General features: G+C 36.1%; 3 protein-coding genes, 1 long non-coding RNA gene and 2 pseudogenes across 22 annotated transcripts; 2 read left to right on the forward strand and 4 right to left on the reverse strand.

Annotated features, from left to right (window-relative positions):
• The first annotated feature begins 21102 nt into the window (after nucleotides 1-21102).
• On the forward strand, nucleotides 21103-543044 carry LOC150105365 (uncharacterized). Of its 12 annotated transcripts, XM_090394099.1 has the most exons (15): nucleotides 21163-21205; nucleotides 155189-155311; nucleotides 230362-230418; nucleotides 275953-276319; nucleotides 291148-291405; nucleotides 307101-307364; nucleotides 338542-338719; nucleotides 366818-367044; nucleotides 393914-394000; nucleotides 419778-420503; nucleotides 457890-458034; nucleotides 482921-483127; nucleotides 510983-511095; nucleotides 533756-534004; nucleotides 541559-543044. In XM_090394099.1, exons 4-15 carry the CDS (start codon nucleotides 275975-275977, stop codon nucleotides 541760-541762), a joined length of 3003 nt encoding a protein of 1000 aa, XP_090250225.1. In that variant the 5' UTR covers nucleotides 21163-21205; nucleotides 155189-155311; nucleotides 230362-230418; nucleotides 275953-275974; the 3' UTR covers nucleotides 541763-543044. The 12 variants fall into 12 exon arrangements, with proteins under 12 accessions (XP_090250224.1, XP_090250225.1, XP_090250223.1 ...); XM_090394098.1 differs by lacking the exon at nucleotides 155189-155311 and having other exon boundaries at nucleotides 21103-21205; XM_090394097.1 differs by lacking the exons at nucleotides 21163-21205; nucleotides 155189-155311 and adding an exon at nucleotides 145231-145555.
• LOC150105366 (uncharacterized) lies at nucleotides 167915-222159 on the reverse strand. Its single transcript, XR_016548441.1, has 2 exons — nucleotides 221573-222159; nucleotides 167915-168119 (listed from the first exon to the last, which is right to left on the reverse strand). It is a non-coding gene; the product is annotated as an uncharacterized LOC150105366 (long non-coding RNA).
• LOC150105367 (U2 spliceosomal RNA) lies at nucleotides 244363-244531 on the reverse strand (annotated as a pseudogene).
• Nucleotides 543045-571261: 28217 nt separating the features above from the next.
• LOC150105368 (glutathione S-transferase Mu 4 pseudogene) lies at nucleotides 571262-577553 on the reverse strand (annotated as a pseudogene).
• Nucleotides 577554-613498: 35945 nt separating this feature from the next.
• Nucleotides 613499-857273, forward strand: LOC150105369 (transforming growth factor-beta-induced protein ig-h3-like). Of its 6 annotated transcripts, none has more exons than XR_016548445.1 (8): nucleotides 613499-613790; nucleotides 675914-676113; nucleotides 708355-708544; nucleotides 730075-730176; nucleotides 783861-783968; nucleotides 806204-806319; nucleotides 822314-823086; nucleotides 857060-857273. XR_016548445.1 is itself a non-coding variant. In XM_090394114.1 (7 exons), exons 1-6 carry the CDS (start codon nucleotides 613568-613570, stop codon nucleotides 806299-806301), a joined length of 921 nt encoding a protein of 306 aa, XP_090250240.1. In that variant the 5' UTR covers nucleotides 613499-613567; the 3' UTR covers nucleotides 806302-806319; nucleotides 857060-857273. The 6 variants fall into 6 exon arrangements, 2 of the variants coding, with proteins under 2 accessions (XP_090250240.1, XP_090250239.1); XR_016548442.1 differs by lacking the exon at nucleotides 822314-823086 and adding an exon at nucleotides 811630-811840 and having other exon boundaries at nucleotides 613500-613790; nucleotides 806204-806352; XR_016548443.1 differs by having other exon boundaries at nucleotides 613500-613790; nucleotides 806204-806352.
• A 1891-nt stretch (nucleotides 857274-859164) lies between these two features.
• LOC150105370 (OTU domain-containing protein 3-like) lies at nucleotides 859165-1050695 on the reverse strand. Of its 3 annotated transcripts, XM_090394110.1 has the most exons (9): nucleotides 1050556-1050686; nucleotides 1034314-1034489; nucleotides 988842-988990; nucleotides 945801-945913; nucleotides 945589-945711; nucleotides 897554-897715; nucleotides 882151-882271; nucleotides 866102-866241; nucleotides 859165-859875 (listed from the first exon to the last, which is right to left on the reverse strand). In XM_090394110.1, exons 2-9 carry the CDS (start codon nucleotides 1034484-1034486, stop codon nucleotides 859723-859725), a joined length of 1134 nt encoding a protein of 377 aa, XP_090250236.1. In that variant the 5' UTR covers nucleotides 1034487-1034489; nucleotides 1050556-1050686; the 3' UTR covers nucleotides 859165-859722. The 3 variants fall into 3 exon arrangements, with proteins under 3 accessions (XP_090250236.1, XP_090250237.1, XP_090250238.1); XM_090394111.1 differs by lacking the exon at nucleotides 897554-897715 and having other exon boundaries at nucleotides 1050556-1050695; XM_090394112.1 differs by lacking the exon at nucleotides 866102-866241 and having other exon boundaries at nucleotides 859723-859875.
• Between the last annotated feature and the right edge of the window lie 61107 nt (nucleotides 1050696-1111802).

Raw genomic sequence — 1111802 nt, forward strand, 5'->3', positions numbered from 1 at the left:
CACATTTTACCTAGGGCAGAATCATCGACTCCCATTTTTGTACAACATGGCTAATGCGCTCGCCACAGCCAAAAGTCACAGGGGCGACTTTTGGCTGTGGGAACATTTAAAGACGTTGTCTGTTGTGGACACACAGCCAACTTAGTGGACTCAAGACCAGCATTACATGCCATATCTACAACATTTCAAGTGACACTCTACGTTCTGCGTGTGAGCATGCAATTTTGCGATTTCAAAACGTTGCTGACAACAGAGAAGAGCAAATCGAACGTCGTGTTGTGTAATTACACAACACTGAAAAAAAACTACCCACTAGTATTATAGCGCCAAGCAATGTTCTAGTGGCAACTTTTAGAACTAACGTTTCTTTTTGCAAAAATAAAATACCATTGCGACACACATCATAATGCTGAGTAGTTACCCACTACGGCCTTTCGAAATGTGAACTTTATAATCACCCTGTATATTGTATATGTATTATTTTTTATATCAATTGTTTAATTAAATTTGATAATCTAATTATGACTGCAATTAAAAGGAAGCATATTTCTGAAAATAGATATTACATATATATCCAAAAAATAATTATTTTAAAAAAAAAATCGCAACTCTTTACATTATAATTTTAATTATAAAAAAAAAAAAACTCTCCGCTACATGACAATATTCATTTGGCCATCTTCAACGATGAAAAATATGTCTGTCGGATTTCATTATTTCTTCAATTTTGATAGAATATCTCGTTCTCTGTGTGATGTCTCAAGGTATAGTCTACTGTGCAGTTTTATGCGCAAGCTACACCTTGGATTTTTCGTAGACGTTTCGCATAGTGACTGAGTGATGGGTGATCAGTTCTTGTGTGTTGTGTGGTAGATGGAAATTGTAAATGATGCCTTTGGCAGCGATGAAGAGTGGTTGCATATTCTGTGTCTGTTGAGATGCGTATGCAGTAGATTTCAGGCTGTGTGTTTCATTACACGTAGTAGAGCATTATTTAGGACAAATCTGATAATCGCCGTATTTATAGAGCAAGTCATATAAGTATAGAACAAAGCTCCAATGTGTTGCAGTAAATGCAAAGATCTGAGTCAATATATTTGAAATTGTGCAGCTTCGTTGAAGATAGCAGGATGTCATACCACAACTTCAACTGGATCTTCTGTTTTGTCTGATGCATGTATATTATCTACCTTTCAAATGAAGCTAGTTGCTTTACATGGTTGTGAAATGGATGTTGTGGCCGGAATACGGTGATCGATATATTTTTTTGTAGTTCGTAGATAGAGAGGTGCCAGGCGATGTAAGTTAAAAAGTAGGTGTACACAATTGTAAATTTTTGGTGGGAATTTGGATACCTTGCACAATTGCGAGGTCTGGATAGGTTTTAGTAACTATTACTTGAATTTGTTTGTATTCAATAATTTGTTTGCATGCAATAAATTTGTATTGCAAATTTCCCTGGGTTTCCACTTTAGGTTCTTAGAATATTTCCAACGGTTCTGATTCCTGCCAAGTTCTGTGCAAGGAAGAGAAAGAGATGTTGTCCTGTTGTAGATCTGCGATGTGTCAGTTTATAAACTAAAGTTCTGTGAACAGAATTGGCAGTGAATGATCTCGTTTTTAATCATTCCCACACATGAGAAGCTGCAAGATCTATAGCAAATAAATGCCTCGTGTAATGTAGTTTCGGACTTTTTCAGCGCTGGAGAGCAACTCGATAAAAAAAAATCATATAGTTGGTTGGGAAGGTACTGGCGTTCGATCATTCTAGGGACTGTAAATAGTAGAAGAGCTCTGGTAACTTTTTTAAGGATATATTCCAGATTAACTGAATAGGTGTATGTGTCGTCTTCGCAGGATTGAGATAGAAGATGATTCTGAAGAAATTTCGGTCTCTTTTTTGTTTCATATGAAACTTGTAATTACTGATTCAGTATGCTGGAAGAAGTGATGGAGTAGGTATTCTCAGAGTCAGTGTGTTAGAGAATGCTGGCTTCCATCTGGTTTATGACGATCACTCTTTCCCTAAGTGAAGAGGTTGTCCTTCCCAACCCACAAGATATTTTTCTCCTCACTTTAATCAGTTACATTTGATTGGAAAGTCGGTTATGAATTTTTAACTCCTTGTCCATAAGCCATTGCTTTTTCATGAGTTTAATTTTTCTTCCGACGCTTCTGCGTATAGCTCATGGTTTCATGAATGGTTTTCATTTCTTCCTCGTTTCGTACCAGAAATGTGACATCATAGCATGTGCTGTTAAAGTAATTTTACGATGTGGGTCAAGTACTTGACTTTTCTTGGATAATGAGCTGTTAAGGTAATGAGGAGGTGTTTATATATATATATATATACAGGGTGTTCGGGATAAATTTGACATATTTATAATTAATTATATTTTTCCGTAAGTTACATGTATTAACACACACTTCTCTTCATTTAAAAGTTTGGACCCTTCTTCATTCATATACAAGATGTCAGAAAGGATGGATAGCTGGAACCCACCTGAATCATGGAAGAGAATAACTTGTATCATGATGATTCGTGCCCGCCATCAAAATAAGGATATTACTACTGCTGCCCAATGCTCCCTGAATACAGTAAAAACAATCAGGCATGAACTAGAGACTTGTAATGGTGACTACGAGGATGTAGCAAGAAGAAAGATCCCTAGCAGACGATCTGATTGCGTTCGTACAGCAGAATTCCTCGCAAATCTGCAGGAACAGGTGTTGAAGAACCCTGGCATTGGAATTCGGGCTTTGTTCGTGGAGTTGCTAACTGTAGTCAAGCCCTGGATAACAAGGGTAGCCAATGGTAGGCCGTATGTATGGCAGCAGGATTCGGCCCCTTGCCACACCTCTGGGAAAAGTCAAAAATGGTTGTCTGAAAATTTCTACGACTTCACCATTCCAAATGTTTGGCCTCCAAACTCCCCAGACCTTAACCCCATGGATTATTTTGTATGGGGCGCAGTTGAAAAAGACACCAATCGCACTTCCAGTAATACAAAAGCCCAGTTAATGGATAAAATTAAAACAGTTTTTGCGGCCCTTCCCAGGGAGACTGTAGCATCAGCTTGTTCGAGGTTCCGAAGCAGAATTGAAGCTGTGATCGATGCTAATGGTGGTTATTTTGAGTAAATCTTGTTGATAGTATTGTAATTAACTCTGCCTGTAATGTTTTTTTGTCAATTCATTAAATTTAATAGATACAAAGAAGATTTTCTTTTTCCTTACGAAACTGTCAAATTTATCCCGAACACCCTGTATATATAAAATCAAGAATTACATCAGTATATTATAATAGATTTAAAAGAGAGAGAGAGAGAGAGAGAGAGAGAGAGATTTTGGTCTTCTGATTTCGAAAAAAATATTCATTTTCTTTTCATGCCGTGTGTTTTTACAAATCGCATATATTTATTTGTGAGTGATTAGACGCTTTGTTATTCAACTGTTAGTAATCAACCAATGCCATTCATTACATCCCAATAATCAGAACTACAATCCTCGTTCTGTGTGCTTTCTTGACTTCTCACCACTGCTTTTCAAGCCTTCAATTCAAGGATAAACAAGTTTCAACTATCAACTTTACATTATTCAAGCTTTATTTTGCATTGATTTGAAAACCGTGTCGTGTAAAATTTACAGTTGTGAATTTGTTTATTATGCGCTTCTCGCAAATAAACCAAACAGTGGAGCAATAATTTTGTAATAAATTGTATTATGCCTATTTTACAGTTACGCTTTGCAATGAGAAAGAGAAGAGGGAAATATGTAGCAGGTATGTGTGTGTGTGTGTGTGTAGAGGGGGATACGCTTGCAGTTTCTTTTACTGTCAGCTTTCGCAAATTGCTGTTCACACTAACAGTGAAACCGTTGGTCTAATAAACAAACAAACAAAAGTTGCATGTTCTGACATTGGGAAAGACATCATGCAGACATCTTTTCATTATGAACATTTGAAAATTTAAAAAAAATCATTAAGATGATTAGCATCCACTTTGTAACACATGTTTAAATACCTCCAGGAAATATATCCCTTTACGATGATCTCTGTTTGCATAAAATGTTTGCAATCAAAATTCTTTCCACAATTACGTTTTTGAGTGGTGGGCTGAGAAATCGATGCTAAATATAAAAAGTGAACCAAACCTCCAAAACTTCATAAATTTTGGAGGATGTTAATAATATCATCTATGATAATAACATTTCCAATAATAATATCACTGGTCAAGAAAAAACTTTCGTTATTATTATTTTTTTTTTAGATAATGATAATGCTTCAAAAACATTTTTTTTTTTTTGACAGGCATTACGTAATAGTGACAGTGTCAGAAATGTTCATAGGTTTTTCAGAATTGGTTTTTATGAATTAACTGAGTAATAAAAGTAAACTTGGAAATAATTAATTGTGCTTTTCTTGCTGTTGTAACTCTCAGGGCAGATGGTCGTAGTTTGGAAACGAATGAAGTTAGCTTGAATACGTTTGAAACTATACCCTAACACAAACTCATTCTATTACAGTTATTACTTACTTTGAGACGTTTATTCTATGATCATTTAATTTGTTATTATGTCACCTTTAAAAGTTAGAAGCTGTAATCTCGAATTGCTTTTATTAGGCGTTGTCCTTTAAGTGATAAGCAGTGATATAATATCATTCGTGCGATAAGGACCACTTTCATTACTTTTGAAATAGGATAAAAAGTTGAACTCCTCATTATTAATGCACGTTTTGTAAATTTAATTTGACCCAAAAAAATAAATTCAAGGCTGATTTATGAGTACTGGGTTGTCGATAGTTTAGAGAGAACCAAAATATAATGTAAAAGACCACTCTTTCTTCACGTATCAAGATTTTCTTGTGGGGGGGGGGGAGGAGTGATGTCATATCAAAACTTAAAATTTAAATAAATGGAAGGGGGTAACAGAACTCATTTTTCTCTTTCTAGCGTTCTAGCAGCATACAACGAGAAACATTACCACATGGCTATATAGGGACCAATCTTTGAATATAAACTTACATTCATTTCACACAATACATCGTATTGTAATTTAATTATTGAAGAACAGAATACTGGTCCAAATTTATGGTTTTGCATACACGTAAAGAAAAAAAATATATTATCGACTAACCCAAAATTTTAATGAAACCCGGAGATGAAAAGTTGGAATATTTCTTTCAACTTCAATAAAGTACTCAGGACTTCACTGAAATTCGAAATTATTAACAGCATTGAGCATTCTGCGTTCATGCCTGTGTAAAAAACACAACAATGTGAATTATTCTATAAATACGAGTAGTAGGGGTGGCGGTTCTGACAAGATCAAGATCAAGATAAAATAAGGAATCATGACGTGATTGGTTGATGACGTCATTGTGTGCATGGCTTCATGGGTGTGGAATGTTTGGAATTTCCCTGTGGGCAACTGTGTCACTGGCTTCTGTTCTTGTGTTTTGGTTCGCGTATGGGATTATGGGTGATGGTAGAGATAAGGATTCGTGTTGTGATTGGTGGTGCAATTCTGACAAGATGAAGATCAAGATAAGATAAGGAATGGTGACGTGGGTGTGTGTTGTTTTCAGATGTAGATAAGTGACGTCATTTTTTATTTGTAAATAAATGTCGTCATTTGTTATTTGTAAATAAGTGACGTTGTTGTTTTGAATGGAAAGGATGATATTAGTGGATAAGAAATCGTGTCGTGATTGGTGGTCACTTCTGACAAGATCAAGATCAAGATAAGATAAGGAATCGTGACGCGAATGTTTGTTATGAGATGTAGATAAGTGACGTCGTTTGTTAGTTGTAAATAAGTGACGTTATTGTTTTGAATGGAAAGGGAAATATATTAGTGTATAAGTAATCGTGTTGTCATTGGTGGACACTTCTGACAAGATCAAGATCAAGATAAGATAAAAATCGTGACGTTATGTCTTTGTGCGGTATTTTGGTTTGGCTATGGAATTGCGGGCTATGTTTTGAGATAAGATATCTTTGAATTTTCCCAGGGTGACACACATCCGTCATTGTCGTCTGTGGGAATTCTTAGAGTATGTCGTGATGGCGGGTGTGATTAGATTTTTCACTCAAACATACGGTTTTTTTTTTTTAATTTTTATATAGATGGTTGTACTAATTTTCCAATACATTTTGGGTATTTCTTTCCTGTTAAAGTGTGGGAATTCTTAGAGAAAGTCGTGATGGCTCTCGTGTTTCGAGTTTTTCTGAATAATTAATTATATATTTAAAGTACCTGTCCTTAAACAAACACACACATACACATTAGACATAAAAAATCGCTAATGTGTCCATGTTGATACTCTAATATATACCCTATGATTATTCTTATGAAAAAAAAAAATACTATTCAGTATTAGAATTACGCTTACCAAACAACACGCGATCAGTTATGTTTAAGTTAAAAAAGTACTTACAGCTTTCCAGATGACTCTTCTAAATACGAATATTCCAAAATAGTTCAATTTTATATCCACAACACAACACAAACACAAAAACCACAAAGAATGAAATTTCTTTTATTGAGCTTGGAATGATAATTTAATTTAACTATATTCTATGTCACACAAACATACAGTTTTTTCTTAAATTTTCCAATACATTTTGAGGTATTTCTTTCCTGTTAAACGGTGGGATTCTTAGAGTAAGTCGTGATGGCGGCAGTCTTTCGAGCTTTTCTGAATAATTAATTATATACTGATGTCACTCAAACACACATACTTTTTTTTTTTCCATACCTCATCTGTATTTTCTTCTATATACATGTTCTAATCAAGTTCATATTTTATTCATAATTCATCCGAATATTTTGATTTGTCTAAAATTAAGGTCTTAAAATTCAATAAATAAATAAATAAACAAATCGTGTGTGTATTCACGGTTATTGCAAAAGTGTTCTTTTAAGTTTACATATTTATTTCACAGATATTATTTACAATGCAATATGCAGAAATAGGAATTTACATATATCACCAATGCAAATGGTATTTTTCTTGGCGTAACATTTCTTTGAAAAAAAAAAAAAAACTTACATTTCTTTCTAGAATGGGAACATCTTGGTACTATCTAGGTTTTCTGAATATTCCAAATGTTGATTAACATTTGGAATTCACAGAACACAAACACAAGTCTGAAAGGACATTTTCATTATAGGTTACTGTGCCTAACATATATTCACACCACAAAACACACAAAACATAGGAGTTGATAGATATTTCTGTAAATAACCAGAAAAGCTAGTGGACTACTTAATTTACTTTAGTATCCGTTTGGTTCTCTGTATTAATCTTTCCCATGGGTGCCCATCCTTGGTTGAAAAGTCTATGCGCCGTTTTGTTTAGGGTAAGTGTTATTTCCGGTTTCGAATTCCGATTGCTGTTAGAGTATGGAATTCAGACAAGTGAAATTTTTATTTATTTTTTTTTTTTTTCAAATTGATTGGTTATTTTCTGTATTTTACTTTTACTGGTCATATTCTAACAGAATAACTGAGCAGAATTAATAAATATATAAAGTATATGAGAATTTATTTTCCAACACTGTATATTTCTCATTAACTCTTATCTTATCTGGTCGCCTTTTGTTGTACGTAGGTGAGAAATCGTGTGTTTTGTTTCGAACTCTTGGTTTCCGTTGGGAAATTACCAATATAACTATTAATTTTACCTTCGTTTCCTTGTGCTCTTAACCTATTTCTGTAAGTAGAATTTATTTGTGAATTATTTTCTCACACTGTTAATTTTCATTCATTAACCTTGTTTGTAGATAACGAACAAATAAGATTGTTCGTTATTATATTAATATATTAAGTCAATGAATCAAAAAAAAAAAAATTCTCTGGTTACTTTGTGGCATAAAATTTCACAAGGGAAAAAAAAAAAAAAATGTTATCTTCCTTCTTAAATTTGTATAACACATATACGACACCCAATTTGTTCATTTAAATTTACACATTTTATTGAACGAAATATTATTTACAAATTGTATTTACTGAATCTAACAATACAGAAAATAAATAAATTGAAAAATACATCAAAGGTTCTTCCATGGTTGTGGAATTGCCATCGTATGGTTTTGACAATGTGACTCTCATCTGAAAGTTAATTTTTCGTTTGGCGTTCGTTGGGAATTTATTACTGTAGTAAAATTAAGGGTTGTGTATTTATTTCTTTGAAAGCAATACGTATACTTTAGAGAATTATTAAAAGCACAGAATCTTTCGTTATGTTTCCAAAAGCATTTAAAAGTACACGTTATGTTTTCACGTTTCGGGCATCCAATTTCATTTAAATCAAGAACAGGCCTCCCTATTAACTTTGTTAATGTTTTTGATTTTTCTCTTCCTTTGGCAAGTAATATATGATATTTGCATGTTGATTCTATCATCCAATCTCTTAGTTTGTCCAAAGCTAGTGAACCAATTTCCCACTTCAGCTGATGGTTATATTTTATTAACCAAGAATTCTGTTTTTTAACTCTTTCAGGTAATTATTTCCAACTACAAGGTGATTTTGTCACTGCATATCTTACACTAATTCCATCAGAAATACAAATTTCTTTAGGAAATAAATTTGAACTCTTATTCAACAAAAATTGTACATCAATTATCCCAATGATAACTGAAAATTCGTATTTTTCACCCACTGTCGATTTTTCATAATCGTTTTCCTTCATTCTTCTTCTTCGATTACTTCATATGGCACCACAAATAAATAGTTATTTATTATTATTTCACTGATTATTAGCTCTGATCGTATACTTTATGGTAACATTCGTTTACAAAATTCTAAACAGTTAGAACTTTTCACAAAGAAACTTTCAAAGAATTTGTGGCTCACCCATTATTTTTGCATTACCAAACACAAATCACAAAACAGCAGCTGCAGTAGATGAACGATTACCTTAAGTCCAAAGTCACTCGACTCTCTGGTATTTTCTTATAGTACTGTTTACACTTACCATCCTCTACCCTGACCGTTCCTACAAAAATGAACCTTTTGCGCAGATGACTCAACGACATGTTTTCACATGCTGTTGGATATACAGTTGGTGTGTTTTTATCTTACTTTGTGTAGGGAAAGGTAAAATTTGTATATGTGTTATCTGTAGAGTACAAACATTTTCTCTATGCCAAACTTTAAAGAAGTGTTAAACTCACGTTTTGTTGGTTTAATTAGGTGCTTCTCTCTTTCTCTCTCTCTCTCTCTCTCTCTCACTCACTCTCTGTAAAAATAACCAAATTCTAACAGTTCGTATTTTCGATTATGTGAACGATTTGTTTTCAGATAACTCAAATAATGTCAATAGGTAGCATTAGACAATTTCTAAAATAATCAATACATGGATTTTCGTTTTCAACACCTTTTTTTTTTTTTTTTTTCCTGTCCTGGCATTAATTTCACAGTTGTGATTTTTTTAAAATAAATAAACAGAATTGCATTAAGATATAAAGTTGTGGATTTAAATATCAAGATCTAATCAGAATAACTGAGTAAAAATTCACTGTGGAAAAACACAACAACAAAAACACACATCTTTGTTCATTTAAGTTTACAAATGCACATTTTATTTTGCTGAAATACTATTTACAAGTATATTCACTGAGAAAAATTCGAAACATGTAATTACCTAAAAATATTTCACAATATTTAGTTTAGACTCTTAACATTTTCCAAGGAGTTCAATGAATAAAATTTTTGTTACTCACTGTTTCTTGGTTACATTACATCAAAATAGCTGGTCACGCAAAAGAAATTTTAAATCAGATACCATGGTAACCACACTTCCATACGTTTGATATTGTGTCAGTCTGGAAATGACACCATGCCTCGCTAAACATTCTGTGTATTCTTTTGTCAGCAAATATACACAAACAGTTTTTGTAAAATGTTCGTAAATGTCCCAAAATAAAGAATCTTTATCGAATTGGATAAAATCTTGAAAGTCTAATTTTACCATTGATGAATTTAAATGTTGAGCGATAATTTTTCCCATTATACGGACAGATGGTAATTCAGTTTCCAAAAATAGTAAATGATTATCAATGTCGTACATTTTTGTTGAAAATCTCTCAGCTTCTTCACAACTAATAGAAAAAACCTTACTTCCATCAGCTCCTGTATCATCAAGTATTAGTTCCCCATCTTGGCATTTCAGAATATAACAATCACCGAGGTCCATTTCATAGTTAACTCTTCTTTGCAAGTAGCCGAGGATATCAGACCACTTCCTGCATAATTTTTCCCAAGTGGTCCGGGATAAATACATCACAATGTACGTGTCTTCTAAAATAATAATCGATTTCCATCCTTTTAGAGCTAGGTGAAGAGTTTTGTCTCATGCTATTTTCCTGAAGAAAGAAAATTTCAATGACTTTTGTGGCTCACCCATTATTTTACTTTACTTTACTTTCATGGATACCAATCACCACAACACAATACGATAACTTCACAGGATGAACGAATTGTCGTAACTGAAAAGACACTTGACTCGTTTATTTTTCCTTATAGTACTGTTTACCTGACCCTTAACCCTGACCGTTCCTTCCAAAATGAAACTTTTGCGCAGATGATTCACGGACATGTTTCTACATGTTGTTGGATAAACCATGACGACAATGACGGATGTGTGTCACCCTGGGAAAATTCCAAGATATCTTATCTCAAAAACATCACCCACAATTCCATAGCCAAACAAAACATGACAACAATGTCGTTATGTGTTTGGATATTTCTGGGGAACATATGTCTCTCATACTGTGATATCACAGAGGGTGAAAGATGTCTTCCCTGCAATGCTCCCCCACCTAACCCCATCACCCTAGTCTCTCACCATCCCCTCTCCTCCAGAAGATGTCTGCTCAGCCTAGTGGAGATGAGTGAGCTCATTGTTTGTGGATATCTTTTAGTGATGTCACCTCCAATTGATACTGATAACTTTTTTGGGAAAAAAAAAATTTAAAAACTGGTTTTTTATGATAACTTTTTAGGAAAAAACGCGTTTTTTATGAAAACGTTTTGGAAAAAAAATAAAAAAACGCGTTTTTTTATTTTTTTATAAAATAAAAAATAATTTATTTTTATAAATTATTTTTTATTTTTAAATTATTTTTATAAAAAATAATTTATTTTATAAAAAAATAAAATTTTTTTATTTTTTTATAAAATAAAAACTCTCCACATACGTTGAAAAATTTCAAATCATACCCAAAACACAATATGGCTTTCAAAAAAATAAAGGAACAGCAACACTCCTGGAAGATTTCACAGATCTAATAAACGCTGCATTGGATAAAAACAGAATAACATTAGTGGTATTCATTGACCTAACAAAAGCATTTGACACACTAACACATAAAACCTTGTTAACGAAACTTACCCATATCGGAATTGGAGGTCGTCTACTCCAGTGGTTTAAAGCATACACGAAAAACAGAAAGCACATCACACGTATAGGATCAGTACACAGCAAAGAGGTACATGTAACCTGTGGAGTACCGCAAGGAGCTGTCCTATCTCCCATTCTATTTAACATATACACACACGACATAAGCCAACTCCCCCTAAAAAGTAAAATCTTCCAGTATGCAGACGACACTGCCATAGTATCCATTCACAACACTGCAAAAATCGCTTACAAAAATATGCAACACGACATCAATCAAATCACTAACTGGTTAACCGAAAATGGCATATATATAAACCCTGGAAAAACAAAGCTAATGATATTCAAAAACCCCCAAACCCTGCCCATAGAAACTAAATATCTCACTATCAAACATTCATCCTCCTATACACAAAGTGCAGAACCTAAAATCACAACCATCACACAGGTGAAAACAACACGCTACCTTGGACTTCACTTCGATGCAGATCAAAGTTGGAATAGCCATACAAACTACCTACATACCAAGCTTAGGATAATAGCAAGCAAACTATACAGATTAAAAGACATTGCCGCAACCCACATAAAAATACTAATCTGTAAAGCATTATGTGAAAACATTTTAAGATATGCAATCACATCATACACATTCTGTGCAGACTACAGAGTTAACAGGCTACAATGGTTGCAAGATAAAATGATAAAACTGATATTCTGGGAACAACCCACTCTTATGCAGGAAGCATGGACAAAACACAAAATATTTAAGGCGAAACACTTACGCCACTACACAGTCATGTTAAAACACTACTACAGCCCAACATATAGAGTAACCAGAACAACATATCAAATAACAAGACCACAGTCAACAAACTACATAACATATAAGTACAACAATCACCACGGCAAAGCCACTCGAAACTTCTACGTACCTGACATGATAAACAAACTGCCATTCGACAACAGAAACCTAGGAACATACAGAGAGCTGAAACAGGCACTACATAAATATTATAGCGAGAATGAAAATTAGAGCAATTCCTGTTTCTCTCTCCCCACCACACAAATACACACACACACACACACCTACGACAACTCCCCCTCTCAAAAAACTATCACTACAAGAACACAAAGAAACAAACACACCATGTCTTTCAAGCATGTATCAACAAACAGTAAAATCAACACCTGGCTTGTGACCACTATAGGAACACAACCATGAAACCACCACCCTCTGTCATCTATTATCTTCCTCAGATAAGCTCTGCTAAGCTTCGAGGAAGAAAATTACTAACTTGCAAGTATCTGTTATACACACTTGTAATGCGTTATAAATATTATAACATATAATTACTACAGAAACTATGTATGCAATTCATCTGAGACAAAAAAAAAAAAAAAAAAAAAATTCTGTATAATCCTTATTGCAAATACTGTAAATATTATTATTCTATGTAACTTATACTGAGACATTATAAAATGTAAAAAAAAAAAAAAATTATTATTATTATTATTGAATTGTGTGTGTATGTTGCATTACTGCATTGTATCGTGAATTGTGTGCACATTGGTGCTAATCCATATTTAGCTAGTTTAAAAAAATGTATATTCATATTTATAAAATGTACTCTGCATTTTGTATATCGAATTTTCGTACTGTACAGAAAAGATAATATGTTTTTCATTATGTGTGTGCAGATACTCTGTGTGATAGTAAACCTTATCATTTTCATTGTAAAAATAAATAAGTCGTTTATAAAAAAAAAATAAAATAAAAAAATAAAATTGTTATTATTATTATTATTATTATTATTATTATTATTATTATTATTATTATTATTATATTCTAAATTCAAAAATTCTGTATAAACCTTATTGTAAATATTGTAAATATTATTATTGTATGTAATTTATACTGAGACATAATAAAATAAAAAAAAAATTAAAAAAATAAAAAATAAAAAAATAAAATTATTATTATTATTATTATTATTATAATACGGGCATCTCCATGGAGTCAGAAGACTCATCGCGTGTGACCCAAACTATCCATACAATATCTGTGATACCTTTCTTGAATTCGTTGATAGACGAAGCACTCACAACTGAGTCAGGCAACGCATTCCATCCATTCACCACTCTCCAAGCAAAAAAATCTAATCCTCAGACCCTTATTAACCACACTCTTACTTAATTTCCAGGGATGACCTCTTGTTCTTCCACCACTAACCCACTGCTGAAATATTTCCCCTAAATGAATCTTATAAAAACCTTTTAGTAACTTAAATGTTTCTATCATATCCCCCTCTTCTCTGCCTATCAACGAACCTCTGTAATCCACAAACTCTCAATCTATCAATGTATGAAGCATTTCTTACACCACTCACCGACTTGGTCATTCACCTCTGAATCTTTTTTACCACTTCCTTATCTCCAAGGAATCCAGGTGACCAGACCTGAGCACAGTAATCCAGATGTGGAGATATCAACGACTTATAAAGAGGAACAATAATTCTTTATCTCTGCCTATCAACGAACCTCTGTAATCCACAAACTCTCAATCTATCAATGTATGAAGCATTTCTTACACCACTCACCGACTTGGTCATTCACCTCTGAATCTTTTTTACCACTTCCTTATCTCCAAGGAATCCAGGTGACCAGACCTGAGCACAGTAATCCAGATGTGGAGATATCAACGACTTATAAAGAGGAACAATAATTCTTTATCTCTGCATGTTAATATCTCCTCAATAACCAAGTAATCCAATAAGCTATCTTGGACACCCTAGCAACATGTCCTCTGAACTTCAACTATTTTTCCACTAAATATCCCAAGTCCCTAGCCTCACCAATACAGTTCCATCAATGTGGTACGCAGTTTGTAATCTTTTAATCCCAAAATGCATAACTTTACGCTTTTCCACATTGAACTGAAATCCATTATCTTTTGCCTATTGCCAGCTTATTCATCCAGCAAGCTCTTTACATCAGCTTGATATCACACGATCACGATTACACGATATGTCCAGCAGATGTCCCAACCCTTGTTCTCCAAGATGACAGAGAACCTTCATATGCGCTACGAAACCAGTCTTGAACGATGTGCCCATTTCGAGTACGTAATCTACCGTCATGAATGCTTTCATCAAAGTTGCTGTAAGTGGTCCAGGAGGCTTGGTACCTTTGGACGCCTTGTTTGAGACATTAGCTTCATGTTACCTGTGATTCATCTCTGGGACTTCTTTTGTCTGAAGCACCAGCAATGTACCACAAGGTAACACTACTGACGGGGGGGGGAGGCTACATGTTCCTCAGTTTCTCTAACATGGGATGTATTGTTTTCTGTAGCCTCTAGGAATACAGGCCACAGAAAAAAGAGCAGGCCCAGATTCCTTCACAAAGATCTCCCCTCAGGACTCTGTGTTATCCCCTTTACTTTTTAACATCTATGTGTATGACTTACCACATACTAGCTCAAAATCCAGGAAAAACAGGCACATCAATCCCAGTCATTAGCAGAATACCAATCGATAGTGGAACCTTCGCAGGTCTAACTGGAATGCATTTCAGAAACAAATCGAGCAAACCATTAGAGCAATTCCACCCACTCCTAATTGCTATCCAAGATTTGTTAAACTAATCAAAACTGCAGCCAAAGCCTTTATTCCTAAAGGCAACAGAAAACAATACATCCCATGCTGGAGTAGAGAAACTGAGGAACTTTTAGCCAAATATGAAAAAACTGAAGACCTAACTGTTGCTAAAGTGCTCATAGCAATGCTGGATAAAAACAGGCAGGAAAGATTGATCTCAACCATCCATGAACACGATATCACCACATCTAGCTGGTAAAGCTAGTCACTTCTGAGAAAATTAGGTGAAGCAGAACTAACAACACAGAAAACAACAGAGATAACTCTTGATCAAATGGCTAATCATTAATTGAAAACCTCCAAGATATGTCCCAGCTCTATCAGAAAATTACTGTGCAATCTTCCATCAGACAAATCCTGAAGATGGGTCCCAAGCTTCCTGAATTTGTACACTCAGTATCTCGGGAAGAGTTACAGGTAGCCTTAAAATTCATCAAGAATGGCAAGGCTGCAGGAGTGGATGGTATCCTCCCTAAGTTTCTAAGACATCTCGGTCAACAAGGCCAAACATGGCTGGCCTCCCTTTTCTCAAAAATTGTAAAAACTGGTAAACTACCAAATCTGTGGCGGGAAGCCAAAATAATTGCCATGCCCAAACCGGGGAAAAATCCAAATGATGTCAAAAACCTACGACCTACCTCCTTGCTTTGCTCCACCTTTAAGCTCTTTGAAAGAATTCTCCTTAAAAGAATTTCACTACTCATCGAAAGAGCACTCCGGAACAAGCTGGCTTCAGGCCAGGAAGTTGCTGTGACCAGGTCCTGACCCTGAAAACACAGATTGAAGCAGGTTTCCGAAAGAAACTTATATTTGGAGCCACTTTCATTGACCTAACATCAGCTTATGACACAGTCTGGATCAGGGGCCACCTCCTGAAGCTAGGAAATATTATAAGGTGCAAAAAAAAAAAATCCAGCTTTTTGAATCCATTCTCTCCAACAGAAAGATCCGGGTCCATATTGCCGGAAAAAAGAGCAGGCCCAGATTCCTTCACAACGGTCTCCCTCAGGGCTCTGTGTTATCCCCTTTACATTTTAACATCTATGTGTACCACTTACCACATACCAGCTCAAGCAAGTATATGTACGCTGAAGACCTAGCGATTCTACATCAATCTACTTCCTTTGCCAACCTGGAATCAACCTTGAACACAGACCTGAACATCCTGGAAGAGTAGTGGTACTTGAAGTCAAATCCAACAAACACTGTGTCCACGGTATTTCACCTGAACAATGCAGAGGCGAATCGACACCTCAACCTTTCTTTCTTTCTGTGGAAAAATGGTAGAACACGAGCCTCACCCGAAATACCTTGGAGTGAGCCTGGACAGAAGCCTAACCTACAAAAGGCACATCACCAATCTGTCCAACAAAATTAAAACGAGAAACAATATCATTTCAAGGCTTGCTGGAACAAGCTGGGGTTGTGGTGCAAAAGTCCTAAGATCGCCTGCACTAGCCCTCGCATTCTCTGCAGCAGAATATTGTGTCCCTGTCTGGGAAAGAAGTGCACACACTAACATAATAGACACCCAGCTAAACTCTACCATGCGCACAATTAGCGGGACAGTGAGAAGCATCCCTATCTGCTGGCTGCCTGTCCTATCTAACATTGCTCCACCAAACATACGGAGAAGACAAGCCTCGATTAAAGAATTTAATAAAGCAATGAGCAACCCACTCCTTCCCCTACACCAGACTCTCATAAATCCACCTAGTCTTCACCTAAAATCTAGAAAGCCTTTCTGGTCCATGGACGAACTCTCTTCAGCTGCCCTGCCATCAACACCTGACATGTGGAGAGGATACTGGTCCAACAATCTCCCAACAAACGGCTTCCTGGTAGAAGATTCCCGTGCTCTGCAGCCTAGTTTTGCTCTTCCTAGGAAGATTTGGTCATCAATCAACAGGATCAGAACTAACCAAGGCCGATGTGGCTACCTACTACATAAACGGGGAGCTGTTAGACCACCCTTATTGTGATTGTTCTCCCGTTGCTCAGACGATTACTCATATTGTGAGCGACTGCCCAAGGCGCCAATTTCACGGTGGTGGGCTACAGGACATCCACAAGGTGACAAATGAGGCCTTGGATTGGCTTTCCAGACTGGACATTGACCTGTAGCTGTTCTGTATTCCTTTTGCCATAAGAATAAATGAATAAATTAATTAATGCTTTATTCGACTGCTGAAGATTCCACAGATAGTTGTGGATGTACATATAATCATGTGTAAGCATATATTTCTTTGTTAATAAACCTGTTTACTCCATACAGTGGCGTAACTAGAGGGGAAGCGAAGGGGGGAGGTCCGCCCCGGGAGGCATTTTGAACCTTTTTGAAATTTTACAGTTAATTCTAAAATACATTCTCGAGAACTCAGTTTCAAATATCGTAATACTACTGCGAATTTTCCTCACGATTGCTGTAAGTGTTGCTAGTTGTGAGATTACACCATATACCCTATATCATCGATGACATAGACTTCGGCAATGTCATCGATGATTTTGTTAACAGAAAAGCAAGAAATATAACATTTTAGAATGTTGAAATTAAAGTTTTTTACTTCAAAAATAAACATTGCGTTTTAATTTATTTCCCTAGACGTCGTTTTGACTTTTTGTAATATTTTTGGTGTGTTTGAGAGGGGCGGAAAACTCAGGGATTGCCTCGGGCGACAAAAGGGCTCTACACCGCTGACTTCATAACATATTATTATTATTATTATTCCTTACACCTCCAAGGAGTCCAAAGACTCATCGCGGGAGGACACCTACAGTCTCAACCACTACACCGAATCTTTACTACGAATCATCTCCATCAACGCCATATATCGCTGTAGTTATTTAGTACGTTTTTGCCCATACTGTCTAACTAAGATATTTAAGAATATTAAAAAAAATAATAATAAAGTACAGAATATTTTTAATGATACAAAAATGTAACGAGAAAGTATGAAATCAAATCTGTATTTTAAAAGAATAGGCATATAACAAACTGCTATCATAATTAGGGGAAAAAAAAGGTCAGAATTATGAAATCCTTTTCATCATTATTATTATTAATTAGATAAATATCCCCCCCCACCCTCCGAGTACGAGACATCAGGAGTTTGTAAGTTTCCCTACACACAACAGAGTGGCACAATTTCTCGGCCTTTTCTCTGAACACATGTCCTTCATTTTGGAGTTTTCGTAAAGCTCACTTAAAGGTTCCATTGGGTCAACAACTCTCTTATGATCTTACACTGTGGAGTTGCGCAACTTACAGGAAAATGCATTACTCGGAATTGCCTATTTCGAGATGACAAAAGAAAGGCTGCATTGTCCACCTGTCTAACTTAGGCCTGTGCACTATGAGGGCACCCTATTCCACTCCGCTACGCACATTTAACCGTTTCCCCTATTACTTAATTCTCCTACTACACGCGACTACCATCTGCCGCCAATCACAACCACCAACAGTATATTTTGTCTATAAACTGCGTGCGTTCTGATGACCGATTTTTATATTGGAATAAGTTGGCCTCTGCACACGTCAGTTAGAAATTATCAAACAGAAAACAAATCACAAATCGGTCAATCCACGGTAGAGAGTTACGTAACACCTGTGGAGTCATATAAGGGAGGCTCTCCCCCCCCCCACTCTCCAGTTTTCTTTATATCCATAATAATGCAAGCATAGCTCAAGCAGACATGCAGTATAAATCTGGTCACTAACTGGCAATTGGCATACCAAAAACTTCATACCAAACTCTAATAAAAACAAAATTAATGATTCAGAAATCCACTGAGTAGTGGTGTTACACTGGACGGTGAACCACATCTACCATCTAATTACCTTCACAATCATTCATGCCCACAGCTGAATTAGAACTTCGGAGCCTGCTGGGAGAGCCGATATGCTGTCCACTCTGCTAACCATGCTGGTTGTCTGTCAGTTATCCGTAAGGAATAATTAAAGTAACATTTATGTTAAGTAAAAACATTGCGTTAATAGTGTTATGACGTGTATACATTAATGAATAGCATTTGTTTCAACTAAAAACTGGCATAAACTGAAAAATCTGAGTCATTTTAATTAACAGTATATTTTAATTAAATCCTTTCTAATGCAGATAGAATTTATTCCCCAGTCATAAGCAGCAGTCATGTTTCTAAGCTGTTAACTTCTTGGTTGTGGTTGGCAACTGAGGAAAACGGGATATGATTTTAATTTAGTTTTCTACAGCATATAAAAAAATTGCATATTACTGGAATTACTGCACCTAGAAGGATTGTTGCTATACCTCTGGGAAACAATAGTCTTTATTTTATTTTATTTATTTATTATTATTTTTTTTTATCTCCCCGGTTCTTTAGGCTAAGGGCAGTTGACGAGGCATGGATTAAGCTAAGAATACAAGTATGGTATACATATGTGCGTGCGTGGGGAAGATATCATTTGCTGCAGATACTTTCTCGGAAAACAATAAAATATGGTAAGAATTCATAGGGAAAAATGAGAAAATTATCACTTATGAAGATTTACGAATTTATGAATACTATTTAACTGTTGACATATATTATTTAGATCCAAACTTCTCACAAGCACGAACTACAGGTTTGAAGACATCTGAAAAAAAAAAAAAAAGAAAAAAAAAGCAGTTATTGAATTGTTAGTCTGTTCAATCCCTCATTTTCTTTTATTCACGTGTTAAACAAATTTCTGTAATTTTTTGTAGAAAAAAAAAAGTTAAGAGTTTCTTCCCATTCTTCGGTTCCAATAGTCGACTATGGAAAACAACAGCTGGAAGTTAAGGGGAAATATTCATGCGCACTGTTATGCCTAACTGTCAGTCATCATTTCTGCACTTTCCTTTAAACATGCAAGAACATAAGCGGCTACTGATCAGCATCCATTCACTACCCAGATTTACATCTAGTAAACCCATCTACTGTCTTCCTCTTATCTCAAGAACAGTTTTCCTTTTGCTTTTACTCAAAGCTTACACCCTGTGGCACTTCAAGAAACAACGTCTTTCTTTCTTTTTCTTTAACCACTAGACGCACGCGCAAACACACACACACACACACACACACACACACACACACACACACACACACACACACACACACACACACACACACACACACACACACACACACACACACACACACACACACACACACAGTAAAGAATTTAATTATATGATGATGAGATATTTATAACAGTTAAGCATCCATTCGATTCGTCAAGAAAGTGAATTAGAAATTTAACTGTCAATAATGCTGAAATTAATACGTCATTATAGAGAAACCATTTCGAGAACCTTTGTAATTCCACATATGGATTACTACTAAATGAAAAATCATCAGCGGTTTTAAAAGACACTTAAGCGCTCACGACCTTCCAAGTATCCTTGATATCATAACTGTAATTCGAGTATAAGGTGGTTAGCAGTATGCCTATAAGCATTCTTCTGTCTGTAAATAATAATAATGTAAATAATTATAACAATAGTTTCATGAATGAGTGCGTTGAACGCTTTAGTCAGTTCGATAACATCTACCACGACAGTTTGGTTCTTATATAAAGCGGCGTTATTTACGTCTGGAAAATCTTCCAAGGGATGTTGTTCTGTTATTATTCTGAAAACCGTATTTTGTGTTTCTGGAATGATATGAACTTTTTCTTCATACGTCGCTTTTTTTTTATTTGAGAAGGTTCCGGTGTGCTGTATAATTGCTGTTTGAATTTCTTTTATCATATTTATATATAGATGTAATTAGGCATTTTTTAGCATGTCCAGTATATACATACGTCCAGTTTGAAAGATTTTATTTATTAATTTTAGTATGAATAGACCTTAGGCTACCCGCGTATTTTTTTTTTTTTTTAATATCTTTGGGTCTGCTGACATCGATTCCTAAACCTTTCTTTGGTTTAGTTTGATAGAATGCAGAGAACAGTTCTGTTTCTCGTGTTTGGGAACAACAATGCATGCTTTGACTGGGGAGATCGAGCTTTCTTGCTTACTACAAAATAATGTTTATAGTTATATGCTAACTGTTGGAACGGTTTGCTCTTTCATGAAGTTGTATTCTATGTTTTCAAAGGAAGTGGTTTTGGCAGTACAGTCCAGAATCTCGTTGATCAGATGCCAGGTTAGTTTTCTGCATAGGTTAATTTTAGTTTGATAGAATAATTTGTCTTCATAGTAGTTTCTTATCGCATTTATTATCTACGTTGTAAGGCGATTCCTTGTTATCTCGTTCACTTATCTCGTTATTTAGGCGTATATATATATATATATATATATATATATATACACACACACACACACATATATATACAGGGGTCGGCAACTTATGCAAATTCTTACTCAGATTTTACATAAGTTGCTCGCTAGGCTAGCAAAATCAACTCTTCGAGCACTTTCGTGAAAAATATGCACATATCTTCTGTTTTTCGCAATATATTATTATTATTTTCTGATATCTTTAAAATGTATTACGTCTTTAAGTTTAGATATTAATTATTTTAAGCTGTAGGTTGAAGTATAGGTAATATTTGTTGCTTATCTGCTTACACTTGACGTCATCGCATTCGATTACTGAAGAGAGATACCTAAATGCCCTCTCCCATCCCACTAGCTTTTTTCCCAGATGAGTCACGCGTGATTCATAGCATCGTCGTAGAATCTACCCTCATCCCTAACGAATAGTCTCGGCATCTCGATGTTACTTCGCGCGCTTCTCTAAAAATTTTTCCTGAAAAATGATGATTTATATTTGCATAAAGTAGAATATGCCACTCATCATAAACAAGATTGCCGTATTATAATAAACAACAGTTATTTATCATAAATAGCAGCAAGATATATAAATATAAATTCTAATGTTCTCAGTTATGCAGAAACTTGTTGCAAGCAAAAGAGATCTCAAACACGAGAACGAATTAAAATCCCTCCAGCCGAAGCTGATTTGAAACAAAAGCAGCAGAACTAGTTAGTGTTGACTGCATATGCATTTTGTGTCATTCCATGTAAAATCATCAAATTAAACATTAAATTGAAGCTACAAAATTTTGAATTTTGATGAAAATTAGTGATTTTGTCACCCTTTTCTTTACACGGAAGAAATTTTAGATGAGAGAAGGATTTCATTTCACGATGTGACCACCACCCCGCTTGGAGTCCTGAAGTGGCAAAAAATGTTCCATGTTAATTCTCTAGAGAAGGCCATGTAATCAGTAAAAAAAAATAACAAAAAATATATTAAAATGAATACAATTAAAAAAAAAAAGATCCTTAACTCATCCACAGCATTAATGTACTATAGGTTTAAACTGAAATTCTCGGCTGAAGTCATGGGACCGTCGTAACCCACTAAGCAACTAACGAAACGCCTAGGACAAGGGTGTTCAACCCGTCGATCTCGATCGACCAGTCGATCGCTGAACGATTTTTGGTCGATCTCTTGTGTATTCCTCTTTACTTACAGATTTAATTAAAACTGAAAACATAATATTTTATTTATCATTATTTTGTATTATTTTTAATTCGCTTTAAGTGTATTGCTATTGTTTATTTATTTTTCGTTGAAATTGTCAAATTAGTAATTTTCTTATAAGTCCGGGTAAATGAATTAATTTGGATCAGTGGAAGTCAAACAGTGAGCCGAGTGAATACGATTATAAGCAAAGTGTAAAAACCCGATTGTAGCTTAAATATTAAATATTCCAAAGCACATTACATCGATTTTTTACTTAGGTTAAGTCCCATGTGATTTTTGTAAAAAATAAACTTTGTTTGTCTCGGTACAGTTTGTATTAGATGTTTTGTAAATAATTCTTTTGAAGCTAACTGTATATACTGCTTTAATAAAAATATGTTAGAGTGTTAAAAACAAAGGCAATGTTTTTGTCGCCAAAGCTGTACATGGCGGCATTAGAAAGATTGTTATTGAAACTTATATATATGAGAGAGGCTTGCAGGCCCTAAGTGTAAGCATCACCGAAGTCAGTCAGAAAGAGTTCAAACAACTTTCCGATGGCCGGCAACTTACAATCAAAAGAAAGCGAAGGAGAACCAAACGCCTGCCGAACTTGAAACTTAAGAGGAAAGACTCATATCGATTTTTTGGGGATTGCCAAACTTCATGCGAGGTCTCAGAGGAGTCATAATAAAAAGGGACTGAAGCAAGCAGAAGGGGTACCGGTTCCAGAATTGCTGTCAGAGAGGAGGCTGCCCGGTCCAGAGTCGCCGTCAGAGAGGCTGCCTGGATCCACGTTGCTTGAGAGAGGAGTTTCCCGCTTCCAAAAAGGACCTTCTCAGTTCGAGACGTTGCTAGAGAGAGAGAGAGAGAGAGACTACTTCTAGGCCGCAGACAAGGTTTCAAATTGCCGAAAGAAAGAGTTCCAATTGCCGGAGAAAAGTTTCCAGGCCAGGTTAATGTCAGACATTCACCAGTGTGTTGCGTTTTCATTACAATTTGATGAATCAAACGACTTAACTGATATTATTAAGTTAATGGTATTTATTCGCATGGTATTTCAAGATTATTCAAGTAAAGAAGAACTTTTGAAAATTATACCATTATTGGGAAGGACTAGGGGAGAAGACATTTTTTCGGCATTTGATGAATTTGTGAAACAACACAAACTTCCGCTTTTTAAACTCGTGTCTATTACTACTGATGGTGCTCCTGCAATGATAGGTAATAAATCAGGCTTCATTTCATTATGTAAAAACGATGACAAATATCCAGATTTTTTTAACGTACCACTGTGTTATTCACCAACAAGTACTATGTAGTAAAAGATTAAACACAAGGATGTTTTGGATATTACATTTAAAATTCTTAATTCTGTTCGAAAAAAAGCCCTGCAACGGTAGTTATTTAAATTACAGGCAGATGATGATAGGGAACTTCTTTTGTCGATAATGTTCGCTGGCTCAGCAGAAGTCAATTTTTAGAAAGATTTCTTGTATTAATTAACGATATAAAATTTTTTCTTGATGAAAAAGAAGATATTTATCCACAGTTGTGTGATAAAAGATGGTTGTTACACTTATCATTTTTAGTAGATTTCTGTACGAAATTAAGAAATTTAAATTTAGAGTTACAAGGTAGAGATAAAAATTTAATTGACATGTTAAGTTCAATAAAAACTTTCCAACAATACTTACTTTTATTAAAGAAAAATATAAATGACTGCGAATTTAGACATCTCCCATATTTATTAAAATTTTTTGAACAAAATCAATAAATGCTTCGCTATGATTTAAAAGAATTTATTCGTGAAATAGAATTAGTTGAGAAAGAAATAAATTCAAGATTTAAAGATTTTAATAAAACTGAAATGATTGTATTTTTTATCAATAATCCATTTTAAGAAAACTTGAACATCACAGAAATTTCAAATAAAATTAGTGAGCTGTTTGATATAAACCAAGCTGAAGTAGAACTTGAGATAATAAACATTCAGAATAGTTTACATTTAAAATCAATAAACAATGAAGTCATTTGGAAGTATGCACATGAAAAATTCCCAATATTAACTGATATTTTGCGAAAAATTCTGTCGTGTTTCGGATCGACATACTTGTCAGAATCCGCTTTTTCCAATATGACCGTCATAAAAAATCAATTAAGAAACCAAATTACAAATGATCATTTGGATGATTGTCTGCGATGGGCCACTTCTTCATATCAACTTGACTATGAAAATATTGCGAGGTCCAAACAATGTCAAATTTCACTTCAACTTTTTTTTTTTTTTAATCAACCAGCATTTCCTGTAACTTGTGAGTTTGTAATCAATCTGTTGTTTTTACTAACTTTGGTTTTCCAAAATAGAGAAATAAATATTTTATTCCAATTTTTTTTTTTTTTGTATTAAAATATTTGTTGTATTCAAATAATTAAAAGTGATAAATAAATTTTTAAATACACAAATAAAGTTTTAAGTTGTGTATTTTTTTTTTTTTAGCTTGTTTATTTGTGCGTAATGAGATATCAGGTTGGGGGAACGTGATCTATATAAGAGAGTAGATCGCCGAATAACTTATTATAAAAAAGTAGCTCGCATAATAAAAAAGGATGAACACCACTGGCCTAGGAGTATAAAATTTGGAAGGCTGCCAAAATCGACAAAATTTCATCTGAACTATAAAAAACACTGTGTTTTGTTTTTGATTTTTTACATATTTTGATTTTTTGTTTTTTTATGTATACATATATATACATACATACCAGGGGTGAATGCTGGGTCTTTAAATTTACGCTTGCTATTGTTATCATTCAGGAAGTGAGAGGTGTGATTGAAGTCTGTGATAGCGGAATAATGAATTACTGACCATTTAAAACTATATACTGTATTTAGAAATTTATGTACATTTAATCATACAAATACAACATTTATTATTATTATTATTATTATTATTATTATTATTATTATTATTATTATTATAAAAATTTCCATGGAGTCAATGACTCATCGTGGGAGGTCCACTGTTATACACACAGTTTATCATACTATGCCTTAAATATATTCACTGTCTCTGCACACACCACACTCTCGGGCAAAGCATTCCAATCACTCACCACTCTCCATGCAAAAAACCTGCTCCTCACTCTTTTGCTCACACCCTCCTTATACAGCTTCCAGGAATGACCTCTTGTTCTCTGGCTATCCTCACCCATTTTGTGCAAAACCTCCCCGACATTAATCTGGTAACAACCTCTTAACAGCTTATATGTCTCGATCATATTCCCCTTCCTCCTTCTATCCACCAGTTTCTGCAAATTGCATTTTGTCAATCTGTCTTCATACTCTACATTCCAGACTAAGGCGATTGACTAAGAACCACCTTAGTCAATCGCCTCTGAACTTTTTCCAACGCAATTTCATCTTTTTGAAAACCAGGTGACCAGATCTGTGCACAGTAATCCATATGTGACCTGATCAAAGCCTTATACAAAGGAACCATAACATCCTTACTTCTACAAGTCAATGTCCTCCGCATCATTCCCATTATCCGCTGTGTTGTCTTCACTATTTTAGTAACATGTCCCCGAAATTTTAGGTCCTTGTCTACAATCACTCCCAGATCTCTCATTTCCTCTACCTCTTCCAAGATATTTCAAAACAAGATATTCTTTGAAAACAAGAAAATTTCAAACAAGATATGCTTTGAAATTTGGGAAGCAGAGATGGGATGTAAAGTACAGAATCCGATCTCTGCTTCCCAAATTTCAAAACCTTACCACTTTGAAACATTGAATTGACATCCCCACTTATTTACCCATTCAGTCAGTGTATTCAAGTCCTCTTGCAAAGCTACAGCATCCACACTACTCCTGATAGCTCTCCCCAACTTTGCATCATCTGCAAACAACTGCACATCACCATTCCGACCTCTCCATATATCATTTACATACAAATTAAAGCAATGAACCCAAAACAGACCCTTGAGGTACACCACTAGTAACCTTCCTCTTCTGGGATATCACTCCTCCATAGATAATTCGCTGATACCTATCAGACAGCCAATCTCCAATCCAGCGAACCAATCTACTGTTCAGCCCCATCAGTTCCAATTTAATTATCAGCTTGTCATGTGGCAATTTATCAAACGCCTTTGCAAAATCTAATTTTACCACTGTATATGCAACACCCTTATCCAACGCATTTGTCACTTTATTATAAAAAGTAAGCAGGTTGCTAAAGCACGATCTTCCTTTAGTAAGTCCATGCTGGCCGCCAAAGAGTACTTTTCTGTTGTCAACCCAATTCTGAATCTTATTCCTAACTAACTTCTCTAATACCTTGACCACAACTCCAGACACACAGACTGGACTATAATTCAAAGCCTTACTCTTATCACCTCCCTTATGAATTGGAACAATTTTACCCTCTTTCACTCTTTTGGAACTTGACCCAGTGAGAGACTCATGTTGAAAAGGTATACAAAATCTGTTGTTAACTCTCTGGCACATTCCCTCAAGACACGTGATGAAATAGCACCAAGTCCCACAGCCTTATTTACATCAAGTCTATTCAATTCCTCATATACTGCCTGTTCATTTACTAACAGTTCCTCCTCCTCCTCCTCCTTTCCCACTGCTTTCAAGTTCTGCATGATGCCACATTCACAAGAATGAAATACCTTTAGAAATTGCTCACTAAATATCTCGACTATATCATCCGCAGCGGTTATCATTCCTCCGTTTTCACCAGTCAATCCCATCCTACCATAATCATTCTTTCTTCTACTGGCGACATATCGAAAAAACTCCTTAGGATTTTTTTTTGGCCGCATTAGTTAACTGCTGCTCATACTGCATTTTTGCTACCCTTATCAAGCTAGCTACCTTACTCGCCTGCTCTTTGTACTTCTCATACAACTGGTTGTTAGAAATACTCATTTTGTGTTTCTTCCATAATACCTTCATCTTCCAGATTGCATACCTTATCTCTTGATTCATCCATTTTACATCTCTATTTACCCTCTTGACCCTTGGAATACACTGTGATATTGCCTCCACCAAATAGTTCTTGAATATGGCCCAAGCAGCATTAATATCCTTTCCATTCAGTTCCTCTTTCCAATTTATTATCGCAAGCTATTTCCTGAGCTTTTCGTAATTACCAGTCTTATAATTCTACATATATCCCTTTCTAACAGACGTCCTCGAATGACTGGTCACCCTGCACGTGATCACCTCATGGTCACTCTCACCGACTGGTGGAAGATATGACACCTCATTTACAATAACATCATCTGATAAGATGATCAAATCTAATACTCTTGATCCTCGTGTACCCTCCGTTACGTGCTGCCTAAGGTATTTATCTTTCAAAATTATCTTTCAAAAACTCCAAAAATTCATTTTCTTTACCCCCAGATGCAGTCTCTTGCTTCCAGTCTATATTACCATAATTAACGTCGCCCATAATGATAACTCGTTTCTTGCTAGCTAGGCCAATTTGCTTATACATTTCCTTCTCGTTACCCTCCACATTACCAGGTCTATAGCAACACCCAACTAAATATTTCATCCTGTTTACTTCTACCTCACACCATACCGCCTCAAAACCGTGACCACTATTTGCACCTTGCAATTCCACCTTATATGGGCACAACTCATCTGCTACCATTAACAGTACTCCTCCTCCCATTCTTCCCTGTCTATCTTCACAAAAAATATCATATCCGTTCATCTCTATTCCTGTCAGGATGTAATCGTCATCTAACCATGTCTCACTTATACCAACAATTTTGGGGCGAACAGACTCGAGGAAAGCAACAATTTCGTTCCCCTTATTTCGAATACTTCTAGCATTCGTGAATAAACATAAGAAATCATTACTGCTTCTGCAAGTCCTACGAACGTCACTCCTATGATGTGACTCTTCAATACCTTCCCCAGTCACTTCCTCTATATTACCACCAATTCTACAACTTTCCTCACACCTAAACTCTTCGCACCCATCCCAGGCCATCTTAATCTGTGTTTGTCCGCTTACACATTCACCTCTGAATTCAGCATCCGCATGTTTCATAAAGTTTCTCCCCGTCCACCCTGACTCCCCCCGTTTCCCTGTTCGTGTTTTAGCTCCACTCTGTCATTTACTTCATTCATAATATTCACCTCCCCATTTGCAAGTGAACAAATACCTCTCCCTACCCTACTTTTTTGCTCCTTCATATCACTTCGCACCACCTCAGATATATTCATTACAGTCATTACTTCTCCTGCCAGTAACAATCTCTCCAGCAGACTCACACCAAAACCATTTAAATGCAGCCCATCTCCTTTATACAATTCCATCTGTCCCTCAAATTTCTCCCACACATTCACAAAATGCACTCCATTCTCCTCACATAACTGCGCTAACATATCATTCATAATCTTTGCTCGCCTCCTCAATTCATCACTATCGTACCTTGGCAACACACTGACTACCTTTCCTACCACACTGTTATCTTTTACTCTCCTTAATAATCTCCTTATATCCAATCTGGCATTTTCCTTGTTCACATCCAAATCATTTGTTCCTACTACAACCACCAACTCTTGTGCTCTCTTATTCCTCATGTCCAACGCTTCGATCACTCTCTCCATTCTACCACCAGGAAAACAAACCTTATGCATCTTCTCATTCACCACACCTCTAATAATGGAATCTCCATAGAGAACCACTCTCGAATCATTCGATATATCTTTCGCATGGCCATCTTTCCCTCTGCTCTTTTTCACTCTTCCATGTATGTCTCTAATTCTTTTCATCTCATTTCGCATGCAGTTCATCTCTTGCCTCATCATCATCAACTCTATTTTCATGTCCGCATCCAATATATATTCCTGTCTGTCATTTTCATGTAGTTTCATATTATTTCTTTGGATATTTTTAGTCGCGCAGCATCTACAGCAGTCCTCACACTGATGTTCTGACGAGGATATCCATGGATAATTAACTGATCGATTTTTCTTCTCTTGAGCAACATTCTGATCCTGTAATGGAAGCTGCTGATCATGTATTTTAGGAATGTTTGGCATAACAGCAGTCGACCTGGATGTATCCCAAGACATCATCATCATCATGGATCTACTGTCTTGATGTGAAGAACTGGCACAAGGTGAAGCTGCAGCTCCAGGTAATAAAAGTGAGACACCAGGTTCGATATCTTTTATCATACTTTGTGCAACTTGAAGAGAAGTAGATAATTCAGGTGATACAGAACAAGGAACTAATATTTGGCTATCTGTACTTAGTCCTGATTCCATGTTATTTGAGTGAGTTTCAATTAACTGAACAGTATTAAGAATAGGCACTGTATTCATTACTGGGATTGTCAATGAATCTTGGAGCAAACTGTCAAAAGATGTTGTCACTGCCTGTGATTCCTCAATTTCTATTATTATGTCTTCATTTTGTTGTGATTCTTTTACCAACACTGAACTCTGTATAGATGGAAATGAGTTCTGAGTTGGATTAGGATATATATTTGAATTAGAAACGGAAATCTCATTTAATGGATAATCAATTACTGAGAGTTCTAACCCTTCTTCACTTGTGAACGACTTTATTGACCTGTTGATATCTTCTGTTGTGTCTAATTCATTTACTTTTGACGACACATTGGCCTTCATGCCTTTGCTATTAGAACCACGATGATATCTACTTCGAGGTCTTCCTCTTTTCTTCTTAATTACCAGTGGCAATTTTGTGCTGCGTTTTATCTGTTGCACCTCAGCAAGTAACAAGGCCTGGTTACTTGAGTCATGTTCACTCTTCTCCTGAATATCAATACTGGAAGTATCCCTTTATTTTACAAATGATATTCTATCTTTTTCGATTTAGCTACTTGAATACAAATTCTACCCGACGGTTCTTCTTTATGAACTGGTCAATAACATCGTCATAAAAAGTTGCTTGTAACTTAATTTTCCTAAGGAACACGCACACTTGTAAAGGCTGGCTGAAGCTCACTGGCTAGAGCTACGTTGACTGCGTATGGCCTGTGTTTAAGCAACAGAGTGAGACGACGTGAAATGCTATGCGTGCGCATGAAATCACAGTGCTGCTGGGAGGACCTGGAGGCTCCTACAGCCGAGCAAGCCAAGGTAGCTTTGACTAGACGAGCAAGTATTGGCCTTCGATACACAACGCAAAGCTCAATTATTGGGCAAGAGTGTGGTTAGTAAGGGTTAGAGCTAGAGATCTTTTACTTTTAGAGTGGTGAATGAGTGGAATAATCACAGTGCCGCTGCGAGGACCTGGAAGCTCCTACAGCCGAGCAAGCCAAGGTAGCTTTGACTAGACGAGCAACTATTGGCCTTCGATACACAACGCAAAGCTCAATTATTGGTCAAGAGTGTGGTTAGTAAGGGTGTTAGAGCTAGGTCTTTTACTTTTAGAGTGGTGAATGAGTGGAATAAGCTGCCAGAGTCTGTTGTGGGTGCTATGACAGTGAATGAGTTCAAGGCAAAGTATGATAGATACTGTGTGAATGTCGAATAGTTGTGATGGACATGATGTTTAGGCCTCCTTCGATGAGGACTCCTTGGAGTCGCCCGTAATAATAATAATAATAAAAATAATAATAATTGCCGCGCAAGCTTAAGATGTCTTCTGTTTACAAAAATAAAGGCCTAAATGGAATACTTATAAATGCATGCATTTATTAACAAATAAATATTACTTCTTTCTCAATTAATGAGCTTGCGCAGCAAGTATAGCAAGCATGGAGAATTCGCCCCTGATACATACATACGAGTACAGTATAGTGGAATATGTCTGCCCCAAATCACCTTAATTGAAGCGTTCTTCTAAGGAAAAAATTAAAAGCGACTGATTTTGAAAAATGTCATCTGGTGAACCACACGCTTTGAAATGTTTATAAGATAAATTCTATGGCTATAAAGCAAAACTGGTACGATTCTGTTATTTACATTGTTTCAGTCCAGAAAGCATTTTTTTAAATTTTTTTTTTTTTTTTTACTATGAGTGGTATGTTGCATAACAATATGAATGAATGAACGCTTAAAAGAAGGGGGGGAAATTAAAATTTACATGCCGGTAAGCTCAGTTAGGTGACACAGTGGTAAGCGTTTCATCTTCTGCAAACAGGCTGTGGGTTGATGTTCTGCTATGGATAAAAGTATATGTGTATGTGATTGTCTTTGGGTAGGAGACGAATTTCATCACCCACTTAATTTACTCTGTAACTTATTTGCACTTCACTCCATTTCAGTTTCAAGAGAGAATAATATTTTATTAACTAAAGTGGTAAAATAATATACTGAATGAGGGATGCATAGTCTTTGTATGGTTTTAAAATGAGATACGGTCTAACATAACAGTGTGCTAGCCGGTCATAAAAATCGGCACGAGATTCATGCATCTGGCCTTGTATATTTCAAGTTTCTTTTTATTATTCAATATTTTTACTTCCTAAACGTTTTAATTCTTAACTTTAAAATTCCTTAGTCCATTTGGTTTATTATTTTCGTTTTTCTAGGGTTCTATTCGTGTTTCAGGTAAACATGATAATAGGAAAAGCACCAGGCCCTGATCAGATCCCTATCGAATTGTTAAAGAAATTACATGAAAACACAATTAATGACCTAAAGGTTATTTTAATAACATCTATGATACAGGATACATCTTGATGATCTAAGGAAATCCATCTTTGTCACTATTCCCAAAATTCCAGAACTTTTGAATGTTCCGAATATAGACTAATAAATTTAACAGACCATGTTACAAAATTACCACTGAGAATAATCCTAGAAAGAATAAAAGGCACTTTGTCAATAGAGTAACGTATATATAAAAGTAACGTATTATGTGGCTAGAGTAGGGCGTCCAAGAGTAACTTTTAACTCACCAATTAATATGTATTAATGGATGAACTGAAGGTATTGATGTCTTATAAACTTTACCCTTCATCGGAGGGGCTTTAATATGCTACTCTTTAAAGCGTAGTATAAAAATATGACATTGTAATATTCCATTTTTATTAAAAAGAGATCCTTTTAGATTGGCGTTCTCAACAAGACCACTATGATCCATATTTAATATACTGCAGTTCCAATTTCAGACTGAATATTGTCGATCCACAACATGTATTCAATAGATATAGTACATTTTGTTCTGCTGTAGATGTTCACATCGTTTATATATATATATATATATATATATATAACAGTATGCTAAAAATTACTGCGAGCACAATTTCAGAAATACTTAAATTGCACCACTTTAAATGGATGTGGCTATAAGTCGCGCTTCTGTTTTTTCTAGGTCCACTTTTTACAATTTATGATAAAATAAGTAAGGTATTTTTGGACATAATTTTATATGACCACTGTTATATTTTGCATTGTTGAGCGCATTACTCACAGCTGATATTTTATTTGACCACAAAATGTTGATCTTATAGTTTGAAATTGGGATTCTAAGTAAACCAGCAGAGTTTTTCCACATTATTTTCCTGTGTGTCTTAATAGCACTTGGAGTATGACATGATATGCAGCATTGTTACACTGAAAGAGACATGATCTGTCTCCACAAAAATGCCACAATGTAGGAAGTGTTACCTTATCCAGAAATTGTCGACAAGAGACTAGAAGAGACATACATATATGCCCAGAAAGCCAAGTTCATGCAGTAGAAAGCGCATCAGACTTCGTTATGTCTTCATTCTTCATTCTAGAATGATGGATTTGGGCCGAAGATATTCCAAAGTTAACTGCTACCACTCTGGCATTCGATTAAAAAAAATGATATAACGTGAGTTGTCACCCCAAATTTCAGACTTCTAACACCCTACGGAGTAATCACGATGTTCTTTATGTAAACAACATTATTTGGAAACAACTATGGCAATCAACAACATGTTCTTTACATGCTGTACATTGCTAGAGTTGATATTTGACTCATAGCTATCAGTCTATAGAAATTATGCAACTTTTTATATAAATAGCGATATTTTTGTATCACCATTGCAAGTTCTGTTCGTTCTGTTAATGGTAATAGGCTTCATAGTTCTTCCTGTACATTTCTTGACTAAAATGATAACATTCCATTGGGTGATGCAATCATTTACACCCATAGCCTATCGCAAAATAGCTGACCAAGACTACTACTGATTCAAAATTGGCATCCGTGGAGAAGATCAGACTGCAGATAAACTGCCAGCTTGTCGTGCTCCCTAAGCCAAAGCATTGTACGTTACCGTTTAACAGTGTAAAACCTACGGTCCATTTTTTTTTGAGTTTATGGGATGAAAAACCTGAGTTTCTGAGAGAGAGAGAGAGAGAGAGAGAGAGAGAGAGAGAGAGAGAGAAAATTGCCCGAAACAGAAACTAACTGCGAAATTGGTTGAAGAAAGGCATTGAAAAGGTCCTATAAGAAATTACGTTGCATTTGCATCCATAATGCTAGGTCGCCTGATGAAAGACGTTGTAAGACAAACTTTAGGAACTTTTTCTATCCCTTTCTTCGACCCAAATTAGTTGATCTCTGCCATTAGGGATCGGTATTTTTTCTCTCCCATAAACTCAAGAAAATTGAGTGTAGAATCCATACTATTTCAGAAAATAATATATTGCATTATGGTTAGGCACTTACGAGGTGGCGACACTTATCTACTCCTTTTCACTAGATGATGTTTAAAAATAGTGATAGCTGGGCCAGCTATCTCTGATTGAGATAGTGGGGGTACTGCATATACAAAAAAAAAAAAAAAAAAAAAAAAACTTTTTTTTCCTAATCAGTAACGAATTTATTAATAAATAAATTTACATATTAAAAATTGCTTTATTAAAATATTTCATCCTCACCACGAACAAACACCAATAATAAAAGTTTCGTATCAATAGCAATGACGAGTGCAAACGAATATCGGCATTAGATCGCAGTGCATTTGTTTTGTTTAACGATAATTGAAAAAATATAATTCTTTTCATATTTTCAATAGTGACACTCGTCATAATCAGCCTTGTACCTATAATAAATAAATAATTATATGTTATTTTAACCAAATAAAATAAGATTTACAAAAAATAGTTCACCAGGCACACACACACACACACACACACACACACACACACACACACACACACACACACACAACACACACACCAATAATAAACGTTTCATGCCGGCAAAGGTTGGTCGATTGGTAGAGCCTCTGCTACTAATGGCTCAGTTAAGTAAGTTTGAGCGCGGTTAGTAGTTGGAAGGGATCCAATCGTTCGATGCTGTTGGCACACTCTCCCTCGATGAGTCTTTGGACTCCCTGGAGGTGTCAAATAATAATAATAATATTATTGTTATTTCACAGAAATAAGGCGCGTAAGCTTACTAAAAATACACTGCCGTTTGAGGAGTTACAGTTGGGAATGATGTAACGTGCAATGACAAGAGCAAACGAATATCGGCGTTAGATCGCAGTGCATTTGTTTCGTAATCTAAAGCGTGAATCGAACAATTCCAATTATTAATTATTCAATCAATGTCAAAACATAAGCTGTAACCTCTAACATGTTGTACTGCATTTATATGATGTTGTAAGCATTGTTATTATTTAAAAACAAACAAAATTTAATTTTTTTCATTTTTTCCTTGGGGGTGCTGCAGTGTCGCAGTGCTTATGTATGGGCCGCCACTGGTGAAGACTGATTGCTCCTCACTCAGGCTAAAACAGTCTCACCTACTCCCTATGGGGAAAAAAGACGTTAGCGGATCGATATCTATATATAAGCATTGATGAGAGAAGCAGCTAGTTTCTTGATGAAAAAAAAAATAGCTAACACCTTTTATTCCCGTATCGGGAGTAGGCGAGGCCGTTTTAGCCGTATCTAACTTTTGGAGACTGAGTGGGCAGTTCAGTTTCCACTGGTAGCCAATCAGAGCTAGCTGGCCCAAAGCTATCACTAATTAAGCGGCACACAGTGAAGAGACGGCTCAACAAATGCCGCCATCTCGTGGTCCCTAACCCCAACGCAATACTTTAAATGTCTGAAATAAGAGTGGGTTCTACGGTCGATTTCAGTTTACCCGACGAAAAACAAAAACTCGCTTGCCCGCGTGTCACAGATTGACTAACTCAGGAACTGGTTGATAAAAGCATAGAAAAAGTTCCTCTATTCGGCGACCAGACGTGAACTTAAGTTTATCTTCGGGAAGTTTAGCGCTGAGGAGTGCAAACCCCACTTCCACTGAGTATATTTTATTAAACCAATAACAAATTAATACATAGCAGTAAAAATAAGTACGTCATAAATAGATACATCATATATTTACATTTGATTTAACCTACTTAAGGGTATTACTATTTCTTACAAGCAATTCATTTTGTGAACTTACTTTTTTTAGTTATTAACAGTGAATAGTTACATGAAAGTAATTACATTATTAGTTATATTCATGTTTTAACTCTTAATAACTTTGTTTTACTGCCATTAACTATTTAAATGTTAACTATTTTAACACACCGTTATCTGATTACACATTTTGATTTCTCAAAGTTTACTTAGCATTTCAGAAATTGTCTTATTAACTGATGCTCTCTCTCTCTCTCTCTCTCTCTCTCTCTCTCTCTCTCACACACACACACACACACACACACACACACACACACACACACACACACACACACACACACACACACACACACACACACACACACACACACATTTTTTTATATAAAGGTTCTTTCTGTTCAGTTTTATCTGAAAGGTAGCCCTGATTAATTTGATGCCTAAGGACTCCCATTCTTCTGCGTTCATCTTTTTCAAAAGGATAGAGTTCCTTATGACATCTTGGAAGTATCTATGGAACTTTGGATATTTTCACCACCTGTTCTGACATACAGGGCAGACTCAGACGTCGGTTTCGGGTCCCAGACTGAGGCCCCTCACTTTCAACTTACTAAGAAAATTTGATAATAGAATTTTTGATGTTTCGAAGAAAAATTTATATGATTTTTCGATAAAAAAATTCTTTTTTGCAAATATTTTGGAACCCCACTAACAACTTTTTCCAGAGGTCCCGCAAAAGCTCCAGTCGATCCTGTTGTCATACACATGGTCACACCTGTATGTCCAAATAGTAAACATATAGTTATAATAATTATAATAGTTAATTATGATTGTTTGTACTTTGCTCAACTTTTTCTCGTTTAGCCAAAATATTAGATTTTTATTTATTATTTGATTCTGTGGCATCCATTGTTTCACAAGACTTCAGATTTCTCCTGCTTTTTTACAAAAAAGTAGAAGAAATTGAACTGTTTACAGAATTGACAGGTTGCAAGACCATGCAACGATATTTTTTTTGCCACAATCCACATTTTGGTTGGTAAACATGCATGATGAACTTTAAAGAAAAATGTTTTATAGAACGGACTTATTTGGAAGACGATTCGTTGTCTTCCAAATAAGTCCGTTAAAAAACTGAGTCCGTAAAAACGTTATGTCCGTAAAAAACTGAGCTTAGTTTGATCTCTCTTCTATTTTGTTCTAGATTTTGAGGTATTGGAAAAATGGTTCGAGATAGTTTTGCATATATTGCTCTTGATATGGTATGTAGTAGCTTCTCAATGCTGTAATTTTCTTCTATAAACCGGTATTCTTCAGCCATTTCAGTGAACATTCTTGGTGGTCTTTTTTTGATCGAAGGAAGAGAGCTGATGACTTTGTCAGGAAGCCACTTTTATAGAAAAGCAATTGCGTATCCGTGGTATGATTTATTATGTGCTTTTACTGCAGTTATGGCTATGATTATCAATGTTTTTAGGTGTATATTACCTAGACCGAGATCGCCAGCTTCTATTTCGTGTAAGGGCGTTGTACGGCGCATTGGTTCATATTGTTAACCCCGTATGTATGTCGCAAAGAGCCTATAAAATTTACCTGCCCATTGTCCGTGGTTGGTATCGAATGTTATGTATTTTGTACCACAGTCGAAAGGATAAGTACATATTGCAAATCTTAGCTTTGCCTCTCACAGAAAGGTGTCTATTTCGCATATTACTATTTTTTTAAATTTTTTTTTTAATATGGTTCTATACAATTCTTTCCATTGATCTACATATGTGTCTGGGCTGCCAATTTTTATTCATAATACTGACAAATAGTTTTTTCTCAACATTCCCGCCGGTATTTTAGGTTCCTTTTTCAGTCGCCGAGACTTCTCCACAAAGACCTAAAAGCTGAGGCCTTTGCAAAGGAGTCCAATATTCTTCGACTTTTAAGAATTGCTTCGCTTTCCTCGTGAATATTTGTTTCTTGATTTTGTTTATTCATGTTTATTGTTCTAATTGGTGGTTCAAGTGTTCAAGTGCTAATACAAAGACGGCCATAGAGAGAGGGTCACCTTGTCGTATGCAATAGTTGATTTGGATAGGTGCGGAAAGTTTTTTATTTGATTATACGGCTTTCTGCATTTTCATAAAATATTTTTAACCAGTTCTTGCAGTTTGCTTCATATCCTATTTCTTTTATTACTTCAAAGATGTATTCATGGCTCACTGTGTCAAAAGCTCTTTCGATGTTGTCTAGACTTAGTAATATGCATGGTCTGTTGATAGTATTCGTATATACATCTAAATGTGTTATGGTATCTGCTATATTTCTTCTTTTGCGCATGACTGATTGGGCAATACAAGTTTCTGTAGAAATCTTTGTATTCTGTTTGTGAGAATGTTTGAAATTATTTTATAATCTGTATTTAACATTGTTATACCTCTCCATTTTTTTTTTTTATATCCTTCAATTATTGTGGATCGGAAACTTTTGGTATTAAGGTGATATATTCAGTGTTGAAGATTTTTGGTTTTGCCTGTTTCTAACATTTGTTTAATTATCCTCATGAACAACTTTTCAAACTTTTGAAAATATCGTTTGAAGAATTCACATGTTAAACCATCAGCTCCGGAAAATTTTACTTTTGGGAGATGCTTCAATCGTATTCTTGCATTCCAATACTGTAATGGGAGCATCAATTTCTTCAGCCTCCATTTGAGTTAGCTTGAGTAAAAATAACACGAATTTATTTCGTTCAATGGTACCACTCTTTTTTTTCTGCGAATAAAGCTGTAAAGTGTTTGTGAGACATCTTCAGTAAGTCTGCATCCTCTTGCAATGTTTCCCCTTCATTATGCAGAGCATTTATCCTTCTTCTTTCGTTACTGTCTCTTTCGCATAGCCAAGCAGTGGATGTTTTGCCTTCATCATTTTCCACAGCTTTTAAACGCGCCCGTAGCCATGCACCTTCTATTTCCTTGTATTGTAGTTCTTTTATTTAGTTTTTTTAATCGATTTATTTCTGCTTTTACTTGTCTGTTTGATCTGTTTGAGTGGTATAGGCTAGATAACTTTAAAATCATAAGAAAGATTCCGATAATTCGACCACACGTTTATTATGATAAATAACAATTAAAAAACAAACTCGACAAGTTTCGTAAGTCGCATGACTTACATCTTCAGGGGTCAAAGGTAACTAAAAGTTTAAACACACGAAATGAGAAATTACTCAAAATAGTTCATTCTATGCAGTTGTCTAACTGTTCATTAAATTGAATATCCGAATGTAGATTCAGTGCAATGCTAAATTTGAACAATGTTGGATGCTGTCATTTTGTGTTGTTCACTTTCACATTGTCCGAGGTCTGACTTAGGTATATTTTTTATCAATGCTGACCAAACTTGGTGTAGAATTAGGCCCTGGTTTCTGTTGCACTGTGTTGGAATTCTAAGCATGTTTGTAGTTTCTTTAAATTTCCTTATGAAACAGTTTTTTTTTCAATGTAAGACATGTTTGTTTTTTGCCAGAGTACATTATGGCCGGTGGAAGTTGTACGGAATGCTAAGCCTGATTTGTTTTCTCTTCTTTTTTGCACGTATTTTTGGTGTTCGTTCATACTAATTTCCCCTGATCTTCCCGTTTGGTCTACATAGCAGATGCCACAGGAACAATGAATATTATATACACCTGGTTTTTTTTAAAGGATGATGTGAAGGTTTTGGGAAATGTAGAGATCTTGAAATTTTTTCCAACGGTAGAAAAGCCACTTTGATGTTATGTTTGTTTAGTAATTTGGCCATTTTGTCTGTAACATTCTTGATGTATGGAAGCGTGATTGCGTTCTTGAAATTTGGCTTTTGTGAGATGATTTTAGGAGGTGTGTTCAGGATTTTTTTATAGTCTTCGGTTCATAACCTTTTTTTTTTGAGGATCTGTGTTAAATGTTGAAGTTCTTCCTTTCCTTGTTTTTCTGCTCTGGAAATATTATAAGCTCTGTCCCTCAAGTTTTAATTAAACCTATCTTTTGCGAGGGGTGGTGCTGGTGTGAGGCCGCATTAAGAAATCTCCCTGTGTTGATGGGTTTTCTATAGATGGAGAAGGATTATTTTGTTATCTTTTTCATTTTCATTGACTTCTATTAAGATATCAAGAAAGGGAAGTTTTTTATGCTCTTCTTGTTCCAAGTAAATTTTATGTTATTGTGTATATTATTCAGGCTTTGAAAGCAGTTAGTTCCTCTGTTGTTCCTGGCCATATAATGAAAATATCGTCTACACAGCGTAGCCAGATTTTCGGTTTTTTATGATAACTGTTTAAAGCATTATTTTTTAAATGTTCCATATAAATAGGTTAGCTAAAGCCTGGGAGAGGGGGGAGCCCATAGCCAGTCCTTCTTTTTGTTCCCAAAATTTATTTTGATACATGAAAAAATGTATTTTTTAATGCAATGTTTATAAAGTTCTACGATGTCCGGAGGAAAAAGGTCTTCAAGGAGATTCACTGTTTCATTTCTAGGAACATTTGTAAACAGGTTGATTACATACAAAGTTGCTAAGATGTCTGAAGGTCCTATGCATATATCCTTTACCTTCTCAATAAAATGTGCACTGTTCTTAATGAAAGATGTTGTTTTTCTTATGTGCGGTAAGATCATGTTGGTGAGGTGTTTTGCCAGATTGGAGGTAGGAGAGTCTCTTCCATCCACTATCGGTCTTAAAGGAATACCTATCTTGTTTATTTTTGGAACACCATATATTCTTGGAACTAATGGGTGTTTTGATTGTAGAGTTCTTTTTAGTTCTTCAGTCCAATTGAGTATCTTTTTAATTAGATCATTAGTTTTATTGTGAGCTCGCCAGGTGGGATCTCTGTCTAAAAGTGTATAGATATTAGTATCTAATTAAAAAGATACCCAATTGGGCTGAAGAACTAAAAAGAACTCTACAATCAAAACACTCAATAGTTCCAAGAATATATGGTGTTCCAAAAATACACAAGATAGGTATTCCTTTAAGACCGACACTACAGATGAAAGTCTAGAGGGATGCAATCCTGCGAACAAGCTGGATTTAGAAAGAATTACAATATTTTGGAGATGATATTCACACATTAAGACAGCTCGTTGAAAAATCAATTGAATACAATAAACCCTTATGTCTGGCCTATATAGACTACGAAAAAGCATTTGATTCAGTTAAAACATCTGCAACACTAAAAGCTCTTGAAACCCAGGGAACTGAGAAACCATATATTGAAACACTAAAACATATTTACAATAATGCAACTTCTGTAATTAAATTATATAAAAACAGTGAAAAGTTCCCAATACAAAAAGGCATCCGGCAAGGCAACACCATATCTCCCAAATTATTTACAGCTGCACTAGAGGAAGTATTTAGAAGCCTTGATTGGGAAACAAAAGGAATAAACATAAATGGAGAAAGGCTGCATCATCTGAAATTTGCAGATGATATTGTCCTAATAGCAGATAATCTTGAAGATCTGGAAGAAAGGCTAAAGCAGCTAAATGAAGCCTCCAGAGTAATTGGATTAAAAATAAATAGAGAAAAAACAAAAATAATGATGAATAAATATATTAAACATAGAACTGTCAAAGTTGAAAACCATGAAATAGAACAAGTTACTTCATATGTATATTTGGACCAATTGTTATCCTTTGAGGAGTGCCAAAGAAAAGAGATTGAACGAAGAATTCACCTTGGATGGATGGCTTATGGGAAAATGAGAGACATATTCAGAAGTGACATCCCTATGAGTCTAAAATATGGACTTGAACAGAAGCCCTAAACAATAAACTAAGAACAACACAACATCGCATGGAAAGAAATATGCTTAAAATAACATTAACATTAAGAGATAGGAAGACAAATACCTGGATAATATCTCAAACAGGTGTCATGGATATTGTAAAATACATTAAACAGGCTAAGTGGAGATGGGCTGGCCATTTGCCAGATGCAATGACGGGAGATGGACTAGAAAAACAACAGAGTGGAGACCAATGGATGGAGCAAGACAAAGAAGGTGGAGGGATGGGAACATATTGCAGGAGTGAGATGGATGGGAGAGGTAGAAAACCGAGTGATATGGAAAATCATAGGGGAGACCTTCGTCCAGTAGTGGACAGAACCAAAAGGTTGAAGAAGAAGAATAACAACAACAACACTACTACTGATAATACTAATATAGAAAAAAAAATGTATAGCCCAGATTTTTTAAATATTTTTTTTTCAGCCAGTTCTCGAGTCAGTCCATCTTTGAAACATACATGTAAGGTCGTTTTACTTCGAAACTCGGGTTTTCTTACTATGCCACTAAAAAAAATTGCACGTAAAAATTTACACAATAATGCTAGTTGAGAACCAGGGTGACCACCACTAGTACTTGCGTACTAGATCTAGTACTTTTTATAAATTGTTAGTGTTCTAGTACGTTCACCAACATATCTAGTATTTTCTTCCTTCTGAATAATAATAATAATAATTAAAATAACAATATGAGAGTTAGACATATGAGTTTAATACTTTTCTCTTCTCCCACCTCCCCATATGTCACATTCAGTGACACAAGCATGATTTCTCTTTTTTTCCCTCCCCTTCTGACTGTTCGCTAAACTTCTCTCCCCCCCCCCCGATCGCATACTCACGCAATCCGACTGGTATTAGCCAATGAAAATATATTCTTCGTTATTCAAATACTTCTCGGCGTTGTAAGATCATTACAACAAAGAAAATAAGTGCAAAAATTAAATATTTTAATATGAATAACCACTTTTTATTGATGCACGTAATTTGGACCCCATTGAAAAGAGAAATCCAGCCGACAATGGTCAGTTTTTAGACATAGAAAATGTATATAAAGAATGGAAACTTTGAAGACTGTAAAAGCATTGAAAAAAAGTCAAGAATTCATGGTTTTTTGGAATAAAGTTTTTGAAATGAAAAATGCTGTAGGAGAACAAATGTTTCCTAATTTAACAACAGCACTGCGGAACTGCAGCATCCCCAAATTTTCTCGATATATAAATATATTTATTAATTTATTTATATTTGCTTGTAATATTTAATTTTATCATGAACAATCCTATACAATTCTCTTATTTTGTATAAAAAATAATAATAATTCATCTTTTAGCACTTAGGAGGGCGAAGGACGCTAGCAGTGTCATATTGCTACGCGCGCAAGCATATGCACTGACGTCATAGTGAGTGCGAGCTATTAGCGTAATACGGCACTGTCCGTCGCGCAGTTCCACTCTTGTTTATATGCAGTTTTCGCCAGTAGTAGTATTCGTAGTCCTTATCATGTTTACTCCGTCTCTTTAAATATTACAATTTGCAAAAATTGTAAATCCATTCCTTTAATTACAATTAAAGGAATGGATTTTATTTTAAAATAATTTTGAATTATACCAAACTATAATTTTATCGATAATAAATATTTTTTTTTAAAATTTTTACCATAATTTTGATATTTTATTCAAACATGTATGCACTGTACTTACAGTGTGTATGTATATTTTGAAAGGTGCACACCCTCCCCCCCACCCACGATTTCAAGCCACCACTAGTAATACCATAAAATGCCCTAAATAGAGTGAATGAAAGACAAGCAAATAAAAATTTACTACTTTTTTTGAGATCTAGTACTTTTTTCCTGCATAAGTTGGTACTAAATATTTTTGCTGAGTGGTCATCCTGTTAAGAACATGAAGTGGCAGTACTTGTCTCCATCGTATCTAAGCGCTAGCTGACGATCGCATTAATGTTTTAGAGATGGCCAAGATAAAGATTTCCTATCACAGATTTCCAAAAAACAACTAGAAACTGCTGTATGCTATCTTTTTTTGGAAGAAAAATGCACACTAGATTTATTTTATTTCATACTTTCACATGGTTCGCACAGTGCTTAGTGGCTGCTTTCAATCAATTGGTTATGGACTCGAATCATATTATGGCATGGAAACTTTGCATGTCATTGAGTGGTAGATGATTACAATCGTCTAGTGTGAAAATAACTTTCTCCCTTTCGGAAACCTATAGTGGCTTGGAAAGATACTCATCACATTTTGGATGAGTATCTCTAAAGGAGCGTTTTCTCGCTTATTCTGACCCTTACCTACCAGTGGAGCATGTGTTATAGGTTTGCACCACTAGCAGGAGGGAATGTCATAAAAAATAATAATAACTCAACTAATGCCTTTTATTCCCTTATATGGAGTAGATGAGGCCTATTCACCCTATTTAGCCTTTGGAGACAGTGGGCAGTTCAATTTCCACCAGTAGTCAATCAAAGATAGCTGCCCTAAATTTATCACTAATTATAAGTGCCAACCAATGAAGAGATGGGCAAACAAGTAGTGCCATCACTAACAGGATATGTCATTGAAATAATGTGGATTCTATGGTCGATTTTCTTGAGTTTGCAGGACGAAAAACCTGCTTGCCAGAGATTGAATAACTCGGAAACAAGTCAAAGAAAGGCCCAGAAAAAGTTCCTCCATCTATCTTCAGGGAGCCCAGCGCAAAGGATTCAAGTGCCACTTCCACGGAGCTACACAGACCTCAGAAAACTAATTAAAATAATTACATTTAATGTAATGGACTGTCTCAATAATTTATTCATTGGTGTAATTTGAATGATATAATTATTGAAACAGAGCTCTCAGAATATGAATTGATTGTCCTATATTATCTGGTAGCTCAGACACATAAGTTTTAATCCATTCCTAAAGATTGCTCAAAGGAGTACTGATATTTTTAAGCTAAAGCAGGAAAGTCTGGAGTTTTCTGAACTGTTGTGTAAGTTACCAATATTTTATTTTATATTCTCATAGGATGCTGGAAATAGGTGTTGAGATACTCTCCATGGAAGATTTCTCTATCTGTGACATCATAGTCACACAAAAACAGCTATTCAAATAAAAAAAACCAAAATCTTTGTATTTATATTCTTTTTTTTTTCCAATTATCTAACTGCTCTCTTTCAACATTTTAACTCGCATCCAGTTTTCATTTTCATTAATAATGTGAATTTGTTAAAGTGACGACCAGAAACCTACATTTGTGCAATCTATTCTATTACGGCCTCAATCCACAAATGTTTATAATATCTGTATCTCTCATTATTTTGAGAAATTATTATTATTAAGAGACACCTCCATGGAGTCAGGAACTCACTGAAGAAAGCCATCCTAATTGCACCAGCTGTCATACGTTTTTGAATTCATTCATGCTACTTGCACACACAACATCCAATGGCAATCCATTCCAATCACATACCACTCTATGAGAGAAATATCTCTTTTGACAGCATTTAAGGGACCCCTAAAAATTTCTCCATTTGGAAAAGTTTACAACATTTCTCTTGCAGCCTGGCATACTTGTGTGACAGTATTGAAATTGTATTTATCATCTTTTAAAAATAGTAGAAACTGTCCCGATTCATCATTAAAATGCATAATATCTATATTGTTCTTATACTTCTCTTTTAATTTTTCCACATAGCTCAGGGCCCCTGGTGGCTGCCAGATCCAACACCTGCTTGATCTGTCTCTGCAAAAGGTCATATAAACATAGGTTTGGAAACACTGTCCTACAGAGATAGCAGTGTATGTGAAAGTGCATGTCATACACTACTGCACACATGAAATGATCAAGGAAAGCAACTACCTATGACTACATCACAGTAAATGTTTGAAATGGGCTCCATGAACAGCAATACATGATATATAGCATCTTCTGAGCAACTGTCATACACATTCAAGAAGCTCCAGACTGTTCTACAATGTCACACAACCATTCATGATCCTTTGCCAGAGTCTGTTCAGTAGGTTCTGATGTAACATAAACACCAGTCTTCAGCTATTGCCATTCAGAGAAATCCAGTGGATTCACATTGGCAGATCATGGTGGTTCAACTGGCCCACTTGTACCTATCCTATGGCCAGGATAGGCATGATCAAGATGTTCTCTAACAGTTAGATCTAGATCTTCCCCTAACAGTTCAATGAAAATGCCTAGAGTTCCATCATGCATGAACCACATGTGCTGCCATGTTGCTAATGTCACATTCTCTGACATCAGTAGTACCTCCTCCAAGCATTGCTGGTACCCCTGGCCATTGAGTATTGATGACAAGAACAATGGACTAATGAGGTAGTCTCCAATGATGCTAATCCAAATATTGACATGAAATCTTTGCTGGAACTAACTTATTCATATGGACTGAACTGCACCCAGTGATGCATTTTGTAAAAGTTCACTATGTAGCTGCAGATTAATTGAGAGTCATCTGTAAAAAAAGCACACTATGGAGACTGGGTTTAGCATAACTTTGTAAAAGCCAATCAGTAAAGCTAACTAGAGGGGATAATCATCTGCATCTGTTGCATGTGATAAAGATATAGTTGCTCCTGATGATAGATATGCTATACAGTGGAATTTGACATCACCTTTGCGACTATGTCTGACAACATGTTATATCTCTGTAGAAAAGCATTTCCAGACTTATGTTTATATAGGTTCAGAAATGCTTTTCCAGATCTATGTTTATATAGGTTCAGAAATGCTTTTCCAGACCTATATAAACATAGATCCTCATCTTATCGGAAGTAAAACAAATATCCAGAGTGTGGCAAAACATCTTAAAACATCCTGTATATGCAGAATACAAATTAAAAGTTTGAAATAAATGTTAGTGAAAAGTTGAGCTACATTAATGAAATATATGAAATCTTAAAACCAAAAATAAATATCTGTTAATCCCCCCCACCTGAAAAAAAAGATGGGATGCTTCTCATATGAAGATAAATTTTATTTCCTGGACAAGTGCCAAACAAAGAGAATGATATCAACATATCTCATCCACATGGCCATTAATTCTAGCCACTTGTCCAAAAATTTAGCCAGATTCCTTCATGACTACTACAATGGAGAATGTCATTCCTATAAAGATCTCAGTTCAACTGGTAAAATCAAAAATTATAACCAAAACAAACTTGCTGACAACTTAGATACTGTATCCCTTTTTAGTAATGTTCCAGTGGATGAAGCATTAAACATGACAAGTGACCTCTCTTAACCAGATATGGACACTTAATTTTATAACTGTTCTTTGTGAAGTATTTCAAATTTATACTGAATGTATATTTCAATTATGTGCTCATTATTAAAATGAAGAACAAGTCTGTGCAGGTGTTGCCTGGAATAACACTTCGTAACAAAAATCCGTAAGTAATTTAAAGTTGCATTTTAATAAAACTGCATGTGTATTTTGAATTTCTATGATTAATTGGAGATGAATTTTGGTTTAGGTATTTTAATTAATCGAGGAATATTTGCATAAGGATACCTGTGTAAGCAGAGTTCACCCTCAGAAACTCGGGATTTTCATTCCGCATATAAGCAAATCGGCCAGAGAACACACGCTGTTAACAGACAAAATTATTAGTAGTAGGTGACAGGTGGCTTTATGATCTAGCTCAGTCTGTTAAGTGAGTCACTCAAGATAAATGTGTTGAGTTTTGACATTTTGCATGTCTGAAAGAACAAAGAAGAATATATTAATTTTGTTTTAATAAAACTGCTAGAACAGTTAGCACTTCTTTTAGTCCTCAGAACAGCCTGAGTTTGTTAAGGGCATGGATACCACAAGGACTGAATGCTTTCCATAGAGATGCTGGCATTCAGATTTGACTGTATTCTATAATTGCTGGCCTGGTTGGCCGAGTGGTTAGCGTATCCGCTCTCTCCAGCCAAAAGGCTGCGGGTTCGAATCCTGCCGTGGGCATGGATGTTTGTGATTGTCTGTGAAAGCACTAGTGGTGGTAGTCGGTGGTAGATGGCGTTGGTGTTAGATGATGAAGGTTGCTGGAGTAGTGAGACGAGGAGTTGTAGAGTTGATGCCCTCCCTTGATGAGTCTTTGGACTCCCCAGAGGTGTGATATAATAATAATAATAATTGCCCTCAGATTAGAAAGCAGCAGATCATCATGAGTAGTTGGGTTTTGATATAATGACTGAACAGAAAAGAAGAATAATGAAGTGACACTCATATTATTAAAGATGCCAAGAAATTATATTATTGGTTTCATCTTTTATCCAAGTGTAAGAAAAAGAAAATTCTATGGAGGAGGTACAAGACAGTTAGTGATGAACGGATCCATGAAGAGTATAAAGTTCAAGCTAGGAAGGTGACGAGCATGATAAAGAAAGAAGAGGTGCAGTATGAGAAGAGATTGGCTGGTCAGGCCAAGGTTAACTGAAGGGAATTTTTCTGCTATATGGCAAGCAAGAGAGAGAATAATTATGGCAGGTTAACACTGGTGGATAGTCATGGCAGCAGAACAACAGTTGCAAAGGATATAGTGGAATTATTGAACGAGCACTTTATCAATGTATATCATACTGGTGTACATGATGCAGTGCAATATATAGAAGAAAGGCGAGTATTAGGAGAATTAGAAATGAAAGAATCAGAGACGTATCAGGTGTTGATTGGGTTAGATGTTAATAAGGCTGTGGGAATGTATGACATATCATCACACATCCTTAAGGAATGTTCACAACAGTTAGGTATGCCCTTGACTTGGTTATTTAATGAAAGTCTTGCAGTGAGTAGTGATCCTAAGGAGTGGAAAGAAGCAAAACAGTACCATTCCACAAGCATGGTTCTAAGACAGAAGTCTTCAACTATAGGCCAGTCTGTATAACTGCAGTTGTAGTCAAAGTGTTGGAGAGATTGGTTAGGAATAGAATACAAGATTGGGTGATGGATATAGCATTATTTATGAGGGTCAGCATGGATATGTAAGTGGTAGGTCTTGTTTTAGCAATTTACTTACATTTTATGATAAGATAACAAGCATGTTAGATAATGAGAATCATATACAGTGATATTCTTGGACTTTGAAAATGCGTTTGATAGATTACCACATGATAAGTTGGTGTACAAGTTACAGAGGATGGGAATAGATAGTATATTGGTTAGATGGATCAGAGATTGGCTCTCTGAACGATACCAACAAGTTGTGTATGATGGAGCAATGCCTCCAAATAGGAGGGTAACCAGTGGCATGCCCCAGGGTTCTGTTTTTGGGCGCTTCCTGTTTAACTTGTTTGTAAATGATATATCATATGGACCAAGTGTGGATCTTCAGTTGTTTGCTAATGATGCAAAGTTAGAGAGAATTATAAGTAGCATTGCTGATGTCAATTCTCTTCAGGAAGATTTGAATAGACTTTTGACTTGGACAAAGGAGTGGGGGTTGCATTTTAATATTAATAAGTGCAAAGTGTTACATTTTGGAGTGCAGAAATATAAGGCTGTGTACTATATTGATGGTGCTGTACTGCAGGAAGTGGATGAGATTCGAGATTTTAGGAGTGATGGCTGACAGCAGACTGAAGTTTGGAGGGCATATTGCATGTGTTGCAGAGACTGCACATCGTAGTGCTGCTATGATAAGAAGTACTCCAACATATATAAATAAGGAAGTGGTTGTGTCACTGTATAAAGCACCGATCAGACCACACTTGGACTATTGTACTCAATTTTGGTCACCTGCTTTTCAGTGTGATGTGGAAACACTGGAGAGAGTCCAGAGCTGTGGTGTAGCTAGAGCTTTTGCTGCCCCCCGGGGGGGTCCCTGAGTTTGCCTCCCCTCTCAATACACATCAAAAATACCACAAAAACTCAAAAGGACATACTGTATAGGGAAATGAATGAAAACACTATGTTTATTTTTGAAGTAAACCTTTAATTTCAATATTCTAAAATGTTATTTTTCTTGCTTTTCTGTTTAGCAAAATCGTCGATGACATTGGCAAAATCTATTTCACAGTAATGTAGGTAATTCTTAATCAATTTTATTTAGAAAAACTCCTCTCACAACTACCAACACTTACAGCAATTGTGAGGAAAATTCGCAGTAGTATTATAATATTTGAAATGAGTTCTCGATACTATATTTTAGAATTAACTGCAAAAGTTCAAAAAAGGTTCAAAGTGTCGCCTGGGGAAGACCCCCCCCCCCCCCTAGCTACTATGCCTCTGGTTCAGAGGTGAGTGTCTAAGACAATATCAGGACTTTTGAAATACTGGCTATGGATTGCAGAGTTTGGTGGATAGGAGGAAAAGATGTGATATGAGACGTTTAAGTTGGTGAGAGGATTTATCAGATTAATCGGGAGGAGATTATAAAAAGAATAGAAAGCAAAAGGGGAAGAACCTGAGGCCATCCTTGGAAGTTAGGTAAGAGTGTGGTGAAGAGGGGGGATGTGAGGAGTAGATTTTTTACAAGGAGAACTGTCAGTGAATGAAGCCTATCACCAGAATGTGTTGTTAATGCAAGAGTGTTAAGGATTTTAAGATTAGTATGTTAAATATGTTATCAGTTGAATGAACCTCCCACAATGAGTCTGCCAACTCCATGGAGGGAGAAATAATAATAATAAATTCATCCCACCAGTATTCGATGTGGTTGAGAGCAGGATACTATGCAGGGCAGTCAAGTTCTTCAATAACATCTCATGAAACTATTCCTTCATAGACCTCATTTTGTAGAGAGGGGCATTACCTTGCTGATACAGAAAAGGATCTTTGGTGAACTGTTGTCATAAAGTTGTAAATACAGAATTGTATAGAATTGTCATTATAGGCTGCATCATTAAGATTCCCCAGTACTGGAACTACGGTCCATGAAACCGAACCATGAAAACTAGCCTGACTATGATGCCTCCTCCACCTACACCAAACTTTGTACAACACATTCAGACACAACATTCTCCTGGTATCTGATAAACCCAGACTCATCTGCAGGACTGCCAGATGGTGAAGCATGATTGATCACTCCACAGGACACATTTCCACTGTTCTGGATTCCAATGGTGGGGAGTCTTAGACCATGTGTTGCCCTTGCAGGTGTTAAGCATTTGTGTGTGGCTGCATGGCCATGGACACCCATGTTCTTCAGCGCCCAACAAAGTTGTGGTGCTGGCATTGCTTATAGAGGCATTTTGGAACTTGATAGCAAGTGTCCAACCAATGACAGGCAATTTTTTGTGCTACATACTTCAGCACTTGGTGGCCCTGATCATTGATTTTTATGTGCCCTAACAGATTGTGATTGTGCTGTTGTTGCTCCTAGAAGGTTTGACTTCATAATAGCATCACTTACAGTTGATCAAGGCAGAAGTTTCCTGAACTGAATTACTACAAAGGTGGCATCTTATGATAGTATCACATTGAAAGTTACTGAATTCTTCATTATGGCCCATGGGCCATACTGAATGATCCAACACTATTGCTAGTGTTGGATCGTTCTTGTTCTGTGATTTGCACTAAACACATCTGGCACTTACTTATTGTCATATTGATCTTAAATATGTATCACTGGCCTGTCACTGTGTTGCACATCTTATTCCTCAGCATCTTCCTTTATATGCTTAGAATGAACATCATTCTGTCTCTGGAAAAGCAGTGGATTCCATATATGATGAGGATGCAACCAATAAAATAGCTCCTCACTGTCATCATTGTTGGCAGTCGTTCAACTATTGGTGGGTGTATAGATCACTGTTTAGGCAGATGAATGATCCACATCTCCCTCCATAGTGGTAATGTGCTTTCAGGAGGCGCTGATGGTTCAGGGATATGTGTCTATGCAATTTGATGCTCTTTTCTTATTCTTGTCTTCTCTTCTTAGCTTCTGAGCACTCCTGTTTCAAAATATTGAAACACTATACAGTCTTGCCTTCCTCCATTTTAACCAATCTTGAGCCAGAGCTTTCCTGTTACTTATATAGATATTATTTTTCTTCATATTCACCTTGAGAAAACAATTATTTTACCTTTGAAAGGTGGGTCAGACTTCTTCGGGCCCTTTCTAATATATCTCATTTCTGTGAAAACCAGGTGACCAAACATGTGTATAATAATCCATATGAGGCGTGACCAAGGTCTTATACAATGGACCTTGTCTTATATAAAATATGACCAATCTAATAAAGTTAATGATAGATGATAATTTCCTCAAAGCTAGAACAATTATCTTCATTTAAAATACTTTCATATTAGTGTGCCTATCTTTCCATTGAATCTTGAGGATTCTACAGTTGGTATTATTATTATTATTATTAACAGCAGACCTCCATGAAGTCAAAAGACTCGCAAAGCTCACACATAAAGCTCATCAAACCATGCTTTAAACTCATTCAATGTGTCTGCATTCATCACACTTTCAGACAATGCATTTCATCCACCAACCACTCTCTATGCAAAGAACCTGCTCCTCTTCTCATGCTCACACCATCCTTATACTTGGAATTTCCAGGGACGGTCTCTTGTTCTACCTCTGTCTCTCATTTTATGAAAACTTTCTTCCACATTAAAATGGTGACAACCCCTTAAAACTTATATGTGTCAACCATATATTCTATTCCTCCTATTCATGTGGTTCTGTAAATTGCATTCCATCAATAAATCATCATATCTCACATTCTGGAGGCCATGTTCTTTAGTCAGACTTCTTTGGACCCATTGTCATATATCTCATTTCTATGAAAATCAGGTGATCAAATATGTGCATAGTAATCCATATGAGGCGTGCTCAAGGTCTTATACAATGGAATCCGAGTATCTTTATTTCTGCATATTAAGGTGCTCCATATCATTGCCATAATCGAAAGTGCTTGACTTCACAACTTGTATACTATGACCCCTAAATTCATGTCCTTGTTCACCATTATCTCTCCTACTCCTTCAAAATTTCCCTACAAAGTATATATATATACTTTGCACCCCATTCTTGCCTACCAAATTTCAGACCCTTACATTTTGCAACACTTTGTTCCACTCACATGCCTACTCATACAGTCCATCCGCTTTATTCCTCATCATTCTCCCCAGTTTTGCATCATCTGCAATTACATTTATGCCAATATCATTAATACAAATTATATAACAATGGCCTTGAACAGACGTCTGCAGCACACCGCTAGTGACTTTGGGAATACTGCACCCCTATACGCAGTTTGCTGATACCTCTCTGAAAGCCAATCAGAAATCCAAATAACTAATTCAGTATTATATCTTTCCAATTTAGTTGCCAACTTGTGTGACAATCTATTGAAAGCCTGCCAAAATTGATTATATCACTGTATATGCATTTGTCACCTTGTTGTAGTCAGACATGACCTCTCTAATTGGTTAAACATGCTTGCTAACTATGCTTTACACCTATGAGGTGCATGAGGCCATGAGTTTAGCGTGCCATCCTCTTCGGTCGAGTGCTGCTTCTCTTGCTCTCCCCCAGCTCGACTATCCTAATTTGTTTCATTCTTCGATTACCATCCAGCATCATGCCATTTTGGGCCCTCCCCCTCTTCATTTTACCATCAAGCACCCATCTCAATGCTGTTCTTGTGTGTTCTGATGTTGGCATTCTCAATATATGGCCTATTCATGTCCATCTGCGTTTCTTTAACTCTGTTGTGATGGGTTTTGTTTTGTTGTATATTTCAATATTTGAAATTTTATTTGGCCAGTAAATTTTGAGAATTCTGCGAACACATTTTGTTTGGGTATTTCATTTTCTTGTTGTTTGGGTAATTTCCATGATTCACTTCTATGAAGTAGTATAGATTTAACAGTTGAATTAAAAATTTGTGCCTTAAAGTTTATTTTTATATGTGATGATTTCCAAATTTTCTGTAAAGTTTTAAATGTGTAACAAGTTTTATTATTATTATTCAGACCACTATGAAGTCAAAAGACTCATCGTGGGAGATCCTTCCTAGAAAACACAAAGTCTATCATACCACTCCTTGAACTCATTGACCATTCATGCTCTCACCACTCTATCAGGCATTGCATTCCAGGTTCAACCACCCTCCATGCAAAGAAACCACTCCTCATCCTCTTACTCACAGCTTCCTTTCATGACTTCGAGGGATGGCCTCTTGTCCTTGCTCCTTCCACTCCTTGAACTCATTGACCATTCGTGCTCTCACCACTCTATCAGGCATTGCATTCCAGGTTCAACCACCCTCCATGCTAAGAAACCACTCCTCACCCTCTTACTCACAGCTTCCTTTCATAACTTCCAGGGATGGCCTCTTGTCCTTGCTCCTTCCCCCGTTCCACCAAGCGAAAGAACTCCCAAGTGTCAACCCTGTAACTACCTCTCAACAGTTTAAAAGTCTTAATCATATCATCTTCTTTCTTCTATCTACAAACTCTGCAGTCCACATTCCCTCAGCCGATCCTCATAACCAACATTTATAGTCCTGAAATCATCTTTGTTATCTGCCTCTGTACAAAAACGCCTGTTTTTATTCTTATTGTAATGTCTTCGTTGGTACCACCTTCCGTGTTGACAGTTGCTCCGAGGTAATTAAAAGTGTTTGTCACTCCTACTTGATTTCCATTTGTAAAGATTAGGGTCATTCTTTTTACTTTTTTTAAATAACAAAACCTGTGGTGAGATCATAATTAAAAGAAACACACGTATTAACCACAGTGAAAATTATTTAATTGTAAATATTTCATCCTACGTATCTTAGGACATCATCAGTACAGTAGTTTAAACAATAATAGGAATAACATACAGTTAGGGCGCATGAAATCATGCGTCCTAACTGTATGTTATTCCTATTTTTGTTTAAATTACTGTACTGATGATGTCCTAAGATACGTAGGATGAAATATTTACAATTAAATAATTTTCACTGTGGTTAATACGTGTGTTTCTTTTAATTAATTAATTCTTTTTACTGTTGATCTTTAATATTTTGGTTTTCTTCTCAGTGATGTATAAGCCTATTTGTTTAGCAGTTTCCTCTAGCTTTGTTGTCTTAATTTTCATGTCTTCAAATGATAGTAGTACAATGTCGTCAGCATAGTCCAAATCTTTTAATGTGATATCAATGTTCCATCTTATTAAAGTTTTCAGGTTTTTCAGGGTGTGCCGCATTATGCAGTCTATAAGAATGATGAAAAGCATTCCAGACATGACTTAACACCAGTTTTGATGTCAAACCTTTCGGACATTGTTCCATTTACTAGAATTTGCAAGTCTTTTATGATATTTATTATTTTGTCAGGGAATCCATAAATTTCAAGATTTTCCATAGGCATTCTCTATCTATGCTGTTGAATGCTTTAGTAAAATCAATGAAGTTAAGATATATAGTTGAATTTAGTTCCACACTATGTTTAATTGTGTTTCTAAGAATAAAAATTTCATTCAATGTGCTTCTTCCATTTCTAAAACCTACTTGACCATAAAGTGATTACCTGAGTGGTTGCCAGCAGTGTGAGGACCTCTGTGAGAAAAGGGTATATGTGGAACTACAAAGGGAGGGGGTGATTATGAAGGGTTCAGGAGACAGCTTGCGGGTGTAGCATGGAATGAGGAGTTAGCTGAAAATGAGATCAGTAGAGCTTGGGGGATTTTCAAGAACTATCTTGTAGAAGCAATGTCTAATTGTATTCCAATGGTCAGAAGGCTAAATAGGGTAGGTATGAAATGGATGAATAAAGAGATTAAGCATGCGATACAGAGAAAAAGGGCATTATGGAGGCAGCATAAGAGAAGTGGTAATAACCAATTCCATGAGGATTACAAAGACCAGGCAAGGTGGGTGATTTGGGTTGGTAAGGGTAGCAAAAGTGATGTTATGAGCAGCAGTTAGTTAATGAAGCCAAAAAGAATCCTATGGAGTTCTTTCAATATGTAGCCAGCAAAAAAAGGAATGATTATGGAAGGATGACATTGATTGTGGGAAAAGGTATAAAGACAGCTGTTGTGGAAGATATAGTGGAGATACTTAATGAGAAGTTCATAAAGGTCTTTCAATCTTGTGAATGTGATTTCATGGAGAGATTGAGAGCAGTTGATGATGGGGAGGAGAGAGAGAGATTGACTGTAAGTGAGCAAGAGGTGTATGAGGGGAGTTGAGCAAACTAGATGTTAATAAGGCTGTGGGACTTGATAATATATCAGCACGTATTCTGAAGGAATGTGCCAAGGAGTTGACACCTTCCCTGACATATTATTTTAATATGAGTCTTGCAATGGATCAAGTTCCCAAGATTGTACCGCTTCATAAAGGAGGTGATAGAACTCAAGCATCAAATGATAGCCCTATCTGTGTTAGGTGTTGTTGGATCGTAATTTCTGCTCAATCATGTGTTATCGTCTTATAACTCACTCTCTCTCTCTCGTTAGTATTTAATTAGTTGTAAGCTGATATATCATCTGAACATGAAGAAAATTTATAGTATACTGCACCACTCCATGTTCTGAATTGCAAGAGCAACTTTGATAAATCAACCTTCAACTGTACCAGGTTATCATAAGCTGATTTTAGGCTGAGGTTTTCTTTATTACATAGGGTTTCCACTAAGATTCGAATTGTTTTAATGAGCGGTGCAATGAAAAAATCAGGCAAATACAAGATTCAATTCAAATAAAATTATTTAATGCAGTGACATATAAATTACATCATAATACAATATTCCAACAGGGACATTATGATTGAACGAATATAAAGCTCTCATTAAGTCACTAGTATACTACTCAGCTCAGCATAAACTTTATAATTAAAGATTACATTTAACAGATCTTATCCTTCTTATTACAAAGAATTTATATCATAACTCTACTCTGATTAAGGTTACATTTCAAGACATTTAAATATCAAATCAGTTCAAGATATTCAGAAAGAATACAACTCATGAACCATCAGACATTCATTTGTACTTCTCTAAGCTCAGTCAATCAATTTTAGTTCTTGTAAGTTCGAGATTCCTAAATTACAACAAATAGGCTTCTCAGTATTCTCATTCAGTCAATGAATACCTAATTCAATAATATAGCATTTATCACTTGAAGAGGGAAAAGTCTTAGCACATCACATATTAAATCTTGACCCGCTGAATACAGCAACTAAGAACAATATACTATCGGCGGAATTAATTTTCGTTACTTCTCACTAAGTATAGCAAAGGTAATCTTACCAGGACCAGGATATAGCTTCATCACATCTTAAGGAGATCTTATCTTAACAACATTTTTAAAGTCCTTGCTGACTATGTCCTGCACTATTCCACTGCTAGGTGTTAGGAAGTTTTGGTAGAGATCCAACTCCGAAAAAGGTTAGTTAAAATGCCAAGTGATTCCCAGTCCTTTCGGTATGTCAAAATTCCCCTTCAATCTCTAGCTACTGTTCTCTACACTCCCCTACTCGATTCTCCTTTTTTTTACTTTCGTTTTCGTATCCGCTCCTTCCTTTTTCCTGCCAAAAACTGGTTCTCACCGGTTTAGCTCACATCAAACTTGCCTTTCCCTTCTTATATAATAGTTCACGCTCCAGCATGCGCTAGGAGAAATTTGCATGTTTTCTCATAACAACCAATCAAATGATAGCACAAAGAATCTTCTGGATATATTAAAATTCCATATATTACAGTTTCTTATATTATTATCAAAGGAATAAAGTAAATAAAATAATTGACACTTTAATACAGAGCTTTTTCGTATCTATCATATGTTTTAAATTCTCATCATCATCTCATCTAATCCGATTGGTAATGGGTTGAGTCCACTAAGAAGAAAAGTTCTCCACTTATCGCGACCTTTAGCCATCTCAATCATGACTCTATAGCTAGGTAGATGTGAACGTTCTTTCAGCAACTTTATCCAAGTACTTCTTGGTCTGCCTCTAGGTCTTTTTCTTCCGATATATCCATTCAGAGCTAAATATGGGAGTCTATGAGGGGGCCATTCTCTGAATATGACCAAACCATCTCAGTTGATGCTTAATGATTGTGTCTATTATATTATCTGGGAAGTCTAAATCTGTTCTGACTTGATCATTAGTCTTGTGTTGCATCCAGCGGGTGTTATTAATTTTTTTGAGGCATTTCATTTCAAATGCTTGAAGTTTCCTGATTGGTTGCTGAGTTAATCTCCAGGCTTCTGAAGCATAAGTAGCCGTTGGGATAATAATTGTTTTATATAATTTTAATTTTAGACTTGTTGGGATTTTTTTATTTTTCCATATTTTGTTTAGTTTATTCATTTTGGTCCAACCTAGGTTTAGCCTGTGTTTTACTGTTTCCATATTGTTGAGGTTACTAGATATAAGACTGCCAAGATAAACATATTTATTATCTTGTTCCAGCAGGTGATTTTCAAGATTTAAAGAAATATTTTCTTCTTCTCTACCTATCTTCATTATTTTTGTTTTATGAAGATTTATTTTCATACCATAAGTTTTACAAGAGTCATTTAAAATATTAATAGTTTTTTCTAGCTGTGGTTTAGAATCTGCTAAAATAATGATATCATCCACGTATTTTATGTGATTAATGTTGGTACCATTGATTTTTACACCTGGTTCATCGGCTATGGTTTTACAGACTTCTTCTTGGAAGAGGATAAAGAGTCGAGGTGAGGGAGGGCATCCCTGCATTACACCTTTCTCGACTCTGAAATTCTTGCGGTTTTAATGTTGTTTGTTTTAACAAAAGCTTTGGTGTCTCCATAATAATTTGTAATAAATGTTAAAATATCAGAATCCATTTTTACGTTTTTTAGGATAGTAATCAATTTGTTTCTATTAACTGAATCAAAGGCTTGCTTAAAATCTATAAAACAACAGTATATGGGCAGGTTGTATTCCCAATATTTTTCTGCTATATTATTAATGATGAAGATATGGTCTATAGTGGATCTATATGGCCTGAATCCTGCTTTGTTTTCCTCTATGATTTTTTCTGTAAACACCTGTGTTCTCTTTTGTATAATTCGAATGAATAGTTTATAACTATGACTTAAGTGTGTTATGGGTCTATAATTTTCACATATTCTTTTGTCTCCTTTTTTGTGAATTGGTATAATAATTCCTGTTTTCCAGTCAGTTGGAATTACTCAAGTATAAAGAATTTGATTAAATAAATTCATTAAGAAATTAATGACTTCCTTGCCACCATATTTCCATAGTTCTATAGATATTTCATCTTTACCCATAGCTTTTGAAAGTTTCATTTGTAATTGCATTTATAATTTCTGCTGAGGTTATGGGTGGTGCCTTTTCACATATCATCTTTTCTGTTATAATTTCCTCCTCCTGTTCTTTTTGAAATAATGTTTGTTAGTAGTCCTTCCAAATTATTTTAATACTTTGTATTGACCCAGATTCTAGATTGTTTTTATCTTTCATTGTTAATGGTTTATCTTTATAGATCTTAGTTAATTCTTTGATAATTTTGTATACCGTTTTATTATCATTTCTTTTATTAGCTTCTTCGCAGAGTTTTGCTTTTTTCTCCAACCAGTTATTTTTGGCAGATATGCACATTTTATCAATTTTGTTTTTAAGATTCTTATAATGTTGTTCATTTTTTTCTTTATTTTTTATATTTAATATATGCTTTGCTGTTCTTTTTTCTTCTAAAGTATTTAGAATTTCAGGGGTTATCCATTCATGATTTGGTCTTGATGTTGTACCAAGTATGTTTCTTGCAGTACTTGTAACAATTTTTTTACCTTGATTCCATGTATTTTCTATATTGTCATAGGATAATCTTCTAAACTCATTTCCTATTAGTGTCTGATAATTATCTTGCATAGATTTCTCTTTCAGTTTTGACAGGTCCACTTTGTTGATAGGAGCTCGTGATTTACGATACTTGAATTTTAGTTTAATTTTTGCTGCTAGCAATTCATGGTCAGTGTCGAAGTCTGGAGTTTTTAAAGTTCTAACATTTTGCACTGATGATTTCCAATTGCATTTGATTAGAATGTAATCAATACAGTTCTTTGTTGTGCCATCTGGTGAGGTCCATGTGTATTTGTGGGAAGGTCTATGGAAAAAAAGGGTGTTACAGATAATAGATTATTTGCTTTACAAAATTCTAAAATTCTTTTGCCTCTTTCATTTCTGTTATCAACTCCAAACCACTCCATGCCTGGGGTGAACTTCCCAATTTTGGCATTAAAATCTCCCATCACTATTAATATATCTTTCTTATTGGTCTTGTCTATTAGATCTTGCAACTAATCATAAAAGGTATTGATTTCTTCATCTTCATGTGACTGGTCGGGGGCGTAGATTTGAATAATTGTAAAGTGAACATTTTTTTCTTTACCTTTTAATCTGATAGCGATCATTCTTGGGCCATGTGGTTCTATGGCCATGACTGCATTTTGTAGACTATAATTCACTAAAATGGCAACTCCTTCTTTATGTATATTGTCCTTTCTGCCCGAGTAGAATAGTTTTCCTGAATTTAGATTTATAACTCCTTCTCCTGTCCAATGGGTTTCAGCCAAACCTAAAATGTCCCATTTAATCCTAGGAAGTTGTTTTTCCATCAAATTTATTTTCCCAGGTTTTAACAGTGTCCTTATATTTAAGGTAAAGAGATGCGAAATTCTATTGGCTGACCACATACTAAACTTCTCGACTGCTCCCTGTGATCTAGGATCAGTTGCGTCGGTTTCCTCGGACACAGTAACATTCTCTTGACACAGTGGAGACTCCTGATTCTCAACTGTTGAATGGCAGAATAATGCAGTGGGCTTGCCACTCCTCTGCTGCATCCTTTGGTCCACGACTCCTTATTCTTTATTCGGAGCAACCCATTGGGGTTTCCTTCATCTGCCACCCGAGGGACGCACCTGGTAGGAGTCAGGTCTCCCCCAGGGTTTTAAATTCACATAAATAAAATTAACTAACAAAACTTAAAAGGAATTACATGAATAATATTTTATAAGCAAGAAACTAATAGAATAAATTTAAATAAGTCCCGCTTATGATATGGTAGATGATGTTAATTATGAATGAAGTATTATTATAAATATCTTCATTCACAATTTAACAGTGTTGAGGTTAAGTTATTGCAGAAGCTTGTGAAAACTAGGATCCAGAATTGGGTTGAAAACAATGGTATTATCTTTGATGGACAGCATGGATTTGCTAAAGGGAGGTCATGTTTTAGTAATCTACTTACTTATTACAATAAGGTGACTGCTTCCTTGGACAGAAGAGAGGGATACACAGTAATATACTTAGATTTCGTAAAGGCTTTTGATAGATTACCTCTTGATAAGTTGATAGTCAAACTAGAGTGGATGGGGTTGAATATTAGATTAGTGCATTGGATTGGAGACTGGCTATCTGATAGGTATCAGCAAGTTGTGTATGGGAGAGCAATATCCAGGAAAAGCAAAGTCACTAGCGATGTGCCTCAGGGGTCTGTTTTAGGGCCACTACTGTTTAACTTGTATATTAATGATATTGGCGAAGATTTGGATGGAGATATCCAGTTGTTTTCAGATGATGCAAAGTTGGGATGAACCACGAAGAGTAGGGATGATGTTGTGGCCTTACAAGAAGACTTGAATAAATTGAGTGAGTGGGCAAGGGAATGGGAGTTCGATGTTGCAAACTGTAAGGTTTTAAAATTTGGGAAACAAAGATGGATGCAGAATTTATGCTTGGTAAGGATATATTGTCGGAGATGAAGGAAATAAAAGATCTTGGGGTGATAGTGGATAAGGATCTGAAATTTAGGGGACACATTGCCAAAATTGTAAAGACAACACAAAAAAACACTTCTGGGAATGATGCAGAGGACACTCACTTATAGAAGTAGGGAGATTCTTGTTCCATTGTATAAGGCTTTGATTAGGCCACACATAGACTGCTGTGCCCAGATTTGATCACCTGGTTTTCAAAAGGACGAAGAGATGTTGGAAAGGGTCGAGAGGTGACTGACTAAGGTAGTTTCTTACCTCTGGAATGTCGAATATGAGGAAAGATTGAGAAGATGCAATTTACAGAGTCTGGTGGATAGGAGGAAGAGGGGGAGATATGATAGAGACCTACAAGTTATTAAGGGGGGGGTGTTATAAGATCAATGTTGGAGAGGTTCTACAGAAAACAATGGGAGATCAGGGGAGAGCCACAGGTTATCCCTGTAAACTGTATAAAGAGGGTGTGAGCAGGGGAGTGAGAAGCAGGTTTTCTGCATGCAGAGTTGTGAATGATTGGAAAACCTTGCATGAGAATGTGATGTCTGCAGAGAATTTGAATGTGTTTAAAGCTCGGTATGATGAGCTGTGTGTATGATAAAAGGATCTCCTAGAGGAGTCTTTGACTCCATGGGGCGTTGGGTAGTAGTAACAATAATAATTATAATAATTCTAGTGAAGTTCTTTGATGGTACTGACAATAGGCTGATTCCCCTCCAGTTGGTACAGTCTGTAAGATCACCTTTTTTTTTGGAATTTTGACTATTCGTGATTCTTTCCAAGTACTCGGAACCTTCTCAGATGCCCAGATGAAATTAAACAGTTTATACTGTATAGTTGCTATTTTTAGGTCAGCTTTGAGCAATTCAATACTAATGTTATCATTTCCACTTGCTTTGCTATTCTTTTGGATCTTGACTGTTTCCATGATTTCTTGCACTATGATTTCTTCCATGTTTACATCAAGTTTGAAATCATTTGGTATCTCCTTGAAAGGGGACGCAATATTTGGATTTATAGAATCATGCTTAGCATTTAATAGTTCTTCAAAGTACTCTTTCCATCTTTGTTGGACTTCTTGCTCTTTCTTCTGGTAGGTTCCTCCAAGTTGCCTTATAATTTTATAAACTTCTCCAAAATTTCCGGTATCATTTGTTCTCTGAGCATTTTCAGCAACAACTGATAGTCAGTAGTTTCTCCTGTTATTTCTGGCAGAGCACTTCACCATCTTACATAGGTTATTTAATTCACAGAAGGATATAAAAAGTTCTCCATTTTCATTTTGTTCACCACTCGCATCGTTTCCTATAGCACGTTCATCATCTGTCTTTCTTTTTTCCTACTTTAGCATTCATGTCTCCCATCAAAATTAGTAGGCCAATGTTTAGGAATTTTATCAACCACTTTTTCAAGTTGATCATACACTTGAGCTTTCTCCATTTCTTCAGCATCATTTGTGGATGCATATGATTGTACTATGGTCAATTTCATGAACCTGGGAGACATTGGAAGGTACTGATTAAAGTTTTTTAATTAATATTTTAGTATATATTGTCATTTCCTGAAAAATTTAAAGTCTGTAATATTGAATGACATAATAGCTAGAATGTGTGACAAGAGAGGACTGGAATATGTGCATGCTTGGAGTCTGTTTGAGGACAGAGAGGAATTGTATGCGAGAGACCGCTTACATTTGAATGAGGAAGGACGTAGGCATCTGGAGAGATTGCTGTTCTGAACAAGTCAGTGTGTCCCAGGGAGGATGGTAGCAGGGATGGCTTCTTGTGGGAATGGGTACTTGGGAGAAGGGGGCCGACATCAGCTAACACTGAGCCCAGTGGAGTCTAGAAGGGATAATGCTGGGTATAGAAACAACGGCATTTATATGCTTTATACTAATGCCAGGAGTATCCGGAATAAGGGAGAGGAATTGGTGGGCATTGATAGCATCAGCCTGGCCAAAAATTATTGGGATCACTGAGATGTGGTTGACAGAAGAAGATATAATAACAGGAATAGAAGTCGCTGGGTACAGCATTTTTCGGCAGGATAGGAAGGGAAAGCGTGGTGGTGGAGTACTGCTTATGATAAGTGACGACCTATGTCCTCTAAGAGTGGAGACATTGGAAGGCAGTAGCACTAATGCTTTTGAAAGCATATGGTGTGAGGTACAGGTGAGCAAGACAGGATATTTAGTGGGCTGTTGCTACAGAACCCAGGAGCACAGAGGGTGGGAACCAGGAAATGTTTAGACAGTTGAGTTTGGCAAGTGCAAGAAGAATGATTGTTATGGGAGATTTTAACTACAGTAGTATAAACTGGGGAGAGGAAGATGCATGTAGCAATAAGGGAATGGAATTTCTAGAATTCTTGAGGGACAAATGTCTTAGGCAACATGTAATAGAGGGAACAAGAGGTTCAAGAGTTCTGGATTTGGTTATAGCATCAGAAGAGTTGATAATAACTGAGATGACATCTCTCCCACCAGTTGGAGAGAGTGACCATATGGTTTTGACTCGGAAAATGAATAGACATGCAGGAGTATCAAAGAGACAGGAACATATGTGGAATTATAAGGCAGGTAATTATAATAGTCTTAGACGTCAACTTTTGGAAGTTTCATGGAGAGAGGAATTGGAAGGCCGGGATATCATTAGTGCGTGAGAAATTATGAAAGAATATTTGTTAGCAGCAATTGTAAGTTGTATACCATGAGTGAACAAGAGGACATAATTTGGAGTAAAGTGGATGACAAACAATATTAAACAGGAATTGCATGCAAAAAAGAGGCTATAGAAGAGATATAAGGAGACAGGTGAAGAGAAGATGCATGAAGAGTATAAGACACAGACCAGAAGAGTGACTAGTATGGTAAGGAAGACGAAACTGGAATATGGGAAGAGTTGGCCCTAAGATCCAAAGAAAATCCTAGGAAATTTTTTAGATATGTGGCCAGTAGGAGGAGAAATGACTGTGGAAGAATGATATTGTGGGATAAAAATGGGAATAGAGTGACTGATGCAGAGGACATAGTGGAATTTTCAATGAACACTTTATTGGAGTATTTCATCCTGGAGGAGTCAGTTTTAATGCTAGAAGGATTGGGCAGGTTCGAGGTTTAGAAAGTGATAAGTGACGACCTAGAGATCTGGGGTTTCAAATATTGAGTACTCAGGATGTCAGTAAAGCTGTGGGACTGGATGTATTTCACTACGAGTTTTGAGAGAATGTGCTAGGGAACTGACAGTGCCTTTGACCTTGCTTTTCAATGAAGGTCTGGCTGCGGGAAAGGTGCCCATGGAATGGAAGGAAGGTAAGATAGTGCCATTGCATAAGGGTGGTAGCAGACTGGAGATGTCTAATTATAGGCCAGTTTGTGTGTCATCAGTAGTTAGTAAGATCTTGGAAAAAGTAGTGAAGGACCGTATACAGCATTGGGCAGATGACGGTAATGTTATCTGTGAGAGTCAACATGGATTTGTGAAGGGGGCGCTCTTGTTTTAGCAATATGCTAGTCTTTTATGACAAAGTTACAAGAGCATTAGATGAGGGAAAGGCATATACTGCCATTTTCTTAGACTTAGGAAGGCATGTGATATTTAAGTTGGAGCACATGGGTCTGGATGTCAGATTGGTCAACTGGATTCAGGATTGGCTGTCTGATAGGTATCAGAGAGTTGTGTATAGTGGGGCAGTTTCAAGGAAGCAGAGGGTTACAAGTGGAGTCCCACAGGACTCAGTACTGGGACCTATATTGTTTAACCTTTACATCAGTGACATTGTCAGTAGATTGCAAGGGGATATTCAGTTGTTTGTGGATGATGCGAAGCTGGGAAGGATTATCAGTAATAGTGCAGATGCAGCAGCCCTGCAAGAGGATTTGAATAAGTTAGCTAGATGGGCAAATGAATGGGGGTGTCTGTTTAATGCAGCAAAATGTAAGGTCTTGAGGTTTGGGAAACATCGATGGGACACTGCATATTCTATGGGAGGAGTTATACTGGAGGAAGTAGGGGAGACAAGAGATCTACGGTTGATGATTGATAGAAACATGAAATTTAGGGAACATATTGCAAAGGTGGTGAAGCTAACACAAAGGATTGCTGTAATAATGAGAAGGACACTGACCTGCAGAGATAAAACAGTTATCATTCAGTTGTATAAGACCCCGATCAGACCACACTTGGACTATTGTTCTCAGATTTGGTCCCCAGGATTTGAAGGGGATAAATTAACTGTGGAAAGGGTACGAAAGTGGATAACAAAGATAGTTTCATGAGTGTACAATGATAGTTATGAGGATCGACTGAGGGAATGTGGACTGCAGAGTTTGGTGGATAGAAGGAGAAGGAGAGGTGATATGATTGAGACTTTTAAACTGTTGAGAGGTGGTTACAGGGTTGACACTGGGGAGTTCTTTCGCTTGGGTGAACAGCAGGAAGGAGTGATGACAAGAGGCCATCCCTGGAAGTTACGAAACGAAACTGTGAGCAAGAGGGTGAGGAGTGGTTTCTTTGCATGGAGGGTGGTTGAACCATGGAATGCATTGCCTGATGGAGTGGTGAGAGTGAGAACGGTCAATGAGTTTAAGGAGTGGTATGATAGACTTTGTGTTTCTTAGGGGGGGGACCTCCCCTCGATGAGTCTTGATAGACTTTGTGTTTCTTAGGAAGGACCTCCAATGACGAGTCTTTTGACTCCATTGAGGCCTGAATAATAATAATAATAATAATAATGTAGTGCAGCTTGCTTCTTTGTATATATGTGTATACTCTAGATGATGACCTTAATGTGAAGGTCAAAACGTGTTTATTTTGGTTTATATTAAACTAAAGTTTTACTCTAACACAGTAGTTGTTTCCATAATTTGCATGATTTATTCTGATCTCCACTCCATGTAAGCATGAAGGGAAGGATTAATTGTTTTCTGTTATCCTTGGGTTGTACATATTTAGTAAAGCTGTTTGTTTGATGCTTTCAAGTTCTTATTTAAGTGATCCTTCAGAGGAATAAATTTTGTGTGCTCTAGACACTAATGCTTTTATTAAACTGTGTTTTTGAGATGGATGGTGGGCTGATGTATTGTGGATATAGAGTCCTGTTAAAGTTGGTTTTCTGTAGACATAAGTGGAAATGGATCCATCATGTTCCCATTGTATGTATATCTAGAAAGGAAATTTCTCCTGATGATTCTTTTTCAAGTGTGAAATTAATATAAGTATGTAGGTTGTGAATTTTATGTAGACATTAATATGAGTAGGTAGATTGTGAATTTTATGTAGAAATGAATGGAGTTTTGGTTATGTGGGACTCCAAACTGTAAAGATGCCATCTGTAAACTGCAACCAAATAGATAGTTTTGGGTTGAGAGAGAGAGAGAAGAATCTTTCTTCCAGGTGTTCAAGATATTGGCTATGTTAAGTGACAGTGGTGAACCCATTGCCGTTCCTTCCATTTATTTGTATAGTTATCCTTCCACATGAAACCAGATGTCATTATAAATTTGAATAAGTCCACAATGTCTGATGGAAATTTTTTGGACTAGAAATTCTATTGTTTCAGTATGTAAAGTGTTTGTAGATGTAAAAAGTTCTTCATTTTCATTTTGTTCACCATTCACATCGTTTCCTATAGCCCGTTCATCATCTGTCTTTCTTTTTTCCTACTTTAGCATTCATGTCTCCAATCCAGTCAAAACTTGCAATCATGTTGCAGATGCCAGTGTTGAGTCTTTTATTCTTGCAAGAAATTCTGTGGAATTTTTTATTGGAGAAGCTGAGTGGCCACTGAACATTCCATCATCAGAATTAAAAGCCCTGAAATCTATAAAATGCAATAACATCAAAGTTATCACCAAAGCTGACACCTGTAGTCTTAGATTGCAAATCCTATGATTGTAAAATGAAATTACTTCATGATCGGAATACATACTCCCAGCTTAATATGGATCCCACCAAATTCATCTTAATGAACTCAACAAGTTATTGGCTACATCACCATCTATAGATCAAAAATCATCAAAGACTCAGAGCATATCATGCAAGATCCTCTAGAATATATGGCTAACCAAAATTACATAAAAGTTATTATCCACTCAGACCTATTGTGGATTCCATAGGCAATCCTGCATTTCTGACTAATATTTCTCAAGATTTCTGACTAACCTTCTTTGCCTCCTTGCTGGCAACTCAGCTTCTTGAATAAAAAATTCCACAGAATTTTTTGCAAAAATAAAAGACGTATAAAACTGGCATCTACATACATGATAGTGAGTTTTGACATGCACTTTCTCTTCACTAATATCCCTCATACCAAAACTGCTGAATCTAGCCTCAAAACACTTAGTTTAATCCTTTATCCAAGTGTGAGCAAACAAAGTTTGCGCCTGAAAGTATCTTCAGGACTGGGGTAAGGTGGTACAACACCAGGGCACTCCTTGCAAAGGTGGAGCAAGCTACCAACACTCCTATCTCAGTATCTCCCATAATGCAAAACACATCTCCTTGCAGATATGTCTAATGGTATGCATTAAGGGAAGGGTCACAACCCAGACTAGTTTCGACCTTTATTGAGGTCTCTTCAGTGGGAGCCAGGCCCAAGTGGAGATACCAGGCAGAAGCATTAGCAGGTCATCTCTACCTATAGGAGTTGCCAAATGGTGTGCCACCCTTTTTTAATAAATTACTCTGGATTTAGAGAAAAATAAACTTTCAACATCTTTCTCTAAATCCAGAGTAATTTAAAGAGTAATTAAACTAAATTTATTATATTCTAGCCTCAAAACATCTATCAGATGTGGCCTTATTAAAATTTACAGTTACATCTGGTAACTTTACATGGAAGGATAAATTATACAAACAAGTGGAAGGAATAGCAGTGGGCTCACCACTATCACCTAACTTGGCCAATTTTTACCTTTAAACACCTAGAAGAAAAAACTCCTCTCTCAACTCAAAACCATCTATTTGGATTGAGAGAGAAGAAATTACACATTCAACAGGAACATAATGGATCCATTTCTACTTCCCTATACCAAAAACTAACTTTTACAGGGCACTTGTTATCTTATACAGCAAGCAAAGGAACGAGAAGTTCACAGGATGCTGATATAGCACACAAAGACAAATGCAACAAGTGGCACGAGCTGTTAAAAAAAGATAAGTATTAGTAGTAAGGAAAGATACTATTGTGTTTATTTCATGACAATATTGGTTTTAAAGTTTGCGGTAATCAAATTGATGATTTTTTTGCATGTTGTTGTTTGTTGTTATATGCTATCCAGTCATTTTTGACTCTTGGTGATCTTGTGAACAAAGGCTCTCCATCTCACTCAGCCTCTTGTCCTTTCTTTCGGCAATTGTAAGTTCAAGTTGGTAAGTTCTTTTATGTTGTCCATCCAACTCTTTTGTAGCCTTTTTCTTCTTCTCATTCCCACAATCTTCTCCAACATAACTGCTTTTCCAATGATTCATCCACTCGCATAATATGCCCAAAGTAAATCAACTTCTGTTAAGCAATCATCACCTCCAAGGGGCATTTTGTATTTATATGTTCTAAAATTTTCTTATTAGTCATTCATGCAGTCCATGGGATTCTTAATAGTCTCCTCCACATCCATAATTCAAACGAATTCAATATTTCTTCCTAATAATCCAGCTTTCACATCCGCCCATCCATTCATTCATTACTACTGGAAATACCATTGCTTTGACAATTTTAGCTTTCGTAGCTTTACTCACACCTCTATCTTTCATAATTTTTGTCAGGTTTAGCATCGTTTTTTTCCCCATGACTATACGTCTTTTAATTTCATCTTCACATTTACCATCATTTCTGATTCTGGACCCCAGTAAATCATCACTTTCAATGATTTTTATTTTGTCTCACTCTATTATAAATTCATTTAAATTTCCTGAAGCCATCACTTTTCTTTTACTAATGTTTAGATTAAGCCTGGCTTTGTTACTTTCCATCTTTATCAATAGAATCAACTGCTGCAGATCTTCCTTAGTTTCTGCTATGAGGGCGCATATTGTAAATTATTTATTTTTCTATCAAATATCTTAATTCCAGCTGGATCTTCATCTAAATCAGCCATTCTCATATTATATTCACCATAAATATTAAAAACATAACGCGACAGTATACAATCCTGTTGCACCCCTTTTTCCACTGGAACACTGTTTCTCCAAAGACTGTTTTTACTGAACCTTCTTGGTTTTTTGTATAATTGTATGGTATTTAGTTAGGATTTTACAATCTCAGTTTTGTCTCCACATTTAGCAACTTTATTCAACATGGCAACCACCAGTTTTGCTATTAGCCCTAGCTCCCCCCCCCCACCATTTAAAGACTATGTTATTCATAGCCTAGATGCCACTAGTGTGTTGGAGGATGGAGAGAATGTTAAAGACCTACATACAGATTTATCTTTGGATAATTAAGGGGACAGAGATGGTTTGTCTGATGGCCATGAATGTGTGTGTGTGAATGGCAATTGAAAGCATGGAGTATGGAAGGAGAACTGCTGAGAAGGGAGATGGAAGGAATGAAAACTGAGTTGAGGAGGGTGAATGAAGATCTTGGGAGGATTAGAGCAGTTGGCTAGCATGAGAGGAATGAGAGTAGGTGTAAGAGAACAGCATCAGAGAGCAAATGAGAGAGGAAAGGTGAGAAAATGGAAGAGAGGAAACTTCAGAAAGACGAGAGAATGTGGACACAAGGAATAGATAGGTGAGAGAGGGAGAGTGGAAGAGAAATGAGAGAGTGATTGGAAACCTTGGGGATGCCAATGAGAGAAGGATATGTGTGTGTGTGTGTGCTCTCAGGGTGGAGAATCTCAGTGGAAATAACACTAATGGCTTTCAGCATATATGGTGTGAGATGGATGTTTATAGGATAAGATATGTAGTGGGATGTTGTTACAGACCAGAAAATATAGATGTGATGAGCAGGAAATGTTTATTATTATTATTATTATTATTATTATTATCATTATTATCCCAAGACCTCATGGAGTCAAAGACTAATCTGGGAGGTCCTTTTATCACACACAGCTCATCATACCGTGTCTTAAACACACTCCTTGCAGACACCACACTCTCAGGCAAGGCATTCCAATCATTCACAACCCTGCACGAAAAAACCTGCCTCTCACTCTCCTACTCACACCCTCTTTATACAGTTTCCAGAGATGACCGCTGGTTCTCCCCCCCCCCCATCTCACACTGTTTTATGTAGAACTTACCCAGCATTAATCCTATAACAACCCCTTGTAGGTCTCTATCATATCTCCAATAATCCAGCTTAGGCAAATTAATTTGGCAAGTGCAAAATGAGCGATCATTATGGGGGGACCTCAGCTATAGTGATATAAACTGGACAAAGTAGACAGCATGCAGTAATAAGCGAACTGAATTTTTGAATTTCTTGAGGGACAACTGTCTTACGTAACGTGGTGGAAGGAACATAAGGATAGGAAGTTCCGAATTTGGTCATAGCATCTGATTGTGACTTATATTACATGTTGCTCCCCCCCCCCCCCATTGGTGAGAGCGACCATGTAGTCCTGACTTGGAGGATGAATAGGCATGGGGAGGTATCAAAACAGAAGGAAGTTATGTGTGGAATTATAAGGCAAGTGACTATCACAGACTTAGAAACCAGACTGCAGCAGTGCAATGGATGAAAGAACTTAAAGGAAGAGGGGTTGTTAGTGCATGGAAGATACTTAAGAAAAAATTGTTGACAGAAATGACAGATTGTATACCTTGAGTGAAGAAGATTGATGAAGTAATTTGGAGTCAAATGGATGAGAAAAGGAATAAAAGAAGAATTGCAAAAGAAAAAAAGAGCATGGAAGGCAAAGGGATAGGTAGAGAACAGTTGTATGCAAAATATAAGGCTCAGGCTAGGAAAATAATTAGTATTGTAAGGAGAGAAAAATTAGAATATGAGAAGAGACTGGCACTACAATCCAAGGAGAATCTCAGAGTTTTTTCACCTATGTGGTGAGTAGGAGGAAAAATGGTAGTGGATGGATTATATTGCTGGATGGAGATGGGAATCGGGTGACTGAAGCAGATGACTATTTAATGATCACTTTATTAGAGTGTACCATTCTGGTGCTATATGCTTTATTTATAAAAGAATAAGGAGTAGTGAAGTGTTAGAAATTAAATAGGAGAAATTGGTAAGCACTCGTATACAGAAATGGGCAGATGAAGGTAATATTATTTATGCAGGCCATCATAGATTTGTTAAAGAGTGCTCTTGTTTTAGTAATCTGGTTATATTTTACAATAGAATAACAAGAACAGTGGATGAAGGTAAGCCATACACTTTCATTTTTATTTTTAAATTTTTCAAAGCATTTGACAGGGTGTCATATGACAAGCTGATTTTTAAGTTACAACAAGTGGATCTGTATATCAGGTTAGTGAATTGGATTGGTGATTGGCTCTCTAGTAGATATCAGAGAATTGTATAGGGGAAAACAGTATCAGGGAGTAGGAAGGCTACAAGTGGAGTTCCACAGGGCTCAGTCCTGGGTGCATTGCAGTTCAATCTTTATGTTAATGATATTATCACAGGACTACAGGGAGATTTTCGGTTGTCTGAAGATGATGTGAATCTTGGGAAGGTTATAAGTAATAGTGCTGATTTTTTGTGGTCTACGAGAGGATTTGAATAAGCTGGAAAGGTGGGCAAATAAATGGGGATGTCAGTTTAATGCAACTAAACGTAAGGTTTTAAAACTTGGGATGCTTCATACTTACGTGGTGGAATTATACTGGAAGAAGTGGAGAAACAAGGGATCTTGGGATGATTGTGGATTGAGATTTAAAGTTCCAAGGACATATTACAAAAACTTTGATGACACTGCAGAGAAATGCTGCAATATTAAGGAGGACATTGACCATGAGAGATAAAAGTATGCTGGTCCCATTGCATAAAGCTCTGATCAGACCACATCTGGATTTCTGTGTTTAGATCTGATCACGGTGATTTGAAGGGGATGAAGTAACCCTTGGTGAGGGTGCAGATATGGATAACAAAAATGATGTCAGGACTATACAACAATGATTATGAGGATAGACTGAGGGGGGGGGTGCAGACAGCAGAGTTTGTTGGATAGAAGGCAATCGCTGGGGGGGTGGATATGATCGAGGCATTTAAGCTGTTGAAGGGGTATTATTGTATTAACAGTGAGGAGATTTTTCATATGGTAGAACAAGGGAAAAGAGCAAGGACAAGATACCATCCCTGGAAGTTGCAAAAGGAGGTGGTGGGTGAAAGGGTAAGAAGTAAGTTTTTTGGATGTAGAGTGGTAGGAACATTAAATGCATTGCCTGAGAGGGTGGTGAACATGCAGAATGTGGATGATTTTAAGGAGTGGTATGATAGACTGTGTTCACTAATGTTGACCTCCCCACGATGAGCCTTGCGACTCCATGGGGTCACAAAAATAATAATAATCTCTGAACAAGTGGCAAAAATTATGAAAAAAATATAAACACAACCCAAGAATAACAAAGAAAATAATTTGTTATTCATAGTGTTATATATGGTATAGAAGTCCTATATTCATAGGACTTCTATACCATATATTAACAGCATGTCTGAACAAGTGGCAAAAATTATGAGAAAATATAAAGTAATCTCTACCTACAAACCAATCAACCAAATTCACAACCTTTACCTTCTCCAAAAGACAAACTTGCACCAATGATGCTACTTGGCATATACCATGTTCATGTAACTTGTCTTAGTACTGATAAACAGGAAGATAGGATAAACAGTCAATTAACATATTTCTGAACATCAAACACCACATCCAGCTCATCAAACCTCATAAATCTGACCTAGCAAGGGGACAGTCCCTTCAACAAGGGATTGAAAATACCAGCAACAGGATCTAATGGGAAAATATCAAACTATTACATATATAAATATGAATTTTTTTATACAAAGAAAGTGCTAAAGCCTTGCTTCATTGACCTAACCTCAATTGTAATCACTGCCTTACAGATCCTAAAGTGTGGAAAAATGCTATCCTTAATAGTATTAAATAAATTTATATTCTAAGTTTAAATTATTTAATTTTATTTTCAGCCCAATAGTTTTTAACCAATGAAGACATTATTGTATGTATAGGGGGATTCCAATGTAATGCATGTGGTATACTATTTCTTTTTGTTGAAAGTTTATTTTTCACTTGGTTAGAGTATAATAAATTTAGTTTAATCCTTTATCCAAGTTGAAGAGACCTCAATAAAGGTCGAAACTAGTCTGGGTTGTGGCCCTTCCCTTAATGCACAACATTAGACATATCCACAAGGAGATGTGTTTTGCATTATGGGAGATACTGAGATAGGAGTGTTGGTAGCTTGCTCCACCTTTGCAAGGAGTGCCCTGGTGTTGTACCACCTTACCCCAGTCCTGAAGATACTTTCAGGCGCAAACTTTGTTTGCTCACACTTGGATAAAGGATTAAACTAAATTTATTATACTATTTCTTTTATTCATATTCCTTATTGTTGTTCTCTGCTCACATTGAAAATGTCTTACAATACATAAGATGAAATATCTGTACAATAAATAAATTTTAACTGTGGTATACATGTGATTCTATAATTATCAATACTCCACAGGCCTCATTATACAAGTAAATTGGTGAACTATATTAGAGGAAGTGTTGGAAACAAGGGATCTTGGAGTGACAGTTGATAAAAATTTGAAGTTTAGAGTACATTGTAAAGGTCTTTAAGGTAAAACAGAGGATGCTGCAATACTTCAGAAGGCTTTGACTAGTAGAGATAAAAAAGCGGCAATACTATTGTATAAGGCCCTGATCAGACCATATCTGAATTAATGTTCTTAGATGTGGTCAATCGGATTTGAAGACAATAAATTAACCTTGGAGAGGATACAAAGGCAGATAACAACAATATCAGAACTCTACAATGTTAGTTATAAGGATAGGCTGAGGACAAGCACATTATAGAGTTTGGTGGATGGAAGATGAAGGAAAGACATGATTGAGACATTTAAACTGTTGAGAGGTATTTGGAGGATTGTAAGTAGGGAAATTTTTCATATAGCAGAACAAGAGGAAAGAACATAGACAAAAAGCTCATACTTGGAAGATGCAAAAGGAGGTGATGAGTTGTGAAATTTATTGTCCGACAGGGTGGCTATTGTGCAGACAATGAATGGGTTTAAAGAATGGTATCATATGCTTTATGTTATCTAAGATGGACCTTGTACAATGAGTTGTGACTTCACTGGACTCTGGAAAAGTAATAATAATAATCTTTTACTCCCTATACATTTGGTCTGGTTATCTTTACACACACACACACACACACACACACACACACACACACACACACACACACACACACACACACACACACACACACACACACACTGTGTGGAAAGAAGTCACCGGATATCCCCATGGGCAAGGTGCATCATGCCATGTAACAAGTCGTGTTTGTAGCTGCAATAAACTGGAATACAATGTGCCAAGTCAGTGCAAAATGTGTCTGGATGAAATGGCCTGGAGAAGGAAACTGACAGACTTGGAAATAGGCATTGTGATAGGATGCCAAGTTGCAGGCTTATCTGTTTGGCAAACTGTTGATAAATCGGACCATCCCAGGTTAACAATCAGTGATACCATATTGAGATGGAAACATACGGAGTCAACTGCAAGTGTTACCTGCAGTTGACCATCAATCACACTCACCAAATATTACTGTAGGGTACTACAGTAATATTTGGTGAGTGTGCATTATTTGGTGAGTGAGTAGTACTATTACAAGGATAAAATGTAAAAACCACCATTTTTTAGTAAACACATTAATAACGAGTTTCAGGCATTGACTGGACATGAATCTGCACAAAAACACTCAGCATCAAGGCTCATAACATGGGTTTACATGGTAGGACTGCAATATGCAAGCCCACATTACCCTAACTGACATACAGCATCATCTGCAGTGGTGCAAACAGCATGTACAGTGAGACATGGAAGCTTGGAAAGTTATGTTATGGAGCAACGAATCATGCTACACCATTTACCGACAGATGGACAGGTGTGAGTGTTGCAAATGCCCGGTGAAAGTTTCTTACCAGAGTGTGTAATCCCAACTATGATATTTGAAGGTGGCGATGTGATGGTATGGTCCTGTTTTACCTGGTTTGGCTTTGAATTTCTGTTTGCAGTACTGCAAACATTGAGCTCCAAAAGGTATCTGAACATTTTGGATAATGAAATGCTTCCTTCTTTGTGTCGTTTCTATACAACTAACCTGTCTCTTTCAGTAAGACAATGTACTGTTACATAAGGCTGGCTTCTGCTGTAACTGCGTGGTTTGTGAACATGAACGTCACCACACTTGACTGGTCTCCACAAAGCTGATCTGAATCCTGATCTGTGGGATGAACTGGAGCATCGGGTGAGGTCAAGGGACATCCACCACACAGCAGTCCGAAACCTCATTAAATGCCTACCAGAAGAATAGTCCAAAATTCCTGATTGCTATTGTACTCTTGTGGAAATTATGCCCAGAGGATTGCTGCAGTCATCTCAGCAATAGGTCTTACATTTTATTAAGGCAGACACCATGGCTGTTTGTCCCTCACACTATGGTGTCTGTGACTTCTTTCCAAGAAGTGTGTGTGTATATATATGTATATATATATATATATATTTTTTTTTAAATTTATTTTTTATTAAAAAAAATTAAGAAAGACAAGGTACAAGTTTATCCAGAACAGGCTTTTACAACTTGTGTTTGTTTTGAATCGAATACTTATCCGCTGCAGTAAACCTCAGCTGATAAAGCAGCTTTTAACAGCTCACATATCAAGGGAGGCAGAAATCCATAAAAATTATGGCATTTTTTGTGAAGATGGGAATCACAAGAAGGGAGGGATAGGAGTGCTCTTGATGATGACAAACGAATGCCCACACAAAGTGGAGATCAAAGGGAGAAATAATAGTAGAAGTTTGAGGCAAAGTGGATAGGATGAGATATTTAGTTAGACGTTGCTGTAAGCCCAGAAATGTGAGAGATTGTGACAAGGAACTGTACAGTCAAATTAAACTAGCAAATAAGAAAAGGGTGATTACTATAGGTGATTTTAATAACATGGATAAATTACATTGCCATTAGATCTTGAAGCAGTTCAACCGACATCAACTGTTGCAGAAGTGGAAGCAGTCATCATAAAAGAACAAATAACGCTACAGAAATGGATTGGATGCAAACAGAATCGATAAAAAAAAAAATGCAAGTACAAGTACTGTGCCAACTTCATGTCAAAGTCTGGATCAATGAAACAATCTCAGAGAATGGAAGCTGAATATCACAAGAAAGATGATATAATGATCTGCTTTAGTTATAGAGGAATCAGTCTGCTATGTACTTCCTATAATATTTTCAACAGCATTTTATTTGAGCAACTTTTCCTCTTTGTAGAGAATATCATTTCTTGCTAGTGGAGTGCATCAAAAGACCTATAACTGACCAGTTTTTTGATATTCCAAATACTTAAAATATGCCACATTTTTATAGATTTTAGAGCACTATATGATAATGCAATGGAGGAGTTAGATATCCTACAGAAGCTTATTGCACTAGTTAAAGCTACTATGAAAAATACTTGTTGTCAGATTAAAATTCAGAACATGATGTTTGGCCCAATACACACAAGAAAAAGGTGTTTGACAAGTGGATGCTCTGGCCTGTCTACTGTTTACCACAGTGCTTGAAAAGGTCATCAGATATGATGGTGTTAATTGCTGCTATCTTCTACATTCAATACAAATTCTAGCATATGCTGATGACAGAATTTGTACTATACTTAATCAACCTGGAAAAGAAGCAAAGAAGATGCATCTATACGAGGGTATGCTGAAAAGTTATGATAATCACCATGAAATTATTATTATTATTATTAGACACCTCCAGGGAGTCCAAAGACTCATCGAGGGAGGGCACCTGCTCTACAACTCTGTCTCCACCCAATGCTCCAACTACAATCATCATCTACACCAACTCCATTTACCGCCCATCACCACTAATATTTTCACAGACAATCACAAACATCCATGCCCATGGTGGGATTCAAACCCACAGCCTTTTGGCTGGAGAGTGGATACGCTAACCACTCGGCCAACCAGGCTGGCAGAGAATGGAAGCTGAATATCACAAGAAAGATGATATAATGATCTGCTTTAGTTATAGAGGAATCAGTCTGCTATGTACTTCCTATAATATTTTCAACAGCATTTTATTTGAGCAACTTTTCCTCTTTGTAATCGAGGTAAAATCATAATAAGTTTGGTGAATCTTAGTTGCAGACTTTTCTTGTAGCAAGAAAAACTTGATGATGGCCCACACCTCTGTGTCTTTGAATTTCTTCAAAACCTGTGACATGTCTTCTTATATATCCTAAAATAAAAAGAACAAATTATTACAATTTGATAAAACATGAGGGCTAAAGGGTTTTAAGATATGTTCTTTCTTGTGATTATGTCAGTTGCTTTAATATCATTTTGTTCTAGGTGTTTATCAGAACTTTTCATCCTCCCTCTCACAGATTAACCAAGATAAAACAAAATATATCCAGTAACTAGGAAAGTTTGTGGTGATGATCCTTCTCAAACAGAAATCAGTTTTTATGAATAATTTCAAATTGTACATAGTTTTATATGCAGTAATCCAACAATTATCTAACTGCACCAAGAAATCAGTTTACTAGTTGGATACTGGAAGGGTCTGAGGATACAATTACATGGTACTGTACCAGGAGATGGTTGACATGCCAGCACATTCAAGGGTGGATTAATTGAAAGTTCAGTTATTTGAATGTTGGATATTTCAGAGATCAGAGATTAAAATGACATTAGTATTGAGATCCAAAAATGCATTCTTTCTGCAAACAGATGCAGATTTAGACTATTATTACATTAATTATATTACATTATTACATTAAACATTATAATAGAACAGTTTGGAATGAAATTTTCCATAGAACATAATAGAACAGATAATAGAGGGAACAAGAGTTTTGGATTTGGTCATAGCATCAGAAGAGCTGATAATAAGTGAAATGACATCTTTCCCACCAGTTGGAGAGAGAGTGACCATGTGGTTTGGACTTGGAAGATGAACAAACATGCAGGTGCATCAAAGAAAAGCGAACGTATGTGGAATTATAAGGTGGGTGATTATAATAGTCTTAGGTATCAACTAGGGGAAGTTCCATGGAGGGCAGAATTGTAAGGCTAGAATATCATTAGTGCTTGGGAAATTGTGAAAGAATATTTGTTAGCAGCAATATTATGCTGTATTCCATGGGTGAAGAAGCGGACACAATTTGGTGTAAAGTGGATGGCACACGATATCAAACAGGAACTGCAGTTGAAAAAGAGATTATGGAAGATATATAAGAAGAGGGGTGGAGGACAGCTACACGAAGAATATAAGACGCAGGCCAGGAGAGCAATGTCCCTCTAATTTTTTGCTGTGAGTGTGCGTAGAAATTTCCCTTCTTTTGAAAAGTATGTGCGCACCCATATGAGTCACCATACTGATCATTTAAGCAAAAAAGTTAAAAGATTTTAGTTCACTCTTTACCTTCTGGTGTCAATGAGACGTCAGCTAGGTCACCCCAACTCCCCACTGTGTTCCCACACACGGCAGTAGCCTCCCCCAGTAAACAGTCGGAAATCACGATTCACAAGCCTTGGGCAGGACTCGATCTGGGGACTTCGCGCATGCGAGGCCAACACGATACCGACTATACTAGATAGGATTCTAAGTGTGTGTGTATTATTACCATCACCAAGTAAGTTGTGTGACATCAATCACAGAGCTAACATAAATATTTTATATGTATTTAATATTGATCTGATTAGAAGTAAGAAATAAAGTAAAAAAAAAAAAAGTTAACACTAGTGACTGATTGCCTATAATTAAATTTTATAACTTTGCAAATAACTCTAAACATACATAATAAAATATTCCCATTACTAATTCTCACCTTGTTAAACATTCATAATAAGTCCGTTACTAATTCTCATCTTGTTTAGTTCTAACTTCTATCTCTTTATTTTTTCTCTCTTCTGTCTTTGGCATTCACCCACTCTTTATACACACTATCTAAATTAATTGAATTTCCATATAATTGGTAACTTTTCACTCTCATTATCATATCCAAATGACATTCTCCTAAACGGTTTCTAAGTTGGTTTTTTATTTGATTCATTAGGCTAAAACCTCCCTCACAGTCTGCACTAGATGTAAGGAAGGTTCCACCAATATCCATCAACTTTGCCAAATCACAAAACTGCTCGTTTTGAAGAGCAAATACAACCATTTGTGTAAAATTTGATATCATTTTGCATTTAATTTTTTCTTGTACAGAAAATTTGAAATCATTAAACTGACTAATTATTTCTGTAGTATCATCCAGAAAATCATGATATTTAAGACAAAGGGCATTAACATGTTCACTACCAAATGAGAAATCATAATGTGAAATAGAGGAGATATCAAACACTGACCATTCTTGTATCTCATTCTCAGGGAATCTGTCCTCTAAATGTGCACATAAACAATTTATAAACTTTAACAGGGGCCTAGTATCTACTGGTTCAGTCTCTTCTTGTTTAAGTAAAGCATTTACTCTGTCACTCCAGCAAGCGTCACCTTTTAAATACTGATTCCTGATTTTGTTAATCTTCCCTCTGGCAAAATGATGACTGTCTAGTAGTGTAAGGTTACTCCTTTGTAAGATTTTGCACAGGGAAGCCATTTCTTCCAAAACATCACTTAAAACATTAACAGCTACTTTGAATGTCACATTAGTTAATTTATTGTGACAATAGTTAACCATGAGATCATTTGATTTGTCTTTTTCAAAATACATGATCAGTCCCTCATAGTTTCTTATTATTGCTAATAATTAATAAATTTTAATTTCATCTGGAAAATCTAGTGTGCGCATATTTTTTGCTTTGTGAGCTAGTTCTAAAACATGTGTGCACATGCGCACAGCTTAGAGGGAACATTGCAGAAGAGTGATCAGAATAGTGAGGAAGGCAAAACTGGAATATGAGAAGAAACTAGCACTAAGATCCAAAGAAAATCCTAGGGAATTTTTTAGCTATGTGGCCAGTAGGCAGAGAAACATTTGTGGAAGAATGACATTGCAGGATAAAAATGGGAATAGAGTGACTGATGCAGAGGACATAGTGGAGTTGTTCAATGAGCACTTTATTGGAGTATTTCATCCTGGAGGAGTCAGTTTTAATGCTAGAGGGATTGGGCAGGTTCAAGGTTTAGAGGTACAGGAGGAGAGTGTGTTTCAAATACTGAGTACTCTGGATGTCAATAAAGCTGTGGGACTGGATGGTATTTCACAAAGAGTTTTGAGAGAATGTGCTAGGGTGAACAGCGGGAAGGAGTGATGACAAGAGGCCATCCCTGGAAGTTACGAAAAGAGGCTGTGCACAAGAGGGTGAGGAGTGGCTTCTTTGCGTGGAGGGTGGTTGAACCTTGAAATGCATTGCCTGAGAGAGTGGTTGGAGCGGGAATGGTCAATGGGTTCAAGGAGTGGTATGATAAACTTTGTGTTTCCTAAAAACGACCTCCCATGATGAGTCTTTTGAGTCCATGGAGGTCTGGATAATAATAATAATAATGATAAATACTTTCAGTTATCTTGGATGTGAAATATCATACGAAGGAGAAAAAGACATAAAATTAAAAACTTCAAAATTTTTACAATTATAGGCCTGATAAATAGAATGCTCAACCCAAATATTGTACAAAAAGAAACACGCTTGAAAATATACAATACTTTAGCAGTGCCCACATTATTATATGGCAGTGAAATTTGGGCAATAAACAAACAAGATAAACAAAGAATAAAAACAAGTGAAATGAGATTGATGAGAAGAACTGCAAAATCAGATCAAAAAAGGAACGAAGACATTTTAAAAGAACTAAAAACAAAATCAATAGAAGAAAAACTAAACAATTATAAACAAAAATGGATTGAACATGTAAACCGAATGGCCAACACCAGAATCCTAAACAAATACTAAAATGTAAGCCAATTGGAAAGAGAAGGCATGGTAGACCTCAAAAAAGGATATTGGATGGATAATGAGACTGGAACAGATCAATATGGTCTATACCTGTATTTAGTGTTATGATGATTATTATTACATCCTCCATGGAGTCAGCACACTCATCATGGGAGGTTCATTCAACTGAACATATAAAATCTTAAAATCCTTAATACACCTTGAATTAACAACACATTCTGGTAATGCATTCTATTCACTGACAATTCTCCATGTAAAAAATTGAACAATCATCAAGCTGATAAACGGCTGAAGGTCTCATTCAGAGGGGAGACTTTGAAGCACAACCCCACCCAAAATATCTCGGGGTCACCTTAGATCGCTCTTTAACCTTCTGGAAACACCCAGAAAATATCTGCCAAAAGTTAAAAACTAGGAATAATGTCATCAGGAAGCTTGTGTGTTCAGGCTGTGGGGGGGGGGGGACCAACAGTTTAAAATCTGCTGCACATGCCCTAGTGTACTCTTGTGCAGAATACTGTGCTCCAATGTGGTATTTGAGTCATCATGTCAGCAAGGTCAACGTGCAACTTAATGATACCATGAGAATCATCACAAGTTGCATAAAGTCTACACCTGTTGAGTGGCTACCAACACTCTCTAACATCATACTACCAGACATGAGGAAAGCTGCTGCTAACAGAGAATGGATAAAATGTATGGGAAATAACAACTTACCCATCCATGAGGACCTCCAAAATCTACCACCTATTTGCTTAAAGTCCTGCAACCCGATCTGAAAAAATCAGCAACCAGATACATATTCTCTTAAAACTGAATAGAAGAATCACTGGCTTACTTCAGCAATAAAGAATGGACACCTCATTACAGACCCCACAACAGAGGCTCCTGGCTTTGACCTGCCTACTTTATCCTACTGCAATTAAGAATACAATCTGACATTGCCATAAATAACAGATTCTGAACCCAGTCCCAGGCCCTGCTAATTTCTTTCCAATCTGATTGATCCAGCCACAGCACAACACCAGTCTGTTTCCTTAATTCATCACAATATTCTGGTGCATAATATTCTTGCACTCTAGTCACTTCCAGTGTCAAACTACGTGATCATTCTTACTAATTGATAGCAGTGTAGTGGCATCTATTATAATACAGCCTGGTAGGCTGAGTGGCTGTTCTCCAGCCAAAAGGCTGCAGGTTCAAATCCCACTGTGGGCTTGGATGTTTGTGATTGTCTGTGGAAATACTAGTAGTGGTGGTGGGTGGTAGATGGCATTGGTGTAGTTGCAGTTTAGTGTAGTTGGTGGATTGTGAGTGGTGGAGCTGTAGAGTAGAGCCCTCACTCGATGAGTCTTTGGACTCCCTGGAGGTGTCACGTAATAATAATAATAATACTGTATGAGACAATATTATTAATCCAGTACTCATGCCTCACATATTGCTTCAACTATATGCTACACAGGATAATTATCTCTAAGTAGCTCAAGGAATTCAATCTCCTTACTCACATGTTATTTCCTGCTTCTAGTCAATGCTTCCATAATTAAAGTCACCCATTATCATCACCTTCTTCTCATTCATCACTCTCATCCACCTAAACATTTCAGGGTCATCTTACTCCTTTCTTCAAGTTCTACAATTGTTCTGAGATTGTCTGCAATACTCTGCCTTATCTTTTATCCTTTCTGTCTTTTCAAAAAAATGTTACAGCCATCATATTTTATTCATGTACCTCATCTTCTATGAATTACATCTTATTGGCACCAATGATTTGGTGTGATTGACACAATGATTAGCCACTTGACATGGTTAATCATTGGTATATCCAATGATTAACCATGACATAATATTTGACTAATATTATCAAAGTACTAGATCTCCACCTTTATTCCTATTACATTTGTGTATACGAACAGCAGATCCCTTTCCTTCTCACAATTCTTCACTGCATTACTTGACAAGACTGTTGACTTTGTTGCTCTCACTGAAGATATCTCTCCATCCTTATTTTGCATTCCCTTGTCATTTATCTCATACCAGTCCTGATAGCTTACATTCACAGTCCTACATTCTACTTTTCTTTTCATTGACTGGCTCTTTTCCTCTCAGCAACAATCTACTCAGTGTCATGCTGTTGCTCTCACTCAACTCTTGACCATCTGCAGCAAACAGCTCTCTCTCTCTCTCTGCCTTCAAATTTATCCCATACATAAATCCACAACTAAGGTCTCTCTTTTCCTGGCAGGCCTGGATTAAGACAAGTCAGTGTCCTGGGCAGATGACTAGTTGCTCTGCCCCCTCTCAAATATAAAGCCCCAAGTTAATTCCATTGAGGCCACATAAAAAAAAAGAGGCAAATTTATTTTCTGAAATCTAACATTTAATCATACACCTCTTTTTTTTTTTCCACAAAAAAAGGATTTCTTTTTCAATTTAACAAATGCAAACTCTATAAATCAATGTTGAGAAATTCATTTTTCAAGTAATTTTTTTTTTCAGGGCACATAATGAGTTTATTTTATCCTCTCTAAGAAATCATCTTTTTGCATTCATCACTCAATATAGAACTAAAAAATTTCCCTCATCTGAACAGTTTTTAACTGGCAGTGTTAAATAAATCCTTAATGCACCTTCCAGTTTGGGGAGATATTTTCCAGGTGATGTAAGAGGATTTCTTTCTCAATTTAACAAATGCAAGCTATATAAATCAATTTTGAGAAATTCATTTTTCAAGTAATTTTTTTTTCCGAGCACATAATAGCCAATGAGTTTATTTTATCCTCTCTAAGAAATCATCTTTTTGCATTTTACATCTCAAGTTAGCACTCACATTTGAACAACTCACATACACTATTGACAACAGCTTGCATTATACTCATACATTTGTACGTATGAATCAATGATTTGTATGTGTAAAAAAATATTCATTTTTAGGTGCTCAGTTCATCTAAAAATTTAAAACAGTTTTTGTGCACTCTTCAAATCATACACCCTGAGCAAGTGCCCAGTTTGCCCATTTATAAATCTGACTCTGCTTTTTGCATTCGATCTTTCATGCCATTCATAATCAGCATTCTTTTCCTCAGCTTCCTACTGTCATATCTTTGCAACTGCACACTTTTCCATTTCACTGGCTCTAGTAATATTTGCGAATCCCATACTACCTCATTTACACTTCCTCACAAATCATTTGTTCCTCCCAGCAGTCAATTCTTCTGCACTTTCCCTCTCCTCTCCACAACTAAGGTTGTGTAGAAGAGAGAGGAATATCTTTCTCACCTACTACATTTTTACGTCTTTTATCATAGAGGGACCACACTTCCCACCCTTCCACTGCAATAATCATCTTCAATTCTTCTACCACTGGCACTTTCCATCATACACTTTCAATAACTAATTTCTTCTCTAAACTCCTTATCTCACTTTTCAACGTTATAATTATTTTCTAATATCCTCATTCATGTCTGTATCTTTATAGCAACATAATTACCATTCTACCTTTGTTTCTTTATAGTTCCATATTGCTTATAAATGAAAAAGTGGATGAGTGATCTTGTGCAAGCATTCATCAATGGTAGCACAAGATCACTCATCCACTTTTTCAAAGGTTTCTGATTATTCACTTGCCACTCTTTCACATATATAATTTTGGAAAGAGTTAAGAGAAAAGTAGCAATCATTATGTTGGATCTCTAGAATGTTGGATATGAGGACAGCACACAAGAGTAGCAAAGCCTCATGGATCGGAGAAGAGGTGTATGATTGACACATATATGTGGGCTGTTCAGTAAGTAATAAGACTAATTTTACTGTGGCGAAACCACTCATCACAATATTAACTTCTGTGGAATAAAGAAATGTTGCTGTCTGTATTAACAAAAGAGGTTAATAGATGGCATATACGGGCTGATGTGCCAGAGTCTCATGTGACTAAACGCAAGTGCTCATCGGTGTGCCTACAAGGCATGACCAGTCTTCGAAATGGAAGCGTCCTTGGAACAACGTTATGCGATTAAATTTTGTGTCGGTATCAGACACTTTTAACATGATACGCGAAGCTTCCCACGATGAAGCAATGTCGAGGGCAAGTGTTTCTTGCTGGCATAAAACTTTTAAGGAAGGAAGGCAAAATGTGGAAGATCTTAAACGTGAGGAAAGACCTTCAACGTCCATCAATGATCAACACAGCAGTGATTATCATCAAGCACGTCAAAAGGAAGCGTCCATTGCTGAAGAATGGCTTCTTATTTCACCATGATAATGCAAGGCCACATATTGCTGGTTGTGTAGTGGACGTTTTGCAGAAGAACAACACAGATATCCTACCACACCCTCCATACAGTCATGATCTTGCACTGTGCGATTTCTGGCTGTTTCCTCAGCTCAAGAAACCACTAAGAGGCCGCCATTTCGAAAGCAACAAAGCATGTGTAAAAGCTGCAGAGGCGGTTTTGAAAGAACTCTCAAAAAATGGACTCTCACATGTGTTTAAGAAGTGGATGCAACGTTGGGACAAATGCATCGTGTCTCACAGTAGACTTCGAAAAAGACCATGTAAATGATGACGATTAAAGGTAATCTGTTTTCTGTATAAATATAGTCTTATTACTTATTGAACAGCCTACGTATATTAGTGAATGGTTTGTACAAATTAATATACAAGAGATATGTCACAGAACAGAAGGCACTGGATTTCAGATCAGTTCAGAATAAGTTGTTGGACAGATGAAAAGTAACATCTTGGGCAATAATAAATGCAAAGCTTTTTGAAAGCTGAGGATGTTAAAGAAGTGATATGATTGTGCAAAAAAAGGCTTGGAATAAGAGATAGGTCTGAGAATAAAGTATTATTCTTGACTTCCAAACTGTTTTGGAAGTGCTGATGGTAACTAGTTGTGATCATCCCACTGAAGGGTTATGAACTTGAAGCTTGAAATGTTTGAGCACTGCAGAATTTTTCACGAGTGGAATGAGTGGAGAGTGCCATCATCATCAAAACTGCTGATGGGAGTTTGAAGTGAGTGAGAGAAGGTTATGTACATGAGGAAGAGAACAGATGAAATAACAGAGTCCCAAGGAACATATGCATTAGTCAAAAAATCTGATGACAGAGAGAGCACTCCCTCCACCATTACATGCAGTGAATTACCTGAAAGAAAAATGGCAATTCATTGATAAAGGAAAGAAGGCAGACTATAAGATGGCAGTTTGCTGATAAGCTCTTAATGCCAAACCCTATTAAATGTCATGGAAATGTCGAGTGTAACAGGTCTCCAAACCTTTTCGTGGCCTGTCCAATGATGAGTAATATAGGCAGGGAGGTATACTATGAATCTCAATTGGCAAAATCCATATTGGTGGTCACTGAAGAAGTTGACTGTTGATGACTCTCTCTCCATTACTTTAGACACCTTACTTGATCAGCCTATTGCTCTGACCAAATTGAGAGCAATAGGTCAATAGTTTAATAGTAGATAGAAACATATCTACCATTTTGGAATCATATAGAGGCTTGTTTTGCATATTGTGGAATGAGGCAGCTGAGTATAATAATAATATATTATTATTATTATTATACAGGTATCTCCATGGAGGCAGAAGACTCATTGAAGGAGACCAATTATTCACACAATAACTCCTTCCCTGATGAAGCATTCACAACTACCTCAGGCAACCTATTCCACCCAGTCACCATCCTTCATGCAAAAAATCGTCCTAACACCCTATCTCATAGTCTTCTTTTCATTAAGACCGCTTACACAATTTCCATGGATGACCTCTCGTTCTCTCCTTTCCTGCCATGTACTGAAAAAAAGTCTTCAGTGTCAATCCTATAAAACCACTTTAATAATTTATATGCTCCTATCATACTCCTTGTTTTTGCTTGTTTTTGTTCTCTCCCTTCAATTTCAGGAAGGTAATCATCATATATAAATTAACAAGAAGACTATTAAAAAAGAAGACTATGAGACATAGTATCATAGTCTTCTTTTCATTAAGACAAAAGAACAATATATCTATTTTGAAAGCAGATAAAGGAAAAGCTGTAGTGGTAATGGATGAGGCAGACTATGAGGGGAAGATAGACTGCCTTTTACAGGATACCTCCATCTATCAAGAAATTAGTTATAACCCTACAAAAACACAAATTAAACAATTAAATAAGCCGATTGACGAAGTTGTTAGTTGGGATCAAAATACTTTGGACAAGTTGCAAACTCATTTGGGAAGAACCCCTCGTTTATATGATCTCCCAAAAATTCATAAAGAAGGTTATCCAGTAAGACCTATCGTGAATTGTTTTGACTCTCCCACCTATAGAATTGCTAAATTTCTATCATGTTTATTAACTACTCATATGGACAATCTAGATCATTCATCAAGAATTTCACACTTTTCTTGAGAAAATCAAGGATATTCAAATACAGGAGTCGGGTTTGTTAGTCATCTTTGACACTGTTTCCCTCTTTACCAACATTCCGTTATCTGACACTGTTAATTTATATATGATGATTACCTGAAACTGCAAGGATTTTTGAATTTGTTATAGAATCAGGATATTTCAGCTGGAAAAACAAGATCTATAGACAAGTTGAAGACATTGCTGTGGGTAGCCCTCTGTCTCCGCCTTTGGCAAACTATTTTTTGAACCATCTGGAAGATACCTTGTTCTCATCCATTCATACCTAACTCTCTCAGTAGTTTTGTTATGTTGATGATGTTTTTGCTGTTTGGCCTCATTCTGAAAACGAACTTACCACTTTCCTACAACGGATCAACAGCCTTCAGCCACACATTCAATTCACTATGGAGAAAGAATGGTAGCTTACCATTCTTGGACATCCTTCTTACACGCACAGCCTCCAGTAATTTATCAATTAGTATTTATCGAAAACCTATCTTTACTGGCAGATACATTCACCAAAAGTCTGCTCATCAAAATTGGTGTTATCAAGTTGTTAAACGGAATGTGTGCTCCGCTTCCTCAAGCTTACAACAAGTACTTCTCACTATCAAAACTTTAATGGAATTTAATGGTTACAACCCTAATCAAACCCAGCAGATAATCGACTCCTATGTTCCAACACCTCAGGATTCTTCAACAGACTGCAGGGTTCAAATACCTTATATTTCTGGTATCTCTGAACTGATTGGTAGAATTTTGAAGAAATATCACCTTATTCCCACATATTTTCCTATCAACAAAATTTCTCATCATCTGCCATCTACAAAAGACAAACTGTCACCTCCATCATGAGCTGGCATTTACCAGATACCCTAGGAATGTAATCTGACATACTTTGGGCAAACAGGCTGTTCTGTGGCAAAAAGAATTGATGAACATCATTATTATATTGAATACATGGAACCTCAAAAGTCTGGTCTGGCACAACATAGTATTGAACACAGTTTTCGGTGCAATGAAGCTCATCTTCTCCATAGAAGCAGTTTCAAATATGAACGCCATTTCAAAGAAAGTTGGGAAAGCTCTTTTGCAATGGCCAAATCTGAATTGGAACAATTGTCTCTCTCCCAAAAGTTTGGGAGATTCTCATTTTATGTAACTATCAAAAATATTTTTTAATAATGTTATTTATTAATATTAATTTCTAGCACTTGGCAACAGTTTTTAATTGATAAACCAATTGGTACGAAATATCAGTACTTTCATTTCATTAAAGTTAAATACTGTGGTTATCGTGTAATTTGTTGTTTCTATGTTTCCAAAGTTGAAATGCCCTATAATAATTACTTGACCTGTACTGATCATGCTAATTTACAAAGTGCATTTCATCTACATTCTCCCTTATATTCCCTTGATTACAGCAGCAACTGATTACATATTTAGTCCTGTGGACCTCTATCTCACACTAGATAACCTCAAAGTAACTGCCCTCTGCATCCTTGTCTTTATGATATAATTCTACTTTTTTGGTTTCAATTCCACTGCTATCATTAACAACCCCCTTTCCCATCCTGTTCCTTCTGTCCTCTGAAGACATTCTTTGTCCTCTCAGAGTACATACTTTGTACTCTGTTCCCATGACTATATCATCCTCAGTCAACCAAGTCTCACTGATGCTTCTAACTCATCCATTCAGTGAATGAGTGTGTGTGTGTGTGTGTGGAATAGGTGCCCTCCCTCAATGAGTCTTTGGACTCCTTGGAGGCAAAATGAAGTGAATATTAATAGAGCAGACAGTATTGACAGTAAAATGGAAAATGTTAAGCTTGGAATTAATACTGAACGTGCGGTGCTGGAAATTATTATTATTATTACATGACACCTCCAAGGAGTCCAAAGACTCATTGAGGGAGGGCACCTACTCTATAACTCTCCATCTCCAACACTCAATCCACCAACTACAGCGAACCACATCATCTACACCAGCGCCATCTACCTTCCACCATAATCACTGGTGTTTTCACAGACAATTGCAAACATTCATGCTCATGGCTGGATTTGAACTGGCAGCCTATTGGCTAGAGAGTAGATATGCTAACCACTTGGCCAACCAGGCCAGCATACAGGAGAACAAAATAGACCTAAATAAGGAAATAGTGAACTTGCACATTATCCTACACAGGACAAAGCGCAAAATCGAAAAGTTGCAGAAGCAGCAAGAGTTAGCAGGGCTAAAAAGAGAAAGAAGCAGGTTGTCCTAAGTAAAAACTGAGATCATGTGAATGAAAGGGAAACACAAGGTAAAGAGAAAATTATGTATGCAGACTCTATGATCAGAGGAGTGATTAACAAAATCATGTTTTCCTGACACAAAAATTAATGATATTAGTCATTTAATCTGGATGCATAAAAGGTAAGGCGAAAGAACTAACTGCTTTGTTTGGCACTAATGATCTGAGAGATGAGAATTATTTTATAAGAGAAGATGTGAAGGAGTTGTTGAACAAAGCAAAAATGAAGAGTGAGAAAGTGAAGATTGTGATTCTCCTGGCATGCTATGATAGAGGTGAATTGAGGAGGATGGTGCTGATATCAAACAAATCGATATGCAGATTGTGCAGAAGGAATGATGTCGAGTTTGTGGACCTATGCCCGAGTTTGACAGAAAGATGGATTTATATAATGTTGACAGAATGCATCTAAATGGATTTGGTGTTAAGTGTCTAGAGAGAGCTTTGTTCACTGAGCATGCCTAAATGCAAATACGGGAAAGCTCAAGCAATTAGGGAAGCAGTATGTGAATGTGCGTGTGTGAAGGCACTTATGATGTGAGTAAGTGTCAGAATGACCAACAAGTGCGGAATCTCTCTCACCCAAGCAAAAATATTGAATAGAGTAGTCAATTCAGGAAGTAAATGTGGGAGACCTAAAGAGATGATGCAGTTTCTATATACTAATGCCAGAAATATCACGAACAAGAGGGAGGAGTTATTGGCATTGGTTAGTGCACCCTTGCAAAAAGTTACAGGTGTTAGTGAGACTTGGCTAACAGATGATATAGTTACAGGGATAGAATGTGAAGGGTTTAGTATTTTCAGGGAAGATAGAGAAGATAGGATGGGGGAGGAGTACTGCTGATGACAGCAGATGAATTGCAGCCAAAAAGAATAAGAGACAGGTGGGAGGGTGGCTATTCATTTGAAGCTGTCTAGGGTGAATCAAGGCCAATGACAAAATATATGGTTGGTTGCTGCTATAGGCCAGGGGTTTCCAGAAATAATATGGAAGACGTGCATCAGCAAATTAGTAAAATGAGTGCAGGTTAAGTGATTTTTATGGAAGACAACTATGGAAATATAGATTGGAAGAAAGAAAGATATCACGGCAGGAAAGAAATGGAATTTATACACCTTCTAAGAGATAATTACTTAAGGTGGCATGTAATGAAGGGAACCCAAGGTATACTGGTAAGAGGATCAGAAGAGCTATCGGCAACCAAGGTGGCAACACTGCCTCCAATTTGGAAAAGTGACTGTGCAGTCTTGACTTGGGAGATTGTAAAAAATGAGAAATACTCTGTCGAGAAGGGGATATATGTGGAACTACAAGACAGGTAATTATGACAAGCTTAGTAGAAAGCTCGAAGCTGTGCCATGGCATAAAAGACTGCAAGGGAAGAATGTTCGTAGTACATGGGAAATAATTAAGGATCATCTAGAGGAAGCAATATCAAACTGTATAGTTAAGGTAAGGAGGTTTAATCAAGTTGGAGTGAGATGGATGAGTAATTCATTAAGTATGAGCTACAGAAAAAGAAAATTCTGTGGAGGTATATAAGGAGAAAGATGAACCAGCAAACTCATGAACAGTACAAGGGTCAGGCAAAAAAGGCAACCAGTATGGTAAGGAAGTAAAAATCAGATTACAAGAAGAAAAATAGCTGAGCAGGCCAAAGGAAATCCAAAAGTTCTTTCACTATGTGGCAAATAAGAGGAAAAATGACTATGGAAGAATAACCTTAATGAGTGCTGCTGGTCACAAGGTGATGGAAGCAGATAAAATAGTTGAGTTATTAAGTGACCACTGTGCAAGGGTATATATCATACAAGCGAGGTTAATCTGTGAAATATGTGACAGAGACCTATGGGGAGAACAGAGGTGGATGAATTGGAGGTTCTTAGGATACTGCAGAATCTCAGTGTAAATACAGCAGTGGGATTGGATGGAATACCATCTTGCATTTTGCAGGACCGTGCAAGGGAACTGGCAGTGCTAATTTCATAATTTCATTGCATAAGGGAAGTTCTAAGATTGGTGTATAATTTGATACTGCACTCTTAGGTATCTCAGGAGTGGTGATAAAAGTACTGAAAAAATTGGGTCAAAAACAGAACTCAAGAATGGGTAGATAAGTATATGATACTCTTGAGGGACAACATGGGTTTGTGAAGGGTCAGTGATAACTTAGTAATTTACTGACTTTTTACAATAGAGTGGCAGCTGACTTGGATAATGGAAATGGCTACATGATGATTCTGCTAGATTTTGCAAAAGCATTTGAACTGAACAGCACACAGAACTCTGTTATGCAAATAAGAACTAATGGAGATTGATATGACACTATGTGGATAGGAGGATGGCTGCTGGAAAGATATCAGAAAGTGGTATACGGAGGAGAAAAATCCAGACAAAAGCTGGTGACTAGTTGTGTGCTGCAAGGTTCAGTACTAGGACCACTACTCTAATTTGTACATAAATGATTTAGGAAATAATTGGAAAGGAAATATTCAGTTATTTGCTAATGATGCAAAATTAGGCAGAGTAATAGTGAATCAAGGCAATGTGGAGTATGGCAAAAGATAATGGGTATGCATTTAATGTGGAGAAACGTAAAGATTTGCATTTTAGGATAAAAAGATTACAAGCTGTGTGCCACATTGATGGAACTGTACTCTAGGAATGAGATGAAGCTAGGGATTTATGAATGGTGGTAAACAGAAAGTTTAGAGGACATATTGCTAAGGTAGTCATAAAATTACTGTGCCACTGAAGAACACACTAACAAGTAGAGATAATTAAGTTATTCCTCTTTATAAGACCTTGATACATTCCCATCTGGATTACTGTGCTCAGGTCTGGTCTCCTGGATTTTTGGGGATGTGGAAGCAGTGGAGCAGATGCAAGGCAAGCAACCAAGATGGTAAGTGGTATGTGGAATGTTCCCTATGAGAACAGATTGAGGGTGGGTGAACTGCAGAAATAGGTTGATAGGTGAAAAAGAGGCACATTTAAGTTACTTGAAGGATTTTATAGGAATGATGTACTACGGTAGAGGGAAAAAGAACACGATCTCATCCCTGGAAGTTCAGTAAAAGTGTGGTTAGTAGGGGCATGAGTAGTACCATCAACAGGGTGAAGCATAGAGCACCCTTATTAAGCCATATTGTGGTAGGCATCGTCGCTAACAATTGTTATCGTAGCAAGTGCAGAAAGAAGTTTTTCCAAGGTTAAACTGATTAAAAATTATTTGCGAAAGCAATCACCCAAGAAAGATTGGTTGGTCTAGCAACTATATAGATAGAGGCAGACATAACTTATAATTTAAATATAGAAGAGCTTATAAACAGTTTTATTATGCGATATCCCCCCTAGAGCAAACATTTGATTAATATTATTATTATTACGGGCAACTCCAGGGAGTCCTTAGACTCATCGAGGGAGGCCCCAAATCATGTTCATCACAACTATTCGACATTCACTGTCATTGCACCCACAACAGACTCTGGTAGCCCATTCCACTCATTTACCACTCTAAAAGTAAAGAACTCAGCTCTAACATCCTTACTAACTACACTCTTGCCCAGCTTCCATGGATGTCCCCTAGTCCTCCCACAACCAGCCCTTCTCAAAAATATCTTCTGAATTAATTTTATAGAAACCCTTCAGTGATTTGAATGTCTCAATCATATCTCCCCTCCTCCACCTATCAACCAATTTTTGCAACCAACAATTCCTCAATTCTCATAAGGTTCATTCCGCAGACCTGCTATCATCTTGGTCACTCACCTCTAGATCCTCTCTAGAGGTGAGTGACCCTCTCAACCTCTCAACCTCCTCCCCATCAAGAAGAAACCTAGGTGACCAAATCTGGGCAGTAGTCGAGATGGGGTCTTATCAAGGTTCGATACAGAGGAACAATAACATGCTTGTCAACATATTCTTCAGCAACCAAGTAATTTGATGAGCTGATTTGGCCACTTTCGCAATGCGCCCCATAAACTTCAACTCATTATCCACCAACACTCCCAAATCTTGTGCCTCATCAATTTCCTGGAGTACAGTTCCACCAATGTAGTAAACTGCTGCTAATCTTTTCACCCCAAAATGTATAACCTCACATTTTGCCACATTAAGTTCACATCCATTCTCCTTAGCCCAGACCTCCAATCTATCCAAATCATCCTGCAAAATTTTGACATCATCTGTATTCACTATTGCCCTACCCAACTTTGCATCATCTGCAAATAAATGAACTGTTCCTCTCAGATCCTTTCCTATATCATTAATGAACAAATTAAACAGCAGTGGTCCAAGAACAGATCCTTGTGGCACACCACTAGTCACAGGCCATCTTGTGGACTCTACTCCTGAATAAACCACTCTCTGATATCTCTCCGTCAACCATCCTCCTATCCATCTCACCAACCCTATATCCATCCCCATATGCTGCATTTTACTGATTAGAATTCCATGTGGTATCCTGTCAAAGGCCTCTGCAATCTCCAGTAGAATCACTGTAAACCCATTACCCTTATCCAGTTCAGCCGTCACTGTGTTATAATACGTGAGCAAGTTACTGAGGCATGACCTACCCTTCACAAAACCATGCTGTCCCCGATACAGTATCCCATTTTCATCTATCCAATCTTGTATTTTCCTCTTGACTATTTTCTCCAAGACCTTGATAACGATTCCTGTTATGCTGATTGGCCGGTAATTTTCAACAGCAGCCTTGGAACCACCTTTATGCAGCGGAACAATTTTCCCCTCTTTCCACCCCCTTGGGACTGACCCTGACTCGAGGCTCAAATTAAACAAAATGGTCAAGGGCACCGACAATTCTTTAGCCACTTCTCGTACGACACGAGCTGTTATACCATCCAATCCCACAGATGGATGGTATACAGATGTATTGACATTGAGGTTCTGTAATAGACTATTTACCTCTACTTCATTCATCACAATTGATTCTTCTATTCCTGCAATGTCACCACTGGATGATATACTCTTGCAAAGTGCTCACTCAGTAATTCCACTATATCAACTGATTCGGTTACCTCCCTACCCTCAGCATTTTTTAAAATCATTCTGCCATGAACATTTTTCCCTTTACTTGCAACATACTGAAAAAACTGTTTGGGATTCTCTTTAGCCTGCATGGCCAATTTTCTTTCATAATCCGCTTTTGCTTTTCTTACCACCCTTGTTACCTTTCTGGCCTGAGCTTTATACTGTTCCTGCAACTGCTGGTCACCTTTCTCCTTAAATTCCCTCCACAATTGTTTCTTTTTTTTTTGCAGCTCAAGTTTAATAATGTTATTCATCCATTTAACCCCTACTTGATTTATTATTCGGACTCTTGGTATACAGTCAACCATTGCCTCCTGCAAACACTTCTTAACCACCTCCCATGCACTATCAACATCCAGCCCTTGCAGTTTTACATAACATGGCACTGCACCAAGCACACTCCTAAGCTTGTCATACTTACCAGCCCGGTAATTCCACATGTATCCTGTCTTAATTGTAAATTCCACTCCTTTAGCCACCTCCCAAGTCATGACCTTATGATCACTCTCACCAATTGGTGGCAATGTGGTCATGTTCGTTACAGCCACATTCTCAGATGCGATTGAGAGTGCTTGACCTTAGTATTTTCCACTACATGCTATCACAGATAGTTGTCCCTTAATAACTGCATAAAATCCAATTCCTTCCTTCCATGTGCCCTCTCCTCCTTCCAGTCAATGTTACCATAATTGAAATCACCCATAATAATTACCCTCCTTCCACTCATTTCTTCTATTTGCCTATGCATACTATCCCCACCATCTATTCCATCACCTGGTCTATAGCAGCACTCAATTGTATATTTTGTTCTGATAGCCTCTATCTCATACCAAATAGCCTCAAATGTGCTCTTCTCTCTATCCTGCAGTTCAACTTCTATACTCCTTGGCTGCAACTCATCAGCTATCATCAATAACACTCCTCCTCCCTTTTTATTCTCCCTGTCACTCCTGAACACGCTATACCCGTCGCATTCAATCCCACTAGCTTTATCATCTTCTGTCAGCCATGTTTCACTAATACCAACAACCTGTGGCCTGGAAGTGCCAACCAAGGCCAAAAACTCCTCCTCCTTGTTCCTAATACTCCTGGCATTAGTGTACATGAATTGCAGAAGCCCGTTATTCCCATCCCTACTTTGATGCCTTATACTAACTATCCCAGTCTGATTTGTTGTCCTTCCTAGTCGCTCGGGCATATTATACTCGTTCATACACTCAACTGCCTCCCTAAAGTCTGCATATCTACTACCCCCCCCCCCACTTAATAAATCTAGTTTCCTTGAGTCTATACATCCACTTCTACTTCATTCATCAACACTTTTTCAAGCTTCCGTACCCCAAATCCATTCAAATGTAACTCATCCATCATATATAAATCCTTTCGCCCATCGAACTCACTCCACACATTCACAAATTCCACACCACTTTCCATGCATAATCCGCGCATAAAGTCATTGGCAATTATGGCCCTCCTTCTAAACACTTCACTGTCATACTGCAGCAAAATACTCACCATCCTAACTCTCTCACTCTTCTCTTTTGCTACCTCAAGCAATTCCCTCACATCCTCTATCATTTCCATTTTGGCTTCCTTCAAATCATTTGTTCCTACCACAACTATCATTTCTGTCACCCTCTGTTTTTGCACTCGAATAGACTCGCTGACGTCCTTTATGTTTGCACCCGGTTGGTACGATTTCGTCAAACTCTCAACTATCACACCTCTTAATAACAAATCTCCGTACAGCACTCACTCCTTCATTTTATTGGCATTTACGAACATTCTCTTATTTTTCGTATCAGACTTTCAATTACATTAAATATCAGAAAAAACAATCATCATCATCATCAAATTCCTGCCATGTACCCTCAAGGGGTGTACAGGATATGACAGTACTACATGAAAAAATTACATCATTACTAACTTCCTATCTACAATTTTCCTCCAAATCAGTCTGTTACTTGTCAAGACTCCAACATTATCAGATCTTATATTTCTATCGTCTAAGGCACTTTGTACCGTATCAATCCACCTATATCTTGATCTTCCTCTGGGTCATTTTCCTGCCAACCTGGCAGAGAACACTTGTTTTGCTAATCTTTCCTCTCCCATTCTATTTAAGTGACCATACCACCTGAGATAAGCTCTGCTAATGCATTCCTGGATGCTGACAATGTCAAGTTCTTTCCTAATATCCTCATTTTTAATATGATATTGCCATTGATGCCATCTGTTCACGCCTCTAATCTTTCTCAGGACTCTCATATCTGCGGTCTCTAGTCTTTGGTCAAGTGTTTTACTTCTGACCCAGCTCTCAGATCCATAAGTTAAAACTGGTTTGAACACTGTCTTGTATACAGCTAATTTAGTGTTCCAACTAATTTCTTTCTTATTCCATATGAATTTATTCAATTGACTTCCCACCATACCAGCTTTGTTGATTCTGTTGTCTATTTCTATATTTAATTTACCATCTTTAGTAAAAATCATGCCTAAGTAGCTGAAATGTTTTATTTGTTCCACAGGTTCTCCATTCACAATACAGTTGACATTTTCAATGATTCTGCCTATTTTCATTGTCTTTGTCTTTTTATTGCTGACCTTCATACCATATCTATTACAACAGCTATTCAATTTAGTCAGAGAATCTTGCAGACTTGTAGCGGATTTATTTAGAAGTATAACATCATCCGCATAAAGCAAAGAGCTGACATTAACATCTCCAATATTGATATCAGGTTTAATACCACATTCCTTCATAATGTGATCCATATAGATAATGAATAACAGAGGGGATAATGTACATCCTTGTCTCATACCAGATATAACATTAAACTATCTTCCTGTACTTCCTTCAATTCTAACTGCTGACTTACAACACAAATAAAGACTAAGTATTGCTTGATATAATGCCCCATTGACACCATATAACTGCAGCGTATTGAATAGCTTCTCTCTTGGCACCTTGTCATATGCCTTTTCCAAATCGACAAAACTTAAATACAGATCTTTGTTATATTCCCATGCTTTCTCCACTATTTGTCGTAAAGTGAAGATCTGATCCTGACAGCCTCTATTTGGCCTGAATCCAGCTTGTTCTTCACCAAGCTTTTCTTCCACAATTCTTCTCAACCGTTTCTCAAGTATACTTGCATAGATCTTGCCAGGAACACTCAGTAGGGAAATACCTCTGTAATTCTCACATTCAGTTTTATTTCCCTTTTTATATATGGGTACTATGAGAGCTGTACTCCAATCATCGGGAATTTGTCCCTCTGTCCAGGCTTTCTGAACTATGCAATGCAGCCACTGTAAGACTCTTATACCACCATACTTCAGCATTTCTGGTCGAATATCATCTACTCCTGCTGCCTTTCCACATTTCAAGCCTTTGATGGCTTTTTCTACTTCAAGTATGGATATGTATTCCTGACTGCATGCCTGGTCAGTGTTTTTTATCACTGTGCTGTCATCACTGCTTGTTTCATTTAGCAGTTTTTCCAAGTAATTACTCCATACTTCAAGGATATCTTTTTCTCCTGTTTTCATGTCACCTTTATCATCTCTAATTCCTTTGACAGCACTCTTTCCTCCATTCCTAAGCTTCTTCAACAACCTCCAGAATATTTTGCCACCTTCTTGATATATATTTTCTATATTCTTGCCAAAGTCCTCCCATGACTTTTGTTTAGCTAGTTTTACACACTGTTTAGCTTTCTTACATTTGTCTCTGTATTCTGTAAGAGTAAAAGCTGACTTCTTTGCCAGGAACTTTTGATATGCTTTCTTCTTTTCCTTCACTGCCTCTTTAACTTCCTGTGTCCACCAGAGAGTTCTGATTTTTTTTATCCTTGCACACAACCTCACCACATGCCTCTCTGGCAGAATCAATCAATGTTTTCTTCAGAGTTTGCCACTGAATCTCCAAGGTTTGATTCCTGTTCTCAAACTCTTTCATTTTCTTTTCAATAATCTTTATGTATTTTAGTCTACAGTTCACATCTGAGAGCTGCTCAACTTTTATTCGCTTTAAAACTTTCTTATATGTTATTCTTTTCAATATGAAATTCAATTTTATCCTGCTCAAGACTAAATAGTGATCACTTCCAATTTCAAATCCTCTGTACACTCTAGTGTCCTGCACCAAGGAGAAAATATCACTATCAACAATAACATAGTCAATGAGACTTTTCTTATTCCTAGCCTCTTCTCTCCATGTGAATTTGTGCACATTTTTATGTTGGAACATGGTGTTAGTAATAACCAGTACATGTCCTGAGCAGAAATCCAACAGATATTTGCCATTATTATTAGCTTTGCTCTTTTCTCCAAATTTTCCCAAAATATTTTTGTATGTCTCACAGTCATTTCCTACTCTGCTATTTAGATCCCCAACAAGGACCAACTTTTTCTTTTTCATTGTGCCAGTTGCTTTTTCTAAAGCCTCAAAAAATTCCTCCACTTCTACCTTAGTAGAACCTTCTGTGGGACCATAGGCACAAATAAGTCTCATTGTCCAGTTCCCCATTCTCATATTTGCCCACATTACTCTACTTGAGACTGACTGCCATTCAAGAAGATTAGCCTCGTATTTTGTGTTGAATACTATGGCTACTCCTTCTTTTCCTTGCTTGTCATTGCCTGAATATAACATTTTGTATTTATTGTCAGAAAGATCTCACCAGTTTTGGTCTTTTTTGTTTCAGTCACCCCTATTATGTCGATCAGGTACTTATCTAATTCCTCAGCTAGCTCCATTTCTTTGCCATTCAGGCTTCTTACGTTGATAGTACCGATCTTTAACTCTGGTGATGTTGAGTTGGGGTTTGTTTTCAGATTTGTTCCAGTAGCTGACTTTTCGCTGTTCGCCCTGGTTCCCTGGCGAAAACAACGGGGGCCTTGTTTAACCGAGCGACGCCCCAGCCGGCATGAAATTTTGTCATGTTGTACCATCATTTTTTATTTTGTTTTAACCAATAAGAATACAATTTGGTCGGCTAAATCCCAAATTGCCAGCCCATCCTCGTTTGTAACAATTACATTATTATGTAATTGTTTTGCATTAATGTTTCTCTTATAATAAAAACAAAATAGCAATTGGAGGTCCTTATATTTTTGTCTTATAATCCATCAGTGGCGATATTTTATTGTTTGTCTCAGGGCGTGATCTAATCTGGCGACAGCCCTGGGCGTGAGAACCAGATTTTTCGCTTGGAGAGTTGTAAATGAATGAAATAGGTTGCCAGAGAGAGTTGTTAGAGCTTTGTCTGTTAATGCGTTCAAGGAGAGGTATGGTAGATTGTGTGGATAGTTTAAGTCTGCCGTGATGAATCAACTCCGTGGAATTGCCTGTAGAGTAATAATAATATAACTCCTCATTGTTATTGCGAATACTTCTGGCATTAGTACACATAAACTGCAATACTCCCTCTTCATCCCACAATCTCTCTCTCTTACACCTTGTGTTACTTAGTCCAATAAAGTTAAGAACATAGGGTGTTACATGCAGAAAGTTTTTTACCTTAGGCATAATATACGTTAAAGATACCAAGCTATTTTAAACCTGGTTTTAATCCATTTCCCAAGTAAGCAAACAGACAAAGTCAAGTTTGCGCCTGAAAGTAATGCAAGTCTGGATGATCCCCAGGGGCGTGCCTGTGTGCAAAACTTTAGTCGGCACCCCTATCCCCCACCCTCCAATAAAAAAATCACTTTAAAAAAACGTTTTTTTTTAAAAAGTATTTCCTCCTCTTTGGCGCCTTTACTATCCTGGTGCCTGTGTGCAGTGCACACATTGCACATATGGCCGGCGTGCCCCTGGTGACCCCGCACGTAGTGCACGTCTTAGGCAACTTGTGGTAAAGGTGGAATAAGCTCTGATCACTATTCTTGGTATTTACCCTTAATGTAAAGCACATCTTCTTGAGATGATGTATGATGCTATGCATTAAAGGCAAGGGGGGGCCACTACCCAGACTGGTTTCGACCTTTATTGAGGTCTCATCAGTGGGAGCCAGGCTTAGAAATACCAAGGTTTAAGTAATACAGAGCTTATAAATATTTTACCAAAACAAGTTACCATAAGGTGTTTTGACCTTATTAAATAAAAATCTCAGGATGAGAGATAGATGTAAAAAGTTTTTTACCTTGGGCATAATATACGTTAAAGATAACCGGCTATTTTAAACCTAGTTTTAATCCATTTCCCAAGTAAGCAAACAGACAAAGTCAAGTTTGCGCCTGCAAGTAATGCAAGTCAGGGTGACCACGCACGTATTGCAAGTATTAGGCAACTCATGGTAAAGGTGGAATAAGCTCTGATCACTATTCTTGGTATTTACCCCTAATATAAAACACATCTCCTTGAGAAGATGTATGATGCTATGCATTAACGGCAAAGGGGCCACTAACCAGACCGGTTTTGACCTTTATTGAGGTCTCATCAGTGGGAGCCAGGCTTAGAAATACCAAGATTTAAGTCATAGAGAGCTCATAAATATTTTACCAAAACAAGTTACCATAAGGTGCTTTGACCTTATTAAATAAAATTCTCAGGATGAGAGATAGATGTAGAAAGTTTTTTTACCTTCGGCATAATATACATTAAAGATAGAGAATTTTTTAGATATGTGGCCAGTAGGAGGAGAAATGACTGCAGAAGAATGATATTGTGGGATAAAAATGGGAATAGAGTGACTGATGCAGAGAACATAGTGGAATTGTTCAATGAACACTTTATTGTAGTATTTCATCCTGGAGGAGTCAGTTTTAATGCTAGAGGGATTGGGCAGGTTCAAGGTTTAGAGGTACAGGAGGAGAGTGTGTTTCAAATACTGAGTACTCTGGATGTCAATAAAGCTATGGGACTGGATGGTATTTTACAAAGAGTTTTGAGAGAATGTGCTGGGAAACTGACAGTGTGCCTTTGACCTGGTTTTTCAATGAAAGTCTGGCTGCGGGAAAGGTGCCCATGGAATGGAATGAAGGTAAGATAGTGCCATTGCATAAGGGAGGTAGCAGACTGGAAGTGTCTAATTATAGGCCAGTCTGTGTGTCATCAGTAGTTAGTAAGATCTGGGAGAAAGTAGTGAAGGACCGTATACAGCATTGGGCAGATGAGGGTAATGTTATCTGAGAGTCAACATGGATTTGTGAAGGGACGCTCTTGTTTTAGCAATATGCTAGTCTTTTATGATAAAGTTACAAGAGCATTAGATGAGGGAAAGGCATACACTGCCATTTTCTTAGACTTAGCAAAGGCATTTGACAGGGTGCCACATGATAAGCTGATATTTAAGTTGCAGCATATAGGTCTGGATGTCAGAATGGTCAAATGGATTCAGGATTGGCTGTCTGATAGGTATCAGAGAGTTGTGTATGGTGGGGCAGTTTCAAGGAAGCAGAGGGTTACAAGTGGGGTCCCACAGGGCTCAGTACTGGAACCTATATTGTTTAACCTTTATATCAATGACATTGTCAGTGGATTGCAAGGGGATATTCGGTTGTTTGCGGATGATGCAAAGCTGGGAAGGATTATTAGTAATAGTGCAGATGCAGCAGCCCTGCAAGAGGATTTGAATAAGCTAGATAGATGAGCAAACGAATGGGGGTGTCTGTTTAATGCAGCAAAATGTAAGGTCTTGAGGTTTGGCAAACATCGATGGGACACTGCATACTCTATGGGAGGAGTTATACTGGAGGAAGTAGGGGAGACAAGAGATCTAGGGTTGATGATTGATAGAAACATGAAATTTAGGGGACATATTGCAAAGGTGGTGAAGCTAACACAGAGGATTGCTGTAATAATGAGAAGGACACTGACCTGCAGAGATAAAACAGTTATCATTCAGTTGTATAAGATCCTGATCAGACCACACTTGGACTATTGTTCTCAGATTTGGTCCCCAGGATTTGAAGGCGATAAATTAACTGTGGAAAGGGTATAAAGGCAGATAACAAAGATGGTTTCAGGACTGTACAATGATAGTTATAAGGATTGGCTGAGGGAATATGGACTGCAGAGATTGGTGGATAGAAGAAGGTGAAGTGATATGATTGAAACTTTTAAACTGCTGAGAGGTGGTTACAGGGTTGACACTGGGGAGTTATTTCGCTTGGTTGAACAGCAGGAAGGAGTGATGACAAGGGGCAATCCCTGGAAGTTACGAAAGGAAACTGTGAACAAGAGGGTGAGGAGTGGTTTTTGCATGGAGGGTGGTTGAACCATGGCATGCATTGCCTGATGGAGAACGGTCAATGAGTTTAAGGAGTGGTATGATAGACTATGTGTTTCTTAGGGCGGCCTCTCCTCGATAAGTCTTGATAGACTTTGTGTTTCTTAGGAAGGACCTCCCACGACGAGTATTTTGACTCCATGGAGGCCTGAATAATAATAAAAAAGTTTCTTACATTTAGCCCTTTCGAAGTCCTGTTAATGATAGTTTTGCAAGCATTCCAGATTTCAGTATAGCCAGTAAATGAAGCTGGAGGTTTTGTTTCAAGCCACTTAGTATAAGCTTTTTTTTATTTCTTGGACTTCTGCAGCACACTTCTTGAAAAACCTTGGTCTAGTCTCTGAACTGACTTGCTGAACAGTATCAGCAAGTTAGGTATGATGGGAGAGTGTCTCAGAAAAAGAAAGTGGCCAGTAGTGTGTGTTTCAGAGATTTCTTGAAACCCTGCTGTTTAACTTATTTGTTAATGATACATCATGTGGACTGACTAAATGTGGAATCTTAAAATGTTTGCAGTTGATGATGCAAAGTTATGAAGAAGTGTTGCAGATGTTGATTCTCTTCAGGAAGGTCTGGACACACTTTTGGATTCGACAAATAAGTGCCGTTGTAGTTTTAATATTAAATGCAAGGTGCTGCACTTTTGAGTGGAGATATATAAAGCTGTTTTCTGTGTTGGTGGGACTGTGCCTCAGGAAGTGGATGAAATTCTGGATCGGGGGAGGGGGGTATCAAACAATATCAGGAGTCTGGAATGATGGTTATATAGAGAATCTTAGAAAATTAATACTTTGATTAATATCAAGATTAAAAGCAGATTGATACCAATGTGATTATAAAAGAGTGGCAGGAGAGGAGAACAACAAAAAGGCCATCTCTGGAAGTTGTGTAAAGGTGTGGTGAAGAAGGGTGCAACGAGGAGCAGATTTTCTAAATAGAGAATAGTGGATAAGTGGAACACTGCCAGAATGTATTATGATTGCTGGAAGCATAAATGAACGTATGATTCAATATGATAGATAGATTGCTATTTATGTGGGTCTTGCATGATGAGTCTGCCAACTCATTACTATAAATAATAAAAAGGAGAATGACATGTTGGTATCAGGGATGCCAATAATCTTACTCAGGTTTATTATTATTACAATATGATTACATGGACTCATTACAGGAGGTCGCTACTACTACACAATGCTATATAATCCACTGTTTACACTGCATAATGCACTACTATGCCACTTGCTTTGTTTATGTTTGTTAATTACATGTATTCTCCAGCTGGTTTTCATGTTTTGGGATTGGGAGTTGTAATGAGTCTTTGACTCCATGAGGTCTTGGGTAATAATAATAATAATAATAATAATAATAATTAAAAGAACTGGAAATGACCAGCATCTCATGAATGTGAAGATGTTTGGAATTTTAATTAAGGTTGAAGTTAATAGGGCTGTTGAATTGGATTGGATATCACTACATATATTAAAGGCATATGTAAGGGACTTAATATTTCCCTTGACTTCATTATTCAACAAGAGTTTAACAATGGGAATAGTCCATTAAAAGTGGAAAAGGTGTGAAAATAGGGCCAATGCACAAAGTAAAAGATTAGACAGTGGTGTCAAACAATAGGCCAGTTTCTATATCATGTGTGATGGTGAAGGTACTGGAAAGGTTTGTAAGAATTAGAATACAAAACTGGATTGATGAGAATGGGAATTTTTCCAGCATGGATTTGTTAAAAGGAGGTCTTCTTTTAGTAATCCCTTTTTTGCCTTTCCTATCTCCCAAAATACATTATATCCCCCCCCCATTTCTGTTTACATCAGGATATTGTTATTATTATTATTATTATTACTTAACATCTCCAGGGAGTCCAAAGACTCATTGAGGGAGGGTATCTACTCTACAACTTTCTATCTCCACTACCCACAATCCACCAACTACAATGAACCACAACTACACCAATGCCATCTACCGCCCACCACTACCACTAGTATTTTTACAGACAATCACAAACATCCAAGCCCACGGTGGGATTCGAACTCTCAGCCTTTTGGTTGGAGAGTGGATACGCTAACCACTTGGCCAACCAGGCTGCCTTATGATTATTATTTTTAACATCTGACCTCCACAGAGCCAGAGACTCATCATGGGAGGTACACACTATTGCATACAAAGCTCATCCAACTGTGCCTTAACCTGATGCAATGTGTCTATGTTCACAATACACTCAGGCAATGCATTCCACTCACCACCCATTCTCCATATAAAGAACCTTCTCTTCTGCTCACATCCTCCTTATACAGTTTCAGTGATGACCTCTTGTTCTACCCCCTCTCCCATTCTATGAAATATCTCTTCCATGTTAACCTGATAACAATTGCTAACTAGCCTTTTTATCTCAATCATATCCTCCCCCCCCCTTCCTCCTCCTGTTTACAAGGCTTTGCAATTTACATTCTCTCAATCTGTCCTTGTACTCCACATCCCAAAGACCATCTTTGTGAATCTTCTCTGTACCCTTTCTAACATATCCTCGTCACCAGGTTTTTATGGTTTTATCCTCCTCATCCACCAGCGATTTACTTATACAACAATTTCAGATTAACTCAATGAATGCAACAATTTCATCCTTTTATTACTGATATTCCTAGCTTTCATTTATAAATACTAATTCATCTTTGGGTCTATAACTGATCCTATCCATGTCATCTCTGAGCTTTTTTATTTACATCTGACCTTGGTCCTTCCTGTCCATCACCACCCATCTCACACTTTATTATTATTATTGTTTCCTTAACTTCATAGAATCACAAGACTCATCGTGGGAGATAACCTCCCACGATGAGTCTTGTGGTACAATATACTTTGTTGTACCACTCCTTAAACTTAGTCATGATTTAAACTTTCACCACTCTCTCAGGCAATTCATTTCATGCTCCTACCACTCTCTATGTAAAAACCTACTTCTCACCTTCTTACTCACTACTTTCTTTTGCAACTTCCAGGAAGGGTTCCCTCATTCCTTCCCCCTCGTTCTATTTCGAAAAATTTCCATAGTAATCTGATAATGACCTTTCAATAGCTTAAATGTCTCAATCATATCCTCCCCCTTTGTCTTCTATCCCCCAAACTCTATAGTTTGCATGCCTTCAGTCTGTCTTCATAATCAACCTTGTACAGTCCTGATGTCATTTTTCTTGTCTGTCTCTGCACCCTCTCCAAGCTCTTCAAAATCCTGATGACCAGATTTGAGAATAGAAACCCAGATGTTACCTGATCCAAGCTTTATACAACAGGACCATCAATCTTTTATATCTTGTGGTCAATGTCCTCATCAATATTGCAGCAATTTTCTGAGTTGTTTTCACACTCTTTGCATTATGTCCACTGAGCTCCACCAAGTGAATACAAAGCATCCCATCTATGGTTCACAAATTTCAAAACCTTATATTTAGCTGCAATAAGCTGATATTCTCATTCATTTTCCCACCTTTCCAGCTTATTCAAATCCTCTTGAAAAGCCAAACCATTGCACTATTACTAAAAACCCTGCAAACAACTGAATATCTCCAATTATTCCGGTGACAATATCACTGACATAAAGATTGAACAATAATGGTCTCAGTACCGAACCCTGTGGAGCTCCACTCACAACCTTCCTTACTCCCTGATATTGCTCCCCATATAAACTCTCTGATAGGTATCAAAAAGCCAGTTACCTATCCAATCCACTAACACGGTATTCAACTTGTCATGTAGCAACCTGTCATATGCCTTTGCAAAATCAAAAAAAAAAAAAAAAGTGTCCAATTACTAAAACAATTTTTCATAGAACTAACTACTTCCCTTATATCCCAGGCCATTCCTTTCTTTATGATGATTGCCATCCATATATATCCACTCCATTTTTCAGCATTTATTCTCCTTATATCATGCCTTTCCCCATGTTTCTATTTGTATTTTTTGAAAACTTGTTTCTCATTTTCATCTTTCACTCTTCCTAATAGTCTTGTACTACTCTCTTCTCCCTATTAATTCAGAACAAGATTTTCAGTCTTGCCTATCTCATTCTGCTTCTCTTTCACATCCCTTCTTCTTCTTCAGGACTTTGGCTCACCTCTATCATTACTCTACCTTCCAGCAAAATCTCTCCAGGTGAACTTACACGTAATATCCAATGTCATCCATCATTCCTGTATGGTTCCATCTATCCTCAATATCCATCCCATACATTCACAAAACACACTCTCTTTTCTTCACTCATATCTGCTCATCATTTCAGCTCATTACTGACTATTCTGAATAACATGTTATCTGCCTTTCCACAATCACTATCTCACTCTCCTCAGTAATCTTCTGATATCCATTCTCATCTTCTTCTTTCAGTAATGATGACAAATTAAATATGTAAACAGATAACAGAATAACTCCATCATGTTGTATCATTCTATGATGATACAACATGATGGAATTATTCTATTATCTGTATTTTATTATCTATATATCCAAAACACTAAACTAAGCTATATATAAGACAGTGTTAAAAAAATTTTAACTTACAGATATATAAGTTGAGTTAGAAATAAAATATGTGATCGAAGTCTTGGGTAAATATGAAGTCCCAATATTTTGTATATTTGAGCTACTGTTATTCATGAAATTTGCAGATGATGCAAGTGTAGGTGACATTATCAAAAATTACGTTTTTTCAAGAGGATTTGAACAGACCTGGAATTCAGAAACAATGCTAGGCTAAAAGAAAGTTTAGTGCATTTAGTAGCCCAAGAGTTGAATTTCAGGAGGTCATGCTGTATAAATAGTGAAGATGACAGGTATTGTGTTACTCTAATAGCAAGAAAGACATATGATTGAGACATATAACTATCCAGCTTATATGTCTCAATCCTGAAAACTGTATTAAGGTGTGGTAAACAAAAGAGTGAAAATTCATTTTTTGGATAAGAGGGCGAGTGTAATACACTACCAGAGATATTGCAGCAGGTGCTCACATAGTGAATAAATTTAAGGTGCTTTTTTATTATTGTTATTATTACATGAGCATCTCTATGGAGTTAAAGCCTCATCACAGGCTTTATTACCACATTAGGCAAATCGCCACATTATTATTCATATGACATATAATAATGCGGATCTCCTATGTTGATTCATATTTAATGTTTCATATTATATTCATATTGATTCAAATTTGATGGTAGATAGATTCCATTCTTCATTCTCCCATAAGAAAAATCATTCCAGTGTCCATCTAATAAATTCCTCTCAACAGCTTAAATGTCTCAATTATATCACTCCTCCATCTTTTATTCACCATACTGCAGATTACTTGACTTCACTCTATCTTTATAGCTAACTCCAAAGCTGCTTGATCCCTTTTAAATCCTGGCGACCAGATCTGAGCATTATTCAGATGTGGATACAGTGGGACTTCCACCATCCTATCTCTGCTGGTGAACATCTTCCTCAGTAGTACAAAATTGTCTTCATAAACTTGTAATATGTTCCCTTAAATTTTTCCATCTACCATCACTCAAAATCTCTTGCTTCTTCCAATTTCTCCAGTATAGTCCATCAAGAGCATATTCAGCTTCTCATCCATGAATCCCAAATTTCAGAGTCTCACATTTACTTGTATTAACCCCCCAACTGGCCATGATGTCTGTAGACATCCAGCTAAATCTGGATACAATTCTGTAACACCTGTTGAATAATATGGATAAGATGTGCAATTTGGGAGGTTAAACCAACATCACTACTGTTTGGATTTCTGCTCAGGACATGGACTGGTTATTACTAACACAATGTTCCAACATAAAAATATGCACAAATTCATATGGAGAGAAGAGGCAAGGAATAAGAAAAGTGTCATTGACTAGTTATTGTTGATAGCGATGTTTTCTCCCTGGTGCAGGACACCAAAGTGTACAGAGGATTTGAAATTGGAAGTGATCACCATTTAGTCTTGAGCAAGATAAAATTGAATTACATATTGAAAAGAAGAACATATAAGAAAGTTTTAAAGTGAATAAAAGTTGAGCAGCTCTCAAGTGCCACTTGAGACTTTTAAACTGTTTAGAGGTGGTTACAGGGTTGACACTGTGGAGTTCTTTCACTTGGTTGAACAGCAGGAAGGAGTAATGACAAGGGACCATCCCCTGGAAGTTACAAAAGGGAAACTGTGAGTAAGAGGGCGAGGAGTGGTTTCTTTGCATGGAGGGTGGTTGAACCATGGAATGCATTGCCTGATAGAGTGATGAGAGTGAGAACGGTCAATGAGTTTAATAAGTGGTATGATATATGATAGATTTTGTGTTTCCTAGGGGGGGGGGGACCTCCCACGATGAGTCTTGATAGACTTTGTGTTTCTTAAGAAGAACCTCCTGTGATGAGTCTTTTGACTGCATGTCAAAAGGGAGTCCTTTCACTTGTTTGAACAGTGGGAAGGAGTGTGATGACAAGGGACCATCCCTGGAAGTTACGAAAGGAAACTGTGAACAAGAGGGTGAGGAGTGGTTTCTTTGCATGGAGAGTGGTTGAACCATGGAATGCATTGCCTGATGCCTGATAGAGTGGTGAGAGTGAGAACAGTCAATGAGTTTAAAGAGTGGTATGATATATGATAGACTTTGTGTTTCCTAGGGGGGGGGACCTCCCACAATGAGTCTTGATAGACTTTGTGTTTCTTAAGAAGGACCTCCTGCGATGAGTCTTTTGACTGCATGGAGGCCTGAATAATAATAATATGAACTGTAGACTAAAATACACAAACATTATTCAAGAAAAAATGAAAGGGTTTGAGAACAGGAACCAAACCTTCGAGATTCAGTGGCAAGCTCTGAAGAAAACACTGACTGATTCAGCCAGAGAGGCATGTGTTGAGGTTGTCTGCTAAGATAGAAAAATCAGAACTCCAAGGTGGACACAGGAAGTTAAAGAGGCAGTGAAGGAAAAGAAGAAAGCATATCAAAAGTGCCTGGTAAATAAGTCAGCTACTCTTACAGAATACAGAGACAAATGTAAGAAAGCTAAACACTGTGTAAAACTAACCTAACCTAATAAATATCAAGAAGGTGGCAAGATATGCTAGTGGCCAAAATTGTGGAAACCTTTTGGAAAAATGAAAATTTTTGAGGTTTGATTGCTCATAACACCACTTTTTTTTGGTGTAATACCATAAAATTATATATCGATGGAAAGATAATTTAATCAAGAATGTAATGCAACAAAGTTTGTTCAATTATCTGTATTTTATGAAAAGTTATAACCAAATAACTAGAAAAAAGAAGCATAACTTGCTTAGGTTGATATGAAGTAGCTTTCTTTCATTTGAATGTAGCCAATGAGCATGAGTGTTTAGAGAGCCAATCAGGTGTCATCTTGTTTTGGCAATGAGCCAATAAGGTCACAGTAGGATTCAGCTATTGATGTCATATATTGGAGCTGAGAGGAGGACATTTGTCAATGTGTTATGTGATTGCTATCAAGTTGGTTGGTTTTTTTTGTGTTCTTTCATTTAGTGAGCTTGTAAAACGTAATAAAATTAAAGAAATGGTGCAAAGAGTTGATTGGTCACCCAGAAAGTGATGTAAAATAGTACTATTAAGTGAACAAGGCTACAGTTATGAAGAAATTAGAAGAAACATTGGTGGAAACTTAACCAAGGGTGGCATTTCTAAATTTTTGAAGATGTATAAGGAGACTCAGTCACTACAAAACCAGACTGCTAAAGGCAGGAAAAGGTGCACAACAGCAAGTGATGATAGAAGAATTGAGAGACTGTTCCTACGTGACAGAAGAAAATCATCTGGGTGTATACAAGATGAAATATCGCAATATAATGTGAAGTTGGGTGCAAGGACTGTTCGACGCACACTGCAGGAATTTGGTCTAAATGCTAGAATTCCATGAAAAAAGTAATTTTTATCTCTCAAACAAAGGTTGAAAAGATTAAACTGGACTAAAACCTATGTTAACTTGACAGCGGAACAATGGAACAGTGTTATTTGGAATTATGAGACCAAAATTTCCCTGTTTGGTAGTGATGGCATAAAATACATAAGAAGAATCGGAGAAAATTTGTATCCTGATTGCATTACACCTATCGTGAAACACCCACTTAGTGGATGTATGATCTGGGGTTGTATGACATCAAAAGGTGTGGGCAGAATTTGCTTGATTAATGGGAATATAAATGTCCCAAAATACATCAGTGAAATATTTGAGCCCAAACTGAAGCCTTCTGCACATGATCTTTTCCAAGATAATGAAGCATTTATATTTCAGCAGGATTCAGCTTCATGCCATGTTGCTGCTGCTGTGTGCAAAAAGTGGTTTCAAGATAATCATATTCCACTGCTGGAATGGCCTGGGAATAGCCAAGACCTTAACCCAATTGAAAATCTATGGAGCCGACTAAAGAAACTTGTTAGTCAGAAGCAACCCAGCAATAAAACCCAATTAATAGAAGCAATAATTCAATCTTGGTTTCATATTATAACAGCTGCAAAACTAAAAAACTTGGTTCACTCCCGTAATTAATGCTAAAGGTTACCCAACTAAGTATTAACTCACATTGTGAGAATTTTTGTATATATCTCATTTTTTCTGTGTTTCATTTTTCTTCTTTATCACTGCTGTTCTAATAAAATATCCTTCATAAAAGTTATTGAATTAATTTTTATGGTATTACTCCAAACAAAAGTGGTGTTATGAGCCATCAAACCTCAGAAATGCACTTTTTCCAAAAGGTTTCCACAATTTTGGCCACTAGTGTATTCTGGAGGTTGTTGAAGAAGCTTAGGAATGGAGGAAAGAGTGCTGTAAAAGGAATTAGAGATGATAAAGGTGACATGAAAACAGGAGAAAAAGATATTCTTGAAGTATGGAGTAATTACTTGGAAAAACTGCTAAATGAAACAAGCAGTGATGACAGCACAGTGGTAAAATACACTGACCGGCATGCAGTCAGGAATACATATCCATACTTGAAGTAGAAAAAGCCATCAAAAGCCTGAAATGTGGAAAGGCAGCAAGGAGTAGATGACATTCGACCAGAAATGCTCAAGTATGGAGGTATAAAAGTTGCACAGTGGCTGCACTGCATGGTTCAGAAGGCCTGGACACAGGGACGAATTCCAGATGATTGGAATAGAGCTCTCATAGTACCTATATATAAAAAGGGAAATAAAACTGAATGTGAGAATTACAGAGGTATTTCTCTACTGAGTGTTCCTGGTAAGATTTATGAAAGTATACCTGAGAAACGGCTGAGAAAGATTGTGGAAGAAAAGGTTGGTGAAAAACAAGCTGGATTCAGGCCAAATAGAGGCAGTCAGGTTCAGATCTTCACTTTACGACAAATAGTTGAGAAATCATGGGATATAACAAAGATCTGTATTTAAGTTTTGTAGATCTGGAAAAGGCATATGACAAGGCGCCAAGAGAGAAGCTCTTCAAAATGCTATAGTTGTGGGGTGTCAACGGAGCATTATATCAAGCAATACTTAGTCTTTATTTTAGTTGTAAGTCAGCAGTTAGAATTGAAGGAAGTACAGGAAGATGGTTTAATGTTAAATCTGGTGTCAGACAAGGATGTACATTATCCCCTCTGTTATTCATTATCTATGTGGATCACATCATGAAGGAAAGCAGTATTAAACTTGATATCAAAATCGGAGATGTTAATATCAGCTCTTTGCTTTATGCGGACGATGTTATATTTCCAAATAAATCTGCAAGTCTGCGAGATTCCCTGACTAAACTGAATAACTGTTGTAATAGATATGGTATGAAGGTCAGCAATAACAAGACAAAGACAATGAAAATAGGAAGCATTGACTGCATTCTGCATTATGAATGGAGAACCTATAGAACAAGTAAAATATTTCAGCTACTTAGCCACGATTTTAAGTGACAATGGTAAATTAAATATGGAAATAGACAACAGAATGAACAAAGCTGGTATGGTAGGAAATCAACTGAATAAATTTATATGGAATAAGAGAGAAATTAATCAAAGCACTAAATTAGCTTTATACAAGACAGTGTACAAACCAATTTTAACTTATGGATCTGAGAGCTGATTCAGAAGTAAAACACTTGACCAAAGACTACAGACCGCAGATATGAGAGTCCTGAGAAAGATTAGGGGTGTGAACAGATGGCATTAGTGGCAATATCTTATTAAAAATGAGGATATTAGGAAAGAAATTGATTTTGACATCGTCAGCATCCAGGAATGCATTAGCAGAACTAATCTCAGGTGGCATGGTCAGTTAAATAGAATGGGTGAGGAAAGATTAGCAAAACAAGTGTTCTCTGCTAGGTTTGTAGGAAAAAAAGACCCAGAGGAAGACCAAGATAAAGGTGGATTAATACAGTAAAAAATGCCTTAGAAGATAGATATGTAAGATCTGATAATGTTGGAGTCTTGACAGGTAACAGACTGATTTGGAGGAAAATTGTAGATAGGAAGTTAGTAATGATGTAAATTTTTCATGTGGTACTATCATATCCTGTACACCCCCCTTGAGGGTACATGGCAGGAATTTGATGATGATGATGATGATTATTGATAGCAAACTGGTCATTTTCTGCTTGATTATGGTTTCTACATACCTTTAAATATTCAGTTTTATTTATCCTGGTTTATTTGTAATCCTCGTTTATCAACGGAAGTTGTGGTTTCAGAATGTTATTCTGTCTTCAGTATTTTTTCCAACTAGGCATATATATATATATATGCCTAGTGTGAAAAAATATATATTTTCACACTCGTGAAATCAGACGCACGCAGCTGCCTAACAATAGAACTTCAACACGGACTGTAGCTACGGTTTAATGCTAACTGAATTTTATAATAGTTGTTTTTATAGTGATATGATGTTTCTTATAGTGTTTATTTGCTTTCTAAGTTCCCACACCTGAATAAGTCAGACAATCCAATGAAACATGTTGCATTTTGAATAAATTTAATTGTTATTCTAGTCTCGGTTATAGTCAGTATATATATATATATATATATATATATATATTAGGAGAATTCATTTTTACTCGGTAGGAATATTATAAAATAAGTTTAATGACTATTACCGAGAGAAAAGATGGCAAGATATATTTAACAAGATACTACTAGTTTACTAATTTCGTTACAAGAACATCATCAGGTATCATACTCAAAGAAATATATAAAAAATTACAGAGACTTAAAATTGTATTAACATAACAAGTGAAAAACAGTAGCATGTTTGAAAAAATGCAAGTATGAGTTCCATACAAACGAATACTACGCGCTGTCGCGAGTGCGCCAGTACTGAACAGAAGCAACGTGTGCGTCCGAGAGATTGTAACTCAGGCTGTTGTTGATATGAGAGGAATCTAGAGAAATTTCTCTTGATTCAACAATCTTTCTTTCGAGTTCATCGTAGCACACATGGATATTAGCAGTTTGAGTCCAGTTTACAATGTGCTGGCGGCCTTCGTCTGAGTTAGCAGAAAAGAGAACGTGGCTAGAGAGAGCGCTAGCTCTAGTCCTGTTATTGGAGATATCTCTACGGTGTTCATCCAAACGTAGAAGGATGGATTTGGCAGTCTGTCCATAATAAGGCTTTCCGCAATCACACAAAATCTTGTAGACTCCTGGAAACTGAGTAGGAAGATGTTTCTGTTTATGTTTGCAAAGTAATGAACGAAGTTTTGGAAGCGTAGTGTAGCACGTTTTGAAGTTAAATTTCTTGAGAATCTTTGCCTTACATCAGCTCTCTTTCACCAAAACTGGCAAAGATTCTCAAGAAATTTAACTTCAAAACGTGCTACACTACGCTTCCAAAACTTCGTTCATTACTTTGCAAACATAAACAGAAACATCTTCCTACTCAGTTTCCAGGAGTCTACAAGATTTTGTGTGATTGCGGAAAGCCTTATTATGGACAGACTGCCAAATCCATCCTTCTACGTTTGGATGAACACCGTAGAGATATCTCCAATAACAGGACTAGAGCTAGCGCTCTCTCTAGCCACGTTCTCTTTCCTGCTAACTCAGACGAAGGCCGCCAGCACATTGTAAACTGGACTCAAACTGCTAATATCCATGTGTGCTACGATGAACTCGAAAGAAAGATTGTCGAATCAAGAGAAATTTCTCTAGATTCCTCTCATATCAACAACAGCCTGAGTTACAATCTCTCGGACGCACACGTTGCTTCTGTTCAGTACTGGCGCACTCGCGACAGCGCGTAGTATTCGTTTGTATGGAACTCATACTTGCATTTTTTCAAACATGCTACTGTTTTTCACTTGTTATGTTAATACAATTTTAAGTCTCTGTAATTTTTTATATATTTCTTTGAGTATGATACCTGATGATGTTCTTGTAACGAAATTAGTAAACTAGTAGTATCTTGTTAAATATATCTTGCCATCTTTTCTCTCGGTAATAATCATTAAACTTATTTTATATATATATATATATATATGTAGAAAGTTTTTTACCTTGGGTATAATATATATTAAAGATACCAAGTTATTTTAAATATAAACCTGGTTTTATTTACTCCATTTCCCAAGTAAGCAAACAGACAAGTCAGTCAAGTTTCCGGCTGCAAGTGTTGCAAGTCTAGCTGATCCTGTACGTAGTGCAAGACCAAGGCAACTCATGGTAAAGGTAGAATAAAGCTCTGTATTAGTTAAAACTTAGTATTTCTTAGCCTGGCTCCCACTGATGAGAGCTCAATAAAGGTCGAAACCGGTCTGGGTAGTGGCCCCTTGCCTTTAATACATAGCATACAGGATCAGCTTGACTTGCAACACTTGCAGGCACAAACTTGACTGACTTGTCTGTTTGCTTACTTGGGAAATGGAGTAAATAAAACCAGGTTTATATTTAAAATAACTTGGTATCTTTAACACACACACACATATATATATAATCTTTTTTTTTATGTGGCTCCCACCCACAAAAAGTTGATTTGTGAACCTAAAGTACATTCATACTGTGGGTGGGTTAAGGAGTTCTTTTTTCTATTTTTATTGATTTTTTATCATTTTTATTATTATTTTTAAATTTCTGTTTTGAATGTTTTTTTGACATTTTTATTATTCTTTTTGAATTTTTTACCTAGTCTGGAAAACTCTGCTCTAGAGACTAAACATGGAACGTTTTCAAGCTACTTCAAGCTTCTAATAAGCAGGATGGTGTGGATGGTGATTTCATTGACTGGTGTGGATGATGGTCTCACACCAGGCAATGAAATTCATCTTCCACCTAAACTAAAGACAATCGCAAACATTCATGGCCAAGGTGGGATCTGCATCTGCAGCCTGTTGATTGGAGAGTGGATATGCCAACCACTTGGCCAACAAGGCTGGCATATATCATCTGTATATCCCAATATCACTGTTCTGCTTGTGTTATTTTTTGCAGTTTCTTGAATCCAGTTTTCTAAAGCTGAGTTAAACAGGTTGCAAGAATGGAATCTCTTTTCTTCAATCCCATCTTAATAGTAAAAAAAAAGGTTCAAATTAAAATCAGTAAGCTAATACTATGCTTTGGTTATCATTGGAACAATATTGATTAAATTTATTATCTTATGAAGTCTTTCAAGTTCATTTAATACTCCCCAAAGGCTTTCTTTCTCAATGAATGCTGTCATATACTTTTTCAAAATCTATACATAAAATATGGACATGCTGGTTATATTCTCATTTTTTCTATAGTTTCATTCTTAGTGTAAAAATCTGGTAAACTGTGGACATATTTCTTTGAAATTCTGCTTGATATTTGCCTAAAGTTTCTTCAGGATATGGCAAGATTCTTTTATAATAATAATATATATTATTGTAATATGATACGATATAATATGATATTATTATTATTATTACACCCTCCATGGAGTTGGCAGACTCACCGAGGTAGGTTCATTCAAATGACAACGTATTTATCATATAGAATCTAAAATCCTTAACACTCCTTGCATTAACAACACACTCTTGTAATGCGTTCCATTCACTGACAATTCTCCATGTAAAAAATATACTCCTCACACCCCTCTTCACCACACTTTTACATAACTTCCAGGAATTACCTCTGGTTCTTCCCTCTCACCTTCTGCTCTTTTTTAATCCCCTCTGGATTAATCTGATAAAATAAAATCCCTCGCAACTACTAACTGTGCTCAAACTTGCTTAACTTTTTGTGTGAGCCATTAGTAGCAAAGGCTCTACCAATCGACCAACCTTTGCTGGAAAAGGGCCTGACTTAAATTTCCATTTAAGTCAGTCCAGTAAAGATTACTTGGTACTTGTTTCATGACCAGTAAACTTTTAACAAGATGGGATTGTCAGCTCCATGTTCACCTCACAAACTAGAGGACTAGGGTGACTTTTTTTTGTCTTATCCCTCCTCTTTAATCAGTCTGGCTTGGGAGGTCCTGCTGGTAGCAATTCTACTGCCAATCAACCAACCTTTGCTGGAAAAGGGCCTGACTTAAATTTCCATTTAAGTCAGTTCAGTAAAGATTACTTGGTACTTGTTTCATGACCAGTAAACTTTTAACAAGATGGGATTGTCAGCCCCATGTTCACCTCACAAACTAGAGGACTAGGGTGACTTTTTTTTTTTTTTTGTCTTATCCCTCCTCTTTAATCAGTCTGGCTTGGGAGGTCCTGCTGGTAGCAATTCTACTGCCAGTATAGCTCACAGGATCATAGGAATGTGTAAATCTCCACTATTGTGGAGATTTACACATTCCCACCTTGTGACCTTTCCCCAAATTTTGATATCTATTATAGGGCTAAGTTTCCAATCCACTAAATTTGAAATCAAAATCCATTGGATGCAATGTAAACATCAATTAGTCATTTTGGAACTTGTCAAATGCCTTTTCAAAATCCAGAAAATGACTACGCCTATTCCCCAACAACCACTCTTGTCTCTATTATAAAAGGTAACCAGATTACTAAAACAAGGAAATTATCATTAACAAATCCACACTGACCTTTGTACATCATATTATCTTCATCTCTAATCTGTATATGAGCTCTTACTAATTTTTCCCAAAATTTTGACCACCAATAAAGAAATGCAAACTGATCTACAGTTTGATAGCTCCATTCTTTCTTCCATTATCCTTATACAATGGCACTGCTATTTTATCCTCTTTCTAGCCTCATTAGAAACTTGGTCAATTGCAAGACTTCCATTAAAGGGCCAGATTAATAACATGATCACATTCCTTTAAAACACATGGCAAAATATTCACTTCCACTGCATTACTGACATCTAGAGTATTTAGTATTTGAAATATATTCTAACCATTCATGTTTTATCTTTCAAACCAACTCACCCTTCTAGGAAAAAACCCACTTTAGGAAGATGAAATACTGTCATTATGTGATCACTAAGCAGCTGTACTGAATCTGCACTGGTCAACCAATTATTATCTCCATCCAGCAAAGTCCTTTGTCTACAATCATTTCTGCTCCTACTGTCTACATAATGAAAGAACTACTTGGATCATCACATAATTTTTCCTTCCTTATTTACACTAGCACTTTATAGTTTGAACCTTATCTTTCTCATGCAAATGTTCTCAGCTTCTTTCTTAACACTTTTTTGAACTGCAATTCCTGTTTGATTTCTTAAGTCATCCATTTTACTCTATATCTTTTTCAGCTAGTTGCTATACTTTTTTCACTCAAAATATGCAATTTTCCATTGCTGTTAATTATTTCTAACTAGTCTTCCAAATCTTGTATACCAACTTGCCTTTGCACAAGAGGTTCTAAAGACTGCATTAGCAAACTGTAGACCAATCAACATCTCAAGAGTGGTGGTAAAAGTGCCAGAAAAGTTGGTCAAACAGAGAATTCAAGAATCTATGAATAAGAATAAGCTACTCTATGAAGAACAACATGCCTTTGTGAAGGGTTGGTCAGGCCTTAGTAATTTACTAACTTTTTAAATTACAGTGACAACACATTTGGATAAAGAAAATGGCTACATGATGATTCTGCTGGATTTTGCAAAGGCATTTGACAGAATCCTGCATGGAATTATGTTATGCAAATTAGAAAGCATAGGGATGGATATGACACTGGTTATTGGATAACAGGATGGCTGATGGAAAGATATGAAAAAGTAGTATATGATGGAGCAGAATCCAAGTGACTAATGGTATGCACAAGGTTCTGTGCTAGGACCACTACTGTTTAATTTGTACATAAATGATATAGAAAATATTCAGTTGCTTGCCAATGATACAAAATTGGGTAGAGTAATAATTAAGGCAATGTGGAAAGCTTACAAGATGATTTAAATAGGCTGTCAGTAGGGGCAAAAGATAATGGGTGTGCATTTAATGTGGAGAAATGTGAAGTTATGCATTTTGAGATAAATAGATTACAAGCTGTGTATCATATTGATGGAACTTTACTCCAGGAAATAGATGAAGCTAGAGATTTAGGGGTGGTGGTAGACAGAGAGTTAAAGTTTAGAGGACATATTGCTAAGGTAGCTCATACGATTACCGGGCCATTGAAGAACACACAAGTAGAGATAATGAAGTTGTTATTCCTCTTTATAAGGCCTTGATATGTCCACATCTGGATTACTGTGCTCAGGTCAGGTCTCCTGGGTTTTTTTTTTTGGGGGGGGGGGGAAGCAGTGGAGCAGATTCGAAGCGAGCAACCAAGATGGTAGAAGGTCTGTGGAATGTTCCCTACGAGATCAGATTAAGGATGTGTGGACTGCAGAAGTTGGTTGATAGGTGAAAAAGAGGCACATTTAAGTTACTTGAAAGATTTTACAGGAAGGATTTTGAAGTGGAAATGTATTTGGGTAGAGGAGGAAGAACAAGATCTCATCCCTGGAAGTTGAGTAAAAGTGTAGTTAGTAGGGCGTGAAGACCAGAGATTTTTTGCTTCGAGAGTTGTGAATGAATGGAATGGGTTGCCAGAGTCGGTTATGATCACTCTGTCTGTTAATGGATTTAAGGAGAGGTATGATAGATTGTGTGGATAGTTGGGTCTCCCAGTTCGGATTCCATGGAGGTATCTGTATAATAATAATAATAATAAGATATTACTAAATCACTTAAGGAATTGACAACGTAGATACGAATATAAATTAAATTACACTTTAATAAATATTTCCGATATTTCGGCAACATCACGTTGCCATCTTCAAAAGGAACTTACAAAAAAGCCACGTGCACGTAGGTACTACAACACAGTAACTGAGAAAGAAGTGATGAAGCTATTGTTCTCCTAAAAGTCCTGATGGTGCCCCCCTATCAGGCTAAGTAAGTGTTCTTGGCCATTGGGCTGAAGGTCTGCTGATGTAAGCCTCCCAAATTTGGGGCAGTCTCATACAACCAATTACATTATATTCGTATCTACGTTGTCAATTCCTTAAGTGATTTAGTAATGCATAACCAACCTATAAGCCTGTCTACGAGAATAATAAGATATGTTCTTGAAGTCCAAGAATATTACATATGTAGATCTATTGAATTACTGTCATTGCACTTGCTTTTCTCTCTCTCTCTCTGACATCTAGGAAGCAAAGAATTTAAAAAAATTTTTTCAACTGAAGGTGTGTGTCCTCTGGTCTTATATAGAGGTGGCAGGGTTTTTTATCCCACAAAACAAATAGACTAGCCAGAAGGATACACATAATAAACAAACACTGGGTCTTACAGCCTTAGTTGCTAAAAAAAAAAAATAATATAACATAAATCTGCTAAAGCCTTTTATCCCTTTCCTTCCGTTTTAACCCTATCTAACTTTTGGAGACTCAGTGAGCAGTTCAGTCTCCACTGGTAGCAAATCAGAGATAGCTGGCCTAAGACTATTACTAATATTAAGCAACATCCAGTGAAGAGATGGCAAACAAGTTCTGTTATCTCATGGTCCCCACATCATTATTTATAATTCTCCCAACTTTGCATCAGCCACAAACAACAAAATAGGTACACCTTCAACCCACAGACACACAACATTATTATTATTATCACAAACACACCCCTATAGTTTTGAGAAGCTCCCACCCATGACTCCCCAAGTAAAAAATCATCTCCTCACAATTCCCTTATATAACTTCCAGGATTGGTCTCTTCTCTAAAAATGGCCTCCACTATAAAAAATTCTCTTCTGCATTCATATGATGCAAACACATAGCAACTTATGTTTTAGCCATATCCCCTCCTCTACCAGACTGCAAATAGTATTCTCTTTGTCTTTCTTCATACGCAACATCCAAAAAAAAACATTACTTGGCCTTAATTAATCCTCACTATACTTGCTCCAAAATTTCTTTTCCTTGAAAATCAAGTGAACAAATATGTACAGTAATTCACTGCACTGATCAAGATCTTGTGCTGTAAAATTACAATCTCTTTGCTTCTGTTAATATCCTCCTGTGTTGTCCTTAAAATTCTAGCAACATGGGGCCTAAATTTTAGCTCCTTGTCTATCTACCATTAGCCATATTTTTTTTTTTTTAATCTCCTCTGTCTTCTTCACTATATCTTCATTAATTATATACATTACATTCCAAATTTCCAAACTTTCTTTGCAACACTGAATCACAATTATATGCCTTTCTCTCGCCATTAGTCCCTTCTTCATCATTCTCACTCATCTTTGCATGATATCACACTCATGTGAATGAAATATCTGGATGAATCATCCATTAAATACTTGAACTATATCCTCGGCATTGATTACTGTTTCTATTCTTTTCATCAGCTAATATTATCTTGTTACAATTCTTTCTTCTACTGGTTACATACTGAAAGAACTTTTACTTGGCCTGATTGCAGTGCAGCTAATGCTATAGTTCTGTTTTCCTTACCATCCAAGTCAGTCACCTTTCTATCCAGCTCTTTTCTTCATGTAACTGACTGTTGCCTCCATAATGCAATCTTCCATATTTCATGCTGAATATCAGCATTTATCTGTGTTACATTAGTGTTAAACAATCCGGATTAAAATTATTTGATCTCCTTTGCATGCTTAATGTCATTTTCCATTTATCCATTTTACACCAATGGTAAACAATAATGAGACTAGTGTGAGATGATTTGATCTCCTTCTGACAGCATTATAGGCACTTTTTTTTCAGCTGGAGGCAGATTTGCATCTCATTCATAATGACATCTTCTGATTCACTGATTAAATCCATGATTCTCATGCACTTTCCATGACATTTTCATTTTTTTTAGATATTTCTTTATTCCAGTCTTTATTTTAATAATAAAATGTTGCATCCTTGAGAGGGATTATATAATTTGGGAACCATCTTCTAAAGAAAAAACATTGCTTTATTTAAAATCAGAAGCCACTTTAAGTAGGATACTGTGATCTCACATCAAGTAATGAAATTCATCCGCCACTTAAAGACATTCACAGACATCATTGCTGCAGAGATTTAACCCACAGGTTGGAGAGCAGAAACATTATTCATATGGCCAACTACTCCATTAAAATAACAATAATATATTTATTATCTTCCCTTTTAATAACATAATACAATCTTTTTTTATTTTATTTCAGTTTCAAAATAAGACTCATCTGGCCTTTCCTCTGTTTTCATGTTTATTCTAAGATTTCATGCTTTCTGGCTAAATTTTTGCTTCATTGTCCCAGCATGCTTATTGATAACTGCAGTTATCAATAAGCATAATTATTGATAACTGCAGTTGCAGTTATCAATAAGCATGCTGAAATTTTAATTTTAAAAACTTTTGCTGTTGATGTATTGTTAAAAGCAGAAATTACAGTCTCTTTGAAGTTTACCCCAAAGTTATGAAACTTTGATGGTTATATTTTATTAGTCATATCAGAATCCCTGATGCAGTCTCAGTTTTGCAATTATTATTATGCTGCCTTAAACCCTTTTTATTTTGATTTTATTTGGCTGATGCTGAATAAGTTCTATAATACATAACTGGTTTAAAGAATTTGTCTAAGTCGATGGAAGTTTTTTCACTTGGTTATGCTACGAATTATATATTTACCAGCAAAGGTTGGTTGATTGGAAGCGCCTCTGCTACTAATGGCTCAGGCAAAAAGTTAAGCAAGTTTGAGCATGGTTAGTAGCTGGAAAGGAATCAGTCATTCGATGCTGTTGGCACACTCTCCCTCGATGAGTCTTTGGACTCCCTGGAGGTGTCACATAATAATACTACTAAAATAATAATATTTGATTTAATCCTTTATCCAAGTGTAAGCAAACTTTGTTTGCTTACACTTGGATAAAGAGAACCAGTACTGAAAATTAAACAAAGTCATTAAGATGTTCATAAGTTGTTAAGAAACTTAATAAGACGATGATGCAGCTGTTGTCATGAACTTCTTGGATGATAGCATTGCTCGGTTTTTTTTTTTTTTTTTTTTTTTTTTTTTTTTTTTTTTTTTTTTTTTGTGCAGGAGTAGCTGGTAGATAATGAATGCTTTGATGAATCATATTTCTTCTGGTACTTTTAACATCCAGAATCCAGAAACTAAATTATGCTATGTTTCACTAACTATTTATGACCATGCTTCCAGTCATCTTACAACTGGTGGTGGTGCAGCTATTTAATGCCATCTCATAATTGTAGGCCCTTTATTTATTCAAATACTTCCCCATAAATAATAGTTTTCATGTGGTTGCATTTTACCATATTTTTTGAAATGTCTTTTTGGTATTTAAGGCTCCATATCATGTCTGGTATTATGGTTAATGTCTGGTGTTTCCTACATAATTTCTTATGCACTTAAAAAGGTCTTTAGAATTTGATTTAATCCTTTATCCACATACTAGTCAGACATTAGATATGCTTTCTACTGTAGCACATTGACAGTAATGTTCAGTATTTTGGAATCATTTTAAATTGATGATAGGCTTGCAGGATTAAACTTATAGTGCTCTTATGCCATTTATTTGAGAAGGATCTGTAGCAAAATTTAATGTTGCTTATACAATCAAGTTTTACTGTAATAAACAAATAAAGTCTTGAGGTTTGGGATCCATCGATGGGAGGATGCATACTCGATTGGAGGAGCTATACTGGAGGAGGTAGGGGAGACGAGAGATCTGGGGGTGAAGATTGATAGAAAACTGAAATTCTGGAAGCATATTGAAAAGGTGGTGAGGGTAACTCAGAGGATTGCTGCCATACTGAGAAGGATGCTGACCTGCAGAGATAAAAGAATTATCATTCCATGGTATAAGGCCCTGATCAGACCACACTTAGACTATTGTTCTCAGATTTGGTCCCCAGGATTTGAAGGGGATAAATTGACTGTGAAAAGGTACAGAGGCAGATAACAAAGATGGTTTCAGGACTGTACAATATGAGTTATGAGGATCAACTGAGGGAATGTGGACTGCAAAGTTTGGTAGATAGAAGAAGGAGAGGTGATATGATCGAGACTTTTAAACTGTTGAGAGGCAGTTACAGGGTAGACATTGGAGAGTTCTTTCACTTGGTGGAACGGCAGGAAGGAGCGATGACAAGGGGCCATCCCTGAAAGTTAAGAAAGGAGGCTGTGAGCAAGAGGGTGAGAAGTGGTTTCTTTGCGTGGAGGGTGGTCGAACCTTGGAATGCATTGCCTGAGAGAGTGATTGGAGCAGGAACAATGGGTTCAAGGAGTGGTATGATAAACTTTGTGTTTCTTACAAAACCTCCCACGATGAGTCTTTTGACTCCATGGAGGCCTGGATAATAATAATAATAATATTAATAATATTCCATCTTTTTGGTATAGGCTGTCAATTCCTGCAGTTGCCTTTCTTTATTATACAGTAACCTGGTATGATTAAAAAAAAACTTTCTTGCCTAATTCTTAATGCTAAACATTTTATTGATTAGTAGTCAGTAATCGTAAAATAGCAACTAATAGTCAAACCGTGGCTTTAAAAAATATATATTAAAGTCGCTGCATTAGATGTTTAGTTTAAATGTCTGTTATTCTGCAATGTTTGTAGAACAGTGGTATATCTAGGATTTTCCTGAGAGGTGTACAGACAGAGTTTTCCTACATGGTGGTTAATAATTGGTTATTATTTTGGCATACTGATCTTTTAAGAGAGAAAGTAGCGTATACATAAATACATATAGATATTTACCCATCTTGATAAGTGATAAGATATAAGGTTGGTCCAAATTCCTTGGCTTATCCCTGTGCTATTGTTACAGAATTATTTTTAAAAGCATATTAAGAAATTTAAATCATGTTCATAATAAAATTTTAAATGAGTATAAGTAGTTGCCTTGAGCATTTTTTTAAAATAATAATAATTATTATTCGTGACATCTCCAAGGAGTCCGAAAACTCATAACGGGAGGACACCCACTGTATAACTCTCCGTCTCCACTACTATACCGAACTTCTACTACCAATCATCTACATCAACGCCATCTACTGCCCACCACCACCACAGCTAGTATTATTTATCTGTAAATTGTGTGTATTCTGAAGGGCCGATTTGTCTGTATGCAGGTTGAAAAACCCAAGTTTCAGGGAGGAAAAAAAACCTACTACCTCCGTATGAGATTGGCTAACTCACCTTCAAATGAAAAAGTCCATATAAAGATTCCTCCTGTCACAACGGTAATCAAACTTAGGCCTTTTCTAATTGAAGAGCGCAATGTACTGTCATTCTTCCAATTGCACTATGAAGGAGCTTAATATTGTAATTAAAATAGGCCATTTTAAATAAGTATTTTTTTCAGTATCCTGTTAGGAATTGGAGCTGGTCATTTGGTTGAATACATAATTCTCAGTAACAATCTCTTGTTAATTATTGAAAATGTCATGTCATTTGTAATAATTCACATTCATAGTAATTTGAGTTAAGATCAGTGTGATGTAACAGACTACAGTTTAACTAGCATGCTCAGATCAAATAATAAAATTTCATTATTTTTTCCCAAATAGCAACTCTTGCCATTTCTGAAAAAAGAAAAAAATTCAGTATTCTAAAATTCCCATTACTTACTTTAGTTTGTCTTATATTTTTGCTCTAATCTGTTTCTCATATGTAAATGTTCTAATAATCGAGTAAATATCAGGTTCTAATTTTTTAAAAAAATTAATTATAAACATTCCACTCACATCATGCTTATTGGTTTATAAATTTAAGTTACAATATAGTCAGAAAAAAGTAACATAACATAGCAGTTTCTTGTTGGTTTATTAAAAATGTTTCATCTCTTCTTCTATTAATCCTTTCCACATAGTCTGTTATATCTGTTAATGCTTGTATTCTCTACTTCATTTGCTTGGGATAAAAAATTAGAGTTGCTAAGAGGGGAAAAAAAAAACTCTACCTTTACATGAGACCATCTAGCTCACTTTAAGTAGAAATGCCTTTAAAAAAAAGGCATTTAACAGGGATTTAAACTGTTGTCTTTCCAAAGAAAGAGAACATTATTATTGACTGAGTTACATAGCCTCATAAAGTGTTCTACATGAAAATATATAGAATACAGACTTATCTTAATGTAAAGTTTGTTGATTTGGTGTAATATCATATAATTTGATACTAGTACAACATTTGAATCGTAAAACAATCTGCCATGTATCCTGTTTTGTCTGTATTTCATTGTTCATCTGTGGAAAAATTATACTTCATAATAAGAAACTATAACACATTTTAGGAATGTTAGTCAAGTGGGTAATATTTATTATCCTACTAGTTTCACTGATTTTTGCTATCGGCATCTTCAGGGATACAATAGGTAAGCGATATGAAGGTAACAGACTAGGTTTTAACTGACAGTTCTAATTCATACAAAATTAGTACAGTGCGAGACAATGCGCATGTCTCGGGAACATGATTTATTTGTTACGAGACATAATGTAATTGGCGTGAAAGTTCATTTCTTTGATGTTTAGTGATCTAATTAAAGTTTTCCAAATTTCCGGTAGGATTAGACCTTGATTCTTATTTAGGTTTCCTGTTGAATGGGCGACCATAGCAGCCTCCTTGAAGGTTCTGGAATGATAGTTCTCTTCTATATAGGGCATATGACTCTTATCCCACTCAATAAGATGGTTGGTAGAGGCAAAGTGAGAAGAAAGGCCTAAGATATCTTGTCTGTTGTTTCTAACATAGCCTATGTGCTCCTTTCCATACCAAAACCTTCAAGGAGGCTGCTATGGTTGCCCGTTCAACAGGAAACCTAAATAAGAATCAAGGTCTAATCCTACCGGAAATTTGGAAAACTTTAATTAGATCACTAAACATCAAAGAAATGAACTTGCACGCCAATTACATTGTCTCGTAACAAATAAATCATGTTCCCGAGACACACGCAATTAATTACAGTACAGCGTCTTGCACTGTACTAATTTTGTATGAATTAGAACTATCAGTTAAAACCTAGTCTGTTACCTTCATATCGTTTACCAATTGTATCCCTGAAGATGCCGATAGCAAAAATCGGTGAAACTAATAGGATAATAAATATTACCCACTTGACTAACATTCCTAAAATGTGTTATAGTTTCTTATACAAGTAGTCAAGAAAGAAAATCACACTATACTTCATAATATTTGGATATATAAAGGCACACCACTTTCCACAAGTTACCATCATTGCTTGATAGACGAATTCACTCTGAATGGTAATTACATATATCCATTTCACAGCTGTTATAGAATGAAATGTTTTACCAGTTTTAGCTCTAACAGAAAAACCTGTTACATTGATTTTCAAGTAAGGGTCACCAGAAATAATAAAATTAGTTGAAATCATAATTATTAGATCTTGAATGATTAAGTTTGCTTTCAGGTGCTTTAAAAAGCCATTTGAAAAATTATTATTATTCGTGACACCTCCAAGGAGTCGGAAGACTCATTGCGGGAGGACACCTGTTGTACAACTCTCCATCTCCACCACTACACCTAACCTCTACTACCAACCATCAACATCAGCGTCACGTGCTGGCCACTACCACCACCACAGCTAGCATTTTTTGTCTGTAAATTGCGTGTGTTCTGAAGGACCGATTTGTCTGTATGCGGGATGAAAAACCCGAGTTTCCAGGAGAGAAAACCCTGCTACCTCCATATGAGATTGGCTAACTCACCTTCGATTGAAAACGTCCATTCCATATAAAGATTCCTTCCGTCATGACGAGAATCGAACTTAGGCCATTTCCAATCGAAAGGCACAACGTACTGTCATTCTTCCAATTGCGCTATGGAGGGGCTTATGCCTGCTGTATTTTCTACAGGTGTATTATAAGCCATGCTAGGCTGGGTGAGATGAGATTGCAATGGATACCTGTTTGCTGGCCTGGTTGGCCAAATGGTTAGCATATCCACTCTCCAGCCAAAAGGCTGTGGGTTCAAATCCTGCCGTGGGCATGGATGTTTGTGATTGTGGAACCAGTGGTGGTGGGCAGTAGATGACGTTGGTGTAGATAATGATGGTAGTTTTGGTTCGTTGTAGCTGGTGGATTGAGTGGTGGAGACAGAGTTGTAGAGTAGGTGCCCTCCCTCGATGAGTCCCTTGGACTCCCTGGAGGTGTCATGTAATAATAATAATAATTAATCACTGCACTTTTTCATAAAATGAAAGCAGACTGTTTACAAATGCATGCGAGCGTGCCATTGAAAATCCCATGTCTAAAACCCAATCTTCTGTTTTATTTCTAACTAATCTCTCCAATATCTTAAACACAACTACAGATATATAAACAGGTCTATAATTGGAAAAAATCTGTCTTAGTAATACTTTTGTTTTCCTTCCATTCTTTTTCTTCCTACTAACAGACTGATTAAACAGCCTGGAGGTCACAGCAACTCTTTTGCACATTCCTTAAAAATAGGCAGTGATATATCGTCCCCAAAAAAGTTAATATCTAACCTGCTCAACACTTCAAGTACCTGTAGCATTTGCCTCAAAGTTATTCATACTAGAATGATATATGCTGACAAATTGCAGATTAAATACTTCTACCACATCCTCTGTCTTGGGCACTTTCACCATACACCAGTATCAATCTTCTGTAATTATTCTTCCTCTCATCTGCCATGTAATGGAGGAATTTCTTTTGGCCTGCTGATCAATCTTTTCTCATGTGCAACATTTTTTTACCATACAAATGTATACACCTGTGTTACAACATACACGTGTATGGTAATTACCTCGCCTGGACTACTGTAAGTAGATTTGGTGTCCTGAGTTATAAGGCAATAAAAAAACTGTGGAAAGGGTGCAAAGAAGAGTTACAAAAATCATATCAGGATTATGGGATTTATATTATGAGGATAGATTGCAAGTATGTGGACTACAGACTCTGATTAATAGGAGAAAGAGGGATGATATGATAGAGGTCTACAAACTTCTGAATGGGTATTATAGGATATCATTTGATGAAATTTTTCACATATGGAAGGTGGGGAGAGAACATGGGGCATCCATGGAAGTTAAGTTTATTTCCAGCTAAGAGGGATAAGGAAATAATTTTTCTATCACAGAGCAGTGGATGAGTGGAATAGTTTGCCTGTTGAAGTAGTGAGTGCAACTAGTATGAATGAATTTAAGGGAAGTATGACAGCTAGTTTGGGTGATGTATATCCTCCCTTGATGAGTCTTTGACTCCCTGGAGATCTCAGATAATAATAATAATAACATCAATATCTTTCCTTTACAGCTAATCATCCCATGGTTTTATGGAAATTGACTATAGAGCTTCTCATAATCAGCAACCTTATGGTTCCACATGGCCATAATATTCTTCATTACCACATTCCAAGTCAGTACTTGATGATCACAGTTACTAACTGGCAGCAGTGTTGATATCTCAAATTGTATCTCATCCAAAAACATATGGGTGGGATACAATATAGAGGAGAGTAACTAGACTTATTAATGACCCATCTCTTACCAACTCACTCCCCTACTTTTGCAGAGACATTTGGTTTCTACAATATGTGTATTCTACAAATATTTCCATGGGAAATGTTCATCTGAAATAGCATCAATAATTCCCCCACTTAATACTAAGCTCATTGGAGCATGTGCAGCTGTTACTCAACATCCCTTCACAGCACACCTTAAAACCCACAGAACAAGTTTCTTTTCCTCCTCCTTCATCCCTGCTACTGTTGTACTGTGGAACAGTCTTTTCCCTGATGTACTTCCCAAGGAATACAATATACAGACTTTTAAATCAAATATAAACAAGTTTCTCCTTTCCCAACCCACTACCCATATACAGCACTAACATACTATAGTTGATCAACCAACCTCTTGTGTATGGGCTCAGCATAAAAAATAAAATATAAAATAAAAAATAAAAATTTCCAGGCACAAATATATCATATCCACAGCTGCCTCGACATCTAAAATATCTGAAGCCTTCTTCAGTACAAGACACTTCTTTCATTCGAGAAACTTCTTGTCTGTACAACTCCTAATACCGTATAAACTGAAAATCTGTCCAAATCTATCCAAATTAGATGACACTCTCCTTTGGGAGATTTTTTTCAATCGCTTTTTTTTAAAGATCCTCTGTTTCTGCATTATGCCTTTTTTATAGATATTTTCATAGGCAGTACTTCACCTAATTTGCCACTACTATTTCTCCACTTTCCTCTAAATGTAAAAACACAAGCAGCATATATAAACTAATGAAAGAGGAGGCTAACACAACTTGGCTCGATACAAAGGAATTGAACCAACTTTTTATGCTCTTCTTTCATTCTGTCTACCTCTGTTCTTTGGAATAAGCTTCTCGCTTCTCCATTATGTTTTCACCAAAGGACTATTGACTTTAACTGTTTAAGACATCAACAGATTTCTTCTTTCTCCCTGATTATTTGCCCACACACACACGCAGCACCAATATGTCTCATGTAAGGAGTATTGATATAAAAAAAAAAAAAATTAAAAAAAAAACTCAGATTAAATAGCCACAAAGCCATCACATGAGCTGTCACTCCATTCTGAATGATGGGAACTATTACTCTGCTATCATATGTCTCCTGTTTTCCCTCCTCCTTTTAGGTTCTATATAATTTCTATTTCTATTTATGTCTGTATATCATAATTTACAAGCATGAAGAAATGGAGGGATATAGAAATGAATAGAAATAGAGGGATCAAGTTCCCCTTTATTTATTCACATATTTTAATAAAATATGTGAATAACTTGCAAGATTACTCACTCAATGTTACAAATTCAAATTCTTTATTTCTGATACTCCTTTTTAACTTGTATATTAATGATATTGGCGAAGATTTGGATGGAGATATTCAGTTGTTTGCAGATGATGCAAAGTTGGGAAGAACCATAAAGAGTAGTGAAGATGTTGTGGCCTTGCAAGAAGACTTGAATAAATTGAGTGATTGGGCAAGCAAATGGGGGTGTGAGTTCAATGTTGCAAAATGTAAGGTTTTAAAATTTGGAAAACAAAGATGGGATGCAGAATTTATGCTTGGTAAGAATATATTGTTGGAAGTAGAGGAAATAAGAGATCTGGGAGTGATAGTGGATAAAGATCTAAAATTTAGGGGTCACATCGCCAAAATTGTGAAGACAACACAAAGACTTCTGGGAATGATGAGGAGGACACTGACGTGTAGAAGTAGGGAGATTCTTGTTCCATTGTATAAGGCTTTGATTAGGCCACACATGGACTATTGTGCCCAGATTTGGTCACCTGGTTTTCAGAAGGATGAGGAGATGTTGGAAAGGGTCCAAAGGCGACTGACTAAGGTAGTTTCTGACCTCTGGAATGTCGAGTATGAGGAAAGATTGAAAAGATGTAATTTGCAGAGACTAGTGGAGAGAAGGAAGAGGGGAGATATGATAGAGACCTACAAGTTGGTAAGGGGTTGCTATAGGATCAATGGTGGAGAAGTTCTACAGCGAATAGTGGGAGATCAGGGGAGAACCAGAGGTCATCCCTGGAAACTGTATAAAGAGGGTGTGAGTAGGGGAGTGAGAGGCAGGTTTTTTTCGTGCAGAGTTGTGAATGATTGGAATGCCTTGCCTGAGAGTGTGGTGTCTGCAAGGAGTTTGAATGTGTTTAAGACCCGGTATGATGAGATGTGTGTGAGATAAAAGGACCTCCTAGATGAGTCTTTGACTCCATGAGGTCTTGTTTAATAATAATAATAATAATTACTGGAATCCTGTATCAATTATGGAATGAAAATTAACATTAGAAAAACAAAGGTAATGAAAATAGCAAGGAAAGAGGTAAATATGGATATCAGAATTAAATGGGAGGAAATTGAATCAAGTAAAGACATTTAAATATCTAGGAAGTGTTATTAGCAGTGATGGAAGATGTAAAAGTGACATAAAAGCAAGAATAGCAATGGGAAGAGATGCCTTTAATAGAAAATGGAATTTATTAAGAAGTAAAATGGATAGAAACCTAAAGAAAAGACTAATAAAATGTTATGTGTGGAGTGTTGCCTTCTATGCAGCTGAAAGTTGGACATTGAAGAAAGAAGAAATTAAGATTTTGGAAAGCTTTGGAAATTAAGATTTTGAAAAGAAATGGACAGATAAAATAACTAATGAAAAGGTCTTAAAAAGAGTAGAAGAAGAAAGAAGTCTGTTAAGGAGGATAAAAAGAAGCAAGGGAAACTGGATTGGACATATTCTGAGAGGGAATGGAATCATCAGAGATGCCATCAAAGGAAAAATAGATGGAAAAAGACCCAGAGGAAGAGTAAGGAAAACAATGCTAGATGATATACTGAATGGAGACAACTACACAACCTTGAAAGAGAAGGATCAGAACAGAAGAGAGTGGAAGGAAAGTTTCTGCTACTAAAAGAAGAACCTGCTCAATTGCAGAATACTCAAGAAGAAGAAGAATGGGAGTTCATGAATTATTTGGTCACATGTCCATTTTAGCTACCATACTGGCAAAGATGTGTTTATACATCAGTCAAACACGAATGTGAAGCATCCACTGAAATTTAAATAACATGGAAAGAAGCATAAATTAAATTTCATCCATATGACCATTTGGGATGCTATTGAGATGTGTCACATACATGAAAAATGAATGATGGTCAGCATGAGTAAAAAAATAAAATAAAATTATAATAATTTTGAAAAATTATTGCCTCTAATATGTCAACACTTTAATTATGTCAGAAAATATGTCATTTATACTGTTCAAGCTGTAACAGAAAGAGAACACACCATGAACCAGTTATGCTAATCCAATAAAAGGACTATATACATCATTTAAAAAAAATATTGGCCTTTAATAATAACCACTTCACTGAACTTGGATATAGGTATGCAATCTGAGCAATTGAGATTCAGACAGCCAAAAGACTGCGGGTTCGAATCCCGTCATGGGTGTGGATGTTTGTGATTGTCTGTGGAAATAGTAGTGGTGGTGATCGGCGGTAGATGGTGTTGGTGTAGTTGCGGTCATTTTGTGTGGATTGAGTGTTGGAGACAGAGTTGTAGAGCAGATGCCCTCCCTCGATGAATCTTTGATCTCCCTGGAGGTGTCAAATAATAATAAAAATAAAATAATAATAAAATGACAAAAAAGTTTCCACATTCAAAAATGAGATATGTCATGTAGCACGTGTTTATTACTTGAATCTTGGTTAAGATGTATGAGAAAGAGATCACACTATTAGAGTTCAAAGGAAACAGTGAGCAATTATGTTAAGTTAATTATAAGGCTTATTGCATCATTTAAAAATAATAATAATAAATATAAATAAATATATATATATATATATATATATATACATATATATATATATAATATATATAATAATATATAAAATATAATAAATATAAATAACTAAATATATATATTTATTTATTTATTTACAATTAACAGTGATAACTTCCCTGAACTTTGACATAAGCATGCAATTTGTTATTATTATTATTATTATTTTCCTGACCCCCATGGAACATTGGACTCATCATGGGAGGTCAACACTAGTGAACACATCTATCATGCCACTCCCTAAAATTATCCACAGTCTGCACATTCACAACCCTCTCAGGCAATGCATTCCATGCTCCTATCACTCTCCATGCAAAAAACTTACTTCTTACCCTTTTACTCACCACCTCCTTTTGCAACTTGCAGGGATATCCTCTTATCCTTGTTCCTTTCTCTTGTTCTACCATATGAAAAATCATTAAAAAATTTTAAATGTAAAGTTTTATGTTTCCAGGAAGAGGCCACTAATTTAAGTGGATTTGAGTGAAGTATCTCAGTTAGGTTACAGCCAACACTGTGACTAGTGAGCCAATGGCATGAGAAGTGAAGCCTGGTTCATCAGTCTGAATAGAGGCTCAGTCATATCCATTGGCAATCATTGTGATTTTTTATTTTGTTTAGTTCTTCCAACAGAAAAGATTCAGCAGAGTAGATTGGGGTGAACAGTTTTAATAATACAGTTATACAAATTGAATGAACAGTTAAGAGCAGTCCCATCTCTCCTGTATTAGCAGACTATTTTATGTAACACTTGGAAAGTCAACTTATTGATACCATTACCACATTTTCTCAATACCTGGCTTTGTTTTGTGGATGACATCTTTGGAGTCTAGTCACACTCAGTGACTGAATGACTAATTTTTATAGTAAAATCTGTGTATTACCACTGAACACGACTCTCTCTCTCTCTCTCTCTCTCTCTCACACACACACACACACACACACACAGAGAGAGAAATAACACTTTCTATTTTCTGCATGTTTAAACTTTCTATTATGGATACATCATCTATTTTCACAGATGATATGATATTACCAGAACTGTTATACACCAAGCCCACTCCTTTTAGTCTACTGAATTCCTTCTATTGGAGACACATCACAAAATAAAAAAATCACTATGACTGTTAATGGATATGATCAAGCCTCCATTCAGAAACTCTTTGATAAATATCATATTATATCAAGTGTTCAAAGGGTTGTCATAAAGACTACTCTAACTGAAAGGGACATAGAGCAAACAACCCAAGTTCTTCATAAATTTAATCTATGCACTACCTTTAAGCCATTTCATAAACTGTGTTCCCCCCCCCCCCTCCACTAAAGACAAGTTACCTCCTCTCTCTCGCTCCTTACTTGGCATATAACCAGTACCTTGTTCTAGTCAACTATAATATTTTGGATAGTGGCCATTCTGCAGAAATTAGACTCAGAAACATTAAGATTAAATCAAACAGAATCTGATGAATCTAGCATTGCTTCTCATGCCACTGATGCTTGTCATAGAATCTCCTTATACCAAACCAAGATAATCCACTAGAGTTAGTTTAAATTCAATAGTATCTTCCTGGATGGCATCACCATTCAAACCTCATTTGTTCAGAATACATGCCTAGATTACAAGTTCTGCAACGTAATACCTATTGACTGTCAGTTTTTCTTAATATTTTTTATTACATAGTCCTCATATTAGATTAACATAACCTGCTCATTATTTCCTTTGAACCCTCATAGTGCGTCAAGTAGTAAATGGGTGCTACATGATGTAATTTCACTGTTCCTTTTTATGCTTTCTCTAATGATGTTCTTGTAATTGATAAAATAATATATTGACATATATCGTATACACTGTGTGTGTGTGTGTGTGTAAATATGTAGAAAGTATTTTACCTTGGGTATACTAAATGTTAAAAATACCAAGCAATTTTAAACCTGGTTTTACTCCATTTCCCAAGTAAGCAAACAGACAAACAAGTCAAGTTTGCGCCTGCAAGTGATGCAAGTCTAGCTGATCCTACAGGTAGTGCAAGACCAAGGCAACTCATGGTAAAGGTGGCATAAGCTCTGATCACTAATCTTAATATTTACCCTTAATGCCAAAACACATATCCAAGAAGGAGATGTATGATGTTTTGTATTAAAGGCAAGGGGGCCACTACCCAGACCGGTTTCGACCTTTATTGAGGTCTCATCAGTGGGAGCCAGGCTAGAAATACCAAGATTTAGTAATACAGAGCTTATAAGTATTTTACCAGAACAAGTTACAATAAGGTGTTTTAACCTTATTAAATAAAAATCTCTGGAGGAGATATAAATGTAATAAGTATTTTACCTTGGCTCCAGAGAGTCATGTGTGCCCTCAACCAACATAAATTCTAATGTGTTTTTATTTCTTCTGTGTAAAGATTCAGTTGTTTGTGTTATTGTTGGCATCCTTAAGCATGAATCTCCATAACAATGCCGTATGACCATCCTTTGACACTCTTTTACCTTACTAATGTCTTCTTTCTTATTCATGTTAGTCAATCACTTCTTCAAATGTTCAATGTCATCCTCTACATTCTTAATTCCACTCTTTATTTTCTCCAAACTGGCCTAAATTTTCCCACCCAACTTACTATTGTTACATTTATCAGATAAAATTAGACACACACACAACATTTTATTGATTTTATTATTATTATTATTATTTGCAAAAATGCTAATATGGCTTTTTGGTATCTTCTCCTCCTCCCAGAAAAGATAAATGTTGTAACTCTTCCTTCCCAAGTGGAAACCGTAGAGGTAGGATGGGTACTTAAGATCAGCAGGTGGAATATTTTCACTGATCACCAATTAAAACACCACTGATAAGGGGTGGATTTAGGATTGTTTGGGGCCCCACACTATAACTTTTAATAGGCCCTTCTACTGGAAAAATGTTAGATTATCCATATCGAGGAGGAGACCCTTGTAATATGAGGCCATAAGCTTTAGCCTGTTTAGCTTATGCATAAATCTGGCCCTGCTGCTGGTGTACAAACATTTCATTTAAAACAAACTGTACTACTTTATTTCTGAAATTTGAGCAGATCATGGACTCAAGCTCTATAAGCTCATATTACAAGTCTCGGCTTAATGCAGGTGAGGGACACATGCTAGATAATTTGTTCAATGGAGCTCTGGATTTTCCAGAATACAGATGAGCAGTCACATTTTTAGTTGCATACAGAGCCATAACCAGCTTCAGTAAGGCTGAAAGCAGCAAAGCAAAGGTCAAACATATATGACATAAATGGTAAAAATTATTATGATTACTATTTCAGGCCCTCCACAGAATCATAAGCCTCATCATGGGATGGGTAACTTAGACAGCACAGTCTATCATATCACCACATTCACAATCTGCATGTTCATTGCCTTATTAGGTACTGCATTCCATGGCCCAATAACTCTCCATGTAAAAAAGCCTTTCTCACCATCCTATTATCCATTTGTCCTTGTATCTTCCCTTTTTCCTACTATATGAAAAACCTCTCTCTAGTGTTAATCCTGTAAATGCCTCTCAATGCTTTAAATGTTTCAATCATGTCATTCCTTCTTCTATCATGCAAACTCTGTAGTTTGCAGGCCCTTGGGTTATTCTGATAACTAACACTGTATGGTGGCAATATCATTTTTGTTATCTACCTCTGTACCCTTATATGTATAAATAATTTTTTTTGTGTAAACATTTATTAATGTATTGTTTCTGAAGAAAAACTGAATAAAAAACAAGAGAGATTCAGATTACTTCAAATGGAGAGGAGTGCATAGATAATGCATAGAGGAGTGCTTAGCCAGCAAAGGTTGGTCGATTGGTAGAGTCTCTGCTAATGGTTCACGCAAAAAGTTAAGCAAGTTTGAGCACGGTTAGTGGTTGGAAGGAATTCAATCATTCGATGCTGTTGGCACACTCTCCCTCGATGAGTCTTTGGACTCCCTGGAGGTGTCTCATAATAATAATGAGAGCATTATTTCACCCTGTAAGCAGTATGAAATACTAAGTATGAGCACGTTGTTGTTAGTTATAAATTATACTGCATGCCAATTAATACTGTAGCAATACTACTGTATTAAAAATAAATCAAATCAATTCATTATTCTGATTTTCTCTTCAATAAATCTGCTCTATCCTGGCTGTTTGCAGTTTCCCTCTTGCATTTCCTTCTGTTAAAATCCTATGATCCCAATCAATTAACTGATCTAATATGCAGGAGTTTACTACTCCTCTTTGTAGTGTTTCTTCCTCACACCCATGACAATTCTGACATAAATCCTGCAAGTACATGATCAAGCATGACATGATATTACAGTGATTTCCCAATTATCTAACTTTTGGTTAGGGTATCAACTGATTTTAGGTGCTGCACCATGTAACTGTGCCTTCAGATGTTGAACCCCTCAATTTTTTGACTGGTAGATTGGTTTTCCACTGTGATTGGATAACTGAGAGAATACTGTATTTGCATGTTTTGCAGGAGAATTATGACATATTTGTCTAAATCTAGCACCTTAAAATTAGATCTTATTATTTTTATATGTAGAAAAAAAAACTACTGAATATTAGACAACTATGCTATCATTCTTGTTTCAGAAATTATTGTTAGTGGTAGTATCATTACATGCCTACTGACAGCTCAGTCCTTTTAGATGTTTATAAACAGATATCTATGGAGTGTCAACTTGATTGCTGCTTGATAGAAGATTTCCTTGCAAAGTCTAGTACCTTTGCTGAAACCTGATAATTTATTAGTGCCATTATCACTGGACCTCCACAGAGTCTCAAGATTCTTCATACAAGTTCTAACTTTTCTAATGAAGTGGCATAACTTAACTCACCATCACGAAGCTCTACAATGTGCAAGAGCTCATGTGGCCAAATAAGAAATCTTGGCATAGGGACTCAACAAAAGCATGTTGAGGGAAATGCCCAAAAATCATATTTACATAACTGCTTATGCCCTTTCATAAATTCAGTTCTCCAGTTAGTGAGAGGATCATAATCCTCTCATCAACTTATGTGCAGTAATGTTCTGTTTAAAAAAAAAAGAATGCACATAGATCCCACAGGTGGAGTATGCGTGTACATAACACATTTCTCAACTATGTGTGTGATATGTACACTGAGTGCTTATATCATTACATATACCCACCTCAAAGAGCACTGGATCACTCTTAGCCTTCATATTTCAGAGCACTCTACAATGTTCCACAGGTATCCTGTGGAGTGCTTATAATTATATCATAGATAGACATGGAGTATATACTCCATATCCTGGTATATACATTATCAAGATGTTAACTTTGTGTTTTCGGTTTACGATACCATTCTCAGTATAACTGATACAACACTGTACATGGAGGTCTCATTTCAAGGTCATAAATTTTGCCACTAATCACACTACTGAATGTACAGTCTTTTGCAAGCAGTTGCTATTTATAGCTGGTACCTGTCATCATTTACATATATGTTATGCAGATCCATTTCTCATGGGGATATTTCTAATATTTTGGCCACTGAGTCTGTTTGCATACTAGTGTGATATCTTATAGTGGATTTGATGGCAAGGGGATGGAGGTGCATCTTATTGAGTTTCCTTGAGAGGGTATGTATGTGTGCATATATATATATACATACACATAACCTTTTGCTAGATATATAAGACACCAAAGAAAGGCTACACACACTTTTTAATTAAATATTCGATTTAAAGTTTAATTGAATTAATTAAATTTAAGGCAGTACCATAAGCAGTTCATCTGATAATAGGTTACACTATGGTGTGAACTATTTGTTAGCAAGGCAACATAAAACATAAGGATAGTTTCCTCTCTACATCTACACACACACACACATATATATATATATATGTGTGTGCGTGATAGCTATATCATTTATGACAGCAGGCTACATCATTTACTTTATATATAAGGACTCACATTATCTGAATGTTCGGGATAACACCATCCTTTCATTATTATTTTTTTTTTTTTTGTATCATAACGGATACAAATTAAAAGATAACTTCAACAATTAGCGGAGTAAAGTTCCGCTTAATAATTTGTGTAGCCTCTAGTAATGAGTCTTGATATTCCTGATGTCAAATAAAAATCATAATAGCAATAGTTTTGCAGCACTGCGCACATTTATCAAGGTACACGGTATAAAATAATGTTTATTTATTTACGTTCAAAAGCATATTTGTGTTGCCAAAATGGATGCACTCGAACGCAGAGTATTTGAATTTAGCAGCACAGAATTATCACTACGTTATGACATCTTACTAATGGACGATGAAACATACACTACTTTCTCATGTAAATAGAACCTACTGTTGCTATGGTAACATACGTCACACTGATCTTAGCTTACTTCATTTGCTTGCAAATTTCCTGAAGGTGTAGCCCACATATACATTAATCTCAACAAACAATAATTTCTATATGGAAAAACAGATATACAGACCGTAACCAGAGCAATGTATATGATTTTTAATAATTAATACAAGAGCATCCCCAATATGTGGAAAAGGAAGCTATTTTCACGCTAGCATGAACTGAAAATCCCGTCCACAATACGTAGATACTAAAATTTTACCGCTGCCAATATGTAAAATCTGGGCCTCGGCTCAATCGGATACTACCAGTATTCTCGTCATCAGATAATCATCTATATTGTGTTATGGTAGATTCAGTATGGCGCTACCAAAGAGATGCATTATTTACTAGTGCGGAACATAATCCAAAATTAAGAAATAATTCCGATTTCTTAAAAATCTTGGCGACCAAATCTGTGCAGCATAATCCACGAGTTCTCTTCTTTGAATAAAGGAACAATGGCGAAACTACCGCGAAACCTCGTAATGCCTGGGAGAGAAAATTAAGGGATTGAAGTTTTTAAGGGGCTAATGAATGCGCTCATGGGCCTAGTAAGAGTGGATTTGGGATCAATAAAAACATCTTACGGAGTTATCTACCGACACCTCCAGAAGAAATTTGAAGAGGCGAATGTCTCAGGAACCACGTGGTTCTTGAGACAGATAATCTTCCTACAGACTGACGCATATTTTTAGTTTTTTTTTCCGCCTCACATGAAACTATTTCGTAAAAGTTATAAAAAATGACTAGTGAGAATCAGTGTAGCCATTTTCTCGCTTCAGGCTCACAAATAACTAGCACTGGTCCTGAACTCAACATTAGAAGTACTTCCAACACAGCAAATATTAGCTCTTTTGTTCCTGCCTGTTAGCTTTCTCATTACCATGTCGCGGGTTTCCACTTCTTGCAGCGCAATTTCACCTGTGTAGTATTTGGTATTCCAACTAAAAGTTCATCCATAGTGTTAAAATTGACGAATACACTAATGGTTTATTCATTTTATAATGAATAAACATGTCCCGTTGTTTGATAATGAATAAGCCATTTATGTCGTCCATCTAACTCTTTTGCTGTCTTCCTCAGGAAGACAAAAGAGTTGGATGGACAACGTAAAGGAATTTGCCAGTATGAATTTACAACTGCTGAAAGAAGAGATGAGAACAAATGAGATGGAGAGCCTATGTTGTTATTTGTGGTGGAAAAAAACAAAAACAAATTGGATGTGTCCAGATTGTAGTTTAGTTAATCGTTTATGACTATTACATGACACCTCTATGAAATCTCAGAACTAACTGAGAGATGCCAACTATACGCTATGCAACACTACACACGATCCGCCATTTTCTACTCGATACATAATACTTTTGTCTGTTAAATGCTTATGTTCTCCAGCCGATTTGGTTGTTTTACAAGAGCAAAAACAAGTGTTTTTGGGAGGGAAAAAACAAAAGAAAAGAACTTATACTTCCACATGAGACCAGTACTTCACTTTCAACTGAAAAAACTAGTGTAAAGATTCCTCCTATCATGAAGGAAATCGAATCTTTTCCAGGAGTCGAAGAACGCATCTTCGTCGTTCTTCCAACGGCACTGCGGAAGCATAGTTAGTGCACAGTAAGCCAGTAGCGAAACTTCAAAATTCGAAGTTCGTATGCACACCAGCAATGGGGATCGTTGTTCTTTGGAATTACGACCAAAGTGACTAAAACTATGAAGCCAGTGTATTATGCCTATAAATTTATAAGTTTCTATTGTTTTATTTGAAGAAAATTCGTAGTTTCTGGCTTAGAAAATTCGTACACCACGTATGAGACTGACTAACTTACCTTCATTTTAAAAAATCCTAGGAGGGATTAAAAACCCAGGTATTTCCATCCAGAGGGCATCCTCTATACCAACTGAGCTGTGGAGACTTGCAATAAACGGACAAGCGAGACATTTGCATCATGTGGAAATTTAAAATACAAGCTGAATCACAGACACTATAAAATTTGCCGGCCTTGTTGGCTGGGTGGGTAACGTACCCGCCAGCCAACAAGCTGGGATCGAATCTTACAGTAAGCACGAATGCTGTATGAATGTGTTTCAGTGCGTTGGTTGGTTGTTTAAATTTTATTGTGAAAGCAACTAAGGCTATGAGGGCCATGTATTATGTCTGTAAATTGCGTGTGTTCTTCTGGCCAGTTTGCCGGGATTCAGGAGGAAAATCTTTTTACCACCGTTTGAGCCCGAGTAACTCCTTTTCTGTTAAAAACAGTCGTAATAAAGATTCTTCGCATCCTAGATTGGATTTGAATCAGGTCTTTTCAAACAAAGAGTATGGTCAATACCGACTGATCTCGGGAGGCGCCATAAAGGTTGGTGATGAATTTCATCACTCAGTATGAGACTTCTCCATATACTGCTGTCTTGAAGAACTTGCAAAGGGTTGTTTCGTGAGTAGAGTTTCCAGAAAAAAAATATATATAGGGCTAAATGGCAACGCCTATACGGGATAAAAGGGAGGATTTATTATTATTTTCTTTTTAACCCTCCGTACTTATGATAGCCATGCAAACCTGTATATAAGCTTTTTAAGGTTATATAGGTTTGCAGAAAAGCTAATAAACCTGTATATATAAGGTTCATAAGTTTTCCTGTATGAAAATCATCTTAAAAAATAAAACGGTTGTAATTAATGGAAACATAATAGAACATGCTAAAAAACTTTTGGTTCAAATTCATATTTATTATTATTTACCGAAGTTTAGTGCTGAGCTTATCTAAAATAAATCTGTTTTGGTTTCTTTTTCTCTCCCGCCACTTTTTGTTTTTTGCTTGGCTTATACTAAAAGTCATTTCAGTATAAAGTGCTAGATTTAAAAATAAGAAGGAATCGACACACCTCTTATGATGTAACGTATTTTTATTTAAATTTCTCGGAATGCTTATTTAAAAAATAATAAAACAACTCTTCTAGAAAAATAAACGCCATGAAATCGACTGAAATATGTATTTTAATAGGTGCACTAACAGGCAACTTATTCACCACCTTTGTAGCAAAAAATCAAAATCTTACATTTTTGCTAACTGCAATTCTACTCAACTTCCAATGATGACCTCATCTTCTCAGCTGACCATATAACTGAAAAATTTCCGCCACCACCATTTTATAAAACGCTTTTAGCAGCTTTCTATTGCATCAACCAATAACACATCTATCAATAACAATCTATTGCATCTACCAATAACTCACAAGTCTTCAATAATCTCTTCATACAGTACATTCCACAGTTCCGAAACCATCTCGGTCACCCACCTCCACATCTCCAAGAAACTAAATGACCAAATATGAGCATAAACAGCCCAAATGAGGGAGTACAAGAGCCTTATAAACCGGAAAACTCTTTTGTCTCTCTCTATTTTTGAACATCCTAGCGATATTCTGTGTTTATTTGCCAATTTTTGCAATATTGTAACCTAACTTCACTTCCGTATCAAACACAGATCCCTGCCCTCATCTATAGAATATAATATCTGCTGTTAATCTTCCGAATATATATATGGAGATACCGTATAATAATAATAATAATAATACTATACAGTATATTGTTAGTTTTGCAGTTACAGGAAAGCTAAAAATTCGAAATGGATAATTATTATTAATAATAGTAACGCATTAGCTATAAAATTCTCCACCCTTCTAATAGAGGGAGACAAAATGCAAGTAGAAAACTTTTCTCAATTATTTGAAATTTCTCATGTTATTTTTGATTAGATATTTTAAATTCTTATAGTCAACATCATCGAATGGTTCACGCATGCGCACCTTTTTGATGCGCAATAGATGTTGCACTTGGTTGAGATTTTATACGCGTTACATAAAATCGAAATTCTTTATTTAAACTATATCATAGTTAAATTTTTTAATTCCATAATTTTTTGATATTTCCATGCTACTTTGGTACGACTGAAATACCGCATACTATGCACCTTAATTTCTCTATACTACTAAATCGTTTAACATATACAAATGCTTGAAAAATTTAGAATTTGATTCTCTTTGACCTTTTATTCCCTTTTCTTTTATGCTATCAGTTTTATCGTTTACAGATACTTAAATAAAAAAAAAATAGCTATATTCCATTTTTTTTTCTAAGACCAAACAAAATGTTAATCACTTCCTACTAGTACTTATTAGCATGGAGTTATATTTGATAGACACATACAGTATCTACAAAGCCACACAGAACAAAGACAAGGTCATCGGGCTTGGCGTTTCAAAACACATATGAGCCCCTACTTCCAACACCATACCTCCTATATTTTGATTTGGATAGGTCCAAATAAAGGCCAATTGCAATGTCTACAATTGTGACAGCTAATTAGTCATATCCAATCCGTTTCGTTTGTTATTATCAAGGTTTCCTCCTTCCTTCACACTGATTGGTCGGAATGGTAATTCTCAAATGTTAGCTGTCAGTTTAAGTGATAACAGTCTGCTGTACTACCAAATTTGTTCAGCCATCTGCAGTTACAGTGAAGACCTTAGAGAAGCTGTACACGCACGGACTGTTAAACCCCGCCCACACTCTCTTCTAGCTCGAAGTCAGGATAATGGTTGTCTGGGTCACCCCAGTTAGCCAATGAGAGAACCGAGGTCTTGACATTACTTCAGCCATAAGCGGAGGAGCCTAAAGCGTCGCCTGGCTTGCTTAGCATTCAAATCTGAAGTTTTTGTGGTCACTTTTACGACAAGTGTGTGACTTTATGAAAGTGTATTGTAATAGCATTATTGGTCGGCGGTGTTCTTCATCATAATTTCATTGTCTGGACCACTGTCCGTTACCGTATGTCACTGTGATAGCTTCTGACAGGTATGGTGATAAATTTTGTCTTATGGTACCGCATCTTACGCGTGCCAGCTAATAGTCTGTAGTTAAAAGTTTTATATCAAAGTGTAATTGTACTGTTATGTCTCTTTTACCCTTTCTGTCCTCTACTCGTTCTGATGGCTACAGTTTTTTGTATAAAAACTTAGAATATAGATTTTCCATAAAATTAAATTTCTACACCATTTTTAAAAGTGAAGTTAAGGATTCGTCCCATCACATATTACAATTTCATTACATTTTGAATTAATGACATATTTGTAAAATATTTTGAAATAATTCAGTTTGGCACTTAATAAATTCATCTATCAGCGTATTGGAAAGTAAATGTCAACTAAAAATACTTTTGCATCAGATATGCAATAATGTATGTTTCATCGAACTCAGTTTCTGTCGGTTTTGATTTACGTTACCGTGTATTATGAATTATTGATTCATAAATTAGAAACACACACATATATAATAATAAAATTAGTGAACACATCTTATTCATTCATATTATTATACATATATCGACTAATGTTACAAGGGATAAATAGTATACGTGATCTGAAGTATAAATTAGGTTGAAATATTTAAGAAATGCGATCTTATTTAAAACTATTGTACAATCGATTATTTTCTTCAAGAATGTTTGACAGTAATAATATTAATGTCATTAAATTATTATTTTAGAACACAAATTATTTAACATTTTTACTTTTTTAAGAATAGGGAATATTTATTTTTCGAATGTGTTGGTAATCAAAACAAAATCAGTGTAACAAAAGTTTTTTCGAATGTTGACTCATGGTTCTTTTACTACAGAAAGTTGAAGTCAAACTTTACTTATTCAGTATGTTTCATTGATTAAGTACTTAAAGATTCTAATATCAAAGTGATTTATATTAAAAATTACTACATGTGTAGTAATTTTTAACATTAATTGGCAACTCATTTTATTTTTTATGATTCCACCCACCGAAATTTGTACAATACATTAGTGCCATGGGCAGGCTAAGTTTTATTATAATTATTTATTTTTTAATCCAGAAATCCTGCCCTAGAGGGCAAACAGAAATATTTTGAACCACTTCAGGTCTCCAATAAGTAGGATGATGGCTCACACCAGATGACAATTTATTTCCTAACATTCATAAACATGTATGCATGTAGTGAGATTTGAATCCACTACCTACTGGTTAGAGAGTGGGGATACTATCCACTTAAGCAACCGTACGAGCATTTACTCAGTGAATGAAGATAATCAGGATGGTTCTTATTTTCTAAAAGTAGTACATAAGGAAATATACCCATTAAGATGAAATTTGTTTAATGTAAAGCCAGATAATGAATAATGAACAGGTGTGATTTTTGTGGAGAGTAAATGTCCATCTTTCTCTATTGTCACCAAATCATCCTTTGGCTGTGAATTAGTGAATGAAATATTCTTTTTAAACGAAAAAAAAAAAGCCACATCTTTTTGAAATTATATAAAAGGTTAGGTAACAAAGATGGCCAAGCAAGCCTTCATCTGTAAACATCATACAGTCTTAGAATGCACTGTTTCCAAATGCTTTCTTCAAAACATTCAGTCTTTGACCAGTTTGTTAGAACCAGGTTTTATCTTATCAACAATGTAGTGCATAGTCCATTTGGATTATGCCAAAGCATCTAAAACTATGAAATAGGTGCTATCCTTTTCTAACCAGTTTGAATGTTTTGCTATATTTACCCAAAATTTCTTGATGAAAAAAACACCAACTGCCATATGGGCCCACAACTCACTTTTATTTGAGATGTAAAATTTAAAGACTTATACTCAGGAAATGACTCGTGTATTTCCAATCAGTCATGTTGTCACCAACTGCGCTAAAGTACTGTGCAGCTAGTGCAAAAAAGGAAAAATTATTTCGTAAAGCAACAATGAAAATTTTAGAATTTACTTTGGAATAAAGAGTACAATCTGTTAATTAACCCTTTGAACATTAAAACAGTATATATTTGACAAACTATGCAGTACCCTGATATCCCAGGCTACAAGATCATCTACAACTAGTACCTTAAACATTGATCTATATATACTATCACTCCAGTGAGACGAGAACAACCTTGTTATGTTCGATGCCACCAAAACAGTCTTGCCATTTCTCGTGCATAAAAGATCCTGGCTCACCACCTCAGTAATCCACAAATCACCAGACAAGATCAGATCTCTTTGCTCTTGGACTAGCATTTACCTCCAGTCTTTCCTGGTAAAAATATCACATCAATTGCCTCCTCAGCATCCAAGAAACTTGGCATTCTCTTTATATACAAATTCCAAATCCGTCCAATTCTCATGTTTGAGGTGGTGCACCTAAATATACTTTTCCTTGGATATGTTATTGGAAAATGTGGATCAAAAAAATAGAGGTAAAGATAACGGTAAATACCAGTTGGATCATTGTCTTAGATTTTATTTGTCCTCTTTGTTACTAATTATTCCAGCAAGACATATGCACAAATTAGTCTGTCTGAGAATCAGAGAGGTTCAGAAGGGTAGAATAGCATTCATAGTGAAGAGAGAGATGGTGTTGGTGAGATGGCTCAAAGTGGAATTAGAATGCATACTAATGCAAGGAGTATACATCTTTGTATCAGAAATAAGGGGAGTGTATGTATTTGTGGAACTGACTGAGCTTTTGAGCACAAGAATAACTGGCATAAGTGAAACTTGGGTAATTTGATGATAATACACAGTAGAAATGGAAATGAAGGTATAGAAAAACTTCTGGAAGGAGAGAAAAGAAAGAAGAGGGGACTAAGTGGTGAGTACTATTTAATTATTGCAAAGGAATTGTGCCTGCTTAAGGTGGAGATGGAAAATAGAAGTAAAATAATTATTTTTTTTTGGCTGTTTCTGTGATATTGAAGTATGATGATGATTGCCAGCCTGGCTGGCCGAGTGGTTAGCGTATCCGCTCTCTAGCCAAAAGGCTGTGGGTTCGAATCCCGCAGTGGGCATGGATGTTTGTGATTGTCTTTGGAAATACCAGTGGCGGTAGATGGCGTTGGTGTAGTTGCGGTCAGATGGTGGATTGAGTGGCGCAGACAGTTGTAGAGCAGGTGCCCTCCATCGATGTGTCTAATAATGATGATATTTCGATGGATTTGTGTCAGCGTTATTTCACTACATTTGAGCGCCTCTGTAGCGCAATTGGAAGAACGATGGTACATTGCTTCCTTCGATTGGAATAGGCCCAAGTTCGATTCTCGTTGCGATGGGAGGAATCTTTATCTGGTCGATTTCAATTGAAGGTGAGTTAGCCGTTCTCATACAGAGGTAGCAGGGATTTTTCTCCCGGAAACTCGGGTTTTTCATCCCGCATACATACAAAACGGCCCTTCAGAACACACGCAATTTACAGACAAAAAAATTACTAGTTGTGGTGGTGTTGGAGATGGGCGGTAGATGGCATTGATGGAGATGATTCGTAGTAGAGGTTAGGTATAGAGACAGTTGTAGATGTCCTCCCACGATGAGTCTTCGGACTCCTTGGAGGTATCAGGAATAATAATAATAATTAACCATTCAGTCGTGTCTGACTCTTGATAACTTTGTAGGCAGCGTTCTTCCCACAAAATGTTTCTGGTGAGATTTTTACAGGGTAGTTCACCATTGCTTTCCTCAACCCTCCCTCATTTTATCCAGGCTTAGGACTGGCATATAACTGATGAATCATGCCTGTGGCTGGGTCGTAAGTATTCGTGGCTGTAATCCATGTGTGTGTTCATGGGGCCGGTTTGTCTGTTCTGTGGGGCAAAAAATCAGTTTCCAGGAGAAAAACCCTCTACCTCCATATGACACTAACTCACCTTTCATTGAAAGAGACTGGATAAAGTTCCTCATGTCATGGACAGGTATCGAACTGAGGTTTTTCTGACCAAAGGGCTTTGTCTATGCTGACGGAGCTACAGAGGCTCTATTGAAGTATATTATTATAATTACCACACAACCCTAAGACCCCATGGAGTCAAAGACTCATCTAGGAGATCCCTTTGTCATATGCACCTTAAACCCATTCAGAATTCTCTGCAGACACCGCACTCTCAGGCAAGGCATTCCAAACGTTTACAACTCTGCATGCAGAAAACCTGATTCTCATGTTCACACTCCTTATACAGCTTCCACCATTTTATCAAATTCCCTCTTCAACATTGATCCTATAACAACCTTTTATCAACTTGGATGTCTATCATATCATCCCTCTTCCTTCTATCCACTAGACTGTAAATTGCATCTTCTCAACTGCTACTCCTTGGCATTACAGTCCATTTAGGACCTATCTCAGGAAAGCTTTCAATACTTAATGATTCTGTGCCTTGTTCCTCCAGTTCTTTACTCTCATTTTCTTTAAATCATCCTTCACACCATCAAGTCATCTCCTTTGGGTCATCCTCTGGGTCCAGATCCACCTGGTCAAGACATGAAGACCTTTTTTATGGCTTTGTCATCCTTCATTTGCTGAACATGTCCTAGCCACCTCAGTCTTCTCACATTTATTTCAGTAATAATATCCACTTCATTAAATTTCTCCATTATTTCCTTGTTGTTCCTCACTCTCTGAAGTCCATTCTCGTTAATTGGGCCAAAGATCTTTCTTAATATCTTTTGTTCCCATATTTGTAATCGGTTTTGATCTCTTTGGATCATTGTCCATATTTCACAGCTGTACAAAAGTATGGGTTTGAGGATTACTTTATATAGCTGGATTTTACTTTTTATTGAAATCGGATTACATTTTAATAATGGTTGGATACTATAATAAGTTCTATTTGCTGCAGTTAATTTAATCTATAAGTAAATTCAACTGACACGACATTACTTTCTGTTATTACTGAAACCAAATATGCGAACTTCTGTACTCGTTTCAAGGTTTCTTCATCTACAGTGAAACTTTGGATGTTTCCAAATTTTTGTCTGTATCTGGCAACAACGAAATATTTTGTTTTAGTTTCGTTTGTTTGTAGTCCCATTTTCTTTGCTAATTCCCTCATTTGTCTATAACCCTCTCTGAGGCTTCTCTCAGTCCTTCCAATATACAGTCCACATCATCTGTAAAAGCTGTAGACTTCTATTCATAATAGTTCCATCTCTGTTTGATTATGTTTTGTATTATCCTTTCAAGGCATTGGTTGAAAAGCGTTGTTGGTAATTCTGAACTATGGTGCGAGTTCACCCTGTATTTGCCCTCTACACGTGGTATTTCTGAGTGTCATTTTAACTTATCAGTTTGGGTGGAATTTGAAATTCCTTCATGACTTTGAATAGCTTATCTCTATTAATGTTATCACAGGCTTGTTTACACAAACAAATGGTGCAGATTAATATTAAACTCGTAGCATTTCTCCATTATGGTTCGTACTGTAAAAATCTGGTCTGTTGTCGATCTACCATTTCTAAAACCACACTGATAGTCATCCAGGCATTTCTTATGCTGGATGACTGTCATCTATGAAAGGTTGCAATCTAGTTGTCAGTATCCCTGCAAATATTTTATAAATCACTGCTAACAGTGATATTCCTCTAAAATTTTGGCACAGAGACTTTTTTTCTCATGGATAGGGAAGATAATAGCAGTATCCCATTCAGTAGGCATAGACTTAGTTTCTTATACTTCTGATAAGCACTCATGAATTTTAATTAATAGCGATTGCCCACCGTATTTTAATAGCTCGGCTTGTATTCCATCTTCACCAGGTACTTTATTATTTTTCATTCTCTTTAGGGCTAATTCCACTTCATGTAGCCCTGGTGCTTCCTCTTTCTCATCTTTTCTTATACTTGCCAAGGGTTCGTTTTCTTGTGGAACATTAGTTTCCAAGCTTGTTTTGTCCCGAAGAAGATCTTCATAGTATTCTGCCCACCTTCTCAAAATGTCCTCCTTTCCACCAAGCAGTTTGCCCTCAAGGTCTCTGTAAAAAGTTGTTCTGGGTTCAAATCCACCTTTAATCACCTTTCTCTTATTATACATTTTCTTAATTTGTCCAGTATTCTTCAAAATCTCAATTTCATTTAGCCTTTTCTTTTCCCATTAACGTTTCTTTTTTCTGCACATCTTTTTAGCTTGTTTTTCCCTATGTTCATGCTCATTTGCTTGAGTTTTCCATTCAAGCATCTTTAGACGAGCTGTATTTCTGTCTTCAACAAATTTTCTACATTCCAAATCATAGCATTCATTTTGTTTATCATTGTTTCTAAATCCTAGAACTTCTTCAGCCACTTTGGTAATTTTATTCTTGATCCTCTCCCATTTGTTATCTCTAGTCATATCATTTGTATATTCATCCTCTTTCTCTTCATTTATTTCTTCTCTCGATCTTTCAAAATATTTTTGGACATCATATCTTAGTGTTCTCCTTCCTCTACCACCTTATTAATTTTTATTCTTTGTTTATATTTAATTCTTGAAGGTAATGATCCGTATCACAATCCTCTCCTCTAAAACTTCTTACATCAACGATATTTGTCGCATGTCATCTATCAATCATCACATTATCTATCTGATTTTCTGTTATTCCATCTGCCAATCTCCAGGTAACTTTATGTACTTTTTTATGTGGAAAACAGGTTGTACATATGATCATATTTTTGCCACTTGCAAAATCAATTAGTTTCGTGCCATTTTTATTACTTTCTTCATATGCACTATCTCTTCCAATTGTTGGTCGGAAGGCTGCTTTCCTATTTTGGTATTCATGTATCCTAGAACCATTTTAACATGTTTTGGTGACTGATCATTTCTTATGAAGACAAGATGACCAGTGATGGTCATCTTGTCTTCATAAGAAAGGTTATTTTTCACTTGGTTAGAGTATAATAAAATTAGTTTAATCCTTTATCCAAGTGTGAGCAAACAAAGTTTGCACCTGAAAGTATCTTCAGGACTGGGGTAATTGTGTAATTGGGGTAAAAATTGGTGTTGTACCACCTTACCCCAGTCCTGAAGATACTTTCAGGTGCAAACTTTGTTTGCTCACACTTGGATAAAGGATTAAACTAATTTTATTATGTCTTCATAAGAGTTCTCAGTTGGTGCATGTGCACACATAAGTGAAATATTGAACATTTTAAACTTTATTCTCAGTACACAAAGTCGTTCAATAACTGGTCTAAAATCAAGAACCAAGTGTTTCCATTTTTTATCAACCAAGAATGCAGTACCAAAGGCTTTTTGATCTCCTCCACTGTATAAAATAGTATGTGTTCTGGTATCAAATATGCCACTTTCTTTCCATCACACCTCCTGCAATGCTGTTATCCTCACACTGTATCCCATTAGTTTCTCACACACTCTCCTCAATGCTCCTGAACAGACAGCTCCTGCTGTCTGTTCAGGCTCAAGACATTCCAACTTCCAAACCAATATTCATAATCCTTTTTCTGTTGTCCAAGTCATTCTGTTAAGTCTGTCCAGTTAATTTTCCTTTTGACATTCTTAACAAGTTAAGTTTTTGCAGGACAGGGTTGTTAGCCCTGTGCCCAACCTTACAAGAAGGAACCTGACTATACCCCAGGGACGGGTACCCATTTTAGTTGCCTTTTACGACATGCATGGGCTACATTGGGACTATTCTTTAACCCTGGTCACCACACTGGATCACCTTCTGAACCTTTTCTTATATTCAGCATTCCAGAGATCAGAAACTACCTTAGTCAGTTGCCTCTGGATCCTTTCCAACATCTCTTCATCCTTTAGAAAACCAGGTGACCAAACCTGTGCACAGTAGTCAATATGTGGCCTAATCAGAGCCTTATACAATGGAAGAAGAATCTCTTTACTTCTACAAGTCTTTGTCCTCTGCATCATTTCCAGAATTCATTGTGTTTTCCTCTAAATTTTAGATCCTTATCCACCATCACCCTAAGATCTCTTATTTCCTCCCACCTCCAACAATATATCCCCACCATAGGTAAATTTTATATTCCATTTTTGTTTCCCAAATTTTAAAACATTACATTTTCCAACACTGAACTGGCATCCCCACTCACATGCCCATTCACTCATTCTATTTAAGTCTTCTTGTAAGGGCAGAACATCTGCTCTACTCCTCATACAGGGTGTTCGGGATAAATTTGACAGTTTCGTAAGGAAAAAGAAAATCTTCTTTGTATCTATTAAATTTAATGAATTGACAAAAAAACATTACAGGCAGAGTTAATTACAATACTATCAACAAGATTTACTCAAAATAACCACCATTAGCATCGATCACAGCTTCAATTCTGCTTCGGAACCTCGAACAAGCTGATGCTACAGTCTCCCTGGGAAGGGCCGCAAAAACTGTTTTAATTTTATCCATTAACTGGGCTTTTGTATTACTGGAAGTGCGATTGGTGTCTTTTTCAACTGCGCCCCATACAAAATAATCCATGGGGTTAAGGTCTGGGGAGTTTGGAGGCCAAACATTTGGACTGGTGAAGTCGTAGAAATTTTCAGACAACCATTTTTGACTTTTCCCAGAGGTGTGGCAAGGGGGCCGAATCCTGTTGCCATACATACGGCCTACCATTGGCTACCCTTGTTATCCAGGGCTTGACTACAGTTAGCAACTCCACGAACAAAGCCCGAATTCCAATGCCAGGGTTCTTCAACACCTGTTCCTGCAGATTTGCGAGGAATTCTGCTGTACGAACGCAATCAGATCGTCTGCTAGGGATCTTTCTTCTTGCTACATCCTCGTAGTCACCATTGCAAGTCTCTAGTTCATGCCTGATTGTTTTTACTGTATTCAGGGAGCATTGGGCAGCAGTCGTAATATCCTTATTTTGATGGCGGGCACGAATCATCATGATACAAGTTATTCTCTTCCATGATTCAGGTGGGTTCCAGCTATCCATCCTTTCTGACATCTTGTATATGAATGAAGAAGGGTCCAAACTTTTAAATGAAGAGAAGTGTGTGTTAATACATGTAACTTACGGAAAAATATAATTAATTATAAATATGTCAAATTTATCCCGAACACCCTGTACTTCATCCCAACTTTGCATTATCTGCAAACAACTGAAAATCGGGGGGGAAATTTTCCCCGATATCATTAACATGCAAGTTAAACAGCAGTGGCCCTAGAACAGTAAATCTAATTAGGATGATGTTGTAGAACCTGAATGTTTGGATAAATCAGTTGTAAGCCTTACACTGTAAGGCTTTGATCAGACATGGGCTATTGTACTCATATTTAGTCCAGATTCCATCTGAATCTGGATAGGATTCAGTGATGATTAGCTATACCTGAACTTTGGAATATTGGAGAGTTTGAAGAAATTAAATTGCAGAATTTAGCTTTATAATCAGAAAAGATATAATGAAATGTATGTATGTTACAATTGGTGAGAGAATTTTATCAGATAATTACAGAATGGATTATACATAGAACAGTGATCTAGAGCCTTGTTCTTCAACCTGTGGTCCACGGAAATTTCCCAGCAGTCTGCCAAAAATTTCTTCGTCTCTCAGAAATAGTGTTCCAGCCATGTATATTAAATTTTCTAACCTCTAAGCAGCAGCAGATGTCTAGCTAAAAATTGTAATTTTATAACATTGGATTTAATAAATAAAATACTATCTACATTGGTTTATGTTTCTGTCTTAGCTGCCAGCTGGTCTGCGAAATATTTTTCCTATTTTCCCCGGTCTGCAGGTGAAAAAAGTTTGAAGAACGCTGATCTAGAGGCATGGAGAATGTGCAAAGGTGTGGCAAAGAGAGGAGTGAGGAGTAGGTATTTTATATGAAGAATGACAGTGTCGATTCCATTAAAGTTTATTCTAATGATATTAAACAAACAAAAAAAAAATCTTTCTAATGAACACTGCTGTTTGCAGGGAATCTGGATATAAAATGATCATTATCCAACTACCTGAGTAGAATAAAAAAATATTTATTATACTGAAATTCAAATTGTCTGGAAGCTATGTAAGGGATCAAAGAGAAATAGTAAAATTTTAAAGCACTTTGACGACAGTTTTGCAAAACGTGGAGTTATTCTTCAAAGGTAAAAAAAAAATAAAAAAATTGGTTCTACTGTCATATATTATAGAAGAGTAGTCGTCAAATGACAGAATGCACTTCCCATTTAGACTTGTTCATTTTTTGTACAGTCCACATCTAATGGAATAAAAAAAAGTGGATGCATTTTTTTTTTCTCTAGATGACTTTTAGTGCAATATTGTTTTCCTCCTTTCTTTTTGACTTCTTATCTAGACAATAGTAGTACTGTGCTGTATGTTCTGATGACATTTTCATTTATGGAATCATCACCAAATTCCTGTTATTCAACTTCATTCAGTTGGTGTACAGAATACTATGACAGTACTGCATAAAACTTTTTTATTATTACTAACTTCATTTCAAAAATTTTCTTTAAAATAACTTTATTTGTCATATCTCCAGTCCAGATCTATCGTTTAAGCTGTCTATATATTCATCAGTCCACCTATATCTTATTTCTTTTGGTCTTCTTTTCTGTCATCAAATACCTGCTTTGCCAAAGTTTTCTCTCCTATCCATTTAAGTGACCATACCACCTTTACTAACAGTTTTGAATGCTAACCCATGTCGTCATGTAGATATTTTTTACCTTGGGTTTATTATACGTTAAAGATACCAAGAAATTATATACTGTACTTGGTTTTAATCATTTTTCTCATGGAAGCAAAACAATGCAAAGCACATCCCCCTTTCGGGCGTGTATAATGGAAGGGCACTACCCAGGCTGGTTTTGACCTTTGAGGTCTCATCATTTGAGCCAGATCCGGGTGAGATACCAAGGTTGAAATAATGCAGAAGTCATATATCTCATACATGAGTAGCTAAAAGGTGCTTGACCTTATTAATAAAAATCTCTGGATGAGAGAAAGATGTAGCAAGGCAAGTGATTATGAAGTCATTAGCCCCTGTATACAAGTACTCAGATGTGAATTTATTTCATGTTGCTTCCTTGGGAAAAAGGATTAAAACCAAGTATATAATTTCTTGGTATCTTTTAACGCAGGGATTTTCAACCTATTGTACGTGAGCCACTGCCGGGTGGTACGAAAACAGATTTGCTTACTGGCACATCTAATATCTTGAATTAAATATAGTGGTACGCCACTGGAAAAGGTTGAGAACCCCCTGTTTTAACATATAATAAACCCAAGGTAAAAAACTTTCTACATCTTTCTCTCATCCAGAGATTTTTATTAATAAGGTCAAGCAGCTTTTGGCTACTCGTGTATGAGATATATATATATGACTTCTGCAGTACCATACCCAGATGAAATATCTGGGTATGGTAAAGAAATATCTGGAGCCATACCCAGATGAAATATCTGGGTATGGCTCCCACTGATGAGGCCTCAATAAAGGTTGAAACCGGTCTGGATAGTGCCCTTCCATTATGCATAGCATCATACATGCCCAAAAGGGGGGTGTGCTTTGCATTATGGGATACATACCAAGGCAAATGATATGAAGTCATTAGCCCCCCCCCCCCCATACAAGTAGCTCAGACATGAATTTATTTCACGTGCAAAACATTGTCTTGCTTCCTTGGGAAAAAGGATTAAAACGAAGTATATAATTTCTTGGTATCTTTAACCCATGTCATGTTCATTTCTGATATCATGTTTAATATGATCCTACTATTGGTGCCATTTGTCTTTACCCCCCCCCCCCTAATTTTTTGAACTTGCATATCTGTGGTCTATTCTTATCAACTTTTCCCTAATTGAAATTATTTGAATACTGTCTTGTATCCTGCCAGTCTATTATTTTGATTAATTTCTTTCTTATTCCAAAGAAATTTTTTTCATCTGATTTCCCACTGATTCTAGCTTTGTTTATTTTGTTATTTATTTTCATATTTAATATGTCATATTCACTAAAAATTATGCCTAAATAGTTGCAATATTTTAGTTGTTCTATAGGTTCTTTACTCACGTCATTTTACTCACTGATTTTCAAAGCAGATTTTGTTACAGCAATTACTCAGTTTAGTTAGTCTTGAAGGCTTGTATGATTATAACATGTTCAAATGCCACTTTTCTTCATAATACAGTCCATACACATGAACTATGGAATAGAAAAATGAAGAACAAAGGGACATGTATCTTTGTCTTACACCTAGCATCAAACCATCTATATTTCCTTTGGTTCTAACTACTGACTTATAACTTAAATATAGGCTACATACTTGTCTCTTGTAACATCCATTTATGACACAGCTTTTCCGTTGCTTTTTTTTTTTTCCAAATCTACAAAACTTAAATACAGATGTTTGTTATATTCCTCTGAAGTCTTGATAATTTGTCTTCAAGTTAATATATGAGCCTTACAACTTCTATGTGGCCTGAACTCGGCTTGTTAGGTGGGAGATTAATTTCATCACCCAGTATGAGACTACTGCCTACTTATTAGAGGCCTAAAGTGGCTTGAAAAAGTTCCATGTTTGGTCTCTAGAGCAGAGTTTCCAGACGTAAAAAAATAAATTAAAAAAAATATGTAAACATTTTCTCCTGCACAATTTTTCTTACCCATCTTAAAATATGTTTGTGAAATTTTATTTGGAACATTCACTGGGGGCATTTCAGTTTTATTTCCATTTCTATAGTTTCAGAAGTATGAGAACTGTACTTGGTTATCTGGCATTTGACTTTCTGACTGGATTAATTAATGTATCCATTGTAAAACTTTTATAATTATGTAATTATGCAGTGCAGCCTCAGTAAAGCTTTTATATGTCAATATTTGAACTTTTCAGGTTTCTGAAGGCATTTTATTGATTCTTACTTCTGAGATCATTCCTCTTCAGTTTTTTTACCACCGTACTGTCATGATTTCTCATTTATCAATCAAAATATTACCACACACACACACACACAGATGATAATAGTGATGTCACCATTATCATCTCTGATTCCTTTTACAGTGCTTCATTTCTAAGCTTTTTCAGTAACTTCCATAGCCTTTTGTCACTTGTGTGATATATATCTTCTGTATTCTTACCAAATCCTTCTCATGTTTTTTTTTGTGCTAATTTTACACAAAGTTTTCATACATTTTTTTTTCTCTAGCCTCTCAAGATAGCCAGCCTGGTTGACTGAGTAGCTAGTGTACCCACTCTCTAATCAATTAGCTGCAGGTTCAAATCTGGCCATGGGCATGGATATTTGTGATTGTCTATAGGTGGGAGATGAATTTCATCACCCAGTATGAGACTACTGCCTATTTATTAGAGGCCTAAAGTGGCTTGAAACAGTTCCATGTTTGGTCTCTAGAGCAGAGTTTCCAGGCATAAAAAAATAAAAATAAATTTAAAAATTACAAAAAAAAATGCAAAATTAATAAGGAAAAAATCCTTAGCCCACCCACAGTATAAAGTGTACTGTAGGTTTGCAAATAACCTTTCATGGGTGGGAGCAACATAAAATACACACACAATTGATTTTAAAATGTTGTTAGGACCTAAAACATACTATACATGTGCACTTTTTCTGATTATGCCACTGTACTCTGTCTAATTTTATGGTTTAATGAGCAATGGCTGTTGGTTTGTTTTTATGTATATGTATAATTTGATTCAAGATCTAAAATAAATGTGAGCATTATGATTTGAGATTTCATTTTCAATTCATTTAGTAGATGTGTGGCATGCATTTGAGGGAAGAATGAATTTGTACAAAAGTGACGGAATGTATTTGAGTTGTTCTGGTGCTAGTCAACTGGAGATACTGTTGCTCGAATGAAGTGCAGTGAGGGATGTGAGCTAGAGATTAGAGAAAGTGATGAAGTAAAAGATCAGGGGAGTGGAACATAAGAGATGAAAGTACTTGTTAATGGAAATAGTACTAGTTTTATAGATGATGAGAGAATGGGAATGCAAGAGGGACAGGAAAATAGGGGGGGGGGAGAGGAGGCAGGTGGGTAGGGGAGACATGGTATAAGAGGAGTAGATGTTAGGCGTAGTGGTGAATGTGGGTGGGGAATGATTAGCATAGGAACAGAATGGTGTGGGACACAAGGAAAGGGGGTAGTCGAGTCTTTGGAGATATAGGATAAGCAGTGATAAAGGCAATTAAACATAGGCAGGCGTGGTGGGGAAATCGCAACTAACAGGTGGTATGGGTAGGACTGGTTATAGATCTAAAAGTGAATGCTGTGTTTATTTACAAGGAGATCAAATTGTTACACTGAATTCATTCCCAAAAATTGTTGGAATATAAAAAGTGAATGGAAAGAATGAGAGGCCTTCCCTGGAAGTTGTGTAAAATATGTACAATGTTTTTACAATGTCAGAAAGTACAAAGAAGGGAGGGGTAGTGTTGCTGATGATAGTAGGTGAATTATGTAAGATAGAGATGCGAGAGGGAAAAAAGTGGCAATTGTCGCTAGCTATATGACCAGGAAAGGATATATGTGGAACCACTAAGCTGGTGATCATGAAAAGCTTAGGAAACAACTTGGAGGTATAACATGAAATGAGGAGTCAAGCAGAAAGAAATAAATGCTGCTTGGGAACTGACAAAGAGATATGGCATCAATGTGTGTGTAAATGTATTACAAAGGTCAAAAGGATGAATAGAGACAGGTATCAGAGATATGAATAAGGGGATTATGCATGAAATCTCTAATGGGAGCATGTATAAAGAGCAAGCCAGAAAGGCTACTCAGTTGATAATACAGCAAAAGTGCTATATGAGCAGAAATTAGCAAATCGGGCAAAGAAAAATCCTAGAGAGATTTCTCAGTATGTGGCAAATGGAAAGAAGAATGATGATGGAAAAATTATCTTAATGGATGAAAATAGTACATTGGTAACTGCTGCAGAGGGCATAGTTGAGATATTTAGTAATTCATTAGGGGTGTCATCCTCATCAGTGTGAAATCATGAAAAGCTTGTGTGTAGACAACTTACTGAGAAGGCAATAGGACTTAAGTGGTAACATATTACCACTTAGCTCCACTCTTGGCATACCTGTTTAACAAGTAACAGCACAAGTCACATAGGAGTGGAAGGAAGGAAGGTAAAATTGTTGTAGTTTACAAAGGTAGTGATAAAGCTAAGACTACGAATTATAGGCCAATCTTTACATCTTGAGTTGTAGTTAAAGTGTTGAGAGAGAGAGAGAGAGCTAGGATACAAAAGTGGGTTCATAACAGCAGTATTTTCTGTGATTATCAACATGGGTTTGTTAGAGGTCATGTTTTACCAGCTTACAGAACATGAGTAATAAGGTGATGAATGTATTGGACAAGTGAGATGTATATACAGTGTTATACTAAGATTTTGCAAAGGTTTTTTTATAGATTATCATATAACAAGTTGGTAACTAAATTGGAGCATCTGGGATTGGATGTTAGATTAGTGTACTAGATAAGCTGTCAGATAGGTATCAGCAAGTCACGTATGGGGATGTAATGTCCTGAAAGAAGAAAGTCACTAGTGGTGTGTGATGCAGTTCATTTTGGAACCATTATTGTTTAATGTGCATATTGATTATATGGAGATGTATACAGCTGTTTGCAAATGATTCACTATGTCATTACAGGATGGATTGTATGAGCAGGTAGTTAAGTGGAACTGTTGCAAAGTGTAAGGTTCTGAAATTTGCTAAGCAACAATTGGATGTGAAGTATACATTTGGCAGGGAAATTTTGAGAAGATGAGAACACCTGGAGTGCTGGTGGAAGTTTAGGGGTCACATTGCACTAGTTACGAAGTAATCACATCAGATTATAGCAATGATGTGGAGGACCTTAATGTGCAGAAATAAAGAGGTTATGATTCCGTTGTATAAGATCCTCACATCAGGCTTCATGTGGATTATTGAGCAAAGATTTGGTTCTTTGGCACTCATGGTGATGAGGATACATTAGAAATGGTCATGAGAACACTGACTAATGGCAACTGGTCTTTAGAATGTGGGATAAGAAGACAGATTGAAGGAATGCAATTTGCAAAGCCTCATGAACAGGAGGAGAGGGGATATGATTGAAAAATTTTAATTGGTAAGGGGTTGTTACTGGGTTAATGTGGAAGAAATTTTATTCTAGACATCTTTATAGTATAACAAAGTGAAAAATCTTGAAACAATGTGGGATAAAGTTTTCACAGTGGGGAGAGGAGGATAGAACAAGGGACCATCCATGGAAACTATATAAGGAGGGTGTGAACTGGGGTGTAAGGAGCAGGTTTTTTGCCTGGAGGAATAGATGAGTGGAATTGTTATAGATAGGATCATAAGAAAAGAAACAAAATTACAAAAATGGAGCTTTGATAAGAAGTGTCCTACAGTAGAAGTAGGAAGGTCCTTTGATCATCAAGTGAAATCCTTGTCAGAATTGCTACGAGAATGCAAGACCAATACTAAGGAAAAGAAAATTGGAGGAACTAAAAGTGAACTAAGAGGATTGAACATTTACATTATAGGTATATGTGAAGTAAGAGGGGAAGGAAATGGAGATTATTGGAGTGATGAATATTATAGCTTATATGTTCTGAAGAAGAAAAAAGGCAGAAATGGAACAGCTATAATCCTTAATAAGATATGGCAATAGAATAGTGGAGTCTTTACCTATTAGTGATAGAATAATCATGGTTAAAATAACTGGTGAACCAGTAAGCAGTGTTATATGATAAGTCTTTGTGTCAACATCTAATATCGAATAGGAGGAAGTAGACAGAGTACATGATAAAAGATGAAGACAGATCATTTGAAACACAATAATTTGTTATTAATGGGTAATTTTAATGCAGTAGTTGGAGAAGGGGAAAAGAAGACAAAACAGTTGGAAATTTTTTAATTGGTATAAGAAATGAAAGAGGTGAAAAATTTTTGTAGTTTTGCAAGTGAAGAAATCTAGTCATTAGTAACACCTTTAGTCAAGTTTGAAGAAGATTTTAGGAAGATATCAAATGGACTACATAATAACCAAGTAAAATATTGTAAAGCTTATCCATAAGCAAATGTTGATAGTGATCATAATCTAGTTATATCTAAGTGAAATCTCAGAGTAAAGCAGCAAACAAAAACCCTCCAGAAAGAAAAGCTTATGATAAGTGATATGAATAAATTAAAAAATAAAACTATGAAAGATGAATACAAAGCCTTCTGGAGATGAACAAATGGAACAGATTACACAAATAAAAGAAAGATTGTTGGGGGGGGGGATCCTCAAGGGTTAAGGAAAAACAGCAGAGAAATGTCTGGGCAAAGTAAAAAAGAGAATCTAGGGAACCTTGGATAACAAATGGAGTGATCTCACTAACAGAAGTGAAATGAAGGAAAAAAATAAGCAGGATTATAAGAGGAATATGTAAGATTAAGGAACGGTGTTCGGTGTGAGAGTTTTGAAAACTGAAGGATACGTGCGCAAAAGGTGGCAGGAGTTTGAAAATGTGATGAAAGAAGGAAAAAAGACATTGTATACAGTTTAATAAAAGAAATGCAGTTTTGTGGGAAAATCAGAAGAGCTGTGGTAAAAGATCAAAATGATAAGATCTTGACATATCAAAGATACAGAAAAGAGATGGAGACAGTATTTGGAGGAACTATACAATGAACACGTGATGTAATAGCTAAAAATAAAAGATGATTTGAGTGAAGATGAAGAATATGATCTTCTAAGAGAATATTTTGAAAGTGCACTTTGCTAACTAATAAATGAAAAAAAAAAAACACTACGTCAAGATGGTAACAAAGCAGAACTGATAAAGGAAGTTTGGTGATATAATAAAATGTTAAATGTTTGAACTTATTAAAGAAAGTTACAGAAAAGAGTAAGTCTTGTCACATGAAAAATTCTTTTCAAACATAATACAAAACAGAATAAGAAATAGAATAGAGACTCTAAGCGAGGATCAATTTGGATTTAGGAAAACATTTGGTGACAAGGGAAGTAATCCTTGATTTAAGATAAATCACAGAAAAGTTATGAATAATTTTTGGAAAGTATGACTGGAGAGATGGTAAACAAAGATCTAGAATTGGAAGAGATGAGAATTCTGAAAAAGCTATAAAAAGAGAGAGAGCATCCCTGTCTATAATAGTAATAAATTAGAATTAGTGTCTAATGTACTCGCAAATGGCTATATCATATTGTGGGTTAGGTTTGCAGACAACATTGCAAATGTTGATCTGCAAAGGTGTTTTTTTTTTCTGAATCAGTGATCACTGATTCAGAAAAGAACTGAACATTGTTTTGTAGGTTATGGAGAGGAGTTTTAAAAAATATAATGATTGTAAATACTAATAAAACCAAAGTCCTGGTCATAAGTACAAACCCATTAGTCACTACTAAGATCTTGCTGAACAGTAGAACATTACTTCAAGTTTTAAATACAGTCAGTCCTCCACTTACGACCACTCATTTATGACAGTCATTCCATTAGCATATTCACTGAATACCACTTCCTCCTCCTACAATTAATGAAGCACAGTGTTATTGGTACCTTCAAGATATATTAATATTTTCTAAGGTGTATGCTGCTATTGAGGGTGAAAAAAAAACCCTCAGATTTTTGGAAGGAATATAATGTCTTGCATTATACAAAGAATGTAGATGCATCATAGAGTTAGGCAACAATACTGCTTAGAAAAAAAAAGTCAGCAGACAAAATAGTGCAAGGAACAAACAGCCATGGCACCCACCTTAATAAGATGTAGGACCTCCTTTTGCTGCAGTGACTACAGCAATCCTACCGGACATACTTTCCACAAGTGTACGATAGTGATCAGTAGAAATTTTTGACCATTCTTCCTGTAAGCATGTAATGAGGTCCTGGACTCTTGTGGGGCAGACATCCCTTGACCTCAACAACACTGCAGTTCATCCCACAGATGTTCAGTGGTGTAGGATCAGGGGCTTTGTGGAGTGAATAGCGAATACCTCAGTGATACTATACTGATTGTTGACCTGGGATGGCCCAATTTGCCAAACAGATAGGCATCCTATTACAACACCTCTTTCAGACTCCATCAGTTCCCTTCTCGCAGCCATTTCACCCAGACACAGTTGTGCTGACTTGGAAGCATTATATTCCTGCGATTTATTCTGGCTACAAACACATGACTTATTACATGGCACAAGAACCTTACCCATAGGTATTTTCATATATTCATAAGATTTAACAAAGACCAAAACTTTTGCTAACTAAAGAGTTAGAAGTTGACAGTGAAGATATAGAGCATTTCTTGGAAACTGTGAAAGAAGCCTCTCAAAGGAAAACCTTATAGAGCTAGAAAAACACAGAAGTTTTGCAGAACAAGAAGAGGAAGTTGAGGACTCTAAAAAGGTTACAGTAAAAAGGGGGGGAAATGACAGAAGCATATGCCTTTGTTAGTAAGGCAGTTCAACTTGTTTTGAGGAAATAGATTCCCAAAATGGAAATATTTCATAAAGTAGAAAAAAATGGCGAAAGCTGCATACAGAAGAGAAATTTGTACAGAAATGAAAAGGAAACTTGCCTCTCTTAGACTGCATAGACTAAACTGGATGTAACGCACATATTTTTAAAGAAGCCCACACTTGCTGTCACTTCATCCCATGAAGATTCATGACCTAGCCTCCTTCGAGGAATAGCCCAATTAATAAAGCAGCAGCCATGACGAATTACTCTTGTCCCCTGTGTTTTCATCTGACTATTTTATTGCTAAGCGCACAGAACTATACACTCGTGTTTCATTATTTATTATAGTACAGTACTGTATACAGAAGCTAAGTTATAATTTCACTATAATCAAAGAGTAAAATCAGTTTAAAAAAATTTAGCATTCTGGCATGTTAACATTTACCTTATAGTTTATATAGTGACTTGTGACCCTTTCAACTTACAGTGGGATTGTTGGAACAGAATCCTGTCATAAGTTGAAGATTGACTGTATTTAAGGAGTATTGTGATAACAGAGGATGGCAGAAGTGCAAGAAACATTAAATGTAGAATTTCAGTGACGAAGTGTTAACAAAGGGGAGATTTATTGTCTTTCAACATAAATTCAGAACTATGAAAAAGATTCACAAAAAAAGCATATGTTTAGAGCAGGAGTTCCCAACCCTATGCCCACGGGCAACATGGTGCCCGTCGACCAATTTGTGTGTGCCCACCGCTGTTCAACAGCGTGCCGTATAGTTTGAAATAATCACGCAACAATTCATGGCATGCGTTAATGACACATGACGAGTATTAAACATACAATGTAAAGTAGGCACGCATTCGAAGTTGTTCATTCCAGTTTAAGAATGAACTGGAATATCATCCTATTCTCCTAATTATGAAGCACTGGCCAATGAAATGCAATGCCAAAGATCACACTAACTTACATATATATATTTAAATTTTTATACAATGTAAACTTTTAAGTAATAAAACGTTTGATTATAATGTAAACTTTGTATGTATTCATTTAACAAACGAATTCAAAAAAATTTGAATTCGTTTGTTAAAATAGATGGTGCCCGTCACCCTACCGGTATTTTAGGATGTGCTCTAGGAAATAAAAAGGTTGGGAACCCCTGGTTTAGAGCATTGCTCTTTACACAAGATTAGAAGAATGGAAGCATGTGAGTTATGGTGTTGGTGAAGAGTAGTGAGCAAGAGAGGTGAAGAGAACTCAGAGTAAGAGAGGCCAGAAATAACCTTTGTGACAGTGGCAAATGGATAGGACATTATCTCTGGTACAAAAATTCCATGAAAATGGTTTTTGAAAGAAAGGTGATTGGGTTGGCAACAGCAAAATACTATTTGATGGTGAGCATGAGTTTGTTAAAGGAAGATTGCTAAAACACAATCTACTTACTTATTATCACAGGGTGACAAAAGCATTGGATAAGGGTGATGCATATACAGCGGCTATTTAGATTTTGCAAAGGCCGTTGATAAATTGCCACTTGACAAGCTAGTAATTAAATTGGAATAGATGGGGCCTAGATAGTAATTAATGCACTAAATTGGAGATGAGCTGTCTGATAGGTATCAGGAGTTTTCTGTGGAGGAGCGATATCCCAGAAGAGGAAAGTCACTAGTGGTGTGTTCCTGATGTTTTGGATCATTGTTCTTAATTTGTATGTTAATGATATTTGGAGAAGTCTGAATGGTGATATACATGTGATTTAAGAAAGGTTTGCGTATGGTGTCTACAACAGGGTTTCTGGATTATCTGGCTCTTAGCCTACTCATAGTATTAATGGTAATGCATTATATAAGTTTACAACCTTTTGGGGATAGTTTTATTTAAAAAAAAAAAAAAAAACTGAAATTAAGTTACCCTCTTTCCTCCTAAATGCAAACATTTTTTAAAAATATTTCCATCTTAATTTTTCATAAGAACTAGCATCAATAATTCCTCCACTTTCTACTACATTCATTGAAATAAACATGTGGTCTCCATGCAATACTCTTTCATAGTCCAACTCCATACTCACAGAACAAGTTTCTCTTCTTTCTATTTCTTGTGCTGCTGTATTCTTGAACTGTTTCCTAGAAATGCAATACATAGATCTCAGAGAACACTGCGGTAATCATATGGAATCCTATCTTGTACTAACCTGTCCAACTTAATAACTCCAGACATACAGATTGGCCTGTAATTTTAAGTTTCTCACTCAGATAATAACACCTGTAGTAATGACTTAACTAAGCTTGAATGTGTTTCTCTCCTCCACTTTTTTATGATGATAGGGAGCCTTCATAGCTCTGTCATGTCAGTTTAGATGAAACCCTTTGGTTGGAAAGACCTGGGTTCGATTCCCATCAGTGATGTGAAGAACCTTTTACCTGTCTCTTTCGACTAAAAGTGATTTAACTGGTCTCATATGCAGGTGGAGAGTTTTTTTTTTCCCTTTGAGGGATGAAAAACCAGTAACTCTGGTTTTTCATCCCTCAAAACAGGCAAACGTGTCCAGTGAACACATATGGCAAGGGAGGCGCTGGGAAACCACCTTGCTCATAATCATCTCTGTATATGGTAGCAATACAGCTACCCCCCCCCCCACTAGCCATATGGCTGAGGGAATAGGATAGGATGACGATAGGTTAGCATCTCCATTCTCCTCCCAGTAAGTTGTGGGTTTCCCACTGCATGCAGGTATGGATTATTGTAACTGTCTTTAAGTGAGAGATGAATTTCATTGCCTGATGTGAGACTGCCATCCTACTTTATTGAAGATCTGAAATGGTTCTGAAAAAAAATCTCATAATTGGGCTGTAGAGTCAGTGTTTGAAGTATCTTTCCTGTAGCCCACCCACAATACTAATATATGTAGATTTACAACCTTTAGTGAGTGGAATCACATAAAAAAAACAAAAAAAAAAACAATAAAATTTCAAAAATGGAAGCCATCTTGTTTATGATATTCCCTTTATGAAATGATAAAAATAAAGCTTCAACATCTTACAGTAATGCCACTGAGTTTTTCTACATTATTGATAGTTACTTAATTCTTCATGTACTGCCTGCTTCCTCACCATCAGTCCTTTGGCATTCTCTTTCCATATCTGTCAGATTGATAGAGGTTCTCTTAGGATAGCTGTTGCTACAGCATTCTTCTGCAATAAGAAATGTATTCAAGTATTAGAATCTGTATAGATTTATGAACAAATGCATTTACAAAGGAAGAGCAACAAATTGAAAGTAATCTCAAATATTTACAAGTCTTGAATCAAATTATATCTATACAAAAAAAACAAATCATTAATAATCTCTCATTAAAGACTAAAATTTAAACTTGTGGCACACATGGAAAGGTACACTTCATGAAATCAGAAAGTTGTGTGTTTGGAGAGACTGGGTTCAAATTTTAAGGCTTTTGGCAGAGGTTTTTTTTTTAAACAAAACAGTTTTATATTACACATGGAGACAGCAAGATTTTTCTTCTGAGAAACTGCAGTTTAGTGTTCCTCCACAAGTTTGTTTGAGAATAAACATAATTGACAACTTATTTAGAGATTTTTTTATGACCTTTAAAAATTGATTCATCAGACCCACCCACTGATATTATTGGGATATATACCAAGAGCCCATGTCATAGAAAGTTTCAATGCAGCACTCAAAAACATTTATCGGCACAAAGGAATGTTTTGTAATTCTTAATTGGATCTCATTGAGATAATATGTATGCAAGTCCACTTTCAAAGAAGACAGTGAACTTTCCCTAAAGTAGGAGCACTTTTTAATTATTATTATTCAGGCCTCCATGGAGTCAAAAGACACATCATGGGAGGTCCTTCCTAAGAAACACAAAGTCTATCAAGACTAATCGAGGGGAGGTTCCCCCCTAAGAAACACAAAGTCTATCATACCACTCCTTAAACTCATTGACCGTTCTCACTCTCACCACTCCATCAGGCAGTGCATTGCATGGTTCAACTACTCTCAATGCAAAGAAACCACTCCTCGCCCTCTTGCTCACAGTTTCCTTTCGTAACTTCCAGGGATGGCCTCTTGTCATCACTCCTTCCTGCTGTTCACCCAAGCAAAAGAACTCCCCAGTGTCAACCCTGTAACCACCTCTCAACAGTTCAAAAGTCTCAATCATAATCATCTCTCCTTCTATCCACCCAACTCTGCAGTCCACATTCTCTCAGCCGATCCTCATAACTATCATTGTACAGTCCTGAAACCATCTTTGTTATCTGCCTTTATACCCTTTCCACAGTTAATTTATCCCCTTCATATCCTGGGGACCAAATCTGAGAACATTAGACCAAGTGTGGTCTGATCAGGGTCTTATACAACTGAATGATAACTGTTTTATCTCTACAGGTCAGTGTCCTTCTCGTTATTGCAGCAATCCTCTGTGTTACCTTCACCACCTTTGCAATATGTCCTCCAAATTTCAGGTTTCTATCAATCATCAACCCCAGATCTCTTGTCTCCCCTACTTCCTCCAGTATAACTCCTTCCATAGAGTATGCAGTGTCCCATCGATGTTTCCCAAACCTCAAGACCTTACATTTTGCCGCATTAAACAGATACCCCCATTCATTTGCCGATCTATCTAGCTTATTCAAATCCTCTTGCAAGGCTGCTGCATCTGTACTATTACTAATAATCCTTCCCAGCTTCGCATCATCTGCAAACAGCTGAATATCCCTTGCAATCCACTGACAATGTCATTGATATAAAGATTAAACAATATAGGTCCTAATACTGAGCCCTGTGGGACCCCACTTGTAACCCTCTGCCTCCTGGAAACTGCCCCACCATACACAACTCTCTGATACCTATCGGACAGCCAATCCTGAATCCAGTTGACAAATCTGACATCCAGACCCATGTGCTGCAACTTAAATATCAGCTTATCATGTGTCACCTTGTCAAATGTCTTCGCTAAGTCTAAAAAAATGGCAGTATATGCCTTTCCCTCATCTAATGCTCTTGTAACTTTATCATAAAAGGCTATCATATTTCTAAAACAAGAGCACCCCTTCACAAATCCATGTTGACTCTTACAGATAACATTACCCTCATCTGCCCAGTGCTGTATACAGTCCTTCACTACTTTCTCCAAGATCTTACTAACTACTGATGACATACAAACTGGCCTATAATTAGACACTTCCAGTCTGTTACCACCCTTATGCAATGGCACTATCTTACCTTCCTTCCATTCCATGGGCACCTTTCCTGCAGCCAGACCTTCATTGAAAAGCAAGGTCAAAGGCACTGTCAGTTCCCTAGCACATTCTCTCAAAACTCTTGGTGAAATACCATCCAGTCCCACAGCTTTACTGACATCCAGAGTACTCAGTATTTGAAACACACTCTCTCCTGTACTTCTAAACCTCGAACCTGCCCTATCCATCTAGCATTAAAACTGACTCCTTCTCCAGGATGAAATACACCAATAAAATGTTCATTGAACAATTCCATTATGTCCTCTGCATCAGTCACTCTATTCCCATTTTTATCCCACAGTGTCATTTTCCCACAACCATTTCTCCTCTTACTGGCCACATATCTAAAAAAATTCCCTAGGATTTTTTTTGGATCTTAGGGCTAATCTCTCATGTTCCAGTTTCGTCTTCCTTACCATATTAGTCACTCTTCTGGTCTGTGTCTTATACTCTTCATGCATCTTCTCTTCACCTGTCTCCTTATATCTCTTCATGTAGCCTCTTTTTCGCATGCAATTCCTGTTTAATATTGTTTGTCATCCACTTTACTCCAAATTATGTCCTCTTGTTCACTCGTGATATACAACTTACCATTGCTGCTAACAAATATTCTTTCATAATTTCCCATGCACTAATATCCTATGACAGCTAATTATATTAGCTATTTATATAGTTGTAATGCTCTGCTCTGGTTATGAAAGCTACAAAAGCAAATATAAATAAGTAATCAAATCTGTTGCTGCTACTTGTTTACATATGAATAAAATTAGAAAAGACACAATGCTATCAGGATCTGTTTCATTTAAGTGTGGTGCAATATTGAAACAAAAAAGTTAACAGTTCCCCTTTTTCCTTTTAAAGGGGCTCTATTTTATTCTTCCCAATATATTAATGAAAGTGATAAATGTATCAGTAAAATTGCCTACTTTTTGGTTTCAGCAAATGTTATCTTCAGGGGATTGTTCTTCACAAAGAAATCATGGTAACATCCAGTTTAAAATCCAGTTTCTTTCTTTTCCTAAACACTAAAAGGTTCTGATATGTTTTTATTAATTGTTCATTTTATTTTTTAACAAAACAGTTGACTTTCTTGGAATTGTTAACATGTCAGAATTTATTTCCTTGCTGCAGTAGTGAATTTGAACTCCAAAGTTCAGTGAAGTTAAATAGCTAAGTTTCTTTCAGTGAGTTATATTAGTAATATTCCCATCTACAATATGAGGAACCTTTATCTGATCTCTTTCAACTAAAGGTGAGGTAAACCAATCTCATACAGAGATAGAGGGATTTTTCACCCAGAAACTCAGGTTTTTCGTCCTTCAGAACAGACAAACCGGCCCCATGAACACATGGATACAACAGTGAATACTTACAACAATGTGGAAGAGATAGGGTCCTCACCACATTCTCCTTACACCCATAGTCAACCATGAGTCATATCATTGTCGTTAACCTCCTGGATGGAGACGGCATATGATGATGTACTTGTAATATTCATGTTATCATTAAATTTAGAAATATGAAAATACTCAAAAGGGCTTATTACGCAGTCATGTGACTGCAAATTAAAAAGGAGACAGCCTATCAGAATATTTCATTTTATTAAAAAAAGAAAGAAAAATCCTAGTATTGAGGATAGAACCCCTACAGATCATTAATAATGAAGATGTCCACTGATTGGAAAAAGGTGGACTCATATCCAGTCCAAGATGTGAAGGAACATTTAAAGAGGCTTTTCAATTGAAGGTGAGTTAGATGATTTCATACAGGGATAGCAGCAGCAGCATGGCTTTTCTTTCTGGAAAGTTGTATTTTCAATGAAAACAAATGTTGGCCATTCTCGTATTTCTTAAACTACTGCTCCACTCTTCACTGCAGTTCGACCTGTGCAAAAATTGCTAAGGGACCTTAACCTTCCAAACGGCTAGGACGTCTATAGACGTCCAACTAAATCTGGATATGTTTCAGCCCACCTGTTTAAAGGACCTGGATAAGAAGTGCAGTTTGACTGTCATTTCCATTAGAAAGTGTGATAAACCCTCACGCTGAAGAGAACGGTTAATCGGATTATCTCGCGTTCGTAGCTGCCTCTCAGTTGCCTATAACAAGAAACGCACTTCCTTGTTCCATGCTGGTCAACTGGATTTTAGTTATATAGGATAGACTAAAAATAGAGAAATTATTTATGTTTTTGTTTTCTCTCTTTATTGTACAATACAATTTTAATGTCTGGACAAAATAAAGATCTTGTATAATTTGTTCATTTAAAAATATTTAAGTGAACAAAGCCTTACCTTGGAGAACCAATTTAATTTTTTATTTTTTTGCACTAATTTTTTTCTAATCACTTACTAGACAAAAGATTTTTCTTTGTTCTCGAAGAAATTAATTCACGATAATTATTTGAAATATTCTTTTAAAAAAAAAAAAAGAAAACCGGCTGCCGACGTTCCAGTTTATATAATTTTTATTTTTGTACAAAATCTTCAAAATCGAATAATACTTCACAGATTTCCTTTAGTGCTTGAGCAACTTTGCTTTATAGAGAATAACATGAAATTCTTTAATCATATTACTAAATTTTTTTCTTCATGTTGTATTTTCACTTTCTTGGTTTCCTTGTATAATTGGTCATTACAAAATGAAATTAACAGTTATGATTTAAATTTATATTTTCTGCATAATTCAGATATTTTATTCTCCAATTTTTAAAGTAAGCGATAAGTTTGCTTATTTTTATCATTCAAAATATGTATATCAAAATTTCATTTCCTTTCACAATAGAATTGAACTTTATTTCGCCTCTGATGGTACCCCCCCCCACCCGTTGCATTACTATCACACACCCGAAAACTTATGAAACATAGGTATAGTTTTTATTTAATTTGTTATTTTTCTCTAGTAATTGTTCCACATAACTTTAATTCTTCGATACTGAAACTATGTGGTGATTATTATAAATTAGCAAATTATAAATCAGACAATATACATATTATTTATGTATATTGTCTGACATTGAGAGACCCTTTACTGGGGAAAGGTTACTGCATTACAATGGATAATTACTATATGTGTCCTGAACTCGCTGATTTGCTTTTACAGCATTGTACAGATAGTTATGGTACTGTAAATGCAAAAAGGCGAGATATGCCTCCAGATCTGGCTTCAGGACAGTTATTGAAGGGGGAAATCCAAGCTTATCAGCAAGGGAAAGTCTTTGCACTACGTTGGAAAGACAAAAAAGATGTTTTTCTAATGTCTTCCCTGCACAATCCATCAACGGAATCCGTGGAGAAGCATGGTTTGAAGAAAGAAAAACCCATTGCTGTATGTGTGCAAACAACGACACTATGGGTGGAGTTGACAGGTGTGATCAGCAGCTATCATTCTACTCTGTAATGAGGAAACAGCATAAAAAAAAATTACAAAAAAGTGTTTGGACATGTAATTAGATTTTGTTATTTGGAACAGTTTCCTCCTGCACAAGAAAAAATGTTTGTCTACCATAACATATCTAGAATACAGAATAGAAATTGCGAAAGCTTTGCTGCATGCACATGCGCCTTCTTCAGCAAGCAGAAAAACAGGAAATCCTGCCAGACATCTGAGGTTGAATGCTGCTAACTCCAACCATTATCCCAAAAATTTACCACCAACAGCTAATAAAAAAAAAACCTGCATGCAAATGTTATGTATGTAATTAAAAAAAATATCAGAAAGGAAACAAAAATCTGGTGCCCTGAGTGTAAAACTGCTTTGTGTGTTTACCCTTGCTTTAGGGTGTTCCACACTGTTCAAGAATTTTAAATTCTGAACAATATGAAATAAAAAATGTTTGTTTTCAAGGCCATCAAAACAGTCCTTTTCAGGACTACAAATATTGATAGAGGGATACCGGAATGAACTGTTTCCTTTTCATCTTGAAGGCGAATTTTTAAGTTCTTTTTATGACACAGAATAATATTTTCGAAGGAATAAAATATAAGAGGAACTGGAATATTCGTTCCAGTTCCTCTGGAACTGGAAAGAGTATTCCAGGTAAAGTATTTCACCAAAACAATAAAAAATAATGAAATAAAATCTACCCTATATATATATATATATAAAATGATGAGCCTTTTTATGTCATGTTTTTAGAAATGTTTTGAAACTCAGGGACTACCCTGAGTGTCGAGTCTTCAAAATTCGAGTCATCAGAATTCAGGGGCGAACCCCCTTTCGAGTTATCACAATTGAAGGAGAACTGGCCTACCAGACCGGAACATGGGGGGTCGGGCATATCCCCCCCCCCCCAGTTAATAAATGAAATATATAAATAATAACGGGAACATACCTTGCCAACACTCAACATTGATGTGATATGGGTTCCAAATTTCTTGTTTCGGAGATATATATATATATATATATATATATATATATATATATATATATTACAAAGTTTTGTAATAAAAATTTCTGCTACAATGAAGTTTGACATAATCAACAATATTATTACACCTTATTTCTGTTTCTCGTGTGGGAGAAAAATGGTAAAATGTCACGCTTATAATTATATGAGATGTGATAATGGCAAAAATAGTAAGAAAAAGTCATTTGCACTTTCTCTTCAAAACACAAAGAAAGAACGTTGTAAATTCAGCCAATGGAAAAGAAAATACTACATATTTTTCTTCTGTTATCTGATTTTTTTTCTCTTGTAGTACAAAGAAGAAATCACTGCATATAACATGGAGTCTGCATGAGGGAAAAAATCTGGAAATTGGTTACATTATAACGAATAGAGAAATCATGTCAGAAAAATTATTCACGTAAGATTCTAATCTCAGCAGACATAACATTTTCTTCTAGATTACATATCTAAAGTAACTGAACCTTTGCTACTATTTTACACTAAAATGAATGGGTATGTTCCCCAAGTGATTTACGTTTGTAACAACTGTCTTGCCAACGATTTATGAAATAAATTATCTGAAATATCTGCAGATTGATTAGGTCTATACCCCCCCCCCCCAAAAAAAAAAAAAAAAATAAAACACATATGCACCTTTTCTTTGAAAATAATTCAAATCCTATTTTTCAAGATAATTGTATGATTTAATTTCTAATTTTTGATAATAAAAGTGAAACTGGTCATTATAAATTAAGCAATTATTTTGGCATAAATAATGTATAAGCATGTAAACGAAATGTCAGTATTTCTGTTAGGATATAGGTAATCAACAATCGAAAAGGAAACAAGACATTCTTGACATATTCTGCACTACAGCCTGAAGCACTTTAGTGCGACTTTAGTGTTCGCCCCTTCTCAATAGCACTGAGAGTAATAAGCCTTCAACTTTTCCTCCAGCTAAGAGGATATTACCAAGTATTTATAAGATGTAGATTATTTCAGAAATAGCTTCGAGCAGCAGAAGTAATATTTAGATTTTTTTAAAGAAAAACAAACAAAAATAATACTACTGAACTTAATTTTGTGTGGTATGCATATAAACAATTTTGCATGGTGAAAATATAGCATATTATTTCTAAAATTTCACATAATGTCAGCAGACAGTAGAACAGCTGGTTTTAGATTGCAAATAAATAGAACAGAATTAGAAGCTTCACGGTACAATCTGATTGCCGTATATCTTTTGTCAAAATGGTAAAATGAAGTAATTGATTTTGAATGATGTCTAGAAAAGCTTTCAAACCTGTATAGAAATTTAGAGTAGTTATGCAATTCATTTCCAGGAGAGGATAAGGGGGGGGGGGGAAGCATTAGAAAATCTTCCGAATGAGCAAAAAAATTTGAATCATTCTGTATATGATATTTTTCACATTATATTTTCAACATATCTACGAGGATATGCACTAGATGTTATCGCAGTATGCATAATACAAATAAATAAATATATGACGAAGGCGAAGAATCACTGCTAAAATATCATTGGATATAAATTTTTGATACCAAAAAGACACACAATCGGAAACCGAGTAATGCAGTGTAGCATTTTAACATTTTTTTTTTTATTTTGTCTTTATGAATAACAAAAAATCGTTTCTAAAACTGAAATGTGATGATCCATATAATGCTATTTGTTTAGAAACGAAAGCAAAATAACATATTTATTTCAATAAATATTATTTAAAAATATAAATATTTGACATAATATTTTCAAAGCAAACATTTGAAAATGCTGAAATTCGAAAAAAAATTATTCAATTATTATACATAAAGTGAAAGAATAATCAGTGCAACTCTTCCGGTGCACTGATTTGTAGAATAAAATACACCAAATTTACTATCACTAAATAGATTCATTGCAAAAGCTGATCAGTGGTCATTTCAGGATTGATTTTTTTTTTGCATATGTGAAATTCGTTTCAATTTTTGGGAAGAGACACAATAAATCATTTTAGAGGCAAGAAAGGTCAAATAACTTAGGACAGTAAATGAAATTCTAAGCAACACAATAGACGTAAAGACAGGGGGACACAAAGGTCACTCAGCAACAGTTAATCCACTAATGGCTATAGAATAGCCGTAACGAGATTAACGGCGGAGGAAGGTAATGGCATGATAAAAGGTAGAATGCCGACGAAGTTTTGATCCATGAAAAAAGCTAGGGAGAGCTGACTATATCATCCACACCAGCTGGTTGGGAGGTTAAATAATCATTATTATTGTATGGGCACCTCCATGGAGTCTGAACACTCATTGTAGGAGATTGATACTATTCACACAACCTACCATACCTCTGCTTGAATCCATTTACAAAATGCTAACAACTGACTGCTACCCATTCCATTTATCACAACTCTAAGCATAAAATCTAACCCTCACAACCCTACTAACCACACTTTTACTCAGCTTTCAGGGATGACCTCTTGTTCTGCCCCTTCTAACCACGTGCTGAAACATTGCCACTGCACCCATCCTATCAAACCATTTAAGTAACTTTAAATGTTTCTGTGGATCAGACCACAGACTTGTGAGAATTACAATCAATATAAATTTAAAAAAGATAACTAACAGGTTTAGAATATTCAAGTGGAATACATATAAATTAAATAACAGCAGCGCCAAGACTATTTCAGAATAATAGAGCAGAGTATATTGAAAAGAAAGAAGAAACCAACAAATGGATCAAGATAAAAGAAGCAATATTGACTGCAGCAGAAAAATGTATCAGAAAAACAAATAGTAAATTTAAAAAAACATGGATGATAGAAGAGATACTAGAACTAATGGATAAAAGAAGGAAATGAAGAATATAAAATATTAGATAAACAAACAAAAAATAATTCATATTTCCGAATTTAGGGACACAAAACCCACATGTTGAAATAATTATTTTACTTATTAATAAAATAACAATTTGACGTTTTGACCCCTGTATTGAGATCATCAGAAGGATACATGTGTATAGGGAACCAAGCTACATGTTCTTGCACTCTGTACTGGTAAATTAAATCTACGCTGCTGATTAATCTTTTTCTTAGCCTGATCTCTAGTGATAATTAAAAAAATAAAATAAAAGTTGAAAGAAAAAAATAAATATATATATATATATTGGTTTTATGAAAAAAATTGAATGACTAGAACCGAGATTTAATTAAAAAGGTTTTAATATAAACACACTACTAGTTTCGGCCTGTAACAGCTTTCTTCAGGTGACATTATAAAAGAAAAAACACTAAACATTGAGGGTTAAAAGACTATGAACAACATAGACAGTCTTTATACATAATTAGCATGAAAACGTTGTATTTGTATTTGAAGCTGTTCTTTCATTTGTTGCATTGTTGGCAGAGTGCATGCTTGCTGCATCACGTGAATGCCAGTACATGATTACAGCTGAATGACTATCTGGGAGGTTGTAGCTTAAGTTGTTATTTAGATGAACAGGATTGAAGATGATTTCTCTCGATTCCACAATTTTTCTCTCTATTTCGTCACTGCAACGGAAGATGTTTGTAGATTTTTCCCAGCAGACTTTGTGACTTTGGTTATCATCATTAGGATTAGCCGAGAAAAGGATATGACTTGATAATGCACTCGCTCGCTGTCTCTTGTAAGTAATGTCTCTCATGTGTTCTTCCATACGCATTTCGACAGATTTGTCTGTCTGCCCGAAATAAGGAATATCGCAGTCACATAATATTTTATATACGCCAGGGTATTTGAGTTGATGATGACAAGGTTTTGGGTGGCTAATTAAGGAATGGATCTTTGGAAGTGGAGCAAACAAGGTTCTGATATTGTATTTTTTTAGAACTTTTGCTAATTTATGTGAAACAGTACTTATGTAAGGAATAGAAATATTGCCTTTGAATCTATTTGTTTCTTCTGAGTGATGTCTAGGAGGATTAAGAAGGAATTTGTTAATGATTTTCTTGGAATATCTATTAACTTCGAAAGAAGTTTTCAGATGGTTTATTTCTGTAAGCAGTTCATTTGGATCATCAAGAAGAGAACGGGCTCTATGTCCCAAGGTGGAAATTATTCCAAGCTTATGAGGAGGGAAATGATGGGACCGACTGTGCAGATATCTGTTGGTATGTGTGGGTTTTCTATATATCGATATTTTTAGTTTACCAGAAGAGCGAGTCAGTTTGACATCAAGAAATATATATCGATATATAGAAAATATATAGATATATATCGATATGTATGTTAACCGAGTCAATGATCATTCTGTCATATATATATATATATATATATATATATATATATATATATATATATATATATATATAAATTAAAAAAAATTATAATTAATAAATAAAAAAACTACAATAAAATCTGCTAAAGTCCTCATGTACTAAGATTCTTCTGGATTTGTACAGTTCAGATTGTTATACTATGATTTTCTTCAGGTCTTGTACAGTTCAAGTTGCTATGGAATGTTAAGGGGAGGGGGGAACACTACAAGTCTTCTTGTATTGGGATTTTGGTGAAGTGTTTTTTTGGTTTTTTTTCCCCTTAACATTCCATAGCAACTTGAACTGTACAAGGCCTGAAGAAAACCATGGTATAACATTCTGAACTGTGCAGATCCAGAAGAATCTTAGTACACGAGGACTTTAGCAGGAGTTTATTGTAGTTTTTTATTTATTAATTATAATTTTTTTATATATATTGATTTATTTTTTCTTTCTTTCATTTCATTTTAATTTAATTTTTTAAAAAAAAATTATTGCTAGAGGTCAGGCTAAGAGAAAGATTAATTAACAGCGTAGATTTAATTTACCAGTACAGAGTGCAAGAACATGTAGCTTGGTTCCCTATACACATTTATCCTCCTGATGATGACCTCAATACAGGGGTCAAAACGTCAAATTGTTATTTTATTAATAATAAGTAAAATAATCATTTCAACACGTTTTGTATCCCTAAATTCAGAAATATGAATGCTGATCACCATGTAACCTTAAAAGAAAGAAACAAAAAATAAATGTGAAGGAGTATCATATTTAAGTATAAAGAGCTAATAAGCTTCATTTCGGTAATGAAAACATTACTTAAATTAAGGAGATATTAAATCCCACATAGTTTTAAAACCGAATAAGAAACTCAAAGATTGGAATCAGAGAGTTTCTTGCCGAATATAGTAAACTATAAAGTATCGGCGACACTAGCGTTAGCCAATGCAAGTGATCCTAGTACGTAGTACGATACCAGGGCAGCTCGTTGCAGAGGTGGAGGAAGTTCAGATCGCTATTCTTAGGTATTTTCCATAATGTAAAAACACATTTCCTAGGAAATGTATGCTGTTATTACATTATGGAGGGAGGTTGTTTGGAAAACTCGTTCGCAGAGTACATAAGTTCTTTTCGCTATACACTTTGGTATTAGGTCTAGCTACTCACTGATAAAGCCTCAAAAAAGGCTGAAACCGGTCTGGGTAGTGACCTCCCTCCATAATGTAATAACAGCATACATTTCCTAGGAAATGTGTTTTTACATTATGGAAAATACCTAAGAATAGCGATCTGAACTTCCTCCACCTCTGCAACGAGCTGCCCTGGTATTGTACTACGTACTAGGATCACTTGCATTGGCTAACGCTAGTGTCGCCAATACTTTATAGTTTACTATATTCGGCAAGAAACTCTCTGATTCCAATCTGAGTTTCTTATTCGGTTTTAAAACTATGTGGGATTTAATATCCCCTTAATTTAAGTAAGGAGTATCATATTCTTAACCATCCATTCATTATAAATGGATCAATAATAATTGCTTAGAAGTAGGGCTATTAGATAAAGAAAATAAAATTTCTTAATAACCAAAAGAAAATAACAAGCCAACAGTTAAAAGATAAGAATGTTATTATAAATCCATAAGACAAGATACAAAGATGAAAGAATATATAACAGAACAGTATAATGACCACAGGCCTGGCAAACCTACAATCAGTGTTCATTCAAAAAATCTACATCACAAATGTCTTTGCAGAATCATTGTATAGTCATTGCCTTTATCCAACTCAGTTGTCACTTTATTATAAAAAGTTATTAAATTACTTAGGCATGACTGGCCCATCACAAAGCAACATTGCCCTTCATAGAGTATCATATTCTTAACCATCCATTCAACGTAAGGAGTATATTCAGAATGTTGTCAAATGGTTAATATGACTTATACAGGTGCCTAAGGAAGCAATTTCCTTCTCAGTTCCCATTTTAGTCTAACTGGGCTACCTTTTTTCGGAGGATCTTATGCAATGTCACAAACAGCTATTATACCACATATTCTTAAATGGTTGAATAATGTGACCGCCCCACAATAAATGTCTGAATAGTATCGGAGAAAAAAGTGTCATTTTTTAAAATAATGATTTCATTAATAATAATTGAATAATTTTTTTAATTATTCAGTTTCTTCTTCAGAATAAGTGGTCTGTTGAATATCCCTCTAGAATAAAAGTGGCATACTGTAAAACCACAGTAACAGTACATCAATTTTTGTCCAAATAATTCTGATATCAAAATGCAAAATGATTGTATAACATGATAAAATTCACGCCAGCTCAGGTATCTCCTAGTAAAACAAGGCCCTTGTTGTTTTTCTTTAGGAAACAAGAGCAAAAAGTAAGCTATTCTACCAAACTACAATCAGTATCAGCAGAACTCAAGATTTGCACCATCAACAGAAAAGAAAAGAACAAAGCAGAAGAATTGGATAAATAAGAGATTGAAATAATTGGATTTACTGAAACAAAGAAGACCAACAAGCGAGATTCTTTTAAACAACAAATACAAGATATTATATTCAGCCAGTAATGATCATGGAAGAAGAGTAGCTATAGTATTCATCACTAAATATGAATACAATATTCACCTTCAATGGCAGGCAGTATCAAATGGACTGATGTGGGCAAATATCAGAATGGGAATTGGACAGTGAGGCTTCTTTGTGCCTGTTTTGTTTTAAAGAAGGTTCTATTAAGGAAGAAGTGGAGGAATTTTTCAAGGCATTAGAGAAGGCAGCTGACACACACAAAAAAGTTAGTCGTTGTTGGAGATCTAAACAGGAGAGCAGAAAATGATCACCTAACTAGTATGTTTGGATGAAATGTGGGAAAATTCGGAGAAAAAAACAACTCTAATAATAATTGTATTTGCTGGTTCAGAATGGACTAGTAGTTCCTAACAGTATGTTTCAACATAAAGAAGTGTAGAAATTCAGATGGAGAGATAAAAGTCTCATTGACTATGTTATTGTTGTTAACATTATTCTCTTACTGCTTCAGGACACAAGATATACAGAGGATTTTAAATTGGAAGTAATCTCCGTTTAATTTTTTTGAGCATGATAAAATTGAATTTTATATAGAAAAGTGTGTAAAAAAGTTTTAAAACGAATCAAAGATGAGTAGCTTTTATATGTGAATTTACACTCAAATACATAAGCATAATTCAAGAAAACAAGCACTCTTGGAGATTCAGTGGCCAACCCTGAAGAAATTTTGAATTATTTCGGCCAGAGAGACATGTGGTGAGACAATCTGCTAGACGAAAAAAAAAAACCTCCATAGTTCTGTTTTTTTTTACTCAGGAAGTTAAGGCAGGCAAGGAAAAAAAAAGGAAAGCATATAGGAAGTTTCTGATAAATAAGTAAGCTTGTCCTTTTAGATAATACAGAGAAAAAAAGTAAGCAAGTGAAGCATTGTAAAACTAGCTAAATGAAAGTTACAGAAGACTTTGGTAAGAACATAGAAAGTAAATATCAGGACAGTGGCAAAAAATATTCTGGAGGGTGTTTAATCTTAGAAATGGAGGAAAGAGAACTGTAAAAAGGAATCAGATGATAAAGATGACGTGAAAACTGAACATAAAGATACTATAGCTAGCTGGAGTAATTGCTAAAAGAAATGTGCAGTGGCAGCATGGTGGTAGAAAACACTCAACAGGAATGCAATCATGAATACATATCAATGTATTCATGATTGCATTCCTGTTGATATGGTGTTGAAGCCATCAAAGACCTGAAATGTGGAAAGGCAACTGGAGTAGGTGATATTCAACCAGAAATGCTCAGATATGGAGGCATAAAATTTTTACACTGGCTACACTGCATAATTCAGAAGGCCTGGTTAGATGGTTGAATTCCAGAGGATTGGATTTATAGATAGAGGAGTTAGGTCTCTATCTATAAAGAGGGGAAACAGAACTGAATGTGACAACTGTAGAGGAATTTTGGCACTGAGTGTTATACGACTTATGGAAGCATATTTGAGAAAAGGCTAAAACAAATTTTGGAAGAGAAACATTGAGAAGATGTTGTCAGGATCAGATTTTCACTTAATGACAAATAGTTGGAAATCATGGGAATATACAATGGATCTGTATTTAATTCTGTAGATCTGAAAAAGACTTATGACAAGGTTCCAAGAGAAAAGCTATTCCAAATGCTGCAGTTATATGGTGTTAAGCGGGTTATTATCTCAAATAACACATAGTCTGTATATCAGCTATAGGTGAGTAATTAGAATTGAAGGAGATACAAAGAAGATGGTTTGATATTAAATCAGGTTTGAGACAAGGGTGCATATTATTGCCAATGTTATTCACCATCTAAATGTATCAGATTATGAAGGAAAGTGGCATTAAACCAAAATCAAATTTCTGATGTGTGTTTCCTAAGAGAGCATACAGGATATTATGATAGTATATGAAAAGTTTACATCATTACTAGCTTCCTACCGAATTTTCTTCGGATTAATTTCTAACGTGTCAAGACTCCAATATTATCCAGTCTTACATTTCAGTCTTCTAAGTCACTTCTTACTGTAACAATTAACCTGGATCTTGGTCTTTCTCTTGTCATTCTGACAAATACACTTTTTGCTGAACTTTCTTCTCCCATTCTGTTTAAATGATCATGTCACCTGAGATTAGCTCTGCTCACACATTCCTGAATGCTAACTGTGTCAAGTCCTGTCCTAATGGCCTCATTTTTAATATGATTATTCTATGGATGCCATTTGTTCACTCTCTAATGCTTCTCAGAACCCTCATATATATATATATATATATATATATATGTATATATATATATGTATATATATATGTGTGTGTGTGTGTATATGTATGTGTGTGTGTGTGTATATATGTGTGTGTGTGTGTATATGTATGTGTGTGTGTGTGTATATATGTGTGTGTGTGTATGTATATATGTGTGTAGTATCGAGACTTTAATCAAGTTAATTATTTCCAACACAAGCTAAAATTGATTTGAACACTGTCTTCTATACAGTGAATTTGGAAGCATATTTCCTTTCTAATTTTGTTGTCTATTTCCATATGTAATTTGCCATCCTCATTAAAAATTGAACCTAAATAACTGAAATGATTTACTTGTTTAGTAGGTTCTCAAAGTTCAATATTTTCAGTGTTTTTTCCTATTTCCATTGTCTTGTCTTTTTATTGCTGACTTTCATACCAAATTATTACTGCAGTTATTAAATTTATTTAGAGAATCCTGCAGAGTTGTCCTGAATGTATTTAGGAGTACATCATCTACATAAGGTAAAGAGCCAAGATGAATGACTTCAGTTTTGATACATGATGAATAACAGGGGAGATAATGTGGACCCTTGTTGTGCACCTGATTTAACATCAAATTATCTTCATGTGCCTCTTTAATTTCTAACTGCTAACTTAGAACTCAGGCAATAACAATCAGGGAAAAGGAGTAGCAGCTATAATATTAAATATCAGGATAATCTAATTGAATGGCAGGCACTATCAAGTAGAGTGATGTGGGCTAATGTTAGAATGGAGAACTTGACAATAACACTTCATTTGTGCTTATAGTCCCACAGACGGTTTTACTAAGGAAGAAGTGGAGGAATTTTTTGAGACATTAGAGAAGGCAGCTGACAATGAAAAAGGAGAAGTTGGTCCTTTTGGGAGATCTGAATAGCAGAGCCAGAGATGATCACTATATATTGTGATTGTCTGTGGGAATACTAGTGGTGGTGGTTGGCAGTAGATGGCGTTGGTGTAGTTGCAGTCAGTTGGTGGATTGTGAGTGGTGGAAGCAGAGCTGTAGGGTAGATGCCCTCCCTTGATGAGTCTTTGGACTCCCTGGAGGTGACAAATAATAACAATTATATACAATCATCAACATTAAATTCCTGATATGTACCCTTAAGGGGTGTATATGATATGATAGTACTACATGAAAAACTTACAGTACCACTAACTTCCTATCTACAATTTTCCTCCAAATCAATCTGTTACCTGTCAAGCTTCAGCATTATCAGATCTTATATTTCTATCTTCTAAGGCACTTTTTACTGTATCAATCCACCTATATCTTGGTCTTCCTCTGGGTCTTTTCCCTGCCAACCTACAAGGAACACTTGTTTTGCTAATCTTTCCTTTCCCATTCTGTTTAAGTGACCATACCACCTGAGATTAGCTCATCTTGGATGCTAACAATGTTAAATTGAATTGAAATATAAAATTGAACTTTGTATTGAAAAGAGGGGGTGTGTAAGTGTTGGATTCTGATTATATAGAGATTGGAGTAATTATTATTTGTTTCAGAATCCAACATGATCTTCCATCACATAGGCTAAACTTGTGTAAATATTATTTAATGTAAACAACTTGTTTTACAATTTAATATTCATATAACTACCTTTTAATTTTATCTAATATTTAATTAATTAATCAAAGATATATGTATTAATAATGAAAAGACTATTAAATATTATTAAGCTATTTTATTTATTACTATATTAATATTATAAGAACTTGTATTTGATAATTTAACTGCGCATTAATTGAAATGTAAATATTCCTTATTTTTTCCTATTTGTAGAAGTTTAGCGTTATGCAATACCTCAATTTTATTATATTTTGTTTGGTTGTCATGGAGACGTATGTAAGTGAGCGCGCACGTTTTGGAACACCACGTGAGGAGAAGGTTTATTAAAAAGAGTTTTAGAAAGAAATCACGAGAATGATTTAGGCGGGAAGAATGGATATATAAGCGATGAACGCTGAAATTATTAATTAAGAGAGAGAGAGGATTGGCATTCGGTTGGAATCAGAGGATATTCTAATTCGGCATTCGGGAATCACAGTGCGATAATAGCGAGTCGGCAAGTCACTCAAGCAGCTAATAAAGTACTAGTCGAGAAGCAGTTAGCTAATAAGTTGTAGAATAACAATTATAGCTACGGAAAACAGCTGAGAGACTATTAATTAGACTAGTGATACTTGAATTGAGATATAATTTCAGGGCCGACCTGTCAAGGACACAAATAAAACATCGAGTAACTAGAGAATAGTAGAGGCTGAAAAATTGAAATTTACCGTTAGCTGTGTTTAGAATTGTAGTGTCTAAAGAATTAATTGAATGCCGGAAGAGTGAACAACTGTGCATATAAAACCTCAAGTTAAGGAATTATTGTGTGTTGCCTTATTTCATGAGTCATAAACAGTAATCCTGTCGGCTGCGCCATTTTGTTGGATCCTACTTCTTCTCAATCTATACTTTGGATCCGACATGATTTTATTAATCCGACCGGATTACTATTACGATGTTCTTAATTGATAAGTTGTAAGTTGATTTCTAATTCAAATATAAAGAAAATTTATATTTAAAGACTGCACCACTTTATATCTGAATTAGTTCAAGAATTGAAGATAAACCAACTCTCAACTACCATTCCTTTATATGTTGTTGTTATATATACTGGCTGAGTATATTTAACTTATTTATCTCTCCCGCTTTGGTTCGAATATTTTATGAATGGTGCAGTAAAAGAGATTCAGGCAAAATACAACCTTAGATAAACAAAAACAAACATTTAATTTAGAATCACAAATTTTACACTTAAGTTCAAATCAGTAATTAAGATATCACGAACATTTTAGCTTCTCTGATAAGTTCAATCATACAGACTCAGACAATGGTAAGTCTGTTATCTCTGGTACAGTCTTCTCATAGTTCCTTTTAACTATTTAATAAAGTTCCTTAATGATCATTCACATCAATATCTCATAGTTCTTTAAGTTTCAAATACAATAAAAATTGCAGTAATACCTCTTCACAAACAAACACTTAAATTTACACTTCAGCTAACTTCTGCAATAGTTACTGTTAGTATAAGGAAATTCTAGGATGGAACTCGCACACTTTTCTGCAAAGGAATATTAATGGTTGGAATAATCTTACCAATAATCTTCTTTCTTCATAAACTTACACGCAAACATTTTTTTATAACTGTAAACACTTTGAACAGTATACGGCACTCATTAAATAAATCTTCTAAGTAATAACTGAGTTAATCGTCGGTCACTATACATATAAACAAACGTTCTTGCATGAAGTACTACTGATCACTCATGAAATAAGGCAACACACAATAATTCCTTAACTTGAAGTTTTATATGCACAGTTCACTCTTCCGGCATTCAATTAATTCTTTAGACACTACAATTCTAAACACAGCTAACGGTAAATTTCAATTTTTCAGCCTCTACTATTCTCTAGTTACTCGATGCTTTATTTCAAGATTCTGTGTGTCCTTGACAGGTCGGCCCTGAAATTATATCTCAATTCAAGTATCGCTAGTCTAATTAATAGTCTCTCATCTGTTTTCCGTAGCTATAATTGTTATTCTACAACTTATTAGCTAACTGCTTCTCGACTAGTAGACTTTATTAGCTACTTGAGTGACTTGCTGACTCGCTATTATCGCACTGTGATTCCCGAATGCTGAATTAGAATATCCTCTGATTCCTACCGAATGCCAACCCTCTCTCTCTCTAATCTGTCTCTCTCTTAATTAATTAATAATTTCAGCGTTCATCGCTTATATATCCGTTCTTCCCGCCTAAATCATTCTCGTGATTTCTTTCTAAAACTCTTTAATAAACCTTCTCCTCATGTGGTGTTCCAAAACGTGCTTGCTCACTTACATACGTCTCCATTACAACCAAACAAAATATAATAAAATTGAGGTATTGCATAATGCTAAACTTCTACAAATAGGAAAAAATAAGGAATATTTACATTTCAATTAATGCGCAGTTAAATTATCAAATACAAGTTCTTATAATATTAATATAGTAATAAATAAAATAGCTTAATAATATTTAAGTCTTTTCATTATTAATACATATATCTTTGATTAATTAATTAAATATTAGATAAAATTAAAGGTAGTTATATGAATATTAAATTGTAAAATAAGTTGTTTACATTAAATAATATTTACACAAGTTTAGCCTATGTGATGGAAGATCATGTTGGATTCTGAAACAAATAATAATTACTCCAATCTCTATATAATCAGAATCCAACATAAGAAAGTTTTGAAACGAATCAAAGTTGATCAGTTATCAGATGTAAACTGTAGGCCCAAATACACAAACATTATTCAAGAAAAAACTAAAAGAGTTTAAAAACTATCTCCAAGGTTTGGTTCTTGCTAAAGAAAACTTGAACTGATTATGCCTGATAAAAATAAAAATCAGGAAGGTGGTAAGATATTCTGGAGGCTATTGATAAAGCTCAGAAATAAAGAAACGAGTACTGTAAAAAGAATTAGAGATGATAAAGGGGAGATGAAAACTAAACATATTCTTGATGTATCTCCGGAGTAATTACTTTGAGAGACTCCTAAATGAAACATTGCGCGTTTCATTTAGGAGTCTCTCAAACACATATTCATACTTGAAGTATAAAAAGTCATCAAAAAACCGAAATGCAAAACAAGGCAGCTAGAGTAAGATTCAATCAGAAATGCTTGAGCATTTCTAAATAATAGTTCTAAAAGTTTTACAGTGGCTGCATTGCACAATTCAGGAGGTCAGAGGGTCAAATTTCAGATGAATGGAGCAGAGCTGTCATTTATAAAATGGGAAATAAAACTGAACATGAGAATTACAGAGGTATTTCCTTACTGAGTGTTCTTGGTAAGATTTATGTGAGTATACTTCAGAAACAGGTAAGAACAATTGTGGAAGGGAAGCTTGGTGAAGAACAAACAGAGGTTGTCAGAATCGGATTTTCACTTTAAGACAAATAGTTGAGAAATCATGGGAATATAACAAGGATCTGTATGTAGATCTGGAAAAGGCATATGACAAGGTACCAAGAGGAAATTGGCACCCTGAACTGTGATGCAGCTATCACAGCATCATACCATGCTTAGCACCAAGTGATTCAGGAGATCTTGAAGGAAACTGGCCCACTCCTCCTTCAAAGCAAGAATAAGGCCTTGTTTGTTTGCTGGAGGAGAATTTCGAGAAGCAGTGCATTTCCCTATTGATCCCAAACATGTTCTATAGGAGTGAGGGTAGAGATCTGGGGGTAGTGTGCTGATCATTCGATTAGATCAATATCCTCAGACTCTAGAAGTATCTCCACTGCTTGCATACGATGTGGTGTGGCATTGTCATGCATAAAAATTAATTCTTTACCTACAGCACTGCAAAACAATTGAACATGATGTTAAAGAATGTTGTTGCAATATTGTTCACCAGTCCTAGTTCCTTTTTCCAGCACTTGCAGCTTGGTGCATCCATTAAGCATAATGCCTCCCCACAACGTAAATCTAGCACCACTGTATCTGTCCCTTTCAAGAGCGTTCTAGATTGTAAACAGTACTACTTTCACGAGAGATATGTCATCTAGAATCGGAGAGAAGACTAAAACTATTCTCATCTGTAAACAGTACATTAGCCCATTGGTGTCTTGTCCAATTTTTATGGATACAATGCCACTGAAAACCACATCCCTTTATCCATATCCTACTGAAAACCATATCCCTTTAACAACAACACATCCCTTTATCCACAGCTCTACGATTACCTGTGGATAAAGAGATGCAGGCTATAGGCCTTCGGGCATACAGTCCTACTTGTTGCAGATGTCTTGCCTCAGTTTGTCGAGATATCTGCATACCTGTGCTTGAATGGAGCCCACTTGCAAGCTGACCTGCCATGTTCTGTGAATTACATTTTTCTGCTATAACCAAAAATCCATCTTCATGCTCCATTGTAGAGCTAGGGCAACCTCTTAGCAAATGTTTGGAACATTTGTTAAGAGGTCACCTTCCATTGGTTTGAAATGCTGTCTAAAGCCTGGGCAGCATGTGAGATTCCAAACTATCTGTCAATATTCAGTAATTCTACAGCCTTCTTCAAGCTTTTCGACAATTCATTCTCACATGAAATCATTTAGTGATGTCTCTGAGACATTACAAGACATCCAAGTTTGTAATTTCATTCTTTCACGAAAAGAGCTTCTTTCAAATACAATCAATCCTGTTGAGTGCTACCAAGGGACCCCTTTGCATGTGATTCGAAAATTTGAATGCGTACCTGCTTTCTACTTGAATCTGGATAAAGGATGCAGTTATGCAAATTACCACAACCTGATTTGTCTGAATTTGCAGTTGTACTCTTTTGAAGTAGTGTTTGTGATTTTGGACAGCAATATATAAATAGACAAGAGTTAAACAAATAAATAGATTAGTATTGAGATGGATGGACAATGAAATCAAGCAGTGTAGGAAAAGATGTTATGGAGGAGGTACAAGACTTATTTGTGAACAGATGCATGAAATGCAGAGTATAAGCTGCAAGGTGACAAGCATGGTTTAAAAAAAAAAAAGTAGAATACAAGAGGAGATTGGCCTGTCAAGTCAAAGATAGTCCTTGGGAATTCTTCTGCTGTGTAGTAAGCAAGAGGAAGATTACTTATGAATTAATTAATTAAAGTGACCACGACAAAGGATATAGTTGAGTTATATAATGAGCACTTTATCAGTGTATATCATGCTGGTGTAAATAATGTGCAACATGCAGAAAAGAGGCAAATATTACAAGAATCGGAGGGGTATCAGGTGTTGATTGGTTAGTTGTTAATAAGTCTGTGGGAATGGAAGATATGTCACCACATATTTTTAAGGAAATGCACAAGAGTTATCCAAAAGCACTTTGATCTTTTATTTCGACCGACCCGTTCTTTCTTCTCCTCGCATACTACACAAATCCAGTTAGACAGACACCGGAACTACTTGTGAAAATGCGCAGTCCCTTTTAAGAATGACCTTGGCAGTGGGCATACATAGAGCTTTTAAACAATGGTTTCAAGAGCACTTAGTTAAACAATAACATATAGGTTGGAGTGACATAGCATCTTTTGTTTCTTGCAAATGTTACCCATTCTTTGTTTACTATGTTTTTGGCAAGATAAAATTTATCATAGAATTATATGCATTGTTTTATACACATTTATTTTTTTATATACAAACTTTTTAGATGTGACCTCTGTAAAAATCGATGTAAAGCGCTCGTAAAATTTCAAGCTACATCTAATTTTATATTACTATAGATTTTACAATATTAAATAGAAGTTGTTTGATTCAGCTAGAAGTGCTTTAGAAGCTCAAGAAGTAATGATCAAATCAGATTACATAAATAACTGGTCAGCAAAATAAAGCATTTTGTAACTGAAATTATTTAAATAATTAATAATTCATTAATCTTGTAATTAATGTATTAATTACAAGATTAATGATTAATTTTTTCAAACTACACAGATTGAAAAAAATGGATGCCAAAACAAAAAAATAAGCAATTGATAGTAAGTACAGTGCAATAAAGAACAAAACAATGGAAATATGCAGTGATATTAGGGATTATGTCAAAGGCAGCAACTACCTACTAAATTTAGACTAGATAGATACTGACGTATTATTCATAATAAAATTATGTCTAGTCCTCAAATCAAAGAATGTTAATTCCTGGAGAAAACTGTTTATTAGTAGAACACAAAAAATCAGGAATTCATAAATCAGTGTTGTTATTATAAAAGGGGAACAGCAGAGATGATATTACCAACTTAAAGGGCAATCAGTTTATTATGACACTATACAAAATTTTTATATCTATTATTTTAAAAAAGTCGCAAGATTTTTAGGGAGGAAGCAAAGCCATACAATTTTTAGAAAACCTACGATTCTTCATATCAATAATAAATGATATAGTATATATTATTAGAAACCATATATCAGAATTTAACAGCCAGCATAAAGTTAGACCAACAGGAAAGGAATTAACACTCAGAGGAGTGAAGCGTGAGATCTGATATCACCTCCATATTGTTTTCTGCCACATCAGAGGAAGTCTTAACAAATGCAAACTGTGAATTAATATCAGTGGAAGAAATCTAATCGTTTATGTTTTGCAGATGATACTGTTCTGATAACAACAAATAAAGAAGCTCAGAAAATGCTATATGACCTTGATTATTAGATGATTAGGAGAGCAGGAGATTAAGGTTGGCAAGTTTGTGAATGGAGAGGTGAGTGAAGAGAATAAGAGAAAAGGAACACAGGGTGGGCAGGGAAATGGAGAAGGTCAGGGTGGACACTGCATGAAAAGTGTAGATTACAGTTTCAGGAGTGATGTGTGAGTGTACAAGAAAGGATTAAGACAGCCAAAGATGTGGAGGTGATATTTAGGTCTGGGGAGGGGTGTAATATCAATAATGATAGACAGGAATGGACAGAGGAGAGTGTACAGGAGTCATGTCCGAGAAGTGAGGATTAGTGGGACTTGTTATAGAAATGAGCTAGTGTATATGACTATTAAATTATTTCAGGAAATTGAAACGTATACTAAATATTAATTAAAAGAAAGCTTTAATCAATACTTCCTATATTTCGGCAGTGTTACATTGCCATCTTCATGGGAACATAAAACTATGATATGTGCATGCAGGCACTAACAACGAGCAATTGATGCAGAAGAGAGAGTAACTAATGTTGTTCCTAGAGTCCTAAAGGTGTCCCGTAGCAGACTAAATCGGGTTGTCTTGACTGCTGGGCTGATGTTCTCATGATACAAGCTTCCCAAATTCGGGGCAGTCTCATGTACCCAAATTTTTTGAGGTTTGGGAAGTTTTTTTAGAGCTGAGGCTGATCCCATGATCATTTATATTTGCTGCGGTGCAGTAAAGTGACCTTCTTCCATCGTATTCTGTGGCGTGTATTCAGAGCATGGTCCACAAGCCCAGAATGGCTGTATTGGTGAAACCGGGTGTTTGAATATCCTGATATTAGCTGTCCTGCCTGTTTGGCCATAGTAGGACAGTTTACAGCTGCAAGGGACCTGGTATACTCCAGGTAGGTCTTTGGTGGAGCAGATAAGGGATGTCAATTTCTTATATAGTTTGTAACAGGCTGTCAGGTCAAATTTTTTTTTAGGATTTTGATTAACTTCTCAGAGGTGCCCTGGATGTAAGGAATGGTAATACATTTAGTGTAATCTTTGTTATGAGGGGGGGGGGTTGTGGTTAACTGGTTTTAATATTTTTTGGGTGTTGTAGCCATTGGCTAAGAATGTGTTAAGGATGTTGGTTCAGTTCAGTGGTTAGGGCAGGCACTAACAACGAGCAAATGATGCAGAAGAGAGTAACTAATGTTGTTCCTAGAGTCCTAAAGGTATCCCCTAGCAGAAGAAGTCCCACTGTTACACCGAATTGTGGTTGTCTCGCTGTTGTAACAAACTTCGTTTGTGTGCTCTGAAGATGCTGGATATAATACCAGTGAAATATTAGCTTTTCAGTTAATAAATAGTTATTTTCTTTTCAATCTGTGTTCACATCAATACCATTAAAATCCAATTCAACATGTGTGACGAACACATAAGCCTTTCCACACGGTCAAACCTCAACAAATTTGGGAAGCTTGCATCATGAGAACATCAGCCCAACAGCCAAGACAACCCAATTCAGCCCACTAGGGACGAGTGGCAGCCAGTGAAATTTTAAATGGGGGTGCTGCCTATTCAAAATTTAAAAAAAAAATGTGTTTTTTCCTAATTAGTAACCAATTTATTAATAAATTGGTTACTGATTAGGAAAAAAAGAATTATGAATTTAAAAGACAGCTGGTTTGGGTGATTTATAGGCTCTCTCGATGAGGTCTCAAGATAATAACAATCAGGGTGATTGAGATTCATATGGTGTTGTAAAAATTCACATTTCCAGAAAGAGGCAGCCAAATTTTAATGCTTGAATTGCTGTATATACAAGTCTGATTCTAGTGAACTCTGCAGTTAGTGTCAGTGACATGGAGAGCAAGTGCAGATTTATTAGATTCCAAATATTTGATATGTTTTTGGCATTTCAGATTGTAATCTTAGCAGAATGGCCCATCTGTTCAAAATAAAGTTGACAGAAACAAGAATAGGGGAGGTGAGTTATCTTGAGTGGACGATAGAAAGGAAGGCAGTTTCTGGAATGGCTTGAAGGTAATGTAGGTAACTTTAAAGAACTTGTACTGTCAGTGGCGGCTCATGGCTTGAAATTGTGGGGGGGGGGGGTGCTGCAACGTTCGAAATATACATACACACTGTAAGTAGTGTATATGTGTTTGGATAAAATATTAAAATTTTGGTAAAAATTAAAAAAAAAATTAAACATGAAAAAATATTATTTATTATCGATAAAATTATACAGTTTAGTAGTATAATTCAAAATTACTTAAAAATAAAATCAATTCCTTTAATTGTAATTAAAGGAATGGATTTACAATTTTTAGACATTACAATTAAATCCTTTAATGTCCAAATATTTAGAGAGACTGAGTAAACATGGTAAGCACTACGAACACTACTACTGGTGCAAACTGCATATAAACAACCGTGGAACTGCGCACCGGACAGTACCGCATTACGCTAATAGCTTGCATCTCGCTATGACGTGCATATGCTTGCGCATGCAGCAATATGACGCTGTGGTAAACACAGTGCTGCTAGCGTTCTTCACCCTCCTAAGTTCTACAAGATGGGTTTTTATTATTTTTTATACAAAATAAGAGAATTGTATAGGATTGTTGATGATAAAATTAAATATTACAAGCAAATATAAATAAATTAATAAATATATTTATATATCGAGAAACATTGTTGGTGCTACAGTTCCGCAGTGTCTATGCACGAGACGCCCCTGTGTACTATTCACTTGGATCTCCTTTAAGCTAGAGTATAACAACTCTTTTAACAAATGATTGTGATCTGGTTGAGGAATAATATTTATTTAGGCTTCTTTGAATTGGAAACTTGGTCACATCCATTAGCAATCATAGATTTTTATTTTGTTTAATTCCTCCACTAGAAGGGATTCAGTAGAATAGATAGGCATTGTCAGAACTCATACGCATAGATCACTATCTTCTGTGACAAATGTGTCTGCCACTAAAGGAAGGTTTCCAATAGACAAAAAAATTTGTCACCTTTAGGGGTGGGTTATTAAAGTATTCAGGAAGGGTAGGCTGACTTCCATTCAGTGGTAATCATGATATGGTTATGCATTGAGTTTATTTTACTTAGAAACTAGAGTATTTTAGTCTCTGGGTGTGACCCTATTGCAGAGATGCCATCCACAAAACAAAGCCAAATATAATGTGGAGAGAATACGGTACTAAAAAGTTTGCTTTCTAGGTGTTCCATAAAGAGTCTGTTAATGAAAGGAAATGGAATTTATTGACCTAAGAGATAATTACTTTAAACAGCATGTGATGAAGGGATTTAAGAGTGCTGGATCTGATGATAGCATCTGAGAATCTGTCCAAGATTGCTAAACCTGTAAATTTCAATTAAGGTGTACACAGACACACAGAAGAAGAATGTGTTGTGGATGATATATAAAAAGAAAGATGAGCAGGGAGATCAAAAGCCGTAAAAGGCACTTCAACAAGAAAGGTGATTGGCATAGTAAAGAAGGCAAAAATCTGATTATGTGAATAAATTTGCTTAGCAGGGCAAAGAAAATGACAAACTTTTTTTTTTTTTGTTATATGGCAAGTAAAAGAAAGAATGCCTATGAAAAGATACTTTTAATGAGTGTATGATAGGTAGGTAGCTAAGGAGTAGTAGACAAAATAGTTGAGTTACTGCTTTGCAAAGTGTTTATCATCCAGATGAAGATGTGAGAACTGATATGGGAATAGATGTTGATGAATTGGAAGTACTAAGGATATTGCAGAATCTCAGTGGGAGTAGATCAGTGGTGGCTGGTGAAAATTTTAAGTGGGGTGCTGCATATACAAAAAAAAAAAAAACTTTTTCTAATCAGTAACAAATTTATTAATAAATAAATATACATATTAAAAATATTTCATTCTTACCATGAACAAACACCAATAATAAAAGTTTTGTATCAATAGCAACGACGAGTGCAAACGAATATCGACGTTAGATCGCAGTGCATTTGTTTCGTGTAACGATAATTGAAAAAATATAAATCTTTTCATATTTTTAACAGTGACACTCATCATAATTCAGCCTTATATCTATAATAAATAAATAATTATGTTATTTTAACAAAATAAAATAAGATTTACAAAAAAATAGTTCACCATGAACACGCACCAATAATAACATTTCATATCTCACAGAAATGAAGAGCGCGGGCATAAGATACACTGCCCAAGCAGCATTGTATCTAATGACGTAACGTGGAACGACAGCTAACAAATATCGGCGTTAGATCGCAGTGCATTTGTTTCGTGTAATGATAATTGAAAAAATATTATTCTTTTCATATTTTCAACAGTGACACTAGTCATAATTCAGCCTTGTATCTATAATAAATAAATAATTATGTTATTTTAACAAAATAAAATAAGATTTACAAAAAATAGTTCACCAGGCACATGCACCAATAATAAACGTTTCATATCTCACAGAAATAAGGCACGTAAGCATACTAAAAATACACTGCTGTTTGAGCAGTTACAGTTGGGAATGACAAGAGCAAACGAATATCGGCGTTAGATCGCAGTGCATTTGTTTTGTAATCTAAAGCGTTAATCGAACAATTCCAATTATTAATTATTCAATCATTATCAAAATATAAGCTGTAACCTTTAACATATTGTAAGCATTGTTATTGTTTATAAACACAAACAAAATTTAATATTTTCCTTGGGGGTGCTGCAGTGTCGCAGTGCTTATGTACGGGCCACCATTGCTAGGAACAACTTTACGTTGCTCTCTTCTGCCTCATTTGCTTGTTGTTAGTGCCTGCATGCACATATCATAGTTTTATGGTCCCATGAAGATGACAATGTAACACTGCCAAAATATAGGAAGTATTGATTAAAGTTTTCTTTTTAATTAATATTTAGTATATGTTGTAATTTCCTGAAATAATTTAATAGCCATGTGTCACGAACATATAAGCTTATCTACGAGAAGAGGTAGTGTATATGTTTACAAATGCTAGAAGTATTCAAAACAAGGGGAATGAAATTGTACCACTGATAGTTTATTCGCCCAAAAATTGTTGGTATAAGTGAGACAAGGATGACATTCTGATAGGAAGAGAGATGGAGGGATATGTAGTCTTTCACGAAGAGAAGACAGAGCAAAAAGGGAGGAGGAATGTTATTGAAGATGACAGCAGGGTTGTGCCCATCTAGGGTGGAGATGCAAGATTCAAATACTGACAGTGGTTTTGAAGCAGCATGGTATAAAGTGGAGGTAGACAGGATGAAATTTTTAGTAGGGTGTTGCTATAGACCCTGTAATGTGGAAAGCAGTGAGAAATGTTTAGACAAATTTGCTCTGGCTGGTAAAAAACGATGGATCATTATGGGCAATTTCGTGTAATATCAACTGGAATGAAGAGACAGCATCAGGAACCAAAGAGAATGAATTTATTGATTTTTAAAGGGATAACTACCTTAATAAGTATGTAACAGAGGCCATACGTGGATCAACAGTTTTGGATTTCATCATCTCATCAGAAGATATTGTAAATGAAGTGTCACATCTTCCTCTAGTTGGTGAAAGTGACTATGAAATGAACACTTCGGTGGTGGCCAGCCATATCAGGACCTTTGTGAGAAAGGGTTATGTGTGTGTAACTATAAGGTAGTGATTATGATAAACTCGGAGGCAGCTTGTAGCGATATCATGGAATGAGGAATTGCATGGGAAGGAAATCTACGCAGGAGGTATCTGGCAGAGGCAATGACAGTTTATTCCAGGGGCCAGGAGATTAAATAAGATAGGTGTAAAATGAATGAGTGAAGAGGTGAAGCATGCAATCGGGAAGAAAAAGGTATTGTGGAGTGGCACAAGATGAGTAGAGATAATCAGTTACATGAGGAGTACAAAGAGCAAGCAAGGATGGCGATTCACTTAGTGAGGATAGCAAAAGTGCAGTATGAGTAGCATTTAGTAAATGATGCTAAAAGAAATCCTAGGGTTTCGCCAGTAGAAGGAAGATTATGGGAGCACGATGTTGGTCATTGATAATGGAAGAATGATAAACATAGAGGAGAATAGAGTAGAAGTGTTAAATGAGCAGTTCATTAAAGTATTTCATCCTTGTGATTCTAACATAATGCAGAACTTGAGAGCAATGGGAAATAGAAGAGGAATCGCTAATGGTGAGTGAGCAGGAGGTATATGAGAAATTGAGTAAACTTGATGTCAACATGGCCATGGGACTTGAGGGAATGTCCCAGGGAATTAATAATAGCTTTAATGTATGTTTTTAACATGAGTTTTAGATTAGCCCAGGTTCCAAAGGAATGGAAAGATGGCAAAATTGTTCTGCTTCAGTAAGGCTTCAAATTATAGGTCAGTCTGCTTGTCTGGAGTTGTGGTCAAGGTGTTGGAGAAGCTAGTGAGGACAAGGATTCAGAACTGGATGGACAGCAGTGGAATTTTCTTTAATAACTGCATGGGTTTGCTAAGGGAGAATCGTGTTTTAGCAATCTGCTTACTTTTTATAAAAAGGTGGGATTTGTTAGTAGATTAGTGAATTGGACTGGAGATCGACTGTCTGATAGGCATCAACAGGTTGTGTATAGAAGAGTGATATCGCAGAAGAGGAAATGGCAATATACAGTTGTTTGCAGATGATGCAAAGTTGGAGAGAGTTATGAGAAGTAGTGCAGATGTTGTAGAAGACCTTCTACAACATGGTTTAATTTAGATCTTGCAAAGAAGATTTAAATAGACTGTCTGAATGAGTGAGTGTGTGTGGGGATGTCAGTTTAATGTTGCAAAGATCGGATGCAGAGTATAGGATTGGTGGGGATATTTTGGAGGAGATGAAGGATTTGGGGGTAGTGGTAGATAGACTTGAAATTTCATGGTCATTTTACTTAAATTGTGAGGTGATACAGAGACCACATTATGGGAATGATGTGGAGAACACTGACATGTAGAAGTTGGGATGTTTTGATTCTGTTGTAACAGGCTGCATATGGATTACTGTGCACAGATTTGGTCACCGGATTTACAAAAGGATGATGAGATGTTAGAGGATCCAGAGACGAAGTTGGTTTCTGATCTCTGGAATGTGAGGACAGATTGAGAGAATGCAAATTACAGAGCCTAGTGGATAGAAGGAAGAGGGGAGATATGATTGAGATGTATAGGTTGGTCAGGGGTAATTAACAGATGAGATTTTTCTTAGAATATCTGGAGACTGGGCAGAACAAGAGGCCATCCCTGGAAGCTGTATAAAGTGCGTGGCAGGGAACAGATTATTAACATAGAGTGGTGGGTGATCGGAATGCATTGATTGCTTGAGAGTGTGGTAAGCGCAGGGACGGTGAATGAATTTAAGTCTGTACAATTTTCATTTTCAACTCTATTATCTCTCAGTCTGATCTGAATTTGTCATAACTTTTGTTATTATTATTATCATCATCATCATCAACAAACCTCCATGGAGTCGCGATGATCCTCTTGACTCCATGGAGGTCTTTTTGATGATAATAATAATAAAAGTTATGACAAATTCAGATCAGATTGGGAGATAATGGAGTTGAAAATGCCAATTTCTATATTTATTGTAGATGATCAGTTAGCACTTGCATTAGTAGACATTTTGGCTAAATAAAGATTATTGGTTAGATTTATGTTTAAAAAGAAAGCAGTTTATTACAAGGAGTGGTCAGAAAGTAATGCCTCTCTTTTTTTTTTTTTTTTTTTTTTTTTTTTTTTTTTTTTTTTTTTTTTTCAGTTATGGCAGAAAGCTTTACATTCACTGCATGGGCAGTACTGTTCTCTTGTTCCACAACACTGAGTGGTGCTGTGATCGGTCACACAAGCATGACACACAGTTCAAAATGGCAGTTGTTATAGATGCATATATGAAACACAGGGAAGGATGATTGAATTCTGTAGAAAATGAGACATCTGATGGGAATTCGTATCCATCTGAAAAATATGTAGGGAAGGTGGACTTTTGGAGAGCAGTGCCATGATCAATTTAGAATAGTACATGGACACGAAGGCACACACTTTTCCATGAAAAACATAGGTTAATGCAGATTTTTTTTTCACTAAGTTGTTTTGTCATTCCCCTTCTAATGGATGTCAAGGTAGCAACAGTTAAGCAAAAAAAGCTATTTATGGGATGCAAAATCTAAGTCATATGCAGTGATATAATCTGTAAACATATATCTGAACATCAAGACCATATCCGGCTTATCAAACCTCACAAATCTGGCCTGACACAACATGGAATTGAAGTCACTAACTACAGGATCCAATGGGGAAACACCCAGCTGCTGCATAGATCCGTATATAACTGATGGAAGTTTTTTCACTTGGCTATGCTACCAATTATATATATTTGGTTTAATCCTTTATTCAAGTGTAAGCAAACTAAGTTTGCACCTGAAGTATCTTCAGGATGACTGGGGCAACTCATGGCAAAGGTGGACTGACTTCTCATCACTTGCCTTAGTATCCCATAATGTAATGCACATCTCCTTGCAGACATGCATAATGCTATGCATTAAGGGAAGGGTCACTACCCAGATTGGTTCCCTGTTTTATGTGCGGGGTTACCTCTCCAAAAACTTGTGATCACCCAACAATGAGTGACCCAAAGGATCTTTTAACTCAGTGTGGTTCCACTCAGCAACAGGCTCACCTGTCACCAAGAACTCTCAGCATTGGCTCTACCAAGTGGCAGGCCCACCCCACCACTGAGCAGAGCCGCTCATATCATCTGAGGGTCAACTGCCAAGATGCATTCAGTTAAAACTTCATTGGCTATGGCATTGCCATTCATTACCCCTAAACCCAAGGTTAACAGCAACAGCTGGATCTCAGTTAAAACTTCATTGGCTACAGCATTGCCATCCATTACCTTGGACAGCAACTGCTTCCCCGGAATCAAGTCACCAACCGGTTTCGACCTTTATGGAGGTCTCATCAGTGGGAGCCAGACCCAGAGGTGGGGATAATAAGGTGGAAGTAATGGAGAAGTCATATATCTTTATATGAGTTGCCAAAAGGTGTCGCAGCTTATTATTAAAATTCTCTGGATTAGAGATAGTAGATGAAAGTTTTTTTCACTTGGCTATGTGACACCTTTTGGCAACTCGTATATGGAAATGCGACTTCTCCATTACTTCCACTGTAGTATCACCACCTCTGGGGCTGGCTCCCACTGTGCTTTTGTGTGGAAGTGGTTGTGACAAACTGTAGCCAATGAAATTTTAACTGAGTCTCGGCTATTGCTGTTTCTGGATCTGGCTCTCACGGATGCGCTTTTGTGCGGAACTGGTTATGGCAAGGCTGTAGCCAATGAACCGAGGCTCGGCTATTGCTGTTTTCGGGTGTGGCTCTCTCACAGATGTGCTTTTGCACAGAAGGGGCGGTGCTTTCCCTGAGATATGAGCAGTTCTGCTTGGGGGTAGGGTTTTGCCTGTCTCTGAGTGGGGGCCACCGCTGAGATTATGGCTCTACTCAGTGGTGGGATGAGCCTGCCACTGGGGTTGGCCAACGCTGAGTTAAATGATCGCTCACTGTTGAGTGATCGCACAAGTTTTTGGAGCTGTAACCCCACACTTAAACAGGGAAACTGGTCTGGGTAATGAACCTTCCTTTGATGCAGCGTTTCCCAAACTTTTCCGATGACGGAATCCTGAAATTTTCATGGGACACTTTGGTTATTTAGTAATGTATTAATTAATAATTAATCGTTAATTTAGCTGATTTATTATTTAATAATAGATCATTAATTAATAATTTATCAATTAAACATAAACATCATTAAATTAATTTGTGCTGATTTTCATTGACCATATCCCATTCTGATCACCAAAAATTTATAATATTATAAGTACTTACGAGTAAATGCAGACTTTTTTCCCCCTGTGTGCTGGAAGTTTTCCCCTCCTTCTGTACATCCTGGAAATAGCTTTGTAGGCTGGTGGTTGATGACTCACTATCTGTTGCATCACAAACACCTTCATAAGACACTTCTTAATACCAAAATTAAACAAAGTCCCTTGTCTCTTATTCATATTAAAATTTAAATCTGCAGGCCTATTACTTTCAAAAAATCACAGCACTACAGTTTTTGAAACTTTCACCCTACGATACGAACTTGCGAAGAAAGTATTTAGTGTTACTAGATTTGAGAACTGGATACAGACTACCTTGATCTTCAATTTTAGTGGAAAAATTTTCTTTATACTTCGTTGCTGATTGGTTACTAACATTTGCAACACACATTATTTTTTTAAGTTTTGAGAACAGAGGATATGCTTCCCATTGTAGTAATCGGTTTGCAGGCAATTTCTATGATCGGTCATAAGCAACGGTATTCTCTTTCCTGATTGTTGAAAGATTTCGATGTGTGAAAATTAACGATAATTCATGAATATTTCCATGTTTAAAAATATACCGCTTGGTCACTGACATTTGCTACACAGATGTCATTTCCTTCAGTTTTGAGAACAGAGGATATGCCACCCATTGTTATAATCTGCTTGCAGACAATTTTTATGACCAGTCATAAAAAGCGGGATTCCCTTTCCCCAAATGTCGAAAGGTTTCGATGTGTGAAAATTAACGATAATTCATGAATACTTTCACGTTTAAAAATACACGGCTTGATTACTAACATTTGCTACACAGATGTTATTAGGCGTTCTGGGTCTGAGCTTTTCGACATAATCACGAATATTATTCTCCTCAGAATATTTCCACTATGAAATATTTACTCATGAAAAATGCTTAGAAAACTAAAATGACAAATTCCAAGAGAACTTCTTGCAGAACACTTATTCACCTTCCACGGAACCGTTTGGGGAAACCCTACTTTAATGCATAGCATTATACACAGTGCCGGCGCTAGGGTCTTTGGTGCCCACATGCAATTTCTATCTAAGCGTTCCCTGTAACTATCCGGGCATGCATGGTTTTTTTACGATAATAAAAATTTAAATTATTTGAAATTTAAATAAATTTTGACAGAACAGCCACATGTTGGTTCGCTACCTGTAACGAACAGGGGGTGTTGACTAGGCATGATAATCGTTAAAAACCCGAATATTAAAAAAATTCTCAAATTTAAAGCAAATTTTGATAAAGCCACTTCACTTTAATCATTGAATATAATGATGCAGGGAGTACAGCCGTCTCACCGACCCGAATCGCTAACAAAAAATTAAAATTTATTTGAACTAAAGTTTAAAATTTTTTTGCATTTTACAAGTTACTAAATTCTTAGTAACTTGTAAAAAGTTTTAAATAATTTTTATAAGTGGAACTATCTTTTAGGAAAATAAAAGAAACTCAAGATAGATGAGGAAATAAGAAAAGAATTCAGAAATAATTAGAACATGTAATAGAAGTATTCGAAAAATAAAATCTTCACAGAATAACAGAAAATAAATTAAATTACATAAATATACTTGAAATTTTTTAAATTCAAATTTTAGGGTGTTTGATTTCATATTCACAAAATTAGAAATAATGGTCTTAACGTCTAATTCCGCACATATATCATTTTCAACCTATTAACGCCAAACTAACAAGCCTATTTTGTGACATACTTGTTCTTAAATAGGTTATCAATTTCAACTTGGAAAAGGAACGTTTTCCGCTCGCTACACTTAACAGGTAAGTTTAATTGTATTCTTAAAGCAATTGGAAAGTTAGGGAAAGATAAATTATTGAACAGAATAAAATTAAGAATATCGAAAGAGTTCTTAATATTTAAATTATCCTTCTGAAAAATATCCCGGAAAGCACATAACTCGTCATATAGTTCTATTGCGTTTTACGTCTTTATTGTCGCCGTCCTTCAAGAGAATCTCTAAATCGTCACAATTTTTTCGTAAATCTTCGTTGTAGTAATCTATATAAGAAATGGAAAATATCATAATATGATTTTAGTTGTTCAAAACGTTCTATTAATGAACACATTGCAGCGTCTAGAAGTGTATAAAACACATTCACTCTAATTTATCATCTGGCGATTGTGGTGTTTCGTAATGATGCTCGTAGTCAAATTGCCGTGTCTTCTTTCGTCATCAACTTCCGCACCAGTTTTAAATTCTTGTTCTCCATCTACCTCTTCACTCAGTTCTTTTGCTGTTTTTAGAACTTCTTTAAAATTTGTATCTGATCGATACTCTTGTAAGAATATTTTTAAGTTTTCGATAGATTTTAAAGCAAGTGTAATGTTCATATTTTTGTCTTGAAGCATTTTACTCACAGGTTTTATTCTGTTAAATCATGCCAAGTTATAAGAGCAAATAAATTTGTAGTTCTTTATTTTAGCACATAATGTTTGTGCTTCATGCTGAGTTTATTAAAATTTTCATTACTTAAAATTTCAAAAAGTGCATCGTAAATTTCTCCTAACTGATATCGTAGAGGGCGGGTTGCATTAATTTTACTTTCCCATCGCGTTTCTGATGGCTGTTTCAATGTTAAATTTTTTACGAATTTTAAAAGGATTGCAAAACGTTTGTAAGAGATGAAAAGAAATTGAATATTTCTTGAATAATTACAAAGAAACTCATTGTATCTACATTCACTATGGCTGCATCGTTAATGATTAAATTTAGAGTATGAGCAGCAGCACATGGCACGTGAAAAGCTCGAGGATATTTGTTCAAAAGCAAATTTTGAGCCCATATTTTTTCCCTTTCATATTTGTCCCATTGTCATACCCTTGACCTCGCATGTCTTCAATGGGAATGTTCCATTTTTCCAGTTGTTCCATTATTGTTGCACATAAACCACTTCCTGTGGAATCTGATATATCTGCAAAACCTAAAAACTTTTCCCTGATCTTGACAATTCCATTGTCACCGGAAACAAAGTAAATAATAATGGTCATTCGTTCTGTTTTACTTGCATCAGGTGTGCAGTCTAAAATTATGTAATAATATTTAGATTTTCGAATTGATACTAAAATTGTATCCCTGATTACGTTACTTAAAGTTTCCAATATTTCATTTTGACTGTCTTTACTCAAATAGTGTGCTCTATTGTTTCGTTGCAGGGCCCTTTCAACGTGATTTTCCATAACGGGATCAAACTTCGCAAACAGTTCGACTAATTTTAAAAAATTACCGTTATTCCTTTCATATAATTTATCAGGTGATCCGCAAAAAGCTAAATTTTGGCTACCAAGGAATTTTATAATTTCACTGAGGCATTCTAAAACACTCGTACAATGTTTCTATTCCATTTCATACATTCTTTGAGTCTGGAAATATAATAGTAGTTTTGTTTTTTAAATTTTTATCAAGTTTCTTCCATTTTAAGAAAATTTTCATGTGAGTTAAACTAGTCTCATGTCTATGCAAAGTTGTATTTACATTTCTCCAATCGTTATTACCTTCTACAAGACTACTTGATTTAGTACATGCGAAAAGTTTGCAACAAAAGCAAAAACCAGAATTTAAAGTTTCGGAATAATTGAGCCATGTTCTTGGCACAAGCCGCCCGTTTTCCATTGTTCTATTATAATACGTGTCGCCAAAGTTATGACCATATGTATCGCTTGGATATATTATATTTTTCTTTTGAACAGGCCCCATTTCAATTAAAACAACTCTTAATTTTTCATCAATATTTCCCCATTCACCTGGATCTTCTAAATTTACAGGGACTAACAATGTGTTAGTTTCGTGGTCAAATACAACTAAATCTTCTCGTAACTGTTTTTCACTTAAATCATGCGTCTTGTTATCTTGTTCAATAGTTGCAATAGTGCTTTCATGCAAACTGGATGATGTGCATGGTTCATCAACTCTGATTTCTGATGTATTGAGTTGGTTACAGTCTGCATCAGAATATTTTAACAAATTCATTAAGAGTCCCAGTTTGTTTCTTGATATCTGCTTCTTTTGCAGCATGACGCTTACGATTTTGTGCATGATAACTTTTTTAAAATTTTGATTCCATTTCTGTTTTATACACACGAAATTATTACACAACACGACACAGAGACGAAATAATAGTCCGCACTGCGCTATTGTCAGTAGCCTTCTGAGATGCGTACCATATGACTGGTTTACCTAGCAACAAATGTTTTGTACGAAAATTCGTTTCAGCGCATGTTCTCCGTTTCACTTTAGTTAGACTGCAGTAGACACAACATTCTGCAGGCAAGCGTCTGCTCTCGCTGCAAAATTGCAAACAGCAGGCTGATCAAGAGGCAGCAATATACAATTTTTTAAAATTTTTAGTCGGTGTATCCGGCCTTATTTATTTTAATATTGATCATTCTAAGAATTTTTTGTTTTTATGATAAAAATTTTGTTTCTTAAAAATGAACTTATGAACTGTGCCCTGGCAGGCGGCGGTGCCTGCATGCCTGCTTCTGCCGGCCCTGATTATACATGTTTGCAAGGAGATGTGCTTTGCATTATGGGATTCTAAGGCAAGTGATGAGAAGTTATACCACCTTCCATGAGTTTCCCTAGTCCAGAAAATACTTCAGGTGCAAACTTTGTTTGCTTACACTTCGATAAAGGATTAAACCAAATATATAATCCATATAGAACTGTTGCCAGCCTGGTTGGCCGAGTGGTTAGTGTACCCATTCTCCAACAAACAGGTTTGAATCCTTCCATGGACATATGTAAAAATAATCATATTTTAAAATTCTGAATATTTTTACATATTGTTTATGTAGAATGTTTATTAGTTTTCGTTTTATAACATGCATTGTTGGCACTTGCGATGTACCCGTTATTGAAATTATTTTGTCAAAGTGATATATAAAGCAGTTAAAAATTTATATACTTACCGGATTTGAATAGTTGTGTTACTTTAAACAATTTTCTTGTATTTTAAATTATTAAGTTGTGTTTTATGAAGACATTCTCTTGTCGCTAACTGAGACAACGTGTCGGCCATTATACCTAGTTTCTCGCTTGCCACTTTCCTGGAGTGTGCATGCTCATCGATAAGTTTGATGTGTGATTGACAGCTGAGAAGGAGAATGTTTGGTATCAGGGTAACGGAGAGTAAACAAGACAGCGTTCGGGAAGAAAATTAGAACACAAGCTGGCAGACATTTAGATTCGGAGGAAATTGAGTTTTTTTATGTGACAGTCGGAGAAAAATTAATAGTATATTCCGAAAAAGGAATTGTGGAACTATGAAGTTTCAAAGTGGAATAAGTAGTGATAAATAAAAGAAAATATTGCTATAGATGTTTTAAAAGGAATATTTGAGGAAACGCTAATTGGAAAGTTAGTAGTAGATTTCGAAAAGGGAATCATTGAACTGTGAGTTTTTAAATTGGAAGAGTTAAGATTGTCAATAAGCATTAGTGAATAAAAGAAGAAATTGCTATTTACGTTCTAAAGGAAGTTTCAAGGAAACGCTGATTAGGAAGTTTCATCTATCATAAGGATGCCGAATCTAACTATTATTTCTATTGGAAAGGAGACAGAATTGTGTCAGGAAGAATTATTGTGTGCTACATGAGTGATGAGAAAGGATCCTATGAAAATGAAGAATAAAGTCATATATCTTTGGAAAAGGGCCTTGACAGAAAGAAACTGGCTATGAACATTTCGTCGTGAAAACAAAGTGTTTAGTCTAGTCTTAAGCGTAAGTTTATTTTTAAAAGGCCTTGGATCCAATTAATTCTGTAGTTAGTTATAGTTATGTAAAATTTGTTTGAAGTGTATATATATTGTTTTTGAAAGTTTATTTTTCACTTGGTTAGACTATAATAAATTTAGTTTAATCCTTTATCCAAGTGTGAGCAAACAAAGTTTGCACCTGAAAGTGTCTTCAGGATTGGGGTAAGGTGGTACAACACTGAGTTTCCCGGTGTTGTACCACCTTACCCCAGTCCTGAAGATACTTTCAGGTGCAAACTTTGTTTGCTCACACTTGGATAAAGGATTAAACTAAATTTATTATAGTCTAACCAAGTGAAAAATAAACTTTCAACATCTTTCTCTAAATCCAGAGTAATTTAATAAAAAGGTGGCACACCGTTTGGCAACTCATATAGGTTGAGATGACCTTGCTAATGCTTCTGCCTGGTATCTCCACTTGGGCCTGGCTCCCACTGAAGAGACCTCAATAAAGGTCGAAACTAAAGGTCGATACTGAGATAGGAGCGATGTTAGCTTGCTCCACCTTTGCAACGAGTTGCCGGTGTTGTACCACCTTACCTCAGTCCTGAAGATCCTTTCAGGCACAAACTTTGTTTGCTCACACTTGGATAAAGGATTAAACTAAATTTATAATATATTGTTTTTGTCTTATTAAATGTGTTTATTTTGTATTTTGGTCTTGAGTAAGGTACACTCAGAAATAAAAACACAATTGTTAGAAAAAAGGGATTAAATAAAAACTAATTAATAAATAACAATGGCACAGCCGAGGATTAATATTATGATAAAATCCTAACTATATACAATGGTGCTGTTGGTAGGATTAATATTAAATAAAATCTTTACAATATAATCTCCCATTTTTTTAATTGTCTGAAAGATGAATTTCATCACCTGGTATGATACCACCTCTCTGCTTATTGGGGGGAAGAAGTTCCATGTTTGGTTTCTAGAGCAGGGTTTCCAGACTATGTAAAAATAAACAAAAAAATTTGATAAAAAATGGCAAAAAAATTCTTAGTCCATCCATGGTATAAAATGTACTATAAGTTTATAATAACCTTCCGTAGGTGGAAACCACACACACACACACACACGTGTGCGCGCGCGCGTGTATATATTATACAAAGAAAGTACTGAAATTCTATTTCACTGACTTAACCTCAATTGTAATGATTGCCTCACAATTCCAAATGTGTGAGAAATTGTTATCCTTAATTGCATTAAATAAAGTTGTAATCTCTTATATTTTATTTTTAATAAATTTTAATTATTTTCAGCGCAATAGTTTTAATCCACGAACATGCGACTGTATACATAGAGGGATTCCAATTTAGTGCATGTGTTTGTACTGTTTCTTCATTCAATTCCTTATTGTTTGCTTTAAGTTTGGACTTTAATGGCTTTAGGGGTGAAGCAAGATGCTTTTCATATTCCCCGTCATCTGTTATGGCTACAGTGAGGGTAAAATTTTATGAGCAGTTTGCTCGCCCTGAATGGGCATGGAGATTATGCATTGCTACAGGTTGAAATGGCTTTTGGTCTTTTATGTTTGAATATATCCGTTGCCTTGTAGGCTACAGCTTGCTGAACTAGAATCGTTGGGGTGTTTGGACGTTTTTAGGAAAAACTTTGTTGCTAAAGATTGTAGAAAAGAGAAGAGATAAGGAATATTAGTATCTCGATGAACTTGATTGTTTCTGATGAACCATGGGCATTTAGAATCATTTGCAGGCACTTGTTTTGTACACGTTGCAGTTTGAGAATGTTAGTGTTGGAGGTATGGCTCCAGGCTGGAGAAGCATAAGTGACTATGGGACGAATCATCAGCTGGTATAAAAGCAATTTGATTCTGATGTTTAGCTTGCTATTCCTGTTAATTAGGGGGTAGATCTGGGCAATGGCTTTAGATGCCTTTGCACACGTAGTCTTGATGTGTTGGTTAAAAGTTAATTTTTTTTTGTCTAGCATGACACCAAGGTATTTTGTTTCTGTCTGCAGGGAATTATAGTATTGAATAGTAAGACATCTCCTGCAGGAGATACCGCTCTTTTGGGGATTCACTTGTAGTCTCCATTTGGAGAACTATTTCTCTAACTTTAGAATGTTTTCTTTTAGCTTTTTAGTAATTAGGTGTAACCAGAGAGATCTCTCTAATAATGCTGTATCATCTGCATATAAGGCCATGATGGATGACATTGGGTTGTGTGGAATGTCTGACATGTATATAGAGAATAGCAATGGAGCTAGCTGGGATCCCTGTGGTACTCTGGCAAAGATATGGCACTGGGATGAGCAGAATTTCAATATTATCCAACTCTTAGTCCATCCACAATACTAATATTAATGTGACATAGGCTTGCAGCTTTTTTTTTTTTTTTCATGGGTAAAATTTACATTAAAAATACAAAAATGAATGTGTGGTATGCACTTGTTGACATAGTAACTAAGCTATAGTTACTCAAAGTTAATTTTTGTTTTGCAGAGAAAACTATAAACAAAAAGTTATACAGCTTTGACCCTTAAGGGGTGCTTAAGGGTCAAAGCTGTATAACTGAGAGGAGACCTCCACATAGCCTTTAAAGGAATGCGGAGAACCGACCAGGGCTTCTGACCTAATGTCCAATCCTCACCTTCTCGTGGTGCACCCTGTTGGGTATCTACTTTGATACTGAACAAACGAGGATGGGCTGGCAATTTGGGATTTAGCCGACCAAATTGTATTCTTATTGGTTAAACCAAAATAAAAAATGATGGTACAACATGACAAAATTTCATGGCGGCTGGGGCGTCGCCCGGTTAAACAAGGCCCCCGTTGTTTTCGCCAGGGAACCAGGGCGACAGCGAAAAGTCAGCTACTGGAACAAATCTGAAAACAAACCCCAGCTCAACATCACCAGAGTTAAAGATCGGTACTATCAACGTAAGAAGCCTGAATGGCAAAGAAATGGAGCTAGCTGAGGAATTAGATAAGTACCAGATCGACATAATAGGGGTGACTGAAACAAAAAAAGACCAAAACTGGTGAGATCTTTCTGAGCAATAAATACAAAATGTTATATTCAGGCAATAACAATCAAGGAAAAGAAGGAGTAGCCATAGTATTCAACACAAAATACGAGGCTAATCTTCTTGAATGGCAGTCAGTCTCAAGTAGAGTAATGTGGGCAAATATGAGAATGGGGAACTCGACAATGAAACTTATTTGTGCCTATCATCCCACAGAAGGTTCTACTAAGGTAGAAGTGGAGGAATTTTTTGAGGCTTTAGAAAAAGCAACTGACACAATGAAAAAGGAAAAGTTGGTCCTTGTTGGGGATCTAAATAGTAGAGTAGGAAATGATTGTGAGACATACAAAAATATTTTGGGAAAATTTGGAGAAAAGAGCAAAGCTAATAATAATGGCAAATATCTGTTGGATTTCTGCTCAGGACATGGACTGGTTATTACTAACACCATGTTCCAACATAAAAATGTGCACAAATTCACATGGAGAGAAGAGGCTAGGAATAAGAAAAGTCTCATTGACTATGTTATTGTTGATAGTGATGTTTTCTCCCTGGTGCAGGACACCAGAGTGTCCAGAGGATTTGAAATTGGAAGTGATCACTATTTAGTCTTGAGCAGGATAAAATTGAATTTCATATTGAAAAGAATAACATGTAAGAAAGTTTTAAAGCGAATAAAAGTTGAGCAGCTCTCAGATGTAAACTGTAGACTAAAATACAGAAATATTATTGAAAAGAAAATGAAAGAGTTTGAGAACAGGAATCAAACCTTGGATATTCAGTGGCAAACTCTGAAGGAAACATTGATTGATTCTGCCAGAGAAGCATGTGGTGAGGTTGTGTGCAAAGATAAAAAAATCAGAACTCCCTGGTGGACACAGGAAGTTAAAGAGGCAGTGAAGGAAAAGAAGAAAGCATATCAAAAGTTCCTGGCAAATAAGTCAGCTTTTACTCTTACAGAATACAGAGACAAATGTAAGAAAGCTAAACAGTGTGTAAAACTAGCTAAACAAAAGTCATGGGAGGACTTTGGCAAGAATATAGAAAATAAATATCAAGACGGTGGCAAAATATTCTGGAGGTTGTTGAAGAAGCTTAGGAATGGAGGAAAGAGTGCTGTAAAAGGAATTAGAGATGATAAAGGTGAAATGAAAACAGGAGAAAAAGATATCCTTGAAGTATGGAGTAATTACTTTGAAAAACTGCTAAATGAAACAAGCAGTGATGACAGCACAGTGATAAAAAAACACTGACCAGGCATGCAGTCAGGAATACATATCCATACTTGAAGTAGAAAAAGCCATCAAAGGCTTGAAATGTGGAAAGGCAGCAGGAGTAGATGATATTCGACCAGAAATGCTGAAGTATGGTGGTATAAGAGTCTTACAGTGGCTGCACTGCATAGTTCAGAAAGCCTGGACAGAGGGACGAATTCCCGATGATTGGAGTAGAGCTCTCATAGTACCCATATATAAAAAGGGAAATAAAACTGAATGTGAGAATTACAGAGGTATTTCCCTACTGAGTGTTCCTGGCAAGATCTATGCAAGTATACTTGAGAAACGGTTGAGAAGAATTGTGGAAGAAAAGCTTGGTGAAGAACAAGCTGGATTCAAGCCAAATAGAGGCTGTCAGGATCAGATCTTCACTTTACGACAAATAGTCGAGAAAGCATGGGAATATAACAAAGATCTGTATTTAAGTTTTGTCGATTTGGAAAAGGCATATGACAAGGTGCCAAGAGAGAAGCTATTCAATACGCTGCAGTTATATGGTGTCAATGGGGCATTATATCAAGCAATACTTAGTCTTTATTTGAGTTGTGAGTCAGCAGTTAGAATTGAAGGAAGTACAGGAAGATGGTTTAATGTTAAATCTGGTGTGAGACAAGGATGTACATTATCCCCTCTGTTATTCATTATCTATATGGATCACATCATGAAGGAATGTGGTATTAAACCTGATATCAAAATTGGAGATGTTAATGTCAGCTCTTTGCTTTATGCGGATGATGTTATACTTCTAAATAAATCCGCTACAAGTCTGCAAGATTCTCTGACTAAATTGAATAGCTGTTGTAATAGATATGGTATGAAGGTCAGCAATAAAAAGACAAAGACAATGAAAATAGGCAGAATCATTGAAAATGTCAACTGTGTTGTGAATGGAGAACCTGTGGAACAAGTAAAACATTTCAGCTACTTAGGCAAAATTTTTACTGAAGATGGTAAACTAAATATAGAAATAGACAACAGAATCAGCAAAGCTGGTATCGTAGGAAGTCAATTGCATAAATTCATATGGAATAAGAAAGAAATTAGTCGGAACACTAAATTAGCTGTATACAAGACTGTGTTCAAACCAATTTTAACTTATGGATCTGATAGCTGGGTCAGAAGTAAAACACTTGACCAAAGACTAGAGACCGCAGATATGAGAGTCCTGAGAAAGATTAGAGGCGTGAACAGATGGCATCAATGGCAATATCATATTAAAAATGAGGATATTAGGAAACAACTTGACATTGTCAGCATCCAGGAATGCGTTAGCAGAGCTAATCTCAGATGGTATGGTCACTTAAATAGAATGTTCAGGAAAAGATTAGCAAAACAAGTGTTCTCTGCCAGGTTGGCAGGAAAACGACCCAGAGGAAGACCAAGATATAGGTGGATTGATACGGTACAAAGTGCCTTAGATGATAGAAATATAAGATCTGATAATATTGGAGTCTTGACAAGTAACAGACTGATTTGGAGGAAAATTGTAGATAGGAAGTTAGTAATGATGTAATTTTTTCATGTAGTACTGTCATATCCTGTACACCCCTTGAGGGTACATGGCAGGAATTTGATGATGATGATGATGAACTATAAACAACTGTTGTTCTGGTTGAATTACAGTGAAAGCAAATTTAAGGCATTTATATATGAGGAAAAATCCTGCCAAATTCATTTGAGAGAGCCTTATAAAGGTTGTTCATATTATTATTACTATTTCATGACACCTCCAAGGAGTCCAAAGACTCATTGAGGGCAGGCATCGACTCTACAGCTCTCTGCCTCCACCACTTCCATTCGTCACCAATGCCATCTTCTGCCTATCACCACTAGTATTCTTTTGTTTGTAAATTGTGTGTGTCCTGAAGGCGATTTGTCTGTATATCCTAGACAGGATCTGAAGATTTCTCCAGCCAAAAGTTAGCATTATTAATGACTTGGCTATGGAAACTAATAATTATCACTGTTTTTTTGAATGTTAGAAAATCATGTTTCCACAGCTTGAATGTCATGCAAAAATAGGATACCTTTTACATTTTGGGAACATTGTGCTAACTTCAGATGTCCATTTTTTGAATAGTTGGGTGCATAGCAAAAGGACACTTTTTATTACATTTTTTTTTTTTTTTAAGATAAGGCATTTAAACTCTGAGCTATATATGCGTGTCCAGAGCAAGCTTTGACAAACATCCATGCATTATGTGGGATTCAAACACACACAGCCTTCATAATAAGCAAGGCTGCTGCATTACTTCAACCTTAGTATCACCTCTGTGTCTGGCTCCCACTGATGAGACCTCAATAAAGGTCGAAACCGTCCGTAAGGATATGTGCTTTGCAATGGGGGATGCTAAGGCAAGTGAAAAACACACAACACTTTATAAATATAATCAAAAACATAACACTCGACAAAGACGACTTATTAGTCAGTTTTGATGTTTCTGCCCTTTTCACTAATGTCCCCATCAATGACACAATTCTCCTACTACAGAACAAATTTCCTCCCGACATTACGGCCCTCTTTGCCCACGTACTAAAGTCCGGTTACTTCGTGTGGCAAAACAAATTCTACCTACAAAAGGAAGGTACGGCCATGGGCTCACCATTATCCCCCCCAATCGCGAACTTCTATATGGAAACCTTTGAGCAAAGGGCTCTTGATTCCGCCATGCTTCGACCGACAATCTGGCTCAGATACGTTGACGACGTGTTCGCGATCTGGCCGCACGGCCGACAAACGCTTAACACATGCCTCAGCCACCTAAACAAACAACACGAACGCATACAATTTACCATCGAAATCGAAAACCAAAATTCGCTCCCGTTCCTAGACACACTAGTTAGACGTCTTCCTTCAGGCAATCTATCCTTCACGGTCTACCGAAAACCGACACACATGGGCCAGTACATACATGCGAATTCATATCACCACCCAGCACAAAAATATGGAGTCATAAACACCCTTAAAAACAGAGCCACAACTATTTGCTCTAACCAGCAGGCCCTGAAACAAGAACTAAAAATCATTAGTGACACATTCATAAACAATGGCTATAACAAAAACACTGTCAATAAAATACTCTATAAAACCACAACAAAAACGAATCTAGACTACAGTAAAACCATAGCCATCCCATACATTAAAGGGTTATCAGAAAAAATCAACAGAATCCTACAACATTATAACCTTAATGCCACCTTTAAACCACCCACTAAACTTCAAACCATATTCAGCTCCTCTAAGGACCCTCTCCTCCCATTAGCACATCCTGGAGTCTATTGCATCCGCTGCACCTGTAACTTACCGTACATTGGTGAAACAGGACGGACAATCCCTATACGCAAAAAAGAACACATTAGACACATTAAATATAACCATTATGGTGAAGCAGGCCTCTCAGACCACGCACTCAACACCTTACACCAAATCAACTGGAAAAGCACCTGCTCCTTATACCGCACAAAAACATGGTACGAAAGAAAATTTAAAGAATCCTGCGAAATCCTGATAAACCACCCAAATATCAACAATAAAGACGGTATGAAAATTCCAAGGATCTGGATGGCACACATTCAGCCAACCTAATATGAAAGATTCAACACAAGTCAGGACTCTAGCCAATCTGCTATTATTAGAAACCATTCCACTCCAACTGGCTGGAATGATGTTAATATAATGTTAATATATGTATATAGTAGACAACACAAATAATAGGACTTTAGCGTTGATGTATAATTTTTTTTTTCTTCTTCCACCAGAGGTCAGGCCAACAATTGTGGTAGCGGTTAGTCAGTGTCTTTAACGAACCAGTATGATTGTAGTATAGCTTGTTTCCTGTGTATATTTGTACGCTCCAGAAGATGACCTTGACATAAAGGTCGAAACATCGAATTGTAAAATTTTAGTAATAGTAAACTAAAGTTTTTATTCAAACACGGTAGTTGTCTCCATAATTTCCAAAAATGCAAGTGATGTGAAGTCATTAGCCTCTTTATACAAGTTGCCCAGTCCTGAAAATAGTTCAGGTGCAAACTTTGTTTTCTTACACTTGGATAAAGGATTAAACCAATATAATTTCTTGGCATCTTTAATTTTTAGGAACCAAGCTAATGAGGTGGGTAAACTGCACTGCCTTCACACAATGAAGTTTTTTTTTTTTTTTTCCAATATGCAGGATGTCTGAAGCAAACTTTCACAACCTTGTCTTCTTTCAATCTTAATTAGACAATTTATTTTACCAACTTCAAGTGTATGGATTTAACTGCAGGTTCTGACATCACTTTGAAACTTGGTTATTTCTGCAGTGGTTTCATATTTCATTGGTGATCACAGATTTTGTTTTTTTGCAGTATTCCAGAATGTGTGTGGAAAACACTTTTTGCTGCATATTGCAAACAACCTTTTTTTCCCCAAGAAAGAAGTCAGTTTTTATTAAGATCCATATGAAATGATCTTGAAAATCACAGAACAGCTATTGTTCAAGATTTCTATCATTTGCCATTTTATGCAAACAAAGTAATTGTTAATCTCTTCAATTGTAAAAGGGCTATAATTCACGATTTTCTTCATCTAAAGCAAAACAAAATATACTACATATGTATTTATAGTAAAAGATAAAGGAATTTTCTGATGGACCAAACCAGATGAGAGGTCATTTGAAATAAGCATGAAAATAAATTTATTGAATAGTAAGTAGGATGGTGGAAAATTTCAAAATGGAAATTTGGACAGCACAACATGATTGCTTCAGTGGCTCTGGTAAGTTTCGCTAATGAGGAAGAGTAAAATTCTTTGGATCATTGGAAAGGAAAGTGACAAAAACTGATTCTTATCGATATACTGTGTGGTAAGATGATAAAAACTCATTTGTGAAAATGCTCTGTAAAAATTTTAAAACTGATAAAATATTAATTAATATTTGTACTAAAGTTGCAGATTAAATCTGCAACTTTAGTACAACTGAGTAATAATCATTTTAAAATACTTGGGTGGATTTCTCTCCCACACAATGACCAGTCATCATGAATGCCAAGTTCGTGCTTAGAAATGTGTATACATTCATGTAAAAAGAATACACTAGAAAGTCTTACTAATAATACTATGGTATTGTATTTTAGACACAAGTAGGAGTGAGTAAACAGGATTTGAATTGGGAATGGTCATCATTTTAATCTGGGTGAGATAAAAAGTAATATCGTTCAAAAGAAAAAAAAATGTTGAAAATCTTCAAAAGAATCAAATTAAGCAGCTGTAGAATCAAATATGGAAATAATATTGAATAAATGTTACCGAAATATGGTTCTTGCTTTCATTTAAAAAGTGAAAGCAAGAACCAGACTTGGAGATTGAATGGCAGCATTAGAAAAACATTCTTTCTTAAAGCACATAAACTGTCCAAATTGGGGATATCCCAAATAAGGGAAATGAGTTTGTGACTCTCATACTTGGTTAGTATGGAGATTGTTCATTATTATTATTATTATTTATTATTATTATTCAGGCCTCCAAGGAGTCAAAAGACTCATCGAGGGAGGTCCTTCCTAAGACATAAAATCTGTCAAGACTCATCGAGGGGAGGTCCCCCCATGAGAAACACAAAGTCTATCATACCACTCTTTAAACTCACTGACCGTTCTCGCTCCCACCACTCCATCAGGCAATGCATTCCACGGCTCAACCACCCTCCACACAAAGAAACCACTCCTTACCGTCTTGCTCACAGTTTCCTTTCGTAACTTCCAGGGATGGCCTCTTGTCATCACTCCTTCCCGCTGTTCAACCAAGCAAAAGAACTCCCTAGTGTCAACCCTGTAACCACCTCTCAACAGTTTAAAAGTCTCAATCATATCACCTCTCCTTCTATCAACCAAACTCTGCAGTCCACATTCTCTCAGCCGATCCTCATAACTATCCTTGTACAGTCCTGAAACCATCTTTGTCATCCATCTTTGTATCCTTTCCACAGTTAATTTATCCCCTTCAAATCCTGGGGACCAAATCCGAGAACAATAGTCCAAGTGTGGTCTGACCAGAGACTTATACAACGGAATGATAACCCTCTTATCTCTGCAGGTCAGTGTCCTTCTCATAATAGCAGCAATCCTCTGTGTTACCTTCACCACCTTTGCAATATGTCCCCTACACTTCAGGTTTCTATCAATCATCAATCCCAGATCTCTTGTTTCCCCTACTTCCTCCAGTATAACTCCTCCCATAGAGTATGCAGCATCCCATCGATGTTTCCCAAACCTCAAGACTACATTTTGCTGCATTAAACTGACATCCCCATTCATTTGCCCATCTATCTAGCTTATTTAAATCCTCTTGCAGGGCTACCAGATCTGCACTATTACTAATAATCCTTCCCAGCTTCGCATCATCCGCAAACAACTGAATAACCCCCTGCAAACCACTGGCTATGTCATTGATATAAAGGTTAAACAATATAGCTCCTAGTACTGGTCCCTGTGGGACCCCACTTGTAACCCTCTGCCGCCTGGAAACTGCTCCACCATACACAACTCTCTGATACCTATCAGACAGCCAATTCTGAATCCAGTTGACCAATCTGACATCCAGACCCATGTGCTGCAATTTAAATATCAGCTTATCATGTGGCACCCTGTCAAATGCCTTTGCCAAGTCTAAGAAAATCGCAGTATATGCATTTCCCTCATCTAATGTTCTTGTAACTTTATTATAAAAGGCTAGCATATTGCTAAAACAAGAGTGTCCTTTCACAAATCCATGTTGATTCTCACAGATAACATTACCCTCATCTGCCCAATGCTGTATACGGTCCCTCACTACTTTCTCCAAGATCTTAACAACTACTGATGACACACAGACTGGCCTATAATTAGACACTTCCAGTCTGTTACCACCTTTATGCAATGGCACTATCTTACCTTCCTTCCATTCCCTGGGCACCTTTGCCAAAGCCAGACTTTCATTGAAAAGCCACGTTAAAGGCACTGTCAATTCCCTAGCACATTCTCTCAAAACTCGTGGTGAAATACCATCCAGTCCCACAGCTTTACTGACATCCAGAGTACTCAGTATCTGAAACACACTCCCCTCCTGTACCTCCAGACCTCGAACCAGTCCTATCCCTCTAGCATTAAAACTGACTCCTGTAGGATGAAATACTCCAATAAAGTGTTCATTGAACAATTCCACTATGTCCTCTGCATCAGTCACTCTATTCCCATTTTTATCCCACAATATCATTCTTCCACAGTCATTTCTCCTCCTACTGGCCACATAGCTAAAAAATTCCCTAGGATTTTCTTTGGATCTTAGGGCCAATCTCCTCTCATATTCCAGTTTCGCTTTCCTTACCACACTAGTCACTCTTTTGGCCTGTGTCTTATATTCCTCATGCATCTCTTCACCTGTCTCCTTATCTCTTCCATAGCCTCTTTTTCGCATGCAATTCCTGTTTAGTATTGTTTGTCATCCACTTTACTCCAAATTGCGTCTTCTTCTTCACTCGTGGTATACAACTTACCATTGCTGATAACAAATATTCTTTCACAATTTCCCACGCACTAGTGATATCCCGGCCTTCCAATTCCTCCCTCCATGAAACTTCCCGAAGTTGACGTCTAAGACTATTATAATCACCTGCCTTATAATTCCACATAAGTTCCCGTCTCTTTGATACTCCTGCATGTCTATTCATTTTCCAAGTCAACACAATATGGTCACTCTCTCCAACTGGTGGGAGAGACGTCAACTCAGTTATTATCAACTCTTCTGATGCTATTACCAAATCCAAAACTTTTGAACCTTTTGTTCCCTCTGTTACGTGTTGCCTAAGACATTTGTCCCTCAAGAATTCTAGAAATTCCATTCCCCTATTGCTACATGCATCTTCCTCTCTCCATTTTATACTACTGAAGTTAAAATCTCCCATAACAATCATTCTTCTTGCACTTGCCAAACTTAGCTGTCTATACATCTCCTGGTTCCCATCCTCTGTGCTCCTGGGTCTGTAGCAACACCCCACTAAATATCCTGTCTTGTCTACCTCTACCTCACACCATACGCTCTCAAAATCATTTGTCTCACTTCCTTCCAAATTCTCCACTCTTAGAGGACATAGGTCATCACTTATCATAAGCAGTACCCCCACCACCACGCTTTCCCCTCCTATCCTGACGAAAAATGCTATACCCAGCGACTTCTATTCCTGTTGTTATATCCCCTTCTGTCAACCACGTCTCAGTGATCGCAATAATTTTTGGCCAGGCTGATGCTATCTGTGCCACCAATTCCTCTCCCTTATTCCGGATACTCATGGCATTAGTATAAAGCATATAAATGCCATTTTTTCTATACCCAGCATTATCCTTTCTAGACCATGTTGACAGAAGTGATGTCTTAACATCAACAGAAGTTAAAGCACTTAGTGTGTGTGTATAAAAAACAGGTAAGAGAAAAGGACTGATGTGTTATTGATATTAGAAGAGTTTGTACCTTTTGAGAGTAGATTTAAGTAAATACCACTAGCAGCTTCAACAGTGTATGGTATATAGATATGCATGAGTTTCTTTTTTTTTTTTTTTATGACTCATACCATTAAAGATTGGGAACTTGCTGTACATTTATCTTTTTACCCATTGTATATAAGCTTTTACCATTCTCCTAATTCTGATGATAAGACTGCTAATCGTTTATCTCAATATCCATAATTCAAACTGGCTCTCCTTCTCTAACTTGATAGACCAAACCAGAAGAGAAGTGAAATTATTTTCTCAATAATGACCTAACACAAACTTCACCAACCTACCCAGAATATCAGATATCCTCATCATTGTCTCAACACATTATACCTTTTGTTAACTTTCTTCTTCCAAACATACTGTTCCTGTTAGATCTCTTTTTGGCAATTCACCATAACCTTGTTGATGTTTTTTCTGTACAGATTATTCTCCCAAACAATTCCAGCCATTTTTTCTCCATGGTATGAATGGTTTACTATATAAAAAAAAACTCATGGGCGAGCATTTTATTATTATTATTATTTTTATTTATTTCCTGATCCAAGGACTAGCTCGATAATAGCAAAATGTTCTTGTTGGAATGAGTATCTTTATTACCCACTCCACTCAGTTGTTCCCTTTAATTTCAGGAAATACAGGCATTGAGATTCAGGTGCTCAACATTATGTGGAAGAAGGAAGGGCCACAAGACGAGTTTGCGAATTATGTTCTTTGGCATTTCCAGTAATAGACAGACTAACTCTCCTATTGAAAAGGTCAATTTTCCCCATGTGTTGAGATTCGAACCTTCACTACTGAGAACGGCACCTGTCTAAATGATTTAAACTCTACTTAATTTTGTACTATACAGATAACGTTTCGGAAACAATTTAAACTACACAAACGTTAGGATATCATCATCACCGATTCAGAAAATTCGCGCTCTAAGTACGTCCCACCACTGGTGTTCTAACTTCTTAAAGCTACTGTTATTAATGTTAGGTCCTGTGCTGTAGTTAATGATGTATACAATACAAAGAGACTCCTTTATGTAAGGCTTCAACTAACAGCTACCATGCATCTAAGATTGAGAACATTTGTAATTCATAGCTTTATTCGTGAAATATATATGTTGAGATACTTTTAAATTATATAGTTAATAGATCAGGTTGCTCCAGTGTTTTCATGATCTGATTCAAATTGACACGTATTTGCTTACCTCGGTGACCTTCGTTGCGCCTTTTTTTTTTCTGTTGATTTTTGTCATTTTCAATAAAAAAAAAAAAAAAAAAATGTGTGAAAATATTTCGTTTCCCTCTTGTTGATAGGTGTGTGTGCAGCTGCATAAGTTTCTTGGAGTACACACGTAGTTGCTACTAGTAAGTCGCCACTACTATGTAGTTGTAACTAGTAAGTTAACTGAGTAAACCGACCCAGTGATTGCCTGAAGGATGAAGTCGGCCGGACGCCGTAACTTCTATTTGTGAGCTGACTGGTTCGTTTTTTCTAGTTTCCGCCCGACGCTGTTGCATTAATGGCGGCTGACCAACAATCCATGTTGCTACTTCCGATGTGATGGAAGCAAGCTCCACCCCGATTGGCAAGACGCCAACCAACTGTTTGTCAGTTGCTCTTAGCTAGTCGCTTTCATTTTTGCAGCCTTCTCTGTGAGTGGGTTCGAATTACGATGATGATTATAACAGTGAAGCATTTTGACTGGCTATTTCATGATATAAATTTGGTGTTTATTACATAAATCCACTATGTTCCAAATGGACAATTTTAACTGATATGTTGATTGATTCGCCTAAGGTTATGATGTTTGAATTATCAGACAAGAATGATCTCCAAAGTTGTCTCACATTTATTGAATTTCTCTCTCAAAATTACTTTCATTAAATGTGTTATAAAAATAAAACTCCTTGTGTGAAACGATTCTTAATCCCCGTCCCTTCCTATTCCCCCAGTAAAATAGAAACCACTATATTATCCAAGAAGTAACATCTCAGAAATGCATAAGTAAGATTTTAAAGGTTTTAGCAAAAGTTTGTGGAAAAGCTTGAGTAATTAAGTCGAATTTACCAATCTGAAGTGCAGTTACAAAACTATTAGCTGTTAGGTGGGTGAGATTCATAGTGTAAGTAGAATGGCGTACCTATTCGCATCATAAAGAGGGAAAGAATTATACTGTGACGTCATCTTTTGCTCAGCCCTACTTTTTCGTACTATTACATAATTGTATATAATAATAAATGTAAATCACATTTCTGGTTATGTTAGTCTATTTTTATGAGTAATAAATTTAATATCAATAAGTTTTGTTTAATTCTACGATGACTCCATAACACAGTATATCAGAAAAATAGAAAGCAAATTATTTGAAAACCTTATTTTAGTTTATCCTTTGCCCTTTTTCGAAACATTTCTGTTTAATTTTGAGATGTGTGTATGTTATTGTACGCGTTTTAATGCGTATTTGTGATAGGTGCACTTAGATGGAACATAAGTTATTAATTTTATTACTGCATTTATACATTTTTATAATATTACCCATTTTTATATACTGAAGGTCAATCCATCTCTACGGGGGGAAAAGGGGGGGGGGGTAATTCATCTATGGATGCATTAACGTTTACTACAGACATTTTGCTTTTTAACATGATGCAAACTATTCAACTCCTTGCGGACCACTGACTTTTATTTTATTTATTTGTTTTGTTTATTCACATTTAAGCCTTGAAATGCTGATATTATTATGGTGTGTTACGTGAGGAAAAAAGTGTGATTTGAAGTATAAATCGACTTACATAAAACATTTTGCCGCCTTGGGAAGCCTAGTGGATAGTGCTGCTGAAGAATGGCTGTGGGTTTGAATCCTATTTGGGAATTAATGCTGGTAAAGGTCTTTAGGTAAATTATGATTATCACAATGAAAATTGTGATAATCACACATAATAATAATAATAATCCCTATTGAGGTTTGGTGGAGGGGGGGGGGTTGAAAAAAGTTTTTCCAGATTTGGACAGTAGAGTGATTGCTGAATTAAACCCTTGTCAACCTGTGACACTAAATGTACTGTACGTTTTTAATCATTTCTGGGTAATATGGCAAAATAAAATAAAAATCATTATTTTTTTCAGATATTTCAGACAGACAAAGATTAATAACAGCAGAAATGAAGTTTATGAGAAAAACTGCAAAGTATACCATACCCTATTTGATCACAAAAGAAACGAAGAAATTATGAAAGAATTAAACCAAGAACCAGTAATAGATTAAATTAAAAAATATAAACATAAATGGATGGAACATGTTCAAAGAATGAAAACAGAAAGATTACCAAACCAGGATGTCCTTTTAAACGATTCAACGATGAATTCCATGCTAGGCCTAAATCCGTGATATGCATGATGATGATGAATATTTTCAGTCACTCTGTTGTCAAATAAAACTGACTGCATCATTGATACAATCCCCCCCAAAAATGCTTTTATTCCAAGCAGATGAGTATTTGAAAGCAACAGACACCACTTGTCTGTTAGATGACACATAGCTAAATAACATAAGCTGTACTAAGATGCCACAAGTACAAATTAGGCTAACATCATTGGAGGGTACTTTGAAGGCCTTCATTTACAAACTACTCAGTAGGGAGCTATACTAAGCACAACTATGAGTTGTGCTTAGTATAGCTTCATTGTGCTTCATCACACGATATATTTGAATCTTTTGCGACAGTGCTTCCATAATTAAATTATTTCTGGCAGAATCATGTCCCAAGCTCTCAAAATCCAGTTGCACAACTGTTCTAATGATGGTCTCTTAATCCCCCCCCCCCCCCGTCCACACACACACATGCTCAATCTGAGAGATCAACTAGAGGTCAATACTCTCACTCCCACATTTCGTCTACTGGTTCTTTCCATCTCTATGCATGTGATTGGTGTGGTGTTAACAAATGATCGCGTGACTCAATGACAAAGGCAAGCCGACAATTGTTGAGTTGAAATGAATTCCAAGATATCTGAAACTGCCATAACAACATTCAATATCTATTAAAGTTTTAAACTTTTTTCGTGTGCGAACTATATGTGAAACATTTAAATTTATTTTTTTTTTTTTGTAAAGTAAATTCAAGGATTGATGCTTGAAGTGGAAAAAGCCATGAAAAACCTGAACTGTGGAAAGAAGCTAGAGTAGATGATATTCAACCAAAAATGCCCAGATATAGAAGCAGAAAAAGTTTACTGTTGCTACGCTACATAATTCATTTATAGATGGTACTATAAAAAGGAAAATAAAGCTGAATGTGATAATTAAAGAGGAATTTCCCTTCTGAGAGTTTCTGGTAAGATTTATGCAAACATTCTTGAGAAATGACTAAGACAAATTGTGGAAGGGAAGCTTAGAGAAGAACTAGCTGGATTCAGGTCAAGCAGAAGTTGTCATGATGAGATTTTGATTTTAAAACAAATATCTGAAAATCATGGGAATATAACAAACATTTGTATTTAAGTTATGTGGATTTCAGGCGTATGACAAAGGTACCAAGAAAAAAGCTGTTCAGAAAGTTACAATTATACAGTGTAAATGGGACATTATTATGTGACACCTCCATGGAGTCCAAAGACTCATTGAGGGAGGGCACCTACTGTACAACTTCCTGTCTCCACCAACTATAGTGAACCACATCATCTACACCATCTTCCCACCACCATCATTAGTATTTTCACAGACAATCACATTATATCAAGCAATACTTCTTTCTCTGTATTTCAGTTGTAAGTCAGCAGTTAGGAATAAAGGAGGTCTAGGAAGATGGTTTGATATTAAATCAGGTGTGCGACAAGGGTACACATCATCTGCACTGTTAATCATCATCTATATGGATCACATTGTGAAGGAAAGTGGTGTTATACCTGATATCAGAATCGATGATTTTAATCTCGGCTCTGCACTTTATGCAGATGATGTTATACTTTTAAGTAAATCCAGTACAAGTCAAGAGTACCTGACTAAATTGAGTGTTTTAATTAATTTGGTAATGAAATTGAGCAATAAAAAGACAGACAATGAAATTCGTCAGAAGGAAAACATCAAATGTATCATGAAGGGAGAAACCTATAGAACAAATAAAACATTTCAGCTATTTATTTAGGCACTCATTTTAATGAAGATGGCAAAAGAAATATAGAAATAGACAACCAAATTAGTAAAACTGGTTAATCAAAGACTGGAGACCACTCTGAGATTTCTGAGAAATGTTAAGAACATGAACAGACTACATCGTTGGCAGTATCATATTAAAAATGAGCACATTTTTTAGCTATGTGGCCAGTAGGAGAAGAAATGACTGTGGAAGAATGATATTGTGGGATAAAAATGGGAATAGAGTGACTGACGCAGAGGACATAGTGGAATTGTTCAATGAACACTTTATTGGAGTATTTCATCCTACAGGAGTCAGTTTTAATGCTAGAGGGATAGGGGCTGGTTCGAAGTTTAGAGGTACAGGAGGAGAGTTTGTTTCAGATACTGAGTACTCTGGATGTCAGTAAAGCTTTGGAACTGGATGGTATATCACCACGAGTTTTGAGGGAATGTGCTAGGGAACTGACAGTGCCTTTAACCTGGCTTTTCAATGAAAGTCTGGCTGCGGGAAAGGTGCCCAGGGAATGGAAGGAAGGTAAGATAGTGCCATTGCATAAAGGTGGTAACAGACTGGAAGTGTCTAATTATATGCCAGTTTGTGTGTCATCAGTAGTTGTTAAGATCTTGGAGAAAGTAGTGAGGGACTGCATACAGCATTGGACAGATGAGGGTAATGTTATCTGTGAGAGTCGACATGGATTTGTCAAACGCGCTCTTGTTTTAGCAATATGCTGGCCTTTTATAATAAAGTTACAAGAACATTAGATGAGGAAAAGGCATATACTGCAATTTTCTTAGACTTAGCAAAGGCATTTGACAGGGTGCCACATGATAAGCTGATATTTAAATTGCAGCACATGGGTCTGGATGTCAGATTGGTCAACTGGATTCAGAATTGGCTGTCTGATAGGTATCAGAGAGTTGTGTATGCTGGAGCAGTTTCAAGGAGGCAGAGGGTTACAAGTGGGGTCCCACAGGGCTCAGTACTAGGACCTATATTGTTTAACCTTTATATCAATGACATTGCAAGGGGATATTCAGTTGTTTGTTGTTTGTATAAGCTAGATAGATGGGCAAATGAATGGGGGGTGTCAGTTTAATGCAGCAAAATATAAGGTCTTGGAGGCTTGGGAAACATCGATGGGATGCTGCATTCTCTATGGGAGGAGTTATACTGGAGGAAGTAGGGGAGACGGGGTTGATGATTGATAGAAACCTGAAATTTAGGGGACATATTGCAAAGGTGGTGAAGACACAGAGGATTGCTGCAATTATGAGAAGGACACTGACCTGCAGAGATAAAAGGGTTATCATTCCGTTGTATAAGTCCCTGATCAGACCACACTTGGACTATTGTTCTCAGATTTGGTCCCCAGGATTTGAAGGGGATAAATTAACTGTGGAAAGGATACAAAGACAGATGACAAAGTTGGTTTCAGGACTACAATTTTGGTTATGAGGATCGACTGAGGGAATGTGGACTGCAGAGTTTGGTGGATAGAAGGAGAGGTGATATGGTTGAGACTTAAACTGTTGAGAGGTGGTTACAGGGTTGACACCGGGGAGTTTTTTCACTTGGTTGAACAGCAGGAAGGAGTCATGACAAGGGGCCATCCCTGGAAGTTACGAAAGGAAACTATGAGCAAGAGGGTGGTTTCTTTGCATAGAGGGTGGTTGAACCGTGGAATGCATAGCCTGATGGAGTGGAGAGAGTGAGAATGGTCAATGAGTTTAAGGAGTGGTATGATAGACTTTGTGTTTCTTAGGTGGGTCCTCCCCTCGATGAGTCTTGACAGACTTTATGTTCTTAGGAAGGACCTCCCATTGATGAGACTTTTGACTCCATGGAGGCCTGAATAATAATAATTAGGAAACAACTTGTGATTGATAGCATTCAGAACGTGTCAGGAGAGCTAATTTCAGGTGGTATGGTCACTTAAACACTTGCTGGCCTCTGCCAGCAAGGCTGAGTGATTAGCATATCCGCTCTCCAGCAAAAAGGCTGCGGGTTCGAATTAGCCATGGGCACAGATATTTGTGATTGTTTGGGGAAATTCTGGTGGTGGCGAGTGGTAGATGGTATTGGTGTAGTTGTGGTTAGTTCTAGTTGGTGGATTGAATGGTGGAGACAGAGAGGTATAGAGTAGGTGTCCTCCCTCGATGAGTCTTTGGACTCCCTGGAGGTGTCATGTAATAAAAATATTAATAAACAGAATGGGAGAGGAAAGATTAGCAAAACAAGTGTTCTTTGACAGGTTAGCAGGAAAAAGAACCAGAGGAAGACCAAACAGTGGATTAATACAATTAGAAGTGCCTTTGAAGAAGGAAATATAAGATCTGATAATGTTGGAGGTTTGATAGATAACAGATTTATTTTGAAGAAAATTGTCAATCAGGAGTTAATAATGATGTAACGTTTTCATGTAGTATTATGATACTCTGAATGCACCTCCTGAGGGTACATCCAGAATTCCAAGAAATTATCTACTTGGTTTAATCCTTTATCTTATAAGCAAACAAAGTTTGTGCATTAAGTATTTTCAGGACTGGGGAAACTCATGGTAAAGGTGGTATGACTCCACATCACTTGCCTTAGTATCCCATAATGCAAAGTTCTTATCCTTATGGGTATGTATAATGTTATTCATTATGGGAAGGGTCACTACCCAGACCAGTTTCGACCTTTATTGAGGTTTCATCGGTGGGAGCCAGATCCAAAGGTTGAAGTAATGCAGAAGTCATATTTCTATATATGAATTGCCAAAAGGTATCACACTTTATTATTAAAATACTCTGGTTTAGAGATAGTTAGTTGTTGAAAGTTTTTCCACTTGGTTATACTATATTAAAGATACCAAGAAATTATATACTTGGTTTAATCCTTTATCCAAGTGTAAGAGATAGTTATTGAAAGACTTTCAACCACTATCTACCTCTAATCAAGAGTATTTTAATAATAAGATGCGACATCTTTTGGCAACTCGTATATGGAAATATGACTTCTGCATTACTTCAGCCTTACCTCTGGGTCTGGCTCCCACTGATGAGACCTCAATAAAGGGCAAAACCAGCCTGGGTAGTCACCCTTCCCATAATGCATAGCATTATACATGTCTCCAAGGAGATGTGCTTTGCATTATGGGATACTAAGGCAAATGATGTGAAGTTATACCACCTTTACCAAGAGTTGCCCATTCCTGAAAATACTTCAGGTGCAAACTTTGTTTGCTTACACTTAGATAAAGGATTAAACCAAGTATATAATTTCTTGGTATCTTTAATTTATGGTACATTCAGCAATTTGAAGACAATTTCAGATGACATGAAACATCTGATTTATAAATCATTATTTTTAAAATTAGCAATACCCATTCAATTGAATTGTCACCAAGTTATTAAACCATAGTAGCAAGATTATTTTAAAGACCTAAGTGTGGGAATTTTGAGAGAACTGCGTATAGGATGTCAAACACATACCCCACTGATTTTTAACCTTCATCTGAGTACTTTATTTGACTTGTGCTATAGTGAGATCTACTGGTCTAAAAATAATATGATTGGAGGTGTGAAGTTGCTTGAAAAAAAATAGTGCCATGTTTATGTTAACTTTATTACCTCCATTTTTATGGGTCAAATTATAAAAAGGGTCCAAAACACAAGGCATAGGGTGCCAAGGGGGAAAAAAAAAAATGTCCAAAACGCTTATATGGTGTAAACAAGCATTATATCAAGCAATACATTATTGATGTTATTAATAATAATAATAATAATGGTATTTTCTTGACCTCCACTGAGTACTTTAAGACAGTCCTGATATCAATATTGTTGTTTGTCTTTGTATCCTCTGCATGGTTACTTCATCCCCCTCAAATTCTGGCAACCCACCCCCCCCCCCCCCCACCCCCCCCCCCCCCCACCCCCCCCCCCCCCCACCCCCCCCCCCCCCCACCCCCCCCCCCCCCCACCCCCCCCCCCCCCCACCCCCCCCCCCCCCCACCCCCCCCCCCCCCCACCCCCCCCCCCCCCCACCCCCCCCCCCCCCCACCCCCCCCCCCCCCCACCCCCCCCCCCCCCCACCCCCCCCCCCCCCCACCCCCCCCCCCCCCCACCCCCCCCCCCCCCCACCCCCCCCCCCCCCCACCCCCCCCCCCCCCCACCCCCCCCCCCCCCCACCCCCCCCCCCCCCCACCCCCCCCCCCCCCCACCCCCCCCCCCCCCCACCCCCCCCCCCCCCCACCCCCCCCCCCCCCCACCCCCCCCCCCCCCCACCCCCCCCCCCCCCCACCCCCCCCCCCCCCCACCCCCCCCCCCCCCCACCCCCCCCCCCCCCCACCCCCCCCCCCCCCCACCCCCCCCCCCCCCCACCCCCCCCCCCCCCCACATTTCGAGTGCTGTATATATTCCAATAAACCTCAACATGATGTCTTATCACTATACTATAATTCAATCCTTCTCCAGATATGATGACCATCCTACTCTATTTGAGGTCATCTCTTTCTCTTTTTCAAGGTCTTAATATATAGAATTTCAGTATGTAACTGAGCATTACTATTAGCCTACTTAAATTGTGCTTCAGTTGTTGAAAATGAAAATTTTTTGTAAGTCAGTCATATTGTGTTACTTGTAACTATGCTTTTATTTAATTATAAATAAAGCAACATGCATTTTAATTTGCTTTGTCTCGCATTAACACCTGGGACATCATTTAGCCTAATGTTTTCAGTACACTATATACAAGTGATTATAGACTAAAAAAATATATATATAAACACACATGGGATGATGCCAGAAAACAAGAAATGTATATAAAAATTATATTAAGTTTTTACAGCATAAAAAATAAATTTTCATTGCAGGTGACCTGTCGAAGGAAATGGCAGCTTCTTAGTATGAAGTTATTGGAAATAACAAAGGTCAGTTTCATATTAAGTAGATAATGAGAAAATTTATGTTTGGAGTTTAGTTATTGCAGTTTTATTACCTTTTAGCTTATCCTCATTTCCATTGTGATATATGAATGAAAAGATTTGCATTTTTTATGGAAAATATCTTTTCAGTGAAAATTCTCTCCATTTTAGAATAAAATTTTTATTATAGCTGACAGTGTGTTTGACAGAAGAATTCAGTATAAGAAGAGACTCAAGAAATGGCACAGAAGTCCCAAAAATGTTTTGTCACCTTTTCTTCCTTTTTTGTATTAGGCCTATTGGCCTGTTACGGAACTATCCTAAGGTCCTTTCAAGCCATACCCAGAGGATAAGGTGGCTAGCCCTATGCCTCTCTGTGTGTCCTATGTCTGTAGATGTGTGTGTGTTCACGGGAGGCCAGTTTGCCTGCTTGCGGGAGGTGAGGTAAAACCACAGATAAACTAGGAAGAAAAACTCTGCATTCCACGCTCAAGACCTGCCTAACTTGGTTATGTCTGAGAAAGATCCTATGCTTCTCATGTCAATGACGGGAATCAAACCCAGGACACTCCTTTCCCAGGCATGCTGTTGCAAAGCACATAGCCCCTCGGCTAACCTCACAGTTTGTCACTTCTGCAATTCAAATCTATTCTGGTTTTTAAAGTCAGTAATAAAGGACTGATGAACAAATACTTATCAGATATGATGACCTCACTCCTATAAAGATTTTTTTTATAGGAGTGATCTTGCTTTTAGAAGTATGTAATACATTTAATAAAGTAAAGAATTCAGTTGCTGAGTGCACATGTATGCAGTATACATCAGAGAAGATTTGATTTATGAGTGGATAAAAGTTTTGGAAATATCTGCCAGGGAAATAACTCCTAATAAAGCCTTTGCAGGATGCAGTGTAATTCCTGACTAAAGATTAGTACTTACTGTATAGTTTGCTTTCTTCTATGTGCCTATCTACATTTGTATATTATCATATATGCCTTGGTGACCAAGGTAATATACTTGTTTAATAATTAAAGATAATGAGTGACAGTGTATCAATACAACATTAAAGATATATGGTGATTGTAAGTCTTGATATGTTAGCATGAATAAATCTTCAAGAATGTTCAATCATATGTAGAATGGTGCACTAATACTGATCATACTTTTGTTCCACAACTGGTAAAATTAAGTAGCCCAAATAGGTTCTTTGTACATGGTAGCTATTGAGATAAGAAATATATTGTTTATCTCAGTAGCTACCATGTACAAAGAACATGGTATGGGAAGAAGAAAGCAAGCTCGATAATACTGCTTATGTAAACAAAGAAATTGAAAGAGTAAAAAAAAAAAGAGAAAAAAAATTATTTTCCTTACCTAGATGGAGTCACAAGACTTTGTTGAGAGATTAACACATAGTCTACCATACCACTCTTACAAATTATCCACAGTCTGCATATTTCTCTCTCTCTCTCTCTCAGGCAATGCATTCCATGCTCCTATCACTCTCCATGAAAAAATTTCTTATCCTTTTACAACTTCCAGGGATGGCTCATTGTCCTTGTTCCTTTCTCTCATTCTACCATATGTAAAATCTCCTGAGTTAATACAAAAATAATCCTTGAACAGCTTAAATGTCTCACCCTCCTTTACTAAAACAAGAGTGCCCTTTAACAAATTCATGCTAGCCTGCATAAATAATATCCTCATCTGCTGAATTCTGTATATGAGTTCTTACCAGTTTCTCCAAAATCTTAACTACAGAAGGAATACAAACAGGCCTGTGGTTTGATACCTCCATACTACCATCACCCTTATGCAGTGGTGTTATCTTACCCTCCTTCCACTCTCTAGGAACCTGCCCCATTGTAAGAAAGACTTTAATTAAATAACCAAGTAAATGACACAGTAAGTTCCATAGCACATTCAAAACGTGGTGAAATCTCATTTAGTCTCCTGCCTTATTGACATTTAGCATACTCTGTATTCAGAATACATCTTCATTCACTTCTAGCACTTCACTATTCATTATCCTTCTAGGAATAAAGCTTGTAGTACCCAGGATGGAATGCTCTAATAAAGTGACGATTAAATAGTTCAACTATGTCATATGCTTTGGTCACCCAATTCCCATCTCCATCCAGCAAGATAATCCATCCACTACCGTTTTTCCTCCTGCTTTTCCACATAATTAAAAAACTCCTTGGGATTCCCTTTAGATTGCAGTGCCAGTCTCTTTCTCATGTTCTAATTTTTCTCCTTACAATACTAGTTATTTTCCCAGCCTGAGCATTATATTTCTCATGCAACTGCTCTTCACTTCTCTCTCTCTTTATATGCCTTCCATGATCTCATTTTCTTTTACAATTCTCCTTTTATTCCTTTTCTCATCCATTTGACTCCAAATTACTTCATCAATTTTCTTTACTCAAGGTATACAATCTGTCATTGCTGTCAACAATTTTTTCTTAAGTATTTTCAATGCACTAACAACCCATCTTCCTTTAAGTTCTTTCATCCATTGCACTGCTGAAATCTGGTTTCTAATGATAGTCACCTGCCTTATAATCCCACATAACTGTCTTCTGTTTTGATACCTCTCCATGTCTATTCATCCTCCAAGTCAGGACTACATGATCATTCTTGCGAACAGAGGGCAAGTATGTCACCTCAGTTATAATATGACCAAATCCAGAACTTGATCCTCATGTTCCTTTCAACGCATGCTGCCTAGCACAGTTGTCTCTCAAGAAATACAAAATTTCAGTTCCCTTATTACTGCATGCTGTCTCCTATTAGGATTCTCAACCCTGAGAGCACACAGTCATCTATTGAACTGTGTGCTCTCAAACGTTATGTACTTAGCACTCCACTACCACGTTTACCTTCCCTATCCTGCCAAAATATACGATACGCTTTGCTTTGTATCCCTGTTAGAACATCTTTCTCAGTTAACCAAGTTTCACTGATACCAACAACCTTTGGAGAGACTGAGTTAGTCAATGCTTCAAACTCATTCCTTGTCCACAAACTCATTCCAGATCACAATGAGTTACTAAGAGTAGATGTGAGTTACCGAGAGGAGATGTGAGATAAACAACTAATCTGGATGAAGAACCAGTTAAAAAAGGGTCAATGGGAAGGCAAAGAGGATCATCAGGAACTTGGATTGGCAGATGTACAATTGTATTAGCTCACTGCTTACAGCAAATGCTTTGACATCTCATCCAGCTTAATCAGTAATGTGCACACACACACACATCCTCAGTATCTGTTTATTATGCTTTATCCATTGTTTCTATGAAGCAAGAAGTGGATTCTATGGAAATGTGCCAATTATGCTGGTTTAGCAGTAAGTATATAAGTATAAGCAGTAAGTTCAAGGAGGATAGAGAAGATAGAACAGGGGGGAGGAGTACTGTTGATGATAGCTGATGTGTTGCAGCCAAAGAAAGTAGTATATCAAGATGATAGACATGTGAATGAGAGTTCATTTGAGGCGGTCTGGTGCAAAATAGTGACCAATGCAACCAAATATACAGTTGGATGCTGCTATAGGCCAGGGAGTACAGGGGGAGATATTGAATTCATGCATCAGCAAATTAGTGCAATGAGTGCAGGCTTAGTGATTATTATGGGGGGATTTTAATTACGGTGATATCAGTTGGAAGGAGGAAATATCACATACCAAAAAGGAAATGGAGTTCATACATCTTCTACGAGATAATTACTTGAAACAGCACATAACTGAAGGGACATGTGGTGTGAGAGTGTTGGACCTGGTTATTGGTTCAGAGGTTATATGCATAAGTAAGGTGTCCTCGTTACCTCCAATTGGTGAAAGCGATCATGTGGTATTGACTTGGGAGGTTGCAAAATCTGTGGATTTTTCTGTTAAGAAGGGGTATATACGGAACTACAGGTTAGGCAATTATAACAAGCTTCGGAGTGAGCTTGCAGCCATCTCATGGCAGGACATATTGCAGGGGAAAGATGTTAGCAGTGCATGGGATAAAATCAGCAGGTATCTGAGGAAAGCAATATCAGATTGTGTCCCCATGGTCAGGAGGTCAAACAAGGCAGGTGTTAGATGGATGAGAAGTAGTATCAAGCTTGATCTGCAAAAATAGAAAATGTTATGGAGAATTTACAAGGAGAAAGGCAATCACTACACCCATGAGCAGCACAAGGCTCAAGCTAGGAAGGTTACCAGCATAGTAAGAAAAGCTAAATCAGATTATGAGAAGACCTTAGCCAAAGAGATCAAGGGTAATTCCAAAGAGTTCTTCCACTATGTAGCAAGTAAGAGGAAGAATGACTTCGGAAGGATAACTTTAGTGGGGGTGGATGGTATTGAGGTGACAAAATCGGATGTAATAGTCGAGTTACTGAGTGATCACTTTTCAAAAGTCTATCACCCAAGTGAGGATATCTCTATACCTGTAGCAATACCTAATGTGAGAATTGAAGCTAAAGAATCGGAGGTATTTAATATATTGCAAAATTTAAATGCAAACACTGCTGTAGGCTTAGATGGAATATCAGCTCGGGTGTTGTGGGAATGTGCAAATGAATTGTCAACCCCTCTTACTTGGATATTTAATTTAAGTTTGAACTCTGGTATGGTCCCTAGGGAGTGGAAGTTAGGCAAAGTGGTTCCTTTGCATAAGAGTGGCTCTAAAACTGCAGTAGTTAATTACAGACCACTCACCATCTCAGGAGTAGTGGTAAAAGTATTGGAAAAGTTGGTTAAAGACAAAATTCAAGAATGGGTGGATCAGGATATGGTACTCTATAAAGGCCAACATGGTTTTGTTAAAAGTAGATCCTGCCTTAGCAATCTATTAACTTTTCATAATAGAATGACATCTGAGTTGGACAAAGGAACTGGCTACACAGTGGTATATCTGGATTTTGCTAAGGCTTTTGATAGGATACCCCATAGAATGGGAACGGATATTAAATTGGTGATATGGATAGGAGAATGGCTCACGGAGAGATACCATAAGGTGGTGTATGGAGGAGCTGAGTCCAGAGAATGGTGTTCCTCAGGGCTCTGTGCTTGGGCCAATGTTGTTTAATTTGTATATAAATGATATAGGAAATGGCTTAAAGGGAGATATTCAGTTGGGTTTGTATCATTTTTGATACAAACCCAACTGAATTGCACTATTGCCCAACTTTGCAATAGTGCAACTGAATTGCACTATTGCAAAGTTGGGTAGTGCATTATTGCACTACCCAACTTTGTATCATTTGCTGATGATACAAAGTTGGGTAGTGTAATAAAAAATCAAGCTGATGTTGAAAGTTTGCAGGATGATTTAAATAAGCTGGTAAAATGGGCAAAAGATAATGGATGTCAGTTCAATGTGGAAAAGTGTAAAGTCATGCAATTTGGGATTAAAAGATTACCAGCTGTGTACTACATTGATGGAAAGGTACTCCAAGAGATTGATGAGGCTAGGGACTTAGGGGGTGTTGGTAGATAGGGAGATGAAGTTCAGAGGACACATTGCTAAGGTGTCCAAGATTGCACATAGGATTACTTGGTTGTTGAGGAACACACTGACATCCAGAGATAAAGAGGTTATTATTCCCCTTTATAAAGCATTGATACTTCCACATTTGGATTACTGTGCTCAGGTCTGGTCACCTGGATTCCTTGGAGATGAGGAGGCTGTGGAGAGGTTTCAGAGAAGAGTGACCAAGTTGGTGAGTGATGTAAAAAATGCTCCCTACATTGATAAAAATTGAGAGCTTGTGGATTGCAGAGATTGGTTGATAGGCAAAGAAGAGGGGATATGATAGAAACATTTAAATTACTGAAAGGTTTTTATGGGATTGATGCAGGGGAAATGCTTCAGCTGTGTGATAGTGATGGAAGAACAAGAGGTCATCTCTGGAAATTAAAGAAGAGTGTGGTTAACAAAGGTGTCAGAACAAGATTTTTTGCCTGGAGGGTGGTGAATGAGTGGAATTCATTGCCTAACTTAGTTGTGAGCTCTTCGTCTGTAAATGAATTCAAGAAGAGATGACAGATATTGTTTTACTAGTTTGGGTCTCCCACGATGAGTCTACTGACTCCATGGAGATACCCATAATAATATATGAAGTCGGTCACTTAATCATCATATATTTGCATACATGTACACTATATTACAGTGCCAGGTGGAGTAACAATGGCTATACGAATACTTGCAATATGCTGGTTTTTCTGTATACAAATGCTAGGAACATAACTCAGATTACAATGTTGTGCAAGTTCCCCCCCTCTCTCTCACACACACACACACACACACACACACACAGACAGAACCACTCCCAACCTGATGTTTGTTACTTCTACCAAGCTGTTCTACTCTTCCTTTCTAAGGCTACTGCTTCTGCTCTCCTAATCAAAGACAATTTTATCATCTGATGCAGATGATAAAATTGTCTACAACCTGGTCAAAGTGAGTCGCAGAAATTAACTTCATTGGTAGGATGGCATTCATTCTTTATTCTACCCCAAATTCCCATCCAATTTCCAAGTCTTGCTTTGACAAAAGGTGTACCAAAGTGATTGAAAGAAAAACCTGCTTACCACAGGTGGCTTGCATCAAAATCACTAGATGCCCACTCAGCCTACGCTGAAGCATGCAATAAATGCAAAACAGCTGTCAGCAAATCCACATCACACCTTAAGGGTGTGATGTGGATTTGCTGACAACTTTACGACTTTGTTCACCTTTGCTTCTGTCTGTCTGTCTCTCATCCAGATGTCACCACTGTTACAACATCTGTCAGATAAAGCTGACCTCCTGGCATTGCTTTTCCCCTTCGATTCCTGAATAGATAATAAAGGGAAATTGCCTCCTGCTGTATCAGAAACTGATTACCTTATCCTGTGGGTTTTCAGGACAGAAGCATGAACAGAATATTAAACTTAGACACTAAAGTCTTCTGGTCCTGATGGCATCTCTCCAGTGGTACTCAAACATTGTACTCGTGCTAATACTTGTTCTAGCTAACACACTCATCCCAATAAGTTGAAGCAAGCACATATCCAGCCTATTCCAAAAAAAAAAAAAAAAAAAAAAAAGATGAAAGTTTGCCATCAAACTAGCCCTATTGTCATTACCTCAAATGTTTCCAAAATAATGAAAAAAATCATCAACACTTCTCTACTACATGGAAGCCTACCAGTTAATCAGCATCACCCAGTATGGATTCCGCTAATCTCGATCCTCAGTTGGCTTCTTAATGAATACCACCCACCACTGTACACCTTTCATGGCAAGTTTAGAGATATATGAGCTGTTACTCTTGACATCTTCAGAGCATTTGATCATGTCTAGTATCAAAGCCTGTAAATTGCCATCATTCTTTGGTTTATCTGCCATCCTCTGTAATTGCATAGCAAGCTCTCTCTCTCTCTCTGGTCTTTCACTGTGTGCGTGTAATGGTAAATGGCTTCCTCTCTTTGCATCTAATGCATTAATGTCTTTGGGCTCTTTTCTGTCACATGCTCCAGTCATCCTACTTACAACAAACCATGCTGTGCTTGGACATCTCATTCTTCAAAATTGTCTACAATCAGTGCCATAAAAAAAAAAATAGGGATCTCCGCAGCATCCTTCAATGGGATGAGGATAACCTGGTCACCTTCAATGTCACTGAAATATATTCTTGCTTTATTTCTCACAAAAGGGATCTCAGCAAAGCTACCCTTACTTCAGTAATACACAAATCACCCAGACAGGATCAAATCTCTCTATCTCCTTGGAGGACTTTTACTTGCAGCCCATTCTGGCATAAATGGATCCCTTTAATGGCTTCCCCAGCCTCTAAAAAAATAATAAAATAAATAATATAAACAATAAAAAAATCTTTTCCACTCTAGATGCTACTTTTCACCCATTCAGCTACTAATAATATACAAATCCGAAATCTGTTCATCCTTAGAATACTGTTCACATGTTTGGGATAGTGAATGAAAAATTCTCACCACTGTCTAACTAACATCCATTTTCAACCCAAACTGCAAACCAAATCTGCTTTTCCTCTTCCATTTTCATTTCATCTATCTCTGTCCTTTGGAACAGCTTTCCTCATGAAGAATTGTCCAATCCTGACTCTTCAAAAAAAAAATCTCAATAGATTTATTCTTTCTCAATGTGCTGCATGTTCTTCTACCTCTCGTGTATCATATCAATATTAAAAAAGATTAAAACAACTCGTTATGTACATTGTCCATATCTGCATTTTCACACATCCATAGAAATTAAACTACTCCTCATTTAGTATGGAGCATTCATTCTAAGGAAGAAAGCTATATACACAGTCTAGCTTTTTTAAGTTTCCTTGTTTGTTTTAACTTTCTCCTTTCTTATCAACACTTAAAATAATCTGATACAGATGATAAATTTGTCATTACAACCAGAAGATGAAGATTCAACTCCACTTGAATGGATATGTTAGAGAGTGGATATGTTAACCACTCTGGTTGGCCGAGTGGTTAACATATCCACTCTCCAACGAACAGGCTGCAGGTTCAAATCCCACTGCATGCATGGGCATTTGTGATTGTCTATAGGTGGAAGATAAATTTCATTACCTGCTGTGAGATCATTTCCCTGCATATTGGAGGGTCAAAGTGGCATGAAACAAGTTATGTTTGTGGACTATGTAAAAAAATATCCTTAACCCACTCATAGTGCTAAAGGCTTACAACCTTTTGTGAGTGGGAATCACATTAAAAAAAAAAAAAAAAAAAAAATCAGTACTTAAGCTTTAAAAATATGGGCTATCTACTTCAGTTGAAAGTCTGTCATCTCTGATGTGATCAACTTATGGTATGATCATCTTAATAATGGTTATATATTATATACCTCCTATTTTATACATTTCCTTACTTTTGTTGCAAAATTTGCTGCAATTTTCAAATTGTCAAATGAAAATTTGGTGTAATTAATACCATAATTGAAGAAATATCATAATTCTTATATGATTGTGCTGATGACATTAAACATACTCAGCAGAATTTTGTCTGTTTTTTTGCACATAATCCATTTCCCTCTTTGGCTGTGATGAATTCATTGAATATGTTCTATTTTATGACCATTAAAAAAATGTTATTGCATATAAGGCTTTTTAATTCTGAAATTGACATGTTTTTTTTTTTTTAAATTGAGCTGTATGGGCCAATTAAATTCTAACCCCTTCTGCTATTGTCAGTAATTCCGAATTAAATTGTGAGATCGCTTCCATCCAGACTTCTTCCCACTTTATGAAAGGTCCGGCTGGAACTTTCATCCTTGATGGAATTACTAAGAACTGAACAATTTAAGTGGGATGTGATTGGAATTGCCAACAAAAGTAGTACGTATTGTCAAATTACAGGGTGGACATTTATTATACCAACTGCACTGTGGTAGCTTAGGCCCATGGCATAGTTTTTCTGATTAAATTGCATTATCTCAATTTTTTATATAATCTCAAGAAATATCAACTAGGACAATATAAATGGGATTATTTAAAAACTTAAATTTGGAAATTTAAAAGATTTAGATTATTTATAAGATATCAAATTAAACTACTTGCAAGTTGGAAGTTTTTTCCCACTTGGTTAGTAAATAGGTTAGTAAATTTTCCACTTGGTTAGTAATAAGACGAGACCTCAATAAAGGTTGAAGCTGGTCTGGGTAGTGCCCTTCCCTTAATGCATAGCATTATACATGTTCGCAAGGAGATGTGCTTTGCATTATGGGAAATACTGAGACAAGAAGTGATGAGAGCTTGGTCCACCTTTACCACCAGGAGTTGCCTCAGTCCTGAAGATACTTCAGGCGCAAACTTTGTTAGCTTACACTTGGATAAAGGATTAAAATTTATTATACTACTTGCAAGTTTATGCTCAAGCTGTCTATAACTCGGATGAAATCTTAGAATTTTATGCCAAATTAAGAAGAATCGCTTAATCACAACATTTTTTATTAGCATGTCACCCAAATGCAAAAAACAGGAGTAAATAATCTGAATTTACTGAAGATTCAGATTGGGGAAGAGAAGAGAGAGTACTGGAATTTACTGAATTAAAAAAAGACTCTTTATTGTGAACTTTAATTTATTTATTTAGACTTTATTTAATAGGAAAGAAATATTGTAAATATAGATGGAATAGTCGTTAATGGTCAGATCTTTAATTAAATAAATTTTATAATAAACCAGAAGACAAAAATGTTGTAGTGTTTTCAACAGTTTTGACATATGATCTGTGAATGTTGAAATCTAAGATTATAATTAATGAAAAATGACCATTAAACTAATACAAATTCAATGTAATAAATAGAATTTTAAAATTGAAAAAAGAAACAGTCAAAAGTTGTATTGAAAGAGTACTTTCAAATAATAGAATCAGAGAGTGAAAAAGGAAGAACATTTTTCTGGTATTAAAATATCCGATTTCTTTTAGAGTGTTAATGATAGGAATTAGTCGCTGGAGTTGGTTGTGAGTGCTTTGTCATCAAGTGTATGACAGGTATTATGCAAAGTATTGTTATTGGTTGAAGAAGGGTAAGTGGGCCTCTCACCATGAATCTGTGGACTCCATTGAAGTGCCTATATAATAATTATTTTTAGCATGTGATGATACAACGGCCAGATGGCTCCATGGATATTTGGCACGATCTTGTGAAATCAGTATGTTACTGTCAGTGGTAATGTATTTGTATGTAAATTGCATGTGTTCTGCTAGCTGGTTTACGAAAACCCCAAGTTTCCAGGAAGAAAAACTCTGTTACCTTCATATAAGACCAGCACGCTCACCTTCAATTGAAAAGCCTTAGTAAAGGTTCATTGTGCCTTAGATGATTTCAGACTCGGGTCTTTTCAACTGGAGTGCTTTGTCTATACTGACTGAACTATGGAGACTGTGTAATAATAATGGAGCACACTAAAATCCTGCATATACAACAATACAACTTTATCATGAATTGTTTAGACCAGGAGTTTTTAAATCTAATCGTTGATGATTAGGAATCCATCCCATTTTAGTATTAAATATCTTTTTTAGCCTGCTGAACGTCTAAGGTTCATTGCTGCAAGTACTTCTTTTACTCTTTTCTTTCTTACTCTCTCCCAGTCCAGATTCCCATTTCAGCTAAGTGTTTGAGTATTATTCTCTCAACATTGCCATGGTCTTCTTCTAGGTCACTTTCCATCAGGCCTCATCATGAACGCTTGTTCAGCTGTTATCTCCTCACCCATTTCTTGCACATGTCCAAGCAGCTATCTCAATCTGTAAGCTCTGATTTCATCAGATAGAAGTGGAGATCTGTAGAGATAATATAGTCTTGATTGTCTTCTCCATTCACCTGTTCTTTTTTTTTTCAGCTCCAAAGACTTTTCTGATAATTCTATTTTCAGAGATCTGCAAAGCTTTTTGATGTTGGTCTGTTATGCTCTGGATTTCTGCTATTATATAAAACAATAATTGTTTAATAATTGTCTTGTATATATATCTGTTTGAACACTGCTTGAGAATTTTGGAAGATAATAGATGATTCAGTAAATTATAAGATCCATTGGATGCATGTATTCTAGCTTGTTATTTCTGTACTAATTTTATTATCTCGAATATCAGTGTTCCAAGATATTTGAAGGAAGTAACATTTTTAAATTTCAAGTTATCAGTAGTAAACTGGCCATTTTCTCCTTGATTATCATTTCTACATACTTTTAAATATTCAGCTTTATCCTGGTTGATTTGCAATCCTAGTTTTTCAGCAGAAGTTTTGAGTTTTCTGAATGTTATAATGTCTTCAGTTGAAATTTATCTTCCTTCAAATATCTTGAAACACTGATTACTTCTAATGATGTTGTTTCAGGAATAGAATGATGGGTTTAGTATTTTCAAGGAGGATAAAGTAAACAGAATGGGTGGGGGTACTGCCATAGATAAAATTGCAGCCAACAACAGTAGGAGTCATCTGAGGCAGAGTAGTCTCTCTGAGGTGACCACAATGAAAAAATTCCTTTGGATTGTCTCTTGAATTAGTGCTAGTCCCTTCTCATATTCTAAATTTTTCCTCCTTACTATATGAGTTACCTTTCTTACTTGAACTTTATATTCATCAGGCAACTGTTCACCACTTCTCATTCTGTACTTTTTCTATAACTTTTACATGTCATAATTTTTCAGTGCAGTGGTCATCCGTAGTGTGGAAGCCAGTTCAAATGGTCTTGAACTGCTTCCATTACTACTGACCTCTTTATCTTCCAATTCCATCATCAATGGCATTGCCCCAATTTGGTTTCCAATACTTAAAATTGCTTGTCTTCTAATTCCACATCATCAGTTTCTTTCTCTTTATGACATTTGCATGCATATACATCCTGTCCCCACATCAATATCACATGGTCATTTTCACCATGTGCAGGCAAGAATGACATTTCAGTCACAACCAAATCTTCTATATGCTATAATCAAATTCAAAACACTTGATACTTGCATTCCTTCCAGCACATGCTGGAAGGGATGCAAGCCTATAGCTACGTACATATATCTGGTCCTGGTAACATCCAGTTCACACCACACACCCTCAAAGCCATATGCATTATATCTCTTCTAGCTCTCTATCCTGAGAGGATGCATCTCATCTGCTATCATAAGTAATATTCTGATTCAAATCCTCTGATGCTATAATCAAATTCTAAGCTCTTGATCCTTGCATTCTTTCCAGCACATGCTGTCTAAGATTTATCATTATTAGTTTATACCCAGCCGATAGCTACATACAACTATATATATCTGGTCCTACCAACATCCAGTTCACATCATACATCCTCAAAACCATGTACATTATATCTTTTCTGGCTGTCTATCCGGAAACAATGCATCTCATCAGCTATCTTAAGCAGCATTCTATCCTTTTACCTAAGTACTACTTAATAAGGGAATTAGTACTACTAATTCCCTTTATTCTAATGCTCCTGGCATTAGTATATAGAAAAATGTATGCATTCTCAGTCCTCTCTATACATGCCAGCTGAGTTGGTACTCTGTCACATATCTGTTATTGTCTGTAGTCCCTAATGCAGTATTTTTCAAAATTTTCTGACCCACAACCCATAATAAAAAAAATGCACTTTACATCTTGACCAGCACACACACATTATATATAATATAAAGCGAAGAATCAATAGCCTCAGGAACTAAGGTAATACAGTTGATGGAAGTTTTTTCACTTGGCTATGCTACAAATTATATATTTGGTTTAGTCCTATATCCAAGTGTAAGCAAACAAAGTTTGCACCTGAAGTATTTTCAGGACTGGAGGAACTCGTGGTAAAGGTGGTATAAGTTCTCATCACTTGCCTTAGTATCTCCCATAATGCAAACACATCTCCTTGCGGACATGTATAATGCTATACATTAAGGGAAGGGCCACTAGTTCAGGACCACTACCCAGCCTGGTTTCGACTTTTATTGAGGTCTCATCAGTGGGAGCCAGACCCAGAGGTGGTGATACTAAGGTGGAAGGAATGGAGAAATCATATTTACCTATGCCAGTTGCCAAAACGTATCACACCTTATTATTAAAATTCTCTGGATTAGAGATAAGTAGATGGAAGGTTTTTTCTTGGCTATGCTACCAATTATATATTTGGTTTAATCCTTTATGCAGGTGTAAGCAAACAAAGTTTGTGCCCGAAATATTTTCAGGATTCTGAGGTGAGTGGGAGTGATTTACAGATCACTCCCACTGATGAGACCTCAATAAAGGTCGAAACCAGTCTGGGTAGTTGCCCTTCCCTTAATGCATAGCATTATACATGTTTGCAAGGAGATGTGCTTTGCATTATGGGAGATACTAAGGCAAGTGATGAGAACTTGTACCACCTTTATCGTGAGTTGCCCCAGTCCTGAAAATACTTCAGGTGCAAACTTTGTTTACTTACACTTGGATAAAGGATTAAACCAAATATATAATTGAGGTCATATAGTATCAGGCAACTCACAGCAAAGGTGGAGTCAGTACCATTACTGCCTTCCAAAAATCAGTTTATCTTGTGAACTGTATCACATGTTAAGCAGATAAGAACAAATAGTATCTTAGCAAAAAGGCTGAGAAGCGAAGTGTAATATTTTTTATTTTATTATTTTTTTATCAGTGGAATATCTGATATAGACCCCACCAGAGCCAGTGTTGCCTTATTGAAATGTCGTATGCATCCATAGGCCGCATGAAGAAAGCTGTTCTTAGTTCGAATCTAGTTTCCAACTAGAGGATCTTTTTCCAACACTTTCTTGAACCAGTTCTCAAGTTAGTTGACTGAGTTAGTCAGGGCATCTTGAAAACTAATGAGTGAAGATGACCCAACTCTGTATAATGATAAATATTCCCCCCATTGACACTATATTATCATTTCCCCCATTCAAACTCTTCCACTTTCTTAGAGAACAGTAACCTCTTCAAATGCTTATGTCCCTCCCTGTTCAGATGCAATTCCTCTTTTGCATATAGTGCTCTTCTACCATCAGATACATTCCAAACATGAATATATTCTAGATCTTCCTACACATTCTTGCTGTCATATCATTTATGATCACTGCTATTATACTTAATTTTGCATTGTCAAAGTGAGGAAAGACTCGCTATCCTACCCTTCACACATTTTTACTCCACAATCTTCCCTTGCTACCCACTTAATGCTGCCTCTCAGATCATTAGTACCAAGCATTACTATCAACTCCTTCACATTCTGTCATTTCTAAAGATACCCTCTCCATTGCACCACCCAGCAAACTTGCTTTGAACATGTTACTTTACAGGGTGTGTAAAGTAACACGTTTGCACACCCTGAATCATTGGATGGCCATATACCTCTCATTGCATCAAGTATATTGACACTGGTTTCATCCACTCTCTCTCTCTCTTTTCCTCATCCTGTATTGTTATTTCAATATGTGTTATTCTCTGGTCAGTTTATCTGTTTTACAGAAGATGAAAAAAATTCTGCAAGGAAAACCCTTATGAGCATTGCTAAGTTACTTAAAAAGAAACTAGAGAACTCAACCAAGAAACTGACATGATAACTCTTGCTGATGCTGACGCAAAAGCTAAACTAATTCCACTGAAATCAGTGATACAACATCAAATTCCTGAAATCAATGCTGACAGAAAGACCTCTACCATGATAGCAAGACTATGAACAGAGCATTATAGAGGAATGAAGATCAATACAGATGCGAGAACATATAGAAACTGCAACAACTGCTCTAATACTGAACAGACACCCACTCACATTTTTACCTGTCCAGCAATTACAGCACCATTGCAAGCAATAGACCCTAACCCTGAACAACAGCTCTATACAAACAAAATCATCAACATAGTCAAAGTAGTCCAAGGAGCACATGGAAACATCTGAGACATCTTCAAAGGACAAGACAACAACATTGCTAACATACTTTCATTTGAAAAACTTAAGAATGTTGTGTACTAGATTAGTTTCGAATTCTTTTTTCTGGTAAAACGTGGCATCTCTGCCAGCTGCATTACAGGCTGAAAATTACAATAATAATAATTCCTGATATTAAAGCAGTGGTTCTTAACCGGTGTTCCGCGAACTGGTTACAAGTGTTCCACTGGTGAAAGTGTCACATGACACAGTCTGAGTGTAACTGGCTATTCTGATCTCTATTTCTTTGGAAAAACTGCATATCAAAAAATAATACAGTAGATATGTTTTCTTCGCTCCATGATAAAAATGTTGATGGAATTATTTCCGTTATAACAAAACATTTAATAATATTGGAAGAAAAGATTTCAAGTTACTTTCCTTTCTTAAATACACACAATTATGATTGGATACGAAATCCATTTGGCACAGTTACTAGATCGAATTGGGAATTTTCTTTACAAGAACAATAATTAGTCACCTTGTCAACGGATCGTACTCTAAAAATTACATTCTCTGAAATAACTCTTTAGGAATTTTGGATTTTTGTCCAAGCCGAATCTTGGCCTCTAACCACATCAGAGTTCTTCATCCTCAAGTCCTCCTATACCATCTCCCTCCATCTCTTTTTTTGCCGCCTGCACTTCCTCCTCCCCAGAACATCTATCTGCATGACCTTTCTTCCCACATACTCTTCCTCCCTCCTCATCACATGACCAAACCATCTCGTTTTTTGCTAAGTTCGTAACTTTCACCGTTCCCCTTATACCTAGTTCTCTTCACAAGGACACTGAAAATTTTCTTACAATTGTCAACATCATATTAGTGTGAGCTCGGTTTCTCAATATTAACCAATATAAAAACTGAAAAGCTTGAAAGACTTACTAATATAGACGAAGAGATGAAAGTATCTATATCACATATTAGACCTGATATTGCTGAAATCTGCAAAAGCCAACAAGCCCAAGTCTCGCATTAAATAAAAGGCAAATCCATGCATATTTTTATTGTTAGTTTTATGACCCCTAATGCTTTTGGTTTTTTCCCCAATTTTTTCTTGTAATCAAAAGTGTTCTGTGACTTCGAAAAGGTTAAGAACCACTGTATTAAAGGCTTGTGTAGCTCAGTGAAAGTGGTGTTTGCATCTGCAACCCTAGGCTTCCTGAAGAGAGAAATAAGTTCAGTTCTAGTCAGTACTGTCAACAGGGTTTAGCATAGAGGCAGCCTGTCTCAGCACGGCTTAATAATGGTGCTCATTCAGACATATTGCACTAGGTGGCGTCGCTACGTTAACAATTCCTGTTAGTGTAGAGTGCAGAAAGAAGTTTTTCCAAGCTTAAACTGATTAAAAATTATTTCCGAACAGCAATGACCCAAGAACGGGGTGGTGTAACAACTATATTGATAGAGGTGGACATAGCTTATAATTTAAATTTAGAAGAGCTTATAAACAGTTTTATTGTGCGATATCCCTGTAGAGCAAACATTTAATTAATATTATGTAATCATTTCACATTAATGTTTCTCTTGTAATAAAAACAAATTAACAATTTGAAAATTTCTTATATTTTTGTCTTCTAATCTATCAGGGGCGATATTTAATTGTTTGCCTCAGGGCACAATCTAATCTGGCGACGACCCTAGTTCTAGTCACTGACCAGAACTTTTTTGTAAACTTTTTTTTTTTTTTGAGTTAGCTGATTTCTGGCATGTGCAAGCAGGTTTTTGTATCTGGAATCTTCCATTTTTCATCCAATAAACTCATGACAATAGATTGTAGAATCCATACTATTTCAGACAGTAACATTATATTGATAGGGACCACGAGTTTGCCATATCTCTCACTGAATGTTGCTTAAAATTAGTGATAGTCTTGTGGAATCTATAGTAATCCCATTGCACAAGGTTGGTGCAAAGACTGATGTATCCAACTATCGACTAATCAGTATCTAAGCAGTGATAGTAAAGATTTTGGAAAAGTTGGTTAGGGCTCGCATTCAACAATGGGTTGACAGAGAATCTCTAATTTGCAATGGACAACACTGGCAACTTGCTTACATTCTGTAATAATGCTACCTTGTTGAGTTAGACAGGGAGAATGGATACACCATGATACTTTTGGATTTTGCTAAGGCTTTTTACAGAATACAGCATGGAAGACTTGCATAAATTGGAAAATATGGGATTGAATTATAAAATATTAGCATGGATAAGAGGATGGCTGATAGACAGATATCAAAAAGTGGTATATTGGGGATGTGAGTCTGCAAGATTTAAGGTAACTAGTTCTGTACCACAAGGGTTAGTCCTTGGTTCACTGTTTTCAATCTGTACATCAATGACATGGGAAGGATTTGACAGGTGACATACAGCTATTTGCTTATGATGCAAAGATAGGTAGAGTAATCAGGAATGCAGCTGATATGCAGTACTTGCAGAATGATTTGAATAGGCTGGAATTGTGGACATTGGAAAATGGATATTAGTAAATGTAAAGTCACACCTTTGGCATGATTAGATATCCAGTGTATTATATTAGTAGGATTATGGCTAGAAGAAACTAATCAGGCTAGGGATCTTGAAGTGTTAGTAGATACGAAGTTTAAGTTCAGGGGCCATGTAGCAAATACAACTCAAAAGATAATTGCAATGCTGAAATGAACTTTGACATGCGAAGATAAGGATTTCATTTTGTCTCTTTACGAGGCCTTTATAAGATCTCACTTGGATTGTTGTGCACCAGTGTGATCTTCTGGTTTCCGTTGTGATTTTGATACAGTGAAGGGAGTGCAAAGAAGAGTAGTAAAATGATATCAGGATTGCGGAATAGTTATTATGAAGTCAGATTGAGAATTTGTAGACTGCAGACACTAGCAAACAAGAGAAACAGGGATGATGTGATTGAGACTTAAAAAATTCTGAAAGGGTCGCACAAGATTTCAGTTGATGGAATTTTTCATTTTATCAGGGTGGAGAAAGGACAAGAGGGCTGAGAGTGAATTCTGCCAAGAAGTTAAGTTTTTCTTTGAGTGGTGCGTGATTGGAACAGATTGCCATTGGATATTGTGTGTGCAAGCAGTGTGAATGAATTTAAGAATAGTAAGTTAGAGTTAAATGGTTACTTTGTTTGGGGAATAAATGGTGTTAATAGGTTTTTTTTTTTTTTTTTTTTTTTTTAAATCTATGTCGAAGCGGTGTCATTGCTACAGAGTCACTTTTTGAACTGAGTGCTTATTATTGACATTAGTTAGCTCACTTATTATTTGTTATTTTTTCAAATTGCACATTTCTGTGGAAGTTTTTAATTGACTGATACCACTGGAGTACTCTGGCTTTATATTTCATTCTCTTATGCAAGTCGAACTTATTATTTTTTTTTTGCATTTCAGTTATTTAGTGCAGTGTAGAAGCATGCTAAATTTTGATGTAGCAGTCTTTAGTCATAGAGGTTGTGATTTGATTGGACCCAATCCCCAAGAAAAGGATTGGGTCGTCTCATCAAATTCTCACTTTGCCTGTCACTCATTAGCCTGGATTATACTATCTGTGAGCATGTTGTTTTGATGAATAATAACATTGTTTGTTTCATTCCTGTTTTTTTTTTTCTCCATCTATTAATCATCATCATCTGTGCCCATGGATTCAATGCCCATTGGTATTTGTTGCTTGTTTCACCATTCTTTGCCATTTCTCTCTGTCCATTGCTAGATGACTCAAATCTTACAAACTGACTGAGTTTGCAAGTTTGCACATCACTCCTTCATATCATCCATCCTCTCTCTACTTGACCGTCCTCTTCTATTAATTCTGTTCATTATAACAGGCATCAATGTTTGATCTTTTTGCTGTTATCCATTCTGTACATATGTTCAAAAAACTTAAGTTTCCTTGGAATTATTTTCTGCCTTAGATTCTCTTTGGAGTTTACTTTGCTATACAGTCTCTTCATTTATTACGTTTCACACCCATCCAATTCGTAGAATCTTTCTATAATAATCCAACACTCGTCTCTGAGTCATTGATCATTATCCATGTCTCACAACCACGTCTCAGCTTTATCACCCTTTTCCAGCATTTTTTAGTGTATAATCATGTTTAATTTAATGGTTAATCCTTGTAAGCACAAAATTTAAAAACTCCATCAACCTCACAAGAACCAGATCATGTATGATCACAGTATGGTCATTACAACTGTGAATATGAAAATGAGGGAAATATTTCCTACAAAATCAACTCGTAAAAGATATAATATAGAAAAATTAAAGACCCCCCCCCAAATAAATACATACACAAATTAAAACAAATTTTTGACACGCTTCAAAAAATATAATATCGAATCTAAAACCAAATACCTCTCTCAGAAGATAACTGAAACAGCTGAAGAAATTCTTGGATACAAAAGGAAAGTCAATAAACCATGGATAACCAAATATATTTTGGACCTATGCGACGAAAGAAGAAATTTGAAATCTCATATTAATAGTGGTGACAATAGAGAACAGTATAAAAAATATTACCAAGATTATTAAAAAAAGAAGTCAAACCATGCTAGAAACTTATGGAGATATTAGATGAATGTAAAAACATAGAGGAACGAAATAAAAATAATCTTGAAAGTGCTTTTCAAATTATCAATAAACTAACCAAACCTTTTACTGCAATTAATTAGAGTATAGAAGATGAAGATGGAACTCTTATCACAGATAATCAGAAAATAGTTGATAGATGGAAATGTTACTCAACCGAGCTTTTTCAAAAGGGCCCCTCAACTGACTGACTGATATTTTGGACGGAATTTTGCCAGGAGGTTCGGAGGAAGAGATTACCTGATATTAAAAAGAAATCTGCAGCAACTAGCTCCTCAAAAATAGAAAAATCACTGGGAATTAATGGTGTTACAATGGAACTGATATGCGCAGGAGGTGACATCATCATAAACGCCTTGCTAAATTTATTTCAGGATGTATTGGCCTTATGTGTACCATACATCCTGAAACTATAGAACAATAAACCTTATTAGCCATCCAAGCAAAATCCTGTTAAAAATATTATTGTCAAGAATCGAAAAGATAATTGAAAGCAGACTATCAGGTGAACAAGCAGGATTCTGGAAGTTCAGAAGTACAATAGACCATATTTTTACAATACACATAGCAGGTGAAAAATACATAGAACATAATAAAGTAATCTGTCGCAACTTTTTAGACCTTCAAAAAGCTTTTGACTCAATATGGCGAGAGACATTATGGAAACTTTTAGAACATTATGGTATTGACAATAAAATCATTAGGATTATTAAATCTCTTTATTCCACATCTGATATGAGAATTGCAATTAAAAATTACAGCAGTGAACCGTTCCAAGGGGGGGGAATGCATCTTGTCCCCTCTTTTTAATTGTTTTCTGGAATATGCCATAGATAAAGCTCTTCATGAATATGACACTGGAATAGTAGTTGGCAGACTAAGAATAAACAACTTATGTTTTGCAGAATATCGATTTTCTGGCAGAAAGTGAAGAAGAATTAAAAGAGATAACCAGATTCGTTTTTGAAACATTAAAAAAATATGGATTATACATAAACCTGCAACAAACAAAAATAACGATAACCTCAAAATCAGACATTGAACCCTTAAAGATAAAAATTGAGAATGTAAACAACTTATCTAGGAACCATGCTGAGTCAAGATGGTCTCTCAAAAACCGACATTAAATACTGAATTGCCATAAGGCAACTGTGGTCCTACAGAAGTTAAAACCCATTGTGGAGATATAACATAATAGCAATGACAGTCAGACTGACTAATTGAAACTTTGGTGAATTCTATCCTCTTATATGGTTGTGAGGCATGGACTTTATTGAGGGAAGATGAGAGGAGACTCCTCTCTTTTGAAATGAAAACTTTTAGAAACTTTTGAGAATTCCCTATACCGCTCACGAAGCCAATGAAAATGTCCGAAAACTGATTGATTCAATAGACGGGAGAAGAAGGGAAAATATTCTGACAGTTGCAATATCGACAGTCATTAGAAGAAGACAGATGAAATGGTTCGAATATGTGGAGAGGGCTAATGTCATTCCAAAGCAAGCACTAGAAGGAATCGATCCAGGGTTAGGAGCCGACCCCGATTAAAATGGACTGGTAACATCAAAAAATGGACAGATTTCTCCCTTTCTCAACTGACATCAAGAACAAGAGACCAAGATGATTGGAGGAGGTTAACAAAGAACATCATCTACCATCCATGAGTGACCCACTACGGGAGAAAGAGAATCATGGTTTATTTATTTTTCTTTCCTGAACTATTTTGTATTATTTTCAAGTTGGATAGCGAGTATAAATGACAAGCATGCCTTTGTTATATTTAAAATAAAAAAATCTATGCAACAGTGTTGATGACAGAAAAGATTTCTATAAGTGTGATGGCCTGTGCCTGAATGGATTTGGCATCAGGAACTTGGAGAAATTATTAACCACGCTACCAGCCAGGACGTATATATACTTCCACATTTCCATGGATGCGAAGTGCATATTAAAATTGTAATACCATTGATATTGCATTGAAATTTATGATGGATACGAAGCTTTTGAGGGTGTGTATTTGATCTTTAATGCCAGTAAGGTGGTTAATTGGGTTGAGACAGGGAAACTAGATCATCATGGGAGGAACGGTGAGAATGTATATGTTCAGCTTTGCTGTGCAAATGTTAGACCCTGTCTGATGTCATTAATGTACAGATTGAACAATAATGGCCCAAGGGCTGAACCCTGAGGTACACTACTGGCTACCTTAAATCTGGCAGATACGCACCCACTGTATACCACTTTTTGATATCTGTCAACCATCCCCTGATCCACGTCAAGAGTTATATTCCAATCCCATATTCTCCAGTTTATGCAACACCTTTTCATGTGATATCCTATCAAATGCCTTAGAAAAATTCAACGCTATCATAGTGTATCAATTCCCTTTATCCAACTCGGCCATAACATTGTTATAAAATATGAGCAAATTGCTAAAGCATGACCTTTAGTAAACCCATGCTGTTCCTTGCAGAGTATAGCATGTTTCTCTAACCATTTCTGTATGCGAATTCATACCAACTTCTCTAACATCTTCACTACCACACCAGAGATACTGATAGGTCGGTAGTTAGACACATCAGTTTTTGCACCAAATGGAACTATTATACATTCCTTCCGTTCATGTGGTATCGTTCCTCAGCTCAGACATGTGAATGTCGCAGCCAATTCGGTTGAACATTCCTTTAGTAAACGGGCTGATATTCCATCTCTTCCTATAGACAAATTCTTATCCATGTTATGTAACAATGTTGAGTAGACGATTTGAGAGTACACACTACGCATCGCATACGACCTATGACTGAGCATCTGCAATGATCGCTAATTCATAAATAGCATAGAAATAGAAGACGCAACACAACATAATTAAAAAAAATGAATTTTTATTAGGAAAAGATTTCTGGAAATTTTTCTAGTGTTTTTTCCATTTCCTTTGGGGAGTACAGGGCCCCTTGGTCCTCCCTCTGGGTGCGCTACTGGCGTCGTCCTTAAAAGTTTCTCGAAGCATAACAATAGTTTCAGCTGCAGTTTTACCCAAAAGAAAACAAACTTTCGCGCACACCCTCTGTTCCTTGTGGTCAGCCATCATAAAATCGCCAAACTTGCTTGTAAGTACTAACAAAAGTAGTAGTACAACGCACCATTTCACACCGGATGACGCCAATTGCCAAACTGGTGGGGAAAACATGATGGATCATTATGCACAGCATCATCATCCGTTACTAAAAAACTAGAAAATGCTCGTGCGCCAAGTTCAGATTCTGGTCATGTTTTAGGTACCCCTTCGTATATTTTGCCTGATTGGTCAATGGATGGTCCCCCCCCCACATACACTACCCAAACTGTATTTTGTTAAAACCAGAATATTGTATGAATAAACATTGTTAGGTGTGTAGTTGATTTTCATCTCCCGGTGTGAGACCACCATTTTAATTAAAGGCCTTAACATCACATATTTGTGCTGTCTGACCGGTTTCCCGGATTATCTTAACTTAGTTACCTATGGTATTAAGTGTATTATCAGTTTGCAACCTGTTTTGGATGGGGAATTGACTGAAACAATTAAGAAAAATCCCCAAATAACTAAACTAAATTAATAAAAGTAAATAAAAAATACATAAATATAAACTAAATTAGTAAAAGCACCTTCATAATGCAGTCGCGAGGATCTTGCAATGTTTGCTTCGGTTGAAAATACCTAGATTAGAACTCTATAACGCAAGGAATCTTTATAAGGACTTTTTTTTTTTTTCATCTGACGTTGAGTCACCTAATTTCACATCTATTTCACATCTTTCACCTAATTCACATATATATGTGTGTGTATGTATCACACACACATGAGAGGTACAACACCTACATCAATAGTGTGTGAGGTAAACTGTCCAGCATACTCGTAGTCGTCCCTAATTCGCTTTAAAATAAATACGATTTTATAAGGACAGAAACGTGTGTTTATTTTTTATTTACGTAAAAGAAAAAATTAACTAAAGTTTTATCAATGTGAAGTTAAAGTTTATGGAGCCTTCAACGGAGAAATTCCAGAGGCCCTTGAATTTCTGGCTTTCAATCCACGTGTGAAACATTTTAAAGTTAGCTCATGTATACTGCCTTGTGGGCTGGGTGCTATATAATCCAAAACCCTGCTTAGAACAAATTTGGGCATCGTTGAAACCAGCAATAAACAGGATGGAGGGGGGGGGTTATTTTAACCAGACAGAAAACTTAATATAGCTGTGATTGTTTTACCCTCTCCACTCGAACATTAAGACGGAAACATCTACATCCAAAGGTAGAATTATTAGTTCCTTTTTTTACATTCTGTTAACATATTTATTATATCTCATCCAATTCTATTGGATAAAATATAAGCTACATAACATTGAGATTTTGAAATAATTTTAAAAACTTCCAGTTCACTCTCTTGATTTTTATCCATTCTCAACATCATTGGACATCCACAGATGCCGTATGTCACTCCGATGCTCGGCGATGTGCCGCATCAGTCCTTGCCATGTAGGCCTGTTGTATGTTGGAGGCTTCAACTCTGAAGATCAGTCAATCCACACACACACACACATCCATCCATCCATTGCATTCACGGTCTACCCTTTCTTCTTTTCCCCGGAAAACTTTACCTTCTATTACTGTTCTGAGAAGTCCTCATTCCATTCTTTCAATGTGTCCAAAGTATTTCAACTTTCTTCTGCCAATATCCTTAAGGAGCCATAAAGTCTTCTACGGATCTTTTTAACACCCATTCATTTGCATGCCTTTCAGTATATGATATCCCGAACAGCCTTCTGTAACACCACATCTCAAAAGCAGCTATCTTTTTCTTATCTGAGTTCTTTAGATTCCATGTCTCGCATCCATAAGTCGCTATTGGAAAAACAACTGCATCCAAATCCTCAACTTTATTTCTGTGGAGACATATCCATCCTTCCAGTTTTAGACAAGTCTCTGACTGTTGTTTTAGCCATTCCTAATCTTCTGAACAGCCAATTCAAATTAATAATGGATCACAATTACTCAAACTTGCTGACTTCCTCAATTCTTTCTACATTAAAGTACACTTGTTTTTCAAGAGCTTCTCTGTATTTCCTTTGAGAACCATGATCTTTGTCTTCCTAGGATTGAGCTGAATTCCCTGTTATTTCCGAGCTTTATCAAGAATTTGTCATAGTTCTTCCTTGTCATTACAGAGGAGTATGGTATCATCAGCATATGTCATATTACTGATTAATCTACCATTATCCTAATTCCTGTCTTCAGTCACCCATTGTTTTTCCAACTGCCTTCTTTCAATTAGTTTCATGCTGAATATGATATCCACGGGTCTCTTGGTCTTCTTATTCGGTCGAGATACTATTTGGCTGTATCCTGTATCACCGCGACTTTTCCAAAGCATTTCTGGTGAGTTCTCCTCATTAGTCTCCAAAAATCATCCAACCGAGTTGATGTTTCTTCTGTAAACCCAGTAGGAATTGCTCCAACATCCAGTCTAGAGTGGGACGTGCCCAACTTGAGAAAGTTTTTGGAGTCTTAGTCTTACTTTGGCTTTTACAAGCTAATGGTCTGTACCACACTCTGCTCCAGGACGGGTATGCATATCAGAGATGCTTGCCTTCCATCGCCTGAGAGCCAGGATGTAATCAATCTGGTGCCTTGACCCATCAATGTTGATGTCGAAGTATAGGTCAGTCGTGGGTGTTTCTGGAAGCATGTATTGATAATAGCTAATCTAACTCATTGGCAAATTCCAACAGTCTTTCACCACGGATGTTATGTTCACACAGACCAAACATGCCACACTCAGGTCCAACTCTCATACGCTTTCCCAGTTTTGCATTAAAGTCCCCTAAGATGTTAAAATACGTCTCCTTCGTAGATAGTCCAAAACAGTATAAGTTTTCATAGCATTCCTCACACTCTTCATCAGTGGGGTTAAAACGAAGAAGGGTTCTTGCCTGAACTGTTTTCAGTATCACAGCTACCCCATGATGCTTCTTTGAGTCACCTCCTGAGTAAACAACTAGCATACCATCCTGTCTTTTGAAGTGACCTTCTCCATCTTGTCTCTGCAATTCCCAGGATATCAATTTTATACGTCTCTATCTCTTTACAAACAATCTCAAGAGTACCCTCCTTTAGACCCCGAACATTCCACATGCCTATGTAAAATTAACCTCTAAAATTAATCCTATACATTTTGTGTTCCTCATTCACAAGATCACTGATTTTTGTTGGAGACTGTAATATTCATCTCAAACAGGACCGTCTGCCTAAGCTCTGAACGCGGCTCTGATTATTCTGCGCGACAACCGATGCAGCATGAGATGTATTATAAGGCACAACCGTATTAGCATTTTGGAGTGAAGTCACTGCAAGAAAAAAGTGGCAGGGTTGCAGAGGCCCTTTCCACATACCTGGGGAGTTTTGTTCTTCAATTTATCCCGCATTGCAGGAAATGAATGGGACTTCCACCTACTAGGTGAAGCAGACTCCCACTGCATGAGACGAAATGAAATAGCAAAATAAGGAAGATTCACCCCTATCCCTCGAATACTCTAATATCATTGGAGGGAAGGAGAAAGAAGGAAAGAAAAAAAAGCGGAGGGATCAGTCTACAGATAATATAACATGTATATATTACATGAAATAAGGCATGGTCCAGCACCAAGTACCTCGAGTTTGCCACACCCGTACTCACTAAAGTGAGCACTTAAGGAATATTCATTCTCTCCCTACTGTTATATAATTTCCATCTAGATGATATACACTGTCAGAATGGATGTTCAATTTCTACATTCATTTTCTTACTAAATGCATTCACCAAAGCTCGATAATCATTTTCCGTGTTTCACTTGCACTATTACTAAGAAACTTTATGAGATTTCTTTAAGCGAACCCAGAAGTTAAAATGTAGAATTTACTGCTTCGGTCAGCCATACCTGTTGGGTCTGGATCACGAAATGAACAACTGTAAGATCCCCAAAGACTTCAAAATAACCGTTAGCCATAAACTTAATATCAGTGACGATTATGGTGGAGACAGGCTGCTTACTGACTTAAAGTTAGTTTGTTGAAAGTAACTAACTTTATATTGTTAAACCAGTTCCACAGCATCCTTTTAAGTAATACAAAGGCGTTAGAGAATTCATTTATTTTATTAATTTTTAATATGATCTTGCTTTCTTGACCTTACTCGTCACTTTTCAAGCTTGTGCCCTGTACTCTTCCAATAACATTTCATCACCTTTTTCTCCACATCTACTTCTTTTTTTTTTAAAAAATATTATCTTATAATTAATAATGATGCTATTCACCCATTTAATTCATAGATTGACTGTTCTGAATATAAGAGCAAACATTTTACCTCACAATAAAGTTAGATTCTCAAACCTACTGTATCTTGCAAGCGCTTAAGAATTACTTTAAAATTTTTTTTAAAAAGCACAAGATTTAAATTAAAAAAAAGAAGAAGAAAAGAACACATTTTTTTCCTTTTCCAAAGTGAGTAAGGAACACTTTATACCATACCCTTTGAAAATCTGTTGGCCTCCCCTCCCCATCATCTGGCCAAGTTGAGTATACATTCCTGGCTCCTCTCGTTAAAAAGGGTGATCAACCGACCCGAATTTTGTGGGACATCCAGATTTTCGGCTCTCAATTAGAGGCATCCCGAAAGAATCCTAGGCGGGATGCCATTTGCCCCTGTTTATTACATAACGAAATATAAATAATATAAAATATAATAATAGATTGTACTGAAATTCATTAATTAGCATAACGTGAATGTGTACAGAAAGTTGAAATAAAATATTTGCATATTCGATGTTTTTTTGTCTTAGATTACCGGACACGAACAAAATCCAAGTTTCTAATAAATAGAATCAATGCCAATTTCTGGTATGCGTGTGTGCTGTTACATCGCAGTATATATGAAACACATTCGTTGTCATGTATAGTTAACGCGGAGATCCGAAGGTAGCCTTAAATATTATGATTTCAGAAAAAGAAAACTCTGAAAACCAAGCAAAATTTTCATATGAAAAATGGCACAAGCTTTTTAGCCAGAACAAGGGTTTAAAAAACTTTCCAATTTGTAGCTTCGGATGAGCATGTATTTTCACTCTGTAATAATGTCTGGAGCGATAACAGAAATAGATTATATAGAAAATGTTAAGGCAGAACTACAAGTTACGGTAAATTATTCATTTACTTGTGTAGAATTCCACTGATATGTCTTGAGGAATTCTACACAATTATTTTTCTAAACACAATTACATATTTTATGTTCGGCTGATTGTTCTTTGATTTTATTTCAAGGATTTTATCAGTCTAATTTTAGACCAACGATTATTTATTATATATTAAAACATAATAGAAAGCTGTGTTCAGTTCATTGTTTGATCTTGACCTAATAATGAATAAACATTTTATTTACCTCCTACGTGTATCTAATTTATTCAACCTACCTAGTTTAAAAATTGATATCAGTGTGAGTAAAGATATGTATAATAACCAAGGGACAGGTACATACTTTAATATCGCAAGGTATTTGTAAGCTGATGTACCAATGAAAAATATCCAGATTTTTTTCGTTGTCCCGATTTTTTAAGGTCACCCTAGTGATGATTAATCTCTTGTATCATCACTAGCGTGACCTTAAAAAATCGGAACAACGAAAATCTCTGCTCACAAAAAAAAAAAAAAAAAAAAAAATGTAAGAGAAACCGATTAGCTTAACTTTCTAACTTTTCCTTCACCTGCAGGAAGAATTCTTGCAGTTATTAGTTTTTTTTTTTTCTATTTATAGTAGAGGCCTTTATGGATCTAAATGCAACTTTCGCTTCCGCATTGCGCAGTTTCTTAGCATAGTAGTTACGCTACTGCCTTTTTATATATATATATATACACACACACACACACACACACACCTAAACCTCTTTTTACGCGATAGATACGTTTTTAAAAATTACGCGTAAAAAGAACTACTGACTATTGGTTCCAAACCTGAAATATAAGCAAAATAATGAAAAAAAAAACCAAACATTAAATTCGTTAGGATCATAAGATTTTTATTTACATTTCATGGAGAACGCGCATACATATAATGAATTTTAATAACTTAAAAAAAAAACATATTAATTTCAGTTGTTTGCTAAGGATTCTATAAAAAAATTATGTTATTCGATGTCAGTTTCTGACAATAAACGCGAAAGCTTTCGTTTTCGTGAGACTGTAATAGTAATGGTATTTTCGTCATCGACTTCTGCCTCAACTTGTGGAATTATTCTTGTCATGTCTTGAACAAAAGTACCACTGATTGTTTCAGTAGTTTTAAGCATGAATTCAGTTATTAATCGCTGTGTTGATGCTTTATATAAGTCGCGATATAATTCTCTCTATGAAGACATTAACAACTTAAGCTCACGTGAAAACTTCCCAGCACGTTCTTCATTTGGATCATGTCGGGCAAAATAATTGCCTAAAATACTGGCGTTTAAGACCTTTTTTAATTATATCAGCAGTAAAAGTAGGATTATCTTGATCATTATTATTAACTTATTCTCTTTCAGGAGTCTTTGAAACAATCTTCACTATTTCGTCTTCGCTAAAAGGTTTAACAATTCTTCGATATCTGCCGACGTAAGATCATCGAATCCTTCTCCCCCAATTTCACATGCTAAACTTATTATATTGGGGAATTCTGCAGTATGATTGAGGGGAACAGAAGCATTCTCTTTAACACATGTGGGCCAAATAGCTTTCCAGCATGCATTCATAGTTTCTGGTCTCAATTCAGATAACGATAATCGAACCTGATCAATACAATCCACAATTGAAAATTTTTTCCACACACATCCACAACTGACAGTGTTTCATCATCATCATCATTTAGCTTGTTCAAAACGTACTGAAATGTTCGTCTGACATAATGTTTTAAAAGTCGCAATTATACCCTGATCTAGAGATTGTAGTAATGATGTGGTATTGGGCGGCAAAAAAAAAAAAATTGCACATTTGGGTGTTCTATGACGGGGTGCGTTATCAAGAATCAAAAGCAATTTAAATTCGAGAACCTTGTCATTCAAATAGCGTCTAACTTCTGGCACAAAATGTTTGTGGAACCATTCAGTGAAAATATCAATGGTCACCCAAGTTTTTTTGTTGGCCATCCAATGAACTGGCAATTTTTGAAAATCTACGCCTTTCATTGGCCGTGGTCTTAATGATCAATTTATGAGCAGTGGTTTTAACATCTGATCTCCTAAAGCGTTCGAACAAAATAGGAGTGTTATGCGATCCTTTGCTGCTTTGAACCCACCAACCGATTTTTGCATTTTAGTTCTGTTTGGCATTCTTTTCCAGAAAAGGCTGGTTTCATCCATATTCCGAACTTGTTCACGAGTGTAACCTCCATCTTCAATTATTTTAGCAAGTTTTTGTGGAAATGCTTCAACAGCTGTTTCATCAGCAGAAGCCGTTTCACCTTTAATTTTTATATTATGAAGAGCATGTCTTTTAATAAACTTAGCCAGCCAACCATTGCTTGCATGAAATTCATATTTTTTCCTCGATTGAGATGAAGTATCTGGCTGCAGTTTTTTAATCTGTTCATAAAATCTCAATGCTGATTGCTTGATGGAATTTCCGTCAACTGGCATTCTTTTTTGTACATTATCTTCTATCCACATCACTAAAGCTTTTTCGGCCCTTTTCTAAAGCAACATTTCTTGTGTATGATGATAATTTCGCACTCGATTTTGTACCAGAACATAGCCTCTTCATTTTTCTTTATAGATCTGACAGTTGATTCACGGACTCCAAAATGCTTGCCCACAACCGCCCCACCTTTCTCAGTTTGAAGACGATCTAAAAGTTGTATTTTTATATCTAAGGAAACGGCTTTTTTTTTTCCCCCGGTTATCGGCAACATCGTGTGAGGGCTGGATTAAAATCTTCGGTTAATGAAATGAAAGTTTGAAAATTACATATAGCTTATCATTTATTATTTCTTGGCAAAATTATTAATTTTATAACGCGATTTTTATTTTGATTTCACATAAAAAATGCAAGTGCAAAAAATGCGGTAACTGTGCTGTCTTCTCAAACACCAGATTCAAACTGCTAAGAACTGCTTTTTTATGCGCAGTCAGTTATGTAATTCGGGGAATTCCTAATAAATGAAATTCGTAAGAATTTAGAATTTTCTTAATTGAAACGAGAATGCAATTCTACAAAATTCTCAGAATTTTCTTGAATTACCGATTTTTTCCTAACTTAGACTTTAGGTTGGTCTCATAAAAGTGAATAAAAATCGCGTTAAAAATTATTTTTGATATCTCAATTCGCGTAAAAAAATTAGCATAAAAAGAGGTTTAGATGTATATATAATTCTTAGTTTTTTGTAACTTCAATTTTTTATTACTGTGTGTTCTACCTTTAGTGGATACCCGAAGAAGGCTGTAAAAGGCTGAAACTAATTGTATCATCCCCAGTGCTAATTAAAAATTTACTTGCAGCTCATTGCGCTCCTACCACCTCTCAGCCTGTACACATACAGTTTAAAAAATTCCCTATTCGATTTATATGTATGTAAAAACGCACTAAATATAATAATAAACAAATATTCAATAAAATCTGCCAACAAACCTATATTGATTAATTATCTTAGTGATCTAGTTGGAGAGTTGATATGCTAACTGCTCGGTTAGTGTATCTGCTCTCCAATCAGCAGGCTGCTGGTTCGAATCTCGTGATGGGCATTGATGATACATAAAGTTCCACGTTTGGTGATCAGGATTTCTGGACTATGTATAAATAAATACAAAAAATAATACAAAGAGAGAAAAAAATCCTTAGTCCAACCACAGCAATCTTTCGTGGGCGGAAATTGCATTAAATATATATATAGCGTACGTACACAAAGAAAATTAGTGTATGCACAGTCACACATACGTGGAATATGTTTGCATCGGTGCTTTTTCTGCGTGCTTCTATCGAGAATGTAAGTTGCTAGTGTCAAAACACGCCATAATAATTATTAAAATTATTATGGCGTGTTTTTCTTTTTTCTCTGAAGATGGGGTCATATCTCTAGAAGTACATTTCAGATCAGATTCTAGTACTTTTGTACCACAGTAATTAAGATTCTTCGTAACGGTAATTAAATTTTGTATTTTTATTTATTTTTTATTTTTTCGGTAGCGAAATTTGTTTGTACAGTTTTGCCCAGAATGAGAAAAGTTAGCCTCCGTGAAAAAAGGGAACGAACAGTTGCAGAGAACATTTGATCACCGAACAGCCACGTATAATGACAAAATACAGATCGTGTTTATCATTGGTCAAACAGCAAACCAGACAGACAAGCGAGTGCGCAGTTCTTGAGACCCAATAGGAGGCAGTTGGGCAACTGCAGGGTCACGCTTACTGGAGCGGCTTTCCGCACCATAATTAATGCACAAACTCAGCCTGTATGGGAGAGAAATGGTTTTCTAGGCAGCCAAAGATCGCCTTTAGTGATGGGTAATGGCTGTTGCCATGACAACAGTCTGCGCGAAGTTGTGATTCACTTCGGCATTGGCTCTCGTATCCGCAAGTGCAATTTTCAGTTTCAACCTCGCTGTTCACGCTCTGCCTTCGGCCATTACTCTCATGTCAGTTAATAGCCGTGTCGAAGAGTGTTCACTCGGAAGTACAACTGCATTTATCAAAGTCGTTACCGTATGCCCAGGAGGAACTGCTGCCAACATGAAAAATATTTATGATAATGTTAGGTACCGCTTCTACATATCATGAAGAAATATTCAGTAAAATTGCCAACAAATTTACTCTTAATAAAAACGAAATTGTTATCTAATTTAGTTCTATGGGATTATAATCCATTCACCCTTGCACTTTCCAGCATTGATAAAATTATTTTTGCAAAGCTACTCCATAATCATTACGATTTCTAAAACGTAAGTTTCGTGTAGTTTTCTTTATTAATTACTATTAATGAATCACAAAGTTTACTGGGAATGGATCCACTCCAAAGTTGCCAACTCGCATGACTAATATATATATATATATATATATATATATATATATATATATTTTTTTTTTTTTTTTTTTTTTTTTTTAAAGTACAATTTAGAGCTTATTTTTAAAAGGTATCCACAAAAAAAAAAACACTGAAAATTCCTGATATTTTGACATAAAATTGTAACTAGATATTCTTGAAAGGAAAGATAATAGTGGACTGTTCAAATGTTTATTACTAAAAGGATTTTTTAATATAGAATACAGCATGATACGAAAATACGAATGGATAACAACATAAACACATACAGAAATCTGATTAGACAGTACCTATATTTTTATAAGAATATTGAAAATTGGGTTTAGAATAATTGTATAAAAAGTAATTAAAACTAATTTATACCAAGAGAAATTAACCAATACAAAATATTCAAGTAATTACTAGATTACATTGTTCTTATTCCACGTGTACGAGTAGTACACACACACAATTATTCTCTAAATATATTGTCAATATTTTGTGTACTATTTATGCTGTGCAATTGTTACACTTCTTATAACCCGGGGATGAACTCATGCTCTTGGGTTATACATAGGATGTCATTGTTTTACAATTTTATTCGAAAGAAAATTTACATGAATGAGATGTAATGTAATGTTATGCAAATAACGTAATATAATGATAACTTAATAAATGAAATAAATTTATATATATATATATATATATATAAGGTGAAAAATAATGAGCGCAGTGTGGAAAGTGGAGAACTTACATATAAAAATTACGAACATGGAAAATTGAAAAAACGAGATTACAAACAAGGAATAATAATAATACAGTCCAGTTAATTATTAAATTATTAATTAAATGTGAATACAAAAGACTAAACCCAATGTCAGCATATACTATATCATTTTCCCCGTGCAACGTGTTTAAAGTGATAAGTACTTTTTCTATATATTTTGATGCTGGAAACTCTGTTTAAAAAATGCAACTTTTTGTGGGCTGTACCTAGATTTAAAGGCATGTCCAGTATATATTCAACGTGGAGCCATTTCTAACCAACACAGTCATAAATCATAGGAGGTACGAAAGTGTTTTGTGCATGCGTGTCTTGAACCAAGCGCCACCTACGAAATCCTAACATAACCGAAGTACAGAAATAAAATGCTTCATAATACTTTGAAAACATTGTAAATATAAAATAGGACATAATTATTTTCAATCTTACAGGAATTTAAGAATCTGTGCGTGTTTTGTAACAGAATATCTGAAATTATTGTTAATATACACATTTAACTTCTAATCAATTTTCTTGGTAATTTTTTCGCATGGGTAAAAAATGATAAAATTTTATGCATTTTTTTAAAAAAATTAAGTTATTAAAATATTCATCAAATGAATTTTTTTTATATTTGATTTTTTTATACTTTATAATTTGTTCATTTAGCAGATTTTATTAATATTTATTATATATATATACAGGGTGTTCGGGATAAATTTGACATATTTATAATTAATTATATTTTTCCGTAAGTTACATGTATTAACACACACTTCTCTTCATTTAAAAGTTTGGACCCTTCTTCATTCATATACAAGATCTCAGAAAGGATGGATAGCTGGAACCCACCTGAATCATGGAAGAGAATAACTTGTATCATGATGATTCGTGCCCGCCATCAAAATAAGGATATTACGACTGCTGCCCAATGCTCCCTGAATACAGTAAAAACAATCAGGCATGAACTAGAGACTTGCAATGGTGACTACGAGGATGTAGCAAGAAGAAAGATCCCTAGCAGACGATCTGATTGCGTTCGTACAGCAGAATTCCTCGCAAATCTGCAGGAACAGGTGTTGAAGAACCCTGGCATTGGAATTCGGGCTTTGTTCGTGGAGTTGCTAACTGTAGTCAAGCCCTGGATAACAAGGGTAGCCAATGGTAGGCCGTATGTATGGCAGCAGGATTCGGCCCCTTGCCACACCTCTGGGAAAAGTCAAAAATGGTTGTCTGAAAATTTCTACGACTTCACCAGTCCAAATGTTTGGCCTCCAAACTCCCCAGACCTTAACCCCATGGATTATTTTGTATGGGGCGCAGTTGAAAAAGACACCAATCGCACTTCCAGTAATACAAAAGCCCAGTTAATGGATAAAATTAAAACAGTTTTTGCGGCCCTTCCCAGGGAGACTGTAGCATCAGCTTGTTCGAGGTTCCGAAGCAGAATTGAAGCTGTGATCGATGCTAATGGTGGTTATTTTGAGTAAATCTTGTTGATAGTATTGTAATTAACTCTGCCTGTAATGTTTTTTTGTCAATTCATTAAATTTAATAGATACAAAGAAGATTTTCTTTTTCCTTACGAAACTGTCAAATTTATCCTGAACACCCTGTATATATATTATGAATATTAATAATTATTTTTTTAAATAGGCCTCCCACAATGAGTATAAAGACTCAATGAAGGTCCATGTATGTATGTGTATGTACAGGGTGTCCCAAAATTCATGCAAGATTTAATTTGGAACAACAACAAGTGGATGCTTATTTTTCGAACAAAATCATCTTAGCGATGAGACTCATTTTCATCTTGATGGCTTCGTTAATCGACGGAATTGTCACATTTGGGGTTCAGAAAATCCACGAGTGATTGTTGAGAAACAAATGCATCCACAACGTGTCAGTGTTTGGTGCAGATTTTGGGCTGGAGGCATCATCGGTCCATTCTTCTTCGAAAATGCGGCTGGTAAGGCAATAACAGTTAATGGTGCTCGCTATCGCGACATGATAATCCAGTTTTTTTGTGCCTAAATTGCAAGATATGGAAGTGGACGACATGTGGTTTCAACAAGACGGTGCCACATGCCATACAGCCCGAGAAACAATTCAATTACTGCATGAGTCATTTCCTGGTCGTGTAATTTCCCGTTTTGGTGATCAGAATTAGCCGCCCAGATCATGTAACTTAACGCTGTTGGACTTTTTTCTTTCGGGTTTTTTGAAGTCTAAGGTTTATGCCAACAAGCCCACGACCACCCACGCCTTGAAGGAGGAAATTGAGCACTGTATCAACGAAATTCAGCCACATTTATACAAAACGGTCATGGAAAATTTCGACAAAAGAGTGCGTATGTGCCAGCAAAGCCATGGAGGCCATTTACCCCATATGCTATTCCATGCATAACCCTATACTGTATACTTTATGAATCAATAAGAAATTACAATTTTTAATTAAAAACCTGTGTTTTCTATCAAAATTACTTCTTGCGTGAATTTTGGGACACCCTGTATATATAGGCAAATGCAAAATATGACAGTCATTGTGAAGGTATTGACAAGTGTGTGTGTGTGTGTACACACACACACACACGCACGCCTTCATTGAGTCCTTAGACTCATTGTGGCCTATTAAAAAAAAAGAATCAACAGTTGTCAAGACCTGCATACTGTCTGTCATATTTTGCCTAGAAATCATTCACCTACAAAGCACATACAACTGACTGTTCCACTTATTCACCACTCTTCAACCAAAAAATCTAGTCCACACTCCCTTGCTAACCACACTCTTACTCAATTTACATGAATGACCTCTAGTTTTCCTCACATTATTCATGTACTGAAATATTTCATCCACATCAATCCTGTAAAACTCCCCAAGCAACTTATGTCTTTATATCTTCCATTGTCCACCGATTAACAAGCTTCTGTTAACCACAAATCTTCAATCTCTCCTCAATCTCTCGACCAAAGCTGTGTATGTTAATTCAGATGAGAACCTTATTAAAGCCTTATAATGAGCAATAATAACCTTCTTATCTCTGCATGTCAAGGTGTTCCTCAATAACCAGGTAATTCTACGAGCTGTTTTAGCCACTTTTGCGTCTAAATTTCAATGCCCTATCCACCAACATTCCCAAATCTCTGGCTTCATGAAGTTCCTGGAGTACACTCCAATCAATATGGTACAAAGCTGGTAATCTTTTCACTCCAAAATGGATATGACACTGGTTAAGTGGATAAGAGGGTGGCTGCTGGACAGATATTAAGAAAGTGGTATATGGAGGGGCAGAATTGAGGCAAAGCAGGTGACTTGTAGTGTGTCGCAAGGTTCAGTGCTGGGACCATTGCTGTTTAATTTATACATAAATGATATAGAAAATAACCTGAAAGGAAATATTCAATTGTTTGTTGATGATGCAAAATTAGGTAGAATAATAGTTAATCAAGGTGATGTGGAGAGCAAAAGTTAAGAAATGTAAAGTTATACATTTTGGGATAAACAGATTACAAGCCATGTATCACATGGATGGCACTACTCTAGGAAAAAATGAAGCTAGAGATTTTTAGGGGTGGTGGTGGTAGACAGAGAGTTAAAGTTTAGAGGACATATAGCTAAGGTAGCCCATAAGATTACTTGGCTATTGAAGAACACATCAACAAGTAGAGATAAGGAAGGTGTTATTCCTGTTTATAAGGCCTTGAGCATAGTAATCCACAACTGGATTATTATTCTCAAGTCTGGTCCCCTTGGGTTTCTTGGGAATGAGGAAGCGGTGGAGAAGATTCAGAGGTCAATGACCAAGATGGTGAGTGTCCTGTGGAATGTTCCATATTAGGATAGATGAAGGGTGTGTGAATTGCAGAAGTTAATTGATAGGAGAAAAAGAGTGGATATATTATATACATTTAAGTTGCTAAAAGGGTTTTATAAGATATATGCAGGGGAAATGTTTCAGCACGTGGTTAGAGGGACCAGAACAAGAGGTCATTCCTGGAAATTGAATAGCATGGTCAGTAGGACTAGATTTTCTGCTTGGAGAGTTGTGAATGAGTTGGTTGCAGAGAATTAGTTGTGAGTGCTTTGTCTGTTAATGTCAAGAAGAGGTATGATAGATTGGGTATCCTGTGATGAGGCTTCAGACTCCATGGAGGTACCCATATAATAATGATAGTAGTAGTAATCCAAATTTTGTGAAAATGTGGTGGAGCCAAGTCTTAAAGTAACATATTCTGCACTGAAATTTTTGTACATCTGATAATTATTTGTATTTATCACTAATTTTACATTTTTCATGCTGTCTAAGAAAGTCTTTCAAGAAATTCATTTTATTATTCCCAAATGCTATTTCTTCATTCCAATCTATACAACTATAATTATATTTGCCCATAATGAACTCCTTTTCCTTGTGTGTGTAATTTTGAACTAACCAATTTGAATAGCTTATTGATGTTTTTTATGGAAAAGAAAGAATGGGGGGGGGGTAATTGAGAATGACAGATTCAGTGAGTGTGTGCATGGTATGAAAAGTGCACAAACATATCAACAATGATTATTGAGTGATGTACAAAAGAATGTGAGAGAAGAACAGGGACAAAAACAAGTAGCAATGGGTGTAAGGAGTGTGAAGATCAGTGCTTTTTTTTTCTGGCAGTACGCAGTACTGGCACCTTTTTTCTTAATTTTTTAAAAATTTGCGATTTATTGACAGCAAAATATATTATAAATATTCCAGTAGATGGTACTGTGTACACTAATTGAATTTTCAGTTTTGATTACTCGTAAGTTGGTACCCTGCTTTCCTGTTTCATAGGTTGCTATGCAACCTATGAAACAGGAAATTTCCACTAAGTTAAATCAGTGCAATAATTGTTCAAAATGAGTAAAAGAAGTAGTTACTTTATGCCAATATGCCAATGAGTAATTTTTACTCATTGGCATAAAGTAACTACTTAAGGAAGGTTGAAGAAGCAGAAATTGTTGAATCTACTTGTGATCCTGTAAAACAGAAAACTAGACCGAAAATACACTTGGTGAAGAGGATCGCGAAACCAAGACCAAAGCTCCATGTGGTCAAAAGGAAGAAGATTCTGATAATGATTAGCCCGAATGTTGGACATTTTTGCACATAAATCACTTCTGCGAGAGAAATGAGTGGCTGTATGTCAAGAATAAATTGTTGGGCTATTAAGTTTGTCGTGATGTCAAAAGTCTTGCCAACGATAAACACATGGGAACGAAAATTTCAGTGGAGTGGGCAAATGGGGAAATCATTCATTTTGGAGAATCTTGCAAACAATAGTTAATGTCATTAAGAAAAAAGATTTACGATCATAAGGAGAGTGCAGTGCACAAAGCGTGCCAAAAAATAAAATCTGAAGCAAAAAACGAAACATTAGAGAAAGTTTTCCTGAATACTTTGCCTCATCTTTGGCTGCTCCAAGGTAGTCATTCTACAATTGATACCAAAAGCAAAAAGCGATCAAGAGACGACGAGAGTATGTCGGAGGATATGTTAAAAGTGTGGAAGTTTTTTCTGTAATAACATCTTCGTGGTGAATACGGCACCTTTTTTTTCCAGAAAAAAAAGCACTTGTGAAGATTGGAGGGAAAAAATATTATGCTATATGGGGATTCTATAATATCCAGGATCAAAGATTAGGGATGTAAGTAAGGCTGTGGAATTGCAGAGGGTTAGAGTGAGTGAGATTATTGTAGTTGTGGAAGGAAAGATTTTCTGTGAGATGAGACTGGATTTGAAAGCCTTGATGATAGCAATGAATGCAAACAGCAAGAGTGGAAAGATCATGAGTGTGCTACCACTGTCGGTGCCAGGTTATTTTTCGCCCTAAGCAAAGTTTACAAGCGTGCCCCTTATTTCATAAACTAAAATGTTTCTAATTGACATTAAACAAAATGAAATTGTCTTTCAGGTTAAATTAATAGGGCTTTTTTTTTATTTTCTTTTTTAATTAATTTGAAAATTCTCTGTTATAATTCATTTACAAAAAAAAAAGTTATAAAATACTGAAATTTAATATTTTAAAATGTTAACGTCTTAAAATATTTATCTTAACTGAATTTTAAATAGCAGTAAGTTCAAATCATTTAGATAAGGAACAAAAAAGAACCAAGAGTTAAATAGTAAAATAGTGTGATGTGTGAGGGATAAGGAAAAAGAATCGATACCTAAATCATATATCACTATTTAATTTTGATATTTTAGTAAAGTATGAATTGCTTCAAGGGCTCACTTTAGTGAGTACGGGCATGGCAAACCCGAGGTACCAGATGCTGGACCATGCTTTACTTTATGTAATATACATCTATTATATTATTCTGTAGACTGGTCCCTCCTCTTCTTTCTTTGCTTCTTTCCCCTCTCCTTGCTCCTTCCCCCTGATGCTATTAGAGTATTCGAGGGCTAGGGGTGAGTCTTTCCTATCTTGCTAAGTCATTTCGTCTTATGCAGCCACTGAAGGAGGCAAGCTAGCCTCAGTAGGTGCCGGTCCCAAGCCTGGATAAATGGCGAGGGTTGATGTCAGGAAGGGCATCCGGTTGTAAAACTTTGTCAAGGCTGAACGCTACACATAAAAAAATATGAGAGAATACAGAAATGTTGCTAACTGTTAGGCAATTAAGTTTGAAACTATGCTTGACAATGCATGCATGTGTTGAGAAGCTTCAGTCAGTATCATGGATACGTGTTGTATACACACATGTTACATGATTTTTTGCGTATTGTAGTTCCGTTAAACTGAGTGAGTTGATTAAGTTTTTCCATATATCTTTCAGTATGGCACCCTGATTTCTGTTGAGGTTGTTACCTGTTCTTAATACCAGCTGCCACTTCCTTGAAAATTCTGTAACCGTAATCATCATCTAAATACGGCATAGAGCTATTTTCCCAGTCAATTGCATGGTTGGAAGTTGCAAAGTGATGTGCTAAGCCTGAGGAGACTGTTCTGTTGTCATTGATATTCCCAACATGCTCCTTCTGTCTGATTTCTAGGCCTCTTGAAGTTTGCCCAATATATGAAAGGCCGCATGTACCTGGAATTCTATAAACACCTGGATATTTGAAAAATGGTACACTGTCTTTAGGAGATCTTAATACTTGTCTCATGGTAGTGGTAGGCTTAAATACCACTCTGATGTTGTGAGATTTTAATATTCTTGCTAATCTTGAAGAGACTGAAGCTACATAAGGAATGACTACTGTTGAAGTACTGGGTGACTGTTCCTTGTTGTTGGAGGTTGTCTTTATAAAGGAACTTGTTGATAATGTTTGTAGGAAAACCATTCTGCGATAGTGTTATAGCAATTTGAGAAAGTTCTGTCTGTACCTCTTCTTCGTCTGAAATAAACTTTTTTTGGCTCTGTTCCGTAACATGTGAATGATGCTATATTTTTGTGATCTATGATGGTTGGAAGAATAATGTAAATAATATCCAGTATCTGTAGGTTTTCTGTATATGGAAAATTTAAAATTATTCTCCTGCCTTTTCACCAGTATGTCTATGAAGGGGAATTGTCTGTTTTTTTTTTCAACTTCTAGAGTAAATTTAATCTTGTTGTGAAGAGAGTTTATTCTCTAAAAATATCTGTAGGTTTTCCATGTTTTCATTCCAAATGATGAAAATATCATCAACATATCTCCACCTTATCGATGGTTTAGGTGTAATTTTGGTAAAAATTTCATTTTTCAACTTTTCCATGAATAGGTCTGCACAAGGTGGTGACAGTTGGGCTTAAGAATGGGTAACAACCTCAACAGAAATCAGGGGTGCCATACTGAAAGATATATGGAAAAACTTAATCAACTCACTCAGTTTAACGGAACTACAATATGCGAAAAATCATGTAACACGTGTGCATACAACACGTATCCATGATACTGACTGAAGCTTCTCAACACATGCACGCATTGTCACGCATAGTTTCAAACTTAACTGCCTAACAGTTAGCAACGTTTCTGTATTCTCTCATATTTTTTTGTGTACTGTTCAGCCTTGACAAAGCTAGACAGTCGCTAGCAGGCGGGATTATACTAATATATAGATTAATAAAGTACCTATGGTCTCATAACCACAAAAAGTCTCGTTTTTAAGTATTTTATGACCAAATATGTATAATTTAAATAGACAGATAGTCCACTTTTTAGTTGTCTGTTCTGGATGTGTTCTTTTTGTTCTGACCAAGGTAGTCAATCCTGTATGTTCGAAATATTGAGTTCAACACTGGCAGGATATACTGTAGACACCTGGGAAAGAGGGGGGGAGAATCTAGGAGGTCCTCGATTTGTTTGAGAAAGATAGATACTTTGTTTAGGGGTTTGTATAATGCTCTGATTCTGTGTTGTTATGATAAAGTTATGGTGTATGTATAGTTTGGTTTATGAAGGAATGGGGGGTTATTTTAAAGAGTTTGGTGAAGGTTTTTCTTGTATCAATTTTCTTGAAATGATGTGAGTAGAGCCTATTATTCCAGGTTTGGTGCTGGTCCTGAAAGTGAAATTCATTTTCCCTAAAAACTAAGGTTTTGAAAATTCCAAGTTTCTGGGCAAGATGGTGTTGTGAAGTGGTATGTAGGTATTTTCTTGTGTGTGTGTGTGGGGGGGGGGTAAGTAAATTGAGCACATGAGGGGTCCCATTTGCTTGCCTTGTAACTAAAGTATCTAATAGGACTAGGCCCTGCATACAAAGTACAACAGATAAATAGGGTTCTCTCCTGAAACAATAGAGAATCAGAACAGCATATAAACCTCCAAACAAAGTATCTACCTTCCTGAGACAAATCAAAGGACCGCCAGGAACCTCATTCCTTTCCAGGTGTCTAGAAAAGGGGGAGCATCTTCTGTCAGTCAAAACTCAGTATTTCAGACAGACCTTTGCTCAGGAAAAAAGAACATAAAAAACACATTTGGAATGGACAACAAAAATATGCAGATGATCTCGACACCTTAGAAAAAGACCACTTCATCAGATAGAAGAAAGCCTAAGCTACTTCACAAATCCCAGTTTAAATGAGACAGACTGTTCATGGAAGTAGCACAAACTCTGCAGAACCAGGTTAACTGTAAGAACCGATGGTATGATCTCATAGATTTTGATTCATCACTCTATCTACTCTATCTACCCATCAGCATTAATAACAGAGATCACCACTGCCGCCCTCCATGCATATGACTGCCCTTGTTATTCAGATCATTTTGCTGTGTCTTCACTGAGTGTGGATTGTTAAATTGCCTCTGATATTGAGCTTGCAAAACACTGGCTTGTAAATAATTAATTTTAGTTAATAAATTGTTTATTTTCATTCCAGTGTCTATGTAGTTTTTCCTTTCAGAAACTTCGACATGAATCAAAACCAGCTGCAGAAAGTTTAACATCAAAATGCAGCCCTGAAGATTTTAAAACTAAACCAAAACATAGTACTAGTGAAAGCAGACAAAGACAATGCCACAGTGATCCTAAACACAGATGAATATAATAAATTAAAAGAACTGTTATCCAATGCATCACTTTATATGCCTATAGTAAAGAATCCTATAGTATCACTAAAAAATAAAACTAAGTCTGTTAGATAATATGTTACCAGTTGGCCAATTAAAACTAGTTCCAAATTCAAGATTTTTGATCTGCATACACCAAAACTATTGGGCTACTCATCTTCCAGCAGGATCTTGCCCCGTGCCACCCTTCAAAAAAAGTGAGAGAGCTCTTCAAAAATCACAACATCCAGTTGTTTTACTGGCCAGGTAATTCTCCTCACATTAACCCAATAGAAAATTTGTGGGCCATAGTGAAAAAGAAACTTGCAAAATTAAATTGTGATACAAAGGATTAACTTAATACAATCCATTATGAGAGTATGGTTTTAAGATGCAGAAATAAGAAAAATGTGTTCTATGTTGGTAGGGTCCATGCCTAAGCGAATTAATGAACTTAGGAACAGAGGAGCACATATAAATTTTAGATAAAAGTTGAAGTTTTAAAAATTTAAATAAAAAATTTTCTTTAAAATATGAGTGTTTGGATTAATTTGTTTGCTACTGTAGATGCCACTAAGTTTAAGAAAGTATCTAGATCATCTTGACGTTTGCCTGTTTCTGTCTTAACACTTGCATTTTTATTTCCATGTAAATCTTTTTTCTTTGCATTTTTGATTTTTCACATTCATTACTTTTTCTAGACATCATAGCTCATAAAAGAAATTATTTTTTAACCAATTCAAACACTATTGTGTGTATTTAATAACTTAATGTATTTCATGCTTCACATACCAAATTATTAAGGGAGTTTGTACATTCAGTATTATCACTTGTAGCTGGAAAATTTGCAGAATTATGTATCTTTATCCTGTGTTAGGGCTTGAACACATTGAGTTTGTGGCATTACCATTTTACAAAGCATTTTTGCAAAAGAGCACTTAATGAAATAGCATTATGTTGGGGTCTTACTGTATTATAAAAAAACTAAATGAAATCTAATTACATAAATAATATAGAAATAAACTATATTTTCTAATATATATATATATATATATATATATATATTTTTTTTTTTTGCATTTGTTTTTTCATATATGTTTATCATTACAGTATTTCAGTTTTCTTGCAAAGAATTTTTTCCATAATGAATTGTTGGGGAAGAATTTTCCATGAACTGTTCTTGATGTTTATTTGATATTTATTTTTTTAAAAGATACTTTTGATATTATTTAAGCAGCATTTCTTCTGAATATTTCAGTTTACCATGAATTCTAACTATTTCATCTATTGGTCGTGGGCTTTCCACTTTTCACTTTTCTCTCCCAGCTAACTTGTTTATCAATTTGCTTTAAACTCCCTGTGTTGTGGCCTTACCACATTGAACATTAAAAAAAAAAATAAAAAAAAAAATTGGTTAGACTATAAATTATATATTTAGTTTAATCCTTTATCCAAGTGTAAGCAAACAATGTTTGCAGCTGAAGTATCTTCAGGACTGGGGCAATTCTTGGCAAAGGTGGACTAAGTGAAAAAAACTTCCGTCATCTTTCTCTAATCCAGAGTAATTTAATAATAAGGTATGGCACCTTTTGGCAACTGGCATATGGAAATATAAGTTCTGCATTGCTTCAACCTTGGTATCACCTCTGGGTCTGGCTCCCACTGAAGGGATCTCAATAAAGGTCGAAACCAGTCTGGGTAGTGACCCTTCTCATATTGCATAGCATTATACACGTCTGCAAGGAGATGTACTTTGCATTATAGGATACCAAGGAAAGTGATGAGAACTTAGTCAACCTTTGCCACTAGTTGCCCCAGTCCTGAAGATATTTACTTCAGGCACAAACTTTGTTTGCTTACACTTGGATAAAGGATTAAACTAAATATATAATTTATAAGTACAAAAGATTCTTCATTGAATCTCTCTGTCCTAAAAACTTCTAATCTCAATAAACATAGATTTGTTTTGCCAATTTGAGTTTGATGAAATACAGGAAATTAGTAAATTATTATAGTTATTATATAATTTTCATTGTCAGCTCTTAAAATACCAGGGAGTTGAAGAAAATACATACAAACTCCTAAAATACTATGTGCTGCAACTTAGTCTTATTTTTCAGACTTGGTCTTATTTTTGTCTTGCATATTGAAGAGTTTTTAATTACATTTTTTTAAAGTTGCTTATTAATTTTTTATACATTGCAGCTGTCTTCATAATTTGTAAATCATGAATCAAGAAAATCAATCATCATCTGGACCACCACATTCTACAGCTGCTACAGCTGTTGCTATCAGTAACATGCAATGCGATCAAGTATCTGGACAGACATCAGCCACTACCACAGTTGCCATGGTGTCAGTTCCCATGAGTATTTCTCTTCCCCCTGCAGCAGGGACAACTGTAATTTCTAATTCTACTCCAAATATAACAGCTGTAACTCACCCTTCTCTTCCACATCCTCCTATATCACATACTCCTGCTCCACCTCAGACTGCACCTTCCCAAGTAACTTGCCCACCACAAAATATGATACAGTCAGCCCTGACAACAGTCCCTTCATCTCTTCAGCAGGTAAGAAATGTTTGCATTTCAAATACTTTATATACACAAAAATTTTTCAATTTTTAATATAAATTCTGCTATCAGTTAGTAATTATTAACTGGCTGATTAGTTAAAGAAACGGAAAGGATTTTACTCCCTTTGAAGGAAGTAAAAGAATCATCTGAAAGATAATCAAGAGGAGTAATGGGTGGCTAAAGAATGGCACTATATGGGGGATTTCATTATTAGCATTGTAAGTTGAAAGTTCTTTCACTTGGTTATACTATAAATTAAAGATGCCAAGAAATTGTATTCTTGGTTTCATCCTCTATGCAAGTGTAAGCAAACAGTTTGCACATGAAGTAACTTCACAACTGAGCTACTTCTATATAGAGGCTAATGACTTAACATCAATTGCCTTAGTATCCCATAATGCAATGCAATGCAATGAACTTTTGAACATGTATAATGTTATGCATTATGGGGAGGGTCACTACCCAGACCGGTTTCGACCTGTTTTGAAGGTTACAGGAAAATTCATCGAAAAGGCAATACGTCGAATGAACAATTCATCGAAAAACAATTCGCCGAAAATTTTAAATTTTCGATAATGTTATGGTAAAAGTAATCCATTTAGAACAGAAACTGAACCATGCAGACAGCTTCTTGTACCAAATACTTTATATACACAAAACTTCTTCTACTAAGTCATTTAAGTCAGAGAGTTTTTGTAATACAGTACATAATTTGAACACGTTATTTCTTTGTCGCCCCAAATATAGCTGAACTGAAAACTGGAACATTTGGACATTTTCTTGTAAAAGTTTCAAATAGCGAATCTGAGTAAAATTCATCCCATAATAATTGCTGTATCGAAGTTGCATATTACTACTAGCAACAACAATAATAATGAAGCCCGCATAGTTCAGTCGATAAAAACGAAGCCGTTTAGTTAGAAAGACCTGGGTAGTTGGATCCCATTTACGCATAATTTTTATCAGTCCTATTCTGCTAAAGGTAAGTTAGCAGGCATAATATAGATACGGCTGGGCTTTTCTTCCGGAAACAGGCAAATCAGTCCCATGAACAGACATGAAACAGTTATCGGACAAGAAAGACTATAAGAACCATATTGTTCTATAATTTTTCCCTACGAAAGTAGCATTGTAATCTCCTTATTCACGGTTCAGGGTTTGTTCTAAATGGATCAATTTTCTCATAACATTTTCGAAAATTTTAAATTTTCGGTGAACTGTTTTTTCGATGAATTGCATTTGCGACGAATTATCATTCGATGAATTGTTCATTTGATGAATTGCATTTGCGACGAATTATCGTTCGATGAATTGTTCATTTGATGAATTGCATTTGCGACGAATTATCGTTCGATGAATTGTTCATTTGATGAATTGCATTTGCGACGAATTATCGTTCGATGAATTGTTCATTTGATGAATTGCCTTTTCGATGAACTCTCCGGATACTGTTTTGAAGGTTCATTAGTGGGAACCAGACCCAGAAGTGATACCAAAGTTGAAGTAATGCAGAAGTCAAATTGTCACATCTTATTATTAAAATACTCTGGATTAGAGCTAGACTTTGAAGTTTTTTCACTAGTGATAAAGATGCCAAGAATATAATGTCTTGGCATCTTTAATTTATAGTATAACTAAGTGAAAAAACTTTCAACATTTATCTCTAATCCAAAGTATTTTACTAATAAGGTGTGATGCCTTTTGACTACTTGTATATGGAAATGTGACTTCTGCATTACTTCAACCTTAGTATCGCTTCTGGGCTTGGCTCCCACTGATGAGACCTCAGTAAAGGTAGAAACTGGTCTGGGCAGTGATCCTTTCCCTAATTCATAGCATTATATGTCCGAAAGGATATGTGCATTGCATTATGGGATACTAAGGATTGATACCAAGTCATTAGCCTCTATATAGAAGTAGTGCACTCATGAAATTACTTAACGTGTAAACTCTGTTTGCTTCACTTGGATAAAGGATGAAACCAAGAATATAATTTCTTGATGGTTTGTTAGTTTTGTTTTCCAGGAGGAGAGATGAGTAGGTTAATTAAAACTTTGGATGTGAATTGCAAATAAGCAGAAGACTTAAGGGGGAGATTGCTGTGGAGAAAAATGATTTAATGATTTTAGCAAATCTCCTTGGTTCTACTTTTTAGGAAATGGAATAAGCCTTTCATTATTATATCACTTGCTTTTTTGGATTTGTGCTGCCTTTTTTGCAGGAAATAATATTCAGGTGCAAGAGGTTATATCAGTGTTACTGCTATTGATTCTGTATGTCCTAAAACATTGCAAGTAACAACTGTTATATTATAAACAGAGTTTGGTGAGACACCAAATTTGTTGTCTTTTGTTGCATAGAAATTTATAATGAAGAAATGGTGGAATCTTTTGAGTCATCAAAGAAGACAGCTGACAACATATAGTCTCCAACAAAGGAAAACCTGTATTTCTTAGAGACTAAAATAGAAAAGTAAGAAATGAATCTGTATGATAAAAATGCTTTGGGAAAATTTGGAGAAAAGGCTGAACTTAACAGTAATATTAAGTACCTATATGATTTTCTGCTCTGGATTTGAACTAACATTGTACTGACATAATTCATTATCAGCTTCATTTATTTTGGGGAGGGCTTTCTGATATACAGGGTGTTCGGGATAAATTTGACATATTTATAATTAATTATATTTTTCCGTAAGTTACATGTATTAACACACACTTCTCTTCATTTAAAAGTTTGGACCCTTCTTCATTCATATACAAGATGTCAGAAAGGATGGATAGCTGGAACCCACCTGAATCATGGAAGAGAATAACTTGTATCATGATGATTCGTGCCCGCCATCAAAATAAGGATATTACGACTGCTGCCCAATGCTCCCTGAATACAGTAAAAACAATCAGGCATGAACTAGAGACTTGCAATGGTGACTACGAGGATGTAGCAAGAAGAAAGATCCCTAGCAGACGATCTGATTGCGTTCGTACAGCAGAATTCCTCGCAAATCTGCAGGAACAGGTGTTGAAGAACCCTGGCATTGGAATTCGGGCTTTGTTCGTGGAGTTGCTAACTGTAGTCAAGCCCTGGATAACAAGGGTAGCCAATGGTAGGCCGTATGTATGGCAGCAGGATTCGGCCCCTTGCCACACCTCTGGGAAAAGTCAAAAATGGTTGTCTGAAAATTTCTACGACTTCACCAGTCCAAATGTTTGGCCTCCAAACTCCCCAGACCTTAACCCCATGGATTATTTTGTATGGGGCGCAGTTGAAAAAGACACCAATCGCACTTCCAGTAATACAAAAGCCCAGTTAATGGATAAAATTAAAACAGTTTTTGCGGCCCTTCCCAGGGAGACTGTAGCATCAGCTTGTTCGAGGTTCCGAAGCAGAATTGAAGCTGTGATCGATGCTAATGGTGGTTATTTTGAGTAAATCTTGTTGATAGTATTGTAATTAACTCTGCCTGTAATGTTTTTTTGTCAATTCATTAAATTTAATAGATACAAAGAAGATTTTCTTTTTCCTTACGAAACTGTCAAATTTATCCCGAACACCCTGTATATATGAAGCCAGATTTAAAATCAAGGGACTTTTTTTTCAGTCTGCCATAGTTCTACAGAATTTTTCCAGCTTAATCAGATATGGTTAAGTTGAGGAAATATTGGGAGACTATTCATGCATATGCACTTATGTGTTCATGATTAAAATAAGTGGGGTGAGGTAATAATTGTTTTTAAATTAAGCAATAAATGTAGATGAAAGTACTTTCTTTACAGTCATTAGATTTTGTATTTATTGCCATTTTATTGTGAGCAGTGGATGACATCGGTAAGAGGTGTGATATTGATGTTATTTTCTAAAGGTGGCCCTAATTATATCTGCTCTTTTCAGTAACGACTATTAACTCTGCTGACTTGTGATTTGTTTCACCAAACTAGACATGTTCCAACCTTTTGTGATTTAAATTTATCATCATCATCAAATTCCTGACATGTACCCTCAAGGGATGTACAGGATATTCGAGAGTACTACATAAAAAACTTACATCGTTACTAACTTCCTATCGGCAATTTACCTCCAAATCAATCTGTTATCTGTCAAGAGTCATATCAGATCTTATATTTCTGTCTCTTCTAAGGCACTTTTTACCTATCAATCCACCTATCACCTTGGTCTTCCTTTGGGTCTTTTTCCTGTCAACTTGGCAGAGATCACCTGTTTTGCTAATCTTTCCTGTCCCATTCTGTTTAAATGACCATACCACCTGAGAATAGCTCTGCTAACATTCCTGAAGATTTAAATTTATTACTGTATTTATTACTAAGAAGAAGCAATAACAAAAGTTTAAGGAAAAAGGAAAATTTGATTGCAATCAAATGTTCTTTTTTATTCTCAGTGCTATCTCTTTTGAAATGGCTTCCTGTTCTGTATGTTATTGGTTATTCGGAAATATTTGGATAGTTTAAGGTTCGAGCCTAGGTAACTTCAAGGAAACCTTCAAATATCCTTTAAGGAATGTGAATGACTGACTGTCTGGGGCTTCTGACCTATTGTATGGTCTCTCCCCTCTTCTAGCAGATTATACCAGTTGATATCCACCTCATAATGAATGAGGACAAGCTGACAATTAGGAACTTAGCCGACCTATTCTGTATTGGGCTAAACAAGAAACACAACGGTAAAACATGATGGAATATCATGATGGCTAAGGCATTGCCTGGCTCTATTATCAGAGAACCACGTTACAATGAAAATTCAGCTACCTTAGCAAACCCAGTAATCAAGATCAGCATAACAGAAGATAAGAACCATTAGTGTGAGAAATATCAAATGTGAAAGAAGTAGACCTTGAAGAGTACAGAGTACAGAAGAGTAGACCTTGAAGAGAAGTGCAATGTTGACATAATGGGCATTATTGTGATGAAGAAGAATGAACAGGTGAAATTCTATGAATAACTCTGCCAAGTTGGCAGGTGCTGCTATAGACCAGGTGATGGAATAGATGGTGGAGATAGTATGCATAAACAAATTGATGAAATGAGTGGAAGGAGGGTAATTATTATGGGAGGATTTCAACTATGGTAACATTGATTGCAAGGAGGAGAGGACATGTGAGGAAGGAACTGGATTTTATTCATTTATTAAGGGATAACTATCTGAGACAGCATGTAATAGAAAATACTAGGGATTTGAGAGTGCTTGACCTGGTAATAGCATCTGAGAATTTGACTGATGAATATGACCATGTTGCCACCTATTGGCAACATGGTCATATTCATATCCTTGAGCTGGGAGGTGGCTAAAGGTGTGGAATTTTCAATTAAGACAGGGTATATGTGGAATTACCGTGCTGGCAAGTATGACAAGCTTAGGAGATTGCTTGGTTCAGTGCCATGGCATGTAAAACTGCAAGGGCTATGTTGACAGAGCATGGGAAGTGGTCAAGGAGCATTTACAGGAGGTTATGACTGATTGTATACCTAGGGTCCGAATAGTAAAACAAGTAGGGGTTAAATGGATGAATAACACCATTAAGCTTGAGCTGCAAAAAAAAGAAACAACTGTGGAGGGAATTTAAAGAGGAAAGGTGACCTACAGGCACACAAACAGTATAAAGCGCAGGCCAGAAGGGTAACGAGTGTGGTAAAAAAAAGCAAAAGTGGATTATAAAAGGAAACATAGCTATGCAAGCTAAAGAGAAACCCAAACAGTTCTTTAAATTTTTTGCTGCAAGCAGAAAAACTGTACATGGCAGAATGATTTTAAGGAATGCCTATGGTCAGGGGGTCACTGAATCAGTCGATATAGTGGAATTACTGAGTGAGCACTTTGCAAGAGTATATCATTCAGGTGGTGACATTGAAAGAATGAAGGAACCATTAGTTTATATGGGAATTGTGATGAATGAATTGGAGGTGAATAGTCTATTACAGAACCTTAATGTGAATACATCTGTGGGATTGGATGGTATACTGGCACGGGTCTTACGTGAAGCGGCTAAAGAATTATCAGTGCCCTTGACTATGTTGTTTAATCTGAGTCTCGGGTCTAGTTTAGTCCTGAAGGTGTGGAAAGAGGGGAAAATAGTTCCACTGCATAAAGGAGGATCCAAGACTACTGTTGCAAATTACCGACCGATCAGCATATCAGGAATTGTTGTCAAGATCTTGGAGAAAGTAGTCAAGGGAAAAATACAGGAATGGATTGATAAAAATGAGATACCATATGGGGGACAGCATGACTTTGTGAAGGGTAGATCATGCCTCAGTAACTTGCTCAAGTTTTATAGCACAGTGACGGCTGAACTGGATAAGGGTAATGGGTTTACAATGATACTGCTGGATCTGGCTGAGGCCTTTGACAGGATACCACATGGAATTCTAATCCGTAAACTGCAACATATGGGAATGGATATAGGGTTATTGAGATGGATAGGTGGGTGGTTGATGGAGAGTTATCAGAGAGTAGTTTATTCAAGAGTGGAATCCAAAAGCGGCCTGTGACTAGTGGTGTGCCACAGGGTTCTGTTCTTGGACCACTGCTGTTTAATTTGTTTATTAACGATATAGGGAAGGATCTAAGAGGAACGGTTCATTTGTTCACTGATGATGCAAAGTTTGGTAGGGCAATAATGAATGCAGAAGATGTCAAAATCTTGCAGGATGATGATGATTTGGATAGATTGGAGTTCTGGGCTAATTTTGTCAATTTAATGTGACAAAATGTAAGGTTATGCATTTTGGGGTGAAAAGATTAGCAGCAGTATACCACATTGGTGGAACTGTACTCCAGGAGATTGATGAGGCCAGGGACTTGGGAGTGTTGGTGGATAGGGAGATGAAGTTTAGGGGACTCATTGCAACAGTGGCTAAATCAGCTCATCAAATCACTTGGTTGCTGAAAAATACTTTGATGAGCAGAGACAAGCAAGTTATTGTTCCTCTGTACTGAGCCTTGATAAGACCTCATCTTGACTACTGTGTCCAGATTTGGTCACCTAGGTTTCTTCTTGATGGGGAGAAGGTGGAGAGGATCCAGAGGCGAGTGACCAAGATGATAGCAGTCTATGGAATGAACCTTATGAGAACAGGTTGAAGATTGGTGGGCTGCATAAATTGGTTGATAGGCAGAAAAGGAGAGATATGATTGAGACATTCAAATTGCTGAAGGATTTCTATAGGATTAATTCAGAGGATATTTTTGAGATCAGGACTGGTGGTGGGAGAACTAGGGGACATGTATGGAAGCTGGGCAAGAGTGTGGTTAGCAAGGGTGTTAGAGCTGGGTTCTTTACTTTTAGAGTGGTAAATGAGTGGAATAAGCTGCCAGAGTCTGTTGTGGGTGCTATGACAGTGAATGAGTGCAAGGCAAGGTATGATAGATACTGTGAGAATGTCGAATAGTTGTGTGGACATGGTGTTTAGGGCCTTCCTCGATGAGTCTAAGGACTCCCTGGAGTCGCCCATAATAATAATGTTGACATAATGGGCATTATTGTGATGAAGAAGAATAAACAGGTGAAATTCTATGAATAACTATAAGATGTTGTAAATCAGCAACAGTTATCAGGGAAAGGAAGGAATAGCTATAGCATTTCCATTGTGATTCTGATATATTGGTGAGAGAGTGCAAAGAAGAGTGTTAAAAATGATATCAGGAATATAGAATAGCGATTATGAAGATAGATTGAGAATTTGTAGACTGCACATACTAGCAAACAGGAGAAAGAGGGGTAATATGATTGAGACTTACCAAGTCTCAATCTTATCACCCTTCTTTCTCATCAATAGTCTGAAAGGATCATACAGGATTTCAATTGATGGAATTTTTCAATTTATGGAGGGTGTGAAAAGGACAAGAGGGCATCCTTGGAAGCTGAGAATGAATGCTACTAAGAAGGGGTGAGGGCTAGATTTTTCTCTCATAGGGTGGTGCGTGATTGGAATGGATTGCCATTGGATGTTGTGAGTGTAAGCAGTGTGAATGAATTCAAGAATAAGTATGATAGCTGGTGTGTGTGTGTGTGGTATGTGGCCTCCCTTGACGAGTCTCAGACTCCCTGGAGGTCTCTCTTAATAATAACAATTTGACACTATGGTGTGGTCTGGTGGGGATGGGTGAAGGAATATAGCAAATAAATGCTGTGTGCAGCATTTATTTGCTGCTATGAATCAGGAGCAGAGTAATCTGTTGATATCCTTCTTAAACATTTAGCAGTTGCAGTCATTGGAAATACTTCATGGGGTGGGGTTGTTCCACGGAACTAAGGTGGATGAAATGAAAGACTGCGGGTTCAGTGAGTATTCAGTTTGACTGTAAAGGAATATTGAGCAGCCATTTGCTTGAATTCCTGTAGATCTGGCAGAAATGGGAGGCTTAATAAATGACAATTCTGCTGTGGCCATGGAAATATCTGTAAAAGAGACACATTTGGGAAACCGATTTTCTACGAGACAGTGTCTGGAGAACTTCTGTGAGTGAGGTGTTTATTGTTTTTTTAACACTCTCATGTTTGCTCTCCCAAACATGAGAGCAGTATTCCAAGGTCGAGTAAAGTTGAGCTTTATACGGATTAAGAAACTGGTCAGAAGAGAAGTATATTGAGTGAAAAAGGATGACAAGTTTTTTTTGGAAACTGTGGATGCTTTAGAAGTGATGTGATTATGCCAGGAAAGGCTTGATACTAGTAAGAGTCAGTCCAAGAAGAGCTTTCTTTTCTTGACTGTTGAGCTGAGCATTATCAGAAGTAAGTGGAGAAGTAAGGTCCAATGAAGAATACTGCAGAGATCAGAGTTCAGAGCACTTATGGTGTGTATATATATATATATATATATATATACACACACACACACCAGGAAGAGGGCAGATGAAATAACCGAGCACTGAAGGGGGCATTGACAGTCAAATCAGAAGAGAGAACATCTTCCAGTATTACATGCAGTTATCGATGTAATCATTCCAGTTACAAAGGGCGGAAAGCAGTCTGTCTGTATGATGGTAATTTCTCGAGAAGCCCTCCATGCCAGACCCTATCAAATTCCTTGGAAATGTCAAGTCCAACAGCAGAGGTTTCTCCAAATCTTTCCATTGTGCATGTCCAGTGGTGCATGGTGTAGGTCAGGAGATCTCCTGTGGATTCAGATTGGTGAGGTTTGTCCAACGTAATGGAGAAGATTATCAATAGTCAACTTCTTTGCCACCTGGAGAAATTGACTATAATTCTCCATTACTTTGGACAAAACTGATGTGAGAGCATTAGGTCAATAGCATGATTGTGGACATTTATCACATTTTTAAGGAATCAGCTGTATATGAACTTGCTTCCATGCTGTAGGATGAATGCCAGCTGAGTATAATATAGTGTATAGATGATAAGGAATATTTACACTGCTATATTCCTTTATTTAACTTTCTATGTTAATGATATCAACCTTATCTCCTGCATCATTTTTTGTTTTGTGTCACTTATACAAAGAAATATCCAACTTTTATTTAATATAATTCTCCCATGTATTAGTTATTCATATTCCTTATTTTTCAAAATTTCCCAATTTCTTAATACTCCCCCCCCCCCGTCCCAGCATCTCACATTCCTATCAGCTCAGTTTAATTATTAAATATCTCACGATCATAGAAATAACCATTCAGCAGTTGTACTAGAATTTGATTTGTATGGTAAGACAGTAGGAGGGAAATTCTTGCTTTCTGCAGAGTCTTATAACAGTATATGAAAGTGATGAACAACAATCAGTGTTCACAGTAGTCATTATATTTACAGGACCCATATGATAATATTGTTTCTCACTGGACTTTGTATTATATAGCACTGACAATGGTATTACCAGAATTTTTATTACAAAATATTACCAGGAAAGCATGAACATATAAAAGGATGCACATGCTCTGTCCAAAAAGAAACCAAACTCTTCGAAAATAGAAGAAACTAGTGGAGCCACCTGTTGTATCTTTTTGTTGTGTCGAAAGCGGCAACCTTCATTAGTGTTGTGTCAACTGTTTATGACATTTGTTTCATTAGAAGCCGAGTTATAGTACCAAGAGTGACAGTGTGTTTTGACGAATGGTTGGAAAATGAGTTTCAAACAAAGAGCTGCGATTGACTTTTGTGTTAAACTTGGTAAAAGTTTTACCGAAACACATCAAATGCTTCAAAAAGCATACAGTAATGAATGCTTATCCTGTACTCAAGTTTACAAGTGGTTTAAGCGATTTCAAAGTGGTCGTGAGACGCTTCAGGACGACAAAAAGCCGGGCCATTCAAAACTGGACTGAGCAAAGTTAAATCCAAAAAGTGAGTGATTTCATCAAATAAAACCTGAAATTGTCCGTGAGATTGATTGAAGATTGAATTGGGGATTCCAAAATCAACTATGCACAACATTTTGACCGAAAGTTTGGGTCAAAATGTTGTGCATAGTTGCCTTCGTAAATTGAATTCACGATTTGTTCCCCACAAGTTGACTGACGACCAAAAAATGTATCGAACACTGCAAGGACCTCATTAAAACCGCTCGTAAGGACTCAAACTTCCTTGAAATGATTGTTACTGGTGATGAAATGTTGTATTTTGAGTATGAGCCAGAAACAAAGCACCAGAGTGCTGAGTGGAGACCACCAGAAGAGGGGCATCTGAAAAAAAGTCACTTGGAGAAGTCAAAAGTAAAGACAATGCTGATTTGTTTCTACGATTCCAGTGGTATTATCCACAAAGAATTTGTTCCGCCTGGCCAAAATGGTAAATGGTGAGTTTTATCTTGAAGTTTTGAAGTGATTGGTCACGAGAATGTTTCGCGTATGGCATGAATATCGTGACGACCGTTCGTCAAAAACACACTGTCACTCTTGGCACCATAACTCAGCTTCTAATGAAACAAATGTCATAAACAGTTGACACAACATTAATGAAAGTTGCCGCTTTCGAGAACAAAAAAAGGTACAACCAGTGGTGCCACTAGTTTCTTTTATTTTCAACAAGTTCGGTTTCTTTTTGGACAGAGGGTGTATATTAAATTTTGTAGATCTGGAAAAGACATATGATTAGGTGCCAAGAGAAAAGCTGTTCTAAACATGACAGTTATATGAGGTAAATGGTATACTATACAGAGAAATATGTAGCCTGTACGTATGTTGTAATTCTGCAGTTAGAATTAATGCACCAACAAAAAGATGGTTTGAAGTAAAATCAGGTGTAAGACCATGGTGAAATTTGGAGACAGGTGACTGAGCTCTTTAGTTTGTTTTATGCAAATGATGTTTTACTCCTAAATTATCAGAAATAAAAATTTTGACAAAACTATGAAAATAGGCAAGAATATGGAAACTCAACTGTATTTGCAGCTGAGAACTAGAAGAGCAAAACATTTCAGCTGTTTAGCCACAATTGTTAGTGAAGCTGGTAAATGAAATATAAAAATCTATATGATTATACTGTTATGTAACTCCTAATTGTGTTGTGAGTGAATTTAATAGCATTCTTACTGTAAAAATTAAGAATGCTATTAAATATCTTACAAAACTAACCTAATTGGCTGTAATGGTATGATTAAAGATATAAAAAACAATAGAATGGTTGTGCTAATACGAATCAAGAAAACGTTAAACAAACAAAAAAAAGACCCTGTTATATTTTTATTAACAGTAAAACCTACCTCAAAAACTATATACACACTTCCCAGTGCATATGACATCATCCCTGTAACAACAATAGAATGAAATAGCTTGGGGGCTGTGTGTGTGGGGGGGGGGGAGATAATGTACTGGATTCCAGATGTGCCAAAAACATTTCTGCCAATTGGCTACTAATGATTTTGCACATCAGGAAACCAAAAATTTGAATGTATAAATCGTCATTAAAATTAAAAAAGTTAGCCGAAATAAATATCATTAGGAATTAACTTATTATGAGAACTTAATGAAGAACTAAAAAGTAAAGTGTGGATGACTTCTAGTGTTTTGGGGACATAAACATTAATATACTGGGTGGCCATAATTAAAGAGGAAGTGTTCAGAGCCCTGTAGCAAAAAATGTAGCAAAATTCAACCAAACTTGGTATAAGTACACTCTGGAACATGGAGTTTTTATTTACAGAAGATAAAAAAATAGTACAAAATACTGACACCAGGGGACATTTGACATTAGAAGAGTGTTGTTTGGGATAACTTTGAATACTTTAATTTATCAATTAATTGTAACCAAATCTGCACAGAGTGGAGTACAATGTGTTTGTTTTAAGATATATTAGAAAACAATAATGAAGGAGAATGCTGTATTTGGTTGTTAGTATATTTGAATTACTCAGAGTTGTAAATATAATAGTAAATTTGGAAGAGGATGACAAGGCTTACCTTCGTCGACTTCAATCATATAATCTGCAAAAGCTGTCAGAAAACAGGACATTCAGTAGATCGTCAACACTGTTTCCCATTTTAAGTATGGGCAAAAAGTTATAAATTATTTATAGAAAATTATATATTAAAAACGTGTCTATATATCAGTGTCCTTAAACACGTCAGTTCACACTTCATGGATGCAAAACAGATGAAACTAGGAAATCAAAAACAGCAACTCATGACAAATAACAATGTTCAATTGGATTCGTTGACACAATAACCAATCACAGCCACTGATTTCTGGGTGCTATTGTCTCAGCACACAGCCTTGCCTTCTGGACGGTTTTAAAACCACTGGAATTCTAAGAATTTGATTTTCTGTGCCATCTGTATGTCTGTTCAAAGGGCTCAGAGATGTTCCATTTGTGACCACACACACTGGGACTATTAACATGAATGTGATGCAATGTTTATGCATTGAAAAGTATCCTCTTCATGAAGCATTATTATATTGTGTTTATTTTGGGAATCATGCAAAGCCAAGAAACAATTAGGGGAGTCTGACAGAAATAAATGGAAAAATATAATACTGGTGATATTGCTATTCTGTGGGTGTGCACTGCACACCTAGCACACCCCGAATATACAGCCCTGGTTGTTACTGTTATTTCATTTTTACTTTGCATTGTGGATAGATGAGTGAATATTATCTGTTTTGTTACAGATAATATGTAACAAATAATATAGATAATATGTGTCCTGAACCGAACTGGGTTTGCTGATCTCACTCAGTCTCACTTAGCGGTTGTTTGAGTAATTCTAAGATGTCAATGCTTTTTATTGCCTGTATGAGGACCCCCCCCCCCCCCCGTTTTGTTTATTAGAGACCTTAAGTGATCTAGAAATTATATTTGGAGTTTATTGCAGGAATATCATAAACACTGACATAATTATAGTAGTGGATTGTTTTTTCAAGACATCAGTATAGAAAGGTAAGAGACCATTAGGAAAGACTCCTGGGTTGGAAACCCATCTGTGATGATATGTTTTTCTAAGCTTTCTTTTGGCAAGTTAGCGAATCTAGAAAGAAATGGCATGGTTTTATTATTATCATCATCATGTGACACCTCCAAGGAATCCACAAACTCATCGTGGAAAGGCACTCTACTCCACTCCACTATATACATCTGATTGTCTTCCCTACTACTTAATTCTCCTACTACACACACCTACTATCAATGCCATGTACTGCCCATCACTACCATGAACAGTCTTTTTTGTCTGTAAATTGCATGTGTCCTGAACCGAACACATGCAATTTGGCTTCAGTTCTTTCCCCATAATCTTAAGAACATATGCAGTTGACAAATATAGTACACTGTTATTGGCTTGTGGCTTTTATCTACCTTGATTCTTTTAAATATCAAACCTTACAATACTTTTCTGTCATTTTGATCTTGTTTTTGGTCTTTAATTCTGAGACTGGCTGGGATCTGCTGATTCTGATTGAACTGGCTTTTATGGTCGGATAATTTTCCATGCTGGGCAAAAGAAGACTGTGTTAAGTTTCCCTGTACCCAGATAAATATACAATTGATTTTTCTATTTGTGAAGTAATTCTAGTAGTAAGGCTTATACGTTGGTCAAACATAATGTAATTAGTTTACGGAATTAACAACGCATATAAAGGATATTAGTTAAAGGCAACTTTAATGAATAACTTCAATATTTCGGCAACGTCATGTTGCCATCTTCAGGAACATAAAAATATGGTATGTGCACGCAGGCACTAACAAAAGCAAATGAGGAAGAAGGCAAGAAACTAATATTGTTCCTAAAGTCCTAATGGCCCTCTGACGGGCTAATTTGGTTGTCTTGGCCGTTGGGCTGAAGTTCTTATAATGTAAGTCTCCCAAATTTGGGGTAGTTTCATGCACCCAAATTTGTTGAGGTTTGGAACGTTTTTTAGAGCTGATGATGATTCCTTGAATAATCTTTCGTACTTAAACTTGCTGTGGTGTATTATTTTAGTTTTCTTCCAACAAATTCTATGGTGGGTATCTAAGGCATGGTCTGCCAGCCCAGAGTGGCTGTTCTGGTGGTGTAAACAGGGAGCAAATTTCATGACCACAGCCTTAGTCCAGTTAATTCAGAAACTGGTCACCCTAGAGAATTGCAGGTGTGGTGGATATACCACCATCTTCATCCTGTTGTTGTTGATTTTAGCACTGAATAGTGATAGTAGAAAATACTTCAAATGTGAAAAGTTATGACAGTGCACTCTATTAAATAATAATGACAAACATTATCTTTTTCACATTGGAGCCCTTTTATTTCCATGATATGAATTCTTGAAATATGATTTAAACAATCTTCTATATAGTGTTTTATGCATTTGTCCTGCTAATAATTTTATTTTCTTGGGTTATCTGTTTTCATATATTGCTCATCTTCTGTCCCTTCTCTTGATATAGGTACAAGTAATACAACAGCCTCTACCTACCCAAGCATATCATCTGCAACAATTATATACACCTCATCAGCAGATGCTTCTTCCAGGTAATTTAACTATTCATCAGGCAGGAATGGCTCCACCCCTTCAAAGTTTAGGTTCTGCTCAAGGACTTAGTCTTCAGTTACAGAGCAAAAATGCAGTTGATCCAAAAGGAGCAGTAGCCACAGGACCAACCCTTATACCAGCTTCATCCATGCATACTGTCAATGCAGGAAAGGTAAATGTTTCTTTGTTTTTTCTTGACCTTTTATTCTTTTGTTTATATACAGAATTAATAAATAGTGAGTTTATAAATTCCATATAACTTATAATATTCCTTAAATTATGATATGCTAGTGGACACTCTCTCCTCATAGAAGTTACAGTCATCCATTAATGTAATATTCTTCTTCTCTTCAAGGATTTGGCATTTGTCTGTTCCTACTTCACTAGTCTTTCCATCTTGTCGCTGGTCTTCCCCCCCCCTCTCTCTCTCTTGCCTTTTGGTCTATATCTATCCACCTCTTTTGGTAGCCAATATCTTTCCATCCTAGATAGATGTTTTTTTCCATTTCTCTCTATATTCCTTGACCTTTTCATATTTTATAAATATCTAGTTCTTTTCTGATATCTAGTTCATTTCTTATATGGTCCAATTTTGTGCATTCTTTAATTGTTCTTAATCTCATCTCTGCAGCTTGTATTTTACTTTCATATTTCTTTTTAACCGTCTATGTTTCTGAACCATATAACAGAGCAGGAGTGGCCATTACTTTATAAAATTTTAGCCTGGTTTCTCGTCATATTTTTATTCAGTGTCTATTTAATTGTTCCACAGATTTTCTGAAATTTCTTTATTTTTTCATCTATATCTTTATCTTTTAGATATGTTATTATGCAGCCTAAAGAATTATACTGTGTCATTTGTTCTATTATTTTATTTTCTATAACTATTTTTGATCTAACATGATCCCGATCTTTAAATGCCATTACTTTTGTTTTCTTTTGTGAAAATTTTAAATTGTATTGTTGGCTTATTTTGTTTAATTTGTAAACTGATTTTTGAAGGTCATCTTCATTGTCTTGTAATATAATCTGATCATCTGCATACAGCATTATATTGATAACATTCTTCTGGTTAACTGAAAACCTTGTTTTATTGTTGTTTTCCATAGAGTTGGAGATAAGCTACATCCCTGTCTGACACCCTGATTTATTTCAATCTCTTCTGTTAATTTATTACCTAACTGTAGCTGTATTTTTGTATCTTTATATAAACTTTGTATAGCTTATACCAGATGTAATGGATATCCTTATTTTTTCATTATATTCCATAGTTTTTCTCTATGTATTTTATCAAAAGCTTTCTTGTAATCCATAAAGACCATATGAGTCTTTAAATTAAATTCTCGTCTTTTTTCAATAATTTGTTTTAGCACATAAATATTATCTATACATGTTCTTCCATGTCTGAAACCATTTTGTTCTTCTGAGAGTAGATTGTTTGCAATATTTCTAAGTCTTTTATTCAGGATTTTACTGTAAATTTTGTAACCTGTATTTAATAAACTCATTCCTATGTAATTTCCAATCATCTTTGTCTCCTTTCTTAAATATAGATATAACCTTAGCTTTAACCATTCTGATGTAACCTCACATTTCCTCCAACAGTTATTTATTAATTTTAAGAATCTATGATGTAAATATTTTCTGTCCTATTTCCAAAGCTCTGTATTTTATGCCATCTTATCCAGTTGATTTTCTATTTTTTCATACTTTTATTGCTTCTTTTAGTTCTTCCAATTTTATTGGTTCTATATCAGTTCTGATTTCATCATTATTATTTTTTGTTATTAAATTTGGGTCATACCATAAATTCTTATAATGTTCTATCCATTGTTTCTCTTGTAATATGTTGATTTGTACTGCATCTCTTTCTTTGTTGTTTAATTTCCTTAATATTTTGTGGGCTATGTCTTGTCTTCTATGTCTTCTGTTTTATTAATAAATCTGTTCCAAGAATCTTGGTGGAGCTTTCTGTACTATGGTTTTAGTATATTTATTTTGTTTTTGTATATTTCTTCTGTTTCCTTTGTATGTTTTTGGAGTGATTTGTATGCCATTTGTTTTTCTTTTATTGCATTTTCTATATCTTTGTTCAGATTTTTAATGTTTTTCTTTTTAATATTTTGTTTTTCTTTCCAAGTACTTCAGAGGCTACTTTATGGATTAACTTTATTAAAGTTTTCCATTCTTCTTCCATATCTTCACTGATTTGGAATTCTTTTATGTAATCTATTAATCGTGAATGATATAGCATTCTGATGCTTTCTTCTTGTAATAGATATACTTCGTATACTTGTTCTATTCCTGTTTTTTCTTATTTACTTCCTTTCTCCATTTTGCTAGTATATCTGTTTTAGAGACTACTAAATAATAATCTGAAAAAAAATTTCATTTCCTCTGTAAACATGTACATTAGTGATTAGTGATAATATAATCAATTATAGATCTTGTTCATTCCAAGTATATTTATTTATATACCTCTTTTTTTTTTTTTTGAAAAAAAAAAAAACTGTTGGTTGTTTTAAAATTATTGAAAGTACATTGTTATTCATGCAAATTTTCAGATTGTATTATTTCCAACTCGAGCATTAAGATATCCTGTTATTAATATATAGTTATTTCTGTTACATTTATTTAACTGTTTTTGTAGTTCCTCATAAAATTGTTCGGAATCCTCTTTCCTACCTTCTTCAGGGGAATATACTCCTATGATATTTAAGTAGCTTCTATTTGTTTTTAATTTAACTGTTATAATTTGACCATTTACGAAATTGTACTTTTGTATTCTATTTTTCCATTTATTATTGATTAAAATGACCACACCACTAGAAGCTCTGATATGTTGGTCCACTCCACTATACAGCATAGTAAAACCATCTATATCTCTTGTAAGCAAAGGTTTCTGTGGGTAAGTAGTTCTGGAGATAGTTTTCGGTATTGAGACCACATGTTTATTAAACAATAAAAAATAAAAGAATAAAAAACCTGACAAGTTTCGTTCGTCGTAAGACTTACATGTCATAACTGTAATATAGTCATAACTGTTCATTAATTGAGAACCTGAATACAAAATAATACGTTCGTTACTGTATTCTTGTTGGAACAATGCTAGTTGTTGTCACTTTCTGTGGCTCGCGTGTGTTATATCCGAGGTCCAAAGCAATTAAATTTTTGATAAAGGCAGACCAGACATGATGTAAAATCAAGCCTTGATTTTTATTGCATTGTGTAGGGATTCTAAGCATTTTTGTAGCTTCTTTAAATTTTCTTGTGAAACAGTTCTTATCAAGATATGACATGTTTGTCTATTGCCAGAGTACTTGATGGCCAGTAGTAGTTGTGAATGCTAAGCCTGATTTGTGTTCCCTTTTTTTTTCGATGTCTTTTATATGTTCAGCCATGCAGATCTCCCCTGACCTTCCTGTCTGGCCTACATAACAGATGCCACAAGAATAGTGAATCTGATAAACGCCTGGTTTTTTCATGAGATGATGCGGAGGTTTTGGTGGATGTAGGAATCTAGATATTTTTTGTAAAGGAAGAAAAGTCACTTTTATGTCATACTTGCGTAGCAATGTGACCAATTTGTCAGTGACATTCTTGATGTACAGCAGCGTGATTGCATTCTAAATCTTGTTTTGATAAGGGAGTTGTAGGAGTTGTATTAAGAATTTTTTTTAATTGTCTTGGGTTCAAAACTATTAAGTGCGAGGGGTCTGTGTCGGGTAGTGTAATTCTTCATTTTGCTTCATCTGTGTGCTAGATATATTGTATGCTCCGTCTCTCAAGGTTTTAATTATGCCTATTTTTTTTGCAATGGGTGGTGGTGGTGGTGTGAGGCAGCATTAAGAAATCTTCATGTTGTGGTCGGCTTTCTGTGTACGGAAAATGATAACCTTTTTTCTTCTTTGTTTACTTCTATAAAGATATCAAGGAAAGGTAATTTTTTTATGTTCTACTATAGTGAATTTTATATTTGGATGCAAATTGTTTAGATACTCTAAAATTCTAGTAGCAAGGCTTATGCGTTGGTCAAACATAACTGGTAATTAGTTTATGGAATTAACAACGCATATAAAGTATATTAATTAAAGATAACTTCTATATTTTGCAACGTCACGCTGCCATCTTCAGGAACATAATTCAGTCCTATTTCAGTTCACAATGAACTTAGGCTATTTCGTTTGGCAAGGAAAGTTCTACAAACAGATAGAGGGGACAGCCATGGGTTCACCACTTTCCCCACCCTTGGCCAATTTCTTTATGGAGACCTTTGAAGAGAAAGCCTTAAATTCCGCCCCACAAAAAGCCACTATTTGGCTTCGTTATGTGATGTGTTCGCTATTTGGCCACATGGCTCAGACTCACTCCACTCTTTCCTAACACACTTAAACAACCAACACCCCAGAGTCCAGTTCACCTTAGAAAAAGAGGAAAACAACACTCTCCCTTTCCTAGACACTTGAATCCCCCGCCAGCTTGATGGATCTTTGGTTTTCTCTGTTTACAGAAAACCCACCCATACTGGCAGATGCATTCACGAGCAATCCCACCATCCCCCCCCCCCCTCACAACAATATGGGATTATAAAAACACTATATAACACTATATAATTAATCTGCTCAGATGACAAGGCCCTAACTACCGAACTAAACCACATCCACAACACTTTCTTAGCCAATGGCTATAACTCCCAAAAAATCCAAAAAATACTAAAACCAGTAAACCACAACCCCCCTCCACAATAAAGATTACACCAAATCTATCACCATCCCCTACATCCAGGGCACCTCTGAGAAAATTACCAATATCCTCAGAAAATATGACCTTACTTCTTGTTACAGACCATATAAAAAGTTGGCATCCCTTATCTGCTCTACCAAAGACCAGCCCTAGACCTACCTGGTATATACCAGGTCCCTTGCAGCTGCAAATTGTCCTACTTTGGCCAAACAGGCAGAACAACAAATATCAGGATTTCAGAACACAAAGACTACATCTGGTTTCACCAGTACAGCGCTCTGGGCTGGCTGACCATGCCTTAGATACCTACCATAGAATTCGTTGGAAGAAAACAAAAATAATACACCGCAGCAAGTTTAAATACGAAAGATTATTCAAGGAATCTTCAGCAGCTCTAAAAAACGTTCCTAACCTCAACAAATTTGGGTGCATGAAACTACCCCAAATTTGGGAGACCTACATTTTGAGAACTTCAGCCCAACTGCCAAGACAACCAAATTAGCCCGCCAGAGGGCCATTAGGACTTTAGGAACAATATTAGTTTCTTGCCTTCTTCCTCATTTGCTTTTGTTAGTGCCTGCGTGCACATACCATATCTTTATGTTCCTGAAGATGGCAGCGTGATGTTGCCGAAATATAGAAGTTATTTATTAAAGTTATCTTTAATTAATATACTTTATATGCGTTGTTAATTCCGTAAACTCTTTAAAAGCAATCAGTTCAACTACCGTTCCAGGCCAATTGATAAAAATATCATCTACATAATGTAGATGATATTTTTATCAATGATAATGTACATAGGGGAAATGAATAGGTATTGGAATCCTCTAATGGCATGTTAATTTTTCTTGCATATTCTTCAGAATTCATGACTACTGTTGCACTTCCTTTGTCTACTTTGATCATCACTATTTTTTTTATCTTGTCTTAATACTTTTAAGGGCTACGGATTCCAATTTAGGTAAGTTTCCACATGGTACTTTACATTTTAAAAATAGTGCTAAACTTTGTATATGGATGAGATATTTGTCCCTTGCTGGAGCAAATTAAACTTTTTTTATTAAATTATATTTCTTCTGATTATCAACAGCTGTAGCTTTGTTGTACATAATGCTATCAATATTATCTCAGAGGTCGGATGGTAGCAATGTAGCCAATTCGCTCTGTACAGTAAATGTATCATGGCCTATCTTTGCTAGCTCTTATCTAGTGGCTGCAATCCATTCTCTTAAAAAGCTAGTTCTGTTTTTTTGGTAGATTCTATTTGCTTTAGTATAGTGGAATACACGCTTAATTCTGACGAACTTTGGTACAATCTCATTGTCTCTGCATCGGATCAAAAACGTTAAACAGTTGAAGTCATTATGCTTAATGCGTAATTTCTCTATTGTGTTACTTTAGACCATAGGCACTCACCGTGAGCTTCCACATGTAAGCAAAGGTTTCTGTGGGTAAGCAGTTCTGAAGATAGTTTTCGGTATTGAGAAAAGATAAAACATAAACTTTCAGTACGACATAAAAGTGGCTTTTCTTCCTTTACAAAAAATATCAAGATTCCTACATCCAAAACCTCCGTATCATCCCATGAAAAAACCAGGCTTTTATCAGATTCACTGTTCTTGCGGCATCTGTTACGTAGGCCAGACTGGATGGTCAAGAGAGATCCACATGGCTGAACATATAAAAGACATTGAAAAAAGAAGGGAACACAAATCAGGCTTAGCATTCACAACTACTACTGGCCATCAAGTACTCTGGCAACAGACAAACATGTCATATCTTGATAAGAACTGTTTCACAAGAAAATTTAAAGAAGCTACAAAAATGCTTAGAATCCCTACACAATGCAATAAAAATCATATCAAGACTTGATTTTACATAAAGTCTGGTCTGCCTTTATCAAAAATTTAACTGCCTTGGACCTCGGATATAACACGCGTGAGCCACAGAACGTGACAACAACTAGCATTGTTCCAACAAGCATACAGTAATGAACGTATCATTTTGTATTCTGATTCTCAATTAATGAACAGTTATGAAGTTAAAAAAGAAGACATCTAATTGACTATTTAATTTGGTTTTTGTGTTCAACTTTTATACATCATTACCCCTGATGATGCTCTTTATGACGAACAAAACTTGTCGGGTTTTTTACTTTTTTATTTTTTATTGTTTAATAAACTGTGGTCTCAATACCGAAAATTATCTCCAGGACATCTATATCTTTTGTTCCCTCTAATTTCTTTTTTTTTTTTGTTTTTGTTATCATAGCTATATTAATATTTTTAGTTTTTAGTTGTTTTACAAATTCTAATTCCTTTATTGTTATGCTACACAATTCCACATAGCTACTTTAAAATGTCCGAGATTACTAATCATTTACTGTTCTTTCTTGGTCATTTTCCAGTTCCCGCATCTGAGTTATAGAAAATTTTTTTACTTGGTAAGGTAACCAGCTTTACTCAAAACCCCCAACCTGGAGGATCAGGGTATCTCTCTTAGTCTGGCCCCTACCTCTCACTAAGGAGGTCCTACCACTGGCAGGGCCTCCTTATATAGCTTAGATACCGCTAGCATAGCTCTTAAGGTTATTGATGTGCACAAGCCTCTTACCACATCAAGGTGTAGATACCATTAAGGAGATTAATATTATTCAATTTATTTATATTTTATTGAGCAATAGAATTCATATTGTTCAGTAAAATATAACTACCAAAATTTTCGTTAATGTTTCATATTTATATTAAAACAACATAAACTAGATTTTATGTGAATGCTATGATATAAACATATTCCAGGTATGCCATACTATGCTTGCTATTAACATTTGTTACTCAGATCAAATCTCTGAATCTTTCAAACTGTAATTTTTAAATTTTATTTATTCTTATGGCAAAAGGAATACAGAACAACTACAGGTCAATGTCCAGTCTGAAAAGCCAATCCAAGGTCTCATCTGTCACCTTGTGGATGTCCTATAGACCACCACCATGAAATTGGCACCTTGGGGCAGTCGTTCACAATATGAGTGATTGTCTGAGCCACGGGAGAACAATCACAATAAGGGTGGTCTAACAGTCCCTCCCCCCCCCTCCATTTATGTAGTAGGTAGCCACATCTGCTCTAGTTAGTTCTGATCCTGTTGATTGACGACCAAATCTTCCTAGGAAGAGCAAAACCAGGCTGCAGAGCATAGGGATCTTCTACCAGGAAGCCATTTGTAAGGAGATTGTTGGACCAGTATTCTCTCCACAATGAAAAGTGGCATTTGTATGCCCAAATCCACATTTATTAATGTGATTTGTCCAACACATTTATTTGCTAATAGGCCCTGCTGCCTCTTGTGTGTAGGACCCCCTTCCCCCCACCAATCAAAATTTTTACACCATGTAACAACACAATTGAAGGGGGAATAGCTTTCCTTACCACACCTTAATCATAAATAATAATGCTCTTTTTCCTCACTTCACTTATCTTTTTAAATAATGCCTTCACATTATTTTAATTTGCAAATTATATTTAAATCTTAAAAAGAATTGAGCATAAAATGTACAGAAAATTATGAAGGTATCTATATGAACTTTTCAAATATTTTATTTTCTGAAATTTCTTAATATCATCACAACCTATTTCCCTTGGTATTCGAAAACAACACAGTTAGCTTTGATAAAGTTGTGGCTGGCACACATATTTTCCACAACATCGTCTACTGAAATGCCTTTTGATTGTTTTTAGAGTCAGAGCCTATTTCACGGAAATGTGACATTGGAATATAAAGCAGCATCAGTGGACAAAAGTCCACTGATATAAACTAAAGTGAGTGATGGCTACCTTAAGAAATATCCCACTATCTCTCATGTCACTCCACAAAGTGCTGTCTAACTAAATATAACAAATAAATAAAATAAGCACAGAAATTATTATGGTTATGGCTCACTTTGTTTTGGAAAATTATAACTTATGAGTGATGCAGTTTTACATACGGGATGAATTGGACATGGATCTCATGATTTATCTTTAAGACAGTGGATATCTATTTCAGTAATTCTTTTACTAATCAGACATGTTAAAGACAAACAGTTATTTAAACTGGAAGTAGTTAGCTCTTTCTCTCTCTCTCTCTCTGAGCTCGTGATAATCACTGTCAAAATTGTTCAGAATTTGATGAGGTTTGGTGTTGCAGCATGAATAGTAACAGACTTTGAAAAGTACATCAGGATTTACTTTTAGCTAAGCATAGTCAGACAATAATTCATTTGCACCAGGCACTGCGCACATTGTATCATTATGCACTCTCCCACAATGTAGGATGCGACACTTATTACATTTGCTTTATAGAGAAGCTATAGTTATGCAGAAGAGATAAGATTTGTTGCTTTTAGAGTATATAAATAACCAATAATTAAGAGAATATCTATGATTGGTTAGTATATTTATATTTCTAAGAGGTATAGGTAATTATATTTCAGCCTGCATTAATCAAATATAAATCATTTGAGCATGACTGGTACATATAAGAAAAGACTAGACCTGAATACAAATATATTTGTTACAGATAAATAAATATCCAATTTACAGTTCTGATATTATTGGTGATGCATTAAATACTATAATAGGAAAAAAAAATTACATGCCATCCTGTAAACGTAGTTATTGCATATGAAGAACTTTGGTTAAAAGGGTGGGGGAATGAATAAATACTCTAGTGAATAAATCTCCCCACATAACCACCACCACCACACTGTACAGGTGCATGCTAAACACCTATTTCAAAATAATGCATAAGGAAAATTTTTTCTACGAATTTATCAATGAACTCGCATCTTTTAGTTTTGTTTTTTTAACCCCCAAGAAAGAAAATAACCTACTTTTCAGAGTTTATTACAAGAAAAGCCTAGTTAATCCTAAAAAATTGGCAAGGCTTATCTTGTTTTTGGAAATCACTTAAAGTTAAAAAAAAGAAAAGAGTGAAATAAAGAATAGTGAAGTGTTATGCCAAATCTGCATTTTTAAACATAGTAATGTACTTAGGGAATTTATTTGGGATTGAAATATATGAGAAATTTTATATTACAGGATTTTGATTTCCGTGCGGTTAGCCTAGTGGCTATGCACTTCGCAACCATATGCCTGAGAAAGGAGTGTCCTGGGTTTGATTCCCATCGCTGACATGAGGAACTTAAGGATCTTTCTCAGATATAGCCAAGTTAGCCAGTCTTGGGCATGGATAGCAGGGTTTTTCTCCCCCAGTTTATATGGGTTTTTTACCTTGAACCCAGCCCCCTTGAACACACACACACGAGATAAAGCCATAGGATATACTGGGAGGCATAGGGCTTGTCACCTTATCCTTAAGATGGTTACAACTTAGAAGAGCTCAAGTTAGCTCTGTAACAGGCCAGTAAGCCTAATACATAGTAGGGAGAAGGATGTTGAATTTTCTTCCATAAATGATCCAAAAAAAAAAAAAATTATCCAATTATTTTATGAAAGGAATGACTATGGTTTCCTGTTTAATATTTTATTTATTTTTAATGGCTGAATTGGAGAGAAACAAGCATGGAAACTATGCATTACATAAACAGTAGTATTCAGCACCAATATATAAAATAATTAAAAGCGGAAAGAATTGATTGATAATTCAAATGCACATTCTTAAAGTAATGTTTTATTCATTTAAAAATATATAGCTCACAGCAGTTTAACATACTACCATATAAAAGTGCATTCTACAGTATATTCCTGTATATTGGTGGATGGAGGACTACTCTTTGCAATGATTGCATACCATTTATACGATGCATTATATTTTTCAAAGAAAATGTTACATCATCATCAGTTTCCAAATATTTACCCTCAAGGGTGTTCAGGCTACTATGACAGCACTACATGATTATAAATAAAGTCTGCATTATTATTAATCTCCTATCAACACTTTTACTCCAAATTAGTCTATTACTTGTCAGCATTCCAATATTGTCTTATCTAATATTTCGTGCTTCTAAGGCACTTCTGACTGAATCAATTCACCTAGATCTTGGTCTTCCTCTCGGCCTCTTTCCTGCCATGTTAGTATTAAACATGTTTCCTGTTTATTGGGAGGTGGGGGACTACCCTTTGCAATGATTGCATACCATTTATATGATGCATTATATTTTTAAAAGAAAATGTTACATCATCATCATTTTCCAGATATTTACCCTCAAGAGTGTTCAGGCTTTATTTCAAACCCAACTCTCAGATCCATAACTTAAAACTGGTTTAAATACTGTCTTGTATACTGCTAGTTTGGTGTTTTTTGGTTAATTTCTCTCCTATTGCACATAAATTTATTCAACTGGCTCCCCACCATACTAGCTTTACTTATACTTTTGTCTATTTCCAAATTTAATTTGCCTTCTTCACTAAAAACTCTGCCTAAAATAGCTGAAATATTTTACTTGTTTTATTCATTCTCTATTGAGACTGCATCTGAAGTCTTCTGTATTCATGCCTATTTTCACAGGTTTGGTCTTTTTATTCTGATTTTTATGCCAAATTTGTAACAACTGTTCAATTTAATGAGAGAATTTTGGAGACTTGCACTGGATATGCAAGTCTCCTAATGTGTTTAGGAGTACAACATCATCTGAATGAAGCAAAGAGCTAAGTTTGACATCTCCAATCAAGCCTAATGCCACTTTCTTTCATAATGTGATCTCTATACCTATAGCAATACCTAATGTGAGAATTGAAGCTAAAGAATCAGAGGTATTAAATATATTGCGAAACTTAAATGCAAACACTGCGGTAGGCTTAGATGGAATATCAGCTCGGGTGTTGCGTGAATGTGCAAATGAATTGTCAACCCCTCTTACCTGGATATTTAATTTAAGTTTGAACTCTGGTATGGTCCCTAGGGAGTGGAAGTTAGGCAAAGTGGTTCCTTTGCATAAGGGTGGCTCTAAAACTGCAGTATTGAATTACAGACCAATCACCATCTCAGGAGTAGTGGTAAAAGTATTGGAAAAGTTGGTTAAAGACAAAATTCAAGAATGGGTGGATCAGGATATGATACTCTATAGAGGCCAACATGGTTTTGTTAAAGGTAGATCCTGCCTTAGCAATCTATTAACTATCCATAATAGAATAACATCAGAGTTGGACAAAGGAACTGGCTACACAGTGGTACTTCTGGATTTTGCTAAGGCTTTTGACAGGATACCCCATAGAACACTGTTATGCAAATTGGAGCAGATGGGAATGGATATTAAATTGGTGATATGGATAGGAGAATGGCTCAGGGAGAGATACCATAAGGTGGTGTATGGAGGAGCCGAGTCCAGAATGAGGCAGGTGACCAGTGGTGTGCCTCAGGGCTCTGTGCTTGGGCCAATGTTGTTTAATTTGTATATAAATGATATAGGAAACGGCTTAAAGGGAGATATTCAGTTGTTTGCTGATGATGCAAAGTTGTGTAGTGCAATAAAAAATCAAGCTGATGTTGAAAGTTTGCAGGAGGATTTAAATAAGCTGGTAAAATGGGCAAAAGAAAATGGATGTCAGTTCAATGTGGAAAAGTGTAAAGTCTTGCATTTTGGGATTAAAAGATTACCAGCTGTGTACTACATAGATGGAAAGGTACTCCAAGAGATTGATGAGGCTAGGGACTTAGGGGTATTGGTAGATAAGGAGATGAAGTTCAGAGGACACATTGCTAAGGTGTCCAAGATTGCACATAGGATTACTTGGTTGTTGAGGAACACACTGACATCCAGAGATAAAGAGGTTATTATTCCCCTTTATAAAGCATTGATACTTCCACATTTGGATTACTGTGCTCAGGTCTGGTCACCTGGATTCCTTGGAGATGAGGAGGCTGTGGAGAGGGTTCAGAGAAGAGTGACCAAGTTGGTGAGTGATATAAAAAATGCTCCCTACATTGATAGATTGAGAGCTTGTGGATTGCAGAGATTGGTTGATAGGCGAAGAAGAGGGGATATGATAGAAACATTCAAATTACTAAAAGGTTTTTATAGGATTGATGCAGGGGAAATGTTTCAGCTGTGTGATAGTGATGGAAGAACAAGAGGTCATCTCTGGAAATTAAAGAAGAGTGTGGTTAACAAAGGTGTCAGAACAAGGTTTTTTGCCTGGAGGGTGGTGAATGAGTGGAATTCATTGCCTGACTTTGTTGTGAGCTCTTCATCTGTAAATGAATTCAAGAAGAGATATGACAGATATTGTTTTGCTAGCTTGGGTCTCCCGCGATGAGTCTACTGACTCCATGGAGATACCCGTAATAATAATAATAATAATATAGATGATAAATAAGAGTGGAGGCGATGTCTTACCCCCCCCCCCCAATTTTACATCAAACCATGTTCCTGTAATTCCTTCGATGTTAACTGCTGACTGACAACTTAAATATAGACTATGTGTTTCTCTGTATAACGTTCCATTTATCCCATATAATTGTAATGTTTTAAAAAGCTTTTCTCTAGACACCTTGTTTTATGCCTTTTCAGATTATAAAAGTTAAGTGCAGATTCTTGTTATATTCTCATAATTTTTCAACTATTTGTCATAAAGTGAAAATCTGATTTTGAAAAGCTCTATTTTGCCTGAACCCAGCTTGTTCCTCTCCAAGCTTCAATTCCACAATTTTTCTCAACCATTAAGAAATTTGAGATATATTCTATACCATGAAGACAGTTCATAAATATTAGTTTTAAATGAAAATTTGTACAAAAAAAACTTGAAAGTGGTGTGCCCTATATATTGACGGGGGAAAAAAAAAAAAAAAATATATATATATATATATATATATATATTGATGTGTAAATATGCCTGCCAAATGTTATACAGTTAAGTGAATGAAAGAATACAACAGATTACTAATACTTGCAGTGGGTATGTTCAGCGGCTTGCTACTTTTATTGATATATTTGAATCTCATGACACATTATGCACTAGTAAGTGCTGATGAGTAGTAATGAAGCATTCTCGATTATATTTGCACTTTTGCCTTGGTAAAAGCTGTTCTAAATTTATCCTAACATTTTTTAATTTTTGTACAAAAGGCAAAATACCAGTGTGCTTTAGATGAAGAATGCATGTTCAAATACCAGAGTTTTTTCAAAATGCATGGTTTATTGGCATGGGCATAAATAGGAGCAGAGTGGTGTTTGCACCTGCTCTTTCTTTATGGGACCATATGATGGCACTGTACAACCACACCAGCAAAATGGCAGAACTACCATATACATAGTCTATATGAGGCTAATGATCAAGTTTCAGCAAAGGCTTGTCAAAGGCTCTTCAAGTTTCCTGGGAATAGTGCAGGTGGCAGCTGTCATTGTTGTGCTATATACATTACATCTTGAATGAGAAAGAGTTAAACTTAATTGCTCTTGCTGTAATGATATTTGATAATATCTAATGTTTATTTGATATTTGATAATGCTGATATGATATTTGATAATATTATTGATCACCTTCATAAGGTTCCTATAGTTGGTGAAGAGTCACTAGGCAGATGCAGATGATAGTTTTTTGTTTATTTTTTTCAGGGAAGGGAATAAAACTGTATAGCATCCACCACACAGGAACAGTAAGACAATAAAGAGGGGGAAGAGAAAATTCCAGATACAATAGAATTATACTCCAAGCCAGTGCCGGCGCCTAGTATTTTTCTTGGGTGTGCGATTAATGTCCGGCGCCTTTCCAAAAAAGTTTTTTTGAATAAAGTGTGAATAAAATGAACAGGAAATCAAAAACAATGGAAACTGCTTTACAGTATAATGTTACCTACAGATTAGTCCTGCTTATACAATTTTTTTTTACACGGAACTTAACAATTAATCATAAGTTGATTTATGATACATCAAAAAATAAAGAACTATTTTAGGTATATTTTCGTAAATTTTAATAAAAAATTACAGTGATATAATCAGGTCCAGGATACAATTTCAGAATTTATTTGTTCGTTTCTGGGAAGATCTGAAGGGGGCTTGAATGGAAGACGACATACATTCATAATTATGTGTACCATTCGTTGTTCGTTTAAACTCTTATCTCATATATTTTGACATCTTTTAGGCGCCTTTTCTTCTGCGGCGCCTGCGTATATTGCACATGCCACCAGCCAGGCCTGCTCAAAGCACTCAGACCCTGAATGGGCTGTCTAGGACACTAGTTTTAATGCATAACGAAGTTTGTTTTTTTGTGTATTTCTTTCCTAACTGTTCAGCTCTTGGTTAAGTTTGAAACTTCTAGGTCTTCTACCTGCTGTCCATGCTTCTGATCTTGGTATAATTTCGAACTATATATATCTAAAATAATAATATTATTTAATGGACAGATATTTTAAATGTGGTAATTAGAACTTATTATACAGTTATCAGAAATTCTACTGGTAGAAGATTTATTTAGAATTGTGACACTGCCTCCAACTCTCTTACTGTCATAATCCTTAAAATGTACTGTCTCTCTCTCTCTTTATTATAATTATTATTACCATTACCCTCAACTAAAGATGCTCCAAATACTGGAGAACAGAAGTTGGGAATATTGCTAATAAATAATGCCTGTATCTAGATATTTGATTTAAAAATTAAAAAAAAAAAATGAATGAAAGAAAATTTTGGATTGCTTTGGCAGGATATCACACTCTCTGACTGTATATCTGCCTATTTTAAATCTATACTTTGCTTATTCTGGGCATCTGAAAATACTGCACTGTAATTGGCATTGTTCTTGAGGTAAAACATTTCACTGATATCATGACACAATTAATTTACTATTTATTTTGATACAGTGTGTGTGTGTGAACAACAGAAAACAATTCATATACCGGAACAAAGGTTATTAACTTCATTTTGATTGATTTTTTTTCATGTTTTAAAAAAGACATTTAAAAGTAGCAGCTTATTTTCTTAACTAATTTGATAAGAATTTTCCTACAACTGTTTGTTATTCTCTAAGTGAACTGACCCGAAGATATTTAGTGTTTTTTTGTATACACTGAATTTCATTAATTGTGTAAAATGAATTCTGCACAATCATGTAGAGCTTAGAGAAGGCATGTTAACATTTCTGTTTGTCATTAAGTATGTTATAGTATATTATGGGAACACCTTGCAGGGGGTATCACTGAGCACTGCCAACATGATGTCAGCAACAGGACAGGTTATTGCAGCAGGAACCAAACAATGTATGCAAGGACAGATGATTACAGGAACAGCTAAATCAACTGCTGTCCTCCAGGGACAACCAGGATTTATGCCTGCTACTTCAACTGGTCAGGCTGTTGTTATTGGTCAGTTAGGGGTTTTATCCAGCCAGCCATCCATAATTCCTACCCAAAACAAGAGTGTGCTTGCTGATTCTCAGAAAGGAAAACCATTTGTAAGCATGCTGATAAATTTTGTTTATCTTTTTTATTTATTTATTTATTTATTTTTTAGCTGTAGGGAAGTCATTATTATGTTTATAATAATGCATAGGTAAACTTATTTCCCCATATGTTTTTGATTTTTTAAAAATTTTAATTGGTAATATTTTTTAGAGGATGTTTTTCATTGTACTTCAAAACTGCTGTTCATTCTCCTTCTTGTGAGCTGTTTGGAGCATGATAATAATTTTTGTCCTGAACAATCTAATTTTTATTTTAGTAGGCGTTTTTTTTATTTTTATTTTTTAAATTAAGATATATATATATATATATTTATTTATTTATTTATTCTGCCATATGTTTCTTTCAAAGTGCATGGAAAAAGTGTACGGTCAAATTAGGGATGATCTGAATATGTGCAGTTTGTTGTTTATTTCATAAGTTTGGATAATTATAAACATAATTACCCAAAGGCCGTAATTATGATTCTTCATGTGCACAAAACTTTAGGACTAAGAAATTGCCTCTGGCTGGAGCCAATTTCTTTGTCTGAACTGCTGGCGTTTTTCTATTTAGAATTCTGAAAATTAATTTTTTTGTATCGACTGCGGCATCAGGATTCATAGATAGGAATTGAATATCCTTCCAAAGAAAAACACCCAGCAAGGCATGGAATTTTTCTCTTTTACTTATTACTAAATCTAGCAACGCAAAATTTCTATCTATCAGTCGTGGCTACATATCTCTCAAGGTCACACAGATTTGAGTTTTATGAGCAGTGCATTGGTATGCAGGAATCAGGCAAATTATTTGACAAACCAAACAATTTATTCATGCTAATTGAATGTACATTCTTGTAGAAAGGCTTATATGCTGGTTAAACATGATTATTAAATATTTAAGGAATTGACAGCGTATACTAGAAATATAAATAGAAATATACTTTGGCAGGACAGCAACTATCAGAATCTCAGAACACAAGGACTACATCCGATTTCACCAGTACAGCCACTCTGGGCTTGCAGGCCATGCTCTGGATACTCACCACAGAATAAGGTGGAAAAAAGCCACAGTAATAGACCGCAGCAAGTTCAAATATGCAAGACTATTCATGGAATCAGCCTCAGCCCTTAGGAACATGCCAAACCTCAACAAATTTGGATGCATGAGACTGCCCCAAATTTGGGAAACATACATCAGGAGAACTTCAGCCCAAAGGCCAAGAACACCTAATATAGCCCACCAGGGGCACCATCAGGACTTTAGGAAAATGGTAGCTTCCTCACTTCGTTTCTCATTTGCTGTTGTGTAGTACTTGCGTGCACATGTCTTTATGTTAAGTTCCCATGAAGATGGCAACGTGACGTTGCCGAAATATTGGAAAGTATATATTAAAGTTTGATTTAATTTATATTTCTAGTATATGCTGTCAATTCCTTAAGTATTTAATAATGAATGTACATTAAAATTGAACACTAAACATTCAAAACCTCTCAGGCTCTATACCTTTCAGCTTGGATTCAAATTAATCAACCTAGCTTTACAATTCTCTTTTAAACAATTAGTCTAATGCACTAATTATTCCTACAAAGTATTCATACACTAAAACAGACTTGTGTATACTACATCATATTTTAACCCAGACATTAAATTATATCACGCACTCTAAACCGGCAAATATATTAACTCTATCTTATAACACATACAACTCAGCAGGATATTTTACAAAAATTTAACTCATGACCTAGAGTCCTTATTACTGTTCTTAACTCTAACAAAATTTCAATACAATAGTAAATTCTGCCACAAATTTCACTTCTAGAAAATTCCTATACAAGGCCTTACTTTTTAGTCATCTAGTCCACAATAGTAGATCCTTTAGATCATTATCTTCATCTTTTACCTTCTGATATAGCTCACTACTGGGCGCCTTTTACGATATCGAAGACATTTCATCAACGGAGACTTTTAGGAAACTTGACAGCTGGAATTCCGGAACTGACCGTTGTTACTGCATAAATGTATGAATTAAAATGAAGGATAGAGTGCTGTATGGAGACTCGTTAGTACGAGGTGTGTTAGTAGAGGATTTGACAAAATCGTACCAACCTGGTGCGACCATAAAGGACGTAACTGCGTCTATTAGAGAGCAAAAGGAAAGGGTGAAAGAAATGATTGTTGTGGCAGGTACGAATGATTTGAAAGGAGATAAAATGGAAATGATAGAAGACCTGAATGAATTGTTTGAGGTAGCAAAAGAAAAGAGTGAGAGAGTTAGAATGATTAGTCTTTTGCCACAGTATGACAGTGAAATGTTTAAAAGGAGGGCTATAATTGCAAATGACTATGCGTGGGCTATGTATGACGAGTGGTGTGGAATTTGTGGAGTGAGTTTGATGGGCGAAAGGATCTATATAAGATGGATGGCTTGCATTTGAATGGTTACGGTGTAAGAAGACTTGAGAAAGTGTTGCTGAATGTAGTGGGTGTGCAAATTCAGGGAAACTAGATTTGTTGGGGGGGGGGGAGTAGAGATACAGTCCTTATGGAGGCAGTTGAATGTAAGAATGAATATAATATGCCAGAGCAAATAAGGACAACAAATCTGAGTGGGATAGTTAATATAAGGCATCAAGGTAGGGTTGGGGCTAATGGGGGTCTTAAATTCATGTACACTAATACTAGGAGTATTAGGAACAAGAAGGAAGAGTTTTTGGCCATGGTTGGCACTTCCAGACAACAGGTTATAGGTATTAGTGAAACATGGCTGACTGTAGATGATATAACTAGTGGGATTGAATGTGATGGGTATAGTGTGTTCAGGAATGACAGAGAGAATAAAATGGGGGGGGGGGTATTGTTGATGATAGCTGATGAGCTCCAGCCAAGGAGAATAGAAGTTGAATTGCAGGATAGAGAAAAGAGCATATTTGAGGCCATTTGGTGTGAGATTGTGGCTAGCAGAACTAAATATACAATTGGGTGCTGCTATAGACCAGGTGATGGAAAAGATGGTGGTGACAGTATGCACAAGCAAATAGAAGAAATGGGTGGAAGGAGGGTGATTATTATGGGAGATTTCAACTATGGTCGCATTGATTGGAGTGAGGAGAGGACACACGGGAGGAAGGAACTGGATTTTATGCGGTTATTAAGGGATAACTATCTGCGACAGCATGTAATGGAAAATACTAGGGGTCAGAGAGTGCTTGACCTAGTAATTACATCTGAGGATTTGGCTGTAACAAATATGACCACATTGCCACCAATCGGTGAGAGTGATCATAGGGTCTTAACTTGGGAGGTGGCTAAAGGTGTAGAATTTTCAATTAAGACAAGGTACATGTGTAATTATCGGGCTGGAAAGTATGACAAGCTTAGGAGTTTGATTGGTTCAGTGCCATGGCATGTACAACTGCAAGGACTAGAAGTTGATAGTGCATGGGAGGTAGTTAAGAAGTGCTTGCATGAAGCAATGGCTGACTGTATACCTAGAGTCCGAATAATAAATCAAGTAGGGGTTAAATGGATGAATAACACCATTAAGCTTGAGTTGCAAAAAAAGAAACAACTATGGAGAGAATTTAACGAGAAGGGTGACCAGCAGGCACATGAACGGTATAAAGCGCAGGCCAGAAGGGTGACGAGTGTGGTAAGAAAAGCAAAAAAGGATTACGAAAGAACATTGGCCATGCAGGCTAAAGAGAATCCTAAACAGTTTTTTAGATATGTAGCAAGTAAAAGGAAAAATGTACATGGCAGATTGATTTTAAAGAATGCCGATGGTAGGGAGGTAACTGAATCAGTTGAGATAGTTGAGTTACTGAGTGAGCACTTTGCAAAAGTATATCATCCAGGTGGTGACATTGCTGAAACGAATAAACCAGTAGATTATACGGGAATTGTGGTTAATGAAGTGGAGGTGAGTAGTCTATTGCATAACCTCAATGTCGGTACATCTGTGCGATTGGATGGTATACCAGCTCGTGTTGTACGAGAAGCAGCTAAAGAATTGTCAGTGCCCTTGGCCATTTTGTTTAATTTGGGTCTCGGGTCTGGGTTGGTCCCGAGCGGGTGGAGAGGGGGGAAAATAGTTCCACTGCATAAAGGTGGTTCCAGGACTGCTGTTGTAAATTACCGACCGATTAGCATGTCAGGAGTCGTTGTCGGGGTCTTGGAGAAAATGGTCAAGAGGAAAATACAAGATTGGATAGAAGAAAATGGGATACTGTATCGGGGACAGCATGGTTTTGTAAAGGGTAGGTCATGCCTCAGTGGCTTGCTCACGTATTGTAACGCAGTGACGGCTGAACTGGATAAGGGTAATGGGTTTGCGGTGATTCTGCTGGACCTTGCCGGGGCCTTTGACAGGATTCCACATGGAGTTCTGGTCAGTGAATTGCAGCATATGGGAATGGACATAGGGTTGGTGAGATGGATGGGAGGGTGGTTGACGGAGAGATATCAGAGAGTGGTTTACTCGGGAGTAGAGTCCACAAGAAGGCCTGTGACTAGTGGTGTGCCACAAGGATCTGTTCTTGGACCACTGCTGTTTAATTTGTTCATAAATGATATAGGAAATGATCTGAGAGGAACAGTTCATTTGTTTGCGGATGATGTGAAGTTGGGTAGGGCAATAGTGAATGCAGATGACGTCAAAATTTTGCAGGATGATTTGGATAGATTGGAGGTCTGGGCTAAGGAGAATGGATGTCAGTTTAATGTGGCAAAATGTAAGGTTATGCATTTTGGGGTGAAAAGATTGGCGGCAGTTTACTGCATTGGTGGAACCCTGCTCCAGGAAATTGATGAGGCACGAGATTTAGGAGTGTTGGTAGATAAGGAATTGAAATTTAGGGGACACATTGCAAAAGTGACCAAAACAGCTCATCAAATCACTTGGTTGCTGAAGAATACGTTGACTAGCAGAGACAAGCAGGTTATTGTTCCTCTCTATCGAGCCTTGATAAGACCCCATCTAGACTACTGTGCTCAGATTTGGTCACCTAGGTTTCTTCTTGATGGGGAGGAGGTGGAGAGGATCCAGAGGCGAGTGACCAAGATGATAGCAGGTCTGTGGAATGAACCGTATGAGAACAGGTTGAGGATTTGTGGGTTGCAAAAATTGGTTGATAGGCGGAGGAGGGGAGATATGATTGAGACATTCAAATTACTGAAGGGTTTCTATAAAATTAATTCAGAAGATATTTTTGAGAACAGGGCTGGTTGTGGGAGGACTAGGGGACATCCATGGAAACTGGGCAAAAGTGTGGTTAGTAAAGGTGTTAGAGCTGGGTTCTTTACTTTTAGCGTAGTGAATGAGTGGAATGCGCTCCCTGAGTCTGTGGTGGATGCTGTGACAGTGAATGAGTTTAAGGCGAGGTATGATAGATACTGTATGAATGTCAAATAGTTGTGATGAATATGATTTGGGGCCTCCCTCGATGAGTCCTAATGACTCCCTGGAGTTGCCCGTAATAATAATAATAATCGAACCTTCTATTACTTCTGGATATCTGTTGGCAGGACGTGGATCTGCAAGACACACTGGAATTCCTTGCATCTAGGACTGGAACCAAGAGCCAGAACAGCTTCTGGGTAGAGGCGATGACAAAAACCAAAAAGTGCATGCCACAAGCTATCATAAGTATATATGAAAATAATCAAATACAAATAAGATTAAATTATGACCTCTCCTGTACAAGAAAGATAAACCAATGACAAGGATGTCTCCTTTCAGCAACTCCTTTTAATATTTATCTAAATGAAATAATAATAAAATGGAATACAAATTTCCATCAAGGTATTAAGCTTTCTAAGTTAATCCGTCTGGAATATTTCTTTGTCTGGAACTTTCTTTTGTTACAGTTACATTTACACTTAACTTTCTTTGTTCTTTACAGAAATTTGGCGGTCATAATATTTAACACTTTACTCTATTATTAAGTTATTATATTATAATAATTTATTATTATTATAAGTTATTATTATAAGTTATTTCCATACTACATAAACATAAAAAAATTAGCTAATTAACCACAAGTATTTTGTATGGATTTTCATTTTCCAGTAAAATCAGCATATAAGGAATTGTTGTACAAAATCCTTCTATGCAAGATTTTACAGCACCTCCATTTAATGGTATTGCCTGGAAGGTGACCATACACAATTCTCCAAGTAAGATCCCTCCTGTTAGGGTATCCTTGGAAGTTCAGTAAGTTATGAAACAATGTGTTGTTGTCAGTCAGCACCCAACTGTGAACGTTTGTGGTGAAAGAGATTAAAATTTCTTTATATCAAATTTTACTTTTTTTAATGGAAAGAATGTCAGTGCCAGAATGTTGTAGAGTCTTTGAGTTAAGCACAAAATGTTGTAGTATTCAGGAACAATCTCAGCTTTTGGACCTTTGTAATCATTTAACCCAAACAGGGGAAAATGAAAACCCAGTAGTACAGGAGAAGGTCTGCACACGTGTGATTAATTGGTCTGCAATATTTTATGGGTTTTTGAATCTGTATTGCTTAAATAGCAAAATTTCAAGACTGGAAGTCCGAATCCTCCATGCTTCTTTGATAGTTGAAGAAATACCTTTATAACTTCTTTGTATCAGCTGGATCAAAAAAAAAAAAAAAAAAAGCCTTACTATATAATTGCTATTCTTCAGCTTCTGTGATGTCTGTAATACATCAAAAAAAAAAAAAACTGAACTTTTTAAATAGCATGCGAACCCGGCACAGAGAGCACACCTAGTGGCAGGTTTTGAGAACAAACTGCCATTTGTTCCGCTGAAGTGAGCAAATGCACAAGCTGTTCGTCGGATTAGTGATAAAGTGACAATGAAAAGAGCTTGAAGAACGTGTGTGTGAAATTTGCTGTAAACTTGGAAAAAATTTACAGAGACATTTCAGTTGCTTTACCAAGCATATGGGGAAGGACTATATGAGCTGAATGCAGTGCTATGAGTGGTTTAAGTGTAAACCTGACTCACTTCGAGTCAGTCAGAGATCAAGGTGATGTTCTTGTGTTTTTTGATTTTTTGATTGGAAAGGCATTGTCCATTATGAATTTGTACCATATAGTCAGATGGTACACAAAGAGTTGTACCAGGAAGTTTTAGCACGTTTGAGGGAGTGTGTGTGTGTGTGCAGGAAGAGGCCTCAATTGTGGGATTCAGGAAAATGCAATAAGAGAGCTGCGTGCCATCACAGAAAGCACATTCCAGGAAGCATTCCAACAATGGAAGAAATGTTGGGAACAAAGAATTGTTCCCAACGTTTTGAGTTTTGTCAGTAGAGGAGACTCAGTGCTGAAAATTTGTAAAATGAGCAATGAAGTCTTGATACTAAAAGTTTGGTCTTTTGTTTGGACATGCCTTGTATTTATTATGTACAACTGAGCAGCAAAGATTATGGTTTTGAGTATTATGGCTTTAGGAGAAAAGGAAAGTGGCCCAATTTTCCAGTCTTCTAAGGTTTCATTGTTCTTGTATATATAAGTTTTTGAACTGGTAATATTGGGTAAGTAGAGAAGAGAATTCCAAGTATAATGAGGGATTTGCTCTCTCTTAGAGGTTATTTCAAAAAGAATGTCCTCCAAGATTTCACTTTCTCAAAAAACTTTTAATTTTGTCTTATTTGCATCAGCAGTTAATCTACTGATCCTTGCTGAATGTTTCCCAAATATATGAAAAAAGATGTATATGGAATCATTATCCTTCAAAATGCCTACTACAATCATTGGTATATGCTAATACTTTATTTTCCTCTTCATAGTTGAAGGGACCTCCTCAACGTGTATTGTTGACTTCCTGTAACAGAGGTGCAAAGAGCAATGGACCAAGAAGGCAACCTTGCTTGACTCCTTTTTGAATTTTGACTGGGTCTGACAGGAACCAATTAACTAGGAGGCAGATAGTTGAATTGGCATAGGTGCCTTTAATAATGAATAGCATTTTTATCCACACCACTTTTCTGGAGAATGTGGAACAGAAAGGGATGCCAGACATTATCAAATTGCTTGAGTAAGGTCCACCGATAACACTGCCATTAGCTGCTTTTTCATATTAACTAAGTGGAGATCATGTAGCAGAAACAGATTAAATTCTGCTGCTCAGCTTGGAAACTCCATACACCTGTGCGCTTTCTCATTCCCATCTTTGAGCTTGTTATAGATAATGTGAGAAAAATATCTTATTGTCAGTATTAGATAGAGAAAATAGGATCCATGGACAAGTAGAAATGTTATGCATACTTCCGTAAGGATATGTGCTTTTGCATTATGGGATATTAAGGCAATTGATGTGAAATCATTAGCCTATACTGGAAAACCTCGCTTAACGTGATTAATTAATCCATCAATTAATGTGCACCAAACAAAATCACATTAAGCGAATACTATTGTTTATTGTATTATATATATATTGAATAATTATAATTCACCCCATCAGTTAACGTAAATTTAGAAAAAAAAATACAGTATAAGCTATATTAGAAGATAAAATTATCAAAGTTAATAAAAATTAATTGCTTAAATTTTTATTTAATGTCTAAGCATTTGATTTAGCTACTTTTTACAAAAAATTAAGTAAAGATGTTTGAATCGTGCTCGACTTTTTCATCGTGTCATGCAATTTGCGATAGCTGGCGATCGCTTTTATCAAGCTTTCGGCAGACTTCGAAAGTTTCATTCCATATCAGGATCAGCATCAAACAAAATTTTCCTTAACATCATCAATGTGATTGAAAACTAGCTCAAGTTCTTTTGCATTAGCTTCTTAGTCGTGAACATTCTCTTCTTTGTTCGTACTCCTTATCTTCTTCATATGCACGCTATTCTTCTAGTTGAAGAAGATCATTCTCGCTTAACTGTTCTGAATGGGAATCGAGCAAGTTTCTCATATCTTCATTATCCAGTTCATTAAATCCAAGTTCTTTTCAAATTGTGCTGATTTCTTCAATAATGTTAGATCTTGGATTTTGAGCGCACAATAAACTAACACAGACTTCAGTTTAAAGTCGCCTTCTGCATTGCCTCCTAATAAAAGCGTAAGACGATCTTTAGATACTTTGTATCCTGGTTGAGATGCTTCAGTTTTAGCTAGAAAAGTTTTTGTTGGCATATGCTTCCAAAAAAAGACCAGTTTTGTTGACTTGAATATTTGTCGTTCGTCATAATCGCACCTTCTGAATTATCCTTTGCAATTCTTCAGGAAACTTGGCTGCAGATTGTTTATCAGCAGTAGCAGATTCCACAGTTATTCTTATGCTATGCAGTCCAGTTTAATTTTTAAAATGGTCAAACCATTCTAAACTCACAGTAAAGCTTTCACATTCCTCTTGAATTTGATCTCTCTTTCTATGATGTAAAAATATTGAGAGCTTTTGCCTGAATATTCCCTGTACTATGAGATATTCTTTTTTGGTTATAATCCTCAATCCAGAGTGATAGAAGACACTCCATCTCAATCATTAAATGACTAATCAGTGGCAACTGTTTCTTGTTCTTTGTATTCTTTGCTCTTATTTAATATAGTCCAAACTGTAGACTCACTGTATCCCAGGTCTTGCACAGTCATTGTATTACTAGGGCCACTTTCATGTCTCTTAATGACTTCCAGCTTTTCCGCTCGCTGCAGATTGTCAACAAAATGCTATGCACATTATGGGAAGGGTCAATACCCAGACCGGTTTCGACCTTTATTGAGGTCTCTTCAGTGGGAGCTAGACCCAGAGGTGATACCAATTTGAATTAATGCAGAAGTCATACTTTCTTATATGAGTTGCCAAAAGGTGTCTCACCTTATTATTAAAATCCTCCATATTAGAGAAAAATGTTGGAAGTTTTTGTTTTTTTTCCACTTGGTTATACAAGAAATTATATACTTAGTTAATCCTTTATTCAAGTGTAAGCAAACAAAGTTTGCACCTGAAGTATTATCTGAACAGGGCAACTCATGGCAAAGGTGGTATAACTTCACATCACTTGCCCTGTCTTGATAATACTTCAGCTGCAAACTGTTTGCTTATACTTGGATAAAGGATTAACTAAGTATATAATTTCTTGTATAACCAAGTGGGAAAAAACAACAAAAAAACTTCCAATTGGCAACAAAAAATTTTGTGTAACGAAAAAATGTTGCATAATGTAAAAAAATCGCATAACTGCTTAATCACTTGCCTAAAGCGGAAAATAGTATCATTTCACTCAATCACGCTAACTGATTATTGCGCATATCGAATTCATGTTAAGTGAGGTTTTCCTGTATATCCAAGTAGCCCAGTCATGAAGTTACTTCACGTGCAAGCTTTGTTTGCTTACACTTGGAAAAAGAATAAAACCAATAAAATAATTACTTGGCTTCTTTAATTTATGGTATAACCAAGTGAAAAAACTTTCAACACCTGGTTCTTTCATATGAATTATTATCTAAATTATTTTCGTATGACAAGCTCTCTAAGAAGCATTTCCTTTTGTCAAGTTGTTTTAATTTACTGATATTAACTAAACAGATGAGATTGTTTAAGAGCTGATGCTAAATAAACAATCAAAATACCTCCACATATCTTGCATGGAAATACTAAAAACATCAACTGTGGTTTAATGACTTCGTCAATATTTCCCACATCATTTGGTGTATGTCAGTATCTACTTAGATACCATTAAGGGTGGATGGACTGTCAGTTTGATACTTAGTTGACCATCTGGTACCATATTCACAGAAACTTAGGCATATACAGTAGTCGCAGTTGTAAATCGAAAAGTGCTTGCCAACATTTTTTAATTTGACTAACATTGTTTAGTTGGTTATATACAGACTGTGTGTGTGTGTGTGTGTGTGTAGTCTGTATAACCAACTCAATCTTTCAGTTGTTTTTCTATAGTCTCCAAACACATGGAGAGATTTGTTCTATCATTCCAGAATTTGTTAATATTTCTGTTATATAATGACTGGCTGTTCAAAAACTACTCAGCAGATGACTGATTTTATTTCGGTGTTGCATGTGAAGTGTTGACCATCATTGTTCTTTAATGGACTAAACTGTAAAGTCTATGAAGAGTGATGGAAGACCTCTTCTCTCTTTCTGAGTAATTAAGATATTGTTAAACTAGATTAGGGGTGGATGCATGTGTATTTGGGCAGCAGAATGATGGTAACAGTTTGCATCATGATTCAGTAGTACATTGCAGTTAGGAAATTGGATAAAATGATTCCTTCGATGTCCTGACAGCACACTGTAATATCAGTTTTCTTGCTTATGAATTTGTAGTTCTACTCACTTGGTTGTGGGAGGGATTTTCCTTCTAGAAACTCATGTTCTACAAAAACAGTCAAACTTGACTAGAAGACATATACAGAATTAACAGCCATAATGATTTTTTTAGTGTTATTATCAGCAGAAAAAAAAAATTCTTTTTTTTTTCTGCTGATAATACTAGCCTCTTTGTTTTAGTTGCATCAGCCATAATTTCTACTAAAACTAAATGTGGGGGAGGAGGGAAAGTAAGCTGATGGACTCATGTCAAACTTTTTGGATGGAGGGAGAGGAGAAGTGTTTCTGTATCTTCTTTCTGGGACATAATGATAGAAGCAGAATTCATCTCTGATGCTGTCCAGAACTTCATCCTTATTACTCAGATAGCTGCAGATGTTCCAGACTGAATATAACATTCATAGCCATTTGGAGATTTTTTAGTTCCTACCCATCGTCATGTCTGCCTGCATCATCTTATAATGATGTAGACAGATGCAGATAATATCGTAAATGGTTTCATATGAAATGTGAAATCATCACTCTTCTTGATTTTCATACATGTGTTACTTCGAATGTCTACATCTCCAGTGTGGTTGAATTTTTTTACAGTTGACCTTACCTTTCCACATCATTAGGATTGGGGCCTTTATATTTGAACTACTCAGTTGATTTGTCATCAGGTGTGACAAACGTTCTCTTCTTTATAGAACTACCCACAAATAAATATAATTTGATATAACAACATTCTAGGGCCACAACAATCGCACAACACATTGTTTTTACTCTGAAGAGGATGGGGGGGGGATGTCATGCTCAGCATGCAATAACATGCCAGTGTAGTAATACCTGCTTCCAAGAAAACTGAGAAATACATTAAGAATAAATTTGTATATTATGAAATATTCAAAAACCTATCATAAAAAATGTTGGGAAAAACTTTTTGCTTTACCTTCATACAGCATAATAAAAAAATCACCAACTGGAAAAGATTACTTGGTTTTCTCATGATATTTTTTATTGAGCTCACAGTACCAAAAAGTCATCTATTCAGAGAATTCTAAATAAGTATAATCAATATACACTGCTTGGAAAGAAGTCAACTTGACATCCTCATGAGCAAGGTGCATTGTGCCATGTAACAAGTCACTTGTTTGTAGACGGTATAAATTGGAGGAATAATGCTCCCAAGTCAGTGCAATTGTGTCTGGGTGAAATGGCCCTGTTTTTCCTGCTTTGTCCTCAGAGCTTTGTTTGTGGTGCCATGAACATTGAACTCAGAGATGTTTCTCCAATCCAGACAAATCGCCTATCATCTTTCACTGAAAGTCACCAAAAGTCTTAACTTAGAAATAACAAAAAAATCGTCTAGTTCTGATGGCATCCTCTCCAGATGTACTTAAGAGTTGTACTCTGAAACTAATATGCACATTTTATGTCATCTCTGTATTATTTTTTAGTCAGCTAGCTTCTGTATCTTACAGGCATGGAAGGAATTGTGTCTACATCCAGTCCCTTAAAAAAAATAATAAAAAAAACAGCAGTAAAACGTTTGCACTCAAATTCTTAACTCACTGTCTTCATACCATTCCTCTTTAAAATAATGGAGAATGTCATTACAGTCAATGTCTTCAACACATACAAATCTAGATTAACCATCAGGGCCCTGTGGATTCTACCACTGTAGATCCATCTCCTGACCAGTGTGTATTCAGTTCTGGTTCTCTCTGTCTTTCTCTCTTGACCTTCACTGTATGTCCTGGTGGATGCTCTTCTCTATATATCTTGTCACCTATTGTGTGTGGGTGACACAATAGGTGACAAGATATATAGAGAAGATTTCTCTTCTGTGAAATGACCTTCTCTCACTGATCCCAAACTCTGCTCCTTAATTTGCTGAAGATAGTAGATAGTATGTTTCCTCATCCCGAAGAAACCCAGGTGACCAGACCTGATCACAGTAATCCAGATGTGGCCATATCAGGACTTTGTAAACAGGAATGATAACTCCCTTATCTCTTCTTGTTAGTGTGTTCTTCAATGACCAAGTAATCCTGTGAGCTACCCAATGTGCCCTCTAAACTTCAAATTTCTATCTATAGCTATCTCCCAAATCCCTTGTTTCATCAATTCCCTGGAGTATTCCCTCAAAGTGGTGCACATCATGTAATCTTTGTATCCCAAAATGCATAACTTTATACTTTTCCACATTCAAATTGACATCTGTTATGTTTTGCATACTGTCCACCTATTTAAAACATCCTGCAAGATCTCTACATCACCTGATTAACTATTACCCAATCCAATTTTGTGTTATCAGCAAACAACTGAAAATCGCAATTCAAATTATTTCCTGTATCATTTATATACAAATTAAACACCAGTGATCCAACCACAGATCCTCGTGGCACACCACTAGTCACCTGTCTTCTCCTGGATTCTGCTCCTCCATATACTACTTTTGGGTATCTGTCAATCAGTCACCCTTTTAATGTCATCAGTTTTCTTTCCTTCCCCATTTGCTGCAGTTTGCATAAGAGAGTGGTATCTGGTCAAATGCCCTTTGCAAAATCCAGTAATATCATTGTATAGCCATTGCCTTTATCCAGCTCGGTTGTTACTCTATTTTAAAAAAAGTGGTAGATTACTAAGGCATGACTGACCCCTTCACAAATCCATGTTGCTCCATGTCATATTCTTATCCACCCATTCCCAAATTCTCTTTTTGACCAGTTTTCCAGTACTTTTGCCACCACTTCTGAGATACTGATTGGTCTATAATTTGCTGCCACCAACTTAAATCTTCCTTTATGCAAAGGAATAATTTTGCCCTTCTTCCACTCTCTTGGGACTTTGCCAGAGCTGAGACTTAAACAGCCTAGTCAAAGGCATTGCCAGTTCGCCTGCACATTCTCTTAAAACATGTGTTACCCCTCATAGAGAATATAATAATTTGGTCTATATCTTATACAATAGCTGATATCTTATCCAATCCCACAGCTGTATTTGCATTGAGATTCTGCAATATCCTAAATATCTCCATTTTATCAACCTCTGTTCTCACATCAGTCCCTGTCACCTCTGCCATAACAGTATCTTCACTTGGATGATATACTCGTGCAAAATGGTCACTCAAACAGAGGCTCTGTGGTTTGATCACTGGTGTTTAATTTCTATATAAATGATACAGGAAATAATTTGAAGGGCGATATTCAGTTGTTAGCTGAACAGTTTCATCTGTCTATATGACCTCTCTACTCTCTGCACTCATTAAAGTTATCCTTTCCTAGTCATTCTTCCTCCTACTTGCCACGTAATAAAAAAACTCTGGGATTTCCTGTTGCTTGCTCGGCTAATTTCTTCTAATAATTTGATTTTGCCTTCTTTACCTTGCTGGTTACTTTCTGTCTCCATCTATCTCTATTCTCCAGAACAGACTACCTCATAAAGTGTTGTCCAAAAGATTACAACCTCCTGATATTCAAAAAAAAAAGTATCAACCGATTTCTTCTCTTCTCTTTTTCTCACCTCACCTTTACCAGCTACTATATTAAGATTTGGTGTATTTCTTAAGAAATCTGTACAACTAATATGAATGCTTCTGTCAAAACTTAGGTAAACATTAAGGAATAATCTGGTTTTATCTGTGTGATGTTATGATTGGTATTAATGCCTTTTTGCAAAAGCAGTTGTGGGCTGTAGGTTCTCAAATGTATCTCTGTTCAAAATTGAACCTTCCAAAATTGAAGCAGATGATGCAGATTCTCATGTCTGTCTCAGTAGTTCTGGGTATAGCTTTTCATGCTTTTGAATATGTATTTCAGTTGGGTATTATGATAAGCTGATATTTAAGTTGCAGCACATGGGATGTCAGATTGGTCAACTGGATTCAGGATTGGCTGTCTGATAGGTATCAGAGAGTTGTGTATGCTGGAGCAGTTTCAAGGAGGCAGAGGGTTACAAGTGGGGTCCCACAGTTCTCAGTACTAGGACCTATATTGTTTAACCTTTATATCCATGACATTGCCAGTGGATTGCAAGGGAATATTCAGTTGTTTGGAGATGATGCGAAGCTGGGAAGGATTATTAGTAAGAGTGCAGATGTGGTAGCCCTGCAAGAGGATTTGAATAAGCTAGATAGATGGGCAAATGAATGGGGGGTGTCAGTTTAATGCAGCAAAATGTAAGGTCTTGAGGTTTGGGAAACATCGATGGGATGCTGCATACTCTATGGGAGGAGTTATACTGGAGGAAGTAGGGGAAACAAGAGATCTGGGGTTGATGATTGATAGAAACCTGAAGTGTAGGGGACATATTGCGAAGGTGGTGAAGGTAACACAGAGGATTGCTGCTATTATGAGAAGGACACTGACCTGCAGAGATAAGAGGGTTATCATTCCGTTGTATAAGTCTCTGATCAGACCACACTTAGACTATTGTTCTCAGATTTGGTCCCCAGGATTTGAATTAACTGTGGAAAGGATACAAAAACAGATGACAAAGATGGTTTCAGGACTGTACAATTTTGGTTATGAGGATCAGCTGAGGGAATGTGAACTGCAGAGTTTGGTGGATAGAAGAAGGAGAGGTGATATGGTTGAGACTTTTAAACTGTTGAGAGGTGGTTACAGGGTTGACACTGGGGAGTTCTTTCACTTGGTTGAACAGCAGGAAGGAGTCATGACAAGGGGCCATCCCTGGAAGTTATGAAAGGAAACTGTGAGCAAGAGGGTGAGGCGTGGTTTCTTTGCGTGGAGGGTGGTTGACCCGTGGAATGCATAGCCTGATGGAGTGGTGAGGGTGAGAACGGTCAATGAATTTAAGGAGTGGTATGATAGACTTTGTGTTTCTTTGGGGGGACTTCTCCTCAATGGGTCTTGACAGACTTTATGTTCTTAGGAAGGACCTCCCATGATGAGTCTTTTGACTCCATGGAGTCCTGAATAATAATAATTATTATTTATATGCCTTGTTATTGAGAATGGATCTTTTTTATGGCAAGTTTTTGGCTAAGTCGTAGATTGGAGTAGATTCTGTGAGGCCTAGGTTAAAAGGATTTTTGATACTCTAATTTTTTTACAGTGGCATTCAGATTAGTACATACATGAGTATGTATTGAAAATGCAGGCCTTGTTGGCTGAGTGGTTAGTACACCCACTTTCCAAGCAACAGGCTGTGTGTGTTTTTGAATTTCTCTATAGTAATGGATGTTTGTGATTGTCTTCAGATGGGAGATGAATTTTGTTACTCATTATGAGACTACCCCTTGGATGCCTGAAGTGACTTGAAAAAGTTCCATGTTTGGTGTCTAGAGGGGTTTCCAGATCATCTAAAAAATAATGAAAAATAATAATAAATATATAAAATTAATAAAAAAAAAAAAAACATTTCTTAACCTGCTTACAGCACTAAAATATTATAATTGTAACCGAAAATTGTAAACCTACAAAATTATAGGTTTACAATTTTCATGGGTAGGGAATGACATAAAATAAATAAATTAATAAAAAAATAAAACCCAAGTTCTTGCACAATACCATTTTTGTTGGTATAGAAACATGAAGTTTCTTTTTTTGGATAACTGTAATTTTTATTTTTGCTTCAAATAAGTTCCGCTGTTATATAGCATTTAGCCAAGCTATCCAGTTTTTTTATCTCCATAAATTAAGATGCTGTATTAAATCACTTAATTTCTTTTGATTAATCAGATGGGAAAAATTACTATCTGGTGAATAGTCCAAATCCTTGAATATGAGGTTACATGAAGTTTTCCAAAAAAGTTTTCTTCAAAAAGAAAACTTTTCTTGCATTTTTATGCATTCATTTCATGCAGTCATGACTTGGGCAGGACATGGTACTAGTATAGCTTCATCACCACGTATTCTAGACAACTGTTTAAGAATGCTGCTTACAATGAGAAAAACAAAGGATCTCTTGGAGATAAAGGGCTTATTGTGGGCGCTCATCTGGGGTGGAGCCACGATTTTGAAAAAAAAGAGCTGACTGATTTCTCAAAAGGTGAAATATTCTGTGTGTTTAATCATGGGAAAAATAACCCACATTGCTTGGCTATGAAGCATAACTGTGGTTTTAAGACCACAGAAGGAACGAGAAAGATCGCTGTCACCTGACAAACAGAGCTTCCTGTGTGCAGCAACTGACCGAATCATTTAATGAAGGCTGTTCCCAGCCCACCAAACTACGCACAAGGAATTGAAGACAATTGGCAGTCACTGAAGGAGTTCCAACACCGTATAAATAAAAGTTTCTAATTCAGTGTTCGGTATGTGCACATTCAAATTGCATCATTAGTTCAAACATTACCTGATTGATCAAATGGTTAGATAATTTTATAGTACGTTAATATCCCAGTTCTCACTATCTGACTTTCAGATAACTGAACCTTCATTTAACCAACCCTTGAATGCTTTAATATGTGAACTAACTTCTTGTACAGTTCTTCAGCCAGCATATTGATTTCCCACTGCAGTTGGATTATTTAGGGATTACTGTATTTGGTAAAATATTCATGGATATTTCTAACCAGGTAATTGCAGTGCACTAAATTCATATTACTTTTTGGGTACAATATAACAGTTTGGGCAACTCGTGGCAAAGGTGGTATAACTTCTCATCACTTGCCTTATTATGGGAAAAGGATCAAGAGGCAAAAAACGAAGGACATGGCCTGAAGATATAAGATCGTGGTCAGGATCACATGGCTATGCAGAAACAAAAAGGAAAGCCACCAACAGAGAGAACTGGAAGGACACGGTGCTGCACCCTCTCACTGAGGACGCTACATGAAGAAGAAGAGGATAACAGTTTCTCAGATATAAGAATTGCACCACTTTTTAAATTATTATTTGTCATATTTTGCCAAAGTCAAATTGTCATCTTCAAGGAACAGTACACAGACACACTGAAAAATTGTTTCTTAAAAATCCATAGAGTTCTGTTCTATGAGACCAGATATTTTTTCTTCACTTAATTTGTGCATATAGGCAGTTCATCATACTTATGAATTACTTTAGTATTATTAATCACAGAGCTACTTAGTATTTTAACTAATTTTTCTCTTAGTCAAGTGAATAAATTTACATGGAATAACTACCATACTAGCTTTCTTATTCTGGCATCTTCTGTTGTTTTTATATTATGTGCTGTATTTTTCTTTATGTAATTTATGTGTATGGTCAGTTCATTGCTAAGTAACATTATACAAGACAGTATTCAACATGATTTTTCCTTATGGATATGAGGGCTGGGTTAGAAAGTAAACAGTTGATGAAAGACTGAAGACCGGAGATTGAGCTGATGTCATCAATAGCAAAATCTTATTAAAAATGACGACATTAGTAAGGAATTTGACATTGTTTGCAGGTCACATAAACAGGAAGGGTTAGCAAAAATAAGTGTTTGATGCAAGAATGCTAGGAAAAATTCCAGATCAAGATCTAGGTGAATTGATGCAGTAACAACTCCTTTAGAACACTCAATTGATAATATGACTGAAGTGTTATCTGTTGGAGAACTGATAGATAACAGGTTAATTTGGACTGAACTGTCAACAGGACATTAGTAATAAAGTCAATTTTTCTTGTAATACTGTCATAGCATCCTGTACACTCTTTGAGAATACATATCCTCTTGAGAAATTATTTGAGAATACATTCCCTGGAAGTTACGAAAGGAAACTGTGAGCAAGAGGGTAAGGAGTGGTTTCTTTGTGTGGAGGGTGGTTGAGCCGTGGAATGCATTGCCTGATGGAGTGGTGGGAGCGAGAACGGTCAGTGGGTTTAAGGAGTGGTATGATAAACTTTGTGTTTCTCAGGGGGGGACTTCCCCTCGATGAGTCTTGACAGACTTTATGTCTTAGAAAGGACCTCCCTCGATGAGTCTTTTGACTCCTTGGAGGCCTGAATAATAATAATAATAATAATAATATCAGGTTGATGGTGATGATGATATAATTTACTTCTAACCAAGGAAAAAAACTTTCTGCAACTTTCAGGTATGGCTTCTTGTTCTTCCATTAAAGAGGCTGTTTAATGGAAGAACAAGATATAATCTTTATAATCCCTTCTTAATAAATCCTGTAATATCACCTGCTTAACTTGAACATCTCTATTATATTACCTCTTTTCCATCTGCTCTCTATGGTCCACAATAGTGTTTGCAATACCTGTAGTGTATCTTCTGAACTGTAGTTGATAGTAAGAAGTTAAAATTTTAAGATCAAGATATCTTCAGTGATTTGAGGCACAATGACAAGGAAATGGTGATGATGTGGAATGAAACTACATTTGTTTTAAGCAGATTTGGTCTAATGGAATTTGAAGAAAATGAGAAAAACATTCCTGGATACGTTCAGTTGAAAGTAGAAAAGGCATTATCATGGCTGTGCAATGTTTGTTATGTATGATAGTTGGCTTAGTGAAATAGAAGAAAAAGAAATGAAATGATTGATACATGTTTTTAAGGACTTGCCTTATAGATGCCAGTAGGGACTTGAATAAATACATTCAAGTGAGTGGAGTATATTGCTAGAAAAGTTAGAATTTATGTAAACTGTGAATAAATTTAATGTAGTATATTATTGAAGTGTTATAACTGGTTTGTGTTTACCTCCTGCCCAAATGCCAGTCGCTCCTTCTGGTCCCTTGCCAAGGCCATTAGGTGCAACTTCTGCCCACCCAGATTTCCACCACTCTTACTTCACCTAAAGACAAAGTAAGCTTACTAGCACCGCTCTTCTCTTCCACTTCCTGCATTGAAAACCTGTGCAAAGTTCCTTCCACTGCACCAAGAACATCCCCTTTCATGTCTCCCATAGTCTTCCGGGGGGGGGGGGGGGGAAATCCGAAGAATCCTTAATAACCTGAACACAAACAAGGCATCTGATGGTATCCCACCTACTGTGTTAAAAGATTGTGCCCCAGAACTAACACCTATCCTGTATCAGCTCTGAGTACTATCCTATTCACTTGGCATCTACCCTACAATGTGGAGACAAGTCCACATCCAGCCCATCCCAAAGAAAGGTGATAAAAGTCAACCAATGAACTGCTGTCTAGTCGCTCTCACTTCTGTTCTCTCTCTAAAATTATGGAGAAGGTCATCAACAACCAACTCTTGAACCAACTAATCAGTGACCAGCAGTATGGATTCTGCCACTCTCAATCTACAGCTGATCTTCTTGCAAAGCCATGGAGAAATTTGGAGAAACTCATGTGGTTACCCTTGACATTTCAAAGGCATTTGATAGGGTTTGACACAGGGGCCTACTTACCAAACTGCCATCATATGGTCTGCCTTCCTCACTTTGCAACTGGATTGCCATCTTTCTCACTGGTCACCCAGTATGTGTCATGGTGGATAGTTTCCATTCCTCAGATTTCTCCACCAATGCAGGAGTACCCCAGGGTTCTGTTCTTTCATCCACTCTTTTCCTTTCTATATATATTAATGACCTGCTCTCACAGACTTCCAGTCCTCTTCATAGCTTTGCCAATGACAATACACTCCATTCCTCCTTTTCATTCGACAAACATTTTAGTGCTCAAGTATTAGAATCCTCAAGATCTACCATGACTAGGGACCTGGATTCAGATCTTCTAGCTATATCAATGGGCAGAGACAGCCTTGTAAACTTCAGTGCCACCAAAACTCCATTCTGTCTGATTTCTTGCAAGAAAGAGCCCCCCCCCCCCCCCATTACCTTTAGTAATACTGAGATATCCACAAACATGATCAGATTTCTCTTCTTGGACTGACCTGTACCTTTTGATTTTTTTTAAATATTTATTTATTTTTTAAATTAAAAATCATTTAGTAAATTAGAAGTATAAATTAGTGGAAAAAATAACTAATTCAATGTAAATTTGAAAATCAGACAACTGAATGCATCGCTTATGTTTTTATTACAAAAAGATTTATATATTTGGTTTAATCCTATATCCAAGTGTAAGCAAACAACGTTTGCACCTGAAGTATTTTCAGGACTGGAGCAACTCATGGCAAAGGTGGTATAACTTCTCATCACTTGCCTTAGTATCCCTTCATACAAAGCACATCTCCTTGCGGACATGTATAATGCTATGCATTAAGGGAAGGGTCACTACCCAGACAGGTTTCTACCTTTATTGAGGTCTCATCAGTGGGAGCCAGACTCAGAGGTGGTGATACTAAGGTGGAATTAATGAAGTCATATTTCCATATACCATTGCCAAAAGGTGTCACATCTTATAAACTCAAAAACTAGGATTTCTCTTTTGCTTAAGACATTTCACCTCTGAACAACTGTTAACCTTATACAAATTACAAATCAGCCCAGCTATTGAATACTGCTCTTGCTTTTGGAGTGAGGCCCCCTTAAGAGCTCCCTCAAAAAGCTTGACTCAATACAGAGGAGAGCAATTAGACTGATTAATGACCCATCTCTTACCAACTCACTCCTCCCACTTTCTAACAGACATGTGGTTTCTGCAATATGTGTATTCTATAAATATTTTCATGGCAAATGTTCATCTGAAATAGCATCAATAATTCTGCCTCTTGTATGATGGGATACTAAGGCAAGTGATGAGAAGTTACACCCTTTGCATGAGTTGCCCCAGTCCTGAAAATACTTCAGGTGCAAATGTTGTTTGCTTACACTTGGATAAAGGATTAAATCAAATATATAATTGGTAGCATAGCCAAGTGAAAAAACTTTCATCTACAAATAGATTTCTTTATGCATAGAAATGACATAAGCTGTTCAGAGAAAGAAAAAAGGTTAATAGAGGTGCAGTATAACACTGTAAGATGGTATTCTTGTAATTTAAAATAGTTGCTCAAGTGCCTGTTGTGAATGGGCTCTCTCTCATTCTTTTCTGATGGATACAAAGCAATAATTTAACCACTTTGCAAGAGAGAGAGAAGTTAAATTATTGCTTTGTATCCGTCAGAAAAGATAAAAACTTGGATTTATCTTTAAACGTGTTTAATGTGATCTCTGTAGACCAAGAGTTTTCTTTCTGTCTGTTTTCTTTCACGGTAGCACTGATCTAGCAGTCTAGAATCCTTAATGCCTTTTGTTAGGTCTTCATTTTGGTTGGCTAAAGATAAACTCATCTTGAGGGGGTTATGGCCTTGAGTCTGTTACAGTATCTTATGTGATTTCTTATTACTAGAGATTTTTTTTGCTCTCAGATCTGATTAGTTTTAGAAAGAGGAGTGAATAATTTGTCTGTAGTTGAGCAATGAATTTTATGTTTGGCTTTTAGTTTCTGAGATCTTTAAGAACTTTTGAAGGGATTTTCAACCATACTAAGAAAACACCAATAAATCATTTCCGTATTTTAGCCTTTAGTGGATATTCTTGGATACATTTTTCTTAAAATGTTTCTGTGTAAATGTCAGCCAAGGGAGATGGAGCTTTGCATGGCAAGTTATGAGTTCTCTTGATATACAGTTTCTTTATGTCTGAATTATTTGTATGTTATACATGCAAATAATTGTTTGGGAAGAGCCATAAATTTATTTTGAGAGTTTATCTTATATCAACTTGAGTTAGCACAAGAGGTCTAACAAAAGCAATGCTTTGTTATTTTTCTCAGAAAATGTAATTTATTTAACAATTGTTTTTAACATGGAATGAAGGAGGAGGAAAAGAAACTAGTTCTGGATTTCAAGGTGTACTGTGAAGGAATGTTGAGCAGCAGCTACACATGTTTCAATGGGCGTAGTACTAAGAGGCAGAATTATTGATGCTATTTCAGATAAACATTTGCCATGGAAATATTTATAGAATACACATATTGCAGAAACCACATGTCTGTTAGAAAGTGGGAGGAGTGAGGTTGGTAAGAGATGGGTCATTAATCAGTCTAATTGCTCTCCTCTGTATTGAGTCAAGCATTTTGAGGGAGTTCTTAGAGGCCCCACTCCAAAAAGTGAGAGCAGTATTCAATAGCTGCGCTGATTTGTGATTTGTATAAGGTTAACAGTTGTTCAGAGATGAAATGTCTTAAGTGAAAGAGAAATCCTAGTTTTTTAGAAGCTAAAGATGCAGTGGTTGTGATGTGTTTATGTCTGGGGAAGCTTGATGTCAAAGTAATTCCAAGAAATCTCATCTTGGAAATTTGAGTGTGTCATAAATAATACTGGGTGGATTTGTGAGAATAAGACAGAACTGGGTTTTAGTAGCATTGAAATTGACTAGGTTATCTGAACTCTATTGGGAGATGGCGTGGTGATCAGAATTGAAGGCAGTGATGGTTGATATTCTGTGGGTTGAGGTTAGTTGTATAGAGAAAGGTTTATCAAATGAAAGGGAGGAGTTCAGTGTGCTGTCATCTTCAAAATTGTGTATTGTGTTGGAGGTCAACTGAAGTAGGTCATTGATATATAGAAGGAAGGTGAGAAAACAGAACCTCGTGGAACCCTGGCATTAGTTGAATAGTGAGAGGATAAATAACCATCCACCATCACACAGTTTGCATCTAGACAGAAAGCTGGCAATCTTTCTAACTTCAGAAGTCCTGACACAGACCAAATGATGGAAGTTTGTTTAGTAAACCTTTGTGCCAGACCTGGTGAAAAGCTTGGGAGATATCAAGTGCAACCATTTTGAGATTTGCTAAATTTTTCCATTGTATTTGTACAGAGATGGGTGATATATGTGAGTAGATCTCCTCTCCTGTTGATCGGCAGCAATGGAATCCATACCGGTGGTTGTTTATTAGCTAGGTACCTTCGAGGTAATGTAGGAGTTGGGAATTGATGGTTTTCTCCAGTTCTTTAGACAGGACTGAGGTGAGTGGGATAGGTCGGTAGTTAAACAGTAGTAATTTGTCGCTCTTCTTGGGAATGGGTTAAATATAGGCCAATTTCCAGGCTGTGTGATAGATACCAGTGGAGTAAAAGAGTGTGTGTGTATATATATATATATATATATATATATATAGCAATTTGTAGTATTAACTCGGTACTGGGATATGTTCATATTAATATGTACTGACTATAACCGAGACTAGAATAACAATTAAATTTATTCAAAACGCAACATGTTTCATCGGATTGTCCGACTTCTTCAGGCGTGGGAACATAGAAAGCAAGTAAACACTATAAGAAACATCGTATCACTATAAAACGACTATTACAAAATCAGTTAGCTTTGAACTGTAGCTACAGTCCGTGTTGAAGTTCTATTGTTAGGTAGCTGCGTGCGTCTGATTTCACGCGTGTGCCAGTATCGGATAGCAGAGCTGAAAGAGTCCGGTAGGTTATAGCTGAGGTTATTATTTATGTGATGAGGTTCCATAACAATTTCCTTAGACTCGACTATGTGTCGCTCCACCTCGTCACGGCATATATGAAGGTTTGAGGTTGTTGTCCAGTTTATCTCATGTTGACGGCCTTCATCATTTGTGTTTACTGAAAACAGTACATGGCTTGACAGGGCACTTGCTCTAGTTCTTTTGTAGGCAATGTCTCTCTGATGTTCTTCTAGACGTAGGAGGATGGATTTTTCAGTTTGGCCATAGTATTGCTTCCCATAGTCACACGTGATTTTGTACACTCCTGGGAATTGTAGATGGTTGTGAGCTTGTTTGTATTTGCTTAAAATCGATCTTAGTTTAGGAAGTGTAGAGAAACAGGTTTTTATGTTGAACTTTCTTAAAATTCTTCTTAGTTTTGGGGAGAGCGAGCTGATATATGGTAAGGAGATATAACCTTTTGGATTGTCTTGTGTTTCTGAGTTGTTTTGATGGCGGTGGTATAGATGCTTATTAATAGTTTTCGACGAGTAGCCATTACTTGTGAAGGTTCTTTGTAGATGTTGTAGTTCATTTTTTCGATCTTCATCATTTGACAGTATAGATCTAGCACGATGTGCTAGGGTTGAGATGATACCCACTTTCTGTGCAGGATAGTGATGTGAGGACGCATGCAGGTATCTATCTGTGTGTGTAAATTTTCTAAAGATTGATATTTTAATAGAATCAGATGACTTAGTAATTCTTACGTCCAGGAAGGGAAGAGATCCATTTTCTTCAACCTCCATTGTTAATTTAATATCTTGGTGGAAGTTGTTTAAATGATTTAAAAAAGACTGAAGGTTATCGGTGCCATGGTCCCAGATAAGAAATATGTCATCTACAAATCTTAGCCAAATTTTTGGTTTAAGAGTAGCTGAGGAGATTGCCTTTTGTTCGAAATCTTCAAAAAAGATGTTAGCTAATATAGGAGACGGGGCTTCCCATTGCCAATCCTTTATTTTGTTTGTAGATTTTCTTCTCATATTGAAAGTAGCTGGAGTGAATGCAATGTGATAGCATGGAAAACATCTTTTTTGAAATTTTGTTCTTTAAAATATCTTCAGATATCATGGTGAGCTTTGACATGGTGGCTCTCTTTACAAACGTACCAACATGGACTGTAGCTACAGTTCAAAGCTAACTGATTTTGTAATAGTCGTTTTATAGTGATACGATGTTTCTTATAGTGTTTACTTGCTTTCTATGTTCCCAAGCCTGAAGAAGTCGGACAATCCGATGAAACATGTTGCGTTTTGAATAAATTTAATTGTTATTCTAGTCTCGGTTATAGTCAGTATATATTAATATGAATATATATATATATGGTGAATTAGGATAGGAAACAGTTCTGGTGCACAAATCTTCAAGACAATTGGAGGAATGCAGTCATGGTCATGAGACTTTTTTTTGTGTCTAATTTGGACAATATTTTTCTGATCTCTTTCTGGCAAAAGGATGTAGAGAGCATTGTATGTTGGGCATATGGAATGGTTGGGGTGGGGAGGAGAGATTTACCCTTGTCAGTTATGCCTGCATTTGAAGCAAAGTGCGAAGCAAGGAGATTGGCTTTTTCTTTGGTTATGATGATTCAGTAGAGCCATCTGGGTATTGTTGGGATGGTAATAGTGTTGAGCAAAAGTTGCTTTGGCAAGAAACCAAAAAGCTTAGCTGCCGTTTGCACAGGCTGCAAGTTTCCTGCTTTTTACTCTTTCGAACTCTGTTTTGGAAGCATTGATAATTTTCTTGCATCTATTTTAGACTTGAGTATAAGCACTAAAGGAGGATGGAATTCTTGATGTGAGCCAGTTATGGTGTACTTCATTTTTCATTTGTACAGCCTTGGCACATCTTTTGGAGAACCATGGTTTAGTTAGGGGATGGCAGTTCAGAGTAGTGTGGGAAATGTATGTTTTCATATGCACTGAACGTATCATCAAAGTAATCCGGTGGGGATTACTTTGGTGATACGTTCAGTGCATGTGTTTGGGTTGGAAGGCCAGAAGCAATAGCCCAACCATGGGAATGAGGCATAGAAGTCACGGAGGCTGTCCCACTTGGCACTGTTATGATGCATGGGGGAGGAGATGAGCATCTCCCCCCCCATGGATGTGGTCCAAATTACCTAGGGAACCCACTACATTCACTGTGCATTTGGAAGGGTCATTGGTACACCTGGTACATTGTATATTAACAACACAATTTTAAAATCCATATCATTATCTTTTCAGTAATTCTCAACTGTGGGACAAAAATAAGTTATAAACCATTCTTCAAACATTTGTTGTCACCCATGACGTCTTATTTGATCACCATATTACACAATGGACACTTAGCATAGTGATTAAGAGTCCATGGTCAGCTCGGTAAACAAGCAGAGGCTTTAATTGAAAGTCACTTTCAAAAGTCGTGCATTTCCACCTAATAAAAGTGTCAAATGGTCTTTTGAAATTTATGTCTTGGTTGGACCTTTCCTTTTCTGCTAAATTAGTGTGCAAAGGTATCCTCTTACAAAACAAACTTTTTTTATCGACATTAAAAATTTCTTCATCCTTGTAACCTCCTTTTTCAATCACTTTTTTTAACTCATTGGGAAATTTTGCAGTGGTATCATTATCAGCACTAGCACTTCCACCTACATTTTGAACATTATGGAGCCCAACATGCTTTTTAAAGTTATAAATTAAGCCATGACTTGCTGAAAAAGATTCCCCTTTAGCTCAATTTTCTTTGTTTTCTTTTACCACCTTATAGAGACTTATTGTTTTGGTTTGAATTATAATATGACTTAATGGAATTTTTTTCTGATTTCAGCCTTCAATCCATATCATTAAAAAACGTTCCATGTTATCTATTAAGGCACTTCTTTAACAATCACTTTTGTCATATAAGATGCCATGGTGATTCCATGCATTTTTATTTGATCTTTCTTCTTAATAGCATTCATACTGATGACTTATTCATTCATTTGCCTTGCACTGTTTTAGTGTACAATGCTCGTTCTTCATGACACTTAATAATTTCAAGTTTTTGTTCTAGTATTAACCACAAGCTTTGTTGCATTTCCTCTTCCCACTCATAACTGCATATAAAAGGGTGTGCATATGTAATAGAAACTAACAAATTTTGTAGGACCATAAATTAGCTGCACCAAAGCTGAAATACATTGATACAGCTGTTAACGTGATATGCTAAATCACCACGGTACTGTTTTAGTAGAGTTGGTAATGCATTGCAGTAGCATTATACTGATAAAAAATTTTTAAATTGTTTAAAATTATAAGTGACGCTAGAGCAAAATCCACTCTGTTGAAAACAGTGCTATGTAAGGTCTTGCTGTATGTAGCATACTGTAGTGTATTCATATCTAAGTTAAGGAGTTAAGTCAGATGTATAAGTAAGTTTGGAAAATCATGAGTAAGATTTTTCCTGATTTTAATATAAATCATATAGATTATGGATATCTCCATTTCCAGTGTTTTTCATAATCTGTATTACTGAAGGTAAGTGGCATTAAACTTTATCAAATTGGAAATATTCACCTCACCTCAGCTCTTTATGTAGATGATGGTATACTTCTAAATAAAGAAGAATTCTTTCGTTATGTGGCCAGTAGGAGGAGAAATGATTGAGGAAGAATAACATTGTTAGAAGAAATTGGGAATAGAGTGACTGATGCAGAAGACATAGGAAAGTTTTTTAATTACTTTATTGGGATATTTCATCCTGGAAAAGAGTGTTTTATTAGAGCAGTGTTTCTCAAACTTCAGATATCCACGTACCCCTTCTTAAATTTTCATTATTACCAAGTACCCCCTCATCAAATAATAAATAAATAAAGTATATTTCATTGTAAATGTCTGTTATTTGAATTTATATGTTCATGTAAACAAAAAATATGATTTAATTTTAATAAACAAAATTTGGAATAGGTTCCTCTTCATTTCCTGGCCATGAAAATCTACTTTTCAAGTATGGTAATTCTTATCATACTTACGAAGATTTTTCATCTTCTTCCTAGTTGGTTCTCTAGAGATGTCAGATGACACACCCTTATCAATTTCATTTGATCCAGATACAATATCAACTTTTTCTTGTTGCTTACAGCTACTTGTATTTGCTGTATTGCTCTCTTTTGTGGGTTTTATAAATCCAATGATCCATACTTAAGAATTTGAAAGCTAAAAAAAAATTACAGTGTTTACTCAAATATAACTCGCACTTTTTTCCCAAAATTAAAGCTAAAAAATCGTGGTGCAGGGATTTTTGGAAACCAAAGTTTTCAGAAAAAAAAACTGCAAATGGGTGTGACTTACCAAGAAGCTCCTACTCGCTATTGCTATTTTAGGCATCGAGAACAGCTTCCTTGTGTGCATTGTCAAAGTCGTCTATCCAAATAGCTTCATTTTCTTTCCCGTTATTTCAAACAAAAATTACAAGTAATTTACAACTTGAAAAGACTTGAAAGCAGCTATGGTGAAGTGCATATGATTGGTGCAGTATTATCAAAAGATCTCCCAAACCAAAGATAAATTAGCATTTCAACAGTTGAGTTGAAATGCTAATTCTCTTCAACAGAATTTTATAATATCTGAAACACATTCACTATATATTTCTTAGTTTTAACATGTTCACAACGGGATGGTGTCAAGCAAAACCATATGTTGCACCGGCAACATATGGTTTTGTTTGTGTCTATACAGCAGTTTCTGTGGGATGGGACATGTGATTCATTAGTTAGTGCTGTTTTTATCCCAATTGTCTCAAATTGCACTATTTGTTAAGAAATATAATGATTCCATGCATTAATGATGCACAGCCGAAAATTGCCAATTACCCCCCTGAAGACCTTTCGCGTACCCCCGGGGGTACACGTACTACACTTTGAGAAACACTGTATTAGAGGGATGGAGAGAGTACAAGGTTTGGAAGTAAGAGAGGAGAGCGTGCTGCAATTGCTGAGTTCTCCGAATGTCAATAAGGCAATGAGACTGAATGAGATTTCACCATATACCGTTAAGAATGTGCTAAGAAACTGACAGCTCTGTTGTCTTGGCTTTTCAATGAGAGTTTGGCTATGGGAAAAGTGCCCAAGTAATGGAAGGAGGGCAAGATAGTCCCATTGCATAAGAGTGGTGGTACAATGGAAGTGGCAAACTATAGACCAGTTTGTATTTCTTCTGTAGTTAAGATTTTGAAGAAAGAGATTGTATAAAACATTGGGCAGATGAGGATAATGTTATCTGTGTGGGTCAGCATGTTAAGAGGCAAGGCACTCTTGGTTTAGTAATCTAATTGCCTTTTATGATAAAGTAACAAGAGCAGTTGATGAGGTAAAGGCATACACTGCTTTTTATTTATGTTTTTATTTATTTATTTTTTTTTACAAAGACCTTGGACAGGATGTCACATGATAAGCTTATATTTAAGTTAAAGGACATGGGTTTGGATATCAGGTTAGTGAATTGGATTGGTTGTCTGATAGGTATCAGAGAGTTGTGTATGAGGGAACGGTATGAAGGATATCTCCCTGAAACCAATAAATTTCGGGAAGATATTCAGTTGTTTGCAGATGATGTGAAGCTGGGAAGGGTTATTAGTAATAGTGCTGATGTGCTAGCCCTTCTGGAGGATTTGAATAAGCTGGACAGGTGATCAAATGAATGGGGGTGTCAGTTTATTGCAACTAAAATTAAGGGTCTCGATGTTTGGGATCCATCGATGAGAGGTTGTATACTCTGTTGGGGGAACTGCTAGAAGAAGTGAAGGAGACAAGGGTGATGAGTGATAGAAATTTGAAGTTTAGGAGACATATTGCAAAAGTGGTGAAGGTAACCCAGAGGATTGCTGCATTACTGAGAAGGATGCTAACTAGCAGAGATAGAAGGAGAGTGTGCTGAAGCCTTGCTGCATCATTCTAATAGTTCAACTTAATACACTAATTAGTTGCTTTTGGCTTGCATCAGCAGGCCAGTGGTGACTAATTAATGTATTAAGTTGAAAAAAATTTTGACACATTATAAAAATGAATTAGGTGATAAATCATACTTGTCACTTATTTTATTTATTAATTTCTCCAATGTCACCACTCCAATATTACTCTAACCTATTTTAACTTAATTGAAATCAATTAGCATATTAAGGAAACATTTTTGACCATAAATTAGATATTCTGAAAGAAAAAAAATGTACATGCAGTTATTGAATGTGTGCATTTCCTTTTTGACCAATGAGTGCACCCACGGCTTAGAGGAACATTGCTACAGAATTGTTTCTGTTCTGGAACATGCCTACTCCACTGATGCTACTTCAAATTCAAATTTTTATTTAAGGAGAGTACTGAAGCCTTGCTGCATCGTTCTAATTTGAATTGCCTTTCCTCGTCAAAGATCTGGGAAGTTTCATTCTTTATAAAGGACACATCCCCTTTCTGCAGTTAAAGATTTATATGTAGATGACTCTCATCAAATTTCATGAACTTCTTCAGCTTTTAACTGAATCATGCTTAAAATAAAATAAAGATAAAATTGCAGTTAAAATAAAGTGTGGTGTGCAGTTTTAATAAATTAATTCTGATTAAAAGCATTTCCTCTCTTTTACTTAAATATTGTCTTTGTTATGTATTATATTTATATAGTTAATGCCACAAGCAGCCTTACAACCAAAGTCACCAATTCTTCCATCTCCAGCATCTTCTGGGCCTACTACTGCACAAGTTCTAACAAATGCACAACTTAAACATCTAACCTCAACACCCCAGCTGATTACTAGCCAAACACCAGCTGCAATGATAGCAAGTCAAGCTCAGCTACTAGGTAAGTGTATGTTGTTGTTGTTGTTGTTTTTTTTTTCAGATACAACCATTCCAAAAAAATCATTAAAATCGTATGAGATTTCTCTCTTTAGCATCACATCATCTCATGATGTTCTTATTATTCTTCTTATCTCATCAGGGATAGCTTAACGTTCAAAGCTGGATATTTAGGAAGAGTCCTCCACATACCTTTAAAGAATTGAGAGAAATGACTACGTGTTCCGACCCAGTGTTCACTTATCATCATCTTGTGTTGCACCTTCTTTTTAAAACCTAGGTGTCCATTCGGATTCTGAACAAATGAGGATGGACTGGCAGTTTGGGATTTAGCCGACCATATTGTATCCTACATTCGTTTAAACTAAAACAAAACAAAAAGATGATTAATTATTAGGATAGCTAAGTGATCACCTGAATAAATAGGATTCTGTTGTTTTCATCAGAGAACAAGGCATAAAAGGAAATGTCAATTATCAGTACAAACTCACCCTTGGTAGAATTCAAAATAAATTCTGTCACTGAGAGAAATATCACTGGAAAAGAAGTGAGATTCTGCTAAGTAATAACTACAATATGTTATATTCAGGGCAAGGAAAGAATACTTTAGTATTTAGTAGTAAACAGAAATATAAATTTTTTTGAATTCATGCAGTTTCAAGTAGGTAATATGGACAAAGTTCAGAGTGGAGGATTGAACAGTGAGCTTTACTTATGTCTTTAGTACTAGAGAAGATTTTAATAAGAAAGTAGAAGAAATGTTTGAGTTATTAGAGTTGGCAGTTGAGATAGGGAAATGGAAAATCTGGTTCATGTTGGAGATCCAAGCAGTACAGTAGGAAATGAATATTAGATGCACTATAAATGCAAACCTCTAGGGACTAGACATCTACTGTCTGATCAAAAATATCTGGACACCCTTTGTAGTAGTGGATATGGTTTCAGAGATAGACAGATACTGTCTGTCTCTGAAGATTGCAAGACTGTGTGTGTGTGTGTGTGTGTGTGTGTGTGTGTGTGTGTGTGTGTGTGTGTGTGTGTGTGTGTGTGTGTAAAGGATCAGTCATGATTTAATAATTTTGCTGGAACCACATGGAACTCTGTTACTCAAATTAAAACAAATGGGGATGGATATGATACTGGTTAAGTGGATAAGAGGGTGGCTGCTGGATAGATATCAAAAAATGATATATAGAGGGACAGAATTGAGGCAGAAACAGGTGACTACTGCTGTGCCTGAAGGTTCAGTGTTGGGATCATTGTTGTTTAGTTTGTTCATAAATGATATAGGAAATAACCTGAAAGGAAATATTCAGTTATTTGCTGATGATGAGAAATTAGGTAGAGAAATAGTTAATCAAGATGATGTAGAGAGCTTGCAGGATGATTTAAATAGGCTTTTGCTATGGACAAAAGATAATGGGTACCAGTTTAATGTCGAGAAATGTAAAGTAATGCATTTTGGAATAAATAGATTAAAAGCCATACATCATATTGATGCCACTGTACTCCAGGAAATTGATGCAACTAGATATTTTGAGGTGGGGGGGTAGAAAGAGAGTTGAAGTTTAGAGGACATATTGCTGAGGTAGCCCATAAGATTACTTGGCTATTGAAGAACACATTAACAAGTTAGAGATAAGGAAGTTGTTATTCCTCTTTATGAGGCCTTGATATGCCCACATTTGGATTACTGTGCTCAAGTCTAGTCCCCTTGGTTTCTTGTGGATGAAGAAGCAGTGGAGAGGATTCAGAGGTGACTGGTCTGTGGAATATTCCCTATGAGGATAGATTGAGGTTGGGTGGATTGCAGAAGTTGGTTGATATGAGAAGAAGAAGAGGGATATGATAGAAACATTTATGTTGATTAAAAGTTTTGTAGGATTAATGCTGGGGAAATGTTTCAGCACTTGGCTAGAGGAACCGGAACAAGGGGTCATCCCTAGAAGTTGAATAAAAGTGTGGTTAGTAGGGTGTGAAGAATAGATTTTTTGCTTGAAGAGTTGTGAATGAGTGGAATGGGTTTCCAGAGTCATTCGTGAGTGCTTTAATCTGTTAATGGGTTCAAGGAGAGGTACGATAAATTTGGTCTCCCATGATGAGTCTGGACTCCATGGAGGTGACTGTATAATAATATATATATATATATATATATATCAGTAAAATGGGACTCTACTTGAGAGCTCAGTGACTTTCAGTGTGGTATTATCATAAAGTGCCATCTTTTGCAACACCTTCGTTGGGGAAATTTCTGTCCTGCTACAGCTTTCCAATCAATTTTAAGTGATGTTATTCTGAAATGGAAACATGTAGCGGCAACAATGACACAATTGCAACTTGGCAAGTCACATAAAATCACATAGTGGGACTGCCAAGTGCTGAATTGTTTGATGTGAAAAAATTGCATGTTCATGGTTGAAATACTTACTACCAAGTTCTGAAATGTCACTGTAAGCAATGCCAGCACTATAGCTGTTCATCAAAATCTGAAGAACATGGGTTTCCATGGCTGTACAGCCCCCACACCAACCTAACATCAGCAAAGGCATCACCAAGCATAAGGTGGGGGTGGTGTAAATTTCACCCATTGGACTGCCAGTGGAAATGCATTATTTGAAATGTCACACCAACATCTGGCAGCCTAATGGATGAGTCTTGGTTTTGCAGATGTCTGAATGTGTTGTGCAAACTTTGAAGTTAGGTGGAAGAAACATCATGGTTTGGGGATGTTTTTCATGTTTCAGGCTGGGTCCTTTAGTTCCAGTGTGAAGAATCTTAATTCTGTAGCCTATAATGAATCTCTAGACAGTTCTGTGTTTCATGTGCTTCGCTGACTGACCTCACTAATGCTCTTCTATAAGAATGGAAGGGATTATTGCAGCAACATACCAAACTCTAATGGAAAGCCCTTCTAGAAGATTAAAGACTGTTATAGCAGCAAAGGAGGACCAACTCCATATTAATGCCTTTCATATTAGAGCAAAAGCTGGGATGAGCAAGCATCCAGAATATTTCTGATCAGATATGTAGTTTGTTATAGTGCAAGATTACTATAACAAACATGATTCACTATTTTTTCCTATTTTTCAATGGGAGAAGTATCACTGGAAAAAAAGGAGCAGCTCACAGAAGAATTCAAGAATACAGTGTTGGCATAATTGGTATTACTGAGATGAAGGCTTTAAAATGTGAGATTCTGCTAAATAATGGCTATAAGAAATACCAAAATCTTTTTTTTTGAACTGCTAAACCACAGAAACCTATGCCTAAGATATTATATTCACCATAAGTGAATTTAAGAAAAAATACCGATGCCCCCCCCCCATACATTTCTATGAATCAAAGTAAATGTCAAGAAAGAGAAATAGAATAAAAGAAATTGCAGGAAATAAAACGAGAAGAAATTATTAGAAATAAAACAAAAGAAAACTTGGGAAACATAAGAAATAGTAGAAAATTACACCAGTGACAAGAAGACAAAGGATTAAAGGATTAGTGCTAATCATACATAAAGGACAACATGAAAAAAGTACAAATACAAATAGTAACAAAAGATATAAGGAAAAAGAGTCTGAAATTATAAAAATGAAAATCCAGAATTAATGTGTAATACTAGAATAAAAAGTCTAAAAGGTTTCAATCTGACAAAAGTAAGTTATTATTATAAAGGATATTATATATTCATCATTATTACATGACACGTCCAAGGAGTCCAGTGACTCATTGTAGGAGGGCATACTACAGAACTTAGTGCATCTCCTCTACTTAATCCTCCAACTTTACAATGACACTACTACCATCAGCACACAATGCCATTTGCCGCTTGCCACCACCAACAGTAGTTTTTTGTCTGTGAATTGTATGTGGTCTCATGGCCGATTTTGTCATGAGATGTATGTGGGATGAAAAACACAAGTTGTCAGGAGAAAAAATCCTACTATGTGAGATTGTCTAATTCACCTTCAATTGAAAAAGTCCATATAAAGATTCCTCTCGTTACGATGAGAATTTAACTCATTTCTTTTCTAATCAAAGGATGCATTGTTCTACCATTCTTCCAATTATACTATGGAGGCACTAGGTTCATTATTATTATTATTACAGCCAGATTCAAAATTTTTCTGAAAGCTCATGAGAATTTAACCTTCATCATCAGAGTTGCACTACTTAAAAGACATGAACTCAGCCTTTGAGACCTAATATTCCCTTTCTGTTAGTGTTTTAGGTTTCGTTTGCCAGACAGCTGTTTCAAACTTTTTCTCTTCTCATCAAAACTGCTATGGTGAGTCAGAGAGAGTTATGAAAAATATAACTTTTTGACATGAAAGTTATATTTTTCATAAGTGAGCTCTGAGTAGGTGCATAAATAGATATGCACCTACAGAGTTCAGTTATGAAAAACATCTTTCTGAGAGGAGATTGTTGTAGTTGCACAGAATATTTTTGCTTTCTTAAGGTTTCTGCCTGATCTCTGATGAGAACCAATAGTTCAAAACAGTTATCATGCCAGTGAATCCTGAACACACCAATAAAAATTGAATATATAGACTCATAGGCTGAGTTTGTGTCTTAACTAGTGTAAACCTAGGCAACTCCAATGACAAAGGTTATAGTATTTTCATAAGCTCTCAGGAAAATTTTGAATATGGTTATAATAATAATGGATATATAACATAAAAATATTTAAGCATTCTTTTTGTCCATGGAGCATCCTATTTTAACCTACTCTTTTGGTTATAGTTGATTTTTGACTTTTGATTTGATTTTTTTGACCTTGCTGTCAATTTCATATCAGTCATCCAGTTTTACTAGCCTGGATTGTACTATCTGTGAGTATTTTCAGTTCCATTCCTGATTTTTTTCTCCATCTATTAGTCATCATCAGTGCCCATGGTCCAATGCCTGTTTGGTGTTTGATGCTTGTTTCACCATTCTTTGCCATTTCCCTCTGTCCATTGCCATGACTCAAAATCTACAAACTCTTTCCACACTCCTCATTCACATCATCTATGTACTCTCACCTTGGCCGTTCTCTTCTATTTATAATGTTCATTGTACCAAATATCAAGGTTTTGATCTTTCTACTAGTATCCATTGTGCAGATATGTCCAAAGAGCTTTAGTTGTCTTTGAATTATTTTCTACAATAGATTTTCTTTGCTATACAGTTTTTCATTTGTTTCCTTTTGTATCCACCCAATTCGTAGAATCATTCTATTATATATTCTTTTGAAAGCTGTTTTCATCTCACAGAGTGTTTGACCATTACCTATATCTCACAATCATAGAGAGTTCTTGTAAATATACATTTCCAAGTCTCGTTTTTGTAGTATGGCTCAATGCTTTACTTTTCCATATCTTGTTCATTGCTTATAGGTTTACTTTCACTTTTGTTAACCAAGATCTTATCTTTTTTTTTATCCTCTGATTGTGCATCATGTTGCTCCCTAGGTTTGTGAAGTTCCTCACCTCTTGTCTGTTGACCTTAATTTGCTTTTCATCCTCTTTTCTCCGAATATCATTATTTTTGTTTTATAAATGTTCATTATCAATCCATATCTCTTTCCTTCTTCACTTTACTGTTCACACTATTCTTTCTAGTTCCTCTGCATATTCTTCAATTGTAACTGTCATCTGCAAATTTTAAATTATTTATTTATGGCATCTGTTGTTTTTTCCAAAAGCATAATAAAGATGCTTGGGGATATTGGGTCTCCTTATCTCATGCCTCTTGTCTGGAACCATCTTCCTGTTTCTCCAGTTTTTCACAACAGCCTGTGCATTGTCATTGATGTTCTGCAATAGACATAGCAGGTTGTTCCTGTCCACTTCATAAGATTTGAGTGTTGTTCATAGAAAGTCAAAAAAAATGAGTATAAAAATTTATTTTTATGTAGAGCTTTCTCCACAGTTAATGTTAATATTTGGTGCATGTCTCTTCTAAATCCTGCCTGCATGCTCATCTTCAATATTTTCTTCCATTAGTTTCCTTATTGTTACCATTAATATCATCATAAGTACTTTTCACTTGGCTTGTTAGAGCAATAGTTCTGTAGTTTTGCAGTCCAGTTTTCTTCCTGTTTTTTCTTTCTGTGAATTGTATTGGGATTGATAATGTCCATTCTTTTGGTGCTTTGCCTTCATCCCAATCCCATGTTGCACAACTAATAGCACGTTTCAGCATCTCTCCAGTGATTTCATCATTCCCAGAGCTTTTATGGTTTTTCAGATATTTTTTCACCTGTGGTTGGTGGTGATATTTCCTACAGTTCATCAATTAACTTCTTTTGGACCTCAACATATTCCAATGTCTTATATACCTTTCAGCAGTATCTTGTCCATCTGTCTCCTGTTTCTTCTTGTTCATCAAGATTTCACCATTTTCATTTTTTATGTTTCTTGGACACTATTTTTTGTTGATGTTTCTAATCATCATATAGTTCTCTTCTACATTCATCATAGTATTTATTGATATCTTTGCACTGTTCCTCTACCCATTTTGATTTGTCTCTTCTAACTGCCTTCTTCACTTCACTGCATTTTGCTCTAAATTGTTCTTCCATTTCCACAGAGATATTTCTCTCTCTCTCTCTCCTAATTTTTAATGGTTTTTTTTTTTTCATCATCATCATCAAATTCCTGCCATGTACCCTAAAGGGGTGTACAGGATATGATAGTACTACAAGAAAAATTTACATCATTACTAACTTCCTATCTATAATTTTCCTCCAAATCAGTCTGTTACATATCAAGATTCCAACATTGTCAGATCTTATGTTTCTATCTTCTAAGGCACTTTGTACCGTATCAATCCACCTATATCTTGGTCTTCCTCTGGGTCAATTTCCTGCCAACCTGGCAGAGAACACTTATTTTGCTAATCTTTCCTCGCCCATTCTGCTTAAGTGACCATACCACCTGAGATTAGCTCTCCTAATGCATTCCTGAATGCTGACAATGTCAAGTTCTTTCCTAAGTATTGCTTGATATACTGTAGCGTATTGAATAGCTTCTCTCTTGGCACCTTGTCATATGCCTTTTCCAGATCGACAAAACTTAATACAGATCTTTGTTATATTCCCATGATTTCTCGACTATTTGTCGTAAAGTGAAGATCTGATCCTGACAGCCTCTATTTGGCCTGAATCCAGATTGTTCTTCACCAAGCTTTTCTTCCACAATCCTTTTCAACTGTTCCTCAAGTATATTTGCATAAATCTTACCAGGAACACTCAGTAGGGAAATACCTCTGTAATTCTCACAATCAGTTTTATTTCCCTTTTTTTTATATATGGGTACTACGAGCTCTACTGCAATCATCTGGAATTCGTCCTTCTGTCCAGGCCCTCTGAACTATGCAGTGTAGCTACTGTAAAACTTTTATACCTCCATACTTAAGCATTTCTGGTCTAATATCATCTACTTCAGCTGCCTTTCCACATTTCAGACTTTTGATGGCTTTTTCTACTTCAAGCATGGATGTGTATTCCTGATTGCATGCCTGGTCAGTGTTTTTATCATTGTGCTGTCATCACTGCTAGTTTCATTTAGCAATTTTTCGAAGTAATTACTCCATACTTCAAGGATATCTTTTTCTCCAGTTTTCATATCACCTTTATCATCTCTAATTTCTATTACAGTACTCTTTCCTCCATTTCTGAGCATTTTCAACAACCTCTAGAATATCTTGCCACCTTCTTGATATTTATTTTCAATGTTCTGACCAAAGTCTTCCCAGGACTTGTTTGGTTAGTTTTACACAGTGTTTAGCTTTATTACATTTGTCTCTGTATTCTCTAAGAGAACAAGCTGACTTATTCGCAAGGATCTTTCGATATGCTTTCTTCTTTTCCTTCACTGCCTCTTTAACTTCCTATGTCCACTAGGGAGTTCTGATTTTTCTATCCTTGCAGACAACCTCACAACATGCCTCTTTGGGAATCAATCAATGTTTTCTTCAGAGCTTGCCACTGAATCTCCAAGGTTTGATTCCTGTTCTCAATTTCTTTCATTTTTTCTTGAATAATGTTTGTATATTTTAGTCTATAGTTCACATCTGAGAGCTGCTCAACTTTTATTTGTTTTAAAACTGTCTTACATGTTCTTCTTTTCAATATGAAATTCAATTTTATCCTGCTTAAGACTAAATGGTGATCACTTCCAATTTCAAATTATCTGTACAATCTAGTGTCCTGCACCAGAGAGAAAACATCACTTCTTCTTCTGCATCTTCTCCCACTTAAGTGGGGTCACTGTTGATGATGAGTCTCCTCCACATCCTCCTGTCTTGGGCTGTCACCACATCCAAGTTCTTCATCCTCAAGTCTCTTCTACCAGCTCCCTCCATCTCTTCTTTGGCCGCTCACGCTTCCTCCTTCCTTGCAAATCCATCTGACCCTTCTTCCCACATATTCGTCCTCCCTCCTCATCACATGACCAAACCATCTCAAACTTGCCTCCTGTATCTTCGCTCCTAAGTTCGTAACTTTCGCTGTTCCCCTCACATAGTCATTTCTCAGATGATCCTTTCTGGTCACACCGCACATCCACCTAAGCATGCTCATCTCTGCTACTTCCATCCTGCTGATGTTATTTTTCCTGAGGGCCACAGTTTCTATAGCATACGTCATATCTGGCCTGACTACTGTCCTATATATTTTACCTTTCAGATTGATCGGCACCCTCTTATCGCATAACACTTCAGCCATCTCCCTCCAGTTCCTCCAACCTGCTTGTATCCTGCATCCCACTTCCTTCTCAGCTCCTCCATCTTCTTCCACTGTTGAACCTAAGTATCTAAAGTCCCTCACCTTCCTGATGACATTTCCTTCCAGCTCCAGATCTTTCTCCTGGCCGCCACCCACTGTGCAACACATATACTCTGTCTTACTTCTGCTCAGTCTCGTACCTCTCTCTTCCAATACTTTCTCCATCTTTCCAGTTTAGTTCCCGCTTCTTCTCTTGAATCTGCACACAGCAAGATGTCATCTGCATACAACATTGTCCAAGGTGCATCTTCTCTCACCTCCTCCATCACAATGTTAAACAGAAACGGACTTAATGCTGACCCTTGATGCAAGCCAACTGTTATTGAAAACTTTCTGTCTGTCCCAGACAGGTCTGAACACTTGTCTTCACATTTCTGTACATCTCCCGCACCAACCTGACATTTTTCCGGAACCCTCTTCTCCCTCAGACACCTCCAGACTTCTTGCCTTGGCACTCTATCGTATGCTTTCTCCAGATCAATTAATGCCAGATGTAGCTCCCGTTGTTTCTCTCGAAACTTTTCCATCATCTGCCGTAACCCAAAGATAGCATCTATTGTTGATCTACCAGGCATGAAGCCAAATTGTTCCTTTGCAATCTCCACCTCCTTCCTCAATCTTCCATCAAGAACCCTTTCTAGGATTTTCATTGGGTGGAACATCAACTTCATTCCTCTGTAATTTTTACAGTCTTGTGCATCCCCTTTACCCTTGTAGATGGGGACAAGAGAACTCTCCCTCCATTCCTTGGGTATATTTTCCTGTTGGCAAACTTTCATGGACAGGTCCCACAGCAGGTCAATTCCCTCTTCCTCCAGTGCCTTCCATGCCTCCACCGGAATCCTGTCGGGGGCCCACCGATTTTCCATTCCTCATCCTCTTCATGGCCTCCGTCACTTCCACTCTATTGATGTTCTGCACCATCCCCCTCAGAAGGCTGCCCATCTTCTCTGTGAGTCCTTGCATTTTCCTCATTCAAAAGTCCCTCAAAGTATATTCTCCATCTGTTTCTTATGTCCACATTCCTCCATAATACTCTTCCCTCAGCATCTTTGATCTGCCTCACATGTAAAATGTCCTTTGCTGCTTTATTTCTACATTTTGCTAGTCGGTAAATTTTTCTCTGTCCTTCCTTTGTTTCTAATTGATCATACAGATCTTGATATGCCATGGCCTTTGCTTGTGCCACAACTCTCTTGGCTTCTTGCTTTCTCTCTCTCTCTCTCTCTGTACGCCTCTCTGTCCTCTTCCACTCTTGACTCATCCCACTTCTGCTTTGCCTTCCTCTTAGCTGTCACTGCCACTTGTACATTATTATTCCACCACCAACCTTCCTTCTACTCTCTAATCTTTCCAGATACCTCACCAAGCATCTCGATTGCACAGCTCAGGATTACTTTTGAATTATGTTTCCACCAATCTTGTACACTTTCCAGTCCATCCGAAAACCTCTCTAACACCCTCTCCCTAAAACGATTCGTCTCACTTTCTTCTTTTAAGCGAAACCACTTAATTGTCTTCATCCTGTGGCTTCCAGAGGTTTTTATCTTCGATCTTATTCTAAAGTCTGCGCACAGCAGTCGGTGTTGCTGTGCCATTTGATCTGTTGGAATTATTTTAAAATTTGTTGTACCCTTAAGATGTTTTCTTCTAGTCAAAATGTAGTCAATTTGTGAACTATTGTTACCACTCCTAAATGTTATCAAATGTTCTTCCCTCTTGTAGAAAAATGAGTTCACAATTGCCAGATCAAACGTTACTGCAAAGTCCACAACCCTTTCTCCTTCCTGGTTCATCATTCCCACTCTGTGGCCACCATGTACCCCTTTCACAGTCTCTATTCTGTCTCCCTATGTGTCCGTTCAAGTCTCCTCCGACAATCACCATCTCGTTTTCTTCCAGTTCCCTCATTTCTTCATCTAACACATTTCAGAACTCATCTTTCCCCTCTGCTGTACGACCAACTTGCAGGGCATATATACATAATACGACCACCCACTCTTATCCAAGACCCAATTTCATTCGCATGATCCTGTTGTCCCTTCTACCCACTTCCAGTACTTTCCCCTTCATTCTGCCACACACCACAATTTTTACACCATTCCTTCCCTCGTTATTCACTTCAGAGTAGAACAATTTATATCCATCTCCCAGTTCCTTTGCCTTTCTCCCCTTCCACCTTCTCTCCAGCACACATAAAATATCCAACTTCCTCTTCCTTATCATGTCTGCCACTTCTCTTCACCTTCCAGTCATGCTTACAACATTCAGTGTTCCCACTCGCAATATCTTCTCCACCTGTTGGGTTCGTTTCTTTAACCGTACCTGCCTTTGATGCGGTAGTCGTCCACTTCTCGCAGCTGTAGGGCGATGTGGCTGCACGTTGCTTAAGGGGTATGCCCTAGACCTTGTATCATTTTCTCTTTGACTCATATCATAGCTAGAGCTGGCAGTGAAGATTTACGACCGGATGCCTTTCCTGACATCAACCCTCGCCATTTATCCGAGCATTGGACCTGCACCTATTGAGGCTAATTTGCCTCCTAAGAGAGAAAACATCACTATCAACAATAATATAGTCAGTGAGACTTTTCTTATACCTTGCTTCTTCTCTCCATGTGAATTTGTGCACATTTTTATGTTGGAACATGGTGTTAGTAATAACCAGTCCATGTCCTGAGCAGAAATCTTACATGTATTTGCCATTATTATTAGCTTTGCTCTTTTCTCCAAATTTTCCCAAAATATTTTTGTATATCTGACAATCATTTCCTACTCTGCTATTTAGATCCACAACAAGGACCAACTTTTCCTTTTTCATTGTGTCAGTTGCTTTTTCTAAAGCCTCAAAAAATTCCTCCACTTCTACCTTAGTAGAACCTTCTGTGGGACCATAGGCACAAATAGGTCTCATTGTCCAGTTCCCCATTCTCATATTTGCCCACATTATTCTACTTGAGACTGACTGCCATTCAAGAAGATTAGCCTCATATTTTGTTTTTGAATACCATGGCTACTCCTTCTTTTCCTTGATTGTCATTGCCTGAATATAACATTTTGTAATTATTGCTCAGAAAGATCTCACCAGTTTTTGTCTTTTTTGTTTCAGTCACCCCTATTATGTCGATCTGGTACTTATCTAATTCCTCAGCTAGCTCCATTTCTTTGCCATTCAGGCTTCTTATGTTGATAGTACCGATCTTTAACTCTTGTGATGTTGAGTTTGGGTGTGCTTTCAGATTTGTTCCAGTAGCTGACTTTTCTCTGTTCTCCCTGGTTCCCTGGCGAAAACAACAGGGGCCTTGTTTAACCGGGCGACGCCCCAGCCGCCATGAAATTTTGTCATGTCGTACCATCATTTAATATTGTGGTTAAACCAATAACAGTACAATTTGGTCGGCTAAATCCCAAATTGCCAGCCCATCCTCGTTCGTTCAGTATCAGTTTGATTGTCATTGCCTGAATATAACATTTTGTATTTATTGCTCAGAAAGAGCTCACCTGTTTTGGTCTTTTTTGTTTCAGTCACCCCTATTATGTCGATCTGGTACTTATCTAATTCCTCAGCTAGCTCCATTTCTTTGCCATATAATTGAAGATTGGTACTATCTTCAATTTTGGTGATATTGAGTTGGGGTGTATTTTAGGATTTGTTCCAGTGGCTGACTTTTCGCTGTTTGTCCTGGTTCCCTGGAAAAACAACGGGGGCCTTGTTTAACCGGGCGATGCTCCAGCCGGCATGAAATTCTATCATGTTGTACCATCATTTAATATTGTGGTTTAAGCCAATAAGAATACAATTTGGTCAGCTAAATCCCAAATTGCCAGCCCTTCCTCATTCGTTCAGTATCCAGGTAGATACCTAACAAGGTGCACCATGAGGATTGGACATTAGGTCAGAAGCCCTGCTCTGTTCTCCATATTCCTTTAAAGGCTATGTGGAGTTCTCCTCTCAGTTATACAGCTTTGACCCTTAAGCACCCTTTTTTTTTTTTAATTATCTTTAATAGCTGCTGTGAGATCCACTTTTCTCTTTGGCTTTTCTATCTCTGGGACTGTTTGTTTCACTGCTCTCTTGATTGCAGACACCACTTCATTGATTCTGTCTTCTAGTTTCTTTTCCATAATGGATTTCAGTTCTTCCTTAAGTACTTTTATACACCTTCCCTGTGATTTCCTCACTCAATGTTCTCATATCTGTCTGACCTTTACTTGTTGCTTGAGTTTCAACTTGTTATTGGCAGTTACTAAGCATGATCCAATTCCATATCTGCTTCTTGAAATGACTTCTAAACTGATTGTGGCCCATATCTTGCTTATGAGTATCATGCCTAGCATGTTCTTAGTTCTTCTGTCAGGTGACTGCCATGTCCATTTCTTGTTATCTTTCTTCTGGAATGTTATGATGCAAATTACCATGTCCTGGTTCCAGGCAAATTCAAGTATTCTTTCTCCTTTTTCGTTGCTTACTCCAAAACCATGTTTGCCAATTATTCTTTTCAATCTTAAATTCCAGTAATTAGTATATCTTTCTTTGGTACTGATTTCAAGGTTATTTCCAAGTTGCTGTCTAATAACTGTATTTCTTCTTCAGTACTTTCTGAAGTGGGTGAGTAGACCTGAACCACTGTGATATTAAATGGTATTGCTACAAATATTGCCATTATTATTCTTTCATTGACTGGTTTGTATCCTAATAATTCTCTTCTTTTAATAAGAAGAAATCCAACTCATTCCTCATGTTTTATATTATTACCAGACCAGGTGATTCTTCCACCTCTCATCTCCCCAACTCTGTCTGGTGCATTTCCTCTAATCCAACGATGTTACATTGGCATCGCTCTATCTCCTTGCAAAGTAAATCTAGCTTTTCAGGGGCCCATAAAGTTCAGACATTCCGTGTTCCTACTGATAGTCTGTCTCTTGCTGATTTTAATTTTATTGTGTTAAATTGTGAATGAATACAATTCACTAAGGAATGTTTCATTCATAATTTGACAAGTTAAAACCCTTGAGAAGAATATGCTTGTATTTTAGTATAAGTTGTATATAGCCTGACAAATATTGGATGCCATAATTAGTGTAAAACTTGTGTATATTCCTGTGTAAAATACCTACTAAATTGTATGTTAGACAATGAATTTCTTATATAAATATTTTCTGTTAGAATTGATGTAAAAGAATTACTGTGTAAATTGCATATAACCAACTGAGATTATAAGGTCAAAGTACACGGGCAAGACACCGGATTAGTAAGTTGCCTCAAGCAGTCACACGCACATACAGCACGTGGTAACCTAAGTTTTTGGGGAAGATGCTACGAAAAGGCTAGACCCATTCGTGCAAAGGAATAACGTGTCAGGTAAAAATTTAGGGTTACAAGGAGTCCTGGTAGGGATTGATATAAAAGGGCTGCAACCCCATCCAGGAACCTTTTGTCTGGAGTCTCTGTTCTCTCTTGGTGGCAGAAGTCAGAGGTGTCGGGTCGTGATTAGAGGGATCACAGATTCTTAGCTGTACGATGAATGAATAGAGGAAAAGCAAGTAGCGTACCTTATGGATGCAGAATCATCTCGCGCTAAGAATATTCTAGGCATAGATGATCAGTATGTGGACTCCATGAGGACCAACCTAAGCTGAGAGGAATTTTAGCCTTAACATAGAGCGAAGAAAATGTTTGGAAGGAAAGGAATCCAAGAATCGAAAGGACGAGCATGAGGAATCCTCGAGTTTGGTATAGTAAACCTTTAGTCACGTAATATGTGAGAGGAAGGTAATTGTAACTTAAGAAATCATAGACCTTCATAAAGTTTTGAGACTCCATCTAAAATTAAGACAGAACTGTGATATTTTAATCAAGTCAGTGACCAATATGTGTGCAATGTATTATAATTATACTTGTGTTGATTGCTAGCTATGTTTAAGAGCTGCCTAATCCAGACAGCTTGATTTACACCTAAAAGTCATTATTGGTTTTATAATCTAAGAATGCAAGCTTTGAATCTTTGAACATAATGTTTTTGTAGTATTAATTACTGTGTGATGTATATTGATTAATTTTACTTTGTAATCTAGTAGTACAGTGATAATTGAAAGTTCTTTATTCTGTATGATGATCATTATGTTAAATAAACCTTTTGCTCTTATTAATTTGGTTGCCTGTGTCTAAGAATCCGATGCACCACTCATAAATTATTCGTATCTAAGCAGGAGGTAATTGTTAATTACGACCACGACTGCAAACATGGTTGATTATAGAAGGTATTAATAATTGTTAACTTAGTATAGAAATAGATTAGATTAACCACATGCATATCTAAAGATTCACTTCTTGACTGAGAAGTTTTTCCAATCTAAGGGTTCTGGGTGGTGCAGCGAAACAAATAAATTTTCCCAGAACCTTAAGAGACTTCAGAAGCTTTGTTACTAAGGAGTTGGCTTAACCTTGAGGCAATCTCTTTGTAGATCAGACTGAGGCACGTGATAATCTGAGGGGGCTGAAGTATATAATAGGAAGAGAAAAACAGACACATTATAGGCGCTGCTGAGATAGGACAAATTATTCAAGAGATAGTTAAGTAAAGGAGTTAAACCATAAATATTACTTATTGCCTACTACAAAGCCATTATAACAAATGGCGCAGCCGACAGGATGTGAATTGTACTATTAAATTGAAATCTTAGACAGTTCACAGTGAGTAGGTTTTGGATTCTGACCAGGCATTTGAAGAGCAAAGGTTAAATTTTGAGTAATTTGAATATTTTCTAGTGTAGTACATTGTAAACTCGGGTATAAGCATGTCCACTCCTACTAGTAGTTCAGGAATGAACGATACAGAGTTCTTTAGGTGTATAAATCCATAACAGGTGTTCCCACAATTTTCGGGGGTAGAGACGGAAGACGTCATAGCGTTCTTTTGCTATATTGAACAGCTAAGAAAGGCTGGAGAATGGACAGACTTTCAGCTACTGGTGCTACTCTGCAGTAAGCTGGTAGGGAAGGCCAAAACCTTCCTATACTCCTCCCCTGTTCTAAAATAGACTCTGGAATAGTCTAAATTTAAGGAAGTCCTAATCTCTCAATTCTCTAAATTGAGAAGTTTGGGGCCTAACTTGTGGAAATTCAAGAGATGCTCTCAAAAGGACAGAGAAAGTGTGTCTGATTTTCAAAACAGATTGTTAACTGTGGCAAGTACCCTGAACGTCTCTAATGAGGAAAGATCTCACTTGGACTTTGCTGTCTTCCAGCAATTCAGACTGGGGGTGAGACAAGAGTTAAGAGAGACAGCTTTCAGCAAAATAATAATATCCAATCTGGATGAGTGCTACAATACTGTGAAAGAAAGAAAGCAGATGCTTGGGGACATCCGTTCGACAACTGCTGCCGGCCTTGTTAACATCATTGAGGAAGATTGCAGCTCAATTAAACAACAAGAACAGGAGAAAGAAAGTAGAGAGAGGAAGGATAAGTCCAAGAATAAAAAGGGAAGTTAGGGAAGTGGTGTTGAGACAATCATTCGATTAACAAAAACCATTCCTGAATTATGTAATGTCAGATCTATAATTAAACAGGAAGTAGAATGTCTCCAGCAACCTGTTATGGAAAGACTAGATAAAGTAATGAAACAACTGGGAGCAATATCCATGAGAGCCCAAGAACCATCCAGCAACACAAACGAAGGAACTACAAAGCTGATTCGCGAAGAGGTTGAGAAATTACAAAACTTCTGCTTGATCGACTGGACTCAGTCATGCAGAAACTGACAGTAGTGACCTTACAGGACATCTCTGAATATCCATCAAATCTAAGAAGGACCTGTGATCAGAACGAAAGAAGAAGAACCACCAGATGTTACAATTGTGACAAGATTGGGCACTTTGCCTGCAATTGTTTCAACAGTAAGAGGTGCTTCAACAAAAGTTACAATGAGGAGCCTAGGTCCCATGTATACGCGAATAGGACTTGGAACAGAGGTCAAAGACATAAAGGGCAATCATATGGAATGCTAATAGAGGGAAGAGCCTATGGGAAATATTGTAAGGCTCTGATAGACACTGGTTCTCAGACCTCCATCATTTCAGGGAATTATTTTAGAATATTGGAGCCTTATGTAAAAGGGGAAGTTTCGTATCTCAGGAAGTCCGTGAGAATATCTGGAATTACACCCTCCACAATTCACGCGACCAAGTCAGTAAACTTAAAGGTGTACTTAATTCACTGAATTCAGTCTGTGTGTTTGGCATGAGTTTTTGGTTCTGCCTAGACGTTCTCTCCCACACATAAAGTTGATTCTAGGGAATGATTTCCTGATAAGATATAACTTCACATGTAATTATGCAAGGAGGGAGATATGTCTTCTTGGAAGAAGGCGAATCACCAAGGAAGATTGTAAATCACGGTCTTACAGTTAGGACAAGGACTCATTCAGCTTTGAGCTTCAGAGACAGAGTAACGAAGAGCAGGCTGATAGATCTGAGATTAATCCAGTATGTAATCAATTGAGCATGGAGGAGGCCTCTTTGTCAGAAGAGACAGGTCATCCAGTATGCAATAATTCATCAGTTGGAAGGGGTATCAGAAATAAATAGTGACTCAAACATGAGTTTGGATGAATTTCAACCTACAGTGCTGGGGGTTAATTATGTTCTCATCGAAAAGAGGATTAGGAGAGCCTGCAGTGAAATAAATCATACTCGGAGCATTTTACAAAAAAAAAAAAAAAAACCAGGTAATACACGTTACTTTTATAATCAGAAGAGTTCACAGCATGATGTGAGAGAGAAAACAGAAGGAAGGAATTCTGAAAACATAGTCATAGCTAATGGCAATTTGAAAGACTGATTTATTCAAGACGAAGACTCACCCCCTCCCCCAGAATTGAAAGGGGGAACACAAAGGGAAAAAAAATTTTTTTGTAGAAAATTTTTTAAAGGGGAGGGGAAACCTTTGTTAAATTGTGAATGAATACAATTCACTGAGGAATGTTTCATTCATAATTTGACAAGTTACAACCCTTGAAAAGGATATGCTTGTATTTTAGTATAAGTTGTATATAGCCTGACAAATATTGGATACCGTAATTAGTGTAAAACTTGTGAATATTCCCGTGTAAAATACCTACTAAATTGTGTGTTAGACAATGAATTTGTTATATACATATATACAACTCAGATTATAAGGTCAAAGTATGCGGACAAGACACCCCTATTAATAAGTTGCCTCAAGCGGTCACATGCGCATACGCACGTGGCGACCTAAGTTTTCGGGGAAGACGCTATGAAAAGGCAAGAACCACGAGTGCAAAGGAATAACGTGTCAGGTGAAAATTTAGGGGTACAAGGAGTCCTGGTAGGGGTTGATATAAAAGGGCTGGACCCCCCCCCCCCCCCCCCAAAGTCCTACGATGAACGAATAGAGGATTTTCGAAGCAACGAGCAACTTCCTGAAAAGATAGTGGCCAGGTAGCGTGTCTTATGGCTGCAGAATCGCCTTGCACTAAGAATACTCTAGGTATAGATGATCAGTATGCAGATTCCATGAGGACCAACCTAAGCTGAGAGGAATTTTTTAGCCTTAACATAGAGGGAAGAAAATGTTTGGAAGGAAAGGAATCCAAGAATCTAAAACATGACAAGCATGAGGAATCCTCGAGTTTGGTATAGTAAACCTTTAGTTCACGTAATATGTGAGAGGAAGGTAATTGTAACTTAAGAAATCATAGACCTTCATAAAGTTTTGAGACTCCATCTAAAATTAAGACAGAACTGTGATATTTTAATCAAGTCGGTGAGCTGCTATGTATTATAATTATACTTGTGTTGATTGCTAGCTATGTTTAAGAGCTATAGAGAGATGTCTAATCCAGACAGCTTGATTAACACCTAAAAGTCATTATTGGTTTTATAATCTAAGAATGCGAACTTTGAATCTTTGAACATAAAGTTTTTGTAGTATTAATTACTGTGTGATGTATATTGATTAATTTTACTTTGTAATCTAGTAGTACAGTGATAATTGAAAGTTCTTTATTCTGTATGATGATCATTATGTTAAATAAACCTTTTGCTCTTATTAATTTGGTTGCCTGTGTCTAAGAATCCGATGCACCACTCATAAATTATTCGTATCTAAGCAGGAGGTAATTGTTAATTACGACCACGACTGCAAACATGGTTGATTATAGAAGGTATTGATAATTGTTAACTTAGTATAGAAATAGATTAGATTAACTACGTGCATATCTGAAGATTCACTTCTTGAATGAGAAGTTTTTCCAATCTAAGGGTTCTGGGTGGTGCAGCGAAACAAATAAATTTTCCCAGAACCTTAAGAGAAATTAACTTCAGAAGCTTTGTTACTAAGGAGTTGGCTTAACCTTGAGACATTCTCTTTGTAGATCAGACTGAGTCACGTGATAATCTGAGAGGCTGAAGTATATAATAGTAAGAGAAAGACACATTATAGGTGCTGCTGAGATAGGACAAATTATTCAAGAGATAGTTAAGTAAAGGAGTTAAACCATAAATATTACCTGTTACCTACGACAAAGCCATTATAACAATTGCGCTTCTTTCAGTAGATAACTTGTTGATCCAACTCAGATGCGGTTGGGTATACAGACCTTGCTTATCCAGGTGATATTTGAGCCAGTGTGTACTTTTCCTTTGTGCTTTCATATTATACCAAATTTCAGTAGTGTTTTGTTTTAACATTCTGGGCACCAACACTCATCTTACTAAGCTTGATGGCCTTTTTTAGCTGCTTCTATGAATCAGACATGGCTGTTTCCTGTTGGTCTACAGGAGATTCTTTTCCTTTAATGCTACACTGTGATCAGCATTCATTTTGGCAAATTATAGAGATTACAACTGTGTTAGGAATAACTACTTTAATTTCCCGATTTTGACATTCATGTTAAGATCATTATCTGGAGTAACCACACATATATACAAATACAAGCTATATTCCATTTCAAACATTATGACAAAGTAACAATGATTACATCAACTGTTATTCTACTAACCTGACTCCTAGTTTAAAAAAAAAAAAAAAAAACCACATCAAAGCCTATTATTATTATATAAAGCCTATATCCTATTAATAACATCATCAGAAAACAAATTCTATACTCATTCTGTACCCTTGGGGATGTACAGGATAATTATGGTAGTACTACATAAAAAAATTACACCATTACTAACTTCTGATCAACAATTTTCCTTCAAATTAATGTTATCTCTCAAAATTCCAACATTATCAGATCTTATATGTCTGTCTTTTATGGCACTTTTTACTGTTTCAATCAATCTAGATCTTGGTCTTTCTCTGGGTATAATTCCTTCCAACCTGGCAAAGAACACTTGTTTTGCTAATCTTTCCTATTCTATTTAAGTGACCATACCACCTAAGATTAGCTCTACTAACACATTCCTGAATGCTAACAATAGCAAACTCTTTCCTAATATTTTCATTTCTAATATGACACTGTGTCTGTTCACTCCACTAGTCTTTCTCAAAACTCTGATATCAGAGATCTCCAGTCTTTAATCAAGTATTTTATTTCCAACCCAGCTCTCAGATCCATAATTTAAAATTGCTTTGAACATTGTCTTGTATACTGCTAATTTAGTGTTTTGACTAATTTCTTTCTTATTCCATGTAAATTTATTCAGCTGACTTCCTGCCATACCAGCTTTACTAATTCTTTTATCTATTTCCACACTTAATCTGCCATCTTCACTAAAAATCGTGCCTAAATCAGCTGAAAGTTTTAGGTTCTATAGGTTGTTCTATAAGTTACCATCCAGGATACAGTTGATGTTTTCAATGTTTATGCCTATTTTCAGTCTTTATATTACTGATTTTCATACCAAATTTATTACAACAGTTATTCAATTTTGTCAGTGAATCTTGCAGACTTGTGCTGAATTTATTCAGAAGCATAGCATCATCTGCATAAAGTAAAGAGCTAAGATTAACATCACCAATTTTGAAATTGATTTAAAACCACTTTCCTTCATAATGTAATCCATATAGATAATGAATAACAATGGAGATAATTGTGCACCCTTGTCACACACGACTTAACATGAAATCATCTTCCTGTACCTCATTCAATTCTAACTGCTAACTTACAACTTAAATAGAGACTGTGAATGGCTCAATATAATGTCCCATTTCCAACATATAACTGAAGTGTTTTGTAGAGCTTTCTTCTTGGCAACTTGTCATATGCCTTTTCCAGATCAACAGAACTTGTTTCATTCCCAAGATTTCTCAACTATTTGTCTTAAAGTGAAAATCTGATCCTGACAATCTCTATTTGGCCTGAATCCAGCGTTTTCTTCACCAAGCTTCTCTTCCACAATTGTTCTTAGCTGTTTCTCAAATATACTTGCATAAATCTTACCAGGAACACTCAGTAAGGAAATGCTTCTGTAATTCTCACATTCAGTTTTATTTCCCTTTTTATAAATGGATACTATGACAGCTCTGCTCCATTCGTTCGAAATTTGACCCTCTGACCAGGCCTTCTGAATTATGCAGTACAGCCATTCTAAAACTTTTATACATCTATATTTTTGAGCATTTCTGGTCAAATTTCATCTACTCCAGCTGCCTTTTCGCATTTCAGGTTTTTGATGACTTTTTCTACCTCAAGTATGGATATGTATTCCTGACTGCATTCCTGTTGGGAGTTTTCTACCACTGTGCTGGCACTAAATAAGTTATGACACTAACATAACTAATCCATTTCTGAGCTTTTTCAATAGCCTCCAGAATATTTTGCCATCTTCCTGATATTTATTTTCTATGTTCTTACCAAGGTCTTCCCATGACTTTTGTTTAACTAGTTTTACACAGTGCTTTGCTTTCTTACATTTTTTTTTTTCTTCTCTATATTCTCTAAGAGCACAAGCTGATTTACTTGCCAGGAACTTTCTATATGCTTTCTTCTTTTTCTTGACTGCCTCTTTAACTTCCTGAGTCCACCATAGAGTTTTGATTTTTCTGTCCTTACATATAACCTCACTTCATACCTCTCTTCTTGCTGAATCAACCAATGTTTTCTACAGGATTTAACACTGAATCTGCAAGTTTTGGTTTTTAAACTCTTTCATTTTTTCTTCAATGATGTTTATGTGTTTGAGTCTACAGTTCACCTCTGAAAGCTGCTCAACTGTTATTTGTTTTAAAACTTTCTTACAATTTTTTTCAATATGAAATTCAATTTTATCCTATTCAAAACCAGATAGTGATCACTTCCTATTTCAAATCCTCAGTATACTCTTGTGTCCCGAACCAGTGGGAAAACATTGCTATCAGCTATAACACAGGCAATGAGACTTTCTTACATCTTCTCTCTATACGAATTTATGCACATGTTTATGTTGGAACATGGTGTTAGTAATAACTAATCCATGTCCTGAACAGAAATCCAGCAGGAATTTACCATTATTATTACCTTTGAGTTTTTTTCCAAATTTTACCAAAATTTCTATATTTCCTACTCTGCTGTTTAGATCTCCAACAAGAACCAACTTTTCCTTTTTCATCATGCCAGCTGCCTTCTCTAATGCCCCAAGAAATTTCTCATTTTCTTCCTTGGTAGAATCTTTTGTGTGACCATAAGCACAATTAAGTTTCATTGTCCAGTTCCCCATTCCAATATTTGCCAACATCACTCTACTTGATATTGCCTGCCATTCAAGAAGATTATCCTCATATTTAGTGCTGAATACTATAGCTACTTCTTCTTTCTACTTCCTTACTGATTACATTGTCTATAATTTAGACTGGCTCCTCTTCTCTAATGTCACAGACAAAACTCAGAGAGAAGCTGAATTGTTTGCATTCAGTAATGATTTATACAAATTGTTCATCTGTCTACCAGAATATGAAATAAATCTCCTCATTCTCCCAACACCCTAGACCTTTTCTTATCAGTTCCTTCTCCAAGTATACTATTGTTGGTAGATTTGTTTTCTAGGTAGATTTCAAAAGGGTAGATTTCTTGGCTATTCTGACCTCGTTCATGTTTCATTTTCTATGTATTATCCTTCTCCCAGCCAATCTTATCCTTGTATTGATATCTTCTTTTCCATGGTCTGATTCTTGCTTTTGCTCTAAGCACTTGTTCCATGCAGATATCTAAAAATATCTTTCCGGGAATGAGTGCTGTTATCTCCACTAAAATCCTCAACCACTATCGTAACCCCAGTTCTTCTGTGTTGTGCCAAAGTAGTTAAAGGCAAAAATTAAAATTGGCTCAAGTTAAAATGCTATATTCTCAAACAGCTTACACTACAGCCTGTAACAACCATTAGGGAAAAAAAAAGGGAATTAATAAATCCAAAGCATATTTAATAGTGGCTAAATGCACAAAATTTACCTCTTTCGCAGTTGAGCCTTCTGTTCTTTCACTAAGACTATTGAGCACAACTTCTCCCCTTCCACCTCTATCTGCCATCCTGATGATACAGTGATAAAAATCTTCTAGCAGGAGTGGGATAAGGCATGTCTCTTGTCATTGGTCTTTTGCTCCAACTGTTGTTTAAACAATCAAGACAAATCCATATTTTGCCATTATTCCACAAACTAGCTACAGCATACCTTTTGCTTTTCCTCCACTTCTAATCAAAAGGACATCAGAAAAATACTCGAGAGCATACTTCTTAGTCCCCCCTAGCCTAGATGGCATTCACCCAGTTGTGCTAAAAACTTGTGTTCTAGAATTAGTACCCATTGTGTATCATCTTTATAATCATGTGATATCTATACAATTGCATGGAATCAAGCTTACCACCAGCCTATTCCAGAAAGGGAGATAAGACCAAACTAAAGTTCTGTTGCTTTCACTTCACACTTCTCAGAAATATTGGATAGGTTACTACTTGTAGATTCCAAAAATAATTAGTAAGCATCAATACGAATTCCACCACTCTTGCTCCTTTCTAACCTGGCTCACCTTTGGACGTAGGCATGAAAAAGTGTGGTGAAACCGACTTGGTCAAGTTGGCATTGCAGCCTTCTTACTTAGCTATCATTTTATGGGCTTTCTCCTACTCTTTGTGAGTGACCTGCCTTCTGGTTCTTCATTGCACAACATGAGAAATGGTTTTCTCTTATCAGCTTTTTCCATTAGTGCTGGAGTACTTCAAGGTCTGAGATTTCTCCTACATACATTACTCCTGATATACATCAATGATCTTCTTCGAATACATTTATTTGTAGTTTTGCTAATCAGAGTACATTCATTCTTCTTATTTGCAAAACCATATAGTGCTCAAATGACTCAAGCTTGAAGATCTATAACCAGTACCTTATCTTTTCCATGCTCACGTGGGATGAAGATGATCTAGTGAATTTTAATACTTCCAAAATACAATCCATTCTTATTTCCCTGAAGTAATACCATGCTTCACTCTTCCCTACATTTGATAATATTCTACATGTCAGCAACGATCAGTTTCTTCCTCTTGGGTTGACTTTTACACCCAGCCCTGTGCTTTTTTTGGGGACAGTGCACAATGATACGATGTGCCACACCTTTATTAACAGTGATGTGTGTGACATACAGATATAGTACATTTAGATTGTAATATTCTGTAATTGTTTACTCATTTACCTACCATGCAAATAAGATTAATTATTTATAGAAGCATTTCTCAGTGAGCTAATATCTTAACTATAAACAGTGAGAATTTTGCATTTCTCACTGTTTATAGTTAAGATATTTATTGTATAAAACTTTATATATATATATAAAACTTTCTGCTAGCAAATGAGAAGTAATGGCACCTATTGTTTTACAAAAAAAAGTGCTGATCCAGTCTATCTTAGCATAAGCACATCACACATACATCCTCTTTAGCCATGTGTTAAACAAAAGTCAAGGCTTAATTGCTGGATGGAACTCATGTTGGAGGCTTAATGAAGTAAAACAGCATGTGAAAAGAATTAAAAACTGTTTAATTCTTTCAGTATTTTGTCTGTCATAGAAGCATCTTCAAGGAGTACAATATAAAGTTGTAACAACAAACACACACAAAGGCAAAACAAAACTAAGTGAAAAAAGCTCATGGACAAAATACTAGCGTTTTAACTAGGTCAGGCACCCCATCTGTGGGTGCTCTATCAAGGGTTTGGTTATAATCTGGGATGTTGGCGGATTAATGTTTCCCATATTTTGGGAGGAATAATTTCCCATATTATACATCCATGTTTATTCGGATTAAGCTAGCTTTAGAGGACAGCAGCAAATGTATTATCGGAAGAATTAAACAGCATTTTTAACCCCTTCCTAGTGCTGTTTTATTCCATTAAGCCTCTAAACATGAGTAGCCTGTTCAACCTTAGTGAAGGCTGAGGAGGCTACTTCTGTTTTGTTCTAAACAGTACTTCTCTTCTGCTCAACTGCTAATACTATAAATACCAGATTCATCCAACGTTAAAGTAATGTTTTCATATTTGGGACATTTCATATTGCACAAAAAAAAAAAAAAAAACTCTCAGAATACTTGACTCTATCCAGAAAAAAGTTATTCAAACATTCTTTCCCACAGGTGCCATCTTTTGGGAGTACCTGTTTGTAGTGGAGGAGGGACCTCCTGAGTGATAGTATTGGCCCTTTTCATTCTTTCTATTTCTCTTTGATTTTCTTCCCACTCTACTTCTCTTGAGTATTTTACGCTATCCTGTCTTTCATACCACCACCACTGGGATTCAATGCTCTGCCACCATTTTTGCCATACAGGGTATGGACATTCAGAAAGAGGAATCTGGTAGCCTTGCACCCACTTTGGAAAAACAGACAGTCCTGGATGACCAAGCCAGGATCAGTAGACTAAACGGGCCTGCCTGCAAGGGTCAACAGTGTTGCAGCGCATCACCCACCCCATGGTCCAAGGTCGGAGTCCAATGTTTGCTGTGGTGCCAGTATAGCATTTGGGGTAGCCCTGGTCTTCCTGTCCCAAGTGCAGTCATTGCTACACAGTGAGTAGGCATCTATGTGTGGCTCCATGGTGTGTGGGGAGTTCTGGTGCCAAAAAAAAATTCTAATTCTAATTTTATTATATTAGGTTGGCCAAGTGGTTGTTATATCCACTCTCCAGCCAAAAGGCTGTGGGTTCGAATTCTGCTGTGGGCATGGATGTTTGTGATTGTCTGTGAAAATACCAGTGGGTGGTGGTGTTGATCGGTAGATGGTATTGGTGTAGTTGTGGTTCGTTGTAGTTGGTGGATTGAGTGGTGGAGACAGAGAATTGCAGAGTAGGTGCCCTGCCTTGATGAGTCTTTGGACTCTCTGGGGGTGTTATGTAATAATAATAATATTTTTCAGTGACCCTCACAAGTATTTGACCAAGTACTGATAATGTAGATACATCACTTCATTACAGAAGTAAAAAATAAAAGATATGACAACAGTATAAATTATCATTTTTTTTTTCTCATTATCCATACAACAGGTGAAAAGCTAATAGGGAAAATGTTACACTTCTTTATTCAAAAGATTTATAAAGACTGGCAGGATCTTCCAGAACAGTTAAAAATTACAGTGTGGTTATAACCTAGTAGAAACATCATGTCAACAACACTTAGCAAAATGACTCAGTGCAACATCAATGCATAGAATACCAAGACACTAACATCACATAAATCTCTAAACTCTTATCGAGGAGTAATATCAGAATAGTTCTTGTTGACATTCCAGATGAGTAAATATGTTTAGAGCTTAAAAGTCAGAATGACTGTGCAAGGTGCATCCTGATATGTAGAGCTGATCGACTTGTTCCAACCAGGAACATCATCCTTACTTTTGATACGCCTAAATCTCCAACATCTGTAAGAGTAGAGTATCTTAATTGTCCTGTTAGGCTGCACATCCAAAATGACTCAGTGCAACATCAATGCATAGAATACCAATTACAATAACATCACATAAATCGCTAAACTCTTATAGAGGAGTGATATTAGAATAGTAACTTCTTGATGTTCCAGATGAGGAAATATGTTTAGAGCTTAAAAATCAGAATGACTGTGTGAGGTGCATCCTGATACGTAGAGATGGCCAACTTGTTCCGACCAGGAACATCATCCTTACTTTTGATATGCCTGAATCTCCAACATCTGTAAAAGCAGAGTATCCTAATTGTTTTTGAAACTGACTAGGCTGCTTTCATCCCATGAAGGATACTGTGAAGATCAGTGATCAGGTTTGCAGTCAATGATGGCAAGTCATTTATATAAATCAGGAGGAGGGTGGGCGAAATGATAGAGCCCTGAGGGACAATGACATTAACAGGAGAGAATACCATCCACCATTACATGTAGGGATTGATCTGAGAGAAAACTGGTGATCCATTGACACAAGGACGGTGGCAGTCCAAATGATAGTAACTTGTTGACCCTCGATGCCAGATGCTATCAAAAGTCTTGGAAATCTAGCTTGGCGAAATCCATACTGCTGGTCACTAATTAGATAGCAGTTCTCAGGGCGTTAAAGAAGTTGATATTTCAGGTTGTTATGTTTTTGTTTTAGTAGGCCCAAACAAAAACATAACAACCTGAAATACCCCGGTGTTTACCGAATTTAGTGCCACTGCAATAAGTCTTATTTCGGCGAGATGGAAAAATCCATAAGAGACGTCACATACGGCAGAACCAGAGCTAGTGCACTGTTGAACCATGTTCTGAATTCTGCTGATGCTAATGGGAAAACTTCATTCATCCGGTCTTATGGGACAAATCTGAAAATATATTTCGATGCTATGATGAACTGGAAAGAAGAATTGTAGAATCCAAAGAAATCATCCTCAGTCAAGTACATCTTGACACTAACCTCAGTTATAATCTCTCAGACTGTTATTGCACTGCCATCCAACTTTGGCATTCACGAGATGTTGAACGCATGTGCATGCCCAACAGTGAAAAGATATACAGAACAGCTTCAAATGTTAATATGCTAACACTTTAATGTATAGATTTTTAGATCTTTCACAGTTTTTGTTGGTTGTTCCCTCTTGTTATGCACCTGAAGAAGTCTTCTATGAAGACGAAACTAGTTGTGCAATTTACTTAATTAAAATAGTATTTTTACTTTTATCTCTTGGCTTTCAGTCATTTAATTATTATTTTTTTATTATATATATATATTCCTCCCCACTCTTGTTTGCTTGACGTATGGTAATGTTAACTCCAATAAAAGTATGTGCATAATATTATTAAGTTACTAGTAATCTATGTTAATATGTATTTTTCATGAGTTTTTTGAATTTCTCAATAGTAAGATAATAAATGATTTCCTTCATCTGAGTATTTATTTATTTTGTAAGCCTTGGGTGCATCTCTGCCACAAGGTATTACCTGGGCAACACCAGGAGGATTGCAGTCACAAGCCCTTTTAACACCTAATCCCATTTTTATCCGGAGTCAGCAGTCAGATATGTTTATCCAGTCACCTCCTCCAACTGCAGCTCTTCATGCTGTTCCAGTTGCTGCAGCAACACCATGTCCAACTGTTAGTTCCCTTCCTCAACTGCAGAAGCACAAGCAAGTAAGGGTGGGGTCTGTTGTTTCTATTTAATTAAAATTAAACTTAAAGAATTATATGTGTGTCCTAAGCAGTCCTTGTTGGCCAGATGGATAGCATGCCTGCTCTCCATCTGACAGGCATGGATTGTTTGTTTTTAGGTAGTTGATGAAATAAATTGATTCCCCAATGTGAGAACAACATTACTCTGCTTATTTGAAGTCTTTAGTGCCTTGAAAAAGTTACATGTTCTGATCTCTAGAACAAGGATTCTGGATTATTTAATCCTTTGTCCACAGTATGGATAGTAACATATAGGTTTACTACCTTTTTGTGGATAAGATGTGCATTCAAAAAAGGGAGAGGGTGGGGAGAATTGTTCCATCTTTCAGTAAATGTGCAGCTTTCTTTTTCATTAGAATGCCATATCCTCTGTTTGTATGTTTTATGCATCATTACAAAGTTTGTATACTTAGACTGCTTGTTGTGGGTCTTAGTAGGTTGCTAGATTTTGAAAGGAAGATGGGGTGGGGATACTAAAATAATGATTATGCATCATCTCGGCATTAGCAACAAGAAAAAACTAACAAGTGATGCAAAAATTCTCTGTAATTAACAAAACTACAGTGAACAGTATCAGCCATATTCACTGTCTAAATGAATATGAGATAAGCCCTCCAACCATTTCTATTAAAATTAAAATTCTCGAGATTTGCATCAATTGGGAATTGTAATTTATTTCATGCAGTATAGTTTTGTGTAAACTAGAACATGGACTAATTAATGTGTATATATACACCCTCTGTCCATGAAGTAACCAAACTTTTGATAGAAAATAAAACACAGGCCAATTATAATTATTCAAATCATTTATTTCAATCAATATACTCTCCCTCAGCTTCGATACAGCGTTTCACACAGTCAATTAATTTGTTAAATGAGTTTTTTATATTGGTTTTTGGGATACTGTTGAGGATCGTGGTTACTGCCGTTTGAACGTTTTCAATGGTGTCGTATCGCTTTCCTTTCATCAGCAAATGAAGTTGAGGGGAAAAAAAGAAGTCACAGGGTGCTAAATCAGGAGAATATGGTGAGTGATCCAACACACAAACTTGGTTTTTGCTCGAAAACCGTCTCACAATGTTCAAACGATGAGATGGTGCATTATCATGCAAAAGTGACTAGCTGCCTGCATCACGATATTCATGCCATACCCGACAAATTCTCCCTATCAATCACTTCAAAACTTCGAGATAAAACTCAACATTGATCCTTTGGCCAGGCAGAACGAATTCTTTGTGGATAATGCCCTTGGAAGCGTAGAAACAAATCAGCATTGTCTTTACTTTTGACTTCTCCAAGCGATTTTTTTTCGGATGCCCCCTCTTCTGGTGGTCTCCACTCGGTACTCTGGCTCATTGTTTCTGGCTCATACTCAAAACACCGCATTTCATCAGCAGTAACGATTGTTTTCCAAGGAAGTTTGAGTCCTTACAAGCGGTTTTAATGAGGTCCTTGCAGTGTTCCATTCAATATATTTTTTGGTCGTCAGTCAACTCGTGGGGAACAAATCGTGAATTCAATTTACGAAGGCCCAAATTCTCGGTCAAAATGTTGTGCACAGTTGATTTTGGAATCCCTAATTCATCTTCAATCAATCTCACGGACGATTTCGGGTTTTCTTTGATGAAATCACACACTTTTTGGATGCTAACTTTGTTCAGTCCAGTTTTTGGGTGGCTCGGCTTTTCGTCGTCCTCAAGCATATCACGACCACTTTGAAATCGCTTAAACCACTCGTAAATTTGAGTATGGGATAAGCATTCATCACCGTATGCTTTTTGAAACATTTGATGCATTTCGGTAAAACTTTTACCAAGTTTAACACAAAAGTCGATTGCAGCTCTCTCCTTGAAACTCATTTTCCGACCGTTCGTGCGTGAAAACACACTGTCACTCTTGGAACTATAATTCAGCTTCTAATGAAACAATTTATTGTCATCATCATAAACAGTTGACACAACACTAATGAAGGTAGCCACTTTCGACAACAAAAAGATACAACAGGTGGCTCCACTAGTTTCTTCTATTTTTGAAAAGTTCAGTTTCTATTTGGACAGAGGGTGTACTTCTTTAATAAAAAAAAGTGTATTAAGCTGTGCAACTGTCTGTATGTTTTTCCAGCTTATACTCTTAACATCACTGAGACAGGTATATTTTACTAGAAAAACAATATTTACTGTGTATGTGTATATACAATATATATATATATATATATATATATATATATATATATATACACACACACACACACACATATACACATATATATATATATATATATATATATATATATATACACATATACACAACAGATTACAGTAGTGTGTAAAGTATATTGAATAAAATGGATACTTCTTTGAGAGAAACTGTTCAGTTGATCCTAAAATAATGAGAGAATTTTTTATTATCATTTATGATCATCTTCATAAATGATAATTCAGTGTGAATGAAAAAAAAAAAGAATAATGATTAATATAACAAATTAAATAGTACAATGAGTGAAGTGATACTGCATAGTGACATACATACATGAAAACAAAGAGTACAGTGATCCTAATTACAATTTCTCAAAAAATCAAATCAAAATCAGCTAACACCTTTTTATTCCCGTATATGGGAGTAGGCAAGGCCATTTAGCCCTATCTAACATTTGGAGACTGAGTGGGCAGTTCAATCTCCACCGGTACCAATCAGAGATAGATCGCCCAAGGCTATCACTAACTAAGCAGTGCACAGTGAAGAGAGAGACGGCTCAAATGTGCCGCCATCTCGTGGTCCCTAACCCTAACACGATATATTTAATGTCTGAAATAATGTGGGTTCTACGGTTGAATTTCTTGAGTTTACGGGACGAAAACTCAAGAAAATCGACCGTAGAACCCACATTATTTCAGACATTAAAAATATATCGTGTTAGGGTTAGGGACCACGAGATGGCGGCACATTTGAGCCGTCTCTCTTCACTGTGTACCACTTAGTAAGTGATAGCCTTGGGCCATCTATCTCTGATTGGTACCAGTGGAGATTGAACTGCCCACTCAGTCTCCAAATGTTAGATATGGTTAAATGGCCTCGCCTACTCCCATATATGGGAATAAAAAGGTGTTAGCTGATTTTGATTTGATTTTTTGAGAAATTGTAATTAGGATCACTGTACTCTTTGTTTTCATGTATGTATGTCACTATGCAGTGTCACTTCACTCATTGTACTATTTAATTTGTTATATTAATCATTATTCTTTTTTTTTTTTTTTTTTTTCATTCACACTGTGAATTATCATTTATGAAGATGATCATAAATGATAATAAAAAAAAACAATTACAATTTCTCATGTAACTTAATTTATGCAAGAATGTTTGAGAAGAGGATAAAATACAAATAAATAAATAATTATATAAGAGAGAAAGAATGAGTTGGATTCAGATCAAATGGGGATTGTCTTTACCATATTTTTACTTTAAGACATAAAAAGTCAAGAAACTGTCAAGTCAAAGATCTGTATTTAAGTTATGTGGATACAAAGCTAATCACCATGGAGTTACAGACTCATTGTGGGAGGTCTACACTATCACACACAAAACTCATCCAACTGTGCTTTAAACTGATTTCTTGTGTCAAAGTTCACAATGCACTCAGGCAACGCATTCCATTCTCCATGCAAAGAACTTTCTCCTCACACCTTCTTTATACAATTTCCAGGGATGGCCTCTTGTTTTATCTCCCCCCCCGTGTTATACCACTCAGTGAATGCACTATAGGACTCTGTAAGTAAATGTAATGAATAACTGCAGTAAAAAATGATATAAAAATCAGCAATAAAAAGTGAATGATGAACTTATTGAATAAGAACAAGATTTTAATTGTTTATGCTCAATATTTAATGAAGATGGAAAGTTAAATAGAGAAATAAATAATAGAAAATAGAATAAGTGAAGCTGGTGCAGTGTGAGAGTCATCTGAATATATTTAATGTATTTACATGGAGCAAGAATGCAATTAATCAAATTGCTAAAAACGTCCAGTATATAAAATTACTAATTTTAACTCTTATGAATATAAGAGTTGGATTAAAAATATTGTTATTGATTAAAGAGTAGAAATCACAGATATGAGAGCTCTGAGAAAATTAAAGGAGAGTAAGATGGCATTAATATCAATTGCAGAATCATATTAAAAATGAAGACATGAGAAAGGAAAGGATCTTGACATCCTTATTCAAGAATTTCTGATCATATCTAATCTAAAGTTTTGTAAATAAAATGGAAAAAAGAGTGGCTAGGAAGAAAGATCAGGATCCATGTGACTCGATGTAGGTCCTGGAAGATTGGAATGTAAAGATCTCACAGTATCTGAGACATGACTAGTAACAATTTTCTTCCGATTATGTAGTATTATTATAGTATTCTATGCATCTCTTGAAATATATATTAGAAAGTTATGATGATGACAATGATAATTTATTTTCATCATCATCAGTTTCTGATATATGGTGGGGAAGCTGAAATGTTCTGATAAACACCTAGAACAAAAATGATATTAAAGCTACTGATATAACTACAAGAAAGAACATATCTTAAAACCCTTTAATCCCCATATTTTATCAAAGTGTAATAATTTGTTCTTTTTCTTTTAGGATATATAAGAAGACATTCCAGAGGTTTTGAAGAAATTCAAAGACACAGAGATGCAGCCATAATAAAGTTTTTTGTCTTGCAAGAAAAGTCCGTAATTGAGATTCACTAAAATTTGTATGAGACTTTAGGAAGCTCTGTCCCAGCATTCCAACAGTTGTTGGATGGGTGGCCAAGTTTGAAACTGGGCATCCCGGGATAACAGATACCCTCAGGTCAGGAAGACCTTCCACAGCGATGCAGTGCATGCCATGATCTTTGATGAGATGAATACCAGCCAAAAACATTGCAAAGACTAGGGATATCCAGGGAATTAATTGGATTCTTTATCCTTTAACATCTAGACATGCAGAGGCTCTCAGCAAAGTGCATCCCCAAATGTTTGAATGCCAACCAAAAGAGAGAACATCTGCTGTCATCTCAAGGGGTTTTGGGTCATTTTGGGAAATCATCTGCAAATTTTTTGGCTTGTATTGTGACTGTTGATGAAACATGGCTTCATCACTATGACCCAGAAACCAAAAAACAGTCAGTGGAGTGGAGACACAGGTTCTCCATGGCCAAAGAAGTTCCAAATCCAAAAGTCAGCAAGGGGAAAGTTCTTGCCATTGTCTTTTGGGATATGGATGATGTAATCCTTACCAAGTACAAAAAAAAAAAAAAAAAGATGGAACTGTTACAGAAGCAGTTTATTCAACATCTCTGAAGGAATTGAAGGAGGTACTGAAGGAAAAACGTCACAGGAAACTGAGCAGAGGCGTATTGCTTTTGCAGGAGAACACACCTGCTCGTGAAACCCAATAGACAATACACAACTTGGACTTTCAGTGTCTGCCTCACCCACCCTATTTGCCAGACCTGGCTCCATCTAATTATTTCCTATCCCCAAATTTAAAGGAACATAAGTGTATTACAGACTGCAAGTTTTTGGACATGTTTGAATTTCTCACAATGGTGTTTTTAGAGGATCTGGACAATGCATCATAAAATATTCTACAGTACATCGTGAAATAGTATATGGAATTTCAGAAACTTCTTTGGTATATATCAGTGTAGTTTTAAGTTTAGGACATTCTGCATACAATATTTTTTACTAAAATCCATTTACTATGTTTATTCATTCATAATTTTGAAGAAGCAATCTATATCTGCTTGTTATTTTTAATCCTCTTGTGTTAATGATAATGCTGTGTCTTATGGTTGCAAATTTATTGCTGGTCTGTGGGTGCAAAATGCATGTAAATGCTTTGTATATGTAGGAGTTCATTTGCTGTAAATGATATGGATAAACTGCTGTCTCTTTTATTATCAGTATGGTGAGAAATGACAACTGTTCCTCCTCTTCCATCCCATCCCGCCTCTCTCTCTCTCTGTCTGTCTCAGTTCCTACATGCTATCTTTAGATATCATTAGTTTAAGAATGGCTCAAAGGTGTTCTTCTAAGTCACTTAATCAAACAGTTAAAATGTATCAAAGTAGAACCACCACATGTTTAGTTTCAGTGCAGCATCATCAAAAACTTTTGACTATATTATATTTCTGTTTATAGTACAGATGAAGAGCCAGTGTCTCATGGCATCTGCCTAGAAGATATCAAGTATATATGAATGCTGTGCTATCTGTCAGCAAATTGGTGGAAAATTGAGCGAGCTGACTGGCCCACCTTCTCTATTTTAGTAGAATTCAGTTCTCTGATAGTCGGCTCACTTTCTATCAGTAATGCAGTCAACCATGACAGTGTATTGCAAAAACTGAAACAACTAGATTTCCTAAAACATCTATTTGTAGATACCTATACAGCTTACACATGTTGAAAAAATATAGAATTTTATTCAAAAACTCCTATATATTTCATACAGTGTAACATGGACATCATCAAGGCTGGTAACTACATTTAAAACATGAATCATAAGAATGAATCACGCTGCATGGCTCATTCATATGAGTGATGTAGCATGTACTTACTAACTTGTGCCTCAGTCATAGCTGAGTTGACAGGCATTCAAAGAAACAATTGTAGAAGTTTGTGTAGATTTTAAAAAAAATAATAATAAAATAAAATGTAAATAAATAAATAAAAAATGTACAGTTAACAGTAATCGCTTCCCAAAACTTGGAGATTGGCATTTAAGGCTGGGATGATTTCATAGCATTTCACATGTTTCAAGGAAAAGACAACCAAATTGAATCTGCCAGAATGATGAATCTTTGTCTGGCTCCAAAGAACTGTGTGCCTAGTGTCAGTAGCATGAGATGCAAGGATAAACTTTGTTGGATTCCATAAATGCAATTTAGCCTTAATGTTCTTGAAATCTAATCAAAATTAGATTCCAAGTGGTCAGTCTGTCAAAAATAGCAAAATAGTACGAAGAAAGAAGACAGTTTCCAAGCTGTTTTGAAGAAACCATGTAGATTGAATTTGTGAAGACTCTATACTTTTTGCTCACAAGTTCCTTTAAGGTAGGGTATTGGAATTCTTTTCACATTGGATTGTAATTTGGTCAACAGCAGTAATTTTTTGAATGGTAGTTTCATTGTATCCATTAGACATCAGATTGCTTTTAATTTTATTCATTTCATCTAACAAAAGGGAATCAGAACAGCAAAGCATATGATTTCTGTGTACCAGAATTTTGATAATGCCTATGCTTCTGTGATGAGTGGTGGTGTGAGGACAGCCAGCAAAGGTTATTTTCAAAAACTGAAAATTCAACACGACCACCTATAGTATTTCAAATTATTGAGGCATCCAACAACCAAATACTCTGACTGTATGCCAATCTCCAGGTTTTGGGAAGTGATTACTATTAATTAGCTATTCATTTTTTTTTAATTCCATTTATTTTATTTTCATTTAGTTTTTTTTTATCTACTCAAACTTTTACAGTTGTTCCTTTTAACTCTAATAGTGTAATTCTTGTCATTGACTCAGCTGCAAACCTGGGCATGAGCTAGCAAGCACATGTTACATGACTCATTCTTATGATTCATATTTTGAATGTAGTTACCAGTCTTTCTCCCTGATTATGTCCATGTCCATGATGAAATATATTGGAGTTTTTGAATAAAATTCTCTATTTTTCTATGTGTATAAGCCTCTATAAATATGTCTAGTACATGTCCCTCAAAAGAATTGATTACAAACCTAAAACATCTAGTTTCCACATTTTCCTATGCTGTGGTAGAATGATGATTGCACAGAAACCCAAATAAGACACATCCATCATCAGTGCCAGAAGGAATCCTGGATCCATTATACATCTTCTATAACAAGGTTAACCAAGAGCAAAGAAATATGGGATGAAATCCAGAAAATGCAAGGTAGGTACACCAACCAGCTCTCTGTCCTTGCACATAATGAATGCACAATTTGTCAAACCAACAGCAATTGCCAACACACCTGTGAATATTTTTGCTAAAACATCAGCTGCATCTTATTCATTCCTTGAGCTCTTTGCTCAAAAATGCAGAGCAGAAAAACAAATTCCATTTTCTTCAAACAGTACTGAAGAATATTACAACAGGCAATTCACAAAAGAAGAAATGAAAGCTGCTTTGCTTAAATGTCACCCAACTACTGTTGACCAGATAACATCCATTATGAGATGGTTAGACATTTGTTGCCATCAGCCATGAATCAACTGCTGCATCGTTCAGTTCTCAATCCAGAAACCTGTTCTCACAGAATCCTCTGTGAGAAAAGGTTTCCAGATACCTGACAAAAGGCTAATATCATTGCCTTTTTAAGCCAGTGAAGATAAGTCCCCAAAAACTATTGCCCAATTGTTTTAATCTGCCTGTGCAAGATTCTGAGGGGGGGGGGGGGCATGGTTAACTCTTTTTCATGGTTTCTGGAAAGAAACGATCTGTTTTTCCAGAATGCAATTTGGTTGCAAATATCAGTTTACAACATCTAGTCCAGCTGGAAGCTTCCATTAGAAATGCATTCCTAAAACATGAGCACGTAGTATCAGTTTTCTTTGATATAGAAAAAATAAACATACAACACTGGTTGGAGATTTGGAATATTGAAAGATCTACACAGTTTTGGTCTCAGAGGGAATCTCCCTCTGTTTATCAAGAACTTTTTATCCAGCCAAATCTTCCAGTCTGAGTTGGAACATCTCTCCTAACTGTATACCAAAGAGAAGATTCTTCAGTACTGTTTGAAGAAAATGGAATTTGTTTTTCTGCTCTTCATTTTTGAGCAATGAGCTCAAGGAAAGAATAAGAAAGAGAAGGTCCCACATGGTTCAATTTTAAGTGTCATGAGATGGTCAGACATACGATAGTTGTCTGACCATCTCATGACATTTACTATACTGCTACTTACGATAGTTGGGCAATTATGTCTGTGCAAGGTTGAGATACAAGGAGAAAAAAAGGGTTTTGAGATCACTATGGTGTGAAGTAGTGGTTGATAGAATGAGATAATTGGTGGCAGGCCATGGAAGGTTTGAGATGAATATATAGGCAACTTGGCTTAGTGAACAAGCAAAGGGTGATCATTAGATCGATTTCAAATATGACAATATTGATTGGATTGAAGAGATAGCATCAGAGATAAGGAGAATGAATTTCTTGAGCTCTTAAGGGACAACAATCTTAGGCAGTACATAACGGAGGAGCACATGAGGGTTAAGTGTCTTAGATCTGGTTATATTATTAGAAGATGCAATTATGAATGGAGTCTAATCTTCCCCTGGTTGGAGAGAGTGACCATGAGGTAATCAAATGGTTTGCAGCCAGCCACATGAGAACTTCTATAAAGAAGGAATATATGTGGAAATACAAGAGTGGTTATTATGGAAATCTTAGGAGACAACTGGGTGCTATAGTGTGGAAAGAAGAGTTGAGTGGGAAGGATATAGATGCTGTATAGGTATTAAGAGCTGATTAATAGTAACAATGTATGAGTTTATTCCAAAAGTTAAAAGGCTAAACAAGGTAGAAGGATGGATGAAGATATTTCCTTAGTTCCCTTGTACATGGCTTTGATTAGACCACATATGAATTATTGTGCAGGGGGGGGGGGGGAAGAGGATGTATTGAATTCAGAAAAGGTTTACTAAGTCATGTCTATGGAATGTCGGGTATGAGGAGAGATTGAGGGAATGCAACTTACAGACCCTTGTGAATAGAAAAAAAAGAAGGGGATATGATTGAGACATATAAGTTGTGAGGGGTTGTTACCAGATTAATGTGTGAGAAGATATTTCATAGAGTAGAGGCAGGCAAGGTTAGAACCAGAAGCTATTCATGAAAGCTGTATAAGGAGGGTTTGAGTAGGGAAGTGAGAAACAGGTTCTTTGCATGTAAAGGGATTGGTGAGTGGAATGCATTGCTTGAAGGTATGGTGAGTTTATGCAGAAACTGTGAATAGGTTCAAGGCATAACTCAATGATCTTATGGCATGAAAAAGTATATACCTCCTGTGATGAGTCTTTTGACTTCACGCAGGTCAGATTTTTTTATTTATTTTTTTATTTTTTTATTGTTCTTTCAAATATTTACATATGTACAATGATCATCTATTCAGTATATTATTTTACACGGTTCAGCACTTTGTGCTACTTATAATGAGATTTAAATTGTAATGATGATAACAGTCTTTTTTTAATTTTTATATAACAATCATAATAATAATTTAGAATTATATTGTTCAGAGTTACATAAGTTGTATAATATTACATGTTGTGGTTTACTATTTTTTTTTTTTTTTTTCAAGTTTGAAAAGGTGTGATTATACAACAGTATTTACACATATGCAATCTGAATATTATGTGTCCTTATTTTCACAAACATACAGTGTAAACTCATGATTTACTTTTAAGATAATTTTTTTTTTTTTTACATTGCATACATTTGTTAGTTATTATATACATTACATACATTTGTTACAATTATTATATACATTACATTCATTTGTTTACATATGATACATTACTTTACATTTGTTTACATGTGATATTTACATTACGTACATTGGTTTACATATAATACATACATTGGTTTTCTTGTGATACGTACATTACATGCATTTCGTTACATATGATACATCTTGGATGAGAACTAATTTTTTTTTCCTTTCATCCTCGAAGCTTAAATGTAAGCTTATCTGAGGATGACACCAGTTGGTTATTATATAATAGATTTAGTTTAATCCTTTATCCCAGTGAGAGCAAACAAAGTTTGCGCCTGAAAATATCTTCAGGACTAAATATAGTGTTATACTATCTTATCCAGTAAGTAGTGCAACACCAAGGCAACTCGTGGCAAAGGTGGAGCAAGCTACCAGGCACTTCTAACCCAGTATCTCCCATAATGCAAAACACATTTCCTATGTGGATATGTATACTGTTATGCATTAAAGGGATTGGCCATCTACCCAGACTAGTTTCGACCTTTATTGAGGTCTCTTCAGTGGGAGCCAGGCCCAGAGCTGGAGATACCAGGCAGAAGCCCAGGCAGAAGCAGTAGCAAGTCATCTGTGCCTATGGGAGTTGCCAAAAGGTTTATCACCTTTTTTAAAAATTACTCTGGATTTAGAGAAAGATGTTGAAAATTTATTTATCACTAGGTTAGACTATAATAGATTTAGTTTAATCCTTTATCCCAGTGAGAGCAAACAAAGTTTGCGCCTGAAAATATCTTCAGGACTAAATATAGTGTTATACTATCTTATCCAGTAAGTAGTGCAACACCAAGGCAACTCGTGGCAAAGGTGGAGCAAGCTACCAGGCACTTCTAACCCAGTATCTCCCATAATGCAAAACACATTTCCTATGTGGATATGTATACTGTTATGCATTAAAGGGATTGGCCATCTACCCAGACTAGTTTCGACCTTTATTGAGGTCTCTTCAGTGGGAGCCAGGCCCAGAGCTGGAGATACCAGGCAGAAGCCCAGGCAGCTTGGCAACTCCCATAGGCACAGATGACTTGCTACTGCTTCTGCCTGGGCTTCTGCCTGGTATCTCCAGCTCTGGGCCTGGCTCCCACTGAAGAGACCTCAATAAAGGTCGAAACTAGTCTGGGTAGATGGCCAATCCCTTTAATGCATAACAGTATACATATCCACATAGGAAATGTGTTTTGCATTATGGGAGATACTGGGTTAGAAGTGCCTGGTAGCTTGCTCCACCTTTGCCACGAGTTGCCTTGGTGTTGCACTACTTACTGGATAAGATAGTATAACACTATATTTAGTCCTGAAGATATTTTCAGGCGCAAACTTTGTTTGCTCTCACTGGGATAAAGGATTAAACTAAATCTATTATAGTCTAACCTAGTGATAAATAAATTTTCAAGTTGGTTATTATGTTTTTTTTTTTTTTTTTTTTTTTTTTTTTTTTTTTTTTTTGCTGTGTTAGGATGCTACGGAATCTATAATTGAGAAATTCGCACGCGCACCCCCCCCCCCCCCCCCACACAATAAATTGGAATGTACTGATGCGTCACTGAACTGGAAGCCTGAGCGAATATATTGTGTTTCATTAAGTTTGTATGGTATTTTGGGTGTGTGTTTCTTGTTCGTAGTATGTCCTTAGAGCTCTTTTCAGGCTATTGTAGTTTGTAAGGTTTCTGTATTCAAAAGGTAATTTGTTTATCATGTCTGGGATGTAGAAGATATTAATAATAATAATAACAACTCAGTAGCTGAACAGCTTCCTCCAGTGGTAATAATGTGCTCTCTATGTGGATTATTTCACCATCTTCTGTGATTTATGTAATATGAGAGTCATAGAAAAACAGTTACAGCAAACCATTGACCATCTCTCTCTCTCTCAAAATGCATGCTTCCAAATGGGTTTAGATTTTCACGGCAGAAAATAGTCTGTGTGCACTTTTGCCATCATGGATGTGATCTTCACCCTGATCCAGAACTTCCACCAGAACAAACATTAATCTCGGTTGCACCAGAAGCCAAGTTCTTGAGGCTCATGTTTAACCAGATACTCATTTTCCTCCCTCACATGGGTATTTGTGAGACTAGTGCTATAAAGCAATAAATATTCTTCACACCTTATCTTCCACCTCTTGGGGTGCTGACAGATGTTCTTTGCATTGATTGTACAGAGCACTGATTAAACTAATACTTGATTTTGAATCCCAGGTTTATGTTTGCTAAAGAGAGTACAGCAATACCTCACATAGTCTGAGTAATCAGTTCCACCGATATCCCCGACTAATCGAGGAACTAAATACATACAAAAAATGATAATTGGTTCCAAAAAAAAAAAATATTCTCGCAGTTTTTCAATAAATAAAACGAGATTAATAAATTCAAATGTCTTTATCAAAAATAATTAAACAAAAAATACGTTTTTCATAATTCATTTTTTATTTTCTAAAAATTGCAATATCGATATCTGCACATTTTTTCCTGTTGTAGCTTTTATGGCTTGCGAAAAGGTGCGGTGCAAATAATAGGCCTTAAATGTTGCAATGACACCGTGATCCCTTGGTTGGATCACGGACGTCGTATTTGGTGGAAGAAAAGTTATATGTACATTTTCATTTAAATCACAAAGACCAGTCGGATGACCGGGGGCATTATCTAAGATCAATAAAATCTTAAAATCTAATCCTTTTTCTCTGCAATAACATTCTGTTGTAGGGCAGAAATAGTTGGTGAACCAATCTTCAAATAAAACTCGTGACCCATGCTTTCTTATTTGAACGCCACAACACTGGGAGATTATTTTTTGATGCATTTTTAAGAGCTCTAGGATTTTCTGTATGGTACGCAAGCATCGGTTTTAATTTGAAATCCCCTGCTGCATTTCCATCTAATAACAGTGTGAGGTCTTTTGAAATTTTATATCCAGGGCATGACCTGGATATAAAATTTCATTGGCTACTATAAAAGTGCGCGATGGCAACTTTTTCCAGAATAATCCTGTTTGATCAACGTTAAATATTTGTTCATCTTTGTAGCCACCTTTTTGTATTATTTCACTCAATTCCTTTGGATATCTTAAAGCAGCCTCTTTATCTGCACTGGCAGATTCGCCAACAATACGAACATTGTGAATACCAGTTCTTTGCTTAAAACGAAAAAACTATGACTTGCCATAAAATTTTCACTAGTTCCCCTCACCTTCATTTTCTGTATCATCAATAGTCTTCAAGTCATTGTGTTGTGTCGTCCTCTTATGTTTTAATGCCCTCTTTCATCTCTTGTACACATATATCTCTTATTTCTATCTTTCTCTCAATAATTCCTTCTTATTACTTTCTTATCACCTTTTAATATCATTTATCTTTTAACTTCTATCTCAATATACTTATTACTTAGGCCGAAATCCTTGATGAGAGTGAAGATGTTGTTCTGTGAGACAAAGAAATGCAAATGGCGGATGCCTATTTCTTTGTCTCAGCACTGGTTCTATCTCCCTTTTCAAATTCAGAGAAAATTTATTTATTAACGCTGCACCACCCTGAATCCTAGGATATGTTAAACATGTAAGACCAAGGAGTTAGAATCCAGTCAGCATTCACTCTTGTCATTTATAAATTTTAAACTTGCAGTCATGACCTGATAATATTTAATTTTCCTGCCTTTCGAGGTTCGCTATATTTTATGAGCAAGTGCAGTAGGATCTAAGTACAGGCAAGACAACATTTATAGTTAAACAAAACATTTTAATTGCAAGTAGAATACATATAATACAGTTTGAAACACTGAGTTAATCATTCAATAAAATTTAGGTACAGCATTAGTACTCTTACATACAGTTATTTATCCTTTCCATAAATTTCTATCTGAGAAACCTAATTAATAACATTCATCACTTAGTCTTGTTGTATCACACTACTCGATCAAATCTCATTCTTAATATATATCAAATTCCATTGACAATCTTCTCTGACAAATCTTATTCAATTTACATATATCTCAGGCCTAATTAAGAACTCTAGTATATCACTCTCTCTAAAGGTACATTCATGAGACAGTATTCTATTTCTTTCTTAATTCTATCACTTAACAGTTCAAAGAGTCTATAGTAGCACATACAATAAATCTTCTTATTCAATTCCATTAGTTAAAAGACATAAAGTTTTCACCTTACCAATTTGCTGGTATGCTACTTTAACCACTTCAGTATCTCGTCAGATATCTACCTATGTTGACTGCTTCACTTCACACTTTACTGGATACTCTTTACGATTTTCCTCTATACTACATATTGGGAGATTTCTGTAGTTTTCCACTATCATGATCTGCTGGGCTTTTGTTTCCGACTGGTAAGTTCCCTTGGTCATTTGGTCGTAACTTCCTCGAACAAAGGAAACCCACGTGGAGGCTCCATACCAGCCGGACTTCCGAGGCACAAGAATACAGCAGCAGGAAAATGCCTAAAAGCCTTGTGCGCAGCGTTACCACTCCTTTTAAACACCGCACCACTTTTCTCATTCGTCATCTGATATCTACGTCATACATTCTCTACGTCACACGGCCCTAAGCGCCGCTCGCGGAATCCTCTCATAACTTTCGTAGCGTCATGGTGGGGGGGGGGAGGCACCGTGCTACATAACAGATGTACCTGTAATCTCACTACGTGTTTCTGAAGTCGGCCATTTCACATTTTGGTTATTATCTCTCACCCAGCAAATGGTTAGTTATTTACATAGTATCTGAGACTAAGCAGCTATACACGAAAATTATAATAAACTTTCACATTACAAAATAAGATAAGATATAAAACTAAAGGTAAAAATTTTATACAAGTGCTTCTACATTTCTGATAAATCATTAATTCTTTTAAGAGAGTGATAGCGATGTTAAGTCCGAGTGAAACATAATTTTCTTTAATATTCTGGTTCACTCCGACTCAACAATTGTAAAGACTTATGCTTTGGCTTGAATTTCCATTTGACTAAGCGGAACTTGCTTTTGAGTTAAGTCTTTGATCCATGTGGATAATAGCCGCTCCATATTTACCATTCGAGTGCTTCTGGTTTTAGTCACTATTTTTGATTAATAAGAAGCTGTAGCCATACCTTGCGATTTGTATTGATCTTTTTTTTTTTTTTGATAAGTTTTCGAACTGATGACTCGCCCATTCCTTTTTCACGGCCTATTTTAGCAAAGGATGCACCTTCTTCATGAAGCTTGATTATATCGAGCTTTTGTTCTAAAGTGAGCCATTTACATTTCTTGGTGACAGAATCACTTTCACGTTTTCTTTTTGCACTCATTATGTAGTTTTTTAAATTGGATTAAAATTTAATTATCACAAATCAACTTTACTGTAGATTTGCACATCGAAAACTGATAGGCATAGAAGTTAATTCAACATTAAAGTTCACAAACGTCCACTGCTTACTCGTACTATACATAGCTTACACATTAAGACGTTGAACATAAAGCCGCGTTTACATTCTCACCGAGTCTAGGTACATACATATACAACAGGGGACCCCCCCCCCCCCCCGAAAAAATCGAAACATCGTATCGTATAACCGCATAAAAATAAACTGCACAAAAAAAGACTTGACTGTATAAAGGGAAAAAACCGAACATTTATGTTTAAAAAAAATAATTTTGTGTACTAATTTTTTAGGATTTAAAACCAGACTGATCGAAGCCGGACTATGCGAGGTATTGCTGTATACTGTGATGGCTAAACTCTCTTCACAATGAAGTCATAAGAATTGTAGCTGGAGCATTTGAGATTTCAGTAATTGATCCTTAGTCTAGATGTTAAGGTAATGAACCACCTTTGTTGCTTTCACATCAACAGCAAACTATGAAAATAAAATCCAAGTCTGAAAGATCTCTTCTAAGCTCTAGATATTGGGGCAAAGTCCCAAGATAGTGAAAGGAGGACAAAATAATTCCTTTGCCAGAAGGAGAAGCTAAGTTTGAGGTAGCAAATTATAGACCAATTAGTATTTCAGGATTGGAAGTAGAAGTATTGGAAAAGATGGTCAAAGAGGGAATTCAGGAACAGGTGGATAAAAATATGATAAGGGAAATGTTTCAACACTTAATACTCTGTGAGGGACAGCGTTGATTTGAAAGTTAGGTCATGCCTTAGTAATCTTTTAACTTTTTATAATAAGGTTACAGCTGAGTTGGATAAAGGGATTGGCTACATGATCATATTACTAGATGTTGCAAAGACATTTGACATGATATGAAAATGGAACTCTATTATGCAAACTGCAGCAATTGGGGATGGATGTGAAACTGGTGATATGGATAAAAGGGTGGCTCATGGTACAGATAGCAGAAAGTAGTATATGGAAGAGCAGAATCCAGAAGAAGGCAGGCTAGTGGTGTGCTGCAGGGCTCTGTGCTCGGACCACTGATGTACATATTAATGTACATTAATTTGTACATAAATGAGATAGTAAATAATTTGAAGGGAGATATTCAGTTGTTTGTTGTTGATGATACAAAGTTGGAGGTTAATAGTTAATCAAGGTGTGTTAGCTTGCAGGATGATTTGAACAGACTGACAGTATGGGCGAAACATAATAAATGTCAATTTAATGTTGAAAAGTGTAAAGTTATGCATTTAGAGATACAGCAATTTCAAGCTGTGTACCACATTGAGGGAACTGTACTCCAGGAAATTGATGAAGCCAGGGATTTGGAAGAAGTAGTAGTAGTAGATAGAGAGTCAAAGGTTAGAGAGCATATTGCTAAAGTAAGCAAGGTAGCTCACAGGATTACTTGATTATTGAAGAACACATTAACAAACAGAGAAAAGAGAGTTATCATTCTTTTTTATAAAGCCTTCATATGACCAAATCTGGATTACTGTGCCCAAGTCTGATCTCCTGAGTTTCTTGGGGATGAGGAAGTGGTGGAAAGGATCCAGAGACAAGCAATCAAGATGGTGAGTGGTCTGTGGAATGCTCTCTATGAGGATCGATTGAGGGCTTGTGGATTGCAAAAGTTAGTTGATAGGTGAAGAAGCAGGGATATAATAGCACCTTTAAGTTACTTAAAGTATTTTATAGGACTGATGCAGGAAAAATGTGTGAACACTTGGCTAGAAGGAGCAGAACTGGCCTCCTGGGTTTGTTGGGGATGAGGAAGTGATAGAAAGAATCCAGAGGCAAGCAACCAAGATGGTGAGTGGTCTGTGAAATGCTCCCTATGAGAATCTGTTGAAGGCCTGTGGATTGCAAGAGTTAGTTGATTAGCGAAAATGCAGGGATGTGATAGAAACGTTTAAGTTACTTATGGTATTTTATAGGACTGATGCAGGGGAAATGTTTCAACACTTGGCTAGAGGGAGCAGAACAAGAGGTCATCCCTGGAAGTTGGTAAGAGTGTGTTTAGCAAGGGTGTGAGGACTAGATTTTCTGCTTGGAGAGCAGTTGAATGAATGGAATGTTTTTCTTGAGTCAGTTATAAGTGCTTTGTCTGTTAATGATGTCAAGAGTTTGGTCTCTGACAATTAGTCTTAGGACTCCATGGAATAATAATAATAATACGAAGATGAATCAGTCTGAGTTCTAATTCTAATAAAATTATGGTTGACTTAAGAAATTTCTCAATCTGAAATCCCACTGCAGTGTTAAAGCAAAGTTTTATATATATATATATATATATATATATATATATATATATCAGAACTAAAAAAAAATCAGTTAAATCTTGCAAAACTGTGAAACAAACTTTACTTTAGGACAGGGAAAATGGAATTATCTCAAGTTCATATGTTAAGTTTGTGAGAGAGAGAGCCAGTGTGTGGTGCAATTAAAAGAAACTATTCACACTACAGTACTGTGCAACCACAGATGCGAGACCCCTCGACACTTCTGCATATGACAGAAGAAGATGAATCCATTCCGATAATAGGGTAATCAGTGCATTTTGTAGGATGAATGTTTGTTATTATATGTCGGAAAATTAACTTTTCTTTTATGAAAATTCTAGTTTTTAAAGTGGTAACTATTTTGCTTGTACAACAGTTGGAAAATTTTACGTATATAGCACATGATTTTGCATGTTGATAACGAATTTGTACATCGCCTTATTCCTTTCTTACCTTCAACATGAATTGACTCTTCTTGGCATGTTGCCAACCACGGGTCTCACATCTGTGGTCAGACAGTATTTGTATATACTTCTGTTTGATTAAGATCAAACAGATATATATCTTACATGAACCGTTATCAATAGTCTAACTATACAAAAATATAGAACTATGTCAATGATTCAGTGAGATAAAAAGTACACATCATTATTAAAAAAAAAAAAAAAAAAGAGTAGTTTGTTTAAATTATAAATTTAACCTCTTAAAAAATTATATTTCAGAAAAATCAAGAAACATTAAATGACTATCACAGTACATTTGGACAGGGAAAGGGACTCAGAGGAAGATCAAGATCTAGGTAGATTAATGCAGTTGGTAGTGCCTTAAAAGAATGAAATGTAAGATCTGAGAAAATTGGAATCCAACAAATAATAGATTAATTTGTGGGGGGAAAAAATGTTAATAGGAAGCCAGTAATAATGGAAACTTAATAATGGAGTACTATAATAGTATTCTTTACACTCCTTTTGGATGTTTATCAGGAATTTGGTGAGAATGAAAAATTGTAATATATTACAATAACAAGAAAGTTTTGTTTGTGAGTAGTGAATGGGATAAGTTATATTATTGCAACATCATTGATATTGAAACAGAAAGTATATTAAATGATGATACCCATTTGCAAACTTGTTACATCTTACAAATACAAATGACAAATCATGTACAAAAAAAAAAAAACTTAATAAATTTGTATGTGATTTATCCACCTCTGTATGAAACTCTTTCCATCCAAAGAGCATTGTTAGATCTAGAGCACAACTTTTAAAAATTGTCTCTCCACCAATAGAATACCTGATAATTCTCTCCATTTCTCCAGTACCTTGAATCCTTTTTTATTTTATCCAATCTAGTTATTTTATCCAATTTTATCCATTTTATCCAATCTATTTTATTCAATATATTTATCAGAATAACTAGATTTTATCCAATCTAGTTATTCTGATAAATATATTGAAGATGTCAGCTCTGATTGTAACCTCAACCAAGTCACCTTTCCTGCAGATTATCCATCATACAGCCATAGCATCCTATTTCACATTACAGTAGTGCCAAATAGGATGCCTTCTTCATTTCTATTCCTCCATTTGACTACTGCTTTTGCTCATCTGGTCCAAACACTTCCAGTTCTTCTCAAAACCCAGCCTGCTATCCGAACTTTGGCTTTTCAGCAAGTGGGCAAAGGCAGTCCAAAAAAAGAATTCAGCATATTACAAGTGACCCTTAACCAAAACTCTGGCATTCCAGTCATCATACAGTGCAGCATATAATAGCTTCAAAAACGTCAGAAAATCCAAAGCGTGCTTTGAGAGAGAGCCAAATGCAGAAAACTCTTTTCCTGCTTAAATTGGAATTTTTCTTTGGTCCTTCACTAATACTTTTGAGTATAATTTTTGCCTTTCCTTATATCCACTTCACTAACAGCATATATTGGTATCATTTTTTCACTCCAACTTCTGCATTGATGATCAACACAAAGTTAATTCCTCCCACATGTTCAACTTTACTAAGAACTGCTAACAAATGTCTTATCAGCAGAATCCTGAAGAGCTTAGATACAACAAATATCTCGTCCTAATGGCATTCCCCAAATTGTGCTTAAAACTTGTGCTCCAGAATTGACACCTGCACCATATCTTTTTTATATATAGTAGGACATGTGTAGGATATCTATCCTACACATGGAGACAAGTCCATATTCAACCATCCTAAAGAAAAGAAATAAAATCTAGCTATCATCCAATTGCAGCACACCACAGGCAAAGAGTGAATGGTAGGTCAAAAGATTGGAATTTAATAAACAAGCCTTTGTGAATACTTGATCAGATGCCATGGAAATGTTTTGTGCAACTACATGAGACCACCATATCATCTGTCAGTGGACACAAGTTCTGGAAAGATTTGTAAACTCATGTGGTGGTTCTCATTTCCATGGCATTTGATCAGATCTTCACAAAGAACTGCTTATTAAATTCTAATCTTTTGATCTACCATTCACTTAAACATAAATTTCCAATTGGATTGGATCAAAATAGAGTACCTCAGAGCCCTGTGATTAGATCTTCACAAAGAACTGCTTATTAAATTCTAATCTTTTGATCTACCATTCACTTAAACATAAATTTGCAATTGGATTGGATCAAAATAGAGTACCTCAGAGCCCTGTACTTCATCTGCTTTCTGTCATTAACCTCAAATTCTATCCTTAGCTTTGCCAACAGTCATCTACTTTTTTTTCAGTTAGTCATTACCAAACTAGTAATACATACTTGGATTTTTGTGAGATGGGGTCTTTTAAATTTTAGGCAGTTATATGTATGGCTATTTCTCAGAAATGTAATATTTAAATTTGATTTTAAATAATTAATTTACAAGTATCATGCCTGTCAAAGGTTCAACTTCTCATTGATGATGAAATTTCAACATCTGAGGAAAGGAAACAAACCCTAAGAGAAATGAATCGGAGTCTAACATTAAAGTGAGAGGTTACAGCTCGATTAAAACAAACAGAAGAACAAGCACAAAAAAGTACAAAGCTTACATGCTGGACTCGATTGAAATATCGAATTGCTATGGTAACTTTTTTCTAATTAGTATTTTGCATGTAACGGAACATGTGATAAATGAAGAATCAAAAGCCTCAAGTAACGATTTAGTTGTCAAATTTTTAATGAAGCTTGTGCAATTATAACTTTTATTATACACATGTATTCACAAGAATATAGTAATTTTATTACTGCAAATATTTCAACCACAAACTAAGTGGTCATCATCAGTGCATTAGTATAATCACAAGGGGAAGCTACAACAAAGAATGTTGATCCTATTTACAGTGATGAGTCACACGTTGGATACTACCTAGTAGGTGGTTATAGTAAAATAAGATTACTTATTTTTTTCCAAGTTAAAGTCCAAATTTAAAATTAAGTGATTTGAAATAAAATAAAATTTAATTAGATAATGAAATGATAGCATTATATTAATTTTAAATAATAATAATAATTAAAATGGGGTGGGGGAAAATGATTACTTGCCATTTATGAGGATGACACTCTCCCAAATCTTGGCAATAGAGAGAGACAGTTAATTCAATTTAAATTTGGACACTGTAGAAGTGCTACAGCACTCTTTATACCAAAACCTGCACTAATGTAAAAGGTGAGCATTGGACCATAGGATATCATAGTCATTGTCAACTCCATGGTGAGCTAGACCAGATTTTTCAGGTTTATTGTTGCTAATATAAGATTGGTGTTCTTGTAATCATTTTTCAACATCCTGCTTTACCTAAGTATATGTGGAAGTGCTCACATTGAACTTGTTAAACACTAGAGAGAGAGAGAGAGAGGATGTGATTTGTTGATAAGAAAAAAGTAGGAACTAAATTAGAAATTATATATTTTCAGGAGGGATGCTTAAGGGTCAAAGCAGTATAACTAAGAGGAGACCTCCACATAGCCTTTAAAGGAATGTGGAGAACCGACCAGAGCTTCTGACCTAATGTTCAATCCTCACCTTCTCGTGGTGCACCCTGTTAGGTATCTACCTGGATACTGAACGAACGAGGATGGGCTGGCAATTTGGGATTTAGTCGACCAAATTGTATTGTTATTGGTTAAACCAAAATAAAAAATGATGGTACGACATGACAAAATTTCATGGCGGCTGGGGCGTCGCCCGGTTAAACAAGGCCCCCGTTGTTTTCGCCAGGGCGAACAGAGAAAAGTCAGCTACTGGAACAAATCTGAAAACACACCCCAACTCAACACCACCAGAGTTAAAGATCGGTACTATCAACATAAGAAGCCTGAATGGCAAAGAAATGGAGCTAGCTGAGGAATTAGATAAGTACCAGATCGACATAATAGGGGTGACTGAAACAAAAAAGACCACAACTGGTGAGATCTTTCTGAGCAATAATTACAAAATGTTATATTCAGGCAATGACAATCAAGGAAAAGAAGGAGTAGCCATAGTATTCACAAAATACGAGGCTAATCTTCTTGAATGGCAGTCAGTCCCAAGTAGAATAATGTGGGCAAATATGAGAATGGGGAACTGGACAATGAGACTTATTTGTGCCTATGGTCCCACAGAAGGTTCTACTAAGGTAGAAGTGGAGGAATTTTTTTGAGGCTTTAGAAAAAGCAACTGACACAATGAAAAAGGAAAAGTCAGTCCTTGTTGGGGATCTAGATAACAGAGTAGGAAATGATTGTGAGACATACAGAAATATTTTGGGAAAATCTGGAGAAAAGAGCACAGCTAATAATAATAGCAAATATCTGTTGGATTTCTGCTCAGGACATGGACTGGTTATTACTAACACCATGTTCCAACATAAAAATGTGCACAAATTCACATGGAGAGAAGAGTCAAGGAATAAAAAAAGTCTCATTGACTGTGTTATTGTTGATAGTGATGTTTTCTCCCTGGTGCAGGACACCAGAGTGTACATAGGATTTGAAATTGGAAGTGATCACTATTTAGTCCTGAGCAGGATAAAATTGAATTTCATATTGAAAAGAATAACATGTAAGAAAGTTTTAAAGTGAATAAAAGTTGAGCAGCTCTCAGATGTGAACTGTAGACTAAAATACACAAAGATTATTGAAGAAAAAACGAAAGAGTTTGAGAATAGGAATCAAACATTGGAGATTCAGTGGCAAGCCTTGAAGAAAGCTCTGATTGATTCAGCTAGAGAGGCATGTGGTGAAGTTGTCTTCAAGGATAGAAAAATTGGACCTCCATGGTGGACACAAGAAGTTAAAGAGTCAGTGAAGAAAAAGAAGAAAGCATATCAAAAATTCCTGGCAAATAAGTCAGATTGTGCTTTTAGAGAATACAGAGACAAATGTAAGAAAGCTAAACACCATGTAAAACTAGCTAAAAAAGTCATGGGAGGACTTTGGTAAGAACATGGAAAATAAATATCAAGAAGGTGGCAAAATATTCTGGAGGTTGTTGAAGAAGCTTAGAAATGGAGGAAAGAATGCTGTAAAAGGAGTTAGAGATGATAAAGGTGACTTGAAAACTGGAGAAAAGATATCCTTGAAGTATGGAGTAACTTTGAAAAATTGCTAAATGAAACAAGCAGTGATAGCACAGTGGTAAAAAACACTCAACAGGTACACAGTCAGGAATACATATCCATACTTGAAGTAGAAAAAGCCATCAAAAGCTTGAAATTTGGAAAGGCAGCAGGAGTAGATGATATTCGACCAGAAATGCTGAAGTATGGTGGTATGAAAGTCTTACAGTGGCTGCACTGCATAGTTCATAAGGCCTGGACAGAGGGGCAAATTCCCGATGATTGTAGTAGAGCTCTCATAGTACCCATATAGAAAAAAGAGAAATAGAACTGAATGTGAGAATTACAGAGGTATTTCCCTAGTGAGTGTTCCTGGCAAGATTTATGCAAGTATTCTTGAGAAACGGTTGAGAAGAATTGTGGAAGAAAAGCTTGATGAAGAACAAGCTGGATTCAGGAAAACTAGAGGCTGTCAGGATCAGATCTTCACTTTACGACAAATAGTGGAGAAAGCATGGGAATATAACACAGATCTGTATTTAAGTTTTGTCGATCTGGAAAAGGCATATGACAAGTTGCCAAGAGAAAAACTATTCAATATTCTACAGTTATATGGTGTCAATGGGGCATTATATCAAGCAATACTTAGTCTTTATTTGAGTTGTAAGTCAGCAGTTAGAATTGAAGGAAGTACAGGAAGATGGTTTTATGTTAAATCTAGTGTGAGACAAGGATGTACATTATCCCCTCTGTTATTCATTATCTATATATGGATCACATTATGAAGGAAAGTGGTATTAAACATGATATATCAAAATTGGAGATGTTAATGTCAGCTCTTTCCTTTCTGCGGATGATGTTATACTTCTAAATACATCTGCTACAAGTCTGCAAGATTCTCTGACTAAATTGAATAACTGTTTTAATAGATATGGTATGAAGGTCAGCATTAAAAAGACAAAGACAATGAAAATAGGCATAATCATTGAAAATGTCAACTGTGTTGTGAATGGAGAATCTGTGGAACAAGTAAAACATTTCAGCTACTTAGGCACGATTTTTACTGAAGATGGTAAATTAAATATAGAAATAGAGAACAGAATCAGCAAAGCTGGTATGGTGGGAAGTCAATTGAATAAATTCATATGGAATAAGAGAGAAATTAGTCGGAACACTAAATTAGCTGTATACAAGACAGTGTTCAAGCCAGTTTTAACTGATGGATCTGAGAGCTGGGTCAGAAGTAAAACACTTGACCAAAGAGTAGAGACCGCAGATATGAGAGTCCTGGGAAAGATTAGAGGCATGAACAGATGGCATCAATGGCAATATCATATTAAAAACGAGGATATTAGGAAAGAACTTGACATTGTCAGCATCCAGGAATGCGTTAGCAGAGCTAATCTCAGATGGTATAGTCACTTAAACAGAATGGGCAAAGAAAGATTAGCAAAATAAGTATTCTCTGCCAGGTTGGCAGCAAAACGACCCAGAGGAAGACCAAGATATAGGTGGATTGATACGGTACAAAGTGCCTTTGACGATAGAAATATAAGATCTGATAATGTTGGAGTCTTGACAAGTAAAGACTGATCTGGAGGAAAATTGTAGATAGGAAGCTAGTAATGATGTAATTTTTTTCATGTAGTACTATCATATCGTGTACACCCTTTGAGTGTACATGGCAGGAATTTGATGATGATGATGAAGTATCATGCCTTTTATTCCTCAAAGGGAGTAGGCAAAGCTCTTTAGCCTTAAGTGACTTATTGAAGAATAGTAGTCAGCCAAACTCCACCATTAATAATCACTGATAGTTAGCACATGGTTATCAGTGATTTCATAAACATCTGAGATAGAGAGAAGGTCAGCAGACAACTACTGTCATCTCATAGTTCCTGTAATGCTATATATTACTGTCTATAATAAATGTTAGCTCTACAATCAATTTTCTTGTAGGGTCAGTCTTTTCCTAAGATTGATTACTTTGAGTACTGTCTGGAAAAAATTTAAAAAAAAGTGTATTCAAAGTCCTATAGTTGGCCATAGAATCAAACTTATAACAGTGTTTCTTCTCGAGGTCTAGTGCTATGTAATTAAATACCATATTCACATTCACTCTGTGTTCAATTTAAATATCTTATTTAAATTTGCTTAAAGAAGTATAATTTGCTCTTCTTTATGAACTATATTTCCCACTTGAATATTGTTATTAGTTACTTAGCCCAGTGAAAAGCATAATCAATTATTATTAATTTCTGCATTACCTGCTGCAATCATCCCTTCAACCACTTCAGTGCCAATTATGGTTCATGCCATATTTCTTCGGTTTATAATCAAGAGGATCATGTTGTACAATAGTAAGTAGCTTATTGAAATCCAAATATATAGTGGAGAAATTATTTTCTGCATCTGATTCCTCATTATTAAACACCAGCTAAAGCTTTTAATGATTTTATTTGGAGAACTATCCCCAGATTTAAGATAGAATTAGTTTGGTGTTTCAGTTTAGTTAATTAAATTTAGCTTTTTGGTTTAGTTATTTGTTATATTAAATATAGTTAATCATTATATGTAGTCATGAAAAGTGTAACAAATGATCTTAATGTTAGTGTAATTAAAAAAAAAAAAAAAAAGAACTTCCTTCAAAAACTAACAAACAAAAATTATAACCCAAGAAAAACCCTATCAGAAAACTATTGCATTCACATCCATTTTTATCAGTATTTTGACATGAATGCTAAAATAAATTATATAAATCATGACTTATAGATACCTAAACCTGACCTGTTTTTGACTGGACCCCAAATTGCAGCTACAACAACCACCACCACCACCACACACCTTAAAATCAAGGACTGTAAATAAACAGTTACTTATATATGAACTTTTTCTTCCATTTATTGTCTAAATTTTATTTCATTTATTCACAGTTTTATAAATTAGTGTTCATAATGGACAATGCAAGACAGTAAATTATCATAATCATAATAATAATCTTGTTAATATTGAAGGAATTAAAAGCATTTTGGATGCTGACAAGTGATTATATACAGAAAGATCCAGGTATTGTGATGAATGTTTAGTTTTTTAAGTTTTATATTCTTTATAGGTACGTCCAGCAAGTTCTGTAGCTACGCAGACAGCAGTATCCACATCTGTTACAACACATTCACAAGCACCACCTGCACGTGCACAGGTAATCTATAATTTTTTGTAATTATCAAGATTAGAATCCTTCCCAATTGGTTATCAGCAAATTTACATTAAATTCCCAAATTTGCTAAACATAAAAATACTGCTTTTTCATTTGGGTGATGCATCAAAAACCTCTCAAAAAATTGTTGATGTCATCCAAAAGTATGTGTGTCGAGGTGGACTTTCGATGCCTGGACAGGAAAATCTAGACTAAAGAGATCATCTACTTTACAATATGATCATGAAATTAGAAAACAGATTGACTTAGAGCACCTGTCCATTGAAATAATCAAAGAGCCATTCTTTTCCACTATACTACCAAAAAACACAATGATTAACTTAAATCTCCTAGAACCTTGTTCAAAAAAAGGATTCACAGCATGAAAATAAAAGGACTTGACACTTGATACATCACTTAAATAATCTAAACCATGTCGTTTCATATACTGATGGATCATCTGAAGAAGCACTCAACCAAGGAGAAGCAGGGGTTTTTCTAACTCTACCTGGAGGAGAAGAAATGCAAATCAGAACCACAGGTGGCAAAATAGCTTCAGATTTCACTTGTGAGTTAACAGCTATACAAGCAGCTCTGTTCTGTCTTTCTTATCCAGAATAACCATCTACAGTGACTCAAAATCTGCACTTGAAGCATTAAAAAAAATGGAAAAACAAAACTTACACAAGAAATTCATGAACAAGTAACAAGTTTAAATTTGAGAAATAAGAACTGTACACTGCAATGAAGTAACTGAAATATTGAAGGCAATGAGAGAGAGCAGACAGTCTAGCCAAAGAAGCAAGATACTTACCTGAAAAATTACACCCACTATCACTAACTGGTGCTAACTCTGTTGCAAAAATAAGATTGGTGAAACAAACTATCAAGAAGAAGAATGAAATCAGCAAAATTACCACAATCATCACCAGACTAAGGATGGAACATTTTAAAGGCATAAAAATTCTGCAGGACAGAACTAGAAGCTATGAAGCATGCAAGAACTGTTGAGGAGTCGAACTATCTCTTGCCCCATATCTACTCTTGTCCAGCAATTGCTGTTGCCCTACAGAAAATTGACTCTACTCCATCAAAGCAGTTTTACAGGCCCATGGTCATATCTGGAAGCCCATCAACAGACTAGACAACAACAGCTTTCCAATATTCATTTACTGTTTAACTGCTAACCCACTGAAAAATGCAAAAACTTTTCTTCTCCTATCCATCTTTCATTCTGTCTACCTCTGTTCTCTGAAACATCTCCTTCCCCCATTCTCCCATAAAGTATTCCCCAAACACCACAACTTCCTACCTTTCGATAAATTCCTTCTCTTGATCTCTGCCCATATGGCATTGGTTGGTTCTGTTGCCTTTCATGCATTTAAAAAATATATATTTTGGAATTTTCAGGGTTGCAATATGCAAAGTGACATTTCACATACTTAACTGAAAGATTCCTTAGGTTGGAAACTGCAGATGATAAAACTTTAATTAATAAATATAAGTTTAAGAAAATATGGTTTATTATAATATCAGCTTTGACATTAAATTCTAGACATTATTTGCTGAAAATATGAAATTTTTACAGTCTTGTGAAAAGAGTGGATGGAGCAAGGATATCATGCTTGCCAAAGCAAATATCCATTTTTTAAATATAATATCTTCTATCTCTAGATTAAACTTCCTTTCATTTCACCCACTAATACCATTTTGCAAACTACACTTTGTGGTTGCCCTTAAATTGTTATGAGATAGTTGAATTTTTATTAATGTTTTGAGCTTTGTTCATTCATACATATGATTTTTCAAAGTTTCAAGACCAGAAGTTGTATGCTAACTTTGGAAAAAATAATATCAGTGACAGAGTTCCTATATAGATGTGCATCATCCAGATATAATGTAAAAATTTAATTGTAGGTGTGGCCTTTTTCTGTATGATTATTGGCAAAAGTTCTTTTGTTGAGGACAGCATAACATAGTTCAGTTGATTCTTCTATGGGATGGAATAGGTCAATATAGTATAATTCTTTTCCAAAGCACTGTGTAACACTCTTTTTTATCTTATCAGTACAATATATTTTTGACAGCAGAGACTAAATTCAGATGCTCTCATTGCATTGTACAAAACTATGCTTTATGACAAAGTGGAAAGAAAGCCATTTTGTGAGTCACTGCAAGCATAAGAGACCAGTTTCCCTTATTTTTGCTGTTTCAAGCCAACTAATCACAAATTTCATCAGTAGTTATTCTACAGTTATCGATTGCTTAATACAGTCATACACTGTCACTAGAAAGTGGTTCATTCTGTATTTTTCTTCCACTGCTTGAATAATGGATTGTACTGTTTCATATTTCATTTATCCAGTGCACCTTCTTATCCTTGTGCACACTTGCAGGCACTCACTCATGCACGCACACACTTATGATGAATGTAACTTGTTTTATCCTTTTACAATAACACATTGAATTACTGGTTGTAGTTCTCATGCAGAATTATTTGTATTACTACTACTACTATGCATATCATATGCATAAAGTGTTATAATTTCCTCCAACTTTTCATCCAGTATAATAACTGTGGCTCCATAACCTTCTTTTGGGATGCCTTTTTTAAAATTTTAAAATTTTTTAATGTGAGTCTCACCCAGAAAATGTTGCAAACCTATTGTCCATTTTAGCACAATGGGTTAACTAAAGGTTAGATCCAATTCCTTTCTTAGAGATTTAAGTTGTATTATTACCAATGTGAAATCACTTAAGGGTTGAAGCTTAATAACTAAGAGGAGATCCTCTTCATAGCTTATAAGGAGGATGGATAACTGATTAAGGCTTCTAATCTAATGTACAACTTATTGTGGTGCTTTCTTTTGGTAAGTATCCATATGAATATTGAACATGTGAGTATGACTTGTTGTTTCTATCAAGTGACTAGGTCAAACACAAAATCAGTTACTGGAACAACATCGGTTTCTATAGAATTGAATATATGAAGCATCATTGAAAAAGAGATGGAGCTACCAGAGGAATTACAGAAATACCATGGTGACACGGTTTAGTTACGAAGACAAAGAAGAAATAAACAGGTGAGATCCTTTAGAGCGATCGGATACGCTCACCTCTTTGATCTTTGTGTTGGCAGTATTATATCAACAGTTATATTGATATGATATTACCTGTAATTTCTCTGTTAGCTCCACCCCTTGTTTGTTAGTACTACAACAACTAGTAGCATAAGCATCAAAATTATATAGCTGGAAGATTCCTCTATGCAGAGATGGAGGAATCTTCCAGCTATATAATTTTGTTTCAGTATACCCTAATGAAAGAGGATGGACTAACAGTTTGGGACTTTAAAAACCAAAGTTTCAAAGTCTCTGCTTGTATTCTGTATTGGCTTAAACCGTAAACAAAATGATGCTATAACGTGATGAAATACCATGCTGGTTGGGGCATTGTCTTGTTAAAAAGTTCCCCCACATACACACGCACTGTTATTGCCAGGAAGTGAGGATAAACAGTGAGAAGTTGGGCACCAGAACAAATTCTACTCCATCAGAAGTGCATGTACACACATCACCAACATAACGAGTATCCACAACTGATAAGAAGTGGAACTCATAGAATCATTAAAGATGTGCTCTGCTGGCATATGGTGTTATCATAATGAAGAAGGCCAAAACAGGTGAGATATTACTAAATAATTACAATATTTAGAGGGGTGCTTCAGGGTCAAAAGCTGTATAACTGAGAGGAGACCTCCACATAACCTTTAAAGGAATATACGGAGAACCAACCAGCGCTTCTGACCTAATGTCCAATCCTCACCTTCTCGTGGTGCACCCTGTTGGGTATCTACCTGGATACTGAACGAACGAGGACTGGCAATTTGGGATTTAGCCGACCAAATTGTATTCTTATTGGTTAAACCAAAATAAAAATGATGGTACAGCATGACAAAATTTCATGCCAGCTGGGGCGTCGCCCGGTTAAACAAGGCCCCCATTGTTTTCGCCAGGGAACCAGGGCGAACAGCGAAACGTCAGCTACTGTAACAAATCTGAAAACACACACCAACTCAACACCACCAGAGTTAAAGATCGGTATTATCAACATAAGAAGCCTGAATGGCAAAGAAATGGAGCCAGCTGAGGAATTATATAAGTACCAGATCGACATAATAGGGGTGACTGAAACAAAAAAGACAAAAACTGGTGAGATCTTTCTGAGCAATAAATACAAAATGTTATATTCAGGCAATGACGATCAAGGAAAAGAAGGAGTAGCCATAGTATTCAACACAAAATACGAGGCTAATCTTCTTGAATGGCAGTCAGTCTTAAGTAGAGTAATGTGGGCAAATATGAGAATGGTGAACTGGACAATGAGACTTATTTGTGCCTATGTCCCACAAAGGTTCTACTAAGGTAGACGTGGAGGAATTTTTTGAGGCTTTAGAAAAAGCAACTGACACAATAAAAAAGGAAAAGTTGGTCCTTGTTGGGGATCTAAATAGCAGAGTAGGAAATGATTGTGAGACATACAAAAATATTTTGGGAAAATTTGGAGAAAAGAGCAAAAGCTAATAATAATGGCAAATATCTGTTGAATTTCTGCTCAGGACATGGACTGGTTATTACTAACACCATGTTCCAAAAAAAAAAAAAATGCACAAATCACATGGAGAGACGAGGCAAGGAATAAGAAAAGTCTCATTGACTATGTTATTGTTGATAGTGATGTTTTCTCCCTAGTGCAGGACACCAAAGTGAACAGAGGATTTGAAATTGGAAGTGATCACTATTTAGTCTTGAGCAGGATAAAATTGAATTTCATATAGAAAAGAATAACATGTAAGAAAGTTTTAAAGCGAATAAAAGTTGAGCCGTTCTCAGATGTGAACTGTAGACTAAAATACACAAAATTTATTGAAGAAAAAATGAAAGAGTTTGAGAACAAGAACCAAACCTTGGAAATTCAGTGGCAAGCCTTGAAGAAAACCCTGATTAATTCAGCTAGAGAGAGGCATGTGGTGAAGTTTTTAGGATAGAAAAATTAGAACTCGATGATGGACACAGGAAGTTAAAGAGGCAGTGAAGGAAAAGAAGAAAGCATATCAAAAGTTCTTGTCAAATAAGTCAGCTTGTGCTCTTACAGAATACAGAGACAAATGCAAGAATGCTAAACAAAAGTCATGGGAGGACTATGACAAGAATATAAAAATAAATATCAAGAAGGTGGCAAAATATTCTGGAAGTTGTTGAAGAAGCTTGGGAATGGAGGAAAGAGTGCTGTAAAAGGAGTTAGAGATGATAAAGGTGACAGGAAAATGGGATAAAAAGATATCCTTGAAGTATGGAGTAATTACTTTGAAAATCTGCTAAATGAAACAAGCAGTGATGACAGCACAGTGGTAAAAAACACTGACCAGGCATGCAGTCAGGAATACATATCCATACTTGAAGTAGAAAAAGCCATCAAAGGCTTGAAATGTGGAAAGGCAGCAGGAGTAGATGATATTCGACCAGAAATGCTTGAAGTATGGTGGTATGAAAGTCTTACAGTGGCTGCACTACATAGTTCAGATTGCCTGGACAGAGGGACGAATTCCTGATGATTGGAGTAGAGCTCTAATAGTACCCATATATAAAAAGGGAAATAAAACTGAATTACAGAGGTATTTCCCTACTGAGTGTTCCGGACAAGATTTATGCCAGTATACTTGAGAAACGGTTGAGAAGAATTGTGGAAGAAAAGCTTCGTGAAAAACAAGTTGGATTCAGGCCAAATAGAGGCTGTCAGGATCAGATCTTTATTTTACGACCAATAGTTGAGAAAACATGGGGATATAACAAAGATCTGTATTTAAGTTTTGTCGATCTGGAAACATCATATGACAAGGTGCCAAGAGAGAAGCTATTCAATACGCTACAGTTATATGGTGTCAGTGGGGCATTATATATTAGGCAATACTTAGTCTTTATTTGAGTTGTAAGTCAGTTAGAATTGAAGGATGTACACGAAGATAGTTTAATGTTAAATCTGGTGTGAGACAAGGATGCACATTATTCCCTATGTTATTCATTATCTATGTGAATCACATTATGAAGGAAAGTGGTATTAAACATGATATCAAAATTGGAGATGTTAATGTCAGCTCTTTGCTTTATGCAGATGATGTTATACTTCTAAATAAATCCGCTACAAGTCTGCAAGATTCTCTGACTAAATTGAATAGCTGTTGTAATAGATATGGTATGAAGGTCAGCAATAAAAAGACAAAGACAATGAAAATAGGCAGAATCATTGAAAATGTCAACTGTGTTGTGAATGGAGAACCTGTGTAACAAGTAAAACATTTCAGCTATTTAGGCACGATTTTTACTGAAGATGGTAAATTAAATATAGAAATAGACAACAGAATCAACAAAGCTGGTATGGTATGAAGTCAATTGAATAAATTCATATGGAATAAGAGAGAAATTAGTCGGAACACTAAATTAGCTGTATACAAGACAGTGTTCAAACCAGTTTTAACTTATGGATCTGAGAGGTGGGTCAGAAGTAAAACACTTGACCAAAGACTAGAGACTGCAGATATGAGAGTCCTGAGAAAAATTAGAGGCGTGAACAGATGGCATCAATCACAATATCATATTAAAAACAAGGATATTAGGAAAGAACTTGACATTGTCATCATCCAGGAATGCGTTAGCAGAGCTAATCTCAGGTGGTATGGTCACTTAAACAGAATGGGCGAGGAAAGATTAGCAAAACAAGTGTTCTCTGCCAGGTTGGCAGGAAAACGACCCCGAGGAAGAGCAAGATATAGGTGGATTGATACGGTACAAAGTGCCTTAGACGATATAAATATAAGAGCTGATAATGTTGGAGTCTTGACAAGTAACAGACTGATTTGGAGGAAAATTGTAGATAGGAAGTTAGTAATGATGTAAATTTTTCATGTAGTACTATCATATCCTGTACACCCCTTGAGGGTACATGGCAGGAAATTGATGATGATGATAATTACAATATGTTATTTTTCAGCCATATTGATCAGAGAAATGAAGGGGTTAAAGTATTCAGTAACAAGATAAACTTCTCAGATGTTTGGCAGTTACAAGTAGACTTGTCCAATTTCAAAATGGAAGATTATTCCTCTAGCTCCACAGAAGCACATTGGAAAAATTCCTCTACTAAGGTAGAAGTAGAGGAATTTTTCAAATGATTAGAGAGACAGCTGATGTTTGGATGGGGGGGGGGGGGGCTGGTTAATGTTGAAGATCTATATAGCAGAGTAAGAACTTGCAAATGAATACTGTATATATACACACACATCACAGTAAATAATGCAAAACCACCTTCTGACAACATTTCGCGTAGTGAAAGACTAGCCATTAAAAACTAAGGAAGAATAAAGATATTATCATCATTCCAGCTGACAAAGGAAACACCAATGTCATCTTGAATAAAACAGACTACCGCCATAAAATTCTTGAATTACTATAGACAGATACTTACTCTGAGCTTAATAATGACCCCACAAGAGAGTTTCATAACAGGACCAACAATCTTCTAAAATCAACTTCGGAATTACCAAGGAACATCTGCCTTTCGCTCAGATCCATTCATCCTTTAATCCCACGATTATACAGTCTTCCTAAGATTCACAAAATTCATACTCCCTTAAGACCAATAGTTGAAGGCATCGACTCGCCGACTTACAACTATCTAAATATCTCGCCTCTTCCTTAAAACACCTCACAGGCAAAATCTTCTTCTTACATAAAGAATTTAGCTGACTTTGTTTCTGAGATCAAAGACCTCAAACTGAACAAATCAGATTTGATGGCAAGCTTCGACGTAGTGTCGCTTTTCACAAATGTTCCAACCCAGGAGGTTCTCACTCTTCTCAAGAGCAAATTATCAAAGAAGTTCTTTGCCTTACTTACCCACTGTGTGAACTCAGGCTGCTTTAGATTCGAGGACAAGATCTTTAAACAAAATTCTGGAACTAGCTATGGGTAGTCCGCTTTCCCTGGTGCTAGCTAATATATTTCTCAAAGACTTTGAAGAAAAAGCGATTTGTTCGGCCACACTAAAACCTAAACTCTGGCTTTGTTATATCGATGATGTTTTTCTTATATGGGAACATGGCTCTAGGCGTGTTCCCATATAAGAAACCGTACTCTAGATAACCTCAAAGTTTTTTTGGATCATCTAAATAACTTTCATCACAAGATCAAATTCGCCTGTGAGCTAGAAGTTAACAATTGTCTTTTTTTTTTAGACATAAAAGTATCCAGGTGCTCTGATAATATTAAAAGTTCAATCTTTAGGAAGCCAACACATACAGACAGATAACTTCATGCATCTTCTCACCACTACTCTCCACAGAAATTTGGCATTATTTCCACCCTTGCACGTCGGGCCAGATCCTTATTATCAGATGACATAGAGCTTCAACATGAATTTAATTTCCTCAAAAGGACTTTCTTAATAATCGTTTAACTGCAAAAAAGTATTGAGAAACTTCTTTTTCACTGTCGTCAACAAACTAATGAAGATTCTGCTACCCCCAGAGCTTACATCTCCTTGCCTTTCATTAGTTCCCTCTCCCCCAAACTGGCTAAAATTTTAAAAAATGTTCAACATCAAAACATGTTTCTCTACTTTAACCTAAACTCTGTTCTATCCTTAGTCAACCTAAAGAAAAATATCAACATCTTCAGTTCCCAGGAGATACAAGATTATTTGTAATTGTGGAAAACCTTACTACGAACAGACTGATAAATCTATCCTTCTCCGTGTTGAAAAGCAAAAAAGAGACATTTCCTGTAACAGAATCCGAGCCAGCGCTCTCGCCAGCCACATCTTGTTCTCTATAAACTCTGATGAAGGCCGCCAACATTAAATAGACTGGTCTCAAACTTCTGATATTCACAAATGTTATGATGAACTTGAAAGACGTATTCTTGAGTCAAAAGAAATTACCCTCGATTCAACCCACATGAATAGCAGCCTTAGCTACAGCTGGCCAGATTTGCATAGCTCTGCTGTCCAGTGCTGGCATTCTCACGATTTCACACACACGCGTAAACATACAGCTGGAACTGTAGCGTGGACTCCAATTTAAACTGTACTACAGTTTTTAGTAGATCTGTTCTTGTTAATACGTAATGTTTCTGTCAGATTATTTTGTATATTTCTTTGTACTTGTTAGATTACCAACGAAACTAGTAGTGTCCTCATTAAACTTTATTATCTCAATGTTAAATCATTTAAATTAAATTAATAAACACATTGTTAAACTGAGTAAATCTGCATACGAATAACTATATATATATTTATATATATATTTATAAAGAATTGAATGACTAGAACAGAGATTTAAGTAAAAAAGTTTTAATATAAAAACACAACTGGTTTCGGCTTGTAACAGCCTTCATCAGATGACATCATAAAAGAAAGAAAAAACATTAAACACTGAAGGTTAAAGACTATGAACAACATAGAGAGTCTATACATAATTAGCATGAAAACGTTGTAGTTATATTTAAAGCTGTTTTCTTTCGTTTGTTGCATTGTTGGGAGAGTGCGTGCTTGCAGCATCACATGAATGTTAGTACATGATTACAGCTGAATGACTATCTGGGAGGTTGTAGCTCAAGTTATTATTTAGATGAACAGGATTGAAGATGATTTCTCCAGATTCCACAGTTTTTCTCTCTAGTTCATCATTGCAATGGAAGATGTTAGTAGATTTTTCCCAGCAGACTTTGTGACTTTGGTTTTCATCATTAGGATTAGCCGAGAAAAGGATATGACTTGATAATGCACTGGCTCGCTGTCTCTTGTAAGTAATGTCCCTCATATGTTCTTCCATATGCAGTTCGACAGATTTGTCTGTCTGCCCAAAATAAGGAATATCACAATCACACAATATTTTATATACACCAGGGTATTTGAGTTGATGATGACAAGGTTTTGGGTGGCTTATTAAGAAGCGGATCTGTGGAAGTGGAGTGAACAAGGTTCTGATATTGTTTTCTTAGAACTTTTGCTAATTTATGTGAAACTGTACTTATGTAAGGAATAGATATATTGTCTTTGAATCTATTTGTTTCTTCTGAGTGATGTCTTGGAGGATTAAGAAGGAATCTGTCAATGATTCTCTTGCAATATCCATTGACTCTGAAAGAAGTTAATGGATATTAACTTCTGCTGGGAAAAATCTACTAACATCTTCCGTTACAATGATGAACTAGAGAGAAAAATCGTGGAATCCAGAGAAATCATCTTCAATCCTGTTCCTCTAAATTATAACTTGAGCTACAATCTTCCAGATAGTCATTTAGCTGTAATCATGTACTGGCGTTCACGTAATGCTGCAAACACGCACTCCCAACAATGCAACAAATGAAAGAACAGCTTTAAATACAACTACAGTGTTCTCATGCTAATTATGTATAGAGACTCTCTATGTTGTTCATAGTCTTTTATAATGTCACTTGATGAAGGCTGTTACAAGCTGAAACTAGTTGTGTTTTTATATTAAAACTTTTTTTACTTAAATCTCGGTTCTAGTCATTCAATTCTTTATAAAAATATGTATGTTAACGAGTTAATGATCATTCTTTCATATATATATATATATATACAGTAGAACTCGGTTATAACAATCACGGTTACCGCGAATTCACGTTTATAACGAATAATTTTGAAGGTATATTTGAATTACATTTGATTTAATGCATGTATAATACATTAGTATTATACTAATAATACATGTTAGTCGTTCCTTTACTGACATTTCGTACGTACGCATTTTCTGGTTGTGGAAAAATGTCGGGAGTCAAGCGGAAAATTTTATCGGTTTCCAAAAAAGTAGAAAATATACGGGAGGTGGAAAGTGGACGATCAAATCTGACAGTAGCAAAGAAGTATGGTTTGTCCCCATCCACAATATCAACAATTTGGAAGAATCACGAGTTGACTCTGAAAGCTTTTGAAAACAATTTATCGAAGTGTAAAAAACTTAAAAAGTGTAATAAAAAGTGATGTTGATGAGGCACTTCTTTCGTGGTTTAAAGTGCAAAGAACCGCTGGCTTACATATTAGTGGACCAATTTTGAAAGTTCAAGCCGAAAAATTTGCTGTTCAACTTGGTTATAGCGATTTTAAATGCAACAATGGGTGGATTGATCGCTTTAAGAACAGAAACAATATTGTCTACGCAAAAGTAAGTGGCGAGGCGTTGTCCATTGACAAAAATGTTGTTTCTGACTGGATCAATAATGTATGGCCACAACAATATTTATAATGCAGATGAAGCAGGGTTTTTTTATAATTTAACGCCTGATAAAACTTTTCAATTTAAAAACGAAAAGTGCATTGGCGGAAAACTTATCAAAAATAGACTCACAGTTTTAGTTTTTGCGAACATGACCGGTAGCGATAAAAGAAAGCTTCTTGTAATTGGAAAATCGGCAAAGCCTAGATGCTTTAAAAACATAAAGAAAATTCCTGTTGATTATACAGCGAATAAGAAGGCCTGGATGACATCTTCGATTTTCAAAAATGAAATTCGCAAGTGGGATAAAAATCTTCGCAGTGAAAACCAGAAAATTTTGTTATTGATAGACATCCTGCCCATCCTGTAGTGGCTAATTTAACAAACATAAAACTTTTTTTTTTTGCCACCGAATGTGACATCTGTCTTGCAACCACTTGATCAAGCCGTAATTAGATGTTTTAAATCCCATTTTTGTCATCTGTTAGTCTTGGAACGAAGATCAGTGTACTTCATGCAATACGTTTAATGAGTGATGCTTGGAATTTGGTGTCATCGTCTATGATACAAAACTGTTTTAAGAAAGCCGGTCTTGCGGAATATGAGTGCAAATCTGAAGAAGATGGAGAGGCTAAATTACCGTTATCAGCGTGGTTAAAAGCGCGAAACTTGAACAATTTTGAAACGTGCACAGAGATTGATAATTTTATAGACATTGATAATGGCATCGCAACTTCGGGTATACTGACAGATGCTGACATCTTAAAACGAATCTTTCATTCACCAGAAGAAGATGATAGTAGTAGTGACTCCGAGGAAGAAAATAGCAATGATTTCAAAATCGTTACCTGGTGTGAAGCAGAAAGTGCTTTACATATTTTAACAAGATTTATGGAATCACGATCTGTAAGTTCAGACGACACATTCAAGCATCTTAGTGGTATAAGGAACAATTTCAAATGTATGAAATATACGTCTTGTGAAAAGCAAAGCACGCTTGATGATTTTTTTATGTAAAAATGTGAAGTTTTAAAAATAAATTGTTGTTCTTTATATGTATGTATGCACATATGTATTTATGTTACCCAATATACCTATGCTGAGAAAAATCTGAAAACATTTTTAATTCGCTCAAATTATGACCTTCTTGGATATAACGAATAATGGTTATTACGAACAAATATATGCGGTTACGTGGAATTCTTTATAGCCGAGTTCTGCTGTATGTATATATATATATATATATATGTATTTTGAAAAAATTTGGAGAAAAGAGCAAAGCTAATAATAATGGTAAGTGCCTATGTTATGGATATGATGGACCTATTCTAATACCATATTCCAACATAAAAATTTTTCTAAATTTACATGAAGAAATATGAAGTCTTATTGACTATGTTATTGTTAATAGTGTTTTCCTGCAAGTTTGAGATACAATGAATTTGAAATAAGAAGTTCTAATCATTTTATTTTGAGCAGATTAAAAATGAATATATTCATATAGAAGAGAAAAATATGTCTAGGTGTTTTAAAATGAATCAAAGTCAAGCAGCTTTCAGAGGTGAACTTTTGACTCAGATATCCAAATATTCTTGAGGAAAAAAAATGAAAGTTTGAAATCAAAAACCAGACTTTAGAGACCAATTAGAAAAACCAAAAGAAAACATTGATTTAGCCAGGGAGGCAGCATGGGGAGAAGTTTTTTTGTGAAAATAGAAAACTTACAACTCACATGGTGCACTCAAAGAATTTAGAGGCAGTCCTGGAAGAGAAGAATTTACCAGAAGTCATGCCAAGTTTAACAGATTAACTAAAGTAAGTTTCATGGCTTACATGTGTAACAAAAATTATATAAAATTTATTCAAAAACTTCAATATACTTCACCTAGTGTTAGGTGGACATTATCAGGGAGATAAACCATTAACTACATTCAAAAGATGATTGAAAATAACAAGTAATAAATCGTGCATATATTAGCTCATGTCTCAGTTGCAGCTGAAGTATATGATATTACACTATTAGAGTTCAAAGGAACAATATAGTAAGTTGCATAAATAAAAAAATAATAATTAAAAAATTTATAAACAATTAATAGTGATCACTTCCCAAATTTTGGATATTGGCATACAGTCTGATCAGGTTCAGACAATTTCTTAATGTTTCAAGGAAAAGACGATTGAATTTAAACTTGTTGGAGTGAAGAAGTTTTGTCTGGTTCCAAAGAACTCTTTGCCTAGTTTCAATAACATAAGAAGCAAGGTCAGACTCCAAATATGGGTAACCCTCGTATAACGCGGTCTACAAATTGTAGTAACCCTTGTTGAACGCGGTACTTATACAACGCGGTTTCGATATAAGATGGTCTACAAACTGTAGTAACCCTTTATCTTTTTGTATATTTTTCAACGCACAAATTAAAAATCAAATTTTATCTTCTTTAAATTTGCGTCTTCCCATATCGGTCATGTAGTTATAAGTAAAGAATTTATATTAGGGGGAAATACCCTTTAGCACACATGTAAGTCAATTGTTTACCATATACGGTATTTATTTTTGAAAATTGTCTTCGTTTTCTGCCAGGAAAGCGCATTAAAAATCATAAGTGGGTTAATCTCAAGCTGAGCACTTTATTTTTTGGTGAGTTACATACAATATGTAATGCTTTTTTTTATTTAAAAAAATATTTGTATAGTAATGGCCACTTAGAGTGCTCTTGCGATATACGCGTTTGTTAATAGGGATAAATCCACCCACTGTAAACTGCCAAGGTAACAAATGAACAAGACTGAAGATACATTCGATTTCGATCAGCACTTGAGACTCAACCTCTGCGAACTTCTTAAGTGCTCCAATCTCTTCAATAGTGAATTAATTCATGGGGAAATAGATTTAAATGAGGAAGAACTGGTACAATTAATAGATGATGTCGAACTAAATGGCGAAGAAAGTTCTGCCGAAGATTGATTGTAATGAATCCGTTAAAGAATTCAGTTTAAAGAAATTAGCAGAAGGATTGGACTTGGCAAGAAAGTTAGTTTATGCATAATGATCTCTCAATGGAGCGCTCCGGAAAATTCACGAGACAATTGGATATTTGTTTAGCTCCATATTATGAACTTAATAAAAAATTGCAGCATAGTGGTAAGCAAGGTCTTATTACTGACTTCTTGATAACTGAACCAGCCGAAGTATGCAATGAGAATTATGCTAATGATGTCCAAGAGATTTCAAGTGATGACAACGTCCAGCCACTTGTAAATAAAGAACATCTACAAAATGTTAGTTTTGAAAAGAGGGATGATGATTAAAATATACACTTTATTTTATTTTGCCTAAAACATTTATGCATTATATGCAATGAAGTTTACGTACCATTTATAATTTTTTATAATTTTATACTATGTATTTGTTTCATAGTTTATATTTTTTTCTTAACTTACATAAATTACCTGAATGAAATAAAAATATTTTTTTGTTGGATATGTCATTGTTTATATAATCTTAAAAAAAAAACGATTTCGGAACCTAACCCTACTTTTTCTATGTGATCTGAGTCTCTCATAATGCGCCATTTTTGTGAAACCTAACATCCACGTTATGTGGGGGTTACCTGTATGTAATATAGTCTTGATGTTCTTCAATTCTAATCAAGACAGATGGCCAGTCTGTCCAAAATAGGAAAGACGACATAAGCAAGGTACTTGATAGGCTCCTGGTAAGGAAAGAAGTGTTAATGTATTTTTTGTTGATGGTAGGAAGGAAGATAGTTTCCAAGCTGGTTTAAAGGAAGTATATAGATTGAATTTACAAAGGATCCTTGCTGTTTGTTCCGAGGTTCCTTTTAAGTAGGTCATTGAAATTCTTTTCACGTGGGATTGTAATCTGGTAGAAGGATGATAATTAGCAAAATAATTTTTCAAATGGTAGTTTTGTTGTATCCATTACATATCAGATTGCTTTTTTTTTCATTCAGTTCATCTAACAAAAGGTGATCAGAAGAACAGATCGTATGAACTCTCTATACAAGACTTGATAATACCCATTTTTTTGTGATGAATGATGGTGGAAGGATTATGTATTATTATTATTTTGACACCTCCAGGGAGTCCAAAGACTCATCGAGGGAGAGTGTGCCAACAGCATTGAATGCTTGGTCCCCTTCCAACTACTAACCGCGCTCAAACTTACTTAACTGAGCCATTAGTAGCAGAGGATCCACCAATCGACCTTGGATGAGCGAATGTATCTGCCAGTAAAGTTTGGGTTCAATAAACTGAAAATTCAGCATGACCTGTGGGATTATGAATTATTATGGTATCCAAAAAGGGTACTTGGTTATTTGGACTTTACTTTTAATTTTTAATTAATAATTATTTATTTATTATTATTTTTTTAAATTTATGTAATTTACTACATTGTTTCTTTGAACTCTAATTGTGTAATATCATATATGAGGATTGTTAAAAAAGTTTGGTAAATTTCCAATAGACAGCGACACAATTCGTTCATTTATACCAATGTCGTCACGTATCATCTTTATCATGACCCCTGGCAAAATTTTAGCCATGTGCAACACGTAGTTTTCATTTGGCAAACATTTAAAACGACTGTGTTCGCATTTTTCATAAAAATAGAGAAAAACGAGTTTCGTGCAGTGATAAAGCACTTTTATTCGAAGAAGTGGACGGCCGTGCAGATCAAAGCCAAGTTAGATGCAGTTCATGGGGGACTCTGCACTAGCATTAAAAATTATTTATTTTTGGATAAATGAGTTTAAACATGGTTGCAAGTCCATTGAAGATGAAGTGCGCTCCAGACGCCCGACTGAGGTCACTATGAAGGAAATGATTGACAAAATCCATGGTATCGTTATGGAAGACTGCCGAGTGAAAGCGCGTGAAATTGCTGAATTTGTAGGCATCTTAGCTGAACAGATGTATAATATCCTGCACAAAAAATTGCACATGAAAAAGCTGTGTGTGCAATGTGTGCTGTGATTGTTGACTGTCGATCAAAAACACATGCAAAGAGACATTTCAATGCAGTGTTTGGCGATGTTTAATCGCAATTTGCAGGATTTTTTGCATCAATTTGTGACTGTAGACAAAACTTGGATCCACCACTACACACCTGAGTCCAAGCAGCAGTCAAAACAGTGGACAATGCCTGTTGAAAGAGCGCTGAAAAAAGCAAAGACCATTTTGTCAGCTGGGAAAGTAATAGCCACTGTTTATTGGGATTCCCAAGGAATTATTATGATAGACTATTTGGAAAAGGGTAAGACAATAACAGAAGTCTATTATGTGTGAGTGTTTGACCTTTTAAAAGAAGAACTGAAGAAAAAATGGCCAAGATTGGCACACAAGGAAGTGCTCTTTCATCAATGCACCATTCCACACATTGGCTGTTGCAATGGCAAAATTGCACCAATTGAGGTTCGAATTGGTTACACTTCCACCGTATTCTCTGGACTTGGCCCCGTGTGACTTCTTGTTCTCAAACTTAAAAATTTGGCTCGGTGGGAAAAAAATTTCTTTGAACAAGGATGTCATCAAAGCTGTCAATGACTATTTTACATAATTTGAAAAATCCTACTTTTTAGATGGGATGAAAAAATTGGAAACTTTCCGGACCAAATGTGTAGACCTCGATGGAGAATGAATTGGATGTGTTGAGAAATAAAGGTGATTTTTTTCCAAAAAATTGTATAACTTATTTTTTTTTTACCAAACTTTTCAAGCAACCCTCATACTTCAGCAGCAACTGGGATATGAGCTAATATATGCATGATTTTTGACTCATTATTTTGATTCATCTTTCGAATGTAGTTAATGGTCTATCTCCCTGATGATGTCTATGTAACACTGGATGAAATATATTGGAGTTTTTGAATAAATTCTATATAATTTTTGTTACATATATAAGCTCTGAAACTCACTTTAATACGTCTAGTGCACATGTTCCATTAAAGCTATTAAATTAACAGATGCACTCTAGTTGTGTGAGAAACTAGAGATTTCTTATTTTCGAGGATACAAATTAAAAACAGTATGCAGAATTAAACCAAACCTATTCTGCATACGACACATGATATTTGCTATTGTGCTCTCATCATCTTACTATCACTCTGTAAATGATTAGAAGAAATTACTTCATCAGCCCTGATAATGACAAACAGCAGAGATTGACTTCCTCATGTTCATTAGGTTAAATGTTATGGAAACAGTACAACAGAATAATTAAACACAAGACTTGATTGTCTTGTGTTTAATTTTTTTGAAATGCCTTGAATATTGGGAATAGTAATAGCATTACTATAATTTGTATGCTGAGGGGATGGGAATAATTATTTTCTTAATATTTTTTGCCATCTGACAAAAAATTGGACCATTGGACAAGAAAGAGTGTCATTGGGAAGAGTTATTGTGATTGGAGCTTCTAAAAAAGACTGACTATTTAATAATTAACAATAGTGAACCGAATTTTCAGATGGTGACTGTTGATATAGATGAGGAAAGCATCTGATGTGTCTGAGCCATGTGGCCAAATGGCAAATAGAGAAAACTATTAATCCTGTTTAACTATTTCATTGTGCTGCTTTCATGCCATTAAACATGAAGATGAAAACTTAAACCAGCACTGCAAAGCAGGCAAACCGGCCTTGAGAACTCAACACTACAGGACATAGGATACACCGGGGCATAGGGCTGACCACCTTATCCTGTGAACGGTTTGAGGTCCAATGATTAATAAATCCTCAACACCGCAAGGTAAAAGAGGGTAAAAGGAAGATGAAGAAGATGACGAATAGTTAATCAGGATGATATAAACTTGCAGGATGATTTAAAAAGGCTGTGATAATATGAACAAAAGATATTGGGTGCCAATTTAGTGTGGAAAAATGTAAAGTTATGCTTTTTTTTGATTAAAAAAAAAAAAGAGTACAAGCTGTGTACCACATTGATCTGACTGTACTTCAGATAATTGATGAAGCTATGCATTTGGGGATGGTAGCTGACAGAGAGTTGAAGTTCAGAGAGCATATTACTAAGGTGGCCAAGGTATTGCATAGGAATATTTAGTTATTGAAACATGCTAACAAGCAGAGATAATACAACATCATTCCTCTTTAGACCTTTATATGTTGACATTAGGATGATTACTCTGCTCAGATCTGGTCATCTTGGTTGCCTGCAGATAAGAAAGTGGTGGAGAGAATCCAAAGGTGTGTGATTAGAATGGTGAATGATCTGTGGAATGCTCCTGTGACAATAGACAGAGTTTTTGGATTGCAGTAGTTGGTTGATAAGTGGAAAAGAGGGGGGATTTAATAGAAACATTTGAGTAGTATATTTAAAGGGTTTTATGGGATTGATGCAGAGAAAATATTTCAGCATTTGGCTAGAGGGAGTAGAACAAGGGCTTATCCCTCAAAATTAAGTAAGACTATGTTTAGGAAGGATGTGAAGATGAGATTTTTTGCTTGAAGAGTTAGGAATGAGTTTGAGTGGGTTTGCCAGAGTCTGGTATGAATGCTTTCTCATTGAGGAAAAGGACAGGTATGATGGATATTGTATGGAGAGTATGGTTTTCCCATGATGAATCTTCAGACTCCATGAAGGTAATAATAATAATAAAATTTATAATAAATATGTTTATTACCTGATGAGGTTAAGATTTAGAGAGGAAGTGGATAGTGTTGTGGTCACTTTAACAGAATTGAACAGATTTACAGAATAGCAAAAATAGCAGAATAAGTTTAGAGTGAAATCAAGATCTAAATGAACTAATGAAGACCTCTTAAAAGAAAATTATTGATATTAAATATAGTTCTTTATTGTATTCAGATGATAAGAGCCTCCGTAACTTGGTATAGACAAAGCCCTTTGGTTAGAAAGACCTGGGTTCGATTCCCATCCACGATGTGAGGAACCTATATCTCTTCTCTTTTGACTGAAGGTGAGTTAGCCAGTTTCATATGGAGGTGGAGGGTCCCCCCCCTCCTGGAAACTCGGGTTTTTGTCCCTCAGAATAGGGACATGTGTTTTCGTCCTGTGAACACCCACTTCTACAGACAGAAATACCTTTCCTCCAAAGTCAAGCTCTGTGACAAGTTAGTTGTAATCACATGCATAAAATCGTTTCATGTAAACGGCCGACCCCAAATAGATGGTATAAGGCACAAACTTACTTTACGACAAATGTATTCAGATGATGCTCCTTCTAAATAATCCTATATAATTCTACAAGATTCGTTAACTATTGTAAAAAAAATTAATTTCATCTTCTTTTCTTTTCTTGCCCAAAGGATTAGATCTGGTGGCTGCTTTACAGCCAAGTGACTTGGTAGCTTATAAACCTAATTCTAGTAATAATAGGAGGCTTAATCTTATCTACATAGACTCTAATTAAGATAGGATTAATCTTTCAACTCTCTGTCTTAGACTGAATTAGTCACCTTCATTGCAAGTTCCTGTGCATGCATGTGTGTGTGTTAAATGTGAATCTTGTCCACAAAAGGCTATAAACTTATTGTACATTAGTACCCAGACAGGCTAGGGTTAAATAGGAAATAAAAATTAATTTCTAGAACTCTTTTCTAGAAATTAAACATGTTGCTTCTTTTTCAAGGCACTTCACTCCTTAGATCAGCAAGTTGATGGTTCCGTTCCAGGTAATGTAATAAAAATGTTTGATGCTTAAAGACTGGCACAGATGAGTATGCCACCTTGGGATCTGAACCCACAACTTATTGCTTGGAGACAGAGAGAGAGTGAATGCTATTCTCTTAGTCAACCAGTCTGAAAAATGTATCTTCCATCTTTGACAGGATTCAAACCAAAGTCTTTCTAACCTGTCATCATTATTTAGATACTGCTGCAACAAATTTGGTTTGGGGGAAGGGGGGGGGATGAACATTTGTTATATTTTTAGTAATTCTAAGATAGGCCTGTGGATAGCATCTCTGCTCTGTAACCAAAATTCCGTGTGTTCAAATTTTACCATACCATTGGTTGTGTGAATGTCATTAGGTGATAAATAGTTTTTATTGTCTAGTGTAATACCACCACTCTACTTAATATAACTTTGTGAAGTGGCTTGAATAAAGAAAAGTGCCATATTTGGTCTTTATCCAATTTACCAGATTATCCAATTCTGCCACACATGGTACTATAACATATATAATAAGTTTACAACTTGTTATGTGTGGATTTCCAAGAAAAAATTAATAATAAAAAGGCTATGAAATATGGAATACATTTAACTTAGTCTTCAGTATTCTTATTGAAATAAATTTTAATTTTTTTGCTGTTCCCAAACAGAGAGAGGTTAGTAATTCTAACATATAGTAAACATTACATATTGCATATGTAATATGTAATTACATATAGTAAACTATTGTTATAGATGTGTGGAACTTCTGGAAGAAATAAACTTCCTTATCATTGGATTTGAATACCTGCAGATTAGGCTACAGAGGTTAGGAAATGCATGTGATGGGAAATTGTTGAAGAGAACAATTGTGAAGTGTTCTTCTGAATAACAGCTGCATTCTGAGATTTAAACTCAATCTCTGTGGTGAAGTGGATTAAATTGAATTGGTGAGAAACAGACCATTAATTAACCTAATTTCACTCTTTTGTAGATAGAAAAACTAGGTTGAATAAGAGAATTTTTCACGAATCTTAGAGTCCATCCCAGAGATAAGAATAATGTTCTGCTTTTTTATATGAATTCTTACCCATAAATTTGTGAAACAATGGTATATAGTAGGGGTTCTCAACCTGGTTGTGGTCACAGGTGCATTCAAGACTGGGAAGAGAGTGGCAGACACCAATATTTTTTTTTCTATGAAAATTTATACTTGCTTATCATATCAAATGATAACAGTTAACTAATTAACTATTAAAGTAGGATAAATACACATGCAACATTTATTATACAACTAAATTAAAGCATCCTACAATAAGCAAAAATATTTCTTTCTACTCAGGATAAAACAATAGTCTTCTTTCCGATCGTCGTTGAATTTAGAGGTTCATTGATTTTATTTGGTGAAGTGGTGACACATTCCTTAGGCACACGGCTGCCAGTAGACTAAATACATAAAACATATGCAAATTGGTACTGGTAACACTCGCACTCAAAGACAGAGGAATTACATATTATAGCATGAATGTTAACACTTTTTATGATTTCAGTAAATATTATTATTATTAGGAGAAGACTTATATTTTCTACTAAGGTAGAAGTGGAGGAATTTTTTTGAGTCTTTAGAGAAAGCAACTGACACAATGAAAAAGGAAAAGTTGGTCCTTGTTGGGAAACTGAATGACAGAGGGAGAAATGATGGTCTACTTGGATACTAAACGTACGAGGATGGGCTGGCAATTTGGGATTTAGCCGACCAAATGGTATTCTTATTGGCTTAAACCAAAATACAAAATGATGGTACAACATGACACAAAATTTCATGCTGGATGGGGCGTAGCTCAGTTAAACCAGCCCCCCCCCCCCTTGTTTTCACCGGGTAACCAGGGCAAACAGCAAAAAGTCAGCTACTGGAACAAATCTGAAAACACACCCCAACTCAACATCACTAGAGTTCAAGATCGGTACTATCAACATAAGAATCCTGAAAGGCAAAGAAATGGAGCTAGCTAAAGAATTAGATAAGTACCAGATCGACATAATATTGGTGACTGAAACAAAAAAAGACAAAAACTGGTGAGATCTTTCTGAGCAATCAATACAAAATGTTATATTCAGGAAATGACAATCAAGGAAAAGAAGAAGTAGCCATAGTATTCAGCACAAAATACAAGGCTAATCTTCTTGAATGGCAGGCAGTCTCAAGTAGAGTGATGTGGGCAAATATCAGAATGGGGAACTGGACAATGAGATTCATTTGTGCCATGGTCCCACAGAAGGTTCTACTAAGGTAGAAGTGGAGGAATTTTTTGAGTCTTTACAGAAACCAAATGACACAATGAAAAAGTAAAAGTTGGTCCTTGTTGGGGATCTGAATGGCAGAGTGGGAAATGATTGTCAGACATACAAAAATATTTTGGGAAAATTTGGAGAAAAGAGCAAAGCTAATAATAATGGCAAATACCTGTTGGATTTCTGCTCAGGACATGGACTGTTTATTACTAACACCATGTTCCAACATAAAAATGTGCACAAATTCACATGGAGAGAAGAGGCAAGGAATAAGAAAAGTCTCATTGACTATGTTATTGTTGATAGTGATGTTTTCTCCCTGGTGCAGGACATCAGAGTGTACAGAGGATTTGAAACTGGAAGTGATCACTATTTAGTCTTGAGCAGGATAAAATTGAATTTCATATTGAAAAGAATAACATGTAAGAAAGTTTTAAAGTGAATAAAAGTTGAGAAGCTCTCAGATATGAACTGTAGACTAAAATACACAAAGATTATTGAAGAAAAAATGAAAGAGTTTGAGAACAGGAATCAAACCTTGAAGAAAACAATGATTATCTCAGCCAGAGAGGCATGTGGTTGAGGTTGTCTGCATGGATAGAAAAATCAGAACTTCACGGTGGACACAGGAAGTTAAAGAGGCAGTGAAGGAAAAGAAGAAAGCATATCAAAAGTTCCTGATAAATAAATCAACTTGTGCTCTTAGAGAATACAGAGAAAAATGTAAGAAAACTAAACACTTTGTAAAACTAGTTAAACAAAAGTCATGGAAGGACTTTGGCAAGAACATAGAAAATAATTGTCATGAAGATGGCAAAATATTCTGTGGGTTGTTGAAGAAGCTTAGAAATAGAGGAAAGAGTGTGTAAAAGGAGTTAGAGATGATAAAGATGACATGAAAATGGGGAAAAAGATATCCCTGAAGTATGGAGTAATTACTTCGAAAAATTGCTAAATGAAACAAGCAGTGATATTACACTGATAAAAAACACTCAAAAGGCATACAGTCAGGAATACATATCAATACTTGAAGTAGAAAAAGCCATCAAAGGCTTGAAATGTGGAAAGGCAGCAGGAGTAGATGATATTCGACCAGAAATGCTGAAGTATGGTGGTATAAAAATATTACAGTGGCTTCACTGCATAGTTCAGAAGGCGTAGACAGAGGGACAAATTCCAAATGATTGGAGTAGAGCTCTCATAGCAGTGGCACACCCAGGGGGGGGGGGGGGAAAGCCAGGTGGCCCTAGTCCCCTCCAAAGAAAAAAGGAAAAAACACTGGAAAAATTTCCAGAAATCTTTTCCTAATTAAAATTCGTTTTTTTATTTATTTTGTATCGTGTCTTCTATGTCTATACTATTTATGAATTAGCGATCATCACACATGCTCAGTCATAGGTCGTATGCAGTGCATAATGTGTATTCTCAAATCGTCTACTCAACTCTGGCATCCACCAAGATTAAATCCTGCGTGTTCTACTGTCTCATAGTACCCATATATAAAAAAGGAAATAAAACTGAATGTGAAAATTACAGAGGTATTTCCCTACTGAGTGTTCCTAGTAAGATTTATGCAAGTATACTTGAGAAACGGTTGAGAAGAATTGTGGAAGAAAAGCTTGGTGAAGAACAAGGTGAATTCAGGTCAAATGGAGGCTGTCAGGATCAGATCTTTACTTTACGACACATAGTGGAAAAATCATGGGAATATCACAAAGATCTGTATTTAAGTTTTGTCGATCTGGAAAAGGCATATGACAAGGTGCCAAGAGAAAAGCTATTCAATACTCTACAGTTATATGGTGTCAATGAGGAATTATATCAAGCAATACTTAGTCTTTATTTGAGTTGTAAGTCAGCAGTTAGAATTGATGGAAGTACAGGAAGATGGTTTAATGTTAAATCTGGTGTGAGACAAGGATGTACATTATCCCCTTTGTTATTCATTATCTATATGGGTCACATTATGAAGGAAAGTGGTATTAAACATGATATCAGAATTGGAAATGTTAATGTCAGCTCTTTGCTTTGTGTGGGTGATGTTATACTTCTAAATAAATCCGCTGGTATGAAGGTCAGCAATAAAAAGTCAAAGACAATGAAAATAGGCAGAATCTTTGAAAATGTCAACTGCGTTGTGAACGGAGAACCTGTGGAACAAGTAAAACATTTCAGCTACTTAGGCACGATTTTTAAAGAATATGGTACATTAAATATGGAAATAAAGAACAGAATCAACAAAGCTAGTATTGGAAGAAGGAAGTCAGTTAAATAAATTCATATGGAATAAGAGAGAAATTAGCTGTATACAAGACGGTGTTCAAACCTGTTTTAACTTATGGATCTGAGAGCTGGATCAGAAGTAAAACACTTGACCAAAGACTAGAGACCGCAGATATGAGAGTGCTGAGAAAGACTAGAGGCATGAACAGATGGCATCAATGGCAATATCATATTAAAAACGAGAATATTAGGAAAGAACTTGACAGTGTCAGCATCCAGGAATGCGTTAACAGAGCTAATTTCAGGTGGTATAGTCACTTAAACGAATGGGCAAGGAAAGATTAGTAAAACAAGTGTTCTTTGCCAGATTGGCAGGAAAACGACCCAGAGGAAGACCAAGATATAGGTGGATTGATACGGTACAAAGTGCCTTAGACGATAGAAATATAAGATCTGATAATGTTGGAGTCTTGACGAGTAACAGACTGATTTGGAGGAAAATTGTAGATAGGAAGTTAGTAATGATGTAAATTTTTCATGTAGTACTATCATATTCTGTACACCCCCCCCCCCCCTTGAGGGTAGATGGCAGGAATTTGATGATGATAATGATGACTTATTTTCCAGTTTTAATTTTTTTTTTCCTTATTTAATAATTGACAGCAGGGGCATGCAAATAGCTCCGCGAGCATAAATGCACCTGCTGGTATACGGTTGAGAACTGCTGGTGTATAGTAATTGCATGGGCAAGTAGAATGGACAAAAAAGTGTAACTGATATAAAAAATAATTTGCTCTTTTTAATATTAAAGAATTTGTATAAATTTGTTGATCTCTGGTAATAATTAACCTATAGTTTGAACAATCTCTCATGTGTTGGTTTATCATAAGTTGTTTCAAGCTAAAATTGTAAATAAATCTCAAATAATAGCATAATCTAGATAAAAATTCTTGATGGTAGACTACTAATGAAGACTTTTAAGTTTCTAGTAACCTTTGTGGTTTATCAAGAAATGATTTGATGTGTGTGGGGGTGTGAGTAATATTTTTTTTTTTTTTTTAGTTTGAAATTTTCTCAGTTTTTTATTTTTTTTAAATATAAAACTAATTTCTGATTGGCTTTTTCGGTAAGCCTCCTATTTTTTATATATTTTTTTTTTATAAACAGATTTATAGATACATTTTAAAGATATAATATATAATGATATTAATATAATGGAAAAATGCAATATCAAAATTCTGCTATTTCTATTTAAGAAATCTAAGATTCTTTTCTGTTCAATAATGTTGATTATTTTTTAATGTTTCTTATCTTCTCAGACAAAACAGCGTGTCAAAGGTCATAGTAACCGTAATTCGCCAGGCCCAGGAGGAGGATTCACACAACTGCCACAACCTCAGATGGCTACTACCCAGACACAGACTCATTCTCCCCAGCATCTGAAGGCAGATGCAGCCAACCAGACAAGACCAACACCAGAAATGAAGAGCACTGCTACACAGAGTAGGTCCACAGCCACTGAAATAAAAGCACATCCAGTCCAACCAACAAAAGTAGACAGCACACAAACATCAATAATTAGCATTTCAGAGAAACCTGCTGTTCCAGTGGCAGCAATAAGTGTTGGAAGAGTAGCATCAGCTAAAGCAACAGTAGGAACAGTAACAATGCCAGCAGTTGCAATTGCAGTGACAACCACCACCACAACAACCACAACATCAACAGCAACAAATGCTTCTGAATTACTTTTAGATACTAGTCAAGAGGAAGATAAAATGGACATAGAACAGCAACCTGAAGTTCAGAATCCTCTAAGACAGGATGTAATATCAAAAAACAAGGAAATAGAACATTTATCAGAAGAATCAAAAAGAATGGTAGTGCCAGCAGTATCTCCACTTCCACCATCCCAATCTCTCCCATTATTACCACCAGCGATTGAACAGACAAAAGAAAAACAACCACAGAAAGCCATAGTGAAACCCCAAGTCCTCACTCATGTGATTGATGGATATATTATACAAGAGGGTCCTGAGCCTTTTCCGGTAAGAAGGACTATGTTTGTGTTCTTTTCAACTAGTTATTTAATTTTTCTTTTTTCTGTACACTTAAAACCTATACATACAGGATAAATTAAACTTGACAAGAAATTATATAGCAAACAAAGTTTGCACATGAAATATCTTCACAACTAGGCTATTTATGTAAGGAAGTCAAATGACTTCAAAGACTAATGACTTAATAATTTTGGACATATATTATGCTAGATTGTGGGAAGGACCATTACCTAAACTGGTTACGATCTTTATTGAGGTCTCTTTAGTGGTAGCCAGGCCTACTGATGAGACCTCAATAAAGACCTGCACACACACAAAATATTTGTTTCATGAAACACTTTTCAACAAATTATGATCAAATTTCACAATTGATGTTTGCATTCTGCCCTTTGAAGTTATCCAAGGTGTGGTTTCAGAATTAGCAGAACATAAACATTCATAGTGCAGGGGCCAGGAAGTGGATCCTTCTCTCTTCCCCACCCCAGTTAATCCACTGCATATTCAAGAATGTTGGAACCTTGCTATGGAAATATATTGGTGATAGAATTTTGTCATGATGAAACGCAGTACTTGCTTTGTCTTCAATTAGCTGGAGCATTATCCACAACCTCATGTCATATATCACAATTCTGCTTGTTTTGTGTTTCCTGAAGATAGACCCTTCTATGTCAAGCACTTGTTCCTGGTGTGGAGAGGACCTCCCACCGATAGGTGATGGTACTTGCCCTTTTATTCTTGCCATTTTTCTTTCCATATTCTTTGCTCTACTTCTCCTGAGTCTTTTTCACTATCCTATCTTCCATACTATCACTGGGATCCAACACACCATATTTGCCAGGATCTCCCTTTCCGTAGACATCTGGAAAGGGAGATCCTGGTAGTCTTGCACTACTTTGGCCTTTGCTTTGGCAAGACAGGTGGTCCGGAATGGCATGGTCAGGATCAGTCAGCTAGTGGGCTTACTTGCAAGGGTATTGCGGTAAGTCTCCTTCCATATGGTCTGGAGATGCAGCCCAAGACTTGTTTGATGCTCGTATAGCATCCATGGTAACTCTGGCATTCCACTCCTGAGCACAGTCATTACTTACTGGATAGTGGGTATCCATGGTGGGTGGGGAGCTCTGACACTGAATAAAAATGCTCGACAATCACAATCTATCCCTTATTAATAACCAAACAAATACCTTCTTCCACAAGCCTAACTTAATTCGGCATCCTTCTTAGGATGTCCTCCTACACGAATGCCCATGTTGGAAATGGACCAGGCTAACTGGAATACATTTTGCCATCTTGCAAAATTTAATATTGAAGCAGTCAGCCAAACACCTATTTCACAGATGGTATTGTCCATGCAGCCACTTCATCTATTCCAAAAAGCAACATCCTTATTTTCACTCCATCCAAAGTCTTAGTGGAGCTGAGAGTGCCAAGCAGCCAAAAAAGATCAAGATGGAGTATGGGATATATTTCATAGATATTGTATCAAAACAAACTTAATAGCATTTAAATGTGTTTGGTCCAAAGCATGTTACGTGAGACTTCAGAGAGTCAGAAACAATCCTGGATTAAATTTACATCATTTACATATAATAGATGTATTGTTGCTGATCGCAAAGCTACACTTTGGGAGAAAACTTTGCCAGGATCTGAGCAACATTGTCCTATAATCATGCTTTTTTAATTTTGAAGTGGCATTAAGAGAAACAGTGGCTAATCTTTTGTATCAAGGGTTCTTGTAAATAAGCTTATACCAACATATAACATTGGTTACATGTAGCTCTTAATTTTTAAGGAAATGACAACATATACTAGAATATTGATTATGAAAAACTTTAATACCTTCCTATATTTCTTGTTCTTTTTTAAAAAAACTCATCAGATTAAAAAATGTCCATACAAATTAAAAAAATCCATACAACCTACTGATCTTATGAGATTTGATGTAGAATCCCTATTCACGAACATACCTCTCAAAGAGACTTTACAACTACTTACTGATATTTTCCCACAAGATATAGTAAGACTATTCAAATTTGTGATGCATTCTGGATATTTCCTGTGTTAAAACAGCTTGTCAGGAAAAAATTACACGGGATAAAATTGCGCTGCAAAAATTACACGAGGACGAAATTATACACATAAATAAAAATACACTAAGAAAAAAATTAAGAAGAAAAAATGCATAAGTAAGAAATTACACATAAAATAAAATTTACCAAAAATTGTACAAAATTTATAACCAGCAAGGGGTAAATCACTAGTGCAGATTTGGGCAAGGGGATTAGGGAGGGATGTTTTGATTAGCTACCCTAATTAGTACTTACCTCAGATTTACAAGGAATAATTTCCTAAGGTAAAACCAATCAACAATTGTTAATCACCATGAACTGCTCAAGAATTTCTAAGAATTGTTTGGGTGAAGGTATATAAGTAAATTTTTGTCTTGCATTCTTCAGTTCTAGTTTAGTGACTCGTAATACAACTAGTGTATAACGTGCGACGTAATAAATTTTGTGATTAATTTTTTTAAATTAATTTTTAATTTACCCATGGCTGGTTTTGAGTACGGCATTAGTAATAAAGGTGGTCAAATTATAATTTATAAAGGATTTGAGTTTGTTCGTCACTGTGAAACTGCTATTGGAACTATTCATTGGCGTTGTGCAAAGTTTAGAACTTTACATTGTCGATCGCTGCTTCATACCAGAGACAACAAGATTATCCGTGAGTCTTCAGAACACTGTCACGCTAATAGGACTTTTAAATCTGAAGCTCATCAACTTGCAAATCAAATGAAAAGAAAAATGTCGAATCCAGGCGCAACGGTTCGTGCAATTATAGCTAACAGTTTAGTGACTGTATCAGACGGATTAAAAATGTGCCTACCAAAGAAGAGCTCCATGACGAGGCGATTAAATAGATCCAAAGCTAAAACAATTGGAAACGTTCCGTCAAATCCAGATAACAAAAATTTTGAAATACCAGAGAAGTACTCTAAATGGATTATTCATGATTTCGGAGAGAAGATCCAGAACGTATAATACTAATTGGTCACAAGACTCTTCTAGATTAACTTGTAGTTAACGATTTTTGGCTAGCAGATGGTACATTTAAAGTAGTTCCAGAAATATATTATCAGTTATACAGTATCCATGTCCAATATGATTCAGGCGTCGCTTTTCCTTGTCTACTGGCTCTTCTACCAGGGAAAAAAGGAAGAAATATACGTGAAGATGCTGAACATGTTACTAGAGAAAATTCATCAAGCTCGACCACGAAAAATTTTGACCGATTTTGAAACAGCAGCAATGAATGCTTTCCATACCATGTGTGAAAACATCGAAATTGGTGGCTGCTCTTTCGCTTATCACAATCTATTATACGCAAAATAAATGAATGTGGACTAAAATCTCTATATGAATCCAGTCAGTCATTTGCAGTACACATTAAAATGTTACAATTACTTGCACTTTTACTAGAAAAAGAAGTGTTAGAAACATTTTTAGAAGTTGCTGATCTGTTCACTAATTTAGACGAATATAATGAACAAGTCGAGCAAGTTCTCCTTGCTCGACTTGTTCATTCAACTTCATTCGACTTGTTCAATATTTCTACTTGGAACCATAGACACTCTGCAGCCAACTGTATAGTTAGAACTACAAATTGTATCGAAGGATGGCACTGTGGACTTCAGTTGCTCTTTCAGTGTTCCCATCCAACTGTTTGGAAATTTTTGGATAACATTGTTAAAGAATTATCTTTACAACATATAAACTATTTGCAGCATTTAACTGGTCAACGAAACTCAGGACTTTGTAGGTACATTTCTTTAAAACAACGTATTTCAAATATTGTACAAAATTACGACTCTAATAGACGATTGGATTTTTTATGTTGTATAGCTTATATGACTTAGTGTTTGTTTTTTTATTATTTTTTAAAATAAAAGTAATTTTTGCAATATTAAGAAAGTTTGTGTTTAATTTGACAACAAAATACCAAGCATGTTTTAATCGAATTAAAGTCAACAGGTTTTATAATGTATTACAAAATTAACGGAACTCTTATCTGAAAATAAATATGAAATTCATCATAAAAATTTAAAAATTCTAAAGTTAAAAACTTCGGTGTGAATATTCAAATTTGTGTAATTTTTTCTTAGTGTATTTTTATCTATATGTAATTTCATCCTTGTGTAATTTTGGCAGTGTAATTTTATCCCGTGTAATTTTAACATGTAACCGTCAAATCAGATTCTACAACCAAATAGGAGGAACTGCAGTGGGAAGTCCGCTCTCCCCTGCTTTAGCCAACTTTTATTTAGAGCATTTAGAAGACATCCTTTTTTCATCTATAAACCCTCAACCTTCATTTTGGGTTAGATATATAGACAACATTTTTGCTCTGTGGCCTCACAATTTAGATTCCTTACCTACTTTTTTAGCTAAAATCAATATGCTACACCCTCATTCAAATTCACTATGGAAATTGAAAAAGACAACAAATTATCCTTTTTAGATATTATTCTCATCCACTCACCACGAAGTAATTTAACAACATCAGTTTATAGAAAACCCACTTTTACTGGACAATACATTTTCCAACAGTCTGCACATCATCCTTCTCAAAAGACAGGAATCATAAAATGTTTAATTTGACGAGCTAGAACTAATTGTTCAACAATTCCAAAACATCAGTTACAGAAAGAACTATACTATCAAACAGTATATGAAACTAAATGGCTTCTCCGAAAGAACCACACAACGTCTTCTTGACTCCTACAAATCCAACCAAAATAACAAAGAATCAATATGTCAAGTTCTAATCTCATACAGCTCTTATTTCAAGAATTCTGAGGAAATATGATTTAGTAGCTACTTATATTTCCACTAATAAACTATCCATGTATTTCCCATCGTCTAAAGATAAACTCTCAACTGTGTCTCTTCCTGCTGTATATCAAGTTCCATGTGACTGCTAGCTTTCCTACTTTGGACATACTGGACATTCAATAGAAAAATAAGAACATCAATCTTATATTCTACACAACAAATCCGATAAGTCTGGATCAGCGCAACACAGAATAGAGAGGCAGACCACAACATTCTCTGGTCTAAAACTTGCCTTCTACACAGGTGTCAGTATAAATTCAAATGCCTATTCAAAGAGAGTGCTGAGGCCTTACTTCACTGGCCTACCTTGAATCAAAATGACTGCCTATCCTTGTCAAACTATGGGAAAGTTTGATCCGAATAACACTTTTTTTTTTTTTTTTTTTTTAATTAAGGTCAAAAGTGATATTTACAAAGATATCCTAAGTACCACTGGATACTACAGCTATCTATTAATCTGTTTAGTATGATATTATAAGTTAATTATTTTTTTTGATGATAATATAAATTATATAATTATTGTATAATTACTTTTATGATTAGCCTTTTTTTCAGTGAAGCATAACACTATTAATGATTTAACATCATGCTGCTCGAACTATTTTGAATAATTTGTTTGCATTCTACCTTGTAAAAAATGTTGTTCAGGCCATTGATGATAGTTTGTTGGTTTCAAACTTAAATATTTGGCAGTATATTTAATAAATATTACTTCTTGTGTTCACATATAAATAATTTATGATAAAACTATGGCACAAGTTTCCCTCAAAACTAGAAAAATTACCCTGTAGTTCCAGAGACAAAGTTTTTGGAACTCATCTTTGATAGAAAACTAACTTTGTTTACACACATTCGTCATCTTGGGATAAGCGCAAAAAAAGCATTGAATATCCTCTATCCGCTACTGAATGGGATGCTGATCGTTGTTCCTTGTTTGTATTTATTGTGCACTTGTATGTTCAAAGCTTGATTATGGGTCCCAGATTTACAATTCTGCAAGGGAGAGCATACTCTGGTGATTGGACCCAATCCATCATCAAAGTATCTGATTAGCTACTGGTGCTTTTTGCACATCACCCATTCAAAGTCTTTATGTTGGATCAAATGAACTCCATCTGTCACTTAAACGAAAATGTTTGTCTCTTAATTATGCCCTGAAAATAAAGTTTCTTCCACACCATCCAACCTCGACTAGTCTCTTTTCTCTATGTTCAGGTCCTGTATCGTACATGTCAAACTGCCATCTGTCCTTGTGTTATGCATGTTAAAGAGGCTATGGAAGCTATTGGCATGAGCATTGACTACATTACCTGTACCAAACAGAACATCATTCTCCATGGCAGGCTTCCACCCCATCCTGCAAACTCTCATGTGGCCCATGCAATATCACTAGTGAGAACCAGACCCGGACAGATACCAAGGCTGAATTAATGCAAAATCATATATTATCCATAGAAATAGGGGGAAAAAAGTGTTTCACCTTATTGTTGAAATACTCTGAAAATTTTTCCTCTTGGTTATAAAGTAAATTATACTTGCTGATGAGACCTTAATAAAGATCAAAAACCAGTCTGGGTTGTGGCACTTCCCATAAGGGACAGTGGTATATGTCTGAAAGGGAGTGTGTTTTACCTCATGAGATACTGAGGCAATATGTTAAGTCAATAGTCTCTATATACATGTAAGATAGTTTGGAAGATACTTCATACACAGCCTATGTTTGCTTACACTTGGATAAAGGATTAAATATGAATATGATTTCTTTGTTCTTTGGAAATATAATTTATTAAAGTGCATTTTTATTTATTTTTACTTTATGAAAGAACCATCATGTTTACAGTTAAAAAAAAAAAAAAAAAAAAAACCAGACTTTAAACCCAAAGACAGTTACTTGCAATTTTTTCTCAAACTGTGTGTATCAAGTCAGATTTTATAAAACAAAATTTAAAATTAAGTTCACACAGTAGTGTAATAGTCTTTCTTTGTACTATATACTGACTTCTGAGAACTAGCTATATTTTGTCTGCTGCTGTCAAGAATTATTCACTAGGACACCCTATTTTTCCTAACACTCCCCCCCCCCCCCTTTTTCAGCATATACATAACATTTATCTTTTAGTCTTTACAAAGTCCATATTTGCAGTTTGACTATGTGTTCATTTTATTGATAAATTTTAAAATTTTCTTAACATTACATTTAGAAAATACTTGTGTACTAAAAAAGCTTGCATGGGCTTCCCTAGTTTTTACTTGTTGTATCCATGAAAAGAAACTCTTTTAATACTCCACACATATGATGAATTCTGTAGTTGGTTTGCTCACTTAGGTAGAGTATGTGCAATGCTTCCTGTACTTGATATTTATTATTAGAGATAGATGTGAAGTCATTATCTTTATATACGAGTTGCCCAGTCGTGAAGTTACTTCATGTGCAAACTTTAGTTTGCTTACACGTGGATAAAGGATTAAAATCACAAACGTAATTTCTTGGTGTCCTCAATTTATAGTATAATCAAGTGGAAAAATTTTCAACATCTATCTATAATCCAGAGTATTTTAGTAATATGTGGTGACACCTTTTGGCTAATTGTATATGGAAATATGACTTCTCCATTACTTCAACCTTGGCATCACTTCTGGGCTACTTGGATACTACAACATTCGGTAGCTTAACTCTAAGACTGCTACAATACTGGCATTGACATTCTTTCCATTAAAAAAGTATAAAGACGTCTTTAATCTCTTTTGCCACAAACTTCTGCAGTTGGGTCTGACAACAGCACTTTGTTTCATAATTTATTGAAGTTTCAAGGGTACCCTAACATGAGGAATCTTGCTTGGAGAATTGTGTATGGTTGCTTTCCAGTCAGCACTATCAAATGCAGATACTTTAACATTGGAAATCCAATCTCTGACATCTGTTACTCATTGGAAACAGTACAACAAGCATTCTATAGCTACCCTCTTGCTCTGCTTATTTGGAACAGATTATGCAATGTGTTGGGCATTCTATTACTTACAATAGAAAAGTTTATTTTCCATGTTTCTTTCTAACTTTACATTTATGGAAGGTTAGAAAGAAACATGGATTTGAAAACTAGAATATGACATCCAAATGCTTTATGATATTGTATTGTGGAAATTTTATTGTTCAGTCAGACGATTTTTATATTTAAAAAGAAGCATTCTATTAGATATCAGAATTTTTGGCTAGGTGGTGTAGATCACATTATGCAATATGCAATATTCACCAGGGCAAGATAAAATTCTGTCTATTTTTGCTGTGAGAGATTTTTTAAATGGTTCCATTCACTTAATTCAATGTGGTCTTATGTCAATTGCAAGGATGACTGGAGAGCAATCCCAGGCAGAGAAGGCCAACTCAAGGTGGTTAACCCAGATAAGGCTAGTCACCTGGGTATTAGTCATCTTTGCACTTAAGTTTCAATTGGTGTTTGGTTGTTCATCTACATGAGATTGGTGAAAAAGGAAAACTGATAGCCTTTGGCTATATGATGATATAAAAGAGCTGAGGCCTTTTCTCTGTCTCTCATACTATCTGTCTGTCTTTTCTTTCTCCTAATACTATCAGGCTCTCTTATGCCCCTATACTAACTACACTAGACCTATGATGAGCATCCCTTTACTTTTTCACCTCAATATAAGTTGAAACCTGGGTAGTGACTCTTGTCTTGATACATAGCATTATACATATCCGTAAGGATATATGCTTTGTATTATGAGATATACTGAGGCAAGTGATAAAGTCATTAACCTGTATATACGAGTTATTGCCCATTCGTGAAGTTACTTCACGCGCAAACTTTGTTTGCTTACACTTTGATAAAGGATTAAACCAAAGGATATAATTGTTTGTCATCTTTAATTTATAAAGGGTTAATATATATATACAGAGAGCTACATGTCTTCTTATCAGTTAATCCAGCCTTCTAACCATTGTGTGCAGCTTGGTTCTATTTTTGATTTCAAGCATTGCTTTGATGGTAACAGTTAGTCTTTGGTGATGGTTGTTTAAAAAAAAAAAATTGATGAATGCACAGATTCCTCCTTTTTTAAATATCAATTATTCAAACAGAACTTCAAGGAAAGTAGATTAAACATAAACTATATTTTCAGGATTGGTACGACATGACAAAATTTCATGCCGGCTGGGGCGTCACCTGGTTAAACAAGGCCCCCGTTGTTTTCGCCAGGGAACCAGGGTGAACAGTGAAAAGACAGCTACTGGAACAAATCTGAAAACAAACCCCAACTCAACATCACCAGATTTAAAGATCAGTACTATCAACATAAGAAGCCTGAATGGCAAAGAAATGGAGCTAGCTGAGGAATTAGATAAGTACCAGATCGACATAATAGGGGTGACTGAAACAAAAAAGACCAAAACTGGTGAGATCTTTCTGAGCAATAAATACAAAATGTTATATTCAGGCAATGACAATCAAGGAAAAGAAGGAGTAGCCATAGTATTCAACACAAAATACTAGGCTAATCTTCTTAAATGGCAGTCAGTCTCAAGTAGATGTGGGCAAATATGAGAATGGGGAACTGGACAATGAGACATTTGTGCCTATGGTCCCACAAAAGGTTCTACTAAGGTCAAAGTGGAGGAATTAGATAATTCTTTGAGGCTTTAGAAAAAGCAACTGACACAATGAAAAAGGAAAAGTTGGTCCTTGTTGGGGATCTAAATAGCAGAGTAGGAAATGATTGTGAGACATGCAAAAATATTTTGGGAAAATTTGGAGAAATCAGCAAAGCTAATAATAATGGCAAATATCTGTTGGATTTCTTCTCAGGACATGGACTGGTTATTACTAACATCATGTTCCAACATAAAAATGTGCACAAATTCACATGGAGAGAAGAGCCAATGAATAAAAAAAGTCTCATTGACTGTGTTATTGTTGATAGTGATGTTTTCTCCCTGGTGCAGGACACCAGAGTGTACAGAGGATTTGAAATTGGAAGTGATCACTATTTAGTCTTGAGCAGGATAAAATTGAATTTCATATTGAAAAGAATAACATGTAAGAAAGTTTTAAAGTGAATAAAAGTTGAGCAGCACTCAGATGTGAACTGTAGACTAAAATACACAAAGATTATTGAAGAAAAAATGAAAGAGTTTGAGAACAGGAATCACACCTTGGAGATTCAGTGGCAAACTCTGAAGAAAACATTGATTGATTCTGCCAGAGAGGCATGTGGTGAGGTTGTCTGCAAGGATAAAAAAAATTAGAACTCCCTGGTGGACGCAGGAAGTTAAAGAGGCAGTGAACGAAAAGAAGAAAGCATATCAAAAGTTCTTGTCAAATAAGTCAGCTTGCAAAAGTCATGGGAGGACTTTGGCAAGAATATAGAAAATAAATATCAAGAAGGTGGCAAAATATTCTGGAGGTTGTTGAAGTTTAGGAATGGAGAAAAGATTGCTGTAAAAGGAGTTACAGATGATAAAGATGACATGAAAACGGGATAAAAAAGATATCCTCGAAGTATGGCGTAATTACTTTGAAAAACTGCTAAATCAAACAAGCAGTGGTGACAGCACAGTGGTAAAAAACACTGACCAGACATGCAGTCAGGAATACATATCCATACTTGAAGTTGAAAAGATTGCTTGAAGGAGAAAAGATTGCTGTAAAAGGAGTTACAGATGATAAAGATGACATGAAAACGGGATAAAAAAGATATCCTCGAAGTATGGCGTAATTACTTTGAAAAACTGCTAAATCAAACAAGCAGTGGTGACAGCACAGTGGTAAAAAACACTGACCAGACATGCAGTCAGGAATACATATCCATACTTGAAGTTGAAAAAACCATCAAAGGCTTGAAATGTGGAAAGGCAGCAGGAGTAGATGATATTCGACTAGAAATGCTGAAGTATAGTGGTATAAGAATCTTACAGTGGCTGCACTGCATAGTTCAGAAAGCCTGGACAAAGGGATGAATTCCCGATGATTGGAGTAGAGCTCTCATAGTACCCATATATAAAAAGGGAAATAAAACTGAATGTGAGAATTACAGAGGTATTTCCCTACTGAGTGTTCCTGGCAAGATCTATGCAAGTATACTTGAGAAACGGTTGAGTAGAATTGTGGAAGAAAAGCTTAGTGAAGAACAAGCTTAATCCAGCCAAATAGAGACTGTCAGGATCAGATCTTCACTTTACGACAAATAGTCGAGAAAGCATGGGAATATAACAAAGATCTGTATTTAAGTTTTGTCGATTTGGAAAAGGCATATGACAAGGTGCCAAGAGAGAAGCTATTCAATACGCTACAGTTATAGGTGTCAATGGGGGCATTATATTAAGCAATACTTAGTCTTTATTTGAGTTGTAAGTCAGCAGTTAGAATTGAAGGAAGTACAGGAAGATGGTTTAATGTTAAATCTGGTGTGAGACAAGGATGTAAATTATCCCCTCTGTTATTCATTATCTATATGGATCGCATTGTGAAGGAAAGTGGTATTAAACATGATATCAAAATTGGAGATGTTAATATCAGCTCTTTGCTTTATGCGGATGATGTTATACTTCTAAATACATCCGCTACAAGTCTGCAAGATTCTCTGACTAAATTGAATAGCTGTTGTAATAGATTATGGTATGAAGGTCAGCAATAAAAAGACAAAGACAATGAATATAGGCAGAAATCATTGAAAATGTCAACTGTGTTGTAAATGGAGAACTTGTGGAACAAGTAAAACATTTCAGCTACTTAGGCACGATTTTTACTGAAGATGGTAAATTAAATATAGAAATAGACAACAGAATCAGCAAAGCTGGTATGGTGGGAAGTCAATTGAATAAATTCATATGGAATAAGAGAGAAATTAGTCAGAACACTAAATTAGCTGTATACAAGACAGTGTTCAAACCAGTTTTAACTTATGGATCTGAGAGGTGGGTCAGAAGTAAAACACTTGACCAAAGACTAGAAACCGCAGATATGAGAGTCCTGAGAAAGATTATAGGCATGAACAGATGGCATCAATGGCAATATCATATTAGAAACGAGGATATTAGGAAAGAACTTGGCATTGTCAATACCCAGGAATGCATTAGCAGAGCTAATCTCAGGTGGTATGGTCATTTAAACAGAATGGGCGAAGAAAGAGTAGCAAAACAAGTGTTCTCTGCCAGGTTGGCAGCAAAATGACCCAGAGGAAGACCAAGATATAGGTGGATTGATACGGTACAAAAGTGCCTTAGATGATAGAAATATAAGATCTGATAATGTTGGAGTCTTGACAAGTAACAGACTGATATGGAGGAAAATTGTAGATAGGAAGTTAGTAATGATGTAAATTTTTCATGTAGTACTATCATATCCTGTACACCCCTTGAGGGTACATGGGAGGAATATGATGATGACAAAACTTCTACATGTTTTTCTCTAATTAACTAACTGCTTCTTCAGGAAGATAAAACATAGAACATACAAAAAAATCTTGAATACTTCTAACAACAGTTATTTTAGAAATGCATAATATTAATAAAAATGTAGACCAGTCATATACATAATTTGACACATGAAATGTGATCCCTTCATTGTTATGCAGAGTTTTCAGATAGTTATTGGCAAAATTGGGATCTGATACACTTGTTGTAAAGGCATACGAGAGACTTATAATATGTTATGAAGAATAGGCTTGGATTCTCATTGAAGGCATTCAAATATCTGATAACCTCTAAAGATTCCTTAAACATCCTTGAAAAAAGATTGTTATCTAGATTAAGGCATGCAGAAGATCATTTCAAAATGTTCTGAGAAAACATGCACAATGAATCCCCTTTATTCTTTACTTTTATACTAACCATTGCCTCGGTGTGCTCTTTAACAGAATTCAAAACTTGTCATCTGTCTGACCTAAGTTTTGCTACAGGGTACATAGAATCTTGTATACTCCAGGATGTTTTTCAAAGGAATTCTGTCGTTTGGTTATAGAAGATAATTCTGTGTGGAGCAAACATAGTTTTATAATATTGTTGAAAAATTCTCGACTTTGTTATAAATTAAATAGGCCTGTTCAGTAGACATTTACTGCCTGGCTATTTCCCCCCCCCCCACACACACCTCTTATTGGAGGTCAAAGTGGTTAATACTGTGTTATTCTGGTCTTGAAAAGCGGTCACAATAACTGCTTTTTTTTTTTTTAGAGCAGTTATTCTTCTTTCTATCCCTTTATTTTTTTATTATTATTATATTTTTAAAAGCATACTGCAGATATGAGAGTCCTGAGAAAGATTAGAGGCGTGAACAGATGGCATCAATGGCAATATCATATTAAAAACGAGGATATTAGGAAAGAACTTGACATTGTCAGTATCCAGGAATGCGTTAGCAGAGCTTATCTCAGGTGGTATGGTCACTTAAATAGAATAGGCGAGGAAAGATTAGCGAAACAAGTGTTCTCTACCAAGTTGGTAGGAAAACGACCCAGAGGAAGACCAAGATATAGGTGGATTGATACTGTATAAACTGCCTTAGACGATAGAAATATAAGATCTGATAATGTTGGAGTCTTGACGAGTAACAGACTGTTTTGGAGGAAAATTGTAGATAGGAAGTTAGTAATGATGTAAATTTTTCGTGTAGTACTATCATATCCTGTACACCCCCTGAGGGTACATGGCAAGAAATTGATGATTTATTTATTTCATATTGGGTTTTCCCCTTTCATCCCCATCCCTTAGGATGGTTGAGCCCTCCTACTTAGGGATTAAGTATGCATATTATGATTGTAGATCCGTGTGTGTGTTCTGAGGGACAATAAACTGAGTTTCTGGGTGAAAAAACACTCTACCTCCATATGAGACCGAGTAACTCACCTTTAGTCGAAAAAGACCAGATAAAGGTCCCTCATATTATGGAGGAATCAAACCTAGGTCTTTCCAACCAAAGGGCTTTGTCTATACTGACTGAGCTACAGAGGCTCTCAAAGCATAATGTGATATCCATCAAGAGCATACCATACCAACTGTGGAGACCATTTGAGGGCATTACTGTAAATCTGTTCTCCAGGCTTGAGGTAACTCATTAGGAGGCTTCCTGATCATTTGATGATGACACCCTGCTAGGCGATGCTTCAAGTAACTGTGTATATTGGGGGCGGGTGTAATAGATTTTTTTTCCCTCTGTGTTTGTATGGACAGCATGTCCAACAGTCTATCTCTTTTCATTGCATGTTCCTACTCTGTTCATCAGTTCACTTAAATGAAGCATGGAAAAAAGTAAAACTGTCATAGTGTCACTTCAGTTAATTAATCTCCCTCAAAATATAATAAAAAATTATGCATAGGAATCCAAAAATAAATAAATATATAATTATAAATAATTCTCTTCATCCATATTTGCAGCTTAAACACTAATATAAATGAGCTATTATCACTTATAGATATCCAAATGTGATCTCTGGCTGCTAACAACCTTGACTGTCAACTTCAGTAACCATTATATCTTGAATGTACTTTGCTTAATTCTTTCTACTACAAGAGTGACTTTTACCTTTGTGGGATTTGATATCAGACAACCTCAACTCTAGAATCCTGTTTTTTTGACATTCTAATTTGTTTTGCTCATTCAGTATTCCTTTACTACTGTCTTTACTACTCTCGAAATTCTCTGACTGCTTTCATTTCTAACATCTCAAACAGCTCCAAATGGATTCCCTTTTCAAATTCATCAACCTAGAAGAAATCTGCAAGTACGAGTTGTAAGCAGTGATTGGCTATAGGCTCTAAATAGTCTGCATATCATCCAGTTCTGCAAATAATAGTTCTACCAAAGTATACAAAAGGTTTTTAATTTTCTGCCCAAGAAAGAAGTCAACTTTTTTTTTTTTTTTTTTTGCCAGGAGTCGCATAAAAAAAATAATAATGAAGAAAAAAATGCAGAACATTATAATCCAATCCAAATCAGACTTTGAATGGGCTAAATGCAGAAAACTCTCTACTCCTATACATTTGATTAGGTGACAAGCATATGTAGCTATATATGGTATAGATATAATATATTGAAGTATGGGTAGCATTTGTATTACTTGTGGTCTTTTCCCAGAAAGATATCAGAATAATCATAAATGATTTAGATACCAAAAGTTTTCTAATTCTGTTGGTATCTCCCCATTTGTACTTAAAAGTTATGTTCTACAACAGGGATCTTCAACCTTTCAGACAGTGCGGGCTGCATTAAAAATTTCAATGAAGCCCGTAGGCCACTAAGCTATACTGCGGTATTTATAATTGTAAGATGCTTTCCAGATTCACAAGGAACGCTCTGTATTTGATACTTTACATAAAATCTTATAAAAATAAACAAACTCAGCTTTAAGAGTGTAGGCAGGAGTCAGGTTCATGATAAGTAAATACAATTCATTTTATACGATGTAAATGGGCAACTTGGCAATGTTTTTCCTTGACCAGCTTGTCGATGTTGGCATGAATGTTGTAAGTCACTATGCGCAGAGTGTTCTCAAGATGTTGGTCCAGAATCTGAGGTCTTGTCTTGGACTTCACATGCTTCATTCTGGAGAACTGCTCACATAAGTATGCTTCCTAACAAAGTGCACATCTTCAAAGCATTCCGGCGAAGATTAGGGAATGCGTCCTCAGAAATGTACTCTTTGTAAAATGTAAGCAAGGGCACATTGAATAAATTTTCTCTCAAAGAATAGTTGGTTTGGAGTTTAAGCAGCTCCATTTGTACTGAGCCTGGCATTTTGGCAGCATTGATGCTGAATGGCATTGAAAATAAATCTAAAGACAACTGTTGGTTACGAAAATCGCTACACCTCTATTCGAACTCACTTCGCAACACGGCTAATTTTGTAGTGTATTCATCAAGAGACGAACAGTTAGACTTGACGAGAAGCTGAAAATGAGTTAAATCTTTTTTTCTTTTTTTTTTTGCGAGTTGTGCCTCCCAAAGTTTGAGCTTGGCCACAAAAGCTTTGATGTGATCAAACAGAGTGTGCACCAGTTGATCTTTGGATTGTAGCCACGTATTTAGGTCATTCATATGCAACGAGATGTCGGTCACAAAGGCAAAGTCTGTCATCCACTTCGGATCGTTGAGTTCTGCAATCTGCCTCCCCTTGGTTTACATGAACTGCTGTATTTTGCTCCTTAAATCAAAGACTCTTTTAAGAACTTTCCCTCTGCTCAAGCAATGCACATCACTATAATAAACCACATCGCCATAATCCCCTTCACACTCTTGGGTCAAAAACTCTTGGAATTGACGATGCTTCAATCCTCTTACCCTAATAATGTTGACGACAGTTGCATTAACTTTCATGACATTCTGAAATCGAATAGTTTTCGCACACAAATTCTCCTGGTGGATTAAACAGTGGTAATGGATGAAATGTTTTCCTTCTAGTTCTGGTTCTTTCCATAGCAGCGTAACAAACCCTTTGTTCTTTCCCACCATAGTTGGGGTTACCACACCCTCGAGGTTGGTTAAGCTGAGGTTGAAACGCTGGACGTTTTCTTGGCAGCTTCAAGATTATCAGTGCCTTTCGTAGTTCCCTTCATAGGTACGAGCGCTAGCAGTTCTTCTGTCACAGTGAATTGCTCATCAATGCCATGGTCAAAGATAGCCAATTATGCTGTATCCTTCACATCTGTGCTCTCATCTAAAGCAAGTGGATATGACATAAATTCAGACGACCATTTATTTAAAGTTCCTTCAATGTCATTGGCAAGTTCTTCGACATGTCGTGCTACAGTTACCCCAGACAAACTTGGTTTTTTAAACACTTCCTTATTATTTGGGCACAGAATATTTTTGATTTTTTAGGAATTTTTTCAGCTATTCAGCCTAACCTATTACATAACTTACTTTGATGCATGCTTTGCTCTCTTCCCTCTGCCTTTTAAACGTACCCTGATGGCATTTTAAATCAATTTGGAGACGGTTCACTTTGTCCACAAGAAGCCACCCTTGAAGGTGATTTAAATTGGATACATGTTTTGTCAAATAGTGCTGTTTTATATTGTATTCTTTTGATACTGACACTGACTCATTAACACACTGGCTTATCATCGATCGGCACAAAAAAAAAGTACAAATTGGTCCACTTTTCATTAAAAACCCAACAAGAATCGCTTGATTTATGTTTTAACTCGTAGATGCCATAGTGATGGAAGCTGAACCCAAAAAATGATCCAAAATGGCTGCGTAAGGTTATTATCCACTGAATATGTCTAACCTAATGAAAAAGTCTGGCAATATAAAACCACAACAGGCTATGACTGACACGACGAACCTGCGTACGCTTTTATACGAATATCACATTGTTCATGCCTGACTGACTTATTGTGGAAGAGATCCTCTTGTATTTATATGAAAATAACGAAGTATCGAGAACCTTCGAGATGTATCTGGAAGCCGCTAGACAGAGCACTCGAACGAACTACTGCTTCAGCCATCTACCTGCGACATTAGTACTAGTACTAAGTACCACTTGGTGCTGGTAGATGGCTGAAGAAGGTCTGTCTATTTAATTAAAAATTAAAGCATGTCTATTTAATAGTTATTTTTATAGGATTTTATGTAAAGTATCAAATGCACAGCATTCCTTGTGAATCTAGAAAGCATCTTACAATTCTAAATACCGCAGTATAGCTTAGTGACCTGCAGGCTTCATTGAAATTATTTTTTTTATTTAATTGCGTTTTAAATGTTAAGTAGTTATTTTTCCAAAATGGCTGGCAGGCCATGCACTGAAGACCCCCTGTTCTACAACTAATGCTCATCCTGCATCATTTCTATCTCTTTTATGCTCAGTTGGACTCTCTATTCCATTAGCAACAGAAGCACACCTGGAAGCAAGTTTATATTCAGCCCATTACAAGAAAGAAGATAAAAATCTCTTCTCAAACTAAACAGAAAACTCATTGCTCTCACTTCGATCATTAAAATAATGGAATAGGTTGTGAACAGTCCACTACCAGTTAATCATTAACCCACTACTCTAGATCCATTATGAATCTGCATATCTACTTCTGTACTTGTGCCATGGTGAAGTTTGGAGAAAGCTGTGCTATTTCTCTGGATATTTTCAGAACATTTGATTGGTTCTAGCATCAAGATCTGCTCAGCCAATTGCCATCCTTTTGTCTACCTTCCATTCTGAATAACTGAGTAGCCAGTTTTCTCTCTCTAGTTGATCATTGTGTTCATAGTTGACAGCTTTCTCTGCAGGCATTCTTACTAATGTAAGAGTGCCCCCCCCCCCGCTCTGTTCTCTCACCAACCATTTGGTCATGAAGTAAGTTATACCTAACAGATTATATGCTTACTTTAATCCTTTATTCAAGCATTCTTTGCCCATAATCTTTGACATATTTTAGTGATGATGTTTTATTGTGTTCTATCTTCAGTCACCTTCATTGTTATCAAAACGAAGTCTTGCCTTTTTTCTCACAAAAAAGGATCACCTTCCCTTAATATACAAATTCCAGATAGTATCAGATCTTGCTTTTCTCTGCATCTCTGCGTCTAGCCTTTCCTGACATAAATGTTACCTCAGTCTCTGAACAAATTTCTTATTATTTTCTGCTCAAGCTGACACTTTCCCCCATCTGGATACTAACACTCTATAAAACCCAAATCTCTCTAATGCTAGAATACTGTTCTCTTGTTTGGGGTAATACACTGCTCTATTACCAACAGAATGCAGGTTCGAATCTAAACATGGGCATAAATGTTTTGATTGTCTTGTGGTGGGAGATAAATTTCATCACCAATTGTGGTCAAGACCACTGTCTCACTTATTGGAGACCTAAAGCAGCTTGATAAAGTTCAGAGTTTCGTCTCTAGATTTCTTGGTCTTTTCCAGATTTCGTTTCCAGATAATGTAAAAGATAAATAAAATAAATAAAAGGAATCCTTAGTTTCTCCACAGTACTAATGTACGGCAGGTTTATGGTTTTTCATGGTTGAGAAACGATAAACCTGCAGTACATTAGTACTGCAGGTTTATGGTGTGATCCCCCCCCGATGAAAAAATTTTTCATGTGTGGGGAGGGTCACATTAAAAAAAGCACGCTTCCTAGAAATTCTTGATGTGATCCAGAGGAGGGATACGCCAGCTGATATCTCACAGACAGTTTTTTTATTTATTTTTTAAGCTTGGTCTGTTCTTTTCTGCAGAGACGTCCATCCATGCTATTCCACTGGTTGGCATTCATCCTCCATCCACTTTCAACTATTAAAACAAAATTCTATTAAAATGTGAGCAGAAACTCCTCATCATCCTTTTATAGTCCACCTGTAAATTCATGAAACCTTCTTTTTAATTTGAAGGTAACATGAAGACTTTAAGATTGAGGTCATTAGTCATTTGGTAGATGGGTCATAAGACCCATCAGTTGTAAGTAGGATATTTCACCAATTCATAAAAATGAACTAACAAAACAATGAGTACAAAAAAAAATAATATTATTATTTAATCACGTTTCTCTCTCTCTGCTGCTGCTGCTGGGTGTCTGGTATTTATAACTAAATATTTTTCTTAAAAATAAGTTTTCTCGATTGCTGTATTAGTCTAACAGTCTAATGTAATACGTTTCTACTCAGTATTATTATTATTTTCTTGGGCCCAAGGAGTCAAAGCCTCATTGCTGGGGTTCTGGAATACTTGTCATGCTCTCTTTGATCTTATTCATGGAAGAAGCACTTGCAACCATCTCTGGCAACCCATTCACCATCCCTGCACTGAAACTATTTTTGCTCTCTTTCCATTCCCAAGGTATCTTTCTAGAATTGAGGCTTAAATTAAACAGCTTGGTCAGCAAAGGTTCTAGTTCCCTTGCACATTTTTGTCATACACAGGTTAATATCCCATTTAATCTCCTGGCCATATTTGCATTAAGGTTCTATCACAAGCACTTTAAATTTATCTGTTTCTATTCTCATCAGTCAATGCTGCATCTGGCACCGCAGCATCTCTACTTTTGCAGAAATGATCACTTAGTAATTCAAAAGAGTTCTTGAAATTGCCTCTGGCCTCCTCAGCTAGCTTCCTGCCATAATTAGCTTTGGTCTTCTTGCCTTTACCTTGCACTGTTCATTGGCTTATTGATCACCTTTCTCTTTATAACCCTCCATGACTTTTATTTTTCTATAACTCTTGCTTAATAATGCTGCTCATCCATCTAACTCCTGCCTGATTTATCCCGTAACTCTCTAAATACAGTCTGATAGTGCTTTCTTCAAACCCCTCTTGACCATCTCCCATGCTGCTAACATTGTTGCCCTCCAAATTCTAATACTATTCCATGTCACTGCTCTGACCTGACTCTTTAGTTGGTCATAATCACCTATTTTGCAATTCTAAACATATCCCTTCTTAGCAGAGAATTCTGCATGCCTAGCATTCTCCCAGGTCAAGACCACATGATTACTTTCCCCTATCAAAGATCTTATTGCTAAGGTCTTTGATAACATCTTCATATCCAGCACTCCTGTACCTTCTGTCCCATCCAATACATGTTTCTCAGCTAATTATCTCTTAGCAACTGTATAAATTCCATTTCCTTCCCTTCCTGTGACCATTAGTCCTTCTAGTCTGTGTCCCTGTAGTTGAAGTGTCCCAAAATTATTACTTGTCTGTGCACTCATTGTGCTACTTTGTTAAAGCATGCCATCCATCGCTCTTGTATCCCCTAACCTATAGCAGCAACCAACAATATATACTCATGAGTCAAAAACATTATCATCACTTATTTATTAGTGTGTTGGGCCTCTTTTGGCCAAGGTTCTATCACAAGCACTTTAAATTTATCTACTTCTATTCTCATCACTCAATGCTGCATCTGGCACTGCAGTATCTCTATTTAGGTATACTTTTGCAGAAATTATCACTCAGTAACTCAAGAGTTCTTGAACCTAACCTTGAGCTTGTACCTGTCTTGGCATTGCCTCCACTAGACCACATATGTATTCTTGAGGTATTCTTGACCAACTCGACTTAATAATGTACTAAAGGTCAGTGCAGTGAGTGAGGCATTGGCATCAACCAGCAGGTGCTGTTTTCCATATAATCCCACAAGCATTCAGTGGATATTTAAATCAGGAGAATTAGGCAGCTAAGAAGCACAAGGAATGTTTGGATGTGCTCTTCAAACTGTGCTTGCACAATGCAAGCTCTCTGACACAGGGTGTTGTCGTGCTGGAAGAGTCCAGATCCATCAGGCCACATTGTCACCATGTATGGAATTACCGTATCTGAAACAATCCCCCATGCAAGAATTAGCAGTCAATATGTGCTTGATGGGAATGAAAGGATCCAGTGATGTTTATGAGAACTATCTCCATTCCAGGATACTGCCACCACTGACTTGTTTCCATCCAACCATGCATCCTAGGTGGCTGGAAAAAGGCTGTGTGGTCATAATGTTTTGACTCGCGTGTGTGTGTATATTTCATCATATTGGCTTCTATCTCACATCAGATAGTCTCAAATGAACTACACTCTGTATCCTTATCCTCTTGCTGAACTTCCATATTTTTGGCTTTAATTCTTCTCTCATTAGAAAAACCTTCCTTCCATTCTGCTTCCTCTTTCCTGTCTGAAAATGCTATACCCTTTGCATTTTACCCATATGAATGTATCATCTTTCCATCAACAAAGTCTTACTGATGCCTATAACTTTGGCCAAATTAAATTAATGAATGCTAAAAATTCCTCTCTTGTATTCTGAATATTGCTGACATTATTATACATAAACTACAATGCCTGCGTACTACAACCCTTTGTCATGACGTTATCTCACTAAAATGAAGAACATGGGGGGCTGCATTCAGCATAATGTGGTCACTCTCCCACTCACTCACTTATAGGATGCTTATGTTCACATCATTCACCTGCATCCCCCTCCCTTCCCCACAAGTTCTCTGACTCTACATTTCTAGACTCTCACTGAATAGTACTTTTCATGACACCTAACTTCTATAAATATTTTTGTCCACTGAACTCTTTCCATTCTCTTGCACAACCTGCATGTTGACTCATTCACAATCATCACCCTTCTTCTCATCTTGCCTCTATCATACCATGGCAACAGATTCACAATTTTTAGTCTCTTTGACTCTTCTTATTTGCTTGTACTAGCAATCCTTTCATATCTTCTCACATACCACACTTTGCACCTGCCAGATCATTTGCACCCACCAGAATAATCATCACTTACACTTTCCCTCTTTACATCCTTACAATATTACAAGCATCCTTAATCTCTATTCCAGGGAAACATGATTTTGTCATACTCTCGTCAAGTACTTCTGTTTCATCTCAAGTCTTTCAGGCTTGTTTTTTCAGCAGAGGATGAAATTAAGTAATGAGTTCCATTGTAGAATAATTCTATTAACAACCATTAAGAAAGTTCAGATAACTTCTCAATCTTCCCTTTCCCCTAAGGGGAAAGGGAAGATTGAGAGAAGTAGAAATTAACCATTATCTTTCCTGTCTGAAGTATGTTTTAGTATTTCTGAAACAGACAGAAGATATATCCTGAAAGTTGAATTCCTATATATCCTTTTTTTTTCCTCCAGAAAAAAAAAAAAAAAAATTATCCCACATAGAAAAATGAGCATATAAATTTATTTTTGAATGGCAGTATAGTGATTGCTTTTAAACCCCACACATTACTAACATTTCTATCTTTCCGGCATGGTTGACCAAGTGGAAATCACTCCCACTCTTCAACAAAGGTGTGAATTTTGCACATCATTGTGGTGAATGTTTTTACATGGTAAGCAAATTTTAACGTGCAACTATCAGTCTGCTTATATGAAGACTGAATTATCTTGATCAATTCCATTTTTGATTTCGATTTCTAGAGAGGGTTTCCAAATTATCTTACCCTTAACTTGCCCATGGTACTAGTACTATAGTTTATAACCTTTCATAGTTGGTATTAGGGAAATTGCAATACTAGTAACTGGCAATTCAATGTTTTTACTGGTATTTCAGTAAATCAAAAACATTTTTAGTGCATGTTGTAATAATTTTATTGCTGACTAATTTTGTAAAATATGTATCCTTAATTAAACCATTTGGAATTTATGAGTCTCATGGCTGTATAGCCATATGCTCATGTTAGCAGTCCACTTTGTAGTAGTACTAGTAACTTGTGAAGTAAACATGCTTATGCCAGGCAGTGTTTCATGTGAGTTGCATATTATGCGAGCACTTGCTTGACCACCTAACATCCCTTCAGTATCTGGCAAGCACATGTTTACAAACTGTTAAATATATATGTCATGTCATGACATCATTTCAGAAGACTTCTCTTCCTAAAAATAGTTTTGTGAGCTAACTTAATAGTATAGAAAATATTCCAAATGTGATATTCTCTTTACATCATAAAAAAATAAATAATAAATAAATAAAATAGTATATATGATGAATAAATTTCCCTTGTCACTTATTTTGTAATAGATTGGTAGGATGTTACACTTAATTCAGTGCCACAATAAAGCTTCTTCTTTGTTTGGCTTGAATCTGTACAGTATGGTAACTGTGGGAAAGAATATTTTGCACCATAGTCAAAAATTCCAGTTGTCTCTAATTACACTAAATACTGTAATTATTCTACCACTAATTACAGTGCATCAGCTTTATACTGTATGCTGTAATTGATGCTACATTGAAGCTGTGCAATATGGTGTCTTTTGGGGATGATTTTTGCCATAGAGGGTTCATTTTCATTCCTGTACTAAGCTGCCCATATATACAGGTGCTTTTTATTCTTAGTTTAAACATGCCATCCAAATCCTGGCACAGCAGAACCCCCACTCCTCCCTAATGCCACCACCACATATACTTGGTTTGAATGCAATTTTGACAGAATTATATTCTGTGATTTCATGTTCTGATTGATCATTGAGTGAGCAGTGAGTAATGTATGTAGTTTATATGTTGTGTCAAAAAGTGAAAAGTCATAGGTAAGAATTATTTGATAAAAGGAAATATCAAAAACTATTTTATTATTATTACGTCACACCTCCAGGGAGTCCAAAGACTCATCGAGGAAAGGCACTGACTCTAAACCTCTGTCTCCACCACTCAATCCACCAACTACAATGAACTGCAACTACACCAACGCTATCTATCACCCACCAATAGTATTTTCACAGACATTCACAAACATCCATGCCCACAACGGGATTCAAACCCACAGTCTTTTGGCTGGAGAGCAAATACGTTAGCCACTTGGCCAACCAGTGTCAATTTTTTTTTTTTTTTTAAATCATGGATAAAAATTCACGATGTTATTATTTTAAATGTACTGGAATGAATGATACTGGTGTGTGTAAAGATTGCTAAAAAAAAAAAAAAAAAAATCAGAGCAGTTATCAGAAGTACTCATGGGTACATAACCATCTGAAAAGCTAGTGCAAAATTAACATATTAAAAAGGCAGAAAGAAAGAAAAAACTGATCTTACAGCACCTTCAACTGATATTATCGATGTTAAAACATTTGGATTACCAATCAAAAATTATGTCATGTTTAAACATACCAATTGAAGACTCCTTAAGTAAATTTTGCAGATCTGCGAAACTGATTAATCACAAAGGGATATAAAGACATATAAAGATAGATTCTTAATGTTTAAACATGATAAGAAAAGCTGTCATGGCATATGCAGACAAATTTAGCAAACAATTAATCAACAAGATATTGCAGCATAAACTTCATGGTGAAACACTTAGTTTAACAATTGATGCATGGACATCTGTTAAGAATTGCTAATATATGAACATAACTGTCCACACAAGTGATAATAAATTTTGGAATCTTTGTTTATATTGTATTCAGGATTCTGTGCCTTCTGACAGTTTCTTAATCCTTCTTCAGAATAAAATGAAGAAAATTAAAAATATCTATTACAACAGATGGAGTTTGCATAATGAAGAAAGTAGTAAAATATAAATGCAAATCATTAAATAGGTTCAGAACTTGGCATGCCATTAGTCACAGTCAGAATTCTTAATAGTAAAAATAATTTTCAGAAAATTACATGACAAACATGAAAAGACATTCACTGATTGTTTGATACAGATTATTGTAGTAACAATAATCTGTATCAAACAAAACTGATAACGAAGATGATGAAATTCATGATCTTGTTGTTTTAGAGGTGTTGTTGTTGTGAGTTCTCTTATAGCAATACAAAAGGTAGTCAAATTATTCCACAGATTCCAACATGTAAAGGAAGAATTTGATAATGAACTTTCATTAATATTAGATTCTAAAACTTGTTTGAATGGATGCTTAAGTGTCAAAGCTGTATAACCAAGAGGAGACCTCCACTCAGCCTTTTAAGGAACGCCAAGAACTGACCAGGGCTTCTGACCTAATGTCCAATCCTCACCTTTTTTTTGTGGTGCACCCTGTTAGATATCTACAAGAATACTGAATGAACAACGACAGGCTGACAATTTGGAATTTAGCCAACAACAAAATCAAAATGCAAAATAATGGTATAATATGAAAGAATTTCATGCTGGCTGGGATGTTGCCCAGTTAAACAAGGCTCCTGTTGTTTTTGTTGGAGAACCAGGGTGAACAGTGTAAAGTTAGCTAATGGACCAAACCCCAAGAACACATCCCAACTCAACTTCAGCAGAGTTCAAGATTTGGTACTTTTTTTATATAGTGAAACCTGTGGGTATCATTACTATAGAATAACGCATATGCCACAGTAAATAACTTTTTTATTATGTAAATATTTCATCTTATGTATCATAAGACATTAGTACAACTAATGAACAACAATAGGAACTAAATTCAAAAATTAAATTGGAATCCCTCTATGCATAGTGTCATGTTCCTGGTTTAAAGACTACTCGGCTGAAATTGAAAATAAATTATTGTATTCAATAATTTATCTGCTATATTTTAATTTAATTTAAAGACTTTTAATTTCTCCCCGGTAGTTTTTAAACCATGAACACTCGACTGTATACGTAGAGGGATTCCAATATAAGCATGAGCGTTACTGTATTTTGAATTCGATTCCTGTTGTTGTTCATTAGTTGTACTGATAATGTCTTATGATACATAAGATGAAATATTTACATAATGAAAAAGTTATTTACAGTGGTGTACATGTTATTCTATATTATTTCAAAATTGGTACTATCAGCATAAGAAGCATCAATGGAAAAGAAATGGATAAAAACTAATCAAGTAGTAAGTGTGACTGAAACAAAGATGAGAAAACTGGTCAGATGTTTCTAAGTAACAAATGCAAAATATTATATTCCAGCAATAACAATCAGGGAAAAGGAGTAGTAGTTACAGAATTCAGCACTAAATGTAAGGATAATCTTCTTAAATGGTAGGCATTATCAATTAGTGTGATGTAGGCAAATATCAGAATAAGGAACCGGACAGTGAGACATTTGTTCCTATGGTCCCACAAAAAGTCTTGCTAGGGAAGAACTGGAGGAATTTTTCTGAGGCATAGACAAGGCAGCTGACACAGAAAAAAATAAAAGTTGGTCCTTGTTGGAAGACCGAAACAGCAGAATAGGAAATGATTACCATGCATTATAGAAATTTTTTTGGAAAATTTGGAAAAAACACCGAAACTAATAACAGTGTTTAGTACCTGCTAGATATAAACTAGATGTTTAACACCATTTAAAACAAATCAAAATCGAGAAAATTTCAAAGGCAAACTGTAGACTCAAATCCACAAATATTATTCAAGAAAAAAATGACAAATGAATTCGAAAACAAAAACAAGCCCAACCAACCAGCCTTGGAAACTCATTGGCAAACCTGGAAGAAAACATTCGTTGATTCTACTAGAGAGGCATATAATGAGGTTGTCTGCAAGGATAGAAAAATCAGAATGCCATGGTGGACTCAGGAAGTTAAAGAGGCAGTCAAGGAATAGAAGAAAGCATATTGAAAGTTCCTGACAAATAATCAGCTTGTGCTCTGAGAGAATACCAAGAAAGTGCAAGAAAGTTAAGCATAGTGTAAAACTAGTGAAACAGAAGTCATGGGAAAACTTGGGTAAGAACATAGAATATAAATATCAGGAAGGTGACAAAATATTCTGTGGGGGCTATTTAAAATGCTTAGAAATTGAGGAAAGAGTATTGTAAAAGAAATCAGAGATGATGAAGATGACGTGAAAACTGAAGATAAAGGTATTCTAGATATCTGGAATAATTACTTTGAAAGATTGCTAAATGAAACAAGTAGTGACAGCACAATAGTAGAAACACATTCAAGAGAGAGATCTAATCAGAAGTTTGTGTCAGTATTTGAGGTAGAAAAGAAAATCAGAAATCTGAAATGTGGAAAGTTAGCTGGATTGGGTGATATTTGACTAGAAATGCAGATATGGTGATATAAATTTTTACAGTGGCATAATTCAGAAGGCCTTGTCAGAGGTCAAATTCCATATCATTGGAGTAGAACTTCTCATATTATCTATAAAAGGGAAATAAAACCGAATGTGGAAATTATAGAGCAGTTTGCTTACGAGGTGTTCTTGGTAAGATTTATACAAATATATTTGAGAAAAGGCTAAGAAAAATTGCAGAAGAGAAGCTTGAAAAAGAACAGTGTGGGAGCATGTGAAATAGTGGTTGTCAGGATCAGATTTTCACTTTAAGACAAATAGTTGAGAAATTATAGAAATATAAAAGAATCTATTTAAGTTTCATAGATCAGGAAAAAGGGCATATGACAATGTTCCAAGACAATAGCTGTTCAAAACACTACATTTTATATGGTGTAAAGGGACATTATATTCAGTAATACTTAGTCAATATTTGAGTTGTAAATTAGCAGTTAAAATTGAAGGAGGCACAGGACGATGTTTTCATGTTAAATCAGGTATAAGACAAGGGTGTACATTATCTCCACTGTTATTCATCATCTGTGTGGACCACATTATGAAGGAAAGTGGCATTAGATCTGATATCGAAATTGGAGATGTTAATCTCAGTTCTTTATTTTATGCATATAATGTTGTATTACACTCCTAAATCAATTCAATACAATTCTGCATGATTCCTGGGTAAATTGAATAACTGCTGTAATAAATTTGATATTAAAATCAGCAATAAAAAGACAAAGATAGTGAAAATATACAGAAACATTGAAAACATCAGCTGCATTTTGAATGAAGAACCCAGAGAATGAGTAAAACATTTCAAATATTTAGGCTGTTTAAATTTGGAAATATAAACAGAATTAGCAAAGCTGGTATGGTAGGAATTCAACTGAATAAATTTATATATGGAATAAGAGAGAAATTAGTCAAAACAACAAATTAGCTGTATACAAGACAGTGTTCAAACCAGTTTTAACATATGGATCTGAGAGCTGGGTTAGAAATAAAACTCTTGATTAGGTAGCATCAATGGCAGTATTGTATTAACAACTAAGATATTAGGAAAGAACTTGACATTGTTAGCATTCAGGAATGTGAGAGAAGAGCTAATCTCAGTTAGTAGTCAGTTAAACAGTAGTAGTTAGAATGAGAGAGGAAAACTTACCAAAATGCTTCTTCTTATTATTATTACATCTTGACCTCCATGAAATCACAAGACTTGTTGTGGTAGATCAATATAAAGTCTTTCTTACCACTCCTTAAATTCATCCCTCATTTGCACCTTCACCACTCTCTCAGGCAATACATTCCATTCTCTTACCACTTTCTTAAGCAATACTTTCCATTCTCTTATTACTCTTCATGCAAAAAAACTTTCTTCTTACCCTTTTTTCTCACTACTTCGTTTTGTATCTTCCAGGGATGGCCCTTTGTCTTTGTTTCTTTCGCTTGTCGTACCACATGAAAAATCTCCTCAGCATTAATGCGATAATAATCATTTCAACAGCTTAAATGTCTTGGTCATATACCCCCCCCCCCGTCTTCTATCTGCCAAACTCTGCTGTCTGCATGCCATGAGTCTATCCTCATAATCAACATTGGACAGTCCTGATATCATTTTGTTATCTGTCTCTGCATCCTCTTTAAGGTTATTTCAGCCCTTTCAAATTCCAGTGACCAGATTTGAGCAGAGAAATCAAGATGTGATCTGAACAAAACTTTATACAATGGGACCACTGCACTTTTAAAAAATTAATACAAATAGTACATAATATTGGAATTAGAGGAAATACTTTAATCTGGATCACTGATTTCATGAGAGGAAGAAAGATCAAAGTTAGAATCAGTGCAGCAATATTTAGAGAACGAAGAACCTGGGCTCAGTACTCAGTCCCTTACTATTCCTTTTATATGTCAATAACATTCATCCTTACCTTACAGAAGACACAAAAGTAGCTTGCTACACAGACGATATAGCCATCTGGCACACTAGTGATAAATTTAAAGAATCGGAAGAGATTCTAAACAAATCTATGAGAGGATTAGAAAAATGGTCAGATGAACTTAAACTCAAATTCAACCCAGATAAAACAAAACTAAGTATCTTTAGTGCAGAGAGGAAAAATAGACATTCCCACAATCTCAAAGTCATGATCAGCAACAGGCTAATTGAAAAAGTCGCAAATCCAAAATATCTTGGTATTACTCTTGATCAGGAATTACGGTTTGCTCAACACATCTCTGACACTTACAGCAGAGCTCTCAAAAAACTAAATATATTGAAAAAGCTTTGTGGAACAAACTGGGGTGCAAAGCCAAAAATTCTCAAAACTACTTACAGTACACTAATAAGGCCAATAATAGAATATGTAGCACCTATCTGGTCACCTTTGGCTTTATCGATAAAGGAAAAATTAGGCAAAGTACAAGCAAAAGCATCCAAGATGGTGCAGTCTCATCAACTAACAACATCAGACCCCAACAAGAATGTGGGCTTGACCTGATGGAAATTTGCCACCATAAAATTCATTAATAATATCAGAAGCTACCAAAGCTATCATATCTCCCTAAAAACTTATGAACATTGGAATCAAAAATGCAGACGTCACAGATCATCAACTTTACAATATAATGACACTATCAGGAAGGAAACAGGTCTTGATCATCTAAATGCCCACATAAGTAAAGAACCTCTATTTTCCAGTGCTTTACTTTCAAATATCTCCATAAGTGCCTCCGTAGCGCAATTGGAAGAATGACGGTACATTGCGCCCTTCGATTGGAAAAGGCCTGAGTTCGATTCCTGTCTTGACAGGAGGAATCTTTATATGGACTTTATCAATTGAAGCTGAGTTAGCTGATCTCATATGGAGGTAGCAAGGTTTTTTCTCCCAGAAACTTGGGTTTTTCATCCCGCATAGACAAATCGGCCCTTCAGAATACACACGATTTACAGACAAGAAATACTTGTTGTGGTGGTGGTGGGAGGAGATAGATGGTGCTGATGTAGTTGATTGGTAGTAGAGGTTCGGTAGTGGTGGAGAAGGAGAGTTGTACAGTAGGTGTCTTCCTACGACGAGTCTTCGGACTCCTTGGAGGTGTCACGAATAATAATAATAAATCTAAACCTTACCAAATCCTGTACAAAAAAAGAATCAAAAGAAACGCTCAAAGAAAAACGGTCTAAATACTATCAAGCTTCTTTCATCGTCCAAACAAGCTATTTGTTATACCGATGAATCGTCAGACACCAATATGATTAATGGAGTTGCTGGTGCTCTCCTTCTTTCCCGAAAGGTGAAAAACTTTCAATAAAAGTTGGATCTGGGAGAATTGCTTCCAATTTTACCAGCGAACTTAATGCAGTAAATAAAGCACTCGAAACTTATTTAAAATTATCATCATCTCAACAATCAGAGGGAATTATAATTTACAGTGACTCAAGATCAGCTATGGAGGCAATCAAAAATGGCAATACCAAGCTCATACAAGACATCCATAAACTCTTAAACCAACTAAAGTGTTTGGAAAAAGGTTGCATTTTACAATGGATTCCTGCTCATGTAGACATTGATTACAATGAAGCAGTTGATAAATTAGCAAAAGAGGCCAGAGAACTCAACCAAGAAACTGACATGATAACTCTTGCTGATGCACTAGTATCATCCGTATTGAAGATCAATACGGATGATACAAGCTGCAACAACTGCCCTAATACTGAACTGACACTCACTCACATTTTTACCTGTCCTGCAATTACAGCAGCCTTGCAAGCAATAGACCCCTAATCCTGAACAACAGCTGTATACAAACAAAATCATCGACATAGCCAAAGCAGTTCAAGGAGCACATGGAAATATCTAAGACTCTTCAAAGAACAAGACAACAACATCAAGGGGATTAGATGTTCAGGTATTCTCATTGATCTCATTACAATCTGCAGTCTGTTGTGATCCATGCAATCAAACATGTTTATATAATCAATAAAACCAGTGGATACATCTTTCTGAAATTCTCTTGTTCTTTCCATAATCCATCTCATGTTTGCTATTTGGTCTCTCTTCTGCCTCTCCTAAAGCCTGCCTGTTCGTGTGGTATTTCTCTATTCACATTTGTCTCCGACCTTTGATGGGTCACTTTTAGCATAACTTTACTTGCGTGTGAAATTAAAGCATTGGTTCTATAATTCTCACAATCTCTGGGATTTGATTTTTTTGGAATTGGAATGAATACTGATGTTTTCCAATCTCTAGGCCAGTATATTTTCTTCCAAACCTGTTGACAAATTTCAGCCAATTATATTTTCAGCCTCAGATTATATTCTGAGGTGTTAAGGATGACTGTGGCATTATCCTTATTAGCTCTGGTGATGATGATACTTTTTTCTTTCAGTAATTTTCTGAGGGCAGAGAGTTGTCTGGAAGATAAATTACTTTTTGGAGGTGACGACTGGGAGCGGATGTTAGCTACATCAAGTCTGATGTTATTGGCTGTTTCTGGAGCTAAGTGACAGATTCCACGTTCTTATGCGCGATATTGTGTACAATACCAGAGCTGATAAGGGTAATGCCACATCGTCCTTAACGCCTCAGAATATAATCGGAAAATATATATTATTCTCCAGGATCGCGCTACCTACATACCACTTGAACACGACCCCACAAAAACTCCAGTTAAAAAATTAAAAAAACCTACTTAAAAAAGTGTCCTCCTGACATTACAAAAAAATTCAAACCTTTCGGTTCTCATCCCCTCCCCACCCTGGATATCTTAGGGGAGAATTAGGTATTTTAGGTAAACTGTATATCCAGGTTTACCTAAAATACCTAATTCTCCCCTAAGACCTATAGTAGATGCCACTAATGCACCTTGCTACAAATTGTCAAAGTAGCTAGCTAACTCTCTCTGACCCCCCCCCCCCCACCTCACTGGTCTTGCCACATCTTATGTAAAAATCTCTATCCACTTTAAATACTCAATTGAAAATCTTACTTTAATTAAATAATACAGATATTGGTCAGCTTTGACATCATCTCACTGTTTACCAATATTCCCCTAAATGACACCTTAACACTCTTAAAATTTTTTTTTCCCTTCTGATATCTTAGAGCTCTTTTCCTCTGCCATCAATTCTGGTTATTTTTCTTGGAAGAACAAAATCTACACACAGATAGAGGGAATTGCCGTGGGTTCCCCCCCTCTTGCCAATTTTTACATGGAAAATTTTGAAAAACAAGCCATAGACTCATCATCATCATCATCATCAAATTCCTGCCATGTACCCTCAAAGGGTATACAGGATATGACAGTACTACATGAAAAAATTACATGATTACTAACTTCCTATCTACAATTTTCCTCCCAAATCAGTCTGTTACTTGTCAAGACTCCAACATTATCAGATCTTATATTTCTATCGTCTAAGGCACTTTGTACCGTATCAATCCACCTATATCTTGGTCTTCCTCTGGGTCGTTTTCCTGCCAACCTGGCAGAGAACACTTGTTTTGCTAATCTTTCCTCTCCCATTCTATTTAAGTGACCATACCATCTGAGATTAGCTCTGCTAACGCATTCCTGGATGCTGACAATGTCAAGTTCTTTCCTAATATCCTCATTTTTAATATGATATTGCCATTGATGCCATCTGTTCACGCCTCTAATCTTTCTCAGGACTCTCATATCTGCGGTCTCTAGTCTTTGGTCAAGTGTTTTACTTCTGACCCAGCTCTCAGATCCATAAGTTAAAATTGGTTTGAACACAGTCTTGTATACAGCTAATTTAGTGTTCCGACTAATTTCTTTCTTATTCCATATGAATTTATTTAATTGACTTCCCACGATACCAGCTTTGCTGATTCTGTTGTCTATTTCTATATTTAGTTTACCATCTTCAGTAAAAATTGTGCCTAAGTAGCTGAAATGTTTTACTTGTTCCACAGGTTCTCCATTCACAACACAGTTGACATTTTCATTGTCTTTGTCTTTTTATTGCTGACCTTCATACCATATCTATTACAACAGCTATTCAATTTAGTCAGAGAATCTTGCAGACTTGTAGCGGATTTATTTAGAAGTATAACATCATCCGCATAAAGCAAAGAGCTGACATTAACATCTCCAATTTTGATATATCAGGTTTAATACCACATTCCTTCATAATGTGATCCATATAGATAATGAATAACAAAGGGGATAATGTACATCCTTGTCTCACACCAGATTTAACATTAAACCATCTTCCTGTACTTCCTTCAATTCTAACTGCTGACTCACAACTCAAATAAAGACTAAGTATTACTTGATATAATGCCCCATTGACACCATATAACTGCAGCGTATTGAATAGCTTCTCTCTTGGCACCTTGTCATATGCCTTTTCCAAATCGACAAAACTTAAATACAGATCTTTGTTATATTCCCATGCTTTCTCGACAATTTGTCGTAAAGTGAAGATCTGATCCTGACAGCCTCTATTTGGCCTGAATCCAGCTTGTTCTTCACTAAGCTTTTCTTCCACAATTCTTCTCAACCGTTTCTCAAGTATACTTGCATACATCTTGCCAGGAACACTCAGTAGGGAAATACCTCTGTAATTCTCACATTCAGTTTTATTTCCCTTTTTATATATGGGTACTATGAGAGCTCTACTCCAATCATCGGGAATTCATCCCTCTGTCCAGGCTTTCTGAACTATGCAGTGCAGCCACTGTAAGACTCTTATACCACCATACTTCAGCATTTCTGGTCGAATATCATCTGCTGCCTTTCCACATTTCAAGCCTTTGATGGCTTTTTCTACTTCAAGTATGGATATGTATTCCTGACTGCATGCCTGGTCAGTGTTTTTTATCACTGTGCTGTCACCACTGCTTGTTTGATTTAGCAGTTTTTCAAAGTAATTACTCCATACTTAAAGGATATCTTTTTCTCCTGTTTTCATTTCACCTTTATCATCTCTAATTCCTTTTACAGCACTCTTTCCTCCATTCCTAAGCTTCTTCAACAACCTCCAGAATATTTTGCCACCTTCTTGATATTTATTTTCTATATTCTTGCCAAAGTCCTCCCATGACTTTTGTTTTGCTAGTTTTACACAGTTTAGCTTTCTTACATTTGTCTCTGTATTCTGTAAGAGTAAAAGCTGACTTATTTGCCAGGAACTTTTGATATGCTTTCTGCTTTTCCTTCACTGCCTCTTTAACTTCCTGTGTCCACCAGGGAGTTCTGATTTTTTTATCCTTGCACACAACCTCACCACATGCCTCTCTGGCAGAATCAATCAATGTTTCCTTCAGAGTTTGCCACTGAATCTCCAAGGTTTGATTCCTGTTCTCAAACTCTTTCATTTTCTTTTCAATAATATTTCTGTATTTTAGTCTACAGTTCACATCTGAGAGCTGCTCAACTTTTATTCGCTTTAAAACTTTCTTACATGTTATTCTTTTCAATATGAAATTCAATTTTATCCTGCTCAAGACTAAATAGTGATCACTTCCAATTTCAAATCCTCTGTACACTCTGGTGTTCTGCACCAGGGAGAAAACATCTCTATCAACAATAACATAGTCAATGAGACTTTTCTTATTCCTAGCCTCTTCTCTCCATGTGAATTTGTGCACATTTTTATGTTGGAACATGGTGTTAGTAATAACCAGTCCATGTCCTGAGCAGAAATCCAACAGATATTTGCCATTATTATTAGCTTTGCTCTTTTCTCCAAATTTTCCCAAAATATTTTTGTATGTCTCACAATCATTTCCTACTCTACTATTTAGATCCCCAACAAGGACCAACTTTTCCTTTTTCATTGTGTCAGTTGCTTTTTCTAAAGCCTCAAAAAATTCCTCCACTTCTACCTTAGTAGAACCTTCTGTGGGACCATAGGCACAAATAAGTCTAATTGTCCAGTTCCCCATTCTCATATTTGCCCACATTACTCTACTTGAGACTGACTGCCATTCAAAAAGATTAGCCTCGTATTTTGTGTTGAATACTATGGCTACTCCTTCTTTTCCTTGATTGTCATTGCCTGAATATAACATTTTGTATTTATTGCTCAGAAAGATCTCACCAGTTTTGGTCTTTTTTGTTTCAGTCACCCCTATTATGTCGATCTGGTACTTATCTAATTCCTCAGCTAGCTCCATTTCTTTGCCATTCAGGCTTCTTACGTTGATAGTACCGATCTTTAACTCTGCTGATGTTGAGTTGGGGTTTGTTTTCAGATTTGTTCCAGTAGCTGACTTTTCGCTGTTCGCCCTGGTTCCCTGGCGAAAACAACGGGGGCCTTGTTTAACCGGGCGACGCCCCAGCCTGCATGAAATTTTGTCATGTTGTACCATCATTTTTTATTTTGGTTTAACCAATAAGAATACAATTTGGTCGGCTAAATCCCAAATTGCCAGCCCATCCCCGTTCGTTCAGTATCAAAGTAGATACCTAACAGGGTGCACCACGAGAAGGTGAGGATTGGACATTAGGTCAGAAGCCCTGGTCGGTTCTCCGCATTCCTTTAATGGCTATGTGGAGGTCTCCTCTCAGTTATACAGCTTTGACCCTTAAGCACCCCCATAGACTAAGCCATAAGCCATAGACTCTTCCCTTCTAAAACCTTCTATCTGGCTAAGATATGTAGATGATGTGTTCTCTATTTGGCCTCATGGCCCAAACACATTAGACTCCTTCCTCAGTCATCTCAATAGCCTACATTCAAGAATCCAGTTTATGATGGAAAAGGAAAATAACAATGTTTATCCTTCCTAGACACCTTAGTAAACACGCCTTCCTAATGGTAACCTTTCTTTCTCTGTATATAGAAAATCTACTCATACAGGCAGATACATTCACAAACTCTCTCACCACCAGCCCTCTCAACAATATGGCATTATTAAAACTCTAACCAATAGAACCCGCAGTCTTTGTTCCAGTGAAACCACCCTTTCAACCAAACTCAAACACATACACATATACACAACACATTTCTTTCCAATGGCTACAGTGATTACAGAATTAAAAAAATAATCAAGTCCTTCCCCATTCTCTGACCATCTCTTCAGAAGGACTTCAGAAATGCCATCACCATACCTTACATCTGTGGCACATCAGAAAAAATAGCCGGGTCGTTAAGTACAACCTCCATACAGCTTTTAAGCCCCAGCATAAACTTATTACCCTTATCTGTTCCACCAAAGATCAGCTCCCTCCTCTCTCAGTGCCTGGAGTATATAGAGTATCTTGTTCCTGTAAGCTGGCTTACTACAGACAGGCAGATCAGCAACCATCCGGTTAGAAGAACACAAATCATACATCTGCAATCACAGTTATGATCAATCTGGCTTTGCAGACCATGTTTTGGATACAACCCACAGGATCTCCTGAAAAAACCCACCATGCTCCACTATAGTAAATTCAAAAAAGAAAGACTGTTTTTTTTTTTTTTTTTGAATCTGCATCTGCACTTAGGAATCAACCTAATTTAAACAACTAAGTTTGCATAAAACTTCCCAAAATTTGGGAAGCATTAATTATCAGAGATCCCTCTTTACATCCTAGACCACCTGCAAATGCCCATAGAGGACGCACCACCTAGATACGACTTTAGTTTCACTCGCTTGTTTTGCTTATCGTTGTATTGTATTTGTGTGTGTGTTGTTATAAAAAGTTTTTTGTAATCCCTGTAGATGTCTCTTTGACTGAGACAAAATATTGGAAAAATTGGAATTAATTTTAATCCTTTTCAGTGCTGATAATATTCCATTAAACCTCCAACATGAAAACTAATTAGCAGTTGTAAAAATTGGAACTCTTGAGTAATGTGGCATACTGTTTTTTATATATTGCTGTTAATTTTTTTAATTTATGCTTTCATATTAAAATTTGTTATTTCATACTTTTCATGCTAATATCCATTGTAAATGAATAATGCCAAGTCATAAATTTTATGAATAATTAATGATTTTAATAATATTATTATTACCTCACACACACACACACACACACACACTCTCTCTCTCTCTCTCTCTCTCTCTCTCTCTCTCTCTCTCATTTGAGATTTGAATGGCATTTGTCATATTTTTAGGTGAGCAGATCATCACTGCTTACAGAATGTGGTTCACCTAAACTACAACCACCACCACCACCACCTCCTCCACCCCCACCCTTACAACAACTAGAGAAACCAGTAGCAGCAACAACTACAACAAATGGTGTTCAGTCATCAAAAGGTATGTAACAAATGTGTAATTTATTTCTGCAGTATGAACTGGGGCGAGCAGCATTATGAGACTGATGTTATTCACTTTTAAAATCAGTTTACCGCTTCTTGGAAACAAATATAGAGGCTTTTCTGTTTTGAAGATAAATGAGTCATGATTTATGACTTAAATGTTTGACTTGCTTATAGTATTGTGGTTATATCATGGTTACTGATCATACTTGAGATATGACAGTTTTATTTCTCATTCTCTCTCTCTCTGTAATCTGCTTAATGCCAAGAACTTGTGACCTTATTTAGAATTCTTCTGCATTTATTTTTGTCCAATGTTAATTTAGTCACAGTAGCACAGTTATCTAGTGAATGATGTTTTGTTATATATCCAAATTAATTTATTATTATTATTATTAGACCTCCAATGGAGTCGATGATTCATCACAGGGGATCCTCCATCTCACACTTAAAAATCCCACATCACGGAAACCTCAACATACAAGTATTGTATAGAGCGTGCTTTCCAAAAACAAATAAATTATAAAATTCGGGATTGTTTTTAGAATTGTTTTTAGAACATTTAGCGCCATCTATACTGCAGTATTTTAAAGAGAAAGCTACCGTATATAAACAAATAATAATACATTTAACGAATTCTACATATACATCATAATGACTTCCCACTTAACGCTTATATTTCTAAAAGAAATGAGCTTTTGTACTTCCTAACTCTACCACTAGTTGGTAGAGTTAGGAAGTATGCACGTTATCTATACATCAAAAAGGAGTGATGAAAATGTTGGGGGGTATGCTTTATATATCGAAAAATATGGTATATATATATATATATATATATATATATTTTTTTTTTTTTTTTTTTTTTTTACCTAATATTCCTTTCTTCCCAGTAATAAACTGTAAATTCACTGTCCCCATACTCACCATACTTCCAGGAAATGCATTGAAACCACCCACAACTCTACATGCAAAAAACCTACTCCTCACTCCCTTGCTCACACCCTCTTGGTCTCTCCCCATTCTATGAAAATTCTGATCCATATTAATCTGGTAATACCTCCTTTCCAACTTTATATGTCTTGATAATGTCCCATCCTTCTATCCGCTAGACTCTGCAATTTGCATTCCCTCAATCTGATTTCATACTTGACATTCCAGAGATCAGAAACTACCTTAGTTAATCGTCTCTGAACCCTTTCCAAATCTCGTTATTCTTTTGAAAATCTGTGGTCTGATCAGAACATTATACATTGGAATCATAGCATCCTTACTCCTATATGTCAGTGTTCTCTGCATCACTTCCATAATGTTCTATGCTGTCCTCACAATTTAATCAAAATATCCCTAAAATTTCAGGTCCTTTTTCCACCAACATCCCCGACCCCTCATCTCCTCTACTCCACTGATCTTATACTCTACATCCCATCTATGCTTCTCAAACTTTAAAACCTTACACTTTGCTGTATTGAACTGGTAGGCCCATTCATTTGTCCATTCCAGTCCATTTACAAGGCTGTAACATCCATTGTACTCCCCATAGTTCTTCACAACTTTGGGAGCACTTGTCAACCGGTTGATTGTGTTGTGGGTTGTGAATAATGACTTTTCTTTATCGTAAGAGTTTTTAGTAGCGAAGTAATGGTACATACTAAGCAGATTGTGATGTAAATTAGTGGATTGATTATTTGTAGTCGAGTTGTTATTGTGATAGTGATCTTCAACACAGCATTCTTTCAGCTGTATTTCATTCAAGGTAAGATTTTATCTCACTGAAATTTTCTCAGGCCCTCTCCTGTTCCCTGCCCAGTGCCTGGCAGTAGTCTTCCGCCCTTAAAAAGGAGATTTCCACTGTCGGTCTACACTCGGTGGTAGGAAGGGACAAGGCAGGGCCTGTTCTATGCGAAACGCCCTTTAAACTACAGATTAGGCTTAATCGTGAATACCCCATATAAGATGACTTACTTTAAGGAACTCCTTGCAGTTTTCAAGCATGTTGGATTCCTCCTTCACTCTAAATGGCCAGGTAGGGTAGAGATCTGCCAGATTATTGAAGTCAAATCAGAGGACTATCAACCCCCCTGATCCACTTTCCAGCACTTCTCAAGATAACACCAGGGAGATTATGTTGCCAGCTATCAGCCAGCCCCTAGTGGACTCAGATGACTCTACAGACTATCAGATAGTCAGTAGAAAGAAGCGTGAGAAGAAGTTTCCTGCTACAGAACCTGAAACAACAGCAGAAACAGAGGCTCAGCCTAAAGATAGGATAGCACCGATGGACACATCGGTACAGCCCATAGAAACAGCAGCATCAGTGAACACAGCGGCTCAGCCCAAAGAAAGAATTCCATCAGTGATTCTAAGATCTAAAGACAAATGGTCGACAGTAGCGGAGGTGATGAAAAACACCGAAATCAAGTTCACCTCTGCTAAAAATTCAGATGACACCTTCATCTGAATTTTTAGCAGAGGTGATTCAACCAGAAGGAGCATCGGACTCATCGGCTTACTAAATTTATGGACGAGCTGAAAATTCCATATCATACATTCCAGCTATAAAGCGAGAAAAACTTAAAGGTAGTTGATCAGAGGTCTAGTGGAAACAATAACATAAGAGGAGATAGCCGCTGACCTCAAGTCACAAGGCTTAGAACCTATAAAAGTCTCGCACATGTACCGTGCAGACAAACGTCCCATGCCTCTGGTTTTAGTAGAAATCAGTAAAGACCAGAGAGAAATATATGACCTAAAAATTGTTTGCAACCTTGTAATTATGACAGATCCTCTCAGAAGGAAGACATCTGCCAGTCAATGCCGCTGCTGCCAGAAATATGGGCATGCGCAGAAGCTTTGTAGAGCAGAGTACAAGTGCGTTAAATGTGGAGGCAATCATCCCAATCATCCCTACATGTTATAAATCATGCACTACCCCCCCCCCATGCGCAAATTGCGGTGGGCTGCACCCGGTGAACTACAAAGGTTGCTCATCCCATCCATCTAATATGCCAAAAGCTAGAGAAACAGGAGTCCCATCAATTCAGAAGCATGCTACACCTCCTACGCCAGAACTCAGTGCGAGCTACTACAAGTAACTGATCGTATGCTTCAGTGGTTTCCTCACATACCAAATCAACTTGGTTTTCAATTATTATTTTTGTGTAGGAGATATTTCCCCCTTAATGCCATAGCTTTAGTTTTTTTTAATGAGATTTGCTCAGAACGCAATTATAACTGTGACAACTACACAGAACTGAACTATGTGGAAGCAGTTACAAATTGTAACTGAAACTGAACTAACATCCTTTAATGGCATGAAAGGTTAGTTCTAGATATCTGGCTCAATGAATCAGATAACCGTAAAGTTAATTTGAAGAAATCAGGCTATCAGATCTTAAAATTAAATTATAGTCTCCCAGATCTTTAGCAAATTATTGCAACCATACTTGTTGAGGTTGGAAGATTCTGTACTTTCGTACAGAAGCCTTCCGTGCCGCTTGCGTGCGTATGGATGCCATCTTTAGAAGCTGAAGAATAAAATAGAATAGAATAAAAGGGCACATAAACTCATATATATATATATGAGTTGTCCTGGTGTTGTACCATCTTTAGACTTGAACTATGTTTCAGGTGCAAACTTAATTGTTTGCATACTTGGGATTAGGAGTTAAATAACCAAGCTTATAAAATTACTTGGTAACCTTAATATATATATATATATATATATATTTTTTTTTTTTTTTTTTTTTTTAATGCCCATAAATAGTAGTTGACACTACTGTTTATGGGCATTAAATTAATAGTAGCTTTTATTAAATCCTAGTTTTGAAGACTCTTGGATCTACTTTTTTAGGATGAAGTTACATAAGTACACTTAAAAGATGTTCATTATACAGCACATTGCTACATCATTAAAATGGTAAACATTGTTTTCGAAATAGCTTCTAGTATAAGAACAGTATACACTGCTGATTGCTATACATTTAATTGTTTGTAATAAACTTTACTATTTGAATAATCAAAGATCTTTTTGTTGAAGTTATGTTTGTAGACTTTATCCTAAAGAAACAGATTAAACAGCTGCCATTGCCAAACCAGCAGATATAATAAAATTAATATTGCTCATTGGGTTTACCATGTATTTTTGAAGCAGTGAAAAATATTCATAAAAGCATAAATATGTCTTTGTTTGTTCTAACTCAGTTCTGCAAGCAAAATTTGAATAAATAAATAAATTACATAATAATATTAATTTATGATTATATTTTGATAATGCTGCAAGGATGAAATCATCCATTTTCTTTGATATAATTAATTCCCTAATTTATTATTATGATATAAAAATGTTCTCTTAGCATATAGTTTTTTCCTCAAAAAGTTTCAGAAATGCAATCATAGATATGTATGTCATATTGATGATCCTTTTTAATATAATAAATCTCATTTAGTTAAAATTTAATTTTAGCCTAGACTAGATGTAATTAGAGCTCAATTACAATACAAGCTTTGCCTTTTCCAGTTTATAAATGTTCTCTTGACTTTTGCTATATGTAATGTAGCAAATATATACATATACTTTTATATCCTACATAAAATGTAGAATATAGAAACTCGAGTAAAACAGTCAGCGGGAAATATAAGATTTGTTTTTACCGCTACTTCCATATTAGAAAACTGGGTGTGAAAATGTGAAGACATGAAAGCTTATTACAGTGTGAAGGAATGTGAAAAACATTGTGTACACTCTTAAAAAGGAATAAAATTTTTAAAAAAGAAAGAAATGGTGTACAACTGTATTTACTGCTAAATGATAATTAACAGTGGGTTTAATAGGTTGTTTCTTGGTTAAAAAAAATACATACTCATCATGTGTCTAATGCTTTTAACACAAGTATAAGGTCTGCATGTATTCATGGGGCTCAAGTGGTTATTGTATGTATACTAATGTCAGAAGCATCAGGAATAAGAGGAAGGGGTTTGGGGCTTTAGTTGGTGCAATTTGGCTAAAAGTTATAAGCATTAGTTAGATGTGATTGATGAAGGCTGATATAGTTACATATAAGGATAGACTGTGAGAGGTATAATATTTTAAGGAAGAATAGAGGGGAAAAGGATGAGGAGGGGTACTGTACTGCTGATAACAGCAAATGAATTTCGTTCAGAGGTCTGGAGGAGGCAATGCATTTGAGGCTATATATATATATATATATATATATATATATAATGTGAGATAGAGACCAACAAATAGTTGGTAGCTGTTATAAGTTAAGGGTGTGCAAGAGAAGATGTGGATAATATATATTGACAAATTAGCAAAATGAGTGCAAGCTGAGTAATTATTACAGGTACTTCAACTATAGGGACATATACTTTAAGGAAGAATTATCACATGAAAGGAGGCAGTGGAATTTATACAGCTAGGATATGTGAGTGAGGAGACTTGGGGATTTTTGAGGGTGTTGGGTCTGACTATGGCATCAGAGAATTTGTCCATAATCAAAATAGCTATATTGCCTTATGATTATGCAGTTTTGACTTGAAAAGTTGCTAGATATGTGAAATAAGCAGTTAAGAAAGGGTAATGAGCTTGGAAAGTGCATAGAAGACAGTCAATGTGTGCTTGAAGGAAGCAGTAATAAATTCCATACTGCTGTTTAGGAGGATAAAATCAGGTAAGAGTTAATTGGATGAGTAGTGTTATTAAATTTAAAAAATAATAAATAAATAAATGGAAAAAATTTGTGTAGGATATATAAGGAGAAAGGTGATTAGCAATCTCATAAGCAATGCAAATTATAGGCAAGAATGATGACATGCACTGTAAAGAAAGCAAAATATATTAGCTGAGTAAGCCAAGGGAAATCCCAAAGAGCTCTTTCACTACCTGACAAGTAAAAGGAAGATGAATTATAGAAGAATGATTTTAATGAATACTGATGGTAGGAAGATGACAGAAGCAGTTGAATTATGAAGTGGTCATTTTGAAAGCGCATATCATTCAGTTGAAGGTATTGCAGTGACAAGTTCGATAGGAACCAATGTGAGAATAGAGGTAGGTGAATTGGAAGTACTCAGGATATTGCAGAATATTAGTATAAATAGGATTATGCAATTTTGATGGGATATCAGTCCACATATTATGAAAATGTGCAAGGAGATGGACACTGTCTCTGACCAGGCCATTTAACTAAGTCCAACTCTGGTAAGGTTTTTAAGGAAGTGGAAGAGGATAAATTAGTTCCATTGCATAAAAGTGGCTCTTGGACAGAGGCTGAAAATTATAGACTGATCATTATCTCTGGAGTGGTCATAAAGGTATTAGAGATGTTGATCAAATGCAGAATTTTGGGACAAGAATATGATACTCTGTAGGGTCAGCATGGCTATATGAAAGTTAGGTCATGCCTTAGTAATTAAAATTTCAGATGAATAATAAAAGGAATAGTTATATTGTGAAACTTCTGGTCTTTACAAAGATATTTGATAGGATGAAACTCTGTTACACAGATTGGAACACATGGGAATGAATGTGAAGCTGGTGATAGATATGAGAATCACTGATAAACAGATACCAAAGATTAGTTTATGAAAGAATAGAATCTAGAAGAAGGCAGGTCACTAGCAGTATGTCACAAGACTCTGTAGGACCACTGCTAGATAATGGTGTAGGAAAGGATTTAAAAGAAACATCAGTTGTTTATGAATAAGGTAAAACTGGGTCAAGTAATCTTTGATAGGAAATTAAAATTCAGATGCATATTGCAAAAGTGGCCAAAGTAACTGGCAGGGAGAAATAAGAAAGCTACTATTCCTCTTTATAAAAGATCTAGCCACTTTAATTTCTTGAGGATGTAGAACTGGTGGAGACATTTACAGAGAAGTGATCAAGATGGTAAACAATCTATGGAATGCATCCTGTAAGGATAGTTTGAGGATTTGTAGGTGTTGCAGAAGTTGGTTGATAGGGTAGAAAAGAAGTATGATAGAAATGTATCATCAGCTACTAAAATGGTTTAATTAAAATAGATGGGGGAAATTTTTCAGTACATAAGTAAGGGGAGGAGAACAAGAAGTCATCCCTGGAAATTTAGTGAGCATGATTAGTGTATGGTGGTGGTAGGGGGGAGTGAGTAGAGTTACTGTTGTCCTCCCATGATGATTCTTCAGACTCTGTGGAGGTGTTTGTAATAATAATAATAATAAGAAGAAGAATCATAGTTTGTTTTTGCATGTATAAGCTGTTGTATACTCTAATCCAAAATGAAGTGATATCTTAGTGGATGCATCAGCTGGAACATATTCAGACTCATTTAAACCAGCAATTGGTGGGTGGGTGTGGAGTGGAGTGAAGTGAATTAGAATGAATAAATTTTGAAAGTTGATTCTTATGCATGAAAAACACTATACAGAGAATTATATATAGCTGAGAACTATGATTTATCAATTTTGAACCCAATACAAATATTCTGAACAGCCACACATCCTCGAAACTAATGATAGTCATCTTATTTCGTATATTAGCGTGAATCATTCAGGAAAATTAAGAGATTAGAGAAGCTTAAGTTTCTCAAGACATTTGATTATTCTTATGTTAGTTATCTTTCAGAGATTTACAAATGGGAGTTATTGTTGTATACTTGGAAGTAAAGAAATATGTTTGCTTTATTCAAAATAAGAAGAATCTTTGAATTTTAGTGTCAAAACTTACAAAACATGAAAATAATTACAGTGGTTGAGTAAAAAAGAACTTTAATGTATAGACAGTAATTCTTCAATTATCTGATTACATTGGGAAGGCAGTTTTGTGGTCAGAGATTGAGAGTTTGGTTAATTGAATGTTCAGTTACATAGTGCTATACAGAAGTCATTTGATCCATTCAAACTAACCAATTCCATATCCATATTAGTTAAATGAGAGTTTGGTTATTTAAAGGTTGAATAATTGAGGGATTGCTGTATTTCATCAGAACATCTTGAAAATCATTGTTATACTTTTTTGATGGGAACCTTATTATTATATTTTTTACAGTTTGTTTTGTTTTTCTTATGTATTAAAAGTATGACCCAGGTTTCTTTTATTAAAAAATTATTAGAAGAGAAAACTTTAAAAAAAATTGAGGTGCATGCATAGTTTTAATCGTAGTAGAGGCTTGAACTCAGAGGTAAATAAAATGGGAGAAACCTGATGGGCGATGTATTGAAAGAGAAATTAACGTAATTAAATTTGTGTTTTATATTAGACTGTATCGCATTGATTTCCAAGAAAACACATTTTCTCTTGTACTCCAGACATCTTTATTTCGGAATAGTATTTATCCTGTGCAAACTGCAAAATTGTTCAACTCTAAAATATTGTCCCATGAGTTTCAGAAAATTCTCTGGAGCTGTATCCTATGAGTTTTAAAAAAATTCTTGACTTATTGTAGAAGTGGGCAATTAGTGGAAAAATTAATTAATGAATCATATGTCTTCTGATTCACTCCACTTTGACATTGGCATCCAGTTTGAGTTGTATGCATTTGCAGCTGATATTTCTGGGGTCATTATTAATCAGAATAGGTATTTCTGATTAATAATGACCCCAGAAATATCAGCTATTACTGATATACCAGAAATATCAGTAACCCCACCATTCTCTTCTGAATCTGTTTAATCTGTTAAGCAGCATTCAGCACCATCCATTCATGATTCAACTCCAAACTCATAGAATAAACTTTAATTATGCTTTTTGTTTTCATCCCTTCAGTTACTAGTGATATGTATATTCCTTTCATATATATTTCCTATAAAGTGCACTCCACTGGTATTCATAACTAATATGCTAACAAGCTTATTCCATCTTCCCAAACCTCTTCCTGTCCACAGTATTGATATATGGTAGATTGATCCTCTCTATCATTTCATGTTTGGGATCATTGTTAAAACTAATGAGTAGTGGATAGCATTTTATTGTAAGTAAAAAGTGGTAGTATCCTTAACAGCATTGGAAAGGTACTAAAGAAGCTACAGTGTAGGAGCAGAAAGTATGTAGAATATAAGAACATAAATAATGAGGAGCTAAAATTCAGGGGGATCCATTTAAGTGGGGAGAAGGATGTTGGCAGCTTGTAGAAAAGAGAGAGTTGTTACTCCTGATCAGACTACATCGTGAGCTAATTAGCAAGATTTGGTAATGAATATATCTTTCAGGGTGTTCTGGAGGAAAATGAAGAAACATGTAAATCTGAAAAGATGAATAATTTATTTAATATCAATACTATGGAATGTTAGTTGTTTGGAAGAGATTAAGAGAATATATGAATGATAGAGCTTCACAGATTGAAGAAAATTTCAGAATGATTAAGGCCTGTGAGGTTGTAAAAGGAGCTTAACAAATTGATACTGTGTTCAGCATGGAAGATAAAGCAAGAACATGCGGCCACTTCCAGAGATTGTTGTTATTATTTATATGGATACTCCATGGAGTTAATAGATTCATCACAGGAGACCCACTCTGTCTATTAACAATATCTAATATGCCTCTCCTTAATATTCACTGTTGTGGTGCTCATAACCATCTCTGGCAATTCATTCCACTCGTTTACCACTCTCCAAGTAAAGACCTAGTCAGCACACCCTTACTAACCACACTCTGATAACTTCCAAGTGTGATCAATTGTTTTCTCCCTACTTTCCATGTATTGAAAAATTTCTTTTGTGTCAATCTTATAATTTGACACAGAAGAAAATTTTAGCAACTTATAAGTTTCTATCATATCCCCTCGCCTTTGCCTGTCAGCTAAACCCAGCAACCCCCCCTCCCCCTCTTCAATCTATACTCATAGGGAACATTCCACAGACCTGTCACCAGCTTGGTCACTTGTCTCTGAATCCTCTCTACCATCTCCAAAAAAACGCAGGTGACCAAATCTGTGTATATGTTTAGTAGTCAACATGTGGTCGAATTATAGTCTTATAAAGAGGGATAATAACTCCCTAACTTTATAAGTTAATGTATTCTTCAACATCCAAGTGAGCTATTTTGCCAATTCTTGCAATATATCCTCTGAATTTCAAATCTACATCACCCCCAGATCCCTAGCCTCATCAGTTTCCTGTCAACTGGTACCATCAATATGATACTAGTTTATTTATTTAAATAATACCAATTTATTTAAATCATTTGGTAAGATATATACATCACCTTTATCCACTATTACCCTCCCTAGTTTTTCATCATCAGCAAAGACTGAATATCCCCCTTCAAATCCTCTGCTATGTCATTAATATTCAAATTAAAGAGTAGTGATCCTAGTACAGAGTCCTGGAGCACTCCACTAGTCGCTACATTGATTCCACTCCATCATACACCACATGATGTCTGTTTATCAGCCACCTTCCTATCCATGCCACCAGCCTTATATCCATTCCCATTTGCTCAAACTTATGTAATAGTTTACTATTTGGTATTATTATTGTACGGGCACCTCCACGGAGTCCAAAGACTCATCGAGGGAGGCCCAAACTATCCATACAATTTATCATATTCTCCTTGAATCCATTAACAGACAAAGCACTCGCAACTGACTCTGGTAACCCATTTCACTCATTCACAGCTCTCCAAGCAAAAAAATCTAGTCCTCACACTCTTACCAACCGCACCTTTATTTGACTTCCAGGGATGCGCCCTCCAGCAAAGTACTGAAACATTTCCCCTTCATCAACCCTTTAAGCAACTTAAATGTTTCTATCATATCCCCCCCCTTTTTTTTTCTCCTGTCAATGAACTTCTGCATTCCACACACCCTCAATCTATCCTCATAGGAAACATTCCACAGACCACTCCTATCTTGATCACTTGCCTCTGAATCTTCTCCACTACTTCCCCAAGAAACCCAGGAGATGAGATTTGAGCACAGTAATCCAGATGTGGATGTATCAAGGCCTTATAAAGAGGAATAACTTCCTTATCTCTACTTCTTAATGTGTTCTGCAGTAGAAGTAATCTTATGGGCTACCTTAGCAATATGTCCTCTAAACTTTAACTCTCTGTCCACCACCACCACCCCTAAATTTCTAGCTTCATCTCTTTCCTGGAGCACAGTGCCATCAATATGATACACAGCTTGTAATATTTATCCCAAAATGCATAACTTTGCATTTCTCTACATTAAATTGACACTCTTTATCTTTTGTCTATACTGACAGCCCTATTTAAATCGTCCTGTACACATCATCTTGATTAACTATTACTCTACCTAATTTTGAATCATCAGAAAACAACTGAATATTTCCTTTCAGGTTTCTTATATCATTTATGTACAAATTAAGCAGCAGTGGTCCAGCACTGAACTTTGCAGCACACTACTAGTCACCTGTTTTCACCTTGATTCTGCATCTGCATATACCACTTTTTGTATCTGTTCAGCAGCCACCCTCTTATCCACATAACCAGTGTCATATCCGTTTGTTCGAATTTGCATACCAGAGTTCCATGTGGTATTCTGTCACATGCCTTTGCAAAATTAAGCAGAATCATTGTGTAATCATTTCTTTCATCCAACTCAGCTATTACTTTATTATAAAAAAGTTAGTAAATTATTAAGGTATGACTGACTCTTCACAAAGTCATGTTGCCCATCATACAGTATCATATTTTTATCTACCCATTCTTAATTTCTCTTTTTGACCAATTTTTCTAGTACGTTTACCACCAAGCTTGAGATACTGATTGGTCTATAAGTTGCTACTGAAGTTTTAGAGTCTCCCTTATGCAAGAGAAATATTTTATCCTCGTTCCACTACCTTGGAACTGTACCAGAGTAGTCATCATGATCAAATTCCTGATGTACCCTCAAGGGGTTTAGAGGATATGATAGTACTACATGAAAAATTTACATCATCGCTAACTTCCTATCTAAAATTTTTCCTCCAAAATCAATGTGTTACCTGTCAAGACTCCAACATTATCAGATCTTATATTTCTGTCTTCTAAGTCACTTTTTACTGTATCAATCCACCTATAGCTTGGTCTTCCCCTGTGTCTTTTTTTTCCTGCCAACCTGGCAGAGAACACTTGTTTTGCTAATCTTTTCTCTCCCATTCTATTTAAGTGACCATACATCCTGAGATTAGCTCTGCTAACACATTCCTGGATGCTAACAATCCCAAGTTCTTTCCTAATATCCTCGTTTTTAATATGATATTGCCATTGATGCCATCTGTTCACACCTCCCCCCCAATCTTTCTCAGCACTCTCATATCTGCAGTCTCTAGTCTTTGGTCAAGTGTTTTACTTCTAACCCAGCTCTCAGATCAATAATTTAAAATTGATTTCAGTCTTGTATACAGCTAATTTAGTGTTTTGACTAATTTCTCTCTTATTCCATATAAATTTATTCAGTTGACTTATACCTGCTTTGTTGATTCTGTTGTCTATTTCCATATTTAATTTACCATCTTCACTAAAAATCGTGCCTGAGTAGCTGAAATGGTTTGCTTGTTCTGTAGGTTTTCCATTCACAATGCAGTTGATATTTTCATTGCTTCTGCCTTTGTTCATGTACCTGATATGTACCCTCAAGGTCATGTCTTTGTCTTGTTATTGCTGACCTTCATACCATATCTCTTACAACGGTTATTCAATTTAGTCAGGGAATCTTGCAGACTTGTAGCGGATTTATTGAGAAGTATAACATCATCCACATAAAGCAAAGAGCTGACATTAACATCTCCAATTTTTATATCAGGCTTAATACCACTTTCCTTCATAATGTGATTCACATAGATAATGAATAACATAGGGGATAATGTACATCCTTGTCTGACACCAGATGTAACATTAAATCATCTTCTTGTACTTCAATTCTAACTGCTGACTTATGATCAAATAAAGACTAAGTATTGCTTGATATAATGCCCCATTGACACCATATAACTGTAGCATTTTGAATAGCTTCTCTCTTGGCACCTTGTCATATGCCTTTTCCAGATCTACAAAACTTAAATACAGATCTTTGTTATATTCCCGTGATTTCTCAGCTATTTGTCGTAAAGTAAAGATCTGATCCTGACAGCCTGTATTTGCCCTGAATCCAGCTTCACCAAGCTTCTCTTCCACAATCCTTCTGAGCCGTTTCTCAAGTATACTTGTATAAATCTTACCAGGAACACTCAGTAGAGAAGTTTCTTTCATTTGCTCCTTTCTACGAACACATATTTGTATTTCCTTTAAGGGGAATTCTTTGAGTGCTTGTTTTTTTGGGCAGACATTTTTAACAGGTTTTCTAATTATTTAAAAATTTTAATCTGATTCCTGCATAACAGTAATTGTTTTTTCCTTTTTGTGCTTAGCTGCTTATTCCAAGACACAAGTGCAGTTTTATTTCCCTTTTTATATATGGTACTATGAGAGCTGTACTTCGATCATTTGGAATTTGTCCCTCTGTCCAGACCCTCTGAACTATGCAGCACAGCAAATGTAAGACTTTTATACCTCCATACTTGAGCATTTTTGGTTGAATATCTACTCCAGCTGCCTTTCCACATTTCAGGATTTTGATGGCAGGTCCTACCATCACCCAACACAAAAATTAGGTGTCATTAATACTCTAAAAAACAGGGCTTTAAAGATCTGCTCCAATGAACATGCACTGAAAGAAGAATTTAAAGTTATCAGCAATACCTTTCTAAAAAATGGTTACAGCCAAAACACTATTACCAAAATTCTCTACAAGACCTCAATAAAAATCAAAGATAAACCAGACTACAATAAAACTATAACCATTCTTTACATTAAATAGACATCAGATAAAATAAACAGAATACTATAAAAATACAACCTCAAAGCCACCTTTAAACCTCCTGCAAAATTAAAAAGCTTACTCAACTCATCCAAAGACCCACTCCCTCTGCTGGCCCACCCTGGAGTATACCGTATTTATTGCACCTGTAACATACCATATATAGGGGAAACAGGCCGCACAATTCCTATCAGACAAAAAGAACATAAACAACACATTAAATATAATAACTATGGTGAAGCTGGCCTTTCTGATCATGTCCTGAACACCTTACATAGAATTGACTGGAAAAGCACCAGTTGTTTACATCACACCAAAACATGGTATGAATACAAATTTAAAGAAACCTGTGAGATTATTATCATCCACCCCAATCTGAACAATAATGGTCTAAAAATCTCAAATATATAGAAGGCACATATTCGACCCACAGAACCTTCCTCTCTAAGAGTAACTATAAACAGGACTCTAGATAATCCAGGATCCTAAATCAAAAATAACAGTTGTAATGCTAAAAATAGGACATCATTGTTACTGAAAGAAAACTATCTATAAGAAAGAATGTTTGCTCATATCATAAATAGAATTTAGCTTGATGTAATTGCATTGCACCCTTTGATTGGAATAGGCCTAAGTTCAATTCTTGTCGTGACAGGAGGAATCTTTATCTGGACGATTTCAATCGAAGGTGAGTTAGCCGATCTCATACAGAAGTAGCAGGGTTTTTTCTCCTGGAAACTCATGTTTTTCATCCCGCATACAGAAAAATCGGCCCTTCAGAACACACGCAATTTACAGACAATAAATACTAGTTGTGGTGGTGTTGGAGGTGGGCGGTAGATGGCATTAATGGAGATGATTCGTAGTAGAGGTTCGGTGTAGTGGTTGAGACAGTTGTAGGTGTCCTCCCACGATGAGTCTTCGGACTCCTTGGAGGTATCAGGAATAATAATAGTTTCTAAATAATTAATTAATTCATAATTTTTTTTTTTTTTTTTTTCACTAGAAGTCAGGCCAGTAGAATAACCTGTGATCAAATCATTGTTTCTCTAGCTTGCTGTATGTAATGTAACTCAGCTTGTCCTGTATATTTGTATATACTCCAAATGATGATCTTAATAGGAAGATCGAAAAGTCGGGAAATTAAAGGAGTTTTTTATAACACTGTTGTAAAGTCCATAATTTCTAAAATGAATGCTGATCACCGTGCAACACTAAAAGAAAGGATTTTGATGGCTTTTTCTACTTCAAGTAGGGATATGTATTCCTGATTGCCTGGTCAGTATTTTTTACTGCTCTGCTGTCACTGATTGTTTCATTTAGCAATTTTTCAAAGTAATTACTCATTACTTCAAGGATATCTTTTGCTCCAGTTTTCATGTCACCTTTATCATCTCTAATTCCTTTTACATCACTCTTTTCTCCATTTCTGAGCTTCTTCAACATATCTCCAGAATATCTTGCCACCTTCTTGATATTTATTTTCTATGTTCTTACCAAAGTTTTCCCATGACTTTTGTTTAGCTAGTTTTGCACAGTGTTTAGTTTCTTTTCTTTCACTTTCTGTGTCCATGGAGTTCTGATTTTTCTATCCTTGCAGATAACCTCACCACATGCCTCTTTGGCTGAATCAGTCAATGTTTTCTTCAGGGCTTGCCACTCAATCTCCAAGGTTTGGTTCCTGTTCTCAGACTCTTTAATTTAATAAAAAAAACTACCTTGCATGTTCTTCTTTTCAATAGAAAATTCAATTTTATCCTGCTCAAGACTGAATGGTGATCACTTTCAATTTCAAATCCTCTGTACACTCTAGTGTCCTGCACCAGGGAGAAAATATCACTATCAACAATAACATAGTCAATGAGACTTTTCTTATTAATTGCCTCTTCTCGCCATGTGAATTTGTGCATATTTTTATGTTGGAACATTGTGTTAGCAATACCCAGTCCATGTCCTGAACAGAAATCCAACATGTATTTGCCATTATGATTAGCTTTGCTCTTTTCTCCAAATTTTCCCAAAATATTTTTGTATGTCTGAGAATCATTTCCTACTCTGCTATTTAGATCCTCAACAAGGACCAACTTTTCCTTTTTCATTGTGTCAGTTACTTTCTCTAAAGCTTCAAAAAAATGCATGAGCCAGTCAGGAGTGCTTTGTCTGTTAATAGTTTCAAGGAGAGGTACCACAGATATGGTGCCTCTCCTTTGTGGTGGACAGGATCCAGCAGTGAGTGACCAAGATGATGAGTGGTCTATGGAATGTTCCCTATGAGGATAGATTGAAGATTTGTGGACCGTAAAATTTCATTGATTAAAAATAAAAAAAAAAGGAGGGGGGTATTATAGAAACACTTAAGTTACATCATGGTTTTTATGTAACTTAAGTTTTTAAGTAGGGGAAATGTTTTAGCACTTGGCTAAAGGAGGAAGAACAAGAGGTCATTTGTGGAAGTTGGGTAAGAGTGTGGCTAGCAAGGGCATGAGGACTAGATTTTTTGCTTGGAAGCCGTGAATGAATGGAATGGGTTGCATGAGTCAGTCATGAGTGCTTTGCTGTTAATAGTTTCAAGGAGAGGTACTATAGATATTATGTTGATTGTTTGGGCCTCCCACATTGAGTCTTAGGACTCCATGGAGGTGTCTGTGCAGTAATAATATCTTCCTTCAGCAATGGTAATCCAACATACCATCTTAACTCAATTATATATGAGTATCCAATAAGAATTATTTTTATTTTTCAATCAAATATCTTCACAAGACCTTCAGTAGAGATCAACTGAAGACCAGCTCACTTGATCTGTTTCAGAAACCATGCTGGTTTGTTCAACAGTCTTTATTATTTACCCTACATAGCATTCCTTCTGATTATCTGTAAAAGTACTTATTTTGCTGTATTTATATACTTGATCTTTAGACTAGGTTACAATGTAATATAAGTACAGATCTTATGCAAGGTGATTCACTTAATTCAATTACTTCATAAGAAACTTTTACTTTGATATTGCTTAACAGCCATAATATGACATTGCAATACAGTAAACCCTTGATTTAACAGACAATATTTTTGGTCCCTATGTAACGTGAAAATTAGCACATTGTTAATTTTAAAATGCTTTTAACCAAAATTTGCTTATAATTAAATTAACAGTTTATTTTTTGTTTTTAATATCCTGTTATTTTTAACCAATTTTGGCGAATAGGCCATGATATATTGGAAAAACACTAGTAATTTAGCCGACATAAATGAGTCATCACTCATAAAACATGTTCGCTGAATGATTAGGACGTGATCACACCATTCTTGGTTCTTTTGTTGCGTGGCGTGACGTGACTTTCTGCAGCAGTTTTATTACACACATTTTCGTTAGGGAGTTAATTATAAAAAAAAAAACAGAATTCAAAAGTTCAAAAAAAAACTCAATAGTGTTTTCGAAGCAGGATCACCTAAATCAAGTGCCTCAACATTGAACATTAACTTCAAATTAACTTATTATTGATGATATTACATTATAATGTTACAGACATGTTTATTTTAAAAAAATTGCGATTTAATGAACTTTCAAATTAACAGACACTCCTGGCCCTCTATTAGTTCGTGAAATCGAGGATTTACTATATAGTGTTTTGCACAATATCCAATTATTCTAGAGAAGAACTCAATATACTAATGATTTATTGAAAACAGAGGATACATGATGTTCATAATGCTAATGGAATACAACATCTATTAACTCCTCAATTATTCAACCACACTGGGAATGAAAGCAATTTGCTACTGGAATAATTAAAAGGTGAAATAACTTAAGGAACAGTTACATGGTTATGTACCAGAAGTGAGCTGACACACTAACTTAGGGTTTGGCAACATGTGGCTCTTTGAACATTTAATTGTAACTCTAACTTTTACCCTACATGTACAACAAAATACATGTTGGAAAAACTTCTGTTTAGTTCATCATCAAATTCCTGGATGATGATGGTACAGAATATTATGGTGGTACTACATGAAGAATTTACATCATTACTAACTTCATATCAACAGTTTTCCTCCAAATGAATCTGTTATCTGTCAAGAATCCAACATTATCAGATCTTATATTTCTGTCTTTTAAGGCACTTTTTACTGTATTAATTCACTATATATCTTGGTCTTCCTTTGGGCCTTTTTCCTGCCAATCTGGCAGAGAACATTGTTTTGCTAATCTTTCCTTTCCAATTCTGTTTAAGTGACCATACCACCTGATATTAGCTCTGCTAACACATTCCTAGATGCTAACAATGTAAAGTTCTTTCCTAATATCCTCATTTCTAATGTGATACTACCATTAATGCCATCTATTCATTCCATTAGTCTTTCTCAGATATCAGAGATTACTGGTCTTTAATAAAATGTTTTATTTCTAACCCAGCTCTCAGATCCATAAGTTAAAATTGGTTTGAACACTGTCTTGTATACAGCTAATTTCGTGGTTTCACTAATTTCTTTATTATTCTATATACATTTATTCAGCTGACTTCCTACCTCACCAGCTTTACTAATTCTGTTATCTATTTCCACATTTAATTTGCCATCTTCACTAAAAATTGTTCTTAAATAGCTGAAATGTTTTACTTGTTCTATAGGTTTACTATTCAGGATACATTAATGTTTTCAATGTTTCCACCAATTTTCATTCTCTTGGTCTTTTTATTGCTGATTTTCATATCAAATTTATTATAACAGTTATTCAATTTAGTCAGGAGAATCTTCTGGACTTGTACTGGAATTATTTCAAAGTAGAACATCATCTGTAAAGTAAAGAGCTGATATTAACATCTCCAATTTTGATATCATGTTTAATACCACTTTCCTTCATAATGTGATCCATATAGATAATGAATAACAGAGGGGATAATGTACATCCTTGTCTCACACCAGATTTAACATTAAACCATCTTCCTGTACTTGCTTCAATTCTAACTGCTGACTTACAACTCAAATAAAGACAGTATTGCTTGATGTAATGCCCCATTGACACCATATAGCTGTAACATTTTTTTGAATAGCTTTTCTCTTGGCACTTTATCATATACACCTTTTGCAGGTCTACAAAACTTAAATACAGATCTTTATTATATTCCCATGATTTCTCAACTATTTCCCGTAAAGTGAAAAATGGAGGCTGTCTGATCCAGACAGCCTCTATTTGGCCTGAATCCAGCTTGTTCTTCACTGAGCTTTCCTTCCACAATCCTTCTCAAGTATACTGGCATAAATCTTATCAGGAATACTCAGTAGAGAAATACCTCTTTAATTCCCACATTGTTTTATTTCCTTTTTTTTTTTTTTTTTTTTTTTTTTTTTTTTGTATATGGGTACTATGAGAGCTCTACTCCAATCATTTGGAATTCGTCCCTCTGTCCAGGCCTTCTGAACTGTGCAGTGCTGCCACTGCAAGACCTATACCTCCATAGATGAGCATTTCTGGTCAAATATCTGCTCCTGCTGCCTTTCCACATTTCAGGCTATTGATGACTTTTTCTACTTCAAGTATAGATATGTATTCTGATTGGCTGTTTAGTGTTTTTTACCACTGAGCTGTTACTTCTTGTTCCATTCAGCAGTTTTTCGAAGTAATTACTCCATACATCAAGGATATCTTTTTCTGCAGTTTCATGCACCTTTATCATCTCTAATTTCTTTTACAGCACTCTTTCCTCCATTTCTGAGCTTCTTCAACAACCTAGTATGTTGCCATCTTTTTGATTTTTATTTTCTTACCAAAATCTTCACATGACTTTTGTTTAGCTAGTTTTACACGGTGTTTAGCTTTCTTACATTTGTCTCTGTATTCTCTAAGAGCACAAGCTGACTCATTCGCCAGGAACTTTCGATATGCTGTCTTCTTTTCCTTCACTGCCTCTAACTTCCTGTGTCTGTCATGGAGTTCTCATTTTTCTATCCTTGCAGACAACCTCACCACGTGCCTTTATGGCCGAATCAATCAATGTTTTCTTCAGGGCTTGCCACTGAATCTCCAAGGTTTAGTTCTTGTTCTCAAATGCTTTCATTTTTTTCTTCAATAATCTTTGTGTATTTTAGTTTGCACTTCACATCTGAGAGCTGCTCAACTTTTATTCGCTTTAAAACTTTCTTATATGTTCTTCTTTAGAATATGAAATCCAATTTTATCCTGCTGAAGACTAAATTGTGATCACTTCCAATTTCAAATCCTCTGTAATACACTCTAGTGTCCTGTGCCAGGGAGAAAACCTCATCAACAATAACATAAGCAATGAGACTTTTCTTATTCCTTGTCTCTTCTCTCCATGTGAATTTGTGCATATTTTTATGTTAGAACATTGTGTTTGTAATAGCTAGTCCATGTCCTGAACAGAAATCCTACATTTATTTGCCATTATTATTAGCTTTGCTCTTTTCTCCAAATTTTCCCAAAATATTTTTGTATGTCTCACAATCATTTCCTATTCTGCTATTTAGATCCCCAGCAAGACCAACTTTTCCTTTTTCATTGTGTCAGTTGCTTTCTCTAAAGCCTGAAAATATTTCTCCACTTCTGCCTTAGTAGAACTTTCTATGGGTCCATAGGCACAAATAAGCCTCATTGTCCAGTTCCCAATTCTGATATTTTCCCACATCACTCTACTTGATATTGCCTGCCATTCAACAAGATTAGCATCATATTTAGTCTTAAATACTATTGCTATTCCTTCTTTTCCTTGATTGTCATTGCCTGAATATAACATTTTGTATTTATTACTCAGAAAAATCTCACCAGTTTTTGTCTTCTTTGTTTCAGTCACCCCTATTATGTCGATCTGTACTTATCCAATTCCTCAACTAGCTCCATTTTTTTGCAATTCATGCTTCTTATGGTGATAGTATCGATCTTGAGCTCTGGTTATGTTGAGTTGGGGGTGTGTTTTAGGATTTGTTTCACTGTCCTCTCTGGACTTCTTATATAGCCGGGCGATGCCCCAGCTGGCATTGAAATTCTGTCATGTTGCACCATTATTTTATATTGTATTGTGGTTTAAGCCAATAAGAATACAATTTGGCTGGCTAAATCCTAAATTACTAGCCAATTTAGTATTTTCTTTCATTCAGTATCCAGGTAGATACCTAACAGGACACACCATGAGAAGGTGAGGATTGGACATTAGGTCAAGAGCGCTGGTCGGTTCTCCACAATCCTTTAAAGGCTATGTGGAGGTCTCCTCTCACTGATGCAGCTTTGACCCTTAAGCACCCCCTCTGTACCAGAGTTGAGACTTAAATTAAAGAGCCAAGTTGAAGACATTGCCAGTCCCCTTGAACATTCTAGCAAAATCCTAGCTGATATCCAATTTAATCCGACAGCTGTATTTACAATATTTCAAGATATTTACAAGATTCTGCACTAACCTCACTTGGATGATATACCCTTACAAAGTGATCACTCAATAACTCAACTATTTTTATCTGCCTTCTGTCACCTCATGACCATCATCTCTCATTAAGGTCATTCTTCCTGTTACTTGCCACGTAACAAAATAACCCTTTAGGATTTCTTTTGGCCTGCCTGGCTAGATTCTTCTTGTAATCTATTTTGCCTTCCTTACCATGTTGGTCACATTTCTCTTTATATGCCCTCGACAGCATTTTCTTCTTCTGTAGCTCATGCTTAATGATATTACTCATCTAACTCCTACTTGATTAACTCTCCTTACCTTACAATATTGCTCCTCTAGATTACCTTTAACTATCTCCCATGCACTGCTAATATCCTTCCCTTGCAGTGTTTTATGCCATGGCAGGAATTTAAGCTTCTTCTTAAGCTTGTCATAATGACCTGCCTTGTAGTTCCACATATACCTCTTCTTGACTGAATATTCCTCTTGTTTTACAATCTCCCAAGTGAAGACTGAATTCTCACTTTTGCTAATCGGATGCAGTGTACCCACCTTGGTTAGAGATAGCTCTTCTGATCCTGTGACCAAGTAGAATACTCTCATATCCGTAGTCCTCTCCATTACATGCTACCTCAAGTAATTATCTCTAAGTAGGCGTATAAATTTCATTTACTTCCTGCCAGGTGATATTTTTTCCTTTCAGTCTATATTTCCATAGTTGAAGTCCCATATAATAATCACTCAACATGTACTCGTACTAATTTGCCGATGCAGGTCTTATCTGTGGAACCCTCTCATCTATAGCAACAACCAACTGTCCAGACTGTTTCAAATGAAGAGCCCTCCCCCCACCTATCTCCTATTCTTTTGGGCTGCAATTCATCTGCTATCATTAGCAGTACCTCTCCCCATATCCTATCTTCTCTATCTTCCCTGAAAATACTAAACTCTTCACATTCTTCATCTGATGTTAGCCAAGTCTCACTAATGCCTATAACTTTTGGCAAGGTCATACTAACCAATGCCAGAAACTCCTTCCTCTTGTTCCTGATACTTCTGGCATTAGTATATAGAAGCTGCAGCATTCCTATAGATCCCCACCCAACTTTACTTCCTGCATGGACTACCCTATTCAATATTTTTGCTTGAGAGACTAGATTCTGCACTTCATACTGAGGCAGCAGACTCACAATTATTACTTTCTTACTCTGCATTTTTGCTTCTTCTAACAACTCTTTCATATCTTCTCTCATTGCATATTTCTCACCTCTCAAATCATTTATATCTGTCAAAACAATTTACTTATTCACTTCTTTCTTCATCAAACTTAAAGCTTCACTAACATTTTTTATCTTTGCACCTGGAAACATGTTTTTGTCACTTTCTCATTAAGTATACCTCTTAGTATCAAATCTCCATTACTATCTCTTTTCTCCCAGGTTCTCAATTAAGATCTGCAGATCTACAGTCTTCCTTAACTTCTATTTTTGTTGGTTGAAGTTCTTCGGCAATCATTAATAATATCCCTCCTAAATTAGATTAAAAAATCGGAGAAAAAAAAACTAAGTGAAAAGTACGTTTATATGGAAGATGGTGTGTGTGTGGAATATGTTACTGGACAGGATGACAGATAGAGAGTGAGAGATAGATTGATTTGGTTGTGAATATAGCCAAAATAATACGGCTGCTAGGCAAATATTCTATTATGTCTGTTAATTTCATGTGCTCTCCAGCTGGTTTGACTGTTTTGCAGAAAAGAGGATGGTTTTGAGGGACTTGACTGTGTTGAACGTTGACTATCTGGAGTTTTATAATAACACTAATATTATACCTCCAAATCAAAAAATTAAAATAATCAAAGAAAATGCATTGAATGATATGCAATTCTAATTTTTTGCATAGAAAATAATTATTACCAAATATGAATTAGCATAATCTAAATCTATGTACTTTGTAGATTATATAAACATGTAAACACATAAAAATGTAATATAAATTATAAGAAAACTGTTATTTGAAAATATTCACAAAATTAGAATAAATTTTAATGTAGTTCAAAATATTAGAATAATGTGAAATTAAATGCACAAAAATTACAGTCCAAGGGAAACAACATGATAATTAGTACTTTGTTTGCATTCCCTTAGCTTTTATGACTGTTCATAAACGGTCAGACATATTTATTTCTAGTAGTTCACAATATTTTCTATCAAAACATGCATATATGGTCTGCAGACTAGAAACAAGTTCAGTTTTGTCTCTTGAGACAACTTCTTGAAGACGTTTCTCATAATTCCCCACAAATTCTCAATGGGGTTCAAATCTTGTGAGTTTGCTGGCCCAGGAATGACATTGATCTGCCTTTCTTTGAGCCATCTTGGAAATGTGACAAGAAGCCGAATCTTGCTGAAAAAGGAAGTCACCATCACATAAATCTTCCGATGCCGGTAACATAAAGTGCTCAAGAATTTCTTGGTACCAGAGGTTTCAAATTTCACCAGACGTTTCATGCATTTGTCATCAAATGCTTCTTGCTTAAGATGCCAAACACATATTGCTCGATGACCATGAGACACACAAAACATACTTTCATCACTAAAAAGTACCTTTTTCCAGTCCTCTTGACCCGACAACAGTCTTTGCTTACACCATCGCACTCTAGCTGCCTTTTTGCTTAAAAGTCATAAGTGACTTCGTCTTAGGGCGCACGGGATTTAAAACCCCCAATTTGTGAAGTCATTTCAGTGTGTAGATTTAGACACATTCACATGTAGTTCTTTCCATCTCTGGTGAAAATACCTTACACTTTGGAAGCAGTTTTTCTTCACAATACTCTTCAATCTCCTCTCATCTCTTGATGTAGTTATTACCTTTCAAGCAATATTGCAGCTATTATTTTGAAAACTCCAGTTATTAGAATAATAGCTGCAATAGCGCTTGAAAGGTAATAACTATTCATGCTTGCTTGAGAACATTTCAATTCCTTACTATAAACTGTTGTGTTTGGCCTTCTTTGTGTAGAGACACCATACAAAACTTCTTAGCTTCAAATATATCACTTGTTCATCCCATGTTTAGCAAATGATTAACTGAAATCCACGTACAAACGATTTCTCATGCACAGGTCAGTCCCACAGCTACTGAAATGTATGCCATTTCTATGCTCTCCTCAAAATCAATCAGAAAAATTTGGAATATTCTAATATTTTGAACTACATAAAAAATTATTCGAATTTTGTGAATGTTTTCAAATAACAGTTTCTTATCATTTATATTACATTTTTATGTATTTCCATGGTTATATAATCTGCAAAGTACATAGATTCAGATGATGCTAATTCATATTTGGTAATAATTTTCTATGCAATAAATTAGAATTGTAAATCATTCAACACATTTTCTTTGATTATTTTAAATTTTGTTTTGGAGGTGTATTTTTATCCAACTTAATTCTTTTAAATTTTCTTTCCATACTGTTTATTGCTATATAAAAAATAGGCACTATAAAAATATTTGCTCTCTTTCCTAATGAAATTAAAACCTTTAAAATTACAGTTCTGTTTGCCAGTCATTTTCTCATTAGATTTTTTTAAAAAAAATTATATACATATATATACTTAATTTTGAAAATTACTATGTTTGTGTTTGCCTGGTTTTGTCTGGACTTTATTATGCCATTCACATTTAAAATTAATGATATCTTATTTGACAGTCATCACTCCAGAGAAGAAAAAGATTCCAAAAGTTCGTGGTCCTATAGAACTAGCCAAATGTGAATTTTGTGGCAAACTGGGACCTAAGTCAAAATTCAAACGTTCCAAACGTTTCTGCTCAACATCCTGTGTTAAGCGTTACAGTGTTGGCTGTTCCAAACGCTTAGGATTATTTCCAGAAGCAAATTCACAGGTCTCCCCAACAGGTACTCATTACAAAACTAAATATTTTGAGTTAATTTGTTCATTTAAAAAAAAAAAAAAATTATATAATTTTGCAAGACTGAGAAAAAAAAAATTATTATCATACACATGAAAAGTTCCAGAACTATGGTACTTTTTTACCCTACTTGGGCTTGTGATTGCAAACAAAGAAGTAAACTCTGACATTCTTTCTTGACCAACTTCAGGAACCTTTTGAAGAATGGGAGTACTTTTTCCAAAAATATCAAAAGCGTTTTTGTCAGTTTAGTTGGCCAAGTGGATATCATCATTCTTTACTCTGCTGACTGTTGATTTAAATCCACTGTTGCATGGATATTTATTAATATTTTTAAGTTGTAGTTGATTTTTATCATCTACCATGAAACCGCCACCTACTTAGTGGAAGCCCAGTGTGACTTGAGGAAAAAAATGAAAAAAAAAAAAACACAAAAGAATTTGGTCTGTAGAGTAAAGTTTCTTATCTATCTATCTGTCCTTAAGCGCACACACAGTACTAATGTACTGCATTAGTACAGATTTCTAACTTTTTCTGTGGGTGAAACTGTTATTAAAAATTTATTAAAAATTTTAAACATAATAATTTACTACACTGGATCCTTGAAACCTGCAGACCTTGCATTCTTTAATAGGTACTGAAATGTCCACGGGAAATTGTAGTTCAGATCTGAACTTTTCTAATGCTAGAAGAGATGGTATTTCCTTTATCCAGTTGCAAAAATTAAAGATCCTAATTGGTTTTTGTATAGCATTGTTTATCAAGGAAATCAATAATTTCTAACTAGTTGGAAAGCCTGTGACTAGTTCATATCTGCTAACATTATTTTCTCCATCAGATTTCTTTCTCTAGGTCATCTGATCTTTTGTAGTATGGTGATGTAATCCCATCTTCATATAGCCAAATAATTTGGCCAGAAAGAGGCCAATGGTAAATCTAATTTTAGTAACTGAAATAAACGTACTTCAGTAATTGTAGGATGTTTAATCATATCTCCATATCCAGCTGTGATGTGTGCCGCTGCATGTGATCTGTCTATTTTTTGGGGATGGGTAGGGCTGCCTCTTCGTGGGACCAGCTAACTTACCTTCAGTTGCTGAACCCTTATAAATAGTTCCATGTATCATAAGTAGTATTTCATTCCAACCTAAGTCTTTCCATCCCAAGGATACTGTTACTACTCATTATTCTACGGTGTTCAGGGCAGTAATATTTGAAGCTCCAGTCTTATATAATACTCCTATTCTAAGTTCAGAATGATAGTTTTGTTTTCCATTCCATAGAGCTGTGTTTGTTTAGATTTTGCCTATTTTGATGCTTAATTTTGTTAATGAAATGCCATTTAACAAGATAGCAGCATCATTCTTATGCTCATGTTCCCAACCTGTTAGGTGCAGGGTATCACTTTTTCTGATCCCTGTCCAATATTGACTTGCTCTACTCGATTCTTAAATACCTAACAGTAAATAGCATGCCTTTGGTGTTCAAAAACGCTGAAAATTTTCCAACGAGTTATTGATCCATGCAGACTCCATATCATCCCACCTTTGATAGACTGTTGTGTTCTATTTTGTGAATAGCTCATTTCTCCTCATTCCACAATGATTAATTGGTTTGAGATCTGAAATGACTAATGAGGCCACTGAGGTACACTGAAGCCTCCGGAAATTATTCCTGAATGATGTATACCTTATGACATGGTGTGTTATCCTGCTTAGAAGTAACTGTTACTAAATTGATAATCTTTTAGCACTAAGGGTGCACCCCATTGGTGGTGATGCTGATGATGATATTCAGCCTGTATCTTCCCCACTGTTGGGTGAAGGCCTCTCCCATTGCATGTAGGTTGGGTCTACTACTCCCATGATGATCCACTCCATATTTGGAGAATATGTATATATATATTTGTATGAATGAATGTGTATGACAATCACAAACCTGCCTTAGGCAGGATTCAAACTCAGCCTGGCTCACACTTGGCCAACCAGGCCGTCATGCTGATGCTAATAGTAGTTATATTCAAACAGACCACCATGGCATTCAGATTGGTATTCTTAGGAAGGAGATGACAACATATTCTCAAATTAATCTTCTCAATATATATATATATATATATATATATATATATCATCATCATCAAGGAACAGTATGCAGGTAAAGATGCTTTTGGAGTTCATGGTCTGAGGATGAGTGTTTACCACATGTGAGCAGTTTTATGCATCCAAATGTATTGAGATTATTATAGTTTTTCAAGGTAGAGACAGATTCACTGAAAAATATTTCACATTTTTCTTTTCTTCCCTGAAGCAAGGTGACCTTTTTTCTGGTGGATTCTGTGACAGGTATGTAAGGTATGATCTGAAGGTCCTGAGTAATGGTACTAGATGTAGTATTTCTGTTAAGAGATTCTGATATTGGCTGTTATGCCTTTCTATCCTTATAATCATTTCATGTGAAATCATCAAAGTAAAAATTAAATTATTATTATTGTACGGGCACCTCCATGGAGTCCTAAGGATCATCGTGAGAGACTCAAACTGTCAACACAATATCTGTCATACCTCTCCTTGAGACCATTAACAGACAAAGCGTTCACCACTCTTCAGGCAAAAAATCTAGTTCTCACACCTTTACTAACCATACTTTTGCCCACCTTCCAGGGATGATTTCTTGTTTTTCCCCTCTAGCCAGCTGCTGAAACCTTTCTCCTTCATTAGTCCTATAAAGTCAGTCCTATAAAATTTAAGTAACTTAAATGTTTCAATCATATTCCCCCTCCCACTCCCCTCCCATTAACCAACTTTTGCAATCCACAAACCTTCACTATGTCTCATAGGAAGCATCCCACAGACCACTCACCTGAGTGACCAAGACCTGTGCACAGTAATCCAGGTGTGATCATCTCAAGGCTTTATAAAGTGGAATGATAATTCCCTCATCACTGCTTGTTAGTGTGTTCTTCAGTAACCAAGTAATCCTGTGAGCTACCCTAGCTACTTTAGCAGTATGCCCTCTAAACTTCGACTCTCTATCTACTACTACTACCCCCCCCCCCCCCCCCCCACAAATCCCTAGCTTCATCAATTTCCTGGAGTACAGTTCCCTCATTATGGTACACAGATTGTAATCTTTGTATCCCAAAATGCATAACTTTATACTTTTCCACATTAAATTGACATCCATATTGTTTTGCCCATACCGTCAGCCTATTTAAATCATCCTGCAAGTTCTTTACATCACCTTTATTAACTATTACACTATCCAGCTTTGCATCATCAGCAAACAACTGAATATCTCCCTTCAAATTATTTCCTCTATCATTTATGTACAAATTCAACAGCAATTATTCAAGCACAGAGCCCTGTGCTTGAATAATACAGCACACACTAGTCACACACTAGTCACTTGCCTTCTCCTGGATTCTGCTCCTTCATATACTACTTTTGGGTATCTGTCCATCAGCTACCCTTTTATCTATCACCAGTTTCATATCTATCCCCATTTGTTGCAGTTTACGTAATAGAGTTCCATATGGTATCCTGTCAAACGGCTTTGAAAAATCCAGCAGTATCATCTTATAGCCATTCCCTGTATGCAACTCATCTGTCATTCTATTATAAAAAGTTAATAGATTACTTAGGCATGATAGACCCTTTACAAAGTCATGCTGCCCCTCATTGTGTGTCATATTCTTATCCACCCATTCCTGATTCCTGAATTCTCTTTTTTACCAACTTTTCCATTCCCACCAAATTGAAGCTGTATAATTTTGTGTATCGATTCAAGTGCATTATTTGTTTACCTTTTCCTTTAGATGAATGAAAAAAAAAAAACTTTTTTTTTAGATAAGTATTTATTGCATCGAGTGCTTTTTTTCTGGCGGTCCACAATGGTATGCAGTACCGGCACCATTTTTCTTAAGTTTTTAAAAATTTGCGATTTATTGACAGCAAAATGTATTATGAATATTCCGGTAGGTGGTACTGTGTTCATAAGTTGATACTTTGCTTTCCTGTTTCATAGGTTGGTACGTAACCAGAAACAGGAAGTTGTGTTCACTTCTGATTGCTTCCAATATCGGTTTATCAATTCTATATTCACTCTGCAACAGGCAGGTGTTATCTCCTATTGGTCGAAGTCATGACCTAATTTTTATGTTATGGAGCTTCCAACTCTCTCAATAAACATCCACCAACTTCACATAATCTCTGAGAGTTGGAAGCTCCGTAACATAAAAATTAGATCACGACTCTTACCAATAGGAGATAACACAAGCACGCCAAAGACAGAAACACCCAAGCCAGCATGACATAGCCTCCACTTCCCCCACGAGATCCGGAGACAACGTACTGTTGAAACAGCTCACACCCACCCCCTGGCTTTTTTCCATTCAATCCTTTCTCTTCCCCAAAAAATAATTTCTATTTTCAGATCCTTCTCTCAACCCCCCCCCCCCAAAAAAAAATTCTCTCTACCCACCCTTAATAATATTATACATGTAAAAAACCCGGTTTTTTACAAATAATAATTCTCCCACATTACTTTATCCCTTCTTTCTCAAACTCCCCTTCCTTTAACAGCTTAACAGCAGATGAATGCATATTGCTGGGAGGAAACAGCCAACAACATCGAAAAAAGGTATGTCCGAATTTTCTTCGTATGTTAGTTTTCTAACACATCAGTAATGCCGTAAGATTTGAGTAAAAAGCCAATGGTATTGTTAATAATTTTTAATTCTCGTTAGAGCAAATTGTTATTGCTCTGTTTCTGAGGGTGTTAATGACTCAGAGTTTTTTTTTTTTTTGTGAAGGATGGTGATAAGAGTTAGCATGTATATATTGACCGGTATGTGTAGGTTTGCAGTAAACAGTGAAGGATAGACAGACTGAGGGAAGATGTGTGACTGGTCTATGCAGGAAAAGGAGTGAGTTCTGATTTTCAATTTCAATTTTTCACCAGAGTTCAGGCCAATAGTTGTAATGGTTGGTCAGTAACTTTAGCATGCCTGCCATGTAGATTGTAGTGCAGCTTGTTTCTTATATATATGTATATACTCTAGGTGATGACCTTAATGTGAAGGTCAAAACGTCGAGTGTTTTTACTTTGGTTTATATTAAACTAAAGTTTTACTCCAACACTGTAGTTGTTTCCATAATTTTCATAATGTATTCTGATCACCTTGTAAGCAAGAAGGAAAGGATACATCCTTTCAGGTATGCATAATGCTAACTGGTCTGGGTAGTGGCCCTTCCCATAATGCATAGCATTATACATACCTGAAAGGGTGTGTGTGGGCACGCACTTTGCATTATGGAATACTAAGGCATTTAATGTGAAGTCACTAGCTTCTGTATACAGGTAGCCTAGTCATGGAGATTATTCATACATAAACTTTGTTTGTTTACACTTAAATAAAAAATTAAACAAGAGAATATAATTTCTTGGTATTGTTAATTTAATTTAGAATTTTTTGTTGCAACTATTAGCATATTTATTATATCCACGTGTCAAGAGAGTTTTTATTTTAGGATCAGAATGGTGTGTTATGTGACAATAGGAAATGGGAGATGGTTAAAAAAAAATGAATGAATTCATGAAGGGGAAAAAAATATTTATGTTTAGATACATAAAGCATTGAATATCTAATTGGATTCTCTAATTTAATCTGTGATTTAATTTAATTTTTTATTTTTTAAATTCACTCCTTCATTTCAAGAGAGAGAGAAAATAGCTTTTTGCTAACTCTCAATCACCATATTTATTATGTTATCACATTAGTTGTATGGCCGCTGTTTGGGTTTAAAATTAGATATGGTAATAATCTGATCAAGAAAAGAGTAGGATAAAAACAGAATCATATGAAACACTAAAATTGACAAGATAATTTCCTTTGAAAAAATAAATTACATTCAAGTGAGAACCGGTTATTTTTATTATTTAGCTAAGGAAATTGGTTGAAATGGAACAAAATTTTAAATGCACTTTAAATTGAAGTGCACCTATTCTTTGCAAAACCCTAGTGATATGAAATTAGATTGTCCACGTATATAAGTGCGAAAAATATTTTTAATACTTTATTCTACTTTTACATTAATTTACTTCTACTACTGTTTTTTTTACTAAGTCGACTTTTGCATGTAATAACTCTCAACATGTAACCTGTTTACTTAATACCAATTAGGAGATTCTAAAAATGTCTTAATAGGTGGATATATTAAATTATGCTAAAAAAAAAAATTAGTTTTCTTCATTTTCAAAAAGCTGTCTAGGCTAAAGTGATGAAAATAATTGATTGGGACTAATTTTGCTCTGTAGCCACACAATCAAGATTATTATTATTATTATTAAGAGAGACCTCCAAGGAGTCAGGGACTCAATGAGGGAACCTGCATCAGCTGTCATATCTGTTCTTGAATTCATTCACACTCACTACCTGAAATGGCAATCCATTCCAATCACACACCACTCTATGAGAGAAAAATCTAGCTCTTGTCCCCTTCTTGATGGCATTCATTCTTAACTTCCACAGATGCTCTCTTGTCTTTTTCCCACCATCCATAAAATGAAAAATTCCATCTACTGATATCCTGTATGACCCTTTCAGAAGTTTTTAAGTCACAATCATATCACTTGTCTTTCTACTCTCTGGTGTCTGTCTTCTCAATTGTCAATCTGTGTTCTACAATATCATTATTAACACTTTCCTATGCACTCACTCTGCTGTACTAAAATTGCCACGGAAACCAGGAGACCAGACCTGCACACAGTAGTCCAAGTGAGGTCCTGTCAAGGCCTTGTAAAGAGGCAAAATGACTTCCTTATTTTTACATATCGAGATTCATTTCAGCATTTCAATTATCCTCTGAGTTTTATTTGCAGTCTTTGCTGCAAATAAAATATGGCTATTGAACTTCAACTTTCTATCTACTAAATCTCCAAGATCCCTAGCCTGATCAGTTCCTTCTAGCCTAATCCCACCAACACAATATGGCATTAGATATTTCATCACACTAAAGTGCATTACTTTACATTTAAGGTAAAGCATTCATTGAAAGTAAAACCTTCATGATGATGCAGACTTATAACAGAGGGGGGGGGGGGGGAAGCCACCAGCCTGGCATACCAAGGTGGTACCTCTAAGCATGGAGGGAAAAGAAATGTGCAACAAAGACCAAACTTGACTAGACTGAGGAATAATGACGTTGATAAGACTGATGACGCTCCCAGCCCACAAAGTCGCCAATCAGATCATCATAAATAACTCTCAGAAAGACCTTCAAGATAGAAACATGGAACATCAGAGGACTCCTGCAGCCTGGGAAGCTAGATATAATACAGAATGAAATGGAAGATAATACTTAATATAATATCTTAGGATTAGCTGAAACCCACTGGAAAGAACATGGTAATTTTATGATATGTGAGAGCAGTGCTTTTTTCTGGCATTATGCAACGTTACGCAGTACTGGCACCAATTTTCTTAAGTTTTTAAAAATTTACGATTTATTGACAGCAAAATGTATTATAAATATTCCGGTAAATGGTACTGTGTTCACTAATTGAATTTTCAGTTTTGATTACTCATAAGTTGGTACCCTGCTTTCCTGTTTCATAGATTGCTATGTAACCAGAAGCAGGAAGTTGTGTTTGCTTCCGATTGCTTCCAATGTCAGTTAATCAGTTCTATATTCACTCTGCAACAGGCAGGTGTTCACGAGAGTTTTGAATTAATCTAAGTTAAATCAGTACAATCATTGTTCAAAATGAGTAAAATAAGTAGTTACTTTATGCCAACGAGTAAAAAAAAGAAGATTGAAGAAGCAGAAATTGTTGAATCTATTTGTAATCCTGTAAAACAGAAAACTAGCACCGAAAATACACTTGGTGAAGAGGATTACGAGACCAAGATCAAAAATCTGCATGGTCAAAAGGAAGCAGATTCTGATAATGATTGGCCCAAATGTTGGACACTTTGCAGAAAAATGACTTAAGCAAGAGAAATGAGTGGCTCTATGTCAAGAATAAAATGGTGGGCTGTAAAGTGTGTCGTGATGTCGGAAGTCTTGTCGTCAATAAACACATGGGAACAAAAATTTCAGCGGAGTGGGCAGATGGTAAAATCAGTCATTTTGGAAAATCTCGCAAACAACAGTTAATGTCATTAAAGAAAAGATTTACGATTATAAGGAGAGTGCAGCGCACAAAACGAGACGACGAGGGTATATCGGAGGATATGTTAATAGTGTGGAAGTTGCTGTAATAACATCTTCATGTGAGTACCGGCTCCTTTTTTTCCAGAAAAAAAGCACTGTGTGAGAGAAATAAGGTGTTTTTCTCTGGTCCAGATCATAACAGTGAAAAGGGAGTTGCCATCATTGTTAATAAAAACATAAGTAGAGTAGTAAAAAGATACAATGCAGTCAATGACAGAATTATAACAGTATAATTAAACACCAACCCAATTCCAACAATGCTGATACAATTTAATGCACCCACATCAAACGCAGAAGATGAAGTAAGTGAGAAATTCTACAAAGACCTAAATAAAACTATGGATACAATACAAAGAAAGGATTTCGAATAGTTCTTGGAGTCTTCAATGCAAGGTGGGATTCAGTGCACATGATGATCACTTAAATGGTATTTGGAAAATACGGACTTGGAATTAGAAACAAATGAGGAGTAAAACTATTGGAGTTCTGCATTGAAAGGGAATTAGCAATCACTAATGCTATGTACAAACAGCACAAGAGGAGACTATACACACATGGGTAGCACCTGGGAATTGATGTAAGAATCAAATCGACATTTTGATCGAAATATCGACCAGCCAGGTCGATACAGTGCAAAGTGCCTTAGACGATAGAAATATAAGATCTGATAATGTTGGAGTCTTGACAAGTAACAGACTGATTTCGAGGAAAGTTGTAGATAGGAGGTTGGTAAAGATGTAGATTTTTCATGTAGTACTATCATATCCTGTACACCCCCTTGAGGGTACATGGCAGGAATTTGATGATGATGAGATCCATCTGAAAGCAAACTTGAATAACAGCAACAAAAGATATGACTTTACACAAATGGACAACAAATTTACAATGGACATTGAATCAGAGCTCAAGAAACAAAAAACACACCTCAGGAACAAAGCACTGGATACACACCTAAATAAACCATTGTAAAATCTGCAGCCAAAACCATTCTAATAAAAAAGAAGAATGGCAGTCCATGCATTACAAAAGAAATCCTAGAACTAATTGAAAAAAGGAAACAATTTAAACAACAGATTGGCTAAACCCAAATTACCTGAACCTGAATAACGCTGTTAAGAAATCTTGTCAAAAAGATAAAACAGCTATATCCAAAACATCTGTAAAGAAATAGAAAGATACTCCAACTCTAATGAAACAACAGATTTATTCAAGGTTAAGGATTTAAGGATATAACCAAAAAAATTCACACCAAAACTTAATATAATTGTAGAGAAAAATGGCAAGATCTTAAACGACACTAATGACATAGTCAAAAGATTGAAAGAGTATTGCACCAAGCTTTACAAGGACCCAGCTATTCAACAAGAAGACGTAGCTATCGAAAACATGGAAATGGAAACGGAGATCCTCAAAAGTGAAGTAGAACAAGCAATCAAAAAATTAAGGAATAACAAAGCTGAAAAACCTTGGAGAGAATGCAGTCAACTGGATACATGATTTATGCAATAAAATCTGGAAGATGGCCAAATGACTGGACTAGTTCCACTATTATCCCAATGTACAAAAAAGGCAATCACAACAAATGTGAAAACTACCACACCATTGCCCTTATCTCACATACTAGCAAGATTTTACTACACATTATTAAGGAAAGATTACAAAGTTTTATATCAGAAAAGGTCGAGGAACTAGAGATCATATATCTAACATCAGACAAATAATCGAAAAAGCGAGGGAATTCAACTTATGCCTTTATCTATGCTTTATGGATTACTCCAAGGCTTTTGACTGTATGAGATGGGATATTTTATTGGATATCATGCAAGATGGTTCGGGAATAACAAACCATCTACTAATCCTCATAAAGAACTTATATCAAGGGAATCAAGCAATAGTAAGAATTGAAAACTCAGTGTCCCCTGCATTCCAATATATATATATATATATATATTGGAATGCAGGGGACTGGAGTGGAATGGAGGCATTAAATTAGGTGGCCGAACAATCACTAACCTACAATATGCAGGTGACACAGTGATAATAGCTACAAAAGAACAGGAATTAAAATCCATCCTAAATCAATTAGAATGGGAAAGCTTAAGCAATGGTTTATGAATACATCAAGATAAAACCAAAATAATGATTTTAAACGATGTAGAAGAGATAGATATATAAGGAATTGAAATTGTCGACAATTTCAACTACTTGGAGTGATAACAAAAAAAGATGGATGTAAAAAAAGAGATAAGAAGAATAGCACTAAGAAAGCGATGACTGATTTAACTATGATCTGGAAAGACAGGCACATCTCCAAAAAGATCAAAATTAAGCTTGTAGAAACCTTAGTTGTTGTTTTTTTTTTATCTTTCTCTATGCTTCTGAGTCTTGGACAATGACAAAAGATGATGGAAGAAGAATTGAGGCGTTTGAGCTCAGGTGCTGGAGAAGAACGTTAAGAGGGTCTTGGACAGAAAAATGAACAAACAAAAGTATAGAAGAACTGAATATCCACACAAGACGGACGATAGAATTGTGCAATATTTTGGATACATATGCAGAAGGGAAGGCAACTGCCTGGAAAAAATAGTCATCCAGCTTAAACTATGTGGGGGAAAAAATGGAGGGGAACCCCCCCCCCCAATAGATGAATTGACCAAATATCAGGAATCACTGGATTTAAACTAGAACAAGCAATAAGAGAAGCACCGGGGAGAAAGAAATGGCAAAGCATCATCAGGAAGGTCACAAGTCCCCAGACATGAGGTGATCCGAGAGAGAGAGAAAGTGCATTACTTTACATTGAACTGAAAGCCATTTCCACATGCTCACAATTCCAGCCTGTTCATATCTTTCTGCAAGTACAGCATATTGGTCGCTTTCTTGAATAATTATCATCTTCTGTCTTTACATCATCAGCAAATAACAATGGACTAAGGACTGATCCTTGTGGTACACCACTTTTTACCTTAAATCTTGCAGACTCCTCACATCCCCCATATACCATGTTTTGATATTTGTCAATCAGCCATTCTCTTCTCCACACTAATATTTTATAATCCAATTCCATGTTCTCCAGTTTATACAACAGTCTTCCATGCTGTATTCTGTCAAAAGTCTTAGCAAAGTCCAAAAGTATCATTGTGTGTCCATTCCCCTTGTCTCAAAGGTAACGTTCTTATACAATGTGAACAAGTTGCTCAGACATGACCTACTTCTAGTAAGCCCATGCTGTTCATTGCAAAGTATAGATTTTCTGTCAGTCCATTTCCATAAATGAACTCTAACCAACTTTTCCAATCAGTGATATTGATAGGTCAGTAGTTGGATACATTAGTCTTTGCACCACCCTTGTGCAATGGGATTACCATACGTTTTTTCTGCTCCTGTGGAATCTTTCATGTTCTGAGACTCAGATTATAGAGCATGGTCAAATAAATATTCAGTTTAGCTGAACACTCATTCATGCTGATATCCCATCACTCACTAATGCTAAATTCTTATTCAGTTTGTGTAACTCTATTACCTCCTCCTTGCACACTTGAGTTTCTTCATCCAATGAAGAGGTAATAGTAAGTTCAAAGTTGCATACCAGGTTGATAGCTTTTATCAAAATGGGCACTCATTAGTTGAACAATCTTTTCTGCATCTGTCACTAGCATACCATCAGTAGTTATTCTTTGTCTTGCTTTCACTTGCAGCATAATAATAAAATTCTTTTGGATTGTGTTAGCTTGCAGAGCCAGTCTCTTTTCATACTCAGACTTATTTTCCATGCAACAGTTGCAACTCTTTTTGGCCTGCTCCATATAATTTTCTTAACTGACATCATCCTAGTGTACATGGTATTTCTTCCACATCATCTTTTTTCTTATGAATCCCTTTCTTAATAAGATTACATATCCATTTCACTCCTACCCTAATTTTTCTTTGAACTATAGGTACATAAATGCCAGAAGTATTAGGAACAAGAAGGAAGAAATTTTGGCCTTGGTTGGCACTTCCAGACCACAGGTTATTGGCATTAGTGAAACATGGCTGACAGAAGATGACACATCTAGTGGGATTGAATGTGAGGGGTATGGTGTGTTCAGGAGTGACAGGGAGAATAAAATGGGGGGGGGAGTGTTATTGATGATAGCTGATGAGCTACAGCCGAGAAGAAGAATAGAAGTGGAACTGCAGGATAGAGAAAAAAGCACATTTGAGGCTATTTGGTGTGAGATTGAAACTAGCAGAACAAAATATACAGTTGGGTGCTGCTATAGACCAGGTGATGGAATAGATGGTGGAGATAGTATGCATAAGCAAATAGAAGAAATGAGTAGAAGGAGGGTAATTATTATGGGAGATTTCAACTATGGTAACATTGATTGGAAGGAGAAGAGGACACATGGGAGGAAGGAATTGGATTTTATGCGGTTATTAAGGGATAACTATCTGCGACAGCATGTAATGGAAAATGCTAGGGGTCAGAGAGTGCTTGACCTAGTAATTGCATCTGAGAATTTGGCTGTAACGAATATGACCACATTGCCACCAATTGGTGAGAGTGATCATAGGGTCTTGACTTGGGAGGTGGCTAAAGGTGTGGAATTTACAATTAAGACATGGTACATATGGAATTATCGGGCTGGTAAGTATGACAAGCTTAGGAGATTGATTGGTTCAGTGCCATGGCATGTACAACTGCAAGAGCTAGAAGTTGATAGTGCATAGGAGGCGGTTAAGAAGTGTTTGCATGAAGCAGTGGCTGACTGTATACCTAGAGTCTGAATAATAAAAATCAAGTAGGGTTTAAATGGATGAATAACACCATTAAACTTGAGCTGCAAAAAAAGAAACAACTATGGAGGGAATTTAAGGAGAAAGGTGACCAGCAGGCACATGAACGGTATAAAGCGCAGGCCAGAAGGGTAACGAGTATGGTAAGAAAAGCAAAAAAAGGATTACGAAAGAAAATTGGCCATGCAGGCTAAAGAGAATCCTAAACAATTTTTTCGATATGTTGCAAGTAAAAGAAAAAATGTGTATGGCAGAATGATTTTAAAGAATGCCGATGGTAGGGAGGTAACCGAATCAGTTGATATAGTTGAATTACTGAGCAAGCACTTTGCAAGAATATATCTTCCAGGTGGTGACATTACAGAAATGAATGAGCCAATGGGTTATACGGGAATTGTGGTGAATGAAATGAAGGTAAGTAGTCTAACAAAACCTCAATGTCAATACATCTGTGGGATTGGATGGTATACCAGCTCGTGTCATACGTGAAGCGGCTAAAGTATTGTCAGTACCCTCCATTTTGTTTAATTTGAGTCTTGGGTCTGGGTTAGTCCCGAGGGGGTGGAAAGAAGGGAAAATAGTTCCACTGCATAAAGGAGGTTCCAAGTCTGCTGTTGTAAATTACCGACCGATTAGCATATCAGGAATCGTTGTCAAGGTCTTGGAGAAATTATTCAAGAGAAGAAAACAGGATTGGATAGATGAAAATGGGATACTGTATGGGGGACAACATGGTTTTGTGAAGGGTAGATCATGCCTCAGTAACTTGCTCATGTTTTATAACACAGTGACGGCTGAACTGGATAAGGGTAATGGGTTTATAGTGATTCTACTGGACCTTACCAAGGCTTTTGACAGGATACCACGTGGAACTTTAATCAGTAAATTGGAGCAGATGGGGATGAATATTGAGTTGGTGAGATGGATAGGAGGGTGGTTGATGGAGAGATACCAGAGAGTGGTTTATTCAGAAGTGGAGTCCAAAAGACGGCTTGTGACTAGTGGTGTGCCGCAGGGTTCTGTTCTTGGACCACTACTTTTCAATTTGTTCATTAACAATATAGGAAAGGATCTGAGAGGAAGTGTTCACTTGTTTGCTGATGATGCAAAGTTGGGTAGAGCAATTGTGAGTGCACAGGATGTCAAAATTTTGCAGGATGATTTGAATAGTTTGGAATTCTGAGCTAAGGAGAATGGATGTCAATTTAATGTGGCAAAATGTAAGGTTATGCATTTTGGGGTGAAAAGATTAGCAGCAGTATACCACATTGGTGGAACCGTACTCCAGGAGATTGATGAGGCCAGAGATTTGGGAGTGTTGGTAGATAGGGAGTTGAAGTTTAGGGGGCACATTGCAAACATGGCTAAATCAGCTCATCAAATCACTTGGTTGCTGAAAAATACTTTAACAAGCAGAGACAAACAGGTTATTGTTCCTCTGTATTGAGCCTTGATAAGACCCCATCTAGACTGTGCCCAGATTTGGGCATCAGGGTTTCTTCTTGATGGGGAGGAGGTGGAGAGGATCCAGAGACGAGTAACCAAGATGATAGCAGGTCTGTGGAATGAACTTTATGAGAACAGGTTGGAGATTTGTGGGTTGCAAAAATTGATTGATAGGCGGAAAAGGGGTGATATGATTGAGACATTCAAATTACTGAAGGGTTTCTATAAGATTAATCCAGAAGATATTTTTGAGAATAGGACTAGTGGTGGTAGGAGGACTTGGGGCCATACATTGAAGCTGGGCAAGAATGTGGTTAGCAGGGGTGTTAGAGCTAGGTTTTTTACTTGGAGAATGGTGAATGAGTGGAATAAGCTGCCGGAGTCTGTTGTGGGTGCTATGACCGTGAATGAGTTCAAGGTGAGGTATGATAGATACTGTGTGAATGTCGAATAGTTGTTCTTGCCATAATGTTAGGGCCTTCCTCGATGAGTGTGTCGACTCCTTGGAGTTGCTCGAAATAATAATAATATTCTGATATTACACTGGTGATGTATTTTTTTTAATACTTCTCATGCAATGCCACTATGATTCCCCTCCAGCAACTGATAAAATAGAATTGAACCTAGCATTCTCCTGAGTTACTCATAATTTCTTGCTTTGTAGTTCAGCAAATAATATTTCTGAATGGAACATAGCCAGCTCCCCAGTCATTATTTTATGATCACTGTTACCAACTGGAGGCAGAATAGTTATGTCTTTAATTGAAACCCCCTCTGACACTATAATCAGATCTAACACTTTGACTTTGAGTTCCTTCTGTCACATGCATCTCGAGGAAGTTGTCTTGCTACTGCTCAATAAATTCAGTTTGATTCTCTTCATGAGATTTCAGTGCTACCCAGTCAATGTTTGGATAATTAAAATCCCCCAATGATGATTACTGATTTCTCACCTGTCGTCTTTATTTGGTAATTCATTTCTTTTGCACCAGCAACCAGTCCATTGGGTCTGTAACAACACCTGATTATGTATTTGTTCTTATTATACTCTACTGCACACTAAATGGCTTCAAACTCACTGCTACATGAAAAATTGTTACTAGTATTGCAGTCATAGGTCTCAACTTGGACTGGATTCAAATCATTGAGTATCATTAGCAGCGTATCTCATCATCTTCTATCCTGTCTATCTTTCTTAAAAATACTGTACCTTTTATACTCAATACTAGTTATTATGTCTTCCTGTGATTGCCAGGTCTCACTAATGCCTACAATCTGAGATCTCAACGTATTTATCAAGGCAATAAACTCTACCACTTTGTTTCTGATACCCCTGTCATTCATGTACAGACATAATGTTACCTACATCCTTTTTGTATACTCTTCTCTTTAGTGTGTGCGACGCAGTTGGACAACTGCGTCGTCCAAAAAATATGAACAATCTGTTCATATTTTTTGCCTTACTTATGCAGACATCCTTGCACATGCTTGATAAGTTGAACTGAATGAATACAAAATCATTCTCTCCTCATAATCATTTCCGTGATAATGTGCAGATTCTCATCATTCCTCCCATCATAATCTAGTTTCCCTGACTCTCTCTTGTTAGGTACTAGTTAATAAGACCCTTGATACTTGATTTTTCATTCGACTTTATCTACCTGATTTTCATTATGCAGTAACTTACTTGTGGCTGTGCTTTGTTATTCAATAACTGAATTGAGTCAATTTTGCTTTATAACAACCTAACTAAAATTATTATATTTCATAAAAATGTCAAAATTTTATTTGCTACTCCACATAACTTTGAGGCAATATTTTTCATAAAAGAAATGCTTGAATCAAGGTAATTCAAAAAAATCAAGGCATTCAAAAATTCCACACATCCATTCTTTCTACACAGACTATGCATTGAATTGTTTGTCATTATAGCCTTTCTTCTTAATTCATTCCTATCACATCTAGGTAATATACTTACAATTTTCACTTTCTCACTTTTTGCTCCCCGCTTCTTCCAACAATCCTTTCATATCCTCTCTTACTGAACTTATCATTAGTAAGTCAATCATACCTACTAGAATTGTGATCTTCCTTCCTTTTCTGTTTTTCAATTGCATGTACGATGTTCAGTCATCAGTGACATGTTTTATGATAGCCACCATATCAAACAGTATTCTTCTTTTTACATTCGACTTTATCTACCTGATTTTCATTATGCAGTAACTTACTTGTGGCTGTGCTTTGTTATTCAATAACTGAATTGAGTCAATTTTGCTTTATAACAACCTGACTAAAATTATTATATTTCATAAAAATTTTATTTGCTACTCCACATAACTTTGAGGCAATATTTTTCATAAAAGAAATGCTTGAATCAAGGTAATTCTGGGCATACGTATACTACTCCATGTATAAATGAAGCACAAAAAATTGAAACTTGGGGATTCAACCTATGCCCTGCATGGTAGAGTGCAACATTAGAAAAAGCCATCATTAAAAAAAATGCCTTAAAAATATTAGTTGGTTTGAAAATGTAAATAAAAAATCAGAAATTTGACAGTCTAGAAATAAGCTGTGATTAATTTTAAACCCTTCAAAACTGTAAAAAATTCTCTGGATCGACTGAATAAAAATGGCTTCATAATTAATATGATGCCAGGAATAAACTAAAAATATCTTCTTCCATCTAAAGCATAGGTTCCCAAACTTTTTCAGGCCACCACCCACTTTGCAAGACATAAATTTTGTAACGCCCCCCATTATAACAGTTTTCCGCGTTCAAGCCGTTTGATATTTTTGACGTAAATAGCAACTAATGATGTATTACTGCTTATGCCGTTAAATTTTTAAAAAGAAGTGGCCAATATGTGCTTCATCTTGAACACAGTTACTGCTATACCGATTTTGGTGAAATGTAGCCCATATATAAAGATTGTAAAATGTATGCTCGAATAACATTATGCACAGTTTCATACAATGGTTTAAATATGAAAATGTGGAATACAATTAAGAGATTGCATTACATTAGTAAGAATCTTATTGTAATAATTAAAACACCATTAAACATATTACAAAATTGTTTATTTCTAACTTATAAAGTAAAAATACAAAGCAAAAATAACAAATTAATGTGAAGGATGAGCCTGGTGCATTTTTAAAAGTTTGTTAATATCGGATTCAACTTTCGTTAAAAACAGTCGTAAATCGCCACGCTCAGTTATATGCAATCGGTTCCTTTTCTTAGATAGTAAATTCACTACAGCACTAAACCCACGCTCAGCCAAATAAGAAGATGGAAATGCAATTAAAAATTTCTGCACTATTTCCCATAATCTAGGGTACAGTGTCGGTATTGATTTTTGAAGCCAGAACTCTTGGTATCCAGTTTTGAATTTTATTTTGAGTTCTTCATTTGTTGTGAGTTCTATGAGTTCCACTTCTAAATTTGATGATCCTGCTGTTCTTACATGTGAGAAAGGATCTAGAACCCAATTTGGTATATTCATGTTTAGAATATCCTTGAATCGCTCATTGAAATCAGCATGGAGAACCTCTAAGTGTAATCAGAATGTAAGTAAATCTTCCTTTTTGAGAGACACTGCTGATAAATTTGAAAAGTGGCTATATTCCCCTCAGCCCATATTCTGCTTGAACAGAAGAAGTTTCCCCACAAAAGCGGCAATAACGTTTTTTGTTTTAATTAAATTCAATTCATCACCTTGTAGTTGTAGATTGGCTTCATTAAATATTTTATAGAGGTCTGTCAAATAAGCGATGTCATTTTTGGATGTAATGAGGTTCGCCCGCAATCCGTCGTCTCTGTTTTCTAGGAACTCTAGTACTGAATCAAACAAATTGTAAAATCGATTCAGACAAATACCTTTTGAAAGCCAGCGAACTTCTGTGTGAAGCAGCAAATGATTGAAATCTTCATCATTTTCAGTACAAAGTTGGCTAAATAATCTGTCACTCAGTGAATTGCTTCTAATCTTGTTGACTACTCTAATAATGTAATGGAGCGACGTGTGCAGGCGTTCTCTTAAATTTTTCACAACCAAATGTTGACAATGAAGAACACAATGTATAGCGAGTACATTTGGTACTGCTTGTTTCAAATGCGCTGTGAAACCCTTGTGGCACCCTGTCATTGCTGGCGTACCATCAGTAGCAGCAGACAAAATATTACAAATAGGAATGTCTTTCTCTTGAAAAAACTTATTCATCATATTAAACATATATTCTCCCTTTGTATCTGCTTCCAAGTTTTTAGCAAATAATAATTCTTGACAAACTTTTTCTTCTTTAATATAATTAACAGCTATTTTAGCCTGTTTTTGTTTAGGAGTGTCCCTTATATTTAATACATTGGCTAACATAACTCAAAAGGGGGTGTATATATATATATAATTTAGGACATTACGGGCGAGTGTAGAAGGCAATTATGGCAGAATAAAAAATGTTGAAAAATTATGTACATACCTTGATTTTGGTTTAAAGATGCCTTCTAAATCCAAGCTCTTGTGGAAGGGGGGGGAAGAGAGGGAAAGAACATGGGGATGTACTTGGGACACGGGAAATAAGTTTGGGAACCCGGGTTACAATTAATAATATATATATAAATATATATATATATTATTTTGTTGTGGGGAGAGGGGGGGGGGAAGGAAGGGGAAGGGTATCCTTATGTGGAAACTGGGGCACGGGTTTACAGGGTGTGGACCGTTTCGGTCATCGTCTGACCATCGTCGGAACTTTGTGGGAATGACCCCACAAAGTAGGTCATTCCCACAAAGTTCCGACGATGGTCAGACAGACGATGACCGAAACGGTCCACACCCCGTAAACCCTTGCCCCAGTTTCCACATAAGGATACCCTTCCCCTTCCTTTCCCCCCCCTCTCCCCACAACAAAATAATATATATATATATATTTATATATATATTATTAATTGTAACCCGGGTTCCCAAACTTATCTCCCGTGTCCCAAGTACATCCCCATGTTCTTTCCCTCTCTTTCCCCCCCCCCCCCCTTCCACAAGAGCTTGGATTTAGAAGGCATCTTTAAACCAAAATCAAGGTATGTACATAATTTTTCAACATTTTTTATTCTGCCATAATTGCCTTCTACACTCACCCGTAATGTCCTAAATTATATATATTTACCCCCTTTTGAGTTATGTTAGCCAATGTATTAAATATAAGGGACAATCCTAAACAAAAACAGGCTAAAATAGCCGTTAATTATATTAATAGTGTTTTAGAGGAGTAGCATGGGAATTTCCCAGAAATTATACTTAATTTTTCTTCTTTTATGAATCGTATGTATGATAAGAGTCGTGGTTCATTATTTGGGAGAGTTGATTCATCGAGTTGAATGGAAAATTGGCTTATCTTCAAATAATCGCACAATGATTTTTCAACGTCTTCAGCCATTTCGTCGATTCTTCTTTGCACAATTATTGCTCAAAGGAATTTTCCTTATGATATCTGACGCTGGCTTATGAAGCACAGTGTTTATTATTTCTTTTATTGCCGGCAAGATTAATTCCTCACCAATTGTGTGTATCTTTCCCATTTTTGCGATTAATAATGAAATATTATAAGAAGCTTGTAATCCATCATTATCTTGTTTAGTGGACGACGTAAAAAGTTTTGATATAGTTAGACGTTTAAAATATTTTTCTTCTAGTACTTGAAAATAGGACAAATCTTTATCCTTTTTGTCAGCATGCATTAAAGAAGGCTTCATTGCTTCATTTGAAAATACTTTTTGGCAAATCAAGCATATGGGTAATAATTGGTTCGTAGGAGACTGAATAAAACCATATTTCAAATACTCAATACTGTAGTGTCGACATTTCTTATTATATTCAGACATAATGAAGTAATAAAATTTGTAAAAATATTCACAAAATAAAAGATTTAATTTACACTTTGTATGACTCCACTTATCTATCACACTTTCGACTGATGATTGTTGGCAAAGCACAAAAAATAATGAAACTAATTCCTAAACCACTGGTATTTATTGATTTGAAATCTAGCCCGAATCGACTTGCATGCATTGACTTGTTTGCGATACCATCGTACTCATGCTTTGAACAAGTCACTGCAAGCACCCATGTTCCTGTCAAAACATGTTGAATTGAGTGAATTACCTACGTAATAGTTGACCGACATTCTACTAGTTAAGACTCGTCTGCTGCGTGGATAGACTAAAGCCTGTATGGCACGATCAATTTTTACAATAGCAAAAAATTAATAAATTTTTTAAGTATATAAAAAATAAAAGTTAAAATATCCTGTATGACACGTTCAATTTTTTATTTTGCATGCAAGCGCATTTTGTTCGTCCGACCACGACATTGTCCGAATAATTATAAATAATTAATAAATAAAATACTTACACAAGATATAAACAACAAACCTACAAAACATAACCACAGAAAACAGTATAATAAGTTTTTTGAATAATATTTGCTTTGTTTTTTCCCTCTAGTTAGCAATATAAGTTAGTACTAACTAGGCTAACTAAAATTTACAATTTAATTTCTTTCTTGCCATTATTATTTTTACCCATAATATTAAATTATATAAAATTGGGTTTATTTTTGTACAAATCAATTAGAAAAGTGGTTTTATATATTTTAGATATATTTTGAAATAAAATATAATGAATATGTTTGCTACTGTAAACATAACCTATTATACACACATATATACATGCTCTATTTTCTCATTGACATAGAAAATCGACATCTATTTCTATCTGACATGGTAAATTTTTAAATGATTAAATAATTGAAATAGAAAATTGAAAAAAAATTGATCATGTAAGACGGACATAAGATGAATTAAAATGCAATATTTAAATTTTAAATGATTATCTAATCGCAAAATCACGTAAATAATTAATTTTTAAATATATATTATTAATTTCTTCTATAAAGAGCCACCGACCCCTAGACCACCTGAACGCCCCCAAATGCTTCTGATCCCACTATAGCCCCCTCAACCCTAGAAGGCTTCAGCACCCACTGGGGGAGGGGGGTACCACCCACTTTGGGAACCTATGATCTAAAGGATAGAATTACAAAATAACTCGCTTTCATCAAAATCAAAAATTATGCAGCTTTATCCTTCTGATGATTTCACTTTAAATGACTAATTGAAGGTTTCTGACCAGGGAACATTTAATTGGTGAGCTCTTATTTTCAAGCATTGGAAATAGCATGGCAGTATTGTGAGATGTACGTCAAATCATTCGATGGATGAAGTACCTTTGCATTTACATTACTGCCCAGCTGAGATTTGGTGCAATGGAAAATATAAGTAACCAGAGCATAGGGGAGACGTATTGTATCAGGTGTGGTTATATCGCTCCTGTTTTGTGCTTTCCTCATCTGTCAAGAAAATGGTGTTTCATCATCCTGTTTTAGATTGAATAACACATGCAAGATTTTTGTTAGATGTAAATGAGGAATAGGTCAGTTAAAATAATATATATATATATATATATATATATTTTTTTTTTTATTAAACTTGATAAAATATACATTGGAAGATAGATAACAAAAAAGGACTATTTACATATTATAAGAATGTATATTACAGAGAAAAAAAAGGCTTTTCCTTTTAGATATACAATTGAAATGAGGGAAAAAAGTACATTAGTGGTAGACAGGATGTGTCTTTTCAGTAAGAGTCAATATTACAGTTCAGTGTCACTTTTAGTTATTTTTCAGCTGAAGTGTATTGTCATCGGCAATCCAGAAAAGGGTACTAGTTGGATTCCACTCCTCTATGAATTTTGCGACAGTTCCTGTTTCTTTGTAATAATCAAATTCCAGTGAAAGCCTGCTCTGTAGTTTCTGACATAGGCTATACATGAGGGTTTGTTCCGATTCAGTGATGGATGGGTGCTGGTTATTTCTTGTGCGCTTAAGGTAGAAACTGTAAATGATGGCCTTTTGCGCAGATGAAGAGGAAATTGCATATTCTGTGTTTGTTCTCTTCTGTATGGACTAAATTCCAGTAGTCTTCTTGGCTGTGTGCATAGTTACAGGTGCTAGAGGCTGTATTCAGGGCGTAGGTGATCATCGCTTTGTTTGCAGGACAGGTTAGATATGTGTGTTCCAGGGTGCTTGAAACTTCGCAGAAGACACTGATCCAATTGTCTTAGCTGAAATTTGTGGAGCTTAGTAGGAGTTGGCAAGATGTTATGCCATAGCCTCCACTGTATGTTGGAATCTGGTTTGGCACACCTCGATTTATATGGAAGATCCCACTGAAAACTGGGTGGCATGTGCAGCTTAGAAAATGAGAGGGTTAAGGATGAATATACGAAGGGCAAAGTTGGAGGCACTGATATGAGGAAGTGGTATATTTTCTTGTAGTTGGAGGGAAGAATTGGAAGTGATGATGCAAGATGAAAGGTAGGCTCCCCTCAGTTTCTAGAAGAAATACGGATTCCCTGAGGCATAGCGATATCTGGGAAGGCTTTTATAATAGCAACTTGCATCATTTGATATTGCTTTTCAATTTTGGAGTTTTTTAATGGTAGGCATGTTAGTGTTTTCCATTTTAGCGTCTGGGTCAGGAGGTCCCCCTATGATTCTTATTTCTGCCCAGTTCCATCTAGGGGAAAAGGAAGGGCTGGCCAGTTGTGAGACTTATTATGTCTCTGTTCGAAAACAGTGGTTCTGTTAGTACAGCTGACTCTGTTGATCCTGTCAGTGTGTGTGATGAAGTTCTGTGTTTTTCCACCGCTGTAGAGCATCTCTGTAAAAATGAGGTAGTTTAGGAGGTGGCGGTACAGAACTGGCTATTCGGAGGATTGTTGAAAGTGTAAGTCCTCGGGTGGATCATTTCATGATGTAATCGAAGGTGGTTACATAAGCATGATTGGACTGAAGTGTCTTTAGCAGAAGGATGTGATCTTGTTTTCAAGGGAAATCAGGCCTTGACCTCCCTTATTGAGTGGTTGCAGAGTTCGGAGTATGTTGTCCAGGTTAGTATTGTTCCATAGGAAACGTTTCATTGCCTTTTTAATATGATGGAGAAAGTCTTCAGGGAGTGTTAGTACTTTGAGAGTATGCCATAGCACACTCACAGCCATCTGGTTGATTATTAGGATTCTTCCTCTAAGTGAAGACATTGAACGAATGCTGTTCCATTTTCCTAGCACTTGTTTAAATTGGCTGTGTAGCTGTGTCCAGTTCAGTGCATTATATATTTTGGTGTTGCCAAGGTGTACGCCTAAATATATTTGCCCTTCATTTGACCAGGTACGTTCAATCGGAGAATCAGTTCTGGCTTTCCATCTGCCTGGCCACAAACCAGTGGTTTTTGCAGAGTTTAATTTGGCCCCTGAGGCTTGTGCATATAGTCTGTGTGCTTCATTGGTTACTGTTATTTCTTTGTCATTACGGATTATTACTGTGACGCCATCAGCATATGCTGATAGGGTTATTTTTTGATGTGGCCCTATTATGCTGGTTCGTTTGGAGATGATGGTGTCGTGTACTCTTTTTAAGAAGGGTTCTATGGCTAATGTATATAACTGTCCAGAGAGCGGACATCTATGCTTGATCCCGCTGGAGTGTGGCAAAGTGCTGGTGAACCTGTTGTTAATTTTTAAACAGAAGAGTGTATCTTCGTATAACAATTGCACTGTTTGAATGATGAGATGGCCATAGCCAAATGCCTTTAGGACTTCATAAAAGTATTCCTGCTCTACCCTGTCAAAAGCCTTCTCCTGATCAAGGCTGGTGAGTGCTAGGTCTTCATTTTGGCTGTTTGCAATGTGGATGAGATCTCTTATTAAATGGAGGTTATCATGTATTGTTCTCCCAGGAACAGAATAAGTTGGATGTCGGCCAATAACTTCAGGCAGTGTTGGCTTTAGTCTGTTTGCAATAACTTTGGAAATGATTTTGCAATCTGTATTGATTAGTGAGATTGGATGCCAGTTTCGTATATCTGTGTGGTCTCCTTTCTTTGGTATTAATCGTGCTACTGAGGTCGTGACGGATTCTGGAAGCCCATCGAGGTAGGCTTCTTGCAGTGTTTTAAGGAGAAGTGGTCCGAGTTGATTCCAGAAGATTTGGAAAAACTCTGTTGTGAGACCATCAAGGCCGGGAGATTTATTCTTTGGCAAGGATGTGCGTGCGGTTTTCAGTTCCTCTAGAGTGATTGGGTTTTTCTAAGTGATTCCGATCTGTTGCAGAAATTCTTTTTGTTTCTGTCAGTATTTCGTGAATGGCGTGAAAGGGATGTTCCTGTAGAGCGGTATGCATTCTTGTAGTATTGTAGGATTTCAGAAGTGATTTTACTTGGATCTTCTGTGGTGCTGCCATCTTGAAATCTAATAGCATAGATGCAGTTTGCTGCCTGGTATTTTTTTTCCAAAGAGAGAAAATATTTTGTGGGTGCATCTGAGAAATGTATTTGTGTATGTCGCGATCTAAGTAGGGCACCCTTTGCTGATACTTGTCTTTGCATGGCTTGGAGAGCTGAATTATATTCAGGGCTTTCTTCTGGTAGATACTGCAGCTGTTTTTTGAGTTGCCGGATGTTAATGTTTCTCTGTTGATTCTTCTGTGTCTGTAGATCTGTGTGAAGGATTTTATTCATGATTGGTTCTGTATTCCCCTTCAAGTGAGTGAGGTTAGTTATTAAAGCCTCAGTGTTTGTTATGTATTCTGGATCTTTCAGGAGGGTATTGAAAATCCAATAGGCACTTCCTGGTTTGGATGCTTCCAAAGATAATGAAAGTTGCAGCATAATGAAGCAATGATCTGAGATGTGGGAAGGAATGTGTGAGATGTTTCTAACTAGAGGAACAGTGTGTTTGGAAATGTAGTATCTGTCCAGTCATGCTTGGTAGAGTGGCCTATTAGTTGCTGTGATTGCTGATCTCCATGTGTAGGACTTCTTATCTGGATTTTAATGCTGAAAGACGTCCATGAGTTCATCATTGTTTACCAGTGTTTGAAGTTGGTTTATTAATGAGCTACGATGTTCAGTACATTGAAGTCTGTCTTTTTCTTGGTCAAGAGTGCAGTTAAAGTTTCCAGCTATTATTATATGTTCTTGGTCAATACTAGAAAGATGGTTTTGAATGAAGTCCAAGATTTGTGATGCCAGAACATCCTGCTATGGTATGTAGATATTGAATACATGCAGGGTATTGTTATTGGGTGCTTTTATGTGAGCATGCATGGCATATTCTGGTATATTTGCAATCACTTTAATTTTGTAGGGGGGGAGGATTGATGATGTACACCTAAGCTAACTCCTGCTCCATGGTGTTGTTGGGTTGCAGAGTGATGTAGGTCATAAGGCCACTCTGCCCATTTTCTAGATAAATTGGATGAGGAGTTGATATTTGTTTCTTGGTATTTCTGTACCTGATCAAGGACTAATCTATTGCTTAAAGCAGAGACACATCTGCTTGCATTGAGAGAAAAAAGGCGCAATGACATTATGTTTATGAAAGTTTGATTGTAAGTTTAATTTAATATTGGTCCTGGTATTGTGCTTGTAGCCCATTAATTAGGTAGTAGATTCGCTTGCTCCTGTTTACCTCCGCTCTGCTCTTTTTACATTTCAATTTCGAGTGTAGATCCTGAAGTTGAGATATTAGTTCTGGGATTTTTGTGGTATATTCAAGGGCTATAGTTAATTTGTGAGGAGAGCCTCACGCTTTCTACATGAAAGATGACAGCTGCTTCATGGTTAGGGGACCCTCAGTGTGGGGAAGTTCCCCCCCCCCCCCCCCAGCTTTCTCTTCTTCTAAGTCGTCATGTGGAAGTACAGTTTCCTCATCATCTGGGAACTCTGTTTCTCCTTGGCTGACTGTAGGTGATGAAAGGTCATTTTGAGTAGTTTCTTTTATCAGATGAGGTTTTGAATTAGTTGGAGGCTGGGTTGGTGATTCTGGTTGTTGTTGTGTCTGAGGATTGCTTTTAATTAGTTCATCCTGGTCATCTCTGTTGGGAGGATCCATGTTTTCATGCTGTGAGGCTTCATTATCAGAGTCTTGGATCTCATTACTCGGCAGGCGTTCAAGAGCAACATGAATGTTGTCTTTTCCGGTTTGGGATTTTCTTTGCTCTGAAATTCGTGATGGGGAGAGAATTTTTGGTTTACTTTTTCCTATGCTTTGATTTGATTTTCTTTGTGTACGATGTTGTTCTGTTCAACCGATTTGCTAATCTGGGCTGGGATGTTTGTTGATGAACTGCTGTTGGTAATATAGGGACATTGTTTTCTAATGTGACCTTCTTCATGATAGAAGAAGCACTGTGATGAGGAGGATAAGTAGAAAGTGTAGGTGATTCCATTTATGTCCATGTTGATTAATTTTGGAAGGTTATGTAGTGCATCGTTGTTTGGAGAGTGCATTAATGCCTGTCTTCGAAACCTTTTGACATGGTCAAATTCGGGCTTCTTCGTGGTTGCTGACAATGTGCTTATTTTTCCTGCGACAGAACCATATCTTAATGACATGGATCTGATGAGTTGATGAGGAATTTCAAGGGGGACATTTGATACTGTTACTTTTGTCGTGACCAGTGCTATTGGGGCTGCTTCGAAGTGATTATCGCCGATATCGACGCCTTTTTGCAGTACTGTTTGTGCCCATGAGATGTGGCTGAAATACACCTGCACAGTACCAGCTACGCGGGAAGTGTCAATAATATTTTTTGGCAATCGCCGTCAGATAATCTTCTAATGGGATTTTTTCTTTGGTGGCAAAAATAACAATTCCATTTTCTCGGGAAATGACGTTGGTAACAGCAGTAGTTATTTTTGCATTAATCGGTTTACTGCTGACTGATGTGGCATTCGTGTGTGAGATCAGTGTTTTGGGAGACGATAGGATATTTCCATTTGCGATATTAGCATAAGATTTGAAATTTACTAACCTGTTTTCTATGTCCATAGCTCAGGTGAACTTTGCTCTTCCTTCCGGTTCCGAAGTCTTTGCTTTTCTGAATCTGTGGTATTGCAAGAATGTGCGGTTGCCTTGGCAGGTAATCCTTCACTGGCTATAGCTGCAGGTGAGGAGTGCAGGTGGCGAAGAAGGAATTATGGCATTGAAATTGAAGATATATAGGAACTCATATATATAGATTAAGGATTTTTTTAAATTAAAAACCAAACTAAATTTCTTTAAATGATAAAATATTTGTCTGTTGATAGTTTTTTAACATAGAAAATGCTTAAAATTTTTTAAAATCTCACTGTCATAGAAGTCCATCAGTCCCAAACACTATCTTATAGAAAAAGTGTAGTATATAATTTAATTTGCAATTAAATGTAGCCTAGAATTTCTTAATATTATTCATTTTTATTACTTTATACATCTAAATCATAAAATTAAATTTTTTTAGCAGATTTGTATCAGTTACCAAACAAAGTTATTAAAAAAAAAAAAGGATTCAAAGCACGAAAAGGATGGAGAAAAGCACAAGGAGGACGACTGGCATATAATGTCTCTGAATGGGTATGATAGTTAATCCCTACCTTACTCTAAGTTATGTATTATTTGGAGAGTGATATTGTAAGATCTCAGTTTATTATTGTAATAAACAAGTTCATCAGAATAAGTTTATTTATTTAGCATATGGGGAAATACAAGAAATTATTGAGCAAAACTATATGCAGCTTGACAGTTCACTTAACCAGTCGATGACACTGTCTGAGAATAAATGCAAGTTCCTGAGGTCTCCAGGAAAGGAGTGTATGGAGCACTCATCAGTGATACGATGCATAATCTGCACAGCACCACATACACAAAATGGTGACTTTGAAATTCCCCACAGATGTAATAAGTGGGCACAAGCAGCCTTGTCCAGTCCTAAATCTGTTTAGCTGACTCCAGAGGTGTTGAGGTAGATTGATTGGATCTGTGATGAGATATTTGTTTGTAGTTCATTCCAAAGTCTTCTCCACCAGTCCTGCTGGTAATTCCACAAGTCATATGGGAGATCTGGAGGCAAGGCGACATGCAGGAGGTGAAGAGATATCTTGATGAATAGAAAGATACATGTTATTTCTGATTTTCTTTATTTCTTTGATAACTTCTTCTCTTCTGAAGCATGGAGGAGTGATGTGGGCAGGGGCGTGCCAGTAGTGTCCAGCACCTGTGTTCAAAACTTTGTTGGCACCCCCCCCCCCCCCCCCAACTCCAATAAAAAAAAACGTTTTTTTTTTAAAAGTATTTCCTCCTCTTTGGCACCTTTACTATCCTGGTGCCTGTGTGCATCACACACATTGCACATATGACCAGCACGCCCCTGGATGTGGGAAAGAACTGGTAACTATGAGAGAGGAGTAGATCATAGGGTACCAGAGATTGTTCTCACTGTTATGTTAATATGTGCCCACAAGAGTCATGTGGTGACTTTGGCTCCAAACTGGCAAACAGTACTGCAACAGGAAAGACTAAATAGAGCCAGGGCTGCTGTTCTAAGAGTGGAGGATTTACAACTCCAAGTTGTGCCTGTCGGCTTGTTTATGATATTGTTCGTGGCAGATATCTTCAACTTCCAAATGTTTCTGGCAAGTTAGACTATGGAGTGTGACACCAAGGGTTACTTTCATGGATTAGAGTCCTGTTGCAGAAGTTTATTTTTAGTTTTCTATGACCCTCGTGGCTATTTAGGTGGAAAGCAGAAACAAAGTTTTGCTGGGATTAGAAGATGGTAACCGGTGTTCAAAGCAATTTTGTAATGAGCTCAGATCTTTGTTCAGTGTTTTCTCAAGGCATTGGAAGGTACTGCCTTGGGTAGCGATAGCTATGTCATCAGTGTAGATAAAGTTTCAACTAGCTGTTGGAGGGATATTGCTTGTGTACTGGTTGAATAAAGCTGGGACAGATCATTGTGGCAGTCCATCCTATTGGTAAATGTTCTGCTTTTGTGTGAATTCAGATGAATCTTTATTTTCCTATTAGAGAACATTTGTTCTAGTAATTGTAGTATTTTTTGGCAGTTAATTATTTTAGCTGCTTTGTCCAGTAAATCTTTCTTCCATACTGTGTCATCAGAATAAGTGATGATCAAGATAAGTTATTCTGGTTGTCATTATGAAGTTGTTGTTTTTTAATTTTTATTTTTATTGATCCTAGACACAAGAGGTCAAGAGACCTATAAGCACCTCATTGCTGTGCGTGTGGGGTGTAAATGAAGACTGAAATAGAAGTTTATTGTTGGTGTTTTTTTTTTTTTTTTTTTTTTTTAAGAGTTGTAATTGTTTGGGAATTCTTCATGAGGAAGGCTGTTCCAGAGGACAGAGGTAGACTGAATAAAAGAGGAAGAGGAGAGGCAGGTTTGGTGCATTTGCAGTTGCACAGTAAAGGGATGCTGGCCAGCTGCTGCTCTTGTATTAACAGGTGCAACTGAAAGTTAAGGAATAATAGATGCAAATTCACTGGAGCAGTGGCCATGGAAGTACCTGTAGAATAGACACAGTGCTAAAACACTGCATCTATGAGATAGAGATTGGAGTTAATCAGTAAGAGAGGGTTCATTAGTGAGCCTAATTGTTTGCCTCTGAACAGGCACCAAGGATTTTAAGGGAAGTTTTAGATGCACCACCCCAAACATGTAAGCAGTATTCTAAGCATGGGCAGATTTGGGATTTGTATATAGTAGGGACTTGCTTGGGTGTAAAATATCCTTTTGAACAAAAGAGATATACCTAGTTTCTTGAATGCTGAGGAGGCCATTGTTGTGATGTGTTTATTACTGGAGAGACTAGAGGTAAACATTACCCCAAGCAGAGAGATCTGATCTTGTCTGGTGATTTGTGTGTGACTGAGGGTAAGTGAACTGAGATCTCTTTTGCAAGAGAAAAGACAAGACTGTTTTGGTGACATTGAATATGACAAGATCGTCCTTGCCCTCCATTGAAGGATAGTATGAAGATCAATGTGTAAAGCACTGGTTGTAGATGATCTTGTAGCCTGGGATGTCAGAGTACTGCATGGTTTGTCAAATGAGTAGGATTAGTGGTGATTGTGAAACGACAGAGCCTTGAGACACTTTGGCATTGATGGCGAAGCTTGAAGAAGGGAGCCATATACCATGACTCGCAGAGATTGACCTGAGAGAAAGCCAGCTACCCAATTACAGAGGGTCGCAGGGAGACCAAACAATGGCAATTTGTTGAGCAGGCTGTGATGCCAATTCTTGTAGAAAGGCTTATACGTTGGCTGCACATGATTATTAAATAACTTAAGGAATTCACAACATATACTGGAATATAAATTAAAATAAACTTTAATATATACTTCCTATATTTCGGCAATGTCACGTTGCCATCTTCATGGGAACATAAGACTAAGACACGTGCACGCAGGCACTAAAAGAGCAAATGAAGTCGAAGAGAGGATACTGCTGTTTTTGCTAAAGTCTTGATGGTGTCCCCCCCCCCCCCCAGCAGGCTATATTAGGTATTCTTGGCCGTTGGGCTGAAGTTCTCATGGTGTACGTCTCCCAAATTTGGGGCAGTCTCATGCATCCACATTTGTTGAGGTTTGGCATGTTTTTTTAGGACTGAGGCTGATTCTATGAATAGTCTTTCAAATTTAAACTTGCTGCGGTGTATTACTGTGGCTTTCTTCCAACATATTCTGTGGCATGTATTCAGAGCATGGTCTGCAAGCCCAGAGTGACTGTATTCATGAAACCGGATGTAGTCTTTGTGTTCCGAAATTCTGATATTTGCTGTCCTGCCTGTTTGGCCAAAGTAGGACAGCTTACAGCTGCAAGGGATCTGGTGTATACCTGGTCCCTTGTATTTACCTCATTTGCTGTTTTAGTGCCTGCGTGCACGTGTCTTAGTCTTATGTTCCCATGAAGATGGCAACGTGACATTGCCGAAATATAGGAAGTATATATATTAAAGTTTATTTTAATTTATATTCCAGTATACGTTGTGACTTAAGTTATTTAATAATCAGGCTGTGATGCCGCACCCAGTCGAAGGCTTCGGAAATGTCAAAGTTGACAGCACAAGTTTCTCAGATCTTTCCTTGACACATGTCCATGTTAGGTGATGTAAACTACAAGGTCAGCTGTGGATCTTGAATGGTGAAATCTGTACTGGTGGCTGCTGATTAATTGGTGGGCCTCTAAGTAGTGGAGGAGTTGGCAGTTGGTTGGTATTTGATGGTTGACTTCTATCACCTTTTTTTGGAAGAGGATAGATATCAGATTGCTTCCATGCATTGGGATAAGTACTAGATGTATATGAGGTGTGGCTATTAAATAACCAGACAAGGTGCACTGTGAATCGTGTACTCGCAGCAGTGGGATGTTTGCACTGACCTTGAAGATTCTAGAAGCAGTTGAAATAAGCATTGTTCGCTGTCACTCGTAGTGAGTCTGTAGGCAGTTATAAAAGAAACACGTCTGAAGTCGCTTTGTCGGAATAATGTCTAACGTTAAACTTGAGCAGCGCATTAATCTCAAATTCCTTGTGAAATTGAAGAAATCACTGACCGAGTGTTTGAAACAGTTGCAGTAGGTGTGCAGTGATAATGTAATGTCGCGTGTGCAACATATTTGAATAGCACAAACGCTTTGCTGAAGGTCAAGAAAACGTTGAAGATGATGAACATCTGGGCCACCCTGTCATGGCAGCAACCAAGCAAAACATTGCGAAAATTAATGAAATTGTCTGTGATTCTGCAGTTGAAATAAGCATCGCTCACTGTCACTCGTAGTTAGTCTGTAGGCAGTTATAAAAGAAACACGTCTGAAGTCGCTTTGCCGGAATAATGTCTAACGTTAAACTTGAGCAGCGCATTAATCTCAAATTCCTTGTGAAATTGAAGAAATCGCTGACCGAGCGTTTGAAACTGTTGCAGGAAGTGTACGGTGATAATGTAATGTCATGTGTATAAATGTTTGAATAGCACAACTGCTTTTCTGAAGGTCGAGAAAACGTGATGATGAAGACCGGGTCGCCCTGTCATGGCAGCAACCAAACAAAACATTGCGAAAATTAATGAATTTTCTGCAACGATTGCTGATTAAGCATTCAGATGAATGATAGCAGACATGGTGGACATTGATAAGAAGACTGTATGACAAATTTTGCACGAGATTCAACATGAACAAAGTCTGCGCCAAAATGGTTCCGAAAAACTTGTGTTGGATTCCAGTATAGTAGGAGCAATTTTCCTCACCATCTATGCAGGAATTTAAAATTAGTAGTAGCAATTTGCTTATGTGGAATTTCTTATTACAGTATGTTCAATTTATTTCCCACCAGGTGCTGAGTTAAATAAAATTGATCTTGATACTCTTATCTTGCAACTCCCTGAGCCCATACTTCTTATGGGTGACTTTAATTTGCACAACACTCTGGGATAGTGCGACCACAAATATGGAATTGTATTATTGAACAAATCCTTGACAATAATGATCTCTCCACTTTTGAATAATAGACTTAATACTTTCTTCCATATGCTTCCTCATTCATATTCTGCAGTAGATCTTACAATCTACTCTTCTTCCATTTTTCCACTGCTCACAAGGGATGTCAAAGAGAACCATATACGAAAGAAATGATTTGCCTGTTATTTACATAATGCCTCTCCAGGAACCATGTTCTCCTACATGGATATCCATATGGAAATCTGACCAGGCTTATTGGAATACTTTTTCCCATCTTGCAAAATTTTAATGCAGATACAGTCAATCAAACACTTAGTATCAATGAAGCTACTAAGTATGTAATGCATTGTCCAGGTAGCAGCAGCAGCAGCCTTGGTTGCAAAAACATCATCTCAATTTCCACTCTTTCTCAAAACTTGGATGCAACTCAGAATGCCAGGCAGCCAAAAAAAATCAAGACAAAACATGGGGTATATTTCAGAGATATCCCACCACATCAAATCTAATAGCTTTTAAACATGCTCAGGTCAGAGCTGGTTATGTGAGACTCCAGAGTCAAAAACAATCTTAGATCCAATTTACATCCTTGATTAATAAAACAGCCAGTGCAAAAATAATCTGTAAAAATCTGTAAAATGAAAAATAGATACAGAATGTATCATTTATCTGCCTTGCAATATAATGGATGTGTTGATCCTAAAGCTATTGCAGCTTCCTTTCCAACTGAATTTTTAATAAAGAGAAACAGCTGCTAAATTTTTCTACCAGTGGGTAGAAACAATCAGCCATTTGTTAAGGAGTGCAGAACTAAAAGCTCTTTTATTGTCTCACTCCCAGCCAGCCTGGTTGGCCAAGTGGTTAACATACCTGCTCTCCAACATGGACTGTGGGTTCAAATCCCACCATGGGCGTGAATGTTTGTGATTGTCTTTGGTTGGGAGATGAATATCATCTTCTGGTGTGAAATCATCTCCCCGCTCATTGGAGGCCTAAAGTGGCTCGAAAAAGTTCCACGTTTGGTCTCTAGAGCAGGGCTTCTGGACTATGCAAAAAATAAATAAAATATACAAATATATAAGATAAATATAAAATTGATAAATAATGTAAAAAAAAAAATCCTCATAATGTTTTGCAGGTGGAACAACATAAAAAACATGCAGTAGATTCTGATGACATCCATTGTGAAATGATAAAAATCATCTTCCATAATCTTCTATGGATCTCCTTCTCTTAACATCCAGCAGAATATTAGAGAAAAAGACTTTTTAGATTCTTTGCATCAGTCAGTTGTCATTGCTATCCCAAAACCAGGAAAAAGCTCCAACACAAGCAAACAATTATTGACCCATCACTCTGAACCAGCTGTCTTTGTAAGATATTAGAGAAAATGGTTAATGCCAGAATTCTCTGGTATTTAAAAAATAATGAACATCTCTCCAATACACACTGTGGCTTTTGTAAACATCACTCAACTTGGGACCATTTAGTTCTTTTAGAAACCTGTATAAAAAGAAGCATTCCTGAAACAAGAACATCTGATTTCAGTGTTCTTTGATATGGAAAAAGCTTATGATATAGCCTGGAGCCTTTTAATATGGCATATTAAAAGAGCTCTATAACCTAGCTCTCAGAGGACCATCTTGTATTTATTAAAACTTTCTGCCTAACCGAGTCTTCCAAATCGGAGTGAGAAGTATGCTGCCTTGGCTGTATCATGATGTTCACCAAAGCTCTATCTTATTAAGAGTGTGACACTTTTTGCTGTTAAAGTTAACTCAATCACTGAACGGCTGCCTCTATATGTTGATGACTTCATAATTTGCTGTCTAATTGACAGATACCTTCAGCAAGCAATTGATCATGCCTTTCCATGGGCTCTTAGTAATGAGTTCAGAGGCAAGGGCTCTTGGTGTATTGATGGATAGGAATTTAAAGTTAAAAAGGTCACACAGCAGAAGTTGCAAATACAACTCAGAGGATAATTGTGAGGTTGAAGTGAACCTTGACATCTAAGGATAAGGAGATCATTTTGCCTCTTTATAAGGCTTTGATAAGACCACACCTGGATTATTGTGCAGAGATTTGGTCTCCCGGGTTCCAAGGGGATAAAGAAGCTGTGGAAAGGGCAAAGAAGAGTTACAAAGATTATATCCAGATTATGGATACTATGGACAGATTACAAGTGTGTGGATTGCAAACTGTGGTTAACAGGAGAAAGAGGTCTATAAACTTTTGAATAGGTGTTATAGGATATCAACTGATGAAATTTTTCATTATATGGAAGGTGTAGAGAGAACATAGGGGTATCCATGGAAGTTAAGTTTGTTCACAGTCAAGAAAGGGGTAAGAGCTAGGTTTTTAATTTTAATTTCAGTTATGCCAGATTCCAAGACATATTGGAATTAAGGGAAATGAGACTGCAGATGCAGCTAGATCAGCACATATTTTTTTGATGTACTGTTTGACGGTACCATATACAGACTACAGATAGTTGATAAAATCAAAGCTAATTGCCCAATGGCAGTCATTGTGACAGGAAGCACTGACAAACAAATTGCATGAGATTAAGCAAAATTAAGCATTGGCAGTCTAGTGAACATAGAAACAGAAGAGTGGAAGTTGTTCTTGCTAGGTTCTGCATAGGTCACATCTTACACATCCTTATTAATGGATGACTCACCTCTGTGTGAAAAATGCAACATGTGTCTCACTATTTGTGATATTCTGGTGCAGGATCAGCACTTCATATGAGAGAGGAATGAAATTTTTATTTATCTGGGTGAACCATATACTCTCAGGAAGATGTTATCACACTCAGACAATTTGTGTGATGTGTTTAACTTTTTACAAAGAATTTATACAAGCACATTTGATTATAAATTCTATTTATATGTAGATTCTGCATTGATAACTTAATTTTTTGTACATACATATTATTCAATGATTTATTTGTTCATAACTATGTATTAATATCTTGTGTACTCCCATAACCTTTGATATGGCACAGTATCACCTTTGCTATCCTTCCACCAATAAACCATAAATCAACCAACCAAATCTTGGTGGTTCTAATCATAAATTCATTTGAGTCTCCTTTTGTGAAATGTCCATAATGCAGTCACTTCTTGTGATCTTTAGCACTTCAGTAGTAACAAATAGGATGACCTTCAGGATTTCTACTCCTCCTTTTCTTGGGCTGACTACTGTTTTCACTCTTCTGATCATCCAAACACCAAATCCAACTGAATAACTGAAATGATTCATAATAGAATGAAGGACTTTATTCCCCCCTCCCCCCATTCAACCTAAACCACTATCCAAACTTTTGGTTTCTAGCAAGTTTGCCAATGCAATTGAAGAAAATAATTCATTGCAAGTGGCTCAAAACTAAAACTAGAAGATTCCATTTAGCATATGCTGCAACATGCAGCAGCTGTAAAGTGAACATAGCAAATCCTGAATGCATCCTGGTCAAATGGAAATGGAACCTTCTGATCTCTTGCCAAGGCTATCGCATGCATGTTTCCTTGGTGTGTTGTTTGGCACTGCAAACAACGCAAGAAGTGACTGCATTTATAGACATTCCCCCAAAAGGAGACTCAAATGAGTTTATGATTAGCGTTACCAATGCATTGATGAAGAAGGCAAAATATCACCTACTACCATGAACTACCCTCCACATGCCTCCTTGTTTTTTTTTAACTGAAAGACCTCAGAAGAATCCTGAATAGCTTTGATACAAAAAAAAAAGTCTTCTGATCATGATGGTATTTGCCCTCATTTGTGCTTAAAACTTGTGCTCCATAATTAATGCCTGTGCTATATACTATTTACAAACTTGGATACTCACCTAGCATCTATAGCATGGAAACAAGCCCGTATTCAACATATCCAAGAAATTAGTTAAAAATCAGCATCAAACTATAATCCCATTTCACTCACCTCAGTTCTCTTGAAAATAATGAAGAAATCATCAACATTCAGCTCCTTTGTCACATGGAATCTTACTCTTTTTTTTTTAATTGATCTCATACACAAGAAGTAGAAAAACTTATTGCCATGTGTAGAATGCACATGAGAGATGGGAAAGACAAAATCTGTTGACGTGACACTTTTTTTTGAAGAGCTGAAGCTTATGGTTGATGTGAAATACTTCATAAGGAAGGTTCTTCCATAGGAGAGAAGTAGTTATAATAAATTAGATAGAGGATAAAAAGCAGATTAATATATTTGCAGTTGGACTGGAAAGGGATGTTGGGCAGCTGCTGCTCTTCTTTTCACAGGTCCAGAAAGTGGAGGAATGATGGTTGCCAGTTTGTTGGAGCAGTGCCCATAGAAGTACCTGTAGAAAAGATAGAGGTGAAATGGTCTCTGAGAGTGGTTGAAGTGAGTCATTGAGGAAAGGATTGTCTGTCAGCCAGTTGCTCTACTCTGCACTGCATCAAGAATTTTTAGGGATGCTTTAGGTACACCACCTGAAACATGATCAGTATTTTAACAATGGGTGAATTTGGGGTTCGTACAGGGTTAGTGATGAAAAGTAGCACCTTGAGTGGAAAAGGATGCCTAGATTTTCTTAGGACTGAGAGGAAACATTGGTATATGTGCCAAGAGAGGCTGAAGATAAATGTCAGCCCAAGGAGTAAGATATCTTGCCTGATGATTTATGTATTACTGAGGGTAAGCTAGATCCCTTTGCAATAAAAAAAAAAAGGAAAGACTAATTTTGGTGGCATTGATGGTGACCAGATTATACTTGTCCCACTGAAGGATGATCCAGAGATCATTGTTTAAGGTACTAGTTGCAGATGATCTTGAGACATCTGACCACTGCATGGTTTGTCGAATGAGTAGGACAGATGAAGTGTACTATTGTCAGCTGTGGATAGAATAAGTGATGATAGGCACTAGATCATCTGAAGCACTCCTGTATTGGACAGATAGAACGTTTCTCAGAAAGAGGGAGCTATCTGCTATAATATGCAGTGAATTATCGGAGAGAAAGCTTGTTACACAATTACAGAAGGAAGCAGGTAGATCCTTGAATGGCAGTTTACTAAGTCAAATGCTCTGGAAATGTAAAGAGCAACAGCATGTTTCTCCGGACCCTTCCATGGCACGTGAGAGGATGATATAGTGGTAGAGTCCATACTAGTGGTAATTGATTAAGTGGTAAGCTGTTAGGTAATGAGGAAATTGACTAATCATTCACCAATACGAATTGTTGATTTTCTCCATTATTTTGGGGAGGTAATAGTGATTATTAGGTAATTGGATGGCAGACGCTTAGCTTCACTTTTTTGGAATAAGTTGAATATATGATTACTTCCACCTATAAGGCACTTATCCCAGTGAGTATAAAAGTTTGTAGAGAGAGAGAGAGAGAGAGATATACAGGACAGGTGTTGGTTCTGGAGCATGTTGTTTGAGCAGGGTTCCAGAAATACAACATAAATCTATTAATCACAAAAATATTTTACTTTCCCAAGGTATTAGTATACTTTATATAAATATTGCAATAAGTGATGTTTTAAAAAACTAAATGTATGAAAAGAAATAATAAAATTCACAAAAAAAACACAAGAAAGTAGGCAGCACTCACTGTGGAACCAGACTTACTTTTGACACATGCATTAACTTATGTTTGCAAGATAATTTATTTTTTATATAAAAGGATTAAAAAGCCTTTTTGTTATGTAAAATGTTCAAGTATTTAATTACACTAACCAAAATCTTGTTATAAGTTGTGAAAATAAACTTAGGATAATACTATAATTATAAACCTACAAGGTGTTCAAATAGTATGGATGTACTGCATTATTTGATCACACTATGCCAGTTCTAATTTTTGTGTTTATAATTTTCAATTTATTTTGTTAATGAAATTATATTGTGAGAAAAGTGCAATTATATAAGCGTCTCAATTACATGATTGGAAGAACAGTGGAACATTGCACCCTTTGATTGGAAAAGACCTGAGTTCAATTCTCGTCATGACGAGAGGAATTATTATTCAGGCTTTTTTTATTTGAAAGTGAGTTAGCTGATCTCGTGTGGAAAGTTTTCTCCCAAAAACTCAGGTTTTTCATCCTGCACATGAGCAAATCGGCTGTGAGAATGCACAAAATTTATAGACAAAAACTACTATTAGTAGTAGTAGTGGGCAGTAGGTGCTGCTGTATGTTGATGATAGTAATAGGTGAAGGATTAAGTAGGAGAGATGATGACTTTAGTGAAGTAGTGCCCTCCCACAATGAGTCCTTAGATTCCTTGGAGGTGTCACATAATAATAATAATAATAATAATTATTATTATTGTCTTTTTTTTTTTTAATAATAGACTGTCTGTTACATATCAGGTGCACTGTATATGTAGTTAATATCGAACTGATTGAATGCATTGGATTATAAAATTTATTTCTTGTAATGATCACTGTAATTTAACCTAAATGTATTCATGATATGAAAAACTTAATTGTTTTGCTTGAACTGTGTGAGGTTTACCATTTTCAAGTAAACGGTAAACCTCACAGTAAATCGGTAAAATTTTTCTCTCTTCATAACTGAAGTAAAAATCAGAAGTACGATGCATAGTAGATCATGCATGGTAGTAAGAAGAACAATGTATAATACTGTTGTGAGAGAAATGAGGGGAAGGATTTTTGGTACTCAATAGTAGATATTTATAGTCTTTTAATATGTATACAGGGTGTCTGAAAAAACCTGAGTTTTCAATGAAATTTATATTATGATATTTTATTATTATTACGTAACACCTCCAGGGAGTCCAACGACTCATCGAGGGAGGGCACCTACTCTACAACTCTCCATGCCTTCATCATCTACACCAATGCTATCTACTGCTGACCACCACCACTAGTATTTTCACTGACAATCACAAACATTCATACCTACAGCCTTTTAGTTGGAGAATGGATATGCTAAGCACTCGGCCAACCAGGCCAGCAATTTTGAAGCAGAAATGTATGAAGCATATATTATCAAAGTACAGTGTGTCAAAAGTTTGATTACCTGTTAGTGTAACTCAATGTGTGCACCATTTACCTTAAAGAGGAATTTCACCTCAGATCGCACTCGGGTAAGCATATCCATTGTAATTGCTGTTATTCTTACTTAATTAAAACTGTCCAAAGGAATTTCAGGCAGGAGTATGGTAGGAATGGTCTGAGTGACAAAAAGCATCCATAAGTGCCATCAAAAGTTCTGGGAAGCAGGAAGTGTTTTTAAAAGGACTCACCAGGTATGCTTACACTAAATGCGGGAACACTTGGAACAAATTCGACTGTCTTTCCAGTGTAGCCTGAAATGTTCAGTTCGTAGTGTGAGTTGTCAGTTAAACATTCCTAAAAGCACAGTGCATGACATTGTCCACAAGAGATTGAAACTTCATGCTTATAAACTGCAGCTTGTTCATCACATCTAGCCTATTGATAGGCCACAAAGAGTTCAGTTTGTGACCACCATGTTAGACCTTATTGCTGAACATGACAACTACTTCCATAGTGTTTTATCTTGTGATGAGACAACATTTCATGTACATGGAGTTGTAAATCACCATAATTGTCTGGTGTGGAATCATGCATGATCACATTGTTGAGCCATTTTTTTTCCCTTGAAGAGACAATTACAAGTGTGTCATAACTGGATATGCTACAGAACTTTGTGTTTTTCCAGACTGAGAATGTGGAAGGCCTCATTTTCCAGCAGTATGGAACCCCCGCCACATTATGCAGCGATTGTGCAAACTGTGCTCAATAACTGATTCCCAGGAAAATGGATAGGCAGAGAAGGTCCCATTGCTAGACCACTGCGCAGTTCCAATTTGACTTAAATGGATATCTTCTTTTGGGGACTACATAAAAGACATCTATCAAGTAAAAATCCAATCCCTTGTCCACCTGTGCCATAGAATGACATCAACCATAGAAGCAATTCCTATGGATATGCTTACTAAAGTGTGGTCTGAGGTGGAATTCCATTTTGATGTCTGTAGGGCTGTAAATGGTGCACACATTGAGTTACACTAAGAAGTAATCAAACTTGTGACATTGTACTTTGATAATATATGCTATATACATTTTTGCTTCAAAATGCCATAAAATAAATTTCATTGTAAACCCCAGAATTCTTTTTCGGACACCCTGTACATATATAATGTAATGTTGGAGGTTTAATGGATTTTTTACAACACTCAGAAAGGATTAAAAAGAATTTAATACTTCCTATATTTCGTCCTAGTCACTAGGACATATACGGGGATTACAAAAATAACTAATGTAACATAACACAAATATCATACAATATTAAGCCCAACCATGTGGGTGACACTAAAGTCCTATCTAGGTGGAGCGCCCTCTAAGGGTGATTGTAGGTGGCCTGGAATATAAAGTAGGATCTCTGGTGATGAGTGTTTCCCAAATTTTCGGAAGCTTAATGCAACCGTTTTTATTAAGATTTGGTTGATTTCTAAGAGCTGCTGCTGCTTCTAAGTATAGTCTCTCTTTCTTGAATTTGCTGTGATGGAGCATGGTAGGTTTCTTCCATGATATTCTGTGGGTGGTGTCCAAGACATAGTCAGCCAAGCCTGAATGACCATAGTTGTGTTTACAGATGTAAGACTTGTGTTCCTCTAGGCGGATGGATGCTGATATGCCTGTCTTTGCCCGTACTTTGGACAGACAGGCAGATCAGCATCCATCTGCCTAGAGGAACACAAGTCTTACTTGTGTTCCTACAAATCCATTGAACCTCCAACATTATGTCTTCACAGCACTTAAGCCTCTATACACGAGTACATATATAACATTAAAAGTTATCAATTGTTATATTACAACAGTAATGACTAGACAGCTGTTGGGGAAAGAAGATATGGCATGTTATGTTTTTAATGACTGTTCATCTGTTCATTTTTTGTAGTCTTTCATATAGAAAGGAAAATAAAGTTCTGAACCTTAAAGGAGATAAAAGGATGGAAGAAAGTGAAGATGACTGGTTTACATTATGACTTTTAGAGAAAACTAGCAACTAAAATTGCAAGTGTTTTTGTCATTCTTTAAAATGAAACAGTGCAGTGTTCAAATTAGGGATTTCAGATCCAGGAATTTTATTTCCAGAAAGTTACAAATAAGGCTTCTTTAATTTATTAAAACTTTCAATTTCATAAATGAGATAATGTTTTCAAATGAAAATAAAAAAGTGTACATTATGTGAAAAAAGAAATGAAATTCACTCGCCACTTATCTCTGATAGCTCGCCTTTGACGATTAGATTTCTAGACACCTGTGTTTGATTATTATTATTAGAGAGATGTCACTGAGAAGCCATTCATTGTCACATGAACACTTTTTAGTGTCTATGTCATTTAATATTAATATTTTTCTGATGTCTTTGTTTGCTGAAAACCATAGGAGACATTTGGTGCACTGTTTATGGTAGGGTAGGAGGCAATTTGTTTTAATGCTCTATACGAGTTGTATATCTATGTGTGCTCTATACAAGCTTTATCTTTAAGTGCTGTATAAGTGGTGCCATGTAGATGAGAGAGCTAGAAGCATAGGCCTTGGCAAGGAACCAGAAGGCGCATCTTCCATTTTGACAAGTTTTCTACTGTTGACCTGTATGAAGTCAGATTTTGATATGCTGATGGTTGTTTTGCATGTATTGCATGCTTCAATATGGACTGAATATGAAGTTGGGTTCTTGATGAATGCCACTTGTCATGTGCCAGATTTTCTAATTCTATTAAATTATGGCTTGGAAAGTGGGTAGTGATTTTTGGATGGAATAGGGAATGAATACGTTCCTGTTGTTGAGGATTTCCATGACTTACTCAGGACAAGAAGTTGCGAGGTCATTCCACTTGTACCTATGTGGTGCTAGAGGATACAAAGTTAGGAATGGCTAGAGGGAGAGTGCTTTGTGAGAGAGAGATGAGAACTTGCATAAGTGTGGTGACATTTACAGGAGGAAGGAGAACTGCTTAAGAAAAGATATGGTGAGATGGGTTGGTAAACGCACAGTTTGTTTATTTTATTGTTGCTTATTGCAGATACTTCTGTACCCGTCTTCATTCCTTGCTCTGATCACTATCACTTGAAGAAATAATCTTTATTTGGAATATTTCACCTCTTTTTGCCTTCTTTGCTTACATCACTTATGTCTGTATAGTTACGGTTAAATGATTACCAGATATATATAGAAATGTTTTGGGAAAATTTGAAGAAAAGCAAACTTAATAATAAGGGTAAATGCCTGCTAGATTAGTTATTACTAACACCATGTTCCAACATAAAAATGCATAAATTCAGAAATAAGAAAAGTCTCATTCACTTTATAGTTGATAGCGATGTTTTCTCGCTAGTTCAGGACACAAGAGGATTTGAAATAGGTGGTGATCACTATTTAGTTTTAGGATAAAATTGAATTTCATGTTGAAAAATTAGTGTGTAAGAAAGGTTTAAAACAAATCAAGGTTGATCACCTTTTAGAGGTGAACTGTATACTCAATGCACAAATATTATTGAAGAAAAAATGAGTTTGAAAACAATAACCAAACCTTGGAGATTCAATGTAAATCATGAAGAAACTGATTGATTTAACCACAGAGGCATGTTGTGAGGTTGTTTGTAAGGATAGAAAAATCAGAATTCCGTGGTGCACATAGGAAGTTAAAGAGGCAGTGAAGGAAAAGAAGAAAGCATATTGAAAGTTCCTGGCAAGTAAGTCAGCTTATGCTCTTAGAGATACAGAGAAAAAAATGTAAGAAAGTGAAGCACTGTGTAAAAAACAAAATTCACAGGAAAACTTTAATAAGAACATAGAAAATAGATATCAGGAAGGTGGCAAATCTGGCAGCTATTGAAAAAGCTTAGAAAAGGAGGAAAGAGTGCTATAAAAGAAATCAGAGATGATAAAGGTGACATGGAAAGTGAAGATAAAGATATTCTAGATGCCTGGAATTATTAATTTGAAAGACTACTAAATGAAACAAGCAGTGCCAGCATGATGGTAGAAAACCCCCAACAGGAATGCAGTTAGGAATACACATCCATACATGAAGTCATCAAAAACCTGAAATGTGGAAAGACAGCTGGGTTGAGTGAAATTTGGCCAGAAATGCTCAAATATGGAGGTATAAAAGTTTTACAATCTGTATTGCACAATTCAGAAGGCCTAGTCAGAGGGTTAAATTTCAGATGAATGGAGAAGAGCTCTCATAGTACTCATCTATAAAAAGGGAAAAAAACTGAATGCGAGAATTACAGATGTATTTCCCTACTGAGTGTTCCTGATAAGATTTATGCAAGTACTTGAGAAACAGCTAAAAAATATTGTGGAAGGGAAGGTTGGTGAAGAACCAATAGTTCAGAAAATCTTGGGAATGCAACAAGGATGTATATTTAAGATTTGTTGATCTGGAAAAGGCACATGATAACATGTCAAGAGGAAAGCTCTTCAAAATGCTACAGTTATGTGGTGTAAATGGGACATTATATCAAGCAATACACAGTCTTTATTTAAGTTATAAGTCAGCAGTCAGACTCGAAGGCAGTACAGGAAGATGATCTGAGGTAAAATCAGATGTGCAACAATGGTGCACATTATCTCCACTGTTATTCGTTATCTATATGGATCACATTATGAAGGAAAGTGGTATTAAATCTGATATTAAATTGGTGATGTTAATCTTAGCTCTTTACTTTATGCACATGATGTTATACTTCTGAATACATTCAGTACAAGTCTGCAAGATTCCCTGACTAAATTGAATAACTGTTTTAATAAATTTGATATGAAAATCAGCAATAAAAAGACTGAAAATAGGCAGAACATTGAAAACATCAACTGTATCCTGAATGGTGAACCTGTAGAACAAGTAAAACATTTTAGCTATTTAGGCACAATTTTTAGTGAAGATTGTAAATTAAATATGGAAATGGACAACAGAATTAGTAAAGTTTGTATGGTAGGGAAGTCAGCTGAATAAATTTATATGGAATAAGAAAGAAATTAGTCAAAACACTAAATTAGCTGTATACAAGACTGTGTTCAAACCAATTTTCATGTATGGATCTCAGAGCTGGATTAGAAATAAAACACTTGATTAAAGACTGGAGACCTCTCATCAGTGCTAGTATCACATTAAAAATGAGGATATTAGGAAAAAGCATGCAGGAATGTGTTAGTAGAGCTAATATCAGGTGGTGTTTTTTACTGTATCAAATGGATTGATACAGTAAAAAACATCTTAAAAGAAAGAAACATAAGATCTGATAATATTGGAATCTGTGCAGATAACAGATGAATTTGGAGGAAAATTGTTGATCGGAAATTAGTAATGATGTAACTTTTTCATGTACTAAAATAATTATCTGTACCCCCTTCCCCAAAGGTAAATATCAGGTATTTGATGATAATGATGTTGATGATTGTTTAAACCAATACTGAATACAACTTGGTCATCTAAGCCCTAGATTTTTAGTTCATTCTCTTTTGCTCAGTATCCAGATACATACCAACAAGATATACCACGAGAATGTGAAGATTGGACATAGGATCCACATCCCTTGGTCAGTTATATGGCTTTGACCCTTAAACAAGTTTCATATATTTTTTTTTTAATGAGGAAATACTTTATTGATTGCAAAGGAATATGAAGAAAGAAAATGGAAAATGACCTGATATCAAAGAAATTTTATAAGTTTGAATTTATCAGAGGTAAATTGTCAACAAATTATAGTAATATTTGCATCATTCTGTTTATCTATTTGATGTTTCCTGTCCATGAATGAAATTCTGAACAAAAATTATTTAAGAACTTTCTGTGAACAAAGTTTCCTACATGCCAGTTGAAGCATAACATTGCATAACATGAAGTAAACTTTCCTCACTTCACTGGAGGACAATAAGAACATCAGTATTGAAGTTTATAGATCTTTGGTTATAGAAGATCTTGACACTTGAATCATTTCAGCAGTATGTTATTTATTATGATTAAGTGATACCTCAAGGAGTCCAGCAACTCATTGCTGGAGTGTGTTCCACTCCAAGCACACCTGACTGTCTTCACTACTTAATCCTCCATCCAGACACAATGGCCCTAACTCATGCAACACCATCTACTTCCTACCAAGAGTATTTTTTGTTTGTAAATTGTGTGAGGATTTACCTGTATGCTGAATTTCCTGTTTTTTCCCCGTATGAGATTGGCTAACTCACCTTTAATTGAAAAAATCCATATGAAGATGAGAATCAAATCCCGTTCCTTTCTGATTGAAGGGAACAATTTATCAAATGAAGGATAGAGTTGTTAGTAGAATTGTGGATAGAATATAAATAGAAATGAGGTTAGAAAGAGAAGGTTAGTAAAGTGTAGAAGGGAAGGAAGATGCCAAAAAAATTATATTCTTGGTCCTTTATACAAGTGTAAGCAAACAAAGTTTGTGCGTGAAGTAACTTCATGACTGGGCAACTCGTATATAGAGGCTAATGACTTCACATCACTTGCCTTATTATCCCATAATGCAAAGCACATATCCTTATGGACATGTATAATGTTATGCATTATGAGAAGGGTCACTACCCAGACTGCTTTTGACCTTTATTGAAGTCTCATCAGTGGGAGCCAGACCCAGAAGTGAAGTTACTTCATGTGCAAACTTTGTTTGCTTGCACTTGGATAAAGGATTAAACCAAGAATATAGTTTTTTGGCATCTTTAATTTATAGCACAACCAAGTGAAAAAAAATTCAAAGTGCAGAAGGAAGAGTGTGGACAAAGTATAAAGCCCTGGTGAAAACCTGGCATTTATGGAGAAATCTGAAGAAAGAAAATTGGCAACCCATTTGCAAATAACAGAAAATAGGCCATAAAGCTGATGAGGAGATTTCTGTGCCAGATCCAATCATTTGTCTTAGAAATGTCAAGAGCAACCACTAGCCTCTCCAAAAATTTCCAAGGAGAACAAAAACAGTAATCAGACCATGGAAAAGAAATGTGAAAATCAGAGATCATCCTAATTAGTACTGTTGTAGTGCTAATGGACATGAGAATGGGTGGATTGACATTCTGTATGAGCAAGATTCGGATAAAATCACTGAAAATAAATATTTTTATATATAGCATAATCAAATTCTAGAAGTTCATTAGTTTTCAAAGAATATTTCATCTGGGACACATTCATAATTCATAAAAATAAATCATAATGCTTTTGTAGTGAAAGTGAGATCAAACTTTTATGACTCTAGGCGATGTGCTCATTGTGTGTGTATGTGTGTGCAGGGCTCAACAAATGATGCAAAATCCTCTTGTCTTGCACAAGACCCTTAATTTTTTAATGATATATCTCAATAAGTCAGTAGGATTTCCATAAACTGATAACTGGTGCTGCATTTTGTTTAAAAGATTATTTTTGATTAAATAAAAAATATTCTATTTTGACTGGTCTGCAGCTACTCTTTGGCTGACAACATCTATTCTCGATAGGTGGTTGGTCAAGCATATTATTTGAGCCCTGAATGTGTTTGTGAAGGTGGTTCAGTAAGTTTGCAGTTGGAGTGTCAAAAGATGGTGGGCATCAGCTGCTGCTCTTGTTTTAACATGCTTAATGGGAAACATAGGAATGCTGGATGCCAGTTTAGTGGAGCAGCGCTCTTGGAAGTACCTTTAAAAAAGGCACTAAGACTGAAATGTACCATCTGTGAGATTGAAGTCAGTCATTGTGAAAAGACTCTTCACAATGACTGACTCTTTGATTTGAATGATTGACTTCACAATCATCTGGACTCTTCCTCATCACAAATTTTTAGTGAAGTCCTAATGAATTGTGAGAACAATATTTGGACAGAGTTCATAGCTAGTTGTGTGACATCTGAGCAGAAAAAGATGCCATGTTTTTAGATGATGAGGAAATTATTGATGTGATTCAAACACTGATATTAAAGTTTAGTGGAAATGGGCTGCCCCAAGACTAATAAATCTAACAAGTAAAATTACAATTATTTGAGAAAGATACACTGGCATAAAAAAAAATAATAAAAAAAAACATACCTGGTATTCTTGAAAGGCAAGATAATAACCACATTTTTAACTTAAAATTTAGTTACATCAATGATGTTTTTTTACTACTAAACTTCTGTTGAGTCCAGAAATAATGCAGAAAGTGAAGAACCCAGGAATTATATGAAGGGATGAAATTATATTGATTACAAACATGAAGTAGATGAAGTAGCAAAAATATAATAATACAACAAGACATTAGGTTATGAAATTGTGAATATCAAAATGGATAAGACTGAGGAGAAAAAAAAGAATAAAAATCCTCTAGTTATACTTGATAAATCAGTTGTGTTAATGATGGAGTGCTGGCTGTTTTGAGTAATTTGTTGTCAGACTGTATGAGAGAGAACTAATGTTGAGGTTGCTTAAAGTTCATGAGCTCACTATATGTTAAGTGGAATGTAATAGTGAGAGTCAACTGCTATTATTACATCATTTAAACTGTTTTATTTCAGAGTAGCCTGCTAAAAGTCTTAGAACTCTTTATTTGTTTAACTGTAGTTGAATGATGTTGCATAAGTAAAACATGGTCACTTAATGACTTTTTTGAACTTTTCTATTATTTTTCAGTAGCATTCAACTGGTCATCATGCACAGTAATTGTGCCTTTCATTGCCAGCATATACAATTTCTGACCAGATAACTATCATTAGTTATCTGGTCAGAAATTCTGTGAGTGGCCTTCTGCACATTTTGAAAATAGCATAATCAAAAAAAAAAAAAAAGAAGAAGAAGAAACCAAATGAGCAGAATAATTTGAGAGGGGAATGTGTAATGCACTTGATTACTGCAGCACAAGTGTGCTTTAGCTGCTGAAATGTGGCTAATAGCTCATCAGCTGTAAGTTGTGTTTAGATTTACTTCAATCACATACTTAAGGAGAATGAAGAAGAAATAGTTGAAATAAAAAGAGGAGAGATAGTATGGGCTAGTAAAAGAAATGAAAGAAGGAATGGTCATTTTGTGATGTCTATTTCTTCTTTCATTGTACTGTTAGCTGTGTTTTTACTCATTCACTCTGTGAATATTACTAGATTAAGGGAACATATTCTGCATTGCAGCAGAATATTTATTGACTGTTGATGAGCTCTTTTTTTGTCATATTAAACATTTTTTTTTTAAGTGATGGTCTCTAACACCTAAATGTAAAGGAAGGAGAGGATGCCTAATGCACATTTATCCACTGAGTTAATTTGGGTTACAATAGCTTTAGAAACTTTATAAACAATAACTTTAGAACAAGTTAATCTGTATGCTTATTGATGATTTGGTTGTGTTCAGCTAGGAATAAGTCTTTACTTTTACTCTTCTGCTATGATAGTTCCTTGAATTGATCTCTTATCCTCTCTGTCTGTCTGTCTGTCTGTGTGTGTGTGTGTGTGTGTGTGTGTGTGTGTGTGTGTGAGTGTGTGAGTGAGTGAGATGTGAAATTCTGTGTTAGCTTTACTTTGTCTTAGTTATATCTGCACATTTCGAGGTTGCAAAGTTCAGAGTTTATAAGATCCCCTTCTCCCTTAACTCCCAAAAGAAAGAAAAATAAAAAAAAATTTTAAAAAGCAGAGAAACATACACAACAGACTAAATACATCCAAATCTCTGACATTCAGCCAGTTATATGCAAGACTGATCTGTGCAGAAACTATCATGGCTCAGTTCAATCCATTGGAAGTAAATGTGACTTAGGTATTTCCCCTCCTCTCCAACATTTCCCTGTTAGAGGACATCATCAACAAAAACTGGCTAAAATCACCTTACCATTCCATAAATACCATACTGCAAAGCATTGAACTCTTTCCTGACCTTCAGATGATGAATGACTGACAAAACCCATACTTTAGAGAGAGAGAGAGAGAGAGAGAGAGAGATTTCATGTATTTTCTCTCATATTCCTTCTTTAATTTCTTCCTCTAACCTATATTGTCTCTGTTCTGTATTGTGACTATCCATCTTTTATTGTTCTTAACTATGCTGTTGATGACTCTCCAAAAGCTGAATGAATTCATCAGCTTTGGATAGACTTGCTTAGCATGCTCTTTTCTAACTCTTACATTATATTTTAAATATAAGTTGGGAGGAATACTAGTATGAGCTCTGAGTATTCTACAAATATGTTTGCTTTTTCTATTAAATAATAAAATTAATAGTATGCATGCATATGGCACTTGTATTTAGTGATTACATTTTATTAAAGCAGGTGATGCTAATGAATCAATAACATTGATTAATCATGTACTACAGTTTCTACTGTAAAGAAAAAAGTTTACAATATTTTATTATTTCATGACACCTCCAAGGAGTCCGAGGACTCATTGAGGGAGGACACCTACTCTACAACTTTCCATCTCCACCATTCCATCCACCAACTACCAGGCCTTGTAGATTATCATCTACATCGTCATCTACTGCCCACCACCACTAGTATTTTTTGTCTGTAAATTGCATGTGTTCTGAAGAGCCGATTTTTCTGTATGTGGGATGAAAAACCTAAGTTTCTGGGAGAAAAAAACCTGTTACCTCCATATGAGATCCTTCTGATCTCATAATATAATAAAATAATATTTTTATTTGTTTATTATTTTTAATCTTAATGTTCCTCTAGCTAGGTACTTCATTCCTAAAAAGAGATGAAATTTATGTGGTTTCTTTAATAATAATAATAATGCATAATTGTTTTTGATAGCAAAGTCAAGAATTAAATCAACAACAGCAGCCTGAAGAATTGCAGTCTCAGAATGATGGCTTATTGGAAAGTGAGGCATCAATGAAAGCTGAAGAAAACATGGAACAGCAAGAAGAAACTACAGATACTCCATCAGGGCCAGAGAGCTCAATGTCACCAACTACTCCTCCTAGTCAAAAGGAAGAGATGGATGTGGAAGGACCTGAAGCAATTCCTCCTGTCAGCAATAAAAATCCTTTGAAGTGGACAGTATGTATTATTATTTGGTTCATTCTTAAATATATTTGAAGATTCTCTAGTAGTAACTTTCTTAGACTAAAAAAAATTCTGTACAGTTTATGGTGTGAATGCTTGCTTTTCAAAGTAGTTATAGGTACCTAAATTCATAACAATAATATTTTTAGCTTTAGCTTTTTTTTTCCATTAGTATGAATGGTTGTATCTGATATTTGAATTTTTATAATGTAATACAGTTGATATTATTTTTTCTGTTCATTGATCTGATTTCTCTCTAAAATATATCACCCACCATAATGATGTTTCACAAGTGTATACCACTTCAAAAAATAAATTAAAGATTGCCAAGAAATTATATTCTTAGTTTTTTCCTCTATCCAAGTGTAAGCAAACAAAGTTTGCATGTGAAGTCACTTCACGACTGGGCTACTTGTATATAGAGGCTGATGACTTCATGTCAATTGCCTTAGTATCCCATAATACAATGCACATATCCTTACAGATACGTATAATGCTGTGCATGATGGGAAGGGCCACTACCCAGACATGTTTTGACCTTTATTGAGGTGTCATCAGTGGGAGCCAGACCAAGAAGTGATACCAAGGTTGAAGTGATGCAGAAGTTCCATATACAAGTAGTCAAAAGGTGTCACACCGTATTACTAAAATACTCTGGATTAGAGATAGATGTTGAAGGTTTTTTCCCTACTTGGTTATATTATAAATTAAAGATGCCAAGAAATTATATTATTGGTTTCATCCTTCATCCAGGTGTAAGCAAATAAACTTTGCACGTAAAGTCACTTCGTGACTGGGCTACTTGTATATAGAGGCTGATGACTTCACATCACTTACTTGGATAAAGGATGAAACCAAGAATATAATTTCTTGACATCTTTAATTAACATGGAATTAACAAATGTATAGTTATGGATTTGGTCATAGCATCAGAAGAGTTGATAATAATAACTGAGATGATATCTCCCACCAGTTGGAGAGAGTGACCATGTGGTTTTGAATTGGAAGATGAATAGACATGCAGGTGTATCAAAGAGACGGGAACGTATGTGGAATTATAAGGCAGGTGATTATAATAGTCTTAGATAACAACTTGGGGAAGTTGCATGGAGGGAGGAATTGGAAGGCCGGGATATCATTACTGCTTGGGAAATTGTGAAGGAATATTTGTTAGCAGCAATAGTAAGCTGTATTCCACGAGTAAAGAAGAGGATACAATTTGGAGTGAAGTGGATGACAAACAATATTAAACAGGAACTGCATGCAAAAAAAGAGGCTATGGAAGAGATATAAGGAGACAGGTGAAGAGCAGATACATGAAGAATATAAGACACAGGCCAGGAGAGTTACCATACATGACTAGTATGGTAAGGAAGGCGAAACTGGAATATGAGAAGAGATTGGCCCTCAGATCCAAAGAAAATCCTAGGGAATTTTTTAGCTATGTGGCCAGTAGGAGGAGAAATGATATTGTGGGATAAAAATGGGAATAGAGCGACTGATGTACAGGACATAGTGGAATTGTTCAATGATCACTTTATTGGAGTATTTCATCCTGGAGGAGTAAATTTTAATACTAGAGGGATAGGGCAGGTTTGAGGTTTAGAGGTGCAGGAGGAGAGTGTGTTCCAAATACTGAGTACTCTGGATGTCAGTAAAGCTGTGGACTGGATGGTATTTCACCAAGAGTTTTGAGAGAATGTGCTAAAGAACTGATAGCTCCTTTGACGTGGCTTTTCGATGAAGGTCTGGCTACGGGAAAGGTGCCCAGGGAATGGAAGGAAGGCAAGATAGTGCCATTGCATAAGGGTGCAGCAGACTGGAAGTGTCTAATTATAGGCTAGTTTGTATATAATCAGTAGTCGTTAAGATTTTGGAGAAATTAGTGAGGGACTGTATACAGCATTGGGCAGATGACGGTAATGTTATCTGTGAGAGTCAACATGGATTTGTTAAGGGGGTTCTTGTTTTTGTAAAATGCTAGCCTTTTATAATAAAGTTACAAGAGTAGTTAATGAGGGAAAGGCATATACTGCCATTTTCTTGGATTTAGCAAATGCATTTAACAGGGTGCCACATGATAAGCTGATATTTAAGTTGCAGCAGCATGGGTTTGGATGTCAGGTTGGTCAACTGGATTCAGGATTGGTTGTGCTGTCCAATAGGTATCAGAGAGTTGTGTATGGTGGGACAGTATCAAGGAGGCAGAAGGTTACAGGTGGGGTCCCACAGGGCTCAGCACTGGGACCTATATTGTTTAACCTTTATATCAATGACATTGTCAGTGGATTGCAGGGGGATATTCAGTTGTTTGTGAATGATGTGAAGCTGGGAAAGGTTATTAGTAATAGTGCAGATGTGGTAGCCCTGCAAGAGGATTTGAATAAATAGACAGATGGGAAAATGAATGGGGGGGTGTCAGTTTAATGCAGCAAAATGTAAGGTCTTGAGGTTTGGGACACTTCATACTCTATTAGAGGAGTTGTACTGGAGGAAGTAGGGGAAGACAAGAGATCTGGGGGTTGATGATTGATAGAAACCTGAAATTCAGGGGGACGTTGCAAAGGTGGTAAAGGTAACGCAGAGGATTGCTGCAATACTGAGAAGGACGCTGACCTGCAGAGATAAGAGTTATCATTCCATTATATAAGTCCCTTATCTCTGCAGTTCAGCATCCTTCTCAGTACAGAGAAAGGGTACAGAGACAGATAACAAAGATGATTTCAGGACTGTACAGTGTTAGTTGTGAGGATCGGCTGAGGGAATGTGGACTGCAGAGTTTGGTGGATAGGAGGAGGAAAGGTGATACGATTGAGACTTTTAAACTGTTGAGAGGTAGTTACAGGGTTGATACTGGAGAGTTCTTTTGCTTGGTTGAACAGTGGGAAGGTGTGATGACAAGGGGGTCATTCCTGGAAGTTACAAAAGGAAGCTGTGAGCAAGAGGGTGAGGAGTGGTTTCTTTGCATGGAGAGTGGTTGAACCGTGGAATGCATTTCCTGATAAGAGTGGTGAGAGCGAGAACAGTCAGTGAGTTCAAGGAGTGGTATGATAGACTTTGTGTTCCTAGGAGGGACCTCCTGTGATGAGTCTTTTGACTCCATGGAGGCCTGAATAATAATAATTTTAAGGCATTTCTTGACTCCATAGGTGAGAGATTTACTAGAACCCTAGCATAATTTTCATATCCTTTACAATTTTTGATTCTGCATAAAAACAAGACAGGGCTCTTTTTTTTTTTAATGAGCCAAATCCATAAAATTAGCCATTCATTAAGGGGTGAGGCAGAACTGGCAATAGCACTTTGCTAAATTAACGAAGCATGCTATGCATATTATGAGATACTAGGACAAGGTGATGTGAGCTCATCTGCCTCTATATACATATAAGCTAGTCGTGATACAACTCAGCATGCAGACTTTTGTTTGATGCTTGGGAAAAAGATAAAAATAAGAAATTGTAATTTTATTTTTCTCTTTTACCCCAGTATCAAACAGAAGTTTCCACATGAAATAGCATCACAACTAGGTGACTTGTACACAGAGGCAGATGACTTCACATAATGTTGTCCTAGTATCCCATAATGTACATAGCATACTTTGTTTTGGACACTGTGCTGCCATGCATTATAGGAAGGGTCGCTATCCTGATTATTTTCAGATTGGTTTGATTTTTTATTGAGAACTCATCAGTAAGAACTTGACCTGTGGAGATTCATAAAGCTACATCAATGTTTTTTTTTTTTTTAATTTTGATTTGATTTTTATGGTGTAAAGGCATCAAAAGGTCACACTGTGTCAGGACACAGGTTACAGCAGACATCACAAACATCCATGCACTATGTGGGATTCGAATTTGCATCTCACAGGCTGGAGAGAGTATATTCTACACTCAGCCAACCATGCTAGCTAGCAGATCAGTGGTAATGTAGAATGCATGGCAATATACACATCCAATAGGAGGTATGCTGTGTAGTCTGAGCTATAATTTTGAGGCAAGTTGATGTGAAATTACCTTTCTTGATGTTACTTCATATGCACATTCCTGTTTAAAAACAATAATATAATTTATTTTCTAACCAAGTGAAAAGAACCTGCTACGGCACTGTCTTCCTTGGAACTGCTTTATTACTTTGTACCAAAGTGCTGTGTAGGAACTGACAATATCCACCATGATGATAAAAATTCTTTCATTATTCCCACTGGTCTGTTTACTGTTATTTTCTACACTAGTTTCCATAAATTAAGGTAAAAAAGAGAAAAATCATGATAACTCAAAAACTACAGTGAAATTTTATGCCATTCAGTTAAAAAGTAGTATGATATGAGATGTGAAAGAAACACCCACAAAAGTTTTAAATAAATAGTTTAATTCTGTAATAAATGGTTGCATGAAGAGAATTGTCAAAAACGAGAGGTCAAAATGAGATTATCAGCATGCCTCAGTAAGGAAGGTGTTCACCCCTCACAGCAATATATTGCTCACAATGATGTTTCATGCTATTTATAATGGTGTCTAGGAACTCAATTGGTAATAACAACCATTATTCCTGCAAAAGGTCTAAGTTCCTCAAGATTTTTTTGGGTGGGAGATTGAGAACAACAGTCTACCTAGAATATCTGAGACATGTTCAATATGATTAAATTCAGGAGACCTGGCTGGCCAGTCCATACGTAAGATAATCTCTTCTTCAAGATGCTGGTTCACGAGCTTCACTTGATGAGGATGAGCATTATCATCTTGTAAGATAAATGCCCCCCCCCCCCATTGCATATGCATATGGACAAACGCAGGGGGTCCTGGACCTCGTCTCTGTAAGTTGCAAACCCCAAACAATCACACTACTTCCACCATAAGTGTCCCTTTCAAGAGATAATAGAGGGATGATAACGTGTCCCCTTATACTCTTATCTTAGAGATATTTTTGACATGATTCAAATCCAGATTTTGTTTGTGTGTGTGAGGGAATGAGAGACCACCTCTAGTTGATCACTGAAACAAAATCATATTATTGAAGTATTAAGTTTACAAGAATATTGCATAATTTTAGCATCATTTTTTACCTAGAACAAATAGAAAAACATCAAGTAGTGATCAGAAATGCATGTGAAAGACATTGGTTTCCCCAATTTCTGATTCCATGCCATAGTCCTCTCAAAGGCATTCTTACTTAACCTACCTACTGATTGAAATGGATGAAATAATCCACTTTAGGATTTTTCAAAGATAAAAACATGAGTGACTTCCTCCCCTTTTATCATGCAATTCCCCTACTCCACCATTCATCCCTTTATATATTAACTGTAATGGAGTGAACTTTGAGTTCACTTAACTTAAAAACATACTGCTTTACTTTGATCTTTGCTTTCATCACAATTTATCAGTCATATCTAGATAACATGTTGACTACTTTTTACACTACACTGTTATCATTTATTCTCCTTGTTAACCTTCTGATATCCATCCTCACATTCTCCTTTTGTCTCTTGAAATCATTCTTTCCTGAAGTTGCTACCACTAACTCTATTGCTTATTTATTTTTCATATTCAAAGCCTCAATCACCCGCCTCTCCTTTCCTCCTTGAAAATAAACCTTTTGTATCCCTCATCCACACTTCTGATCATGGAATCCCCATACATTGCTACATTACTCTTGAATGATTCAAGAGTAATGGCAGGAGCCAGATCCAAGAAGATACCAAGATTAAATCAATGCAGAGGTCATATATTTTTCCATATACAAATATAAATAATATTTATCACCTTATTGAATGTCCAGAGGATTCCATAATGTTTTTACATTATGAGATGCTAAGGTAATTGATCTGAAGTCTTTAGTAGCAATGTACAATTAGATTAGTTGTGAAGTTATGTCATACTTGTGCTTATGCTAGGATACAGGGTTAAAACAAGAATATAATTTCTTTTCAAGTATAATATACCTTGTAACCAAGTGGAAAAACATTCCACAATTATCTTTGACTAATTCTGTTTTCAGCAGTTACATCCCATACATATTTACCAGCGCTTGCACTGCCTTACACATCAATACTTTTGCTCTCCTATTCGCCACTTTGCACACAAAACTTATCACTTTCCATTTGTTTTCATCTTCTGAGATTAACTTCTCATTTGTTTTTTTTATCATAAAAATTCACATTCTATGAGCCCTTGCATTTTGTTACATTCTACAAGTCCATACTTTTCATTTCTCTTATTCACTATCTCACAGTATACACTTCCCCTCTCTCCAGTTGTACAAACTTTATTCCCGACATCAAACAATTCTTGATAAATCCACATATCACTTAATTTGTTTGAGTTATGAACTACTCTTAACAAGAGTTTTGTTCTTACTACCATATTCATTACACTCATATGTACCACCAACAGTTGTGTTTTTAACTAACAGTTTCTATTAGTTATTATCCTTTTTTTGCAGGCACTGAAAATGTTCTGTAATTATTAGTGAGTACAGCTTTAAGAGTAATTTGGAAATAGATGATAATTACTATTTAACATTTGTATTTTATGGAAAAACTTTTATTGGGATTATATTGATCAAGTGTATATAATAAACAATTAAGTTATACCAACTAGTTTCACCAACTAAGTCTGTTGGCATCTTCAGGGTACATAACTGATGTAAGGCACTAAAAAGTAAAAAACTGTTACAAACTAAAATCAACCGATTCCAATTATATTAAACAAAGAACAGAGCGCGTACAATACATTCATAGAGCATGGATGATCTCACTTGTTGTTATTTACGAACGTTCTATAGTTGGCACTATAATTCAGTTCTGGCGAGTTGAAGGATCTGATAAGGGTTTTCCAGATAACGGGCAAGATTAGTCCTTGGTTCCTGTTAAAGTTTTGTGTACAGCGGGAAACTGTTGTGGCCTCCTTAAAAATTCGGGAGCGGAAGTCCTCCTCCATGTAAGGAATTGTGCTTCTATCCCACTCTAGGTGACATCAATAATAATAGAGAAGAAAAATCGGGTTTAGCTTTTCATTTCTCAAGAATGAACCATACCATAGAGTGGGATAGAATACATGGAGGAGGACTTCTGCTCCCAAATTTTTAAGGAGGCCACAACAGTTGCCCGCTGTACACAAAACCTTAACAGGAACCAAGGACTAATCTTGCCTGTGATCTGGAAGACCCTTATCAGATCCTTCAACTCACCAGAACTGAATTATAGTGCCAACTGTAGAACGTTCCTAAATAACAAGTGAGATCATCCACGCTCTATGAATGTATTGTACGCACTCTGTTCTTTGTTTAATATAATTGGAATCGGTTGATTTTAGTTTGTAACAGTTTTTTACTTTTTAGTGCCTTACATCAGTTATGTACCCTGAAGATGCCAACAGAGTTAGTTGGTGAAACTAGTTGGTATAACTTAGTTCTTTATTATATACACTTGATCAATATAATCCCAATAAAAGTTTTTCCAGAGCTTTTTGGTCAAGAAAATTAAACGTGTTTTAACATTTGTATTTTATTGCAGTTTGCATTTATCTGTATATTTTTTTTTTATACCAGGTTCAAGAAGTTGTGGAATTTATACGTACTCTTCCTGGTTGTTCGGACTATGCTGATGAATTTCACGCTCAGGAGATTGATGGCCAGGCCCTTTTGCTTCTTAAAGAAGACCACCTAATGAGTGCTATGAGTATGAAGTTAGGTCCTGCTCTCAAGATATGTGCACGGATTAATACTCTGAAAGATGATATTAATCGCTCTTGAAAAGAATACCTTGCACATGAATTGCAATATAGCTATATCCGTCTTTAAATATCAGTTCTATATGGGGGGAGGGGGAGTTACCTGCTTAAAGGTGAAGGGGAAATGTACCATAACTGCCTGTGTTTGACTCTGAAGAGAACAAAAATAATCAAATAAATTTATTGTGGTTGTGATTATGGTGAAACAGTTAAGTTATATTGAAGATGAAAGTAAGATATTACTTATTACTAGAATAATAAGAAGAATTGTCAAAACTGCTGTTACTACCAGCTATTTTACTACTGCCAAGTCAGACAGTGAAAGTTTATAACCCTTCTACCTTGCATTCAGGAAATGCTCAGATGACCTGGATATGTTATTCTCCAGACCTAGTGCCTGTCACATGATTTGCTTACTTTTCTGATGAAATGACCAAGGGCAAATCTTCTGTGTGTGTGTGTGTGTAGTGTGTGTGTGTGTCATCACTGCTGAACTGCATCATTTTGTTTTACAAAGGAATTCACTCTAAATGATCACAGTCGAACAATATTCCCTTAAAGAAAGTTGGAAGATAATTTAACCGGTGCCCTAAATTTTGTAAAGCTTCTGTGTGTATCGGTGGGTGGGATGCAATGTGCACATATACTTGTGCTTTGGAATCAAAGTTTTTCCATAAGAAACTTTTGAAACTATAAATTTTATACCTGTACATATAATACTGACAAATGTTTAATTCCTTTTATTTTATCTTCATAGCCATACGTAACTGGACTCTGATTTCTTTGCTAATCTGAGTTCCTTCAAGAAATATTAGTCTGTACCAACAAAGTCACATATTCATGTATAGAGGAATACCAAGATTCGGCTTTGTAAAAGCAGCTCTTGATTGAACAATTATATTGATTATAATTTTAGGTATACAGAAGTTAAAAGCTTCACTTCCATAATATATCTTATCACAATGCACATTCATTATTGTGATATACTGAAAATATTTCTTAATGAGGTGTGCCTTCTACAAATAGTTTCCATTACGATAAAATCATGTCTTTGTGTGATAAGAAGAGCAATGGATGTGAAGATCCTGTAGTTTTCTTAAATATGTTAAGAAAAATATACCTTTATTACCATAATTTGAAAACAAGAAAAGTCTTAATAACATTTAAATTTCTTCAAAAACATTTTTTTAAATAGAATTTGACATAATTTTTATTACTGTCTAACAAAAAAAAAATACCCTTAAAACAAATTCATTGTATTTCATTACAAGAATATTAAAGATAACCTTCAGTTTTTTGTTGAATTTTTCTCTACTTTACTATTGTATGATTGCTTTTCTTCTTCTTAGTCAAAGACACCATCCTTACTAGGGCTACATTACTATTTTTTAACTTTTCTCCATGTAGAAAAATTCTATGCAATGCCTAGAAAGTGTTACCAAAATATAAATATGCATTTTTAGTTTTTATATTGCATATACATTTCCAGCTAATAACTTTTTTTTTTAATTTTGATGCCACTGACTTACTGTTATTCATACATTTTTTCTTTTAGGGTTACACGGTGATCAGCACTCATATTTGTAGATTTAGGGACTCAAAAACACACGTGTTGAACAGATTATTTTATTAATTACAAATAAAATAAAACTTGACGTTTCAACCTCTATATCGAGGTCATCATCGGAAGAATACAACTGTATACAGAACCAAGCTACATGCTCATGCTTTCTATATCAGTAAACTAAATCTACGTAGTTAATAAATCTTTTTTTAGCCTGACCTCTAGTGATAGAAAGGAAAAACAAAAATAAATAAAGAAATTTAAAAAAAAAATAAAAATTATATATATATTATAAATAGATAAATGCAACTACAATAAACTGTTAGAGTCCTCATGTATTAATATTCTGGATAGTTACAAAATGAGAATCCAGAATATTAATACATGAGGACTCTAACAGTTTATTGTAGCTGCATTTATCTATTTATAATATATATATAATTTTTTTTTTTTTTTTTTTTTTATAATTTTATTTCTTTCTTTATTTATTTTTCTAGCCTAGAGGTCAGGCTAGAAAAAAGATTTATTAACTATGTAGATTTAGTTTACTGATATAGAAAGCATGAGCATGTAGCTTGGTTCTGTATACAGTTGTATTCTTCCGATGATGACCTCGATATAGAGGTCGAAACGTCAAGTTTTATTTTATTTGTAATTAATAAAATAATCTGTTCAACACACGTGTTTTTGAGTCCCTAAATCTACAAATATGAGTGTTATTCATACATGATTTATTATGAGAGTTTGTGCTGATGTTAGAGAAAAAATTATGTTATGTTACAGATATACACGGTATTTCAAAAGGGAATATACAACTTTGAATGGCAATAGGTGAACGATTTTTGTTATGTGCAAATGTAGTGTAACACTCGAAGCTTCAACATAGGCAGTTAAAGTTTGATATAACTGCCTTCAGTGTCTCCAGATGTCCCATCTGTAATCAGTTTCTTGTCACATGTGGCAGAGCATATATGTGTAACTTCAGCAATGGCAGCAGTAATTCTGGAACACAGCTCATCCACATTAACTGGTAGTAGTGGTACAAACACTCAATCTTTCAGTGTAAGATTGGGGAAATGTGTTGGCCATGCTACAGTTTCCCCTCTACTAATCCATCTACCTGGAAAACAAGTATCGAGGTACGACCTTACGTCTGTCAGGTAATGAGAGGTGCACTGTCTTGCTGGAAATGTAAGCATCCGTCGTTGTCATTATCGTCCAATTGTGGTATTAGGTACCCTTGTATACATGCATGACCAAATGCATACCACCAGTAATGGTAGACTCTGAAAAAAAGAAGGGTTCACACACTTTCTTCTTGCTTATGGCACAAAAAAAACATTGGCCTTTGGGGTGCTGCAACCATATTCTATGATGGTGTGTGGATTTTTGCTTCCCCAAATTTTGCAGTTGAGAGTGTTGACTTGCCCGCTTATATGAAAAGTGCACTTGCCACTGAAAACGATCGTGTCCAAAAAGTCCTCATTTTGTTCTATCCTACTGATCATTTCTGTACAGAAATCCTGCTGTATCTTCTTATCATCTTTCTTCAAGTTGTACAAGGGTAAATTTGTAGGACCTTAAATGTAGACACCGTTGTAAAACATGCCACACAGTCACATGTGGAATTTCAATTTGATGAGATGCCCATCTTGTTGACTTTCCAGGGCTTCTCTGAAAACTTTCCTGAACTTCTTCCACAATAGCACGCAGCATTCCTGTAGAGCTTGGATGACACACAGATCAGCCTGTTTCCACAGAATTCTTGTGCCACGTGTAGATCATGTGGCTATTAGGAGGTGCTTTGCCATATTGCATGTGGAAATTCCTCTGAACCTGTGTTGCAGGCTTCATTTTCTCAAACCAAAACAAAAGTTGCCATTTTCAAACGGCATGAAGTATCACGCCATCTAGTGTTGTCATTTGGTGACAAAGTTATGTGACCAAAAATTGATGTGTTTCACTACATTATGACACTCACTTAGATTTTGTACATCTGAGTTATTCGCTGTTATCCTGCAAACTTTTATATGCCCTTTTGAAACACCTTGTATGTGTGTGTGTGCACGCACATAGAAAGCTGTAACACCTGTTATAAACCAATTGATACAGGGTGGAGGCAGACAAGTCATACAGCAAAGTAACTTAGGTTGCCGATTTTGAAAGGATGCTTAAATTACTTTGCATACTGTTATTAAATTGTGAGGTCAGAGTGCAATAAAATTACTCTTACAGGATTTAAAAAAAAAAAAAATCAGCATTTTATGTGCAAAGATTTTTGAAAGTATAATTATTGATAGCAAACAGAAAATTGTTAACCTTTTCACAGAGTTTTGTGTTCATGTACACCCACTCTATTCTAATCAGTGATCAAGATGGCAATTGGTTCAACAAAAATATTAAGCTCATTTCCACTATTTTTACCACTATATTATTTATTGAGTCATTTAGTTTTTCCTGGAGTACTTATCTGGAAATATGTTTACATAAGAGCTATTACTTAGGAAGCTTTAAAATGTCTGAAACATTAACAAAATGTGACATTAAAAAAAGTAATAATAAATATCATTTGTCATAGACTAACTGTATGAAATTAAGATGTTTTTTAAAGAAGGACCAAAACTAGTGAGGATGAAGAATTTATTTTTGTTATGTGATATATAGTTGCTGAACTCAATGACTGCTTTTTTTTTTTCATACAATGAGTTGTTTTTATTTATTATTATCTGAGACCTCCAGGAAGTCAAGGACTCATCAAGGGAGGCCATAAATCACCCAAACCAGCTGCCATACCTTCTGTTAAATTCATTCATACTAGATGCACTCACTATCCCTAAAAGCAAATTATTCCACTCACTCACTTTTCTCTGTGAGAGAAAAACCTAGCTCTTTCTTGACTGTGAACAAACTTAACTTCCATGGATGCCTCCATGTTCTCTCTCCCACCTTCCATATAATGAAAAATTTCATCACATTCTATAACACTCATTCAAAAGTTTATAGACCACCTCTATCATATCACTCCTCTTTCTCCTGTCAACCAGTCTGTAATCCACTTACAATCTGCCCTCATGATCTAAACCCCATAATCCATATGGGGTTTAGATCATAGTACCCTTTCCACAGCTTCTTTTTCTCCTTGGAATCTGGGAGACCAAATCTGCACACAGTAATCCAGGTATGGTCTTATCAAAGCCTTATAAAGAGGCAAAATTACTTCCTTGTTCTTAGATGTCAAGGTTCGCTTCAACACCGCAGTTATCCTCTGAGTTGTATTTGTTGCTTTTGCTATTTGACCTTTGAAATTCAAATTCATATCCACCCAAATGTCAAGATCCCTTGCAAGAGTTTATATTCCAATCTCATATTCTCCAGTTTATGCAACACCCTTTCGTGTGGTATCCTATCATATGCCTTAGAAAAATCCAACATTATCATAGTGTATCCATTCCCTTTCCAACTCGGCTATAACATTGCTATAAAATATGAGCAAATTGCTAAAACATGACCTTCCTTTAGTAAACCCATGCTGCTCCTTGCAGAGTATAGCTTATTTGTCTACCCATTTCTCTATGCAAATACTTACTAACTTCTCTAAAATCTTCACTACCAACACCAGAGAAACTGATAGGTTGGTAGTTAGACACAGCGGTTTTGTACTACCCTTGTACAATGGAACTATCATACATTCCTGTGGTATCATTCCTGAGTTGAGACTCAAGTGAAAGACCTAGCCAATTCAGTTGAACATGCCTTTAGCAAACGGGTTGATGTTCCATCTGTCCCTATTGACAAATTCTTATCCAGGTTATGCAACAGCTCTCAACCTCATTTTCATGAACCTCTAACTCTTCATCTAATGTAGCAGTAGCACTGTACACCATGTTACATACATCTGGTTGATATATCTTAAGCTTCTGACACTAAAGTACCGTCTACATTCAATAAAGTTATTCTTTCACATTCAATTTTTTCTTTTGCTTGCTTGCATAATAATAAATTCTTTTGGATTGCCTTTAAGTTGCATGGCTAATTTCTTTTCATACTCCGTAGCTTTCTGCCCAATACTCGTTACTTTTTTGGCCTGAGATTTATATATTTCATAACTCCTCTCACTGTTATTCTCACGATATTCTTTCCACATCATCTTCTTGTGGATCTCTTGCTTATTAAGGTTGCACATCTGTTTCACTCCCAACCTATTTATTCTTGGAACACTTGGAATTTATTGTATGAAATGCCATTAAATATGTTAATTGTTTTTTTTTTTTTTTTTTCATATGTATTTCTCCCAGTTAACCCATCTGTTCCCACATAACAGCATCATAATGAAATGCATGATAATGTGATTGGTGTAGCTAGTGTTGCAAGTAGTAAGAGTGACTGTAGGAATGAAGTGGTTGAAAATGAAGAATATGAACAATTAGTAATTGATAAGATAGCACACTTACATGGAGTTCTTTACAGAACAAAATGTGAAATTCAGTAGTTAGAAACGCCTAGTGAATGTTATAACATAAAAACAAAAGAAATGGGGGAGGGGAAGAAGCAGAGCATGAAAGAGCAAAAGCATGAAAATAAGGATCAGATTTTGTATGGTGATTCATTAATACAAGGAGTCCCTGAGGAGAGTGTGACAAAATCGTGTTTTCTGGAGCTAAGATAAAGGATACAGAGAGTTAAGATGAAAGAGATGTTTATTTTGGATGGTACAAATCATTTAGCTGGTGACAAGTATATTATGTGAGAAGATGTGAAAGACTTGCTAGTGCATCCAAAAAAGAAGAGTGAGAAGGTAAAAGCTGCGAGTCTGTTGCCATGGTATGATAGAGGCAAGCTGAGATGGAGAGCTATGATTGCGAATAAGTCAGTGTACAGATTATGCAGGAGGAATGGTGTGGAGTTTGTGGATTTGTAGAGCGAGTTTGATGGATGGATGGAAGGATGATGCAAAATATGGCACCCTGGTTTAACTTTAGTGGACTAAGTAACACAAGGTGTAAAGCAGGTTGTGGAATGAAGGGGGGGGGGGTAGTGCAGTTTATGTATAATAATGCCAGAAGTCTTCAAAATAAGGTTGAGGAGTTTTTGTCATTGGTTAGCACAATAGACATGAAAGGGTTGCTAGTACATGTGAAAAAAGAAGTGAGGAAGTAAAAGTGTGTCTTTTGCCACAGTGTAAGAGAAGCAAGCTGAGGCAGAGAGCCATGATCAGAAATGAGTCATTGCACAGATTATGCAGGAGGAATGGCATGGAGCTTGTGGAGTGAGTTTGAGGGAAGGAAAGGTTTATATAAGATGGTGGATTTGACATCTGGAGTCTTGAGAAAATATTGTCCAATGAAAATTCAGAAGTACAAAGTCAGGGAAACTAGAATGTTAAGGGTGGTTACAGGTGAGCATGGGTCAAACCAACCTAGAGATTAGTAATTGAAAGAGTGATCACATGATGCAAAATGTAGCTCCTCAGGCTAAGTGACACAAATTCTACGGGAGGTTGTGAGATGAAGGGGGGGTAGTGCAGGTTATGTATACTACTGTTAGAAGTATTTGAAATAAGGTTGAGGAGTTTTTGTCGTTGGTTAGCACAACTTGTCCAAAAGTTATATGCATTAGTGAGACATGATTAACCAAGGATGATATGGTAATATTTAGAGAATGCAAGGGATATAGTGTGTTCAGAGAGAACAGAATGAAATGTATTAGAGGGGAGTGGGTTCTAATGATAGCAGACGAATTGAAGCCAAAAAAATTAGTAGTACATCGGGGGGGGGGGGGGGGCAGGAATTTAGAGGACAATTCAATTCAGATCTGTTGTGAGATAGTCGAACAGGACTAAATATTAATTGATTGCAGCTATAAAGAAGGGATATGAGAGAATGCAGATGACATGCACTTGCAAATTAGCATGATCAGTACAGGTCAAGCAATTATTCTGGAGAATTTCAACTATGGGGACATACAAGGGTGGTCTGAAAAGTTCTTGGCCTAACAATGAAAAAACGAATTTATAATATCAAATTTATTTTTATTTTTCAGCATAATCTCCCTTAAGACTAATACATTTATTCCAGCAATGCTGCAGCGCCATTATCCCGTCCCTGTAGTGGTTTTCAGTAAGAGCTGCAATCACCTCTTGATTCAAAGAAAAACGCTGACCAGTGAGGAAGAGTTTTAGTTTTGGGAAGAGACAGAAGTTAGAGGGGGCCAAATCTGGGGAATAGGGTGGATGTTCCAACAATTCATAGTGCAGATCCCTTAATTTTCCCATTACCAAAACACCTTTGTGGGCAGGTGCATTTCCTGATGAAAGATGATTTTTTTTTCCTGCAAACTGGTCTTTTCTCATGAATTTTTTCATCTAGTTTGGTTATAATATCGGAATAATATTCCCTGGTTATTGTTTTACCTTTTTCAAGATAATTAATAAACAAAATGCCTTTAGCATCCCAAAACACCGATGCCATAACCTTTCCTGCTGATGGAACTGACTTTGTCTTCTTTGGCTCTGAACAACTGGTTTCTGCCCACTGTTTTGACTCTGGTGTGTAATGTAATAATGAATCAAAGTCTTATCCACTGTAATAAATCAACACACAAAATTGGTTTTATTCTTGTTAAAATGCTTGGAGTTTTAACAAGAATAAAACTGATTTTGTGTTTCGATTTATTCAGAGATTTTCATATGAGTGCGTTTTTGATCTGCTGTGAGCAAACGCACCATCCATCTTGTGCAAAGCTTTTTCATATGCAATTCTTCATTCAAAATATATCCTACACATTCTTTTGATATGGCTAGTCTCAGCAATTTCATGCACTCTGACTTGCCAGTCATCCAATACCATATCATGCATTTGATCAATGATTTCTGGTGTTGTTACAGTTTTTGGACGTCCTTCATGTGTATCATCTTCTAAGCTGGTACGGCCACATTTAAACTCTGTAGCCCATTTCTTAATTGTCAAGAATGAAGGAGAAGAGTGCCCATAAGCTTTTATGAACTTTGAATGAATTTCTTTTGGTTTTAAATCTTCTTTTACAAAGAATTTTATAACTGCACGATACTCAATTTTATTCATTTCAAGGGATACAGACAACACTTTTGCTTCAGACAGCTGTATAAAACAACCTACTTGATAGAATGACGTGCAATTTCACATGGATGCTTATGACAGATGTACCAACTTAGAAAATAAAAATCTTGCCGATAGTGTTGCCATCTATGGTCGAGGCCGAGAACTTTTCAGACCATCCACATGTGGAATTACAAAGCAGGTGATTATGACAAACTGAGGGCTCTGCTTTCAGCAGAGCCAGGACATAAGAATTTGAAGGGGAGAGATGATGGTGATGCATGGGAGATGTGGTGGTCAATGGGATATATTGAAGAAAGCAGTATCAGAATGTATACCTTGAGTCAGAAGGATAAATCAGGTAGGAATTTGTTGGATGAATAGCTTAATTAATCAGGAGTCGCAGACAAAGAAAAGGTTGTGGATGTATTATAAAGAAAAAAGAGATCACATGCCCATGAGCCATGAGCAATATAAGATGCAAGCAAGAAAGATGGCTGGTACAGTAAGGAAGGCCAAAGCTAATTATGACAGGAAGCTAGCTGATGAGGTCAAAAGAACAAAAGAAACCCTAAAGAGTTCTTTTGCTATGTGGCTAATAAAAGGATGAATTGAAAAAGTGCTGATGGTGAAGAGCTAACAGAACAAACCAAATTAAGTTTAATTAAGTGAGCATTTTGCAGAGTTGTACTATCTAAGTGATGATGTTACAATGCCAGATATCACATTGACTGATGGCAGAATAGAGGTTGAAATGGAGGTGCTTAAAATATTTCATAATGTCAATGTGAACATGGCCATTGGAGACATTTGTATAATAATAATATAGCAATCCCTTGATTAATGTGCCATTTTTTTTTTCAATACCCAAATTCGATTAACGCCTCTAAAATTTGATTAGTGCACCTATATACATCTTAAAAATAAATGTTACAGATTTAAAAAAATTTTCTCTCTGTACATCTTTATGGCTAACTATTTTAAAAAACCACTCACCGGGATGAAATAATTTATTTACCGATTTAAAACATTTCACAAAGTGAATTTCAATGGCGTACTACACTATTTCCATGTACACTGTGTTCCAAATTTACTCCCAAAATGTAATTTATATGCTAATTTCAGAGCCTTTTGATGATCATATCTCGTCCCTCCTTTGCAATTGTTTTCCTTAATTTTTTAATTTAAAGTATTTTCCCAGCCTTTCATCATGAGTAAAAGAATATTAAGTCTCAAAGTCGAATGACATTTCTGCTGACAGTATGCAAGCCTTTTGGAATCTTATTCTTCCACATTGTGCAAAATGATTTTAGAGGCTTTTCAAATGAATCTAAGTTAATTAAATCTCATTCTGAGAAATTGGGCGATTCTGCCCTGTAAAATTTAGATGCACAGCAGGAATATCGAAGAATATGAAGAAAATTTAATCCTTGACAAGCCCAAAGAGATTTCACAGAAACAATTTGAAAATGTTCGTACAATCGAAGTTTTTAAGCAGCAATGCTTAGAGGCTGGCTCTGATGAAGAGAGAAGCAGTAAAATTGCTGAAGAGTAGAAGAGGAAATAGGGCCATACCGTCAGTTGTATGCAAGAAACAGAATGCCCGCCAAACTACATTAGCTCAATTCTTTGTTAAGAAGTAGAATAATAAATTGATATTCTGAATATGTTTTATTGTCTACCAGCTTCATGGTTTTCCTTTAACTAGGCCCTGAGATATACCCTAATTCTTTTATAAAAAAATAAGGGTCAAAAAAGAAATTTGAGGAATGAATTATACTTTTTCCCATAGGTTATTATTATATTCGATTAGTGCGTTTTCGATTAATGCACCTGTTTTAAAGAATGCATTAACTGAGGGATTGCTGTATGAAGAAAATTTGTATACATCTGGTTTCTTTAGATGTTGGGTGAGGTTTTTTAGGTTTAAAGATTTTTTTTTATCAGGATTGTGAATGCCATTTTCAAGTCATACTATTTGAGAAGCATTTCCATCTTATCCACAATATTTTAATGTACAGCAGAATGATGGGCTTCATAGTTATGTTCCAGACTGTTGGAAGTTGCATGTGTGTTTTTTTTTTTTTGTAGCGCACACACACACACACACACACTAGGGGGATCTCTGGCGCCTACGGCACCCAACCCCCTGAGTTCCAAGCTGGTAAGACAAAAAACATGACATAAAAACTTTTCAAATTTCAGCTTATCTTTTTATATATATATATATTTTTTTTTTTTTTTTACTGTAAGCCAGTTTTATGAGGATCTCTGGATTTCTCATAGGTAGCTCATCTTTTTTTCCCCTGTTTTCATCACTTGATATGGCATGAGTCCTGTATACCTTAGGTTTTTTTAGTTTTTTTCTTTAGATGAAACCTTGTCTATGAGCACCAGTGATGACAAGAGGTGGCATGCAAGGATCTGCCCTATGTTGTTCTTTCTTTCTTTTAAGGCAGTGGTCAGCATTTATTGTGAAGAATTTATAGAGACAAAAACACACACACACACACACACACACACACACGTTGGAGTAATTACTTTACTTATAATTATGAAAATAACCACTCGACATTTCGACTTCTGTATCACAGTCATCATCAGGAAAACATACATATGCAGAGGACATAAGCTACATGACACTACACAAAAGTAAGATAACTCTAAATGATTTGTAATCATGTATCCTAGCCTGACTTCTGGTGAAAAAATAACAAATAATAATAATGATCATAATTAAAAATTGTACACAAATATACATTAATTAACAAAATAAAATGTTTTATATTGCGGTTTAAACCAATAAGAATACAATTTGGTCAGCTAAATCCCAAATTGCCAGCTCATCCTCGTTCGTTCAGTATCCAGATAGATACCTAACAGGGTGCATCACAAGAAAGTGAGGATTGTACATTAGGTCAGAAGCTCTGTTCGGTTTCCCACATTCCTTAAAAGGTTACGTGTTAGTCTACTCCCAGTTATATAGCTTTGACCGTTAAACACCCCTGAAATGTGGAAAGGCAGCTGGAGTAGATGATATTCGACCAGAAATGCTCAAGTATGGAGGTATAAAAGTCTTAGTGGCTGCATTGCATAGTTCAGAAGGCTTGGACAGAGGGACAAATTCCAGATGATTGGAGTAGAGCTCTCATAGCACCCATATATAAAAAGGGAAATAAAACAATGTGAGAATTACAGAGGTATTTTCCTACTGAGTGTTCCTTGTAAGATTTATGCAAGTATACGGTTGTGGATTCAGGCCAAATAGAGGCTGTCAGGATCAGATTTTCACTTTACGACAAATAGTTGAGAAATGAAGGGAATATAACAGAGATCTGTATTTAAGTTTTGTAGATCTGGAAAAGGCACATGACGAGGTGAAAAGAAAAGAGTTATTCAAAATGCTACAGTTGTATGGTGTCAATGGGGCATTATATCAAGCAATGCTTAGTCTTTATTTGAGTTGTAAGTCAGCAGTTAGAATTGAGGGAAGTACAGTAAGATGGTTTAATGTTAAATTTGGTGTCAGACAAGGATGTACATTATCTCCTCTGTTATTCATTATCTATATGGATCACATTTTGAAGGAAAGTGGTATTAAACCTGATATCAAAATTGGAGATGTTAATCTCAGTTCTTTACTTTATGCAGATGATGTTATACTTGTAAATAATTCCAGTACAAATCTGCAAGATTCCCTGACCAAATTGAATAACTGTTATAATAAATTTGGTATGAAAACCAACAATAAAAAGACCAAAAGAATGAAAATTGGTAGACACATTGAAAACATTAACTGTATCCTGAATAGTAAACCTATAAAATAAGTAAAACATTTCAGCTACCTATGCACAATTTTTAGTTAAGGTGGTAAATTAAATATGGAAATAGAGAACAGAATCAAAAAAGCCTATAGTAGGAAGTCAACTGAATAAATGTATATGGAATAAGACAGAAATTAGTCAAAACACTAAATTAGCTGTATACAAGACAGTGTTCAAACCAATTTTAACTTATGGATCTGAGAGCTGGGTTAGAAATAAAGCACTTCACCAGAAACCACAGATATGAGAGTCCTGAGAAAGATTAGGGGGAGTGAACGGATGGCATCAATGGCAATATCATATTAAAAACGAGGATATTAGGAAAGAACTTGACATTGTTAGCATTCAGGAATTCGTGAGCAGAGCTAATCTCAGGTGGTATGGTCACTTAAACAGAATGGGAGAGGAAAGATTAGCAAAATAAGTGTTCTCTGCCAGGTTGCCAGGAAAAAGATCCAGAGGAACACCAAGATATAGGTGGATTGATACAGTAAAAAGTACCTTAGAAGACAGAAATATAAGATCTGATAATGTTGGAGTTCTTGACAGATAACAGATTGCTTTGGAGAAAATTGTAGATAGGAAGTTAGTGGTACTATAAGTTTTTCATGTAGTACTATCATATCCTGTACATCCATGAGGGTACATGTCAGGAATTTGATGATGATGAATATTTTTTTTTACATAACATCAGTGCATCTACAACCTATCCTACATAGGAGAAACAGGGCGCACATCCCAGTAAGAAAAAACGAACACAAATGCCACATTAAATTCCTCCACTATGGTAAAACTGTCAAACTATGCACTTCAAACATATCACAAACTATGCATTCAAAACATATCACATACACACAAAATCTCATGTTATGCCTAGCCTTTTATACAATAAATGAATCCATGGAATGAATTGACAACTAACAAAAGTGTGCATTGATTTAGCAGCTGTATCCATAAATTCATGGAATCCTCAGGGAAAATCCACTTTCCAACTCAGTTACGCATCGTGTGGTTCTCCTTCATAAAACATCTTTTACAGAGTTAGATTTTGATGAACACTATGTATTCCTAATCAACAGTGAAGTGTGCATGTGATATAGGTGTTACAATGTTTCAGACATTTTTAATTCTTCCTTTATGTGTCATGGATCTCTTGTGTTAACATTTTCATGAAGAACTACACCAAAATGTGTGAGAAACCAGTTCGATCATTAAAACTTTTTGTTGTAGTAGATGTTATTCAGTGATTCTTATTCTGGTGCAATCAGAATACTGAATTTTAGGTGAATGCAGCTGATAATTGTAACAAGCAGAAATATAATCAATTTAAATCAAATGATAGTGTTGAGAAACATAAGTATATGGGGTATCTGACAAAATTTTTAGTCCACATTAGTCTCAAACCTTATATTCTTAATTTTTTTTCCTCTCTATGGAACTTCATAAAGAATAAAGCATGCATAACAAAAATAACTTCATTATAGCATTTAAAATACAAAATTAGAGGTGCTGTAGTTATTACTGCAGTAGCATCAGAGCACTGGCAAGACCTGAGTGAAAGGATGGATTCATGCTGAGTTACACATAGATATCACATTCATCCCTAATAAAAAGCTTTACGTTCCTTTCATTCACAATATTTATTACTTTTGTATCTAGAGTTTTTCTAAAAAATTTCCTTTTCTAATCGATATGATAATGTTTGGTATAGAGATCACCATCCAGAAAATTTCCTTTTGTAATTTGGTAGGATAGCCAGTTTTTTCTCTGTTCATTCACTGTTTCATGTTATTGTTTTCTGTCTTCAGATGGCTACCAGTGTAGGAGTATCCTGTGACTATGTCCATTGCCTATCCTCTTTCTTTTATATATAAAGAATTCTCATCTATCCATAGTATTGCTGATCATAGTATGCTTCATTCTTCTTACTCATGTGACAAACCTTGCAGAGATAAAAGATTCTAGATATTGTGCAACCAGCACCTTAAACACCATCTTCATACCATTATTCTGTGAAGTGAGAACACAGTAATGTTCATTGCTACAAATATAAAAATATAGTCCTCTTTTTTTTTCCTACACAGAGTGAGAAAAAAACAGGAAAAAAGACAAAAATATTTTAATTCACACTTACCTTTGATAATATCCAGCTTGTCCAACAAGACCTGATCTGATCTCTCTTCTTTGGCTGAATTACACTTCTAGCCTTTGCTGGCACAATCACATCACATCTGTAGCTTTCTCAATGTATAGAAAACTTGGAGTTCTTTTTTGCTCATTAGCTATGATCTACAAATCTGTTGAACTTTAGAACATTATTCTTGCATTGATGCAATAAAACATCTCTAAAATACTTGATGCTATCCAGAAGAGATGATTTCAGCTAATTAATAATTCCCTTTCTCACAGTTTCAATCTAACCACTGTTTAATTGATGGTCATCAGTTTCTGCTTTGTATTTTCTTCAGGTACTTTTATGGATTCTATTCCAGTGAACCAGATTCATCATCTCTCCCTCCCCCCTCCTTTCTGCTGAACCTTCAATAGCAAAAGCAACAGTTAGCCAAGATCCATTTAGAATTCAGCTGCAACCACCAGGCTTACTTCTCACACTCCTCTTTCATTCCATCTATCTCTGTTCTCACACTAAAGAATATTAATAAATTCCTTCTGATATGTCATAGGTTTTGTGCCTTCTTTTTTGTGGGATTGATATTTAAACAAAATAATTTAAAATACCAGTATTCTTCATCTTTTGGAAATCTTGTATTAATTTTATAGATAATGGATGCCTGACAAATAAAAATGGCGAATACTGATCCATAACAATCTGTTTATCTCCTAGTCTTTAGAGCAGATTGCATCAGTGAATCTACTGAGGTCAACGAAAAAATATCTAAAAGGGCTCATTTTTATAGAATGATAGAAAAAAAAAATTATAACTTAGCACCAAATATACTCTCTTTTGCCTTAAAACAGAAATGAACAGGATTGTGCAACATCATGATATTTCGTGCTGGCTGGGTTCTTGCCCTGTTTAGAAAGGTGCCCTACTAATTTTGTTAGGGAATCAGAGTGAACAGTGAAAAGTCAGCTAGTGGAACAAACCTTGACATAGAATTGATAGGAACCATCAAAATAAGGAGTATCAATTGAAAGGAAATCGAACTTGCAGAAGAACTGGGAAAGTACCTTGTGGACATAACTCTCATGATAGAAACAAAGAAGACTTAACAGGTGAGATCCTACTAAGCTCTGTTCACTCATAGTTTTTGCATTTCTTTAATTTTCCTAATTATTTCTGTTTTATTTTGAAACTTGCTGAAAAGATTTTCTGACATTTTAATAGAACCTTCTTTTATGTTTTCACAGTCCATAAACATGCCTTCCCCCACTATGTTACAGTTATATGCAACTGCAAAACTAGCAACATTTGTATTGCTTGATAATGTAATCCAATTTGATAATGAATTCTTTTGCAACTCATTTAGGGCCTTTTTTCTTGGATCACTGTCTAGCTGAATATGTTTTGATGAATGTGTCATGTTTAGTCAAAAAATGTCTTTCTATGTTTGTTTTTTTTATTGTTTGAAAGTTTTTCACTACATATTAAACACACTGGAAGTCCTGTAGAATTTGTTCACCACAAATACACAGGACTTGGGGTTTCTGTCCAATTAATGGGAAATTTTTAAATATTTCTTGTTTCAATTACCATGTAAAACAGCTTAAGACTCAAGACATTTCATACATTTAAATTTACAAATCTGAAATTTATTAGAATTTTTAATTTTAGTAAAATGAGTATTGTTGCACACATTATAGATGATGGTTAAAATTTTATAATGATTTAAAATATTTAATGACTGCAATGAATTCATTAATTTATAGATCTACTTCTGTTTCTTTTAAATATAATACAATAATATTATTATATGATTAACATGACTATGAATCAATTGCAATAACCAGCAGTATGGATTCTGCCGCTTGCGATCTACAGCTGATCTTTTTGCTCTCGCCACCCACCTATGGACACAAGTCATGGAGAAAGTTGGAGAAACTCACATGATTGCCCTCGACATCTCAAAGGCATTTGATCGGGTTTGACACAGGGACCTACTCACCAAACTGCCACCATATGGTCTGCCTTCCTCACTTCGCAACTGGACTGCCAACTTTATCACAGATTGCTCACTATGTGTCATGGTGGACGGCTTACTCTCCTCAGATTTCCCCACCAGTGCAGGAGTACCCCAGAATTCTGTTCTTTCACCCACTCTCTTCTTCTTATACATAAATGACCTGCTCCCACAGACTTCCAATCCTATCCATAGCGACAAACCTGTTAGTGCTCAAGTATTAGCATCCTCAAGATCTACCATAACCAAGGACCTAAACTCAGTTCTCCTAACTGTATCCCAGTGGGGCAAGGACAACCTTGTAAACTTCAATACCACCAAAACCCAGTTCTGTCTGATCTCTTGCAAGAAAGAGCTCGCATCCCCCCCCCTAACTTCAGTAATACTGAGATATCCAAACACAATCAGATTTCCCTTCTTGGACTGACTTGCGCCTCTGATCTTTCCTAGCACAACCATATTTCAACTATAGCTTCTGCAGCTGCCAAAAAACTTTATACCTTTTCACACAAGACACTACTTCACAGCTGCTAACTGTATACAATGCCCAAATCAGCCCAGACATGGAATATTGCTCCCATATTTGGGATGGTGCACCAAAATCCTCTCTAAGATTGCTCGATTCTATCCAGAAGAGGGCCATCCGGCTAATTAATGATCCCTCCCTCTCTCTCTCTCTCACACACACACACACACACACACAGTTGTTCAGTTTCTTCCTTGTGCTTCTTCTACAGATACTTTTATGGACAGTGCTCTGCTGAATTGGCCCCTATTTTTCCTCCACTTCCTCCAAAATCATTAAAACAAGAGCCACTGCTAACCAACACCCTTTAACAGTTCACCTTAAAACTCACCAAACCAACATCACTGCCTCCTCTTTTGTTCCATCTACTTCTCTCCTTTGGAACAGTTCCCCCCCCCCACTCTGCCTTACCCAAAGATTATAACCCTCAGCTATTCAAGCAAAATGTGAACAGATTCCTCCTTTCTTGTATTCTTCTCGCCCACACACAGCACTAGCATGCTGTAGATCTTGTAGCCTTTCATGTGTGTGGATCAGATATATAAAAAAAATAATAAATAAATACAAATATGCATTTTCATTACACTTACCTGCTCGAAATCAGTTCATTACCTTTTTTTTTAGACCATTTGTTAGTTAAACAAACGATCACTACCAATATCCATTGAATACTAGTAGTGATTACTGGTGCTGAAGTTATTTTTTTTTTTCCCTTTAGCCTCAAAAAAGAAAATAAATCAACCCGAAGTTTAGAAACACTTTAAGAAATGTAAAAATGAAGAAGCAACTCAGGTGCAATTATTGTTCATAACACATTTAGAATGTATGCAAGAATCGCATTTTACAAGAAGTGCTGAGAGAAATATGTTAAAGCTTGTTAAATTTCTCTATTTCAGTGGGAAGAGTGAGGGGAGAACCTTCAAGTAGCTCAGAAAAAATTAAGGCTAATTAGTCAATTTTAAACCTTTTCAAAAATAAGAAAGTTAAGTGAGGTTTTATCTAAACAGGCTGCTGAAATGGAATCTCAATTTGAACAACTGCCAAAGTTCTTTCATAGGTAAATCAATTTCAAAGCAGAATCATTATTACTAGGGCTCAGCAAATACACCATCCTTGGCGAGTAGCTGCAGACTGTATCAAACATTATACTTTTTATTTAATGAAAAATAGCTTCATAATGTAATGTAAGGCCATTCCAGTCACAAAAATTTATGTAACAAATTGTATTTCCAAAAAAAAAAAAAATCAATGTTCTTTTTACTATTCTACCTATTATTATATTTTTTGACTTTCCCTTGTGTGAATGGTTCCTACACAAAAAAATTCTTCAAAACTGCAATTCTGCCACTTTATTGTACTCCTATTGACTTATAGAGACACATCATTAAAAAATAGAAATGTGAGAAGAGATCTAGGGCAACTACTTTTTTTTTTTTTTCATGGCAAGTAGGATTTTGCATAATTTATCAAGCTCGGTGTATTACCAAAAAAACCAATCAGATATCTTGAAGTTAATTTTTAAATTCTACAAACAAAAAAAAGTAGAACCAATATCAAAATTTAAAGAATTAAATTAGATCAGTTTTAGTTTTGTCTCATTTTGGATGGGTGGACCAGTATTGGAAATAAAAAAGGTATGTTAGTATTGTTGTTCATTCAGAGGATGCAAAAATTGTTAACTTAGGATTAGTATATATACCCTGAAAATGTTCGTCAGCTGAAATTCAAATTATTGTGGACTCATGAATGCAAAAATTTGGAGTAACTTTGTGGTTATAATGATAGATGGAGCAATGGGTTATGCAGAAATTTGCATATATCAGCAAAGTTGAAAATTTACTGTTCCTTAATCATGCCATTTATTCAGCAGTTACTGATGCATTTTATGAAAATATAATAACAAATATACTCAAAAAATAATTTTCATGAGGGGAAATTGCATAGTCCCAGGAAAAGGAAAATAGCCAAGAATCAGAAGCCTAGAATCAGTCCATTTTCAAGAAAAAATAAAAGCGTTTGAGAACAGGAACAAAACCTTGGAGATTCAGTGGCAAGCCTTGAAGAAAACATTGATTCAGCCATAGAGGCACATGGTGAGGTTGTCTGCAAGGATAGAAAAATCAGAACTCCATGGCAGACACAGGAAGTTAGAGGCAGTGAAGGAAAAGAAGACAGCATATCGAAAGTTCTTGGCAAATAAGTCAGCTTGTGCTCTTAGAGAATACAGAGACAAATGTAAGAAAGCTAAACACTGTAAAACTAACTAAACAAAAGTCATGGGAAAACTTTGGTTAGAAAATAAGACAGAAAATAAATATCAAGAAGATGGCAAGATATTAGGTTGTTGAAGAAGCTCAGAAATGGAGAAAAGAATGCTGTAAAAGGAATTAGAGATGATAAAGGTGACATGAAACTGCTGAAAAATATATCCTTGATGTATGGAGTAATTACTTTGAAAAACTGCTAAATGAAACAAGAAGTGACAGCTCAGTGGTAAAAAAACACTAAACAGCCATGCAATCAGGAATACATATCTATACTTGAAGTAGAAAAAGTCATCAAAAGCCTGAAATGTGGAAAGGCAGCAGGAGTAGATATTCAACCAGAAATGCTCATCTATGGTGATATAGGTCTTGCAGTGGCAGCACTGCATAGTTCTAAAGGCCTGGACAGAGGGACAAATTCCCGATGATTGGAGTAGAGCTCTCATAGTACCCATATATAAAAAGGGAAATGAAACTGAATGTGAGAATTACAGAGGTATTTCCCTACTGAGTGTTCCTGGCAAGATCTATGAAAGTACACTTGAGAAACGGTTGAGAAGAATTGTGGAAGAAAAGCTGGGTGAAGAACAAGCTGGATTCAGGCCAAATAGAGGCTGTCAGGATCAGATCTTTACTTTACGACAAATAGTTGAGAAAGCATGGGAATATAACAAAGATCTGTATTTAAGTTTTGTTGATATGGAAAAGGCATATGACAAGGTGCCAAGAGAGAAGCTATTCAATACGCTGCAGTTATATGGTGTCAATGGGGCATTATATCAAGCAATACTTAGTCTTTATTTGAGTTGTAAGTCAGCAGTTAGAATTGAAAGAAGTACAGGAAGATGGTTTAATGTTAAATCTGGTGTGAGACAAGGATGTACATTATCCCCTTTGTTATTCATTATCTATATGGATCACATTATGAAGGAAAGTGGTATTAAACATGATATCAAAATTGGAGATGTTAATGTCAGCTCTTTGCTTTATGCGGACGATGTTATACTTCTAAATAAATCTGCTACAAGTCTGCAAGATTCCCCTGACTAAATTGAATAACTGTTGTAATAGATATGGTATGAAGGTCAGCAATAAAAAGACAATGAAAATAGGCAGAATCGTTGAAAATGTCAACTGCGTTGTGAACGGAGAACCCGTGGAACAAGTAAACATTTCACCTACTTAGGCACGATTTTTAGTGAAGATGGTAAATTAAATATGGAAATAGACAACATAATCAACAAAGCTGGTATGGTAGGAAGTCAATTGAATAAATTCATATGGAATAAGAGAGAAATTAGTCGGAACACTAAATTAGCTGTATACAAGACAGTGTTCAAACCATTTTTAACTTATGAATATGAGAGCTGGGTCAGAAGTAAAACACTTGACCAAAGACTAGAGACCACAGATATGAGAATCCTGAGAAAGATTAGAGGTGTGAACAGATGGCATCAATCGCAATATCATATTAAAAAGAAGGATATTAGGAAAGAACTTGATATTGTCAGCATCCAGGAATGCATTAGCAAAGCTAATCTCAGGTGGTATTTAGCGAGGAAAGATTAGCAAAACAAGTGTTCTCTGCCAGGTTGGCAGGAAAACGACCCAGAGGAAGACCAAGATACAGGTGGAGTGATATGGTACAACGTGCCTTAGACGACAGAACTATAAGATCTGATAATATTGGAGTCTTGACAAGTAACAGACTGATCTGGAGGAAAATTGTAGATAGGAAGTTAGTAATGATGTAAATTTTTCATGTAGTACTATCATATCCTGTACATCCCTTGAGGGTACATGGCAGAATTTTGATGATGATGAGGAACAATTTTTAGTGAAGATGGCAAATTAAATGTGGAAATAGATAAAGCTGGTGAGGTAGGAAGTCAGCTGAATATATTAAATAATAAAGAAATTAGCCAAGCCACTAAATTAGCTGTATACAAGACAGTGTTCAAACCAATTTTAATTTATGGATCTGAGAGCTGGGTTAGAAATAAAACACTTTATTAAAGACTGGAGATCTCTGATATCTGAGAAAGACTAATGGAGTGAACTGATGGCATCAATTGCAGTATCATGTTAGAAATGAGGATATTAGGAAAGAACTTGACATTGTTAGAACCTAAGGGATCTGTTAGCAGAGCAAATCTCAGGTGGTATGGCCAATTAAACAGAATTGGAGAGGAAAGATTGGCAAAACAATGTTCTCTGCCAGATTGGCAGGAAAAAAACCCAAAGGAAGACCAATATATAGGTGGAGTGATACAGTAAAACGTGCCTTAAAAGACAGAAATATAAGATCTGATAATGTTCGATTCTTGACAGATAACAGATTGATTTGGAGGAAAACTGTTGATATGAAATTAGTAATGATATGAATTCTTCATGTAGTACCATCATTATCCAGGAATTTGAAGATGATGGTGAACTGAACAGAAGTTTTTGCAACATGTATTTTGTTGTACATGTAGGGTAAAAATTAGAGTTACAGTTAGATGTTCAAAGAGCCACATGTTGCCAAACCCTAGGTTAGTTTGTCAACTCACTTCTGGTACATATCCATGTAACTGTTCCTTAAGTTATTCCACCTTTTAATTATTCCGGTAGCAAATTGTTTTCATTCCCAGTGTAGGTGAATAATTGAGGAGTTAATAGATGTCGTATTCCATTAGCATTATGTATCCTCTGTTCTGTAACATTATACTGTAATATTATCAATAATAATTTAATTTGAAGTTAATATTCAATATTGAGGCACTTTATTTAGGTAATCCTGCTTTGAAAACACTATGGAGTTTTTTTTTTTTTTTTTTTTTTTTTTTTTTTGAACTTTTGAATTCTGTTGTTTTTTTATAATTAACTCCCTAAAATTACGAAAATATGTGTAATAAAACTGCTGCAGAAAGTCACACCATGCGACAAAAGAACCAATTACAGTGCGATTGGTGTGATCACGTCCTAATCATTCGCCAAACATGTTTTATGAACGGTGATTCATTTATGTCAGCTAAATTACTACAGTGTTTTTCCAACATATGGCCTATTTGCCAAAATTTGTTAAAAATAACAGGAAATTAATAACAAAAAAACCTGTTAATTTAATTATAAGGAAATCTTAGTTAAAAGCATTTTAAAATTAACAGGGTGTTAATTTTCCTGTGAGATATGGACCGGAAATACTGTCCGTTAAATCAAGAGTTCACTGCATTGCAGTGTCATATTATGGCTGTTAAGCAATATCAAAGTAAAAATTTCTTATGAAGTAAATTGAATTAAGTGAATCACCTTGCCTAAGATCTGTACTTATATTACATTATAACCTAGTCTAAAGATCAAGTATATAAATACAGCAAAATAAGTACTTTTACTGATAATCAGAAGGAAGACTATGTAGGGTAAATAATAAAGACTGTTGAAGAAACCAGCGTGGTATCTGAAACAGATCAAATGAGCTGGTCTTCAGTTGATGAACTCTACTGAAGGTCTGGTGAAGATATTATTTGACTGAAGAATAAAAATAATTCTTATTGGATACTCATACATAATTGAAAGTTAAGATGGTATGTTGGATTACCATTGCTTAAGGAAGATATTATTACTGCACAAACACCTCCATGGAGTCCTAAGACTCAGTGTGGGAGGCCCAAACTATCAACACAATATCTATAGTACCTCTCCTTGAAACTATTAACAGACAAAGCACTCATGACTGACTCATGCAACCCATTCCATTCATTCATGGCTCTCCAAGTGAAAAATCTAGTCCTCATGTCCTTGCTAGCCACACTCTAACCCAACTTCCACGAATGGCTTCTTGTTCTTTCCTCTTTAGCCAAGTGCTAAAACATTTCCCCTACATCAATCCTATAAAAGCCATTATGTAACTTAAGTGTTTCTATAATAACCCTCCCCTCCCTTTTTTTTTTATATCAATGAAATTTTGCAGTCCACAAACCTTCAATCTATCCTCAGGGAACATTCCATAAACCACTCGTCATCTTGGTCATTCACCGCTGGATCCTGTCCACCACAAAGGAGAGGTACCATATCTGTGGTACCTCTCCTTGAAACTATTAACAGACACAGTACTCAAGACTGACTCATGCAACCCATTCCATTCATCCAATGCTCTCCAAGCAAAAAATCTAGTCGTCATGCCCTTGCTAGCCACACTCTTACCCAACTTCCATGAATGACCTCTTGTTCTTCCCCCTTTAGCCAAGTGCTGAAACATTTCTTTTCAATCCTATAAAAGCATTTATGTAACTTAAGTGTTTCTATAATATTCCCCCCCCTTTTTTTTTTTATCAATGAAATTTTGCAGTCCCCAATCTATCCTCAAAGGGAGCATTCCATAAACCACTCATCATTTTGGTCATTCACCTCTGGACCCTGTCCACCACTTCCTCATCCAGAAGAAGTCCAGGTAACTAGACCTGAACACAGTAATCCAGATGTGGTCATATTAAGGCATTATAAGGAAGAATGATAACTCCCTTATCTCTGCTTGTGTTCTTCAGTAAAGTAATCCTGTGAGCTGCTTTAGCAGTATGCACTCTAAACTTCAGCTCTCTATCTACTGCTACTACCCTAAATCCCTGGCTTCGTCAGTTTCCTGGAGTACATTTCTCTCAATGTGATAAACAGCTTGTATCCGTTTTTTTATCCCAAAATGCATAACTTGACATTCACTATGTTTTGCCCATACTATCAGCCTATTTAAATCATCCTGGATGATTTAATGAATAATGAATTTCCTTTTTAATTGTTGCAGAGTGCTAGACAATGTCAGCATGCTAGAATAATTTCAAAAAGGAATGTGTGGTTAAAAGAAGTTCAAAGAATTGGTTTGCCTACCAGCTTTAAAGTTAAGAAAATTTGTCAAGCAAACTTGATTTGTGTTGAACGCAGTTATGTTTTTTTGGAACTCGGCAATTTTATGCAGTATAGTTTTGTATGGTGCCGAAGTCAGATTGATAGATTGTTTTGAATGAACTGAAATGTTTTGGGAATTGAAAAATATATTGCATTTCATAATCAAATCAATTCTCTGATATATATATATAAATTGAACTTTCTTTTGATAATGTGAGGGTACAGTATAATTTAATATAATTAAATGCATTTTGCAATATATATTTGGACATTTATAAACATCTTTCTGTAAATAAACAATTTATTCTGCATTTTCTAAACATTTGGTCCACTTTTGAATATTAGTAACATAGATGAGCCATTTTTACTAAATAAAAGCTCTCTGAAGCAGGAATGAAGCATTTGAACTTTTGCTAGAAAAAAATCAGAAAAAGTTTGCTCAAGCTGGATTGGAGGGATGCCCTGATGAAATCCCTCCAATTGTTCTAAAGGTCTGTGCCCCAGAGTTGACTCCCACTTTATGCTGCCTATTTACACTTTCTTATTCCACTGGTATCTATCCTGCAGTTTGCAAACTAGCCCATATACAATCTATTACTGAAAAGGGTGACAAATCTTTACTTTCAAACTACTATCCAATTTCTCTCATCTCATTTCTTTCTAAAGTGACGATGGAAAGAACCATCAACAGCCAATGGCTATGCTACCACACTCATCTAATAAATGACCAACAATGGATTTCATCACTGTTGATCAACAGGGGACCTACTAACCTACGTCACCCATCTCTGGACAAACAACAAATACCATGGAAAGGTTTGGCAAATCTTGAGTGGTTGATCTTGATATCTCCAAGGCTTTTAAGAGTTTAGTACAAAGATCTATTAAGAAAACTCCCATCATTTGGTCTGCTTCCTGTCTTCTGCAATTGGGTGGCCAGCTTTCTGGCTGGATGCTCACTATGAGTGATAACTAATGCTGGGGTCCCACAAGGCTCTGTTCTCCTGCCCATCCTCTTCCTTCTATATATAAATGATCTATTCCAGCTGATTGCCAATACAGTACACAGTTTTTGCTTATGACAGCACATTCCACTCCTTTTTGTTTGACAAATCCTGCAAAACACAAATCAGCACAATCTCTAGAACCTTAAATTCAGATTTTCAAAATATTCATCAATGGGATTTGGATAACATCAACTTCAACACCAGCAAAACACAGCTCTGCATCATTTCCCACAAAAAAAAAAAAAAAAAAAGAACCCTGTTCTTCCAATCTTACCCTTGACAACTCAAATCTCTATTCAAGATGAGATTCACATTCTCAGAATAACTCTAACCTGAAATCTCTCTCTCTCTTGGCACAAATATTACCTCCTTTGCAGACTTTCTCTTTTGCTTGAGGTATTACTCCAAACAGCTCTTAACCCTATACAAATCACAAATCCATCCAAACCATTGAATACTGCTCTCATATCTGGGGTGGTGCCCCTAAGAGCTCCCTGAAAATACCAGATTCTATACGATAAAGAGCAGATTGATTGATTGACGACCCATCTCTCACCGTACACGCCACTCACTTTTGCACAGGCATTCAGTCTCTGCAGCCTACATCTTCTATAAATACTTCTATGGCTATAAATATATTATGAAAAACTTCGATGGCTATAAATACTTCTAGGTTCAGAATTGGCATCAATAATTCTCCCATCCTCTTGCAAATCTGTCCAAATGCATGCTGCAGCTAAACAACCCCCCCCCCCTCACATTTCAACTTCAAACCCACAGAACAAATTTTTCTGCTTCTTTGTTTATTCCTTCCACTGCTTTCCTCTGGAACAGTCTTCCACCACGTTTCCCAAGGAATGCATTCCACATCTTTTTGAATGAAATGTGAATAAGTTCCTTATTGCCCATCCATGGTACCAGTATACTATAGGTTAACCAATCTCTTATGGATGGGTTCTCCATAAAAAAAAATAATAATAATAAAATTAATTAATTAAAAATTAAAAAAAAACTCCCTAAGGGTGCATATCAGGAATTTGATGAACCTAAATTTAAACTAAAATGTAGAAAAAATAAAATAAGTACTGATGCTAAGTTTTTATATAAATACAGGGTGGCCATAAAATAACTTTCCCTCTTTGGGGGCATCTGTAGTTAAAACCAATAAACGGAACGAGATCAAATTTTATATTGAGACGTAAGACATGGGGAGATGATTTCTGCAAAAAAAAGATTTAGTACCAAAAGTCGCAGACGGGGGAAATTTTGGTGCTGGTGGAGCCGAAAGCAGTCAAATATTTGCAGTAAAGGCAGGTAAAAAGAATTATGCAAATTTTACTGTGTGTACATGACAGCAGCACCACCAATGGGAACGTTCAGGCACTTATTCAAATAACTGACGAATTATGCTCACTATGCATCCTACCTTGCCTCAGCTTGCTTTACTTGTTAAGTTTTACCTTAAACAGTGCGCTGCCATAGCGGCCCTTTGGGAATTTAGAAGGCTTCATAACCTGCATACAGGTCCTATGTCAGCTGTAGCACTGGGAGCTATGATTAAGAAGTTTGAAGAAACTGGATCACTAGGAGTTAGACCTGGCAGAGGACGGAAAGCAGTGCAAGAAGAGACATTAACAGATGATATACAAGAAAGGTCAGCACATTGAACATAGTGTATGTGGTCCAGAGGACCCTGATTCTGATGAATAAAATTCAGCCCTTTTCCGCATGCACCATACCTTACTTCGCCTGGGGTTTCACATCCAGGCATTGATAATGCCTCGCACGGGCCAAGAAACATTAGCAATGGACCCTCGACAGATGGAAGGTCATCTGGAGTGATGAGACCGATTTCCTGCTGCATCATGCTGATGGCTGGGTTCACATTTGGCATAAACAGCATGACGCCCTATTCTTGTTTCACAGTTCGGGTTCAACATGCCAGTGGAGGTGATGTTATGGTCTGGGAAGCTTTTTTCCTAGGTCTGTTGGTTATCATCCCACAAACACTGTATGGTGAATGTTACAGGGACTTGTTAGCCTTTCTATCTCCATATCTGCAAGAGGTCTACCCTGTCACAGTGCCATCTTTCAACAGAACAATGCACCTTGTCATTGGACTTGTACAACTACTGAGTGGTTGGAGGAACATGACAGATTCACCCATTTCCTTGGCCCCAAACTCGCTGAGTGTAAATTGAAGATGTGTAGGATATGCTAGAATGAGATGTGTAGGGGTGTAAGAACTGCTGATCCTCCTCCATAGAATGAGCATGAACTGACAAAGTTGCTGCGGTGGACACAAGTGAAGTTACACATGGAGGATGTTCGACACCCTGTAGAATTTGTTCCTAGATGTCTGCAGGCCTTGATTTCACAGAGAGGTGGACCAACATGTTATTAGGCAGGTGTTCCTAATGCAAAGCTAACTCAGTGTAATATGCACATCACATCCATGCCAACTTCGGCATGTATACATGTCAAGGCCAGCTAGATGGTTAAAGAGATACATTTCGGAGTTGACTAATTAGAAATAAGTCCTGGAGTACTTAGTTAGCTCAGTTTTAAGACCCTTCTTGTTCAGTATGTTAATGATTTCAGTTCGGATATTAAGAGTAAACTCGCTCGCTCTCTGCACCCTCTTTCTCCACTCCCATCTCATCTCTTGCTCTCTCTGTTGATGACATAGTATATTATAGTATAGTAAACTGTCTAGAATAGATGACCTCTATTCTGTTTAGGATTATCTTAAAGTTCAAAAAATTAGAGATTAAAATTTAATGTCAAGAAATCTAAGCGTATGCATGCAGTATAGTAGCATGGTAAATTAATTTCTACAACTATAGTAGATTGATAGATATGGATACAAATTAAATGGAAAGGATAAAGTTAATGAATATAAAAATAGGGTATTTTAGTTGATAATGAATTTAAGTTTAGGAATAATTGGTAATAAACAGATTGTTGTGGTTAATAAAGCTCAAAAGATTGTTGGTTTTATTAACCACGCAATCTGTTTATGTGAACCAAAAACAAGGATGTTCATTAAAATTTCAAGTGCAGTTTTAATGGACACCACTTGACATAGATAGTGCAAGATGTTAGTATAATTCAATCAAATGGATGTTGGGTAGTTAAAAATAAAGTTTCACTTTTGGGAGGAAGTTGGGTAGTTAAAAATAAAGTTTCACTTTTGGGAGGAAAAAGTTACAATATCCTTCTATGTATTTTATTTATATTTTTATTAGTTATTAATATTTTATATACACGTAAAGTCATTGATCAGGGCAATGTTAGATTATGTCACAATTGAGTAACCAATGTTTCCACATCACTGAAATTCAGAGAAAATTTTTTCAGGTGCATGGAGAGATTGGCTATTATAAAGGAGTGTATAACTTAAACAAACATTGTATTGCCATTTATATGTATAAAAGGATGTGTAGTTCAGTGGATGTGGCATTTGCACACCACAGCACTTGACCGCACGAAGGAAGACTTGCTTTCGAATCCAGTCGGTGACTAGAGGAAATTTTTCTAAGCCTTTGTCCGTGCGGTTAGCCTAGTGGCTGTGAGCTTTGCAACCATATGCCTGGGGAAGGAATGTCCTAGGTTCAATTCCCATCAGTGACGTGAGGAGCTGAAGGATCTTCCTCAGTCATAGCCAAGTTAGCCGGTCTTGGGCAGTAGGGTTTCTTCCCCGTTTATCCCACAAAGCAGGCAAACTGGCCTTGAGAACTCAACATTACAGACATAGGATACACCTGGGCATAGGGCTGACCACCTTATCCTGTAAGGTTTGAGGTCCGATGATTAACTAACCCTTGAAACTGCAAGGTAAAAGAGGGATAAGGAAGATGAGATGAGATATGTATATAATATTATTTTACGAAAATGCAAAAAAAAAAAAGATAAAAATAACAGAAGTTGAAAAGACATAATTGAAGTGCACAAGTTAGTTCATGGAATATATAACTTGGATAGAGGATATGTCCTCTATAAGTTTAGTATTATTACTTTGAATTTTTAAGGTTATTAATATATTGACTATATGAGTTTTAGGCTGTAAAAAAAAAAAAAAAAAAAAAAGTAAGCAGTATATGGACACTGACTGGAGCACCAATACTGAAAACTGCATAAGGGTACCAAACTGCTTGGTGTTATGAAAGAAGATTCTAAAATGTTCCACCAGTCAAGCTCTCTGTCTCATAACTTTGCTTAAATTAATCATACAAATTAATAGATTTTATATGGTGGCATACTTTTATTTTGCTCCAATACAATAAGTATTACAAAAAGAGGAATAAAAACATCAGTCTATGTAAGCAGCACATTACAAAAAAAATTACAGCAAACAATTTTCACAGAACTAAGAAATGAATAACTAAAGTAATTTAATAATTAACTTCTTTGGTTCAGGTTCTTAAGCTGTAAGAAACATTTGCATAGATGTATTCTGTAACTCTTATTTCATAAGATCAGTTATATATTTCAAGATGCACTATTATTTAATAACTTGGAATACAAAAATAATTTGCATAATCTTGTATTTACAGTAGATGTTTTGTTCAATTATTTTATCAGTAGTGTAGAAACTTATGTATATATCATGAGATTTGAGTAATTTTATCTAATCCTTAGTCTGTTGACAGTACAACATGCTGCTATAGGTCAATATAACCTACAGATGAAATATTATTTACAAGAAATGATTTTTATATACTATCTCCACAGAATTCCAAGACTACACAATCCACAGATTCATCCTACCCATTTGTACTTTTTACTATTAATTGCATATGTTCTCTACTTTCTGCCTTTTTTGTGAGATAAAAATACCTACATTTCTAGATGGAGGAAAGGAATCCTGCCATCTCTGTATGAGACTATTCATTTGGGTAATAACTCACCTACAATTGAAGTAGCCGTAAAAATTCCTCGTGTCATGATGAGAATCGGCAAAATTCCTCATGGGTTTTCCAACTAAAGGGTGTGTGTTACATCATTCTTCCAACTACACTATGGAAATATTCCATAATTCTAATTATGATTTTTAAGCATGAGGTACTGAAACTGTCCAAAAGTATCATCCATATTTGTCTATGTGGTACTTGTTCTTTTGGCATGAAATTAAAACTCTTATTTTACATATATATAATATGTAACACACACACACACACACACACACAAATGCCCATATTTAAAATCTCAAAATGTAGACCTTAACAAAAATGAAATGCACAGAAAAGGCACTTACAAATGTAGAAGGGCAAATAGCCTCCTCTGCAGAAATCACAAAAAACATAATGATGTTGAATCTACATGCAGTGATTAACACTTTCATTGCCAAGCTGAAAATTGGAATTTCGTGTGGTGGCCAATTTTTTTTAATTTTTTTATTTAGTTAGCGACGTCCACACGATAACGCGTGATCGGCCGTTTGGTGAGAACTCGCATTGCGCGATATCGCGTGATTGGCAATGAACGTGTTAAAGCTTTCTTGATTCTTGATATCATAAACAATAACTTCGATTCCAAGTAAAAAGAATCGCTTGTGAAACACTGAGGATGCATCACATAATTTTCCTATAAAAACATTACTGTTATATTTAGTGCAAGCGCACAAATGTAAAGACAAATCTTGTTAAACAAAGTGAACAGTTGTGCACAGCAAGATACAAAAATAAAAGATTATAAATCAATCTTTTTTTTTAAATGTTTAATGCTCCTATATTACATATAGGTCCCATATCCACAGATAGATAAATTTAATAAGTGGGTTTTTAAAACATGCAGAATATCTAGCTACCACATATGCCTTTAACTAATCTGACTTTTCAGTTTTAGATAAAGCTCTACCTATATATATATATATATATATATTTTTTTAAACTATAATAGATATTTTACAAAATTTGAAATATTGAGGATTAAATGGTGGAGTTGTAGAGTGCCCTCCCTCACTGAGTCCTTGGAAGTGTCATGTAATAATAATATTATTAGTGAAAAATCAGAGGAAATTATATTTAAAACATTTCAGTCACACCTCTTAATATCTGTCATTGCTCTTACCAAAACTAAAGTGTGGATCCACTACTGCATTTTATGTTAGAAAATACATAAACAATGTATTCAACTTGCCACATAATATACAAAACACTGATTCAAATTGAGTAGTTTAAAATTTCTTTGAAGCAAACTAAACGGCATATGATTTTTCAATTCTAAGTAGTTTGAAAGCCAGTGTTTTTTTTTTTTTGGGGGGGGGGGGGTACTATAGCAGTTTGAGTTCTGCACATCCTCGATGACTGAACCATAGTATTTTCAACTAGTGAATAATACCTTTCTTTGATTTGCACTAAATAATTAGTTGCAAGTTATTGCATGGCAACAGACTGTCTCTTTGTAGTGGTCTTGCAAAATACAAAACTATTACCAATTTTTAAATCAAGAGGCAATACTAGCCAAATTGTTACATTGTTCATATTGTTAATTCTGTATTCAAAAGGCATGAGGTAAAACTGTCCAAAAGTATCATCCATACAGCTGCAGGGTTGTCTATGTGGTACTTGTTCTCTTTGCATGAATTAAAAATTTTTGATAGTCATTCTGGAATGGTAACATTACTCTTCCCCCTCCTACAGTAAATGATTCTGTAACAGTGAGCTCAAAATATACAAACATGAACTCTGCAATAAGTTTATTGTGTAGTGAACTACAATTGCAAGGCTATGGAATATCATATATATAGTTATTTAATCTGAACACTTCTACATACATGATTGAAAAGTTTATTTTTTAATATCATTCCCAAATACAATGGATTGTTTAACCTGTAGGGTACATCAATTTTATAAATGGATGTCCCCCCCCCCTCCAACTTTTTATTTTTGCATCTCCATTTTGTTGAAACTGGCCTTTATACATTTTTTTTTGTGCCCAAAATCAAAACCCATTCTTTATATACATATCAGGTTGACATGGAAGAGATTTTTCATAGAATGGGAGAGAGGAGGTAGAACAAGAGACCATCACTGAAAACTATAAGGAGAATGTAAACAGAGGAGTGAGGAGCAGGTTCTTTCCATGGAGTGGGTTGGGGAGTGGAATGCATTGCCTGAGTGTGTTGTGAATGTAGACACATTGAATCAGTTTAAGGCACAGTTGGATGAACATTGTGTGCAACTGTGTGTACCTCCCATGATGAGTCTGATGTCATAGAGGTCAGATATTGATGTATATATAATCAGGTACCCCAATCCAAGAATATCTACAATTAGCAGACAAAAATAAATATAAGTTATCCAGGAGTGATAAGGTAGTTTCTGAAAAAGTTGTCACTACAGTTTCACTATTCTTATATACTTTGAGTATTTAGGCTAAGGTGTTGGTTTACATCCATGTTACACTTTAATGGAATAATTTACAGCACAAAGAGAAATAATTAATCAACAGGTTTAATCATTTTCCTTACAGCAGAACTCACCTTTATTCACTGCACTTTCCTGTCCAATGGTTCTTTCTTTCCTCATTTACGTCAACACTGAAGCATAGGCCCACACTTCACTGTGCAGGTGAAGTGTGGATCTACCTTAGCAAAACTCACCTTTTTTCACTGCACTTTCCTGTCCAATGGTTCTTTCTTTCTTTTCTCATTTACGCTCACACTCAAGTGTAGGAACACACTTCTCCATTCAGCCATTTGAAACCAAAAATTCCACGGAATAGGTCGGTCAATACTTATTCCAGAAGTGTCCTATGTCTGTAGATGCCTATGTGGGCCAGTTTGCCTGTTCTGATGTCCAATGGTTACAATGCTAAAAAAATATATACAAATTATCTGTCCCTTCCACATCCTTCTCAACATAAATACTAGAGTAATGCAATTACCATTTCCTATATCTAGAGGACTTACCTTGAAAACTAGAAAGAACTTTAAAGAAATATAATCTCTGCACTAGTTTCAAACTTTATTTGAAGCTGGCCATAGAGAGAGAGGATGCCCTCATAAGACTTTTGTCCTAATTTATTCTAATCTCATTTCTTCTACTTATTGTTTTTTGTTATTATAATTTTAACATTGTACTCTTGATGATGTCTCTTTGACTGAGATGAAATATTGAAACAATTAAGCCTGTTGTTTAATTATTTCTTTGTGCTGTAAATTATTTCATTAAAGCATAACATGAATCTGTTTTATACTTGACTGTTTTAATCATTAACTGAAATGAAATATTGAAACAATTAAACCTGTTGTTTAATTATTTCTCCTGTGTTGTAAATTATTCTATTAAAGTGTAACATGAATCCGTTTTATACTTTACCGTTTTAATCATTAACTGATTTTTTGTTTGATGTTATTAACTAATAATTATTCTGATTTCAGAATCACTAAGAGATTCTGAAATCAAAATAATTAAAAATCCACTACAAGTGGATAATATTAAACATAAAGGTTAAATTTTTTCTGATTAAATGTAAATTCTATCATTGTCCTATTATTCCTGGGCCACCCTGTATAATAAAGTACACTAGTTCAAAAATAAGAATATGGTAATTAACAAAAATATGTCTAATGTTTGATGTGGTTTCCAGCAGTACCTTCTTTTTTCAGTGTTGAATTCTGAATGTTTTACATAGGTCTATTTGTAATACACCCAATCCTGTTTTTACAGTTTTGAAATAACATGGTTCACAAAAATAAAGTAATCCTGTTTAGTATGTATGTAATTTTTTTTTTTTTTTCAAATTTAAGTTTATTTTTGTAACAAAATTCATTATTTTTAATGTTATTTTCATATGTTCATATTATATTATATATTTTCATGATGCTCATTCTAAATTCAAAAATGAAAATTTATAAGAAATTTCCAAGTTGTGTTAATTGATTTTCTAGTGCTGTTATAGTTAAATAAAAAAAATAAAAAACTTTAATTTTTTATATTTAGGTAAGCTACAATTTTTATAACATGATTTATTTAACTAATTGAAAATATTTTCTGCCTTATGAGAAATGACAGATAAATCAACTGAAAAGAAGCCAAAACAAAAAACAATTTCTTTAAGAAACAAAAATAAACAAAATTTGTGTTTCTTTTACCAAAATGACTAATTTTTGAAGTTGTAGAGGCTATTTTTCTATATACAGTACATAATGGATGTCGTTTTTTACAGGATATCCTTTGTAATATGTATACAGTGTAAAAATTGGATTGGTTATAATTGTTATCTATCATTCAGAGCTCTGACTAAAAAAACTTGGATTTGAATCTCATCTAGGATAATTGAAGAATTTTTATATGGGCTTTCTAACTGAAGGAGGATTATATAGCATCATACAGCAGTTGCAAAGTTTTTGCCCTTCCTGAAAGAAGGGATTTCCCACCACAAAACTTGCCAGAAAAATAGATGCAGTTAGCACACAAATACATTTACAAGATAGCTTTGTTAAAACTTGTGTAGCATGGAGTATCTCATTGCACCTGTATGGAATTTCAAGCTTACTGCAGTTATTAATGCCTGTAATTAAAAAAATAATACTTTACAAAGTAACACAATTAAGAAACTTTTTGAAGGAGGTTAAAAGAAATACAGTATGCAAATTATGTGAGTTTTTTTTTATATATAGCACATTATTTTACTATTTCACTTAAATATAATGAATCATCAATATGTATTTTTATATATAGCACATTATTTTACTATTTCAGTTAAATATAATGAATCATCAATATGTATTTTTATAAATAATATTTAACCACTGCAACAAAAACTTTTCTGAAAGTCAGCAATCATTCGCTCGATGGTTCAGCACTACCACCAAATTTAGCCATTGGGCCGAATATTGGGAGGCGTTTAAAACTACCCGAGTTAATGTATTTCTCAATGGCTGGTATTGTTTCGATTCTGGACATAAACTCCTTCAGCTTTGGGAAGTTATCCATGCAATCAGGAATTAAAATGAGATAAAAATCGAAGGTATCGTAAGCCATGAAATCAACGTATGTCAAGTGTTCTCCTGCAAACCATTTCCGATCTCCTAAAAATTCTGAAAATTGCTTTAGATGATCAGGAACAGCCTTTATGAGATCAACTTTAAGTTTTTCAAATTCTGGATTATAGCAAACTCGAATCATATTCATTCTAAAATCAGTTACTTGTTGTTCCATCAGGTCGACACGTAACTTTTCTTCTTCTGTTCTTCCTTCAAGATTATGCTTTCGTGACAAATGACGCAAAATTGCCGTGCTTTGTGTGAGCTTAATATCGCCATCAATATAGTATGGCAAATTTGGAAAGTCAAGACCAAGAGCAAACTTACTGCTCAACCACTCGCCTCGACCATAATCAGGTTCAGGTCCGGTAAAATAGCGTTTGTCTTCGAACGGTATTCCACTGTAATGAAGAACATAACGAATGGGTTCAGCCAGACCACGCAAATCCCAATATCCCAGTATTGGAGCCATTATTTTGTTAAGGAATATTATAACTAAAAAGAAGGTGTGGCAGTTATAACTTACTTCCTATCTTAAGAAAAGAAGATTTTTCCGCTTCCAGTTATTGGCGCTGCTATCAATACTTATAAAGAAAGGATATCAAATGCATTCAAAATTAATTACTCTGTTTAACATTTCTGCTGAACCTTTATTATTACTATTAATATAAAGTAAGATTTCTTTCAAGCTTCATAATATATTTAGCAATATAAGGTGTCCTAAAATTTACCAAGAAGTAAAGTTCACTTAGAGGATTTTAAAAGATAAGTATCTAAATAGGCAAGAGACGTTTATTTCCATAGCACTGTCTGTTTTACATTACGATCGATTCTGAAGCTGATTTTTTTTTTTTTTAAAAAAAAGAGCCTATGTACCTCAGTGGATGTGGCGTTTGTACACCACCGCGCGAAGGAAGACTTGGTTTCGAGTCTAGTCTGCCACTAGAGGAAATTTTTCTAAGCCTTTTTTCGACCGGTTCCCGAGTTAGTCGATCTCTGGCACGGGCAAGCGAGTTTTTCCTCCCGGAAACTAGGGTTTTTCGTCCCGGAAACTCAAGAAAATCGACCGTAGAACCCACGTTATTTCAGACATTAAATATATTATGTTAGGGACCACGAGATGGCGGCACATTTGAGTCGTCTCTCTTCACTGTGTACCGCTTAATTAGTGATAGCCTTGGGCCATCTATCTCTGATTGGTATACCAGTGGAGATTGAACTGCACACTCAGTCTCCAAAAGTTAGGGCTAAATGGCCTCGCCTACTCCCGTATACGGGAATAAAAAGGCGTTAGCTGATTTTTTTTTTATTATTTACAAGTATATTCACAGAGAAAAATATGAACATGTAATTACCTAGCTACATTTCACAAGATTTAGTTTACACTCTTAACATATTCCAATGAGTTCAATAAAGAAAATGTTCGTTATTCACCGTTTCTTGATTACATTACATCCAAATAGCTGATCACGCAAAAGAGTCTTCAGAACGGACACCATAGGAAGCACAGCTCCATACATCTGATAAGGTGTTAAGTCTGAATATGACACCGTGCCTCCGTAAACTTTCCATGTAATCTTTTTTCACCAGATATACACAAGCAGTCTTCTTTAAATGTTCCAAAATAATCTTTATCGCATTGAATAAAATCTTGAAAGTCTAATTTTACCACTGATGGATTTAGATGGTTAGCAATAATTTTTACCATGATACAAATAAATGGTAATTCAGTTCCAAAAATATTAAATGATTATGAATGTCGTACATTTTTGGTGAAAATCGTTCAACATCTTCGCAGATAATAGAGAAAATTTTACTTATACCATTTCCTGTTTCTTCTATCATTACTTCACCATCTTGGCATTTGATAATATAATAGTCTTCAATGTCCAATCCGTACTTTACTCTTTTTTGGAAGTACCCTAGGATATCACTCCACTGGTGGTGCAACCTCTCACATGTTCTTCTCGATAACCACAACACAACATACGTATCTTCTAAAATAATATATAATAATCGGTTTCCATCATTTTAGAGCTATGTGAAGAGTTTTGTCTCATGCTATTTTCCTGAAGAAAGAAAATTTCAAAGATTTTTGTGGCTCACCCATTTTACTTTACCGGATACAGCGTTCATGTGAATGAATGCAGTAACTGAAAAGGCACTCGACTCGATTGTTATTTCTTATCAAATAAGCATATCAAATGCCCATATAGAGTTATGAGAATTTTCAGGTAGCAGTATTCCAAATGATGAAAACTATGGACGTGAATGTCAAAACTTTGAAAAGCTGATCAATTTCTTGTTTGCCATGATTATAAATATTTATATGAAGGTAAACATTTTAATTTTCTTTACAATTTTTTTTGATGGTCGACATTAAAGTCACATATTGTTTTCAAAAAATATGGTAACCCTACTTTCAGACACTTGTTAAATTTAAAGTCTTAATTTCTGTTTAGTTAGAAATGCAGAAAGAAATATTACGAATGCAAAAAGCAGAGTCTGTATGTCAATGAAGGAGACATAAAAAGTAGATTTTGAAAAACATATTTTGAATTTTTATGAGAAATGTATCTCTTATTAATAAATGTGGGAAAGCAGGCTCAAAGCTACAGAGCAGTTTTCATGAATACAATTAAGTCGGGATATTGAGCTTCAGGGGCCATGTGTTGATGCATCCTCAGAATTTGTTAATTCCATATCTCAACTTAAGAAAAATCAGTTGTTAAAATACACAATCTCTGTGGTGGTTTCAGTTATAAAAATGCTATTGCAAAATTTAAAGTAAAATAGAGAAAAACAACCAATTAGATTGAAAAAATGTAAACACTAGTGGCCAAAATTGTGGAAACTTTTTGGAAAAAGTATATTTTTTATTTTCCATTGATATATAATAAAATTATATATCAATGGAAAGATAATTTAATCAAGAATGTAATGCAATGACTGTTATGAAGGATTTTTTTATTAGAACAGCAGTTATAAAGAAAAGTGAAACACAGGAAAAATGAGATATACAAAAATTCTCACAATGTGAGTTAATATTTAGTTGGGTAACCTTTAAAGTTAATTACGGCCTTGCAACGCCGTCCTATGGAGTGAACCAAGTTTTTTAGTTCTGCATCTGTTATAACGTGAAAGCAAGATTGAATTATTGTTTCTATTAATTGGGTTTTATTGCTGGGTTGCTTCTGACTAACAAGTTTCTATAATTGGCTACATAGATTTTCGATTGGGTTAAAGTCTGGGCTATTCCAGCAGTGGAATATGATTATCTTGAAACTACTTCTTGCACACAGCAGCAACATGCCATGGAGCTGAATCCTGTTGAAATATAAATACTTCATTATCTTGGAAAGGATCACGTGCTGAAGATTCTGTTTGGGCTCTATTTCATTTATGTATTTTTGGGCATTTATATTCCCATTAACCACACTACTGGCCAAGACATCTATAGACGTAAAGGTTATCATGGATGCGAAGTGCATATTAAATTGTAATACCATTGATATTACACTGAAATATATAATGGGTATGAAGCACGTATGAAGATGCATATTTGATCCATAATGGCCGGTGAGGTGTTTAATCACGCAAATTCTGCCCACACCTTTTGATGTCATACAACCCCAGATCATAACACTAAGTGGTTGTTTGAGATAAATGTAATGCAATCAGGATGCAAGTCTTGTCCGATTCTTCTCTTTACGTATTTATGCCATCACTACCAAACTGGGAGAGTTTGGTCTCATCACTCCTAATAACACTGTCCCATTGTTCCCCTGTCCAGTTAATATGGGTTTTAGCCCAGTATAATCTTTTCAACCTTTTTTTGTTTGAGAGATAAAAATGTCTTTTTTTCGTGGAATTCTAGCATTTAGACCAAATTCCTGCAGTCCTTGCCGAAAAGTCCTTGCACTCAACTTCACATTGTATTGTGCCATTTCATCTTGTATACACTCAGGTGATTTTCTTCTGCCATGTAGGTACAGTCTCTCAATTCATCTATCATCACTTGCTGTTGTGCACCTTTTCCTGCTTTTACCAGTCTGGTTTTATAGTGACTGAATCTCCTTATACCTCTTCAAAAATTTAGAAATGCTACCTTTGGTTAAGTTTCACAAATTTTTCTTCTAATTTCTTCATAACTGTAGCCATGTTCACTTAATAGTACTATTTTACATCACTTTCTGTGTGACAAGTCAACTCTTTGTGCCATTTCTTTAATTTTATTACGTTTTACAAGTTAAATGAAAGAACACAAAAAAAAAAAAACCCGACCAACTTGATAACAATCACATAACACACTGACAAATGTCCTCCTCTCAGCTCCAATACATGACATCAATAGCTGAATCCTACTGTGACCTTATTGGCTCATTGCCAAAACAAGATGACATCTGATTGGCTCTCTCTAAACACTCATGCTCATTGGCTACATTCAAATGAAGGAAAGATGCTTCATATCAACCTAAGCAAGTTGTGATTCTTTTCTCTGAATATAGATAATTGAACAAACTTTGTTGCTTTACATTCTTGATTAAATCATCTTTCCATTGATATATAATTTTATGATATTACACCAAAAAAATTGGTGTTATGAGCCATCAAACGTCAAAAATACACTTTTTCCAAGAGGTTTCCACATTTTTGGTCACTAGTGTATATAGAAGCATATCAAAAGCCCGCATCGTGCGATGCGAATTTCCATGTTGCCGTATTCCAAATGATGAAAACAACATTGTTGTGAATGTCAAAACTATGAAAAGTGGATGAATTTCTTGCTTGCTGCAATCATGAATATTTATTTCAAGGTAAACATTTTATTTTTCTTTACAATTTTTTTTATGGGCGACAATGATGTCGCGTATTGTTTTCAAGAAATATGGCAACCCTACTTTCAGACACTTGTTAAGTTTAAAGTCTTAATTTCTGTTTAGTTATGAATGAGAAAAAAAAAATTACGAATGCAAATTACCAAGTCTTAGTACAATCTGTCACAATACAGTGTGAAATTAACAGAAGAGGATAGTGGTGACTGTATTGTACTTCCAATCCTTGTTTGTCTAATTTCCTTTCAGTCAAAACTTACTAATGCAAAAGAAAATACAGGAGTCTAAAGTATAATCTTTGGAAGTTGTAACAGAGGAGTTAAGTTGAAAATTTTAGTACCAGGTCTAATATTCAGTTGAAATAAAAATTAATATTTTTTTATTTGTGTTAGAAAAAATACGTTACATAATAAATAAGCTTAAAAAATATGTCGCTACTGTGAAATTAATGTCGGGAACGGGGAAAAATCCATAATGCCACACTCGAACAAAAAAAAAAAAAAAACTCATCTCACTTGTCAGAATTCCATACTCTAGCCATTACCCATGATTCCATACTCTAACCATCATCCAGGATTTCACACACAGGAAGTCACATATACCCACGACAATAACGTCCCTTTTCACTTCAACTCAATGACGTCATATTGGACCTATAAGGAACAATAATCGAGTGCTTTTTCAGTATATTTACTGCAAATTGTTTAACTACCTCTCCTCTTCACCAACCTGTTCTTCCTCCATTTCGACCAATTCTTCGTTGGTCAACTCTTCAGGGAAACGTTTTATGAGTTGAATTATGTCGTCATCATTCACTTCGAGATTCAGATTGTTTGCTAGGGCCACTATTACAAACTTTCAAAATCATGCCCAAACCTTTCTAATGTTTTTCCTTATGCCACTCATACCTTGAGAGGTCACTTCGTCCCAAGCCACAGCAATATTTTTAAAAGCGTGATAAATATTGAATGCTTTCCAGAATTGCATGAGAGTCTGCTCATTTCCTTCAGTAACAGAAATGGCTTGTGAAAAAGTTCTCCTTAGATAATAAGCGTTAAACACTGCAAGAACTCCATGATCCATCAGATGGATCAATGAAGTAGTGTTTGGAGGGGGGGAAACATGACCTTGAACTTGGTGAAGGTCACTGCTATAAGACGTAGAAGAAGACTCGGAGCATTATCTAGAATTAATAAAATTTTAAATTCTCTATTTTCTTTCACACAATAGCTTTTTAATTCTCTCGCATAACAGTTGATTAAGGTATCATCCATGACTTCTTATTGCTCTGATAATGAACTGGAAGTATACTTCCTAATCGTTTTGAAGATTTGTGGATTCTCACTGTGCCATATCGTAAATGATTTCAGTTTATATCCAGCCCCATTACCCGTAACGTGAATGTCTGCTCAGGAATTTTTTTCCAAAACAAGGACGTCTCAGCCATAGTAAATATTTGCTGTGGCAAATAATTTTCTTACGTAATAATTTTATCCAATTTTTCCACAAATTGCTTGGCAGCCTTCTCAGCACTTGCAGATACATTTTCATATTAAGCATCAAAAAACGAACTTGAATCTCATGAATCAATCGGAAGAAACGTTGAATACGTATGTCATGAATGGGTTCTGCTTTCTCCTTCAACATGTTGAAGAGACTTAGTGCCTTAGATGTTATGGTCATAGTGCTAAGGAGTATGCGCTTTTGATTCAGATCCTCTATCCATGATGCAAGTAGCTTTTCCATATCTCAGAGAGGACCTTGTCGTTGTTTCATCACTATCGTCGATTTAATAGAAGCAGATCCTTTCACAGCCTCTAGATTTTATCCTGATTTTTCAAAATGGTCGTAATGTGAAATGAGACCATTCGAAGTCATGTGCGGTCACATTGACGGGCTTACCAGCTTCATGTTCCTTTATAACTTGCAACTTCGTTTCAAGATCAATTCGTCGCCTCTTTTTCTGTGATTCTTCACTAGATTTTTTGATTGTGCATGTAAGGGTCATGTTGTACAAAACATCGCGAAATATTTAACGATAAATACGCAAATAACCCATTTCTCAAACACAAAATTAACACAGGAACTGTTGAAGACACGTGCCGACTGCTGAGGGAGATTGCTACTGAAAGCACTGTTTCCACTGTGCATGCTTTACCTTATGCTCGCTTGCGCTTTGTTCGAAAGTATAGCCGAAAATGTTATTTATTCCCTTATGGGATCACGGACGTATCTTCAAGAGGACGTAGGTCAATGGATGACTGTGTTTCAATAGTTCCCTTCTTAAATTTATTTTACACATTTGACTAAAGTGATACTTGGTTATGGGAGTTACTTGTATAGTTACACAGTTCAAGTTCAAAAACTAATAGAGAATGTGCGATTTTTGGAGTAATGGAATTCCATTAAAACTAACTTTCGAAGCCAGTCAGTATTCACTGATTGTGAGCTCAATCTACAAATACGACTAAATTAGTAATCTTTATCCAGATGTACGTAAACGTCGCCTTACTCCGCATATTTGCAAAATACTGAGTTACTTGTTAAATTTTGCAGACCGATCTTCCTCTATCCCCAATCCACTAGTATTTGATGCATGCCAGTCAGTAATTGTATAATTCACACTAACAGTTTATAAACTAATCCCATATCTTTCAACCTAAGCAGTTGACTTTCATGCTGTATTTAACCAAAATTCTTAGCAATCTTGAAAGGTATCATGTTTTAATAATTAATAAAATAAATCCGCTAATGCCTTCTGTAAGGATTTTTGTCACGAAGACTTGCGAATTCTCTTTAAACTGTGTACTGGTGGCGAGGAGGCGCGGCAGTCGTAACAACGGAAGCAGACGACGCTTGGGACTTCTTTTAGCAAAGTTTCCGCCGAGTGGTATCCATTTTTTTTTTTTAAATGTGCCCGAAGTGAGAGAATAAGTACAACATTAGTGTTTGAAAGCAAATATAATTTTCTAGTTAGATCATATACTACAGTATAATAGGTCATCGGCATTGCAAAAAAGAGCTATGAGTTAATTTCAGCGAGCATTCATTCTGCGTAATGATCAAGACTTTCACCAGCTTTACCATTCATCACGAGTCCGAGTTTTACTGGCGCAGTCGATAGAACCTACAAGGTGAGAGCAATTCGTTATGTAAATGCATGCTCCCATGTTTTAGAGTTCTATTTTGATTATTTGGGCGAAAGTCTGTTTTTATACAAAACAAAAAAAAAATGGCGTTCGGAGTTTGTTCCATCCTGGAACAGTAGTAGTTTTGTTTTCTCGCCAGAGAAAGAATACATCAGTATTCAACTTTTGTTCCATCCATGAACAGTAGTACAATAGTTTGGATAAAAGAAAAACACGCCAGTGTTCAAGCTATATTTTCGTCCCAGATAAATCAGAATAGTTGGTTTTTTTTTTCTTCCTCATTTTAAATTTATTTTGTTCTGTTCTGCATTTACCGATTTGTCCTGTTTTTCATGTTTGTTCCATCTTGTAACAGTCAGTACTTGTGATTTCTCGCCAGAGAAAGAACACGACAGTGTTATCATAGTTCATTTTTGCATACTGTTTTGATAGTTCTGTTTCGAGATTTAAGTTATTATATAGTAGCGGTGTAAAATCGAAACTATTTCTTTTTTGTTTGGTTTTGTTTTTATATATCCACATATATATATATATATATATATATATATATATATATATTTGTGTATTTGAAAGTGTAGTAAATTGTGTAGTTGAAGTTTTTTTTTTTTTATCTGATAATATTGTAAGATTTTTCTATGTTTACAAATGATATGTTGAATTTAGTTATGAGTCCCATAATCGCTAAATATATACATCTCTTTCTGGGCATTTAAAAAAAAAAAAAAAAAAAAAAAATTGCAATTGATTCCTTTTTAAGGGTGATTTTTTTTTATCAGTAAAGAGAGTTATTGTTAAGCACCATGGCTTATTTAACCAAAGGTAGAAAGGAAAATTTACGTAAATTGGCTGAAGAATTGGGAGAGAAGCCAACTGTTGAAATGAAAGTGATAGATCTTAAAATGATTATTACGGGAAGTAAATTTTATGAAGAAGAATTTGTTAAAGGGATGTTGGAGACGATTATTAGTACCAGACTCGAGGAAGAACTGATGAAGAAAGAAGAATTAGAAGCTCAACGGCGGAAGGAAGAACTAGAAGGCCAATGCCGGAAAAGATGAATTGGAAGCCCAACAGAAAAGAGAACAAATGGAGTTCGAGTTGAAGAAACTGGAAATTGAAGCGCGTGTTCAACCAACCTCAACTCCAGTATCCAGTGACAATAAACCATATTGTCTTGAACTAATTAAGCTAATGCCTAGGTTTAGATTACAAGAGGATGACATTGTGATATACCTATCCCTGTTTGAAAGACAAGCTAAGAGAACCAAAATAGATGTTAAAGACTGGATATCATGTCTCTTGACTTTGTTACCATTTGAGATAGTCCAATTAATTGGTAGAGTCAGAAGAAAATTGTGAAGATTATGAATATATTAAAACAATTCTACTAAAGAGATTTAGACTGAATCCTGAAAGTTTCAGAAAAAAGTTTGTGATGCAACAAAAGGTTGCTGAAAAATCTTGGAGGGATTTCTGTTATGATATAACTAATTATTTCGAAGAGTGGATTGGTGGCCTTGATATCAAGGATTTTGAAGGGTTAAAAGATCTAATTATTACGGATCAACTGAAGAAGAAAGTACCACATGAAGTGAGAGAACATCTCTTAGACGACTGGGCAAAATTCGTTTCTCCAACCAAGTTAGCTGACAGATTGGACGAATACGACAGTGTTCATAGTACATCAAGGAAGCCCATTGGAGCTATTCCGAAGGACAAGGTTACTGAAAAGTTTAGACTTTATACTCCACCTGCTGAGCGAACATTCAAGAATAAGTTATTGTCCACCGAGATGGTACCAGCCGCGGCGAATTGATGATTCATACAAGCCTCACTACAAACCAACTTGTTTTACTTGTAGAAAGGAAGCTCATATCGCCAAGTTTTGTATGAAAAATAGTCAGCCAAAAGGTACTCCTGCTACAGCACACAGTAACCTAGTTCAAACGTCTACCACTGGGGATGATAATAAATCAGGTGTGTTGACTGTCAAAATTTCCATTCCAGTATCGAAATCAGTGGACATTGGTCGAAACGTAGATGATTTGAAGGTCGTCAAAATCAAATGCGGAAATAGGGTTTTAAATGGAATAATAGATACGGGAGCGCAAATATCGGTAGTGCGCGAAGATTTAGTGGCAGATACGTCCCATGGTGGAGAAAGTAAGAGAAATATCTTCTGCTTTCGGAGAAATGAAATAACACCCTTGAGAATTTTTGAAATGAAAATTGATGATAATTTACATGGTAATGTTCCAGTCACATGTGCCATCTCAAGAAGACTGGTTACCAATCTGCTACTGAGCTCCTCTGCCTATGAAATACTGGTCGAAAGCGTCGAGCTACACGAGAGTAGTCATCATTGGGAGACTCCAGTTCTGAAATCAAAAGATTTAAGTGATAAACGGTCAGAAGATGATGAAGACGAAGACATGCCTTCGAAAATAACCAGGACAGCATGGCAGTCAGTACGATAGAGTCCCCACCAGGTGCAGAAAATGAGTGTATACCAGAAAAAACAAAATTCGAATTCGGCAAACTTCAAGAGGATGATGAGACGCTCCGAAGGTGTTTTGAATTGGCAAAAAGGCAGAAAAATGCCTATGCGTTTGACAATGGGGTTCTGCTTCATAACGGACATATTTGTGGCGAGAATATTAGACAAGTAGTGCTACCGTGTGTGAAACGAGAAAATGTCTTAAAGATGGCATATGAAATCCCTCTTGCTGGCCATCTCGGCGAAAAGAAAACCCGTCAGCGAATCAAGTACTCATTCTTTTGGCCTACCATTAAACAAGATGTGAAAAAATATTGCGAAAGCTGCAAGGAATGTCAAATGAGGACTGCTACATATAGAGATAGAATCCCCATATACGACCTATCGTCAGACCAGAAACTCCGTTTGAGGTATGGAGTGTGGATTGTGTCGGACCGTTAGATCCTCCATCGGGAAGAGGACATCGATTCATAATATGTGCTGTTGATTTATGCACTAGATGGGCCGAAGCCATACCTGTCAAGGAAATAATAATGTTCTGATGAGTATTTTTACTCAGACGGGATTTCCTAAAATGGTCTGTACCGACCAAGGTACGAATTTCACATGTAAACTCACTCAAGCTTTTGAAGATCTGCTAGGCATAGCTCCACGTTTTTCCACTCCAGGACATCCTGAGAGTATGAGCGCTGTCGAACGTTGGAACAGAACTTTAAAAGAGATGATGAATAAGAATATACAGGAGCATGGAAGAAACTGGGATTTACATCTTCCCTATCTTCTATTCGCATACCGAGAAGTACCACATAGCACTACTGGGCTATCACCTTTCCAGATGGTATATGGAAGATTACCTCCAGGCCCCTTATCTTTGTTAAAGGAAATTTGGACTGGTGGACGAGGCATCCCAACCACTGCCTCTCGCTCGATTGAAAATTATTTACAAGAGCTTCTTGAAAATCTAAGAAAAGCTCATGAAATTGCATCCGAGAACGCCAAAGGGTCTCAAGAACAATACTCCTGCAGATATAATCTTCGTTCCAAAGAAAAATCCTTCATTGTTGGTGAAAAGGTTTTAGTATTGTTACCTTCATCCTCTCATAAGCTTCTAAATACTTGGACAGGACCTGCTACAGTCGTCCAACTCACTAGACCACATTCTGCGAAGGTTGAGATGAACGATGGAAGAATCAGGGAGCTCCACATAAATAAGCTTCGGCCATATATTCAAAGAATTAATCATGTCGGTCTAGTTTTCGAGCTAGATGAAGATTTCGGAACACTCCACTATGCACCCGCTGACAAGATGAATAAATCAGTCGAAGATATTAGGAAACACCTTGAGGATATGAAAGCTCTCTTGATGGGAGAACAAAAACAAGGACTTTTTGATATCCTCCGGAAATATGCAGATGTTTTTAGTTCCAAACCTGGTCATGCCAAAGTTGACGGATACTCTCAAAGTTACAGAAAACTGTTCCCCTAAGAGACTCAAACCCTATAGGGTGCCAATCACTCTACAAAAGGAAGTAAATCGACAAGTCAAAGAACTGTTAGATATGGGTCTCATTGAGCCAAGTGTCAGTGAATGGGCTCATCCCGTGGTTTTGTGTGGCTAAGAAAAATGGAAGTGTCAGACTATGCATTGACTTTAGATTGCTAAATAGTTTTACTATTCCAGATGCTTATCCAATGAAAATAGCGAGATTTATTATTTGAGGTAGGACAAGCAAGATTTATCAGTGTAGTTGACCTCACCAAGGGATATTGGCAAATCCCTATGGAAAAGGAAGCAAAGCCTTTCACTGCATTCGTGACACATTCTGGTCACTATCAATGGAACGTCTTACCGTTTGGAATGAAGAACGCTGGAAGTACATTCCAGATATCATTGGATAAAGCACTAGCTAGTGCTGTATCCAATGATTCCATAAGGCATACTGCCGATCTTATATCGACGATTTGGCTATATTTTCTAAAACATGGTCTGAACATCTCACCCATATAGATGAAATCTTCAAAACATTAAGAGAGGTGGGTTTAACAGTAAACCTAGAAAAGTGCGAATTCGGGAAAAATCAAGGGAAGTTCCTAGTTCATTTGATTGGATCCGGTCAACATTCCCTCGACCAGAGAAGGTCGAGGTTATATAAGGTTTAGCGACACTAGCTACAAAGAAGGAAGTAAGAAGTCTACTTGGGCTGGCTAGCTACTACCGTTACTACATTCTGACTAAGAAAAGTGTCCCAAACAATATTCTTTGGACTACTGATGCTGATGAAGCTTTTACGAAATTCAAAGAAGAGCTTATAAAAATGCCTTCTTTGCTTATAAAAATGCCTTCTCCAGATCTCAACAAGCCGTTCCAGTTGTATACGGATGCATCAGCAACAGCAATTGGTGTATGCTTAGCTCAAAACAACGAGCAAAGAAAAGAACTGCCCATTGCTTTCTTCAGTAAGAAACTAAATTCCTGTCAAATGAAATGGTAAACCATTGAAAGGGAAGCTTTTTGCGTCTTGGAGGCGTTGAAAAAGTTTGACACATGGGTATTTGGTGCTGAAATACAGGTAATTTCAGATCCTAACCTATCTGACCTATCTAACTAAAAGTGCCCCTCATGGTGCCAAGTTGTCCCAATGGATTTTAGCCCTGCAACGTTATAATATGACCGTTACATATAGAAAGGGTAGTCGTCATGGTAACCCCGATGCCCTTTCCAGATTAAAAACTGATATAATTAATTAATGTTATTGGCTTGTTTCTTAATAATGATTATATATTTTCTTGATGTTTAGTTAATGATGATTATATAGTTTTTTTCTGTTTTGTTTGTTTGTGGGAGCTGCATCGCACCATAAAGCTCTCACCTCATTTCTTGTATTTTAGAGTCAATTACTCGCCTGAGTTTTCTTTTAGATGCAACATCGACACTCCTGTGACGAACATGCTCCCCCCAAAGGGAGTTGTAAGGATTTTTGTCACGAAGACTTGCGAATTCTCTTTAAACTGTGTACTGGTGGCGAGGAGGCGCGGCAGTCGTAACAACGGAAGCAGACGACGCTTAGGACTTCTCTTAGCAAAGTTTCCGCCGAGTGGTATCCATTTTTTTTTAAATGTGCCAGAAGTGAGAGAACAAATACAACATTAGCGTTTGAAAGCAAATATAATTTTCTAGTTAGATCATATACTACAGTATAATAGGTCATCGGCATTGAAAAAAAGAGCTATGAGTTAATTTCAGCGAGCATTCATTCTGCGTAATGATCAAGACTTTCACCAGCTTTACCATTCATCACGAGTCCGAGTTTTACTCCTTCTATTCCGTGTAGCAAGCAGGCGTGTCTGTTTTAGCCTCCCCTTGAGTTCAATCTCCACCAGTAACCATTCAAAGGTAGCTGGTCCATAATTATCACTAATTATGAATGGCATCCAGTAAAGACATGCCAACAAGAACCATCTCGTGGTCTCTAACCCTTAGACAATATATCTGAGAACCACGTGAATTCTACATTCGATTTTTTTTGAGTTTACGGGACGAAATCAAGTTTCACCGAGAAAGAACCCCCTTGCCTGTGTATAAGATTCACTAACTCTGGAATCCGACGGAGAATGAGTTAGAAAGATTTGCACTGATCTGCTCCCAGATTCGAACTGACAACGATTTTCTTTGATTGACTTAGCGCTATGGGTGCTAATGTCACGCCATTTTCACAGGGCTATAGAGGACATCCATCACGTTTTATCCATTCTGTTGGATTTGTGTAATTGAACACTAACACCAACTTTTCCTGCACTACCACTCAAGAGATAGAGTGGTTGATACTCAGTCTTTACACCATCTTTCTGTATTGTGATTATTATACATTACTACTCCAGTGGAATTATTCCTCTTCCTATACGACAATTATACAGTCCAATCAAAAATAGCCAGTTCTGCTTGCTTATAGCCATATCTGCTTCTATTGCTGATTTTTTTTTATTATTCATTTTATGAAATTTCTATAGAACAGCTTTTGCATGCAGCAGAGTTATTCATCCAGGGCAGAGGTTTGCCTCGAGTTCCATGTCGACAGCTTTTAACACGTATTATTCAACAATCTCTTCCGCATGTCTCACCTGTATACAGTGGAGTTATTCTTTCACATCTATTCTCTTATATAGGAGAGGTTACTGTTTAGTTGTCTTTGTCTTACAGCACTACTTTTCGTTCAATATTATAACTTGCAGTATGCGCCACATAATTTTTATAAATAATGTCATTCTTACTGAAACAGTTTCCTTTCATATCATATTTTTCTTAAATATCCCATCTTATTCTTTGTACTCTAGGGACATATTCTGATATTAGACTTAATGTATTTTTTAAATACTTGTCATGCAATTCCACTATCATTCCCGTCCGCGCGGTTAGCCGAGTGGCTATGCGCTTCGCAACCATATGCCTGGGAAAGGAGTGCCCTGGATTCGATTCCCGTCGCTGACGTGAGGAGCTTAAGGATCTTTCTCAGACATAGCCAATTTAGCCCGACGTGGACAGCAGGGTTTTTCTTCCTAGTTTTTCTGGGCTTTTTCCTCCCACAAACAGGCAAACCGGCCCCAAGAACACACACAGATTACACTCAGGAATACTTAAGACCCAGCCATAATCCTGATTCATCCGTTATGCCGGTCACGAGCCCGGATAAAATTAGGGGGATTTAGTGGTGCCATACCTTCCCGTAAAAGGGACAGACGCCCGTTGTATCATCATCATACGAAAACTAACTATCATTCCCATCTAGCAATTGATGCCATGGGATTGAAATTAGTATTCTTTCGAGTTGGTCAAAATTTTTTGCTTTGTAGTTCAGATTGCAAACTTTTCTATGTGTGATGACCATTCCCAGGTCTGCTCAGCCACTTCCAGTGACTGTTCTGCCTGAAGTTGGCCTCCAAACTGCAGGTAGAACACTCAGGGATTTGACCCCACTCCCAACTTTATAACCAGGTCTTACATTTTTTTGAACTCGAGTTTCTTCTGTTACATGGTTAAAAAAGTTTTCTGGCAACAGCCAAATAACCTCGGCTTCATATTTCTCAAGAGATCTGACCACTACTCATTCAATGTTCAGATAATCAGTTTCTAATGATGATTACCAACCATTAGGCTGATTTTTGCGATGTATTTCATCTGCAGCAATTGTTCCGTTAGATATGTAGCCGCACCCTGGTATCTAAGATCAGATGCACAGTAGGCCATGCATCTGATCTTATTATACTCTATGTTACATCAGATAAATTCAAACTTTCTTCTAGAGGAACTCAAATTTACTAAATCTATCCTCAGTGGACTCAAATTATCCAAAATCAATAGAGGTATCCCCTTCCCATTTCGTAAATCCTGTCTTATCTATTCTTCTCATCGCATCGGTTTCTTAGTCTTCAAAGTAATGAACAAGACAATCTTAATTCATTTTTTTCTGATATTCATCGAGTTGAGAGGAATATCAGCGTTCATTCTTTCAGCATTATTAATTCTATGATTTAGCGTACACTGATCATTAACACAGTTGCATATTGTATTAGCGCTTACGCATAGATTTTCATACTTCATTCATCATTTGCATTGTTAACAGAGAAAAAACAAAACTAATGATGAATAAATAAATTAACCTTTGAACAAGAATTTTAAAAGTTGAAAACCATGAAATAGAACAAGTTACTTCATATGTATATTTAGGCCAATTGCTATCCATTGAGGATTGCCAAAGAAAAGAGATCGGACGAAGAAATTCACCTTGGATGGATGTCTTATGTGAAAATGAGAGACATATTTAGAAGTGATATCCCAATGAGTCTAAAAAGGAAAGCTTTCGACCAGTGCATACTTCCTGTCCGGAGGAGAAATATGGACTTGAACAGAAGCCCTAAACAAAAAGCTGAGAACAACACAACATCGCAACGAGAGAAGTATGCTAAAAATAACATTAAGAGATAGGAAGACAAATACCTGGATAAGATCTCAAACAGGTTTCGTTCCCATAAATGAATTTTCTACACTCCTGATAACAAACATATTCAAGTGGAGGCTGTTACGTCTTACATAAATCCATTCTTCCCTATAACTCATTCAGCACATCCAAGAACACGTAACCACTACTTCTCACCGCCTGCGCATCGAATAATTTCAATCGCAGATCTTTGTTCATTACTATCGCATCTAGTTAAGAGACAATTGACTTTTAGTTTCTGACTCTCTCGTTTCTTCAAGCAATCCTTTTATACTTACTCTCATCCTATATTTATGTAAAAAGCTAACGCCTTTTATTCCCCTTTATAGGGCGTATGCGAGGCTTTTAACGCTGTCTGCCTTTTGGAGACTGAGGGGAAGTTCACCCTCCACTGCTAGCCAATCAGAGATAGTTAACCTATGAAACTCGCTAATTATAGGCGAAAACCGATGAAGAGACCGGCAAACAAGTGATTGATACCATCTCTTGGTACCTAACCCTAACAGGTTATGTTTCTATCTAAAATAATATGGGTTTTACGGTAGATTTTATTGTGTTTACGGGAGGAAAAACCCCAGATTTCAGGAGAAAAAACCCACTTGTCCAGAGATCAAATAGGGAACCAGTCGAAGAAAGGTTTAGAAAAGATCCTCCAGTCAGCGACTAGACTTGAACTATAAGAGTATCTTCAAGCCGCCTAGAGCAGAAGATGCAAGCGCCGCTTCCACTGAGCTACGCCTCTACATGAAGTACAGACTCATAGCTGGAGAGCCACTTATATTTCACCAAGCAATTACGATTATCAGAGAAATATCTCTTATACCTACCTTGGATTCATTTATAGACAATGCATTCACAACGACTCTGGTAGCTTAATTTCAGTCATTTGCCTCTTATCAAGCAACAGCAATCAAAAATCTAAATCTCATGTACTTGCTGACCACAGTTTTACTCACTTTCCAGGAATGACCTCTAGTTCTCCACACACTAATGAAGTATCGAAATATATTCTCTCTACTTATTTTTCTCATAAATTCATTTAAGTAATTTAAATGTCTTCATGATATGCTCCCTTCCCACCTATCAACGGATTTTTATAACCCACAAAGCTGTAATATATTCGATTAGAATAGATATTCCATAGACCTGAAACTAATCTGCTCACTCGCCTCTCGATTCTCTCCAACATCTCACATTCCATGAAACCGAGGTGAGAAATCGGTGCACAAGTTCAGATGTGGCCAAACGAAAGCATTGTAATGAGAATACTTCAATCATTCATTTTGTATGGTGATTCAACGGCCGTTAGTCCCTTTTAAGGGGAGGTACGGCACCACCTCAATCCCGCTATTTTTTATCCGTGCTCGGGACCGGCAGAGATGACAATTCAGTCCTATGGCTGGATGGATTGTCTTAAGTATTCCTGACTGTATCCGTATATGTTCACGGGGCCGGTTTGCCTGTTTGCGGGATGAAAAATCCCAGATAAACTGGAGAAAAAAAAACTGCTGTCCACGCCCAAGACCGCTAATTAGGCCAATTAGTTCCTTAAACTCCTCACGTCGTCGACGAGAATCGAACCTAGGACACTCCATCCCCACCCATATGGTTGCAAAGCGCATAGCCACTAGGCTAACCGCGCGGATATGAGAAATACTAACTGTATTTAATAACCGCATTATATGAGAAATACTAACTGTATTTCTCATATAATGAGCCTGTTGGGGTGTCCATATAGTATAGAATCGCATGGATACCAGAGTAAAAATTAAATTTATTACGCAGATAAATCGTCTTACATATCGTAAGACATCATCAGTACAACAGTGAACAAGGATTAGGAAATGAAGAACTGTTTCTTTAGTCAATTCTTTATGGAGTTCGCCGTTTGTACCAATAATGCTTTATGATACGTAAAGCGAAATATCTGAATAATAAACGGATTTTTTACTGTAGTACATATATGATTCCATAGTTAATAACCGCATTGTCTTTTCTTGTAAGAGTGCTTTTTTTAAACTAAGTAATCCTATGAGCTACTGTGGCCATATTTTTATGCAATAATATCTTAATCCTTAAACCCGTCATTTCTTCTAGTCTAATTCCTTCAATGTAGTACATAGCTGTAATTTCTTCTTCTTCCTAAGGTGCGCTGAAAGAAGCCTTATATTTCGCCACATAAAACTGACAGTCATTCTCCTTTTCTCACAGAGACAGTCTATTTAAATCCTACATGATCTCTACATTATCTCTGTTATCTTGTCGGATACAGTTTCATCATCGTCATCGAACAACTCAATATTTGCTCTCAGACCATTTCCTATATTATTAACGTATACATGCTAAAGGGCAGCGGAAAAGTACTCAGAAGTGTAGCACACCGCTGTTCGCCGGCTTTCACCACACTCTGCTTCCCCATAAAGTATTCACTGAGGTGTATCCACCCAACCTCCTTCCACTTCACCGGAATCACATCGAAACCGATTTTTTCAAATATAAGAAACAGAGTTCCAGAGAGTATTCATTTGTCTTTTCAAATTCCAGCAGAACCATCATATAGCCATTCCTCCCGCGATGAGTCTTCTGACTCCTTGGAGGTATCACGAATAATAATAATAATAATAATAATAATAATAATAATAATAATAATAATAATAATAATAATATAATTAGTTTATCATAAAAAGAACGCAAATGCATTATCCTATTTCTATACATCCGATACTGAATTTCTCTTTAATAACTTGACCGTCACTCTTGAGATACTTATCGGCCAATAACTGGCTAGCGCTGTCTTAGAATCTCCCTTATATAATACAAGGGTCTTCCTCAGTGTTTCACTTGTTTGGTACCATCGAGAACAACCATTTAATCTTAATAATTTAGTCAAACCCATTGTGCTGTTCGCTAGTACATTATTATAATACACGTTCTGATATCCTATCTACATTCGGATTAATATTCTAAATTGCAAGCGCGAAATGAAATCCACATTCACCGACTGGATGCTCACTTTGTCTCTTTTAGCTGTAGCTGACTTGCTATCATCAGCAATTCCTCCTAGCTATCTCTCATAAATGCCGCAACTTATAGAGACGAGGTCCTGGATATTTATCTTCATCCCTACGCGGGTGCAATAGAACAGACATTTATCTAAGATGATATTTATTTAAGATGATAAGTCTCATTATCATCGAGCGAAACTTGTGGATCAATATTTTCAAGAGAGTATCGTACGTGTGGTATGGACAGCCAGGTCTTCGAACCTTAATTCTTGGAGCATATCTGGGATGCTTAATATAGATGCGTTGCTTCTCTCAACCTGCCTTCCCCTCCACACAACCTCCAGAGATTTAGGAGAACTTTGCAGGAGCAATGGCTATTACCAATTGAGCTCCTGAAAAGCACTATAAACAATATGAAACTTCGTTACGATTGCTGTATTGCTGTAAGGGGTAATATCACTGCTTAATGAGGCACTTTGACAATTTCATTTTCATCTCTTTGTCATCATTGACTTCATGGAATAGGTGTAATAAGTTGGAATAGGTTGCATTTTTTGCAGTTACTGGATGGCAAGATGCCACGTTCAGCTGATCTGACAGACTTTCAACGAAGGATGATGGTGTTTCTGTCTGTGACATTGCTACCGTTCTCAGTATACCGTTTCTTATGTCTTTCGTAAATGGAAAGTTGATGGTGCTATCGCAGCAGGAAAACGCCCTAGAAAGCCATCAATGCTTACTCACCGAAATCGATGAGTTCTGTGTCGTAATAATCAAACATCCCCTATGTCATCAGCGGCACGTCAGGATCGTAATATTATATGTAAAATATTTATTGTACTGTAGCATAACTTAGTATTAAGTATAATGTAATTAGTATTGTAATATTATTACTAGTGTTGCGCTTGGCCGCTCGAAGTTATACCTAGGCTCAAACCTAGTTGCCGACTGGAGAAACTTTTTCTAAGCCTGTCTTCGACCGGTTCCCGAGTTAGTCGATCTCTGGCACGGGCAAGCTGGTGTTTTTTTCCTCCCGGAAACTCTGGTTTTTCGTCCGCAAACTCATGAAAATCGACCGTAGTACCCACATTATTTCAGACAATAACATATCCTGTTAGGGTTAGGCACCAAGAGATGGCGAAACTTGTTTTCTGGTCTCTTTGTCAGCAGCTGCCTATAATCAGTGATAGACATGGGCCAGCATTCTCTGATTGGTTCCCGGTAGAGATTGAACTGCCCACTCAGTCTTTGAAAGCTAAATAGGGTATAAAGGCCTCGCCTACTCCCTATTAGGGAATAAAAGGCGTTAGCTTATTTATTTATTTATTAATACTTAATTTAAGTAGATGCTAGTCATTTTGTGTGCACATTGAGTGTCACAGATGCCAAAGGTGCGGACACATACCCAACAGCTATGCAGAGCTGCCTACAGATGCCTGAAATGTGATGAGGGGCGTCAAATCAACTCCTGCCCCAAGCCCAGATCCACACCTGCCTGCTGTGCTAACTGTAGAAGGACCACATCCCGCTAATTACAAGGGATGCTTTTTCCATCCAAAAAACTGTGGTTCAACAAGAACGAAACACGCTCTTACAAGCAATAACACAATAAACAACCAAGTAGGTTGCCTTCCAGATCATAATACCTCACATTCAGCAGCATAGGAAGGCACTCTACCTTCATCCATGTCCAAATCATATGCGGAGGTGGTAAGAACTCAGACTCCTTCATCTCAACAGCAAACAAACTCCAAACTCTCAGCATCTCTAACCTCTTCATTTGCAACAATGCTGCACGAATTCAGCAAAGCAAGCACCTCACCATCTTTCAGAAAGAGATTTCATCTAAAAACCCAATCCATGTTAACAGCTTTCTATAATGTTTAAAAAATTCAAACCGAATTCCCTCATGATAACAGCATGGAATGCCAATGGCTTAACAAATAAAATTCTTGAGCTGCAAAAATTCGCAAAGAGATACAATCCGGACATAATCCTAATCAGTGAATCCCACCTCAGACCATCGAACAATCCAAGACTAAGAGGTTAAATTGTATATAGGACAGACAGACTTAACTCTAGTGTTGGCAGCACAGCTATTTTTATTAAAACTTATTTGTGCCACAATGCATTGACCAGCTCCTAAACTTTAAACCATGAAGTGACAGGTGTAGAGGTGCACACAAATAACGCAGGCAAACTCAAAATCTATGCAGCATACAATCGTCCCAGCATTCTGCTATCGACAGAAGACTTAGACTCCATCCTCCGCTCTACGGATTCCATAATTATAGCAGGAAACCTCAATTCCAAACATACGGCTTGGTTCAGTTCGTCAATCAACTCCGAAGGCCGTATCTTATTCAACTACACGTCACTCAACTCATCAATAGTAGCTGGACCCACTACGCCCACTCACTACAGCCCGTCAGGAAGTTCTGACGTACTAGACATAGTTATCCTCAGGAACATCAGATATCAATACCAGTTGGAGGCATTAGGAGAGAACTCAGATCATAATTCCATCCTGCTCAAGCCTCCAGGATCAGCTCCCTCCCCATCGTTCTTTCTTAGCAAGGAACAAGATGTCTAATGTTCTCCCAGTCCACATCGCCCACTCCCCCCCTGTCATTCGCAAAAAAGAAGACATAGACCTAGCTGTAAGCAATCAAACTAGGCAAATCAGCACAGCAATAGCATCAATCACTCAAACCACTGTCTTCCACGCATCCAAGTGGATCCCAGAAGAGATAATGGACCTGATTAGGACCAAAAACAAAGCCAGAAAGGGATATCACAACACTAGAGCTCTGTAGGACAAAAGAACCTTAAACAACCTGAACAGACAGGTTCGAGAAGCCCTCCAGATACACAGGAATTCCAAATGGGAATCCAAACGCACGGAAATCAACTCAGAAGATAACTCCATGTGGAAATTTGTAAAATTTCTTTGTACCAAAAGACAACCCCCTTCCGCTATGAAGACCAAACTTGGAATTGCACACTCAGAGGAAGAAAAAGTAGAAGCCCTAATTGACAATCTGGAAAATCGATGCAGCCCATCTTATGAAAACTTAAATATTATTCTCATTCACAAAAATCATCGTAAAGTTAGAAAAGTATTAAGACAGCCTAAGGATGATTCAGAAATCATCACCCCCACACTCCAACAGAAATAACCAATATTATATCCCATCTGAAGAACAAAAAGGCCCCTGGCCCTGACGGCATTACCAAGAGAATAATAAAGCTACTTCCAGGGAAAGCCATAACTCATCTAGTTAATATAACCCATTCTATTTTAAGATTCCAGCACTTTCCCACAGATTGGAAAATCGCTGACATTATACCACTGAAAAAACCTGGTAATAACCCACAACTTCCCCAAAGCTACTGGCCCATCAGTCTTCTTTCCTGCTTTGGCAAAGTAACAGAAAAGGTCATCCTATCAAGACTACAATCAGCAGTAGACAAACAGAAAATAATTCCAAATGAGCAATTTGGGTTTAGCAAAGCTCACAACACAGTGCAACAAATTCACCGACTAACAGAAGATATCATCCATGGTTTTAACTGGCACCTTCACTCTGCTGCTGTATTTTTAGATGTTGCCAAGGCCTTTGATAAGGTCTGGTCAAGGCCTTATCTTCAAACTAATTGAAAACAATATCCGAGTTAAACTAGTGAAACTTATTTACTCATACATTAGTGAAAGATTCATGCAAGTAAAACTAAAAGGAATTGTGTCATCAAGGCGCAAAATCCTGGCTAGAGTACCTCAGTGTTTTCTCCTGGCTCCAATACTTTTCACAACTTACGTTTCTGACATCCCTCGTAACTCAAGAACAACCATTACGGCCCTCTATGCTGACGACACCGCTATTCTAGCAAGGTCGCTCAGCCCACGACTAGCAATCACTAGACCCCAAGGAAGTATCAACGCGCTAGAAAACTGGTTCATCAACTGGAGGATTCAGGTAAACCCCCTCAAAAGCTCAGCTATGCTGTTCTCAAAAAGAAAAGTCTACATTAAAGAAGACATCTCGCTCTCTGGTCAAAAGATTTCATGGCAATCAGAGACCAAATACCTTGGGGTATTGTTGGACAAGAAACTCATTTTTAGCAAACACATCAATATCATTGACTGCATGACTTCCAAAGTCATTGCACAGCTCTACCCAATGATCAACCGCAAGAGCAAATTAAACTTACAAAACAGATTACTACTTTACCGTATGATCATACATCCAGTTATTACCTACGCCTCCCAGCATGCAGTCACACTTCACGATCAAACATTTCAAAACTACAAATAATCCAGAATAAATGCCTGAGGATGATCCCAAACGCCCCGTGGTTTATCAGAAATTCACAGATTCATCGAGAAACCGACATTCCATACATTTCCTCTCATCTCCGCGATCTCGCAGAAAAATTCTTCATCAAGTCAAGTTCACATTCAATCCCGCTGATCGTACAAGCTGTTAATTACAATGAAACAGATTACTACAAATATAAAAGACCGAAGGCTATTCTACTCCCAACAGATCATACCTAATACAACTGCCTCCAGAGGGCGAGCTTAATTGTTCACAAAACTCCCTTTCTCAAATAATTCTCATCACAGACAAAGGAGAATATGAAAAGCACTTGTTCTTCACCCATCCTGACAGTAGAGTTAATGGTAATGGTGTGTGTGCATATGTTGAGTTTACACCATACGAACACAATATCGATATTGCATGTGTGATTTGAATGAGATTTACAATACGAAAACCAGACAGTAGCGTTCTTTTCATGTAACGTAGTAACATGAGTTACTACGTAGTATTAGCCTAGTGGCTGTGTGCTTCGCAACCATATGCCTGGGGAAGGAGTGTCCTAGGTTCGATTCCCGTCGGTAACGTGAGGGGCTGAAGGATCTTCCTCAGCCATAGCCAAGTTAACCAGTCTTGGGCGTGGACAGCAGGGTTTTTTCCCCAGTTTATTCTGGGGTTTTTCATCCCGCAAAGCAGGCAAACTGGCCTTGAGAACGCAACACTACAGGCCATAGGATACACCGAGGCATAGGGCTGACCACCTTATCCTGTAAACGGAGTGAGGTCCGATGATCGATGGACCCTCGACACCGCAAGGTAAAAGAGGGTATAAGGAAGATGAGATGAGATGAGAAGGTTTTTGATATTACAGAAGAAGCATCTATTATTTGTGCTTATTATCAGTTTGCCCGTTTTGTGGGAAGAAACATCAAGTTCTCCTGAGAAAACTTCCTGCCACTTTCGTGTGAAGCCGACTAATACTCAATAAGATCTTAAAATTAAAATTCGGTAGATTCCTCCACATGTGCAGATCAGCAGAAGTTAATTTCCATAACTAGAAACGGCCGTTACAATCAAGGACACTTCTTGAATTGTAGAATCATTCATTCAGGTAGTGGCCTGATTATATTCATCATGGGGAGCTAAAATTTATGCATCCCGAATATTCCCGATACAAAAGCGAAGAGACATGTGAAATATACTCTACGTTTGAAACTGGAATAACTTTATCAGAATTTTGATGTGCACGCTCTGAACTGATCCAAGGATCCATGGTTCGATAAAGGAGGATGACAAGCTGTGGGTAAACTCTATAATAATAAATATAATTATATGTATTTGATGTTGAAGTAATTGTTTCGGCTAATTAAAAATATATGCATTTTTTCTTATGTTTATATATAGTTTGTTTATAATACACTATCTTAATATCGGTAGGACAGATTCAGTTTATTATGAAGCAGAACTAGATAATAAACATTGTATAGTAATACTGCATCAGCAAAACAAATTCAGAGAGAGTGTAAAAGCTTTTCTTTCAAGGCAGCCTTGCAAAAGTCATAAGTATTTCTCATCTTTTTTATTTGTGAAGTAACGTTTGAACCATTCATAACAAGTACATCTTATACTACCGTTTTCAGAATGATGGCCAACCAAAACTCAATAAATATTAATGACAGACAAGAGTATATTGTTCTGTCACACTAGCGCACTCAGGGTTTAATCTTAGGGGGAGCTCGAGTTGAGCAGTCGATTTTAGAATACACACTACACATTGCATACGACCTACGATTGAGCGTCTGCAATGATCGCTAATTCAAAAGTAGTATAGAAATAGAAGACACAACACAACATAAATTAAAAAAAAAAAGAATTTTAATTAGGAAAAGATTTTTGGAAACTTTTCTAGTTTTTTTTTCCTTTTTCTTTGTGAGGCGCACCCAGAGGGGGACCCTTGTCCCCCCTCTGGGTGTGTCACTGGTCTGTCATGTGAAAGGAAAATCCCATATAAAGATTCTCTGCGTTCTAGACAGGATTCGAACTCAGGAACTCAGGTCAGGTGATACACTACATGGCAAGTGTATCAAAGAATCCTCTTTGATACACTTGTCATGTAGCTTTTCTAGTAAAATTAAGTGATTTACAGAAGCAAATGCCTTTCTGGTATCGAGAGTGTGAATATTGCAAAGTTTTTTTGTTTGTTCTTGTTTATACCCATGTTGATTTTAGCATTAAGAATTGTGACATAAAAAATTGTTTTCCTATCTGTTTTTATTTTTTCTAAACCCAAACTACCGTTATTAAGAAAAGTTGAGAAAAATTTATTATTCCTTTTTTTTCCCCAATAACCGTTGTAAAACACTTCCAAAATTGACATGGCATGTAGTTACCAGCAATGGTTTTTTCTCCCACTTTGGGTTACATCTATTTCAGAAAACAGTCCATTTTCTAAATACATATTCACTAATTTTTGCATGACTAAAGTGGCATTTAGTATTTTACTGTCGAACCAACAATTGTTGGAGTCATCAATTCTTCATCATTATATAAATAACTTATAATGTCGTTCTCTTCTCTTTCATCAGCGCTTTCAATAAAAATCGAATTCTTTTACTTGTTGTTTTTACATATTTTAATGGTATCAAGAAAAAGCTAAATTCATGTCATTAGCCATTTTCATCATACCATCAGTATCGTAATACCATTTGTAATACATTTATTGTTTTGCAATGTAACGTAGAATTAATAGTAACATAGAAGTAATTATTCTTCTTTCGCTATGCCTTATCTCGTGTTAAACGGGGTCGGCTTTCCCATCTTTAATCTTCTTTCAGATTCTCTGGTCCAGGGCATCTTCCCAACTCCATCCTTTCTCCCTAAGATCCTCTGCCACCTTATCCCTCCATCTGAGTTTGGGCCTACCTCTTTTCCTCCTTCCCTCCACCTCCACACGCTCCACTCGTTTACCAACATACTCCTCACCCCTTTCTCTCTACATGACCGAACACTTCAGCTTGCTTTCTTGTACCTTCTTACCGATCGGTCCCACCTTGATCGTCCCTCTGATGTTGTCATTCCTTATCCTGTCCTTCTTTGTCACACCACTCATCCATCTCAATCTCTGCCACCTCCATCTTTCTCTCCTGTGCCTTTGTTATAGGCCACGTCTCCGCTCCATGGAGCATCGCCGGCCTCACCACCATCTTATACAGCTTTCCTTTCATCTTACAACTGACTCTCTTGTCGCACAGGACTCCGCTCAACTTCCTCCAGTTCATTCAGCCGCATGTTATTCGGTGCTGTATTTCGTCATCCAGGTCACCATTCCTCTCGACGACCGACCCAAGGTAATTTTGAATTTCTTCCCTGAAGTTAAACTTTCACCCTGAAGTCGTATGATCATATCCTCGTCACTCCCCGTTGACATATATTCGGTCTCTACCCAGTTAATTTTCATGCCTCTCTCCTCCAATACCTTTCTCCTGTCATCCAGGGTCTTTTCAAGCTTCTCTCGCGATGATTCTCAGAGAAAAATATCATCGGCAAACATCATGCTCCGTGGCACCTCCTTCTTGAGGTCCTCCACTTGTACATCCATGACCAGATCAAAGAGGTGGGGGCTCAGAGTTGATAACTGATGGAGCCCTACAACAATGGGGAACCCCTCTGTCATGCCGACACTAGAAGTAATTATAACGTAATTAATGTTCTATTAGTAGTGTTATTAATACGGCTTTTATCTAGATGCTAATCATATTGCGTGCATGTGGGGAGCTTACACCTTATGTACGCAGTTCAATGTTGTGTATTGTGTAATTCGAATTAGATTTACAATGCACATTCCAGGAAATTACTTTCAGATAGCATAGTTATACTTATCACTACTGCTATTCAAATGATATTTACGATGCTCAATCCAGGCAGTTGAGAATTCTTTTCACGTAACGTTATGATACTTCTCAGTATTGAACATTATCCGAATAAATGTCATGATGTGTAGGTTAGTATTACGACAGAAGCATCTATTAGTTGTGCTTCTTCTCTTGTCTATTTTGTGGAAAGAAAAATCAAATTTTCCCGAGCAAAATTCCTTCCGCTTTCGTATAAAGCCGACTGATAAGGAGGAACTTACAATTAAAATTCGGTGAATATCTCCACATGTGCAGATCAGTAGAAGTTAATGTCCCATAACTAGAAACGTCAGTTACAATCAAGAACACTTCTTGAGCGGTAGAATCATTCATTGGAGTACTGGTCTCTTTATATTCATCATATGGAACTAAAATCTATGCATCCCAAAACAAAAGGGGAAGAGAAGTGTGGAATATACTGTACGTTTGAAACTGGAATAACTTAATATCAGAATTTTGATGTGCACGCTGAGTTCTAAGGATCCAAATTTCAATAATTGTCCTCCTCCATTATATTGGAGGTATAGGGTATCTCTCAAGTTACTTTCAAAAATTGTATGACACTAGATTCTAACTTGTGCATTGTCACTTTATACATTAAGGCAAAATATAATCGAAACATAAATATTTTAATTTTTGTTGCAGTCTGCAAATCTTTCAAACTTTTGATACAGTTTCTTAGGAACAGTCGAGCATTTGACAACTTTTACTGTCGTTAAACAGCAGAGGACAGGATTTTATAAAACAGGAAAAAAATAATGTTTATTAAATTTTTTAGTGTTTAAGCTGTAGGGTTTGCAAAAAGCTGTAATATCAAAAGTGAATAGAAATATCAATGTCATTCATCGATCATGCGCTTGGACACTCGAAGTTAGACCTAGGTTCAAGTCCAGTCGCAGACTAGAGGAACATTTTCGAAACCTATCTTTGACCGGTTAAAGAGTTAGTCATGACAATTAAATGGCACGGGCATGCATGTTTTTTCTCCTGGAAACTCAAGAAAATCAACCTTAGTACCCACATTGTTTCAGACAATAACATATCCTGTTAGGGTTATGCACCAAGAGATGGCAGCACTTGTGCGTGGTCTCTTCATCAGTAGCAGCTTATAATTAGTGATAGAAATGGGCCAGCTATCTCTGATTCGCTGCCGGTGGAGATCGAACTGCTCAGTCTCCAAAAGCTAGATTATGGTATAAAGGCCTCGCCTACTCCCTTCGGAATAAGCGCGTTAACTGATTTTTTCATTTTTATTCGTTGATCATTTTATACTGAATGAATTATACTGAATTTGTTGGACTTTATTGACAATAAGAATTATTTAGATATTCCCAGTAAGTTTCCTTTTCCTGACCTGTGGGAACAAAACTTTGCTCCAGGAGAGCAGGTTTATCCTCTCGATGATTTAATGACTTATTTTCAACATTGGCATCATTCTGTTTGAGTCATCAGTGAACAATAACATTTAAATAATATTTTTAGTGGTTTAAACACGAATTCAGTAAAACATAACTGTTAAATCTACTATTTCCTTACTGTAACGTAGCATTTTGAGAAAAAACAGTGCTTGCAGAAACTGTTATGGAGCAATATCAAACCAGCTATATAATAATGCTCAAAATGCAAAGTCTCTAAAAATTATATGTCAAAAAAAAAATCAGCTAACGCCTTTTTATTCCCGTATACGGGGAGTAGGCAAGGCCATTTAGCCCTATCTAACTTTTGGAGACTGAGTGGGCAGTTCATCTCCACTGGTACCAATCAGAGATAGATGGCCCAAGGCTATCACTAATTAAGCGGTACTCAGTGAAGAGAGACGGCTCAAATGTGCCGCCATCTCGTGGTCCCTAACCCTAACAGAATATATTTAATGTCTGCAAAATAATGTGGGTTCTACGGTCGATTTTCTTGAGTTTACAGGACGAAAAACCCGAGTTTCCGGGAGGAAAAACCTGCTTGCCCGTGCCAGAGATCGACTAACTCGGGAACCGGTCGAAAAAAGGCTTAGAAAAATTTCCTCTAGTCGCCAACTAGACTCGAAACCAAGTCTTCCTTCGTGTGGCCAAGCGCCGTGGTTGGCAAACGCCACATCCACTGAGCTACACAGGCTTCCAATAATCCCAATGCGTTGGCTTTTGGCGAAGTTATGGTCATTTAATAATGACATTAAATGACCATAGCTTAGCCAGTGGCCACTGTATTAAATGACATGAAATGGCATTAGATATAATTTTTAGAGACTTTGCATTTGCATATTCTTGAAAGCGGCTGAATTTTAAGTGTGAAAGAAAGTGAAAGTGGCGGATGTGAAAAGGAATAACTGATTTTTTTTCCTCCTAGAAGCGCCTCCTATGTTTGTTTTAGTTCGTTCTTCAAGACATCATTTTCCTAGCATTTTGTTAATGGTAAATATGTTGTCACAACTAGTCTAGTGGTGTGTGTGTGTAGATGCTGATGAATTCACATCAATTGCCTTTGCATTCCTTAGTGTGTGCTTTGTATTATGGGATACTAAGGCAATTGATGTGAAGTCATTAGCTTTTATATAAAAGTAATCTAGAGGTGAAGATACTTCATGTACAGACACTGTTTGTTAACATTTGGACAAAGGTTTGAACGAGGAATATAATTTCTTGGCATCTATAATTTATAGATGCCATTATTCTGTCGCGCAGAATAATCGGCGTTGCGTTCAGGGCTTAGGCAGAGGGCCCTGTTCGAGAAGTATATTACAGTCTCCATCAAAAGTCAGTGATACTGTGAATGAGCAACACAGAAAGTATAAAATTAATCTTAGAAAGGAATTTTACATAGGCACATGGAATGTCCGAGGTCTACAGATGGGTACTCTTGAGATTGTCTGTAAAGAGATGGATAGGTATAAAATTGACATCCTGGGAATTACAGAGACCAGATGGAATGGAGAAGGTCACTTCAAAAGACAGGACGGTAAGGTAAATATTTACTCAGGTGGTGACTCAAAACATCATGGGGTAGCGGTGATACTAAAGACAGCTCAGGCAAGAATTCTTCTTGATAATAACCCCATTAATGATAGGATACTCTCTATTTGACTTAAGGGTCAGCCTACCAACGTATCAATTGTGGTAGTTTATGAACCCCACACGGATAGGCCTGAAGAAGAGAGCGAGGAACTCTATGAAACTTACAAACTGTTTTGGACTGCCTACCAAGGAGAGACAATGTATATCTTAGGGGACTTAAATGCAAAAGTGGGAAAGAGTATGAGAGTCAGACGAGAGTGTGGCATGTTTGGTCTAGTTGTACGTAACACCCGTGGCGAAAGACTGTTGGAATTTTGCTCGTGCTAACAGATTAGTTATTACCAATACCTACTTCCAGAAACATCCACGACGGACCTATACTTGGAAATGTAATATTGATAGGTCAAAGCACCAGACTGATTACATCCTGGCTCTCCAGCGGTGGCAGTCAAGCATCTCTGATGCGCATACTTGTCCTGGAGCAGATTACAGTACAGACCATCAGCCAGTATGAGACAAAGTAAAACTAAGAATTCGAAGACCTCCAGGTCAGGCACATCCCACTTGATTGGATGTTAGAGTAATTTCTAGTGGATTCACAGAAGAAACATCAACTCGGTTGGATGATTTTTTTGGAAACCAATGAGAAGAACTCACCAGAAATCCTTTTGGAAGGAGTCAAGGTGATAATACAGGATAAAGCGAAGAAGTATCTCAGCCCAATAAGAAGACCAAGAGCCGATGGATATTAGATTCAACATGGGAACTAATCAAAAGAAGGCGATTGGAAAAACAAAGAGACGCAGGGACTGAAGTATACAAGAGATTACACAGAGGTCAGAAGAGACATCAATCAGGACAATTTAAAGTTCTATACCAACAAACGTGAAGAAATAGAGTTCCAGATGAAAAGGCACAATTATAAAAGGATGTTTCATTTAGTTCTTGATTTAAAGCACAAGTTTAAGCCTAAATTGAATGTCGTCAAAGACAGGAATGGATCATTGCTAACAGAAGAGTTGGAAATCAAAACCAGATGGAAAGAATACTGTGAGGAACTGTAGAGCAGAGTGGATAAAGAAAATGTGGAGCTCTCCCACCAGGAAAATTTTGATTTGGAACCTCCTCTACTTAGGCATGAAGTTGAAAGAGCAGTTAAGCAGCTCAACAGCAATAAGGCCCCAGGTGCAGATGAAATCCCAGCAGAGTTAATTAAGGCCACAGGGGACGGAAGTATAAGAGTGTTTCATAGATTGATTACAAGGATATGGGAGACAGGATCATGGCCTAGAGACAGAAGAAGTCAGTTTTCATGCCAGTACATAAGAAAGGTGATATAAAGGCATGCAAGAATTATAGAACTATTAGTTTGATATCTCAGGGAAGCAAAATGTTATTAAAAATCATGCAAAATAGAATTGGGGCCAAAGTTGAGGCAGAGATGCCCGAGGAACAAGCTGGTTTTTGGAAAGGTAAGGGCACAAGACATCAGATCATTTGCCTTAGACAGATCATAGAAAAATATAAAGAATTCAGACCCCTTCTAGTTAATGTGTTTCTTAGACTACTCTAAAGCTTTTGACTGTGTTAAGAATGTGAAACTGTGTGAAGTAATGAAAAGAATGGGTTTTCCTCAACATATTATCAGGTTGATAGCCAACTTGCATAAGGAGCAACAGGCCACGGTAAGAACAGGTGTTGAATTGACTGATTGGCTTCAAGTTAGAAAAGGAGTTAGGCAAGGATGTTTACTTTCTCCTCACTTGTTTAGTATATATGCGGAGGACATCGTGCGTGAAGCTTTGGATGAGCTCAGGACAGGAATTAGGATAGGAGGTAGACTTCTTTGTAATGATATGGAAGAACTAGGACTAATTCTTGACAAAGTTAACAAGATCAGTAATAACAGAGGACTTCAACTCAATCCTAACAAGAAAAAGATTATGGTTCTCAAAGGAAATACAAACAAAGAAGCTCTTGAGAAACAAATGTACCTTAATGGAGAAAGAATTGAGGAGGTCAGCAAGGTTGAGTACCTGGGGTCCATTATTAATGTCCAGAATTGCTGTTCAGAAGACGTCAGAAAAAGGTTAGGAATGGCTAAAACAACAGTCGAGACCTGTCTAAAATCCGGAAGAATGGATCTATCTCCATGGAAACAAAGTTGAGGATTTTGGATGCAGTTGTTTCTCCAATAGTGACTTATGCATGTGACACTTGGAACCTAAAGAAGTCAGATAAGAAACGGATATCTGTTTTTGAGATGTGGTGTTACAGAAGCCTGTTGAGGATATCATATACTAAAAGGCATACAAATGAATGGGTGTTAGAAAAGATCAGCAGAACTTTAAGGCTCTTTAAGGATATTGACAGAAGAAAGTTGAAATATTTTGGACACATAGAAATGATGAAAGGGGAACTTCTCAGAACAGTAACAGAAGGTAAAGTTCCTGGGAAAAGAGGCATGGTAGACCATCAAAGAAATTGATGGATGGCGTGTGTGGAGTGACTGATCTTCAGAGAGTTGAGGGCCGCCAGAAAAGCAAACAACAGGAAGTGCATGGCGAGGACTGGTGTGGTACACCATGAAGCATCGGAGTGACCATACGGCATCTGTATATGCCCAGTGAAGTAAAGAAGAATAATTTATAGTATAACTAAGTGAAAAAATTCGATTGCTGCAGTCCTCCGTGTCAACGCAAATGAAATAAAACGCAGACTTGCTCATGATCTTTTGCTAATAGCTTTGCAAGCATCTAATTCTTTACAGATGCCTTCCAGATTTTTCTGGAAGGCATCTTTAATGCTGCAGATGTAATTGATATGTAATGGTAGTTAGTTTGCGTTTTTGGTGATCTCCTCTTCCTACTACTACTACTGTAATGCTGTGAAAGACGGGGAACTTTATGTTGTTATATTTTTTTAACATAACTGTATGTGGATGCCCCAGACGGCAGAAAAAAGAAACATTGTTCGAATATCTTCACAGAACCCCCGAACCATTCGGTGCAAGGTAAGTTTGAGCTTTGATCCAATAGTTGTGGAAATAGGTAGCTGCTTTGTACTTCGAAGAACAAAGATTGTAACATTATCTGTTGCCATATACGGGTGTATTTTGACTTTTGTATCTTCGCCCCATTGCGGTCCCTTTGCAGTCATCAAACACAATTCAGATGAAAATTATGTTTGAATTATACTAGGGTATATACTTGGTGTTCATGAATGATTTAGAGATGATAAAAGTTAACTTCTTCTGTGTGTACCATTGTTTTCAAATTAATATTCTGAAGCACTTTCTAGCAAGATTGGTTCTGTGCGTTTTGATGGCAAATGAACCTCTTTGATAGATTTAATAAGAAATTTCTTTGAAACATCTTATTTATTAGTGGCTAATCTGCTGAGCTGTTGTTGCGCTGAACTAAAAGGTAAGACCAGAGTACTTAAATTTTGGTCCTGCATATCCTTTTGTGCAAACTCCAGAGAATTCCAATGTTCACTTGCATTTACTAGCAGACTATCAACTTTTTGGGGTTTTATATTTTAAAGACTGCAGAAGCAAGTCATCTGATAGAACTCTTTCACTATGGCACATGAATAAATTTCGAAACACAATAAAATTCTTTCAAAATAAAGATATGAATTCTAAAATAAGTGGCACTATTTGGTGAGCTGAAGTCTTCACGCACTCTAGACGTGAGACAGAGCGACCACCACTAGTACTTTCGCACTAGATCTAGGTACTTTTTAAAATTTTTTAGTGTTCTAATACGTTCACCAACAGATCTAGTAGTTTCTTCCTTCCGAATAATGATAATTTTAATAACTATAATAATAACAACAATATGGGAGTTAGACATATGAGTTTCATATTTTTCTCTTCTCCCACCTCCCCATATGTCACGTTCAGTGACACAAGCATGATTTCTTTTTTTCTCCCCTCTGTTCGCTAACCTTCCCCCCCCCCCCCCCCCCACAAGGTCACATACTTACGCATTCCGACTGGTATTCGCCAATGAAAATGAGCCACCTTTTATTGATTCACAGCGTAATTTGAACCCCATTGAAAAGATAAATCCAGCCGACAAATGTCAGTTTTTAGACAGAAAATGTATATAATATATATATAGAGAATGGCAATTATTGAAGAACTGTAGAAGCATTGGAAAAATGTCAAAAATGCAATTTTTTTTGGAATAAAGTTTTTGAAATGAAAAATGCTGTAGAACAAATGTTTCCCAATTTAACAACTTTAGATAAAGCTGTACTGTGCCTCACGCGTTCATCACCAGCAACTGAAAGAATATTTTCAGCAGTGACAATAAATAAGAATAAAATAAGAAATCAATTCCTTGATGAATGGACTCCTTTTGACAAAAGAAAAAATGAAACATTTTTCAGCTACAGATTTTACTATTTCTGAATAATTAATAAATTTAACAGAATCTGCTAAAAATAATGAATAAATACTCCCAGTGTTTTTCTTGTGAGTGGGAACCCCAGTATATATGTAAATAGCATATTAAATAACTGAAAATTTAAAGTTATAATGTTACATTATTTTAAACACTAAAATGAGACTACAATTATATGGTAAATTAATACACATGTTAAGTGCTAGAGTTACAATTGGGACTTCTGTTATGATAACTGACAATTACAGCTCTTGCACTCTTAGATGACTATAGTGAGTTGAGTTTTGACTTTTTTTTCTTTTCATATTTGTCGTACAGTATTAATTTAGCGGTTTTACATTGAGTTCATCTATGATAATAAGGTATGAATATCGTAAAATGCCCTAAATAGGGTAAAACGAACGCAAATTAAAAATTAGTACTTTTTTTTTCGGATTTAGTACCTTTTTCATGCATAAGTTCATCTATGCATGAATAATTTGCTAATGTACTAAATAATTTAATAATGTACTAAATAATTTTGCTGGGTGGTCACCCTGCGTGAAGACTTCTGCTGCTGAAATGATTATACGACAGATGCAGAAAAAGTTTTTCAGTAGATTGATGCAACAAAGAAATAAGATATGGAGTGATACCACCAAATGATGTATTTAGCAAAGAATTGAGTAATAAACGGTTTTCTTGAAGAGTGCACTGAACCGGTCGAATAGGTTTAAGGGGAAAGTTAACTATACGTTACTGACTTATTTTAAGGACATGTATGATTGATACTATTAGGTAATGATTTCTGTGGTCCTCCCATTCCATGGAGATCCCTAGGTGATGATCATAAAATGTCGGGGAAAAAAGAAAAAAAAAAACGAAGTTCCATTATAAACGTCTCATGTCGAGTTTTGTTTTTGCTCTAGTCGAGAGTTCAATTTTGAGTATTAGTCCCTACTTCTGATGTTTGCAATATGAGTACTGTATTGCAATTTATTTTAACGTGTTTCAATCAGTGGCGCACCCAGAGGGGGGAGGAAAGGGGCCCGGGAACCCCCCAAAGAAAAGGAAAAAACAGTAGAAAATTTTCAAAAATCTTTTCCTAATTAAAATTTTTTTATTTTTATTTTTATTTATGTTGTGTCGTGTCTTCTATTTCTATACTACTTATGAATTAGCGATCACTGCAGATGCTCAATTTGGGTTCTTCCGATGAAGACGGAATTTATTTTTGGTATCTTGCTGTGATTGAACTGTCCTCTCAGTCTCCAAAAGTTAGAGCTAAACGGCCTCACCTACTCCCTGTAAGGCAATAAAAGGAGTTACGAGAGTTTTTTTTTTTTTTTTTTTTTGGATCTGCATGACATCATCAAATCTATAGTATGTTTCGGTTCAGTCATAAGATTAATTGCGTAAGCGTGTATACATATCTTAACGAATAATTATGGTTAATATATTATTATTCTCCCTTTGCTTTGCTATTATTTCAGCTCAGTTAGATTTGAATGTTACCCATAAAAAAATGAGGTTGCCGAAAATGGTATCAAATAATACTATAAACTTTGCAAAACCAAAAAATTTGGTTGAACTAGTCAAACAACTTAATCTCACGATATTACTGGGAAAATTGACGGAAGCGGGGATGACCAATGTTTTAGCCCACGAGGGTGAGTTTTTATAACTTTGGCTCACTGTAACATATTAATGCGGTATTTCGAACAGCGTAGCAGTTTAATTTGTTGATTAACTGCATTAGAAAGGCTTAAAAAATAATATTAGTACAGTGACCTTGCTTATTATGAAAGAGATATATGATAAGCCAAGAGATATGCTATCTGATGAAAACTTCCATATACCTGCTCATCCCACTTCTCACTCTGATATGAAATACATTAAAACGGAGTTGGTCTACTCTTTCAGTCTTCTGGGAAGACTTTCCACTTGGTTTTATTACATTATGGTAATTTAATTCTTCCAGGAGAGCATTGGTGAAGTTGGTCACTGATGTTGGGCATTTGGCATAGCTTGTACTTGGTGTTCCAGTTCATGCCACAGGTGTTTTGATAGGGTTGAGATCGGAGCTCTGTGCATGCCAGTCAAGTTCTTTAACACTCATCTCATCAAACCATTCCTGCACGAACCTCACTTTGAATGGGGACATGACATCGTGTTGATACAGAAAACTGCCTTCACTGAACTGCTGCCATAAAGTTGGAAGCATGGAGTTGTTTAGAATGTCATTATTGGCAGCAGCATTAAGATTACATGTCATTTGAACTAACTAGGAGGTCCAGCCCATGATGCCTCCTTCAATAAACTTCACAGTTGGCACAAATTTAGGCAGGTAGTTCTCCTAGTGTCCACCAAACCCATATTCGTCTGTCAGACTGCCAGATGGTGAAACGTGATTTCCACTTCTCCAGAATCCAAGGTTGTGGTGAGCTTTACATCAATCCACCAGACACTTGATGTTGCCCTTTGCTGATGTTAGGCTTACACTTGGATACGGAAACTCACATTTTTCAACTTTTGCTTACATTTGTGGTGCTGGTAATCACTGGCAGAGGCATTTCAGTATTTAGTAGCAAGTGTTACAACTGAGAACAGGCACTTTGTTCATGCTATATGCTTCAGCACTTGGCAGTCCTGCTGTGTGATTTTATGTGGCCTATCTGGTTGCAGTTGTGGCATTATTGCCGCTTGGCATTCCCTCTTTATGGTAACATTACTTTCATTCTCGTAGAAAGGCTTATACGTTGATTATACATGGTTATTAGCTAACTTAAAGAATTCACAACGTACACTAGAATATAAATTAAATTAAACTTTAATATATATTTCCAATATTTCAGCAATGTCACGTTGCCATCTTCAAAGGAACTTAAAATAAAGACACGTGCATGCAGGCACTACATACAGTAAATGAGGAAGAAGCGAGGAAGCTATTGCTTCTCCTAAAAGTCCTGATGGTGCCCCTTAGCAGGCTATGTAGGTATTCTTGGCTGTTGTTGGGTTGAAGGTCTCCTGATGTAATTCTCCCAAATTTGGGACAGTTTCATGCAACCAAATTTGTTGAGGTTTGGCATGTTTCTTAGGACTGAGGCTGATTCCACGAAAAGTCTTTCAAATTTGAACTTGCTACGGTGTATTATTGTGGCTCTCTTCCACCGTATTCTGTAGCATGTATCCAGAGCATGGTCTGCAAGACCAGAGTGGCTATACTGGTGAAAACGGATGTGTGATTTTATGTGGCCTACCTGGTTGCAGTTGTGGCATTGTTGCTGCTTGGCAAACATTACTTTCAGTTGATTGGGGCAGAAATTTCCCAAAATGAGTTGTTGCAAAGTGGCATTCTATGATAGTGCCATGTTGAAAGCATCTCTAGTGTGGCCCATTTTACTTTTAATGTTTTTCTGTGAAGATTACAAGACCAATACCATGTGCTACCATTTATGTCTGCAATTGTTATGATACATATAGCCATATCTACTATTATGAAGTGGTGTCCAGATATTATTATCAGATAGTATACAACCCTAAAATAGTAACTGCAAAACCTGAATTTCACAGTTAACTTCCATAACATGAAGCTGGTGTGCTGTTCTATAACCTATGTAAAGAAATTATTTTCCAGCTAAGACATTTGTAAAACATGCCATTCACAAGAGTCCAGAAATGATCTTGCTGCTATCCAGAGGAGGATAATTTATTTAATGGGTTATCTCCTCTCCCTCTCATAGGTTCTATTTAATCAGTTTCTTGTTTCATTTCTGCCATTTTTATTATTATTATTATTTGGGACTTTCATGGAATCATTAGACTCATTTTGGGAGGTCCATCTGAAACAACACTAAGTATCATAACATTTGTTAAATGCCACCTCCATTTCATATGGAGGTGGCAGGGTTTTTCTCCTGAAGCCTCGGACATTGTTTTCCAATGACTACAATCTGTTTATGAGTGAGAAATGCATCAAATGGTTTCTTTTACCACTTGGCCATGCATGGCATGAATGACGTACTACAGGTTTCTTAATTTCACTTGTGTATGAATTTTTGTATATTATTTTTCCTCCAAAGGCATATTAGAAAGTGGACAAGTCCAAACAACTAGTGAAATTGATTTTGTCCTCAGTTTGAGAAATTGGAATTGTTCAGTTGTCAGCACTCAACATTAGAAGTGATCATTATATGATCAGCTAATAGTAAGATTCATAAACTAATAAAGGAAAAGAAGAAAAATGAGTCAAGAACCTAAACATAAATGTACATAAACTCAGTGTTAAAAGGAAATTTTACTTGAATTAAATAATGAATTAATTAAATAATTTGTAGATTTTTTTAAATCTGAATTTAGAGGATCATTCTGATATATCAGAAAGTAGTGATGTCATTACCCAGAATTTTTTTGCACTGCTCACTTGAAATAGCTTATACTACAACACAGAAACAAGACATACTTTTTGATGAAACAAGATAGCTTCTGATGAAACAAAGAGAATTGAAACAAACTTCTGAAAGCCTAGTGGTGAATTTGTACAGAAACAATTGAACATAGACTCCAAAAAAAAAAAAAAACTGATGAAAAAGATAAAATAGATGGGAGGTTAACTATAAAATAGAGACAGATATATTGTAGCAAAAGTAATTAAAGAATTTTTCTCTATTATATAAAGATTACAAAACAGTTGTTAAAGATGAAAAAAATTGGATGCCTGAAATCCTGTCAGAAGAAGAATTGGATTGAAAAGTGGAAAATGCAATATGGAAAAGCTGCTGGGAGAGGGTGGAGTCATAGGAGAAGAACTTAAAGGCTGCTGGGAAAAGCTATATAGTCATGGCCATACTATTCATCCTATATCTAAGGAAGAATGATGTATCAAGAGTATGGAGAAATGCTACTGTTATTCTAAAATGCAAAAGGTAAAGGATGAATAGTTATATATATATATATATATATATATATATAAATGGGGCAGGACTAACTATTGCTCCATCAGTCTGCTTTTGGTGATATACAAGTTTTATTTACAAAAGTCATAGTTAATAGGCTTGGTTTGTTCAACTCTAGATCCAGCACTCCCAAAAGAATGGGCAGACTTTAGAAATGGTTCCACACAGTGGACTACATTCAGGTTGTACAGCAAATTATTAGAAAAGCAAATGCATACCAACTCCTATTATATCTTACATTTATTGATTGTGAGAATGTCTTTGATTTGGTAACAATGTTCATGGTACTAGTGATACTACAAAATCAACAAATGGAGGAGCAATATGTAAGCACCACAGATCAGCATACACCAGTGTAGCAGCATCAATTTATTTAAATGGAAACGTCTGCTATCTCTCAGAGAAGCTGAATTATTTACAGTCCAAATAGCCAAAAAGTGACGTATTTCTTTGGGATTTCAGTGTTCACAACTTAGAATGACTTTCTTTCTCAAATTCTACTGACTAAGCTGGCAAAGATAGTGAGATGTTTGCTGTTAGTAATAATCTTTCACAAATTGTTGACCTGCCCATCAGAATACCATATAATCCATTTCCTCAGAGCAGTTGTGCCCATCTAGCGTGGAGATGCAAGGAGCAAATATTGACAATGGTTTTGAAGCAGTATGGTGTGAAGTGGAAGTTGACAGGATGAAATGTTTATTCAAATTGATCTGGCTAATAAGAAAAGGGTGATTATTATTATGGGTGATTTCAATTATGGTAATATAGACTGGAATGAAGAATCAGGAACCAAAGAGAACAAATTTCTTGAGTTTTTATGGGATAACTACCTTAAGCAGTATGTAACAGACCATGCATGGATTAAGGGTCTTGAATTTGATCATCTCATCAGAAGATATTGTTGTAAATGAGGTGTCACATCTTCCTGCAGTTGGTGAAAGTGATTATGAAGTGATCACGTGGGTGGTGGCCAGCCATATCAGGACTTTTCTGAGAAAGGGTTATATGTATAACTATAAGATGGTTATATAACTGTAACTAAAGAGACTGGAATGTGTGTGGAATTATAAGGCAAGTGATTATAATAGTCTTAGATGTCAACTTGGGGAGTTTCATGGAGGAAGGAATTGGAAGGCCGGGATATCATTAGTGCATGGGAAATTATGAAAGAATATTTGTTAGCAGCAATGGTAACTTGTATACCATGAGTGAACAAGAGGACACAATTTGGAGTAAAGTGGATGACAAACAATATTAAACAGGAATTGCATGTGAAAAAGAGGCTGTGGATGAGATATAAGGAGACAGGAGAAGAGAAGATGCATGAAGAGTATAAGACAGAGGCCAAAAGATTGACTAGTATGGTAAGGAAGACGAAACTGGAATATGAGAGGAGATTAGCCCTAAGATCCAAAGAAAATCCTAGGGAATTTTTTAGATATGTGGCCAGTAGGAGGAGAAATGACTGTGGAAGAATGATATTGTGGGATAAAAATAGGAATAGAGTGACTGATGCAGCGGACATAGTAGAATTGCTCAGTGAACACTTTACTGGAGTATTTCATTCTGGAGGAGTCAGTTTTAATGTTTGAGGGATAGGGCAGGTTCAAGGTTTAGAGGTACAGGAGGAGAGTGTGTTTTAAATACTGAGTACTCTAGATGTCAGTAAAGCTGTGGGACTGGATGGTATTTCACCACGAGTTTTGAGAGAATGTGCTAGGGAACTGACAGTGCCTTTGACCTGGCTTTTCAATAAAAGTCTGGCTGCTGGAAAGGTGCCCATGGAATGGAAGGAAGGTAAGATAGTGCAATTGCATAAGGGTGGTAGCAGACTGGAAGTGTCTAATTATAGACCAGTTTGTGTGTCATCAGTAGTTAATAAGATCTTGGAGAAAGTAGTGAATGACCGTATACAGCAATGGGCAGATGAGGGTAATGTTATCTGTGAGAGTCAACATGGATTTGTGAAGAGGTGCTCTTGTTTTAGCAATATGCTAGCCTTTTATAATAAAGTTACAAGAGCAGTTAATGAGAGAAAGGCATATACTGCCATTTTCTTGGATTTAGCGAAGGCATTTAACAGGGTGCCACATGATAAGCTGATATTTAAGTTGCAGCACATGGGTCTGGATGTCAGATTAATCAAACTGGATTCAGGATTGGCTGTCTGATAGGTATCAGAGAGTTGTGTATGGTGGGGCAGTTTCAAGGAAGCAGAGGGTTACAAGTGGGGTCCCATAGGGCTCAGTACTGGGACCTATATTGTTTAACCTTTATATCAATGACATAGCCAGTGGATTGCAGGGGGATATTCAGTTGTTTGCGGATGATGCGAAGCTGGGAAGGATTATTAGTAATAGTGCAGATGTGGTAGCCCTGCAAGAGGATTTAAATAAGCTCGATAGATGGGCAAATGAATGGGGGTGTCAGCAAAATGTAAGGTCTTGAGGTTTGGGAAACATCGATGGGATGCTGCATACTCTATGGGAGGAGTTATACTGGAGGAAGTAGGGGAGACAAGAGATCTGGGATTGATGATTGATAGAAACCTGAAATTTAGGGGACATATTGCAAAGGTGGTGAAGGTAACACAGAGGATTGCTGCAATAATGAGAAGGACACTGACCTGCAGAGATAAAACAGTTATCATTCCGTTGTATAAGACCCTGATCAGACCACACTGGACTACTGTTCTCAGATTTGGTGTCCAGGATTTGAAGGGGATAAATTAACTGTGGAAAGGGTACAAAACCGGATAACAAAGATGGTTTCAGGACTGTACAATGATAGTTATGAGGATCAGCTGAGGGAATGTGGACTGCAGAGTTTGGTGGATAGAAGAAGGAGAAATGATATGATTGAGACTTTTAAACTGTTGAGAGGTGGTTACAGGGTTGACACTGGGGAGTTCTTTCGCTTGGTTGAACAGCGGGAAGGAGTGATGACAAGAGGCCATCCCTGGAAGTTACGAAAGGAAACTGTGCGCAGGAGGGTGAGGAGTGGTTTCTTTGCATGGAGGGTGGTTGAACCATGTAATGCATTGCCTGATGGAGTGGTGAGAACGAGAACAGTCAATGAGTTCAAGGAGTGGTATGATTGACTTTGTGTTTCTTAGGGGGAGACCTCCTCTCAATGAGTCTTTTGACTCCATGGAGGCCTGAATAATAATAATAATAAGGTGGGTGATTATGATATACTTAGGTGACAGCTTGCAGCGATATCATGGAATGAGGAATTGCATGGGAAGGAAATCAGTGCTCTTTGATCTCTATTCAGGAAGTATCTGGCAGAGGCAATGACTGAGTGTATTCCAAAGGTGAGGAGATTAAATAAGGTAGGTGTAAAATGGATGACTGAAGAGGTGAAGCATGTAATCTGGAAGAAAAAGGCATTGTGGAGGTGGCATAAGATTAGTGGAGATAATCAGTTACATGAGGAGTACAAAGAATAAGCAAGGAAGGTAGAAGGTAGCAAAAGTGCAGTATGAGCAGCAGTTAGCAAATTACAATAAAAGAAATCCTAGGGATTTTTTTGATATGTGGCCAATAGAAGGAAAAATATTTATGGGAGGATGATGTTGGTCAGTGATAATGGAAGAATGATAAACAGTGAAGAGGATATAGTAGAGGTGTTTACTGAACAGTTCATTAAAGTATTCCATCCCTGCGATTGTAACATAATACAGAACTTGAGAGCAGTGGGAATGGGGGAGGAACCACTGATGGTGAGTGAGCGAGCAGAAGTATATGAGGAATTGAGTAAACTTGATGTTAACAAGGCTGTGATGTATATCAATGCCACTTGATGGTATATATCACTGCATGTATTGAGGAAATGTTCCTTGGAGTTAAAACAGCTTTATTGTACATTTTTAACACAATTCTTAGATTAGCCCAGTTTCCATAGGAGTGGAAAGATGGCAAAATTGTTTTTCTTCATAAAAGGGGTGATAAAACTAAGGCTTGGAATTATAGGCCAATCTGCTTGTCTGGAGTTGTGGTCAAGGTGAGAAGTTAGTGAAGACAAGGATTCAGAACTGGGTGGACAACAGTGGAATTCTCTTTGATGGACAGCACGGGTTTGCTAAAGGAAAATTGTGTTTTAGCAATCTGCTTACTTATTATAACAAGGTGATGAATACATTGAACAAGGAGGATGCATATACAATAGTATATTTAGATTTTGTAAAGGCTTTCGATAGATTGCCGCATGACAAACTAGTAGTTAAATTGGAACGGATGGGGTTGGATAGTTGTTGAAGTGCATTGGATTGGAGATTAGCTGTCTGATAGGTTTCAACAGGTTGGGGCCATTGTTTAATTTGTGTACCTGTGTTTTGGGGCCATTGTTTAATTTGTGTACCTGACATTGAAAAGGGCTTAAGTGGTAATATACAGTTGTTTTCAGATGATGCAAAGTTGAGTTAAGAAGTGGAGCAGATGCAGCTTTGCAAAAGGACCTAAATAAATTGACTGAATGGGTGAGTGTGTGAGGATGTCAGTTTAATGTTGCAAAGTGTAAGGTTTTGAAATTTGGGAAGCGAAGATGGGATGCAGAGTATCGAATTGATGATGATATTTTAGAGGAGTGGAGGAGATGAAAAATCTGGGGGTGACTTTGGCTAGGGACTGTAAATTTCATGGACATTTTGCTAAAATTGTGAGGACAACATGGTGGATTATGAGAATGATGCAGAAAACACTGATGTGTAGAAGTAAGGATGTTACTTTTGGATGCTACATGGATTACTGTGCACAGATTTAGTTACCAGGTTTTCAAAAGGATGATGGAGAGGGTTCAAAGACAATTGACTAAGTGGTTTCTGGTCTCTGGAATGTGGAATATGAGGACAGATTGAGAGAATACAAATTACACAACCTTGTGGATAGAAGGAAGAGGAGGAGACATGATCGAGACGTATAAGTTGGCAAGGGATAATTCTTATTTATTACTTATTTAATAAATCTTATTTTATAAAGACATTCTCGTTATGCTAATGGAGACGAGTCAGCCATTATACCCATCTTCTTGCTTGTCACTTTCATGGAGTGCGCATGATCACTGAGGGGTTTGATGGGTGATTGACAGCTGATAGAGAGAGCATTCGGTATTGAGGTAACGAGAGAAAACAAGAGAGCTAATGGATGTTTAAGAATGCAGATTGGAGAAATTTTGTTGTTAGAAAGTTTTTAAGTTTTTTATATGACAGTCAGGAGAATATTAATACAAGATTCCGAAAAGGAATCGTAGAACTGTGAATCTTTAAACTGGAGGAGTTGTGACTGTCAACAAGTATTTAGTAAATAAAAAAAGATATTGCAGTCGATGTTCTAATTGAATGTTTGAGGAAGCGCTGATTGGAATGTTTCATCTGTCTTAAGGACTCCTGATCTATTTGTTATTTCTACTGGAAGAGGGCGACAGAATTAGCTTAACTTAGACATGTTGTTTATAAAGTAGTAGAAGAAACTTTTTTCTCCAGTACAAAAATTTATGAATTGTGCATCAAATTAAACTGCAAGAGGTAAAAGTATTTATACTTCAATGAGACAGAAGGAATAATATTGTGTGCTACATAATGGTGATAAGAAAGGATCCTATGGAAAAGAAGAGAATTTTATATTTTTGGAAAAAGCCCTAACAAAGAAACTGAATTGAACATTTTATTGTGAAAACAAGGTGTTTAGTCTGGTAGATGTGAAGTATGTGTTAAACAATCCAGTAATAGAATGAGTCAGAGAATGGGTGATTTTAATATTTTTGGATAAGAAAATCTCCAAAGTGTAGATTTATTTTAGAAGGCTTTGAATCCAGTATTTTGTAGTTATGTAATTTTTATTTCAAGTATATATATTGTTTTAGTTTTATTAAATGTGTATATTTTTTGTATTTGGTCTTGAGTCAGTGATTTTCCAGATTCTAAAAGAAACAGGTAAAAGTCATTGCACCAATCGGAATTGAAACCTTTGTGAAGTAATAAACACTTGGAGTTTAAAAACAGTCTTTATAGAGATGAAAAAAAAAATAAAAGTAATCTCTAATCTCTTTACAACATCCATAGCTTTTTCAGCATCCAAATACTAGAGGGTATTAATCTCAGAGCATGACGAATCAAAGACTCATTGTGGAAGGTCCAACTGTCTTACACACAGCTTGTCATATCATGGCGTAAATACATTCTCTGCAGACACCACACTCTCAGACAATACATCCCAATTATTTACCACTTTTCATGCAAAAACTGTTTCTCGCTCCTTTGCTCACACCCTCCTTATATCTTCCTGGGATGACCTCTTGTTCTTCCCCATCTTCCACCATTCTGTGGAAATTCTCTTCAAAGTTAATCTGCTAAGAACTCTTGAAACTTATGTCTATCATATCACCCTTCCTCCTTCTCCTATCCACTAATCTGTATGAACTTGCTTTCTTATAGATTTACTCTTTCTACTCAGTGCCTCATCTGCAGGTATTTTTATCAGCAGTATTCTATTGACAAACACCATTCCTACACTTTCTCTCAAATCCATACACTCATAAGGATCTGCTAGTCAGCATCCATTCTCTGTCCAGCTCCAAACAAACTGAACCAACCTTCTTGTCTTCCTCTTTCATATCTATGTCTGGAAGAAGAATGAATGAAGTCATCAACAGATTCCTTTATTCTTCTTCTCCTCTCCCTCTCCCTAGATTGACATGCTGTGAATTTTGCAGCCTCTTGGGTGTGGGAATGATATATAAAATCTCTATTGTGAAAATACAGAGACATAAGGTGATACAATTCCTTAAACTATATACAGCATATTTCGAATTATTCTTACTATTAAACCATCATTATTGGATCAAAAGTTCATTGTGTGAGGTCTCTGTCACATGCAAAGCTCATCAAACCATTCCTTAAACTTGTTCCCTATTTCTGCCCTTACCTCACTCTCAGGCAATGCATTCTCTTCACCGCCTGCTATTCATTCAAAGAACCTGCCTCTCACTCCCCTGTGATTGGGGAGGAAAAGGAATCTGTTAATGTGTTTCTTGAAGAGTTGGAAGTTGGATGTGTTGGGAAAATTAGTATTGAGAAAACTATTCCAAAGGACAGTGGTAAATGGAATTATGGAGGAGGATGAAAAGGGTGATTCAGTGGATCTGGAAATGTATTTTATATGGATATTGACCAGCAACTCTCCGTGTTCATACATGATTGTAAATGGAGTCAGTGAGAGAAGGGTTTATCCATTAAGTGAATCTATATCTCTGGATATATAGCATTCTGAGGAGGTGGGGGGATTTCTAGGGCACCACCTCCAAGGTGAGAGCAGTATATTCAAATAAGAATGTAATGTGAAGATTGTTATGTGGTCATAGATAAACTGTCATAATTAAAATGGAATGTAATCTAACTAAAAGTAATTCTTTGAAATCTGGTTAGTCAGTTTGGGTTGGGAAGATTTGCAATTTATAGTGTGTTAGGATGGAGTTGAATAGAATATTATTATTATTACGGGCAACTCCAGAGAGTCGACAGACTCATCGAGGGAGGCCCTAACATCATGTCAAGAACAACTATTCGACATTCACACAGTATCTATCATGTTGATTCTATTTTACATGTGGCGAGCGATTAGATTTTCTGAGACATTATAAACACACACCAAGAAGCGTATGCACTGCGAGAATGTCTGAAAATGGCACCAACACCTTACTAATGAATCAACAAACTCAGCATGCATGTGCACCATTGCGATCTCAGCGCTGCAGTGAAAATATTTAAAAACGGAACTTACTTTCTGGAAAAGTCTTGTATATTTCTATTCTCTCTGTTTTTTTTTTAATTTTTTTTTTTAGTTCTGTATTCTTACTCTTATGTTGTCCTATTTCTAGATGCTTTATGGATTGCACATGGGCCTTCCAAAATCTTGGAACAGTTATTTAATATTAATATTAAATTAAGATTTAATTTAATTTTTTTTAATTTAAGATTTTATTAAATATTAAGATTTAATATTTTTAATATTAAATCTTAATATTATTTTTTAATATTAAGATTTAATATTTTTAATATAAAATGTTCCAAAGAACTGCCTTTTAAGTCAGTTCTTTGGAACATTTTAAGAGCCTAATCAAAAAGGCCCAATTTTCCATAATTAAGGAATTTATTGTGTCATTTGTGTTCTTCTATTCTTATTGGAATTGTATGTCTTGTGTAGGTTAAGTCACAGGTGTTTTGGATTTGGTATACACCTTGGTTAGTATATATCAAAAAAGTTCAGTGCTTTCCTACCTGTTCTTGTTCTGATCCTTTTTCTTATCCTGTCTAAGTTTAGTTAAATGTTTTTCCACTTTTTATAATTCTCTGATCGATTTTCTGATAATTTCTTTTAATCGAGATATTTCTAATGTCAGCTTATCCTCAGATAAATTATCATCATCACTCCAGCAGCACTTTTGTTCATCAGGACAAATGCTCTCCTCAGTAGTAACAACTTGAGCTTTAGACACTTATGACAAGTTTTTGGTGCTATTCTTAAGAGTGTAGTAAAAACTAATAATATTTCTGCAATTATGTTATGAAATGCTGTAGTACAATAATTACACTAAAAAACTACAATAATATACTAAAAATATACCATCAAATCTAAGAAAACACTCAATAAATCAACAAAAATCACAGATCTTTCAGGAGCTTTCTAACAGCATGTCTTTTCACCAGATAGCCTCAAACCTATTCAGCAACTATTCAACACGCCACAGTTCTACTTCCTCCTCACTGATGAACAAAATTCACTAATGAAATTTACTTCCTCTACATTCATTCTTTTGACTATTATCTTCTGGAACAGATTTCCTTCTTTTGTATTTCTAATTCAATACAATCTACGTGTGTTTTCAAATCTTGTTAATGAGTATTTTCTTTCTCCTTAACTTTCTGCCCCTTGCATACTACTATAGGTTGAACAAATTCTCATGGGATTATTATAAGAAAAGAAAAAAAGAAGGAATAAGTGCAGTTTCAATGATTGTAAATGTATTGGAATTTAATGATTTGAGATGTGCAGAATAGAATGCTAACCAGTTCGCGTGAATGATAGAGAATGCAACTATTTGGTACTGAAAAGGGTTCAGATAGGTCTGAGAGCACTTGTTATGTAGATTTAATGTAAATAATTCATAGTATTGATTGAATTATATGAAATTCAGCATAGTTTATTGCTGCCAGTGTTTAATCTTTGTCACACAAACAACGAAGGATACCATTATTAGACTGCAGCTTACACATCAGGACATAAAGGAAGTGGAACATATTAGCCTTATGTTCTAGGAGAAGTATTCTCTAGAGATGCTTATTGTAGTCTTAGTCATAAAGCTTATAGTAGCCATTTTAAGAACTTGTAGAAAGGCTTATGTGTTCATCGTACATTTTGATTAATTTGAACAGTGTAGACGAGAACACAGACTAATAAGAAAACTATTTATTAACTTATTGCTGATATTTTGCTGGTATTATATCCAGCATCTTCAGAGCACAAAAACAATTAGTTACAGTATGTGAAACAACAACAATCTGGTATAACAATGGGACTAGTTTGAACAATTGTAACGTACAACACAAAGACTAAAGTCCTAATTAGGCACCATCTATGTTGAAAAAAAAAAATACTGTTGATCGAAACCGTTGATTTACTAAAGTTACACTTTCCCCCCTGATATATCTGACCTTTTTAAATTCACAGTATATGCAGGTTATTTTACATAGAAAAGGAACATATACCCCCCCCCCCCAGCCAACTTCTACATAGAACACTTCGAAAAGCTAGCTATCAGCGCAGTCACTCACTCTCAAACCAGTGCTTTGGCTATGCTATGTTGACGATGTGCTGGCTATTTGGCCACATGGCCCAGACACATTGGATACATTCTTAGCGCATTTAAATAGCCAACACCCAAAAATTCACTTTATGGAACTGGAAGCTAATGGCTGTCTGCCCTTCCTGGATACACTAATCGCACATCTTCCAGATGTTTCCTTATCATTTTTGATTTATAAAAAACCACACATATAGGGAGATATTTGCACAAACAATCACACCATCATCCATCTGAACAGTATGGTATCCTGAAAACACTAACCCACAGAGCTAGAACAATCAATGGCTATAATTCCCATAAGATAGACAAAATACTGAATGCTTCCCAGAAATCCCCCCCCCCCTTTCCCACTGTCACCCACAGAAGACTACAGCAATGCTGTCACCATCCCGTACATTCAAGGCACTTCTGAAAAGATATCTGGAGTGCTTAAGAAACATCAGCTATGCACTGTATCTAAAATGTATGTCAAATTGGCAACTCTCATCCCTTCACCCAAGGACAGAATCTCTTTTTTATCACATCCAGGAGTCAATGAAATGCCCTGTTCCTGTGATCGAGCCTGCTATGGACAGACAGGAAGAACTGTGGACACCCGCCTCAGTGAACATAAAAAATACATCCAGCACTATCGCTATGGCAAGTTGGGACTAGCAGACCATGCCTTGGATACCCCTGCACACAGGATCAATTAGAAAAAAACAAAAGTACTGCACAGAAGTTGTTATAAGTCAGAGAGATTGTTCTTGGAATCAACAGAAGCCCTGAAACATACTCCAAACCCCAACTGTATGACTATATAAATTTGCCAAAGATTTGGGAGACAGTCATCTTAAGACCTAATTAACACATGCTTTCTCGTTTTTTTTTCTTTTTTTTTTTCCTGCCCATTCTTTGGGCAAGCAGTTCTTAAAATTAGTTCATATATATCCTTATTTATCTAGTTTGGGTACTTCTTCAGAGCAGCTGCAAATTCTAAAAAGTTGGGAAAAATCTTTGGGCAAAGTAGAAGAACAACCAGCATGCATCTATTTGAGGAAAACACATTTGTACACCTCACAACTATACACCATCAGGCATGATCTGACACATTGTCAGATCATGTCCTGGAACACAACCCTTGCAGTCAAACCTTAAAATTCACCAAACTCTACTGTAGCAAGTACAAACACAGAAGACTTTTACTAGAATTGTTAGATGCTCTTAAAAACCATGCCAGCCTAAATAAATATGAACATATGAAGTGTCCCATGATATGGAAAACTTGTAATAAGCTTTCCACCCAGCATCTAAAGCTACAGACAAACATCCATGTTTGTTTGTACCCTTTTATGGCCTTTCAGGCTGCATATCTAACTGGTTTCTCTGTCTTTGTGTTGAATAAGTGTGTACTGTACTCCTTATTGTACTCCCTGGATGACATCTCTTTTGACAGATAAAATAATGGATACATTATTATTACGAGCAACTCCAAGGAGTCCTTAAGTCCTGTGGACACCCGCCTCAGTGAACATAAAAAATACATCCAGCACTATCACTATGGCAAGTTGGGACTAGCAGACCATGCCTTGGATACCCCTGCACACAGGATCAATTAGAAAAAAACAAAAAAAAAAAAGACTCGTCGAGGGAGGTCCTAAACATCATGGCAAGAACTATTCAGCATTTGCTCGGTATCGATCATACTTTGCTTTGAACTCATTCATAGTCATGCCACCCACAACAGATTCTGACAACCTATTCCACTCGCCAAGCAAAAAACCTAGTTTAACAACCTTGTTAACTACACTCTTACTCAGTTTCCATGGATGGCCCCTAGTTCTCCTACCACCACACCTGTTCTGAAAAATTTCCTCTGAATTAATCTTGTAAAAACCCTATAGTAATTTGAATGTCTCAATCATATCACCCTCTTTTCTACCTATCAACCAGTTTCTGGAACCCACAAATCTTCCCTGTGATCGTAACGCTCATTCCATAGACCTGCTAGCATATTGGTCACTGACCTTTGTATCCTCTCCATCACCAAGAAACCCTGGTGCCCAGATCTGCTTGCAGTAGTCAAGATTGAGTCTTATCAAGGCTTGATAAAGAGAAAGAATAACGTGCTTGTCTCTGCTCGTCAAAGTATTCTTTAGTAACCAAGTGATCTGATGAGCTGCTTTAGCCACTTTTGCTGTGTCCCCCTTAAACTTTAACTCCCTATCCACTAACATTCCCAAGTCTCTGGTTTCATCAATTTCCTAGAGTACAGTTCCACCAATGTGGTATAGAGCTGATAATCTTTTTACCCCAAAATGCATATGCCTTACACTTTGTCACATTAAACTGACATCCATTCTCCTTTGCTCAGTCTGCCAATCTATCCAAATCATCCTGCATCATGTGTATTAACTTTTACTCTACCAAACTTTGCATCATTGGCAAATAACTGAACAGTTTCTCTCAGATCCTTTCTGTATCGTTAAGAACAAATTAAACAATAGTTGTCCAAATACAGAACTCTGTGTCATGCCACTAGTCACAGGCCTTCTTTTGGACTCTACTTGTGATTAAACTACTCTCTGATATCTCTGAATCCAACACCCTCCTATCCATTTCATCAACCTATATCCTTCTCCATGTGCTGCAGTTTACAGATCAGAATTCCACATGGTATCCTGTCAAAGGCTTTTGCAAAGTCCATCCAGCAGTATCACTGTAAACCCATTATCTTTATCCAACTCAGCTGTCACTGTATTATAAAATGTGAGCAAGTTATTGAGACATGATGTACCTTCACAAAATCATGCTATCCCCTATACAGTATCCCATTTTTATCTATCCATTCCTGTATTTTACTCTTGATCAACTTCTCCAATACTTTGACAACGACTCCTGATATGCTGATCAGTCAGTAGTTTGCTACATAAGTCTTAGAGCCTCCTTTATGCAGTGGAACTATTTCCCTCCCCTCTTTCTACCCCCTCAGGCCAAACCCAGAGCTGAGACTTAGATTAAACAGTATGGTCAAGGGCACTGACAATTGCTTTGCTGCTTCATTAAAACGAGCTGGTATACCATTCGATCCCACAGCTGCATCTGAGAGGTTCTGTAATGTTCCATTCACCTCCATTTCATTTTCCTCACTTCCCTATAAGCCATTGGCTCTCTCATTTCTGCAATATTACCACCTGGATGATATACTCTTGCAAAGTGTTCCTTCAGTAATTCTACTATTTCGACTGATTCAGTTACTTCCCTACCATCGGCATTCCTTAAAATCATTCTGTCATATACATTCCTTCTTTTACTTGCCTGCATATCAAAAGAACATTTGGGATTCTCTTTAGCCTGCATTGTTAACTTCGTTTCATAATCTTCTTCTTCTGCCTTGTTTTGACCTGTTCTTTGTACCGCTCATATGCTTGTGGGTCACATTTCTTCTATCTAGGATCAAATTCTTGCCATAATTCTTTTTTTTTGCAGCTCCAGCTTGGTGTTATTCATCCATTTAACTCCCACTTGATTTACTGTCTTGACTCTATGTATGCAGTCTGCCATTACCTCTCTCAAACACTCCTTTACCACTTCCCGTGCACTATGAACATCCAACTTTCGCAGTTTTACATGCAATGGCACTAATCCAAACCATCTCCTAAGCTTGTCATACTTACCAGCCCTGTAATTCCACATATACCCTGTCTTAACTGAATATTCCACACATTTAGCCACCTCCCATGTCAAGACCATATAATCACTCTCACCAATTGGTGGCAACATTTTCATATTTGTTATAGCCAAATTCTTAGATGCAGTTACTAGATCGAGCATTCTCGAATCCCTAGTATATTCCATTACCTGAGACTGCATGTGATTATCCCTTAGTAACTGCATAAAATCTGTTTCCTTTCTCCCACGTGTCCTCTCCTCCTTCCAATCTATGTTACCATAGTTGAAATCCCCCATGATAATTACCTGTCCTCCACTCATTGAGTTTATTTGCTGATACATACTCTCTCCATCATCTTTTCCATTCCCTAGTCTATAGCAGCATCCAACGGTATATTTTGTTCTCATGGCCTCAGTCTTATGCCAGATAGCTATTTTCACTGTCCTGTAGTTGAACTTCTACTCTCTTTTGTTCATCGGCTAGGATCAATAATACCCCCCATTCTTTTCTTTCTATCCTCCCTGAACACACTATACCTTTCACATTCTATCCCACTAAGTATATCATCTTCTGTTAGCCATGTCTCGCTAATGCCAAAAATTCCTCCTCCTTGTTTTTAATGCTCCTGGCATTAGTGTACATAAAGTGCAAAATCCCCTTAGGCCCTTCTTGTATAAGTCCTTTCACCTGTCAAACTCGCTCCACACATCCACAAACTCCCCACCACTCCTCCTGTAACCTATGCATTGAGTCATTCGCTATTATGGTCTTCCTTCTCAGCTCTACTGTCATATTGCAGCAACAGACTCACTATTTTAACTCTCTCACTCTTTTCTTTTGCTACTTCCAGTAATTCTTTCATGTCCTCTCTCATGCCATACTTTTATCCTTTTAAATCATTCGTTCCACCCACTACGATTATTTTTTTCACTCTACCCTTTTGTGCGCTAATAGCCTCACTAACATCATTAATTTTCGCACCAGGAAAGCATCATTTTGTCAAACTCTCATCGATCACACCTTTTATGAATCACCATATATCACTTTTTGCAATCGCTCCAGCTCCTGCTTCACCCTATGTATCACTCCACACAACGAAGCTATCTCCCTCATTTCAGCCAACTCTTCATTCTTTACATCAGTCAAACTATTCATTTGTTAAGCACTTTTACTTTCACTCTCTTTCAATCATGTCATATTTAATCTCACTCTCAAAGCTGTCTGTCGTTACATCACAATTTTCAATTGTATTCTGAGTTCCATCCACTACTTCAATCTCGTGACCTGAGACACACTTTTGATCCTCGCTCTCATGGCATTTTGGGCACATTCCCAACAGTCACTTTCAAACTAAATTCCAGCTGCCTTCCATAATGCATACATTTTACAGACATTGCACTGCACAAAGTCCTTTTGATTATATTCTTTAAACAATGATGACGACTTGGATGCCATTGTTCTGCTTCACATTGGTGCCATGTGCTATGCTATGTATCTTACCATACAAAATACTAAATTAACAATATTTAAAACAAAATTTTTAACCTAAACTAATTAACTCCACAATTCAGTCTAATTCTAACACATAATTTTAACTGATAATGCTATATTTTTAAAGCTAAACTATGTTTGATTTTGTTCCTTAGTGATATACATTATTTCCATTAAATCTATGTAATGAGTTCTAAGCAGCATTTAAGCCTGCATGCATGCATGCGTGCTCCAGAGCTCTGGGGGGGTGAGTGAGTGAGATGCTAGTGTACGAGAAATCGGTACGGCTGTGATGAGTGTAATGTGTGGAGATTCAGCGATTTGAGGTATTCATAGTAGAAAGTTGGAACCCAACCCTTACCCAAGGGAATGATAGAGAATATAACTGTGACAATAAAGAAGTCAAAGTGCGAATGAATGACGAATGAAGTCTAATTCTGTATTGGCAAATTCAGCCTGTATCTGCTATCTCTATCAAATCGTAAGAGGGAGAAAAGCAGGTATGATAGTGAGCGGTGACAACGAATGACACGTAGCAACTACGTAACAGCTGAAATATTTATTTTTTTCTTTTCTTTATCTGCTCCTGTCAGATTGTAAGGGGGACAATGTCAAGTGTGATAGGTGATGAGCAGTAATAACGAATGATATATATAACCATGTAGGAACTGAACTTTGGAATTTTTTTATATCAGTTTAATATGATGGTTGATATTTATAGTAAATTAGTGGTACTGTGAGTGTGTGTTTATGTGTGTAGTTGAGTTTAACAAGGAAAAGTCTATAAATGTTCTTTCTGAATAGCTGGAGTGTTCCCTTGGGGGGGAACTGTGAGGAATGCTGTTCAAGAGAATAGGGATACATGATTGAAAGAGGAGGAGGAGGAGGAGAGTTAATAGTTGCACAAGTGAAAAGTAATATATGAAAAGGACACAGTTTTTTGGAGGTTGATGATACTAATGATAGATCTCGAAAAGGCATATGATAAAGTGTCAAGAGAAAAACTATTCAAAACGCTACAATTGTATGGTGTCGATGGAGCATTATATCAAGCAATACCTAGTCATTATTTGAGTGGTAAGTCAGCAGTTAGAATTGAAGCAAGTACAGGAAGATGGTTTAATGTTAAATCTGGTGTCACACAAGGATGTACATTATCCCCTCTGTTATTTATTAACTACATGATCACATCATGAAGGAAAGTGGTATTAAACCTGATATCAAACTTGGAGATGTTAATCTCAGCTCTACTTTATGCGGATGATGTTATATTGCTAAATAAATCCAGTACAAGTCTGTAAGATTCCCTGACTAAATTGAATAACTGTTGTAATAGATTTGGTATGAAGATCAGCAATAACAAGACAAAGGACAATGAAAATAGGCAGAAGCATTGAAAATATCAACTGCATTGTGAATGGAGAACCTATAGAGCAAGTAAAATAAAACACTTCAACTACTTAGGCACAATTTTTAGTGAAGATGGTAAATTAAATATGGAAATAGACAACAGAATCAACAAAGCTATTATGGTAGGAATTCAACTGAATAAATTTATATGGAATAAGAGTGAAATAAGAGGCTCAGGGGCTCACTTTAGTGAGTGAGTACATGACCATCATGGACCATGCCTTACTTCATGTAATATACATCTGTTATATTATCTATAGACTGGTCCCTCCTCTTCCTTCCTTGCTTTCTTCTTTTTTTGCTCCTTACCCCCAATGCTATTAGAGTATTCGAGGGCTGGGGTGAATCTTTCCTATTTTGTTGTGTCATTTCATCTTATGAACTATTGTGAGGCAACAACCCATCTGGCCAGCGTGGTGCTATAAGGCCAAATACCTCCCCATGAAGACAATGCAAATGACGAATAAAATAGGAAAATTACATACTTGGTCATCCGTCGGCCAACATGAAAAGGGACGCATCCTGGACTTATGCAGAGGGTCTTGGTTGAAAAATATGCTACAGTCTCCACTAGCTACAATGAGTCCACTTACAATGCACAATGATAGAAGGATATTAGTAGGAACATATAACTGCAGATCTCTACAGGATGATGATAGATTGGAAAAACTGATGAAGGAATTGGACCATATAAAATGGGACATTGTGGAACTTTCAGAGATAAGAAGGAAAGAAGAAACTCTCATGCGATTAAAAGATGGACATCTACTCTACCACTGTGAATGTGACAGAAACTCAACTGGTGGCATAGGATTCGTAATAAATAAAATAATCAAGGACAATGTCCTGTTTGTTAATAAAATAACATCAAGAATAGCTGAACCAAGTCTCTTCATAAATAAAAGATACCAACTGAAAATTATACAAGTATATGCCCCAACTACAGACCATCCAGGTGAAGATATAGAAGATTTCTATGAAACATTAGAATCCACATTAAATAATTCTAAAGAATTCTACATAATTATAATGGGTGACTTTAATGCCAAGATTTAATGCTAAGGTTTCCTGTCTTAGTTTTTCCTCTCTTTGGTGCCTTTTTACACCTCCTATTTCTAGTGCATAATTCAAGATAGATTTTGTTAATATTTCATTAGCATCATCGATGGTAGTAGCTGTGTTTAACTTTTTTAGTTAATTTTTGAGTGATTCTCTATAACAGCTTTTATTGTGGTAGAGGTTTTATAGATTCACTAAACTGGACTTTTTTCTTATGAGCCCCTATTATTCTGTTCCCATTTTTTGTTGATCCATACTTTTGCCCTTACTAGTCTGTGGTCACTTCCTGTATTAAATCTATTAATCACTTCGGTATTATTTATTATAAACTTCTGTTGGAGAGGATGAAGTCTATTTCATTGTAAGTTTGTCCATTTGGGCTTCTCCAAGTCCATTTTCGGTTGATTTTCTTCTTGAAAAAGCTGTTCATAATAAAAAGGTTATTTTCTTCTGTGAATTCAATAAGGCATTCTCCTCTTTCATTCCTCTATCCAAATCCAAATTTACTGATGCAGTTCAGATGGTCATCTCTGCAATTTGATGAAGAAAAGAAGAGATATGAAAAGAGATTTGGATGACACCAATAAAATAGAATATGCGGAAATTTGTAAAACTATTCGTAAAAGGATGAAACATGAACTTAGATCATATGATACTAGGAAAATTAAAGAAACAATAGTAATATGAAGGTCCTAAGACGAACATTATCAGTTGGAACTAAGGAAATAGCTGCTATAAGAGGAAAAAATGGTGAACTTATAAAAAAAATAGAGATGCAATAATCAAAAGAATTCAGGAATTTTATACTGAACTCTATGAAGACAAAGACCGTGATATCCAAGAATCATCTATGGATAACTCGAATGAGGAAGAACACGATGCCCCTGAGATCTTACAAGGCGAAGTGGAAATGGCACTGCTAGAAATGAAGAATGGAAAGGCCCCAGGAGAAGATGGAATTATGGTAGACTTCTTAAAACTGGGAGGAAGTCCTGTCATAAACCAGCTGACTAAACTCTTTAATAAATGCCTAAAACAGAGAAAAATTCCAAAAAATTGGAACAATTCACTTCTAATATTAATTTTTAAAAAGGGCAATAAGGAAGAAATTAAAAACTACAGACCTATAAGCCTACTCCCCACCATATATAAAGTTTTCACAAAAATTATAAATAATAGAATAAAATCTAAACTAGAGGGAATGCAATCCTGTGAACAAGCTGGATTTAGAAAGAATTACAGTACTCTGGACCATATTCACACATTAAGACAGCTCATTGAAAAATCAATTGAATACAATAACCCTTATGTTTGGCCTATATAGACTATGAAAAAGCATTTGGTTCAGTTAAAACATCTGCAACACTAAAAGCTCTTGAAACCCATGGAACTGAGAAACCATATATTGAAACACTAAAACATATTTACAATAATGCAACTTCTGTAATTAGATTATATAAAAACAGTGAAAAGTTCCCAATACAAAAATGCATCCGGTAAGACGACACCATACTTCCAAATTATTTACAGCTGCACTAGAGGAAGTCTTTAGAAGTCTTGATTGGGAAACAAAAGGAATAAACATAAATGGAGAAAGGCTGCATCATCTGAAATTTGCAGATGATATTGTCTTGATAGCAGATGATGTGGAAGAAAGGCTAAATCACTAAATGAAGCCTTCAGAGAAATTGGATTAAAAATAAATAGAGAAAAAACAAAAAATAATGATGAATAAATACATAAGCCATAGAACAAAGTTGAAAACCACGTAATAGAACAAGTTACTTCATATGTATATTTGGGCCAATTGTTATCCTTTGAGGAGTGCCAAAGAAAAGAGATTGAACGAAAAATTCACCTTGGATGGGGAAAATGAGAGACATATTCAGAAGTGATATCCTATGAGTATAAAAAGGAAAGCTTTCGACCAGTGCATACTTCCTGTCCTAACATATGGAGGAGAAACATGGGCTTTAACAAAAAGCTGAGAACAACACAACATCGCATGGAAAGAAGTATGCTAAAAAGAACCTTAAGAGATAGGAAGATAAATACCTGGATAAGATCTCAAACAGGTGTCATGGATATTGTAAAATACATTAAACAGGGTGGGTGGAGATGGACTGGCCATATTGCCAGATGACGGGAGATGGACTAGAAAAAACAGAGTGGAGACCAATGGATGGAGCAAGACAAAGAGGAAGACCGAGAAGAAGGTGGAGGGGTGGACTGGAACAAATTGCAGGAGTGAGATGGATGGGTGAAGCAGAAAACCGAGTGATCTGGAAAACCATGGGGGAGACCTTCGTCCAGCAGTGGACAGAACCAATAGGTTGAAGAAGAAGAAGAGTGAAATTAGTCAAATACTAAATTAGTTATATACAAGACAGTGTTCAAACCAATTTTAACTTATGGATCTGAGAGCTGGGTTAAAAATAAAACATTTGTGGAGAGCAAGAATTATGAATGATATGCTGGCTGAAATGTGTGAGGAGATTTGAGTACAGTTTGTTAATGTGTGGAATGAGTTTGAGGGACGAAGTGAGCTGTATGGGAGCGATGGACTGCATTTCAGTGGTTATGGTGTGAGTCGCTTGGAGAGACTGCTGTTGGAAGGTAGAGAAGTGAATAGAGAGAATGAATCAGATCGAGAGGGGAATGATGTGGAAGAGCAGGAGAGATTGAAGAGGTGGATATGAATGGTGAAGTGAGTGGTATGAGTATAGAAAATGAGAGAATGGGTGTGCAAGAGGAGCAGGGAAACGGAGATGCTCAGGGTGGACAGGCATACACAGCATGAGAAAGGTAGATGCTCCAAGAGGAGGTGAGAGCATGTGTAGGCAGGAAAGGAATGGGATGACCAGGGATCAAGAGAAAACAGTTGGAATTGAAAAGGGTTCTAAAATGAAGAAGCAGAAAGGGAAATGGCCCCAGTCGAGCATGGAGAGATCACATCGAGTGAGTGGTATCAGTGGAACTAGCTGTAGATCCAGAAATGAGCTGTTGTTTTTGTATACAAATGCTAGAAGTATAAGAAACAAGGCAGATGAAATGGTTGCACTAATTGCGTCTGTTCACCCAAAGATTGTCGGACATGGTTGGAAGAGGATGACATCCTGACAGGAATAGAAATGGAAGGGTATGATGTGTTTCGTGAGGATAGGAGTAAAAAGAGAGGGGGGAGGGAGTGCTATTGATGTTAGAGAAAGAGTTATGTCCATACAAAGTAGAGATGCAAGGGGGAAATAGTGCCGGTGGTTTTGAGGCAGTATGGTGTGAGATAGAGGTGAATGGAATCAAATACTTGGTGAGATGTTGTTATAGACCAGGAAATGTGGATGGTGGTGATAGTGAAATGTATAGTCAAATTAGCCAAGCAAATAAGAAAAGGGTGATCATTATGGGTGATTTTAATCATGGCAATATAGACCGGAATGATGAGATAGCAACTGGAAGTAAAGAAAATGAGTTCCTTGAGTTTTTGAGTGATAACTGCCTCAGACAGTATGTAACAGAGGGCACATGAGGATTGCGGGGTCTTTGATTTGGTCATCTCATCAGAGGATGTAATTATAAATGAGGTGTCAAATCATCCACCAATTGGTGAGAGTGACCATGAGGTGATTACCTGGGTGGTTGCCAGCAGTGTGAGGACCCCTGTGAGAAAAGGGTGTATGTGGAACGACAAGAGGGTGGGGGGGATTATGAAGAGCTCAGGAGACAGCTTGCGGGTGTAGCGTGGAATGAGGAGTTAGCTGGAAAAGAGATCAATGCAGCTTGGAGATTTTAAAAAACTATCTAGTAGATGCAATGTCTAAATGTATTCCAAGGGTGAGAAGGTTAAATAAGGTAGGTGTGAGATGGATGAATAAAGAGATTAAGCATGCGATACAGAGAAAAAGGGCATTGTGGAGGCAGCATAAGAGAAGTGGAAATAACCAATTTCATGAGGTCTATAAACACCAGGCAAGGAGGGTGACTTGGTTGGTGAGAGTAGCTAAAGAGTAGTATGAAAGCAGTTAGCTAATGAAGCCAAAAACAATCCTAGGAAGTTCTTTCGATATGTAGCCAGCAAAAGAAAGAATGATTATGGAAGGATGACATTGATTGGAGAAAATGGTATAAAGACAGTTGATGCATAATATGTGGTGGAGATACTTAATGAGCAGTTCATGAATGTGACTTCATGGAGGGATTGAGAGCAGTTGATGATGGGGAGGAGAGACTGACTGTAGGTGAGCAAGAGGTGTATGGGGAGTTGAGTAAACTAGATGTAAATAAGGCTGTGGGACTTGATAATATTCACTGCGTATTCTGAAGGAATGTGCCAGGGAGTTGACACCTGCCTTGCCATATATTTTTAATACGAGTCTTGCACTCCTAAGAAGTGGAAGGGGGACAAGATTGTGCCACTTCATAAGGGTGGTGATCGAACTCAAGCATCAAACTATAGGCCTATCTGTGTGTCAGGTGTTGTCGTTAAGTTGTTGGAGAAGCTTGTGAGAACTAGGATCCAGAGTTGGGTTGACAACAATGGTATTATCTTTGATGGACAGCATGGATTTGCTAAAGGGAGGTCATGTTTTAGTAATCTACTTACTTATTACAATAAAGTGACTGCTTCCTTGGACAGAGGAGAAGGATACACAGTAATATACTTGGATTTTGAAAATGCTTTTGATAGTGTACCTCATTATAAGTTGACAGTCAAACTAGAGCAGATGGGGTTGGATATTAGATTAGTGCATTGGATTGGAGACTGGCTATCTGATAGGTATCAACAAGTTGTGTATGGGGAGGTGCGATATCCAGGAAAAGGAAAGTCACTAGTGGAGTGCCTCAGGGGTCTGTTTAGGGCCATTACTGTTTAACTTGTATATTAATGATATTGGCGAAGATTTGGATGGAGATAATCAATTGTTTGCAGATGATGCAAAGTTGGGACGAACCATAAAGAGTAGTGAAGATGTTGTGGCCTTGCAAGAAGACTTGAATAAATTGAGTGATGGGGCACGGAAATGGGGATGTGAGTTCAATGTTGCAAAATGTAAGGTTTTTAAACATTAAAACCTTAATATTTAAAACCAGAATTTATACTTGGTGAGAATATATTGTTGGAGGTAGAGGAAATAAGAGATCTGGGGGTGATAGTGGATAAGGATCTAAAATTTAGGGGACACATCACCAAAATTATGAAGACAACACAAAGGCTTCTGGGAATGATGCGGAGGACACTGACGTGTAGAAGTAGGGAGATTCTTGTTCCGTTGTGTGAGGCTTGATTAGGCTGGGCACAATAGCCTACACATGAACTATTGTGCTCAGATTTGGTCACCGGGTTTTCAGAAGGATGAACAGATGTTGGGAAGGGTCCAAAGGCGACTGACTAAGGTAGTTTCTGACCTCTGGAATGTCGAGTATGAGGAAGGATTGAGAAGATGTAATTTGCAGAGTCTGGTGGACAGGAGGAAGAGAGGAGATATGATAGAGACCTACAAGTTGGTAAGGGGTTGTTATAGGATCAATCGTGGAGAAGTTCTACAGAGAATAGTGGGAGATCAGGGGAAAACCAGAGGTCATGCCTGGAAACTGTATAAAGAGGATGTGAGTAGGGGAGTGAGAGGCAGGTTTTTTTCGTGCAGAGTTGTGAATGATTGGAATTCCTTGCCTGAGAGTATGGTGTCTGCAAGGAGTTTAAGTGTGTTTAAGACATGGTATGATGAGGTGTGTGTGTGTGTGTGATAAATGGATCTCCCAGATGAGTCTTTGACTCCATGAGGTCTTGGGGTAATAATAATGATAATAATATGAGAGTCCTGAGAAAGATTAGGGGCCTGAACAGATGACATCAATGGCAATATCATATTAAAAAAACAAGAATATTAGGAAAGAAGTTTAATTTGTTAGCATCTAGGAATGTGTTAGCAGAGCTAATCTCAGATGGTATGGTCACTTAAACAGAATGGGAGAGGAAAGATTAGCAAAACAAGTGTTCTCTGCCATGTTGGCAAGAAAAAGACCCAGAAGAAGAAATACCAAGATATAGGTGGATTAATACAGTAAAAAGTGCCTTAGAAGATATTAATATATGATCCGATAGTGTTGGAGTCTCGACAGGTAATAGATTGATTTGGAGGAAAATTAGATAGGCAATTAGTAATGATGTAAATTTTTCATGTAGTACTATCATATCCTGTAAATCCCTTGAGGGTACATATCAGGAATTTGATGATGATACTAATGATGTGATGTGATGTGTGTATGCCAAGAAATGCTCAAGGTGAAATGTCAGCCAAAGTAAAAATACATGATCTTGTCTGGTGAGCTGGGTATTATCAACGGTAGAGAGCAGTGAATTTGTGTGTGTGTGTGTGTGTGTGAGAGAGAGAGAGAGAGAGAAGGGAGCATTCTGTTATGATGGCATTGAAGTTGACTAGGTTCTCCTCATCATATTAAGCGTGATATGGCGATCAGTGTGTAAAGCACTCATTGTAGAAGTTTATTAAGTTTGGACTGTTTGTGCACTCATGAATTGCGACATGAAAAAAAAAATAGTGTACTACTATCAGCAGAACTATGGTTGATGGGCTGGTTTTGTATTTATGCTCAAAGGCTATGATGCCAGTATATTATGTCTGTAAATTGTTGTGTTCTTCTGGCTGATTTGTCTGTTTTGCAGGATAAAAACCTTGAGTTTCCAGGAGGGGAAACCCTGCTGTTTCCATCTGAGACCAGCTAAACTTACCTTGCAGAACTATGGTTGGGGTTTTGAGAACAGTGAGAGAATGGCATCTATAAAAATGATAGGATAAAAAGGATAGGCCATAGAACAGAGATCTGAGGAACTCCTGTTCTGTAAAGAAATCTGAAGAAATTAGTTTATCCATCATGACATGCAGTGATCAAAAGGGAACTGTAAATTAAATGTCCAGAAATTGTATTCTGGGTTTAATCCGTTATCCAAGTGTAAGCAAACAAAGTTTGCACGTGAAATATCTTCACAACTGGGTTAGTTGTATATAGAAGCTAATGACTTCACATCACTTACCTTAATATGGCATAATGCAAAGCACACCACCCCTTTTGGATGTGTATAATGTTATGCTTTATGAGAAGGGCAACTACCCAGAATGGTTTCGACCTTTATTGAGGTCTCATCAAATCACATGGTAGTAAGGAAATGGAATTTGTACACCTACTAAGAGATAACTACTTGAGGCAGCATGTGATGGAGGAGACTAGGGGTGTGAGCGTATTGGACCTGGTCACTGGCAAATTCATGAACACTACAAGGCTCTGGCAAGGAAGGGAAAACCAGATTATGAGAAGATTCTAGCTGAGCAAGCCGAAAGAAATTCCAAAGAGTTCTTTCGTTATGTGGCAAGTAAAAGGAAGAATAACAATGGAAGATTAACCTTAATGAGTGATGATGGTTATGAGGTGACAGAAGCATATAAAATAGTTGAGTTATTGAGTGACCACTTTGCAAGGGTATATCATCCTAGTGAGGTTACTGCTTTAACATGTGTGATAGACACTAATGTTGAGAACAGAGGTAAATAAAGTGGAGGGAGGTTCTTAGGATATTGCAGAATCTCAATGTAAATGCAGCTGTTGGATTACGGATATCAGCTCAGGTTTTGCGAGAATGTGCAAGGGAACAAGAAATGTGCAAAGTCTTACCTTTGGTAGATTTACAAGGGAGTTTAAAGAGGGCAAAATTCGCTTGCATAAGGGCATCTCAGGTGTGGTGGTAAAAATATTGGAAAAATTGATCAAGAAAGAGAATTCAAGAATGAGTGGATAAAAATATGATATTGTATGAATGACAACATGGCTTTGTGAAGGGTCAATCATGCTTTAGTAATTTAATAACTTTTTATAATAGAGTAATGCAGTGTTGGATAAAGGAAATGGCTACACGATGATTTTGCAAAGACATTTGACAGAATGAATACCACATAAAACACTGTTACGCAAATTAGAACAAATGGAGATGAATATGACACCACTGATTAAGTGGATAAGAGGGTGGCTGCTGGACAGATATCAAAAAGTGGTATATGAAGGGGCAGAATCGAGGCAAAAATAGGTAACTAGTGGTGTGCCGCAAGGTTTGGTGCTGGGACCACTACTGTTTAATTTGTAGATAAATGATATAGGAAATAACCTGAAAGGAAATATTCAGTTTTCTGATGATTCAAAATTAGGTAGAGTAATAGTTAATCAGGGTGATGTGGAGAGCTTGTAGAGTGATTTAAATAGGCTGTCAGTATGAGCAAAAGATAATGGGTGTCAGTTTAATGTGGAGAAATGTAAAGTGATGCATTTTGGGATAAATAGTAAGCTGTATATCATATTGATGGCACTGTACTCCAGGAAATAGATGCAGCTAGAGATTTAGGGGTGGTGGTGGTGGTGGTAGACAGAGAGTTAAAGTTTAGAGGATATATTGCTACAGTAGCCCATAAGATTACTTGGCTATTGAAGAACACATTAACAAGTTAGAGCTAAGGAAGTTGTTATTCCTCTTTATGAGGCCTTGATATGCCCACATCTGAATTACGGTTTTCAAATCTAGTCTCTTGGGTTTCTTGGGAATGAGGAAGCAGTGGAGAAGATTTAGAGGCAAGTGACCAAGATGGTGAGTGGTCTGTGGAACGTTCCCCTTTGAGGATAGATTGAGGGTGTGTGGATTGCAGAAGTTGGTTGATAGGAGAAAAAAAAAGAAGGGAGGGAATATGATAGAAACATTTAAATTGCTTAAAGGATTTTATAGGGTTGATGCAGGGGAAATGTTTCAGCACTTGGCTGTCGGGGCCAGAACAAGGGATCATCTCTGGAAGTTGAATAAAGGTGTGGTTAATAAGGGTGTGAGACTATATTTTTTTGCTTAGAGTTGTGAATGAGTGGAAAGGGTTGCCAGAGTCACTTATGAGTGCTTTGTCGGTTAATGGGTTCAAAGAGAAGTATGATAGATTGTGTGGATAGTTTAGGTCTCCTGCGATAAGTATTTGGACTTCATGAAGGTGTCTGTATAATAATAAATAATAAACAAAGGAACCATGACCTTCTTACTTCAGTTCAATATCCTTTGTGTCATTGCCATAATCTGTTTTGATTCATTCACAGTTTTAGCAACATTTGTTTATTCCCAAAAATTTTAGGTCATTTTCCACAATGAAACTGTTTGTGATGTCTTCACAGGAAATTTCTGTGTTGAGTGTCCCTGAAATTTTTGGTCCTTTTTTTGACAGTGACACCCCTAGTCCTCTACCTCCCGTATGACATCCCACCAGTTATATACTCCACATTCTAATCTTCGCTTTCCCAAGTTTAAAACCTTAATATTTCCAACATTAAAGTGGTAATTCCACCCACTTCAACAGTCTATTCAAGTCCTCCTTTAAATCCATATTATCTGCTCTATTCTTTGTAGTTCTGCAAATGACTGCAATTTTCCAATTAAATCTCTTTCAATATGATTAACACACACATTAAACAGCTGCGATCCCCAAACAGATCCCTGCGATACACTTCTAGTGACATTTCTCTTTTTGGTCACCCTACAAAACACAACTTGGCTGACAGTTTCTATCTAATGCACAAATATTTTATCTGATCCCATTTGTTCCAATTTAGTTAGCAACTTGTCATGTGATAACCTACCAGTGGCTTTTGCAAAATCTCATATACTGCTGTGTAGGTATCTCCTTTGTCCGGTTAATTTGTCACCTTGTTACATACATTATTAATATGCAAATTCCCTCTTGTTTATTAAAGAGAAACTGTGTAGATAAACTTAACTGCTGGTAATTATTTATAACAGTGTTTTACAGTGTAAATACCACATCAACGAAATTAAATAATTAATTTATATTGAGTAAACTCAATGAATTATTATTATTATTATTATTATTAGACACCTCCAGGGAGTCTAAAGACTCATTGAGGGAGGGCACCTGCTCTACAACTCTGCATCTGCTGCTCAATCCACCAACTGACTGCAACTACACCAGTGCCATCTACCGCCGACCACCACCACCATTGGTATTTCCACTAACATCCATGCCCACGGTGGGATTTGAACCCACAGCCTTTTAGCTAGAGAGCTGATACGCTAACCACTCAGCCAGCAGGCTGGCATATATTATTATTCTGGGGTTCTTTATACTGTGATGCCCTGTTATGAATTAGAACAGATTTGGTCACTTGGGTGTGTTGGGGTTCATGAGATGGTCAAGAGTATTCAGAGGTAAGTGATCAAGCTGGAGTGATCAACTCATCCTCTCAATGAGGATGGGTTGAATGTGTGGATTACAAAGTTTAATTGATAGGCAGAAAAGATGGGACATGATAGAAACTTGTAAGATATTAAAGGGATTTTTATAACAGTTATATATATATATATATATATATATATATATATATATATATGGTTTAATCCTTTATCCAAGTGTAAGCAAACGAAGTTTGCACCTGAAGTATTTTCAGGATTGGGGCAACTCATGGCAAAGGTGGTATAACTCATCACTTGTCTTAGTATCCCATAATGCAAAGCACATCTCCTTGCAGACATGTATAATGCTATGCATTAAGGGAAGGGTCACTACCCAAACCAGTTTCGACCTTTATTGAGTTCTCATCAATGGGAGCCAGACCCAGAGGTGGTGATACTAAGGTGGAAGTAACGGAGAAAATGCAAAGGAAATTTTCTGTATATGACAGATAGTCAAATGTGTGGATCAGACTTTTTATGTGGAGAGCAGTGAATGAGTGGAATGTATTGCCAGAGTTAGTTGTGAGTGACCTTGACAGTAAACGAGTTAAGTAGTATTATGTTAGGTTTTGTGTGTATAAACATTAGTGTGGGTCTCTGAACATCATGGAGATACGTATAATAATAATAAGTCCATGTTGACTTCCAAAGAGAATGCTGCTGCTATTAATTGAATTATGGGTCCTAGTTATCATTATCCTCTTCAGCACATTAACCACAATTCTAGATGCTTGAATTGGCCTATAATTTGACAAGACAAACCAGCCAAGAGAATACATTCAATTAACAGGCATAATACACTGGCCTTGTTGCCTTGCTTTGGTCATAACTACAAATAGCCTAACTCCTCTATTCCCATTGCACTAAAGCTCTACATGATGTCACATAAAAGTTATGTGATGCTCTATGTCAGCATTTCCCAAATTTTTCCTATGACGGAACATTTCACAAATCATGAAATTTTTAACGGAACACCTTGATTAGAGTTGTAGCATTTAAAACCATTCCAGGCTCATATTAATATTAATTTTGATAATTTTTCACAGAACACTTATTCACTTTCCGCAGAAACACTGGTGTTCCACTGAACACTATTTGGGAAACCCTGCTCTGTGATGTCCTGTTTGCATGTGAAGCATCATTACATGCAAACTTTGTTTGCCTGCACTTGGATAAAGAAATAAACAAGAATATAATTTCTTGGCAAGTTTAATTTAATTCATCTATTTCTGTCTTTCCAAGATTATTTACTACTGTCAACTATTCAAAAGCATATCAACACATTTCTTCTTTTTTTCTTACCTACACCTGGCATACACAGTGCAGTTCATACGTTTTAGGGCAAATATTATAAAAAAAAATCAAAAACACATGAAAGATGCATTTGTTATTCAATTTAGATTTTTTTTAAATATCTGACCAACATACAAAAAAAGGTCGCAAGATACAAGATGTATAGCATAACAATGCTATGTGTGTGGATGGGAGGATAAGAAGAAAGGAGGAATCTATTTACTTTTTTTTTTTTTTGAAAAACTGAAGGTTATATTCTTTGGGGAAAGTAGAGTGGGACTTGCTTTTCCAAAAAACAGAAGTAGATGGAATGAAGAAGGAGGCAGTGAAGTTGGTTTGGTGAGTTTCAAGATGGACTGTAAAAAGGATGTTTGTTAGCTGTAGCTCTTGCTCTAATGATTTTGGATCAAAGTGGAGGAATAATAGTCACCAGTTCAGCAGAGCACTGTCAATGAAAGTATCTATAAAAGTGACACAAGACAGAAACTGAATGTCTGTGAGAGAGCAGTTGAAGTAGATGTGTGAGAGAGGGAACATTAATTAACTGGATTGTCCTCTTCTAGGTAGAATCAAGCAATATTAGTGAGGATTTTGGTTCACCATCCCAAATATGGGAGCAATATTCCATGATTGGAGGTGGATTTGAGATTTGCGTAGAGTTAGCAGTTGTGAAGTAGTGTGTTGTGTGAAAAAATACACCAAGGTTATTAGCAGCTGCAGAAGCTATGGTTGAAATGTGTTTGTGCCAGGAAAGATCCAAGGTGTAGGTCAGGCCAGTAAGGGAAATCTGATTGTGTTTCTGAAACTGGGTATTGTTGAAGGTAAGGGGAAGGGATGCAAGCTCTTCCTTGAGAAAGATCAGATAGGATAGGACTGAGTTTTGGTGGCATTGAGATTTACAAGGCTGTCCTTGCTCCACTGAGATATAGCTAGGAGATCTGAGTTCAGGTCTCTGATCATGGTAGATCTTGAGGAATGTAATGTACTGTCATCAACAAAGCTATGGATAGGATTGGAAGTCTGAGAGAGCAGGTCATTTATATACAAGAGGGAGAGAGTGGGTGAAAGAATGGAAGCATAGGTAACCCAGCATTGGTTGGGAAGAGAGAAAACCATCCACATTGATACATAGTGAGCGACCAAGTGAGAAAGTTGCTGATCCAGTTGCAGAATGTGAAAGACAGACCATAGTATGGCAGTGAATTAGAAGATTAAAAATAGAAGATTGACTGTAGATTGCATGCAAGTGGCAAAATCTGTATTTCTGGTAACTGATTAGGTGGTAGGTCTAACCAGCTCCTGAACCAGTTAGAAATGATTACCTTCTCCATAATTTTAGAGAGAACAGAAGTAGTTGTTAGATAGTAGTTCAGTTGTTGACTTTTATCACCTTTCTGTGGACTTTTTTTTCATGCTGTAGGGTAGATGTCAGTTGAATAGGACAGATTGAAATGGCAATACAGAGGTAATTCTGGAGCACAAGTTTTTAACACAATAGGTGGGATACCATCAGGACCAGATGCCTTCTTTGTGTTCAGGTTATTAAGGATTCTTCAGATTTCTTTCTGGTGGAAGACTGTGGATGACATGGAGAAAGCAGTCCTTGGTGGAGTGGATGGAATTTTGCTGAGGTCATCAATGTAGGAATTGGAGGAGAAAATTGATGCCAATTAGTTGGTCTTGTCTTTAGATGAGATAATATTTTTTGGCCTGATGTTGGAAGTTTTTTCCACTTGGTTAGACTGTAATAAATTTAGTTTAATCCTTTATCCAAGTGTAAGCAAACAAAGTTTGTGCCTGAAGTGTCTTCAGGACTGAGGCAACTCATAATAAAGATGAACCAAGCTCTCATCACTACTTGTCTTAGTATATCCCCTAATGTAAAGCACATCTCCTTGCAAACATCTATAATGCTATGCATTAAGGGAAGGGCCACTACCCAGACTGGTTGCCTCAGTCCCAAAGATACTTTAGGTGCAAACTTTGCTTACTTACACTTGGATAAAGGATTAAACTAAATTTATTATAGTCTAACCAAGTGGGAAAAAACTTCCAACATCTTTCTCTAAATCCAGAGTCATTTAATAATAGGGTGAGACACCTTTTGGCAACTCGTATAGGTAAATATGACTTCTCCATTACTTCCACCTTAGTATTGCCACCTCTGGGTCTGGATCCCACTAACGAGACCTCAATAAAGGTTGAAACCGATCTGGGTAGTGGCCCTTCCCTTAATGCATAGCATTATACATGTCTGCAAGGAGATGTGCGTTACATTAGGGGAGATACTAAGACAAGTAGTGATGAGAGCTTGGTCCACCTTTACCACTAGTTGCCTCAGTCCTGAAGATACTTCAGGTGCAAACTTTGTTTGCTTACACTTGGATAAAGGATTGAACTAAATTTATTATATTTTGTGCCCAGTGGTCTTGGCAAGGGACCAGAAGGAGCAACTGCCACTTGGACAGGCCAGTTTTATAGCATTTGGCTCTTCCAAGTCTCATTTGGATTTGGTAATGATTCTTTTACGGCTGTTGCAAGCTGCAGTATAGGTAGAGTGAACAGTTGGAGTTTTGGTCTTGAGCCATTCATGGTGTACAGAGTTTTATTTTTTATTTTACTGCAAATGATCCATTAGCATCCACCATACATCTCTGCAGGCTTTAGTGCAGTCGTACAGTTTTTGGAGATTTGCAGAAAATTCCACTTTTTTTTCAGTTGTCTTTAATTCATCGGTTACAACTTTTTGGATGGCTGGAACACTATATGTTGTCCACCTCATGGTCTCTCTCTCACCAGCTAGGGGAAAGTTCAGCATTCCTTTTACAATAAACTCTGATGTGATGACCAGTTCCAAGATTGTGTTCCCTCTGTTACGTGTGGCTTGACATAGTTGTCCCTGAAAAACTCGAGAAACCCCAAATTCCAAATCTCCATTCCAGTTTTTATTATTACAATGATCACCCTCATTTGCTAGGCCAATTTTTCCCAATTTGTCATACATTTCCTTGTCACTGTCCTCCACATTACCACATCTATAGCAGCATCCTACTTTCATCCTGTTCACCTCACACCATACTATCTCAGAACCACTGTCACCATTTGCTTCATGCATCTCCACCTTGTGCAGGCATAATTCCTCTGCTATTATCAACAGTCTGAAAGCTGAGCATTTGTTAGGTAAAGTGGATGTGTGATTTGATGATTGGTGATGGAAACAGTCATTACTAATATTGGAAGTAAGATCATATATATATATATATGAAGTAGATCTGGATTGTTGTTTTTTCTGCTCCACTCTGTTTCTCTTTGTTTGACATTTCAGAGTTGTCATTTAAGGTACATTGAAATTGTGAAGGATATGAAATGTGTATTAATGGATTATTTGCTAAGCATACACAACAGTTTCACTTAACTCCTCTGTGTATTATGACCTAAGCCCCTACAGACAACATTACAATAATCTTGCTAACACTATTCTGAAAGGTGTGCAATTTATGTGCACACCTTTCAGAATAGTGTTAGCAAGATTATTCACTAGCTGACTAGAAACAAAGTATTAGCATTAGGTTCATTCCTGTATATTATGTAGGAGTTCTGATCTGTTAAATAATTGTTTAAAAGCTGTATGTACCAAAAGAAGAAAAGGTGGGTTCATTATCGTATTACGAAGTATTGGGATTCTTCATGCTCATCTCCAGAAACCTCTAACACTTTATGCTGAAGAAATGGAAAATAATATACCAGACTTTACTGAACAGTACAAACTTGTTGGCCACACTTCAATGCTTCAGTAAACAAAGTGGTGTTACACTGGACAGTGAAGCTCATCTGTCACCTGGTACTCCATAACACGACAGAAGCTTGGTATTCCTCTCAGTAGTGTGGAGGTGATTCCTTCTTATGTTGTTTTTCTCTTCGATGGTTTCCTCTAGTTTGTTGGCTGAACACATATATATATATATATATATATATACATATATATATATATATATATATATATATATATATCCAGGACTGTTAACATGCTCACCAACTTGAACATGTAGGTAAAGGATTTGTTTGCTATAAGCCAACTGGACTTGACTTGACTTACATCAAAGTTTAGCACCCACTAGATTGTGGTGGCTTGAATATAATTTCCATCAGCATTTTAGTCTTCCAAGATTAGCCTGGTGTGGCACTGCAGATTTTGCATTCTCTTTTGACTATTTGAAAAAGCATATCTGTAGCACTTAAAGTCATTGTCTTCATCATCATCCACATTTTAACTTATAGCAGTGTTACACTAAATATCTCATCCTATTTACTTCCACCTTAAAACCCCCTACCACAACCCCCGCACACACACACCCCATAGTATATCCCACTGAGCAGTCACAATTCCTTTGTTGTCAATAACAGCACATCCCTTTCCAACAATTTTTCTAGCTGCACAGGAAAACATATCTCTCCATCTCCTTTCCTGTCAGTGCATCATCCTCACTTAGCCATTTTTCATTTACACCGACAGTTTTGTAGAAAATGAATCCTTATTCTTGACTGGTATTTCTGACATTCATAAACATAACTCTTCTGATCAGTCAGATAACAAAAAGTATGTTATATATCATCCTCGAAAGAAATAAACATAAAATGAAACTGGAAATTAATGAGACACAAATTGGTTTTCAGGAAAATAAAGGGACTAGGGAAGGACTCTAAAACGTTGGAACTATTGTAGAAAGATATCTGGAGATTCAGAAAGAAGTATATTTATGTTTTATTGACTACACAAAAAGCCATTGACAATGTAGAACATGAACAACTGATAGAATGGATCAAAAATTAGGAATAGATGACAAAGATACCAGATTACTGATAAATCTATATTGGGAGCAAACTGCCTCAATAAAAATTGCAGGAGAAACCTTGGAATATTTCCCAGTAAAGAAGGGTGTCAGACAAGCTGTGTTCTTTCTCCTATATTGTTTAACCTCTATACTGAAAATCAGGGCCGGCTCTGCTGACAGTGCAACGCGTGCATTTGCATGGGGCGGCAATTTTTTTGGGGGGGCAGCCAAAATGAAAGTGAATAAAATGAAGATGTGGAATAAATAATAATAATATTGCATAAGATTGCAGTTTTTATAATAAGTTGACCAATGACTTATTATGCCCATGATGCTGTTTCTATTTCCGACAATCCGTCGACCAATGATACTCGCGTAATGCTCATCGGTAATCGAAGCTATGTGAGTCATTCTTCGCTTACTCTCTTTCCCTCTCGCCTCTCCTCTCTATTCCTTGCATATACAACAATGGAGTCTGCAATAAAACTGCATTTAAAAGTTCATTATGCAATATTATATTTCCATCTTGTGCTTGTTAACTTACTATGAATTGAATTTCCCACTGTTAGCTGGTGTTAAATTCTGAATTCTGAAATTATAATATTATAGTATCTCATTCAGAGTTTAACATAATCTGCCATTCCCAAGGCCAATTTTGTTCATCAGAATAAATGTTAAAATATTACCTACTGTTGTGTGTCATTATTTTGTATAATATATTGTAATATATTTGTAAAAACTTGTAATTGTTAGTTGTATTAATCATGCTAATTCTTAGTATTGGGTATGCATACATTGTGAACTAAATACGAGAACTTGGAACTTAATCCGATTATATGAATTACTGCCTAAAGCAAGACACGTGTACTAGAAAACAAGTCATATACGAAGCATTTGAAATTTTCACTCGAGTCCTTCTCTTAGAGTAACGGCCGTCAATACTGTAATCTCCAGAACGTTTCACTTATTTATGAGTGTGTATTAAGGAAAGTTGATTTTGCTCAGTGTTAGTGACTGTTACAGTGAAGATTTTTTTGAGTTTTACGTAAATTAGTAGTTAGTACAGTGTTTCAACCTCCATTAATTACTAAATAATACCATACTAATAATAATATTTTATTGTAGGGTTTAAAACAATTTTAATATTCAAATAGATTACAATGTCCGATAAAAGAAAAAAACTATCAGGTGCAGAATATCGCAAACGGAAACTGGAAAAAGAATATGATATTCAAAAACATAGCGGGACTTTACTTAAATATCTAAAAACTGAATCAGCTGATGTAGGGCAGAAGGAAATAAGTAAATGTACCGAAACCAATGATTCTGAGCTCAGATCTCAGTAACATAGGCATTGCAAGGAATCTCAAAAATGAGACTGATATGACAATTTCCGAATCTAGAGATTTAAGTGATGAACTTGATAGGTACACTGATCCAGCTAGATTGGAATCCTTCTTTAAGCCGAAAGACTGGAAATCGTAAAAAAGGGCCTGGCAGAGAAACCAAACAGTGATTTCATTTTTCTGCGCAGCTCTAATGGTAGGAAATTTTCATTAAATTTTTACACCAGGGAACTAAGCAATGGCGAACATATTAATCGATCATGGTTAGTGTATTCAAAAGAAAAAGATTCTGTATTTTGTTTCTGCTGTAAGTTGTTTTCCTGTAATATAATCCCCCAATCATTACACCCCAATCATTACTGATGGGTATAATGATTGGGGTCATTTGTTTGTGTATCTTAATGAACACGAGAAATCCAAAAACCATTTGGAGTCCCATAAAAAGTGGATTGAATTATCATCCAGGCTTAAATTAGAACAGACAATTGGTTCAATGCAGCAAAAGTTATTAAATTCAGAAATTCGGCACTGGAGGAGCATAATAGAATGCCTAATTGTTGTTGTCCAGTTCTTGGGTCAACAATGCTTACCATTTCGTGGAACATCTGATAATTTGTATGACCCTAATGGAAATTTTTTACAGCTTGTTGAACTGATTGCCAGATTTGACAGTGCTATGTCTGAACATTTAATGAGAGTAGCTTGTGGTTCAGCCCAACATTATCTTGGGAAAAATATTCAAAATGAATTGATTGCTCTCCTCTCTGGAACCTTAAAAAAAACAAATAATTTCTATGGTTGAGAAAGCTAAATATTACAGCATAGTTGCAGACTGTACTCCTGATGTAAGCCACATTGAACAATTAACATTAATTGTAAGATTTGTTAATACGGATCCAACTGATATCAACATTCATGAACATTTTCCTGGTTTCATTCCTGTAGAAGCCATTACAGGCTCAGTGGTAACCGAATGTATCGTAAGAAAATTATCAGACATGAATATTCCAATTGCAAACATGCATGGCCAGGGTTATGACAATGGATCAAACATGAAAGGAAAGCATTCAGGAGTTCAACAACGCATTAGGGACTTGAACCCAAGAGCTTTTTATATCCCTTGCTGTTCTCATTCTCTCAACTTGGTGGTCAATGATGCCACAATGTCATCTAGAGAAGGGATTTCATTTTTTGAAACGGTTCAGAAATTGTATGTGTCAACGCTGCGTTGGGGAACCCTTAAGACACATATTACAAACCCTAACGCCCAAGCCATTAAAGTACAACTCGCTGGGAATCTAGAATCGACGCTATTCGTCCTTTAAGATACTATATTGAGGAATTTTATTATGCACTGATAGAAATTGCTGATGACGAGTCAGTAGACAAAATGGGCGAGACACAAAGCTAAAACCCTTGCTCTAAAACTTAGAGACTTTAAATTTTTATGTTGTCTGGTTATGTGGCACTATGTTTTAAATGAAATTAATGTTGCAAGTAAACTGTTGCAAAGCATAAAGATGGAATTGTCTAGCGCCATAACAACATTGGGTAATGTTCTCAAAAGTCTTAAGAATCTCAGAAATGATAAATCATTTCAAAACTTTCTTGTCAATGCCAACATTAGCTGAGAAAGTCGAAGCTGATGCTGATTTGAAACCAACATTTCGAAAGTACCAGATTGCATCAGCAAAAAAAGCAGCATGATTATGCTGCTTTTTTTAGATCCCAAAACAAAATTCAAAGTTGAGTTTTACTTTTTTATTATTGATGTTGCGACTAATTCTATTGAAGAAAGGTTCGAGCAATTGGAACATCACGGTTCACATTTTTCATTTTTATATAACATCTCTAAATTAAAATCTGAGACGACAAATGAGCTCTTAGACAATTCTAAAAACCTAGAAGCCGTTTTAACACATGAAGAAAATAGAGACATTGATGCAATTGAGCTGTGTGATGAACTGAAAGTAGTGTCCAAATTAGTACCAGAAAATACACTGCCAATTGAAGTTTTTCTTTTTATTGTTGAAAATAACTTTGCTCTGAATGTTGCTGTCGCCTTAAGAATATTACTGACATTGCCTGTGACGGTTGCAAGTGGTGAGCGTAGTTTCTCAAAACTGAATCTTATTAAAACTTACTTACGCTCAACAATGGCCAAAACTAGATTGGAAGGTCTTGCCATGATTTCAATTGAACATGAAATCGGTCAGAAATTAGACTATGCAGACATAATTTCTGATTTTGCAAATATGAAAGCAAGAAAAATGTATTTTTAATCAGTAGATACTAAAAACAATATAAATGTGATAGGAGAGAATGAAAAAAAGATATATATGAATGAGAAAATAATAGTTGATAGTGTGGAAGGTGTGAGTGACTGTGAAAGTTTAGGAGATGGTTTTGTTTGGGAGAGTGAATTTAGATTAAGAGTGACTGACCTGCAGAGGGAGATAGATGAGTTGAAAGAGGAGGTGGAATGTCTTGTGAATGAGAGCAGAAGTATGAAAGATTAGATTAGGAGAATGGAAGAGATAAATGCAAGGAGAATCAGAGTAGGAGAGAGAGAGAATTTAGGGAGTATGAGTGAGAGGTATGGGGGTGCTAGAAGAGGAGAGAATGGAAACAGTAGAAGAGAGGAAATGAGAGAGAGGTATGGGAATGCTAGCAGACGAGAGGATGGAAACAGTAGGAGAGACGGAGAGAGCAATATGGAAGTGCTAGAAGAGGAGAGAATGGAAACGGTAGGAGAGATGGAATGAGAAAGAGGTATGGGAATGCTAGAAGACGAGAGGATGGAAACAGTAGGAGAGACAGAATGAGAGAGGGATATGGAAGTGCTAGAAGAGGAGAGAATGGAAACAGTAGGAGAGAGAGGTATGGGAATGCTAGAAGAGAGAATAACAGTAGAGGGGGAGGGAATGAGAGAGACCTATGAGAATGAAAGAAGAGGAGAGAATGGAAACAATAGGAGAGAGGGAATGGTAAGAGGTATAATGTATGGCAACTCAATAATCCGTGGTGTTCAAGATAGGATGCGTGAGGAGTGTTTGCCAGGAAGAACAATAGAAAGGGTGGCTATGGCAATTAAGAGAGGTGAAAGGGTGGATGAGATGATTGTGATGGTAGGAACGAATGACTTGAGTGGTAATGTAAGTCGGGCAGTGAGAGATATGAGGTTTTTGCTTGAGACTGTATGGAAGAAGAAGAGAGAGGAAAAATAGTGTGTGTGTTGCCTAGGTATGATAATGATGAGCTGAGCAGAAGAGCGGTGATATTGAATGGCATAATAGCAAGAATGTGTGACAAGAGAGGACTGGTATATGTGGATGCTTGGAGTGCGTTTTAGGAAAGAGAGGAATTGTATGCGAGAGACTGTTTACATTTGAATGAGGAAGGACGTAGACATCTGGAGAGATTGCTGTTCTGAAAGAGTCAGTGTGTCCCAGGGAGGATGATAGCAAGGGTGGCCTCTTGTGGGAATGGATACTTGGGAGAAGGGAGACGATGTCAGGTAACACTGAGCCCAGTGGAGTCTAGAAGGGATAATGCTGGGTATAGAAACAATGGCATTTATATGCTTTATACTAATGCCAGGAGTATCCGGAATAAGGGAGAGGAATTGGTGGCGCAGATAGCATCAGCCTGGCCAAAAATTATTGGGATCACTGAGACGTGGTTGACAGAAGGGAAAATAATAACAGGAATAGAAGTTGCTGGGTATAGCATTTTTCGTCAGGATAGGAGGGGAAAGCGTGGTGGTGGGGTACTGCTTATGATAAGTGATGACCTATGTCCTCTAAGAGTGGAGGTTTTGGAAGGAAGTGAGACAAATGATTTTGAGAGCGTATGGTGTGAGGTAGAGGTAGACAAGACAGGATATTTAGTGGGGTGTTGCTACAGACCCAAGAGCATGGAGGATGGGGACCAGGAGATGTTTAGACAGCTAAGTTTGGCAAGTGCAAGAAGAATGATTGTTATAGGAGATTTTAATTACAGTAGTATAAATTGGAGAGAGGAAGATGCATGTAGCAATAGTGGAATGGAATTTCTAGAATTCTTGAGGGACAAATGTCTTAGGCAACATGTAACAGAGGGAACAAGAGGTTCAAGAGTTTTGGATTTGGTTATAGCATCAGAAGAGTTGATAATAACTGAGATGACATCTCTCCCACCAGTTGGAGAGAGAGTGACCATATGGTTTTGGCTTGGAAAATGAATAGACATGCAGCAGTATCAAAGAGACGGGAACTTATGTGGAATTATAATGCAGGTGATTATAATAGTCTTAGACGTCAACTTCGGGAAGTTTTATGGAGGGAGGAATTGGAAGGCCGGGATATCGTTAGTGCGTGGGAAATTGTGAAAGAATATTTGTTAGCAGCAATGGTAAGTTGTATACCACGAGTGAAGAAGAGGACACAATTTGGAGTAAAGTGGATGACAAACAATATTAAAGAGGAATTGCATGCGAAATAGAGGCTATGGAAGAGATATAAGGAGACAGGTGAAGAGAAGATGCATGAAGAATATAAGACACAGGCCAGAAGAGTGACAAGTGTGGTAAGGAAAGCGAAACTGGAATATGAGAGGAGATTGGCCCTAAGATCCAAAGAAAATCCTAGGGAATTTTTTAGTTATGTGGCCAGTAGGAGGAGAAATGATTGTGGAAGAATGATATTGTGGGATAAAAATGGGAATAGAGTGACTGATGCAGAGGACATAGTTGAATTGTTCAATGACCACTTTATTAGAGTATTTCATCCTGGAGGAGTCAGTTTTAATGCTAGAGGGATAGGGCAGGTTCAAGGTTTAGAGGTACAGGAGGAGAGTGTGTTTCAGATACTGAGAACTCTGGGTGTCAATAAAGCTTTTGGACTAGATGGTATTTCACCACGAGTTTTGAGAGAATGTGCTGGGGAACTGACAGTGCCTTTAACCTGGCTTTTCAATGAATGTCTGGCTTCGGCAAAGGTGCCCAGGGAATGGAAGGAAGGTAAGATAGTGCCATTGCATAAGGGTGGTAACAGACTGGAAGTGTCTAATTATAGACCAGTCTGTGTGTCATCAGTAGTTGTTAAGATCTTGGAGAAAGTAGTGAGGGACCGTATACAGCACTGGGCAGATGAGGGTAATGTTATCTGTGAGAGTCAACATGGATTTGTGAAAGGGCACTCTTGTTTTAGCAATATGCTGGCCTTTTATAATAAAGTTACAAGAACATTGGATGAGGGAAAGGCATATACTGCAATTTTCTTAGACTTAGCAAAGGCATTTGACAGGGTGCCACATGATAGGCTGATATTTAAGTTGCAACACATGGGTCTAGATGTCAGATTGGTCAACTGGATTCAGGATTGGCTGTCTGATAGGTATCAGAGAGAGTTGTGTATGGTGGAGCAGTTTCAAGGAGACAGAAGGTTACTAGTGGGGTCCCACAGGGCTCAGTACTAGGACCTATATTGTTTAACCTTTATATCAATGACATTGCCAGTGGATTGCAAGGGGATATTCAGTTGTTTGCAGATGATGTGAAGCTGGGAAGGATTATTAGTAATAGTGCAGATGTGGTAGCTCTGCAAGAGGATTTGAATAAGCTAGATTAGATGGGCAAATGAATAGGGATGTCAGTTTAATGCAGCAAAATGTAAGGGCTTGAGGTTTGGGAAACATCGATGGGATGCTGCATATTCTATGGGAGCAGTTATACTGGAGGAAGTTGGGGAGACAAGAGATCTGGGGCTGATGATTGATAGAAACCTGAAGTTTAGGGGACATATTGCAAAGGTGGTGAAGGTAACACAGAGGATTGCTGCAATTATGAGAAGGACACTGACCTGCAGAGATAAGAGGGTTATCATTCCATTGTATCAGTCTCTGATCAGACCACATTTGGATTATTGTTCTCAGATTTGGTCCCCAGGATATGAAGGAGATAAATTAACTGTGAAAAGGGTACAAAGATGGTTTCAGGACTGTATAAGGATAGTTATGAGGATCGGCTGGACTGCATAGTTTGGTGGATAGAAGAAGGAGAGGTGATATGATGAGACTTTTAAACTGTTGAGAGGTAGTTACAGGGTTGACGCTGGGGAGTTCTTTCACTTGGTTGAACAGCGGGAAGGAGTGATGACCATTGGCCATCCCTGGAAGTCACGAAAGGAAATTGTGAGCAAGAGGGTGAGGAGTGGTTTCTTTGCATGGAGGGTGGTTGAGCCGTGGAATGCATTGCCTGATAGAGTGGTGAGGGCGAGAACGGTCAATGATTTTAAGGAGTGGTATGATAGATTTTGTGTTTCTTAAGGGGAACCTCCCTTGATGAGTCTTGACAGCCTTTATGTTCTTAAGAAGGACCTCCCACGATGAGTCTTTTGACTCCATGGAGGCCTGAATAATAATAATAATAATAATAATAAAATAATGTGAAAATAGTGTTTAAACTATAACGTGTACATTCTATAGTTAAGTGTAACTCAACAATTCACCATTGTACAAGTGAAGATCATTCCATATATGTAGGTAATAAATTATTACTACATTTCATTTAATTGTCAATTGATGAAGTCGATGGTTTATTTTATGAATATGCAGTATTTTAATCACTTTATCAGTGCATTATTATTAATGGTTCTATATTTAAAATTAATGGTCATGAAGATAATGTTGAACATAATGGTTTTCAAAATTCCAAAAGTTAATTTGAGGTTGGTGCTGGGGCGGCAAGTAATGGATTGCACGGGCGGCAAAAATTCTAGAGCCAGCCCTGCTGAAAATATCGTCCAAAAATTAGAATTTCTAATAGGTTTTGTAGATCTTTTTTTGTTTTCAGTCAGTCATCTGCATATCATCTGCATATCTTAAGTTGTTTATATTTCTGGCACCTATGTTGACTCCTTTAAATTCTGGTATTTCAATTCATTAATTATAAACATCAAAACTATCTTCCCATTGCTGACAGGTGGTGAGTATTGCAAAAAAAAATAACCTTTTCTGTTGTATTACATAATCTGTTCCAAATACACAGGGCAAGAGGACAGCTGTAGAATGTATGTTCTACTGTTTCCAATCGGTAACAGATGTCATAGATTGGATCTTCGATGTTGAAGTACCTCCATTGGATGGTATTGACTAGAACGCGACCATATGCAATTCTCCAAGCAGATTCCTCCTGTTATGGTATCCTTGGAACTTCAGTTAGTTATGAAACAGTGTTGTTGTTAGTACTCAACTGTGGAAGTTCATGGCAAAAGAGATTAAAGATTTCTTTATACTAAATTTTACTTTTTTTTAATGGAAAGAATGTCAATGCCAGAATGTTGTAACAGTCAGTCTTAGCGTTAAGCACAGAATGTTGTAGTGTTAAGGAACAATCTCAGTTTTGGACCTTTGTAATCATTTACTCCAAACGGGGGAAAATGGAAACCCAGATGTTGAAAGTTTATTTTTCACTTGGTTAGAGTATAATAAAATTAGTTTAGTCCTTTATCCAAGTGTGAGCAAACAAAGTTTGTGCCTGAAAGTATCTTCAGGACTGGGGTAAGGTGGTACAACACCAGGGCACTCCTTGCAAAGGTTGAGCAAGCTACCAACACTCCTATCTCAGTATCTCCCATAATGCAAAACATATCTCCTTGCGGATATGTCTAATGTTATGCATTAAGGGAAGGGCCACTACCCAGACTAGTTTCGACCTTTATTGAGGTCTCTTCAGTGGGAGCCAGGTCCAAGTGGAGATACTTCAGGCCCAAACTTTGTTTGCTCACACTTGGATAAAGGATTAAACTAAATTTATTATACTCTAACCAAGTGAAAAATAAACTTTCAGCATCTTTCTCTAAATCCAGAGTAATTTAATAAAAAAGGTGGCATACCAATTGGCAACTGCTATAGGTAGAGATGACCTGCTAATTCTTCTGCCTGGTATCTCCACTTGGGCCTGGCTCCCACTGAAGAGACCTCAATAAAGGTCAAAACTGGTCTGGGTAGTGGCCCTTCTCTTAATGCATAACATTAGACATATCCGCAAGGAGATGTGTTTTGCATTATAGGAGATAATGAGATAGGAGTGTTGGTATCTTGCTCCACCTTTGCAATGAGTTGCCCTGGTGTTGTACCACCTTATCCCAGTCCTGAAGATACTTTCAGGTGCAAACTTTGTTTGCTCACACTTGGATAAAGGATTAAACTAATTTTATTAGGAAACCCAGATGGTACATGAGAATGTCTGCACATGTGTGATTGTTCTGCATTTTATAGATTTTTGAAGCTGTGTTGCTTAAATAGCGGAATTTTAAGACTGGAAGCCCAAATCCTTCATGCTTCTTTGATAATTGAAGAAATTCCTTTTTAACTTCTTTGTATCAGCTGGACCAAAAAAATTGCACAGGCTTACAATTGCTATTTTTCAGCATCTGTGATGTCTGTAATATTTATTATGTAGAGCAGGCGTGGCCAACTTCATTCTATAAGAGGGCCAATATATGATGAGTGGTAGCGTCAAGGGCCACACACTAACTTAAATAAAAATAAACTCTGCATTTTTACAAGGCAATAGTTATATCTATTGAATTACTATATTTGTTAAATCATTTTACTACTGGGAGAACAATATAAAATATTTGATTGATTTAAATATAAGTTATTAAATGAAATTTAATTACATATTTCTGTTTTTTTACTTTTAATACAACTTAATGAGAACACTGTGGGCATTCATGAGCGGCAACATGTTCATCAAAGTCGATTTTCAATGATGATGACAATATTCGTAACAAATCCTGAAAGTGATTCCGTGTTGAGAATACAAATTATTTCCGTCATCAGAAATAATGAACATAACTAGTATATCAATCAGAAAATCTGCAGTCAAAACTAATAGCTAAATTGATAATACATATAATTTAATATAGTTTTTATCCTACCGCAGGCCTGCTGTTGGCCACCTATGATGTAGAGGAAAGTGGCCCAATTGGGTAAGTGGAAATGAGAATTCCAAGTGTAATGAGGGGTTCTCTATCTCTTAGGGTTGGTCCAAAAGGAAACATCTAAGATCCCATTTTCCAAAAACTTTTAATTTTGTCTTGGCTATGTTAGTAGTTATTCCACTGATCTTGCTGAATTTTTCTAAAAATATACCAAAAAAGATGTATTTGGAATCATTATCTTTCAAATGCCCACTACATCATTGTAATATGCTAATACCTTTTCCTTTATAGTTGAAGGAACTGTTATTCCTCACACAGCACCTGTATTGTCAACTTCCAGTAAGAAAGATTAAAGAACCAATACAAAGAGCAATGGACTAAGAGGGCAACCTTGCTTGACTGCTTTTTGAATTTTGACTGGGTCTGACAGGAACCCTTTAATAACTGATAGCAGCTTTTTACCCACACCAATTTGCTGGAGGATGTGTACATTATCAAATGCTTGAGTAAGGTGTACTGATAGCACCATCGACTGCTATTTCATATTAACTAAGCAGAGTAGATCACTTAGCAGAAACAGATTAAATTCTACTTCTTGGCCTGGAACTCCATACACCTGTGTGCTTTTAATTATTTATCTCATTCCCACTTTGATCCTGTTATTGATAATGTAGAAAAATATCTTGTTGTCAGTATTAGATAGAGAAATGGGTCTCCAGCTGCTGATTAAGGTGTGATCTCTATTAGGTTATGGAATGAGGTCAGTTTGGCTTGCTACAAATTCACTTGGTGTGTGTACTGAGGAGAGAAAATAATTAAACAGTATAACTAGAATGGGAAGAATAAAATACCAGGCCTCACAGTAAAGTTCTATCCCTAGACCATCGGAACCTGGGGATTTTCTTGTCTGGCATTCTTTGTAGGCTGTGATAACTTCAGATGCTGTAATGAGTCTGTCAAGTCCGTCTTGGATAAGAACAGGAAAGCCATTAATGTTCCAAGAATTATAATTTCTCACAGTAGTATTGTCTTCAAACAGATTTTTGTAGTGTTTTTGAAAGGAGTTAAGGATGTCGTTGAGGAGTGGATATGTCTTCACCATCAACACAAATTTGAGTGATAGTCCTTTCTTCGTGGAATTTAGAGTGAATTTTCATCATCATAACACTAATTATGGGTATAGACCATATTGGTCTGTTCCGGTCTTATTATCCATCCAATATCCTTTTTTGAGGTCTACCCTGCCTTATCTTTCCAATTGTCTTATATTTTAGTATTTGTTTAGGATGTCAGGTGTTGGCCATTCGGTTTACATGTTCAATCCATTTATGTTTATAATTATTTAGATCTTCTTTTGATTTTGTTTTTAGTTCTTTTAAATGTCTTTGTTCCTTTTATGATCTTCTCATAAATTTTGCAGTTCTTCTCATAAATCTCATTTCACTTGTTTTTATTCTTTGTTTCTTTTCTATTGTTTCTATGTTTCTTTGTTTCTATTTACCCCAGTCTGGGTAGTGGCCCTTCCCTTAATGCATAACATTAGACATATCCGCAAGGAGATGTGTTTTGCATTATGAGAGATACTGAGATAGGAGTGATGTTAGCTTGCTTCACCTTTGCAACGAGTTTCCCAGTGTTGTACCACCTTATCCCAGTCCTGAAGATACTTTCAGGTGCAAACTTTGTTTGCTCACACTTGGATAAAGGATTAAACTAAATTTATTATTGAACAGAGGGTCTGGAATTTAGTTGTAAAGATCAACAGAAAATTTGGCAAAGTTTCCATGCCCCAGAACTGATCTCCACTTGTTCCATGCAGCACGGCAACTTTGCCAAATTTTCTGTTGATCTTTACAACTAAATTCCAGACCCTCTGTTCAAATTGGAATAATGTTACCTGGAACTGGGATATGTGGTTAAAATTCAAACAAGTAGGAAAACAGAATATCATTGAATGGGAAAAGGAACAGGCTTTCCTCAAAAGAAAAAAGTTGAAAGACTTTATAAAGAGAGAAGCTGGTTCATAGTTTCATGTCAAGATGTTTTATCTGAATTTCCCTATTTATTAGGGAAGAAGAGAGATAAATTCTATCAAGGCGTGTATTAATACCTTGATTCATGTACATATAAGCCTGAGATAAATTCTATCAAGGCAGGTACCAATACCTTGATTCATTCTTTCTTTTAAGGTTACGGTGATCAGCACTCATATTTGTAAATTTAGGCACACAAATACACATGTGTTGAACAGATTATTTTATTAATTACTAATAAAATAAAACTTGACGTTTCGACCCCTATATCGAGGTCATCATCGGAAGAATACAACTGTATAAGGAACCAAGCTACATGCTCATGCCCTCTATACCGGTAAACTAAATCTACGTAGTTAATAAATCCTTTTTATTAGCCTGACCTCTAGTGATAAAAAAAATAAAATAAAAATAAAATAAGTTAATTTAAAAAAAAAATTAAAAAAAAAAAAAAAATATATATATATATATATATAAATACAACTACAATAAACTGCTAAAGTTCTCATGTATTAATATTCTTCTGGATAGTTCTGATTGCTATAAAATGATTTCTTTCAGTTGCTGTTGAATGTTACAAACACTTCACCAGGTTGTCTTCTTGTAGTGGGATTTTTCTAAGGCTAGTTTAGGTTGTTATATAGGTTGTAGATGGGTCCTCCACATTCTTGAAATGGTTAGGCCATCATTTTTTGTTGAGATTTGGGTAGTGTTTGAGCATTTCACATGACTCTTTAAATTTTCTCTCAAACCAGGTTTTGGTGCAGTGTAGGGACTTGGTATTTTTCCAGTCAATTCTGTGGTATGTTTGGAGTGCGTGGTCAGAAAGGCCGGTTTTACCAAAATGGAGGTATTTAATGTGTCGTTTGTGTTCGTCTTGTCTGATTGGGATAGTTCGCCCTGTTTCCCCTATGTATGGTATGTTACATGTGCATTGTATTTTGTATACCCCTGGGTGTGCTAGGTGTGGAAGAGAATCTTTAGAAGAACTGAGTAGGTGTCTTAACTTATTTGGAGTTTTAAAGGTGGTTTTAATGTTGTATTTGCGAAGTGTTCTGTCTATTTTTTCAGAAATGCTTCTAACATAAGGAATGGCAATAGCATTCTTGAAATCTTTTTTGTTCTTACTGGTATCTTTATGGAGGATCTTGTGAATAGTTTTTTTACTGTATCCATTTTTGATAAATGTTTGGTTGATGATTAGATATATGAAGAGCCAAAGGCTTCAATTCGGCGACATATGACTTGTTTAAGTTAAGGGATATTACATCCCTTAGAGAATTTGGTTGATTTGGAAGAGAGTTTGGTTGATGATCTTGTATTCCTGGTTTAGAGCCTGTTCATTAGAACAAATAGTTAGGGCTCTGTGTTTAAGGGTGCTTATGACACCTAGTTTTTGTGTTGGTAAGAATTTTTGTGTATGTATTGGCCTGTGTGTGTGTGTAGGTTTGCGGTAAACTGAGAAGGAGAGACAGCCAGAGGGAAGACGTGTGACAAGTGTGGTCAGGAAAGGAAGAGAGTTGTTTTTTTCCATTTCAATAGTGTATTGGATACGTTTGCGTTGTTTGTTTAGGTGGCTAAAGAATGTATTTAGAGCTTTGCGGCCGTGGGGCCAAATGGCGAAAATATCGTCGACGTATCTGAGCCAAATTTTGGGCTTTAGACATGCTGTCTCTAGAGCACGTGAACTCTCGCTGCTAAAGAAAGGTTTGAACTACGCCTTTGCTCTGTGGTCAGTAAACAAACTTGATATCGTGTATCATATCGAGAGAGGTTTAAGATCCCTCCCCACCATTCTGGCTGATAAAATATGAATGGAAACATTGTGTATACTAAATTCAAACAAAAAACTAACTTAAACAAAACCGAAAATCTAGTCCTTAAATCCTTAAAAAATAACCAAGACATTATAATCACGAAAGCAGATAAAGGCAATGCCACTGTCCTTTTAGACCATACAACATACATTGAAAAAATGAACTGTTTAATATCGGACCACAACACCTGCCAAATGGTAAACTACAACCCCACAAAATGTAACAAAAAGAAAACAACTGAATTAATCAAATCCATCCACATATGGCCCGAAGAAACAACAAAAAAATTAATACCTCAGTATGCCCGTGCACCCAGAATTTATGGCCTGCCAAAAATACACAAACCAGGCACACTGCTTCGTCTGATTGTGGAAGGAATTGACAGCCCAAATTATCACTTAGTCAAAAAATTTGCTGCCGCACTCAAGGAATTGGTAGGTCAGTACCCTTCCTACATAAAAAAAAATACACATTTCATTAATAAAATTAAAAACATTACACTTAACAACCAAGATTTATTAGTCAGCTTTGACATAACTTTCCTTTTCACCAATGTCCCAATCAATGACACGATCTTGCTCCTACAGAACATATGTCCACATTGACATCACGGCCCTCTTTGCCCACATACTCTGCTCTGGATATTTCGTGTGGCAAAACAATTTTTACCTTCAAAAAGAAGGTACAGCCATGGGCTCACCACTTTCTCCCCCAATAGCTAACTTTTATATGGAAGACTTTGAGCAACGTGCTTTGAGCCCAAAATTTGGCTCAGATACATCGATATTTTCGCCATTTGGCCCCACGGCCGCGAAGCAATAAAAAAAAAAATTCTTTAGCCACCTAAACAAACGTATCCAATACACCATTGAAATGGAAAAAAAAACAACTCTCTTTCTTTCCTAGACACACTTGTCACACGTTTTCCTTCTGGCTGTCTCTCCTCAGTTTACCACAAACCTACACACACAGGCCAATATATTCACAAAAATTCTTACCACCACCCAACACAAAAACTAGGTGTCATAAGCATCCTTAAACACAGAGCCCTAACTATTTGTTCTAATGAACAGGTTCTAAACCAGGAATACAAGATCATCAACCAAACATTTATCAAAAATGGATACAGTAAAAAAACTATTCACAAGATCCTCCATAAAGATACCAGTAAGAACAAAAAAAGATTTCAAGAATGCTATTGCCATTCCTTATGTTAGAAGCATTTCTGAAAAAATAGACAGAACACTTCGCAAATACAACATTAAAACCACCTTTAAACCCCCAAATAAGTTAAGACACCTACTCAGTTCTTCTAAAGATCCTCTTCCACACCTAGCACACCCAATTATATATATTATATATGTATTTTGTATACAGGAGTATACAAAATGCATTTGACATGTAACATACCATACATAGGGGAAACAGGGCGAACTATCCCAATCAGACAAGACGAATACAAACGACACATTAAATACCTCCATTTTGGTAAAACCGGCGTTTCTGACCACGCACTCCAAACATACCACAGAATTGACTGGAAAAATACCAAGTCCCTACACCGCACCAAAACCTGGTTTGAGAGAAAATTTAAAGAGTCATGTGAAATGCTCAAACACAACCCAAATCTCAACAAAAATGATGGCCTAACCATTTCAAGAATGTGGAGGACCCATCTACAACCTGTATAACAACCTAAACTAGCCTTAGAAAAATCCCACTACAAGAAGACAGACAACCTGGTGAAGTGTTTGTAACATTCAACAGCAACTGAAAGAAATCATTTTATAGCAGTCAGAACTATCCAGAAGAATATTAATACATGAGAACTTTAGCAGTTTATTGTAGTTGTATTTATTTATTTATATATATTTTATTTTTTTTAAATATTTTTTTAATTAATTTATTTTATTTTATTTTATTTTAATTTTAATTTTTTATCACTGGAGGTCAGGCTAATAAAAAGGATGTATTAACTACGTAGATTTAGTTTACCAGTATACAGGGCATGAGCATGTAGCTTGGTTCCTTATACAGTTGTATTCTTCCGATGATGACCTCGATATAGGGGTCGAAATGTCAAGTTTTATTTTATTAATAATTAATAAAATAATCTGTTCAACACGTGTGTTTTTGTGTCCCTAAATTTACAAATATGACCTTGATTCATGTACATATAAGCCTGTAGATTAGGATTGCAAATCTTCCATATGTCTACTAGTTGAGCATTGTTGAGACATGTTTTTAACTGTGGATATCCTACTTTTCCACTCCTGGGTTGTCCTTCTATTTAGTCTGATGCAGAGTTATCAATACAGTTCCAGTCTCCACCTGCTATGATGTAGTGGGCACCATATAAATACAGCTCCAATTCCTGGAAGAATTTTCGTATAACTGTTCCATTGGATGAAGCATAAACTTTTATAAATGTTATTACCCATCCACAGTAATTGCAGTCTATTGTCAAGATTCTCTCTTGTGAATATTACAGAATGACCCAGGGTGGGGTGTGTGTGGGGGGGGATAAGAATAAGAACTCCTACTCTGGCCCTGTTAAATCTTCCAAAGCCTTCAATAAGAATGTTTCTTGGAGAAACAAAATCTGATATTATGGCATATCATAAGTTTCCATATAGTTTCTTGTTTAATTTGCCTGTGGAATCCTCATATATTTAATGAGACAATGCAGAAAGGAGATGCTATGACTAGTGAAGTGTCAGTGGCAATTCTTTAACTTCTAAATTTTGGATGAACCTGATGATGTTTTCAATCTTTGATGGAGCATTTGTGTAGCCTGCGTCTTATAAACTGTTTTCAAGTTTTTTTGCAGTTGCTTTCCATTATTTCAGTTTCATGCCTATCATTCTTGATTTGGAAGCTAGTTATTTTCTTTTCATGTAGATGATAATCATATTGAGAAGACTTTGAATCAGTAAACTTTATTATTTTTTTTAAAATTGTATCTCTTGCTTTCCCTTTATTAGCATGAGATGGTTCTTTATAGTCCATAAACTCTTCTGAGTCTGAAGAGTCTTCATTTGATGATCTGCAACCTTCCCAAACTTTACATTTTTTTATTACTTATTTTCTTTTAAATGCAGTTCTTTTATAACACATCTTTTAATTTTTTTTATCCTCAATTTTTTTTTTATTAATTCATCTTTCCTTTTTGATGATCTTGCCTGTATATTAAGTTCTTTCAGTTGTCTTACTTGCTTTTCTGTTTCTTCTCCAGTTTCTCCTTGTAGAACAGTTTTGCCTTTTGTATCTGTTCAGTTGTTAGACTAGGTTCGTTATTGGTAATTTCAACTGATGTTGTTCCATCCATATTTGACTAGGAAAGTGGTGTCTGGGATTTTGGGGCTAATTTGGTTGAGTACTTTTTCGTGATTTTATCAAGTGTAGTTTGTTTAAAAGCACTGTCTTGGAAGATCCGGGAACTCTTCTTTATACCTCTCTGATGTGTGCGTGCGTGTGTGTGTGTGTGTGTGTGTGTGTGTGTGTGTGTGTGTGTGTGTGTGTGTGTGTGTGTGTGTGTGTGTGTGTGTGTGTGTGTGTGTGTGTGTGTGTTTTAATTGGCTCTACCAATGCTCCCACTCTTTCAGCAAAAGTTTTGAAAGGACAGGTGTTAATGCGGCATTCAGAACTTTGCATTTCTGACAGGATTTAAGACGCCAATTAGTGATATGTCCGATCTTCATACAATTGAAACATTTAGATTTGGGGCAGTTACTGCCCAATTGATCATATGAACCATAACGTAGACACTGCCTCTGTACTACAGGATAGTTTACCATAACTCAGGTTGTACCAATGTTGATAAAATTTGGTACAGGTGTCTTCATATCCATTGTGAAGGTGACATCACCAGAAAACCAGTTTGAATCTTCACCTGATAAACCCTTTTGTATGTTACTAATTTTATCCCATTTTGAGAATGTCTGTATAAGGATTTCATTACTGTTCTCTATATATTCCATTGGAAATCTTTCAATTTTTACTGTTTTAACCAGGCATCCCACCATTACAGGAATTACTGTGCTGCCTTCAAAAGTAAATCCCTGTAATAGCTTATCACTTGTTTCTTTAACTACAATTAAATATTTCCCTCTGCTGTACAGGGTGAAAGAATAAATCTTACTAGCACCAACTATCTCTTTTAAAACCTTAGTCACCTGTCTTGCTTCTTCACATCCTGGAATTTCAATCAGTGGGAGTCAGACCCAGAAGTGATGCCAAGGTTGAAGTAATGCAAGTCATATTTCCATATACAAATATCCAGAAGGTGTCGCACCTTTTTACTAAAATACTCTGGATTAGAGATAGACGAAAGTTTTTTTTCACTTTACCATAAATTAGAAAATGTTATAAATTACAGAAGTAAAGAATTCTTTAATTTATAGTATAACCAAGTGAAAAAACTTTCAACATCTATCTCTAATCCAGAGTAGTTTAGTAATAAGGTGTGACACCTTTTGGCTAGTTGTATATGGAAATATGACTAATGCATTACTACAACCTTGGTATCACTTCTGGGTCTGACTCCCACTGATGAGACCTCAATAAAGGTTCAAACTGGTCTGGGTAGTGGCCTTTCTCATAATGCATAGCATTATACATGTATGTAAGGATATGTGTATTGCATTATGGGATACTAAGGCCACTGATGTGAAGTTGGCTTCTATATACAACCTAGCCGTGAATTGACTTCAGGTGCAAACTTTGTTTGGTTGCACTTGGATAAAGGATGAAACAAAGATGCCAAGAAATTATATTCTTGAATTTATTGTGAAAATAAACTGAAAGCCTTTGAAATGTGGATCTTCAGAAGAAATCTTAGAATCCCATGGACTGCGAAAAAATAATTAGGGATTATTATTATTAACATTTGACCTCCATGGAGTCGGGGACTCATTGTGGTAGGTACACACTATTGCACACATAATGCTCATCCAAATGCTTTAAACGGATTCAATGTGTCTACTCCCACAACACACTCAGGTAATGCATTCCACCCACCAACCACTCTCCATGTAAAGAACCTATTCCTCACTACTGTGAGGAGTAGGTACACCACTATATATGCATCTCCCCTGTCCAAGGTATTTCTCACCTTGTTATAGTACATAAGTAAAGAAGCATAAAGCTTACGAATTTATTATTATAAATTCGAACCCTCAGCCTTTGGCTGGAGAGTGGATGCGCTGACCAGTCGGCCAACCAGGCTGGTGATCTTGATCTCCCCTTAACAAACCTATGCTGATGACCACAGAGAAATACTGCTGTTATCAACCCATTTCTGTATCCTACTTCTCACCAATCTCTCCAGTACCTGCACCACAACTTCAGATATACAGACTGGCCTATAATTTGAAGCTACATCCTTATCACCGCCTTTATGCAGTCTAACAGTTTTATCCTCCTTTCCACTTCCTTGGAACCTGTGCTGTTCTAAGACTTATTAAACAGGCATGCCAATTCCCTGGAACATTCCCTTAAGATGTGTGGTGATATGTCATCAAATCCTATTGCCTTATTGACATCAAGGTTATTTATTTCCTCAAATACCTCCTGCTCACTCACAATTAAGCCATCCCCTCCTATATCCTCTACACTTAATTTTCTAATGATTCCACCCTGATCAGGATGAAATACCCTTATAAATTGATCACTGAATACCTCAACAATGTCTTCTGCAGAGGTTACCATTCTACCACTTTCATCCATTAACTTCATTTTGCCGTGATCATTCTTCCATCTATTTTCCACATATCTAGAAAAAACTCTGCCAATTTCTGCTCATACTCTACTTTTGTTTTCCTTACTAATTGAGTCACTCTCCTGGCTTGTTCTTTATACTCTTCATGTAACTGATTATTACTATTATTCATCTCCAAAGAACTTTCTTTTTCCAGATATCATGATTAAGCTCCATATTCATCCATTTTATACCTACATTATTCAGCCTTTGGAATACATTTGCATGTTGATGTTGTTATATATTTCTTTGTCAGTTCCCACGCAGCATTTATTTTCTTACCGCACAACTCCTCGTTCCATGTTATAGCTCCAAACTGTCTCCTAAGCTTGTCATAATTGACAGCCTTATAATTTCACATATATCCTTTCCTCACAAGAGTCTGCATATGACTAACCACAACACAGGTGATTACTTCATGATCACTTTCATCAACTGGAGGAAAGTGCGAAAACCTCACAATTACATCCTCTGATGAAATTATCAGATTTAGATCTCTTGATCCTTGCATGCCCTTCTTTATGTGCTGTACGAGATGGTTACCTCTCAAGAACTCAAGAAATTAATTTTCTTTATTCCCAAATGCTATCTCTTCATTCCAATCTATACCACCATAATTAAAATCACCCATAATAATTATCCTTCCTTTGTTCACTAATCCAAGTTTATGCATTTCTTCATCACCACCCTCCACATCCCCAGGCCTATAGCAACAATCAATTAATGTCTTCCTCTCAACCACCAAATTACACAACATTGCCTCATAACCATTGCCACTATTTTCCCCTTCTATCATCAGCAGCACTCCCCCTCCCTTCTTGCCCTTTCTATCCTCCTGAAAAATACTGTATTCTTCAATTTCTATTCCTGTTGCGATATCATCTTCATTCAACTGTGTTTTGCTTATTCCAATGATTTTGGGACGAATAAACTCAGTCACTGAAACCATTTCATCCCCCTTATTTCTGATACTTCTGGCATTTATTATTATTATTATTATTTGTAAACAAACAGCAGTTCATTTTTAGGTCTATAGCCAGTTCTATCCAAGCCATGTGTTGGTTGTGATTTCCTCACCACACTTGCCCAATCGCCTTTATCACCACTTACCACATATCTGCTCAATCTCAACTTCCCCACACACATTGCAATATACACCGTCTTCATATACACACACACACACACACATTCACTGCCACTTTCAACATTCACTCTCCCTATGCCATGTCTCCCTGTTCACCCGAACTCCCCTGTTTCCCTGTTCCCTCTTGCATTCCCATTCTCTCTTCATCTCTCACACTACTTTTGTTTCCACTGCCAAGCACTCTTGTCTCTTCAGTACCACTCTCCTGATTTTTCCCTTCATCTCTTTCTCCTGATCTGTTGCATGCATTACACACTGTGCTTCCACACACTGTACTTTCATTCAGCAACATTTTCTCTGGTACACTCACTCCAAAGCCATTTAAATGCAACCCATCACGCCTGTATAATTTCATTCTTCCCTCAAACACATGCCATATATTCACAAACTCCACTCCCTTCTCCTCACACAGCTCGCTAGCATATCATTAATGATTTTGTCTCTCCGTTGCATCGTAATACCTCGGCAACACGCTGACAACTTTCCTACTACATGGTTATCTTTCACTCTTCTCAGTAGTTTCCTGATATTCATCCTCACATCCTTCTTATATCCACTTAGATCATTCTTCCCTACAATTACAACTAATTGTAGGGAAGAATATTACAATTACTCTCTTGCTCGTTCTTCCTCATGTCCTGTGCCTTAATTATTGTACTCATTCTCCTACCTGGATAGCAGACCTTATGGTATCTCGGTAACTAGCCCTCTAATTATGGAGTGTCTATATACTGCTATCCTGGAATCATTCGTCACCTCTTTTACTCTTTTTTCTTTCATTCTTTTCTCTTGCACACTTTCATTAGTTTTCACTAGACATCTAACATCACTCCACATGTTCCTCATTTCATTTTTCATTTTCAATAAATGTTTCATTAAAACTTGCATTCCGACAATTTCACTCTCTATCACTCCCGCAATCTCGCTACCTCTTGTTCTGCTGCACTTTACTTCTATTTCTTCATTCATACTTTCTTTCACTCCTTTATCACTAACTTTTGCTTCTACATCTTTGCATTCTTTCACTCCCTCAGTTTCTCCAGCTTTTGTTTCATTTCCGTTTTTCATAATTTTCGTTTCTACATCTTTGCATTCTTTCACTCTCTCAGTTTCTCTATCTTTCATTTCATTTCCATTTTTCATAACTTTTGCTTCTACATCCTTGCATTCTTTCACTCCCTCAGTTTCTCCAGCTTTTGTTTCATTTCAATTTTTCATAACTTTCGTAACCTTTTCCTTAACTTTCAGTTTACATCCTTGCATTTTTTTACTCCATCAGTTTCTCTTGCTTTCGTTTCATTTCATTTCTTTCTTGTACGCCATCTATCTTTTCAGTCAGTTTTGCATATCATGATACCAACAATATATTGCACTTCCTACATATCCATACTTTCTCTCGTTCATCTCTTTCTCTCTCTCTCTCCACAAACACATATCTTACACTCCACGATGTATACATATTGCACTCACGACATCGAATCAGTTTTGAAAAGTCTATATTGCTGATGCTACTTGATTTTTGTGATGCTCGTCTAGTAGCACCAGTCAGTGCCTGCATTGATGATTGGAGAAGAAAGGACTCTGTTGAAAACCATTAAGAAAAGGAAAACCACCTGCCTTGGTCACATACTAAGGCATGAATCTCTTCAAAAAACACTTTTAGAAGGATATCAAGGACTGGACCCTTTTCTCTTATGAAGAATGCAAGAGAGAAGCACAACACTGTACTTGGTGGAAATTCATTGTAGTCAACCTTCTAGAACGAGACGACACCATACAAGACAAGATACATAACTCATTTTTGGGTCTGTTACCAGTTCAACTTATGCCCTCTCTTTGCCATGACTCTTCATCACCATGAGAGACAACAGATGGACAGTCAGAGTTACAAACTGGTATCTGAGAGATACCAAAAGGAAACCTTGAAGGAAACCAGCCTTAAGGTGGGAAGACCGAATGATTAAGAAAGTTGGAAGAAAATGGAGAAGAAAGGCCTAAGACAGTAATAGCTGGACTCTTTATGACCTGCAGTCATGGAGAAATCCTGACTGAAATTACAGGTCCATCAAGGTAATCTTGTTTTCCATCGATCTAACCTGTCACTTTGTGTGCTGTCTTCTCCATTTTATATTGATCAGCTTCCCATGTATAAGCATAGGCATGTATCTGCATGAATGCCATGTAAAAACTGCTTCCACTCTCCATATTATTATGCTGTATCTGCCTGGCCATTCAAACTCCTTTCATTTCCTATCTTACATATTAGTTATCTCGTTCTCATCTTTTGTTCCTCTCACTGGTCTTACACACTCTTTTTCTGATCATTCATCAACACATGCTTTCATTGTCACTTCTTTCTTACTTCCTGAGACCTTTAATTCACCTTTTAATGCTCTCATTACTCTGAGTTAACAGGAAAGGCTAACTCATATGAAACGCATTCAACCCATTAGGCAAACCTGGTTGGTTGAGTGGATAGCAATTTCATTCTTCAACCAACAGTCTCTGAGACCTGAAGTAGCTTAAAAAAGTTTCATGTTTTGTCTGTATAGCAAAGCTACAAGATTATATGTTTTTAGCATATTCACAGTATTAAATGTACTATAGGTCTACAACCTTTCATGAGTAGGATTCACATTAAAAAAATAATTAGCATGCAAATTTATATAAACATTTTGAATCCAAATAAAAATTGTGAGATAAAAAACTCTGCATGTTACGAGTTGACTCTTATTTTCATAAGCAGCTAACCAATTAACACAGTAATAATACAGTAATTTATCTGACCACATTGAGAAGGAAGTTTGCCATTCTGATAATTGAAATATAGTTACATGGTGCTATACCAGAAGTCTGACATGCAAAGATCAGTTAACTGAGTGTGTGTGTGTGGGGGGGGGGGGAGTTGTTGTTTTGAAGGTTAAATATATTTTAACTTTCTGATCTTATATTTTAGGGAAAAGATAAGATCAGAGGTGGCATATTATATTGATGATACCTCACTGCAAACAACTGAGGATCCAGAAATAATAGACTGTAAAGTAGTGAAAATAAGGAATTCTGCAATGTTAAGAATGACATGGATAAGGAAATTATCCTGATTCCTTAAACCAAATCTGAACATAGTATATTGACTACAGAATATTGTGTTCAGATTTAGTTGTTTTAGTGTGGGAAAGAGAGGGGAAATGAGAAAATTATAGGGAGGATTCAGATCCAGGAAGCCAAGATAATACTGGAATGAACAGTAGTAGATTAAGGGAGCATGGGTTACAAAGTTTGGTATAATAGGCAAAATTGAGAGGATGTGATAGACATACAAATTAGTAAAATTTTACTGATTAAAACATATTAAACAACTCTATAATAGCATGGTCTATATAATATTTCTCATGGTATATGGACTGAATGCATTATTCCTGAGAATAACAGCAGCAATGTTGGTGAATGAGTTTTAAAGAGCAGTATAACAAGTGTTGTATAGTTTGCAGGGCTGTACTTAAACTTTTCTTGAGGCTGATGGGGGCTGATCCACTAGAGTGCTCTGGTACCCTCCTCAGTGTTTAGGGCCCTTAAATTGGACCTAATTGGGGGGGGGGCAGCTAAAGCCTCATGTGCTTGTGCATAAGTATGGCCCTGATGGTTTGGGTGAGACACTCTGTGATCCCTAAGATGCCATAGTTATTCAATAATAATAATAATAAAATCTTCAATGTAAATTTTCATAATAGGTCAGATTTATACTGAACTAATATCCTTTCAATGGAAAGAATGAAAAATCAAATACTCAAAATAATTTTTTTCCACATACAAAATGAAATATAATGAAACTAATCTTGGAAACTTGTTTTTCAATTTACTCCTCTAGTTTTCTCTAGTAATGAAGTTGGTAATATAATTAGTAACCTGCTTAACAATTACTATTTAATACAGGAAGATTCACTCTCTTTGCCCCAACAAATGAGGCTTTTGCCAGACAGCCTGATTACTGTGATAATGTGCATTTAGTGGATCTTATGAAGTATCATGTGGCACTAGGTGAATGGCCTTCCAGAGGAATGAAAAACAATGAAATGTTACCACTTATGATGCAAGATAGAAATATTAGAATCAACATTTACAGGAATGGGAAGGTAGGTAATGAATTTTTCTTTTGAAACTTAATGAGTTTATGTTATTTAGCATTTCTTTATTTATCCCATGAAAGAATATTAAGTTTGGAAAGAGAAAATCTATTAACATATTAAACAGGTCCTACTTGACTTCCAATGGTGACCTTTCTTAAAGAATACTCTTCCTGTATGTTTGTCCCTTCTAGAAGGAGATGAAGAGAATATGGATCAGCAAGTTTTAAATTTTGCTATGAATAGATGGCAGTCAGTTGTTGCTCAAATGCAGAATTCCGAAAGTGTCAGAATCATAAAATACCAGTTCCGATAAGTACTGCAGCAATTATGTTTGTAATGAGGTATTTAAGTGAGAGGAGAGAGATGTTTGACTTGATCGTTCTCTTTAGAATCAAATAAAAAAATAATGTTTCAGAATACTTCCACTGTTTTGCAAAATATTTTCAAGTATATTGATTAATAGTTAATATTTAACTATCAAGTTTCACAGAGTAGCTGGCTCAGTTACTCTTCATTATTTTTTTTAAAATGATAATTACAAAATAAAAAAAAAAATATATATATATATATAGTAAGGATATAAAGTATCTCATGTTAACTGTCCACGAGTACTAGTTGATAGCATCCAAATCATATAGAGCTTTTTTTTGTGTGTGTGTGTGTGTGAAAAGAATAAAGGAGAAAAGCTGAGAAATAGGGTGAGATTTGAATTAATAAGGAGAATGGAGGATACAATATAAGAAATGTCAGAAGGCATGAGAGATGCAGGGTGCAAACACTTTTTCTACGATTTTTCTCGTTTATTCTTTCTTTCCCAAAATGTTATGAAAATCCCTTATCCAACTATTTTTTTATGCTAATATTAATGGCCTATCATTATGAAAGAGGAGCAAATCTACAGTCAAGATATGTAGTGAACTAAGAATCAAAGAGAGAGAGAGAGAGAGAGATGAACAGGTTGTGGGAGGACAGATGGAAGGTGAGAGTGAGACTGTCAGCAAGGAGGAAATAAGAGTGGTCAGGGTGAGGAGGAGTGTGGCACAGTGTACGATACCTCTCCCTAATGCAAGAGTATCAGAAATAAGGCAGCTGAGTTGGTGTGCCCAAAGATATTGGCATAAGTGAAACTTGGCATGAAGGATGTGGTTATATTAAAGAAAAAATGTAGAAGGCACTGACAGTGAAATGTTCAGAAATCTTAGTTGGATGTATAACGAGAGGAGCCTAGCATTGCTACACCAACTAATGTTTGGATTGACATAGCAGAGATAGAGATTAAAGGTAGGTGTTCCTAATTGGAAGATTTGAATTATAGGATTATGAATGAATTTGGAAGGAGGGGGTTTATATATATATACAGTCACACCCTGACTTACGCTACCCTGACTTATGTGAATCCAGAGTTACGCAGTTTCTTATATGTACATATTCCCGTACCGCTTCACACCTCACCACTAGTCGTATCTTTCAGGCGCCGGCCGCATTCACCAGTGTCACATATGCTGTGAACAAGCACTGGCGTGTTTCGCGCAGTCTACATTCATACAAGATTTTTATAGTCTACAAACTTTGCGATTGTTTAATGTTATGTTCTTGATAAAAATTTTATCACATAAAAAATAATAAACTCGTCCAAAAGAAGCAAGTCCGATTCTTCTAGAGCTAGCAAGAAAAGAAAAACATTGACTTTGGAAACAAAACTCAACATTATTAAGGATTTTGAAGGCAGAATGAAAATTGTGAGCTAGCAAAGAAGTTCGGGAATCCACAGTAAGAACAATCATAAAAGAATGGTTTACAGATTTTGGAGGACATAGATTCTAACGAGGAACAAATTGTAGCCACAAGACAAGGAATAAAAAAACATTAGCTTGCTATGAAGAAATTTTGCGTGACAAGAAAAAGACATTATGCCATCAGACGAATCTATTAGATTTTAAGAAACCATCGACATCAAAATAACTTTCTTTTTTTTATGTACGAAAAACTACAATTATGATTATATTTCTTAAAAAATATAGGTGTTTTTGTAAACCTTTGGTCCCAATTGTATGTTTGTATATATAAATTACATGCAAAATTATAGTTACACGAATTCAACTTACTCGCTTTTTGTTGGTCCCACCTACCGCGTAACTTCGGAGTTTTACTGTATATATATATATATATATATATTTTTTTTTTAATCATAATTTTACTGACTAGGAACACTAAGATAAGGTAAGATAAAAACTTTAATTAAAACAAATGGTTTCGTCGGAATGCTGACTTCTTCAGGTGTACAAATTATCACAAACTGGAAAAATAGCAAGATAAAACAAGGACTTTTCATATAAACAAGTTACGAATAATAACAGTCAAATTTGAACTGCTGTCCGTGTGGCAGGTCTAGTGTGAGACGTTAGTGAGTGGGAACTATCTCGAGAGCGCCAAAACTGAATTACTGTGCTGTGTGAATCAGGTAAAGCTATAACTTAAATTGCTATTCATGTGTGAGGGGTCCAGAACTATTTCTTTTGATTCTAAGATATGTCTTTCAAGTTTGTCAATGCATTTATGGATATTAGTAGTAAGATTCCAGTCTATCTGGTGTTGACGCTCTTCTAAATTAGAGTTTGCAGAGAAAAGAACATTATTTGAGAGGGCGCTTGCACGGGTTTTGTTGTAAGAGATATCACGTTGATGCTCTTCGAGACATAGTGAGACCGACTTATCAGTTTGCCCATAATATGGTTTTCTGCAACTGCAGATGATTTTATAAACTCCTGGGAACTGAAGTTGGTTATGTTGTAAAATTTCAATGTTGCTAAAATAAATTATCTAAAAACATCGACTTTTTACAGTAGGAATTCACCTGAATTTTCTTGTACAAATGTATATTTTAGTTTTCTATGTAAAGTCACCTGTATAAAGAGCAAAATAAGCCCAAAGGGAATTAACTCGCTCATTGTTTAAGAAGGGATATAGGAGTATTGAAACTAAGAGCATCGCCCGAAATTCGGCATGTCTTTTTGAAGATTGTGTGCAAGACCAATCGCAGGTGACCTTCAAGGTCAATATTGAAAGGGTGCGGCGCGAATCAAAAAGAAAGGCCCATAGGCAACATTAAGGCAGTAAAGGGTGAAAGTATGATTGTCGGCGAATTTTCGAGGAAACATAATATAGGGTTCTCCAAACTACTAGCAAGACTCGCACGTGGATGCTAGGGGTTCCAAAAACTTAATCAAAGGTGCAGGGACTCTGGTGTATAAAAGGGTTTGTTCGAAGATGAGAGGGACTTCCTTTTCTTCTTCCTGAGTGAATCATCCACGAGAGAGGACCCGAGGTGTAAGTTCTGGAGGGGAGGGTGGAGAGACCCATCCACTGATGTCATTCCAGTCACAGCCGAAGATATCTAGAGGCTATAGTTAAGGAAAATTCTTGCCGTAAAGGTCCTGTAGTCGAATAAGTGCGACCAGGCCTATGCAGAAATCCTTCACCGTGCAGTTCAAGACACTGGTACGCCTACCTTATATCCTGCATGCTGCTACGACTATTCATCGGTGCCCCGATGTTGCTTCGAGGAGAATTCCAAAACACAGAACAGAGGAGAGAAACCCCACTCAAGCGCCGGAATGAGAAACCAGAAGGACGGAAAACATGCAAGATAGGAAGAGACCCATGTGAGTCTACATTCATTTATTGTTTGTGAATTAAGAAAGAATTCCCTATCGAACTGCTAAATTGTCTAGTTTAAGGAGATAGTATTTAATATTTCTCGTAAACATGGGTAATCGCTAATGAATGAAGCATGAGCGCAGTTAATTTCCCTGGGAGAAAATATTGAGCTATTGAAATTTCTTTGATTGAATCTTATGATAGAGTATATTTTTGATATCATACCATTGGAATGTTTGAGACTCAATGAGGTGGAGTGCATAAATCTATTTGCCTAGATTGTGATTAAGTATTTGAAGGGAATGAGATTCTGAGAGATATAATTGTATACATGTATGTCGTATTTTGATAGATACTAAATTAGGAATGTTAAGCGCAACTAACGATTTCATGTTATAGGCATAACTTGCTGATATTTGTAATATAAAGTATGTTTGTTGAAGGTTTAACTAAGTAAGCATGAGAGAATTCAATAGAAATCAAGTTGAGTGATTGAGAAAAACTAAGAATTACTTTTCATAAATGAATCTTGTGATTTCAAGTGATATGTATAATTATGTGATCAGAAATTAAACTTGTTGTTATTGTTGATAAAAATAGTTGTCTGATTCAATCTTTTTGCAATGCACTGATCCAAAAACAACTATTTCGGACCTGATAGCGGAACCCCATTGATTAGTAGTGATTTATGAGTAAATTTTGCCATGACTGCAAACCTTGGCTAAAATAGGATATAAGTGATTAATTGATCTACTAATTAATTGATCTACTACTATTGATCTACTTTTTTTGCCTATAGGGGAATTTCAGAGGCACAGTCTTCAATCAAATAAATATCTGGAGATCCTAGGCAAGAAAAATTATACTTAAGGTAGAACAATAAAGAAGGGAAATAATAGAAAACGAATATTAAGTTAAGGAAACATGTAAGCAGCGATAAGAAGATAAGATATAAGAATATACAGACCTCCAGATTCCATATTATTACAATGTTTTGGCTTGGGTGGGTTGACTCAGGAAAGAACGAAGTTTTGGTAGGGTAGTGAAGTAAGTTCTAATGTTAAAATTCTTCATAATTTTTGCCAATTTTTAGTGATAGAGAACTTACATATGGTAATTGAATGTGTGCAATAGGATTGGAGTTATCTTCTTGCCGAGTTGGCATATGTGGGTCTAGACAGTTTGCAATGCTTTAAGGTAGGTATCCATTCTTTAGGAAGGTGCTTTTGAGGTGTTAAAGTTTTATTTTAAGTTCTTCTGAAATTAGAGATCTCGCTCGATGGGCCAGAGTGGAAATAATACCGAGTTTCTGCTGAGAGAAGTGATGAGAGTAGGCATGTAAGTATCTATATGTGTGAGTTGTTTTTCAAAAAATCTAATATTTGAGACAATCAGCATCCTAATGATCTTTAAATCTAAAAAGGCGAGGACGGCATTTACCTCGAGTTCTGATGTGAATTTGATGTTTTGGTGGCGATTGTTCAAATGATCTAAGAAGGTTTGTAAATTCTCTTGACTATATTCCCAGATGAGGAAGATATCATCCATGTATCGCAGCCACAGTTTGGGTTTTAATGTAGCACTTGAAATAGCTCTTCAAAGTCTTTGAGAAATATGTTGGCTAACACTGGAGATAATGGGCTGCCCATAGCTAAGCCGCTGGTTTATTTATTGATTTTTCCTTCAAATGGAAATAGCCGGAGTTTACGCAATGCATTAATAGGGCGAAAATTTTTTTGAGAGACTTTGTTTTTTAGTAGATTGAGGATTTCTTCTATGGGAACATTTTTGTAAAGAGAGAGAGAATATCAAAACTAATCATTCTGTCAGATTCCTTGAGATGTAAATTTTTTACTTTAGATATAAAATCTTCAGTTTTTTTGATATATGAGGAGGAATTATCAGTGAGATGTTTTAAGGAAGAGGCAAGGTATTTGGATAGGTTGTAAGTAGGCGAGTCAATGCCTTCAACTATCGGTCTTAAAGGTGTGTCTGCTTTGTGAATCTTCATCCCCTAATTCCCCCGTACAAACGGGGAATTAGGGGATGAAGAGAATGGAGAGAGAGCCTGGCATGTCTTAGAAGTTCTAAAGTTGATTTATTATTATTATTACAGGCAACTCTAAGGAGTCCTTAGACTCATCGAGGGAGGCCCTAACATCATGTCAAGAACAACTATTCGACATTCACACAGTATCTATCATACCTCGCCTTGAACTCATTCACAGTCATGGCACCCACAACAGACTCTGGCAGCTTATTCCACTCATTCACAATTCTTCAATTAAAAAACCTAGCTCTAACACCCTTGCTAACCACGCTCTTGCCCAACTTCCATGTATGGCCCGTAGCCCTCCCACCACCAGTCCTATTCTCAAAAATATCTTCTGAATTAATCTTATAGAAACCCTTCAGTAATTTGAATGTCTCCATCATATCACCCCTTTTCCGCCTATCAACCAATTTCTGCAATCCACAAATCTTCAACCTGTTTTCATAAGGTTCATTCCATAGACCTGCTATCATCTTGGTCACTCGTCTTTGGATCCTCTCCACCTCCTCCCCCTCCCCATCAAGAAGAAACCCTGATGCCCAAATCTGGGCACAGTCTAGATGGGGTCTTATCAAGGCTCAATACAGAGGAACAATAACCTGTTTGTCTCTGCTTGTTAAAGTATTTTTCAACAACCAAGTGATTTGATGAGCTGATTTAGCCACTTTTGCGACGTGCCCGCTAAACTTCAACTCCCTATCCACCAACACTCCCAAATCCCTGGCCTCGTCAATCTCCTGAAGTACAGTTCCACCATTGTGATATACTGCTGCTAATCTTTTCACCCCAAAATGCATAACCTTACACTTTGCCACATTAAATTGACATCCATTCTCCTTAGCCCAGTCCTCCAAACTATCCAAATCATCTTGCAAAATTTTGACATCCTGTGCACTCACTATTGCTCTACCCAACTTTGCATCATCAGCAAACAAATGAACACTTCCTCTCAGATCCTTTCCTATATCGTTAATGAACAAATTGAAAAGTAGTGGTCCAAGAACAGAACCCTGCAGCACACCACTAGTCACAGGCCGTCTTTTGGACTCTACTCCTGAATAAACCACTCTCTGATATCTTTCCATCAACCACCCACCTATCCATCTCACCAACCCTATATCCATCCCCATATGCTGCAGTTTATGGATTAGAATTCCATGTGGTATCCTGTCAAAGGCCTTAGCAAGGTCTAGTAGAATCACTGTAAACCCATTACCCATATCCAGTTCAGCCGTCACTGTGTTATAAAACGTGAGCAAGTTACTGAGGCATGATCTACCCTTTACAAAACCATGCTGTCCCCCATACAGTATCTCATTTTCATCTATCCAATCCTGTATTTTTCTTTGACTATTTTCTCCAAGACCTTGACAACGATTCCTGCTATGCTGAAGGTTGTTGGTTCAGTTATGAAGTATGGTTATTTCTGCTGAAGAAAGGGTTTGTGAGGATTTGTTTATGACAACATTTTTTAGGTCTTGTAAATCAACTGAAGATGGACGAGTTTATTCCTGTTTAAGGTGATTACATTTTCTAATGAGAGACAATTTATTGATATGTAGATCCAGAAGCACTGTGTGAGCTGATATTTTTAACCTCATTCCAAGATGTGTTGTCTAAAGATAAAATAAGCTATTTTCTAATGCATCTTCATTTGGTTTACTCGTCCATCTTCAGTTGGTTTACAAGACCTAAAAAATGTTGTTATAAACAAATCCTCACAAACCCTTTCTTCAGCAGAAATAAGCGTACTGTCTAAAGGGCTCAACTTTGTCCCGTTTCCTACTTATATTCCAAAGGAACTCTTTCTAACCAAAGTAGAAAAGGCTGCCTCACATCTCCCGAAACAAGTAGCGAACCTACTCAGAATTGAAGCTATTTTTACAATAAACAACAGTCGTCGGCCTGCAGATAATTTATCTCATGCTGAAAGAAAAGCTATCCACCATCTTCATAATAACAACAACATTATTATCCTGCAAAGGTAATCGTCCTAGACATATCTCCAGTGTTAGTCAACATATTTCTTGAAAACTTTGAAGAAAGAGCTATTTCAAGCGCTACATTAAAACCCAAACTGTGGCTGCGAATCCTTCTTAGATCATTTGAACAATCGCCACCAAAAACATCAAATTCACATTGGAACTTGAAGTCAACAGCATCCTCGCCTTTTTAGATCTAAAGATCACTAGGATGCCTGATTGTCTCAAATTTTTGATTTTTTGAAAAACAACTCACACAGATAGATACTTACATGCCTCCTTTCATGACTTCCCTCTGCAGAAACTCGGTATTATTTCCACTCTGGCCCATCGAGCGAGATCTCTAATTTCAGAAGAAGATCTTCAAATAGAACTTATCCACCTTAAAATCACCTTCCTGAAGAATGGATACCCACCTCAAAGCATTGAAAACCATCTAGATCCACATTTACTTCACTATCCTAACAAAACTTCGTTCTTTCCTGAGTCAACCCAAGCCAAAACATAACCAACTTCAGTTCCTAGGAGTTTATAAAATCATCTGCAGTTGCAGAAAAGCATATTATGAACAAACCGAACCCGTGTTACAACAGAACCCCTGTGCAAGCGCCCCCTCCAATCATATCCTTTTCTCTGCCAACTCTAATTTAGAAGAGTCTCAACACCAGATAGACTGGAATCTTAATACTAATATCCATAAATGTGCTGATGAACTAGAAAGACACAATTTAGAAGCAAAAGAAATAGTTCTGGACCCCCTCACACATGAACAGCAATTTAAGTCATAGCTTATCTAACTCACACAGCGCAGTAATTCAGTTTTGTCACTCTCGCAATAGTTCCCACTCACTAACGCCTCACGCTAGACCTGCCACGTGGATGCTTATTCAAATTTGACTGTTATTATTCCTAACTTTATATGAGTGTTTATATGAGAAGTCCATGTTTTATCTTGCTATTTTTCCGGTTTGTAATAATTTGTACACCTAAAGATGTCGGCATTCGAAACTAGTTGTGTTTTAATTAAAGTTTTTATCTTACCTTATCTCAGTGTTTCTAGTCAGTAAAATTATGATTTAAAATGTCTACAATCCAAGTAAATACTAGTTACAATAAATAAATAAATATATATATATATGTGTGTGTGTGTGGTGATCAGCTTTTACTCGGTTGTTGTACATTTGAAAAAAATATAGATTTAATGACTATAAAATTTAATGACCTCATAATGTTCGCCTCTCATTACGCTCTCTACATCCTCTTATCCCACACATCTATGGAGTTCCCAAAATTCATAAAGAAAACACCCCTCTTCACCCAATTGTGGGAGGAATTGATTCACCTACATATAAACTTTCAAAATATTTAGCAAAGTACCTCAAGTGTTTCTCTAATAAATCTTCATCTTTCATCAAAAACACCACAGATTTTGTTTCTCATATTAAAGATATTCCCATCGATGAAAATGACATTCTGGCTAGTTTTGACATTATATCTTTATTTACTAACGTTCCTACGGACGAGGTACTTACATTACTACAGGACAAATTATCCAAAAAAATGTTCACTTTATTAAAACATTGCATTCATTCTGGTTACTTCAGATATCAGGACTCCATTTACCAACAAAAACAAGGCCTGGCAATGGTCAATCCTTTGTCCCCAGTGCTAGCTAACATCTTCCTTGAAGATTTTGAAAAGAAAGCCATATCTTCCTTCTCATTTAAACCAAAAGTTTGGAAAAGATATGTTGATGATATATTCATTATTTGGAATCACGGGCACACATCTCTCACAGATTTTCTTCGTCATCTAAACATCCAACATCCTAATATAAATTCTACTGCTGATCTAGAAAATAATAACTCCTTACCTTTCTTGGATGTTATGCTTACACAATGCTCTGAAAGATTAAAAATCTCTATGTACAGAAAACCTACGCATACCAATAGATATCTGCATAATCTTTCTCATCATTTTCCACCACAAAAACTTGGAACTATATCTACCTTAGGATACAGAGCACGTTCTCTCTTAAATGATCAAGATGAACTACAAAAAGAAATTAATCACCTCACTCTTATTTTTAAACAAAATGGATACTCTGAAAAAACAATTAAGAAATTTCTTCTGGATCCTCCTAGGCAGTGCACAACAGAGACTATTAATTTTAAAGGTAGCATCTCCATTCCATATAAGCACAGTCTCCAAAAAAATAGCTAAAGTCCTTAAAAAATATAATATCAGGACCTTCTTCACCACACTTCCTAAAATCCGTTCTCTAATCAGCCATCCAAAACCTACTCATCACAACCTTAAGTACCCTGGAGTATATAAATTGTGGTGCGATTGCAATATCCCATACTTTGGTCAAACAAACAAATCTATTGAACAACGGATAGAAGAGCATAAGAGAGACATCTCTTATAAAAGATCTCATGCAACTGCGTTATCCAGTCATGTTCTTTTTTCAAATAATCCTAATGATGACCAACAAAGCCACTCTGTTTGCTGGAATAGATCAGAAAATATCTTTCGCTGTGATGATGAGTTTGAGAGAAAAATTGTAGAATCAAGAGAAATCCTGCTGAACCCGGTCCACTTAAACAACAATTTAAGTTATAACATCCCAGATAGCCATGCTGCAGTTATTCAATATTGGCATTCACGTGAACCTGCATGCACAATTGCAATAAACAATGGCACGCCAGTTGGAACAACTTGAAAAAATACAACGTTTTTATGTATCGATTATGTGAGGCAATTTGTACCTGTAATTTCCAGTTTGTTTAGATAATTCAATGTTTATTAGTATTCCTTTATAAATACCTGAAGAAGGCTGCTATATGCCGAAACTAGTAGTATTTATCATTAAAATCTTTATATGTTATCTCGGTTTTATAGTCATTAAATCTATATTTTTTTCATATATATATATATATATATATATACACACACACAGGGCCGAATCAACACCTTCCTGGGCCTCCGGTGGGAAGAGAAATGTGAGGCCCCCTATCACATTTCCTAATGTTCAGTAATAATAATGAGACTAGGGATCCCATACGTCCCGATATATTTAGTTCGGGACGCTAAATGTCCCGGATTCTTTAGAATATGAAAATATTAACATTTCTAATAAGATTACGTACAAGTCGTAATATTTTTGGGTGCTTTTAAACATGCAACGCGATAATTCATTTTCTTTCAACCAATGAGAAACATTTCGGACCGTTGGATATCCTATGCTATGCGAACTAAGCTTCACGCGTCAGGTGCTAAATTGTTTTTATATCACTACAGGGTATGTGATATAACCTAGTTTTGAACTGTTCATTTCGTATTCTTGCATTCTCGTGTTAATTGTGAATATTGTATTTTTTCAATTAATAAAGTTATACCGTTTGTTACAAAATGCCCAAAAGAAAGTGTAATTTCAATGAAAAATTGAAGGATCTTTTTCTTTTCATTTTCATAACAAAAAGCAGTGATTGTGGCGATAGCTCAAGAGTGAAATGTAGCGTGTGCCATGCAGAATTTAAAATTGGCCACGGAGGTAAGGCAGATATAACTGACCATGTCAATACAAAAAAGCACAAGTCTGCTGTGTCTGCAAAAAGTTGAAGTCAATTATTGACATCATTTTTTGGGTATCAAAAGTTAGGTAGCCAAGAAATGGAGTTGGTTGCACAAGAGTCTACATTTGTTTTTCATGCAGTTAAACACAATCACAGTTTCCAATCTATGGATTGTACATCCTCTATTTTAAAAAAATTCTTGAATAAGAAATTTTCAGTGCAAGGTTATTATTACCAATGTCTTATCACTACATGTAAAAAGTGAAATATTGGAAGATCTGAGGAATGTAAAATATTGTTGCATACCCATAGATGCATCTAATCATATTGATCTTAAGATTGTACCTATCAGTGTGAGATATTTCACTATTGATAAATGGATTTCAACAGAAATATTCGAATTTTCTAGACTTCCTGGAGAAACTTCTGATCTAATTTGTGATCACATTTTAAATGCTGCCCAAAAATATAACATTACTGATAAAATAATAGGCATTTCAGCAGATAATACGAACACAAATTTTGGTGGATTAAAAAGGAAAGGTAAAATTAATGTTTTTACTAAATTAGAAAACAAATTAAACAGAAAATTAATAGGTGTAGGTTGTGCAGCTCACATTATACATAATGCTGTACAAACTGCTGCTGATATCTTACCAATAGATATTCAAACAATTTTGGGTAAAGTTTTCCAGCATTTTCACCAATTCACTGTCAGAGTCGAAAGTCTGAAATCTTTTTGTGATTTTGTCGAAACTGAATACAAGACTATTTTAGGTCATAGCAAAACACGATGGATTTCACTGCAGCCATGCTTAATTTGTTTTATTGAAATGTACGATGGGCTTAAATCATATTTCTTGTCTCAAGATAAATGTCCAACTATTTTGAATATGTTTTTCAGTGATAAGAAGTCTTTCATTTATCTTATATTTTTAAAAAATCAGATGAAAATGTTTTCTGAGGCAATCCAGCGAATCGAAAGAGAATATGCTACGGGTTGTGAGGTAAAAAAAGAGATAGACATTCTTATTATGAAAATTTTATTGTGAAAATGAGAAGTATTTACCCAGTGAAGTGAAAATTGAAATGAAAAATCTTTGTGAAGAAGATTTAATGACTGAATCATCAATTTAGCGACAACATCTCCAATTTCTACTTCACTGCAATTCAATATATTCAAGAATGGACTCAAAATCAGTTTTAGTGTATTTACTAAAATGGAATGGGCTTGCTTGAACACACCTGTATCTTGGGAAAATTTAATGGAATGTGTCAAAGAAATTAAGACCATCTTACCAAATTTCAACTTAAATGAAGAGAACTTATTTGATGAGTACAGCCATATTAAAATGTATGCAACTGAGTATAAAATTAATGAATGGAATAATGCCAGTTGTAAACTTGAGGATAGGTGGAGAGAAATCTTGGGTCATTTTAAAAAGGAACAAATTACTTACAGTGAAATAGCTTCAATTATAAGTTTTTGTTTGACCTTACCAGGATCAAATGCTTCTATTGAACGAATTTTTTCATCGATGAATTCATTATGGACAAATGAAAGGAATCGCTTGCAACTGGATACAGTTAAGTCTATCATGCTTGTTAAAACCCATTACAGAATCATGTCATGTTCAGAGTTTTTCGATATAGTATTTAAGAATCAACAACTCTTGCACAAAATCCATTCTTCAACCAAATATAATAATGATTCTGCAAGTAGCAGTAAAATGGGACAGGCAACGGCCAGCTGTAACGTACAAGAAGAGGCTGAATAAGGAAGAGAGGAGGTATTTATTAAAAATTAATTATAAATTTGTTTTTATTTTTTTAATTTTTAAATAAAATAAATTAAATTAATTTATTTTTCATATAATTTCAGATATTATGCATCTACACAATACGCATAAGGCTCATGTTGTTTATATTTTATATTTTATTGTATTTACATTGTAGTTCCCGTTTTATTGACATATTAACATTTATATCTTTATTCTATGTCTTTAGATTTCATATACTTATTAATGTTTGATTTAAGTGTTACGTGTTTAAGTGTTGTTACTGGAATTCTATTATTTGACGTATGTATAAACGTTTAAGTTATCTACATTAATAATTCACATTCAAATAAATATTTAATTTTTTTATTTTAAAACACATAATGTTAATGAATAAAATTTATTTCTCTTAACCCTTAATTCTACAAAATTAATTGTGTCCCAGTTTTTTGTTTTCAAAAAATGGGATCCCTAAATAAGACACTCATCAATTTTGAAGTCCCAAGTAATTCCATTGGTGGATGTGAAGGCAATATTCAAAACAAAAATAACACAACAATTCACTCCTTGTTGAAGAAATCTTCCGGGTTTCTTGTAACCGGAGTTTGAAAACGACAGTCGACAAAACTAAATTAAGTTTTTCAATGTAATTCAAAGTTCTTTCTTCATAGCATTTTCATAAAATACTTTGCATCAAGTCGTATTAGGGTTATGTAATATTTTAACCGGCCCATATCGAGCACTGAAAATTTGTTTGGTTTCTCTGTTTTAAAAAATAAGAGAATTGGGGTGTTTAAGGGTCAAAGCTGTATAACTGAGAGGAGACCTCCACATAGCCTTTAAAGGAATGCAGAGAACCGACCAGGGCGACCTAATGTCCAATCCTCATTTTCTCGTGGTGCACCCTCTTGGGTATCTACTTGGATACTGAACGAACGAGGATGGGCTGGCAATTTGGGATTTAGCCGACCAAATTGTATTCTTATTGGTTAAACCAAAATAAAAAATGATGGTACGACATGACAAAATTTCATGCCGGCTGGGGCGTTGTCCGGTCAAACAAGGCCCCTGTTGTTTTCGCCAGGGAACCAGGGTGAACAGCGAAAAGTCAGCTAGTGAAACAAATCTGAAAACAAATCCCAACTCAACATCACCAGAGTTAAAGATCGGTACTATCAACATAAGAAGCCTGAATGGCAAAGAAATGGAGCTAGCTGAGGAATTAGATAAGTACCAGATCGACATAATAGGGGTGACTGAAACAAAAAAGACCACAACTGGTGAGATCTTTCTGAGCAATAAATACAAAATGTTATATTCAGGCAATGACAATCAAGGAAAAGAAGGAGTAGCCATAGTATTCAACACAAAATACGAGGCTAATCTTCTTGAATGGTAGTCAGTCTCAAGTAGAGTAATGTGGGCAAAAATGAGAATGGGGAACTGGACAATGAGACTTATTTGTGCCTATGGTCCCACAGAAGGTTCTACTAAGGTAGAAGTGGAGGAATTTTTTGAGGCTTTAGAGAAAGCAACTGACACAATGAAAAAGGAAAAGTTAGTCCTTGTTGGGGATCTAAATAGCAGAGTAGGAAATGATTGTGAGACATACAAAAATATTTTGGGAAAATTTGGAGAAAAGAGCAAAGCTAATAATAATGGCAAATATCTGTTGGATTTCTGCTCAGGACATGGACTGGTTATTACTAACGCCATGTTCCAGCATAAAAATGTGCACAAATTCACATGGAGAGAAGAGGCTAGGAATAAGAAAAGTCTCATTGACTGTGTTATTGTTGATAGTGATGTTTTCTCCCTAGTGCAGGACACCAGAGTGTACAGAGGATTTGAAATTGGAAGTGATCACTATTTAGTCTTGAGCAGGATAAAATTGAATTTCATATTGAAAAGAATAACATGTAAGAAAGTTTTAAAGCGAATAAAAGTTGAGCAGCTCTCAGATGTGAACTGTAGACTAAAATACACAAAGATTATTGAAGAAAAAATGAAAGAGTTTGAGAACAGGAATCAAGGAGATTCAGTGGCAAGCCTTGAAGAAAAATCTGATTACCTCAGCCAGAGAGGCATGTAGTGAGGTTGTCTGCAAGGATAAAAAAATCAGAACTCCCTGGTGGACACAGGAAGTTAAAGAGGCAGTGAAGGAAAAGAAGAAAGCATATCAAAAGTTCCTGTCAAATAAGTCAGCTTGTGCTCTTAGAGAATATGGAGACAAATGCAAAAATGCTAAACACTGTGTAAAACTAGCTAAACAAAAGTCATGGGAGGACTTAGGCAAGAATATAGAAAATAAATATCAAGAAGGTGGCAAAATATTCTGGAGGTTGTTGAAGAAGCTTAGGAATGGAGGAAAGAGTGCTGTAAAAGGAGTTAGAGATGATAAAGGTGACATGAAAATGGGAGAAAAAGATATCCTTGAAGTATGGAGCAATTACTTTGAAAAACTGCTAAATGAAACAAGCAGTGGTGACAGCACAGTGGTAAAAAACACTGACCAGGCATGCAGTCAGGAATACATATGCATACTCGAAGTAGAAAAAGCAATCAAATGCAGGAGTAGATGATATTCGACCAGAAATGCTGAAATCTGGTGGTATAAGAGTCTTACAGTGGCTGCACTGCATAGTTCAGAAAGCCTGGACAGAGGGACGAATTCCTGATGATTGGAGTAGAGCTCTCATAGTACCTATATATAAAAAGGGAAATAAAACTGAATGTGAGAATTACAGAGGTATTTCCCTACTGAGTGTTCCTGGCAAGATCTATGCAAGTATACTTGAGAAACGGTTGAGAAGAATTGTGGAAGAAAAGCTTGGTGAAGAACAAGCTGGATTCAGGCAAAAAGAGGCTGTCAGGATCAGATCTTCACTTTACGACAAATAGTCAAGAAAGCATGGGAATATAACAAAGATCTGTATTTAAGTTTTGTTGATTTGGAAAAGGCATATGACTAGTTGCCAAGAGAGAAGCTATTCAATACGCTGCAGTTATATGGTGTGAATGGGGCATTATATCAAGCAATACTTAGTCTTTATTTGAGTTGTAAGTCAGCAGTTAGAATTGAAGGAAGTACAGGAAGATGGTTTAATGTTAAATCTGGTGTGAGACAAGGATGTACATTATCCCCTCTGTTATTTATTATCTATATGGATCACATTATGAAGGAAAGTGGTATTAAACATGATATCAAAATTAGAGATGTTAATGTCAGCTCTTTGCTTTATGCAGATGATGTTATACTTCTAAATAAATCCGCTACAAGTCTGCAAGATTCTCTGACTAAATTGAATAGCTGTTGTAATAGATATAGTATGAAGGTCAGCAATAAAAAGACAAAGACAATGAAAATAGGCAGAATCATTGAAAATGTCAACTGTGTTGTGAATGGAGAACCTGTGGAACAAGTAAAACATTTCAGCTACTTAGGCACGATTTTTAGTGAAGATGGTAAATTAAATATAGAAATAGACAACAGAATCAGCAAAGCTGGTATGGTAGGAAGTCAATTGAATAAATTCATATGGAATAGGAGAGAAATTAGTCACTAAATTAGCTGTATATGTTCAAACCAGTTTTAACTTATGGATCTGAGAGCTGGGTCAGAAGTAAAACACTTGACCAAAGACTAGAGACTGCAGATATGAGAGTCCTGAGAAAGATTAGAAGCATGAACAGATGGCATCAATGGCAATATCAATTAAAAACGAGGATATTAGGAAAGAACTTGACATTGTCAGCATCCAGGAATGTGTTAGCAGAGCTAATCTTAGGTGGTCACTTAAACAGAATGGGCGAGGAAAGATTAGCAAAACAAGTGTTCTCTGCCAGGTTGACAGCAAAACGACCCAGAGGAAGACCAAGATATAGGTGGATTGATACGGTACAAAGTGCCTTAGACGATAGAAATATAAGATCTGATAATGTTGGTGGAGTCTTGACAAGTAACAGACTGATTTGGAGGAAAATTGTAGATAGGAAGTTAGTAATGATGTAATTTTTTTTTCATGTAGTACTATCATATCCTGTACATCCCTTGAAGGTACATGGCAGGAATTTGATGATGATGAGAATTGGTGGCCCACCTGCCTCTGCCAGGTTCGCTGTTACTTTAAAATGTCCTTGTATATATATATGTAGAAAGTTTTTTACCTTGGGTATATTGTATGTTAAAGATACCAAGAAATTTTATATACTTGGTTTTAATCCTTTTTTCCAAGTAAGCAAGCAAGTAAGCTAAGTTTGCTCTTGAAGTAATTTCAGGTCTGAGACAACTCGTGGTAAAGGTGGCATAAACTGATCACTTGCCTAAGTAAAAAAACTTTCTACATCTTTCTCTCATCCTGAGATTTTTATTTAACAAGGTCAAAGCACCTTGTGGCAACTCATATAGGTAAATATAAGTTCTGCATTACTTCAACCTTGGTATCACCATCTCTGGGTCTGGCTCCCACTGACAAGACCAAAATAAAGGTCAAAACCAGTCTGGGTAGTGACCCTTCCCATAATACATAGCATTATATATCCTTAAGGATATGTGCTTTGTATTATGGGATACTTAGGCAAGTGATCAGAGTTTATGCCACCTTTACCACGAGTTGCCTCAGACCTGAAAATACTTCAAGCGCAAACTTAGCTTGGTTTCTTGTTTGCTTACTTGGGAAAAAAGGATTAAAACCAAGTATATAAAATTTCTTGGTATGTTTAACACATATATGGGAGCATTATCCTGTTGAAATGTGGCTGCTGTGTAGCAGAAAAGTGTTTGCCTTTATACACACATCCCTAGGAATGTTGGGAATACATTTACATATGAACTTCATCTATCTGGTGCATCATAGATGCTGCATTTAACTACTGATAATGTAACCTGATTGCTCAGTGTGTCCAGTTTTTTGTCCATTTCCAGATGATATATATGTCTTCCAGAAGGACAGGAAGGAGAAAAGGCAAGGGAAGAAAAGTACTGTTAATTTTTACAGAGGAATTGTGCCTCCTAAGAATGAAGGTGGGAAATAGCTTTATATACATATATGATTGTTTTGAGATTATTTGATGTGAGATTGAAATGAATATATAGTATATGTAATAGCAAGGATGTTGTTGTTGTTGACCAAGGAATGTAGAGGGTACTGATAGTGAAATATTTAGACATGTTATTTGGATGTGTAAAGAGAGGAGCCTGGCATTGCTACACCAACCAGTTTTCAAATTGACATACCAAAGAGAGATTAAAGGAGGATGTTTCTAATTTGAAGATTTTGAAATATAGGAATGTGAATTTGGAAGGAGGAGATTCATACAAAATTCATTCTTTTTGTTTCCCTAAGCTATTTTAGACAACATATGATGAAAGTAACATGAGGTTTTAATATTGAATTTAATGATCTTCTCACAGGATATGGTTGTAAATGATGTATCAACACTCATGCTAATTGGTTAGAGTGGTCAAGGGGCAGTTAAGATGTGATATACAAAAGGTTGGATAAAATAATGGAAACACTTGTTGTTATACATACATTTCTTTATTAATATGTGTTGACCACCTTTTGCCTTCAGTACAGCCCAAATTCTTCTTGGAATGGATGACTCAGGTAAGTTTTGAATAGTTTCTGGTAGAATTTTGTATGATTCTTCTTGAATAGTTGTTTTAAAGACATTGGAGTGGGAATCTGTTTCTTATTCTAGTCTCCAAAGTTCAATAATTTTCAAATCTGGTGATTATGCTAACCAGAGAAGATAATGAAGTTTACCTTCATACTGTTCAAATCACAACTATACAGTCCAAGCGGAGTGAATGGGGGGGGGGGGGGCATCATCATCATCATCATCTTCTTGGAACACTGCATTGTTTTTTGGAAACAATGTTTGGATCATGAGATGCCCTTGATTATCCAAAATTTTTCATTTTTATTTTTCTCTTCCCACTTATATCTGAGAGGCATTCCCCTATTGGCTATCTGGGGATGTGCCCTCTGTTGATTTCAGGTTCTCCAGAGGGATCTCTTTATTATTGTATATTATTAATTTAAGGACTGTTGCAACCTTTGGTTTTAGTGCAGTATGACCTTTTCTGTCCTTGAACCAGTAAACCCTGAATCAACCAAACATCCAACCTACATCATCAAACGAATATGCACATACAAAGGAAACTGACATTTGCTCATGTTTTGTTAAGAAGTATATTTATTCTTCTTTTATACAGTTTTTCTCAACTGCACAAATTAAATTTCATTTCTTTTTTGAAAATAAATAAAGTTGACAATTACAGTTTGTTTCCAGTATCATTTATGCACTGTTTGGAAAAACTCCCCATTTCATAGTGCAAATTTTCATTTGTTGTTTATTGTTGTAAGCATTCTCTATTAATTTAAGAAACTAATATTTCATATATTCAATAATAATACAGTCAGGCACTTTTCTTTTTTTTTTTTTTTCATTCAATAATTTCATTTTTCTGTATGCATTATAAATTCATGTTTTTATGAAATTTATGGAGGAACGAAGAGAGCCTCCATAGCTCAGTAGGTATAATAAATTTAGTTTAATCCTTTATCCAAGTGTAAGCAAACAAAGTTTGCACCTGAAAATATCTTCAAGACTGAGGTAAGGTGGTACATCCCTTGGCAACTCGTAGCAAAGGTGGACCAAGCCCTCATCACTCCTTGTCTCAGTATCTCCCATAATGCAAAGCACATCTTCTTGCAGACATGTATACTGCTATGCATTAAGGGAAGGGCCACTATCCAGACCGGTTTCGACTTTTATTGAGGTCTCGTCAGTGGGAGGCAGACCCAGAGTGGTGATACTAAGGCAGAAGCAATGGAGAGGTCATATTTACCTATACAAGTTGCCAACCAGTGTACCACCTTATTATTAAATTACTCTGGATTTAGAGAAAGATGTTGGAAGTTTATTTTGCACTTGGTTAGACTATAATAAATTTAGTTTAATCCTTTATGCAAGTGTAAGCAAACATTAGGTATAGATGAAACCCTTTGGTTGAAAAGACCTGGGTTTGATTCCCGTCCATGATACGAGGAACCTTTTTCTGGTTTCTTTCGACTAAAGGTGAGTCAACCGGTCTCATATGGAGGTGGAAGGTTTTTTCTTCCAGCAACTCTGGTTTTTAATCTCTCAAAACAGGCAAACTGCTCCCGTGACCACACATAGACACGGCTACAGGCATAGAGCCAACCATCTTATCCTTGAGACAGTCACAGTTGTGAAGTCCACAGCTAAAGAACGTGGTGAAATACCATCCAGTCCTAGCTAAAGCTGTAGGACTGGATGGTATTTCACCACGAGTTTTGAGAGAATGTGCTAGGGAATTGGCAGTGCCTTTAATGTGGCTTTTCAATGAAAGTCTGGCTTTGGCAAAGGTGCTCAGGGAATGGAAGGAAGGTAAGATAGTGCCATTGCATAAGGGTGGTAACAGACTGGAAGTGTCTAATTATAGGCCAATCTGTGTGTCATCAGTAGTTGTTAAGATCTTGGAGAAAGTAGTGAGGGACCGTATACAGCATTGGGCAGATAAGGGTAATGTTATCTGTGAGAATCAACATGGATTTGTGAAAGGACGCTCTTGTTTTAGCAATATGCTAGCCTTTTATAATAAAGTTACAAGAACATTAGATGAGGGAAAGGCATATACTGCAATTTTCTTAGATTTGGCGAAGGCATTTGACAGGGTGCCACATGATAAGCTGATATTTAAGTTGCAACACATGGGTCTGGATGTCAGATTGGTCAACTGGATTCAGGATTGGCTGTCTGATAGGTATCAGAGAATTGTGTATGGTGGAGCAGTTTCCAGGAGGCAGAGGGTTACAAGTGGGGTCCCACAGGGCTCAGTACTAGGACCTATATTGTTTAACCTTTATATCAATGACATAGCCAGTGGATTGCAGGGGGATATTCAGTTGTTTGCGGATGATGCGAAGCTGGGAAGGATTATTAGTAATAGTGCAGATGTGGTAGCCCTGCAAGAGGATTTAAATAAGCTAGATAGATGGGCAAATGAATGGGGGTGTCAGCAAAATGTAAGGTCTTGAGGTTTGGGAAACATCGATGGGATGCTGCATACTCTATGGGAGGAGTTATATTGGAGGAAGTAGGGGAGACAAGAGATCTGGGGTTGATGATTGATAGAAACCTGAAGTTTAGGCGACATATTGCAAAGGTGGTGAAGGTAACACAGAGGATTGCTGCTATTATGAGAAGGACACTGATTTGCAGAGATAAGAGGGTTATCATTCCGTTGTATAAGTCTCTGATCAGACCACACTTGGACTATTGTTCTCAGATTTGGTCCCCAGGATTTGAAGGGGATAAATTAACTGTGGAAAGGATACAAAGACGGATGACAAAGATGGTTTCAGGACTGTACAAGGATAGTTATGAGGATCGGCTGAGAGAATATGGACTGCAGAGTTTGGTGGATAGAAGAAGGAGAGGTGATATGATTGAGACTTTTAAACTGTTGAGAGGTGGTTACAGGGTTGACACTGGGGAGTTCTTTCGCTTGGTTGAACAGCGGGAAGGAGTGATGACAAGAGGCCATCCCTGGAAGTTACGAAAGGAAACTGTGAGCAAGAGGGTAAGGAGTGGTTTCTTTGTGTGGAGGGTGGTTGAGCCGTGGAATGCATTGCCTGATGGATTGGTGGGAGCGAGAACGGTCAGTGAGTTTAAAGAGTGGTATGATAGACTTTGTTTCTCAGGGGGGGGGACCTCCCCTCGATGAGTCTTGACAGACTTTATGTCTTAGGAAGGACCTCCCTCGATGAGTTTTTTGACTCCTTGGAGACCTGAATAATGATAATGATAAAGAACCTCAATGGTTTGTAAAAAGCTTAAGACAAGACATGGAGCAACCAAGAACACTAGTAATAATTCACATCTAACACACGATGGCATTGCCTTAATACACATTTGTGCATCATGGGAGGGATATCCTTGGGTGTTCTATATTATGCAGTAAACTCTACTATCAGAAGATGACATTTTCCAAGTTTTTCGAATAACACAGAGTTCACTGGATCTCTCTTTTTTTTTTTTTCCACCACACACAAGAGGCATGGGAATCTATAGCACGTCAGTGCCGTGTGTGTGAAGTACAGATAAGGATGAAAAAAGAAATCTGTTGACATTTTTCTTAAAGAGCTGGAGGTTTACGTTGTTGGGAAACACTGTGAGGAAGAGGATAGAGGTATATGAAATAAATGAGGAAGGTGAGTAACAAGTTTGCACTGAAAAAAGATGTTGGGCAGCTTTTGCTCTTGTTTTAACGGCCCTAATAGTAAGTGGAGGAATGATGTTTGCCTATTCACTGGAGCAGTGACCATGGAAATATCTGTAAAAGAAGAGATACAGAGCTGAAACATTGCATCTGTGAGATAGAGGTTGAAATTAGCCTGTGAAGGAAGGTTCGTCTATGAACTGAATTGCTCTCTTCTGGACAGCATCAAGAATTTTTAAGGTTTTAAGTGCACCACCCTAAATGTGTGAACAATATTCTAAGAATGGGTAAATTTGGGTTAGTAACTGGGCAGGTGTAAAATAGTTTCTTGAGCAGTAAAGAATGCTTAATTTTTTAGAGACTGAGGAAGCTAGTGATATGATGTGTTTATGCCAGGAGAGGCTGAAAGTAAATGTCAGTCCAAGGAGAGATAGTTCATCTTGTCTGGTGATGTTTGTATTACTGAGGATAAGGGAAGGTGAACTGAGATCCCTTTTGCGAGAGAAAAAGTAGGACTACATTTTGGTGGCATTGAAGGTGAACAGGTTACCCTTGCCCCACTGGATGATGGTATGGAAATCAGTTGTTAAGACAGTGGTTGCAGATGAACTTCCATGTGAGGGATGTCTTGAAAATACATGGTTTGTCAAAGAAGAGGATGACTGAAGAGTGCTATCACCTGCAAAGCTATGTATAGGATTTGCAGTGATTGAGAGTAGGGCATTTATATATAGAACAGAGCCCTGAGGCACTGCTGCATTAGTGGCAAAGCATGAAATGATGGTGCCATCCACCATGACACACAGTGAATGACCAGAGAGAAAGCTGGCTACCCAGTTACAGAGGGTTGCAGGTAAACTAAGGGAAGGCAGTTTGCAAAGCAGGCCATGATGTCAAACATGATTGAAAGCCCTGGGAATGTCAAATGTGGCAGCACACATTTCTCCAAACCTTTCCATGGCACATGTCTAGTGGTGGGTGATATAGGATAAGAGATCAATCAGCCTTGGATCTCAATTTGGAAGGCACTATTTCCATTTGGAAATGAGGCAAGTTTCTGCTGTTGGTCTTAATGAAATTGGATTTGGATTTGCTGATAATTGTTACATTCATTGCGTGCTTCCACATAGGCTGAGTATGAAGCTGGGATTCTCAATGTAAGCTACCTGGAGTAAGCTGAGTTTTTTACTTCAGTTTCTTTCACACAACTTCTGTTGAACCAGGGCCTGGAAAGTGGATGGGAATTTTAGATGGAATGAGTGATGAATAACTTCATGCCAGTGTGGATGATTTCTGTCACTCACTCAGTGCAAGTGTCTGGGTCAGAATAACAGAAACAATAGCCATACTATGGAAAAGAAGAATAGTAGTCCTGGAGGTCATCCTGCTTAGTGCCTTTATATTGCTAAAGGACACAAGATTTGGTTTGGTCAGAGGAGGATTGTTCTGTGAGACTGAAAACTTTTATACAATTGTGGTCTGAGTTGCCAAGAGGAGCGGTAACCTCTACAATGTGTCAGGAAAGAGAACTATTTAAAAAAGATCAAGGATACTGGGAAAGTAGAGGAGATTATCAGGAATTTGGGTAGTTAGGTGTGCAATTTGCATTAAATCATTGCATGATGTCTAGCTTGATTAGTAGTGCTAGAGAAGGGGAGCCAGTTGGAGTTGTGGACATTCAGGTCACCTAGGAAGATGACTTTCCTGTTTAGATGTCTCCATGACTAAATTAAGCTTATTGTTCAGCTTGCACTCATTGTGCTGATACATGGCATCTACATCTTCCTGTGGACCCCCCTGGTCGGTAGCAGCATCAAACAGTATATTTTGTCGTATTGGCCTTTATCTCACATCAGCCAGCTTCAAGTGAATCTTCCCCCCAGACCTAAAATCCTCTTTAACTTCTAATTTTGTTGGTTGTAATTCTTCAGCTATCATCAGCAATACCTCACCTCCTGTCCTGTTCCCTCTATCCTCCCTGAAAATACAATACCTTTTACATTCTATCACTGTAGTTATATTAGGTTCCATTAACCAGGTCTCACTGATGCCTATAATTTTTGACTAAGTCGAGCTGACCAATACCAAAAACTCCTCTCCCTTATTCCTGATACTTCTTGCTTTTTGTGTACATGCATTTCAACATTCCCTTTCCCACAATAAACCTTCCATAATTTCATTACCAACCCATTCAAATTGGAAATATGTGAAATCGCATTCAGCATTGCATAATCATTTATCACAGAGGTTGGCCAGACACATCCTTGATTGCATCCTTCCTAATATCTCTAGTTTTCATGGTTTTGTACTTCCAAACTCTCACTAAACAACACTTTCTCCAAAATTTCTGGAGAGCTTTAGTGTCTTTTCAGATGTTCCTTATATTAGGAACATCTATTGGGAACACCTGTGGGGTGGTGTCTCATAGCAATTCAGTGTTTAGAGAACTCCAAAAGCTAAGTTGTTTGTTTTCGAAAAATTAGCAATATGAGTTAGAAATTATATTAAACTAGATTATATTATGGTGTTAATTAGACTTAGGTCAATTTTTTTTATTTAAATATGTTATTTGGTACAGTAAGTTATATAGTGTGGCATATGGCACTGACAAAGCATAACAATAGTGTCCAAAGCATTATTGGTCAAGGAATTCAACCCGAGGGACATTGTTCAGTGCGGGTCTGCGAAATGTATTCATTACCAAAGGTGAATGGAAAGTAGTGGAAGAGAGAGTGCTGAAAATGTTACAAAACTGAGTGGCAGAAGTGCAGATGGCAAAAAATTTGAAGTGGTAGATGTAACAGAGAATATGCATGAAAATTTGTATAACGGTGTAGTGGAAGATAGGATTGAGAGAGAGAGAGAGAGAGAATAAAAGTAACAATAAAAAAAAAAAGAAAAGTAGTACAATAGATATGAAGAGTTGGCTGTAAGGAGGGAGATAGTGTGGTTATGCAGGGTATGATACAAGATGAAGCACGAGCTAGATCAAATGCGAAAACGTCTGGCGAGTGGCTCAACTGAGAAGAAATAAAGAAGTGCAAGAAAAGAGAAAGGAATGCTTGATCAAGAGAGAAAGAAAAATGAGAGAGAGAGATTCTTGTATGGTGATTCTGTTATAAGAAGTGAGCTTGATGAGAGAGTGACGAAATCGTGCTTCCTGGTTGCAAAGATTAACAATGTTAGTGAAGTGATTAATGGATTAGTGAAAGAGTTGATTGTTTTGACTGGTACAAATGTTTTTAAAGGAGACAAGTATAGTATGAGGGAAGACATTAAAGGGTTACTGAGAGTAGCATAAGAATGAGAGGGTTAAGATAGTGAATCTGTTGCCATTGAATGACAGAGTTCAGTTAAGAAGGAGGGACATGATAGTGAATGAATCATTGCATAGGTTATGTACAAGGAATGATGTAAAGTTTGTTAATGTGTGTGGAGTGAGTTTGATGGACAAAATTCTACAGAACTGACCATTGTCTCTTTCATCAAGACAATGCACCGTGTCATAAGGCTGCTGCTGTAACTGAGTGGTTTGTGGAAATGAATGTCACCACAGAGTCCTGATCTCAACCCTGTTGAACATCTGTTGGATGAACTGGAGCATCGAGTGAGGGCAAGGAATGTTCTCTCCATAACAGTCCAGGATATTACATGCCTAAAGGAAGAATGGTCCAATATTCCCATTGATTGCTATCATACGCTTATGGAAAGTGTGCCCTGTAGGAATGCAGCAGTCATCACAGCGAAAGGAGGTCCTATATCTTATTAAGGTTGATGAGTTTGTTAAGGTTGGTGCCATGGCTGTTTGTTCCTCATGCTATAGTATCCGTTAACTTCTTTCCAAGCGGTGTAGACCAGGAAATGTGAAGGATGATGTGGATAGTATGCATCAGTAATAACCTTGGATCATTCCCTTAAGACAAGTGGTGACATATCAAGTCCTATTGCCTTATTGACATCTAGCTTGCTTAACTCCTCATATATCTCTTGCTTGCTCACCATTACGTCTTCTCTCATTTCATTCTCTACACTTGAGCTTCACACTGAGGATGAAACACCCTGATGAACTGCTTACTATATACCTCTACTATATCCTCTGCAGCAATTACCAATCTCTCACTTTCATCCATTAATATCATTTTAGCATAATCATTCCTTTTCTACCTGCCACATATCAAAAAAAATTCACAAGGATTTCTCTTGACCTTTTTTGCTAATTTCTGCTTGTACTGCACTTTTGTTGTTCTTACAAACAGTCAATCACCTGGCCTGCTCTTTATACTCTTCATGTAACTGATTATCATTATTCATCTTATGCTCCCTCATCCTCTCATTTCTTCATTTTACACCTACTTTATTCAGCCTTTTCACCTTCGGAATACATTCCCACATTGATGTTGTTATGTATCTCTTCATCAGTTCCCAATCAACACTTATTTCCTTATTGCTCAACTCCTCATTCCATGCTATAACTCCAAGCTGTCCCTAAGCTTGTCATAATCATCAGCCTTGTACTTCCACGTATATCCTTTCCTCACAGAAGTTACATATAGCTAACCACAACCCAGGTGATCACTTCATGATCACTCTCACCAACTGGAGGAAAGTGCAAAATCCCACTCACAATTACATCTTCTGTTGAAATGATGAGATCTAAAACTCTTGATCCTTGCATGCCTCCTTTACATGCTGCCTGAGATAGTTCTCTCAAGAACTCGAGAAATTCATTTTCCTTATTCCCAAATGCTATTTCTTCATCCTAGTCTATACTGCCATAATTAAAATCGCTCATAATAATCACATTCCCTGGCCTATAGCAACATCCAACTAAATATGTCTTCCTTTCAAACCCCCCCCCCCCACTTTATATCACACTGCTTCATAACTACTGCCACTATTTTCCTCTTTTATGTCTACCTTATGTGGACATAAGGTAGATGAGGTAAGATAGCAAGAATGTGTTGAAAGAGAGGCTTGGATTATGTGGATGCTTGAAATGTCTTTAATGACAAGAGAAAACTGCATGCAGGAGTGGACTGCATTTGAACATGGAAGGAAGCAAGCATCCAGAGAAACTTCTTTTCTAGGTAAGAGTATTAGGGCAGGCAAACTAGAGTTGCAAGGGAGGATGGTAGCAGGGATAATCACTTGCGAGATGGGAGACTGTATAGTATATATTCCAGCCAGGAGTCTGGAGGGAATAACGGTAGGTATAGAAATATTGATAATGTATTGGTGCTCCTCTATACAAATGCCAGGAGGATCAAGAATAAAGGGAATGAATTGGTGGCATTAATAGCCTCAGCCTGTCCAAAGATTGTTGGGACTCACGGAAATGTAGTTGACATAAGAGGACACAATACATTTCAGCAGAATAATAGAGGATAAATGGGGATGGTGAAGTGTTATTTATGATGGTAAGTTGTGTCCTCTCAGAGTGGAGAGTTTGAAGAGAAATTGTACCAAGTGTTTTGAGTGTATATGGTGTGAGGGGGGGGTGAGCAGGACAGGATATTTAGTGGGATGTTTCCATAGACCAGGGGTGAAGAGCAGGAGATGTTTAGGAGGTTTAAGTTTGGCAAGTCAAAACAAATGATCATATTGGAGATTTTAACTATAGCAGTATCTGTTGGGAAGAGAAAATAGCATATATAGTAAAGGAATAAAACTTTTGGAATTCTTGAGGGACAGATGTCTTAGACAATGTATAGTGGAGGGAATATGATTCAAGAGTTTTGGGTTCGGTCCTAGCATCACAGGATCTGATTGAAGCAGATATCATCCGTGTCCTCAAGGATGATTTTCTCCTACTTGCCCTTCAGTTGGAGAGTGTGATCATGTAATCCTGGCTTGGAGGATGAATCGACATGCAGATGTATCAAGAAGAAAAGTATTTGTATGGAATAATAAGGCGAGTGATTATAATAGCTGATTTTAGAAATCAGCTTGAGGTAATTCCATGGAATGAAGATTGGAAGTGAGTGATATCACCATTATTATTACATAGGAACTAGTGAAGAAATATTTATTAGCAGCAATGATAGGAGGGAAATGAGGAACGTATGATTCAGGTCAGGAGAGTGACTAGCATAGTAAGGAATATGAAACCAGAATACCAGGAGAGATTAGACCTGCAAGCCAAGGAAAATCCTAAGGACTTTTGTTTTGTAGCGAGGAGGAGGAGAAATGATTTAATAAAAGAACATTCTTAGATAACAATGGAAGTTGAATGAATACAGATGATATAGTACAGATGTTTAACCTGCCGTTAGTAAAGTGGCAGTGTCACAGTTATTTCTTTTTATATGTTTGAGGTCTGTGACACCCCACCTTACTAACGCTGGGTTAATGATCACTTTGAGTATTTCCTCGAAAGTAGGTTATTACCAGAGCAATGGGGAAGGTTCAATGCTCAGAGGTGCTTGAGGAGAATGTATCTTTTGTATTCTAAGTTCTCTGGAGGATGTCAGTAAGGCAGTGAGACTGGTTTCACTGTGTTTGGAGAATTAATAATTGATCTGACTTTGATGAAAGTCTGGCTATGAGGAAGGTGCCTAAGGAGTAGAAGAAAGATAGTGCCATTGCATAGGTATGGTGGTAGATTGGAGTTGTTGAACTGAAAACCCATTTGTATTTTACAAATTTGTGAGAGGTCATGTCCAGTATTGGTTGGATAACGGTAATGTTATCTATGAGGATCAGCATGAATTTTTTAAGCGATGCTCTTGTTTCAGTAATTTTCTTACCTTTTATAGCAGAGTAACAAGAGCTGTTGATGAGGAAAAGGCATATGCTGGCATTTATTTTGGATTTTGCAAAGGCATTTGACAGGATGCCGTATGATTAGCTGATACCACTAACCAAATATCCAAACTTATGGGTTTGGATATTAGGTTAGTGAATTGGATTGGAGATCTTCTTTCTGATAGATACCAAGAGTTGTGTGAGGGAGTGGTATGAAGGAAGCAAAAGGTCACAAGTGGGGGTACCTTAGGGCTCTATTGATACCTCTGCTCTTTAATCTTTGTCAGTGATATCCACTAAAAATTGCAGGGGGATATTCAATTGTTTTCAGATGATGTGAAGCTGTGAAGAATTATTAATAATAGTGCTGATGTAGTGTCCCTTCAGAAGGATTTGAATAAGCTTAGACAGACGGGCAAAGGAATGGCCAAAACTGTCACTAATCGTTAAAGGAATCCAATGAAGAGAAGCAGACAAGTGTCACCTCGAGGTTCCTAACACAGTATATTATTATCTGAAGGAGTGTGGATTTATGCACTCCAGCCTGGTCTATGGAATGATTTCTAACATGTTCATCCCAAAGGACATTAGGATATAAAGCATATTATGTAAAGCAGATCAACAACAGAGATTATTATTATTATTATTATCACCTCTGAGGAGTCCAAGGACTTGTCGAGGTAGGGCACCCACTTCTACAACTCTCGGTCTCCACCACTATTACCGCCACTACCATCATCATCATCGACACCAATACCATCCACTGCATATTTTTTTTTGTCTGTAAATTGTGTGTTCTTAAGGCCAATTTGTCTGTATGCAGGATGAAAAATCTGAGTTTCCGGAAGAAAAAAAACCTGCTATCTCCATATGAGATCGGCTAACTCATCTTCAACTGAAAAAAAAAAAAAACATATAAAGATTGCTCTCGTGATGACAAGAATTGAACTCAGTCCTCTTCCAATTGAAGGGTGCTATGTACCGTCGTTCTTACCATTGTGCTATGGAGATGGCACTTGAATTCTGAGCCTCATTTCACTATTGATTTTAAATGCAGAGCAGAGATTAAAAAAAAAAACAAAACATAGAATGCTTGGTATTATCTCTTAGAGGACATTCTGATTATTATGAATATACCCCCAGAGAGTCTGAATTCTCATATTTAAATATCTATCACATTGCTCATTGAACACATTTTCCAAAGATGTACTCACAACATCTAATTGTAGCTTATTCTACACACTCACTATGAGAAGAGCCTAGAACTCACTTACTGCCTTCTTTTAACAACACCCTTAGCCAGCTTCCAGGGATGACCCTAGGTTTTGCCACTATCATCTATAAGCTACAAAATCTCACTTGTGTCTATAATGTAAGATTATAACTTGTATGTTTCTATAATATCTCCTCTTTTCCATCTATTTCTCAAACTCTGAAGACTATATTTCTTCAGTCTGTCCTCATATACACAATTCCGCAGGCTAGTTGTCGTCTTGGTTACTTACTGCTGAATCTTTTCAACTATCTCCCTCTCCTTGTAATCTGAGTGACCATATCTGTGCTAGCACTCTAGATGTGATCTGTCAAAGCCTTGTAAAGTAAGAGAATAATATAATTTTTATTTTCCTGTAAAGTTAGTATTCTCTTTAAATGTGCTGTTATCTAATTGTTTAACCACCTTAGCAATGTGACTCCTGAACTTTAACTCACAATAATCCTTAAGTCTCTAGTTTCATTGACTACTTCCAACCAAATTCCTATTAATATAATACTCTAAATATAATGTCCTTTTGCCAAAATGCATAACTTTACATTTGGCAGCATTGCACTGACCTTTGTTCATATAACCAATTCAAACCAACCCACAGGATTCTGTATCAACTACATTCCTTATAGTCATGGAAGAGCTAGTGATTGGTCTAAAATATTAACTGCATCAGTCTTAGCTCCACTCATATATTATGCAATTATCTTGCTCTCCATCTGTTCATTAGGAATCTTGCATATACTGAGACTGAAGTTGAATAAGCAGGTCAGAGGCATTGCTTGCTCTTTTGCACATTCCTTCAACATCTGAGTCAATATCCCACCCAATCCAACTTCTCTTTTTAAGTTAAGCTCCTGTAACAACTTTAATACTTTAGCTTATCTACATCTGTTTTTGTTTGTTTGTTTGTTTGTTTGTTTGTTCAGTTTTCCTCTCGGCATCCAAAGAGCTAATGGGTCTGCTTGGAATATATATCAATTGATTATCCCTCTTTCTATCTTTTATTAATTTACTTCAGTCCTCTCATAGATGTTCTGTTTCTTTCTTATGCTCTCTTATAGGTATTTGTATGAGTGGTGCTCTACTTAACTGTCGTTCGTTAATAGATGACACCCATTTACTGTCCATCTTCATACTTACCAAACTAATTTCTCTTTCTTGCCTTTTTTTTTTTTTTTTTCTATCTACTTCTGTTCTTTGGAAGTTTCCTTTTCTCTGTCTTGTGCAGAGACAAACCTTTTTGAAGAGCATATCATCAGATTCATTCTTTCACTTTAACTTTTATACACATATGGCATTGATGGTCTATAGGTTGCACAACTTGTGTGGAATGGATATTAAAAATGTAGATATTATCTCCTCTGATTTCAATCCTATGGATATTATAGACAAAAAAAAAAAAATAATTAAAATTAAAAAAAAAAAAACTTTTATAGAGATTTCTCCATTACCAGAGAATATCTCTTAAATTTTGGAACAGTTAAAATCTCATTTGAAGGAATGATTCAGATTTTCTTTATTAATGTATATTCTAGGTTCTATTGACATTTCGCATTACAAATAAAACATGTAACTGTTTTATTTAAAATGTCATGTTTTTGTACGTCACTTAAGATAAAAAAGAAATGCAGATCACTGAAGATGACCTTTGACATCCATTTTCATAAACTTACTGTGAGAGTGATAAATCTGTATTATACTAATTGTTATTAAAAATCTATTCGCAATCTGTAAAATTTTCATTTATGTATTTTTATCAGATTGTTGAATATATCTGATATCCAATTTATATATTTATGTATTTTATTTATATATTTATTATATTTATTTTTTCATATTAATTGTTTCAGCTAACTGATAAAATTGATTTTTTATATTTTTTATTTTTATAGTTTATTTTTATAATTCAGTACAATAGTTTATTTTATAATTTAGATTTTGACTGCCAATGGAAGAAAAATTTCCAAGACTGACCAAATGGCATCTAATGGACTACTTCACATTTTGGAAGATGTGATGTGTGCTTTTTATGTTGGAAGTGCCATTTTAGAAATTAATAGATGTCCTGCATTTAACTCTTTTAGTAAAGCTGTGAATATAACTAAATTATATCCCTTATTAAATTGTAAGTATTAAAGGAAAATTTGACATTGAATAAAGTATATTGCACATGCGCGCGAGCGTGTGTGTGTGTGTGTGTGTATTTCGGTAATAATAACAGACATAGACTGCGGAATTTAGAATAGATGAGCGCTGGCAGTTCTTCCGTCACATTGAATTGTTGAACAATGCCATGGACAAAGATAGCCAGTTGTGCTGTATCCTTCATCTATGCTCTCATCTAAAGCAAGTGAATATGATGTAAATTCAGACATGCGTTTTTTTAAAGTTCCTTCATTGTCATTGGCAAGTTCTTCGACACATCATGCTATAGTTACCCCCAGACAAACTCAGTTTTTTAAACACTTCCTTATTATTTGGGCACAGAATATCCTCAGCAGTGATGAGACTATCTTTCACAAACTCACCGTCCAAGAAGGCTTTTGATTTTTTAACAATTTTTTCAGCTATTACATAACTTCCTTTCACTCTCTTCCCTCTGCCTTTTAAACATACCGTGCTACCATTTTAAATTAATTTGGAGACGGTTCACTTTGTCAACATGAAGCTGCCCTTGAAGGCGATCGAAATTGGACACATACTTTGTTTCATAGTGTCGTTTTATATTGTATTCTTTCGATACTGACACTGACTCATGACAAATTAAATACACTGGCTTATTGTCGATCGGCATAAAAAAAGTACAAGTTGGTCCACTTTTCATTAAAAATCCGACAAGAATCACTTGATTTATGCTTTTTGCTCGTAAGACACCATAGGGATGGAAGGTGAACCCAAAAATGATCCAAAATGGCCGTGTAATGCTTATTATCCACTGAATATGTCTCACACTAATGAAAAAATGGCAATATAAAATGACAATTGGCTATGGCTGACAAGACGAACCTACATGCGCTTATACACGAATATCACACTTTTCACGACTGACTGTGGATGAGATCCTCTTGTATTTATATGAAAATAATGAAATTTTGAGAACCTTTGAGATGTATCTGGAAGGCACTAGACAGCGCACTCGAATGAACTACTGCTTCAGCCATCTACCTGCGACGTTAGTACCGCTTGGCACCGGTAGATGGCTGAAGAGACAACTCCAGCATGGCCCAGATTCATACGGCCTATTTCTCTTGAGTTTATTTTTCTTGGGAACTGGTCAAGGCAAGTTCCCATCCTGTATGTTTTGGAATCCTTGAACCTTGCTAGAATCCTGAAGTATAACTATTTTTACCTGTCAACAGAATGTCCAATTTCCTGCTTGTCACTAAGGATAAACTATCATCTTCATGTAGTGTTTACCAAATCTTATGAGTACTGTCTTTCATCTTTTAGACAAACAGGCCTTTCAGTAGAGAAGAGACTTAACAAAATCAGTACTGTATCCACTACTGGAAGTTTAATACATCAGATCTTGTACCTCTTGGCTACAATGTTGAAGAGAACACTAACTTGTAGGAATAAGGAATTATTCCCTCACTTTATCACAAAAGATAACCAAGATGTCTAGTCTGTGGAATTATGCATATGAAGACATGTGGAAGGAATGTGGAAACGAAGAAATTATGAAAGAATTAAACCAAGAATCAGTAATAGAAAAAATTAAAAAATATAAACATAAATGGATGGAACACGTTCAAAGAATGAAAATAGAAAGATTACAAAAACAAGCCTTAAAGTACAAGCCATTAGGAAAAAGAAAACCAGGACGTCCTCTTAAAAGATTCAACGATGACTTATAAGGCCGGAACAGGCCACACTAGATCCTAAATCCTTGATATGCGTGATGATGATCTTGTATCACATGGATTAACATGGAACATAGGATTCTTTGGCAAGACATGAGTTACAAGATTATTATTTATTATTATTATTACGGGCGACTCCAGGGAGTCCTTAGATTCATCGAGGGAGGCCCTAAACATCATGTCCACGCAACTATATGACATTCTCACAGTATCTATCATACCTTGCCTTGAACTCACTCACCTTCATAGCACCCACAACAGACTCTGGCAGCTTATTCCACTCATTTACCACTTTAAAAGTAAGAACCCAACTTTAACACCCTTGCTAACCACACTCTTTCCCAGCTTCCATAGGTGTCCCCTAGTTCTCCCACCACCAGTCCTGATCACAAAAATATCCTATAGATATTTTATAGGATTATTTTCACCAGTCCTCTGAATTAATCCTATAGAAACCCTTTAGCAATTTGTATGTCTCAATCATATCTCCCCTTTTTCGCCTATCAACTAATTTTTGCAACCCACAAATCTTCAACCTGTTCTCATATGGTTCATTCCATAGACCTGCTATCATCTTGGTCACTCGCCTCTGGATCCTCTCCACCTTCTCCCCATCAAGAAGAAACCTAGGTTACCAAATCTGGGAACAGTAGTCGTCGAGATGAGGTCTTATCAAGGTTCGGTACAGAGGTACAATAACTTGCTTGTCTCTGCTCGTCAAAGTATTTTTCAACAACCAAGTGAGTCGATGAGCTGATTTAGCCACTTTTGCAATGTGCCCCCTAAACTTCATCTCCCTATCCACAAACACTCCCAAGTCCCTGGCCTCATCAATCTCCTTGAGTACAGTTCCACCAACGTGGTATACTGCTGCTAATCTTTTCACCCCAAAATGCATAACCTTACATTTTGCCACATTAAATTGACATCCATTCTCCTTAACCCAGAACTCCAATCTATCCACGTCGTCCTGCAAGATTTTGACATCTTCTGCATTCACTATTGCCCTACTCAACTTTGCATCATCAGTGAACAAATGAACTGTTCCTCTTAGATCCTTCCCTATATCGTTAATGAACAAATTAAACAGCAGTGGTCCAAGAACAGAACCCTGCGGCAACTAGTCACAGGCCGTCTTTTGGACTCTACTCCTGAATAACCACTCTCTGATATCTCTCCATCAACCACCCACCTATCCATCTCACCAACCCTATATCCATTCCCATATGTTGTAGTTTATGGATTAGAATTCCATGTGGTATCCTGTCAAATGCCTTAGCCATGTCCAGCAGTATCACTGTAAACCCATTACCCTTATCCAGTTCAGCCGTCACTGTGTTATAAAACTAGAGCAAGTTACTGAGGCATGATCTACCCTTCACAAAGTCATGCTGTCCCCCATACAGTATCTCAATTTCATCAATCCATTCCTGTATTTTTCCCTTGACTACTTTCCCCAAGACCTTGATAACAACTCCTGATATGCTGATGGGTCGGTAATTTGCAACAGTAGTCTTGGAACCTCCTTTATGCAGTGGAACTATTTTCCCCTCTTTCCACACCTTCAGGACTAAACCAGTCCCAAGACTCAGATTAAACAACGTGCTCAAGGGCACTGATAATTCTTTAGCCGCTTTACGTAAGACCCTTGCCAGTATACCATCCAATACCACAGATGTATTCACATTAAGGTTCTGTAATAGACTATTCACCTCCACTTCATTCATCACAATTCCCGTATAAACTAATGGTTCCTTCATTTTTTCAATGTCACCACCTGGATGATATACTCTTGCAAAGTGCTCGCTCAGTAATTCCACTATATCGACTGATTCAGTGACCTCCTTACCATCGTCATTCCTTAAAATCATTTTGCCGTGTACAGTTTTTTTTTTTTGCTTGAAGCATATTGAAAGAACTGTTTGGGATTCTCTTTAGCTTGCATAGCTAGTTTCCTTTCATAATCTGCTTTTGCTTTTTTACCACACTCGTTACCCTTCTGGCCTGCACTTTATACCGTTTGTGTGCCTGCAGGTCACCTCTTTCTTTAAATTCACTCCACAGTTGATTCTTTTTTTGCAGCTCAAGCTTAATGGTGTTATTCATCCATTTAACCCCTACTTGTTTTACTATTCGGACCCTAGGAATACAATCAGCCATAACCTCCTGTAAATGCTCTTTGACCACTTCCCATGCTCTATCGACATCCAGCCCTTGCAGTTGTACATGCCATGGCACTGATCCACGCAATCTCCTAAGCTTGTTATACTTGCCAGCACGGTAATTCCACATATACCCTGTCTTAATCGAAAATTCTACACCTTTAGCCACCTCCCAGGTCAAAGATATGAATATGACCATGTTGCCAATAGGTGGCAACATGGTCATATTCATTACACTCAAATTCTCAGATGTTATTACCAGGTCAAACACTCTCACACCCCTAGTATTTTCAATTACATGCTGTCTCAGATTGTTATCTGTTAATAATTGAATAAAATCCATTTCCTTCCTCACATGTGTCCTCTCCTTCCAATCAATGTTACCATAGTTGAAATCCCCCATAATAATTACCCTGCTTCCACTCATTTTATCAATTTGTTTATGCATACTATCTCCACCATCTATTCCATCACCTGGTCTATAGCAACACCCAACTGTATATTTTGTTCTGCCAGTCTCAATCTCACACCAAATACCCTCAAATGAGCTCTTTTCACTATCCTGTGATACAACTTCAATTCTCCTTGGCTGCAGTTCATCAGCTATCATCATTAACACTCCCCCCCCCCCCCATTTTATTCTCTCTGTCCCTCCTGAACACACTATACCCTACACATTCTATCCCACTAACTATATCATCTTCCGTCAACCATGTTTCACTAATGCCAATAACCTGTGGCCATGAAGAGCCAACCAAGGCCAAAAATTCTTCCTTCTTGTTTCTAATACTCCTGGCATTAGTATACATGAAATGCAGAGGTCCCTTTGTCCCACCCCTATCTTGATGTATTATTCTAACTATCCCATTCTGATTTCTTGTCCTTAGTACTGGCTTGGGTACATAATATACATTCTTACACTGAACTGTCTCACTGATGTCTGCATATCCACTTCTCCCCCCCCCTCCTTGGTAGTTCTAGTTTTCCTTGTTCTGCACATCCATTTTTACTTCATTCAGCAACACTTTTTCCAGTCTCCACACACCAAATCCATTCAAATGCAGGCCATCATCTTGTATAAATCCTTTTGCCCATCAAACTCATTCCACACGTCCACGAATTCCACACCACACCGTCTGTATAACCTGTGCATAAAGTCATTTGCAATTATGATCTTCTTTCTAAACTCCTCTCTGTCATACCGCAGCAACAGACTCACCATCCTAACTCTGTCACTCTTTTCTTTCGCTACCTTTAACAATACTTTCAAGTCCTCTCTCATAAAAAATTTATCTCCTTTCAATTCATTTGTACCCGCCACAACTATCAATTCTTTCACCCTCTGTTTTTGCGCTCTAATACTCTCACTTACATCCTTAAACTTCGCACCCGGTAAGTACGATTTAGTTAAACTTCCATCTATCACTCCTTTTAATAACAAGTCACCATACAACACTCTTTCCTTCATTTCAGAAACTCTCCCACTCTTACGCTTATTTTTCCTTTCAAACACTTGTTTATTTCCGTTAGCTGAGGCACTCTGGAAAGAGTTTTGCAGGTGCTCTAATTGCCGCTGCACATTTTTTATCACTGCGTGCAACCTAGCGATCTCACTCCCTACAATAATTCCTCATTTTTTTTCATCATTTAAACCATTTTCTCTCTCTGTATAGTTGCTTTCACTTTCTCTTTGATCACCGCTCTCATTGCCATCTTGTAGAACATCGAAATTCCCTATCAAGTCACTATTTTCACTCACATTCTGGCTTTCTTCAACCATAACTATCTCACGACCTGACACATACTTCAATTCCTCACTTTGCTTATACTTTCTGCACATTTTCTCACCACTATCACTTTCCATCCAAACTCCAGCCTCATTCGGGAATGCATACATCCCACACACATCACATTGGACAAACTCCCTCACATTACAGTTTTTGACAAAGGCGTCGTATTTTTGGACGCCATTATCTTACTTTGAATTGGTGCCATGTGCTATTCTATGAAACGTATCGTTAAAATACTAAATTAAATAAAACGGGATTCACACCAAAATCACACAGACACAACAAGCTACCAAAATTAGGCAATATTACGTTATGATTTAAACCGATATTCCAATTTTCACTCAAAATTATACTTAGCTTTCGGGAGCTCTCTGAAAACACTACACACCATGTAGCCCTGTAGCGGCAAAGATCTCAATCACATCACTCTCCTGTCTACCAAACTTCGGAGTCCACATTCCCTCAGTCTATCCTCATAACTAACTTTCTGCAGTCCTGATATCATTTTTGTTATCCACCTCTATACTTTTTCCAAGGTTAACTTATCTCTTTCAGATCTTGGGGACCATATCTGAGCTCTATAGTCCAGGTGTGGTTTATACAATGGAATCACAACTCTTCTATCTCTGCTGGTCATCATGCTTCTCAGTATTGCAGCAATATGTCCCTTGAACTTCGACTTTCTATCAATTATCACCCTAAGGTTCCTTTGGCTCTTCCTTTAATAAACCTTCTTCTCCAGGATGAAATACTCCAATGAAGTGTTTCATTAAACAACTCTTCTATGTCTTTTGCATGAGTCAGTCATCTCCCATCTTTGTATAACAATGTATTATTCTGCTGTCATTCCTCCTACTGGTCACATAATGAGAGAATTCCTTAGGATTTTCTTTGAATCTCTAGGCTAATTTCTTATATTACAGTTTTGCCTTACTTACTATAATAGTCACTCTCTCCTGGCCTGAGTCTTATATTCTTCATGCATCTGCTCTCCACCCTTTTTATATCTCTTCCATTAACCTCTTTTTCACCTGCAGTTCCTTTGATACTGTTTGTCATCCACTTGACACGAAATTTTGTTATCTTTTTTTCACTTGAGATATACAACTTGCCATTGCTGCTAATAACTATTTCTTCACCAGTTAACATGCACTGGTGATATTTCACTCTTCCACTTCCTCCATCCATGAAACTGTCCTAAGCTGATTTCTAAGATTATTTTAATCGCCTGCCATATAATTCCACATAAATTCCTTTCTCTTTGATATCCTGTAAGACTATTCATCCTCCCAGTCAAAACCACATGCTCACTCTCCATTCTGGGGGCAGAGATGCCATCACGGTTACAATTAGTATATGATGCTCAGACTAAATCAAAAACTGTTCATGCTCCTTCTGCTACATGTTGCCTAAGACATTTGTCCCTCAAGAACTCCAGAAATTCCATTCCCTTCCTACATGCAGAGTCCTCTTTGCAATAAATACTGCTGTCGTTAAAATCTTCCAATCTTCTTCTTCTGCAGCTTGTCCCACTTAAGTGGGACAAGCTGCAGAAGAAGACTTAATGATGAGTCTCCTCCACATCCTCCTGTCTTGGGCTGTCACCACATCTGAGTTCTTCATCCCCAAGTCCTCTTCTACCAGCTCCCTCCATCTCTTCTTTGGCCGCCCATGCTTCCTCCTTCCTTGCACATCCATCTGCATGACCTTTCTTCCCACATATTCATCCTCCCTCCTCATCACATGACCAAACCAACTCAGCCTTGCCTCCTGTATCCCTGCCCCTAAGTTCGTAACTTTCACTGTTCCCCTCACATAGTCATTTCTCAGACGATCCTTTCTGATTACACTGCATATCCACCTAAGCATTCTCATCTCTACTACCTCCATCCTGCTGATGTTATTTTTCTTCAGGGCCACAGTTTTCATAGCTAGCCTCACTACTGTCCTATACATTTTGCCTTTCAGATTGATCGGCACCCTCTTATCGCATAGCACTCCAGCCATCTTTCTCCAGTTCCTCCAACCCGCTTGTATCCTGCATCTCACTTCCTTCTCAGCCCCCTCCATCTTTTTTCCACTGTTGAACCTAAATATCTAAAGTCTCTCACCTTCTTGATGACATTTCTTTCCAGATCTGTCTCCTGGCCACCGTCCACTTTGTAACACATACTCTGTCTTCTGCTCAGTCTCATACCTCTTGCAGTACTTTCTTCCATCTTTCCAGTTTAGCTGCCATTTCTTCTCTTGAATCTGCACACAGCAAGATGTCATCTGCATACAACATTGTCCAAGGTGCGTCTTCTCTTACCTCCTCTGTCACCACCTCCATCACAATATTTAACAGAAATGGACTTAATGCTGACCCTTGATGCAAGTCAACTGTTACTTAAAAACTTTCTGTCTGTCCCAGACAGGTCCAAACTCTTGTCTTTGCATTTCTGTACATCTCCTGCACCAACCTGACCTATTTCTCCGGTACCTTCTTCTTCTTCCTCAGACACTCTAGACTTCTTGCCTTGGTGCTCTATCGTATGCTTTCTCCAGATCAATAAACACCGATCTAGCTCTGGTTGTTTCTCTCGAAACTTTTCCATCATCTGCCGTAACCCAAAGATATCATCTGTCGTTGATCTACCAGGCATGAAGCCAAATTGTTCCTTTGCAATCTCCACCTCCTTCCTCAATCTTTCATCAAGAACTCTTTCTAGGATTTTCATTTTGTGGGATATCAATTTTATTCCTCTGTAATTCTTCCTTTCTGTTAAAATCTTCCAATAATCATTCTTTTTTGTAGTCGCCAAGGTCAGCTGCCTTAAAAATTTTTGTGCTCCTCAAAGTCTGGATTTCCTGGTGTTTAGCAACATTCCACAAATTCTCCTGTCCTGCATCACCTCATACCATATACTCTCAAAACCATTAATGCTATTTCCTTTCACATCTCCCATTCTGAGAGTACACAATTCATCACTTATCATAAGCAATACTCCACCACTGTCGTTTGCGCTTCCTATCTTGCCTAAAAATGTTATATCCTGCTACTTCCATTCCATTCCATTCATATTCTGTCAACCATGTGTCACTGATCCCAATAATCTTTGGACAGGCTGAGGCTATTGGTACCACCAGTTCATCTCCTTTATTTTGGATACTCCTGGCATTAGTATAAAAAAAAAATCACCTTATTTTGTGGATGTTCCTTTGCAATCTCCACCTCCTGCCTCAGTCTTCCATTAAGAACCCTTGCTAGGATTTTCATTGTGTGGGATATCAACTTTATTCCTCTGTAATTTTTACAGTCTTGTGCATCCCCTTTACCCTTGTAGATGGGGACAAGAGTACTCTCCCCCCATTCCTCGGGTATATTTTCCTGTTGGCAAACTTTCATGAACAGGTCCCACAGCAGGTCAGTTCCCTCTTCCCCCAGTGCCTTTCATGCCTCCACTGGGATCCTGTCAGGGCCCACCGATTTTCCATTCTTCATCCTCTTTATGGCCTCCTTCATTTCTACTCTACTGATGTTCTGCACCATCCCCTCATAAGGCTGCCTATCTTCTCTGTAAGTCCTCACATTTTCCTCATTCAAAAGCCCTTCAAAGTATATTCTTCATCTGATTCTTATATCCACATCCCTCTTTAATACTCTTCCTTCAGAGTCTTTGATTTACCTCACATGTCAGACCTTTGATGCCTTATTTCTACATTTTGCGATAAATTTTTCTCTTCCTTCCTTTGTTTCTAATTGATCATAAAGATCTTGATACACCATGGCCTTTGCCTGCGTAACAACTCTCTTGGCTTCTCACTTTCTCTCTCTCTGTACTCTTCCACTCTTGACTCGTCCTACTTCTGCTTTGCCTCCCTCTTAGCCTTCACTGCTTCTTGCACATTATTATTCCACCACCAACCCTCCTTCTGCTCCCTAATCTTTCCAGATTTTTTCATTCTTCATCACTAGAGGGCTACATGGTGTGTAGTGTTTGTAGAGAGCTCCTGAAAAGATGTGTTATTTTGAGTAAAAATTGGCAATATCACTTGAATCTTATGTAGTATTGTTTACTTTTGGTAACTTAGTGTATCTGTGATTTTTGTGTGTTTTCTGCATTATTTAATTAGTATTTTGATAAGATATGATAGATAGCGTGCACATGGCACCGATGAGGAAAAAAAAACAATGGCATCCAAATCGCCATCCTTTTTCAAAAATTTTAATGTAAGGGAGTTTGTTCATTTTAACGTCTGCAAGATGTACGCTTTGCAGAGAGCGGTTGGATTTTGGTTAGATAATGATAGTGGAGTGAATGTGTGCCGAAAGTGAGGATTGGAAGTGTGTGTTTCAGGTTGCAAGATTGATGTCGATGTTGAAAGTCAGAATGTAGAAAATAGTGATATGATAGTAATTTGCGATGTAGTACCAGATAGCTTGGAGAACAGTGTTGAGAGTGAAGGTAAAAATACAGAGTGAGAGAATGGTTTAATGGATAAAAAAAATGAAGAGTTAGTTTCATTGAGTGAGATCACACGGTTGCATGGAGTGAAACATAGGGTGAAGCAGCAGCTTGAGCATTTGCAAAATTGTTTACCGAATGCATCAGCTAATAAAAGTCAAATGTATGATAAGAAAAATAAGAGTATGATCGGGAGTGTAAGAAAAATGAAGGAGCGAGTGTTATATGGTGATTCTTTAGTAAGAGGTGTAATAGATGAGAGTTTGTTAAAATCGTACGTATGGGATGCAAAAATTAAGGATGTAAATGACTCTATCAGAGCACCAAAGCAAAGGGTGAAAGAAATGATAGTAGTGGCAAATGATTTAAAAGGTGATAAATTTGCTATGAGAGAGGGCCTGAAGGAATTACTAGAGATAGCAAAAGAAAAGAGTGAGAGAGAGAGTTAAGATAGTGAGTCTGTTGCCACAGTATGACAGAGAAGAGTTGAGAAGGCGGGGGGGGGGGGGGCATAATTGCAAATGTCACTATACACAGGTTATGCAGGAGGAGTGGTATGGAGTGAGTTTGATGGGCGAAAGGATTTATATAAGATGGATGGTTTGCATTTGAATGGATTTGGTGTGCGGAGACTGGAAAAAGTGTTGTTGAATGAAGTGGATGTGCAGAATGAGGGGAACTAGAGTTATTAAGGGAGAGGGAGTGGGTATGCAGACTTTAGGGAAGCAGTTGAGTTTATGAATGTGTATAATATGCCTGAGCAAGTACAAAGGGCAACAAATCAGAATGGGATAGTTAGTATAAGGCTTCAGGATAGGGGTGGGACTAACCGGCTTCGGCATTTCATGTATGCTAATGCCAGGAGTATTAGGAACAAGAAGGAAGAATTTTTGGCCTTGGTTGGCTCTTCCAGGCCACAGGTTATTGGCATTAGTGAAACATGGTTGACAGAAGATGATATAGCTAGTGGGATAGAATGTGAGGGGTATAGTGTGTTCAGGAGGGGCAGAGAGAATAAAATGGGGGGAGGAGTATTGCTGATGAACTGCAGCTAAGGAGAATAGAGGTAGAACTGCAGGATAGAGACAAGAGCATATTTGAGGCTATTTGGTGTGAGATTGTGACTAGCAGAACAAAATATACAATTGCTGCAAAATATGGGTGCTGCTATAGACCAGGCAATGGAATAGATGATGGAGATAGTATGCATAAGCAAATAGAAACAATGAGTGGAAGGAGGGTAATTATTATGGGGGATTTCACTATGGTAACATGATTGGAAGGAGGAGAGGACACATGGGAGGAAGGAATTGGATTTTATGCAGTTATTAAGGGATAACTATCTGCAACAGCATATAATGGAAAGTACTAGGGGTCAGAGAGTGCTTGACCTAGTAATTGCATCCGAGAATTTGGCTGTAATGAATATGACCATATTGCCACCGATTTCTGAGAGTGATCATAGGGGTCTTGACCTGGGAGGTGTCTAAATGTATGGAATTTTCAATTAAGACAGGGTACATGTGGAATTACGGAACTGGTAAGTATGACAAGCTTCGGAGATTGCTCGGTTCAGTGCCATGGCATTTAAACTGCAAGGGCTGGATGTTGATAGTGCATGGGAGGTGGTTAAGGAATGTTTGCAAGAGGCAGTGGTTGACTGCATACCTAGAGTCCGAATAGTAAATCGTAGGGGTTAAATGGTAACACCATTAAGCTCGAGCTGCAAAAAAAGAAACAACTGTGGAGGGAATTTAAGGAGAAAGGTGACCTGCTGGCACATAAACGGTATAAAGCGCAGGCCAGAAGGATAACGACTGTGGTAAAAAAAGCAAAAGCGGATTAAGAAAGAAAATTAGCTATGTAGGCTAAAGAGAATCCCAAACAGTTTTTTCAATATGTTGCAAATAATTGAAAAAATGTATACGGCAGAATGATTTTAAAGAATGCCGATGGTAGGGAGTTAACTGAATCAGTTGATATACTGGCATTACTAAGTGAGCACTTTGCAAGAGTATATCATCCAGGTGGTGATATTGCAGGAATGAAGGAACCAACAGCTTATATGGGAATTGTGGTGGATGAAGTGGAGGTGAATAGTCTATTACAAAACCTCAATGTGAATACATCTGTGGGATTGGATGGTATACCAGCTCGTGTCGTACGTGAAGCAGCTAAAGAATTGTCAATGACCTTGACCATGTTGTTTAATTTGAGTCTCGGGTCTGGGTTAGTCCCGATGGGGTGGAAAGAGGGGAAAATAGTTCCACTGCATAAAGGAGGTTCCAAGATTGCTGTTGGAAATTACCGACCGATCAGCATATCAGGAGTCATTGTGAAGGTCTTGGAGAAAGTAGTCAAGAGGAAAATACAGGAATGGATTGATGAAAATGGGATACTGTATGGGGGAACAGCATGGTTTTGTGAAGGGTAGATCATACCTCAGTAACTTGCTCACGTTTTATAACACAGTGACGGCTGAACTGGATAAGGGTAATGGGTTTATAGTGATTCTGCTGGACCTTGCTAAGGCCTTTGACAGGATGCCACATGGAATTCTAATCTGTAAACTGGAGCACATGGGGATGGATATAGGGTTGTGAGATGGATAGGAGGGTGGTTGATGGAGAGATATTAGAGAGTAGTTTATTCAGGAGTAGAGTCCAAAAGATGGCCTGTGACTAGTGGTGTGCCTCAGGGTTCTGTTCTTGGACCACTACTGTTTAATTTGTTCATTAATGATATAGGAAAGGATCTGAGAGGAACTTCATTTGTTTGCTGATGATGCAAAGTTGGGTAGAGCAATAGTGAATGCACTGATGTCAAAATTTTGCAGGATGATTTGGATAGTTTGAAGGACTGGGCTAAGGAGAATGGATGTCAATTTAATGTGGCAAAATGTAAGGTTTTGCATTTTGGGGTGAAAAGATTAGCAGCAGTATACCACATTGGTGGAAACTGTACTCCAGGAGATTGACGAGGCCAGAGATTTGGGAGTGTTGGTGGATATGGAGTTGAAGTTTAGGGGGCACATTGCAGAAGTGGCTAAATCAGCTCATCAAATCTCTTGGTTACTGGAGAGTACTTTGACGAGCAGAGACAAGCAAGTTATTGTTCCTCTGTATGGAGCCTTGATAAGACCCCCATCTAGACTATTATGCCCAGATTTGTGTGCCAGGGTTTCTTCTTGATGGGGAGGAGGTGGAGGGGATCCAGAGACGAGTGACCAAGATGATAGCAGGTCTATGGAATGAACCTTATGAGAACAGGTTGAAGATTTGTGGGCTGCAGAAATTGGTTGATAGGTGGAAGAGGAGTGATATGATTGAGACATTCAAATTACTAAAGGGTTTCTATAAGATTAATTCAGAAGATATTTTTCAGAATAGGACTGGTGGTGGAAGGACTACGGGCCATACATGGAAGCTGGGCAAGAGTGTGGTTAGAGCTAGGTTTTTTACTTGGAGAGTGGTGAATGAGTGGAATAAGCTGCCAGAGTCTGTTGTGGGTGCCATGACTGTATATGAGTTCAAGGCAAAGTATGATAGATACTGTGTGAATGTTGAATAGTTGCTCTTGACATGATGTTAGGGCCTCCCTCGATGAGTCTAAGGACTCCTTGGAGTTGCCCATAATAATAATAATAATAATAATTAATAATGTTTTGCCAAGTACCTCAATTGCACAGCTCAGAATTGCTTTTGAATTATGTCTGCACCAATCTTGTAGTCCATCTGAAATGCTTTCTAGCACTGTCTTCTTTTAAGCAAAACCACTTGTCTTCATCCCATGACGTTCAAAGGTTATTAACTTTGACCTTATTTTAAAGTCTGTCATAGCAGCCGATGTTGCTGTGCCACTTGATCTGTTGGGATTACCTTACAATTGGTTACTTTCTTAAGATGTTTTCTTTTAGTCAAAATGTAGTCATTATGTAAACTGTTGTTACCACTTCTAAATGTTATCAAATGTTGTTCCCTCTTGCAGAAAAATGAGTTCACAATTGTCAGATGAAATGGTTCTTCTATGTTGTTATTAAATAAGAGTATATTGGAGATGTTAATAAACAGCTGAAGTCTAACTTTCCACTTCTTCCACACACCACAATATTGAATGGGACAAGAGCTCCATGCTTTACATAGAAGACAACTTCAGTGAATGATACATAAAAGAATGTCTGCGATGGTTATCCACTCACAAGGCACACTCAACAGAAACCAGGGAATAATTTTGTGATATTTGGAAGTCACTTATAGATCTTTCCACACATCAGACTTTAACTTTTCTGCCAGCCTTTCATGCATACCTACTGAACAATGATTGACCAGTGCCAGCTTCCATGTGTTTCTGTTTTTTACTTTTGTGTAATGGTTCCTACATGTTTGGTTTTAGTTATGTAATGGTTCATTTTTATCCCTTATTGTATTTTTTTTGTTCTTCCTAACCCAGAAGAACACTAGCATATGTGGTGAAACTAATCGGTTTAACTGTCTATATCAAGGTTTCTCAAACTGTGTTCCATGGAACACTAGTGTTCCGCGGAAGGTGAATAGGTGTTCCGCAAGAAGTTCTGAAATTTGTCATTTTAGTTTTCTAAGCATTTTTCATGAATAAATATTTTATAGTAAAAATATTCTGAGGAGAATAATATTAGTGAATATGTTGAAAGGCTCAGACCCAGAACACCTAATGATATCTGTGTATCGTTAATTTTCACACATCGAAACCTTTCAACATTGGGGAAAGGGAATACCGCTGTTTATGACCGGTTGTAAAAATTGCCTGCAAGCCCATTACAACAATTGGTGTCATATCTTCTGTTCTCAAAACTGAAGGAAATGACATCTGTGTTGCAAATGTCAGTGACCAAGCAGCATATATTTAAACATGGACGTATTCATGAGTTATTGTTAATTTTCACACATTGAAATCTTTCAACAATTGGGAAAGAGAATACCGCCGTTTATGACCGATCATAAAAATTGCCTGCAAATCGATTACAATGGGCGGCATGTTCTCAAAACTGAATGAAATAACATCTGCGTTGCAAATATCAGTGACCAATCAGCAAGGAAGTAAAAAGAAAATTTTTCCACTGAAATTGAAGATCAAGGTAGTCTGTATCCGGTTCTTAAATCTATTACTACTGAATACTTTCTTTGCAAGTTCGTATTGCAGTATGTAAGTGCTTGTTCTAAAAAACCGGAGTGCCGTGATTTTTTTAAAAGTAATAGGAATACAGAGTTAAAATTAATATGAATAAGAGACAAGGCGCATTGTTTAATTTTGGTATTAAGAAATCTCTTATTGAAGGTGTGTTTGTGACGGAACATATAGTGAGTCATCCATCTCCAGGATGTACAAAAGGAGGGAAAAACTACCAGCACATAGGAGAAAAAGTCTGCATTCACTCGTAAGTACTTATAATAATATTATAAATGTATTTGGTGATCAGAATCGGAGTATATCAATGAAAATCAGCACAAATTAATTTAATGATGTTTGCCTGAAGAAATTACGACATGCTACAACATTTCATTAGTCCAGTGATTGATAACTAATTTAAATGTAATTTATATTTGTCAACATGCCACGATGTATACATAAGTATACTAATACTCTTTATGATTATTCCATAATTAATTATTAATACTTATGTTAATGTATGAACTTTAAAAAAATTTGGAAAGGTATTTACGAGTAAATTTCTTGGGACCCGGCCCTCGGGGGGGGGGGGGGGAATAAACAGCTAACGCCTTTTTATTCCCATATATAGGGAGTAGGCGAGGCGACTTTTAGAAAAAGAATTCTTCTTACTCTTTTAACTAATTTTATAATTAATATCTGATTTATTTCGAACTGTTTAATTTTTGTTACTGAACATTTTATCAAATCATTCTTATTACAATCTTTTACATTATTTGATACGGTTTAGTACTTTTCTTACAAGTATTGTTACAATTCATATTTACTTTTGTGTGTTGCAGTCTTTTTTTACTATTTCACATTATTCATTTACTTTTATATTATTCGACGTTTCTGATTTATAATCTTATTGTTTTTCCATGCTAAAGTTATCTTTGCAACACAATTCTATTTGTTTTTATTATAGCTCTGACAAATATTGGAATTTGAATATTATTGAAAAATACCCATGGATTCTTGTTTAAAGACAGGAACTTTAACACAAGGAGGAGCAAGTACTTCTGCTGACACATCTACTCGTATGATTGGAGAAGATATGGAATTGCAAACTGTGGTTTCTTCAAACGCTAATATTAAAGAACAAGAGTCATCTAAGAACAGACCAAAACAGAAGTACCATGAAAGTTATTTAAATTATGAATTTACGTGTATTGGCAATACACTTGCTCCTGATGTTTTGTGTAATAAAATAATAGTAAACAGTTCTTTGGCTCCAGCTAAATTTCGTAGGCACTTCGAAACGAAACACACTGATTACAAAGGAAAAGATATACATTTTTTAAGAGATGACCTGACTCGCTAGAAAAATCTAAACTTCAAGTGGCTACAATTGCTTCAACTGAAAATGCAACAGAGGTGCCGTTTCGCGTGAGTTACCGCATTGCACTTCATGGTGAAGCTCATACGATTGGTGAGACGCTCATTAAGCCTTGTTGAAAGACATTGTATCATGCATGTTAAACGAGCAGGTTGCTAAAAAAATAGACAGTACAATTATCAAATGATACTGTTTCATGCCACATCAAAGATCTTTCTGCTGACATAGAAAAAGAGCTAATTCATCGACTTAGACTTTGCAATGAATATTCATTGCAAATGGATGAATCTACAGATGTCACAGGACTCGCTGTATTACTAGTGTTTGTTCATTACATATTTGATAAAAGTATTAAAGAAGATTTACTCATGTGCGAATATCTACAAGAAAAAACTACCGGAGAAGATATACTGAACTGTATTAATAATTATATTACAGGAAATTGGTTGGGAGAAGTGTATTGATATTTGTACAGATGGTGCTCAAGCAATTGTAGGAAAGATGAAGGGAGTTGTAACACGTATCCTGCAAGTAGCTAAAAGAGCCACCAAAAGTCATTGTAGAAAGTATTTTTAACTTGGGTATAGTTATGTTAAAGATACCAAGCAATTTTAAACCTGGTTTCTAGCCTGGCTCCCACTGATGAGACCTCAATAAAGGTCGAAACCGGTCTGAGTAGTGGCCCCTTGCCTTTAATACAAAACATCATACATCCCCTTCTTGGAGATGTGTTTTGGCATTAAGGGTAAATATTAAGATTAGCGATCAGAGCTTGCTCCACCTTTACCACGAGTTGCCTTGGTCTTGCACTACCTGTGGGATCAGCTAGTCTTGCATAAATTGCAGGCGCAAACTTGACATTTTGTCTGTTTGCTTACTTGGAAAAAATGGAGTAAAACCAGGTTTAAAATTGCTTGGTATCTTTAACAAAAGTCATTGTGTTTTGCATAGACAAGCAGTAGTAACAAAAAGAATTCCTACATATTTAAAAACTATTTTTGGATTAAGCCGTAAAAATGATCAACTATGTAAAATCTCAACCACTTCAATCCAGATTATTTAAAATTTTGTGCGATGAAATGGGTAGTGCACATAACGCACTTTTATTACATACTGAAGTGAGATGGCTGTCCAGAGGAAAAGCATTATTGAGGTTTTTTGAACTTCGTAGTCAGTTAATGGTCTTCTTGATGTCACATAATTTAGGACAAAATTTTATTGAATTATTAAGAAATTCTTCATGGTTGATGAGTCTTGCGTATCTGGCAGATATTTTTACAAAGTGCAATGAAATTAACTTATCATTACAAGGAAAGAATATTACAATTTTTAATACAAGAGATAAAATTGCATCTTTTGATAGGAAGTTGAAATTCTGGATTTCTACAGTTGAACAGAATAATTTTGATTGTTTTCCCACCTTGCATGAATTTTTGACTGAAATAAATTCTAAAGTAAATGAAGAAGTATCTAACGTAATTTTAGAACACTTGCATGACTTGCAATCAACCCTTTTGCAATATTTTCCAAAATCAGTGAGGATAATTCCTTGGTTTTGAATCCATTTACAGTGACAGCTAAGCCACTGTAAATGGATTCGGTGCAAGTGACTATGAAAATCTAATTGACTTAATTAGTGACTCTGATTTAAAACAAAAATACAAGGAACTGCCAATAAATGATTTCTGGACAAATTTAACAGAAGAGTACCCCAGCATGTCAAAACTAGCTATTCTTGTTTTATTATTATTATTATTATTAAACAAGACCTCATGGAGTCAAAGACTCATCTAGGAGGTCCTTTTATCTTACACACACATCTCATCATACCGTGTCTTAAACACATTCAAACTACTTGCAGACACCACGCTCTCAGGCAAGGCATTCCAATCACTCACAACTCTGCACGAAAAAAACCTGCCTCTCACTCCCTTACTCACACCCTCCTTATACAGTTTCCAGGGATGACCTCTGGTTCTCCCCTGATCTCCCACTATTCTCTGTAGAACTTCTCCACCATTGATCCTATAACAACCCCTTACCAACTTGTAGGTCTCTATCATATCTCCCCTCTTCCTTCTCTCCACGAGACTCTGCAAATTACATCTTTTCAATCTTTCCTCATACTCAACATTCCAGAGGTCAGAAACTACCTTAGTCAGTCGCCTTTGGACCCTTTCCAACATCTCTTCATCCTTCTGAAAACCCGGTGACCAAATCTGGGCACAATAGTCCAAGTGTGGCCTAATCAAAGCCTTATACATTGGAACAAGTATCTCCCTACTTCTACATGTCAGTGTCCTCCGCATCATTCCCAGAAGTCTTTGTGTTGTCTTCACAATTTTGGCGATGTGTCCCCTAAATTTTAGATCCTTATCCACTATCACCCTCAGATCTCTTATTTCCTCTACTTCCAACAATATATTCTCACCAAGCATAAATTCTGCATCCCATCTTTGTTTTCCAAATTTTAAAACTTTACATTTTGCAACATTGAACTCACATCCCCATTTGCTTGCCCAATCACTCAATTTATTCAAGTCTTCTTGCAAGGCCACAACATCTTCACTACTCTTTATGGTTCGTCCCAACTTTGCATCATCTGCAAACAACTGAATATCTCCATCCAAATCTTCACCAATATCATTAATATATAAGTTAAATAGTAATGGCCCTAAAACAGACCCCTGAGGCACTCCACTAGTGACTTTCCTTTTCCTGGATATTGCACCCCCATACACAACTTGTTGATACCTATCAGATAGCCAGTCTCCAATCCAATGCACTAATCTAATATCCAACCCCATCTGCTCTAGTTTGACTGTCAACTTATCATGAGGTACTCTATCAAAAGCCTTTGCGAAATCCAAGTATATTACTGTGTATCCTTCTCCTCTGTCCAAGGAAGCAGTCACTTTATTGTAATAAGTAAGTAGATTACTAAAACATGACCTCCCTTTAGCAAATCCATGCTGTCCATCAAAGATTATACCATTGTTGTCAACCCAACTCTGGATCCTAGTTCTCACAAGCTTCTCCAACAACTTAACCACAACACCTGACACACAGATAGGCCTATAGTTTGATGCTTGAGTTCGATCACCTCCTTTATGAAGTGGCACAATCTTGCCCTCCTTCCACTCTTTAGGAACTTGACCAAGTGCAAGACTCGTATTAAAAAAATATGTCAAGGCAGGTGTCAACTCTCTGGCACACTCCTTCAGAATACGTAGTGATATATTATCAAGTCCCACAGCCTTATTTACATCTAGTTTACTCAACTCCCCAAACACCTCTTGCTCACTTATAGTCAGTCTCTCCTCCCCATCATCAACTGCTCTTAATCTCTCCATGAAGTCACATTCACAAGATTGAAAGATCTTTATGAATTGCTCATTAAGTATCTCCACAACACATTCTGCAACAGCTGTCTTTATACCATTTCCTCCAATCAATGTCATCCTTCCATAATCATTCTTTCTTTTGCTGGCTACATATCGAAAGAACTCCCTAGGATTCTTTTTGGCTTCATTAGCTAACTGCTGTTCATACCTCTCTTTAGCTACTCTCACCAACCAAGTCACCCTCCTTGCCTGGTCTTTGTAGACCTCATGAAATTGGTTACTTCCACTTCTCTTATGCTGTCTCCACAATGCCTTTTTTTTTCTGTATTGCATGCTTAATCTCTTTATTCATCCATCTCACACCTACCTTATTTAACCTTCTCACCCGTGGTATACATTTAGACATTGCATCTGCTAAATAGTTTTTGAAAATCCCCCAAGCTGCATTGAACTCTTTTCCAGCTAAGTCCTCATTCCATGCTACATCTGCAAGCTGTCTCCTGAGCTCTTCATAATCACCCCCCTTGTAGTTCCACATTTTACTTCCTTTTACAACGACATATTTATGCGAGGCAGGATTTTCATGTTATGCTGCAACCAAATCAAAGCCTAGGAACAGATTCGACGCTACACCAAATATGAGAATTCAACTTTCTAATATTGTGCCTGATATCAAACGAATTTGTAATTCAAAGACCCAAAAACATCGGAGTCATTAAGAACTTAATTTGCAATATACGTTTTACTATTTTTATGTGTTTTGTTTTTATTAATTAACATTTGACAATAAATTATTGTTTTTTCTTAACACTTAGATTTACTCATTTATTTTATTTATATTTACCTAACCTACAAAACCAGCACACAGGAGAAAAAGTCTGCATTCACTCGTAAGTACTTATAATAATACTATAAATTTTTGGTGATCAGAATGGGTTACGTCAATGAAAATCAGCACAAATTAATTTAATAATGGTTTAATTGATGTTTAATGAATTATTAATTAATAATTAATTGGCAATCATTAATAATTAACAATTATTAATTAACAATGAAATAAGTTAAATTACCAATTAATTATTAATTAATACATTATAAAATAAGCAAGGTGTTCCGTAAACATTTCAGGATTTGTGAAGTGTTCCGTCGTAGAAAAAGTTTGAGAAACCCTGGTCTATATTATCATGACCTATTCTCAGTGTCAGTTATCTTTTGTCACATTCGTATTTTGGTCAAAAAATCTACTTACTCATCATTCTTTAATTTTCTTATGTTTGTGTTAATATCAATATAAAGTTTGTACACATGGAGCATGATTTTTTTAAACTGATTTGGTATGCCATGCTGCATTATCTATCTATATATCTGCAAGACTTGGGATCTCTGTGATCCATAAGTTCTCTGCAGATATACAGATAGATGATGCAGCATGGCATACACTCTTACACTCATGTTGCAGTGAAAAGTCTTGTTTTATAGTTGATATTTTGAAAACCCACTGGAATGCTAGTATTTTATTTTGTAGCCTCAGGACCATTTACAGTTTTTGTTCCGACTGACAAAGCAGTTGCTAACCTGCCACCACAAATATTGAACAAATTATCCAAGAACATCACTTTCTTAACAGGTACTGTACAATGTTGTTTGGATGACTCTTACTATTTTTATCATTATTAATTAAAAAAGAATTATCATTCCTGTTTGAAATGCATCTTACTTTTACAGGCTATATCATCCCAAAGAAGCAGGAATATTCTGCTATGATACTTTATCAGCCAGTTCAGAATTTCATTGTCAGTCATTTTATATTCTCTTTCACTAAACATCATCACCCTATTTATTCATCTCAAGACACAGGTTTCATCTTCTCTGTTTGCAGTTTATTGTCTGTTTTCTTATGCTACACATCAGTAACAGTTCCCATTCAAGTAAGTGCGTTGACTCCCACATATCGCACTACTGCTAGTGGAATGCACTGTGGAATCAACACAAGATGAATGATGGTAGCAATCAATTGCAGAAGAGTATAAAAAGCAGGCCAGGCAGGTGACTCGATTGGTAAAGAAAGCAAAAGTGCAGTATGAGAAGAAATTAGCCAATGAAGCTAAAAAAATAATAACGAGTTTTTTTTCCCATCTGATACATGGCAAATAGAAGAGAAAATGACTATGGAAGAATGATTCTAGTTATGACACTGGCAGATTGGTAAGCAATGCAGAAAATAAATATAGCCAAAATATTCAATGAGCAGTTTATCAGTGTGTTTCATCCTTGTGAAGGCAACATCATGAGAAGCTGGAATGTAAAGGGTATGGTGAAGGAGGGACTGATGGTGAATGAGCAGGAGGTATGCGAGGAATTAAGTAACCTTGATGTTAATAAGGCAATAGGACTTGACACTTTTTCACCACATGTCTTGAAGAAGTGCTGTAGGGAATTAACGGCACTTTCGCACACCTGTTGAACATGACTTGCAACAAAGCCAAATCCCAAAATAATAGAAGGTAGGAAAAACTGTTCCACTTCACAAAGGGCAGGAGGGAAATAAGACAGCCTGCAAATTATAGGCCAGTTTGTGTGTGTGTGTCTGGGGTTGTTAAGGTGATAGAGAAGTTTGTGAGAAAAATTATTCAGAAATGAGTTGAATAGCAATATTCTTTGATGGTTAGCATGAGTTTATTAGGGAGAGGTCATGTTTTAGCAATCTGCTTACATATTACAAGAAAGGGACCAATTCACTGGATAAAGGAGATGCACATACACTGGTATACTTGAATTTTTCAAAGGCCTTTGACAAACTGACAAACTAAACCAATACAGATGGGATTTGATAGTATTGGCTTTCAGATAGTATTAGCAGGTTGTGTATGGAAGAGTAGTTTCCCAAAAGAGGAGGGTCACTACTGGAGGGCCACAGGGATCTGTTTTGGGTTCATTGTTGTGTAACTTTTATGTTAATGACATTGGGTCTGCCTTATCTGGAGATATGCAGCTGTCTGCTGATGAAGAGAAGTTGGGAAGAACTATAAGAAGTGAAGCAGATGTGGCCTTGCAGGAGGATCTCAGTAGACTGTGTGTGTGGGGGGGCTAACGAGTGGAGCTGTCAGTTTAATGTTGCAAAGTCTTGAAATTTGGTAGGCAAGGTTGGGATGCAGAGTATACAATTAATGGCAAAATTTTGAAGAAGGTGGAAGAGATGAGAGATCTGGGAGTGATTGTGGACAGAGACTTCAATTTCAGGAGTCACATTGCTAAAACTGTAAGAACATCACAATGGATTATGGCAATAATGAGGACATTGAAATGCAGAAGAAAAAGGGTTTTGGTTCCCTTGTATAAAACTTTGATCATGCCATATGTGGACTACTGTGTGCAGATTTGGTTGCCTGGTTTTTCAAAGGGATGTATTGAAGAGGGTCCTGAGAAGGTTCATTAAGTCAGTGTCAGGGCTATGGAATGTCGGATATAAGGTAAGGTTGAGGGAATTCAACTTGCATAGCTTTGTGAATAGAAGGAGGAATGATTCAGATGTGTAGGTTGGTGAGGAGTTGTATCCTTATCTCCTTCATAGAATAGAAGGAGATAAGGATAGAAGAGGCCATCTCTGAAAGCTGTATAAGAAGGATGTGACAGAGGAGTGAGAAGCAGGTTTTTTTCATTGAGAATGATTGGTGAGTGGAATGCATTTGCCTGAGTATGATGAGTGCAAAGACTATGAATGGGTTTAAGCTCAATGATCTTCTTGCATGAGAGAGTATGGTCCTCTTGAGATGAGCCCTATCAGACAGTAGTCTATTTTTTCATAATGAATGCTGAACATTATGTTATAATGATGGAAAGGATTCTTATCACATGGATTCACACTATATTGCTTTCTTTTATGTTGGTCTCCTTCATTATTGCTCTGATGATACTAGTTGAAACGGTTGTTATAATTATGGTGAAGTATTAGCCATAGTTGCAATTAAAGTGTTACTCACTTTTATGATTGCTCGCTTCCTTTTCCTTCTAAACATTACATTTCAGATTGATTACTCTTCAGTGGGTTTGGTATTAAGTGCAAGGAGAAATTGTTTTCAGTAAAAGAGTGAGTCTGAATAATACACTTGTAGCAAGATTTTTTTTGCTTGGTTAGAAGGCAAATTATACTTATGAAATGATATCTTTGTTTTTATCCTTTATCTAAGCATTTTGCACCTGCACATCACAACTAGGCTTCTTTTATATAGAGGCAGGTGACATCACATCCAGTTGTACTGATATCCCATAATGCATAGCATACATCTTTTTGGACATGTATATTTCTATGCATCTTGGGCAGAATTACTACCCAGACTGGTTTTGATCTCTGTTGAAATCTCATCCATGAGAATTAGACTTTAGAGTAGGGATTGAAATAAATATCCAAAGAACGAATCCTTTTGATCCTCGGACAATTATTCTGGAGCAGAACGATATATTTATTTTTGTAAATATATTTCCATCCTACTGAAATACTGCTGTTTTATTTCTAGGATACCTATCTTTGAGGATTTAATCCAGAGGAGTGAAATTTTTTTTTCTCCCTGTAATCATTCTAGTTCAGGGCAAAAAATTTCACTCTCATAAAATAATGCTCCATCTGAAAAACACACTCACACACATATATTTTTAAAAATCCATGACCACACCCCCCCACACACACACTGTTTATATCTTCTCTAGAAATAAATCTTATTTTATTTACATTTTGTATTTCAATAAATTTAAAAATCATCAGTATTATTTTTCCTTGATAATAGTTTTTACTTGTCAATAAATAAAGAAATACTATTTTTGCAACCTTGTTTTTTTCATTATCATAATTTTTAAATTAATTCTGAATAGTCAATAAATATATATATATAGGTAAATATAAATTAATATAAATAGATAAATAAATCAGAACATTTTGTCCCAATTAAGCGGCTGCCATAATTATGTGAAATTTTACAGAAAAAGTTAAAATATCCCAAAGTTAACATTATAATAAAATATGTCAAACATTTGTATATATTAAAATTTTCATTTAAGAATTAGTTTCTTATTAATAATAATTCTACCATGGACGATCCTTTAGCACAATTATGTAATTTTACTTAAAAGCTGAATAATATGTTAGATTTTATAAAAAAATTAAGGCATTGTGTACTTGTATAAATATTCAAGAAATACACACTACCCAGGAGAGAGTTGTCCATTTTTCTAAATACCAAGTTGTACTGTTTGTTTTTAGAGAAATAAAATTGCTAATTAAAGCTTTCATGATACATTACTGTGGATGTTTAGAAATTTGCGAGCAGAATTGGAGAATTTTCATCACAATTATTAAATAGACTCACAACAGTGTTCTCATATACCTTCCTTGTTAGCAATAACATTTGAGTTGAAATTTGCACATTTCATATAATACATGGTGTTAAAGTACAATATATAAATTAGCAAAAGTGAAATAAACATTGCTAATAACTTTAAACATACAGAATGAACTCCTCTAATTCTGTTTATACTTATTCACCCCCCCCCTTCCTCCACACACACACACACTCTCTCTCTCTATCTAAAAAAACAATAAACATTAGTTGCGCAATAGTTTCAATACAAATTATATAGATGTAAAATAATTTCAAGGCATCTTGTTTCCACTTGTCATACCATGAAATACTTTCATTTCATTGATTAAAACATTAATGCAGAATTATTAACTTGGGAAGTATGAGGTGGTATCAAAACGTTTCGAGACTAGGTTTGAAACATGCCAACAGATGGCAGCACAAGGCTGAACACACAGTCACAGGGAGCACTTAACCTTCATAAGTCAGTGTGCCAAAAGACATCATCCTGTGTACATCGAGAGCTGTGCAACTTATGCTATTCTGCCCACCTGCGTTACCACATCTGCGATTTCATCATAGACAGCAAGTTAGAACAAAGAGCAAACGTGAAATTCTGCATGAAACTGGGCAATTCATGTCGAGGATCATTACTGGTGATGAAATTTGGGTGTATGGGTACGACCCTGAGACGAAGCAACAGTCTTCACAGTGGAAGAGCCCATCATCTCCACGACCAAAAGAGGCAAGGCAAGTCCGCAGCTCGACCAAGTGCATGCTCATTGTCTTTTTCGACATTTGCAGCATTGTGCATTGAGAATTTGTCCTCAGGGGCTAGACCATCAATAGCGAGTTCTACTGCTAGGTTTTAAGGCATCTGAGGGAGGACATTCGGAGAAAGCGACCAGATCTGTGGCATGCGAAAAAACTGGATGCTCCACGATGACAATGCACCATGTCATCGAGCTCTCCTCACACGTGAGTTTCTTGCCAGAAACAACATGATCTCACTTCCGCACCCACCCTAGTCGCCAAATTTAGCTCCTGCAGACTTTGCCCTCGTTCCGAAGATGAAGATCCAGCTCAAAGGTCACCGTTTTGACACCATTGTGGAGATTCAGCGTGAATCGCAGAAGGTGCTTGACATGTTTCGAAAAGATTTCCAGGACACATTCCAGAAGTGGCAAGAATGCTGGGAGCGCTGTATTGATATGCAAGGGGACTATTTTGAAGGTGATAGTGGGTAAACGTAGATAAATAAAGTAATTTCTCGTAAGCAGAGCTAGTCTCGAAACTTTTTGATACCACCTCGTATATATTTCAGTATAGTAATGAATGTTTCTTTTAGAGGTCATTTATCGGTAAATTAATGTCAACTAAATTCATAATGTTAATGCAATTGATTAATTTAAGGTGTTTTGTAAGGACTCGTCTATACCAACTGAGATAGGAGGCTCAATATAGGATCAGGCATACAAATTTCTTTATTATTCTACAAATACCTGCTAGAGTCATACTAATTATTCATTTCCATTTTTCAAATATTAATAATCACTTCTTACGTAGAAATAAGCCAAATTAAAATAAATGACACATGATGTGTAATGTAAAAGAAGAAAACTATGACTTTGTGGATAAAAGATTTTAAAAACTACATTTTTCTCTCTACTTCTGAGTATTGTCAATTAGGTGCTGATATATCACATTAGACGATAATACAGCATTTCCCAAAAACCAGTTGCTTTGTGTTAAACTGACCCAGATTTGCTTCTCATTATGCTGTATTTGTTTAAAATTTAAACTTATAGTGCAAATACAAATTTTGGCTGATGTGATTATTAAGTACCAAATGAAATGCTTCAGAAATGTATCAGTGGCAACGGATGCAATTTCCCTACAAGATGTGCCAATATTAGTTACCATTCACGCATCAAATTCAGCCTTCTAAGAGAAAAGCATGTTTATTTCATCAAATGGTGATATTTTAAAGTGGTTTTGTTTTACTCATTGCATATTTAGGAATGCATATGCTTTTAATTACTAACATTACATTACATCATTACTAACTTCCTATCTAATTTTCCTCCAAATCTGTTACCTATCAATCCACCTATATCTTGGTCTTCCTCTGAGTCTTTTTCCTGCCAACCTGGCAGAGAACACTTGTTTTGCTAATCTTTCCTCTGCCATTCTGTTTAAGTGATCATACTACCTGAGATTAGCTCTGCTAACACATTCTTGGATGCTAACAATGTCAAGTTCTTTCCTAATATACTCATTTTTAATATCATCTTTCCATTGATGCCATCTGTTCACACCCCCTAATCTTTCTCAGGACTCTCATATAAACGGTATGTAGTCTTTGGTCAAGTGTTTTATTTCTAACTCAGATCCATAAGTTAAAATTGGTTTGTATACTAATTTAGTGTTTTGACTAATTTCACTTTTATTCCATATAAATTTATTCAGTTGACTTCCTACCATACTAGCTTTGTTGATTCTGCAAGAAATTAACATAAACTGGGTTGTATATTGGCCGAAGGATTTTATTAATTGATACTAAGTAAAAAAACACCAACAAGTTTCTCCAACTTAGCTGTCTGTTTCGTCAGGGTGTATAAAGAGATAACAACTTAAATTGTTCGTGAAGGAATGAACCGAATACATTTGTATTTTTTTAAAAATACAGAAGAACGCGTACATCAAACACATGCAGCGTGTATGATATCAACTGTTGTTATACAGGAACAGAACGTTCCTGCACAACATTATCACATAAATTAGCAGCAAAATTTAATTCTGGTGTGCTTAGTGTTAATTTCTTGCATTTATTAGATGGTCGAAAATAATATAGTCTTTGTTGATTCTGTTGTCTATTTCCATATTTAATTCACCATCTTCACTAAAAATCGTGCCTAAGCTGACATGTTTTCCTTGTTTTATAGGTTCTCCATTCACAATTGCTGTTGATATTTTCAGTGCGTCTGCTTATTTTCATTGTCTTTGACTTGTTATTCATACCACATCTATTACAACAGTTATTCAATTTAGTCAGGGAATCTTGCAGACTTGTACCACATTTATTTAGAAGTATAACATTATCTGCATAAAGCAAAGACCTGAGATTAACATCTCCAATTTTGATGTCAGGTTTAATACCACTTTCCTTCATAATATGATCTATATAGATAATGAATAACGAAATGACATCCTTGTCTAATAGCAGATTTAACATTAAACCATCTTCCTGTACATCCTTCAATTCTAACTGCTGACTTACAACTCAAAATAAAGAGTTGTAAGTCAGCCGTTAAGTTGTAAGATAAGTATTTCTTGATATGATGCCCCATTGACACCATACAACTGTAGCATTTTGAAATAGCTTCTCTCTTGGCACCTTGTCATATGCCTTTTCCAGATCTACAAACTTAAATACAGATATTAGTTGAAAAATCATGAGAATATAACAATTTGTCATAAAATGAAAATTTGATCCTGACAGCCTCTATTTGGCCTGAATCCAGTTTGTTTTTCACCAAGCTTCCCTTCCACAATCCTTCTCAACCGTTTCTCAAGTATACTGGCATAAATCTTACCAGAGAACACTCAGTAGAGAAATACCTCTGAAATTCTCACATTCAGTTTTATTTCCCTTTTTATATATGCTATGAGAGGAGCTATACTCCAATCATCTGGAATTTGTCCCTCTGTCCAGGCTTTCTGAATTATGCAGTGCAGCCACTGTAAGACTTCTATACCTCCATACTTCAGCATTTCTGGTTGAATATCATCTACTCCATCTGACTTTCCACATTCAGGATTTTGATGGCTATTTCTACTTCATGTATGGATATGTATTTATGACTGCATGCCTGGTCAGTTTTTTTTACCACTGTGCTGTCATCACTGCTTGTTCCATTTAGCAATTATTCGAAATAATTACTCCATACTTCAAGGATATCTTTTTCTCCAGTTTTCATGTCACCTTTATCATCTCTAATTCCTTTTACAGTACTCTTTTCTCCATTTCTGAGCTTCTTCAACAACTTCTAGAATATCTTGCCACCTTCTTGATATTTATTTTCTATGTTCTTAAGTTTTCCCATGAGTTTTGTTTAGCTAATTTTGCACAGTGTTTAGCTTTCTTTCATTTGTCTCTGTCTCTAAGGTACAAGCTGATTTATTTGCCAGGAACTTTCGGTATGCTTTCTTCTTTCCTTCACTGTCTCTTTAACTTCCGGTAGCCACGATGGAGTTCTGATTTTTCTATCCTTGCAGACAACCTCGCCACATGCCTCTCTGGCTGAATCAATTAATGTTTTATTCAGGGCTTGCCACTGAATCTCCAAGGTTTGGTTCCTGTTTTCACACTCTTTCATTTTCTCTTGAATAATTTTGTGTATTTTAGTCTGCAGTTCACATCTGAGAGCTGCTCAATTTTTATTTGCTTTAAAAATTTCTTACATGTTCTTCTTTTCAATATGAAATTCAATTTTATCCTGCTCAAGTCTAAATAGTGATCACTTCCAATTTCAAATCCTCTGTATACTCTGGTGTCCTGCACCAGTGAGAAAACATCACTGTCAACAATAACATAATGAATGAGACTTTTCTTATTGCATGCCTCTTCTCTCCATGTGAATTTGTGACATTTTTATGTTGGTACATTGTGTTAGTAATAACCAGTCCATGTCTCGAGCAGAAATCTAACAGGTATTTTCCATTATTATTAACTTTGCTCTTTTCTCCGAATTTTTCCAAAATATTTTTGTATGCCTTTTTGTATATCATTTCCAACTCTGCTATTTAGATCCCCCATCAAGGACCAAATTTTCCTTTTTCGTTAAGTTTGTTGCTTTCTCTAAAGTCAAAAAATTCCTCCACTTATATCTTAATAGAACCTTCTGTGGGACTTTAGGCACAAATTAGCTTCATTGTCCAGTTCCCTATTCTGATATTTGCCCACATCACTCTACTTGATATTGCATGCCATTCAAGATTAGCCTCATATTTAGTGTTGAATACTATGGCTACTTCATCTTTTTCTTGATTATCATTGCCTGAATATAACATTTTGTATTTAGTTCTCAGACAGATCTTACCAGTTTTTTGTCTTTTTTGTTTCAGTCACCTGTATTATGTCGATCTGGTAGGTATTGTTGTGCCCCCCCTTTCTTATAAATTCTTATATCTCTATATCAAGCCGTTAAAAGTGATGTCTCTTCTACGTTGGTCACGTGGTATCTCTATCACACAAAGAAATAGCCTCAGGGTAGAGCCAAAATTCAATGTGACTAGAGTCCTCAAACGTTACCTCTCTTAAAATCCCAAGAAATTTGTTTTTTTAGACTGTGCCACTTGGAATTATTAGATTAAAGATAATAACTCAATCAAGTAAGTTAGAAGATATACTCATGTGACCTAGGGTTGCAATCGTAGCCTTAACCTTACTCAATTAAATTCTCGCTCAGATCCGTAATAAGTTTCACAAGCAGTGCATCGAATTCTATACATAGACTCATATTTAGTTAATTTCAAGCAAGGTTTATTAGCTTCTAAAATTACAGTTTACATACATGAACAATCATCACTCTAAATAGACACATTCTAATCTAAATCAATTAAATAGCTAAACTTCATCTGGTATGATCTCTGAACATAATTTTCCTCAAGTAATTCACACACAAGTTAATAATTCTTTAACATCTAGATCACTACTAAATTCCATTAATTAATTTCTATACTAACAACTGATAACTTTTAAGCATTCTTCAACATACAGATATTCAGATTCACTTAATTACTATTCACTCATGACGTCCCATAAAACACAATTTTCTTCAGATAATTCACCCACAAGTTAATAATTCTTTAACATCTAAATTGCTACTAAATTCCATTAATTAATTTCCACACTAACAACTGGTAACTTTAAGCATTCTTCAACATACAAATATTCAGATTCACTTAGTTACTATTCACTCATGACTTCCTATAAAACACAAGTGCTATAGTCCTGACCTATAATTGTATCTAAATCCTTCACTAACAAAGGACCCATATCATCACACACTCAGATTACATTCATATAAATAACAAACTTTACTTATCTCCACTCGGTGGTATCTCTAATTTTCTGCATCTGTTTCAGTCTATCTTCTGTTTCATTAGGACAATTCTTTGTTTCCCTCAGTCTACCCCGGATTAACTTCTTCATAGTAAGTACCAGCCTAGATATCGGGCACATGCTTCTGCTGACTTTTTTAACGGCATGGTCTGCCATTACTTTCCGGGAATCTAGGACAGGGTTACCCATAGTAACATCGTCCTAGTCTAGAGGTATCGTTCGGCCATCCCCAAACCAGCACCAGGCTAAACCTTCACTACTCGAGGAAATCCGAGAACTCTACACGACGAAAAAAACCAAGAGAGTGCATCGGGGGGGTTCCTAACCCTTTTATATGTTCACCCTATTGGAAAAAAAAACAAAACTTTGCTGTTCATCCGGCACCTCGATTTCTTGTCACATGACCTCACGACGTCCATTCTCTCTTGCTTGTTTACCCCACGCGACTACTTGGGGGCAACAGACTCCCCCCCCGAACTTCGAGCTCATTTTTATTATTCTTCTACAAGTTATTCTTACATTGAATTTAATATCAACTCAAAACCATAACTCTCTTAATTTACACTTTATCTCTGGCGACTTGGCTTTATACATATTTATCTGAATTCCCTTTTTTTTTTTTATTATAAAATTCTCCTTGAGCTGATTAATTATCTCTTTCTTCTTAAATTAATGTATTCAATATTTTCTAAATTTCACAACAATACCTACTTAGAAACAAGCATGTTTACTTAATTATTTTCCAGGGTTTTTACTTCTTTGCTCGTTATACCATGATAAGTGGAAATTTAACATTCTTAACTTATCAGGGTATAACAGTATCGAATTCCCCAGCTAGCTCCATTTCTTTGCCATTCAAACTTCTTATGTTGATAGTAACGATCTTGAACTCTGGTGTTGTTTAGTTGTGGTGTGTTTTAGAATTTATTTCAGTAGCTGACTTCTTGCTGTTCACCCTAGTTCCCTGGCGAAAACAGTGGGAGCCTTGTTTAACTGGGCGACGACACAGCTGGCATGAAATTCTGTCATGTTGTACCATCGAATGATAAATGCATGTAAACACAAGAAAGATATTTAATTAACCAAATATTTCGGTTAATTAAATATCTTTTTATCTCTTGTCCTTTTATTTTTATCTTTTTATTTTTGTCTATTTTAGATATTGAGATAATATGATGATACATCTGGTTTGTCTATTCTAGCTTGTATTTTTTTAAAACTGTTTTTGTAATACCACTGAAGATGGTCTGCTATTTCCAGACCGAAATATTTGGTTAATTAAATCTTTCTTGTGTTTACGTGCATTTATCATTCAGTCTTATGTCACAAGTATCCTTAAAACAGCAAATGTTGTACCATCATTTTATATTGTGGTTTAAGCCAATAAGAATACAATTAGGTCGGCTAAATCCCAAATTGCCAGCCCATCCTCGTTCGTTCAGTATCCAGGTAGATACTTAACAGGGTGCATCATGAGAAGGTGAGAATTCTACATTAGGTCAGTTATATAACTTTGACCCTTAAGCACCCCTTATCAACACTCATGCTCTAATTCATTTCTGAACTGCAGTCACTTTTGTAGAAAGTAAACAACGTGCACTGCAGTTTGCTTTTATTGACCAACAGGTGGGTGATAAGACTTATTCCCATGGTTCTATACTGTGATTTGTTTTCGAGGTCATGACTGTATACACGCTGCTATGACTGACTTTAAAATTGTTTAATTAAATCTTTATCATTCTGTGTGTCTATGATATCACCTCTTGAACATGATTCAGGTAGAAACAAAAGATTCTGCAAACATCTTCTAATATGTATTGTTTCACCTGTTTTATTTGACTCATATAAACACTGAAATATTCATGAGATATATGATGATACATCTGGTTTGTCTATTGTTTCAAGTGAACATCAAGACTTCACATTTAAGTGCCATCAGTCTCATAGGAAGCATGCCTTCTTTATACAACCATACCTCAATATAACTGATAGGAGCATGTGGAGTAAAGTGCTGTATAGGTTTCCTGGGACAAAGAACATTTTTAAATGACTGGAATATGTTTTATAATTTTGAACTGACCAATTTGTATAGCTTATATATATCTGATTCACACATGAAAGGCCACATGACCTATAGCACATTATTGCCATGTGTGGGCATGAAGAATAGAAGAAATTTTGCTTGACCAGCTGAGGGTTGTAATCTTCAGGGAAGGCAGAGTTGGGGAGATTGTTCAAAGGACAGAAATATATGGAATGAAAGAGGAGGCAGTGAAGTTGGTTTATTGGGTTTCAAGATGGACTGGAAAAGAGTGTTAGCAAAGGTTCTTGTTTTAATGATTTTGGAAGCAAGTGGAGAAATAATAGTGGCCATTTCAACAGAGCACTGCCCATGAAAGTATCTGTAGAAGATGCATAAGGCAGAAATTGAATGTTTGTGAGAGAGGGATCATTAATTAGCCGGATTACCTCTTTTGGACAGAATCGAGCAATCTTATGGAGGATTCTGGTGCACCACCTCAAATATGGGAGCAATATTTCATGGCTAGGCAGATTTGGGCTTTGTATAAATTTAGCAGCATTGGTGGTGTGAAGTAGTGTCTGAGGCAACAAAGTACAAGTTTTTTGGCAGCTGCAGAAGCTATAGTTGAAATGTAGTTGTTCCAGGAAAGATTGGAGGTGCGGTCAGTCCAAGAAGAGAAATCTGATCCTGCTTGGATATCTCAGTCTTACTGAAGGCATGGGGAGGGATGTAAGAGAGACTGAGTTTTGGTGGCACTGAAGTTTAAACGGTTGTCCTTGACCCACTGAGATATAGCTAGGAGATCTGAGTTCAGGTCACTGGTTGTGGTAGATCTTAGGGATTTTAATACTTGAACACTACAAAGTTTGTCGAATGAAAAGGAGGAATAGAGTGTAATGTCTTCAGTAAAGCTATGAATAGGATTGGAAGTCAGAGAGCAGGTCATTTATATACAGGAGGAAGTGAGTGGGTGAAAGAACAACCTTGGGTACTCCTGCATTGGTGGGGAAATCTGAGGAGAGTAAACTGTTCACCATTACATGTAGTGTGGACAGACTTATGTGTTCGTCGAACATGTTGTTTATTATTTTAACGGTATAATAGAACACAGAAACTAAGTAAATAATTAATTTATTAACTTGATGCTGATATTTCGCTGGTATTATAACCAGCATCGTCAGAGCACAAAAACACTGTTTGTCACAATACGTGAGACTAAAACAACATGGTGTACTTAAACAAAATTGTAGCAGCAACACAAAGACTAAAGTCCTGATTTTGGCGCCCTCTATCTGAAAAAAAAAAAAAAAAAAAAAAACAATCATATATTACTAGAGTCCTAGAAAAGTGCTAGTTTTTTCTTAATATGACTGTCTCCCAAATCTTCGGCAAGTTAATACAGCCATATTTGTTGAGATTTGGAGTGTGTTTTAGGGCTTCTGTCGCCTCTAAGAACAATCTCTCTGATTTATACGGGTTTCTGTGTAGTACTTTTGTGTTTTTCCAGTTGATCCTGTGTGCAGGGGTATCCAGAGCATGGTCTGCTAGGCCCGACTTCCCATAATGATAATTCCAGATGTATCGTTTATGTTCACTGATGCGGATATTCACAGTTCTTCCTGTTTGACCGTAGTAGGCTTGATTGCATGAGCAGGGTGCTTGGTAGACTCCTGGATGTGATAAAGGAGGAATGCTGTCCTTGGGTGAGCGGATGAGGGTGGCTAATTTGCTACATGGTCTGAATGTAGTGCGTAGTTTATGTTTATTGAGAATTCTTGAGATCTTTTCGGATGTGCCTTTAATGTAAGGGATGGTGACTGTTTTGTTGTAGTTCTCTGTGGTGGATGGTGGGAGGGGTTTCTTAGGAGTGTTTAGTATTTTGTTTATTTTATGTGGATTGTAGCCGTTGGCCGAGAAGGTGTGGCGTAAGTGAGTCAGTTCAGCAGTAAGAGCCTTGTCATTAGAACAGATTGCTCTCGCTCTATGGGTTAGCGTTTTTAATATGCCATATTGTTGAGAAGGATGATGGTGTGATTGTTTGTGTAAGTATCTGCCTGTATGTGTGGGTTTTCTAAAAACTGAAAATGATAAGGAACCATCTGGGAGACGTGTGATGAATGTATCCAGGAAGGGCAGACAGTTGTTGGCTTCCAGTTCCATAGTAAAGTGGATTTTTGGATGTTGGTTATTTAAATGTGCTAAGAATGTTTTCAATGTCTCAGGGCCATGTGGCCAAATAGCAAGCACATCATCAACATAGCGTAGCCAAAGTGTTGGTTTGAGAGTGGCTGTATTGATTGCTTGTTTTTCCAGGTGTTCTATGTAAAAGTTGGCTAGGGGGGGGGGGGGGAAAGGGGGAGAGCCCATGGCTGTCCCATCAATTTGTTTGTGTATTTTCCCTTTCCATGTGAAATATCCTGCATGTATTGTGAATTTGAATAGTTCAAATATATCAGGGGGAAGTGTGACTTCAGTAGATTGAGGGTTTCTATTAGTGGTACATTTGTGAATAGTGAAGTGATGTCAAAGCTTACTATTAAGTCTGAGCTTTTTAGGGTAAGGTGTTGTAAGATGCTTTTTAGGTGTGCTGAATTTTTGACAAAGGAGGGAGAATTGTTACTGAGAGTGGCTAGTAGCTTCGCTAAATGTCTAGCCAGTTTGTATGTGGGACTATTTATACTGTCCACAATTGGGCGTAGGGGTGTGCCTGGTTTGTGAATTTTTGGTGATCCATAGATCCTCAGTGTTTTAACATGGAAGGGTTTGAGTTTGTTAACTGTGTCTTTGGGCCAGGAAGTGACTTTTTTTAATAATTTTCGTGCCTTATTCTTTTGTGTGTTGGTGGGATTGCCCCAATTGTGGACAGTATAAATAGTCCCACATACAAACTGGCTAGACATTTAACGAAGCTACTAGCCACTCTCACTAACAATTCTCCCTCCTTTGTCAAAAATTCAGCACACCTAAAAAGCATCTTACAACACCTTACCCTAAAAAGCTCAGACTTAATAGTAAGCTTTGACATCACTTCACTATTCACAAATGTACCACTAATAGAAACCCTCAATCTACTGAATCACACTTCCCCCCTGATATATTTGAACTATTCAAATTCACAATACATGCAGGATATTTCACATGGAAAGGGAAAATATACAAACAAATTGATGGGACAGCCATGGGCTCCCCCCCTTTCCCCTCCCTAGCCAACTTTTACATAGAACACCTGGAAAAACAAGCAATCAATACAGCCACTCTCAAACCAACACTTTGGCTACGCTATGTTGATGATGTGCTTGCTATTTGGCCACATGGCCCTGAGACATTGAAAACATTCTTAGCACATTTAAATAACCAACATCCAAAAATCCACTTTACTATGGAACTGGAAGCCAACAACTGTCTGCCCTTCCTGGATACACTCATCATACGTCTCCCAGATGGTTCCTTATCATTTTCAGTTTTTAGAAAACCCACACATACAGGCAGATACTTACACAAACAATCACACCATCATCCTTCTCAACAATATGGCATATTAAAAACGCTAACCCATAGAGCGAGAGCAATCTGTTCCAATGACAAGGCTCTTACTGCTGAACTGACTCACTTACGCCACACCTTCTTGGCCAACGGCTACAATCCACATAAAATAAACAAAATACTAAACACTCCTAAGAAACCCCTCCCACCATCCACCACAGAGAACTACAACAAAACAGTCACCATCCCTTACATTAAAGGCACATCCGAAAAGATCTCAAGAATTCTCAATAAACATAAACTACGCACTACATTCAGACCATGTAGCAAATTAGCCACCCTCATCCGCTCACCCAAGGACAGCATTCCTCCTTTATCACATCCAGGAGTCTACCAAGTACCCTGCTCATGCAATCAAGCCTACTACGGTCAAACAGGAAGAACTGTGAATATCCGCATCAGCGAACATAAATGATACGTCCGGAATTATCATTATGGGAAGTCGGGCTTAGCAGACCATGCTCTGGATACCCCTGCACACAGGATCAACTGGAAAAACACAAAAGTACTACACAGAAACCCGTATAAATCAGAGAGATTATTCTTAGAGGCTACAGAAGCCCTAAAACACACTCCAAATCTCAACAAATATGGCTGTATTAACTTGCCGAAGATCTGGGAAACAGTCATATTAAGAAAAAACTAGCACTTTTCTAGGACTCTAGTAATATATGATAGTTTTTTTTTTTTCAGATAGAGGGCGCCAAAATCAGGACTTTAGTCTTTGTGTTGCTGCTACAATTTTGTTTAAGTACACCATGTTGTTTTAGTCTCGCGTATTATGACAAACAGTGTTTTTGTGCTCTGAAGATGCTGGTTATAATACCAGCGAAATATCAGCATCAAGTTAATAAATTAATTATTTACTTAGTTTCTGTGTTCTATTATACCGTTAAAATAATAAACAACATTACGTGTAGTGCGTGATCAGTGAGAAAATTGGCAATCCAGTTGCAGAGTGAGGAAGGCAGGATGGCAGTTTAAGTAGGCCCCTGTGCTAAACCAGATCGAATGCCTTTGAAATGGCGAGGCAACCACCTCAGTTTCTCCATGGCTTGAGTCCAGAGGTGAGTGGAGAAAGCAAGATCAGTTGTAAATGCTGAGTAGTGGAATCCATACTGCTGGTCACTGATTAGTTTGTATGACTAGATAGTTCAAGAGTTGGTTGTTGATGACCTTCTCCGTAGCTTTAGTGAGAACAGAAGTGACAGCAATTGGATGGTAGTTCATAGGTTGACTTTTATCACCTTTCTTTAGGATGGGTTGGATGTGGATCTGTTTCTAAGTTGTAGGTAGATGTCACTTGAATAGGATAAATTGAAGAGGGCAATACAGAATAGGTGTTAATTCTGGGGCACAATTTTTTAACACAATTAATGGGGTACTATCAGGACCAGATGTCTTGTTTGTGTCTAGGTTATTTAGGATTCTTTTGATTTCTTTTTTGTTGGAAGACTATGGATGACATGAAGGAGCCGTTCTTGGTAGACCGGAGGAAACTGCCCCGGTCATCAATGCAGGAATTGGAAGAAAAAATTGATGCCAGTAAGTGGTAACCTACGTGGGCAGAAGTTGCACCCAGTGGTCTTGGCAAGGGACCAGAAGGAGCGACTGCCATTTGGACAGGAGGCAAGTTTTGAGGCATTTGACCTTTACAAAGTCTGACTTGGACTTGGTGATGATTTTTTTTTTACAACTTTTGCAAGCTGCAGAGTAGGAAGCTGGAGTTTTGGTCTTGAGCCATTTGTGGTAAGCAGATGTTTTTTCTTTTACAGCATTGACACACTTTGAGAACCAAAGCTTGGATAGTGGCGCTGAGAGTTTGTAGTGGATCAGGGGATGAAAGCCTCCATTCCCATGAGGATGATTTCTGTTATTTGGTCTGAGCAGGTGTCTGGATCAGAAAAATCATTATCATGTGTATCAAGGATTTAGACCAGCATGGCCTGTTCTGGCCTTAGCATCGTTGAATCGTTTAAGAGGACGTCCTGGTTTCATTTTTCCTAATGGCTTGTACTTTAAGGCCTGTTTTGGTAATCTTTCTGTTTTCATTCTTTGAACGTGTTCCATCCATTTATGTTTATATTTTTAAATTTTTTCTATTACTGGTTCTTGGTTTAAATCTTTCATAATTTTTTTGTTTCTTTTGTGATCAAATAGGGTTTGCAGTTTTTCTCATAAACTTCATTTCTGCTGTTATTAATCTTTGTCTTTTTGTTTTATTGTCCAGATTTTGCTTCCATATATTAAGACTGGTAGGGCTAATGTTATTATATACTTTTAGTCTGGTTTGTTTTTGAACTAGGTTTGGTTTAAATATAAAGTTAATTACACCTTTTATTTTTAAATATTTTGCAATTTTTACATTTATATCTTTTTCATTTTCATATGTTATCATACATCCTAGGTAGTTAAATGAATTCACCTGTTCTAAGATCTTGTTATCTATTACTATTTTAGTTCTTGCTGGATCTTGTCCTTTGAAGGCCATAGTTTTTGATTTTTCTGTTGATGTTATCATACCATAATCTTTGGCTATCTCATTTAGATCTAAAATGGCTTTCTGTAAGTTATCTTCAGAATTTGTAATTATTATTTGGTCGTCGACAAAAAGGAGGGTGTTTAAGTTCACTGTAGGAGAAAGTTTAATTCCTTGATGTATATTTTTATTCCATTTATATATTTATATTCCATCAGAAGAATGGAAAAAGGAATAGAAGTCACAGAGATTCTCCCAGTTGGCACCCTTGTAATGTTAAAGGACACGAGACTGTGAACTGGTGGGGTGAAGGTAGTTCTGTGGCAAAAGAGTCTTGTATGAAATTTTGATACAAATTACCATAAGGAGAACTGACAACCACAGTATACCTGTAAGGGGAGCTTGTTAGGAAGAGGTCAAATGTGTTGACAAATTGATAGGGGTTGTCAGGTATTCTGGTTCAAAGATTCATGATCTGAGATAGGTCATTGTGGATGGCAAACAACTCAGCATTCCTGCCTGCTTGATCAGTGAAACTGGAGAAGGGCAGCCAGTGTGAGTTGTAGACCTGAAGTGGCTGCAGCCATGTTTGGTCACTAGAGCAAGAGTTCTGGTTTCTGTCCCTCCACTCTTCCAACATTCAGTGAGAGTGATAGCCTCAATAACATACCAGTTTCGCTGTAGAGACTTGTACCCTCCTCTAATCGAGAATACAGCAGTAAAAAGGTTCTGCAGGAGAACTGCTGGATAGTACAGGGGACTGAACCAGTTGGTAATGGATCTGGAGGCTTCCTGATCAACCAGCATCAAATCCTGCAGCCATGTATTTTGCCAGTTTGTGACTGAAGGGGAGACAGATAGTATGGCTGCAGGGTGAACTGTTGAGACCATATATGGACAGAAGACCGAGTTCCCTGTGTGTGTGTGTGTGTGCACGCGTGCGCGCGCGATATGTTTGCAAGTCTGTCACCTCTCACGCCATTCTCCACTTTCTCTTTATCTCTTCCTCAAATACATTGGACCTAAAGAAATGTGATTTAACTGTGGTTCACAAAAATTCTTTGATAAAAAACAAAAAAAAGAAATTCAACCATAAAAAATATCAAAAATCCAACTACAAGAATCATAAAAAAAAAACAGAAATCCAATCAAACAACCCACCAACAATAATTCTTACCAAAAATAAAGTTTCCACATCCGCTAAAACATTCACGGCATAAACAGCAATATAAAAGATGTGCACCACCACCACCTACTCTCATCAAAAAAACCAGAAGTACTATTCCCATCAGAACCCCAACTAGCAACCTTAATCCTACTTGTCCACCTCAACGGCCCAAACTATAGCAAATTGCACACATTACACAGCTCCTTCCGCCACAAGGGCAGTACTTGTACATTCATCAGAACCGATACCATGCCAGAGACTGCAAGGGTTTGCAGTCTCTGGCATGGTATCAGTTCTGATGAATATCCCTAGTCAAAATACACCAATAGTGAGATCATCCTTCTTGGGACTTCACTGTCTACAACTCACACTGGCTGCCCTTCTCCAGTTTCACTGATCAAGCAGGCAGGAATGGCCATGAGTCCCCATAGCTTAGTCAGTAGAGACGAAGCCCTTTGGTCGGAAAGACCTGGGTTCAATTCCTGTCCATGACATGAAGAACCTTTATCTGGTCTCTTTCGATGAAAGGTGAGCTAGCCGATCTCATACAGAGGTAGGGGTTTTTTCACCTTGAAACTCAGGTTTTTCGTTTCCCCAGAACAGGCAAACTAGCCATGTGAACACACACACGTCTTACAGTCAGGAATACTTAAGATCCAGCCATAGGCCTGATTCATCAGCTATATGCCAGTCCCGAACCCAGATAAAAATGGGATGGGGGGGGGGGATTGAGATGGTGCCGTACATCCCTGTAAAAGAGGGTCTCGTGGCCATTGTATCATCATCGTACACTAAATAAAATAAATACGCAAAGTAGTGGTATTTCCGGGTAATGAAAGACATCTACCAACTAGAGTTCTAGTTGGCATTTCCTCCAACTAGAGAAGGTATATTTTTGCACTGGCAATGCTCACCAGAACCCTTTATGGAAACAGGCTATACTGCTGGAAGATGGGGATGACTTGAACTGCGAGAGGCTATATATTGTGCATTGACAACCCTTGAGTAGCCCTTATCTTGCAGCATTCCAGTATGTTCTAATGTTTTTTATGGAATAGAAAGTATGGGTGTGGGTTGAGAATGACAGATTATTTAGTAATGGATTAAGTGAGTGTGCGTGGAATGAAAAGTGCCGAAACACACGCTGTGATTATTGAGCGATGTACAAAAGAATGTGAGAGAAGAACAGGGACAAAAACAAGTATCAGTGGCTGTAATGGATGTGAAGTTTAAAAGAAGGAAAAAATATATTGTGCTGTATGGGGATTCTATAATTAAGGGTGTGAAAGATGGTCAAGTCATTAAAGCATGTTATCCAGGATAAAAGATTAGAGATATAACTGAAGCTGTGAAGTTGCAGAGGGATAAAGTGAGTGAGATTATTGTAGTTGTGGGAAAAAATGAGCTCAAAGTAGCAAAATATTTTCTGTGAGACAGGATTTGAAACACTTAATGATAACATTAATGCACAGAGCATGAGTGAAAAGATCATGAGTGTTACTACCAAGATTCGACAGTGATGAATTAAAAGAAGAGTGATTATAGAAAATGGAATGATGTCGAGATTGTGTAAAAACTTTTGTAAAGAAATGAAACTGAATATTCATTTTATGAATGTCTGGGATGCAGTGGTGCACCCAGAGGGGGGGGGGTAGCAAGGGACTCTGGCACCCCCAAAGAAAAATGAAAAAAAAAAAAAAAAACTAGAAAATTTTCCAAAAATCTTTTCCTAATTAAAGTTAATTTTTTTATTTATTTTGTGTCATGTTTTCTATTTCTATACTACTTATGAATTAGCGGTCACATAAAGTGGGAATATCCCATAGCTCTTGGGAATCACAGCCGCTGTGAACACAAGGCGAACGAAGTAGTGCTCGGGTGGACCGAGCACTACTTCGTTTGCCCGAGCTCAAGTTGTGGTATAAAAAATTTGAAAAACTGTTTGAAATAGCTCCATGCAAAAATGCCATTGATGCACTTTCTAAGTGTGACAAAATGATATATCCTAACATCTATAACTTATTAAAAACATTTGCAATGCTTCCGGTAGCAACATGTGTCAGTGAAAGGTCATTTTCTACCTTACACCTTTTAACAACCTATTTAAGATCTACCATGACACAATCATGATTGAACCGACTGGCTTTGCTATATATATACACAGAGAGAGAGAGAGATTGATGTAACCATGACTGAAGTAATTCAAGAGCTTTCTAAAAAGAAAAGAAAACTGGATTTTATTCTTTAAATAAATTTTTATAATCACCTAATGAATTTTATTGAATTTGCATTAAAAATATTTTTATCCGTTCAACTCAGCTCCTCCCAAGATTAAATCCTGAATGCGCCACTGCTGGGATGAATTTTTTTATTTATTTTTATTATTATTACTTGACACCTCGAGGGAAGGCACCTACTTTACAACTCTCTGTCTCCACCACGCAATCCACCAACTACAACTAACCGCAACTACACCAACACCATCTACCACCCTCCACCACCACTACTATTTCCAGACAATCACAAATATCCATACCCATGGCAGGATTCGAACCCACAGCCTTTTGGCTGGAGAGCAGATACGCTAACCACTCGGCCAACCAGGCCGGTGGTTAGCATATATTTGATAACAGGGAGGAATTTTTTTTTAACAGTGATGGTCTGCACTTAAATGGATTGGGCGCATAGCATTTAGAACATCTATTGATAAAAAGCAGAGTAAATGGTCAAAAATATGGAAATGGGATTTGCTAGGGAGGCAGTTGATAGTCAGTTTTTAATAGTACTAAGGTCAGTAATCGTTGTGAATATAGGATTAAATGTTCTCAGAAAATAAACTGCATACAGAGTATGCTAATTCACATGCAGGGAATGTAAGGAAGTTCAATGCTAATTATGAGAGGAAGCTAGTTGATGAGTCCAATAGAAATCCTAAGGAGCTATTTTGCTATGTGGCAAATAAAAGGAGGAATAACCGTGGAAGGATGATTAAAAGTGTTAATGGTAGGGAAGTAACAAAAGCAAATCAAATAGTTCAGTTACTTAGGGATCATTTTGCAAAAGCATACAATGTGTCACTGAATGAAGAAAGTCTAGAAGAAATAGAAGTGCTTAGTATATTACAGAACCTTAATGCTAACACTGCCATAGAGTTAGATAGGATATCACCTTGTGTTATAAGAATGTGCAAGAGAATTTAGCACCACCTCTGACCAAGCTGCTTAATTTAAGCCTCAGTTTTGGTAAAGTTCCAGTAGAGTGGAAAAAGGGAAAAATAATTCCACGGCATAAGGGAAGCTCCAAGACAGAGTAGCAAATTATAGGCCAATCAATTTATCAGGAGTGGTGGTTAAGGTTTTGGAGAAATTTATAAAAATTAGAATTCAGGACTGTGTGGGCAGAAATATGATTCTTTATAAGGGAAAACATTGTTTTTTGAAGGGTAGGTCTTGCCTTAGTAACTTACTATAATAAAGGAATAATGGAGTTGGATAAAGGAAATCCTTACTCAGTGATACTGCTGGACTTTGCAAAGGCATTTGAAAGGATTCCACACGGAACTCTGTTGCATAAATTGGAGCAAATAGGAATGGATTAGATGGTACCTGATAACAGATATCAGAGCGTGGTTAATGGAGGAACTGAGTCCATGAGAAGGCAGGTGACTAGTGGTGTATCTCATTTCTCAGTACTTGGTCCACTGTTGTTTAATTTGTACATTAATGATATTGAAAATAATCTGACAGGAAATATCCACTTGTTTGCTATTGATGCAAAATTGGAAAGAGCAATAATCAATGAAAATGATGTGGATATCTTGCAGAATGATTTAAATATCCTGGCAGTATGAGCTAAGGTAAATGGCTGAGAGTTTAACATGCCAAAGTGTAAGGTGATGCACTTCAGCAGGATGAGATCATGTGTATACCATATTAATGGAGCTGAACTGCATGAAGTTGATGAAGCAAGGGACTTTGGGGTTTTTTGTGGATAGAGAACTTAAGTTCTCTATCCACATATTGCAAAGGTTGCCAAAACAGCACATCAAATTACATGGCTGTTGAAGAATACACTGACAAGCAGGGATAGAGAAGTTATTGTTCCACTTTATAAGGCATTAATAAGATCACATCTGGACGATTGCACATAGATCTGGTCACCTGGATTTCTTGGTGATGAAGAAATGGTGGAGAGGATTCAGAGGCGAGTGACAAAGATTGTTGCAGGTCTGTGGAATGTTTTCTATGAGGAAAGATTGTAGATTTATGGGTTCCAAAAACTAGCTGATATGCATGAGAGAGGAGATATGATAGAAGCACATATTAGTTATCAAAGGGGTTTTATAGGACTGATACTGATGATTTTATTCTGTACAGTGCAAGAAGGGAGAGAATGAGGGTTCATCCCTGGAAATTGTGTGAGAGTGTGGTTCACGACGATGTTAGGACTATATTTTTTGCTTGGAATACAAAATTAATAACAGAAAAACTCACATAAAAAGATTATTTATAGTATAATTTTCGCCTGTGTGTCACAGGCATCTTCAGTACATTTTAAGCTCAAATTAAACAATAACTGACAATTCCAAAATGCGCCACCTAAGTAGCTTGTGTAAGATAAGTAAAAAGGTCAATAAATTTCCTAACAAAAAAAAAAAAAAAAAAAAATTATATATACAATAAAAAGTTAGGAAAGATTAGCTGAATTATAAAGTACTATCTCCCATAAAGGGGATAGACATAAACCATCAGATCCGTTTAAATTAGGCTAGTGAAGTAAAGTTTCACATGTTTCTTTATAAACCGACTTTTGTGAAGGACTCTTGTCTTTTTCCAATGAACTCTATGTCTAGTGATGATGGCTTGTTCTGCAAGTCCAGACTGTTTAGGTTCAAGGTATCGAATATAAGACTGGTGTACTTCTAGCCGAATAGAGGCAGATCTTCCTGTTTGTCTGAAATAAGATAATTCGCAAGAGCAAGGAATCTGGTAAACACCTGGATAATTAAGATTTGGAAGCTTGTCCTTAGGAGAAGTGAGAAAGGTGGAGATTTTTCTGAATGGTCGAAAGGCAACAAAAATATTCAGTGGTTTTAAAACTTTTGCTATACGTTCACTAATGCCTTGTACATAAGGGATAGCAATGTGCTTTATTTCTTCTGTGTTTGAAGAGGAAGACATATTAAAACTACTCAAAGCTCTTTTGATGAAGGAATTCTTATATCCATTAGATAGAAAGGAAGAAGTAATATATTGCAGTTCTTTCTGTAATAGATTGTCTGAAGAACAAAAGGAGTGGGCCCAATGAACCAGTTTTAATAGTTCCTGCCTTTTGACTGGGATGGTAATGAGATTCAGCATGGATATAATGGCCTGTATGAGTCTTCTTTCTATAGACTGAGAAATGTAGATTACCATCTGGTTGGCAAAGAATTAGAAGATCTAAAAAGGCTAACTGCTTATTTGATTCTACTTCTAGGGTAAACTTGATCCTAGGATGAAGTGCGTTTAACTTAGTGAGAAATTGCTGAAGTTCACCCGAAGATTCATTCCATACAGCAAAAATGTCATCGACATATCTGAACCAATGAGTAGGTCTGGGAGAAATGTTGTCAAAGATACGTTGTTCAAAATGTTCCATAAAAAAATTGGAGATAGCAGGAGAAAGAGGATTGCCCAGTGCCGTTCCTTCAATTTGTTGATACAACTTATTTTTAAAGGAAAAATAACCAGAATGTATTACAAAATCAAATATTTTTACAATGTTTGAAGGAAATTCCTGTTGCAGTAATTCAATGCTGTCAGATAAAGGAACATTTGTAATAAAGAAACAATATCTAAACTGATCATGATATCCGAAACATCAAATGAAGATCTGAAATTTTATTTTTGAAATCCAAAGTATTTTTTATATAAATATCAGTTCTTCTAGTTGAAGAAGTGAGAAGATTTGATAAAAATTTTGAAATTTTGTAAGTGGGACAACTTATGCAATCTACAACTGGCCTGAACAGAATGCCTGGTTTATGAACTTTCGGAAGACCATACAATCTAGGTGGACGACCGAAGAAGGTTTTAAGTTTTTTCTTTTGATGTTCATTCCATGTAGATACATTATCTATAAGAGAATTAAGTTTCTTCAGTTGACTCCCGTTGGATCCGACGTAAGAGGCCTATAAGTTGAATAGTCGCGTAGTGATAGAGACATTTTTCTCTCATATTCCTTCCTATCTTGAATAACTACAGCCTTCCCCTTGTCAGCTTTCGTAATAATTAAATTATTGTTCTTCTTAAGTGATTTCAATGCTTTAAATTCTGAGTAAGAAAGATTAGGACGTGGAGGTTTGGCATTAACCTCCCAACCGGCCAGTGTGGATGAAATAGTCAACACTCCCTAGCTGTTTTCATGGATCAAAACTTCGTCGGCATTCTACCTTTTATCATGCCATTACCTTCCTCCACCGTTAATCTCGTTACGGCTATTCTATAGCCATTAGTGGATTAACTGTTGCTGAGTGACCTTTGTGTCCCCTCCCCCTGTCTTTACGTCTATTGTGTTGCTTAGAATTTCATTTACTGTCCTAAGTTATTTGACCTTTCTTGCTTCTAAAATGATTTATTGTGTCTCTTCCCAAAAATTGAAATGAATTTCACATATGCGAAAAAAATCAATCCTGAAATGACCACTGATCAGCTTTTGCAATGAATCTATTTAGTGATAGTAAATTTGGTGTATTTTATTCTACAAATCAGTGTACTGGAAGAGTTGCACTGATTGTTCTTTCACTTTACGTATAATAATTGAATAATTTTTTTTCGAATTTTAAAATTTTCAAATGTTTGCTTTGAAAATATTATGTCAGATATTTATATTTTTAAATAATATTTATTGAAATAACTATGTCCTTTTTCTTTCGTTTCTAGCGAAATAGCATTATATGGATCATCACATTTCAGATTTAGAAACAATTTTTTGTTATTCATAAAGACAAAATAAAAAAAAAAAAGTTAAAATGCTAAATTGTATTACTCGGTTTCCGATCGTGTCTTTTTGGTATCAAAAATTTATATCCAATGATATTTTAGCAGCGATTCTTCGCCTTGGTCATTTATTTATTTATTTGTATTATGCATATTACGATAATATCTAGTGCATAACCTCGTAGATATGTTGAAAATATAATGTGAAAAATATCATATACAGAATGATTCAACATTTTTGCTCATTTTGAAGATTTTCTAATGCTTCTCCCCCCCCCCCTCCTTATTCTCTCCTGGAACTGAATTGCATAACTACTCTAAATTTCTATACAGGTTTGAAAGCTTTTCTAGACAGCATTCAAAATCAATTACTTCATTTTACCATTTTGAGAAAAGATATACGGCAATCAGATTGTTTTGTGAAGCTTCTAATTCTGTTCTATTTATTTGCAATCTAAAACCAGCTGTTCTACTGTCCACTGAAATTATGTGAAATTTTAGAAATAACATGCTATATTTTCACCATGCAAAATTGTTTATATGCATACCACACAAAAGAAAGTTCAGTAGTATTATTTGTGTTTGTTTTTCTTTTAAAAAAATCTAAATATTACTTCTGCTGCTGGAAGCTATTTCTGAAATAATCTACATCTTCTAAATACTTGGTAATATCCTCTTAGCTACAGGAAAAGTTGAAGGCTTATTACTCTCAGTGCTATTGAGAAGAAAGAGGAGAACACTAAAGTGCCCCAGGCTGTAGTGCAGAATATGTCAAGAATGTCTTGTTTCCTTTTCGATTGTTGATTACGTATATCCTAACAGAAATACTGATATTTCATTTACATGCTTATACATTATTTATGCCAAAATAATTGCTTAATTTATAACGATCAGTTTCACTTTTATTATCAAAAATTAGAAATTAAATCATACAATTATCTTGAAAAAGAGGATTTGAATTATTTTCAAAGAAAAGGTGCATATGCGTTTCATAATCTTCTTTTTTTTTGGGGGGGGGGTATAGACCTAAGCAATCTGCAGATATTTCAGATAATTTATTTCATAAATCGTTCGCAAGACAGCTGTTACAAACGTAAATCACTTGGGGAACATACCCATTCATTTTAGTGTAAAATAGTAGCAAAGGTTCAGTTACTTTAGATATGTAATCTAGAAGAAAATGTTATGTCTGCTGAGATTAGAATCTTACGTGAATTATTTTTCTGACATGATTTCTCTATTCGTTATAATGTAACCAATTTCCAGATTTTTTTCCCTCCTGCAGACTTCATGTTATATGCAGTGATTTCTTCTTTGTACTACAAGAAAAAAAATCAGATAACAGGAGAAAAATATGTAGTATTTTCTTTTCCACTGGCTGAATTTACAATGTTCTTTCTTTGTGTTTTGAAGAGAAAGTGCAAATGACTTTTTTCTTACTATTTTTGCCATTATAACATCTCATATAATTATAAGAGTGACATTTTACCGTTTTTCTCCCACACGAGAAACAGAAATAAGGTGGTAATAATATTGTTGATTCTGCCAAACTTCATAGTAGCAGAAATTTTTATTACAAAACTTTGTAATATATATATATACAGGGTGTTCGGGATAAATTTGACATATTTATAATTAATTATATTTTTCCGTAAGTTACATGTATTAACACACACTTCTCTTCATTTAAAAGTTTGGACCCTTCTTCATTCATATACAAGATGTCAGAAAGGATGGATAGCTGGAACCCACCTGAATCATGGAAGAGAATAACTTGTATCATGATGATTCGTGCCTGCCATCAAAATAAGGATATTACGACTGCTGCCCAATGCTCCCTGAATACAGTAAAAACAATCAGGCATGAACTAGAGACTTGCAATGGTGACTACGAGGATGTAGCAAGAAGAAAGATCCCTAGCAGACGATCTGATTGCGTTCGTACAGCAGAATTCCTCGCAAATCTGCAGGAACAGGTGTTGAAGAACCCTGACATTGGAATTCGGGCTTTGTTCGTGGAGTTGCTAACTGTAGTCAAGCCCTGGATAACAAGGGTAGCTAATGGTAGGCCGTATGTATGGCAGCAGGATTCGGCCCCTTGCCACACCTCTGGGAAAAGTCAAAAATGGTTGTCTGAAAATTTCTACGACTTCACCAGTCCAAATGTTTGGCCTCCAAACTCCCCAGACCTTAACCCCATGGATTATTTTGTATGGGGCGCAGTTGAAAAAGACACCAATCGCACTTCCGGTAATACAAAAGCCCAGTTAATGGATAAAATTAAAACAGTTTTTGCGGCCCTTCCCAGGGAGACTGTAGCATCAGCTTGTTCGAGGTTCCGAAGCAGAATTGAAGCTGTGATCGATGCTAATGGTGGTTATTTTGAGTAAATCTTGTTGATAGTATTGTAATTAACTCTGCCTGTAATGTTTTTTTGTCAATTCATTAAATTTAATAGATACAAAGAAGATTTTCTTTTTCCTTACGAAACTGTCAAATTTATCCCGAACACCCTGTGTATATATCTCCGAAACAAGAAATTTGGAACCCATATCACATCAATGTTGAATGTTGGCAAGGTGAAAATGTTCCCGTTATTATTTATATATTTCATTTATTAACTAGGGGGGGCTATGCCCCCCCCCCGTGTTCCGGTATGGTAGACTAGTTCTCCTTCAATTGTGATAACTCGAAAGGGGGTTCCGCCCCTGAATTCTGAAGACTCGACACTCAGGGTATCCCCTGAGTTTCAAAACGTTTCGATAAACATGACATAAAAAGGCTTATCATTTTATATATATATAGGGTAGATTTTATTTCATTATTTTTTATTGTTTTGATGAAATACTTTACCTGGAATACTCTTTCCAGTTTCTCTGTGTCATAAAAAGAACTTAAAAATTAGCCTTCAAGATGAAAAAGAAACAGTGCATTCGGGTATCCCTCTATCAATATTTGTAGTCCTGAAAAGGACTGTTTTGATGGCCTTGAAAACAAACATTTTTTATTTCATACTGTTCAGAATTTAAAATTCTTGAACAGCGTGGAACACCTTGAAGCAAGGGTAAACACACAAAGCAGTTTTACACTCAGGGCACCCAGATTTTTGTTTCCTTTCTGATATTTTTTTTATTACATACATAATATTTGCGTGCAGGTTTTTTTTTATTAGCCGTTGGTGGTAGATTTTCGGGATAATGGTTGGAGTTAGCAGCGTTCAACCTCAGATGTCTGGCAGGATTTCCTGTTTTTCTGCTTGCTGAAGAAGGTGCATGTGCATGCAGCAATGCTTTCGCAATTTCTATTCTGTATTCTAGATATGTTATGGTAGACAAACATTTTTTCTTGTACAGGAGGAAACTGTTCCAAATAACAAAATCCAAACACTTCAAAATTCAAATAACATGTCCAAACACTTTTTTGTAATATTTTTTATGCTGTCTCCTCATTACAGAGTAGAATGATCGCACCTGTCGACTCAACCCATAGTGTCGTTCTATGCACACACAGCAATTGGTTTTTCTTCAAACCATGCTTCTCCGCGGATTCCGCTGATGGATTGTGCAGGGAAGATAGCAGAAAAACATCTTTTTTGTCTTTCCAACGTAGTGCAAAGACTTTCCCTCGCTGATAAGTTCGGATTTCCCCCTTCGATAGCTTTCCTGAAGCCAGATCTGGAGGCATATCTCGCCTTTTTGCATTTACAGTACCACAACTATCTGTAAGATGCTGTAAAAGCAAATCAGCGAGTTCAGGACACATATATAGTAATTATCTATTATAATGCAGTAACCTTTCCCCAGTAAAGGGTCTAGTAACTGCATTACTGCACGCATCGACAAGGGGAGATCCGAATATTTATCATGCTCGATTACAGTTTGCTTTCCCGTATAAGGTTTGAAATCCCAAAGATATCCACTTTCCGATTCGCAAAGCATAAAAAATTTTACTCCATACTTCGCTTTCTTTTTGGGAATATATTGCTTACATTTCAGTCCACCTTTGAATGGCATAAGGCTTTCATCGATACTCAAGTCTCTCTCAGGAATGTAGAGTGATCTACATTTTTGACGGATTTTCATCAGAAAATCATAAATTTTGTTGAGGACTGGGCAAGGATGTGTTGCCTGATCGTATTCCTCATTATTCTGAAAATGCAAATACTTCATGATGAGACTGAATTGTTTTTCAGTCATAACATCACGAAACATTGGCGTGTTCAGAATCCAGTCTGTAGACCAATACATTTCGAGAGCGGGCTTTCGAAATGTATTTCGAAACTTTGGGTTTTTCACTTTCTTTATTCTGATATTGCATTTGAAGGATGACAGTGATTTTAAATATTAATTTCACCTATATCCGAATATCACATAGTTTCCTGATTTATAATAATCAGGAAATATGTATATTGTCTGATTTATAATTTGCTAATTTATAATAATCACCACATAGTTTCAGTATCGAAAAATTAAAGTTATGTGGAACAATTACTAGAGAAAAATAACGAATTAAATAAAAACTGTACCTATGTTTCATAACAGTTTTCAGGTGTGATAGTAATGCAACGGGGGGGGGGGGTTAAACTATCAGAGGCGAAATAAAGTTCAATTCTATTGTAAAAATATGGAAATGAAATTTCACATTTGATATACATATTTTGAATGATAAAAATAAGCAAATGTATCGCTTACTTTAAAAATTGGAGAATAAAATATCTGAATTATGCAGAAAATATAAATTTAAATCATAACTGTTAATTTCATTTTGTAATGACCAATTATACAAGGAAACCAAGAAAGTGAAAGTACAGATTACTACACAACATGAAGAAAAAATTTAGTAATATGATTAAAGAATTTCATGTTATTCTCTATAAAGCAAAGTTGCTCAAGCGTGTCCTAAAGGAAATCGGTTAAGTATTATTCGATTTCGATGGTTTTGTACAAAAATAAAATTAATATAATCTGGAACGTCGGCAGCCGGTTTTCTTTTCTTTTTTTAAAAGAATATTTCAAATAATTATCGTGAATTAATTTCTTCGAGAACAAAGAAAAATCTTTTGTCTAGTAGTGATTAGAAAAAAATTAGCGCAAAAAAATAAAAAATTAAATTGGTTAAGTGAAGAAATTATGCAAGACCTTTATTTTGTCCAGAAATTAAAATTGTATTGTACAATAAAAAGAGAAAACAAAAATATAAATAATTTCTCTATTTTTAGTCTATCATATATAATTAAAATCCAGTTCACCAGCATGGAAAAAGAAAGTCCGTTTCTTGTTATAGGCAACTGAGAGGCAGCTACGAACGGGAGATAATCCGATTAACCTTTCTCTTCAGCGTGAGGGTTTATCACACCTTCTAATGGATATGACAGTCAAATTGCACTTCTTATCCAGGTTCTTTAAACAGGTGGGCTGAATCTTATCCAGATTTAGTTGGACGTCTATAGACGTCCTAGCCGGTAGGAAGGTTAAAAAGAATTTCCGCACTTCGAAACGTAACCCGTTGGCTGTTTTTTGGGATAAGGATCGAATACCTTTGTCTATGTTATGAAAAAAATCCATCAGGGGCACCTTATTCGGCGCAATACTTTGCCATATCTAGCAGATTGTTTGGAAATAGATTCTCTGTAAAGTCTAGCAATAAGTTTTAATAATGGCAAACCATGAGCAGACATATAAATACAAAATTAATAACGGGAAAAACTCACATAAAAAGATTATTTAATAGTATAATTTTCTCCTGTGTGTCACAGGCATCTTCAGTTCATTTTAAGCTCAAATTAAACAATAATTGACAATTCCAAAAAGCGCCACCTAAGTAGCTAGTGTAAGATAACTAAAAAGGTCAATAAATTTCCTTAAAAAAATAAATAAATAAAAAAATAAAAATTATATATACAATAAAAAGTTAGGAAAGATTAGCTGAATTATAAAGTACTATCTCTCATAAAGGGGATAGACATAAACCATCAGATTTTTTGCTTGGAGCGTAGTGAATGTGTGCAATGATTTGAATGCATTGACAGAGGTGTGAATGCTTCATCTTTGAATGAATTTAAGGAGAAGTATGATAGGTATTGTTGTGTGAATGGAGGAACTCCTGTGATCAGTCTTATTACTCCATGGAGACACAATAATAATAATACTCCTGGTTGCATAAGCTGAATGTATGTATTCAAATCTGATCACAGTTTTTACTTTCTTGAAAATTCTTTTATTCCTGATTAGGTTGCTTTTAAATCAAATTAATTCAGAAAAAAATTTCTGAGAATTTCTTCAGTGTTGAAGAATTATAGATTTATAACACAAAACATCAAGAATGCAATTTTCTCCCACTGTATTGAATAAAAAAGAAAAAAAAAAAATATATTTTGCAGTAAGATATGTTTAAATCTTGGTCTATGTCATTGTGGCAGAAATTTTTAAGATTTGTTAAGCTGTATTCCTAGTGGCATAGTAATGCCATTAGATAAGTTGTGTATTCCACACTCAGATCATCTAGCCTAGCAAGTACAAGAATGATTCAGAATGAGTAATAATCTCAGCTGTGCTATGTATTGTTATTAATGGCTGAAGAGATTGGAAAGTGGGGTGTTGTGCTGGTTTAAACTTCTCACTCAGAAAAAAGAAATGTGAACAGCCCTTCGTCACATAAAACATAAGAAAAAAAAATTGTGCCTACAAATTTTGATTAAGTTGTTGTGATTAACATAACATATCTAACTGGTATGATGGCAAGGCATACTGGAATTTTTCAAGGAAATTAAAAAAAAAGTTTATATATTTCAATAAATGTTATTTGAAACCATAGTGTTTTTCATATATATTTAACATAATTATTTTCTGCGCAAGATACAAAAAATTTCTGCAATATTTTCAGCATAATGAAAGAACCTGATTACTTTCTTCCTTTATACTGATTGGAAGAATAAATAATAATAATAAGATAAAGTAAATATTGCAGCAATAAACAAATGTATTGCTAAAGATTGAGCTCATATTTCGAAATAGCCATAATTTATTTTATATACACTTGAAATGTTATATCTTTTGTGAACAAACCAAATAAATAAAATGTGAAGTGGGGTGTTTTTTTCCCCTTGAAATATCATAAGATAGTTGGTGTATTTGATTCCCATCATAAGTTAACTGTCAGACATAGGGTTGGCTCATTGGACATTTCACAGACCATTGTATTATTATGTGACACTTCCATGTATGTTCCAAGACCTCGGATAGACATCAGTATAGTATATTTTCATAGGAAATATTCACATATCTCAAGGCATTGGTTAGAAAATAGTATATCATCAATATATATAAGGCATTGAATTTTCTCTGCAACATAACACTGCATCATCATCATTAAATTCCTCATATATATCCTTGGGAGAGGGGATGGATGTACAGGATAATTATGGTAGTATTACATGAAAAAAAAAATTACACCATTACTAACTTTCCATCAACAATTTCCCTCCAATTAATCTATTATCTGTCAAGATTACAATAATATTATCAGATTTTAAGGCTCTTTTTACCTTATCAATCCACCAAATCTTGGTCTTCCTCTGGGTCTTTTCCCTGCCAACCTAGCAAAGAACACTTTTTTTTGCTAATCTTTCCTCTCCTATTTTGTTTAAGTGACCATCTGAGATTAGCTCTACTAACACATTCGTGAATGCTAACAATGGCAAGTTCTTTCCTAATATACTCATTTTTAATGTGATACTAGCATTGATGCCATCTGTTAACTCCACTAATCTTTCTGAGTACTCTCATATCAGAGATCTCCAGTCTTTGATCAAGTATTTTATTTCTAACCCATCCATAGGTTAAAACTGGTTTGAACACTGTCTTGTATACAGCTAATTTAGTGTTCCGACTAATTTCTCTCTTATTCCATATGAATTTATTCAGTTGACTTCCTCCCATACCAGCTTTGTTGATTCTGTTGTCTATTTCCATATTTAATTTACCATCTTCACTAAAAATTGTGCCTAAATAGCTGAAATGTTTTACTTGTTCTATAGGTTCACCATTCAGAATAAGGTCGATTTTCCAATTTTCCGATTTTCCAAATGAAAATAGGCAGAAAAATGTTTCTGCCTATTTTCATTGTCTTTGTCTTTTTATTGCTGATTGTCATATCAAATTTATTACAACAGTTATTCAGTTTAGTCTGGGAATCTTGCACTGCAAGATTCCAAGATTTATTCAGAAGTAAAACATCATCTGCATAAAGTAAAGAACTAAGATTAACATCACCAATTTTAATATCTGATCTAATACTTCATAATGTGATCCATATAAATATTAAATAACAGTGGCAATAATGTGCACCCTTGTCGCACACCTGACTTTACCTCAAACCATCTTTTGTAACTCAAAGTCTAACTGCTGATTTATACCTTAAATAGAGACTATGTATTGCTTGATATATTGTTCCATTTACACCACATGACTGTAGCATTTTGAAGAGCTTTCCTCTTGCCATGTTGTCATATGCCTTTTCCAAATCAACAAAACATAAATACAAATCCTTGTTATATTCCGAAGATTTCTCAACTATTCTTGAAGTGAAAATTTGATCCTGGCAGTCTCCTATTTGGCTTGAATCCAGCTTGTTCTTCACCAAGCTTTCCCTTCCACAATTTTTCTTAGCCATTTCTCAAGTATACTTGCATAAATCTTACCAGGAACACTCAATAAGGAAATGCCTCTGTAATTCTCGCATTCAGTTTTATTTCCCTTTTTATAGATGGGTACTATGACAGCTCTGCTCCATTCATCCAAAATTTGACCCTCTGACCAGGCTTTCTGAATTATGTAAAATGCAGCCACTGTAAAACTATTATCTTCATATTTGAGCATTTCTGGCTGAATTTAATCTATTCTAGCTGCCTTTCCACATTCAGGTTTTTGATGAAATTTGCTACTTCAAGTATGGATATGTATTCCTGACTGCATTCTTTATTGGGAGTTTACTATCATCATGCTGACACCGCTTGTTTCATTTAGCAGTTTTTCAAATTAATTATTCCAGATATCTAAAATATCTCTATCTTCACTATTCATGTCACCTTTATCATATATGATTTCTTTTATAGCACTCTTTCCTCCATTTCTAAGCTTTTTCAATAGCCCCCAAAATATTTTGCCACCTTCCTTGATATTTGTTTTCCATGTTCTTACGAAACTCTTCCCATGACTTTTGTTTAGCTGGTTTTACACAGTGCTTCACCTTCTTATATTTTTATCTGTATTCTCTAAGATCATAAACTGGCTTACTTGCAAGGAATTTTCGATATGCTTTCTTCTTTTCCTTCACCATCTCTTTAACTTTCTTAATCCACCCTGGAGTTCTGATTTTTCTATCCTTATAGACAACCGCACCACATGCCTATCTGGCTGAATCAATCGATATTTTCTTCAGGATTTGCCATTGAATCTCCAAGATTTGGTTCTTCTTTTCAAACGCTTTCGTTTTTTCTTCAATCATGTTTGTGTATTTCGGTCTTCAGTTCACCTTTGAAAGCTGCTCAACCTTGATTTGTTTTAAAACTTTCTCACACACTCTTCTTTTCAATATGAAATTCATTTTTATCTTGCTCAAACTAAATAGTGATCACTTTCCTATTTCAAATCTTCTGTGTACTCTTGTGTCCTGAATCTGTGGAAAAACATTGCTATCAACTATAACATAGTCAATGAGACTTATCTTATTTCTTGCATCTTCTCACCATGTGAAATTGTGCACATTTTTATGTTGGAACATAGTGTTAGTAATAACTAATCCATGTCCTGAACAAAAATCCAGCAGGCATTTACCATTATTATTAGCTTTGTACTTTTCTCCAAATGTCTGGTAATCATTTCCTACTCTGTTGTTTAGATCTCCAACAAGGACCAACTTTTCCTTTTTCATTAAGCCAGCTTCCATCTGTAATGCCTAAAAAAAAAAAAAAAAAAAATTTCTCCGTTTCTTCTTGGGTAGAGCCTTCTATGGGACCATAAGCCACAAATAGCTCTCATTATCCAGTTCCCTATTCTGATATTTGCCCACGTCACTCTACTTGATATTGCCTGCTATTCAAGAAGATTATCCTCATATTTTGTGTTCAATACTATGGCTACTCTCTCTTTTCTCTGAATATTATTTCCTATATATAACATTTTTTATTTGTTGCTTAGAAAGATCTGACTTGTTTTTGTCTTCTTTATTTCAGTCACACCTATTATCTTGATCTGATACTTATCCAGTTCTTCTGCTAGTTCCATTTCTTTTCCATTGATTCTTCTTCTTACATTGATAGTATCAGTCTTGAACTCTGCTGATTGTTGAGTTAGGACTTGTTCTGAGATTTGTTCCAGTAGCTGAATTTTTGCTGTTCATCTTTGTTCCTTGATGAAAACCAATAGGAGCCTTGTTTAACCAGGTGAATCCCCAGCTGGCATGAAATTCTGTCATGTTGTACCATCGTTTTACATTGTGGTTTAAGCCAATGAGAAAACAATTTGGTGTTGGCTAAATCCCAAATTGCCAGCCCATCCTCATTCATTCAGTATCCAGGTAGATATTTAACAGGGTGCATCATGAGAAGGTGAGGATTCAACATTTGGTCAGAAGTCCCAGTTGGTTCTCCTCATTTCTTAAAAGGTTATGTGGAGATCTCCTCCCGGTCATATAGTTTTGACCCTTAAGCACTCAAACACAGTACTGTACTCTTAATTTTTGGTTTTATTGAAAGTGATAGTGGATTGGCATTTAAATCAACTAGCAAGAAGGGAAGAAAATGGGTGATATTTAACATTCAAAAGAAAATCTAAATTATACAAAAAAGATTTAAGAGGAAGTGCTCAGATCTCTTATTTTGATACTGTGGTTGATATTTTAGCAAGGGAAAAAAAAATTTTTTTTTTTTTTTTGCATGGAACCTTCTAAGATGCTCAGTAAGCAGAAGACGCTGACAAAACCAACAACAGGGGATCTTTGAAGTGGTATGTTAATGGTATCAGCAGCAACAAGAAAAGATTTCTGTGGCAACTTTACTCAAAGAAAAGGTGAAATACTTCCATGAGAAAATGAATATATGTTCAAATTGCATGTATTGCAAGAGATGGTTGTACAGGTTTAAGCAGCACCATGGAATCAGATACGTAGTAATTTGTAGAGAGAAGTTATTGTTGGATGTCGAGGCTGCAGAAGACTTTGAAAAGCTTTCCAAGAAATTGTTTATGATAACAAGTGTGTAATGCAGATGAGATCAGCTTGATTTTGGCAGATATTGCCCACATCAACTACAGTAAACAGCAGCAAACATGACTCATCCGTTGGATATAAACAAAATAAAGAGCGGGTTATTATTTTGTGTTGTGGAATTTCTTCTGGAACCCATGGATGCAAACCCCTTGGATTTCTAGAGCAATCTATAGTCATTTCAGCTGCACGGAAAAAATTACACTTCTATTTTCCTGCAGTTATTAGTAAACCTATAGTGCATATGTACCGTGCATGAGCCAAGAATTGTCCCCCCCCCCATTTTTTAATATACAATTTATATGTATATATACATTTTTTTGGAATTTATTTTTGCATAAGCCAGAAACCCTGCTCCAGAGACTAAACATGGAACTTTTTCAAGCCACTTCAGCTTTCCAATAAGCGGGATGGTGGTCTCAACACCGGGCGATGAAATTCATTTCCCACTTAAAGACAATCATAAACATCTATGCCCATAAGGGGATTCGAACATACGACTTGTTGGGTGGAGAGCAGGTCCACCACTTGGCCAACCAGGTTGGCAAATATTTGCTATATTTAGTCTGTTTCTAATGGAAAGCCTTGTTTTCCTGAACTGTTTATAGCTTGCTTCCTTTTCAGCCAAATGGAGGATTCTAACTCCCCTCCCATCCAAATAAATAAAATAATTACACTAACCATATATAACTGTGCCCAGTCTGCCAGTTTCCCATGGGTTAAAGGACAAAATAAAAATTGCTGATAATTTTAAAGTAACTAAAATTATAAAGTATGGTCAATAAATCGCAGTAGTATCCACATGTTGTTAGGTGAGAGCTCCCCAACTTCTTGTTCACTTTATTTTGGTTATATTTCTTGTTTTTGCTATCACATGAAGCAGTTAGGTTTGGTTTTTTCTCTTTTTCTCTCTCTCTCTCTCCCCCCTTCTTTCCCATGCGCTCCGTATAAACAATATAAACCTCCACTTGAAACACATTAAAAAAGATATTTAAAAAAAATTGAAACTACCATTTTTGTTTAGGTTGTTGTGGCTTCAGGAATCTTCTAACAGCTGCCTTTTTTTGTTTGCTTGCAAAAAAACCATTATCTGGAAATTGTTATTTATTACTTTTTTTTTTTTTTTTTTCAAGTTGATGAAACCAAAAATCTTCAGTGATTATATTTTAATTTAACAATAGTGATGTGAAAAGCATGCCCTGGCTCCAAGAGTAGTGCTTCCTTGCAGTGCATGAAGCATACTTTCAAGAACGATCCTTTAAATCGGCGAACAAAAAATCACTTTCCTAACGAAGTTGGATAAACAGTAGATTACTTCATTTAAAAACTTTGCAAAAAATGTGCCCACCAGATGCAGAAGTGACATCATATCAAATAAAACAAGTTCCTGTATGAAGTGAAACACACCAAACACTGCTAGGCTGTTAAGGATATGTTAGGAAGCATGTGAGATGTAGGCTCTTCTTATGGTGTGTGGAATGGCCTACCATTAGATGATGTGAGTACATTTTTTGTGAATATGATTGAGAAGAAATATGGTAGGTGTAAGAAACTAAAAAGGAGGGGGGCTCTCCTTTGAGTCCTTGGGTTCCTTGAGGAGCATGCATAATAATACATAGTAATAGTTCAGCTGCTAGAGAGCCGTTAGACTAAGACTGTTGTAAAACAGTCCAAGCAAATATAAGATTAATTTTGTCTGATATTTTCATTTCTTTTATAAAATATCATTTACTTGTAATACCTGAGATTAATTGTGTAGTGTTTGTTGGTTATGTTTTTGTGTTATTTGTAGCTAGTTGCAAACTAAGACAAAGAGGCATTGAGAATAATATTTTTACATTCAGGAAGTGCAAAAATCAGATGTGCTGGATAGTAAAGATTTCTCAAAACAACAAATTACATGATAACCACAGTAATTAACTTTAATGAAATGAAAGCACAGATATTACAGAAGACAAACTTTTCTCACCTCTATCATTAGCTGGCATTTACCAGATATCTTGTGAATGTAATCTGACATACTTTGGGCAGACAGGCCATTGTGTGGAAAAAAGAATTAATGAACATCAGTATTATATTGAATACATGAAACCTCAAAAGTCTGATCTGGCACAACATAGTATTGACACTAAACACAGTATTATCTATCCGGTGGGATGAGGCTCGTCTTCTCCATAGAAGCAGTTTTAAATATGAACGCCTTTTCAAAGAAAGTTGCAAAACCCTTTTTACATTGCCAAATCTGAATCAAAATGATCGTCTCTCTCTCTCCCTCCCATCTCTCATTTTATGTATCAAAAATAGTTTTAATAATATTATTTATTAATTTATAGTACACGACAACAGTTTTTAATTGGTAAACTGATTGTTGTATGTACCCTATATTCTATTCCCGTTTCTTTGATTTGCTTGTTTCTATGCAATGATGATGTACTGTTATTTTTCAGTGTGAAATATCTGTACTTTCATTTCATTAAAGTTAATTACTGTGGTTATCATATAATTTGTTATTTATAGGCATGCCACAGGTACCTTTTACCTTTAAAGATTTCTCAAAAATGATTCATTGTTATAGGTGCAATATGTATGGGGGGAAATGAGGAGAAAGTGTTTGTAGAGCGAGAGAGAGAGAGAGACTGAAGGGACAAGTGAGAGGGTATGGAATTGCAGAAAATGTGATATTTTGGACTGTGAGGTAAATGAGAATAGCAAACAAGAAATAAATGTTAGAGAAAAGGACAAGATAATGAGGAGCATAAAATTCATGATGGTATTAGCCAGAAGAATGAGCAAGAAAATAAGAAGGCCTAGCATGTGATAGTATGACAGACCAAACAAAAGCAAGCATAATATTGGAAATGAAAGAAAGTATGACTGAAGTAACAAAAGTAGAGACCAAAAAAGTTTTTTTGATGGAAGAAAATTGAACATGATCGTTGATATTAAAGATCAACAATCATGCTTGCAAATGCGAGAGAGAAAGAGTGAGCATGGAGTGAAGAAATGCAAGATTTTATTGTTATTATTCTTCGCAACCTCTATTCTAAGACTCATCATGGGATGCCCTTCTTAAACAGCAGTCTATCATACTTCCTTAAACTCATTCACTGTTTGTGCTCTCACCACTCTCCATGTAAAAAATACTCCTCACCCTGTTACCATCTCCATTTGTAACATCCAGGGATAACCACTTGTCCTTGCTCTTTACTCTTGTTCCACCACGTAAAAAAAACACTTCAATGTCAACCCTGTAACTAACTACCTCTCAGGAGTTTAAATCATAGCCATATCACCTCCCCTATCTACCAAACTGCAGTCTGGATGCCCTCAGGCTATCCTCATAGCTAACATTGTACAGATGTTAGCCATTGCATCCTCTCTAAGGTTAATTTATTCCCTTCAAATCCTGGCAACTAGATATGAGCAAAATAATCCAGATGTGGTCTAATTAGGGTTTTATACAATGGAATTGCCACTCTTCTATCTTTACTGGTTATCATTCTCTTGGTTACCTTCACCACCTTTTCAATATGCTACTTAAACTTCAAGTTTCTATCAGTCATTACCCCATGGTCCCTTGCCTACTCCAGTTCTTCTAGTACAGCTACTCCAACAGAATATGTAGCCTCCCATCAATGGACCCCATACTTCAACACCTTACTCCAGTTGCATTCAACTGATACCCCATTCATTTGCCCATCTGTCTGACTTATTCAAATCCTCCTGAAGGGCTACCACATCAGCACTATTACTAATAACCCTTCTCAGCTTTACATCATCTGCAAACAACTGAATATCTCCCTGAAATCCATTGCTGTTATTGATGTAAAGGTTAAACAATACATGTCCCAATACTGAGCCCTGAGGGACCTCACTTGTAACCTTGGCTTCCTTGATATCTGACAGCCAGTCCAATTCATTAACCTGACATCTAAACCCATATGCTGTAACTTAAATATCAGCTTATCATGTGGCACTGTGGCATCCTTAACAAATCCATGCTTGACTCTGACAGGTAACACTATCCTCATCTGCACAATGCCATATATGATTGCTCACTAATTTCTTCAAAATCTTAACAACTCCAGAAGAAATACAAACTGGCTTATAGTTTGACACTTCCATTCTATCACTTCCCTTATGCCAGGGCTGTTCAACCTGTCGATCGCGGAGCAATTTTTAGTCGATCTCTTGTGTATTCCTCCTTACTTACAAATTTAATTAAAATTAATTAACTGGAAACATAATATTTTATTTATCATTATTTTGTATTATTTTTAATTCGCTTTAAGTGTATTGCTATTGTTTGTTTATTTTTTGTTAAAATTGTCAAATCAGTAATTTTCTTATAAGTCCGGGTAAATTAATTAATTTGAATCAGTGGAAGTCAAACAGCGAGCCGAGTGAATACAATTATAAGTAAAGTGTAAAAACTCAATTGTAGCTTAAATATTAAATATTCCAAAGCACATTACATCGATTTTTTACTTAGGTTAAGTCCCATGTGCATATTGTAAAAAAATAACCTTTGTTTGTCTCGGTAAGTTTGTATTAGATGTTTTTGTAAATAACACTTTTAAAGCTAACTGTATATACTGCTTTAATAAGAATATGTTAGAGTGTTAAAAACAAAGGCAATGTTTTTGTCGCCGAAGCTGTACATGGCAGCATTAGAAAGATTGTTATTGAAACTTGTATGTATCAGAAAGGCTTGCAGGCTCTAAGTGTAAACATCTCTGAAGTCAGTCAGAAAGAGTTCAAACAACTTTCTGATGCCTGGTAACTTACAATCAAAAGAAAGCGGAGGAGAACCAAAGGCGTGCCGAACTTGAAACTTAAGATGAAAGACTCATACTGATTCTTTGGGGGGTTGCCAAACTTCATGCGAGGTCTCAGAAGAGGCCTAATAAAAAGGGACTGAAGCAAGCAGAAGGGGTCCCGGTTCCAGAATTGCTGTCAGAGAGGAGGATGCCTGGTCCAGCGTCTCCGTCAGAGAGACTGCCCGGATCCACGTTGCTTGAGAGAGGAGTTTACCACTTCCAGAAAGGAGCTTCTCGGTTCAAGACATCGCTAGAGAGAGAGAGAGACTACTTCTAGGCTGTAGACAAGGTTTCAAATTGCCGAAAGGAAGAGTTCCAGTTGCCGAAGAAAAGTTTCCAGGCCAGGTTAATGTCAGACATTCACCAGTGTGTTGCGTTTTCATTACTTGATGAATCAAACGATTTCACTGATATTGCTCAGTTAATGGTATTTATTTGCATGGTATTTCAAGATTATTCAAGTAAAGAACTTTTAAAAATTATACCATTATTGGGAAGGACTAGGGGAGAAGACATTTTTTCGGCATTTGATGAATTTGTAAAAGAACACAAACTTCCACTTTTTAAACTTGTGTCTATTATTACTGATGGTGCCCCTGCAATGATAGGTAATAAATCAGGCTTCATTTCATTATGTAAAAACGATGACAAATATCCAGATTTTTTAACGTACCACTGTATTATTCACCAACAAGTACTGTTTAGTAAAAGATTAAACACAAAAGATGTTTTGGATATTACATTTAAAATTGTAAATTTTGTTTGGGGAAAAACCCTACAACTTAGGTTATTTAAATTACAGGCAGATGATGATAGGGAACTTAAGTTGTACAATAATGTTCGCTTGCTCAGCAGAACATTATTGTACAACTTTTTAGAAAGAGTTCTTGTATTAATTAATGATATAAAATTTTTCTTTATGAAAAAGGAGATATTTATCCACAATTGAATGGTAAAAGATGGTTGTTACATTTATCATTTTTAGTAGATTTCTGTACGAAATTAAGCAATTTAAATTTAGAGTTACAAGGTAGAGATAAAAATTTAATTGACATGTTAAGGTCAATAAAAACTTTCCAACGATACTTACTTTTATTAAAGAAAAATATAAATGATCATGAATTTAGACATCTCCCATATTTTATTAAAATTTTTTGAACAAAATCAAGAAATGCTTCGCAATGATTTAAAAGAATTTATTCGTGAAATAGAATTAGTTGAGGAAGAAATAAATTCAAGATTTAAAGATTTTAATAAAACTGAAATGATTGTATCTTTTATCAATAATCGATTTCAAGAAAACTTGAATATCACAGAAATTTCAAATAAAATTAGTGGGCTGTTTGATATAAACAAGCTGAAGTAGAACTTGAGATAATAAACATTCAGAATAGTTTACATTTAAAATCAACAAACAATTAAGTCATTTGGAAGTATGCACATGAAAAATTCCCAATATTAACTGATATTGCGCAAAAAATTTTGTCGTGTTTCGGATTGACATACTTGTCAGAATCCGCTTTTTCAAATATGATTGTCATAAAAAATCAATTAAGAAACCAAATTACAAATGATCATTTGGATGATTGTCTGCGATTGGCCACTTCTTCATATCAACTTGACTATGAAAATATTGCGAGGTCCAAACAATGCCAAATTTCACATTAACTTTTTTTTTTTTTTTAAATCAACCAGCATTTCCTGTAACTTGTGAGTCTGTAATCAATCTGTTGTTTTTTTTTCTAACTTTGGTTTTCCAAAATAAAGAAATAAATATTTTATTCCAATATATGCGTAGGCTGTTCAATAAGTTATAAGACTATATTTATACAGAAAACAGATTACCTTTAATCGTCATCATTTACATGGTCTTTTTTCGAAGTAACTACCGTGAGACGCGATGCATTTGTCCCAACGTTGCGTCCACTTCTTAAGCACACTTGAAAGTCTGTTTTTTGAGAGTTCTTTCAAAACCGCCTCCGCAGCTTTTACACATGCTTTGTTGCTTTCGAAATGGCAGCCTCTTAGTGGTTTCTTGAGCTGAGGAAACAGCCAGAAATCGCACGGTGCGAGATCAGGACTGTATGGAGGGTGTGGTAGGATATCTATGTTGTTCTTCTGCAAAACGTCCACTACACAACCAGCAATATGTGGCCTTGCATTATCGTGGTGCAATAAGAAGCCATTCTTCAGCAATGGACGCTTTCTTTTGACGTGCTGTACCATTGTCCGTAAAACATCCACATAGTATGAGCCGTTTACAGTATTCCCAAGTTCTACAGTGTGTTGGTAAACAATGCCTTCATAGTCAAAAAACATTATGGTCATAACTTTACCAGCCGATTTTACAGTTTTTGCTTTCTTGGGGGTAGGCGAAGACGGATGCTTCCATTCACTGCTTTGTTGTTTCATTGTAGGGTCATAGTGATACAACCAAGCTTCACCTGCTGTAATGATGTGTTTTAAGAAGTTGTCACCTTCTTGTTCCAGTCTTTCTTTCCATTCTGTGCACACATCCACTCGATGCTGCATTTGCTCCGGTGTCAAGAGTTTGGGAATCCATCGGGCGCAGACACGTTTCAGTCCCAAATGTTCAGCCATGATTGAGTGAACACTTCCCACAGAAATATTCAGGACAACATGCAGCTGGCATACTGTAATTCTGTGATCCTCCTTGATGATAATCTCTGCTGTGTTGATCATTGTCTCTGTGATGGACGTTGAAAGTCTTCCCTCACGTTCAAGATCTTCCACAGTTTGCCTTCCTTCCTTCCTTAAAAGTTTTATGCCAACGAAAAACACTTGCCCTCGACGTTGTTTCATCGTGGAAAGTTTCACATATCATGTTAAAAGTGTCCGATGCCGATTTTTGCAAACGCACACAAAATTTAATCGCATAATGCTGTTCCAAGGGCGCTTTCATTTCGACAACTGGTCACGGCTCGTAGGTGCGCTGAAACAAGCTTGCGTTTAGTCATGTGACACTCTGGCACATCAGCCCGTATACGCAATCTATCAACCTCTTTTGTTAATACAGACAGCAACATTTCTTTATTCCACAGAAATTAATATTGTGATGAGTGGTTTTGCGGCAGTAAAATTAGTCTTATTACTTATTGAACAGCCCTCGTATATATATATATATATATTTTTGTTGTATTAAAATAATTAAAAGTAATAAATAAATTTTTAAATACACAAATAAAGTTTTTAGTTGTGCATTTTTTTTTAGTTGTTTATTTGTGCATAATGAGATATCAGGTTGGAGGAACGTGTTCTATATAAGAGAGTAGATCGCCGAATAACTTATTATAGAAAAGCAGCTCGCACAGTAAAAAAGGTTGAACACCACTGCCTTATGCAATGGGAAGTGGCAGAATGGAATGACTTTCCCATAGTCAGATTCCGATTGAAAAGCAAAGTCAACAGAGCTATCAGTTCCTTAGCACATTCTCTTAAAGCACATCATTAGATTCATCTTGCATTGCCTAATTGACATCTAGAAAACTTAGTATAATAAATTTAGTTTAATTCTTTATCCAAGTGTGAGCATACAAAGTTTGCGCCTGAAAGTATCTTCAGGACTGGGGTAAAGTAGTACAACACCAGACAACTCGTTGCAAAGGTGGACCAAGCTAACATCTCTCCTATCTCAGTATCTCCCATAATGCAAAACACATCTCCTTGCAGATATGTATAATGTTATGCATTAAGGGAAGGGCCACTACCCAGACTAGTTTCGACCTTTATTGAGGTCTCTTCAGTGGGAGCCAGGCCAGGACGTGGAGATACCAGGCAGAATCAATAGTAAGGTCATCTCTACCTATAGGAGTTGCCAACAGGTGTGCCACCTTTTTATTAAATTACTCTGGATTTAGAGAAAGATGTTGAAAGTTTATTTTTCACTTGGTTAGACTGTAATAAATTTAGTTTAATCCTTTATCCAAATGTGAGCAAACAAAGTTTGCACCTGAAAGTATCTTCAGGACTGGGGTATGGTAGTACAACACCGGACAACTCGTTGCAAAGGTGGACCAAGCTAACATCACTCCTATCTCAGTATCTCCCATAATGCAAAACGCATCTCCTTGCGGATATGTATAATGTTATGCATTAAGGGAAGTGCCACTACCCAGACTAGTTTCGACCTTTATTGAGGTCTCTCACTAAATCAACAAACTCAAAAATGTGTTTTGCATTATGGGAGATACTGAGATAGGAGTGATGTTACCTTGGTCCACCTTTGCAATGAGTTGTCCAGTGTTGTACTACCTTACCCCAGTCCTGAAGATACTTTCAGGCACAAACTTTGTATGCTCACACTTGGATAAAGAATTAAACTAAATTTATTATACTAAGTTTTCTAGATGTCAATTAGGCAATGCAAGATGAATCTAATGATGTGCTTTAAGAGAATGTGCTATGGAACTGACAGCTCTGTTGACTTTGCTTTTCAATCGGAATCTGACTATGGGAAAGTCATTCCATTCTACCACTTCGCATTGCATAAGGCAGTGGTGTTCAACCTGTTTTTAATATGCGAGCTACTTTTCTGTAATAAGTTATTCGGCGATCAACTCTGTTATATAGATCACGTTCCCCCAACCTGATATCTCATTATGCACAAATAAACAACTAAAAAAAAATACACAACTAAAAACTTTATTTGTAACTGAGATATTGAGATAGGAGTGATTGTTAGCTTGGTCCACCTTTGCAAGAGTTGTGTGGTGTGGTGTTGTACTACCTTACCCCAGTCCTGAAGATACTTTCAGGTGCAAGTATCACACTTGGATAAAGGATTAAACTAAATTTATTATAGTTTAACCAAGTGAAAAATAAACTTTCAATAGAAAACTTAGTATTTGTAATACTTCTTTTTGCAATTCCAAACCTTGAAACCTCCCCATCCCTCTAGCAACAAAACCCCTTTTTTCCAGGATGAAATACCCCAACAATAAAGTGATCATTAAACAACTTCACTGTTTTCTGTATCATTTACTCCCAGTTTCATCTAATAATGTCATTTTTCTTCCATCATTTCTACTCTTACGGTCCACATAATGAAATAATTTCTTTGGATTTTCCTTGGATCAGTTTTGCCTTCCTTCCAAGCTAGTCACTTTCTTGGCCTGTTTTATATTTCTCATGCAACTGCTCTTCAATACTCTCTTTATACTTTTTTTGATAATATATTTTTTCATCTGCAGTTACATTTAATATCATTAGTTATCCAGTTTACATCAAATCTTGTTTTGTTTTTCACTCAAGGTATACAGCTTGCCATTGCTTCTAATAAATATTTCTTCACTAGTTATGTATTGGTGATATCTCTCCCTTCCAATTCTTCCACCCATGGAACTGCTCTAAGTTGATTTTTAAGATTATTATAATACTTGCCTTATAATTCCACATAAATTCCTTTCTTCTTGATGATTCATCTCCCAATTCAAGACTGCATGTTCACTCAAATCCAGCTGGCGTGAGGGATGACATTTCAGTTAAAATCAGGTTCTCTGATATTTTAACCACAATCCAAAACTCTTGAGCCTCGTGTTCCTTCTACATACATGTGCCTGAGGCATTTGGCCCTCAAAAGTTGCAGAAATTCCTTTCCTTACTGCTACATGCTGTTTCCTACTCCCAATATAAACTGTCATAGTTAAAATCTTCTATAAGGATCACACGTTTTGCACTTGCCAAAGTCAACTGCCTAAACAGTTCCTACTCTTCACACTCTATTACAGGGCCTGTAGCAACATCCCACTAAATACTCTGCCCTGCCCAATCTTACCTCATGCCATATACTCTCAACAATCATTGATGCAATTTCCATACAACTCCTTTTCTATTATAAGCAGTACTCCATCACTGCATTTGCCCTTCCTTTCCTGCCAAAATATGTTGTATACCTTTCTGCTTCTATTTGTGTAAGTATATCATCTTTTGTGTTAACAATGTTTCACTCATTCCAATAATCTTCAGACTGGCTGAGGTTATCAGTGCTACTAATTCATCTCCTTTATTCCTGATACTCCTGACATTTTTATAAAGAAACAGTACTTTGTGAATATTTCTATACCCATTATTTTTTTTCCTCCTGACTTCATTTGACTCTGCATAGCACCACGCATTCCTTATTTCTCCACTGTCTAGTCCCTTGAGCAGTTATCCCTCTCGTAGGAATAGACACTGGGGATGTTGCTATGGAATTTGGAGAGTAAAGAGAAACGTTTAAGCAAATTAGGTGAGTGAGTAAGAGAAATGTTGTTTGGGCAGCACTAATTAAGCACTATTTAACAGTGGCACTGTTTGAATGTATTTTGATAGCTAGTAGACTAAACAAAATTAGTTAGTTGTGAAATGGATGAGTGAAGAGTTAAAGCACAAATTTAGAAGGTACTGTGGAGGTAGCACAAGATGACTCATGGTAATAATCAGTTACACGAGGAATACAAAGAGCAGACCAGGAAGGTAACTTAGTTATCAAGGACAGCAAAAGTGCAGTATGAGAAGAAAAGCCAGATCATGAAGAATCCTAGAGAGTTTGTTCCATATATGGCAGGTAGACTGATTATGGGGGGGCGATGTTAATTGATGAAGATGGTAGATTTGTACCTGCTGCAGAAAGCATAGTCAAGTTATTGAAGTAGTGATTAAGTTATTTCATCCTAATGCAGTAATATCATGTGAACTTGAGCATAGCAGGTATGCTGGGGAAGGCACTTGAGTGAATATATGAGAAATATTTCCTATACTTGAGGAAATATATGAGAAATTAAGTTAACTTGATGTCAGTATAGTAGGACTCAATAATAAAATCACCTTAATGGTGATTATGTCATTGTTAACAGCAGCCTTAACATATGTGCTTAATAAGTGTCTTGCAACTGAGCATAACCCAAAGTAGTGGAATGAGGTGTAACATTTCACAAAAGTATTGATGAGACTGAGATTACAAATTTTCAAACAAGGTCATAACTTCTGCTATATATTGTGGTCTTGAAGGATCTGAATAGACTGTATAAGTGAGTAGAGCTGTTAATTCAGTATTTTATAAGGTTTGTATAAGCTTAAGGTTTTTTTGAAATGTCACATATAAGGATGAGATGGAAAATATAGTTTGTTGGAAAATTTTGAAAGAGGTGAAGATGAAAGATCTTGGAGTTGTGAGAAACATGAATCTGAAGTTTAGGGGGTTACATTGCTTAATTGTGAACACATCACATTTAAGCTATAGGAACTCTGAACAGAATTCAAAAACTTCAATAGAAACTCTTTCAGCATTCATCTTTACTGCCCCAATCTTATCCCAAGCAACTTTCATTTGTTTAGCATGCTGAAACAGTCAGTGCCTCAGTAGTAAACATTTTTCTGATGATCAGAGGTTGTTGAGAATGAGATGTAAAGCTGGCTGAGACAACAGACAAAAGAATTTTACGTATCCCTGGTTTTGGAAGACTGATAAAGTGATGGGACAAGTGTATAGATGCTGAAGGGGAGTATATAGGGGAATAAATGTTTTTCTGAGGTTTTGTATACTTTGCTGATTTTTTCCTTCATTATAGGTTTACAACCTATCATGTGTGAGAGTCATATAAAAATAATAATGGTATATCCAAATCAGACTGCTATATGACAAGTTTTTATGTTAATCTCACCCATGAAATGCTAACAACCCATAGTGTTGGAACTCTGAGTGGACTAAAAATTATGTAACGTTTAGTTAGATAATCTTAGAAACTCTAAGCTTGAGAGCAAACATCGAACTTTTCAAGCCACTTGGGCCTCCATTAAGCAAGGTAGTGGTCTCATACCAAGTGACAAAAAGTGTCTGCTACAGACACATTTTTTGTCACCTGGTATGACAAAAGAGATGTCAGTGTACAACATACAGCCTCTTGCAGTCAATATAACTCTGGGATCTTTCCTGGAGGCTTAAGTGTTCACAACATTGGCTTTCCAGTCCACTGATCAAACAAGCAGACAGGGATGCTGAGATACTTGTTATTAGCAATGGTCCATCTTCCTACCAGAATACCATACAACTCATCTTGCCAACACCTTTGACCCCTTTTTAACAAGCTCCGATTCCAAATACACTGTAGATGTCTGTTCTTCTCTTGATAAATCAGACCACAACCTAATCCAAGTTTCTTGCATTTTAAAACAGCCATTTTCAGTCTTGTGTCCTCTGGCATTACAAGGATGCTAAATGGGATGCCTTCTGTGACTTCTCCAAACTTTTCATGGTATGACTGTTGGCAGAAGTCACGGAAACAGTCCAGTTCAAACACTAACGGAATGAAGGCCTTCATCCCTCACTCCACCCAAAATTTCTGACCACTGTCCATGCCTTAGTTCTCCAAGTGTTCCAAGGCAATATGTGAAAAACATCTGGTGTATTAAATATGGCTTGAGACCAGAACTTCAGCATAAAACTACCAAAAAAATAAATCAAATCTAATTTATATTTTGAAAGCTTCAATGACAATCAAGCCTTCTGGTCCTTAGCATTTGGACCAGATGCAACTTCTGCTCACCCACTGCTCTCATGTGAATCCAGATGGTACTATTGTAACTCCACCCAAAGACTTCTCTTCCAATTCCTACAATGATTCCTACTCTCCCGCCAAAGGGCTGCACGTTCGAATCCCGCTGTGGGCATGGATGTTTGTGATTGTTTGTGGAAATAGTAGTGGTGGTGATGGTAGTCGGCGGTAGGTGGCGTTGGTGGATTGAGTGATGGAGACAGAGCTGTAGAGCAGGTGCCCTTCCTCGATGAGTCTTTGGACTCCCTGGAGGTGTCAAATAATAATGATGATGGTGGGAAATTACTCCTTTATTCACTATTCAATTCTTGTGACCTTTAGTTTTTTTGCTAGAAAGAAATCGCATGATTCCTGAATAACTTAGGTACAAACAAGGCATCTGGTCCTGACAGCATTCCATTTATTGTATTAAAGAGTTTGTGTTCTGGAATTAACGTCTATCCTATATCATCTCTTCAATCTTTTTTACTCAACTAGCATCTACGCTATAGCATTGCAATAAGCCTGCATTGAGCCCATACCAAAGAAAAGTGATAAAAGTACACCAGTTACTTTCACCACTCCTTTCTTTCAAAACTATAAAGATCACAAACAGCCAACTTCTATACCTCCAGGAGGTCCACCAGCTAAATGACCAATAGTATGGATTCTACTAGTCTGGATCCCCAACTGATCTAGCATTTTTTATCCACCTCTGGATTCAAGCCACGGAAAGGTTTCGAGAGACTCACACAGTTGCTCTCAACATTTCTAAGGCATTTAATTGGGTTTGGCAGAGGTATACTCAGAAAAGAACTATCCTATGAGTTATGGTCACCTTCAACCATTTGCAACTGGATCTCCATCTTTCTCTTTCTTTGGTTGCTTGCTGTATGTTATAATAGATGGTTTCCTTTCCTTAGATTTCCACACCACTTCAGAAGTATTCCATACTCTTTATTCACACTCTTCCTCTTATACATAAATAACCTTCTCTCACTGACTTCACCTATCTATAGCTATAATGATAGTACATTCTGCTTTTCTCTCTCATTCCACAAACCTTATACTGTCCAGTTTTTAGAAGCTTCAAAACGCTTCATAACAAATGCCTTAAACTCTGATCTTACTGTTCTGCAGTGGGTTGAGGATAACCTATAAGCTTCAACACTACTAAAACAAAATCCTGTGTAATTTCATGCAAGAAAGATCTCATGTCACTTTCCCATATTTTTGATAACGTTCAGATATCAACACACGATCAAGTTTTTCTTCTTGGACTGACTTCCATCTCCAACCTTTCCAGGAATAAACACATCTTCCATCCACTTCTTCTTCAGCTGAAGAAAAGAAAGAAAGAAAACTTGGTGCACTTTTCTGTATATGGCATTACTTTTCACTCATGCAGATACTAACACTGAACAAATCCCACATGCATGCCAACATGGAACACTGTTCACGTGTCTGGATGGAACACTCAAGTCTCACTAGTACTGTTTGATGCTGTACAGGAGAGGAAAACCAGATTAAATCTATGACCCTCTGTTTTACAGATATTGTTTCTGCTTTATGCCTCTTCTTTTTACAGTTATTTTTGTGGGTATTTCCCCTCTGATTTAGCTGCTATCATTTCTCTACTTTCTACCAAAAAAAATTAAGCACAAGAGGAGCTACTCATTAACATCCACCTTCAAACTTATCAAACCAAACGAACTTTTCCTCCTCCTCTGTTATTCCATCCATTTCTGTCCTCTAGAGCAGCCTTACTTCTTTTCTCTGTCTTCTCCAAAGACTACAACATTCAGTTCTTAAAAAAAAAATTAAAAAAAATTAATAATTTCATCTTTATTCTTACTCTCTTACACCTCAGCACTGATGCATTATAGTTCTTGTGACGTTTTGTTTGTAGATGAGATATTAAAAAAAAATTGTGATGCTGAAGCAAACCTTGACATTAAGGATAAGGAAGTAATTTCACTTCTTTATAAGACTGCACCTGGATTATTGTGCGCTGATTTTGTCTCCTGAGTTCCAATGAGATAAAGAAGCTGTGGAAAGGGTGCTGAGAAGAGTTATAAAGATTATATCCAGATTATGGGATTTAGATTATGAGGATAGATTGCAAGTATATGGATTACAGACTGGTTAACAGGAGAAAGAAGGGTGATATGATAGAGGTCTATAAACTTCTGAATAGGTGTTATAGGATATTGTCTGATGAAATTTTTCATTATATGGAAGGTGGGAAGAAAACATGGGGGCATCATTAAAGTTAAGTTTCTTCTCAGTCAAGGAAGTAGTAAGAGCTAGGTTTTTTCCCTCACAGGAGCAGTGAGTGAGTGGAATAGTTTGCCTTCAGGGGTAGTGAGTGCATCTAGTGTGAATGAATTTAAGGGAATGTATGACAGCTGGTTTGGGGTGATTTATAACTTCTCTTGATGAATCCTTGACTGCCTGGAGATCTTATATAATAATAATAATAGATGAGTTGGATTGGCTTTCTGATAGGTATCAGCAAATTGTTTATGGAGGAGCAGTAGTATCTTAGAAGATAACTCACTCACTGTGTGTCACAAGGCTCTCTATTTTAAGACCAATATTGTTTAACTTGTATATTAATGATATTCACTAATGTTCAAGTGAGGTAATTTTTGCCAGAAAATTCACATCTGCAAAAGGCAATACTATTTGTTGCCATATGGGATTTCTTCCATATTCAATACACTTCTTGTAGTATAGTTTTTGTGAATGTGCATTTTGCTGTGCTAAATTTAGTCATAACTACCAGTGATTTTCAAGTATGAAAAATATGATGAATGACAAATTTTCCTCACAAAGTACTCTCTAAGGATTACAACTTCCAGCTGTTTAAAAAGTACTATCAGTATATTCCATCAATGCTTATAAAGCATTTTGCTATCATTGAATATTCAATAAATGGAAAAAAAAATACTACAAATTAATAGAGCTTAATTTCAGAAGGTTAAAAATTTAATTAGTTTTTTTTTTCCTTCCCTTTCTTTTTAGAAACACTTCTATATCATGTGATATCTGATGTGTGGTATGTTCCAAGTTTTTGGAATGGAATGAAGCTGAAGACATTACAAGGAAAGGAAGTAACGCTTACTTTGGAAGGTATTTCCTGTCATTTTTAATCTTTTTTTTAATTTTTTTATCCACAGTGAGACAGTTTCCATCAAATATTGCATTAAAAATGACTGAATATTGTTGACAAACGCTTTCAGATAGGTGTATAAACTATTACTGGCTCAGAATTATTACATTAGCAAGATCTAAAGGATTTATTGAGAAATCATGCATTCTTTTTCTTCTTTTTTTTAATTGTTGTTGAGGACAACAAGAAACTAATTGGATCCAAGAAACCAAAGACACATCCTTAGATCAGGATGTGTCTTTGGACTGGAACTCTGTTTTAATTAAAAATTAAAATAAAAACTTTATTGATTTTTAAAACTTTAAAACTGAAATATGAAAAGGAGTTAAAAGCATAAAAATAAATAATAGGATATTATTAAAGATGAGAATAATTTGGTAATGATGTAATATTATTGATAAACACAATATAAAACTTGTGAAATTTAAAAATGAAAAAAAAAAAAAAAAAAGGAATGTAAAGATCGTAAAAGTAAAATGTAACATAAAATATACAAATATATGATGAAGATGAAATTGGTTTACAGGGTGGAATCAGGCTGTTTTGGTACAGCAGTCATTAGAATAAAAGGATAAAATTTTGTGGTGTATATTATATAGGTTGTGTCAAGGTATTTTGATTGGTTGAAAGTTTTGGGTTGTTGGAGAGCTGCCAAATCTCAGATATAATGTAGGGGTGGTGGACATTTGAGAGTGTTGAATTGTGTGTTTATTTCAGTGGCTTCTGATATTCTTAACTTTGTTTCATTTTTTTGAATGAAATGAATAGTTACTTTTTTTATTTGTGGTGTATCGTTGTATTATCTTGCACATGCTCTTTTGTGGTTTGGTTTGTTTATTTATCTTTTGAAAAAAATTCGGGTATGGGTATATGACAATCCCACAATGTTCACACAAGCGGAAATGAAGTGATCCGAATATACGTGGCATTGCAATTCCAGTTGACAAGGGAAATGATAAACAACATTGTAGAATGTCATATTGTTTTGTTTCATTATTTTTAGTAGAATTCATAATATAGAATAATTTGAGAATGATTTAATAATCAGAATGTTGCATATGAATCTTATACCTTTATGTATATTCTATATATATGGAAATTTTAAGATTTTATTATAAGAAATGTTTACTTTCTCCTGAGGGTTGGTTGCTCCTATTTTGACTGTAAAATTAATGTAATTATTTATTGTTGGGGATAAGTGCTGTTTAAGACAATCTGATTTAGATGGGTGATTTCCTAGTTTACCATATTTGCCGACGTATAAGATGCACTCCCTTTTTTGTACACATTTTTTAGGGAAAAAACTTGATCACTGAATATTATAATGAATTTACAGTATTTCAAATATAAAGTAATAAGTAGTCTACTTTCAACAAACACCTAATCTAACTAGGAAAGAGTACCCACCTTTTAATCTTCTTCGTCGGCGATCCCTCTGTTAGTGGCTATTGCTTTCACTTGATGAATAATCATTTTTGTAGACACTGAAAGTCCCACTTTTCTGTGGTCTAAAATCCAAGTATTGGTTCTGCTCTAAGTTCTGGCCATTTTGCAGTGCCACTTCGTAGGTTATGTTTACTTTGAGTTGCTTTTTTAGATCCTCTTCCAGATTCTGCCAAATTCTTATTTTCTCAGTTGAGGGTGGCCCAAAATGCCTCTCTGCAGCCCTGTTTCCATGTTCTTTAGCATATGCAATCACACATAGCTTGTATGCAATATTGTAGCAATGCCGACGTTTTTCAGCCATAATTTGCCAAGAAATTTAGAGAAAATTTAACGGCAGAAATTTATCACCATTTACAACCGTGACAACAATTGGAAAGTTTAAATGAACAGGAACACAGCTGTGATCATCGATGACAGCATGTGCATCCACTGAACTCTATGTAACGGGAATGCTCTCACACACCACAAGGAAGCAAGAAAGAAATTGCATAACTCGGAACAGAGAAAATTTCCAGAAATGAAAGTAACAAAAAACTGAGTATCAGCATATAAGATGCACCCTGTTTTTCAGACCTATTTTCAAAGAAAAAAAGTGCATCTTATACGCCGGCAAATACAGTAAATCTTAGTGAACTGTTGTATATTTGTATGTGTTGATAAATTAAGAAAGTGCTGTTGCTTTTTTTTAATGGTGTAGGGATAGTTAGCATCAAAGTGCAGGTAGTTTCCTATGTTAGTTTATGATAAATTTTTGTATGAATATTATTTCCTGAATGAGCAAGTGTCAGGTTTAGGAAATTTATTATTAAGTGTTCTTTCTTTTCAAGTGAAAAGCCAATAGAGAAAATGTTCTCCTTTTTTATTCAAAAAGGTTTACATGGACTGTCAGGATCTCCCATAACTATTAAGAAACTACATTCTGATAATATCCTTGTAGAAACATCCTGTCAAGCTAATCAGAACAGCATCAATGGGTGGAAAACCATTTACAGTAACACCTCATAAAACACTCAACTCTTCTAGAAGTGATCTCAGAATGGGATCCCTTTGATGTTCCCAATGAAAAGATGTGTTTCAAATTTAAAAATCAGGTAATGATAAGTATGAGGCACATTCTGATCCATAACCTAAACCTCCACCATCTGTAGAAGCAGAATACCTTAGCTGTCATGCTAGACTGTATATCCCTCATCCACTAAGATGCTTCAAATGTCAGATAATATGGACATGCCAAAACTGCTTTCCTTGGTTCTCGCACCTGTGCCTGATGTGGTAATAAAGAACATGATAACAAATCTTGCTCTATAAAGAAAGCTAAATGTGTCAACTGCAGGGAGATCATTCAGCTTACTCTTGTGCATGTCATCTTTCCACATCTGACTTTTGATGAGTCGAATTGAATGAAACCATTTTTGGAGTTGTTTCTGGAGTGAGACAATATGTCATGCAAATGATGCACTCATCATATCAGGATGCAGAAAGGAAGTTAGCACCACTACACCTATCCTTAGATCTTCTTATGCGGAGAAAGCGACAGTTAAAAAAATGTCAACAGCATCTCAAACTCCTATGTCTATTCCACCATCTGATAATTTTACCAAATCTAAAATTTATGATTGTCAGTGCTTCTCTGATGAGTGCATCATTTGCATGACATATTGTCTCACTCCAGAAACAACTCCAAAAATGGTTTCATTCGATTCGACTCATCAAAGGCAAGGATATCACTTAAAGATAAACCACGAGACACCTCCACCAAAAAATTGATATTTTGATCATCATCATCATCATCATCAAATTCCTGCCATGTACCCTCAAGGAGTGTACAGGATATGACAGTACTACATGAAAAAATTACATCATTACTAACTTCCTATCTACAATTTTCCTCCAAATCAGTCTGTTACTTGTCAAGACTCCAACATTATCAGATCTTATATTTCTATCGTCTAAGGCACTTTGTACCGTATCAATCCACCTATATCTTGGTCTTCCTCTGGGTCGTTTTCCTGCCAAACTGGCAGAGAACACTTGTTTTGCTAATCTTTCCTCTCCCATTCTATTTAAGTGACCATACCATCTGAGATTAGCTCTGCTAACGCATTCCTGGATGCTGACAATGTCAAGTTCTTTCCTAATATCCTCATTTTTAATATGATATTGCCATTGATGACATCTGTTCACGCCTCTAATCTTTCTCAGGACTCTCATATCTGCGGTCTCTAGTCTTTGGTCAAGTGTTTTACTTCTGACCCAGCTCTCAGATCCATAAGTTAAAATTGGTTTGAACACAGTCTTGCATACAGCTAATTTAGTGTTCCGACTAATTTCAATCTTATTCCATATGAATTTATTCAATTGACTTCCCATGATACCAGCTTTGCTGATTCTGTTGTCTATTTCTATATTTAGTTTACCATCTTCAGTAAAAATTGTGCCTAAGTAGCTGAAATGTTTTACTTGTTCCACGGGTTCTCCATTCACAACACAGTTGACATTTTCAATGATTCTGCCTATTTTCATTGTCTTTGTCTTTTTATTGCTGACCTTCATACCATATCTATTACAACAGCTATTCAATTTAGTCAGAGAATCTTGCAGACTTGTAGCGGATTTATTTAGAAGTATAACATCATCCGCATAAAGCAAAGAGCTGACATTAACATCTCCAATTTTGATATCAGGTTTAATACCACATTCCTTCATAATGTGATCCATATAGATAATGAATAACAGAGGGGATAATGTACATCCTTGTCTCACACCAGATTTAACATTAAACCATCTTCCTGTACTTCCTTCAATTCTAACTGCTGACTCACAACTCAAATAAAGACTAAGTATTGCTTGATATAATGCCCCATTGACACCATATAACTGCAGCGTATTGAATAGCTTCTCTCTTGGCACCTTGTCATATGCCTTTTCCAAATCGACAAAACTTAAATACAGATCTTTGTTATATTCCCATGCTTTCTCGACTACTTGTCGTAAAGTGAAGATCTGATCCTGACAGCCTCTATTTGGCCTGAATCCAGCTTGTTCTTCACCAAGCTTTTCTTCCACAATTCTTCTCAACCGTTTCTCAAGTATACTTGCATAGATCTTGCCAGGAACACTCAGTAGGGAAATACCTCTGTAATTCTCACATTCAGTTTTATTTCCCTTTTTATATATGGGTACTATGAGAGCTCTACTCCAATCATCGGGAATTCGTCCCTCTGTCCAGGCTTTCTGAACTATGCAGTGCAGCCACTGTAAGACTCTTATACCACCATACTTCAGCATTTCTGGTCGAATATCATCTACTCCTGCTGCCTTTCCACATTTCAAGCCTTTGATGGCTTTTTCTACTTCAAGTATGGATATGTATTCCTGACTGCATGCTGCATGCCTGGTCAGTGTTTTTTATCACTGTGCTGTCATCACTGCTTGTTTCATTTTGCAGTTTTTCAAAGTAATTACTCCATACTTCAAGGATATCTTTTTCTCCTGTTTTCATTTCACCTTTATCATCTCTAATTCCTTTTACAGCACTCTTTCCTCCATTCCTAAGCTTCTTCAACAACCTCCAGAATATTTTGCCACCTTCTTGATATTTATTTTCTATATTCTTGCCAAAGTCCTCCCATGACTTTTGTTTAGCTAGTTTTACACACTGTTTAGCTTTCTTACATTTGTCTCTGTATTCTGTAAGAGTAAAAGCTGACTTATTTGCCAGGAACTTTTGATATGCTTTCTTCTTTTCCTTCACTGCCTTTTTAACTTCCTGTGTCCACCAGGGAGTTCTGATTTTTTTATCTTTGCACACAACCTCACCACATGCCTCTCTGGCAGAATCAATCAATGTTTCCTTCAGAGTTTGCCACTGAATCTCCAAGGTTTGATTCCTGTTCTCAAACTCTTTCATTTTCTTTTCAATAATATTTCTGTATTTTAGTCTACAGTTCACATCTGAGAGCTGCTCAACTTTTATTCGCTTTAAAACTTTCTTACATGTTATTCTTTTCAATATGAAATTCAATTTTATCCTGCTCAAGACTAAATAGTGATCACTTTCAATTTCAAATCCTCTGTACACTCTGGTGTCCTGCACCAGGGAGAAAACATCACTATCAACAATAACATAGTCAATGAGACTTTTCTTATTCCTAGCCTCTTCTCTCCATGTGAATTTGTGCACATTTTTATGTTGGAACATGGTGTTAGTAATAACCAGTCCATGTCCTGAGCAGAAATCCAACAGATATTTGCCATTATTATTAGCTTTGCTCTTTTCTCCAAATTTTCCCAAAATATTTTTGTATGTCTCACAATCATTTCCTACTCTACTATTTAGATCCCCAACAAGGACCAACTTTTCCTTTTTCATTGTGTCAGTTGCTTTTTCTAAAGCCTCAAAAAATTCCTCCACTTCTACCTTAGTAGAACCTTCTGTGGGACCATAGGCACAAATAAGTCTCATTGTCCAGTTCCCCATTCTCATATTTGCCCACATTACTCTACTTGAGACTGACTGCCATTCAAGAAAATTAGCCTCGTATTTTGTGTTGAATACTATGGCTACTCCTTCTTTTCCTTGATGTTTTGATATTTTGATATCCATTGAAAATAAATTAAACTTACCAACTAATCATGACACGATAGATGCATTGAATTTTTTCCCTGAAATCGGTCGATAGATATAAATCTGATAAAAGTAAGCCCTCAACCTCCCAGAATCAAGCCAGTCTACAAAGCCAAAACAATGGGAAAATTTTTACAATGGAACTGTCATGGATTTCACTAGAATATTAATATTAAGATGTTCCTGCAGAAACACAAGCCTTTCTGTTTCTATCTGCAGGAAACATATTTAAAAGCTAATGAGGAATTTTGGAATCCTTAAGGAATTTTGCTGTTGTATGCAAGGACAGAATTGGAGATTGTCCTGCTCGTTGCAGAGTAGTTACCGTAATGGTCAGTCACTCCTTTCAATCATGTCCAGCTTAATGCAGATCTGGAAATAATAGCGATTCACTTATCTGTGGAATTTCTTATTACAATATGTTAAATTTATTTACCACTGGGTTATGAGATAAATGACATGGAATTTGATGATAATCTTATATTGCAGTTGCTTGAGCCCACACTTCTTATGGGTGACTTTAATGTACACAACTTTCTGTGGGGTAGTGCCAACACAAATGGATGAGGTCATATCATTGAGTAAGTCCTTGACAATAATGACATCTCCCCTTTTGAAAAATGCACTCAATAACTATTTTTCCACTGCTCACATGGGATGGTGAAGATAACATATATAGAAGCGATCATTTTCCTATTCTTTGTACAATGTCTTAACAGGAACCATGTTCTCCTACACAGATCCCCATGTGAAAAATGGACCAGGTTGACTGGAATTCCTTTTACCATCTTGCAAATTTAATGCTGATACAGCGAGTCAAACCTGTCAATGAAGCAGTAAAGCATGTAATAGATTTGTCCAGGCAGCAACAGCCTTAGTTGTTGCTGTTGCTGCAACAGCCTTAGTTCCAAAAACATAATCTCAATTCCCACTCTAATCAAAGCCTTGGTGGAACCCAGAGTGCCAGGTAGCCAAAAAAAAAAAAAAAAAAAAATCAAGCCAGAGCATGGAGTATATTTTTTTTGTGGATACCCCACCACATCAAATTTAATAGCTTTTAAATGTGCTCAGGCCAAAGCACGTTATGTGAGATGTCAGAGCCAAAAAGAATTTGGATTCAGTTCACCTCATCAATTACTCAAACAACCAGTGTAAAAATGTATGGGATAAAATCGAGTAAATGAAAGGTAGATACAGAACACAGTACCTTAGACCAGTGATTCTTAACCTTTTAGTAGTTGCGGCTCCCTAGTTTGTAGTAACATAATAATTAAACTTTTTTTAAAAAAATAGTGATTTTACTTACTGATTATAATGACAAAAAAATCAATCAACTTTATAATCAGAAACAGAAATCAACTTTACTTAAATGTATTTTAATGAGACCTCTGTTGTTGAACACTCTCTACTAATTTGTCCTATTCTTGCTTCAGTTGTGTTACTCAATGCTATTCACATTCAGGAGTCGACTTCGTTGTTTCGTTTTAAAATTTAGCATTGTGGAAAATCCCTTTTCACACAAATATATAGAAACAAAGGGCAACAAATTTTGAATGGCAATGGCAAACAGGTGTGGATATTCCCTCTGTATATGTATCCAAAATTGGACCAAAATTTTCTTCTTGAAAATGGAGATCAGATGTAAATCCTTTGTCAATTCCAGTAGTATGTCATTGTCTGTTGCTGATAAATTTGTATTTTTGCAATTATTATATGAATCTTGAATCCACAATATTCTACAATCAAGTTCATTATTTGAAAAATATTTATGGAACTTTTCAATTAAGTTTGTCATGTTGTACCATCATTTTATTTTATTTTTATTTTTTTTGTCTCACCCCTGTGTAGATGACAGCCACTATTTATTTATTTATTATTTATTATTCGTGACACCTCCAAGGAGAGTCCGAAGACTCATCGCAGGAGGACACCTATTGTACAACTCTCCGTCTCCACCACTACATCGAACCTCTACTACCAATCATCCACCACCTACCACCATCACAGATAGTATGTTTTATCTGTAAATTGCACGTGTTCTCTCATCTCTCAGAACACCCACTATGAAATGATAAAATATCTTCCATCTTCTTTGGATCTCTTAATATATAATAGAATACGTACAGAGGAAGAGTTTCTGGATTCTTGTCATAAGTCATCACTATCCCAAAACCAGGAAAGGATCCTACATAAACATTTATCGACCTATTACTCTGACCAGCTGCCTTTGTAAGATATTAGAGAAAATGATTAATGCCAGACTCCTTTCGTATATATAGAAAGCAACAATCTTTTCTCCAGTATACAATGTGGCTTTCGTAGATATCATTCAACTTTGGACCATTTGTTTCATTTAGAAACTTGTATAAGAGATGCATTCCCAAAACAAGAACTTCTGGTTTCAATATTCTTTGACACAGAAAAATCTTATGACAGCCTGGAGATATGGCATATTAAAATTCCACTCTTATCTAGGTCTCAGAGGTCACCTTCCTGTATTTATTAAAAACTTTGTCTAGCTGAGTTTTCCAAGTCAGAGTAAGAAGTATGCTATCTCGGCCATATCAAGATTATCAAGACACTTTTTGTTATCAAAATTAATTCAGTCACTAAACAGCTTCCTCTCACTGTAAGCAATGCTCTACATGTTGATTACTTCACAATTTACTGTCACTCTTGTAACATGAGAATAATTGAAAGACAACTTCAACAAGCATTTAATCATGTCTCTTCATGGGCTCTTAGTAATAGATTCAGGTTTTAAGCAGAAAAAGACTGTCTGTGTACACTTCTGCTGAAAATGCACTCCACTCAGATTCTGTATTAAGAATGGAACAAACTGTTATTCTCATAGTAACAGAAGCCAAGTTCTGGAGATTCATCTTTGACAGAAAATTTACATTCTTTGCACACACATTCATCATCTAAGGGAAAAGTTCAAGAGGCCATTGAATCTTCTTTGCACTCTATCCTCTACTGAATGACCTTTCTACTCATTTACTGAATTAGGTGCTGATCGATCTTCATTGCTTCGTCCTTATCGTGTGCTTATACATTCAAAGCTGGATTATGGTTCAGCAAGACAGAGTAACCTGCAATGGTTGGATCCCATCCATTGTCAGGATATACTGATAGCTACTGGTGCCTTTCACACCACCCATTCAAAGCCTTAATGTTGAAGCAAATGAACCAGCTCTATCACTTAGATGGAAACAATTGCTTCTTAACTATACCCTAAAAATAGTCTCTCCCAGAGCATCCTATGTGGACTAGTCTCTTTTCTCTACATTGGAAGGCTCAATATCTTTTGACTGCCATATCTTTTGGTATGCATTTTAAAGAGATTATGGAAGCTATTTGCATGAATGTTGATAATATTACCTGCACTAAACATAACAGCATTCCTCCATGGCAGTTTTCGCTCCATCCTGCAACCTCTCACTTTGTCAACTACAAAAGTTCATATTTCATCATCAGTCTACCTTTAAATGTCTAATGCTCACAGAGCAACCTACTCTGATTTCCATTTATACTGATGATTCAAGATCAGAGATCTCTTGTTGCTGTGTTTCCTGATTTTACTGTCTCCAACAAGATCCCATCAATTGCAGTAATTGCACAGCAGAGTTGCATTGCATTCACCTTGCACTTGTGCGTATAAAAGAAAACTGCTACCAAAAGTGTGTACTTTATACATACTCTTTGAGTTCTTTACAGGCTATCTCTTCTCCTATGCATAATCCACATCCAGTTTTTTTGTGATCAACAACAGTGTTACAACAGTTGATCTTTTTTTGAACAGATGGAAGTAGTTCTTAGGCAGCACTTTGTGAGGAAGGCTGTTCCAGAGAACAGGAGCCCTTAATTTTGATGTTCGGTTGTGTTGGATTCCCAGCCACATTATGGAATTAAGGAAAATGAGACTGCAGCTGCAAGAACAGCTCATACTTTTTCCACCAACTGTTTGACAGTTCCATATACAAACTACAGATTCTACAAATTCCATTTATAAGATCAAACTAATTGCCCAGTAGCAGTCATCATGGTATAAAGTGCTGACAACAAATTTCACAATATTAAGCCCTTTAATTAAGCATTGGCAGTCTAGTCACCATAGAAACAGAAGAGAGAGAGTTTTTCTAGGTTTTGCACATCCTTGTTTATTCTGAAATACAACACACATCTTGCATTTTTGTTATATTCTGGTGAAGGGTCAGCACTTCACATGAGAGAGGAATGAAATTTTTACTTATCTGGCTGAGCTATATACTCTCCAACAGATGTCATCAGACTCTGGCAAATTGCATAACATTATTTAACTCTTTACAAAGAATTAACTTATACAAACATGTTTGATTATAAATTCTATTTATATGTAGATAGTGCATTGCTTAACTTAATTTTTTGTACACATATTATTTACTAATTTATTCCTTTATGACTATTAACATCTTGTGTACTACTGTAACCTTTGCTGGCAAGTGTTTATTTGGGTCACTTCAGAAGAAATAGCCAGTGCTTTGAAACAATGTAATCTCCGCACTGCTTTCAAACCTCATTTGAAGCTGGCTTCCCTTTTCCACTCTCCTAATGATCCATTTCCTCCCCTATTTATTCCAGATGTTTACAAGGTTCCTTTTTCATGCAAATTATCATATTATGGTCAGACTGAGAGATCTGCTAACATCTGTCTAGAATAACACAAAAAATGCATCCACTGCCATAACTATGGTCAATCAGGTCTAGCAGACCATGTCTTTGGATACCTTATACAGAATCAGATGGAAAATACCACCATACTTTATCGCAGCAAATACAAACTTGCCTCTTTTTAGAATCTGCAGCAGACTTAAAAAAACAGCCTAATCTTAATAAATATGGTTGTAACCTTCCCAAAATTTGGAAAACTTTAATTCTGAGGCCTCCCACCTAACATTTAAGGCTAGCCAATAACACCCATAGAGGGCACCCCTCATGGTACTTTGGTCTTTATTTATTCATCTAATTTCTTCCAGTTATTGTTTCTTGTGTGTTTTTGTGTGTTATTACAATTTTAACAGTGTGTGACTGACACAAAATATTGAAATCTATTAAACCTGCTGTTTAATTATTTCTCTTTGTGCTATAAGTTATTCCATTAAAGTGCAACATGAATGGACCTTTGCTGTCCTTGCACCAGTAAAACTTAAATCAACCTTTACTGAGGTCTCATCAGTGGAGCTAGTCTCCTGGAGATGCTGAAAACTAAATAACTGTAGAAGTTATATTTTTCATATTCTAGAAGCAAAATGGTATATCAAGATATTATTAAAATACTCTGAATTAGATGCTTTGATTCCTGTGGCCTTTTGAGAGAAAGACTGTGCCTGTTTCTGCTTCGTAACTTTCTTGCAAACTTCCATGGATACTGTTCCAATAAACCCATAATGATATGAACAGCTGTCCAACCAAAACTCACAGTGTAGCTGCAAACTTATTAAACCACCTTCTTTGCTGCTTCTCTTTTATTTGCCCCTGTTCTCTGGAACAGTCTTCCTCACAAAGTATTGCCTAAGAACTACTTCCATCTGTTCAAAAAAAAAAAGATCATCAATATGTACTGTACTTCTCTCCCTGCCCATCCCCACACAACTAACATGCTGACTGACTTCTCTTTTGCAAGGGTGATATAAGTCATTTGATTTCATTGTTGTCTGTATACACTATCAAAAGTGTATACAGACCTCAGGATTAAGTTAAAAAAAAACTTTTTATTCCATATTATATACTTTATTAATATATGATTTATAATCACTAAAAAATGTACAAATGTCATCGTCTTATCTAATCAAGCATCAGTACTAATCAATTGGTAAAATTAGTAATGATTTTTCACCTTTTACTGCTGTATGTGCTATCATAAAAAGTTCAGAATTCTACATACATGTGATAAGTTTTTCCAGCCTAAGTGGTTGAATGGTTAGCATCTCTGTTTTGCAACTAACAGGCTATGATTTGTGTTCAAATCTCAGTTTGACATAATTATTTCTGAAAGTTTTTAGTTGGTTCATGATTTTTCATTTCCTGAAGTGAAGACCATCACCTTCCTTGAAAACAAAGAAGTACCATTTTGATTTCTAGAAAGGGTTTCCAAATTATCTAACCCACAGTATTAAATGTGCCATAGGTTTCATCTGTTTTTTTATATGAATGGACTTGACATAAAAATACAAGAAAAAAAAGTTTGTAAGTGCTGATATTATGTTAATTTCCTATTGCAAAATAAGCAGATGTGCAAATTTTATTGTATTTATCAGTGCATCTTTATTATGCTTCACAGTTAGAAGGCATTTGATTTTCATAATAAAAAAAATATCTTTTGTTGACTTATGGAGAAAAATGATTTGAATTTGTTCAGAGAGAGAGAGAGAGATCTACAGAGAAAAATGCTGGGTATTACAATACTTAATAAGGCAAATTATTGGATAAGAGAAAAATGTAGTATATATGTGGATGTATATGTACAACATATAAAACCATTCAAGTGGGGATTAACCTGGAATTAATATTCAAATCAATGGACTGTGAGTTCAAGTAGCTTTTCATTTAACAATATGTCAAATGCTTTTGCAGAAGCCAGAAAAATCGTAATATATCATTCCCCTCATTGACCGTTGCTGTTATTTTATTATGAAACATGACCAGATTACTTAAATTAGTGCACTTTAACAAATCTCTGCTGACCTCCATAAATGCTACATCCTTCTGTTTAGTTTAGTATATGAGCTCTTATTAATTTTAAATCTTAACAACTACAGTAAGTACAAACTATTCTGGTTTAATTTCTCCAGTTTACCCTCCTTTCACTGCTTAGAGATTCTTCCATTTTAAAGATTTGAACATTGAACAGTCACATTAGTCACATTATTTCCTTAAAACGTGAAATCTTATCTCAATATTTAGTATTCTAAATATATTCATTTCATTTATTTCTTATCTCTCACTCCTCCCTGCCCTTATAGAAAACTGTTTCAATGAAATACCATAATAAAATGATTGTTGGAATAGTTCTACTGTGTTATTTGTATCATAAACTATCATCTTTTTTAATTCAGTAATGTCATTCATCCACAGTCCTTTCTCCTTCTGCTGGTCACATGGTAACATAGTAAAAAAAAAATACCGTGTGATTTTTCCTTGAACCAGTAATACTAGTATTTTCAATATTTAGTATTCTAAATACATTCATTTCATTTATTTCTTATCCCTCACTCCTCCCTGCCCTTCTAGGAAACCTGTTTCAATGAAATACCATGATAAAATGATTGTTGGAACAGTTCTACTGTGTTATTTGTATCATAAACTAGCTTTTTTAATTCAGTAATGTCATTCATCTAGTCCTTTCTCCTTCTGCTGGTCACATGGTAACATAGTAAAAAAAAAATACCATGTGATTTTTCCTTGAACCAGTAATACTAGTATTTTCTCATATTCCAGTTACTTCTTTCTTAATCAAGCTAGTCACATTCCTAGCCTGAACTTTATATTCTTCTTGAACTGAATTCTATTTCTGTAATTATCTATTTCATAACAAATCTTCGTCTTTTGCACTCTACTCATACAGCATCCCACTGCTACTAACAAATATTTCTTTAACCCGCCATTAAAGAAATATTTGGGGTGTTACAGACTCCAAAGATTTTAAATTGATTATAACTTTTTAACAACGCATGGTAGTGAGTCATGCCTCAGTATAGCTTCCCCTCCTGTAACCCGCTACTCAACTCCATAGACGACAGGCTGTTGTGCACAAGCAAGTTTAGTGTGCAGAGGTGTAAAATATGCTGGGGGTCCACCAAACCCCGCCTTACCAAAAGCATGACTATATTTACTTCCAAAACGTAAGTTGTTTTCATGTATATTCTACTAAAATATTATCATTACTGCTGTGTCTTCTATATTTTTACATACCAACTATAAGCAAATACGTTTTCGTAAATATTTATTTAGAGGGTATTTTGAGAAGAATAATTTCTTTTTTTTTACCAGATGAGTTACGAGCAGGAAGAATAGATGCTATGCCAACTTATAGATGATGCTTTGACAGACGAGGAACCATTTAGCGGAGATGATAATAGTGAAATTGATTTAGAATTAGTGTAACCATGAGTCTGATACACAACAAGACTGTGAGGAAGAATCCACAGAGAATCCACTAATATTGATTAAAAAGATATGGATTTCTATAATACACTACATTAATTGGGTGGGTCTGTGGAGCCCCACCTCACCAGATCTTGGTGAGATCTGGTGAAGTGGGTTAAGAACCAGGAACATTATTAATAGGAATCAGTATTATGAATTCTTGGTTTGATAATGAGGAAGACCCAGTTTCTCTTATACCTCCTGCTCTGAAATAAATTTGATGTTAATAAGGCAGTAAGACTTGGTGACTTATCATTGTATGTTTTAGAGGAATATTTAAGAAAGATAATCCTATCATTGATTTATTTGTCTAACAGGGACTTGAGACAAGACAAGTCCCAAAGTGGAAGGAGGGTAAAATTGTTTCAAGGCTTAAAATTACAGATTATGTAATAGGTCAATCTGGACTTGAAATTAGGTGTTAAAGACGTTGGTAAGAGCTGGGATCCAGAATTGGGTTGATAATATGAAGTTTTTCTGTGATGGTCAGGTTTTTTTGTTTTAGCAGTTTACTTATCTATTACAACAGAGTGACAAATGCATGGGACTCGGGAGGTGCATATACAGTTTTAACTTGGGATTTTGAAAAAATCCTTTGATTAATGGGGATGGAGTTAGATAATAGATTAGTGAACTGGATAGCAGATTGGCTGCTATTCAGTTCGCTGGATAGCAGCACAAAGTGTTACTCTGATTATTGCAGTGCAGTAATTTGCAAGTTTATTAGCGTTTTTCAGATCTTATGTAGCCTTATTTGTTACTATTTTTTATGTTGATCACATATATGAGAGGTTGGTTTAGTCAACTTATGCTACTACCATGGATGGGCAAAAAGAAATTTGTCTTATGGGTTTGGAGTTGAACTGTGATGGATTGGTGAGTAGTTGCTGTACATATTTCAATGATTTAACAGAGGATGGAGAAATTATTGATGCCAGTTGAGATGAACATTAACCATGGAATGTATTTATAGATGATATATTCAACAGAAACTGAGACCTGGGACAGTAGGTGAAGTGAATTGCTAAAATACAGATCATTAATCAGCCTATTTACCCTCTTCTGTATTCAGCCAAGTATTTTTAGAGTAGTGCCCAAAATGTGAAAGTAGTTTTCCATAGTTGGGCAGATTTGTGATTTGTATAAGGTTAAGCTTTCACAGTAAAGTAAACATCTTAAGCAAAAGAGGAATCCTAGTTTGTTTTTTTTTTTTTTGGATGCTGAGGAAGCAGTGCTTGTAATGTGTTTATGCCAAGTGGTGTGAGGGTAATGTCAAGGAGAAAAAATCTCATATATAGCAAAACTGTGTTTTTTTAGCATTGAAATTGGCAAAGTTACCAGAATTCCATTTGAAGAATGGCTTGGAAATATTGTGGACTGGAGGTTGATGCTTCTGTTGTGCTGATTTGTACAACAGAAGCATGTACAAAAGAAGCAAATGAAAAGGAGTTCACCCGTGACTATCAACTCAATGCACAGCAGAACTGTCTGTTGAGTTGATAGTCGTAGGAATAGGTTTTGTTAATATACAGAAGAAAAAGTAACTTCAAGGAAGATATTCATTTGCTGTGGCTTCTCAATTCACAAACATATCTTTCCAAGAAATTTTTCAGTTTTTACAGGATGATTTTCCTGAGGACATTTTTAATTATTTTTGAATTTACCATCAATATAGGATACTTCACATGACAGAACAAATTGTATCAGAAATAGAAGGAACTGCCATGTGCAGTCCTATCTCACCTGCTTCAGCTGATTACTTCATGGAGCATCTAGAAAGCATACTTTTTTGATACCATTTTTTTTTCCAACCTCATATCTGGCTATTTTTTACTGATGATATATTTGCAGTCTGGTCCCACTCTGAAACAGAATTCATTCACTTTTGGAATGAATAAACTCCTTATACAACCACATCTAGTTCACTATTGAATGTGAATCTAACAGCAGTCTTCCCTTCTTAGCTACCTTAATTATCCCTAACTCTATAGACAATATTGAATTTTTCCAACTACAGGAAGCCTTTCTTCATTGGCATGCATATCTACCCAGTTTCACATCATGATCATCCTTCACACAAGACAGGTATTATAAAAGTCTTGTACACAGAGCATACAATTTGTTCTTTGAATTAGAAGAATTAAATAAAATACAAATCACTTTGTTTCTAATATTTATAAAAATAAAAAAAAAACACCATCCAGAAAATAATTGATAATTATCACCCTACCCTTCAACCAAACTATAATCTGATGTGAGGAGGATTTCCATACCTTACCTTAAAGGGATTTCTGAACAAATGGCAAGGATTCTCTACAAATAAAATTTGTACACTACTTTCAAATCATTATGAAAATTATCTTCTTTCCTACCATCTACTAAAGATAAATTGTATCTGTCAAATAGCCTGTTCATGTTTACTACTATTTTGGGCAGATTGGCACTGCTGCTAAGATCAGAAACAAACTTCAAGATTACAAAACATTTCTAGAATCAGAGGATTTGAGCCTTTCTTCTCATGCCATTGACACTAAAAATAGAGTTCATTGGAATCAGACAAAGAGATGCTATACTATAGTAAATTTAAATTCAATCATCTATTTCTCGAAAGGTGTGAAACACTGTCATTGCCCTTATCTTAATATCTATGTCCAAGTTTTAGGAAGTAATTGCTATAAATTGTTCATAATTTTTTAATTATTATTATTATCAATTATACAGGTGTACCCGACCTGTTTCCTTGGAACTTTGTCTCCTGCTCACTCAGCTGTGACCAAGACATGAGAAAGCATACTCGTTTTTGTGTTAATGTTTTGACTGTTTAAACCATATCTTTTGCTCTATCTATGAGTGATGCTCATGTTGCAGAAATATGTAGGAGTTGTAAATAAATTCTAATTTCTTTTACATTTCTTAAACTATTTTTTTTTAAAACATAATTATGTCTACCACATGTTTCTATGAAACATCTAGTTGCATAAGGTCATTTGTCATGTGTAATGGCATGTCTCAGCATCTCTACTTGATTGGTCTACAGTTGGAGGAGGAAGACTAGTTTGTGTTATGAACCATTAAAGTTCCCGAGGAAGATAATGTCACTTTAGGAAAGTAGGACTGGAAAAAATCAACATTCATGGAGAGGGAGCCAAAGAGTTTAGATCTCTCTGTCCCACCTAGACCTCTAGATGGGACATTTAGATTTTCTGCTGAAGGTCAAAATCAGACAATTCTGGGTTGGATGCACTCTGGCATAGTATGTCACAATGAACATATATACACAATTGCTCTTTAGCTCAAAAGAGTTAAGGAGTGTGCAGTTTGGAAACCTTAGATGAATAGTGCTTGAAGGGACTGAGATTTGAGCTTCTGTCAGGCAATAGGTGTGAGATGAGATGAGGTATCTGTAAAGTAGATTTGGATGATTCTGTGGAGTTTGTTGTTGACCACTCGGGTTATGCACATTTCCTATGCAGTGCCTCTATTCTGATTGTTGTAATAGTGGGGATATTATTATTTTTTATTATATTTATTACATGAAACCTTATTCTAGCACCTACTCTAATAACTAAAATTGTTCTTGTCCCTTTAATAAAATTGTTCTTGTTGGGAGGAATCCTTATATTCACCAGCAATTGTGCCAAAGCAGTCCAAACCAAGAATTCAGCATATGCCCAATGGCTCAAGTCAAAAATTCCACTCCCTCACTCCACTTTCACTACAGCTCTTAACTGGAAAAAAAAAAAAAGTTTCCTTTCATCGGATTTTCCAACCTCCCCTCTCTCTCTCTCTTGTCTTACATCCTATTCTTGTAGGTTTGCTGATAACGGTACTCTCATTCCTCGTTTTCATTCTCAAAACCTTGTAGAGCTCAGATGATTTAGTCTTCATAATCCTCTTTAACCAATGTCTTAAACGCTGATCGCCTTGCCATTCTCAAGCAGGACAAGGATAACCTGGTGAGTTTTAATGCCAACATAGTTTCAATCCTGTCTCATTTCCAGAAGAGAGACCATACTGCACTCTCCTTCCCTTTTGGCAATGTTCTACTTGTCTTCTAGGATCACTTTTCTCTTCTTGGGTTGACTTTCACCTCTAGTCTATCCTAGCACATATCATATCCATAGCTTCTTCACTTTCAAAAATCTTGGTATTATTCTTTTCATTCTAAGCAATACTTCTCTCCTGCTCAACTCCTGACACTTTATAAATCTCAAATCTACCCATCTGTAGAATATTGTTCTCACATTTGGAGTGGTGCATGTAGAACCTTCCTCAGAATGCTGGATTGTATTCAGAAGAGAACAGTTTGCTTGATCGATGACCTCTCTCATTGACTCCCTCCATTCACTTTCCCCATTGATTCTCTGTTGCTGCACTGTTTTTCTATATTCCTCCACTTTCCTCTAATCATGTATGAACATGAGCCTAGTCAGTGCTCACATATAATTCAGCTCCAGAATTATTAAAACAACTTCTCACACTCCTCCTTCATTATCTATATCTCTGCTCTTTGGCATAACCTTATCCATACTGTTCTCTCAACAATTACAAACCTCAGGTCTTCAAGAAACACATCACCAAACTCCTTTCTTCCCTCTAACCACTTGCCAACACATTGTATTGTCATGGGTCTTGGGATCTCCTACATGTGGAGCTAACACTAAAAAGTAAAGAACAAATGGGAATTGATGTGAACTGATGACTGATAAGGGTGGCAGATGGACCATTAAAGAATAGTATATGATGGAGCAGAATTGAGGGGAAGGCAAGATGCTGCCATTTTGGTATCTTGCACTAAAGATTGCCCATTGAACTGATCATTATCTTCCTTTGCCCACATCGGATCTCTGTCAGCCTTATTTACTTTTGCTCTTCCTAATTTAGAATCATTTATAAACATCTGGATATCTCTCCTCAAATCATTCATATATCAAACTAAACAGAGCCTAATAACAAACTGCACAGCATTTCTTTCCAAGGCCAACAAGAGCTGGTTTGGGCTCAGGAAAAAAATATCTGCTCCCTCATCCTCCAGCAAGGTCAAATGAGCTAATAGTGATATACTGAGAAGGACAAATCATACAGAAAGCTTTTACAAAATATTTTTGTGATTGAAATTTGTAACAGAAGACTGGATTGGGTTCACAACTCTCTGTTTGATAAGATGTTGTGAGGCATGTTCCATATGAAGCATTGATCACCTGGAAAAGTATGGATGGGAAATGCTTTCTCACTCCTCCATACTGTCTGGCCATGAGCCCTTCAGACTTTGGTCTGAACCCTAAGTTGAAAGAACTACTCTGTGGGAAACCCATTACTATCATTGACAAGGTTTCTGCTGAAGTGACCCAACTTATCAAACACATATCATATCCATAGCTTCTTCGGTTTCAAAAATCTTGGTATTATTCTTTTTCATTCTAAACTGTAAAAGCAGACAAGAATACAAATGTTGGGCTGCAGTGATAAGGCAGAATCGAGTTCATATTATATATGTACATCGATTTCCTCATAACTGTACATTAATGATATAGCAAAAGATTTGAAGGGGGATATTCAGTTGTTTGCCAATGATGCAAAAACTAGTAATTTACAGAATTATTTAAATAAATTGACATTCTGGGCAAAGGACAATGGTTATCAATTCAGTGTTGTAAAATGTTAGGTAATGCATTTCAGGATGAAAAGATTACACACTTCATATCATATTAATGGTATATTTTACAGGAAATTGATGAGGCTAGGGATGATGGTGGATAAAGATTTGAAATTCAGATGACATATTGCAAGAGTTTGCAAAATAGCTCAGAATGCTGAAGAACACATTGACAAGTAAAGATAGGGAAGTTATTATCCCTCTTTATAAGGCTATGATTTGGCTGCATGTTGACTACTGTGCAGAGATTTGGTCACCTTCATTTCTTGGAGATCAGCAGGTGGTGAAGAAGATTCTGAGACGAGTGACCAAGCTGGTGACAAGTCTGTGAAATGTTCCCTATGAGGATAGATTGAAGGTGTGTGTAGGTTGCAGAGTTTATAGAATCCCTTAAAGTTATAAGTTAAAGCGATTCTATAAGATTGACACAGAAGAGATTTTTCAATACATGGGGAATGGAGAAGAACAAGGGATCACACTTGGAAGTTGTCAAAGAGTGTGGTTAGTAAGGGTGTGAAGACTAAGTTGTTTACTTTGAGAGTGGTAAATGAGTGGAATAGATTGCCAGAGGTGGTTGTGAGTGCCAACAGTGAATAGATGTAAGAAGAAGTAGTAATGGATAGAGTGGGCCTCCCATGTTGATTCTTTTGACTCCATGGAGTACCCATATATAAATAATAATAATATTGAAGTCCTGTAAATGTAGTTTGCTAAATGATGTTTAGTTTAGCAACAGGAGTAGAGTGTGCAGAAGTGACCTTCATAACGCAGTTTACATAATTTACAAAAATAATTATAGCAAATTCCCTTTACTTAATGTTTACCATTCAGTAAAGAGATGAGCAACATTATTAAGGGTGCACTATATGATATTTTTCTCTTTCTCTTAGTAGTCCTGCTCTAAATCTATTTCCTTATATATGAATATGATTTGCTAAAATATGTGCTTAGCTCTTTTTCTTTGCATCCAAAGTATGATTCAGTAATTCATATAACTTTTTTAATTGAAGGTTTAAATGCTTTTGTTTTTTAATGGAAAGAAACAAGCATGTGGGGTAATAAAATTGAATCATTCAATTATTATGCCTTGTCACCAAAGCATCTTTGCAGATGTGAAGTAAGATTATACACTAGCACACAGGCATATAAAAGAGGCAAACAACTGGCTAAAGGTTCTATGTGGGTATGATAAGGTGATCTTAACGGTTTCATAATGATGGTTTCTCATATTTTTGATAATTTTAAGCAACTATATTTATTTAGGTTAGAGAAATGTAGAGCTGTGGCATTGCCGATCTCATACTAGGATAGCAGAGTTTTTTCTTCCAGAAACTCTGGCTTTTCATCTTGCATACAGGCAAATTAGCTTTGAGAACACAAGTAGTTTACAAACAAAAAATACTCTTGGTGGTGGTGATGGGTGGTAGATGACATTAGTGGTAGTTGTGTAAGAATTAAGTAGTAGGGAGGGACGGTTTGATATTTGTAGTAGAGTGTCTTCTTGTGATGAATCCTTAAACTCCTAGGAGGTGTCATGTAATAATAATAATAATATTCAAACAATTCCTGAGATTTAAATCTATCTTAGACAGTAGATTTTTTTTTCCCATACTGAATATGTTGATCAGAATCACTGGTAGGGTCTACAACTCCTGAGGATGTTTATATTTATCCATGCAGATATAGACATTTCTTGTATTGTATGCTTTCATCTGACATGACAGTGTTCATATACATAATTTTATTTCTGTGAAGATGTCTTGGTGAAAATGCAAATTATTGGAATATCAATTAAACAAATTTCATTAATTATTAGCCTAGCTGACTGTTTCTTATCATTAAGCCACAACATGAATGATATATCCAATGTCTAAGTAAATTTAAATTTGTTTTGGGAATTCTAATGTTAGTTCACCACATATATAACAAAATACTGGCACTATTTATACACTTCTTGGTATCACAAATCTTAATGCATAATGGGCTTCTATTTTTGTATGCTAGTATAATAAACACCAGTGCAGCCCATAGTAAAGTCATCTGTTCTCAATATATAAACAGCACAGTCTTATATAAATATAATTACATGCAGAAAATACTATTTGTTTATGTTTGGATAGAAGGAACTGTAATTTCTTGTGATATGAAACAAAAAGCAATGATCGTTGTAATATTTGGTTTCATGTGCAAAAGCATAATAGGCAGATTAGATTTCAGAATTACACCTGAAAATGTTTTGGCTCTTGTGGAAAATCAGACTAATTGTTAATATTTATTTCCAGGTAATATATTAAAGGTAAATTCTGCAATGATAAACCTTCCTGATGCTACAGTTAACAATGGTGTGGTTCACAGTATAGATGCTGTGCTTCTTCCATAAGTCCTGAGAGAGAAAGAGGTACTCAGAAGGATCTTCTGTACAGTATTTGCTGTAATGATTCATTAATATTCTGTTAAGCATATCAAAAAATTTTGTGATATCTTTGTGTATAGACTATAAGTGAAGAAAAAAAATCTAGAATTTTATTAAAAAGATCTAACATAAGTTGCAGTATCCTATATTTTAACTGGTTGGTTAATAAATGTACCTGCTTTCCAACCAACAGCTGCCCACACCAGTCAAGACTGGTGTGGGTGTGGGAGACAAAAAAACACTAGTGGTGGGCAGTAGATGGCATCAAGTGTAGATGATGATAGTAGTAGTGGTGGTGGTTCGGTGGATTAAGTTGTGGAGACAGAATTGTAGAGTAATTGCCTTTCCTTGATGAGTCTTTGGACTCCTTGGAGATCTCACGAAATAATAATAATAATATCCCACAACGGATGTGTTGAGAATGTTTTTAGGTGAGAGACCATTACCACCACCCTGATTATTGGAGATTATTTATTGGAAAAAGTTCCATGTTTGTTTCCTAGAGCAGAAATTCTGGACTGTATAACCATTAGCCCTACAAAAATGCTAGGTTAATGTACTAACAACATTTTATGAGTAGGATTCGCTTTAAATAGTATAATAAATGCAAATATTTTTTTTGTCACTGGGTTGTTGGAGGCTTAATGGATTTTTTACAACACTCAAAAAGAATTAAAATAGACTTTAATGCTTCCTATATTTCGTCCTAGTCACTAGGACATCTACGGGGATTACAAAAAAATTAATGTAACATATGCACAAATAACAAACAATACTAAGCCCAACCACGTGGGTGACACTAAAGTCCTATCTAGGTAGAGCGCCCTCTAAGGGCAGTCGTAGGTGGCCTGGAATGTAAGGTGGGAACTCTGGTGATGAGTGTTTCCCAAATCTTCGGAAGCTAATGCACCCATATTTATTGAGATTTGGTAAATATGGGTGCATTAAGCTTCCGAAGATTTGGGAAACACTCATCACCAGAGTTCCCACCTTACATTCCAGGCCACCTACGACTGCCCTTAGAGGGCGCTCTACCTAGATAGGACTTTAGTGTCACCCACGTGGTTGGGCTTAGTATTGTTTGTTATTTGTGCATATGTTACATTAATTTTTTTGTAATCCCCGTAGATGTCCTAGTGACTAGGACGAAATATAGGAAGTATTAAAGTCTATTTTAATTCTTTTTGAGTGTTGTAAAAAATCCATTAAGCCTCCAACATGATGTCCTCACAGCACTTAAGCCTCTACACACGTATGTCACTGGCTTGGTTTCTCTTTTTCAGGTGCTATTTAAATTTTGTTTGTCAATCACAGAAATACCTTCATTTTATAGCCACCAAATAAATATGAACAAAGAAAAAGCAGTACTGCAGCAGTACTAAAACTGAATATTTATTTCAATTTTTTTAAAAATCATTGCATACATGATAGTAATGGGAATGCATATCTATAAATCTTTTTCCACGTAGTATTGAAATGATCCAGTCCTTTATCTGTTCATCTGACTGGATCGTGATCTTTGTTTTACAGTTGCTGTTATTTTTAGTTCAGTAATAAGGCGGAAAAAAAGCCATGCCAGGTTAGACAATATTTGACCAGAAATGCTCAATATGGAGGTATTATTATTCCATGGAGTTGACAACACTTTCCATGGAGTTGACAGACTCATTGTGGGAGGTTCATTCAACTGGCAGCATATTTATCATACCGAATCTTAAAATCCTTAATAGTCCTTTCATTAACAACAAATTCTGGCAATGCATTCCATTTGCTGACAATTCTCCGTGTAAAAAATCTACTCCTCACACCTTCTTTGCCATACTTTAACATCACTTCCAGGAATGACCTCTGGTTCTTCCCCTCTCACCTTCTACTCTTTTTATAATTTTCTCTGGATTAATCTGATGAAATCCTCGCACTAACTTAAACGTCTCTATCATATCACCTCTCTTCCTCCTATCCACCAAACTCTGCAATCCACATCTCTTCAACCTCTCTCTCCATAGCCAGCATTCCAAATTCCTGATATTGTCTTAGTCACTGGTCTCTGGACCCCTCTCCAATGTCTTCACATCACATTGAAAACCAGGTGACCAGATCTGACTACAATAGTCCAAGTGTGATCTGACCAGTGCCTTAGTACCTCTTATCATAGCAGCACTACAATGTTCAACCTTTGCAACCCTAGCAATATGCCCTTTAAAATTCAGTCTACTGTCAACCATCACTCCTAAATCTCTAATTTCATCTACTTCCTGCAATACAGCACCATCAATATAGTACACAGCCTTGTATTTCTGCACTCCAAAATGCAACACTTTGCACTTATTGATATTAAAACTACAACCACACTCTTTTGTCCAACTAAAAAGTCTATTCAAATCTTCCTGAAGGGAATTAACATCAGCAGTACTACTTATAATTCTTCCTAACTTTGCATCATCAGCAAATAACTGAAGATATGGTATATCGTACATATGATATATTGTTTACAAACAAGTTAAACAGGAGGTGCCAAGAACAGAACCCTGGGGCATGCCACTGGTTACCCTTCTTTTTTGAGACATTGCTCCATCATACACAACCTGCTAGTATCATTCAGAGAGCCAATCTCTGATCTGTCTAACCAGTATATTGTCTATTCCCATCATCTTCTGCAGTTCAACAGTGCCGGTTCTAAGGGTTCTGGTGCCCCGATGCAATTTAAGTTGAGTGCCTCTTACATTTTTTTTTTAAATGTACTTAAAATTTAAAGGTTATAAAATCAAAACACATATTTTTTTATGAAGAAGTGTGTTCTTTGTGAAATACAATATCAACCTCCCAACTGGCCAAGACACACACACACACACACATATATATACATACATCCAGCAAAATCTGGATACAATGCATGCTGTCTGTTGAAAGAACATGGATAAGAAGTGCAATTTGGCCATCATGTATATTTGAATGTGCATAATCCTTCACGCTGAAGAGAACACTTAACCAGATTATCTCGCGATCATAGCTGGCTTCTCAGTTGCCTATAACAAGAAACTGTGTTTCTTGTTACGTGCTGGATAACTGGACTTTTAGTTATATTGGATTGACTAAAAATATAGAAATTATTTTTAATGCCACGACAAATTAAGAGATCCTTGCATATTTTATTCACTTGAATATTGCATTACCTTGGAAAACCAATGTCATTCTTAATTTTTTGTGCTAATTTTGTCTAGTCGACAGTGCATTTTATTTGTTCTCAAAGAATGTAATTCAAGATAATTATTTAAAATATTTTGAAAAAAAAAAAAGAGTTCCAGATTATGTTAATTTTATTTTTGTTCATAATCAAATTTCGTAGAATACTTAACAGATTGCCTGAAGGACATGCCTTGATGACTCTGATCATAATATGAAAATCTTGAATCATATCAAATGTGAAGTGTACATACTGTGAAAAAGTAAGAAATTAGAAGAAAGTAGATATTTATAATTCAGTTACTGGGAGCATTCAATGCACGGGGGGGGGGGGGGGGGGGGTTAGAATACTTCAAAACAAACTTTTAATCAATTCCATATAGGATATGTCTCAGATAATTTCTTCATATACATATTGATGTTGCTTACACTCACGAAAGGTTATTTTACAATGGTAAAGAAACAGCATTATTATTATTATTGAAATAAAAACTCTGCAGATAACAGTAATAATAACAATTTGTTTAGTTTTTCAACTGTGAGTCCATTTGAAATACTACTTGAATATGCTAAAACTATTGAAAATTCTAAAGACGAAGATCGACCGTGAGATGCAGTGAGTAATTAATTTTTTTTACTCCGTAGCACAATTGGAAGAACAACGGTACATTGTGCCCTTCGATTGGATTAGGCCTAAGTTCAATTCTCATCGCGATGGGAGGAATCTTTATCTGGACGATTTCATTCGAAGGTGAGTTAGCCAATCTCATACGGAGGTAGCAGGGTTTTTCATCCCGCATACAGACAAATCGGCCCTTCAGAACACACGCAATTTACAGACAAAAAATACTAGTTGTGGTAGTCGTGAAGGTGGGCAGTAGATGGCGTTGATGGAGATTATTCGTAGTAGAAGTTCGGTGTAGTGGTTGAGACAGTTGTAGGTGTCCTCCCGCAATGAGTCTTCAGACTCCTTGGAGGTGTCGCGAATAATAATAATAATAATATCATTTTGAGATATTTTAAAATTAGCCTTGAAATAAGAATGTAATGCAATTTAACATGTCTTGTTCGTAAAAGCAGAAAGAGTTGTTCTCAAACAGCAGCAGTATATCTAAATCTGTAAGCATAACAACGTGACATGCATATTTTCATAAATCATATTAGTGCAAGGTAAAATAAAAAGTAACCATACTTATTGCAATAAATTTTGCTTGATAGCATTTTTTTTTCTTTTTTTCAGAATATTTTAAAACAGTTGTTTAACACAAGCACGGAAATTAGCATTTCCAGACATGTTACACAATATTTTCTGTAACACAGCTTCCAAAATTTATTTGCATTATATATATATATATATATATATATATATATATATATCTTGGAAACAACCAAAATGATGACTTCGAATTTCTTAATGGAAATTCCAGGTAACACAGGTTCACTTCACTCTTCTAAGTCAAGATGTTATAACCATTACAAATCTGCTATAGTTAGTCATTCTCATTATTTCCAGTGTTGACAATTGACAAAAATAGCAAGAAAATAATCACATGCACTTTCTTTTCAAAAAACACACAATGAAAGTACATTATAAATCACACTTCATTTTGAAATCTCCACTCAATGAAAAAAGAAAATATTACATATTTTCTTCTTATTATCATCATTATCTGGCATTTTCTTTTAGTACGAAGAAGAAATCACCACATATTTGGAAAAGACATTTACCGCTAGTTTAGATAGGTGGCAAAATAGCTATACTTTGCAGTAGCTAAACTTTTACTGCAGTTTTATATTAAAATGTGGGCATGCCCCCCCCCCCCAAGTGATTTACTTTTGTAACAAGTGTCTCGTGAACAGTTTTGAAAATAAATTATTTCAAACATCAGCAGGATGAATAGATGGGTCTCCACCACAGAAAAAAAGCTAAATGTTTATGCAACACATGTGCACCTTTTTTTTTTAATTCAGATATTTCTTTCTTAAATAACTGCATCAAATAATTTATAAGTTTTCGATAATAAATGTGAAATTGTGATTATCATAAATTAAGAAATTATTTTGACAAATATTGTATCAGACTGTGAAAAAAATATCATTATTTCTATTTAGGATATAACTGAAAACAAAACAAGACATTGCTGATATATTATGCACTACTGCTTGATGTTCTTTAGTGTGACTTCTGAAAAAGTGATCCTTCTTTCTCACTAATATTGAGAGTAATCTAAGCCTTTACCTCCAGCAAAGAAGATTATTGTCTAGTATTTCTAAGACAAAAGTTATTTCGAGCAGCAGTAAAAGTCCTCATATTTGGAAATTTGTAAGGAAAAAAAAAATAACACTGCTGAACTTTCATTTTTGTTGTATACATGTAAATGGTTTTTATATAGTGAAAATATAGAATAGAATTTCTAAAACTTAGAATAATGTCAGACAGTTGAACAAATGATTGTAGATTGAAAAGAAATAGTCCTGAATTAGAAGTATCTGCTTCAGCAGATACAACATTATTGGCTTACTTCTTTTATCAAACGTTAAAATGAAGTAATAGATACTGAATACTCTATGAAAACCTCAAGCCAGTAGGAAATTAGATTTATAATTCAGTTCCAGGAGTTCTGTTCTGAAATAAAAAAAAATCTATCGAACAAAAAATTTAGTAAGACATAAAAAATAAATGTAAATACTTAAAGAAATGCATAAATTTTTCTTTGATTTATAAAGGTTAAATTTTGAATCTGCTTACTTCAGTGTGAATTAATTATGCATTCACTGTGTGTTTAGCAATCAACAATTCGAAGATTTACAACGTCTAAATGTCGCTTGTAATAGAGGTTAAGATAGGCATACGTGTGCACCTCGCATCCTAACTGGCAAGTGTGCACTGCATGTAAAAAAAAAATTAAAGAAAGAAAGTCCGTAGTGTAAGGGTGTCCCCTGAAATGCGATGCCACGGATGAACGCCCAGCTCGTATAGTGCTGTCTCCAGCTGTATGCTATGCATAGCGAAAAACAACTTGCAGTTTTTGTTAAATGTTATTAAAAGTCGTAGTATTTATTATGTATAGTCGCACTATATATTTAGTGCGCTTTCACATTTAATAAGCGCTAATATTAAAATGTGTTTTTATTTTATTTTTTCTACTCACTTCAGTGCCTCTTGAAGAAGGCACCATGATGCAGCACACATTGTCTGCTTACCATGTTGAGCAGGCCCTGCTCTGCAGCTTGTACACCAACTTATCATGTGGTAATCTATCAAACGCTTTTGCAAAGTCTAAGAATATCACTGTATATGATTCTCCCTTATCTAACACACTCATTACCTAATCATAAAATGCAAGTAAATTACTGAAACAGGCCCTACCTTTTATAAATCCATGCTAACCATCATAAAGAATGCCATGTCCATCAACCCAATTCTGTATTCTATTCCTTACAAATCTCTCCAACACCGTGACCACAACTGCAGTTATACAGACTGGCCTATAGTTGGAGACTTCTGTCTTAGAACCATGCTTCTGGAGTGGTACTATTTTGCCTTCTTTCCACTACTTAGAAACCTTAGCCACTGCAAGACTTTCATTAAATACCCAGGCCAAGGACATAACCAACTGTGGTGCACATTCCTTAAGCATATGTGGTGATATGTCATCCATTCCCACAGCCTTATTCACATCTAACCCAACTAACATCTGATACACCTCTGTTTCTTTCACTTTCAATTTTTCTAATACTTGCCTCTCTTCTATATATTGTACCGGATAATTTATACCAGTATGATATATTATTATTATTATTATCAACACCCGACCTCCATGGAGTCAGAGACTCATCGTGGGAGGTACTCACTATTCCATACAATGCTGATCCAACCGCGTCTTAAACTGGTTCAATGTGTCCACAACACACTCAGGCAATGCATTCCACTGACCAACAATTCTCCATGCAAAGAACCTACTTCTCACTCCCTCCTTACACAGCCTCCAGCAATAGCCTCTTGTTCTACTTCCTTCTCCACTTCTATGAAAAATCTCTTCCATGTCTACCTGATAACAACCCCTGACCAGTTTATATGTCTCGATCATATCCCCCCCCCTCCTCCTATTCACGAGGGTCTGCAACTTGCATTCCCTCAATCTGTTCTCGTACTCCACATTCCAAAGACCACTGACCACCTTTGTGAATCTTCTCTGTACCCTTTCCAACATATCCTCGTCACCATGAAAACCCGGCTAACAAATCTGTGCACAATAATCCATGTGAGACCTGATCAAGGCCTTATACAATGGAATCATAACCTCTCTATTTCTGCATGGCAGGGTTCTCCGCATCATTGCCATTATTCGATGTGATGTCTTTACAACTTGTGCAATGTGACCCCTGAATTTCAGGTCCTTGTCCACCATCACTTCTAGATCTCTCATCTCCTCTACTTCTGTTAAAGTTTCCCCACCAAGTGTATACTTGGCATCCCATCGTTGCTTACCAAATCTCAAAACCTTACACTTGGCAACATTGAACTGACAGTTCCACTTACCTGCCCATTCATGCAATCTATTCAAATCCTCTTGTAAGGCATTAACATCAGCCTGACTGTACATTGCTCTCCCCAGTTTTGCATCATCTGCAAACAGCTGGATATCGCTAGTTAAACCAAACCCAATATCATTAACATACAAATTGAACAACAATGGCCCGAAAACTATTGCACACCACTGGTGACCTTTCTCTTTCGAGATACTGCACCCCCATATACAACTTTCTGATACCTATCTGACTTTTGATAGACTGTCATGTGGCAGTCTATCAAAAGCCTTTGCAAAATCCAAGTACACCACTGTATATGCATCTCCTCTGTCCAAGGTATTTGTCACCTTGTTATAGTACATAAGTTAGTGAAACATGATTTCCCCTTAACAAACCCATGCTGATAACCACAGAGAATACCACTGTTATCAACCCATTTCTGTATCCTACTTCTCACCAATCTCTCCAGGACCTTCACCACAACTCCAGATATACAGATCGGCCTATAATTTGAAGCTACAGCCTTATCACTGCTTTTATGCAGTGGAACAATTTTACCCTCCTTTCACTCTCTTGGAACCTGTGCTGTTGCAAAACTCTTGTTAAACAGGCATGCCAATGCTACTGCCAGTTCCCAGGAACATTGCCTTAAGATGCGTGATGATATTTCATCAAATCCTATCGCCTTATTAACATCAAGGCTATTTATTTCCTCAAATACCTCCTGCTCACTCACAATTAAGCTATCCTCTCCTATGTCCTCTGCACTTAAGTTCCTTATGATTCCACCCTGATCAGGATGAAACACACTTATAAATTGATCACTGAATAACTCAACAATGTCTTCTGCAGCAGTTACCATTTTACCACTTTCATCCCTTAACTTCATCTATCCATGATCATTCTTCCTTATACTTGCTACATATCTAAAAAGATCTTAAGCTCCACATTGATCCATTTTACACCAACCTTATTCAGCCTTTTGGCCTTTGGGATATATTCGTACATTGATGCTGTTATGTATTTCTTTGTAAGTTCCCATGCAGCATTTGTTTCCTTACCACTCAACTCCTCGTTCCATGTTATAGCTCCAACTAAGCTTGTCATAATCACCATCCTTATAATTCCACTTATATCCTTTCCTCACGAAGCCTGCATATGACTCTTTTCACATCTCTATCCTTTGGGAAAATTATTATTATTATTATTCCTGATACCTCCAAGGAGTCCGAAGACTCATCGCGGGAGGACACCTACAACTGTCTCAACCACTACACTGAACCTCTACTACAAATAATCTCCATCAACGCCATCTACTGCCCACCTCCACCACTAGTATTTTTGTCTGTAAATTGCGTGCATTCTGAAGGGCCGATTTGTCTGTATGCGGGATGAAAAACCCGAGTTTCTGGGAGAAAAAACCCTGCAACCTCCGTATGAGATCGGCTAACTCACCTTCGATTGAAATCGTCCAGATAGAGATTTCTAATTCTATTCCCAACATCACATCCTCCTCAGACAACTAAGTTTCACTTATTGCAATTACTTTTGGATATACCGTCTCAATCAATGCCACAAACTCGGCTCTCTTGTTTTGAATACTCCTTACATAAGCATAACAATCACTGTATTTGAGGCCATCCTACCAGCACCAATATTCTCTATTCTAGTTGCTATACTACACCTCTCTCTTTGGTTTGACCACTCCTGTTTCCCCTGATCCTGACTGTGATTTCTATTCTTGCCTGTCTCATCTTCACATTTGTGCATTCCATCACCTTGTGCTGCTGCAACCACATCTTCAACCTCGTATCCATCATCCTCCTGCTCTACAATCTGTTGATTTGTGCTGTTCTGTTTCACAGGTAGACTGTGATCATTTGCTACATTAACTTCTTGACTTGTGCATTCTCAGAAAACAGTAGCCTTTCTAAATGCCCAACACCAAACCCATTCAAATGTAATCCATCAGCTTTATACCATTTGAACTGTCTTTCAAATTCACTTTACTATTGATTATCTCTGCTCTCCTTCTCAAGGAGAAAAGATAATGAATAGTAAGATACTGTTATCATATCTGGGCAACATGCCTACAACTTTCCCAACAACGCTATTCTTCTTTACCTGCTGCAACAACTTCATCAAGTTCCTATCAACGTTCTCCTTCTCCCCAACTAAGTCATTTGTGTCCATGATTACCACTAATTTTGACGTCCGGTATCTCCTTCTGCAATGCATCAGTTGTTTTCTTTATTGTTCCACCAGGAAAGCATGTTTTGTGCACTTTATTAGTAATCACACCTCTAATGATCGAGTTCCCATACACTGATATATGACTATCGTTTGATTCTTTCTTTATAACATTAACTTCTTCCTTCTCCTTATCATCAGCCAATCTCTCCTTTAGCTGTTTAATATCCTCTTCCAGATGTTTCATTTTGCTTTTCATTTTCATTAACTCCTGCCAAAGCTCTTCTACTACGGTGCCAACATTTGCTCCCATTTCTAATTGCTCTAATCTATCCAGACACTTTTCACGTATGTTAATGCTTTCCTTCTTGTTTACCCAAACAGTTCACAGATCTTTAACATTTTTTGGAGCATACATATAGCAGTTTTCGCAATGCATCCACTGCTTAAAATCCAAGGCAAAGCCAGACTTTCGTACAGAAGCTTCTGTGCCGCTGATGTACATTTCTTTATGGATGCCATCTTTAGAAGCTGAAGTAGTACAATGAACAAGTAGCAAAACACAATATAAACAACAAAAGAATTTCAACACCACCACCACCACTGAAGGACACTTGTATCCACACTGAAAAAAAAAATGCAACACAATTTGCGACAAAAAGCCATACTATACACTAATTAAAAATGCTTTTTTTTATCACAGCTCAAGACTACCACTACACTCACTTGTGACACTAGTGCCACCAGGTGTATGAAAGTATTACTATGAGTACACTGCATAATTCAATAGGGTTGAAATTCAGATGATGGGAGTATAGAACTCATGTTACCCATATATAGAAATGAAAATAAAACTGAATGTAAGAATTAGGAATTTCACTGGTGAATGTTCTATACATATATGCTTGTGTGAGTATAATTGAGAAGAGGCTAAGAAATATTATAGAAGGGTAATTTGAAGAAAACAAGCTAGGTTTAGTCCAGATTAAGGTGGTTGTGATCAGATTTTCACTTTAAAACAGATGGTTGAGAAATCATGGGGATGTGGCAAGGTGCCAAAAGAAAAGCTGTTCAAGCCACTTCAATTATGTGGTGCAAATGGAACATTTTATCAAGGAATATGTAGTATATATTTCAGTTGTAAGTCAGTAGTTGGAAATAGATTAGGTACAGAAAGATGGTTTGATGTTATTCATTATCTGTATAGATCACATTACAATTGAGTGATATTAGACCTGATATAAAAATTAATCTTTGCTCTTTACTTTATGCTGATGATATTATACCCTTAACATGTTCATGCTGATTCTGCATGTTACCCTGCTTGCAGAAACTCACTCTACTGTATTAGAGAGGTGCATTTTCACAAAGTTTATATGGCATGTTAGTACAACTTTTTTTTGGTAGAATTATGTAAAATTATCATATCATAATATGTCAATCTCTGTTTGTTTTCTACACCCCATGACTGCAGTATAAACACACAGATTACATGTATCTTCAACTGAAAATTTGAAAGAGAATGTTGGGACAAATGTATTTAGTTAGATACATAATGCAAAACACCTCCTCTTGTTGGAAAGGGTGGATTTTTGTTATGTAGGGCTCTTTTTTATTCCATTTGTCTATCATTACACTAATTGTTGCTAAACATAGTGCATACACTGTAAATATCAAAAACGAAAACCGTGGCTGCCTTGTTTAACTGGATAACATCCTGGCCAGAATGAAATCTTTTTATGTTGTATCATGTGGTTTAAACCAATAGAGAATACACTTTGGTTGGCTAAGTCTAAAACTTGCCCATCCTCACTCATTCGGTACTTAGTGGATAACTTACTAAGTGTGATACACCACATGAAGGTGAGGAGTGGACATGGAGGTCTGAAGCCCCATTCGATTCTCCACATTCCTCGAAGGCGATGTGGAGTTCTCCTCCCAGAATGTTCTGGGAGGTCATCTGGCTTTGACCATTAAGCAACCACATCTGTAAGTGATTATGTTCTTTAATTTTCATTACTTCTCCTGCACAAATAACTAATATGCTCAACAACTGAATACTGTCTAAAAATATTTGCCTGAATGAAGAAGAAATAGGTGGCACTTACCAGTTCACTACATCCCACCCACTTTTACACTGATGTTCAGTTTCTGCTGCATGCAACTTTTATAAATACTTCCATAAATAATTCCCCTACTCTTTACTAAATCCATTGAAGCATGAACAGCATGGCAATTTGGGCGAGTTGTTCATGCACAGATAATGATGAGTCCTTGGACTCACTGGAGGTGGCATGTAATAATAATCTTTATATTCAGGCAAATAACTGCAAAAATGGCAATGCATAGCAGATTCATAACAGCGCTTCATAGTATAAACAACACCAGAAGAAGAAACAATTTATTGAACTTGATAATATTTAACTGGTTTTCTAACCAGCATCATCAGAGCACAAATTACAACTATGATGACACACACACACAGCACTCAGTCTTATAGAAACAATTCAGATTAACTGAAAAGGAACTACAGGTAACCCTTGTATAATGTGGTACTTATACAACACAATTTCGGTATAATGCCGTCTACAACTTGTAGTAATCCTTGTTCAATGCAGTACTTACACAACATGGTTTCGATATAACACGGTCTACAAATTGTAGTAACCCTTTATCTTTCATATATTTTTCACTGTGAGACTTAAAAATCAAATTTTATCTTCGTTAAATTTGTCTGCCCATATCGCGCATGTAGTTATAAGTAGCGAATTTTATTAGGGGATTAGGATTATTAGCTAAAGGATTATTAGCATGCGTGCTAAATATCCTTTAGCACGCATGCACGTCAATTGTTTACTGTATAAAGTTGATAATTGTCTTCGTTTTCTGCCAGGAAAGCGCATTAAAAATAATGTTTTTTAATTGAGATTAACAAGTGTGTTAATCTCAAGCTGAGCACTTTATTTTCTAGTGAGTTTCATACATAATTAATATGTAATGCTTTTTTTAATGTAAAAAGTTTATTTTTATATTAATGGCCACTAAAACTGCAACAAAAGAGAAAACAACATTGAAGAGAAAATTCAGTTCTCTTGAAGAAAAAAAAATGAAAATCTTAGTTCGGTTGAAAAATGGAGAAAACCAGTTGTTTCAAGGACTCTGAGTTTAAACGAATCAACAATTCGAACAATCAAACAAAATGAACATGAAATCCGAAAAAGTGTTATTGTTGGGTCAGCGGTAAGTGCAAAGTGCGTTGCTCGTGTACGCGATATTCTAATGGAAAAATGGCAAAATCTCTAATGATTTGGATAGAAGATTGCACTCAAAAGAAATTCCTTTGGATGGAAATCTTATTAAACAAGACTTTCAAAGTTTATAAACATTTAAAAGAACTTGAAGATTCTTCAGAAGAAAGCTCTCAGCATGGAATTTGTGCCATTAAGGGTTAGTTTGAAGCGGTTTTCTTTGCATAATCTTAAAATCCAGGATGACTCAGCATCAGAAGACGTAGAAGCTTCCCGGAAATATCCAGGAAAACTTTTAAAAATCATCGAAAAAGGTGGTTATAGTTCAGACTAATGTGAATACCAGGTCGCAGTGAAAAACATTGAACATTGAAAAACTGCAGCATAGTGGTAAGCAAGGTCTTATTACTGACTTCTTGAAAACTAATCCAGGAAAAGTGTGCAATGAGAATTATACAAATGATGTTCAAAAGATTTCAAGTGATGACAGCGTCTGTCCACTCATAAATAAAGAATATCTACGCAGTGTTATTTTTGAAGACAGTGATCATGATTAAAATATGCACTTTATTTTATTTTGCCTAAAACATTTATAAGCAATACAGTTTACGTACAATTTTTATACTATGTATTTGTTTCATAGTTTATATGTTTTCTTAACTTACATGAATTACCTGAATTAAATAAAAGTATATTTTTGTTGGATATGTCATTTTTGTTTATATAATTAAAAAAAAAAAAAACAATTTCGGAACATAACCCTACTTTTTCTATGGAACCTGACATCCACATTATACGAGGGTTACCTGTAATATAACGGGTGGCCATAAAATAACTTTCTCTCTTTGGAGGCATCTGTAGCTAAAACCAATAAACGGAATGAGACCAAATTTTATATTGAGACTTTTGAAGGAATGGGGGAGATGATTTTCACGAAAAAAAGATTTAGTATCAAAAGTCGCCAATGGGGTAAATTTTGGTGCTGGCAGAGCCGAAAACAAGTGGATAATTACATTAAAGGCAGATAAAATGGAATAACATTTTGACAGTGTAAGCGACAGCCGCGTCACTCATTCCAGCTGGATATGTGGCACGTTACAATGATGATGATAATAATTAAACTAAAATAACTTGTGAGAGAGACAGAAATTAATGTAGTGAATGAACTCACAGGAAATAATGTCCCTGTGTCGTCAAACACCGCAGTAGCAACATCCGTTACTGTCTCTTCTTGCACTGCTTTCCGTCCTCTGCCAGGTGTAACTCCTAATGATCCAGTTTCTTCAAACTTCTTAATTATAGCTCTCGGTGCTACAGCTGACATAGGACCTGTACGCAGGTTATGAAGCCTTCTAAATTCCTGAAGGGCTGATATGGCATTGCACTGTTTAAGGTAAAACAACTTAACAAGTAAAGCATACTGAGGCAAGGTAGGACCCATATTGAGCACAATTCATCAGTCATTTGAATAACTGCCTGAATGTTCCCAATCCCTTTTTAAGTGGAATTGGTGGCGCTGCTGTCAAGTACGCACAGTAAAATTTGCATAATCCTTTTTACTTGCATTTACTGCAAATATTTGATTACTTTTGGCTCTGCCAGCATGAAAATTTCCCCTATCGGTGACTTTTGGTACTAAATCTTTTTTTTTGCAGAAATCATCTCCCCATGCCTTCAAAAGTCTCAATATGAAATTTGGTCTCATTCCGTTCATTGGTTTCAGCTACAGATGCCTCCAAAGAGGGAAAGTTATTTTATGGCCACCTGGTACTAACAAAGAACCCTCTGAGTCAGATAGCAGCAAAGTTACTTCAGAGAAGTTTGTGATATTTGAGTATAACTGCCTGTAAGGTTGTTATTAGACTTTGTCAACTTTACATGTAGACTGCAGGGCACTTAGAATGCAAATCAAAACAAATGAATCATACTTAATAATATTGGGAGTGTACTCTTTATTCATATATCTCAAGATACTCTTCTTATGTTAAATTAAAGATGTCAATAAATTATATTCTTGTTTAATCCTTTATTTAAGTGTAAACTTGGATAAAGGTTTAAAGAATATAATTTATTGGCATCTTTAATTTAATTTATAACCAAGTGAAAAAAATTTCAACACTCTTCATGTGTTCCTTTCAATTCAGTGTTTCTAAAAAATTCTTCTGGCCATGACCTACTAGTGTAACCCACCTTTTTACAAGTAGAAATGAGCTTTAAATTCCAATCCTAAGTGCAGAATTGTGGTGTAGTTGGCAATAACATACATAACCTCAATATTTTCCAGTGAAAAACTGGATAGCAGTGGGATGTATTAATTATACCAGGAAAAAATATACAAAAAAAAATTATAAAATGTATTAATACATTAAATATAGCAAACCTTACTGGGTGATGGGAGTTACCCTGCTCTCCAACTAAAGACTGAATTATTGCAAGTTTTTCCACTTGGTTGTATTATAAATGCGGAGATATCATAAACCAAGAAATTATATTCTTGGTTTGATCCTTTATCCAATTTTTAATTTAATTTAAAGGCAGAATTGGATCTAATAAATTTATATTAAAACGTAGTTTAAACGACACTTAGGCATTTTTAGAAGGTAAGGATGATGAAAATGGAAGCTCAATCATGTGAACTTAAATATGTATATTCAGTAGCCAAAATTCAAAAACAAATATCATACAATCATGTTGCTAGTCCTGTATACACTATACTATACTATGCTATGCTAGTTTTATTCTTTTTTAGAATTCTGAATCTTTCAAAATCTATAGTCTATTCGATTCATCTTTATTTACTGATTGTGTTTATGCTTAATTTTCAGCTATTGAATGTACATATTTATGGATATACTGCATAATTCTGATGATGGGAGTACAGCATTCATGGTACCCATACATAAAAATGGAAATAAAACTGAAGGTAAGAATTGGGAATGTCCCTAGTAAGTGTTCCAGGTATTACATATGCAAGTACATTTGATAAGTGGCTAAGAAATATTGTGAGAAAGTAATTTGAAGAACACCAAGCTGGGTTCAGGCCAAATTGAGGTTGTGATGATCAGATTTTTACTTTAAAAAATGGTTGAGAAATCATGGGAATATGAGAAGGCCAAAAAGAAATGCTGTTCAATATACTCCAATATATATATATATATATATTCTATCAAATGTGCATCTTTTCCACCAACACTCCAATTTGCAAAATCTCTAATCATTTGAGATCTACATCTTCACTTTCAAAAAAGGTGGTCTACACAATCAGTTGCAATTGTGGCCTACATTACATAGGACAAATATGCCGATTGGAATATTTCAAGGATGTTGAGAATAAAAGAAAGCCCAAATCAGACTGGTAGCACATGCAACAGAAACAAAACGTCAAGTAGAATGGCAACAAACTAAAATGCTCTACATAGGTTACTGTTTTTATTCAAGAGTGTTCAAAGAATCAGCTGAAATGAAGCAGCCTCTACAGTGCAACAAAAAATAAAGGATGATTTTATACTAAGTCTGGTCTTCATTAATCCATCACAACACATTTGTCTACCAGTAGTATACAGAAGCTCACGAACCAGCAGCAAGCAAAATACACAAGGTATGTCTTTTAAATTAGTTTTAAATTTAAATAAAAACTTTATATTAGTCAGATCTAATTGAGCCTCTGGTTGGAAATCAGGGTAGCTCTGCTATATTTTTTATATTTTTGATTTTGGATGTATATTTCTCAGCATAGTGGTGACACAGTTTGATTTGGGCTTTCTTTTATTTTTTATATATATTTTTTACCTTTCTTTATAGCGCAACTTATGCTTTTTTTTGATTTTCTATACCACTATACATTTGTGTATTGAGATATACAACATGTGACAAAATGCTCTGCATATTATATTGAAATTAAGTAAATTATATAAAAAACTTTAATTAATAGGATCTTTAGTATATCATATTCTAAGCTGTATCTGAAAATTTACAAACTAAGATTAACAAACATTTTTATTTACTAATAAATTTCTCTCGTGGCCCACCACAACCACACTTGGAGAAAGGCAGTACATCTGTTAAGAGGCTGCAGAGATAGACACATATATAAAGGTACATGTCAATGCAGAAAAAAGTTTTTCTGAATTTCATATTCAATAATTTTAAGTGCCAACTTTTTTTACAGGCCAATAAATGAAGATGGAGATGAAAATAGAATTAAATTAAAGTATTGGGGAAAATATAGCTGAGAAAATAGAATTGTAAGGATTTGGGAATTTATAATAGGTAATCTGTTTAATCTACAACACAAATATCTAAAAAAAAAAAAAAAGCATAAGTTAAATGAACTTGGGGGTTTCTTTTTTCCCAATTCTCCTTGCTGTAAGCTTTATAAACAATAGAATGAAATCAATCAGAACATCCACATTTTCAAAATGGATGAGGAAATAGTCAATTTCCATTATTAATTGACGCTGTTGTAACAAACTATTAAAAAATTCTAACCAACCATACGAAGAGATTAAACTTCTTTCACTAATAGAAGTTCCATTATTCACCACCATAGCAAATTACCCACTCTAACAAATTTTTGTGGTCCCTACAGTTTTTGCTATAGTGAAAGTCAACTATATTGGTAAATGATGAAAACAGAGCCATAACCCAACGTTGAAATAATGGAACTTCTATTAGTGACAGAAGTTCTCTTCGTACGGTAAAATCCAGAAGCTTTTTAAAGTTGTATGCTACTATTGCAAAATTTCAGGGGCTCACATTGGTGAGTACATACATGGCAAACCCAAGATACCCGGTCTCCCTACAATATATACACTTCGTATATTATATCTGTACACCTGGCTTCTATTATTCTTTCCTCTACTCCCCCCCCCCCCCCAGTGCTATTAGAGCAATTCAAGGGCAAGGGGGTAACTATTTCCTCTCAAACTGTAGTTTCCCCATTATCTACTAAAAAATATTGCAGTGTATGACTACTCCAGCTGAGGGGCAACTGTAAAAGACATCTGTTCCTCCTGTTAGAGGTGGTCTCTTTAGCAACTGGCAGGAAGCTAAAAAATGCATCTCCTAAGATGTTTGGTCAATGTAGGAGATTAGACAATATCCCTTCAATTTATGCCACAGAGAAAAAAAAGAAGAGCTGCACTGCCCAGGACCAAAACTGAACTTGACAAATCTTCCGAGGTAACAGATAAGCTTAGGTGTTGATGGTTATTCATGACTTATTTTTCACGATATTAACAACACCACAAACACTTTTTTTTTTCAACAAAGATGTTTTATTAACGCTTATATTTTGCTGATTTTCAACCCAGCATCATCAGAGCACAACACACAAGTAAATGCGACAGTGAGTGGGTGAGTGAACGCGACAGACTCACTGTCGCATTTACTTGTGTGTTGTGCTCTGATGATGCTGGGTTGAAAATCAGCAAAATATAAGCATTAATAAAACATCTTTGTTGAAAAAAAAAAAAAAAAAAAGTGTTTGTGGTGTTGTTAATACCGTGAAAAATAAGTCATGAAATCTTCCCAGGAGAAATGATAGTGGTGGCTCAAATCCTTCCGGAAGGCCTTCACTGGATGCAAAAAAAAAAGGGAAAACTACAAATTTATACACTTCAGCTCTAAATGCTAGGGCACTTAAATCTGAGGAAAGATTGCTAGAACTGGAATAAGCTTAAATTTATAAAATGGGATATACTTGAAATACTCAGAAAGAATAATTACAAGCCTGAAAATAAACTTATAAACAAAGAGATCTCGATCATTCAGTTATATGCTCCTATCTTAAGCCATAGTTTTGTGAAGAAATAGAAGTTTTATCTATTAAGTATAATTTCCAAAGAGAAAACACTAGAGTTAATAATAATGGAAGATTTCAATGCCACAATAGGATTAAGGACATCACAATAGGACAAAGTGCTGGGACCATATGGTTATGGCTCTAGAAATGCACAGGGAGAATTATTATTTAACTTAGCAGCAAGTTATAATTTAACAATAATGAATTTAGTATTCATAAAGAGGTTTAATTGATGCTGGATTCATATTTCTCCTGATGGAAATAGCAAGAGGGAAATTGACTTCATTTTCTGCCTAAATTGGTTGTGAATTCCCTGACAGTGAATGGAGAGGTATGATAGGATTTATGTGTATGATGGTTGATTTGGGTCTCCCTAGACTACATGGAGATGCTGTAAAATAATAATAATAAATACAAGCCTATTTCCTCTGTACAGATGCTCAATAATTTTAGATTTAGCACAGATCATAAAATGGTGAGAAAGGAATTGATCTCATTATCAAAACAGAAAAACAGGATTAAGTGTATCAAACCAAACAAGCCAAATGTTAATGTAATAAACCAACAAAAAGAAAAATACAAAGAAAATTTGACAAACATGATTACTTCTCAAAATCTGACATAGTCAGAAACTGATGTTCAAGATCTTTGCAACTCTATCAAAACTATTATTAAGTCTTCAGTTAAACCTCTAAATACCTCTACTCAGGAAGAATGATAAAATCTCTCAAAAAACTAAGATACTAATAGATGAAATAAAACTAAAGAAAAACAGATAACATTCATCGAGAGATAAGATTAAATTTGCAGAATTTGTCAAAAGAGAAATCCGAAATAATCTGAGAAAACTCAATATAAGTGAAATATCCAAGGCAATAGATAACAGAACCTCACTGAAAATAGCTAAAAATGGCCTTTCTGAAGCAAAAAAATGGATTCCCTGTCTTTTAGATAAAAATGGAAACAGAAAAGAAATTCATTTTTTATTAAGATCTTTAGCTGTTTAACCAGATCAGTGGTTGCCAAAGTGGTCGATACAAAAATATAAGATCATTGTATGGGTAATATTTAATTCGGTTAACTTGAATTACCTCCATCCTGAATGACAACGCAATTAAGAGTGAATCGTGGGAACAGTGACATGAATAGGACCTGTAAGATGGAGCAAGGTCATGAAAATAGTTACGGAGGCCAATCAAGTAGGCCAAAATGACGTATTTACCAATAAACGGATGTGGTGGTTCCCACCCAGCCGGCGCGGCAGGAGCGACATTGCAACACGTGCGCGGGTGCTTATTTACTTGTACTTACACGTATTCAAACCCAGTCTCATTTTTGCGCATCGACATACAAGTGAGTGTTAATGTTCTAAAATTCATCAACATACATATTAGGTAATATTAAAATTATGTAATAGTAAAATAGAGGGAGGGTCGATAAAAAGTCAAGAAACTCTTGAAGGGATCGACGGTCGAAGAAGTTTGGCGACCCCTGAACTAGATCATATTCAATAAACAGTAGGCGTGTGGAAAATGTCAATGTTCCACCCGAAACAGAAATTAAAACCTATCAATGAAATGTAATGCAGTAAGTTTTCAGGACCAGATTAAGTGCCTGCAGAGCTTTTCAAATATAGGTTGGACAACTTATTACCATTATTACTTTACAATAGAATCCTAAAAGATGAAACTTTCCCTAATCAATGACTAAAATCAGAATAATTATTTACAAAAAAAAAGGCATAAAATCAGATATAAACAACTAAAGACCTATAAGTTTACTATCACACTACCATAAAAGTTTTACAAGAATAATTAAAAGAATTTGTAACCATCTGGACTCGAAACAAGCAGGATTCAGACAAAAAATTTACTACAATAGACCACCTACATAATTAATCAAATAGTAGAAAAATATTTAGAATACAATAAGCCTTTATATGGCCTTCATTGATTATAGCAAAGCATTTGATTCCATATAATATTAACCTCTTTTCTGTGCTTTGAAAGACATGGGAATCGAGGAAAAATATATCTGGCTACTTCAAACCATTTATGAAAACAGTGAAGCATCTATCAGGTTGGAGGGAAGTGGAGAGAGGCATCAACCAATGATCCCATTGCTCCCAACTTTTTACAGCAGCCCTTGAAGCCATTTTCCTGGATCTGGATTGGGATGATTACGGTATTAATATTCAGGGGGAAAATGCTAAGCAATCTACGTTTTTGTGGATGACATCATTCTGTTTGCTGAAGATGGCTCTCAATTTAATCTGATGATCAATGAATTAAGCATAAAAAGCAAGGAAATAGGTATAACAATAAACTATCGTATAACAAAAATATTGACAAAACATGAACATATGTATAATGCATAACATTATACATATCTGCAAGGAGATGTGTTTTGCATTATGGGAGATACTGAGATAGGAGTGATGTTAGCTTGGTCCACCTTTGCTACGAATTGCCTGGCGTTGTACTACCTTACCCTAGTCCTGAAGATATTTTCAGGTGCACACTTTGTTTGCTCACACTTGGATAAAGGATTAAACTAAATTTATTATAGTCTAACCAAGTGAAAAATAAACTTTCAATTTCCCACTGATGTTGAAAATACTTAGGACAAATGATCTCCATGTCATATCACTTTGACCTTGAAATCCAATGAAGAATCTAGATGCTTGGAAGAGCTACTGGGGAATGAAGCATTGCATGAAAGGGACTTCCCCATTTGTCTAAAAAGAAAATTATTAGATATGATTGTCCTACCAACTTTGACTTATGGTTCCCAGACTAGGGCACTAACCACTACACAGACGAAAAAGCTCCAAAGTGCAATGGAGAGAAGTTCACTCAGAATATCCAGATTAGATAGAATAAGGACTTAGGAGACCTAACAAAAATAAAATACATCATTTGGAGAGCTGGGAAATCAAAATGGGTTTGGGCAGGCCACTTGGCAAGATATCAAGATGATAGATGGTCAAGGAGAGCAACAGAGTGGCTGCCTTGACCATCTATCCATTGTGACCCAAGATAGGAGAGGCCTTTGCCCTGCAGTGGGACATTTAGGCTAACAACAGTATGTCAAAACTTGTGTTAGGCTTGAAAATATGCAGAATGATCTTCACTAAGAGGTTACAGAATTATAGTTTTTATGGCTGGAGAATAATAAAAATTAACATATGCAAATATCATGGCAAGCTGTATCTTGTTATGCTCCACCTGCTGTATTTCTATTCTAAACTTTGATTCTTATTGGATGGGTTAATAGTTAAATAATCAGGAAACTTGCATGCACTAGAAATCAAAGGGCTTTTACAAGCCACTTGCTACAGGCAAGTGGCTTGTAATTGGGGGGGGGGGGGGGGGAATAATTTCCCGCCTAAAGAACAGTCGCAAACGTTCAAACCTGCAGCCTGTTAGTCAGAGAGTAGATGCACTAACTACTTAACCATCCAGGCTGACAAAGACATTCACAAGCATCCATGTCAACTGTGGAATTCAAACCTATACCATTCAGGTAGGAAAGCAGAAGTGCTATCCATTTGGCCACCCAAATACATTGTATAATAATGTAAAACGATTACCTAACATAATGCCAAACATGTGGTTTCGTGTCTTCCCACTTACAAAAGGTTGTAGGTCAATAGTACATCAGTACCATAGATTTTTTTTTTTTTTTTTTTTGAAATCTATTTTACATGGTTTGTAAATACAGTAGAATCAGGTTAACTTGGACAAACATTAAAGAACAAAATTCAATTGAGAAAATTGCCATAGTTTTCTTTTCTTATTTGACAGCAAGTTATTTGGGGCAGGAGACTGCAGCACTCAAGGTTATTTCTCTGAGGTAATAATTTGTAAATGGTTGGTGGTTTAAGGATTATTTGCCTAAAAAAATCAAAGTTCATACTGTACCAAACTACAGCTTATAAATGACTGAACAGCTTTGTTCCACATGTGCTTTAGGTAACGCATGTGAATGACTAATCATTCCCCCCTCACCAACTCAGGTTATACAGCATATTACCCACTAAGGGGGAGCAGTTTCTAACATAACATTGCATGCACTTATCTTTCATGCCGAGCCAGTGCCTAATCAGAAAAGTGTAGAGATTTCTCAGTGCTTTGTTTTTAATTTCATAAATTTTGGACCCTTACCAAGATGCCACAAAAATTTGTCACTACCCAAAACAGTTGTCTTACTAGCCCATACAAAGATCATTCCCTCACTACAAATCATCATTGTTGACTGGTGGAAATAACTGGAGTATTGAAATCTCAATTACATGCTTGATAAAACAGCAATTTCACACGCAATGAAAAACAAGATTTAACCCCCCCCCCAAAAAAAATAGAATCTAGGCATTGAGGAGGACACCCTAAATCAAGGGTTCTCCATTATTAACTGGATGAAGAGTATGGATCAGTGTTAAAAAAAAAGCCCTAAGCTGGGTCATTTTAAACAGGATTAATAGGTCGCTGTCTCTGTTGATATTGAAAATAAGGGAAATTTAAATACGTGGTGCCTTGGTTAACAATGGCCTCAGATAATGACGAGTGGCTGTAAGAAAAAAAATCTCTTGGTTAATGACACAGGCTTTGGCTAACGACTCTCGATTATGTGAACCTCTATCTGATCTAAAAAACTGGAATTTTCAAATCGCACTCAGCCACGTGCGGGAAGACATTGTCGAATAGAGAACAGCCACGCGGCATAGCTGTGAAGCTCAGATATGTTTGACCCATCATAGCCAGCTGTTTTACGTTTTCTGTTTCTTTTCTTGTAGTGTACTGTGCTTTATTTTAAAATTTGTGGTTATAAATGCATTTTATGATGAAAATTAGTATTTAAGCATTTATTTTTTATGTGTTGGTTCATATAGACAATAAATTGGCAGGTGCGTGTCACTGTTCGTTCGGCATCAAAAGGCAAAATCAAATCTCATCTGTATAATAATCATTGTATCTATAAGCTGCTAATCAGTGTATGTTATGGTAAGTGCTGTATCTAATATCGTCACCTTACAAGCAAAATGTGCACTAAGTCAAAAATTGCAGGTTTCGAATTTATCTGTTAAGTTTTTTTTTTTTTTTTAATTCATGACCAAGGGACACTGTATTGAACATAGATATAATTTTTCTGTGTAAGATGGAGAAAAGTGACACAAGCATAAATAATAAATTTTTATTTAATTCCCTCATGCATTCATGGGCTGTACTGTGTGCCCTTCCTGATATACCACAAACTGCAACCTTTGCACAGTGTGTTCAATGGCAGAACACAGCTGGTCAGGACATGTTGTGTACATGCTGCATTATGCTTTCTTTCAGTGCTGGCGAAAAAGCAGGATGATCCCGATAAATCCTGTCTTTGAGAAATCCCCTAAGTCAGAACAGGTAAACAAGGCAGCCATGCAGTGGGAAATGCACAGCTGATCACTTTGGCTTCCGTGAAATATTCTCAAAGAAACTCGTGTGGAAAGCCCCATCCTGCATGAAAATGACTGAATCCATACACAGACACTCCTGTAGCTGTGGCATAAAATTGTTTATCGTATTCCAATACCTCCCGGCAGTAACTAAGCAGGTCACAGGACCTGACTGGTGAATGTCCTCAAAGAAGAATGGTCCACTGATAAATGAAGGCTGTAAACTGGCACCAGACAATAACTTTGGGTGAATGCAAAGGAATTTGTTGAATTGTATAGGCCATACCCAACAATTTTGGGTATTCACAGCTCAATTCGGGTGAAAGTGAACCATATCTTCCCCCCCCCCCCCAAATCATCCACAGCCATGCAGCATTCAATTACACTCAAGCAAGGAATGTTAAAGCAAATATCAGTCAACTTCAAAGTTCTGCAGGCAAAACTCCTGTGTCAGGGTTATCTTCAATGGGTATAAATGCATTCCATAGAATTTTTCAGACACTTGTGTAAGGCACATCCATGTGTCTTGATACAGCATGTGCACTGCAGGAACCAGTGCTGTTATTCATGGCCTGCTACATAACAGTAGTAGCAACTTCATTCACTTGTTGCAAATTGATTGGTTTGCAACATCTACCACTCTGAACTCCCAACGAGCCCGTTTCTTCAACAAATCATTCGTCGCTGAGCACATGGAGGTAGTGGACCGCATCATCATTTGTTCAGGCAAAAAATTTGTGTGTGTGTGTGGGGGGGTGCAGTAACAGCATTGCAGTTGTTTAGGTAGTACAACTTCACAAGCAAAGCATATTGGGACAAGGTTTACGCAATTGCCATGGACAGTATTAATAACCAGAATGAAGGGAAAATCCTGTGTTAATTTTTTTTTTAACTGAGTGATATGCAAACAAATTCCATGCATTGTGTGTTCACAATGCACCTGGTGGTGAATTTTGGAACTCTCTCCCCAGATATCGCTTTCACATGACTCGCAATTTATTGTGGCAAAGTTTTGCATTATTTGATCACTGGATTGTGTTCCACAAGGACTTAAACAGGGATACTTTAATTTTGATTACCCTGTATATATGGAAAATTATATAATGATGCAAGTAAACAGTTAAGTTACACTATGGGTATAATATTACCTAAATTATTAACCTTTATGTGGAGTGGTCAAGCTTGTGTTGCCAGGCATCAGTTTCGAAATGGTAGTAATTACTTGTATGATTCAGCTGCTGTCTGATCTTTGTGTTTAACACTGAGTTATGGTTGAGCCTTGAGGCTGATTTTTCTTCTCACACATAAAACCTGCTCTTCAACATTTCATGCACAGTCATTTGATCTGTATCTTGGTTTTTTTATTATTATTATTATTATTCAGGCCTCCAAGGAGTCAAAAGACTCATCGAGGGAGGTCCTTCCTAAGACATAAAGTCTGTCAAGACTCATCGAGGGGAGGTCCCCCCCTGAGAAACACAAAGTTTATCATACCACTCTTTAAAGTCACTGACCGTTCTCGCTCCCACCACTCCATCAGGCAATGCATTCCACGGCTCAACCACCCTCCACACAAAGAAACCACTCCTTACCCTCTTGCTCACAGTTTCCTTTCGTAACTTCCAGGGATGGCCTCTTGTCATCACTCCTTCCCGCTGATCAACCAAGCGAAAGAACTCCCCAGTGTCAACCCTGTAACCACCTCTCAACAGTTTAAAAGTCTCAATCATATCACCTCTCCTTCTTCTATCTGCCAAACTCTGCAGTCCACATTCTCTCAGCCGATCCTCATAGCTATCATTGTACAGTCCTGAAACCATCTTTGTCATCCGTCTTTGTATCCTTTCCACAGTTAATTTATCCCCTTCAAATCCTGGGGACCAAATCTGATATTTAATAGATTCTTGATATGCATTTGTTGCAAAAGCAGTGTAGCTTTTTGTAACATTGTCATTAATTTCTAGTTTTCAAGGCTACTTAGGACAGCACTACATGATTAAGTTTACAATTATCATTGATCTCCTATTGACAATTTTTCTCCAAATGAGTCTATTACTTGTCAGCACTCCAATATTGTTATATCTAACATTTTGCATTATATCTAACTTCTGACTGGATCAATCCACCTAGACATTATTCTGCCTCGGGACTCTTTCATGCCTTTTCTTTCCTTTGCCATATCACCTTAGATTAATTTTGCTCACACATTCTTGAATGCTAACAATGTCAAGTTCCTTTCTAATACAATTTTTAATGTTTCTGCCATTGATGCCATCTGTTCACTCCCCTGATTTCTCTCACATCTCTATCTCTAGGCTTTGATCAAATACTTTATTTGAAACCCAAGTCCCTGTCTTGTGTACTGCTAGTTTACGTGTCCAGACAGTTCATCATGGGAAAATTAATCGCATGAAAATTCTTCGCAGATATATGCGAAGGAAAAAAAAGAAATATTTCCCATAATAGAAATAGGGTTTTAATTTCAATTTTTTAATAGGAGGGTTTTAATTTCAAGCACATCTGTTCTAAAAATTGACTTCTGCTTGAGCTATCTTTTAGTTTTGATAGGTTGATGTTTTCTTCTTTTCTGATATTGTTTTTCCTGTTGAATTTTATCTTCACTTTGGCAGTTAATATTTCGTGGTCAGTGTCAAAATCAAAACTTCTTAATGTTCATGCATTATTTACTGATCTTTTCCATTGTTTGTTTATGATGATATAGTCTGTGCAGTTCTTTATATTACCATCTGGGGATGTCCATGTATATTTATTATTAGGGCATTGATAGAACAATGTGCTTGTAATCATTAGATCATTTGCTTTACAGAAGTGGAGTAATTGTTCTCCTCTGTCGTTAAGCTCTCCGTATCCAAATTTTCCCATCACATCTTTTTTGTCTGCTATGAACTGTCCTATTTTAGCATTAAAATCTCCCATCACTATCATGGGTTCTCTATTTTTGGGATTATCTATTTCCTGTTGTAGTTCTTCATAGAAATTTTCTATTTCTTCCTCTGAATGGTTACTGTCAGGTGCATATATTTGGATTATTTTAATTGTTTGACCTTTTTCTTTTGCTTGAAGTTTGGCTGTGATTAATCTAGGAGACACTGGGTTTATTTCAATTACTGAGTGTGTAAGCTTTTTTTCAATTAATAATGCAACTCCTTCTCTGTGTATGTTATCTTTTCTTCCTCAGAAGTATAGTCTTCCTTCTGGTAAATCCATGAATCCATCTCCACACCAATGTGTCTCTGATAAACCTAAAATACTCCATTTCAGTCTTTTTAAATTTTCCTGGACTAATTGCAACTTTCCAGGTCGGTATAGTGATCTTATGTTGAGGGTGGCTACATGTTTCACGTCCTTGGCTGAGCACATTGCTGATCTCTCACCTACTCTATGTGATCTTCGAGTAGGTGCGTCGGTTGTCCCTTACACAGTAGCACTATCTCGGTTTGTAGACTTTCTCCTGCTCATGAAAGTTACTGGCATAATAATGTAGCCAGCTTGCCATGCCTCTGCTGCATCCTTTGGTCCACGGCTTCAGAGCAACCCATTTGGGTTTCCCCCATCTGCCACCCAGGGGACACGCCTGGTAGGAGTGGAAGTACAGAATTGATTTAGAAAAGGACGATCATGTATAGACCCAGCCTTTTGCCGAAACGACTGATATCACCTACAGAGGTTCTACTATCAGGTCCTTATAGGCAAGATTACAAGAACACTTCCGTGACTGTAACATCCTCATCCCAGAACATTTAAAATCAGGAAAATACTAGGAAGAAGGAAAAGTAACAGTGTTATCAATTGCAAAAGACACTCTAGGTTCCAAACCCAAAATAAACAAACAGTGGATAACCCAAGAAATCATAGCTACAATAGAAGAGAAAAGAGAGGCCAAGATACTTGTAAACCAACAAAACAATGAAGAGAATAGAGAAAAATACAGAGCACTAAAAAATAAAGTTGATAACCTATGCAAAAAAGCTAAAGAAAAATGGTTAGAAGAAAAAAGCTAAGAAATGCCAAGAAGCATACCAACAAAACAACCTAAAAGTCTTCCATGATACTGTAAGAGAAATTACAAAGGAATTCTCAGCAAAAGCAGTGTTGTGTTCTGAATAATCAAAAATTGGGACAAAAGATTAATTCTATTCAGGAACAACTATCTTTGATTGTAGGCAGAGAATGTTGTGCTTTGGCAAGGAAATAAAATTGTACGTTATAACTTTAAGGCAAAACTGAAGAAATATTAGCATAAGAAATGTGAGATTTAACCTGTTTGTACAGAGTCAAATAGAGAAATTTATATAAGATTATAATTTAATTAGAGTATCCCATTTTATGTATTGTATGAATGCAAGTTGAATGTAAGCCAAAGTCCAAGGGTCACACTTTAGCCGTCTAGAATAGCGTATGGCCTAAGGGAAAGAGAAATTATAAGGAAAACGAAGCGAGAACGCATTCTCGGAAGAGCGGCAGCGGACGTGGGTGAGTGCCGTGCGGTAAAAAACGTAGCTAAGCGCGAGAATCTCCAAGAAGAAAAGGGAAGAATATAAGGGTCAAGCTCCCCCCACACACACAAGGCTTTTTGGTTCCTGTTTCCTGCGCTCATGGACGTTGGCTCGTGCTCTCCGCCAATGTGAAGATTCCGGGTCGGCCATAGAAGTTGTGTGAGGCCTATCGATGTTTGCGAGGAAATGTTAGCTATCTCTTCATAACAGAGTAGCTATGTCATATCGAGTGACCGGTAATCCAGATGTGTTCCCGCGGTACCGGAGAAAGTCCAGAGCGACACATCGCCTTATCGACTTGGGGAACCAGGCCGTGCTGTTATCGTAAGTGACCCGGAGAATTGCAGAACAAAGATGCCTTGATGTCCAGACAAGGCTGATGATAGAACAGAAAGTCATTCCATGGGACAGTAACATAAAAATGTTAAAGTATCTGAATTCCTATTAAAGATTTGTGTGAATTCTATAGGCTAATTTGTGTATGAACATGCTGTAGAGAACTTTAGAGATTATCCCAATTTGGCAGTGACCTGTCCCTGTTTTGAAGAATGTCTCCCAGAGGAGATCTGTGTTTGAGATAACTGAGACATATTGTGAGATATGAGTAGTGATCAGAGAGTGATTGAAGATAACGTAAAATTAAGCCAGAAGTTTGTATGTTTATAGAAAAACTCTGGGGATCTAGTTATTATGCATGTATTCTTGGGTTAGTAATGATATCAGAAAAGCCCTTAGAAAAACTCTGGGGATCTAGTTATTATACATGTATTCTTGTGTTAGTAATGATATCAGAATTTTACTAGGAAAGTGATTATGTTAACTATGTACTTTAATTTTCTCATGTATATCTTTTAAACCTAAATAAATATATTTTATAACATTCGCCTGAATCTAGCCTGTCTTATGAATTCAAATATAGCCACTCATAAAATTATTATCGAACCTAGCGGGAGAGATATATGAATATAAGTTGATTTTTTAGACCACGACTGCATGCAAAGATAAAGCGAATTGAAATTAGTTGAATTAGTGTTAGAAAGTTTATTACTGTGTATTACTCTGAGAGAGCCACCTTGGATAAGAGTCTCATCTATCCTATATATTGGCTTGCGCAGCAAAATATAAATTCGTCAATATTTAAACAGGCAGACTGTCTCAGAGGGTAGATTTTAAGGCCTTGTCCCATACTTACACAAAGCCCTTATGAGTGAAAGAATTACACGCGACTAAACTTAAGAGCGGCCTAAATTTTAGTTTGTTTAAGGATAGAAGGGTGTAGCTGATTTGCTAGACTTATTGGGAACTTATTACAAAAGGATAGAAGGGAAATAACTGTGTATGAGTGAGTAGTGGAACATACAAATATACAGGGTGTTCGGGATAAATTTGACATATTTATAATTAATTATATTTTTCCGTAAGTTACATGTATTAACACACACTTCTCTTCATTTAAAAGTTTGGACCCTTCTTCATTCATATACAAGATGTCAGAAAGGATGGATAGCTGGAACCCACCTGAATCATGGAAGAGAATAACTTGTATCATGATGATTCGTGCCCGCCATCAAAATAAGGATATTACGACTGCTGCTCAATGCTCCCTGAATACAGTAAAAACAATCAGGCATGAACTAGAGACTTGCAATGGTGACTACGAGGATGTAGCAAGAAGAAAGATCCCTAGCAGACGATCTGATTGCGTTCATACAGCAGAATTCCTCGCAAATCTGCAGGAACAGGTGTTGAAGAACCCTGGCATTGGAATTCGGGCTTTGTTCGTGGAGTTGCTAACTGTAGTCAAGCCCTGGATAACAAGGGTAGCCAATGGTAGGCCGTATGTATGGCAGCAGGATTCGGCCCCTTGCCACACCTCTGGGAAAAGTCAAAAATGGTTGTCTGAAAATTTCTATGACTTCACCAGTCCAAATGTTTGGCCTCCAAACTCCCCAGACCTTAACCCCATGGATTATTTTGTATGGGGCGCAGTTGAAAAAGACACCAATCGCACTTCCAGTAATACAAAAGCCCAGTTAATGGATAAAATTAAAACAGTTTTTGCGGCCCTTCCCAGGGAGACTGTAGCATCAGCTTGTTCGAGGTTCCGAAGCAGAATTGAAGCTGTGATCGATGCTAATGGTGGTTATTTTGAGTAAATCTTGTTGATAGTATTGTAATTAACTCTGCCTGTAATGTTTTTTTGTCAATTCATTAAATTTAATAGATACAAAGAAGATTTTCTTTTTCCTTACGAAACTCAAATTTATCCCGAACACCCTGTATATAGATAGTAAAAGGTAATAATAAACAAGAAAAGGGTACGCAACAAATGGCACAGCTGATAGGATAATGATAGAAGAGATTGAAGTAAGAAAGGTAAATCGATCCTCTATATAATTGAATATAGAGGATCGATATAATAGCAATAAACACAACACAACAGCAGTAAGAATGATAAACAACAAGATGACTGAAACCGGGAATATTGAAGATATAAGAAAAATCTGGTCAAACCATTTTAAGATTATCTTTCACCAAGGAAACAAAACTACAATGCCAACAATAGAAGAAAATAATGACCACCCAAAAATTTTACAAGTTAGATACGCAATAAAACAGATGAAAAATAATAAACCACCAGGCATTGATACTGTCCCTACTGAACTGTGGTCATATGGAGGCAGCATATCAAAAGAATATTTAACAACCCTATTCAATAAAATACTACAAACAGGAGAGATCCCAGATGACTGGAGAACTGGAAAGATCATCCCAATAGACAAAAGAGACTGCAGAAATTACAGACTAATCAATTTACTCCTTCACACCTATCAAATATTCATAAGAATTATACAAAATAGATTAAAAAACACCTATGAAGAATTGATAGGCACAGAACAAGCTGGTTTCCGAGGAAACTGTTCATAATAGACCAAATTTTCACATTGCACCAACTAGCAGAGCTCAGCTGGGAAGACCATAAAGAACTATGTTGTTTTGTGGACTTTAAACAAGCTTTTGATAGCATCAACAGAGAAATCCTTCTTAAACTTCTACTAGAAAAAGCAATAGACAAATATATAATACAGTTTCTGATAAAATATTACTCTAAGACAAATGCAATAATTAAAAAGGACACACTCACAACAGAAACCATAGAGATCCAAAAAGGAGTAACGCAAGGATGCCCATTATCCCCATGCCTATTCAACATATATCTAGAAGAAGTTGTAAAGAAGGCAATAGACAATGAGCCTGGAATCAATGTCAATGGTTTAAATATAAATAATATCAAATATGCGGATGATCTCGTCCTTCTTGCAAGAACCCCAAATGAACTACAAAAGTTGATAAATAAGCTAAACGAAACCTGTAAAACATATGACATGACAATAAATATACAAAAGTGATGAAAATAGGGAGGAACGGAACTACCATCTCAGCCACCCTAAACGGAGAACAAATCGAACAAGTAGACAACTTCATATACCTTGGATCAAAACTAACAGAAACAATAGATGAACTCAAAACAATCAAACACAGAATAGCGATAGGATGGACCACCATGGGAAAATTACAGAAAATCTGGAAAACAAACAAGATATCTAAGCAAGCCAAAATCAAATTATATGAAGCAATAATTATACCAACAGTCATCTATGGAGCAGAAGCATGGACAGTTAAGAAAAGAGAGGAGAAAAAACTGCTGGCATTTGAAATGAAATGCTTAAGAAAAATAAATAGAATAAGTTGGATAGAAAAGAAAACAAACATCACAGTCAGACAAGAACTATTGTATAAAAAGACAATAATAGAAAAAATTAGAAAACAACACCTGAGATGGTTTGGCCACACTGTACGCATGGACGCAGACAGACTTCCTAACGTCCTAATCAGTACTTTTCCAACTGAAAAAAGAAGACCCTTAAGACCAAGAATTACCTGGCTGAAATTAATAAAGAACATTTCGGGATGCAGAACATATAAGGAACTTTTTCGAACAGCAAGGAATAGAGAAGACTGGAAGATCCTGCTCAAGAGAAGACTCAACCCGTCTTCGATGGAAGAGAAGAAGAAGAATAAAAATATATTTTTTTAAATATCTTTTAAAATTTAAGAAATATTTTTTAAAAAATTAAGAAATATTTTATATATTACTTTAATTATATTTAACTTTCTGAAAAGTTTTATTCTGTATAAAGTTATTAATATTCTTTCTTACTACAGGCTCTGTAGATGGAATATTAATTGTTACAGAACTGGAACAGGATGGTCAGGGAGAAAGAGCACCATATTTAAGAATATTTAGGGAGAATAGTTATATCCAACTAATATTTATAGTTAACTATATATTCTTATTAACTGTTCTCTTAATGGTTTTAATAATTATTAGGGAGAATAAAATATTTAAGAATATTTATTCATAAAATATTGTGCCCTTTATCCAATATGCAAAAATATTGAATTCAATATTTTTGCATATTGGATTCAATATGCAAAAATTTTTTTTTTCTGTTCTGCACATTTAGACATCCATCCAGGTGTGATATATATTTTTTTCATCATCATCATCATCATCATACGTATCAAGGATTTAGGCCTAGTATGGCCTGTTCCGGCCTTAGAAGTCATCGTTGAATCGTTTAAGAGGACGTCCTGGTTTTCTTTTTCCTAATGGCTTGTACTTGAAGGCTTGTTTTGGTAATCTTTCTGTTTGCACTGTTTGCATTCTTTGAACGTGTTCCATCCATTTATGTTTATATTTTTTAATTTTTTCAATTACTGGTTCTTGGTTTTTTTTTTCATAATATCTTCGTTTCTTTTGTGATCAAATAGGGTATACTTTGCAGTTTTTCTCATAAACTTCATTTCTGCTGTTGTTAATCTTTGTTTGTCTTTTTGTTTTATTGTCCAGATTTCGCTTCCATACATTAAGACCGGTAGGGCTAATGTATTGTATACTTTTAGCCTGGTTTGTTTTTGAACTAGGTTTGGTTTAAATATAGAGTTAATTACTCCTGTTATTTTTAAATATTTTGCAATTTTTATGTTTATATCTTTTTCATTTTCATATGTTATAATACATCCTAGGTAGTTAAATGAATTCACCATTTCTAAGATCTTGTTATCTAATACTATTTTAGTTCTTGCTGGATCTTGTCCTTTAAAGGCCATAGTTTTTGATTTTTCCGTTGATAATATCATACCATAATCTTTGGATATCTCATTTAGATTTAAAATAGCTTTCTGTAAGTTATCTTCAGAATTTGTAATTATTATTTGGTCGTCTGCAAAGAGGAGAGTGTTTAAGTTAACTGTAGGTGAAAGTTTAATTCCTTGATGTAAATTTTTACTCCATTTTATTATTATTTCATTTAAGTAGATATTAAAAAGAGTTCCTGAGAGGGGACATCCCTGTCGAACCCCCTTGGTTTATCTCTCTTGTATATGATAGCTCATGATTTAATCTTATTTGTATTTGATTATTTTCATATATACTTGTGACAGCTTTTAGGATATTATTTGGTATTTGTCTTTCTTTTAATATGTTAAATAATATGTTTCTTTTAACTTTGTCAAATGCTTTTTCAAAGTCAATAAATGCAATGTGTGTTTCTAAATTATATTCTCTTCTTTTCTCTATTATTAATTTTAGGCAGAAGGCTGGGTCTATACATGATCGTCCTTTTCTAAATCCATTTTGTACCTCTAGAATAAAGTTTTCGGAATATTTCATTAGTTTGTTATTTAAGATTCTGCTGTATATTTTGTAACATGAATTTAGTATACTGATACCTCTATAGTTTTTAGGGTCATCTCTATTACCTTTCTTAAAGATAGGAATCACAATTGCTTTTTTCCATTCTATTGGGGGGATACCAGTTGAGTAAATTTTATTTAAAAATGATAAGAGTCTTCCTATGAATCTTGTTCCTGCGTATTTATATAGTTCTGAACCTAGCTTATCTTCTCCAGGTGATTTTCTGTTTCTTGTTTCTTTCAGGCTGATTTCTAATTCTTCTTCAGTTATTTCCTTTTCATTAATTGTTTGCCAGTTGTCTTTTTTAAAATATTTGTCTGTCCACAGTTCTGTGTAGTAATTTAGAAATTCTTCTAATTTCAATTCAGTGTTTAATTTTATGTTTTCTTTGGTATCTGCATTTAGGTGTTTCAAAATCTTATATACATTGGGTCTTATTTTATATAAATCATGTTCTAAATTAGAAACAAATTTATTCCATGATTCTCTGTCTTTTTCTGACTTCTCTTTTAGCTATGGCTCTTTTCTTTTATATTCTATTTCATCTTCTAATCTTTTACTGCTTAACCATTTGTGATAGGCTTCTTTTTTCTTTTTGATTATTTCTTTGATTGTATCATCTCAGATCTTCAGTTTTTTTCTTTTATTGAATTTTTTCGTCTTTCCTAAGCTTTCATTTGCTGCTGCATTTAGTATCGTTTTTATATTAAGCCATTCTATTTCTATTTCTTCATTTTGTTTTATTTTATCTAGATATACTGGTTAATTCTTTGTTCATATAGCCATTGTACATTTGTGTCATTCAATAGTCTAGTTTTATAAACAAATGTTTCAATTTTTCTTTCTGTTCTTGTTACTTGTAGCCATTTAGGTGGTAATCTTAATTTTATTTTAACAAGGAAGTGGTCACTGCTTATTTCATATCCTCTGTGAACTCTAACATCTAGTGAAAATTTTGATGTCTTTTCATTTATTATGAAGTAATCTAATATTGATTTCCATCCTCTTGCTGCCCAAGTATATTTATGTATGTCTTTATGTTTATAGAAGGAATTCATTATTTTTAGGTTATTATAAACTACAAAGTCAATCAATTTTTTACCATTTCTGTTTAGAGTGTGTTCTCCATGTATTCCTATATTATTATTAATTTTCGTGTTTCCAATTCTTGCATTTAAGTCTCCTGCTAAAATTATGTAATCATTTTTATTTATTTTATTATATATGTTTTGTAGTTGATTATAAAAATCAATATTATCCTGTTCTCTTCCTTCTTCTGGGGCATATAAACGAATTATTGTTAAATAGCCTCTATCTATTTTTATTCTGGCTTCTATTATTCTTTCATTCCATAATTTATAATGTTTTAACTGTTTTGAAAGGGAGTTATGAATCCAGATCATGACTCCTGCTTGTGCTCTTTGGTCTCTGTCGACTCCACTGTATATCACATTAAAATTTTCAGTTCTCATAGTTCCTTTTAATTTCTTTTTTGTTTCAGTGATTACTGCTATTTTAAAATTTCTTTCATTTAATAACTGGTCTAATTCTATTTCTTTATATGCTATTCCTCTTACATTCCAGTTTGCTATGTGTATTATATTTTGTCGTTTCCATTTTCGTTTTCCCTTTTCCATTCCAGGGTTGTTTCCCATAGATTCCATCCAATTATCTTTTTCTGTCAGCTTACAAGTATGGTTATGTTCTCCATGTCAGGGGACTAGCCTGACGATGGAAACTAGTTCAGCGGTAGGGCTGCTACCTTAAGGCTTCTGAACTCGCCTTCTTCCGAATTTAAACCATAGGAGGAATAGGGTATATTGAAGGGGAAAGGGTAGATTATAGAAGAAATATAGTAAGGTTTATAGAGGACATAGTTGTAAGGCCAGAAAAAAAGACCCCATGGCCTTCGAGTACTCTAATAGCACAAGTGTCATAAAGTAAGAAGAGTTGGCTGATAAGGCCTTATAGGAAAGATTAAAGTAAGTGGGTCTTCCTCAAAGTAGAAGAAGGAGAGGATAGATCCAGCTAGGGGTTCATGGGAGTGCCGCTTCCCTTACAATCAAGATGATTGCCCCTTATGGCCCTGTTGGTCCACGAGTCCTTATTTAGTATATTCGGACCACCCCACCATATATATATATATATATATACATATAGACACACACACACATGGTGGGCTCCCCCTATCCGCCACCCAGGGAACGTGCTCTCTAGGGGTTACAGGGTCCCATGAGAAAATCAACCATATATATATTTTTTTTTATCTGAACTAATTCAGATGGTGACGTGTTTCAGTTATTGAATTACATATATTTTAAAAATGACTCCACTTTTCCTACATAGGAAAGATATCTTGTACACTGTTATTGTTTACAGAGCTAGTTTAAGATCATAGGTGCACTTTTGTGTAATTATATTAATGAAAATGATAATAAAATTATGTATAGCAGCATAAACTTAATTGCCATCTGCAGGTGCAATACTAGTCTTTATCTTTACCTTTTCCTCCAACACTAATATTTTATAACACTAAGAAAATTTTTATATTTAGTCTTCTTTACTGAAAAAATAAAAAAATAAAATAAATTTATATATATATTAATATATATACAGGGTGGTTCAAAATTCCACGTTAAAAACTTTGAGGGGAAGTAGAGAACATCAAAATCAACCATATATTCACATAGGAAAGCATGACAGGAAATGCCACCGGAAGGTACTAACAAGGACACAAAGATACAGAAATAACACAAGGCAGTAAGTAGTGTAAAAAACTTTATTAGGCATAACTGAACAGTTCAGTAGTAGTTGGATACATAATGTGGTTTCACAACAGGTGCTCAAAGGTACGACCATTAGCAGTGATTCATGACTGACACCGACGACACATTGATTGTCATACATTTTCGAAAATACCTGGAGTTTCCCAGATATTAGCTGCGGCGATGGCAATTCTTGCCATGAGGTCTATATCAGAGGCAACAGGCATTTCATTACACCATGGCTTTATGGGTTCCCCCCACAGAAAGAAATCAATGCTTGATAAATTAGGTGAGCATGGATGGCCATGCGACGGGTCCACCACGCCCAATCCATCGATCCCTAAAGGACCTGTTCAAATACTGACACATAGAAATGCCAAAATGGCATTTCTCTGTCATTTTGTCATAAGTTACTGATGGCTGACGATTATCCTCGACATTTGGAATTCGTGCAGTGGTTTCTGCAGAAAAGTGCTGTAGACCCGGATTTTCTAACTTGTCTTTTGTTCATGAATGAAGCTTCATTTACCCGCGAAGGGGTCTTCAATCACCACACTACTCGTGTGGGCCATGAGAACCCACACGCTGTGCAGTCACATGCTGCACAACAACGCTTCGCCGTTAATGTATGGGCAGGTATTGTCGCTGACTGTTTAGTTGGCCCATACCTGTTACCGATTGGACTCCCAGAACGTCTTTCAGAAAGGTCAGATACTTCTGGGAGTCCAATCCAATCTTGAGTGTATGCCGAAGGACACTGGTGGCTATTTGGTTAACAATTATTGTTCTCCCTCTTGTGGGGGCAGAGGCTCGTATTGCTGCCCACTTTCCTAGTACTTGCTCGAAACATTTAATAAGTGTTTCCCAGTTATCCACGCAAGGGGGCGTGTTTCCTAGGTCAATTCCCAGGTATTTGTTTCCCTCTGTGACCAGACATTGGGGAATCGGTTCGGTTTTTCCATTTGCCACATCACATTTTTGTGGCTTTATGTGCATTTAGTTTGCCTCCTGAGGCTGCTTGGTATTGTTCATATGCTGTCAGGGTTATGGTTTGGTGAGAAAGTTTAGGACGGGATGCCCTAAACAGCATGCTTACCCTACACAAAAAGGACTCAATGAGAATTGTGTAAAGAGGACCAGAAAGTGGACAGCCTTGTTTAATAAATAAACAACAGACTCAACAGATATGGTGAGTCTGTTGTTTATTTTCATGCAAAATTGTGCTTTAGCATATAACATCTTAATAGATTGAATGATGCCTGAGCCAGTGCCTTTCAAACAGTTGAATAGGTAGGGGTGTTCAATTTGGTCGAAAGCTTTTTCTCGCTCTAGTGTTACAAGACTCATTGTTTCACTGCTGCTGTTGACTATGCTTATGAGGTGTACGTTTGTTAGCAATGGCTTTTGATATCAATTTACAGTCACCAGTTTCCTAATTTTGTTGCATCTCCTTTCTTTGGAGTAAGCTTAATAACAGATGTTGTCATATTTGAGTGGGAAGCCCTTGTATTGGCTTTGACATATACTCTGTAGAGGATAGGTCCAAGCTGTTCCCAGAAGGACTGGTAATATTCAGTGGTGAGGATTTATCTTTAGGTAAGATAAATATGCCAGAAGATTTATCTTTAGGTAAGGAGCTACAGGCAGTTGTTAAATTAAGTAGCGTGATGGGGAGTTCTGTCTTATGCTGCATTGCTGATGAAAGTCTTTTCACATTGGAGAGAATTATATCAATGGTATCCATGGATGTTGAGTTGGTGTAAATTTTTTGTAGTACTGCAAGGTATATAACAGGATTTCGTCACGATTTTCTACGATGTTTATACTATCTGTTGTTATCGCAGATATAGTGGTGCACTCTTCTTGGCATTTTTCCAGTGATAAGAAATACTTTGAAGGTGAATCTGTCAAGTTAATATGTTTGCGTTTTGCTCTTATTAGTGCTCCTCTTGCAGAGAGCTCTAGGTGTGAACGTATGGTGGTTTCTAGGGATGTAATTGCTGTTGTTGTTGTTGTTGCAGATTTTTTAGGCCTGAATGTTTATTCAAATTCCTCTGGCGACTATACTTTTCAGTAAATTCCCTGACTTTGGTCTTAAAGAGTGACCACCACTTGGAAATTGATTGGGAAGTAGGCATGTCTCTGATGAGAGTTGCAATATAGTTTTTGGAGGTTCTGAGATATTCTGTGTCCTGTAGTAAGCTGTTATTAAATATCCAATATGCTACTTTGGTGTGTCCAGGAATGCAAATGCTCAGAGGATGGAATCATGATCTGATGCATGAGATGAATGGTATGTGATTCTCCTTATGAAGGGTATTGTGTGCATGGATGTATAGTATATATCGAGCCATGCCTTGTATAGGACTCTGGTAGGACTACCTTTGGCCCTCCAGGAGAACACTTCTTTATGTGGATGCAGGTGTCTGAAGATATCAGTCAACTCGTAGTCATTGATTACATCCTGGAGAAGCTGAGTAGTGAGAGTTGATGTTCTTGACATTGTTGTCTGTCTCCATTACAAGATCCAAAGTGCAGTGAAATCCCCTGCCAGTCTGAGGTAGTCATGAACCTTGCTGAGGTGGTTTTGGATGAACTCTAGTACCTGCACTACAAGCTGTTTGCTTTGTGGTATGTATATATTAATAATGTGTATTTTTTTTCCTGTCTGAATTGTAATGAGTGCATCTATTGCACACCCAGAAAGGTATCGATTATTCCTAATTTTAGGGTGCTTTTTTTTTTTTTATGAATTCCAATGCTGACTCCTGATCCATGAATCAGTGTGGCAGGACAGGGGTGCATGGTATATGGCCAATTCTTCCAGTGCTGATGGAATGGAGGTTAGTTTCCTGCAGCATAACTATTTTTGGCCGGTGGGCAAGGATATGCTGCAGGTAGACAGATGCTCCTGAAGTGAAATATGTAATTACTTTTCTTGTGAAACGTTCAAAAATAAACTGTAATCAGAAATGTGTCGTTAACAACCAACTAGATAGCGTACCCTCTCCCACCAATGAGCTGTGGATTCAAAACTTGCAATGGGCATGGATGTTTGTAATTGTTTTTACGTAAGAGATCAATTTCGTTACCTGATGTAAGTTCTTCAGCACTGCTTATTGGAGGCCTGAAATGGCTCGAGTGGTTTCCATGTTTGGTCATGGAATTTGAGCAGGATTTCCAAACCAGGTTAAAATGAATAAAATTTACAATGAAACAAAGAAATTTGGAACCCCACAGATCAATAAATATATTATTAATTTCATTGTATAAGAATAAAAATATTATGAAAATCTAAACACATAATACATAAAAAAACTATTTTGTGAAATTTATATTTGCATTTACTTTTCATATATTGATATCAATGCAATATTTCAATTTTCTAGCAAATAACATTTTCAGCAATTTTTTTCCACGATGAATAGTTCTCACAATGAATTTTCCTCTTGATGAATTGTCCGTGAACCCTAGTTTGTTGTTTTAGATATCTCTCTTATTCGATAAAAATTTATTTAACTGGCTCCCTACCATACCAGCTTTGTTTATTCTGTTCTCTATTCCCAAATTTAATTTGTCATCTTCGCTAAAAACTGTGCCTAAATAGCTGCAGTATTTTGATTGTTATATAGTTTAATTTAATATTTTATTAGCTATAAATAATTTATAGCTATTTTTGTCCATATTTACAATGGGAAATTGTGTTTACGATCTCCTGAATGTCCTGTTTTCTGCATAGCTTTTGGGGATTGTATGAATGATTATAGTTGAAGGTTGGAACTTGTGTATAAGTAAAATGAGTTATTTGAGCCTTTCTTTGATTCAATCCAGCAAAATAATAATTTTCCGATTTCTATGCATATTCTATGTGTCTGTATTTAAAAATTGTACCAAAATTCAAATTATCCATGTCTCACTCCAGTATTTGCCAATGATAATCTAATCTCACCACAAAACAAACTCTTTGTGCTTCTGAAGCACAAAGAGTTTATGAAGCATAGCTATTGTTCAATTAAAATATTTCACACATGAAGCATAAGTATTGTTCAATTAAAATATTTATCAATTAATATTTTAATTATATTAATTGATAAATTAAATTATTCAAAGTTATCCTACAATTCATTGCATTGGACTAATTAATATGAGCACTGATGCACTATGCACTCTTAACTTTCATGCATCGATAAGAATACAATCACATGGTCAAATTGACGTGAATTTTGTACTATGGGTTGCATAAGTCACACCCAACCAAAACAAGCATGCAACGGCACTGTTAGAGACTCAAAATTCTCCATTTCAAGGGTATCAGCCAAAACGGTGATGCCACAGGCCTATCACCAGTTAATGCATTGGCCCAAATCTGTCAGTAAGAAGCAGGCTTCCTAATCAGCTGCCACATATTCTGCCATGTCCTACTTGGAGAGGGAGTCCGAGGAGTGATAGGTGGCGTGTGTGAGTGAGGGGACACTGTCGAGGCAATGTCATGAAACGGAGACTGGTTTCTCTCTGTATGGATGTCGTGTCCAAGACTTCATCTTCTTTCACCGCACATCCTTACTATATTCTTCTGTCTAATCAAACTTATGAAAACTCACAGACAATAACAGTGACACTGCAACAAAAGCAAATCTGACCTCATAAACTAATCCCATCATAAAGTCACATCACAATCAGCATTAACATACAAACCATGCAAGAATTTCTTCACTAAAAGCTCACTGTCACATTAACATAAACCTAAATGATGTCCACCACTTGCAGTCTTCCAGATTGCAGCTACATCTCTTACTATCCACCTCCAGTGCCTTTGTGAAATCTGACATAGCCTGCCAGAGAATGGCTAATTTAGAATTCTCTGCTTTTGTCTTCCTCTGACTCAAGGTTTCCACGAAACTTGATCATCTGCAATCCAGCTATCCAAATAGTGATCCTGGGCAACTTCAACATCCACAGTTCAAACTGGCTCCCCTACGCCTACACCACTGAACAAGCAGGACGAGAAGCAGATGTCTTTGCTATAAGTAATGACCTAAAATAAATTGTACATCTACCTACTCGAATCCCTGATAACCATCGTCACTCTCAGGATACACCACCACTCTCAGCAATTCACACACTAGAGTGCTCATCCTCCAACCACTCCTGACCTCTCATCCTCCAGTACTACAAAGGTGGCAATTGGGATGACCTCAGAATTTGTACTCCTTTTCTTTATCTGATTGTTTCCACTCATGCGACCCTAATAGCTGCTCTGAACAAGTCACAGAAATTATCCTCACTCGCATGAAGGCCTTTATACCCCCATTCAATCCAAAATCCTCATTCATTTTCTAAATTGTTCAACAGAAAGTGCATCAAAGCAGTTGCAAAAAAACAGCTTACTGCAGGTGACTTGCATCAAGAACTACAGCTTCATATTTGCCCATACCAAAGCAACATTATGTAAAACTGTTTGCACAATTCTTCGCAAGAAAATTTGAAATCCTATGGTTGTGTCATTCCCATATATGAAAAAAAATTGTACATCTACCCACTCGAATCCCTGATAACCCTCTTTACTCTCCAGATCTCTTTTTAACTAGTTCTCCTTCCAGATACACTGTTGAGGTCTTTTCTCTCACAGAATGTCCCTCCTCCAACCACTCCCAATTTCACATCCTCTGGTACTACAAAGCAGCCAATTGGGATGATCTCTACTCCTCCCTTCCTTGTTCTGATTATTGCTTCCATTCATCTGACCCTAACACCTGCTGTGAAGAGTCACAGAAATTACTATCACTGGTATGAAGGCCTTCATCCTCTATTCAACCGAAAATGTGTTAAAAAACAGTAAAATATATTAAGCTTACTGCATGTGGCTTGCATCAAGAACTCCAGCTCCATACTCTACCTATACCAAAGCATGCAACATATGCAAATCAGTCATCAGAAAATCCCAATCCGATTTCATAAAAGAACATTCACCTTCTATCCTAATGGAAGTCATGCCTTCTGCTTGCTTGCTCAGGCCACTAGACGCAACTTCTACACTTCCACCTCTCACAATGATGGCACCACTGTTACTTCGCCCAAAGTTAAAGCTGACCAACTGATATCACTCTTTTCCTCAAATTCCTGCATAGATAATCAAGAAAATTGCCTCCCACTATACTAGAATCCAAGCACTGTATGCCTTCTATAGTTTTTTGACAAAAACTTATCAGAAAACTACTAAATAACTTGGATACTAAAAAGTATTTTGGTCCTGATATCTAGTACTTATCCCAATGCATGGGAGTAATCTCATAATCATTCTAGTCAAAAAAATCTACAAACTACAGACCAACTACCATAACCTCTGTCCTCTCCAAAATAATGGAGAAAGTTATCCATGGCTAACTTCTCCACTACTTATTGGCCCATCATTTAATCAGTGACCACCACTATGGATTCCACCATTCAAGATCCACAGCTGACCTTGTAGCTCACATCACCTACCACTAGACATGTACCATGGAAGGTTTGGAGAAGTTTGTGCTGTTGCCCTTGACACTTCCAAAGCTTTCGACCATGAGTGGCACCAAGGCCTATTAAACAAATTGCCATCCTTGGGTCTGCCACCTGCTGCAATTTGATAGCCAGGTTCCTCTCTGGTCGTTTTCTGTGAGTCATGGTAGATGGCTCCCCCTCTTCAAGGTTCACCACTAACGCTGTGTCCCGAACTTATGGATGTAAGTTCGGGACACAGCGTCCCTTTGCAAAAATTAAAATATTTCACGGTCCCCATCGGAAAAAAAAAATCGTAATACACACATATATTATTATAAGATTTATTGTATTTATATTTAATACAAAACATACACAGGGAATATTACAAAAATCAAATGCAAATATTACATTTTTAGCATCATACATACACATTTGACATGGCACACTTAGTCTCAAAACATTTTAAATTTGTTTTCATTATTTCGTGGCTCCCTCAACAAAACTACCATCCCCCAGTTTGAGAAGTGCTGGCCTAGGCTATGAGACCATTTAAAACTAGCGCTTTAAACATGATCTACATACTGTTCTTCAATGGGACGAGGACAAATTTGTCACATTCAATGCCACCAAAACACACTCTTGTCTATTCTTATGTAAAAGAGATCCCAACTCGCCCCTCTCTCTCTTTCTTGATAATACACAAATTACCAGACAAGATCAGCTCTCTTTCCTTGGACTAATGTTTACCTCCATTCTTTCCTCACATCACATCAATAGTCCCCTCAGCATCCGAGAAACTTGTCATTCTCTTTCATTTAACACTGAGTCCTAGACCTACTGGGACTTAAAGACCCCTGTGCCCTGACCATTTTTAGTTCTATTTAAAAAATTGCTGTGCAGTATTTCTGTGGAATATCCAAATAATTATTTTTTGTCTTTTAATTAGCATCTTTGACAATTAATTGGAACAAAAATTTTAGTTATATATGTGGTAAGGTCGACTCGGAGCTCGCATTTGCAGGGAGATCTGCTTCCTCTTGTTCTGGATCACTGTCTTCCCAATCATCTAATTCAGATCCTTCGTTATCAAGTATTTCCTCAAGCATTTGTTCTAATTCGTGTTCAGTCAAGAACCATTTTGCATCCCTGCTTTGGGCACCACTGGATCCTGGTCTGTCCATGGTGATAGAGAAATTCAAATTGATCTCTCAGGTCACAAGAAGAGAGTCACGAATCCCTTTGTATTTAGATTAGAGCATCCAGAGTTATGACAGCGTGATGTAATATAAACATGAACGTGTAATCGTATGTGACGCAGCCGATGGGCAGGCATTACGATATACTAATATAATATAAATTCCCTTCTTTATTGATAAAAGTCAACCATCCTCATGGACAATGAAGCTTGAAGGTTCAATTTAACTACAGTACAGTCGGATAATGAATTTCAAGCATATATTATTATTTTCAGAATTTTAATATACATCGATAGGACTCAGGGTTAAGAACCTATTTTACACCCAACCAACTCTAGTATATACAAATCTGTCCATGTTTAGAATACTGCTCACGTGTTTAAAATCCTTGATGCTGACCACAGGTGAGCAATTAGGTTCATAGATGATCCCTCTCTTACAGACTCACTTCATCCTCTTTCTCATAGACACAAGATTTCAACACTATCCATTCTACAGGTACTTCCATGGTCACTGCTCCAGTGAATTAGCAACTATCATTCCTTCACTTTCTGTTGCGCCTGTTTATACAAGAGTTGCAGTTTCCCAGCACACCTTTACTGTGTGACTGCAAACACACCAAACCTGTTTTTATTCATCCTCTTTTAATCACCACCTCTGTCCTATGGAACAGCTTTTTTCAATAAGTGTTTCTAAGCAATTATAACCTGTAATTCTTAAAAAAAAAAAAAACTTCTATCTCAGTCTGCACATCACAAACTGCACTGATATCCTTACTATATCTCTTGACCTGTCGTGTGTGGAATTAATATAAGAGTTTGCCAATGAAGACTCCAAAGGTTTGGTTCTTACTTTTAAACTTATTTTTTCTTCAATAATGCGTGTCTAGTCAAGTCTTGCTTATACTATGCTTGTAGGTCTTTCGTTCTGTCATGTATGGGATTAATGTAGAAAGAAGTCTACGGTTTACCTGCGAAAGCTGCTCAAATTTCTTTTTAAAGCTTCCTTATATACTGTTCTTTTTTACTTGATGTTTATTTTTATCCTCCTTAGGACTAAGTTATGGTCACTTTCAATTTAAAATTCTCTGTACACTCTTGTATCCTGAACCAGCATTGTTGATATCACCATCAACAATGACAGTCAATGTGTCTTCTCTCTCTCCACATGAACTTGTGTACATCTTTATGTTGGTATATGGTATCAGTAATGACTAGTGTATGAAGAAAAGACAAAGTATTTTCTTTGAAGTGTTTCTTTATTGCAATAATGGAATAAAACATGAAGCAATGATTATTGAAAATGAGAACCTAAAAGGCTTTAATTCATCCAAGTAACTAAATACAAATAAGGAATATTATTAATCCATCCTTATTTTATAGCTGAATAGATAAAAACTTAGAAAGTTTCAAAAAATACAACTCTGACACAGGACTGTTTTGTTCAAGTTCATCTAGTCTTCGAAGGGAACCGCCAGTGAAACCTGAAAACACAAAAGGTGAATATAGGGCTCCTGGGTAGAGCTTGTGTCTTGAAGTCCAAATCGAAGGCAACTGATGCTCAGAGTTATTCTCACACACTCTGGCCTATTTTTTGAAACTTTCTGAGTTTCGGTACATTCAGCTATGAAATAAGGATAGATTTGTATTCCCTGTTTCTATTATGAAGAGACTATTTATTAAAGGTAGTATTTCTTTTGTACATCAGTGGTTCTGAAACTTTTTTCAAGCTGTGGCACACTTGGCAATGCAAATTTCTGTTGCTGCACATAACTACAACTAATCATGTTAACCTAAACAGCCCATGGGATTAATGACATAATCATTGTTGTATTATTGGTGGTGCTTTAGTTTAGCATTTGCAACAAAAAAAAAATAAAAAAAAACATTACAAATAAATATTTGGCTGGCAAAAGTGCACTGTAATTTGGGTGAAAATATTTTTTAATATCACAATTTGAGAAACACCGGTATATAAGCCTGAAATCCAAAAATCAGCTCCAAGTTCTCTCCCTCCTGCTATTAGCTAAATGTGTAAAGTATACTTCATTGTCATTATTTGCACCTTATACTGAATGAAACAGGCATTACATACTAAAAAAAAACAAAAAAACAGTAACATATTCAATTCCTAGATTATTGCAAATATGACCTTTCTGACCATGTTTCAGAAAGATATCACAGAATTAAATGGAAAGAAGCCAAATTCCTTCTCGGCTTGATATGAAAGAAAGATTAAAGAAGTTTGACACACTATTCTACATCAACTTAATAAAGTTAAGTGATGGGATGACAATCCCAAGAAGTGACTACCCTTATCTGCTTATTCCAATTTTTAGCGATCTTTATTTTATTCTCACTTACCATCATAACAAGGACTGAGTGTATATCACATTCTCTACATAACACAATACAAACCAGTATTCTAGGAATACAACCAATATAAATAATAAAACTTCAGGCTAACTACACAACAGCATTCCAGATGTATTACTAACAGTATAGCTTTGCACCTATCAACAAGAATCTATAATTCGAAAAACAGTGTATGTAAACCACACACGCATTTCGATAGCTCAGTAGTACCAAAACTGCAGAGAGAGAATCTTTTGGAAGAACATCAAATCAACTTTTAGAAGCGGTTTCAGGCATGTTATTTGGAAAAAATTTAGTTCATTTGGAAAGGCTAATAGTCAGCCATGCTTCTGGCATGCAGCACTTGCCATGAACTGTTAACTGATTGTTTTACAAGTAAAGATGATAGAATATTCATTCTAAAATATTTCTTTGTTTACTGATTAGGTGTATAGGTAGTACTGTATCAGAACAAGTATGCCTACCTCTGGATTTGAGTTTAGTGGTAACAGGTTCTTCTAGGTTGGCATATTTTATCCTGACATAAGAAAATGAGTTATGAAGATCTTCATGTGCAACAATCAGAGAAAGGGGTTTAGTAATAGCATCTTGTATAAAACCTATAACTGTTTTTGGCATGCATCTAGACTAACATTATTTTGCCTAATTTTGTGATTAAAATGGCTGGACTGAAATGACCAATTTCAATTCTAATAAACAAATTTCATCAAGCCATGGAAGAATTATCATTTTGAATTTGTTTTGACAATAAAAAAAAATTACAAAAACTTACGTTCACCTAGTAATGGTTTTAAGAATAAAACTACTGCATAGCACCTTATGTTTATTAGGCTTTTATAAGTATTTACATTCCATCCTATCCTAATTTATATATTCACATGTAAACCTACACATTTTACCGTATAGGTATTTGGAACAGAAATCCTACGGAATAGGTTGGTCACTCCTTATTCCTAGAGGTGTTCCCATGTCTGTAGAAGCGTGTGTTCATGGAGCTGGTTTGCCTGTTCTGGGAGACGAAAAACCTGAGTTTCTAGGTGAAAATCCCCTCTACCTCCATATGAGACCGGCTAACTCACCTTACTGACAGGAATCAAACCCAGGTCTCTTCTACCAAACGGCTTCGTCTATATTGCTGAGCTACAGAGGCTTTTACATTCCATATAATCTAAAATTTCAGAGTTAAATTTTGGACTGTCAGTATGAATGTTGTTGTTTAAGATAACTATCATGATGTGTGTGACATTCAAAGAATTGTCAAATGGATCATTTTGTAAATAGCAATTGTGAATAGTAACATTCAGCCAATACTAAATTATTATTAGTCTAGATCAGGGTTCGGCAAACTGCAGCTCGCAAGCCACATGCGGCTCTTTGGGTATGTACATGTGGCTCTGAAGTAAAATTGAAAATGAAAATAAAACTATCATAGTTTCATTTATAAAATTTTTAAAGAATTTTATTCACATAATGGTGATTTCATTTGTTTTATAGGTCTCGCAAAACTTCGTGGCACTAAGATGCACGATGTCAGGGAGGGGATGGTTGAGCACATGGTAGGAAGGGCAGCCAAACAAAGCGACTAAATATTACTTTAAATTTTCCTTATTTGTAAAAATATATTTATGGCTCTCGAATAATTTTTAAATTGTTCTGAGGGACAGGTTTGGCTCTTCCATCTCAAAAGTTTGCTGACCCCTGGTCTAGATCATGATCAACCAAATGAATATTTTGTGTGAATTCTAAATTCGAAATCCCTTGTAAATAAATGATCCAACTGTAGGTTAGGTTCAGTCAGGACTAATGAATCAAACAGGTACTTAAAACATTTTGTGAAGCATCTGAAAACAAGAATATAATTTGCCATGTATAATATACATACACCAATTTGATACTTGAATATACTCTATAAATAATAATTACTTGCAGTATCTCCATCAAGGCTAAAGGAAGTAACTAATATTTTGTACAGCAGTATGCATCTTATATAGGAAGTTTACTTCACATTATGGCCAACATAAAGCAAATTGATATATATATATATATATATTTTATGAAAAATATTGAATGACTAGAACCGAGATTTAATTAAAAAGGTTTTAATATAAACACACTACTAGTTTCGGCCTGTAACAGCCTTCTTCAGGTGACATTATAAAAAAAAAAAAAAAAAAAAAAACAGGCCGAAACTAGTAGTGTGTTTATATTAAAACCTTTTTAATTAAATCTCGGTTCTAGTCATTCAATATTTTTCATAAAACTATGTATGTTAACCGAGTCAATGATCATTCTGTCATATAATATATATATATATATATATATATATATATATATAGCCAGCTACTCTGTACATAAAGTACCTTAGTTGTGAAGCTACTCGATGTGTAAAGTAGATGGGGAAAAACTATGGATAATTATAAATCCAAAAAATATTTATAAAAATACAAACAATTCTCACTATAATAAACTAAGTATGATGCTGTTCACCATAACTATTTCTGTGATTCCTGTAATTTCATATAGAATAGGACTAATTAAACAGGTTTATACTAATTTTTAATTTTATTCTCAATGATTTAGTAATCTTTTAATGATGCTAATGTCATTTATCTTATTTAAATATATATTGTTGGTTTATTGAATCTGTTACATGATTACTGTATATGTTTGCTCCACTGCATATGATAATGACTACGACATAATGGTCAAAACACACAACAGTAAGTTTAGTTTTGTTTCTATTGTGAGGTTTTTGATTTATCTATCACGTGGGCATTTAAAAGATTTTAAAATGATAGTAGCACATGTTATTAACTGAATGATATATGGGTTATATTCTAAGACTTCAAAACAAAATGTTTAGTTCTTGTTTTACGAAGTATGAGTTGATAGCTTAATGACAAAGTCTAAAATCATAGCAGAATGGAATGTACTTATGCAACCAAAAGTATTGATTCCACTAAGAACAGAAGTACTTGATGTATAAGAACCAGTATTAACTTAGGAAAATATCTAAAGGATTTTCTAGATGTTTAGTTACTGTATTTTGTTTCTAAAACTGACTAAGAAATTTTACTCAGTGGCAATAAAGGGTTTGAAATAGGCCTGACCAACTGTTTCTTCATTGTCAGTTAATGAGCACAAAGTTTCTTATAATACCATGAGAATGGAAAATAAATTTTGTTAAATCTATTTAGAATTCTTATTATAATTATAAATGTTCTTTTTTTGCTTATTCAATAGGTGCCATTACCCCAGTTTGACCATCCCTGCTTTAGACTTATAGCAAAGGTAAAAAGTAGCTGACAAAGGATTCAACAAATGTACTGAAGGAAATCTGAAATACTATTGACATATGTGACCCTAAAGGAGATGATTATTGGTCGCCAGGCACAAAAAGAGATTGAAAATAAAAAAAAAATATATCAGTTAAAAGAAGAAACAAGTTTAAATACTATGACAATTCATTTTATTATGATACCCCCCCCCCTCTCAAAAATGCCCAAGAAACATTTTTGTATAGTTCAGTTGGCTGGGAACCTAGATATTTTCTGTTCTCAAATCCACTATAGGAATGGACAGTGATTTTCATTGCTCTCAAGTGAGACTACCAAACTGCTTCTTGATTATCTGAAGTAGCAAGAAAAACTTATTAAGTCTCCAGAGTAGGATTCCCAGATTATATAATTTTTACCCAACCCACCATACTAATATATGATAGGCTTACAACCTTGTGCAGGTGGGATTCATTTAAAAAAACAAAACACTGGAAATACAGGAAAACCTCACATAATGCGAATTCGATATGTGATAATCAGTTAACGATTTTTTTATGTCATGTGAAATTTTTTGTCGCCAATCGAAAGCGAGTGGTGGCACTTGTCAATGTCAATATAGCAGTGCTGCAAGTGGTGGCCAGTGACACTTGGCAGTTGACTCAAAGCTATCATCGCAAGTGCACATGCAAACTCTGTTTAATCTCTTGCTCAATCACTTTTCCTTCATTTTGCTTTAATTTAGATACCTCATCTCATCTCATCTTCCTTATACCCTCTTTTACCTTGCGGTGTCGAGGGTCCATTGATCATCGGACCTCACTCCGTTTACAGGATAAGGTGGTCAGTCTTATGCCCCGGTGTATCCTATGGCCTGTAGTGTTGAGTTCTCAAGGCCAGTTTGCCTGCTTTCCGGGATGAAAAACCCCAGAATAAACTGGGGAAAAAACCCTGCTGTCCACGCCCAAAACTGGCTAACTTGCCTATGGCTTAGGAAGATCCTTCAGCTCCTCACGTCACCGACGGGAATCGAACCTAGGACACTCCTTCCCCAGGCATATGGTTGCAAAGCGCATAGCCACTAGGCTAACCGCGCATACCTATAGGCTCTATTACACCCCTGATATGGAAAAGAGAAAGACTGATAATGAAAGCGACAGTAATAAAAAGAGAAGAAAAGTAATTGCTCTCATGTGAGACTACCAAACTGCTTCTTGATTATCTGAAGTAGCAAGAAAAAGTTATCATTACGACTCCAGAGTAGGATTCCCAGATTATATAATTTTTACCCAACCCACCATACTAATATATGATAGGCTTACAATGTAAACCTATCATATCGTTTTCCTCTGATATGTTACAGGAAAAGCTGAAAAACTTGCTTGATTCTCATTCAGAACCGTTAAGCGAGAAAGATCTCCTTCAAACTAGAAGAACAGCATGCATATGAAGAAGAAGATAAGGAGTGCAAACAAGAAGAGAATGTTACGACAAAAGAACTTGAGCTAATTTTCAATCACATTGAGCATGCTAAGAAAATTTTGTTTCATGCTGATCCTGATATGGAATGATTTCGAAGTCTGCCAAAATCTTGATAAAGCAATTGCATGACAAGATGAAAAAGTCGAGTGCCATTCAAATATCTTTACTTAATTTTTTTTTTTTTAAAGTAGCTCAATCAAATGTTTAGACATTAAATAAAAAATTACGCAATTGATTTTTATTAACATTGATGATTCTAACATAGCTTATAAATTTTTTTTCGAATTTATGCTAACTGACGGATGAATTATAATTGATTATTGTATTCGCTTGGCACGCATTAACTGATGGATTAATTAATCGTGTTGAGCGGGGGTTTTCCTGTATAATCACTGAGTATAGCAAGCCTGAGCAAAAATAAACTTGGAATTACTTTAATTGAAAGCACATTATATAAACACACAAGTGTTAATATAATACATGCATGAATGGAACTTGACCTGATTTCCAAAAGAAATTAATGAAACTTCTTCAAGATATCAATGTTTAAGGACTCCAAACCTCTGAAATTGACAGAAATATTCAGAGAAGAATAGTTTAAATGTATGATTTTATTTATTTTCTTTGACCTAAGACAAGTTGTTCTGCAATACATTCAACTAGAAACTTCCTACACTATTTCAGCAAGATGTGCACATAAACAAATTGGCACTTACCTTAAAAAATAATGTCTTGCTGTTTCTATTTTATATACACACAGTTTAACCTGGTCATGAAAATAACTACAACTATAATAAATTACAATACATAGTGTTATTTATTTTATTTAAACAAAATACTCTTAGTATATAGATAAATATTTATGCGTATGAGTGTGTGTATATATATATATATAATAACGAGTTTTAAATTTTGTCGTAATTAACCAGAGTAGACTTTACACAGCAATCTGGATAAACATTACCAGAAATCAACTCAATACACTAATTATTACAAAGGCTCTTAATGGTGATGCACATCTCTGAGCCTCTCCACAATAGTTTTTTTTTTTTTTTGCTATGTACAAGGACAGCTGTGATAATTAATACTGTACAAAGTTTTAAGCTCTTTTCACAGCTCTTTCAAAATAAGTTAGCTAGCAACATTTTATTATATATTTAAAAAATTTAGATCTTTTGCAAGAATGATTTCTGAACTGTTCTCGCTGTCTGTAGCATCCTCCTTGTTTTTTTGTTTTTTTCTGTCTTCAGTGCTCTTTTTTTGCTCTTGTTTCTTCTGTTCCTTCTTTTTATTGCTCACTATCTGAAAATGTAAGAATGTCACTGTATAATTTAAACACTCCAATAGAAAAAAGTGACTGTTTTTGTTTTGAATAAAAAGTAATTCTCAGAACATGAAATAACAAAGATAGCAGTTATATAGGGACAATATGCAGTTTTTTTTTAATAATTACATTTTTAAATACTTTAACTACCTTTCAACATCACATGCAAACTTTTCTCGTATACAGAGTAAATTTTTCCATTATACTGAATTATTATATTCAGTATTATAAAATACAAGAGGTCATTATTTGAGGATAACCAGGCCACTGAAGCAATTGGATGTTGTGATTTTTGAAGAACGCTCACTTTTTTTTTTTTTTTTTTTTTTTTAAGTGTGGCATGGAGTGAGATCCTGTTAGAAGATGAGTTTTTTGTCTTTCTGGATTTGTGACTCTTTTCTCTGAAACAAGTTTGCTTCAGTATCTTTTATCACCTCTCTGATGAGAATCAACAGTTCGAAACAACTGTCAGGCCAGTGAAACTTTAATCAAAAATCCTTAATAAAAGTTGAATATATAGATGTCTGAGCAGCACTTGTCTTTTGAGTAGCACAAGCTAAGACAACTCTTGATACCATGGGTTCTACTCTGATAAGCTCTCTGGTCTTTTAAAACCTTTCTATATACATATATATTTTATTTGGTTCTTTTTATTTTCACACACGGTAATGTGAAGTATTATTACACGTATTTTTCAATCTTTCTTCATTCTGCAATTTGGCCAACGTACTCTGAATTAAATTTTAAAAATAAATGTTTTGAACAAAAAATTTATCAGTTTTTAATATTAAAGAGTGTATTATTTATAGATTTTAATTTGGTATGCTTTTTTGGCTGAATATTCAGTTATTCGGTAAAGTCATGGTTCAGTGTATCCTATGAACAGGATACTATTATCATAGCATCCTGTTAATCCCTTGAAGGAACATACGAAGAACTTGAATCAATTAAACCAACGATCAAAAGACTGTTGGTTTAATTGATTTTTAACAGATGCTAAGAGAATTAATGATATTTAAGAAAAGATTCATTGTAGTTATAAGATTTTGCTAATTATTACCTATAACCTGATCTGAACTAATATGAAGACATAACTGAATTTGACAAGTTAGTCTGCAGATGAAAACACAGATAGCTAGATAGTACCGCACTTGGTCAATCCTACACTACTGGGGGCCATAAAATCTGAGAACTGATATAAAGAATTTATTTCTATATACAAGTAGGGTGACTTACCTGTGGACAGTGACAATTCAAGTAGTCTTCAAGACTGAAGAAGACAATACAGTAAATAATATCAAATGACATATCAATGATTTATGTCATCGGTTCCCAACCGGTGGTACGCGTAATGGGGATGCGTGCTGAGCCGTTCAGGGGGTACACAAAAAATAGTCAGTAATGGCAGAAAAACCTCATTTCCACTAAGATAGGCAGTGAACAAAAGTGTCAGTATTTAACAACAGCTACAATTTATAGAAATGAGTTTAAAAGGGGTACACAAGTCAGTGGTCTAATTAATATACTGATACTAATGACATGCTAAGTATATGTAAGTAAGGATAATTAACTAATTAGCATATTGTGATATGTATGTGCTGATATTGTTAATTACCTGCCATTTTCAATTACTCTGAATTTTAATTTTAAATAATACTTGATAATATGTTGAGGATTAACAATCTGTTATTGGTGAATATGTTGCCAATGTTTCTTTTAAGGTTACACAATGGTCGGCATTCATAGTTCATAGAGATACAACATGTGTTAGAATAATTACTTTACTTATCACTGAAAACGTCAAATGTTGCTTTCTTAATGATAAATAAAGTAATTATTCTAACACGTGTGTTGTCTCCATAAATTCTTCACTATGAATGTTGCCATCGTTGTTAAATTGGATGACAGTTATTATAAAGGGTGGTATATCAAAGAGTTTAAAATGTTAATCATCATTAATTTTACTGATGATTTGACATCTAATATCAATGTAGTGACTATCAAGGAATAGGTAATACTAATCCATACTAATAGACTTTGAACTGTTTCTCCATGTTGAAAGAATCTTATTAATACTGCCAAAGTAACATGAACAAAACATTAACAAAAAGTCTTGCTGAGAAAAATATAAGACTAACTGAGATGTCACACAATGCAGATTATATTGAAGGCTTGTAAACAGATCGTTAAATCTGGTTTAACAAAATATTTAAATAAGCAATCACACCAACATTATGGCTTGCTCAGATGACAAAACCCTGAGAGGTGAACATGTTGTGAAGGTACCCAAGTATCTTCACATGTTTTTAGCTATTGGCTACAAGTCCCATAAAACAAACGAAGAATTGCATGTCCCCACATAAGATCACCAAAACTATTCCTATCCATTATGTTTGTGGTATGTGAAAAGATAACTGAAGTTCTCTGCAAGTATAATCTCTCTAACACTTTCAAACCACACATTCAATTAGCTACTTTCACCCATTCTTCTTGCACTTCCTGGAGTGTATACAGTTCACTGTGTGTACAGATGGGTCTACTTTGGATAGACTGGTAGATCTGTTAACATCTTCTTGCAGAACAAGAGCTGCATCCATGACCACCTGAATGGCTAGTCAGGACTTGTCGACCATGCTCTGGATATTCCTTGGCACAGAATTAAATAAAAGAAGACAACTGTATTACACAGAAATCACTACAATTTTGCAATGCTATCAGCTATGAAGCACCACCTAACTTCAGTAGGTCTATTAATTTGCCAAAGATTCGAGGGTACTTTGTTTAAGACATTAGTGCTTTTTCAGTTGCAATTTGAAATGTTTCCATAACATTATTATTATTATTATTATTACCCCAAGACCCCATGGAGTCAAAGACTCATCTAGGAGGTCCTTTTGTCATACACACAGTTCATCATACAGCACTTTAAACACACTCAAATTCTCTGCAGACACCAATCAAATCCTCTTAGGCAAGGCATTCCAATCATTCACAACTCTGCATACAAAAAAAAAACCCTGCTTCTCACTCCCCTGCTCACACTCTCTTTATACAGTTTCCAGAGATGACCCCTGATCTCCCACTGCTTTCTGTACAACCTCCCCAACATTGATCCTATAATAACCCCTTACTAACTTGTAGGTCTCTACTCCTCCTATCCACTAGACTCTGTAAATTGCATCTCCTCAATCTTTCCTCATATTCAATATTCCAGAGGTCAGAAATTACCTTGTCACTTGCCTCTGGATCCTTTCCAACATCTCTTTGTCCTTTTAAAACCAGCTGACCAAATCTGGGCACAGCAGTCCATGTGTGGCCTAATCAAAGCCTTATACAATGGAACAAGAAGCTCCCTACTTCTATAAGTCAGTGTCCTCCGCATCATTCCCAGAAATCTTTGTGTTGTCTTCACAGTTTTGGCAATGTAATCCCCTAAATTTCAGATCTTTATCCACTATCACCCCAAGATCTCTTATTTCCTCCACCTGTGACAGTATATATCCCCACCAAGCATAAATTCTGCATCCCATCTTTGTTTCTCAAATTTTAAAACCTTACATTTTGCAACATTGAACTCGCATCCCCAGTCCCGTGCCCACTCACTCAATTTATTCAAGTCTTCTTGTAAGGCCACAACATTTCTACTCTTCATAGTTCGTCGCAACTTTGCATAATCTGCAAACAACTGAATATCTCCATCCAAATCTTTGCCAATATCATTAACATACAAGTTAAACAGCAAATGACCCTAAAACAGACCCCTGAGGTACAGTACTGGTGACTTTCCTTTTCTGGGATATTGCTCCCACATACATAACTTGCTGATACTTGTCAGATAGCCAGTCTCCAAGCCAACGAATGCACTAGTTGAATATTCAACCCCATCCGCTCTAGTTTGACTATCAACTTATCGTGCAGTAATCTATCAAAAGGCTTTGCGAAATCAAGTATATTACTGTGTATCCTTCTGCTCTGTCCAAGGAAGCAGTCACCTTATTGTAATAAGTAAGTAGATTACTAAAAACATGACCTCCCTTTAGCAAATCCATGCTGTCCATCGAAGATAATACCATTGTTGTCAACCCAATTCTGGATCCTAGTTATCACAAGTGTCTCCAACCACTTAACCACAACACCTGACACACACACAGCCTATAATTTGATGCTTAAGTTCTATCACCTCTCTTATGAAGTGGCATAATCTTTCCCTCCTTCCACTCCTTAGGAACTTGCCTTAGTGCAAGACTCATATTAAAAAAATATGCAAAGGCAGATGTCAACACCCTGGCACATTCCTTCAGAATATGTGGTGATATATTATTAAGTCCCACAGCCTTATTAACATCTAGTTTGCTCAACTCCCCCATACACCTCTTGCTCACTTACAGTCAGTCTCTGCTCTCAATCTCTCCATGAAATCACATTTACAAGACCGAAGGACCGTTGTGAACTGCTCATTAACTAGTATATCTTCTGCAACAGCTGTCCTTATACCATTTTCTCCAATCAATGTCATCCTTCCATATTCATTCTTTTTTTTTTTTTTTTTTTTTTTTTACTGGCTACATATCGAAAGAACTCCCTAGGATTCTTTTTGGCTTCATTAGCTAACTGCTATCCTTACTAACCAAGTCACCTGCCTTGCCTGGTCTTTGTAATCCTCATGGAATTGATTATTACCACTTCTCTTATGCTGCCTCCATAATGCCAGTTTTCTCTGTATTGCATGCTTAATCTCTTTATTCATCCATTTCAAACCTACCTTATTTAACCTTCTGACATTATGAATACTTGCCACAATTATAATTTATGCTCTGATGATGCTGATTAGAAAACCAGCAAAAATTATTTAACAAGTTCAAATATTTAATTAGTCTCTTTTTTTGGTGCTGCTTATACAAAGCTCTGTTAAGAATAGTTAAAACATTATGTGATACAACTGAACTGGGATTGCAGAAAGTGTTGGATCTGATGATGGCACCATAAAATTTGTTCATACATGAAGTAACCACTTTGCCACTGATTGGCAAAGTGGTTACTTCATCATCATGCAATCTTAACCTGGAAAGATGCAAATCATGTGGAATTTTCAGTTAAAAAATTTGAGGTATATGTGGAACTACAAACTGAAGAGGCAGCCACAGCAGTATATTTGGAATGAATAAGTTCCATGCTGTGTCAGTAGTGCATTGGAAATGGTCACAAGGTATTTAAAGAAAGCAGTATCAGATTATATACCCAGGATCAGAAGAATAAATCAGGTAGGAGCTAAGTGGAAGCTGTAAAAAAATAAAATGTTGTGGAGGATATACATGAGGAGAAAAGTGATCAGTAGATTTACAAGAGGAGAATTAGCAGGTGGGCCAAAGGAAAATCCCATCAAGTTCTTTCACTATGTGGTGAGTAAAAGGAAGAATGATAATGCAGGAATAACTTAAATGAATGCTAATGGTAGGGAGGTAACAAACACAGAAGAAATAGTTGAATTAGTGAGTGATCACATTGCAAGTGTTATCATCCATGTGGAGATAACATGCATGGCATGAGACATGACAAGGATTGATACAAATATAGAGGTAGATATTAATGTGAATACAGCTATTGGACTGGATTAGAGTTTAGCCTGTATGTTACAGCAAAGTGCAAGAGGAATTGCAGTGTCCCTGTGATAATGAACTCAAACAGCTTATCCTAAGCTGACTGGTCAATTATAGCTATATTATCAAATGCAGTATAAAATATAATAAAGTGGAGAAAAGTGCTTTTTCCTTGTGCAGATGAAAAAGTTTTAATCCATTTTTTTAAACCCATCTTGCTTTAAAATAGCAGGCATAACCAATGTTATGTTATTTTTATGCATGCCATTATGTGTATGATATATCTCAAGGCATCCTATATACTGAAAGGCATATCCTTTAAGAAAAAAAGATCTCCTGATCTCTAATCTGAAGAACAAAATGATAATTGTTAATAAAAGAAAAATCCCTACAGCTAATACAACTTGAGGAATAATCTTAAATGAATGTGCCTGCTATCTGTATATATGCAAAGAGCAAGTTGCATATTTTCACCTACGTTATAACAAAGAATGAGTCATTACATGACCAGAAACAACACAGTCATAATTCATTATTATACAGGTGAAAGTTATGTTAAGTACCATTCTGTTAAGCAAGGCATACCCATACAAAATTATCATTTTACCTGTCTTTCTTGAATGGGAGATTTCTGCTGTTGTGCTTTAGGACGTGCACCGGTATTTTTATCAGATTCAGAAGATCCTGCATTTTGTCCAAATATTCTTGTTCCTGTTCCATTTGGTCCCCATATGCTACGTTGCAGTGCTATTTAAGAAGGATTAATATACTATGATGGACATCTGTAATTAATACATATGTTAAAGCAATCCCTCCCCCTTTCCTCTTATAAACTCGAAAGCAATATGAATTGCAAGATGTAATGACATGGATTATTGTTAAATATTAGCTAATAATAACAATTTATTCCAGATTTATCCGAGAACTGTGTTATGTATTAGTCTATATTAGTTCTTTCAATATGAACCTGCTATATCAGAGATGGCTTACCTGAGCCTCATCAGAAATAATGACAACAAAATACATCACTAGAGTCCTCATTACTGGGGTTTCCTGCTGATAAGAGCCACAGTCAATACCCATGACATCACATATGGCACAATGGGTAAATAAACTAGACCTATGTTGTTTCTGCACATAATGAATTGCTTAAGATTCAACTACTTCAAACTAACCCCCCCCCTTCATAAAATTGGAATAGACGCTACAATGGGAGAGAAAATACTATCAAACATGGAACCAAAGACAACAAAGATCAAAAAGAATTGGGTTGGGTTGTTTTTGAATTATTTGATAATCCCAATGTTTTAACATATATAGCAATGCCATCAATGAGTTTGGTAAACTTAAATCACATATTAACCTACAAGGAAGCAATGTAAATGACTGTAGAAATCATAACTGGACAGATAAACAAATGCATCACAATGCAGTGTGATCTAAGTATATACTTCTGTACATACATAGAAGAAATATACTCTCACCATTATGCACTATAGTAATAATATAAAAGGAATTTATTCATTGAATGATTTTAAAGCAAAAAAGACTATCAATAAAATACTATTTTAACTAGCATGGAGATATAATAATAAATATAAGAAGGAATGGCTTGTTAAATGTTTATTTTAGAATGAGAAGTCTTAAAATGTTTTAATATTTTAATTTCCTTTTAACAATGAAATAAATGAGGGGATTTATTCATTGAGTAATTTTACAGCAAAAAGACTATATCAGTAAAATATTTTTTAACTAGCATGGAGATATAATAAATATAAGAAGAAACTGGAACATGTTAAATGTTTATTTCAGAATGAGAAGTCATGAAATGTTTTAATATTTTAATTTCCTTTTAACAGTGAAAAATTGTAAGAAATGAACACCAATAAACTTCTTATAATAGTTCGTACAAAATGTATCTTTGGATTCATATTTCATGTGTCATAAAAAATGATCGTCTTCTCTAAATCTTATCTACTACACCCTAGATACATAAAAGGGTATTTGGAGTGGTGGTCAAGGTGTTGGAGAAGTTTGTGAGGGCTATGATCCAGAATCAATTACAGCAGGAGATTCTCAATAAAGTGAGGTTGTGTTAGCACTGTGCTTATATATTATGAGATGGTGAGAATTGTATGGCACTTGGCAGGGAGGGGGAATTCATATAGAGTAGTATATCTAGATTTTGCAAAAGCTTCTGTTAAACAACCGCATGACAAGTTTGTATTTAAAGTAAGATGGAGATAAGTTTGGGAGTCAGATATTGCCTGACATTGACAAGATAAGAAGATAATAATGATAATCAATATATACAGTGCTTGGAAAGAAGTCAACAAACACCATAGTATGAGAAACAAACAGTCATGGCACCCACCTTAATAAGATGTAGGTCCTACAGGGCAGACTTTCCACAAGCAATCAACGGGAATTATGGATTATTCTTCCTGTAGGCATGCAATGCAGTCCTGGACTATTGTGAGGCAGACATCCCTTGACCTCACCCAATGCTCCAGTTCATCCCACAAATGTTCAAACAGGGTTGAGAGATCAGGGCTCTAGAGCAGTGCTTCCCAAACTTCTGGATGTCAGGGCTCCCTTTACAAAAATTAAAACATTTCACAGCCCCCCTCGAAAAAAAAATTGTAATAGAGAGATATATTATTATAATATTTATTGTATTTATATTCAATACAAAACATACACAGCGAATATTGCAAAAATCAAATGCATGTATTATTTTTTGCCTCTTACCGTTTGGTTCTGAAGACGATGCGGGCTGTTCTGGTAAAATATGAAATACTGTCATTTTTTTTTTATTTTTTATCAGCCACTTCTCCATCTTACGGTTAAATTTTTTAACGTAGAATAGGTCAAATAATATCACCACTTACCGATACTGGCACACCACAGACTGATAACAGGAAATGAGTGAATATTACCTGAATAAGGGAATTCCCGGACCAGGAACATTTTTCTCTTTTGTGACTTTTCTCCCTTTACGATAATTAAGCCTAACGCGAAACAGACAGCAAAGGCAGGTTATTAAAACGTGCATATGATTGGTGCGGTATTAACAAAAGATCATGCAACCGAAAGATAAAAGCATAGCTGACAATTGAGTTGAAATGCTAACTCTCTTCAACCGAATTCCATATGTGAAACTGCCATAACATTCATTATATATATATATATATTACTTAGTTTTAACACTTTTACAAATTTTAACACGTTCGGTTGAATTTTATTGTTGCCTTGGGAAATTGAACTCACACACATCTAATTAATAACAATAGTTTTTAGTTAGCTACTGTGTTTGCCCATGCAACATATGGTTTTGTTTCAGTCTATACAGCATAGTTTCTGTATGAGGGGAAATGCGATTCATTAATTAGTGTTTTTATCCCAGTTGTCTGTAATTGTACTATTTGTTGAGAAATACATTACATAGACTCCTCATACCTTATTCACTGGCATAATAAAAGTACTTGTTTTTACTGCCTCTGCAGTATAGCGGTTGTTAGGGAGGGGTGTTGTTTACCACTGGAAGCAAGTTACTGTCTCCCCACATGAACTTGTTTAAGCTTTTTTTCATGTGTGAAGTATATGCGAAACTTTTATTGGTAACAGAAAACTAGCTCGGATGACAGTGATAATATAAAACGAGTTTTGATATGTATATAAAGTCAATATCAACAGTCCCTGATTACGAGAACGCGTGATGAAAGGGACAGGGAGATTTGAAACCTCCCTGGAGAGCATTCAAAGTAAATACAATTAACCACTGCTTTGAAATTAAACATATGAATAAACAATATGTACTAATATTCATTAAGCGCCGAAATACGCAGGAAGCAAAGTTTGTGAACCAACACCAATGTGCGAATTTTTCCATTAAAATATAAAAAATAACAAAAAAGAAATAATAAAAGTTAAATACATTTCTTTTAAAATAAAAAAAAATCTACTTAGTCTTAAAACATTTTAAATTTGTTTTCATTATTTCAAGGCCCCCCCTGAACAAAACCGCGGCCCACAGTTTGGGAAGCGTTGCTCTAGAGGCTAGTCAAGTGTGGTGACATTCATGTCCATAAACCACACAGTTACAGAGGCAGGCTTTTTATGACAAGGTGCATTATCTTGCTGAAAGAGACAATGTAGAAACACCACAAAGTTAGAAGCATTGTCCACAATATTCAGATACCTCTTGGAGTTTAACATTCATGGCACTGCAAGCAGAGGTCAAACCAGGACCAATACCACCTCCGAATTTCATGGTTGCAGTTTCACACTTTGGTAAGAGATGTTCACCAGGCATCCACCACACCCTTCCATCTGCTCGGTAGATGTAGAGAGATTCATTGCTCCATAACACAGCTTTCCAAGCTTCCACCCCACTCTAGATGCTCTTTGCACCACTGAAAATGATGTTCCTGTTGGTTTGGGGCACAATGCACCTTGCCCATGGGAATGTCTATTGACTTCTTTCTAAGCAGTGTATAGTTAAGTGTTACTATACACCAGAGAAATCAGGGTAAGTGATTACCTCAGTGGGAATTTAATTATGAGAACATAGATGGGATAGAATAAAAAAGCACACACAAAGAAAGAAAATGCTAAGAATTAAAAAAAAATAAATAAGTTATGCATTTTTGGAGATTTCAGTTGGCAGTATATTTATGGAGTTTTCTCCAAGAAATGATTGAGGTTAAGGATCCCTTAGTAATTATGGGCATGGAATCAAAATTCATAAACGACACTGTAAAAGTTCCTAAAAAAAGACAAGATAACAGCAGTGCTGGGAAGAAGACTAATATACAAAGAATCCATTGTGTTTTAAAGAGGTCCTAATATCCACATATCATAATTATAAATCAGATGAGTCTTTAGGATTCTAAGAGTAACTAAGATTATATCAAGATGTGGTATAAGGGAAGATTAAAAGGAGGTAGACTATAATTCCCGGTGAACATGAAAAGGAGAGGTGACGTAAAAGATGCAAGCTGATAAAAGGATTACAAGATAGAGGTGGGTGAAATCTTTCAATATATGACACAATCATCAAATTAAGTGTCGAGCTATATTTTTCTTTTGTTTGTTTGTGCGTGTGAGTGGAGAAATAGATTGCTGATATACACAAATAGTATACTAGTGAGCATACCATTTGTGAAGAAACTTAAGTAGAGGAAAGGCAAATGGTGCGTGAACTGATTGGAGTCTCCCATAATGAGTCCTTGAACACAATGAATATTTGCATAATTATATTAATTTTACATAGCTTATATATTCACTTAAAAACACAGGGAGGGATGCACAATATACAACCCTGCCTTCCCATGGTTTGGCCTGTTTCCACAAAAGGGACTCTGACAAAAACCAGATAAAAGCTAAAAGAGATACCTTCCTAGTTGGAAGAAATACCAACTAGACTCTAGGTGGTAGATGTCCTTCATTGCCCAGTGAAATACCACCATCTGGCATATTAGAGGTCTGAAGTGGCAATGCTATGTCTCCAGAGCAGGGATTCCAGTTTCTGTTCCTTCCCTCTTTTTTGTGCAGTGTGCATGATACCTTCAAGATCATGCCAAACATACTTAAGAGACCCATAACCTCCTCCACTTTGAGGTAACATCAACTAAAACAGTGGTAATGCAGGCTGGCTGCCACTTAGTGCACATCCCTGAACCTGTGGAGGAGTCCCAGTCAAGTGGTGCATAATCTCACTGCTACATACTCTTGTCAGATCATGCAGGAAGAGGGGAGTCCAAGTCATGGTATGACTTGGACTCCCCACTGTATTCTTTCTAATCATGATTAACCTTATGAATACTTATGACAGTGACCCTGAAACAAAAATGACTTGTCCTCATAAACTATTCCCAACAAAAAAAAGGCATTACAAACCAAGCCAGAATCTTCTCACTAAACTCACTTTTACATCCATTTTACCAACATCATGGCATTAACACAAACTTAAATGATGTTCCCCATCACTTGCAGTCTTCCAGACCGGATATCTTACTCCTGACAGAAACTTAGATTGCAGTTATATCTACTACTGTCCACCTTCAATGCCCAAACTATGCACTTCACAATTCCTTTCAAAAGGGTAGCACCTGTGTCTTCTTGAGATCTGATACAGCCTACTAAAGAATAGCTAATTTAGAATCCTCTGCTTTTGACCTCCTCTGGCTCAAGGTTTCCTTGTCCCATTTAGTAATATCGATTTGTTGCATTTACCAGTCTCCAAACACTAATAACTATCCAGACCACTTAATGTTCCTTTCCACGAAATATGATTATCTGCAATCCAGCTATCCAAATAGCGAGGTCATCTTCCTGGGTGACCTCAACATCCACAACTCCAACCAAGCAGGACAAGAAGCAGAAGTCTCTGCTATAAGTAATGACCTAACATGAATCATACATCTACCTACTTGAATCCCTGATAACCATCGTCACTCTCTTTTTGACCACTTCTCCTTCAGGATACACCACAGGGCACCTCTCCTCTCAGCAACTCACACTACACAATGCCTCCCTCTCTGACCACTCCCAACCCCTCATCCTCCAGCACTACAAATATGCCAATTGGAATGACCTCAGAATTTCCTCCTTTTCTTTTCCACTCATGCGACCCTAACAACTGCTCTGAACAAGTTACAGAAATTATCCTCACTGGCATGAAGGCTTTTATACCCCATTCAATCCAAAATCCTCGTTCATTTTCTAGATTGTTCAACAGAAAGTGCATCAAAGCAATCACAAAAATCAGCTTACTGCAAGTGACTTTGCATCAAGAACTACAGCTTCATATTCTGCCCATATCAAAGCATGCAACATATGCAAAACCGTGTACGCACAATTCATCGCAGGTAAATTCTTCGCAAGAAAATTTTAAATCCTATGGTCATGTCATTCCCATATATGAAAAAACAAAACAGAAATATTTTATGTATCATTTGTTATTTCAATTATATTTAGCATTCTGAAATTTTTTATTCCATATAAAATTATTAATATTCTTTATTATTAATAATTAATAGTAGATGGAATAGTAATTTTTAATAAACTGGGATAAGGTGGTTAGAGAGAAAGGCACCATATTTAAAAATATTTAGGGATAATAGTTATTTCTAACAATTTATAGTTAGAATAGTTATTAGGGAGAATAAAATATTTAAGAGTAGTTAGGGAGAAAGGGCACAATATTTAAGAATATCCATTCTTCGAACCATTCACTATTTTTGTCAAATATTTAATGTCGATGAAACCAGCCTTTTTTTGGAAGTGAATGCCTTCCAAGACTTTTGTGGCCAAATCAGAGAAATCTCAGCCTGGTTATAAAGTTGCAAAAGATAGAATGACTTCTGTCTATTAGGTGGCAATACTGAATGTGATCTAAAGTTTAAACCCATGGTAGTTTATAGGGCACAAAATCCTAGGGCCCTCAAAAAAAAAAAAAAAGGCATTAATCAAGCTTCCCTACCTTTTATTTGGAAGTCTAACAAGAAAGCAAGGACTACCAAAGCTTTATTCGAAAGATGGTTCACAAGTTATTTTTGTCCAACAGTTGAGAATTTTTGCAAACAAAATAATCTTGATTTTAAAGCTATGCTTATTTTAGACAACACACCTGGTCACCCTCTTGATTCACTGTGTGAGAACATTAAAATGATATTAGATCCCACATTGTTTTAAAACCGAATAAGAAACTCAAAAATTGGAATCAGAAAGTTTCATGTCGAAAATGATATTTATAATTAAAATGATATTTTTACCGCCAAATGCAACTCCTCTCATACAGCCTATGGACCAGTTGATTATCGCAACCTTTAAAGCATACTACCTGAGAAGAACATTTAAACAGACAATAGAAGCAACATCTGGAAAAATTTCTGGAATCTGCTATTGAAAATATTCATCAATCTTGGAATGAAATTACTGCTAGTAATATGCGATTACTAGCAGTAATTTCAAATTTCACATTTTTCCACGTTGTGCAAATGATTTTAGAAACTGTTCCAAATGCAAGGATAATGTTCTTGAGGGAATTGCGTTTGATGAGATTGAAAATGATAACGTCCAAGAGTTAATTAAATCTCATTCTGAAGAACTGAGTGATTACGATCTGTTAAATTTAGATGCACAGCAGGAAGATGCTGAAGAATATGAAGAAAATTTAACCAGTGATAGTCAGCCAAAAGAGATTTCACAGAAACAATTTCAAAATATTTTTCGTACAATCAAAATTTTTAAGCATCAATGCTTAGAGGCTGACCCTGATGAAGAGAGAAGCAGTAAAATTTGCAGAAGAGTAGAAAAGGCAATAGGGCCATGCCATCAATTGTATGAAAAAAAAAAAAAAAAACAGAATGCTCACCAAACTATGTTAGCTCAATTCTTTGTTAAGAAGTAGAATAATAAATTCATATTCTGAATTTGTTTTATTGTCTTTCAGCTTCATGGTTTTCCTTTAACTAGGCCCGGAGACATACCCTAATTCTTTTATAAAAAAAAATTAAGGGTCAAAAAAAGAAATTTGAGGAACAAATTATACTTTTTCTAAAAATAAATGGAAAAAAAACTATCTTGTTTTTATTATAATAATAGAAAACTATTTATTAGAAAGAGTCTCTTCATACAAATACTTTGGTCATCTCATTGATCTAAACAGTGGACTCCAAAAGGATATATGTGTGTGTGTGTGTGTGTGTGTGTGTGTGTGTGTGCGCGCGCGCGCATGTATACAGCTAATTATCTTTTTACATGGCTTTTTTTTTTTTCACAATTTCAAAATAACACAGTTAAACAAAAGGTTTATTTTGATTTAACATGGTTCAATGGCACTTATTTTTAAAATCTGTTTGAATTCAGTTCTGTTAAAAAGGGTATTTCCATTATAATTATTATTTCCTAGAACAGCACTTAAACTTGAATTTTGGGACCCCCCCCCCCCTCGATGTTTTAAATATCAGGGATTACTCTACAGAGAATTGTGGCGAAAACAAAAAAAATCAATTTTTGTAATTACGATTCCCTGAAGTTAAGCCAACAGATGATCCGTTATATTCACTTGTCATTGATTCCTGGAAGCAGAAGGGTGCTATGCTGATTCCTTGAAGTTAAGTTCGTACATTAGGGGAGGCCCACCTATATAAAGCTGCTTGGAAGGAGTTGAGCTGTTTGCTAAACAATCATTTCTTGTTTACAATTCTAAATGTTTACATGTCTTGTGTTTTCTTCATGCAATATCAAATTAGTAAAATTAATAATTAATTACACTCTTGATCAAGTTTGGAACGCAGATGAAAGTGGCCTTTTTTTTGGAAAAAAATGCCAAATAGAACTTATATAGCGAAATCACAAAAAATACAGGAATACATTAAATTTTGAAGTTTTGTATGCGTAATATCAAATTACACTCCTGATCAAGTTTGGAACACAGATGAGATCAGCCTTTTTTTTGGAAAAAAATGGCAAGTAGAACTTACATAACAAAATCACAAAAAAGTGTTCATAGTTTTAAAGCAGCTAAGGATCGTGAGACTATTATTTGGCAGCAATGCATTAGGAGATCGCATATTAAAACCGTTACTCATTAATCAATCCCTAAGACCGCAGACAATGAAAGGTGTGGATTTTAATGCGTTAACAGCGCATTGGAAGGCAAACAAAAAAGGTTGGGTTACAAAAGAAATTTTTAATGAATGGTTCCATCAATGTTTTGTTCCAGAAGTTAAACTTTATTTGATAGAAAAAAATCTGGACATTAAAAGTTTTATTGATTATAGACAATGTACCTGGCCATCCTGTTTTAGAACACCTGAATGTGGAATTTTGTTTTCTGCCACCTAATACAACATCCTTAATACATCTGCTAAACCAGGGTGTGAATGCTACCTTCAAAACTTACTACATAAGAAGAACATTCCAATACATTTTGAATAAACTAGATAAGGGTAATTTACTTACAGTTTGACAGAATGTGTGGAAGAAATTTTCTATTTTGGATTGCATCAACTTCAAATACATACTGGAAAGCTACTTGGCCAGAATGTGTGAAAAAGAAGAACCCTGTACCTTTGCATGCAACTGTATATTCCAACATCATCCGATTAGCACATGCAGTTGGCGGAGGATTTGATGATTTTTCGTCTGCAGATATTGAAGAATTGATGGTTGGTAATGATGAAATAATATAAACTGTCCTTGAGAATCTCGATGAAAAAGAAAAAAAAAGTGATGATGAGATTCCATTAATTAAAGAAGGGCTTCAAATGGCTAGTAAATTGCAAAGGCATTTTCTTACACATGATCCAAATACTGAATGAGCTGTACAGTTTAACGTGAACTGAGGTCATGTATGGTGTGATATGAAGAATTATACAAAGATCTAGTCAAAACAGGATCTCGACGATTAATTACAGTTTGTGGTAAAAAAAAATTTTTTTTAAAATCGACCTTCAGAATTATTGGAAATTAGTGCTCAATTAGTTCCTTTTACGGATCGCCAGTGTTTTAAGTGATGGAAGTGATTTAATTCCGGTCTCACACAAAAGAATGCGGCTACTGTTAAAAAATGACGGCAAATAAAATTTAACTAATAACCATATGCGCAGGTGTATTTGGGCCTTTTTGAATTTCTGTTTTTTTCTGGAACCAATCTACTATGTAAATGGAGAATTGTGTGTGTATCACATATTATCCAAACATCAAGTAATTAATCAATATCAAGCTTATGATACAAAGTGGTGAGATCTATAAATTAGCAGCTTGATAATGTGATTTATTATATATACATTTTTTGTAATATTAACCCCACACACACACACACATGAGAAGTAGCAATACCCATAATACACAAGGTTGTAAATCATCAGAAAAAGAAATCTGTTGATGTGGTTCATCATCAACAACTAAGGAAAAACCTACAAGCAGAGTGAGGCTGAAGCTATGGGCTCTCTCTCTGTCTTGCTCATTTTTACATGAATCATTTTGAAAACACAAAACACCCTAAACTCTGTCGCTCCCACAATATGGCTATGCTGCACTGACATATTCTCCAATTGGCCACACAGCAAACATATGTTACAAACATTATTAGCAAACACCCTAGGATCTGTTTCACCATCAAAAAGAAAACAACTGTCTGTCCCTTGACACTAGTTACCTGACTACCAAACAGATTGTTATCCTTTTCAGTCTACAGAAAATCTACCCACACTGGTAGGCATATCCATCACCATCAACCCTCCTAGCAATATGGTGCTATCAAAACCAAGTTTAGCAAATAGAGCTAGAACCATCTGCTTCTAGCACGTTAGCCTCTCCACTGAAATCAATCATATTTGGCAAAGTTTTTAGCCAGTGCACATGCTCTCAGAAAGTATGAACATAGGGACATCGAAGCCTTACCAAAAATTAATTATCCTTATCTGCTCATCTAAAGATCCTCATCACCATCTGAACCATCCTAGGGTCTACTGCATACTTTGTTCCTGTAAGCTTAAATACTTTGGACAAATGGGAAGAACTAAAAATATCCATCTACAAGAACATAGAAAATATGTCTATCTACATTACAATTGTTCAAGGCTGGCAGACCATGCCACAGATACAGATCACTGAATGCAATGGGGAACCCTCTCTCTTATACAGAAACAGATTTCAATCAGAGAGAATATTTCTGGAATCTGCCACAAAATTACGACATTCCCCCAATTTGGCTACACCATATTGTCAAAAATATGAGAAATGTGCCCGCAGTATGCTTGAAGATGCAGAAATATTGGCTTAGTAATATAATTTGCTAAATAAATTTAGTTAATTCATTATTAACTTTAGACATCTATTTTATTCCACTAAATATCAACATGTGTTATATGGATGTTGATCAGTAGCTACTCATGTTTACAAAATTAGAAGAAAGTGGACGAGGGACAGTGGTCAGGTCGATGGAATAGAACCCAAAAAAGTACTTCCAGAAAAATAATAATGCTTAAACTATGAGAAAGTGATTGGGAGTCCGTGAGGAGGAGAGGGTCATCTATTAAGTGGAGTTCCTCCTTCTGGAGAGCATCAAAAAGAAGGCACTTCATGAGGTTTTTAACACACCACAACAAATGTGATAACAAGTTTCTATAGTTAGATGGATTTGGTATTTATTACTCTTAGGAGCTGTACAGGTAAGAATTAGTGACTTAAACAAAAGCAGGCACAAAGTTTTTTGGAAGCTGATGTTGTGGCATGTTTGTGTTAGGAAAAACGAGAGGGGGGGGGGGGGTATGTCAGTCCATGCAGGAAAATCTTCTCTATATCACCCAAATGAGCTGTCATACCTTCCCTTAAATTAATTCACACTGGAATGTCACTATCCTTAAACGCAACTATTCCACTCATTCACTACTCTGTGAGAGAAAAGCCTAGCTCTTACCCCTTTCTTGACTGCAAACAAACTTAACTTTCATAGATGCTCTTCTCTCCCCCCACCTTTCATATAATGAAAAATTTCATCAGACGATATCCCGTAACACCTATTCAGAAGTTTTTAGACCTCTATCATATCATCCTTTTTTTCTCCTCTTAACCAGTCTGTAATCCACATACTCACAATTTGTCTTCACAATCTAAATCCCATAATCTGGATACAATCTTTGTAACTCTTCTTTGCACCTTGTCCACAACTTCTTTATTCCCCTCGGAACCTGGGAGATCAAATCTGTACACAATAATCCAGGTGCAGTCCTATCAAGGCCTTATAAAGAGGCAAAATTACTTCCTTATCCTTACATTTCAAGGCTCGCTTCAACATTGCAATTATTCTGAGTTGTATTTGCAACTTTTACTGTGACCTTTGAATTTCAAATTTCTATCCACCATCAATGACATAATGAGTTGCTGCAACCCAAAGAATGCAGAGCAGATCAAAACATTAGTAATTAGTAGATTACTAGACCTTATCAAATCCCCTGAAAATGTCAAGAGTTTTTCCATACAATTCCATGTTCCAAGGTGGACACACTTGGTTAGGTGATCTGCTATGAATCAAGAGTGAAGGAATATATGTTAGCACTAATTGATTAATGGTATATCTCCAAATGGAAGAAGTTTACTTTGATAACCTTCTCTATTACTTTTGAGAAAAATAAGTTGAGAGTTTAGCCTTGTCACAGAACCAGGAAGCTTGAATGTCACATGAGCAAAGGGTAAGTTTTCTGTCCTAAAGATTTTTTTGCAGCTGTTGTGGGCTGCAATGTATGTGCCTTATAATTTTTTTTTTTTTTTTTTTTTTGAGATCAAATGTTTATATAGTTTGACTATAGAAACAGAATTACCTATATTTCTGAATCTGAAATGATCAAAGACTTCTATTTTTTTTTATGTTAAATAAATCTTGTTACTGCTTTCATTCTTCCAGAAAGAAAGTCTCCTGCATCTCTGGACTACATGTAGACACCGCAAATAATAATAATAACAATAGTTAAACTACACCCTCTGTCCAAAAAGAAATTGAACTTTTTGAAAATAGAAGAAACTAGTGGCACCACCTGTTGTGTCTTTTTGTTGTTGAAAACGGCAACCTTCATTAGTGTTGTGTCAATCAACTGTTTATGACATTTGTTTCATTAGAAGCCAAGTTATAGTACCAAGAGTGACAGTGTGTTTTGATGAACAGTTGGAAAAATGAGTTTCAAACAGAGAGCTGCGATTGACTTTTGTGTTAAACTTGGTCAAAGTTTTACAGAAATGCATCAAATGCTTCAAAAAGCATACGGTGAAGAATGCTTATCCCATACTCAAATTTACGAGTGGTTTCAAAGTGGTCACGAGACACTTGAGGACGACGAAAAGCCAAGCTGTCCAAAAACTGGACTGAGTGAGGTCAACATCCAAAAAGTGTGCGATTTCATCAAAGAAAACCCCAAAATCGTCCATGAGATTGATTGAAGATGAATTCGGGATTCCAAAATCGACTGTGCACAACATTTTGACCAAGAGTTTGGGCCTTTGTAAACTGAATTCACGATTTGTTCCCCACAAGTTGACTGACGACCAAATAATGTATCGAATTGAACACTGCAAGGACCTCATTAAAACTGCTCGTAAGGACTCAATCTTCCTTGAAACGATTGTTACTGGTGACGAAACATGGTGTTTTGAGTATGAGCCCGAAACAAAGCACCAGAATGCTGAGTGGAGACCACCACAAGAGGGGCATCCGAAAAAGTTGCTTGGAGAAGTCAAAAGTAAAGACAATGCTGATTTGTTTCTACAATTCCAAGGGCATTATCCACAAAGAATTCGTTCCGCCTGGCCAAAGGCGAGTTTTATCTTGAAGTTTTGAAGTGATTGATAGCGAGAATTTGTCGCGTGCGGCATGAATATTGTAACGACCAACCATTCGTCAAAACACACTGTCATCTTGGTACTATAACTTGGCTTCTAATGAAACAAGTGTCATAAACAGTTGACACAACACTAATGAAGGTTGCCACTTTCGACAACAAAAAGATAAAACAGAGTGGCACCACTAGTTTTTTCTTTTTTCAAAAAGTTTGGTTTCTTTTTGGACAGAGGGTGTACATACCCTGAACATACATAGTAATTTTGAGACAATTTTCATCATCTAGTTTAATGAAAGGCTGAAGTAACTTGAAAAAACCATTTTTCTGTGTTCACCAACAGCATGAAATGCACTCTAGATTTACAACCTTTGTGGGCAGACTAACATAAAAATTGGAAGTGGTCTTAGGTTGGATAATATTTACAGGGTGGCCATAATTCAACTTCCTCTATTCAGAACCTTAGAATTCAGAATCTAACAACTGGAATGTCACCTTAGTAGGAAGACTAATTGAGACATGAGAAGTATTTGTGAAAAAAAAAAAAAAAAAAAAAAATCAAAAAGTTGCCAATAGGGGCAATATTACACTGTGCAATGTAAAAAAGCATTAAAATTGACAGACAAATGAATAATAAAAATAAAATGAAAGATTACCTCTATGTGTTGCACTTATGATAATACAACAATAAAACATTTAATATCAATTTAATTTAGCACAGTAATCATGATATTAATTACTGGAGCATAAATGTTGTCACAAGCCTGTTGCACAACTCAAGCACATTGAGTTACCCAAGCAAAAGAGGACACCTGATTCAATGAGGCCACTGTTCTCGTAGACCAGAAATTGCATCCTGTACACAGCATTCTCAACAGCACTTCTCACAGTACTGGAAGAAGGAGGAAGATCTCTATTTGAGACATCGCCACGACAGACGTTGGCCATCAGGTAACAACCAAAAATCGCATGGAGAAATATCATGGGAGCAAGGTGGTCATGCAACTGAAAAGTAGCAACTAATCACACTTTCTTCTGTGAAGTTGATGCTGTAGAAGCTGCTGGACCAGTTGTGCAATGTGGGGAGGTGCTCCATCTTACTTGAAAATTGTCTCGTCCAGACATTGTCATTGCCGAAGTTGAGGAAAGACGAAGCTGTTCAGCAGGATATTTCTGGTGTGGTAATAGAACAAGTTACTGGTCCTATCAGAGTGATACCCTCAAAAAAAAAAAAAAAAAAAAAAAAAAAATGGCCCTATTATAAAATCTGCTAAAGTCACACATGGTAATTTTTGGGTGAATGTAATGGAAGTTCCTGGATTGCACAGGGTGATTTGGAAAGCCAGATTCAACAGTTCTGGGTGTTTACAGTCCCACTGGGATAAAAATGTGCCTCATCTCCCCACAGAATTTTCCAAGCCAAGCATCGTTGACTTCCAATCTGACCAGAAACATCAGAAGAAATGTCAGTTGCTTATCATAATCATTATAGCAGCTGCTGCACACAGCTGATCTTCTATGGATAAAATGTAATCATTTTACACAAGACTTTCTATATCGTGGAATAAGGCATATCCAATTGTCGTACTACTCCGGCACTGCTACTACCAGCAACATTTTTGTGTGAACTTCAATTACATGTGGTGGCACTGGTTTCTATCCTCTGCCAGCTTGAACTTCCAAATCATGGATTTAACATGAAAGTATGTTAGCTAACAGAAGAGTTTTATACAAGTTCTGGCAATTTATAAAATCATGAAAAGTTGCGGATGCATTGCACTTATTAAGATAAAATAACTCTACAAGTAATATGTGATAAGGTAAAGTGAGATGAATGTTGAACATGACTATCAATAGGAATGCATTTGTGAAGTTTGACCTTTCCTTAATAGCTCTTATGATTCCAGCAAAACAGGTGTTCAGCTGTTCATTTTATGGAAAATTTTTGGTTTCCTGGGCTACAACAGCGCCATATTCCTTCTATTGGCAACTTTTTGAACTCAAATTTTTATTCACAAGAATCCTTGCCGTGTCTTGATTATTCTACCTACCAAATTTCATGACATTCTGCTTGTTAGATTGAGCTATGGCCACCCTGTATATGGTTCTTACCAAATCACCAAGAACCCTTATTTTCTCTAGTAGTTTTTGTAGTAACTATAAACTTGCTACTACAAAAGGTGAGAGATCAGATGTTATGTAAATTATTGAATATATTATATATATTATAAATATAATATATTTATATATAATGACTCTTCTAGAATAATCAATGCTTGCTATTAGAAATTACTCAAATATCATAAACAATTACCCATATTTTCTTCTGATATTTGCAGCCTTGTTATTTCTTCTGCCAAATTTAATATATAATCCACTGCAATGACTACATCATAATTATTTTCTTCCAGGACCTCTCTTATTAGTTCTACATCCTAAAAATAAGGGAATGTTTTATAAGTTCACATTATGAAATGTTTGTAAAAACTGATGCTAAGGCTAGAGAAAATTAGCACACAGAAACCCCCATAGAAGAATGACAGCATATCAAATGCATATATTTATTTTAAAAAGTTAAGACAGAAGTAAGAAATATTGCAAATGACAGCTAGAAATGTACATTTATTTATTTTTTAAATTCATGTGAGTGATTTCAACATTCATCCCACATGTATGCATCAGCCAATACATCCAAACTATAACTCAGCCCTTGCCATTTGTACTTAAAATCTCTAATATTGGTCAATTTAACTATCCTGAAGTCACTTTTGCTATTATTTTATTGTTTACATAATTTCAAAGAAAAAAAAAAATTATGATCACAAGGTAAAGACTACAAGCTGATAGGGAAATCAAATTCTTTTCACCCTAACATCTTTTTGAGAAATGGGCATCACTGCTGCAGTGCTTAGAAATACCTGACCATCTAGCAAATGATATCACAAGTTGTCCCTCAAGCTGACAAAAAAAAAAAAATAATAATAAAATTAATTAATTAAATAAATAAAATAACATTAAAAACTTCTTAATGTTTTTTTCTGCAAATAAAATGGAGCCAGTTTTGTGTTTAAAGTGCACACTTCGTATCCTGGTATTTAGGCTTATATGTTAATTCTCATGCATCATGTTGTTTCAGGCAACAATGTATAGGAAGTAATAATTAAAAATTTTTAGTTATTATCTAATTATTACTTCCTGTATTTTACCAAAGTTAAATTGGCATCTTCAGGGATTAATACACTGATATCAGTTTAATACACACACATATATATATATATATATATATATATATATATATACACAAAATATGCATTGATACATACAAAATATATCAAACTGCCTCTCATATGGGAAACCCTCATTTACAGACAGTCAGCCCAACAGCTAACCAAAGCCAATATGTGGCATAATTACAGGACTTTAGATCATCCTGTACCTTTTCTGTTCAATCTTTGTTACTGAAATGCGCATGCATGCACGTCGATATCAATGTATTTATGCCTGAAGATGGCAATTTAACTTGGACAAAATACAGGATATAATAATTAAAACTTTTTAGTTATTATCTAGTCTATATTGTCAATTTCCTGAAACAACAGGATACACTTCACATCCATTTTGAGAGAACATTTTTCAGGGTCAAGATATTCTATGGTAAACAAGAACTACAAATTTTTTTATTTACATTCCTGAAATGTGTAATGTTGTTTATTCTGAAAATACAATTCTGTTGATGAAATCTTTACTTCTTCAATCTTTTCACACACGATTATTCAAGCTTATCAGTTTATGATATGGTGAAAGATCTGCAACTTACAGGAGTCTTATACTGCTTGTTTATTTGTTTTTGGAATTAAAATGATGCAAGGACTGATGGTTATGCTGCACCAAAACACGTGTAATAAATAAGCTGCTTATATAGGTCTAAAAACTATATATAAAAGTCAAAATAATTAACAATAATCATAAATGAAACATTTCTTAAAAGTATACTATTTAATAAATAAGACAGCATAAAATCAGTGTAAGAAATAAAAGTTGTTGAGAGATTATAGTCTAACCAAGTGAAAAATAAAAAGTTTAGTTTAATCCTTTATCCAAGTGTGAGCAAACAAAGTTTGCACCTGAAAGTGATATACTTGGTTTAATCCTTTATCCAAGTTTATTTCAGGCACAAACAAGTTTGCGCCTGAACTATTTTCAGGACTGGGGCAACTAGTATATAGAAGCTTATGACTTCACATCACTTGCCTTAGTATCCAATAATGTAAAAGCACATATCTTTAGCATCATCATCAAATTCCTGCCATATACCCTCAAGAGGTGTACAGGATATGATAGTACTACATGAAAAAAATTACATCATTACTAACTTCCTATCTACAATTTTCCTCCAAATCGGCCTGTTACTTGTCAAGACTCCAACATTATCAGATCTTATATTTCTATTGTCTAAGGCACTTTGTACTGTATCAATCCACCTATATCTTGGTCTTCCTCTGGGTCGTTTTGCTGCCAACCTGGCGGAGAACACTTGTTTTGCTAATCTTTCTTCGCCCATTCTGTTGAAGTGACCATACCACCTGAGATTAGCTCTGCTAACGCACTCTTGGATGTTGACAATGTCAAGTTATCCTAATATCCTAATCTTAGTTATCCTAATATCCTCGTTTTTAATATGATGTTGCTATTGATATCATCTGTTAACGCCTATAATCTTTCTCAGGACTCTCATATCTGCCGTCTCCAGTCTTTGGTCAAGTGTTTTACTTCTGACCTAGCTCTCAGATCCATAAGTTAAAACTGGTTTGAACTTATGGATCTGAGTAAAACTTGTATACAGCTAATTTAGTGTTTCGACTAATTTCTTTCTTATTCCATACAAATTTATTCAATTGACTTCCTACCATACCAGCTTTGCTGATTCTGTTGTCTATTTCTATATTTAATTTACCATCTTCAGTAAAAATCGTGCCTATGTAGCTGAAATGTTTCACTTGTTCCACAGGTTCTCCATTCACAACACAGTTGACATTTTCAATGATTCTGCCTATTTTAATTGTCTTAGTCTTTTTATTGTTGACCTTCATACCATATCTATTACAACAGCTATTCAATTTAGTCAGAGAATCTTACAGACTTGTAGTGGATTTATTTAGAAGTATAACTTCATCTGCATAAAGCAAAAAGCTGACATTAACATCTCCAATTTTGATATCATGTTTAATACCACTTTCCTTCATAATGTGATCCATATAGATAATGAATAACAGAGGGGATAATGTACATCCTTGTCTCACACCAGATTTAACATTAAAGCATCTTCCTGTACTTCCTTCAATTCTAACTGCTGACTTACAACTCAAATAAAGACTAAGTATTGCTTGATATAATGCCCCATTGACACCATATAACTGTAGCGTATTGAATAGCTTCTCTCTTGGCACCTTGTCATATGCCTTTTCCAAATCGACAAAACTTAAATACAGAACTCTGTTATATTCCCATGCTTTCTTGACTATTCGTCATAAAGTGAAGATCTGATCCTGACAGCCTCTATTTGGCCTGAATCCAGCTTGTTCTTCACCAAGTTTTTCTTCAACAATTCCTCTCAACCGTTTCTCAAGTATATTTGCATAGATCTTGCCAGGAACACTCAGTACAGAAATACCTCTTTAATTCTCACATTCAGTTTTATTTCCCTTTTTATATATGGGTACTATGAGAGCTTGACTCCAATCATTGGGAATTCGTCCCTCTGTCCAGGCTTTCTGAACTAGTGCAGCCACTGTAAGACTCTTATACCACCATACTTCAGCATTTCTGGTCAAATATCATCTACTCCTGCTGCCTTTCCACATTTCAAGACTTTGACGGCTTTTTCTACTTCAAGTATGGATATGTATTCCTGACTGCATGCCCGGTCAGTGCTTTCCATCACTGTGCTGTCATCACTGCTTGTTTCATTTAGCAGTTTTTCAAAGTAATTACTCCATACTTCAAGGATATCTTTTTCTCCCATTTTCATGTCACCTTTATCATCTCTAACTCCTTTTACAGCACTCTTTCCTCCATTCCTAAGCTTCTTCAACAACCTCCAGAATATTTTGCCACCTTCTTGATATTTATTTTCTATATTCTTGCCAAAGTCCTCCCATGACTTTTGTTTAGCTAGTTTTACACAGTGTTTAGCATTCTTGCATTTGTCTCTGTATTTTCTAAGAGCACAAGCTGACTTATTTGACAGGAACTTTTGATATGCTTTTGTCTTTTCTTTCACTGCCTCTTTAACTTCCTGTGTCCACCAGGGAGTTCTGATTTTTTTATCCTTGCACACAACCTCACCACATGCCTCTCTGGCAGAATCAATCAATGTTTTCTTCAGAGTTTGCCACTGAATCTCCAAGGTTTGATTCCTGTTCTCAAACTCTTTCATTTTTTCTTCAATAATTTTTGTGTATTTTAGTCTACAGTTCACATCTGAGAGCTGCTCAACTTTTATTCGCTTTAAAACTTTCTTACATGTTATTCTTTTCAATATGAAATTCAATTTTATCCTGCTCAAGACTAAATAGTGATCGCTTACAATTTCAAATCGTCTGTACACTCTGGTGTCCTGCACCAGGGAGAAAACATCACTATCAACAATAACATAGTCAATGAGAGTTTTCTTATTCCTTTCCTCTTCTCTCCATGTGAATTTGTGCACATTTTTATGTTGGAACACGGTGTTAGTAATAACCAGCCCATGTTCTGAGCAGAAATCCAACAGATATTTGCCATTAGTATTAGCTTTGCTCTTTTCTCCAAATTTTCCCAAAATATTTTTGTATGTCTCACAATCATTTCCTACTCTGCTATTTAGATCCACAACAAGGGCCAACTTTTCCTTTTTCATTGTGTCAGTTGCTTTTTCTAAAGCCTCAAAAAATTCCTCCACTTCTACCTTAGTAGAATCTTCTGTGGGACCATAGGCACAAATAAGTCTCATTGTCCAGTTCCCCATTCTCATATTTGCCAACATTACTCTACTTGAGACTGACTGCCATTCAAGAAGATTAGCTTCGTATTTTGTGTTGAATACTATGGCTACTCCTTCTTTTCCTTGATTGTCATTGCCTGAATATAACATTTTGTATTTATTGCTCAGAAAGATCTCACCAGTTGTGGTCTTTTTTGTTTCAGTCACCCCTATTATGTCAATCTGGTACTTATCTAATTCCTCAGCTAGCTCCATTTCTTTGCCATTCAGGCTTCTTATGTTGATAGTACCAATCTTTAATTCTGGTGATGTTGAGTTGGGATTTGTTTTCAGATTTGTTCCAGTAGCTGACTTTTCGCTGTTTGCCCTGGTTCCCTGGCGAAAACAACGGCGGCCTTGTTTAACTGGGTGACGCCCCAGCCGGCATGAAATTTTGTTATGTCATACCATCATTTTTTATTTTGGTTTAACCAATAAGAATACAATTTGGTCGGCTAAATCCCAAATTGCCAGCCCATCCTCTTTCGTTCAGTATCCAAGTAGATACCCAACAGGGTACACCACACGAAGGTGAGGATTGGACATTAGGTCAGAAGCCCTGGTCGGTTCTCCGCATTCCTTTAAAGGCTATGTAGAGGTCTCCTCTCAGTTATACAGCTTTGACCCTTAAGCACCCATATAAACAACCACACATATCCTTATAGGTATGTATAATGCTATGCATTATGGCAAGGGTCACTACCCAGACTGGTTTCGACCTTTATTGAGATCTCATCAGTGGGAATCATACCCAGAGGTGATACCCAAGGCTGAAGTAATGCAGAAGTCATATTTTCATATATGAGTTGTCAAAAGGTGTCACACCTTATTAAAATACTCTGGATTGGAGATAGTTGTTGGAAGATTTTACACTTGGTTATACTATAAATTAAAGATATGTGTTTGCATTATGGGATACTATGGTAAGTGATGCGAAGTGATAAGCTTCTGTATATGAGTTGCCCCAGTCCTGAAAATAGTTCAGGTGCAAACTTGTTTTTCTTACACTTGGATAAGGGATTAAACCAAGTATATAATTTCATGGTATCTTTAATTTATAGTTTAACCAAGTGAAAAAACTTCCAACAATTAAGTTTGTTGTGGGATACTGTGGAAAATACCCCAAGCTTTCTTCTGGACTTCTTTGGCTGGCTGCTGTGCTATCATCATTCTACCATGGCTTAGGAAAATATGGGAACCGACTAGATATATTAAGAATTGCAGTTGTGGCTGCTGCTATGATACACTGTTACATGCATCACTGATAGGAGATGAACTGACTGTTTCAGAATCAAAATCTGCTAATGAATAAAAGCAGACCAGTCAGGTTGCTCACTTTTCCACCATGATATCTCTGATGTAGTACGTGGTTACCAATGTGGAAAAGTAGATATCACAAAGTGGGAAAAGGAAAGGTAAGCAGATAATTAAGTTGATGTCAGTGAATGTTCAGGTAAGTATTTGAAAGAAGGTTTTGCTTCCATTGTTAATAGGGAAAGATTGTTGTCAAGCACAGGCTCAACAGCTCTTCTGCTGATGCCTGTTCAGGGGCTACCCCACTGAGTGTTATGTCCATTTAAATCTCCCGTTAAAAGTAAATGGTTTAGGTAATTGCTTCTATACTAATGTTAAAATGGATATGGTTGCCCACAAGGATGGTAACTACTATCTGGACAGATCCATCCCCTATCCTGTCCTTATGAATAATAGCAACATTATGGAGAATCACTTGGCTTCAGGTATTTCCTACAAGCAGAAACATACTGGTTTATACTTCTGCAAGAGAGCTTTGATGTTGTCTATGTTTTGTTGGCATCCACAACAATTAAACTGTAGGAATGTTTCCATCATTTTTGGTGTGATTTTGTTTTCATCAGCCTTGGAATTTTTTTTGAGGGGGGGGGGGGAATTGTGGATCCATCATTTCTTCTCTGGGGGGAAAAAAAAATTAATTCAAGTACAGGTATGACAGCTGGTGCAAATAGTACAGCCTCTCTCGATGAGTTCCTGACTCCCTGGACATCTCTTAATAATAATATCCAAGATGTCACTCCCTGGAGGTCTCTTGTAATAATAATAATATTCAAATTCCACTCTCTCTACAGCACTGAGTATACTGTTTTATCTTCCTGAGAGGGAGCAAGATATCCATGCTGTCTGTTGATGGGCCATCTAATAAAGGGTCTAGAAGCATATCTCTGATCCTCTGTAATGAATGTTCCATTATTTTTTATAAGAGGATTTTTATGTAGTGGGATCTTTTGAGCATATCTTCAGGAGTGAGTCTATAATGATTTCACTCTTTCATTTACTCAAAGTAGATAACGAGCAAGTCATATATTTTAGGGATGTTGTAAGTGATGAGAAGGCAGGATTGACATCCTTGTCAATGTCCCAACTGACACTTTCTTTACAGTTATCTTCTCGGAATAAGAGGGTTTAGTAGGCATTGTTGCTACTGTTGTGGTATATTGCCTCTTTGCCTCCTAGTATGTCATGCATTGCTCTAGTTTTAACTTTTGCATCTCCTTTTCATCCTTCCACCTTTGGCATGTTGTGAGTATGCAGGTGGTCTCCCTCACAGTTAGAGCATTTTGGTGTTTTACTCTTAAAGTGCTTATTCTAATGTTCTTTACTGTCACATTGAACACAGATGGCAGAGCCAATGACAGGCAGTTTGAGAACGTCCACGTAAGGTGGACATTCTCAAACACCATAAGGGATTTGGGATATACAGCTGTACTGCACAATTGAGATATCCTGCTTTGATAGATGTTGGTGGTTTTGGTATGTTAAAGGTAAGGATGATGATGATTCTGGCAGGAACCAGATGCCATCCCTATATATCAAGATTCTTCTTATGGTTATCACTCCTTGGTACTTGTTGGTACTTGAGTCCAGAACATATTTCTTCATCAGGAACATCAAGGTGGTCCCACTTGGATATTATGCCTCTAGAAAAGTTTAAAGTTTCACAGGAGCAACCATAACTGGTACCCCCCCCCCCAATCAGCTACTACAGTAGCACTGACTGTGCTACTGTAGTAGCTGATTCAATAAGGATATCTCCTGAGTGCAGTTTCCTTAGCTTTTGGAGATCCTGACAACCCTTCTGGGTGATGAAGGGTGACATTTTTTCAAGTGGACATTCACCTCGAGTGTGATATTAAGAATAGTAACATATTTATTGCTTCTGATGTTTTTTGTTTCCTACTTTGGTTCTCTGTTGATGACAATGTGGTTTCTAAACTGGTTGGGACTTGTTGAGAGCCCATAATAAGCAAAAGAACAAAGAAGTGTTTATTCTCAGGAGGAGTTTAGTTCACTGCTGGAGTTCCCCACTTATCATGGAGGCACACAATGATGCCCACTGACTGCACTCAGGAGTCATTGCTAGGACCACCTGGATACTATACAAGTATTATACAAAGCGAGCCTTAGGACCTGTCCCCAGACAATGGGAAAGGAGACTTACCACAACATCCTTGACCCTTGCAGGCAAGCCCACAAGCTGATTGATCCTGGCTAGGCCATCATTTTGCCAAAACAGGGGCAAAAGTAGTGCAAAACTACTGGAACCCCCCCCCTCTTTTGGATATCCACAGGTTGCACTGCACAGCAAACATGGCGACAAGGCATTGGATTGCAGTGATGGTAATATGGAAGATAGTATAGTAATAAAGACTGAGAGAAGTAGAGTGAAAAATACAGAAAGAAAAGATGAAGAATGAAAAGGGCCAGTACCATCACTGGGAGGTCCCCCTCTACCACAAACAGGTGCCTCACATAGAGGCGTCTACTATTGCAATCTTTCTTGAAGTTTCTTGAATCCTTATTAACAGTGGACCAAGAAATGCCCTACTTTGGGGTGAATGATTTACCAGACAGATATGCTGAAATCATTTCATGAACAGTTCTTGAACATCCTATGTAAGTTTCCTTAAATTGATTATATCATCACTAAATGCATTTATCAGATGTATTATAAATTTTTATTGTATGTGAATCATAAATCACACTGACAAAAATTTTTGTTGATATGATTCCATCTTGACAATGATAGACAGGGATGGATGTGTATGAGCATGAGTACATGACTAACAACTACTTTAGGTTAAGCAACTATCAACTTGATTCAAAAAATACTTTCCTTTAAAAGTATTTTGTGCAAACCTTGTGTATTAGGTTTTTTTTTAGGAAATATAACTACAAAACATGAAACTGGTTATATTTACCATGCTACTGAATAGAAGCAGTTCCTTCTTCAGATGTGTGTATTATTGAATGAACGAATGAATTTCATACAATATACAACCACACAATTTAGCATTTTTGAAACAAATGCAAGAATGATTGCACACACACACACACACACACACTACAAGAGGGAAGACCGTTCCAGGTGACATCAGAAGAAGAAATTATGATAAACAAAAGTATGTTCTCAGATTTTCTGAGTTTGGAGTTGAACTGTGAAGTAGTATTGAACAACTGATGAAAGTGTTTTTAGCAGATTTCAAGACAGCAATGGAACCATCAATGCCAATTCTGGTGAGTTACTATGATATTTGTAGAAAATTAAATACAATAGAAACTGTAGTATGCCTATGTGAAAGAAAGTGAACTGGTAATAGATGAGTCATTAATCAACCCAACTGCTCTTTTCTAGACCAAGTCAAGTGTTTTTAGAAAGATCTTAAGGTATCGAATACCATTCCATAGTGACTGTGGAATGGTATTCGATAAATGGACAGATTTACAATTTGTGTTTAGTTAAGAGCTGTTCAGAGGCAAAGTAATGTATTGAGTAAAGCAGAAAACCTAATTTTTTCGATGCTGAGAAGACAATATTTTTAAATTGTTTATGCTAAGAGAGATTGGAAGTCAGAGTAATCCCAAGAAGAGGAATATGTCACCCTGTCTAGAGATCTGAGTGGCATCAAAAATTATACTGGAAAAAACGGTTCCATTATCTGAGAAATAAAACAAAGATGGAGTTTTTCTAACATTGAAATTAATCAATGTTGCATGGTAACAAATGTAATGATTATTCACAACAGAGAAGTAAAAAAATTGAAACAAAGTAATTGGAATAGGAGAACAATCGTGAACTCAAATCTTTTTGACTGTCCTCTAGGCCCAGTTAAAGGCAGCCAAGGTTTTTTTTTTTGGGGGGGGGGGGGGGGGGGTTAAAACCGCACTTGTAAAAAAATAAATACAAATACAAGAGAGCCATTGGATATTCCAAAACTGTAATAGTTTCTAATATTAATTCTTTGCTGTTCTGTGTATCATACATGATAATACAGACAGTGCTAACCTCAGATGATTGTGCAATGTGATGCACAATCATCTGAAGTTAGTGCTGTATTATATGATACACAAGACAGGCAAGAGTTAAAGGAGTATCTGTAAAGATTAAAACAATCACAGACTTGGGTTAAAGGCATATCTGAGAAAAATTAAAAATATTACAAACTTCATATAAATCAATATTAAAACTAGCTTTTCTAATTCATTCTCCAAAAGATGAAGTTGCTCACCCATTATCAGTACCTAGAGTATAAAGAATACACTGTTGTTTGAATTCCCATATTATGAACAGTCTGACAAATCTGAAAAGAGGGAAGCCTTGATGGTCTATGTTTTTATTCAAGTTACTTTGTTTACCATGTTATTTTTTATCTTTCTTGATGATGCCTCAGCCACTGTTAGATGAAATACTGGAATAAACTTTCGATCTTTTACTTCTATGTTATGTATAAGTATTATTATTATTTAATTTTTATTAGAAATGTTGCATGTGTGGACAGTGCCGGCTCGAGGGTATGTGGCACCCCTAGGCCAGTTTTATGAACGCATTGTAAGACAAGACAGGCATCATAAAACGCTTCGACTCTCTGGTCCTCTTTAATACTATTACTTTTTTTTTTTTACGATGTTGGCACCACAAAGCCAGTGCCTCTTGTGCCTAAGCCTAGAGCTGGCCCTGTGTGTGTGTGGAATGGTATGAAGACAAGTACCTAGGTTATCCATGCAAGAATTTCAGGTAAAGTAAGAAGGCTTACTGACTTTCTTTGTGGATAATGATGCAAAAGAACCAACAATTTCTGTATGATCAGCAGTGACAGCATATATTTCAACATCTCTACTTGTTTGAAAAGGAAAACTAGTTGGTGTTGTGGACATTAAGATCTTCAAGGAAGATGGCTTCAACATTTAATTTAAAAAAATTAAATGTTGAAGTTCAAAAGTTCAAAATTATTGGTGGCATTAACAGAGCAGTGGGGGAAAAAAAAAACATCTGCTAAAAAGGGATTGAGAAATTTTTAGTCAAAGGAGATCAAAAAGAGGAGATTCTAATTTTTAAACTCTGACATAGTACAGACCACAGTAAATAGTCTTTGAGATGAAAAGAATCAGAGAGAGAGAGTGCAACTGGAAAAACCTGAGATGAATAGTGCTCGAAACTGAAATATGAGTTCCAGTTATGAAAAGTAAACGTCATTTTCACAAAATGATCAAAAGGAACACTGTTGACACTGAAACTAAGACCACATATTTGTGAAGTAAATCTATAAGGTGCCCTTTATCTGCATGATTTTCATGGGTAGCTGTTTAAGATGAGTTATAATTGGGAGAGAGAGAGAGACAAAGTAACAGGTTCTTTTCAATGCCACACACTGAATTTAGCCCAATTCTTCTGAAAATTGTGACCTCGACAGTGTCCACTATTTCCTTCCAGACATATATGGCCGACAATTGCAACAAGATTATTCAATATTGTCCTGAATCTCCTAAACTATTATAATTAAATATGGTCCAGTATACTATCTGGAAAACATGTTAAGTTCTTTCTGGGTCTTTACTCTAGAATTCAAACTTGATTTTGGCCACTTCAGGCTTCCACGTAAGCACAGTAATAGTACTACTGCAGGTAATAAAACTCATTTACCTCCAAGTGGTGCACAGTAGCACAACGTTTTGTCTTTTTCTCTGAGGTCACACCTTCACTCTTGCCAGATAATCTTATGCCTGCTATCTGCTATCTGGGGGGGGGGGGGGTATATATCCAAGACTATTAATAATGGGTACACTAAAATGAAGATATAAAGATATAAGCAAAGAAACTGGTTGCTACAGATTGGGTGTACTTCATATTGTGGTGGCCTAAACATCAGTTCAATCATATTTTAAACTACTGAAATTTAGACACTAAAATCTTGTAAATCTATCTTGGCTATTGCATGAAGAATATTTTCAGCTCCCATTTGAAATTGAATTAAATTACTGCATTGATCTGGAATATCTATCTCACCTTTATATTATCATTTCTAAGTTTTTTCAAATACAGAGATATTTCACTACTAAGTGTTCCTGGTAAGATTTATTCAAGTATACTTGAGAAATTGTTGAGAAGGATTGTGGAAGAAAAACTTGGTGAAGAACAAACTGGATTCAGGCCAAATAGAGGCTGTCAGGATCAGATTTTCACTTTATGACAAATAGTCAAGAAAGCATGAGAATATAACAAAGATCTGTATTTAAGTTTTGTAGATATGGAAAAGGAATATGACAAGGTGCCAAGAGAGAAGCTATTCAAAACGCTACAGTTATATGGTGTCAATGGGGCATTATAACAAGCAATATTAGTCTTTATTTGAGTTGATCAGCAGTTAGAATTCAAGGAAGTACCGGAAGATGGTTTAATGCTAAAGCTGGCAGTCAGACAAGAATGTACATTATCCCCTCTGTTATTCATTATATGGATCACATTATGAAGGAAAGTGGTATTAAACCTGATATCAAAATTGGAGATGTTAATCTCAGTTCTTTGCTTTATGCAGATAATGTTATACTTCTAAATAAATCTGCTACAAGTCTGCAAGATTCCCTGACTAAATTGAATAACTGTTGTAATAGATATAGTATGAAGGTCAGACAGAAGCATTGAAAATATCAACTGCATTGTGAATGGAGAATCTATAGAACAAGTAAAACATTTCAGCTACTTAGGCACGATGTTTAGTGAAGATGGTAAATTAAATATGGAAATAGACAACAGAATCAACAAAGCTGGTATGGTAGGAAGTCAACTGAATAAATTTATATGGAATAAGAGAGAAATTAGTCAAAACATTAAATTAGCTATATACAAGACAGTGTTCAAAACTATGGACCTGACAGCTGGGTCAGAAGTAAAACACTTGACCAAAGACTAGAGACATCAGATATGAGGATCCTGAGAAAGATTAGGGGCATGAACAGATGGCATCAATGGCAATATCATATTGAAAACGAGGATATTAGGAAAGAACTTGACATTGTCGGCATTCAGGAATGTGTTAGCACAGCTAATCTCAGGTGGCATGGTCATTTAAACAAAATGGGAGAGGAAAGATTAGCAAAACAAGTGTTATCTATCCATCTATGTCTTGGTCTTCCTAGAGGAAGACCAAGACATAGATGGATAGATACGGTAAAAAAAAGTGACTTAGAAGATAGAAATATACGATCTGATAAAGTTGGAGTCTTGACAGGTAACATACTGATTTGGAGGAAAATTGTAAATAGGAAGTTAGTAGTGATGTAAATTTTGCATGTAGTATTATCATATCCTGTACACCCCTTGTGAGGGTACATGGCAGGAATTTGATGATGATGAGTTTTTTCAATACTCTGTGGAGCTTTTTTTTTGTCAGCTTCATAATATTTATCTTCTATATTCTTACTAAAATCTTCCAACTTTTGTTTAGCTCCTTTTCAACATAGCTTAGCTTTTTAAAATTTTTCTTATCCTCACCTGCTAACTTACTTATTAAGAACTTTTGATGTGATTTCATTTCAAGGACTTCCTCCAACTTCTTCAATTCACCAGGTAGTTCAGATTTCTTTATAACCCTTCATGTGTCACTACCAATCCAGTGACTTACTCTACAAGGTTTGGTTTTTCTTTTCACACACTTTCATTATTTTTCCAATAGTATTTGTATATCTGAGCCTACAGTTTTCCTCTGAAAGCTATTCTGAGTCTTGAAATCCTTTGTACACATTTTTATTTTTAATGCATTTTATCTAGATCAGAACTAAATAGTAATTACTTCCTACTTAAAATCCCATATATATTATTGTTTCCTGAAGCAGCATCAAATTATCAACAATAAGTTATTTCTTGCATCTTTTCCGCATGTGAATTTGTGCCTATCTTTATGCTACAACATAGTGAGTTATTAATGCTTGTCCATGTCCTGAACAGAAATCCAACAGGTATTTACTATTATATACAGCAATACACGCTGATTACAAAATAAAATATATCTGTTACATAATTGGTTAGTCAGCTCAGTTTGAGCAGAAATTCTAGAAATTGGTGAAACTAGTTTGACACAGGGAGATATAGTACAAGAACGGAATGCAAGGAATATTATATTTTCACAGAGAATAGAGAGAACAGTAGGAGGGAGAAGTATTGATGATAGCAGATGAACCGCAACCAACAAGCATAGCAGCAACATTCAGCAGCAAATTAGTGTTAAAGAAGGCAGTATATAAGAGACAATAGTACATTTAATGATCAAGATGGAGCATCTTCTATCTCTCGATTGAGGATTATAACAAAAAAAAAAAAAAAACCCTCTTAGTACAGGGAATATTCATTCAGGCAAAAGCTCTGAATATTTTTACCTCATTGAAAGAGACCAAATTTCAAGAGGAAAAGTGAAAGCTTTACTGTGAGTTTAGGATGGTTTGGCCATTTTAAAAATTGAACTGGAATACCGTAAGAATTACTGTGGCTAAGTTTCCTAAAGAATTGCAAAGGATAATTCAGGAGGGTGATTATGACGATTGGAAAATATTCAACTTAAACAAAATTGGTCTCTTTTGGAAGCGTGTGCCAATGAAAACTTTAAAACTGAAGCATCTCAATCAAGATACAAAGTATCTAAAGATCGTTTTATGCTTTTATTAGGAGGTAATGCAGAAGGCGACTTTAAACTCAAGCCTATGTTAGTTTATCATGTGCAAAATCCAAGATCTAACATTATTGAAGAAATCAGCACAATCTGAAAAGAACTTGGTTTCAATGAACTGGATAATCAAGATATGAGAAACTTCCTTGATTCCCATGCAGAAGATTTAAGCAAGAATGATCTCCTTCAACTAGAACAGCGTGTATATGAAGAAGAAGATAAGGAGTGCAAACAAGAAGAGAATGTTATGAATAAGAAGCTAACTGCAAAAGAATTGAGCTAGTTTTCAATCACATTGAGCATGCTAACGAAATTTTATTTGATGCTGATATGGAACAAAGTTTCAAAGTCCACCGAAATCTTGATAAAGCGATCACCAAATTGCATGACAAGATGAAGAAGTCGAGCACGACTTAAACATTTACTTAATATTTTGTAAAAAAGTAGCTCAATCAAACATCTAGCCATTAAATAAAAATTTAAGCAATCGACTTTTATTAACTTTGATAATTTTATCCTCTAATATAGCTTATACTGTAATTTTTTTTTTAATTTATGCTAACTAATGGATGAATTAATTAAACTTATTAAGCGAGGTTTTCTTGTACATTGTCATCATTGTGAATGTGTTGGATAAAATGGACTTCTTCACATAAATGTGACGGCAGGAGTAATCTGTTTTGTAATTAGAATAAAAAATTATGATTATTAGTGAAGATATTTACCTGACAGTCAGTATTCTTCATTACTTCATCTACCAACACAGACATATTAATATTGTAGGAATTACTGTCCTTGCTACTGTTTGTGGTATCTTCAGAATAAATCTTATTCCATGTTTGGCTGGAATCATTCTGGGAGGTAGTATTGCTTACTCCATTAATCAACTATTAAAAACATAAATTTGCTATTACATATCAGACTGGGGGGGGGAGGATAATAATGACAATTAGTTATTTAAAGTGGTACCTAGACTAAGTCAATTTTGACATGCATGATAGAAGACCAGATTTATACTTTAAGACAAAAAAAAAAAAAAAAAAAACCTTGGGCACATCACTAGGTTCTCTTGACATCAAGATGTAAGTTGTGGCAAATCTGAACAAATGCTGACATGGCTTATATAAATGTGCAGATCACTACGAACACCAAACTACATTCTTGCTATACAGAGCAAACTGTAGTAGTTTTGGAGGCTGAGAAGGCAATAAATATGATCTCGTTTAGAGATCTGAGTATTAACTTTACTCAACTGGAGAATAGCAAGGAGAGATATATGTTTAAGGCACTGGTTAGGGAAGGTTATTAAAGTGGCAGTCAAATCTTTGTGATGTGCATTTTTTGTTGTTTCTGCTATTATGCCCTACTTTTCATTTCTATTCAAAAAATATATTAGCTTCCTTAATTTCATCATGTACCATAAAGTGGGACAATAAATGAGATTAACCTTGAAATTTAACCTTCAGTTAATCCTACTCACAATTATTTGACCAGCAAACTGAATTCCCAGTGTGCTCAGATAATTGAGGAGAAAGTGCAAAATTATGCAGAATCATCCAAGGAGTCCAGGGAGTCATTGAATAATCATCCTTTTAGTCATATACTTAAATATTTCATATTTCCCCTTGAACACATTTACTGAAGATGGACTCAAAACATTCAATGGTAGCCCAATCCACATACTTACATACATACCAATGAGAAGCTGGGCCTCATGATTCCTAACAAAACTGTTACTCAGCTTCAAGGATAATCTTGAGTTCCACCTCCTCCTCTTCTTGTCATAAACTTCAAAATCTCATTTGTGTCTATATCTTCTCTCCTCCATCCAAATGACTAAAGGGAATGAAGGGAATAGTGGAATTTCCTGTTTGAAAATTACAATTCCCCTAAATCAATCTACATATACACAGTTCCGAAAGCAAGTTACCTATAATAACTGAATCTTTTCAGTTGTCTCCCTTCGACCTAGGTAACTATATCTGTGTACACATTAGTCCAGATGTATTAAAATCTTGTCAGTGGAAGAATAAAATCCTTAATTTTACAAGTTAGTGTTCTCTTTAACATACAATCTTCCAATGTGACAACCACCTTAGCAATGTGGACCCAAACTTGAATTCTCACTCCACTATAACATTTAAGTCTCTAGTTTCAGTGATTACTTGCAGGAAATTCACAAATAGCATTTCCTGTAATGCCTTCCACCCAAAATGCTTAATCTTCTACTTGAAATGACATTCACTGTTATTTACCCATATATAACCAAGGCAACCTGAAGGGATTACATACCAGCTATGTCACTTATCACTCTCTCCTGTAATTCTTGCATTTAAATCTTGGTTTAAATGCAAGAATTGACAAAACTGAAATTCCAGGTATACCCAAAGATTTAATGAAGAAACACTTAATGAAAATGAAATAAATCTGCTACAGTTTCATAAGAATAATGAATTAAGAATAAATAATGCATTCTTTGATCATAAAGTACAACACAAAATAACATGGGAGAATACAAGAGGACAAAAATTTGCAAATGATCATAACTGTGGTGGGAGATGAATTTCATTGCCTGGTATGAAACCATAACTCCAAACTTACTGGAGGCCTAAAGTGGACTGAAAAAATTTCATGTTTGGCTAGAGTAAGGTTTCCAGACTAAATATAATATATATATATATTATTGTTCATACATACATATATATATATATATATGTATATTTCAAAAAGACGATGAAGGAGCTATGGAAAACATGGAAATAGAACCAGAGATACTCATAAGTGAAGTAGAACAAGCAATCAAAAAATTAAGGAAAACTAATGCCCCAGGTCCTGATTCAATACCAGCTGAAATGTTGAAAAACCTTGGAGAGAATGCAGTCAACTGGATACACGATTTATGTAACAAAATCTGGAAGATGGCCGAATGAATGGACCAATTCCGCCATTATCCTAATCTACAAAAAGGCAATCGCAACAACTGTGAAAACTACCGCACCTGTGCCCTTATCTCACATACCAGCAAGATTTTACTACACATTATTAAGGAGAGATTACAAAGTTTTATACACAATCAGATCTCAGAAGAACAAGCAGGATTCAGAAAAGGTTGAGGGACTAGAGATCATATATCTAACATCAGACAAATAATTGAAAAAGCAAGGAAATTCAACTTAAGCCTTTATCTATGCCAGGGGTTCTCGACCTTTTCCAGTGGCATACCACTATATTTAATTCAAGATATTAGATGTACCAGTAAGCAAATCTGTTTTCGTACCACCTGGCAGTGGCTCACGTACCACCAGTGGTATGCGTACCATAGGTTGAAAATCCCTGATCTATGTTTTATAGATTACTCCAAGGCCTTTGATTGCATGAGGTGGGATATCATGCAAGAATCAGGAATACCAAACCATCTAATAACCCTCATAAAGAACTTATATCAAGGAAATCAAGCAACAGTAAGAATTGAAAACTCGCTGCATTCCAATTTGAAAAAGGATCAAGACAAGGATGCATACTCTCACACCATTACTATTCAACCTTCACAGCGAAACTATAATGAAACGATCTCTAGAAAAGTGGAATGAAGGTGTTAAATTAGGTGGCTGAACAATCACTAACCTACGATATGCAGATGACACAGTGATAATAGCAACAAGCGAACAGGAATTAAAATCCATCCTGAATCAATTAGAATGGGAAAGCCTAAGCCACGGTTTAAGAATAAATCAGGATAAAATGAAAATAATGATTTTAAACAATGCAGAAGAGATAGATGTAGAAGGAATTGAAATTGTTGACTTTCAACTACCTTGGAGTGATGATAACAAAAAAAGATGGATGTAAAAAAAGAGATAAGAAGAATAGCACTAGCTAAAAAAGCAATGACTGATTTAGCCAAGATCTGGAAAGACAGGCACATAAAAAAATTAAAAATAAACTAATAGAGAAATCGTGCCAGAAAAAAAAATTAATATAAAAGTTATAACATCAGCAGCTACTAAATCACTTAAGGAATTGAACAACGTAGATACGAATATAAATTAAATTATACTCTAATAAATATTTCCAATATTTCGGCAACGTTACGTTGCCATCTTCAAAAGGAACTTACAAAAAAAGGCACGTGCACGTAGGCAATATAACACTGACCGAGAATGAAGAGATGAAGCTATTGTTCCCCTAAAAGTCCCGATGGTGCCCTCTAGCGGGCTAAGTAGGTGTTCTTGGCCGTTGGGCTGAAGGTCTGCTGATGTAATCCTCCCAAATTTGAGGCAGTCGTATACAACCAAATTTGTTGTATTTGCTACGGTGTATTACTGTAGCTTTCTTTCACCATATTCTATGGCGTGTATCCAGAGCATGGTCTGCAAGACCAGAATGGCTGTACTTGTGAAAACGGATGTAGTCCTTGTGTTCAGAAATTCTGATATTCGCTGTCCTGCATGTTTGGCCAAAGTAAGACATTTTACAACTGCAAGGGACCTGGTATACACCAGGTAGGTCTAGGGGAAGTGGTTGGTCTTTAGTGGAGCGGATAAGGGATGCCAATTTTCTGTAAGGCCTGTAACAGGAGGTGAGGTCATGTTTTTTTAAGATTTTGGTAATTTTTTTCAAGGTGCCTCAGATGTAGGGAATGGTGATGGATTTAGAGTAATCCTTGTTGTGGAGGGGGGGGGGGCTGTGGTTTGTAGGTTTTAACATTTTTTGGATTTTTTTGGGGGGTTGCCATTGGCTGAGAAAGTGTTGAGGATGCGATTTAGTTCAGTGTTTAGGGTCATGTCGTTAGAACAGTTTAGCCCTGTTGTATAGTGTTTTCACCACTCCATATTGTAGTGAGAGGGGGGGGGGATTGTTGGTGAATGTATCTGCCTGTATGGATGGGTTTTCTATAAACTGAGAAAACCAAGGTTCCATCAGGCTGGCAGGTGACTAATATGTCAAGGAAAGGGAGGCTATTGTTTTCCTCTTTTCCCAGGGTGAACTTGATTCTGGGGTGTTCGTTGTTTAAGTGTGTTAAGAAGGAGAGGAGTGTGTCAGAGCCATGTGGCCAAATAGCGAACACATCATCAACGTAGCGAAGCCATATGGTTGGTTTTTGTGGGGTAGAGACTAAGGAAGGCTTTTTCTTCAAAGGTCTCCATAAAGAAACTGGCCAAGGGTGGGGAGACTGGTGAACCCATGGCTGTCCCCTCTATTTGTTTGTAGAATTTTCCCTGCCAAACGAAATAGCCTGAGTTCATTGTGAACTGAAATAGGGCTGAAATATCGGGATAAACTTTAGCTTGGATTAGCTCTAAAGTTTCCTTGAGTGGGACATTTATGAATAAGGAGGAGACTTCAAAGCTGACCATTATGTCAGTATGTTGGAGTGTAAGGTTTCTATGCTGGCTTTGAAGTGGGCTGAGTTTTTTTTTATGTGTGATGGTGTGTTGCCAGTATAGTGTGTTAGAGGGGACAGCCATGGGTTCACCACTCTCCCCACCCTCGACCAGTTTCTTTATGGAGACCTTTGAAGAAAAAGCCTTAGCCTCTGCCCCACAAAAACCAACCATGTGGCTTCGCTACGTTGATGATGTGTTCGCTATTTGGCCACATGGCTCTGAAACACTCCTCTCCTTCTTAACACACTTAAACAACCAATACCCCAGAATCAAGTTCACCCTGGAAAAAGAGGAAAACAACAGCCTCCCTTTCCTAGACACACCAGTCACCCATCAGCCTGATGAAGCCTTCGGTTTTCTCAGTTTATAGAAAACCCATCCATACAGGCAACAATCCCCCCCCCCTCACAACAATATGGAGTGGTGAAAACACTATACAACAGGGCTAAACTAATCTGTTCTAACAACATGGCCCTAAACACTGAACTAAATCACATCCTCGACACTTTCTTAACCAATGGCTACCCCCCTCAAAAAAAAATCCAAAAAATATTAAAACCTACAAACCACAGTCCCCCCCTCCACAACAAGGATTACTCTAAATCCATCACCATTCCCTGCATCTGAGGCACCTTGAAAAAAATTACCAAAATCTTAAAAAAACATGACCTCACCTCCTGTTACAGGCCTTACAGAAAATTGGCATCCCTTATCTGCTCCACTAAAGACCAACCACTTCCCCTAGACCTACCTGGTGTATACCAGGTCCCTTGCAGTTGTAAAATGTCTTACTTTGGCCAAACAGGCAGGACAGCGAATATCAGAATTTCTGAACACAAGGACTACATCCGGTTTCACAAGTACAGCCATTCTGGTCTTGCAGACCATGCTCTGGATACACGACACAGAATATGGTGGAAGAAAGCTACAGTAATACACCGTAGCAAATACAAATTCGAAAGACTATTTATGGAATCAGCCACAGCCCTAAGAAACTCTCCAAACATCAACAAATTTGGTTGTATGCGACTGCCCCAAATTTGGGAGGCTTACATCAGCAGACCTTCAGCTAAACGGCCAAGAACACCTACTTAGCCTCCTAGAGGGCACCATCAGGACTTTTAGGGGAACAATAGCTTCATTCTCAGTTACTGTGTTGTATTGCCTACGTGCAAGTGCCCTTTTTTGTAAGTTCCTTTTGAAGATGGCAACATGACATTGCCGAAATATCAGAAATATTTATTAAAGTATAATTTAATTTAAATTAACCTCAAGGGCTCACTTTAGTGAGTACGGGCATGGCAAACCCGAGGTACCAGATGCTGGACCATGCCTTACTTCATGTAATATACATCTGTTATATTATTCTGACTGGTCCCTCCTCTTCTTTCTTTGCTTCTTTCTCCTCTCCTTGCTCCTTCCCCCTGATGCTATTAGAGTATTCGAGGGCTAGGGGTGAGTCTTTCCTAGCTTGCTAAGTCATTTCGTCTTATGCAGCAACCGAAGGAGGCAAGCTAGCCTGAATAGATGCCGGTCTCAAGCCCGGATAAATGGCAAGGGTTGATGTCAGGAAGGGCATCCGGTCGGAAAACTTCAATGCCAGCTCAAACTATGATATGAGTCAAAGAGAAAATGATATAATGGCTAGGGCATACCCCTTAAGTGATGCGCAGCCACATCACCCTACAGCTGCGAGAAGTGGACGAGGGCTACCGCATCAAGGGCGGGTGCGGTTAAAGAAGCGAGCCCAGCAGGTGGAAAGGATGTTGCGAGTGGGAACACTGAATGTTGGAAGCATGACTGAAAGGGGAAAAGAGGTGGCAGACATGATGAGGAAGAGGAAGTTGGACATTTTATGTGTGCAGGAGACAAGGTGGAAGGGGGAGATGGATATAAATTGTTCTACTCTGGAGCGAATAACGAGGGAAGAAATGGTGTAGGAATTGTGGTGTGTGGCAGAATGAAGGCTGAAGTACTGGAAGTGAGTAGAAGGAACGACAGGATCATGCGAATGAAATTGGGTCTTGGAGAAGAGCGGGTGGTCATATTATGTGTATATGCCCCGCAAGTTGGTTGTACAGCAGAGTCGAAAGATGAGTCCTGGAACGTGTTAGATGAAGAAATGAGGGAATTGAAGAAAATGAGAGGTGATTGTCAGAGGAGACTTGAACAGACACATAGGAAGACAGAATAGAGACTGTGAAAGGGTGCAGGGTGGCCATGGAGTGGGAATGATGAACCAGGAAGGAGAGAGGGTTGTGGACTTTGCAGTAGCGTTTGATCTGGCAATTGTGAACTCGTTTTTCTACAAGAGGGAAGAACATTTGATAACATTTAGCAGTGGTAACAACAGTTCACAAATTGACTACATTTCGACTAGAAGAAAACATCTTAAGGTTGTGACAAAATGTAAAGTAATTCCAACAGATCAAGTAGCACAGCAACACCGACTGCTGTGTGCAGACTTTAAAATAAGATCGAAGATAAGAACCTCTGGATGCCATGGGATGAAGACAATTAAGTGGTTTTGCTTAAAAGAGGAGAGTGTGAGGAATCGTTTTAGGGAGAGGGTGTTAGAGAGGATTTCGGATGGACTGGAAAGTGTACAAGATTGGTGGAAACATAATTCAAAAGTAATCCTGAGCTGTGCAATCGAGGTGCTTGGTGAGATATCTGGAAAGATTAGAGAGCAGAAGGAGGGCTGGTGGTGGAATAATAATGTACAAGTGGCAGTGACAGCTAAGAGGAAGGCAAAGCAGAAGTGGGATGAGTCAAGAGTGGAAGAGGATAGAGAGGTGTACAGAGAGAGAAAGCAAGAAGCCAAGAGAGTTGTGGCACAGGCGAAGGCCATGGCATATCAAGATCTGTATGATCAATTAGAAACAAAGGAAGGACAGAGAAAAATTTACCAACTAGCAAAATGTAGAAATAAAGCAGCAAAGGACATCTTACATGTGAGGCAGATCAAAGACGCTGAAGGAAGAGTATTATGGAGGGATGTGGACATAAGAAACAGATGGAAAATATACTTTGAGGGACTTTTGAATGAGGAAAATGCAAGGACTCGCAGAGGAGATGGGCAGCCTTCTGAGGGGATGGTGCAGAACATCAGTAGAGTGGAAGTGATGGAGGCCATGAAGAGGATGAGGAATGGAAAATCGGTGGGCCCCGACAGAATTCCAGTGGAGGCATGGAAGGCACTGGGGGAAGAGGGAATTGACCTGCTGTGGGACCTGTTCATTAAAGTTTGCCAACAGGAAAATATACCCGAGGAATGGAGGGAGAGTACTCTTGTCCCCATCTACAAGGGTAACGGGGATGCACAAGACTGTAAAAATTACAGAGGAATAAAGTTGATGTCCCGCACAATGAAAATCCTAGAAAGGGTTCTTGATGGTAGATTGAGGAAGGAGGTGGAGATTGCAAAGGAACAATTTGGCTTCATGCCTGGTAGATCAACAACAGATGCTATCTTTGGGTTACAACAGATGATGGAAAAGTATCGAGAGAAACAAAGGGAGTTACATCTGGCATTTATTGATCTGGAGAAAGCATACGATAGAGTGCCAAGGCAAGAAGTCTGCAGGTGTCTGAGGGAGAAGAAGGTGCCGGAGAAATATGTCAGGTTGTTGCGGGAAATGTACAGAAATGCGAAGACAAGTGTCAGACCTGTCTGGGACAGACAGAAAGTTTTCAAGTAACAGTTGGCTTGCATCAAGGGTCAGCATTAAGTCCGTTTCTGTTTAATACTGTGATGGAGGTGGTAACAGAGGAGGTGAGAGAAGATGCGCCTTGGACAATGTTGTATGCAGATGACATCTTGCTGTGTGCAGATTCAAGAGAAACAGCAGGAACTAAACTGGAAAGATGGAGAAAAGTACTGGAAGAGAGAGGTATGAGACTGAGCAGAAGTAAGACAGAATATATGTGTTGCACAGTGGGCAGCGGACAGGAGACAGATCTGGAGCTGGAAGGAAATGTCATCAGGAAGGTGAGAGACTTTAGATACTTAGGTTCAACAGTGGAAGAAGATGGAGGAGCTGAGAAGGAAGTGGGATGCAGGATACAAGCGGATTGGAGGAACTGGAGGGAGATGGCTGGAGTGTTATGCGATAAGAGGGTGCCGATCAATCTGAAAGGTAAAATCTGTAGGACAGTAGTGAGGCCAGCTATGACATATGCTATAGAAACTGTGGCCCTGAGGAAAAATAACATCAGCAGGATGGAAGCAGCAGAGATGAGAATGCTTAGGTGGATGTGCAGTGTGACCAGAAAGGATCGTCTGAGAAATGACTGTGTCAGGGGAACAGTGAAAGTTACGAACTTAGGAGCAAAAATACAGGAGGCAAGGTTGAGATGGTTTGGTCATGTGATGAGGGGGGGGGAGGACGAATATGTGGGAAGAAGGGTCATGCAGATTAGATGTGCAAGGAAGGCAGAAGCATGGGTGGCCAAAGAAGAGATGGAGGGAGCTGGTAGAAGAGGACTTGAGGATGAAGAACTTGGATGTGGTGACAGCCCAAGACAGGAAGGTGTGGAGGAGACTCAATATCAACAGTGACCCCACTTAAGTGGGAGAAGCTGCAGAAGAAGATAATTTAATTTATATTCGTATCTACGTTGTTCAATTCCTTAAGTGATTTAGTAATGCATAACCAACGTATAAGCCTGTCTATGAGAATCAACATCAGCAGCTATAGGAAGTAACTAGGAAGTAAGCTAAAGGAAGTTAGTTCTTGGAAAAGTAACACAATATACAAAATACACTATAAAATTACTCCAAGAAGAAAGTATAAGATTATGCTAGAAAAGATTGTAAGATAAACTGGAAACATTAAAAGACAAAAACAAACAATATATATATATAGAAAGAGACAGCCTTTAAAGACATTATACATGAAGAGCAGCAAAGGAAGCATTAGGAAAAAAACAATTAGTGCAAAAACTAATAAAAGATGCACACCATGGTATAAAAAAGAATACTGGATTGGATAAATAGAAAGATTATTTTCAAAATCTATACAGAGAAAAGAATAATGAAAATGTGATCAAAGATAATGATGTTTATGAAGATAACATAATTTTTGAATAAGAGAAAAAGATATTGGACAAACTCTTAAAGAAATAAAAACAGAAAATTAGCTGTAATAGATAAGATACAGAATGAACTATTAAAATATAAAGGGAAACAATTGGCAAAAGAACTATGATATTCTAAATACAGCTAATTCTCTTTTTACAAGGCTTTTTTTTTTTTTTTTTTTTTTTTTACACAATTTAGAAAATAAAAGCAATTCTATTTTTACACTGTATATTTTGATTTAACATGGTTCAAATGGCGCTTATTTTTAAAATTTCTGTTTGAATTCAGTTCTGTTAAAAAGCGTATTTCCATTATAAATATCATGTCCTAGTACTGTACATATGTACTTAAACTTGAATTTTGGGAAATCCCCTTGATGTTTTAAATATCAGGGATTACTCTATGCTACAGAATGTAGACAAAGGCCAAGTAGAACTTCTATAGCGAAATCACAAAAAAGTGTTTGGTGGCTTTAATTAAAGCAGCTAAGGATCATGTTACTATTATTTTGCAGCAGTGCTTGAGGAGATCATATATTAAAACCATTACTCATTAATCGATCCCTAAGACTGCAGACAATGAAAGATGTGGATTTTAACACATTTTAATGTGTTAAAATGGAAGGCAAATAAAAAAGGTTGGGTTACAAAAGAAATTTTCAATGAATGGTTCCATCATTGTTTTGTTCCAGAAGTTAAACACTCTCGATGTCCATCCTGTTTTAGAACACCAGAATGTGGAATTTTGTTTTCTGCCAACTAATACAACATCCTTAATACAACCACTAGACCAGGGTGTGATCATTGCCTTCAAAACTTACTACATAAGAAGAACATTCCAAAACATTTTGAATAAACTAGATAAGGGTAATTTACTGACAGTTATTGATGTGAGGAAGAAATTTTCTATTTTGGATTGCATCAAACTTGCTAAGTTGGCATTATCAGAATTGAAACCATCAACTTTAAATGCATGCTGGAAAGCTACTTGGCCAGAATGTGTGAAAAAAAAAACCTGTACCTTTGCATACAACTGAATATGCCAATATCATCAGATTAGCAGATGTAGTTGGCAGAGAAGGATTTGATGATTTTTCGTCTGCAGATATTGAAGAATTAATGGTTGACAAAGCTGTTAGTGATGATAAAATAACAGAAGCTGCCCTTGAGAATCATGATGAAAAAGAAAAGTGATGTTGTTGAAGAGATTCTACTCACTGCCAGATTAATTACAGAAGGGCTTCAAATGGCTAGTAAATATGCAAAGTCATTTTCTTACACGATTCAAATACTGAATGAGCTGAACAGTTTAGACGTGAGCTGAAGTCATTTATGGTGCAATATCATGACTTAGATCTAGTCAAAACAGGATTTCAACGATTAATTAGAGTTCGTGACAAAAAAAAAATCAACCGTCAGAATTATTAGAAATTAGTGCTAATTTAGTTCCTTTTACTGAAGAAAACGTTTTGCCATTGCAGTATGAACAGGACGGCCAGTGTTTTAAGTGATGGAAGTGATTTAATTCCAGTCTCACACAAAAGAATGCAGCCACTGTCAGAAAGTGATAGTGAATAAAATTTAATTAATAACCATATGCGCAGGTGCATTTGGACCGTTTCGAATTTCTGTTTTATTAGTCACACACTATTTTCTTTAAGACATATATATTCTTGGTTTTAATAATTTTCCCAAGTAAGCAAAACACAGTTTTGCACATGAAATATATTCACGTCTGAGCTACTGGTATAAGAGGTTAATGACTTCATATCACTTGCCTTAGTATGTATCCCATAATGCAAAGCACCCCCCTCCTCTTTCGGACGTGCTTAATGCAATTCATAATAGGAAAGGCCACTACCCAGACCAGTTTCGACCTTTATTGAGGTCTCTTCAGTGGGAGCCAAACCTGGGAGAGAGAGATACCAAGGTTAGTAACTAGTAACATTACTGGCTTAACGGGTGAAGCAAAAGCTTTTCATATTGCTATAGTCCGGATGAAGGTGTAAATATAGGGGACCTCCGTGTTGCGGTGCAGTTGGGCAGTTCGGATGAACCGTGGAGCGCCCAGGATCATTCTAAGACACTTGTTCTGAATGCGTTGTAATTTAATGATATTTGAGTTTGAAGTATGGCTCCAGGCCGGTGAGGCATAAGTGAGTATTGGACGAACCATCAGTTTGTATATGAGAAGTTTGATTCTGGTGCTCAGTTTGCTGTTTCTGTTTATTAGCGGATAGAGCTGGGCTATGGTTTTGGATGTGTTTGCACAGAGAGTCTTGATATGGGAGTTGAAAGTCAGTTTACTGTCCATTACTACACCAAGGTACTTGATCTCTGTTTTCCACTGAATTTTTGTGTTAAAGAGGAGAATATCTTCTTTGGGAAGCACTGATCTTCTAGAGAATAAGACGGCTACGCTCTTCTGAGGATTCACCTGGAGACGCCATTTGGCAAAATATTGCTCTATTTGCAGTAGGTTTTCTTGCAGTTTCTTGATGGCTAAGTGAGGCTTTAATGATCTGGCCAATATCGCTGTGTCACCAGCGTAAAGAGCTTTAATTGAAGATAATGGGTTGTGTGGTATATCATGCAGGTATAAGGAGAATAGGATTGGTGCTAGTAAGGACCCTTGTGGAACTCCAGCCAAGATGTGTTTCTGTGAGGACACTACTCCACTTAGTCTCACTTGCATGCGCTTATCGCAGAGGTACGTCTTGATGAGTTGAATGATTCCGATTGGGATACCGGATGATATAAGCTTGTATAGTAAACCATAATGCCAAACCTTGTCAAATGCACTGGCTAAGTCTAGGAAAACAGCCCCAGTGCACTGGCGCCAGTTAAAACCTGTGATGATATGTTCCACCAATCTGTGTATTTGTTGTGTGGTACTATGCAACTGTCTGAAACCAAACTGCTCCTCAGGCAGGATGTTTAACCGGAGTACAGAATCTTGAAGCCTAGTAAGAATTACCTTCTCAGCTATTTTTCCGAGATTAGAGATGAGACTGATTGGTCTGTAATTCTGTGGCAGAGTGGGATCCTTTCCAGGTTTATGAATTGGAACAATGTACGCCAATTTCCAGTAGGAAGGGAAATACTTGTAGTGAAGTATGGAGTTGATTATGTTTGCCAAATGAACAATAGCTTTGTGAGGTAGAAGTTTTATAACTTTGTTGGAGATGCCGTCGGGTCCAGGAGCCTTTTTATTTTTGAATTTCTGAATAATAGCATATATTTCAGCAGGTGAGGTGGGTGTGATTTGAGTAGAATGTGTGGGAGCAGACTTGAGTGAATATCTGACATTACGGTGTATCTTGTAGATATGACTAATGTCAAGGTGACCGTATGCAGGTTTGCATTGATTTTCAAGATGATTCGCTATTGCCTCAGCTTTATCAGCATCGGTGTGGATGAGACCTGAATCTGTTTGCAGAGGGGGAAGAGGTTTATTTTTGTTCTTGATCTTTCGGATAAGATTCCATACAGAGTGGCTGTCAGCGGAGATGGAAGTCAGTTTTTCTTCCCAGAGTTGTTCTATGAGCTGCGAGTGCATCTCTCACTGCAGAATTTAACCTATTTAAGATTCGTTTATCTTGTGGCGCCCTAGTGTTATGGTATATTTTTCTAGCCTTATTTTTTTCCCTAATCAGATTCATAGTATCTTCAGGCAGGTGGTTGGACTTGTGGGTGGTTGCAGGGGTAGTAACTGCTGTACAGGCTGCTGTAATCTGTTCTGTTAGATTTTTGACAGCTATGTCAATTTCCTCTTTTGATTTAATGATGGGAACAGGTCCAATATATTTCGGGAGCATCTTGGAGAGCCTTTCCCAAGGAATAAATGAGCGAGGGGGTTGGGATAATTTTTCAAGATTTCCTAATTTTAACCGTATTGGATTATGATCTGATGATAAATCATTGATTGTTATTAAATTGTATTGGAGTCTGATGTGCTGCAGTATGGCTATGTCCAATACATCGGCCCTACCATAGGTGTTGTGATGGGTGGGATCAGCAGGGCCTATTACGTGAAGGTTGTTGAAATCAGCATAGTTCTGTAGTATCTGTCCATTTTTGTTAGTGGAGTGGCTATTCCAGGTAGAATGCTTGGCATTTAAATCACCTGCCACAATGGTAGGCTCTCCAGTGTCAAATATGGCGTTCAAATCAGAAGGTAGTAGTGCTTTTTGTGGTGGATGGTATGCTGCAAAAATTTTTAATTTGCCTACTGAGCTCGTGAGAAATTCGATGCCAGTGATCTCAAGATTGGAGGTAGTAGGAATGTTTATGGAGTGATGAGAGATAAAATTTTTGATGAAAATTGCCGTGCCTCCACCTCTGTGGGTTGATCTGTCAGTGCTATACGACTGATATCCATAGATTTTGGGATTGTCTGCTGGTCTTAGATGCGTTTCATTTATTAGTAGAAGATCTGGCCGATGTCTGTGGGCAAAATTTTGGAGTTCTAGGATCTTATTTCTTAAGCCGTTTGCATTCCAGGCTATTATCTCTAGGGCTTCTGGTTTTAATTTTTTACCGTTCATTAGTGAGCGCTGAAATGATGACTTGAGTATCTTTTAGAAATCTGTTAGTAGAACTTTGTGAAGGATTAGATCTGCTGAAATCTAATAGCATATTTGCCAGGGACGCGGTAATGATAGCTGTCAAATTTGGGCGTGATGTTGACTGTTCTAGGGATGTCTGTTTAGGGCGGGTTACATCCGCATATGTCCTGGACTGCCAGCTTAGAGTCGTTTTTTGAGGGACCTCAGTTTTCAACAGATGGGCTTCTGAGTTTTTATTCTGTACTTTAGGAGGCTGTGAAGTAGCCGCAGATGTAGGCGAGCTGATGGAAGGAGAGAATGGTCCCTCTTCAGATTTCCTGTTACGTGGATTGTACAAACATCCTCTGTAGTTGGATGTGTGAGGACCGCCACAATTGGCACATTTAGCCGGGGTAGATTTTGATTTAGAACAGGTGTTGGTTGGGTGACCAACCCCACACACTTCAAACATTTAAATTCGGCCCTACACATTTTCTGGGCATGCCCAAACTTTTGACATATATGGCATTGCCCAGTAGAAGCTCTCTTCCTTAACGGTTCTACCGAGATTTTTAATCCACAGATGGTTGTCAAGTCATATATGTGTTTATAGGTTTGACTGATCTCGATCAGCACTAATGGCATTGGAGTCTTGTCCCTCCTGGTCATCCTGCTGACCTTGATTGGTGGTAAATCACTCGAGTGCAGGTCTGTGATGATTTCATCGGTGGAGACATCCTCAGGCACGCCTCTAATCACAACTTTGAGATTTTTTTCCGAACCGAGTGAGAAAGTATGGTACTGAATTCCTCTGGAATTTAGTTCTGTTGTTAACCTACGATAGTCTGTGACAGTTTTAGGGTGAATTTTTACACCATCTGCGATATTCTTTGCATTGTTATATGAGATCTTTAGGTTGTTCATTATGCTCTTTAGAGTCATCCATTTGTTCTTCTCACGCAGGATAATCGGGGGGATCTTTTCCCTTGCGGAGGTAGGTGAGTCTGGGGCAGAGCCATCTTCTTCCATGACATCTATAATTGGTGTTTCGGAGGTCGCAGTTTTGCGCTTTTTGCTTGCGCGAACCTCCTGAAAATCAGTGTGGTCAGTATGGGAATGATCTTCAGCCGTTGTGGTTTTTTCAGTAGCGTTGTCTTGGAGTAGTTCAAGAAGTTGAACGTCATCCGTATCAACTTCTTGGATTTCATGAACTACTACCTTACCTGGCCATTTTGTGTGTAGCAGATTTCCAATATGCTTGAAAATAGCCAGGAGCTGTTTGAAGGTGAGTTCCTCGTACGGCAGATCTGTGGTTGGACCCACGTTTTGTTCTGGAGAACAGGACATGCTTTCCATTTCTATCTACCGTATTGTGATAATAGGTAGTTTCTAAAATAATAACTGATGCAATGAAACAATGGCGATGCTGATGGCAGTAAGCCTAGCGTATCGCCGTTGCTTCGAAAAAAGGTTAACTTACCTACTGAATTAGTTTTTATGAGCCTATTCAAGAACCAAACCGGCTGACTATACCAGTAGGACTATTCACTGTCAGTAAAAATATTTGTTGAGTTCATTAAATCACATTTTATATCAAATATCAGAATCGCGAATCAAATGTATGAGCTAGGCAAAACGCCATTTTTTCCTTCCCAGATACCAAGACTGAAGTAATGCAGAAGTCAAATATATCTCATATACAAGTAGACAAAAGGTGCTTGACCTTCTTAATTAAAATCTCTGGATGAGAGAAAGATGCAGAAAGTGTTTTACCTTGGGTGTAATATACGTTAAAGATACCAAGAAATTTTATACTTGATTTTAATCCCTTTCCCAAGTAAGCAAAACACAGTTTTGCACATGAAATATATTCACATCTGAGCTATTTGTACATAGAGGCTAATGACTTCATATCACTTGCCTTAGTATGTATCCCATAAATGTAAAAAACTTTCTACATCTTTCTCTCATCCAGAGATTTTTGTTAAGAAGGTCAAGCACCTTTTGTCTACTTGTATATGAAATATATATGACTTCTGCATTACTTCAACCTTGGTATCTCTCTCCCAGGTTTGGTTCCCACTGAAGCGATGTCGATAAAGATCGAAACCGGCCTGAGTAGTGGCCCTTTCCATTATGAATTGCATTATACACACCTGAAAGGGGGGGGGTGCTTTGCATTATGGGATACATACTAAAGCAAGCGATATGAAGTCATTAGCCTCTATATACAAGTAGCTCAGACGTGAATATATTTCATGCGCAAAACTGTGTTTCGCTTACTTGGGAAAAGGATTAAACCAAGTATAAAATTTATCTCTAAAGTATATTACACCCAAGGTAAAAAACTTTCTACATATATATATGCACATACATACACACACACACCTATATATATACATATATACATACATACATACACGTTTTGTTTGAAAATAACTTATTCTTCATATCGGGTTTTCACATCTGGAACCATTCTTCTATTTTTTCATATGCACTGTATTCTTTTTTACACGGTTTTCATTTACATGATTTCTTCTGGAACCAATCTATCACGTAAATGGAGAATTGGGTGTACAGTGTTTAAAAAAAGAAAAATACCAAATGACTGGTGAAAGAGCTTAACGATACTAATCTTCAAGAAAGGAGACAGGACAAATTCAGAACTAAAGAGGAATAAAACTGCTTTGCATTACATTAAAATTAAGCACAAAAATAACTGGAAATAATTAATAATTTGATTGAATTATCCAATGAGCAACAAGGATTTAGGAAAAACAAACTAACAATAAATACAATATTGATATTAAAGATAATAATAGAGAAACTGGATTCATTAGAATACAATAAAACTCCTTGATTTTTTTTTTATTGTTTTCAGTAAAGCATTTGACAGAACAAAGTTAAAAGATATAACAACCACATTAAAATGATAAAAATACTACAACAAATTCTAAAACTAATTCAGAATGTATATACACATAAGTTCTATAATAAATATGGAATGAGGACAGACTGAAGAAATTCAAATAACTGAGGAATTAGACCAAGTGATTCATTAAATCCTACTTTATTTAATTAGTGATGGATGAAATAATAAAATTAGTAAACAACAGAAAAGTGTGAAATACTAATTAAAAATGAAAAATTAAAAATAATGGGATATGGTGATATAATTTTACTAGCCAAAAATTAAGATGACAAAATACATTCAGTAATGCAGCAGAAAATAAAAATATGAAGACAAATAGAAAAAACAATGACAGTTGCTAAGAAAGCCATAAGGTGTGAATTAGTAAGATAAAATATTTAGGAACAGAAATAAACAGCTATGGCACTACAAAATGAAGTAAAATAACAAGCAATAAAAGGTAATATCTGGAATAAGAACATAAGTAGCAGAAACATGTGCAGCAACCACAAAAATTAGATAAATCAGTAAAATCACTGAGATTCAAAACATTAAGAAAAACTGAAAGTGTAACAACATTACCAGGAACTCGCAAACAGAGAAAATTGTAAAATATAGCCAATAAATTATTGCCCCAAAACAGTAAGAATGGGAAAATCATAGAAAGAATGCAGGATAACAAATGGGCAAAGACAATAAAGAATTGGATACCAAAGAGGAAGAAAGACTGAGAAGACTTGGATCTGATCATGGATTTCGCTCCATCCATTGCTTATTCCAACACAACTTTTCCAATCAAGCTTGTTTTGATGCATAAATGTATTTATATTGTTGAATATTTCTTTTCCTGTTGTATGTTCTGGCAAGGGTTGGCAAAATAAAAAGTTGTCATGAAGTTTTTGATTTTTTTTCGTACCTTTGATGGATTCATTGACCTGCAATGCATAATAGCAACTCTTACATATATCGGATAACAATGTTTGTTTTATATTTATGTTATATATATTTTCGGCCAAGCCTGTGTAGCTCAGTGGATCTGGCATTTGCACACCATGGCACTTGGCCACATGAAGGGAAGACTTCATGTGGCTGACTAGATTTGGTTTCAAATCTAGTCAGCAACTAGAGGAAATTCTTCTAAGCCTTTTTTCGACAGGTTGGTTAGTTTATTTCTGGCACAGGCAAGCAGGTTTTTTTTTCTCCCAGAAACTTGGGTTTTTCGTCCTGCAAACTCAAGAAAATTGACCATAGAACCCACACTATTTCAGACATTAAATATGTTGTGTTAGGGACCTCAAAATGGCAGCACTTGTTGAGCCATCTCTTCGCTACATGCCGCTTATTTAGCGATAGCCTTGGGTCAGCTATCTCTGATTGGGTACCAGTGGAGATTGAACTGCCACAGGTCTCCAAAAGTCAGATAGGGCTAAAACAGCCTCGCCCACTCCTTATAAGGGAATAAAAAGGCTGATATATATATATATATATATATTTTTAGCAATTTCAGTGATTCTTCGATGAAGAATACTATTTGAAAGGCAAATCCGATCAAAAGACATTTTTGCATTATCTCTGATCATAATTTCTGCTATTATTTTTGCTACAAGATTGGCCAAAGTTTCACCAATTGTTTTCGCCTGCACCACTTTTTGCTACTAATAGCGACACACGATTTGAAGCTAACACAATTGACATCATTTTTTGAGATTCTTTTAAATTTTTTAGTTTATTTTGAAAAAATTCTACAGGTTTGTCCTTGTATTCATTATGTTTCGATTCAAAATGGCAATTTAAATTAGATAGTTTCATGCTTTCATTTTTTAAAGTTTCACCACAAATGACACAATGGAATAGGTTCCTCTTCATTTCCCACCAATGAAAATCCACATTTCAAGTAATTCATATCATATTTATAAAGTTTTTTCATCTTCTTCCTAGTTGGTTCTTTAGAGATGTCAGATGACACACCATTATCAATTTCATTTGATCCAGATACAATATCAAGGTTTTCTCATTGCTTACAGCTACTTTTATCTGCTATATTGCTCTCTTTAGTGCTTTTTATAAAACCAGTCTTTAACCAATGATCCATACTTAAGAATTTGAAAGATAAAAAAATTATAATATTTATTATAGGTATTATAACTTCTGTATATTATTAAAGCAATTTTATCACTAAAAATAGTGCAAACCTATTAATCGTTATTTTAACTAATAACAAATTTGTAATATGATCAAATAATGAAGCACACTGATTATCATCTGCTTAACTGTCTTAATTACATCTACTAATGATTCATATAATTACTTTTTTTATCAGTCACTATTGTACGCTCTTTGCATGGTTGCAGGCTTGCAAGTATGTTCGTATATACGAAGCTTAACGAAGATTTACAAGTAATCACCCGTGAATTTGCAAACTATCAAATAAAGCAGTTATCACTATTTAAGTAGGAGAATTCTTAATAATGATCCTATGCATTAATGATGCATAGCCAAAAACTGCACGTACCCCCGGGTACGCATACCACACCTTGAGAATCACTGGCCTAGAGATAAGGAGGTGAGTGTGCCATCTGTGTCTATCCATTCTATAAGGCCCTGATCATCAATTGTATATTGATTTCTATGCCAAATCTGGTTACCTGCATATCTTATCAGTGCCTGTCACATTATGAGAGTGGTTTTTCTGTGCTTCCACAACTTTTACAATGTCTTCCCTGCTTTCAACTCTATCCACATCACCTCACATCAATACAATATACCTCATTCCATCTTCTCTGGACCTTAAACTGTCATCTGTGTCTATCCATCAAAGTATATGTTACTATCTCCATACCAACATATAAATTAAATAATGCTGGCTCTAGAACAAAGTCCTGTGGTTATACCACTTGTCATCCTTTATTCAAGATGTTGATTCCCCCCCACACACATACACTCAATAGGAAAGCAATACCACATCAATTATTAAGTAACCATCTCTTTGCCTGAGCTATCCAATCCATCATATTACCTATACATATTCCCCTCCGTTTTAACAGTAGTTTGTCATACCATATTCCATCGAAATAATTTAGAAAAGTTATCAAACTATAAGCATTTCTTCTAATACAGTTGTCACTCTATTACAAAATTTAAATAGGCTACTGACAAGACTGCTGTTGAACAAATAAATGATATTTTCTAGAAAGATCCACATTCCATCAATCCAATTTTTTATTGCAATTCTAACCAGTCTCTACCAGTAAACTTACTAGTTCACCATTAGGAGATTTCCCTTCATGTGATGCACTATTTTCAGAGAATGTTTCTATAAATCAGACTTCTTAAAAAACCAAATGAGTGGCAATATTAGCTCCTTTAGAATTTAGGGAGGTTGAGATTTCCTAAAAATTCTTTCAATGATCTAAAATTTACTATTTTGAGTATAAAAATTGTTAATGCAAATTAAAACAAAATTAGTTTTTCAAAAGGTATCCTTGTTCACCTTACAATATTTTAATGTAAATAACTGTTTGTTACAGCTAATTAAGTATTCATGTAATAATGCACAATTAAAGGCTAAACTGGTAAATAGCAAATAAAACAAAATTTTAAATTGGCATTGCTTTTTTTAATAATAAGAAAGTGAAATTTACAGTAAAATACATAAGTACTTCAAAATTTATTTGCTTATCACACCTGAAGCCCGAGGGTTGTTTCTTGGAATTTTGCTACAGTGGCTTATGTAGCTGTGTGTTCTTGTCTACGATACTTTTCACAGGTATTTATGAAAATAATTGCACTTCATTCCTTTGAAACAGGTTTTTATAATTACTGATTTTATTGTGACCATGCAAATGATGTACTAATAAAGAAACCTATGAAACAATGGAACCGCACAGTGTCAAATTCAACAATGATTTTGTATTCTCAAAAGGAACATTTTCATTATGAAAATGTTGAAAAGAATCTGAATTCATTAAATAAATTATCTTGAACCATGACTTGTGCCAATGTAGATTGAATTTACAGTTGTCAAAGGAGTGACATTTTTCCCACTTCATGTTTTTATTTAGTGCTGTCCAGGGCATAGAATTAAAGTGGCCAAAAGGATGGGCTCATTTGTGTATGTATTCTATTACAGTGTCATAAATGCATCTACATAAAACTTTTGTGAATTAACAAAATATCATCATTAATCAAAATATGCAATGGCCAGTAGATATGTCAATAATGAATTTGAAGAATTTGACTGCATAAGAAGTTAATAAGATAAGCAAAAGTGGATTTTCAATAATTGTTAATACAGTTGGACATTGATCAATGAAAAAAAATTAATAAAAATTATTTTTATTTTTCTCTTTTAAAATAGTGTCTTACAGACGATAATGATAACCAACATGTTTTGCTTTACCCTAATATTTTTATATGCTTCATCAAAAAAAGTAACAAAACAATTTTAGTTGTTCAACCTTTGCAGTATAAATATGAAAATGTTGAGAAATTTTTGTTTATGTATCTTAATGTTGCAAACATTCATACATAGCAAAATTCATGAATTTTTTTTTTTTTTTTTAAATAACGAAACCTGTGGTGCAATCATAATTAAAAGAAACACATGTATTAACCACAGTGAAAATTATTTAATTGTAAGTATTTGCAGTCTGGGATCATCCCGAACATGAATTACAACTGTTTCTAGATAAAATTAACCTTCTTCATCATCGCATCAACTTTACGTTAGAAAAAGAATCTCCACAGGGTATCTCCTTTTTGGATTTACACATCCAAAGAAAAGAAGACGGTTCCATCGTCATGTCTGTCTTTCGCAAGCCTACATTCTCAGGTCGCTACATTCACAATTCTTCTGCTCATCATACATCTCAGAAATTTGGCATTATTAAATCACTAGTTTCCAGAGCACACAAATTCTGCTCCTCTGAAGAATCTCTAAACCAGGAATTAGAAGTAATCAAAAATACAGCAATCCTAAATGGATATAATCCTAAAACAACTCAAAAAATCATCAGTTACTTCTCCACACATCAAACTAGACAGAAAGAAGTCCATAGGATTCCCATACCTTACGTTAAAGGCATCTCGGAACAACTTTCTAAAATTATTAAGAAATACAATTTTGCCACTACTTACAAACCTATCAACCAAATTTACAACTTGTTACCTTCTCCTAAGGAAAAACTCTCACCTTTGATGTTGCCTGGCGTTTATGAGATTCCATGCTCATGCAAATTATCTTACTTTGAACAGACAGGTAGACGTGTTCAGAAATGCATCTCGGAACATCAAGACCACATTCGTCTTTTTAAACCGCAGAAATCTGGCCTCTCTCAACACGGAATTGAAAATCCAAACCATAGGATCCATTGGGAAAAGTCTAAACTTTTACATAGATCTTTATATAAACATGAACGTTTATACAAAGAAAGTTCTGAATCCCTACTACACAGATCAAACTTAAACCGCAACGATGTTCTTACTATTCCTTAAGTATGGGAAATTGTCATACAAAATTGTGTAAATATTTTTTTTTTTTTTTAACTTCTGTAGCACGTTATGCACGTTTAATGAGATTCTATTGTAATCATGCTCCCTAACTGTATGTTATTCCTATTATTGCTTAAAACTACTGTACTGATGATGTCCTATGATACTTAGGATGAAATATTTACAATTAAATAATTTTTACTGTGGTTAATACGTGTGTTTCTTTTAATTAAAATTCATGAATGTTACATGATAACATTTCATATTAGAAACTTGAATAAATAAAGCAGTTATCAAAAGAGAAAAAAAGAAAATACTGCTGTCCCAAAACCATTCCTGGGGACTCCAAAACAAATTTTGTGATATTGTGATGAATGGAAACCCTATGCAATATCCCTTCCCTTACTGAAAATTTTGGCAATATCAAATTTCTTTCCATTCAACCTCATGAGGTGAATGTCTCTCATTTCCCTTGTTCATCATATTCAACACTCCCTGCCCTCACCAACATATAAAGAAATATGACAATAGCAACTACAGAATTCTCTAGGATTCTGTTTTGTTCTCTCAGCCATTCTTCTTTGACATGTTAATTTTTCCTTTCTCAATAGACTTTTTTCTTTCTTGGCTTGCATCTTACATAACTCATGCAGCTAATGGGGTAGTACCCACTTTTTTTATAGCTGGTTCACAATTTTCTCTTCCTTTGCAGCTCTTGAATAAAACATGATTCGTGCATTAGTTCCCAACAGAATATATCTTTTTAACTCTAGGAATATAGTCTGATATTGCTACCAGCAAATGTTCTTGAACTAAGTCACAGACACATTTGATATTCCTCTTCCTTCAAATGATCATCACATGTTAGAGCAAGAATCTGTTTCCTGATACCAACCGTCAAGGTTTTCATAGTCTTCTAATCTATGCCTCATATCATGTTTTCTTCAGCAAATCTTGCCTGCCCACTTACCAAAAACAACTTGTTCACTCACACCTACCAGCAGCATCATGGTGATAGTGACTTACATTATTACCATATGAGATTTTATTACTAATTCCAACACTTGTGCTGCCACCTCTGAACAAAGCGTGAAGGAATTAATATTCCAAGCAACTAAAGAGATCAATTCTTTTTTACATATTTCCTCCTTCCAGTCAATGCTTCCATATTTAAAAAGAAAGTCGCTCATTGTCACCAGTCTGTCACTCAAAGAATCAGTCTGAATATTTCAAAATTACATCCCTCTACATTCCCAGAACGTAACATCCAATTAAATTACAGTATTCTTGCTAAACTAAACAGCCCAAAAGCCACTTCCTTTGGGAGGACTCTTTCTTTCTTCTTTCTTTCACTACGCATTATTCCCCTTCCTATGCAGGGTCCGCGTGTTAGTTGGGAGTAGTATTAACAGGTCAGTTGGGAGTAGTACTAACAAGAAGTTACTTAGATGCGACTTCTTGTTAGTACTATGCCCAACTGACCTGTCGCCTGGTCGGCTGCTGTTGGGGGGGGGGATTTATTTTTGACTGTAGAGGCGTATGTTCACGGGGCCAGTTTGCCTGCTTTGCGGGATGAAAAACGCCAAATAAACTGGCTGAAAAAACCCTACTGCCCGCACCCAAGACCGGCTAACTTGGCTATGCCTGAGGAAGATCCTCAAATTCCTCACATCTACGACGGGAATCGAACCTGGGAAACTCCTTCCCCATGCATATGGTTGCGAAGCGCAAAGCCACCAGGCTGGTAAAATTTAATCTCAGTAGAATATAACCAAAATATGTTATATTGATTATATTCTATTCTCATCAGTATACCATCTTCCATCAGCCACGAGTTGACAATCTATGGCCCATGGGCCCAAACCAGCTGGCCACCTATTACTGTAATCACTGGGCAAGGATGGTTTTTAAATGAATTTCATGACATAATCAAAAAACGGTTGTTTCAATATCTATAGTGTTAATGTGATGCAGCCATGCCCATTTATTTGTGTTCTGTCTACGGCTACTTTTACACCACATGTGCAGTTACAGCAGTGACTGTATATTGCACTGTCATTGCTGTATGCTGTGATCAATGCCACTCACAGTTCTAACTTGACAGTATTCTGAGTGCCATGCATTTCTTATTTGCATGTAATACGAGTTTAGGTCAATGAATATTGGTACATATTTGTTTATATTAAAATTCAGTACCTTGGAAAAGACATTTTCTAAGAAGAAATATGTAAAATCTCATTACAGAGAAAGGAATTATCTGATGAGCATTTGATCAATTGTATTGATTCTGATGACTGGGAATACTAACTTCAAACTCCAATTGAGTGCTATTATGTCTCATAAAAAAATAACAAATAAAATTTTTAAAAAAATAGAATTCCATACTTCTCACTAATTTCCTAAAAATCTGTTTGTATACACAATTATATTCTGTATTTTGTTAATAAAAAAAATTGTGAAAATTTTATTATTTATACACACACACACTTACATATAAGTACATGATATCCTTGATTTTATCGCTTAGCATTCAAAGTGAAACATATTTACTATCTGGCCCTTCTCAGAAAAAGTTTGCTGACTCCTGTTCTGGAGTAACGTCAATGGATAAAATGGCTGAAAGTGAACAAACCTATAATTTGGAATTTTAAGTACTCTGAATTGAGTTTTTGCCAATGGGAGTATTTAAAGACATTATTATTATTACTACACCCTCCATGGAATTGGTAGACTCACCATGGGATGTTTATTCAACTGACAACATATTCATCATACCAATTCTTAAAATCCTTAACACTCCCTACATTAATAACATATCTGGCAATGAGTTCCATTCATTCACAATTCTCCATGTAAAAAATCTACTCCAAACACCCTTCTTCACCACATTTTTATTGTACATTACTTCCAGGGATGGCCTCTGCTTCTTCCCATCTCGCCTTCTACTCTTTTTATAATCCCATTGGGATTAAATGGACAAAATCCCCTCACTAACTGAAACATCTCTATCATATCACCTCTTTTCCTCCTTATCCACCAAAACTCTGATCCACATTCCTTCAACTTATCTCTATAGTCAGCATTCCAGAGTCCTGATATTGTCTTAGTCACTCATGGACCCTCTCCAATGTTTCCACATCACAATGAAATCCAGGCAACCAAATCTGAGCAGAGTAATCTAAGTGTCTGCCCAGTGCTTTATACAGTGGCACAACTACTTCCCTATCTCTACATGTCAGTATACTTCTTATCATAGCGGCACTATGATGTGCAGTCATTGCAACACTTGCGATATGTCCTTGAAACTTCAGTCTACTGTCAACCACGACTCCCAAATTTTGAATCTCATCCACTTCTTGTAGTGCAGTGCCATCAATATAGTACACAGCCTTATATTTCTGCTCTCCAAAATACATCTTGCACATATTAATGTTAAAACTACAACCCTATTGCTTTGTCCAAGTCAAAAGTCTAATGCAAATCTTCCTGAAGGAAATTAACATGAGCAGTGCTACTTATAATTCTCCTCAACTTTGCATCTTCAGTAAACAACTGAAGATCCCCGAAGTAAGTCTACATGATATATCATTTATAAACAAGTGAAACAGCAAGAGCCGAAAAACAGAACCCTGGGGCATGCCACCAGTTACCTTCCTTTTTTTTATTTTTTTGAGACACTGCTCCATTAGACACAATTTAATGGTATCATTCAGAGAGCCATTCTCTGATCATTTTTAACCAATATACTATCTATTCCCATCCTCTGCAGCTTGTACACCTACTTATCATGTGGTAATCTATGGAATGCTTTTGTCAAATCAAAGATTATTATTATACATGATTTTCCATTATCTAATGTGCTTGTTACCTTAAAATAAAATGTATACAAAAGAACATTTAGGTAGCTTATTATGTTTATATATGAATACTAGGAGTATCAAACACAAAGGGATAGAGTTTGATGCCTTGGTCAATATGCTGAGACCTCAGATTGTAGGCATTAGTGAGACCTGGTTATAAGAATCAGACATACTAACTGGTATCGAGCATAAAGAGGACAGTATTTTTAGGAAGAATAGAAAGAACAGGAGAGGAGGGGCATGCTGCTAATGATATCAATGACTTGAATCCAGTTAGTGTTGACAACTATGATTGTAGTAACAGTATTTCATGTTGCAGTGAGTTTGAAGCCATCTGATGTGAGGTGGAATTGAACAAGATCAATTACATAGTGGAGTGTTGTTATAGACCTGGTGGATTGATTGTTAGTGATGATGAAATGCATCAACAAATAGCAACGATGAGCGCAAAAAGAGAAATCATAATGGGAGACTTTAATTAACCAAATATTGATTGGGTAGCAGTAAAATCTCATGAGAAGAATGAAACTGAATTTATTGAGCTGTTGTATGACAACTGCCTCAGGCAGCATGTGACAGAAGGAACTCAAGATCAAAGAGTGTTAGATTTGATTATAAAGATGTAACTAATCTGCCTCCAATTGGTGACAGCGATCATGCAGTACTCACTTGGGCAGTGACTAAGTTTATAAATGTTCCATTCAGAAAAGGTTACATGCTAAACTACAAAGCAGGAAATTATGACCAACTGAGGAGCATACTGAGTTCAGCAGAATGGTATCAGTTGCCAAATAGGAAGATTATCAACAGTGCATGGGAAGCATTTAAAAAAATACTTAAATGATGCAATATTAGAATGTATCACGAGAGTTCGAAGAATACATGGGATAGAAGTCAAATGGATGTGTAACCTTATTAAGCAAGAGATTCATAAGAAATGGATGATGTGGAAGGAATAACGTTTGCATAAGGTTGATGTTCCTTATGAAAAGTGTATGCAGCAGGCCAGAAGAGTCACAAATGAACTGTTGTAAGGAAAGCAGTCTAAATATGAAAAGAAACTGGCTCTGCTAAAGCTAAAGACAGCCCACAAGAATTCTATGGGTATGGTGCAAAAAAAAAAAAAAAAAAAAAGACAATGAATATGAAAGAATAACTCTTCTGAATGCAGATGGTATGAGGGTGACAGATGCAAAAGAGATTGTTCAACAAATGTTAATGTTCAATTCGTTATTAAAAGCTATCAACCTGGTGTATGCAACATTGAGTTCCCTGCTACCTCTTCTGAAGCAATTCAGGTGTATTAAGAGGAGGTATTTAGAGCTGTTGCACAAACTGAATAAGAATTCAGCAATAGGGACTGATGGGATATCATCACGTCTGCTAAGAATGTTCAGCTGTTTTCCAGGCTGTTTAATAAGAGTCTCAGAACAGGGAAGATTCTGCAGGAATGTAAAGAATGTTTGGTAATTCCATTGCACAAGGGTGGTTCAAAGACCAACATATCCAACTATCGACTAATTAGTATCTCAGGAGTGGTCGTGAAATTTTGGAAAAATTGGTTAGGGCTTGCATTCAGAAATGGGCTGACAGTGAATTTCTAATTTGCAATGAGCAACATAGATTTACTAAGGGAAGGTCATGTTTTAGCAACTTGCTCACATTCTATAACAATGTTACCATTGAATTAGACAAGGGAAATGGATACACATTGATACTTTTTTTGATTTTGCTAAGGCTTTTTGACAGAATACAGCATGGTAGACTGCTGCATAAATTGGAGAATATGGGTTGGGATTATCGAGTATTAGCATGGATAAGAGGATGGCTGACTGACATATCAAAAAAGTGATACATGGGGGGGGGGGGGAGACAAGATTTAAAGTAACCAGTGGCACACTGTAAGGATCAGTGCTTAGTTGGCTGTTATTCAATCTATACATTAATGATATTGGGAAGGATTTGACAAGGGACATATAGCTATTTGCTGATGATGCAAAGATAGGCAGGATAATCAGGAATGTTGCTGATATGCAATACTTGCAAAATGATTTGAATAGGCTGGAATTGTGGGCATGGGAAAATGGATGTCAATTCAATGTCAGTAAATGTAAATTCATTCACTTTGGCATGATTAAATATCAAATTCATGTCTTATTTTTAATGGTAATTAACAACACTAAACAATTTTTTTTTTATCAAAAGATGTTTTATTAACTGCTTATATTTTTCTGAATTTCAAATCAGCATCATCAGAGCAACACAGCTTGTATATGCAATAGTGAGTAAGTGAAACAATACAGCTGTAATAGACAAAAGATCTAAAGTCTTAGTTTGGTGCCCTTTAATGTTAAAAAAAAAAAAAACTTACAGCTATGTGGGAGTTGCTCTTAAGAAAAACAGTCTCCCAAATTTTTAGCAAATTAATGCAACCATATTTGTTCAGGTTGGGAAAATTCTTCAAAGCCATGGCTGACTCAAAAAATAATCTTTCAGATCTGTAACGACTTGTAAATAGCACATTTGTTTCCTTCCATCTAATCCTGTGTATCCAAAGCATTGCCTGCAAGTCCTGACCTGCCATAGTAATAGTAGTGAATTTATTTTTTATGTTCTTCTAGGTGGATGGTAACTGATCATGTTTTCCCATAGCAGGCCAAGTCACAGGAAAACCTCATATATTCCAGGGTGTGCTAGAGGGTAAAGTTTATCCTTAGGTGAGTGGATCAGAGTTGCTAATTTAATGTGAAGTTTGAATATAGTGTGAAGGCCATGTTTCATCAGTACTTTGGCTATGTTTTCTGATGTACTTCTGACATAGGGAATAGAAATGATAATGTTGTTTTCCTGTGTATTAGGAAAGGTAGAGGTAATGGGGCTATGTAGTATTTTATCTATTTTGTAGGAATTGTAGCCGTTGATCAAGAGTGTACGGTGCAGATATTTGAGTTCTGTGGACAGAGCTGTATCGTTAGAACAATGTCTCTGGCTCTGTGTGTAAGTGTGTTTAAAATGCCATACTGTTGGACTGAATGATGATGCGATTGTTTATGTAGGTATCTTCCTGTGTGTGTGTGTTGGCTTTCTGTAAATGGAAAAGATAGATCCATCTGAACGATGAATAGTGATCCATCTTTCAGATGGATCACTATCTTTTTCCGTTTACAGAAAGCCAACACACACACACACACACACACACACACACACACACACACACACACACACACACACACACAGGAAGATACCCACGTAAACAATCACATCATCAACATCCAGTCCAACAGTATGGCATTTTAAAAACACTTACACACATTGAGTTCCCTGCTACCGCTTCTGAAGCAACTCAAGTGTGTTAAGAGGAGGTATTTAGAGCTGTTCTACAAACTGAATAAGAATTCAGCAATAGGGACTGATGGGATATCATCTCAGGTGCTAAAAGAGTTCGGCTGAACTGGCTATTCCTTTGACAAGGCTATATAATTTAAGTCACAGAACAGGGAAGATTCTGCAGAAATGGAAAGAATGTATCCCATTGTACAAGGGTGTTGCAAAGACTGATGTATCCACCTATCGTCCAATCAGTATCTCAGGAGTAGTGGTGAAGATTTTGGAAAAATTGGTAAGGGCTCACATTCAGAAAAGGGTTGACAGTGAATCTCTACTTTGCAATGAACAGCATTGCTTTACTAAGGGAAGGTCATGTTTTACCAACTTGTTTACATTCTATAATAATGTTACTACTGAGGTAGACAAGGAGAATGGATATACTATGATACTTTTGGATTTTGCTAAGTCTTTTAACAGAATACAGCATGGAAGACTGTTGCATAAATTGGAGCATATCACGTTGGGATTATAAAATATTAGTGTGGATAAGAGCATGGCTGACTGACATATCAAAAATGTGTCTGCAAGATTTGTAACCAGTGGTGTACCACAAGCATCAGTCCTTGGTCCACTATTATTAAATCTGTACATTAATGACATTAGGAAGGATTTGACAGGTGACATACAGCTATTTGCTGATGATGCAAAGATAGGTACGGTCAGTGTTCTCCCCAGGATCTTTTGAATGGGTGCGGCGCACGGCTGGTTTTTTACTGACTGCCCGGCTAATTAATGATGTGAATTGACATGGCTAAATAATGAGCAAGAATGGAAAAAATAATTTAAGACATTTTTAAATTAACAGTGATGAGAAATTGAACTGGAGAGTCGCGATACTCGTGAGACCAGTTCAATTTCCTTGCACTGCAAGCCAATCTCGAGAGCTTTGGATATTCATTTTGATGCACACCTGTAAAAATAGTCATGATTTAAAATTCTGAATATTTTTACAAATTGTTTATGTTAATACATTATTAGTTTTGGTTTCATAACTTGTCAATTTTTAGACTGCAGACTAGCAAACAGGAGAAAGATGAGCGATATGATTGAGACTTACAAACTTCTGAAGGGGTTACACAGGATTTCAGATGATGGAATTTTTCATTTTATGGAGGGTGCATGAAGGAAAAGAAGGCATCCTTGGGCTGAGAATGAATTCCACTAAGAAGGGGTGTGGGCTAGATTTTTTTCTCATAGAGTGGTGCAAGATTGGAATGGATTGTCATTGGATGTGGTATGTGTGAGCAGTGTGAATGAATTCAAAAATAAGTATGATAGCTGGTTCATGTTGTATGTAGCCTCCCTCGACCACTCCTTGGAGGTCTCTCTTAATAATAATGATAATAATAAAACTCAAGTAAATTGCTAAAACAAGACCTACCATTTACAAATCCAATCTGATCACCATAAAGAATACTGTGTCCATCAACAAATTTTGTATTCTATTTCTAACCAATCTCTCGAACACCTTTGCAGAGCCATTGACCTGGTTGTTTAATGCAAGCCTTACAAATGGTTGATTTCCCAGAGGAGGATAGAGGAAAAAATGAGCATCACAAAGATGGTGTTAAAAATGGAAGTGTCAAAGTAGACTAGTTTGCATTACTCAGTGGTTGTTAAAACCTGAAATTGAGTGTAAGGGTTACATATAGGAATGGATGGATGAGAGTGAAATTCTTTACAGAGATCAGTGTAGATTTGCTAAAAAGTAGTTTTTGTTTAAGTAATCATGTCACATTTGGTAATAAGGTCACAAGACTAGCTGATGAGAGGAATGCATACAATGTGATACTTCTGAATTTTGCAAAAACCTTTGACAAGTTTCTGCATGACATTTAAGTTGCAATGAATGGATTTTTATCTGTCAGATTGCCAGTATACTAACTAATTATCGTGTTGTGTAGGAACAAGCAGCATCAAGGAAGAGGAAGTTAATATGGAAATATTCTACAAAGCATAGTACTGGAGATATTACTATTCAATTTTTATTTTAATGATACTGTGAATGAACTGATAAATTGCAAGCAATACCCAGCTGTTACATGATGAAAATATAGGGAAATAAATGAGAAATGGTGTCAGATGTAGCAGCTCTACTTAACAGACTAGAAAAAACGGTAAATGACTAGGAATACCAATTAATGTGACTAGGTGAAAGGTTTAAATTTTATAATCTAGAGATGGAAGATTGAGGGATTGAACTGGAGGAGATAGAGGAGGCAAGGGATCCTGGGACAATAGCAAAAAGGCACCATGTTACAAAGATAGTGAATACCACCCAGCAAAGAATGTGATTTCATCATAATGTATACATCTGCTCACTTGAAGTTCACAGGGATGTGAAAACTACAGAAAGGTATGAAGATAAATTACAATGATATCAGAGTATGAAATGTTAGCTATACTGACAGTTAGAGAAATGTAATCTACTAAACAGGCAGGATGATATCATTGAGAGATGCCTACAAAATCAAATACTGGGGATATTTTCCAAAGGGAAAGGGAAGTGCATGAACATGGAATACACTGTGGGGTCCATGGGGTTTTAAAACTTATCGTGGGAGACCAAACTATCCACACAAGATCTATTGTACCTCTTCTTACAGACAAGCCACTCACAACAGACTCCGGCAGCCTATTCCACTCATTTACCACTCTCTAAGTGGAAAATCTAGTCTTCACACCCTTGTTAACCACACTCTTACTCAATTTCCAGGGATGACACCCCCTTTGTTCTGCCACTCCAGCCAATGCTGAAATATTTCCTTTGCAATTCTATAAAACCACTTAAGCAACTTAAAGGTTTCTATCATATCCCCTCTTTTTTTTTTTTGTCTTTAGCTAACTTTTTCACCCATAAATTCTTAATCTATCCTCACATTCCAGAGATCCCTCATTATCGTAATCACTTGTTTCTGGATCCACTCCACTACTTTCTCATCCCCTAAGAAACCCAGGTGATCCCACCTGAGTACAGTAATCCATTTGTGAACGATGTATCAAGGCCTCATGAAGAGAATGATAATGTCTTTATTTCTACTTCTCAGTGTACTCGTCAAATAACCCTATGAGCTACCTTCATAACCTTAGCAATATGCCCCTCTGAAATTCAACTGTCTACCGCTACCCCCAAATCCCTAGCTTCATCAATTCTCCAGAATACAGTTCCATCAATATGGCACAGAGCTTATAATTGTTTCATTCCAAAATGTATAACTTTCCACATTAAACTTACACCTATTATCTTTTATCCATACTGTCAGTCTGTTTAAATCATCCTGAAAGCTCTTTACATCACTTCACTTTCATTAACTACTGCACTACCAAAATGTTGCATACTCAGGAAACTGAATATATCTCTACAGATCATTCCTTATATCATATATGTACAAATTAAACACTAGCGGTCCAAGCACAGAGCCTTGAGGCACATCACTAGTTACCTTCTTTTTCCTAGCTTTTGCTTCTCCATAAACTACTCTCTGGTATCTGTACATTCGCCACACTCATATCCATAACACTAGTTTCATATTCATCCCCATTTGTTCCAATTTGCATAACAGAGTTCCATATGACATCCTCTCAAACATCCTTGCAAAACCAATAATATCATCATATACTCATTCCCTGTATCCAACTCAGATATCACTACTATAAAAAATTAAAACTAAGGCAAGACCTATCCTTCACAAAGCCATGCTGATCCAGTAAGAACATCACATTCTTCCTCATCAATTCCTGAATTCTGTCTTCGACCAACTTTTCCAATACTTTTACCACCACTCCTATGATACTGACTGATCTATAATTTGCTGCTACAGTCTTGGAGCCTCCTTTATGCAATGGAACTATTTTCCACTCCACTCCCACTAGAACTGAGACTTAAGTTAAATAGCAGAGACACTGTTAATTACTTTGAACGTTCTTGTAACACACAAGCTGATATCCCCCCTTTAATTCTACAGCTGTATTTGCATTGAGATTATCCAATATCTTAAGTGCCTCCACAATTCATCCCCTCTATTCTCATATCAGTTCCTCTCACATCTGTCAACAATATCTTTCACAAGGATGACAAATCTTTGCAAAGTGATCACTTAGTAACTCAACTATTTCATCTGCTTTTATCACCTTGATCCCATAAGCACTCATTAAAGTTACTATTCCATAATCATTTTCCCTTTTACTTGCCATATAGCAGTGGTGTTCAACCTTTTTTTATTACGAGCTATTTTTCTATAAAAGGTCATTCGCCGATCTACTCTCTTATATAGATCACATTCCCCCAACCTGATATCTGATTACGTACAAATAAACAACTAAAAATAAAAAACTAAAAAAAAAATACACAACTAAAAACTTTATTTGTGTATTTAAAAATTTATTTATCACTTTTAATTATTTTAATACAACAACAACAAAAAAAAAATATATTGGAATAAAATATTTATTTCTCTATTTTGGAAAACCAAAGTTAGAAAAAACAACAGATCGATTACAAATCACAAGTTACAGGAAATGCTCATTGATTAAAAAAAAAAAAAGTTAATGTGAAATTTGGCATTGTTTGGACCTTGCAATATTTTCATAGTCAAGTTGATATGAAGAAGTGGCCAATCACAGACAATCATCCAAATGATCATTTGTAATTTGGTTTCTTAATTGATTTTTTATGATGGTCATATCTGAAAAAGCAGATTCTGACAAGTATGTCAATCTGAAACAAGACAGAATTTTTCGTGCAATATCAGTTAATATTGTGCGAACTGACTTCGGAGATGTTTACACTTAGAGCCTGCAAGCCTTTCTCATACATACAAGTTTCAATAACAATCTTTCTAATGCCGCCATGTACAGCTTCGGCGACAAAAACATTGCCTTTGTTTTTAACACTCAAACATATTCTTATTAAAGCAGTATATACAGTTAGCTTCAAAAGAGTTATTTACAGAAACATCTAATACAAACTATACTGGGACAAACAAAGTTTATTTTTTTACAATAGTCACATGGGACTTAACCTAAGTAAAAAAATTGATGTAATGTGCTTTGGAATATTTAATATTAAGCTATAATCAAGTTTTTACACTTTGCTTATAATCGTATTCACTCGGCTCGCTGTTTGACTTCCACTGATCCAAATTAATTCATTTACCTGGACTTATAAGAAAATTGACTGATTTGACAATTTTAACGAAAAATAAATAAACAATAGCAATACACTTAAAGGGAATTAAAAATAATACAAAATAATGATAAATAAAATATTATGTTTTCAGTTTTAATTCAAGTTGTAAGTAAGGAGGAATACACAAGAGATCGACCAAAAATCGCTCCGCGATCAACTGGTCGATCGCAATCAACGGGTTGAACACTCCTGCCATATAGCAAAAGAGCTCTTTGGAATTTCCTTTGGATAGCTTGGCTAATTTCTTTTCATAATCTGAGTTTGCCTTCCTTACTATGCTGGTCACCTTTCTTGCCTTAGCCTTGTACTGCTTGTGAACACCTACCAAAATTATCCTTCTGATCTTGCTTATATAGTCTGATACTGCTTCCTTCAGATATCACCTAACTGCAGAGGCGTAGCTGGGGGGGTCTACCCGAGGCGGCACTTCGAACCTTTTTAAACTCTTGCAGTTAATTCTAAATTAAAGTCTCGATAACTCGTTTCCAAATATTGTAATACTACTGTGAATTTTCCTCACAACTGCTATAAATGTTGCAAATTGTGAGAGGAGTTTTTCTAAATTAAAAGTGATTAGCCCTCCAACCTGCCAGGACGTATATATACGTCCAGCTAAATCTGGATACGATTCAATACACCTGTTGAAAGAACATGGATAAGAAGTGAAATTTGGCTGTTCTGTCCTTTAGAAGGTGCGATAATCCTTCAAGCTGTAGAGAACACTGAAACAGATTATCTCGGGAAGCTGAGTCTCAGTTCTCTGTAACAAGAAAATGCAGTTCCTTGTTTTATGCTGGGAAACGTGACTGTTAGTTATATTTAAAGAGACTAAAAATATAGAATTATTTTTACTTTCACTTTTTATTTTACAGTTTATAATTCCACGACAAAATAGAAATTCTTGCATAATTTCTTCACTTAAATATTGTATTACCTTGGAGAACTAATGTTTACTGTTTTTGTGCTAATTTTGTCTAATCGCTTACTGGACAGAACATTTTTCGAAGAAATTAATTCACGATAATTATTTGAAATATTATTTTAAAAAAAGGCTGCGAATGTTCTAGGTTATGTTGTCTTTGTTCAAAATCATATTTCGAAGAATAATTCACAGATATCCTTCAGAAAATCTGTGAATTATTCTTCGACGACTTTGCTTTGTAGAGAATAATATGCAATTCTCATATCACTAAATGTTTTTCAAAATATCGTAATCTACTGTTCTTTCACCTTTTTTGGTTTCCCTGTATAATCGGTCTTTATGAAATTAAAAAACGGTTATTATTTAAATCGATATGTACACATTTTCTGCTAGTTTATATATTTTTCTCCAATTTTAAAGTAAGTGATAATAACGAATACTTTTGCGTATATTCTCTGATACAAAATAGATATATATGTGCATGCATCAAATGTGAAATTTCATATTTTCACAATAGAATTGAACTTTATTTCGACTTTGATAGTTTTACACTCATCCCTCTCGCTGCAACACTACCATACACCCAAAAACTGTTATGAAACATAGGTACAGTTTTTATTTAATTCATGGTTTTTCCATAATAATTCTTCCACATAACGTTCAATTTTCCGACACAGAAAAGTTTTGATTATTATAAATTATCAAATTATAAATAAGAAAATATACATATAATTTCCTCATTATTATAAATGAGGAAGTTATGTGACATTGGGTAATAGGGGAAAATAATATTTAAAAACACTGTCATCCTACAAATACAATATTAGAATAATATGTTTCGAATGTCTGCTAATCAATCAGAAAGATGGAAAAACAAAACAAGAAATTTCTGCCTCTAAAATAAAATATTCAGTTATTGCAGGAGGCACTTTAGTGTGCTGCCTGCTGGGCATGATCTGGTTCCCAGTGGGGGGGGGGGCTACTAACCTCCGTTAGTCTTCAACTTCTTACTTGGCAGAAAGGAACATTAGAAAGTATACCCAATACACAATTTATTTGTGAGACGGCAAGCAAGAGCAGCAGCAGCAATAGCAGTAACATTCAGGATAAGAAAAGTTCGTGAGATGAAAAAAAGTTGGAGCCTTCGCCTTTTGAGCACCTTTTGATCTACCGATGAGGAGAGAAATCTTTCTAGCTCTGAAGATAGCGATTCTGCCCCACGGTTTCCATTCATAGGTAAGCCAGGAATTACTGAAGACTTTGTCTCCAGCAACATTTTAGGCTCTTTTCGTCCATTTTTAGATGATGATATTTTTCCTTCATAGTGGAAAAGACTAACCCTTATGCTTGCCAACATCAGCAAGTTGAATACAGTCCGCATTCTCGCAGTAAACTTTGAAGCCCAATAACATCAGTATGCTCCTTACATTTATAGCACTCTTGATTGTGCAAGGCATTGTGAAAAAGCCCACTCTCGAAATGTATTGGTCTACAGACTGGATTCTGAACATGCCAATGTTTCGTGATGTTATGACTGAAAAACAATTCAGTCTCATCATGAAGTATTTGGATTTTCAGAATAATGAGGAATATGATCAGACAACACAATCTTGACAAAATTTATGATTTTCTGATGAAAATCCGGCAGAAATGTAGTTCACTATACATTCCTGAGAGAGACTTGAGTATAGTGAAAGTCTTATGCCATTCAAAGGTAGACTGAAATGTAAGCAGTATATTCCCAAAAAGAAAGCAAAGAATGGGGTAAAAATTTTATGCTTTGTGAATCCGAAAGTGGATATCTTTGGGATTTCAAACCTTATACGGGAAAACAGACTATAATCAAGCATGATAAATATTCAGATCTCCCCTTGCCGATGCGTGCAGTAATGCAGTTACTAGATCCTTTACTTGGTAAGGGTTATTGCATTACAATGGATAATTTCTACATGTGCCCTGAACTCGCTGATTTGCTTTTACAGCATCGTACAGTTAGTATGGTACTGTAAATGCAAAAAGGCGAGATATTCCTCGAGATCTGGCATCAGAAAAATTATCAAAGGGGAAATCCGAGCTTATCAGCGAGGAAAAGTCTTTGCACTACGTCGGAAAGACAAAAAAAAGATGTTTATCTCCTATCTTCCCTGCACAATCTATCAATGGAATCCATGGACAAGCATGGTTTCACGAAAGAAGAATTCATTGCTGTGGGTGCATACAACAACACTATGGGTGGAGTCGACAGGTGCGATCAGTAGCTATCATTCTACTCTGTAATGAGGAAACAGCATAAAAAATATTATAAAAAGTGTTTGGAAATATATTGAATTTTGTTATTTGGAACAGTTTCCTCCTGCACAAAAAGAAATGCTTGTCTACCATAACATATGTAGATTACAGAACAGAAATCGTGAAAGCATTGCAACATGCATATGCACCTTCTTCAACAAGCAGGAAAGCAGGCAATCATTTGAGACTTCTGCCGTTGAACGCTGCTACCTCCAACCATGATCCAGAGAGTCTACCAGCCACGGCTAATTAAAAAACTTGAACGCAAATGTATGCAAAAAAATTATATATCAGAAGGGAAACAAAAATCTAATGCCCTGAATGTAAAACTGCTTTATGTGTTTATCATTGCTTTAGGGTATTCCATACTGTTCAAGATTTTTAAATTCTGAACAGTATGAAAGAAAAAGAGTTTCTTTTCAGGGTCATCAAAACAGTTCTTTTCAAGACTATAAATATTGGTAGAGAGAGATGCCTGTTCGTACTGTTTCCATTTCATCTTGAAGGCGAATTTTTTAAGTTATTTTTATAACACAATGATATATTGTTCTTTCAAAATGTATAATAGTATATTTTTGAAGGAATAAAATATCAATAAAAAAGCAGGGCCTTCACCCTTGTTTTAGAGTGTTCTATACTGTTCAACGTCAATACATTTTCACAAGTAAATTCAAAAATGTTTCTTTTCAGGGCCATCAAAACAGTCCTTTAAGGATTACAAATACAGGTAATCCTGGTATAACGCGGATGTTAGGTTCCATAGAAATGCCACGTTATATGAGACTTAGATTACACAGAAAAATTAGGGTTAGGTTCCGAAATCGTTTTTTTTTTTAAATTATATAAACAACAGTGATATATCCAACAAAAACAATATTTTTATTTAATTCAGGTAATTCATGTAAGTTAAGAAAACATAAACTATGAGACAAATACGTAGTATAAAATTATAAAAATTACAAATTGTACATAAATTTCATTGCACATAATGCATAAATGCTTTAGACACAATAAAATAAAGCGCATATTTTAATCGTCATCACTGTCTTCTGAAATAATATTTCGTAGATGTTCTTTAGGTGGCCGGAGGTCGTCACCACTTGAAATCTCTTGGACATCATTTGTATAATTCTCATCGCATACTTCGGCTGGTTTAGTCATCAAGAAGTCAGTAATAAGACCTTGCACTAGGCTGCAATTTTTTATTAAGTTCATAATATGGCGCTAAACAAATATCCAATTGTCTCGTGAATTTTCCCGAGCGCTCCATTGAGGGGTCATTATCCGTAAAATAACTTCCTAACTTTCTTGCCAAGTCTAATCCTTCTGCTAATTTATTTAAACTGGGTTCTTTAACGGATTCATTACAAGCAGAATCTTCGGCTGAACTTTTCCCACCATTTGGTTCGACACCATCTATTAATTGTACCAGTTCCTCCTCATTTAAATCTGTTTCTCCATCAATTAATTCACCACTTTCGTTTTCAATCATGTCGCAAAAGCCCTCTCCACCAAAAATGTGTGCGACGTTTATTATACGACGTAGCTTGGCATGGCATTCACTGGAGGTACGAAATTTTGTTCCAGAATGGCTTCAGGCCATATATTTTTCCAGCAAGCATTCAGCGTAGAGGGTTGTAATTCCTTAATGGACAGAAAAATAATTTTTACTCAATTCAATATTGAAAACCCTTTCCACGCTTGAGGCAGTGTCATGTTTGGATTAGATTCCATTTTTTCCAAAATTAATTGAAATGTTCGCCGAATATAAATATGACTTAAATGTTGAGATTATTCCTTGGTCGAGTGGTTGAATAAGTGAAGTAGTATTAGGCGGCAAAAGAGTTATTTTAATATTCGGATGGCTTAAATTTGTTGGATGGCCTGGTGCGTTATCTAAAATTAGTAGAATTTTGAAGTCCATATTCTTTTTCTTTGTGTATCTTTCTACATCGGGTACAAACACTTGAAAAACCAATTTTCAAACATGCTAGCTGTAATCCATGCCTTTTTTTGTTGGCCCGCCAATAAACAGGTGGACTGGATTTGTCGAGCCCTTTCATCGCACGAGGATTTGCTGTTCGGTTAATAAACATTGGTTTAGTCGTGTAATCACCTGATACATTACTACAAAAGTAATTCTATCTTTGGAAACTTTGAATCCAGGAGCTGATCTTTCATTTTTCAAAATATACGTGCGTTTTGGCATTTTTTTCCAATATAACCCAGATTCATCCGCATTGAACACCTGGTCTGCACTGCAACCACCTTCTTTAATCATTTTTAAAAGTTCCGCTGGGTGTTTCCAGGCAGCTTCAACGTCTGCTGATGCTCATTCTCCCTGGATTTTAAGATTATATAAAGAAAACCCCTTTTTAAAGTTTTCGAACCAACCCTTACTGGCACAAAATCCATGTTGAGAGATTTCTTCTGAAGAATCTTGATCGAGTTCTTTTAAATGTTTATAAACTTTGAGAGCTTTTTGCTTAATAAGGTGTCCATCCAAAGGGATTTTCTTTTGTGTGCAATCTTCTATCCAAATCATTAGAGATTTCTCCATTTTTTCTATTATAATATCGCAAACACGAGCAACGCGCTTTGCACTTACCGTTGACCCAGCAATAACACTTTCTCGGATTTTATGTTCATTTTGTTTGATTGTTCGAATGGTTGATTCATTTAAATTCAGAGTCCTTGCAACAACTCCTGATTTTTCTCCAATTTTCAACCGATCCAAGATTTTAATTTTTTCTTTGAGAGAAATGAATTCCCTCTACAGTCTTGGTTTTTTCCCTTTCGTTGCAGTTTTAGTGGCCATTACAATAAAAATAAACTTTTACATAAAAAGATTTTAAATGCGCTTTCCTGGCAGAAAACGAAGACAATTTTCAACAACAAACACTTTATACAGTAAACCCTAGATGGCGAACCTATGGCACTCGTGCCATAGGTGGCACGTCTGAGAATTTTGCTGGCATGTAAACGATTTACAGGTGATCCTTTTATACGCTTAAAAATTATTCAAGTTTTTTTTTTAATTGTTACAATACGTACAAGCTGAATTTGTTTTACACAAGACATCAGCTATAAAGACGTTCATATGATTGGTGCGGTATTAACAAAAGATCGCGAGACCCAAAGACAAAAGCAACCGACAAGTGTTGAGTTGAAATGCTGATTCTCTCCAATCGAATTCCATAACATCTGAAACTGTCATAACAACATTCACTATTAGTTTTAACACATTCACAACAGGGTGTCATTTATCGTTCCAATGGAACTTCTCATTACTGACTGGCTCAACTAGTAGGTTAAATCATTCTCTGAGATGTTTTATTTCTTAATTTTTGAAACATTCTGTGTACCACAATCTCACCTAATACAACCTTTTTTATTTTCAAATATGCCTATTACAAGATTGGTTCTTTTTTTAGTTTGGCGAAACTTTGTCTACTAAATTTTCATATTAGTGTGTGCCAGAGATTAGAATTTTTCAAAGTAGCACGAATATTTTTTTATTACAAAACAGCAAAATTTGATAATAGATATTTGCACTACAATAAAATTCGACAGATTGAACAATATTATTGCATTATTTCTTTTCTCCTGTGGGAGAAAAACGGTAAAATGTCACTCGTATAATTATAGCAGATTTTTTATCGGCAAAAATGGTAAGAAAATAATCATTTGCACTTTCATTTCAATACACACAAATGAAAGAACATTGTAAATTCACCAATGAAAAAGAAAATACTACATATTTTTCTTCTGTTATTATCTGGTTTTTTCTTATAATAGAAAGAAGAAATTACTGCACATATTTCTTTTGTCAATATAAGAGTGCAAAAATCTGTAAATTGATTACATTATAGCTGAAAATTCATGCCAGAAAAAATATTTATGTACGAGTTCTAACATCAGCAGATATAACGACATTTTCTTCTAGTTTAGATACGTGACATTATTGAAGTAAAACTTTTGCTACTATTTTACACTAAACTGAATGAGCATGTTCCCCAAGTGATTTACGTTTGTAACAATTGCCTGCAGATTGAATAGGTCTAGCCCCCCCCCCCAACTCAAAAAATAAATGATTATGTAAGAGATGTGCCTTTTTCTCTTAAAAAATTCAAATCCTTTTTTTCAAGATAATTGTATCAAATAATTTAGAATTTTTCGATAATAAAAGTGAAACTGATCACTATAAATAAAGAAATATTTTTTGGCAAAAATACTGCATTATAAAGCCTTTGTTGTCAGTAAAGTGAAGGAAATTTACTATTACTAAACGAAACGACATTCTTGCTTGAGGCAATTTAGTGCGACTTCTGGGAAGCTTTCTCTCTTGTGTTTCTCAAAAGAGTAATCGAAGACTTTTAACTTTTCCTCCAGTTAAGAGGATTATTGTCCAGCATTTCTAAGACGTATTTCAGAAACAGCAATCAGCAGCAATAGAAGTAGTAATATTTAGTTGTTTTTTTAAGAAAAAGAAACAAAAATAACACATGAACTTTCTTTCGTTTGTATACAGTTTTACATATTGAAAATATACCACAGTATTTCTAAATCTTAGAATAATTTCAGCAGACCGCTGAATAGCTGATTTCAGATTCCATATGTAAAGCAAAGAAAGAGTACCGAATTAGATGCTTCCAATATACAACAATATTATTTCTTTATTTCTTTTGTCAAAACGGTAAACTGAAATAAGAGATTTTGAATACTGTCTGAAAGCTGTAGAAATTTAAAGTAACTGAGTTCCAGGACAGGAGTGTGTGTATGGGGGGGGGGGGAGAGTTGCAGTAAAAAATCCGAAAAAATTAGCATAAATTTTGAATCATTCCATACAGGATATTCTTCCTATTATATTTTCAACATATCTACAGTGGTTAAGCACGGGATATTATAGTAATGTGCATCCAACAAAAAGAAAAAAAAAAAAAATCTGTTGCAATTTTAAGCAAAAGAAGACGAAGAGTCTCTGATAAAATACCATTAGTTATAAATTTTTGATACTAAAAAAGAAACAATATTGGAAACCCAGTAATGCAGTTTATAATCATTTGTTCATAAAAAAAAAAAATCGTTCCTAAAATTGAAATGTGACAATCCATATAAAGGTATTTTTCAAAGTAAGAAAGCAAAATGTCATTTTTATTTCACTAAATGTTATTTAAAAATATAAATATTTGACAAAATATTTTAAACGTAAATAAACATTTGAAAATTTGCAAAAAAGAATCTATATTGTCAGTAAAGTGAAGTAAATTTACTATTACTCAAGTATATTCATTGCAAAGGCTGATCTGTGGATTGATTATTTATTTTGGCAGATGTGAAACTTATATGAGGATATATAAGACACAATAAATAAATTATCCAGCATAAAAAAAAAAAAAAAAAAAAAAAAAAAAAAAAAAAAAAAACGATCAAATATCCTAGTAAGTGAGGAAAATTCGAATTAACACAGTACATGTAAAGACAAGTGACTCAAAAGTCACTCGACCACAGTTAATCCGCTAATGGCTCTAAAATCACCGTTAAGGGATTAACAGCAGAGGAGAGTAAATATTTGATAAAAGATAGAATGCCGATGAAGTTTTGATCCATGAAAAATTCTGGGGTGGTCTTGCTATTTCATTCACCTTGGCTGGTAGGAAGGTTAAGAATTACATACATTACTATGAAATAGACTTCGCCAATGTCATCGACGATTTTCCTAACAGAAAAGCAAGAAAATAACATTTCAGAATGTTGAAATTAAAGTTTTACTTTAAAAATAAACATAGTGTTTTAATTTATTTCCCTATACGTCGTTTTTAACTTTTTGTAGTATTTTTGGTGTGTATGGAGGGGGGGGGGGCAAACTCAGGGGCTGCCCTGGGCGGCAAAAGCTCTAGCTACACCACTGCCTAATTGTCCCATTCTTCCCTTGCGGATTCTCATGCCTTGGCACTGCTTCAAGCTACCTCTGAAGCTTGTCATAATCACCTGTCTTGTAATTCTACATAACTGAAAGTCCTTAACTGAAAATTCTACATGTTTAGCAACCTCCCAAGTCAAGACCACATGACTGCTCTCACTGCAGGTAATATGGTCACCTTGGTTATGGACAGATCTTGTGATCCTAACTAGATTCAACACTTACCTCCTCCATTCATGCTGTTTCAAGTAATTATCACTTATTTCCTTCCTGCTACGTGATCTTCTTCATTTCAATCTATCTCTGTAGTTGAAGTCACCCATAATAACTACTCAACCTGTCTTTATATAACCCGTTTGCATCTCCTGGCCTACAGCAGCAGCAACCAACTGTATTTTTTGTCCTACTGGCTATCTCACACCAGACTGCTTCAAACGAACTGCCATCCACAAGCCTGTCTTCCTGATTATCTACATCTTTTGGCTTTTTTTTGGGGAGGGGGGTTGCTACAATTAATCTCCTATCATCAGCAGTATTCCTCCTCCCCATCCTATCTTCTCTATCCTCCCTGAAAATACATTCTCACATTCTACCTCTGTAACTACATCTGCTGTCAGTTAAGTGTCATTAATTCCTGCAACCTTTTAAGGTTGCACCAAATGTGCCAAAAGCTCCTCCCCTCTTGTTCCTGGTACTTATAGGATTCCCTTAGGCCCTCAACCATCTTTACACCTTGTATTGACTACCCCATTCAATTCTGTCACTTGCAAGACTAGATTCTGCATTTTTAGTCATTCTCATACTCAACTGCATTTAGTTTTCCTGACTAGGTGCTTCCACACTTAGTAAATGAAATCTATAGACACCAAATCCTGAATCCATTTAGGTGCATTCCATCAGCATTATATAAGTCCTTCCAACCATCTAATTCCTGCTAACTTTTAAGGTTGCACCAAACTGTGCCAAAAGCTCCCCCCCTCTTGTTCCTGGTACTTGTAGCATTCCCTTAGGCTCTCAACCATCTTTACACCTTGTATTGACTACCCCATTCAATTCTGTCACTTGCAAGACTAGATTCTGCATTTTTAGTCATTCTCATACTCAACTGCATTTAGTTAGGTGCTTCCACACTTAGTAAATGAAATCTAGACACCTAATCCTGAATCCATTTAGGTGCATTCCATCAGCATTATATAAGTCCTTCCAACCATCAAATTCAGTATATAGGCCTGCAGATGCCTCACCATTCCTTCTGCACAACCTCTGTTTTGATTTATTTACAATCAGTGCCCTCTTCCTCAACTCACTTCTATCATACGAGGGTGGTTCCATAAGTTTCCAGGCTGACTAACTTTTAGAGGTGAAAGAAAGAAAACAACTGTGTCTCTTTTCAACTTTTCAACACACTTTTCATGTCTTTGAATATGTCCTTGAAAAAACAGTCTGTACTTTTGTCTGCAAAATGGCCTAAAACTGCATCTTTCACCTCATTGTCATCTGCAAATCTTCTTCCTCGAAGGTCTTTCTTCAGGTTCGAGAAGGATTAATAGTCACTGGGTGGTAGGACCTGGGCTGTAGGCTGAGTGTTCAATCTCCTGGAAGCCACAGTCTTTCACTGCAGCCTTTGCAACAATTACCATATAGACTGGAGCATTGTCACGAAGCAGGCAAGCACCATGATTCAGCATTCTTTGTCTCTTCTCCTTTATGGCATCGAGCAGTTTGTGCAGGAGTGAAGCATAATATTCTGCATTCATGGTGGTATTCCTTTCCTTGAAGTCAATCAAGAGAATTCCCTGGCAATCCCAAAAGATTGCTGCCATGACCTTGGCTTTTCTCAGCAGTGCTTCACCTAGTTTGCCCCACTGCATTTTAGAAAGAGGACCATAATAAAGGACCATGGGTTTCATCCTTGGTGACAATGGATTCCAGCACTTCTCTCTGATTCCTTTTGACAAAGCTCTAAAAACTTGCAGGAACAGATCATACAATGCTCCTGAATTGAAGAGAAAAGTCAGGGCACTCACCTTGCACTGTTCTTTGTCATGTGAAACTTCTCGTGAATGATGTGATAGATGATTGTTATAGAATGTCCCAACCTTGCTGAGATTTCTTTGAACTTCAGCATATTTCTGTCTTTTAAGGCACTTTTTACTGTATCAATCCATCTACATCTTGGTCTTCCTCAACAAGAAAGATATTTTCCTCAGTTATCACTTCCACAGGCCAACCATCACGAGGATCATCTTCGATGCTCTTCCTAGGGAAAACTGTTTAGCCTATTCCTTCATGTTGAAATATGAAGGAGAAGCTTCCCCATAAACACCATCCAATCATTGTTTGATAGCACTTGGAAAAAGCCCTTCTTTGGTGAAAAATGAGATACTCAATTTTTAACATTACAGCCACTTAGCATGCCATGTGTTAGTCACAAACGAATGCCTCCAACTGAATGACACAGGTAGAGAGTTGAAACTTGTACAGTAAGCTCCCCACAGATGGTGCTAAATGTCACGCATCGAGTTTTAAAATTGGTGCGAATTTTGTATGTCAGGCCGGAAACGTTTGGAACCTATCTCATAACACAGCAAGAGATTACAATCTACATTATCTCACTTTTTTTTTTTTCCTTCTTCCATATCTTATCTCATACAATATTTTTCATCTTTCAAGTCATTAGCGCCAGCCAAAACAACCAATTATTTCATCTTACCCTTTTGCATCCTGACAGCTTCATTAATAATTTTTGCACCATGGTAAAAAAGTTATGCTCGTTACGTATTCCTCTTATGATAGAATCACTGTAACAAGTTTTCTCTTTTCCCTCCTTCTTTTGCTTAATCATAGATTCTTATTTCCTACTTTGTACTTCTTGCTCTACCAAACACCTGATGTTTCAGCAATATTTTGATCTTGTGCTTTTCCAATAAAAGGACTCCACAGAAGCAAACTATTTCTTTCACAGGGTCCACTTCATTCTTTTGACTCTCCACCACAGAACTTTCAACAACACAGACAATAGCATTTTCCAGACTTCTGTCAATGTTCTCTACTCCAATATCACATTTTTACTCTCCACACAACTGGCATTCACTCTCAAAACAGTTTCTCACATATTCACTCACCAGTTTTGCTTTCCTCCAAGAAATTTTTCAAGTTTCACAAATGAATGCATCTCACATATACTGCAATGAACAAAATCTCACATATTCAATTCTCCCAATAAAGACACCTTGGCTGCCATTGTTTAACTACATACTGGCACAATAATGATAATATTTACTTTAATGCAAAATACACAACTTTTTCTTAAAATCTAAAAAATTCGATCCTTTGTTTTACTTTACACTCGTAAAATATAAAAGTAAAACAAATTAACTTAATATTATTAATTAAAATTTGGAAAATGATTAATCTTTTAGCAACACTCTAAATATGCCTTCTTTCATGATTCGGCCACAAGCTTTTCCAAAACTTGAAAAAGTTTTGGAAAAGCTTGTGGAAAAAAAGTTTTGGTTCAAAAAAAAGTTTTGAACCAAAACTTTTCCAGTTTTGAGAACATTTTATTCCAAAGTTCTATTCTTGGAATGAAAATATCTCTCTTAAATTCAATATACTAAACTTCCACCATAATAATCTGTTTCTTTGGTCCCTCTAAGTTCACCATAGCACGAGTTGAATGTAGTTCAACTCACAATGAATACTTCATGAAGTATATAAATTTCACGCCTTATGTAACTTCTTGTTAACAAACTTATAATAATTTGTACTTACTGACAACATGATATTTGCTGGTTCTGCTGAATTGTCACTTATTCTTCTGACACTAGAGAAATGTTCTCCATTATGATATGAAATGTGTAGCTCATGGGCTCCAGGCTGATCCGTACCCCTGATCTAAATAATGACAAATTTAAGATTTTTAAGTTATTTAGCATATGAATCAACATTAAACTGAACAACTTTAAAAAAATAATAATAATTACCTGCCACAAAGGAGAGTTTAACTGATGGATAACAATCACTACTTTGTGAAGACGTGCAAATGCTACAATAGCATCATTACCAGCATGGGTTCCTGGCTGAGCCAAATTTGATACTATAAAGAAATGAAAAAGAACTATGAAAACGTCATCTCCTCTCTGATTTGTTAATTTTTTTAGAAATATTCATCTAAGTTTGAATCATTTATTATAAACAGAATGTGTAAAATACGCTCCAGAAATATCACATTCTGGGAGCATGTTGTTGTTGTTTGGAATTGCTCGTTACTAAAGATAGAAGCCAAGTATTATGGATTTCAATTGCATGCAATCTCTGACAGGTTTGCCTGGATTGTGGAATGAAAACCACTGAAACCTGTTGCCTTCACATAAGACCAACTCGCCTTTCAGTTGAAAAGTCCTTATAAAAGTTCATTGTGTCCTACACAGGATTTGAACCTACTTCTTTATCAATTGATACCCAACTGAGCTATGAAAGCTTATATCACAAGAAAAAATCTATAATGTGCACATCATTGATTTCCTGTAAACTATTACTGCCAATATGACATGAAGTGCATTCATTACCTTACATTTTACAACGGTGAATTGACAACCACTGTCTTCTGCCCACATTGTCAATTTATTTAAAGCATCTTGAAAGATATCTACATCACCTTTATCAACTATTGCCCTCCCTAGTTTTGCATCATCAGCAAATGACTGAATGTCCCCCTTCAAATATTCTGCTATATCATTAATGTAAAAATTAAAGAGTAATGGTTCTAGTACCAAGCCCTGAGGCACTCCACTAGTCACCCTCATTTGCTTTGATTCCACTCCACCATACACCACCCTCTGATGTCCATCTATCAGCGCCCTCCATCCATGCCACAAGCCTCATATCCATTCCCATTTGCTCCAACTTATGTAATAGTTTTCAATGCAGTATTCTGTCAAATGCCTTTGCAGTCCAGCAGTATCATGGTGTAACCATTTCCTTTATCCAATTCTGCTGCTGTCACCTTATTATACAAGGGTGGTCTGAAAAGTTCTCGGCCTAACAATGAAAAACGAATTAATAATTTCAATTTTTTTTTTCAACATAATCTCCCTTTTCCAGCGATACTCCAGCACCATTATCCCGTCCCTGTAGTGTTTCTCAGTAAGATCTGCAAAATACCCCTCTACAGCAGCAATCACCTCTTGATTCGAAGAAAAACATTGACCAGCGAGGAAGAGTTTTAGTTTTGGGAAGAGATAGAAGTCAGAAGGAGCCAAATCTAGGGAATAGGGTGGATGTTTCATAGTGCAGATCCCTTGATTTTCCCATTGCCAAAACACCTTTGTGAGCAGGTGCATTGTCTTTATGAAAGATTTTTTTCTTCTGCAAACCAGGTCTTTTCTCACAAATTTTACCATCTAGTCTGGTTAAAAGATCAGAATAATATTCCCCAGTTATTGTTTTACCCTTTTCAATAATAATAAACAAAATGCCTTTAGCATCCCAAAACACCGATGCCATGACCTTTCCTGCTGATGGAACCGACTTTGTCTTCTTTGACGCTGAACAACCGGTTTCTGTCCACTGTTTTGACCGCAGTTTGTATTCTAGTGTGTAATGGTGAATCCAAGTCTCATTCACAGTAATAAATCGATGCATAAAATCAGTTTTATTCTGGTTAAAATGCTCCAAGCACTGTTCAGAAATTTTCATATGAGTGCGTTTTTGATCTGCTGTGAGCAAGCATGGCACCCATCTCGCACAAAGCTTTTTCATTTGCAATTCTTCATGCAAAATATATCTTACACATTCTTTTGAAATGCTTATAGTCTCAGCAATTTCACGCACTTTAACTCGCCGGTCATCCAATACCACATCGTGCACTTGATCAATGATTTCTGGTGTTGTTACACTTTTTGGACATCCTTCATATGGATCATCTTCAGGGCTGGTACAGCCATGTTTAAACTCGACAGCCCATTCCTTAATTGTCGAAAATGAAGGAGAAGAGTACCCATAAACTTTTATGAACTTCAAATGAATTTCTTTTGCCGTTAAACTTTCTTTTACAAAGAAATTTATAACGCATGATACTCAGTTTTATCTATTTCAAGGGATGCATACAACCCTTTTGCTTCAGATAGCTGTATAAAACAGACTACTTGATAGAGTGACTTGCAATTTCACATGGATGCTTATGACATGTGCCAACTTAGAAAAAAAAGAATCTCGCTAAGTGTGTTGCCAACTATGTTCAAGGCCGAGAACTTTTCAGATCACCCTCGTAAAATATCAATAAATTACTGAACAGAAAATACCTTTTACAAAGCATGGCTTTGTCCTGCTTATTTGCATTCCTATCCACCCATTCCTGAATTTTACTTTTAAGAAACTTTAACCAATTTATGCTGACTAAGTTAACCAGGCTTCACTGTAAGGCATAAAAACTAAACTGAGAAAGGCACTGTTCAGTCAAAAACTTTTATTTTATAATATTTAAAAGTCAGTAAGACCAGCCAAAATTTTTCCAATCACATTATAATATTCAAGTGGGGAGAAGAGAGCTCAGTTTTTATTTATTTCCTTCTTTGCCATATAGCAACAATAGCACACTGCAGGGAATATGATAAGGATCTGTATTTAAGTTTTGTAGACATAAAGAAAGCATATGACAAGGTGCCAAGAGAAAAGCTGTTCAAAATGCTACAGTTATATGGTATAAACTGGACATTATATCAAGGAATACTTAGTCTATGTTTGAGTTAGAAGTAATCAGCTAAAGATAGCTTAATGATAAATCAGGTGTGAAACAATGGTGTACATTATCTCCTCTGTTATTCATTATCAATATGGATTGCATTATGAAGGAAAGTGATAATAAACCTGATATCAAAATTCGAGATGTTAATCTCAGCTACTTTGCCTATATAGATGATGGTATACTTTTAAATAAATCCAGTACAAGTCTGCAGGATTCCGTGACTAAATTGGATAACTGCTGTAATAAATTTGGTATGAAAATCAGCAATTAAAAGACAATGAAAACAATAAGAAACATTGATAACATCAACTGCATCCTGAATGGAGAACCTATAAAACAAACAACACATTCTTCAGTGAAGATGGCAAATTAAATATGGAAATAAACAACAGATTTACCAAAGCTGGTATGGTAGGAAGTAAACCGAATAAATTTATATGGAATAAGATAGAAATCAGTCAAAACACTAAACTTACTGTATACAAGACAATGTTCAAACCAATTTTAACTTACGCTGGCAGCTGGGTTAGAAAGAAAACACTTGATCAAAGACTGGAGACCACTAGATATGAAAGTTCTGAGATAGATTAGGGAAGTGAACAGATGGTATCAATGACAGTATCATATTAAAAATTGAGATATTAAGAAATAACCTGACATTGTTAGCATTCAGGAATGTGTTAGCAAGGCTAATCTCAGGTGGTATGGTTATTTAAACAGAATGACAGGAAAAAGCCCCAGAGAAAAACCAACTCTAGGCAGATTGATAAAATAAATAGTGCCTTAGAAGACAGAAATATATGATCTGGATGATACCAATCTTGACATATAACAGATTTATTTGGAGGAAAATTCTAACGGTAAGTTAGTAATGATGTAACTTTTTCATGCAGTACTACAATAATATCATGTATCCCACCACAGCGATGGAACATACCAGGAATTTGATGATTATATACCATAGTATAATCTACTATGAATTATTAAGCTTATTGAGTTGGCGGTAATGAGTAATCAGCACATATATTCAACTATCAACATATAATCAATTTGCAAACTGTTTTCATTCTCTCTCGCACACACAGATGGCAAAGAATACATGCTCTTCATTCTTTCCTTTCGAGAGCAGTATAAACAAAAGATGTAATTTAAAAATTTAGACACAATTACAAAATATTAACTTCCTAACTTTTTCCTTTGGAGATTTGGAGGAAAATTGTAGATAGGAAGTTAGTAATGATGTAAATTTTTCATGTAGTACTATCATATCCTTGAGGGTACATGGCAGGAATTTGATGACGACTTTTTCCTTTAAGGTTAAATGGTATGGAAAACGAGCTCCATAGCCCACAGGAACATAAAAAATTCTGTGCTACTATATATATATATTTTTTTTTTATGAACTGGGATTATTTTTCCAGTTAGCCAATTATTTGGAATCATACCAGAATAAAGGATACTGTTAAATAAGTGTTAATCTTCTTTGTAGGTTAGGTCCTCCATACAGCTCTGAAGAGAGATAAGTGAATGCCTAGTGTTTTATTTAACTTCATTTGGTTAAAATGTTTGATTTACTTCTATTTCTAATTATCTGTGGCACTTTTTATCTTTTGGAATTGCAAAAGTTCTGGTCTCTTGGAACACTAACTGGAAAAATTTATAAAAGATATCTTCTATTCAGTTTTTCATGATTAGAAGGTTTAGAAATCATTCTTATTCCTCACTGTTTTGTAAAATCCTTTCATTCAGAGAAATTTAAATGTTGAACAGCACACACTATATTGATTTATGGAGTCAACTACTGTTTGAGTTATAAACTTTAATAATATTAAAATTCTGCAATTTGAACTTTCCACTGTAAGCTACATTAGGTCTAAAACTACATAATCTGCATAGACCTGACCTTGTGTAGTTAAAGAAAAAATAATAATAAAAAAAACATTCCAGTAAGAAAGATTAATAATTTGTTGGCCTGGCTGGGCAAGTGGTTGGAGTATCTGCTCTCCATCCAACAGGTTGCAGGTTCAAATCCTGCCATGGATATGGCTGTTTGCGATTATAATTAGGGAGATGAATTTCATTGCCCACTGTGAGACTACCAGCCTACTTATTGGAGGGCTGAAGTGGCTTAGAAAGTTCCATGTTTGGTCTCTAGAGTATGGTTTCTTGACTATGTGAAAAAATATAATAATAAAAATAAAATATATATATATATATCTACATGCCTGATCCCATCATTATAGACCTCAAAATTGGGTATCATTTCAATACTAGGAGCAAGAGACTGCCAACTCATCACTGACGAGGTTGAACTAGCCAACAAAGAAAATCAACATTTAAGAAACACTTTCCTTCAAAATAGCTATAGTGAGCACACCACCTCCAAGCCACTCAACTGACATGAAACCAGGGAAATTTCTAATGAAAAAGAAACCAGAGGATCCATCATGTCCCATATATTAACTATGTGTCCATAAAACTAACAAAAATAATTAAGGAAAAAAAATTCTTATTAATGACATTTGGTACTTACATCCTACTTTTAACATTCCATATTTTGTATACATTCACTGGTTTGTTTATGGTATTTATTTAGCCTGTGTGTGTAAAGGAAACAAAGGATCACTAGAATCTTCTGTTGACTTTTTTCTTTTTGAAGTTACTATTCCTTTACAAGTTGCTATTATCTAATATTAATGTTTCTTCTGTTTTTTTGTTTTAGAGAATCAGTATCATGAGGCACTTCAGGCAGCCTGATGATGTGAATAATTGTATTTTTAGCCCACCACTTTTGTTTAAATTTGGTTGTTTATGACTTTTTCACATGACTCTTTAAATTTCCTTACATACAAGATTTTTGTGTTGTGTAAAAGATGATTGCATTTCCAGTCAGTTCTATGGAAGATCCCAGCACACTGTTGAAAAGGCCTGTTTTTCCATGGTGGATTAGGCAGAAATGGTAGTTTTTTTTTTGTTGTTGTTGTTGTTGTCAACTATGAGTTCCATTTCACCAATGAATCAATTGTTACATTTAATTTTGTAGGTTTAAAGGTAGTTTTTATGTTGTATTTCTTTAGATTTCTACTCATTTTTTTCTGATGGGTAGAAAATATACATGGGATAGATATAGTTTTCATGAAACTATTTTTGCTTGGAAATATTTATTTGTCCAGTATTCTGTCAATTTTATTATATCACTTTTCTTTTTTTCACAAATAGAGTTCTCATTCACATTGCATTTCTCTTTTTGAAGTCAGTCAATTGTTATTTGAGTAAATTATAATTGCTCATTTTTTGAGGATGTTTATTATCCCTAGTTTTTGTACTGGGAGTATATATGTACTTATGTAGCATTTAGCATATAGTATATATGTAGTTTTTGTAGGAGAATATATGTATTAACTGACTGGTATGCATAGGTTTGTGATAAATGCTAAATGAGAGACAGTAAAGGCAAATTATCCAAGAAATGATACACTAAGGAATTCTGATGTTTCTTAAGAAATCCTCTTACATAAAATATAGTCAACACTTTATTATCCTAATTAAGGACTATGTTTTAGATAAACGGGGCAAGGGTGCTTAAAGGTCAAAGCTGTATAACTGAGACGAAACCTCCACATGGCCTTTAAAGAAATGTGGAGAACCAACCAGGGCTTCTGACCTAATGTGCAATCCTCACCTTCTCGTGGTGAACCCTGTTAGGTATTATTATTATTATTTGACACCTCCAGGGAGTCCAAAGACTCAACGAGGGAGAGTGTGCCAACAGCATCGTTCGATGCTGTTGGCACACTCTCCCTCGTCCCCTTCCAACTACTAACCGCACTCAAACTTGCTTAACTGAGCCATTATTAGCAGAGGCTCTACCAATCGACTACCCTTTGCGGACAAAGGTTGGTATCTAGCTGGACACTTCCAGCTAAATACCAAGTTCGTTCAGTGTCCAAGTATCTAACTGGACAAACGAAAACAGGCTGCCATGAGATTTGCCACAATATACAATGATGGTACAACATAACAATTTCATGCTCGCTGGTGTTAAATTGTGAATGAAGCTATGTTATGTAATTTATTATTTTTCATTCACATTTAACATTGCTTATTAAATATTAATCACGGTTTATATAAAATTGTTTATTATTCCTTAATTAAGAATTACTAATTAAATATTTATTCAAAACTTGACCTATTATTAGTTTATAAAATAATAATATGTTTAGAAATTTGTGTAACTAAATATATATGGTGTAACGTAAAGTGTTAATTTATATTTAACTGTATACGTAATCAAAAAGTTAAAGAAGTAGCTTAAATATTCTGTTGTTTTATTTTGTGAAATATTTAATGTTATGTAATCACTCATGAATAATAATATTGGACCATACATTACATTAGCGAAATGTTTACGTGCAGTCTGTTGTCATGGAGACGCACGCGTAAACAACCACGAGTGGAGTAGAGCGTGGCGTTCGAACGTAAGGTGGGAGTGAAGGTCATAGATAGAAAGAGAAAAGGAGAAGGAAGGTTATAGATAAGACAGAAAGGGAGAGAGGAATTATTATTAAGCGAGGGAGGAGAGAGTTTTGCGGAACCAGAAGGAAGGCAGCATACAAGTAAAGAAGTAAAAGAAGATTATTGAATCCTCAGGGCAGAAATTTATGAGTATAGTGTTCGGAAGTGAACCAATAAGTAGTGAATCATAAAGTTTAATATTATAAGCGAAGTCAGCTGTTGTTATGAAGAAAGGTTGATGCCGTAATCAGATAAAAAGGAAACTGGACAGTCAATGCGAAAATTCTGATTAGTTCCAGTTAATCTGGATTACGATTTTAATTCTGTGTTGCCCTAGGAAAAGGTTATATTGATTACTTGGAGAAAAGTGAATAAGAATAGATATCAATACCTAATTACTGTTGTTTGGAATAGTGAAGTGCGACTAACAGTAGTATAGTTTGAACTGTGGAGAAATTTTATTATGTGTGTTCCGCTAATGTTAATTAAGTTAATTCATAAGTGCTCTCTCAATAATTTGATGTATTGAAGAATTTGTCTGGTAAGAGTAGTTGTATAAGTTTCTCTATTCTAGCATTAACTGTAATATACCTCCGATGCTCAAGGTCCGGGAATATATTTGCTTGGAATATGGCTTACGTAGTTTATTGCCTGCTGTGAATATAAACATTGAGCTGATAGATTTGTGAAGACTGAATAAAATGTGAAATTGTTATATTAACTTCAGATAAGAAGATTTGTGTTTTTTGAGACTGTGAATAGTATATGAAAGTTAGAACATTGAATTAGCATCAGTGACCTAAGAAGATGTGTTAAGTTAATTGTATAGTTCCATTTTAAAATAGAGTTCTTGTATTTGTTGACCATATCATATATTAAATGTTTTATTTTGTTGATCTAAATATTGTGTTTGCCTGAATTCCTTATTATTGCACCGTTCATAAATATTCGAATCTTGCGGGAACCCCAAGTAAAAATGATAATAGATGATTCGGCCTAATGAGATGACTGTTAACTTAATTTAGAACTGATCCTACTATTTATATAGACTAATCTAAGAATAGGGTGGCGCAGTATAAATATAAATTTCCCTACTTTTGGATCGGTGATCATTTCGTAATTAGTTGTATTATTCATAAAAGTGACTTGAAACTAGATAGAATTAGAACACGACAGAAAGGAACCGTCACGACAAATGGCGCAGCAGTCGACAGGATGTGATTTAATAGGTAGGAATTAAATTTAACAACTATAAGATAAGAAATTGAATTTAAGTTTAGTGATAATAATCGTAGAATTACTCCCTAAAATTTTAGAAAGTGAAATAATTAAATCACAGTGAACTGGTTATAATTTGGACTCAGGCAAAGATAAAAGTTAATTTTAAAGTAAAAAGATTGAATTAATTGAGATAGTAATTTATTAATCACTATGGCTGTCACATCAACCTCTGAAATGAATGACAGTGAATTCTTTCGTACGGTAAACCCGCAACAGGTTTTTCCCCAATATTCAGGTGAAGAATCAGATGATGTACTATTTTTCTTTACCTATGTTGAAAAACTTAGAGAAATTGCAGGTTGGACTGATTTTCAATTGCTAGTTCTGATTAGAAGTAAGTTGGTAGGTAAAGCAAAAACATTTTTGCATTCTTCTCCAATACTTCGAGAAACTTTTGAGTATTCCAAATTTAAAGACACCTTATTGTCTCAATTTTGTAAACTTAGAAGTGTAGGTCCTAACTTGTGGAAATTGCAGAAAATTGTTCAAAAGGATAAAGAGACTGTTACTGATTTTCACAATCGGTTATTAACATTGGCCAACAGTTTGAATGTTACTGGTGAAGATAAACCTCACTTAGATTGGGCTGTGTTCCAACAATTTAGACAAGGTGTTAGGCAAGAATTAAGAGAAACAGCCTACAAGAAGAAAATTTCTACTTTAGAAGAGTGTCTCAAAAGTGTTAAGGAAAAAGAACAAATACTAGGAGACCTTTATCCCTCAACTAATGCAAGTCTTGTGAATGTCGTGAATAAAACTGATAGTTCATTCAACCAATCAGAAATAGAAAAGAGAAGTAAAGTTGAAAAGGGAAAAGCAAGGAATACTGGAGAAAATTCAAGTAGTGTAAACTATGTGACAGAGACTAAAGAGCAATTGGACAGGAAACTGATGACAGAAGTAAAAACTTTAATTCACCAGGAAGTGAATAAGTTAAATCAGCCTATAATGGATAGTCTTAATGAAGTTGTGAGACAGTTATCAGCTATTAATTTGAAGTCTCAAGAAAATCAAAACCCCACTACAGGTAAAATTGATGAGATGATCAAACATGAGGTTGAAAAACAAAGTCAACCTATTTTAAGTAGTCTAGATAGGGTAATGCGAAGATTAAATGATGTTAGACAACAAATGTCTGCTATTCCTCAATCTAAGACAGAGAAAAAGCAAAGAAATCCTCTTAGGTGTTACAATTGCAACAAAGTTGGACATTATGCCAGGAACTGCTTCCATAACAAAGAAAACTACTATAACAACAAATGGAACTCAAAATTTGGATATGTGAACCACAGAAGAAATAATGGAATTCAGAAACACCAGGCACCTAATGAAAGAATGATGACAGTTAGAGGAGAAATCCTGGGTTCTAAATGTGATATCTTATTAGATACAGGATGCAATGCCTCTACCATCAGGATGGATTATTTCCTAACATTAAAAAACAAACTGTGGAAGAGCACTGCCAAGCTGAGACAACCTGTAAGGATTACTTCTCTCTCAGACTCAAACTTTGTGGCATATGAAAAGCTTCGAGCAAGAATATACCTGCCAGAATTTGGACTGTACGTGTGGCAAGACCTACTTGTTGTCCCCACTACTTCCAATCTAAGTTCTCACATTATCTTGGGAACAAACTTCTTAGCAAGATATAAATTTTCTTGTGACTTTTCTAAGGAGGAAATAACCCTGATGAACAAAAGGAGATGTACTAGAAGAAATGAAATTCATAATTATGATAAGTCTAAGTATCAAACAAAACAGCTTAGATTGCCACTTGAATCAGGACCATCTACTGAAGAAAAATCAGCTGTGAATCAATCATCTAATAGAGATAGTGGTGATAACTCTTATGTACATATTCAATCTGATACTCCTCTTCTTACTGATGAACAAAAAGTAGTAGTGACGAAGCCCAAATCAGAAGTTACCACTAATAGTAAACTAAAGGTTGAAGTCAATTTTGGTAAAATGTCTAATCTATATCGTAGAACAAACCACCAAGTTGTGAGACAACAAAGACTTAATTCTAATAATGGAGAACGTGAATTTATTTCAAAGAAGAGAATCCTATACTACAAACTTGAAAAACATGCAGAAAGTGATAATAATAGTAATAAGAGAATTGATGATAAGGTGAAAGACAATAAAGGCACAAAACATAATAAAGAACCAAGTTTCAGTAGAACTGGCTATTACTTGAGAAATCGAAAAGGAAATATGTAATCCAGTTTTTTTTTAAAGGAGCCTAGTGTAAAAAGAAAAATTTTTCTTATAATAAAAATTTTTCAAAGAAAGGGTGAGCCTATGTTAAATTGTGAATGAAGCTATGTTATGTAATTTATTATTTTTCATTCACATTTAACATTGCTTATTAAATATTAATCACGGTTTATATAAAATTGTTTATTATTCCTTAATTAAGAATTACTAATTAAATATTTATTCAAAACTTGACCTATTATTAGTTTATAAAATAATAATATGTTTAGAAATTTGTGTAACTAAATATATATGGTGTAACGTAAAGTGTTAATTTATATTTAACTGTATACGTAATCAAAAAGTTAAAGAAGTAGCTTAAATATTCTGTTGTTTTATTTTGTGAAATATTTAATGTTATGTAATCACTCATGAATAATATTGGACCATACATTACATTAGCGAAATGTTTACGTGCAGTCTGTTGTCATGGAGACGCACGCGTAAACAACCACGAGTGGAGTAGAGCGTGGCGTTCGAACGTAAGGTGGGAGTGAAGGTCATAGATAGAAAGAGAAAAGGAGAAGGAAGGTTATAGATAAGACAGAAAGGGAGAGAGGAATTATTATTAAGCGAGGGAGGAGAGAGTTTTGCGGAACCAGAAGGAAGGCAGCATACAAGTAAAGAAGTAAAAGAAGATTATTGAATCCTCAGGGCAGAAATTTATGAGTATAGTGTTCGGAAGTGAACCAATAAGTAGTGAATCATAAAGTTTAATATTATAAGCGAAGTCAGCTGTTGTTATGAAGAAAGGTTGATGCCGTAATCAGATAAAAAGGAAACTGGACAGTCAATGCGAAAATTCTGATTAGTTCCAGTTAATCTGGATTACGATTTTAATTCTGTGTTGCCCTAGGAAAAGGTTATATTGATTACTTGGAGAAAAGTGAATAAGAATAGATATCAATACCTAATTACTGTTGTTTGGAATAGTGAAGTGCGACTAACAGTAGTATAGTTTGAACTGTGGAGAAATTTAATTATGTGTGTTCCGCTAATGTTAATTAAGTTAATTCATAAGTGCTCTCTCAATAATTTGATGTATTGAAGAATTTGTCTGGTAAGAGTAGTTGTATAAGTTTCTCTATTCTAGCATTAACTGTAATATACCTCCGATGCTCAAGGTCCGGGAATATATTTGCTTGGAATATGGCTTACGTAGTTTATTGCCTGCTGTGAATATAAACATTGAGCTGATAGATTTGTGAAGACTGAATAAAATGTGAAATTGTTATATTAACTTCAGATAAGAAGATTTGTGTTTTTTGAGACTGTGAATAGTATATGAAAGTTAGAACATTGAATTAGCATCAGTGACCTAAGAAGATGTGTTAAGTTAATTGTATAGTTCCATTTTAAAATAGAGTTCTTGTATTTGTTGACCATATCATATATTAAATGTTTTATTTTGTTGATCTAAATATTGTGTTTGCCTGAATTCCTTATTATTGCACCGTTCATAAATATTCGAATCTTGCGGGAACCCCAAGTAAAAATGATAATAGATGATTCGGCCTAATGAGATGACTGTTAACTTAATTTAGAACTGATCCTACTATTTATATAGACTAATCTAAGAATAGGGTGGCGCAGTATAAATATAAATTTCCCTACTTTTGGATCGGTGATCATTTCGTAATTAGTTGTATTATACATAAAAGTGACTTGAAATTAGATAGATTTAGAACACGACAGAAAAAGAGTCGTCACGACACTGGGGCATCAACCAGTTAAACAAGGCCCCCTTTGTTTTCGTTATTTCGCTGTTTGCCCAGGGAACCAGGGCAAACAGCGAAAAGTCACCTACTGGAACAAATCTTAAAACACACCCCAACTCAATCATCCCAGTTCAAGATCGGTACTATCAACATAAAGAAACCTGAATGGCAAAGAAATGGAGCTAGCTGAGGAATTATATAAGTACCAGATCGACATAATAGGGGCAATTGAAAAAAAAAAGACAAAACTGGCGAGATCTTTCTGAGCAATAAATACTAAATGTTATATTCAGGCAAAAGTAATCAAGGAAAACAAGGAGTAGCCATAGTATTCAACACAAATACGGGGCTATTCTTCTTGAATGACGGGCAGTCTCAAGTAGAGTGATGTGGGCAAATATCAGAATGGGGATCTGGACAATAAGAATTATTTGTGCCTATGCTCCCACAGAAGACTATACCAAGGTAGAAGTGGAAGAATTTTTTTAAGGCTTTAGAGAAAGCAAACTGACACAATGAAAAAGGAAAAGTTGGTCCTCGTTGGGAATCTAAATAGCAGAGTAGGAAATGATTGTCAGACATACAATGAATTTCTGCTCAGGACATGGACTGGTTATCATTAACACAATGTTCCAACATAAAAATGTGCAAATTCAAATGGAGAGAAGAGGCAAGGAATAAGTCTCATTGACTACGTTATTGTTGATAGTGATGTTTTCTCCCTGATGCAGGACACCAGAGTGTACAGAGGATTTGAAATTTGAAGTGATCACTATTTAGCCTGGAGAAGGATAAAATTGAGTTTCATATTGAAAAGAAGAACATGTAAGAAAGTTTTAAAGCAAATAAAAGTTGAGCAGCTCTCAGATATGAACTGTAGACTAAAATACACAAACATTATTCAAGAAAAATTAAAGAGTTTGAGAACAGGAACAAAACCTTGGAGATTCAGTGACATACCCTGAAGAAAACACTGACTGATTCAGCCAGAGAGGCATGTGGTGAGGTTGTCTGCAAAGATAGAAAAATCAGAACTCCATGGTGGACACAGGAAGTTAAAGAGGCAGTGAAAGGAAAAGAAAAAAGCATATCAAAAAAAGTCCTTGACAAATAAGTCAGCTTGTGCTCTTAGAAAATATAGACACAAATGTAAGAAAGCTAAACGTTGTGTAAAACTAGCTAAACAAAAGTCATGGGAAGACTTTGGTAAGAACATAGAAAATAAATATCAAGAAGATGGCAAGATATTCTGGAGGTTATTGAAGAAGCTCAGAAATTGAGCAAAGAGTGCTGTAAAAGGAATTGGAGATGATAAAAGTGATATTAAAACTGGAGAAAAAGATATCCTTGAAGTATGGAGTAATTACTTCAAAAAATTGCTAAGTGAAACTAGCAGAGAGGATTACCCATCGATAAAAAAACACTGAATAGGCATGCAATCAGGAATACATATCTAAACTTGAAGTAGAAAAAAGCCATCAAAAGTCTGAAATATGGAAAGGCAAGAGGAGTAGATGATATTCGACCAAAAATGCTCAAGTATGGAGGAATAAAAGTCTTGCAGTGGCTGCACTGCACAGTTCAGAAAGCCTGGACAGAGGGATGAATTCCGAATGATTGGAGTAGAGCTTTCATAGTACCCATATATCATCATCATCATCAAATTCCTGCCATGTACCCTCAAGGGGGGTGTACAGGATATGATAGTACTACATGAAAAAAATTACATCATTATTAATTTCCTATCTACAATTTTCCTCCAAATCAGTCTGTTACTTGTCAAGACTCCAACATTATCAGATCTTATATTTCTATCGTCTAAGGCACTTTGTACCGTATCAATCCACCTATATCTTGATCTTCCTCTGGGTCATTTTGCTGCCAACCTGGCAGAGAACACTTGTTTTGCTAATCTTTCTTCGCCCATTCTGTTTAAGTGACCATACCTCCTGAGATTAGCTCTGCTAACGCATTCCTGAATGCTGACAATGTCAATTTCTTTCCTAATATCCTCGTTTTTAATATGATATTGCCATTGATGCCATCTGTTCACGCCTCTAATCTTTCTCAGGTCTCTCACATCTGCGGTCTCTAGTCTTTGGTCAAGTGTTTTACTTCTGACCGAGCTCTCAGCTCCATAAGTTAAAACTGGTTTGAACACTGTCTATACAGCTAATTTAGTGTTCCGACTAATTTCTCTCTTATTCCATATGAATTTCTTCAATTGACTTCCCACCATACCAGCTTTGCTGATTCTGTTGCCTATTTCTATATTTAATTTACCATCTTCACTAAAAATTGTGCCTAAGTAGCTGAAATGTTTTACTTGTTCCACAGATTCTCCATTCACAACACAGTTGACATTTTCAATGATTCTGCCTATTTTCATTGTCTTTGTCTTTTTATTGCTGACCTTCATACCATATCTATTACAACAGCTATTCAATTTAGTCAGAGAATCTTGCAGACTTGTAGCAGATTTATTTAGAAGTATAACATCATCTGCATAAAGCAAAGAGCTGACATTAACATCTCCAATTTTGATATCATGTCTTCATAATACGATCCATATAGATAATGAATAACAGAAGGAATAATGCACATCCTTGTCTCACACCAGATTTAACATTAAAACATCTTCTTGTACTTCCTTCAATTCTAACTGCTGACTTACAACTCAAATAAAGACTAAGTATTGCTTGATATAATGCCCCATTGACACCATATAACTGTAGCGTATTGAATAGCTTCTCTCTTGGCACCTTGTCATATGCCTTTTCCAAATCGACAAAACTTAAATACAGATCTTTGTTATATTCCCATGCTTTCTTGACTATTTGTCGTAAAGTGAAGATGTGATCCTGACAGCCTCTTTTTGGCCTGAATCCAGCTTGTTCTTCACCAAGCTTTTCTTCCACAATTCTTCTCAACCGTTTCTCAAGTATACTGGCATAGATCTTGCCAGGAACACTCAGTAGGGAAATACCTCTGTAATTCTTACATTCAGTTTAATTTCCCTTTTTATATATGGGTACTATGAGAGCTCGACTCCAATCATCGGGAATTCGCCCCTCTGTCCAGGCTTTCTGAATTATGCAGTGCAGCCACTGTAAGACTCCTATACCACTTCAGCATTTCTGGTCGAATATCATCTACTCCTGCTGCCTTTCCACGTTTCAAGCCTTTGATGGCTTTTCCTACTTCAAGTATGGGTATGTATTCCTCACTGAATGCCTGGTCAGTGTTTTTTACCACTGTGCTGTCATCACTGCTTGTTTCATTTAGCAGTTTTTCAAAGTAATTACTCCATACTTCAAGGATATCTTTTTCTCCCGTTTTCATGTCACCTTTATCATCTCTAACTCCTTTTACAGCACTCTTTCCTCCATTCCTAAACTTCTTCAACAACCTCCAGAATATTTTGCCACCTTCTTGATATTTATTTTCTATATTCTTGCCAAAGTCCTCCCATGACTTTTGTTTAGCTAGTTTTACACACTGTTTAGCATTCTTGCATTTGTCTCTGTATTCTCTAAGAGCACAAGCTGACTTATTTGCCAGGAACGTTTGATATGCTTTCTTCTTTCCCTTCACTGCCTCTTTAACTTCCTGTGTCCACCATGGAGTTCTGATTTTTCTATCCTTGCAGACAACTTCACCACATGCCTCTCTAACTGAATCAATCAGGGCTTTCTTCAAGGCTTGCCAGTGAATCTCCAAGGTTTGATTTCTGTTCCAAACTGTTTCATTTTTTCTTCAATAATCTTTGTGTATTTTAGTTTACAGTTCACATCTGAGAGCTGCTCAACTTTTATTCACTTTAAAACTTTCTTACATATCATTCTTTTCAATATGAAATTTAATTTTATCCTGCTCAAGACTAAATAGTCCTGAGCAGGATAAAACTTCCAATTTCAAATTCTCTGTACACTCTGGTGTCCTGCACCAGGGAGAAAACATCACTATCAACAATAACATAGTCAATGAGACTTTTCTTATTCCTTGCCTCTTCTCTCCATGTGAATTTGTGCACATTTTTATGTTGGAACACGGTGTTAGTAATAATCAGTCCATGTCCTGAGCAGAAATCCAACAGATATTTGCCATTATTATTAGGTTTGCTCTTTTCTCCAAATTTTCCCAAAATATTTTTGTATGTCTCACAATCATTTCCTACTCTGCTATTTAGATTTAGATCCCCAACAAGGACCAACTTTTCCTTTTTCATTGTGTCAGTTGCTTTTTCTAAACCCTCAAAAAATTCCTCAACTTCTACTTTAGTAGAACCTTCTGTGGGACCATAGGCACAAATAAGTCTCATTGTCCAGTTCCCCATTCTCATATTTGGCTGCATTACTTTACTTGAGACTGACTGCCATTCAAGAAGATTAGTCTCGTATTTAGTGTTGAATACTATGGCTACTCCTTCTTTTCCTTGATTGTCATTGCCTGAATATAACATTTTGTATTTATTGCTCAGAAAGATCTCACCAGTTTTTGTCTTTTTTGTTTCAGTCACCCCTATAATGTCGATCTGGTACTTATCTAATTCCTCAGCTAGTTCCATTTCTTTGCCATTCAGGCTTCTTATGTTGATAGTACCGATATTTAACTCTGGTGATGTTGAGTTGGGGTGTATAAAGCCCATATATAAAAAGCGAAATAAAACTTAATGTGAGAATTACAGAAATATTTGTCTACTGAGTGTTCCTGGTAAGATTTATGCAAGTATACTTGAAAAACGGTTGAGAAGGATTGTGGAAGAAATGCTTGGTGAAGAACAAGCTGGATTCAGGCCAAATAGAGGCTGTCAGGGTCAGATCTCCACTTTACAACAAATAGTTGAGAAATCATGGTAATATAACAAATATCTCATCATCATCATCATCAAATTACTGACCTGTACCCTCAAGGGGTGTATAGATTATTATAGTACTACATGAAAATACATCATTACTAACTTCCTATCTACAATTTTTATCCAAATCAGTCTGTTACTTGTCAAGATTCCAACATTATCAGATCTTATATTTCTATTGTCTAAGAATCTAACAAGATCTGTATTTAACCTTTGTAGATCTGGAAAAGGCATATGACAAGGTGCTAAGAGAGAAGGTATTCAAAACGCTACACTTATACAGTGTCAATGGGGCATGATATCAAGCAATACTTAGTCTTTATTTGAGTTGTAAGTCAGCAGTTAGAATTGAAGGAAGTACAAGAAGATGTTTTAATGCTAAATCTGGTAGTCAGTCAAGGATGTACATTATCCCCTCTGTTATTCATTATCTATATGGATCACATTATGAAGAAAACTGGTATTAAACCTGATATCAAAATTAGAGATGTTAATCTCAGCTCTTTGCTTTATGTGGACAATGTTATACTTCTAAATAAATCTGCTACAAGTCTGCAAGATTCCCAATGAGGGAATCAATTATTGGGAACTTCAATTATTCAGTTAGAATAATTGAAGTAAGAATAACTTCAATTATTCTAACTGAAGTTATTCTTACTTCAGTTAGAATAACTGTTGTAATAGATATGGTATGAAGGTCAGCAATAACAAGACGAAGACTATGAAAATAGGCAGAAGCATTGAAAATATCAACTGCCTAGTGAATGGAGAACCTGTAGAACAAGTAAAATATTTCAGCTACTTAGGCACGATTTTTAATGAAGATGGTAAATTAAATATGGAAATAGACAACAGAATCAACAAAGCTGGTGTGGTAGGAAGTCAACTGAATAAATTTATATAGAATAAGAGAGAAATTAGTCAAAACACTAAATCAGCTGTATACGAGACAGTGTTCAAACCAATTTTAACTTATGAATCTGAGAGCTGGGTCAGAAGTAAAACACTTGACCAAAGACTAGAGACTCCTGAGAAAGATTAGGAGGCATGAACAGATGGCATCAATGGCAATATCATATTGAAAACGAGGATATTAGGAAAGAAGTTGACATTATCAGCATCCAGGAATGCATTAGCAGAGCTAATCACAGGTAGTATGGTCATTTAAACAGAATGGGCGAGGAAAGATTGGCAAAACAAGCGTTCTCTGCCAGGCTGGCAGGAAAGCGACACCCAGAGGAAGACCTAGATATAGGTGGATTGATACAGTAAAAAGTGCCGTAGAAGATAGAAATATATGATCTGATAATGTTGGAGTCTTGACAGGTAACAGACTGATTTCGAGGAAAATAGTAGATAGGAAGTTAGTAATGATGTAATTTTTCATTTGTAGTACTGTCATATCCTGTGCACCCTTTGAGGATACATGGCAGGAATTTGATGATGTTTTAGATAAATAAGATATCTTAATCGGTTTTGACATCTCTGTCCTGTTTACAAACATCCCCATCAATAACATCATTCTCATTCTACAAAATTTTCTGCACAACATTACAGCCCTCTTTGCTCATGAGCTATGCCCAGATTACTTCATGTGACAAAACAATTTCTACCTTCAAAAAGAAGGAACAGCAATGCACTCACTACTATTCTCCCTATCACTAACTTCCTTTTGGAAACTTTCAAGAAGAAAGCTCTAGAATCTGCAAATTTAAAACTGAAGGTTTGGCTTAGATAATATGTTGAGGACATATCCCTAATTTTTTTCATAAGACAACCAAACCTAAACAAGTGCCTCAGCCATTTAAACAAACCAACAAACAAATGTAAGTGTATACAATTCACAATAGAAATAGAAAAACAAAATTCTTACCATTCTTGAATACACTTGCAAGTTGGATTTTGTCGGATTGTTTCTCATTTAGCATTTATCACAAATCTACAATAACTAGTGATGACAAACAACTGCAATGAATTAGAACCATCTTTGTGAAAAAAAAGATATAATAAAATTGACGGTATACTGAACAAAAAGGTAAAGTCCTCAAAGAAAAACAAATTCAGCAAAGCTATAACTCATATATTACAGATCTATCAGAAAAAATAAGTAGAAATCTAAAGAACTAACTTTATCTTCAAACCTCCTACAAAACTAAAACATCTATTCAGCACATCTAAAGACCCCCCCCCGCCCCCATTGTTGAAGAGTATGCGAAATTAACTGTACACGTAACTTTCTGTATGTTGGTGAAACAGAATATAGTTGCATTGGGAAGCAAAGAAAGCCTAATCCACCATCGAAAAACAAGCCTTTCTGACCATGCAATGGAGACATTCCATAGAAGTGACTGGACTCAACTCTTACAGCACACAAAAACTTTGTATGAAAGCAGATACAAGAAAGCAAACTTGAACAAAAGTTTGTTCATTGCTAAAAATCTCCAAGTTTTCAATAACACATAAAACCCTGACAGCAATGCACAACACCCTCAGACTACACAAAGTAGCTCACAAAACTGACACTCTAAAACAAAAAACAAGAAAAATTAACATCAGATAATGGCAACTTCTAAAAGAAAAATGCCAATAAAAGATCCTAATGCCCCTTTTTAATTTATTTTACACACATACACCCCTCTTAGGCTAAGCTAAATACCCTAAGTCAAATCAGTGAATGAATACAAAATAGAGTATTAAAAGTAAGATGTAAGAACCAGATGTCATCAATAAGAATATTCTGATGGGCTGATGTAATTAATTATCATTCTTTCTTACTTAAATGTTTTTGTAAATTTCATGTTATTTATTATCCTATTTAATAATAATTATCATCATTAATTTGCCTTTTTTTTTTTTTTTTTTTAACCAGAAGTCAAGACTAGGCAGATTATGTAGTTTTAGACAACATAGCTTACAATAGTATATTACTAGTTGGTGTTATGTAGTGTGTGTGTGTGTGTGTGTGTGTGTGGATGTATACATTCCTGACGATAATCTTAATGTAAAGGTCGAAATGTGGAATTTTCAATTTCTCAACTGTATTCAATCAATACAAGTATTTTGTAAAGTGTTTTACAGTCTTGCTTTATGCATATTTCTGCTTTATGTACTAGCTAATCAGCTGGGCTTCTTATATAGTCTAGTATTATTATTTTGTAAATTTCTTATAATAAACTTTGCTTTTGATTGTCATTATATTTTTACTCTATCCCAAACTCTCATTAGTTAACCAGGGTTTATTAAGCTTTCCCACTTGTCCCAGGCAATTATTTGCATGTTGACCACATTCCTTTTAATTTCTTCCCACATTTTCTCTATTTCATTCTGGTCGGTAGCTATATTTAGATAGCTCTTTATACTGTTTCTGAATAGAAATACAATTTTATTAATACAGACCAGTTTACAATATTGTAAACTGGTCTGTATTAATAAAATTGTATTTCTATTATAAAACGACCAAATATGTATAATTTAAACTGTTTCTGAATGTGAGTGACTAAAATTATCAAAATTAAATTTAGGAATCTTAGTTTATTTCTAGTATGCCTAATTTTAATCTCTCTCTCTCGCTCTTAGTTGAGTCCAGTTCAGCACTTCAAGGGGTTATAATTGAAGCACTTCACCTGCTACAGGATCTTCTTAAATGTCTTTCCATCTCCTTGGAGCATATCTAAGGATATGCTCCAAGGAGATGGAGACATCTGGACACTGCAGTCAAGATGTAGTCTTATCAAAGCTTAGTGAAATGGGAGAATAATCTCTCTTATAAGTTAGTGTTCTTTTCAATGACAATCGCCTTAGCAATACAGCCCCCAAACTTTAACTCAATGCCCACCATACCATTCCAAAGTTTCCTTCATTGACTACTTGAATCAAATTTCCAGTATCCTAAAAGAAAACAAAAGGAATTAATTAATAGTTTAATGCTTCTAATATTTCATCTCACTCAAACAGGCATCTTCAGGAAACAAGAAATTGCAACAAACATACCAGCAACACAAAGTAAAGTGAAACTCAGCACAGTGACTTCTTAATTTATGTGAGAGTTGCATTCTGGAACATCTTACACAATTTAAATTTTTGTATACTGTAAATAATTGCCAAAAAATGTGATAACAGGCCTGGGGAGTAACTCTCACATCCAAGCTAAGTTACCTTTATTGGTACATACCATTTGTTACTTAGGTTGGAAGACTGGGCACTCCAAAAAAACAAAAAAAAACGAAGCACTTCCAGTTTCGTTTCAAGTGAAATCTCTTTCCTTGAATGCTTACCACTACTTCCAACAGAACTACAAGGATGTTTGCTAGCCATTAGGGTAAAAAATAAGCACAAAAGTAAAAATAAATTCCAACTGATGACCAATGAATAATCTTCAAAATGTGTCGCAAGGAGAAGTAGCGGTATATTTGAATGGTGTTATGAAAAGTGTTTTTTACCTTAATTATATCATGTAGATTTTTATAATAGTGCTTTGTGTGAAAGACTGCATATTAATCATTGTACTGTGGTTCTAAAAGTGTTCACTTCAGTTATTTTGATTAACGTGGAAGTGCTAGTTAACATTACAAAAATGTTGGCAGTAAAGACGCGTAAGTCAGCAATGCAAAAGGTTTCAACTCAGAGATCGAGTGTTTCCCTGGACTTTAGATACAATGTAACAGTGTGTGAGAAGTGCGATGAAAGGTTAGGGCATTCCAATGAGAACTGTGTTACCAGGAATAATCAGGAAATGGATGAAAGTGCTTGGGACAATAAGGGACATGGAAGAGTTTAGGTTAAATGTATGGAGGAGGAAATTGCAAGTTTAAAGAAGAGATTAACTGATCTAAATAAGGAGGTTAACAAGAAGAAACAAGCATCTAAGATAATAGGGTGGTTTTATATGGTAATTCAATCATTAAAGGTGTGGTAAATAATGCATAACACATGATTACCAGGTTGTACAATAAAACAAATATCAGATGTTTTGCACAGAAGAAAGAGGCATCAGATTTAGTGGTAGCAATGGGCATAAACAACTTTGATAGTGAGCCAAAGAATATGGAAAGAATTTAAAGAAGTTGCTTTAGGAGGTGAAAGATAATAGTATCACATTTGGAAAGTGGTTAGTCTGTAACCAGATATGATAGTAGTGAACTGAGGAGAGCAATGATACTGAATGGCAAGATGGCTGAATTGTGTCAGGCAAAGAGTATTCAATTTGTAAATGTATGGAATGAATTTTATAGAAGTTAGAATGGTTCAAAGTTGATATTGGTCATATGGAGCAATTGCTGTTTACTAAGAGTACACAGGGTTCATACAAAATTAGTATTACTAAAGGTCAGAGAGAGGTTGAGAAGCAAGTTATGGAAGGACAGGAAGAAGAGGGATGCAAGGGAGAAAGTGATTATGGCAGAGCAGAGTGATGAAGTGCAAAACTGTGAAAATGGCATGGATATAAATGAAAGTCAGAGCCAGGATCAGGGAAATGGGGATGGCCAGAATAAAGAGAGAGGTGTACTATATCAGAGAGTACAGATCGATGGTGTTGGTTGGATGGTCTCAAAGAGTGGAGAACTGTTATGTTTGAATACTAATGTACAGATATCAGAAATAAAGAGGCTGGGTTTGTAGCAATGATCAAATTAGTATGTCCAAAGATAAATGGTATAAGTGAAACTTGGTTGGTTGACTGAGGATGATAAACTGTCAGGACTAGAAATTATAGGATATTTATTTTCTGAAAGGATAAGAAGACCAAGAGGGAGGGGAAAGTATTGTTCATGATAGCAGAGGAATTGTGTTCTTCAAGAGTGGAAGTGAGAAAATAATAGGACGTGTGAAGATTTTGAAACTATTTGGTGTCAAGTAGAGATCAATAGAATAGTACAGGGTGATTCTAAATTATTGTTGAAGTTTCTGTGGCCTATAATTTTCAAAAGAGAAACAAAATCAAACTGCTTACAGAATATGAAAATATAACTCAAAGAGTTTTATTTCGCAATGCTATACTCACTGCATTGATGTCTGGGAGATAATATGACATCATACTTCAAAATGGTGACTGTTCAAGAAAAAGCAATGTGCGTACTTTGGTTTTTCAAAGCAAAGTCCGTTACCACAAATGCAAAGTCATTACGGAACTTGGTATGTAAAACATCCACCTTCAGATAATGCTATCTGACACTGATTAAAACAATTTCAAGAGACTGGTAGGGTTCAACAGCAAAAAAGAGCAGGAAGACCAAGCACTTAGCAAGAAGATGTTTATCAAATTCAGGAAGCATTTTATCAAAGCCCACAAAAATCAACTAGATGAACTTCTTTGCAGTTAGGTATGCCACAAACAACTGTTTGGAGGGTTGTTCATAACTGCCTTCAACTACATGCCTACAAACTACAGATTGTGCAGGCTTTACAGCTGGACAATAAACCCTGCCATCTCCAAACTGCCCAAGACATTTTGTTAAAAGTCAAAGCTGATGAAAATTACCTTTGGAGATGGATATTTAGAGATGAAGCAATGTTTTGCATATTAGGAAGGGTAAATCATCATAGCTGATGAATATGGGGATCAGAAAATGTGCTCACGGCATTCGAGCATTCAAAAGAGATAGTCCAAAGGTGAATGTCTGGCATGCTCTGTCATGTTTGGAAGTTTTCAGGCCCTTTTACTTTGTGGAAAAAACAGTAACAGCAGTGAAGTATCTGGACCTGCTACAGCTGTATCTGTTATTCTAGTTGGAAGATCATCAGCCAAAAGTGGTGTTTTAGCAAGATGGAGCACCACCACCACAATGGTCTCTTATTGTCTGAGAATTTCTTGACATTCATTTTCCTGGGAGCTGGGTTGGGTGTGGTGGACTGATTCCATGGCCTCTGCACCAACCCGATATTACGCTGCTTAATTTTTTCCTGTCAAGATACATGAAGGACAGTTTACCAGACCCCTGTGACCACCCATAATGAACCGAAGACCAGAATTGTTGCTGTGATGAAACAGTTACACCGCAAATGGAGAGAAATCGTTTATTGCTTGGACATCTTATGTGCCATGAAAGTTGCTCATGTTGAAGTTGTTTAGCATTCTGCAGTATTGATTCTATAGGTAATAAAACTTTTTGAGTTGCACTTTCATATTCTGTAAGTAGTTTTATTTTGTTGTTTCCAGTTTGAAAATTATAGGCTACGGAAACTCTGACAATTATTTAGACTCACCCTGTATATCTAATAGGATGTTGTTAGACTAGGGAATGTAGAGAGAACTTTATGAAATGTTTAGAGATATTGGTTGGGCAAGTAAACAGAAGATGATTCTAATGGGAAAGTTTAATTATAGGAAGTAGATTGGAAAGAAGAGATAGTGTATGACAACAAGCAGAATGTCGAGTTCCTGCAGGATAACTATCAAAAGCAGCAGGTGATAGAAGCAACACAAAGTTTACTGATATTGGATTTAGTGATATCCTCGCAGGATGTGGTTGTGAATGAGGTATTAACACTGCCATCTGTTGGTGAGAGTGATCACAAGGGTTTAGAAGGTAATCAAACAAGAAAAGATTATTGAGTCCTATATGTGGAACTATAAGGTGGGTGATTATAAGAAGCTCTGTATTCAACTACAGAGCTTCTTGGGTTAAGAAATTGTGCACAAAAGATGTTCACAGTACATGGGAAATAAAGCAGTATCTAACACAAGCAATGCATTACTGCATACCAAGAGTTAAGTGAATAAACAGAGTAGTGAGTGAGATGGATGAACAATGAAATCAAACCAGCAATGTTATAAAAGAAGTTATGGAGGAGGTACAAGACAATATGTAGTGAACAGATGTGCAGGAGGAATATAAACTGCATGCCAGAAAAGTGAAAAGTATAGTTAAAAAAAAAAAAAAGTACAATATGAGAAGAGATAAGCCAATGAGATCAAAGCTAATACAAGGGAATTTTTCTGTTACATGGTGAGAGCAAGAGGGAAAATAATTATGACAGGTTGACACTGGTGGGTAGTTATGGTAGCAGAATAACCATAGCAAATGATATAGTGGAATTATTAATAAACACTGCATCAGTGTATATCATAGTGGTGTCAATGATGCAGTGCAACATGTAGAAGGGAGGCAAGGATTAGGAGAATTAAAGGTGAAAGAATCAGAGGTGTATCAAGTGCTGCTTGGGTTAGATGTTAATAAGGTGAGAATGGATGATATATCATCATGTATTTTTAAAGAATTAGCCATGCTCTTGACCTGGTTATTTAATTAAAGTCTTGCAGCAGGGAAGGTTTCTAAGGAGTGGAAAAAAGACAAAATAATACCTCTTCACAGGCATGGTTTTAGGATAGAAGTTTTCAATTATAGACTAATCTCTAGATCTGCACTTGTGGTCAAAATGTTAGAATTGGTTAGGAATAGAATACAGAATTGGGTGGATAGACATAAGGTTATCTATGATGGTCAAACCATCTTCCTGTACTTCCTTCAAGTCAGCAGTTAGAATTAAAGTACAGGAAGATGGTTTAATGTTAAATCTGGTGTCAGACAAGCATGTACATTATCCCCTCTGTTATTCATTATCTATATGGATCCCATTATGAAGGAAAGTGGTATTAAACCTGATATCAAAATTGGAAATGTTAATTTCAGCTCTTTACTTTATGTGGATGATATTATACTTCTAAATAAATCTGGTACAAGTCCACAAGATTCCCTGACTAAATTGAATAACTGCTGTAATAGATATGGTATGAAGGTCAGCATTAACAAGTCAAAGACAATGAAAAGAGGTAGAAGCATTGAAAATATCAACTGCATTGTGAATGAAGAACCTATAGAACAAGTAAAATATTTCAGCTACTTAGGCACGATTTTTAGTTAAGATGGTAAATTATATCAGTCCACCTAATTTAATTTGCCATCTTCACTAAAAAGTGCCTTAGAAGACAGAAATATAAGATCTGATAAATTTGGAGTCTTGACAGGTAGCAGACTAATTTGGAGGAAAATTGTAGATAGGAAGTTACTAATAACTTAAGTTTTTCATGTAGTACATATCCTGTACACCTCTTGAGGGTATGTCAGGAATTTGATGATGAAAACTGGGTCTGTGAAGGGCAGGTCTTGCTTCAGCAATCTGCTTACATTTTATGATAAGATGACAAATGTGTTGGATAAGGAAATTCATGTAGTGATTTTCTTGGACTTTGCAAAGGCATTTGATAGATTGCCAAATGAAGATTGGTGTATAAGCTGTAGCAGATGGGATTATATTACAGATCGGCTTTCTGAAGAATAGCAGCAAATTGTGTATGATGGAGCAATGTTTCAGAAAAGAAAGGTGACCAGTTTTCATGCCTCACCTGTGTCTACCACATTAGACACGGGTGACAGCATTATGACAAGCAGTTCGATGCATGTCCATATTTCTGGCATTTAAAACATTTTAGTAGATTAGGGACATAGAGTCAACATATCTCAACAGGACAGTCGAGATATCTTGCTTTTATTGACGTTGGAGGTTTGGGTATTTCTGACATTTAAAACATTTTAGTGGATTAGGGATATAGAGTCAACATACCTCAACAGGACAGTTAAGATATCCTGCTTTTATTAATGCTGGAGGTTTGGGTATCAAAGGTGAGGCCTTGAACATATCTCCTCGTCTGGAACATCAAGGAAATACCATTCTGAAATGACATCTCTAGAAAAAGTGACTGTTTTCTGAGTTGATACCATCAAGTGTTAACTGGTATTCCCAGCTCTCCTCCAATTTCTTACTTTAATGAACAAAATACAGCTAATTCTCTTTTTTGATTTGATGATGAAAACTGGGTCTGTGAAGGGCAGGTCTTGCTTCAGCAATCTGCTTACATTTTATGATAAGATGACAAATGTGTTGGATAAGGAAATTCATGTAGTGATTTTCTTGGACTTTGCAAAGGCATTTGATAGATTGCCAAATGAAGATTGGTGTATAAGCTGTAGCAGATGGGATTATATTACAGATCGGCTTTCTGAAGAATAGCAGCAAATTGTGTATGATGGAGCAATGTTTCAGAAAAGAAAGGTGACCAGTTTTCATGCCTCACCTGTGTCTACCACATTAGACACGGGTGACAGCATTATGACAAGCAGTTCGATGCATGTCCATATTTCTGGCATTTAAAACATTTTAGTAGATTAGGGACATAGAGTCAACATATCTCAACAGGACAGTCGAGATATCTTGCTTTTATTGACGTTGGAGGTTTGGGTATTTCTGACATTTAAAACATTTTAGTGGATTAGGGATATAGAGTCAACATACCTCAACAGGACAGTTAAGATATCCTGCTTTTATTAATGCTGGAGGTTTGGGTATCAAAGGTGAGGCCTTGAACATATCTCCTCGTCTGGAACATCAAGGAAATACCATTCTGAAATGACATCTCTAGAAAAAGTGACTGTTTTCTGAGTTGGTACCATCAAGTGTTAACTGGTATTCCCAGCTCTCCTCCAATTTCTTACTTTAATGAACAAAATACAGCTAATTCTCTTTTTACACAGCTTTTTTTTTTTACACGATTTCGAAATAACACGGTTTCGAAAACAAAAGCAATTCTATTTTTAAACTGTATATTTTGATTTAACACAGTTCAAATGGTACTTATTTTTAAAATTTCTGTTTGAATTCAATTCAGTTAAGAAAGGTATTTCCATTATAATTATCATTTCCTAGTATGGTACATATGTACTTAAACTTGAATTTTGGGGTTTTAAATATCAGGGATTACTCTATGCTACAAAATGCAGACAAATGCCAAGTAGGACCTATATAGCAGCTAAGGATCATGTGACTATTATTTTGCAACAATGCTTCAGGAGATGGTATATTAAAACCGTTACTCAATCCTTAGGGATTGAGTAATGGTTTTAACCGTGGGCAATGAAGGGTGTGGATTTTAATATGTTACCAGTGCACTGGAAGGCAAATAAAAAAAGTTGGGTTACAAAAGAAATTTTTAAAGAATGGTTCCATCAATGTTTTGTTCCAGAAGTCAAACGCTATTTGATGGAAAAAAATCTGGCCTTTTAAAGTTTTATGGATTATAGACAATGTGCCTGTCCATCCTGTTTTAGAATGCCTGAATGTGGAATTTTGTTTTCTGCCACCTAATACATCCTTAATACAACCACTAGAGCAGGGTATGATTGCTACCTTCACAACTTACTACATAAGAAGAACATTCCAATACATTTTGGAAAAATTAGATAAGGATAATTTACTGACAGTTATTGATATGAGGAAGAAATTTTCTATTTTGGATTGCATCAAACTTGCTAAGCTGGCATTATCAGAATTGAAACCATCAACATTAAATGCATGCTGGAAAGCTACTTGCCTAGGATGTGTGAAAAAGCCTGTACCCCATACGACTGAATATTCCAATATCATCAGATTACCACATGCAGTTGGTGGAGAAGGATTTAATGATTTTTGTCTGCAGGTTTTGAAGAATTGATGGTTGACAACGCTGTTAGTGATGACGAAATAACAGATGCTGTCCTTGAGAATCTCAATGAAAACGAAAAAAGTGATGATGAAAAGATTCTACTCAACTCAATTCTACTCAAGTCATTTGAAGCCCTTCTTTAATTAATCTTTAATAATAAAGGGCTTCAAATGACTAGTAAATTGCAAAAGCATTTTCTTAGACATGATCCAAATACTGAACAAGCTGAACAGTTTAGACGTGAACTAAAGTCATGTATGGTGCAATATGAAGAATTTTACAAAGATCTAGTCAAAACAGGATTTCAACGATTAATTACAGTTTGTGGTAAAAAAAAAAATCACCTTCAGAATTATTGGAAATTAGTGCTAATTTAGTTCAGTGAAAACTGAAGAAAACGTTTCACCATTGCAGTATGAACAGGGTGGCCAAAGTGTTTCAAGTGATTGAAGTGATTTAATTCCAGTCTCACAAAAAAGGCTACTGTCAGAAAGTGATGTCGAATAAAACTTAACTAATAATCACACGTGCGAGTGTATTTGGACCTTTTCAAATTTCTGTTTTATTAGTGACACACTATTTTCTTTAAGATATATATACATACATACACGTTTTGTTTGAAAATAACTTATTCTTTGTATCGCGTTTTCACATCGGGAACCATTCTTCTATTGTTTCATATCACTGTATTCTTTTTTACACGATTATTTCTGGAACCAATCTACCGTGTAAATGGAGAATTGGGTGTATATAATACTAGAAGAATGTTAAGAATAACTGACAAAACCACAGAGGAATAAGTTTATTAAAAACAGGTTATAAGATATATGCCAAAATACTGAAGAAGAGAATCAATCCTTTACTATAAAAAATATAAATGAAAAACAGAATGGTTTTATAAAAAGATGATCTTGCAGGGATCCTTTATTCAGTCTCAAAGTACTAATTGAGAAATGAAGAGAATTCAACTTAGAGATGCATCTAGCAATCATAGATTATAAAAAAAAAAATTGACAAGAAAAATACATTAGCTCTTTGATATACTAAAAAACCACTTGCCTACAAATTTATTAAAACCATTCCACAGTCTATACGAGAAAACAATAAGCATAAAAAGAAGTGAGAACAGAATCAAAACATTTGAAGTAATAGGAGGTCTTAGATAAGGATGCCACCTTTCTCCAATATTATTTGGAATATATATGAATGAAATAATCAAAGAATAGAGGCTAATCAACAAAGAAGGAATTCATATAGAAAATAATTTTATCTTAGATACCATATTCTTTTCAGATGACCAAGTGATATTTTGAACAACTGAGGATAATCTACAAAAAGCTGTATATGAAGTTAATATATGTCTTATTATAATAATATATGTTTTATGTCAAAATAATGTATGTCTTATTATTGAAATAGAGAGCCAAAAGGCTTCACTTCGGAGATGCAAAATTATTCAAATTAAGTGGATATTGAATCCAACATTATTTCAAAGCTGAATAGAGAAACTACAAGAGTTTCTGTAAACTATAAAAGTTTCGGCGGATCCAAGCGTAAGCAAACCTTTCATGACGGGGGCAATCATAGTAAAGGTGGGTTAAGCTCTGATCACTATCCTTAGTATTTTCCCATAATGTAAAACACATCTCCTAGGAGATGTATGATGTTATACATTATGGGGGGGGGGGGGGGGTCACTACCCAGACCGGTTCTGACTTTTGTTGAGGTCTCATCAGCGAGTAGGCAGACCCAAATTGTAAATACTCAGGTTATAGTGATGCAGAGGTTATACTTTACCATATGAATTGCCAAGAGGTGTCACATCAGAAAGGCACCAAGAATTACTGAAATAGAGAGCCAAAAAGCTTCACTTCGGTGATGCAAAATTATTCAAATTCATTGAATCTAATATCCACTTAATATAGCTGAAACTCTTGTAGTTTCTCTATTTGGCTTTGAAATAATGTTGGATTTGGAATGATGAATCACGCTACATCCCTCTATTAAGCAGATGGACAGGCATGGGTGTGGCAGATGAATGCCTCTTACAAGAGTGCATAATCCCAACTATGAAATCCGGAGGTGGTGGTGGTGGTGGTGTGAAGGTATGGTCCTGTTTTTTTCCTTGTTTGGCTTCTGACGTCTGTTTGTGGTGCCATGGACACTGAACTACAAGAGGTATTTGAACATTGAGGGATGATGCAATAATTCCCACTTTGTGGCATTTCTACAGAACTGATCACTGTCTCTTTCAGCAAGACAATACACTGTGTCATAAGGCTGCTGCTGTAACTGCATGGTTTGTGACACGAACATCACTACACTTGACTGGCCTGGACAGAGCCCTGATCTCAATCCTACTGAACATCTGCAGGTTGAACTGGAGTGTCGGGTGAGGTCAAGGGACGTCTACCCCCACAGCCACCCAAGACCTCATTACATGCCTGCACGAAGAATGGTCCAAAATTCCCACTGATCACAACAAAAGGAGGTCCTACAATCTTATTAAGACAGGTACCATGGGTGTTTGTTCCTCAAACTATGGTTTCCATTGACTTCTTTCCAAACAGTGTATGCACAGTATACAGAATACATACAGAAGACTAGAATACATCTTTCACAGAGCTATTTGAAGTCACTTGTGCAGATGATGTAATTAAGCCTAGCAAATGAAATATAAGTCTTCTTGCCTTCCATTTATCTTCAATAAACACTGCTTTCTAACTTTTCTTGCTAATTTGCTTCTTACTGCTTACCAGACAGATATGTTTTGCAAAGACCACATGCAAAACATGTCTGCTACATTATTCCTGTGGTTTTAGTATAAATCATTTATAGCAGGGCAGTCTTTCAACTTTGCTGAAATTTGTTGACCCAAATATAAATAGGATAAATTTTCTTTAGAGTAGCATCATGCCATGATACTTCAATGAGGAATTTTCAGTAGTTTCTTAGGATCAGGTTTATTATAGCAGTGCTTGCTAAAGTGAGAGTCAACTGTACATGACACGCTCATGAAACGAATGTCACGTTCAATTGCTATAGCTTGCTTATTCCTTCCTTTCACTATGCATACAACCATATTAGAATTACTCATAAAGCAAATGTAGTTAACTGTTGTACTACCAATAGCAATGGCTAGCATATAATCTACTTCTCTGCAGATAGGATGAGGCATTTGGCTTTTTCTGGTTTTGCTATTTATAATGTCTTTAACGTTCAAGATGGTGAAGCCATAGATAACAGCAGCTGATTTCAGTGTTTTTTCTATTTAAAATGCTATCATGTGAAAAGCATTCAAACACTACTGCTGATAATTTACATTGCCAATTATGATTATCTGAATGTATAGTGCAAACAACTATATTGACAAAAATTTTACTGTATAGGACAATACAATAAAGTATCACATAATCAGCAATGCCATCAGCACAGTATTACATATGTGAAATTAATACATAAGTATCTAATTATAGAGCCAAACAGGCTTCAATCTGGCTAGTTTAAAGAAGAAAATGAAGGATATTATACATATGTTCCTATTATAACCAAATAAGTTTCAAAGTTTACCAAAGAGTTCAAGATAGCTTATGATACCAGCAAATTTAACTAAACCAGCCAGACTAAAGCCTTTTGGCTCAAAAATTACAGTAGAATCTGGTTAATTGGGCGATCAGTTAATTGGAGCAGCCATCTATTTGGGACAAATCTTTAAGAACTAAACCAAATTGCCAATTTTCTTTGCTTATTTGGTGACAACCTACTGTTTATTTGGGAGGACAGGAGATGCAGCACTCAAGATTATCCCTCTGAGGCAATTGCTTGTAAATGGTTAGTTGGTTTAAGGCTTATTGGGACAAGAAGTGAAAAGGTCATACTGCACCAAACCACTACTTAAAAAGGATTCATTGCTTTTCTCGCTAACTCAGCTTATACAGAGTATTACCTTTTAAGGGGAATAGTTTCTAACTAGCGGTAGTTGACCATTTGTGTCATCTTTCATGCTAAGCTATCGTCTAATCAGTAAAGTGGAGAGATTTTTCAGTGCCATTTTTTGAAAATGTTGTTAATTTTAATTCTATAAAAATTTGGACCTGGACCAACATGCCACATAAAGATTTGTCATTAGCCAAAAAAATTGCCTTACTAGACCAAATCAAAGGCCATTTGACCAATACCTCATTGCAGTCTGGCAGAGATAACTGGAGTACTTAAATCCACGATTGTGTGCTTGATACAACAGCAAGATAAACTGCAAGAATAATAGACACACACACACACACACCATGGAAAAGAGGAAACATCCCAAAAACAGAAACATGAGGGTAAGGATCCTGACATTGAGCATGTGCTGAATCAGTGGTTCTCCATTACAACTGGATGAGGAGTGGCCCAATGTTAAAAATAAATCAGAGGAGCTAGTCAAGCTAGGTCATGATAATTTTATAGTAATAGATGGTTGGTTGTCTCAATGAAAATGTTGGCATGATATTAAATTGAAGTTATATCAATTAAATGCTTAAATATCAAATATTTTCTAATGTGCATTTTGTTTTAATAAGATTACATTGAATTGGAACAGGATTCAATAGATTTAACAACAGGCCTCTATTAATATTGAAGATGAGGAAAATTAGTACATATTTTGCTATTTTAATAAATTTGAATAAATGATTTGTTGTTCAGTGAAATGTTAGTTTGTCTTTTGATATTTTTTTAATTATTAAAATGAAACTTAGCATAACTGGGGCAGCTGCTTAATTGGGCCAAAGTGTTCTAGTCCTGATGTGTCCCAATTAAACAGAATCTACTGTAGATACTTTACGTATGCACTTACCGAGAGTTCACTTATGAATAACACAACTTTCTCACATGGGATTGCTACAGTATTAAACCAAGAGTTCTTGCCCACTTAAGGTTTCTATCTGGTCTCAAATGAAAGCCAACAATTCAAACAGTGAAACCTAAAAAGCGCTAATAAAAGGCAAATATATGGGCTCTTGGGAAGAGTCCATGTCTTAAGTAGTGCGATTCAAGGCAACTCCAATACCAAAGATTATATTATCATAAGCTTTCTGATAAACTTTGAATCTTATCTGGTTATAATAAGATGGATATGTATATAATATCTGTCATTTTCTTAACAAATTCTTTGTTTCTTGGAATGAATACAGGTCTAAGTTTTGTTTAAGAAAACTGGTTCTGATCTTGTCACAGAATTGCATATACTAGTAGAAAATTAGGTATACCGTTGACCCTTGAAGAACATGTGTTTGAAATGCACGGGTCCACTTATACACTTTTTTTTTTTTTGAATAAATATATTAGAATTTTTTTTTAAGAGATTTTGACAATTTGAAAAAACTCGCAGATGAACCGAGTAACTTAGAAATATCAAAAAAATTTTAAAAAGTTAGATATCTCAAATGCATAAAATATATGTAGATATGCAGTCTACTTTATCATTTACTACCATAAAATATACACAAATCTAATATAAAAAAGTTAAAATTGATCAAAACTTATGCACGCAAACACTTACAGACCATACATGGCCACTCGTTGTCTAGAGAAATGTAAACTTAAAGACGCAGTATTAAATAACTGCATAAATAAAATTAACTGTTATTAATTTGTTAATTATTTTAATTAATTAGCATAAAATAAAAATTTTATAATGATTCATTCATTAGTGTATAGGCTAGGCTACCGCAAAGCAATCATACTGTTGCTGCTTCTTCATCAAGTATGAATCATTAGACCTGTAAATAAATATGAATAAATTCTTTTTCACATTATCTTTTCATTTTTGATGTCTAACGTTAGGAATATGTATAACATCTAGGTGCTTTGTATCTATAAGACAATACTAATGTACTGAAGACATACAATTCATCTTGTAAACAGACGACATAAACCTACAGTATCGATAAATACAGTACAGTACTGTAAGTGTATTTTCACTTCCTTATGATTTTCTTTAATAATGTTTTCTTTTCTCGAGCTTACTTTAATTCAAGAATATAATATATAATACATACATACAATACAAAATATGTGTTAATCAACTGTTTATGTTATCAATAAGGCTTCTGGTCAACAGTAGGCTATTAGTAGTTAAGTTTTTGAGGAGTCAAAAGTTATATGCGGATTTTCAAACATCATGGGGGGTGCCCCTAACCCCCACACTGTTCAAGGGTCAATTGTGTATATTAATTAACTAAAACATTGATATACAGGTACTCTCCAAGTTACAAGGCTTATGTAAAATCGACTTTACATAAAATGTCCAATAAGGAACATAATTATTTTTGAGTTATAAGAAAATTACATTAGATATGTGAAGTACAGCAATTTTATCTGAAAAGGAATAACACACTCCCCCCCCCCAACTATCAAATCTCCACATTCGAGTGGAACTATGTAGCACCATCAGAATTCAAGGTGTGAACGAAATTCAATACATATATCTACACTACTGTATACCATGTTTAAGTTACATTAACTGTGTGTAATTTATAAAAATTAATTTTTTTTTTTTTTTTGGTGTGTGTGTGCACATGTGCATAATTGTTTATTGTTGTTTCAGTTATAGCTAATGATTCCCAATTTATAAATACAATAATATGAAATGTATCATGTTCACAATAATGGTCGCACATAAGTTATTTCCAACTTATATAAAAATCAAGTTACATAAAGGTTTAATCTTACAGGTACCAGCTGCATAACAATCAAACAATGAAAATAACATTCAAGTTTATTACTGTGGTTATGTAAATCTTATGCAATTATGATTATAATTATTTACGTTACAATTTATACTTCGGTAGCATTTATTAAATAAGCAGGCATATAAATAGCTTATTTTTAAATGAAAAATATATTAAATGTATGAATGAATACACATCAGTTTCATCAGCCTTCATATCAGGAATTTAATGGTTTAACTTTTCTAAATCACTTAGGGAATTGAAAAACGTAGATCCGAATATAAATTAAATTATACTTTAATAAATATCTCCGATATTTCGGCAACATCACATTGTCATTTTCAAAAGGAACTTACAAAAAAGGCACATGCACGCAGGCACTACAACACAGTAACTGAGAATGAAGATATCGTTCTCCTAGAAGTCCTGATGGTGCCCTCTAGCAGGCTAAGTAGGTGTTCTTGGCCGTTGGGTTGAAGGTCTGCTGATATATGCCTCCCAAATTTGGGGCAGTCGCATACAACCAAATTTGTTGAGGTTTGGGGAGTTTCTTAGGGCTGAGGCTGATTCCATAAATAGTCTTTCGAATTTGTATTTGCTAAGGTGTATTACTGTAGCTTTCTTCCACTGTATTCCGTGGCGTGTATCCAGAGCATGGTCTGCAAGATCAGAATGGCTGTACTTGTGAAACCGGATGTAGTCCTTGTGTTCAGAAATTCTGATATTCGTTGTCCTGCCTGTTTGGCCAAAGTACGACAGTTCACAACTGCAAGGGACCTGGTATACACCAGGTAGGTCTAGGAGAAGTGGTTGGTCTTTGGTGTAGCGGATAAGGGATGCCAATTTTCTAAAAGGCCTGTAACAGTAGGTGAGGTCATGTTTTTTTAAAATTTTTGTAATTTTTTCCGAGGTGCCTTGGATGTAGGAAATGGTGGTGGATTTAGAATAATCTTTGTTGTGGAGGGGGGGGGGGGGATTGTGGTTTGTAGGTTTTAACATTTTTTGGATTTTTTTGGGGGGTAGCCATTGGCTGAGAAAGTGTTGAGGATGCGATTTAGTTCAGTGTTTAGGGCAATGTCGTTAGAACAGATTAGTTTAGTCCTGTTGTATAGTGTTTTCACCACTCCATATTGTTGTGAGGGGGGGGGGGATTGTTGGTGAATGTATCTGCCTGTAATAATGGGTTTTATATAAACTGAGAAAACCAAGGTTCCATCAGGCTGATGGGTGACTGGTGTGTCTAGGAAAGGGAGGCTGTTGTTTTCCTCTTTTTCCAGGGTGAACTTGATTCTGGAGTGTTGGTTGTTTAAGTGTGTAAGTAAGGAGAGGAGTGTTTCAGAGCCATGTGGCCAAATAGTGAACCCATCATCAATGTAGCGGAGCCATATGGTTGGTTTTTGTAGGGCAGAGGCTAAGGCTTTTTCTTCAAAGGTCTCCATAAAGAAATTGGCTAAGGGTGGGGAGATTGGTGAACCCATGGCTGTCCCGTCTATTTGTTTGTAGAATTTTCCCTGCCAAACGAAATAGCCTGAGTTCATTGTGAACTGAAATAGGGCTGAGATATCGGGAGAAAATTTAGCTTGGATTAGCTCTAAAGTTTCCTCGAGTGGGACATTTGTGAATAAGGAGGAGACGTCAAAGCTGACCATTATGTCAGCATGTTGGAGTGTAAAGTTTTCTATGCTGGCTTTGAAGTGGGCTGAGTTTTTTTTATGTGTGATGGTGTGTTGCCAGTATAGTGTGTGAGCTTTTGGCCAAATGTTTAGCTAATTTGTATGTGGGGGAATCAATGCCATTCACTATGGGACGTAATGGCACATTTTCTTTATGTATTTTTGGGAGTCCGTAAATACGGTGGGGTATAGAGTTAAACGGCTTTAATCTGTTGGTAACTTCTACAGGCCAAGAAGTAACTTTCTTAAGGAGCCTGTGAAGATTTCTGATTTGTGAGTTGGTGGGATTATATTCGATAGGGAAGTAAGTAGCCCGATCTAATAGAAGAGCATTGAGCTTACCTTTGTAGTCGTTTTGGTTAAGTACTATCTTCTTTTGGTTAGATATCTCAGCCCTATTTCAGTTCACAATGAACTCGAGCTATTTCGTTTGGCAGGGAAAATTCTACAAACAAATAGAGGGGACAGCCATGGGTTCACCACTCTCCCCACCCTTGGCCAATTTCTTTATGGAGACCTTTGAAGAAAAAGCCTTAGCCTCTGCCCCACAAAAACCAACCATATGGCTCTGCTACGTTGATGATTCGCTATTTGGCCACATGGCTCTGAAACACTCCTTCCTTACACACTTAAACAACCAACACTCCAGAATCAAGTTCACCCTGGATAAAGAGGAAAACAACAGCCTCCCTTTCCTAGACACACTAGTCACCCGCCAGCATGATGGAACCTTGGTTTTCTCAGTTTAGACAAAACCCCAAACAGGCAGATACATTCACCAACAATCTCCCCCCCCCCCCTCATAACAATATGGAGTGGTGAAAACACTATACAACAGGGCTAAACTAATCTGTTCTAACGACATGGCCCTAAACACTGAACTAAATCACATTCTCAACACTTTCTCAGCCAATGGCTAGCCCCCCCCCCAAAAAAAAAATCCAAAAAATATTAAAACCTACAAACCACAGCCCCTCCCCTCCCCCCCGCCACAACAAAGATCCATCACCATTCCCTACATCCGAGGCACCTCGGAAAAAATTACAAAAATTTTAAAAAAACATGACCTCACCTCCTGTTACAGGCCTTACAGAAAATTGGCATCCCTTATCCACTCCACCAAAGACCAACCACTTCCCTAGACCTACCTGGTGTATACCAGGTCCCTTGCAGTTGTAAACTGTCGTACTTTGGCCAAACAGGCAGGACAGTGAATATCAGAATTTCTGAACACAAGGACTACATCCGGTTTCACAAGTACAGCCATTCTGGTCTTGCAGACCATGCTCTGGATACATGCCACAGAATACGGTGGAAGAAAGCTACAGTAATACACCGTAGTAAATACAAATTCGAAAGACTATTTATGGAATCAGCCTCAGCCCTAAGAAACTCCCCAAACCTCAACAAATTTGGTTGTATGCGACTGCCCGAAATTTGGGAGGCATATATCAGCAGACCTTCAGTCCAACGGCCGAGAACACCTACTTAGCCCGCTAGAGGGCATCATCAGGACTTCTAGGAGAATGATAGCTTCATATCTTCATTCTCAGTTACTGTGTTATAGTGCCTGCGTGCACGTGCATTTTTTGTAAGTTCCTTTTGAAAATGGCAACATGACATTGCCGAAATATCCGAGATATTTATTAGAGTATAATTTAATTTATATTCGGATCTACGTTGTTCAATTCCCTAAGTGATTTAGAAATGCATAACCAATGTAAAAGCCTGTCTAATGGTTTAACATTTCCATCACTGCTATTAACCGTGATTAACATGATGCCTAGCATCGTGTTAATCAGGGATGACTATCTGATTTGCAGTGGATTAAAATTGCAATTTATGGTCCAAATTAAACCCAAGGATTTTGGGAAAATCAACTGGGAGAGAAATGAACTTAACTTTCAGAACTGCCTAATAACGTTATCCAATCTAACTATACAGTACTTAACACTTCACTTCATTCCCTGAGCTTTTTTTTTTTTTTTCAGTTCTAAATCAGTTTCCAAACTTTGGCATAAAGTAAAATAAATTTTTTAAAAAATGTATACTCATTACCGATTAATTATTTTCATATCAAATCTATTTATTTGCACTTATTCTGGAAAGGGGGAGAGGGTAATTTATAAAATATTTTAAGCGGGCACAAAGTATAAAAGTTCAGAAACCTCTGACCATCAGTACTATGGGCGTGCTTTGATTCACAAAAGTTAGATGTTAGCCAGAATGAAAAATAGTTGTCAATCTGTAAAATGAGTTTTAATAAATAAATAAAATAAATAAAGAAAGAATCATTACATATAGTCAGTCTATTTTCTAAAATTTATATTTAAAAATATAGAATATTTATTTCACTGACTGGTCCAAAAAAAATCCCTCTTTGATACATCAAAAATAAAAGAAGATTATTTCAATACTTTTTATAAATGTAAGATAACTGTGACATGGGTTCCCAAAGGAAAAAGGCCTAAATTAATTTAGCAAAGGAAGGACAGAAAAAGAAAGACTGCTGATTGGGAGAGGCGGAGAAAAGCAGAATCAGTTCTAATAGACAGGAATAACTAGAAAAGATGGATCACAGCCTTATGTGGAACCATAAGGGCATGATGAGGATAAGTGGATAACAAACTTACGATACATGTTTAAGATTATGGTTAATGAGCAAGTTCAGTGCTGATTCATAACATTACAATTGATTTTTATACAATAATTTATTTTCTTTATTTTCATAAAGCAGCAAAGAGCAGAAAATATGTTGCTTTGCTTACTAAATTTCAAACAAGAAAGATTAGAAATATAATAGTAACTTGACTCATGTTTTAAAGGAAGAAACAAATGTCCAGGAATAGTAATTAACCAAGAACATTTGGTTAGTAAGTCAGTGCTAAGTCATTTGTTTACTTCCTTTTTTTTGTGTTAAGTTACCTTGGTGACATATAGTAAAATATTGCTTTAATAATTAAATTAACTTAATTATTATCTCAAGGTGCCTTTCTTCATTTAAACTTAATAGTATATAAATATTCATACCAGGTTAATGGTATTAATTGAATTTAAGTCAAATAAGGAGGAAGCTCCGAATTATCCTGTGCAGACATCTTGAACTTTTCAAGAAAGTTTGATTTTTCAGTTTTCTCATATTTACATTGCATTGTGCAACTTTCCATTATCTGTTACATAAAGTTATCTGACTGCATATGTATATTTCCAAATACAGGGTGTTTCAGAATATCCATTACAAACTTCTAGGTACATAAGAGGGAGGGGAGATAGGTTTTGATTAGCAAGCCATGTCCCCCAAACGCGCTATTGCAATGGTACAGATCAAAAACATTTCGTGTGCACATCACAAAGCACGTAAACATCAGACATAGGGCAAATTACATTTTAATTTCATAAACGTTTACAAAAGGTGCTCGAAGTTGCAACCACCAACTTCACAGCATGCATTACGTAAACATGCATAATATATTCTGCCACACTCTTTCAAAAATGCTCGACATGGTTTGGATCTTGCCCACTGCAGTTAATACCCTTGCCAACAAAGCTTCTACTGAAACTACTGGAGTTTTGTACACGAGACTCTTCACATGGCCCCAGACCAAAAAAGTCCAATGGAGTTAAGTCCAGTGAACGTGTAGGCCATGCCAACAGGTCTCCTCTGCCAATCCATTGCCCACCAACTGTTTGGTGGATGAAAATTGTTGTGGTACACAATTGTGTGGGAATCACGTGTGTTGCTTTAATGTGCAATGGCACATCTTCAAACAACTGTAGTAGTCTCTCTCTTGCAGGAACGTTCAGGGCCGTTCAGGCAGGGTGGAAGAAAATATGGTCTGATCAACTCATGCCTGCCAACATGATGACAGCAAACTTGCTTTTGAATCCATGGCAGTAAGTGATGTGAGAGTTGTCCCTGAACCAAATGTGGCTGTTTTGGCAATTACACATGCCTTCCCTAGTGAATGCCTTCATCACTGAAGAGCGCCAGTTCTTGAAATCAAGGCTCTTCTACACAATGTTGATGGAACCTCCTACAGAATCCAATCCATGGTGCAAAATTGGTTGGGACCATTGTGTGAACCTTCTGTACCAGAAGGGGTGAAGTTGATTAGCATACATGTCCCTGGTGGGCTGGAGTGAGGGATACCCATGGCATGTGGATTGCCACAGGTACTCACAGAGGATTCTCTTCAACCTGATGAAGAGCCCCCCACCCTTGTAAAAGTCTGGGGTATGGCAAGTTCTTGAAGCTCCACAGTCATGCCTGTTGGCATTGAAGGAACCTCTTTAACATTAAGAAACAGGATGTGTGATGGAGTTGAATAATGTGTAAAATTCGGTGAATACAACTGACAGGCAACCCTCTCATTACACTGAACTTCGGCATACATTAACATCATGTTGGCATAGTCAGCATTTGTGTAATTTTCCACTATGCATTAATGTGATGTGCTAGTATTGTGCATCAATGTGGAACTGCATTATCATCACTAGGGAGAGGGTTTTTATGGTTTCAGCATAAACTCCAACCTGAGAGTGTGATACAAACTGTTGATTGTAAGGGACTCTACCAAAACGAGTCAATCTGTTTGGATCACATTGGCAAACAGGATGTGCGATGCAGTTGGACAATGTGCGAAATGCTGTGCATACAACTGACGAGCAACAATCCCATTACATGAGCTTCAACCTGTACCACTGCAATGCCACATTTGGGGAGCTAGGTTGCTAATCAAAACCTGATCCATCCCGATTCCCCCCCCCCACACACACACCTAGAAGTTTGTAATAGGCATTCTGAAATACCCTGTATATAAATTTACATCCTGACTAAATAGCCTGACCTTTCATTAACTATTATAAGGACATCCTTACAAAGTATGAAGGCGATCCATACTAACCATTGCTCACACAATATGTAACATACCTCCCCTTATTATTACAGAAAAAGCACTTGTAACTACCTCTGGCCAAGAATTCCAATCAAAAATTCAAGTCCTCATGTCCTTACTAACCACAATCTTAACTTCCAGGAATGATCCCTTATTTTCTCCCTTCTTGTCATGGAAAGAAAAATTACTCCTGCTCAACATCCATCCTGTTAAACACCTTTAGTATCATGCATGTTTTAGTATCACATTTCCTCTTTATGGACGTAGCACCACATATAAGCAAAGCCACAATACATCACAGCAAACTAAGCTTCCTTAGTTAATTCATTTATTTCACAAAAATAAAGTTGCATTATATTAGAATTACAGTTGTATTAGTTCTGATTAATGTCTGGAATGTATCTGAATATTAAAAAGATACAGTCAGACAGATCAACTACATGAAATTTAAATTTTTGTGGCAAGCTATCATAGGAAAATTCTTCATGACATGAGATGGGACTAAGTGAAGCTTTTTCTGGAAGCTTTTAAATCATCTTAAAAGACATTTCCTTGCTACTTTGTGTGAGAGAGGGAGAAACAAAAAACATTAATCTGAGAGATAACTGAGACCTCATCAACACTCAAAATAAATTATGGTAGAAGAACTAATATAATTATAATGGGGTATCAATTTCTGTAAATTCAGATAATTTAAGCTGCAAGTTTTGTTCATTAAAATTCCAAAAACTGAGCCTCCAATCTATAAAATTGGCAGGAATGCTTCAAGTGTAAAGTTGTTCAACTACTGTAAGAAATTTTATATTCTGTTCATAGCTAAAGACAATGAAATTAACATTTACTCAAAGCATAGCAAAACTGAGTATTTCTTTACAAGAAAGATATACTTACTATGCTTTTCAAATGGAACATCATCTTCAACAAAAGGTTCAAAGTCATTTCTATGTGCTATCATATATCTGGCAACATCTTGCCTGTGTTTTATGTGATTTTCTGTGTGACCTTCAAGTTGGTCTCCCAGTGCTCGAAACAGACAGTTACTAAAAGACAAATACACATGCATACATATAATAAATGTGTCATAGCACAAACAACCAACCTTACTTTATAAATTCTTTCTATGCAGTATATTCCTATTGGGATAAAAACCTCATGCCAGAATTTAAAAAAAAAAAGAAAAAAAGTAACATATTATATTTGAGATTCTATGATTTTTTATGAATCTAACAAGCATTATACTTAAATACAAAGTGTAAAGCAATAATATAGTAGTAGCTCTACAACCTAACAGTCAGCTGCTTTTGAATATCTGGAATATTCAAAAATTTAATATCATATGCCAAAAAGATACAAGCTTTAAAAAGCATATATATTTGCTTTCTTATTAATGCATATATTTTGGTTCCACCCAGATAGCACAACTCACTGGTTTTATTCAGCTGTAGAAAAAATGTAAGCTATTCTAGATAGTAATATTTTCTTTTAGTCAGATAATTATACCATGGTTTTTTGTTTTTTTTTTTCTGTAGATCACAGTCCTTTATGAATTCTGGACAGATGCATCCACTAGCTGCTTTCCTAGTTTCCAAAAAATTGATAGCCTGTATAAATTCTAGAAATATGAAAGATTGTGTGAAAGAGGGAATAAGAAATGAAGTATATTTCTTTTAGATTTCAGCCTTGCCTTTATCTCTTATAGTACATTTGTCATCACATGGATAAGTAATTAGAGAGACAATATATTTTACAAAGTCAGTGACAACAGCAAGTTTTTTTTGAATCTCTAATGCCCACATCACATCTTATTGAAGACTAGACCATAGTACTGGAATGTATGAAGCTGGTGTTATTCAATGCCTTGATTCATTTGTCTTTCCTAGACCTATCAAGCAAGTACAACAATTCAAAAACTTCTGAGTCACTGAAGTTGTCCTGTAATTCTTGAAATAATCTCATTATCCCATCCAGTGATGTATTCCTTCTGATAACCTCTTGATCCCACACATTTGCTCCAGTGAATCTTTCAGAGTTATAATCCATATAACTCTGAAATCCAGAGTTATATGGATTTCAGAGTTATATGTTATGAAAAACATGTATAATCCAGCAGTATCAACGTGTAGCCTTTTCCCTTTACCTAACTCAGATGTCACTCTATTATAAAAAGTTAGCAGATTACTAAGGCAAGACTGACCCTTTTCCTGACAGTAATATCAGGTTTGGCTAAAACTTGGAATGCTGCTGTTATACCTGGTGGAAGTTCTGAATTTACTTCCAACAACTATCTCTGACCCAGAGTATTTTAATAATAAGGTGTGACACCTTTTGGCAACTCGTATATAAAAATATGACTTCTGTATTACTTCAACCTTAGTATCACCTCTGGGTCTAGCTCCCATTGACGAGACCTCAAGAAAAGTTGAAACAGGTCTGGGTAGTGACCCTTCCCATAATGCATAGCATTATACATATCCATAAGGATATGTGCTTTGCATTATTGTTATTATTATTATTTCGGGCAACTCCAAGGAGTAGACAGACTCATCGAGGGAGGCCCTAACATCATATCAAGAACAACTTTTCAACATTCACACAGTATCTATCATACCTCACCTTGAACTCATTCATGGTCATAGCACCCACAACAGACTCTGGCAGCTTATTCCACTCATTCACCACTCTCCAAGTAAAAAACCTAGCTCTAACACCCCTGCTAACCACATTCTTGCCCAACTTCCATGTATGGCCCCTAGTCCTCCCACCACCAGTCCTATTCTCAAAACTATCTTCTGGATTAATCTTACAGAAACCCTTCAGTAATTTGAATGTCTCAATCAAATCACCCCTTTTCCACCTATCAACCAATTTTTGCAACCCACAAATCTTCAACCTGTTCTCATAAGGTTCATTCCACAGACGTTGACATCTTCGTCACTCGTCTCTGGATCCTCTCCACCTCCTCCCCATCAAGAAGAAACCCTGGCGCCCATATCTGGGCACAGTAGTCTAGATAGGGTCTTATCAAGGCTCAATATAGAGGAACAATAACTTGTTTGTCTCTGCTTGTTAAAGTATTTTTCAGCAACCAAGTGATTTGATTAGCTGATTTAGCCACTTTTTCAATTTGTCCCATAACCTTCAACTCCCTATCCACCAACACTCCCAAATCCCTGGCCTCATCAATCTCCTGGAGTATGGTTCCACCAATGTGATATACTGCTGCTAATCTTTTCACTCCAAAATGCATAACCTTACACTTTGCCACATTAAATTGACATCCATTTTCCCTAGCCCAGTCCTCCAAACTATCCAAATCATCCTGCAAAATTTTGACATCCTGTGCACTCACAATTGCTTTACCCAACTTTGCATCATCAGCAAACAAGTGAACACTTCCTCTCAGATCCTTTCCTATATCGTTAATGAACAAATTAAGCAGCAGTGGTCCAAGAACAGAACCCTGCAGCACACCACTAGTCACAGGCCGTCTTTTGGACTCTACTCCTGAATAAACTACTCTCTGATATCTCTCCATCAACCACCCCACCTATCCATCTCACCAACCCTATATCCATCCCCATCTGCTCCAGTTTACTGATTAGGGTTCCATGTGGTATCCTGTCAAAGGCCTTGGCAAGGTCCAGTAGAATCACTGTAAACCCATTACCCTTATCCAGTTCAGCCGTCACTGTGTTATAAAACTTGAGCAAGTTACTGAGGCATGATCTACCCTTCACAAAGCCATGCTGTCCCCCCCGTACAGTATCTCATTTTCATCAATCCATTCCTGTATTTTTCCCTTGATTACTTTCTCCAAGACCTTGACAACGATTCCTGATAAGCTGATCGGTCGGTAATTTGCAACAGTAGTCTTTGATCCCCCTTTATGCAGTGGAACTATTTTCCCCTCTTTCCACACCTTCGGGACTAGACCAGACCCGAGACTCAAATTAAACAAAATGGTCAAGGGTACTGACAATTCTTTAGCCGCTTTATGTACAACACGAGCTGGTATACCATCCAATCCCACAGATGTATTAACATTGATTTTTTGCAATAGACTATTCACCTCCACTTCATTCACCACAATTCCCGTATAATCTATTGGTTCATTCATTTCTGCAATGTCACCACCTGGAAGATATATTCTTGCAAAGTGCTCGCTCAGTAATTCAACTATATCAACTGATTCAGTTACCTCCCTACCATCGCAATTCTTTAAAATCATTCTGCCATATACAATTTTTCTTTTACTTGCAACATATCGAAAAAACTGTTTAGGATTCTCTTTAGCCTGCATGGCCAATGTTCTTTCGTAATCCTTTTTTTGCTTTTCTTACCACACTCGTTACCCTTCTCGCCTGCGCTTTATACTATTCATGTGCCTGCCGGTCACCTTTCTCCTTAAATTCCCTCCATAGTTGTTTCTTTTTTTTTGCAGCTCAAGCTTAATGGTGTTATTCATCCATTTAACCCCCTACTTGATTTATTATTCGAACTCTAGGTATACAGTCAGCCGTTGCTTCATGCAAACACTGCTTAACCGCCTCCCATGCACTATCAACTTCTAGCCCTTGCAGTTGTACATGCCATGGCACTGAACCAATCAAGCTCCTAAGCTTGCCATACTTACCAGCCTGATAATTCCATATGAACCCTGTCTTAATTGTAAATTCCACACCTTTAGCTACCTCCCAAGTCAAGACCCTATGATCACTCTCACCAATTGATGGCAACGTGGTCATATTCGTTAGAGCCAAATTCTCAGATGCAATTACTAGGTCAAGCACTCTCTGACCCCTAGTATTTTCCATTACATGCTGTCTTAGATAGTTATCCCTTAATAACCGCATAAAATCCAATTCCTTCCTTCCTCCCATGTGTCCTCTCCTCCTTCCAATCAACGTTACCATAGTTGAAATCTCCCATAATAATTACCCTCCTTCCATTCATTTCTTCTATTTGCTTATGCATACTATCTCCACCATCTATTCCATCACCTGGTCTATAGCAGCACCCAACTGTATATTTTGTTCTGCTAGTTTCAATCTCACACCAAATAGCCTCAAATGTGCTTTTTTCTCTATCCTGCAGTTCCACTTCTATTCTTCTTCTCGACTGTAGCTTATCAGCTATCATCAGTAACACTCCTCCCCCCATTTTATTCTCCCTGTCACTCCTGAACACACCATACCCCTTCACATTCAATCCTACTAGCTGTGTCATCTTCTGTCAGCCATGTTTCACTAATTCCAATAACTCCTGTGGTCCGGAAGTGCCAACCAAGGCCAAAATTTCTCTCTTCTTGTTCCTAATACTTCTGGCATTTGTATACATGAATTGCAGAAGCCGATTTGTCCCATCCCTATTTTGATGCCTTATACTAACTATCCCATTCTGAGTTGTGGTCTTTCCTACTTGCTTGGGCATATTACACACATTCACATACTCAACTGTCTCCCTAAAATCTGCATATCTACTTCCCCCCCCCACCCCCTTAATAACTCTAGTTTCCCTGATTCTGCACATTCACTTCCACTACATTCAACAACACCTTTTCAAGTCTCTGTACACCAAATCCATTCAAATGTAAACCATCCATTTTATATAAATCCTTTCGTCCATCGAACTCATTCTACATTATGGGATACTAAGGCAAATGATGTGAAGTTATTAGCTTCTATATACGAGTTGCCCTGTCCTGATTATATTTCAGGTGCAAACTTGTTTGCTTACACCTGGAAAAAGGATTAAACCAAGTATATAATTTCTTAGTATCTTTAATTTATGAATCTACTGTTTAGTGATCCATTGAAAAGAATCACTCATCACATGACATGAGAGAGGAAGAAGAATAGAAGGCTTCAGCAACCTTTGGGATACCAAAGTGGCAATGATTCACCAAAGATGATCCTTCACCTAGCAGACTATCTTCTGTAAGCTAATTTACCCACATGCAATGCAATATTACAACCACTACTGTTAATGGCAAGTCAGTGACAGTTACATCCAGGGTTTGAAAAAATGCACTCATCTCTGGTTGTCCGTGAAAAATTCGAATTTTTAGCTCGTGAGTAAAGAAATCAGAAGAGAGCTTTCAGTTTAATTGCCAATTCTAACCAACAACCTGCTCCATGCTAAAATTTTTTTATGACAATCTCATCCAAGCAAAGTTATAAATTTATAACCCAGTTAGTACTGTGGTAAATTAAGGATTAAATAATCCATAATTCCTGTTCAGCAATTTAGCACTTCTAAGCCATTTTAAGCTTACAGTGAGCAGGAAAATAACTTCAGTCTAAGAGATAAAAATCATCTACCTGAAGACTTTCATAAATATCCATGCCACAGCTGGATTTAAACCTATAGCCTATATACTAGAGAAGAGAGGAATCTAATTAGCAAACCAGACCAAGCAGCTGGAAAAAAGACAACTGCAGTGTACAGGAAAAAAAAAAAGCAGCCAGTAGTTCAAAGTGCTGGCTGCCTCTCTCCATGTGTGTGTGTGTGTGTGTGTGTGTGTGTGTGTGTGTGTGTGTGTAAGCATGCAAGTAGGTGCATCACATATCTCTAATACCCAACTCATTATAGAGACTGAAGTATTGATAATTTATGTAATGAATATAACTAAATTTATGTAATGAAAATATTTAATAAATAGCAGTTGGCTAAGCTGCAAAATTTTAAATTTTCATCCTAGTATAAAAGCAGTTATCTGTGCAATGACAGCAGTTAAAGTTAAAACCAACAAAAATGGAATATATTTCAATATAAGTAACAATGAAACAAACACTTCATGATGTTACAAGTAATGAGATACATGGCTGTAGACAACTTAAAATCTACTAGCCACAAAAAAATTTTTATTCACTCAAGGTATCAGTCTATGGATTCAAAAGACTCATTGCAGGAGACCCACGCTATCCATTAACAAAATACCTATCATACATCTCAAACTTATTTACTCTTTGGGCACTCACAACCACCTCTGGCAATCCATTCCACTCATTCACCACTCTCCAAGTAAAGAATCTAGTCTACACGTGCTTACTAACCACACTCTTAAACAACTTCACAGTGTGACCCCTTGTTTTCCCACTACCCCCATTTATTGAAAAATTTCTTTTGTATCAATCTTATAGAATCCCTTTAGTAACTTATCCTCTGCCTATCAGTTTTTCTGCAACCTACACACCCTCGATCTATCCTGATAGGAAGCATTCCACAGACCTGTCACGAGCTTGGCCAGTTGTCTCTGAATCCTCTCTACCACCTCCTGGTCCCTAGATACACAGTAGTCAACATGTGGCTGAATCATAGCCTTATAAAGAGGAATAATAACCTCTCTCTAAAAAGTTAGCTATTTTGCCAACATTTGGATATGTCCTCTGAATTTCAAATTTCTATCCACCATCACCTGCAGATCCCTAGCCTTATCAATTTACTGTAATCTAATATCATCAATATGATATAAAATATGTAATCCTTCCATCCCTTTGGGATGGAAGGATTACATTTTACAGCATGAAAACATATTTTTATAATATTAAAATATAGTATACTAGGACCACTAACCTCATATCCATTCCCTTTCACTCCAACTTATGTAATAATTTTCCACATGGTATTCTGTCAAATGCCTTTGCAAAGTCTGCAATATCACAGTGTAGAAATTCTTTATTGAATTATGCTGTCAACTTATTATAAAATGTGAATAAATTACCGTTAATGTGAATAAATTAATGAGAATAAGGAGTACCTCCAGTTCATCTACCTAAATGCTCACATCAGTGTCTGTCACCTCAGTAACTGCATAGTGTCACAACCTGGATGATATACCCTTGCAAAGTATAGTAACAACTGAACTATTTCTTTTGCTTTTATCATTTTCCTACCATCAGCACTAAGTAAAGTTATCTTTTCATAATCATTCCCTTTCTCCTGCTTGTTATGTAGTGAAAAAACTCTTCTGGATTTACTTTGCTTGCTTAGCTAATTTTCTCTCTAAATCTGATTTAGCCTTCCTTACCATGCTTGTTACCCTTCTTGCTTATGCTTTATACTGCTCATGTGCATGCTGATCACCTTTTTGTTTATATTCCTTCCACAACAGTTTCTTTTTTTGCAGCTCCTGCTTTATATTGCTTCTCATCCACTATTTGGTTTATCCTCCTGACCCTGGGAATGTACTCTGATACTGCCTTGCTCAAACAATCCCCAAGTGCTTCCCATGCACTAATGACATTCAATCCATGAGCTTCTTATGCCATGGCACTGCTCCAAGTTGCCTCCTAAGTTTGTCATAATTACCAGCTTTGTAGTACTACATAGCTTTCTTAACTAAAAATTCCATATGTTGAGCAACTTCCCAGGACACAACTGCATGGTCACTTTCCCCAATTGGAAATAGATAGATAGATTATATAGCTCTTCTGATGCTATTACCAGATCCAACACTCAAACCCCTGGTCACCCCCCCCCTTCCTTCACATGCTGTTTCAGGTAATTATCTCTAAGCAACTGTATAAATTCCATTCCAATTTTGTCATTTGTCCTTTCCTCTTCCAATCTATATCCACACAGCTGAAGTCTCTCATGATAACTGCTTGGCCTGCATTCATTGTGCTAATCTGCAGATGCATGTCATTCACATCTTCTAAACCCCAGATCTATAGCAGCAATCAACAATACATTTTGTCCTATTGGCCTTTATTTCACACCAGACAGCATCATGTGATCAATTTCTCTTAGATCTACAATCTTTCTTAACTTCTATTTTTTTGGCTGAAGTTCTTCAGCTATCATTAATAATAACCCTCCTCCTCCTCAGGACCGTTGCCAGACTAGATCGTGCCCTGAAGCAAACAATTAAATATTGCCCCTGATGGATTATAAGACAAAAATATAATAAAATCTTCAATTGCTATTTTGTTTTTATTACAAGAGAAATATTAATGCAAAACAATTACATGATATTAATTAAATGTTTGCTCTACGGGGATATTGCACAATAACTGTTTATAAGCTCTTCTAAATTTCAATTATAAGCTATATCCATCTCTATCGATATAGTTGCTAGACTAACCAATTTTTCTTAGGTCATTGCTGTTTGCAAATAATTTTTAATTAGTTTAAACTCAGAAAAACTTTTTTCCGCTTGCTAAGCTAACAGGAATTGTAAGCGACACCGCTTACTGCAATATGGCTGAACAAGCATCCTTATTAAGCCACGCTGTGAGGCAGGCTGCCTTTATGCTACACCCTGTCGACAGTACTGCTCCTCCTGTCCTATATCCTCATCTTCCCTGAAAATACAATATCTGTTATATTCTATCCTCTGACAAGGTTTCACTGATGCCAATAATTTTTGGCCAAGTTTTAACATCACCTATAACAATATAAATATTGTTATAGGTGACGTTAAAGAAACAATATTATTGTGACAAAGCAAAGTAATATACTCTTAATTCTAACTATACATTACACGTACTTATACAGAAAATACACGCCACAATATAGATCATTACAACTCGGTTTGTCTTTCATTTATTGTTCATAATAAAGGGTGAATTTATATAAATTATCCATAATCAATTTAATAGGAAAGACACATAATAAAATTTATGAAAACACGAAAGTACTTAATGCAGAATCAGACCTCAGTTTTCATCATGCACTCAGTCATATGGTTTAGTCTTTGTCTTGTGTTTTGCAAGATAATTATTTTTTTTTTAAATAACAGTATTAAAAAAGTATTTTTGTCACGTAAATTTTCAAACATTTACTTAGACTAAGATAATTCATGTTGCGAGCTGTGAAAATAAGTTCTGGACAATACTATATTACCTACTCTTGCCATAAATACTGTTACAACTTCCGTGCACCCCCCCCACGCTGCCTACAGAACTGCATGAGCCCAGTTCCATTAGTGGTATTCGGCACAGCCAACATTCGTGTGTTTATCAGTACAGTGAGAGCTGTCTAGCTGTATGGGTTAAGAGTGGGGAGATTATCAGAACTGTATAGCTGTAATAATATATTCACAAGGTTGGAATGCAGCCAGCTATTATTTTCAACATGCTAAAAACACTTGGGATGATAAGACGTGCATCAAACTATTAACTGTTATGATGATACAAAATACATATCTGACTGCCAAAGAACAGGTCAACTGCATTAGGACAAAAAAAAAGCTGTTAAGCCATGCCACCACTATAATCCTGTGAGAATGCAGAAAGTGATGTTGGGAGAGATGAACATTTCACAGAGAACAATATCACTTGTACTAACTGATGACCTGGGGGGGGGGTTATAATACCACAACTAATATGCAACAGAGGGTGATAAAATCAAAAGCACTTCTCTGGCAGTATGCGAACAACAAATACAGATATCCTCTTCACAGATGAGAATATTTTTGCCAATGAAGAGTTGTTTAACTGCCAAAACGATCAGGTATGCCCTGGATGGTTGTACAGCACATGCTATAGCACCCAGGATTCAGATAGATAATCAACCTGCGTCAGTCATGGTTTGGTGGTGGTGGTGGGGGGGATGTAACAGGGGTATCCAAGTTGCATTTCTCCGTGAAAGAGATCAAAACCTCCGTCAAAGTGTATCAAGATACTATACTGGAACCTGTGGGAACAACACCTTGTTTCACAGTAGATGGTGGACCTTCCAACAGGACTCAACCTCTACACACAAGGTGAGGATTACACAACATTTTTTGGAAGTGAATGTGCCCGTGCCTGACCACATATCACAATCTGGAAGTCCCAATTTGAATCTAGTGGATTTCAAATTGTGGTCAAAGCTTGAGAGTAGCCTGCAAGAAATGACACCTCAAATCACCAACCTGAAGGTGGATTTGGAACAAGCAGTGGCAGCATTTCCACTGGATGTTGTGCATGCTGCCATCAATATGTGGCCTCACAGACTTCAGACATGCATAAAGGCAAAAGGAGGGGTCATTTCAAACAATGAGTGCCAATATATGCACATTATACATATGGTTTGTACATGCTGAAAGCTATAAATGATTTACTGACAGATTAACCACCTTACCAGCCATTATGGATCAAATACACATCCTCATAAGCTTCATATCCATCATATATTTCAATGTAATATCAATGGTATTACGATTTTAATATGCACTTCGCATCCATGACAACCTTGACGTCTATAGACATCTTGGCCGGTAGTGTGGTTAAAGGGTTATGTACTGTTCAAGTTTTAACAGTATTTATGGCTAGACTGTATACAACTGTGCACCTATTCAAGGTGTATAGATGTACTACAGTATTTAATCAGATTGTGCCAATTTTAATTTGGGTTCAAAATCACTGGTTTATTTTGTTAATGAAATTATACTGTGAGAAAAGTAGAATTCATTTAAAAAAAAGAAAAAGAGATGTCTATTACATTTAATACTGTCTGTTACATATAAATTAACAATTCTATTTAAACTGTATTACTTTCAGTATGAACCAAAATCATAGAATACTGAGTGAATGTTGATTAAGTCTACCAGTTTCTTATGCTCTATGCTGCACTTCACCAGGAATAAATGTTTTAGTTTAAAAAACTTATATTAGCAGATTGATTCCTAATACATAAACTGACAAAGATTGAATTGCCATTAAAATCTCAGAAAGATAAACATATGCTGAGATTTCAATGATTCACTGCTGAGCTGTACTATGTAATGTCTATTATAACTTAGTTCTCAGCTTCTTAGGTAATGGTCTTATGTATACTGATTGTAAGTTATTTAAAAAAAAGGCCTCGATTTTTGTTACATTATATTGAACAATATGATATTTCAGTGGCTTCTTTGAATTTGCAAACATATCTAAATTCAATATATTGCATTCTTGTGAGTTACAAAGTACCTAATGTTTTTCATTGGTAGTATGGGGGAAAAAAATATAAACACACACACACCTGGTCTCTTAAGTAGTGAATCAGATTGTTTCAGTGATCAGGGCATCGTGGAGATGTCATCAGCATGAGAGCAATTTTTAAGTCATACTGCTCCTATAACATTAGCAATTTTATTAAGTTTATTCTTTTTTTTTATGTTTGGTAAGGTCATATAAGAAACTGCACATTCAAAGTCTATATTTTCTTCTATGTGCAAAGACATTTGATGACTCCTGTAAAATGCAATTATTGACAGTCTTTAGATTTAAGCCATTCTTTAGGAGTACTTCCCTGTAGTAATCCATATCTTTTTTTTTGTTGTTGTTGTTGATACCACATGATAAGGTGTATGCTCCTGTCTTTGAGGGTAATTATGACATCTTACTTCTTGGCAAGATGATGGTAGGAAGTATATAAATATCTTCCAGTGAATTTTAATACTGAGAAAGACAGTTTGTATCATCAGTAACTGAGATTTGTATATAGAGAAAGTAAGTGTCCTGTTTTTTTTTTTTGTTTGTTTGTTTCAAATTAAATTTTCTACCAGTTTTTTTTTTTTTTGTGGTTCCACAATGGAATTAATACCACACAAAACACCAACCATAGAAGCTTATAATTGTTGTAGCATGTATTAATGGAGTCATTTGTTCAGATCATACACAAATTTGAGACCTTACATGTAAAACAGGAACGGTTTCTAAACAGGCAGTATGTACTTAAAATGTGCAGAAGCAATGATATTATACCTAAGTTTTTTAAGAATAAGAAATCACTTTTGGCTTAAGAAAAAAAAAGAATATATATCAAAACCGAAGCTAAATCAAATCACTAACTGAAAAGAGAAACGTATGTATAATTGCCTAGATATACCGATTATAACATATTCCCCCCCCCCTTCTGATGCTATGATCAAATTAACTCTGTCCTTTCACATGCTACTTGAGAAAGTTGCATGTGAAAAATTTGAGCTGTTGTCCTGCAACAGCTCAAATTTTCTTTCACTATTTCAAATTTCCTATTCCACTCCTGTTACAAACAAAAAAAAAAAAAAAAAAACACTGTTTGCACTGCTACAGGAAAGAACTGCTAATACTAGGCAAGAATTATCTGAAATAGATAAAGTTCATACACTTACCATTCAAAAATGGCTAATAGGCTACCTATGAGAATTCACAGATCTTCAAGTCAAACAGCACAAAATTTCACTATGATGTCAACTTATTTTCCAAGGTATAAACCTTGGAAAATAAACTGACAAATCTAATGAGTGAAAAAATACACCAATAAGCAGACTGGTCCACTGATAAAGTTGTCAACTTATTTTATCCATCCACGCTGTAGAGATAAAATTATTAGATTTAGAATTAATCAAGATTACTTGTGTTCTCCACTGCATTCACTGGAATTCTGTGAAGACCTTTTTCTGTATTCAGCTTGATGGTATATTATTTGGCACTATGGCACCGTAGCCTTTAGGTCGAATACTGTGCTCAGCTTGAAAGAGTAAGTAATATACCATCAAGCTGAATACAGAAAAAGGTCTTCCCAGAATTCCAATGAATGCAGTGAAGAACACAAGTAAGCTTGATTAATTCTAAACCTAATAATTTTATCTCTACAGCATGGATGGAGCATAAAAGGCTTATTTAAGATATTAACATACTATTTATTCAATGACACTGGGAAGGCATTTGCCATTCTGATAACTGAATGGTTGGTACTAGAAGTCAGGGTTTTGTTCAAAGTTATATTTCAGCCCCCCACCTCCTCCCCAATAAAACAGAATTTGCAAATTAAAATGAAATTAATTTCAAGAAATTTTCATTTATTTAGTGTATAAATACAATATATACATGTGTACATAAAAATAGAGCATCCAAAAAAAATTTTTTTTTTCCAATTATCACAAAAAAATTAGAACACAATTCAAACCTGCTTTGATGCACCACTCATGATGCAGTATGTCAGAGCAAGTGGCTAATCAGTTGAGTTTACTTTCATCTTTTTTTATTGCCTTACTGTTTATTTTAAGCCGTGCAATCTATGAAGTCAAGTTTTATTTCATGAATAAGAACATTATATAAAAATTTACTATTATTTATCCTCTTGAAATAGTGCCCCTCCTGATCAGGTGCCTTTTTGTGCAGGACACAACCTGCATGGGACGGCTCTGCTAGAAGTTGGTTGATGTGCAAGGGCTGGTTAATTGAAAGAGTCATTGTTTTGAAGGTCAGAAAAATGGTCAATGCTTTTTGTGCCTGCTGGCACATAAAGGCTCAGAGAGGAACAGATGGTTTTCAATCTGCTCCTGTCCCTCGCAGCTGCTCGTTTCTACCCAGCTTGCCCATCCTGCCTCATTAATTTTGGATTCCATCATTCTTCTTCAAGTTATATTCTTTTCCAACCTCTAGAGCATCTCCCATCTGGTGCCCAACTCAAAGCTACTTGGGGAATTCTGCTTATCCCCATGCATAGAACATGACCAGTCCATTTCCATATTCTTAGGTGAATCTCTAGATCTACTGATAGATCTACTGGAGAAAGTTTTCTTTAAAAGTTCCTCGTTAGTGATTGTATTTGGCCAGAAAATTTTTTTAAATTCTTCTTAAACATTTGTTTTGAAAAATATCTAATTTTTACTTTGTGCCTTGGTAAATTTCCAAGTTTCCGAGGGATATGGTACTGCTCACACAATAGATCTATAGATATTAATTTTCACTTTAACTGTAAGATTTGATGGTTTCCATAATTTATTTAATAACTTGAAACAGTTTTGTGCTTTAGCAATTCTTTGTAAAACGTCTTTGTCGGTGTTGCCTTGTTTATTTATTATTGATATGAGGTATGTAAAAGTATCAACATCTTCAATTGTTTCATTTTTTAAATTTAATTTCTTTATTTGATTTTTCATTTATTTGCATGACCTTGGTTTTCTTCTTGTTTATATGAAGATCCACAGTTTCTGCACAATGAGCAAAGTCATCAGTTTTCAGCTGTAAGTCATTTAACTCATCAGCAAAATTAGTCTTCCAGTGAGGATGTAAAGTTCCAACATATTCCTCTCTGTTGATGATTAACTGAGTATTTCATAATCCAATCAATTAAGATTATAAATAATAGCTCAGATAGAACACATCCCTGCCTTAACTCCAATTTCTATGATAAAGAAGTCTAAGTTTTCCATCTACTTCCATGCAAGACTTCCAAAAAAACGTTTTTTTTTTATATATTTTGTTATATTTATATATATTAAAGGTTATATTTTGTTATATAACCTTTGTAATTTGGTAGTAGTTGTGTTAAGATCAACTTTTAACATTTCGGTATCAATATTGTCATTTCCGCATGCTTTGTTAGACTTTAGTGCCTTCAGGGCATCTTTGACTTTGCTCAATGAAATCTCATCTTTGGAAATGTTCAAAGTGAGTGTTACACTAGTTGTAATATTCTGCACCTCTTGAGACTCTGTATTTACCTTTACAATCAAGGGTTCATCAAAATACTCCCTCCATCTTGCTTCAATTTTAGAGTCAATCATCAAAAACTTTCCTTGTTTGTCTCTAATGGAGGAAGCAGTTACTTTTTATTTTTATTGTTACCACTGATTTATTTTATAATCTGATAAAGTTGTCTAATCTGTCCATTTTCTGCAGCATGTTGCGCTTCTTTTGCTAATTCATCAATATTTTCTCTTGTCGACTCTTTTATTTAGTTCATTATAACGATTGCTATATACTTTATGTAATCCTTCTGAATTTGTATTGTTCATTAATAAATTGAATCTTCTTTCTCTCTTCTATGATCTTCCAGTTTCTGCAGTTAACCATTCTTTGTTTTTCTTTCGTTACCAATTACATCTGCAGCAACTTCATTGTAGGCATAGCAACTTCACTGTAAGCAGTGTCAATGCATGGTCTCAACGGCTGTGTTGATGCTTCCATTCTAGTGGCCTCATCACAAAAGCAATCACACTATAACAGTATGAAAGCAACTCCAGCTAGCACTGCCTTTCAACATGCAAGGCACAAATAGTATTGTTGCAGTAGCTAGACAGGACTATGACTACAAGGCAATCAGTCTTGATCTCACATGAAGACCCTAAAGATGTTCAGTTCTTAATATGTGGTATACGAACTGTAAGATGTTCAAGTTCATGCATTTACCACAGTATGACCATTAGCAATACTTCCCACTACTTAATTAATTCTACAGACTGTATTATTAATATTATTGCTAGATTGTTTGCAACTCGCTAATGCCAGTCAGGGCTGGCCAGTTAAACTTGCACCTCTTTCTGTGTTTTCTTTAGTTGCCAAGTACATGATCCATGTTCTCTTCTTAACCTAGATTACTCTAACCTACATACTACCTTATGTCTAGCTTAACCTATGTTATTTCTAGTTGCTATATCCTCACCTACTCCTATGTGAGAACATCATCATCAAATTCCTGCCATGTACCCTCAAGGGGGGGTGTACAGGATATGATAGTACTACATGAAAAAAATTACATCATTATTAATTTCCTATCTACAATTTTCCTGCAAATCAGTCTGTTACTTGTTCAAGACTCCAACATTATCAAAACTTATATTTCTATCGTCTAAAGCACTTTGTACTGTATCAATCCACCTATATCTTGGTCTTCCTCTGGGTCATTTTGCTGCCAACCTGGCAGAGAACACTTCTTTTGCTAATCTTTCCTCGCCCATTCTGTTTAAGTGACCATACCACCTGAGATTAGCTCTGCTAACGCATTCCTGGATGCTGACAATGTCAAGCTCTTTCCTAATATCCTCTTTTTTAATATGATATTGCCATTGATGCCATCTGTTCACGCCTATAATCTTTCTCAAGACTCTCATATCTGTGGTCTCTAGTCTTTGGTCAAGTGTTTTACTTCTGACCCAGCTCTCAGATCGATAGGTTAAAACTGGTTTGAACACTGTCTTGTATACAGCTAATTTAGTGTTCCAACTAATTTCTCTCTTATTCCATATGAATTTATTCAATTGACTTCCCACCATACCAGCTCTGCTGATTCTGTTGTCTATTTCTATATTTAATTTACCATCTTCAGTAAAAATTGTGCCTAAGTAGCTGAAATGTTTTACTTGTTCCACAGGTTCTCCATTCACAACACAGTTGACATTTTCAATGATTCTGCCTATTTTCATTGTTTTTGTCTTTTTATTGCTGACCTTCATACCATATCTATTACAACAGCTATTCAATTTAGTCAGAGAATCTTGCAGACTTGTAGCAGATTTATTTAGAAGTATCACTTCATCCGCATAAAGCAAAGAGCTGACATTAACATCTCCAATTCTGATATCATGTTTAATACCACTTTCCTTCATAATGTGATCCATATAGATAATGAATAACAGAGGGGATAACGTACATCCTTGTCTCACACCAGATTTAACATTAAACCATCTTCCTGTACTTCCTTCAATTCTAACTGCTGACTTACAACTCAAATAAAGACCAAGTATTGCTTGATATAATGCCCCATTGACACCATATAACTGCAGCGTATTAAATAGCTTCTCTCTTGGCACCTTGTCATATGCCTTTTCCAGATCAACGAAACTTAAATACAGATCTTTGTTATATTCCCATGCTTTCTCGACTATTTGTCGTAAAGTGAAGATCTGATCCTGACAGCCTCTATTTGGCCTGAATCCAGCTTGTTCTTCACCAAGCTTTTCTTCCACAATTCTTCTCAACTGTTTCTCAAGTATACTTGCATAGATCTTGCCAGGAACACTCAGTAGGGAAATACCTCTGTAATTCTCACATGCAGTTTTATTTCCCTTTTTATATATGGGTACTATGAGAGCTCTATTCCAATCTTCAGGAATTCGTCCCTCTGTCCAGGCTTTCTGAACTATGCAGTGCAGCCACTGTAAGACTATTATACCATCATACTTCAGCATTTCTGGTCGAATATCATCTACTCCTGCTTCCTTTCAACATTTCAAGCCATTGATGGCTTTTTCTACTTCAAGTATGGATATGTATTCCTGACTGCATGCCTGGTCAGTGTTTTTTACCACTGTGCTGTCATCACTGCTTGTTTCATTTAGCAGTTTTTCAAAGTAATTACTCCATACTTCAAGGATATCTTTTTCTCCCGTTTTCATGTCACCTTTATCATCTCTAATTCCTTTTACAGCACTCTTTCCTCCATTCTTAAGCTTCTTCAACAACCTCCAGAATATTTTGCCACCTTCTTGATATTTATTTTCTATATTCTTGCCAAAGTCCTCCCATGACTTATGTTTAGCTAGTTTTACACACTGTTTAGCATTCTTGCATTTGTCTCTATATTCTCTAAGAGCACAAGCTGACTTATTTGATAGGAACTTTTGGTATGCTTTCTTCTTTTCCTTCACTGCCTCTTTAACTTCCTGTGTCCACCAGGGAGTTCTGATTTTTTTATCCTTACAGACAACCTCACCACATGCCTCTCTGGCAGAATCAATCAATGTTTTCTTCAGAGTTTGCCACAGAATCTCCAAGGTTTGATTCCTGTTCTCAAACTCTTTCATTTTTTCTTCAATAATCTTTGTGTATTTTAGTCTACAGTTCACATCTGAGAGCTGCTCAACTTTTATTCGCTTTAAAACTTTCTTATTATTCTTTTCAATATGAAATTCAATTTTATCCTGCTCAAGACTAAATAGTGATCACTTCCAATTTCAAATCCTCTGTACACTCCGGTGTCCTGCACCAGGGAGAAAACATCACTATCAACAATAACATAGTCAATGAGACTTTTCTTATTCCTAGCCTCTTCTCTCCATGTGAATTTGTGCACATTTTTATGTTGGAACATGGTGTTAGTAATAACCAGTCAATGTCCTCAGCAGAAATCCAACAGATATTTGCCATTATTATTAGCTTTGCTCTTTTCTCCAAATTTTCCCAAAATATTTTTGTATGTCTCACAATCATTTCCTACTTTGCTATTTAGATCCCCAACAAGGACCAACTTTTCATTTTTCATTGTGTCAGTTGCTTTTTCTAAAGCCTCAAAAAATTCCTCCACTTCTACCTTAGTAGAACCTTCTGTGGGACCATAGGCACAAATAAGTCTCATTGTCCAGTTCCCCATTCTCATATTTGCCCACATTACTCTACTTGAGACTGCCTACCATTCAAGAAGATTAGCTTCGCAATTTGTGTTGAATACTATGGCTACCCCTTCTTTTCCTTGATTGTCATTGCCTGAATATAACATTTTGTATTTATTGCTCAGAAAGATCTCACCAGTTTTGGTCTTTTTTGTTTCAGTCACCCCTATTATGTCGATCTTGTACTTATCTAATTCCTCAGCTAGCTCCATTTCTTTGCCATTCAGGCTTCTTACGTTGATAGTACCGATCTTTAACTCTGGTGATGTTGAGTTGGGGTTTATTTTCAGATTTGTTCTAGTAGCTGACTTTTCGCTGTTCGCCCTGGTTCCCTGGCAAAAACAATGGGGGCCTTGTTTAACCGGGCGACGCCCCAGCCGGCATGAAATTTTGTCATGCTGTACCATCATTCTATATTTTGGTTTAACCAATAAGAATACAATTTGGTCGGCTAAATCCCAAATTGCCAGCCCATCCTCGTCCATTCAGTATCCAAGTAGATACCCAACAGGGTGCACCACGAGAAGGTGAGGATTGGACATTAGGTCAGAAGCCCTGGTCGGTTCTCCACACTCCTTTAAAGGCTATGTGGAGGTCTCCTCTCAGTTATACAGCTTTGACCCTTAAGCACCCCTGACCCTTAAGCACCCCCTTTCATTATATATACAGGGTGTTTCAAAAGGGTGTATACAACTTTGTAGGAGAACAGAGAATAACTCGGAAAACGTACAAAAGCTGCACGAGTGTCATAACGAAACATCAATTTTTGGTCGTGTAACTTTATTACCAAATGACAACACTAGATATCATGATACATACACCATTTGAAAAGGGTGACTTTCAATGGTGCAGAGCGAGCATGTTGTGGGTTTTGGTTTGAGGAAACGAAGTCTGCAACACAAGTTCAGAGTAATTTCTGCACGCAACACAGCAAAGAACCTCCTAGAATGTGCAAAATCTACATGTGGCACAAGAATTTTGTGGGAATAGGCTGTTCTGTGCATCATTCAAGGTCTACGGGAATGCTGCTGCTGCTTCCAATGCTGTTGTGGTAGAAGTTTGGGATAATAAGTAAAAGTAAAAGTTGGTTGACTTTCCAGAGAAGCCCTGTAAAGTCAACCAAGCAATGGGCGTCTCATCAAATTGGAATTCATGTGACTGTGTGGTGTGTTTTATGACAGCATCTACATTTAAAGCCCTACAAATTTACTCTTGATCAGTAGGATAGAACAAGATGAGGACTTTTTGTACACAATCGCTTTCAGTGATGAGTGCACTTTTCATATAAGTGTGCAAGCAGATGCTCACAACTGCAAAATTTGGGGAAGTGAAAACCCACATTCCATCATGTTCTCAATACCCCAAAGGTTAACGTTTATTGCACCATAAGCAAGTAGAAAGTGTATGGACCCTTCTTTTTTTTTTTGGAGTATACCATTACTGGTGGTGTGTATCTGTACATGCTACAAGGGGACCTAATACCACAACTGGACAATGATGACCACAACAGACACTTGCATTTCCAGCAAGACAGAGCACCTCCTCATTACCTGACAGACATAAGGTCGTACCTCGACACCTATTTTCCAGGCAGATGGATTAGTTGAGAGGTACCTGTAGCATGGCTACTGCGTTCCCCCAACCTTACACCGAAAGATCTAATGTTTGTACCACCACTAACATCCAATTTGGATGAGCTGCATTCCAGAATTACTACTGCCATTGCTGAAGTTATGCCAGATATGCTCTGCTGCGTGTGGCAGGAAATTGATTAGAGATTACACTTGGATAAAGGATTAAACTAAATTTATTATAGTCTAACCAAGTGCAAAATAAACTTCCAAAATAAAGACTGTGAACTTGCTGCCTCAGTATGATAGGATAGAACCAAGAAGAAGGGCTACGATTGCCAATGAGAACATTGTGCATGTGTAGAGTGAATTTGATGAACATAAGGACCTGTATTATGCCTGTTGGAGTTACGTGCTTGGATAAGGTTTTGTTCAGCAAATGGTTGAAAGTGTGCAACACCAGGGAAACTAGATATGTTGAAGAGTGGGTGGGGGAACAATCAAGCATATGTCTAGCCACCCCAGGGAGAGATAAGTATGAGTGCAGGAATGATTATAAAAAAGCCGGGTGCAGTATCCCAGATGTTGAAATGCATGTAAATGAATGACCATGTATTTACATGCATAAATGAATGCATGTAAAAGTATCAGAAATAAAGGAGAGGAGTTTTTAGCATCGGTCAGCTCAACTTGGCCAAATATTATTGGGAACAACGAGACGTGGTTGTCACAGAATGTAGTTACAGGGATAGAATGTAATGGATATTGTATTTTCAGAGAAGACAGGAGAAATAGGGCAGGAGGAGGAGTATTAGTAATGACAGATGAAGAACTTCAACCAACAAAAAATAGAAGTTAAGGAATATTGTAGATGTGATGGAAATGGTTTGTTTGATTGAGGCTGTCTGATGTGAGATAAAGGCCAATAGGACAAAATATATTGTTGGCTGCTGTTTCTACCCCCCCCCCCAGCTACAGAGCTGGGGAAGGGTAGATTTTTCTCTCATAGGGTGGTACATGATTGGAAGTTGTGAGTGCAAGTAGTGTGAATAAATTCAAGAATAAATATGATAGCATGTGACCTCCCTCGATGAGTCTCTGACTCCCTGGAGGTCTCTCTCTCTTAATAATAATAATATATAATATATATACAGAGTCCGTCAAAAGAATGTATACACAGTGTATAAAAATTGTAATACTAAATTTATACAGACATCAAGGGATGAATATAAAGTTACCTTTCATCATCATCATCATGCATATCAAGGATTTAGGCCTAGCGTGGCCTGGTTCCGGCCTTAGAAGTCATCGTTGAATCGTTTAAGAGGATGTTGTGGTTTTCTTTTTCCTAATGGCTTGTACTTTTGTTTTGGTAATCTTTCTATTTTCATTACTATTTTTTCTATTACTGGTTCTTGCTTTAATTCTTTCATAATTTCTTCGTTTCTTTTGTGATCAAATAGAGTATACTTTGCAGTTTTATTCATAAACTTCATTTCTGCGTGTTACATGACAAGTTACCTTTGACTTCTACAATTACAAGAGGTGCTCAAAGTGGTTACTGGTTACCATTAGTGTCCAGACACTTATTATTATGGCAAACTACTACTTGGGCAATGTTGGCCAAAGTGTCCAGTGGGATTGCTGCACATGGCATTTCAATTTCTTTCCAAAGGGAAACCAGTGTAGCTGGTTTTCTATGATACACTACATCCTTTAGAGTTCCCCCATATATAGAAGTCCAAGGGTAAATCAGGAGAACGTGGGGGAAACTCAACAGTACCTCTTCATCCTATCCACTGTCCTTGCAAACTCTCATCGAGGCAAGCGCTCACATCTCAGTGGTAGTACGCCATCTTGTTGGAAGAGAAATTGATCATTCCCATGAAGTGCATGAATGGCAGTAAAATGGATGTGCACAACATGTCTGTGTACTTCAACAACATTCTCAAATTTGAAATACCACTTTAAAATGGTCTTGCATTCCTCGAACGACAATCGTGCCTCAGTCATTTTGTTTGACTGTCCTACTGGTCACGTGTTGATGCTAGTATTCATGTGAGTAACGACATCTTTTGAGAGAACATCGTACTACACATTGCTACCATAATTTGATCCAACTGCAAAAAAAGTCCATAGATGACATGTTAAAATGTGTATACATTTTTTGATGGACTCTGTATGTGTTAGACGTTTTAATGAGTTGATTTTTTTAAGAATACGATTTGATTTTTTATCTAATAAACAGATAATACATGTATTAAAATTTTAAATAAAAATAAAATTGTTATTTACATGAAAAATTTCATGCATAATTTGTGCATCTTATACTGTGAAGAATATACATACATATATATATATATATATTTTTTTTTTTTTTTTTTTCAAATGTGTTTTATAAGACGAAAAATAAGGTATATTCTTGTTTTCATTCCCATTTTACATTATTGCAAGCAAACAAGTTCACACATGAAATATATTAACAACAAGGCTATTTATATATTTACTCTTGTAAGGTAAAATGGGAATGAAAACAAGAATAGAATTTCTTGTCAATTATAATATATATTAATTATAAATTATAAGTTCAGGAGAATGCAGACGACATGATTAAAGAAATGGCACACTTGTATGTAGTCTTTGACAGGACAAAGAGAAAGACCAAAAGAAAGCAGGGATAGCACGAGATCAGCTGAATCGAGAAGAGAAAAAAATAAATGAAATAAATAGCATAAGCAGATAAATTTTATGGTGGTTCTACACAAAAGTGCTATGCTACAAAATCTTTATTTCCCTGGTGCAAAAATTAATATTAGTAATGCTGTCTGAATGTAAAAAGGGAAGGCGAAAGAATTGATTTGGCTGGATCCGATGAATCAAGAGGCGAGAAGTATTGTATGAGGGAGGATGAGAAAGAGTTATTAGAAAAGCAAAAAAGAGGAGTGAGGAGGTGAACTCAGAACAAGGGTGATGATAGCTTAATGAATCAATATGCATATTGCGCATAAGGAATGATGTAGTTTGTGGACATATGATGAGAACTTTGTTCACAGAGAGTGGAAGTGAAAAGTCAGGAAAACTAACGAAATTAGGACAGATGCAGATGGGCGAGTGCAAAGACACCCATAAAGTGAATGAACAAAAAATGCAGAATCTAGTCTCTCGGACTACAATATCGAATGGAGTAGTCAATTCAGGATGTAAAGATAGTTGGAGGCCTAAGGGGATGCTACAGTTTCTATATGTAAATGTCATATCCCCCACATGCACGGAGGGCACAGAGATCAGACATACGTCAGTTTACAGGTCAAAGTTAACCCTGTGAGAATGGCCAGTCCTCAGCAGAGTGCCAGCAGCATCAAACGATTGATCCCTTCCAACCACTAACCACGCTCAGACTTGCTTAACATTTCTGCGTGAGCATTAGTAGAGACTCTACCAAATGACCAACCTTTGCTGACACAGCTTCCATATACTAATGCCAAAAGCATCATGAATAAGAAAGAAGAGATTTTGGCATTGGTTAATGCAGCCACAAATTATAGGCATTAGTGAGACTTGGCTAAAAGCAGATGACGTTGTTATAGGGACAGAATGTGATGGATTTAGTATTTTCAGGGAGGATAGAGTAGCCAGGAGGGGGGGGGGGGAGTTATGTACTGCTGATGATAGCAGATGAATTACACCAACAAGAGTAGAAGTTAGTCAGGCAGATGGTAGTTGTTTTGAGTCAATCTGGTGTGAGATTGAGGCCAACAGGACAAAATATAAAACTGATTGCTACTATAAGATAGGGCACACCAGGGATGATGAGGAAGCCATGCATTAGCAGATTAGTACAATGAGTGCAAGTCAAGTAATTATTATGAGGCACTTCCGAGTCATAGATTAGGAGGAAAGATCACAAGGCAGGAAGGAAATGGAATTTATACACTTACTAAGAGATAATTACTTAAAGCAGAATGTGATGGAGGGAACTCGGAGTATGAGAATGTTGGATCTAGTTATAGGATCAGAAGCCCTGTCCATAATTAAAGTAGCTACATTGCATCCAATTGGAGAAAGCGATCATGTGGTCTTGACATGGGAGGTAGCAAAACACAAGTTAAGAAGGGGTATATGTAAAACTACAAGGCAGATTATAATACACTTAGGAGATAGCTTGAAGCAGTACCATGGCATAAAGATCTGCAAGGTAAGAATATTTGCAGTGTATGGGAGATAGTCAAGGGGTATCTGGAGAAAGCAATATCACATTGTATATCCAAGGTCAGGAGAGTAAATCGGGTAGGAGTTAGATAGATGAGTTATATTATTAGGTATAAGCTGCAATAAAAGAAAATGTTGTGGAGGGTATATATAAGAAGAAAGGTGACCAGCATGGTCACCTTTCTTCTTATATACCTTATATATTATATTATATATTATATTCTTTTTACTATATACCTTATATATTGCTGAATTTTGCAACGTGGAATTTCCATGTAGTATCCTGTGAAAATTTCACAGGATACAACATGGAACTCTGTTAAATGGAAGTCTAAATGAAAAATATAAAAAAAATGAAAATAATGATTTGCAAATTTCAAATTCAAACGTGACAAATTTCAAAGAAAACCTGCAGAACATTTCTGAAAATACTTTTCAGTATAACGATCCTGCTACATGGCCTTTCCCATTAAACTCTGCAGTTTGCAATTATATTTTATCTTCAGATTTATTAGAATGTACGAGAGATGAAAGTACTGATTTCGTTTATCCCAAAGACACAGAAAATCGATGTTTTTTAGCATCAACATATTATAGAATAACTCCAAACGGCGAAAAATATTTACGAAAATGGCTTATTTATTCAATGAATGCCAACAAAGTATTTTGTATTTGCTGCAATTATTTTACTCTAAGAAAGTAACTTCAGCCTTAGGATCAGTTGGGTACGAGATTTCAGAAAAGTAAAACAATAGATGAAGAAATGCAGTCAGTCATTGTTAAAGAACGAGAGCACTGGAAAAATGTATTGAAAAGGCTGGGTGATATTATATTATTTTTATCAACCCATAATTTGGCTTTCCACAGTTCATCAGATCGGTTGTATACTCCAAATAATGGCAATTTTTTGGGTTTGATAGAATTATTGAGTAAATAAGATGTCATTATGCACGAACATGTACGTCGCATTTTGTCGAAGGAAACCCACGTAACATATTGCATCAAAACTATTCTAAACGAAATAATTTCTCTTTTGGAATCAGCTGTTTGTGATGATATTGTTAAGCGTGCCAAAGAAGCAAAATACTTTTCAATTATTTTAGATTGCATCCCAGATAAAGAACAACTTTCTTTTACTTTACGATTCGTATTAACAGAGTCTATTTTAGTTATTCAAGAAGAACATTTTGTTTCATTCTGTGAAATCAATGAATCTACAGGAGAATCATTATATGATAAGATCATTAAGTTGCTTTTAGATTTAAAATTAAATATTAATGATATCAGAGGACAGGGCTATGACAATGAGTCCAATATGCGAGGGAAAAATAAAGGTGTTCAAGCTCGTTTACGACAAGTAAATCCCTGAGCATTTTACATACCTTGTGGCTACCATTCTTTAAATTTAGTTATAGGAGATGCAGCAATGTCTTGCCCACAATCTGTTTCATTTTTTGGTGTTATTCAACGGCTTTATACATTATTTTCAGCATCTGTTGCTAAATGGAAAATTTTAACTGATAATGTACCAAATTTCACTGTTAAAGCAGTATGTGAAACTCATTGGGAGAGTCGTATTGAATGCATAAAGTCAGTTAGGTATCAGAATGTCGAAATTCATGATGCACTGATAATACTTAGTGAAAATTCAACCGATGCAGCCACCAAATCTGAATCTTTAACACTAGCAGAAAAACTTAGCGATTATTCCTTTTTAGTTATGTAATTGACGTGGTATGACATACTTCATCAGTTAAACATAGTTAGCAAATCAATGCAAACAAAAAAGTATGGATTTAAAAACGGTTATAAATTTATTGAAATCATGTATGGAATTCATTATACAATATTGTACACTAGAATTTGAAAGTGCTTTGACTCAAGCTGAGGAATTAGCAAAGCTTTTAGGAACAGAGCCAATATTTACTGAAAAAATAATAATTCGTAGGAAGAAATTTAGTTATGAATCTGAAGACACTCTTGTTACTGTTGATGAGAGAACAAAGGTTAGAATAACGATATTCAACATCATTTTGGACACGATATCAACATCTCTTGAAAAAAGATTTGAACAAATAAAAACATACGAGTAAAATTGGAGTGTTCTTTTTAATATAACTAAAATAGGCGATTTAAACGAATTAAAAAAACAATGTATGGATTTGCATTCAATTCTTCATCATGAAAATAATAGTGACATTGACGGGAACAAGCTCTTTGAAGAAATTAAATCTCTAAACAGTTTACTTCCGGAAAACATCAATTCGCCATTGGAAACTTTTACAATTTTTGAAAACAAATAATTTGCAGAATATAATTCCAAATACGTGGGTTGCATTGAGAATTCTGCTGACGATTCCTATTACAGTAGCAACAGCTGAGAGAAGTTTCAGCAAATTGAAACTTATCAAAACATATTTGCAATCAACAATGGGGAGTGAGAGATTAAATTCATTAGCCTTACTATCTATTGAAAATGCAGTTGTTCAGAAAAGACATTAGTGAAAGAATAAACACTTTCGTAGATTTAAAATCAAGAAAATATGTAAATTATAATTGATAAAATCAAAAGTAAAACCCATAATATTTTTAATAACCAATAATTTAGTATTTTTTTTTTGTATGTACTATTTTATTTTTTTTGTTAGTGAATAGAAATGATAAGTAGAAATCTTGAAGGTATGAAATTATTAATCATTTGAGAAAACCTATACCTACTTACAATCAGGAAGTGTTAAATATTTAAAAAAAACCTTGGGGCACCAAAGAAGGAGTTTGCCCAGGGTGTAAAATTGTCTTAGTCCGGCCGTGGGAACTGTACTACAGGAAATTGATAAAACCAGGTATTTGTGGGTAATAGTAGGTGGAGAGTTGGAGTTTAAGGGCATATTGCTGAAGTAGCCAGGGTATCTCACAGGATTACTTAGTTATTGAAGAACACACTAACAAGCAGAGATAAGGGAGTTATCTTTCTTTTTTATAAAGCCTTGATATGACCACATCTGAACTACTATGCTTAGGTCTGGTCACCTAGGTTTCTTAGGGATGAGGAAGTGGTGGGGAGGATTCAGAGGCAAGTGACCAATATGGTGTGAGTGGTCTGTGGAATGCTCCCTATGAGGATAGACTAAGCCATAGGTTGCAAAAGTCAATACGCAGAAAAGGGGGGGGGGGTTATATGATGGAAACATTTAAGTTACTTAAATGATATTATAAGATTAATGCAGGAGACATGTAGCACTTGGCCAGAGAGGGAAGAACAAGGTCATTTTTCTGAAAGCTGGATAAAAGTGTGGGGACTAGATTTTTTGCTTGGAAAGTGGTGAATGAATGGAATGAGTCAGTTGTGAGTGCTTTGTATGTTAATGGTTTTAAGGAGAGGTACAACAGATATGCTGATAGTTTTGGTCTCCCATGATAAGTCTTAAGACTCCATGCAGGTGTCCATGCAATAATAATAATAATAATAATATAAGCAGTGCTTTTTTTTTGTACATCAGGTGCTGGTACTCACCTTTGCTAACAGGAAAAACTGAAACTTAAAAGGAAATGAAATGAAAACAGAATTATTTACTATTGTAATTCATAGTAAAATAATGTTTTCTAATACAGACAAAAAAAATTAAGTATATAAAGCACAGAGTTTATAAAGTATAAATGTATCTTACAAATTCATGAAAAATAAGTAAAACGCAGGTATCCCTTGATTAATGCGATTAAATAATCCCTCAATGTTACCTCATATATCAAAATCACGTTAATCAAATCTAATAATCAATGGTAAAAATTACAATTTGTCCATGATTGATTACTGTATTAATAATTCATTTTATATAGTACTCTTTTAGATAGTGGCATAGCGGGGAGATTAATGGTCTCCCCGTTAATGGGGAGAAATAAGGGGCGGCACTTTTTTGGGTCTCACCTGAGACACAATTTTATTTGTCGACAATTCTTTTATTTATGTTAACTTAGCAATTTTTATTACTTAATTAATAATTAGTTTTTAACAACTATACTTACAACTAAAATAAATAAAATATAAATATAACAAAACTGTTGCATTTCCCTATAATACTATAATTCAAATTCTTAAAAATAAAACAATAAAACACATGGCAAGGCAATTGCTTTATTAGTTTACTGCCTATATTGTGGTGGCTGCTTCTCAGCAGCGGACACTGCAGATTCGGTACACATTTGCAGAAAAGTATTTTTTTATTTTTTTCCTTCTTCTAATTTTGCTTATAACTAAGGCCTTCAACAGGATTTTGGGGCCCCCGGTAATAATAATATCTCTGTGTTTCTCCGTTATATCAGGGTTTTTGCTTAATCCTCTTTGATGTGTTTATGCAGTGTATAAAAATTAACAAACATGATTTCGTTTTTACCTTAAAAATGCTAAAATCCCTGATTCATCATTAGTTTTTTCTAATCTGTTACACATTTATATTATTTGGCTCGTTATCGAAACCATTGAAAAAATATTTATTATATTCTTTATGTATGATTAGATATGATTAGGGGTGCTAGTATGATGTATGATTAGAGGTGCTTAAGGGTCAAAGCTGTATAACTGAGAGTAGACCTCCACATAGCCTTTAAAGGAATGCGGAGAACAGACCAGGGCTTCTGACCTAATGTCCAATCCTCACCTTCTCATGATGCACCCTGTTGGGTATCTACTTGGATACTAAACAAACGAGGATGGGCTGGCAATTTGGGATTTAGCCGACCAAATTGTATTCTTATTGGTTAAACTAAAATAAAAAATGATGGTACAACATGACAAAATTTCATGCTGGCTGGGGCATCGCCCGGTTAAACAAAGCCCCCATTGTTTTCGCCAGGGAACCAGGGCGAACAGTGAAAAGTCAGCTACTGACCAGGTATGCAGTCAGGAATACATATCCATAATTGAAGTAGAAAAAAAGCCATCAAAGGCTTGAATTGTGGAAAGAAAGGTCGAATATCATCAGGAGTAAATGATATTCGACCAGAAATGCTGAAGTATGGTGGTATAAGAGTCTTACAGTGGCTGCACTGCATAGTTCAGAAAGCCTGGACAGAGGGACGAATTCCCGATGATTGGAGTAGAGCTCTCATAGTACCCATATATAAAAAGGGAAATAAAACTGCATGTGAAAATTACAGAGGTATTTCCCTACTGAGTGTTCCTGGCAAGATCTATGCAAGTATACTTGAGAAACAGTTGAGAAGAATTGTGGAAGAAAAGCTTGGTGAAGAACAAGCTGGATTCAGGCCAAATAGAGGCTGTCAGGATCAGATCTTCACTTTACGACAAATAGTCGAGAAAGCATGGGAATATAACAAAGATCTGTATTTAAGTTTTGTCGATTTGGAAAAGGCATATGACAAGGTGCCAAGAGAGAAGCTATTCAATACACTGCAGCTATATGGTGTGAATGGGGCATTATATCGAGCAATGCTTAGTCTTTATTTGAGTTGTAAGTCAGCAGTTAGAAGTGAAGGAAGTACAGGAAGATGGTTTAATGTTAAATCTGGTGTCAGGCAAGGATGTACATTATCCTCTCTATTATTCATTATCTATATGGATCACATTATGAAGAAAAGTGGTATTACACCTGATATCAAAATTGGAGATGCTAATGTCAGCTCTTTGCTTTATGCGAATGAGTTATACTTCTAAAGAAATATGCTACAAGTCTGCAAGATTCCCTGACTAAATTGAATAACTGTTGTAATAGATATGGTGTGAAGGTCAGAAATAACAAGACAAAGATAATGAAAATAGGTAGAATCATTGAAAATGTCAACTGTGTTGTGAATGGAGAACCTGTGGAACAAGTAAAACATTTGCTGAAATGTTTTACTTGTTCCACAGGTTCTCCATTCAGTAAAAATCGTGCCTAATAGCTGTACTTAGGCATGATTTTTACTGAAGATGGTAAATTAAATATAGAAATAGACAACAGAATCAGCAAAGCGGGTATGGTGGGAAGTCAATTGAATAAATTCATATGGAATAAGAGAGAAATTAGTCGGAACACTAAATTAGCTGTATACAAGACAGTGTTCAAACCAGTTTTAACTTATGGATCTGAGAACTGGGTCAGAAGTAAAACACTCGACCAAAGACTAGAGACCGCAGATATGAGAGTCCTTAGAAAGATTAGAGGCATGAACAGATGGCATCAATGGCAATATCATATTAAAAATGAGGATATTAGGAAAGAACTTGACATTGTCAGCATCCAGGAATGCGTTAGCAGAGCTAATCTCAGGTGGTATGGTCACCTAAATAGAATGGGCGAAGAAAGATTAGCAAAAGAAGTGTTCTCTGCCAGGTTGGCAGCAAAACGACCCAGAGGTAGACCAAGATATAGGTGGATTGATACAGTATAAAGTGCCTTAGATGACAGAAATATAAGATCTGATAATGTTAGAGTCTTGACAAGTAACAGACTGATTTGGAAGAAAATAGTAGATAGGAAGTTAGTAATAATGCAATTTTTTTCATGTAGTACTATCGTATCCTGTATACCCCTTAAGAGTACATGACAGGAATTTGATGATGTATGATTAGTCTAGAGCATGGGTGGACAACCCTTAACATGCCTGCCAAACGTGGCACGCCAACGACTTTTTTTATGGCATGCAACCCATCTTAAAAAATAATTAAAGAAAAAAATACATTTCAAACATTTTCGCTAACACATATTTTTTCTTAATATAATACAATTTTATTAAGTACAGCGATAATAAATAAAAATGCAATAAATACTTAAACCCTACCAACTGTTTCAGTAATAATAAGTAATAAAAAAATTAGAAACAAACATCCTATTTCCAAGCCATATATATCAGTGCGATATACTGATGTACAAGTTTTGTTCAGTTCAGTTGTTGCATTATTCGTCAGCCATGCAGACGTGGCGTGACTCCTTAACCATCATTTGATATATCTTTTCATGTTTCGTAAAGAACGTTTGGATTTTATTACATCATAAGTCATTAAAATATGGATTGGAAGTATTTATTGTCAATTAATATGTTTAACTTATTAAATATGAAAGCAGATTTCCTTTACATTGCCATAAACATACCGTATTTACTCAAATATAACTCTCACTTTTTTCCCCAAAAATTAAAGCTAAAAATCGTGATGCGAGATACATGTGGGGATTTTCGGAATCTAAAGTTTTCAATTTTTTTCGTAAAATCTCCGCATATATTGCAATTGCTATTTGCTGCCTAGAGAGCAGTTTCCTTGTGTGCATCCTACCCAAATAGCGCCATCTGCTTTCCCATTATTTCAAGCAAAAGACTTGAGATATTTAATGAACAATCCTTCATGAATGACTAATGAACAGACAGCTATGGTATTAGGCCAGTAAAGATATGTGCATATGATTGGTGCGGTATTAACAAAAGATGGCACGAGTCAAAGATAAAAGTCAGCAGACAATTTTTGAATTGAAATGCTAATTCTCTTCAACCAAATCCAATACCTAAAATTGCCATAACAATATTCACTATATATTTCTTAGCTTTAACACGTTTACCTATTTTAACACTTTCTGTTGATTTTTATTGTTGCACTGCATTTGAGCTGGGGAGACAGACTCCCACACATCTAGTTTTTAGTGTTTGCCAGTGCAACATATGGTTTTGCTTGAGGCTAAATAACATAGTTTCTGTGGGAAGGGGACATGTGATTCATTAGTTAGTGCCATTTTTATCCCAGCTTTCTCTAATTTCACTATTTGTTGAGAAATATATTACACAGACTGCAAATATTTGTACCTTATTCAGTGATGCAATAAAACGACTTGCTTTTACTTGAGTCGGCAGACATATTAGACATGTTAGTAAGGAGGGCACGTGGTTTGCCACGGGAAGTAGTCACTATCGCCCTGACGTGAACATGATTAAACTTTTTTTTTCTGTGCGAGGTATATGCGAAACTTTTCAATTTCTTTTTTTGCTAAGTAAAATCAGGGGTGTGAGTTATACGCAAGGGCCAGTTATATTCCAGTAAATACGCTAAGTTATTTTTAAAGCTACCATGTGAAATGTATTATCAATATTCAGGATTATGAAGTGTTGTCTGCACATGATTAGATTGCATGCATACCCTTCTCTTTCATTTGAATGTGTGTGTAGGTCGGCTTATAATTGTACTAATTTTTGGTTTGGTTAAACTTAGTTGGTATATGCAGAGAGTGATTATGATGAGATCGAGTCCAAATTATAATTTTTGTCAGTGTCTATATGTCTCTGTCCACATTTTCACACCCCACGATCTGATTTTCATTAATTTTAATTGCTTCCTTATATTTATTTATTTATTTGCTTCCTGCTCTTTACAGATTGAGCAGAATGTCACAACCACCCAGCAAAGAAACGTAGACATTCAAATGAAAAGGATATTAGACAATTTAAAGAATACTGGACTGAAAAAATGTGGCATGATTAAGAAATATAGTAAAGCATTATGCATCTTATGTCCCGAATCAGTTGTTTTGTAATAATTCTTCTGTAAAGAGACATTTTGAAACTGTTCATAAGAAATTAAGTAACAAAAAGTGATGAAATTTATTTCAAGTAGGCCTAGTTCCAATTTAGTTGCTGCTAGTTTTGAGGTTTCAAAAGTTATTGCCCAACGTGGAAAACCACTCAGTGATGGGGAGTATATTAGAGCAGCATGGCTAGAATGTGCTCCATTCCTTTTTGACAATCTTTCAGAAAAGGTAAAAAATATTCAGTGCATTAAAGAATTGTTTGAGTAGAAAAACAATTAAAGATAGAACACGTAAGTTGGAAAGGAATACAGCAGAGTAATTAACAAAAGATTTGGCTTCATGTAAGTTCTTTTCTATTTGTGTTGATGAGAGCAAAGACATTATATCATTAGCTAGGCTGGCAATCTTTGCTCGATTTTGTAGGGATGACGAGTTATGCAAAGAGATGATTAACCTTGTAACACTACCTGAGTGTACGTGGGGTTGAAATATGTAAAGCAGTTAGGAACAAATTATCTATTCGACAAATTGAAATTGCAAAAGTGGTATCCATCACAACAGATGGTGTACCCAGCATGATTGGTAGGGAAGCAGAATTTGTAAATCTGTTCACAAAACAGGTTGATCATCCACTAATAGGTTTTCATTGCATCCTACATGAGGAGAATTTATGTGCAAACGCTGGCTTAAAGGAACTTCAAGAAGTGACGCAAACATCAAGGTTGTTAATTACATTTCTGCACTTGCTTTGAATAAAAGACAATTTCAGAATCTATCGAATGAAGTGGATTCGATGCACAATCGAATAATAATGTACAATAATGCCCGTTGGCTTAGTCGAGATCTTGTTCAGAAATGATTTGTTGAATGCCTGGATGAGATAAATCTCTTTTTGACTGATCAACAAATGTCTTATAAAGAAATGTATGATATCACGTGGGTTTGTAAACTGATGTTTTTTACAGATTTTTACAGGACACGAAATCATCTTCAAATAAACTTGCAGATGTTTTCGTGGATAAATATGGAAGATTTTGAAATGCAGTCGATTCAATTTCAAAGTAGCTCAATTTGGAGGCAGAAATTTGTTTTCAAAATTGACTTGGAAAATATCAAAAAGGATTGATTAGAGACCGGAGTAACAGAGAGAGAAGAGCAGGAAAAGGGATATTAAGAACTTGGAATGCTATTCCGAAACTTTTGTATGTTTAAACATCCTTGCAACAGCATTAATATCAATTTTTGCATCTACATATTCTTGTGAATCAATGTTCTCAGTGATGAACTTCGTTAAGTCTTGAAACAGGAGTAGCCTTACATATGAAACTAGTAGTGCATGCATATTTCTAAAGGCTACAAAATATAAACCTGATATAAATTAATTGTCATTAGTGATGCAGCAGCAGCAGAAGTTTCATTGATGCTAAATAAATAAAATGTCCACAATTTTTTTTACTCTAGTTTTGATTTAATGTTTTCTGCAAAAAATGGTTATGTAGGTAAAATAACAATTTATTTTGTTTGTAATTTTTATGTATTACTCGTAAGGGATTAAGAAGTAATACAATTATATCTTTAATTTTATTTTCTTTAATTGTGCTTTAGTCAAGTAAAACGATTATGAGATCGTGCACTGCAATATATTGGAAAAACTTGAAAAAACGTATGTCTGATTGATCTCTATAAAAAAAAAAAAAAAAAAAAAATCAGATTTATTGTTGACTCTTTTGCTGATGTTAAAAATTGCGTCTTTAAATTGTATGGCTTTACATGGCAGCTAGAATTACACTTAAGTGCAAATAAAAAAAATATTCACGCTATCAACAGGATAGAAGGCCTTTTAAGTAAAAATTCTGTCACTAATTTTTACATTCATTCAATCTTTACAATAATCACTCTTACAATATTCTTTGATTTTACCATTCTAGTGTGATTTTTGATTATTTGAAAAGGTCTTCTCAATACTTAAAAGACACTAAATAATAATATGTTCCCCAAAATTTCGGTTGGTACGTGAGAAATGAACAAGTTGCCCACCCCTGGTCTAGCATCTAGATTTAAACAAATCTATCATACTGCTGCGCGTTTGGGAGTTTACGGCAAAAACGCCAGCCAGTCTTACCAGCGGTGATGGTGACTAAGCCTCAGATTGTCAGAAATGCTATGTCTTTTTGAATTTTTTGTAGTATTTTTGGTGTGTCTTGAGAAGGGCGGCAAACTCAAGGACCACCCTGAGTGACAAAATCTCTCGCTACGCAACTGCTTTTATGAAAGATAAAAAATTAATGCAAAGTAAATGTTTAATAAATGCTCTTATACCTACATTAGTTACTGCAATTTTTTTTATCAAAAAAGTTATCAAAATTCGTTTGAACAGTTTTAGTTCTTTTCTTATCAGCATAAATTCTACGATAACAAGCAGAATCACTCTCTAGATCTCGGTAAACAAGCATTCTTCGATTAACGTTGGATCCATATCATTACTTGATTCTAAAGCCACGTTGTTGTTGTTCAATTTCAAGAAGATCTTGTCACTGAAATCTTTTGAATTTGAATCCAATAATTCTTTAACATCTTCTGCATCAACACCATCAAAATCAAGGTATTCACCAATTGCAACGATTTCTTCAACCACGTTGTTGAAGCATTTTAAAAACGACCTAAGTCATTAGGGCATTCTTCAAAAGGTTTCCAAACAGCTCTCATGCAGCTAGAAGACACTTGCTCCCACAAGTCATGAAAGCTTTCAACTGCGTGTTTAAAGTTAAAATTTTTTCCACAATTCTTGGAGGGTAATCGCATTTTCTCCCGTTGTTGTTTCTACTGCCTTTGAGAATGTCTTTTTAAGAAAATAGGCTTTGAAAGTTGCAATGGTGTCATTGCTACAATCCATGGGTTGTAGAAATGATGTCATATTTAGTGAAAAAAATAAAACTTTCACATTCTCAAACAGATCATTAAAATAATTTGGATGACCAGGTGCATTATCTAAAAGCAAAAGAGCTTGGAAAGCTAAGTTGTCTTGCAATAAGCTTCAACTGCTGGATAAAAATAAGACTTAAACCAATCTTCGAATTGGCTTTAGGTAAATTGGGTAAACCAAGCCTTCTGATTCGACAACAAATTAGAGGTAAAGAGTTCTTGTTACATCATTTTAAAGCACTTGGGTTCTCAGGTCGATAGACAAGCAACGGCTTCAATTTAAAATCTTCATTAGCAATCCCTCCAAGCATTCACTAAGCGATCTTTTGATACTGTAAAGTATCAAAAGATCGCTTGACCAAACTGCAATTTCCACTGCTTCTTTTTTTTATATAAAAGTTCTAGATACCATTGTTTTTTCCAATAGAGGAGAGTTTCATTTACATTGAAAATTTGACAGTAATCGCACTCATTTTCTTCAATAATTTTCTACAGCTCAGCAGGAAACGTAGATGCAGCATCTTCATTGGCACTTTCAGCTTCGCCTCTTATTTTCATATTAATAATAGGATGTAAAATTAATGAAGAACGTAATTTGTAAATACAGCAGAACAACTGAACCCACTCTTAATCATAATGGGAGGAATGACGTCAGTCATCATCAAACACTCCTCGAGGCTTCCATATTTTTTTGCATGGTAAATTTGAAGGCACATTAATTAAAACTCTTGCTGCATATATAAAGGGATTGCTGCAGTTAATCAAATCCCACATTAAGCAAAACCGCAATGAGCAAGGGATACCTGTATATGCGATCACTGTTAATAAAAGTTTTGTATAGCAAATATAAAAAAGATTTATATTGCAAATATGTTAAAAATAAACATACCGAAAAATGCAAATTTCATTAAATAACTAAGTTTGTTTGCATAGAAGATAGGCAAAAAAATGTGTAATTTTTTTATGTGTTAAAAATACTGAATATTAATGTTTTAAGTGTTCCACCATCATCATCATCATCAAATTTCTGACATTTATCATCAAGGGGTGTACAGGATATGATAGTACTAAAGAAAAATTTACATTATTACTAATTTCCTATCTACAATTTTTTGTTCTCCGTCAGGTTGGCAGGAAAAAGACCAAGAGGAAGACCAAGATATAGGTGGATTGATAGGGTAAAAAGTGCCTTGCCTTAGAAGATAGAAATATAAGATATGTTCTTATATCTGTCCTCTCCCATTCTGTTTAAGTGACCATACCACCTGAGATTAGCTCTGCTAACACATTTCTGGATGCTAACAATGTCAAATTCTTTCCTAATATCTTTGTTTTTAATATGATATTGCCATTGACGCCATCTGTTAACTCCACTAATCTTTCTCGGGACTCTCATATCTGCGGTCTCTAGTCTTTGGTCAAGTGTTCTACTTCTAACCCAGCTCTCAGATCCATAAGTTAAAATTGGTTTCAACACTTGTATAAAGCTAATTTAGTGTTTTGACTAATTTCTCTCTTATTCCATATAAATTTATTCAGTTGACTTCCTACCATACCAGCTTTCTTGATTCTGTTGTCTTTTTCCATATTTAATTTATCATCTTCACTAAAAATTGTGCCTAAGTAGCTGAAATGTTTTACTTGTTCTATAGGTTCTCCATTCAGAATGCAGGTGATATTTTCAATGCTTCCGCCTATTTTCATTATCTTTGTCTTGTTATTTCTGACCTTCACACCATATCTATTACAACAGTTATTCAATTTAGTCAGGGAATCTTGCAGACTTGTAGCATATTTCTTTAGAAGTATAACTCATTCGCATAAAGCAAAGAGCTGACATTAGCATCTCCAATTTTGATATCAGGTGTAATACCACTTTTCTTCATAATGTGATCCATATAGATAATGAATAATAGAGAGGATAATGTACATCCTTGCCTGACACCAGATTTAATGTTAAACCATCTTCCTGTACTTCTTCAATTCTAACTGCAAGCTTACAACTCAAATAAAGACGTATTGCTTGATATAATGTCCCACTGACACCATTCAACTGTAGCATTTTAAATAGCTTCTCTTTTGGCACTTTGTCATATGGCTTCTCTAGATATACAAAATTTAAATACAGATCCTTGTTATATTCCCAAGACTTCCCATGTATTTGTCGTAAAGTGAAAATCTAATCCTGACAGCCTCTATTGGCCTGAATCCAGCTTGTTCTTCGCCAGGCTTCTCTTCCATAATCCTTCTCAATCGTTTCTGAAGTATACTGGCATAAATCTTATCAGGAACACTCAGTAGAGAAATACCTCTGTAATTCTCACATTCAGTTTTATTTCCCTTTTTATATATCGGTACTATGAAAGCTCTACTGACATCAGGAATGTCAGTAGAGCTCTCCTGTCATTTGGAATTCGTCCCTCTGAAGGGGTTTCTGGATTATGCAGTGCAGAATGCAGCCTCTATTTGGCCTGAATCCAGCTTGTTCTTCGCCAGGCTTCTCTTCCATAATCCTTCTCAATCGTTTCTGAAGTATACTGGCATAAATCTTACCAGGAACACTCAGTAGAGAAATACCTCTGTAATTCTCACATTCAGTTTTATTTCCCTTTTTATATATCGGTACTATGAAAGCTCTACTGACATCAGGAATGTCAGCAGAGCTCTCCTGTCATTTGGAATTCGTCCCTCTGAAGGGGTTTCTGGATTATGCAGTGCAGCAGCCACTGTAAGACTTTTATACCTCCATACTTGAGCATTTTTGGTCGAATATCATCTATTCCAGCTGCCTTTCCACATTTCAGACTTTTGATAGTCTTTTCTACTTCAAGTCTTCTTCTCTTCCATTTAAGATGGGCTGAGTCTTCTCTTGAGCAGGATCTTCCAGTCTTCTCTATTCCTTGCTGTTCGAAAAAGTTCCTTATATGTTCAGCATCCCGAGATGTTCTTTATTAATTTCAGCCAGGTAATTCTTGGTTTTCCAAGTCTTCTTTTTTCAGATGGAAAAGTATTGATTAGGACGTTAGGAAGTCTGTCTGCGTCCATGCATACAGTGTGGCCAAACCATCTCCATTGTTGTTTTCTAATTTTTTCTATTATTGTCTTTTTTATATAATAATTCTTGTCTGACTGTGCAGTTTGTTTTCTTTTTTATCCTACTTTTTCTATTTATTTTTCTTAAGCATTTCATTTCAAATGCCTGCAGTTTTTCTTCCTCTCTTTTCTTAACTGTCCACGCGTCTGCTCCATAGATGACTGTTGGCATAATTATTGATTCATATAATTTGGTTTTGGCTTGCTTAGATATCTTGTTTGTTTTTCAGATTTTCTGTAACTTTCCCATGGTGGTCCATCCTATCGCTATTCTGTGTTTGATTGTTCTGAGTTCATCTATTGTTTCTGTTAGTTTTGATCCAAGATATATGAAGTTGTCTACTTGTTCTATATTTAGGGTGACTGAGATGGTAGTTCTGTTCCTCCTTATTTTCATCACTTGTCTTTTGTATATTTATTGTCATGTCATATGTTTTACAGGTTTCATTTAACTTGTTTATCAACTTTTGTAGTTCATTTGGAATTCTTGCAATAAGGATGAGATCATCCACATTATTTGATATTATTTATGTTTAAACCATTGACGTTGATTCCAGGCTCATTGTCTATTGAATTCTTTACAACTTCGTCTAGATATATGTTGAATAGGCATGGGGACAGCACTGGCACCTAGTATTTTTCTTGTGTGTGCGATTAATGTTTGCCGCCTTTTGAAAAATTTTTTTTTTAATAAAGTGTGAATAAAACGAACAGGAAATGAAAACCGCTTTACAGTATAAATGTTACCTACAGATTAGTCCTGCTTATACAGATTTTTTTTACACAGAACTCAACAATTAATCATATGTTCATTTATGATACATCAAAAAATAAAGATGAACTATTTTAGGTATATTTTCATAAATTTTAATAAAAAATTACAGTGATATAATAGGATCCAGGATACAATTTCAGAATTTATTTGTTCGTTTCTGGGAAGATCTGAAGGCGCCCAAACAGAAGACATGTACATTCACAATTATATGTACCATTCTGTACCATTCGTTGTTCGTTTAAACTCTTATCTCATATTTTTTGACATCTTTTAGGCGCCTTTTCTTCCGCGGTGCCTGTGTATATTTGCACACTTCGCACACGCCACCAGCCGGCCCTGCATGGGGATAATGGGCATCCTAGCATTACTCCTTTTTGGATCTCTATGGGTTCTGTTGTGAGTGTGTCCTTTTTAATTATTGCATTTGTCTTAGAGTAATATTTTATCAGAAAGTGTATTATATATTTGTCTATTGCTTTTTGTAGTAGAACTTGAAGAAGGATTTCTCTGTTGATGCTATCGAAAGCTTGTTTAAAGTCCACAAAACAACAATATAGTTTTTTATGGTCTTCCCAGCTGAGCTCTCCTAGTTGGTGCAATGTGAAAATCTAGTCTATTGTTGAATAGTTTCCTCAGAAACCAGCTTGTTCTATGCCTATCATTTCTTCATAGGTGTTTTTTAATCTATTTTGTATAATTCTTATGAATATTTTATAGGTGTGGGAGAGTAAATTGATTGGTCTGTAATTTCTGCAGTCTCTTGTCTCCTTTCTTGTATATTGGGATGATCTTTCCAGTTCTCCAATCATCTGGGATCTCTCCTTTTTGTAGTATTTTATTGAATAGGTTTATTAAATATTCTATTGATGTGCTGCCTCCATATGACCACAGTTCAGTAGGGATGGTATCAATGCCTGGTGCTTTATTGTTTTTCATCTGTTTTATTGCGTATCTAACTTCTTCTTATAAAATTTTTGGGTGGTCGTTATTTTCTTCTATTGTTGGCATTGTAGTTTTGTGTCCTTGGTGAAAGATAGTCTTAAAATGGCTTGACCAGATTTTTCTAATATATTCAATATTCCAGGTTTCAGTCATCTTGTTGTTTATCAATGTTACTGCTTTTGCTGAGAATTCCTTTGTAATTTCATGGAAGACTGTAATTTCACAAATGTAATTTCACAGTATCATGGAAGACTTTTAGGTTGTTTTGTTGGTATGCTTCTTGGCATTTCTTTTTCTTCTAACCATTTTTCTTTGGCTTTTTTGCATAGGTTATCAACTTTATTTTTTAGCGCTCTGTATTTTTCTCTATTCTCTTCATTGTTTTGTTGGTTTACAAGTATCTTGGTCTCTCTTTTCTCTTCTATGGTAGTTATGATTTCTTGGGTTATCCACTGTTTGTTTATTTTGGGTTTGGAACCTAGAGTGTCTTTTGAAAATTGATAACACTGTTTCTTTTCCTTCTTCCCAGTATTTTCTGCTGTTCTAGAAGATGGAGGGTTTTAATTTCATGCACATCTGTTCTAAAAATCGACTTCTGCTTGAGCTATCTTTTAGTTTTGATAGGTTGATGTTTTCTTCTTTTCTGATATTGTTTTTCCTGTTGAATTTTATCTTCACTTTGGCAGTTAATATTTCGTGATCCATGTCGAAATCAAAGCTTCTTAATGTTCGTACATTATTTACTGATCTTTTCCATTGTTTGTTTATGATGATATAGTCTATGCAGTTCTTTATGTTACCATCTGGGGATGTCCATGTATATTTATTATTAGGGCGTTGACAGAACAATGTGTTTGTAATCATTAGATCATTTTCTTTATAGAAGTGGAGTAATTGTTCTCCTCTTTCTTTAAGCTCTCCGCATCCAAATTTCCCCATCACATCTTTTTTGTCTGCTGTGAACTGTCCTATTTTAGCGGTAAAATCTCCCATCACTATCATGAGTTCTCTGTTTTTGGAATTATCTATTTCCTGTTGTAGTTCTTCATAGAAATTTTCTATTTCTTCCTCTGAATGGTTACTGTCTGGTGCATATATTTGGATTATTTTAATTGTTTGACCTTTTTCTTTTGCTTGAAGTTTGGCTGTGATTATTCTAGGAGACACTAGTTTTATTTCAATTACTGAGTGTGTAAGTTTCTTCTCAATTAATAAGGCAACTCCTTCTCTGTGTATGTTATCTTTTCTTCCTGAGAAGTATAGTCCAGGAACTACTTCAAGTATAGATATGTATTCCTGATTGCATGCTTGGTCAGTGTTTTTTTATCTATGTTCTGTCCTCACTGCTAGTTTCATTCAGCAATTTTTTGAAGTAATTACTCCATACATCAAGGATATCTTTTTCTCCAGTTTTCATATCACTTTTATCATCTCTAATTCCTTTTACAGCACTCTTCCCTCGATTTCTGAGCTTCTTCAACAACCTCCAGAATATCTTGCCATCTTCTTGATATTTATTTTCTATGTTCTTACCAAAGTCTTCCCATGACTTCTGTTTAGCTAGTTTTACACAGTGTTTAGCTTTCTTACATTTGTCTCTGTATTCTCTAAGAGCACAAGCTGACTTATTTGATATGCTTCCTTCTTTTCCTTCACTGCCTGTTTAACTTTCTGTGTCCACCATGGAGTTCTGATTTTTCTATCCTTGCAGACAACCTCACCACATGCCTCTCTGGCTGAATTAATCAGTTTTTCTTCAGGGCTTGCCAATGAATCTCCAAGGTTTGGTTCCTGTTCTAAAACTCTTTCATTTTTCTTGAATAATGTTTGTTTATTTTAGTCTATAGTTCATATCTGAGAGCTGCTCAACTTTTATTCACTTTAAAACTTTCTTACATGTTCTTCTTCTTTTCAATGTGAAATTCAGTTTTATCCTGCTCAAGACTAAATGGTGATCACTTCCAATTTCAAATCCTCTGTACACTCTAGTGTCCTGTAACAGAGAGAAAACATCACTACCAACATTAACATAGTCAATGAGACTTTTCTTATTCCTTGCGTCTTCTCTCCATGTGAATTTGTGCACATTTTTATGTTGAAACACGGTGTTAGTAATAACCAGTCCATGTCATCTGCAGCAGGTCTCCAAGGTGAACAGCCTCTAGTCAATAAAATAATGCAGTTAAGGGAATCCAGCAAGATGGATCCGTAACCTCGGGACAAGGATTATCTCTGAGGACTGGGCCGGTCAGGCTGGGTCCGAAGCAAGTTTGGCACTGCACTGGAACTGGGCAAAACTCTCCCGTGATGAAACAGTTGAACCTGGACCAGCGCCAGGGCCTTCTCGTGGGATGCCTTAGCTGCGCAGTGTGCAGCCGGATGGCCCATCTGGTGTGACCGTTTTGGCCAGCAACTAACAGCCAACTCAGAACTGGCACAGACCAGGAGAATCCGACTCTCTAATTAAAGCAGGGCAAATTGTGATGGTTGTTGAGATGCGATGATGTAATGTGATTTCTGCCCACTGCTATGAATGTTTAAGTGAAAGAATGTCAATCAAGGTCATGGGTAATCGGCAGGAGTGTCGGACGGAGCTCTGGTCTGTCTGGTGAGATTACTTACTAGTTCTGTACCTATATCATCAGGGGTAGCCTGATGAGTGCAAGATTGCACAAACCTTAAAATTCCCTGTGAACTACTCTCATGATACTGAGTCCAGGTGACCTTCGAGGATTCCGAAGAGATGCCCAACTCCATTGCAAAATCCGAGAAGGATTGGACCTTCATGCTGTCTTTAACATGGGGAATGGCCATCCCACCCATGCACCTATGCACATGAGCTCTATTGTAGGAATATTCGGTACTTGTTGGCAGGAAGCACAGTACTTGTTGGAAAACTTTCAATGGAGTCAAATGAGATGTCTCATTGGGTTAAAGTTGGTGAAGTTGCAAATATGAATTACTCTGTGAGATAAAATGAATTATATTAAAGCTCCTTGTTAGGGGTAGTCTTTGAATCAGCTTCTAGTATTAAGGCAGATTTAAGTTAGTGTGTAAGTTAGGTTAAGATGAAGCAAGAAAAGTCATGTGCTTGGTCAAATATTTGAGAATATTCAAGTGGCAATGAGGCCACTAGAACTGAAGCATCAAGGCAGCTGTTGAGGCTATGAGGCAGCTGCTTCCTACGCTGCACCATTCAGGTGTGATGTGCAGACACCAAATCGTCCATAGACAATCTAGGTACCGGTCTGGGTGTCGTGCCTAGAAGAGCAGCCACCATACTGCGATCTATTGAGACTCATCCTCTGGCATATGTCAGGATTAATAAAGATGTTAGAAGTTCTTTCACTTGGTTATGCTATACATTAAAGATACCAAGAAATTATACACTTGGTTTAATCCTTTATCCAAGTATAAGCAAACAAAGTTTGCACCTGAAGTATTTTCAGGACTGGGGCAACTCATGGTAAAACTTCCAACAACTTTTCTCAATATACTCCATCTCCATACACACACATTCACTGCTACTTTCAACATCCACTCTCCCTATGCCACGTCTTTTTGTCTACCCAGGCTTCCCCCATTTCCCTGTTCCTCTTGCATTCCCAGTCTCTCTTCATCTCTCACACCACTGTTTCCACTGCTAAGCACTTCTGTCTCTTTAATATCACTCTCCTGATCTTTCACTTCATCTCTTACTTCTGATCTCTTGTTTGCATCACACACTACACTTCCATCTACCAACACTTTCTTCAGTGCACTCACTCCAAAGCCATTCAAAATGCAACCATCATGCCTGTATAATTCTATTCTTCTCTCAAACACATGCCATACATCTGCAAACTGTACTCCCTTCTCCTCACACAGCTCCACAAGCATACCACTCATGATTCTAGCTCTGTCTCAATGCATCATTGTCATACCTTGGTACACACACCGACAACCTTTCCCACTATACTGTTATCGTTCTCAATAATCTCCTGATATTCGCCTTTACATTCTCCTTATATCCACTTAAATCATTTCTCCCCATAACCACCACTAATTTTCTCCTCATGTCTGAATTATCTTGCTCATTCTCCCTCCTGGAGGACCTTAAGGCCTCTCTCATTAGCTAGTCTTCTATGGAATCTTCACATACACTGCAATCATGGAATCACTCATTACCTCTTTTACCCTTTTTTCTTTCATTCCATTCTTTTGCACACCTTCATCAGCTTCCACTAAACGTCTAATATAATCTGACTACATAAGTGAGAGCTATCGTTGGAAGACTGCCAAGAAGAGTCAATTCATGTTCTTTTTCAAGGGGAAAAAGAAATAAGGCGATGTACGAATTGGTCATGAACACGCGAAATCGCGTGCTTTATACGTAAAATTTTCCAACTGCTATACAAGCAAAATAGTTACCACTTTAAAAACTACAATGATCATAAAAGAGAAGTTAATTTTCCGAACTAATAATAAACACTCATCCCACAATACGGACTGATTACCCTATTATCGGAATGGATGTACCTTCTTTTGACATGCGCAGAAGTGTCAAAAGGTCTCGTATCTGTGGGCGTACCATATCACTCTGCATATTCCTTGTTTCATTTTTATTAACTGTTTCATCAAATCTTGCATTGCAACAATTTTACTCTCTGTCATTCCCATTGTCTTACTACCTGTCATTCTGTGATACTTTACTTCTGTTTCCTCATTCATACTTCCTTTTGCTCCCTTATCACAACTTTCGCTTCTATATTCATGCATTCTTTCACTCCCTATATTTTAACATATAATAAAAAGCTCTCTGTACAACTAGTTGCTTAGTCATGACAATACTTCAAGCTTAATATACCAGCTTCTGTTTGTATATACAACCAAGTAAAATAAGAAATTCAACTAATAAGCAATACTAGAAATCAATGAAATTTATTTATTACAATTTGCAACATATAATATTTCATCAGTATAAATAATTCTGCCCAATTTTTCAATCTAAGATCAGTCTGATTTAAACAAGAGATGAAAACTGCAGAAAATAATCCAAATGGCAAAATTTCATTAAAACTTATCTAGTCAGAGTAGAGTGGTTATGTGTGCACAGACAGACAAAAGAAATAAGTGACCTAATAGAAATATGGGAGAAAAATCCTGATTTACAATAATACATGCATCATAAAATGTTTTCCTTTCATCACTATTCCCAGACACTAATTTACAATAACAAGGAAGGTATGCCAGTATATATCTTTAGAACACACATATATAAAAATTTGTACTTTACCCATCACCAGGAATTTCCCTCAGAGCAAGCCCTCTGGGTGCTAGCTGATCATTAAATCCAAGAAAATGTTCATCAGATCTTACAAAATATCTTTCTTTCCGTTCTCTATTTCTATATGAATCTTGCTTTTGGGGATCATTTCTTTGAACATCAATGCTCTTCTGCCGTCCCATTGCCTGTAGATTGCAAAATTTCATAAAAGAAAATCTGAATAAAATAATGAAGCTTAAAATCATAGGACAATGAAAAATTCATGTATCTTACATACAGTAATTCATATGCTATCCAGACACTCATAACAGCAGATAGGTGGATGGCAATGTAACCAACTGCAGTGATAACTGGTCAGTAGTACACATCAGATCTTGAATGACAAGGTTTGAGGATGTTAAATTTTTAATGAATGAAGACCAAACTTGGTGCAGTACATCAAGTATTGTTTTTTCTGCCTGTCGAGGATTACAGCTTTTCTGCAGCTTCTTTGATCAAATAATGTGTTCAACAATAGTAGATGAAATAATGTCCAGCCACATATAAATTTCCATAGCTTATACTATAAACCAGTCATCTCTGCTAATTAGTCATTTGATGACAGATCCAGAAACTACTAGCATCTCAAATGACTATTTTCAGTCTTATATTACTGTGGTTTGGTAAGTGGTCAAAATGCTGGTATGCAGACCACATTATTTGAAGAGTAAAAATTGCATTATTAGAACAAAAATTACAAACTTACAAAACTACTAGTTAGTAGTTTTGTAAGTCTCTGGTTTTACACTGTCAAGAGAAAGTTTTTATATCAACTGATTAAAAGACTATAAAATATAATTGCACAACATTAGGAACTTTAAGAGTATAAACAGAATGAAAATTAGTTAAATCAAACATGCAAGTACAGAAAAGAGAATTAATTAATACTGTCATGTTCTGTGGAGCAGCAGTGCATGTCATAAACAAGGTCTGGGAATGTCAAATTTTTAATAAATAAAGTCCAAACTTGGTGCAGTATCAAGCACTGTTTTTTGTTGAACTGCTGAGGATTATAGCTCTTTTGAGGCTTCCTTGAACATGCTTATAAACACTTCGTACACACTCTCCTTCCATCCAACTTAAAAATCCACAACTTATCAACATAATGTAACATATACATGTGGCACACCTGACATTTCACAAACTGACTAAAATCAAAATTCATCTATGAACAGAGACAGCAGTCACCATCATACTTTTAATGCCAGTCAATATATCTTGCTCTAAGTTGAAAGCTTTTATACATAAACTAAAGTAAATAAGCCCACAGACACTATAAGCACACAATTTCAGCAACTTTTACACAAACATAAAATCCACAATTAATTAGGGAAAAAAAAACTTATCTGAACCTGAAAGCAAACTGCCACCTAGTGGCACTTCATAATTTTTCAAAGATTTTTGTCAAGTTTAACATAACTTTTTCCCAACAGCTATCCTTCTTTTAACTTCATCGTCATATTGACAATCATTTCCTATTATGGACACCCATAAAGCAAAACTTTTAATTACCTCTACACCCTCTGTCCAAAATTAGAAAATAAAACACAGGCCAATTATAATTATTCAAATCATTTATTTCAATCAATATATTCTCCCTCAGCTTCGATACAGCGTTTGGCACAGTCAATTAATTCATTAAATGAGTTTTTTATATTGGTTTTTAGAATACTGTTGAGGGTCATGGTTACTGCTACTTGAACATTTTCAATGGTGTCGTATCGCTTTCCTTTCATCGGCAAATGAAGTCAGGGGAAGAGAAAGACGTCACAGGGTGCTAAATCAGGTGAATAAGGTGAGTGATCCAACACATGAACTTGATTTTTGCTCAAAAACTGTCTCACAATGTTAGAACGATGAGATGGTGCATTATCATGCAAAAGTGACCAGCTGCCTGCATCATGATATTCATGCCGTATGCGACGAATTCTCGCTATCAATCCCTTCAAAACTTCAGGATAAAACTCACCACTGACCGTTTGGCCAGGTTCAACGAATTCTTTGTGGATAATGCCCTTGGAATCGTAAAAACAAATCAGCATTGTCTTTACTTTTGACTTCTCCAAGTGACTTTTTTTTTTCAGATGCCCCTCTTCTGGTGATCTGCATTCAGCACTCTAGCACTTTGTTTTGGGCTCATACTCAAGACAACAGTTTCGTCACCAGTAACGATCGTTTCAAGGAAGTTTGAGTCCTTACGAGCGGTTTTAATGAGGTCCTCGCAGTGTTCAATTCGATACATTTTTTGGTCGTAGGTCAACTTGTGGGGAGTAAATCGCAAATTCAATTTACGGAGGCCCAAACTCTCAGTCAAAATGTTGTACGCAGTTGATTTTGGGATCCCCAATTCATCTTCAATCAATCTCACGACGATTTTGGGTTTTCTTTGATGAAATCATGCACTTTTTGGATGTTAACTTCGCTCAGTCCAGTTTTTGAACAGTCCAGCTTTTCGCCGTCCTCAAGCGTCTCACGACTGCTTTGAAATCGCTTAAACCACTCGTAAATTTGAGTACAGGATAAGCATTTATCACCGTATGCTTTCTGGTAATAGACTGATTTGGAGGAAAATTGTAGATAAGAAGTTAGTAATGATGTAGTTTTTCATGTAGTGCTATCATATCCTGTACACCCCTTGAGGGTATATATCAGGAATTTGATGATGATTTTTCTCTTTTAGATATGTATGTTATTATAGTTAGTTATTCAAGTGTGACGTCATTTTTGATGCCGTATGATCACTCCTGTACTTCAATGGGTTTTTGGGAGTGAAGCTTTCTGCTAGAAGAAGTGATGCCCTTCTCACAAAGAGTTACTAGGACAATCATAAACATCCATTCCCCTAGTGGGATCTGTCATTATTATTATGTGACACCTCCAGGGAGTCCAAAGACTCATCGAGGGAGGGTACCTACTCTACAACTCTCAGTCTCCACCACTGAGTTCATCAACGCCATTTACTGCCCACACCACCACCACCACTAGTATTTCCACAGACAATCACAAACATCCATGGCCACAGCGGGATTCGAACCTGCAGTCTTTTGGTTAGAGAGCAGATACGCTAACTACTCGGTCAACCAGGCTAGCATATGAAACTCAAATAATTAAACTGTGTTGCCTGTTCTATTATTTTATCTTCTATGACTATTTTCAATCTAATATTATCTCGATCTTTAAATGCCGTGATTTTTGTTTTCTTTTGTGAAATCTCTTAAGCTGTATTGCTGGCTTAGAAACTGATTTTTTGAAGGTCATCTTCTTTGTCTTGTACTATAATCTGATCATCTGCATACAGCATTATATTGATAACAGTTCTTCTAGTTAGCTGGATACCTTGTTTTATTGGCGTTTTCCATATGTGTATAATTTGATCTATATATCCATCTATATATATATAAACACTGCTTGGAAAGAAGTCAATGGACATGTGAGGAACAAAAGCCATGGCACCCACCTTAAAAAGATGCAGGACCACCTTTTGTGGTGATTACTGCAGCAATCCTATGGGGCATACTTTCCACAAGTGAAATAGCAATCAATGGAAATTTTGGACCATTCCATTCTTCCTGTAGGCATATAATGAAGTCCTAGACTGTTGCTGGGCAAACATCCCTTGACCTCACCTGACAGTCCAGTTCATCCCTCAGATGTTCAATAGGGGTTGAGATTAGAGCTTTGTGGAGATCAGTCTAGTGTGGTTCAAGTCCAAAAACCACACTGTTACAGCAACAGCCTCAAGACATGGTGTATTGCCTTGCTGAAAGAGACAATGGTCAGTTCCATAGAAAGGCCACATAGTGGGAAGCATTGCATTATCCAGAATGTTCAGAGTTCGATGATTGTAGTCAGAGGCCAAACCAGGAAAAAACAGAACCATACCATCACACCGCCACCTCCAAATTTCATAGCTAGAGTTATGCACTCTGGTAAAAGAAATTCACCGGGATATTCCATCACACCCATCCATCTTCTTAGTAGAGGGTGTCAAATGATTTGTTACTCCATAAACACAGCTTTCCCAGCTTCACATTCCACTGTACATGCTCTTTGCACCACTGAAGACAACGATGCTCCATGTTAGTTCAGGTAATGTGGGGGGGGGTGGAATCTTGCATATTGTGGTCCTACCATAGAAACCTTATGCTGTGAGCCTTGGTTCTGAATGTTTTTGTGCAGATTCATGTTCTAGTCGATGTCCAGAACTCCGCACTCAACGTGTCAGCCAACGAATAGTGGTTTTTACATATTATCATTCATTACACACCAGTCGCGTTCAGTGAGTGTGGGGAATCAATTGCAAGTAGCACTAGCAATTGCTTCCCTGCACTTCCATCTCAGTATATAATATAATATAATATAATCATTACCAGAGCTGACAAAAGGAATACCACTGTGGTTCTTGATACCAATTCATATGACCGAAAAATGAATTTATTACTCCGAGATTGTAATACTCATGCCAAACTGGATTATGATCTTACAAAATGTCAACTCAGGAAATTGAACACGTTACTTGATGAAACCTCCTCCTTAGATGAAGAAACAATTAAAGACCTATAGAACTCTCATTTAAAATGATTTTTAATATCGACTCTAAACCAATACCCCATTTTTGTTCTAGTGCCATCCTAGAATTATAGGATGCCCCATTTATCTGTTATTCGTTTGATACATTATGGCTTACCTAAGCTTCATAAAATTAATGTTCCTCTCAGACCCGTCGTAGATTCTATTAGCAGTCCAACTTACAAGTTATCAAGATTCTTATCTAACCTTCTCCGTCTTCACATAGGCCACTCAGCCTCTTCAATCAAAAATTCCACAGAGTTTCATGCAAAAATAAAAGACATTCAACTGTTAAAAACTGATTTGTTAATTAGCTTCGACATTGTCTCCCTCTTCACGAACATTCCAAACAAAGAAACAGTAGAATTATTAACTCAAAAATTTCCTTCTGATATAGTTGAATTATTCAAATTTGTTATTACATCCGGTTACTTCACCTGGAAAGGTCAAACTGACAAACAAGAAGAAGGAACAGCAATGGTATCTCCTTTATCACCAAACTTAGCAAACCTGTTTCTAGAACACCTTGAAGAAAAAATATTCACTTTTGAACCCAAACCAAAAATTTGGTTACGATGTGTCGGCGACGTATTTGCAGTCTGGGATCATCCCAAACAGGAATTACAACTGTTTCTAGATAAAATAAACCTTCTTCACTCTCGCATCAACTTTACACTAGAAAAAGAATCTCTACAGGGTATTTCCTTTCTGGATTTATACATTCAAAGAAAAGAAGATGGTTCCATAGCCACATCTGTCTATTGCAAGCCTACATTTTCAGGTCGCTAAATTCACAATTCTTCCGCTCATCATCCATCTCAGAAATTTGGCATTATTAAATCACTAGTTTCCAGAGCACACAAATTCTGCTCCTCTGAAGATTCTCTAAACCAAGAACTAGAAATAATCAAAATACAGCTATACTAAATGGATATAATCTTAAAACAACTCAAAAAATCATCAGTCACCTTCCCACACATCAACCCAGACAAGAAGTCAATAGGATTCCCATACCTTATGTCAAAGGCATCTCCGAACATCTTTCAAAAATTATGAAGAAATACAATTTTGCCACTACTTACAAACCTATCAACCAAATCTATAACTTGTTACCTTCTCCTAATTGTCTTACTTTGGTCAGACAGGTAGGTCTGTTCAGAAACGGATCTCGGAACATCAACACCACATTTGTCTTTTCAAACTGCAGAAATCTGGTCTCTTCCAACACAGAGTTGAAAATCCAAACCATAGGATCCATTGGGAGAGGTCGAAACTTTTACACAGATCTTTATATAAATATGAACGTTTATATAAAGAAAGTGCTGAAGCCCTACTACACAGACCAAATTTAAACCAAAATGATGTTCTTACTATTCCTATAGTATGGAAAATTGTCATACAAAATTGTGTAAAATAATCTTTATATATATATATATATTTTTTTTTTTTTTTCAGTAGTTATATTTAATTTACTTCTATAACACATTACTGCACGCATATTGAGATTCCATTGTAATCATGTGCCCTAATGTAGCACAATTGGAAGAACGACGGTACATTGTACCCTTCGATCGGAATAGGCCTAAGTTCAATTCTCAGCGCGACAGGAGGAATCTTTATCTGGACGATTTCAATCAAAGTTGAGTAAGACGATCTCATACGGAGGTAGCAGGGTTTTTTCTCCCGGAAACTCGGGTTTTTCATCCCGTATACAGAAAAATCGGCCCTTCAGAACACATGCAATTTACAGACAAAAAATACTAGTTGTCATGGTGGGGTGGTGGAGGTGAGCAGTAGATGGCATTGATGGGAATGATTCGTGGTAGAGGTTCAGTGTAGTGGTTGAGACAGTTGTAGGTGTCCTCCCGCGATGAGTCTTCGGACTCCTTGGAGGTATCAGGAATAATAATAATTGTATGTTATTCCTAGTATTGTTTGAACTACTGTACTGATGATGTCCCAAGATATTTGGGATGAAATATTTATGAATTAAATAGTCATTACTGTGGTTATTACGTGTGTTTTTTAGTGATCACAGTATGGTATCACCGACTGTTGACTTGGAATGGCCCAATTTGTCAACAATTCAGCTGGACACAGCTGAATTGTTGACAAATTGGGCCATTCCCAATTTGTCATGCTATGCCCCCAAGTGAGGGGGCATAGCATGATGCCCCCTGACTTGGGGGCATCATGCTATGCCAATTTACACTGGCTATAAATACGTGACTCATTATATGCACAATGCATCTTGCACATGGGGTGGGGGTCTGTTGACTTCTTTCCGTGTGTGTGTGTGTGTGTGTGTGTGTGCGTGCGTGTGTACATACACGCATATACTGAATAAAGTTAGAGATAAATTACATTCCTGTCTTACATCATGATTAATTTCAATTTCTTCTGTTAATTTATTACCTAAATAACTTTATTCCTGTGTTTTTATATAAACTTTGTATAATTTGTACTAAATGTAATAGATAAACTAGTTTTTTCATTATTATTATTAGACACCTCCAGGGAGTCCAAAGACTCATCAAGGGAAGGTGTGCCAACAGCATCGAACGATTGATCTCCTTCCAACTACTAACCGCATTCAAACTTGTTTAACTTTTTTCGTGAGTCATTAGTAGCAGAGGCTCGAGCAATCTTTGCTGGCTAAGGTTGGCCGATTGTTTAAAAATAAATTATGAATAAATTTGATAAAATACTCCATAATTGTTCTGTGTATTTTATCAAAAGATTTCTCATAATCTTTAATAGCTAAATGTGTCTCCAAAATAAATTCTTCTTATTTTTTAATAACTTGTTTTAAACCAAAGATATTATCTGTGCATGGTCTTCAATGTGAAACTGTTTTGATTTTCTGTAGATTGTCTGCGATATTTCTAAGTCTTTTATTCAGAATTAAACTGTATATTTTATTAAACTTATATATAAATTGTATATTTAATATTTATTCCTCTGTAATTTCCAGAGCCATTTCTATCTCCTTTCTTAAATATAGATATAACCTCAGCTGTTGACCAATCTGATGGAACTTCACACTTCCTCCAACAGTTATTAACTTTAAGAATCTCTAATGTAAATATTCACCACAATACTTCCGATCTTTATTTATGTCATCATCTAATTCAGCAGATTTTCTATCTTGTGATACCTTTATTGTTTCTTCCAATCTAATTGGTTCTACATCAGTACTAATTTCGTAACTGTGAGAGTGAGAGACAACAATGTGGTAGGAGGAGTAGCTGTGTTGCCTAGCTATAACAATGATTTGAGGCAGAGAGCTAAGATCATGAACACAGTGTTAGAAGAAATTTGTGAAGAGAAAAGAGTAGTTTGTGGATGTATGGGATGAGTCTGATTGGCAAATGGAACTATATAAGAGTGATGGACTGCATTTGAATGGTTTTGGTGAAGTCATCTGGAAAGGATGAGGCTGGGAGGAAGTGAAATGAGTGATGTGAAAATGGTCAGGGGTGATGTAAATGATCAGGTAGAGTGAACCGATGAAAATGAATTGATTGTGAATGGAGATGACAATGAGGAAATATGAATGCAAATTGGATGGGGGGTGGGGGAAGAGATACTGTAAGAAGAGTTAATTTTAAAAGCAGTAAATAATGTTTATGTGGGAATGTTGGCATAGGAATGAGATGACCCGGAATGCATAAGAAATACTTGAGATATGGGAAAAAGTAAAGATGAGTAGACAGAAACACATGAGGAGACATCACAGATGCAAGGTGGCATATGCAGGACTGTTTATTACTATTCATATTTAAAAATTCAGGGAATATTGACATATCAGAAATAAGGGAGATAGTTTGGGAATAATGTTGCCATGATTGAGTTAATTCACCTGCAAATAGTTGGAAAAAGGGAAACATAGTTGGATGAGAATGATATTCTGAGTGGAATTGAAATGGAAGATAGAGTATGATGTTTATTGTGAGGATAGAAAGGACAAGAGGGGGAATGCTGCTGATGATGATGATGGGAATTATGTCCGCAGAAGGTTGAGAGACAAGAGGAAAATAGTGGCAGTGGTTTTGAAGCAATACGGTGTGTGTGAGGTGGAGGACAAGATATTTAGTTGGGTGTTGCTATAGTCCAGAGGAATGTTGAGGGTGATGACAGAAATATATATATGGGGTGCTTAAGGGTCAAAGCTGTATAACTGAGAGGGGACCTCCACATAGCCTTTAAAGGAATGCGGAGAACCAACCAGGGCTTCTGACCTAATGTCCAATCCTCACCTTCTCGTGGTGCACCCTGTTGGGTATCTACTTTGATACTGAACGAACGAGGATGGGCTGGCAATTTGGGATTTAGCCGACCAAATTGTATTCTTATTGGTTAAACCAAAATAAAAATGATGGTACAATATGACAAAATTTCATGCCGGCTGGGGCATCGCCCGGTTAAACAAGGCCCTGGTTGTTTTCGCCAGGGAACCAGGGCGAACAGCGAAAAGTCAGCTACTGGAACAAATCTGAAAACAAACCCCAACTCAACATCACCAGAGTTAAAGATCGGTACTATCAACATAAGAAGCCAGAATGGCAAAGAAATGGAGCTAGCTGAGGAATTAGATAAGTACAAGATCGACATAATAGGGGTGACTGAAACAAAAAAGACCAAAACTGTTGAGATCTTCCTGAGCAATAAATACAAAATGTTATATTCAGGCAATGACAATCAAGGAAAAGAAGGAGTAGCCATAGTATTCAACACAAAATACGAGGCTGATCTTCTTGAATGGCAGTCAGTCTCAAGTAGAGTAATGTGGGCAAATACGAGAATGCGGAACTGGACAATGAGACTTATTTGTGCCTATGGTCCCACAGAAGGTTCTACTAAGGTAGAAGTGGAGGAATTTTTTGAGGCTCGAGAGAAAGCTACTGACACAATGAAAAAGGAAAAGTTGGTCCTGTTGGGGATTAAATAGCAGAGTAGGAAGTGATTGTCAGACATACAAAAATGTTTTGGGAAAATTTGGAGAAAAGAGCAAAGCTAATAATAATGGTAAATATCTGTTGGATTTCTGCTCAGGACATGTGTGAGACAAGGTGTGAGACAAGGACATACATTATCCCCTCTGTTATTCATTATCTATATGGATCACATTATGAAGGAATGTGGTATTAAACCTGATATCAAAATTGGAGATGTTAATGTCAGCTCTTTGCTTTATGCGGATGATGTTATACTTCTAAATAAATCCGCTACAAGTCTGCAAGATTCTCTGACTAAATTGAATAGCTGTTGCAATAGATATGGTATGAAGGTCAGCAATAAAAAGACAAAGACAATGAAAATAGGCAGAATCATTGAAAATGTCAACTGTGTTGTGACTGGAGAACCTGTGGAACAAGTAAAACATTTCAGCTACTTAGGCACAATTTTTACTGAAGATGGTAAATTAAATATAGAAATAGACAACAGAATCAGCAAAGCTGGTATGGTGGGAAGTCAATTGAATAAATTCATATGGAATAAGAGAGAAATTAGTCGGAACACTAAATTAGCTGTATACAAGACAGTGTTCAAACCAGTTTTAACTTATGGATCTGAGAGCTGGGTCAGAAGTAAAACACTTGACAAAAGACTAGAGACCGCAGATATGAGAGTCCTGAGAAAGATTAGAGGCGTGAACAGATGGCATCAATAGCAATATCATATTAAAAATGAGGATATTAGGAAAGAACGTGACATTGTCAGCATCCAGGAATGTGTTAGCAGAGCTAATCTCAGGTGGTATGGTCACTTAAACAGAATGGGTGAAGAAAGATTAGCAAAACAAGTGTTCTCTGCCAGGTTGGCAGGAAAACGACCTAAAGGAAGACCAAGATATAGGTGGATTGATACAGTACAAAGTGTCTTAGACGATAGAAATATAAGATCTGATAATGTTGGAGTCTTGACAAGTAACAGACTAATTTGGAGGAAAATTGTAGATAGGAAGTTAGTAATGATGTAAATTTTTCATGTAGTACTGTCATATCCTGTACACCCCTTGAGGGTACATGGCAGGAATTTGATGATGATGATGATATATATATATATATATAGTGGAAATATATTTTCCCAGAAACTCAGGTTTTTCATCCTGCATACAGGTAAATCAGCCAAGAGCACACATGCAATTTATAAAAAAAAAAATACTGTGTTGGTGGTTTGATGGGCAGTAGATGGCATTGATAGTAGTAATAGTGTATCTTTGTAGAATTAAGTAGTATGGAAGATGGTGAGATGTGTGTAGCAGAATCCTGTGATGAGTCCTTGGAGGTGTCACTTAGTAATAATAATAATCATAGGCAACTTGGCTTAGTGAACTAGAAAAAGGTAATCTCTTGGTGATTTAAATTATGGCAATATTTAATGGAATAAAGAGACAGAATCAGGGAATAAGGAGAATGAATTTGAGCTCTTAAAGCACAACTATCTTAGACAATACAGGGGATTGAGAGTTTGATATTTTTGACAAAATATCAAACTCTCAATCCATGTGTATCAAAATCTTGATCCTATTAATTACAAGCACACAAAATAATCACTCCTGAGGTTAGCATCACAGGAATGGTGGTCAAGGTACTGGAGAAGTTAGTTAAGGACAAGATTTGGGAATGGGAGCAGCACGGCTAGTAGGTCATTTCTCCATTATCTGCTCAATTTTTTGAAATACAGTAACAGCTGAAGCTGGATAATGGGAATGGCTACACAAATAGTTCTCTGGACTTCGAAAAGGTGTTTAATGAGATATTGCATGGAATCCTGTTATATAAAGTGAAGCAAATGGGTTTGGATATGATGCTAGTAATGTGGATAAGAGGATGGCCAACAGACATCAAGGATAATTTATAAAAGAGCAAAGTCCAAGAGATGTCACTGACCAGTAGTATGCCAAGGGTTCCATACTTGAGCAACTATTATTTGACTTAGTTGTTAATTGTTTAGGATGAGACTGATGATGCAAAACTGGATAGAACAATAGTTAATAAATATTAAGTAGGATCCTGCAAGTTGATTTAAATAGATTGATGCTGTGGGCAAGGGAGAATAGTTACCAGTTGAACATGGCAAAATGTAAGGTCATGCACTCTGGAATGAAGAAATTGGACTGTATGAAATTAATGTTAAGAACTGGGAGATTGAGGTGGACAGTAAATAAATTGAAGTTCTGAGGTCATACTGCAAGGGAGGCTAAAATAGCATCTAAGATTGCTTAGTTTTTCCTAATTAAATCCTCAAGAAACCTGGGAAACCAGGTTCCAGGGGAATGGGAAGAAGCAGAAAAGATCTAGTCTACGAAATGTCCCATATTAGAAAAGATGAAAAATATTTACAAAAATTAGGGAGGGTGGGAAGGGAACTTTTCAGTACTTAACTAGTGAGAGGAACACGAGCTTATCCCTGGAAATTGAGGAATGGTGTAGTTATTATTATTATAATGCAGGCTTCTGACTCTGCATGGAGTCAGAAGACCCATCACAGGACAACCATTATTCACACAGTACCTATCATAACTTTGCTTAAACTCATTCACTGATGAAGCATGCACAACCACCTCTAGCAACCTGTTCACCACCTCCAAGCAAAACATCTAGTAACTACTAACCACACCTTATACAATTTCCACCTGTGACCCCTTGTTCTCTCCCTTCCTGCTATGTAATGAAAAAAGTCTTCACTGTCAATCCTATAAACTCCTTTAATAACTTGTGCTGTTATTATGTCTCCTCTTTTTTTGCCTATCAGCTAGTTTTTGAACCCCACAGACAGTCACTCAACCTTCACACTATGTCCTCTAAACTTCAACTCTCTGTCCACTATCATCTCCAAGTCCCTGACCTCATCAGTTTCTTGCAGTTCAGTTCCATCAATATAGTTCACAGCTTGTGATCTCTTCCCTTACATTTGATCACATTAAACTGGCAGTCATTTCCTTTGCCCATGCTGCTAGTCTAAGTCTTACTGTAGGATCTTCACATCACCCCCCCCCACCCATTTACCACTGCTCTTCCAAGTTTAGCAACATCAGCAAACAACTGAATATTTCTTGTGAAATCATATCCTATATTATTGATATACAAATTAAACAATACAGGACCAAGTATTGTTTAATTTGTGATATACCTGTGGTATATCACAGATTGTGGTATATCACAAGTGACCAGTGATATACCTGTGGTATATCACTGGTCACTTACCTTATCCTGGACTCAACTTCTCCATAACACACACTCTTCAATATCTGTCCATCAGCCATCCTCTAATAAAAATCACATATCCAATAGAGTTCTGTGTGGAATCTTGTCAAATGCTTCTGCAGTCTAGCAATATCAGTGAATAACCATTTCCCTTATCCAACTCCATTGTTACTTGATTATAAAAAGTAAATAAATTACCAAGGCAAGACCTACCCTTCACAAAACTATGTTGGCCTTATAGATTATCTTATTCCTATCCACCCAGTCCTGAATTCTGCCTTTAGCCAATTTCTCCAACATCTTAATCACCACTCCTGAGATGCTGATTGGCCTATAGTTTACTGCTTCTGTCTTGAAGCCTTCTTTATGCAGTGGGACTTTTTGCCCTTTTTCCACTCCAAAAGCATCTCACTAATACTGAGGCTTAACTTAAATAGCTTGCACATTCTTGTAATACATGGACTGACAAGTCATTTGATCCCGTGGCTGTGTTTGCATTGAGGTTATGCACCATTTTAAGCACTTCCATTTCTTAAACCTCCATTTTCCCATCAATCAATGCTATATTTAGCATTGCACACCCCTGAAAAATATTCACTTAATAACTCACCTATTTGGTTTTGTCTGTTAACTCCCCATTCACACTTTTTTAAGTCATTCCTCCAAAGTTATTCCTTCTTTTACTTGACAGATAGCAAAAAACTCTTCTGTTTTTTTCCTCATCAACTAGCTTTTCCCCCCTCATAATTAGCTTTGGCCTTCCTTACCATGTCATGCTTCTTACCTGTATCTTGCATGGTTCACGGACATACAGATTACGTTTTTCTTTATAATCTCTTCACAACATTTTATTTGTATGCAACTCCTGCTTAATGATGCTATTCATCCATCTAACTCCTACCTGATGTATCTTTCAGACTCTGGGTATCTATTCTGATACTGCTTTCTTCAAACACCTCTTGACCACCAACATCTCTTCCCTCCATTTTCTTATGCCATGGCACTAATGAAACCCATTGTATAAATTTCATTTCCTTAATTGCTTGTGTCCATTCTTGCTCTGAATCCAGCTCCCCATAGTTAAAATCTCCCATAAAAATTACTCAACCTGTATTTATCATGCTATTTTGCCAATGAATGTTATCTACATTCTCCTTTATATACCCTGGATTATAGCAGCAACCAGTTATATATTTCATCCTGTTGGCCTCTATCTCACACGAGATAGCCTGAAATGAAACTCCCTCTGCACCATCATCATTCTTCAGATGTACTTGTACTCTCTTTGGCTTCAGTTTTATGCTGTCATTAGCAAAATCCCTCACTTCATATCCTTTGAATTCTATTCTTATCATCAACATATCCTCAGTCAACCAAGTCTCAAATAATACCTATAACTTTTGGCCAGGTTGAGTTAACCAATGCTATAAACTCCTCACTTTATTTTGATATGTCCTTACTTCTTGTATTATTTAGTCCACTAAAGTTAAGAACTTGGAGTGCTATATTACACTAGGGAGTTCTTTCGCTTGGTTGAACAGCGGGAAGGAGTGATGACAAGAGGTCATCCCTGGAAGTTACGAAAGGAAACCGTGAGCAAGAGGGTGAGGAGTGGTTTTTTGCATGAAGGGTGGCTGAACCATGGAATGCATTGCCTGATGGAGTGGTGAGAGCAAGAACAGTCAATGAGTTCAAGAAGTGGTATGATAGACTTTGTGTTTCTTGGGGGGGGGGGGACACCTCCCCTCGATGAGTCTTGATAGACTGTGTTTCTTAGGAAGGACCTCCCACGATGAGTCTTTTGACTCCATGGAGGGCTGAATAATAATAATATTTAGCATCGTGATCACTCTGCCACTTGTTAAACCCTAGGTTGTCTGGGCCCATGCTCACCTGCATCCCTCTAAACATTCTAGTTTTCCTGACTCTGCACTTTAGAACTCTCACTGAAGAACACTTTCCAAGAATACTGACACCAAACCCATTCATATGCAAGTCATCCATCTTATATAAATCCTATCTTCCCTCAAAATCACTCCACACCATTACTTCTGCACAATCACAATTCTCCACCTAGTTAGTAAAGAGAATGAGGATTAGATTTTTTTTCTTAGAGAATGAGAGTAGCGAGTAATTGGAATGAACTGCTAGTCAATTGTGAGTGCTATGTCAGTGAATGAGTTTGAAGCTAGGTGTGAAAGGTAGTATTGTGCAATTGATCGCTAATGCTTGGTGAAATGTAACTGGGTCTCTAGTGATGAGTCTATGGACTCTGTGGAGATGCCTGTATAATTTTTTTAATATTTTTTTTACACACTAGATAGCCTGAAATGAAACTCCCTCGGCACCATCATCATCATTCTTCAGATGTACTTGTACTCTCTTTGGCTTCAATTTCTATGCTGTCATTAGCAAAATCCCTCCCTCCCTCAATATATCCTCAAGTCAACCAAGTCTCAAATAATGCCTATAACTTTTGGACAGGTTGAGCTAACCAATGCTAAAAACTCCTCACTTTATTTTGATACTTCCTTACTTCTTGTGTTATTTAGTCCACAATAATAATAATGTTGAAAACATTTATTGTAAAAATATCTTTGTAATTACATGAAATATCCAGTGTCATAAGTCGTGAATTTCATGGCTTATTCATGAATAAGCCATGAAAATGAAGCCTCCCAGCTTTGAAAAACCCGTTTATAAATTATAAAACTAAACTGGTCACAAAAAGACTTCAACTGATATGTTTCACTACAGACGTAATTATTATTATTATTATTATTAGACACCTCCAGGGAGTCCAAAGACTCATTGAGGGAGAGTGTGCCAACATTGGTCTCCTTCCAACTACTAACCGCGCTCAAACTTACTTAACTGAGCCATTAGTAGCAGAGGCTCTACTAATCGACCAACCTTTGCCAGCAATTGTACTCATCAACCCTACCCATGGATGCTAAAATAAATAATGAATAACGACGGGGGGGGGGGGTTCATATTACAAATGAAAAAATATACTTTCATGGTATGACATCACAACTTTGTTTCTAAGTTTCTTTATCTATAAATTTGTAATTTTCCCCTTTATAACAATAAAGGCATAATACTCACATTAGGTAAATGAAACTGACTTATTCCCTACCTTATTTATACTAGTAAGTAGGCCCAGGGCTGGATTTGGGCATAGGCTAGACAGGGTGAAAGTTGGGCCCTCACATTACAAAGGCTCTCCCACTCAGTACAGATAAGTTAAAATTTATTCACTGCGGGGGAGGGGGTGATATCTTAAATTTTAAGATATCAACCCCTTTGGGATCACAACAATTTTAAATCCGGTGCTGGGCATACCGCATCACATTTGACTAAATATCTTCCTTCTATATTCCTAAAGAATATAGAAAGAAGATATTTACTGTTGAATCAAATACATTACCTGAAAATAAACGAGTTCCCGTTACAGATGTTAATAAGACGCAACAATTACCCAAATCCGGCATTTCTGTTCCATCGGAGTATAACAATTCCACTGCCACCTAGAATACGAAATATGTCATTTCATTTCGAAAACGACTTAATGCGTTCAAAACCTTAATTCAAAATCTTACTTGCATAAAAAATAAAACATTAAAAAATTAGAACTAAACGTCCCCTCCTACTCCCTTTTGAAATAAAAAGGCGTTAATATATATCATAATTATACCATTTCAAATTTATAAATACATTGAGTTTAAAGCAAGTGTTTTGTAAACGACCGTGGGCAGAGAAGGAAAGAATACGCAGACTTTTTTTTACAAGGACGAAAACCTGTATAGTGCTGTGAGGTTAAGATAATTTCAGAATATATATACGCTATTCAATATCTTACTACAGCAGTGATCTAATAGAATGACAGTCGAGTTGGATAAAGGAACGTGTAATGCATTTGACAGAATATTGCATAGCAATCTGTTGATTAGAGTGGGACAAATTGTTATGAAGATGACTGACAGACCTTAAAAAATAATATATGGTGTAGCAGAATTAAAAAGAAAGCAGATGACCAGTAGTTGAAAAGGTTCTTTTACGTTAATGTTATGAGAGATAATATGTAGGGTAACATCCAGTTGTATGTTGATACTATACCGAAGAGCGCAATACTAAATCAAAAGCATATATCCGCTAATACCTTTTATTCCCTAAACGGAGTAGGCTAGGCCATTTAACCCTAACTAACTTTTGAAGACTAGTGGACAACTAGCCCCCACCCTTAGCCAATCACAGAATAGTTGACCCACGACTACCATTGCTTTTAATTAGCACCCTGTGAGGAGAATAAGGCAGACAAGCACTGCCATCTCGATAATGGATACTAGTTCTTCCTTCTATGTATCAGGCCTACCGGCCTGTTATGCAGCTATCCTAAGCCATTCTAACTCGTACCCGTCCCGAGGATAAGCTGACTAGCCCTATGCCTCTGGGTATATCCTGTGGCTGTAGCTCATGTGTTCGCAGGGCTGGTTTGCCTGCTTGCAGGAAGAAAAACCCTGCTGCTGTCCACGCCCAAGACCGGCTAACTTGGCTATGTCTGAGAAAAATCCTTAAGCTCCTCACGTCGGTGACGAGAATCGAACCCAGGACAGGCCTTTCCGCGTGCTTAGCCACTAGGCTAAGCACGCAGACATGGATGCTAGCTAATGTAAAGTTATACACTTCAGGATGAAAAAATGCAAATTATGCATTATGCTGATAAGATTGAACTACTACAATTGACGAAGCCTGGGATTTTGAAGTGACAGGGAAAAGAAAATTTAATTTTGGAGGATACGTTATAAAAATGGGCGAAATAGCACAGAGGATCACTCTTGGGTGATGAAAAGCACACGAGGCTGGGAAAAGGATGTACTGTTCCTTTTTATAAGGTGTTAATGTGGCCTCATTATAACTTCTGTGCTTAGATTTAGTGACTTGCATTTCTTAGAGGTAAAGAAGTGATGGAGAGAATTCAGAGGCAAGTGATCAAGACAAAGCTAGGAGTGTGAAACGCTTTATGAGAACAGAATGAAGGTGTGTGGAATTTTAAAAAAATAAATAAAGTTAGTTCATATGCAGAAAACGAGGGAGAGTGATGGAAACATATGTTATTAAATGCTTTCTATTGAAGATACATATGGAAAAATTTTCAGTGAATGACAAGAAGAGAAGGAACAAAGGCTCACACTCTCCTTTGGTGGAAAACATGGTTAAGGGGTGTGAAGGCCATTCTATTTTGCTTAGATAATAGGAAACAAGCCAAACACATTGCCAGTGATAGTTGCGAGTGCTTTTTTTATGAATGAATTTTAGGAGAAGTATGATAGGAAATGCATGAATATTAAATGTGCCCATCACACAATGAGTCATGATTTATTGTGTGATTCCCACAATAATAATAAGTAAGATCTTAGTATATCTCACAATAATCATTATGTGAGATAGTCCATTAATAATATATTTTCGCAGTCGTGTAAATGTGTGATGAGATGATCGTTAGCAGATTGGAGAAGTAATCTTTGGCTATGGTGGCGATTAGTCAAAAGATTGGGAGAGGTGTTTTTTTTAAAGCTAAGTAGAACAAGGGGTGGGAATAATTTCGAGTATTGCGTAATAATTTTGAGCATAATCTCGGAACGAAATTTGGTGAGAACTATGCCTGGTCAATTTTTTAAAATACAGTAACAGCTGAAGCTGGATAATGGGAATGGCTACACAAATACTGTAGTGAATCTGAAAATGATCGCTTTGGCAATCACCTTACTTAGATATCTGCTCATCTTGAATATCACGCAAAATGCCAACATTATGTCCTACAAAATTGCAGTACAAAGAGGTCTATAAAGTCATGGTACTTAATAGAATTCTGTGTACTGCAAATTGAGTAAAATCGGATGAGGGTGGGAAAATTATAACTCGTTAAAACCAAGGCTTATGTACTGCACATATAGTTTTGTTTTGTACTAATACTTCCCATACAAACGATGTGCATAAAATAACAGCATATAACAAATCTAATGCTTTTTATTTGCCAAAGAGAATAGACAAAGCTGTTTAGCTCAAACGAACGTTTATAAAGATTTAACGGCAGCCAAAAACGACCTTTATCCATTAATGATTACTGGCCCAAGGCTATCAAATGATTTCTTAGATATCCGGAGGAAAGTACAGGAGATAACTACAGCAATATCACAGTCCCTAACAGTATGCATTATCGTCTAAAACAGTACGAGTTCTATAGTAGGTTTTGTTGAGTTGTGAGTTTAATAACTCTAGTTTCAGGGAAAAGATAAATTACCTATGCAAGAAATCGACTAACTCGAGAAACGTCTGAAGGAAGCCCTAGAAAAAATTACTCTAGTCAGCAACTAGAATTAACCATATAAACTGTCTTTCTTCTGGCAGTCTACCACTATGGAAATTATTTTTAATTAATCTTAATAAATAAGACAGATTCTCTGATGTATTTATTTTCTTTAAGATAATACCTCAAACAGAGACGTAACTTCTGGAAACTAATAAGCAGCCAGTCATTGTTTTAGTGAAGCTCAAGGATGATTTTCACACTTCACAAGTGAAAACAGTGCACTAGAATACTGCCATTATATCATGTTTCTAACTTTGGTTTGAAACAGTGAGATTTTTAACAGATTCTAAATACCAAAATTTATTCATTTCAACCCAGCTAGTGCAGAACGATTAGCATCATTTGTCAATAAATGCTGAAAGCAAATTTGAGCCTAGAGGATAGATTTCGGTATTAATTCCAAATGTTTTTTTTTAAAAATCAAATATATAAGTGATATTTTATTTAAATTATCAGATCTTGGCCATTTCTCAACCTTAATATAATGAGGTAGAAATGCTCATCATTGCGAAGTCGCCAAATTCTGCGATTGTATAATTTCGTCTCCACATAATTCTGTAGAAATGGCGTTTTCTTCCATTGTTGATAGGCTGAAAAAAAGATCAGGTTTACTTTTGGCAGATAGTTCCTGACATCGTCGATATTTGGCACAGTAAGTAGAGTTTTCCTCCCAGAAACTCAGGTTTTCCTTCTAGTCACCAACTACAGGCCAGAATTTTTAAGGCCATTTTCCTGATAGCTCAAAAGTTAATCAATCTTCTTGAATGAGCAAGAGTCTTCTTCCCAAAAACACTGGCTTTCAATCTTGCAACTCAAGAACATCGAGTTATTTCAGACTATAATATAGTGTTAGTACCGCGAAATGGTAGTAGTTGTATTTTTCATACCCTCTTCTTTGGATGCCTATTAAATCGATTATACTAAGGATAGAGAGAAAGGCAGTTCACTGATCTACAAAAACCTAAAACAGCAATACCTGCTCCCTGTGGGGAAATAAAAGGCATCAGTAACACTCCATTTAATACATGCAATTCCTATAACAACTTTTGTAATTGTTATTGAATTGTTCTAATAAATTCATTTGTATCTGATCGTTGTGTTTGCTGATTATTTTATTCCAGCATAATTACTATCCACAGATTTATTACTGAGGTATCATTCGTGTCAACGAGATTCGAACTTAGATATTCCAAAACAATGCCTCATCTTTACTGTGTCGCCTGAGTTACGGACACATAAGAATTAATATTAATACGACATCACAAATATTATCTTAATAAGAAAAAGTACTCAATGTTTTCTTTATACCTATCCAAATCGTGAAAATCATTCTAACTTTATCTCTAAAACTTAATACTCTGCAGTCTATAAACACAAACAATCAGGTCAACTTCTTTGAAGTTTCAACGTTGAAAAGTAAAACTAGCTTCTTCAATTCATTTCCACTAATCAAACTGGAAGAAATGCTAAAGTAAGTCACGTAGTCCAGCCTCACAAGAAACAAAAATATTCATCACGACATTCGAAATCCCATATACTATCTACATGTCAGCTTTTCCGTTTGTAACTCAGATAACCTTGTCAGATATTTTTTCCCCCTGAGGAACGTCCTTCAAGAAGCTATTGTCCTTTAGCATCACAATTGTGCAAAATTTGATTACCTTCGTAATTTCTAAGGCCTGTGTAGCTCAGTGGAAGTGGCGCTTGGGTCCTCAGCGCTTGGTCGCTCGAGATTAGACTTAGGTTCAAGTCCAAACGTCGACTAGCCGACTGGAGGAACTTTACTAAGACTATTTTCGACCGATTCCCGAGTTAGTCGATCTCTGGCACGGGCAAGCGGTTTTTCCTCCCGGAAACTCAAGAAAATCGACCGTAGTACCCACATTATTTCAGACAGTATCATATCCTGTTAGGGTTAGGTACCAAGAGATGGCAGCACTTGTTTTCCAGCCTCTTCATCGGTGGCTGCCTATAATTAGTGATAAACATGGGCCAGCTATCTCTCTGATTGGCTACTGGTGGAGATTGAACTGCCCACTCAGTCTCCAAACGCTAGATAGGTATAAAAGCGTCGCCTACTCCTTATAAGGGAACAAAAGGCATTAGCTGATTTTTTTTTGATTTCGTAATTTCTACTGCTCTTTTCCATGAGCTTACTTTTTCACTTCTGATTCTGACACCTATTATAACCGAATAAATAAATTTTCGCTGGTTGAAGTTCTTAGTCCTCTATTCCACTCAAAATACCAGCAAAGGCAATCTAAGAATAAAGGAAGAATAAAGCCTACCATAACTGGTAATGGGGGTAAAAAAACCTCACACTAAGAGAAGGAAAAGTAGAGCACAAACTTTCCTTCTACTCAAACGTCAGTTAAGTGTTTGGTTCCCTAACCAGCAAAACCACTGGGAACAACTGCTGCCGGTTCATCCTTCAATTCTCTCACATCGATATGGCACTATCTTCCAGAAGATAAAGCTAACCTCCTGGCATCTTATCATAAACAAATCATGATAATCGTTCAATTTATGTATGAGTAAGGAAATATATATAGAAATATTCATATAACTCATGCAGAAAGTCGATTAAATGAAAGTGAGCAAATTTGCTCTGTTTAGTATGATAAATTTAGTTTAATCCTTTATCCAAGTGTGAGCAAACAAAGTTTGCGCCTGAAAGTATCTTCAGGATTGAGGTAAGGTGGTACAACACCAGGACACTCCTTGCAAAGGTGGAGCAAGCTACCAACACTCCTATCTCAGTATCTCCCATAATGCAAAACGCATATCCTTGCGGATATGTCTAATGTTATGCATTAAGGGAAGGGCCACAACCCAGACTAGTTTCGACCTTTATTGAGGTCTCTTCAGTGGGAGCCAGGCCCACTGAAGAGACCTGGCTCTGTTTAGTGCGAAATGGTCAATGTCATGTGAGTCTCATCTTCAAAAAGAAGTTTGCTTATGTATTCCAGAACTGTTTTCTTGTTCTCTTCTTCATCTATTTTCATTAATTGGTCTGTACAGAACAAGAGTACTAAATCTTAGGTGAAGGTTGGTGTCTAAGTTGACCCCACCCACCTCACCTGATCAAAGATTATGTTATCCCAAACCTATTGATGATATCAACTGCTTGATGAGTAGGGTATTCCATGTCTTGGAACAATAAGTAAATATGGCATAACTAGTGATTTTGTACAGGCCGATTTTGGTACTTGCAGTGATAAGAGTGAATTTCCAGAAATCAGTTAGGCTTTTAAAGGAATTGAGACGCTTTGTGCTTTGTTTTCACTATGCCAGCGTACGATGCAGAAACTAAGGTACTGAAAATCATCTACTTTAAGGGTGCAGTCGTTTAGTCTCATATTTCCTTCTATTATGTTCTTTAGGACTATTTTTACTGCTGTTGACTGCCAACCCCCATTAGTGCTGCATTTTTACATAAATTATCTATGTAGTTTTTGGCAGCCTGAATTCTAGAGTCAATCAACACAACGTCATCAGCAAAATTGACAGCTTATATGCGTTTGTCTTACTAAATGTTCGAGAGATTGTATACCCATTTCCTGTGAGTCTGAATACATAGTCAAGGGTAATAATAAAAGATAAGGTACCAAAAACGTCTCCCTGAAGAACTTGAGTGGAAATAGGAAAACTTCCAGTCATCTCTCCAGGTTCTGCTACTACTTTGATTATTTTAGGATATGTCATAACTGAGAATTTTAAAAGTTCTTTAGCTTTCGAGAAATCTATGAAGTTTAAGATTAAAGGAAGGTTTTTATCTCTTGCTCCTTTTAGCGACCTTCTAAGGCAGTGGATGCATCATTTTTTCAAGAAATCTGCTTTATTTTTGAGGCAGAAGAGGAGTTACATATGGTCTGTTTAGAATCACTCTGTTAAAGATTTTCAGCATGGTAGGAAATAATGCGATCTTCGGTAATTTTCTGGATTGTTTAGATTGCTTTTCGGTATTGGTATTATTAGACCATCTCTCCAATGTGATGTAACGCTGTATGTAAACTAGAGTTGTTTAAAAATATTTAATAGCTGTTTCCAAGGCTATTTTCCTCCATGTTTATTAGCCCTTGCAGTCAATGCAATGCACTCCAGGCATTTTCTCATTCTTTTGGGTTTTTAGTGAAAAATTTGAAACTGAAATTCTTGCATTGTAAAATTAGTACACATAATGGGGAATTCTTTTTTTCCATTACTATTTCTGGCAAAGCGCCTGTAGTGAAGTTTCTACTGATGAATTATTCAACAGTTTTTCAAAGTAGTTCTTCGTTTTTGTCTTTTATTCTTAGTCTTTTGGGCTTCTTTTCTTTGGTGCATAAGGAATTAGGTACTTGGTATATTTCTCTGGTTTTATGGGAATTCAGATATAGTTCTGATTTCTGACAGACACACTGGATATGCATTTCCTTGTCGTTTCGAATGACCATGTATAGTTGATCGTTTACTTATTTTAGATGAATGTAGATGGTGCGTCCTCTGATTGCTGTGTTGCTGTTAAACGTCATTGAGTTTCTTTATCAGTACTTCAGTATGTAGTGTTACCCATTTCCTTTGAGTAAATTAAGTCTTTGTGACCGAAGTTTTTGCTGCTACTTCCTGGATGGACTGCGCAATATAAGTGAAGCGCTTGGATGGTTTTTTTAGGAATTGAACCTTCCGCTAGTTTGCACTGTAGTGCTTCTTTATACTGTATTGGGTTTATATGGTAGGAAGAGTTAAGTCATGAAGGAGTATTTATTTGATATTCTTGTTATTTCAGTTTAAAAGAACTGAAAAGTTTTATATATGCATTTACTATTTATCATCAAAGTTTAGTTATGCACTATTGTAAGCTCTACAGTTTCGAGCTTATCTCACCCACTTTCCATTAATTAAAATATGATCAATTTGTGATCCTGCTTCATCTGAATGTTCACAGGTCCATTTTTTTTCAGGTTTGTGTGGAAATTTGTTCTTCCTTGAAAAAGGTGATATATTTTGCGTAGTTCAGCTAGAAGATATATTTTCATTTGATGTACTGGAGGTAAGGGAAAGGGCATTTATTTTTGATTTCTGAAACATTTAATCCATTTTGTGCATTAAAATCATTACCTATGATATGGAGATAACGTGTCGGGGCTATGTAGAGAAAGTTTGGGAGTCGAGTGTAAAAAGCAGTCTTGGCGTCGACTGATTTACGGCCCAAGCAGCTCAGACTATAAGAGGTGTGCGCGCTGTCTGTTAATTGCATGTGTTCTCATTGCGATTTCCTCTTTTGAAAGACGAAAAATCCGAGTTTTCGGGAGGAAGCATTTTTGGTGTTCTCATCTAAGTTTCAGTGAGTGTGCAGGGACAGGTAATTGTTGCTTTTGGGTCTGAATTTGAAGTTATAGCCATTATTCTATCGGAGATTTTGGAGATAAATAAGATGAAAGTACAGATTTTTTTTTTTACTATAATTTCTAAAATTACCAAATTGTCTGCTTGATGTATAGATGAAAGTGACTTTTTGCAATTTGATGCGACTTCACTCCATTCTATGTTCTCAAAATGCATTTCTTAAATGCAAATTGCATCAAGGTTTGCTGACACTGCTGTAGTGCAAAGTTAATTAAAGTTTATACGTATAAAAAATTTCATATTTCGACCGGCGCTGAAATCCACCCTAAACTCTGGAGTGAATTTCTTTACTGGCTACAAACACGTGTCACATGTTTGTAGCTGGTATAAATTGAATATGATGCTCCCAAATCAGCACAACTCTCTCCAGATGAAAGGGCTGCGAGAAGGGAGCTGACGGAGTTTGAAAGAAGCGTTGTGATAGGATGCGGATGGTGATGGGTTGTGATAGGAGGCGTTGTTATTGACCTGGGCCATCCCAGGTCAATAATCACTGCACGTGACCATTGAGTGCTACGAAGGATAATGTGTAAAAACCACCATTTGTCGGCAGACACACTGAATGCAGAATTCCTGGCATCGACACCGAAGGTCACAATATGAGTTTCCATGGTAGGACCGCAATATGCAATCCCCACATTACACGAACTAACATGCAGGGTCGTCTTCAGTAGTGCAAAGAGCGTGTACAGTGGGACGTCGAAGCTTGGGAAGCTATGTTATGGAGCGACGAATCAGATTACACTCTCTATAGCACAACTTTCCAAGCTTCCATGTCCCACTGTACACGCCGAGCAGATGGCTGGGTGGCCTGGATGCCTGGTGAACGTCTCTTACCAGAGTGTGTATCCCAAACTATGATATTTTGTGGAGGTGTGATGGTATGGTGCTGTTTTTCGTGGTTTGGCTTCGGACCTTTGTTTGTGGTGCCACGAACATTGAACTCCCAGGAGTATGCTTCTTACTTTGTGACGTTTCTATGGACCTGACCTTTGTCTCTTTTAGCAAGGCAATGCACATAAGCCTGCTGCTGTAACTGCCTGGTTTGTGAACATCACTACACTTGACTGGCCTCCATAGAGCCCCACAGACCCCTACTGAGCATTTGTGGGATGAACTGGAGCGTCAGGTGAGGTCAAGGGACGTTCGCCCGGCAATACTCCAGGACCTTATTACATGCTTACAGGAAGAATAGTCCAAAATTTTTATTAATCGTTATTACGCTTATGGAAAGTATGCTCCGTAGAATTGCTGCATTAATCACAGCGAAAGGGGATATTTCATCTTATTAAGATGGATGCCATGGTTGTTTGTTCCTCACACTGTGGTGTCCGTTGACTTCATTTGAAGTAGCGTACCTTATCGAATCGTCTACATTACTTACTTAATCTGCCAACTACACAACGCCATCTACCTCCACTGTTCTTTTCATTCAAATCTCGAGCTATTTTAACAACGATAGCGAACCGCAACTTTTGAAAATAGCAGGGGAATATTACGAATAAAATTATATCGGGTAATGTTTAAGAGTAGTCAGTTATGTTTAATTTGTAAAGCAGCATTGTCCTGCAATAAAAATGGCATAGTAAACAGTTGATTAATAAAATATCAAAGCATTTAACTAGGATTGTGTGATGGGGTAAAAAAAAAATATGCAAAGCCGCTAATTTAGCTTAATTATCAAGAAAAAGGCAGAATGCAGTATGTAGTGACTACAATGCGCTGACTACATATTTTGATTACATTTATTAAAAATAGCGTGTTAATAAATTTTTGTTTTGTGTAAAATGCTAAGAGTGTAATTATTATAACAATTACTGAAAAAGAGAGCCAAAAGGCTTCACTTCGGCAATGCAAAATTATTCAAATTAAGTGGATATTGAATCCAACATTATTTTATAGCTGAATATAGAAACTACAAGAGTTTCATGCCGAATATAGAGACTATAAAAGTTGCGACGGTTACAACCGTACGCCAACCTTTCATGACGGGCAACTCGTAGTAAAGGATGAGCAAGTTCCAATCACTATCCTTAGTATTTTCCCATAATGTAAAAACACATCTCCTAGGAGATGTATGATGTTATACATTATGGGGGGAGATCATTCATTATGGGAAAATTCTAGGGACAGTGATCGGAGCTTGCTCCACCTTTATTACGAGTTGACCGTCATGAAAGGTTGGCGTACGCTTGTATCCGCCGCAACTTTTATAGTCTCTATATTCGGCATGAAACTCTTGTAGTTTCTATATTCGGCTATGAAATAATGTTGGATTCAATATCCACTTAATTTGAAAATTTTAATGATTTTTATGGTGATTGTAGAAAATACTAGAAAAGAAAAGAAAAAGAGCATGAATAACGACAAATAACGATGATTATATTCGGGGGAAGGAAGTTTCAAATTCAGATATTCAAAACATGGGGAAACAGCACACATTTACTACGTTACTGGCATAACCTCCCTTTAACACATACTGTTAAAAAAATAAAATAAATAAAACCTATTAATTTCAACCAAAAATAAGTCTATAGAAAGGTTAATAAACATTCAACTATAAAATGAACAACTTCAACTGTAAATTAAGTAAATATATATATATGTGTATATATATATATATCGTCCAAGAACCAAAGAACTTGATAAGGGCTTTTCAATTCGAGGTGAGTTGGCTGGTGGAAGGGTTTCTTTCCTTGAAAATCGGGTGCTTCATCCCATAAAACAGAAAAACTGGCTAGAAGAATACACGCAATTTACATAACTAATACACTAGCCTCATAGTCGTAGTTGCTTTGGAAGTAACTATTTTAAAGAACAACGTAAAAAGCGCTTCTAGCTGCGATGCATTTTAGCCATATACCGCAGTCCCTTTATCCGCGGTCAACCTCAGTCCTAAAATATTAAATGGAAATTCCAGAAATAAACAATTTATAACTTTTAAATTGCGCTCCGTTCTGAGTAATGTGGTGAAATGTCGCACCGTCGCGCCCGAACGTTAATCATCCCTTTGTCCAGCATATTCACGTTGTACTGTATGCACTATCCGCCCGTTAGTCACTTAGTAGCCGTCCGAAAATATGAAATAGAAAATTCCTGAAATCAACATTTCATAAGTTTTAAATTGCGCTCCTTTCTGAACAGTTCTGGGTTATCAGTTCGAATGTCGCGGTATCCCAGTGCTTGTGTTCAAGAATGGAATTACAGGAATATATTATTTCGAGTTTTGCCTCGTTACGCTCTTGCACATGACCATTAAACGCAAAAATTGGAATGGCTCGACAAATGTTTGTAAGAATTCAAAATACGAAATTTGAATAAAATCACCGAAGGATGGACACAACGAATCTAATAGGTATGTTTACGAATTTTGCGAAACTTGAAAGATCTGGAAATAGACAACATTCCCAGTTATAATGAACATTCATCACGAAGAAATAAGAAAACATCGATATAAAATATTTGGATGAAAGCTTGACTAGATTCATTTCTAAATTTGTGCACAGCCCAAACGTTAACAACTATGTCTACTATCTATTAAGCATTTTGTGGAGGTATACGATTAATTGAAAATAGAATTCTAGCTTATTTAGAAGAGTCCTCGCTAGAAATATATGATCTAAGCATTTCGAACTTTTGGTTAAATGTGCATTCTGGTAGCTGTGATATTTGGATAACATAGCTCATATGATATACAGTCCAGTCATGTGCCATATGTAATAACTCCGGAAGGAAGGAAGGCTATTGAAGGCATATGCGTGATGATCTCGCCGTAGCTGATAAACTGTAGCTGATTTATATTCAGATGGTCAAGGACACATTGTTTCCGTGGATTTTAATATCTCCCTTCAATCTAATCATAGTATTGGTGTAAAATCGAGGAGGGGGTTCCATTTTAATGATTGTGTAGAAGACTGGTTGCCGTTAGGACATGCAGAATTTAATACATCACCGGAGAGAGCTCCGAGGCCCTGTATCTCTCATATTCAATATTTAACATATACCTCTATACGTTGTTTCCTGTTTGTCGGTAATATTGAACATCACACTAAAATGGTAATCGCCCAGTTACTTTAGGCGACCGTGCTTTGGTTTTATTGGACAAGGCCTTCCCCATTGAGAGAGAGAGAAACATATTCTTCGCGTCAAGGACGAGATTCGAACCTGGATGTTTTCAGCCAAAGGGCATCGTCTACCAAACTGAGCTACGGCGATTCAGGACAATAGTAAGCATGCTGTGGAGATTTCAGAAAGCGATGTGCTAATAAGCTATACCACTCTCTTGTTAGCATTGGTAGGCTGAGTTACTAAGTAAATTTCTGTAAGCAATCGGGGAAGTTGATCTTTGAAAATCCCGTTTCCAGTTCTTTTGCACTTGAATTTTTCTACAACATCGCTATCTACGCATAAAGCCGATTTTCTGACTTCTTTTTGTCAAATTCTTGCAATTATGATCTCAATAAAGATCCCCTTACCGTTCCCGATCCTCAACTTTCACTGCCCCTTGTCCAAACTAGATATCAAAAAAGTCTCCTCTCCTGATGACGTTTTCCTTTTTCCACAGACTGTTCTAAAGGTTTGTTCACTAGTGTTGATTCCAGTTTTGTTTCGCTTTTTTTTTTTTATTTATACTTACTACTAGAAGAAGTATTTACCGAGCAGCTTGAAAACTTGCCCATTATTCCCAAGAAGAACGACATCTCATTACCATTAAATTCTATCCAGTTGCTCACATTTTTTTTTCTCTAAATATAAACAGCGAGTTCTACACTGTCCGGAAACCTCCTAACTAAAACCATTGCAAAAATGAATTCCACCACTGTAGATAAACAGATCTTCTTCCTTATGCCGATAAATGCCTTGGAAAAATCAGGAGAAACTTAGTTCTTTGTTTTTGAATGTCATCTCATATCTAGGACATTGATAGGATTTGGCGTAAAAAGCCTTTTAATATTAATTTTATACCAATCCTCTGAAGTTAGAATGCCTGTTGTCGCATTATGTCTAATTGGATTTGATCTTAATCTTCAAATGCTGGAGAACAGCTTTCACCTACTCGCTTTCTTCCATATATTTCAACGATGTTCTCGCTTGACTGCTAATCCAGTCTGCAGCTTTACTGATGACAGCAGACTGAGCGACTCTTTTTTCATTTGAGAATTTTACGCTACACAAATCAGTGTTCAAGTTATAAATTGTGATCCAGAAGCATGATATTCAAACTATTCTTCAGAGAATTCTAAATAACCTTGTTAATTTCAGTTTTTGTGTGGTTTTCGGCAGAAAATAATATTTTCTTCCTGCACTGGTTTCGATAATACTGAAATTTCTTTCCTTAAGATAATCCTAACCACTGGTATTTACAGGGACGGACTTCCCCCTCAACATTTAAGAAATTAGATTTTTCTCTTTCAGCAAAGAAACTACCTTTGCATAAAGATTAACTCTATACAAATCATAAATCGGCCAAGACATTGAATGCTATTGCCACATTTTGCGTGATCCCCTAAGAATGCTTAAGGCACCATGAATACAGAAGAGAGCAATTAGGCTGGTTAATAACTGGTCTTTCATCAATTCATTACACTCCGTGACCGCTACGCAAACGAATAACTAAATCCCGAAGATACATTGTATATTATTTTAGATAGATTGCAGAAAACGGCAAGAAAAGAAGCAATTTCGTCAGAGAGAGTGTGTCCATAACTTTGGTTCCCGTTTACAATGAGAAGAACCTAAACGCTTTTCTACTAAATGTGAGTTGGCTGGTCTCATATGGAGGTAGCAGGAATTTTTATCCTGCACAACAGGCAAACCTAGCGTAAGAGATCACATGCAATTAATGCACAAATACACTGTCCTCATATAGCTTTAGTTGCTTCAAACATAATTCGAACATAAACATAAACTGCAACAACCAGAAATTAAAAAAAAAAAATATATATATATATATATACAGTATATATATATATATATAAATCAATAATACAAAAACAAGCAGTAAATTCTTTCACACACTAATTTTTGATACTAACAGCACTTTCGATGTTTCGTGTCCATAATTCCATGCGTTCTTTTTTTTTTTTTTTGTTATTATTCCATTTTTGTTCTTAAAATTATCTGAAAAATAACCAGAAAACATACAGGGTGGCCATAAATTAACTTTCAATCTTTGGAGGTATCTGTAGCTAAAACTAATACACGGAATGAGACCACATTTTATATCGAGACTTTCGAAGGCATGGGTAGATGAATTCCGCGAAAAAAAAAAAAAGATTTGGTACCGAAAGTCACCGATAGGGGAAATTTTAGGCGCTGGCGTAGCCGAAAGCAGTCAATGCAGGTTAAAAGGATTATGCAAATTTTACTGTGCGTACGTGACAACAGCGCCACTAATTCCACTTAAAAAGGGATTGGGAACGTTCAGGAAGTTATTCGAATGACTGACGAATTGTGCTCAATATGCGTCCTACCTTGCCTCAGCATGCTTTACTTGTTAAGTTGTTTTACCTTAAACAGTACAATGCCGTAGCGGCCCTTCGGGAATGTAGAAGGCTTCATAACCTGCGTACAGGTCCTATGTCAGCTGTAGCACTGAGAGCTATGATTAAGAAGTTTGAAGAAACTGGATCACTAGGAGTTAGACTTGGCAGAGGACGGAAAGCAGTGCAAGAAGAGACAGTAACAGAAGTTGTTACTGCGGTGTTCGACGACACAGGGACAAGTACTGGTCCAAGCGCTCGTGCCATAGCTCGCAAATTTGATATGGCTTATGGTACAGTCTGGAAAATCTTACGGAAAATGCTTGACTTCTAATCCATATAAGTTCCGTCGTGTGCAAGCACTAGCTACCGCAGATTATGATAAGCGCATGACCTTCGTGCAAATGTTCCTTGCCCGAATGGAGGTCGACAATGACTGGCCTTGGAGAATATTGTGAGGTGATGAGGCTCATTTTTATCTGAATGGGTCGGTCAACACTCACAACTGCAGAATTTGGCCATCTGAACATCCCCAAGCGATCCAGCAAGTACCACTGCATTCTCCAAAAGTAACCGTGTGGTGTGGCTTCACAGCCGATTTCATGGAACACGGTCCACTGGGCGACGGAATAAAGGATGAAATATGCAATTCTATTCTGTTGATCTATTACCAGATAAAAATGAGTTAAAAGAACGATATAAACAAATTTGATCTTTTATTCCGTCGCCCAGTTGTCGTGTACCCAATTTTGATATATGATATAAACGAAAATATATAATATAAATATTTATTAACTAGCTGACTCATTTTTTGTATGGGATTTCAATATAACGTCTATACAATTCTTAATTCTACACAATAAAAATAAACTTCATTATAAGTGAGATTTTTCAAATTTTATGTTTATACCGTTCTTTTAACTCATTCCTCAAAAAAATATTATTTAAATTTACCTGGTAATAGATCAACAGAATAGAATTGCATATTTGATCTTTTATTCCGTCTCCCATTTGGCAATCGCCCAGTTGTTGTGTACCCGATTTCGTAATAGGACCATACTTTTATGAGTGTATTACCCCTACAGGTCCTGTAACCTGCTCCATTACTGGAGAGATTTATCGACGGATGTCTGGAAAGTTTGTCATTCCTGCATTGCATTGCAGCAAAGACAATGTTTGGACTCCATAATTTTTATGCAGGATGAAACACGGCCACACATTGAACGTTCAGTACAGCGCCTTTTAAGTCAGCATTTCAGTAATGAGATGGGTTATCAGTCAGTTCTTTCCGACGGCATGGCCACCTTGATCCCCGGACATCACTCCATGCAACGTTTGGCTGTGGGGGGAGGAGTATTTGAAATCCGTTGTGCATGTTGGCGGCGTTCCCAACTTGCATGTCTTGAAAGAGAACATAAAACGGGCTGTTATGAACATCCAATCCGACTTCTTACGCTCAGCTGTAGAGCATGTCGCACACCGGATGCAATTTGATGTACACAAGAAAGGTCAGCACATTGAAAATCGTGTATGTGGTCCAGGGGACTCTGATTCTGATGAATAATGTAGTGATTGAACTCAGAGGAAATAATGTTCAATCACTACATTAATTTCTGTGTCTCTCACAAGTTGTTGTTTTAGTTTAATTATTATTATTCTTCATTGTAAAGCCACATATCCAGCTGGAATGAGTGACGCGACTGTCGCTTGCACCGTCGAAATGGTATTATTCCATTTTATCTGCCTTTAATGTAATTATCCGCTTGTTTTCGGCTCCACCAACGCCCAAAAGTTCCCCCTATCGGTGACTTTTGGTACTAAATCTTTTTTCGCGGAAATCATCTCCATGCCTTCAAAAGTCTCAATATAAAATTTGGTCTCATTCCGTTTATTGGTTTTAGCTACAGATGCCTCCAAAGAGGGAAAGTTATTTTATGGCCACCCTGTATTTTCTAACAGCCAGTAACAAATATGTAATTTTATGGTGACAAATTGAACAGAGAAAGCAAAAGATACGAGATATCTATGATGAACTGCGCGTTTTAACATAAAGTAATAACCCTCAACTTTACTAGACTTCATTTTCCTAATGACACTTGCTAACCAATTTCGCAGGAAATTATTTTCTACAAATTCTTCACGGAACTGAATTCACGTTTTTACCAAAGGTGTTACCCATAAATTATGTAACATTTGTGGAGGAAATAAGGAAAGTTTTTCTGGGATTACGGTCGAAGCAATTAAAGTTATTAAGCATTATATTTGTAAATTGAGTGCGCTCTAGTCCGTTTGCCTATTTTACAGGATGAAAAACCCAAGTTTCAAGGAGTAAAAAACCTGCTACTCCGTATGAGACCAACCAACGGTCGGCAACCTTTTTGGAATGAAAAGCCATTTTTGGAAATATATCTATTAAAAAAAATTTAGGGAGTCGCACGCAGTGATGAGCAACCAATTGTCCCAGGGTTGCATGCGGCCCTCTCAGGGTTTTTGTGCGGTCCACGATGTTCGTTTTGTACGCCAGAATTAGTATATTTTAATTAACAATCTATTTTATGAATGTGTGTTATTCTTTCTCGACTATTATGTATATAAACTATTACACTTTTTTTTCTAATGTTAGTCAAGTGGCTTTTAATTTATCGTCCTACAAGTTTCGCCAATTTTTCTATCGGCATCTTCAGGGAATACAAAATTAGTAAGTTATATGAAGGTAACAGACTAAATTATAACTGATGGTTCTAATTCATACAAAAATTAGTATTGTGCGAGACAATACGCGTGTCTCGGGAACGTGATTTGTTTGTTATGACTCATGATGTAATTGTCATGAAAGTTCATTTCTTTGATGTTTAATGATCTAATTAAAGCTTTCCAAATTTCTGGTAAGGTTAGACCTTCATTCTTGTTTAGGTTTTCAGTTGTACGGGCGACTGTAGCTGCTTCCTTGAAGGTTTTTGAATGGTAGTTATCTTCTATATAGGGCATAAGGCTGTTATCCCATTATCCCACTCAATGTGATGGTTGGTAGAGGCAAAATAGCAAGAAAGGCCTGAAATGTCTTTGTTGTTTCTGACATACCATATGTGTTCTTTCTTTCTCGTTTCAAAGCTTCTAAAGGTCTGACCCACGTAACTAATACCACAGGAGCAAGGTATATTATATACTCCAGAGTACTTGTAGAATGGATGAGGGTCTTTCGGTGATCTTAAAAATTTCTGAATAGTGTTGACTGGCTTGAATGTTACTCTGATATTATGTGGTTTTAGAAGGTTAGCCAATTTTTTGGAAATGCTGCTGACAAATGGAACAGTAATAGTACTGATGTATTGGACGTCATCACGTTGTCTATGTGATATATCAGTCAAGAGAATCTTCTTGTATATTCTTTTTGGATAACCATTTAAAGATAGCGCTCTGGATATCGTAGTTAATTCCGTTTTTAGGTCATCTTGGTCTGTTGTGTACTGTATAGCTCTTTTCTTGAGCATATGGATAATGCTAAGTTTCTGAGATATATGATGAGACGAGTTGAAATGGAGGTAACGTCCAGTATTTGTAGGTTTTCCATACACAAATAGGTTGATACTATTATTGGTTTGTTTCTTTATTAGGATGTCTAGGAATGGTAGTTTTCCATCTTTTTCAATTTCTAATGTGAATTTGATGGTATGGTGGAAAGTATTGATTTGGTTGAGGTAATCCATTAGTTCTTTCGTATGATCCGAAATGAGAAAGATATCATCAACATATCTGTACCAAATTTTCGGTTTTGGAATGATCTGGGATAAGATTTTATCCTCTAGATTTTCCATGAATAAGTCAGCACAAGGAGGAGAGAGGGGGGGGGCTACCCATGGCTAATCCGGTGAGTTGTTAGTAGACAATTTTTTGCCAAATAAAATAATCCTTTAAGCATAATCCTTTCAGCTCCGTCCTCTAACACCAACTCTAACCAAATGGAAAGAACGCTTCTCAAATTAAAGAATAACAAAGACATCATCATACTTAAAGCCGACAAAGACAATAATACAATTATATTAAATACTAAAGATTATGAAGAAAAAATTAAAAATCTATTATCTGACGCGTCTATCTATGAAGTTCTCAGTACGGATCCTACCTTAAAAAACCATAATGACACGTAATGAACTATTACGTGGAATGACTAACTGGCCTATAGAAGTAATAATAAAGCTACAATCAATGCACCCGCTAACTCCAAGATTGTATGGCGTTCCTAAAATTCATAAAGAAGGTATACCATTACGTCCATTAATTGATGGAATCTATTCTCCTACTTGCCAACTGTCCAAGTACCTTGCAAAGATTTTACAACAACACATTCACGTCTCGGATACTTATATTAAAAACTCAACATTTTATAGATAAATTAAAAAACATCTCTATCTCTGTAGATGATATACTAGCAAGCCTGGGCATCACATCTCTGTTTACAAACAACATTCCAGTGGTTGAAGTCATTAACATCTTAGACAACTTGTTCCCAAGAAACATCAAGATTGTTCAATCACTGTTTAACTTCTATTTTATTTGCCAAAAAACTGTCTACAAACAACTCACCGGGTTAGCCATGGGTAGCCCCCCTCTCTCCTCCTTGTGCTGACTTATTCATGGAAGATCTAGAGGATAAAATCTTATCCCAGATCATTCCAAAACCGAAAATTGTTGATATCTTTCAGATATATTGATGATATCTTTCTCATTTGGGATCAGGATCATACGAAAGAAGAACTAATGGATTACCTCAACCAAATCAATACTTTCCACCATACCATCAAATTCACATTAGAAATTGAAAAAGATAGAAAACTGCCATTCCTAGACATCCTAATAAAGGAACAAACCAATAATAGTATCAACCTATCTGTGTATAGAAAACCTACAAATACTGGATGTTACCTCCATTTCAACTCGTCTCATCATATATCTCAGAAACTTAGCATTATCCATATGCTCAAGAAAAGAGCTATACAGTACACAACAGACCAAGATGACCTACAAAGGGAATTAACTACGATATCCAGAGCGCTATCTTTAAATGGTTATCCAAAAAGACTATACAAGAAGATTCTCTTGACTAATATACCACATAGACAACGTGATGACGTCCAATACATCAGTACTATTACTATTCCATTTGTCAGCAGCATTTCCAAAAAATTGGCTAACCTTCTAAAACCACATAACATCAGAGTAGCATTCAAGCCAGTCAACACTATTCGGAAATTTTTAAGATCACCGAAAGAATCTCATCGATTCTACAAGTACTCTGGAGTATATAATATACCTTGCTCATGTGGTATTAGTTACGTAGGTCAGACCTCTAGAAGCTTCGAAACGAGAAAGAAAGAAAGAACACATAGGGTATGTCAGAAACAACAGACAAGACATTTCAGGCCTTTCTTGCCATTTTGCCTCTACCAACCATCATACTGAGTGGGATAAGAGCCTTATGCCCTATATAGAAGATAACTACCATTCAAAAACCTTCAAGGAAGCAGCTACAGTCGCCCGCACAAACTGAAAACCTAAACAAGAATCAAGGTCTAACCTTATCAGAAATTTGGAAAGCTTTAATTAGATCATTAAACATCAAAGAAATGAACTTTCATGACAATTACATCATGAGTCATAACAAACAAATCACGTTCCCGAGACACGTGCATTGTCTCGCACAATACTAATTTTTGTATGAATTAGAACCATCAGTTATAACCTAGTCTGTTACCTTCATAATTCATTATAAAAAAAAAGTGTAATAGTTTATTTTATGAATGTTGATTTTTACATGTGGATTTATTTGTGCAGGTTAAAAAATTAAAATATACCTAAATATTGGAAAATAAATTAATACTTTCTTATCAAAGAAAAAGAAAATATTCTTTATGCGGATCGAACCGAGTATTTGATTTACTATTTAATTGCTCACACTGCTTTAAATTTAGAAACTACATTGAAAAATATTATAATTAAATTATTTATTCAGTTTTTTTTTTTTTTTTTTTCAGTAACACGTTATCATACTTGTAAAACACAGGGGTGGCATGTCACACGAAATTATATTTTTAAATATTAAATAATAAAACAGAGATTTCCTCCTCCTTATAAAAACGTATGTGTAAAATCCAATAACATACCTATTTCTTTAATTTTTTTTTAATTTAGAATATCTTCTTAGTGCGACTTTTGCTGTTGAACTTCTTGGGATAGTTTCTCAATATGCGGCGAATACGCCGTAATTTTCATTTCCAAACATGACGAAAGACTCACGTTGTTTAGATGGTTTCTCAACTTACTTTTAATAAAATTCATATTAAAAAATATTTGCTCACAGAAATATGTCGATTCGAAAATCGATAGAAGTCCAAATGCGTATGTTTTTTAACTGAATGTAAGGTCCGGTAAACAATTCCACGTGTCAAATGCAATCTGATCTTGCTCTTGAAGATATTAACACTGCTCTAATGGATATGAAACCAGGCAAGGCTCCAGGTTTCGATGGAATTCATCCTGATTTCCTGTTGAAGACAGGCCAAAAAGCTCGACAGTGGTCGGATTGCTTTTTCTCTGACATCCTCCAGACTGGTAGACTTCCAAAAGAGTTTAAGAGGACAAAAATTATCCCCATCTTAAAACCAGGAAAAACCAAGAACAAACCAGAAAACTACCAACCAATTGCCCTGCTTAGCACCTGCTATAAGCTCCTAGAAAGGCTCATCCTTAATAGAATTGCCTCTAAGATAATAGAAAAAGTCCCAGTGGAACAGGCCGGATTCAGACATAAATGAAGCTGCTGTGATCAGGTTCTGTTACTCACCACACACACACACACAGAAGCAGGCTACTAACCATGCCGGAAAACAGCTGTAGCTTTTGTAGATCTTACCTCAGCTTATGGCACAGTCTGGAGGCATGGCGCAGTCTGCAAGTTGCTCCGTGCAGTTCCATGCAAAACAATAGCAAAACTAATCGATAACATGCTAAGCAGCCGCCTGTTCCAAGTGTGTATGGACGAGAACAAAAGTAAACAAAGTACACTGGATAATGGACTACCACAAGGGTCAGTACTGGCTCCCCTCCTTTTTAACTTATACATTGCAGATTTGCCTAATACAGCCTCCAAGAAGTTTTGCTATGCTGATGACATTGCTCTAGCCACCAGACACACCAATTTTACTACAATGGAAGATACACTAACAAATGACCTTGCAGTCCTAGAAGAATACATCAGCAAATGGAGATTATACCCAAATCCTAGCAAAACAGAAGTTTCATGCTTCCACCTGAACAATAACTAGGCTAACAAAGAACTCATGGTCTACTTCAACCACAAACTGCTACACTACAACAGATTCCCGAAATATCTGGGCGTCACTCTAGATAGAACACTATATTTTAAACCAGATCTCATTAATACAGCATCCAAGCTAAAAACAAGAAACAATATACTGCAGAAACTATGTGGAACAACTTGGGGCGCTCAGCAACAACGCTTCGCTGCACTGCTCTTGGCCTCGTTTACTCTACGGCTGAATATTGCTCACCCGTATGGCTGAACAGAGTCCATATGTATTTGGTTGATGCCCAGCTTAATACCACTATGCGCCTTATTTCTGGAACTGTAAAACCAACCCCTACCTACTGGCTCCCAGTGCTAAGCAACATCCCGCCTCCAGACATCCGCAGATCCAACTTTCTTCTACATGAATACAGCAAAATCACGGAAATCCAAAATCTTCCAATCCATGAAGACATCCCACCCCTAGAAATAAACAGGCTAAAGTCAAGGCATCCTCCAATCTTAAAAGCAAAAAATCTTGCAGAGACAAGTTTCAACATGAAGGAGAAGTGGAAAGAGTCCTGGTGTAACACTTCAGCAGGAGTCTCCCATGAATTAGTGGACCCAACACAGATACCTTCCGGTTTTGACCTACCTCGGAAAACTTGGTCTGCCCTTAACCGAATCCACCAACCATAGCAGATGTGCAGACCACCTTTACAAATGGGGCATGATTGCCTCACCCAGGTGCGATTGTGGATCACCCCGCCAGACAATCATATTGCAGCAGAATGTGTCCTACGTACATACAGTGGAAATCTGTCAGACTTCATTCATGCTACACCAAGTGCAGTCGACTGGATAATCAACCTAGACATTCAGTTGTAGCCTATTCTTGAGTGTCTCTTTTATGACTGTATTATGTCTTATTATTGTACATATGTCTATTAATTACTATGTCCATATATATATATATATATATATATATACACACACACATATATATATATATATATATATATATATATATATATATATATTTTTTTTTTTTTTTTTTTTTTTTTTTTTTTTTTTTAAGGATTAATGTAACTTTTCATGTGCGAGCCATTCGCTAAATAAATAAGTGATCTTGCTTTTTAAGATCTTCTATTTCAGACCATTTGTGTTGTATTGTAAGGGTAGATTTTTTTTCTTTCCAACTCCTCTAGGTCAGCTTCAAGATTTCTAAATTTTGAATTCCACAAATCCTTGGTTTTCAGGTCCTCTAACTGAAATTGAAATGCAGCCTCATCAATTCCAGCAAACGGTGAAAAATTTAATTCGGCAGGATTAATTTCAAGTGGTCGCAATAAAAATGACATAGTTGCTTTGTTCTTTCTAAACTCTTCAAATCTCCCGTTAAGTTTAAATCGCATATTTACCACAATTTCTTTGAAAAAGGTTAAATTTATGGAATTATTATCAGCTTCTTCTTGTTGATATTTCTTCAACGTAGGAAAATGTAATAATGTGCCTTTCTCTAAGTCTGCCGCAAACAAATATAATTTTTGTTCAAACGAAATCACTTCTAAAAGCAAAACTGCTGTATTTCCCTTTCCCTGTAGTTTCTTATTTAGTGCGTTTAAATGGGAAGTCATATCCACCATAAAGTAGAATTTTTGTAACCAGTGAGTATCTTCTAACTGTGCATATTCAAAGTCGTTTTGTCTTAGAAACAACTTAACCTCTCCAAGGCAGGTGGCAAATCGCATCAACACCGCACCTCTGGAAAGCCATCTTATTCTGTTATGCAAAAGAAGATCGGAATATTCGCAATTGATTTCTTTAAGAAGTTCACAGAATTGCAGATGATGTAGCGGTCTTGCCATTGTTTTGTTAACAATTTCTACAACCAAATCCATCACTACTGTTATTTCTTTTGGAAAAGTTTGTGCACAAAGTATCTCTTGATGGATTACGCAGTGAAAGGAAAACACGTCATGCAAAATTTGTTTTTTAAATAAAGAAACAAAACCTTTTTGTACCTTTCATGCTCGGCGCCCCATCAGTCGCAATAGATATTATTTTGTTAATATTAATACCCTTACTTTTCAAGCAAGTGAAAACAGCAGATTCAATTCAAGAAACTCCACGAGTTTCTCTTGTAAGTGGCTATATCGATTAATTCTTCCTGAGGTCCTTGAGAGTTTACATATCTACAAATAAGTACAATCTATGCAATAACATCCACATCGCATGATTCGTCACAGGCAATGGAAAATCCTGATGTTGAATTTAGATCTGTAATCTGCTGATTTGTTATATCTTTTGCCATTCGTATAGTTCTGTCCCTTACAATCTTAGCAGATAATGGCATGTCTTTTATTTTTGTAATTATTTCCGCTTTGTTTAAAAAATCGCAGAAGAGAAATTCGGACATTTTAATAAAACATTTTTTTACATATTCGCCGTCCGTAAAAGGTTTTCCTCGTTTAACAACTTCTTGAGCGGCCACAAACCTAGCAGTAGTTGTATTTCTTGATGATTTTATCCATTTGGAAAATGAACATTTAGTTAGGTTCACTTTGCGTTGCAGCTCTTCTACTGTCTTTTTTCTTTCATCTCCCTGTGGATATGCTTTGTCAAATGTATCGTGTTTATTTGTCTTTGTATATTTGATTTTTTATTGTTTGAAAGCTTTTCATGGCATATTAAACACATTGAAAATCCTGGGGTATTTGCTACAAATGCGTAGATTTCGGGTGCATTCACTTTTAAACTCCCAATTTTCTTGTTCTATCTTTCTCTTCTTTGCTGACATTTTAAATACTATAAAAATATTTTTATTTTGTTAATATTTAATTTAATGTTACAATATTCACGTTACCTAACACATTCACCAGTAAATGAAAACACTGCAATGTCCACTACAAAACCTTTACTTATTTTAACAAAGTGAGAAGATTTACAGACCACACCTGGACTATATGCGAAAACAATAGGCGAGTTCAGACAGGCAAGTGCTACCGTAGCGCTACATGTGCTAGCCTAGCATGACATATTTGGTTTAATAAATTAAAACGACATAAAACATAATTTAATTTTAATTGGCATGAATAATTAAAACAAAAATTTGACAAATCAGTGAGTTTATAAATTCTTGTAGTAGCCATAATATATCCATAATAATCCAAGACGAATGTAACGGATTATCGCGTATGATTTCAAAGAGTTCAAACATGAAAGTATTAAATTTTTCAGCATCGCATGTACTATTTTCAATTGTAAAATATCCTTCACTTAATGTAAAATGTCCTTGATTAAATGTAAAATGTCCATAATTTATTGCAAATGCTATATTTAGGGTTTTTAGTTTCTAATTTAATAAATGACATTCATTTTGCATTATTTAAAAATAGATTGTTTAATAACGAAAAGAGCCGCAATTATTCATTCAAAGAGCCGCAGGTTATCGACCCCTGAGACCAACAAACTCACCTTCAACTGAGAGGAGAAAAAAAAAAAAAAAAACCATAAAAGGTCTTCGCCTACACAGAATTCAAACCCAGGTCCTTCTAACCAAAAGCATCGTCTATACCGACTGATCTGTGGACACTCTAGGGATATATGAGTTCGGTGAAATTGCAGCATAAGTAGCTAACAGGAAATGGTCTAAATTTACCTTACGTAAAATAAAAAGTTCTCCATTTTAAAAAAATTCTCATTTTACTAATGCATTTGACCTTTACAATTAGCAATCATATGAACGGATCTTCAATGTTTTTTTCAATAAGATGTTCATTAACTGGAATTTAGCGTTTAGTTTAATTCTTGTCAACCTTGTCTAGCTGAATTACTCACAAATTTCTAAGTCTTCTCGGCTTCCAGATACTTTAAAACATGTAAACGCTGTTCACAAATTGGAATATAAGTTAGAAAAAGAAAGAAAAAAAAAAAAAATATATATATATATATATATATATCAGTGGCGTCACATGCCCATTTCGGTTCAGCGTGCTGCTCTGTGTTGGTTATGCAGCCCACGCTACAAATTTCACGTCAATTTGACCGTATGCATGAGCGTCCGCAGAAAATTTTCCAGGGGAGGGAGGAGGGAAAGCTTGAAGATTACATCAATAATTTTTTATAATTATTGATGTAATTAAATAATTACATCAATAAACGTCTTTTAGCATTTTTTAATGTAATTATTTGTCGATGTAAACTATAAATACAATATTTTCTTTTTACATCGATTTTAATGATCTTTAATTCTTGGAGGAAAAAATATTAGGAATTAATACAGTTTTTAGCACAATTTCATGTATAAAAAAATTGACTGGCATATTTTATTAAAAATCAACTAATTAATCCCAAAATCCTAAATCAAATTATTTCAGTTTAAAAGCAAAAAAAAAAAAAATCATAAATTAACAAGTAAAATAATATTAAATTACATACACTTACCTTTTAAAAATGTATTTTTCTGTTTAAATCTGTTTCACTATAAATTTACAATTCACACTTCATTCAGTAATTCACTAGACACAGAGGGAAATGAACACTGGTTGCTGCTCACAACAGTTAATTTTTTTCACAAATCAGAAAAAGATGAACCAAAAACAGGAGCACATGCTTTATTGCTGCAATAAAACACGTGTTCTATGGCTACCCGGCAGTGGGCCAAAACAGGCCAACCCATAATAAAATTTTAAGACAGAAAAAGCATCCCATGGTTAAAGGTGTAAGGTTATATATCACAATCACTTTTACGATTGTAATTTGTGGAATTTTTTACTCAATCTGGGGGGGGGAGTTCCCGTTGTCCCCCACACACACATGACCGTATGATTGCATTTTTATCGATGTATGAAAGTTTTGGGAGTGTATAGCTCATCAGCGCTCATTTTAATTGGTCCAATGCAATTAATTCCAGGTTAACTTTGAATACTTCTGCAGTGGGGGAACAATCGGTTTGTTTTAGGATTTATTAGAAAACAACAATGAAAGAGAATGCTATATTTGGTTGGTATATTTGAAATACTCAAAGATGAAAATATGTGAACCATCATTTATAACACATGTGAGAATAGAAAATGAAAGGAAAGAATAAGTGTGAGTAGAAATACTTTCATTAATGCTAAACGAATTATTAATAATTAACATTTGTGATATGTGTCCTATAAGATGCTGGGTAGAGCGAATAGCATGAGCCTATAAAGTCTAGACATTAATAAGTGAATTTATGACGGCAGGATTAAAAAACACTTATGAGGAGACAGCGAGTATGGCAGGAATAAATATGGTTTGATGCAGCAGCCAATGATTTCGTAAAATTTGTTTCCCATGTTGTGTATTTCTCTGGTTTGTGTATATTTCGCTCCGTTTTCCAAGATTTTTATTTTGTTTACTGAGAATAAGAGTACATAACATCCGATCATTATCGGAATTATCCACACTTTCGGAAATCCTACATTCGTTAGTTTTTTTTTTTTTTTTAGTATCAGCAGATTTTTAGTATTTTTTGTAGATCAACGCCTTATAATACACAGAATATTCATTTTTATTCAAGAAGAGATATTTTTTAGTCTGTTGTTTCCGAAGACTAGAATAAAAATGCCTGTATACCGTTAAAAATTTTTGCAACCTCAACAGATGCTATACTGCATAGCAAGAGAAACAGTTTTTTTCTCCTAGCATCAACTTTCAAATTTTCAGTTCCAGAAAACATGTGTAACAGCTGTTTGTAATATAGCCATCATACAAAAAGCGCTCAACTCATGACAAGTGACAACGTTCAGTTGGATTGGTTGACACAATAACCAATCACAGACACTAGGTGCTAGGTGAGCTCAAAATTTTAGCTCACCTAGCCATGCCTTCTCAGAGGTTTAAAAATACTACAACGCTAAGAATTTGACCCACTGTGCCACATATTTTCAGAGGGCGCAAAGGTGTATGCATTTTGAAAGCACACCCGGGCTATTAACGCGAATGTGACGCAATGTTTACACGTAGAAAAGTGACATCTTCATGAAGCACTAATGCTTCATTATCCTTGTGAAGAGGGCAATGAAGCATTAGTATATTGTGTTTAATTTTAGGAATCAAGCAAAGTCTGCAAACAATTAGGGGAGTCTTTAACGGGAATGAATGCAAAAATATAATATGGGTGATACTGATATTTCATGGATGAGCACCGCACACCTGGATATTCTCCCCTGATATATATATATAGTAAATGACGAAGAAATAACTACTAGCATACAATTATACTAGAACATAAGCCACAACACAGACACACACACACACCAACTGGCTTTCCTCTTCCAGTTGTACAGATTTAGCAGGCAGAGATGCTGAAATATTTGCAATCACTAACGGTCTTACACAAATTAATCACATGCCGACCAGAATATCAGATAACCCTAGCCACTCCACAAACACCCTAGATCTATCCTCACCAGTTACCGTTCCAAATACACAGTCAGGGTAGTGGGTACCCTAGATAATTCCGACCACAATCTAGCCTCCCCCATGCAACTGCACTTACACAGCTACTCCCACACAAGAGTAGATTGGCATCATAACAGTGCCAGGTGGGACAGCCCTCTGTGATTTCTATACCTCATTCCTATTGTTTCCAACACATATCATCGAAGTAATCCTTACTGGCATGGAAACATACATTCCCACACTATTCTGAACTGCCGTCCCATAAGTCCTGGTTCTTCAAGAGATGTGCTAAGGCTGTACAAATAAAAATCAAGTATACCACAACTGGCTTACATCAAGAACTTCGTCGTCCTTTAGTGCTTATACTCAAGTCCAATGTAGCTGCAAGAAAACTATCAATGCTTCCAAAATAGAGTTTGAAAGAAAAAGCATGAAACTTGCAGCCTGTCCAAATAGCAGCTGAGCCTTTTGTACTCTTGCCAAAGCAATTGGTCGTAACTTTTGCTGAACACTATTCCCACCTCCATCATAAACCAGATGGCTCTATTGATTGCATCATCACCCACAAAAAACGCGGTCTCCTGGCTTCACATTTTGCCTCCAATGCACGCTTAACTGAACCATGGTAAATGCCACCCTTCAACCATTCTAGATGACTCTCCTATATCCTTTCGCCAGAAATAAATCAGAAAAATATCGTCTAAATTAGACACAAAAAAGTCTTCTGGTCCTGGTGGTATTCCTCCAATTGTCACGAAGGCTTGTGGACCAGAACTGACTCCTATCCTATGTCGCCTGTATATACTCTCTTACTTTACTAATGTTTATCCCACCAGCCCGGAAATTAATCTATGTTGAACCCATTTCCAAGAAGGGTGACAAATCACTGCCATCAAATTACTATTCTATCTCATTCACCTCAGTTCCATTTAAAGTAATGGAGAGAACCATCAATTCCCAACTCCTACACTACATCGAAGGTACCCAGGTAATAAACGACCACCAGTATGGATTCCGTCGCTGCCGATCAACAGGAGATCTACTCACATATATCACCTATCAATGGACAAACGTCATGGAGAAGTATGATAATTGTCAATTAGTTGCACTTATCACCAAAGCTTTTGACCGGGTCTGGCACAAAGGCTTACTAAACAAACTCCCATCATTTGGTCTTTCTCAGGATTTCTGCAGTTAGATTATCAGCTTTCTGTCTGGACGCACACTATGTGTGATGGTTTTTTCTTATCCTTCCACCATTCAACTAATGCTGAGGTTCCACAAAGTTCTGTTCTTTCACCAACCGTCTTCTTTCTATATATCAATGATACATAGAAAGAACATATACCTACTTTAGCTGACCTCCAACTCAATACACAGTTTTGCAGATAACAGCACATTGCACTCGTCCCTTTCATTTAATAAACCTCTCTTCACACAAATGACCTTGACCTGCAGAAATCAACCACCACTGTCCTCAATTCTATTCTCAGTGGGATCATCTCATCTCAATTCTGATTCTATAATGAGGTTCAGATAATCTCGTTAATTTCAATGCTAGCAAAACCCAGTTCTGCCTTATTTCTCACAAAAAGAGAACAATTTTTTCTCGGTATTACCTTCGACAACACTCAAATTTCCAGACAAGATGAGATTTCTCTTCTTGGAATCGCCCTGACATTACGCCACTGTGGTATAAACACACAACCATTGCCTCCTCAGCTTCTTAAAAAACTAGAATCTCTCTTTTGCTCAAGACGTTACTTCACCTCTGGACAGTGTTAACCTTACACAAATCCGTCTGGCTATTGAATACTGTTATCACATTTGGAGTTGGGCCACTAAGAGATTCCTCGACATGCTTGACTCAATACAGAGGAGTCAATTAGTTTGATCAATAACCAATCTCTTATCAACTCAGTCATTACTGTATTCTATAAATACTTCCATTGCAAATGTTCATGTGAAATTGCATTAATAATTCCCCAACCCAGTACTAAGTCCGTTGGAACACACGCGGCTGAACCCCAATATTACTTCACAGTACATCTTGGTTCAGAACAATTTTCTTTTCCCTCCTCCTCCTTCTTCATCCCTGCTACTGTTTATTGTGTAACAGTCTACTCCCTCCCCCTTATGTTTTTCCCAAGGAATACAATATACAGGATTTTAAATCAAATGTAAACAAGTTTCTCCTTTTCCAACCCACTACCCATACACAGTATAGGTAGTGGGAGGAAAAGGCTATAGGTTGATTAACCAACCTCTCGTGCATGGGCTCAACATATAAAAAATATACAAATAAATAAATTAAACTAAAATGTTTTATTTTAGTAAAATTAAGAATCATTTGGATGTTTCACTTTTTTAAAAAAATCATAAAAAGTGGAAATTATTTTTCATGAGGGAAATGAAGATGCAGAATGATTATTGAAACAGATGAATTGAAATTGATGAATTATAAGAAACAGATGTTATCTTGTAAAAATACCTTGTTACCTTGTATATGTTACCTAATAACTAGTAAAGTATTAAAATCATTTGATCGATTTATTTTAAAAATAATTATTAATAATTATTAATAACATAATTATATTATTATTATATAAATAATAATTACATAAATAAATACATAAGGCCTTTGACAGAATACAGCATGGAAGACTGTTGCATAAATTGGAGAAAATGGGTTTGGATTATAAAATATTAGCGTGGATAAGAGGATGGCTGACTGACAGATATCAAAAAGTGGTATGAGGGTGATGTGAGGCTGCAAGATTTAAGGTAACTAGTGGTGTACCACAAGGATCAGTCTTTGGTCCTCTGTTATTCAATCTGTACATTAATGACATTGTGAAGAATTTGACAGGCGACATACAGCTATTTGCTGATGATGCAAAGATAGGTAGGGTAATCAGGAATGCTGCTGATATGCAGTACTTGCAGAAGGATTTGCATAGGCTGGAATTGTGGACATGGGAAAATGGATGTCAGTAAATGAAAAGTCATGCACTTTGGTGTGATTAGATATCCAATGTCGTGTTATATTGGTGGCATCAGGCTAGGGATCTTGGAGTGTTAGTAGATAGGAAGTTGAAGTTCAGGGGACTATGGAGCAGAGATTACAAATACAACTCAAAAGATAATTGCAATGCTGAAACAAACGTTCACATGTAAAGATAAGGGTGTCATTTTGCCTCTTTACAAGGACTTGATAAGACCTCACTTGGGCTATTGCGCGCAGGTCTGGTCTCCGTTGTGATTCCGATACAGTGGAGAGAGTAAAAAGGAGTGTTAAAATGATATTAGGATTGCGGAATACTGATTATGAAGATAGATTGAGAATTTGTATAATCATATTCTCCTGATAGCAAACAGGAGAATATGATTGAGACTTGCAAACTTCTGAAAGGGTCATACAGGATTTCAGTTGATGGAATTTTTCATTTTGTGGAAGGTGAGGAAAGAACAAGAGGGCATCCTTGGAAGCTAAGAATGAATGCCGCTAAAAAGGGGGTAGGTGAAGGCTAGATTTTTCTCTCATAGGGTGGTGCGTGATTGGAATGAATTGCCATTGGATGTTGTGTTCAAGCAGTGTGAATGAATTCAAGAATAAGTATGACAGCTGGTGAATGCAGTAAGGGAGCCCTCTCCCGATGAGTCCCTGACTCATTGGAGGATCTCTCTTAATAATAATTATTATCTGTTGATAACATATCAGTATTATATTGATATATTACCGTGATTATCGATTCAGAGGGGAAGTTTAATATAAAATAAATTAAATTAAAAATGAATCGGTTAACGCCTTTTAATTCTTCAGATAGAGCAGGCAACACTAATTGAATAACTTCGGAAATCGGTATGCTTCTTTTCCACCTTTCATCATCACTAATATATTGATATATCTCTCTTAATAATTATTATCTGTGGATAATATATCAGTATTATATTGATATATTACCGTGATTATCGATTCAGAGGGGAAGTTTAATATAAAATAAATAAATTAAAAATAAATCAGTTAACGCCTTTTAATTCTTCAGATAGAGCAGGCAGCACTGATTGAATAACTTCGGAAATCGGTATGCTTCTTTTACACTTTTCATCATCACTAAGCAAGTGTGCTTTTCTACATGGTAGACCAAAATAAAGCGAATACGCAGACACCACTCTTCTCATGTTCCCAATCCTAACTCGTATTATATGTTGCATTTGTTTGCTCGCGCTAGACTAACTCATGAAGGGTTGAAGAAGAAAAAAATTCTCTTAGTCTGTAACGAGAATCAAACCTGTGAATATTTCTAACCCCTAATTTTCAGTCGTGGAAATTACAATTAGGGATTTGCTGAATTTTATTAATCTTTTCATGTTATGCAAAGATTTGTGATTTTCATAGAAACACATTTGCTGATACCATACTTACAGTTAATCAAGGAAGAGGACCCAATGAACCTCTGAAGCAGTGCTCGAATGTAAATAGCATAAGAATACCAGTACTAAGAGTATAATATCATTGCAGTCTGTCATTACTCAAAACTAATAGTGAGGAATATGCAGTTTTTGCTGACCCTTAATATTGAACTTTTGACTTACTTCAGAGCGAAATGATATCGAATAGTAATAAATTAACTACAAAATTAAAAATTTAGTAAGTATGTTTAATTAAACATCACATTACTTACAAAATAAACATATCGAGTGTATTTTATTATGTAAATGAATAAATTATATACTAAAATATAGAACAAAAAAAAAAGGCTACAATTTGGCATAAATTATGTTTTTTATCTTTTTAACATTGACTAACTAAAAATGTTAATTATAAACGAATGTAGCATTTTTGGTTCGTTTCTGTATATGCATGAATATGATGTATATGTATGAATATAATTTCTACGATTGCCTGCAAGATAAGAAACCTATTGGAGCGAGTTACGGCTTTCTAATAGAAAATGTTTTTCATTTCAGTGCAAGGCTTTTAAAAATGTTTTATATTAGTATGGTTTTCTGTCAATTCCAGATCGAAGCCTTCCCATTTATTGGCCCAAAAAATGCTAATAATTTATTCACATAAAAATCCAAAAGTATGTAACAGGAGTTCGTTAAAGAGAAATCGATGCATGGTACACGTTTTTAAAACCAGAGCTGCCAGCTGTCTCCTTTGTCGGTCACTGATAGTGCGTTTCCATTACTGACATGGTCCGATGTCTATCATTAGAGCAGAGCGATCTGTGCTGCTCTGATTCTTTTGCTAAGGCCCTGCTCCGTCTTAGTAACCCTGTAAGACTTGTGACCTGGGAACTATTATTCATTCCTTTTGAGCATACCGCCTTGTCACAAAGGAGTGAAGCTCGTCTTAATCTCACGAACACGGATTACCAAGGACATATCATCATTGTTACTATTAGGGATACAATAGTTTCTTTGTTTTAAGGTCTTTACTGACACGGGAAAAAACAGACTAGTTGTCCATAAATACGTAGAGGATTTTTCCTCGTTATATTAAGCACTAATCAATCTGGACTTGTACGATAGCTTAGAGATAGACTGAACACAGTACTTGGAAAAAATCTAAATATTTGGGGAAACAGAAGTGAAAAACCTTTATTTTTAACTTCTTCGACATCGGATTGGATCTTAAAACTATAAATCAATGAAAAATACTGACAACCATTTCTGGAAAAATGTAAAACTCGTGATACCCTGCAACTGAAATGTTAATTATCCATTTATTAAAATAAATAACTGGCATTCCTGAATTCCTTTCACCACTGAAAAGATCAAAGTTTTAGTTATGACGAATTATTATTTTAAGTGAATAATAAATACATTCAAACTGAAGGAGACATTCCAATAGAAACTACGAATAAACTGCGATTTAATGTCATATAAAGTGAATATCCACAACAGTAATGCTGAAAAAAAAAAAAAAGTCTATTTCAAAGCTAGATTTAAATATCGCACGAATTGCGACAAACGTTTCAGAAATCATTAGGAATTATCTGAATACCACAGAAACTCTCTCTCTCTCTCTCTCTCTCACTCACACACACACACACTAAGGGGTAGAAACATTTTTAAATTACTTTACATTGATGCTAAATAAAATTTTAGAAGGCAACACATTTTGCAACATGAAAGGCCACCAAAAAATTATGGATTGCTTAAAACCCATACGGCCGGAATCCTTTGCGTCTGATAATTAGTTATATCGGTTTTTCAACAACACATAAAGTTACTAAATCATTCTTTAAATTGATATCCTCAAGTAGCAAACCATATCCCTCAGTATACTGAAAGCAATTCATCTTTTATTTAAAATTAAATATTTTAAACTCACTCGAACTAGCATAACGGTGATCGTTAACATTACACGTTCGCAATATACCATTGCAGGACATTGTCGAATAATATTCCAAGTGTTCTGATATTACAGTTACGAGTTTTTCTCACACTCGCCATGTTTACATACAAAAACTAGGAACAGCAACGGTTAGCAACACTTCGCTGATTTCTACATAATTCATTGTGCTTTAAAAAAAAAAAAAAAACATTTGTTTCCAAATATACTCTATGCTGACAGAAGTATTTAGACACTACCTAGCTGTGGTCAAAAATATACGTTTTAATTACATTTCTAGTACTGAGTGGGGCTACTTTTGGCCTGAATGACAGCAACTACCCTTCGCGGCATGCTTCAAACCCATTTCTGTCGCAACAGGAATATTCTTCTATTCCTAGCGCAAAGATACTCCCACTGCTGATGACGGCCGCTATGGTCTGGGGTGAAGTCGGGGTTCTAATTCGTCCCAAAGATGTTTGATGAGGTCCAGGTCTGAACTCTACGCTGGCCAGTCCAACACTTCAATGTTGTTTTGTGGAAGTCAGTCTGGGACATGCAGTGCAGTATGTCATGGAGCATTGTCGTGATGAAACATGCAAGGGTCACTGCAAGGACTTCCACAGCGTCGGAAGCATTAAGTTGTCCAGGATGTCCGGATAGTCATCAGACATCATGGTTTTAGGCAACCACCAATGGACCAAGCCCCATCCAACTGAAACACCCCCCCATACCATTGCCAATCATTCATTCAACTTCACAATTCGAATGACGCAGTCCTGCCGGAACCGTTCCCCGTGTAATCTCCAGATCCAAATATGACCATCAGAGTGAAACATTTGGAAGCGTGATTCAGCATTCCACAGAACCCTTTTCCAATCATCTGCGGTCCAGGAATGGTGTGAAAGGAACCAGTCCAAACGTCGATAGGCATTGAGTGGGGGTGATGTGTGGCTTGTTCGCAGCAGCTCTGTGGTGGTAACCTAAGGCATGCAACTCTCTGTGGATAGTTCTAATGCTGACAGATGTCCCTGCAACATTTTCCAGGTCGACTGCGAGATCCGCTGCTGATGATGTGCGGGATGCTCGAACATTCTGAGACAGAGCTCGTCTATCTCAGTAAGTGAGTCGGTGGCTTCCCAGGACGTTTTCTTGCTGTGTTAGCACCATCAACTTTCCATCTACGAATGACATAAGCAACGGTGGATTTCAGTATACTGAGACAGGTAGGAATATCACGGACTGAAAGACCACTGATGTGAGATCCATCTGTCATCCCCACGTTGGAAGTCTGTCAGTTCAGTTGAACGTGGCATTTTGACATCGAGTACAGTCCAACACATGCAGCCCATTCCACCTTTTATTATCAGACTTACGCAGACACTCCCTAAATATTTGCATGTGGTAGGATCCGAAATTTGCATGGTACACAAGCTGTCCAAATACTTTTGTCAACATAGTATATTTCTCCAACTTCGTGTTTGCTATCTGATCTGTCTCTGAAAATGAAATCTTCCTAAGCAATATCCAATGACGTATCAATGACATGCCAGCAGAAACTTGGTATGTCATTCTTGCCCATCGAATCTATGTCATTCAAATAAAGATCTCTCAGCGCACGAATATGAACACATAAAGAAGCGAGTTGTCGTCAAATGGTTACAACATACTTACCATTAACAAAATATTAGGGAAATAATGTGTCCAGACGAAAGAACTTTAACAAACATAGGAAGAGAGCTTCTGGGAGGGAAAAAAAATTAATTATTCCTTCTAACATCCTCCACTTTTACACTTAAAATACAGCCTCTTTCAAGAATATGAAATAACATTATTAAATGGCAGAAAATATCATTACATATATTTTTCAGAGACCATATTTCCAGCGTAATTATATAATTGGTTTAATACTGCTTAACAGTTTCTGCAGCCAGTGCGTTAGTCTGAAAATGCTAGGTTACAGAAGGGAAATAGTAGCTTTAATTACAGTTATATTTTACTGAATTCGTGTTTAAACCACTAAAATTATTATGATAATTTGTGATAAGTGTTCACTGATGGCAATAAGAAGTCATTAAATCATCGAGACGGCCCGCTATCCTGGAGAAAAGTTTCGTTTCTGCAGGCTCGGAGAACTTCCTTGGAATTTCTAAATAATTCTTATCGTTAACATACTCAAACAAATTCAGTACAATTCCACTAGTATACAAAATGGTCGATGAATGGCATTGATATTAGTTTTGAACTTACAGGTTTTTGCAAAATCTACATCTTAAAGACTAAAAATGTAATTTACATTTTTTTTTTTTTTTCGTTTCATAAAATTCTGTTTTCTGCTACAGTGAAAGAGTTGTCAAATACTCTATTCTTAAGAAACTATGAAGAGTTTGAAAGATTTGCAGACTGCAACAAAAATAAGAAGATTATTGATATGTTTTCGATTATATTTTGCCTTAATGTAGAAGGTGATAATGCGCAAGATAGAATCAAGTGTAGTACAATTTTGAAAGTAACTGAAGAGATATACCCTTTACCTAAAGTTTACCTACAGATTGGCATCCTCCATTATTGAACTATGGATCCTTAGATCTCAGAGTGCACATCAAAATTCTGATATAAAGTTATTCCAGTTTCAAACGTACAGTATATTCTACACTTCTCTTCTCCTTTTGTTTTGGGATGCATAGATTTTAGTTCCATATGATGAATATAAAGAGACCAGTACTCTAATGAATGATTATCCCACTCAAAAAGTGTCCTTGATTGTAACGGACGTTTCTAGTTATGGGACATTAACTTCTACTGATCTGTACATGTGGAGGTATTCACCGAATTTTAATTGTAAGATCCTCCTTATCAGTCGGCTTTATACCAAAGCGGCAGGAATTTTACTCCAGAAAATTTGATTTTTCTTCCCACAAAACAGGCAAGAGAAGAAGCACAACTAATAGTTGCATCTGTCGTAATACCAAACTACACAGCATGACATTTATTTGGATAATGTTCAATACTGAGAAGTATTATAACGTTACGTGAAAAGAACTCTCAACTGCCTGGATTACGCATTGTAAATCTCAATAGCAGTAGTGATAAGTATTACTATGTTATCTGAAAATAATTCCCTGGAATGTGCATTGTAAATCTAATTCGAATTACACAATATACAACATTGAACTTTGTACATATGGTATAAGCTCCCCACATGCACGCAATATGATTAGCATCTAGCAAAAATCCGTATTAATAACACTACTAATATTATTACGACATTAATTACATTATAATTACTTCTATGTTACTATTACATTCTACGTTACATTGCAATACAATAAATGCATTACAAATAATATTACGATACTGACAGTATAATGAAAATGGCTAATGACATGAATTTGGACTTTTCTTGCTAAATTTGGTGAATATGTATTTCGAAAATGGATTGTTTTCTAAAACAGATGGAACTCAAAGTGGGAGAAAAAAACATTGCTGGTAATTACATGCCATGTTAATTTTGCAAGTGGTTTACAACGGTTATTGAAAAAAAATAAATAAAGAAAAATAGGATAATTTTTTCTAAACTTTTCTTAATAACTGTCAGTTTGTGTTTACAAAAAATAAAAACAGCTAGGAAAGCAATTTTTTATGTCACAATTTTTAATGCTAAAATCAACATGGGTATAAATATTCACACTCTCGATACTAGAAAGGCATTTGCTTCTATAAATCACTTCATTTTACTACAAAAGCTACATGGCAAGTGGATCAAAGACCTAAGTTCGAATCCCGTCTAGAACGCAAAGAATCTTTATAAGGGATTTTCATTCCGCATGACAGACCAGTGGCGCACCCAGAGGGGAGAGGACAAGCCCCCCCCCCCTCTGGGTGAGCCCCACAAAGAAAAAGAAAAAAAAACACCAGAAAAATTTCCAACAATCTTTCGTAATTAAAATTAATTTTCTTTTTATTTATGTTGTCGCGTGTCTTCCATTTCTACTTATGAATTAGCGATCATTGCAGATGCTCAATCACAGGTCATATGCGATGCGTAGTGTGTATTCTCAAATCGTATACTCAAACTCGGGCTTCTCCCAAGATTAAACCCTAAGTACACTACTGTGACAGACATTATACTGACCTGAGTCTTGGTTGGCCATAATTCTAAAAACGGTAGTATAAGATGTACTTGTTACGAATGGCTCAAATGTTACTTGGCAAAAAAAAATGAGAAATATTTATAAATGACTTTGCAAGGCTGCATGGGAAGGGGAGCTTTTACACTCACTCTGAACTCGTTTTGCTGATACAGTATTACTATACAATGTTAATAACTAGTTCACCTCCATAATCTACCGATATTAAGATGATAGGGTATTATAAACAAACTATATATAAACATAAGAAAAAATGCATACATTTTGAATTAGACGAAATAAACACATCATCATCATCATCAAATTCCTGCCGTGTACCCTCAAGGGATGTACAGGATACCATAGTATTACATGAAAAAATTACATCATTACTAACTTCTTATCTACAATTTTCCTCCAAATCAGTTTGTTACTTGTCAAGACTCCAATATTATCAGATCTTATGTTTCTATCGTCTAAGGCACTTTGTACCGTATCAATCCACCTATATCTTGGTCTTCCTCTGGATCGTTTTCCTGCCAACCTGGCAGAGAACACTTGTTTTGCTAATCTTTCTTCGCCCATTCTGTTTAAGTGACCATACCACCTGAGATTAGCTCTGATAACGCATTCCTGGATGCTGACAATGTCAAGTTCTTTCCTAATATCTTCGTTTTTAATATGATATTACCATTCATACCATCTGTTCGCGCCTCTAATCTTTCTCAGAATTCTCATATCTGCGATTTCTAGTCTTTCGTCGAGTGTTTTACTTCTGACCCAGCTCTCAGATCCATAAGTTAAAACTGGTTTGAACACTGTCTTGTATAAAGCTAATCTAGTGTTCCGACTAATTTCTCTCTTATTCCTTATGAATTTATTCAATTGACTTCCTGCCATACCAGCTTTGTTGATTCTGTTGTCTATTTCCATATTTAATTTACCATCTAAACTAAAAATCATGCCTAATTCGGTGAAATGTTTTACTTGTTCCACAGGTTCTCCGTTCACAACGCAGTTGACATTTTCCACGATTCTGCCTGTTTTCATTGTCTTTTTATTGCTGACCTTCATACCACATCTATTACAACAGTTATTCAATTTAGTCAGGGAATCTTGCAGACTTGTAGCGGATTTATTGATAAGTATAAAATCGCCCGCATAAACCAAACAAGAGCTAACATTAACATCTCCACTTTTGATATTATGTTTCATACCACTTTTCTTCATAATGTGATCCATATAGATAATGAATAACAGAGGGGATAATGTACATCCTTGTCTCACACCAGATTTAACATTAAACCATCATCCTGTACTTCCTTCAATTCTAACTGCTGACTTACAACTCAAATAAAGACTAAGTATTGCTTGATATAATGCCCCATTGACACCATATAACTGTAGCGCATTGAATAGCTTCTCTCTTGTCACATGCCTTTTCCAGATCTGCAAAACTTAAATACAGATCTTTGTTATAGTCTCATGATTTCTTAACTATTTGTCGTAGAGTGAAGATCTGATCCTGACAGCCTCTGTTTGTCCTGAATTCAGCTTGTTCTTCACCAAGCTTTTCTTCCACAATTCTTCTCAACCGTTTCTCAAGTATACTTGCATACGTCTTACCAGGAACACCTCTGTAATTCTCACATTCAGTTTTATTTCTCTTTTTATATACGGGTACTATGAGAGCACTACTCCAATCATCGAGAATTCGTCCCTTTGTCCAGGCCTTCTGAACTATGTAGCCACTGCAAGACTTCTATACCACCATACTTCAGCATTTCTGGTCGAATATCATCTACTCCTGCTGCCTTTCCACATTTGAAGCCTTTGATGGCTTTTTCTACTTCAAGTATGGATATGTATTGCTGACTGTATACCTGTTGAGTGATTTTTACCAATGTGCTATCACTGCTTGTTTCATTTAGCAATTTCTCGAAGTAATCACTCCATACTTCAATGACATCTTTATTTTCTCCCGTTTTCATGTCACCTTTATCACCTCTAACTCCTTTTACAGCACTCTTTCCTCCGTTTCAAAGCTTCTTCAACATTCTCCAGAATATTTTGCCACATCTTGTTATTTATTTTCTATGTTCTTGCCAAAGTCCTCCCATGACTTTTGTTTAGTTAGTTTTATACAGTGATTAGCTTTCTTATATTTTTGTCTCTGTATTCTCTAAGAGCACAAGCTGACTTATTTGCCAGGAACTTTTCTTTCACTGCCTCTTTAACTTCCTGTGTCCACCGTGGAGTTCTGATTTTTCTATCCTTGCAGACAACCTCACTACATGCCTCTGTGGCTGAATCAATCAGGGTTTTCTTCGAGGCTTGCCACCGAATCTCCGAGGTTTGGTTCCTGTTCTCAAACTCTTTCATTTTTTATTCAATAATCTATGTATTGAATAAAATCTATGTATCTATGTAAAATCTATTGAAAAATAATCTATGTAGTCTACGGTTCACATCTGAGAGCTGCTCAACTTTTATTCGCTTTAAAACTTTCTTACATGTTATTCTTTTCAATACGAAATTCAATTTTATCCTGCTCAAGACTAAATAGTGATCACTTCCCATTTCAAATGCTCAGTACACTCTGGTGTTCTGCACCAGGGAGAAAACATCACTATCAACAATAACATAGTCAATGAGACTTTTCTTATTCCTTGCCTCTTCTCTCCATGTGAATTTCTGCACATTTTTATGTTGGAACATGGTGTTAGTAATAACCGGTCGATGTCCTGAGCAGAAATCCAATAGGTATTTGCCATTATTATTGGCTTTGCTCTTTTCTCCAAATTTTCCCCAAAATATTGTTGTATTAGATATATGAAGAGCCAAAGGTTTCAATTCAGCGACATATGACTTGTTTAAGTTAAGGGATATTACATCCCATATCGTTTCTTAGCCGAATAAGAAACTCAAAGGGTTATTTTTGTATGTCTGAGAATCATTTCCTACTCTGCTATTTAGATCCCCATCAAGGATCAACTTTTCCTTTTTCTTTGTGTCAGTTGTTTTTTCTAAAGCCTCAAAAAATTCCTCCACTTCTACCTTAGTAGAACCATAGGCACAAATAAGTCTCATTGTCCAGTTCCGCATTCTCATATTTGCCCACATCACTCTACTTGAGACTGTCTGCCATTCAAGAAGTTAGCCTCGTATTTAGTGTTGAATACAATGGCTACTCCTTCTTTTCCTTGATTGTCATTGCCTGAATATAACATTTTGTATTTATTGCTCAGAAAGATCTCATCAGTTTTTGTCTTTTTTGTTTCAGTCACCCCTATTATGTCGATCTGGTACTTATCTAATTCCTCAGCTAGCTCCATTTCGTTGCCATTCTGGCTTCTAATGTTGATAGTACAGATCTTTAACTCTGGTGATGTTGAGTTTGGGTGTTTTTTCAGATTTGTTCCAGTAGCTGACTTTTCACTGTTCCCCCTGGTTCCCTGGTGATAACAACGGGGTCCTTGTTTAACCAGGCGACACCACAGCCGGCATGAAATTTTGTAATGTTGTACCATCAGTTTGTATTTTGCTTTAAGCCAAAAAAAATACAATTTGGTCGGCTAAATTCCAAATTTCTAGCCCATCCTCGTTCGTTCAGTATCCAGATACCCAACACGGTACACCACGAGAAGGTGAGGATTGGACATTAGGTCAGAAGCCCTGGTCGATTCTCCGCATTCCTTTAAAGGCTATGTGGAGATCGCCTCTCAGTTATACAGCTTTGACCCTTAAGCCCCCCCCCGAAACAATTACTTCAACATCAAACATATATTTATTATCATCAAAGAACAGAAAATGCCATCTCTGGAGAGAATTCTTACAAATACTTGATTGTGTTTTTGCACTTTAACTTTGAAATAGAAAAATCATGGCAATATTTAACAAAAAAAAAGCGGGGGGGGGCGATCGTGTATAGATCTTGTGATTTGAAAAGGAAAAAAAAAAGAAAGAAAATTTGTGCGCCCTCCAATTACTCTTTGGAATACTTAATACTGCAACATGGACTATGGTTCGTGAGAAAGTAAATCTTCACCACCTATTACCACAAAAATATACAAAAAAAAAAAAAAACATATACAAACATAAATATGGTTGGCCTGATTGGCCGTGTGGTTAGCGTATCCACTCTCCATCCAAAAAGCTGAAGGTTCGAATCCTGCCGTGGGCATGGATGATTCTGATTGTCAATTTGTCAATGGAAATGCTAGTGGTTGTGGTGATGGGCGGTAGATGGGGATGGTGTAGTTGCGGTTCGCTATAGTTAGCGGATTGATTGGTGCAGATGGAGAGTTGTAGAATAGCTGCCCTCCCTCGATGAGTCGTTGGACTCCCTGGAGGTGTCATGTAATAATAATAAAGTAACATTCAATTGTGTTGAAAGCATACAATTACTTGATGACATTTTTGCGAAGATAGATCAATCCAGTGCTTTTTTTCTGGCGGTACACAGTACTGACACCTTTTTTCTTAAGTTTTTAAAAATTTGCGATTTATTGACAGCAAAATGTATTATAAATATTCCGGTAGGTGGTACTGTGTTCACGAATTGAATTTTCGGTTTTGATTACTCATAAGTTGGTACCCTGATTTCCTGTTTCATAGGTTGGTACGTAACCGAAAACAGGAAGTTGTGTTCACTTCCGATTGCTTCCAATATCGGTTTATCAATTCTACATTCACTCTGCAACAGGCGGGTGTTCACGTGAGTTTTGAATTAATTTAAGTTAAATCAGTGCAATCATTGTTCAAAATTAGTAAAATAAGTAGTTACTTTATGCCAATGAGAAAAAAAAAGTAAGGCTGAAGAAGCAGAAATTGTTGAATCTACTTGTGATCCTGTAAAACAGAAAACTAGCTCCGAAAATACACTTGGTGAAGAGGATCACAAAACTAAGACGAAGATCCACGTGGTCAAAAGGAAGCAGCTTCTGATAATGATTGGCCCGAATGTTGGACATTTTTGAAAAATGACTTCTACGAGAGAAACGAGTGGCTGTATCTCCATAATTGTTGGGCTGCAAAGCGTGTTGTGATGTCGGAAGTCTTGTCGTCGATAAACACATGGGAACGAAAATTTCAGCGGAGTGGTCAAATGGTAAAATCAGTCATTTTGGAGAATCTCGCAAACAACAGTTAATGTCATTAAGAAAAAAGATTTACGATCATAAGGAGAGTGCAGCGCACAAAGCGAGACGATGAGAGTATATCGGAGGATATGTTAAAAGTGTGGAAGTTGCTGTAATAACATCTTCATGGTGAGTACCAGCACCTTTTTTTCCCAGAAAAAAAGCACTGGATCAATCTATACAAAATAATGACATTCATTCGTATAAACAAACGGAACATTAATCTTTGTTATAATAAGAGAAAACTGCTTGCTTAATGTGTCGCCATCATGTAAAAATATAAACAGATATTTTACATACTTTGATCCCAATATATACGACATCCTTAATTCAAAAATAAGAGAAAAATAATCTTTTACAGTTTAAAACAGGTTGAGAAAACATATCCTAAACAATGACTAGCTTAAAATAATTTTATGGAAGTTTTTTCACTTGGCTATGCTACTAATTATATATTTGGTTTTATCCTTTATCCAAGTGTTAGCAAACAAAGTTTGTGCCTGAAGTACTTTCAGGACTGGGACAATTCGTGGTAAAGGTGGTATAAGTACTAAATGGTACTTATACCACTTGGTACTTATTAGTACTTAGTATAGGTGGTATGAGTACTGAGGCAAGTTATGAGAACTTATACCACCTTTCCCATGAGTTGACCCAGTCCTGAAAGTACTTCAGGCGCAAACTTTGTTTGCTTACACTTGGATAAAGGATAATATCAAATATATTAGTAGTAGCTTAAAATAACTTAGATTATAGCTAGTATTTGCTCGGTTCATAGCTTAAGGTAAGACCTTACTTATATCATATCGCACTTGGGTGAGTATGTTGTATCCCTTAGTTATTATTATACGGGCATCTCCATGGAGTTGGAAGACTCATCGCGGGAGACCCAACTTCTTGAACTCATTTACAGACGAAGCACTAACAACTGAGTCAGGCAACGCATTCCATTCATTCACCACTCTCCAAGCGAAAAATCTAGTTCTCACACTCTTGTTAACCACACTCTAACTTAATTTCAAGGGATGGCCTCTTGTTCTTCCACCACTATACCGCTGCATCAATCTTTTAGTAATTAAAATGTTTCTATCATATCCCCTCTTCTCCGCCTATCAACCAAACCTCTGTAATTCACAAACTCTCAATCTATGTAGGAAGAATTCCTTACCCCACTCACCAACTTGGTCACTCGCCTCTGAATCTTTTCTACCACTTCCTAATCTCCAAGGAACCCAGGCGACCAGACCTGAGCACAGTAATCCAGATGTGGACACGTATCAACACCTTATAAAGAGGAATTCTTTATCTCTGCTTGTTAGTGTGTTCTTCAATAACAAAATAATCGTATGAGCTATCTTGGACACCTTAGCAATATGCCCTCTGAACTTCAACTCCCTATCTACTAACAATCCCAAGTCCCTAGCCTCATCAATCTCTTGGAGTACATTCCATTGGTGCGCAACTTGTAATCCTTTAATTCCAAAATGTATAACTTTACACTTTTCCAAATTAAATCGGCATCCATCATGTTTTGCTCATGCTGCTAGCTTATTTAAATCATCCTGCAAGCTCTCTACATCACCTTGATTAATTATTGCGCTACCCAACTTTGCATCATCAGCAAACAACTGAATATCTCCCTTCAAGTCATTTCCTATACCATTTATATACAAATTAAACAATAATGGTCCAGGTACCGAGTCTTGCGGCAAATTACTTGTCATCTGCTTCATCCTGGATTCTGCTCCTCCATACACTACTTTTTAGGTATCTGTCCATGAGTCATTATCTTATCCACATCGCTGGTTTAATATTCATCCCTATTTGTTCTTGCGTAACAGTATTCCATGGGGTATCCTGTCAAAAGCCTTAGAAAAATCCAGCAGTGTCACTGTGTAGCCATTTCCCTTGTCCAACTCTACTGTCACTCTATTATAAAAAGTTAATAAATTACTAAGGCAAGACCGACCTTTAGCAAAACCATGTCCCCCCCCCCCATAGAATATCATATTCTTATCCATCCATTCCTGAATTCTGTCTTTAACCAACTTTTCCAATAATTTACCACCACTCCCAGGATGTTGATTGGTTTTTATTTTTCAACAGGCTACTTCCTTTCAAGTTAATAGTATGCAGTACTGTACAGTGTTATTTTGTTTTGCATTGAATTGTATTTTGTTTCTTGCACTATGGTATCTTGAATAAATTACTTCAATTAGAAGAATTATAAGTGAAACTTCCAAAATGGGTTTGTCACACGGGAATGCATATATCATTTCAATTATGTGAGCATAAAGTAATATATAGAAAATAATATAAAAACACAACAACTTCCAGGCTTTTCCTTTTCGAATATGGAACATTCATCTGTAAAAACAACTCCCTCTCTCCATCTATCTACACAACACACAAACCACCGTATTTTGCATTTTTAATTCTTTGCCTAAAGTGAATCCTGATTTTTTTCTCCTCCAGAAGTTAGAAATAAAGGGGAAAAAAAAAAAACATTTATACTAAATTTACATTTATACGATTTGGCTGTCTATAAACATTTGAAATGTGATTTTTATAGATAAATAGGATATTTTTTTCTTGAACTGGTAATAAGTTATTAGTATTCATTAAATCGTGTCTAATGCAAGAGTTTCGTATCTGCTGGCGTACGCAAACTATCTACGTAATTACTCCTGATCGCCAGCGAATATTTACGGTTACACAAGGAGTATATGAAAGATAAGGGTAACAACTTTCAAACTATAACCTTGATTTGTATTAAAGGTTACATATATGATTTTGTATCGTTTCTTCTAATTTCACTAGCAATAAATCATAGCAAAAGATTAACTCTTTCCTGTGAAACATTGTTTTGTCCATTCTTTAGAATTGGATGCTAGCTTCCTACTGTGTAGCAAAAGAGAATGTTATGGAGGACAAATTTCACTTCAGACTTTCCTACTAATGCAAGAGCGTTCCAGAACTGTTCTTTCACCTAATTTCTTATATACACTGGTATCCAAAACCTAAGGACGAACACTATTTCTGAAGATTACAATCGCAATTCAGCAGACGAGTCAGCCTGTGGCAATTTGTACAATTGATAATTTTGACTATATTTTCAAAGTTTCGAATCGCGCGTAATGGGATCATGTGGTGGCACTCAACAGGATAAAAGGCAAAAGGCTGAGCTAAACGAATTATGTTTGAAGGAAGCTCTTTTTCAATCTTCACTTTACGGCAAGTCTTTGACAAATCTTGGGAATATGGCAAGAATGTCTACACGTGTTTTGTGGACTTGGAGAAGGCATATGACCGGGTTCCTCGGGATAAGCTTTGGCAAGTAGTACAAGAGTATGGAGTGGATGGTCAACTATTAGCTGCCATGAAGTCCCTGTATGAATGCCCGGAATTTTGTTTCTGGGTAAACAGCACAAAATCTGAACCTTTCACAGTCTCCATTGGTCTCCACCAAGGATGTGTTATATCACCCCTCCTTTTCATAATATTTATGGACTAGATTGATAGGCACAGTCGAGGCAGTGAGTGTGTCAGAATTGGAAGATATAGCATTGCACGTCTGCTTTTTGCAGATGAACTAGTTCTGCTTAGCTCTGCCACAGATGACCTCAAGCGGACCCTGGATAGGTTTGTTGTGCAGAAGCCGGGCTTAAGAAGATTAGTGTGCCCGAAACGGAAACATTTGTGATCTCAAGACAACCATCCCAGTGCACTCTACATGTGAGTAGAGTCCGTCCCACTGAGGCAGGTGGAGAAGTTTAAATACCTTGAAGTTTCAACAGTCTATTTGAGTATGGAAATATACTCAAGTAGATGGAAAATGGGACGTAGAGATAGATACTTGAATTGGATCAGCATGCGCAATATTGCGGGAGCTTGGCCGTTCGGAAGTATTGAAGCGGGAGGTAAGCCAGAAATCAAAGCTGGCTGTCTTCAATAGTCTATGTCTCCATCCTCACCTATGGTCATGAGAGCTGGGTAATGACCGAAAGAATGCAGACACGAATCCAAGCGGCTGGAATAAGGTTCCTTCGAGGGTTGCGGGGCTGACAAGCTGACATGACTTGGTAGGGTCAGAAGCTCTGCAATTCGGGAACCTCAATACTCAAACGCTGCTTCTCCGTGTTGAGAGATCACAGTTACGATGGTACGGTCAGAATGCCACAAAAGAGGCTCCCCCCCCAGCAGGCCCTCTTTGCCAAGCCAAGAGGGTGGGAGGTCAAGCTGAAGGCCAAGGATTCGCTGGATAGACTATATCCAAAACCTTGGGTGGATATGTCTAGGAGTCCCACCAGCACCTGAGCTTGGTGGCGGAGGATCGTGACCATTGAAAGTCCCTCCCCACAACCCAATTTGAAAAGGTGGGCCTTGAAGATGGATGGATGGAAGCTCTTTTCGTGAAGGAATAACTTTGCAAACTTGGATGTCTTGTAATGTCTCAAAGACATCATCCAGATGATTTCATGCAGGGAGGAAAGCTTGAAAAAAGGCCACAGAATGACTGATATTGCCAGAGAGTTTGGAATCTCACATAGCATTGTATCCAGGCTCTGGACAGCGTTTCAAACTAATGGAATATGTTCCAGACATTTGCTAAGAGGTCACTCTTGCTCTACCACATAGCATGAAGACAGATTTTTGGCTATAACAGTAAAACATAATCGACACAACATGGCAGGTCAGCTTGCAACTCGGTTCCATTCAAGCACAGGTACGCGGACATCTCGACAAACCGTGGCAAGACTTCTGCGACAAGTTGGCCTGTAGTCTGCATCTCTGTATAATTGTAGAGCATGTTTTCAGTGGTGTTGTATGCATAAAAATTGGACAAGATACCAGGGGGCTAATGTACTCTTTACCAATTAGAGTCGTTTTAGTCTATCTTCCGATTCTAGATGACACTTGATCTGCTGTGAATATGATACTGCTTACCAATGCGAGAATGTTCTTGAAAAGGATAAATACGGCGGTGCTGGGGTCATGGTGTAGGGAGGCATTATGCTTAATGGACGCACCGAGCTACAAGTGCTGGAAAAAGGAATGACTGGTGAACGATATTGCAACGAAGGTCTTCAACGTCATGTTCGATTGTTCTGGTGCTGTAGGCGAAGAATTCATTTTTATGGATGACAATGCTACACCACATCGTACACAAGCAGTGTAGATAGTTCTGGAGACCAAGGATATTAATCGAATCGAGTGATCAGGACGCTCCCCAGATCTCAGCCATAGAGCCACGTTTGAGACGTAATAGAGAGACGCACTGCTGCTCAAAATTCCCCTACAGAAAACAAACAAAGCCTTATCCTTGTTCTGAAGGAGGAGTGGGCCAGTTTGTCTCAAGAACTTCTTAATCACTTGGTGCTAAGCTGGTACAACGTTGTGAGAGCTATTTCGCATTTCAGAGTGGACATATCACGTACTGAAATGTCTCTCCGAATAGTTTTCTATAAGCATTCTACATTAATTCCTTAGCTAACTACGTCCTTAGGAAATATGTAATAACTTTTGCCAAAATCTTATTTTCGTTTAATTTATACGCAATTTATAACACGTTTGTGAAATAATAATTAATTATTAATATGCTGACAATAAATTTATATCCACATTTGTTTGTAGTCATGGAAATTTTTTCACATACAGGTAAAAAGGTATTTCTTCATCAGCTTGTGAAAAAAATTGAATGCTTTTATTATGTTGGTTTCATAATATAAAATAAAATGCTACTTGAATAAAATCACAATCATTCTTCTCATTATATAATCATGTATTACCAAGTTATTTCATTTAATAATTTGAGATATGGAAAAAAATTCTTATAATAATTAACAATAATTCTGTTTAATAGCCTTACCGATTGGGCGCCACAAAAAGCTCAAATTTTCACCCAATAAATGATGAGCTCATTTTATAGATCAAAACAGGAATTTCATCTTGGTGATGTAGGTTTTTATTGTTATTTCCCTTGTGACAAGTTGGAGCTGGATTTCAGCAGTTTTTCATATGTTTACTGAATTAAAAAGAAAAAGATGCTAATTATATGCTAGTATTTATCTCTTAGTTTACTGTAAATATTGCTTATAGTCCTTATAAGGATTGGCTTAAAGGGGCGAAGCAAGAATGCTTTTCATCATCCCCGTTATCTGTAGAGGACAGTGTAGGGTGTTATGGACTGTATGAAGCTCTGATCATGGCAGGAGGGAAACAGCAATAGCCGAGCCTCAGTTAGAACTTCATTGGCTACAGCATTGCCATCCATTACCTTCCAAGGGTATTAATCACCGCATTTCATGGTCGATTGTTGTTTCAAAATGACCTACTGTAAATATAAAAGTTCCTGTGCTTCTTTAGTAAATATATTCCAATTTTTATTTGGTGTCCGAACAGAATGTCTTACACGCAGCGCCCGCAGTGAATTTTTAGTGCGCCCTCAGAAAAATTATTGTAAACTGTTTTGGAGATCGGAGCAGTAATTTTGCAGCGTAGATCGCAGTATATCTAAGAAATACATTCATTACTAGTATGTGCTAAAATGCAAGAAAACAAAGAAAAAACACTGCAAATATAATACATGATGGTACAAATTAAGTGAATATTGAATCCAACATTATTTCATAGACGAATATAGAAACTACAAGAGTTTCGTGCCGAATATATAGAAACTAAAAGTTTCGGCGGATGCAAACATAAGTAGTACCTTATGGGCAACTCGTAATAAAGGTGAAACAAGCTCCAGACCTCTCTCCTTAGTATTTTCCATAAATGTAAAGCACATCTTGCAGAGGTCAGCAACCTTTTTAATATGAAGAACGCAATATAAAATTTGAAAATTAGGGGCGGCTCATGACACAAGCATTTTTTCTCTCATTTCAGGCTTAGAAATTCTATGATTAGTTGTTTTTAAGAAAAATGAGATTTCAAATTTTAACATTATTTTATTTACCTCGCTTTTACAACATATTTTTGTCACATATGAATGAATAAAAAATAAAAAATGAATACAAAAAGAATATTCATGTTAACAATTACCATGTATCTGTCAGATAAGATGGATAAGATGCGAGCACCTTGCTTTATCAATCATAATGACAAATGTATTTGTTTATTATGCAATAATAGTGTGGCTATTTCTAAAAAAAAATAATATAGAAAGACATTTCAAAACCATTCATTTTAAGTTTAATTATTTAAATCATGAGGCGTCGTCAACGCAGCGCCCGCAGTATTGCGCCCTTCATATTAAAAAGGTTGCCGACCACTGTCTTACACTATCAATATTAACTTGCCAATACTCAACCTTAAAACTATCACTCGAATAAAGTACTTTAAGAAAGCTTGAAAAATCTCGATAGATTAAGCTAACCAACGTGACATTATCTACTTAATAGTGCATACTTATTTTAAAAAGAAAAAAAAAAACCGTAGATTATACTGGTTACTGCCTCCATTCTTATTCATGCAATGCACTTTCTAGTGCATTGCATTAATATATATAAATGAATATACACAAAGATGACAATTATTTTTTGAAAAGCGAGAAAATTTTCTCTGACAAAATATTTTTGAGAAATCCATTCTATACTGTCGTATGCTGTTAACAAACTGCAATTCCATCTCTCCGCTCCCACAATAAAAACCAACCTCAATAGCGCAGTTACTAACGGCGCTTTTAATTCGAAAGCCCAGGATTCGAATTCCGTCCTGGATGCGAAAACCTTTGTAAGTTTTTCCATTGAAGGTGGGTTAGCCAGTCGCAGTCACGGATGGATTAAGTATTATCTTTCTCTTTCTGATTTCCAAGCAGGGATATAGTGATATAGTAATATAGAACTATTCATAAAAGAAGACTTTCTGCATTAGAAAATTTTTTTATGAATAATCAGTAAACAATCAATAAGTCAAGGTGCAGATACTTGGCAATTTACAGATCTAATACACTGGCCTGAGCTGCTTCGTACGTAATTCTGAACTCATCCACACTACTAACTTGTTACAGTTATACTTTGTAAAGAAGTAGGGAAAAAAAGACTTTCTATAGCTTGGAACAAATTCTAAATCCACCTTGTTGTACTGGTGCTCACAAAAAACCGCGCTTAATAACGTTATTGCTCTCCAGAAGAGGGTAGTCACTCCGCTGTGTGAATACAATAAAGTGCGTGATATTAATATTACACGAACATCTCCATGGATTCAACATCTCAGCAGATAAATTAAAGACAATATTGCCGTGTTTTAGAAATTATGTAGCAACCCCGCCCCCATTTTAGGAATATTGCATTGCTCCACCAATTTTAAAGTTTCGATGCACATCCCTTTTTTATACGAGTAGAATAAATTTAGAAATAATTATCATACGTATTCATTTATCATCTAAAATGCATTAATAATTAAGACATTGTAGAAACAACCATTAAGAATAATAAGGAAATGAACACATTTCATTTTTCAAAATAATGTAACTGTATTAATACTAATCATATCTGTAATGTATATAACTTAAAATTATTAATACTGGAGGTGTATTTTATAGTATACAAAGTTTCGAAATAGCGTGGTTTAGAAATACACACAAACACACTTTGAAAAAGTCGTTGATGGTTAGTATACAACGCATAGTTATTAATAAAAGTACGATTAAAACAGCAAGTGTAATATTTTATTAGTGTCGAATACTTTAAATATAATCCATTAAAAACGGCGATCTGCACCAATTTTGTGGTATGAACACCGAGTCCAAAATATATGTTTACAACTCTCCGTTAACGGTACTTACGTTAGATTGGAAATTAATGGTTTGAATTTTAGACTGCGTATTCTTTCGCAAATAGAAAAATCCTAAATGATATCATTCATGAATATCAAGAAATGACGCAAGTAATAAATACTGTGGCAAAAAGTGTAATATAGTGCTGCAAATTATTTGACTGGACTTATCCTGGACATTATACATTAGTGGCGCACCTCGTAATTTGAAAAGCATTACTTTAGAGAATGTATACTGAAGCAAACTCCAGCAATCACAACTGCTCTACCATCACAGAACTACGGACAACATGGAAGAAGTTTAAGGGCCTCTCTAACGGAATGAAATGTACTCACTCATAGTTACATAATACAGGCAACTTGATCCAAAATTACCACGTTCGATTCTTCAGTAGTTCAAGAATCGGTTGAAGAATGACGGCCGACCTAATAATCTCGACATTGTCAAATACGTTAATAAGTTCCGGTGTAGCCACACAATGGACAGTGCATTAATGGAGAAACCTGCGAGTCTCATCTGCTTTCTATAAGCCAATGGCACAGAAGCGTTTATTTCTTTTCTTCTTCTATATTATTATTTCATTTTTTGTTAATCCCAAAGATACCGTAAGCGGTTCATCACTTTGTTTTGGCTACTACATATATCTTTTATTTAACGGACTTGTTGCAACGATCACGTTAAAAGCCTGAATACATCCTTTCAAAAGTACAAAACTGTATGCATGTGTTGTTGTTTGCATCAAACAACTAATCAACGCATTGGTCCGTGACAGTTCCATTGAAATTTGCGATGTCTGCAGTCTGGACCAACAATGGCGCGTCACGTGATTCCTCAAGCCACCCAACAGCTAATTAAGAGTAGTGTGGGAGCCACACCACGTAAACTGTCCCACAATAATGAAGTGAACGAAGGTATTTGTTGCTGAAGTCTGACGAAGGAAAAACTAAATGATTTTTCCTTTGCAATTTTTAGCTATTTATGTATTTGGAGATTTATGTACAAACTGAAAGACTTTTTTTTAACCGCCAGAAGAATTATTTGTGTTAGCTCAGGCAATTATCTAGTCAGAATAATTTCGAACAACGGTATCATTGATTTCTATATAAGAAGTGGTATGTGTACTGAGAGACTTCTGCTACTGTCTCCATTTTACTTATTCTACGAGTAAAACAAGCACTGAAATTATTCACAGGACACCACATTGTACAGAACACAGACAAATATTATGGGACATGAGATGAACAGAACCGATAGAACAACAGAAATTTTTAAGAACTGGCAGGTGGGTATAGATCTTTCTCTCGAGTTCATCGTGGACTCAGACTTCTAACATCCATGTGTGCTATGATGAACTCGAGAGAAAGATTGTCGAATCTAGAGAAATGTCTCTAGATTCCTCTCATATCAACAACAGCCTGAGTTTTAATCTCTCTGACGCATACGTTGCATCTGTTCAGTACTGGGGCACTCGCGACAGCGCGTAGTATACGTTTGTTTGGAACTCAAGCTCACATTTTGTTTTCAAACACGCTACTGTCTTTTTGTACTTGTTCTGTTATTACAATTTTAAGTCTCTGTAATTCTTTATATACTTTTTTGATTGTGATACCTGAAGATGTTGATCAATTCAACTAAACTAGTAGTATCTTTTCAAATATATCATGTCATCTTTTTATCTCTCGATATCAGTCATTAAAGCTTTTCATAATATTCCAACCGAGTAAAAATGAATTCTATATATATATATATATATATATATATATATTGTAAAACCCGGCTTTCAAATTTTTAGAGAAAGGAAAAAAAAAAAAAATATATATATATATATATATATATATATATATGCAGGGTGGTTCAAAATTCCATGTATAAACTTTGAGGGGAGGTAGAGAACATCAAAATCAACCATATTCACATAGGAAAGCATGACGGGAAACGCCACCTGAAAGTGATAGGTGGCGCTGTTCGCCAGCGCTCCAATTGGGGCTTCCTCATTCAAGCTTTACACGTCGGATGAAGAACATGCGTCGTTTTACGAACGCTGAGGTGGCAGACATGCACCTCATTTACGGGTTAACTGACGGTAATGGACGAGCCGCTGTACGAATGTATCGCGAAAGGTACCCAAACAGACGTGTACCGCATCAGCAAATGTTTGCGCATTTGCATCAGAATTTGTGTGACTATGGATCATTCAGGGATCGCAGGCATGATAGTGGGCAGCCACGATCGACGCGAAATCCCTCCATGGAAGAGGAAGTGTTGCATGCGATCGACAATAATCCAGAGACAAGCACACATGCCGTTGTTGCCTCTGCTATAGGAGTATCTCGATCCAGTGTATTGCGCGTTTTGCACTCTGAGTCCTTACATCCATTTCATCTGTAACGGTCCAGTTACTGATGGCCGAAGATTATCCTCGACGTGTGGAATTCGCGCAGTGGTTTCTGCAGAAAAGTGCCGTAGACCCGGATTTTCCAACATGCGTTTTGTTCACGGATGAAGCTTCATTTACCCGCGAAGGGGTCTTCAATCACCACAATGCTCAGTGGGCCCACGAGAACCCACACACTGTGCGATCACATTCTGCACAACAACGCTTCGCCATTAATGTATGGGCAGGTATCGTCGCTGACTGTTTAGTCGGCCCATACTTGTTACCACCCCGACTGGACTCCCTGAAGTATCGGACCTTTCTGGAAGAAGTTCTGCCGGATTTACTGAACAATGTTCCAATGACTGTGCGTCGGTAGATGTGGTTCCAACACGACGGGGCTCCAACCCATTTTGTCATTTCTGTGCGTCAGTATTTGGACAGGTCCTTTGGGGCTCGATGGATTGGGCGTGGTGGACCCGTCGCATTCCCCCCCCCCCGCTCACCTGATTTATCGAGCATCGATTTCTTTCTGTGGAGACCCTTAAACGCCTGTTGCCTCTGACAATGACCTCGTGGCAAGAATCACCATCGCAGCTGCTAATATCTGGGAAACTCCAAGTATTATTGAAAATGTACGGCAATCAATGCGTCGTCGGTGTAAGGCATGCATCACTGCTAATGGGCTTAACTTTGAGGACCTGATGTGAAACCATATTACGTATCCAACTGCTATTAAACTGTTCAGTTACGCCTAATCAAGTTTTTTATACTACTTACTGCCTTGTGTTATTTCTGTATCATGTGTCCCTGTTAGTACCTTCCGGTGGCGTTTCCGGTCATGGTTTATTTTGATGTTCTTTACCTCTCCTCAAAGTTTGTACGTGGAATTTTGAACCACAGTCGATTTTTCTATAAATCCCAGATATAAGCTAATGCTAATTGTCTATGGAAAGTGCAATTACCGTCAATGTCTTTTTTTTTTTTTTTTTTTTTGCTTTTTTTTATACTATTTGTATTGTGAAAGATGAAAATGGGCAAATATATATAACAATAGTGGTATAAAAAAAAATGAGATTTCGTTGCCCAGTTTATCTTAATATGAAATGTTGATGAAGGCTGAGTTTGGTAAGTCGAACCACATCTGCAGTACTTTCGACGAAATCTCCAGGAGCTGTTTTTGAGTGGAATGCACTGATCTATTACACTTCTACAACCTTCCAAAGCTCAAAAATATAATATTTTCACACTAAACAGTTTAGTCGGTTTAAACACGAGCTCGAACCTTTTCACAGATATGAGTCACTTATTACAAAATCTTATGCAAAACGGATTGTTTACAGACTAAATACGTTTGTCAATGCGCGAAGGAAAATAGCTAGTGTATTCGGTGTATTTACTATACAGTATGTATGTGTGTGTGTATAATACACACACAAATTACTGTCATCATTATACTATATATATGAATTCATATATCATGGCCTAACTTTTGACATAATACTGCACTGCATGAGATATACTCGTAGGTTACTTATAGTAGGGAAGGTATAAAAGCAAAATCTGGGTTTTGCAATGGGCTTTTTCTTTTCAATATATGGCGTTGTTCGTATTTCCCCCCCCTCCCCCAAAAAAAAAAAAAACAAATCGAAAGAACATTTTTATCTTACCATGACAGATTTTTTTTTTTTTTTTTTTTTTTTTTTAGCAAGCATGATAGTTATTATTTACCATGATTTCCGCTTTTTCTTACAGTACAGACGTTCTTCCGACTTTTTTTTTTTTTTTAACCCTTATTTTATTTTTTTTCTGGATTAGGTAGCGGGACTCCTCATGCGCATAACTTATTTGCAGGTTTGACATAAATTAAGAGAAACACAGTGCTTATTTTTTTAACTCGTTTCTCCAGAAAAATCCTCATTAGCACGGTTGTGTAGATGATGCATCATGTGTCCTTTGGTTGAAAAGAAACACCAGAGTTCAATTCTCATCGCGCCGCTTAACATAAGGAACATTTCCTGGGAATAAAAGACTTTTTGACGAAGATAATTTAGGTCAAGGTTTAATGCTCCAGATAACTCGGATTTTTCAACCCTCAAATAGACAAATCGGTCTGAGAAACAAGCAGTAAAGTCCGACAAGAACGTCGGGAAAGTATAATGGTTTCGCTCTCTGTGATGACCTAGAATACACGATGTTGATTGGAGAGAATACTTGGATCTATGCCGGAGGGTGCCCTAAGTAGGACCTATATTACGGGAATAGAATATCGAAGAATCATGAATCTGAATTAAGATCTAGACGCACGAGTTGGAAATATTCTATGACTAGTTCGAGGAACTCGTGGTAGGCAGAATGATCCTAATGCCGCCTACTATTTGAGATCTTGTAACTTTGAGAAATCCCAATTTCACACCATGTCAGTAGAATAGGAGTTTACCTCTGCTTCCCCGAGTATCAACAGAATTTTACATGGCAGTTATGCTGTTTGAATTTAAAAAGAAAAATGGCTATGAAATTTTCAGTAGCTAAAAATACGAATGAGCAGAATAAATTTAAGGCTGCACTATTTATGTTAACGTTCTCGAATAAATTACTTCAAGACCTAATGCAAAGCATCCATGCATCGTGCATGTATGTAGCTCGCAACCTTGAAACAAACAAAGTTTGTTTCAAGGTTGCGGTTTTTCAAGATGAAGGATTGAATAATAAAAACAATAAAAAGGAAATTCGTTGTAAAAAAAAACATCATGACCACCAAAACAGTGAGTGAAGATACATAATATCAAGTTAAAGAAGAGAAAGTTGCGCCTCCTTACGAGGTCACCGAGTTATAATTAGAGATCATTAGTTTGATGACCGGAGTAGGTCAAAAAACCGGTTCTCAATTAAGAATCAAGAATGTTATAAATACATAAAGACCATCATTAGATGTATTTTATATACAGGTAGGGAACACGGTTTTCTAGCATTCAATGGGCCACGATGTATTGGAAATTGTTACAGTCCACTTTCGAAGTCTGGCATAGTCTGATGGGAAATTTTTCATTCCAGTAATGTTAGCGAAGATGCATTTTGATATTTAAAATACTAGTGACTTATTTCCATGTAGCATTGATTAATGTATTTAAATCTGCAGCTCTTTCTTTCTCAGTGCGTTCATTATGCATTAGCGGAGATAAATATCCGCTATGCCAACTTGGTCGACAGCTGATTCTGCTTAAATGTTGATGTCAGAATGACAGATCTCTTTCTAATATGTTAATCATTAGCTTTTAAAGACCACTGCCTCCATCAGCGCAAATAACTGAAATAATCCTTTTGTGATATTTTATAGTCGGTACGAGAAAGAAATATTGGAATCTTACCATTAATAACGTTAACACCCTGAGGTTTAACCAGTTCATATTCTGAAACAAATTCAAGTCAATATATCGCAAGGGATTTTAACGCGGTCGTCATAATACCGCTTATTCGTCAAGTCTAGCTGTATATTTTGTACTTCAAAAATAAACAGACTAAGTAATTTAAATATATATAATTTTAAGAAAATATTTAATAATCAGATTAAGTTCCGAATAACGCTTCCTAGATGCACTTTTGTTTTGAAATCTTTTGTCATGCTACTAGACTTCATGATGAAGGAAAAAATCTTGATTACAACGGGATTTAATAATGGCAGCTAAGTTAGTGCTGCATTTCAGAAATGAGCTGACTGAAATTTACCTATTCCATAAAATAGTAATAATAATAAAATTAAGAGTATACGTTTAGCTCTCGATAAGAATGTATGGTTCGAAATGTTAAACTAATAATGTACGCGCCATGGGTGGCTTCCTGCAAACAAACACTTTTAAAATAAAAGGTGAATTCATACATCAAGTTCGTATCTAGGTCTTAGAAAAGTAGAATAATCCGATATTAAAATTTACTAAACGTTATAGTAAAAAAAATTAAAACATATTTAATAAAATATACACATCATTTCCTGACATGCACAGTATTTAAATGACTGTATAAATATTATTAATTATTTAATTGGTGATGCCGAATTGCGCCATTTTGTAATTTTCTTTGTTTCTAGTTACTCTCATCTTTAATGAGCCTCTTCCCCCCCCCCTCCCCTTACATTGATATTTGTGTCTGCTTGAGTTTATGTTAAATTCCTTCGGAGACGGTAACCTCTATCTTTGCTTAAAATGTTCTGATCTTAAAACTGATGCTATTACTTGTAATAGCATCAGTTTTAAGTCCGCTTGTAATCCGCTTAAATTATCCCCCTCCTCCCCTCAATATCGTAAGGTATATCCTTATACGTGCTAGGGTCGTAAAATAAGGAAAAACCTCTAGTTAAGGGCAAATCCTCAATTCAGATTGCTAATGCTCATGTTTAGTAGTCCTTGAAAAATTTATATTAGTTAACGACTGCACCATCAAGGACTATGTAAATTTTATATTCTTTACAAACATGAGAATTTATCTGCTAAACACATATAAGAGCCCTTTGTTCATTAATCTCAAGCAACTCTGGATTGTACAGTCGTGGCGGTTACTTTACCTTGGTCACACAGGTCCGATAAGTTTAGTGAGACAGTGCATTAGTTAACAAAGATCAGGCAAGCTATTTAGAAAACAAAACATGTTTATTTTAACTAAGACAAATATTTTACAAACAGCAGTGGGCATATCACGTGCTTGAATCACAATTTATGAAGTAAAGCTAATAACTTGACACATTAACACTCAACTTATCACGTGAAAGGTCCTTAGCCCGCAAAGCCTTGCATTCGATTTTATAAAAGTCAAGACAAATTATATGTAACACTTTCTATGCGTTGGTTAACATAAGCAATATACAAACTTATATCATTCATTTATGCACATACAGACAAATGTTTCATTCCAGTAATGTTAGCGTCGACTCTCTAACTTCTTTGCTATGTACTACAATTGATTAAACAGAACTAGCACCGGTTATCTACACAAACAATCTTGGACATTAACATAGAGCACTCTACTTACTAGCTCTCAGTATCTTGTCAAGTCATAGGGTTTTCGAGGGGTATGGGTGAGTTCTGCTGGCTCCTTCCTCATTCTTGCGAAACGGCTGCGATCGGGCACTATTCGACGGTTGTCGTCTTGCAAGTTCTCTCCTTTGGAAAAGTAATATAGTTCTTCGGCGATGTTAGGAACTGCTTCGGTTGCAGCATGCACTTGGATTGGTAACTTCATCGAAGAACATCTCGGAAGGTTCCTTTGAATACGGCCACTCATGACTCCCCCCCCTCCCTTTCACTGGGGTTACCTACTAGTGCAAGGGGGGGGGAGTAAGGAGTTACTTACCTCGACGACTCCTCGAGAGACCCTACTCTTCTCCTCCCAAGACGCCAGAAAAAAGCCCCTTCGCCCGCCAATCACGGCCTTTTATATCATTTGACGTCCCTTGTCTTATCATCCAAACTTCCCGGAATTTCCGGAAGCGCCCTGACGTCACCTACGCTTACTTTAGGTCTTGGCGGCAAAATTATTGTTCACCTCCAGCTCACTAGCATAATCCTGTCTAATCCTTTTAGTTACATATATTTGTAGTTCTACATTCAGTTATTTTCAAAATATAATACAAAGTTTAATACATTAAAGCAGGTTATATATACTTCTAATTTTATATATTTTATGACCTATGCAAAATCGACATACCGTACATGTCGGCTCATAAGATACTCTCAAACACTACAGAAAACCCTTTGAAATCATGGGTCGTCTTATACGGCGGGAATAAAAAAGGAGACTTAATTTCTTGGCTGAACATTTAGGTAGTTACAATACATAGTTATGTAAGAAAATAGGCAGTGTTTATAAACAAATCAGATTAATTTTTTGTTACATAAATTTATTTAAAATATTACAATCGGTGCAAGTCTTAAAAAAC

Source organism: Typopeltis vanoorti, chromosome 6, assembly GCF_054136105.1.
Source record: "Typopeltis vanoorti isolate ZY-2024b chromosome 6, IOZ_Tvanoo_1.0, whole genome shotgun sequence".
Lineage (NCBI taxonomy): Eukaryota > Metazoa > Arthropoda > Arachnida > Uropygi > Thelyphonidae > Typopeltis > Typopeltis vanoorti.

Bases quoted from the DNA above. Each gene is read 5' to 3' on its own strand.
- LOC150105365 (XM_090394098.1), top strand. From the start codon at position 275,975: ATGAATCAAGAAAATCAATCATCATCTGGACCACCACATTCTACAGCT. The intron at 276,320-291,147 runs GTAAGAAATGTT...CTCTTGATATAG, and splicing joins TCCCTTCATCTCTTCAGCAG to GTACAAGTAATACAACAGCC. The intron at 367,045-393,913 runs GTGGGGTCTGTT...TATTCTTTATAG, and splicing joins AGAAGCACAAGCAAGTAAGG to GTACGTCCAGCAAGTTCTGT.
- LOC150105369 (XM_090394114.1), top strand. From the start codon at position 613,568: ATGGTTAATATATTATTATTCTCCCTTTGCTTTGCTATTATTTCAGCT. The intron at 613,791-675,913 runs GTGAGTTTTTAT...TATTTAATACAG, and splicing joins CAATGTTTTAGCCCACGAGG to GAAGATTCACTCTCTTTGCC. The intron at 783,969-806,203 runs GTATTTCCTGTC...ATTTATTTCCAG, and splicing joins AGTAACGCTTACTTTGGAAG to GTAATATATTAAAGGTAAAT.
- LOC150105370 (XM_090394110.1), bottom strand. From the start codon at position 1,034,486: ATGGGACGGCAGAAGAGCATTGATGTTCAAAGAAATGATCCCCAAAAG. The intron at 945,712-945,800 runs GTAATTATTATT...GTCATTATTTAG, and splicing joins TAAACTCTCCTTTGTGGCAG to ATCAGGGGTACGGATCAGCC. The intron at 859,876-866,101 runs GTAAAATGATAA...TTACATTTTCAG, and splicing joins CTCCCATTCAAGAAAGACAG to ATAGTGAGCAATAAAAAGAA.